The 1,153,433-nt window shown below is 44.6% G+C and overlaps 4 protein-coding genes and 3 pseudogenes across 13 annotated transcripts; 4 read left to right on the top strand and 3 right to left on the bottom strand.

Moving 5' to 3' along the window:
- Positions 1-12,063: 12,063 nt before the first annotated feature.
- On the bottom strand, positions 12,064-72,777 carry LDB3 (LIM domain binding 3). 8 transcript variants are annotated; one of them, XM_047072613.1, is made up of 14 exons: positions 72,685-72,777; positions 61,872-62,023; positions 61,275-61,350; positions 55,423-55,445; positions 54,144-54,347; positions 48,736-48,905; positions 48,205-48,241; positions 35,802-35,984; positions 32,352-32,494; positions 25,574-25,994; positions 23,721-23,901; positions 22,979-23,099; positions 17,430-17,545; positions 12,064-12,153 (listed from the first exon to the last, which is right to left on the bottom strand). In XM_047072613.1, exons 1-14 carry the CDS (start codon positions 72,775-72,777, stop codon positions 12,064-12,066), a joined length of 2,010 nt encoding a protein of 669 aa, XP_046928569.1. The 8 variants fall into 8 exon arrangements, with proteins under 8 accessions (XP_046928569.1, XP_046928567.1, XP_046928568.1 ...); XM_047072611.1 differs by lacking the exons at positions 35,802-35,984; positions 55,423-55,445 and adding an exon at positions 59,478-59,845; XM_047072612.1 differs by lacking the exons at positions 54,144-54,347; positions 55,423-55,445 and adding an exon at positions 59,478-59,845.
- A 2,302-nt stretch (positions 72,778-75,079) lies between these two features.
- OPN4 (opsin 4) lies at positions 75,080-86,127 on the bottom strand. 2 transcript variants are annotated; one of them, XM_047072608.1, is made up of 10 exons: positions 85,767-86,127; positions 84,298-84,443; positions 82,875-83,008; positions 82,347-82,550; positions 81,534-81,705; positions 80,916-81,080; positions 79,875-79,982; positions 78,780-78,960; positions 77,786-77,929; positions 75,080-75,474 (listed from the first exon to the last, which is right to left on the bottom strand). In XM_047072608.1, exons 1-10 carry the CDS (start codon positions 85,893-85,895, stop codon positions 75,394-75,396), a joined length of 1,464 nt encoding a protein of 487 aa, XP_046928564.1. In that variant the 5' UTR covers positions 85,896-86,127; the 3' UTR covers positions 75,080-75,393. The 2 variants fall into 2 exon arrangements, with proteins under 2 accessions (XP_046928564.1, XP_046928566.1); XM_047072610.1 differs by lacking the exon at positions 75,080-75,474 and adding an exon at positions 75,758-75,796 and having other exon boundaries at positions 85,767-85,895.
- Positions 86,128-110,392: 24,265 nt separating this feature from the next.
- LOC124506662 (60S ribosomal protein L34-like) lies at positions 110,393-110,746 on the top strand (annotated as a pseudogene).
- Positions 110,747-126,592: 15,846 nt separating this feature from the next.
- Positions 126,593-127,479, bottom strand: LOC124506094 (regucalcin-like; annotated as a pseudogene).
- Positions 127,480-138,332: 10,853 nt separating this feature from the next.
- LOC124506083 (heat shock protein beta-1-like) lies at positions 138,333-139,082 on the top strand (annotated as a pseudogene).
- Positions 139,083-168,790: 29,708 nt separating this feature from the next.
- WAPL (WAPL cohesin release factor) lies at positions 168,791-264,114 on the top strand. Of its 2 annotated transcripts, none has more exons than XM_047073065.1 (19): positions 168,791-169,238; positions 171,998-172,518; positions 197,969-199,012; positions 201,846-201,946; positions 235,351-235,446; positions 236,726-236,878; positions 237,131-237,267; positions 237,981-238,092; positions 240,225-240,452; positions 243,968-244,079; positions 245,100-245,197; positions 246,138-246,214; positions 250,402-250,577; positions 251,104-251,219; positions 251,631-251,795; positions 254,419-254,626; positions 257,065-257,153; positions 261,335-261,430; positions 261,753-264,114. In XM_047073065.1, exons 2-19 carry the CDS (start codon positions 172,020-172,022, stop codon positions 261,816-261,818), a joined length of 3,573 nt encoding a protein of 1,190 aa, XP_046929021.1. In that variant the 5' UTR covers positions 168,791-169,238; positions 171,998-172,019; the 3' UTR covers positions 261,819-264,114. The 2 variants fall into 2 exon arrangements, with proteins under 2 accessions (XP_046929021.1, XP_046929020.1); XM_047073064.1 differs by having other exon boundaries at positions 201,828-201,946.
- An 84,031-nt stretch (positions 264,115-348,145) lies between these two features.
- On the top strand, positions 348,146-1,045,451 carry GRID1 (glutamate ionotropic receptor delta type subunit 1). The gene is made up of 16 exons (XM_047072607.1): positions 348,146-348,224; positions 350,373-350,528; positions 504,414-504,698; positions 575,749-575,954; positions 785,279-785,332; positions 818,780-818,950; positions 831,862-832,023; positions 833,558-833,677; positions 925,990-926,091; positions 927,543-927,740; positions 931,209-931,533; positions 932,732-932,870; positions 1,004,657-1,004,852; positions 1,029,182-1,029,348; positions 1,034,559-1,034,799; positions 1,045,023-1,045,451. Exons 1-16 carry the CDS (start codon positions 348,146-348,148, stop codon positions 1,045,449-1,045,451), a joined length of 3,030 nt encoding a protein of 1,009 aa, XP_046928563.1.
- Positions 1,045,452-1,153,433: the final 107,982 nt, after the last annotated feature.

Raw genomic sequence — 1,153,433 nt, 5'->3', positions numbered from 1 at the left:
TATAAAATTAGTTATGTAAGAAGTGTTAATACCACAGTAAACTAGTTTTTTTAAAATAGTAGAAAATAAAAATAAAATAGTAGAAAATAGGCCAAAATACTAACAGTGGTTGTCTCCATGTAGTAGGATTATGATTACTTTTTTCTTCCTCCTATTTATTTGTGTTTTTTGGAATTTATTAAGTATATATTGCTTTCTTAATTAAAAAATTACATTTAAGATCCTTAAACCCATTCATTTCTTTTATCACCAATTTCAAACTAGGGTGGCTTTATCCAGTCCCCGTGTCTAACAGAAAAAGTAGTCCTTTTAAGCAACTGTTTCTTTAAAGATGACTCTCAGCCAGCAGCTTTTAGTTGAGAGATCTGTATTCCCTCTGATCCTAGCATGAAAAGCGTCCAAGAACCTGCATTTGGGGTGCTCTAGAGCCCTGCTAAATGGAATCACAGAACATCACTCTGGAAGAAATGGCTCGTGATCACTAGCAATCCCCTCCCCCAAGCGTTTGTCAAGCACTTTGCATTTCTAGACTGTAGAGCAGAGTCTTAGGATCAAGGCCTCACAGGTTAAGGAGACTCGTGGAGCTGAAGAGGGCTCTGATTTTACCACTGAGAAGAGAACCATAAAAAGAAGTCCTCGTTTCCTAAAAGTTCAGGCATGATCATACAGGTTTAATTAGGAACAGCAAGCTGTTTACAGCAAATTATAAACTGTATAAAGCAGACCTCAGTGGACACGCCCAAAGGATGTCCCATGAACCCTTACTTCTCCAAGTCCAGATTCAGCAGATCTGGCTTGGTGAGGTAGGGTGCTGCCATGTCAGCCAGAGGAGTCTCCCAGAAATCCCTTTCCAGAACTTTCCATGACCAAAGGAGATGGCCGAATAGCTCACGGAAAAAGTCTGTTTTTCTTTCCTTTTATCCTTAAAACTTGAAGCCAGTCTGCTATTTGCTTGATTGCTATTGCACCCCCCACCCTAGTAGAGAGACACTTCAGAAACAGGCTAAGCAATACGATATGGTGGGGAGAACATCAACTTTGCAGTCAGAATTCTGGCTGAACTTCCTAATTTTTGACCTTGTGTGAGTTTGTCAACCTCTCTAAATCCCAGTCTCTTCATCTATAAAATAAGGATAAATAATACCAATCTAATGAGACAGATGTGAAAATTAACTGAGAATATGTGGAAAACGGTTGGCATAGAGTCAACACTCAATTAATTGTCGTTACCTTTCCTTTTCCTTCTAGAAAGTGATTGGTCCATCTGTGTTTATGTTGAAGGGGAAAGAAAACAAACTGTAAAAGTCTTAATGAGCCTTACTTCAAATACAGCCCAGTGCAGTTCAGTAATTAGCATGTTAAGTTCTGCTTCAGCTTGGGCTGGTCTCCAGTTCTTCGTTCCGGCCTTAGCTCAGGAATTTCCTTCTCTAGAAAGCCTTCGCTGCCCACTCCCAGGCTGAATTAGTGTCCCTCCTGATTAGTCTCATGGCACCTCAAGCTTATTTCTGTCCTATCATTTACCTTGCATTCTGCTTCTCAAACCAGAGTACCCAGCATTGGGCATGGAATTCGTGAGGTTATACAGCATCTTTTCCACGGCATCAGTTTTATCATTAGATAAATAATGACTTTAGATAATAAATGACTTAAAGCAAAGGGCATGCTTTTTTTTTTTTTAGCTAAAATATTAAGTTATAAAAGAAATTTCACAATTGCAGAGGGTTCCCTAGAGTGTTGTTTTTTGTGTTTATGGTCCTTTGCTTTTAGATCTGCCTTGCAGAAAAGTTGGAGAAACACTTATTGCCATATGACAGTGAAATGACATGGTAACTTGTCAGTTTCTTCCACCAAACTGGAGCTCTGTGAGGGCAGGGGTTGTGCCTCATTCACCTCTGAAATCACAATACGTAAGTACTTAGCATGAGACCAGGCTCCAAGTAGAGGCTTCATGAATGTGGACCTGAACTCAACTCTCTTCTCCAAGTACTTTGAGGAGAATAGAGCATTTCCACTCAAGACAGGAACTTTGAAAGTGTATAACTGATGGGACTTCACACTGAGTGCCTACTGGAAAGAGTACAATTCTATCTGTCCTTTTTGGGAAAGGTATATCTGACCTTTGGCTTCCCAACCTGCCAGAGTTGGGAAAATTCAATGAGAATTTTTCATTAAGTGCCAGGCATTGTGCTTGACACACAGAAGGCACATGAAGGGACATCTGGGTGGCTCAGTTGGTTGAGCGTCCGACTCTTGATTTCAGCTCAGGTCATGATCGCAGGGTCGTGGGATGGAGCCCCATGTTGGGCTCTGTGCTGAGTGTGGAGCCTGCTCAAAATTCTCTGTCTCTTCCCTCTGCCCCTCTCCCTCATTCACTCTCTCTCTCTCTCTCTGTCTCTCAAAAACAAATAAATAAAAGAAGGTGCATGACTTAACTTTCCTCTAAAGTCATATTCTGATTATTAATCTACAAGCTAAGAAGTGATTCTTACCTTTGTAATAATTCTAAGCAACTCCAAAAGGTCCTGATATCCATGACTCAGGCTGAGCCAGCAGCTGGGGCTTCTTCTGCAACACTTTGGTTCTTCCTCCTAAACCTCTAACCTAATATTACCATACTATCCCACAGCTTATTTACTGTCTCAGTTACCTTCACATGAAACCTGGGCTTGTAAGATGGGAATAATTTAAGAAGAAGGTGGAGAGACACAGCCACCTGTTAGGAGGTCTAGGCTGCAGAGTCAGGGTCCATTTCAACCCTTGCCTCCCTCACTAATCTGGTTTACTCTCACAACCTTGGGGCATAGCCTGGTCTTGGTTCTGGAGACAGCCCTGGACAAATGTTGCCAATTCCTAACAGAGCCTGCGCTAGGGAATCAGGCTCCCCAAATGGCTGTGTCCTCCATTCTATTGGCCTGAATCCAGGACAGTTTCATCAGGAAGCTAACAAAGCTTAAGCTTCAGGGTCCCTCACTTTCACAGGCCCCTGTGAAAGCTAAGAGTCACTGGAATGTTCTAAATTGAGAGAGGGAAATCAGATTGCAATCCAGGAGCATTCCTTTGTAACTTTTCTGATACTTACCTAAAGAGATTTCAGAAGAAAGAGACCTAGAGATCCACGATTCCAATCATTTCTTCTGATTCTTTTTCCCTGTTTTAAATGACTGCTTGAGGGCCACCTGGGTGGCTCAGTCAATTGAGCCTTCGACTTCAGCTTAGGTCACGATCTCAGTTCATGAGTTCCAGCCCCGCATCGGGGTCTGTGCTGACAGCTTAGAGCCTGGAGCCTGCTTTGAGTGCTGTGTCTCCCTCTCTCTTTCTGCTCCTCCCCTGCTCACACTCTGTCTCTATCTCTCAAAAATAAATAAACTTAAAAAAATTTTTAAATAAATAAATGACTGCTTGGTTTTATAATTAATTTGGTGTTTGAAATTTTATTGTATTCTTTTCCTTAAAGATGGCCCCACAAAACCTGGATACCAGGCTAGATCAGGTTCTTATCCAATCTTTGCCTACTTTTTCTTCAGTGCTTCCCTGCCCTACTGTTCACCAAAACATCACAAGTACGGAAGGAGACTCTGCAGGGGTCTCTGTAGTGATGACTACATGGAGGACGGAATCACCCTCACTATTTGCTTTCTATCTTGAACCGCAGGCACACATTGGATGCCTTACACCAATTCTACAAATGCTAGGACCCTCTCACGTTACAAGTGCTTCCTTAGAAGTAAAAGATAAGACCTCTATGAGCTGGCTTCTCCCCCGAATCTGAAAACAATTTTGAAATAGTCTCTTTATGCTTACTTTTTTTCTTTAATATTTATTTATTTTTTGAGAAAGAGAGAGAGAGAGAGGGAGCAAGCTGGGGAGGAGTAGAGAGAGAGGAAGAGAGAGATTCCAAGCAGGCTCCATGCTGTCAGCCCAGTGCTTGATGCAGGGCTTGATCTCACAAACTTTGAGATCATGACCTGAGCTGAAATCAAGAGTCGGACGCTCAACCAACTGAGCCACCCCTCTATATGCCTACTTTTATGCATCAATGAGACTTTGAGTTAGGTTTAGATAAAGGGATAGCTGATTTGCAAATGGAAATGCAGCCTGAAGAATTTACTTAATGAAATGCCCTGGCTTTTTTTTCTTTACCATATATTTATTTTTGAGAGAGAGACAGAGCATGAGCAGGGGAAGGGCAGAGAAAGAGAGAGGGAGACACAGAATCTGAAGCAGACTACAGACTCCGAGCTGTCAGTACAGAGCCTAACGCAGGGCTGGAACTCACGAACCATGAGATCATGACCTGTGCCTAAGTCAGATGCTTAACTGGCTGAGCCATCCAGGCTCCCCAAATGCTCTGATTTTTCAATAGGATATATTTGTGAGAAAAGGAACTCAGTTCCCAGTTAACCAATGACAACGTTGGCATCCTTTTGTCATTTAAGTTCTAAGGAATCTCTCCAGTTTACTGTCTAGCTATAGATGGGGAAAAATAACAATCCAGTGCATGCACTGCTGTGGAAAAGCATTCAGAGTTTTCAGTTTGGCTAAAAACATGCTCCAAAGAGTCATTGCTTATAGCCACTGCTTGTGTAAACAGGTGAGAAAGATATACATAAATGGTCAGTTATTGAGTAATGGGAAAATGCAAGAGTGTTGTGGAAACACCAAGGAGGGAATGCTGGCCACAGAGAGGCCAGGATGAGAAGGTAAATCCATGACAGGTTAAGAAGCTAGAAAAATCAGCAGGGCTGGGCGTAGGGTCTTGTATGCAGATTAGTTTGGGCTCTATTGAGGGATAATGGGAAGCCATTTATGAGTGTTAAACAGGACCATTCCATGGCCAAATTTATTTTTGAAGAGATCTCTCTACCTGTGGTGTGAGGGATGGGTTAGTGGTAGATGGGGGACAAAATGGAGACAAGGTCAGGAAGCTGGAAGAGAGACGTTTGGAGGTAGGAAGGGTCCTGAGGATGGAGAGGAGGGAATAGATCCAAGACAGATCAGAAAATAATTTGGAAGTCTGTGGTAATTATTGGTTGTCAGAAGAAGAAGTTGCAAGAGAAGACAGACACAGGGTGACTCCCAGATTTCTAGTTTCGATGACTGGCTGATACCTGCCACTCGCTGAAAGAAAGAATACAAGAGAAGAAGCAGGTTGGATGATAGGGTGGTAAATTCAGCCAGTGGCAGGTCCAGAATTCCTACATAGAAGAGGTGCAGGGCAGCAGGGCTATGGGATTGGTCTCGAATCTATGTTTACAAAAATAAGCACTCTGGGGACACTTGGGTGGCTCCGTTGGTTAAGCTTCCAACTCTTGACTTCAGCTCAGGTCATGAGCTCTCTCCCTCTCTCTCTCTCTCTGCCCCTCCGCCACTCCCTCTCTCACACACTCTCTCTCTTAAAATAAATAAATAAAATTAAATAAAACAAAACAAAAATCTGAATATGTCAACTGGAGGATCAGAGGAGAGCAGTACACGGAAAATGTAGATGTCTAATGGTTCAGAAAGGTAGTTGATCACCTTGACAAATTTAATGGCAGTATTTACTCCACACGCTCCATAAATAGATTCACTTGAGATCACTATTATTCAGATAACACTTAATATGTACTTTATAGAGGTTTATTTTATTTTTTAAAGTTTATTTATTTCTTAAAATAGCTTCTATACCCATTTTGGGGCTCAGACTCACAACCATGAGATCAAGAGCCACACGCTCTTCTGACTGAGCTAGCCAGGCATCCCTATAGAGGTTTAAATAGGATCAAACATTGAGGGGTGCCTGGGTGGCTCAGTTGGTTAAGTGTCTGACTTCACCTCAGATCATGATTTCATCATGGTTTGTGGGTTCGAGCCCCACATCGGGCTCTGTGCTGACAGCTCAGAGCCTGGAGCCTGCTTTAGATTCTGTGTCTCCCCCTCTCTCTGCCCCTTCCTCTCTCTCTCTCTCTCTCTCTCTCTCTCTCAAAAATAAACATTAAAAAAAATTTTTTAATGATCAGTGAAATTCATACTTAAAACATAAATTGTTTTTAAAAGAAAGCAAATCTCAGAACAGTATGTGTAATATGATTCCAATTAAGTAAAACATAATGTGTGTGTGCAATTTGTGTGGGCGTGTATACAAGCATGGGTCTGTTCCCCAGATTGCAGAAAACAATGCCGTGCCATATCTACACGGGACTGTCTTCCAGACTTCACACAACTGCATAGAACCAATTTTGCCATATTCATCCAGGACCGCTTGACGAACAGCTTTGAATTTTTTTTTCAAGTGAAAAGTATTATAGGAAAAGTAAAATGTAGTCTTTTATCAAAAGTGAAGTTCCTGGAATCAAATATTTATTTTATCTCCTTTCACCTGGCAGGCATTTGAAGGCGTTATCTGGCGTGTCTTAATGAGGCCTACAAGGTCGTCGGTGCTCCTCAACCCCTTTCCTACTACTCTTTCTTCACTTGTCCTCTCAAGCCCTGTGCCTCATGTGCCAAGATTGGTCCCTTAAGGCCTCCACATTTATTTTCCCCTCTGTCCGGAACACTCTACCTCATACTTTGGTATGGTTGATTTCTTCTCATCATTCAGACCTCAGCCCAAATGTTTCCTCCTCAGTAAGGTCTTCTCTGACGACCCAACCCAAAGTAGCTTACTCCACCCCTGACACAACGCGCCATTTTATTCCGCCATAGGACTCACTGTCTCAAATTATAGTGATTATGTATTACTATACATTGCTTATTGCCTGTCTCTTCCCTTAAAGTGTAAGCTCTGTGAGAGCAGGGACCTTGTCTGAATTGTCATCCCCCATCCCTACAACAGAGCCTAGCCACTCTCTGAATGTTGTGGAATGAAATGATACACTGATGGAATATCATTCAGCACTAAAAAGGAATGAGCTGTCAAGCCATGAGAAGACATGGAGGGAACTTAAATGCATGTTGCTAAGTGAAAGAAGCCAATCTGAGAAGGCTACCTGCCATATGATTCCAACTATATGACATTCTGGAAAAGACAAAACTATGGAAACAGTGAAAAGATCAGTGGTTGTCAAGGGGCCAAGGGGGAAGGAGGGATGAATAGGTGGAGTACTGAGGATTCTTACTGCAACTCTGTATGATATTGGAATGTCCTAATACATTTGTTCAAAGCCATAGAATGTGAACGTATCAAACCCACTAAGAGTGAACCCTGATGTAAACCGTGGACTCTGGGTGATAATGATGCATCAGTATAGGTTCGGCGATTGTAATAAATGTACCACTCTGCCGGAGGACGTTGGTATGGGGAAGGCTATATATGAGCTGGAGGAAGGGATATATGGGAAATTGGTGTCCCTTCTGCTTAATTTTGCTGTGAACCTAAAACTTGAGAAAATGAACATATTTAAAAAAAAAAAAAAGTACGTTGCCCAAGTTGTTGAAACGGTTTAAGTGTGTGAGTAGAACATTGAGAAAAATTACTTGACATCAGGATTGGCCTGGGAAAGCTTGAATCAGGAAAGCCTAAGCCAAAACGTTAGGCAGTGTTTCCCAAATTGGAGTTCCATATTCTGTGTTTAAATAAAATTAAGCAGGTTTCTTTATTGAGAGACTGAGTACTTTCGCAGCTCACATGTGTACTGTGACTCTCTAGGGTGAATAGCTTATGTAGTTACTTCCTAAGATTTGATCCAGAACCCATTCTTCATGCCATGTCTTTATCACGAATGAGCCTAAGTCCAGATGAATGCCAGTGGTTACCCTGTAGAGCAGCTTTAAATAGTCAAATATTTCCCCTCAGAACTAATCCAACATAATTTAGTTATCTTATTTTGCTGATTTCAAACCACTAGAATCCAACTTCCATGACAATAGTGGTTTTTGTCTGTTTTATTCTCTATCGTGTTCTCAATGTCCATAGCAGTGCCTGGCATATAGCAGCAGGTGCTCAATAAATATTTGTGGAAAGAATGAATGAATGAGCAAATGAATAAAAACAATTCTTGTTCTGTCCAGAAAGTCCTCTGTGTAAAGGGCAGAAATTTTAGTACAAGGTAATTATACATTCTGATCCATGTGGTTTATATTTCTGGGCTATTTGTGTAATATTTATTCTTGCTGCTGTTTTCCCGAAGCATTTCTTCCTGAACGGACACATTGAAGGAGTTAAGAAAATGAAGGAAGAGTGAGGGCCTTGGGTTCTGACCCCACTCTACTGGTGATGATGGTAACTAACATTTGTGTTGGAATTCTTCCAAAAGTTATTGCATTTGGCTCTCAAAACACCTGGGAGGCACGTGTCATTACCTTCATTTTCAGGTGGACAGGGAGGCTGAGAGACACTCTCCCAGTGCCACTCTAGAGGTATTAGATCAGCCTTGATCTAAGCCTTGGTCTCACTTTGTCAAAGTCCATGTTCATTCCATGGCCCCGGGCTGTCTCTCCAGCTGACCGTGTGCTGGGAAACCATTGCCCCTTTCTTGGTTCCCACATCTGAAAAATGCCCACGGGATTTCTTAGGTTCCTTCCAACTTTACATTCTATGACTCTGTGAGCCTTTTTTTTTTTTTTCCCTCCATCTAAATTGCTAAACATCCTACTCTTGATACCAGGGTCATGAGTTTAAGCCCCATATTGAGCATGGAGGCTACTTTAAATAATAAATAAATAAATAAATAAATAAATAAAGTACTATAGCTTTAAAAAGTACTATACTAATATTTTATTTCTACTTGCAATTACACAGCTCTTTTAAAATCTGATTGACGTGCTAAAGAAAATCAAAGAAATTATGAAAATTTTCTTTCTTTTTAAGTAATGCCTGCAAACAATACCTTACCAAAGTGAATTAGTTTTGTTAAGTGTAGTATCCTCAGAAAGGTCTTCATTATTAAAAAAGAAAAAAAATGCCATGAGAGGATTTGTCTCTGAGCTTATTTCAAAACAAAAAATATGGAGAAAATATAGCAATGTTTCTAGAAATGAAGCTATTTAGAACAGAATAAAAATAAATAAATATGAAATATTTAATCACATAGTAGCTAAATAAATAAACCTTTCCAGAAAGAAAAGGCAAAGCCTGGTCCTCACTGTGTTTTTTTACCTGATAAATTCCCTTTGTATGCAAAACATTTGCATTATTCACATATCCTTGTCTGTTTAAGGCAAGGCAATAAAACTACTATTGGGCTACACAGCCAACAGAGCAAGTGAGTTGTTTGTGTTTCTTCTCCACAGGGCATTTTGTTTGGTCTCAAAAAATTTTTTGTGGCCATATAGAAATAATCTACTTTTGGTGTCATGTGAAAAAACTTTACACAGAAAAATCTGTACTTATACATTCTTTTTTGGGATTTTATTGTGCTAAAAAGTAGAATTCACACCGGCCAAAAAAAAAACAACCCCAAACATGCAAAATATTTTTGTGCACACACCTCGAACACACTACATTCCACCATTGAAGATTTTGAAATCTTAAAATTAAAAAAAATCCCAAAGAGTACCTGGGTTGAAAAGTTAACATTATACAAGCTAGATTCCTAACACAAGCACTGCAGACACAAGTCACTCCATTGCAAAAAGTTAATGTTTATAAGGCTTAAATAAATGTCAACAATGAAGAGACAAAAACCATAGATCCAAAGTGTACTCCCTACCAGGAAGTATTAAAAATTGATGTTGTAGTACATCCATGATATTAACTTCAAATAGATCCCACCTTAGCCCCAAAGTTACGCCAAACTCGCAAACACCGAGGGAACCATATTCAAAACTACCTTCTTTTTCTGCTACCTTTAAAATGGTTTTATATTTGTTTTGTGTGTTTGGTAAATAAGAGTCCCTCAGAATCTACACTAGCTCTGAGATGTAGAAAAACCGATTCGATCAATGACCTCCTCTGAATGATGAAGTTGTCCTCTGAGATGTGTCACTTTTCTGTTTAATGATCATGTACTTTGTAGTGATCACGTGTGTGTGTGTGTGTGTGTGTCTGTGTCTGTGTTTGTGCGCGCACGTGTAAACCCTTTTAAAAAACTCTAAACTCTAGGGAACATTTTTTTTCCTTTCCTCGAGACCAGTCCCTAAAAATGTGTTGTTTTGTTTTTGTTTTTGTTTTTTAAAGAAAACCTGCCTAGAGCTTTTCCGTACAGTCAGCAACCTCCTTATCCCTGTACATTTGAACTTTCCCAAAATAACAGAAAGCTCCAAGGTACTTGTTGGCAACTCCTGAAAAATCTCCAGTCACTCCCAACAGATTTTACTGTCTGGTACTTTTTAGATTCACTTTCTTAAGGCACCACAGAAGAAAGGGAGGGCCCTGTGGTAGGAGCACGTTCACGTCCCTCCTGGTGCTCCCTCGGGGACACGGCTTCACCCTTGGGAAAAAACACGGGCCTCCTGCTAGGGATGCATCCTGCTGTTTCTCTTTCCCTCAGGGAGAAGGGACACACGCTGGTAGAAAGGCAGTCCCCTGGAAGCCTCAGTTCTCAGAAGAAAAAGTGTTCTAATGCATTCTCATAAAACATGCAAAGAGAAAATCCGAAACAGGAGTGAGGAGAAAGTAGCAGTGAGTTGGAAGAGTGCCTAAGGATTGTGTGCAAGTGAGAAACACCCGGTCAAACTGCCTACTTCAACGCCTTGTTCAATGAGCGTAATAACAGTGCATCCTAAAGGGAAAGAGAAGGTACCGTTTCTAACCTCAGAAACTAACAAGCTTCTCTCTTTATCACCCAACAGCTTTAAAATGCTTACTTAACTCAAACTATCACCAACATTTGAAAGAAGTTTGAAGACTCAAGACTATTTCAATAAACATTTCAATAATTGCTAGATCAACTCAGCTCCTACATTTTCAAAACGTCGGCCAAAATGGCAAATGAGTACGTATCGGTCCATCTTTCCCTTCCAGCAGTCAACACAACTGTACATAATCAGTGTGCTGCACTTAAAGGAACATTTGTGAAGGACGGCGCAGCTCGGAGGTGGGAGGTCCTACCAACACTTGCGTTTTTACTGAGGCTGGCAGAACGCAAGCTTCCTCCTCCCCATCCAGAGTTTGGGCATGTTCTCAGCCCATCCTGCCATCCTGTTTCAGACACTGTCTCTCCCTTCTTGTCCACAGGTCATTAAGCCTGTTGGGGGAAGGGGTGCTGAGGAAGACTTCATAAGTGAGCAGTCACGGGATTGGGAGTGAAATACATGCACAAGACCGAACATTCATGCTCACGAACTTCATGAAGCAAAACAAAGGCTCGACACAACCCGGAGTCGCTTTAAAACCTCCTCTCACACACAGCAGAGCAAAACTGGAAAAACCCAATTACACTTTCCCATCAAAATTCAAAAAAGAGCTAAACCTTCTGGGGACATAGGATGTTTTAGACAGAAAGAAGGTGGCTGAAGGGCCCGTCTTTTCTCAGCTGTCTGCAGCATGAGCCAGAGCCCTTCCTGAAGCTCTGTCAGCTGCCCAGCGGCTCCCAGAAAACACCTCTTAGACGCCTGGACTCCCTCAGCACGCCCGACTCTGCTCAAGGTCTGAAGAAGTCTGATGCTCAGAGGTAGCTCCATGACGCTAGTAATAGAATAACACTTCCTTTTTTGGTGAGGAAAGCCCAATCGGTCTTAGCTAACAAGCCCTCAGCTATGGCTCTAAAAATACCCCGCAGCAAGCACTGCTTGGCACTTCATTCTGTTTGCCAGAGAACTCCACAGAACGCTTCAGATTCTCCATAACTGCTCTGAGCTCTGTCCCTGCTCTAGTGACCTCGGGAAAGTGTATCACTTCAAGAAGATGACTTTTTGTTTTTCACTTTAGAGTTCTTGGAATTCTGTCCTGAACGTCTGAATTACAACTCCAGCCTTGGATTAATTACTAGCTTGGTTTAGGAATCTTCGTTTGGCTTCTAGTCTGAACTATGCAAATACACGATCTGTGTGCAGAAGGAAGGACTAAAATTACACTTCAAAAGGGCTCAGTAGCTTCCTGTCTTCCCCCTTTCCCCCCAAAAAGAAACATCAGCCTCCTTGAATCCTTTGTCGCCAGCAGCAGGAGCAGCTCCCGGCCTGTCCGCGTCAGACGCTCCGGGCTCTCTACACATTGATGGCGTGTGCGTGCTTCTTGCACAGGGGTTTGTCCTTCTTGGAGTAGAATGGCTGCCCCTCCAGATTCACGTGGCAGACCTGGGGACAGAGAACAGACGGCCATGAGGCAGGCCCTGTCTCTCCTCACTACAGATTCTTAATGACGTAAGCAGCGTAGATGTTCCAATTATGGCATATTTAAGGCTTCCAAAGAGGAACGTGGAACTAAATCCCAATTAAATTAAATGGCAGACACAAAATTTGCAAGATGAAGATGACTGACCAATGCTATCCAAAATTTACAAAAGGGGCACCTGGGTGGCCCAGTTGGTTAAACTTCTGGCTTCAGCTCCGATCATGATCTCATGGTTTGTGAGTTCAAGCCCCACGTCGGGCTCTGTGCTGACAGCTCAGAGCCTGGAGCCTGCTTTGGATTTTGTGTTTCCCCCCTCTCTCTGCCTCTCCCCTGCTCACGCTCTGTCTCTCTCTCTCTCAAAAATAAATAAATAAATAAAATGTTTTTAATTTACAACCAGTAAATTACAAACCAGAATAGAATCATGAGTCAATATCCACAGAGTTGATTAACATCCAAGTAAATAGCATTAGTAAATTAGCAAACACATCAAAGAAGATGATCCTCATCAATAAGTAAAGGAAAAATAAACCAAAATCTCCATGAGAGACCACTAGGTATCTATTAATCTAACGAGATAAAACAAACAAACCAACAAAACCTCCCCAATCACTTGCTACCATTAATCTTACATGACTGTAGCCAAAAAGTAAAAAAAAAAAAAAAAAAAGAAGTATCTATCAACAGTCAACGATGCCAAAAGGGAATCAAGCCTCCTTGTGCACTGCTAGGGACACAGCTCGGTGAATCAGCTCAGTCTTCTGTAGGGAATGTGGCAGCGGCACTAAAAAGGAGCCATAAAGATGTGCCTGCCTGCCTGGTACCACTGGGGAGGAGTTTATCTTATAGAAACTATTGCACAGAACAACGTGTGCTGAAGCAAAAATTCAAAACCACTAAAACATCTCTCTATAGGGAGGTAACTAAGTAAATTCTTTTGGTACATTTTCCAATGGAATGCCATCATGCAAAAGATAAATCAAATATGGAAAAGTGTATGCAGGGAGACATTATATGAAAAAAGGCAAAATTATACATCCACATGATGACAACATATGAGGGCAGTTTGAAGATGGAGACATCACAGAAAGAAGAAAGCTAAGTAACATTTGTTGAGGCTACTATGGGCCAAGCAGGAGACCCGACACTCTATATACATCATCTCATTTAATCACAAAATCTTTTGGAAAGGTATAACTTTTTCTCATTCCACAAGTGAAGAACTGTAGCTCAGAGAGCCAAGTGTCTTGCTTAAGTCACAGACCTAGCAAGTTATGGAGTTGGGACTCCATGTCCAGATCTCCAAGACTCCAGTTTCAAGCTCATTTTCCCTACACCCCACAGCAAAGAGGAGTTATATTGTTCTGGGCTTATGGACTTGTGTAGAGGTAGCCCTCCACATTTGTTGGACTAGTCGTATATACAGGCTGGCCCTGGGTGGACAATACGCCAATGTATCAGAGTCAGCTGGGAGGTCACATTGGCTGGCATGGGCCCCAGTGTCATAGAGGTCACTGAACATTTCAGATGGGGAGAAGAATTGGGGACCACATTCAGGACACTGACATCAGAAGGAGAAGTGTAGGTGCAGTTCCCACACAGAATGCATGAGGATAGAGAAATCACCCTCTTGAAGTGAGTGTAGGTCAGTGAGCATGTGGCCACTCCAAGACAGTTGGAAAGAAAAGTGGCATCACGGTGGGCCCACGTGCAAGTCCCTAATGACCCAGTTGAGGATGTTATACTTGGGATCACACAGGGCTGCCAATGGGCCCCAGAAACCAATGACCTAGAAAAGTGACTGAAAATATCCCAGGTGGGTACAGTGATATTGAGTGTAACCACGCTCTTGTGTGACCTCAAGCTGCTGGTGAAGACAAGCCCAAAATCCAACAGTGAGGTTGGTTTCAGGGAAGACAGAAAGGCAGCTCTGGAGTGAGTTCTCACGGAGCTGCCTGTCAACATCTGGGGTTCCTGTTCTAGTCTGGGACAATGCTGGCTACTTGTGAGAACTTTGATATAAGTTGGAGAGCGTGTTGGGGACTAAAGACCAAGAAGTGAGGAAGGGCCAGAGCTTCAGGGGTGACTCATTGGTAAGAGATGGAGCTGAGGTCAGAAAACATCATAGAGAGGTCATGCTCATTGTCTTGGGCTAGGAGACCCTGTATGGGATACAAGGTGGCTTCATGGTGGAGATCCTCAGACTACTCAGCAGAGGGGCACAGCAGGGATGGTCCAACCCCCAGGCTCCATGGTCAAGTGGCATCAGGGCCTGACTGGGAAGGAGTGGGGGTCATGGACAGTGCTGGAAGGCAATGAAATGGGCCAGCTACAACAGCTCCTATGAGGGCTTCCTACAAAAGTTACACCACTGTCCCCCCCCTCCTGATACCCACACCAGTGAGGAAGGTCTAGAAACCCAACAAGACTTAGAGGAAAAGAAGGGCCACAGTAAGACACCTTTGTCCCACATCCTTTCCATTGGAACTCAAGTGCCAAAGCCAGACAGGAGCTTAACCTTCATCCTGACCCACACAGCCCTTCTCAGCCATCATTTTATATGCATGGGACTATAGAGGGGCTGTCTTCTCCTGTTCTTTAATTGCTCATATACGTCAGCTTTGCTTTCCTTTCAAGATTCCAAACTCCTTGAAGGTGGAGACTTGTTCTGGGATACTCTTGTAGTCCCCAAGCTCAAGAAATATTTGGTAAATTGAATTAGTCTAAAGTTATGTGCTCTCCTGAGATCTAACTGATAGGAAAACAGCATATCAGCGGGGAGAGCCAGTTTTTGATCTTCTTTTCTTACTAGGTTTTTTTTTTTTTAAGTTATAGGAAAATATACGCTCATCAAAGGTGATTTGGAAATATAAAGTGGTGGATAAAGGACCCCCTCCCCACAAAAGACCCTCACAGTTTTCCAATCAAAAGATTGCTTTCCAAAACTTAAAACCAAAACCGTGCTTCACTTCAATATATCTAAACAGGGCAGTGAGCGCCACACAGGACCACTTTGGAGGAAGATGTAATGACTCACCACACTGATTCTCCAAAGAACAGGATGAGCCTGGCTTCTTTGGGTGGATTCTTTGGGCACTGCTATGGGTCTCTCACACCTGACTGGAATTTATTTGCAATCTCGACCTGAACAACCCCATGCTTTACTGCTTCTTCTGGTCTCTCTCTGGGATTTATGCCACTGTGACCCTCAGCCAAACATAGTGGGCTTGAGGGAGGAGACCCATGCTCACCCCTCCATGTGACACAGACCTCTTGTTATCCTGCCCTCAGAGAATAGGCCTTCTGTGCCACTGTCTGCCCTGGACCTTCTCCAAGTCACTTGGATTCTTCTGGAAGTTGGGTAACCAGACTTGCAGGCAGCATCTTAGGATAAGACAAGCCATGGCTTGAATATAAGGGTCAGACAGCCCTATGTGCCTTGCTGAGCCATGGCTCTGTAGGGGACAACCCAAAAGCCAATATATTCACATTGTTACTCCTTTGCAGAGGGGAGGACCTGATGTATTTAAAGGACCCTAAAAGGCAAGGAGAAAATCTATTCCAAAAGCTGGAAAATCAGTGTTTAGATTGAATTGTGTGTTTCCTTCCCCAAATTCATATGCTGAAGTCCTTACTTCCAGTACCTTCAATCTACCCAGTGCAGGGACACGGTGGTGACCTTATTTGGAAGTAGGATCTTTGCAGATGTAATTAAGATGTAAGTTAAATGAGGTCATATTGGAGTAAGGCGGGCCCTTAATCCAATATGACCAGTGTCCTTATAAGAAAACAAAAAGCGTATAGAGAGACACACATGCAGAGGAGAACGCCATGTGAGGACACAGGCACACAGAAGGAAGGCGGCCGTGTGACCGTGGAGGCAGAGACAGAATTTCCGTAGCTGTAATTCAAGAAACGTGCTGGCAACCATCAGAAGCCGGGAGAGAGAACGTGGCCCTTGAATTTGGATTTCTAGCTTCCGGAACTGTGAGAGAATACATTTCAGCTGTTGAAGCCATCAGATTTTGGTATGTTGTTGCAGCTACCCTAGCAAACAAACACACCGAGTCAATACAGTGCACCCCATGAATGGAGGCGTGGAAACCTGAAGCGCACTGCAGTAAACTTCATGGCGAGGGTTGTCCTATCTCCTCAGTCTATAAAAATTGCTCAAATTTAAACTGCATGGATATTTCATACATTACCACACTTTACCTTGGCAGCTCTGGTTTTAAAAAAAAGAAAAGAAAAAAGAAAGTAGTAGCAGCACATTAATTTTCCCAAATAAAGTTCAGGCAATTGCAGACTCACGTGACAGAACTTTCTCAGGGCTGAATATTCCCTAAATCTAAGGCAGAGTCTAAATGTCGGTGACTTCTTTCTGTGTCTCCTCCCCAACCCGAAGCCCTCGGAAGGAAAGTGCCAATCTCATGGGAAAAATGACCTGGCTGTTTGGCAGAAATAAATGGCACATGGTTAATAGTTAATCTAGGGTTTATCTCCTGGCAACTACATATCAAGAACAAGACCATTTAGGAAAATAAAATGATACTCAGCCCCAATTCCTAAAGATTCTCTCCAAAAAAGCCTTATCTCAGCTTTTCATAGGATGAGTCAACAAGCTACAATCTGGTGTTTCACAGCGAAAATTTGGGGGAAAATCCTTAAATCACTTCATCATATCTAACACATCTTATAACCATAGGAAACCATCCATCTCTATTTTAACCCAGGCATCATTCACTGCTCCCAAGTATTTTGTTTGTTTGTTTGTTTATTTATTTATTTATTTATTTATTTATTTATTGAGGGAGAGAGAGAGACAGAGCATGAGCAGGGGAGGGGCAGAAAGAGAGGGAGACACAGAATCCAGAGCAGGCTCCAGACTCTGAGCTGTCAGCACAGAGCCTGACACGGGGCTCGAACTCACGTCGTTGCTCCCAACTGTTGAGAGCACTGCTGGTGAGGCCAGTTGCTGGTCTGACAGACCCTGGGAGGACACTCTGCTGTCCTTATGAGATGGAGAGTAACAAAGCCACATTGCTTTATACATACTTATTAGTAATAAAACTTTGCCTGACTGTGACATATCAAGGCATCACGGTACTTGCCAGCTTTTAAAAATGACCAGAGTATCAGAAGGCCAGAGTTGAAAGGGGTGTAGAGGGTTGGTCACCTGGCCCCACTAGGTCCCTCCTGCCCCTTCTCAGAAAGTGAGAACCCCAGGCTAAAAACATACCGCACAGATGAAGCAGGTGTCATGCCAGGTGTGGCCCAGGGCTTCAATAAACTTGTCTCCAGCCTCCACAGGGAAATCACAGCCATGACACTTGGTGCTGAACAGATTGACGTAGTCTGAAATGAAAGGCAGAGTGAAGACCTGGCATCCAGGCAGGCTGGGAGAAGCATCCTGGACGCACTGACCCAATGCCAGGAGAACACCCCATATCACTGAACTGGGGCAGTGGGTACAACCGAACTGGTTACTTGTCATCCTGCAGACAAATGTTTAGTTACATGATTGGATTTCTTTCCTTTTCAATACTTTGTCATGGTGTTGTATGGATTCAGGCTTAGTTGCCACCCTTGGCTGGTTTGATTTGCAAACACTTTCTGGATCTGTCACTCACTTTCTGCAGGGTGATTTTCTCCTCTGTCTCTGTCAGCTCTTATAGCCTAAACCAACCAATCCCAAAAAAGAAAAAAAATCATATTTCCCAATAGCCTTGCTTAGTTTGGAAGAAGGAGAGCCCTTAACATTTTTAGGAATTATAGTATGTTCTTTGTTTGGAAATTCTTCTGTCATTGGGCATTTGTGTTGATAACGAATTTTCACTACTAGAAACAATATTTGAACTACTATGTTAAGACATGACCCCCATCCCCCACCCCAGCCAAAGAGATAATAATACCAAGTGTTATTTGTATAATGCTTTGCAGCCTACCAAGCACTCTCACATAGATAGTATTATTTACTAGTATCTCAATGTCATGGTCTATGAATAGGTTTGTATTAGCTTTCTTTCCACCCTCAACACAGTGCTTGACACACAAATCCATACCCAACATATACGTGTTGAATGAATGCATGAATAGATGAACCAGTGAATCAGTAAGTCAATGAATAAACTTAATCTTCAAAAAACATCCCTCAGAGATGGAACTGTAATCATTTTTTGTTTTGTTTTGTTCTGTGGATGAGGAAACTGAGGCTCACCAGAGTCACACAGCTGAGACACAGTGGGCCCATCCTTCTCCAACTCAGGAGCTGCCTGTCTGGGTCCCAGGGGCAGCTTTTCCACTGCACTCACTGTAGAACTCTTCCAGATTCTTTTAGAGAAGTTAGATGCCTTTTACAAAGCCTTCATTCCCCTAGAGGTACACTTGTCTCTCCACAGTTGGCTTTTCATTTTATCATTTTTCTGCTCAGTTCTCCTTGGGGACAGTGAGCCTGTTTGCCATTGTAGGCCACATGCGGAGAGGCAGTGAGCCACGGGGTGTTACGAACTTGGGTTCTTTTTGTTTTGAGAGAGAGACAGAGTATGAGCGGTAAAGAGGCAGAGAGAGAGGGAGACACAGAATCTGAAGCGGCCTCTAGGCTCTGAGCTGTCAGTACAGAACCCGATGTGGGTCTCAAACTCGTGAACCGCAAGATCATGTCCTAAGCCAAAGTTGGACATTTAACCGACTGAGCCACCCAGGTGCCCCATGAACTTGGGTTCTGAAGGAAGAAAGCACTGAGCCCAAGTCCCAGCTCTATTCAGGAATTGTTCATACCTGGGACAAACCACCCAACTCCTCAGTGTCTCATCTTTCAGTACCTAAGTTGTGGAGTGGTTGTACAGATTAAATAAGATAATGCATGTGAATGTACTTGGCACACTCAGAAATAGTGGCTCTTACTGTGAATGTCTTTATAAATGATAAAAGGAGGGAAGGAAATGTGATCCAAGTGTCTATTATGCACTGGTCCGATATTAGTGCTTTCCTAAGTTTCTTGGTGAATCTTCACAGCAGGTCTGTGAAGAAGTATTATTCCCATTTTAAAGACAAGGAAACTGGCCGTAGAGGTTCCAGCACACAAGCAGTAGGAGCCTGATGGACTCCAAAGTTCATTCTCTTTCCACAACTTTATGCAGTCTTCAGTTATCTATTTGCCATTGAGCTTTGATAAGTTATATCTCTTGCGTATTTTTTCCAATGTATGGTTTTCCCTTTGGGGTTTAATTACAGTTTGCCATGCAAATGTCGTTATAAATATCACAGTCTGTTAATCCTATCTCTGACAGGATTCTTAATTTGTTTGGTGGGCAGAAATCTATCACCTCACCAGAGCAAAGAAAACATTATTTTGCTTCCTTTACAAAGTTACAGTTTACAGTTGACTCTGTGCTCTGTAAGAACTAGTGTGGGTGAGAAACAGGATCATAGGCTACCCCATCTCCACGGGAGGGCCAGCCCTGCACCCCCACTTCTGACTTCTCTCTCATTACTCCCAGCCTCCAGATGCCCTGGGCTCTGTCTCTCTCCTTTACCTCATCATGCCTGTGTATGAACCAGGCCCTGGGCTTGGAAAACCATCCCCACTTTGTCTACCTTGGATCTCTACAATCCTTTGAGCCAGGACTTCCTCCTGGGAAGCAAGCCTTCATCCTCTACCTCAACCAAGAGAGACAAGATGACCTTCCTGGGGGCTTCTCTTGGCTTCCCTGCCTTCTCAATCCATTCATTCATCCATTCAATCATTATCGCTGGACTATCCATTTATGTGATGGCATATCACATGATGATGTATCTGCTTGAGGTTTTTGAGGACAAAGACCCATTCCCAATGCACAGTGTCTTTCATAGGAACTGGCACATACTTGATGGATAAATGATGAATGGAAAAACAAAAGAAATGTCTTAAGAAGTGCCTGCCACTTTGTTCAAAAATTTGGTAGCACAAGTCTTGGCCCTAATACGTTTTTTTGAAGTTAATATATTTCTCATTTATCCTAAAACAATGAGAATATAATTGGAAGTAAGTTTGTGCATGGGTCTTTCCCACCAGGAGAATAATCTAGCTCCTCATTTATTTATTTCTTACTTCATTTCTCCTATTAGGTCTTTATAATTTTCTTTGACTTACTCTCTTATGCCCCAAGTTGAATTCATACCCTGTATTTAATGGATTTTATTGCTATTGTAAAAGGGTTTCCATCCACCAAATCACAGGTGCTCTCTGTTGAAAAAGGGCTTAGCGCTTTCCTAGAGCAGTCGTTTTCAAACAGAATCATCTCGAGTGTTCACTAAAACACAGATTGCTGGGCCCCACCCTTCAGAGTTTCTGATTCAGCAGATCTGGGGTGAGACCCAAAGATCTGCATTTCTCTGATCCTGATACTGCTGGTCTTGGGATCATACCTCAATTCTCAAACCTAACTGAATATAGGATCATCTGTGTGGGGGGAGAGTGATGAAATTCTGCATCTGTAGGTCTGAGAATTGATCTTTCTAGTACCTTTATTTTTTTAATTTTTAATTTTTTTTAGTGTTTATTTTTGAGAGAAAGAGCATGAGCAGGGGAGGGGAAGGGAAAGAGGGAGACACAGAATCCGAAGCAGGCTCCATGCTCTGAGCTGTCAGCACAGAGCCCGACACGGGGCTCGAACCCACGAACCGTGAGATCATGACCTGAGCCACAGTCAGACGCTTGACCTACTGAGCCACCCAGGTGTTCTTTATATCTTTAAAGTTTCCCAGGTGGTTGTGACACCCCACCAGTCTGGGTCACTGCTCCAGGGCAGGCCCCTCCATGAAGGGCTGACCTTCCTACCTCTCTTACTTACGTGCAAGGTATCATATATAAAAGTGTCAGCTCATCATGGCAATTGATGAAATCTTTTTGAGTCTAGATCCTATCATTCTGGCATTCTCCCTTCTGTGTCTTCTTCCAAGTTGCTGATAAAAATGATGACAAGAGATACCACCTCACCCTCATTAGGATGGCAGCTACCAAAAAAACACAGCAAAATTTGCAAGTGTAGGCAAAGATGGAGTGAAATTGGAACTCTGTGCACTGTTGGGATTGTAAAAGGGTGCATCTAGTATGAAAGTTCCTAAAAGCCTCAGAAAATGAAATACCACATGACCCCAGCAATCCTACCTCTGGGTATACACCCCCAAAGAATTGAAAACAGGGTCTTTTAGGGGCACCTGGGTGGCTCAGTCCGTTCAGTGTCTGACTCTTGATTTCTCATGGCTTGTGAGTTCAAGCCGCACATCAGGCTCTGTATTGACAGCACAGGACCTTCTTGGGATTCTCTCTCTCCCTCTCTCTGCCCCTCACCCACATTCTCTCTCTCTCTCTCTCTCTCTCTCTCTCTCTCTCTCTCTCTCAAAATAAATAAATAAACTTAAAAAACAAGAAAACAGGATCTATGGACACCCATGTTCATAGCAGCATTATTCACAATAGCCAAAAAATGGAAGCAACCCAAATGTCCATCAGCATTTTTTTGCCGGGGGGCGGGGGCTGGTTACTATGGAGAGGGACAGTGGTGATAGTGGAAATCTGTCGTTCTTTTGCAAGCCTCAGACACAAATTATGGAAGTTGTAATGCTCTCAGCCAATGAATAATAGCAATTTGTATTGACACAACTGCACACTTATCCATTATCTACTAATTATCTAACAATTATCACCACGCACTCATAAGAAAGGAAATGACATCATTATCTGCTCCCTTTTACAGATATGGAAACTGAGGCACAGAATGACTCAGTAACTAAGTCATTCAATTAATAAGAGCTGGAAAGAGAACTTGCCAGTATACAAGAACCCAAGAATTTCTTTTCTAACTTATTGTCAGGGGAAAATAGTTTTAGTCTACTTTGCTTTTCCCCTTGAGGAACTGGAATGTTTTCTCCTTTCTGATTTTAAAGTAAACTAACTTACTGTGTTTCTCTTTCTGCCCTCAAATTGGCTGCCCAGTCACTGTTGCTCTGTTATTCTTCACAATCAGCCTGCTTGCTTTTCCCTTTTTTGCTTGGTGCTGATTTTCTAGTTCTGTTGTATTAACCTTCATGTCCACGTTACCTTTGTTGGAACCTGCCTCAAACCCTCTTCTGAAAAAGGCAGGCTATGCATAAATGAGTGAGTGAGTGGCTGATTAGCCAGGACAGCAAATCTCTAGTAGAGTGCTTTGTCTTCAGAATTTACAATACTTTACTCCAAGTTTAAGGTAAAATGTAGCATTTGGGGAAAAGAGAAACTCTGAATTCAGACAGGGAGATCATAGGACTCTGGAAGAACATGAGAGGGGCAGGGAAAGGGGCTTTCACGTGTTTGATGCTTTACACACTTTCTCAGGTTAAATCCTCACTACAACTCACGAGGCAGGTGTTCATATGCCCCCTTTTTACAGATGGGGAAAGTGAGGCTCAGAGAAGTTTAATAACTCACTCAGGGTTACAAAGCCCGTCCAAGGTGGAACCTGGGACAGAACCTAATTCGAAGTCCAGAGCCAAAGCCTTTTCAGACTCGACCTTGTGGTCTCCAGATCAAAATCATCTGAAGGGTTCCCAAGTGGTTACAAGATGCCACCTGTGATCCACATATTTGGTGCAGGGAAGGGAGCAAAGTGGGGGGGGAAAAAAGAAGCTATAGACCCGACTCCCAGAAAACCATGATTCTGCCATTTGGAGCCTCCTGATGGTCCCATGTGAACAGACAAAGGCAGGAGTTCCCCGTACCTGCCCCATTCTCCCACACCACCAGGCCTCCCCGCAGCACAGTGGTCCTACCTTTCTCGCAGTAGGGCTCCCCATCTTCCATGTGGAAGAGGCTGTTCCCAAAGGGCTTTTTGCAGGCTGCGCAGACAAAGCAGGTGGTGTGCCATGTCTGTCTCAGGGCATGCATCACTTCCTGGGGGAAAGAGCCTCAGCTCAGGTCAGAAAGCTCCCGGGGAGAGAGGAAGCTGGGCCTGCTCTCCCTCACCAGGCCCTGGCTACTGCTGGAGCATCCCAAAGAGGAGCAGGACTAAGTGGGCCTTGGACGTGCTCAGGAAAGGCCTGGGAGTGGAGGGGTGAGGGCAGTGGCAGAGGAGTTCCCGCTCATGCAGCACTTGCTGGGTATCAGGTTCTGTGTCAGAATCATCTGGAAGGTGGTTACCTAAGCTGTGATTCTTAACCCTCCCATCAAAGCTGGTGAGGAAGTACTGCTTATGGCCGCCATTTTCCCAGAGGAGCATGGTCAAGGCCATATGTGGGTGCATGGCAAGGTCAGTCTATGAAGTGATAACTTGTTTTGCAGAAGCTCTGCCAACGCTTCAAGCTGTGTGGCCCGGGGCATGTAACCATCTCTCCCTTCAAGTTCATTTGCTCCCCAGTCCCTTGGTGGCAAACCAACTCCCTTGTAGGGATAGAGTTGTTCTCTCTCTGTTAGCAGCCCCTTCTTGGCTTCCTAAGGGGACCCCACAATCCTGGGGACGGGAAGAGACTGGTGGGGAAAATACAGGGTCAGAGGAGAGGGATGATGCCCACTTACCCCCATGATTTTGGTGTTGCATTTGGCACAGACTGGGGCAAAGAACTGCTCATAACAGCGCTCGCAGTAAACATTGCTCTGCTCCTCCACGAAGCACACGTCTGCCAGGGAGGTCTTGCAGTAGGCACAGTTAAACTCCTCCGGGTGCCAGGAACGGCCCATGGCTACCAGAAAGGGGCCCCTGGAGAAGCAGAGAACAGCACCAAGCTTGAGACCAGATATTTCAGGACCCCCCAACAGTATTCATGCTGTGACCCCATAACCCTGACTTTTGTGACTGTTCTAACGAACTAATGTGAAATTCAGAGAAAGCTCTATGCAAAAAGATATTCGTTGTTGCATCAATTACAATAAAGAGAAAGGGGAAAGCGGCTCGAATATCTGCTAGTAGGGGACCAGGGAAGCATACTGTAGAATATCCATTCAGTTGACGCCTGATAATTATAATACAAAGAGCAAAGATGACCACGCCAATGGTGGATGTTTATTGAGCGCTGACTCTGTGGCACTACCTAAGAGGAAATGTGCATTTATTGACTTATTTAGTTCTTACAACAATCCTAAGAAGTAGAATTAGAGTACCCATTTTCAGATAAGGAAACTGAGGCACAGAGAGGTGAAGTAAGTTGTTCAAGGCCAGTACAGTAGACCCAGTATATGAGCCTGCGTTGCCTAGTTCCAGATTAGCAGTCGGAGCAGTGGGACTACAAGGAAATGCTTTAAATTTAAATTTTTACTTTTTTGAATTAAAAAAAAATTTTTTTTTATGCTTATTTATTTTTGACAGAGAGAGAGAGAGAGAGAGACAGAGCATGAGCGGGGGAGGGGCAGAGAGAGAGGAGACACAGAATGTGAAACAGGCTCCAGGCTCTGAGCTGTCAGCACAGAGCCCGATGCGGGGCTCGAACTCACAGACCGCGAGATCATGACCTGAGCTGAAGTCAGACGCTCAACCGACTGAGCCACCCAGGCGCCCCCTGAATTTTTTTTTTAATCTTTCAGTTTATTTATTTATTTTGAAAGAGAGACAGCACAAGTTGGGAAGGGGCAGAGAGAGAGAGGGAGAGAGAGAGAATCCCAAGCAGGCCCCGCGGGGTCAGCACAAAGCCTGATGTGAGGCTTGAACTCAAGAATCATGAGATCGTGACCTGGGCCGAAGTTGGATACTTAACCGACAGAGCCACCCACATGGCCCACTTCTCTGAATTTTCTAATTCTTCTCTAGTGAGCAAGTGTACTTTGTTTCTTTCTTTTTCCTTTTTCTGTGTTACTTTATTTTTAAATAAAAATGTATTTATCACATATATAAGCTTACCTCCCAAACACACACATACTATAAACACACTATGTTCCAACAAGTATCACCTATGGTCCATGAAATGACTTGTTTTCCTTTTAGTGTAGTAGATGCCCACCAAAGCCCTGAGCAGCACAGGCCTGTCTGTGGAAAGACCCAGAAGCAACCCTGAAGGAAAGCTGGGTCAAAACTAGCACTGTCAGCCAGCTTGCAACATGCCCTATAAACCTACTGACAACAAGACCAACAATTCCCAGAACCCGGCCTTAGCCCAAGGGGGAGGTCCTGGCACCAGGCACTGCGCTGGGAGCTTCACTCACTTACCTCATGGAATTCTCCCGACTCCCCAGGGATGTGGGTGTCACACAGGTATGGAAGCTAAAGCTCAAAGGGGGTCAGACTAGGTGGCAAGCCAGAGGTACCCGAGGCTGCCCCGCAGCCTTCTTCCTATACCTGCCCTCCCTCCCCCTGTCACCCCCCCCCAAGGCTCAGAGAGTGGGCGAGCCTCCCCACTGCCCTTCTAGCACCCCAGCTCACGGCCAAGGCTGGACCATACCTGATGACGTTGTTGCAGTGGCCACAGAGCGGAGTCCGGCTGCTGGCTGGGAAGCGTTCAGCCCGCTGAACGATGCCCCTGGCCAGGGGGGACACCTGGGGCCCTGCTGGGGTGTAGGCAGGGGCCCCTCGGGGCAGGGTCTGCTTGCTGATGGAGGTGGTGCTCCTGCCAGGGGCAAACTTCTGAGAGAAGCTGTCGTCTGTCACCCACGGTGGGCGGCTGCCAGACTCCGCAGGGCCCCCGCTGTAGGTCACTGAGGATGCAGGGTTATAGCTTGGGGCTGGCGAGGGGGTATAGGTTGGTGCCGGGGAAGGGGAGTAGGTGGGGGCGGGCGAGGGGGTGTAGGCAGGGGTAGGTGAGGGGGTGTAGGGAGCTGGACTGTAATTGGCCCCTGGGGATGGGCTGTAGGTAGATGCGGGCGCTGCAAAGCAAAAATAGCCAAAGAAAATGTATCAGGAATTCATTTCCCCCAACTTCCCCCGCCCCACCGCCAGAAAACTGTAAAAGGTGGCTTAATATCAGAGCAGTACAATTCCAGTTCCTATGGAAGACACGTTCCTGAACTTCTTGATGTCCCAGATTTGATTTTGCAGCAGGGAGCCAAGGGAGATAGAGAACAGCCAGAGCAGAGCCCTCGGGAGCTGGGACAGGGCTGGGAAAGGGACATAGCTATAAATATCTGCAGCTGTGTGGGGTGGGGCTCGGCCAGGCCTTGGCTGCCAGAGGCCTGCAGAAGACAGGGAAAGGGGGACGGGGGTGCCAGGCAAGCCTCATATTTGGGTCCTCTGGGCCGGGAAGAGGGTGGGAGCGGGTCGGCTTGGCCTTGCCTGGAAGATGCTTTTGGTTGCACTCTGACCAGTGATTTGACATCTGACATGCCTCAAATGTGTTTGCTGAACCTGGACCTAGTCCAGCCTTGGGGACAGAGCCGATGACAGGGCAGTTGGGTTTTCAGGTTCAGGTTTCATGTTCAGCTGCAATTGTTTTCTTGAAAAAGAGTTTGGCTTGATTTGTACTGGGGGGACATTTCACCTTGGTTTGATTGGGGTGGGGGCTGGGGGTCTTAAGAGAACCGCACAGAGGAAGCCTGGGCAGAGATGTCGAGGGGACAGCTCACCCCAGTCTGTGGCTGCCTCTGGGACACCCATGTTCCCCCACATCACTTTAGTGGAAACCGAGAATGTCTGAGTGGCTGTGCAGAAATTACCATGGAAGTCAGAGTGCAGGTCGAGAATGTACTGCCTCAGTTCTGGAACCCCCTCTTCCTGCTCCCTGAGAGCTGAACACGCTTTTGGGGTGACAACGCCAAAGAGCACTGCAGCTGCTCAACAGAGGCCCTCTGACGCCTGGGCCCTCAAAACCCAGATCTCTCAGATTTGCTGCCTCTGCTGTGGAGCCTGCACACATATTCCAGCCAGCTTCCTCTTCCAGCCAGGGAGGTTCCAGAAGCCTCACCTCAGCTCACAGTCTGAGCCTCTGGAAAGAGGCCTCATTCCTCCTATCCTGGGAAACATGTTGGGGCAGCCTCCCTCCATTCCTGAGCCTGCCTAGGTGGATGGGCTATAGTGAGGGGTGCTGAGGCAGCCCCCATCAGTCGCTAGCCTGGAAAGGAAGGTCTTGCTCAGGGCTAAAGTTCCCCACCTGGCCTCTGATCTCTCCCACCTGGTTCTCCTGGACCACCCTGGGGGCCTGCTGCTCCAACTCTACCTTCTGCTCCCAGATGACTGGCCCTTCAGAGCAGGGTAACATGGGAACCCCTGTGCTGTGGGTGGGTAGGGATCAGGCCTACGTTATTGAAAGGTAAAGGGGTAAAATCGTCCACAGCCCTGCCCTGGAACCATCCCGGGAGTGATGCTGGCTTCTAAAGGTAAAACTCTCTCCATGAGGAATCAATCTTCTTCCCACTTATTAAGGGAATAGGCTTGGCACATAGCAAGTCACCTGGGTTAGTTCCCTTGACAGTTGAGGTCACTGAGGCTCAGACAGAGCCAGTAAGTGGCAGAGTGAGTCTCCAAAACCATTCTATTACCCCAAGCTGCCTCTGTAAAGAATAGGAGTCTGATTTCCAGAAAATCTCGGTGTACCGTGTCATTGAGGAGGAACTATCCACCTGGAGGAGGTCCCATGCTCTGACATGTAGCACAACCATCAAGAGCCCTAGGTTCAGGTCCCAGCACTACTGCATCCTGGCTGTGTGTCCTTGGGCAAGTTCCTTAACGTCTCTGGGCCTGAATTTTCTTTTTTTTTTTTTTTTAATTTTTTAATGTTTATTTTTATTTTTGACAGAGAGAGAGACAGAGCATGAGCAGGGGAGGGGCAGAGAGAGAGGGAGACAGAATCCAAAGCAGGCTCCAGGCTCCGAGCCGTCAGCACAGAGTCCGAGGCGGGGCTCGAACTCACAGACCGCGAGATCATGACCTGAGCTGAAGTTGGATGCCACCCAGGCGCCCCCTGAATTTTCTTTTTTTAAAATGGCATTAATAATTCTTAGTACCTTACAGGAGGATTAAAGAAGACAAGAAATATAAAGTGCTTAGCCTAGTGCCGGGCACAGTGTATGCATCATTTCACATTAGTGAGGATGGTGAGGATGATGCTTCCTGGGTCTCAGGGTCTGGATGAACTGCCTGATGGTCACCTAGGGGAACCTGTCCAGGGAGACCACAGGATGCTGGGGGTGGGGGTGGGAGATGTGACACCCTGTAATCAGATAACCTGGGACTGAGTCTACTCACCTGTGGTGGAATGTATGATGTTCCTACCTGCCTCAAAGGGAGTGGTGAGGACCTACTGGAACAACATTTGTGAAGCCCAAATTTGAAATGCTGTCATCCTCTCTAACAACCTTGCATAACAGCCAAGTGCTCAGAGCAAGAGGGTCTCAAAGTGCTGGGGGCAGGGGTGATGAGGGGAACACCACCAGGGAGGGGGTGTGGGGAGAGGTGATCTAGAAGAACTTCAGAGCAGAGTCATTCCTCTCTAGTATATATAATGGGGTTCTGTGCAAGATTTTGTCCCCACTCCTCTCTCTCTCTTTTTTGTAAAGTGTGGGATCTCTGCTAAAAGGATTAAAAACAAAGCCCTAATCCTGTGCCACTGCACAGCCCTATGTGGCTACTAATCACTTGAAATGAGGCTAGTCCAAATTGAGAAGTGCCAAGAACATAAAATACACACCAGATTTCAGGGCTTAGTACAAGCGAAGGATATAAAGTATCTCAATAATTTTATATTGAGTATATATTGAAATGATGCTTTGAATAGACTGAGTTACATAAAATATGTTAAAACTGATTTCACCTGCTTCCTTTTCCTTTATTAAAAATGTGGCTAACAAGAAGATTTCTTTTCATTGGGCAGTGCCGCCCTCAACAGAACAGCAGCTACCAAGTACTGACTGCTTCCACATGCCAGGCCCTTTACCTGCACTACTGCATGTAATACTGCAATCCAAGGAGACAGATATTTTCTAGTCCATTTTACAGATGGGGAATGAAGCTTGGTGAGCCTAAGTGATTACGGCAAAGTTAGGGAGCTAGTGAACTACCTATCTCAAACTGGAGCTTGGGCAGTTGGACTCAACTCCAGATTCCCTGCTTAACCACCCCCTGGGCAGCAAAACAGGCTTTAGCACGCCCCTTCCAAATCGGGCCCTTGCCCACTTTTCCTGCTTCCCTCCGCCTGCCAGACGTTCTCTCCCCCCCCCCCCCCCCCCCCCGCTCCGGAAGGCCTCCCAGACTCCCAGATCCAGCCTCCTTTTCTAAACCCCCAAGAAAGTCTCCTCAGGTCAGAGGCACGCCAGAGCCTGGACCCCGGTGGGCCGCTCCCTTGCTCAGATATACGCCCACCCAGAGCTAGGGACTTCCCTTCCCCCCCAGGCTCGGGCCGGCAGCTTCCCCCTCCACATCGCGTCCCCCCATTGCAGTGGGGTGAGGGTGAGAGCGCGAGCAGCAGCTGCTTCACAGTCCCCTTCCCTCTGCGCCCTTCCTCCTGGCTGGTCGCGTCACCCCAGACGTGCCAGGAGAGAGACTTGATATCCCATCTCCGAGCCCGGGGCTGTTGCTATTTCTGCTTGACGGAATTAAGCCCGTCTAAATTAGAAGGTGATATTTCACCTCTAATTGGCAAGTTCAAAAGGCCCCTATCGCACTCGGCGGCCTCGGGAATGTGTAATTAAACAAGGTGATTTCTGACTCATTCCAGGTCGGGCCTGGCTCCCCGCGAGCGCCGGCCCCCGCCCGGCCCGCGGGCCGACATGGCCTCCCCCGGCCCGCGCGGGGCCCCTCCGCCCACGGTGAGGCCCGCCCGGCAGCCTCCTCGGCCCCAGGTGCTCCTGGGGAGCGGCCGCCCAGCCCCGGCGCCAGCGATAAGACCCGGGCTGCGAACGCCACCCTCGGCCCGCAGGAGCCTCGCGAGGAGCTGCGGCCGGACCGAGGTCGGCGAAGGACGGGAGCGGCTCGGGCCCGCTCTCCCCGCTTCTCCCCGGGCCTCCTGCCAGCCGCCCGGCCTCCCCCTTCCCTGCGGGCAGGCATGAGTTAACGTCTGCACCGCCTGGGAACGCCGCGGAGGGAGGCCCGCCGCCCCGGGGCTCCGGCCCGTCCCGCCCGCCTGGGCCCCAGCCCTGGAGCGAAGAGAGGGGCGCCGGGCGCGCCCAGGCAGCGCGCGCCCCCGGAGCCCTGCCGCCCCCTGGCGGGCCTGCGGAGGAGAGCCGGCGGCCGGGGCGGGGGCGCAGAAGCCCGGGGTCCGCCCCGGAAGGTGCTCGGGAGGACCCGCCTGGGAAGGGAGCCCGGACTGGGCCGGGACGGAAATGCGCTTCTTGCGCCGGGACCGAGCCGCACCTCCACCCGCCGCGGCTTAACCCAAACAACTCTCCACCCTCCCTCCGGTGGTCCCCGTCCCCGCAGGGCACCGCGTCCTCCAGCTCCCTCGGAGATTTTTCACCATTGCAACCAGCTCCGAGTTGCTCTCTAACCCTGTGGATTTTTAACCTCAGAACTGTGTGTCCCTGCCTCTGAAAGGACAGGGAAGGGCACCTCCTGTGGGTCAAGTACCCTTCATTTCTTCCCCAGAACAGGAGGTCTACAGAGTTTCGCGCTCGTTTTCAGAGCGGGAAACCCAGGCTGCGGAGATGAAGCGCTTTGACTTCAGAGCAGCACCCTCCCCCCCCGCACAGGAACGTGCCTGATGCCCAAGTTGTTTCTACCACCGCCGCCGTCAGACTGGGCTTTCTAACCGGAAGGCTGATGAGGGCTCCTCGGCCCTGCGCATCAAGTCAAGCTCCCCAAAGCAGGGCCCTTCCCGCTCACTCTCTGTCTTACCTCCCCAGCTCTCCGGCTTCATTGAGGATCCTCTCTGGAGTCTCTCATTTTCCTTAACAGGATATGCTCCTGAGTCCAGACTTTGCTGTTCCTCTACCTCATGACTGCTGGACCAACTCCCCGTCTCTTGCAGGACACACAGGAGCCCCCTCCCTGTTCCCTTAGAGTTAGCTACCTGCTTCCCTAACAGGTCATTGGCTTCCTCACTCCATCGCTTTTAACATATGTGAAGGTGGTTGTGTGTGTAACGATTTGGGAGCAGGGCAGAGAACAGTTTGTATACTACTGCAAGTGGAAAATGTCGTTGCTGTATTCAAGATGGCTGTATAGAGAAATATGTTGGAAGTACAATGCTTTAAATGAGAAGCGTGTGCCCACCTAAAACCCTATCTCACCCACCCATGGAACTTGCACCAGGGTACCACTCTGGGAACCCTTGTGATCCATTACCCCGTGTGTTCAACCACCAGAGTGCACAGTTCACAGCCTCTCCCTCTCCATTTCTCACCCCCAACTGGAGTTCCTCACCAGTGTTCATTCATTCATTCATTTATTCCTTCATTCACTACCTTTGCTGAGCACCTCCTCTGTGTCGGGCCTGAGTCAGGTGCTGGGGATACAGTGAAGGAAATCTGCCACCGCCCTGCCCTCCTGGAGTTCAGAGTCAGAATCCAGTGGGAAGGATGGTGATGTCAGCCCTGGATGGCTGTAGTTGCCCAGAGCCCTCCTGTGGGCACATCCTATAGACCAGGGCACACAGGACCCTCCCCCAACCTGGGAAATTAGCTAAGGAGCCCTCAGGTTCACTCAGCAGGGGCAGGCAGGGGAAACTGAGGTGCAAGCCAGACTGAGAATTGCCCTCGGGCTCTGGGGAGCAGGCCAAACTTTGCTGAGGAAAGAGGGAAGTGGGACTGAGTCCTCATCCCTGTGAAGCGGCCCTGGGCAGTGATGAGAATGGGGACTAGAGCAATGGAACAGACAGTCAAGGGAGCTCAGCCACCAGGAGACCATTTTGTTGCTTATTATGTATGCTCTCTGAGCCTCCATTGTCCTGCCTCAGCTGAGGAACCCAAAGACCAGACAGAATGAACAGCCTGCCCGGGGTCACTGGCCAAAGCCCGTGGCATTTTCGTTATAGCTGCCTGTCTTCCAGCTTGAGCTAGACCCAGACTCTTGGGGAAACCAACTCCTTCCCTCTAAATCCTCTCATCCTTTACCTTGAGCCTGGAAATCCCCAGCCAGGAACCTTATCTGCCTAAGAGCCGGGAGGCTCCACCCCTGGCTGGTACCGCTCACCTGTCTCCCCAGGGCCAGAGGCAGGCTCCATAGGATGCTGGCCCACATTTGGGGGAAGAAGGGCTGAGCCTCATTAGCAGGACCTCGCTGGCCACCATCCTTCTTGGGATGTGGCCTAGAAGCCACGTCCAGCCTAACAGCTTCCCCTCCAATCTGCCTCTCACCTGGCTGGTAGACAGAAGGCCGGATGCTGGCGGTGGTGACAACTCGGGGCTTGGGCGCAGGGGCAGCTGGGGCCTCACTGTATGTATGAGTGGCAGGTGCCGGAGAGGTCGCCTTGGCGGGACTGTAGGCAGAGGCCTGGGGCCTGGAACCAAGGGGGGAGGAGTTAGCAGCTAGAAGGACAGCCCCACCCAGGCCCTGGGGCCTGCAACCATGGTAGCCTGGTCTTCAGGAGCCTCTGTGAGGAGGAAACCTGACAGAAATGCTGGGGATTTGCCAGAGGCTGTGAAGGAAAGACTGTGGGGGTCTTAGAGGGGAGGAAGCTGCTCCTTGGGGGCTGAGTCTTCGTGAGTCTGGTTAGAGCCATCTGGCCCATTGCTGGTGTTACCACCTTAGGAAAGAGAGAGGAAAACCACCAGCCAGACAGGAAGACAGACAGGAAACCCTTCACTTCCTGTGGAGAGACTACCAGGGTGAGGCTGGGGTTGGAGGGGCAGACGCAGGAGAGAGGAGACAGATGGAGGAGGTCAGAACTACCCCTCTCCCTCAACCTTCTGACCTCCTGGGGCACTTCACAGCCTCAGACCACTGGCCTCTTCATTCCCCTTTCTGCTGGTGCTAGAAGGAGCCACCAAATCTCAGGTTTCTGGATAAGAGTGCTCCAGAGAGGTCTCATGGGAAGCCAGGAGACCAGCCCCCCAGTATGTGCACGCGCACACACACACACACACACACACACACACACACACACAGGCTTCTCCTCTGCACAGCATTCCTGTTGCCCTCTCCCCACTGAGTAAGCTGCCAAGAGGTCTTAAAGCTTTTTCCCACTTGTGACCCAGGGACCATGGGACCAAAGTGATAGAGTGAAAGTGTCCCAGTTCGTTGCCCTCAGGAAATGCCGTACTTGGCCTTTTCCCTTGGAGAACTAAAGGCTCCAAGAACTGGAGTTAAGGGGCATGTTTGACTTTGTCTTATTCAGTGTTTCCCAATTTCGTTGTCAGTGAACAACTCCCCACCTTTTTTCATTTAAAGCTAAAGAACACCTTATTGAATACACCTTTGGTTTCTCCCTGCATCATTCAGATCCCGTTGGGGACCACATGTCCACACCCAGGGCAAATGGGTCATTGATGGGGATGCTAGAGAAGTGAGCCTCTGATAATATACCATCCTCCCCCAGTCCAAGGCTTCCTGCCTTCTTTCCAACTGTTCCCCATGGGCCCAAGTGCTGGGAAGAGTCATAGGATAAGGAAGTAATTTCTTCTCCAGAGCTCTGGGAGGGGGTGGCCCGGAGCTAAGGACCCACTGCCAAGCTCCTTAGTGGATTCAGAAGGGTGTGTAGTGCTGCTCAGACAGTATGGAGGTAAAATGAGTCTCAGACAGCCAGTATCCCAGACCTAGGGGGTGTGCAGACTTACCGGGCCAAGTTATCATGTTTCTGGTTGGGTGAAGCCATTGTCTCCCCTCCCTGGGCCTGTCTGCTTCTCTGATAAACCACAGTGGAGCAGGGGCCTCAATGGAGGAGAAAGAGGCAGTGTCGAAGGGGTGCCCAGCTTCCACTGCGGTGGGAGAGGGCTGAGGGTCAGTGGGGCTTAGCCAGACTCTCCCACCAGTGGAAGAAGATTTCCCAGCAGCCCAGGAGCTACAGGTCCTGTGTCCAGGGTTGGTGTTAGGGGAGGAATCAGAGGCTTATGACATCTAGCAAGGACTCTGAGGCCATGCCAAGAAAGGCTAAGGTGTCCATTTGCCCCCCACTGGCTTTCTCTAGCTCCATCCCAGCCTTGTGTAAGATAGGGAGGTAGCTGGTGTGGTCCCTGGGTTCCTTCTGCTCCAGCCTGATGCTGGGAGCCTCCAGGTATCTCTTCAACCTCCACCCAGGCCTCATCTCCCTTTGCAAGGCCGAGGAAGGAAGGGTTTGCCCTGTTGAGGGAGTCCTGAGGGCCCCAGGCCACTGAGGACACCGAGGCCTGAAGCATAGTGCTGGAGCTTGTCCTTAAGCAGGGCCCCAGCATCTAGAGCTTCTCCATCCAACTGGGGAGGCATCTTCCCACTTAACAACAGGGACGTTTCTTACCCTCTTCAAAGTTTCTTCTTGGTGCCCTTAGCTGAAGAGGTCCTGGTGTGTAGAGGGGGAGCAACTTGCTAAGTGACCCCAGGAAGCTGGAATAAAACAACCCCCGGAGGCCCAGACTGGGCTTACCCTTGAGGCTTGAGCTGGGCTGGGCAAAGGCTGGGCTTGGCACCACCTAGGTCCTTGTGAAGCCTGGGGGTAGGGGTGCAGCACACAGGTCTGCAGGCCACTGTGCCCACCCTTTATCCTGTCTCAGGCTGTGCCAGGGACTTATGAACCCTGATCCAGAGAAGCATGTCCTTTCCAGCAAAACCCTGGGAGGGGAGCATGGGAAACTGAGAAAGCTGGCTGTGACCTCAAACACCAACTTGACAGCTCCATGAAGCCCAGAAAGAGCTGGGCCCATCCAGCTATTACACTTCCTGGCCATTCCAGAATGACTCATCCAGCCTGCCCCCTGCACCTCCCCACACCTCCCTGCATCCTTTGCAAACTGCAACCCCCACCCACCCACTCCCGCCATCCCCAGCCCTGCCTTTGCTGGGTATCCAGGAGGTCAGGTTGAAATGCAGTAACTCATAATACTCGAGAGAATTCTATGTGCTAGGTGATTTATGTACACTTTTTCTGTCCCAACCCTAAAAAAATAGATGTTGCATTAAATATCTTAGCAGATGAGAAACCTAGCTTCAGAGAAATTAAGTCACTTTCTGTAGATTACAGACAGTAAGCGGTGGAGCAGAGAGTTACATCCCATGACATCGGGTGCCTCTGGAGTTAGCCTGCTCTCCATCAAGAGAAGAGAGGGTAAAGGAAGAGGGCAAGTTAGTGCTAAATATCTGCCCAAATCTGATCTACCTTACCTACCAAGGTCAATGCTACATCTGCTCCCTCCTCCAGAGAGCCTTTCTTGACTTCCCCGGACCACAAGGACAATTTTCATTCTCCCCCTTATTCTAGTTCCAGGAACAATGACTGTGCACAAAGTCTCTCTTTGTTATCTAATTGCATGCGTGCGTGCATGCGTGTGTGTGTGTGTGTGTGTGTGTGTGTGTGTGTGTGTGTGTGAGAGAGAGAGAGAGAGAGAGAGACAGACAGACAGACAGAGAGACAGAGAGAGGCACTAGGGGGCCAGGCAGTGCATTCCAGTCTCTGTGCTGCACTGCACACAGTGTGCTCCCCTGTGGTGACTCCCAGTCTCCCCTTCACTCTCAGCACCAGGCAGTGCTAGGTTTGGCTTTCCAAGGACCCCGGGGTCCTAACCACCTTGCACAGACTTTTCTGAGGGCTGGATACAGTTGCCAACAGGTGGACCCAGGTTGAGGACTTTCCTGCCTCCCTTCCCTGAGGTCAGGGTCGGCACCTGTGGGCCCGTTACCTTGGACTGTCCGCAGGGCTTGAGGCAGGGGCTACAGCAGAGGCGGTGGCAGCATGGGCAGTGGCTGCGGTCAAGGGTGGCGAGGCCGCACTGGGAGGGGCAGCAGCAGGCAGCTGGGCAGAAGCGGGCAGCAGCGGGGTGGTGGCCTGGCTGGTGCACACTGGAGCATGCTCAATAGGGGTGCTGATGAGGCGGGACCGAAAAAGACAACAGGTCAAGGGGATCCTCTGTATGGGGATGGTGGCTGCAGCAGAGGCAGGCTGGGTGGAAATCACCATCCATTCTGTAAAACGAGCATGATCTTCCGGTAGGCGTGTTTCCAGCCTCAGGGAAAGAGCCTCCCAGGACCCCAAGAGGGAAGGGCTCAGAGCACTTGGAGGGCCACAAGAACATCAAAAATATTCTCAAGCCTGGTGAGTTTCCACACACACCACCATTTTTGTGGACTTCCTAATTTTGCGTTCTCTGTGTATATTATAAAAACACAGTGTGGTGGAAAAGTAGATTGAAGTATCAACCAAATTTCCTCCCCCATCCTGTTTTGCTTTTTCTTTTGCCCTTCCCCATTTAGTTAGAAGCATGCATTGCATTTGAGAAGGAATGATACAAGGCACAAAACAGAGGTAAGATATTTGCACATCAAAGGCCTAGGCTGTGGAGGACCCAGGGCACTGAAAGCATTTGGAAGAGGGATGAAAGCTACCTGCCAGGAAGATCAAGGTCATCTGAACCAGAAGGGAGGCAATGTGGAACGAGGGATTCAAGAATAGAGGTAGCTGTGCCCCTGTTCTGGATAAATCCTGGGGAAGTAGCAGGACCCCAGGGGCCCTCATGCCCATGGTGAAGGGGCAGGCCGACCCAAGACAGGCCAAAGATCCCCAGGACATCATCGAGGGCTTCCCATACCCCAGGGTGACATTGACATGGTCCTGAGTACCTGCACATCCTAGAAGCCTTGTAACTGGGAACAAGAGAGGTCACAGCTCTTCCAGTGTAGACCAGCGTATCCTCACGGGTTGGGAATATCCCAGCAGATGGCAGCACAGGCAGACCACGACCAAGGACCAAATGCCCACATGCCCAACCCCCCCCCCCCCCAACCCCTTGACATCCTGTAAACGCTTCATCCCCAGAAACACTCCAGGAAAAAAGAGCATCAGAGCCTGGGGTGATGGGATTAGATTTCTGCCATCTGCAAAGCAAGGCAGAGACTAAAATTTAAATTATAGGCAAGCAAAGAAATGCACATTCTTTGCTCATTGGACTAAGATTTGTACTTGCTACAACAGCGGCAGGATATGCAGCGCCTGCGAGTGGAAATGACCTTGCCCGTCCTCTGTAATTCATTTATTGAACTCATACTACGTGCCAGGTATATGTCTTTAATTCCTCACAACAACCCTCTGATTATCGACTCTGCTTAATAGACGAGAGAATGGAGACTGAGAGAAATCAATCGCTCAACCTCCTGGAACTTATTGGCAGTGACAGAAGGATCTGAGTGAGGTGCCTTTGGATTTGAAGCCTTACCGGGTACTTCAAGTGGCCCCTGATGGAGGAAGAAAGACATTTCTTCTTGTGACTAGTCAAGTAGAATCTTTCCCCAACAAAACACACTCTTATTTGACAAGAATTCAAATACTAATCTTCCCTCTGTGAGTGTTTACTGTATGCCAGGCCTTGTGCCAAACAACTGTACAAGCATCACTCCATTTGATCCTTTCAACCTCCCTGAGCGTTTGGTATCATGATCCTCATTTTACCGATGAAGAACCTGAGGTCTAGAGAGATTGAATCTCTGCTGAACATCACACAGCTGCCAAGGGGCAGAGAAGGGTGTGAGCCCTAATCACTACAAGGCTACTCAGTCTTCAGTATGAAGATGAATCACTTGGGAATCTTGTTAAAATGCAGCTTCTAGTTCAGTAGGTCTGCGGCAGGCTGGGAGTCTACATGTCTAACAAGTTCCCAGGTGATGCTGCTGCTGCTGGTCTGCAGACCACACTTTGAGTAGCAAGGTGCTGCGGAGGTCTGTCCCAGGTAGCCATGCAAGTGGGCCATGAGCGGTTTACCAAAGCATTGCCGAAGTTCTCTCTTCCATCCAGCGAGGCACGCGGGCAGAGAAGGGAATGAAACAGTGTGAAAGGGTTGGGGAAGAGAACCAGAGGCACGGCGAGGCTTTAGGTTGACTGTCCCATGAAAGGGAGTGCCATTCTTCTCCATTGACTGTGTGGGAAGCATTCAGGGTAGACAGAGCATTGGCCATGTCCTGTCCAGCCCTTTCACAGCTTGGTGGTTCTGACAGAAAGCCTCAGGAAGCCCAGCTCTCGGGCCTGCGGCAATGCCATGAGACCACTCACCCACCCTCCATGAAAGAAGCTGATTTCCGGAAGCCATTGCCTGGGAAGGCTCCGGCCGACACAGGACACCTGGTCTCCTTTGTTGGTTCTCCCTGACCCTGTTGCATGCTTCTAGTGGGCTTCTGGGAACTGAGGACACCACTCAGGACAAGAGTGATGAAAATATCTGGGCTAGAGACAATAAATACTCTGCAGGACAAATAGAAAGTCGGCTTTGCCTGTCTCTTTTGCTCCAATTCTCTGTCAGATCAGCTTACCTGGTGCTCTCCCCAGGCATAGCTCCAAATGAACACTGAATTCTGAGTTGGGCCGGGGGAGGATGTGGGCCCTAGGAAAATTCATGATCTAGCATCCTATTTAGGGCCACTGTTGACAGACACAAAGCAGCCAGGGCCTAGGGGAAGTAGGAATGGCACTGAGGGAATCCTGAGGATCTTGGGTTCTTGTCCAGGTCAGCTCTGGCCTGAAGTTCCACAGGCCCCCCAAAACCCCAAGGAGAGTAGGGAACTTACTTGGCCCTGGCTGTGGTCCCAAAGAGAGTGCCCATGAGATCACTGCAGCCTGGTCTAGGATTCGACAGCTGCTTCCTGACTCGATCATAATCCACTTTAAATATCAAAGCAAAACCAAAGCAAACAACACGTACTCAAATGCTCACAGCTGCATGGGAAGTATATGGCCAGAGGGAAAACACAGCCTGGCTACAGACCCCCATCAGCCCACATCTTCCCTCAATCTGGTCGGCATCAAGGAGAGCGTGCCAACCCCGTGCCCCTGCTCTGTTGTGATGGCTCTTGATGGAGAGAATGGCAGGACTTGGTTGATGTTCTTATGGATGGTGACAATATGTATGGCAAGGATGAGGATGGTCTTGGTGATGGTGCCAGGTCTTGGGTTTTACAGTCATGGGCTCTGGTTGGAACTGTGGGTGATGGTGGAGGTGTGATTGATCGTGCTGGGGGGTGGTTGCCATCATTTAGGTGAGGATGCTATTTGTATTAGTTAAGAAAATGGGATATGAACACCTCTGGTGATTGCATGATGGGCAGAACACCAGTCAGGGGGCTGGTCTTGAAATGACTCATGCTGCCACCTACCTAGCTGGCATTCCATCTTGCAACCTAATGGCTAGTGCTCAGGGAAGCCCTGCCCATATCACTCTGCAGTGAGGCCACTGCACCGCACAACTCCAGGGGCTCTGTTGTCATTGGAGTCTATGCTAACGACACCCCTCGAGAACAGTGTATGGCGATCCCCACAGACTGTAGTGTGAATGGGGCCTTACAGCCTTTGCTAGTTCCACGTTGCCTTCAGAATACAAAGTCCCCGAGGCTGGCATCCCAGCTCTGGACCACAAACCATAACATCCTCTGCATTCCTTCCATTCCAGCCAAAATGATTAACTTGGGGTTCTGGGACACCCCTTCTTCTCCTCAGCACCCTTCCTCTCTGCTTAGAGCACCTGTCCAGCCTTCTCTACCTGCCCTTGTCCTAATCCTAACTGCTCATGAAGCTCAAACACGCAAATGCCTTCTTCCAGGAAGCTTTCTCTGACCCTCCACTTGGCCGGAGGGTGGGGGGTGCTCCTTATCTCTGGACCTCACATGACCAACCTTGCATCATGATTAGCCACTGCCCACTTTGGTCCTTTCTGATTCCTTTGGCACCCACAGCAGTCAGGCATGGTGCCTTGACTAATGCCCACGGACGTTGAATGCCAGATGAGGAAATCTCTCCTATTTACTCTAGAGGGCTTTACGTAGACCCCTGGCCTGGGGCCACCTAATGTGCTTGTGCAGGGGCCTGGGGTCATTGGGAAGACACCAGGCAGGCTAGAAAACAAATAAGGACCTTCTAGGGCTTCAAGAGGGCTCCAATGGGCAGGGGCTGAAGACAGGGGTCTGTGAGGCTACCAGCTCTGACTAGTTGGCCCAGGTCCTCCACCAGCCTCAGGATACCCACTGCCTGGGATTTCTCTCTGTCTAGCAGCCCATGGCCACACAACCTACCCTTGGGCCTTAGAAGTCCTTAGTAAAAGGTCAGCTAAATATGGGTGTGCTACAGGATGCCTAGATGTAAGCAGGAGTCCACAACAACCCTCCCCTGTTGATCCCCCAGCCAGCCTGCCCTGCCTGGTCCTGGCCTTGGCCCTGGACTCAGACTGCTAGAGGCAGGAAGAGATGGGAGCCCAAAGTGGAACAGGCTGGTGGGGGATTTGGGGGAGCATCTCAGTGTGGTTGACAGGATAGAGCTCTCTCCCTGGTCATCTCTTCCAGGTGGGATTGCCAAGTCCCTAGAGGCAGAAAGAAAGCCTGTGCCCAGGAGGTGGGAGACGGAGCAGGTCTCTGGCCCAGTCTAGCAATGGGGGGTGGGGTGGGGGTGGGCGTGGTTTGAGGAATCCTGAGGGATGGACCTTGGCATCTGCCTTTATTTACTAAGTGCTGCTGGTCTCACACTTTCAGCCTGTGGTTCCCTCAATCAGGGAATAGGCCGATGGGTAGACAGGTGGGGGTGGGGGGGAACATGAGCCTGTCAGCTGGGCCCTTCCTGAATGATCAGGACTAGAATAAGGCCACAGGTGGCTGGGGCTGACAGCAAGACCATGACAGGTCTTCCACACGCACCTGCCACCTGGGCAAGGCTCTGCCAAACACATCTTCCACCTCCTCTCCTCTCAGCCATGGCCTTGGCCCACCGAGGACTCCCAGCAATCCCCTTGTGAACTGCTCTTTAGTCCAGGCAAGTCCCTTTTCTCACTTCCTGGACCAGGGCTGAGCATGACAGCACCTTCCTGGGAGAGGGGCTTGCAGCATGCTAGGGATGGGATGATTTCTGATCAGTAGGGAGGGCTGGCTCATCCTGCTGGTTGTGGCTGGGTGTGGCGGGGGGGGGGGGGAGGCAGGGGGCATTCCAGAACGCCCCCACTCCTATTGCCCTGTGGGAGGCTATGGACTCCCACCCACCATTCGGCCCACCTGAGCTCCACAGCCTGGGTGGGGCCCTCGAGTCAGGAGATGCACAGCAGGCAGAACTGTGCCGGGGTTCCAGCCCCAGTGGGCACTGCCCCTGCCCCTACCCCTGCCCCTTTCCTGGTGGTGCCTGTCCTCTCCCCATCTTGGAATGCCCCTCTCGAGTGGTACGCACACAGGCACAGCATGACGGGGGCTGGTTTGGTTCATTTTCAATCCTCTTTATTTCAGAACAAGCATGCTTATATGTACAGGAGAGAGAACTAGGGATCCAGCGCATACAGCACAGAGAGGAGAGCACACGCCCAATCTCACCACGGCCAGGAGGGGCCTCTGCCTCATCTACCCTGGGGTTTCCACTTACTCTGCACAGAGCCTTGCTCCAGGCTGCCCAGGTTCCAGAGGGCAGCGAGGGAGCGAGTGGGGCCAGGGGTTGGCCTCTTCCCGGGACCCTGATCTATAGGTGGCTTGTTCCAGGACAGCACTAGGCCAGGCTGCCTCTCCTAGCAGCTGAGGGGGGTGGGAAATCAACCAGTGGCATGTTCTGTTTCCCTTGGTTCTGGGGTGTGATGCCAGCAAACCCTGCCACGTCCTCTCTGATCTATGGCTAAGGCCCTGGGCAGGGGAGCAGAGGCTGGGGCCACATGGGGTTGGGGAGGGTTGCACTCGGCGGGTGGCCAGGAGGGGGTGCAGTGCTGTGTGGGGCTGGGCCTCGGCCATCAGCTCTGGGGGAGCAGAGAGCAGAACTGCCACAGTTGGCTGTCAAAGGTGCCCCCCAGCACCCCTATACATTCTCAAGCATCACCATGGGGCTCACGTGCCAGATCTGTGGGGGGGGGTGGAAGGTGGGGGTCCAGCCTGAGAGGAGTGGGGGGATTCCAGATAGCCTCTTAGCTTTTAACATTAAGGATTTGGGCCGAAAGGCCATGGTGCCAGTTGCGCAATTTGGCAAAACGTGGGCTGTTACGTTCCGTTTCAAACCTTTCCCTGTGGCACAGAGAGAGAGAGAGAGAGACAGAGACAGAGACAGAAAGAAGAGAGGAGGAGAGAAAGGGGTTAGGGGATGTGTCCCATTCCCCTGTCTGACAGCTCGGGCAGGGGGCACGGGGCGGGCAGGAATTTGGTTTGGAGAGGCTTTGCCACCCATGGAGTACTTTCCAGATAGTCAGGACTGGTTTGGGGCAAGACCAGAGTCCTAAGGGCCAGGACTGAGGGACTGAAGTCCCTGAGCTAAGTGAGTAGGAAGCCATAGAGAAGGGGCCTAGCTAGTGGGCCTGAGGGCAGGCTGGGCAAAGGTGGGGGGTGGTCACTGGTTCTCCCTGGCCCGTGTGGTTAGGGCTGGGCAGGGCTGCTTTGGCTATAGGCTCTCAGGACTGAACCAAATAGGCAGGTGGGCCTAGCATGGTCTCTGTCCCCAAGCTGGGCATCAAGAAAGAGGAACGCCTGTTCCCATGATGAGGTTTGGTGAGCAGACCGTTCACCTCCCTATGCTTCCCTGGCCTTTACCAAGCCTTCTCTGTCCCCAGAGAGAGGCCTTCAGATACCACCAATTGCCCCCATCTGCCCAGGCCTGAGCACGGCCAGACAGGCACATGTGTGCACACACATACTCATGAGACCACTGGCACACAGACAGAGGACCAGGACTTGCCAACACTTCCCATCAGTAGGGCCTCTGGGGCCCACCCCACAGTCTGCTAAGTCGAGGGCGTAGGACGAAACAGGCAAAGAGCAGCCAGAAACATAGGAATGGAGGAGAGGGCGTGCCTGGGCCAGGCCAGTGCCACAGACGCCAGAATCCTACATCTTCCAGGCCGGAGGGGCCGCTAACATCCTCCAGACCAGAGGTGCAAATTGGTGGCTCAGGGGCCGCATCTAGCCACAAACACAGTGGTTAGCCCAGATAGTATTTAAAACTCCTTTTAAAAATTAATTGCTACATCCAGACCATGGAATACCACTCAGTAATAAAAAGAAATGAATGAACTATGGTACACGTGACAGCTTGGATGAATCCCCAGGGAACTGGCCTGACTGAAGAAAGCCAATCCCACAAGGTCACAGGCTGTACAATTCCATATATATAACATTCTCGAAATGATAAAACTATAGAAGTGGAGGACAGATAACAGATTAGTGGTCGCCACAGGTTAAGGAGAGGGTGCCCACGGTAGGGAGGTGGGTGTCGCTGTAAATGGGCAAAAGGGGGAGATCCTTGGGGTGATGGAAATAGTCTGTGTTTGGCTATACCAGTGTCAACAGCCTGGTTGTGATATTTTACTATAGTTTTGCAAAATGTTACCATTGGGGGATAAAGGGAACGTAGGATCTCTCTATATCATTTCTCACAACTACGTGCCCAAATCTGCAATTATCTAAAAATAAGTAGCTCAAGAAGTGAATTGCCAGCATATAAAAGCCAGGAAGACCCGCTTTAGGTCTCTAAAAACAGAGATGGGGCAATGCTGGTCTTACGTTTCCCCAGTAGCTCTGCATCCCCACATACACACCTTGCCTCCTTCCCACATCTATGTTACGAGGTAGACTCCCTCGCTACACCTCAAGTCCTGATATTGTGTCTCTGTAGAAGATTCTGTTAGACAAAACGGGTCCACTGCCAACATAGTTGAAAACCACTGTTCGGGACCAAACTTTCCTGATACCAAAGAAGAAACCAAGACCCAGAGACATCATGTGAATGGCCTCAAACCTCACAGAAACTCAGCCGCAGAACTATGATCCACCTGCCGGGCATCTCCTGCTGCCTGCCTCTCTGAGGCTGGGGAGGGAGGGAGGGAAGGAAGAGAGCAGAAGCGGGGGCCCTGCCGATAGCACTACGAGTGGCAACAATCGACCATCCCATAGAGACCACCCAGGACACGGGTGTGACCAGGTTGCCCAGCCAGGCCCACAGCCTTTGTCATCAGTGCTCAGTGACGGGCTCAGAGACAGTCCTGGAGAGTCAGTGGACCCTAGTGAGCCTGCTCTGCTTGCAGCTGTTTGTAAATTCACAGCCTGCCAAAGAGAGGAGCCGGGAGAGGAAGGAAGAGATGGGGCAGAGAGGGAAGGGAGCTGGCAGAACAGAATGGACGAGAAGAACTGGGACACCCCACAAGGGCTTCTCAGGGACACCCCAGGGGGGTCCTGGGTTCTCCAGGTGTGGTTTTCAAACTTGCTAGGCAGGACACCCGGAATGAAAAATCCACAAAACTCAGGTAACTTTTGTTATCCTCACGAAGGTTCCATTGGAGGGAGGGCTCTGAGCTGTGCTGGCACCAGGAGACTCAGCCACAGGAGCTGGGACTGAGCTGGCTGTGCACAGGGAGGAAAGAGGACACTGAGGTGCCCAGGGAGGCCACAGGGACTACAGGGAGGAGCCAGTGAGCAGTGAGTCCCTGAGCTCCGTAGGCAGTAGGGGAGGGAGAAGAAAATGAACCACAGAAGGGTACACTATGGAGAAGGGACTTGGGAAGTTTTTACGCTGTTGGTGGAGGAGTGTGCAAGACAACCCTCGCCTTCAGCTCCTCTGGGAACCTGTCGCTCAAATCAACTGTGTTCCTTGACATCTGGGGTCTCAGAGAGGCACAGAGTTCTTTGCACAGGTGCACACTGGGTAAATGCAGAAACTGCTCTTACAGGCAGTTGAGCTACAAGGTGGGGGCCAGAGGATGTCTGGGTTTCACACCGGATTCCTCTGGGATGGTTACACCCAAGCAGCGGGAACCCCATGCCTCAAAGATTCAAGCCCTGCTTAGGACAAAGCGAGGCTTGCCCCCACTCCCATCCTCATCAGGGCTGCCCAACGTGGAGCCGAACTTCTGAGCCATCCGACCCCTGGAGTGCCTTCCCCAAGTCAGGGGGAAGCTTCTGTGACCTCTCTGAGATTAGAGGCTCGGCTTTTGGATGAAGGCACTGTTCGCGCTACTTCAGATGGAGGCCAGGAACCACAGTATTACCTGCACCCGTGCAGGAGCCGGCAGGGGGCTGCAGTCTAAGCCTGCCTGAAGAGTTTGCTGACGTGCTGGGGTCTTTCCTGAGAGGGGAGCCAAGTCCACAGCAGGTGCCTGGGCTATTTAGGGACCTGGCCTGCCTCACCTGTAAGGATAGGGTCCTTGGAGATTAGGCTCTGCCTTGGGCTGGCCAACACGTGGGCACTGGAACCTCAGAGAGAAGCTACCTGCTACCAGGTACTGGAGACACCCTGAGTGTCAGGAGCCAGGACCCCAAGAAGAGGGCAGGGCTCTGAGCTGCTCTGGGACTCTACAGGGTTCAGGGTTGGGGGCGGGGAGGCCTGGGAGGTGGAGCAGAGACAGGTGAGGGGAGAGTTTGCAGGGTCCTCGGCCACACAGACTGCCACCTGCCCCCGAGGCCACCAGTGCCGCCGCCTGGTACAGAACACCTGACACCATGGCATTCCCGCCTATCTCCCCACCACACGGCGACAGGAAGAAGAAAGCACCTTTGCACACGTACAAGCCTGTACAGGCTATCTGTCACCTTGGACAGGTTGTCAGGCCCCAGGGTTGGCAAACTCAGGTTCTGTGGGAGTCAGCTACATGGCAGCGGTGTGCAGTGAAGCCCACCCTGGGGAGGCAGCCTTCCTAAGAGACCCTAAGATTCCTTCCTGTCAGTGCTGCTAAATTGGGAGAAAGAGGAGGCCAGCTGCCCTCAGCCAACAAGATGGGTCAGCAGGGTCTCGGAGTGCAGCTTCCGACTTGGCAGTGGGGAAGGCTGGGATTGGGGCTTAGCCCCCTGGGGAGCAAGGACCCTGACCAGCTTGGACCCAGGGTGAGAACAAGCATGATCCCTTCTTCTCAGTGGGCCACTTGGGCAGACCGGGGCCCTTGCTGTGACCAGTGGCCACAGTCACTGCTTCAGACTTTAATCACAAGCAGAATTGAACCACTGTGCCCACTACAAGCCTCACTCTCAGGTCCTCAGGCTGCTTGGAATTCAAATGAAAATGTCCACCCCCTCCTATGGCCGTGAGGGGAATGGGCTTTTGGGGGAAGGCTTTGAGGACAACTTTCCAGAAATTATAGTCAGGAAAAGGGAGAGGAGCAGAAGGCTTATGCCTTTCCAGTCCTGGGTTGTTGGGTGTCCCCAAAGCCTTCACTGCAGGGCCAGAGATCCCAGGGCAGACGGCTGACAGTGATTCAGCCTGTGGGAGGAGGGGGAGCTGCTTTGAGCTGGGGGGTAGAATTGGGGGGGTAGAATTGAGGGAGAAAGCAGGATGAAGCCTCTTGTTGGGCCCTCTTTCCAGATTTCCCTACAGAAACACCTGCAGTAGCTGAGGGAGAGGCTCTAAAACCTGCAGCAGAGTTCTCAAGACCTCAAGGTCCTGTGCCTTCTGCTGGGGGCTGAGCCATGCTCGTGTGTGGGTTAGGCCATGGGGGGGAAGACGAGCCTGCCCTCATATCCACAGGACTGGGCAGAACAGTACCGAGGAGATGCTTCTAAAAGGAGGGAATGGCCCATGAGGACTGGAGACTGCCTTTAATACTGTCTTTTGTGTTCTCACTCAATAACTTTGCAGAGCCTGAAAATACTCCAGGGGAAACACAAAAGACAGAAGTCCCACCTTCTAAATGGTGTCTGGTTAATGAGGTGTGAGCTCAGAGTGGTTGGTCACCAGAAGTGCTCCAGAGGAGACGGTCAGGGCCTGAAAGGCGGGGCTCTGTCTCATGGGAAGGAGAGAAAACACCCTGCTGGCTACCTGATGGAAGGAACCTAGGGATGCTTAAGCTGTTTGCTGGGGGTGAGGGGTGGGGGGCTGTAAGACCCCTCTATCAGTGAGCTGCATTGCTCCCTGGGTGTATATGGGTGGCTTCAAGGAGGAAGGTGGGAAAAACAGAAACAGCACGCGGGAGCCACAGAGCACAGGAGCAGGACCGCTGAGGGCTCAGTCACACTTAAAATAGCTAGATACTAACTTTTGAGCTAAATCACACATCATCTCAGTTCAGGCTCTGTGTAGACACGTTGCAGGCATTGGAGGGTTAAGAACCGTTACTGGAACTGCATGCCATCGTTAGCAGGCCTGGGGGACCACACTTTAGGCTGGGGTGCCCCAGCCAAAAAGTGGAAGCAGCTTAGATTGGCAAAAATATAGGTTCAAAAATGAAATCTACATCAACTCTGAGCTGACCCCAGAGCTCCACTCTCCACACGATCCTGTGATCACTACATGCTGATTAGCAAGTATAGAAAGCTTGGCCCCAGGTAAAAGAGCACCTCTGAGCCCCAGTCCCGTGCGGAGAGGCTGCCCAAGGACGCGCTGGCCCAAAGCAGACTCTCCCAAGAAGAGCATGCACGACATTTGCCGCCGGAAGTGGAAACACAATCCTCAGGGGCTCCATGCCTCACCATGGAAGGCCCCAGCAGGTTCCAGTGGGTTCCAGGGCAGCGTGCCCCCCTCATGCCCAGGCTCATGAGCACCTGGCAGGATGCAGGTGGTAGGTTAGCAGTTGTGGTCCCAGGCCTGCCACTGGTGGGAGACCAGACCCTGAGACACTTCGCCTTGCAGAAGCCTCTTCTCACGCCCAGGCTTGTCCTTCCTAGCAGAGCTATTGTGCTTTGAGCCATTTATGGAACTACTACATTAGCATAGGTCTGGACAGGTGGATCCCAAGGTCAGATGCCCATGCCCAGCACAGCCCTCCCCGTGCCTGCTTTCCAGTGCCTAGCCTCCAGACTCACAGGGGACAGACCCTGAGATGAGTGGGGCAGGCAAGGCAGCCGGCCCGGTGCCCTCACAGGGAGAGATGCCCTCATTCTCAACAGCCCAGCAAAGGCCAAAGCAGCCCTGCCTCTGCCCAGGGACAGAGCCAGGAGAGCCCAGAATCCTTACTCCTGCAGCCTGGGCCCAGGGGTTAGAGACAGCTCCAGGCACCTACCTCAGTGACCTGGGACGAAGGCCCCAAGCCAGCATCTGCTGGGGCCCTTTAGGGGCCAGGAGCTTCCAAATACATGAACTTGAGAGGTTCCTTCCATGATTCATGTGACCTAGGGGCTGCCTGGGGAGGGATTGGGTTAGGAGGGACAAGGCCACCGAGCCTGAGTCCAGGCACTTACCTTGACCTTCGCAAAGCTTCTTCGTCAGGATCTTGCACTGTGGGTAGAAAATTGCTGATCAGGAGGAATCATAGGAAACATAGGAAGAAAACCCTCCAGAGCTATGGACATTGAGTCCCCTCCAATAACGGAACAATTTACTGCCCCCAGCCTGAAAATGGTGGCAGGGAAATGCTGTGTGCTGGGCAGAGGGCAGGGGGAGAGGGGGACACAGAGGAAAGGGTACAGTTGGGAGGGAGACCTCTGAGGTCCTCTTATCCCAGCTCTGGGCCATCATTTTGCCCACAAGCCACCTGGCACACGTATGGCCTAATGTTGGAGTCAGGGAGCTGGGCCGAAGGCCGGTGTCACTCAGTAACCTGCCCCGAGGGGCCCAGAGGGGCTCAGCACATCACTAGCTCTCTGTGGAAAGCAGCTCATCTTCAAGGGTCAGGGGGCTTGACTCCCTGGCTTCTGTGGGCCTTAGGACTGTGGGACAGGGCCCTCAGGGTCCCTCAGCATCTCTCGTGCTCCAACCCCGGCCTCACTTACTGTATTCCGTCCCTGTCATCTGGGCCAGGATGCGGAAGGAGCGAGACTGCAGGTTGGAGGAGCGGCGGGCCCACTCATCAGCCTCATCTTCTGGCTTGTTCTGGTTCTTAATCACCGCCTGGTACACGGGAGAGGCGCTGTCCACCGTAAGGTCTTTAATAGGAAGGCTCCTGCAAGGCAGAAAGAGGCCATGAGTGAGGGCTAGGCTGGAACCCTGCTCCTGTCCTCCCACTACCCCCATGGCTCATCTGCTCGCACCCCCACACCCAGCACACCGGTTGGTGGCCCCTACTTGCCTCAACCCCCCTCCCCCATGCCCTTTACCCACTGCCATCTGAAAGCCTGAGACAAGGGCTTGGCCTGGGTCCTCAGTGCTCAGGGTGGCCAAAGCGAGACGGTGATTCCTCTGAGATCCCTCTTGGCAAACCTCTGCCCCACCCCGGGCTAACCCCAGGCACAGGCCTGAAGACCCATCCACATCCCAGGCCCCACCCCCTTGGGATCTCCTTTAAGGAAAGAGGAGGCAGAATAGGTCTTTTGAAATAATTTCAACCTCCCTGAACAGCTCCTGAGTTTGGGGCAGGGTGACAACAGACCATTCGGGGGACTCAGGTTTCTTCAGGGTCAGTTCCTTGTCCTCCTCATACCTTTGGACCCCAACAGCGAGCCCCCAATGCCAAGCCTGCCCTAAAAGTGGACTGGGGACTTCTGCTCAGCAAAAACGGGCAGGCTTGGTGGAGAGGTGGTGTGAGAAACAAGGCAACCAGGCTTGTGTGGTCTGGAACTGCCCGCAGACGGGGGAGGCAGGGTGGTTCTGGCCTGGGGTCCTGGGGGAAGATCTAAAGGAAGGATCACTCTTCCTCTGCTCCAGGGCAGTGCAGCCTTTGGAGGGGAACCTGGTGACCTTCCTTCAGACTCCCAGTGTCTTGCACACAGCAGGTGCTCAAAACTTACTTAAATGAATGAATCCTACAGCAGAGCCACAAGGGACCACAGAATCTCTTGGGTCCAGTGCCTCCTAGCCTTAACCAGACTGCAAGGCAGGTTGTGGGGTACCCACTCACCCTGGCCAGCAAGAGCTGGAGGGTTCTGGACCCTCCAACCTACCCTCCGAGGGAGGGTCCAACGTACCCTCCCAGGAATCAGGGTGGACTTGGGACGAGTTCTCAGCCAGCACAGCCTGGCTCTCTACCCTATGGACCAGTGGCTCAGCACTCTCCTCTTACAGATGCTGAGACTGAGGTCCAGAGCGGCTGACCGGCTAGCTCCAGGTGTAGGGGCGTTGCTGAGTCAGAACTCAAGCTTCCTGGGTCCCCACCCACTGTCCTTTCCATCAAACTGCAGTGATGTGGGCTCAGAAAGGCCACTTCTGCCCACTTCCCTTGTGCACCCCAGATGCTCCATGCCTGGAAACATGGCCCAGCTCAGACGCTTACTCTGTCCACTGCCTCTGCCTGCCTTCCAGAGGGCCAGCTGGCTAGGAGAGGGACCTCTCCAGTGCCCATGTCTTCTAGCCTCTCTGCAAGGAGCTAAATGCAAGCATTGGCCTGCTTTCCTAGGCTTGGTCCCCAGTGTCTGGCTCAGAGAATGCTCTGAGAGCAGAGAGGAGGAAGGTGATGAAAGGTGGCCAAGACTGGGGCAGAGCCCCCACCCCAACTGCCCTGAAGGCTCTGCCTTGCCCTGGAGAGCTACAGGTAACTGGCAGCCTGGGATCAGATGGGGAAGACCAGCGGATCCCTCTGGGGTCCAGCAGAGAGGATCCTGGAGCTGCCCACAGAGCAGAGAAGAGAGTGGGGTCTCACTGGGAGAAGCCATTTCTGGCATAAGGAGGAGTCCCAAGGGCTCCCAAAGCAGAGGCAGGATCCGCTACCTCTGGGTGAGAGGTGCAGTAGGAACGCACAACCAGGACTCCTTGGTCTGCCAGAAGGGAAGGAGGAAGTGTGGATTGTGCCATGGGAGACAGAGAGTATAGACCCAAGCCCAGGTCCTGCCCTTGAGCCTCGCTACACAGCTTTGTGGTCCAGAAAGCAGACGGAAGGTGTTTGCTGCCATTTCTCCAGAACGTGCCCTGGAGGTGCTCCCCTGTTCCTTCCACAGCTCCAAGGGCTCGAGAAAGCTCCCAGTAGTGAGTCCTCTGGGACTCACTTTATTGGCACCATTTCCCACAATGCTGTGCAAAGACCAGGGACTTGTGTTGCTGCCACGACAGATACTGGGGGTCAGATGAAGGAATTCCCATTCCTTTTGAGACTCCGGGCCTCAGGAAGAATATGTATAAGCCCTACAGTCCTGGGACCCTGGGTCTGGGGTTACTCTGGAGCCACTCCCAGTATGGTCTTCTTGCCACCAAAAACATTCCGCGGTCACCACAACATTCAGGTCACCTCTGGACACTTAATTCCACTGTACACTGCTCCCCGAAACTGACTCATCTTTCACCTCCCACGGGTGGTACTGGCAGGTGCTGACTCCTCCAGATCCACCTCCCGTGAGGGTCCTAGGAAATGGCTTCCAAGGGCCCCCTCATTGCCTCTTCCCTGAATAATGGTCCAGTGTGCATTCAGACATTCAGGTCTATGCTGTCCCAGTGCAGACAGGAAAGGCTACCGGGAGCCCCCACAAAGCACAGCACAGAGATACGCTTCCAGCCTTGGGTGCAAGGGAGGCGGGGTGATGTCATCACTCTGATTTCTGTGTCCATAGTGACATTAGTTGAGGCCAAGCCCCAAAGCACTTGCCTGCATAGGCTGCTGAGCATGTCGTTTGGCTGTGAGGTGGGTGTGAGGAAGAACATGGACAGAACCACTGTCCTCAGGCATATCCCACCAAACCCACACACCATCCCTCAACCAGACAGACGACGACGACGACGGAACAGACACTGTGGGTCTACTTACGCCAGCGGCGATGCCCTGCCAAGCAGAAGAAAGCCCAGCAGTGAGTGTATGTCCATCAGGGGATGGCAGAGGGGCGGCGCACACGCAAGGGAGCAGGGTTAGGGTCAGAAATGAGTTACGGGAGTGGGGCGGATAAAGGAGGAAGAGAAAGAGACAAAAAGAAAACTGTCAGTGAGGAAGGAATCGTGGGCATTAACAGCAGAAACGGAGCACCTTATGGCACAGAGGGCTAGCTCTTACCCACCGGTACCATGGTAGCATCAGCCCGGCAGGACCAAGTTAGAAGGAAGGGGAAAGCATGTTGCTTCCCAGGCACACAAGGGAAGGGAAAGGGAGGGAGGGGAGGGGAGAGGAGGAAGGTAGGGAGGTACTCTGAGAAGCCTGGATTAGATCAATGGTGCATCACGTTAAAATAAATCATGGGTGCCCTAGTGGTAAAACCAAATGAGAGCAGTCTTTTTCCCAAGGTGCAGAAAATATAAACTTAGCGAAGAGCAGTTCTTCCATTATTTTCCACCGAACTTCCCTTTGGTGACGTTTGCGACGTTACCGCTTTTAAGAGCACAGCAAGGACACACATGGCAAACAAATGTTAACAGGAAATCCCTGTTAACTTTTTGGCTTAGTCGAGCAGCCTTGTTTTCCTGGGTACATATGAGCTAATGGTTGTGTTTTTAAACTTGCGTGGTCATAGTTTCTGCTTTGAATGGTGGGATTAAATAAATCAGCACTGGGGGCGCCTGGGTGGCGCAGTCGGTTAAGCGGCCGACTTCAGCCAGGTCACGATCTCGCGGTCTGTGAGTTCGAGCCCCGCGTCGGGCTCTGGGCTGATGGCTCGGAGCCTGGAGCCTGTTTCCGATTCTGTGTCTCCCTCTCTCTCTGCCCCTCCCCTGCTCGTGCTCTGTCTCTCTCTGTCCCAAAAATAAATAAACGTTGAAAAAAAAATAAATTAAAAAAAAATAAATAAATCAGCACTGTCCAGAGTTGTGCAAAAGAGCGATAGCTCTGAGCCTGGCTGGTTTCAGACTCATGGCTCCAGGGCAAGGAACCTCTGCCCCCTGGTGGTGGCCCAAAGGAAGCACTGTGTCCCTAAGAGGAGAGGAGGGGAAGTCCACACAACACTCCATCCCTTTGGCCCCTGGAGCCTGCCCTTATAATGTGTACGTACGTCATGGCCGCAAGGGCTGGATTCTGCCAAGGTCAAACACTATAGGAGTTATCTGGGACTTTTAAACCACTTTACCCCTCTGACAACATCTGTTTTTCCTAGCTTCAGAAAAAAAGTACAACCATCGTTTTAAGATTTCTTGCCTTGAGGTCTGTGAGTTCAAGCCCCACGTCGGGCCCTGTGCTGACAGCTCAGAGCCTGGAGCCTGCTTCAGATTCTGTGTCTCCCTCTCTCTCTCTGCCCCTCTCCTGCTCATACTCTGTCTCTCTCACTCTCAAAAATAAATAAATGTTTATTTTTTTAATTAAAAATTTTAATTAAAAAAAAGGTTAAAAATTTTTAATTAAAAAAAGAAAAGATTTCTTGCCTTGAGTTGGTTGAGATCCTGACTTGGGGATAAGATGTTGCCCAAAGAGATAATGAGTCAATTCTGAAAGTCAACAGCAATGATATTCTCAAATAGAAAACAGTGTGCATGTGTGTGTGTGAGAGAGAGAGAGAGCAGATAGAAAGAAACAGAGACATAGAGGAAGGCAGAGATAAAGAGATAGAGACACACACACAGAAAAAGACAGATACAGGGAGAGAGACACTAAAAGAGACAGAGAAAGAAAGGGACTTTCTTATTAATGTTTGCACTATTAGCAGTTTTTTCCACAAATGATTTTCAGCCAACTCTTTCCCTATTCAACACTCAAGTTCCTCAACCATTGCTAACAGGCAAATTCCAGGAAACAAGGATGTCCTAAATCCCATTGCCCTGAGACTGGGCTTCCCTGGAACAAACGGGAGGGCCTGGGTGCTTCCCAGGCTCTGCAGTGGGGCTGACTGCCAACAGCACCTTGGATGGTTGGTCCAGAGGCCCCTTCCCGAACAAGAAACCTGGTCACATATTTGCATTGCTCTCATCATTGGAAGAACGCAGCAACTTCCCCCAAAGAATGGCTTAGTTTGTGAGAAGACTGGTTTATCCAGAATGTGGCCCAGGATTCCAGAAGTCTCTTTCTAAACTGACCCCCTTGTGGAGCCTGGGAAAATGCAGAGGCTTTGAAAAGCACTCGGAGCAACCACCATATTCTTCAATCCTCCACCCTTCTAAAGCTGACTGTGAGACTGATTCTGAAGAGAGAACACCGTGTTCTGGAAGGGCCCTGGCAAAGGCTGGCTCCCTTCGAACAGCTGTGCCCTGAGAGGCCCAAGGCGAGGGAGGAAAGCTGGTCCCGATGCCTAAAGTCTCTGATGGCGCCCGGCAGCCTGGTACCTTGGCCTCCACTAGTGAGGAGGCCCAGCCAGTGGTGTAGGCGGTGAACGATGAGCAACTGTGGAGGAGGGGAGGCGCTTACCCACTGAAGTCACTGCCCTGGGCCTGGGCCTGTCCAGCAATGGCGTCCATGATGGCATCCTGGGAGTACATGCTGATGGGTGTGTTGTACTGCGCATGGATGATGGTGGCCTTGCCGCCCAGCCCCTTCACCTCGATGGGCTTGTGGGTGGACAGGGCAGAGTCCTTCAAGGCACTGGGGTTGAACCGTTCCTGGTAGTCGGCGCTGGGGGGGGGGGACAGCAGGGGGAGCAGAGGAAGAAGAGGAAGGGAGGTAGAAGGAGAAAAGGGCAACAGGTGGTGTTACACAGGAGGTCAAGGTGAGGGCTGGTGGTGGAGAGACCTCCCAAGGCCTGATCCCAGATAAGTTACCCAAGCCCCCTGAACTGCAGACAGCTGGGTCTGGTAGGGAAAATCCTCAGGACCCTCCCCAAAGCCCTTTGCAGAAGGTTTTCCTTGCCCATTTTGGCTTTCCCAGTTCCTGGGAGTTCTCAGCTCAGCCTGAGCCACTTCTCAGGGTCAGCAGGGGGCGCCAGGCATTGAAAGCTCTCTCACCACATCAGCAAGGAAGCAGAGACAAAAGGGGTTGGGGGTAGGCGACAGGAGCTGGGCCACGCGTGAAAGGCAGCGGCAGCCCAAGCAGGGTCCAGAATGCCCCAAAGGCGAAAAGCAGCCCCACGGGGCACCCATGGGGATTCTGAGTAAGGTTCCTCCACGAAGGGGCTCGTCCTGCTGGCTACCCTCTCGGTTGCCCAGGGCTCTGCTCCTCCAGATGCTTCAGTGCAAGTGCTTCTTCCTTGGAACAGGACTCAGGCTGTTCAGTCCCCCTCTAGTCCAACTAGCTGTGTGGCCGCCAGTCTCTGCCAATCGAGGCTTTTCCCTCCAACAGATGAATGCACTCCTGGGGCAAAGAAGGTCAGGTGCAGCCCTTCTGCGAGTCCCGTCAGGACAGAACTGTCTTCAGGTTCACGTGGAACCCAGCATCAGCTCGGCACACGCTCCACCCCCCGCACCCCGCCCCCCTGAGCCGGCCTGCTGGTCTTAAGCAGCTGCAGCAGGAAATGGGGAACGGAAAGGGCACATCAGACAGAGCCCTAGCACCCCTCCCCGAGGCCTCCACTCCACACTTGTAGCTCCACACACATGCAGGCTCGCTCAGGGTCGCGAATGCACCCCCACTCACACATGCACACGCATGTACCCATGCTGACACAGGCGCACGCTGTCCAGGCTAACTGACACGCGGACGCATGCGAGGACAGGCACACAAGTGCACGCGCATGCTTTCCTTTGATACTAACTTGGCTGGAGAGTTGGCTACCACCTGGGGAGGAGAGAAAGAGCAAAGAAGACAGGGCTATCAGCATAACGTCCCGCCAGGGGCTCTGAGCGCAGGGACCATCTTCAGACCGGCCGTCGTGGGGGCCGCGCCAGCCCTGACTGGCATTGAGTGAGGAGAGTGCCAAGGAGAGGTGGCAGAGCTCAGAGTCAGGGTCGTGGCCTGTGAGTCTGGGTCAGAGGTCCTGATGGCAGTGTTTCCCCCTCAGTAGGTTCACAGCACCTGGAGCTCCGCCAGGGATAAGAGTTTTCTAGTCCATCTTCGTGGATGCTTGCGTAGCATGTATGTGACTCCGCCACATACAGCCCGGCTGGAGAGCCCAAGAGAGGAAGATGGAGAGGGAGACAGGACCAGCTGTGACTGCTCCAGGCAGAGTCAAGGCCGGACGTGCCTCCCAGCCAGACAGCAGCTCTGGACTTGCCCTTGATTAATTGGGGACCAGCTCTGGGAGTTCTGTTCCCTGAGCAGGACTGGCAGTACGGCGGGGTTATCCACAACCCCCCTGCCCCGGGATGTACTCTCCCTCCCAGAGGAGGGGCAGGCAGTCCTGGCCCCTAAAGGCCCTGTGCAAGGTCACCGAGGCAGGATGGAGGAACGCGAAGGCTGAGGAGAAGTACGGGTCCAAGGCTAATTGCAGGTAGGGCCCCAGCCAAGGCAGCTTGGACACAAGATGAACCCCACCCTCACTTTTGTCTAGAGCGAGCCTCCTGGAGCATCATCTCCTTGGGGCAGGCATTGCCTGCATTAGGTTTCCTTAAATGCAAATTCCTTGCAGGGCCGACCCTGACAGCACCAATGGCCCCGTCAGAAGAGAGGAAAGAGTGCAGAGAGGGGTGTACCTGCCCCCAAACACTGCCGCCATCCCAGATCTGACCACTCCGGGCTCTGGCTGCCAGAACCTGGGCCCCAACTTGCCTGACCCCGGTCATTCCTTGGCCACCACTGAGGGGAACCAGGCCAAAGCCAGAGGGCCTCTAGCCCCAGGCCCTACACTGTCTCAGAACTGATAAAATTCCCTCTGTCCTCTAGCTTCAAACAGCGGCGAGAGGAGCTATATTAGGAAAGGTCTTCTATCCCTTCTCCATTTCTGGCCAGTGCCGACAGCTGCAGGGTCAGCTCTTGCCCTGGCCAGCCCAGTGCCCCCTACAGAGGGCAGTGTTGGCCTGGAGGCACAGGGTGGGGGCGGGGGGGGGGCAGCATGTGTCAATTAGTCTGGGTGTGCTGCCTCTGCCCTTCCCTGTCCCGGCAACTGGTAGCCGGCACCTTCTTTGGCATTGACTCCCACCCCCTGCTTCGCTTCCTCCTGAAGATTTGGGGGCTGAGAGGCCTGCAGCAGACAGCTCAGAGAGGAGCCAGCACCCAGGTCTTGGGGAGAATAAATCAAAGATGTAAGACCTGCCCAGGGGCCCTTGCATTTAGTGACTTGCGGGATACTGCCCTTCAAGGCCAGCTCACAGAGGATGAGAAGGCGGGCGGGATGGGTGGGGTGGTGCTGCAGGGATGCTCCAGCCCAGCCTTTGTTCTCTCCACTCCTCCCAAGAGGATTCAAGCTGCCAAGAAATCACATCACAAGCTGCCCAGAGAGGAGGGGAAGGAGCTTCCTTTTGGAGCCAGGCAGGACAGAGTTCAAATCCTGACCCTGCATCTTCTTAGCACTGTGACTCTGCACTGTTCCCCACCCGCCTCAGCCTCAGTGTCCTCATTCACAAAATCGAGATGGTGGTGCCCACCGTATGGGCGAGCTGTGCGGATTAAACAGAATCCTGAGTGTAAAGCCCTCAGCATGGGTTTGGGGTGCAACGGATGGATGTGAGGATTAGCATTTGCCAACCCTGTCACTTTCGAGCACTCAGACACTCAGCAAAGGTGGTGGCCTCAGCCCATCAGAGGTTGGCTTGGCTATCCCAGGTCAGAGGCTCCACCCTTCCAGCCAGCACTGCCCAGAGACCACGGCATCAGCCTCTACTGTGGATGAAACGCTGCACTCCTTCCCCTAGTCTGTCTACCTTGGAGAAACTGTTGACCTGCTGTTCAAGTAACAATTTAACCCTTGTCAGGTTCTGCACCAACAGGAAAGCACCACTGGAGCCATGGGAAGCAGGGGTGGGACTGGCCTTTGACTTTCCTGGGCAGGTAGTTAGGTCCCTACCACCAGGAGTCATGCTGACCTGGGTACCAGCCCCATCTGCCACTCATGAGCTGTGTGTGACCTTGAGCAGATTACCCACGCTGGCCTTCTATTTTCCAGCTATAAAATGGGGAGGGGTGCCTGGGTGGCTCAGTCGGTTAAGCGTCTGACTTTGGCTCAGGTCACGATCTCACGGTTCGTGAGTTTGAGCCCCGCGTAGGGCTCTGTGCTGACAGCTCAGAGCCTGGAGCCCGTTTCAGATTCTGTGTCTCGCTCTCTCTCTGCCCCTCCCTTGCTCATGCTCTGTCTCTCTCTGCCTCAAAAATAAATAAAACATTAAAAAAAATTTTAAATGGGGAAAGTGATACCCAACTCTGAATTTGCTGAGAGAGTGTGTTACATAAAGCACAAGACTGCCTTAGGGCTCCAAGTCCAGACTGAGGGCTCAGTAAGGGGAGACATTACTGTCACTGATGGTGGCCCTCATGGAGGTCTCAATCTGTCAGAGGCTGACTTCCCTGCCAGGAGCCAATCCTAGAGAGGACCAGAGAAAGCTACCAGAAGGACGTCGTTTCTACACTGCCATTCCTTGAGTTTTCTGGCAGAAGCCCCTTGCTGGAAAAAGCCCAGGAGTTTATGACTTTGCCAGTTTGGTCCAAGGAAGCCTGGATCCAGGTGCCCGGCCTGTGAAACATCCAAGGCCAGCTTCACTCAGGATCCCAGGAAGAGCTGAAGGGTATGGGGAAACTGGGAAACGGAGGGGAGCAATGAACTGATGGGGCACAGGTACCTTCTGTAGCAAGAGCAGTGGGAGGGCATGGGCGTGGGTCAGACTGACTCGGGTTCTAATTCTGACTCACGAGGGCAATAGCTGCGTGACTTCAGGTAGCACACGGCAAGTGTTCCAGAACAGAGCTCAGTGCTGCGCATGTGGGGTCTCTTTCCATCCTCCCAGTAACCCTGAGACATGGACAGGCTCATGTCCCTGTACAGAGGAGGAGCCCTGAACCCCTAAGCACTCGGCCCTATCGCCTTGCCTCAGCCTGCTCTGCCTCTAGAGCAGGAGAAGACAATTATACCGAACGCACGGGCAAAGTTAGAATGAGATATAACAAGCATGAAGGGCTTAGAAGCTAGGACGTGCTCAGCTTGGGGGCTCCCTCCCTGCAGCCTCTCCGTGATGCCCACCCCGACTGTAGGTTCTTTTAGCTCCTACACTTGCAGAGTCCATCGGCTAGAGCTCAGGGGGTGGAGGGTAGGCTACTATTCTCCTGCACAGCCCCTTTCTCCTCCCGGTCCTGCTTCCTTGCCTTGTTCTATCGAGGGTCAGTCCTACAAGCCTGACACTCATTCCATCGCTGAATCTTCTGCACCCAGCTCAAGTGCTCCCTTCTCCAGGCAGCCTGCCCAGACCACTCCCAGCCTTAAGAAACTTGCCTTCCCACCTCTCTAGTTCTTCCCTGCTCCTGCCTCAGGGCTCCTAGAGGCCACCAGCCTGAGGCTTGCTCCAGAGTTCCTAGAGGGAGCAGACTTCATCCCATCCTGGGAAACAGGCTGGTGTGAACGTTTTGAGAGTCAGTGTCTCACATTCGGGCTTTGCTCAGCCACTTAGAAGCTGGACAGCTGGACTTCGACTTAACCTTCTCTGAGCCTCAGTTCCCCCCTCTGCAGGAGCCAACACGTCACGCCAGGCTGTGTAAAGCAATGACACATCCAGCTCATGGCAAATATACCAACAGCATCATTACTTGCATCGCTCTCAGCTTGTGCCGCCTCATGAGCCGATTGAGGCCAGCTCTTCGCTCTGATCGCCCGGCCAGGCCTCTGTGAGCACTGAGGACCCCGGTGGCCCCAGACCACCAGCGGAGAGCTGCGCACCGGTTACCTACCCTCCTGGGAGTCCAGCACCTGAGGCCTTCCCTCGGAGGCTCATCTGATACATCTGAGCCATCTCCCTCAGGGTCTCTGCCGAGTACAGGCCAATGGGGTTGTTATACTGCCTTGGCTGGCTCGAGCCCTGTGGGACTTTCGGGCTGAGTGAGTCCAGGGCTCCCTCCAGGCTGGCCTTGGCCCGTGGGCTGCCCCATGGAGGGCCGGGGTCAGAGGCCTCTGTGTGTGAGGAGAAGACGGAGGTCTGGGAGAAGGAGGAGCTAAAGGTCTGCCTGAGCTCCGGGGTGCCCGGGGTTCCCAGGCTGGCCCTCGCCTCAGGGTTGGGGCTGAGCGCCGCCAGGCTGCCGTTCGTGTCCCGAGCAGGGTCCTGGCACAGGGCAGCGCCATGCAGGGGAGAGAGAAGAGAGCAGTTAGAGGCCACACGTGTCCCAGTGCGTCTGCATGGACCTGAAACAGAGGTGTTAGTGCGAGCACCCAGCAGCCTACCACCCCGCAGCCTGCAGCCCGCTGCACAGAGCTCAAGAGGGGCCGCCCAGATTCCTGAAAGGGAAGCGTTTGGCCGAGGGGAGGGTGGCGAGGGAGGGAGGGAGGCATACAGTCCCTGGCCCTGAGGCTAACACCCACTTGGACAAAGCGCAAGCCCCACACAGAAGGCCAGGCCAAGCCAGCCTGCTTACAGGGCTGGAGGAAAGGGGGTGTGGGTCTCTGCTGGTTGGGGGCAACTCCCTCCATCCTCTGTCTGCTCCCTATTCCCCTGAGTGGAAGAACCTGGTGGTGCTTCCTGGCCTCCTGGTGGCGGTGGGCACAGCCTGGCCTGCTCCATTGACCCCATGTTGAGATGCCCCCACATGGCCAGTGAGAGGGCCCCCAGGGCTGGCGGTGGACAGGCAGGGTGGAGGTGCAGGAGGGTATCCGGGGACTGACATTTGGTTCCCACAGGCCACCTCTGCCACTTTTCCCAAGCAGCCCTCTGCTCACTTCCCCAATCTGTCACCCACCCCAGACTCTGGGTTAGCCTCTTCCTGTCCCCTGCCCCAACCCTGCCTATCGCCCACTCTGCCCCACTGGACAGACAGGGGTCAGTCTGAGGTCATTCAGGGATGGGTGGGGAGTGGGTCCCTGCAGGATGGGTGAGGCGGGCCTCTCATGCTCTGGGCCAAGTCGCTTGGGCCCAAGGGGTTTATCTGCTTACAGGGAGCTGGGAAGGGGTGGCAGGCACGGTGGTGAGGTGTGCCCACCTTGTACCTGCTGTTTGGCTGCCACCAGCACTTCTGAGTGGGCTAATGGGGCGTGTAGTCAGGAGGGCAAGTGGAAACCGGAAACAGAGATCCTATGTCAGAGGAGAAGCTCTGAGGGGCAGCAGGTCCCTTCAAGCCTGGGGTGGCTGACTCAGACTGGGGCCTCTAGCATCATGCCCCAGTCATCCCCCCTCCCAGCACCCTCAGGAAAATGAGGGTCCGAGCCTCCCGGACACTTGTCCCCACCTAGCTGGGAGGATGATCCCTCTCCTGCGAACACCACTTCCTAAGCTGGTTTCCCACCGGCCCAGCCACGAGATCCGGGGTGTTGGCTAGCCCCCCCCACACTCGGTAGCTTGGTATTTCATGGGGGCTCGGATGCCTCTCCCTGGAGGCCTGCCCCACCTCCCTCAGGGTCAGCCATGGCAGGGGCAGGGGTAGGGCAGGGCTGATCCCACCACCTTGCCCCCGTGGGGCAAGGGTCAGGCAGGCAGATCAGGGGCTCCACCACAGGACCACAGCAGAGAGTGGAGCCTGCCGCCGCCAGTCAGCACCTACCTTCTGGTGGGGGATCACCGGCAGAGGGGACTGGACTGGGGGTGCTGTTGTGGAGATGGGGACGGGGCGCTTCGACCTGAAAAAACCAGAAAGGGCACCAAGTGAAGACAATTGCTGCTAGGACCAGAACCAGGAGCTCCTGCCAGGGCAGAGTTGGTGAGAGGAGAGGTCAGAGAGCCTGAGGACACGCCATGAACCGGGAGACCCCAGAAAGGCACTGGGCCCGACCGGGTTGGAGAAATCATGGCCCTTAAGCACTTTGCACCCATGAGCCTCTGTTAGGTCCTTGGGAGGCCGTCTGGGGTGAAGAGAAGGCAGGGAAGACCCTGACTTTCAGGCCTGACTGCCCAAATGCTGGCAGCAGTGTGACCACCCCCACCGCACCCTCAAACCTCATCTGTGAAGTGAGGCACAGATGTGGCAGGTGTTTGATGGTGGCTCGGGCCTGTCCTTCTGGTCCAGAGGCTGTCCCTACTTTCCTGTGCAGTCCTGTAGCACAGGCTGGGCCCATGTGACTGCTGTCAGACAGCCCCTCTCTCGAGCCCCTGATGCCCACACCCCAGACTCCACCCCCTGCTCTGGAGAGCTCCCACCTACTTCTGCAGCGTGAGACTCAGGTTGTAGCTGGCAGACTTGATCTTGTTCTGGGCTTCCAGGTGGGTCATGGTGTCTGTGTTGATGCCGTCAATGGCCACCACGAGGTCACCCTGGCTGAGCTGGGACTGTGCGGCCTTGCTGCCTGGTGTGATCTGAGAGAATTGACAGATGGGGGATGAACATACGAAGGGTGGGCCTGAGGATGGGCCAGTCCTCGGGGAAGAGTCGCCTGGGATCATGCAGTAGAGGCCCGCCATTTCCTCTTTCACTCACTGCGACCAGTACCCACTGCTCACCAAGCCTGATTCCTCTTCCTGGCACACGGCTACCTCATTTCTTAGTGCTCTGTGTCTGAATGCAACCATGATACTAGCTCGGGCTAGGGGAATGTGGGTGGAAGCAACGTATGCCACTTCTAGGCCTGCCCCTAGCAACCATGCTTGCCATCCTGCACTCTCTCTGCTTGTCAATTGATTGGATGCAGAGGACCCAGAAGAGGACAGCTGAGCCACCAACAGAGGGACCTGAATCCTAGAGTCACTGCTGGGAGGAGACATCGTTAAAAAATACTGCATCAGATGTTGCATGAGTGAGAAATAAGCTTCTGCTATTCTAAGCCATTGAGATTTGGGGGCTGTTTGTTACACCAGTTAGCCTACTATAACATCTGTATCCTCAAAACCCATGGAGCACTTTGCAGGCTCCAGGAGAGAGGGTATATGTAAGAGCTAAGATTGAGCATCACCACAGAGACTCTGCCAGGCGAGTAGGCAAGACAAATGCACCCTCACAAAAGCATCCCAGGACAAGTGCCTAGTGCTCCCGTGGCAGGAAGGCAGAGAGCTGGGAAAGCCATCAGCTCAGCCTGGGGAAGCAAGATCAGTTGGGACATGGGGCAGGGTCCAGTGCTCTGTGGTTGGCTTCACACTTCCAGAAAGGTAGGGGGTGGGGAGTGCAGGTATGGGGCCCACATTCCAAATCCTGCACACTCGTGACATCACAGAATGTTAGAGTCTGGGGGACCCTACCCCACATGGCATAATCATACAGAATGCGATAGCTGCGACACAGCAAGAATACCCAATCTGATGTCAGGAAGGCCACACGCCCAGTGTGGGAGGGACATCCTGTGGGATGTCACGATGGCTCAGACTATACTCCCAAAGACATCGTGCACAAAGCCAAATTCTGCCTGCCTGGCCCTCAGTACTAGCATGCTGAATTTGGTCGTGGTCTCCCCTGCAGTGATGTCACTGGAAATGCAAATTCTGGAGGGCCTAGGTGTATAACTTGATGGCTGGCCCCTAGGGACATTACATGGAATGTGATCAAGCTCCACTTCTAAAGCTGTCTCATAGAATGTCATGGAGACTGGCTTTACCCCAACCACCCTCCCCCCATGACACCACATGAAATACCATGCAAGCCCTACCCTCTACTGATAACACAAAGAATGACTTTATGACTTGATCCCCATGACATCATGTGGAGGCCCCCCCAATGACATCATGTGGAATGCCATAAAGGCCTTGCCCCCAGTGACATCATAGGAAAGAGGAGCCTCTGGGAGCCACCCCCTACCAAGTTGTAACTAGAGGATATCCCTTGGCTTTTCTTCCACAACATGCCCACCAGCCAGCTTTCTTTCCTGGCTTCTCTGGGCACATCCCAGTTACTTCCGTGTCTACACCCCAGGGACAAGGCTGGCTTCTAATGCTGGCAGAAGCCACTTTCTGGCCCCGGCCTGGGGGACCATCCTAGAAGGAGTCCAGAAAGGACCTAGGGAAAGTCCCACACCCTGGGTGCCAGGTCTGGGTGGGCCTCTGGCCAGGCCCTGGGCTCCCAGAGATGGAGGGAAGCCTCCTACCAGGCCCTTTACAAGGAACTTTTATCCAAACCAGGGCCACCTGCAGTCACCAGTCTCCAGCCCATTCCCAAGTGGGCTCTACAGGGCAGGTCAGGAAGCGTGTGTGCTAACCTAGTGATAGCAGGGAGAGCAGGTGAGCCCCCACTGTGGACCCGCTCTTTTAGCCCCAGGGATTGTACTACTTTCTTAAACACTGACCACCCTATGCCCAGAGTAGCCTCCCCTCACCCCCAAATCTGCCGAGACGAGGCAAGGATAGTAGAGAAAAAACCCATAGACTGCCAGGAAGCCACGTTGTCTGGTTTGCAAAGTCCAGCCTGCCTTCCTGGCTCCCACTGGGGTATCTTGGAACCACTTGGGCTTTCTCAAAATACACATCCCATATCCCGAAATTCATGGCTGCAGGGAGCCTCTACTGATGACAGGAATACGTTGTTGCCTTTGATTTGGGTTGAACAAAGGGTAAAAAACAACAGAGCAAAAGAAAACATTTTCTAGGCTAAGAGGGGACTCCTGAGAGCAAGCTGAGTTGCCCAGCTGGGCCCATCTGCAGAAAATCACCTTTATGGACACCTTCGGGCTTCACGTTCAGGTCAGTGCTATCCCAGACACTTTTTTCTTATAGACATCTGAAGAGTTCTACAGTGAGCACCCACGTAGCCACCACTGAGGTTCTACCTTAGCATTTGTTCAAGTTGCTGTGTCACATGTCAGTCCCCCTGACCATCCATCAGTCCATCTTAGCTGGGAAGCATTTCAGAGAAGATAGCAGTTACCAGTGTGTCTCCATTCAGGGTGAATTGTGCAATGCCTCTGTTGTCCTAGTGGACTGCCCACAGGGATCCCCCACAGCAGGACACCTCCACACCAGGGCTCCCCTACAGTAGGAGGAGCCTCCACACCAGAGCTCCCCTACAGCAAGACATGCCCACACCAGTGCTCCTCCAGATGCTTCTCACCATCTACAGAGAAGGGGGCCATTACTCTGCAGCAAGGAGCTCCCAGGTCAGGCCACTACAGACCCTGAGACAGAAGGGCAGGCCTCATGCCTGCAGAGATGATGCCTGCCAGGGAGGACCGGAGCTGTGTCCAGAAGCTCATGGAAGCCGGTGTGAGCAAGGACACCAGAATGACATCCAAGAGTTGCTGGGGCCAGATCGGCCAGGACAAGCCGTAGGACTATCTGGAATGCCCTCCCTTCGGAGTTGCCCTCAGGACATCTGTCACCCTCGGGCGTGGGGTAACACCATACCTTCCTACCGCCATCCTCTTGCCTGGTCCTGCCTGACTCCCTCTCGTCCTCAGGTATAGACTGAGGTGATTCTTGTTCCCTGGGAAATGTTCAGTCTCCCCAGAGCCTGGTCAGTAGCCAAACTTCCTGAGGGGAGCGCCGAGCTGGCTCCTGTCTGCCCTGGCGCCTCTCTTCCTGCACCTGTGTCTGCTCATCAGGGCTCAGCTGGCCTGGCTTTTGGCTGCCCTGAGCAGGGCCCATGACCCCTGGGGCTTATGGGGTGGAAGGTGCTGTAATTCTCTGCTAGGTGAGCGATCTTCTGGCTCTGCCTGGGTCTCCTGAGAGGAGGCAGGGACCCTAAGGAAGTCACCCCTGCTCTGCCCAAGGACCATCAGATCCCCACGCCCTTCTCAGGAGCAGCTTGCCCTGGAAAAGGGTGGGGTCACCCTGGGACCCTCGCCTGGAGCCCAGGGCTCGTGAAGCCTGCAGTCCAGGCACGGTGTGCCCCATGTAGCTCTTGTCTGACTCTGCCCCTCTCTCTTCGATCCTTGTCCTACAAAGGACCCAAAGCCACTACATCCTCGGGGGATTTTTTTTTTCTTTGAAGTCTTTCTATCCTCTTTTGAGCATTTGAAAAACTCTTCATAACCACTGTTTCGTCCCCATTCCACTTTTTCAGTCATCCCCAATCACCAGCTACCTCTCAAGTAAGGGCCCAGCTGTGGGCCGAGCTCCAGGAGCACTGGCCTGTCTCAAAAGCTCCTTAGGACAGGCTTTAGGTGGTTGGGGGCCAAAATTGCCCCCAGGCTCACCTCACGGGAGCCCTTCCTCTTTGTTGGGCTGTGGTTTAGGGCACCTGACAGGGGACACAGGGCTAGCTGGTGCCAGGGAGCAACTGTGGCCTCTGCAACTGTGGGTGCCTTGAGGAGAGGCAGTAAAGCAGAGAGCACAGACTGGTCTGAGCCAGACCTCAGGGTACGGAGCAGCCTCCACGCCCTCTGTGTAAAGACAGAAATAATGCCTTTCGCCCAGGATTTCTGTGAGGATTACATTTTTAAATAGGTTATTCTGTAGGGGCACCTGGGTGGCTCAGTTGGTTAGGCATCCAACTTCGGCTTAGGTCATGATCTCACAGCTCATGAGTTCGAGCCCCACGTTGGGCTCTGTGCTGACAGCTCAGAGCCTGGCGCCTGCTTCAGATTCTGTGTCTCCCTCTCTCTCTGCCCCTCCCCCCTGCTCATGTTCTGACTCTGTCTCAAAAATAAATAAACATTTAAAAAAATTAAGCAGGTTATCCTGTAAGGAGGTGCAGAGCTAAGAAAGTTTCAGGGAAGCTCCCAATGGAGCGGGTACAGGGCTGGCCCCTAACCCCTATCCCCGAAGGGTGCCAGAGGGGTGGAGGCTGGGAAGTTGCCTCCTTGGTCCCCACATGGAAATAAGATCTGGGGCTGGCAGAGAGTGGCGTGTAAGGGGCCAGCCCCAACTGATCAGTCCTGAGCCAGCCTGCTGTCCCTAGAGGGGCCTGAGCATCAGCTGGAAGAGTGGAAGTTCTGTCCACAGTCCCAGGGAAGCAAGGCGCTGGCCAGGGCTCAGGCACATACATGTAAGGTTTTTATTTCCCTAGCTCCCTGGCAGCAGAGGGGTAGCTGGGCTCTGCAGAAGTGCTCAGCCATCACTCTCAGTGCTCAAAACCAGACAGGCGCCTGCCTTCTTTCCCTCTAGATACGTACGCTTGCCCCCCGACCAGCCCCTGCCAGTGTAGGTGGGTCAGGGGCTGGAGGGGAGGGCAAGGGTATGTAGTAGATGCTGTGTACTGTGCAACTTCCAGCATCCCCTCCCAACCAACCCAGGCTGACCACCCCAGGAGATTTCCCATGGAGCTCGAAGTGCATTTAACATTATGTGATCAAATTACTGTCACGCCATGCTCTGCTCCCTTCCCATCTGGCCTCCCCTGGGGCATCGCTCCATCCTTCATCCTCTAGCTGGAAGCTTCTGTCTCCCCATGACCCCGCTCCCCAACTACACCCTGGCTGATAGACAAGCCAGAGTCTTGTCTATGCTCAAAAAGCCTCTCCTTGCCCAGAGAAGATTTGTAGGGCAGTGAAAATATTTTCTATGATACTACATGGTGGATCCATGTCATTATACCTTGGTCCAAACCCATAGAATGCACAACACCAAGAGTGAACCCAGATGTAGACTATGGACTCCGGGTGATAATGATGTGCCAATATAGGTTCATCGTGTGTAACAAATGTGTCACACAGATGGGGGATATTGATAACAGGGGGAGGCTATGCATGTGTGGGGCTGGGGGTATGTGGGAATACGCTGTACCTTCCACTCAATTTTGCTGTGAACCTAAAACTACTCTTAAAAAAGTAAGTCTTGGGGCACCTGGGTGGCTCAGTCAGTTAAGCATCTGGTCACAATCTCATGGTTTGTGAGTTCGAGCCCCACATCAGGCTCTGTGCTGACAGGGCAGAGCCTGGAGCCTGGAGACTGCTTCGGATTCTGGGTCTCCCTCACTCTCTGCACCTACCCTGCTGGTACTCCGTCTCTCTCTCTCTCTCAAAAATAATAAATAAACATTTAAAAAAATTAATTCTTTTGGGGCACTGGGTGGCTCAGTTGGTTATGCATGTGACTCTTGGTTTCAGCTCAGGTCATGATCTCACAGTTCATGAGTTTGAGCCCCACGTCTGGCTCTATGCTGTCAGCATGGAGCCTCCTTGGGATTCTCTTTCTCTCTCCTTCCCTCTCTGCCCCCCACCCCACTTGCATGCTCTCTCTAAATAAATACATACATACATACATATTTTTTAAAGATTAAGTCTTTTAGGGTGCCTGGATGGCTCAGTCGGTTAAGTGGCCGACTTTGGCTCAGGTCATGATTTCACAGTTCACGGGTTCAAGCCCCGCATAGGGCTCTGTGCTGATAGCTCAGAGCCTGGAATCTGCTTCGGATTCTGTGTCTCCCTCTCTCTCTGCCCCACCCCCGCTTGCTTTCTGTCTCTCTCTTTTTCTCAAAAATAAACATTAAAATTTTTTTAAAAATTTAGGGGCACCTGGGTGGCTCAGTCAGTTAAGCATCCAACTTCGGCCCAGGTCGTGATCTCATGGTTATGAATTCGAGCCCCACATCGGGCTCTGTGCTGACAGCTCAGAGCCTGGAACCTGCTTCGGATTCTGTGTCTTCCTGTCTCTCTGCCCCTGCCCTGCTTGCGTTCTCTCTGTCTCTCAAAAAAATAAATAAATAAAAAATAAAAAGAAGTTAAGTCTTTAAAAAACGGATCTCCCTGCCTTAGTTGCTCCAACCAGCTCCTGTCATGTCTCTCCTTTCCTTCACCTTCAGGCTTCTCCAAGAATGACCAGCAGGTCCTGCCTCTGACTGTCTCCCATCCCTCTCACACCCAGCCATCTAGCATCAGCCCCCACCACTCCACACATGCAAGTGACCTCCCTGTACCCCAAACCAGGAGTCACTGGTCCCCTCTCTTGCGGATCACACCCTTCCCTGCAGGACCTTCTGAGTCTCTCTCTTCTTCTCCTCTTTTCCCACAGTTCTCTCCTGGATGTCCTAGGTGTCACTCTCAGTGGGCCCCAGACAACACTGGGGCATGGTAAAGTCCACTTCATGCCTCTTAGGATGGTCCCAGCATAGAGGTGTTTCCTGGCTCCAAAGAGGTGGAGAAGCTGTGTTTGGGAATGTGAGGGCCTCCGGTGAGGGGGCCTTTGCAATCATGGACAGTCTCTGGATGATGGGGGACCGTGCAGAGAGGGACGGAGACTCAGGGAACTGGGGACACATCTCCCAGGTGGGAGGGCTGCCCCAGAGGGACCTAGTAGGCATTACTCAGGAAGCCCGGCCTTCCTCACACTTGCTGCTGTCCTACAGTGGCTTAAGCCTGAGGAGCTCCGGGGGCTGCCCATGAAGTTGCCCTTGTCCTAGGTCCTGGCCCAAGGCTTTGGAGGGTCTGCTCCTCAGGGCCCAGCCAGCTTCATGCCCACTCCCTTCAGGGCCCTCACAGAGTCAAAGACATCTCTGAGTACCTGGGAGGGAAGCAGGGCCTGGGCACCTCCAAGAATGCATTCCCCAGCCATGGGCCTCTGTCCGGTTATCTTCCCTATTCCTTCATCTGGGAAGGCCCCGGCCAGCCTCCCAGCAGCCCTCCGGAGGCTTGCCTGACCTTCAGGGTGGCTATAAACAGCACAGCCTGTCAGCACTGCTAGGCGCTGCCCAAGAAACAGCAACTATGGCCTCGAAATTCCAGGAATTGCCGGCACAGTTGCCCCAGAATAGTCTCGGCCTGTCCCCCTCCCCCTCCCAGGGGACCCTCCGTCCTCTGCGTCCCCACTGTAGCTAGGAGATCTGACAAATACTGGAACCAAAAACAGCAAAGAAACAAAGGCTTCTGGGCTGGTGCCCCAGGAGAGGCTGCTAGGCCGAGCGAATACGGCTGTAAGAGATAGAGGCATTGGTGCAGAGAGACGGGCACCCTTCCCCCCCCCCCCCACCGGGGTCCAGACTCAGCCCCACGGTTCCCCCATCCTCACCACCACCTCAGTGGAACAACAGGTGCACAGAATTTTATAACTGTGAGCAGCAGAGCCAGACAAAAACACACACTTCTTCAGTAGAGTCAAGGGCTGCACGACGCACCAAGGACAAGGCCCCAGACCACAGCCCCTGCCTCTGCCCCAGCTCTTGCACCCGAATGGGCTGGGCCTTTGGAGCTGCTCCTTAGAGGCTGCTCCCACCCCTCCCCCACTTCCTGGAGAATTGGCTGCGGCTGGATGGAGGGGCAGGGGGAGAGGGGAGCTCATGTTGCAGGCCCAGCCGCACCTGTCCAGGATAAATAAAGGCATTTCCCCTCCACCCTCCCATTCTCCCTCCTGAACCCACTTCTCTGTGGATCCTCAGAAGGGAGACTGGGAGAGGGAGGGGGGCTGCTACAGCCCCAAGGTTGATTCTGGTGGGCAGGGTCGGGTGGGGACTGGAGGTACCACCCAGCGTGAGGGTGGCAGCCTTCTTCCAGGAGGAGCAGCCTGTGTCTACAGCTGACAGGGGACAGGCCCCATTCAGTACTTTGTTACTAATCCCCAGCCAAAGGGCTGAGCGGCAGGCCAGGGAGTTAGGGGTTCCTAAGGTCACAAGAGCTCCTGAGCAAATCGAGCCTCGGTTTGCCCCGCTCTGAAGTGAGATGGTAATCGCAGCCCCGCCTGCCCAACCACCTCTCTCAGGACCGCAGTCCAGGTGCCCAGGGCTGTTGGCCCTGCTGAGAATGAGCGAGCCCTGCCTTTGCTGCCCCCATCCCTACCCCGCTGCAATACGCCACCACTGCCCTGTTGCAAAGGCTCAGGCCAGGACACTGGAGCATCCGCTGGCCCTGCATCCCACTGGGGAAGAAGTTCCTGGTCCAGAAGGGCCTTGAGAGCCCCAGCAGGAAATACCACAGCCTGGTGGGAGTGTCTTGGGCCCTACCTGGCCAGTAGCACTGAGCCTGGGATGCCCAAGCCCAGGATATCAGTGGCCCACCCGAGAAATTTGTGAAGAGGTTCTAAGCCCTGGGGAGGATCCAGCATCCATCCCAGCCTGTTCCCAGCCTTGATGACTTGGGGCATGGCTCTGAAGGAGGCTGAGAGGCCATTGTACCTATCCCCCGATACCCTGCATGAGCCGCGGGTTCTATTTTTAAAGGTCCCCCTAGTCATTGGCTCCATGACATCCCAATACACCCTTTCCTTGCAGTGAGGACATTCTTCCTGCTGTCTAGCTTAAGGCCTCTGTGCTGCAATATAAGCCCTGGGCTGGCTGAGGCCAGGTGGTGCATAGATCCTGGGTGAGGTCATTGACTATCCTGGGTGCTACTGCGACAGGAGGCTAATTTCCACCCGCAGGGATGGGGCAGGGAGCACCAGCATGAGGCCTGGAGGACTGTAGGGCTGGGGGAGATGTGGGTTCAGTCTGAGGCATGGGAGGCCTGTGGATCCATGACAGTGAGGGTAGACGGCCCCTCCTTGGACATACAGGAAACCTGTAACCACCTGAGAGCAGTGCAGGGTCCAGTGGGGGAGGGGCAGTGTCCACTGGGACTCAAATGCCCATGTATCACCACATCATCAGGCAGGGTGTGCAAGGCTCTGGGTGTCCTTTTGGTACTGCACCCTGCGGTTTCTGGGACAGTAGGTCTGAAGGGGTGGAGACTCAAGTCAAATGAACAAGATCTCCGGCAGGATGGAGAACATGGCCATTTCCTGGGACTAGAGCTGGGCCAGTGCCCCCCGCTGGAGGAGTGTGGTTTTTGTAGCTATTATGAAGTTCCTATGTCACCACTGAATGGGGCTTCTCCTTCTTCGGATCCCCCCCAAATACCCACACCAAGTTCCACAAGCAAGATCGCTCCTCCATGGGGGCACTGGCTCCCTGTCCCCTCTGCCAAGCACTGACTGCCCACCTCAGTGCCTCCCTGCCCGCGCCCACCCTCCACCCCCAGAACCACAGCAGAGCTCTGCTGCCCTGAGAAGACACTGCCTCCCTGTCCCCCGGTGGGCAGCAGTCCCAGCTCCCTGGCCCATCCATCACCCTCCAGTGACAGCCTGGAACCTCAGCCTGCCCCCTCGTGCCCACACCAGCAGCACAGGAGCTCAGCCTCAGCCCTACCCCATCAGGCAGGGCTTGCCTTTGCCCTCCCACATCTCACAGTCCACCCTGAGCCTCAGGGCCTTCAGACTCGCTGGAGAGAGGGTCTGAGACTCGCAGCTCAGCCAGACTCACGGGAGAGTCCTTTGACAAGTGTTGCCTGAATGCTTACTGTGTTCTAGACACTGGTACAGGTGCTGGGAACACAGCAGTGGTTAAAACAAAGACAGATTCTCCCAAGCAGATCTAGCTTATCGCCTCTCTGGACTTGAGTGTTCCTGGCTAGGCAGTAGAGCTACTCAATCTCCAGTGATCTGTGACATCCCCAGCAAGTTGTTCCCTGACCACAGACACTCCGGAACATGTGGACCATTTGCCCAGGTGAGCATGAGGAATAAAATGTCAAACAGGTAGGCAGAGCCGCTGTGGCTGAATGGGTAGGGGCCCGGCCAGGTGAGGGAGGAAACCAGTAGGAGATCCCCAGCAGGCCCAGGAAAGGGGGTAGAGATGAGGCTGCTACCTGGAGCCTGGGATGAAGGGGGCACTGGAGCCCAGTTACCAGCCTAGCCTAGCCCTGAGCCCCAATGGCAGGGCAGCTGAAGTCACCAGTCTGTCCACCTATCTATGTGCTGGCCTGTCACCTGCCCTCTCCATGCTAGGAGTGCTCTCTCCCCAAAGCAGCTGCCCCCTTCCGTGGAGATGGTCCAGGCTGGGGAGCACCTTGTGCCCACCCTCCCCAGGGAAGGGCTTAGGAAGGCACTATACTCTGTTCACCAGCCTGCCTACCCAGCAAACTTGGCCTTTCCTTCTTGGCTCAAAACACCCACCACTTGCCCATGTTTCACACTCACAACAGGTTGGCGAGCTCAGGTAGACAACAGCTATGGCCAAAACCAAGGGCCTGTGGCCGGCAGTATCCAGTTGGAGCCAGTCCCAGCCCCAAGTCTGCGGATGGGACATGCTCTGCTCTCTGAGAGCCTCAGGGAGGACAGCAGAGGGATGCGCACACCCTCCTCAGAGTGTGCCCCGCCCCTGTGGGTGCCAGGCTGTGTGGGCAGTGCACACTCACCCGGGAGATAGTGAGCGGCATGTTGAAGTCCTTGCCCCCCTGGAGACGGAAGCCCCAGGGCCCAGGCCCGGTCAGGGTCACGCTGTAAGACATGCTGGTGCTGACAGCGGCAGCCTCTGTGAACAAGAGAAGAGAAGAATGAGAGGGCCCTCACGCACCCACCTCCCCAGCCTATACCTGGGCCCCTACCCCCGACCCCCAGCCTTGCCTGCTCCGTCCCTTGCTGCCTGGCCAGGCTGTGTGGAGCTCCTGAGAGGCTCCTAAGAATAGCTGGGAACGAATGCCATCGACACTGATATCTGCCCTCTGCTGCGCCCATAAATGGACTGTAACCCTACACTCTGCCCGCCCGCAGCCTCCCACCGTGACTCACACGGCTAATATTGCCCCTGGGGAGGGGTGTCCAGCACCCAGCACCCCCCAAGGGGCAGGATGGGGGACTGGCCAGGTTAGTGATAATGCTCTCTCCTCCTTGCTCCCTCTGCCCTTTAGAGAGCCCAGATGTGTGTTCTCTCGGCCCAGCTCAACCCACCCGTTTGCCCAGAAGACTGGGGCTTTGCACTTTGTGTCTTTCTGCCCTGTGCTCCCTGGTGAGGACTCTGAGGTTGAAGCTTACCCAGTAGAAAGCCTGGGACCAAGCTGAGCCTCCAGCTGGTCTGGACAGAGCTTCTGTTCAGGAGACTGGCAATTGGTCCAGGGTTGTCCAGCCATAAAAATGATCAAATAATAACTGTGTCTATGGTCATGGCTGAGCTCAGCTCCAGGTCCCTCATGGCATTATCCCCTCAGATTCTGAGAGGCTGCCACCTTGGCCTGCAGGAACCAGGGTTCAGAGAGGTTAAGTGCCTTCTCCAAGGTCACACAGGGAGTGGACCCAGGCCATGCTGGAGCACCTGAATGGTGCTCATTTCTATTGGGCTTGTGCCAGATAATGGGTTCCTCGTGGCCGCAGGCACCTCCCGATTCCCAGGCCAGGCATGGAGGCGAAGGGCACAGGGTCTTGGCACAGGGTCTGAAAGCAGGTCTGAGGCAGGCCCACACCCTCCAGACCCTCTAGGGGCCCAGAGGTTATTCCTGGCTCTCCTGTCTCATTTGTGCTCTGGAAAACTTGACAGCAGCATGGAAAGCTCCAGCTGCCAATGTCGCACGCCAGGCCCCCATGCCCTTTGCACTGGAATGGCAGTGGGTAGGGAGGAGGGGAGGAGATGCCATTTGCTCAGCTGCTGGGATGTGGGGCCAGAAGGCATAAGGAGGGGGAAGTGCGTGCAGTGTGTGTCTAGCTTGTAACCCAGAGACAGTGTGTTCTGGGTGGGGACCTGGGGGCCTAGGCCCCTTGGGACTCCAGCCAGTGTGTTCTTTGGGCCAAGATACCTCCAGAAGCCCTTCCTCAGAAGACACTTCAGGCCCTGTGTGGTCTGGAGATAGATCAAGGCCCAAACTGGCTCTGATTGGAGAAACTGAGGCTCAGGGAAGGTGAAGGTGACAGGGCTGGCAGTTCTTTGGCCCTCTGGGAAGGCTCTAGCCTTGGCTAGGCCCTGAAGACTCAGAGTGGGCCTGGGGTGTGACATATTCCCAGTTGCCATCACCCCACCTCATGGCCTGTCACATACAACATGCATGGTAGCATCCCCACATCACAGGGACATTTGGTAACTTGCCCAAGTTCACAAGAATATCAAGTGGAAGACGCCAAAGAAGGACCTGTATTCTTTCCCCCATTATACCACCTCTTCTGCTGGGTATCAGACAGCCCAGGCTGCCCCCCTGCCCAGGCCTGGCCTGGGAAGCCAGGAAGTCCAGGAAGCTCGTGGCCAGCGCCCCACCCTCCCCATACCATCCCCTACCTCACTCCCAGGCCCCCTCCCATCCATCCCCACCTCCAGGTTTCCCCCTTTCCTAGGAGGGGTCTGTCCTGCTAAGCTGGAAAGGACCCGGCAGCAAGGTATGACCAGTGTGGGGAAAGAAAGAAGCCCACCCTGTAGGGGGAGGGGAAGCCCCGGGCTAGGCAGTACCTGGAGCTGCAGGCTCTTTCTCTGGACTCTGGCACCCACACTGCCTGATGCTGCCTCTGGGGAAAGGGAGGGGTGATGGGAAGGATGCTCTTAAAGGGGAAGGCCAGCCTCCCTCCGTCTGCCTCCCCTGGGAGACCCAGCCAGAGAGGAGCTGGTGCCCACAGGCTGGGCATGAACCCCCTCCTGATAACAGCAGCTCACTGGGGAGTGGGGGTGGGGACAATCCTGGTCTTTGTCCCTCCTCTATTCTTCCCCTCGCAGTTTGAGGTGGAGGCTTCAGGAGTGAGAGTTGCAAGGTGGGGGACAGAGGGAGGGGAGAAAGAGATGCTGCGGGCGTCAGAGGCCAGGCCCTGGGTCTCTCTCCCATCGCGACACCAACAGGTGAAGACCATGCTTCTCTGCTTTTTATTTTCCTATACGCTGTCAGAGCGATACAGCCCTGGGATGATCTTAGGTCACTGATTCGAGACACGCCACAGGTGCAGTGTGTGCACACGTGTGTTTGGTGGGCATGCAGACATGTGCAGGTAGAAGAGTGTGCCCGAAAATGTATGTGTGCACAAGAGGGTGGGCCATGGCAGAAATAGCACTGGGGAAGCAGGAAGGGGATAGCGGTGAAGAACAGATTCCGGTGCATGAAAGTCTGTGCTCGGCTTCAACTGCTGGCCGCGGGAGATGCAGTGCTGGCCTGCCCACGTCAGTGAAATGCCCAGCCCGGGTGCAGCGGCAGCTCGCAATTAGCTGGCGTGTCCCACGGAGCCATCGCCATTGTCATCGCCTGGACAATCACAGCACACAGCATTTGAGGAGAGGCAGATGACTCCGGGAAGCAGGAGGGCCTGGACTGAGCCCGGGGTGCAGGCTGTTGAGATGAGAAGTGGGTGCCGAGCACATGGCAGGGCAGGTGTTTTGGGGTGTGGGGCCCCGAATCCAGCACAGCCTGGGTGACAGGGCCACTTCCAAAGCCTGAAGGCTCATGGGGTGATCTTGGGTCTGTGTGTATGAGGGGGAGGTGAGGGAGCTGGATGTGTCCCAGAAGAAAAGGTGAGCCAATGGGCACCCTACATCCTGGGGTCCTGGCTGGGGAGCAGCCCTTTGGTCTGAAAGCAAACAGCACACATATGTTTAGCTCCAGGAGTGTCCCACTGGGAGCATTCTCCCAGTGACCCTCCATGTTTAGGGTCACCAAGCAGTGAAGTGCGGTCGCATGGAGAGGCCAGGTTGTGTCCTGGCTGGGGGATGGGCCTTCTCCGAGGCCACATTGTGGCCTGGAGGATGGAGCCTGCACTATCTAAGGCCACCAGCAAGACCTCCCCCCCGGGGCCGTCCCCTAGGCTCTCAGACTCCTGCAGTCAGTCAGAACTGAGCTCCCCTCACCCCCACCGTCCAGTTGTCCTCTTCCTCTACTCCCTCTGGGGGGCCTGCAACTCCTCTCGCCCTGCGGCCGCAGTCGCCTCATTTCTTGCCTGTCTTACAGCACCAGCTTCCTCCAGGCTTCTCCCTGCCCGCTCATTACATTCCAGCTGTCCTTCTCCAGCCGCTGCAGGGAACCCAACCACCCCGCAAGGTCGACCGAGCCTACCTCAAAGCCCTAGCTAAGTCCTCCAAGGGCTCCCTGCTCCCCCCAGGGTCAAGGCTAGAGACCCCTCAGGTCAGTATCTGATTGGGCCTCCCCACAGTTCCTACCACCTCTTGCCCTTCTTTTCTCCTCTTCTCTCCCCACCACTAGCTCCCGGAGTCCCTCTGGCTGCTCCTGGGTCACAGAGCAACATTCTGTTCCAGGACACGCCAAGCTCCCCAGTGGCCCCACTGTGTTCACACAGGCTCTTTTCTTGGCCTGGACTGCTCAACATCACCCCCATCCTGCCTGGCAACCCTTGCTTCACCTCCACCTTTCCTGGGGAGGCCTCGGGGACTTGCCTCTGCTTTCAGCACCCTGTGTGCTGATACCTCGATGGCAGTGCTTATCACACGTGTTAGGTGATGGCTGATATGCTGTCCCTCCCTGCCCAGTGCCCTAGCCCGGCCCAGTATTCCCTCCAGGACATTCCCTCCACTGCCTTTCCTCACTGCTTGTCTCCGTCCTGGCCTCTGTGGCTGTTCACAGTGCCCAGGGTCAGGGCTAGGGGGTGAGTCGTCCCTGGAGCTGGAGCATCGAGGGAGCTGTGCTCCTGGGAGAGGCAGGGATTCCGCAACTGCAGGGGGCAGCCCAGGGCTCCCCCTCTCTGGGACACCCAGGGGGCAACCTTGGGGACGTAAGGCAGGACATGGTCTTAGGCTTGCTAGGGAAGCCCAAGAGATCCCAGGAGCTGGGGGTGTTGCACCAGTGTGAACAGAGGGGCTGGGTAGAGAGCTGTCAGCTGAGGGGGGAGGGTAGCCTCGGGGCCTGTGCACACGGCATTTCCAGCGTTCCAGAATATGGCCTTCTCTAATCGCCATCGACATTCCGTTCCATAGGCACTTGGGCTGACAGCTGGCCTTCTTTTAATAGCCACAAGTATTCTGGGTGACATCCTAATCTCAGGGCATTCATAGCGAGCACATAACAGCTTACAACACCCACCCCCCAGGTACATCCAGCCTCCAGTCACGCAGACAGCGTGGTCACACGCAGTTTAGAGCGGACAGGTTGGGGCATACTCAGTCCTATGCCCTGTGGTGTCACAGAGACAGAGAATATGTGCTGGGCACATGGTCACACACATGCACAAGTTACACTCCACTGACTCACTGCACACCACATACCACATACTGTCACGGTCACACATACTTACACACACAAGCTATACAATCATCACAGCACTGTAGAGCTACCACCACTGCCATGCATGTGCATAGTCAGGGTCACGCAATCACAGACACTCTCAGGTACAGTCACAGACCACATTCAGGCATGCTCGGAGCATCTTGGAGTCACAGAGACCCCCAGGCACCCCAGGCAGGCAAGGGAAATCTGGGTGGGGAGGGAGTGATTCCCAGAGGGCATTGGGCCCGCCCACAAGAACAGCTCCCCTTTCCAGGCCACTCCCTGGGCTACTTGCCCCCTGTCCCCACCCCCTTATAGACTGGCAGGTGCCGGGCCCAATCACCTGCCCAGGCGTCTCTGCTTCCCGTCCCTGGGGCCTGACAGGGGCCTTGGCTTCCATGTCCTCCAGGCCCTGACTGCAGGGGAACCGTCCACTCACTTGCTGCGCAGCCCCCCACACAGCTGCCGCCTCCGTGTCCATCCAGCCCTGGGGAAGGTGAGAGAGTCACTATGAGGTGAGAGGGACATTCCAGAGTCTTGCTCTTGCCCTCTTCCCCAGCCAAGTGTCTCTCCATCGTCCACACAGATATTCACTGAGGCAGGGTCTGTGATACTGTAGGCTTGCTGGTCACCAATCCCTGCAAATTCTGAGTGCATGTGTTCATGTGTGTGTGTGTGTGTGTGTGTGTGTGTGTGTGTGTGTGCATTTGTGTGCCTTCTTAAGCATGTGGGATGGGTCTGTCTTCACTCTTTGATGTCGTGCACTACAGTGGTTCAAGGAAGGGACCGCTGGCAGCTCCTCCCTCAGCCCCTTAACAGAGACCTCCAGGGATGGAAGCAGTGGCAAAAGGTCAGTGGCGATTCTTGGTGAGGCCCATGGTGGGCCCTGTAGTTACAGTGATGGAGAAGCCCAGGTGTGGCTGGGAGACAGGAGCCCACAGCACAGAAGACTCTCCTGGGGACAGCTAGCTCCTGCCTGTCTCTTGGGAGGCCCCTCTAGGGCCACAAATGCCTGTCTTTTCAAGCTGTGGCTCTAAGCTCCTGGAGTAATGCCAGCATGGAAGAGAGATGGCCTAGAGCTGGAAGATGCATGTTCAGTCCTGGTCCTGCTCCTGGGTGACCTTGGGCCAATGCATTGCCTCACCAGGGTCCTTGCCTGTCAGGGGCGGATGGTGCAAGGGAAAGCCATGGAACAGTTGTGAAGGGCTCTTCCTGACCGCATCCCAGGGTCCTGAGGGTCCCTGAGTCTCAGAGGCAGCCTTGCCCAGAGGCCTGAGGCTGGCCTGGTTGAGGAAAGGAGGGCAAGGTGCTAGCCAGCAAGGGCCCAGCATTCTTACCACCTCACTCTCTGAGCCTAGGGATGCCTGGCGTCTCCGTCCAGAGATCCAGCTGAGGTCCGAGGCCTGGCTGCTCAGTGTGGAGCGGTGGGTAGAGCGGTAGCTGGCGTAGGGGCCAGTGCGCTGGCCCGACACGCCCAGCAGCACCCCCAGGCAGGGCAGGTGCTGGGCAATGGCCATTCTGCAAGAACAACACATCTGGTTAGGAGATGGGGGTGGACCAACAGACTGATACAGGGCTAATGGGATTGGAGAGAAAGCCACTGGGGAAATGGGGGGGTCTCACACATTGTAGTTATGAGGACAGACAATTGATAGGGTGATGGCGATGGACAAAAAGATACTGGCAGTCAGAGGAGGTGATGAGGAAGGACAGACAGATGCTGGGGTGAAAGAGACTGACAGGCTCATAGTGTTGGGGATGGACAGACACTGAGGCCATGGGCACGGAGGGAGAGGCTTTGGGTAGCAGGTTCAGCAAGGTGCTTGGTTTCAGCTCTCACGTGGCTGGCCCAAGGCACATCTCTTCCAATGGGGACCAGGGATGCTCCTCTGAGCCTGCAGCTGGCCTCAGCAGGGTGGGGAGTTACTGACACCACCAGGCAAAAGAAAGCACTGAAGGCCTCCTCATGCAAGAGGCCAGCTGTGCCGGGATTCTAACAGCAGAGAAGGCTCTGGGCCAGAACCAGTCCCAGGCCTCTGCTAGGGCCCTTGAACTCTCCCGACTGTGGTCTCTCTAGGACATTGCTCTCTGGGGGCTTCTCTTTCTAGCGGGTATCACTGCTTATTGGCCATCTTGGCTGCTTTTGGGCCCTGGCTCCAAAAATTCCATAGTCAGGATTGGACACTGCCCAGGGAGCTCTGATGTCCCTCCAAGCTGAGCCCCCTGGGAAACTGGGGCAGTGGGTAGGGGGGGTGCACAGCAGCTCCAGACCCCACCTAGTGTCACTGGCTGCTCCCAGCTGCTAGAGGTCCCCACATATACGAGAGATAGGAAAGATGGCTGGCCTCTGCGCCCATTCACTGCTTCAGGCCCTCTGTGCCCATGAGGGTGGGTCTGGAGACCTGGGGCTGGGTCCCAGAGGAGGGCCGCACCTGTACTTGGGGTGGGTGATGGCATAAATGATGGGGTTGTGGATGGCAGAGGCCTTGGCGATGACAGCTGGCACCGAGTTCATGTAGGGTGTCAGCACGTGCGCGTACCTAGGACAGAGAAGCAGTGGTCCCCCTGCCAGCTGGCCCTCCTAGAGCCTCCACAGCCCACCTTCCCACTCAGGAACCTTCTTCGTCTAGGCCAGGCCCTGCAGGGCACAGCCCAACCTGGCCCAAACCAGCATAGCCACATCAGCCCCCCAGGAGGGACTGCCATTCAGGGAGCGTTCTGACCGGAGGTGAGAGGGAACCAGGGGAGCAGTTGAGGGAGGGCGGCTGAGAGGAAGATGTGCCAGGTTGGGAGGTTCCACCAGGTCCACTATAGCTTGGAGCCTGTGCTGCTGGCAATAAGCCCTCCCCACCCCCAGTGACTCTGGCCCTCCGCCCATCTCCTCCCCCACCCCACCCAACCCTGAGACCCACTGCTTCCCTGGCTGCCTTAGAGTGATTTCACCAGAGAGCTTTAGGGAGGACCAGGCCATTCCTGCACAAGGAGGTCTCATACCCAAACACGTCCCAGGATTAATAAGTATCACTGTCTCAAAGTGCTTCTGCATTCTGGCCTATGTCCATGCTGCTGTGGACATCAAGGTCCCCAGACTCTAGCCACAAATGACGAGCAGGCAGGGGGTGAGCGGCTCTCCTGGCTGTGTGTCCACAGGTGAAGAGGGAGCCAGAAACTCAGGGAGAGTCAAGTGTTCCCATGGGATCTGGCAGGACCTGGTAGCCCTTGTAGGCCCTCAGGTCAAATCCACTGTGGTCCAGAGCTCCCCGCACCCCTAACTTGGTATGTGTTCCAGTGCCTCCAGGAGTGGGCGGGCCCATCTCCTGCAGGGAACCTTACAGCCCGGGGAGAATGAACAAAGTTCTGAGGACTGACTTCAGTTGTAGGGATGGCTGGCTTGGGCTTAGACTGAGGAGGGTCCCCTTACCCTCCTCCCTCCCCTCTCCGGCCCCTGCCCCAGCCCCTTGGGCACTGCTCACCCAGCAAAGGCCATCAGGGCCACAATGGAGTAGGGGGCCCAGGAGAGCACGAAGAGAAGGATGACCAGCAGCTCGATCTTGGCCATTTTCCACTCTCTCTGCAGCCGCTGCCGTTGCCGGGGGGACCTACTGCCGCCCTCGCAGGCCCTGAAGGTCTGGAGAGCCCTAGGATGGGTGCAAAGTCTAAGTCTGACCCCACTCTGGATGCAGCGAGTGCCATGATCACGGCCGCTGTGGGGGAGGCTGCCTGGACCTACCTGGTCATTCCCTCCAATGCAGGAAGCCCTGACTCCCAAAAAGTTCTCCACCACATCCAGCCTAAGCTGCCTCCCTGTGGTTCCCCTTGTGATGTCTTCTCTACCCCCACAGACCTCCTGACCAAGCCTAAAGGTCCCCTCCTCAGAAGTCCCCATCTTCTGAGACTCCTCTAAGCACCCAGGTTGCTCTCATCTCTAGACATCCCATCTACTACGCACGTGTGCTCAGCTTGTCCTTGCCCACCTGCAGCTGGGAATGTCCTGGGTGGGTGCACATGTGAGCCTGGGGGCAGGGTAGGGGCACCCTGGAAAGGGGTATGGCTACCCTCCCATCCAGCCCCTCCTCGCACCCAGCTCTTACTGGCCTGTCTCTCGGATGGCCCTGAAGATGAAGATGTAGCAGTAGACGATGACCAGCAGGGGCAAGAAGAACACAAAGCAGAAGAGCAGCATGGTGTAGGCTCGAACTGATGGCGTGAAGCTCATGTAGTCCCAGGAGCAGGAGGTCAGCAGCCCCTCTGGTACGTAGGCGCCTGGAATCCGGGGTGGGGGGCAGGTGCTCAGCCTTCAGGGTAGTGTGATTCAGGCTCCTCCTCCAGTAGGGGCTCTGGAGGTGGGGTCTGGGATCCCTGAACACTGGTCCCAAGCCCCGCCCTTCCCAGTTCAGTGCGGAAAGCAGGGCACCTGGAGGAGAGCTTTACAAGCCAGTTCTAGCAGGCAAAGCCCACTGCTGCCCATTTTTGCCAGTTTGGAACAGAGACCTCACCATAGCCCCAGGGTCTCACCCCACCAGATTTGGCCAGGTGCTCGATCCTGCCACAGAAAGGTGGGTGCCTTCCTGCTACCTCTCCTACCCGCTCAAGCCCCACACCCCAACGCCTGCGTGTCTGACTCTGCAACTCAGCATTGGATACACCTGTCACTTCCCACCACGCAAGAGCCATGTGGTCTTCCCCTGTACTGGGAGAGGGGGACCCAGGTCACGCTCTGATTGCTGATGGCACATCAGTTTTCCCTGCTGCTAGTCATGTGCCCTGAATATCCATCTGCCTTGAGCCTCAAGCACTCCCTTGGCCCCACCTGCCAGCTGGCCACCCCGAGTCTACCAACCTGCCCCTTGAACATGCCCTTCCCAGCTTATCTTCCCCTCTCCCGATTCCCCCAGTCCACTTACTCCAGCCAAAGAAGGGTGGCAGACTCCAGGCTAGGGCATAGAGCCAGACGCCCAGCAGGACAAGCGCCGCCCGCCTCTTGGACACCACCCCGATGGTGGCCAGTGGGTGCGTGATCACCAGGTAGCGGTCCAGAGCAATGGCCATCAGGGTGATCATGGAGGTGATGCCAAAGAGAGCCCCACAGAAGGCATAGAACTCGCAGCCTGTGGGCACAGCTCCCTGACCTCAGATCTTGGCAGGAGCCCATGAGATACCCCAGGGGAGGGAGCGTCTGAGGATGTTGCATACTCAGCTCCTGCCTTCTCTCCAGAAAAGCAGCCCTGAGCCCCTCTCCAGCCTGGCTACTTGCCACATCTGGCCCAGAAGCTGAGTTTTCCCTCTTGCTCACTCATGGGATTGAGGGCGGCCACCCATTCTCTGCCCAGGAAGAGCAGATCACCTCCTTGTCCAAGGCCACCCTCCACTGTGGGCATGGCCCACCACAACCCTCCTCCTCCCTCCAGCATGAGGGAACCCTGAACGTCTACCTGCCTCCCCGAAGAGCCACCGCTTATGGAGGCTGCTGGCGAAGAAGACAGGGGCCTGGGTGAAGGACATGAAAAAGTCACTGACCGCGAGGTTGATAATGAACATGTTGGCAGGTGTCCTGAGTCCTCTGCTCCTGTGGAGGGTCAGAAGCTGTCAGGAGGTGCTTCTGCTGGGGAACTTCCCTGAACTACATGTGCACACACACACGCGTGCCCACGCACACATGTGCACATGTACAGTCACCAGCCACTGGGCCACAATCCGTCTTGCTACCTAGCCAGCACCAGCCAGACAGCTCTGGAGCCTGACAGTGTGGACTAAGAAGTGAGGTCCCCTGAAAGACAGCAACTCTTGCCCTGTATGGAGAGCAATACCACTCCCAGAGTGTCGTGCAGCCCAGCAGAAGCAGGAGCTAGCTCTAGGGCTCATCTGTTTCCTCCTCTCTCCTTCTGGAACCCTCTGCATGACCCACACTCTCTCCTTGGACACACCCCTCACTCCTCTGAACCCCTCCAGGCCAAGTTCTCCCAAGTGGCTCCTCCTGCGGAGCTTCTCACATCTTCCTCCTCAGGTGACCCTCCTTGTCCCCCTCATTTCAGTATTTCTGCAGTCTTCACCCTCGGGGATGGCCCAGGCTGTGCCCTGCAGGTCAGGCACTTTCACAGACTTCTCTCCCATAATTATCCATCTTTGCATCTATCCCCTCCCTCTTTTCCAGATGGGAACACGGAGGTTCCCACCCAGGAAGTGGCTTCCTCCAGATAACAAGGCTCAGTAAGTGGCACTGCCAGGATTCAAACACTTATTTGATGGGCACTGCACAGGCGTAGATTTACTTAACCATCACATTGACTCCGTGAAATCAATCACAACTCTGTTTTGCCAACAAGAAAAATGGACTCCCAGAGGATAAGTGACTTGTTCCAAGTCGGTTCAGCTAATAGGTAGTAGGGTCAGAATTCACTTCTTCACCTCCTGTCTCACCATTCAGCCCAAGAATGGGGCAAGTGGGGAAAGAAAATGGGGGTGGTTTCAAAGGGTGGCTGCTGAGAGTCTTGAGGATTAAGGATCCTGTTGCCTGGGCTGCTTTTTGAGGCAGAGGAAGGATACCCACTGGGGCAGGTGACATGGAGGTAAGCTGAGAGCAGGGTAGAATGGACAGAGGCTCGGGTATTGTAGGGACATTTGTCTTACAGAAACTATGCCTGGGGCCCATTGGCATGTGCCACTCAAGTTGCCCTGGACTACTCTTTGACCCCTTCCCTGAGCTGGAAGATGGAGGCCTGCCCTGAGACCACTGAGGGCTTGGCCGTGGTGTCCCCACCCAGGCTCAATGGAGCCCTGGCAGAACTGGCACTAGAATTCCTGCCCTGTCTTTGCATGGCCAGCTGCCCTCAGTGCCCATGCCCACCAACCAGGTACCTGCAGAAGGTATAGATGACCATCAGATTGCCCAGAATCCCCGTGAGCCCCACCAGCAGGATCACTGTGCCCAGGGTGTAGTGGGCATGGTCCGGAACATCAACTGTGGGGAAAGGGATCCAGGCAGCAGCCTGAGCCCTGGCTGCCTGCGGAGAGACAGAGAAATAAGAGCATCACGTTATCCTGTCATCTTCAAATAACCCCGAGAAAGAAGGGTTAGGGTTCCCATAGGGTGGGTAGGGAGATTGAGGCTCAGAGTGGCACAGCCACTTGCCACACTACTAGGAAGTGGCTGAACCAGAGTGGAAATTCAGATCTCTCTGAAGTCAAGCTCAAGCTCCTATACCATGACACAGAGGCACAAGGATTCTAGGATCATCTGTTGGAGGCTGGTCGGACAGACAGACACATGTCCGACAAGGAGGAACATGGCTGGAGTAAGTCTACCTTTCCTTGGGGAGAAGGCAGAGCCATCCCCTGGGTGGCTTTCTCTCCACTATATGGCCCTGACCCAAGCACTCAAGATGGTCCGCAATGGTATTCTAGGCCCTGTAGACTCCGGGGTGGTGGGGTTGGGTAGAGCCCCTCTCCTCAAGACCCCCAGCCTCAAAGACTGCCACAGTATAATGGAATGGGGCTAAGTTTGATGCCTGGCATGGGAGAGAGGAAAGGAATTTCCCTTTAAAAAGAAAGCTTACGGGGCACTTGGCTTGCTCGGTCAGAATAGCATATGACTCTTGATCCCGGAGTCATGAGTTTGATGTTGGGTGTAGAGATTAATTAAATAAATAAACTAAAAAAAAAAAAAAAAAAAAAGAACACTTAAGTCTCCCAGGGTCACTGCAGGGAGGTCATGACCCTATAGGCCAGTACAAAGGGCTTTAAAGACCCCTCTGCCCTAGCTCCTTTCCTGGGAAGGAGGACAAGTTAGTCTCTGCCTTGCCTCCTATAGCTACAGAGCTTTTCCATCCTATCCAGGATATAGGCCTGCATCCCAGGGTCCTAAGGGCCAGCCCTCACCAGTTAACAGTGGGTTTGGGGGCTATGGTCCTGGGGCCCTGGCAGGATCTTGGACACAACAGAAGGCACCTAACACCTCACTCTGGGCTGGACAAATCCAGAGACCTAGGGTATGCCTTCCTCTCTGGAAGGCTTCATGGGACATCCAACCACCCTCAGAAAAGAATGGATGCAGCCAAGGACAGATCTGGGCCATTCCAGCCCCTTGTCCTTTAGGGCTGGCCTTTCTGTTCCTCGAATGCACTCCACAGGGAAAGACATTCCCTATACTGTCTTCCTTGTCCTCTTTGTGGGATAGACTCAGAGAGGTCCAGTAACATGCCCAAGTTCCCACAGTAGAGCTCAGGCCATTTCTATCTCCCTGTCAAAGCCCCTGTGTGTTCTCAACATGGAGGCCAGGGTGAGGGGAGGGGAGGCTGTGTGTGTGCACACGCTGGCCTCTGGCTTACCGTGGGACTGATGGGTAGAGGTTGGTCCAGGCTGGAAGTGCTGCTCCAGTAGCCGTCCCACCTGCTGGGTGAAGCTGGGGTGGCCACACAGCTGGGCTCCTGGGTTCTGGGCCCTGAAGGAGGGTTCATCCTGAAGTATGGCCGTCCTTTCTTAAGCCCACAGAGAAGTCAAGGGCACAAGGTGCTCAGGATATTAGCTGTGCCCCGTCTCCCAAACTTCCTCCTTCCTTAGCATCCCTGCTTGATCGGCTGGCTGCCTGTTCCTGCATCCAGCATGGACCGAGCCTGGAGCTGCTCTTCGAGCTGATGACTGCTGTGTCCAGTGAAGCACAAAGGAACGAGTGTCACAGCTATGGCGACTCATAGCCACGGGGTCTGTCCCCACCTTTAAGTAGCGGAGCGGGGAGTGCACATGCCCAGTTGCTCAGTCCTGCGGGCTCCCTGAGATACAGGTCCCTGGGTATCTGTCCACAGAAGGTTTGATGATGGTAGTATACATGTGTGAAAGTGTGTGTGTGTGTGTGTGTGCGCGCGCGCGCATGAGTATGAGAGTGTGTGTCAGTGTGAATGTGTGTGTATATGTGTATTTCAGGGGAGACTGTTGTGCTTGGCCTCCTGGACATTGGACAGGAGCCTTTGTCCTCCCCTCTGACAAGGCTCTCTCTCTTCCCCGAGCTCATCAAGAACAGCGTCTGCTCCCTCAATGATGCCCGGGGTTGCCCAGTGGCGCCCAGCTTCACCCTTTCCATGGGGTGCCCTGCCCTCAGGTTCAGCCTGCATGAGTCCATCACATCTTCACAACCACCCCCCTCCCAGAACCAAGGCTGGTCATCCACTCCACAGATGAAGAAGCTGAGGATGTGCCAGGATATCACAAAATCAGGGTGATATCACATCACAAGGCAATTTGTTTATTTCTTGCCTTTGATAATAAATTTTTTAAATTGTTATTCATTTATGTTGGGGGGCATACATAGAGAGGGAGAGAGAGAGACTCCACGCTGTCAGCACACAGCCTGGTGAGGGGTTCAAACTCACAAACTGAGATCATGACCTGAGCCGAAACCAAGTGTTGGACGCTTAACCAACTGAGCTACCCAGGCGTCCTGATAATAAACTTTTTTATTGAAGTATAAAGACTTTAAAAATCCAAAAAGGCAAATCTGGTAGAGACCTGGGGACTCAGGCCTGGCTGAGATGAGTGAGTGTCGGGGTGGAAGGGTCCCCTCTTGGAGGAGGCAGCAGGAGCCAAGTGAAGAGCCCAGAGGTGAGCAATCTTCGCAGGGGGCCCACTTGGCTTCCAGGAACATCCTACTTGGGAGTGTGTCCAGAGGCACAGCGCAGAGATTTGTAGAGCCCTGGAGTGGAGACATATGCTGTCTCCTCCTCCAGGACTCCCCCCACCCCCAGTCTCTACAAACAGTTTTCCTTAAGCCCCAGATTTGGGTGGGATGGGGGGCAGGGGGGAGCACCCACACTCGGAGAGAAGCTACACTTCCCAATAGGCGCCAGCTCATGGTTCAGACACACTTCCTCCTGGGACCTTCCATGTCAGTCTTAGGCTGACAGAGGCTCACTTGGGTGGTGGGTGAGGCTGGACCCTGGCTTTGTTTCTCCCTGTAGTGCCCAGCATGGACTTACCAACTGCTGGCCTTTGAATATGGGGTTCTACCTACTGATCTCAGCTGGGAGCCACTCTGAACTGACACCAAGTCCCATTCACTGTTCTCCCCAATCTTCTACCCTGATAATTAGGAAAGAATGCAAGTGAAGTACCTAGCACCAGGGGCCCCCAGAAGTGTTTGCCAGTGGACAGATGAGCAGGGGCCATACCCTGGGCACCATAGGCCTCAAAACAACTCCTAAAGTCCTGAGATATTGAATCCCCCACACCTGGGGCCTTCAGAAGCCCATGGCCCATTTTACATCATCCTTCTCCGTGGCTGATGCACAGCTGCCCTTGGAGGTGATGCTGAGATGTCCCACCCTCTCGTCCTGTGCCACGACTCTTCAGGGGAGGGCCCACTGCAACCCTCCGGCTCCACACCTCTGCGCCCAGCTTCTGCTCAGAGCCTGCTGTCCAGGCTGAGCCAAGAGAGCCACGTGGGCAGCCTCAGCCTCCAAGGATACAGTGTTTAACTGCCCCCCTTGGGCATGCCACTGCCCAAGCTGTCCTAGTTACAAGCCATGGGTCCAAGGTGGGGAAGCCCTTGGCTTGCCATCACTCTCCTCAGACCTCACAGGTGCCCAGCTGCACTCCCACCCCTGAGCCCCACTTCTGCTCCCCACTCTGCCCCCTAGATCTCTCTCCAGGCCTGGCTCAGAGTGGAACCCAGCCTTCCCATGCCCATCCTGGCTTCTCTGTCCACAGTCCCAGGGGCCCCACTCCATCCAGGAGTGAGCACAAGGACAGACAGGGAGAGGTCCTCAAACCCTTCACAGGCCCCACCCTAGTTAGTGCCCATTTCCTCGGAGGCCGGTCAGGCATCTCTTCCTCTCCCAGTCTGGTTGGTCTGGTCACTGAGGGCAGGCTGACCTCAGTGCTCAGGGCCAGTTGCTGGCTCTGGGGCCTTCTAGGTTCCAGGCCCCTGGAGCTGATAGCAGGCTGCCATCCCCACATATGGCTCCTCTCTTCATGGCCTTCCCTTTTCTCTTACCTGCCTCCTTACAGCCCATTCTTCATGCTACAGCCCTAAAGTCGTTTAGAACCACAAAGTCAGTCAGATAGCCTCATGCTTCATCCTTTGGTGGCTTCCGTTGCTCTTGAGACATAGACAAAGCCCCAGTTTGGCAAGGAGGTGAAGGAAAATAACACAGCACCACCCAGCACATGGCAAGAAGAGGCCTGCAATCCCCCACCGAATGCATGCTCCAGAACAGCCTTGTTTTCAGGAAGGAGCCACCAGGTGCAGGTGCCAGGCAGTCTGGGTGTGGCTGCCTGCAAGCAGGGAAGTATCTGAGAATGCCAGCTTCTGGTACCTGAAGACCCTACTGGGAGTTGGACTTGGGCCATGTGGGAAGGGGACGCTTGATCGCATGGGGAGTTGAGTTCAGGTGCAAACCCTCCTTCTGGGGGAGGAGGAGCCAGCTTGGTGCCTGGGCCTCTGGGCTCATTCACCAAGGAGTCCTTATTGTACCCCAGGTGAGCTGGCCTCCTCTTGGTCCACAGACCGCACACAGTCCCTCTGTCACCAGCTTCTGCTCATGCATTTCTCCTGAAACTTCCCTCCACCCCTTCTCTAGGTCTCTGTTCAAACGCCACCTCAAGGACGTGCCTGAGGACCCAACTGTTCACAGCCTCCTGTCCATCCTATGGGGCACTCACTAATTGTGCCATTCATAGTGATTGTCATCTGATTGTGTCCTCTCCCTCCCTGGATCACGAATGGGTCTGTTTGTTTCATCTTTGTGACCTAATGCCCTGCAAAGTGCCTGCACATTGTCTCTGGAAAATCTCCATGGTCCTTGCTTCTCAAAGTGCTGTCCAAGGACCGACCATATCATTGTCACCTGGAGCTTGCTAGAAACGCTCCAGACCTACTGAATCAGCTGACCCATCCACATTAAATGGGTGAGGTGCTGATCTAGACTCTTCAGAGGACGTAGGGGTGGTGGAAGCTGCCCTGAGGGCACACCGAGGCCACCCAGGGATTAGCAAGAGCAGTACATGCTGCCATGAAAGCTGGAAGGACAGCAGGAGGAAGGTGGACCCTGGGACTCCAGGGGTGGGAGCGGGCCAGCAGGGTGCTGTTGATTGTGCTCATGAGTGGGAGCTGGAGCCTAGGTGGGGATGCGGCTGCTGGCAGAGGTGCCATGGTGAGCAGAGTGTGGAGCATGAACTCCCATCCCTCCTTTCTGGTCTCCTGTCTTCTGCACCTGCCTCCTACTGGCCAAACCTGCCTGGAAGCCAGAGGTAGGGGGGCTTGACAGGTGTGGCTCCCTGGGAAAGAGAACAGAGTAGGGAAGGGCAGTGGGGCACATAGGTTATCGCTCTTCGACCCCACTCCCAACCTGCCACTGCAGCCAGTAGGTGGTGTGGGTCCCCCACCCCAGCAGGCAGATCAGCTCTCTCAGCTCACCTACAGGTGCTCTTGCTCCTTGATTTGTTTCACCCCTCTCTAGGGGCTGCTCATGGAGGGGTGGCCTGAATCTTGGGTGGGCAGAGGTACGAGCTGTTTGCCTGGCCGGCCTCTGGGTTCCCTGAACCAGCCAGAGCCACCCTTATGTCCAGCATGACCGAGGAGTCTGTGCGCCATCATATGCATCACCCCCCCCCCCACACACACACACACACAGAGTGCCAGGAGAAAAAGGGGTTGTGTGTGCACTGTGGTACACAATGGAGCCCTCACCCACAGCTCACCACTGACCTGCTGCTTGCTCCTCATACCTCACTGGCATGGCTGGAAGTGGGAAAAGCTTTCTAGGCCCCTCATCCTCAGGGGAGTTTTAGAAGCACAGGAAGCAGGAAGCCCGAGGGCCGCCCTCGGTGGCTTAGGGGGCCTGGGTGTCTGCACAGCCAAGGGGCCAGGGAGGCAGGGGGTATGACGTTTTATGTTAGATCAAGCATGAGTTAGACACAACTCAGTCTTGAGTCATCAGCCAACGCATAACCCACACTTGCTGGGGGACTAGAATCAACCAGCGTCATGGACACTGTCCACAGGGCCCTGATGCCAACTTTACTTTCTTCTGAGCCCCAGAATTCCTGTCTATTATGGAGAAGTCCTGAAAGGTCTTATAAGAAAAGCCAGGAGGGCAGGCCCCTGGCCCCTGCATTTCTGTCTTTCTGGCCACAGCACCAGCATCCGGGGAGACAGGTCTCTCTGACTGGTCTAGCAGGCAGTCCTGTAGTGCCATTCCCATGCCATTCCCATCCTCTTTACTGCTAGGGATCAGCTTCCTCATCCTGAGGCTGGCAAGGGCTATCTGGTTACCCAGAGACTCCTGGGAAACTCCCAGGAGCTGTTGCCAGGGGAATATTAAATGTCTCAATGAGTATGTTCCTGTAGGCACCTAGCCAGCAGCTCACCTGGGCCGCCCCTCACCTGGAACCGGTGAGGTTACAGACACACCCTGTCAGGATAGGGTCCTCTTTCCCAAGAACCAGAGTGGGGGTAGAGGACATAAATTCAGAAATCCAGAAAAGCTTGCTCTTCTGCTAACCTCTGCTGTAGGGCAGGAGGTGTAACTCTGCCCTTTCACCTGCTGTGAGCGCCATCCGTGCCCCTCCACCAGTATAGGCCTGCCCATAGGGAGCCAGCTAAGTGGCCCACTGGTCCTGCTAATGTCCCCAGAGGCATCCCAGAGTCCTTTTGTTCCCTGGGGCCCACCTCTTTGTGGCTCCTCCCGCCCTTACTCCCCATTCTGGGGTGCTACCACTGAGGAGCCTCCTGTGCAGCCTGTGAGAGCCAAAACAGGGACTAGCCTGCGTACAGCCATGGGGCAGAGTTTACACAGCACTGTGGGACCCTTTCCTGTACCTTCTGATGCCCACATTCTTGGCCAGGCACTAAGAGGTATTCCCTATGCCCATCTTGCCAGGTCCATGTGTGATGTTTCAGTAAGTCCAGTCTGGGGGTTCCAATCTCACACCCAGCCAAGCACCATGCACTTATCAAACCACAGCAGTGTGCCAGGTTCTGGGCTAGCATCAGTTATAGTGGCTGCCCTGGGCACGCTTGCTGTGTTATTGGGAGGCAAATGATGCAATCCTCCTCCCTAGACACTGGCCACTTTCTCCCCTTAGCTGGAAGTTTCTGTCGAAGGGAGTCAGAGCCGGTTAACAGGGACAAGAGAGGAATTGGGAAACAGAAAGTCAAGGAAAATTGAGTAAAGCCCAAAGAACAAACTTCTAACTTGAAAACTGATTACACACCCTAGAGAGGCATGTACCTTGGGCACGCCCAGCCGCCCGTGTAAAGCAAGAACTTGCTACAGATTTCAACAATGAGATTCATTCCTAAGAGCCTCTGACATTTCCTAGTGGCATGCAGAGCACCCCAACTGGGTTACACAGAGAGAGGCTTGAACCACCCTAGGCACTATACACTTTTTTTGACCTTTTGGTAACATGCTGGAACAGCAGGAGAAGCAATTTTCTTCCTCTCAGTGTTTTAACTGATCTCGACTAAGTTCCTGAGCTCTTCCCTACAAAGTGGAGCATTTGTCTTAAGGGGAGATGGGAGGAGGGTATCCACTTTAACTTCTGAGAGCCCAGAGCTATTTCTGACTGCTCAGAGATAACAAGGTATGCGGCAGGATGGAAATCTACACAAGACACAGAGATGTTCTCAGTGAACAGTGATTCTAGCCTATGATGCATGTCTGGGTCCGTTCTCAGTGAGTAAACCCATAAGCCCTCATTTATTTGAGCATTGCATGCGTGAACCTGGAAGATTTTGGATGAAATCCCTGAATTTGAATTGGCTTTGTCTTTTTATGTGACTGTGGACCTGTTACCTTTGCAGGAGGATTCCCAAAGCTGTAAACATTGTAAATTTCCTCTCATGCTGGCCCAGCAGGTCAGGCGACCTTGGCTGGCCTTCCAGCCCTACCCCTATCTGCTGTCAGGATCTGGAAGTCACAAGGAACAGAAATCTCTGAGACTCAGTTTCTTCATCCATAGAATGAAAGTGTTAAAACTTGCTTCATTCATGAGGAAATGTCTCGGGTGCCCTGGCCTGCCTCACACATAATTGGGGCCCCAAATTTACAGAGGCTGCCGAGGCAGAAGAGAGGAAGCCTTGACTTCGATGTTGGCACAGTACAAATTTTGTCACCTGGAGCCCACCCCTGGAGTCTCTGATTTAGTTAGCCTAGGATATGGCCTAAGCACCGGGATTTTTTTTTAAACATTTTTTAAGCATAAAGACCTGCATCTTTATGCTATTGCTTTCCATTTACACACCTGGACTCACAGGTGAGCCCTGTCCCCAACCCACAATTCATTCCAGTGCCCTCAGCTCTGGCTCCATCTGCTCTGGACAGTGCTGTGGCGGCAAGCAGCCTGCACCCAGGAGCAAACTCTCCCCCCTCCTCTGACATGCACCTTCTCTGGTCAAGGTCTGAATCCACGCTCCAACCTGACCTACCTGAGCCCCTGAAAAGTACAGAAAATCCCTGGTGCTGAGGAATCCAGGTACATGGCAAGGGCTGTGATGAGCAGAGCTATGAAGTATGGAAGGCAGGCAGAAGAGGCAGGGTTCTTAGCCTGGGGTCTGCAGGTAGAGTTCAGGGCATCCATGAACTTGGGTGAGAAAAAAACCATAAGAGACTCTGAAACACTGAGAACAAAGTGAGGGTTGATGGGGGGTGGGGGAGAGGGGAAAGTGGGTGATGGGCACTGAGGAGGGCACCTGTTGGGATGAGCACTGGGTGTTGTATGGAAACCAATTTGACAATAAATTATATATTTAAAAAATGATATTGTTTGCACGGACCTCTAGCTGAAATTTAGCATTTTCCTTCATTACAAGTGTGGACAAAACCTGTGCCTTGGTCACCAGTGGGTATCACTGCTACTTTTACATGATGGTAGGGTTGTTGCGTAATGGCACAAGATTGGTTTTACTCAGCACTACTTCTCAATTACGGGCCCTCCTTACACCTGCCACCAGACCTTGTTGACTTGTTAAGAAGCATGCACGTTACTCTCTCACACATTTATTATTTAATCTTTTAGTAACAATATTTCACTGTGATTGGTTTCCTTGGTAATCTTGTGTATTTGATTTTATGCATTTTATGCAACAGGCCTGGAAAGGGTTCCATAGGCTCCCCGGGACTCCATAGTGGTCCCTGGCACCACGGTTAAGAACTGTGGAGTAGAAGTTGAGGCAAATGTTCAGAGACCAGGACGTGGAAGCCACGATTGTGAGGGGCTAGAAGGGTCCTCCCCCGACTACCCCACAAAGGCTGCCTGGAGGTCTTGGGAACTGGGATACAACTGCCTGTGACAAGCCCCTGGATCCTTCAGGCCTGGTTATCTAGCTTTGTCTGGATCCCCAGATGCAGGCAGAATCTGGCAAGAACTGCCAGGCCTCAGGGCCCCCCATCCAACCCAGTCCCTGAACCCTGGTGCCAGCCTGTAAGTCTTGCCTTCCCCTTTGCCCAGATAAACTTCGCTTCCTTGCAAGCAACAGAGTTCACCAACATCCAGTGGGGACAGAGTCTATAGGAGGCCTTGACCACCCAGAGGCAAGGGGACCCAGGGTGTGGCAGGGTGGATCCAGGGTGTGCTGCCCCCAAGACAGCAAACTTAGAGATGAATGTTCCATCTGCCATCTTGATCCAGCTCACTCTGAGCAAGTGAGCTTAGTGCCTCACTGGAGAACTAGAAGTGGCCTTCACTGCAGGCCAGGTCCAGAAAGCTGCTGGGCCTCCTGGAGAGGGCTGGACAGAGCATGGGGGTGACCTGGAGACTAGGAGGTGGGACCCAGGTGGGGCTGACTTGCAGGACCTGGGGGTCCTCCCTTCCCAATACAGAGCAGGTGGAGGCCCAGACTCATGCCCCAAAACACGGACCCTCCAGCTGGGCCTGCCCCTCTGCTCTTCTCATTCCGAGATGCTGTGGTCTCCACCAAGGGACTCGGCCTTTCCCTTATCATCTAAAAGCTTCTCAGAACTCTAGTTCTGAAAGCAAACACTTCACAGCTCCTCCCTGAGGACCAGGAAGCCTACAATTTCACAGCAGCTGCTCTGGCCAGCCCTGTCCATGTGTTCCCTGCTCGGGACTCTATGTCCCCAGCAGTGGTGGGGTGAGTAACCATGTGATGGGTTGGAAGAGTGAGGGCCCCCCCCTGCCTCACAAAGCCCCGAGGACAGGCCAGGGCAAGAGAATTCCTGGGATTGTTTTGTAGTTTTTATTTGTGTGACCTAACTGATACCAGCACATCCTTTAACAATGAAATCATACAGAAAGGCTTCTATGAAAACTCGTCCCCTGTCCCAACCCTCCTACTTCCTTAGTTCCACCTCCTGGAAGCAACCATTTTCAATCCCTTAGTATCTCTTCTGCCAGCTATCTCCATATTTGTAAACAAAAGGCTTATGTCACTGAATCTTGTTTAGAAGGATGTGGAAAGGGACTTTTCCTGTTGTTGGGTAAAGACCCAAAGCAGAAGCCAAGAGGCTTAAGGGCCCCCACATTCTAGAAAGAACATCACAGAGCTGCTTGACAGCCCTCCAAGGCCACCTCAGAGGAGCCCAAACTGGCCTTTGGATCTCTTCCCCACCCGGTCGCCATGTTGCAGAAGTACACTGGTGTTTTTCCTCCCAAGAAGCTGAAGGCTCAGTGAGTCTCCTCACCCCTACTTCTTCACAGGGATATCTGGCTGGGTTCTTTGTTGGGGGACCCTGATACCAGTTTTCCCAGAAAGGAGCCGAGTAGAGAAGAGGGATGGTGGGAGAGAACGCATCTCAGTATTTACTTAGCCCCTGTTTTGGTTCAGTAGCCCCATGCTCAGTACCTTTGTCTGATGGCCACCCCCCCCCCCAGTGCAGAGATCCCCCAAGTACCTCCCTTGCCCACTCCAAGGATACCCTTCAGTCTTCTACATGATGGGGAGACAGCTGTGCAGAGTGGGGAAGACGCCAAGGGCTCCAAACAGCATCCTGCGATCCCCCTGTTGGCCTCCTCCCTCCCCCTCACCTCTTCCGAGGTACCTGGTTCTGCTCACAGTGAAGCCTTTGGTGGATCCCACCACATAATCAAGTGATTGTGGGTGATTCATGGTTGTTCCCATTGCTAGTTTTGGTCTTGGCTTTCTCAGGGTTACTGAATCAGTTTCCACTTATCCACCTGCTTCTAGGTTCCAGATGGTTTGTGGTTTCCTCTGCCATTCTCTCCATCTTTGGAGGTTGATGCCTTTCAAATATCCACTGACTGTGATTTTTGTGGAAGTTTTGGAGAGACAACAAACTTAGATATGAGTGTTCCATCTGCCATCTTGATCCAGAATTCTCCAGTTTGCTTTCTGCTCTGAGGTGCACTGCAAGGCTGGGTCTTTTATGTTCTTCCCCTTCTCTGTAGGTTGAGGGGGCACAGGTAGAGTCAGGAGTTGGCAAGGAGCACCACACTGAGGCACTGCCCATCTTTGTTAGGCCATCTGTATTCTGCTCTCTCTTCTAAAAATGATTAACTATTCAAAAAGCTGGAGTTTTGTTATTTATTTTGTAGCTCACGTTGTTAGTTACCAGGGGACAGTTATGATGGGGAAGTTTTAATTGACTGTTGCGACCCATGACTTGGAAGTTTCTCCATAAGCATCTTTGTACATCAGCTTGGTCCTTTTGGAGGCTTATATTCCCAAAGTTCCTGAAACGAGATTCTAGCGGGATCAGGGATCCAGACCCCTGCTCTGAGGGTTGGCATCCCCCATCATCTGTGGCCTCCCCTCCCCAGCGTGATCCCCAGTATGGCCACCCCTACATACAGCACCTGGCTGGATTGCGCTGAATGGAAAAGCCCAGATTAGAACAAACTTCCTAAATGTGGAGACTTGACAGAAAAACATTATTTGATTTTACAGAACCCTGAGCCTAAAAACCTGGGAGTTTTTAATACATGCCCTCCCAACCCCAGATCTAATTGAAAAGTATAATAGGAGCTTCAAACTCCTCTCCCCAGAAGCCCAACCCTGAGCTGGAGTGTCCTTGGGTTCAGGTTTCTGATCTTTAGACTTGTTGTACAGAAGTGATGTGTCCCCATGAGAAAGGATCCAGGCCTGGGGATCCCTGAGTATTTTGTTTTCAACCTCTTGGCAGACAGCTGATCTGCATCTCTCTCCATTACAGATCTTGCTGTTCCTGCCTCTGGTTAGTGCCCCCGGAGAGGCCAGAATCAAGGAGGCCTAGGTGCGAGGCATTGGGCACCTCTGAGCCTCACAGTTAGGACAGTGCTCCCTCCTGGCCCTCCTGGGACTAGTGCCTGTTGAGGACACAAAGACAAAGGTCTGCAGGAGCTGGGAGCAGGGCTGGGCTTTGAAGAGGAAACCCGTATCAGGAGTGACAAAACCTTCCCTCAGAGCTGGGCCTTGGGGGCACCCTGAGCAGGGTGGACGTACTTAGCTGAGCACTTAGGTACCTCCCTAAGGGCCACAGCAGCAGGAATTGTCTGGGAGGTCCATTAAGGAACCACCTACCTCCACATCCCTGTTCCTCCCCCTCGGCCCTAGACTTGGCTCTGGCCTCAGCCATCCTGTACTCAGAGCTGGCTCCTGATGGGACCATGAAGCAGCACTGTGTTTGGGTACGGCTGACTCAGGTGAGGCTCAGGAAAGGGTCCCTGAGCCTTCTTTCATGTAACCCTGCAACTTTACAAGAGGAAGGACTGTGGCTGGTGCCCTGCAGGCCCTCCCCTTACCATGCCAGCCACTGGATCCTGCCCCCTACACATTGGCATAGAGTCCTGGGAGCAGGGGACTCTTGGCCACCTCTTGAGGGCCCACCCAGATGATGCTCCTGCCTCTTTTGATTTGGAATTCCCAGGACTTCAAATGTAAGAACAGTGAAATGTCAGTTTGGGAAGGGTCCAGCTAGACCTGGGAGTAGTATAAGAGGAGGGAACATGAAAGGCAGCCAAAGGTGTCATATCAGGCAAAGTCCCAGCCTCCACCAGATACTACTGGGAACTCTTGAGTGTAAACTACCCTTGGAATTTAATCCAACCTCAGGACAAGGAGGCTGAGTGAGCAATTCTTTGCTGTGGGCTATCCTGCAGGTACCTAAATACCCAAGCATTGAGCTCCCTCCAGGGGTGAAGAACTCCCAAAAGCCAGCCGTTAGAAGCAGGTGGGTGGGTGCACAGGCCCAGTGAATGGTGGCCACAGGACCTGGGCAGAGCACCAAAAAATGTCTGCTGCATTGAACAAGCAACTAGAATGAAATTCTGCCAAAGGCTGGTGTTTAGTGAGGCACAGAATCCCAGAGTGGGATGAAAGGTCAAGGTCATCACAAGTGGATTCCCAACTTCTGTTCCACCCTCTGTGGGGATAGGGAGGGTCCCCTCCCCTCAAAGGTTTAACATTCCAAACTTGTCATCCTCTCTCAGTCCACCAAACGTCCTGTCCTCCAGCTGCTGTGGTAGAGCTGGCCACAAGGTGCCACAAGAGACTGGGTCAGTGTCTTCTCAGATGACACTGCTGTGACCCCGGCAGTCATTCATCAGCCTGGTGGCCCACCCACTCTTGTAGGCTTTCAGGAAAGAGATTATCTGGCAGACAGAATTTTTTTTAATGTTTATTTATTTATTTATTTTGAGAGAGAGAGAGAGAGAGAGAGAGAGAAAGCAGGGGAGGGGCACAGAGAGAGAGGGAAAGAGAGAATCCCAAGGAGGCAACGCACAGGGCTTGAGCCCAACACACAGCTCGAACTTACGAACTGTGAGATCATGACCTGAGCTGAGTTGGCTCTCAAGAGTCAGACCCTCAACAGACTGGGCTGCGCAGGTGCCCCGTGGCGGACAGAATTTCTAATGAATCTAGCCACAGCCCCCTTTCTCCTGCTTACAGGCTCTAGAATTGACCACCAATAGACATAAGTCTTCTAGAATTTGCCCTTCCTATTCTTTCCATTTCTATGGCATAGTGGGATATCTGTCCCCCTCGTCTCCCTTGGTGCGTCCCCCACCCCAAAGGCCCTGGGTGCAAGGGCCACACCTGCTGTGTTCTCCACCGTGTCCCTGAGGTCTCTCCTGGTGCCCAGCAAACAGGAGGAGGTGCTAAGTGACTGCATTGATCAGAACTGATGTCACAGGATTTTCGTGAAACCAAGTGTGAAGAAGGAGCTTTGTTTTAGCCTGCGTTCCCTGGGAAAGAGTCTAAGGCAAAGGCTTAGATGCTAACACTTTCTGAGGAGTGAATCCCAGGGAAGCAGGAGTGAGGCAAGCAAAGTGGGAGGGAAGGCCTGAGGGAGGGCTGAGGAAGCTGGCCACAGTGCTATAATAGGGACAGTGACTGCTGCTGAGCTGAGTAAGACATCTGAAGGGGGGCTGTATGAACCACCGTGGCATTGAGAAGTCTGCCTCAGAGGAAGAAGGGGAAAACAAAGTCCCGTCTCCTAGTTGCTGTGTTTATTGGGTGCCCACACCAGGGGGCTCTCTACCCTTGTGCTTATGCGTGGCGCCCCTCATGGCCCCAGTAGGCACCAGAAGAGCTGAATCCCAAGGCCGTGGTGGTGCACCTTTGGCACGAAACACAGCTTGGTGGGATAAGCCAGCCAGTGGGTAGAAGCCAGTGGTCCACCCCATCTGCCGTCTTGCAGCCCACAGCTCTGTAGGCTGGCCCGGCAGGCCCACATGCATGCTGCAGTTGCTTGCATCCCAGTAGGGACAAGCTCCAGCATAGGAGGAAGAGACATGCGGCAAGAATGTGGGGGCAGGGGTGCTACAGGGTCAGGTGGGGGGAGCACACTAGGCAGACATAGCCTGCCCCACAAGGCTGAGCCCAGCTCAGCAAACCCGTTCCAATGAAGATCCAAACCTTCCCTGTGCCTTGAGGATGTGGCGGTAGCAGGTGGTCCTCCAGAAGGGTCACCTATAACATCGGGCAGACAGTGATGGAGTAAAAACAGGGAGGGGCACGGACTGGATCTAGCACAAGCATTTCTCGGCAGCTGTAGGAGAAAAAGACACCTGTCCATCAGAGCAGGGTGTCTGGCCCCACACCCACTCAGGTTCCGTAACCTGGTTCGCATGGGGAGGTGCCAGGAAGCGCCAGAGGAGGGCCTGAGACCCCAGAAGAAGAGGTAGTAGACCAGAAAGGGAGAGGTGAGTGGCCAGGTGGGGCAGCATTAAGGAGTTGGAACCCACTGCCCAGATTCTTCCATAGCCCAGAGGGCAAGAGTGAACATTTTGGAGATGAGAAATACGCAGGTTGAGAGTGGGATTCACATGGTTTCAGCTGCCCTGACTCAAAGTGGTGTTCACAGTAAGCATTGCCAGTGTGGTAGATTCAACGCATGGCCTCAAATTCTTTGACACTCCTCCCATTGAGATGTGAAATGCCCTCTCCTTGAACTTGGGCAAGTTCTGTGACTGCTTTAACCAGTAGAATATGGTGAGAGTCATGTTGTACCAGACAGGGTCCCAGCCTTAAGAGACTGGAAGCTTGGGGCGTCTGGGTGGCTCTGTCAGTTAAGCATCCGACTCTCGGTTTTGGCTCAGGTCATGATCTCACGGTTAGTGACTTCAAGCCCCATACTGGGCTTCACGCTGACAGTGCAGAGCCTGCTTGGGATTCTCTCTCTCGCTCTCACTCTCGCTCTCGCTCTCTCTCTGCCCTTCCCCTGCTCATGCTCTCTCTCAAAAATAAGCAGACTTAAAATAATAATAATAATAATAATAATAATAATAATAATAAAAGAGACTGGAAGCTTCCACTTTCTGTCTCTTGGGACACTCTATGTGGGGAGCCCCGGCTGCCTCGCAAGAAAGTCTGATGACTCAGCCTCCCTTGCCACAAAAGCCACATGTACCTGCTTCAGTTGATGGTCCATCAGAGCTCAGACTTCCAGCCACACCTGCCAGGTGCCAGGCACATGAGGGAAGCCGCCTAGGACCTTGCCATCTGCCAGTTAGATACGAGTGACCTCAGTTCATGCACAGAAGAATCGTGCAGCAGAGCCCTGCCAAATTCCTGACCCATAGAATTGCGAGATATAAGTAAGTGGTTGCTGGTTTAAGCCTTTAGGCTTTGGGGTAGTTTGTTCCACAGTAACAGACAACCAGAACCAGATGCTGTAGTCTCAGCCCACCAGGGCTCCCAGTCTGCTTTTGTATGGTTTTTCTAACTGTGCTTTCCTCTGCACTGGTTTATCATCTTAAGCTTGTGATAAAATGGTTTCATTTATTGGTGAGTGATCCAAGCTTAAGGGATGGAAACATCATTTTCAGAAATGATACCCCAAGGAAGAAGAGGAATGTCCTCTTATTAGGAAGGTCCCATGTATTTTTCCCTTAAGATAGGGTCAAATGCCCATTCCTAAACAAACTTCTATCAAGGAAAATGGCCTTAGGACCACAATTAGTTTAGATCTACACTGTCTAATATGGTAGCCTTGAACCACCTATGGCTATTGAAATTAAAACAGAAATTAAACAAAATTAAAAATTCATTCCCTCAGTTGCACTAGTCACATTTCAAGTGCTCAATAGCCATATGTGGCTAGCGGCTACTATAGTGGACAACACATATTATAGAACATTTGCATCACTGAAGAAAGTTCTACTAGACAGCAGTGACTTAGATGAATCATTAAGGGAATTGGGAGAGTAAATTTGGGGAAACCAAACACAATGGTTACCACACTGGATGGGGGTTACAGGAGGGGATGGAGGAGGCAGTGATTTTGTCTATCGTTCCTTATTTCAGTAGCTAGTTTATAATTCCCTATAAACATCAGGGCTTCCTGCATTCTTCCTAAGCCAGGACTCAGAAAAATACAAGAAAACTAAGGCCTAACAGCACTTACAGATAGCAAAGCAAGAATCCAAATTGAATCTAACAGTACATCAAAAATTAATATACCATGACTAAGTGTGGTTTCTACCAGAATTGCATGGATAGATACATTAGGAAATTGATGAATAGAACAGACACAGTGATTATTCAAAGAAGAAAAATTATGACCATCTTCATTGACAATTAGAGAACATTTGATAAAATTTGACATTTTAGGGGCGCCTGGGTGGCTCAGTCAGTTAAGCATCTGACTTCAGTTCAGGTCATGATCTCATGGTTTGTGAGTTCGAGCCCTGCATTGGGCTCTCTGAGATCCGTGGAGCCTGCTTCAGATCCTCTGTCCCCTTCTCTCTCTGCCCTCCCCCACTCATGCTCTCTCTCTCTCTCAAAAATAAATAAACATTTTTTAAAATTTGACATTTTCAATGTTTTCTAATATGAGCCATACCCCTGCCTAGAGACTGGTCAGGAGCCTCTCTGCTGTGTATTATATGACAAAGGGAGTATACTGGAGAGAACTGAGATGCTCTCAAAGAACCTGGATATCATAGAAAAAGCATTGCCCCTGGAAAATGAACTCATAGGACTTCACATACTCAGGTGTATGAGTATCCCCCGCTAACATAAGCAAGCCTGGACTCATCTGTGGTAGAGTGTGGTTAAAATCTTGGGGAGCCCCCATCACTCCTCCTGGTGACCTCAGGTCTCCTTGGCCGGCGGTGCTGGGGTGTGACTATGCTCTATGGAGAGAAAGCTACCCAGGTATCATGTGCCTGACAAGGAAGGGGGTGTGCAGGGGTGGTGTCGTGTGAGCAGAGGGGATTGCCTGCCTGCACCCTTAGCCCTGAGCTTCCCAAAGTGGGCTACGGGGAGCTCAGAAGTTGAGTTCCTCAGCCATCTGGAGCCGGGTATGGCCTGAGGTGGCTGGAGACCCTAGGCTGTCCCCTCTGGCCCCCTACAAAGCCTCATCAGTTTAACCTGAGTGTGTCTTCTAGAGACTAGCATGTTTTCTGGTGTAGACCCTGACTCAGGAAAACATTCTTCTGGGGGACGGGAAAACCAGGCTGTCGGCTTTCTGACCTCGGTTTCTGGTGAGCTTAATGGAGTAAATCCACTCACCCTTAGGAGGGTCACAGGTGAGTGCTGCTCCATCTGCCGGGCTATGGCACTCTGGGAGCCACTCAGCTGGCATGTCCCAGCTCCTCCTGGAGACATTCAGCCCACCCATCCCTGTGCATTGGCACCAACACACCTGTTTCTTGGGACAGCTGTGTGCCCCTTTCTTCCCCTCCTTCTTCCTAGTCCTGATCACTAGCTGTCCCTCATACCCCACTGTACTTCCCCACACCCAAATTCTACCGAAACATCCTAGAATCTGTCCCTGACTCCCAACAGCCCCTGCAGACCACCAACTCTGCCCCCATTGTCCTCAGTCTCCCCTTTCTCTGCTCTGGAAGTCAGTGCTGATAGTCAAAGTTGAGCTGAGGAGATAAGACTAACACGGGCCAAACAACCACAGGCCATACCCGCCAGAGAGCTCCAGAGGAGGGTGCCCTTCCTCAAGGAAGTGCAGCTAACGCAGATTCTGCCAGCATCTACCATTTAATGGAAAATACAAAGGAACAAAGACTTTCCAGCCACTGATGAATACAAGTACACTGTCAGGCCAGTCTGGAACTCCTGGGATGGACTTCTCACCTCCCTGAGCAGGCCCTGGACCACACACATGGATCCCTCTCTGGGCAGGTTACAGAACCAGCTCGTACAACAACTGCAGAGACCAAGCCAGGCTCCAGGGGACAGAGAGCCTGGCTGGAGGCCAGGGCCCCCTCTTCTGGACCTTCTGGTTCCCACTGAGGGGGGGAACTGCAGATGACACAGATAGAACATGGACGGCCAGTCAGCTCTGTCCCCTGCATTGCCCGGCCAGACCCTTGGATCCCCACTGGATCCCTCAGGGCCCCTCTCTGGTGCTTCTGACGTTCCATGTGGAGGTCTGCTCTGGGCTGCTGGTCAGTCAGTCACTGGGGAGCAGCCTCGGGAGCCTCTGAGATGGACCTGCCCTTCCCCAGCCTCAGCAGTGAAGATGCCTGCTCACTCTTCAAACTCGGGTCATACGTCCCTTGCCAGGCAACTGTATCTCCCTCTCCATTTATTTTATACAGGGTTCCATTATACACCTTACCTCCCTGTGCTGCCCCTCTCTCCACATGGGTGAGGGCCTCTGGGGTGGGCTCATTCTTTAGTCATTGCTGCAACTTCAGTGACCAGCAGAGGGCCTGGCAGGCCATTGAGTAAGTATACCTGGACAGCAGTGGTGTCCCACCTCTCTGGTGCAGCCATTCATGCAATGTGGTCCATAGAACTGGAGCTAAAGATGTTCCAGCAGCAAAGGGGGATGATACTTGTTTCTTTTCTTTCAGCTAGCCAGCCACTGTGCCTGCACCACTTATTGAATACACCTTTCTGTTTCCACTACAATGAGCTACCAACTGGGTTATATATTCTATTCTCATGGGTGCTGCATTGCATTTCCGGGTTTTCTAATTAATTGTTCCAGTGATCCATTTATTTCTGCCTATGGCAATGTCATACTGATTTGATTATAGGGGTTCTAGAATATGTTCTGATATCTGGTAAGCTAAGTCTTACCTCACTATTCTTGTTTCTTCCTTCCTTCCTTCCTTCCTTCCTTCCTTCCTTCCTTCCTTCCTTCCCTCCTTCTTCTCTTCTCTTCTCTTCTCTTCTCTTCTCTTCTCTTCTCTTCTCTTCTCTTCTCTTTTCAAGTAGGCTTCATGCTCAGCATGGAGCCCAACACAGGCCTGAACTCACAACCCTTTAGATCAAGATCCGAGCTGAGATCAAGAGTCGGGCGCCCAACCAACCAAGCCACCCAGGCGCCCCTATTCTTGTGTATTTCTTGACTGCTCTTGGGCATTTACTCTTCCAGATAAACTCTTAGGGTTATTTTATTAAATAGTTCTCCTTCCAAAGACAATAATTATCATTTGAGATGGTTGGAATTGCTTTCAATGGAAAATACTGATTTTTTTTTAAATTGACATTTATTTTTTAGTTTCCCATCATTATTATGCTTTTCCATTCGGTCGGATCTTATTTTCTGTGTTTCACTGAGATCTTATAGTTTGTCTAAAATATAACTTATGTGATTTTCTTGTGAAATCAATTTATAAAGATTCTTGTTGCTAGAGGAGACAAAAGCCACAGATTTTGGTATGTCTAGGTTGATTGAACAAACTTCCCAGATTCACCTATTCCAGATTTTTTTTTTTTTTAACTAGGGTCTTTTCAGTTGCCCAGTTATCTGAGAAATAGGTGATTTCACTTCTTGTTACCAGATGTCATATCAGTTATTTCATTTCCTCATTTTCTCTGCTTGAGTGTCCTAAACAATATTAAGTAATAATGATAACAGTTGGGATCTGTCTCTAGGTCCTGATTTTAATTGCGACCGTGGCACATGGCATCACGGGGGACTCGCTCTGCACCCACAGCCCTGAGGCCGCTCAGAGCCCCACCTGCTGGCCCCTTCCACCCCCAGAGGAGCAGAAGGCGCCCATCCAGATGCACCGCCAGCACACGAAGCCGGCCTGGGCATTCCGAGGGGCACCCCACGAGCAAGAACTACCCGTGTGGACCCAGAGGTCCCACTCCTGTCCATCTCCAGACTCCCCGCCCGCAATCAGAGGCAGCCCTCCGGAGAGGCCGTGCACCGGGGCTTGGGCCTCATCACCACCTCAGGGTGCTGCGGCGGCCCCACGTTAGCCAGACGCACACCTCTGTCCAACCTTAGCGACCCCAGGCCTTCACAGGCTGCTTCTGTGGGTAAACAAGGCGAGCAGGTGCCTTAGAGCAGTGACAATCCTGCTAGAGAGGCTTTGCTGCCTGAACCACCGCAATAGAAACAAATTCACACATAGTTTTTATAACCCAAGGGATTGGCTGTAAAATGTCATCTTCAGGAAGAAACACATGCAAACAGAAATTCTTGGAAAAAGAAGAAGAAGAAAAAAAAAGAACAAGGAAAGGCCGTGTCTTGCCAGATATAAATAAAATATGTACCAGAAAATTACTGTAATAAAATACTGTGGGACTAGCAGAAGGATAAATAAACAGATGAGTGGAACAGAAACCAGAACAGAGACCAGAAACAGAACCACACATCTAGTCATTTATATGTGACGGGGCTACACTTTTAAACTCTGGAAAAAGGATAGATTTTTCAATAAACGACATAAACATTTAAATAGGTGATTTTGACCCATTTTAAGAAGAGATGTCCCATGGTGCCTAGGTGGCTCAGTCAGTTAAGCATCCTACTATTGATTTTGGCCCCCGTCATGATCTTATGGTTTGTAAAATTGAGCTTCACATCAGATTCAGTGCTGACAGCTCGGAGCCTGCTTGGGATTCTCTCTCTTTGTCTCTCTCTCTCTCTCTCTCTTTGTCCCTCTCCTGCTTGCTCTCTCTCACACAAAATAAATAAATAAACCTAAAAAAAAAAAAAGATGTCGCTTTCACAAAAATCTCAGAGCAAATCTTAGAGCAAAGATTTAATGGGGTACCATTGGGTACCATGGGGTACCTGGCTGGCTCAGTTGGTGGAGCGTATAACTCTTGATCTCAGGATTGTGGGTTCAAGTCCCATGTTGGGTGTAGAGATTACTTAAAAATGAAATCAGCCATAACAAAACAGCAAAACTAAACAGCCAAGAAAATATGCAAGAATATATATTTCTTAAGATTTTTTTTTTTTAAGTAATCTCTACACCCAACAGGTGGCTTGAACTCACCACAGAGATGAAGTCATATCTATCAACTGAGCCAGCCAGGTGCCCCAATGTGAGTATATTTTCATAATCTTATAGACCTTTCCCAGACATTTCAGGAAAAATAAAGACACATAGGAAAATATTGACATATTTGTCTACATAAAAATGTAAATTTTATCGGGGCGCTTTGGTGGCTCAATTGGTTAAGCTTCCAGCTCTTGGTTTTGGCTCAGGTCGCGATCTCAAGGTTTGATTTGATTCATGTGTTAGAGCTCTGCCTCACGCTCTGCACTGACAGGGTGGAGCCTGCTTGGAATTCTCTCTCTCTCCCTCTTTCCCAATCTCCTGCTCATGCTCTCTCTTTCAAAATAAATAAATAAATAATTTTTAATGTAAATATTATATATGGAAAAATGCAATAAACCAAGTTAAAAGGCAAATAAAAAGCCAGTAAAGGGGTGCCTGAGTGGCTCAGTTGGTTAAGCGTCCAACTTCCGCTCAGGTCATGATCTTACGGTTTGGTTCCTGAGTTCGAGCCCTGACATGGTCTCTGTGCTGACAGCTCAGAGCCAGGAGCCTGCTTGGATTCCCTCTCTCTGCCCTTCCCCCACTCGCACTCTGTCTCTCTCTCTCAAAAATAAGTAAACATTAAAATTTTTTTAACTAAAAAAAAGCCAGGAAAAAGCATTTATGACATGTGTGAGAGAAAAGGAGTTGATGTTACTAATATTTAAGTCCTAACAAAAATAAATGAACATCCCAATAGATATCTGGACAAACCACATAGTATGGCCAATTCATAAAAGAAATATACATGGCCAATAAGGAAACAAAAAGCACTACACCTCACTAATAAAGAAATGAGCATTAAAAAAGCAATGAGCAGATTTACAAGTCTTCAGGAGCTTTCCACTTCTAGTTAGTAATGGTGGCTTCTATTAGACTAATTGTCCACTGATAACAATTATGAATTCTGGACAAAATATAACGGTTTACAAACCAACTGTTTGAAGGAATTCAAGAGCAACCAAAAGTGGGCAGAAACTGAAGGGCATATGATCCTTGAAAAAAAGGGAGGAACGTGGAGTGAGATCCCCATTTACCCAACTTTTCTCCCAGGTCACTCAGTCTCTGCAGTGTAGGACTCAGCCGGGTGGGGGTGGGGGGGTAGGTGTGGGTGGAGTGGGGGTGGGGATAGATCTCAAGCAAAAAGAGGCCAACATACCCAGCTGAGGAATCAGAGGTCAGGGCCTCAGAGCATCTAAAATTGAGGGGAGAATCCCAGAAACAAAGATGTACCAGAGGGAGAACCCCAAGATCTGTGTACAAACTCCTCTGAAATCCTTGGCTGACTCCTACTGCACATGTATAGGGCAAGACTCCAAGGAATCCAGAGGAAGGCGAAAGTTGAATGGAAATTTCAACCGCTGTCCAATGCTAGAGAAACAAAAGTTTGGAGCTCAAATCGTGTCAAGTTAGAGACGCCTGGTAAACATTCTGGCTTTCCGTTGAAACCCGGGAAGGGCCACACCTTAAAAGTAAGGACCACTTCCTGGAATTAAGGACTACATCCTAGGACTAAGGGCAAAATTGAAATAGACCCACTCTAAAAAAGTCTAAAACCAAGCCTTCAGGATCAAAATGATCTGCCTGTGGTTTAAGGTCCTCCAAGAATAACACTTGACATTTGTAAGTGGAAGATCATGGAATTTAGAGTCTTTAAATTGTATGATCCAAAATATTCAGAAGCCATTAAGAATTTGCTGGCCATGCTGAAAAGCAGGAAAATGTGACTCATAATATAGAGGGAAATGGTCACTGGGAGCAGACCAATAGATGATAAAGATATTGACAGTAGCAGACAAGGATTTAAAAGTAAGTATTCCAGGGGCACCTAGGTGGCTCAGTCAGTTAGGCATCCAACTATGATTTCAGTTCAGGTCATGATCTCATGGTCTGTGGGTTCGAGCCCCACACTGAGCTCTGAGCTGACAGTGGGAAGCCTGCTTGGGATTGTATCTCCCTCTCTCTTTGCCCCTCCCCCCACTAATAAATAAACTTTAAAGGAAAGTACATTGAAGAATGTATAAAAAAGATAAACATAAAAAGTAAAGAAATGGGAATTTCAGGACAGATGTGGAAATTCCACAAAAGAAACCAAGTGTAAATTCTAAAACTAAGCATAAACAATATCTGAAGTACTTTATTGCAGAATTTCAGTGACTTGATAAATTAAGTTTGCATATTATAATTTTTAAAGCAATCACTAAAATACAATGCAAAGAGCTGTAGGTAAAATGCCATAAAGGAGATGAAATACAATACTAAAAAAATGCTTGCAATGCTTACAATACTAAAAAATCCTCAGTTGACCCAAAAGAACCCAAGAGAAGTGACACAAAGAACAAATAAGACAAATAATAAACAATAAGATGGAATACTTAAACTCAACCATATAAAAATTACACTAAATAAAAATTATTAAATCCAATTAATTTAAAAGGCAAAGGGTGAAAGGTGGGGGTAGTGAAGGTAGTCAAAATGTACCAACTCATCCATTCGCAAGATGAATGAGTAAGTTCTCTGGATGTAATGTACAACATGGTGACTGGTTAACACTACTGTATTGTATATTTGCAAGTTGCTAAGAGAGTATATCTTAAAAGTTCTCACTACAATAAAAAAAATGTATAACTATGTGAGGTGATGGATGTTAACTAAACTTATTGTGCTGATCATTTCACAATATATACATAGATCAAATCGTAATGTTGCACACCTTAAACTAATACAATGTTATATGTCAATTATTTCTCAATAGAACTGGGAAAACATTAAAAGGCAGAGAGTTCATCTTGGACAATAAAGCAAAACACAACTATCTGTTGTTTATATATAAACTGAAAACAAAATGGAAGCACTGTATCTAAAACACTAATCACTTAAAAAAAAAACAACACCTGATAAGGCTCTACTATGATCAAATTAGATTTAAGGCAAGGAGTACTACCATAGATATGGAGTGACATTTCATTATCATTCTTTTTTTTTTTTTTTTTTTTTTTTGAGAGAGAGAGCATTTGAGCAGAGGTCAGGGGCAGAGAGAGAGGGGGAGAGAGAATCTCAAGCAGGCTCCACACTATCAAAGCAGAGTCAGGCATGGGGCTCAATCCCATGAAGCATGAGATCATGACCTAAGCCAAAATCAAGAGTCTGACGCTCAACCCACTGAGCCACCCAGGTGCCCCAGACATTTCATTATCATTCTAAACAATTTGATTCCAATCAGCTTTATTTGCAGTAGCATAACCACAGTTCTTTCTTCTCATCTCCATCTATTTAATTCCAGGTACCTTAAACCCATCAAGCTTGGTGGGAGAGTCTTGTGGGCTGAATTGTGCCACCCCCCACCCCAAATTCATATGTTCAAGTCCTAACCCTCAGAACCTCAGAATATTTGGAAGTAAGGTCTTTTTTTAAAGTTCTATTTATTTAAGAAATCTCTACACCAGCATGAGCCTCAAACTTACAACCCTGAGATCAAGGGTCACATGCTCCTCTGACTGAGTGAGCCAGGCATCCCAGAGGTAGGGTCTTTAAAGAGATAGATAAGGATAAATGAGGTCATTGGGGTGGACTCTACTCCAGTATGGCTAGTGTCTTTATAAGAAGAGACAATTAGAGGGGGCCTGGGTAGCTCAGTTGGATTAGGGGCTGACTCTTGATTTTGGCTCAGGTCATGATCTACAGTTCATGGGGTTGAACCCTGCACTATTCTCCTACTGAGTGTAGAGTCTGCTTGGGATTCTCTTTCTCTCTCAAAATAAGTAAATAAACATTAAAAAGAAGAAGAAGAAGAGGCAATTTGGACATAGACACATGCAAAGACCTCATGAAGACAAAGGGGAGAAGATGGTCCCTCTACAAGCCAAAGGAGGAGGCCTCAGGATGGAACTAAGACTGCCAAAACTCTCTCTTTCCTTCCATTCCTGCTTACAATAAATTAGTTCATTATTTCCTGAGTATATCATTTTCTTGAAGTATCATGTAATATGCAGTCAACACCAACCAATACAAGCTACTAACATATTTTTTTTAGACTCTTCTGGAGCTACAAGCTACAAGCTTATCAGGTCACAAGCTTACTAGGTTCATTATCTACCTTCCGAGTAATTGCAGGTGATGGTTTTGTCAACTGTATCAATATGAAACAGCTTCCAAAGTCAGCTTTCTTGTTCCATGAGTTGATCCCTAAGTCAAAGCCACAAGAGTCGGGTTTTTGTTGAGGCACGCTTCATCTCCCAGCATCAGTTTCTGGGTCGATCATAGTATGCTAACTCTCTTCTGGGGGCAGCATCCACAGGCATTCAGAATGGTGGTGCATTTGACACATCATTGTAGGCTGTCCTACAATACAACCTCTAACAAAACTAGCCTGTCCTAAACCCCTGGTAATAGAGCCATTTGCCTTTATACCAGGTAGGTTGGGAAAGCACCAAAATCTACGTGTGGCACACACCCAGGCTGACTTGGAGGAGTTTGTGTTGTGAGGTCTACAGTTCTTATGAACTTATGAGGTGGCCTAGAACTAAAAACACATGTCGGCAGGGCCTAGGGTGACTCCTTGTGCGCTGAGTGTGTTTGTGACAGGATCAAGTGTGCTTTCCTTATTGAGGCTGTTGTGAAAGTGTTGAAGGCACAAGCTCAGAGTCAGAAAGCTAAATAAAAAAATGAAGCTTTGTTGAGTAATGAAAAAAAAGGCAACAAAAACAAAAGTACGTTAGATTATGTCAAAATCTTTTTTTAAATTTCTTTAATGTTTTATTCATTTTTGTTCATTCAAAACATTTGAATAAATGTTTTTATTCATTTTATTCATTGGTGGCGAGAGAGAGAGAGAGAGAGAGAGAGGGCGCCTGACTTTCTTTCTGAGAGGGGCAGAGAGAGAGGGAGACAGAGGATCCAAAGTGGGCTTCATGCTGACAGCAGAGAGCCCAGATGCAGGGCTCGAACTTACAAACCAGAGATCATGACCTGAGTTGAAGTCAAACATTTAACCAACTGAGCCAGCCAGGTGCCCCGATTATGTCAAAATCTTAATGATATAAGATAACAAAAGTTTATTTCTTGTTCATGTTGTGTATCTATTGCTAGTTGCCAGATCCCTTTCACTTGACTTTCTCGCTCTAGGATCTAGGCTGATGGGACCGTCACGATCTTGAACATTGCCAGACTCACAAGCAGAGGAATTGTTCTGAAAGGTGACAAATTGGCGACCAGACGCTTTGGTCCTGAGTGGCACACGTCATCTGATCATAACTGATTGGCCAGAACTAGTCATGTGTTCCCCACTAAAGCACAAGGGGGTAAGAAGTGCAAACAGGCAGGTGCCCTGAAGGTAGAGAGTAGGAAATATTTGGTCAACAGCATCATCCAACTGCATATAAACTGTATAATCAAATGTACTTTAGGTCTGGTGAATAGAGGCCCAACTTTACTAGAGTTGCAGCCCCTGGTAAGCCTATTTGCAGACTTAAGAGGCCCCTGATGAACTTCAACAGCACAAGTGCATACTATGCACCTTCTTCCTAGTCTTTCACCAAAAACCTGTGGTGATTTTGCCAGGTACTGTGCCAGGTAGAGAGGATTCCCCCCAAACTTTCAGTTACAATTGACCCTCACTCTGAGATAGAACTGATTCCTTGATATTCAGACCACCAACTTGGTCCACTAATCATGGCTTTAATAGCACCAGGTGACAATTGAAGATTTGACCAGTGTCAACGGCAGGTCCTATGAGGCAGCAGACATCAGGGTCATTTCCCCACGGCCTGACTGCCATGGAGCTGCTCCAGGATTTAAAGAGTGTTTATTGTAATAGGAAACTCCAAGTAGAAACCACTGGAGTATCCCTCCAGGCTAAGGAGGTAATGAAAAAGGAAATTGACTCCCTGACTCCTAATGTTTGAGGTTGTTGGAGTTGGGTTTGCCTTGTCTCCTGCACTTGAGCAATTGTTCCCATGCATCATGAAGGATGTATAAAACTAGGGGAAGAGAATCAGTGAGAAGCCAGCAGAACCTCAGATAAAAGGGGAGCAGAGCCAGTGGTACCTGAGGATGGTCAACGACCGGAGACCAAATCCAGAGCATATTCCAGAAAACTCTTTGTGTGGAAAAAGTGGGAAAACTAATCAAGAGCAATAGAAAGAGGAGTGACTGGGGCACCTGGGTGGTTCAGTCAGTTGAGCGTCTGACTTCGGCTCAGGTCACGATCTCGTGGTTTGTGAGTTGGAGCCCCGCGTCGGGCTCTGTGCTGACAGCTCAGAGCCTGGAGCCTGCTTCAGATTCTGTGTCTCTGTCTCTCTCTGTCCCTCCCCCACTCATGCTCTGTCTCTCAAATAAATAAACATTAAAAAATTTTAAAAAAAAAAGAAAGAGGAGTGACTTCACAAAGTTAAAAAATAAAATAAAATAAAATGTTTAAAAAAATAAAATGTGGAAGGACAAGGGGAGTCAGAGTCTTCTCAGGAAATGAGTCTCCTTCTGTAACTGAAAAACCACCTTATATAACCCAATGCATGACAACTCCTTACCAAAATATCTCAGTTTTCCCAACTTTTATTCATCATGAATATGTAAAACTTTTGAGACATAGAAGAAATAGTTATGTCTGTGTTCATCTAGTTTATTAATTTAACTACTCATATTTGAAACCATGTATTCTACAAAGTAATATTTCCATCTATAAGTGTTTGGGTTTTTTTATTCCACATTTTGTGAAACAATCCCGGTGTTTTTATGTCCCTTATAGCCTCTTGTTGAGTCACCCAACAGGTTTCTTGAAAAACTCATTTCTCGAGAACAAGCAAAAGCCTTGAGAATTCCACTTCCCTACTTGCCATCAAAAACGTCTCAAGGAAATAAGTTTTCATATGGTACATTTATCATAGGTGGAAATGGGGACCTGCTTGACCCCTCTGTGGAGGTGTGAGGCTGGTGTAACACCCAGGGAACCTTCAAAGCACTGTCTACTAAAGGGTGGGAAAAACAAATGTCCCTGGGACTTGTGACATGGTCACAACAGATTAGGTTATGGACAAAGGATCCATATTGGTTGCTTAGGTTAAAAATAAGGAGGAGATTTGGGGGGAGGAGCCAAGATGGCAGAACAGCATGGAAGTTTTTTGTGTGTCTTGCGTCCATGAAATACAGCCAGACCAACACTAAACCATCCTACACACCTAGAAAACTGATTGGAGGATTAACACAACAATCTGCACAAACTGAACCACAGAATTCAGCAGGTACGTGGCGCAGAGAGGTGAACTTGGGGAGAGAGAAGCTGCCGGTGGGCAGGAGCCACTTTTGCAGGCGGAGAGAGGACTGGGGGAAGGGGGGAGAATACGGGAAAAGCACCCCTCCCGAAAAGCAGCTGGAGAGAAAGTGGAAAATTGGAAACAGCCGCAGGGACTAAACTGAAAAGGGAGAAAGGAGAAGGTTTAAATTCCATTAAGACTGTAAACAAGGGGAGCGCAAAGGATGCAACTCCACAGCTCAATACCTGGCAGTGCTCTGGTGGGAAGGGCGAATCCCCAGGAGCAGAGTGGGGTCTGGGAGGTTCTCAGGCCACACAGGGAAAAGCAGTTCCACTGCTGAAAGGACGTTTGGTAGAGACTGTTGAAGCCACCTCCTCCCAGCAGACCCCCGAAAATGGCCACATTCACTGGAGCTGAACAAGGTCGTTAAGGGTCCTGGTGCCAGATGTGTGTTGTGATTTCTCATAATCCCTGAAACACTGCTGCTACACTGTCTTGCGAACTTTTTCTGGGACAGGCTGACACCTGGCCGCAGTCTCTGGGCACCGGCAACAGCAGGGTCCAGTGGGCGTTCCTGGGTGCAGCTGACATTCGGCCATTGCTCATTCGGCCATTGCTCATTTGGCCATTGTTCGGTGAGACCCTCCCTCAGAGGGGAGGAACGGGTCAAAGCCGCAGTCCTTCGGAAGTAAGGGGCTGGGGAAAACAGCCGCATCTGAGACAAAACTCGGGAGAGAGGTATCTGCCTGGGGCCTGGTCACGGAGAGTGGAAAGGCGGGGAGTGGACGAGAGCTGAAGACGGAGGACCAGTGCATGATTGCCCATCTGGAAGAACAGACTGGGTGGCTGGGTGACTCCATGGTCACCACTCCTGCGCATGCGCATACGCACCTACAAGCGCTGCAACAATTCACCCCAGTAGGCTAGCAGCACCATCTAGTGGAGAGCAGAGCTGTTACACTGAGCCCCGCCCAACTGGGCCAAATTCGCTCTTCAAGAGCTCCTGTCTCACCGCTGGCTTAATTTATGGACTATAAAGAGCTATGTAGACTGACTTCTAGGGGAAAACAAAGCAATTTCAGTCCTACTTCAATCTGTTAGCAGGTTCATCTATTCAATTTTCTTTCTTTTTTTCTTTTTTCTTTTTCTCTTTTACAATTCTTTTCTTTTTCTTGAATAAAGAGAAAAAATTCGTTTTAATTTTCAATTTTTATTAAGAATATCTTTCTTTAATTTTTATTACTATGTTTTTTTACTTTTATGTAAGTTTTTTCAAATTCTATTTTACTTCCATCAATTTGTTTTAGTCTATGACAATGTATTCACTTTTCCAAATTTTCAAACAATTTCTTTTTTCCCCTTTTTTATCTTTTTTCTCTTTTTCATTTCTTTTTTCTTAAATACAAAAAAATGAAAAAATTCATATTTATTTTTAATTTTTATTAAAAATATTTTTATTTAATTTTTTTCTACTATATTCTTTACTTTTGTGTATATTTTTTCAAATTCTATTTTACCCCATCATCTCACTTTAGTCTACTTCAGTGTATTCATTTTTTCAAATTCTCAAACGATTTCCTTCCCTCCCCTTTTTTTCCCTCTAATCTGTCAAACCACTTTCAACACCCAGACCAAAACACACCTAGGACCTAGCATCATTTGATTTGTGTGTGTGTGTTTAATTTTTAATTTTAATATTTTTTTAATTTTAATTTTTTTTAATTTCAATTTTTCTACCTCATTAATTCCTTTTCTCCCTTCAAAATGACAAAACGAAGGAATTCACCCCAAAAGAAAGAGCACAAAGAAACGACAGCCAGGATTTAACCAACACAGATACAAGCAAGATGTCTGAACCAGAATTTAGAATCACGATAATAAGAATACTAGCTGGAGTCGAAAATAGATTAGAATCACTTTCTGCAGAGATAAAAGAAGTAAAAAATAGCCAGAATGAAATTAAAAATGCTATAACTGAGCTGCAATCACGGATGGATGCAGCGGCGGCAAGGATGGACGAGGCAGAACAGAGAATCAGCGATATAGAGGACAAACTTATAGAGAATAATGAAGCAGAAAAAAAGAGGGAGATTAAGGCAAAAGAGCATGATTTAAGAATTAGAGAAATCAGTGACTCATTAAAAAGGAACAACATCAGAATCATAGGGGTCCCATAAAAGGAAGAGAGAGAAATAGGGGTAGAAGGGTTATGTGAGCAAATCATAGCGGAAAACTTTCCTAACCTGGGGAAAGACACACGTCAAAATCCAGGAAGCACAGAGGACCCCCATTAGATTCAACAAAAACCGACCATCAACAAAGCATATCATAGTCAAATTCACAACTCAGTCAAGGAGAGAATCATGAAAGCAGCAAGGGAAAAAAAGTCCCTAACATACAAGGGAAGACAGATCAGGTTTGCAGCAGACTATCCACAGAAACTTGGCAGGCCAGAAAGGAGTGGCAGGATATATTCAATGTGCTGAATCAGAAAAATATGCAGCCAAGAATTCTTTATCCAGCAAGGCTGTCATTCAAAATAGAAGGAGAGATAAAAAGTTTCCCAGACATACAAAAATTAAAGGAGTTTGTGACCACTAAACCAGCCCTGCAAGAAATTTTAAGGGGACTTTCTGAGGGGAGAAAAGATGGAAAAAAATATATCTGTATCTATCTATATCTATATCTATATCTATATCTATATCTATATCTATATCTATATATCCAAAGCAACAAAAGATTAGAAAGGACCAGAGAACACTACCAGAAACTCCAACTCTATAAGAAACATAATGACAATAAATTCATATCTTTCAGTACTCACTCTAAATGTCAATGGACTCAATGCTCCAATCAAAAGACATAGGGTAACAGAATGGATAAGAAAATAAGATCCACCTATATGCTGTTTACAAGAGACCCACTTTAGACCTAAAGACACCTTCAGATTGAAAATAAGGGGATGGAGAACCATCTATCATGCTAATAGTCAACAAAAGAAAGCCAGAGTAGCCATACTTATATCAGACAATCTAGACTTAAAAATAAAGACTGTATCAAGAGATGCAGAAGGGCATTATATCATAATCAAGGGGTCTATCCACCAAGAAGACCTAACAATTGTAAACATTTATGTGCCAAATGTGCGAGCACCCAAATATATAAATCAATTAATCATAAACATAGAGAAACTCATTGATAGTAATACCACAATAATAGGAGACTTCAACACCCCACTCACAGCAATGAACAGATCATCTAATAAAAAAATCAACAAGGAAACAATGGCTTTGAATGACACACTGGACCTGATGGACTTAACAGATATATTCAGAACATTTCATCCTAAAGCAGCAGAATATATATTTTTCTCCAGTGCATATGGAACGTTCTCCAGAATAGACCATATACTGGGACACAAATCAGCCCTAAGTAAGTACAAAAAGATCAAGATCATACCATGCATATTTTCAGACCACAACGCTATGAAACTCGAAATGAACCACAAGAAAAAAAATGGAAAGGTAATAAATACTTGGAGACTGAAGAACATCCTACTAAAGAATAAATGGGCTAACCAAGCAGTTAAAGAGGAAATTAAAAAGTATATGGAAGTCAATGAAAATGATAACACCACAACCCAAAACCTCTGCGACGCAGCAAAGGCGGTCATAAGAGGAAAGTATATAGCAATCCAGGCCTTCCTAAAGAAGGAAGAAAGATCTCAGATACACAATCTAACCTTATGCCTTAAGGAGCTGGAAAAAGAACAGCAAATAAAACCCAAAACCAGCAGAAGACAGGAAATAATAAAGATTAGAGCAGAAAGTAATGCCATCAAAACCAAAAAAACAAAAAACAAAAAACAAAAAACAAAAACAAAACAAAACAAAAAAAAACCAGTTGAACAGATCAATGAAACCAGAAGCTGGTTCTTTGAAAGAATTAATAAAATTGAAAACCACTAGCCAGTTTGATCAAAAAGAAAAAGGAAAGGACCCAAATAAATAAAATTAAGAATGAAAGAGGAGAGATCACAACCAACACAACAGAAATAAAAACAATAAGAGAATATTATGAGCAATTATATGCCAATAAAATGGGTAATCTGGAAGAAATGGACAAATTCCTAGAAACATATACACTACCAAAACTGAAACAGGAAGAAATAGAAAATTTGAACAGACCCATAACCAGTAAGGAAATCGACTTAGTAATAAAAAATCTGCCAAAAAACAAGAGTCCAGGGCCAGATGGCTTTCCAGGGGAATTCTGCCAAACATTTAAGGAAGAGTTAACACCTATTCTCGTGAAACTGTTCCAAAAAATAGAAACAGAAGGAAAACTTCCAAACTCTTTCTATGAAGCCAGCATTACCTTGATTCCAAAACCAGACAGAGACCACACTAAAAAAGGAGAACTATAGACCAATTTCCCTGATGAACATGGATGCAGAAATCCTCAACAAGATATTAGCCAACCGGATCCAACAATACATTAAAAAAATTATTCACCATGACCAAGCGGGATGTATACCTGGGATGCAGGGCTGGTTCAATATCCGCAAAACAATTAACGTGATTCATCACATCAATAAAAGAAAGGACAAGAACCATAGGATCCTCTCAATAGATGCAGAGAAAGCATTTGACAAAATACAGCATCCTTTCTTGATAAAAACCCTCAAGAAAGTAGGGATAGAAGGACATACCTCAAGGTCATAAAAGCCATATATGAACGACCCAAGGCTAATATCATCCTCAATGGGGAAAAACTGAGAGCTTTCCCCCTAAGGTCAGGAACAAGACAGGGACGTCCACTCTCGCCACTGTTATTCAACATAGTATGGGAAGTCTTAGCCTCTGCAGACAACACAAAGAAATAAAAGGCATCCAAATAGGCCAGGAGGAAGTCAAACTTTCACTCTTTGCAGATGACATGATACTCTAAATGGAAAACCCTAAAGATTCCACCAAAAAACTGCTAGAGCTGATTCATGAATTCAGCAAAGTTGCAGCATATAAAATCAACACACAGAAATCGGTTGCATTCCTATATACCAACAATGAAGCAATAGAAAGAGAAATCAAGGAATCGATCCCATTTACAGTTGCACAAAAAACCATAAAATACCTAGGAATAAATCTAAACAAAGAGGTGAAAAATCTATACACTGAAAACTATAGAAAGCTTATGAAAGAAATTGAGGAAGACACAAAAAAATGGAAAAAGATTCCATGCTCCTGGATAGGAAGAACAAATATTGTTAAAATGTCGATACTACCCAAAGCAACCTACATATTCAATGCAATCCCTATCAAAGTAACACCAGCATTCTTCACAGAGCTAGAACAAATAATCCCAAAATTTGTATGGCACCAGAAAAGACCCCAAATAGCCAAAGCAATCTTGAAAAAGAAAACCAAAGCAGGAGGCATCACAATCCCAGACTTCAAGCTATATTACAAAGCTGTAATCAAGACAGTATGGTACTGGCACAAGAACAGACACTCAGATCAATGGAACAGAATAGAGAACCCAGAAATGGACCCACAAACATATGGCCAACTAATCTTTGACAAAGCAGGAAAAAATAGCCAATGGAGTAAAGACAGTCTCTTCAGCAAGTGGTGCTGGGAAAACTGGACTGCAACATGCAGAAGAATGAACCTGGACCACTTTCTTACACTATACACAAAAATAAACTCAAAATGGATGAAAGACGTAAACATAAGACAGGAAGCCATCAAACTCCTCAAGGAGAAAGCAGGCAAAAACCTCTTTGATCTTGGCCGCAGCAACTTCTTACTCAACATGTCTCTGGAGACAAGGGAAAGAAAAGCAAAAATGAACTACTGGGACCTCATCAAAATAAAAAGCTTCTGCACAACAAAGGAAACAATCAGCAAAACTAAAAGGCAACCAACGGAATGGGAGAAGATATTTTCAAATGACATGTCAGATAAAGGGTTAGTATCCAAAATCTGTAAAGAACTTATCAAACTCAACACCCAAGAAACAAATAATCCAGTGAAGAAATGGGCAAAAGACATGAATAGACACTTCTCCAAAGAAGACATCCAGATGGCCAACTGGATATATGCCATCTGGCACATGAAAAAAATGCCCATCACTCATCATCAGGGAAATACAAATCAAAACCACAAGGAGATACAACCTTACACCTGTCAGAATGGCTAACATTAACAACTCAGGCAACAACAGATGTTGGTGAGGATGTGGAGAAAGAGGATCTCTTTTGTATTGTTGGTGGCAATGCAAGTTGGTGCAGCCACTCTGGAAAACAGTATGGAGGTTCCTCACAAAACTGAAAATAGAACTACCCTACCACCCAGCAATTGCACTACTAGGCATTTATCCACAGGATACAGGTGTGCTGTTTCGAAGGGACACATGCACCCCCGTGTTTATAGCAGCACTATCAACAATAGCCAAAGTATGGAAAGAGCCCAAATGTCCATCGATGGATGAATGGATAAAGAAGATGTGGTATATATATATACAATGGAGTATTACTCAGCAATCAAAAAGAATGAAATCTTGCCATTTGCAACTATGTGGATGGAACTGGAGGGTATTATGCGAAGTGAAATTAGTCAGTCAGAGAAAGACAAAAATCATATGACTTCACTCATATGAGGACTTTAAGAGACAAAACAGATGAACATAAGGGAAGGGAAACAAAAATAATATAAAAACAAGGAGGGAGACAAAACAGAAGAGATTCATAAATATGGAGAACAAACTGAGGCTTGCTGGAGGGGTTGTGGGAGGGGGGATGGGCTAAATGGGTAAGGGGCATTAAGGAATCTACTCCTGAAATCATTGTTTCACTGTACGCTAACTAATTTGCATGTAAATTTTAAAAAATAAAATAAATAAAATAAAAAAACTATCTGTCGGGGATTCTGGGAAGATGGCGGCATAGGAGGACGCTGGGCTCACCGCGCGTCCTGCTGATCACTTAGATTCCACCTACACCTGCCTAAATAACCCAGAAAACCGCCAGAGGATTAGCAGAACGGAGTCACCGGACCCAAGTGCAGACGAGAGGCCCACGGAAGAGGGTAGGAAGGGCGGCGAGGCGGTGCGCGCTCCACGGACTGGCGGGAGGGAGCCGGGGCGGAGGGGCGGCTCGCCAGCCAAGCAGAGCCCCCGAGTCCGGCTTGCAAAAGCGGAGGGGCCTGACGGACTGTGTTCCGACAGCAAGCGCGACTTAGCGTCTGGGAGGTCATAAGTTAACAGCTCTGCTCGGAAAGCGGGAAGGCTGGAGGACAAAGGGAGGGTGAGCTGCGGAGCCCCCGGACGACAGAGCTCAGTTTGGCGGGGAACAAAGGCGCTCGCCAGCGCCATCTCCCCCGCCCATCCCCCAGCCAAAATCCCAAAGGGAACCGGTTCCGGCCAGGGAAATTGCTCGCTCCGCGCAAACACCCAACTCTGTGCTTCTGCGGAGCCAAACCTCCGGCAGCGGATCTGACTCCCTCCAGCTGCCACAGGGCCCCTCCTGAAGTGGATCACCTAAGGAGAAGCGAGCTAAGCCTGCCCCCCCTGCCGCCGTGCACCTTGCCTTCCCACCCCAGCTAATACGCCAGATCCCCAGCATCACAAGCCTGGCAGTGTGCAAGTAGCCCAGACGGGCCACACCACCCCACAGTGAATCCCGCCCCTAGGAGAGGGGAAGAGAAGGCACACACCAGTCTGACTGTGGCCCCAGCGGTGGGCTGGGGGCAGACATCAGGTCGGACTGTGGCCCCGCCCACCAACTCCAGTTATACACCACAGCACAGGGGAAGTGCCCTGCAGGCCCTCACCACACCAGGGACTATCCAAAATGACCAAGCGGAAGAATTCCCCTCAGAAGAATCTCCAGGAAATAACAACAGCTAATGAGCTGATCAAAAAGGATTTAAATAATATAACAGAAAGTGAATTTAGAATAATAGTCATAAAATTAATCGCTGGGCTGGAAAACAGCATACAGGACAGCAGAGAATCTCTTGCTACAGAGATCAAGGGACTAAGGAACAGTCACGAGGAGCTGAAAAACGCTTTAAATGAAATGCAAAACAAAATGCAAACCACCACGGCTAGGATGGAAGAGGCAGAGGAGAGAATAGGTGAACTAGAAGATAAAGTTATGGAAAAAGAGGAAGCTGAGAAAAAGAGAGATAAAAAAATCCAGGAGTATGAGGGGAAAATTAGAGAACTAAGTGATACACTAAAAAGAAATAATATACGCATAATTGGTATCCCAGAGGAGGAAGAGAAAGGGAAAGGTGCTGAAGGGGTACTTGAAGAAATAATAGCTGAGAACTTCCCTGAACTGGGGAAGGAAAAAGGCATTGAAATCCAAGAGGCACAGAGAACTCCCTTCAGACGTAACTTGAATCGATCTTCTGCATGACATATCATAGTGAAACTGGCAAAATACAAGGATAAAGAGAAAATTCTGAAAGTAGCAAGGGGTAAACGTGCCCTCACATATAAAGGGAGACCTATAAGACTCGTGACTGATCTCTCTTTTGAAACTTGGCAGGCCAGAAAGAATTGGCACAAGATTTTCAGTGTGCTAGACAGAAAAAATATGCAGCCGAGAATCCTTTATCCAGCAAGTCTGTCATTTAGAATAGAAGGAGAGATAAAGGTCTTCCCAAACAAACAAAAACTGAAGGAATTTGTCACCACTAAACCAGCCCTACAAGAGATCCTAAGGGGGACCCTGTGAGACAAAGTACCAGAGACATCACTACAAGCATAAAACATACAGACATCACAATGACTCTAAACCCGTATCTTTCTATAATAACACTGAATGTAAATGGATTAAATGCGCCAACCAAAAGACATAGGGTATCAGAATGGATAAAAAAACAAGACCCATCTATTTGCTGTCTACAAGAGACTCATTTTAGACCTGAGGACACTTTTAGATTCAGAGTGAGGGGATGGAGAACTATTTATCATGCTACTGGAAGCCAGAAGAAAGCTGGAGTAGCCATACTTATATCAGACAAACTAGACTTTAAATTAAAGGCTGTAACAAGAGATGAAGAAGGACATTATATAATAGTTACAGGGTCTATCCATCAGGAAGAGCTAACAATTATAAATGTCTATGCGCTGAATACCGGAGCCCCCAAATATATAAAACAATTACTCATAAACAGAAGCAACCTTACTGATAAGAATGTGGTAATTGCTGGGGACTTTAACACCCCACTTACAGAAATGGATAGATCATCTAGACACACGGTCAATAAAGAAACAAGGGCCCTGAATGAGACACTGGATCAGATGGACTTGACAGATCTATTTAGAACTCTGCATCCCAAAGCAACAGAATATACTTTCTTCTCGAGTGCACATGGAACATTCTCCAAGATAGATCATATACTGGGTCACAAAACAGCCCTTCATAAGTTTACAAGAATTGAAATTATACCATGCATACTTTCAGACCACAATGCTATGAAGCTTGAAATCAACCACAGGAAAAAGTCTGGAAAACCTCCAAAAGCATGGAGGTTAAAGAACACCCTACTAACGAATGAGTGGGTCAACCAGGCAATTAGAGAAGAAATCAAAAAATATATGGAAACAAACGAAAATGAAAATACAACAATCCAAACGCTTTGGGACGCAGCGAAGGCAGTCCTGAGAGGAAAATACATTGCAATCCAGGCCTATCTCAAGAAACAAGAAAAATCCCAAATACAAAATCTAACAGCACACCTAAAGGAAATAGAAGCAGAACAGCAAAGGCAGCCTAAACCCAGCAGAAGAAGAGAAATAATAAAGATCAGAGCAGAAATAAACAATATAGAATCTAAAAAAACTGTAGAGCAGATCAACGAAACCAAGAGTTGGTTTTTTGAAAAAATAAACAAAATTGACAAACCTCTAGCCAGGCTTCTCAAAAAGAAAAGGGAGATGACCCAAATAGATAAAATCATGAATGAAAATGGAATTATTACAACCAATCCCTCAGAGATACAAACAATTATCAGGGAATACTATGAAAAATTATATGCCAACCAATTGGACAACCTGGAAGAAATGGACAAATTCCTGAACACCCACACTCTTCCAAAACTCAATCAGGAGGAAATAGAAAGCTTGAACAGACCCATAACCAGCGAAGAAATTGAATCGGTTATCAAAAATCTCCCAACAAATAAGAGTCCAGGACCAGATGGCTTCCCAGGGGAGTTCTACCAGACGTTTAAAGCAGAGATAATACCTATCCTTCTCAACCTATTCCAAGAAATAGAAAGGGAAGGAAAACTTCCAGACTCATTCTATGAAGCCAGTATTACTTTGATTCCTAAACCAGACAGAGACCGAGTAAAAAAAGAGAACTACAGGCCAATATCCCTGATGAATATGGATGCAAAAATTCTCAATAAGATACTAGCAAATCGAATTCAACAGCATATAAAAAGAATTATTCACCATGATCAAGTGGGATTCATTCCTGGGATGCAGGGCTGGTTCAACATTCGCAAATCAATCAACGTGATACATCACATTAACAAAAAAAAAGAGAAGAACCATATGATCCTGTCAATCGATGCAGAAAAGGCCTTTGACAAAATCCAGCACCCTTTCTTAATAAAAACCCTTGAGAAAGTCGGGATAGAAGGAACATACTTAAAGATCATAAAAGCCATTTATGAAAAGCCCACAGCTAACATCATCCTCAACGGGGAAAAACTGAGAGCTTTTTCCCTGAGATCAGGAACACGACAGGGATGCCCACTCTCACCGTTGTTGTTTAACATAGTGCTGGAAGTTCTAGCATCAGCAATCAGACAACAAAAGGAAATCAAAGGCATCAAAATTGGCAAAGATGAAGTCAAGCTTTCGCTTTTTGCAGATGACATGATGCTATACATGGAAAATCCGATAGACTCCACCAAAAGTCTGCTAGAACTGATACATGAATTCAGCAAAGTTGCAGGATACAAAATCAATGTACAGAAATCAGTTGCATTCTTATACACTAACAATGAAGCAACAGAAAGACAAATAAAGAAACTGATCCCATTCACAATTGCACCAAGAAGCATAAAATACCTAGGAATAAATCTAACCAAAGATGTAAAGGATCTGTATGCTGAAAACTATAGAAAGCTTATGAAGGTAATTGAAGAAGATTTAAAGAAATGGAAAGACATTCCCTGCTCATGGATTGGAAAAATAAATATTGTCAAAATGTCAATACTACCCAAAGCTATCTACACATTCAATGCAATCCCAATCAAAATTGCACCAGCATTCTTCTCGAAACTAGAACAAGCAATCCTAAAATTCATATGGAACCACAAAAGGCCCCGAATAGCCAAAGGAATTTTGAAGAAGAAGACCAAAGCAGGAGGCATCACAATCCCAGACTTTAGCCTCTACTACAAAGCTGTCATCATCAAGACAGCATGGTATTGGCACAAAAACAGACACACAGACCAATGGAATAGAATAGAAACCCCAGAACTAGACCCACAAACGTATGGCCAACTCATCTTTGACAAAGCAGGAAAGAACATCCAATGGAAAAAAGACAGCCTCTTTAACAAATGGTGCTGGGAGAACTGGACAGCAACATGCAGAAGGTTGAAACTAGACCACTTTCTCACACCATTTACAAAAATAAACTCAAAATGGATAAAGGACCTAAATGTGAGACAGGAAACCATCAAAACCTTAGAGGAGAAAGCAGGAAAAGACCTCTCTGACCTCAGCCGTAGCAATCTCTTACTCGACACATTCCCAAAGGCAAGGGAATTAAAAGCAAAAGTGAATTACTGGGACCTTAGGAAGATAAAAAGCTTCTGCACAGCAAAGGAAACAACCAACAAAACTAAAAGGCAACCAACGGAATGGGAAAAGATATTTGCAAATGACATATCGGACAAAGGGCTAGTATCTAAAATCTATAAAGAGCTCACCAAACTCCACACCCGAAAAACAAATAACCCAGTGAAGAAATGGGCAGAAAACATGAATAGACACTTCTCTAAAGAAGACATCCAGATGGCCAACAGGCACATGAAAAGATGTTCAGCGTCGCTCCTTATCAGGGAAATACAAATCAAAACCACACTCAGGTATCACCTCACGCCAGTCAGAGTGGCCAAAATGAACAAATCAGGAGACTATAGATGCTGGAGAGGATGTGGAGAAACGGGAACCCTCTTGCACTGTTGGTGGGAATGCAAATTGGTGCAGCCGCTCTGGAAAGCAGTGTGGAGGTTCCTCAGAAAATTAAAAATAGACCTACCCTATGACCCAGCAATAGCACTGCTAGGAATCTACCCAAGGGATACAGGAGTACTGATGCATAGGGGCACTTGTACCCCAATGTTCATAGCAGCACTCTCAACAATAGCCAAATTATGGAAAGAGCCTAAATGCCCATCAACTGATGAATGGATAAAGAAATTGTGGTTTATATACACAATGGAATACTACGTGGCAATGAGAAAAAATGAAATATGGCCTTTTGTAGCAACGTGGATGGAACTGGAGAGTGTGATGCTAAGTGAAATAAGCCATACAGAGAAAGACAGATACCATATGGTTTCACTCTTATGTGGATCCTGAGAAACTTAACAGGAACCCATTAGGGGAGGGGAAGGAAAAAAAAAAAAAAAAAAAAAGGACGTTAGAGTGGGAGAGAGCCAAAGCATAAGAGACTGTTAAAAACTGAGAACAGGGGCGCCTGGGTGGCGCAGTCGGTTAAGCGTCCGACTTCAGCCAGGTCACGATCTCGCGGTCCGTGAGTTCGAGCCCCGCGTCGGGCTCTGGGCTGATGGCTCAGAGCCTGGAGCCTGTTTCCGATTCTGTGTCTCCCTCTCTCTCTGCCCCTCCCCCGTTCATGCTTTGTCTCTCTGTGTCCCAAAAATAAAAAAAAAAAAAAAAAAAAAAACTGAGAACAAACTGAGGGTTGATGGGGGGTGGGAGGGAGGGGAGGGTGGGTGATGGGTATTGAGGAGGGCACCTTTTGGGATGAGCACTGGGTGTTGTATGGAAACCAATTTGACAATAAATTTCATAAAAAAAAAAAAAAAGAACTTAGTACAAAAAAAAAAAACTTTCACCCCTTACTAAAATGATCTACCTTTAAAAATTGTAAATAAAAATGTAACCCTACTCATAATATAATTTCTTTATACATTTTTTGTAACTAGATTGAAATTTTAGCTCTAGAATTTTCTAGAGCTTCAAAAGTCTTCAAATCACTTTTTATTTAACAAAAGTTCTTCCAGTAGGAAAGAAGACCTGACATAGGGATAAAGAGGAATTCCTCTGACTCCTGGGCCAGTTATCTTGAAAATTCCACCAGCTTCAGGTTGCTACAGAAGACCCATGCATGGGGTCCATTCCATCCTGGGCACAGGTCATAAACATTTCAGAGAAGTCCTGCCCTCAGAAGGAGCATGAAGTTGTTTCATCAACAGGCTCCTTCACAGTTTGGAGTCTTTTCCCTGTCTCAGGATCTAAGTGCATCACTCTTTCTCCATTGTGACAGGCCACCCAGAGCTTCCTCTCAGTATCAATACACATTCCACCTGGGAATTGTTCTTTTTCCAGCTTGTGAACACATCTGCAGTAGGAGATCTTTCCTATCTGCAGGTCATAGTCAAAGGCTTCCACGGAGTAGGACAAGCTGTCAATGTAATAGATTTTTTGGCCCAGGAACCATCCAAACTACTGGTCACAGTACTTTTCCAGGCAGTGGTCAGGAAAGAGGGAGTACAGGGACCCCTGGTGCGACTCCAGAACTGTGGGAGCCATTTCCTCAGCCATGGTGCCAGCAAAGTATCTCTCAGCAGATCAGTTTTCTGGTCTTTATCTACTGTGGCCAGGACAACTGCTGACTGATCTTTCCAGTTCATAGCACAGAACTTTGTTCCAATGGTGGTGACATAGCCTCCTGATTGACAAAGGGCCACAGAGCTGACGGAGGCATCCATGGTCACATGCTGCACTTGCTGAGAGAATCCCACTGACAAGCCTTTTTTATAGGAATATGTATGAAGAGCAGAAAGCTGGATGCCTCCTCCCACACTGGAGATTCACCACGCCTGCAATTCTCCAGCAAAATGCACTCAATTCTAATGGAAGATATTGTCATTGTGGGGAGATCTTGATGCTAATGACCCTTGGAGAGCCAGCTCAGGACTAGATTATTATTTACCGTTCTCTGAAAGAGTCCTTGAAAATGAGTAGCTCTCAATATTGGTGTCTGTGTTAGTAATTTGACCAAGGTCACATATTTACCACATGGTAAAGTTGAAATTTGGTTTTTGGCAGCTTCCCTCCAGAGCTCTCTCTCTTAACACTGAGTCACAGCCAACCACCTCAGAACCTCAAACTAGTTTATATGACAGCCCTCGCATCTATCTTGATTTGGGTCACTTTGTTGGCTAATCAGGCAGACTTGAACACTCATGATGGAAAGTAGCCTACCAGCCTTGGATATTCAATGCCATGGGCATTGTTAGTGTGTGTGTGTGTGTGTGTGCGTGAATGTTTTAAAGAAGGAAAAGAGAACACTTGTCAATCTGGAAAGTCAGTTAAGTACGGTTCAGTTAAGGTGTATCTGGCTGGTTCAGTCAGCAGAGCATGCAACTCTTGACCTCTGGATCATAGTTCAAGCCCCACATTGGGCATAGAGATTACCTAAAAAAAAAAAAACAAAACAGGAGCACAAGGTTGGCTCAGTCAGTGGAGCATATAACTCTTGATTTCAGGGTTTTAAGTTTGAGCCTCACAGTGGGTGTAGAGATTACTTAAAAATAAATTTTGGGGGGACGCCTGGGTGGCTCAGTCAGTTAACCCTCTGACTTCGGCTCAGGCCATGATCTCGCAGTTTGTGAGTTCAAGCCCCACGTCAGGCTCTGTGCTGACAGCTCAGAGCCTGGAACCTGCTTCAGATTCTGTGTCTCCCTCTCTCTCTGCCACTCCCCTGCTCACTCTCTGTCTCTCAATAATAAATACATGTTAAAAAATTTTTTTAAATAATTTTTTTTAAAAAGTACAATTCAGTGTAAGAGAGTTGCTACTGTATTTGTGAGGAAATAATGTATTAGTTAGCTTTGGTGTGGTAACAAACATCCCCCCACACTAATCTCATTGACTTACAATAATACACATTTCTCGTTCGCAATACATGTTGGTATCTATGAATTAGTGGTGGTGGCTCTGCTTCATGTTTCTTCTCATTCTGAGACCAACCTGAAGGATCGGTCCCTGTTTAGGAAATGACATTTTTATGGCCAAGGGAAACAAGCAAGAGACGAGACTGAACTATCTAATGGTTCTTAAAGTTTCTGCTTGACTGTGGTATATATTACTCCTGCTCACATTTCAAAGCAAGTCATATTGACAACAGAGTAGGAAAGTACACTCTACCTTTGGGAAGGCACTGCAGATTACACATATAATCCTCTTATAGGGAAGGGAGCAGGTGGTTGGAATTGATAATCCAACTGCCTGCATATCTTAATATGTTAACTGTTGCTGCAGCAGAGTATAGGAATATTACTGTTATTTTCCCATTCTCATATCATCTATTTTTGCAGTATTTGTATAATTTTTATAATTCAACATCTGTTTTACTAGGGTAAATTATAGTATCCATCACTTGGCTTTTAATATGTTGGAGATATTTTCTGACTATGAAAATCATACCGTTTATCTTGCATCAATCAATCTGTTCACTTGATTTCTTTTTTTTCTTTTTTATCATGTTTATTTGTTTTTGAGAGAGAGGGAGAGAGCAAGCACAAGCGGGGGAGGGGCAGAGAGAGGCAGAGACACAGAATCCGAAGCAGGCTCCAGGCTCCAAGCTGTTAGCACAAAGCCCGATGCAGGGCTTGAACTCACAAACCTTGAGATCATGACCTGAGCCAAAGTCAGACACTCAACTGACTGAGCCACCCAGGTACCCCACCCTTGATTTCTTTTTGAAAGGGGCTCAGACTGCTTTGTACCTACTTTCACTGCATTTGTGATTGAACCTTAAACACTTACAAGCATTAATGAAAATATATGTCTGAAAGAAGCTGACATATACTAGATATTCATAAAAACATCTTAAATCTGAATGGTGTATTATTTATGTAGATAAAAATTTCAATGCAACATAATAAGAGCAGCCAATTTTATTTCATAAGTCAACTTTTGGTACAAAAGTAATAAATGTTCATTTTAGGAAATTATAAAAATATAAAGATGCAAAAACCAGTGGGTAAAAATCACTAGCTATCTCACCATGCCAACATAACCAATATAACCATAACATAGCATTTTAGTGAATATATTTTCAGTGATATTTCTAATATATGTAAATATATAAAGAGGGATCATATTGTGATTGACTAGTTTCACTTCTCAATATGATGTGACTAGTTGTCTAAGGCATTAGATATCATCCTACATTATTAATGGCTGCACAGTATCCCATCCTATGGAAGCAGTTTAACTAGTTCTCTATTAATTATCAATAATTCTGTTATAGGGACAGACAGCCTGGCTGGCTCAATCAACTGATTGACTCACCTTTGTCTCAAGTCATGATCTCACAGTTTGTGAGTTCAAGCCCCACATTAGGCTCTCTGCTGTCAGCACAGAGCCTGCTTGGGATCCTCTGTCCCCCACTCCCTCCACCCCTCTTCTGCTCATTTTCTCTCTCACTTTTTCTCAACATAAAGAAATAAACTTTAAAAAATTCTATTATAAATTTCCTTATAACATTCACAATTAAAAACATTCACAATTAAACATTCACAATTTCACAATTAAAATTAAAAAACATTCAAACATTCACAATTAAAATTTCCAAAGACCAGGGGTGTCTGGGTGGCTCAGTCAGCTAAGCGTCTGACTTCAGCTCAGGTCATGATCTCATGGTTCGTGAGTTCGAGTCCCGCGTCAGGCTCTGTGCTGACAGCTCAGAGCCTGGAGCCTGCTTTGGATTCTGTGTCTCCCTCTGTCTGTGTCCCTTCCTAGCTTGCTCTCTCTCTCTCTCTCTCTCTCTCTGTCTCTCTCAAAAAAATAAATAAAACATTTTTTAAAAAATTTCCAAAACCCAGCTTTCTAAGATCAGAAATCCTGGAGCAAATAGTTACATATAATTTTCAGTGCCTCAGTATTGAATTATAAGAAAAATACTCAAAATCATTGTACTTTGACAAACGAAAAGAGGAAAAAGGAGACAAACTAAAAAAACCGACTCTTAACTATAGAGAAGAAACTGATGGCTACCAGAGGGGAGGTCGGTGGGGCTATGGGTGAAGTAGGTGAAGGGGATTAAGAGGACACTTATTGTGACAAGCACTGAGTAATGTTCAGAATTGCTGAATCACTATATTGTACACCCGAAGCTAATATAACACGGTCTGTTAATTACACTGGAGTTAAAATAAAATTTTTAAAAATCATTGTATTTGGGTACCTAATATATGATTTCAGATCATCAGTGCTATCAGCCTTCTCGCATTCCACAATCTTCTAGAGAGATACCAAGCCATTAAACAATTTTAAACCAAGTAAAGAACCCTCACTTTCAGAAATAGTGAGCTACATAATTCAGAACTACCCTCCTACTGAAGACAACTAAAATAATTCATATGAAATATAAAAAGCTTTTTCCTGTAACAGAAAAAAAAAGCTAACAAGTAGCAAGGAATCACCTTGCCAATTATTGGCAAGAGACAATAGCTCAGAAAAGGTGAAACTCCAGAGAGGAGAGCTCAGTATTTGGGCCACTTTTGCAATCAGAAGAGGTGGCTAAAAAGCTGAGGGAGCTAAGGTCATGTAAGTTGGAATCTAGGGCTTTGCAAGGCAGGAGCAATTCTGGAAAACTACCCCATGCTTAGGACTGTAATCCTGAGTGGCTGCACCCTGGGAGGAAGAGTAAACTGAAGGAAGGAAGGAAGAGTAAGCTTTCTCCCATATTTCAGCTCAGTTTCAAGTACTCTGGGTGATTCAGAAAAATCTCAGGCACTAAAAATGCTTAAGGTGCTTCTGGATTGCTAATGCCCCTACACATCTGCAAAAGTCCATGAAAATCCTTTCTGTAGGAAGATGATACTATCCTAGTCTGAAAATTACCTCACTAGGGGCTCCTGGGTGACTCAGTCGCTTAAGTATCCAACTCTTGATTTCAACTCGGGTCATGATTTCATAGTTGGTTGTGGGATCAAGCCTCAAGTTGTGCTCTGCCCTGACAGCACAGAGCCTGATTGGGATTCTCTTTCACTCTTTCTCTCTGCCCCTCCCCTACTCTCTCTCTTTCAAAATAAATAAATATACTTAAAAAAAAAAAAGACTAGGGGTGCCTGGGTGGCTCAGTCAGTTAAGCGTCCAACTTCGGCTCAGGTCATGATCTCATGGTCTGTGAATTCGAGCCCCACAACGGGCTCTGGGCTGACAGCTCGGAGCCTGGAGCCTGCTTCGGATTCTGTGTCTCCCTCTCTCTGCTCCTCCCCTGCTCACACTCTTGTGTGGGTGTCTCTCTCTCAAAAAAAAGAAATAAACATTTAAAAAAATTTTTTTAAAGACTTAAAAAAATTACCCCAATAAAATTTTCAATTACAATTTTCAGCACACAAACAAAGACAATTAGACACAGAAGGAGATAAAGTAAGAACAGGAACCAACGTAAACAATAGATGATAGAGTTTCCACAGACTGTTCAGACAGGGGAATTATTAGACATAAATGAGAAAAAAAGCTATCTTAGTATGATCATTAGGATAAAAATTGAATTTAAAAAAAATTTTTTTTAACATTTATTTATTATTGAGAGACAGAGGGACACAGAGCGTGAGCAGGGGAGGGGTAGAAAGAGGGGGAGACACAGAATCTGAAGCAGGCTCCAGGCTCTGAGCTGTCAGCACAGAGCCTGACACAGGGCTCGAACCCACAAACTGTGAGATCATGACCTAAGCCAAAGTCAGTTGCCTAACCAACTGAGCCACCCAGGTGCCCCTAAAAATTGAATTTTTGATACAAAGTTGGAAACTAAAAAAAAAAAAGAAACAGAAATTGGGGTGCCTGGTTGGCTCAGTCAGTAGAGCATACAACTCCTGATCTTGGAGTTCTAAGTCTGAGCCCCATGTTGGCTGGAGAAATTACCTAAAAATAAAATCTAAAAAAAACCAACAACCAAAAATTGAAGACTCAGAAGGTGAAAAATTAATAGCACAAATTAAAAATTCAAGATATGGGTCTAAAAACAGATAAGGTGAAGAAAATAGCTTTGAAGAATCCATTCAGAATTAGAAAATTCACACGTGTTTAGACCTTTACTTTTCTTTAAAAAAATTTTTTTTTAATGTTTATTTATTCATTTTTGAGAGAGAGGGATAGAGCACAAGTAGGGGGAGGGGCAGAGAGGGAGGGAGACACAGAATCGGAAGCAGGCTCCAAGATCTGAGTTGTCAGCACAGAGCCCAGCGCAGGGCTCCAGCCTCCAAACTGTGGGATCATGACCTGAGCTGAAGTTGGATGCTTAACTGACTGAGCCACCCAGGCACCACTAGACCTTTACTTTCTGTAGGTTATATTACAAATCATAGATTTGTTTAACATAATTCTTCAGCTGCTCGTGGCCCCTACTTCCCCCAAGATCTTGGCACCTTTCATCAGAGAGGACTTTCCTCCTTGCCTGCAGGGTTAGTATCCACCATATTTGTTAGAGTGTTTCTTATCAGTTCCTACCAGTCTGGAGAGCCAGTACTCCAGACTCAGAAACTGCATACAACAGGGTAACCCCATCCTCTCCTAGACCCAGCTGTGGTGGTCACCCCTTTACTCCTTTACTCCTCCATCTGAACCCAGACCTATGGTGTTTCTTTTTTTTTTTTTAATTTTTTAATGTTTATGTATCATTTTGAGAGACAGAGACAGAGCATGAGCAGGGGAGGGGCAGAGAGAGGGAGACACAGAATCCAAAGCAGGCTCCAGGCTCCAAGCTGTCAACATAGAGCCCGACGCGGGGCTGGAACCCACGAATCGCGAGATCATGACCTGAGCTGAAGTTAGATGCTTAACTGACTGAGCTACCCAGGTGCCCCCAGACCTACAGTGTTTCTGCTCCTGGCTTCACCTTATAATAGATACATCCTTCCTAAGAAAGGAATATATCCCTTCCCTTTGTCCCAGAGCTGCTCCTCTCTCTCTCAAAGCCAAAATCACTCCTTCTTCTCTGGAGTACAGCTCTCATCTATTTACCTGATCAGGGAAGCCTTATCCTGTAACTAAGAGTCTTGCCAATCAAACAAACAAACAAACAAACAAAGGCTTGTGGGTAAGGGAGGTTCAGGGAGGGAAAACGTATCAGGAGGCCTGGGCCCCCAAGAGGGTCAGAAAGGACTTGGAACAGTATAGCCCAACCCCCTCCACTTGCTCATGAGGAAACTGAGGCCCAGAGATGGTGTGACACATTCACGGCCACACAGTGAGAAAGTATCACAGCCAGGACCAGGATGAGGGACCTCCTCTGCCACCTACTGCTCACTAAGACCCAAATCAAAGGCTGCCTGTTGCCCTGCATCTGGCAGATGTAGCACCTTTTGAGTTCCTGGCAGATGCTAGAGCAGTGAAGGTAAAACGGATCAGACACGTCCTTGCCCCCAAGTGGTACACGTGACTGAGGAACAAAAGTACAAATTAAACCGGCACTACACTTACATGTACATTACCAGGCTGGGTTCATTTATCCCTCACAACCCCATGGGGCATGTAGTATTAGTATTATTCCCGTTTTATAGATAAACTGAGGCCAGTGAAGTTAAGTAACTCGCCTGTAGTCTCACAATGGATAATGTGCGAAGCCGGGATTTGAATCTAGGCTGCATAAGCTAGAGATCTGTGGGGGCATGCATCGGAGCAGGGTGGGAAGAAGGCGGTGACTGAGCTGAGCCTTCGAAGTGTATTTTAATAGCCTGGGAAGGGAGAAAGGACAGCAGGACAGGGAGAACCACACGCGCCTCCAGCAGCTACAGCAACATGCAGTCAAGTCTCTGTGCCCAAGGATCCCAAAGGCAGTGGGCATGCTTCTCTGCCGTTCCACTTCCATTTTACCCTAAGTGGTGGGGTGCCGGAAAGCCCTGAGGGGAAGGTGATCCACCAGTCAACTCGGGCAGTAAGTGGCCCCCACCAGCAGGGGGTGGGACGGAAGGGCCCTCGGCGAACACCCTCAGTACAGCCAGCCTGCCGCTGGGTGGCACTGTGGCTCCTCAGAGAGGGAACAGCGCCCACAGGGAGACTGGTCACAAAAAAAGAGAGGGAGCACCATTCCGGCCCTCCTGCGCTGGGCACTGGGGTTACAAAGAAGTACAAGAAACAGTTCCTGCCTTCGCAGACCCGTGGTGGGGCTGGCAGACACCTGGGTAACTAATTAATTACTCCAATAATAGACATAATGAATTGCTCTAACAGCCGGTTCCAGTTGCAGAGCCCAGGGAAGGAGGAGGCATTTGAGCCTTGATACAGGATTGGCCGTTCTAGGACAGGACGGCTGTGATGGTGCTGGCTCCCAGGGCACAGGCACAGATGTGGGGAAGGGGGGTTCCCAGAGTCCCAGCTGGGGCCGGGGGCCTCCATCAGCCACGTGCCTGCCGCAGGTGGGAAAGGGTGGGCATCTGTGCACAGGGCTTCAGCACCACCACACTAAGGTGCTCTTTGTCTCCATGAAGCACTTAGCTCAGGGACCTGGTGAGGCCCCTGGTGCTAGGATGACTAGAAAATGCTGGAACCCCCTGGCAGGCACAGAAGACTGCTGGCATCTTGTCCTCTTTCTGTGCATTTCTGAACTCAGCCTCCAGTCCCAGCACTGGTCCCAACTTGCTGCGGGATCTGGGGCCAGACACCACAGGTCTTGGGGCTCAGTGACTGCATCTGTAAAAGTGATCTTTCACGTGCACAAATATGTTGAAAAATGAGAAAAGTTAATCAGAAGCCACAGAGTTGGGGGGGGGCGGGGCAGAACGCCTCAGTGGCTCGGTCGGTTAAGTATCCAGCTTCCACTCAGGTCATGATCTCCCGGTTGGCAGGACATGATCTCGCAGTTTGTGGGTTTGAGCCCTGCCTCTGGCTCTGTGCTGACAGCTCAGAGCCTAGAGCCTGCTTCAGATTCAGTGTCTCCCTCTCTCTCTGCCCCTCCCCCCTCTCAAAAATAAATAAACATTATACATATATATATGTTTATTTATATATATACATAAATATATGTATATTTATATATTTATAAATAATATAAATATTTTTTATATTTATATAAATATATAAGGGGGAAAAATAAGTCAAACAGCAATAAGAACTGTCCATGATGTTTCCTGCTGGCCTGAAGGCATGCCCTGGTCTTCTTTTTAGAGGTGGGCAGTTGGGGAGGAGGACTCCCTTGGCTCCCCTTCAGGCCTGGGCAGGACCCAATACAAAACCAGAATATATCTATTTGTCCTTGGAGAACAATTCATCTCCAAATTCAATAAGCAGAACTTTGCAGCAGGGAAACAATTTAATATCTGGTAGATACATTTTCATTAAATTTTTCAAGATGGAACAAAGACTGTATTTTCAAATTTCCTATTCAGAAGTTAACTCATCATGGTGTTGAAACCCACATCCAAGCAGCTGAACTGAAATCAGCTTCCTAAAACAAAACACAAGCAGAGATGGACTGGCTGAAGTTTCAGACAAGACTTCAAACCCTCCCTGGATGATGGGCCCAGGCTTCCTCCCACTCTGGTCCACATGCACCCATCACCAGAAGGGGGTACCCATTGTATCCACTATACCCCCTTCACAGAAACCAGGGGTGGGGCAAGGGCGCTCAGGGTTGCAGGCCCACAGTATCATTTCAAGCAGATACTCCCCACCTTCTTTTGTCATTTAGTAGTGAAGCTGTTGAGAGGTGATAAGGCACTTGGAGGCACCCAGGGTTTGCCAGGCAAGGGGTTTCTCCTCACACTGTTCTCCACCGGTTGTCCAGCCCCAGAGCCAGACTTGCCCAACCCAACTGGGGAGCCCAGGTCACCTTTTAGAGAGATGATTCCCTCCACCCAATGGCAATTCCAGAAGAGGCACAGGCACTTTGCGTAGCAACGGCATGTAAATCCTTTTCACTTAAATAGTGTATTACTGGGGCACCTGCGTGACTCAAATGGTTGAGTGTTTCTTAATTCCAGCTCAGGTCATAATCCCAGGACTGTGGGATCCAGCCCAGAGTTGGGATCTGCAGTGATCATGGAACCTGCTTAAGATTCTCTCTCTCTCTCCCTCTGCCCCTCTGCCCCACTCTCACGTGCTCTTTCTCTCTAAAAAAAAATTAAAAATAAATAAATAGGGTGCCTGGGTGACTCAGTTGGTTAAGCATCTGACTTCGGCTCAGGTCACGATCTCACAGTTTGTGAGTTGGAGTCCCGCATCAGGTGAGCTCGAGCCCAGCATCAAGTTAAGCACGAGTCCCAGTTTGGGTACACACGAGCCCCGCTTCCTGTGAGCTCCGCTTCTCTCTCTCTCTGCTCCTCGCTCGCTTGCACCCTAAATAAATAAACAGTGTATCACCAGTTCAGTTAAATTGCAGTCTTCCAAAGATGCTTTCATCTACACATTTTACTACAAACAATATACATTTTATGTAATTATTTGAATAATGATGAGAGGACACCTAAGGAGAGCTGATGGGGATTAAGGGAGATAGAGCCCTTTCAGTCCCACTCTCCCCTCTGCCTTGGTCCGTTTGCTCCTAATCAATTACTTTTTTAACATATAAAGAGTCATGCAGCAATAAATCAAGAAATCCTTTTGGCCCAGGCTTTGGGGTACCACACTGTAGGTAGACTGTGCGCAATTGCATCCCCAAATTGCAAAAGTCAGCTCAGACTAGACTAGGTGCAGAAATGCTTCAGTTTTATGCGCAGAAAACTGGCCTTGGAGGAGGGGCAACTGAGTTTCCAGAGGGTATGATATGACCCGCCCCCCCCCAGATTTATTCTGTGCAACTGTGTCCCAGAAGAGGCTTTTGGGGGACATGGAAATTTATATATCCCTCATCTGTTCTGCAGAATGCTTCTAATCTCTTTGCAGGGTATCCTGGCATCCCTGAGTTCCTTTTATAAATTTTAGGTATGTAATTTTAAGCAAGTGATTTGTGTCTGGTCTTCCCATCAATCAGAGCTTACTGTTGACTTTGTCAATATCTTGGTGGTGTATTATCTTTATACACAAAGAACACATATAAGCCAAAAAAGAAGACAAGCACCCTAATTGAAAAATGGGCAAAAAACATGAAAAAATATAATTCAGGGTTGCCTGGGTGGCTCAGTCAGTTAAGTGGCTGACTCTTGATTTCTGCTCAGATCACCATCTCACCTGTTCAGGAGGTGGACTCCAACCTCGGGCTCTGTACAGAGCCTGCTTGGGATTCTCTCTCTCCCCTCTCTCTGCTCCTTCCCTGCTCGTTCTCTCTCTCTCTCTCTCTCTCTCTCTCTCTCTCTCTCTCTGTCAAAATAAATAAATAAGCATTAAAAAGAAAAAGAAAAATACAATTCATAAAAAGTTAAGAAATGCCCAGTGTTAGTGAAACTATCCCTCACCTTCTAGGACTATGCATACAATTTTATACGACTAAGAATAATTTCAGGGGCACCTGGGTGGCTCCCACGTTAAGGGTCTGACTCTTGGTTTCTGCACAGGTCATGATCTCGCAGATTGTGAGTGTGAGCCCTGCTTAGGGCTCTGTGCTGACAGCTCAGAGCCTGAAGCCTGCTTTGGATTCTGCGTCTCCCCCCCCCCCCCCCGCCCTTACCCTCCCCTGCTGGCACTTTGTCTCTCTCTCTCTCTTTCAAAAATAAATAAACATTAAAAAAATAATAATTTAAAAATGTTTCAAATCTGTATACTCTTCGATCAAGCAATTCCACTTCTCCAGATGTATCCTATGGAAACATCTGCCCAACTAAAATGGACGTACAAGGATTTTCGTTGTAGCATTATTTACTACCGGAAATTTATTATAGGAAAACTGGGGGAAAGTCCAGCAAGAGAGTAGATTGGGACTCCTCCAAGCCTCCACCAGACGCGCGGAGCTGAGCCAGCCCGACCGAGCGACGAGTGCCCTTCTCCCTCCTGCGGAGCCCCAGCTCAGACCCTTTCCGCGACCGGGACTCGGCCCACAACCGCCTCTCCCACCAGGCCTGCGGGCGGCCGGGGCTGCCCGGGGAGTGAGCGCAGCGGTTCGGCCACAGCGGGTGGCCGTTCTACGTGCGCTCGCTGCCCGTGGCCGCGGTCTAGGGCCCCGCCGCGGGGGCCGCGCCCGCCGGCGGCCCCGGGCTCGGCCGGTTAGCTCAGCGGCGGCGTCTGGAAGATCTCGCAGCCGCAGACCGCTGGCGCGTGTCCCTGGAAGTCGACCGCTCCGCCTCCGAGGAGCCGACGGTCGGTCGAGAGCGAGGAATGCGTAGTGGATGGAAGATCACTGGCAAGCTCGAAGAGAGGTAGGACGGCCATGGCTGCTTCTCCCCGGGCTTCGCTCAAAAACACACGCTGCCCCCTGGTGTGGACCCCACCCTGGTCTCCTCCTCTCTGTCCCCTGAGGGCAGGCTCGCCGTGGGGGCCTCGATGACCAGCCAGCTTGAGGCCCCAGAAGCTGGGAAGCGGGGAAGCCTGGAGCCAAGTGAAGGCCTTAGCCTTGCTGTACACCCTCCCCCTCAGTAGCCACCTCTGACCATCCCCACCTGCCAACCCGTAAGCTCTTTTCATACTTTACCTTCTGTTTTTGTCAACGTTCGAAGCAACTCCCCACCCCACCACACCCTCAAAAAAGAGCACATTGGTTCAACTTTTGGTTAACCATACAATAGCCCACGAAGCTATTAAAAAGGATAAGGTAGATCCATACCTCTTGATGTAGCCAATATGTCCTCCAAGTATTGTCAAGTTAAAAAAAAAAAAGATTAAAAACTAGTATGTTCCCAATGAATCCTTCTATATAAAAATAGAAATCTATATATGCATTGAAACCCTGGAAAATTATACAGCTCATTAAACTTTTATGATGGGCTAGCTTTGGGATGGATTTAAATTTTCCCATTCTTGGGGTGCCTGGGTCACTCAGTGGGGTAAGCATCTGACTCTTGGTTTGGGCTCAAGTTGATGTCACAGTTGGTGAGTTCGAGCCTGCATGGGGCTCCGTACTTACAGTGTGGAACCTGCTTAGGATTCTCTCTCCCTCTCTCTGCCCCTCCCCTGCTCTCTCTCTCTCTCAAAATAAATAAACTTTAAAAAAAAGTTGTCATCACACACACAGAATTTGTAACTGGTTGGTGACAGATGTTAACTGAAACTATATGCCAACTATGTCAATTATACCTCAATTTTTAAAAATGAAAAAGAAAAGGCAGAAACAGAATAGTGTAAATAGCATGCTACCTGTTTTTGTAAGAAAGAGAGAGAAATAAGAAAAAATATGTTTTTAAGCCACTTTATTGAGGTATAATTGACATTAAAAAAACTGTACAAATTTGATGTATACAACTTCATGAATAATAGAAACTTATCTATATTCACTTTTTTATCGAGGTATAATTGACATATTAGTTTCAGGTGTACAACATAACGACTCAATATTTGTACATATTGCAAAATGATCACCGCAGTAAGTCTAGTTAACATCCATCACCACACATAGTTATAAAACAGGTTTTTTATGATAGGAACTTCTAAAATCTACTCTCTGAACAACTTCTGAATATGCAATACAGTATTTTTAATTTTTTTTTATTTTTTAAAGAGAGAGAATGCATGAACAGAGGAGAGGGGCACAAGGAGAGAGGGAAGGATCTTTTTTTTTTTTAATTTTTTTATATTTATTTATTTTGAGAGAGAGATAGCAGAAGGAGCGGGCAGAGAGAAGGAGTGACAGAATCCCAAGCAGGCTCCACGCACCATCAGTGCAGAGCCTGACGCAGGGCTTGAACTCACCAACTGCAAGATCATAGCTTGAGCAGAGATCAAGAGTCAGACACTTAACCGACTGAACCACCCTGGCACCCTGAGAGGGAAGAATCTTAAGCAGGCTCCACATTCAGCATGGAGCCCAACGCAGGGCTTGATCCCACAACCGTGACATCATGACCTGAGCCGAAATCAAGAGTTGGACATTGGGGCGCCTGGGTGGCTCAGTCGGTTAAGCGGCCGACTTCGGCTCAGGTCATCATCTTGCGGTCCGTGAGTTCGAGCCCCGCATCAGGCTCTGTGCTTACAGCTCAGAGACTGGAGCCTGTTTCAGATTCTGTGTCTCCCTCTCTCTGATCTTCCCCCGTTCATGCTCTGTCTCTCTCTGTCTCAAAAATAAATAAACGTTAAAAAAAAAAATTAGAAAAAAGAGTTGGACATCTAACCAACTGAGCCACCCAGACACCCCTGCAAAACAGTATTATTAATTATAGTCCTCATGCTATACATGACATCTTATATGTACTTCTATTTACATAGATAAAGACTGGAAGGATTCACAATATGTGAATAAAAGTGGTTCTCTATAGATGGTAGGTGGGGAGGTAATGAGCTGGCTGGGGGTATAAGTGCAACCAAGACTTCTAAGCACAGACCTTTTAATATTGTTTTGACATTTGAAGCAAGTATTACCTTTATGAAAAAATGAATTATGAAAAACCCAGCAACAATGGCATCATCAAATCTAGTGAGGATGTGATAAACTTATTTTACTCACACACACAGTCATCTCCATTCAAGCAAGCATCATTCATTGCCAATGTCAGAGGTCATCCTCCAGTTGATTTTTAAAAATTTTTTTCTTTAAATCTTCTGAAACTCTGTGGTACACTGCAAGGAAATTGTGATGCCGGGGCAGTGACTAGCCCAGTATCACAGAGGCTGCAAAAAAATCTAGGTGAAGATGGGTAAAATGGAGCTTTCTTTCTTTTAAGGATGCCAAGCATATGAACTTGCCTATGGCTCTTGGTGGAAGGCAGAGATGATCATTTTCCACTACGGAAGCCATAATGGCCAGATACTCGCTTTTCCCTCTGCCTTTGCACATAGGGCATAGGCTCCTAGGACACAGGGTCAGAGCTAATTAGCTGCATCCTCCCCAGAACCTGAAATAAGAGCTAATGGTATGAAGAATCCTTTCTAGGTCATCACCAATAGCAAAGCCACCATCTGTGTCCTGGGACAGTGACAGTATCCTGAAACCAATGTTAGTAGCGTCCAGGGTTAACAGTAGGCCCAATGGTGATATCCTTCATCCCATGCTGACAGACCAAACAGATTCGTCAGTGGCCTCACTTTACATCTCTGGTTTCATTTTACAGCATAAAATTTTGCTGCATCTCTGACTGCATAGCCTCCCTTGGACCTGCCTATTTTCCAGGTCAGTGTCTCCAAATCTCCCTAGTTTCATTCTATACATTCCATTTTCCTTAAATCTGTCAGAATTGGTTTCTGTTGCTTGAAGAATCTGATTCTGGATTGCATTAGGGGTTCTCTAGCTGGAAACCAGAGGAAATAAGGGAACTGACAACCTAGCCAGGATCTCAAGCCTATACCTCTGATGGAAAAGAAATAGAGAAGAGGGTAAAACAGTCCCATGAATCTTAGAATTGTGTGTGTATGTGTGTGTGTGTGTGTGTGTGTGTGTGTGTTACAGGGCAGCAGTGGGGGGTGGGGGTGGGTGGCTTTCCTAAGAAGACGCTGCTGCACCTGGGTCCTGGGTTAGGCTGGATCTGAAGCTTGCTGGGAGCGTTGACTGGTACACACGTGATGGTATTAGCCAATTGGCGATCGGAGGTAAAAACTTGAGGGTAAGGTAGCATAGAGAAACTGTGAGAGTGAACATTCTGGCACATGGTTACAATTTGAAGTTGTATGATTTTTTTTAAATAATGATCATGAGTTCGTATGCTGCTTCTGAATTCAAAAGACAGATGGATGGGACAAAGGCCTTTGGGGGTGAAGGTATGTGTGATTGCTCCTCTGGGTCTATCCAAAGAAACTTCTTTTAGATGTGACTCATTTATTCATTTAACACATGTTCACTGAGCAGATAGAGAAGTGAATTAAAAACGTGCATCTAATTTCACTCCTCTGAAAACCCCAATAAAACTTCAATAAAGCGATTTATAACTGCTTTTTTTCTTTCATTTGGATCTATACATCTTTTTTATTGTGGTAAAAGACACGGTACAAATGTGTTATCATTTTAACCATTTTTATGTATACACTTAAGTGACATTAAGTGCAGTCATAATGTTGTTCAGCCATCTCCATTTCCAGAACTTTTTCATCATTCCAAACAACCCACGGTGCACTAACCCCACATTCTTCCCTCCCTCCAAACCTGGTACCTCTGTTCTATTTTCTGTCTCTATAATTTTGCTTATTCTACAGCCCTCATATAAGTGGAGTCATATTTCGGTTTTTAAAATCTGGCTTATTTCACTTGACATAATGTTTTCAAAGCTTCATCCATGTTATAGCATGTATCAGAATCTCTTCTTTAAGGCTGAATAATATTTCATTGTACATCCATCACTACTGGTTAACCTGTTCGTCTGTTGATGGACACTTGGGTTGGTTCCACTTTTTGGCTGTTGTGAAGAATGCTGCTGTGAGTGTTGGGGTACAGATATCTGTTCGAGTTCCTGCTTTCAGTTCTTTTGGGTACACGCCCAGAAGTGGGATTGCCGGATCATATGGTAATTCTATATTTAACTTTTGGAGGAACCGCGTACTGTTTTCCACAGCAACTGCATCTTTTTTTGTATTCCTACCAGTAACGTACAAGTGTTCCACATTCTCCACATCCCCACCAGTACTTATCTTTCATTTTTTTAATAATAGCCATCCGAAAGGGTATGAAGTGGTATCTCATTGTGGTATAATGACTTTTCTTTCTTTTTTGAAAAGTTTATTTGTTTTGAGACAGAAAGAACCAGTGGGGGAGGGCGGAGATTGAGGGAGAGAGAGAATTCCATGCAGGCTTCACACTGTCAGCAGAGGGCCTGATGCGGGGCTCAAACTCATGAACCATGAGATCATGACCTGAGCCCAAATCAAGAGTCAGAAGCTTTACTGACTGAGCTACCCGGGTGCCCTCGTTGTGGCCTAATTACTTTTAACGCATAACCTCACTAAACAAGGGATGCATGGCCAAGCCTGTCCGATCTGAGTTTTTTACTCCACATTCTGACCCTTCTGAGAGCCAAGCACATTTGTTTTAACAAAGCAGAATATGGGGCTCCTGGGAGACTCAATTAAGCATCTGACTCTGGATTTCAGCTCAGGTCATGATCTCAGTTCATGACGTTGAGGCCCACGTCAGGCTCTGCACTGACAGTGCACAGACTGCTTGGGATTCTCTCTCTCCCTCTCTCTCTGCCCCTTCCCCGCTTGTGTGCACATGCACTCACTTCTCTCTCTTAGAAAATGTCTTTTAAATTAAAAAAAAATTTTTTTAAGAAAGGAGCTGAGGATGGAGAATGGGAGAGATATTGCTTACGGGTACATGCTTGCAATAGTAGGTAAGTGTTTCCTGGAGGTCTAAGACACAGTACAGTGATTACAGACAACGAAACTGTATCACATATTGTAAACATTAAACTTGCTAAGAGGTTAGATCCTAATTGTTCCCATCAGTAGAAGAAATGATAATTGTGTGGCATGACAGAGATGCTAACACTACAGTGACAGTCATGTTGCAATATAAATGCATCAAATCAATATGTTGTACAGCTTAAACTTACACCACGTTACATGTCAATTATATCTCAATTAAAAAAATGAGAATTAGGCAAACCATAAGAAACTCTTACGTACAGAGAACAAACTAAGGGTTGCTGGAGGGGAAGTGGGTGGGGCAATGAGCTAAATGGAATTTAGTGCAGAACCCAACATGGGGCTCGATCCCACGACCCTGGGATGATGACCTGAGCCTAAACCAAGGGTCAACAGACTGAGCCACCCAGGTAACTCAGCCCCTGTCTTTTTGAGTTTGTTTGTTTTAGATTCTACATATGAGAGATCTCATACAAGATTTGTCTTCCTCTGTCTGACTTATCTTACTTGGTATACTGTTGCCAAGTTTCATCCATATCGTCACAAATGGCAGGATTTCCTTCTTTCTTCTGCCAGAAAAATATTCCGTCATATGATCCACCATATCTTCTTTATCCATTCTCCCATTCAGCGATGCTTAGGTTTCCATAAGTTGGCTGTTGTGCAATGAACATGGGAGTGGAGAGGTCTCTTCTCCATCAGTTTTTATTTATTTATTCTTTGCTTATTTTTAATGTTTATTTATTTTTTGAGAGAGAGAGAGAGAGAGAGAGAGAGTGGGGGAGGGTCAGAGAGAGAGGGAGACACAGAATCTGAAGCAGGCTCCAGGCTCTGAGCTGTCAACACAGAGCCCAATGCAGGGCTCCAACTCATGAACCACGAGATCCTGACCTGAGCCAAACGGTCCTGAGTCAGACGCTTAACCAACTAAGCCACCCAGGAGCCCCCATCAGTTTTTATTTTTGTCAGGCAGCACATCTCACTATGATTATGAAATTTATTCTGAATCTTCTGCCAGTGCTTTTTGCCTGGTTACATCTTTAGATGGCTTCCAAGGAAGTTTTGATTTAAACTGTGGTGTCCAAATTCTGGGAAGCCTGAATAATTCATGAAATTTGGATGGAAACTATTATTGAGGTTTGTAATGGCTTGATAGGGATATCCTGAATATCCTACATTTTTCCATGCATTAAACCACCACTAGATGCTGCTAAAGGCTGTGATATGCCTCAAGCAGGCTATGTTTGCCTTTCCTCCTCCTTATGGGGAAACAACCAACATTCATTTATTTAAATGCTTTGTGTTAGGACACACTCATATGGATTTTTAATTTTTTTTTTTAATTTGAGAGAGAGAGAGAGAGAGAGCGTGCTTGTGAGCTCAAGCAGGGAAGAGGCAGAGAGAGAATTCCAAGCAGGTTCAGTATGCAGAGCCTGATTAAGGGGCTTGAACTCACAAACCGTGAGATCACGACCTGAGCCTAAATCAAGAGTCAGACACTCAACCGACTGAGCCACCCAGGCGCCCCAACACAAATGCATTTTAATGCAAGGTAGAGCCCGGTGAATTGGAAACGCCACCTTTTCTACATCTTTTGAACAGAGTATTGGAACTTAGGGCTACAGAGTGTCTTCTCTGGGCCAGTTTTCATTCATTTTTCCATTTAATCTCTGTGACTGGCATCTTCTATTTGCCCCTCCAGATCAGCTTCCCACCCCTCTCCAACCATTGTGTGCCCCAGAGGCTGAGCTGTCAAGACAGAATTAGCCAGCGCACTCCTCCTGGGGCTTCCCCTTGGGTTTGGCCAGTTGGGTGCACCTGTAGGAGGCACTACACAGGAGAGAGAGCACGTGACAAGTTTGTTCCCAGTTCCCACTGCAGAACTCCCACTGGCTGGCTTTGTCCTGCCACCCATGGTTCCACCGCCTGTAGGGTAGCCCTCCACACAGCCTCTCTGTCTCCAGGTTTTGTCCTTCAGGCCCAGGGGAGGTGACAGACAGCCCTATTGTTCCTAGTCCCTAGTCCCCAGTCAGAGTACTGCACAATCCCCCAGTGGTTACTCTACACCTTATTCACACCTTTGTAAACAGTCTTTTTATTAAACTCTCCTCAGATTACTCAGTTGAGTGTGTCATCTGTTTTCTGCTAGGACTCTGGCTGATATAACCCCTAGAGATAGGGGGTAGCTTATCCAAGTTTGAGAGATAGTAGCAGCATAACTGGGCTGGGAAACAAGTCTGTCTGAGTCCTTTGCCAGGTCAGACTTCACTGCCCAGGAAGGGGCCTACTTGAGCAATGGGCAAATCAGGCACCCGGGATGAGGTCCAGTGCTGGGCACAGCAGTTGGACTTCTTCTGCTCTGTGCCCTACCCCACTGCATGTCCAGGGCCCATCACCACTTCTGTGTCTCCTGAAGTTGGTGTGTGCCCTCCCCATCATTCAGCTGCCATTGTGTTTGCCCAGGAAGTCTTTGCTTGCAGAGCCCAGAGCAGTCTCCTTTAATGACTCTTGTGGTGGTTTTTAAAATATGTCCACAAATTCTTGAAGATCCTCTCCATCAGGAATGGAATCTAATTCCCCTTCCCATGAATACAGGCTGCCCCTAGTAATTTGCTTTCAACCAGTAGAATAGAGAAGTGATGTGCCATGAGTTTCAAGGCTGGGTCATAAAAGCAGATCAGCTTCTGTCTGCCTGTCTCCTCTTAGGACATTCATGAGACGAAATCCAGATGCCAGGCAACAGACAGGTGAGCCAGCTGAAACCCTCGCTGAGGTTCCAGCCATGAGAAAGAATCAGGCCCCAGCCATGGTTTGACTACAACTACACGAGAGATGCCATTGGGAATTGCCTGCTGAGCCCTGTCAACAGGCACAGGGAGAGATAATAATAAAATTGTTGCCATCATTTTAAGTCACTAAGTTTTGAGATAATGTGCGACATAGCAGAGAAAACCAATAAAGTTCCTTCTGCATAGAAGGGGTAGAACCCTCAATACTGATTCTCTTTGGGCTGTCCAATGTGTTCTGGGATATTATTTTAATTCTCTTTAAAATTTTTCCAAGTTTGGAGCACCTGGCTGGCTCAGTTGGTAAAGCATTCAACTCTTGATCTCAGGGTTATGAGTTTTTGAACTCATATAAAAAAACAAACAAAAAACCCCAAAACTCCAAATTTGAAGTGCCTGGCTGGCTCAGTTGCTGGAGCACGATCTCAGGGTCATGATTCAAGCACCATGTTGGGTGTGGAGTCTACTTTATTATTATTATTATTATTATTATTATTATTATTATTATCATTTTTTATTTTAGAGAGAGAGAGCAAGCACAAGCAGGGCAGAGGGGCAGAGGTCAAGAGGGAGAGAATCTTAAGCAGGCTCCATGCTCAGTGCTGAGCCCTGTGTGGGGCTCAATTCCATGACTCTGATCCTGGGATCATGACCTGAGCAGAAATCGAGGGTCAGTGGCTCGGTCAACTAGGCCACCCAGATGCCCCTGTGAAGCCTACTTTACAAATAAAATAGGGGCGCCTGGGTGGCGCAGTCAGTTGAGCGTCCGACTTCAGCCAGGTCACGATCTCGCGGTCCGGGAGTTCGAGCCCCGCGTCAGGCTCTGGGCTGATGGCTCAGAGCCTGGAGGCCTGTTTCCAATTCTGTGTCTCCCTCTCTCTCTGCCCCTCGCCTGTTCATGCTCTGTCTCTCTCTGTCCCAAAAATAAATAAACGTTGAAAAAAAATTTTTTTTAAAAATAAATAAAAATAAAAATAAAAATAAAATAAAAATGTCCAAATTTCATAAATAAATAACTCTGAAGTTTTATTTTTTCCCCATTATGGTCTTGTGCTGGATTTTGTTCCTGGATACTTGAAAAGTTGATAACTTCTTGGAATTAAATGTAACTGAATTTTTGTTCAGAACAGGTTCATGTTCTAGAATTTGCTTTTCTCAGTTAGTAATATATTGTTGACAATTTTCCAAATGAGCAAATATAGATATCCTGCTTTTCAAACAATGGCTTCATAGTATTAAGCTCCAGTTTTTAGGAGCACCTGGGTGGCTCAGTCAATTAAGTCCCACTTCGGCTCAGGTTATGATCTCACGGTTCGTGGATTGGAGCCCTGCATTGGGTTCTGTGCGGACAGCTCAGAGCCTGGAGCCTGCTTCAGATTCTGTGTTTCCCTCTCCCTCTGCCCCTCCCCTACTCACACTCTGTCTCTCTCTGTCTCTCAAAAATAAATAAACATAAATAAAAAGACTTTAAGATGGTTCCCAAAGCTCCTCCCCTCCTGTATTTAAGCTAGTGTGTGATCCAGATCTAGTGACTTGCTTCTAACAAATAGAACATGCAAAAGTGATGGGATGATTAAGTTACAAAAGACTGTGACTGTGACGTCCATCTTGCCCCATGACCTTCTATTCTTGCATGCTTTAATGAAGCAAGCTGTCATGTTAGAGAGGTCCAAATGGCAAGGAACTAATCAACAGTTCATAAGGAACTGAATCCTGTCTGCAACCAGGTAAGAGACCTTGAACATAGATCCTTCTTGAGTCAACTTTCAGATAATCCCACAGCCTTGACTGATACCTTGATTGCCACCTTGAGAGAGACACTGACATAGAAGATACAGATAAACTGTGCCCAGATGCTGACCCACAGACACTGTGAGATAATAAGTATGTGTTGTTTCGATACCTTAAATTGTAGAGTAATTTGTTATGCACCAATAGATAACTAACAGTAATTATTTAGGGATGGGAACTTGCAGGTTCTGTCATGTGGTGATGAAATCACTGACTTAACTATTGCATAGGGTTACCTGTAATGAAATATCCACTGAGGCAAGGCTCTGGGGCTCCTAGCGACTGACATCAGAAAACATCATAGAGGAAAGAAGGAATTCAAGGACTGCGGGTGATGCCATTGGTTTGGACTCTGCTGGACAATTGAAGGAAGGTGATTGAGAAGCACAAGGTCATAACTTTTTATACCTCTTCTACTTCTGTTTATTTTTACTCTTCTCTTCTCTTCTCTTCTCTTCTCTTCTCTTCTCTTCTCTTCTCTTCTCTTCTCTTCTCTTCTCTTCTCATCTCATCTCTTCCCTTACATTCCTGGAAAATTCAATCCTAAAGGCATGAGGTAGGACAGAGGAAGGAAGACATTCGTACCTGGAGTGGAAGGAGTGTTGGTGGCACAGAGTGGGGTACTGGTGACTGAATGGATAAGGAGAGCATTTGTGGAGGAGGGTGGCCTGGCATAGGTGTCAGAGACTGTGAAGGGTGAGAAGGACAGCACTGCAGATGGGTAGCTCAGTGAGGATGTCACAACCTGAGCAGGGTAATGAACCATACTCTCTCCTACTGCATTGGAAATTACCCTCAAACCTAGTAGTTTACTATCTCACAGGTTCTGTGAGTTGAGAATTCAGACTTGAATTCTCTGGCTTGTCTCTGTTCCGCAATGTCTAGGGCCTAGCCTGGCAGAATTGACAGCTGAGGGCTAAAATAATCTGAAGTCCTGGCTGAGGCTTGAGGATCTGCTTCTACGGTGGCTCACTTCATGCCTGAAAGTCAACGCTAACAAGCTGATTTCTTTCTATGTGGCCTATCCACACATGACTCCCTCCGCAGGACTGTTGAGTAGCTTTACAAAATGGCAACCGGCTTCCCTGAGAGCCAGTGATCCCAGAGAGTGAGCCAGGAAGAAGAGATCTTTTAAAAAATGAACTAGCTTAGACAGTCATATGGCATCAGTTAAGCATTTGACTCTTTAAAAAAAATTTTTTTTAATGTATATTTATTTTTGAGAGTGGGGGGAAGGGCAAAGAGAGAGGGAGACAAAGAATCTGAAGCAGGTTCCAGGCTCTGAGCTATCAGCACAGAGCCTGACACAGGGAACTTCAAGATAATGACTTGAACCAAAGTCGGATGCTCAACCAGTTGAACCACCCAGGTGCCCGAGCATCTGACTCTTGATTTGGCTCAGGTCATGATCTCACATCTCCTGGGTTCGAGCCCCACATTGGGCTCCATGCTGACAGTGGTGTGGAGCCTGCTTGGGATTCTCTCCCTCTCTATCTGCCCCTCCCCACATGTGCTCTCTTTCTCCCTCCTTCTCTCTCTCTATCAATAAATAAATAAACATTCAAAAAAAAAAAAAGTGAGTTGCTAAATCCAACCCATAGTCAAGGAAGGGGTAAATAGGTTACACCTTCTGAAGGGAGAATATCAAAGAATTTGCAGATCTATTTTAAATTTACAAAAGATATGGAGGGACAGCTTGGTTGTGGTGTCCCAGACCCTGAGCAGAGTGAGGAGGGCATATACATACAAGGGAAGAGTGGCATGGGTTTTCAGAGCCTGAGCAGGATGAAGAAGGCATCCATGTGGGAAAGACAGACTGGCGTGGGGGAGTTGGAGTCCAAGTGTATTTGAGGAAGGCATCTGTGCTCATGTGGGGGTGGGAGTAGTGCTGGAAGATGGTTTGCATACAGGGGATTGATCACATAAGTAAATATATTAAGGATAATTGGAGCCAGGCTTCTCACTGTCAGAAGAGTGAGTTACAAATAGGGAAAGAAAAAAATAACATAAATCCTGTGACGTTGGATTGGGAACTGTAGGTATGAGTGTGAACTCACAGCTCTCAAGATGAAAAGATGGGGGTGCCTGGGTGACTCAGTTGGTTAACCGACCGGCTCTTGATTTAGGTTCAGGTCATTATCTCACGGTTCGTGGGTGTCTGCTTCCCACTGTAAAGCACTGTTTTCCCTTTGAAATTAATAAGTATTTGGTGGATATTTTGAAATTCTGTAAGTACCCCGTTCCTCATCAATTTACTCATTTATCAATGCATATCATATAGACTTGTGCTTTCCTATTTTATTTCAATGGGATATATTTTCTTAGTGTGATTTTTTATTTTGACTGGCTCAAATTGTCCCAGATTTGATCACTGGAGCCCCTTCATACTGGCTCATAGGTCTGTTTGACATGTTCCCAACATTCTTGAGCAAGTCTTTGCTTTCTGGTTTACAAAGATGTTTTGGGAGGTTCCTGAGAGGCTGTTGGTTAAGTGTCCGACTTTGGCTCAGGTCATGATCTCACAGTTCGTGGGTTTAAGCCCCGCATCAGGCTCTGTTCAGAGCCTGGAGCCCACTACAGATTCCGTGTCTCCCTCTCTTTGCCTTTCCCCCACTTTCTCTCTCTTTCTCTCAAAAATAAACATTAAAAATTTTTAAAAAATGTTTTGGGCTCATCTTGTATGTTTCCTGCTCTAAGCCTGGAATCTGCCATTTCTCTATAGAACACTGGATCCTTTTAGGGGAAATGGTATTTCTGGGTGCTATGTGTGCTCATTGCTATTAGGACTCTGCTCTTCCAGGCTCCTTGGATAGCAGTAGGAAACACACACACACACACACACACACACACACACACACACCCTGTCTCTCTGTATGTCTATCTATCTACCCATCTTTCCATCATTTTTTTTTCTTCCAAAGTTTATTTCGAGAGAGAGCGAGAGAGTGGGGGAGGGGCAGAGAGGGAATCTCAAGCATGCTCTGTGGGTCAGCACAGAGCCCAATGTGGGGCTCGAACTCACGAACTGTGAGATTGGAGCCAAAATCAAGAGTCACGCACTTAACTGAGTGAGCCATCCAAGCGCTCCCACATTTAATTTTCTATGAGAGAAGTAAGCCCTAGTATCTGAAGGCATTCCAGATATAATATGCATTAACTCTCTCCTTAGCATAATGCTGCTAATCGTATAACATCCGTGGGAGAACTGGAATAGTCACTCAAATCATTTTCTCCTCTTCTGTCATCCAGCTGAGGAACCCTAGTTGAGAGAGCCTGAATTCTAGTATTATAGGATGATCATGTCAGCAACTTATTCTCAAATGGTTCTGGAAAAGAAACAAACAAAAAAGAAGTCTGAGATTGTGTCACGGTTAAAAAGAAAGAGAAAGAAGGAAAATGCTGTAAATTCTTAATCTAAGGAACAGCCCAGGGACTTTCTATGATTGTGCTAAAATAATCGCTAACCTCTTGTAGTCACAGGATGAGGGAGCCAAAAAGCAGACCCAATGTTTGAACAGTAATTTGATAAAATTACAGTATCAGTTGAATTCATAGGCTTACCATTTCTTGGGTGCAAGTTAAGGCAGTGATGAGAGAACAGGATTCTTACAAGTTCAGTAAGGTTTACAGTACTCCTAACCACACTCAGCCTGGTATGTCTGAGGAGTCACCTCATGCCTGAAGACCCCTTCAGAGATCCTGGAGCCAGTCACCTGCAAAAGGAGGCCAATCTCACTGGTACTGGCTCCAGGCCTACCCCTGGAACTGTGGCTGTCAACCTTGGTTGCACATTGGAACCACCTGGGGAATCTTAAAACCTACTGGATCTCTGGATTGCAGGCCCAGATCTTTTGTTAATTTTAATTTTAATTTTTTTAAATAACTTATTTATTTTTTAATTTACATCCAAGTTAGTTAGCATATAGTGCAACAATGATTTCAGGAGTAGATTCCTTAATGCCCCTTGCCCATTTAGCCCATCCCCTCTCCTTCAACGCATCCGGCAACCCTCTGTTTGTTCTCCATATTTAAGAGTCTTTTCTGTTTTGTGCCCTTCCCTGTTTTTATATTATTTTTGCTTCCCTTCCCTTATGTTCATCTGTTTTGTATCTTAAATTTCTCATATGAATGAAGTCATATATTTGTCTTTCTCTGACTGGCTAATTCCGCTTAGTATGATACCCTCTAGTTCCATCCACGTAGTTGCAAATGGCAAGATTTCAATCTTTTTCATGGCCGAGTAATACTTCATTATATATATATATTATATATATATAATATATAATATATATAATATATATATATATATATACCACATTTTCTTTATCCATTCATCCATCGATGGACATTTGGCCATGCCCAGAATTTTTTATTTAATTGGTCTGTGGTGCAATTTAATTTGGGTCTTAGCAGCTCCCAAAGAGGTTCTAACTTGCAGCCAAGACTGAGAACTACACACTGAACTAGAGATAAAACCCAGCATGTGCAAAGGTCAGATTACAGCTGAAACCCAGGAGCAGCATTGCACAGAAAAATAATTGCAAGATTTATCCTACTCATACCAGCAACATACATTATTTGGAATTCTTCTGCATGGAAGATTTGTCTCTTCTTTTCCATGTATTTATTTTTTCAATTGTTTATATCAGCATGACTCATGGATATTTATTTTATATTTTGGGTTATATATAATCCAGCGCTATTCACATCACTCAGGTTCCTCCAGTTTTAGCCATCAGGAGCTCTTTCAGTTGGTGTCTGTGTCCCTCGGACACGTCCAGCATTGGTGGGGTTTTGTTCATTTTTCAGTACTTCCTTTCTGGCACTAGGGGATACTCCAGGCTTACTGTCACCAGCTAGACCCCAAGACCTGACCTGCACTGTCCACCTGCTTGTCCTCACTGACCTTTGTCCCACATTTTCCCTTAAACTCTTCTTTCTGGCTTTCCTCTTAACTCAGGCAAATGGAAAGCAAACTGCCCTCTGAGTCACAGCGACTGCCCTGACAAGACCTCCAGCCAGCCCAAACCACCCAGACCAATTTGAACTTAACCCTTGGCTCATACCTGTGTAGATGGACCGTAGAGTGACCTGCAGAATGACTGACAATTACCTTTATCTCATTATAATGCTAAAATCTCTGCCCAAAGAGGAACACTTACATAATATACAAGGTGTATAGGCAAGTTTCCTTAAGGCGCATGTGCAACCCCTATGCCTGCCTCTACCCTATGACAAGGCTTCCCTGTCTAAATATTCATCCTAACCCTAAATAAAAGGAACTTACCCACCCTTGCTCAAGGAGTCTCAGCTTTGGAAGCCATTCCCTGTGATCTTAATTGCTGCAAATAAAAGTTTTCTGGGGCACCAGCATGCCTCAGTCAGTTGAGTGTCCAACTTCAGCTCAAGTCATGATCTTGCGGTTTGGGAGTTACAGCTACGTGTTGGGCCCTCTGGTGTCAGAGCGGAGCCTGCGTCGGATCTTCTGTTCCCCTTTCTCTGCCCCCCTCCTCAAAAATAAACATTTAAAAAAAGTTTTCTTTGTGCAACAACTCAACCTGGTGCAATTTCAGACTCACCCAGGAATGAACTCACATTGGTTCAGTTACACAGTCTTACACATTTCTTGCCCCAGTCCTGCAATCAGCCATTTCTCCAGGAGTCTCTGGTTCCTTTTATTGCAGAATGGTATTTGAAACCAAGGTCTGAGAGCTAGGTATAATTTTTATATCCTGCTACACCAAAAACAAACAAACAAACAAACAAAGAAAACCAAATTAAAAAACACATGTTAGAGTCCCCAGGGCCAACCACCCCAGATCGGCCAGTGCCTAGCTTTGGAATCCTGTCCCTTTCCTTGATGTCTTTTGAGAGTCAGGGTGGGAGGCTATCCTGACCATCACCTGTTTGGTGGCCTTCCGTTAGGTGGGTACCAGTCTGGCTCTTGTGAGTCCTGATCAAACTAACAACTGATGGGAATGCAAGCTGGTGCAGCCACTCTGGAAAACAGTATGGAGGTTCCTCAGAAAACTAAAAATAGAACTACCCTACAACCCAGCAATTGCACTACTGGGCATTTATCGAAGGGATACAGGTGTGCTGTTTCAAAGGGACACATGCACCCCCATGTTTATAGCAGCACTATCAACAACAGCCAAAGTATGGAAAGAGCCCAAATGTCCATCAATGGATGAATGCATAAAGAAGATGTGGTGTATATATATATACACACACAATGGAGTATTACTCGGCAATCAAAAAGAATGAAATCTTGCCATTTGCAACTATGTGTATGGAACTGGAGGGTATTATGCGAAGTGAAATTAGTCAGTCAGAGAAAGACAAATATATGACTTCATTCATATGAGGACTTTAAGAGACAAAACAGATGAACGTAAGGGAAGGGAAACAAAAATCATATAAAAACAGGGAGGGGAAAAAACAGAAGAGACTCATAAATATGGAGAACAAACTGAGGGTTACTGGAGGGGTTGTGGGAGGGGGGATGGGCTAAATGGGTAAGGGGCATTAAGGAATCTACTCCTGAAATCATTGTTGCACTATATGCTAACTAATTTGGATGTAAATTAAAAAAAAATAAAATTAAAATAAAAAAAAATTTTAAGAAAAAAAAAGTGTGCTAGGGGCTAGGAATACCAAATTGAAGAACTCAGAAAGATCAATATCAACCAGAATAAAAAGAAACACACATAGAACATAAGAAAAAAAAACAAAAAAACTAACAGATGATAGTGGAGTAAGTGCCCCAAGAGAGGAAAGTAAAGGTTCATAGAGGAAGGAGAAACTAATTCAGTGGGGAGAGAAGCTCAAGAACTGCTGCTTGAGAGCAGACAGTATGGCTGACATCTTCTAGACCGCAGGATCTTTATACCTCTATCACTCTACCTGTTGCCTGGCCCGCAGTAGTCCTCCATCAACACCTATTGGTGGTTTTACTCCACTGAGCTCAGAGCAGCCCACAGAATATTAGCAGAGACCTCAATTTGGGACACCCCAAATAGTTCTCCAGCCCTGCTGCTTGTTGTAGGCAAAAGAATCCTGCAGAGTTTCTGGTGCTTAAGAATTTATTCTGGGTGGCTCAGGTCACGATGTCACTGCTTATGAATTTGAGCTCCACATCAGGCTCTGTGCTGACAGTGCAGTGACTGCTTGGTATTCTGTCTCCCTCTCTCTCTGCCCCCCCCCCCACCTTGTGTGTGTGTGTGTGTGTGTGTGTGTGTGTGTGGGTGTGTGTGGGTGTGTGCGCGCATGCACGTGAGCAAACGCTTCTCTCTCTCTCTCTCTCTCAAAATAAATAAAAATAAACTTAAAACAATGGGGGGAGGTACCTGGGTGGTTCAGGTGGTTAAGCGTCTGACTTTTGATTTTGGCTCAGGTCATGATCTCATGGTTCTTGAGTTCGAGCCCCCCATCAGGCTCTGAGCTGACAGCGTAGAGCCTGCTTGGGATTCTCTCTCTCCCTCTCTCTCTGCCCCTCCCACCCTCTCTCTCCCTCCCTCGAATGAATAAACTTAAAAAAAAAAAAGGATTTATTCTGTGTGCTTTCTGGAGATTTCTGAACCATCCTTGGTGGCACCAAAGCAGCATTAGGGAGATTATCTTGGAGGTGAAGTCATCAAATGGGTCCTAGACCCTTCAGATGTGTATCAGTGGGCCATATGCTTGGAGTATAATTGCCAACATACATCTTGCCAGATAGAGATAAAGGAAGCTTCCAAAGGAATTTTTATATGTTTAAAGTAGACTCATAGGATTCTGGGGGGTCAGGCTAAGATTGCCCTTTGCCCTTAGCAAAGTGTCAACATGGAGGCAGCTGATTTCTTGGAGGAAGGTCACTCTGCTTATTTCAAGGACTTGTCAATGGGCTGCAAGTAGTAAGGAAATTTATTTTCCTTTTGCCTTTGTTCCCCATATCACAGATTACTAAAAAAAAAATAAACTTAAAAAAAAAAAGAACTTATTCTGTGTGTCTTCTGGCAAGTTCTGAACCATCCTTGGCACTTGGGAGATTATCTTGAAGGTCAAGTCATCAAATGGGTCCAAAAGTCACCAGTGCAACCTGATAAACTCTGAGAGTGGGCTGGACTAAAGGGGTGGAGAGGGGACACAGAAGAGGGAAGTCAAGGCCCTGTCCCAAGTGGTGTCAGTCATGGGGACTGAGACAAACCCAATGAAGACAAAGGCTAGGAGGCAGTAGGCTGCAGGTATAAGGTTCAACCAGTCCTGCAGCAGTTGAGGGGTGATGACCCCTGGCTGCAGGGGAGAGTGTGGGGAAAGAACTTCAAGTGGGGGCATTCCTGTAGGCAGCTGACTGCTATACAAAAACATGGAAGCTGCATGGCCCAGACACCTGCTGGAGAATAACAGGTAAGCCAGCTTGGCAGGAGAAAGGAGGATTAATAAGTGGAGCCTGGGAAGGTTCTGGAACAGGATTCTTAAACCTGGACCTGGACAAATTTCATGGCCTGGAGCCTGAAGCCAGGTGCGAAATTGGGAGACCACGTGTATTTTTCAGGGCACCGAGTTAACAGAGCACATCCTTTCCTCAAAGTTTGAGACTACTGTGGAGTCTCTGCAATGTCAGGAGACCCACTGCAGTTTCTGGGCAGAGCGAAATAAAACTCAAAAGCCGGCTGGGATAGGACCTTGCAATTTATCAACAGAGCCTGAAGTCGGTGGCCACTAACTCAGAGCTACCTCCTAAAACCCTTGGCGGGGGGTAAGGGGGGACTGGTGTAAATTGCCCTCATTTTACCAAAACTGGCACCTCATTCCCTTTCCATAATCCCAGGGGTCCTCTGGGAAGTATCTCTGTGATTCTGGAGGAGAGGATGCACAGTCTGAGGTGAGTACGGGAGACCCCGCATGCAAACATTCATTCTCTGGAGGAGACCCCGGACCCTGTCGCGAGGGAAGCCAAGGCCTGGGGAGGCCAAGGGCACACAGCTAATTATAAATGTAACCACAATTTCAAGGAGCTCTCTGTTAGGGGTCGCTAAGGGTTTTGAGGGCGGAGAAGACTCCGGGCCCCGAGGCATCCGGTTTGTTGTGTACATCAGCTTCAGCGGGACGGAGGAAGCAACGCAGAAGTGACCGCTGGAGACCTGGGTGCGGCAAAGATGTTCAGGAATCATGTACCTGGATGTAAAGGCCCGGATGGCGCGAAGCGTGGCTGGATGGGTATGGCAGCTCGTGACGCGCCGCCAGGCGGCCTTGGGCGCCCAGGGCCAGCTCCCGACCGCGGGTTCGCACCCACGCTTCCTTCCTGGAGCGTCATAGGCCGCACGGCGATGGGACTCAGTGGGCAGGAGGAACGGCGGTGCCGGGTGACAGGAGCAGTTCTAGCTAAGCCAGAAACCTCGGGTGAAGAGATCGAAGCCCAGGTGGAGGTGGACGGGCCAATTCCGCCGCCGCTAGGTAGTCCCCCAACCGCTCCCAAGCACCGCGCGGGACAGCAAAGCCGGTGCGCTCGGGCGAAAGCGTCTCCGACGCGGTCCTCGGCCCCGTGCAGCTCCTGGATGGGCCTTTGCTCATCACACCACATCCGCTCCCCGGGCCGCGGCCGGACAGCCCCGCTTAGCCCCCCAGGCCATCGATCAGTCTTGGAAGTGCCCGCGAGGTCATCCGCACAACAAAGGCGGCCCCAAGCGGCGCCTTCTGTCTTGTAAATATAGGGTCCCGCCCCCAGGCAAAGTGGAGCCCCTGGTACCAGCAGCCGAGGCACCAGCCCCCACTCCGCACCCCTCCCCCACAACTCCGGAGCGCTTTCATTTGAAATGTTAATGTTTTGAAGCTTCCTTCTAGGCCCGGATCTGTGTCTTTGAAAACCGGCTGAAACCTCTGGGATTAATAAACAAACCGGCATTCGGCCTGGGTGGGAACAGGGTAAACATTTGTAGGTCTAAAAGAGAGAAGCAGGAGTGCGTAGACAAACGCGGTAAATTATTACACAGCCCTGGCCACTCGCTTTAAAAAGACTGCTTTGTGCACCGATACCAGGATTTGGAGTTTTCCCAATCAAGAGACCCTTATTTGCACGCTCCAGGCTGAGGACCCCGGCGGCGCTGCCTTCCGCCCCCTCCTGGCACTGAGGAATCCAGGTCACAGGTGGAGCACCGGCTGGGCCGCGCTCAGGCGGAGCCAAGCCCAGGCCCCGCCCAGGTCCTCCTAGGCTGGAACCCGGCCCGCAGCTCCTTAGTCAGGCGGCCGCTAGGGCTCAGGTGTCCTCGGGTAGCCCTGACCACCGCGAGGCTGGGTTTCTCTGGCCGGGCGGCCTTAGCGTAACTCGCTCGGCTACTGCGCCTGCGGAGGACACAAAAGGGTGTCACAGCGGGTGCTTTTCAAAAGCCTTGGCGTGAGTTTCCCTGTACACATTCGATAGTTGGTCAGGGTTAGTGCCAAAATCTTATCAAGTCGGGTTCCTTGCCCAGCCCAGCTGCTAACGATGATAATGGTGCCCGCGGTCACTTTGGGAGGAGGGCTGACATTCTGCCATGCACTGTTCGAAGCCCTGCGCATGGAGTAACCTGTGATGAGATGACACAAGCCATCAACTTGCTTCTTTCTAGAATGGGAACATCACGTACTCTCCACTCATCCTTGCAGGGAGAGAGCAAATTGGGGCATGTGCCCCCGCTGGATATGGGGTCCCAATTGTGCAGGTATGACTCCACGTGCCCGGGGAATCATGTGTGCTGGGGAGGGGCTGTGGAGGTGACCAGGGCACCACTGTGGTCCTGGAACGCAGCCAGGTCCCCACAATTCCCCAACTTCAGAATTCTTTAATCCACTAAATCCTCCCAGGCACAGCCTGGCCTTCCAAAAGCTTTTGCCTGGAGCTGGGAAAACCCAATAAAGGAATGATCATTTTTCAACCATGGGAGTCAGTAACACACATATAATGAAGCAAGTCACACAAAGGAAAGAATTCTTTCCCATTCTTCTGGGAGAGGCCCCTCAGCCCAGGCAATCTTCAGAGCTGCCCAACTGCCCAGACTATGGGCTCGGGGGGCGGGGGAGTATACAGAGGGGTGAGGGTTCACTGAGGAGATCTCCTACCCACCCAAACGCTGGAGTTGTCACTTGAAGAAATGCCAGCCCAGGTTATTCATAAGCATTTCTTACAGATCCCAATTCCTGCGTTTTCTCTGCCCCAAGTGTCAGTTGTGGATTCCCTGGATCAGCTGAGTGACAGAGAGAAGGGAGGACAAACAGCTTATGGTAGAGGACCCCCCCACCTCCATCCTAGTAATAACATCTGGATGTTGTCAGAGGACCTGATGGACGGGGTGGAAAAAGATTGTATATCACCTGGTTAAGACAAAGTGCTTTGGCCTCCTATTGGTAAATTAGCCTGGCCTTGTAGACACTCATCTGCCCCTCTACCCTCAGTGGTCACAGATACATTATCTCCCAGGTTTGTTAAACCTTCCCGCAGGCACAAGACCATTCTGACTCCAACCTGGTCTCTTCCTCTAAACACCCCTGAGGTCTTAACCAGATCCTTACTCCTCCAGGGGGCATGGACCTCTGGCTGGAAAGGACAGCAAAAGAATAGGGTTCCTCTACCCGGTGTGATGTTAACAACCTAGGGTAGCATATGCTTTATGTCCATGACCTTCGGAGAAAAAGAGACACCTGTCAAGTAGCTGAGTGATCTTGGGTAAGTCATTTATCCTTGCTCGGTATTCCTTGTTTCCCACTGGCAAAGTGGTCAGAAATTAGAACATTCCTGAAAAGAAGGACAGGTGGGGAAATCTGCATTATAAACAGCACCTGGAAGCCTGCTCACTTCCTGCACACTTCACGCACGTTCTCACGCGTTCTCCTGAGGCCCCACTATATGGTGGTAGAAAGGGAAATGCCACTGCCACACTGTCATCTGCTCTGGAAGTGAAATACCTGAAACTCAATCGCCCTGGTATCCTGGCTTGGGTGAGCAGCAGAGACAGATTGGCTTTCAGAGCAGGTGACAGCCCAGTGGCTTGTCTCCTATCACGGGAGGCGGGCGGTCAGCTAACACCACCTCGCTGCTGGGATGGATCTTGCTCCCAGCACAGTATCCCACTGACTCCTTCCTGGGAGATGAGCCCCAGCAGATCTTCACTGACATTAAATAGCCTTGTTCTGCTTCCACTGTTTCCATCTCAAGGATATTAATCCCTAGCCTGCCTGTGGCTATCAGACTTCTTTTTCAACATTTCCATATCCATTTTCCAAACTTACTTAGAAAGAGGCACAAAGCTCCAATATGACCAAACCTTCATATGCACATTTTTCTGTATCTACTTTTCATTTAGAATTTATAGAAACAAGGAATAGAGTATGTTCGATTTATATGGGTGGGTGTATGACTCCTTGGGTTCCACAAGTAGAGAGGAAGAAGGACTTTCCAGGTCATGGGGGCTGCAAGGGTCAGGCAGTGGGTGAACTTATTCTAGTAGACAATGGGGAGTCACCAAACTTGTTCTAAAAGAGGGAAGTGGTTAAATTTTTGTTTTATTTGGTAGCTGTGCAAGGGTGAAATTTTTTTTTTTTTTAGTTTATTTATTTGAGAGAGATCAAAAGCATGGGAGGGGCAGAGAGAGAGGGGGAGAGAGAGAGAGAATCCCAAGCAGGCAGAGCCCGATGTGGGGCCAGAACTCACAAACCGTGACATCATGACCTGTGCTGAAATCAAGTCTTGTACAGTTAACCAACTGAGCCACCCAGGTGCCCTAGGTGAATTCATTTTTTGAAAGCTTTAAAAAATTTTTTTACAGTTTTAGGTTCACAGAAAAATTGAGGGTATATTAGAGCTCCCACATATTTCCATTCCTGCCCTCATAGTTTATTTTTATTATCTTGAATTAGTGTGGTATATTTGCTACAATCAATGAACCAATATGATGCATTAACTAGAGTCCATAGTTTACATGAGGTTCAGTCTTTGTCTTGTACACTTCTATGGGTTTTGACAAATGCATAATAGCATGTACCCACCATTCCAGTATCATACAAAATCGTTTCATCGCTCTAAAAACTCCCCCACACGTCACCTATTCATTATTCCCAGCTTCCTCCTTGTAAACCCTTGGCAACCACCAACTGCTACAGTGTTGTCTTTTCCCGAACATCATATGCTACATGGACTTTTCAGACTGGTTCCTGTCTGTTAGTAGTATGTATTTAAGGTTTTTATGTCTTTTTGTGGCTTAATTTCTCATTTCTTTCAGTAAGCCTTTAACAAATATTTTTCTTCCATCAACATTTACTGAACTTCTGTATCAGTACGGTCCAATAGAAATATAATACAGGTCACAAATTTGTTTTTTCTAGTAGTCACCTTAACAAAGGTAAAAAGAGGGGCACCTGGGTGGTTCAGTTGGTTAAGTGCCCAACTTTGGCTTGGGTCATGATCTCGCCGCTCATGGGTTTGAGGCCGGTGTAAGGCTCTCTGCTATGGGTGCAGAGCCTGCTTTGGATCCTCTGTCCCCCTCTCTCTTTGCCCCTCCCCCTCTCAAAAATAAATATTTTTTAAAAAAGGTAAAAAGAAACAGATGAGAGTAATTTTTAGTAAGACATTCTACTTTATATATTTAAAATATTATCATTTAAACATTTAACCACTGTAGAAATTATTTGGATACTTTATATCCTTTTGTTTTGGGCCCTAAGCTTTTGGAATCCAGTGCATATTTTAGATTTTCAGCACATCTTAACTTGGACTAGCCACATTTCCAGCGTCCAGTAGACACACGCAGCAGAACAGAGCAGTAGCACGCGGGGTGCAGAGGACAGAGCAGGGAACAAAACGGACAAGGTCTCTGTCCTCTCATAGGTGACAGTCTAGTATGGGAGACAGAGAAAAACGAAGTAAACAAATCATTTTGGAGAGTGAGGTGTTACTGAGAAAATAATACAGTGGTATTATAGACTGGGAGGCTGATTTAGTTTGTTTGGGTAGTCAGGAAAGACTTTCTGAGGCTGAGAACCAAATGAGGAGGCAATAACCATCAATTCTCTGTTGCCACGATAATGCTGTGTAACAAACCACTCCAAAATGCAGACGCTTAACATAGAACTATTTGTTAGTGTTCATGAGCCTAAAGTCAGCCGGGCAGTTCACCTGGCCCCAGGTGGGCTCACACACACATCTGTGGGCAGCTGCAGGTCAGGTAGGTGGCCATGCTAATCCTGGCTTGGCTTGCGTGTTTGGGGTCTGCTGGCTGTTGACTGGCATGGATGACCTCAGCTTTTTCCCACGTGGCGTCTCAGCCTTCAGCAGGCTAGCCCAGGCCTGTTCTTATGGCAGAGGCGGAGGTCCACGAAAGAATGTGGGCGCGTTCAAGTTTCCTTAAGACTCAAGCTCAGAACTCTATCACTTCTGCCATGTTCTTTGGGCCAACCCAAGTTACAAGGCCAGCCCAGATTCTGGGAGGAGCTGCAAAGTCACATTACAAAAGGTGTGCATACAGGGAAGGATGGAAAATTCAGGCGATTTTTGTGATTAATCTCCCAAAGCACTTAAAAGGCTTTCAATTCCACCAGGATGTTATAAAAAAAATTCTAAGTTTGTGTGTGCCCAATAAAATATCCTCAAAGTATAAAAACAAAAATAGAACCCCAGGGAGAAATTGACACAATTACTCTTATACTGGGAGGTTTCAGTGTACCTTTTACTCTTATTGATAGGTCAAGTACACACAAAAAACTAGTGGAGATATAGAAAAGTTGAACACAATTTATGAGCTATTCAGTCAACATTTATAGCCTACTTTCTGTGTGTGAGGTCCTATTCTAAGTGTGCTAGGTGCATGGCAGTGAACAAGTCAACAATCCCTGTCCTCATAGAGTTTATACTCTAGTGGAAGGAAACAAATAATAAACAAGTTAATAAGTAAAGCAAACATGAAGTCTGCCACGAAGAAAAATGACAGGGAAAGGAGAGAGAGAGTGCTGGGCTGGCAGGGTGAGGGATTTAACTTAAATAGCACCTCAGGGTAGGCACTACTGAGGAGACACCTGAGCGGAGGCCTAAAAGAGGTGAGGGAGTGAGTCATGTGCTTATCTCCAGGACTAGTGGAGGGAACAGCAGCAGAGAGGCCTGAAGCAGGAGCAGGTTTGGCAGGTTCTAGTAGACAGAGGCAGGATTGGTAAGATGGAGAGGGATAAGGAGTAGTCAGGGGCCAGATCACCCATGGCTTCACAGGCCACAAGATGGGTTTTGGATTTTAGTCTTGGCGATGGGAAGCCCCAGGAGGGTTTTTGTTGGGGAGGAGGAATATCATAGAACATTAGGGGTGAGGACACTGGGGAATAGATGGCTGTTTGGAGACAAGGGTCAGGTAGCCAGACAGACCTTTAGAGGTTGCTGGGTACCAATCCTTGTCAGGCAACATGTCCCCAGGGAATTTTCCTTGCTTTGCTTTTCAACTACCAAGACAGCAGTTTATTCCCCAAAGGATGTCACCATCTCAGGAGAACATATTCCAATTATACTGGAAAACAAGACAATTGTGATTATAGTAGTATTCATCTTCTCAATTCTCAGGATGAAAACCTATCCAAAGCAAGAACAGGTTAGTCCAGAAAGCACTCCTCTCTCCCTTGGGAAAACCCAGTCAACTACTACTGACAGTTTCAAGTCACTTTCCTTTCAACACAATCTAACATGAAAGGAAGCAAATGGGGGGCAGGCAATTAAATATTTATTGAGCACCTACTATTGCTACACACTCTTTCATGAGGTAGGGATATACAAGAGGAGACAAAGATCCCTTCCCTCATAGGGAAGATACGTATGTAACATAAACACAAAAAAACATGAGATAGGTTAGATGAGATAAATGCCCTGAAGAAAAATAAAGTAGAAATAGCATTTGGGAGTGGGGTGTTACAATTTAAAATAGGTTGGGGCACCTGGGTGGCTCAGTTGGTCAAGTGTCTGACTCTTGATTTTGGCTTAGGTCATGATCTCATGGTTTGGGAGTCTGAGCCCCGCCTTGGGCTCTGTGCCAACGGCACGGAGCCTGCTTGGGATTCTCTGTCAAAAATAAACAAACATTAAAAAATAAATAAATAAAACAGGCTGGTCCATGGGAGATTGATTGAAAAGTTCCTTTTCCATACTGGGCAGAACAGAAAGGTTTGGGGAGTGTCAGGGAGGTAAGGGCAGGGCCTGGCCCTCATTTTGTAGGGCACTGTAATACAATCACCACAACGTGCAAGTGTATGATTTATAATTTTTATTATAAATTCTGATTCCCCATCCTAAAACAAGGAAACATTTCCTGTAACCAGTGTGGACATTTCTGACTTCAAGCTCTCTGAAGTGAATTTTGAAAGTTGTGATACATTGTACTACACATTATCAGAAAAAGATTACACAGTTCTACTTAGCAATTCCAGTTCTGACAGTTCTCATGTCCTGGCTGCAACAGAGACCCAACAATGGCACAACAGATTCTTCTATTAGTTTTCCTGGCAGGATTTTCTTTCTTCCAGTGAAGCAAAGGATGAGTCCACCTGAGTGGATGGAGCTCAAGGTAGTGGAGATTCTACCCTCCTCCAGGCAGCACGCAGGAGGGCAGCCTGTAGCATCAAAGGGTACAAGTGTGGTTCAGATCTATGATTTTAGTCTCTGCCATAAACATAATTTAAAATTTTTTTTTTTTTCTTTTCAACGTTTATTTATTTTTGGGACAGAGAGAGACAGAGCATGAACGGGGGAGGGGCAGAGAGAGAGGGAGACACAGAATGGGAAACAGGCTCCAGGCTCTGAGCCATCAGCCCAGAGCCTGACGCGGGGCTCGAACTCACGGACTGCGAGATCGTGACCTGGCTGAAGTCGGACGCTTAACCGACTGCGCCACCCAGGCGCCCCTGCCATAAACATAATTTAATGGGGGAGAAAAATCAGACATCAGACACAGAGGCATTCTAGCAAACAAAAAAAGCCCTTATTTGCTACCTAATATGTGCGTGAAGCAGATTTGAATGAAGTGAAGTGAACCAATGGGGGGGGTGCAGGGAGAGAGGGTGGGGGATGGGGATAGGCAGGTGGCAGAGTATAAGTTGAGGGAACTAAGAAAACCAAAGGAAAACCACCACCAACATCCAAAAAGCTGCTTTCCCACGTGTTATTCATACTGGAGTCCACATTGCTCACTCTGGTGTGGGACTCAGGGCCACGGCACTGGAATGGAGTGGGGCTTTCAGGGTATTCACTTGCCTCACTGGAATCAGGGAGGTAAAAGGTAAAGGGAGTGGTGTGGCCTGAAGGCCCAGAGACCGAACTGCCTCCAGAAGGGGCCCTGGCGTAGGCAGTCTTTAGTGTGAGGCACAGGAGAGCAGAGAGCCGCAGCACAGCTCTCTTCAGTATTAATATACTAAGCTTCCACAGACTAAACACACACACACACACACACACACACTTTCCTTCTCTTCAGATCACGTACCATTTTCTACCAGATTCAACAATGTCTATAATAATGGATATCCAATGTTCAAGAAAAAGTTTGATTTCTTTATTAGTTACCATACGTTGAGCAAATGCCAACCTCTCAATTTCCTCACCTGTAAGACAGGGATAACAGGCAGGGATGCAAATGAAGAGGCTGGCATCGTACCTGATGTATAATAGGTTCTTAATGTTTTCTCTTCCTCCTTTCCCCCATCTTAACAAAAAAGATTAGACTTCTATCAAAGGCTATAGGTGTACTTCAAAAATCAGGGCCCGTTGACCTTTAACATGTGGGCCAGTTACCTGGTGAATCATGTTAAAAATGCAGATTCTGATTCAGTGGAGTTGGGGACAGGGATTCCACATTTCCACTAAGCTTCCAGGGTATGCCATGCTGCTGACTAGGGATCACTCTTTGAGCAGCAAGAATTTAACTCTACTAAGCTCCAATAACACAACTACTGCACAAGAAGCCCCTAAATGGGCTCCACGGATTATCTCTTTCTATAAAAAATTAACTCTTCTATTTAAGCTTCATGTGGAGTCACTGACCCAGCCAAGTAACCAGGCTAGGTCATAAAAAATGCATCCTTTGGTCCAGGAGGGTTCACAGCACTCTTCCACAGGAAGATCTTGCAATGGTCTCATCTCTGCACCACTTTTGGCTTTTTGATCTTAGCCTTTGCCTCTGATGATAATGACCCCTTAATTAGCACCCAGTACTCTGTCATCTAAATAATTATAGTAAGTGCAGCTTGCACCTCTGCTTACAATCTCTGAAGAAACTGATAAAATAAGATCCTATGCTGATTTTTTTAAGAAGACAAAAGTGGGGGGCGCCTGGGAGGCTCAGTTGGTTAAGCGTCTGACTTTGGCTTTTGCTGTTCATGGGTTCAAGCGCCACATAGGGCTTCTGTGCTGACAGCTCAGAGACTGGAGCCTGCTTCAGATTCTGTCTCCCTCTTTCTCTCAAAAATAAACAAGCAAAAAAAAAAAAAAAAGACAAAACTGAGATGCCTAGGTGGCTCAGCCGGTTAAGTGTCCACCTCTTGGTTTCCTCTCAGGTCATCATCTCATGGTTGGTGAGTTCCAACCCCCTAGTCAGGCTCTGAACAGATAGGTCAGAGCCTGCTTGGGATACTCTCTCTGTCCCTCTACCCCTGCCCCACTCACGCTTGCTGGCTCTCTCAAAATAAATCCTTTAAAAAAATAAAAAAAATGAAAAGACAAAACTGACCCAAATACAAGCCATGCACATACTTCCCACAGTGGAATGCACAGACCTGTTATAACTTCCAGTCACATAAGCTATCAAAAGTTGATTTATCAAGAAGAAGTACTGTTACAATATTTGGGAAACTTTAAATGTCAGAATATACATTTTGTAAACAGTAGGGCAAAAGTAAAACAGTTCAGCCATGCTAAAATCCACCTTAAATTTCTAGTGCGAAGGGCTGCAGGATATCTTAACTATTTTTTCTTGACTCAGAGTTTCCTGAATATACTTGGAGGAACCCGGTTAACTTCTGGGTGCATTCAAGGCAAATCATCCATTTGCGGAAGAAGGGGAGGGCTTTTCACTAGAAGCAATTAGTTTCCTAATTTCCCAGGTGTATCTCCATTAACCACCCACCAAACAGCTGGGCCGTCCAAGCCAGATGAATCATGCACCTCTCAGCACGAAACGATTGTGCTACTTTTTAGAACGCTGTTTTCCCACGGCAGCCTTAAAAAAAAAAAAAAAAAGATCCCCCCCATCCAAATTTCCAACTTTGATAATCAATACATTGACCCGAAAAAAACAAAACCAAAACCCAAAGACCACAAAGGAGCGTAGTGTAAAATTAACTCTTTTCTCCCATCAATCTCCCACCTCCCTGTCCTCCCCAGAGGCAATCACTGGTTCAATTCTCGAAATTTTTCATTTATGGAAAATTTCAGAAACGTTAGTGAGACTGGAATAATCAGCCCTTGTGTCTGCATCACACAACAATGGAAAAACACCCCACTGGCTTTATTCTCCCTCGGTCGGTATTTGTAGGAGTTATTTTCAAGTAAATCCCAGAGTCATAATCCTTTTACCCGTCAAAACTTCAGACTTTTTAAAAAAACTCTTACATAACCACGTTAGCGTTATTACACACAACAAAGTTAACGACAATACTATCCAGTATTCTTGGGGTCTCTCTTAACGCGTGCAGGGCAGACCGGAGAACTATGAAAGTATGAGCGGAGGGGTCGCGGGAGCATTCAAGCGCCGGAGCCGACATCACTCGCGGCGTTAGGTGCCCAGTGCCCCGGGCTTCCCAGTTCCCGCAGTCGTTACCTGCGTCGGGCCAGCACTCGCCAGGCCGGGTAGAGGGCGGTTCCCAGCCACGAACTCCGCGCCTCCGCGCTCCCAGGCCGCGGGCCCAGCAGGCCTGGCGCAGCTGCACAACCCACCGTCCCTAGACACGGGCGAGTCCCTGGAGGGGAAACGATTGACACAGCTGCCTGCACTGCGCCCCCGGCCCTCCCTGGCGGCACCTGCGTCTCCCGGCGTGGTCAGGAGCTGCAACGGGCTCCCGAGCCCGGGCGGGCAAAGCCCGCCACAACCGCTCCTCCCGCCGCCGGCTCCCGCGCCTAGCCGCGAGTATAGCGCCCTCGCGGACCCGGACTACAACTCCCGTCGGGCGCTGCGGCCGGGCCAATGGCGGGCGCCGGAGCATGCGGGGAGCAGCGCCTGCGCGGCGGTTTGAGTAAGCGGCCGCGCGATTGGCTGCGGGGTCGGACGGCCGCGCGGGGCCTGTGGGAAGCGGAGTGACGGAGCGAGCGGCTGTTGGAGGAAGGAGGTGGGGGCCGGGAGCGCAAATGGCGTTGAGATGGTTCAGGGCCCTGTTCAAACTCCAGCGCTGACCATTCACCGGCGGAAGCGGCGGCGCAGGAGGCGGCGGCGGCCTAGCGGGGGCACGTAGCGGGCTCCGGTACCTGCTCTGGCAGCGGCGGCCAGGGAGGCCTAGGCCCGGGCCCGGCCGGCGGCGCTCAAGGCGGGGAGGGAAGTTGCGGTGCCGCCGCTCCCCCCCCTCCCTCCACCGGGTTTCCTATTTACCCAGAGCGGAGTCGCGGGTTCTGACGGTGGCGGAGCCCCTTTCCTCTCTTCGCGCACAAGCCGGCCCTGTTCTCTCGCGCGGGGCTCCCGCGCCCGTCCGTGGGCCGTTGGGAGCAGGAGAGGCGGAGGCGGCCCGAGGCCAAAGCACCCGCCAGGCGCCGAGGGTAAGTGAGGTCTCGGGCGGCTGCCTAGGCCCGGAGGGAGCCAGGGAGGGTGGGGGAGGCAGGGGTCTGGAAGTCTCGCTATTTCACCCACACAGCCTCTGAGGAAGTTGGGCAGGGGAACGACCTGGAGAACTCTCTTTTCCCTCTTTTATTTTTCCTTTTTCTGAGTTCCTTTCGGGCGGCCACTGATTTGCCTCCCTCCCCAAGCGCGGTCAAGTGCGTTGGTTTCAGCCCTGAATCCTTTGCCGTCTTTCCTCCGCCCCTGGCCGCCACTAAGGCCTTACACTGCCCTGGGGATTCAGTGGCAGAGGCTTCCGGGGCGTCGGAAGCTACATCCCGTTCCTGGCGGTGGGGGTGGGGAGGAGAAAAGTTGCGTGAGCTTCCAGCGGGAGGGGACCGCGTCTTCCGCTAACCACCCCCCCCCCCCCGCGGTGCACCGACCGCCCCCAGGTGAGAATCTCTAGGTGGTTAGCTTCATCCTTTCCGGCTTTCACTCCTGGGTGGAAGCCCCTAAGCCCCTGGGGGTCCTAAAGGAGCTACACTTGGTTGAGGGTTAAGTGTGAGGACTTTTTAATCCCAGCGCACGTTCCTGAAAATTCGACCTGGTTTTGGGCAGAGAGGCAAGGGCCCAACGACTGTAGAGACTTAGTTGTGAATCATTCTTTCCTTTTTAGTTAGGAAAGTCTTTGGAGTTTGAAGCCTGACTGAGCAAGATAGCTTGTGTACTTGAGATATACTTAAAGTGTGTCAACTGTGTCCGCACTCTTTCACTAATTTGTACGTACTTTACACTCTAGGCATTAATAATGTTATCGCGATAGTATGTCTAGTGACTTTACAAAACAGACATGGAAAACTATAAAATAAATCAAAAGTGGGGGATATTACATAATGAATTCCCATGTATTTGCCGCTCAGATACAACAGTTCTTAATTCTTAACCGAGTGTTTTTCATCTACACACTTTCCATTCCACATCCTTTAAAGCTAGAGAATTGCTGACATTATTTCATCAGTATTTTAGTACATATTTGTAAAAGACATGGACACTTAAACAAGCATGATTTTCTTATCGCTTAAAATAGTTAACTCCTTCATATCAAGTGTTCATCTGCAGACTTTCAACTTGCAACAGTGAATGCTTTGTGGTTCCAAGACCATTTTACTGCAAGACCACCAGTTTTTCTCCTGCGGGCCCAAAGGAGCTCAAGTCTAAATTTTTGGTGTGTCATTTAGTCAGCATTTTTAGGTGGTTACCTTGTGAGTGTATACAAAATGTTCCAGCTTTGTTGGTGTACATGTAAATGTAGGTCTGTAGATGAGGGCTTTAAATTCTTGAAGGAATGAAATGACTTTTTTCTTTTGTTCTTGCAGCTGCTAAATATACTTAGTTTTGTTTAGACTGGACCTAACAGGAAAGCCAAAGATTCTTTAGTGTCAATCTACAGTAGATCTCAGGAAAAAGTTTTGTGACATTTTAAAAGGTCTTCACACTATTTTTTCTTAATGCAGATCTGTATGATGACTAAGTTATTACTTTGTCAAATTAGAATTGGTTTCTAGCCAAACACGAGAGAGGAAAATCATTATTGAATATACATAAAACTAAGTTTATAGTGACATAAGTTGTAAGAGTTTAAGTTAGTAAAGGAAAAATATGTTTAAAGTATAGACCAAAACGTATTCAAGAGTAGAAGTCAAATATTATTCTACTTGCCATATTTTAAATTTCAAATTATGAAGCTTTTTTCCCCCAAATCTAGACAGTGATCTTTTTGGGGTATATTTAATAAATTGATATTTAAACTTTAGGAGGTCAAAGTGTAGGAAATGATAAGAATTGATAGTGTTTAAGAAGTACTGTTACTTTAAAAAGTGTTTTATTCTTTTGATTTACTATTTTGAATTTTTTTTGTTATAGTATTTGTTATTATTATGTAGATATAACAGATGAGTCCACTTATCCTTTATAAAGCAAAGAGGAAAATGTACAGGTTTCTGTTGCTTCATTTAATAATCAGCAGACTGGTGTAATATGCTGGAATTCACCAGCTTCAGAAAACGTAACTCTGCAGATGAAGACAAAGAAGATAGAATACGTTTTTTTGTGATTAGGGAGATGACCGACTAGAGAATATTTTTCAAGTCACAGTTTAAACTACATTAGACCAAGGATCAGGATCTTTAAGATTGTATTAAAGGCTGCAGGTTCTAATACATAAGAAAGTAGCACCATTTTCCCGACTTTTTCCCCCTCCTATGAATAAATGCTTTGACATTTCAAGACCTAATTGAGTCAATTATTTGATAATTCTGAGATACTGAAAAAAATTAACATTTTGTGCATAAGATTTTATAGGAGTAATGACCCTATTCAGATTATTTTCTTAAGGTAAAAGTGATATTTATGAGAATAGTACATAGATTCATTTGAAACTTAAAAAAAAATGGATATTCCACTCGTAAGTTGGTTTTGTGGATAAGTTGATTAATCCTTATGCTTGCTTACTTTGTAAGTGTATGATTATGTACTCATTATAAAAAAAAATTAGATACGGAAGTATGTAGAATAAAAAAATGAGCCCCTCTCTTTATACACCTTCCCTGTATGTATTCAGCCATTTTTAAAGTTTGTATCTTGACTGTTGAAAAGCCCCCATGGGGGAGAATCCCTGGGTTATTTTTATATTCAGTGTTAACGCTTGTTAAGTGTTTGGTGATTGTATATTTTCTTTTCTTTTTTTTCTCCCCCCCCACAGAGAATATGAAACAGGTGTCAAAATGACATCCAGATTTGGGAAAACCTACAGTAGGAAAGGAGGAAATGGCAGTTCAAAATTTGATGAAGTCTTTTCCAACAAACGGACCACCCTTAGCACAAAATGGGGAGAGACAACATTTATGGCTAAATTAGGGCAGAAGAGGCCCAATTTCAAACCAGATATCCAAGAAATTCCGAAGAAACCTAAGGTGGAAGAAGAAAATACTGGAGATCCTTTTGGATTTGATAGTGATGATGAGTCTCTACCAGTTTCTTCAAAGAATTTAGCCCAGGGTAAGGGTTCCTCTCATTCAGAATCTAGTGAAGCTGCTCAGCTGGAAGATGTCACTTCTGTACTTGAAGCTAATAGCAAAATTAGTCATGCAGTTGGTGAAGACAGTGTTGGGTCTGATAAATGCTTACATTTGGAAGAAACTTTGGTTGGGAAAGAAAAGAGCACAAACCGAATCTTAGAAGATGATGCAAGCAAAAGTAGCTGTGCTAAATTAATGACTTCAGGTAAGTTTTTAATTCCTTCCTTTCTTTCTCTCTCTCTCTCTCTCTCTCTCTCTCTCTCTCTCTCTTTTTTTTTTTTTTTTTTTTTTTTAGTTAAGTGATCTCTATACCCAACTTGACTCATGGGGCTTGAACTCATGACCCTGAGATCAAGAGTTGGATGCTCTTCTGACAGAGTCAGCCAGGCACCCCTTGAATTTCTTTATTCTGAGCCAGGAGACCTTTGTGTATGCCATTTAGTTATTAAATGCTTTAAATTCTAAAATATCCTGCTGCTTGGGTTTTCTTCCTACATTTGTGATTAATGGGGCCTTTAGATAATTTGTAGAAGAGACTTAAAAACTTTAAAGAAACCAATTGGGGATTGAAATTTTACTTAAGCAGCTTGGATATTAATGTTTCCAGACTGTTACTTGTGGTGCATTTTGGGAACAGTTTTTCCTTCCTCCCCAACTCCATTTCTAGTAAGAAACATGTCTTTTTGTTGTGTTAGGATGACACAGTATCTTACATTAGTGGGGAAGATTTGTATTGTTACTGATAATGAAAATGAGATGAGCATTTACAATGAGGATTAGGTTTAGGAGTGTTAGACTTTTTTTCAAAACTAGTTTAGAAAGATTAAGGAGGTATTGTGGAAACATTGAGGAATTGAACTTCATTGCAATTTGAGATTTGTGGAGTCTGGTGCCAGTAGCAACTTGTATTAATAGATTTTAATCCACAAAACCAGTTGTATTTTTAAAGTGTTAATTTGTAAATCTGGCATCTAGGGTTCATTTGAAAAATAACATATTTTATCCGTTTTACCTCTACTCCCTTTGTAAAGGATTTGAGACTTCGGGTAAATGGTAAAAGTGCAATTAACTGAAACACTAAAGAACTAAGCTTGGAGGTAGCAGGAGAGACAGTGTGCTTGCTTTATTAGCAATAGGACAAAGATGGCACTGTAGTTAAAAACAGACCTTAGTTTCCGACTTCTTGGCAAAGTTTGGTGATACGAAAGGTTATATAGATCTCATATTTTGAAAGGAAGTAAAGACAAAACTTTCCTAGTACTGAATTCTCAAGAGGAGTTTGTCCTCGAGGCTTAATATAAGTGCCTCAAACAATATAATAAAAGACTTTGCCTTGCATAGTTTTACTAAAAGTGCTGGACATTTTTCACTCTTTCTCACCCTTGGATGAGAGGATGAGCCAGCTGTTATTGTCATTCCCTTGATCCTCTTGGTTAATTCTGATTTGGCTGTCCTTATGCTTTGCCCACATTTCTCTTGACACATTGTTCAAAACTTAAGGTTAGGTTAATCTTTCACTAAAAAAAAAAAAAAACAGCTTAGGGGCTCCTGGGTGGCTCAGTCGGTTAAGCGTCTGACTTCAGCTCAGGTCATGATCTCTCAGTTTGTGAGTTCAAGCCCCACGTCAGGCTCTGTGCTGACAGCTTGGATCCTGTGGCCTGATTGAGATTCTGTGTCTCCCTCTGTCTCTGCCCCTCCCTTGCTTGCACTCACTCTCTCTGTCAAAAATAAATAAACATTAAAAAAAATAAAAAACAGCTTAAAAACTTTCCCAATTCAGCTTCTAAGCATGTATTACAAGTCACAGGACTGTTGAACCAAAATAAACTAACTCAGTTCTCCTTACTGTACAGATGAGGCTCAAAGAGGTCAAGTGACTGTCCAAGGTTGGCTAGTGGCAGATTTGGAATGATATTCATTTATTGATTTTCAACATATTGAGCACATACTGCATTACCTCCACTGTGATAGGCTATGAGAGTGCTGTTCCTCTTGCGTTATCCAGTATTCTTACTGCTGTCTTGTCCTCTGATAGTTAATCCACAGTGGGGGCAGATAGGCTGGAGGAAGGAACGTGAGGCTGAGGAAGTGGCCAAACTGGTCAAGAAGGCAGACACAGCTTCCCCAAGTGCTAACTTTTGGAGAACTGGGCATCACTAGCAGGCAAAGTGTTTAGGTAGAGGGACAATAGAAACTTGGAAATTAAATCTACATAGATAGAAGTTGCTTATATTGCATATACATCTGTGTATGTCCAAACTGCCATTTGAAGTTGTTTGGTGGGAATTGGAAACAGTTTTCTGTAGAAATGAGATATTAGCTTCCCAGTCTGATAAAGCTAAATTGTAGTTCTAATGCTGATACTGTGGACTTAAGGAATCCAAACTGCATGGTAATGGTTTTATGAGTAGAAAACGGGTACTAAAATACAGATAGGTGTTCAAGAACATCTTATCCCTCTTCCTTCTTCACAGGTCATCCTTAGTGTAAAGGGAATGGGGTAGCACTATGAACATTTTTTTCTCCTTTCCCTTGGCCACCTAGAGCTGCAGCAACCCTAGCAGCCCCCTGTAGGATAAGAAGGGAACTTTGAAGGAGTGCTTTTAGTTCTCATGGTAGTTGTAGTTCTGAGGTCTTAAAAACCGTTTATAGGTTTTTATAAGTTGGTTATAGTTTTGGAAATATTTTTACATGGTATGACCTTGCTTTTCATTCCCCCTCCCCTCTAACATTTGGGCGTTTCCCTATATCTAGACTCTTGCATTACTGTCTGTCTTATTGTTACTGCCGTTACTCTCATTCAGAAAGAAGCCTTCTGGTTGTAATTGAAGTTTAGAAACCCAAACTTAAATTTGTGAAAAAAAAATTGTGTTTAATGTTTATTTATTTGGTGGGGGAGGACAGAGAGAGAGAGAATCCCAAGCACATTCCCTGCTGTGAGCACAGAGCCCAATGAGCACAGAGCCCAACGCGGGCCTCCATCACACAAGCCGTGAGATTGTGACCTGAGCCAAAAGGATACTTAAGCGACTTGAGCCACCCAGGCACCCTACTAAACTTAAATTTTTGATAAAGGGGGTCTTTTTGGATTAAAGATTCTTCGAGAATGATAATGTTTTGGACTTAAGATGAAACTGCTTGTACATGTAATGTCTCAGAAAACCCTTGCAGGTCGTTTTTACACACTTTATTCAAGAAAGAGCCTTTGAGAAATTTTATTGTAGTTTGTTCATAGTGTAGTAGCTAAGTTCCATTGTATCCTTCCTGTGGGAAGTGCCTGCTCCTTCAGATCATTTTCACTGTAAAATTATATTATTTCGGTGAAAAGGGCTTATCCAAGCTCAAATTTACTGTAAAAATTTCTCCTGGCATCAAGTTTTAAAGTGCATCTCTTTCTCTACAGGGGAATATGTGGTTAATTTTTAGCTACTTTTAAAATTATAGGTAAAATATTTTATACCAGGTATTACTTTTAAAAACTGTGGCTCATTTGAAGAGGAAACACAGAATAAGGTTATGATAAAATGTATTATGGTTGCCATTTTCCAGATAGATTTTTGATGGGTATGAGAACCAGAATCTAGATTATAAACTGTGAATGAGAACTGCAGAGAAGGATTGAGTTGCTAAAATGTCCTAACTCTTGGGGCGCCTGGGTGGCTCAGTCAGTTGGTTAAGCGTCTGACTTTGGCCCAGGTCATGATCTCACAGTTCGTGAGTTCGAGCCCCGCATCAGGCTCTGTGCTGACAGCTTGGAGCCTGGAGCCTGCTTTGGATTCTGTGTCACCCTCTCTCTGTTCCTCCCTGCTGACACTCTGTCTCTCCCCACCCCCCCCCCGCAAAAATAGAGATAAAAAAATTTTTAATGTCCTAACTCTTGATTTAAAAAATAAAAAACTTATATCAGCTTCAGTAGTTGTCAATATATGGCAAACCTTATTTTATCTACTCTACACACTACTCTTTCCACTTCCTATCCTCTAATCCCTGGATTATTTTAATGCAGATTCAGGACTTCTTATTTTATGTGCAAATACTTTAGTTGTAATTGCTTTTAAGTTGAGTTCTCAAACAGCTTTACCACTTAAAAGTGACTGTTAGCAGTACCTAAAGTTTTGTCCTTTTAAGAGATCTTGGAATATTCTGTAAAGTGTGGTATCCAGGGCTGTGTGCATTAAGGATGAAAGGTTTCTCTTGCCTTTTATATGAGGCTACTTCCATTTTCCATCATTGTGCTTTCTGCTACAGGTTTTTAATCTGGACTCTAGAATAAAGTATGCAAAGACTTATATTTCCACTTGGCACACTTTCCTTGCCAGCCAGCTGGGATTCAGTCTACACATCTTGCCAAATATTGAGATAACTACTGCATAGGCTCTTAATTTGCATGACTGGTTTTGTAGCCAATGCATTTTTTCCATTTGCTTAAAGCTGTACTAAGTGTTTGTGTGTTAAGGATATTATTGTCAGCAATTTAAGAACTTTGATTTGGAACCGAAGATGATTATTATTTTTTGAATGTTTATTTTTGAGAGAGGGAGGGGGGAGAGAGAACGAGCGGGGGAGGGGCAGGGAGAGGGAGACACAGAATCCGAAGCAGTCTCCAGGCTCTGAGCTGTCAGAGCCTGTCACAAGGCTCGAACTCACAAATCGTGATATCATGGCCTAGCCTAAGTCAGACCCTTAACTGACTGAGCCACCCCTGAAGATGATTTTAGGAAAGGGAAATAAATTGTTCTATTCCTGAAAACTTAAAGTAGCCCAGGAACTTGTGAGGTGAGATGAGATTTTCATCTGCACATTGGATAAAGTACAGATGATTAATGAGGGTGTTTTTTTTTTTTTTTTAATTTTTAATGTCTATTTATTTTTGAGAGAGAGATCGAGTGAGCGAGCAGGGAAGGGGCAGGGAGAGAGGGAGACACAGAATCTGAAGCAGGCTGCAGACTCTGAGCTGTCAGCACAAAGCCCGACACGGGGCTCAAACTCACTAACTGTGAGATCATGACCTGAACCAAAGTCAGACACTGAACTGACTGAGCCACTCAGGTACCACTAATGAGAATTAGTAAAGAATTCTGAAAGTGTAGCATCACCAAGAGCTCCTAACCCTCATTTAGGTATTGGACATATTTGTTGTTTAGAATGTATATGTCAGACCTAAAATTCTTTTAAGGGAAGTAATGAGACCGATTATTTATGTAGTTCCTACTTTTGTGTTGAGCTCTTATATCTTATATATCAATTGATTCTTAATCAGAACTATGTAAGTCAGGCTTTGTTTCCATTTTATAGAGGGTAAATCACAGTTCAGTGAATAACTTAGATTACTAGTAGAAGATTCAAGAAACAAAGTGTTCTCTTCTGTATTCTGATGTGAATGAACTTAATTTTATCATATTTAGAGGCTTACATTTAAAATAACAGTGTCACCTGTTGGTGGGAATGCAAACTGGTGCAGCCACTCTGGAAAACAGTGTGGAGGTTCCTCAGAAAATTAAAAATAGACCTAACCTATGACCCAGCAGTAGCACTGCTAGGAATTTACCCAAGGGATACAGGAGTACTGATGCATAGGGGCACTTGTACCCCAATGTTTATAGCAGCACTCTCAGCAATAGCCAAATTGTGGAAAGAGCCTAAATGTCTATCAACTGATGAATGGATAAAGAAATTGTGGTTTATATACACAATGGAATACTACGTGGCAATGAGAAAGAATGAAATATGGCCCTTTGTAGCAACGTGGATGGAACTGGAGAGTGTGATGCTAAGTGAAATAAGCCATACAGAGAAAGACACATACCATATGGTTTCACTCTTATGTGGATCCTGAGAAACTTAACAGAAACCCATGGGGGAAGGGAAGGGAAAAGAAAAAAACAAAAAACAAAGAGGTTAGAGTGGGAGAGAGCCAAAGCATAAGAGACTCTTAAAAACTGAGAACAAACTGAGGGCTGATAGGGGGTGGGAGGAAGGGGAGGGTAGGTGATGGGTATTGAAGAGGGCATCTTTTGGGATGAGCACTGGGTGTTGTATGGAAACCAATTTGACAATAAATTTCGTATATTAAAAAAAAATAACAGTGTCACTGTACAGTTTTAGTTTTATCTTGGCATTGGAGATAATTGATAGGAACACATTCTAGATTCCCTCTTGCCTCTATTTAAATAATTTTCTTTTTTAAAAAAATATTTATTTATCTTGAGAGGAGAGCACACTTATGAGCAAGCAGGGGAGGGGAAAGAGAATCCCAAGCACCTTTTGACCTAAGCCGAAATCAAGAGTCAGTTGTTCAGCCAACTGAACCACCAGGTGACCCTGAATAATTTTCTTTTCAATAAAAATTGTGGCCTGGGGTGCCTGGGTGGCTCAGTCCTTTAAGTGTCTGACTTTTGATTTCAGCTCAAGTCATGATCTCATAGTTTATGAGATTGAGCCCTGTGTGGGGCTGTATGCTGACAGCTCAGATTCTGCTTGAGGGTCTCCCTCCCTCCCTCCCTCTCTGCCCCTCCCCTGCTTTTGCTGTTTCTAAATAAATAAATAAACAAACTTAAAAGAAATGTGGCCTAAGTAATTATAATACTTAGCAAATAAAACTGATCTTATTTTTACAAGTAATAAGTATTTTCTACTTTTTTCATTTTTTGCGATATGTATTATACAAATGGAAATTTAGTATGCAAATTCTGAAAGACACTGTAATTTTAAATTTTGTTTATGAGTGGAATTTTAATTTCTTTTAAAGTTTACTTTTTTTTAGTAATCTCTACACCCATCATAGGACTTGAACTCACAACCCTGAGATTGAGGCACATGCTTTTCTGACTGAGCCAGCCATGTGCCCCAGAACTTTAATTTCTTGTAAAATATTTTCTTAGTAAAAGGATTATTTTCTTTTTAGGAAAATTTTTTTTTTTTTTTAACATTTACTTATTTTTGAGAGACAAAGTATGAGCAAGGGAGGGGCAGAGAGAGAGAGGGAGACACAGAATCGGAAGCAGACTTCAGGCTCCGAGCTGTCAGCACGGAGCCTGACGTGGGGCTCGAACTCATGAACCACGAGATCATGACCTGATCATGAACTGAGCCACCCAGGCGCCCAAAAGGAGGATTATTTTCAAGGTCTGAGCAATAACAAAAGTGCACGTGACCACTGACAAGTTTCTTCTCGGATCCAGGTTGAATACCAGCCATAGGAGGTAGTATGTAGAAACTGTAAGCATAGTCCATGCCCTCTGGGAATGGAGTTACTGATTTCTGCTGGTAATAACTGCTTTTAAAACAGTGACAACACATTTGTACAACACTTGATGCTTTTCAGAGATTTTCCATATGCATTCCATATTTTTAGAATTTAGAGCCAGGTGATTCACACATTTTTCTTGCCCAATCTTTGACTCCAGGAAACAGTCCTCAACTTTTCCAGAGCGCTGATGGTAGAGGAGGATGAATTTGTTCATAGGAAAGTCTGGGGGGTGCTTTCCTTCCAGCCATTCAGCTATTATTTTAGTGTCCTGTGTATACTGAATGCTCATGTATGTCAATGAACAAGATTTTGCCTTATTCACATTCTAGTGGGCAAGACAGAGATTGAATAGAGAAGTGGTGTGCTGAAAATTACAGAAAAATAATAGGATCTGGGGTGCCTGGCTGGTCCAGTCGGAAGAGCATGGGACTCTTGATCTCAGGGCTGTGAGTTTAAGCCCCAAATTGGGTGTAGAGATTACATAAATAAACTTTAAAAAAAAAGAAAAGAAAAATGTGGGGTCCTTTAAGAGTGTATGGTCTGAGTGAGGGATGGGGCAAAGCTGACTTCTTGAAAATTTTGTAACAGTGTTTCAACTTTTTTTTTTCAAGTTTACTCGTTTTTTTTGAGAGAGAGTGAGAGTGGGTGAGGAGCAGAGAGAGGGAAAGAGAATTTCAAGCAGGCTCTATGCTGTCGGCACAGAGCCTGACATGGGGCTCGATCTTATTAACCGTGAGACCTGACCTGAGCCAAGATCAAGAGTCAGATGCTTAACCAACTGAGCCCCCCAGGTCCCCCAAAGCTGACCCTTAAGTTGGGGCCTACTGCTACACTGAGCAAGCATGAAAGTAGCAGAGCTTAGTGGCATGGACAGTGAGGAAGAAGGAGACATTAAGAATGTCTCTCAGTTATCTAATGTGAACATGTGAGCAGATGGTGGTATTGAGATAAGGGGACTTTTTTAATGTTTATTATTTTTGAGAGAGAGAGAGAGACAGAGTGCGAATGGGGGAGGGGCGGGGGGGTGGGAAACAGAATCTGAAGCAGGTTCCAGGCTCCGAGCTGTCAGCACAGAACCAGACACGGGGCTCAGACTCACCAACTGTGAGATCATGACCGGAGCCGAAGTCAGACCTTAACTGACTGAGCCACCCAGGTGCCCCAAGATAAGGGGATGTTTTGAGGGCAGGTTCATCAGTGTAGGTTTGGGCACATTGGATTTGAGACATTTGTGAGGCATAGGGTATGCCGGTATGAACGTAGATAAGACTTGGTTGGAGATGATAAATTTGAGATTCAGCATGTAAATGTTACTTGAAATTATAGGATTAGATGAAGTCATTAAGGAGAATGTAAGAGGAGAAAGCACTGAACTATGAAGAACTTGTTATACTTAATTGATGGAGAGAAGAAGAAAAAAAAAAACTAGATTAGAAAATTGAATAGAGGCAGCTAGAGCACCAGTAGGAAAATTGAGCCAGTGGTATTTTATAGAAGCCAGTAGAAAGGTGTTCATGAAGGATCAACTGAATTGGAATGCTACTTGCAAAATCAACAAGAATGAGGACTGCAGAATTGGCATTGGAGTGTGCAGCTTGGGTTGGAACAGTCTGAGTAGTGAGTACACAGGATATGGGAGTAGCAAGTGTACACAACTTATTAAAGATATTTGAAGGGGAGAAGAGAGGTTCTGAAAAGTTATGAGGTGATGATGGTTTCTGGAAGGTTTGATTGCAAAGTAGAGCCTTAGAGCATAGGATTCAAAGCACAAGGTGGGGAGATTGGTCTTGGAAGAAGGGAACCATGTTTCCTGGGTAGGAGGAAAGATGGATGAGAATGTGAGCTTAGTGAAAGGATGGAAGATAGAGTGGTTTTATGGATGAAGACATTATTTTCCCCCATGAAATGATAGAAGAGATTATCCCTGAAAGGAAGATAAGGGCAAGGAAATGTGGGGGCTAGAGTGGAGGGATAAAGGGTTCAAACAGGTGTTGCAGAAAATGGAAGTAGGAGCTGTATAGAGAGAATTTCTGGACGTCAATGAAGCCTTAGTGAAGTCTGTATCATTAAAAACTTATGGTCACTTACCTCACTGTGAGTGCAAACACGCCCCCCCCCCCCCCCCCGCTGCTTTAGAAGGCCCTGTTAGCCAGAACCTGCACAGAACGTAGAATATTAGATAGGAAAATTAGAATTTTCCTGGATTGTCATTTTTGTCTGACAAGATGTGGTGTGAACAGGTAGAGAAGAAAGAATTTAGGGTATTGTCCAGAGTGAGTGAAATGATTGTGAAATTTAAAACGTTTAGGAGTTGGACAAGGCTGGTGGATAGGAGAAAGGAAAGAAGAGAGGTCAGTATACTGAGTCTTATTTTTTTTTTTTTTTAATTCTTCCAACATTTATTTATTTTTGAGAGAGACAGAGCACAAGCAGGGGAGGAGCAGAGAGACAGGGAGACACAGGATCCAAAGCAGGCTCCAGGCTCCCAGCTGCCAGCACAGAGCCCGACGCAGGGCTTGAACTCACGGACCGTGAGATCATGACCTGAGCTGAAGTCGGCCACTCAACCAACTGAGCCACCCAGGCGCCCCCTGAGAGTCTTGTTAAATAAAAGTCAGGAATGGGGTTACTGGAACAGGTTGGATAGTTGGTAGGTTGTGATTGAGAAGTGAGTTACTAGATTTTAATATTTAAGAGGTGCAGCCTTCTAGGACATGACAAGTTTCTGGGTGAAACTGAGAACTGGTGGCTGAGCTGGAATGTAGAAGACTGTCTTTGGGAGAAGCTTAAAGAACTGTGAGGTCAGGGGATTGGGATTTGATGGAATTCAGGATGCTAGCAAGACTGGCATGAGGGATAGGTTATAAATCCTATGCAAAACCCTTAAATGAGGAATAAGAGGTTGTTAAATGACGAGTTTGGGAAAAATTAGAGGGTAACTAGCTAAGTGACACAAGCCTCAAAAGGATGGGCTTTTATAAGAGGGTGGAGTAGGAATAGTTTTATAAAAAGTCTCTGGAGAGTCAGCATACTAGTGACCCCAAAGCATCCTACTCTCAGATACTGAAAGGGGCTGCAGGGTAAGAGGCATACGTATGTAGTCAGGGTTCAGCTAGGGCCCGGAAGTGGTAGAGGGAATGAACCCCCAGGTATACGTGAGTGTGCTGATCACTGAGTCCTGCGTGATTTAGACTTAAGGGTTTGGGTGGTGATGGCAGTTGGTTGTTGGATTTTGAGATTGGAAAGAAGTACGGATACGTTTTGAGTATTAAAGTGTTTGGGAGAAGGTAGATGACAAGATGAATTTACATTTTGGATCATGACCCAGAGAAACAGATGAGAAGCATGGTGTCTTTAGAACCAAATTCTCTGATGGCAGTTTTCAAACCTTCTTTGTTCATTCACTCATTGTCCGAAAAGTGTTTGAAAACTGTCCCTGCTTCATATATCCCCTATATATTTTTTTAAGTTTGAGTCTTATCAGTCAAGATCTCAGCTGGAAATAGGTGGCATGCCCCAATTAGGCTAATACCAAGAAAGTGTATTTATAAAGGGACTATTTACATAGTTGTGGGGAAAATGTTAAGGAAATCACAAGGTGCCCTAGCCTTGGTTAGCAAGCAGCGAAGCTATTATCACCCATTTTCAGAGACAGGGGGATTATCTGAGCTGTATAGAGGAAGCCACCTTAAGGGAGCAGTATCCTTTTGTTGAGAGGCCTAATAAGGAAAGTGCTGGTGGGAGGGAGAGGGGATGGGGGTGGAGAGGTGGGGGGGTGGGGCGGGGTGGTATACCTGAACCTAAAGTTCCTCCATTCATCCTGCTGGGGCTCCTAATGGGTAAAACCCAGTGGAAGAAGGAAGGAAACTTTTTGATATAGATCAGCCTCCTGGGGCTGAGATTAGGATGGTGAGTGGATCTGGAAGGACAAGTGGAATATACCTGGTGTAGTATTTTAAAAACAAACCCATATAGTTCTATGAAAATGTGTATAATTAATTACTATCAAGATATAGAATATTTCTGTTATCTCAAAAGTTCCTTCATGCTCCTTTTTGGTCAATCTCTTGTCTCACCTCCAACCCCTAGCATCCACTGATCTCTTTTCTGTCCCTATAGTTTTTATCTTTTCCAAAATGTCATACACCTGGGATCATGTAGTATGTAGTCTAATCAGTCTGGCTTTCATTTAGCATAATGCTTTTAAGAGTATTCCATGTAACAGTAGTTCATTCCTTTTTAATTGCTGAGTAATACTCCATTCTATATATGCCCAAATTCTTTCTTTAGTTGAAGGACATTTGGATTGTTTTCAGTTTTGGGCAATTATGAATGAAGCTGCCATAAACATTCACATTTAGATTTTTGTTAGACATATTTCCTCATTTCTCTTGGGTAAGTACCTAGGTTATGAAAATATTGATCTCAAATTTAAATGCTTGCAAAAGATATAATTTCCTGTAAAAAAAAAAAAAAGAATTTCCTATGAATATTGATGTTTTAAAATAAAACATTTAAGTATCTGTGATTTTTTTTGACCGTTTTATTATAAAAACACAGATACAGAAAACCATACAATACAATATATAGAAATACCTGTTTGGTTTAATGAATTATTTATAAGAGCAACATGCTTATAACCACCACCCACATTAAGAAATAGAATTTTGGGGGCGCCTGGGTGGCGCAGTCGGTTAAGCGTCCGACTTCAGCCAGGTCACGATCTCGCGGTCCGTGAGTTCGAGCCCCGCTTCAGGCTCTGGGCAGATGGCTCGGAGCCTGGAGCCTGTTTCCGATTCTGTGTCTCCCTCTCTCTCTGCCCCTCCCCAATTCATGCTCTGTCTCTCTCTGTCCCAAAAATAAATAAAAAAAAGTTGAAAAAAAAAATTAAAAAAAAAAAGAAATAGAATTTTGGCAACCACTCTAGAATCTCTTCCATCTGTCCCTTTCTTCACCCCCAGAATGACTGCTCTCCTGTCTTTTATCATAATTGCCTTCTTACTTGGCAATGTTGTAGTTATTTGCTGTTCACTTTCAAATATTAAAAAACAGGTTCTTTCACAGCCAGAAGATTTACAGTGCCCCTTTATCTTTTTGAAATTGTATTTTTTTTTTAACTTTATTTACTTATTTTGAGAGATCATCCACGTGGCAGGGGCTGGTGAGGGGAACAGAGGGAGAGAGAATCCTAAGTAGGCTCCATACTGTCAGCATAGAGCCTGACGCGGGGCTTGATCCCATGAACCCTGAGATCATGACCTGAGCTGAAATCAGGAGTCGGATGCTTGTATTTCTATTCCACTTGCCTTCAGAATTTTATCCTAATGCACGTATTTATGTTTATTTAATAATTCATCCTTTTCATAATTCTTTGTACAGGAATATGTATGTATGTTTAAATTTAAAAATTCTTCTAGATTGTTAGGAGTACAGTTATTAGTGCATGGTTGGTCAACTATGAATACTATACATTTTAAAGGCAAAATTTATTGAAATTTTGGAATTTATTGGAAATGTACATCTTGATGGGCAGGACTTTTTCCAATTAGTGCATGTGTATGAATGTCATTGCTTAGATAATAAAAAGCTTTGGTATCAGTCTATTCTTGTTTCTTAATACATGTAAATATTGAGAAAGCATAGTGACAAAAGTAAGGGGAAGAGTTGTTACAGCAGTTTCTATTTGAAAGCAATAATTGGAAACTGCCTGACATGCAAAGGATGTTACCCATACATTAGAGTTACTCACGTAGTAAGCACAGAAGCCGGTAATCTATCATATTATTTTTTTATAGGTTATGCCAGAATTGGAGCAATATATCACAGTAAGATTAGGAATGGGTGAGCAATATGCCATTATTTATAATGTGGGAGAATGATTAAATCCCAGGTGGGTTGGCACTTCAGATTTTGGACCAGAGTACATGTGGAATTGAGAATTTAGAAATGAATTTTCTTTCTTTTTTTTTTTTTTTTTAAACGTTTATTTTTGAGAGAGAGAGAGAGGGGTGTGTGTGTGTGTGTATGTATGTATGTATGTATTTGTGTGTGTGTGCATGCACGGCAAGGGTGGGGAAGTGGCAGAGGGGAACAGAGGATCCAAAGCAGGCTTATGCTGTCAGCAGAGAGCTGGATATGGGGCTTGAACCCATGAATATCAAGATCATGACCTGAGCTGAAGTTGGATGCTCAACCAACTGACTTACCCAGGCGCCCCAGAAATGAATATCTTTAAACCTCAATTGTGCCTATATATGTTTTGAAAAGTTTTAGCGTAGTTCTGGGTGTCTCTGTATTAATTTGAAGAGTTAATTGCCACTTGGAAGGTAGGTGCACTGGTCGAGGAGTGACTGGGGTATGTTTCCTGTCTCCTGGTAGGTAGGCAGAGATGGGTATCTTGAGCAGGAGCCATGGGAGCAGGGGCATCTGGTTGGCTCAGTCAGTTAAGCGTCAGACTTCAGCTCAGGTCATGATCTCACTGCTTGTGGGTTTGATTTCCGCAGTCAGACTCTGTGCTGACAGCGCAGAGCCTGGAGCCTGCTTCAGATTCCCTCTCCCCCTCCCCCTCCCCCTCCCCCTCCCCCTCCCCCTCTCTCTCCCCCTCCCCCTCTCTCTCCCCCTCCCCCTCGCCCTCCCCCTCCCCCTCCCCTCCCGTCCCCCTCCCCCTCCCCCTCCCCCTCTCTCTGTCTCTCTGTCTCTCTGTTGCTCCCCCGCTGGAGCTCTGTCTCCGTCTCTCTGAAAAATAAACAAACATTAAAAAAAAAAAAAAAGCCACTGGAGTGAACAAGCTCCTTACTTGCTGGTAGGTTGTCATAGTTAAGGCTTTCCATAGGTAATGTTGATGGGGCATGTGGGAACGTTAAATTGACCAGTACTGCTCTGTGATTTGGACTATCTGTGTAGTGGGCCCAGCTGAGTAGCACTTTTGAAAGCTGTTTGATATTTACTGTTTTATCTTTTTTTTTTTTTATGGCTTTATCTTTTAAATTACATGTAACTTTGGTCTTTTGGTATACTTTATAAAATATAAAGATGTCTTTTTCTTGTTTTTTTAAAAACTTTTTATTATTTTTAAATTTATTTATTTTTTAATTTACATCCAAGTTAGCATATAGTGCTATAATGATTTCAGGAGTAGATTCCAGTGATTCATCCCCTATGTACAACACCCAGTGCTCATCCCAACAAGTGTCCCCCCCAGTGCCCCTTACCCATTTAGCCCATTCCCTACCCGTAACCCCTCCAGCAAGCCTCAGTTCTCTGTATTTAAGAGTCTCTTATGTTTTGCCCCCCTCCTTGTTTTAATATTACTTCTGCTTCCCTTCCCTTATGTTCATCTGTTTTGTATCTTAAATTCCTCATATGAGTGAAGTCATATGATACTTGTCTTTCTCTGACTGGCTAATTTCGCTCAGTATGATACCCTCTAGTTCCATCCACGTAGTTGCAAATGGCAAGATTTCATTCTTTTTGGTTGTTGAGTAATACTCCATTGTAGATATATACCATATCTTCTTTATCCGTTCATCCATTGATGGATGTTTGGGCTCTTTCCATACTTTGGCTATTGTCAGCTGCTATGAACATTGGGGTGCATGTGCTCCTTTGAAACAGCACACCTGTATTCCTTGGATAAATACCTAGTAGTGTAATTGCTGGGTCGTAGGGTAGTTCTATTTTTAATTTTTTGAGGGATCTCTATACTGTTTTCCAGAGTGGCTGCACCAGTTTGTGTTTCCACCAGCAGTGCAAAAGAGATCTTTCTCTGCATCCTCACCAACATCTGTTGTTGCCTGTGTTGTTTATTTTAGCCATTCTGACTGGTGTGAAGTGGTATCTCATTGTTGTTTTAATTTGTATTTCCCTGATGATGAGTGATGTTGAGCGTTTTTTCATGTGTTGGTTGGCCATGTCTTTGGAGAAGTGTCTATTCATGTCTTTTGCCCATGTCTTCACTGCATTGTTTTTTGGATATTGAGTTTGATTTTTTCTATAGATTTTGTATACTAACCCTTTATCTGATATGTCATTTGTAAATACCTTATCCCATTCTGTTGGTTGCCTTTTAGTTTTGCTGATTGTTCCCTTTGTTGTGCAGAAGCTTTTTATTTTGATGAGGTGCCCCAGTAGTTCATTTTTGGTTGTTTCCCTTCCCAAAATATAAAGATGTCTTAAATTACCAGTTAAAGCGCTTTTTTTTTTTTTTTAATGCCTATTACCATTCAAATCTTTAAGTAAAATTGATCCACTGAAGATGTGCCATTTTTCCTTTGGCTTTTTAGATACCTCTGATAAATAGCCACGTATTTTTATTGACTGATGGTGAAAAAAATACATTCCCTTCCACAGAAGCAAATGCTGTTGACAATTTCTTATATAGCGTTTCACAATCTTCAGTATGGTTAGCATATGAATCAATGTTTCTTAAACATGCAGGCACACACAAATGGGAGCATGATACATATATATAAATACATGTATACATATTATACGTATATATACATATATATATGGAGAGAGAGTGTGTACGTGTATACACACTCTCTATATATAGTGTATTGTGTCTTGCAGAACACTTAAGGGAAAATCTCTCAGATGTACACTTATCAATACTTACAGATTTACTTGTTCTTTTGTAGCAGTTCCATGTTTTCCATTGTATGAGTGTACTATAAAATTAGCCTGTTAGGGACACTTTGACTATTTCTAGTTCTTCGCTATTACAAATAATTGCTATATTGAACATCTCCCTACTTGTGTTTTTGAGCATAATGTCTCAGTATAGTGGTAGAAGATGTTGTATACATTAAAAGAAATTTTTTTAATGTTTATTTTTGAAAGAGACCATGAATTGGTGAGGGGCAGAGAGAGAGGGAGACAGAATCTGAAGCAGGCTCTGCACTGTCAGCACAAAGCCCAGCGTGGGGCTTGAACCCATGAACTGTGAGATCATGACCTGTGCTAAGTCAGACATTCAACCGACTGAGCTACCCAGGTGCCCCAGGGTGTATACATTCAGATTTTCAGTTGATGTTGTCAAATTTCCAAGTAGATGTGTGGCGCCTTTTTTTTTGCCTTATCCTTCTATAAAACTTTGGGCTTTTTGCCTAGCGGAACGAATGCCGTTTATTTGGAGAGTTTAATTTTTTTCATTTTAGAATTTGTACATCTTTTTAAAAATTTCAAATCAAAATTTATTTGTGCATGGTAATGGTTGAAAGGTTCCCAGCCCTTTTCCCCAGTCACCCCAGTTCTCCCTGTAGTGACCATTTATTTTTTGTTTCAATCCTTCTGACAACTACTGTGCACATAGAATCAATAAAAGTAGTTATGGGTGTGTGTATTTAAATTCACAAATGTTAACATGCCATTTTGTACCTTGCTCTTTCTCTTAATATATTTTGGGGATAATTCTGTGGCAGTATATAAAAATGTTCTTTCTGGCCTCTCTCCCTTTTTATTTTATTTTTTTAAGTTTATTTATTTTGAGAGAGAGAAAGCATGCACACATGCAGGGGCTAGGTACAGAGAGAAGGAGAGAGAGAGAGAATCCCAAGCAGGCTCCACACTTAGTGCAGAGACTGATGTGGGGCTTGAACATGCAAACCACAGGACCATGACCTGAGCGGAAACCAAGTCGGATGCTTAACCAGCTGAGCCACCCAGGTGCCCCCCCTTTTTAATTTAAAATGCTGCTGCATGGTCATGTCCATTTCTGTATGTGCTATAAATTCCTTAAATGGTTTCTGTTGATGTGAGACTTTTGGGTTGCTTCCGGTATTTTTTTCTTTTTAAGTTGCTTTATTTTTCAAATACCACTTAATAACTGTGTGACTGTCAGACAGTAACTTATGTCTGTTATCCTTTATCTGCAGAATGGGATGCAGGTTCACATTTCTTTATCTGAAACCTTTGGGACCAGATTTGTTTTGGAATTCAGGATTAATTTGGCAGACAGAAAGTGTGTATATTTTACATCAATACCCCATCAGAGTCTGAGGCAGCATTCTAATCAGTGTTTGTTCAGAAAAAGAAAATACATTTCTAAGTAGGATACTCTAAATAGCCTCACTTAGGTGAGGTCAGGTTTTGCTTCAGAATGTATTATGAAAAAACTTAGTTTTCAGAGCTTTCTGGGTGTTGAAATTGTGATAAAAGCATATGAACTGGTAGTAGTACCTACCTCAAAAGGTTACTGTGAAATCAAATGAATTAAGATGGCAGAAAGTATTTATAACAGTACCAGGCACATACTGAGGGCTAAGTAAGTATAGGTATACTTCAGCCTGGTTTTATTTCGTTCCCCTCCCCCCCATCAGCTTTATTGAGAAATAATGAACATATAACATTGGGTACTTTTTTAGTTTTTGATTTTTAAAAATTTATTATTTTTTATTTTTAAGTAATCCATACATCCAATGTGGGGTTCGAACTCACAACCCTGAGATTGAGTTGTATGCTCCACTGACTCAGCTAGCCAGGCACCCCTGTACTTTGATTTTTTTTTGTACTTTGATTATTTATGTGTGTGTGTGTATATATATATATATATATATACACACATAAATAATCAAACATATATATATATATATATATATATTTTGGGGGGGAGTGCAGGCAGGGAAGGAACGGGGCGGGGGGGGGGGGCAGAGGGGACAGAGAATCCAGAGGCGGGCTCTGCACTGACAACCTGACAGAGAGCCCAGTGTGGGGCTGGAACTCATGAACTGGGAGATCATGACCTGAGCTGAAGTCAGATGGTCAACTGACTGAACCACCCATGTGCCCCTTTTTTGTACTTTGATTTTTAATTGTGTATGAAATAAAGTATCTTTTCATAAGTTATTAATTCATTTCTGTTTCTTTTTCTATAAATTGTCTATGTCTCCAGCTTTTTTGTGTTTGTGTGAGATGTTGGACTTACTAATGTGTACGAATTTATTTTAATTAAAGAAAAATTTTTAAGTTTACTTTGAGAGAGAGCGCATGAGCGTGGTGGAGGCAGAGAGAGAGGGGAGAGAGAATCCCAAGCAGGGCCCAATGTGGGGCTTGAACTCATGAACCGAGGTCATTCATCATGACCTGGGCTGAAATCAAGAGTCAGGCACTTAACCAACTGAGAGCCACTCAGGCACCCAAGAATTTTTAATATATTAAGGAAATTATTAGCTTTTTGCATTTCCCTAATGACTAATGATGAGCATTTTTCATGTGCTTATTTGATGTCAGTATAGTTTCTTGGCAGATACCTGTTCACATTTTTTTGCTCATTTTTAATTGGATTGCTTATTTTCTCATTGAACTTTAAGAGTTCTTTATATATTTTATATAAAGGTCTTTTATCAAGTATATTTATTGCAGACGTTTTCTCTTGAGTCTGTGGCTTGTCTTTGCATTGTTTTAACAGTGTTTTCTGCAGAGCAGAAGTTAACTGATTTTAATCAAGTCCCATTTTATCAAATACTTCTTTTATGGCAAGGGAGTACACTCTCTTCTTCCCTAGGTATTCCGTTGTTGGACAGTTCTTTTTTTTTTTTTTCAACGTTTATTTATTTTTGGGACAGAGAGAGACAGAGCATGAACGGGGGAGGGGCAGAGAGAGAGGCAGACACAGAATCGGAAACAGGCTCCAGGCTCCGAGCCATCAGCCCAGAGCCTGATGCGGGGCTCGAACTCACGGAGCGCGAGATCGTGACCTGGCTGAAGTCGGACGCTTAACCGACTGCACCACCCAGGCGCCCCGCGTTGTTGGACAGTTCTAATTGATCTTTAGTATTTTTGCTCATTAGTCCTTATAGTTTCAGTGAATTGAATGATTTTTACGCATTGAATACGTTTGTTCCCTCTTCTCATGACAACCACTCTGATATTTAAAGGCAGCTTGCATATGATGGAGGTACCCCTTACTGCCCAAATTAACTTTTCTAGTTACCTGTATTTAAGTCAGTAATCGTCTCCAAAGCCTCTTTATCTGTACAGTCGTCTTTGTCAAAAGTCAAAGGTTTTGTTTAAATTTAACCTTCAGCAAATCATGTGATACACATTTGTCCAAAACATTAGATGTTTAACTTCTTTATCTGGATCTCTTCTATTAATGTGGATTATGATGGTTTATCTGCTTTAGTATTTCAATTTTTAGCTGCTACCAAAGGTAGTAAAATGTAATAGAACTCAGGGTGGATCTTTTTATGGGGTGTTTTGGCCATTTGTTTAATTGGTAACTGTTCATGTCATGAGCCTCGCTGGGCCTGTTTTTCCTCATCTGTGTTGATGGCTTTGGTGAAAGTGAAAGGAAATATATTCACTTTCTTACAAGGGTGAAAGAAGTATATATGTTGTTAGTACGTATATACATACTATACGTACTAGCATACAGTTACACAGAGATGTGTATATCTGTATGTATCTAGCTTCAGTAAACATTAATTCATGGTCAGTCTTTTCATTTTTATTCTTATATACTCTTTTTTTTTTTAATGTTTATTTATTTTTGAGAGAGACAGAGTGCCAGGAGGGGAGGGCCAGAGAGAGAGGGAGACACAGAATCTGAAGCAGGCTCCAGCCTCTGAGTTGTCAGCAGAGCCTAATGAGGGACTCAAACTCATGAACCAAAGACCATGACTTGAGCCAAAGTTGGATGCTTAACCGCTGAGCCTGAGCCACTCGTGCGCTCCTATCTACTCTCCTTTTTAAAGTCTCCCTTATTTTGAAACAAATTCCAGAAATTGTATATCATACATAGATAGAATTCTTTAAAAGATAAGGATTCCAAAAAAGGTAACTGCAATACCATTGTTACTCTTTAAGGTACTTAATATGTATCTTTGGCAGTTTTTATTATGTTAAGCGTATGAACAGACTATTCTCAGACTGTAGGCAATTCAAGAGATAGGAAAGTCTTGTCCCTCATCCCATCCTTAACAATGACCTTATCTCTACATAACACAGATCTGCCTCATTCTTTCTAAATAGCTACATAGTATTTAGATATGTGGCTGTATGATACTTTAAGTTGTTCTTTATTGGTAGGTGTTCATATTGTGTATGAAAGCAAAAACCAGGAAACAAAGTTGTGAGTTTCCTTGTTACTTATGTTAATTTCATACTTATTTTAGAGTAAATGCGTGTAAATAAAACTGCTTGCTTCAAGGGTAAGTCTATTTGACATGTACATTTTTGAAAACATTTATTTTGAGAGAGAGCTTGTGTGCACAAGCTGGGGAGGGGCAGAGAGAGAGAGAGAGAGAGAGAGAGAGAGAGAATCCCATGCAGGCTCTGTGTTGTCAGCACAGAGCCTGATGCAGGGCTCGATCTCACAAACCCTGAGATCATGACCTGAGCTGAAATCAAGAGTCAGAGGGTTAACTAACTGAGCCACCCTGTTGCCCTAGAAATGTAGTTTGGTTTTTACTACTCTGTAGAATTTCTTTGTATGAGCAGACCACTTTATTGACTGTCCTGTTAATGAATATTTAGATTTCATTGTTTGAGAATGATGTTGCTATGGGCATAGTTCTGTTATGCTGAACCATGTGGAATTGCTATTAGTTGATTATTTTTAAAACGGAGATTTCATATGGTTCAGCTGAATACATCTTTTGGTGTATGTTTGCACGAGTATCTATTTGGTAAGTACTTTGAAATGAAATTGTTGTGTCATAAGTGTTCTGTTTAGTTTTTATAGATAATGCCAAAGTTCAGTTTCCTCTACCACCAGTTGAAGCTGCTTTACCTTCCCCACAATACTTGATATTGTGAATTTTAGCTCTTTTGATGGTTGTGTTGTGGTATCTTATTATGGTTTTAATTTGCTAATGAATTAGGCATCTTTTAATATATTTTATATGTTTATTGAATATCCTTTCTTTTTGAGTGAGTTGTCTCTTGATCATGTTTTAATTAGGTATCTTTTTATTCGTTATATGCATTCTTTATATAGTCTCAATACCCTCCACTCTAGTTTGGTAGTTCTTAAATAGTATTGTTTTATGGACAGATTTAATTTTGGTGAAATTTCTTTCTTTTCCTTTATGGTTAGTGCTTTTTGTATCTGGTTTAAAAAACTTAACCCACCTGAGGTCCTAAAGATACACTCCTGTATTCTAAAAACTTTGCATTTACCCCCATATGTACATCTCTAATGCATCTGGATAGGTAAGAACTCTTGTTAAGTGAAGGAAATTTACCTCTTTTTTGGTAATACTAGTTGCAGTTAGGTTTTTCACATTTTATTGTTTCTTTTAACTTTAACATGCTGAAATTTTAGATTTTGTGTAAATTAATACGGATTATAGGCTTTGTATCTGAGAATTTCCCCATTCCAGTGTAATGTATTTTTTAAAATTCTCTTTTATAATATATGTATAGTTTCATTTTCTGTATGTAAGTCTTTGATTAATCCAGGATATATTTTAATACTTGAGGTAAAAATCCAACTTTATTTCCCTCAGATATTCCAGTACCTTTATTGAATAATCCATCTTTCCCATAGAGATTTGAAATTCCACAATCAATATACACTGATGTCCTGCATATATTTTGCTCCTTCTCTCTTTTAAGCCAGTAAAAATATTTTTTAGTTTGAAAATTTGCTGAAACTATGCATACTCTCCCTGAGAAATGTGTGCACATTTTCATACAGTTTCACAAAATGTGAAGAAACTGTGAAACCCATTCATAAATCTCTGATCAAACTTACCAATTTTTTAAATACTTCAAGGAGTATCCTTCATTCATAGAAGACTTGTTACCCCACCTATTTATTTTTCTTTACAAAACTATGTATACTCCTAGTATTTTAAGGACTGATAATGTTTGTGTTTCTGTTGCTAAGGGAATCATCCATTTCCTTTCAAAATTAAGAATCCTCAAGGGAATAGTGGGCATTTAATTAATCTTTTATGTGCCATTGCTTTCTGTGTTTTAGATAAGCAGTATGAGGCCTAGAGAGATAATACGGCTTGCCAAACTTTTGCACATCTAGTTACTGGCTTAGCTATGTTGTTTAACATCATGCTTGTCATGTGTTTCCTTCATTACGATAAATTCCCTCTTTTATATGTTAGCTAACGTACTAAAGATTGAGTAACTAGTGATGCTAGAATCTAGTGATGTTGGGGCACCTGGCTGGCTCAGTCAGAAGAGTGTACAACTTTTGATCTTGGGTTTGTGAGTTCGAGCCCCATGGTGGGTTAGAGATTACTTAAATAAGAAAATGTTAAAATCAAGTGATGTTAAGAGACATTTATTAAGTATCTGATAGCGGATAGTGCTGGGCTAAGTTTTAAATTAAGAACTTTCTATACATCCAGTCTTCACACTTAGCTTGAGGAACAGTAGGACTTAGAATGTAGTTTTGGATTCCTTGCATGAAGCTGGTAGACACAGGGCGCATAAAGGAGAATTGATGAACTTACAGGTTAGAGCCCACTAAGAAAAATCTTGCTAAAAGATTATTAAAAATACGTCCTGTATTATGGCAGAGTGGTAATAGCTGTGTTAATTTGCATCTATGTGATGTTGTATAACCTGTAAAATATACTTATCTGTTCAACCTGCCCTTCAGAAATATTTTGTTAATTTTTTGCTGAAGAAATAGCCTGAACTTCTTAAGGCCTCATTTTAGCCAGAAAGTGGCAGAATTGGCACACGTTCATTGAACTCCTAAACCTGTCTTAGCTAGGAGCATGTTTCTATTTATATAGTCAATTTAGATTAAAACAGAGTAATGCATAGCTTCTCTGGAAGAAAATAACTGATATTTATTTACTTTTTTTTTTTTTTTAAACACTTGATGTGTTAAGATACCAGATGAGTTTATGTGACAGAGAAGCTGGGATATTTGAGGGAGAAAAGCAGTTGAAAGTAATTGTTCTGCATTTTAGGATAAGATAGCCTTGCTCTCTCTTCTAAAGATATAGTTGTAAATACTTGTTGCAGAGCTAAATGATGAAGGGAAGGTGTTTATTTTATATATTAGAATACTCTTGTGGAGAACTTGGACAGCATTTATTATGCAGAACTCTGTTGGTAATGTATGTTTAGAAATTTAAAAATAGGTAATATATTTTAATAATTCATCTGTAGGGTTGTTTTTGCTATACAATTGAATAGATGAGTTGATTATACTTGCTAATGTAACTTTTAGTTACAACTTTTAATGAGAATATTTTCTGTAGGGCTCTTTATTACTTTGTACTTAAAGTAGATTTATATAATAAGCACACAACAAAGTTAGACATAGGAAAGATGGCTTATTTATAAGAATAGTAACACAACATGACAACATGTATTTTCTCTGATTTTAGGAGAAATGGGAGTAATAAAAGTGAAACTTGAAGTAGTTTCTTTTTTAATTTTTAATGTTTTGATTATTTTTGAGAGAGAGAGAGACAGAGCATGAGCAGAGGAGGGGCAGAGAGAGAGGGAGACACAGAAGCAGGCTCCAGGCTCTGAGCTGTCAGCACAGAGACCAGCATAGGGCTCAAACTCGAGATCATGACCTGAGCCGAAGTTGGATGCTTAACCTTAACTGACTGAACCACCCAGGTGCCCTGAAGTAGTAGTTTTCTTTCTTTCTTTCTTTTTTAATTTGTTTTATTTTATTTGTTTTAATGTTTGTTTATTTTGGGGGAGGGAGGGGCAGAGAGAGAGAGGGAGACAGAGGCTCGGAAGCAGGTTCTGTGCTGTCAGTATAGAGCCTGATGTGGGACTTGAACTTAGAAACTGTGAGATCATGACCTGAGCCAAAGTCGTATGCTTAACTGACTGAGCCACCCAGGTGCTTCCCGAAGTAGTAGTTTTTACAAATAGGGATACTGACATTTATTGTTCATGTAAATGCTGTTCTTTGTTTTTTAGTCAGAAAGATATTTATTACATAATTTATTACATAAAACAATTAGAAACAGCCTACATAAAATTTGGCATTAAGATGGTAGAATGCTATGCAGTGGCAAAAGTGATGTGATAATACATTTAATGACATCTCACAGACCTTTGTGAAGCTAAACATACTAAGCACTCCCATAACGTATTCATTAGGAAATAATTCCTTCAGTAAGGCTGTAAAGTAGCCTAGGTCAGTGACTTCCCTTCTGAACAGATGAGGAAATTGAAGCCCTCAGGAAAACTCCTGAAGTTAGGGATCTTGCCTGAGCTCTGAAGAGCTCGTTTAACCAGGGCAACGTAAGTCTCCAGACTCAGCTACCCCTACTCTTTCCACTTGTTAGTAAAAGCTGTGGTGGTATTTCTTCTGGCTTGATTTAGACTTGACTTTGCTTGACTCAGATGTCAGAGTCACCTTTTAATTTTCAACTTTTCAGTATCTTAGGCTTAGTGATTGGTACTTCTGAGATTATGGAAACTATAGTTCCTTGCTTTCTGCTGGAAGATATCTAAGAATAAAACAGGTATTAGGTCCCTTCTAAAGGTAAGTAAATATTAATCTAACAAGTTAAATTAGATTTAAAGCATTGGGTAGTATTAAAAATTGTGCATTGAATTCATGTAATCATCCCTTTGCCTATATTTGATGGTTTGTTAATTGGGATCTGTAATTTGGCTTTTCTTAAATGTAAGTGCACTTTTTAAGTATAAACAATAAGTTTGGCATAAACATTTTGCCGTTGTTTTTCTACTGCTAAGTTCTGGGAGAATTAATCATAATACCAGTTTGAGTCATATTTTCATCTTGTTTTTAGAAAGGCTAACGAAAAATGTTTATGATGATAGAAATTAAAGGTAGTAAAAATGAATTGCCCAAGTACAAAATGAATAGTAACTGTAAGATTTACTACTTGCGGATATGCATAGATAGCTACTGTAGTCACTTAGGCACCAGAGCAGCTGTTAAGAAAAACAATCTTTGAAGTTGTATGGCTTTTAGGGTTAGGAGAAAGAATGGAAACAGAATTAGAGAAAGAAACCTGACCCTGAGATGGGTTTCTAGACAGAGCTGGCATACCTTATGGGCAGCCCTACACCAGAGAAATAAACTGCTGGAATGTTTTCATTTATTGTGTTACACTGTTTAGATTCTACTAAATAAATTTTAGTTTAAGCATTTTTATTTGAAAAACCCATAATAATCTCCAAGGTTTGCTGAGTCCTTTAATTCTGAATTGATCTAGTTGCTTAACGCTGTCGAAATCTCTTGAATTAAGGATAACAATTTTAAGGGACTTGAATGACTAGGGAGAGGTCACTAAAAGGCATAAGAGCTCTATACTAAAAGGTGGAAGGGGAAATGTCAAATATGTAAACATTCATTAATTTCTTTACAGTTTAACCTTATTGCAGTTATTTCAAGACTGATTCTGTGCTCTTAGCCAGATATCATTATTTGTTAAATTTTACATTGATGCCACTTAAATTTTTATCCTTGACTTATTTTTAATTTTTATAGATAAAGTGGAGAATTTTAGTGAAGAATATGAAAAGAATAGTCACCATATTTACAAAAATGCTGAAGACAGTACTAAGAAATCCAATGCAGAAACAACAGTAGCTTCTGGATACAAAGCTGATGAAATCAAGGAAACAAATGATACTTGGAACTCCCAACTTGGAAAAAGGTCAGAATCTCCATCAGAAATATCTTCCATCAAGGGATCTGTAAGAACTGGTTTGTATGAATGGGATAATGATTTTGAAGATATCAGATCAGAAGATTGTATTTTAGGTTTGGATAGTGATCCTCTTTTGGAGATGAAGGATGAAGATTTTAAAAACCGGTTGGAAAATCTAAATGAAGCCATTGAAGAAGACATTGTGCAAAGTGTTCTTAGGCCAAGCAACTGTAGGACGTACTGTAGGGCGAATAAAGCAAAATCCTCACAAGGAGCATCAAATTTTGATAAGCTAATGGACGGCACCAGTCAGGCCTTAGCCAAAGCAAACAGTGAATCAAGTAAAGATGGCCTGAATCAGGCAAAGAAAGGCAGTGTAAGTTCTGGGACCAGTTTTAGAGGGACGGTTGGACGGACTAGAGATTACACTGTTTTACATCCATCTTGCTTGTCAGTTTGTAATGTTACCATACAGGATACTATGGAACGTAGCATGGATGAGTTCACTGCATCAACCCCTGCAGATTTGGGAGAAGCTGGCCGTCTAAGAAAAAAGGCAGATATTGCGACTTCTAAGACCACTACTAGATTTCGACCTAGTAATACTAAATCCAAAAAGGATGTTAAACTTGAATTTTTTGGTTTTGAAGATCATGATGAGACAGGAGGTGATGAAGGAGGTTCTGGGAGTTCTAATTACAAAATTAAGTATTTTGGCTTTGATGATCTCAGTGAAAGTGAAGATGATGATGAAGATGACTGTCAAGTGGAAAGAAAGACAAGCAAAAAAAGAACTAAAACAGCTCCATCACCCTCCTTGCAGCCTCCTCCTGAAAACAGTGATAATTCCCAGGACAGTCAGTCTAGTACTAATAATGCAGGTAAGACTTAAAAAAATTATTACAAGTAAATGCATTTTAAGTTTAGGTCAACAGCTACTGAGTTTCTGCTTAGGGACTTAATTTTAATTTGTTATGTTTAATTTTAATAGAAGTATTATTTAGAACCACAGATTGTACCTTATCCAGAGGTACAGTGTTTTAAATGTTCATAATCAAGTTCCACATTGTAAGGATCAATTTATAGATTGGGTCTTTTAATTTTGTGTTTTAATTTTGCCTTTAGCACTTGAGAATTTTAAAGTGTGTGTGTGTACAGGGATATTAGACATCTTGATGTTTCAACTTTGAAAATCCAAATGCAGTTGGGGACTTGGTAGATTTTGGACATTTAAATTTTTTTTTTTCAACGTTTATTTATTTTTGGGACAGAGAGAGACAGAGCATGAACGGGGGAGGGGCAGAGAGAGAGGGAGACACAGAATTGGAAACTGGCTCCAGGCTCCGAGCCATCAGCCCAGAGCCTGACGCGGGGCTCGAACTCCCAGACCGCGAGATCGTGACCTGGCTGAAGTCGGACGCTTAACCGACTGCGCCACCCAGGCGCCCCGATTTTGGACATTTAGAACTACATAGATAATAGATGGTTTGTAATGAGGGAAATATTAGAAAATTAAAATTGATTAAAAGCACTTGTAGTTGGCTCAAAATTAAACTAATGTTTTAAAACATTGTCAAGAAATCTTAAGTTTAAAGTTAAAAGGTAAATGTTAATCTTAAAAATCATCCTCTTGAGTTGATTTAATAAAATTGAAAAGTGCTAGTTAAGTATTTATTCACTCTTACCAGTGAAAATTTAATTTGTCTCTTAAGATAGTAGAGCCAGTAATGACTGGAGGCTCTCAAGGAGTTGATAGTTTCTACTGTGAGAGACCAACACAAGTAGGTTAGCTTCGCTATAATTAAGTCACTACCTGACAAGGGCTTAGTGAAGTGGATTGATTGTTGAGTGAGGAAGAGTAAGCAAAAACCTCTGGGATCCAGGGGCTATATTTATATATTTTTATTTTTTATTTTTTTTTTAAATTTTTTTTTTAACGTTTATTTATTTTTGAGACAGAGAGAGACAGAGCATGAACCGGGGAGGGGCAGAGAGAGAGGGAGACACAGAATCCGAAGTGGGCTCCAGGCTCCGAGCTGTCAGCCCAGAGCCTGACGCGGGGCTTGAACTCACGGACCGTGAGATCATGACCTGAGCCGAAGTCGGACGCTTAACCGACTGAGCCACCCAGGCGCCCCTATATTTATATATTTTTAACCAAATACATAGTTTTTCTGTATCGCTTTACTTGTTAAATAACGTTTTTGTCTGTTAAGTCATATAAGAAGTGCCATTATGGTGAATTAGAATTCTAATAGTATTCTTACATATAGATTCTTGTGTACATTATAAGTCATACTTGAGACTACCTAATGTTTTGCTTTATTTGGCCTAAAAATAGTTTTGTTAGATTAGAGTCACTCTTCAAAACTAGAGGCATATAAGAATAGTCCCTAAGGGCTCACTCCTTACTCCTCTAACTGTAAAAATTAATAAATAAATAAGGGGGTTATCAATTCAGCCAGTGTTGTCTTGAATCTCTTCTGGAGAATTGAAGTTTGCAGCATCCTTGCTAGTCACATGAGATGACTGGGCAGACAGCTTAGGGTTGCTTTGTCAGGAGGATGATAGTAATCATGCACAAAACCTGAGCTCCTTTCTTCCTGCAATTTACTTAGCTCTTTCTTCTAACTTTGGTAGCAAGTTACTTTGATCAGCAATTGAAAAATCTCTGGCTGAAATTTACATTTTGGGGTAATGTAACTTTTTAAGCTTTGAAATGTGAGATCATCAGGCTCCCTTTCAAAAACTTCTTTCATATTGCTACCAAATAAAATAAAAAAAATTAGAGACCATTTGATACGTCCAGGGTCTTCAACTGATGTATGAAATAGCAAACATTTTTAAAAACATTTTTTAATGTTTGTTTATTTTTGGAAGAGAAAGAGCATGAGCAGGGAAGGGGCAGAGAGAGGGGTACACAGAATCTGAAGCAGACGCCAGGCTCTGAGCTGCCAGCACAGAACCCAATGCGGGGCTGGAGCTTATAAACGGTTGAGAGCGTGTCCTGAGCCGAAGTCGGATACTTACCTGACTGAGCCACCCAGGTTCCCCCATGAAATAGCGAACATTTTTAATGGTTGGGCTAGTGATAGTGAAAAGTCTTCCTATTTTACTTTTTTGTTTAGGCTAGAAGAAATTTAACGGCTTAGGAATTTATCTAATTATTTGGTTATTTTTGTATGAAGACCCACAAATCATTGAGCTACATTGTACTAGGTCATTTTATATCTTTTGCCAAAAATAGCTGTCTTTTTTTTTTTTTTTAATATGACTTTTGTAGGTGCAAGCAGACATTCTTTGAAGGCCAGCATGATTCAGTATACTTAAGCTCTAGAAAAATGTTAAAGGTAGATAACTGTGTGTATATTTAAACTAGAATGCCCAATGTCAGTGTCCCTAGATACCCAGCAGTTATTTTAGAAAAGAATCGGTTTTGCCATTTACAGAAAATAAAACTGAAGCACATACATACTAACTTGGTTTCTGATTTTCTTCTAAAGTTGGGGTCGGCAAGCAAGAGGGTGAGAATGGCAAAATGAGACTTATTATCGTTAGGGATATTTTGTCAACTGAATGGTGCTTTTATTCCTGTATTCTTTTACCCTGCAAAATGCCACTCCCCAAATGTTCATAGGTTGTTTGGTAGATAATTTGAAATATTGGAAAGCTAGCTAGTTTTGATTACCATTTCAGAAAACTTGGATTTTACAGAGGATTTGCCTGGTGTGCCTGAAAGTGTGAAGAAGCCCCCAAATAAACAAGGAGATAAATCAAAAGAAAACACCAGAAAGATTTTTAGTGGTCCCAAACGGGTAAGTAAAGCATTATCAGTGATTTGTATTATTTATATATTATTGGAGGACTCAGTTCTGGATTTTTTAATCTGAAAATTACTAACAAATTTTGGGTTCAAAGGATGTAAGTCAATTTTTAAAAAAATTGTAAGCATTTTTTTGAAGTGTGGTAAAATATATACTTAGCATAATTTTTATTATATGTACAATTCAGTAACGTTAAATACATTCACAGTGTTTTGTAACCATCCCGTTATCTATATCCAAAACATTTCATTATAGCAAAAACTCTACCCATTAAACAATAACTCCCCCTTTGTCCTCCCAGCCTGTGGTAAACACTATTCTACTTTTTGTCTGTATGAATTTGCCTATTCTAGTTATCTCGTATGAGTGGAATCTTACAATTCTTACCTATCTGTGTCTGGCTTATTTCACTAAACATAATGTTGTTAGGGTCCATCCATATTGTAGCACATATCAGAATTTCAGTCCTTTTTTATGGTGGAAGAACATTCCATTGTATGTATATACTACATTTGTTGTTGTTTTTCAAGGATATTTTATTGAAGAGAAGACCAGACTCTGCCATCCACTGGTACAACTCCTCTATTTTGTGATATAAATATATTGAAGGTTACTGTTTGTATTAGTTTTAAGCCATAAACTGGCTGGCTTAAAACATGTTTATTCTGTCACAGTTCTGCATGCTAGAAATCCAAAATTAAGATGTTGGGAGGGTCTTGCTTTCTAAAAGACACTGAGGGGGTTATTTGTCCTTGCCTCTTCCAGCTTCTGGTGGCTCCAGGTGTTTCTTGGCTTGTGCTGCATAACTCCATTGTCTGTCTCCGTCACATGGCCTTCTCCCTCTTTCCCTGTCTTCTTTCTCTTAGAGGAACATTTCGTATTTATCACATTGTGTTTATTCATCTGTTGGTGGACACTAGGGTTGTTTTCACCTTTTGGCCATTTTGAGTCCCTGCTTTCAATACTTTTGGATAAACAGGAGTAGAATTTTTGAGTGAGTAGGTGTGCGTTTAGCTCACTGTTTTATACCTTGACTAAACCACTTTACATTCCCACCAGCAGAGGGTTCCATTTCCTCCATGTCTTCACCAACACTTATTTTCTGGGTTGTGTTGTGTTGTTTCATTTTGTTTTGAAGTAGGCTTCACTCCCAGTGCAGAGCCCAATGCGGGGCTTGAACTCACACCCTGAGATCAAGACCTGAGCTGAAATCAAAAGTCAGATGCCCAACCACCTGAGCCACCCATGTGCTCCCCCCCTTTTTTCTGATAATAGCTATTTTTTCTTTCTTTCTTTTTTTTTTTATAATAGCTATTCTAATGGGTGAGAAATGGTATCTAATGGTTTGATTTGCATTTCCCTGACTAGTGATGTTGAGCATCTTTTTGTGGTACTGAGTGGTCATTTGTATATCTTTTTTGGAGAAATATCTTTTCAAGTCCTTTGTGCATGTTTGATTTTTTTTTTAATCTTACAAAATTGTTCATTAACATTTTTTAATGTTTTTATTTATTTTTGAGACAGAGATAGAGCATGAGCAGGGGAGGAGCAGAGAGAGGGGGAGACACAGAATCTGAAGCAGGCTCCAGGCTCTGAGCTGTCTGCACACAGCCTGACGTGGGGCTCCAACTCACGGAGTGTGAGATAATGACCTGAGCTGAAGTCAGACGCTTAACCAACTGAGGCACCCAGGAGCCCCTAACATTTTTTAAAATTTAAATCCAAATTAGTTAACATACAGTGCAGTAATAATTTCAGGAATAGAATTTAGTGATTCGTCACTTACATATAATAATACCCAGTGCTCATCCCAAGTATCCTCCTTAATGCCTCTCACCCCTGATTTTTTTCCTTAAATTTTTTTTTAATTAAAAAATTTTTTTAAGTTTATTTATTCTGAGAGAGAGAGAGAGAGAGAGAGAGAAAGAGAAAGGGAGCATGTAGGGTAGGGGCAGAGAGAGAGAGGGAGAGAGACTTCCAAGCAGGCTCTGCAGTGACACATCAGAACTCACGAACCGTGAGATCATGACCTGAGCTGAAATCAAGAGTTGGGTGCTTAACTGACTGAGCCACCCAGATGCTCCTTTGTGCATGTTTGAATTGAGTTTTTTTTGTTGTTGTTGTTAATAGTTCTTTATGTAGTCTAGATATTAATCTCAGATAAGTAATTTGCACATAGATCCTTCATTCTGTGACTTATCCCTTCATTCTCTTGATAGTGTGCTTTGATGCACAAGTTTTTAATTTCAGTAAAGTCCCAATTTGCTTTTTCTTTTGCTGCCAGAATGTCATTGCCAAATCAGATGCATGACTTTTCCTTTATGTTTTCTCCTAAGAATTTTATAGTTTTAGGTCTTTGATCCATTGTGAGTTAATTTTTGTATATGGTGTAAGTTAAGGGTCCAACTTCATTCTTTGGGTGTGGGGGGGTGTCCAACTTCATTCTTATGCATTATGTAAGTCATTTAATATGGTCCACCATGGGTATTCAGAATAATTTGCTTGACTTTACCTGTTCAATAAAAAATTCCTTATATAACTTGTTCTTTGTTTTGTTGTTGAAAGTTGCAAGTTGTCAACATCTTTTGCAGATTGAACTGCTTTTGAGCAGCTCAAGAATGAGTAAAGCCAAGTCTTACGGCCTCATTTTATTTTTATTCTTTTACCTCTGTAAAGAGCTAATTGGGAATCTTTTCAAAGTAATTATGCTATACTTTTGTACCCCTTCATGTGACCAACCCCTCACCAGAAAAAAAAAAGTGCTTGATGCTTATTTTTTTAATTTAGTTTTTTTTGAACTCGAGTTATGTCTTTAATCTTTTTTAATGTTTATCTTTATTTTTGAGACATTAAGAGACAGAGCACGAGTCGGGGAGGGGCAGAGAGAGAGGGAGACACAGAATCGGAAACAGGCTCCAGGTTCTGAGCTCTTAGCACAGAGCCCGACGTGGGGCTCGAACTCACAGACTGTAAGATCATGACCTGAACCCAAGTCGGACACTTAACCGACTGAGCCACCCAGGCGCCCCGGTGCTAATATCAATAAACTTAAAACTCTTTGCTCTGGGGTGAGAGCCCAGGGGCCAGGGCAGTGTGGAATATAGTCTGTATGGAATATATAGACTATAGTCATTAATGCTTAGGTGCCGCTTTTGGTTTGTATGAAATTGTGCATGGCATGTGTTAATTCCAGAGCAATAGTTATCAACTTCTTTGGTCTCAGGACTACTTTATAATCTTAAAAAATTTACTGAGAATCACAAAGAACTTTTTTTTTTTAAAGACCTTTTGATTATATGTGCAGATCAGTATCAAATTATACGTGAAAACATTTCAAAAATACATATTAATAATTCACTTAAAATGACAACCCATTACATGTTAGTATAACATTTTATGAAAATTACTTTCTCAAAGTGAGAAAAATAACATTGTTTTACATTTTTTGCAAATCTTTTTTAAAGTTTGGCTTAATGAAAGACAGCTGGATTCTCATAGCCCCTGCATTCAATATATTTCATTAATGCTGTTTTGGTTGAAATATATGAAGAAAATCCAGCCTCACACAGATAAGTATTTTTAATAGCCTTTTCAGGTAATTGTGAATGTTGTTCTTCCATAAGATACCAAGACTCAACAAATAGGAGTTTCTTAAAGATTAGTTGCAGTTTGGAATTTAAAAGCATGCCAATGAACCTTTCATATTGTTACATTGAAATCTGTCAGTCGGGGCGCCTGGGTGGCGCAGTCGGTTAAGCGTCCGACTTCAGCCAGGTCACGATCTCGCGGTCCGTGAGTTCGAGCCCCGCGTCAGACTCTGGGCTGATGGCTCAGAGCCTGGAGCCTGCTTCCGATTCTGTGTCTCCCTCTCTCTCTGCCCCTCCCCCGTTCATGCTCTGTCTCTCTCTGTCCCAAAAATAAATAAACGTTGAAAAAAAAAAATTAAAAAAAAAAAAAAAAAGAAATCTGTCGGTCTTTCACTTTTTTTTTTTTGTCTTCACTTTGAATGGAATTTTTACACGTACATACTTTGTAACATCATCCATTGGTCATTTGGAAAATACTGGTTACACTGATTTATGTGCAGATCTTTCAAATGGTGACACATCTCGTTATATGGTATCAAAATCACAGTATCACTGCCAAAGTCATCAGAAGTCTTAAGTATTGGGAAGCTATCAGTTTCATAGTGGTAGGTAAAAGGTCTAAAATTTTAGTTGCTTAAAAGTTGAAATTTTTTCATTGGCAGAAAATACTTCAGGGTGAATGACTGACAGTGATAGGTCCACTTTGTTCATATTTGAGAAAATGTGTGCCTAATACCAAGTCTGTATTACAGACCTGTAAGCATAGTTTCTCAATTAGTTTTTCAGATAGAGAATGGTGATCCAGAGGTGCCTGGGTGGCTCAGTTGGTTAAGTGTCCAACTCTTGATTTTGGCTCTGGTCATGATCTCAGGATTGTGAGATTGAGCCCATTATCGGGCTCTGCACTGAGTGTGGAGCCTGCTTGGCATTCTCTCTCTCCCTCACTTTATGCCCCTCCCCAACTCTAAAAAAGAATCCTTCATCAGAAGCTTTTTCTTATATGAAACTGCATTTTATTTTTAAACTATGAAGTATCTGGCAGTAAAGAATATGACTGCTTACACAGTTTGGAGCCCCTATCTAGATTCATGCTAAGACTCCAACAGCTTTACCTGTTGTTTACTGTTGTTTTCACACTGTCCTTATGAATGACTAGACAGTGAAAAAAGCAAATAACATCTTATTATTGTTGTGAAAATGGTTGAGTTTCGTGGATGCCTAGCACATGTTTTGAGAACTGCTGATTTATAGCATTCTACTTTATTTTCCTCCCTCTAGACTTTTTATTATGAAAAGTCAAAATATTTAGAAAATGTGAAAGCAGTATGATGAATACCCACATCCTCTATCTAGATTGATTCCCAGTTAATATCTTGACTCAGTTGCATATACATGATCTCCTCCCCTACTGTATATAAATGTATGTGTAACTTTTTTCTGTCTTTTTTGAAAGTTGTGGAGTTATAGATGGCATACATTTTTAAAGAAAAAGGACAATCTCATATTCAACTGTGGTGATATGATTACAGTACTTGAAAAAATTAGCAGTTCTTTGCATTGCCTGGGTGGCTCAGTCTTTTAAGCATCCAACTCTCGATTTCAGCTGAGATCCTGATACTGTGGTTTGTGAATTCAAGGCCTGCTCTGCACGCTGACTTTGCAGAGCCTGGTTGGGATTGTCTCTCCCTCTCTCTGCTTGCACTTGCGTGTTCTCTCTCTAATGAACTTTTTAAAAATTAGAAATTCTTTGATATTATCTGATATCTAGCCTGTATTTCATTTTCTCCAGCTATCTCCTGATTGTCTTTTAGTTTTTCTTTTTCCCTCAAACCATAATCTTGTAGTTGTTAATATTTCTTGAGTCTTAAACAGTCCCATCATCTTTTAAAAATTCTTGTGGCACTGATTTTATTTTAACGAATTCATGTTATTTTTCTTACAGAATGTTCCACATTCAGAATTTATATGATTTTTCCTCTGGTGATGTCTTCTAAGTCATTACTCCACTATATTAAAGTAGCATAGTTTTATAGACCACTGGAATTCTGTAAGTTTGATTAGGTTTGGGTTAAACATTTTGACAAGAATAAGTCAAAGTGATAATTGTGTATGCTGCTTTACGTCAGAAGCTACATAACACCTGGTTATTCTACTCTTAATATTGTTTGACCACCAAATGAAAGTTGTGATCACCAGCTCTCCAATAAAGGCATATTTTTCCTTTTATAATTTAGTAATAATTTAGAAGTAAGCTTCTAGGTGCCACCTTGGCACCATGCGAATATCCTGTTCCCCATTATGTTTCATTTCGTCATTTTAGCATCCACTGTTGCTTGCATCATTTATTACACTGATAGTTGCAGAATGGTGAGATTTCTAATTGCCGTTTCTTCCGCATTTAAAAACTGGAATTCTGTAAAGAATGTTCTTCCTCCTCTCCCTACTCCTTTGCTCTCATTCTCTTCTACCCTATAGGCTCAATACTTTTTTTAAATGTTTGTTTATTTTTGAGAGAGAGCGCGTGTGCATGCATGGTGGGGGAGGGCAGAGAGAGAGGGAGACTGAGGATCCAAAGTCGACTCTTCACTGAAAGCAGAGAGCCTGATCCAGGGCTTGAACTCACATTCTGCGAGATCGTGACCTGAGCTGAAGTTGGACGCTTAACTGATTAAACTGCCCACATGCCTCAAGACTCAGTAATTTAAAAAAAAATTTTTTTTTAACATTTATTTATTATTGAGAGACAGACTGTGAGCAGGGGAGGGCCAGAGAGAGAGGGAGACACAGAATCTGAAGCAGGCTCTAGGCTCTCAGCTGTCAGCACAGAGCCCGACGTGGGGCTTGAACTCATGAACCACGAGATCATGACCTGAGCCGAAGTCGCATTTAACCGACTGAGCCACTCAGGCGCCCCTCAATTTTTTAAAAGAATTTTATTTATTTTTTTAATTGTTTATTTGTTTTTGAGAGTGAGTGAGCAAGCAGGGGAGGGGCAGAGAGAGAGGGAGACAGAGGATCCAAAGTGGGCTCTGTGCTGACAGCAGAGAAGACTCAATAACTTTTACTTATTAAATGTATTTACAATAGATTTGGCCAGTGTGAACCATTTCAAGGTATCTCTTGTGTCCTTTTGCTATAACCCCATCATCTTTTTATTTTATTTTATTTTTACGATTTTATTTTATTTTTAAAAGTAACCTCTACACCTAATGTGAGGCTCAGTCTCACAACCTCAGCATCAAGAGTCGCATGCTCCACTGACTGAGCCAGCCAGGAGTCCCAACCCCATCATCTTTGAGTACTTCCCTTGCTTCCTGCACAAGAGATGACTTGAGATTCATCTTGTTTTTTTTTTTTTTAAGTTTATGTATGTATTTTGCGAGAGTGCCGGAGGGGCAGAGAGAGAGAATCCCAAGCATCTGCACTAGAGGCACAGAGCCCGACACAGGCCTCAAACTCCTGAATCATGAAATTATGACCTGAGCCAAAGCCATGAGTTGGACACTCAACTGACTAAGCCACCCAGGCGCCCCTGAGACTCCTCTTATATTTTACCTGTTTTAGTCACAGAATCATCCATTTATGCAAGGATCCTTGGTTCTTTTTGTATGGGTATAGTATTTAGAAACCCAGATCTGAATGCTGGCTGTATTTGTTTCTTATAGTTTCTTTCGTTGAATGGAGCTATGAAACATGTAGAAAAAATAAACTATGAGTTCGTGTTGATAGTTTTCATTTCAAATGTAAGATTATGAAAGTTTGTACTTAGTTTACGTGCTTTATTCTTACAGTATATGTTATTTTTAAAATGGCGATACTAGTATTATTATGAAAAATAAGTACATTGAGTGAAGTTTAAGATTTTTCCAGTTCTTGTGGTCTTTAGATTATTTCACTAAGGATGAAGTCATAGTAATGTGTTCCCAGATTTTGAAGTAATTTTATCTTGTGTGCTTTTGTTAATTTGATATTCATTTGCAATCATTTTTACTCATTTGTGTTCAGGTTTTTAACTTAGTTTTAATTTTAATATTGGAGTCATTTCTTTGCTACTAATGTGGCTTAGAAGGCAGCAGTGTATACGTACTTGACCCGATTATGAAGGAATCTGTCTGGCCTAAAGTAAATCGGGTCATATAACCTAGTAGGCTGAAGACCTATTTACTGTTGATGGATAGTATCTGAGAAAAATTCAGAAAGTGTTTGTTAATTTATAAAACCAAAAGAACTTATGAAATTGAACTCATTTGAAAAATGTAATATGGGTGAAGCACACCTAAAAACAATAGTCCTAAATAACATTTTATTCCCTGAAGAGGCTTAACTTCAGTAAGTGTTTTGATTTCCTTTTTTAACAGCCTGCTGAAATATTTGCTGAAACCCTCTTTATTTTAAGTGGGATTGTGTCAGAATTTCTTCACATATATTAGTACTATTTAGGTGGAGCAGCAGTTTTCAAAAAGAAACTTTGATCATTACTGTACGTTAATAAAAATAATAAAAATGTTTTAGATCCCATGGAAGTTACATACTCTTATGAAAATATCTAGGTAAAGGATTTAGAAGCTTACTTCAGGAAGAGAGCAACAAGAAGTTAAATGGTATAAAATAGCTCATAGGAAATAGGTCATCCATTTACCTTCAGGACACTAAAAGACTACTTCAGAGTTGTTAAAAAGGAGAGAGCCATTGAGAAACAGAAATAAGGGAAATTTTACCTATAGAGTTTTGATGAGTATAAAGGAATAGAGGAAATAAGTGGATCAAAATTTTAAGCATTTAGTTAAAACATATGTGTAAATTAATACAGTGGAAATGATAGGTGTTTTATATATAAAAATTAGGATTCATGTTGTCTGTGCAAAAAAAATAGATAAGCTCAATTCTCAAAGGAATTTTTATGTAGGTTACCCCAAGTCTCCAGAGGAGAAGGAAGGGGGGCAGTAAGTAGCTGGGTGTAGAAAATGTTCTCAGCCGTTGTTCCCGTTTTCCAGTTCTCCATTATAATAGAAACACCTTCATGTAGCTGATAGGTCACTGGGAGTATCTGGGTCTTCTCTAATCTGATTAGATTTAAAGACACTAATGACCTCATTTCCAAGTGAAGAGGTGGCTTGTGGTGGCAAGCCTTCCTACCTATTGGGCTTTTCTTAGGCTTGGTACTGTGGATGTTTTGGACTCAATAAATCTTACTTGTGGTGTTGGCCCTAGTAAATTGGAGGATATTTAGTAACTGGCCTCTATCCATTAGATGCTAGTAGAACCTGCTTCCCACTCCAACCCTTCTCCCCACTGCCCAACCCACCACCAGTTGTTTCAACCAAAAATGTCTGCAGATATTGCTAAATGTCTTGTGGGGATCAAAGTGGGCTGCCCTCCCATTGGAGTGTGTGTGTGTGTCTTGAGAATAAGTTGCAGACTTGATGCCCATTATTCCTAAATCCCTTAGTCTGTACTTTTAAAACACAAGAGCACTCTCCTCTGTAGCTACAGCATTCCCATCAAAACCAGGAAGTTGGTTTGACATTGATACTGTAATACAGTCTAAGTCACAGATCCCATTCAGATTTTACCAATTGCCTCAATAATGGCTTTATGGCAAAATAAATGCCCTGCATTTCTCCCAAAGAGCCCGTAATCCAGTCCAGAATCACATGTTGTGTTTTGTTGTGACAAGTCTCTAGTCTCCTTCAATCTGGAACATCTTTCTTTCTTGGTCTTTCTATGGCTTTGACATCTTTGAAGGGTTAAGATCAGTTATTTGTAGAATGACCCTCAATTTGTGTTGTGATTTAGGTTATATGTATTTGGTAGAAATACCACAGAAGAGATGTTCTGTTCTCATTGCATCATATCAGGTGGCACACAGTTGTGTTTGTACCATTACTATTGATATTAACTGATCCCTTGGTGTTGGTCAGGTTCCTCAGCTTTCCTCATTAAACTTTGATCCACTAGTTTTAGCACTCATTCTTGCCCAGATCAGTTTTTTACTGTGATGGTTGTTGAGTGATTTTTCCTAATTACATCATTCCTTCTACAGTTATTAGCAGTTGGCCTTTTCCTATAAGGTAGATCTTTTCCTCACATCCATGTATGTAAGAATATGTGTATGTATATATTTATATATTCATTTCTTTATGTCAGTATGAACATGGATTCCTGTTTTATTTAATCATTTGTTACTGTTATTAAAAAAAATTTTTTTTAACGGTTTATTTATTTTTGAGACAGGGAGAGACAGAGCATGAACAGGGGAGGGTCAGAGAGAGGGAGACACAGAATCTGAAACAGGCTCCAGGCTCTGAGCTATCAGCACAGAGCCCGACGCAGGGCTCGAACTCACGGACCACGAGATCATGACCTGAGCCGAAGTCGGCCACTTTAACCGACTGAGCCACCCAGGCGCCCCTGTTACTGTTATTTAAATGATACTATCATTATTTCAACACTCAGATTGTTGTGGATTTGGCAGGTGGATGTTTCTTCAAACTAACTTGTGATGTGTCCAACTATTTTGCATTTCTTACTGACCTGCTGAGATGTTCAAAACTCATCATATACATTCCTAGCCCTGACATCACCCATTTATCTAAAGGCCCCTGTTTTGTTTCAGTGGAAAAGTGGAAAATGGTATTTAGAAATAAAAGTCTGGTCATTAGGTATGGTTGTTTCTTCTGTGTTGTCATTCTAGGCCTTCTTTGAGTTGACAGAGCTGGGAAGCATGTAAATATATGCATCTCTTTTTCTCTCTCTCTCTCTCTCTCTCTCTCCACATGTAAATAGATGCATCTCTTCCTTCCTTTTTCTCTCTCTCTGTCTCTCTCTCTCTCTCTCTCTCTCTCACACACACACACACACACACACACACACACACACTTTGTATCTATATTTAGAACCATGAGTTCACACTGATAACTCACATTTGAGTGTAACACCATGTTTTATTCTAGCCTTTCCACATCTTACTTCACTTTGCTGACAGAAATCTGGTTTCCATTATTGTCAACATATTCATATATTTTCTCAATCTTCATGTAATAACCAGTTTCCTGACAACACAGGCCATCTCCTCAGCTTTAGTGCCACTAGTCAAGAGGAGGTCCCTCTTCCCTCTCCCCATCTGCTCATGTTAGAAAACATTAACTTTTTTTATTTTAATGTTTATTTTTGAGAGAGAGAGCATGAGCAGGGGAGGGGCAGAGAGAGAGGGAGACACAGAATCCGAAGCAAGCTCCACGCCCTGAGCTGTCAGCATAGAGCTGGAAGTGGGGCTCGAACTCACGAGCGGTGAGATCATGACCTGAGCCGAAGTCGGATGCTTAACTGACTGAGCCACCCAGGTACCCTGAAAACGTTTATGTTTTAAGTATGCTGCTGTGATGATCTTTCCCAGCACCTAACCAGGGATACAGAGAAGGGTTGTTCACAGGATTGAGGGCTGGGTAGGGGAACACATGTGGCAGAATGAAGATGAGCCGGGTGAGGAAAACTTCTGGTAAGAGTATAGTTGAGGGGCAACCTGGGTGGCTCAGTTGGTTAAGCGTCTGACTCTCGATTTTGGCTCAGGTCGTCATCTCACGGTTTGTGGTGCCCCGAGTAGGACTCTGTGCTGACAGTGTGGAGCCTGCTTGGGATTCTCCCTCCTCTCTCTGTTTCTCAAAATAAATAAATAAAGGGCGCCTGGGTGGCTCTGTCAGTTAAGCATCCAACTTCCTCTCAGGTCATGATCTCACGTTCATGAGTTCAAGCCCCACGTCGGGCTCTGTGCTGACAGCTCAGAGCCTGGAACCTGCTTTGGATTCCATGTCTTTCTGTCTGTCCCTGCCCCACTCACGCTCTGTCTCTTTCTCAAAAATAAACATACATACATAAACAAACTTTACCAAAAAAAAAAAAAAAAAAGAATAGTTGAAATGATTACCCAGAAAAGTTGTCACTTGCTAGGGAGGGAAAAAATGAGAGTTTGAGGAATTAGGTTGGAATGTATCTGTATTTAAGTGCCTGTTGTTTCTATATATGGTTTATTGGTCATTTGTCAATTTTGATGCCTTTTTTTTGTTTTTGTTTTTAAAGTGCCATCCTGGGGCACCTGGGTGGCTCAGTTGGTTAAGTGTCAGACGTAGGCTCAGGTCATGATATCATGGTTCGTGTGTTTAAGCTCAGCATTGGGCTCTCTGCTGCCAGCATAGAGGCCACTTCGTATTCTCTGTCTCCCTCTTTCTCTGCCCCTCCCCTGCTTGTACTCTTTCTCTCTCTCTCTCTCTCAGAAATAAACATTAAAAAAAAAGTGCCATCCTATTTCTGATTGTTGGATATCGTTTTCCTGCATTCTGTTATTTGCAGTTGTCATATATGTGCTAATATACATAATTTCTTTTGCTTTCCCTGCTTTTTGTTTGATTTCTAGCTTTCCATTCAGCTGCTGCCTTTCTGCCCTCTTTTCTTTCTGCCCCATTATCTGTGTGATCATCCTAACTAATCTTCAGTGCTTGGAGGGTTATATTTTACCTGGGAGTTTGGCCATCTTATTTTGCTAGTAAAGACTGCTGCTGGGTCACTGATGAAACTAATTGTATTTGTCAGTCTCTGTTTCAGTTCTCAAATACCCAGTATCTTCATTTTTATCATTTTCCTATAGTTTAGTGTTGGGCCCATCTAGTAGCATCTTTTATCTGACTCTCAAAGGAACTTTGTGGACTTTATTTTTTTCTTCCTTTCTGTCATTCAGTATGATACTGAATAGTGGGCTTCTGAGTAATTGAATTAAAATTTGATTATCTGGGGCTCCTGGGTTGAGGCAGTTGAGCATCTGACTTTAGCTCAGGTCATGATCTCATGGTTCATGGGTTTGAGCCCCATGTTGGGCTCTCTGCTGTCAGTGAGGAGCCCACTTCAGATCCTCTTGCCTGCCCCCCCCCGCCCCCGCGCTCTCTCACTTTCTTTCAAAAAAAAAATTTTTTTTTTCAACATTTATTTATTTTTGGGACAGAGAGAGACAGAGCATGAACGGGGGAGGGGCAGAGAGAGAGGGAGACACAGAATCGGAAACAGGCTCCAGGCTCTGAGCCATCAGCCCAGAGCCCGACGCGGGGCTTGAACTCATGGACCGCGAGATCTTGACCTGGCTGAAGTCGGACGCTTAACCGACTGCGCCACCCAGGCGCCCCTCTCACTTTCTTTCAAAAATAAACATTTAAAAAATAAAATAAAATTTGATTATCAGTGTAAATTGTGGCTATATATTATACTTGTTAAGATTACATAAAGCTGCAGTTTTAAAGTTAAGTGTAACTTTATAATTTTATAAGCCCATTTTTTTGTTTCATAAAATGAATTTATATAGGTTGTCAACTCTTACAACAGAAGAGATTTTTAAAGGACAAGTAGTTCCACCTCCCACCCAAGAGCAGATGTTCCTTCACAGTATCCTCCTTCGGCAGTTAAAATTCACTCTCAGGAAGTAGCTTATTTTTCTATCAAATTGTTTTACCCGTGATTACCTTTGTTCTGTGCCTGGGGATTCACTGATCATCCTGGGATCCAGTCATCAAGGTGGTAGTGTGAAATTTACTATATTCTCATGGACTAGAAACCTGAGATATAAATGGGTGTGGTGCCTGGAAGAAAAAAAGAGACTAGCCATCAACTTGCTAATGGGGGTACTGGCCAAAGTGTACAAGTAAAAAGCCACAACTACCCATTTATAGCTCCTAGGTGGCTGATCCAAAGAGTTGTTGAAGCTGAGCATGTTCTGGCTGATCCAGGGTGTGAAAGAAGGTCAGTTTTAGTTGGCTTTTCTTTTTTTTTTTTTTTTTTTTAACATTTTTTTTTTTTCAACGTTTATTTATTTTTTGGGACAGAGAGAGACAGAGCATGAACGGGGGAGGGACAGAGAGAGGGAGACACAGAATCGGAAACAGGCTCCAGGCTCTGAGCCATCAGCCCAGAGCCCGACGCGGGGCTCGAACTCACGGACCGCGAGATCATGACCTGGCTGAAGTCGGACGCTTAACCGACTGCGCCACCCAGGCGCCCCAGTTGGCTTTTCTTTGTGATTGTTTTTATTATTAAACATATAATACTTGCTTTCACTGTGTTAGGTGCTGAGGATACAAAAAAGAATAAGTCTGTAAAAGGCTGTCTGAGGTAGAATGTTTTTCTCTCTATGAGAACTTTTGGGTAGTCTTAATATTTCATCATTGTGTTTGTTTCAAAGCAGAAGCAACTGTCACCTTTTTATATAGGTAGAATTTAGCTTAAATAGTAAATCAGGTACTTAAATTGTTGATCTGATTTACATAAAGACTTAGGAAAATACAAATTATTTTCTTGATTAATTCTTGTGGGTTTTTTTTCTTGTAATATTATAGTCTGGAAGGATTTTAATAAAGAATAAAAGTACTATTAATATTTTCATTTTCTATAGTTCAAGTGCCTTTAAAGTTTGAAAGTTCAAAATATTTTTCTGTAACTTATTTCCCGGAAAATGAAGTTTGAAATGAAAAAATAATAGCTGTAGGTTATCAAGAACCTGATAGCTTTGACATACATTTGACACTTAGCCAAAGAGTGTGTACATGCGTATTATTAGGGTGCTTATTTTTTGGAATTTGTCTTTCCAGTTTGTAATATATTTTATTTAGAGTTCATCGGATTCAGACATCCAGAAAACTCTTAGCTAGACTTTATTTTCTTGATGCTCTGATGACTTCATGCTAATGATGATCACAAGTTAACAAAAGATGTGTAATTTTTTGAGGATGGTGACCATATTTTTTTACCTTCACATTCTCAGTGTCTGAGCTACAGAACGAGTTCATAAATGTTTATTGCTGGGATTCATGGAAGTATCTTTCAGCAAGGAATATTTAGTACTAAATATATATATATATATACATATATATGTGTATATATATATATATATATATATTTATTATTTCAAGATTGGTAAGCCTATCAGATTTGGAAAAATTTCAGCCAATATTCTTCAAATACTTTTTTCTTTATCCCCCTTTCAGAACTTGAGTTACACTAGTCCTACCTCAGTCAGCCAAAAATCAGCTGCTAAAACCTGTAGTCTGACAGAATGTTATTGACTTATGGCAATAAAGCATACTGCACACCAGAAGAATGATGGAGCATCTTACCAAAGAATAGTTTTTGTAGAATTTTGGGGGAACTGGGGAGTTTGGGTGAAACTTAAATGAAATGGTGTCTGAGAGGCTCACAGCATAGTGGTGCTGTTTGTGAAGAGATCAATTTGAGGTTTGGGCTGCAAAGTGGACCCAGGGATCCAGTTTACTTGGAAATTATGAAGTTAAAGTAATTGTGGAATGTTGTGTCCAGAAACTCTTTATTTAAAGCTGTGCATCTCTTCAAAGTAACTTAGATCCTCCAAGCTAGAATGGGATATTTTCACCTTTTTCTTTTTTTTTAATGAATCAAAAATCTGTATTACTGTATTTTTAATTACCTGTATAGCTAACAATACAGTGTTCTATTAGTTCCCAGTAGTATAGGGATTCAGCAGTTCTGAACATTACTCAGTGCTCATTGTGATAAGTGTATCATTAATCCCCATCACCTATTTCACACATCCCCACCCACCCACCTCCGCATTGGTAGCCATCAGTTCTCTGTAGTTAAGAGTCTGTTTGTTTTCTGTTGTATTTTTGATTGTTTCTGCTATTGCATTTTGATGTTCTGTAGAGTGTAGCAGGTATTAATCCCAACCATTACAATTTTCATCTCTGAAAGTTTAGATCTGTTTTGTATTTTTATTGTCTACTTCACATATTCAGTATTTCCTTTATCTTAAATATCTGGAATACAGTTATAATTATTTTTTAATGTTCTTGTCTACTGATTCTATCATCTGTATTGTTTCTGGGTTTGTTTCTGTGGATTGATTTTTTGTATTATGGGTCGTATTTTCCTACTTCTTTGCATGCCTGATAATCTTTGATTGAATCCTACTCATTTAGGCTTTTACTTTGTTGGACATTGGATATTTCCTTGTATGATTTGACTTATTCTGAGATACATTTAAGTTATGTTTGATCCTTACAAGGCATTTAAATTTTAGATGGGTGAGCAGCTTTTAGGGTTCACCCTCCCCCCCCCCCCCAAAATATATCACCTGATTCCCCTGAATTACAAGCCTTTTCACTGTGGCTAGTGGGGACATGAACTTGCCCCAGCTCTGAGAAAGAATAGCCTAGGAATTGTTTCCTTGCTTTTCTGAGGGAAGTTCTTTCCCTTAAGTATTTTCTTCACATATTTGCTCATCATTACTCAGCTACATATTCGGTGGGGCCCCTTTGTATATCCAGAGTTCTTTGAACAGCTCTCTTCTCTGGTACTGTGCTGTTCAAACTAGCCACCTTCATCTCCCCGGGCTCCTGGTTCCATCTCCATAAGAGAGACTGCTACTGGTTGGACTGTGAATTCTTCCTTCCTGTGTCACTCCCTGGGAACTCAGGCAATTATAGGGCTTACCTTATATATTTGCCTTCTTAGGGATCATTGTGCTATATGCTATTTGATGTCCGTTGTCTGAAAACTGTTTCATAGATTTTTGTTCAGTTTGTTATTTTCATGTGGCAAAGTGAATTTGGTCCCTGTTACAACATTGTGTCCAGAAATGTAAACTCTAGATTCATGTATGTGTTATTATGATAGTCATTATGTTCTATATCCTTGAAGTCTAAAAAATAAGGTTTTTTTCTCTTCATGAGGACTTAATAAAAGAATTGGGGCACCTGGTGGCTCAGTCAGTTAAGCATTTCTCTCTCTCTCTCTCTCTCTTTTTAACTTTTTTTAAATTTTTTTTTTTCAACATTTATTTATTTTTGGGACAGCATGAACGGGGGAGGGGCAGAGAGAGAGGGAGACACAGAATCGGAAACAGGCTCCAGGCTCTGAGCCATCAGCCCAGAGCCCGACGCGGGGCTCGAACTCACGGACCGCGAGATCGTGACCTGGCTGAAGTCGGACGCTTAACCGACTGCGCCACCCAGGCGCCCCTCTTTTTAACTTTTTTTAAATGCTTATTTATTTTAGAGAGAGAGAGAGCCAGAGTGGGAGTGGGGGAGGGGCAGAGAGAGAGGCAGGCATAGAATCTGAAGCAGGCTCCAGGCTCTGAGCTGTCAGCACAGAGTCCAGTGTCGGGCTCGAACCCACAAACCATGAGATCGTGACCCGAGCTGAAGCCTGACACTTAACTGACTGAGCCACCCAGGTTCCCCAAGCATCTGACTCTTGGTTCAGCTCAGGTCAAGATTCCATGGTTCCTGGGATCGAGCCTTGCATCAGGCTCCAGGTTCCAGAGCCTGCTTGGGATTCTCTCTCGCTCTCTCAAAATAAATAAGCATCAAAAAAAAAAAAAAAAAAAAGCATATAAGGATTACCTCCAAAACTAATGGTCCATTCTTGTTTCTGTCTCTTGTTTTTTCTGTTTTAGTCTTTTAATTTGACTTGATTTGAAATTTTATATTAAATTGAAATACAGTTGTATCTATTTATGCTTAATTATGATTTATATGTTGCCTATATAAAAAAACATTGGAGAAAATATACAGATAGAAGTTTGGTAGGACCAGGTTAAAAATAAATGAGGAAATTCTATTAAGAAACAGTAAGGAATAGAATGAGGTAAAGACAAAATTCAAGCCTTTTGTCTTGGTAGATTTCCTAGGGCCTACCACAAATACAACTTCAAGCTTAGAAGCCGGGGCAGAGATGGTTGTTCGTGGCCCCTTTACTTTTTAGGAAGGACTATTAAAAATAGAAAACCCTTACCACCCTTGGGCCAAGTATGGGTTATATTTTGATTTTTTTCTGTATCTCAACCAAGTAAGGTATTGCTATTAAACTTTCATTTGTTGGGGCACTTGACTGGCTCAGTCGGAAGAGCATGTGACTCTCGATCTTGGGGTTATGAATTTGAGCCCCACATTGGGTGTAGAAATTATTGGAAAAAAAAATAAGCCTAAAAAAACTTTCATTTGTTATTGGTAGGTTACTTAATTAACAGTATTTAATTTCAGGTTATTAGTGAAGGATATCTTTATCCCTTCCCACTTGTAAGATTGCCTGTTCTAAGGTTGTATTCATTTTTTTATTACTCTTTGACTTCCTCCTTTCTTTAATTTATCTGCATTTGATATAATTGCTTCATGGAAATTAAAATATTAACTGATACAATGGTAAAAGATTTCTACCTTGTTTTATTTTTAAAGTTAAAAATTTCTTTTAATTTAGTAAGAGAGAGAGAGAGAGAGAGAGAGCATGGGCAGGAGAGGGGCAGAGAGGGAGAGAGAACCCCACACAGGCTCCATGCTGTCAGTGTGAGATCATGACCTGAGCTGAAAATGAAGAGTTGGGCGCTTAGCCAGCTTAACCAGGTGCCCTAATTTCTACTTTCTCTATTTTACAGGTTTTCTAAGTTTACTTATTTTGAGAGAGAGAGAGAGAGAGAGAGAGAGAGAGAGAGAGCATGTTAGTGGAGGCATGCGTGTGAGCAAGCAGGATCTGGGGAGGGGCAGAGAGAGAGGGAGAGAGAGAGAATCCCAGCATTCATATTGCAGTCGGTGCAGAGCCTGATGAAGGGCTCAAACTCAAGAAGCACGACATCATGACCTGAGCTGAAATCAAGAGTTGACAATCAACCAACTGAACTACCCAGGTGTCCCTAAGAGAACTTACATTTTTTTTTTAATTTGGAAAATAATTTAAATTAAAATTTTTTATTTGGAAATACTTCCCCCCCCCCTTTTTTTTAATGTGTTTATTTTTGAGAGAAAGAGATAGAATGTGAGTGGAGAAGGGGCAGAGATAGAGGGAGACACAGAATCTGAAGCAGGTTTCAGTCTCTGAGCTGTTAGCACAGAGCCTGATGTGGGGCTCAAACCCACGAACTGCAAGATCATGCCCTGAGTGGAAGTCAGATGCTTAACAGACTGAGCCACCCACGTGCCCCAGAAATATTTTCAAAACTACAGAAGAGTTGGAAAAGTAAAATAGTACAAAGAACACTCCTTATCCTGACTAACTTAACATGTATTTTTTTCATTTGTTCTTTGTCTATATTTGTATACATCCATATACTTGCATACTTTTTTTCTTTTTTTTTTTTTTTTTTGGATATTTAGGTCACATATATCCTGGCCTTTTACCCTTAAATACAGTGTGCATTTCCTACTCAGTGCTAGGTCCACATCATAGTACTCAAACTAGTAAATTTAACATTGTTCCAATATTTTTACCTAAACTGTTGTTTCAATTTAGTTAGTTGACACAATAATGTCCTTTGTAGCATTTTCTTCTCTTCTGGTACAGGATCCAGTCTAGGGTGAGGTATTTCATTTAGCTGTTAAATCTCTTTAGTCTCTTCTAAAACTGGAGTATTTCCATAATCTTTATCTTTTATGACTCTGACACACCTGATCCCTTAAAGAAAAGGCATCTCATTTTGGTTTAGTCTCAAGCTTTATCTTGATTGGATTCAGGTTATTCATTCTAGATCCAGATACTGCATAAGTGATGGTGTATTCTTTTCAGTGTATCACATCTGGAGGATGTTCATTATGATCACCCACACAAGGGGTTGTCTATGCCTCTACTGTATATGACTGTTTTTTTTCCCTTGAAACTAAAAAGCAGTCTTTGAGGAGATACTTTAAGACTATTCAAATACCCTATCTTTCATTAGACTATACTCTTAGATTTAGTATACATGATGATTCTTTGATGATCCAGTGTTTATTACTATGCTGGTTACAAAATAATCCCCATCTCTCACACTCCCTCCACATTCTTCAGCACTCTGCATGAGCCCATCTCCCTTTTTTTTTCTTTTATCAGTATAGACTTATGAATCTCTCTCTCTCTCTTTTAATGGTTTATAATTCATTACTTATTTTGGAGCTAAATTTGTCCCCTTTTGGCCTCTTAAAGCTGACTCTTTTGTGCCTGTAACATACCATCTTCTGTATGAGCACTTCTGTACTTTTTTGGCAGAACACAATATTCCAGGTTCATCTTGTACCTCTGCTCTAGCCCTGGAATCAGTTTCATTCTCTAATGAGTCCCTCTTCCCTATGGGCAGTGGTATTAGAGACTAGGATCTGGGTACTAGATGTGCTCATTGCTTCTTGGCCCTTTTAGCAGATGACAGTAGAAAACATGCATGTATATGTTCACCTGCATACATGTTTCTGCATATGCATATATCTGTTCTAAAAATCATGAATGCATACTATCTCCAATATTAATCTATCCCCATAGGGTTCTTTCTTGCCTTCTCTCTTAACCTTGACTCCCAGCAACATCAACACATTGACTCAATGCACCTACAATACAATATCTACAATACACCTAAAATAGAGAATTGCTTTGTCCATGTATTACAATAAGTCTACTGTACTCAGGATTTTTATTTTAATTTTTGCAATCCTGTATTTGCCCCACCCAATGCTGCTACCCACTGAGGGTATTAAGTGAAATAGTATGTTTGTAAGTTGCTTTGATTAGTTCTGTCTGCCTGCCTCTTAGTCTTTCTGTTTTTTCTTCAGTGTATTTGGTATTCATTTGAATTATGAATACGTTTTTTTTTTTTTTCTGGCTTCCAGTTTTAGTTTTTTTTTCCCCTTCCATTCTTATTGATTTGTTTTTTGAATATTTACAGTGGTAACATGCTTCCAAAAGTCACAAATACACAAAAAGGTAAGTTCAGTTAAGAGTCACATCGTTGAGATAAGTTTCAGCCCATCAGCTACCTTGTGTAGAGAACCAACTTCATTATTTTCTACTTTATCCTTTCTGTGTTTCCTATGTTATTCATTATTTAAAAGAAGGCTTCATGCCCAATATGGGGCTTGAACTCACAACCCCAAGATCAAGAGTTGCATGCTCTACCTACTGAGCCAGCCAGGCATCCCTGTGTTTCCTTTTTAAAAAATAAGCACAAATTATCTCATTTTTCTTCCTCCTTATACAAAAGGTAGCATCTGTATGTGCTCTTTTGTGCTTTTTTAAATTTAATAACTCTTGGAAGTCACTCTGGGTTTATCCTCAGAGTATATATAGTTCTAATTTTTTTTATGTTGGGTTTAGATTGCATTTTTTCCTGTTTTTTTTTTTGTTGTTGTTGTTTGTCCATTCTCTTACATGTTTTCATCTCTTATTTATTTATTTTTTAACGTTTGTTTATTTTTGAGATAAAGAGTGAATGTGTGAGCAGGGGAGGGGCAGGGAAAGAGGAAGACAGAATCCCAAGCAAGCTGTGCACTGTTAATGCAGAGCCTGATGTGGGGTTGAACCCATGAGCTGTGAGATCATTACCTGAGCTGAAATCAAGAGTCAGACAGTTAACCAACTGAGCCACCCAGGCAGCAGGCATCCCTGTTTACATCTTTTAAATTGTAGTTACACATGTGTAGGTAATGTAGATACACAAATACAGTGTTGGTAAAATTTTGTATATTCAGTACATCACTATAATTATTTGGTCCTAATTTCAGCTGAAGATTATTCAGGTGTTTTAGGATTTAGCTTTGCTTACTATAAAAGACACCCCAAATAAATTTTTAAGTAGGTAGCTTACTTTTCTCAGTCCTTGGCTGTTTACCTCTGGACTATTTTCCAGTTGCTGTATTGTCAGAGTCGAGTTTCCTCTGTGATAGTGTTCTGTCATCTCTATACTATTAAAGCATATAGAAGGAATGGGAAGGTGTGAGCAGTGATCCATTCCTAGACCAGGACCCACAAGGTGTACTGTACTTCTGTTCACTCATCATTGACTTGGACTTAGTCATGTGCCACACAAGCAGCAAGAGAGGTTGGAAAATCAGGACAAGCATGTGTGCAGCTACCTATTCTTTTTTTTTTAAGACAGTTTTAAATGTATTTATTTTTGAGAGAGTGAACGCATGCATGCTTGAGCAGGGGAGGGGCAGAGAGAGAGTGGGTCAGAGGATCCAAAGTGGACTCTGCTGCCAGCAGCGAGCCCAATACAGGGCTCAAACTCACAGTGAGATCATGACCTGAGCCAAAAGTTGGACACTTAACTGACTGAGCCACCCAGGTGTTCCTCTAACTACATATTGTGAAAGAAAAAGAAGAGGAAATGAATGTTTTCTAGCCATAGGTGTCTCAGGATATTTATGGCTTCTCTTTTCATATTTCTAAATTTGATAATCCTCAGCTTAATACAACTGGTCCATTATATACTTAATGACATTTTTAGTTATAAAACATGATGCCCCTAATTCAGCTGATAATTTTATCATGGCTCATTGTAGTATTTTTTTATAGTTGTTGAATTGTAGGCTAAGTTGTAATAGTTTTCATAAAGTGCCAAGGATTGAATTTATGCTTTGTTATCTGGATATTTTGCAGTTTATGCACAAATTGTGATATTTTAAATTCTAACATGACAATAGCCTACCTTTTTTTTAACTTTTTTTTTTCTTTTACATTTTAAAATTTATTTTTGAGAGAGAGGGAGAGAGAGAGGGAGAGAGAGAGAGACAGGGCACAAGTGAGGGAGGCCAGAGAGAGAGGGAGACACAGAATCCAAAGTAGGCTCCAGGCTATGAGCTGTCAGCACAGAGCCTGACCTGGGGCCCAGACTCACAAGCCGCGAGATCATGACCTGAGCCGAAGTCAGATGCTTAACCCACTGAGCCACCCAGGTACCCCTACAACAGCCTCTTTTTAAAAAGATTTTGTTGTGGGGCGCCTGGGTGGCGCAGTCGGTTAAGCGTCCGACTTCAGCCAGGTCACGATCTCGCGGTCCGTGAGTTCGAGCCCCGCGTCTGGCTCTGGGCTGATGGCTCAGAGCCTGGAGCCTGTTTCCGATTCTGTGTCTCCCTCTCTCTCTGCCCCTCCCCCGTTCATGCTCTGTCTCTCTCTGTCTTAAAAATAAATAAACGTTGAAAAAAAAATTAAAAAAAAATAAAAAGATTTTGTTGTTATTATTATTATTATTAATTATTATTATTTTAATGTTTATTTTTGAGAGAGAGCACACAAGCAGGGGAGGGGCAGGGAGAGAGGGAGACAGGATCCAAAGTGGGCTCTGTGCTGACAGCAAAGAGTCCGATGAGGGGCTCGAACTTCATGAACCCTGAGATCCTGACCTGAGCTGAAGTGGATGCTTAACCGATTGAGCCACCGAAGCGTCCCCCCCTGCCCCCACCTCTTTTTTAGTTTAGAGGGAGAGAGGGAGAGAGGGAGGGAGGGAGGGAGGGAGAATCCTAAGCAGGTTCCACGTTCAGTGCACAGTCTGACATGGGGCTTGATCCCACGGCCCTGGGATCATGACCTGAGCTGAAATCAAGAGTTGGATGCTCAGCCGACTGAGCCACCCAGGTGCCCCAGTCATGGCCTGTTTCTATAAAGTCATTGCTACCAGTTACCACTTTTGACGTATACTCAACAAATAACTGAGTAGTAGTGTGCCTTGTTCTTCATGTAGCTAGGAATTAACAATTTTTTCATAAAAATAGGCCATTTCTTTGAAAGGTACTTATGGAGTTTAATTGAATCCGGTAGAAAAGATTTTAAGCTCACATTTCTCCCTAGTACTTATAGACTGTATTCTCTGCATAGTGCTCTGTGTTAATCTGTTATAAATGTCTTGTTCTTAGCAGTGTGGTTTTTTTTTCAATGTTTGTTTATTTTGAGAGAGAGTGTGCATGCGTGCACATGGTTTTGCGTGTACGTGGAAGGAAGGGGCAGAGAGAGAGGGGGAGAGAGAGAATCCCAAGCAGGCTCCATGATGTCAGTGCAGAGCCCAATGCAGGGCTCCATTTTAGGAACCTGTGAGGTCATGACCTGAGCTGAAATCAACAGTCAGATGTTCAACTTACTGAGCTACCCAGGCATCACAGCAGTACATTTTCTATTTAATTTAGGGATATCTGCCTTTTTTCCCTCAAATAACTAATCTAAATATTTAATAACACATGAAAATCTTTTTAAGGTTTTTTTTTTGTAATAGGGTGGAACAACTTGAGATTATGTGATTATAATTAAAGGAAAGTTCTAAAAAGCTAAAAAGGGGGTGCCTGGGTGGCTCAGTCGGTTAAGCGTCCAACTTCGGCTCCGGTCATGATCTCATAGTCTGTGAGTTCGAGCCCCGCGTCGGGCTCTAGGCTGACAGCTCAGAGCCTGGAGCCTGCTTCTGATTCTGTGTCTCCCTCTCTCTCTGACCCTCCTCCGTTCATGCTCTATCTCTCTCTGTCTCAAAAATAAATAAATAAACATTAAAAAAAAATTAAAGGGGCGCCTGGGTGGCGCAGTCGGTTAAGCGTCCGACTTCAGCCAGGTCACGATCTCGCGGTCCGTGAGTTCGAGCCCCGCATCGGGCTCTGGGCTGATGGCTCAGAGCCTGGAGCCTGCTTCCGATTCTGTGTCTCCCTCTCTCTCTGCCCCTCCCCCGTTCATGCTCTGTCTCTCTCTGTCCCAAAAATAAATAAACGTTGAAAAAAAAAATTTTTTTTTAAAAAAAATTAAAAAAAAAAGATATCACTCATTCTTTAAAAAAATAAATAAATAGAAAGCTAAAAGTTATCCTAATCTTTGTTAAAAAAAATTTTTTTTTTAAACATTTATTTGTGTGAGACAGAACATGAGTGGAGGAAGGGCAGAGAGCTGGGGAGGGTGGGGTTGACACAGAATCCAAAGCAGGTTCCAGGCTCTGAGATGTCAGTACAGAGCCCAACGCGGGGCTCGAACTCAGGGACCGTGAGATGTCGAAGTTGGATGCTTAACTAAGTCACCCAGGCGCCCCAGTTATCTTAATCTTTGTAAACCTTTCTCCCTCAGATTTCCTGTGCTTCTATCATCCATCTTTTAAAAAACTCCTTGGGGCGCCTGGGTGGCTTGGTCGGTTAAGCATCCGACTTGGGCTCAGGTCATGATCTCATGGTCCGTGAGTTCGAGCCCCGCGTCGGGCTCTGTGCTGACCGCTCAGAGCCTGGAGCCTGTTTCAGATTCTGTGTCTCCCTCTCTCTCTGCCCCTCCCCTGTTCATGCTCTGTCTCTGTCTCAAACATAAATAAACGTTAAAATTTAAAAAAATAAAAAAATAAATAAAAAATAAAAAACTCCTTAATGTTTAAGGGGCACCTGGGTGGCTCAGTCGGTTGAGTGTCTGACTTTGGCTCAGGTCATGATCTCACGGTCCGTGAGTTCGAGCCCCGCATGGGCTGTGCACTGACCGCTCAGAGCCTGGAGCCTGCTTCGGATTCTGCGTCTCCCTCTCTCTGGCCCTCCCCTGATTAACTATGTCCCTCTCTCTCTCTCTCAAAAATAAATAAACATTAAAAAAATGTTTTTAAACTCCTTAACGTTTTTTTAAAGCCAGACTTAATTTCCCCTTTTTGAATTGCCACTAAAGTACCACAGGCGCATGTGTGCATGTGAACTCTCTCTCACACACATACACACACACACACGCACACACACACACACGCACACACATTTGTGTGTTGCAGCACTTGATTCTTTCAGAACTCATTTCGTTGTACAGCCTGCTGATTGAATTACTGGTTAGAGTGTGATTCTGTTCTCATGATATCCTTGTGTGGGTAAGGCTAGATGAATTCTAATCAGCTTACTATTTTTGTCCTCATTTAGTACATAGTCTTCTTTAAAACTCAGAAATAAATTTGGTACTGTTAAAAAAATTCATATGGCTTAAAAGCAATTATCCAATTTTTTTCCCTTTTGGGAGCCATCTCAGTGAAGGATAGCATAATATTGTCATTTCTTCTTAGCTTTTGGTGAAGGAATTCTTTCCTCTGCTTTGTAACTATGATTCAATAAGCCAATCTGTTAAGCATGGCCTTGGCATTAAAATTGTAAAGACCCAATTTTTATCCATTGTTCTCATAGAAACTGGATTCTCTCTCATGGATAAGTGCTCCCATAGGTCTGTTACTGGAATGTTTTCCCCTTAGCTCTAATAGAGTGTTGTACTTAGGGTTCTTGTTTGTCGTGCCCCTGGAGACTTGAATAAAATAGTATGTGTTTAAGATTACTAAGATTGAAATATGTTAAAATGATTCCAGATCTTTAAAATGTTAGAGAATTCTTGGGCATCTGGGTGGCTCAGTCGGTTAAGAGTCTGACTCTTGGTTTTGGCTCAGGTCATGATCTCACGGTTTGTGAGTTTGAGCCTGCATCAGGCTCTGTGTGGAGCCTGCTTGGAATTCTCTCTTTCTCCCTTTCTCTGCCCACTCCTGTTCACATTCTCTCTCTCTTTCAAAATAAATAAATGTAAAGAAATATAAGGGGCGCCTTGGTGGCTCAGTTGGTTAAGCCTCCGACTTCAGATCAGGTCACAATCTCATGGTTTGTGAGTTTGAGCCCCACATCAGGCTCTGTGCTGACAGCTCAGAGCCTGGAGCCTGCTTTGGATTCTGTCTCCCTCTCTCTCTGCCCCTTCCCCACTCACGTTCTGTCCCTGTCTAAAATAAATGAACATTTTAACTTTAAAAAATGTTACAGTGCTCCTTTTTCGTTGTTTGTTTTGAGAGAGAGAGAGAATCCCAAGTAGGCTCTGAGCCACAAACTGTGAGATCATGACCTTAGCTGAAACCCAGAGTCGGACATTTAATCAATTGAGCCACCTAGGCACCCCAAATGTTTGAGTATTCTTAAGGAGCTTTCTTACTTATTTTGTAATATTCTCCTTATTAGATTACAGAATGAACAGAACCCACAAATATTTTAACACAGCAAAAAGTTAAGGAATTTGTTTAATGTGGTATGTCTGGTTTTTAAGCGAGAATAAAATTAACGAGATTAAAGGTAAGCCTAGTGTAGTGGTGCAGTCAGAATGACCTAGTTTAAACTTAGCTAGGTTGCTGAATGATAAGGATGATTTCATCTTCCATGAAAAGTCAATTCTTAAGTGGTATTTTTGCAGGTACTATACACAGTCACTTTCACTGAGTGAACTTAGCATGTGAGATAGTATTTTTGTGTAGTCTCCATAAACAATTCACTTCAGTGCATGTGCAGTTGTCATACATCATTTTGGAATGATGTAAAGAGCTCAGAGTCTGTCAGTGTTGTCCTTACCCCCCAACCATTGCCCCTTGTGTGTCCATGTGCATGCCACCTGCAGATTTTTTTATTTTAATTTTTAGATAATAGTATGTATCTTCATCTCCTCCTCCCTTTATTAAACCTATATTAATCACATAAAACTGTGAAATAATAGTTGAGGATCTAATTAGATCCACTTTCATTTTAAGTACTAAAATGGTAAAAAGTCAAAACCTTTTTTTAAAGTTTATTTATTTTGAGAGCATGAGCCATGAGTGGGGGGAAGGGCAGAGAGAGAGAGAGAGAGAGAGAGAGAGAGAGAAGAATCCCAAGCAGATGTGGGACTTGATCCCACAAACCCTGAGATCATGACCTGAGCTGAAATCAAGAGGTGAATGCTTAACCAATGGAACAACCCAATCACCCTACAAAAACTTTTAAAATAACTGTATTACTGGGGTGCCTGGGTGGCTCTGTCAGTTAAGTGTCCGACTTCGGCTCAGGTCATGATCTTGTGATCTCATCTTTTCATGAGTTTGAGCTGCACATAGGGTTCTGTCCTGGCAGCTGTGAGCCTGCTTTGGATTTTCCGTCTCCCTCTCTCTCTCTGCCCCTTCCCCATGTGTGCCTCCATACCTGCTCGCTCTCTCTCAAAAATAAATAAATAAATAAATAAATAAATACATACATACATACATACATACATACATACATACATACATACATTTAAAAAATAAAATAACAGTATTACTAAATCTCTTTGTTCAACAGAGTAAATAGAAAGTTCCTTGAATATGTCCCTTTAATATAAGTTATTTGGTTATTCTGTATCCAGTTAGGCTTTAGGGACTTTTCAAAAAGAATTTATTTTGGTAAACACAACATGGAATTTACCTCTTAGGAAATTTCTAAGTGTACAATACAGTATTATTGTTAACTATAAGCACAATGTTATACAACAGAACACTAGAACTTTTTCATTTTATATTATTTTTTTGTATGCAGTGAATAGCAGCAGCCCCTTATTTCCCACCTCCCTTAAGGTCCTGGCTACTACTCTGCTCTCTTTTTGTATGAGTTTGACTACTTTACATACCTTACATAAGTGGAATCATGCAGTATTAGTCCTGTTAGGCTTACTTCATTTAGCATAACATCCTAAAGGTTCATCAGTATTGTAGCATATGATAGGATTTTCCTGTTTTATGGCTGATAATAGTCTATTGTATGGATATATCACGTTCTCTGTATCCGTGGTTTTTTTCTTTTTAAAAATTTTATTTTTAAGCAATTTCTACACCTAACATAGGGCTCGAACTCACAACCCTGAGATCGAGTTGCATGCTCTACCAGCTGAGCCATCCAGGTGCCTCTATCCATTCATCTTTTGATAGGTTTTCACCTCTTGGCTATTGTGAATAATGCTACAGTGACCATGAGAGTGAAAAATTTTCAAGATCTTGATTTGAATTTTTTTGATAATTGGTTCTATTTTTTTTCCTTTTTTTTTTTTTAATTTAAATTTTTTAGTTAACATACAGTGCAGTATTGGTTTCAGGGTTAGAATTCAGTGATTCATTACTTAGATACAACACCCAGTGCGCATCACAAGTTTCCTAATAGCCATCACCCATCTAGCCCATCTCCCACCCACCTTCCTCTGTCAACCCGTAGTTTGATTTCATTAAGAGTCTCTTGTGGTTTGTTTCCCTCTCTTCTCTCCCCCTTCCCATATGTTCATCTGTTTTTTTTTTTTTAATTAAAAAATTTTTAATGTGTATTTATTTTTGAGAGAGAGAGAGACACGGTGTGAACAGGGGAGGGGCAGAGAGAGAGAGAGGGAGACACAGAATCTGAAGCAGGCTCCAGGCCCTGAGCTGTCAGCACAGAGCTCAATGCAGGGCTTGAACCCATGAACCACGAGATCATGACCTGAGCTGAAGTTGGATGCTCAACTGACTGAGCCACCCAGCTAGCTGCCCCATCATCTGTTTTGTTTCTTAAATTCCACATATGAGTGAAATCATATAGTATCTGCCTTTCTCTGATTTATTTCATTTAGCATTATACTCTCTAGCTCCATCCATGTTATTGCCAGTGGCAAGATTTCATTCTTTTTCATTCTTTTTGATGGCTGAGTAATATTCCATCGTGTGTGTGTGTGTGTGTGTGTGTGTGTGTGTGTGTGTGTGTGTACGTACACACTACATCTTTATCCATTCATAAATCAATGGACATTTGGATTCTCTCCATAGTTTGGCTATTGAGGGAAGTTCTATTTTAACGTGTTTGAGGAATCTCCTGTTCCTCAATTGTTTTCCATAGTGGCTGCACCATTTAAATTCCCACCAGCCAGTGCACGTGTATTCCAGTTTTTCTCTGCATCCTTGCCAACACTTGTTATTTTCTGGGGTTTTTTTTATAATGGCCATTCTAATGGGTGTAAGGTGATATTTATTACGATTTTTACTTACATTTCACATGTGATTTGTGATGATGAACTTTTCAGAAACCTGTTGTTTCTTTCTCTTCTTTGGAGCGATTTCTGTTCAAGTCCTTTGCCTATTTCTTAAATCAGTTTTGATTTGGTTTTTTGTGAGATTGAATTGTAGGTATTCCCTATATATTTTGGATAGTGACCCCTTATTAAATATATGGTTTGCAAATATTTCTTCCATTTATAGGTTGCCTTTTTATTCTTTTGATTGTTTCCTCTGCTGTGTAGAAATCTTTCAGTTTGATGTAGTCCTGAGCCACAGCCAGATGCTCAACCAACTGAGCCACCCAGGTGCCCTTATAATGTGTTTTGGTACCAGGAAGTGTGAGGCCTCCAGTTTTTTTGTTCTTTGTGAAGATCGTTTGGGCAATTCAAGGTCTTTTGTGATTCCATATGAATTTTAAGTTTGTGTTTTATCTTTTCTGTAAAGAATACATTGGGATTTTGATGGGAATTGCATTGAACCTATAGATCTCTTTGGGTAGTATGGCCATTTTAACAATATTAAGCCTTACAATCCATGAACACAAGATGTCTTTCCATTTATTTGTGTCTTCTTAATTTATTTCAGTAATGTTTTGTACCTGTCAGTGTGTACAGTCTTTTGCTTCCTTAGTTTATTCCTCAGGTTTCTTTTTCTTTTTTCTTTTTTTTTTTTTTTTTTTTTTTTTTTTAATGCTTTTGTAAATGGGGTTTTCTTCATTTCCTTTTTGGATTTGGATTGTTCTTTTGTAATTGTATAGAAATGCAACAGATTTTTGTATGTTGAGTTTGTATCGTACAACTTAAGTGAATATATTTATTAGTTCTAACAGTTTGGGGTTTTTTGGGGGAATCTTTTGAGTTTTCTTACACACAAGATTGTGTCATCTATTAACAGATAAAATTGTACTTCTTTTCCAATTTGGATATTTTTTATTTTTTTTATCTTGCCTAATTACTTTTTGGTATGTCTATGTTAAATAGAATTGGTGAGAATGGCCATTCTTGCCTTAATACTGATCTTGAAGGAAAACCTTTCAGTTTTTTACTGTTGAGTGTGTTAGTTTGGGGCTTTTAATATGTGACTTTTATTATATTTAGGTAATTTCCTTGTATTCCTAGTTTGTTGAGTGTTTTTATCATGAAAGGCTGTTCAGTTTTGTCAAATGCTTTTTTTTTTTTTTTTTTTTTGCACCAAATTGTGATGATGGACAGAATTTTGTCCATTCTGTTAGTTTGATTTATCACATTGGTTGATTTTCATATTTTGAATTATTCTTGCATTCCATTGATAATTTTTCTTGCATTCCACTGATAAATCCCACTTGGTCATGGTATATGATCCTTTTAGTGTGCTGTTGAATTCAGTTTTCTAGTATTCTGTTGAGAGTTTTTCCATCTGTATTCATCAATGATATTGTTCAAAGACTTTTGAGATGAGTTAGAATAGTGTATCCCAGTCTGATTTTTATAACAGTAATACTTGGTAAGATGTGTTTTCATGTCAGTTATTTCATTTCTTCATTGCAATTCTCTGTTAGATGAATAGACCACATATTCCCAATTTTCTTTTGGAGATGCTAGTGTCAGAATTACACATCATCACTTAGCAACTATTACCATTAATATTATGAATAATAGGTAATACTTAACAGAGCACATATTCTTTTCGGCACTCTTCTAAATGTTTTATATATTTTCATTTAATTCTCAGATAAGTAAAATGTTTAGTAACTAATAGTAGAGCTTACTGTTCATCTGGATTTTAATACAGACCATCTGGTTCCTAAGTCTGCTTAGGTATATCACCACTCACAATTAACTGGAAGGTGGTCTATTTAATTTAGATCTGCCCTGCTGTTTTGTTACCTGTGAAACCAAATACCTTATTATTATCCAGAAGATTATTATTGGAGATCAGTGCTTTTTAAAAAGAAGTATAGTGATTGGGCTTTGAGTTACCTGTTCTTTCCAACTGTCCTTTAACTTCCTGGGCTCACGACTATGCTTTGGGTGTCAGAAGTTGCTTAAATGAAGAATCTAACAACTAGCAGGCATATGGATTATATAGCTGATGTTTGAGAGAAGAACAGTAAGAAATAGAGAGCTAGATTTTAAAATTTATGCTGGATCTTTTCTATGTGGTAGTACCTCAAGAGGCCTGATTAAATCATTGTTGGAGTGCATAAATTCCTTTAGATTACTAATGCATCCTCACTTTATGTAAGCCGGTATGTAAGAATAATGGGTTTACATACGTAGTATAGGTGAGAGACTATGCAAGTTTCAAAGTAGGATTCCTTTTAGTATTACGATTTTTCTGACACATTTAATATGCAAATCAACTTAAACTTTATCTTTCAATAAACTAGTTATTGTAGAGCTTACACTGTTACCTTGATGTCACAACATGGTTGTTTTAAAGATAGTATTTGGAAAAAGATAACTTTGATGTTGGTTCCTGTTATGTTCGTTTACTGCAGCTAGTAAGGGAGGAAGGTTATTGGTTATGTAAATTTTTGGCCTGTCTTAAAAGTATGTTTCCCAACTTGTACTTTTTTTTTTTTTTAAGTTTGTATATTTATTTAGAGTGAGCAAGTGCCAGCAGGGGAGGGACAGAGAGAGAGGGAGAGAGAGAGAGAATCCCAAGCAGGCTCTGAACTATCAACGCAGAGCCTGACATGGGACTTGAACCCACAGAACCATGAGATCATGACTTGAACGCTAAAATCAAGTCAGGTGCTTAACCAACTGAGCCACCCAGGCACCTCCCAACTTGTACTTCTATTTTTTGTCTGTAGTACTGAAAGTGTGAATTATTATACTCTTATAAACAGAAAATCTCTTAAGGAGATCAAACATTTATTTGACGATTAAAGAACAAACTTGAACATAACTTTTGTAAAGAATGGCAAAAGTGTTCTCAGCTTTTGTTTAATCAGTCACCTTTTTTTTTTTTAATTTTTTTTTAATGTTTATTTATTTTTGAGACAGAGACAGAGCACGAATGGGGGAGGGTCAGAGAGAGGGAGACACAGAATCTGAAACAGGTTCCAGGCTCTGAGCTGTCAGCACAGAGCCTGACACGGGGCTCGAACTCACGGACTGTGAGATCATGACCTGAGCCGAAGTTGGTCGCTTAACCGACTGAGCCACCCAGGCGCCCCAATCAGTCACCTTTTAAAAGTGAAGATTTTTGTGCTTTTCATACAGATTTGATTCTATGGATTTGATTATAGGGGTTCATGGTTCTTTATTCTCAATTCTGAAATTGAGAATGTTAAAATTGAAAATTATTTTAAGTTTATATTAAATTAACTTGCCAGCACACTAACCTGGACTGAGGTGGAGCATGTTCATTTATATCTTTATCCCACTTCATGTAATATGCAGACATTTTGCTGCAGAAATCATATATGTATTACGTAGTACTGCTTTAGATTCCACTGTATGTAATATATGTTACGTAATATATGGTAACTACTTTTTAAAATATATATATGTAACTACTTTTTAAAAATTTGTAACTACTGGGGCGCCTGGGTGGCGCAGTCGGTTAAGCGTCCGAATTCAGCCAGGTCACGATCTCGCGGTCCGTGAGTTCGAGCCCCGCGTCGGGCTCTGGGCTGATGGCTCAGAGCCTGGAGCCTGTTTCCAATTCTGTGTCTCCCTCTCTCTCTGCCCCTCCCCCGTTCATGCTTTGTCTCTCTGTGTCCCAAAAATAAATAAAAATGTTGAAAAAAAAATTATAAAAAAAAAAAAATAAAAATTTGTAACTACTAATTTACACTAATAGTTACTACTAATATTTAACTATTTAAATATATGTAACTACTTTTTAAAAATTTGAAAACTTCTCAGTAATGGTACTCATCTGGCCCCCCATAGTTTCACTTACATATGAATATACGGAACTTTATTACTTTTCATAAGCTGCCTTATTTCCACCACTGGAAGAATATGGAGCATGAATCAGTAGTAGGAGGAATACAGTATATGTTGAGTAGACTGTTGATAAGTAAGTTAGTACAAGATTGGTAATAGTTGCCCACAGCACTAATTGTTGATTTTGTGGCAGAATACCACAGTGATTCCATAGGCATGAGAGCACGGTAGGAATACAAGCTAGGTGTTGTCTGTCCTGCTTTGTCTAGGATATATGTTTATGTATTTAAGTTATTCTTAGTGAATTTTTATTTATTAAATGAGTTACTTTTATAATGATGCAAAATAAGGAAACAGGTGACCTTTTTCTCATCTCTCTAGTCTCCTACAAAAGCTGTATATAATGCCAGACATTGGAACCATCCAGACTCGGAAGAGCTGCCTGGGCCACCAATAGTAAAACCTCAGAGTGCCACAGTAAGTGAACTGTACATTTTATTTCATTTTTTGTTTAATAGATTATAAATTAAGCCATTGCTATCTTTATTCACAGTTTGAAAATCTTTGATTTCAACAGTGTATTTTGGACTTCCTCATTAAAATTGAGTGGCTTCAGTTTAATCATTGGAAAAGTGAGGATTATGGACAGGATAATGGAAAATCTGGTGCTACTAGTTTATAGATAAGAGCCTTAAAAAATATTGGACCACTTTTTGCCCTTGACCCACATTTTCTGGAATTACTGTATTTAGTGTTTTAAGGGTAAATTATTCCATATTTGAATTTTGTAATTAGCTACTAGAGCTATATTATAAATTACATCCTACATAGATCTTAGAGTAGCTTTGAGTGGTTCATTTACTTTTCAGAGGAGAGCTTTATCCTTCATTCCAGTAATACCTTTCCGTTCAAAACACATTTGAAAAGGTTATCAAATTATTTTCTTCAGAATAACTGAAAGGACCATAGATTAATATTTCTAGGTTAATGGTAATACCTCAGTCATCTGGAGCTATCAAGTGATGAATTCAAAAGAGTTAGGGATAGAAATCTCTATATATACAGTTCCCTGTCTCCTTAAGTTGAGTATATTCAACTGTGTTTACTAGTATAGAATCATCATTGTGTCTATTAGTAATCATATACCAGCCTTTCATTATGACTATTTATACCCTAAATTGAAGATTCTTGTACCTTTTCTTTTTTTTAGTGTTTGTTTATTTTTGAGACAGAGAGAGACATTGTATGATTGGGGGAGGGGCAGAGAAAGGGGGGATACAGAATCTGAAGCAGGCTCCAGACTCTGAGCTGTTAGCACAGAGCCTGATGCGGGGCTTGAACTCACAAACCGCAAGATCATGACCTGAGCCGAAGTCGAATGCTTAACCTACTGAGCCACCCAAGCGCCCCCAGATTCTTGTACTTTAAAAGTTCTTTTGTCTATCTGTTGTAGTTTGATTGTCCCTTTCCTAGCTTTTCTCAGTGTTATGTATGTAATTGTGGTTCTTTATTCCTTCTAATGGTCCTGGAGACAAATAATAGATTGTCTGTGAAATCTGAGGTTAAAAAAGACCAGAAAGAATTCCCGAGTGGTTCTTTTGTTGAGTCTTACCTAGTAGTGCATGGAATTTCAAAGTAGCCCTTTATGACCTTTCAGAGGCTTTTCCCACTTTTTTTTTAAGCCAAATTTACTAGGTAGATGAGTTATTACTATTTTTTTATATTTAGAACAATAATTTAATACCTTTATTAATAGGTGAGGCTGTCTTCAAAGGAACCAAATCAAAAAGATGATGGAGTTTTTAAGGCTCCTGCACCACCACCCAAAGTGATAAAAACTGTGACAATACCTACTCAGCCCTACCAAGATATAGTTACTGCACTGAAATGCAGAAAAGAAGACAAAGAAGTAAGCAGCTATATACAGTTTTACTGCATGCACGTGGATAGATTTTTGTATGTAACATTTAGCCTTTTAATGTCTTGAACAGATATCCACGAACTTATCTTTTCCTAGTACTACCAATGATTTTAAAAACATTTCTTTTAGTTGCCATATATTGAACTGTTTTATACACTTTTAAATGAAGTACAGCAAGCCTGTAGATTTAAGTATGCTAGTTCGTGGTTATAAAAGAGGAGGACTTATTTTTCTTGGCAGTTATATACAGTTGTTCAGCATGTGAAGCACTTCAATGATGTGGTGGAATTTGGTGAAAATCAAGAGTTCACTGATGACATTGAGTACCTGTTAAGTGGCTTAAAGAGCACTCAGCCTCTAAACACACGTTGCCTTAGGTAAGATCTTATTTTTATATTTGATAATTATGTGCATGCTATATCTTATTAACACTTTCCAGCCGAGTAGAGCCAAACATTTGTGAGTTTATTATCATGAATGTATTTTATAGTCAGTGATAAGTTAGAATGTGATTGATTTCTCATGAGGAACTTGATTCTACATGGACAATGGAAAGTTGGATGATCATAGCCATTTAGTATAGTACAGTCTTCAGTTTACAGATGCTTAAAAGAAGTGTTACATTAAAAAAATCATTAAAATTATTTTTCATCCCTAAATTTTAGACAAGTAATAAATTTGTTTTAAGCATGTTTTGATTTGGATCATCTTTTGCATACTATAATAGATTGAATATCTTAGTTTGAATTATCCAGTCAATTGGAATATATCCAATCAAACATTGTCTATAGTCCTGATACAACAAAAGTGTTAGTTACAAAAAGTAGCTGAGACCTTTTGCTTTTAATGGTAGTAGTAATACACTAAAGACTACTGTGTGTTACATTTTTTAATATAGCATACCTAATCACTATGCATCAACAGGTTTTTAATAATTCATTTTGCCCATGTGTTTTATATTGTGATCTCAATGGGTAGTGCTTTGACACCCCCCCCACCTCTCCCCATTTGCTTGTTTTGGTATTGCACAAACAAAAAACTAATGCACTAGCTATTTTCAGTCCCCCTAACCTAGTCTGTTTTCTCCTAGTGTTATTAGCTTGGCTACTAAATGTGCCATGCCCAGTTTTCGAATGCACCTGAGAGCACACGGAATGGTAGCAATGGTTTTTAAAACCTTGGATGATTCCCAGCACCATCAGGTATTTTTAAGTTTCTGGGATTAGGAAGCATTATTTTAAAATTTTAGTCTATTTAGCTATTGAAAAATATCTTCATTGGTTATTCATATATGAGTATTTCCTAATTTTGGGTTCAGTTAGTTTTATTTGCTGAATATATAGAGCTTAATGCTAGAAGTTTTTTGCTTAATACATTATTTAAGGATGTTTTCTCATGACCCTGTTTTCTCTTAATTTGTTAATTTATACTATTAAAACATCATTCTGATTTCATACCTAACATACTATACCATACTATACTGAATATTTAATTCTGTATGCATTGATTTCCTTTAATCATAAGATGCTGAAAAAAAATCTTTAATTCTGTTGAAAGCATGAGAAAAATGGTTTGAAATTTAAAAAAATATTTAGACATTTTGTTTGGATGTTGAATCTAGTTCTAGCCCATTGTGAAAAGAAATCTCATTTTCATTATGGCTTTGACACTATCTCTTAAAAATCAAGCATATGTAATAAAAGTTGGGTTTAACATTTTTCAAATTGGGGAAAAAATCATTTATCATTATCAGTAGTGGTGTTTTCAGATCATTTTATTATATTTTTGCTCAAGGAAATTATGTTTTTTTTTTTTAATTTTTTCAACGTTTATTTATTTTTGGGACAGAGAGAGACAGAGCATGAACGGGGGAGGGGCAGAGAGAGAGGGAGACACAGAACCGGAAACAGGCTCCAGGCTCTGAGCCATCAGCCCAGAGCCTGATGCGGGGCTTGAACTCACGGACCGCGAGATCGTGACCTGGCTGAAGTCGGACGCTTAACCGACTGCGCCACCCAGGCGCCCCCCAGGAAATTATGTTTTAAATGCAGATTAGGTGACACAGTTTGATAGTGAATATTCTGAAACTGAAAACAGTGTACTTAACCCTGAGTTGGGAGAACTCCATTGCCAAGTTGTAGCAGATACAGAACAATGAGAGGAAGAGAAAAGAACTAAGAATTAATTTGCTTTGTTACACAGTTAGGAGAGGACCAAGGCATTAGTGTGTGCTCTTGGGGGCAGTGGATTTCCCAAGGCCTATACTGTGACATCCTAATTTCTAAAAATAATTTGCTCTGTAAGCATTTAATTAGTCACCTAGTCAAAAATTTTTCTACTTTGGGAGATTTAGAGTTTAAAATCTTTAGATAATTACGTTTCTGTACATATGAAATAAGTGTAAGTACAAAATACTCCAAATGTTAGACTATCCCAACATAGACCATTTTGTTAATATTAATGGTTACCTAAAATATATTACCTCAGTACTCTGGCTTTTAGTATCTATTATAAGCAGAGTATGCTAATAACTGCCTGATCTCAATGATTTTGAGAGCACATTATATTAATGTGAAAACATTTTTTTTAATGTTTATTCACTTTTGAGAGAGAGAGACAGAGTATGAGTGGAGGAGGGTGAGAGAGAGAGGGAGACACAGAAACTGAAGCACACTCCAGACTTTGAGCTTTTAGCACAGAGCCTGATGTGGGGCTTGAACCCATAAACTGCAAGATCATGACCTAAGCCCAGCATCAGACACTTACTGACTGAGCCAGCCAGCCAGCCAGGCACCTCCTGCTTGATTTATTTTAAAGAAATGAGTCTAAATATGTTTATTTGAGCATCTTAACTTTATAGTATTGACACAAACTCAGCTGTGTTTATTTTATAGAAAAAAAAATAAGTGGTACAGATTTTAAAACATGCTCTTGATTTAAAATTGAAATTCAACTTTATCAACTATAATATCCTAAAGTGAACTATTGTATAAAAACGGGGGTGTGTGTGTGTGTGTAGCTGGAAAAAATGTTTTATAAACTCTTAGCACAGAATGGCTAAGAAAATATGTAATTCCACTTAACATTTTTCTAGTTTGGGAGCATGCATTTAGGGAGCACTGATAGAAAGGAAAATTTTAAGTACTGATAGAAAGGAAAATTTTAAGTAACAGACCTTTATTCATTTAATTCATATTTTCCTAGAGTATGCCCCTTAAGGGGGCAGTTTGCACTGAATGTAACATTTTTAAGGCTTCCAACAAATCTCAGAACAGTCTCATAAATGAAATTGTCACCAGTTGTGTACATTAACTTTTATTTTTGTCTGTTGAAGAATCTGTCCCTTTGTACAGCAGCCCTCATGTACATACTGAGTAGAGATCGTTTGAACATGGATCTTGATAGAGCTAGCCTAGATCTAATGATTCGACTTCTGGAACTGGAACAAGATGCTTCTTCAGCTAAGCTACTGAATGAAAAAGACATGAACAAAATCAAAGAAAAAATTCGAAGACTCTGTGAAACTGTCCACAACAAGCATCTTGATCTAGAAAATATAACGGTAGGTTTCTTCCTTCCGTCCATTATAAAATGAAAATTACTTTCAGAAAGTTTTAAATTAGTCACAGCAGGTGTGTGACTTTGGACAGATCATTTAATCTTCTGGTCAACAATTGGGCAAGTTCTTCTAAGGTTTACCTCTGAGCATGATTCTGTTCCCTGCCTAAACTAGCCCATCTATATTTAGATTTTTTGCCAGTAAATTTTCTGTTGTGTTCTGTCTGTCCTTTTGTCTTGCTTGGTTTTTTTTTGTTTGTTTTTTGTTTTGTTTATTTTGTTTATTTTTTTAGTGTATTAACTATATTTAGACTGTTAGGAATTTGAATTCTTACTCTCTGTAGGTTTCAGGAATAAAGATCCAGAGGATTTTCAGGGGCCGTTTAAATGAGCATTCACATATTCCAGAGTATCTCAAGGTGTCTGGTTAACTCCTCAAAGGCCCAAGGCTCTGAAAGAAGTTTCCTGCCAGCAGCAATTGGGGTCATGGCCAGTAACCCTTAGGCTCAACACAACTCCCGAAGTTTAAGATGACTGTGTTGCTTCTGGTTGATTCTAGTTCTCCTTTCCTTTGGCTGCTTTACTTGTAGAATCAGTAGTATCCCCACAGGTTACTAGGTCAGTAGAAGATAATTGGCCTTGTCATTTTGAAAAAAGGTTGTTTGTTTATATATAATCTGACTTTGAGATATTTCCAATATCAAAACTGTATTAGCATTGTTTTTTCTACTGACTACTAATAAACTGAAGACTGCAGCATTTGCCTCAAAAATTATAGAATGCTTTGTAGTAATTAAATATGATTTAGGGGTAGTGCTCTGTTTAATTAAGGTAGAGTCGGTGATTTGTATAAAGTGGGGTTTGAGGGGAAAGTAGGTTAACATTAAAAGACAAGATATAGAATTGAATGTATTCAGTACTTAGTAAAGTTGGGAAAATAGCTGTTATGCTCAGCTGGTGGATAAAGATCCCTGTACGTCACCACATTGTTTGTATACTACATTAAAATATATATGTAATTTTTATTTTCCTTTAACCTTTTGCAATGCGTACAAATTTTTTAATGATATGAAAATAAATGAGATTTTTATTTTCTGCATCATTGAATAAATGTATCTTTTTTGTGGGGGTTTCCCATATTGTTCAACATTTAGATTCTTTCCAAGCATTTGCTGTTAAATAGCATGATGATAAACTTGTTCCTTGAAATTTGTCTATGGTTTGTTGAATTTTTTAGGGTGGCAAATAGCGGTATAATAACTTTCTTATGTTGTATTAAGTAATTTACTTACATGGTTAAAATGAGAACACAGTTGCTAATTTTAGGATGCCTCTTTTTCCTCCCAACTTCAGCTATACTTGAATGTTGTATTTGTTTTAAATTGTACAGTAGACATTGTTTTGTACAGTGACTGTTCCCCTACACATTAGTTTTGGTTTTTTATTAACTGCTTAACTTCTTAAAAATACATTCCTATTCCTGATGCACCTTGGGAAGATAATTTAAAATATATTATGTTTTCAGGTATAATTCACATAACTGAGAGCTAACAATTGCTGGTTAGTATTCTGATTAATGATTTGATTGTGCTTTAACTCTTTAAGGACTATTCCAGTTTGCATATAAAATGTTTGATTTATAGGCTGTTTTTAATGAATATAGCTTAACATATCAAACAATCCTTTTTATGTTGATAGAGACAAACCAAGGCCCCTTTTAGCATAAAAACTTAATGATTGTTTGCTGTATATTGGCATCAAATTACTATTCCCTTTCGTCCTTAACAAAGAAAGCCTCATTAGGCTTCAGCTTTATTACTACTATGACTCTTGAGCTAATATACCTGAACTGATCTCATTAAATTACTCTTTCAGGGACTTAGAATGAGAATTGGGCAAAACGGAATCTGTTTTTATAGTGACAATTTCTCATTCTATATATGTCACCTTGGACATCAACCTTGTTTTTTTAATGAATAGACTAAAATATTCTAGATCTCCTCTAAATCTGTAATACTAGTAAGATTTTTGCTGGTAAGCTCTGTTTTTTCCATTTCTAAATATTTATATTCAGTTCCAAACCAGGAGGACTTAATGTAAACTTGTATCTTTGAAAGGAAAGAAGCTTTGGAAAGAAAACCAGGTCTTATCAGCTTTGCTAATTTTGTTATGCTGAAGTTCCATATTGTTACAGGAACCAGATTGTTCTTTCTTGGGGGGGGGGGTGGCTGTATGCTTTTAAAAAGAAACATAATAAGAAAGAAAATGAATAATTAAAGGCAAATGAAGAGAAAGAAAAACTCTGGTCCGGTTGTAAATACTACTGACTTTACTGTCGTGACTTTACTATTCTGGGCTTACTGTAGTGATGGTCTTCAATCATTATTTACATATAATTTTGTCACGATAGACATATCATGTGTATCCAGGCTGCTAACACTGCATGTCAAGTTCAAGACTAGTGAATCTGAAACCCTAAAAGTAACAGGATTTTTATTCAGAAGAGATAAGAAAATATACAGAATTTAAAAACAAAACAAGCAAAAAATCCCAAGCAGCTTTGCAAGGAAAATAAAGAATTACTGACAGGGACTCAGAGTAGAAGAAATACAGTTAGCTTATAAATATGTGGAAAAAATGTACAAGTTTACTATAGTTCGAAAAATTCAAACCAAAGCAATAAGATATCATTTTTTATCCTTTGGCAAAAATTTAAAGTGATAGCTAGTGCTTTTGAGGATTCAAAAGCAAGGTGTACTGATAACACCTACACTTTGTTCCTAGAGTTGAATGTTACAACCTTTGTGGTAAATTATTCCAATATAGTGTATTACAGTTAATACATAGGCACTTTGATTCAACAGTCCTATTTTTCTATCTTTGTGCCTCTGTTCTATAGAAAGAATAGTATCAGCATTTATTTTATTGAATTGACAAATGATAGACTTTTTTTTTTTTTTTAAGTGAGCTCCGTGCCTGATGTGGGGCTCTAACCCACAACCCTAAGATCGAGAGCCACATGTTCTATGCCCTGAGCAAGCCAGGGGTCGATAGACTTCTTTCTTTTAAGCTTATTTATTTGTTTTGAGAGAGAGAGAGAGATCTCGAGCAGGGGAGGGGAAGAAAGAGGGAGACAGAGAATCCCAAGCAGTCTCCATGCTGTCAGTGCGGAACCCGATTCAGGGCTGCTCAAACCCATGAACTGCAGAATTATGACCTGAGCTGAAACCACAAGTTGGATACTTAATGGACTGAGCCACCCAGCTGCTCCTAGATAGACTACTTTTAATAAGGGGTTTTCTCTGTAAAAACAAGCCAGTGGTTTAAAGTGTTTCTTCAACTTAGACTAGCCTGATAAAAATTAGTTCACTTTTACTTATGAAAGCACTTACTGTTACAAAAAATACTATGGGCTGGTAGCATGCAGTGAACTTTTCTAAAGTAAAACAATCTGTAGAAGTGTTGCCTCAGAAATGTCACCAAGATTCAATATTCATTAATGATGCTTCTGATTTTTAGACTGGGCATTTAGCTATGGAGACCTTGCTGTCCCTTACTTCTAAACGAGCAGGAGACTGGTTTAAAGAAGAACTCCGGCTTTTGGGTGGTCTGGATCATATTGTAGATAAAGGTATGACATACACATGTATATAACATTTAAAAAAAAATTTTTTTTTTCAACGTTTATTTATTTTTGGGACAGAGAGAGACAGAGCATGAACGGGGGAGGGGCAGAGAGAGAGGAAGACACAGAATCGGAAGCAGGCTCCAGGCTCTGAGCCATCAGCCCAGAGTCTGACGCGGGGCTCGAACTCATGGACCGCGAGATCATGACCTGGCTGAAGTCGGACGCTTAACCGACTGCGCCACCCAGGCGCCCCAACATTTTTAATGTTACTTAAAGCCTGAAGAAAATAATCTATTTACATACTTCAAAAAAATAATGGCATCAATTTAAACATATTTTACTTTTATTTTTTTTTTAAGATATATATATATTTAAATGTTTGTTTATTTTGAGAGAGAGAGGGAGGAGAGAGAATCCCAAGTAGGCTCCGACACGGGGCTCGATCCCACAAAGGGATAAACCGTGAGATCATGACCTGAGCCGAAATCAAGAGTTGGATGCTTAACCAACTGAGCTACCCAGGCATCCCTGTTATTTTATTTTTTTTAATGTTTATTTGAGAGAGGGAGGGAGGGAGGGAACATGTGAATGTAACCGGGGCGGGGGTGGAGGGAGGGGGGGAGCAGAGAGCAAGGATAGAGAGAATCCTAAGCAGACTCTGCTCGTGGGGCTTGATCTCACAAACCGTGAGATCCTGACCTGATCCAAAATCAAGAATTGGATGCTCAACTTACTGATTACCCAGGTGCCCCAAGATCTGTTCTTTTAGCAGCATCTTGCAAATCTCTGACTTTTAAAGGAAAAGCCATTAGCACTCTGATATTGGGGAGTTATGGAAATAAAAGAGCAACAATAAGAGTCTCCTATATTTCAACATTTCAGTGTTCTATAAAACTCAGAATAAATTATATTCAGAGAGGTTCTGGCATGTTCGTGGGTGCAGATGGTGTTTAATGTTAGTTAAGGAGATAAATATTGAGGTGATGAGACATACTAATTTTGTATCCATTTTGTTTCTCCTAGTGAAAGAATGTGTGGATCATTTAAGTAGTGATGAAGATGAAGAGAAACTAGTAGCCTCATTATGGGGAGCAGAGAGATGTTTACGAGTTTTAGAAAGTGTGAGTATAAGTGTGGACAACTATGTTGAGAAAATTGTGACTGAGTGGGTGAGAGACCGTCAGATATTTTTTATGAAGTATCCCAAAAGTTTACTTTGCTAATCCAAACTGAAATTATAATGCATTCGTTGAGCAGCCAGTGTTAATGAACAAGCTAAATAACCAGTTTGGTTTAAGAATGCATATTGTCACTCTTTAGGAAACCTTGCAGGTTAAGTTTGTTTTTATTATAAAATGTCCTTGTTCTTTCCTTAATGTGGAATTCTGCTTAAATATATTGTTTGTGGAAGATGGTAATTAAGCTGTCAGGTTTTTGTTTTGTTTTTTTAATCAATAAGGATTTTCTTGATTTAGCTATTTGAGCCAGATCATAATCACAGCTCTTAATAATATTTGACTTTGAAGAATGCTACTGTTGAACTGTGTATGCCATAAGTATATTTGTTCTTTGGCTTTTATGAATGATTAAACCTAGTTCGGTGTAGGTTATAATTTATGCTGGCAGTGCATTTCAGGATAATATAGAATTAAAAGTTCTTGGTGTAGACAAAATTGAAATTTTTCCTGCTCTTTTAGAGTGTTTCAGGTGCATTACATTAAACAGGTAGCATTTTTTTATTCTAAATTAATCCATTTAGGGACTTTAATAGTTTATAAGTTAGAGACTGCTCTTTTCTGACATTGAGAGTGATTGGTAATTCATTACAGTGAATGTGTGGTTCAGAATGTTACTTATGAGCAAACAGTTGTAAAAATGCTTTAATTTTATAACAGAGGAATAGCTCTATTATTCTAAATATGGAACATGTTGGTTATTCCCTTAGATGACAAGGGCTGATTCTTCCCTATCTTTGTCTTTACTGTACAAGGGATCGTATGTTGTATGTAAATGAATAAAAGCTGTGTATTGCCACAATTATTTCATATTTTTCCCTTTTAGGTAACAGTACATAACCCAGAGAATCAAAGCTACTTGATAGCATATAAAGATTCACAGCTCATTGTTTCTTCAGCTAAGTAAGTTTTTTTGAAATATCATGCTGTTTATTCAAAGCATTTGAGTTGAGGGGCGCCTGGGTGGCTCACTTGGTTAAGCTTCCGACTTCGGCTCAGATCATGATCTCACAGTTCGTGAGTTTGAGCCCCACATCGGGCTCTGCGCTGTCATCTCAGAGCCTGGAAGCCTGCCTTGGATTCTGTGTCTCCCTCTCTCTGCCCCTCCCCCACTCACACTCTGTCTCTGTCTCTCTTTCTCAAAAATAAGCAAACATTAAAAACATTTTAAAAAGGGGGTGCCTGGGTGGCTCAGTCAATTGAGCATCCAACTTCAGCTCAGGTCATAATCTCGCATTCATGGGTTTGAGCCCTCTGTTGGGCTCTGTGCTGATAGCTTGGAACCTTGTGCCTGCTTTGGATTCTGTCTCCCTCTCTGCCCCTCCCCTACTTGTACTCTGTCTCTTCTCTGTCTCTCAAAAAATAAAGTGTATAAAAAAAAAAAAAAAGGCATTTGAGTTGACCATAAAGGAAGTATGATTGTATCACCTTCCTTCATAAAACACTTTTGTCAAGTTCTGTGAACAAGAGGTAGTACAGTGTAGTACAAAAGTTAGGAGTGCAGATTATGGAGCCAGAAAGACTGAGTATGGATCCCAGCTTCATAACTTTAGCCCTGTGACCTTGGGCAAGTCATTTACTCGCTACAAGTGCTTTAGAAGGGGGTAATAATTGCATCTAGCTACCTAAGGTTGTTGTTACTAAAGATAATTTGTATATATGCTAATATATGTTATATATGACATTTTCAAAAATGTTTTAAATGGTATATTTGTAACATATTAAAATATTTTAAATGATTTTTAAATGTCTTTCTTGTCTTTAAATGTCTTATTGTACACAATGTATATATTACGATGTTAATATATATGTGTATGCATAAATAATTCTTAGATATGGTAAAAACTAATTATTAGTCCTTATTTTTATTGTAAATGACCTTTTCTAACCCTCTCCTGTCGTTTATATGTGTTTTTCCAGATCTATATGTAGCTCTCTCTATTGTACTCTCTCTGCCCAACTTGCATGACATTAGGTTAATGCTATCACCTCAGTTCACATAAAATTTCCAGTTATGTTTCCAGCCTTGGTTCAAGTTTAGTACAACAGCCTCTTCCTAATCTCCATCCTAGTTCTTGATATCCCGCCTTCAGCCTGTCCAGCCCAATACCACAGGGGCTTAACTTTCCCAAATCTCTGCTTTGTAAATATAATCCCCAATGCCAAATCTCTGGTTCCTTTTTTTTTTTAATGATTTATTTATTTTTTAATTTCCATCCAAGTTAGCATATAGTGCAACAATGATTTCAGGAGTAGATTCCTTAGTGCTCCTTACCCATTTAGCCCATCCCCCCTCCCACAACTCCTCCAGCAACCCTGTTTGTTCTCCATATTTAAGAGTCTCTTATGTTTTGTCCCCCTCCCTGTTTTTTTGTATTATTTTTGCTTCCCTTCCCTTATGTTCATCTGTTTTGTATCTTAACGTTCTCATATGAGTCAAGTCATAGGATATTTGTCTTTCTCTGAGTAATTTCACTTAGCGTAATACCCTCTAGTTCCATCCACATAGTTGCAGATGGCCCAAATCTCTGGTTCCTTATTGGCCTTGGATGTGTGTTCATAGTCCTTGGAATGAAATCAAAAGCCCACTGTAGCCTGACTCGAGTTCATGTGTTTTTAATCCTTATTTTACTGCATTTCAAACACAGACAAAAATAGACAAAGTAGTATGATAAATCCTTTTTTTTATTTTTTAAGTTTATTTATTTATTTTGAGAGAGAGTGCGAGCCGGGGAGGGGCCGAGAAAGAGGGAGAATCTTAAGCAGGCTCTGCGCTGTCAGCACAGAGTCCAGGCAGGGCTCGAACTCACAAAAACTGAAATCATGACTTGAGCTGAGATCACGAATCGGACACTTAACAGACTGAACCATCCAGGTGCCCTAGTAGTATGATAAATCTTGATGTATGTACCATTAAGCTTGGATAATCATCAACCATGGCCCGTCTTACTTCTATTTGTAACCCTATTGATAACTCTTCTGTATTAATTATTTTGAAGCAAATTACAGATTTCATTAATCCATTAAATACCTGAGTATATAAAGTCTCTTAAAAGAGGACTCTTTAAAAGATGTAACCACAGGGGTGCCTGGCTGGGTCAGTCAGTGGAGCTTGCGACTGTTGATCTCAGGGTTGTGAGTTTGAGCCCCACGTTGGGTGTAAATATTACTTAAAATTTTTTAAAGTTAATTTCTTAGTTAAAATCATCTGGCAGTCTGGGCTGATAACACAGAGCCCGATGCAGGGCTTAAACTCAGGAACTGCAAGATCACGACCTGAGCCAAAGTCAGACACTTACCCGACTAAGCCACCCAGGCACTGGCCCCAAAATTCTAAACGAATGAATGAATGAATGAATGAGTGGTGTAACCCCAATACTGTTTTCATACCCTATAAATTATTGACTTAATGTTATCATACATCCAGTCAGTATTCAAATTTCTGGTAGTCTTTAGTTTCCAGTAGATCTGTAGGTTTCCCCTGGGTCTTATTTTTTGGCCTTACATTTGTAAATTTTGTATCACATTTAGTACCTTTAAGGCTTGTGTTCTAGTTATTATGTTTTATTCTCCCTTACCAAAGAGTATTCCTGCAGGTTAAATCAGTTTCTTCCTTTAAAAACGTCTTGTATATTTCATGACCCCTGTACACATGGTGTCTTTCAGGAGGTATTTAATATGACAGTTTTCATCTCTTTCATTGTGATTAGGAATTTTCTGTCAAAAATCTTAGAAGTAGCTGTAGGGGTCAGAATTGGATGTTTGTGAAGTAACACTCCTCTGACTTTTTAAACTTTTCAGTAGGACCCTGATAAATGCAGGGATAGCATATTGAAAGATAAAATGATATACCTCTGATGTTTTCCCCTGATTTACCAATCAAAACCAAAACCATGTTTTAGCTCAGTACTACTGAAGGCAGTTAACAGTAATAGCACAGTTAGTTCTGGCTCACATCCTCAAACATCTAAACAACAAATTTATTTTATTTTATTTTATTTTATTTTATTTTATTTTATTTTATTTTTTATTTTTCATTTCATTTCATTTCATTTCATTTCATTTCATTTCATTTTAACTTTATGTTACGTTTGTTCATTTTTGAGAGAGAGAGTGTGTGTGTGAGCAGGGGAGAGGCAGAGAGAGAAGGATACACAGGATCTGAAGCTATCAGCACAGAGTCTGATGTGGGGCTTGAACCCACAAATTGCGAGATCGTGACCTGAGCTGAAGTTGGATGCTTAACTGAGTGAGCCATCCACAAGCCCAAGCAACAAATTATTTTAGATTAGACATGAGGAACACCTTCCTAATAATATAATGTGTTTTAACAGGAGAGGCTAGAGAAGGATGAGTTACAGTACAGTTTTCTTTAGGAGTTTTGTGTGGTGTATATATAATCAACTGAGAGAGCATATACTTTTTTGAACTAATGGACTTGGTGATTTAAAGACAGTCTTCAGAAATACTAGGCTCACTTAAAGATTATATTTCCTTGTTATTTTGGGTAGCATCTTGAAAATCCTTGGGATGTAACTGATAACCCTTATGGCTGCCAGGAGACATGTCAGTTAAATGACCTCATGTTAAAAAAATATGATGTACTCTAATGTTTATGAAGTATTTAATATCATCTATACAAGGTTATTTATTATGCATTATTAACACAAATAATATTCTTTACCTGCTCAGAGTTTGCATCCTAAATGAAAATCATCTAAATGAAATTCAGAAGTGTAGTTCTTAAATTATCTTGTTTAGGGAGGGATTGTGGTAGGTCTGTTTTGGAGAGATTGGTAAAGTGGGGACAACTGTAAGTAGTACAGATGTAAGCTTCTCCACTGAGTTTATAGTTTTAACTTAGAAAAATTTAAATTATCGAGTTTTCTCAAAATAAAATTTAGCACTTAGTGTGATATTAGACCTACTTGGTATATGATTAAATAGTTAATACATTATACCTCTATAATAGAAAGAGATTAATTTGGCAGCATTTATGACATTTAAAACATTAAGGTCCAAGTAAATAGAAATTCTTAGTATAACTAATTTTGTTTAGCATAATAGTCTACATTTTGTTTTCTCTTAAGAGCATTACAACATTGTGAAGGATTGATTCAGCAGTATAACCGTGCTGAGAACAGTATATGCTTACCTGACAGTAAGCCTCTGCCTCACCAGAATGTAACCAACCATGTGGGCAAAGCAGTGGAAGACTGTATGAGGGCCATCATTGGGGTATTGCTCAATTTAACTAATGACAATGGTAAGTTATATTTTCTACATGTATTCTCATTGAAAGATTGTATATTACATGTAAAAACAAGTTATTCCCCTTATTTCTTTCCTCGATGTAGTGATTTTTTAATTGCCATCATGTAACTCACTCATGTATAGATTTAACTACTTGTAAGTTTTTTTGTTTTTTTTTTTTTTAAGTTTACTTTTGAGAATGAGCATGTGTGGGCAGGGGAAGGGCAGAGAGAGAGGGAGAGAGCGAGAATCCCAAGCAGGCTGTACTCTATCATCATGGAACTTCAAACTGCCAAACTGTGAGATCATGACATGGGCTGAAATCAAGAGTTTGATGCTTTACTGAGCCATTCAGGCACCCCAGTATTTTTAGGGTCAGCCTGGTAGCTTGGTTTGGAAATCGTATGGTCAAAAATATATTTTAATAAAGAAATAGTATTTCTAACTTTTTATATCAGTGTTAATGAATATTGGTTGGTTGTGTCCTAGAGAAGAATCCATAACAATTTTCATATTCCTAACATTCCTAACTCTTTCAGAGTGGGGCAGCACCAAAACGGGAGAACAGGATGGCTTGATTGGCACAGCAATGAACTGTGTGCTTCAGGTTCCAAAGTACCTACCTCAGGAGCAGAGATTTGATATCCGAGTGCTGGTGAGTTGGAGTGACTATTTCAGAAATTAGTATTTAATCTATTAAAATGATAAAAACTTCATCTTAGTTTTGGGTTTAAGAACCAGCTGTTCAGTATATTGAGGGTTTCAGTGGATTACTTGTGAACACACCTCATATTATACAAAAGAGAGCCAGGAAGGGCTCTGTGCAAAAATAAAAGTATTAAGTATGAAAACAATCTAAAAGTTAAAAAAAGAAAACAAAACCTAAAGGTTGTGATTTTTAAAAAGCAGTGAAATCATTGTGAAGATCATTATCTTTCACACTGGTTTTTAACCATTTAGTGGATGGCAGAACACAGGTTTCTAGCTGCCAATAAAAGTTACGTGTACTGTGTTGATTTGCTTTTAATTCTCACCTGTGGTAATATGCATGTTTTAATTTTTGTAGGGCTTAGGTCTACTGATAAATCTAGTGGAGTATAGTGCTCGGAATCGGCACTGTCTTGTCAACATGGAAACATCATGTTCTTTTGATTCTTCCCTCTGTAGTGGAGAAGGAGATGATAGTTTAAGGATAGCTGGACAAATTCATGCCGTTCAGGCTTTAGTGCAGGTAAGCAACAACTTCAAAACAAGCTAACACCTTCAGTTTGTTGCATTGTCCAACTTCTTCATCATTTGCACCTTTCCCGCCTCTCTCCCTCCCCTTTTCTTTTGTGGGTGTGTATGGGTGTCTCTATCTAGCTCACCCTCGCCAGTTCACTGAAAGGTACACTGGGTTAGAATGTATACCCTTCCTTACTGCACTCCACTGACAGTTTAACTATAATAATCACTCCTTAGGCATTGTTAGTGAAAAGAAGAAACAAGGCGTATTTGTTTTATCAAAAGATTGCAGGTCAAGAATCCGTTTCCAGCCCCAATCCCATCCAGTTCAAGTCCTCTAGCATTTACTTCTTCGTGTGATCCGTGTCTCGGACTTTTGTGTTTCTAAATATTGGGCCATACCTTTCCTGTTTTTGGAAGCGGGGGTGGGGTGCACACTTTTCAGAGTATGTCTGTGGAGTAATTTCCTGGCTTAGGAATTGTGTTAAGAATAACTATATTTAAAAATTAATGTCCCTGTGGGGCATCTGGCTGGCTCAGTTGGAGGAGCATGATCGTGGAGTTGGGAGTTTGAACCCCACATTGTGTGAAGAGATTAAATAAGTAAACTTAAAAATAAATAAATAAATAAAAATTGATGTCCTCAATTCAGTGGATCCCGGTCACCAAACACACTCTCTGTCCTCAATTTATGCTTCTCCCAAAAAACTGCATGGCTGTGTTTCTTGAACAATAGTGGGCACTGTAGTTTTTCTTTTCCAGTCTAACAGGTTAGGTTCCTAACTACCTTTTTCTTTCCTTAAATGACAATTTGCATGTTCAGAATTGATAATGAACTATCCTTTTCATTGTTTCCAAAACTTTTACTATCCTGTTAATCCTTTTGGCCTTTTTGAAAATACCTTTTTTTTTCTTTTAATGTTTATTTTACTTTTGAAATACAGAGACAGAGTGCAGGCAGGGGAGGGGCAGAGAGAGGGAGACACAGGATCCAAAGCAGGCTTCAGGCTCTGAGCTGTCAGCACAGAGCCCCAACATGGGGCTTGAACTCACGAAGTGTGAGATCATGACCTGAGCCAAAGTCAGTGCTTAACCAGCTGAGCCACCCAGGCACCCCTGAAACTACCTTTTTAAAGAAGGTAATCAGTCCACAACAACTTGATCTTTTCCTGAGTCATAACTATGACCCCATCATTCTCTTATCAAATATTTTGATCCCAGGGGTTCTTTTATACTCTTAAAAATTACTGGGGACTTAAAAAGAATTTTTGGTTTGGGGTGCCCCGGTGGCTTAGTTGGTTAAGGGTCCGACTTCAGCTCAGGTCATGATCTCACGGTTCATGGTCGAGCCTTGCATCAGGCTCTGTGCTGATAGCTTGGAGCCTGGAGCCTGCTTCAGATTCTGTGTCTCCCTCTCTTTCTGCCCTTTCCCTGCTCATGCTCTCGCTCTCTCTCGCTCACTCACTCGCTCTCTCAAAAATAAAAATAAGCATTAAAAAAAAAATTATAAAAAGAATATTTTGTTTGTGTGTTTGATCTATTGATATTTACTGAATTTGAAATCAAAGCAGAAAATTATAAAACAGAGGCCTTCGTTCCCTTAGCCATGAAAGCACTAACATAATCACATGGTATGTAGATTCTGGAAAACACTGTACATTCATGAGAGAAAGAAAGAAGTCAGTTGACCTCTTATTGTTATGAATGTGATTTTTGACCTCACAGATTTTCTAAAGGGATTTTGGGGACTCCTAGAGATTCTTGAACCAATTTTAAGAAATACGGCTTTTGTATAAAGCTCAAATTTTATTTTCTTAAGGGTATTTAAAAGTTTCTATACCACTCTTCTGTATACTCAGCAACTTTTTGAGATTTACTTGGCATTTGATTTTCAGGTAGTTGTTTTTAGTAACTTGGAGTTTTCCCCAGATTCTATCAGTAAATACTTTCTGTACATTCAGCACTAGCCCAGCACAAGGAAAATAAAGTACATGAAGGCAAGGAATTCAGTTCCCTTTTGACTTAAGAGTTTTCCCTGTGTACTTCCACTGACAATTACATTTTCATTGTTAATAATATTAGTTGAGATTGATCCAGTTCTGTTTTCTCTGAGACCTTTTGCTTTTTATTTTTACTGGTGCTTGTTTATCTCTTTAGATTTCTTTTAAAGAAGCCATGTTGCTTTTCCCTAATATTATATAGGTGTGTGCACGCGTGTGTGTGTTAATGTTATATAATTTTATTTAGTGTCCTTTCTTAATTTTATCCCATCTGCTCAGGCTTAAAAAAAAATTTTTTTTTTTTTAAATCAAGTTTGTATTTTTGCTTGAAATATCCTGTCATTATTATCCAATTTAAGGGCACATGTTGAGATTTGCATTCTTACAAACAGAATGCCTATAACATTAGTAGATACATTTAATTTACTTGATTGAATCCCAATAGCATTTATACTTTCTTTTTTGCCTTCAGGTGGATGTAGAACAAAGCCTTTTATCGTAACTTACCCTTTTTAACCAGACAGCATGCTTCTTAGGGTTAGTGATTTTGAAAGCAAACAGATCTTATATTTGGGTACATACATGTTGATTGGTGTTCTTTTAATGATCTTCAAAAAAAAATTTTATCAGCTGTTCCTTGAGCGAGAACGAGCAGCTCAGTTGGCAGAAAGTAAAACAGATGAATTGATCAAAGATGCTCCCACCACTCAGCATGATAAGAGTGGAGAGTGGCAAGAAACAAGTGGAGAAATACAGTGGGTATCAACTGAAAAGACCGATGGTACAGAAGAGAAACAGAAGAAGGAGGAGGACGATGAAGAACTTGACCTCAATAAAGGTACATTTATTTTAAGTCGTGTATTCAAATTGAAAATGTTTCCCTCTTAACACCTTTTTAATTCGTGTGTTGTCATAATCTTGCTATGATTGTTTGGCCTCTCTAGTTCAGTGCAGACAAGCTTTCATATTTCAGTGCTCACAGGAGTTCTTCTTTGCTGGTTTCCTAGTGGTGAGGAAGGCACGTGTGCAGTGTATGAAAGGTCTGCCTTTCCCAGGCTGGGCTTTACTCAGTGAAAAGAGAGTGGTTGAACATTGGGACTCCTAAAGGTTTTTACAGTTTTGAGATTTTTTTATGGGTCTCACTTTATAAAGTGAGATCTGTTATCAAAATTACAGTAACAGTTCTCAAATGGTACTAGCTTGCAAGCACTGTAAGGAATAAACTGATGGAGTCATTACATTTATTATCCACTGTTGTCAGCAGCTGATACTGGGTTTACTTTTTATGGGCGTACTGCAAAATAGCCATTTGTAACTTCATGTCACTCTGGTTATGAAATTAAATAATATGGTTAGCTTTACCAAGCTAGGAGGCAAGCCCCAGCAAATGTCTTTTTCTGAGCCTAGTCTTTCTCTTATGTCCACGGTTCCACTAATGCCATTAGTTCTAATATTGTAAAAAATTGCTGTCCCATTCTCTAAATTTTTTAAAATTTAATGTTTATTTTTGAGAGAGAGAGAGAGACAGAGCATGAGCAGGTGAGGGGCAGAGAGAGGGAGACACAGAATCTGAAGCAGGCTCCAGGCTCTGAGCCATCAGCACAGTGCCCACCACGGGGCTTGAACTCCTGAATTGCGAGATCATAACCTGAGCCGAAGTTGGTCGCTTAACCAACTGAGCCACCCGGGCGCCCCAGCTGTTCCGTTTTCTCAGTGTTCATGTTTCCTTTGGGATAATATTTTTGGATGTGTAGCATTCTTTTTAAATAATAGCTTTATTGGCATAAGTGTTAGCTTGTGAGGACCTGCTGTAACTGTAGACCAGCAGCTTAAACAACAGAAGTTGATTCTGTCCCACTTGTGGGGGCTGTAGGTCCAAGATCAAGGTGTCAGGGTTGGTCTCAGAGCTGATCTTTCCTTGGATTGTAGATGGCCATCTTCTCCCTGTCTTTTTACATGGTCTTCACTCGATGTATCTTCGTTCTCATTTCCTCTTATGAGGATAACACAGATGAGGACCCACCCCAGTGACCTCATTTAAACTAACTTCCTGTTTAATTAAACACCCTATCCACCTCCTACCCTGAGGCACTGGGGGTTAGGAGCTCAGCATATTCAGGGGGTGGGGTAATAGTTCGGCCCACAACAAGATAAAATTCAGCCTTTTAAAGGAAACTTTGGAGTAGTTTTCACTGTATTCACAAGGTGCAACCATTACCACAGCCTAATTTCAGAACATGTCATCATCCCCAAAAGAAACCCTATGCCCATTTAGCAGCCACCACTCTCTGTTCTCCCCTCCCCGGCCAGTGGCAACCACTAATTCTGTCTCTGGATTTGCCTATTCTGGACATTTCCTGTAAATGGAATAATAACAGCCCTTTGTGACTGGCTTCTTTCACTTAGCCCAATGTTTTCAATGTTTTTCATGTTTTAACATGTTACCAGTACATAAGTTCCTTTTTATGGCCAAATAATATTCCATTGTTGGTATGTACCACACTTTAGTCTTCAATTGATGGACATTCAGGTTGGGTCCACCTGTGGCTCTTATGAATAATGCCGCCATGACATAACATTCACATACAAGTTTTTGTGTGAACATATATTTTCAGTTCTCTTGGGTATATACCTAAGAGTGGAAGGTGCTGGATTATTTGTTAACTCAATGTTTAGCATTTTAGGGAACTATCAAACTGTTTTCCAAAGTGACTGCCTCATTTTACATCCCTGCCAGCCACATAACAAGGGTTCTAGTTTCTCCAAATCCTTACGAATAGTTATTTGTCTTTTTCATTTTAGCCATCCTAGTGGGTGTGAAGGTATATGTTACTTGATTTGCAGTTCCCTGTTGAGTAAACGGTGTTGAGCATGTTTTCACCTGCTTATTGCTCATTTACCTATCTATGTTGTCTTTTCACTTTCTTGATGGTGTCTTTTGAAATGCAAAAGTTTTGAGTTTGACGAAGTTTGGTTTATCTAATTTTGTCACTTGTGGATTTGGTGTGGTGGCTAAGAAGCCATTTCCTAACCCAAGGTCATAAAGATTTAGTCCTGTATTTTTGTCTAAGAGTTTTATGGTTTTCATGCTTATATTAAGGTCCCTCTTCTATTTGAGTTATTTTTTGTTAATTTGTTTGGATATCCCATTTTTCTAGTGGCATTTATCGATGTTTAAGCAGTTCTGAAGAAAAGATAACAGAATTGGTGGTTTTGTGGGGTGGTTTCTTGTTTGTTTTGATATACTGTTACAGTTTTTTGTTTAAACATTCTTAGCCCTTCAGCATGCTGGCAAACACATGGAAGATTGCATTGTGGCCTCGTACACAGCGCTGCTTCTCGGGTGTCTCTGCCAGGAGAGTCCAGTAAGTAATGGTTCAGTATTATGTGTCTTGAAAAGATTCCATTGTGACAACTTCATTCCATTACCTAATTTACTTATGTATTACTTTATTTTCATCTTCATGTTAAAGCTTTCAAATATTTGATGACTTTTTTTAAAAAGCTTATTTATTTTGAAAGAGAGTGGGAGAAGGAGAGAGAGGATGTAGGACTCAAAACTCATGAACCATGAGATCATGACCTGAGCCCAAGTCAAGAATTGGGCACTTAACCAACTGAGCCACCCAGGCACCCTTATTTGGTGAACTTTTAAAGGTATTAATTATTTCTTACTCCAAAATAAGAGTACATCGGATTTAATGAGAAAGGTTTTTTTTGTTTGTTTTTTTAATGTTTGTTTTTGAGAGACAGAGACAGCATGAGCGGGAGAGGGCAGAGAGAGAGAGGGAGACCCAGAATATGGAGCAGACTCCAGGCTCTGAGCTGTCAGCACAGAGCCCAATGCGGTGCTCGAACTCACGAGCCATGAGATCACGACCTGAGCCGAAGTCGGATGCTCAATTGACTAAGCCACCCAGGCGCCCCAATGAGAAAGTTTTTGATGGATGGATGAATTTATTGAAATGGCTTTGGTTGAAGTAAAAGCATAATATAAAACCTGTGCTGAGCTGGCTTTAGTCTCAGGGGGGCTGGGGGAGTGGGGGGAAGGAAAAAATCTAGTCTCAGTGATATTATTATTAAGGACTCAGATAATGTGTCTTTAAACCCAACTGCCCTCTGCATGTTGTTTTGTCTTGTGCTTGGTCTCCTCCTGGCCCCATACTGGCTCTAGCTACCAGTCTCCTCTAGTTAAATAAGGTCCACTAGAAGAAGGTAGCCTTCCTCCTGTATATTTCTTTTTAAGAGCAGAGTTCCGCCCCCCATCCCTCCACACCCACTGCACCAGGTAGACGTCCTCTTATCTTGGCCAACTTTGGCTCACATGGCTTTTGTTTAAACAACTTACTTACTGGCAGGGAAAATGGGATTACTATGTAAGATTTAGATTATGATGGTTTAACTAGAAGTATTAGTGTCCAGATGGTAGGGCTGAGTCAGCATGAGGGCAGACAGTTCTGGCTAATGGGACAGTCATTGGGAGGACTTTTTAAGGGGAAGGTCTAGTGAAGAGCCAAATTTTAAAATGAAAGGGAAGTTCTTTTCCTTAGAAGCCAAGGGCATTCAGGAGGCAAGAATGGAAGTCTATTCTGTAGTGAAATTTTGGGTTAGCTTCTCACTCTCTTTTTTTAATGTTTGAGAGAGAGAGCATGTGCAAGCAGGGGAAGGGGCAGAGAGAGAGGAGACAGAATCCCAAGTTAGGCTCCATGTGGATCTCACAAATCCTGAGATCATGACCTGAGCCAAAATCAAGAGGTGGACGCTTGACTGACTGAGCCACCCAGGTGCCCCAAGTTTGCTTCTCTTTTGTGTTAAATGTTTTTTCTGATCCTTTCTTGTCCATCTCTTCCATATTTATATTCTAGTCAAGCTCTGATCTAAATGCAGACTAGCGTGCTCCGTTGTGGCCCTTCCTGGCACATGGCTTTCAAGATCAGGACCAAAGTTCTCATCATGGCTCTAGAGGCCCTGCAAGATTTTTTCAGCTCAGCCCTTTTCTTTGTTTCCTTAAATTCAGAGATTTAAAAAAGTTTTGTTTTTTTTATGTTTAATTTTTGAGAGAGAGAGAGAGAGAGAGGGCAAGCAACCACGACCAGAGGCAGAGAGAGGCAGACAGAATCCAAAGCAGGCTCTAGGCTCTAAGATGTCAGCACAGAGCCCAGTATGGGACTGGAACCCACCAACCCTGAGATCATGACCTGAGCTGAAGTCAGACGCTTAACCTACTAAGCCACCCAGGCGCCCCCTTGAATTCAGAGATTTTAAGGGCAGATGAGAAATGCTTATCAAGCAGAGGGGAAAGAGGAAGAGGCAGTTGTCAAAAACAGTGGGCATACTATTTAAATTTAACAATTTTTAAGTATTCTGTTTTGCACACACCCTAGTTTCATTTATATTCTTTCTTAAATAACAGGTCTAGAAATTAATTTGTGGTATTACCACATATGCTTTACCTTTGGCCATTTTTCTCATGTATAAATTTCTGTTTGTATCTCTTATCTCTAAAGAGGTCATAAGGTCCTTAAATTGTAGGCAGTGTTGTGAATTCATAGAACCCTGGATGTCTTTATTGCCTTGGGGCATTATTATGATTAACCCCAGAAAGCTAGCTGATACATAAAACGTAATGGAAATTGGTTTGCTGAATGTGTAAGTAAAAGAGACACAAGAAAGCAGGTGGTTATATTATAGTAAAAGCTGCCTGTAGGAAAGGGCTGCATGCTTCGGAAGCCCAGGAGCTTAGGTCATTTTCCATTGCATACCATGTATCTAGTGCATTGTAATAGTCTCCTCACTCGTTTTTGTCTTTCCTGCTCTCTCGAGTCCATTCCTGAAATCTTGGACACTGCACCATAGCTAGCTTTCTTAAGACCACCTTTCTTGTCTCCCAGTCATTTAGGGAATCATAACTTTGTTTATGGCTTCATGTAAAACTTGTTAAAACTGCCTTCTCCATTTTCCAGATCTGTTCTTCCCCTTGGGTACTTTTCTAAATTTCCCAAATAGGCCATGCCATTTCTCATTTTTTTCTTTTTATTTAAGTAATCTCTACAACCCAACATGAGGCTTAAACTCACGACCCCGAGATTGAGTCGCATGTTCTTCTGACAGAGCCCCTCTCATTTTTTTCTTTTTGTACTTGCTGCTCTCCGTTTAAAAGTAAATGCTGTGACTGTCCTTCCCACGCCCCAGCCACTATATGTTGCATTCTGTTTTGATGGAAAGGGATTTGCTTATTGAGGCTTTCACTCAAAACCTTGGATCTAATCATTTATTCTGTGTCATAGAAATCGCTTTTCTACTGAGCAGTCTTCATAGCACCATAGCTACTGCTTTTGCCACCACTATGCTAGCACGCTGCTCTCCTAGAAATTGCTTAAAGACATTCTTAAATTAGCTTTCATTTAGCTCTATAGTTTCCATCATGATTGCCCTTATAACATTCATCACTTCAGTATATTTTTTAAGCATTTTGTAGAATCTGTTTTAGGTGCAAGATTAACTCCGGAGTAAATATGCACAGCTGGTGGCTTTCGGTGGGGAGGTGGTTCACTTAGATTATGGGCGATTGATAGCACATAACTTAGCGTAGTTATTTTAGTAACATTTATTAGATCTTTTCTGAAACTGTATCCATACATTATTTTGTTTCTTTATAATTTCAAAAGTACCCTGACAGGAATTTTTTTTACAAAGGGAGAGAGGGGACTGCTGGCAAATGTCTTAAAAGCATAGCATGTAATCTCATTCCCTGCCCCCATCACGAAAATCCGAAGTTCAGCCCCCACCTTCTGGCCCCAAACTCAGGACAACATATTTTCTTTAGTGCTTTTTATTATAGGTGAACCTTCTTAAAAGAGCCTTTCCTTTTATTATGAACCTTTAAAACAGTTCAAAAATATATTGAAATAGAACAGGTTTTTTAAGCAAGTTATATATTTTCCTTGTAACAGATTGGTTATATATATATATATATATATATATATATATATATATATATATATAGTTTGGCTGCTTCTTGCTAACAGTGAAGGGAAACACCTTAATGTCCTTTCTTGGCATTGCTGACATTCTCTCTCTCATGAAACTAGATTATCTTTGGAAAGATCTAGTTAATTCCTAGCCTACATGGGAACATGAGGATTTTTTTTTTTTATTTCATGAGCACTTCTGAGGACATTTTCAACTTCCCTCTTGTCTTTTTGACGTGCCTGCCCCCCCCGCCCCCCCCCCGCCCCCGCCCTCAACAGTGCATTTTGTTATCTCAGGCATTTTTCTCTGTACATTTACAAAAATAAATAAGGACACAAGTGTTTCATTGTAGCCTTTCCCAGTTTTACCTTTCTGAGGATGGGATGGAGTAGGGAATGGACACATACACCGGCAGATTTAGGAGGGTAGAAAAGGAAATTGCACATTAACCAAGGAGTTCAAGGACCTTGTGGAAGTTTCGAACAGGGTGTGTGCCAAAACCAACAACCCAGTGCCGGGGGCAGACTCCTGTTTTCTGCTGCCTGACCTATGTTTCTTTGATCTGTTTCCTCAGATCAATGTGACCACGGTGCGGGAATATCTGCCAGAAGGGGACTTTTCAATAATGACAGAGATGCTCAAAAAATTCCTGAGCTTCATGAATCTTACTGTAAGTAGCTTCTGTTGCAGCTTGTGTGGTCTTAAATATGATACTGTCATTAAACGGTAGGAATTAAAATGCTGTATGGCCATAGTGACTAGAAGCGAAAAGGGATTCTCTTTTAATGTGTTCTTTTTAAGATAATTGTTCATTATTATGGCCAAATATATTGGCATTATGTTATCAAAGCCACAATTTAATCTTCATATGTTCTGATTCATAGTGTTCAGTTTAGTAAAGCCAAAGATTCTAAGCTTTGATTTGATGCTTGATAAAATTGGTTAAATATTAACTGTTACTTCCTTTCTGCCCCTCCCCACCTTCCCTTCAGTGTGCTGTTGGAACCACAGGCCAGAAATCTATCTCTAGAGTGATTGAATACTTGGAACATTGCTAGCTGCTTTACCTTTGCTTCAGGTGCTCGGTAATGCTGGAGCTATTCTTAGACAAAGAAAAGTCATGAAAGAAGTCCTTGAAGATATACCAAGAACATTCATCAGTATCATTCATGTTTGGATTTTTAAGGCCACCTGATTTCTTCGTCATGCATTCTGCATTTGCTAAATGACAGTTACTACATCAATCTGCAACTATCAAAAATGAGGGAAAAGGTTCAGGCTGTTAACAATTCCATGCAGTATTTAAATACACTTAACTTTGGCAGAGTTTATACTCTCCCCTCTTCTCTTGCTTCATTCTGGGCAAGTTTTAAGGGGAAAATTTGTGCTGCTGTTAGTGCAACTGCTGTGTATGTTGAGCCACTGTTGTCATGCCAGCCAGGTGCAAAGGCAGCTTAGCTACTGAGGTATCGAATGTTTTGAGGACATTCTAGACAACAGCTTAGTTCCTTTTTCAGGCTCATTTGCTTTTGCTTTTTTGTTGAATGATTCCAATCGTAAATAAAGCTTTTAATAATTTTGTGAATTTTTTTTTGTTGTTGTTCCCTGAACTACTGTCTATATTTAAAATTAGATGGAATCCAAAGACACAAGGGATTAATAGTATATTTTTTTATTTTTGATTTGGTTTGGGTTGTTGAGCTGTTTTTCACTTTTGAGACCATGACCATATTATCATACCATAATGAGTCATAGCTATAGACACAAGAAAACAAACAACAGTTTGAGGGAATATTATGTAAGATGATGTGCCCTGTTAAAGGATGAAGCAAAATAGACAAACAAACCCAGGGTAGTTTACGCTTAATGCTAGAGGAGGCTCTTGAAACATTGTTTTGAGGGAGGGCTCTCTAGATATATTTTCTAATGTTCAGTACAATAAATATAAGGAAGCTAAAACACCAATGTGGAATTCATGTTTCCAGATTATGTGTATATTCTTCTACAGAGTGACAGGATCAAATGCATAAACGCAAAGCCTTAAATTGCTGGTTCAGAGAAGATCCTTTTTTTCATTCAAATTCTTAGTTCATAGAACAGTGTGTTTGGAAAACAGTCATGGAACACACAAAACACATTTTATATATTTAATTTCACAACATTGCAACTCTTTCTTATGTTAAGTATTGTTCAGACCACTGGTTAAACTTTTTTTGTTGATTGGGCCTGAATACAGGCTTTCCAGAGATTTCTTTCATTAATACTTTTAAATACCTTTCAGGTAGTTATATCATGTTTCTTCATTGGATTTGTAAAACTTGAAGCCATAAAAATATATTAGTTTGGTGTGTATTGAGGAAAATAGCTAAAAGTCTAATTGTTATCCATTTAGACTTTGTTATTTCCTTGTATAAAGTGACAAATCGGGGCTCTTGTATCAGTGCCAGCTGTAATGTTTTTTAATGCAGTGGCTGCCTTCTATTGTCTTCCTATTTTTGATAATGCAGATTGTTGGGAAATCTATAAGGAAGTAACTGATTCCAGGCAAATTGTTTTCTTCCTCCTACCCACCCAACCCCCACCCATCACCTCTTAACAGCATAGTTCTAGTTATGCCAGTGTAACTTGGGAAGGACCGAGGTTTTATTTGCCCTGAGTATAAATGCTAGCGTAGTGACCTATTTTAAAAGTATATCAGTAAATGATATCCATAAAATTGAATTAGTTAGATATATTTTGTTTAATAATTTTAAAATGCATTGATATTAATCATTGGCTTTAGGAATTGAACAGATTTTTGGTTAAAAAACCTGACTTGTGGCAGATGGTAAAGAATCTTCTAAAATGTTTGGATGAGAACAGTCAGGGCGAACTACATTTTTCTGTTACACTGGTAATCATTTGAGAATTGATTTACCTCCGTGTTTAACAGTTTTTTTTTTATTTTGTTTTGTTTTTTAAATAATAACTAATTGTCAAGCACTGATAGAGATGCAGATTGTGGTGGGGGTGGTGGGGGAGAAATCACCTCACCAACTGCAGTGCATTTGTGTGTTTTTAACCCTCAGAGAACTCTGCATTTTAGGGTACTTGAGGCTGACTTGCAAATTAAAGTTTTAAAGTAACCTTTTTTCCATTGTAAATATTTCTGTAAATACTACCAATTGGAAATTAGAACAGTAGAGTACTTTTCTGAATCCAATCCTATTTTTATTTTATACAGTATTTCTCAGCTGTGATCTTTGGAGCAAAAGCCAACGGCAGGAAAAAAATAGTTTGTACCAGTTTCATGAAGTATGTCTTTGGGTTTTTGTAAATAATTTTAACTCAAATAAAATTGCTACTTTCAATACACATGTTGTCTTTAACATAAATCTATTGAACTGTTTTGGAGGAAGAAAGCTCATGAACTTGATATAGCTAAGGGGAGATACGATGTGTTACGTGAATTTCCCTTTCAACATACACATAAAAATTTAACCAGTTTTTGTTAAACATTACATAACTTCTCCCTTCCTCATACTCATCCGAATGTCAGCTCTTAACTTGGATTCGTTTAGGGATGGTGATTTTCTGCTTGTATGTAGTTAGGCCCGTGATGCATTTGTTAAGTTGCCTTAGTCTTTTTGCCCCTCTGAATATGACCCAAGACTTTGTTGATTTGTTTTACAGCTGCTTTTAGTTTTTCAGTTTTCTTAGATGTCAGATTCTAAGTTTCCTGCACAAGTGGATTCGTCAACCTCTCCTCACTGCTTTCAAAACTAGATTCGAAGGGGCCTCTCCCGTGAGCTCGCATCCACTCTCCCCTTTTGCACACATACACAACATGTATAACCATGTGGAAGCGGGCAGGCTATGCATATAGAAAGACCTAAATCACACACATACATCTGGAAAATAAGTGCTGATGTATGAGCAGTTTCCCAAACGACTTGTATCTTGCTTACTCAGCCACAAACGGGGCTCTCCCTGACCTCAGGACCGTGAAGACTAAACGGAACCGTGCGTATGAAGCATTAGCACCCTGTCTCAAACCTAGGTCTTGGTAAATGGTAGCTTTCGCCAAACAATTCTGTTTCCATGGTCAGGAAATGAAAATGTTCTAAACAGAGTAGACTACTGTGACTCTGTCCACACCTGGGATAATAGCTTTCCTATTGCTGAGGTCCTTGGGTTTGGGTCCCTTTAACTGCAAGTCTCTCAAATTATTTCTAAAGTAGTTAATACCTTGTTAGTGACTAAAGCAGGGAGAAAATGGAACAAACCAGTGTGATTATTAAAATGTTTCAAACGTACCACTGGTATTTTGTTACATTAGAAGGAAGAACTGGAAGAGTTTGCATAATTCAGTGTCCATTAATCTGATATTGGATGCACAGATTAAAATTTTTCTAGATGAAGTTATTTTTTTTTTAGTGGTCTTCACACCCAACATGGGGCTTGAACTCACAACCCTGAGAACAAGGGTCCCATGTCTTCCAACTGAGCCAGCCAGGCTCCCCTAGAAAAATCTTTGAACAAAGAAGAATATCAAGTGTCCTGGTCAAACGTCTCTTCCCTTAGCTTCTGTGCAATTTGAATACCCCAAAGGCCCTGTACTGGTGTGAGCAAAAATAGAAAACAGTATCTGTGTATTACCTAGTTTTCAATGGTCTGAAATGAACTGTTTGCTAGCCACAGTTGTATTACAGAGGGTGTGGGTAGATGGAACTATGCTGTTGGAAGGTTCATAAATCTTAGTGTAAAGTAGTTTAATAGTAGATTGTAATAAAGATGCATGTTCTAACCCCTACAGCCTCTAGTAAAAAACAATGTGAAAGCATATAGCCAGAGCTGCTTACAAGAATGAAAATGGAACACTGAAAAGTATTTGAGTATACCAAAGGAAGACAGGGAAGAGTAACAAAAACAAAAACCTATGAGAACAATAGAAAACAAATACCAAGAGCAAATAGATTTAAGTAAAAGCAAAGAAATCCTTTTATAAGACAGGAAGAAGTCAAGAATATCCACTAAATCTAGCAGTACCAATAATTCTAATGAATGTAAGTAACCAAATACTCCCAATGACAAGGCAGAGATTGTCAGACTGAAAAGGAGATGTGGTAGGGGTGTCTGGGGGGCTCCGTCAGTCAAGCATCTGCCTTCGGCTCAGGTCATGATCTCACAGTTCTTGAATTCAAGCCCTGCAGTTGGGCTCTGCACTGACAGTGCAGAGCCTAAGATCCTCTGTCTTCTCTCAGCCCCTCCTTCCCTTGTCTGTCTCTCTCTTAAAAATAAACATTAAAAAAATTCTTTGAAAAAGAGATGCTAAATACAAATAGTTTTTGAAGGAAAAAGGATGGGAAAAGATAGACCATGCAAGCACTAAGTTGGAGTGACTGTTTTAAGACAAAAGACGAGTATTAGGACTAAAAACATTTCATAATGATTAGGGGAGAGGGAAAATGTATCAGTAAGGAACAATTATGCACCTAGCAGAACTTTTAAAATACAGCAAAAACCAAAAGGTAGAAGTAGACAAGGTCACAACCATAGTTTGACATTTTAACACCCCTCAGGAATCGATAGGATGTATTTTTTAAAATTGGTAGGAGCAGGTGATCTGAGTGATCAACTACCTTAACTGAAATTTATGGGACGCTACTCAGCAGTTCTTCTGATGCATGTGAAACTTTCACCAAGACAGACTACATGATGGGTCATAAAACAAATCTCAATATTTCAGATGACTGGACCCTTTGCAAGGAATTCTATCAGTCAATACAGTACAATATCTAGAAAATAACACTAAAAAGTCATATATACTTCTAAATAACCTATGAGTCAATCACAAAGGACATTAGAAAATAGTTAGAATTGAATAACAAAATACAAATAAAATCTATGGGATGCAGGTAAAATAGTGCTTGGAAAATTAGCTTAAAATGTTTAGGAAGAAGGCTTAACATCTAAATTTCTACCTGAAGAAACTAAAGGGATAAAATGAGCAACTTAAGCCCAAGTAAGCTGAAAGAAAGAAAGCAAACTAAGAGCAGAAAGCAATAAGAGACAACTAAAGAGAAATTTTACCTAAGCCAAAATTTGGTTCTTTGAAAAATTAACAAAATTGGTAGACACTTAGCAGGACCAATCAAGAAGAAAGAGAAGTCACAAATTACCAATGTCAGGAATGAAAAGTGGACTATCAGTTATAGACGCTACAGATCTTTAAAAGGATACTAACATTATGATTAAGTCATTAAGTTTTATAATTGGACAAATTCCTTGAAAAAAAATTTAAGACGGACTCAAATTTATTTGCCCTGTATCTTAAAAAAGCAATTTATATTTTAAAAACCTCCTACAAATAAAAGTACTATCCCAGATTAGTGGCACTTTGTAAAACATTTAAGAAAATATCAATCTTAAATAGACTTCTTGAGAAAGAATAGAAGGAGGTACTTTTCAAGTCGTGGTATGAGGCTCACCCATAATGCCCTAATATTAGAGGCAAAAGGGAAGAAAAAAAAAAAGACCATTTCATGACCATAGATGCGAAGTCTTTAATAATAAAATATTAGAAAATAAAATCCACTCGTATATAAGAAGCATAATACATCACAACCAAGGAGTTGTCAAAGGAGTCCAAAGTTGGTTTTACATTTGTAATCAACATAACTATATCAACAAAGGACTAAAATCATATGATCCCCTCTACACAGAGAAAAAGTATTTGACGATGCAATAACCACTTATGATCTTAAAACCTCAGCAAACTAGTATACTGGAATTAAAATGAAAATTTAAAAGCCTCAGCAAACTGGAAATAGATGAGAATTACCTTAACCAGATAAAGAGCATATATAAAAAGTGCCGTTGTATAATACTTCATTCCTAAGGTCAAGAACAAGGCAGAGATGTTCAAGCTCAACACTTCTATTTTTATTTTTCTTAAACTAGAATTTAGAAACTGACCTAAAATTCACATGGAAATGCAAAGGAGCTAAAGTTGTCAAAATAATCTTTTAAGAATAACAAAACTGGAGGATATACACTACCGAACTTTGTTTCACTATAAAACTACAGTAGTCAAAACCATGTGATATTACCTGCCGCAGGGAGAAAAAATCAGTACAAAAAGAGCCTAGATGAACACCTACATGTAATGGTCAATTGATTTTTGGCAGAGGCACCAAAACTCTTTAATGTAGAAAGTATTTTTAACATAGTTCTGGAACATCTGGATATCCATTAAAACGAAACCAAAAAACCTTGACCCCCTACAACCTCATGCCAAACACAAAAATTAATACCATGTGGATCATACAGACCTAAGTGTAAAAGCTAAATCCATGAGGGTTTTACAAGAAAGCATGAAAGAACATATTCATGATTTGGGGATTGGCAAAGATTTTTTAGGATAACCAATAAAGGAAAAAATGGATTAGACTTCATCCAAATCAAGAACTTTTATCAAAAGACACCATTAAGAAAATGAAAAGGCAAGGGGCGCCTGGGTGGCTCAGTGGGTTAAGCATCGACTGATTTCAGCTCAGGTGATGATCTCGCAGTTTCTGAGTCGGAGCCCCACATCAGGCTTGGTGCTGACAGTGTGAAGCCTGCTTGGGATTCTCTCTCTCTCTCTCTCTCTCTCTCTCTCTCTCTCTCAAAATAAATAAACTTCAAAAGAAAATGAAAAGCCAGGTCTCAGATTGGGAGAAAATATCCACAAATCGTATGCCTGACAAAGGACTTGTGTCCAGAATATGTAAAGAACCACAACTCAATAATAAAAAGCAAACAATCCAGTTTTAAAATGGGCAAAAATCCTGAATAGGTACTTCATAAAGGATGAAAATATGAAAAATAAATACATGTAAAAGTGCTCAACATCATTAGTCATCATGGAAGTGCCAATTTAAATCACAAGATGGTACTTGTATTCAGTAGAACAGACAGAATTCAAAAGATGTTAATGCTGGCACAAGATTAAAACTTTCTTAATGTAGTTGGTGGGAATGTAAATTACCACCACTTTAGAAAAATTTTCCAAATTATAAATTCCTTGTAAAATTAAAAATACAACTGGTCTTTCAATCCATTTCCATTTTGTCCAGGAGACATTAAAACATTCAACAGAAAAACTTGGGGAGGGGTGCCTGGGTGGCTCAGTTGGTTAAGCTTACAACTTTGGCTCAGGTCATGGTCTCACAATTCATGGGTTTGTGGGTTCGAGCCCCATATCAGGCTCTGTGCTGACAGCTCAGAGCCTGGAGTCTGCTTCAGATTCGGTGTCTCCCTCTCTCTCTGCCTGTCTCCTGATTGAGCGCTTGCTTGCTGTCTCCTCCCCCCGCCTCTCTCTCTCTCAAATAAACAAACATTAAAAAAAAAACTTGCAGAAAAAATGTTGATAGCTATTATTAATGTAATAACACTAGAGGGGTGCCCAGCTGGCTCAGTCAGTAGAATGTGTGATTCTTGGTCTTAAGGTCATGAGTTTGAGCCCCAAGTTGAGCATAGAGATTACTTAATAAAAAAGGAAAAAGCTATTGGGGCGCCTGAGTGGTTCAGTCAGTTAAGCATCTAACTCTTGATTTCGGCTCAGGTCGTGATCTCACAGTGAGTTCGAGCCTCCCCCCCCCCCCCCCGTCCAATCAGGCTCACTGCTGTCTGTGCAGAGCCCACTTCAGATCCTGTCCCTGCTCCCCACCCCCATCCCCACTCTGCCCCTCCCCTGCTCACACTCTCTCTCTCAAAAATAGACATTAAAAAAAAAAAAGTTTCTGTATCTAATTTGAGAAAGAGCGGGGTAAGGGCAGAGAGCAATGGAGAGAGAGAATCACAAGTAGGCTCCACGCTCAGCACGGAGCCCAACGTGGGGCTCAATCTCACAACCATGAGATCACGACTGGAGCCAATATCAAGTCAGATGCTCAACTGAGCACTCAGGCACCCCAGAAATCGATTGCATTCTATACACAGAATATATTTCAAGTAGCAGAAAGAGAAATTAAGAAAGCAATTCCATTTACATGTACAGCAAGAATATTCAAATGCCTAGGAATAAATTTAACCAAGGTGGTAAAAGACCTGTACTCTGTAAGCTAAAAGATATTGATGAAAGACATTAAAGAGGACACAAACAAATGGAAATATATTTCATGCTCATGGATTAGAAGATTAATATTGATAAAAAGTCCATACTACTCAAAGCAATCTACAGATTCAATGCAACTACTATCAAAATAACAACAGCATTTTGCACTTAACTAGAACAAAAATACTAAAATTTATATGGGGGTGCCTGGGTGGCTCAGTCGGTTGAGTCTGACTCTTGATTTCAGCTCAGGTCATGATCCCAGGGTCATGGGATCAAGCCCTGCATTGGGCTTTGCACTGACAGTGCTGACCCTACTTGGGATTCTCTTTCCCTCTCTCTCTGCCCCTCCCCTGCTAGCATTCTCTCTCTCTCTCTCATATAAATAAAATGAAAAAAATTAAAATAAAATTTGTATGGAACCAGAAAAGACCCATGATATCTAAAGCAATCTTGAGAAAAAACAACACAGCTGGAGATATCACAATCCCAGATTTCGAGATATATTACAAAGCTGCAGTAATCCAAACAGTATGGTACTGGCACACAGACACTTAGATCAATGGAACAGAATAGACAGCCCAGAAATACATGCTTACATGGCCACTTAATGTATGACAAAGAAGGGAAAAATATCCAACAGGGAAAAGACAGTGTCTTCAATAAACAATGAAGGGAAAACTGGACAGCTACATGCAAAAGAATGAAACAGGACCACTTTTTTACACCAAACACAAAAATAAATTCAAAATGGATTAAACACATAAACTTGAGCCCTAAAACATAAAACTAGAAGAAAACACAGGCTGTAATTTCTCTGACAGTGGCTATAACAACATTTTTCTAGACATGTCTCCTTGGGCAATTGAAAAAAGAGTAAAAATAAACTATTGAGACTACAGTAAAATAAAAAGCTTTTGCATTGCAAAGGAAACCATTAACAAAATGAAAAGGCAACCTACTGAAGAGGAAAAGATACTTGCAAATGATATGTCCAATAAGGGGTTAATATCCAAAATATACAAATCAACACCAAAGAAACAAAGAATCTGATTTAAAAATGGGCAAAGGACCTGAATCATCATTCTTCCAGAGAAGATGTACAGCTGGCCAACAGACACATGAAAATATTCTCAACACCACTGATCACCAGGGAAAAGCAAATCAAAATCACAATGGGATATTACCTGTCAGAATAGCTAGAATCAAAAGGACAAGAAATAACAAGTGTTGGTGAGGATGTGGAGGGGAAAAAACCCTTTGCACTGTCAGTGGGAATGTGAATTGGTGCAGCCACCCCAGAAAACAAGGTGAAGTTTCCTCAAAAAAAATTAAAAAAAGAAACACCATAGGAGCCAGCAATTCTACTACTGAGTATTTACCCCCAGGAAATGAAAATGCTAATTCAAAAAGATACATGTACTCCTATATTTATCGCGGCATTATTTCCAATAGCCAAGACATAGAAGCAGCCTAAGTGTCCACTGACAGATGAATGGATAAATCTATTGAATTGTGGGAAATACACACAATGAAATATTACACGGCCATAAAAAAAGAATGTGATCTTGTCATTTGTGACAACACAGATGGACCTAGAAGGTATTATGCTAAGTGAAATAAGTCAGAGCAAGTCAAATGCCATCTGACCTCACTTGTATGTAGAATCTAAAAAATAAAACAAAACCAGACCCTTAAATACAAAGAACAAACTGATGGTTGCCAGAGAGAAGGTGGGTGGGTAGGGGATGAATAAACTAGATGAAGGGGATTAAGAGGTATAAACTTCCAGTTATAAAATAAAGAAGTCATGGAGATGAAAAGTATGGCACAGGGAATACAGTGAGTAATATTGTAATGATGTTGCCTGCTGACATGTGGAGACTGCCCTTACTGTGGTAATAATATACAGAATTGTTGAATCATTATGTTGCACACCTGAAATGAATATAATATTGTATGTTAATCATACTTCAGCTAAACAAACGAATGAATAACATTAGTGAGTCCTATTTGGATAGACTGTAAATAAAGGGGCAATGAAGAAATTATAGGGGTTCCAGCTTCTACTCCTAAGTTGTTTCCAACTTTCACTGGCAATACTGATTTTCTGGTAAGACTGTTTAAACTGCAATCATTTCTGTCAATTATTTTAATGTTTACTTATTTTTGAGAGAGAGTGTGAGCAGGGGAGGGACAGACAGCGAGGGAGACGGAGGATCTGTAGCAGGCTCTGTGTTGTCAGCAATGAGCCCAATGTGGGGCTCAAACTCACCAACTCTGAATTCATGACCTGAGCCAAAGTCGGTTACTCAACTGACTGAGCCACCCAGGTGCCTCAAATTTCTTTTAATTGTTAAAATAAAACCAATATTTCCTTTGCAACAGCTGAGTTATATAAATGTTGTTACTGTTTGATAGAAAGAGCACCAGCAAGGAGAGGGAGAGGGAGAGAGAGAATCCCGAGCGAACTCTGCAGTGTCAGTGCAGAGCTCCACACGCGGCTCCATTCCATAAGTCTGAGATAGCTGATCTGTGCCGATATCAACGGTTGGTTGCTTAACCCACTGAGCCACCCACGTGCCCCTATGCAAATATTTTTGAAGCACTTTCTGGAGCTATTCATTGCTCAGATATTGGCCAGAAACTGTGGCGAAGGAATTTGGTAGCTTCCTATTGAAAACTCTTACTGGGCAGGGGGGGGGGGGGGGGGGGGACATTAACTGAAGACTCGACTAAATATATGCTAATGAACTCAGTAACTTAAATGAAATGAATAAGTATCTAGAAAAATAAAGTGAAAAAATTGACACCAAAAGAAATGGAAACAAGAATTTTAAAACTTAAAAAAAATTTTTTTAATGTTTATTTTTGAAAGAGTAAGAGAGTGTGAGAGGGGGAGGGGCAGAGAGCGAGGGCGACACAGGATCCAAAGCAGATTCCAGGCTCTGAGCTGTCAGCACAGAGCCCAACGTGGGGCTTGAACTCATGAACGGGGAGATCGTGACCTGAGCCAAAGTCGGATGCTTAACTGAGCCACCCAGATGCCCGAGTTTTACAACTTCTAAAGAAATTGAATTAGCGTTAAAAAAAATTCTGTAACACATATAACAAAGTTAATGGTTTTGAAAGCTGTTACCACTAAATTTTCAGGAAGTAAATAATCTGAATCTCATGCAAATTATTCTGGAGCACTGAAAAAGAGAGAAACATCCTAAAAACTCAGTGAACTGTATACAACAAAATAAGGACAACAGGGAAAAAATAAATTGTAAGGTTATCCCACCCATAACCATAGACACTAAATTCCTTTAAAATATGCTAGCAAATTGAGTATGGCAATTTTAGAAAATATAGAAAAAATACAACATGTCCAGGTTGGATTTATCACAGGAATGCAACAGTAAGTGAACATCAGAAAAAAACAACTCATCACATTAACAGAGTAAAGGAAGAAAACCATGGGTTCTTCTAAGTGGATGCACAAAAATTAAACTCAAGTACTATTCAAAGATATATATTCAAAATAAATCAAAAGAGTAGCTAAAAGAAATATTTTATTTGAAGATTTGATATTAATAAATCAAATGCAAAGATAGATATCTGTGCTCATCGCAACAAGTGCACTCCTTAATCCCCATCACCTATTTAACTTATCTCCTCCACACCCAAAAGTGAAGATATTGAAAGAAAAAAAATCTTTTAACAAAGTAGGAATGGAACTTCCTTGAAACAATTGAAAGTATCCAATAAAAACCTACAGAAATTCATCTTAAGTAAGATCCTAAAAGCATTTGCTTTAAATTCAGGAACAAAGCAAGGATTTTCAATGTTAGTACTTCTATTTAATGTTATATTAAAGGTCTTATCTAGTGTGATAAGACAAATAGTTATAGATGCAAAAGTTTGAAAGGAATACATAAAGCCTGAAAGTATTTACAGATGATCTATGTAGATGTTGTCTACATAGAAAATCCAAATGTTTATAGATGATTTTTAGAAATAAAAAGATAGCTTAGCAATGTGGTAGGTGGAAATTCAAAAGACAAGCAGCCAACAGAATTCAGACCAACCATTCTGCTGAAGACAGTTAAAACACTGGAAAAAAATCAAAAGAAAAATCTTTTTACAGAAGAATTGATGAGGTTAACAGACTAGTAAGACATTATTTGGCCTCAGAAAAGGTGAGGAGGAAGAACCCAGCACTCACAATCACTTTTGCCCTGAGGGATTTGCCAATCCAGAAGAAATAACCGTGCAACTTTAAAGCAAAAAGTACTACAAGTCATAAGCATTAGATTGTCATTTCCTAACGATAAAATAAATGGTCAATTCACAAGGAAGGTACAAAAATTAAAAATTACTTTTTACCTAATAATATGACCTCAAAATATATGAAGCAATAATTTTCAGAATTCCTTAAAATTTTTTTTAATGTTTATTATTTATTTTTGAGAGAGAGAGAGAGACAGAGCATGAGTGGGCGGAGGGGCAGAGAGAGAGGGAGACACTGAATCCGAAGCAGGCTCCAGGCTCTGAGCTGTCATCACAGAGCCTGACGCGGGGCTCAAACCCACGAACTGCGAGATCATGACCTGAGCTGAAATCAGATGCTTAACTGACTGAGTCACCCAAGCGCTCCAATTTTCAGAATTCTAATGATAAATTGATAATTTGGACTTTATCAAAATTAAGAACTTCTGTTCTTAGAAGGCCACTGCTCAGAGAGCCAACACATAAGCCACAGACTAGGAGAAAATATCTGCAAATCTCCTATCAGATAAGACTTGTACCAGAATATATAGAGAACTCTCAAAACTCAATAATAAGAAAACAACTCAATAACAAATGGGCAAGAGATTTCAATGAAATCTTTAAGTAAATACAATACACACATCAACAGTTATGTGGATTTGTAAGGGAAAGGAAGAGTAGGAGGGAGGGATTCCCAAGGAGCATGAAAAAACTTCTGGGGGTGATAAGAATACTCATTATTTTGACTGTGGTCATGGTTTCATGGGTTATACCTATGTCAAAATTTATCAAATTGTATACCTTAAATAAATGTAGTTTTTTATATATCAATTATACCTCAATGAATCTCTTAAAAAATAATAAATCTTCCTATAAAGAAAACACTAGGCCCATTTACCTTTACTGGTGCCTTTTCACCAGTTTTTTTGAATCTTTACTTATTTATTTTCAGAGAGAGAGAGAGGCAGAGAGAGGAAAGAGAAAATCCTAAGCGGCTCCACACTGATAGTGTGGAGCCTGATGTGGGGCTCGAACCCACGAACCATGAGATCATGACCTGAGCTGAAGTCAAGAGTCGGATGCCTCTTGACTGAGCCTCCCAGGCACCCTGACTTTTCACCATTTTAAGAAATAAATAACAGTCTACACAAATGCTTTAAGGGAATTGGGGAAAAAAGGAAATACTTCCCAACCAAACCACTGTTTGCCCATGATATCAAAACCTGACAAGGACATTATAAGAAAAATTATAATCCAGTCTTCCATGTTTAGATGTGAAACGCTAAATAAAATATTAGTGAGTTGATTCTAGCAAAATATAAAAATGTTAATACCTCACAAACAAGTTGAATTTATGTTAGGACAAACACCAATCAGGGTGCAGGTATAGAACCTTCTTGAGCACCCGTGATCTCCATTCATGGCCCTCGATTCTCCCTCACTCTTTGGTGGTCTTATACAAATTCATAGCTTTGAGTATTGTCTCTGTGTTGATGACTCCCAAATTGAGACCTTCAATCCAAACCTTTCCCTGAATGTCTATATCCAGGTACCTATTCGCCCTTCCCACTGGATATCTCATACCTAAGGTCTATAGTGAACTCTGGGACCCTCCTCACCCCCAACTGTACTTAACCCATCCAACTTTCGTGTCTCTTTGCTTCCATTGAGCTCCTATGCTCTCAACTTGGAATAATTTTGACCCTCCCACTGGCTTTACATTGAATTTATCCATTATCCTCTCATCTCTATCTTCAAATATACCTGGAATCCAACTATTTCTCACCACCTTTTCTCATTGCCAGATATATTTTTATTATTCATCTGTTTCTCATCTCTCTTCCCTACTAGCATGCAAACTTCATGAAGGTGGGGCCTTGTCTTTTTCATTACTGCTAAATTCTAGTGTCCAGACGGCGACTGACACATAGTAGGCATCCAATCAATATTTTTACAATTAATGACCTACAGTAACTTCTCACACATCACAAAAACTTAAAAGATTGATATTACCAATTCTGTAAGGATGTAGGGCCATAGATCCACATTCATACACTGTGGGTCTGAGTATAAAATTTTTAGAGGTTAATTTAATGGGGTCGGTTGAAATTTTACAGATGTCTATCTTTGACCTGGAAATTTGATTTCTAGCAATCCACCAGAGAAAACACTTTCATTGTACACAAAGAGTGAATATGAATATGTTCTCTACAACACCAGAATAGTGAAAGATCAAAACTACCCGAATGTTCCCTAGAAGGGGAATCTCTGAAATATCATGCACTGTCCTTATACTGACAAGGACTCAACCTCATACTGTTGGCGGGGGGGGGGGGGGGTGGAGGGGGGGGAAATTAAGTTGCATAGTAATATGTACAGTATACAATAATCAGTTAAAGTATAGATAATGTGCATGTATGCTTGTGAGTGCATAGATAGAAAAGTTCTCGATGGCCACATAGCCAAGCGATAACAGTGATTATTTCGGGGGAAAGATGAGATGAGGGAGATATCAAGGTGAACTTCGTCTAAACTTTATTGACTTGGGGCACCTGGGTGGCTGTCAGGTAAGTGTCTGACTCTTGATTTTGGTTCAGGTCACGATCTCACCATTCGTGAGTTTCAGCCTCCTGTCAGGCTCTGTGCTGACACCATGGAACCTGTTTGGGATTCTCTGTCTCCCTCTCTCTCTGCCCCTGTGCTCTCTGTGCTCTCTCTCTCTCTCTCTCAAAAATAAACATTAAAAAAAATCTTTAATGCTTTGATTTCTTTTTACTGAAAATATATTTGTTCATATGTATTGAAAATTAAAATTAGAAGGACAGAAAATCAAATGAACAGACAAAAAGTTGGTATTGTTGGCATTGCTACTTAGTAGTTGTCTGCAAAGGGTGCTAAGTATCGAGTATCGATCATAAATGATCTGGTTACATTCAAGAGTGTCCCAGAAAACCACACTTAATTTAATTAAAACTGTCCTAATAGGTCAGTGGAAACTTGACCTTTGTGGGAACAAATCATCACTTATTGCCATTGGCAAGTGGTAAATATTAACATGGTATCTGCAACTAAGAATTCTTGAGGGGCTAACATGCAATGTATATTTCAATGAGCATAATATTAATAGATAAATGCAACCTTGGAAATAATTCTTGTTCTTTTTGTGAATGTCTTGATCCTTTTAAACTACCCTGGAAAGGGGCACCTGGGTGGCTCAGTCAGTTAAACATCCGACTTTGGCTCAAGTCATGATCTCACGGTTCATGGGTTTGAGCCCTGTGTCGGGCTCTGTGCTGACAGCTCAGAGCCTGGAGCCTACTTCGGATTTTGTTTCTCCCTCTCTCTCTGCCCCTCCCCCACTCACACTCTGTCTCTCTCTCTCTCTCTCTCTCTCTCTCTCTCTCTCAAAAATAAATAAACATTAAAAATTAAAAAAATAAACTATCCTGGAAAAGAGCAAATACTACTGAAAACAGAGTCCATTTCCAAATAATTGAAGGTATATAACGTGTTTGAAAAACACCAGGAGCAAGGATGTAATTCAAAGTAACTCTATGCAAGGATATGATGAGAATGTGACAACTATTTGCTGACAACCAACGAAGACGTTGGGAGGAAAAGCAGGAGCATGAACAGCAGGAGTCTGACCCTCTGATGGAGAGCCAAGCTGAGCGAGGTGCCATAGGATCATCACACTGTTTTTGTTTTTTTTTTGTTTTTTTTTAATGTTTATTTATTTTTTGAGACAGAGACAGAGCATGAACGGGGGAGGGTCAGAGAGAGAGGGAGACACAGAATCGGAAGCAGGCTCCAGGCTCCGAGCTGTCAGCACAGAGCCCGACGCGGGGCTTGAACTCACGGACCGCGAGATTGTGACCTGAGCCGAAGTCGGACGCGCAACCGACTGAGCCACACAGGCACCCCTCATCACACTGTTAAAACCATCCCTTTAATTTCAAGTAATACTAATGGACGGTTGATTGAAAACATATATACTTCTTGCGGCTCCTGTCTGGCTCAGTCAGTAGAGCATGTAATTCCAGATCTTGGGGTCATGGGTTCGAGCCCCCTAGTGTGTGTAAAGATTGCTTAAAAATAAAAAATCTTGGGGCGCCTGGGTGGCGCAGTCGGTTAAGCGTCCGACTTCAGCCAGGTCACGATCTCGCGGTCCGGGAGTTCGTGCCCCGCGTCAGGCTCTGGGCTGATGGCTCAGAGCCTGGAGCCTGTTTCCGATTCTGTGTCTCCCTCTCTCTCTGCCCCTCCCCCGTTCATGCTCTGTCTCTCTCTGTCCCAAAAATAAATAAACATTGAAAAAAAAATTAAAAAAAAAATAAATAAAAAATCTTTAGGGGCGCCTGGGTGGCTTAGTCAGTTGAGTGGCCAACTTCAGCACAGGTCATGATCTTATGGTTTGTGGGGTCGAGCCCGGCATTGGCCTCTGTGCTGACAGCTCAGAGCCTGGAGCCTGCTTTGGATTCTCTGTCTCCCTCTCTCTCTCTGCCCCTCCCCCACTCGTGCTCTGTCTCTCTCAAAAACAAACATTTAAAAAAATTATTAAAAAAAAAATTTAAAAACTTAAAAAAATGTATACTTCTCTTAGAATATGAAACATCAGAATTTTTACTGGGGGGATTTTTCTCACAACCACTGCAAGGAATTTCTGACACACAAAACTTGAGTCAAGCTCTGAAGTGGGTGTAAACTGAAATGAAGTCATTGCCTTCCAGTAACATTTGGCTTTTCTTTCCTTTTCTTTTACAAAACTGTAAAAGTGCAAGAAAATTTTACGGTGATTTTGGGAGGATGATGGCAGCATTCAATTAATATTGACATAAATCATAAGGTATGTAACCCTTGGATTCTATTTGGAGAGTGTTTCTGAGACTGCTGAGGTTGAAGGGCCATTTCAAGGGTCCAGTTTGGTACCACGTGCTTTCATGTGTCTTTTCTCTGACATCACCTCTGCAACATCCTGGGAGGAAGAGTGGTACCCATTTCACAGAGAAATAAATCCAGGCTCTGGCAGGTTAAGTGGTTAACTGAGGTCCCAGAAGAGGCAGAATCAAGATTTAAACCCAGATCTGCCTGATTCCAAAGGCAGGGGCCTCAGTACCCCATGCTGTCCTCTCTGGGGTAACCTCTCTTCGTATTTCCCTTGTCTGTAAGTATCTCTGCATCTTTCTGTTTCATGGATTTCCTGGTCCAGACTGAGCTCGTTGAGAGCAGGAAGCAGGATTTATTCATGTTTGAATGCACAGGGTCCCGGTGGAACTAGCTTAAAATAACTTTTTATTTTTATCTCCACCAATTTCTAAAATAAATTCTGATTTCTTACAGCAAGGAAGAAACCATTTAAGGTTCCAGGGATGAGACTAATTAGAAGCAGGACTCCAGGAAGGACAGACACAGTTAAGAAAAAGAAAAAAAAAAAAAAATTCGGCTGATAGGATAGCTCATTGGTTTGAATGTTTTGAGAAGTGATTTACATGTCATTTGGCAATGTGGGATGAATCAGAGATACTTAGAAAAGAAAGTAAATTATTAATTTAGAGGTCAGAAAAAAGTTGCACAAGGAAAGAAGTGCAATTGTGGTATGTATATATGACTCGTCTGGGAGTAATATATGTGTACATGGTTTCAGTAATGAATATTAACCACTGATTTCCCCCAAACCTGTGATCTAGCTATTTGGGGAGAATAAGTATGTGGAGGCAGGGGACATAGGAGAGAGAAATCCTAATCTTCTAGGTCAGCCAATCCGTGGAAAAATCAAGAAATAGTATAAGCATATTGTCTAGAAATACAGAGGTGACATGAGCTGAAGAAATAGCCAGAAGGGCCAGTGCTAGATGCTTCTGGGGAACAAGCTCAGCATGTATTGGAGGAGAGCCCAGAGAACTATTATTTTTCATTGTAAGCTTTTTCACTGTAAAACTTTTTTTTAAATATTTTATTTTTAAGCAATCTCTACACCAACGTGGTGCTTGAACTCATGACCTTGAGATCAAGAGTCGCTTGCTCTACCGACTGATCCAGCTGGGTGTCCCTCATTGTAAAAGTTTTGACTTTTTAAGGTGCATACACATACGCACACGCTTTGGGAGAGAGAAAACCTAAATTGTGAAAGTCAAGTGAGTGGCAGCTGAGCCTGGCTTCGGGGTGGAAACCACATCCTGAGTTGAACCTTCAGACCATGGAACAATTTCTAAAGCACTTGAGCATGAATGCTCACATGATTGGCCACGGGAAACATCAAATCGTTTTTGGTGGCTAAACTGAAATTTCAAAAAAGGCTCAGGGCTTCAGTACTGTCATCGTCAGTACTCTCACGATACAGCATATCACGGAAAATAAAATAATGCAAAGCGGGACGCTACTTAAGCACATGTGCTTGATCCAAGATTTTCCTGTTTTCCGTGGCTGTTCTCCGAGGGGAAAATGAAAGCCTATCTTCATAAAAACGGCCCACCTGTACTGAACGTTCCCTCTGTACATGCCAGACCCCTGTCAACCACATCCTGCCTTTGACCTTTGGATCACTGAACAGTTTCTGAACTGGTAAGCGTGAGTGACTGCACAATCTAGCGTGTCCGTCCCGAAATAGCTTCGGTGGCCTAATATTAAATACGACATTTATTTTTAGGGTTTTAGGAGTAAGTGACATAGCAAAATCACATACATGAGAGACCAGAGTAAAGGAAGCCCATCTATTTAAAGTACCTGTTCTTTTTCCAACTACTACCTCATTCATCTTCCTTTCCAAACCTAGGGTGCATTTTGGAGGATAATTTTTAGGATAAACTGCTAATGTTTATTGAGCCTCTAGGGTGTGCCTGGCACAGGTTTCAATTTTTAGATACTTCCAGAAGAAGCTGTTGTTTCAGTTCTGGGGCTCCAGGTCCGTGCTGGAAGGGTGTATGAAATGTGCACAAGCTATCTTTTAACTAATTTTCAAGGCAATGTGAAGTTAAGAGAAAAAAGGAGGCGAGGGGGGGCCTGGTTGGCTTAGAGTAGAGCATGAAACTCTTGATCTCGGGGTTGTGAGTTCAAGCTCCACGGTGGGCATAGAGCTTACATTAAAAAAAAAGAAGAAAAAAAGAAAAAAAGGTTTTTTTTGCGCCTTGCCTAGATGTTAACAAGTCATTTATGATGTGGCATACACATCTCTTCTGCCCATCAAAGTAATGCGGTGTTGTTTTAATCGAATCTACCTGGTAAAATGACTTGATGGTGATGTACGTATTGCGGGTGGCGGTGGGGAGCCACAGGCACGTACAGCCTCGTGCTATAGGAAAATGAACCACTCCTTTGCAAAAGGCAGTGCCGAGTGCGGACAGCCCACGGCCTGGTTCCACTTTATCCTGGTTTGGTAAAGTGGGCAGACGCGGGCAGCTGTCTGGAGGGTGGGGCTGCTCCAGGTGTCCCGGTAGAAGCCAACGTTTACCGAACACCTATGAGGTGCTATGTTCAGTGCCGCGGGCTGTATGTGCCCCGCCTCATTCACGGTCACGCCGATGGTGTGGGGACTCTGGCCTAGAGAAGGCCAGGCTCACAGTTAGAAGGGAAGGGCTAAACTCAGGGCTGTGACCCAGTTCTCCAAGCCTGTCCTGTGACAGCAGGTGCTCCCTGAGTCTGCCAGCCGTGCAGGGCACAGGAACTTCCTGTCTGAGCTCCGTGGGTGTCTCCTGAAATAATCTGCTGGATCAGAAGGCTGATGGATGTATTTTATCTGTGCAGCTTTGACATTTATTTCAGTTTTGCTCCACCTCCATTTGTACTGATGCCTTGATTTTATGAAGATCTTATCTGAAGAGAAATTGAGGAAGAAGCTGGGTAAAGTGGGGAATACTCCCTTCAAGGGAAGGGAGTGACTTAATCATTCAGTATGGGGTTTACCCAAGATAAAATTTCTTCTTCTCCTTTTTTTTTTTAATTTTAAAAGTGTTTGTTTTTGAGAGAGAAATGAGCACAGGTGTAGGGGGGAGGGGCAGACAGAGAGGGAGATTGAGGATCCTAAGGGGGCTCTGTGCTGACAGTAGAGAGCCTGACACGGGGCTCAAACTTGAACTGCAAGATCATGACCTGAGCCGACATTGACTCTTAACCCACTGAGCCCCTTAGGATCCTTGTCTCCCTCTCTCTCTGCCCCTCTAGCACGTGTTCTCTCTCTCTCAAAAATAAACATTAAAAAATTTAAAAAACAAAAAGGAAAGAAATATTTTTAGACCAGCCTTAGTCTCTTAATCATAGAATGGACACTATCTCTGTGTGTTTCCTTAAATTTTTTTTAACTTTATTTATTTTGGGGAGACAGAGAGACAGAATGCAAGCAGGGGAGGGGCAGAGAGAGAGGGAGACACAGAATCCGAAGCAGGCTCCAGGCTCTGAGCTATCAGCACATAGCCCCATGTGGGGTTCGAACCCACAAAATGCAAGATCATGACCTGGGCTGAAGTCAGGCACCCAACCTACTGAGCCACCCAGGCGCCCCTGTGTGTTTCCTTACGCATGGTTGTTTAGAAACACAGAGGACATCTGACATTTGTTTATGTTTGGGTTAGGGATTATCTGCAGGCATTATCTGCAAGTTTTGTAAGAGCTCAGTGGGCAAGGAGCTGATGTGTTCAAGTAATTCCTAATGAGTCAGCCTTGTTAAGACGGGGGAAGCCCCAGCTGAGCCACCCAGATGACACCATGTGCAGGAGAAGCCACACCCACTGAGTCCTGCTCAAATCCCTGACCCCCAGCACCAGGGCTGACAAAAATGACTACGGTTTGAAGCTACTAAATTCTGGTGTACTTTGTTACACAGCTATAGCTAAGACAGACACTAATTAAGAAGAGCCTGAGCTGGGAAGATGCATAGATTCATCGGCCAAGGCTGAATTCAAGTAAGCTAAACTCATGAGATATACAAGGTGCACACAGAGGGGGGTGAAAAGGCGAGGGAGTAGAGGCAGGCACAGAGGGAGCAGAGTCACCATGAAGGGGAAGGAAGGTCAAGCCAGCTCTGTTGCTGAGGGGTGAATAAGGTGGCCTGATTCTTAGCGGAGAACTGTACGATGTGTGCACGTGGCAAAAGTTGAAGAAGTCTTTGTCGAATAAACAAGTGAATTCAGGAGGCAGTCAGCTCTTCTGTTCTACCTATCTCCATTTCATCAGTGAAATACATTCCTCTCAATGGTGTCCTCTGGTTTCTTATTTATTTTGCAAGCCATTTTATGCCCCCACTGATACTGGGTTTCTTTGCTGTGCTTGCTCACTGTGACTGCAGTTTTCCTCAGGCAAAATGTCGAGGGTTCCAGGATTCTTACACAGAGCATGCAGAGAGGAGAAACCTGGTTGGAAGGCAGTACTAGAGGACTTTTTTTTTAAAAAGATATCACCTATACACAATACACAAATCTTAATTGCTTACCTATGTATACACCATGTAACTACCACTCAGATCAAATCTAGAGAACATTTCCATTGTCCCGGAAGGTTCCCTTGTGCACTTCCGTCAGCACCACGAGGTAACCGTTATTCTGACTTCCATCTTCACAGATTAATTAACTTGGTCTTGAACTTCATATGTATGGAATTACACAGCATGTATGTGTTTCACTTCTTTTGCTCAACATAACGTCAGAGATTCATCCACGTTGTTGTATCAGTAATTTCTTTTTTATTGTATGAACGTGCCGCAATTTATTTACCTTGTTAATGAACGTGTATGTTGTTTCCAGTCTGGGGCTATTATGAATAAAGCTGTAATGGATATTTTTATGCATGTCTTTTATGGACATAATGCATTCAGTTCTCTTGGGCAAATATCTAGGAGTGAAATTGTCGTATCATAAGGCTGGGCATTGGTTTAACTTCAGTAGATAATGTCCAACAGCTTTCTGAACTGGGTAAACCAATTTATGCTCCCTCTATTTAAAAAAAAATGTTTATTTTGAGAGAGAGAGAGAAGAGAGAACGAGTGTGGGAGGGGCAGAGAGAGAGGAAGAGAGAGAATCACAAGCAGACTCCACGCTGTGAGCACAGAGCCCTATGTTGGGCTCGATCCCACGAATCGTGAGATCACGACCTGAGCTGAAGTCAAGAGTCGGATGCTTAACCAACTGAGCCTCCCAGGCATCCCTTCCTGCCCCAGTCTATTAAAGACTATTTCTGGGTGCTATACTATCCTTGTCAGAACTTAATACTGTCAGTCTTTAAATGTTAGCTGCCCAGTCGGGTAGGTAGTGGTAACTCACTGAGGTTTTAATTTGCATTTTCCCCATGAGTGATGAGGTTGAACACTTTTTCATGTGCTTATCAGCCATCTGGATACCCTCTTTATGAAGTGCCTCTGGTCCTTCACCCATTTTCTAATTGAGTTGTTTGTCCTCTTCTTGGTGATCCGTCGGTGCTCTTGTGTCAGACAAATGCATGGTGAATCTATTCTCTCAGTTGCTGGCTTTCCTATCAGTGATGTCTTTAGCTTAACACAAGCACTTAATTTTAATGAACCAGGACTTTAAGAATATATAATGTATATGTACGTTATGATAATAAAATGAATACTTGTAAAGCTATCCCAAAGTAGAACAAGAGCCCTGCTTTGGGGTAGCATGCTCCTTCTTAAGTGAACTGCTCCCTTAGAGAGAACTACTGTTACATTCTCATGCTTTAAAAAACTGTCACCTAGTATGAGTCCATCTCTAAACAACAGGTTGCTCAGTTTTGCTTGTCATGGAGGTTAATAAAAATAGTGTCTTACAGTGTTTTTGTTGTCTTCTGAGGCTTTCTTTTTTTCACTCATTGTTTGCTTCTAGGATTCATCTTTATTGCTGCAGATAAGTGTAGGTCCATTCCCACAGCTGGATAATATTCTATTACATGGAGTTTTCACACTTGTGCTTTTGCACATCCATGGAAATAAGGCTTGTTCTCAGTATTTTTTTTTTCTCAAAGAATGCTATTGTGGTCCATCTTGCAAATATCTCCTTGTTCACCTGTGCAAGAGTTTCTCTACGGTGTATCCCTAGGAGTGGACTCTCCTGATCATGGGATGTGCACATACTGGGTTTTACAAAATACTGAATTTTCCAGAGTGGTTTTCCAAATGCGTTTGAATGTTTTCCAACATGGTTGTACCAATTTATACTTCCACCTGCAGTTAAAGTTGCCCCCATTGTCCCATGTTTTCCCCAACACTTCGAATTATCTGATTTTAAATGTTTTTCTAATTTTGTGGATATAAAATGTCATTTCTTCATCTTTCTAAAAAAAAAATCTCTGGTTTTATTTAAAATTTTTTTTCTTAAATAAGCTCTATGCCATATATATATATATATATATATATATATATATATATATATATACATACACATACATACTCCCAGTTTGGGGCTGGACTTTTCACTTTCTTTACAGTGTTTTCTAATAGAAGTTCTTAATTTTAATGTAGTTGCATTTATTATGATTAGAACTATTTTATATTAATACAGGCATACTTTGGAGATATTGAGAGTTCAGTTCTAGACCACCACAATAAAGTGGGTCAAATGAAGTTTTTGGGTTCCCAATGCATGTAAAATATATATTTATACTATACCATAGTCTTTTAAGTGTGCAATAGCATTAAATCTTAAAAATGTACACCCCTTAATTAATACTTTAGACTTGCTTTCAGCATATCATAATTTTTTTGCTGGTAGAGGGTCCTGTCTCCATGTTGATGGCTGCTGACTGACCAGGGTGCTGGTTGCTGAAGGCTGGGCGACTGTGGCAATTTCTTAAAATAAGACAACAGTAAAATTTGTTGCATTTATTGACTCTTCCTTTCACAATTTCTCTGTAGCAGGTGATGCCTGTTTGATAGCATTTTACCCACAGTCTGACTCTTTTCAAAATTGGAGTCAGTTCTCCCAGAACTTGCTGCTGCTTTATCAACTAAGTTTATGGAATATTCTAAATCTTTTATCATCATTTCAACAATCCTCACAGCAACTTCCCCAGGAGTAGATTCCATCTCAAGAAACCACCTGCTCTGCTCATCCATGAGGAGCGACTCCATATTTGTTGGAGTTCCGTCATGAGGTTGCAACCATTCAGTCCCATCTTCAGGCTCCACTTCTGATTCCAGTTCTCTTGCTATTTCCACCACCTCTGCAGTTACTTCCTCCACAGAAGTCTTGACCATGAGGGCTGGAATACACGTCTTCCAAGTCCCGTGAATGTTGATATTTCGACAGTTTCCCATGAATCACGAATATTTTTAATGGCATCTGAAATGGTGACTCCTTTCCAGAAGGTTTTCAATTTACTTTGCCCAGATCTATTGGAGGAGTCACTACGGATGGCAGCTACAGCCTTACAAAATACGTTTCTTAAATAATAAGACCTGAAAGTTGAAATTACTCCTTTGTCCATGGGCTGCAGAATGGATGCTGTGTTAGCAGGCACGAAAACATTAATCTCAGCATACATCATCAGAGCCCTTGGGTGACCTGGTGCATTGTCAGTGAGCAGTAATATTTTTTAAGCAATCCCTTTTTCTGAGCAATAGGTCTCAACAGTGGGCTTAAAACATTCAGGAAAGCCTCTTGTAAACAGATGTGCTGTCACCAGGCTTTGTTCTTTCATTTACAGAGCACAAACAGAGTAGATTTAACATACTTCTTAAGCGCCCTAGGGTTTTCAAAAAGGCAAATGAGCATTGGCTTCAACTCAAAGTCAGCAGCTGCATTAATGTCTATGAAAAGAGTCAGCCTGTTCTTTGAAGATTTGAAGCCAGGCATTGACGTCTCCCTAGCTCTGAAAGTCCTAGAAGGCATCTTCTTCCAATATAAGGCTGTTTCCTCTACAGGAAAACCTGTTGTTGAGTGTAGCCATCTTTATTATCTTACCTAGATCGTCTGGAGAACTTGCTCCAGCTCGTGCATCAGTACTGGCTGCTTCACTTTGCACTTTTATGCTATGCAGATGGCCTCTTTCCTTAAACATCATGAACCAACCTCTGCTGGCTTCCAACTTTCCTTCTGCAGCTTCTTCACCTTTCTCAGTCCTCACAGAATTGAGGTGAGTTGGGGCCTTGCTCTGGATTAGGCTTTGGCTTAGGGGAATGTTGTGACTGGTTTGATCTTCTACCTGGACCACCAAAACTTTCTCTATGGCAGAAATAAGGCCGTTTGGCTTTCTTATCATTTATGTATTCACTGCAGTAGCACTTCCAATTTCCTTCGCAAATTTTCCCTTTTTATTCACAACCTGGCTAACTATTTGGTGCAAGAGGCCTAGCTTTCAGCCTATCTCAGCTTTCGACATGCCTTCCTTGCTAAGCTGAATCATTTCTAGCTTTGGATTTAAAGTGAGAGACGGTGACTCTTCCTTTCACTTGGACACTTAGAGGCCATAGTAGAGTTATTAATTGGGATAATTTATTTTTGTTTTTCTCATTTTTTTTTTTTGAGAGAGAGAGAGAGAGAGAGAGAGAGAGAAACTTAATCAGGCCCCATGTGGAGCCTGATGCAGGGCTCGATCGAACAACCCTGGGATCATGACCTGAGCCAAAATCAAGAGTTGGATGCTCAACCAACAGAGCCACCCAGCTGCCCCTAATGGCCTAATTTCAATATTGCTGTGTCTCAAGGAATAGGAACCTGGGGCAGAGGGAGGGGGTGGACTAGCTAGTAGAGCAGTCAGAAAACACACATCTATGATTTAAACTTGCTGCCTTAGATGGACACAGTTGTGGCACCCCCAAATGATTATAATAACATCAAAGATCACTGATCACAGATCATCATAATATAATAATGAAAAAATGTGAAATATGGTGAGAATTACTAAAATGTGACACAGACACAAAGTAAGAAAATGCTGTTGGGAAAATGGTTCCAATAGACTTGCTGGATGCAGGGGTGCCACAACGTTTCAAGTTGCAAAAAAAAAACTCAATTTCTGCAAAGTGCAATAAAACAAGGCACACCCTATGATGAGGTATGTCTGTAAATCCTTCTCTACCTAAGTTGATAAAGACATTCTTCCGTATTTTAAAAATATTGAACTTTCCTTTTCACATGTAAGTGCATGATCTATTTGGAATTGATTTTATGTTAAAAATATCAATTTCAGGGGCGCCTGGGTGGCGCAGTCGGTTAAGCGTCCGACTTCAGCCAGGTCACGATCTCGCAGTCCGGGAGTTCGAGCCCCGCGTCAGGCTCTGGGCTGATGGCTCAGAGCCTGGAGCCTGTTTCTGATTCTGTGTCTCCCTCTCTCTCTGCCCCTCCCCCGTTCATGCTCTGTCTCTCTCTGTCCCAAAAATAAATAAACGTTGAAAAAAAAAAAATTAAAAAATATCAATTTCATTTTTCCCATGTGAACAACCAATTATCCCAGCACCAGTTCTGACCCTTCTCTGTCAGTCTTTGTGATAAGCTGAATAATGGTTCCTCAGAGATGTCCACTTTCTAGTCCTTGGAACTTGCAAATGTTATTTTATATGGCAGAAGGAAATAGGCAGCTATGATTAAGGATCTTGAGAAGGGGAGGTTATCTTGGATTGTGTCGGTGAGCCTGATGTAGTCAGAAGGGTCCTCATAAGAGTGAGGAGTAGACTTAGTAGACATTGATGATGCACTTTGAAGAAACAGGAAAGGAGCATGAGCCATGGGATTGCAATGTGGTAGCCTCTAGAAGCTAGAAAAGGCATAACAACACATTCTGCCCTAGAGCCTCCAAAAGGAACACAGCCTTGTGGACATATTAAGAATTCTGGCCTCCAGAACTGACAATGAATTTGTGTTGCTTTAAGCCACTAAATGTGTGGCAAATGGTTGCAGCAGCGACAGGAAACTAATATAGTCTTCAACATCACCTTTGTCCTATGTAAAGTTTTCATGCTCTTCTGAGGCTGTTTCTGGGCTATCTGTTCCATTATTCTTCTGCCCACACCACACTGTTGTAGTTATAGTAACTTTATAATAAATGTTGATACCTGGTAAAGCAGATCCTTCATTCACCTTCTCCCTATGTCTTGGCTACTTGACTCTTCTTAGGCTTTTGCATTTCCAGATACATTTCAGAATCCACTTGTCAAGTTCCTCAAAAAAGACACTTTTGGAATTCTACTTAGAATTACATTGACTCTATAGTCAATTTGGGGAAAACGGACCTCGTTCTTTTAATGTTTATTTATTTGAGAGAGTGAGAGAGAGCATGCAACTGGGGGAGGGGCAGAGAGAGAAGGAGACAGAGAATCCCAAGCAGGCTCCATGCTATCAGTGCAGAGCCCCACACGGGGCTGGATTGCACGATCCTCGGATCATGACCTGAGCCCAAATCAAGAGTCCGGTGCTTAACCAACTGAGCCACCTAGGTGCCCCTTAAGATTATGTTTTCTAACTGCTGTTGGTATATATAAATGTAATTAAATTTTTTTTCATATAATCTCTTACTACAATAATTTGTCTATAGATTATTTTTGGTTTTCTGTTAGACAGTATCACCTGTGTAATGCAAGTTTGATTTCACTGTTTTTTTATACATTTTTTAGATACATTTTTTCTTCTCTTACTGCATTGGCTAGCATCACCAATATAACGTTGATAGAAGTGGTAATTGTGACAATCCTTTCTATATTTCTAGTTTTAAAGGAATTTTAACATTTTCCCATGACAATAATATCTGGTATAGATTCTTTTTAAATTATGACCTGGTGTTGAACTTCATCAAATGGTCCTCCTCATGCTTCCCTTCCAGTGAAATACAGCAACATTTTCTAGTAAGAATTGACTGTCCCTGCTGTTGTCTTTGATTGCTTCTCTCTGGCATCTCTATGAGACATGTCATTCAACTTCTGACCTAATGTGCTTTGCCAAAGCTCAGGAAGGGGAGCCCTGGGTGATCTCAGCTAAGAGTAGACACATGACCCAATGCACATGTGGCTCGATGCTGGCCAAGTATTCTAATGTTAAGACCCTAACCTGTGTTCAAAAGTGTGGAGCCTGGGAGCTTCCAAGCCACAGAGATGAGGGGTCAGAATTGGTCATGGCAATGCTGGATCACTGCAAGATGAAGTCACAGGGAGCAGAAACCTGGAACCATGGAGCATAGGGCAGAGTCACAGGAAGGAGATACGTAGACTCCCCCCCCACCCACACATGCAAAGAGTTGCCTCTTTTGATCCTAATGATTCTCAGATCCCAACATTGTTCTCATGAAGCCTGGCTCTGCTTCATTTCTGCTCTTACAGAAAATTTCTTTTCCTCTTACTAGTTGTCTCAGTGGGCTTCTCCACACGATTAACCAAGCCTGACCCATATCTCCTGCCACATCAGTTCCTATGATGCTGACCTCCACAGCATCTGTCACACTGACCCGTGCTTTCCCATCCCCAGAACCTCATTCAGGTCTTTTTCATGTCTCTGTAGAACTCTCATGCTGGTGGCAAACAAGTCTCTAGGCTGGCCCTGAGGCAATCACCTTCCCTGGCTTCCAGATGCATCAATCTGCAGCCTAGCTCTGAAACTGCCTCTGCCCTAACCTAACTAACAACTGGCCATGGCTGTCCAGCCTTTCCGAAATCTGAACACATCACCTTGGCATTCAAGGATCTGTGCAGTTTGCTCTCATTACCTCTCAAACATTTTTTACCTCTCAGCTACAAGTGACCCACACTGCGACAAAACCATATTTGCTTTGGGCGTCAGTGCGCTCACACTCTGCTCCCCAGAAGCCCTTGCTTCACCTGCAGGGCGATTCTCCTTAGGTCCTCTCAGGCTGCAAAGAACCACCACCCTCTCAGGTCCCTTAGAGATGGAGACGCTGGAAGTCAGGACACATCTCAGCAATGGTGACCAGCCCTCAGGAGCACATGTACACTGGTCCCCTGCCTGCAGTCCTGCTATTCCCGTGACTCCGATGTTCTGCTATGGCTCCTCTGCTCCATCGACAAGCCCCTCTGTCCCTACTTCAGAGGCATTACCAACACCTGACTCTCAACCACTGAAGCTGCCACTCACTAGGAAGGTTCTGCCCACATCGTTTCTTCAGAAGCACCTGCGAGTCCTAAAGATGCCCACAGTCCTCCGGGATTCCTCTCCAGGATAACTGCCTTTCTTTTCTTCTTCAGGTTTCCCTACTGAATACATATGCTTACTGTATTTTGAAATTAAAAAAAATTTTTTTAAGGTTCATTTATTTTTGAGAAAGAGAGAGCGAGTGCTGGCATGAGCAGGGGAAGGGCAGAAAAATAGGAAGACAGAGAATCTGAAGTAAACTCTGCTCTGTTATCTCAGAGCCTGATGCAGGGCTCGAATTCAAGAACACAAACCATGACCTGAGTCAAAGTCTGGCACTTAACTGACTGAGCCACCCAGGCGCCCCTAAACTTAATTTTTAAAGTGAAAAAACCAAAACAGTGATAGAGCTGGAGTCTCACTGACTCACTCTTCTAATCTGGTTTCTCTTCTCTGAGGTACCCATTTGGGATCTCTTCTGGCCTTTTTTTTTTTTTTTTTCTTCATAAATTATATCCTATTTTATGTACAGATGACCCCCACAGCCTTATTTATTGTTGCTTATTTTGAAATACTTTCTCTTTAAAGAAGAAGAGAAGGGGCGCCTGGGTGGCGCAGTCGGTTAAGCGTCCGACTTCAGCCAGGTCACTATCTCGCGGTCCGTGAGTTCGAGCCCCGCGTCAGGCTCTGGGCTGATGGCTCGGAGCCTGGAGCCTGTCTCAGATTCTGTGTCTCCCTCTCTCTCTGCCCCTCCCCCGTTCATGCTCTGTCTCTCTCTGTCCCAAAAATAAATAAACGTTGGGAAAAAAAATTAAAAAAAAAAAATAAAGAAGAAGAGAAATTTGGAAGGTTAAGAGATGTACATAGGCCAACATTCACCAGGTAGAAAAGGATAAGCAACGAAAAATCTCGGGTATCCCTGTCCCTTAGCAGAGGCCTTCTCCACCTAAGACACCTCTTCCCATCCCTCGCCTGGTTAACTTGTTTTCAAGGTCCTTGTTGCTAGCTGACACAGAAGTATACGCGCCAGTTTCTGTTGTCCCCAGCACTGATTGGAGGCCACCACAGAGAAGGGACCGAGTCTGTCTCGCCCAGAGCCTCTCCCAGCTCTTAGAACAGCGCAGATTGAGGAGTCGAAGGGGGATCTGGCAGTCTGGGGCAGTGACGGTGGGGGAGAGCTCTGGAAGGTGCGGTCCTGGGAGTGAGTGATGTCCTTTGAGGAAGGGCACAGAAGAGAGTTGAGGACAGAGGTTCAAGCGGAAGAAGGAGGGAAGGATGCGGGGTTGAAGGATGACCAGGGTAGGGTAGGGACAACCCTGGGCACCGGGTCTGGTTGGTTCTGTTTCTCGGGCACTTCCCTGCTCAGGGCTACTGGTGTGTCCTCCCCTCCCATTGGCCCATCCCGAGGTGCAACCTCCTTGGAGACCGGCCGAGCTGGGCTGCCTTCTGTCCCCAAACCCAGCTCAAACCTGTCAAGGAGCAGCGGCGGCGAGGGTGGGAGTTGACGCTGGTGGGCTCCAAGTCCAGCGCCTGTCCCCGGGCGCGGCTCTACGCAGGCTGGCCGGTGGAGAGAGCGCGGCGGGACCAGAAGCCCCGCTTATCTCCCGTCCCCGTGGTGCCATCGGAGGCCCCGGAAGGGCCTCACCGCCCCTCCCCCTCCCCCGGGGGGCTGCCTGGAGAGGAAGCTGGCGGGGGCTGGAGGGTGCGGAGCAAGGCCTCAGGTCCCGCGCCTGTCCTCTGTCCTTTTCGGTCCTGTCCTGGAGTCTTGCCAGCACCCTGGGGCGGCGCTGGGCCCAAGGTGGCGGGTGTCCCCTGCTCGGGGGAGTTATCGGGAGGGCGTGCAGTCTGTGGGCGTCCGACAGGGGAAGCCGGGCCCAGCCACCTCTCCTGCTTCTTCCCCCGGGGCGGGGGTCATCAGCCCCCATCCCGCCCCCCTCGGTCCCCGCACCACCAGCCCCGGCCTCCATTCTCCCCGGTGGCCTCCGCCCTCCCCGCCTGGAAGGTGTGTGTGTGGGGCCCCCAAGCGCCACACTGGGGAAATCCCCAAAGGTTACTGGGGAGAAAAAAGTCGGGCCACCAAAGGATCGGTGGCGCGGGCAGCTGCGCGGGGTGGACCGCCTGCTGCCTGCCGGGCTGGTTCTCCCGGCCTGCGGTCCCAACCCCGGCTCCCCGCCGGCCTCCCGGCTGCGCTCCCCGAGAGCTGGCCCCACTCTTCCTCCCTCGCTCCGCTTCTGAGTTTTCTGACCGCACCGGAGACTGCAGTCCCGGCCTGGGTCCCAGGTGCCTGTAGCGCCCCCTGCAGTGAGTCCCGAGACATTCCCCAACCCAGCCATGAGTGGAGGCCCCCAGAGCCTTCCTCTCTTCTCCGCTTCTGTAGGCGGTTATTAGTTCTTAGTTTGAATCCAATGTCCAATATACAGGAAACGACACAAAACAAATGTGAAGCTTAGGAAATTATGATGAAATGAACAACCTTGCCATCACCAAGAAATAGTACTTTTCCAGCCTCTCCATATTACCGGCCCTAAGTCCCATCCCAATCTCACCCACTTGCCTCCTTCCAAAAGTACCCACCCAGTGCCCTGACTTTATAGTTGTTACTCCCCTTGAGGTTCTTTACAGTTTTTTTTTTTAATTTTTTAACGTTTATTTATTTTTGAGACAGAGAAAGACAGAGCATGAACAGGGGAGGGACAGAGAGAGAGGGAGACACAGAATCTGAAACAGGCTCCAGGCTCTGAGCTGTCAGTACAGAGCCCGACGTGTCAGCACAGAGCCTGACGCGGAGCTCGAACTCATGGACCGTGAGATCATGACCTGAGCCTAAGTCGGAGGCTTAACCAACTGAGCCACCCAGGCACCCCAGTTCTTTACAGTTTTTATCATTCAGGTGCCTCTCTAGATGCTAGAGGTTAGCCTTGCTCATGTCTTTTAAAAGTTTTAATCTGCAGGTTCTTTCTCCATCTCTCTTTTCATTACAATGTATCTGGGGAAGCAAGTGAGCCATTTCCCCTGTAGGGTTTTCCAGCCCGGATGTTGCAGATGGCCTTCTCAGTACAGTTCAGCACATCCCCTGGTCCCTAGAGCTCCTACAAATTGACCACTAGATCCAGAGGCTTGATCAGACTCAGGATCGAGATTTTTGATGATACTCTAGGTGTTGATGTGCTCTTTTATTGGGGAGCACGTAATGTCTGCTTGTCTCTTTTTCCAAGATGTTGGCAGAGAGGATATTCAACTTTTCAAGGCTTACATTCATTAATTCATTGCGAAAAATGGCGAAATTCTAATTCCATCATTTCTTTTTCATTTAGGAGCTGGGTTGATTTTATAAGGACACCTCCCTTCATTTACTATTTGGTCACCCAAACAGTTCATAGAGGAAAGGCAGGATAGCTGATTCTTTTCATTTTTTTGCCCATATTCAAGATAATGAACTGCTACGCTGTCATCCTCCAAAGATGATAAATTAGTTTTTATTTTTATTTTTCAAATGTTTATTTATTTATTTTGAGAGAGAGAGAGAGAGAGAGAGAGAGAGACACGATGTGTGCATGAATGGGGGGGGGAGGGGGTTGGGCAGAGAGAGAGGGAGAGAGAATCTTAAGCAGGCTGCACGTTCAGCATGAGCCTGACACAGGGCTCTAGCTCACAACTGTGAGATCGTGACCTGAACCAAAATTAAGAGTTGGACCAACCGAACCACCCAGGCACCTCGATAAATTAGTTTTTAAGAATACCGTGAGGAAGTTAAGGATTTAAACATATTTGATGGATTTCAGTACATTGCAGTTATTATCATTACTGATGTTCAAACTGTCCCATCTTTGGCCAGCAGGAACTTCTTCAGGTTAACTCTTAAGTCCTTCCTACACGACCCTCTTAGGATGAGTGTTTCCTTGCTATCTGGTTTCCTTGCTATCCAGATGTTTCCAGCTCATCTTGTATTATTTCCTGCCCAAGACTAGAATCAGCCATTTCTCCAAGAAGCCCTGGTTTCTTTTAATGGGAAATAATAGTGAAGACCACGGCTGGGATGTTAGGGATCCTCCTCACTGCTGGGTTGCTCATAGAAAGGTCTTTTTGGTGAGAAAACCTAAAAATAGCATATATGATAAAATACTCATGCTTCTCCATCCAATTCCAATTGAGGACTTCAAGGTTCTCACTTAACCTTTTCTGTTACATCTATATTTCCCCTTCCACACAGGGAAACCTGGTTCTCAAGGACACAGTGAATAATTACATTAGAATATCCAATTAGTCACTTATTTTTTATCTCAATTTATGTACACATGGGTTCAGAATAACAATCACAATACTACCACGAAAGACATTGATGAAAGAAATTCAAGGTAGATAAGTGAAAATTTATTCCATGCTCTTGGGTTGGAAGAATATTGTTAAAATGTTCTTTCTACCCAGAGAAATCTACAGATTCCATGGAATCGCTATCAAAACTCCAATGGCATTTTCCCACAGAACAAATAATCCTAACATTTGTCTGGAATCACAAAAGACCCTGAATAGCCAAAGCAATCTTGAGAAAGAGGAATGAAGCTGGAGGCATCGCCCTCCCTACACTCAAACTATATTACAAAGCTATATCAGTCAATGCCATACACATATAGCAGTATGTATTAGCATTAAAAGAGACACATAGATCAGTGGAACAGAATAGAGGGCCCAGAAATAAACCCATGCATATCTGGCCAGCTAAGTTACAACAAAGGAACCAAGAATATACAATGGAATGAACAGTCTCTTTTTAAAAATTTTTTTTAACATTTATTTATTATTGAGAGACAGAGAGACACAGAACATGAGCAGGGGAGGGGTAGAGAGAGGGGGAGACACAGAATCTGAAGTAGGCTCCAGGCTCCGAGCTGTCAGCACAAAGCCTGACACGGGGCTCGAACTCACAAACTGTGAGATCATGACCACCGCAGAAGTTGGACGCTCAACTGACTGAGTTGGATGCTCAACTGACTGAGTCTCTTTAATAAATGTGGGAGGGCGCCTGGGTGGCTCAGTCAGTTAAGCACCTGAGTCTTGGTTTTGGCTCAGGTCGTGGCCTCATGGTTTGTGAGACTGAGCTCTGTGCTGACAGTGTGGAGCCTGCTTGGGATTCTCTCTCTGCCCATCCCCTACTCGCACTCTTTCTCTCTCAAAATAAACAAACAAACTTAAAAAAGTAAATGACGTTGTGAAAACTGAATAGCCACACATAAAAAAATGAAACTGGATCCCTATCTTATCCCACACACAAACATTAACTCAAATAGATTAAAGACTTGAATGTAAGACCTGAAACCATGAAACTCTGAGAAGGAAATATAGGCAGTAAGCACCATGACATCAGTCTTGGTGAAGATTTTTTTGGATCTGACTCCAAAAGCAAAGGAAATAAAAGCAAAAGCAAAAGCAAACAAGTGAGACTACATGAAACTAAAAAACTTTGGCCCAGCAAAACCAATGACAAAATGAGAATGCAACCTGCTGAATAGGAAAAGATACTTGCAAATGATGTATCTGCTACGTGGTTAATATCCATAGTATATAAAGAATTCATACAACTCAATACCAAAAAAAAAATCAATAGGAAGAAGATCTGAATAGACATTTTCCCAAAGAAGACATACAGATGGCCAACAGATGCATGAAAAGATGCTCAACATCACTCATCATCAGGGAAATGCAAATGAAAACCACAGTGAGATATCACTTCATACCTGTTAGAATAGCTAGCATCAAAAAGACAAGAAATAGCCAATGTTGGGATGTGGAGAAAAGGGAACCGATGTGTGCAGTTGCCGGGAATGTAAATTGGTGCAGCCACAGTGGAAAACAGTATGGAGGGTCCTCAAAAACTTAAAAATAGTAGTGTCATATGATCCAACAATTCTACTTCTGGGTATTTATTCTGAAGAAAACAAAAACACTAACTCAAAATGATATCTGCACCCCCATGTTCATTGTAGCATTATTTACAATAACCAAGATATAGAAACCAGAGTGTCCACAGATGAATGAGTGGATTACAAAAATGGTGGTGTGTACACACACACACACACACACACACACACACACACACACACACACAGGAATATTATTCAGCCATAAAAAGTACTGAAATCTTGCCATTTGCTATAACATAGACGGACCTTGAGAGCATTATACTAAGTGAAATAAGTCAGACAGAGAAAGACAAATACCACATAATCTCACTTATATGTGGAATTAAACAACAAAACACTCAGCTCGCAGATACAGAGAACAGACTAATGGTGCCACGGGTGGGGGCAGGGAGGAAATGGGTGAAGGTGAGGTACAAACTCCCATTTATAAAATAAATAAGTCCTGGGCATAAAATGTACAGCATGGTGACTACAGACAGTATTAATACTGTCTTGGATATTTGAAAGATGTTGAGAGTAGATATTAAAAGTTCTTATCATAAGATAAAAACATTTTTGTAACTGTATGGTAATGGATGTTAACTAGACTTACTGATCATTTTGCAGCATATACAAATATCAAATCATTATTCTGTACACCTGAAACTAATATTCTATGTCAACTGTACCTCAATTAAAAAAAAAAACTACTATATCCTAGGAAATAGCAGAACTAGACTTCTGAAAACAGTTAAAACTCTTTCTGCATAATATTTAAATTCCACTCTCCATTTTTTCTGTTTGTACCATAACTACATGCTCAGGACGTAAAGCCATTACATAGTATCATCTCTTTTTGACTCTCATGTAATCTTAATTCTACAAGTAACTATATGGATTTACTGCTCACCACTACCTCTTACCATAATGTCTCTTTAGTTATTCTGGTTTGGAAGCTGATTATTCAGTGCATTCCTCAGGGGGGCTGGTGGATCACTCTTCTATAACAGCATAATAAAGGCAGGGTCAGTATTACTGATTTTCCCCTTTGACTCCGGCTCCGATCTGGCTCAGCACAGAACTGTTAATGATTCTCTCTTCATTTAAAAGTTTGAGATTTTGCTCATCAAGGATTTTTTGGCATTAAATTTGCTTTTTAAAAAAGTATTGCATTAAAATCTCATTTACCTTGATTACTGAGTTGTTTGAGGCTCCCTAAAATTTTGCGCCTGAGGACAGCGCCTTTCTGGCCTCACTCTGGTTCCAGCTCTAAGTTGGAGCTTTTCCTTTGTCTTTCCTCTTCCCATCCCACTTAATTTTGATTCCACTCCTGTCAGCTGCCATCTATTGTCGGGTCCACTGCCAAGAGAGCTCAGGCAGCTTAGTGTGAGAATTCACAGACCTTCAGACCTTATTGTACAGCCTTACCTCACCCGCCGGTGGGGTGAGCCACGCCCTCCCAGTCTCAGCTGCACATCCTTGCTCTGCCCCCGTACTGTGCCCAGGAGAGGCTCTCCTGCCAGGAGTGAGTGGGGGCTCATTCTGCTCTTATACTGAGAGTGTGCAGGGCCCTCAGGCCTCTAGTTACCCTATTGATTCCTTCTGCTTTCCCTAATACTCATTGTGATGTACTACAGGTCTCATGGCTCTTGTCCACCCAGTTCTATTTTGTGGTGATGGGGGATATACCATATCACCCAGTCCTGTAAAGACTGTCCATGGGTTTTGGTTTTAATATCTTACTGCTCTGTTTGTATTTGTGTGGGAATTTTGGAAGGCACAAAACTATGTTTCCACTACCACCGCCATCTTCCCAGAATTCTTATATTTTTAACAGGATACTTTAAAAGAAAACAATGGAGAGCCAGAATTATTTTTTCATGTACACAAAGCATTAAAAGAAAAAAATGACTGCATAAAAAACAGAGACTGTTGTCTACTCAAGGCCTGGGTCTGTTCTCATTGTTAACAAGGGACATTGTAACTGCTAGGAATGTAACAGGTCCTGGTCCAGGCAAGACAGTTCAAACCCCCTTGTGCTACAAACACCCAGACATGTGATGGCCTAGACAAGCTCAGAAGAAAGGCAAAGTCCCCTTAGTGAAGAGGAAAGGGAAAATCCTGGGTTGCAAGACTATGATTCAATATTTCAGCTGCCAGGGTGGGGGTTCGGCTATGGGTCTACGTTGCCAAAGTGACTAAATTTCATTGCTTTCTGATGGGAGGCAGGGATTAGGGATGGGGATACACATACAATAGGCCAGGTCCCTGGGTGGTTTGTGCCCCTAATAGGAGGTTGACTTGAAAACATTCTACTTGGAGCCCCTGGGTGGCTCAGTCAGTTGAGTATATGACTTTGGCTCAGGTCATATCTCCCGCTTTGTGAGTTCGAGCCCCACATTGGGCTCTCTGCTGTCTGCGGAGCCTGCTATCAATCCTTTGCTCCCTCTCTCTCTGCACTTCCCCCATTTGCACTCTCTTTCTCTCTTAAAAATAAATAATAAAACATGTTTAAAAACAAAAAAGAAAATATTCTACTCATCAAGGAAGCTTTACTGTCTGGGTTTTGGGGAAGGAAAAGACTCCCCTGAGGGGAAAAAATTCCTAAGCCTCTGCTATGGACTGAATGTTTATATCCACCCCCCCCCCCCAGTTCATATGTTGGAATCCTACCCCTATGGTAGTGATATTAGAATGAGGGGTCTTCAGGAGGCTTTGGCCTCAGGAATGGGATAAGTGCCCTTAACAGAGGCCTGGGAAAAGCCACCTTGCCCCTTTACCATGTGAATGCACAGTGAAAAGATGGTTGTCTATGAACCAGAAAATGGGCCTTCACCAGACACCAAATCTGCAGGCATCTTGATCTTGGATTTCCAAGCCTCTAAAACTGTGAGAAATAAATTTCTGTTGTTTATATGCCAGTTTGTGGCAGTTTGTTACAGCAGCCCCAAAGGAATAAGGCAGACTGTGATTTGGACAGCTAGTGTCTGATAAGTGTTATGGATATAAATAAAATAGAGGAAGGAGGTGGGAACATTTTATTTTAACATTTTATTTTAAGTAAAGTCTTTGTCCAGGAGGAACATAAAGGAAATGATATGTAAGAAGAGTACTATATGTTCATCTCCCTGGGGCCTAAAAATGCATTTGAGAAGATTCAATATTCTTTTCTGATTGAAACCCACTTAATAAAGTGGTAATAGGGGGGATTAGAACCTCCAGAATTTTGGGAAAATTCGGGAAATAGAATAATCTGATAAAACTATACAACATGATTAAGTTACAAAATATAAATATAAAATTAGGTTAAAGACCTAAAAGACTTCATTGAAACCATAAGTGAATTAGAGAATATGAAAAACCAATGAAAAATGGAAAAACAAAAAAAAATACATAAAAAGAATTTCTACAACCCTCCTCTCAAAAAGCCAGGGAAATGACCATGCCATTGGATGAATAAGGTAATAGATCTGTGACCTAGAAGACAGAGTAATTGAAAGCAATCAAGCTGAACAGGAGAAAATAAAAATAATGAAAAGTGAGAATAGATTAAGGGAATTCAGCAATACTATTGAACATAACAACATTTGCATTACAGGAATCCCTGAAGGAGAAGAGAGCAAAAAGGGGACAGAAATAATAGCTGAAAACTTCCTGAACTTGGGGAAGGAAACAAAAATCCAGATCCACAAGGTACAGAGAGTCTCCAACAAAATAAACCCAAGGAGGTCCACACCAAGACACATAGTACTTAAAATGGCAAAAAAGTAGTGACAAAGAGAGAATTTTAAAAGCAGCAAGAGGAAAGAAAATAGTTACATACAAGGGAAACCCCATAAAGCTATCAGCTGATTTTTCAGCAGAAACATTGCAAGCCAGAAGGGAGTGGCAGGATATATTCAAAGTGCTGAAAGAAAAAAAGGTACAACCAAGAATACTCTAGCCAGCAGGCTGTCATTCAGAATAGAAGGAGAAATAGAGTTTCTCACACAAACAAAAGTTAAAGGAATTCATGACCACTAAACCAGCCCTATAACAAATGTTAAAGGGGTGGCACCTGGGTGGCTCAGTTGGTTGAGCATCCAACTTAAAAGCTCAGGTCATGATCTGACAGTTTGTGGGTTTGAGACTTGCGTTGGGCTCTGTGCTGAGAGCTCAGAGCCTGGAGCCTACTTTGGATTCTGTGTTTCCCTTTCTCTACCCCTCCTCTGCTTGCACTGTCTCTCTTTCTCAAAAATAAATAAAAACTTTTTTTTTTTAACGTTTTATTTATTTTTGAGACAGAGAGAGACAGAGCATGAACGGGGGAGGGGCAGAGAGAGAGGGAGACACAGAATCGGAAGCAGGCTCCAGGCTCCGAGCCGTCAGCCCAGAGCCTGACGCGGGGCTCGAACTCCCGGACCGCGAGATCGTGACCTGGCTGAAGTCGGCCGCTTAACCGACTGAGCCACCCAGGCGCCCCTAAAAATGTTTTTAAAAAAAAAATGTTAAAGGAGACTGAGTGGAAAAGGAAAGAGCATAAGTGGGAGTAAGAAAAGCAGAAAGCACAAAGCAGTAAAATCAAGTATATCTGTAAAAATCAGTCAAGGTTTTCATAAAATAAAAGGATGTAGAGTATGATACCATAGACCTAAAATGTGGAGGGAGAGAGGAGTAACAATTTAGTGCCTTCAGTAACAAATTTAAGCGACCATCAACTTAGTGTAGATTGCTATATGCAGAAGACGTTATATATAAATCTAATGATAACCACGAATCAAAAACTGGTAATAGATATGCAAAAAATAGAGAAAGGAATCCAAGTCTATCACTAAAGAAAGCCAGCAAACTATGAGAGAAGAAAAGAAAGGAACAGAGAAGAATTCCAAAAACAATCATAAAACAAGTAATGACAACAAGTACATACCTATAAATAATTACTTTGAATATAAATGGACTAAACACTCCAAACAAAAGACATAGGGTGATAGAACAGATAAAAAAGCAAGACCCATCTATATTCTGTCTACAAGAGACTCATTTCAACCTAAAGACACATGCAGACTGAAAGTGAAGAGATAAAAACCCACTTATTATTCAAATGGAAGTGAAACAAAAGCTGGGGTAGCATTACATACATTGGATAAGATAAACGTTATTATTTAAAAAAATTTTTTTATATTTTATTTATTTTTGATAGAGAGAGACAGAGCACAAGTGGGGGAGGGGCAGAGAGAGAAGGAGACACAGAATCCAAAGCAGGCTCCAGGCTCCAAGTTGTCAGCAGAGCCCAACGCAGGGCTTGAACTCACAAACTGAGAGATCATGACCTGAGCTGAAGACGGACGCTCAACCAACTGAGCTACCCAGGCGCCCCAGATAAAATAAACTTTAAAACAAAGAGTGTAACAAGAGACAAAGAAGTATACTATATAATCATAAAGGAAACAATCCAACAAGAAGATAGAACATTTATAAATATTTATGCACCCAACATGAAAGCACAGAAATATATAGAGCAGCTAATAACAAACTTAAAGGAGGTAATTGGTAGTAATATAATAACTGTATGGGACTTTACCACCCCACTTACATCAATGGATAGATCATCTGAACAGAAAATCAATAAGGAAACAGTGGCTTTGAATTACACATTGAACCAGAAGGATCAAACAGATGTATTCAGAACATTATATCCTAAAACAGAATACACATTCTTTTCAGGTGCACATGGAACATTTCCCAAAACACATCACATATTAGGCCACAAAACAAGCCTCAACAAAATCAAAAAAGATCAAAGTCATACCATACATCTTTTCTGACCACAATGCTATGAAACTAGGAATCAACCACAAGAAAAAATGTGAAAGGACACAAATACATGGAGATTAAATAACATGCTACTAAATAATGAATGAGTCAACCAGGAACTCAAAGAGGAAACAAACAAACAAACAAAATACATGGAAACAAATAGAAATGAAGACACAACGGTCCAAAAATCTTTGGGAAGTAACAAAAGCTGTGCTAAGAGGGAAGTTTACAGCAATATAGGCCTAAGAAAAATCTTAAACATCCTAACCTTATATTTAAAGGAGCTAGAAAAAGAACACATAAAACAGTAGAAGGAAGGAAATAATAAAGATTAGAGCAGAAAGGGGTGTCTGGGCGGCTCAGTCGGTTAAGCATCTGACTCTTTTTTTTTTTTTTTTTTTTTTTTTTTAAATTTTTTTTTTTTTTTCAACGTTTATTTATTTTTGGGACAGAGAGAGACAGAGCATGAACGGGGGAGGGGCAGAGAGAGAGGGAGACACAGAATCGGAAACAGGCTCCAGGCTCTGAGCCATCAGCCCAGAGCCCGACGCGGGGCTCGAACTCCCGGACCGCGAGATCGTGACCTGGCTGAAGTCGGACGCCCAACCGACTGCGCCACCCAGGCGCCCCAGCATCTGACTCTTGATCTTGGCTCAGGTCATGATCTCATGGTTCATGGGTTCAAGCTCCGCATCAGGTTCTGTGTGACAGTATGGAGCCCGCTTGGGATTCTCTGTCTCCCCCTCTCTCTGCCCTCACCCACTGGCATGTGCTTGCTCTCTCAAAATAGACAAACTTAAATTTTTTTTTTTTAAAGATTAGAGCAGAAATAAAATAGAAACTAAAAAACCAATAGATCAATATAACCAGGAACTGGTTCCTTAAAAAGACCAGCAAAATTGGTAAGCCTTTAGCCAGACTCATCCAAAAATAAATAAAAAAAGAGAACTCAAAATCACAAATCAAGGTGGAGAAATAACAACTGATACCACAGAAACATGATCTTGTGGTTCATGAGTTCATGCCCCTCATCAGGCTCTATGCTCCCAGAGCAGAGCCTGCTTGGGATTCTCTCTCTCCCTTGTTCTCTGCCTCTCCCCTGCTCACACTCTCTCAAAATAAAGATGAAACTTAAACAATTTTGAAAAGGACTATAAGAATATGAAAAACTTAGGCCAATTGGACAACCTAGAAGAAATGGATAAATTCCTAGAAACATATAACCTCTCAAAACAATTAGGCAGAAATAGAAAATTTGAACAGACTGATTACCAGCAAAGAAATTGAAAAACTAATCTAAAAACTCCCAACCAGACCAGATGACTTCACAGGCAACTTCTACCAAACATTTATTTAAAAAAAAAAAAAAAATTTTTAACGTTTTATTTATTTTTGAGACAGAGAGGGACAGAGCATGAATGGAGGAGGGGCAGAGAGAGAGGGAGACACAGAATCGGAAGCAGGCTCCAGGCTCTGAGCCATCAGCCCAGAGCCCGATGCGGGGCTCGAACTCACAGACCGCGAGATCGTGACCTGAGCTGAAGTCGGACGCCCAACCGACTGAGCCACCCAGGTGCCCCAAACATTTAAAGAAGAGTTAACACCTATACTTGTCAATTTATCCCCCAAAATACAAGAGGAAGGTAAGCTTCCAAATTCATTTTATGATGCCTACATTACCTTGATTCTAAAACCAGATAAAGACACTACAAAAAAAGTTCACTATAGGCCAATATCTCTGGTGAACACAGATGCAAAAGTCCTCAATAAAATATTAGCAAACAGAACTCAAAACAATACATTAAAAAAATGAGTCATCACAATCAAGTAGAATTTATTCTTGGGATGCAAGGGTGGTTCAATATTCACAAGTCAAAGAACGTGACACATCACATCAACAAAAGAAAGGATATGGGATGCTGGGTAGTTCAGTTGATTAAGCATCCGACTTCGGCTCAGGTTATGATCTTACAGCTTGTGAGTTCAAGCCCCACATTGGGCTCTGTGCTGACAGCTCAGAGCCTGGAGTTTCAGATTCTGTGTCCCTCTCTCTCTCTGCCCCTCTCCTGCTTGCACTCTACACACACTCTCTCTCTCAAAACTAAATAAACATTAAAAAAAAACAAAAACAAAAGAAAGGATACAAACCATATGACCATTCAATAAATGCAGAAAAAGCATTTTAAAAAGTACAACATCCATTCATGATAAAAACTCTCAACAAAGTATATTTGGAAGGAACATACCTCAACGTAATAAAGGCCATATATGAAAAACCCATAGCTAACATCATACACGATGGTGAAAAACTGAGAGATCAGGAACACGACAAGGATGTCCACTCTCACCACTTTTATATAACATAATACTGGAGGTCCTCATCATAGCAATCAGACAAGAAAAACCAATAAAAGCACCCAAATTGGTAAGGAAGGAGTAAAACTTTCACTATTTGCAGATGACATGATACTCTCTGTAGAAAACCCTAAAGATTAGCAAAAAACTACTAGAACTGATAAATGACTTCAGTAAGGTCCCAGGATACAAAATAAATGTATAGAAATTCATTACATTTCTATACACCAATAATGTAGTAGCAGAAAGAGAAATTTGGAAAACAATCCCATTTGCAATTACAGCAAGAACAATAAAATACCTAGGAATAAACTTAATCAAGGGAGTGAAAGACCTGTACTCTTAAAACTATAAAACATTGATGAAAAACATTGAAGATGACACAAACAAATGGAAAGATATTCTATGCTCATGGTTGGAAGAACAGATGTTATTAAAATGTCTATATTACCCAAAGCAATCTATAGATTTAAAGCAATCCTTATCAAAATAACAAGAGCATTTTTCACAGAACTAGAACAAATAATCCTAAAATTTGCATGGAACCACAAAAAAGACCCCAATAGCCAAAGCAACCTTGAAAAAGAAGAATAAGAGTGCCTGGGTGGCTCAGTCAGTTGAATGTCTGACTCTTGATTTCAGCTCAGGTCACGATCCCAGGATCATGAGATTGAGGTCCCTGCCGGGCATGGAGCCTGCTTGGGATTGATTCTCAATCTCTCTCTCTCTGCCCCCTCCCCAACTCATGTGCTCTCTCTCTCTAAAACAAAAACAAAAACAAAACAAAAAATTTTAAAAAAGAACAAAACTGGAGATATCAGAATACTAGATTTCAAGTTATACTCCAACCTGTAGTAATCAAAGCAATGGAACAAACAGCTCAGAAATAGACCCACGATTTTATGGTGAATTAATCTTTGACAAAGGAGGTAAGAATATGCAACAGGAAAAAGATGGTCTCCTCGAAAGAAAGAAAGAAAGAAAGAAAGAAAGTCTTTTCAATAAATGGTGCTGGGAAAACTGGATAGCTACATGCAAAAGAATGAAATTGGACCACTTTCTCACACCATACACAAAAATAAATTCAAAATGTATTAAAGACCTAAATGTGAGGCCTGAAACCATAAAAATCCTAGAAAAGAGCATAAGCAGTAAGGTCTCTGACATCAGCCATAGCAACATTTTTCTAGATATGTCTATTGAGGGGACAAGGGAAACAAAAGCAAAAATAATCTGTTGGCAATATATCAAAATAAAAATCTTCTGCACAGCAACAGAAATGATTAACAAAATGAAAAGGCAACCTACTGAAAGGGAGAAGATATTTACAAATGACATATCTGATATATATCCAAAATATGCAAAGAACTTATACAACTGAACACTCAAAATATAAATAATCCAATTAAAAATGAGAATACATGAACAGACATTTCTCTAACACAGATATACAGATGGCCAATAGACACATGAAAAGATGTTCAATATCACTCATCATCATAGAAATGCAAATCAAAACTATAATGAGATATCACCTCACAACTACCAGAATGGCTAAAACCAAAAACACAAGAAAACATAAGTGTTGGCAAGGATGTGGAAGAAAAATACCCCTCCTGCAGTGTTGGTGGGAATGAAAACTATTATAGCCACTGTGGAAAACAGAATGGAGGTTCCTCAGAAAATTAAAAATAGAATTATCCTGTAATACCACCGCTGGATATTTACCTGTAGAATTTAAAAACACTAATTTGAAAACATACATGCATCTCTGTGTTTTGCAGAATTATTTCCAATAGCTAAATTATTGAAGCAATGTAAGTGTCTATTGATAGATGAACAGATAAAGAAAATGTTGTGTATTGGATGGAATATTATTCAGCCATAAAAAGAATGAAATCTTGCCATTTGCAACAATATGGGTGGATCCAGAGGGTATAATGTGAAGTGAAATAAGTCAGATAAAAACAAATACCATATGATTTTCCTCCTAAGTGGATTTAAGAAATAAAACAGGGTCACCAGGGTGACTCAGTCGGTTGAGCGTCTGACTCTTGATTTCAGCTCAGGTCACAATTCCAGAGTTGTGGGATCAAGCCCCACATCAGGCTCTGTGCTAGGTGTGAAGCTTGCTTAAAATTCCCTCTCTCTCCCCCCCTACACTTCTCCCCTGTTTGCGTGCCCTCTCTAAAATAATAATAATAATTATTATAATAATAACAATAATAATGATAATAATTTTGAAAAGAAATACAGAAAAAAAGAGACAAACCAAAAACAGACTCTTAACTATAGAGAAGAAACTGATGGTTACTAGAGGGGAGGTAGGTGTGGGGATGGGTGAAATAGGTAAAATAAGAATATACCCCTATTGCGCTGAGCAGTGAGTAATGTATAGAATTGTTGAATCACTATATTGTACACCTGAAACAATATAACACTATGTTAATTATACTGGAATTAAGATTTTAAAAAATTAATGTTTAAAATTCACTAAAGGGAATCCATGACAAATTAGAGAATGCAGAAGAATGGAACACCAATCTGGAAGACAGGGTGGTGGAAATCATCCAAGCTAAGCAGCAAGAAGAATTTTTTACGATGAGGATAGGTTAGGAAACTCCTGGAACAGCATCAAGCACACTAACATTCACATTATAGGCATCCCCAAAGAAGAGTAAAGGGGGCAGAAAACTTATTTAAAGAAATAATAGCTGAAAACTTCCCCACCCTGGAAAGGTAAATAGACATCCACTTCTAGGAATAACAGAGAGCCCCAAAGAAGATAAACACCAAGAGGTCCACATGAAGACACAGAATTAAAAAGTAAAAAAATTAAAGAGAATCTTAAAACAACAAGAGGATAGCAATTAGTTATGCACAAGGGAATGCTCATACAGCTATCAGCCGATTTTTCAGCAAAAATTTTGCAGGTGAGAAGGGAGTGGCATGATGTATTCAAAGTGTTGAAGGGAAAAACCTACAACCAAGAAATACTCTATCCAGCAAGGTTAGTGTTGAAAATTGAAGGAGAGATAAAGTTTCCCAAACAAAAGTGAAAGGAGTCCAGCACCACTAAACCAACCTTTCTAGAAATGTTAAAGGGACTTCTTTAAGAAAAAAAAGGTCATAACTTGAAAAAAATTATAAAAAGGAAAAAATTTCGCTGGTAAAAACAAAGATAGTAATCTTTGTAAAACAAAGAGGTAGTAATCACTTATAAACCTACTATGAAGGTTAAAAAACAGAAGCAGTCAAATCAACTATATCTACAAAAATTGGTTAAGGGAGGGTGAATCTCCAAGATAGCGACATAGGAAAACCCTGAACACACCTCCTGTGCGAACCCACCAAATCTACACCTATATATAGAGTAATTTCTCCTGAAGATGAAATGAGGGCAGACTGAACAGCTTTTGCACAACAAGGGATGGAGGGATCACACGGAGAGTGGCAGGAGAGATGGAGACACAGGGACTCCACACTGATGCCGTGAACCACAGTGAGGAGGACAGTATGAGAAACCCGGAGCAGATCCCTCTGCCGGGAGCTATAGGGAGAAAGCCATGGTACAAAAGGGCAACCAGAATATGAAAGAATTTACTTTCAGTGGGGGACCTGCGAGATGCTTTCCAGGGTTGGAGGGGCTGGTGAGTGCCACTGTTTACATTCCCCCTCCACCTTGATGGTGCAGACAAAACAAGGAATGAGTGCTCTAGCCAACCTGCTGTTTCAGGGGGTTCTGGCCGCTAGCGCACATGAGCTTTGGCAGCGCTGGGGCACAAAACAATAAGCCATGAGTTAAAAGGAAACTAGAATATAAAGGAACTAGCCCTAGAACTTCTGCCAAACGATGGGGGAGCTGCTGGAATGCTCTCTGGTGTTGTGGGTGCTGGTGAGCATCAGTGTTTTCATTTTTCTTCCACCTTGAAAGCACAGACAGAAGCAGGATCCGGGCTGTCTACCTGGCCTGCCATCTCAGTGAGTCCCAGGCTACTATCCAATGCCAGCTCCAGCTGCTCCTTCAAGACAGCTTCCAATACCTGTGCCCACCAGAGCTCGGCTCTCCCACCACTGTGGTGACAGTGTGGTATACACTGAGAAATCACCAGAAAGCACCCACTATATATCAAGCCATCCCATCAAGGCTACACAGGTACAAATCATCCTGGGACATCCCAACCCACACTAGCTTCAGCTCCAGATGAGTCATCAGGGCACCTCCTGTGTGGAGTTCCCCAGGAACCCCCAGGCTGCACTTGTGTCAGCCTCAGTTGTTTTGCTAGGACACTTCTGGCATGGAGTACCGTGAGATTACCTGGATTGTGTCCACCTCAGGTCCAACCATCTCACCAAGGTGCCTCCAACATGGGGCACTCTGGGATCGCTGGTCCAAGCATGCACTGGACCAGACATCCCACCAGGGCACCCCCTACAGAGAGCACCCTAGGACTCTCCCCTCCGTGGCCTGCACCCACTTCAGTTCCGGTGACCCACCAGGATGCCTTCTGTAAGGAGGGCCCTGGAACCACTGACTGCACAACTGCTTTAGTTACAGCTATCCTGCCAGCTATCCTGCATCTTTTTCACAGAGCACCCTGGACCCAGTGGCCAGTGCTTGCTTCAGCTCCAGCCGCCTCAGCAGGGTGACCCCAATGCAGAGTGCCCTGTGACCCCAGCCTGCACTTGCTACAGCTCCAGCCAGCCAAAGAAGGTAGGTACATATAGTATACACAAGGGAAGTTCCTACACAAGGCCATTCTTTCAAAAGTAGGAGACTAGCTATTCTAATTCATAGAAACACAACAAATCAACAACATGAGATAAAAGGAATATGCAAAAAATGAAAGAACAAGACAAAACCTCAAAAAAGAACTAAATGAAACAGAGATAAGAAGTCTACCAGAAGAAATGTTCAATGTAATTGTCATAAAAACTCACCATAATGGAGAGAAGAACTCAGTGAAATTTTCAAAAAGAGAGAAACTATGAAGAATCAAGGCTGAAGAATATAATAACTGAAATGAAAAATACATTGGAGGAAATCAAAAGTAGCATAGAAGATGCAAGAAAAAACAAGCAGTCTGGAAGACAAGGTAATGGAAAGCACCTAAGCTAAAAAGAAATAAGGAAAAAGAATTTAAAAAGATGATAGGTTAAGAGCCTTCTAGTACAACATCAAGTGTAACGACATTTGCTTAAGAGACAGGAAGAGAGAAAAAAAGAGGTAGAAAATATATTTGAAGAAATAATAGCTGAAGAATTTACTACCCTGGAAAAGGAATGAGACATCCAGGTCCAGAAAGCACAAAAGGCCCCAACAAGATGAACCCAAGAAGGTCCACACCAAGACAAGTAAAAATTCAAACATCAAAAATTAAAGAGAATATTAAAAGCAGCAAGTGAAAAGCAACTAGTTATGTACAAAGGAACCATAAAGCTATCAGTTGATTTTTTTTTTCAGCAGAAACTTTGCAGGTGAGAAGGGCTGAAAGAAAAAAAACCTACAACCAAGATTATCTATCCAGCAAGTTATCATTCAAAACTGAAGAAGACAGAGTTTCCAAGACAAAAGTTAAGTAAGTTAATCACCACTAAATTTACTAGAAATGTTAAAGGGTCTTTAGGCAGAAAAGAAAAGGCCATAACTAGGAAAAAATTATAAAAAGAAAAAAATTTCATGAGTAAAGCAAACATAAAATAAAGGAAATAGAGTAATCACTTATAAATCTGGTAGGAAGGTCAAAAGACAAAAGAAGTATAAGCAATTATGTCTAAAGATTAGATAAGAGGGGTGCCTGGGTGGCTCAGTTAAGTGTCTGATTCTTGATTTCAGCTCAGACCATAATCTTACACTTCCTGAGATCTCTGACAGTGCATAGCCTGCTTGGGATTCTGTCTCTCTATCTCTGCCCCTCCTCTGCTTACTTGCTCACATGCACGCTCTCTCTCTCTCAAAATAAATAAACATTAAAAAATTAGTTAAGAGAATCATGAAATAAAACATAGAACATGACATCGTGAAAATAAAATGTAAAAGAAGGGGTGAAATTAAGTGTTTTTAGAATGTGTTTGAACCTAAGTGACCATCAACTGAAAGCAGACTGCTATATACAGTGTTATACGTGAACTTCACAGTAACACAATCTAAAAACCTATAAGAGATAGACACACGCGCTTGCGCGCACACACACAAACAAAAAATCCAAGCATAACACAAAGGAAGTAATTAAATCACAAAGGAAGAGAACAAGAGAAGGGAAAAAGAACAATGAAGAACTACAAAACAATCTGAAAAGGATGAACAAAATGGTACATACTTACCAATAATTACTTTAAATGTAAATGGACTAAATGCTTCAATCAGAAGACAAAGGGTGACTAAATGGATTAAAGAGAAAGACTCATCTACTTGCTGCCTACAAGAGTCTCATTTTAAACCTAAAGACATACAGACCAAAAGTGAAGGAATAGAAAAAGATACCCCATGTAAATGGAAATGAAACAAAACCTGGGGTAGCAAAACTTACATCAAACCAAATAGACTTCAAAACAAAGACTGTAACAAGAAACAAAGAGGATAAAGGGGAATAACTTCAACAGGAGGCTATAGCAATTGTAATTATCTATGCATCCAACACAGGAGCACAAAAATACATAAAAGCAAATGTTAACAGACATAAAGGAAGAAATTGACAATAACACAATAATACTAGGGGACTTTTAACACCCTAATTCCATCAATGGATAATATCATCCAGACATAAAATCAATAAGAAGACAGTGGCTTTAAATGACACATTAGACCACAAGGACTTAACTGATATACACAGAACATTCAATCCAAAAATAGCAGAATATACTTTTTTTTTTTTGAAGTGCACATGAAATATTTTCCAGCATAGATCATATGTTGGGTCACAAAACAATTCTCCCAAACTTTGAGAAGAATGAAAACATATCAAGCATCTTTCCCAACCACAGCAGTATGAAACCAGAATTACAAAAAACAAGACAAAACAAAACAAAACGTGGAGACAAATGAAAATGGAAACACAATGTCTCAAATCCTTGGGACACACCAAAAGCAGTTTTAAGTTTATAGTGATACAGGCCTATCTCAAGAAACAAGAAAAATCTCAAATGAACAGTCTTACATATCAAGAAACTAGAAAAAAGATGAACAAACAGAGCCCAATGTTAGTAGCAGGAAAAAAATACCAAAGATCAGAAAGGAAATAAATGAAGACTAGAAAACAATACAAAACAAAAAACTATTAGGAAGGATCGATGATACCAAGAGCTGGTTCTTTGAAAACATAAAAAAAAAAAAAAAAATTGATAAAAACTTTGACCAAACTCCAAGAAAAAAAAGGAGAGAAGACTCAAATCAGAAATTAAAGAGAAGTGACTGACACGACAGAAATTCAAAGCATTAAAGAAAAGTACTGTGAAACATTATATGCCAAAAATTGGATAACAAAGAAGCAATGAATGAATTCCTAGAAACATAGAATCTTCCAAAGTAGAATCAGGAAGAAATAGGAAATATAAACATATCAATTTCTAGTAATGAAATTGAATTGATAATCAAAAGATTCCTAAAAGTCCAAGACCAGATGGCTTCACAGGTGAAGTCTATCAAGCATTGAGAAGTATAGGCATTAATTGTTCTTTAAAACTATTCAAAAAAAACAGAAAGAAGAAAAATTTCCAAATTAACTCTTTAAGGCCAGCATTATCTTGAGACCAGAACCAGAGAAAAACACTACAAGAAAACTACAGGCCAATATCCCTCATGAACATAGTTGCAAAAATCCTTAACAAAATATTAGCAAACTGAATATAATACATTACATTATATTGTGATGAATCAACAATACATTAAAAGGATCATTCACCGGGGCGCCTGGGTGGCTCAGTTGGTTAAGCATCCGACTTCGGCTCAGGTCATGATCTTGCGGTCCGTGAGTTTGAGCCCCGTGTCGGGCTCTGTGCTGACAGCTCAGAGCCTGGAGCCTGTTTCAGATTCTGTGTCTCCCTCTCTCTCTGACCCTCCCCCGTTCATGCTGTCTCTCCCTGTCTCAAAAATAAATAAATGTTAAAAAAAAAAATTAAAAAAAAGGATCATTCACCAAGGTCAAGTGGGACTTATTCTGTGTATGCAAGGATGGTTTGATACCTGCAAATCAATCAGCATGATATATCACATTAACAAAACAAAGGATAAAAACAATATGATCTCAATAGATGCAGACATAACATTTGATAAAATTCAGCATCTATTTATGATAAAACTTCTCATAGCAGTGGGTTTAGATGGGACATGTCTCAACACAAAACAGGCCATGCATGATGAATCCATAGTAATATCATACTCATTAGGGAAAAAACAAGAGCTTTCCCCTAAGATCAGGAACAAGACAAAGATGTCCAAAAGGGCTAGTATCCAAAATCTATAAAGGGCTCACCAAACTCCACACCTGAAAAACAAGTAATCCAGTGAAGAAATGGGCAGAAAACATGAATAGACTCTTCTCTAAAGAAGACATCCAGATGGCCAACAGGCACATGAAAAGATGCTCAACGTCGCTCCTCATCAGGGAAATACAAATCAAAACCACACTCAGATATCACCTCACACCAGTCAGAGTGGCCAAAATGAACAAATCAGGAGACTATAGATGCTGGAGAGGATGTGGAGAAACGGGAACCCTCTTGCACTGTTGGTGGGAATGCAAATGGGTGCAGCCACTCTGGAAAACAGTGTGGAGGTTCCTCAAAAAATTAAAAATAGACCTACCCTATGACCCAGCAGTAGCACTGCTAGGAATTTACCCAAGGGATACAGGAGTGCTGATGCATAGGGGCACTTGTACCCCAATGTTTATAGCAGCACTCTCAACAATAGCCAAATTATGGAAAGAGCCTAAATGTCCATCAACTGATGAATGGATAAAGAAATTGTGGTTTATATACACAATGGAATACTATGTGGCAATGAGAAAGAATGAAATATGGCCCTTTGTAGCAATGTGGATGGAACTGGAGAGTGTTGTGAAATAAGCCATACAGAGAAAGACAGATACCATATGTTTTCACTCTTATATGGATCCTGAGAAACTTAACAGGAACCCATGGGGAGGGGAAGGAAAAAAAAAAAAAAAAAGAGAGAGAGGTTAGAGTGGGAGAGAGCCAAAGCATAAGAGACACTTAAAAACTGAGAACAAACTGAGGGTTGAGGGGGGTGGGAGAGGGGAGGGTGGGTGATGGGTATTGAAGCGGGCATCTTGTGGGATGAGCACTGGGTGTTGTATGGAAACCAATTTGACAATAAATTTCATATATTAAAAAAAATTTAAAAAAAAGACAAAGATGTCCACTCTCACCATTTTTATTCAACATAGTACTGGAAGTCCTTTCCACAGCAGTCAGACAAGAAAAAGAAATAAAAGACATCCAAATTGGTAGGGAAGAAGTTAAACTGTCACTATTTGCAGATGATATTACATACAGAAAGTCCTAAAGACTCCACCAAAGGCAAAAAAATCTTTTTTTTTTTTTTTTTTTTAATGTTCATTTTTGAGAGAGAGGGAGACACAGAATCCAGGCTCTGAGCTGTCTCGAGCCCATGGACCACAAGATCATGACCTTAGCTGAAGTTGGACGCTTAACCAACTGAGCCACCCACGTGCCACCCCCCCCCCAAAACCTGTTAAAGGTGACAAATGAATTCAGTAAAGTTGCAGGACACAAAGTTAATATATGGAAAAATAAAGCATTTTTATGAACTTATAGCAAAGGAGTACAAAGAGAAATTAAGAAAACAATGCCATTTACAATTGTACAAAGAATAATAAAACAGCTATGAACAAAGTTAACTAAGGAAGTGAAAGGCCTGTACTCTAAAAACTAGAAGATACTGGTGAAAGAAATTGAAGGCTACATAAATAGAATAGTATAGCATGCTCATGGACTGGAAGAACTAATAGTTAAAATGTCTGTACTATCCAAAGCAATCTACAGATTCAATGCAATCCCCAAAATACCAATGGCATTTTTCACAGACTAGAACATGTAATCCTAAAGCTTGCATGGAACTACCAAAGACTCCAGATAACCAAAGCAATCTTGAGAACGAAGAACAAAGCTGGAGGTATCTCAATGCCAGATCTCAAGATACACTACAAAGTTATAGTAATCAAAAACAGTATGGTACTGACACAAAAACAGATACATAGATCAATGGAACAGAATAGAAAACACATGCTTATATGGTCACTTAATGTATGACAAAGGAGGTGAGAACATACAAGGGGAAAAGACTCTCTCCAATAAAAGGTGCAGGGAAAACTGGAGAGCTAGATGCAAAATAACAAAAGCGGGCCATTTTTTTTTTTTTAATTTTTTTTTCAACATTTATTTATTTTTGGGACAGAGAGAGACAGAGCATGAACGGGGGAGGGGCAGAGAGAGAGGGAGACACAGAATCAGAAACAGGCTCCAGGCTCTGAGCCATCAGCCCAGAGCCCGACACGGGGCTCGAACTCACGGACCGCGAGATCGTGACCTGGCTGAAGTCGGACGCTTAACCGACTGCGCCACCCAGGCGCCCCAAAAGCGGGCCATTTTTAAAAAATTTTTTTAATGTTTATTTATTTTTGAGAGAGAGACACACAGAGTATGAGCAGGAGAGGGTCAGAGAGAGAGGGAGACAAAGAATTCGAAGAAGGCTCCAGGCTCCGAACTGTCAGCACAGAGCCTGATGTGGGGCTCGAACTCACAAACAGTGAGATAAGACCTGAGCCCAAGTCAGAAGCTTAACCGACTGAGCCACCCAGGCGCCCCTGGACCACTTTCTTGCATCAGACACAAAAAACAACTAAAAGTAAAGACCTAAATGTGAGACCTGAAACCATAAAACTCCTAGAAGAAAGTAAAGGCAGCAAACTTTTGACATTGGCCCTAGCAACATTTTTCAGGATATGTCTCCTTGGGCAAAGGAAACAGAAGCAAAAATAAACAACCACACCAAAATAAAAGCTTTTGTAAAGAATGGAAACCACTGACAAATGAAAAGTCTACCTACTGAATGGGAGAAGACATTTGCCAATAGTGAATCTGATAAGGGGTTAATATTCAAAATATATAAAGAACTTACACAACTCAACACCAACTCCCAACCCCCCATACACACATATACAAAACAGAATCTGATTAAAAATGGGCAGAGGACCCAAATAGACATTTTTCCAAAGACGACATGTAAATGGCCAACAGATACATGAAAAGTTGCTCAACATTACTCATCATTAGGGAAAAGTACATCAAAACCACAATGAGGTATCACCTCACACCAGCAGACTGGCTAGGATCCAAAAGAAAACAAAAAACACAAGATGGCAAGGATGCAGAGAAAAATAGCCCTTGTGAACTATTGGTGGTGAAACTACCGTGGAAAAGAGTATGGTGGCTCCTCAAAGAATCAGAAATATCATCGAATCCAGTAATTCCACCCCTGAGTGTTTATCCAAAGAAAATGAAAACGCTAATTTGAAAAGATATATGCACCCTTATGTTTATTGCGACATTATTTACTATAGACAAGAAGTACAAGGAAGTAACCTAACTGTCCCTTGATGGATGAATGGATAAAGAAGATGTGCTGTATATACATACAATGGAAATATACATACAATGGAATGGTAGCCATAATAAAGGATGAGAGCCTGTCACTGGGAACAGCATGGATGTACCTGGAGGGTAATGACAAGTGGAGTCAGACAGAGAAAGAGAAATACCACATGTTTTCACTTAGACGTGAAATCTAAAAAACAGAACAAATGAACAAGAAAACCAAAACTAAACAAAATAGCTTCTCTTCCCCCCCCATCCCCCAAAACCTCCCAAATAAACTCATAAATACAGAGTGAAACTGGTGGTTGCTGGAGGGGAGACAGGTGGGGGAGGGGGAGGGATGGTGAAATAGTTGAAGGAGATTAAGAGATACCAACTTCCATTTATAAGTTAAATAACTTATGGGATGAAAAGGGCAGCATATCATCAATGATACTGCATGAATGCTGTGTGGTGACAGATGGTGACAACACTTATGGTGATGAGCACTGAGTAATGAACAGAATTGCTGACTCACTAGTTGTGCATTTGAAAGGAATAGAACATTGTATGCAAGTATACTTATATTTATTTTATTAAGTTTATTTATTTATTTTGAGGGGCGCGGGGAAGAGGCAGAGACAAAGGGAGAGAGAGAGAATCCAAGGAGGCTCCATTCTCAGTGCAGAGCCCGACACAGGGCTCAAACTCACAAACTGTGAGATCATGACCTGAGAGGTGATCAAGAGTGCAACACTTTGGGCACCTGGGTGGCTCAGTGGGTTGAGCATCCGACTTCAGCTCAGATCATGAACTCGCAGTTCCTAGGAGGCTTGTGAGTTCGAGCCCCCCATCAGTCTTGCTGTGAGCCTGTCAGCGCAGAGCTGGCTTCAGATCCTCTGCCCCCCTCTCCCTGTCATCCCCCTGCTTGTGCTCTCCCAAAAATAAATAAATATTTAAAAAAAAGAATCCTAATCTAGTGGTCAAAAAATAAATAATAGATATTAGAAAAACATTTAAAACTAAACTATACTGAAAACACTGCATATCAAAACTAGTGGCATTAGCTATTGTTTCCAGAGAAATTTCCAGATGGATTAAAAAATCTAACCATGAAATTGTAAAATGTTTTATAAGAAAATGTAGAAATATTTCTTATGGCATCAGAGGTAAGGAAGAGCAGATTATAAGAAGCAAAACCTAAAAAATAAAATGATAAATTTGATATTAAATTTATAAAGAAATAATAAAAAGGCAAAATACAGACTAGAAGAAGGTACTTCCAGTGCATATACTTGACAATTAGCCTACATATGACAAATTCCTAGAAAATAGTAAGAAAAAGATAGGCAACCCTATCAAAAATATGTGAAGGATAAGAACGGGCATTTCCCTAAGGAGAAAATATGATTGGCTTGAAGAATCTCCACCTTACTAATAACAGGGAAATGCTAATTTAAAAAACGAGATATATATTTTTACATACCCATAAATTTTGCAAAAAATTAAGACGCCTGATAATACACTGAGCTGGTAAGACTGATGGAATCAGAAGACTTATACTTTGCTTGTTGGAATATAAATGAGTGGACTTGGAGAGGAACTTGGCAGTTCTACTTAGGTCTGCAAACAACGATGGAGACATTTGTAAGTGTTTGCTCTAGAGAAGCCCTTTCCCATCTTCATTAGAACACGTGCACCAAGATGTTTACTGGGTCACTAGTGATCATCCTAGAAATGTGGATGGAAATGACTCAACTCTACCTTGGTTGGGGAATGGGTAAGTGAACTATGGATTGCTGTAAAGCAGCAAAGCCAGAGAGAAAGAACTCCACCTGCAACACATTTAAATATCAAAAAAAAAAAAAAACATGCAAGGAAAGAGCAAGTGGCAACACGCTATGCATCCCATTATAATAATTTATGTAAAAAACACACTGAAACTGAAATATACATCATTAACAGAAACAGACATCTACCAAAGTGTAGAAAAGTCAACCAGGGCTTAGAGCGCAGTACTTAACCCAGTAACCGATACTACATACCAAAGCTACGGGGCCTTCCCACAGCACCTGCCTCCTCTTCCGAGAAGGGCCCACAGTGCTCACTCAGTCTCGCCCTCTCCTCCCGCGGGGACCTGCTCCCACGCCCCCGCCTTCCTTTCTCTTTCTCCTGGAGTATTCTCCCTGCACCCCGACATGCCCAGGAGGCCCCACCCTAGAAAGAAAACAAGTCTAACTTCCCTTGACTCCACAGGTCCCTCCAGCTACCGTCTGCTGCCTCCCCTTCTTTTTACGCCTACAGGCTTCTAAGAGGAATTGTCTACACTCGCCCTGCTGCTCACACCCTCCTCTGCCTATCTCCCTCGGTGCCTCTGCTTTCCGGTTTTGGCTTCTATCTGCACCCAGCGTCTTGTCTGCCAAGGTCCCCCGTGACCTCTGAGGGCCACGTCCAAGCCCTGCTGCCCCTGACTTCCACAGCTCGAGCGCCTGCCTCTTCCCCAGTCCCCGCGGTGCTGCACGCTCCTGGAGCATGCTGCAAGCTCCCACGCTAGGGCCGGAGTCGCAGTCGTTCCCTCGCTCCTCCTCCTGAGCCCGCCGCTCACACAGCACCCCGCCCTCCTCCACCACCGCTTCTCTCCCTGCTGGACCTCTCTCGGCCAGAGCTTCTCAGCCCTAGCGGTGCACTACAATCGCCTGGGAAGCTCGCTAAATGCGGGAGCCCAGGCCGTTTGCATCGGAGCCCGCAGGGGAGGGGCGGGGTCGCTGGTCTTTTATCCCAGGTCTTTCTGACGCCCACTTTCCCTCCCTACCTGATTCCTCTGCGGAGCTCGGGCTGCCAGTGTGAGAGCTCCACCTGGCGGCTTTCTCAGGACGTACGGTGGGATGCAAAGAAACTTAACTTGTAAAATCTGGTGAGCTTATTAAAGAAATCTGTGGTTGCAGTTAGAGTAGGTCCAAGGGACTCGCTCCCCTCCCTCCCGCCCCCGTCACGGTTCTTCCTAATCAAACAGCAAACCCTCCACAATATACGGGGACTGTTTTAAGTGCCTCCCTACAATCATATGACATGGATATAATTCCCATTTTACAGACAAGGAAACTGAGACAAAAACTTGGCGGAGGCCATGCAGGTAGCAGGAACTGACATCACAAACCCAGGCAGTCTGGCTCGGCTGTCCACACTCATAAGCATAGTGCTGGGGGCAGGGAGGCTGCCTTCACTGGGCACTGAGGATGGCAAGGTCGGCTTCTTTGACTGGGCACATAGTGTGGCACAGGGATAGGCAGGCAGATGACAGCCTGCCATCACCAGAAACATCTGGTGTTACAGCCAGCCTCAGTTTTGGGGAGAGGCACTTACGGACAGAAATATAAAGGGAGCAGTAAATGAGATTGTTAGGTGTATCTGGGATGCTTAAAAGACAAATCTGATCCTGTCATTCTGCTAGCAAACAGTAAAATTATTAGTGGCTCTCTGAGAAAAAGCCCAAATCCTCGGCCAGACTTCGAGTTTCTCCTCCGCCTGGCAGCCCTCCTTGCTTTGCTCCCCTCAGTTGAGCCACACTGGCCTTGACTGTGCTCCCTTGAACAGTCCCGTACCCAGTTTCAAGCGCCCCAGACTCGAACACTTTACCCGGATAACGACTCACCCGTCAGGTTTAAGCTCAAATGCCGGAGTCCCTCCGCTTGGGACCCGCAGTTCTTCCCCCATGTCTCGGTCCAGAGCAGTCAGATGCGCCTGCTCCGCCCCAGCGCTCAGATGAGGAAGGGGCGGGAGGCTGCGGCTCCAGGCAAACTCAGGCCAGGAGCCCTGTGGCTCCCTTCGCCCCCTGCGCCCAGGTGCGCCCGGGTGCGCCCAGGTGTGCCCAGCGGGCTCTGTCGCCCCCTGGCGGCAGCAGCGGATCTACACGCTGGTCCTGCCAACCGGCCCTGAGAGGCCTGGCGCCGACCGCCACCCCAGGAGAAGAGGCGCCCCCTTGTTCCTCTGGCCCTGCCACCTAGCTGGCTTCCACTAGGAATTTAGGGAATTTCTGGAAAAAGCAAGGTCGGAACTGGAGGCGGGGCTTCCCGATACGGATCCCGCCCATCTCAGGCCCCGCCCCTTCAGTTTCCTAGGTGGTTAACCAGGTAGGTCTTCATCAGATCGCTGATGGATGCAAGTCCTCACTCCTGCAGCTTTACAGTAAGGGTTATGCAAATCACCTTTTTTCTTTTGATACATGGCGGCTGATCGTTTCCATGTGCCAGGGACTGGGAATGCTGCAGTGAATAAAACTGACAAAAAAGCCTGCCTCTTGGAGGTTACAGTGTAGTGTGGAGAGGCTGATAATAAAATGCATAGGCTTTAAAAAGCATGGTATATTAACAAGTCCTTGGGGGGAAATGAAACAGGAAAGGAGGATAGGGACTTTGGGAAAGAGGGCTGCAAATTTAAGTCGGGCGATTTGGGAAGGCTTCCCTGACAGGGAGCGAGTGATTAAAACTTGAAGAGGTAGATATCTGGGCGCAGAGCCTTCTGGTGGAGCAAACAGCAAATGCATAGATGTGTTCAAGGGATTCAAACAGGCCAAGGTGCTAGAGGCAGGGGTGGGCAGAGCACCTGGGATGAGGCCAGGAAGGAAACCCTCATGAGGAGGGGGACTTTTTCTCTAACAGGAAGGGAGAAAGAGGAGGGGGGAAGGGCTCTCCACCCCGGAGGAACAGGATTGATACACAATAACTGAATCTCCGTGGTTGTTGCTATGGAGAACACACTGCAGGGCACAGGAGAAGAGTGGTGGGGCCAGTACCGGTGGTAGTGGTGGAGGGGTGAGGAGTGGCTGGATTTCAGATCTAAGTTGAAGCTAGAGAGGATACGATTTGCTGCTGGATTGGATGCGGGGTTTGAGGGAAAGTCATAAGTTTCTGAACTTCCGGAAGGATGCAATTATCTGGGATGAGGAAGGGTGTAGGAGAAGCAGGTTTGGGGACAGGGAGATGAGGAGCTCCCCTTGGACATGTCCAGTTAGAGCTGAATTTTGACCTATCAGTGGTGATGCTGGTTAGATGCTGATTAGTTAAAGAGACGGGAATGCATGGGAGGGCAAGGCTGGAAATCAAGATTTGGGAGTCATGATGTAGAGATGGTATTTAAAGCCTTGGAACTGGATAACATCATCCACAGAGTCAGTGTGGAAAGAAAAGAGCAAAGGCATGTGTGTGGGGGTGGAGGGGGAGCAGAGGAGACTGGACAGGAATAGTTGGGGTGGTGAGAGAAAAACCAGGAAGGGGGAGCCCAAGAGCCAAGTGAAGAGAGTTTCACAGAGGAGGAGATGGTCAGCTGTAGCAAATGCTGATGGCAACAAAGCGAAGACTGCAAAGTGACCACTGGATGTAACAACATGGATGCCCCTAGTGACCTTGGCAGAGCAGTCTGGGTGAATGGTGGGGGTAAAGCCTAACTGGAGTGGGTTCTAGAGAGAGCCAGGAGAGAGGAGTTGGAGGTGAGTCTAAACAAACCTCCGACAGTGTTTGCTTTAACATTTTTTAAAATGTTTATTTATTTATTTTAATGTTTATTTATTTTTGAGAGAGAGACGGAGCACGAGTGGGGGAGGGGGAGAGAGGAGACACAGAATCGGAAGCAGGCTCCGGGCTCTGAGCTGTCAGCGTGGAGCCCGACGCCGGAAGGCACAAACCCACAAACTGTGAGATCATGACCTGCGCCAAAGTCAGACACTTCACCGACTGAGCCACCCTGGCGCTCCTGATGGTGTCCGCTTTAAAGGGAAGGAGAGAGATGGGGTCATGACTAAAGGGGATGGGAGGCACCCAATTACAAGAGAGAGAGAAACATATTGATGTGAGAGAGGCGAGAGTTGCTGACACAATATCCTATGTTGGAGCGCTTGATTTTCCAGGAGCGAGTACACTTTATTCATAGCAACCAGAGAGAGAACGGATATGTGTGCCAAGATGCAACTTGTTGAAGTTCTCCCTGCCCCCCCCCCACGATTTTTTTTAACTTGTGAAATGTATTTATAGAAGGGCACACAAAACACATGTGTACCATTTTATGAATAAAGTAAGTACTTATGTAACCATCACCCAGGGCAAAAAAAAAAAAAAAAAAAAAAGGACATTGTTAACACCCTAAAAACTTTCCAGTGATCCTCTCCAATCAGAATCCTTTCCTAGATGTAACCACCATTTGGCCTCACTGATAACAGTTTAAATATTAATTTTACCACCTAAATGTATGCCTAAATCATTTTGGGCTGCCGTTTAACTTCATTTGATTTTTAAAAACTTAATCCCCCCCCCAGCTTTATTGAAGTATAATTGACAAATAAAATTGTAAGATGTTTATTCATTTATCTATTTATGTATTTACTGAAGTACTCTTGACATGCAATGTTATGTTAGTTTCAGGTGTACAGCCCAGTGATTTGCTCCTTCTAGACATTACTCAGTGCTCGTCTCATGAGACATGTAAAGTGTACAATGTTGTGATACGATACATGTATACACTGTGAAAGGTATCCCTTTGAGTTAACACATCCATCACCACATTTATTTATTTATTTATTTATTTATTTATTTAAATAAATAATATTTATTTATCCACCATATATATAATTATTATTAATTATTAATATATATATTAAATAAATAATATCCACCTAGTGTGGAGCCCAGTGTGGGGCTTGAACTTAGCGCCCTGAAATCAAGACGTGAGCTGAGATCAAGAGTCAGATGCTCAACTGACTGAACCACCCAAGCGTTTTGTATTCACTTTTGTGTGTGTGCGAGAACACTGAATTTCTCCTCTTTCATCAAGCTTTAGTTACACAAAGCAGTGTGATCAGGTACAGTCACCATGTTACATGACAGCCTCAGATCTTACTCATCTTATAATTGAAAGTTTGTACCCTTTTGTCACCTTTATTTCCGCCAGGCCCAGCCCCTGCCTGCGGACCAATTTTGTTTTGTTTTTCATTCCACATAGAAGTGAAACCATGCGATATTTGTCTTTCTCTGGCTTATTTAACTTCATTTTTTTAAATGTTTATTTATTTTTGAGAGAGACAGAACACAAGCAGGGGAGGAGAAGTGAGAGAGAAGGAGACACAGAATCCGAAGCAGGCTCTAGGCTCTGAGCTGCCAGCACAGAGCCCGATGCGGGGCTCGAACTCTTGAACTGTGAGATCATGACCTGAGCCCAAGTCAGCTGCTTAACCAACTGAGCCACCTAGGTGCCCCTAACTTCATTTTTTTAAGTTTATTTTTATTTATTTTTGGGAGAGATATAGAGAGCAAGTGGGGGAGGGGCAGAGAGAGAGGGAGACAGAATCCCAAGCAGGCTCCATGCCGTCAGCACAGAGCCTGATGCGGAGCTTGAACTCACAAACAGCGAGATCATGACCTGAGCTGAGATCAAGAGTTGGGTGCTTAACTGCCAGGTGTCCCTTATTTAACTTCATTTGAATGGAGCCCTACTACATATAGTCTTTCTGTTTTGTTTTGTTTCCATCTCTTTTGTTCAACATTATGTTTCTGAACATCATTCATATCTTCTTTTTTTTCATGATCTGTGATTTTGTTTTCAATTATCTTAAGCTTTATCGTATAATTTACAAATTTGTGCTGATGATATATCTCCTCTACTTTAATCCTTCTAATGAGCTGGCAAAAGCACCATTACCAATCGTGCGTATGCCGTAATTCTGCAGTTGTGTTCCTGAACAGCTGTTTAGAAGACAATCCTGAATTGTAACTTAGTCTGACTTAGTAAAGAATTCAGAAGCCAAGTTTGCTACTATAACTTGTCACACTGAATTTTAAAAGCATCTGAGCTTATAGATTATCTGTAAAATGTGAGAAGTAGTTAATATTCTTTATGTAATATTATACATAAACCATACTAAAATGCCTTTCATTAAGCAAAAGGCAACATTTTAGATGCAGGGAATTTTAATTAAATTGGCACAGTTAAGATCAAAAAGATAAAGTGGACATTGCCAGCCTATCCTCAGCCCTTACCTTTAACAAGCTAACGAACACAACCTGAAATACAGCTAAATCTTGCTGTTCTATGAGACAGTGAAAGGATTTCCTCAGTATTTAAATATATTAATATGACCAGTTTCATAAATCTAAATATAAAACCAATCTCTGATAGGTTCAGAGATGGCATTTACCATCTCTATGAAAGGACGAATATTACTGATCAATTCCAATCCTTTTATTTATTTTTTTTAAGATTTTATTTTTTTTTAATTTTTTTTTTCAACGTTTATTTTATTTTTGGGACAGAGAGAGACAGAGCATGAACGGGGGAGGGGCAGAGAGAGAGGGAGACACAGAATCGGAAACAGGCTCCAGGCTCCGAGCCATCAGCCCAGAGCCCGACGCGGGGCTCGAACTCCCGGACCGCGAGATCGTGACCTGGCTGAAGTCGGACGCTTAACCGACTGCGCCACCCAGGCGCCCCAAGATTTTATTTTTAAGTAATCTCTGCACCCAACGTGGGGCTCGAACTTACAACCTGAGTCAAGAGTCACCCACCAAGTGAGCCGGCCAGGCTCCCCTCCAATCGTATCTCTAGAAGGGGAAACCAGTGACAGCACTTGCTGACCCAGAATTACTATCAAAGTTCAAAAAACTGATCACATGCATTTAACCATAAGCCAATCTTATTTAAATCAGGACTGTCCAAAAGAAATATTTTATCAGCCATTCATGATCTGGATTCTGGTGTATGAGATCAACTTAAATACGGTACACATAAAAGGAGTCATGAGACATTTTTGTTTTGTAATAAATAAGGCAGTGGCCAACTTTACTCCTCAGCAGCTCCTGAGATAAGCTGTCAAATCTGCCCTCTCTCCTCTCTTCTTAATGCCAGTGAAGATGCCATTTTTGTTCCAGGGATGTACTTCTTGGGATTCTCCAATATTCCATCAGTGTCTCTTCTCCCAAGTAATGCCTTTGTTCTTCATGGCATCCAGGTAAGAAAATCCAGGGGCCTGAGGTGCCCGGCTGGCTCAGTCGGTTGAGTGTCTGACTCTTGATTTCGGCTCAGGTCATGATCTCACAGTCGTGGGATGGAGTCCCACGTAGAAAAAAGAAAACCTAGGGGCCTGGACTGCCTTTTGTCCAAAGAAACCATGGAGACTTGGCGCAGTCTTGGGCTTGCTTCCCTTTTCCACAGTATGGCATTGGGTACAATTTTGAACAAAAAATTTGCCCTTCTCAACATCACCTGTTTTTAAATTGCTCTTTCTTCACGCATGAAACAAAGGTGGACATCCTGCTCTCTAAGCATTCATATTTTCTGTAGTTTTAGCTTATCTATGTGTCTGTCCTTTGTGTACACGTGTGGAAGTGTCTCTAGGGGATAGTGGAATTGCTGGGCGAGGGCCTAGTGTATCCTCAGCTTGGATAGATGGTAGCAAACTGTTTCCAGAGTGGATATACAAATTTACACTCTGGTAGTTTGGTGGATGTCTGATGGTTTCTCTTCCAGTTTTAATTTGCATTTCCCTCATCATTGACGGATTTCCTTTTTTGAAAAGTGCCTATTCAAATTTTTTGCCCCTTTTTCTATTGGGTTGCTATTTCAGTTCTTTATTGCTGCATGAAAAACCACTCCAAAACTTAATAATTTAAATAGCAACAATAATTTACTTGGCTCATGGATCTTTAATTTGAGCAGGGTGCAGCCTCAGCTGGGATGTTTCAATGGCTGCTCTTTGTTTTTTTTTTTTTTTTTTTTTTTTTAAATTTTTTTCAACGTTTATTTATTTTTGGGACAGAGAGAGACAGAGGATGAACGGGGGAGGGGCAGAGAGAGAGGGAGACACAGAATGGGAAACAGGCTCCAGGCTCTGAGCCATCAGCCCAGAGCCCGACGCGGGGCTCGAACTCATGGACCGCGAGATCGTGACCTGGCTGAAGTCGGACGCTTAACCGACTGCGCCACCCAGGCGCCCCTCAATGGCTGCTCTTTGGACCGGCTGGAGAATAGCTTCCTCACAGCATCAAAGTCTCAGGGCAACCAGACTTCTTACATTGTAGCCAGTTTCCCCCACAGCAAACATTGCAAGAGGTGTAGGTGGAAAATGCAAGGCTTCTTTTGATCTAGTCTTGCATGTCCCAGCAGCGTTCTATTTGTCAAATGTGGGGTGCCTGACTGGCTCAGTTGGTAGAGTGTGTGGCTCTTGATCTTGGTGCTGTGAATTCAAACCCCACTTTGGGTGTAGGGTTTACTTTTTTTTTTTTTTTTTTTAAACATACATTCTTTTTTTTTTTTCTTCAACGTTTATTTATTTTTGGGACAGAGACAGAGCATGAATGGGGGAGGGGCAGAGAGAGAGGGAGACACAGAATGGGAAACAGGCTCCAGGCTCTGAGCCATCAGCCCAGAGCCTGACGCGGGGCTCGAACTCACGGACCGCGAGATCGTGACCTGGCTGAAGTCGGATGCTTAACCGACTGCGCCACCCAGGCGCCCCAAGGGTTTACTTAATATTTGTCAAACGAGTTACTAAGGCCAATCTAGATTCAAGGGAATGGGGAATTAGATGCCACCTTTCAATGAGAGGAACAGGAAAAATTTATAATCATTTTCATCTCCTGCAGTTGTAGAGCTTTTCTTATTGAAAAACTCCTTCCTACTAAGGAGTTCTGTATATATTTTGTATTAGTCCAATGTCAGTTACATGTTTTGGGATGAGCTCTTCCATCATGGCTTTCTTTTCACTCTTTTTATCCCCTCCCTGCTTTGTGGCTTTTTGAATCTTGTTTAGGAAGTTTTTCTCTTCCTCTGAGTCATGAAAATATTCTCTTAAAATTTTTCTAACTTTCTGGGGCACCTGGGTGGCTCAGTAGGTTAAGTAACCAACTTTGGCTCAGGTCGTGATCTCGAGGTTCACAAGTTGGAGCCCTGCATTAGGCTCTGTGCTCACAGCTGAGAGCCTGGAGCTTGCTTCGGATTCTGTGTCTCCTTCTCCCTCTGCCACTCTCCTCCTGCCACTCTCTCTCTCAAAAAAATAAATAAACATTAAAAAAAAACCTTTCTAAACTTCTAAAAGCTTTCTAATTTTGTCTTGCTTATTTAGGTATTTAATTCACGCAGAATTTACTTTAGTGTGTGGTGGTGAAGTAGTAGTTTTTCCCCCCATATGTTTATTTAGTTTATTTAAGTACCATCTATGAGGAAGAATAGTTTCCTCACTGCTCTGTGGTCCACTTTGCCAGATATCAGCTGTTTGTTTCTGTAAGTGTCCTTTCTGGGCCCTCCATTCTGTTCCACTCTATTTGTCCTTAGCTCGTGAATACCAATGAACTTCTTTTGCATTGTAATAGGTCTTACTATCTGGTGGAGTAAGTTTTCCCATCTTGTTCTTTAAGGGTGACTTAGCTGTGTTGGCCCTTTACACTTCCCACAAATTTTAGAATCACTTGACAAGCTCCACCAAAATATCTGCTGGGATTTTTTTAAAAATTTAATTTAATTTTTTAATTTACATCCAAGTTAGTTTGCATATAGTGCAACAATGATTTCAGGAGTAGATGCCTTAATGCCCCTTACCCATTTAGCCCATCCCCCCTCCCACAACCCCTCCAGTAATCCTCTGTTCTCCATATTTGAGGGTCTCTTATGTTTTGTCCCCCTCCCTGTTTTTATATTATTTTTGCTTCCCTTCCCTTGTGTTCATCTGTTCTGTGTCTTAAAGTCCTCATATGAGTGAACTCATATGATATTTGTCTTTCTCTGACTAACTTCGCTTAGCATAATATTCTCTAGTTCCATTCGTGTAGTTGCGAATGGCAATATTGCATTCTTTTTGATTGCCGAGTAATACTGAATTGTATATATACACCACATCTTCTTTATGAATTCATCCATTGATGGACATTTGGGCTCTTTCCATACTTTGGCTATTGTTGATAGTGCTGCTATAAACATGGGGGTGCCTGTGTCCCTTCGAAACAGCACACCTGTATCCCATGGATAAATGCCTAGTAGTGCAATTGCTGGGTCGTAGGGTAGTTCTATTTTTAGTTTTTTGAGGAAACTCCATACTGTTTTCCAGAGTGGCTGTACCAGTTTGCATTCCCACCTCTGCTAGGATTTTGATTGGCATTGACACCTACTCCATACTTAGTCTTCCAATATTTATTGATCATATGTTTTTGCCATTATTTAGGTACTCTTTTATCCTTATTAATAGATTTCTACTTGCCCACTTTTTGTCTCCCCCCCCTTCTTAATATTTATTCACTTTTGAAAGACAGACAGAGAGTGTGGGCAGCGGAGGGGCTGAGAGAGATGGAGACACAGAATCTGAAGCAGGCTCCAGGCTCTGAGCTGTCAGCACAGAACCTGACACAGGGCTCAAACTCACGAACCACAAGATCATGACCTGAATCAAAGTCAGACGTTCAACTAACTGAGCCACCCAGGCACTCCATTTTTTGTCCCATTTAATCCATACGTTTTTCATAGTTTTTGGTATGACTATAAATGTTATCTCTTTTTTCTCTTTCAATCCGTTGCAATGTGGTGAATATCACTAATTGATTTTCTAATGTTAAACCAACCGTCATTCCTAGAATAGACCAGATTTAGTCATAATGAATTATCCTCTTTGTATATTGTTGGATTTTGTTGGCTAATGTTTTGTTTAGAATTTTTGTGTTTACTTTCATGAAAGTAATTGACTTGTAATTTTTATTTCTCTCTCTTTGTGAAGTTTTAGTATTAAAGTTAGACTGCCTTCATAAATAAGCTGGGCTGTGTTTTCTTTTTCTTTTTTTTTTATTCTCTGGAAAAGTTTTTGTAATATTGACATTATTTCTTTCTTAAATGTTTGGCAGAATTCACCAATGAAGCCATTTGGGCCTGGAAGATTTACATTTCTTTTTTTTTTCCTTTTTTTTTTTAAGTTTATTTATTTGAGAGAGAGAGGGAGACAGAGAGAGAGAGAGAGAGAGAGAACACAAGCTGGGGAGGGGGAGAGAGAAGGAGAGACAGAATTCCAAGCAGGCTCCATAGCATTAGCGCAGAGCCTGATGTAGGACTTGAACCCCAAACCACGAGATCGGATCTGAGCTGAGATCAAGAGTTGGACACTCAACCTACATTTCTTTAATAATTATAAGACTATTCAGACTTTCCATTTCTTTTGGTATAAGTTTTGGTAATTTGTATTTTTCAATGAAATGTATCCATTTCATCTGAATTTTCAAATATGTGTTCATAATATTTCCTCATTATTTTTATTGTCTATAGGCTCTTAAGTTTCTCTTCTTAGTCTTGGGTATGTGTGTGTGTGTGTATGTGTGTTCTTTCTCTCTCTGTCTCTGTCTCTCTCTCTCTCCCTTTTTGATCAGTCTTACCAGGGGTTTTCAACTTTATTAATAATTTCAGAGAACCAACTTTTGGCTTTTTTAAAAAACATCTCTATTGTTCTATTGTATGTATTGTATGCTTGCTTTATATATTATTAATTTATACTCTATATTATTTTCTTTACTTTTTTGAGTTTTTTACTTTTCTTTTTCTAATATTTGAAAATATTTTTCAAATTTTCTCATTAATTTTCTGCCTTTCTCCATTCAAGACTATATAAATCTTTTTCTAAGTACCCTAAGGACTATTTTTGACAGAAGCACAAATTTTGATATGTAGTATTTTTGTTGTTATTCTGTTCTAAGTATTTCTAATTTCCATTTGTTGTTCCCTTTTTGTCCACTGGGCTGTTTAGGAGTAGATTTCTTAATTTTCAAATACATGAGGCTTTCTAATTATCTTTTTGTTATCAGTTACCAAGTTAATTACATTATTTTCAGAAATTATGTTTAATACTATTTCAGGTAAGCATGATCTTTTTGTAAACGTTTTATGTATGTTTGAAAAGAATGTGTAGTCTGCTCTCATTGGTGCAGAGTTCTATATGTGTCCATTAGATCAAATGTGTTAATAATAATATTATTCAAATTGCCTACTTCTTCACTGAATTTTAATGATTTTGACTGCTTTTTCTATTACTGAGAGACGTGTGTTAAATTCTTTCATTATGATTTTGGATTTGTCTATGTGTGTTAAAAATTCTTTCATTATGATTTTGGATTTGTCTATTTCTTTTTGTAGATCTATAATTTTAGGTTTTTTTATATTTTGAGACTCTGTTATTCAGTACATATAAACTTAAAATTGTTATGTCTCTAGGGTGACAGAATAGATAAAAAGCCAAGACCCATCTATATGCTGCCTATAAGAGACTCATTTCAGACCTAAACACATATGCAGATTGCAACTGAAGGGGTCGAGAAACATTTGTTATGCAAATGGTTGTGAAAAGAAAGCTAGAGTAGCAAAACTTATATTGGACAAAATAGACTTTAAAAGAAAGACTGTAATAAGAGACAAAGAAGGATGCTATATAATGATTAAGGGGATAATCCAACAAGAAGATATAACAATTGTAAATATTTATGCAGCTGACATGGGAGCACCCAGATACTTTTTTTTATATTAAATATAATTTATTGTCAAATTGGTTTCCATACAACACCCAGTGCTCATCCTAACAGGTGCCCTCCTCAATACCCATCACCCACTTTCCCCTGGGAGCACCCACATACTTCAAGCAGTTAATAACAAGCATAAAGGAAGTAACTGATAGTAATACAATAATAGTAGGGGACTCTAACACCCCACTTACAACAATGGACAGATCACCCAGACAGAAAATCAACTAGGAAGTAGTGGCTTTGAATGACACATTGGACCAGATGGATTTAACAGATATATTCAAAACATTTCATCCTAAGACAGCAGAATACACATTATTTTCAAGTGCCCACGTACATTCTTTAGAATAGATTGTGTATTAGCCCACAAAACAAGTCTCAACAAATTTAAAACAATGGAAGTCATACCATGAATCTTTTCTGACCACAATGCTATGGAAGTAGAAGTCCACCAGAAGAAAAAATCTGGAGAGAGCACAAGGTTAGTGCTGGAGAGAGTCAAGGTTAAATAGCATGCTACTAAACAATGAGTAGGTTGATGGAGAAATCAAAGAAGAAATAAAAAATTATATGGAAACAAATGAAAATGAAAATTCAACAGTCCAAAATCTTTGAGATGGAATAAAAGCTGGTCTAAGAGGGAATTTTATAGCAATACAAGCTACCTAAAGAAGCAAGAAATATCTCAATCTAATCTTATACCTAACAGATCTAGAAAAAGAACAAACAAAACCTAAAACCAGTAGAAGGAAGGAAATAATAAAGATCAGAGAAGAAATAAATGAAATAAAAAGTAAAAAAAACAGTAGAACAAATCAATTACATCAGGAGCAGTTTCTTTGAAAATATCAATAAAATTGACAAACCCTTAGCCAGACTCAGTTTAAAAAGAGAGACACAGAGAGAGAGACAGAGAGAGAGAGGACTGAAATAAACAAAATCAGAAATGAAAGAAGAGAAATGACAACTGACACCACAGAAATACAAAGTATTATAATATAATTTATGAAAAATTATGTGCCAACAAATTGAACAACGGAGAAGAAATGGATAAATTCCTAGAAGCATATAACCTCCCAAAATTGAACCAGGAAGAAATAGAAAATTTGAACAGACCAATTACCAGCAATGAAATTGAATCAACAATCCAAAACTCCAAACACACAAAAGCCCAGGACCAGGTGAATTCTACCAAACATTTAAAGAAGAGTTAATATCTATTCTTCTCAAATTATTCCAAAAAAATAGAAGAGGAAGGAGAACTTTCAAATTCATTTTACGAGGCCTGCATTATTCTGATACCAAAATCAGAATAGGATGTTACCAAAAAAAAAAAAAAAAAAAAAAAAAAAAGGCATTACAGGCAAATATCTCTGATGAACATAGATGCAAAAATCCTCAACAAAATATTAGCCAAAAGAACAGAACCCAACAATACATTAAAAATCATTTACCACAATCAAGTGGTATTTATTCCTGGGATGCAAGGATGGTTCAATATTCACAAATCAATCAATGTGATACATCACATCAGTAAGAAAAAGGCTAAGAACTATAGGATAATTTCAATAAACAAAGAAAAAGTATATGACAAAGTACAGCATCCACTCATGATAAAAACCCTCCACAAAGTATGGTTAGAGGGAAAATACCTCAATATAATAAAGGCCACATATAAAAACCCCACAGCTAACATCATCCTTAATGGGGAAAAACAGAGCTTTTCCCTTAGATCAGGAACAAAACAAGGATGTCCACTGTCACTACTTTTATTCAACATAGCACTGGAAGTCCTAGTGACAGCAATCAGACAAGAAAAAGGAATAAAAGCACCCCAATTGGTAAGAAAGCAAAACTTTCAGTATTTGCAGATGGCCTGCTCCTCTCTATAGACAACCTTAAAGACTCCAACAAAAAACTATTAGAACTGATAAATGAATCCATTAAAGTCACAAGATACAAAATCAGTGTACCGAAATCTGTTGCATTTCTATACGTTAATAATGAATCCACAGGAAGAGAAATTAGGAAAAGAATCCCATTTACAATTGCACTAAAAATAATAAACTACCTAGGAATAAACATAACCAAGGAGGTGAAAGACCTGTACTCTGAAAATTATAAAACACTGATGAAAAAAATTGAAGATGACCCAAACAAATGGAAAGATATTCCATGCTCATGGGTTAGAGGAACAAATATTGTTAAAATGTCTATACTACCCAAAGCAATTACAGACTTAATGCAGTTCCTATCAAAATACCTATAGCATTTTTCACAGAACTAGAAAAAATAAACCTAAAGTCTGTATGGAACCACAGAAGACCCCAAATAGGAAAAACAATCTTGCAAAAGAAAAACAAAGAAGGAGGTATCACAATTCCAGATTTCAAGTTATACTACAAAGCTGTAGTAATCAAAACAGTATGATATAGGCACAAAAATAGACACATAGATCGATAGAACAAGATAAAAAGCCTAGAAACAAAGCCACGATTACATGGTCAATTAATCTTCAATAAAGGAGGCAAGAACATTCAATGGGAAAACGACATTCTCTTTAACAAATGGTGTTGGGAAAATTGGACAGCTACTTGCAAAAGAATGAAACTGGACCACTTTTTTACACCATACACTGAAATGGATTCAAAATGGATTAAAGACCTAAATGTGAGACCTGAACCCATAAAACTCCTAGAAAAGCACACAGGGAGTAGTTGATTCTTTGACATCAACTGTAGCAGCATTTTTCTAGATATGTCTCCTGAAGCAAGGAAGCAAAAACAAAAATAATCTGTTGACACTACATTGAAGTAAAAAGTTCTGTGCAGCAATGGAAACCATTAACAAAATGAAAAGGCAGCCTAGTGAAGGAAGAGCTATTTGCCAATGGCATATCTGATAAAGGGTTAGTTTCCAGAATATATAAAGAACTTACAGAACTCAACACCCCAAAACCCAAATAATCCAATTAGAAATTGGGCAGAAAACATGAACAGACTTTTCTCCAAAGAAGACACACAGATGGCCAACCGACACATGAAAAGATGCTCAACATCACTCATTATCAGGGAAATGCAAATCAGAACTACAATGAGATATCACCTCATGCCTGTCGGAATGGCCAAAACAAAACAAAACAAAACAAAAGAACAAGTGCTGGGGAGGATGTGGAGGAAAAGGAAGGAACCCTCTTGCACTGTTGGTGGGAATGCAAAGTGGTGCAGCCAAATTGGTGGAAAACAGTAAGGAGTTTGCTCAAAAAGTTAAAAATAGAACTACTCTATGATCCAGTAATTGCACTACCTGGTATTTACCCTCCCTCCCCCAAATACAAAAAAATAAATTCAAAGGAATACATGCACCCTTATGTTTACTGCAGCATTATTTCCAATAGCCAAATTATGGAAGCAGCCCAAGTGTCCATTGATAGATGAATGGATAAAGAAGTGGTAAATATACACAATGGAGTATTCTTCAGCCATAAAACAGAATGAAATTTTGCCATTTGCAGCAACATGGATAGAGGTAGAGAGTATAATACTAAGTGAAATAAGTTAGAGAAAGACAAATACCATATGATTTGGAATACCATATATGAGGAATATAAGAAACAAAACAAATGGAGCTTTTAAAAAAATGGAGCTATTATGTTTATTAGTGGTAAGAAATATAACTCATTTTAGCATGCTTTATCATTCACAACATTCATGGTACCTAAATACACTGGATTGAAATATTATTTGGACAATTCAGTTATGTGTTTCATACTTCCATAGATTAAACAGCATTTTGTATGATTAAATAGAAAAAATTTCAACAAAATTAATTTTCAAATCAATTTTGAGTAAAACAGCCATCACAGAAATGCAGAACTGAACATTTATCCAGAACTTCTTGATCTTCCCAAACGGAAAATCTGTACCCATTAGACAACTCCCCCTCCTCCCTCCCCCCAGCTCCTGGCAATGACCAGCCTACTTTCTGTTGTTATGAATTTGACTGCTCTAGGAAGCTCATTTAAGTGGTATTATATAGTGTTTGCCTTTTTGTGATTGGCTTATTCACTTCACATAATGAACATCATCCACAATTCTGATAAAAATCATCAGAATTTCCTTCCATTTTAAGGCTGAATAACATTCCATTATTCAGTATACGTATTATATATATTCAATAAATATATATAACACCTTTTGTTTATCTACGTATCTACCAAATGGACATTTGGGTTGCTTCCTCCTTTTGGCTATTGTGAAACTTTTTTTTTAATTTTTATTTTTGAGAGAGAGGGAGAGGGAGAGAGAGCGAGTACTCACAAGCTGGGGAGGGGCAGAAAGAGAGAGAGAGAGAAGGAGACACGAATCTGAAGCAGGCTCCTGGCTCTGAGCTGTCAGCACAGAGCCCGACATGGGGCTCAAACTCACAAACTGTGAGATCATGACCTGAGCTGAAGTTGGCTGCTTAACCCACTGAGTCACCCAGGCGCCCCTGTCCTTCTGGCTATTGTGAATGCTATGAACATTGGTATACAAATATCCCTTTGAGATCCTGCTTTCAATTCTTTTGAGTATATACCCAGAAGTGGAATTGCTGGACATGGTAATCCTTTTTTTTAAGTCTGTATTTTGCGAGGATTTTTTAAATTGAGATATAATTGACATACTAGTTTCAGGTGTGCAACTTAATGATTCAAAATAATCACAATAAGTCTAGTTAACATCCATCACCACACATAATTACAAAGTTCTTTTTCTTGTGTGGTGATTCTATTTTTAATTTTTGAGGAACTGCCATACTATTTTCCAAAGCGTTTGCACTTTTTTTACATTCCCACCAATGGTGCATAAAGATTCCATTTACTTCACATTCTTGCCAACATGTGTTATTGATTGATTGATTGATATTTTTTTGATCCTATGGGTGTGATGTGCTATCTCACTGTGGTTTTGATTCGCATTTCCCTCATGACAAAGCTGTTGAGCATGTTTCACATGCTTATTAGCCATTTATATATCTTCTTTGGGGGAATGTCTGTTTAATTCCTTTTCCCATTTTTTAAAATAAAAATAATTTTTTAATGTTTATTTTTGAGAGAGAGAGAGAGAGGCAGAGTGTGAGCGGGGAAGGGGCAGACAGAGAAGGAGACCCAGAATCCGAAGCAGGCTCCAGGCTCTGAGCACAAAGCCCGATGCGGGGCTTGAACTCACAGACTCTGAGATCATGACCTGAGTTGAAGTCGGAAGCTTAACCAACTGAGCCACCCAGGCATCCCCCTTTTCCCATTTTTTAATTGGGTTGTTTGTTTTTTGTTGTTGTTGAATTGTAGGAAAGGGTTTTAAGCAGGATGTCATAATTTGATCTGTGGTTTGGAGAGAACTGAACTTTTGCAGTAACCAGGTTGAGAGACCACGAGAGCCAGAGCCGCCAGCTGTGGGAGGAAGAACACTGCACACAGTGCTCTTCACAAAGGCTCACCTGCGCCCCCTTCCTGCTCTGGATCTTGGGTGGCCTCAGATGAGAGCAACCCAGGCCATTTCCTTGGATTCTGGGGCAAGCTTAGATCCTAGCCTTTGGAAGCTCCCAGGAGAGGCTCGGAGTAGTCCCAGGTCCATAGGAAATCCAGGGTTTCAGTCCTTCCACGTGGCCAAGGAGAGGATGGATTTATAATTGGTGCTATAGGACACCTGTCTGCTGTTCTGCAGAGGTCGCCTGGCCTTGGGAGGAAATCGCAGAAAGTGACACTATGTTGGGACATATAAAAGCAAACTCGCCCAGTCCCCTTTCTGACTAGCAAATGGTTCAAAGGGCTGTAGAGCCAGACTGCCTGAGTTCAAATCCTACTCTGCCACTTACTAGCTGGGCAAGTTACATAACCTTCTAGTACCTCAGTTTCCTCCTCTGCAAAATGGGAATAACTAGCATGCCTTCCTAATTAAGGATTGGGTGAAGATTAAATGAGTTAGTGTGTGTAAAGTATTACGACTGTGCCTGGATCATAGTAAATGTTGGCTATTACTGTTATTTTCATTGAGACCGTGGTTGTCTGGCTTCTGACCAACAGCCCAGTTGCCCTCAGCTCTCCCAGGTCCTGTTCCCCCCTCTCTCCAGTGACCTCTTGCGGGTCGCAGCCGGGCCTGCTTCCCCAGCCGCCAGCAGGGGGCAGCATTGCACCACGGCTGCCTCTGGGCGGCTCAGTAGGTCCAGCCTCGGAAGCTGGGAGCTCCCTCGCGCTGTCCCCTCTGTCCCGGCGCCGCGAGCAAGAGGGCTCGGTGAGCGCGGTCTCTGCTGGACCCCGGGCTCCTCTCCTGGCCTGGCGTCTCTCCTTCACCTGCGCGAGGCTCTTGGCCCCCGCGACTTCTTTATTTCTCTGCCTCTGTGCAGCCCGGAGGAGCTCTCTCGTGCTCTGCTTCCCATGCACCATCTCCCCATCTGTGAAATGGGAGTAATGGCACAGTGTCCTAGGGCCTGGTTCAGGCCGGCTGCAGAGTGACGGGCAGGAAATGTTTTAACCTCCGCCACGGCTTTCCGTAGAAAGTAGGCTAGACAGGGCTGGCGTCAGGCCGGGGGTTATCTGGGCAAGTGCGACCAACTGAGGGAAAGTGTGGCCATGAGGGTGTACACACTGGCTTCTGGTCCAGTCTGTGGCTGGTTGTGTGGTCCTGAAGAGAGCGCTGATCTGGGCGTCAGCACATGCCATTCTTGAACCTGCTCAGCGCCTTTGCTTGTCCTTCCTGGAATGCTCCCCTGTTTGCTCTTCTAACCTACTCTATGCTCCTCAGAAGTTTTTTAACAGCCTCCTAGGTCTCCCAGGGCCTGGCATCAGCTTCCCTTGGCTCCAACATCAGTCCTGGCCCTGCCTGTGCCAGGCTCTGGGCCTCGCACCAGGACTCCTATCTGTCTCACATGGCTCTTAGTAGTGGACCACAGGAGTGGCCTGGCATGAGTTAAAGAAGGTCTCAGGTCAGTGATCCCTGTCCTAGGGTCTCAAGGACTCTAGGGGTCTAGCCCTTGGCTGCCCTCCCTCATAGTTCCTGGAGGGGCTTGAACACTGGCCAAGGGGACCCCACCGTCACCATCTGTGGTCACACACCTCTAGCAGATGATGACAGATGCAGTTCACCTTCTTTAGGAACCTGGGACAGGAAAGACCTGTCAAAGAGCCATGAACTGACAGAGAGCACTCAGTGACCTGAGTGAGCAGGAAATGCACATTAAAACAACTTTGAGACCCAACTTTTCACTTACCAAAATAAGCAAAACACAAGAAATTAACAATGCCTAGTGTTGTGAAGGTACAGAGAAACATTTTCATAAATCGGTCATGGAAATGTAAATTGGTTTTAAAAAACAGCTTTTGAGGGCAATTTTAGAAATACATATTAAGAGATTTAAATTATGCATAACCTTTCTAGGCATTTATCCTAAAAAAAGTAATTGCATAAAAGCTGAACATGCCTGTATAAGTACTTTTACAGGCGCATTGTTTATAATGGTAAAAGTGGGAAAAAGCCATCCCACAGCAAGTGACTGGTTAAATAAAGTATGATAGGTCTGTGGACTAGAACTGTAATCAGTCATTAAAAATCATGTTTTCAGGGGCGCCTGGGTGGCGCAGTCGGTTAAGCGTCCGACTTCAGCCAGGTCACGATCTCGCGGTCTGTGAGTTCGAGCCCCGCGTCAGGCTCTGGGCTGATGGCTCAGAGCCTGGAGCCTGTTTCCGATTCTGTAGCTCCTTCTCTCTCTGCCCCTCCCCCGTTCATGCTCTGTCTCTCTCTGTCCCAAAAATAAATAAACGTTGAAAAAAAAAAATTTAATAAAAAAAAAAAATCATGTTTTCAGAAAACAATTTCATGGCGGGGGAAGTGCTCATATTAGAATGTTCATTCACTTATTAATTAATTCATTGATTTAACTAACATTTATTGAACATCTAGACATACTAGACATTGTTCTAGATACAGAGAATACAATTATAAACAAGGTAGATACTATTCTTCTTCTCATGAAGCTTATCTTCTAGAGGGAGGAGACAGACAATAAACAAGCAAAAATTAAATAATTTCAGATAGTGGTACTTCTGTCTGCTTCTATTTAAAAAAAATATCTGAATAGAAAAAAGCACAGAGGAAACACTCATAATGTCAACAGTGGCTATGTCTGGCTGGTGATATCAGTTAGGATTTGTATTACAAATAACTGAAAATTTACTGCAGTACCTTAAATAGTCAAAGGCTTAACTGTCTCATGTGTCCAAAGCTGAAAAAGCCTACCATTTTCATCCGGTGGTTCTGCCATCCTGGGATGAGGCTGTCAGTCCCACGCTTGGCTTCTCAAGGTCACCAGATGGCAGCCTCTCTTCTGGATCGCCCATCCACATTCCAGGTTGGAGAGAAGAAGGGGGAAGAGCCAACTTTTTCCCCTTCAAGGCACCGCCTTTTTATTACCCAGGAGCAGAGCTTCAGCCAATGTCTCATTGGTCAGAAAGAGTCACATGGCTGCTTTTAGCTGAAGGAGGTTGCAGAAGAACATGGAAGTGGTGTGATGAGTGATTATAATTTTCTTCTCCATGTCTTCTGGCATTTTCTAAATCAAGCCAGACCCTAAAACAAGCTTTTGCATAGAGGATAAAAGGGCTTTTTGGGGTTTAAAAAAGGGGGTAGGGGTAGATTGCTACATGGGACACAAGAGCAGAGCGAAGGCCACAGCAGCTGGACTGCTGGAGATCTCTCCTGATGATTCTGGTGCCTCTTGGTGTGTGGACCACCTCAGGCTAGTGCTGCTCTGAGAACACGCAGTGAAGTGCAAGTCCATGGCTGCCCCATGAGGGCTCTTCCCTCCGCGGGCTGCCTTGCCGGCCTGCCCTAGCTGTCTCTACTTGCTGGTCTGCAAGAGGGGTGGATGCGTGCTAATGCAAAGCTGGGCCCACTGGCCATTGGGCCTCTCTCTGCAAACAAGCTGGAGTTTGTCCCCCTGCACAGGCCCCCAGGGGCTCACGCCAGACCCACCTGGCTTCGCATCCTGGCTTCCTTTTTGTGTTCATGTCCTATGGCTGCTGTATCAAATGATCACAAACTGGGTGCCTTAGAACAACAGAAATTTATTCTTTCATAGTTTTGGAGGCCAGAGGTCTGAAATCTGGTGGGGCCACGTTTCTTCCAGAAGCTCTAGGGGAGAATGTGTCCTTGCCTCTTCCAGGTCCTGGTGGTTGCTGACGGTCCCTGGGCTTATGGTTGCATCTCTCCAATCCCTGCCTCTGTGATCACGTCACCTTCTGTTTGTGTGTCTACCTCTGTCTCTCTCTTATAAGAGACACTTGTGACGGCATTTCGTGTCAACCCAGGTAATCCAGGACAATCTCCTCATCTTAATTCCTTAATTACGTTGGCAAAGACATTTTTTTTTTTTTCCTGAATAAGGTCACATTTACAGATTCTGAGGATTAGGATGTGGATATCTTTTGAGGGGCCACCTTTCAGTATATCATACCCATTAACTGTCCAGTGACTTTACTGCTTTGAGCCTCAGTGATCGTGTCTATAGATTGGGGATGAGAAGCCCATTCTCACAGCGCCTTGTGGTGACCACCAACCTTATGAGCAGGAGGTCTGGGCCTCTGTGTGGTGGAGCCCTGCCCCTCCCCTCTGTTCTCATCTCCTAGGGCAGCGTCCCCCTCTTCCCCTTTTGTCATTGACCTGTTCTGATCCCGGAGATGGTTGAAGAGGAGCTGGGAGGCGTAGACTGTGAGGGCCTCCAGTCTGCAGACCCTTGTCCCCATCTCCACTGTTTCTCCTTCTTGCATTGTGGGCGCCCCCTCTCAGTGAGGTGTGTGTGGTGCCCAGGCATGGAATGTGGCAAGGGTTAGACACAGACAGGCTCCCTTCCTCCCCTGGGGGCCTCCTGCTGGGGCTTCTGCCCCCTCCTACCACCCCTGTTTTCCCACCAACACCCTGGGACTCTCTTTTCCAGAGCAGTCTCTGGGAAGTTAGGGACCTTGCCCAAGGTTGCACAGCCTATTAGCAGTGGCTCCAGGGCCTGTGTTGTCTCCCCACCTCATCTGAAGTCGACTGGGCAACCCCTGCTCCAAGCCGAGGCCCTAGGAACATCCCTGGGAGGTAGAACGTTCGTTCTTTGGGTTTACAGGGTGCTAAATGCGTCATGACAACCAGACTGGAAAAAAATCAATCACAATTTCATTTCATCTCCAGATAAAAGAAGAGGTTTACAGGCCAGAAAACCTCCTTATGGAAATTGGTGTGTCCATGAGCAGGGTGATCTGATCTGTTAGGGCTTGTTTCTAGCAGGAGGCCTGGGTTTGGGGAAGAGGTTATCTGCCAGATGACCCAGGGCTCCAGGCAGATACAGTTTCCCTAATCCCCATTCCCATGGGAAAATGGGAGGGGCTAGCTTTGAGAGACTGCAGGTCCGGGTTGGTGCGAGCTGCTGGGCTGCACCTGGCTTAGGATGGGATGAGGTGGGAGGCGGTGGGCCTCTCACATTCAGTCAACAGAGTGGCCTGGGTCTCCACTGTGTAGCTCCCAGTCGGTGTGTGGGTTGACACTTGAGCACCCCATTACAGTTGCGGAGCAGGCCAGGACTGGGGTCTAGTGAGCCTCACCTCACCTGTGAACACCTGCAGCCCCATCCCTGCAGGGGGCAGAGGACATATGATTGGCACAGAGTGTTCTTGGCAGAGCCAGGGTTGGAGTCTCCTGTGAGCTCCCTGGTGGCCGGGGACAAGGGCCTCACCCCTCTATCGTGACTCTCCATTGCACACCAGTGGCCTTCTGGCTCCCTCCCCTAGGACACCCACTGAAGACACACAGTTGACACATTTCTGGCTGTGGAGACACCCGGGGTGCTGCTCTGTGTATGGGGACCAGTGAATCTAGCCTCAGCATCTCTCACCTGGGCTATTCTGGCAACTTCTGCCCAGGGCATTCCACCAACTCTTCCTTCACATTCTCTCCCCTGTGCATTTCTTCATGTGCTTCTCCCTCCACTCTTTCCCTCTTGCTGTTCTCTCTGCTTGAAATGTGTACCTTTCTCCTTAGTTCACAGTCTCAGCTCAACCTGCATGGAGCCCACTGCGGTGGAGGGCAGGGGCAGGAAGAGCCCTGGGCGGTGGTGGGAGGGACGGGGGCATCTGCGGAGCTCTGTGTCCTGGATCTGGAGCCCTGGACAGTGGCTGTTGAGGGTGTGGAGCCCTGAGTTTGGCTGTAGGGACGGACAGACAGGCCAGGGTTCAGTTCCCTGCTACTTGGTCCTTCCTGGGGAATTGGGAGCTTCTCCGAATGCAAAAAAGCTAAGGCTCAGGGGATGGGGAAAGAGGGAAAAGCCTCCCCAGGCCGTGTAACTGGGAAGCAGGGACTCCAACAGGCAACACGGGTGGGGTTTTGTGCTCAGGGAGAGACTCACTGGGGCTGTGATTTTTACACTTTAGACTCTCATCTGTGGAATGCTTTCCTCACAAGCAATGGACCCAGAATACCCACGTGCAAGACATAGGAAGTGGGGTGGGTCTAGAGTCCCAAAGGCCCTGAGCCTCCTCTGAAGACCTTCCAGATCCAGGCTGGGGAACACACACCTGGAGGATCACTGCTTTGGAGGAGGTTGGGACTCAGACTGCCCCAGAAGGCCTGGGACTAAGAATGACAGTCCACAGGGATCCCTCCTGGGAGCCTTCCTTCCTTCTTTCCGCTCTCCCTTGGCATGCGGTAATGCTTTTGTGCTCTTTGGCCTGCCTTGTCTGATCTTCAGAGGAGCCTATAGAAAGGATGCACCTTGCTGGACTCTCAGGAGGCCAAGGGGAACCTGGAAGTCAGTATGAGAGCCCCAGATGGGCCTGAGCTGGTGTTTGGTTCTACCACCCACCCTGCCTAGAGAGCATGGGTCCAGGGGCCAGACGTCTGTGGTCCAGCTTGTTTTTTTGAAGGAAGTAACTTTTTATGCGGGTAACTGTTTAGACTACCTTGGTTTTAAGCAGACTGAGAGCCCTGTCCTGGGCCCTAGTTTCCTGACCATATAATGAGGATAAAGAAGGGGTCTCTACCCTGCAAAAATAAGGTGCTCTATCTAGGGAGGACACACTACTGTACAGTTTTCTTCCTCCTCACTGGGAATGGTTCCAGCAAGCAGAAGTCCTCCTCTACCTGGGCTGCCAGCCATGGGTGCCATACTGTGCCACTGGCAGTGCGGTGGAGAGGGTACCTGGAGAAGGTGCAGCACCTGAGTGTGGGCAGAGAATGGGGCATACAAGTGGGTCCTGCCCTGGTGACTCCACTCCCCCATCCCCAACCTCAGGAAAACCAAGTGAATAGAAGGCTCAAATAGTAGAACGAGCGATGCAAAAGATTGCTGGCTTGGGAAATTGAAAGTAAAAGCCCATGAGGCTAACCAAGAGTAAAAGAAAATAAGAAAATATGGTAATATAAAAGAAGATCAAATAAAATAAATATAAGCTGAGAAACCGTGAAAGTGAGATGAAAGAGGTTGGCAAGAAAGGGTAAGGAAGACAAAGTGGAGGTGGGCCATTTACATAGAACTGGAGAGCCAAAGGGGGAATAAGCGATAAATACAGGTTTTTGTTTTTTTGTTTTGTTTTGTTTTTGTTTTTGTTTTAAAGAAAAACCCAGTGGATTAAAAGGGGCAAGTGGCAGTGAAGTTTTCTGAGCTCAGAATCCTGGCAGAGGGTGGGTTTTCTGGAGCCCACGGGCCCAGCCTGGAACTCAGGCTGCAGGGCTCCAAGCCTGGCTCTTTCTAAGTTGCTGGCGGACCCCACCTTAGGGAGATGACCTCAGGACTTGGGTTGGCCTCCTCCTAGTGTACTTGGGAGACCGTGTCTTCTCTGTCAAAGCCTGCAGAGAATCCCCCCAGGCTGGGCTTTGGTCTTTCTTGCCAGCAGCAACCTTCACGTAGGGCCTGGGCTGAATTGTCTTAGAAGTTCCGGGTGGGCTCTATGCTGGGGAGGGAAGAGGAAGGCAGTTTTTCAGGGTACAGTATCATATCTCATTTGGGGGGCTCTCTGGGAGGAAACATGATTGGGGAGGGGCACCTCTGCAGGGGTTGGGCAGACAGGATTCCAGCTGGCCCTTCCGTAGCACAGTTATTGGCTGGGTTGAGAAAGGAGAGGTGTGCATTTCTGGAATGACAAAGCTTTAAGTTACAATGATCATGGCTTCCTAGCCAACCACCATGGCCTCTCACTTTGCCTTGAGATTTGTCTGTAGCTTCAGCAGTAAACTACTGGCTTCTAGCAGCCTTCCACTTGAGATTCCTGAGGGGCAATCGATCTTTTTACGGCCTTCTTTATTTCCTTGTATGCAAAATGGGAGCGCCACCTCACAGGTAAGATGTAGTGTACTGGGCACAATGCCCACCTGTGGTATATGCTAAATAAATGTAGTTACAATCAGTATAACTGAATATCTCTTTAGTAAAAGTAATCACCTGTATTGGCTGAACTCTGTGCAAAAGAAGGATTTATTGACTCACTTTTAATTTCTGTGAATACATCTTTGTGTAGTTAGGAGCAAATCAAGAAGACTGAGTCCTGGGTCTGCCAGCAACTGACCTGATGCGTTGGGTAAGTCACTCCTTTATCTGAGCTTCGGTTTTCCTTTCTGTGCAATGGGTAGGTAATATATGACCCAGAGTTTGCTAATCTATCTTCTTCAGCCAAGTTATTACAGTGGGGGTGATCTTGCTCGTCAGGTAGAACTGCTTCACTAAGAGCCTGGTTTTGGGGAGGCAGCTTTGTGGTCTCAGGGGGTTATTAGGGCTTAAAGGGACTAGACTGGCTGGGATCAATAAGTAATTAAGGGTTTGATGAGCCTGATAAAGCCCCCAATAATAGCCAATGTCCTTGAAAGCTGGCAGTCCCAACCTCAGGTGGCAGAGGGGATTAACAGTCTTGCCTAGAGGTGGGTGTGCATAGGGAGGAGTGACCCTTGGGCCTGCCTCCCAGCTCCAGGAGAAATGTGACCTGTGCAGACTTCCCCTTGTGGCCAGGCAAGTGGAACCCAGGCCATTCCAGCCTGGCAGGGAAAGTCAGCCCAGCTGGGGAGTGGTAGGAGTATGAGCACTAGGAGATGAGCATCTGGGGATGGTGGAGGACCCCACTCTGTGGAAGGTAGAGGAGGAGAGGCTACCTAGGACAGGAGGGGAGGTTGCCCCAGGCCAACAGCTTCCCAGGGGGTTCCAACCTGAGTCACAACCCTCATGGCCCCAAACAGAGGGAGCTCATCATCCAAACTAGAAACTGACAGAAGTCTCCTCAAAACTGTGTGTATTGATAGGTTGCTTTCTTAATATTTAGAAGGGAGGTCTTGAGGATTGTCCTGCTACAATCATGCTACCTCTACTTAGTGCTACTACACACATCAAGGAAACTTCTAACTGTGTTAGAAGTATCACATGCTTTACTAACACACTGCAGAGGCCCAAACAAGTTGAGTTTGGGGATTTCTGACCCTGTGACTCTTGACCTCAGGTTTGAGCACCTACCGGACGACCACACCCACTATCTTTTCAAGGTGGACAGTCTCATAGGAACCAAATTGTTATATAATAAAGTCCATCCTTTATTTCTCTACTTTCTATAACTTTTTGGCCAGCAAATGGTGGAATTTTGAGAGAATAAGAATGGAGGCATGGGTGAGTGGGGGTTTGGAGAGGCTGGGTGGGGCATAGTTTATAACTTAAGGCCCCAAAGATAGGTTTCTTGAGGAAGTGCATTTGTGTGGGCACCACACCCAGCCCCCAAGCCCAACCGCCTTCAGGCCTGGTCATTCCTCTCTTCTTGCCCATTGGCCCCTCATCCTGGAAGCCGTTTGCCTGCTGGTGTGGTTCCTTGCTATTTCTCTAACCCAGCTTTTACTCTCCACCAGGCTGCCCCCACCAGGCTGAGTCAGCCCCAGCAGCCACTGCAAGGGCTGCCTCATTGCTCTCCAAGCTTGTACTTGGCCCTCTCTGCACAGCCACCTCCCCCACCTTTCCAAAGTAACATTTGTCAATGACTCCTCCGTGGTTGGCAGCTTGAGAGACACACACCCATGCGCGTGCGCGCGCGCGCGCGCACACACACACACACACACACACACTTCTTTATCTTCCTGCCTTGGCTGGATAACCAGTGTTCAATGCCTGGAGGCCTCTCTTCCTTCTCCCTTGGTAACCTCCACTCAGCTTTTAGAACTGTCACCTCTTCCAGGAAGCCATCCCTGGCTCTTCTTCGCATGCTTGGCCACGTGTATACATGGCTCATTCAAGGTCCTCGTGACATCTTTTAATGATCTGTTTAGGTGTCCGCCTCTCCCACTGCACGGGGAGTTCCAGGCAAGGTCTGTTGTTAAGTCTCTCCAGGTCCCTTGCTTCCAGCGCAAGGCATGGCAGGTACCTTCTGGCTGACCGACTACAGGGCCAAGGGGCGCTCCTGGGTTTTCTCCAGCGGCCCCTTACACTAGGCTCTGCCAGGCGCGCCCAGACCGAGCTTCCGCTGAATTGGGGTCCAGGAAGTCTCAGCTGTCTCCGCGAAATCTTGGGTGTGCCACGTGGAGCCCAGTCTGGGACTTGGGGGTGGGGGAGCTGCGCATCAGGCTTGCCACCTCCTCCCAGGCTTTTGAGCCCAGACTGGTTAACCCTGCATCTGGTGGTGGCCCGCCGGAGGCATTCACCAGGCGGCAGAGAGAGCTGGTTCGGCGCGGGCCGCCAGGAGCGGGCTCTCAGCCCGGGCTCGCGCGTGAAGGCTCCGTGCAGAGTGGGGAGTCTGAGTACGCCGGCCGCTTGGAAGGCTCCTCACGTCCAGGCGCCGCGGTCACGGCTGCGCCGGTTTCCGGCCATGAATTAGGCTTCAGAGTCCGAGCCTTCTGCCTGACTCGCGGCTGAGCGCTGGGCCCGCGGGGCGGGGGATGGGCTCCCACCGAGGTCTGCGCCGCTAGCTAGGGCGCTAGCCTCGGCTCTGGCTCTGCTCCGCGACGCTCGGCCGCGTCGGGTCCCCTTTGGCTCCCCTTGCATCCCGGAGCCTGCCTCAGAGACCCGCCCCGTCTTTCTCTCCGCTACCCCTGGTGCTGCTCCGCTAGGGCTCTCTGTCCGGGGCGGGGGGCATGGCCCGAGACGCTCGGAGGCTGAGGTCGCGGGCGCTCCGGGATCCCCCGAGGGCAGGCTGTGGCCGACCCTTCTCCATCCTCCTGCCCCCAGCGAACGGTGGGCATAAGACCCAGGGCCGCCAAGTGTCTGCGCGCCGCGGACTCGGCCGGTCCCTGCTGCCATGCCGGCCCCCGAGTGTCCCCCGGACGAGGAGCGCGGAGCACCGGGCGCCCCCTCCGAGCCGCGAGCGGGCGAGCGCCGCGCGGCGAGGCTGAGGCTCCGCAGTCACGTGGCCGAGAGGAGGGCGGAGGGGAGGGAGGCGGGCAGGGAGGGGAGGGGGAGCGGAGCCGAGGGGGAGGGGGAGGGGAGGGGGCGTCCTCCGCAGTTCGCTCCTCGCCGGGGCTCAGACACACAGCGAGCCCGGAGCCGCCGCGCCGGCCCGGCCGCCGCCTCCGCCGCCTCCGAAGCCGCCCGAGCCGCGGGAAGCGCCGCCGCCGCCGCCGCGGGCCGCCCCCGCCTCGCCGGCCTCGGCTCGGGCTGCCAGCGCCGCCGCAGCCGCCACCGGAGCGGGAGCGGGAGCCGGAGCCCGACCGCGCTGGGCTGGGCTGGGCTGGGCTGGGGCGGGCGCAGGGCGCAGGGGCGGGCGCGCGGGAGAAGACGCACGGGCGGGCTCGGCTCTCCCGGGGAGCGGCCCGGGACTGCACCCGGACCGGCGCCTCCCCGCTCCGCGCTGCCCTCGGCCTCGCCCCGGGCCCGGGCGGATGAGCCGCGCGCCCGGGGGACATGGAAGCGCTGACGCTGTGGCTTCTCCCCTGGATATGCCAGTGCGTGTCGGTGCGGGCCGACTCCATCATCCACATCGGTGAGCGCGGCGGGCAGCTGGGGCCGAGGCTGGGCGGGGGCCCCAGCGGCGTGGGGGGTGCGCGGCGTCCAAACTTGGCGGTTCCCCGGGCCGAGGGGCTCGGCGGGCGGTGCTCCCCCGAAGGGCCGCGCCGCGCCGCCCCGCGGAGGAGCTGTGCATGGGCCGCGCCGCGCTCCCGCGGGCTCTTCGCCGCTCCCCGGGGCTCCAATCCCTGCGGCCTCTGCCGACACTTAGGGCCGCGGCTGCGGGGAGCCCGGGGCTGGACGCGCGTCCGGACCCGCGCCCATGGCTGGGCCGTCGGCGGGCTCCGAGCAGCGGGGGGCAGGGGGCGGGCACGGCCCCGGGTCTCGCCAAGTTGGCAGGGCAGGATCAAAGAGGCCCCGACCGGAACCGTGTGTGAATGTGGGTGGGTGGGTGTTGTCAGCGTGTATCGCTGTGTGTGCGCCTGGCACCGTGTTGGTGTCACTGCGAGAGGGCGTTGGGATGTGTGGGTCCATCTGAGCCAGCGTTGGTGCGTGCACGACTGTCAGCCTGTTAGAGTGGACACAGTGTCTGCCTGTTTCCCCGGTGTGTGTCTGTGTATCTCGCAGTATATGTGTGGGTGTTTGTGTTTCTGGTTGTGGCGACTGCAGCCCAATCCTGGACAGTTCCAGAGTTTCCCGTGGTCCAAGTCTTGGGGGCCGGCAGACGGTCCAGGTGGTGGGAGCCGGGGGAAGAAGCGTGGGCGGCTGGGGGTGGGGAGGAGTGTGTGTGTGCGCTGAGCGGGAAGAGATGGATGGAGGGATAGAACCAGGAGAGATGAGCTAGAGGAGAAGAGGAGGGGGCGCGTGGAAGGGGAGTGTGTGGGAGTTGGTGGCGACAGGGGAGGAATCCCAGGAAGTTGGGCCAGGTTGGGGGGCTGAGAGCGGTTGCTTTGGGGGAGCCCCTCTGCAGTCGCCTTTCCGGAAGTTGGGAAAGACCAGCGAGCACAGAGAAACTGGGGGTTGGGAGGTGTGAGAAGGCAGGGATGATGGGACGGGCAGGGCGTGGGGTGGGGGGTGGGGAGGAGTGGTGAGGGAGTAGGCCTCGGCTGGGTAAGCTGCAACGCCCCCCGCAGGGGCCCGGCGCCAAACCTGCTTCCCGCCCGGGGGGAGGGGGGCCTCGGGTCTGGCGGTCAGCATTGCGGCTCTGGGTGTAACGTGGAACCCGGGCCTCCCTCCTCCCGCCCAGTCCCCAGCTCCCGGGATCATCGGGCCCAGTCCTGGGACCGTGGGGACCCTCGGGGCCTGGCGAGGCTGGGGAGACTCCAGAGTTGCCCAGGCTGCAGGGCCAAGCTCTGGCGAATCGGACCGATCTCCGCTGGAAGCGCAGAGTCCGCCAAGGCGGTGCTAAGCGCGCACAGGGCCAGCCCGAGGCTGCCCTGGAGATGTTCGCGGTTCTAGAAGGCCCTTTCAAGAGCAGTACCTTATGAAGGCCTCAGCTCTACTGGGTCTGAAGGGAAGGGGTCTAGTGTACAGTCCCCTCTCCTTCCACATACACGCAGGAATAAGCAAGGAGGGGTGGAGCCCAGGGAGCCAGGCTGGGTAGCCTTAAGTGGAACCAGGATGGGACTGACCTGCTGATCATCCAGGCCCCTGCGTAAAGAAGCCCCCAGGTGCAGCAAACTCAATGTTGACCTGCTTACTCAGCTTCACTCAAAGGGGGATCTCAGGGCAGAAGGAAGTCATCATTCCATTTTGGGACTGGGGTCTGGGACGTTGCCCTGCAGGGGAAATTCCTGGCTCCTGCGATGGGATTCAAGGGGCCATATCAAGGCATTTAGGTGCTGCCTGAGGCCACTCCAGCTTGCCTCAGTCCGTGGGGCATGGTTGGGACACGAGGTGGCTTGGTTGTGAGACACATGTGTGACCCGGTGGCAGCATATGCAATGTGTAACTCGTGTCAACTGTGTGCACATGTACTCAGTGTGTGGGGGACGTCTTCCCGTGCTGGTTGACGAGGAGAGCCTTAAACTGTCCTGTCTAGCTGAAACCCCAGTCCGAGAAACTCCCCACCAGGCAACCAGCCGACCTGCCAGCATCATGACCTGAGGGCCAAGGCTAGGGTGGGGGTGGGGTGGGGAGGGAGAGCTCCTCTCTAGGCCGGGTCTTGACCCCTCCTCTCCTCTAGGTGCCATCTTCGAGGAGAACGCGGCCAAGGACGACAGGGTGTTCCAGCTGGCCGTATCAGACCTCAGCCTCAACGATGACATCCTGCAGAGCGAGAAGATCACCTACTCCATCAAGGTCATCGAGGCCAACAACCCGTTCCAGGCCGTTCAGGAAGGTGAGTGGCCGCGGCGCCCAGGGATAACTAAACAGGGCCGCGGCCTGCCAGGCGGCGCAGCAGCGGAGACCCGCGGGGTTGGGACGGGCTTGGCCACCCAAAGCCCCCTGTGCACCTGGGCAGACGCGCGGTGCCAAGCACGTTGCGCGCGCCCTCCCCAGCCCACCAAACGGTGGCGCGAGGAGTGCTCTGCGCCGGCGAGCTGGAGCCGGGAGCTTGTGAGCACAGCGAGCTGGGCTCTTTGCCGGGCGTGTTGCGGGATTGTGCGGTTCTTTTACAGCTGGGTGCGCGCGTGTGTGAGCCGAGCGCTGGCGGCGCAGGCGTATGTAGCTCAGGGCCGTCTTTGTTTCTTGAGTGTTTGTGGGTGGGCGTGTCTGCGTGCCGGGTACCTGTGTCGGTGCACCGCCCCTGACCTCCATGGGCAGGGGTCTTCCGCGTCTGGAAGCAAGGAGCGCCTGGCGCCGGAGCCCGCCGTCTCCCCTCTACGCAGCACAATCTGTTACGTACGGCATGTTGTGCCCTGCGCCCACTGAGTGCCTCGGCCGGCGTGTCTGTGCCGTGCTTCTCCTCCGGGTTTGGAGGAGCCGGTTTCTCTCTCGCTGTCCCTGCCGCGGGCGGAGGCGCCGTCGCCTGGGCCGGAGGTGGGCGCTGTTTGACCAGAAACGAAGCAGAGTTGGGCCGGCCGGGTTGCGGGGAGGGAATCCTAGCCCTTGCCTGTGCGGCCGGCCGCTGTGGCCTGCAGCCGCTGCTTCGGTTTGGACCCGCCAGCAGGGGGTTAACGGGTGCGTGGCGGGGGGCGTTCTCAACGGCGGCACCCTCTGTTTCCCCCTCCTCTCTCTTTCCTTTCCTTCTCACCTGGCTCAGGGCTGGGCTCTGGAGCCCCGTTCCTCCTCCATGTCACTAGCCACCTTCCTGATCAGGGCCTAGGGCTCCTTCCACCTCTGGCATCTGCCTAGCCTAGGCACCTTTTTCTATGCTCTGGCTTGCTCTCCGTATCCATGGGTTGACTCTGAGGCCCTTGCCCTGGAGTGTGAGGATAGGGGACACAGCTGGTGGCACAGGATGCAGGGATTCCTCCCAGGAGGGACTGACAGGACAGCTGGTATAGGTAAGAGGTGGGCTGGTTGAGTGTTCCAGGCCAGCTCCTGCACCCCCCCAGCCCATCCCTCCAGTGGCTGGGCCCAGAGCCCTTCTGCTGCCTTGGGTTATATGTTGGCTGCTGGGCTCCTGGGTACCTGCACAGGTAGGGTGATTCAGTGAAGCCTCTGATCTGTGTCCAGAAGGTCAGAGCTGGTGCTGGAGAGAACTTTGTGCTAGAAGGAGGTCTTTGGGAGTCTCCTATTCTTGGGTGCAGCAGAGAAGGGGAAGGCTCAACTGTGAGTCCTGAAGGTCCAAGGATGCCTTAAAGTGGGTGTATAGGCCTGGAGTTTTGAGTGTGTTTTTGGAGTGGTGGCTCCAGTGAAGCTGGCGTTGCCTATCGTGGGGACTGCTGCTTCCAGCCTTGGCAGATGTCTATTGTCTGATGTCCACTGAGGTACAGAAGGGGGAATCCCCATCCTTTGGTGTCTGTGTGGCCTACCACAGCCCCTGCCCTCACATGGCCCACCCCTGGACTTCCTTTCTGTGTGATCTCCTTACACCTCCTTGCAAGTGTCTGGTGTGAGCTCCAGCCAGGGAGGGTGGGGCCTCCTTAGCCAGGAATGACCCTAACTGGGGTGGGGATCTGGGGTGACACGGACTTATCCAGTCACATGCCATGATTTTTACAGTGCTTCTTGCTCCCTTGACACTGTTTCTACACATTTGTCTCTGTGGACAGTCATTCTCTGTGCTTGGGAGCTGAGGACACAGGTGGACATATGCATTTCTTGCACCCAGGGGCTCACAGTGTGGTAGTGATCCTGCCTGTGTTCCACATGCTGCTTTGGCTGTTCCACATTCTCTGTTGACATATTTTGCTTCTTTTGACTTCCCCTCTGCTGTTTGGAGTATTCCATGTTCATTCATTTTGCTCCTGAATGATGCCCATCCCCCCTCCCTCCAACAGCAGGTCTCTAGGGAATGAAGATGATGCTCTTGCCCAGGGTTACAGTCTTAGGCAGGTGACACACATAGGTGAACCGGGCAGCTGGACCCTGCAGGGCCTGTAATGTGCGGTCTGGAGAGGTCATCTCTGTTAAAAGGAGCAGCTGTTATACAGCCTTAGCTGATTTTGCCATTTGGGAATGAAAATCCTAGTATAGTAGATGTGCCGATTTTTTTTTGTAAGGGGAGCCCCAAATCTGGACTTTAATTATAAAATCTGATTTCTAACTGTTGTCAACGAATCAAACCATTTAAACAATAAGCCAAACAAAACATACCGGTGGGCCATTCAACCTTCAAGCCCCAGGGCACCTTTGTCCTGGAGACCCAGGGTCTTGCTTTTCTGGATCTCAGTTTCTGTATTTTTATGATTGGGAGAATGTCTCAGGCTCCAGGGATACAGGCTGACAGTCTCAGAGGGTGTGAGGGGGAGCGTGTGTACCTGTCCAGAAGGAGGGAGTTGGATCCTCGTGACTGAGGGATGTCTGATGACATCCGGGTAGAAGCATACTGACCGGGTGCTACTGGGATGCCTGCTGCCCAGAGAGTGTGTGCTGGTTAAAGCTGGTATGTGCTTTCAACTGATGAGCCGTGTGGGCAGAAGTCCACATTGTTATCCCATGACCTTGCACAGACCTTGGATGTTGACAAGGGATAGGAAGAGCCAGCCCCTCAAGGGCCTCAGGGAGTGCAGAGCAGTGCTCAGAGGCTCCTTGTCCCTAGCCTGGGGCTCAGCTGGGCAGGCACTCAACTCTCTGCATGTCCTTCCTTCTGTGCTCTGGGCTGCTGTCCATCCTGTGGTGTGGTCCTGCTTGGTGGATATCTTCTCTCTTTCCTGGGCCTGGATGATCATTGCAGCAGGCCGTGGGTGGTAGATATAATTTGGGTGGGAAAGGAAAGGACTTCTTGGTGGAGAGTGGCCATGGACCGAGGGCAGAGGCACACCGGGGTTCAGTTTCCATCATGGGCTGGACAAGATCCCAGTGGACCCCCAGTACATTTGGGATTGAGGTGATCCTGTCCCCACTTTGCCTTCGAGGCAGCACCATGCAAGGATAAGAGCTTGGTTGCTACAGCCCAAGAAACCGGGTTCAAATTTGTCTTACCTCATGTGCAAGATGGAGATGTCCTAGCCTTGCTCCGAACTTCTGTTCCCATATCCGTTAAAAGGAACCAACCATAGTACCTGGCTCATGGGATTATCATGCAGATGAAATGAGACAAGACATGTATAAATTGTCTGCAGAAGGCCTGTGGTAGGCGTTCAGTAAATACGAATTCCCTCTCTGTCCCCTGACCCAGCTGTGAATCCATCTCACTTTCTCTTGAGGCTATTGATATTTTCAGCCACATCGTTTCTCAAGCTGGTGAATTCCTTGAGAGCACACTCTCACTGACCTTTCCATTTTCAGCATTTTGCTAAACGTTTTCCCCCCTGATTATAAAAGAAACGCATCGCTACAGTGAGCATGAATCAATTAAAAAATGTAGAAAAGGAAAAGGCCATGCATGTTCATTATATAAAACATGAAAGGGACAGGAAAGCCTCACGAGGCAGAACAGAATCGTTCAGAATCCTACCAGTTCCTTCCAGTCTTTTTTCACTCACTGTATTTTGTTAAGTGCTGAGCGAGAGCTCCCATTCTGTTCTGTTCAGCTGGATACCCTGTTTTTTTTTTTCTTCTTCCATGTAACATCTTATTGGCTCCTACTGAAATTGCTACAACATACATGTAAACACTGCTTAGCGGCTGCATATATTTTTCAATATTCAAGACAATCAATTTTTTAAAAAATGAAGTCGTTTATATGCTAAGGTATGCTTAAGTATCACTGAAGAGAACAAGAAACTCTGCTTTGATTTGTTGGTACTAAGATTTATACCTACGATTTCTTCAGGCTGGTTTTGTACAAGCTCCTGACAAACTACCTTTCAAGACACCTGGTCAGTTGATGTAAAAGAATGGGTCGCATTTAATAAAATATGCGTTTGATGAGGATTTAAAGTTAGCAAATGGTAACACCGAAATGACATTTAAATCTTTATAATGTTGTGCCTGAGATTCAGTTGGCAAAGCCCATCTTCATAGTAAGTGAAAATTTGTCTTCTGGATACTAGAAGAAACACTAATTTGTCAAGTAAAAAAATTTCATATTGTTTTAAAGTGCTTGCTCAAAGAGAATATCATCTAAATGAGTAAATGCATAAAAGAACTGGCTGAGCAGGAGTCTTCTCTGTTCACAGTATTATCTTTTACTGTAAGTAAAAGATTTGAGTTATTGGTTATACTGTGGACATATCTATCATACAGTGGAAAGATAACAATTTAGGGAAGAGGAAGGAAAGAGGAATGTGCATGGGAGGCAATATTCCTTTTAGTTCCAATAAGCACAAAAGTGTTTTAGGAAGACAAGGTAAAAATTACCCAAGTATAGCTTGGTGTTCATAATAAAACAATGAGACAATGAAATAAAGTGAAAGTAAAACAGTGAGCATGTTGGTGCCTATCTGATGGCCTTGGTCATTCATTTTATATTGGTCTCTCCTAGATGGTCACCCTGCCTCCCGTGTGCCATGCTGGGATGTAGACGTTCTGCTAGAAGGTCTCCCGCCCTGAGCTTTGATGCCTCTGGCATCTTCCATGGCTTCCTTTCAGAAGGATAAGGCCAGTGAGGGCAAATCCATCTAGACCCTCTGGCCGACCCACTTGTCTCTGGGAGGGGCTTTATGGGTCCCTGCCCAGGAGATACCAGCAGGGGCTTTCTGAGTGTGATGTTGGTGATATCATAAAGATGTCATTCCTAGCCACTTGGCCGGAGTAATTTTCCCCAGGTGCTGAAACAAATTTTGCCATAAATTTAGTTGGTCAAAAGCAGGAATTTATCATCTACGATTCTGTAGGTCAGAAGCCTGATACAAGTCTCACTGGACTGAAGTCCAGGTGCTGATTCCCTCTGGAGGCTCTAGGAGAGTATCTGTCTCTTTGCCTTTACAGCTTCAAAAGGCTGCCTGTCTTCCTCAGCTCCTGGACCCCCTCCACCGTCTTCTGCCAGCAATGGTGGGTGGGGTCCTTCTCACAGAGTGACTCTGATCTCGCCTCTGTCCTCCTATCTCCTGTTGGCCTCTGACTCTTCTGCCTTCCCCTCCCTAGGACCCTGTGATTTCACTGGGCCCGCCTGGATAATCCAGGACAACCTCCCTGTCTTATGGTTGGCTGATTAATTAACCCTCCGCAACCTTAATTCTCTGACGTGAAGCCTCACGTGGTCACAGTTGTGGGGATTAGGGTGTGGGGGTCTTTGCGGGCCATCGCCCTGCTGCCATGTTGGCACACCTGTCAGTGCCCATCATAGCCAGTGCATGTTGTCCCCTCTTTCCTTTCTTCTGCACGGTTGACTGCTCTCCTGCTTGCTGGGGGGCATCTTCTGGTCTGAGCCAGACCTGCTAGAGGCACGTGGGACCTATGGCCGTGTTTCCATGTCTATCAAGCTTGCTCTGGAGGTGGCAGTAAGCCTGCAGGCCTCTATAGACTCACCTGTGCTCTCCAGTGATGCACTGACTTCCTTCCTTGGGCCTGGAAGCTGCTTGTGCCTAAGGAAGGTCCCAGGAGAATCTTCTTTTTGAAGAGCCAGAAGGCCCATCTCCCACACAGGCCCGTACCTCCTTTTCTCTCTGGGCAGGTGCTTCAAACCCTCCTTCCTCCCCCACGTCATCCACCATGCCCACCTAGAGCCCAAGGTGGGGGGCCTTAACTGAGTCCGTCTTACTTGGCTGCTGCTTGGAGCTCTTCCTGGTCCCATAGGGCCTGCTGCCAGCAAGACTTTTGGGCTGGAAGATGGTTGTGGCCGTGGCTTCAGGCAGTGATGGCTCCACGCTGGAGGGGGCCTGGGGACAGGGAACCATCTAGTCCCCTCTCTGGATTGCTCACCAGCTTGTGGTTGTGTAAAGGAGTGGTCCCCATCCCTCCCTCAGCTGAGTAACCGGGCTCCAGAATTCTCCTTCATTCTAGGTTCACTCCTGTGTGTGCAAACAGGCAGGCACACACATGCACACACACTCTTTCACTTTATGGACACCTGCCTCACTCACATCCTCATAGTTTGGGTTCTAGAGGCTTCCTTTTAGTATCCCTGTTGCCATATCCTTATCCCCGGTTTGGGAGTTTGGACCTAACTGACAATTTGTGAATAGATGGTTATTAGTGCCAGGCATGTAGGCCAGGGGTATGTGGGTCTAGTGAGACACTTGTCCTCAGGCTGCCTCTGAGCTGCTGCTAGTCCCTTTCTTGGTGACAGGGGGACTTTAACAACTGTCCTGTCTGGAGCAGCTTGATGGGGCCATTTCTCCAGATTTCTTGTGGAGGACAACTAAGACTGGCCCTTAGCACCTGGAGCTGTATCTTATAAGGGCAGATAGACTCCTTCCAAATTCTTGTAGTTTCCAGGTCAAAAATCCCCCAGCTTTGTCCCCTCTAGCAGCCATATTCCCTCTTTACTTTGCCTTTTCATTACCAGAAAATGCTAAAAACTTGAAACATTTAGTCTGTATTGCCTATTCCTGAACCATTTATAACCCAGTGCGATCCTTGGGTATGAATTTTTTCAGACTTGGCTACTGAGGTCCCTGCCCCCTGGTTTTCTTCTATGGTTCCGTTGTATCAGCTAGGAAGACTTAAGTTAAGCTGTAGCAACAAACAATCTCAACATTTCAGTGGCTTTACATAACAAAAATTTATCTCCTTCTCATTCTACATGTCTGGCATTGGTCAGCGTGGAGTTTGGCTCATGATGGTCACTCAGCTTGAATATTGCCAGTTGCTGTGCCACATGGAAAGAGAGCTCTGGGGGGTCTCAGCCCAAAGTGGGGGGGGGGAGGGGGAAGGACATGTGTCACTTCTGGTTATAGCTTATTGGCCAAAACTACTCACATGGTTCCAGCTAGTCATAAGGCATCCAAGACGCACAGTCCTACTGTGGGCCTGGAAGGAGGGACAACTGGAAATATTTGGTGAATGACATGAATACTTGTTCATGGGGCGCCTGGCTGGCTCAGTTGGTTAAGCATCCAACTCTTGATTTCGGCTCAGGTCATGATCTCTGGGTTCATGAGTTCGAGCCCTGCATCAGGCTCTGTGCAGCACAGAGCCTGCTTAGGATTTTCTCTCTCTCCCTCTCTAACCCCTTCCCTGCTCATGTGCTCTCTCTCTCAAAATAAATAAACTTTAAAAAACAAACAAACAGGGGCGCCTGGGTGTCTCAGTCGGTTGAGTGTCTGACTTGGGCTCAGGTCATGATCTTGTGGGTCATCAGGCTCTGTACTGACAGCTCAGAGCCTGGGTCTTGCTTCAGATTCTGTCTCCCTCTCTCTGCCCCTCCCTTGCTCACACTCTGTCTTGCTCTCAAAAATAAATGCTAAAAAATTTTTTTTAAATTAAAAAATTTTAACAAACAAATAAACACAAAAAACCAAATACTTATTCATATCAAAACAGTCCTTCCATTTCCTTGGTGACTTATTAAAACAACAGAGAAACAACCCAAAACAGGTTTAGGTATTGGATCCCATCTGGGCCAAATCCATTGCTCCCATCACTTCCCCTTTGTCCACTCATTTACACGTCCCTCTGCTCCAGAAAACTCTGGGCTTTGGTGTTGGGGGAAGTCAGGAAGCCTGGGTTCTCAGCCCCCACTGGACTTTCAAAAGAGAGACAATCTTGGGGCACCTGGGAGACTCAGTCAGTTGAGCATCCGACTTTGGCTCAGGTCATGATCTCACAGTTCGTGAGGTTGAGCCCCATGTCGGACTCTGTGCTGAGTTTGGAGCCTAGAGCCTGCTTTGGATTCTGTGTCTCCCTCTCTCTCTGCCCCTTCTCTGCTCATGCTCTGTTTCTCTCAAAAATAAATAAAATTTAAAGAGAGAGAGAGAGAGAGAGAGAGAATCTTGTGTCTACCAGCCTTGTCCTCTTGTGTCTACCAGCCTTGTCCTCTGTGAACTAGGGACCAGACAGGCACAGCTTCAGAAGGTTTGGGTTAGCTGCTTCCTAAGTATTGAGGTGAAGATGGGGGTTAAGGCCTGGCCATCACTGAACCCAGCATCCGTGAGCCCCCGCAGCCAGACTTCAGCTGCCTGTGGCCTTGGCAGGGTTTCCTGTGGTCCTGTTCCTTCCACAGAATTCCCCTGCCCCAGGCCATCTTCACCCCTGCCTTCCCCACACAGCAGCAGCTAGCTCTCACTATAGCTTTGGGCCAGGGCAGAGACTCATCACTGCCATGGGCTGGCCAGTGACAGCTTCTCTCTCTGGGGTCTAGCCTTTCTGACAGGCATGGGGCCCAGGAAGGCATCTGGGTCCATGTCCAATATCTCATCAGTTGGGTTCTCTAAAGACCTTCCTTCCAACCAATAAACAGCCAGTTTTGTGGCCAATGGCCATGGGGTGGGAAGAGAAAGACCCATGATTGTCCCTTCTGGGCCTAGAGCACAGGCAAGGTAGCTGTGTAGTGATTAGATGGCTTCCATTTATTTGTTTCTGGGTCCAGGCTGTGGGTGAGGTAGGCTCCCAAGGGGTGAAGCCAGGGACTGCCAGTTGGGGCCCCAGAGTGGTCCTCAGCCCAGGCTGCACCGCCCCCCCTCCAGCCAGATCTGGCATATGTGGCCTTGGTCAGTCCCGTCTACCCTGTTTGCTTCCCTCACATCAGTCCTTCGCTGGTCCCAGGCAGGGGCAGCTGGACGTTGCCTCTCCACCTCTGTTCTTCAGCCCGGCCCTCCTAGTCCTCCACATGGGAGGATGTGGTGCCCAGAAGCCAAGGTGGGGGCAGAAGGAGCCCTGTGCTCTCACTCATAGACTGGGGTTCTCGTCCCTGCTCTGCTGTTTGACTCTGGGCAGGTTACCTCAGTGTCCTCAACTGGAAGATGGGAGTGACAACAGAGAGGATAGATAGCTCAGAGGGTCAGTTGAGGAAATTTAATAAAATGCCTGGCTAAAGGCCAAGCAAAGAGGTAGAAGAGGTAGAAGAGTGGTCCCAAGGGACTCTTGGCCCCCTTCCCCTTTGTGACCTGGGCTGGGCAGGCTCCCCCAGCCCCTGTAGCATTTAGGGCAGCTTAGAGTTGAGTCTGGCCTTTCTGGGTGTCCCAGAAGGGCAGGGAAGCAGGTTGCTGTTGATGACATGGCTCATATGGAAGCTACCTGGAGCCATCTGTGTGGGCCAGAGCTCAGGGACCCTGGAGACTGTCATTGCACACTGTTGCAATCTTGCTGCAGCCTTGCTGTTCTCAGTGCATGGAACAGCCAGAATCCAGCTTGCCTGGCCCAGCCTGCTTGCTCTGTATGGGTAGAAAGGGCTCAGGCAGGTCTGGAATCAAATCCCAGCTCTGTGAGTGATTAGCTGTATGGTCTTGAAAGGTCACTTGCCCTCTTTGAGCCTCAGTTTCAACATCTGTCAAGTGGGGCTACCTTGGTGTCGTGTTGATAGATCTAGACAGGTGAGGTATGCCTGGCAGGAAGGAGGCTTTCGGCAAGCGGTCGTCCTCGGAATGCCCAGCAGAGGATTGCTCAGCCTAGTGCTGGGGTTAAGTGTGTGGGTGGTGGCACATAGGACACTCCGTAGGCATTTGTTTTCCCTGTGTCCTGGCCACCATTTGTCCTGTCCTCCTGGGCCCCTGATAAGGGTACATGATACTCCTTGGTCTCTGGGCCTGCCTGGGTGCCACCAACTGCCTGATTAGGGTAGAGACATGGGCCCTGCTGGGTGGACATCATCCTCACCCCACTGTGGCTGGTGCTCCTGGCTTAGCCTATGCATCTGCTCGCCCCGCATGGCCTGAGCCCCTGTGGACCTGACCTTGGCCTGGCTTTGCAGGCTGTCTGCTTCCCATGAGCTCCTCCTGCTCAGTCTTGAGGTCTTGCCTTGGCTTTGTCCCTGGACTGGGGCTGGGGGCTGTCTTCTGTCCTTTTGTTTGGGTACCCAGAGGCACAGTGAAAGAGAGAGAGGGGTCACTTTCTAGGCCCTGGTCTGAACTCCCTGTGTTTGTCTGTCTAGTGTCCATTTTAGAGGGCTGGGGCCAGGAGCTGAGGTGATCCTGACTTAGCTCAGAGCTAGGTCCTGCTGCCTTCCATTCCTGTCACGGCTGCGGACATCAAATGTTACTTCTCCTCAGTCCTGGTTGGCTCCCAGGGCACCTGCTCTCACTCGCCTCTCCCTGGGGCTCTGTGGTCCAAACAACTCCCTGGGCTGCCCCTGAGGCCTGTATGTAGGCTGCCAGCCTGAGGGTACGTCTCTCCCTGTCACTGAGCCCCCAGCTGGAGCCTCAGCTCAGGGCTGGCTCAGGGCTTCTCCTGTGTATCTGATAAAGGCTCTTGAGGGCTGACACAGGAAACTGCATGGCTCACAGTGCTGAACTGAGGCTGCACAGGGCACCTATGGCCAGTGTTCTTCCAGGGACAGGCAAGTACGGTGGCCACACCCCTGGGCAGTGCTGAGGAGGTCCTCGGGCATCCCATGGAATCGAGGCAGAGCACCTCTGCCCTGTGTGTGCATGTGTGTGTACAAGTGTGTGTGTATGGGGGTGTATGTGAGTGTATACATGTGTGTGCATGCGTATGTGCATGTGCACAAGTATGTGTGCTTGTGAGTATGTGTGCACGAGCGTGTGTGTGTGTGTGTGTGTGTGTGTGTGTGTGTGTGTGTGTTGTAGATACCCATGCTGTCTGGGCAAGTTCTGTAGAAAGAGCCAGCAGTTCCAGCCACTGCTTGGAGCCTCTCTAGTCCTGTCCCTCTTTGCCCTCCTCAGGTTTCAGTTCAGATGGGGCATCCCTGGGGATTCCCCCATGCCCAGAGGAGGCTGGCCCTGCCCCGTGCCCCCATCCTCCTATGTTTGGTGATGTCTCCTGGAGGCTGTGGGCTGTGGGAAGGGAGGGACTTGCTCTCTTTTGTGCCCTATTATGTCCTCAGCTCTGAGGGACATCATGAGGAACGATCAATAAATATTTCCCCGTTCCTCCTGGGGCAGGCACATGCTTGGACCCAGATATGTGCTCCTGCCCCTGGGCCCCTTGGAGATCACTCCAATGGATGGTCACTGTGGTTGTGGAACCTTGACTTGACTAAGCTCAGGAAGAGGCTGAGGGCCACAGCCTGGGCCCTTCCCTATTGTTGGCATCCATGGTGGCACTTTGGCATCATGTCAGTGGGATGAGGGTGGGAGCCAGCCTGCCTGCACACCCCAGGGAGTGGCCCTCTGGGGGTCCCAGCCACATGGGTCAGCAGCCAGCACAGGGTTCTGGTATCCAGAGCTGGAGGAGGGCCTGCAAGCCAAGGCCAGCAAAGGTTTGGAAGTGCTGTGGACTGCATGGGCCCCCCCCCCAAATTCATATGTTGAAGCCTCAACTCCCAACGTGATGGTATTTGGAAGTGGGGTTTTGGGGAGGTGATTAGGTTGAGATGGGGCCTTGAGGGTAGGGCCCTTCTTGGTGGGGTCAGGCATAAGAAGAGAACAGAGAACTTGCTGTCTCTGTACAACGAGAGACGTAGCTGCTATCCCTGCCACACTGGCCTCTGAGGAAGCAGGAGCTGGAGCCCTCCCAGTGTTCGGGAGCTGGAGGGGCTTTGAAGCTCTGTTGTTAATGATCAAAACCTCATCAGGAGACACCCGCCTGAGCGCAGCTCAGGGGGTCTGACTGTGTCAGGCTGCTTAGCTCCTGTCAAGAAAATTAACTTCATTAAAAGGAGGACGGCAGGTTTGTGATGAGTATCAGCACCCATTGATCAGTCCTGGTGAGTGCTCCAGGGCAGCTTCTAGATGGTGGGGTGCAGCTAGATGGGGGCCACATGCCTGCTGTGCCCTGCCCTCACCTCCGGGACACTGTGTTTGTGCACAGACATCCAGGCACCTGCCGCCAGCGGGGAGGCTCCTGCCCCGCCTTGCCCCTCAGAGCTCACCAGGGCCTCTTCCTGATGCTCGTGTCTGGCCAGGCCCCCCTGCTCCTGACCTGCAGGATGATGTCTGTGCTCAGCATTTGGGTCCTTGGGGTCCAGCCTTGTCCCTGCTGCATGCCCTGGTGCTCTTGCTGTGCCAGCAGCGAGGGCCTGGTTCTCCCCTGACTCTGTCCACCCACTTGCCCCTGTGCCCCAGTCTCCCCATCACTTTGCAGTCTTAGCTGGGGAGGTTCTTCAGGAGGCCTCCCCTGGCTGCTCTTCTCCGTTAGCTGGGGCTTCCTGTTTGCTGCCACACCGTCCTGTGTGTCTCCCATCATGTCCTAGTCACTGCCTGTGAGGTGTGTGAGTGCAGGCACCATGAGCTCCGCATCTCAGGACTCCTGGGCACATGCAGTACTGGGGCAACTGTTTGTTGAATGGCTTTCTGACTCTCCCTCTGGCACTTACACGTGTGGGCCTGCAAATGCGCACAGGAGTGTATACTTAGTGTCCCGTTGAACTCACAGACACACACCTGCACACTGGCTGAGACCCCAGTGGTGGGTGGGTCCAGGGATCATCTCCCCAGAGAACCCCTCCCTGGGAGAGCATGTCAGGTTGCTTGCTGAGAGTATGTTCTGAGGACCCCGCTGGGACTGTGGCAAGGTGGCTGACCCACAGTGCCCTAGAGGCTGTGGAGAGTTTCTTCCTCTCATGGCCTGGGAGGAAGTTGTTGCCCCCATGCATTTGTGGGAATTCTAAGCTGGACCATCTGAAAAACCACATCCTAACCTCACATCAGGGAAACCTGCTGAGGGTCTGAAATCACCGTCTCTATTAGCTGTATTAATCATGTGGGAGTTAGAAACCCTTAGGTACTGGCCTAAGCAAAACAGGGCTATTTATCAGGCCATGTAATGGCAAAGGCCAGAGGTTGTGTAACTTCAGACATGGCTGGATCCAGGGGCTCAAGTGGTATCCCCAGGACTCTGCTTCCACCTCCACATCCTTGTGGAGCTTCCTTCCCAGGCAGCCCCATCCACTCAGTGCCCCTGCCTGCTGCAGGCTGATGTCTAATCAGCCCAGCCCCATGGTCCCTGCCCATGGGAAGAGGGGGGTTGTTTAAAAGGAGTCTCATAAGGGTCCCAGGACTGCCACTCATCGGTCTGGCATGGGGACCGGCTCCTCCCGGATTCAGTCCTGTGCCAGAGGAGTGGGATGCCCTGATGGGTCAGGCTTGTGCTGCCTCAGCCCCCCCGCTAAGACTGAAAGGGGTAGAGCATATGTGGTCGTGTCACTGGGAGAGGAGAGAGGATGCTGGGCCCACAGTAGCATGCCCTCACATTTTCTCTTTGGTGCCCTGAGCAGCTTTCTGCCCATGGGCCGCTGGGATTGGGATTGGACTGAAAGCCCTAGAGCCATACCCAGTGGACGCCAAGAGATCCCAGAGCATGCTGACTAGAAACCTCTCTTTGGGGCAGGGTTGAGAGAGGGAGGAGCCAGGGTTTGAGCTCTGGGTGGGTGGGGAAAGGAGAGGAGGCTGGCGGCTGAGCCCTTCTGGAAGGTTTCCTTGGGGGAGGGGCACTTGTGCTGGCCTGAGGGCCAGGGGGCTTTGAGAGAGGCAGGTGACACTTGTTTCAGGGTGGGTTTAGGACAGTGAGGGAAGAGTCGGGACTAGACTGGTGGGGCCAGCGCTGGGGAGTGGGAAGATAGGAGGGGACCTGAGACCTGAGTCCCTTTCTCCCCAGTGTCGTAAGGGTCTCTGTGGGTGTGGTGTGACCCAGGCCTCCCTTAGCACCCCCAAGTCCTGATAGGAGGCAGGGCCTTATTCTCAGGAGGTGTCACTCACTGCTCCCTGGGCTCTTGCAGCTCCTGGGTGACCTCGGTCCTCTCCCTTCCTCTGAGCTTGATGTGAACACCCTGTCTGCAGGAGAGAGCAGGGCACTGGGTCGTGGCCTTACACACTCAGCCCCCAGTTTTTGTGTAGCCACAAACCTCTCCCTTGGACCCAGGCTCAGCCTTGCCTACCCAGTAGGTCTTTTCTATCCCCACACCGATTGTGGGCTGGGGTCTTTCCTCCCTTTTCCAAGTGGCCCATTTGTGGCTGCTCCCGAGAACTCCCTCCAAAGGAGGGAAGGAGCCCTGGGCTGGTAGCCAGAGACCTGGCCTTGCCCCTTGTCCTGGACTGGTTCTGCTCATCCTTCTGCATAGTGGGGCCATTTCCCCCGGAGGCTGGGCCACCACGACAAACTAGGAGTTGCTGGCCCTATCGTCAAGGGCTCCCGCAGCCTCCTGGGCCATGTCTGCCCTGCTCTGAATGACTAATTGAATAGAAACCCTCCACACACCGTGAGGCAGAGCTCCGGCCCTGCCTAATCTCGTTAAGAGGTCCCCTGACAGTCTCATTAGGCGGCTGGCTGCGTGGAGAGGTTTATCTCTGCCACAGGGTGGTCAGGTCCCTGGAGGCTGGACCTGGGATCAGGCCCCCACCCCACTGCCCTCCAAATACGGGCCCAGGCAGACGTGAGGCCGTGCAGCTCAGCCGGCCACTGCCAGTCTGTACTTAATCGGTTTCGGTTTGCTGGACTTAATTACTTTCAAATTATTAACTTCAGCTGGAGAAAGCAGGTGGTGGGGGTCGAGGAAGAAATATGAACATCCTTATGAGGTGTGAGGTGGGCCAGGACTGAGAGGATGGTCTCCAGCCCCACCAAGACTATTCTCTGGGAGAGCCCTGGCAGGCTGTGTCCAGCAGTGAGGGCCAGGCCCTCCGGACTGACCGTCCTGCACGCTGCGGCCACAGAGCTGGGAGCGGCAGGGATAGTCGAGTGGGCTTGGAACGTGATCTGTGCTACAAGAGAATGAAGCCAGCCCAAGGAGGCAATGATGTGGTGCCTAACCTAGCCAGGGCTTGGGAACAATCATGGGAGGCTTTCTGGAAGAAGTGACTCCTGAGTCAAGTCCTAAGTGAGGAATGGGGGGGTGGGGTGGGGTTGGTCAGGCAAAGAAAGGGAGGTAGGCATTCCAGGTGGTGGAAGAGCTTGAGCAAAGGCTCAGAGGTGTGAAATGGCCCAATCAGTTTGCTGACCAGGGTGACTGGGCTTAAGTGGAGGAGGAGGGTACTGACAGCGTAGTAAGGTCTACGGGGGTCTTAGAGCTTCTGCTCTGTGGTCCTGGCAGAAGTGCCCCAGGCTTTGGGGATTGAGCCCCTAGGGCAGGCGAGGGGTGTAGGCTGTAGGCTTCGGGGCCCAGAGATGTATACCTAGATCTAGGCCTTGAGTCATGAGAGGAGAGACCCATGACGATGGGGAACACAAGGGGACAGTCAGTTCCCTCCACTCTACTCCCTCCCTTGTAGACCTTCATGCTCTGCTCCCAGGGGCTGAGGATAGAGGCTTGTCCTTGAAGATCCCAGATATAGAGTGAGTCATTATTGGAGATTTCAGGATTTCTGCATAGTGTGGCCCTTCCTATATGTCTGGCTCCTGTTTCTCATGCCCACAACTGCCTGGTCATCCGTGGATGGGTCAGGTGGAGGGGAGAGGAGGGGCAGGTTGCTAGGCTCTTCTGGGAATGCCACCTGGCCCCACCTAGGCTGGGGGAGCAGGGCCCAGAGCCCCAAATTCCTGCTGGCAGGTGAGGTAACCCCAGGCTTTTCTGTTCCTGTCAACCCAAGCTGGGCCTTTCTTGGAGTCACCTGATGACATCTACTGCTAATGACAAGAGTACCTGCCTTTCACAGATATCAAAGCCTGAGGCCCCCCGCCCAAGCCCAAAGCAGAGCCTGAGACAAAGGCAGATGTGTAGCAGTATACTTTGGAATGTGTTCTAAAGGGGTAGGAAGTATGAACCAGGGAAGGAGAGAAAGCTAGTTGGAGCTAGTCCCAGCAGTGGGGCCCATCCCCATCAGGACCATGCAGACCAGCTCTTGGATTGCCCCCCTAGCAAAGGGACAGGAGAGTATTTATCCACCAGCCAACTCCCCAGTGGTCTGGGTGGTCCAAGGGCATTCCCTCCCTGGCTGTTCCAGGTTTGCACAGCAGCTTGGCTGGGTGGGCCCCTGTGTGCAGCTCACGTGGTGCCAGCAGAGGCAGGGAGCCCTGTTGCAGGGGAGGTGAGGTGCTGCTGCATTATACCTGCTCGCAGCCAGTCACCACGGCAACAGTCCAAAGGTGGACTAAGGGGATGTGACCTGGGCCATAAAAGTTGACTGATACTCAGATTCTGCCAGACTTCCTAGAATGACTTGATGGTGAAATTTCAGGCATCAGGGCAGGGACTTTCCTGAAATCATATCCTGCAAGTGTGCTTTGGCCCCCAAAGGGACTGGCATAGGAGGATTTGGTGCCTGGATCTATCCCCAGTGTCATCTATCTGATGACATCACTAGAGTTGGACAGCCTAGCAACTGAGTCTTGTTTGTCCCTGTTCCTCCACCAGCCTCTGGCCTAGCGTGGGGGCACATGAAGCCCCCTGGCCAATTCTGATGGACTGAGATGGGGAGGGGAGAAGCGTAATGGGAAGTTCCTGAATGGCCTTTGGCCCTGGCCAGTAACCTGGTTGGGTTTGAATTCTTCCTGTGCTTCTTGTTGGCTTGTGATCCATGGCACTTTCTCTGTTTCCTAGCTTCTATTTCCTCTTATGTAAAGTGGAGATACTGACATTTAGCTTGAAGAATTGTTATGAAATCCGAAGGAGTGGTATATAAAGAGGACATGCACACAGTAGGTGCCCATTCATTTCTTGCTTACACGTCTACCAAGGGCTAACCCTGTGCCCGCCACTGTGCTAGGGCTGTGTAAGCATAGCAGACCCAGTCCCCACCCACAGGGATCTCAGACAAGTACCTGTGCCCAGGGCTCACCCCTGAGATTCTGATTTTACAAGCCCAGGTAGGGCTCAGGCACCAATATTCTCTAGGAGCTTCCTGGCTGATGCTTATATGCATACAGGACCAGCCAATCAACACCGCCCTTGGCGATGGAGAGGTGGGATGCTGAGGGCTGGGCATCCCCCTCAGCCAGGAAAGCTGGACTCTTTCCTGGCTCATGGTAGGTGAGCTCATGGGGGTGCTTCTCACTGCCAGTTTCCTTCATCACAAACCCCTCATCCCTTGGTTTTCCCTCCCCCAGACACTGGGCTCTGGAGTTCAGTGTAGGGAGGACAGTGACAGCCAGACATCACTAATGCTGAGACTGGGGTCTTCAGAAAGGACCCATCCTCACACTGGCTGCGTGGAGACCATCTCCTTTCCTGACTCAGGCGTCTCACCTGCCAGATACTACATACACCCCACAGAGCTCTGAGCTGAAGATAGCTTATGTTCTCTGTAAGGAATATTTCTCTGCAAGGAGTATTTCACCTCATCTTATCAGTAACGTGAAGCAGTAAAGCAGTGGTCTGTGCATGTTCTAATTCATAATTTTACAGTAATTTAAAAAAAACTCAAGATATTGGTTTTCTTTCCATTTAGTGAGATGGTGGCAGACAGTAAAGCCCACTGTGTTTTTATAATCGGATTTAAATTGTTTTTAATTATACAGCCCATATTCTCCCAGTAACATACCATCTCTGTGAGTTAATGGGCTTTGAAATCTCCCTTTGTTTCATACACTGTAGATACAGGTTTTTGTTAAGAGATTTATTTTATATATGGAAATTGAGAGAATTAGCGATGAGGTAGCTCCAGAGGAGTGTTGGGAGGTTCTATCACCTTAGGAGAAGGCAAATAAATGTCTGCAGGAAACTCAGCCCAAACCGTGGATAGAATTCGGAGAGTCTCCCCATCCCTGGAATAAGGTTTTGAGAGCACAAGTGATGCTCTGACCGCAGGAGAGACAACATTCACATAAATTTCTCTGTTGATCCTTCAGTGAAGGTATTAGAAAGGAAATATACAGTAATTCACTCATTCATGTCCTGAGTGCCTACTGTGGGCCTGGCCCTGAACTTGAGGATATGCAACAAGGAAAGCCATGATCTTTATCCTTGAACATCTGGCACTTTCCAGAGAAACAAACACTTGTGTGTATGCCTCTCAAGTGAGACGTCTCCAATGGTCAGTGCTTCCTTGGGTTGGACTGCCCGACAGGACTCGCAGCACACAGGGCTACCCAGGGCTCGCTCTCTGAGGATGGTACAGACTGACGAGGGCTTACCGAGGTCTGACCCAGGCTGGAGTCCCTAGGGTTTCCTGGAGGGTGGGCTGGACCAGGCCACATCTCCTGTTCTGCAGACCCAGAATGTCCCTTAGCCCTGCCCTCCCTACTCTGTCTTGGGGGCCTGGCCTTGTCTCAGGACCCCTGTGGGTATTTACCAGGGCCCAGCCTTGGTTCAGGCCACCTTGTAACTGGGTGGGGCTGCCCCAGTCAGGCTAATCAGGTTGGAAGAAAAGGCTCCAGGTCCTCTTGGCCATTGGCTGGGGACCCAGTGAGATGTTGTGTGTGGGCATGTGTGTGCATTGTGGGGAGTGGGGTTCAGCCTCCTTGGTTATCCTGCCTAGGGCTGAGGCATTGGTGGGATCAGTATCTGGGATCAGCTAGAAGTGCTGTGTGGCCTTTGTGTGTTGCTGCCCTCTCTGTTCCGGATGCTGGCTGTGGCAACTTGCTCAGGGTGCCTCTTCTGAAATCTCAGGGAGGGGGGGTGTGCCTTTCACCATGAGGGCAGTGAGAATCCCTCCTTCTTCAGACCTTGCTTCTTGTCCCACCTCTTGGAATACAAAGGCACTGTGTTTGGGGTCCCATTGGTTAATGGTCTTTTAGCAGTGGTGTGGGGAAAAGGCCAGAATCTCCCCCAAGGGTTTAGGAGTGAGCAGAGGTGGGCAAGACTTGGGAGGCCCATCTGCCTCTCACCCACATCAACCCCTCCATTGGAAAAGCCCAGAGCAACTCCTTTTTATAAGCCCCTTCCCCCCAGCATAGAACTTCAAGCTCAGAAGCCCCTCCTGACTCATGCTAGAACTTCTAGAATTGGCACCCTTAACTGGACCCCTTTGCTAGACTCAGAAACTCCAGAATAGCAAGCTAAAAATCACCATGCAAAACCCCAGGGTCCAAACCTCTATATCAGCTCCTCAGAGTAAGAGATGTAGATGCAGAACCGTCTAGCCTGGAGATGCAGTTTGGAAGCCACGCAGCCCAGATGCTCCAAGCTAAGGCTGCAGAGTCCCACGACCATGCTCTTAAAGCCAGCCCCAGCCCAGAGCTCCAGCACAGCCCCCCACTCTTCCGGGCGGCGGGCAGGCCTGGGGAAGAGAGGCACCTGATCACTGCATACACAAATGTAAATGCAGAGCCTACAGCCAGAGACCACGTGTTGTGAAACGTAACTGAGGTTTCACGATACGTGGTCTCTCCCATGGGGTTTCACGACACACACGTGGTCTGCCAATTTACAGCTGGCGACAAGTGGAGTAGCTCTGGAAAGTATAAGAAAGGGGATGCTCAGGCCGAAGTGGGGCTGGGGGCTCTGCAGGGAAGGACTGTCCACTCTCACTGGCTGCAGAAATGCCACCTTCCAGCTCTTTCAGGTGAAGTATTACCCTGAGCAGGCCTTTCTGGAAATGTGCTGAGGGGAGTGCAGTGTGAGTGCCCAGAGCCTCTGGCTGCAGAGGGGGTGTGGCTGACATGGGGCATTAGCCCCATCTTCTCTGCTGTCCTTCTGGCTAGTTTTGTGGGGCATGGAGGCCCCGGGAACCTCCCAGCATGCCCTCAGGATCTCTGTGTCAGCAGTAGGATTTTCTCTCTGTTCCTAGAGCACTGTGCTCCCTTTATTCTTGTGTTTTAGGGCTTACCTTGAAACATGGACCTGGGTGGGCTCTGGGAGGCAGAGAGCTCTGGCCTTTTCCTTCCTCCATGGGCACCCTCCATGCATTCCTCAGGCCACTTCCTCCAGGGGGCCTCTCTGGCCTCCAGTCTTCACCCCAGCCGCTCTGCTCTTTCTCCCCTGCAGGCTTTTGGCTGCCCTGGGAGCCCCAAGGAGCAGGGAGTTCTTGTCCACTCTTTGTCTTCCTCTCTCATTCTCTCATTTTTTTTCAAAATCAAAATGATACATGCAGGTAGTTTAAAGAGTTGACAATTTCCACAAAGTTTAGAAAAACAGCAGCTCCCTTCCCTGCATTGTCCCCGCCAGTGGCAGCACCTGTCTGTGAGTGGATGTTAGGTATTTACCTGTGTAGATCCCAGGAACGGGCTTGGCTTGCACCTGTGACTTTCTGGCACGGGCTTCTTGCTTCAGGGGAGGGATTCAATTCTCGGGCTCTGCCTCCCCCTGTACCCTCACTTCCCATCTCCTCCCAACTGTGTCGCACCTTCTGGGATGCCGCCTTAGGCCTGTGCCATCGCAGCTCAGCTCCGGCCCAGCGGGGGAAGCCTTTGCCTTTCTTGTATACATTTCATTTCCCCTGGAGTTAATGACTGACTTTGTGGCCGTCTGGGGCTTCTCTTTCCATGCATTTTTTGCTAATTCATTCCCACGCTCTCAGCTGGTGGGTCATCCGAATTCCCTCTTGCTCCGCTCATTTGCATCAGGTGTGGTTTCCATGCCACCTCTTGACCCATGACCCCTGGAGCCTTCCGACAGCTGCAGGGGGGGCACTCTCCCTTAAAATATCTGTGGGGCTCATTCTCATCTCTCCCCAGTCTATGCTCAGAATGTCCCCACCTCTGAGAGTTCTTTCCCGACACCCTCTTTAGATTTTCACTCTGTACCTGTCCCACTCCCTGGCACTTCCCACGTTGCCCTGTTTTTCTCTGTAGTGTGTCACGAGTGTCCTTGTAACAGGCCATTCATCTAGATGATTGACCTTCTTTTTGTTGGTTCACCCCCATCACCAGTGGAAGCTGTGGGAGGGCAGGGATTGCTGTCTTTGGGTCCCCATCTCTGGACAGCACCTGGCACACAGCAGGTGCCCAGTCAGGACTGAATACCTCTGAGTTGGTTGCCAGACCCCGGTGCAGAATGCTGTCCTGTGATCTCTCAGAGCGGCCTCTCTCCCCACCTGCTGGCTCCTTGGCAGCTCCTTCCTCATGTTACTTCCCTCTTTTTTTTTTTTTTTTTTTTAATTTTCCCTATGTTTATTTATTTTTGAGAGAGAGGGAGAGACACACAGAGACACAGTGCAAGTCGGGGAGGGGCAGAGAGAGAGGGAGTCACAGAATCCAAGGCAGGCTCCAGGCTCTGAGCTGTCAGCACTGAGCCCTATTTGGGGCTCGAACTCACAAGCCATGAGATCATGACCTGATCTGAAGTGGCTGCTCAACCGACTGAGCCACTCTGGCGCCCCAGGTTACTTCCCTCTAAAGGTGCCCCAGGTTACTTCCCTCTTAAGGTCGCCTGGGGTCTGCTGCTGACTCCCAGCCTTCCTCCTCTCCTCTCTCCCTCTTTTGTTTTCTTGGGCTCTTTAGGTAGGTGTGGTCGGCCTAATCACTGCTCTTCAGGGTGCTCAGTGTGACCATCCCTGAGGGCTCCAGGACCTTCTCCTCAGCAGGAGAACTTCCCCGCCCCCCTCCGTACAGCCCCTGGCTCAGCCTCAGAGTGCAGTGGGAACTACCCCACCTCTGGGAGCAGCAGGTTCATTCGTGTGGCTACAGCTAGCACTGGGTAATCACTGAGTCCATCCCAAGGGCAGCGTGTGCCTGCCCCAGTTCTCACTCACCCCAGCTTGGCCCACCCCATCCTCCTGCATGGGGCTCTGAGGTGCTCTGGCCTGGCCCTTGCCAGCCTTGGAGGCTTCTCCTGTCTCATCCTTTGCCTTCTTTCCTGCCTTCCCTTGCAGCTCCTCCCAGGGGGCTTTTCTCTGGAGGGCAGGACCCCTGGGAGGCTGCTGGGAGATGCCCAGGTGCAGTCTTGCTGGGTGTGTGGGGGGAGGGGGGCACCTTCACTTCTGTAGGTGTTTACTGGTGTCTGGTCTGGCCAGGCACTGTATTGGGTGTTGGGATGGGCAGTGGACATGGCAGGTACATGGATGGAGCTCATTGTCTAGTGGAAAGAGTGGGTGAGAGATAGCACTTTGAAGGTGGGCCAGCTAGGTCTGAACCCCAGCTCTTCCAGCTTTTGACCTTGAGTAACTTATTTAAGCTCCCTCAGCTTCACTTTCCTTATCTATAAAATGGGGATAAACATAGCACCTGGCACTTGGGGTATTTGTGCTCACTGAAGGTGGCCCCATCCCCATCCCAACACATATTAGGGCAGCTAGCACATGCCAGGCACCTGCTGTGTGCTGGGTGCTGTGAGGAATGCAGAGGTGACTGACCTGGCCTTACAGTTTTAGGAACTCGTGACAGAGGGAAGGAGTGTGTGTGTGTGTGTTTGGGGGGGGGGAGTGGGCGGAGCAGCAAGGTGAGAGCTGTGCGAGGCAAAGTAACAGAGGAGTAGGACAGAGTTGAAAGTTCAACTACCAGTGGTCATGGGGTCAGCCAGGATCTCCAGGGTCCCTGACAGGGAGGCCTGTGCTGCTGGACATTAAGGATTAGGCTGAACTTGGAATAGAACAGGGGAGGCACCATGTAGGTGTTGGGTGGGCATCATAATGGGGTTCTGATGGCAGGTAGACTCCTGAGATGGGAAGGAGCAACAAGTTTCCTAAATGAATAGTAATCAGAGCTCCTTCACTTACAGGAGACAAGAATCCAGCTCACCCTGGCGTTTGCCAAAAGGGGCTCAGGCAAGACTGGATCTTGGGCTCTGGAGTGGACTGTGTGGGTCTGTCTGACTTCATTTTTTTGCCAGGCTTTCTCCTTATTTGAAGGTCATTTTTCCTCCTTAGCAAAAATGCCAGAGGAAAGAGACCTATTCTCTCTCCACCCCAAGGGAAGAGGACCTCAGAAGATTTTGATTGGCGTGGCTGGTGTCATGAGCCCATCCATGAACCAGTCAGGTCTACTAGGGATGGGAGCATCCTGATTGGCTCAGCCTGAGTCATATGCCCATCCAGGAACCAGTGAGTGCACCAGGGATGTGGGTATCCTTATTGATTAGCAGTGTGCCTCACTCCTCTCTGAGACTACATGGAATTGGAAGAAAAAGTACCCAAAGGGCAAGAGAAGGGCTGTTGGCAGAATAATGTGAATGAATAAATGTGCTGGTCATTCCGAACTGTAACTGGTACAGCCACTACCAGAGGCCATTCCGTGAGGATCAGTACTCCTCATGGGACTCTGTTGTCCTCACCATGCTGTTTTGAGGCTTTCCCTACTGCTAAGGAGTTCCCTTAGGTCGGGACAGCACCTGTTACCTTTATAGCTCCAAGGGGTGTCTCAAAGGTGGATCAGTGTCTCCCCCCCAGACAGGGGATTCTGTGGTGTTGTAGCTGGGGCTCAGCTGTGATTGGAACTGCCTGTCCTTTACAGGACAACATCCTTGGAGGGACATCCTGGCCACAGGCTCCTGGGCACACAGTTCAAGGATCAGAGGCGCCCAGCTCCTGCAATACCCTAAGGCAGCTTCTGGTCCTGCCCACACTTAGGTTGGAGGGGTGGTGGACTTGCTGGGGGCCTCTCTAGCTAGTGCTGGGCTGCATTCTTGGTGGCTGGGCTTGTGGTCAGTCTGTTTGTTGATTGATCAGTCAGTGAGATAGAGTGGGCCAGGCAGTCAGCTGTGGTGTGGGACAGGGTCTTTCTAGAATGTGTACAGATGAATGGGCAATGCTCACATGAAATAAAATAACTGTCAAAAATAATTTGTAGCCATGTTCCCATGGAGCCAGGCCTGGTTATGACTTTGCATGTTGCCTCCTGGCAAATGAGTTTTGTCATCTGATCATTGCACTTTAGTACCTATTATGAAAGCCAGCCCTGAGGCTGGGCTGGGCAGGGGCACCACTGGGCTCCAGCACCCAGGGGATGGCGGCAGGGAGCCCGTCCATGTCTGGGAAGGTGTGGAGCTGGTAGGGGTGTCAAGGAGCCCTCGTCGCAGCGGGGAGGCCAGGTGGTGGAGAGACTCTGATTTCTTCTTCGGCTGCCTGCTTGGGCTCTTCAGAAGAGAACGTGAACCAGTAGGCTTCACATGCTGTGATCCTGGCACATTGATGGTCCCAGAAGCCCTCACTCCAGTCTGATCTCCACTGGTGATTTCTAATGTGTGTACATGTACATTTTATTGCAAGCACAATGAAACAAATCTCCTTCTAGGACATGGCATTGGATTAAGAAGTCCAATGATCTGGGGCGCCTGGGTGGCTCAGTCAGTTAAGTGTCTGACTTCGGCTCAGGTCATGATCTCATGGTCTGTGAGTTCGAGCCCCACGTCGGGCTCTGTGCTGACAGCTCAGAGCCTGGAGCCTGCTTCGGAGTGTCTCCCTCTCTCTCTGTCCCTCCCCCACTCACACTCTGTCTCTCAAAATTGAATAAATGGTAAAAAAATAAAAAAAAAACCCCAGAAGTCCAATGATCGAATTCCTAGGAAGGCAACTTGAAGTGGTCTGTGGCCAGCACAGGCCCTGCCACCTTCCTGACTTCCTGACATTTGTGATCAACAGGTGTGATGTTCACATGACCACTGGGCTCCTGTCCCTTCCCTGGCTCCTGAGGACTCACGGAAACCATGCTCAGCCAAACCTGGGGTCTCCCAGACCCTCAGTCCCTTTCCACTTTGGTGGCTGCAGGGACATCTTTTCCAGAACACAGGCCTGTTAAATCCGCAGCCATCCAGGGGGCCAGCTAGTGGCCCTGACAGGTAAATCCATCAAGTGGCATATTCTGCTAAGAAGAACAGGAGTGTGGCTTGGGAGAAGCCAGCTGCTATCTGATGGTGCTATGCGGAGATTTTCCCAGCCAGGAGCTGTGCCCAGCACCCAGCTCATGCTGCTGCAGTCCTGTTTTGGCATAGCATGGGGGAAATCACTCCTTGCCTTTTCAAAATTAAACTTACTTTGACTTTCATTGCTAACACCACTAAAATCTGAGTGTGACAGCTACTGGCAGCTGCACCACACTGATTTGTGGGCAGCTGAGGCCCTGCTTTGTCCCTCTGCCTTCTTCAGGACACTAAGGCAGAGAGAGACTCACGGTTACTGAGTGCCTCCCAGGTACAGGGTACTCCGTGGGGTATTACATATGCTGTCTTGGCGTTTCCAAAATGGGTTTTGTGAAGCAGTAATTATACAAGATTAAATGCTCTGCCAGAGAAAGTTCCACATTCAACTGAGCCCGCAAGAGTTCACAACTGAGCTCACAAAAGTTAACAGGCTTCTTTACTGCAGGACTTCTCAGAGCCTTAAGTATGCCAATGCACATGGTGATGTCTCTAAGAGAAGCATCTAGCTGGGTCACAATGTATGCAACCACAGAGACTGTTTCTCCCACAGCAGTTTGTAGAATTAGTTGTGCAGAACTCAATTTGGGACATGCTGCTATGTCATTTTATTCCTCACCAGCCCTGGAAAGTAGCTATGATTGTCTGCATCTTAAAAATAACAACACAGGCTTGTGAGGTCTCTCCTGTTGACTGCTGTATGCCCAGCACCCAGCATAGGGACCCCACACGGCAGGCCCTTGACACACGAGTGGGAGTTGTGTGAAGAGATGCTTTGTGAATGGCACATGGGGGAGAGCAGGGACGGCCCTCCCAACTCCTTGCATGACCCATGGTCACCTCTCCAAAGATGTTGGGAGGGCCTCTCCTCTCCCTGCCCTCCACTGGGGGCCTGTAGAGATCCCTCCAGCCATGGGGAAGGATCAGGAAGACAGTTTACTTCTCTGGAGCACGGGGACCATCATGGACAACAATGTATGTTCCTCAAAGTAGATAACACATCTTTCCCCATTGTGTTCTCATAATCCAGCATGGGTGAAAATCAAAATTGGGTTTTCAAGGGTAAAAAGGAGTTTCTAATACACACAACTGGGAGGAGGGCATTCTAGGCAGATAGCACTCCATGTACAAAGGCATGGAGGCCTGGACAATCTGACATGTGATATGAGCCATATGTAATGAGGTACAGGGAGTGTGTAAAGGCTGAGTAAGTGACAGAAAACACTTCTCACTCAGGTTGATTAGGGCAGCCTTGGGAATCTGCTTCTTGTATGAGAAGAGACACTAGGAAGGGAAGCATGGTGTGTTCAGAGACCAGAGTGATTCCTGCCCCCACCCCACTCTGAAGAACGGGTTCACTTCATCCTGACAGCCAGCAGCAGCAATAAATGAGGGAGATGGAACGTGTTATTTTAATTATATACTTTCACCACCTAATTATAATTTTAATTGATATGTGAGCAGGTGCTGTGCTCTTCAAAGCAGTTTAAGGCAGGCACATTCCCTGGAAAAGGAGCACAGGTTGTTCTATTCATTAGTCAAGCAGATGGATGGGCTAGAAGGGCTGGGAGGGAGCCAAGGGGGCAGGGGGCAAAAGGGAGGGGAAGCAGCCTTTGCCCTGAGTGATGTAGGAGGTGAGGGTCCTGCCCTGGACAGGCTGAGCACAACATGAGGAAAGAGTGGAGGCGAGGGAGGAGAGGGGAGGGAGAGGAAGGGGGAGGGGACAAGGAGATGGCTGGCGTCCAGTGCTAGAGTGGATTTATTCATTTATTCATTCAGTTATACTCTCAACATTCATTCATTCATTCATTCATTCATTCATTCAACAAATGTTTATTGAGAGCTTGCTGTAAAGGAGGCTCTGTGCTAAATGCAGGGGATTCCAGAATGACTCTGGTACAATTCTTCCCCTCAACATGCTCCCAGTCTGGTGGGGAAGAGTGGATCTATGTGGGAAAGAAATAATTACAGTTCATGGAATAAATGGAAAATTATCATAGAAGTGGCTTAGACTAGGGGAGAAGTTTTGCTTTCTAGTGATGTCAGGGAGGGCTTCCTGGGGGACACTTGAGTTGGGGTTTTGAGGTGTGAATAGGAGTTGGCTAAATTGTCTGAAGTTAAGGATAGGAGATGATGGTGGGGGGATGGCATCTAAGCAGAGTTGGGGAGTTGTATGGGATGTGTAAGGAGTGCCTAGTGGTTTGTTGGGTCATTACCATGAGGGAAGGTCTGGAAGGAGATGTGGCTGGAGATTTGAGTGGTAAGTGGGTGTCCCAAGGATAGGAGCTGGATCTCAAAGAGGAGCTGGGTGAGATTTGAAGCTGGAGTTATTTGATGAGATTTGTGTTTCTGGGAGATCACCCTGGTGGAAGGTAGGACAGAGAGGCTGATGATGCAGCCAGGAGAAGTGAGGAGGGGCTTGTGAAGGTCAGGGAAAGAGCATGGAGGTTGGATTCTGGCCACTGGGGTAAGGGAAGGGGGGGGTCAGGCTGAAGGCTGAGTCTGGGCTCAGGCCTGTAGAGGTTCCATCCTTGAGATGAGGAGTAGTTGGGGAGGAGCCGGGGAAGTTGATGAGTTGGGGCTGCCTGTGAGAGCTCCTGGCTGAGATGTCCCGGAGGCAGCACTTTGGAAAGCATTATTGGAAGGTGGGGAAAGGAATCCCCCACAGAGATGAGGCAGGGAGTTTGGAAAACAAGTTAAAACATTTTTTAAATGACTTAAAAATTTTATTTTATTGTGGTAAGCATGCTTAACATGAGCTCCCATCTTAACAGATTAAGTGCATGATACAGTTTTGTTAACTATAGGTACATGATTGATGGTATAAACCTAGAACCTATTCATCGGGCACAATTGAAACTTTATAGCTCTTGAACAGTGTCCCTCACCTCTCCTCTCCTTCCAGCCCCGACAATCACCATTCTGTTCTGTTTCTATGACTTTGTCATTTATGCTTTATATAAGTGGAATCATGCAGTATTTGTCCTTCTATGATTGGCTTATTTCACTTAGTATGACATCTTCAAGGTTCATCCATGCTGTCACATCTTGCAGGATTTTCTTCTTTTTAAAGGCTGAATAATATTTTACAGACACACCACATTCTCTTTATCCATTCATCCATTGATGGACACGTAGTTTGTTTCCACATCTTGGCTATTGTGAATAAAGCTGCAATGAACACGGGAGTGCAGATATCCCTTTGATATCCTGTTTTCATTTCCTTTGGATATATATATCCAGAAGTGGGATTGCTGGATCATGTGGTAGTTCTTTGTAAAATTTTTTTTTGAAGAACCTCCATACTGTTTTCAAAAGTGGGCTGGACCCACTAACAGTGCACAGGGCTCCCAATTTCTCCATACCCTTTACTTTGTTGTTCTTCTTTGCTTTTTTGTTTGTGGTTGTGGCCTTCCTAGTGGGTGTGAAGTGATATCTCATGTGTAGGGTTTTTTTTGAAGTTTATTTATCTAACTAATCTCTACACCCAGTGTGGGGCTCGAACTCACAACCCCGAGATCAAGAGTTGCACGCTCCTCCAACTGGGCCAGTCAGGTGCCCCTCATTTGTAGTTTTGGTTTGCATTTCTGTGATGATTGTGTGAGCATCTTTTCATGTACCTGTTGGGCATTTGTTTGTCTTCTTTAGAGAAATGTCTGTTCAAGTACTCTGCCCATTTTTCATTGGGTTATTAGTGTCTTTGTTGTTGTCCTTGTTTGTTTGCTATTGAGACACGTAGACCAATGGAACAGTGTAGAGAGCCCAGAAATAAACCACATGTGTTTGGTCAACTGATTTTTGACAAGGGTGCCAATAATACACACGATGGGGAAAGGGTAGTCTGTTCAACCAGAAGTGTTGGGAAAACCGAATGTCCACATACAAGAGAATGAAATCAGATCCTTATACCATACACAAAAATCACCAAATCAACTCAAAATGGATGAAAGACTTAACTGTAAGACCTAAAACCGTAAAACTCCTAGAAGACAACACAGGGGGAAGCTTCATGATAGGTGTCTTGTCAATGATTTCATAGATAAGACACCGAAAGCACATGCAACAAAACCAAAAACAGACAAATGGAACTACTTAGAAACGTACAAACTTGCCCAGGAAAGGAAACAGTCAACAGGGGACAATGGGAGAAAATATTTGCAAATCATATGTCTAACAAGGGGTTAATTTCCAAAATATATGTGGAGCTTGGCTTTTAAGGTTCTATTAGCAGGCACTCTTGGGGTCCACACCTGGGGAAGGAACGAAAGGGACAGAGTCCTGGGCAAGAGGCAAGAGAGGGGGTGAGGCCATCCCAGGGGAGGACACCCGGGGGGCTCTGAAGACAAGATGCGGTGACCTACAGAGGCCTCCTGACTCAGGGACAGAGGTTCTGGGCCTTCATGCCCCCTGCCACTCAGCCCTGGGGCGGCTGCCTCAGGAATGGGATGTGGCTTGGGCACAGGGTTTCTCATCAGCTGGGGCGGTCCCCTTTGGAGGCTGTCAGCAAAGAGCATCAGAAAGCAGTGTTCCAGGAATCCTTAATTCCAGAAGAGGCATCTGGGGCACAGTGTCCACCACACGTGGTGTTGAAGGAGACAGAAGGGGATCCCCAGCCCCCCTTCCCAGGGCCCCACTAACCCTTGTTTCTCCCACTTGCTGGCTTCTGTCTGTCTTGTTTTTTCCTCCTGGAATGTCTCCCTGTTCTCTCCATGGACTGTCTTCCCCATCCTTCACCAGAGTAGCCTTCCCTCCTCAGGCAGGAAGTCCATCTTGATTCTAGAGAGTAGGAGAAGACTGTGAGAGAGCCAGTCCACCCGAGAGGGTGGGGAAGGCCACGGCCAGCCATCTCCACGCCCCACCCTCCTACTGGCTGGCTGTGTGACCTCAGGGAAGTCGTACCACCCCTGGGATCCAGTTTTTACATCTCTGAAGCTCTGAAGTGAATGGTCTGGACTCAGCATGTTTTCACATATGTAGGTGGCTCTGGTGTTTCAGGTCTGCCCCCACGCTTCCCCAGCTTGTGTCTGGTCTGTCCCCTACAGTCAATTCCTGCTCATTGTGACATCCCCATCCGACAAGATGACCAGTGTCCGGGGCAGTGGGTCTGTATCTGATTCAGCTCTGCCTACCCCGCCATGTCCAGTGAGACCTAACAGTGACGGTGGGCCGGCTACCCGTCTCTCTGGAGAGGACGAAGCAGCCCTGTTTTATCCGTTCTGTGCCAGGTGCGTTACAGGCGCTAGTGTGTTTTTGCTCAGGACAGCCTGTGTACGTGTGAGGAAACTGAGAGACTCAGTGCCTGCCCCGGGGAACAGAGCTGGGGTAGAAATGACAGCTGAGTTGGGGACTCTGGTCTGGTCACCCCAAAGTCTGGGCTCTTATTCTACCTGCTCCTGGGGTCCTGGGGTAACCCTGCAGGGAGCCTGGCACTCTTTGTCCGCCTCCAGCCCTGCATGGCTGGGGCACCGGTGGGAATGTTCAGCAGTGTTGACTCTGGCTGTGAAGTTTCAAATGGTGCTGTGGGTGCCTGGCGGGGGGCAGGTAGGGGGCACCGCCGTGGCAACTGATCTTCTGAGCCACCCTCCTCGCTGTTCATGGAGCTGCTCAGGCTCAGTCGTGTAGTGGCCAGGGTGGGAGACCCTGTCAGGGCAGCTCTGGGTGTGCTTCCTGCCCCACTCAGAGGTGCCCAGCCTGACCAGAATGCCGAGGGGGAATTGGGGAGGTGCTTACGGAAATTGCAGTGCTCTGACAGCAGGAGACGTGAGGGGTGGGGAGAAGTGGGGTTTGTAGCACATCCCACAAGGACAAGCCACGCCTGCAGCTTTGCACTGGTGACCGTGGTCGTCTCCTGGTCCTTGCCTGCATGCGTTGGCCTGGCCACAGCCTCCCCTGCTTGTCTACCCCTGCAGTCCTTCTGTGATGGGACATCCTCTCAGGAGGCCTGGGTTTGAGCCCAGCCCAGGACACACAGCCTGCCTTCCCTTCCTGCCACCCTGCTTTTCTTCTCTTCTTCCTTTGTGCTCACCACAGCGAGCAGGGTTATAGGCTGATAGGCTGCCTCCTGGGCGTTGCAATCTGCTCCTTTGCTGCATGGCCTTGAGCTGGTCCTCCAGCCTCACTTCCCATGCTGGGACGTGCTCGATGTTTAGTGGGCCTGCCTGTCATGAGGGAGGCGCCCCGTACTTGTGGGTCAACTCCCAGCCAGGCTTTCCTGGCTTCTGTTTTCCAGGAAACCCTGCACCTGGCCTCACCTGGACTTTGCCGTGTGCCACACCAGGATTAGTTTCCAGCCTTGGCTTCCGGCTACTTGGCCTTGCACGAACTATGAGGACTGTCTAGGCCTTCCTGTTGCTCGGCACTGTGGGGACCCTAACGGCCACTGCCTCACTCGGCTCAGTCAGGGCTGGGGAGTGGGTATGGTTGACCATGCTGTTACTGTGCAGTCTCCAGGGCTCTGCTCCCGTGGCCTCTCTTGAGCTCCAGGCTGTGGGTGAACTTGTGTAGGGGGAGACCTGCTCAGCCCTGGTGGCACTGCCAGCCTGCTGACTGGGGACCAAGCTTGTGGGGCAGGGCAGTGCTGCCTGCTCTTTGCCAGGGGTGTCCTTTGCCTGCCTGAAGATCTCCACTGGGCAGGATGGAGAGCCAGAGGAGGAAGGGAAGGGCTCCGGGAGGGAAGTGGTATGCATACAACTCCCCAGGATGGGAATGGTGAGTCTGGGGTCAGAGGGAAGACCTGGGTGTCTGGTTCATTCATTGACATTTATTGAGCCTCTCCCTGGGGCTGGGGACTCAGAGGAAACAGATGAGGGCTTGCCCTGAGGGAGCTCACAGCCACATCCATGATACAGGCCCTGATGCCTGACTGCTCCAGGGACAGGGTGGGGGACTTCAGGGACAGGTAATGGGAAGGGAGGGCAAGGCCTGTTGGCCAGCTCAGTGTGTCGGGAAGGGGCGTCATGGAGGCAGCAGCATGGGGTCTGGACAGGAGCCGGGGAGGAGGCTGCAATGCTCAGGCTGTTGAACTGAATCTAAGGACAGTGAGGAGCCCTTGATGATGTGGCTGCTAAGCCCTGTTGTGGCTGATTTGCATTGGAGGAGGTTCCCTCCAACTTCTCCAGGAAGATCAAGGCTCTGGGTCCCTGGGGTTAAATCTGGAGCTGTCCAAAGTATGGGTGAGGAGGAGGCTGGAATGTGGGGTCGAACAGCAAGACCCCAGCAGGGCCCCATCCCCTGGGATTTTGCCCCTGGGACATGCACATACTGCCAGTTGCTGGTGACGGGGTCAGTGGCCTAGCGCAGGAGATGGGCACAGAAGGTAGCATATACATGCTGAAGGTCATTTGGGCCATTCTCTCAGTGCCAGATGGGGTGATTCCCCCCTCCTCCCACCTTCCCTGGGCCTGTTCTCATCCTCTGGCTGAAAGGCAGGGCGTCCCTTGCCCCAAGCTCTACCCAGGGAAGGCAGCCCACAGGCTCTGATTCTGGACATAAGTGTCTTCCTTCCTTGGTTTCATGGTGACATGTTAGGGTTCTTGTCCTCCAACCACATGGGCCATAGACCCCTGGCTCGTTAGGGGTTGGTGGTGCTCTGTAACCACAGCATGTTCACTTGCCTCAGAGGGTCCTTGAAATCCTGACATGGTCCTTAGAGATGTGGCAGGGCCACAGCGGGGGGGCAGAGGCAGACTGGTGGAGCCTGCCACAGGCAGCATGCATGTGTGAGGCTGGCAGGGCTGGGGAGGGCAGGTGAGCCAGGCAGCCAGCTTATTATTTCACTTCAGAGGGTGGGAAGAGATTGCCGCGTCTATCCCCACATGTGGAAGAAGATGCTGGCAGATATTTGCTGAGGACTCCATGCCCATGCTTCTTTCCTCACTTGGTGCTTCTTGGCTTTGTCTACTCATGCTGGGGTGGCAACCTTGGGGGTGTGCAGTTCATTATCTGAATCTCAAGCCCTATTCTCTTAAAAGCGCTCGGCAGCACAGGGAAGTTCTGAGCTTATTGACAGGTAGAGGGCTGGGGGTGACCTCGAGGAGAGCCAGGGCCCTCATGGAGAGGGCCATAAACAGAGCTAAAGGGCCTTACTCAGTGAGTCCCCGAGTCCAGTGTCTCTTGGCCCACTGACATGGCAAGTCTGAGGGTGCCAGGGCAGGTGCCAAGTTCTGGGGCTCTTGACCCCGAGTTAATTCTCAAAATGTGAGAGACTCTATAGGGAATTTCTCCCAGTGGGAGCAATGGGGCACCAGCCATTTGCATATGAACATGTTTCCTGAAATTTTCCGGTTGTAAAAGCAATACCTAGACTTCATAGAAAAATTAGGACCTAATGAAAAGCACAAGAAAATAGATAAATGTTGCCAGGACCACAACCATACAGAGAACTGCTGTTTACATCTTCTAGCCTCTGGTCTTTGCAGACTTCCTTCTCATATGGTTGAGCTCATTCTCTTCACTTGGATTTGTCTTAAACCTTAGTCCTTCTGTTTCTTTAAATGTCACAAATAACACACAGATAAGTGTCACTGTAAGAGAGTTAAGGATAATGAAAAGAAATAGAAGTGCCATTTCCCTCCTCAGAGGGAAAACTGAAATCAGTTTGCTGTATATCCTTCCAGAACTTTCTCTTGGTATTTACATTTATGTACATACAAAATGGAATACAGATAAGAGCATTCCTTTGAAACTTTTCATGGGCCAAAATGGTATAAAGCAAAGAGTATCCCCTACTTCCCAAAAGTTCAAATGACACCATTTTGCTTTTTATGAAAGACCTACATTAGTATCTGTTTTGCTAACTGAAAGAAACCCAAAGAGGATTTGCACTTTTATGAAAAAAAGCTGTTACTGTATTAATGTAGGTCTTTGGTGAAATTGAAGTGGCATCTTGAGAACTTTTGGAAAGCAGGGATAACTGCACAGAGTTTTGCTTTGTATATATAAATAATACCTAATAATAAGCAATAATAATAATGCTTCTGAATATATAAATAATGCTGACTACCCATATTATACTCTACCTTGCTAATTTTTATTCACTAATATGTCTTGGTGAGCTCATTGTGTTATTTCATATAAATCTATCACTTTTTAAAAATGTTTATTTTTGAGAGAGAGAGAGAGGGAGAGAGAGAGACAGACAGACACGGAGTGTGAGTGGGGGAGAGGCAGAGAGAGAGGGAGACACCGAAGCAGGCTCCAGGCTCTGAGCTGTCAGCACACAGCCTGATGTGGGTCTTGAACTCATAAACCATGAGATCATGACCAGAGCCAAAGTCGGATGCTTAACTGACTGAGCCACCCAAGCACCCATAAATCTATCACTTTTTATTTTATTTAAAAAAAAATTTTTTTTTTCAACGTTTATTTATTTTTTTTGGGACAGAGAGAGACAGAGCATGAACGGGGGAGGGGCAGAGAGAGAGGGAGACACAGAATCGGAAACAGGCTCCAGGCTCTGAGCCATCAGCCCAGAGCCTGACGCGGGGCTCGAACTCACGGACCGGGAGATCGTGACCTGGCTGAAGTCGGACGCTTAACCGACTGCGCCACCCAGGCGCCCCTCTATCACTTTTTAAAAAGTCCCATAACATGTTTCCATGTTAAGAAATATTTAAGTTATTTCTGATTTTTCACAATTACAAACCATATTGTGATGAAAATTCTTACACATGCTGATGAGTATTCATCAGGGTAGATTCCAAGATGTGGAGCTGGTTGGCTGAATGGCATGCACAATTAAATTTTTCAGTAGCTTCTGCCAAATTGTGCTCTAGAAAGCTAAATGAATCAATATGCGCTCCCACTTGACATTGTAAGAAGAACACCAGCTTTCTTACATTCTTGCCAACACTTGATATTATCAGCCTTTTGAGTTTTGCCCATCTGATAGCTGACATGCCGTACTTCATTGTTATTTCAATTTGCATTTCCCTAATTGATGTGAGTCTTTTTATATTACATACACCATGTATGCCATTCTAGTAGATCTTAATTGTTAATCAAAATGTTATCACATATTTATTGATCCAAATAGTTCATTGCAAACACAGTTAACAGAGGCACTGGCCTCAGTGCTCCGTGATGAAACTTTTATTTTCTATTTTTATTTATTTTATTTTATTTTTTTAAAGTTTATTTATTTATTTTGAGGGGGGAGGGGCAGAGAGAAAGGAGAGAGAATCCCAACCAGGCTGCACACTGTCAGCTCAGAGCCTGACACAGGGCTCGATCTCACAAACTGTGAGATCATGACCTGAGCTGAAATCAAGAGTCGGATACTCAACCAACTGAGTCACCCAGGCGCCCCTCAATGATGAAACTTTTAAAAGGGCAGTATATGCTGCCCCAAGACTCAATACTGACAATGACGGGTTGATGGGGGCCCACTGACGTGGTGGGGTTGTTCTCATGTGGATTTGATGCACTTTCTTGCTGCTTGTATAAATTCTTTAAGATGCTGTTGTTGAAGCGTGTGGTCTCCCGCAGTAGGCAGAGTAACTGGGTAGAGATAACTAGTGCATATCCAGAGTTACAGTGAGACCTGTGGAATCTCTGAGCCCTGGGGTTTTAGGCTGCTCTACCTTCATATTTAATTGAGAATAAAAACAGCACCAAACTGTAACATATATGCAAGGATGTCCAAGAAAAGTATTAGGTTTTTTCAGGATGACTGTGAAACCAAATTATTTTTATTTTTTAAATTAAATTAAATTTTTTAAATGTTTATTTATTTTTGAGAGACAGAGAGACAGAGCATGAGTGGGGGAGGAACAGAAAGAGAGGGAGACACAGAATCCAAAGCAGGCTCCAGGCTCTGAGCTGTCAGCACAGAGGGGCTCAAACTCATGAACTATGAGATCATGACCTGAGCCAAAGTTAGATGCTGAACTGACTGAGCCACCCAGATGTCCTGAAACCAAATTATTTTTAAAATATGTTCTTGTTTTGGGGCTTCCCACTTTGCTGGTTGCCTGCTGGGTAGTCTGGCACATGCTTGACCCTTGCCTTCAGTTTAACCTGTGAGGTGCCTGTAGCCGTGGGGTGTACCTCCTATGTTATGTGTGTCTGTGGGGCTTTACATTTGCTTCTAACTGGAGCCTGTTACTACCATTTGCTCGGGCCAGTAGTGCTCCATTACTTTTCTTCCAGTGGCCAATCATTCTTCTCTTTTATGCCCTTTGGTGTCATTGTGGTCTATTTGAATGGCTTTTCATGATCTCATTAATGTTCTCTGATTTCTCAGTTTTTGTTCGTGTGGTTCAGACCATCTTGTCCTTCTTAGAACTTTCAAACATTTGATTAACTAAATAAATGCTCAGAAAATGAATGTAGTTCTCATAAACAATCATCTACTTGTCACCCACTGGTTATAAATGAAATGGTGTGTCTGTCACTGAATGCTTTAAATATATAGGTTAATAAAGCAAGAGCTGTCATCTTGATACACTGATAGTTACCATCCAGAGGCATTGTGAGTCTCTCTATTTAGTTGGAAGTCTTTTTAATGATTTTAGTAAAGTTTTATGTTTTTCTTCTTATGGGTCTTGCACATTTCTTATTAGGTTTATCCCCAGGGATTTTATAGATTTTTTTTTTTTCTGATATGAATGAACTTTCTTTTGGATTGCATTTTCTAATTGGGAGTGCTGGCATACACGAAAGCTATTGATTTTTGCCTATGGATTTTTTTTTTATCCTTGAGTTTTGTTGAACTTTCATGAATTCCTAACAGTTTATTAGTTGATTATTTTGAAGCTTATAGGTAGATGCTCATATTTTCTACAACTCATGCCAATTTTGTTTCCTTTTTCACGTTTATTCGTATTTCTTTTTCAGGTGTTATCACATTGTCTAGGACTGATAGTGGTAGAATATTCTAAAGTTTGACAATTAAGTATGATGCTTGCTGTGGGTTTCTAGGAGATGGCCTTTATTTGGTTAGGGTAGTTCTTTTTGATCCCTTCTTCATTAAGTGTTACCAAGGGTTTTACTGAGAGTATTATTTTGGTCAAATACCACAGGTGACCTGATTCAAATTAATTTCTAAATACTTTGGAATTTTGTGTGTGTGTGTGTGATGAGTTCATAAGCGAGCAGTTATATATGTATATATATATATACACATATACACTCACATATATATACATATACACACATATACACATATATATACACACATATATATGTGTATATATACACACATATATATGTGTGTATATATACACACACGTATATACATATATATATATACATATACACACACATAAAGAAAAGGTTTAAATTTTCTAAGTAGGTAGATGGGGGCAGTTTCTTTTTGTTGTTAATTCCAATCTTATTGCACTGGACTCAGTTAATGTATGATGGATTTCTGAATAGTTTTTTCTCTAGGATTTCACTGAGATTTCCACTGTTGGAGAGCTGGGTGGCATGGGAGAGATTGTGCTGTCTCTGTTGGGTCTCGTGAGTAAGCCCAGAGTTGAGTTGAGAGCAGATTAGGGCAGACTTGGGTCCTAGCCTGCCTCCCACTGGCTGCATGATGGTGGGCAGGTGGCTGGGCATTAGTTTGATCATGAGTAGAATGGATATCATGTAGTGCCTACTTTGTTGCATTGTGGAAGGATTAAATTAGCTAATATATACAAAACTATAAAACAAAAGCTGGAACATAGTTGAAGTATTTAATAAATATATATTATTAGATAAACTTATAGGTGAGATATGCAAATTTTCCATACTATTGTTTTTTTGCCTACTGAATCAGAAATAAAAATATTGAAGTCACTGTTATGATTGTGGGTTTGTCAGAATCCTCTTTAATTATTGTTAGTTTGGCTTTATTTTGCAGATGTGTTGTAAAGTTCATAAAATGCCACAGCTGTTCCATTTTTTTGGTGTGGCTTTTATCTTTTATCAATATGAGATTTCCCTGGCTATTCCTTTGAGTGCTTTCTACCTTGAATTCCATTTTGTCTGATAAACACCTTCTTTTTCTGGCTTATCTTTTGCTTAATATTGCCTTTCTCAACCTATTATTTTAAACCTTTCTGGGTTTTTGTATCTTTTGTAAAAATAATTTAAAAAATCTGATTCGTTTATTGAGGTTTTAGGCGAAGGTACCCTATTTACATTTGATGAGATTACTGCCACATTTGGACTTTTTTCTTGCCATCTTATTTTGTGTTTCTCACTTACTATGCTTTCTTGGGCAGTTTTCCCCCTTTCTTGCCTTTTGTTGGGTTGATTGGGTTTTCCTTGTCCCGGTTTTTTGTTCCTTAAAGCAATGTTCTCAATAGGAGCACTGCTATCATTTTGGAAAGACTGTCCTTTGGGATGTGATACTTTTGCCTTCTTGGAGGACATTTAATATTCTTGGCTCTGGACACCGAATTACAGTAGACCCCTGCCTGTCACTGTGACAATCCCAAATGCCCCTTCCCTCTGTTCCCAGGGGAGAGCCATCTGCTAAGCGTTCAAATAATACGTTATATTTTTGTTGTATGATGACATGTATTTTAAAGATCTATTTAGGCTCCCATTTGTCTCTCACCACATAATCAGTGTTTCCATTATCTTCCTGAACAAATCAAGAACTTTAATACACCTTGACACTTCCACAGTTGAATTTTATCACCACTTAAAAGATGAGACCCAACTGGGATTTTGTTCCAAATTTTAATAATAGTCAGTAAATGGTTTTAACAGTAAATTAGAAAAATTTTCTCACTGCTGCTCTTGTATTCCACATCCTGTTCTCAGATTCATTTTTTTGTCATTAGGGCAAGATTCACATAATGTAAATCATGATTTTAAGAATTTTCAGGTGTACAATTCAGTAATTTCCGGTACACTTGCAGTGGTTGTGCAACCATCACCACTACCTAATCCAGAACATTTTCATCACCCCCACAAGAGACCCCTTCCCCGTTAGCAGTCATTCTCCATTCCTCTCTCCCCCAGCGGCTGCCAACCAGTCTCTGTCTGGATTCATTTTTGTAGTTGCTGGAGCGTACCATTTGGTAATTCTTTCTAAGAGGGTTTGTGGGCGATGAGGTTTCTCACATGTCAGAAAATTCCTGTTTTCTTTCCAAAGGCTGAGTATTCAAGTTTTATGCCATTTCTCCCCTAAGCACATCTTTTGAGATACTACTGTTTCATTGGCCTGTGTGTGTTGGATCACATAAATAGTAAGAGCTAAGTCTTACTTAGCCGGCACTCTGTGTCTGGGGTTTATGCATGTCAACCCATGTAACTCTGACATCAACAATGTGAGACTGTTGTAGGGACTGTTCCCCACACATTGGATGGGGAAAGTGAGGCAGAGTGAGGAGGGGCCCCTCAGCAAAGAAAGAGGGGTACAGTGCACACCCTGCTGCCTGGTTCGCAAGAAGTTGACACCAGTCAGTAACTTCTGTTCTGCTGTAGGCAATGCAATCTGTGTTGTTTCTTCTTTGGAAGAATTTGGCACTTTTCCTTTTTCCCTTGAGTCTGAAATTTCTCCACTTTGTGCCTAAATAATTGTCTTTGTACAGAATCTGGCTTTGCATGTGGTGAGTACTTTCAATCTGAGGATTGTGTCTTTCTGCGGTTATTTATTTTACTAATTTCCTGTATTCTTTCAGATATCTCCTGAGAATTCCTTTTAGGTGGTGGTAAGAGTTTATCCCCCCCCCCCCCAAGCCCCCATTCCCTTTTGTTTCCTTTCATCCTTTCTGTCACTGAGCTTTTGTACCACCATCTGGGAGAATTCCTGTCTCAGTCTCCAGGTCAGGAATTTGATCTTCACCTGCTCCTTGCTGCTATTCAGCCTGTTTTTATACTTTGATAATGAAGTGTTTGGTTCCCAGATCTAGTTCATTCTTCTTCCTTCTTTAGTGGATGTGATACCTCTCCCATCACTAAGAGTTTCCTTGTTCTAAAGTGTTATTCTGTCTGTCCTAATACCTCTGTATCCTCAGGTGTTAGTTCTGGTAGTTGATGGATTTGACTTGCCTCTTTCAATGTGTAGCTTTTCCTAAATATTGGTGGTTGATTCTGGGTTGTGTTCTTCTCTTTGGGTTTGAAGTCCTGTTGGACTATCTGTGAGGCTAAACACAGCCCCAGCAATGGGGGGCTGGGTTGGGTACCTGGGTTGCTGCATTGGTGGTATCAGATTCTCATGTTTGGGGTGTGAGGATTCCACCAGGATTCCTGGGTGTTGGTGCCACCGTCAAGCTGTCTGCCCCCTGGAAATCAAGTACCTCCCACTTCTTGCTCCTGTGGGCAGTCACTTTTGTAGTTCGCTGCTTTGCACTGTGGGGTGCACCTGAATGCCTTTCCCAAGACCCTACCATTTCTACTCTCCATTTTTTTTTAACCACTCTCAAATTTGTTCAGAGCTTTCCTTTGTGCCACCATACCCTCAGCTTCCCAACTCAGAACTGCCACCTCATGGCAGCTATCTCTTGGGTGTCTTTGGGCTTTGGTGCCATTTCCAATATGAACCCATGAGCCTTCATCCTTTCAGAGATTCCTCATGATTAATGCCCTCTTAAGAGACCCATTCTTGTTTCCTATCACTGGTGCAGGTTTTTAAAAATTTATTTACCTTTAATGTTGTCATTTTAAGGCATTTGTGTTGGGAAGGAGAGGTCCAACATGTCCTTGGGCTGCCATTTTGATCCAATCTCTGTTCGTTTTTTTATGGATGACCTTGTACTAGAAGGGCCTCATGATGTTGCATACAGTTCCTTCCATCTAATTACTGTGATATGGTAATCATTTCCCAGGTCACTAAAAGTAATCACTATTTCAATGACCGCATAATATTTCTTTTAGTGGCAATACCTTAATTGACTCATCCAGTTCCCTTTACTTCCCAACATTTTACTATAATAAAAAAATGTAGCAGTGAACATCTTATACCTGAAACTTTGTGTACATTTGGGACTACACACAGTCCCTGAGTAGTAATGGTCTGACTTAACGAATTTTCAGTTTTACGATGGTGCAAAAGCAATAAACATTCAGTACCGCACTTTGAATTTTGAATTTTGATTTTTACTTGGGCTAACGGCATGCAGTATGATCCTCTCTTGTGACACTGGACAGTGGCAGTGAGCTGCAGCTCCCAGTGAGCCACACGGTCACACAGGTAAATGATCCACTTAGAACCATTCTGTTTTTCATTGTCAGTACACATTCAGTAAATTACAGAAGATACTCGACTTTATCACAAAATAGGTTTTGTGTTAGATGACTTTGGCCAACTGTAGGCTACTGTGAGCATTCTGAGCATGTTTCAGGTAGGCTAGGCTAAGCTATGATGTTTGGTAGGTTAGATATATTAAATGCATTTTCAACTTATGATATTTTCCACTTAAAATGGGTTTATTGAGGGGTGTCTGGGTGGCTCATTTGGTTAAGTGTGTGACTCTTGGTTTTGGCTCAGGCCGTGAGATGGAGCCCCACGTAGGGCTCTGTGCTGAGCATGGAGCCTGCTTGGGATTCTCTCTCTCCCTCTCTCTCTCTGCCCCTCCCCTGCTCGCTCTCTATCTCTCTCAAAAATAAATAAATAAGCTTAAAAAATGGGTTTATTGCGATGAGGCCCTATCATATAAGTCCAGGAAGATCGGTGTTTTCCTTAGAGAATCCTTAGGGGATCCTTGTCGTTTTCACACCCAATGAACAACTTCCCATTCCCTCTTTCTGCAGCCCGTGGTAACCACCACTCTACTTTCCATCTCTGATTTGGACTACCTTAGGTGCCTCATAGGAGTGGAATCATACAGTATTTGTCCTTTTGTGATTACCTTATTCACTTACCATGTTTTCAAGGTTCATCCGTATTGTCACTGTGTGTTTTAAAGTGTCCACTCTGCCCCTGTCTACACTGAGAGCCCCCCACCCCCACTCCCCACCTCCAGCCCATGTTCGGGAATCAACAGTGCTCTCCCGGGAGGTGGCCTGGGTATCACTCTTCATTCGTGTGCAGAGAGAGGGCTTTTCCCGGAGACTCTGCCAGCCTCATTCGCTTAGTGATTCATCTCAGAGCCAGAGCCAAATGAAATGGAATTTCATTCCCAGCAGGGCTGGTCTGAAAGTTTGTGCTTATAAACTTGCTTTACAGTAATCTATACGTTGAGTTTTATCATGGTGACTGCTCTGTTTCTCCTGCTTCTGCTAGATGTATTGCCACGTGGTCACAGGGCCCAGGTGTGAGGGGCGGCCCTGGAATGCCCTGTGCCCAGGGGGTGGGTGGGGATAGTGATCGCGAGGGGTGCGGTTTAAAGATGTAATTGCATTTTTATCGCTTGATTATTGCTGCTTCTGTCACTGAGGAAATGAGGGGGCTCCTGGTACAGCTGTTTCTCACTGCAGTTCATGCTTTAAGATCTGACTCTGCGAGGGAATTTGATAGGGTCCAGGGAAGGGGAGGGGAGGGCAGCACCTGTAGCATCCTGGGTACCAGGACCAGCAAGTGCTCCTGAAAGCCATCAGCATCTTTGCCACAGTCACTGTCCTCATCAGCAACTCTGCAGGCCCCAAGACTTCCCACCTCCCAGATTGTCTCAAGAATCCTCAGAGGGGGCCATTACCATGACCGTTTTATAGATGGGTAAACGGAGGCTCCTTGCTCAGAGTCATGGCTCAAGTTAGTGCCTCTTGGTAGGTTGGATGCTTTATTCTTGGGATTCATGAGGGCAGTCAAAGGTCCACGGGGACTTGGTGGAGGCAGAACGAGTGGTGGAGAGAGGGAGAACCATACACTCCCACTCTGCACCCCCTGGGCTCACCCACAGCAGGCCTGGAAGGGACTGCAGAACTCTGCTAGTTCAGTCACTGCGTTATTTCCTGCCCAGTTCAGGGGCTGTCCCCAGGAATGTGCAGGGCTGGGCCAGCCACGTGGTGGTAGGCAGAGCCTTTGCAGGGTCCTGGAGACAACAAGCTGGAGACCCAGAATGGATTCCTGGCCCTCTGATTCTGGCTGAGTGATCTGGGGTCAGCTACTTAACCTCTCTGAGACTCGGCCCTGTTGTACTCCTCCCTGGTCTGTGCTGAGTTTTGGTGAGGCTGATCTGTCTGCCTGGTCTCTGGGCTTTTTCTTCTCAGACTAGTTGTCATAGAGATGCTTTGAAAACAAAGGCAGATACAGAAACAGAATCATAACTGCAAAGAACAAAGAGGTGGTTGCCAGAGGGAAGAAGGGGGGGATGGGTGAACTAGGTAAAGGGGATCAAGAGCTACAAACTTCCAGTTATAGAATAAATGAGTCATGGGATGAAAAGTACAGCAGAGGGGATATAGTGAATAATATTGTAATAACTTCGTATGGTGACAGATGGTGACTATACTTTGTGGTGGGCATTGCATAGTGCAGAGAGTTGTTGAATCTGCATGTGGTATACCAGAAAATAGTATAACGTATGTCAACTATATGTCAATAAAGAAAAAAAAAGTCATCCTCAAAACATATTGAGAATGGGATTGACATCAAACTCCTAATCAGCAATATTGAATGTTCTTATATTCTAGGAGAAAATTAGTTTTAAACTCAAATTCTTCTTCCAGCCATTACATACTAGTATTCAAGAATGTTACTTAAATAAAAATAAGACCAAACAACAACAACAACAACAACAACCCCAGAACAAACAAAAAACCCAAAAGCAGGTCACATCATTCTTCTGCTTATAACCTGCCAAGGCTCCCTCCATTTCTCTTGGAGTTCAAGCCCATGAGGCCCTCAGTATTTGGCCCTCTGTTGCCTCTTTTCACTGTGTGCTTTTCATGCCAGCCACACTAGCCTTCTCCTTGCTCCTCAAGCACCCAGGCATGGTCTGGCCTCAGGGCCTTTGTACTCTCTGCTCCTGGTGTCTGGAGTGCTTTATTCAAGATCCTCACATGGCTTCTTTTTCCATCTTCTTGGAGTATTCTCTCAAATGTCACCTTCTCAGGGAAAGCTACCCTAACCTTCTATTTTAAATTAAAGCTCACTCACCAGTCCCTATTTCCTTTTCCCTGATTTTTTCATCAAATGCTTATCACATATAACACACTATTCTAGATGTAGGTATTTGCTTATTTATTTTTCACACCCTCTTTCTTTTTTTTTCAATATATGAAGTTTATTGTCAAATTGATTTCCATACAACACCCAGTGCTCATCCCAAAAGGTGTTCTCCTCAATACCCATCACCCACCCTCCCCTCCCTCCCACCCCCCCATCAACCCTCAGTTTGTTCTCAGTTTTTAACAGTCTCTTATGCTTTGGCTCTCTTCCACTCTAACCTCTTTTTTTTTTTTCCCTTCCCCTCCCCCGTGGGTTTCTGTTAAGTTTCTCAGGATCCACATAAGATTGAAACCATATGGTATCTGTCTTTCTCTGCATGGCTTATTTCACTTAGCATCACACTCTCCAGTTCCATCCATGTTGCTACAAAGGGCCATATTTGATTCTTTCTCATTGCCACGTAATACTCCATTGTGTATATAAACCACAATTTCTTTATCCATTCATCCGTTGATGGACATTTAGGCTCTTTCCATAATTTGGCTATTGGTGAGAGTGCTGCTATAAACATTGGGGTACAAGTGCCCCTATGCATCAGTACTCCTGTATCCCTTGGGTAAATTCCTAGCAGTGCTACTGCTGGGTCATAGGGTAGGTCTATTTTTAATTTTTTGAGGAACCTCCACACTGTTTTCCAGAGTGGCTGCACCAATTTGCATTCCTACCAACAGTGCAAGAGGGTTCCCATTTCTCCACATTCTCTCCAGCATCTATAGTCTCCTGATTTGTTCATTTTGGCCACTCTGACTGGTGTGAGGTGATATCTGAGTGTGGTTTTGATTTGTATTTCCCTGATGAGGAGCGATGTTGAGCATCTTTTCATGATTTCACACCCTCTTTCTGATAGAATACACACTCCATGAGGATAGGGTTCTAAATCTATTTGGTTCTCAGATGAATCCCAAGTGCTTGGTACACAGTAGGTGTTCAGTTGAATGAATGAATGAATGAATGAATGAATGAATGAAGTGTCTAGCAAGTGGTCCTGCTCATGATAGGGTCTCAGGAAGAGTTAGTTCTTTTCTCTCCCACACTCTCTTCTTCTGCCCATGACCTCAGACCCAGCCCCATGGCTTGGATGTGTCTCAGTAGGGGGTGGATGGGGAGGATGCTAGGCCTGGCTGGTTGTGTTCTCTGGGGACAGTCCCCAGAACATCCCTAGGATATTGGCAGTGGGATTTTCACAGCAGGAGGGGGCAACGGTGTGAACTTTACCTGCAGCTCACCAGCTTGGTGGCCGTGGGTGTGGCTGGCCCTGGCAGGTAGAGGGCAGGAGCCTTGGGGTAGCCATGGGAGCAGAGCACAGCACTTTGCTGAGGACAGAGGAGGCATTTTCCAGCCCTGGCATGGCTTCTGTGTGGCAGCTGTGGCCTTGACCAAGTCCAAGTTAAGTGAAATGTGTAGAATGAAAGCCAGAGTGAGACATAGTTTCTGGGGTCAACCTTGTTCCATAATGGAGAGGGACTTTGGTAGACAGCTCGGGAGCTGGCTGCTTAGCTCCAGTGTGTCCCTTGGCCCCAAAGTCCTTGCCCCTTGCCTCTTTCACCCTGAGGGTCCTACTGATGCCTGACTGTGCTGACTCTTAACAGGGGGCATGCCACTTTGGGAGGCACCAGCCTCATATGCTTGCTCAGGAACAATGGGGACAGCTGGAAAGAGGGGTCAGAATCTATCGACAGAATAGTGAAAGGCTCGGTCCCTCATGATCTAAGAGAGAGGCTGGGGTATCTTTGCTGTAGGATAAGCTGGAAGGAGGCTAAGACCACCAGAAGGGCCTGGGGGGTGTTGGTTAAAGACACCTCTGCCCTTGGGTTCTTCACCCTTGCAGAGTGGGCACTGGGGTCCATAGCAGTAGGGGCCAAACAGCCACACGGTACCAGTACTCAGGTACTGAGTCAGTGCTAGTACCTGCCTATATTGAGGTGGGCTACATCCTTTTTCATGCTTCTGAAGAGCTGGCTGACAGCGGGGTGAAGTACCCTAAGCACCTGGGGCCTTTTATTTCCACTTGGGAAGCCATTTCAGACTGTATAAGCTAAATGGACACAACCCAGGAGGTATCCCTTGGCCGCTCACTAAAGCAGAGCTCAGGAAGGGGGCCCACATGCCCTCATGGCCCAGCCAGGAGCACTGGCTAGATCACCACATACAGGGGCTCCTCATGCACCTGGGCTGCTCACCTCTCCTTGCTATCCCAGCAGAGGCAGGGTGTGAGAATGCCAGATGGGTGCCTCAAGAAAAATGGCAGTGTGGACAAACCATTTTTAGAAGGTGAGATGTAATTGTGGGTAATTGAAAACACTGTCAAGCTATTTGTCATAATTTTTACAAGTGCTTTCTCCTTAGGTTATTCATAACACTTGGAGAAACTCCCAGGCCCACAGAGCACACACTCACTGCATTCCTGTACTCTGCAGAGTCTATCTTGTTCAGAGTAGGTGCAGGGGGAAGACGGGCTATCCATGCAGGTGGGAGCATGTAGGCCTGGATGGAGAAGGTTCTGGATTCAGGGGTCTGACCCTGTAGGACAAGGCACAGCCTGGTCTTAGCAGTGAGCTGCAAGCCCAGCGTTCAGAATCAGGAAATGAGGAAGTCAGAACAAAGGGTCAGCTTTCCATACTTGGGCTGAGTCCTGAGGCCCTGACCAAGGGCCCAGGGTGGGCTGGTGCAGAGGGTGGGGGGCTAAGTTGTGGAGGGAATGAGTGGGGGTCTGCCTTTTGCATGGAGGTGAGGGATGGGAACCAGACAGTTCTCTTCTGAGGGGATTTAAATGTGTAGTTCTTCATTTTTTCATTTATTTATTTTAATTGTATTTTTTAAGTTTATTTATTTTGAGAGAGAGAAAGAGAGAGCTCAGGGGCGCATGTATGGCAGAGGGAGGGGCAGAGAGAAAGGGAGAGAGAGAGAATCCCAAGCAGGTTCTGAGCTCTCAGTGTGGAGCCCAGTGCAGGGCTTGAGCTCACGAACCATGAGATCATGACCTGAGCTGAAATCAAGAGTTGGACACTTAACCTGCTGAGCCATCCAGGCACCCCTAGATGTTTAGTTCTTTAGTGAGTGGCCCAGGGGCCACTGGTATCATGGAATCACCAAGGCTGGACTTTTATACAGTTTCCTGTGCCCACCAATCCTATCAAGTCTCTTGCAGAAGGGCCTGGGATTTTAGCCAAGGTGGTTCTTGTGATTCTGTACACACTGTAGTGTGAGGAGCACTGGCTTGGAGTAGGCTGTTCTGAACTTCAGCCTGTCCTTGCCTCAGCAAAAACTACACAAGACCAAGACAAGCCCCTTATTTGGAGGATTAACAGGGTAGTAGTTTAGGGATTATATGTTTGTGAGCAATGCCCATAAAGATGACCTTGGAGCAACAGATGGCCGGGGTCCAGGAGCACTCAGGTTTTACGCACTTATTGTTGAGTCATTCTAGGCTGGGCTCTGTGTACCTGTCTTCTGTAGGGTCTAGCCCTACCAAGCCTGAAGATCTTGCTTGTGCTGTTCTAACTTGGCTGGGGGCAGTTTTGAGGGGCCTTGGGGTTCAGTGTTAGGGAAAGTTTCTTTCATCTGGTTTCAGGAATGTGTAGAGCCTCAAGGGCCAGGCTGGACTGCCATATGTGGTCACACAGCTCTGGAGACTCTGGAGGGGGCAGTGACATATGATTTGACTTACTTGCAAGTCAGGGCTGTGAAGTCCTTGACATGAAGCAGGTGACAGCCCTGGCTTATGGGAGTGTGCAGATAGGGTGCAGAGTGAGCCCAGTGTGATCCTTATAGAACATGCTGGAGGCACAGAATTTGCCTGGGGGATCAGGGAAGACTTCCAAGAGTGTTGTGCCTAATGGTTGTGAGGGGTGTTGACTGAGTAGAGGTTCCCAGTATCAACCAGAGTGGAATAGGGTAGCCATGGGCTGGGTCCATGGCCATGCTAACCACCGCCCACCAATGTTGCATTCTATGACAGGTTTTCTCGGTCTTAGGAGAAGAGCAGGGGGAATGGAGGTTGGTTGGATGGTACAGGTGGGTGGATAATGGTGAACGGCTGGATGTGTAGATGGATAGATGGGTAGATGGGGGCTAGACGGATGAGTGGATAGAGTTGACAGATGGTGTTTAGGAAGACGGTAGATGTATGTATGCATGCATGGGTGGATGAATGGTTAATTGAGTTGATGGCCAGCTGGCTGGGTGGGTGGGTAGATGGAGGACTGATGGAGGATTGATTAGAGTTGGATGGGTGGATGGATGGATGGATGGATGGGATGGAGGATGGGGATGGCTGGGTGGATGAGTGGATTGATGGAGTATAGATGGGAGTAGATGAATGGCTGGATGATTGGAGGGAGATATATAAGAGTGACTGAAGGAGAAGATGGATAGGTGGAGATATATGTGTGGGTGGGTGGGAAGCTGGGTGGATGAAGAGTAGGGCGAATGGATGAATGGATCTACAGGTGGATGGTTAGTGGGCGTGGAAGGATGGATTGCTGGGTAGGAGGCAGATCGGGTGGGTGATGAGACTAAATAATATAAAATTAAGCTACAGCCAGATATGCAAAAATCCAGCCCCATTATGGGACTCAGAGAGGCTGTAGAGGTTCTGGGAGGAGTTGCCCAGCCTGAGACCCATGAAAGGAAGCAGCCCTGCACTGCTCCCTGGGCCACCCAGATCAGATTCCTGCCCTGAAAGTCTCTCTCTTCCCTGTGGCCTCTGCCATCCTTCCTTGGTGAGTGTGACTACCTGGAGTCTGAGAGTCCTGCCTGGGATATGGCTGTGCCTGGCCTGAGTGACAAGATGAGAGCCATGACATGGGGTCTGGAGGACAAAGGCTGAGGGGAAGCCATGACCTTCATCCTCATGACATCTGGGGAGGTGTCAGCCCCATAGAGGAGGAGATGGAGCTGAGGGAGGGTGGGTGGCTGGTCCAAGGTCATGCTGTTTGACAGGGGCAGGGCCTGGAGATCTGGCAGAGACTGGTGGCTCTGAACTAGAGACATCACAGTGAGATCAGATCAACAATGGGTCTAGGGCAGGAGGTCAGTCCTGGGAGGACAGATTGTGTGGGGATCCCTGACTGCAGGCTAAGACAGAGGGTGGTTCTTCAGGAGTGCTCCCTGTGGAGTGAACAGACATAGCGACTTGTTGGCTGAGACATGAGGCCCTGGGTCCTCTGTCTGGGCTCCATGCCCATGTGGCCTTTCTGATGCTCCTACAACGGGTCTTAGGGGACTGGGCAGGGCGATGGAAAGGCGGCACCATATTCCTGCTAAGCACAGAGGGTTGGACAGCTGGCTTACCTGTGAGAGGTGCTGGGAGGAGAGACTGTGGGCCTAAGAAAGCGGCTTCATAATAGTGCTGCCTTTAGAGAGCTACCTCCTCAGGGGTCTTCTGGTGATCAGCAGAAGCTTCCTGCAGCCCCCTTACCCTTTCATTCCAAGGGCACTCTGTCAGGATTTCCCAGGCCTGGCGGGAAACATCCCCGGGACTCCTAAAGCTTCCTTGCCCCTGTCTCTGGGCCAGCTCAGGGTTTCCTCTGATATCTTCCCAGGCTAGGCCCAGTGGGCACAGCTGATCCTATCTCAAGGGGTTGGGGGAACAGATGGCCGCTGGACATAGGTGCACAGGGATGGGAGGAGCCCTGGTCTCGGAGCCACTTCCATGCCACCCATGTTTCAGGCAGGGCAGTCCTCATCACTTAGACCCTGGTGCCCAGGGCTCTTGGTGGAGGAGCCCAAGGGGTGAGGAATGGAGCCTCAGGAGAGAAGAGCAGCAAGCCCTGTCTTTGGGAGGAGGGAGAGAGGAAGCTGGACCTGAGCTGGCCTTAGCAAAGAAAGATAAAGTAGGAAAAAACAGAAAAGTAATTTTAGTGCATTAGGCTACAGATGTGAGAGTGTTTACGGATCATTTAGTTTACGGATGGTGATAGGTTAGCGGTTAGATTAGCAGGAAGCCAGTCAGCTCGAAAGGAGGGAATTAATTTATGAGATTGCAAAGGGGAAAATTGTTTGCAAGAAATACAGGGGTTTTGTTGTAATAGCATCAAGTTTAGCAGAAACAACAAGCACTGGCAGGCCCGGCTGTCCATCAGGGAGCCAGCCACCAGGACAGCAAGTCTATGGGCTGAGGATGCGGGGGCAGCAGGGTGCCCCAGCTGGGGGACAGCCCAGCTCTCACCTCCTCCCCAGCCAGGAGGAGGCTGTTCCTGTCCTGTGAACTTCCTGGGTTTTGGCACTGAGGTTCTGGAGCCTGGAACCTAGACTGGGGGGTCAGGATTGGTGGGGGCAAAGCCTGGGCAATGGGTAGGGGTGGTCAGGGATGAGTGAGACCCAGGGTGCAGCTCAGTCCTGGGACATCATGGCATCCTGTGCTAGGTCATGCTGCACTGCCATGGGGACCTGGAGAAGGAGGCCTCCCAGGTGGCTCTTACTGATCCTGTGCACATTGAAAGATTGGGGGACAGAGGACCTGAGCTGAGAAGCCCAGAGGCCTGGAGAGTCCTCCATTCATCACGTAAACGTCCCTATGCTCAGCTGAGGCCAAGAGATGGGCAAGGCAGGAGGGCCTGGGTTCCAATTCCGGCCCCACCACCCGGTGGCTGAGTAACTTGGGGGCAGTTGTGGAGCATCTCAGAACCTCTGTATCTTTATCTGTCAGCATCTCAGGGCTGTCATGAGGATGGCCTGAGAAGGTGTGTGTAAAAAGCCTGGTACAGTGCCTGGCACATAGTTAGTGCTGGGTAATGGCAGCTGTCAGGATAATCAATGTGTTATTAATGGCAGGGGAGTAAAAGAGAGCCTGCTATGTCCCAGGTCCTGGTGCCCTCCCCACACTGCCCACCCTCAGCCTTATTCCGTGCACAAGATGTGCCTCCTGCCTGGGCTGCTTCTCCTCCTGGGTCTGCTCCGTCTCTCAGTCTCTCCCTCAGGCCTGGAGCCCAGGAGCCCAGCCTGTGGCTCATCCTGTGGTACCATTGCCACAGTGCCTTGTGGTACTGGGGAAGGAGCCCCTGGGTTTGGTATCCTCTGTCTTGGTTTCCTGTCCTGGGGCACCAGTGTGGGTGTGTCACTGCTCATGTTGTCACTGGGATTTGTTTGCCACGCCCTCCACTGCAGGGGGCACAACCCTGGGCACTGGTCACTGTGGTCACTGATCATGGTGCTTCCAGGGTGTGGCAGGTGGTAGCCCTGACTACACTTAACCATTTACAAAGAGCTCAGTCTCCCTATTCTCCTTGTGAGATGTGACCAACTGTGACTTCCAGGGTCAGAAAAGGGGAGCATCTTGTCCAAGTTGCAGAGCTGGTAAGTGATAAAGCCAGGATTCGAACCTGCCTCCTGCATCTCTTCCCTTGCTCCAGCTCTTCCCATCTCCCTGCCTCAGGACTGAGCCTGGCCTTTGGGGTCTGAGGTCTGAGGCGACCCCCCTTGTATGGTCTGTGGAGAGGCACGACTGGCGGAGCAGCTGGGAAGGAAAGGAAAGCAGTCACTTCCCCTTGGCTGACTAAGAGAGGGTGCATCTGCTCCTTGGGAGGGGCTGGTGGATGCTCTCATCCTGAGCTCCTGCAGAGAAAGGGACAGTGAGCTGAGGGCAGGGAGAGTCCACAGAGAAAGGGACAGAACTGAGGGGGGGGGGTCCACAGAGAAAGGGACAGTGACGTGAGGGCAAGGGGGTCCACAGAGAAAGGGACAGACAGCTGAGGGCAGGGGGAGTCCACAGAGAAAGGGACAGAGAACTGAGGGCAGGGGAGTCTGCAGAGAAAGGGACAATGAGCTGAGGGCAGGGGGAGTCCACAGAGAAAGGGACAGAACTGAGGGCAAGGGTGGTCCACAGAGAAAGGGACAACGAGCTGAGGGCAGGGGGAGTCCACAGAGAAAGGGACAAAACTGAGGGTGGGGGGGGCAGTCCACAGAGAAGGGAACAGTGAGGTGAGGGCAGGGGGGTCCACAGAGAAAGGGACAATGAGCTGAGGGCAGGGGGGTCCACAGAGAAAGGGACAATGAGCTGAGGGCAGGGGGAGTCCACAGAGAAAGGGACAGAGAACTGAGGGCAGGGGGGTCCACAGAGAAAGGGACAATGAGCTGAGGGCAGGGGGAGTCCACAGAGAAAGGGACAGAACTGAGGGCAAGGGTGGTCCACAGAGAAAGGGACAATGAGCTGAGGATAGGGAGAGTCCACAGAGAAAGGGACAGCGAGCTGAGGGCAGGGGGGTCCACAGAGAAAGGGACAACGAGCTGAGGGCAGGGGGAGTCCACAGAGAAAGGGACAGAGAGCTGAGGGCAGGGGTGGTCCACAGAGAAAGGGACAGTGAGGTGAGGGCAGGGGGGTCCATAGAGAAAGGGACAGAACTGAGGGCAGGGGGGTCCACAGAGAAAGGGACAGCGAGGTGAGAGCAGGGGGGGTCCACAGAGAAAGGGACAGCGAGGTGAGAGCAGGGGGGGTCCACAGAGAAAGGGACAGCGAGGTGGAGGCGGGGGGGGTCCACAGAGAAAGGGACAGAGAACTGAGGGCAGGGGGGGGTCCACAGAGAAAGGGACAATGAGCTGAGGGCAGGGGGAGTCCACAGAGAAAGGACAGAGAACTGAGGGCAGGGGGAGTCCACAGAGAAAGGGACAATGAGCTGAGGGCAGGGGGGTGGGGGTCCACAGAGAAGGGAACACGGAGCTGAGGGCAGGGGGAGGGGTCCACAGAGTGCATTTCTTGCCTTCCCTTTTCAGCACTGCCATGGAAAGTCATTTCCCCGGGTTGAGGGAATTTCTGTTTTGAAAGTGAAATGACTCTGATGTCATCTGGGCTTGACAGAGCTAAACCACCTGGAAACATTTGGAAATAGCTTTGCTTTGTTTTCGCCCACATTTAACTTAACAGTAGCCAAGGCTGTCTGAACTTTACAAAAGTGCCCCTGTCAGCAGAAAGAGCCTGCACGGTGGCACTCAGCCAGGAGGCACTTTGCACAAATTACAAGTGCTGGGAAGCGGAGGCCAGCCCCAAGGGAGTCTCTGGGCTCCCCCCTTCATCCATGTGGGGCAGGTACCCTGGACTGAGTCATTTGGGACCCTCAGAACTGTAGACCCGTGGGTTTTAAAACCTGTTCATCAAAACAGATAGTTGTGCTGCTGGTGGGTTTTTGACTTAGCTTCTGAACTTGAGCTCAAGTTGGAGGGATGGAGGGATGGGGGGTGGGGGAGGATGGAGAAGAATCATGGTGCATTTCTTCCCTCTGGTGGTCCAGTGTTCTCAGGAACTGGGAAGCCCCTGACATCTGTCTAGTGTTGGGTCAGAAAGGTGTGGTCTAGGTATTTGTCCTGCCTGGCTGGAGTGGGGAGGTCTGTGTGGGAATCAGTAACACCCTTAGGCTTTGATGGAGCATTTTTTTGTGGAGGGGGGATCACACCCCGTGCGTGATACAATGGAACATTATGGGAAAAAGGATGTGGGTGGCCCCCATCTGCTGTGACCAGCTCTTCCGGCTGCCCCAGGGTTTTTTCCCACTGCCATTTGAAAACTTCAGGGAAACCTAACAGACTCTTGGGGGTTTGAACAAGATAGCAATACATGATGTCTTAGCTCCCTGGCTGGCACAGGGTGGCACCTGAGAGGACGTTCTCAGAAAATATTAGCCTGTCCCTCCTAACCCTTTTCCTCCTTCTCTGCTGTTTCTCCTCGTCCTCTTCCCCACCTCCTTTTCTTGCTTCTCCTCCTCCCTCTTGACCCACGAGGCTGTTTCAGGATGGATTGGCTGGAAATCTATCATGCTCACCTTCCTATAGCCTCTACTGTCTGGGACGGAGAGATCTGGGCTCAGAGATAACAGGCTGTTACTGTGCAGACCATTGCATGGTATTAGCAAAGCTGGCCAAGTTGTGAATTCCTCTCACTTTGGCTTTTTGGAAGCTTCAGAAATAAAAGTGGGGACATTTCAGGCTCTAGCTGACTGGAGTGCATGTGGAGTCTCTGGGACAAGATGACAGAAGGGCAGTAGGTGTGTCTAGCTGGGGCCTGAGTGCAATCAACGGCCTCTTCTGGAATTTCTAGCCTCTTTACAGACACCATAAACTAGGCAGTGGGAAACTTGGAGTCTGGACCTGTATGTACCCTTCTGCACATCATTTAGATACTGGGGTTCCTTGCAAGAGCAGGGCTGGCTGATGCATCAAACTGTGATTGGGGTCCTGGGGACTCAAGGCTCCTTGTTGGGGTCATGCACAGGCTGCGAGCTGATTGAGCCCTATTCCCACTACTGTGCCCCACCTGGGGCTGGAAAACACCCACTGCAGATGCTGGCCCTGGTGAGAGTGCTTTGCAGGAGATACCAAGTCCAAGTGTATGCAGAAACCCCATGACTCTGTCCTGGGAAGCACCTTGGGGTCTAGTCCATTGAGAAGGGCATGGAAAGATTTGAGGCATTGGGCTGTGTCTGTTCATAGTGAGAATTCATTAGTGGCTGTGGGCCTGGTTGGAAGGATCTTGGCTTGGGGAAGGGGAAAGGAGGGTGTGAGGGCTGTCACTAAATTGCTCTGAGTCAGGGTGGAGCCATCAGGAGAGGAGGATGGTGGGGCACTGCCCTGTGCATTGGGTTCTGGCTTGGGTGACAATAGAAGCAACCTGAAGCAGTCCCGATGGTGGACCTGAGGCTACTACTCTGGCAGGTGGCTTCAGGCAAGCCAGCTGGGACCTAAGGGGGTGGTGGTGGGGTTGAACAGATCTGGCTGTGAGTTCTGAGAAGGTGGGGGTGGGGAAATAGAGTGGAGTTGGCTCAGTCCTGGGTTCGTGCATATTGCAGGGGTGGAGGGGTGGGCAGGGTTTTAGAGGCTGATCTCATTGAGGATTGGCTTCAAAGACACATGGAGAAGATGGTCTCTCAAAGCAAGGGGGGTTTGTAGGAGGAACTTTAGTGCAACCTTTGTGTGCAAATTGCACAGGTATGTTTCAGAAGGAATTCTGTTGAAGGATGTTGATCCCACTCTACTTATTGGACTTCCATTGGGTGGGTTCTTTGTTGGTGTTAATTATGGAAACCAGAGGCTACACTGCTGGTAATTTAAGTCCTTCCTAAGAGCCTTCATGGGAACAAATGCTGTCCTCTCCTGTCCAGGATTCCTTCCAGGTGGGGTGCTGTGGATAGAACAGATGATGCAGTGTGGACATCTCTGATTCTTTACCCTGGTTGAAACTGTGTCTGTAGGAGACATGACAGACAGGTACCATGCCCAGAACCCTCTAGAACACAGGTTCACTTGATTCTTTTATGTATCACCATGGTTCTCACCCTTATGCCCTCTCTTTGTTACTCAACACCTCCAGACTCCATCCTAGTATCTCCTCCAGGGTAGTTTTTAGAGGACCAAGTGCTGTTGGTTCCTTCATTTACTATGGCTTTGTTAATTATCATTCATTAGCATGAGGAGGAAGCCCATTTTTGGGCTGCAGGTTTCAGAGTCTGCTGCTCCACTTTTTCACTCTTTCAAAACCAGCTGTGTTTAGTGCTCACCTTACTTTTGTAGTCTCAAGAAAATTAATGTTCTGCAGCTTCCCATCCCTTATCTCTCCTATGACTTTATAAATCCTAAGTTCTAAGACCAGTTCTCCTAAATCCACTAATTTACTATATCATCATCCTATTAACATAAAATAGGGACTATTTCCAAACATAAGTAATGAAATAATTATATGTTTAGAATCCCTCTAGCCAAGAATATTCTATATACTTGCTATTGAACCTAATACCTTTTCCTTTTCCAGCACAACAGATTTCTCTTTTGATCAATACCACCATGTAGGAGGATTTATGACTTGAGGCTGGGTGTTTTGTGTTCTTATTCCACTAGTACATTTGGGCATAGACTCCCCAACTCGTCAGAATGTATAGAAGCAATAGCCCACTTGAACCAAATATTCACAAATTCTGGAAGTGGCTCTAGGGCCACAGCCAAGTGTCAGGGTCTCACTCCAAAGTATGGTGGACACGAGTTCAGGTCTGGGAGTGGAAGAACCCAGCTGGCCACTCAGATGTGGACTCAGTTCATGGGTCCATGAAGCTAAAGATAAGCTGCTTCTGGAGCAGAGTCCAGATGGAAAGTTAAGTGCCCGGGGAGAGCAGGCAAGAAGGATAGGTTTTCAGGAGGTGAGGACAGACCTGGCACCTGAATTCTGGACGGTAGAATTCACACCAAAGTGGCAGCAAGGTGTGGGGATAAAGAATGGTTCTTCCAATCCCCGTGCTCATCAAAGCACACTTCAGGAATGCAGGTCAGCACCTCGGATAGCGCCAGGGTAGCACCATTATCTCCAGTACTTCTGAGGTCAAACTATCTGGCTCCAGAGTCCAGACTGCCGAGGATGCTCTGCCCTCTCTCTGGGACTTTTATTGTTAGAAGAACTTGGAGCTCTTTATGTTGCATATCTTTAGGAGTTTGGATCTCTGTGTCGGGGAGGTCCTTGTCTTCTGGCCTGGGAAATGGACCTCCTTCCTCCCTGTCCCCCTCTCTTCCTCCAACAACATCTAGACTAGTGTTTGATCAAACAGCTGGTCACCATGGCTTAACCAAGTTGACACACAAAATTAACCACCACAACTGGGGACAGTGTCATCCAGTGGCTTAAAAATGATCCTCTAGTCCATGTTTACATCCAAGAGGCTCAAATCTGAGAACGCCCCACATCCTGTCCATGGAAAGAGTGTGGCTTTTTCTTTCTCTTTTTTTTCCCATTGCTTTGACCATTGGCTTTAGGGATCCAGACTTATGGCAAGAGACAGAATGGGGGGAATTGAGCCCAGACATATGGGGTCTTACCATCTAGGAGATCCTTTCTTTGTCTTCTGAGCCCAGGTTGCCACAGGTATATGTTTGGGAGTTTCCAAATATTGCCTCTGTCTTTCCCTGGGATTTGGAAGTCTCCTAGAAGCAGATAAGGGAATGCCAAATGTGGTTAGGAGCTATTTTAAATCAGAGGACAGTGAGTGGGGAAGGTTACCCAAACAAAGAGCCTTCTCCATTGACCTTGGCTCAAGAGAGCCCTAGATAAGCTACCAGGGTCCATTAATACTTACAGGTCTTGTGGGCTTCAGGGTCAAAGCAGGGGTCAGCTGGGGCCTGGGGCTGTAGCAGGAGAGGCCCCAAACTGGGCCAACTGGGTTGGATGATTCTTCTTTCAAGTTTTGGAGTAAAGGCTGGGATCCCATGTTTGCCTAAAGATTCACTGAGAGGTCTAGGTGGGATGATCCCTGAAGGCATTTCCTCTTCTCTACATTCATCTGTCAGGTGGAGTTAGCATTTTTCTTGACTGGGAGACATCTGAGGAAGGATAATTTAAAAATGTGGTCAAGGTAAATGTTGGGGCACTGATCATCCCCAAGTGTTGGTAGAAGGCTTTGGGCTGGAACACAGGACCATGCATTTTGAAGTCAAAACACCCATTTGTAAACCTGGCTTCCTACCATCTTGTTACAAGGTCTTTGGAAAGAGGGCTTGTGACAATTCTTGCTGAGGCCTGTTCCTCAAATGTAGATTCAGGTTGAGGCTTGTTTCTCAGCTGTAAATGGGGACTGTGTTGCTTACTTTATAGAGTCATTGTGTAGAGACAAATTATAGAAAGTGCTCAGTGGGAGTCTCAGCTCTACCTTCCCAGGGCATTGAAGACATTGTCTGATCCTCCTTTCTGAAGTCTCCAGAGCAGTCACAGTGGTCTGGCCTTGGAGGAAGACCTCACTGGAATTCCCAGTTCCCATAGTTTCTGGGAGCTGATGCCAGGACTAATAACCTCCACCCTCTTCTCTCCGTCCAGAGAGGCTGAATGGAGGAGCTTCTCTGTGCAGAGATGTTCTCTGATATAGATGTTAGATATAGATTCTGATATAGATGTTAGATATTCTGTTGCTTCCAAGGGAAGGAGGGAATGAGGGATGGGGAGTGAAGTCTGAAAACCACATGGTTATAAACTAACAGTTCTTTTGAGTTTTACACAATCATAAAGCCAAGATCAATCCTTAGCCATGTCACTTTCCAGTCACTTTAAGAGAAATAAAGAAAGGTTTATGGGGCACACATCAGGGCAGGCACAGACCCTGCTTCTCTGCTTGTCTTTCAGCACCCTCATACTTCTGACCAGTAGCAGGATCTTGAGGGAGGGCTTTTTCTAGGAGGTGGTGTATTAGTCAGGGTTCTCCAGAGAAACACAGCCAATGGGAATGCATATTTCTCTCTCTTTCTTGTCTCCATCCATTGAGAGAGAGAGAGAGAGAGAGAGAGAGAAACAGGGATGGAGACAGAGAGACAAACAGGGAGAGAGAGCAAGGGAGAGTGGGAAAGAGATTAATTTTAAGGAATTGGTTCATGTGATTGTGGGTGCTGGCAAATCCAAAATATGCAGAGCAAGCCAGCAAGCCAGAGTCCCAGGGGAGAGAGCTAAAGTTGCAGTCTTGGATCTGAAAGCAGACTCAAGTCTGAAGCTCTGGAAAGACCTCAATCTTTTCTCTTAAGGCCTTCAACTGCTTAGATTAGGCCCACCCATATTATGGAGGATAGTATGCTTTGCTCAAAGTCTGCTGATTTAAATGTTAATTTTAATCACATCTAAAAAATACCTTTACAGCAAGCAACGTGTGGACTAGTGTGTTTGACAAAATAACTGGCCACTATAGCCTAGCAAGTCGACACACAAAAGCAGTCATCAAAGATGGGGACAATGGCATCCAGTGGTTTAAAAATGCTCCTGTAGTCCATGTTTAAATCTGAGAGTTTTAGATCTGTGGACACTTTACACCCTGACCACGGAGAGCATGTGGCTCTTGAGTGTGGCAGTATGGGCTCTGATGTCTGCTTCCCCACTTTCTTGGAAATCACAAGACACCTCACCCTTCTTTATTTCTCCTGTCTGCTAAATGAAGACAATAGCTTGTGTTTTACAGGAATGCTGGAGATTGAGATCACAGATACGGCAGAGTAGGCACAGTGTTAGCTTCCTCTGAATTTCTCTTCCTGTCTTTGGGGGACCTCTGCTTGAAGCTCTGGCACTTGTCATGCCCTTTGGGCTGGGAGAAGTAGACAGAGCTCTGTGGGGCTCAGCATGTTCCTGTTGGGTCCATATCTGGGGTCCAGGAGCAGGTGAGGCCCTCTGTGGGACTCCGGCAGCAGACCTGGGGGGTATAGAAATGAGAAGCCAAATGTGGCAGCTGAAGATGGTATACATGAAGCATGAGTTCACGGGCAGGAAGGGGGTGAAGAATTCTTTCTGCTGATGTCTTCCTCATTTTAATCAAGTCCCTGCTCATGCCCCCCCTTTGTCTTCATGCATTTTCAATATGCAGCTCCTGGGCTCCCCAGCGTAGATCATGTGGTGTGCCAAGGGGCAGAGTGCATTTTGAAGCAGGTTATGGAGGAGTCGGGGCAGATCGGCAGTATGGAAAAGTGCAGTGGAGTGAGCTGGGGATGTGCCTCCTCTGAGGTGGAGAGCAGGGAGGGTCGCCACCAGGGTCAGGGGCCCTAACAGCCTGCTAGGGAGGTGGTTGAGAACACTTAAGATTATATCTTCACATGGCACAGCCAATGAATACCCTGTGCGAGCATCCAGCCAGAGGAAAGGTTGGAGATTGAAAAGGGCAGTGCAAGAAGAAGTAATGATCTGAGACTAAAAGGAGAAAATTTGTTGGGTCTTTAAAAGGTCAGCAGCCGTGAGGTCAATTAGCCAGGAGACATGGTGCAGAGGCGGGACTAGGAGGCAGTGTCTGGAAAGACACCAGTGTAGGTAGGAGCAGCTCACGATGAGCCTTGTTGCACGTCCTACCAGCACTGTGGTGGCCAGAAGGGAGTTTGGGTGAGGCCTTTGAAATAGCTCCCTGTGGAGCCAGGCGGGCTGCTGGTATGCTAGAGGGGACAGGGGCTATCACCAAAAGTCCTACCCTAGTCTCTAATAGCTGTGTGACGTGGGGTGATATGGTGTCTGGTAGGCAGCTCAGTGTCTCTATCTGTAAAATGGAGCTAATTAGACCAACCTTAGGGCACCTGAGTGGCCCAGTCTGTTGAGCATCTGACTCTTGGTGTTGGCTCAGGTCATGATCCCAGAGTTGTGGGATTGCCCTGTGTCAGGCTGCTCTGAACGTGGGGCCTGCCTGGGATTCATTCTCTCTCTCTCTCTCTCTCTCTCTCTCTCTCTCTCTTTCTCTTTCTCTCTCTCCACTCCCTCCCTCTGTTTCCCTCCCTCTGCCCCTCACCCCTGCTCATGCTCTCTCTCTTTCTTGAAAAAAAAAAAAAAGACTGACCTTGTGGGGTGATGTGAAGATAAATGAGGAAAACAAATACTAACTACTCTTGTGCCTAGGAGGTAGTAGGTGCTCAAGAAACATGGGTTCACCTGTTGCCTACACCCTCCGCACTCACTGCCTACCTGCTGAACCTAATCCCTGCCAAGAGGGGGACTCACTGGAGCAGGCTCCTACCTGAGCACTACTCTCTCTCTCTCTCTTTTGTTTAGAAAGATCTCTTTAATGAAGTAAAAGAACCCTTTATTTCTGATTATTATACAAATTTTTCATGCATATGGAGAAGTAGTAGAATAATATAATGGACACCCACATCCATCACCTAAATTTAACAGGTGTTACTATTTTGCTATGTATATGCTTCATCTATTTTTTTTGTTGTTATTTAAGTATTAAAATTTTTTAATTTTTATTTTTTGAGAGAGCAAGAGAGTGAGAGAGCGAGAGAGCGAGCGAGAGGGAGGGAGGAAGGAAGGGAGAGGAGCAGAGAGAGGGAGACACAGAATCTGAAGTGGGCCCCAGGCTCTGAGCTGTCAGCACAGAGCCCGACGCAGGGCTTGAACTCACGGGCTGCAAGATCATGACCTGAGCCAAAGTCGGATGCTTAACTGACTGAGCCGCCCAGGTGCCCTGTTATTGAAATATTTTAAAGTAAATTGCAGACATGACACTTCATCCCTAAATACTCAAGTACGTATCCCTAAAAATTTAAGGACATTTTCCTATATAATCATAACACCATTATCATGCCTAGCAGAATAATCATAATTTCTTACTATAATCTAACATTCCATATTCAAATTTCCCCAGTTGCCCCCAAAGTATCTCTTACAGCTGATTGGCTTAAGTCAGTATTCAATCAAGGACTGTATGTTGCCATTTGTTGTTATTTCTTCTAAGTCTCTTCTTATTTAGACTAGTGCTTGTCAGACTTTCGTATGTATGTACAGGCACCTGGAGTTCTTGCTGAAATGCAGATTCTGATTCAGGGGGCTGGGGAGGGGCCCAAGCGTTTGCATTTCTAACAGACTCTTAAGTGATGCTGCAGGTGGTCCATGGATATACACTTTGAGTAGCAAAGGTCTAGAACAATCCCCCCTATTACTTTCCTATGACATTGGCTTGTAGGATGTGGGCCAGAGGTAATGAACCATGCCCTGAGTCAGAAGCCCATTTTTGGGGGTGTGGGGGTCGCCTTGATGTCTTAAGAGGCTCCTTCAGGTACAGAACAACCGAAGATTTTAGAATGTGTTCTCTCTATTGAATCAGATCAGCTGTTCTCTTTAATAGTACTGGGGGCTCAAGAAGGGTGAAGAGCCTGATTGTGGAAGAGGATCCTGGGGTCTGTTACTAGTGATGATTGCCAACCCCTGGAACCCCTGGTGCCAGTGGTTCAGGCAAACACAGCTCAGAGGCAAGTCAAAGCAAGGGGCTCGTGTGCTGGCTCTCTCCTGCCCAGGTTTCTGTGGTCCCTGCTGCTCCTTTCCCTGGAAAAGTTGGGATACAGGTTAGAATGGTACTCTGTGTCTGAGGGCCCATCTGTTGGACCAGCGGGCCCCTTGAGAAATGGGTCTAAATCTGGGTGAGATTTGTGTCCACTCCCTTCTTGAAAGAATCAGCAGAGCTGGAGAGAAAAGCACATGTGCTCAGGCTCGGGGGAAAGATAATGCTGTATAATTTTATATCTTCTTTTATACTGTGGCTTAGCCACACACCATTAGCACAACAGGAAGGAAAATGAATGGAAATGAAGGGTGTCAGTGGCAGATATAGATAGATGGGGCTGATTGATTTTGGGTTTTTCTTCAGTGCAACCTGAAGCAGAAAGTCAATGAGCTGCCCTGAGCCAGAGTCGGCTAGGGCCCCAGCAGCACGGCCAGCCTGGGGCGTCGTGGCCTCTAGGTTGTAGGCCAGTGTACCTCTGAGCTTACCTGTGACCTGTGGTTTGGCCCCCATGGTGAACTAGCTCAGCTGCCTCTTTTTGGCTCTTGTGGAGGGTTTATATCACTTTTCAAATAAGGATTTATTCCTTTTGCCTTCCTTGGAGGGAGGGAGGGAGGACCCTCCAGGTCCTGCACACATATTTTAGCTCTAGGGAATGGACCAGCAGTAGAGGGGAACAGGAATGCCAGGCTCCCTACTCTCACATGATCCTCCATTTTCAGTGATTTCTTTAAGACCACCCAGCTGGTAAATGGTAGAGGTGGAATTTGAACTCAGTCTGCCTGCTTCCAAAGCTTCTGCCCTTCCTGTGCCCCATGATGCTGCGGGCCTGTCTTCTATCTTTTCCTCCTGGCCCAGGCTTCCTGGGCCCCATGCTGTGCTCAGGTAGAGGCAGGGAGGTTGGGGTGGGGAATGGTGGGCTCCACTGGGGTGGAACCCAAGCAAATGCTTTGCTTGGAGTCCCTGGGCCTCAGAGGCTCTACTCCAAATTACTGCAGCTTCATTTGTGTTTGATGACTCTAGCGGGACCTTGATTTGGCTGGTGGGTGGGCCTCAGGGCAGGACCTGGCCAGGTCCTGGAGCTCCCTATGAAGAAAGGCTGTTTCCAGGTAGACTGGGGCCCTATCCTGTTCCATCTTCCCGGGGCTGCCGTATTTAACTACCATAAACTGGGTGACTTAAAACAACAGAAATTTAATTATCTCCCAGTGTTAGGAGGCTGGAAGTCTCAAATCAAGGGGTCAGCAAGGCCATGCTCTCTCTGAAGGCTTGTGGGAAGAATCCTTCCTTGCCTCTCTCTTCCTAGCTTCTGGTGGCTTCCAGCAGCCCTTGGCATTCCATGGCTGGTTGATGCATCATTCTGGTCTCTATGACCATTGTCACAAGATCTTCCCTCTCTGTGTTTCTGGGTGTGCTCTCCTCTTCTCATAAGGACCCTGGGCCATATAAGGATTTAGGGTCTACTCCAATCCAATATGACTTCATCTTAACTAATTATATCTGCAAACATCCTATTTCCAAAAATAGGTTGCATTCTGAGGTTCCCTGTAAATGTGACTTTTTGGGGGGAGACTACTGAACGCACTACATATCCTCTCTGTTTGGGTCCAGGCAGAAGCTTGGCCAACCCAGGGAGAGGCGAGTTAGCGGTGCCAGCATTTCTTGCCCTCAAGACCGTCCCCAGCTCGCAGGTCTGTCCCATCATCCAGTTGGGATGGCCATTGATGCTGTGAGTGTCAGTGAGAAGCAGAGTGTCTCTGCTGATACACTTTCTGTGCCTGGTGGGAGCTCAGTGCTGGACTTCCAAAGGCAGACTGGACAGAATCGCCAGGAGCCCCTGGCGTCCTTAAGGAGGCCCTGAGGCTAAACAGGAACACAACACAGACGTGCTGGCAGCTCTGTATCCAGAACAGCTGTTTGTGCTATGAAGTGGAGTTTGTATATGGTAGAGGGAGGTTGCTGAGGAAGCTTCATGGAGCGTGTTTCAGGATGAATCCTGAGGATAGACTATTTTAATTTGTCTATTAACTATTAACAATAGTTATCTCGTTCCCTTTCTACAAAGCTTTTATGTTGTTGATTGTTCCAGGATTGTTCCCAGGATTGTTCCAGGGAGGTAGGAAGAGTGTTTTGAGCATCCTAGGAGAAGCACAGCAGAGGTCCGGAGCTCCCAGAGAGCCCAGGCCGGCCAGACCTAATGGGCCCCAGGTCCTGACAGAATGGCCAGGGGGTGACACGACCCCTCAGCCCCAGGACACAGTTTCTGGAGCTCAGAGAGGAGTGTCAGGTGAGGCTGACCACACAGCCAAAGAGATTCCTGTGTTTAAGTTTTTATGTAACACACAAAAATGCTATTCCACTGGAAGAGGAAGAATAGAACCAAGCCCCATGATTCTATTTTCATTGTCTCTATTCCCTTCCAGCCCTTGGTCCATAGGCATATTTTCAATCATAGCACAACTGCAGATTTGGTTACAGCTTTCTTTATTATCCTGTAAACATTTTTCACTGTAGCTACCGAGTTTTCCTAATTATCATTTCAATGGCTGCATAAATTGGCCATTAAAGTTGATGTTCTTTAATTTATTTAAATATGCCCTTTGTTAGAGGTTTAGATTGCTGAGACTGTTTCTGGTTTCTGGGTATTCTACTTCATGCCATGTTGAACATCTTGAAGTAGCCTTTTCCTTCTAACTGTTTTCTCAGAAAAAGGGAGATTCTTGGGTCAGATTGTTTGGCCATGTTCATGGTACTTGAACCATAGTGAAGCCAAGTTGTTTTCCCGAAAGGATCATTTCCCCATCAGCTGCATGAGAAGACCAGTTTTACTATAACTCAACAAGCACTTGGCACTGCGTTGACAAACCTTTGTTGTTCTTTAGTGCTATTTTAATAGACGTGAAGTGACTTCCCATTTGGTTACCAGAGAGGTGGAGCCCTTCTCCTTGTGTGTGTTTGCCTCGGCTATCTCCTCGTGCGGATTTCTGTTCCTTCCGCCCATTCATCTGTTGGCATCTTGAAGTTTTCATGCCGGTTTGTGTGAACTCTTTATATTATGGTGCTATCAACACTCAGCCTGACACGTTGCCACAAATATTCTCTTAGACTATTTTAATTTTAGTTATCTTGTTCCCTTTCTACAAAGCTTTTATGTTGTTGAATCTGTTATTTATTTTTTTCGTACTTCCTTTTATCAGTTTGAAACTTGAAAAGTTATCACTCCCTCCAGAGAACAGATAAATATTTCCTGCTAAGTTGTTCTTTCGTTTGACTTCCCCATTTGACTCTTTAATCCCTCCAGAGTTTGTTTTTTGGCGTGTGAGGTAAAGTGCGTTTCTGAATTAACTACTTTTCCTTGAAACTGCCAGTTGCCACAGCACAGTTTATTAATCAAGAATTCCTGTCTCCATTGTTTGGTGATGTCTACCTTGTAATACATGAAATTATCATGGGCAATTAGGTCTATTTCTGGATTTTTAAATTCAGATCCATATCTCTGTATTTGTGCCAGTTATATAGTACTTTAATTATTATTGCTGTATAATCTATTTTTATATCTAGTTTCCTCTCATTTTTTTCCTTTATGGGATTTTATTTAATATTCTCATCTGTTTATTTTCAAAATGATTTTATAATGATTTTATTTAATTCCTTTAGGAAACCCTTTTGAGATTTTGATTGGGATTGAATTAAATTTATAAATTAACTTTTGGGGAAAATTGACATTTTCATAACACATTCTTCCCAGCTGGGAATGGTTATTTTCTCTATTTAGTCAAATCATCTTTTATAACTCCCAATAAAGTTTGCTAGTTTTCTTTTATTTATTTATTTATTTTTTTAAATGTTTGTTTATTTTTGAGAGAGAGGGTGAGACAGAGTATGAGTGGGGGAGGGCCAGAGAGAGGGAGACACAGAATCAGAAGCAGGCTCCAGGCTCTGAGCTGTCAGCACAGAGCCTGATGCGGTGCTCGAACCAGGAACCATGAGAACATGACCTGAACCGAAGCTGGATGCCCAACCGACTGAGCCACCCAGGCGCCCCTGCTAGTTTTCTTTAGTAGGTCACACACATCTCTAGTTAAGTTTATTTTTGTTAAAAAAAAATTTTTTTAACGTTTATTTATTTTTGAGACAGATAGAGGCAGAGTATGAACGGGAAAGGGTCAGAAAGAGAGGGAGACACAGAATCCGAAACAGGGTCCAGGCTCTGAGCTGTCAGTGCAGAGCCCGATGTGGGGTGTGAGATAATGACCTGAGCCAAAGTCGGTCGCCTAACCGACGGGGCCACCCAGGTGCCCCAAGTTTATTTTTAAATAATTATATTTTTTGTTGCCTCTGAATGGGATCTCCTTTCACTTTATTTTATATTTATGCCTGTCTAGAATATAGTGGTAGAATAACTCATTTTTAAAATATTATACTTTTTGGGGTGCCTGGGTGGCTTAGTTGGTTGAGCATCTAACTCTTGATTTTAGCTCAGGTTGTGATCCCAGGGTCATGGGATCGAGTCCTGCGTTGGGCTATGTGCTGAGTGTGGGGCCTGCTTGGGATTTTCCCCCTCTCTCTGTCTCTGTCTCCCTCCCTCTCTCTGCCCCTCCCCAGCTCACATGTGCTCTCTCTAAAATAAAAAAAATAATAAAAATTATATTTTGTATTTATTGTATAACCAAGAAGGTAATAACATTTTCAGAATTAAAAAAACAAACAAGGTAGTAACCCACAATCTCATCATTTTAACAGGCAAATGATTTCACTTTTTTTTGTGGCTCCTTCTAGAACTTATCTGCAAACAGATGTACACAGCTATAACCGCAGTGGTGATCCATTTTACACCCTGTGGCTTCTCTTATATTATCTCAGAAGCATTTTCCCCTCTTGCTGCAGAGTTTTGCTAACGATCCCATTTAATGGTGAACCATGGGGACTGAATGTAGGTTCTCAGCCATCCTGAGGAGTGTGTGGGGCATGGGAGACTGGCTGTAGCTGCTGGCCATGGTGTAGAAGGCTCAGTGAATAACAGGAGGCTGGCAGAGTGGGCACGGGGGAGGCTGCCTGCTTCCCAGTAAGGCTTGCTAGGGCAAGGCCGATCCTAGCTTCAGGTACCTCCCTGGTGAAGGAGCCAGGAATCAGAAGTACAGTCTGCAGGAGAAGTGGGGGAGGTGACTTTGGAATCAACTGATTGAAATGGCCCTCCACAGCCTGGATGAACACTGTGATTTCCACATCTCTTTGGCTGTGGTGCCAGGTGGTCACCTGGTGTCTCATTGGTATAGCTCCCTCTCTGATTGTTCCTTCTCTCAAACATTTGTTGAGTACCTGTAGAATTTTGATAGGTGCGGGAAATACAGATGAACAGGACAAGCTCAGATGTGATACCATCACTGGCCAAGCCCTAACCTGCTACTCCTGGTGGAGAAACAGGGACATCCACGTTGACCAGTCTCACTGGTGCCAACTTCAGGGGACACTTGTGCATGCTGGCTGCATCACAGTGCATTTCTCTAGTCCATTCACTCTGCTGTTGCTTTTGACTTTCTTCGTCTTCCCTCCAACACCTTTCCCTGAGCACGGGATGGTTCTATTTCTATTCCTCGGGCTTCTCTTTTCTCAGTGAAATACGTAGGAAGCAGGTCTTCTGCTAGCAGGGGATGGGCAGTGCACAGGAGAGGAAAGGTGTTGGAGGCTTCCTGCCTCAGCCAGTGTCTTCCTTGGTCCTACTCTGCCTTTATTACTGCCCCATGTCCCACCCCTTTACTGCTGATCTGCCCTCAACCTCCAGTGCCTTCCCTCCTGCTCATTCCTGAATCTCTCAGTCACCTGACTGCCACACAGTGCAGTGTCCCAAGTCCTTTTCATCTCCCTGATAGCCACACATTGTGGTGTCCCACACCTCAGACCTTGGATATCTCTCTTCTCCACTTACACTCCCTTCCCTGGTAGTCTGGACCTTCTGATACCTTTAAATACTGCATGCACACCAATGACTCCTAAGTGTGCCACTCCGGGGGCCTCTGTCCTCAACTCCAGACTCTTTTGTCACTTGGACGGCCAGGTTGCCTCCTTGGGTGGCTAAAAGGCTTCTAAGATATGCAAGTCCCCAGCCAAGCCCTTTCTTTGGCCCAAGCAGGCTCCTGAATCCTTTTCATCTGCCCGTCGTTCCCAGTGCTCAGGCCCAACCTCTTGGGGTCCCCCTCACTCTCCTCTTTTTCTCATGCCCCACGCACCCATCCTTCCTGCTGGTGACACTTCCCACCCCACAGGCTGCGGCTGTACTCTGAGCCACCGCCATCTCTCACCCAGATTATCAGAATGGCCTCTGTCCTCACGCCTTCCATCTGTTTACAACACAGCAGCCGGAGTGATGCTGATACAAACAACTTGTATCTCCCCACCCCTCTGATCAAAGCCCCCAGTGGTTCGCCATCTTACAGGGCAAAAGCTGAGGTTGTGACAGGGGTGGGGGATAAGGGGTGGGGGGGCAGATGGTGAGGTGGTGGGGTGGTGGTGGGCAGGCCCTTTGCAGCCCTGCCTCTCCATCCCTGCCCAGCTCCCACAGGCTCCCTTGCTCACTGCCTTCAGCCACGCTGGTCCTTGCTGCCTTCGAGCACCAGATATGCCTTCCATAAGGAGTTTGCCCCAGCGGCTCTTCCCAGAGCTCAGAAGGCTCCTCCCTTGTCCACTGGGCTTTGCTTAAGCATTCCCTGGAGGAGGGTCCCCAGTCTCCTTTCAGCGCCCCTCCATCTCCCACCCTCGGCTTGCAAGATCCCCTTCTCTGATTGAGTTTTACTCTCACTGGGATCACCAATGAATATGCTCTATAATCTACTTGGTATTGTCTGGACTAGAGTGTGAGTCTGAGACATCAGAGAGGTGTGTCTGGTGTGAATCGACTGCAACCAGCACGGTGCCTGGGCCAGACTGAGTGCCTATGGTATTTGTGGGATGAATGAGTGGTGAATGAATGAATGAATGCCTTCCACTCCACCTGCGTCCTTGCATTGCCTACCCAGGTGTCGCCTACCTTCTGCACGGCTGGTGGTGACACTCCTCTGAAGGGCAGTGTCTTTACTCTGCAAGCTTTATTTGGATGCGGGTTTGTTAGAAGGTGGGGGCCAGTAAAGTTCCCCCAGACTGAGAAGGTACTTTGGGGCCAGAAAACAAAGCAGGCCACTCCGTGCAGTTTACACAGAGTTTTGTTCAGGGTAATGTATTGACAGGGGGCATCAGGCAGAGGATGAGCCACAGCAGCTGGATGGTTCTCTCTCCACAAAATCCGGACCTTAGTCTGCAGTTTATAGAGCGAGGGGACACACAGAAGGGCACTGTAGTGAGATCAGAGGGCTCACATGCACCTCAAAGGGCTTGTGTGCACCTGACAGCTAACCTTTAATGAGAGCTTGTGGCATTCCCTGTGCATCAGGAAGGGGAAGGACTGTGTTATTCCTAACAGATTCTGGGGAAGCCAAAGCAAGCCTCCCCCCATCCCAGCCTTGCTGGGCATTTCTAAGGTTTGTGTATTAGTCTCCAAGGGGCCCAGAACATGTAGCCCCAAGAGAGGCCATTGAGCTGACATGAGCAAGACGGAGGGCCAAAGATGGAGTCAGTGTTGCCAGCCCTCCTACAAGGTGAATACTTGCTGTCCCCACTCCCAATGGTGCCACACCCCTGAGCTTGAGGCCTAGGGCTACGAACAACAGCTTGCTTTGTGGAAAATGCAAAAGGCTTTTGCTCCAGTACTGGTTTGAGGGTTTTGTTTGAAATGTAATATACAGAATAATAAAATAAAAGAAAAAAGTCTTTAACATGTAAATGGCTCTGTTTGTCAGAGCCAAGTAATCAAATCAAATGGCTCTTCTTTTATGCCCACCCTGATTCCCAGGGCGTTTGCTGGCTCTGAAAAGTTCCTGTGGGGCTTTGTGAGCAAGCTGGTGGGGGCGGCTGTGGGGCCAGGGCTGTGGGGCCTCAAGGGTGCCCACCTGTGAGGGGCCGGTTGGGGCAGGACACAGGGAGGGCGGGGACTGCTCCTTCTCCCCGCCTGCTGGTGTGTGTGTGAGCCCCCAGGGATCCTGTGGCAGCCCTGAAGGGGGCCCCGAGAGAAGAGAAGTGACTGTATGTCTGTACAAAAGGCTGGGTATCTGGGAGAACCCGGGCATCATGGGACCTTCCCGCAACAACTATTGGACATTGTTCCGGGCTGAGCACTGTGCCGGGGACAGGAGCGAATTCGAGGCCTGCGTCTGTAGTGGGGTGTTTCGTGGCCAGGCCACTGGGGCACTAAGGCCCGTGGTTTTCTTAGAGCCCAGGCCCCATGCACTATCTTTCAGTAAGTCCATTTGTCTGTCCCCATTTGCCTCTTATACACACTCATACTCAAACGCTCACACTCATGCCCACTCACACACACCCATGCTCACTCTACACTCACACAACCATCTGTACTCACATGCTCACATACACTCTCTCACACACGTAAACATGCACACTCACATACTCACAGAAACACCTTGTCCCCTGAGGAAAGGCAGGAGGGAGCCGGTGAAGAGATGGCCCTGGGCCCAGGTAGGCTTCCTCTCAGCCCTGGGGCAGTGGGTTTCTGTTTCTCTCCAGGCGGTGAGGCGCAGAGGATGATGAGCCCGTGGCCCACACTTACCCCTGAGCCGTCAACATGAGCTTACCAACAAATTCAGTAGGCTCTGCTTTCCTGAGAACACAGTCTTTCTTCCCACTGATGCTTCCCTGGGGCATGTGGCTGCAGGGCGACAGAGGAATCCATTTTTCTTATCCCTCTGTCACCCTGTGCATCTTGGCTGCCATCAGTCCTGACAGATCTTGAAATGGAGCTTGCAGATGAGCAGACAAAGAGCTCCCTGCAGCTTGGAGCCTGTGGATGGGCCACCATCCCCCCAGCAAGGCTGGTGGGCAGAATGGTGGGTGTGTACCCCTGAGTGTGCTGGGGTCAGCCTCCTTCCCCGGACAGGCCTGCAGTCTCTGCTTCCCCCGTGCCTGCCAGGGGATGAGGGGTGTCTGTGGAGGGGAAGCCTCTGGCTTCTCCTATGGTGTGTGGGCCCTGCAGCCCCCCTCTCTGCCCTGGTTTCCAGGGTTGGCAGCCCAGACTCCAGGTGATGATGACAACCAAGGGAGGAGGAAGCTCTGGCCTGGGTTTGAGTCCTAGTTTTGGGGCCCTGGTGGGGTCACAGCCCTTGTTTTTCTCTGTCAAATGGGCATGCTGACCCCTCCATCAGGGCCTGTGTGTTGGATCTCTGCCACCCACCCTCACCCGAAGGACCTTGGTATGTGCTGTGTCTGTACATGGCGAGGTCAGGGGGTGCGATTGGCATTTATCGAACAGTACTTCGCTCCGGGCGTGGGGATGAGCTGGATGCCATCTTTGTTCCCAGGAACCCTGTCTGGAGGGGTGATGGACATGAAAACAGAAACTCAGCACTTTGTTGATCCCCACAGCAGATGAGATGAGCACCGGGGCTTAGGGGCAAAATGGCAGCCGAGAGCAGCCCAGGAAGGAGTGTCAGGAGGGCTTCCTGGAGGATTATGGCCTAAACCAAGGTCCAAAGGGTGTGTGGGGTTATTGCCCTGTGTCCCTGGGCTGAGGCAGGGCTGGTGATGAGCAGGCTGCTGCCTGGTGATGCCTGAGGAGACATGGTCCCTAACTCAGCCTGTCCCTTCTCTGAGGGACCCCTGCTTGCCTTGGGCTCCTCAGCTCCCCTTTCTCCCGCCAGCCTCCGATGCTGTCTCTGGGGTAAACGTTGGGCCAGGCCAAGGGCTGTAGAGTGTATGGGGCCCGGGGGTGGGGGCCTGGGTTCCCAGCTCCTTCCATTCTGACTTGCTTGTGTGGGTTGTGGACTTGGAGACTCCTGTGCATTGCTTCCCACCTCCCCTGCACCTGTGGTTTATCACTGAGCCTCATGAACATGGCCTGGAGTGGCCACACTCCTGGTGGGCTCTGGGCTGCTGGGAGCAGGGTGCTAGGACTCCTGTGATCTTTCTGAGCTCTCCTGGTCCCGTGAGACTCTTGGAGACTGGCACCTTTGCTGTTCTTTCCTCTGCCTTGCTGGATTGGGAACTGGACTGTCAGGATCTCACTGCCCTCCCTGGGAGGGCTTTCTTTCCAGGGCTGCTTTCTCTCTGGATTGGGCCTCAGGGATGTAGTGTGGTCTGAGGGCAACTTTTCTCTCTGTTGTCTTTGCAGTAAGATATGTGTGCTTCCCACAGTGACCCCATGCCTTGCCCCATGGTACTATTTCCTGTTTCCCTGACACATTGTGGCCTTTCATGCTTTGTCTTTGCTGTTCCCTCACCTGGAATGTCCTTTAAGAGACAACTTGGATGACACCCCATAGCTCTCAGACAGAGTATGTACTCCCTCTTCAGTGCTCCCAAGAGCACTTTGCGGTTTCCCTTCGTTGTATTAGCCTTCTAGTTCAGGATGATTACTTATTTATCTGTCATCAAGTCCACTTCCTTTTGGAGTCATGGTCCAAGCTGTATTCCTCAGGACTATTTTAGTTACAAGTGACAGAAATCCAAGTTAAACTGGTTTGAGTAGAAAAGAGAAGTTTTTGAAGCTTAAAGACTGGGTGGTTCAAGGGCATGTCTAGCTTCAGGCATGGCTGGATCCAGTGGTTAAATATTATCCTTAAGACTCTTGCTTTCTCTTTCTTGCTCCTTCTGTGTGTCTTGCTTCTCCTCTCAATTGTCTTCACTCTCAGGAATGCCCTTCCTACCTGGTGACAAAGGTGATCACTAGATGCACCAGATTATCTGGGCTTTGGTGTCCACAATCTCAACACGAGTGAGGGCTTCTGTTCTAAAAGCTCCAGACAGGCTCTGGGGATATTGTGAGGCCAAGCTTGGGTCACCAACCCATCCCTGAACCAATCAGTGGGGGTTGGCACTCTGGTTGGGGTGGGCCACCGCTCTGTAGGGGAGTGGGGCCAGCCCCCCAGAAGTCTTGGACTAGGAGTAGAGGTGTGTGGCCCTGCGAAGACAATTGGGGATAGGAGACTGGGAAGGGGATGGCCCTGCAAGAGCCATCAGAGGTTGGTAAGCAAGGAACTGAGGAGATCAGAGCTGTCTCTAGAAGATTAAGCCAGCAACAATTAGGAGAGTGGGTTGGTCTGGGTGCGCCTGGGTCCACAGAGGGTGGAAGAGGCTGAGTTAAGAGAGCTTGATTTTGGTCTGCACTGAATCACTAAGGACACAACAGGAGAGTGAGGGGGATTGTAAATTATGGATGGTTCAGCTTGTTAATGTTTTGTTTATCAGGGATTCATATGTAAATGTTAATAACCATGGCAATGGTCTCATGAGACCTTCCCATCTTCCTTAAGCAGCTGCATGCTTCAGGAGTTCTGTTTCTCATGGGCTGGGGCTGACGTTCATGGATACTGACTGATCTTTGTCAGACACTTTTCCCAATCAGCATGGTGGGGTCCACTGGTCTCTGTCTGCTGAACTTGAATGACAGGGACTTAGGAATTCACCTGTCACACTTGTAGTTCTAGTGAAGGTAGGCCCTTGGGGCCCAGTGAGAGCAAAGGGGTGGGGCAGAGCACATTTTTGTTCACATCTAAGCTGGGGCGGACAGAAGGGAGGCGAGTGGTGTATAGGGCCAGGTCCTGCCGCTGAACAGGGTGGCGGGCTGAATTGGCTGTCTTGCGTCTACACTGCCTACACTGCCTGTTGTTCATGAGGCTGGCGCAGCCATTAGCGATGCTTAGAGAAAGGCCCTGGCAACGTTTCCTGGCAATTTGTGTGCTGCCGTCTTGGGGCTTGGGGTAGTAATGGTTGCAGTGGGGTTTGAGAGGGAACCTGAAGACCAAGGTGCCGTTTTGAGGCGGCTATGATACAACCAAGACACTTTTCTCCAAAGGTACCTGAAGGGCCAGCATGGGTGCTCAGCAGGACTTCTGGGTCCTCATGAGGTTCTACCTTGTTTCCATTTTCTGAGGCAAGTAAGAGCAAGTTTCTAAAGTGAATGGTGATCATGTACTAGAATGACAGTGCCCCATAAAAGCCTCCCTCATGGGCATATTACCCATGTCTTGAGCTGAATGTTGCTAGAGAGAACGTCCTCCCTCAGATATGTAAATGAACACACACTCTCCAAGCCAAAGGCACCATTGTTATCCTTGTAAAGTCCTAACTGGAGACAATGGGCTCTCTCAACCTCCTTGAGCACGTTCTTGGCAGGCTGTGCCTGGTCCTTCCAGCTGAGGGGGTGATTGTTCAGGAGACATTGAGGTCTCGGTGTTTGCTGCAGAGGACAGCTCTAGCGTGGCAGGGAACTGCATCACTGGTGAGATTCTGACCGGGGGTGAATGCAACCCCGTGGTCACAGTGAGAGCCCCATCCTCCCTCTGTGTGCACAGACTCTGGTCTCACTAGGCATGGCATCTTCAGGCTGCCACAGGCACAGCCACGGGTGCCTGTTCCCCAGGAGGCAATGGTATGACTCAGCAATCAGCACCTCTGGTGGAGGCAGAACACAGCAGGGATGGAGCAGCCGTGGTAGGGGGCCCCGGGTCTGCATGGGGCCTATGTCAGAGCTGGAGGATGTGACCCTGAAAGTCCGGGCCCTGCCTCAGTGAGGTACTGAGGAGAAATTTCCTGGAGTCTCCGTGCCTCCTCTATTGATCTGGATTGCAGCTGCCTTCTGACTTGGGTGTCTAGGTAATCTCAGAAAATCCCAGGGCAACGGAGTTCTGAGCTAAAAGCACATGGCTCAGAGGTGAGTTTGATCACATGAGCTGTCACCCAAACCTAGAAACTTCTGAAAGGGAAAGGTGGTGCTATTAATAACTATTCCAGACAACAAGTGCAGCTGGCCGTGCCAGGCGAACCAGGATGGGCGGTCATCCTGCTGGGGCGGGCTCTGCAGAGGGGGTTGGCCAGCTCTGTCCTGTGGTTTCTCTGATGGCCCAGCTGCTCATGGTCAGAGGCGGGGGGGTGGGGGGCAAGCCCCTGATGTGTGGCAGGCCTGCCTGAGCATTGTGTCCTCAGGATGAGCCTACTGCTGAGGCTGCTACTGTGTGGTCCTGGCACAGTCCATACAGCTCATTTGAACCACTGTGCAGTCGTTCATGTGCATTTTTTTCTTTTTTGCAAAAAGCACTTGATAAAACAACAGCAGTAGCTCCCTTTAATTGAGCGATACATTACTTGGGCCGGGCACAGTGCTCTGGACTTGTCCTTAATTATCTCTTGCCTTGAGGATGGGCACCGGCTTGTCAGTTGGGGGTGAATTAGTGAATGACCTGATCCAGCTCTTTAGGAATACTTTGGAGAATTTGGTGACCTTTTATAGTTCAGGCTTCTCGTGTGGCATACCTGCTTTCCGTCTGGCTTTGTGTCCCCTCCACCCTGCCTCCTGTGCCCCAGGCGTTCCAGCTACTTCCATGTCTCCAGGCCTGTCCTGTGCATCCTTCTGGGTCCAAGCTTCTCCTCCTTGAGGCTCCTGCTCTGTGGAGACTTCCAGTCCCTGGGGAGGGTGGTTACTCTGTCCTGCTCCCCAGGTCCCCACTGCACCAGGAGGAGTCATGTGTCTTGTGTCCACTTCCCCCACTGGCCTGAGGGGTTCCCGGGAACAGGGAGCATGGCCTACAGGAACCCAGTTTGACTCAGCAAACACACATGACCATGTCCGTGGCTCAGGGCCTGGGACCTTGTAGGTGCCCAGGCAATGGTGGCCCAATCCCAGGGGCTTCTTGATCGGGGGGTTTCCCACAGGGCCCTAATTTCTCCCCCTCTGGTTCTCCACATGCTGGGACACCAATTGCTTCTCAGTAACCAGGAAAGCAGGCAACGCTGACGGAGCATTTGTGGGGCACCAGGCCCTGAGCAGAGCTGTGTCGAGTCCATCATGTGGTGTAGGTACTGCTGTCATCCCTACCGTACAGATGAGGAAGCGAGGTTAGAAGTCAGGTAACTCTCGGTCACATAGCTGATGCCTGGCAGGGCTGTGATTTCATCCTGTGTCTTTTGATCTGATTCCAGGATCTTAACCATATGCTGAGCTACTGAGAAGCATTCCCTCTTTGCCCTTTGTGGAGGGCATTCCTGCTGCAAATTCCCTCTCGGCAGCTGTGGCCTCACTTGTGGGCTGAAGCTGGCGCCCTATGGAGCCCATGGTGGTTTCTCTGAACCTGGTGAAAAGGCAGGGGAGGGCAGGATATCTGGCCCAGGAATCTTCCCTGATGACAGAGTGGTGGTAGTGACTGCCTCCATCTGTCCCTTGGCTGTCCAGAGGTGGGGTTACACAGGCTGGTCCCCGAGGTGTCTTTCCTAGGTCCTTGATGAGGGCCAAACTCCCATAGTCACTGCTGGGTAGTGGTCCAGGCTCACTCCCAGCCTTGTTTCCTTATCTGTAAAGTGGTACAGTTGAATATCAGTCCTGTTACGGGTTTGTGGTGAGGATTAAGATTGAGCCTATATGCCTGCCTCCCTCTATATGCTTATCACCTATCTCTATAGCTACGTCTAATCTACACCTTTATCTACGCTTATCCATATATCTGATCTATATCTATACCTATACCTGCACTCATCTACACCTGCATCTACACCTGCATCTGTATCTACTTATCTCAGAACAGTGCTGGCGTGTGGTGACACTGTGCACACGTTAGCGGACTTAGGATTATTATTAATGGAAGGCCAAGTTCAGGGGTGCGGTGTTGGGTCTCTCTGAGGCCCTGGAAGCATGCTCACCCTGTACTGCCCACCCCATGCTGCCCTCTGTCTCCTCCTCATCCTGCACTGCCCCCAGGCCTGACCTGCAGGTCACCTGGCACAGGTTCCCTTCTTGCTGATGCACTAAGCAGGGGCTCTGGGCTTGGGCATTTGAGCAGCAGGTTTGCTGAAGCCGCTCCCTTTGTTTCTGTGTCCAAAGTCTCCCTGGCTGCATCTCCTTTGGGGGTCATTAAGAATGTCACATTTGGTTTAGGCAAGCATGTCACCACGGGGTTTCTCTGTGAGCATCACGCACAGGGAAACCCTCTAGACACCATCCAGGAACTCCCCCGCTGGCAGCCCAAGACTGTGGATGATGCCTACGTGTCACCCTGATGGCAGCAGTGCCCTGCCTTGGGGGACACAAGGCCTCACCAGGTACTGGGGGGGTGGTGTTTATAGGAGCATCCTGGATCCTTCCCACGGCCTGGGATGGGCAGGGGCAAAGGTCCCTGACCACCAGAAGGGCCAGGTCCTCTCCTGACCTCACCACGGAGGGAGGGCTGTCAGCCCATGGGGCTGGGTACAAGCCTAGGCATGGCCTCTCAGCACCCTCCGGCAACTCCACTGCTATTGTCCCTGTTGTGTAGGTGTTGGCACTAAGACTGTGAGTGATAAAGCTGTCCCACGCCACCCTGTGGGTCTGATGGAACCAGACCCAAATGACCCCTATACCACTGTGCCCACCTGGCATCTGACCTCACCCCTCTGCTGTGATGCTGCCCTTTCCTCAGACTCTGGCCTGGGATGTTGGTGCCTGACAGCGGACAGTATCCACGTCTGGTCTCCCCCATAGCGTCCGCTTCTTCTTGGGGAGCTCGCTTGACCTTTCTGCCTGCTCCACCCGCCCCACTTGTCACCTGTTGAGTTATGCTACAGCATGGTCAGCATCACTCAGGCCTGCTCTGTCTGAGTGGCCCTGGTGTGTGATGGTGCTTGGTGGCCTTTTTACTACCCTGCCTTTTCCACTCCCACCCCAGGAGCTGGCAGAAGTATTGGTTTATTCCAGCAGTGGATCAGGTGGCCTCAGCTTAGCAGTGGTGGAAGTGGGTGCTCTTATGCCAGCTGGTGCTCTGGATTTGTTCAAAGAGGAGCATTTGGAGTCCCTGGCTTGGAGACTGAACCTTGCAATTCCTGTGTGCTTCCGTGAAGTAGAACCTGATTAGGAGGCGGCTGAGCTGCTGGGAGGGGTCTCCATCTGTAACTGAAATGTAGTGGTTGTAAGAGAGGGACAGGCTGTGTGTCTGTGCACATAATGTGCAAGGGCAGGTGTATGTGTGCAGGTGTGCTGGTGTGTGTGCGGGCATGTGTGTGTAGGTGTATGTGCCAGGGTGTGTGTGTAGGTGTATGTGCCAGGGTGTGTGTGTGTGTGTGTGTGTGTGTGTGTGTGTGTGTGTGTTTGTGAGAGAGAGAGAGAGAGAGGGAGAGGCATGCTATACAACTACAGCTTGTTCTAACCGAGTGCCTGAGCCCAGCTCTCATTGTCCAACTAGGCTGGTTCCGTTAAAATTGGCTCAACTCTTTTGAAGTCTTCCCACAGGCCAGGCAGTGGGCTAGACTCTGTGTGCACCTGCCACCTGTAGTGAACTGAATGGAGTGAAAGTCCTGGGCTTGGTCTTGAGAGGGTCTGAGTCCTCCCCAGCTTTCTGAGGGTCTGAGTTCTCTCTTACTTTTGTCAACAGCAGCACAACTGCAGTGACAGCATAGGAACTGGGCTGGCTCAGAGGTTTCTTAACCCGGCCTGGGGAGGGGTCTTCAGGCAAGGCTTCCTGGTGGAGGTGGTGACAAAGCAGAGCCTTGGAGGAATCAGCCAGGCACACAGGTTGGGGGAGGACATTCCAGGCCAAGGAACAGCATGCATAGGCACAGTGATGCCCAGGATAGGGGGCATTGGTGTCTTAGAGGAAGTGCAAGCAGTTTGGTATGAGTTAGGGGATGGGAAGAGGTGAGGGTGGACTGGTAGGTAGAGGTCTGACTCTGACCATGAAGGACCCTTCATGCCACTGCAGCCAAATGGGTTGCTGCTGAGTGATTCTAGGCAAAAGAGTGAGTGATATGAACAGACTTGAATTTTAGGAGGGTCCTTCTTGCTAAGAGTGGAAAGTGGGCTGGAAGCAGGTTAGCGTGAATATTTAGGTGAGAGACAATGACTGATATGGGGCCATAGCAGTGGGGAGAGGAGGCCTCTGAGGTCCCAGGGGGACCCTCCAGGAAGGGCTTGGGGACTGCTGAGATGAGGAGGAAGATGGAGGGGCCAAGATGCCTGGATTAGGGCATGTCTGGGGGGTGGGAAGTTAGTGTCCACAGCAGCTCTCTGGCAAGAGCACTCTGTGCCCATCCTTGGGTTCCCACATCCTAAGGCATCTTGTTGCTGCTCACAGTGACTCCTTAATTATGTACCAACCTTCTCCCTCTACTGGTGGAGATTTAAGAGATTGCTGACAGATTGTACTCTTTGACTTGCTGCCTGAGATGGACCATAGGGCCCCTGTGAGGATGGACGCCATGGAAGGGCTATGCTCAAAGGCTCTCTGTGTCTGATTTCCCTGATAGGGTGAAAAAAAGAAAGGCTCAAATAAAATAATAATAATAATAATAATAATAATAATAATAATGAGAAGGAGAAGAAGAAGAAAGGGAAGGAGAAAGGCTCAGCTACTGTCTGTAGTTATCTTCATTTTACAGATAAGGCAGCAGAAGCCCAGGGGGGTCTGATGGCTTACCCAAGTCACCCATGGAGAGAGGGGTACACCTGGACCTCTACCTCTACCTTTAGAGGCCAGGCTGACCATGTGAAGGCATGGCTTGAACATGTACAGTGTGTTAGGGTCTCTGTGGGGTTTTGAATTACACCTTCCCATTTAGTTTTCCTAGCATCCATGCAAGGTGAGGATTGTTTTCATAATTTACCTATGAGCAAGCCAAGACTTTAAATGTTAGAGTCACTTTGCAAGGTCCCACTCTGTAGGGTAGGGATGCAAACCTAGGTGACTGATGGTAGGGTCTTTCTGTACCACTGGGCTATCCTGCTTTCCACTGAGGGGTACAGGGAGGAGTGGTGTTTAAGCAGGCCTTGCAGACAGTGGCAGGTGCCCTCTCTATGCACCTGTAGGTTGGCCAAGCTTTTCAACTTGGCTGCTCAGGAGAATCACCTTGGGAGCTTTTAGGATGGGCCCAGGCTCTGATTATTTGAAATTCCATTTCTTGAGGTGGGGCATGGACAATTACACTTTTTAAATGCCCCAGCTGATTGTCTTTTGTAGTGAAGGCTTAAGACTACTGGTCCCAGGCCTCAGGCAGGTGGTATGTGGGCAGCAGGGAGTCTAGAGTCCTTGCTGCTTCCTCCCTCTAGCTGCTGGACATGACTCTCTCCTGAGTCTGGGAAATCTCATGAAGGACAAAGTCACTTTTGGCGATAGTTTTTTGTACTGAGTTTTCAGATGAACTCTGGAAAGGCCTGCGTTAAGCTGAACCACCTGGCTAGTGAGCAGGAGAGAAGAGTAGATGAAGGCATGTGAGTGCTGTAGTTTCCCTCCAGCCTAGCACAGCCCTGGTGAGAAATTCTCCCTGAAGAGCTTACCCTCCTTGCTGCACTTTGGAACCCTTTAGCAGCTTCTGACTCTGGTGGTGGGTACAACTCCTTTGTGTACCTCAGCGTCTACAATCAGAGCAGTTCAGTGCCAGGAACAAGATGAATGTCAGATACCCTCCCATAACCATTTTCTGCTTCTTTTCATCCAAGTGTTGCATTTTCTTCCTCCCGGAAGGAGCAACCATCCTTCTTTCCTTCCACCACTTACTGATGGTTTCTTCTGTGTGTGCCAGGCCCTGTTGGAAGTGCTTTAGGGTTGTAGAGATGAGCCAGATACAGTCTCTGCCTCTGTCTATTAAATTTTCAGTACAGGGATCGGATAAGAAACATGTCCCAAAGGGAAAGTGCTCCCAGCCCAGTCGAGGGACGGAGTGCCCTGAGAACTCAGAGGAAGCGATTCCCTTGACTGGTAGAGTCAGGTAAGGCTTCCTGGAGGAAGAGACATTTTCAGCTTATCTCTGAGTGCAGGGGAGAACTTGTATGTGAGTAGAAGGAAGAGTATTTGAAGTTGTTGGGGGGGGACCATCCAAGGAGGGAAGGAGGGAGGGGCCGAGAGAAAATACTTGGAAATTTTATGAACTGACAGGGGACGCTGTGGGGTATGTTTGGGGAACTGTGAATCAGTTTAGCTGGTGGAAGGGTCAGTGAAAAGGGGAATAAAGTTGGAAAGGTAGGTAGGGGCCAGATCATAACCTTGAAAGCTGTGATAGGCTGTACTTGGTTTCATAGTGGAGGGGATATGATGAGAACTTTTGTAAAATAAATTGAGAGGAGAGATGGAACACACGGAGAGCCACCAGACCATTACAATGCAGGTTACTCATGACTGAGAGAGGAGGGCCTTGCTCCCCTGGCTTTCATAAGGATTCTTGTAAAGAATGATCCCCATGTTAACTTTTATAAGTCTCATTGCAGTTAGTAACAATGATGCCCTGAGTTTGCTGGTCACGCTGAGGAGTTGTTGAGTCTAGCCTTGACTCTGCTCCTGAAATGAAAGAACAAGGAATCATTGAAGGAGCAGCAAGTAGAGGAAGGAAAGGGAGGAAGAAGAAAAGGAGGAGGTTGTCATGGTAGAACTTTTGTCAGGTTTGTCTTTAAATGATGTTTTTGATGTTATAGTGAATTGTATTTAAAAAATTTTTGACTTCTGATTGCTAGTATCCTGACTTTTATATACAACTTTTATATATTTATCTTGTATCTAGCAATGTTGCTAAACTCAGTTTTAGGGGTGTGTGTGTGTGTGTGTGTGTGTGTGTGTGTGTATTCCATCCAATTTTCTACATAAATAATCACATTGTGAATAAAGCCAGTTTTATTTCTCTCCATTCTTGATGTTATTTATTTCATTTTCTTGCCTTATTGAAATGATGGAACTTCCGGTAAAGTGTTAAATAAAAGTGATGAGAATGAATATCCCTGTCTTCTTCCTGATCCTAAGGGAAACCATTCAGTTTTCTACCATTAAGTATGGTGTTACCTATAGGTTTTTTGTACATGTCCTTTATCAAGTCGTTTCCTTCTCTGTCTTGTTTTCTGAGAGTTTTTATTAGGATGAATGTTTGAGTGTGTGTGTGTGTGTGTGTGTGTGTACATACACATATATATGTATTATAAATTATTTATATATATAATTGTTAATATGGTTAATTACATCAGTTGATTTTCAAGTATTAAATTACTCTTGCATTCCTGGGATTAAATTTCACTTAATCATGATTTATTACCATTTTTATATACTGTTGGACTTGATTTGCTGAATTAAAAAAACAATCTGTATTCATGAGGGATATTGATATAATTCATTTTTTTTTCTTATAATATCTTTGGGATTGTCGGGATAACTTGTTATCAGGGTAATTTTGGTTTAGTAGAATGAATTGGGGAGTATTCACTCCTTTAAAATTTTCTGGAAGAGTCTATGTAGAATTGGTATCATTTCTTTTTGAAATGTTTGATAGAATTCACTAGTGAAGCCACAGAGGTCTAGAGTTTTCTTTGTTGGAAATTTTTAAACTACAAATTCCATTTCTTCAGTAGGTATTAAGTCTGTTCAAGTTACCTGTTTCTTCTTGAGTGAGCTTTAGTGGTTTATATATTTCAAATTGGTTGATTTCATCTATGTTGCTGAATTTATTGTTGTTCATAACATGCCCTTATTATCCATTTAATATCTGTGGCTTCTGTAGTTATGTCGCTTCTCTCATTCCAGATATATTTTTTAAAAGTTTATTTATTTATTTTGAGAGAGAGATTGAGAGAGAGAGAGAGAGAGAAAGAGAGAGAGAAAGTGCACATATGAGTGGGGGAGGGTCGGAAGGAGAGGGAGAGAGAGGATCCCAAACAAGCTGAAGCAGGACTTGATCCCACGAACTGTGAAATCACGACCTGAGGCAAAATCAAGAGTTGGGTGCTTAATTGACTGAGCCACTCAGGTGCCGCTCTCATTCCTGGTATTAGTAACTTGTATCTTCTGGTTTTTATCCTGATCAGTGTGGCTAGAGGTTTATCCATATTATTAATCTAAAAAATTTAGTTTTTCATTTTGTTGATTCTCCTATTGTTTTTCTGTTTTATTAGTTTTTGATCTGAACTTTATTATTTCCTTTTTTCTACTTACTTTGGATGTAATTTGCTCTTTGTTTTTAAAGACACTTTTTTTTTTTTTTAGCAATTTTAGGTTTACAAAAGAGTTGAGAGGGAGGTACAGAGAATTCCCATACACTTCTGCCTTCACATATGCATAACCTCTCCCATTATCAACATTACTCACCAGAATGCCAGAAGCATAGTTGTTTTTTTTAACTGAGGCTGAACCTATGCTGACGTGTTGTAAGTACCCAAAGTCTGTAGTATAACTTAGGGTTGTACATTCTGTGGGTGTGGACAAATGTGTAATGACATATACAATCATTATGATCTGATATCAATTATTATAGTATACAGAGTGTTTTCACTGCCCTAAAAATCCTCTGTATTCTTTCTATTCATCTCTTCTTTCCCACCTTTGGCAAACACTAGTCTTTTTATTGTCTCTGTCATTTTGTCTTTTTCAAAATGTCATATAGTTGGAATCATACAGTATGTAGCTTTTTCAGATTGGCTTCTTTCACTTAGTACTGGCATACTTTTATCATGCCTTGCTTTATTGAGCTTCACAGATAATACATTTTTTAAAAAACTGAAGGTTTGTGGCAACCCCGCGTCAAGCAAGTCTATTGGTGTTATTTTCCCAACAGCATTTGCTCATTTTGTGTCTCTGTGTCACATTTTGGTAATGATGAAAATATTTCAAACCTTTTCATTATTATCATATTTGAATTGCTGCAGTCTCATGATAAAACTTTAACAGATGAGAATTTGCTTCTTATGGTAGAGAAAAGAAAGTGGTGTATTGAGATGCAATCTGCTCCTGGTGAAGATGTGGTAAAGATCGTTGAATGACAGCAAGGAATTTGGAATAGTACATAAACGTAGTTGATAAAGCAGTGGCAGGGTTTGAGAAAATTGACTCCAGTTTTGAAAGAAGTTCAACTGTGGGCAAAATGGTAGCAAACAGCATCGCATCCTACAGAAAAATTGTTTGTGAAAGGAAGAGTCAGTTGATGTGCAAACTTCATCATTCTCTTATTTAAAGAAATTGCCAAAACCACCTCAACCTTCAGCAACCACCGCCCTAGTCAGTCAGCAGCCATCTGCACTGAGGCAAGGGTCTCCACCAGAAAAAGATTATGACTTGCTGAAAGCTCAGATGATGGTTAGTATTTTTTAGCAATAAAGTATCTTTAAATTAAGGTACGCACATTATTCTTTTTTTAGATCTAATGCTATTGCACACTTAATAGACTATAATGTGTGTAAACATAATTTTTATGTGCACTGGGAAACCAAAAAGTTCATTTGATTTGCTTTATAGTGATATTCGCTTTCTGTGGTGGTATGGAACCAAACCCATAGATGTATTTAAGGCTCCTTTATATCCTTTTATGGCTTGATAGCTCATTTATTTTTAGCACTAAATAATATTCCGTTGTCTGGATGTACCACAGCTTATTTATCCATTCACCTACTGAAGGACATCTTGGTTGCTTCTAAGCGTTAGAAATTATGAATTAAGCTGCTGTTATAAACATCTTTGTTCAGATTTTTATGTGGATACAGTTTTTAACTCTGAGTAAATACCAAGGAGTATGATTGCTGGACTGCATGATAAGAGCATTTTTAGTTTTGTAAGAAACTTCCAAACTGTCTTCCAAAGTGGCTGGACCATTTTGCATTGCCACAGGCAATGCATGAGAGTTCCTGTTGTTCCACATCCTTGTCAGCATTTGCTATTGTCAGTGTTTCAGATTTTGGCTGTTCTAATAGGTATATGGTGGTATCTCATTTTAATTTGCATTTCTCCGATGTTATATAATGTGGAGCATCTTTTCATATACCTATTTGCCATCCGTATATCTTTTTAAGTGAGGGTTCACTTAAGGTCTTTGGCCCATTTTTTAAATTGGGTTGCTTGTTTTTTTATTATTGAGTTTTAAGAGTTCTTTGCATACTTTATATAAGTGTCCTTTGTTAGATGTGTCTTTTGCAAATATTTTCTCCTACTCTGTAGCTTTTGCCTCTAATTCTCTTGATATTGTCTTTCACAGAACAGAAGATTTTAATTTTGATGAAGTCCAGCTTATCAATTATTTCTTTCATGGATCATGTCTTTAGTGTTGTATCTAAAAAGGCATCACCATACCCAAGGTCATCTAGATTTTCTCCTATTTTATCTTCTAGGAATTTTATAGTTCTGTGTTTTACATTTAAGTCTATGATACATTTTGAGTTGATTTTTGTGAAGGCTGTTGATTTTTGTCTGTGTCTAGATTCAGTTTTTTGCATGTGGATTTCCAATTGTTCCAGCACCATTTGTTGAAGAGACAATCTTTGCTCTGTTGGATAGCCTTTGCTCCTTTGTCAAAGATCAGTTGACTATATTTATATGTGAGTATTTCTGAGATCTCCGTTCTGTTGATCTATCTGTCTTTTCTTTGGCCAGTACCACCCTGTCTTGATTACTGTAGTTTTATAGTAAGTAGCATCAGAGCTCCAACTTTGTTTTTTTCCTTCAATGCTATGTTGGCTACTCTGCATCTTTTGCCTCTCCATGTAAACTTTAGAATCAGTTTGTCAATATCCATAAAATAACTTGTTGGGATTTTGATTGGGGTTGCACTGAATCTTATAGAACAACTTGGAAAGAACTGATGTCTTAACAATACTGAGTTTTCCTATCCATGAACATGGAAAATCTCTCCATAGATTTAGTTCTTTATTTTGTTCAGTTTTCCTCATATAGATCTTATACATACTTTGTTATATTTACACCTAAGCATTTCTTTGGGTGTGAATATGAATGGTATTAGGTTTTTAAGTTCAAATTCTGATGCTCATTACTGGTATATAGGGAAGCAATGGACTTTTGTATATTAACCTCGTATCTTGCAAACTTATTGGAATCATTTATTAGTTCCAGGAGTTTTTTGTCAGTTCTTTTGGAATTTCTACATAGATGATTATACCATCTGTGAATTAAGAGTTTTAGGTCTTCTTTCCCAATCTGTATACCTTTTTATATCCTTTAATTGCATTACTGAATGTTAGTAACGGTTTCCACTATGATATTGAAAAGGAGTGATGAGAGAACACATTATTGCCTTGTACCTGATCTTAGTGGGAAAGCTTTGAGTTTAATGTTAGCTGTAGGTTTTTTGTAGACAGTCTTTATCAAGTTAAGGAAGCTCCCTTCTAAGTTTGCTGAGACTTTTTTTTTTTTTATTACAAAAGGGTGTTGAATATTGTCAGATGCTTTTTCTGCATCTGATGGTATGATTATGTGATTTTCTTCTTTAGTCTGTTGATGTAGTGGATTGTGTTAACTGATTTTTTGAATGTTGAACCAGCCTTGCATACCTTGGATAAGTCCCAGTTCATCATGGGGTATGATTCTTTGGATTTGATGTTCTGTTGTTGGGAATTTTTGCATCTATGTTCAGGAGACATATTGGTCTGTAGTTTTCTTTCCTCCTAAGGTCTTTGTCTGGTTTTGGTATCAGGGTAATGCTGCCCTCATAGAATGAATTAGGAAGTATTCCCTCTGCTTCTGTCTTCTGAAAGAGATTGTTGAGAACTGGTATAATTTTTTCTTTATGTGTTTGGTAGAATTTACCAGTGAACCTATCTGGGCTTGGTGATTTCTATTTTGGAAGGTTATTAATTATTGACTCAGTTTCCTTAATAGATAATAGGTCTAGTCAGATCATCTATCTTTCTTCCTGTGTGGGATTTGTTTTTTAAACAATTGGTCCTTTTCATCAGGGTTATAAAATTTGTGGGCATAGAGTTGTTCATTGTGTTCCTTTATTATCCTTTTAATTTCCATGGGGTCTATAGTGATATTCACTCTTTAATTTTTAGTATTAGTAATTTGTGTCTTGTCTCTTTTTTTCTAAATTAGCCTAGCTAGAGACTTTATAGATTTTATTTTATTTCTTATTTTCAAAGAACCATTTTGGTTTTGTAGATTTTTTTTCTATTGATTTCCTGTTTTAAATTTCATTGATTTCAGCTCTAATCTTATCAATTATGTTTTTCTGCTTGGTTTAGATTTAATTTGCCCTTCTAGTTTCCTAAGGTGAGGCTAAGATTATTGATTTTAGGTGTTTCTTCTTTTTTAATTTATGCATTCAATGCTATAAATTTCCCTCTAAGCACTGTTTTCCCTGCATCTAACAAATTTTGATAAATTGTGCTTTCATTTTTATTTAGTTCAAAATATTTTAAATATTCTTGGACTCATGTGTTATTTAGATGGGTGTTGTTTAATTTATAGGTACTTGGGATTTTCCAGCTATCTTTTATTGGTTTCTAGTTTAATTCCATTATGGTCTCAGTAAAGACATTGTGTGATTTCTTTCCTTTTAAATGTGTTGAAGTGTGTTCTGTGGCTGAAAATGTGGTCTATCTTGAACATTCTATGTGAGCTTGAGAAAAATGTGTATTCTGCTGTTGTTGGATGAAGTAGTCTATAGATGTCAATTAAATCCAGTTGATTGATGGTGTTGTTGAGTTCAACTATATCCTTATTGATTTTCTGCCTGCTGGATCTGTCCATGTCTGAGTGAGGGGTGTTGAAGTCTCCAACTATCATAGCAGATTCATCTATCTCTCCATACAGTTCTATCAGTTTTTGTTCACATAGTTTGATGCTGTATCATTAGGTACATACACATTAAAAACTGTTATGTGTTCTTGGAGAATTGACCCCTGTATCATTATGTAATACCTTTTTTTATCCCTGATATTTTTCCTTAGTTTCATGTCTGCTCTGTCTGAAATTAATAGTTACTTCTGCTTTCTCTGATTAGTATTAGCATGGTATATTTTTCTCTAACCATTTTCTTTTAATCTATACATGTCTTTATATTTAAAGTGGATTTCTTATAGACAGCATACAGTTGGGTCATGTTTTTTGATCCATTCTGACAATCTCTATTAATTGGTGCATTTAGACCATTGAGATTCAAAGTGATTATTATTATTATTTTTTTTTCCCAGTAGATCTCTCCATTTATTTAGGTCTTTTGCTTTTTCAGCAGTATTAAATGATAACAGTCCTCAGTGACAGAGTGGTTTTGTTAATTCTGTATTCCGTAACCAAGAGTCAGTCCATTCAATTAAAATATTCCTCTAAATCCTTAGCTTGAAATTTCTTTATTTTATTTTTTTATTATTTTTTATTTTATTTTTTATTTTTAAAAATTTACATCTAAATTAGTTAGCATGTAGTGCAACAGTGATTTCAGGAGTAGATTCCTTACTGCCCCTTACCCAGTTAGCCCATCCCCCCTCCCACAACCCCTCCAGTAACCCTCAGTTTGTTCTCCATATTTATGAGTCTCTTCTGTTTTGTCCCCCTCCCTGGTTTTATATTATTTTTGTTTCCCTTCCCTTATGTTCATCTGTTTTGTCTCTTAAAGTCCTCATATGAGTGAAGTCATATGATTTTTGTCTTTCTCTGACTAATTTCACTTAGCATAATACCCTCCAGTTCCATCCATGTAGTTACAAATAGCAAGATTGCATTCTTTTTGATTGCTGAGTAATACTCCATTGTATATATATACCACTTCTTTATCCATTCATCCACCGATGGACATTTGAGCTCTTTCCATACTTTGGCTATTGTTGATAGTGCTGCTATAAACATGGGGGTGCATGTGTCCCTTCGAAACAGCACACCTATATCCCTTGGATAAATGTCTAGTAGTGCAATTGCTGGGTTGTAGGGTAGTTTTATTTTTAGTTTTTTGAGGAACCTCCATACTGTTTTCCAGAGTGGCTGCACCAGTTCGCATTCCCATCAAAGTGATTATTGAGGGGTGCCTGGGTGGCTCAGTGGCTCTGGCTTCAGCTCATAATCTCATGGTTCATGAACAAAATTAAAAAAAATTCAGAATTAAAAAAGACAAAGTAGTTATTGATATAGTTGGAATAATGTCTATCAAATTTGTTACTGTTTTCCATTTGTTGCCCTTGTTCTTTGTTCCTGTTCTATCTTTTGCCTTTTGTGGTTTTAATTGAACATTTATTTACATTGCCTTCTATTGTGTCGATCACACTTAAGTTTTGAAAATTTGTATTACTTATAAATAGAGTCCAATAGATTCCTGGGAGAGTATTTATATTTACATTTTAACGTTTATTTTTGAGAGACAGAGAGAGACAGAGCATGATCAGGGGAGAGGCAGAGAGAGAGGGAGACACGGAATCTGAAGCAGACTTCAGGCTCCAAGCTGTCAGCGCAGAGCCCCATGTGGGGCTCGAACTCACAGACCATGAATTTCATGACCTGAGCCGAAGTCGGACACTTAACCGACTGAGCCACCCAGGCGCCCCTATATTTACATTTATATTTATAATTTTATTTTATTTTTTCAAAAACAAAACCAAAGCAGAATATATTATTATGATAATTAGGTACTTTAATGAACATTTTGCTTCTTTGGTGTCTCTAATTACTTAATATTTATTTTTATTTATTTATTTTTAAAAAATTTTTAATGTTTATTTTTGAGAGAGACAGACAGAGTGTGAGCAGGGAGGGGCAGAGACAGAGGGAGACACAGAATCCCAAATAGGCTCCAGGCTCTGAGCTGTCATCACAGAGCCTGAAGTGGGGCTCGAACCCACGAACTGTGAGATGATGACCTGAGCGAAGTTGGACGCTTAACTGACTGAGCCACCCAGGTGTCCCCTCTAATTACTTAATATTTAAATGAAGACTTGTGCCTTCCTCTTGGTTTTCAGCTAGAGCTGAGAAATTAGATTCTCCCCCTTTCCCAAATTTTAATATTTTTTAAATTATTGAAGGCTGAGTAGTCTGTTATTTAGTGATTTTTTAAAAACAATTTTTATTTCTATTTATTTATTTAAAAAATGTTTGTTTGTTTATTTAGAGAGTGTCCACACGCAGGGCAGGGGTAGAAAGAGAGGGAGGGATAGAATCCCAAGCAGTCTCCACACTGTTAATGCAGAGCCCAACGCTGGCCCCATCCCACAAACTGCAAGATCACAACCTGAGCTGAAATCAAGAGCCAGACCCTCAACCGACTGAGCCACTCAGGTGCCCCATCCAAACTATTTTTTTTAAATTTATTTTTAACTTTATTTTTACTTTTTTTGAGAGAGTGGTGGAGGGAGCAGCAGACAGAGAGAGAGAATCTTAAGCAGGTTCCATGCCCAGCACGGAGCCCGAGGAGGGGCTTGATCTCATGATAATGAGATTGTGACCTGAGTGGAAATCAAGAGTTGGATGCTTAACTAACTGAGCCGCCCAGATGCCCTTCAAACTATTTTTTTTAATTTTAATATTTATTTATTTTTGAGAGAGAGAGAGAGAGAGAGAGAGAGAGAGAGACAGAGCATGAGCAGGGGAGGGGCAGGCAGAGAGAAGGGACACAGAATCGGAAGCCAGGCTCCAGGCTCTGAGCAGTTAGCCCAGAGCCTGACATGGGGCTTGAACTCTCAAACTGCGAGATCATGACCTGAGCAGAAGTCGGATACTTAACTGACGGAACCACCCAGGCGTCCTCAAACTTTTTTTGAAAAGACTTTATGTTGTGCTTTATGGGGCACCTGGGTGATTCCGTCAGTTAAGTGTCTGATTTCGGTTCAGGTCATGAACCAATGTGGGTTCAAGCCCTGCATTGGGCTCTGTGCTGACAGCTCAGAGCCTGGAGCCTGGTTCAGATTCTGTGTCTCCCTCTCTCTCTGTCCCTCCCTTGCTCACTCTCTGTCTCTCTCAAATATAAATAAGCATAAAAAAAAAAAACCAGAAAAGACTTTATACTGATGTCTCTGTTCCTTCAGCTTGTGCTCAGCTAATGGTTTGAGAGAGATTTCCTTGAACGCCAGGAGTTAAAAACAAAACAAATCAAAGAAAAATAACAACAGCAACAACAAAACAAACACAAGTAAAAATGAAAAACAAACAAACCCCAAACCCCAAACATTTCTCCCAGTTTTTGCAGATTGCCTCTCTGCTAGAGAACTCCTTGAGCACTTAGCCAGGCTTGCTCCGAGTCTGTGGATCAGCCTGAGGTGAAATCTTAGTGTCTTCTCAGGTCTCTTGTGGGCATGTATCTTTCCTTGGGTATGGTGTGGCTTTCCAAATTCCCTCCTATCAATGGGTACTTTTGAATGTCTTAATTTCCCAAAGAATCTCTTTCAGCTTTTCCTCCTGAGTCTCAAGTAGTTTCCCAACTGTATCTTTTGCCCCAGGTGTCTGTGTGTGGGTTATTAGTTCATCTTGCAGTGTTCCAACCAATGCCTGTGAGTTTTGGTTTACATTCTGAGTTGCAAAATATAGATGAGTGCCTTGTGTCAGTCCTTCGGGTAGCTCCCAGACATCTTATAATAGACATGCAGAATAATTTGTGAACATGCTCTGTTCTGCTTTCTGTGGAATCGGGGATTAAGGTTTTTAACTGGGAACATGGGCTGTGACCACTTCAAGACTGCTGTCATGCTGGAGATTGAGTGGAACAAAGGCGAGTAGAAATGTCACAATGCTTTCCTGTTGTTTTCACGTTCCTTTTTTTTTTTTTTTTGATGAACTATTCTCTTTGTTGCTATAAACTTTTGACTGTTTTCCAGAGTTCTGACAAAGTTGGTTTTAGCCATTTCTTTCTTTTTTTTAATATTTTACTTTTAAATAACCTCTACAACCAGTGTGGGGCTCAAACTTACAACCCTGAGATCAAGAGTTGCACGTTCTACTGACTGAGACAGTCAGGGGCCTCAGTTCTGGCCATTTCTATGTGTGTGTGTGTGTGTGTGTGTGTGTGCGCGCGCGCGTATGTGTCTTCATGTTTCTTCATGGATATAAGAACTTAGAGTTGCTTACTCTGCTATTTGCTCTGCCTTTATTTTTTGAAAGATATTTTTGTTGGATATAAAAATCTAGGTTGAGGGGCGCCTGGGTGACTCAGTTGGTTGAGCCACTGACTCTTGATTTTGGCTCAGGTCGTGGTCTCATGGTCATGGGATTGAGCCCCACATTGGGCTCCATGCTGGTGTGGAGCCTGCTTGGGATTCTCTTTCTTCTCTTCCACTGCCCCTTCCCCACTTGCTTGTGCCCCTGCATGTGTGCACACACACATGCTTTCTCAAAAAAAACTCTAGGTTTATAGTTTTCCTCTTTTAGCACCTTAAACATGTTGCTCCATTGTCTTCTCCTTTGCACTGTTTCTGATAATAAATTTGTTGTCATTTTTATCCTTGCTCTTTGTAATAAGTTTTCTTGTTTTTCTGGCTGCTTTTATGATTTCTCTGTATCCCAATTTTGAGCGTTTGATTATGATATGCCTTGATGTGGTTTTCTTCTTCATGTTTTTTTGTGCTTAAGATTTCTTAAGATTCTTACATCTGTGGGTGTATAGTTTTAATAAAACTTGGAAATTTTTCATGAATTATTTCTATAAATATATTTTCTTTTCCCTCTCCCCGTCCTCTTCTATGGGACTTGAATCACACATATGTTAGACCATTTGAAGTTGCCCCACAGCTCATTAATCTGCTTTTCTTTTCACTCCTTTCCCTTCCTTCCTTCTTTCCTTCCTTCCTTCCTTCCTTCCTTCCTTCCTTCCTTCCTTCCTCTTTCTGTTTTTCTTTTCTTCTCTCCCTCCTTCACTTTCTTTTTCCTCTTTTCTGTATTTCATTTTGGATACTTTCTTTTGTTATCTTTTTAAGTTCTTTTTTCCTGCTATATCTCATTTGGCACTAATCCAATTCAGTTTATTTTTTAATCTCATACATTTTAGTTTTTATCTCTAGAAGTCTAATTTGCATCTTGTTTTCAATCTTTCATGCCTCTGTTTAACTTTTGAACATATGGCATGTAGTAATAATGACTGTTTTAATACCGTGGTTTGCTAATTCTGACATCTTTGCCAGCTCTGGTTTGGTTTGGATTGATTGATTTTCTCTTCATATGGGTAGTGTAGTTGACCTTGAAAAACATGGGTTTGTACTGTGTGGATCCACTTACTTATAGATTTTTTAAAATAAATATCAAATAGTTCTGTCCATGTATTTTCTGTTCCTTATGATTTTTATTTAAAAAAATTTTTTTTTCAACGTTTATTTTATTTTTGGGACAGAGAGAGACAGAGCATGAACGGGGGAGGGGCAGAGAGAGAGGGAGACACAGAATCAGAAACAGGCTCCAGGCTCTGAGCCATCAGCCCAGAGCCCGACGCGGGGCTCGAACTCACGGACCGCGAGATCGTGACCTGGCTGAAGTCGGACGCTTAACCGACTGCGCCACCCAGGCACCCCTGTTCCTTATGATTTTTAGTAACATTTTCTCTAGCTTGCTTTATTGTAAGAATACAGCATGTAATGCATATTGTGTACAAAATACGGTAAATCAATTATTTATGTTATTGGTGAGGCTTCCAGTTGACAGTAAGCTATTAGTAGCTAAGTTTTGGGGGAACCAAGAGTTATACATGGATTTTTGCATAGGTGATTGGCACCACTAACTCCCATGTTGTTCAAAGGTCAACTGTGTTTTCCTACTTCTGTACGTACCTCGTGAGTTTTGATGTGGTTACAAATATTGTGATGGATATTTTTGTATTCCTAGAAATATTCCTGAGCTTTATTCTGGGATGCAGTTAAATTACTTAGAAACAGTTTGATCTTTTTGAGTCTTGTTTTTACCATTTGTTGGGCAGGATCACAGCTATTACTGCTGAGGCAGGAGCTTTCTATGCAGTCTACCCAATATGGATCATGGGATTCTTATTGGAAATAGCATTGTTCGTGGCCCTGTGTGAAGTACTAGTCCCCCAAATCTTTTTGGTGATTCTTTTTCTGACCTTGGAAAAGATCAGCTCTGCTGAATATTTCAGTGGGGTCTTTTGGAAAATCCCCAGAATTCTCTCCCTGTGTACATCTCTCTTTGGTACTCCGTCTTGTGCCTCTGGCTGCCTCAGTCTCCCTGGATACTCAGATTCAAATCATCAACTCATGGCATCTCCTGGACTCTGCCTGTGCCCTCCCCCTCCTGTGTTGTTCTGGAAACTTAAGGTAGTAAGCTGAGGCCATTGTAGGGCTCACCTTGTTTTTTTTAGTCTCTCAAGGATCACTGTCCTTTGTTGCCTCATCGACAGTATCTTGAAAACCATTGTTTCATATATTTTACCCATTTTCGGGGGTTGTTTCAAGGAGGGTAAATCTGGTCCCTGTTAATCCATCTTGGTTAGAAGCAGAAGTCCGAGTTTTTTTTCTTTACTATTGATAATTTGAGTTTATTTAATGATGGAGGGAATGGAGAGGGTGAAGATGTGAGGGATGGTGGAGAGGAGGTAGGTGTTGGAATGAGAGGAGAAGGAACAATTTGGTTTTTTAATCTGCTCTTGATCGATACTCTCTGCCAGGCTCCTGTGGGTATTGGGTAGAATAATTCATAGCCCCTGCCTTCAAGGAGCCCATGATCTAAAGGGGTGGGAGAAATGGTTTATAGTTGTTTTAATCAAGAGGTACAGTGGCTGAGACAAAGCAGATGTTTCGTGTTTCCAAATTATGAAGAATTAGATTCATTTAAAACATTTTACACTGAACGCAATTATAAATGCTGTTCCAGGAAAGCCTACAAATCAGGATAGATTCGTTCAGCCATTAAGGGAGGAGGATGGTTAATTGTGTGAGGTGGTTGTAGGAAGGAGCTTGAGACCCACATGTGAGCCTCCTTGGCCCTTCCCCTGCAGGAAGCCTTGGTGCCCTCGTGCACAGTAAAACGGGATAATGGCAGGCATCATGCAGGATTTTCGCGGGGTGAACACGTCAAGCACCCCTCAGCGTGCCTAACAGCTAGGCAGCTAGCTAGGAGGTGATGAGCAAATGTGGTTTCTGTGTCTGCATATGAGTCCTTGGTTTGTGTCTTTGCACAGTGTGATGCTCTGATGGGCATTTCTCATGAGTCCCAAGTCCCTGTGCCTGCCAGAGTTGGAGCCTCCACAGACAGGAGCTGTGGTGGCTTTGGTTTCTGCACTGCATTCTGAGAGATGCCATTTCTGGCTCCTGTGGGGCCCCTTGTTCATTAGGAATCATTCTCTCTTGGGGCTCCTGGGTGGCTCAGTCAGTTAAGCGTCTGACTTTGGCTCAGGTCGTGGTCTCACGGCTCGTGGGTTCGAGTCCCGCAGCGGGGCTCTGTGCTGACAGCTCAGATCCCACTTTGGATCCTCTATCTCCTTCTCTCTCTGCCCCTACCCCACTCATGCTCTCTCTCTCTTAAAAAAATTGAATAAACATTAAAAGAAAAAATTTTAAAGGAATCACTCCCTCTTGTTCCACTTAATTAGACAAGTCTGAAAGCTTAGGACAGCAGGAAGCAACAGGATGTGTTCCTATCTTCACAACATTGCTGCCAACCTGCCTCTAAAGTGTTTTTTGTTCAGGAATTGAGCCTGAGAAAAGGGCCAGCTGTGGTCAGGGAGGAAGAGAGGAAGGACTAAGGACCAGAGCAGGCATGGGGATGAGGACGGGAGGACTACTAATGAACAAAGGGTCCATGCAGGCCAGGGCTCAGGTGCCCCAGAGGAGGCAGAGATGGGATCTTTCAGAATACCACCATTTGTCTGTGTGCATGGGTGTGGGGGTGGGGGATATAACTTGGAGCACTGGCTTGATGATCTCAGTGAGTTGAGCACAGCAGGAGCCTGGGCCTCTCTATGCCAGGTGTAGGTGACAGGTGGCATCATCTCAGATACAGTCTGTCCTAAGTTGGCTGGATGGAGTTACCCTGCTCCCCACCCCTCAGGCATCTTGGAGCTAATGGGAGGGACTGGCAAGTATGGGCAATGGAAGATTGCCCAATGTGCTAGGCACTCTACGTGCAGTGTTTGTACTCCTCACATCTTAAGAATGCCCTGGGGGGTAGGTATTGATTGTATGATTAGAAAGCTGAGGTTCACAGAGGTGAAGAGACTTGCTTAAAGTCATGGATATGTCCTAGCTTGGATTTGAACTCAGATCTGCCTGCCTCCAAACCTCAATCTTTCTAACATGCCTCATCGGTTCTCTTCCTTTTTTAGAAATTTGTCATGGGGTCATCATAGTGCACTAGGCCTGCTTAGAAAGGCAGCCAGGGGCGTGTTAGTGGCATCCTGCAAAGTCCTGACACCTACGTTGTCCTGGGCAGGTGCAGGAGGCACATGCTTTCTCATTCCTTGCATTGCCCGGCCTGGCTAGCCTATGTGGTAGTGACAGCAGCCTCCAATCTCGGTGACTTATTTCTCACACAGGCTACATGTCCATCATGGGCTGGTGTGGGGGCACTGCTGGCCCGTTGCCATCTTCCTCCCTTCAGGAGCCAGGCTGAGAAGCAACCACCATCCAAAGTGCCTTTCACGATATGGGCAGAGAAGCAAGAATCAGCTCTGAGACTCAAAACTTCTGCTTGGAATGAATGCATCTGTCACAACTGCTTACGTTTCACTGGCCGGAGTAGGTCAGTCACCGGGCTTGACTGAGTGGTATACGGGAGTATGTTGGACAGTAACAGTCTACAGTGGATGCTCTGTGCCGTCCCCTCAGCACTGGCTTTCAGAGCTCCTGTGGGTGTTCCCTCACTCCATGCTGGAGCTGGGACTGCTCGGTGGAGAGGGGCCCTGCTCTCTGCCTCCGGGAGCTCACCATCTAGTGGAGGGACGCCCCAGCCCTAAGAAAGGGATGCCTCTGGGAGAGCGCAGGACTGTGGGGTACACAAGAACAGTGAGACATTTTGCTTACGGAGAATAACTGGGGGTGGGGAAGCAATGCCTGAGCCCTTGGTTCAACCATGAGAAATCCCCAGCAAGGGAGAAGAAAGCAAGGGGCTTTGCAGCCTGAGGGACAGGTGTGCAAAGGCGTGGAGCCAAGGGCAGGGTGCTGGGTGAGGGCCAGTGGGCTGCTCGTTTAGAGCCCTGGAGGCCTGTGGGATTATGGTGGAGAGGAAGAGTCTGGAGGGGTAGGAGGGTCGGGAGTGAGGCTTTCTTGGCTTGCCGTGGCTCCCTGCTGAGCCCTGGTTGTGGGGTGCTGGCCAGTGGATATGGAGGGCACTGGGAACGCTTGGTTTGGAAACCCGGCTAGGGCCCCTCCCTGCGTGCATCAGCTCAGCCTGGGTTGCTCCTGGCTGCAGCAGGGGTCTAGACCCCTCTCTGCTGCTGGCAGCCCCTGCTGTTCACCCTGGGTGGGGGTGGGGGGAGATGAATCAGCTTCATTCTTCAAGAACAAAAGCTCCTAGGTTGCCAGGGAGATGCCAGGGGCTGCCGCCTGCACTTCCTGGAGTTGTGGTTTGGTGTCAGGAAGAAATGAGTACTCAGAGTGCCTGGAGCGGAGTTCTGTCCTGAGCAGGGCAGCGCTGTGTTGAGCCGCCTCTCGATGGCATCCCTGTTGAATGGGGCTCTCTGTGGGTCAGAGCTGGGCAGAGGCTCTGGACTAGGAGAGACTTGTGTTGGAATGTGGCTCTGCCAGTTGACGGCCATGTGAGTTTAGGGCCCCAGTCTGCGCTCTGTTTTCCTCAAATTGGGGTAATACCCAGCCTGCAGGGTGGCTGAGGTATTTCGTGAGAGCATAGGTGGAAAGCCCTCCATCTGTTCGTTTATTCAGTAAATGCTTATTGCTGTCTGATGTGTGCCAAGCACTGTCCCAGGGCTGGGATCCATGCAGTGACGTGAGGCTGACGTGGCCCCATGATGAATAGACAGCCCGGCTGGAGCTGTGCTATTACACACAGGAGCACTCACTGAATGGTAGTTAGTATTGTTCTTGAGGTCAGGGGCTCTGCGGATGGGGGTGGGTTGCTAGGGGAGGAGTTCCTCTAAGAGTTTGAGTATTTTGGGAAGTGGAGGGATAGAGGGAGGTCCAGTCCCTGATGCCATTGCCCTGCTGGCAAGGGCCTGGGGGTCATTGGAAGACACTTCCGTGAACATAAGCTTCCTTATGGCTGTGGGTCTCAGGGTTCAGGGGAGCCTGAGAGGGTTTTTTGAGCCAGGGAAAGCGGCTGCATTTGGCTTTGGGGCCCACTAGGGAGTCACAGTCCAGCGCGGAGTGGGCCTTTCCCTCATCTCTCTTAGCAGGTGCAGAGCTGCTGTGGCAAACTGGGTCGGGAGGCCCTGAGCTGAGCTGACAGCCCATCAGAGATTGGGGGTCAGGTGAATGGGGCAGACAGCTTTCCCCCGGGAAAGGATCTGTCCCATCTGCCCCTGCCACCCCCACACACAGATAGGGGAAGACTTGGGCCAGATGCAGGGGCTCCTTAGATGTGTGGAAATGCCAGGAATCTGTGAAGTGCATTTGGGGGGTCAGATGTGGTGGTTTTGGGGTTGTTGATGACACTTGGAGGTAGTCAGGGGTGCCATGTATGTGAATGCTCTGTGATGGGGCCTGGGGGAGGGAGAAGGATGTACTTGGGGAACTTCCTGATAGAGTCATTGGTGCTGTGCCTTGGGGGTTGATGGCAGGTCCCGGGGTTACAGCTGGGGCCAGAGGTATGTTGCGGAGTCTGATGATGGGGTATTTGGAGAAGATCATTGATAGTGTGGTGGTGGGAGGGATCAGTGAGGATGAGGGAGCTCTCAGTGCCTGTCCCAGTTCTGCAGTGTCTGTTTCTGGTCTCAGTGCCCTGGGAGGACATCTTGGGCTTGAGCCTTTTTGAGGGGTTCCTGGGCAGAGAGGTGTCTCTGTGGGCTGGGTCTTGGGGGCCAGGGAAAGGGGCAGGAGTGAGCAGTGGGCACAGAAGGGGAGGGAGGGTCTGAGCCAGGGCAGCCAGGAGCTAGGGGTGTGGGAGGCTGGGCTGCTGCTCCACGACTTTGCAGATGCTCAGGGGTCATTACTTGCCGTTGTCACCAGGGAAAGTTGCAAAATGAAAATTAACTGTCAGAGAAGATTGATTCATTTGATGTCTAACCAGGAGCAGCCTTTTATTGCTGCAAAATGCTGATTTCCGTTTGCTGCCAATGACAGGTAAGTCTTAGTGGCCCTGAAGGAAGACAGACCCCCAGTCAGAACTCACAGAACATGTGGCCCACAGTGCCCAGCTCTCCTCCATCCTCTGTGGCTGTGGGAGTGTGACTCCATGTCTGATTTCATTCATGAGGCAAGAACAGGTCTGTGGGCAGGCTGGCCGCTGGCAGGGCTGGTGGTGAGACTTGGGGTTCTGGATTCAGACACATCTGGGTTTAAATTCAGACTGGACCACTTAGAGGCTTTGTGCCCTGGGTAAACCTGTGTCCTCATCTGTAAAATGGCGGGGGGGGGGGGTACCTCGCTAAGTCTTAGATTTCAGAGCACTTGGCATAGTGCCTGGCACAGGTTATCAGGGGATGGGGCTGGGTCCTGCTGGTGACAGAAGCTGATGGGATTCAGGACTCTGCTCACTCTCCCAGGAGCAGCTATTGATCAGGGGTGAGCTTGAGGGCGGACGTGAGTCAAAAGAGAGGGAATAGTCAGGTAAGTGAAGTAGGAGACTAGTGAGGACAGTTAAGATGAGACTGTGTCAGGAGCATGTGCCTACTGGGGTCCAGGCAGGCCAGCTGCCCAGGAGTGATGAGCAGCCCCAGTCTCCCTGCAACCACCCCCCACCCCCGGGGGGGGGATTTCTTCTTGCCTGGAACACTTTTACTTGCTTAAATGTGGCTAGAAAGAAAAGGGCTGGCCTAGTTCAGCTAGCCCTGGCTGGTCCCAGGCCTCAGGGGATTTTCTGGAGATTAGCGGGCAGCCATCCTCCCCTGGGAGCTTCTGGTTGGCAAAGGGTACAGCTGGCTGCAGGTTGGAGGGGCTTCCTCATCTGTGGGGTCGGGGAAGAGGGGGCAAGTAGTGGCACAGCGAGCGAGTGGGAGGTTCTGTGTTGGGCGTCTGTCTGCCCGCATGCCTGCCTCTTTGTTGCTCTGAAGGAGGCAGGGGCTGGGCCTGCAGCTGCCTGGGCAGAGCGGCTCCTGCGTGGGACACAGCTCCTCTCTCTGGTCCAGACTCACCGCTTCGCTCTCCACTCACCTCAACAGTCTGCGTGGGGCGTCGGGCCGGCCTCTCCTGAGCAAGAAGATTGTGGAAATGACCTTCTCCAGGTGGAGCTACCAGCCCTCTGGGAGGTGTTCAGGGAATGGGCCTGGCTGGGGACAGCCCCTGGAGGAGTGTAGTGAGCTCCGGCTGGGTGTGAGCTGGACAGTGCTGCACCCAAGGGGCCTACATCCAAAGCTGTGTGGTGAGGGTGGGGTGGGGCAACCGGGCCCAGGTGTCACTCAGTGCTGGGCTCCGGTCTGTCGGGCAGGGCACAGGCAGCCATGGGGCTGAGGGTATAGGGTGTTAAGGGGCAGACAAGATGTAGAGAGGAAAGGTAGGTAGTTCCAGAAAGTTTCTAGGCCAAGGAGATGCTGCAGAGAAGCAGAGGATGAAAGGAAATAAATGAAGGACAAACGGGCAGGGGGTTGCCAGGCTCCTGACTGTGGATGTTAAAGTCTGGGGGTTATAGGATTTCACCTGCCATTGGGCTATGCTCCAGCTGTGGTGGGGGGGTGGTAGTGGTGCTGCAGCTGATGGGAGGGGGGGCCCAGCTGGACCTCGTCCTGGGTCATTCTGACCCGGCCTTGGGTACCTGGTGAGATCCTTACTGAAATTGAGGTGAATGGGCAGGGGGTCTAATGCTGCAGAACAAACAAACAAAAAAACAAACAAAACAACCCAAAACAAAAACTTGACCTTGGTCATAGAAGGCCTGGATTCTGCTTCTAGTTCTGTTGTGGACTTGCTGGGGGCTCTGGACAAGTCCCTTCCCCTCTCTGGCTTTCCATTTGCTCCTCTGTAAAATGCAAGCCATAGAGGGGAAAAAGGATTTCAAACATTTTCAAGCAGCAGAACCCTTTGTTCAAATGAAATATTCCATGAACCCTCCTAACCATGACCACTCTTAATTAACCAAGTGAAATGGTGGTGTGTGTGTGTGGGGGGGGGGGGAAGTCAGTGGTCTACTCACTTTTCTTCTTAATTCAGGACACATTTAGGACCTAGTAGTCTAGCTCATCTCTAAAACCCTGCTTACAAATGCTTGTCGTGGATTTTAAACATTATATATATTTTAAACCAACTTTTATTGAACACTTACTATGTGCCAGGCACTGTTCTAAGCACTTAAACAAATATTAGCTCTTATTTCTCACAATAGCCCTAGGAAGCAGGTGGCAAAACTGAGAGGCACAGAAAGGTGGTGACATCTCAAGGTCACATAGCTCCTGAGTGGCACAGCCAGAATTCCAGCCCAAGCTGGGGGTCTAGATTTGAGGTTTCCCCCCACTTCCCCGCTGTCTGTAGGTGACAGCAGAAGGAGGTGGCTTGTCTCCTGGTAGAAGGACCATCCAGCAGGTAACTCAGTTCTGCAGGTGCAGACCGAGACAGTCTCTGGAGAACTGCCCCTTGGGCTCTGGATCTGGCGGAGCTGGGAGAGGCCTATCTTCCGCTGCTGGGACTGCAGAGGCCCCCAAGATGGCAAAGGCGAGTTTGTAACAGCAACGTTGCACGCGTTGGCGCGTAGGAAATTGAATGCGGGAGTTTCTCTGCCAGGCACACACTCTAACCACCAAATTTATTTAAGCAGATAAAATGCAGGGGGTGTAATGTCAGATTAATGGATAAATAACCGTTCTGGTTTTTGGCAGGATGGCGGGGAGCGGCAGTGAGAAGCCTCATTATGTGCGGCTCTGCCTCGAAGAACAAGCCTCGCGCTGCAACCCCAGCACCCGGGCCCGCGAACAGAGCATTAAATTGTTGGGAATGGCTTCCCTTCACTCGCAGAACAAAGATGTTTTCTCCAGAATAAATTGACTCCCTCTCAGCGCGCTGAGTCCCTGTTTCCCACAAATGCAGCCTATGCTCCAGGCTCCGCTCGCCGGGGGAGGGGGCCGGTGCGGGCCTGGGAACGCCGCGAGGGGCGCTTCCTGCCCCGGGCGAGGGTACCGGCCTCAGGGGCTCTGGCTCCCGGGCTCTCCGTCGCCAGCCTCTGTGCTTTGGGGGGAAGGAGCCTGCAGTTGTGTGCACAATGCAGGAGTCTCATGAGGCATGCGGTTGCAACTTGGGCGCGTTGAAAGGCAGTGAGCTGCGTTGTGGTTAGGGCTTTGCGTTTTCACGTCCCTGGGTTTGCACGTCGGCTCACCAGCTGTGCGATCTTGGCAAGTTATTTAACTTCTCTGAGCTCTTGTTATCCTTGAAATAGGGCTGACGGCGTTTTGAACCTGGGGTGAGGAGGAATAATGAGATAACGCAGACGGGGAGTGCGGGAACCCTGGACAGCGCAGGCAGCCACAGCCAACCTTTGGGGGCGGAGCTGTGGGCGCAGCTCCGCCAAGGCGCCGCCTCCTGCTTCTGCAAGCTTGGTGTCCTAGCAGAGGGGAGGGTTGGGGACTCTGGGGTGGTGCGTGCTTCTGGACTTTGACCCCGTGGCACGGACCAGGGGTCTGGGCTAAAAGACCCAAGCTCCTCAAGGTGGCTGGGCCAACAAGGCCTTCCTCCTGGCTCACCAAGGTCAGCCCGGAGCCTGGCAGGCTCCTGGTTGGGTGGGACTAGAATCTCAGGGGAGACTTGGCTTTGGCCTGGGCTAAATTTAAAAAAAAAAAAAAAAAATTTTTTTTTACATTTATTTATTTTTGAGAGACAGAGCACAAGTAGGGAAGGGGCAGAGAGAGAAGGAGACACAGAATCTGAAGCAGGCTCCAGGCTCAGAGCTGTCAGCACAGAGCCTGGCAGGGCTCGAACTCATGGTGAGATCATGACCTGAGCCAAAGTCGGACGCTTAACTGACTGAGCCACTCAGGCGCCCCTGGCCTGGGCTAAATTTAAGGCAGATTTCGAGCTGCTGCCCTGGCTGCCCTGGGCACAGTAAGAGCATGGCTCAGAGAAGCTGGTCAGGGGAGCGTAACTGCTTTCTGTTCCAGAACAGCCCTTTTCTCCCTTTTCCTTCTCCTCCTTCTAGAAGCCATGTGTGGCAGTTGATAGAGCATGAGTGGAGGCCAGACTCTTTGCTGTCACCTTCTAGCTGTGTTACTCTGGGCAAATTGCTTCCTCTCTGAGCCTCAGTTTCACCACCTGCTTTCACTTTGCAAGAATGAAGAGGGAAGCTCCTGGAGCAGTGCCAGGCACATAGTAGGCTCTGGGCAGTAATGTTCTGCAACAATGTTTATGAAATGCCTAGGGCTGGTCTCTGGACATGTGACGGTGAGCAGGGCAGCCATGTTGTGGTTTCTGGGAGTTGGACTGGGGAGCAGGGCTGACCTGTGTGCTGGTGGCTGCCTGGATGCACACATGTCCCTGTGAGCCACTTATGTGCACCTGCCCAGAGCCCTCAAAGTTGGGTTGCATGTGGCAGAATCTGGCCTTTGGGGCAGTGGGCTGCCTGCGTCTTGCTCTGCCTTCTTCCTCCTCTGTTGTGCCTTCTCCCCGCTCCTCACCTGCTGCCCCAGAGTTTCTGACTGATCCAGCCCAGAGGTTGGGAAAGGAAAGTCCAGAAAATGTCCTGGGGTTGGGTTTGGTGAGATGAAGCCTGCTGCAGATCCATGGGGCACAGATCCCTAGTCGTTTCCCAGCAGGATCATCAGGCACCCTTTGGGCACTAGGGTCCCAGGTGGGCAGAGCAGATGAGGTCCCTGCCCTCAAGGAGCTTTCAGTCTTCTGAGTGGTGGCAATTACTGACCAGTTTCCCAGTGCCAGGCTTGGTGCTAGTGCTTTTCACATCTAATCCTCGCCACAAAATGGACAGTCTGTGGCCGATATTGAACCCCACTCCTTTCCCATGCTGGCATGCCTTGTCTGACCTGCCTCTTTCCTAGGGTCCCGCAAGCCCTACCAAGATAGAGCTCTGGACTCCAACAGGGTGGGTTGGAATGTGGCTCTGTCCTCCTCTGATGTTGCAAGTCACATAATCCATGTGAGCCCGTCTCCTCATCCACAAAATTGGGGTAATACTCATACTGCCTCCCAGGGGTATGAGAGGGAAGCCATCATGCACAGAGCTTGGACGGTCCTGGGGCTTGCCAAAGTGGCTGAGTGTTTTGCTCCCCAGGTAGTGTTTTGCTTCCCAGGACTGCAGCCATGTCCCCTGCAGCCCCAGCCCCTACTATTCCTCTGGTTTTGGAACCATGTTTGGGAGGCATGAAGGGGGCTCCCTGGGCAGCACTCCATCTCCCACCCACCTGGTCTTTGTTTAGCTTAGAATTAAAGCCGAGGCAGAAAACACAAAACATTTCCTGCATCGCAAGTGAAGGAACTGTCTGTCTTGTCAGCTCCAGAGCTGCCGGTGAGCTGCTGGTAATTGTGGAGTCTGGCTGTGGGGGCCTCCCCTGGGAGGCTTGCTTTCCATCACTGTCCATGTCTGTTATCATGGTTATCACATTCCCAAGCAGACTCTGGGGAAGCGGGGCTGACCGGTGATTTTCCATTTTCTGGAGGTGCAGCTCCCACCTCCTCTCACTCCCTTATTCCACTGGCCCAGCTCCTTATGGCCCTCTCAGGCCTCACCTCGAGCCTCCTGTGATGTCACCTGGTATTGGTGTAGTTCATTTCAGTGTGTCTGTCTGTGTCCCCACTGAGATCATGAACTCCTGAAGACCTTGCTAGGGTCCAGGCTGACGTGTGCTGCAGGGATCACTGAAAAGCTCTGATGAGGAGCACTCAGCAGGACACTTGTGGGGATCGCAGGTTTCAGAGACAGATCTGGGTTCTAAATCTAGCTTTGTTACTTGCTCCATGACCTGGAGAAAGTTACCTAACTGCTCTGAGCCTTGTTTTCTTCATTTCTAAAATGAGGGTGATACGGGTACCTGCTGGCTGTTAAGAGTTGGTATAAAGGTTATCATGAAGTTATATTCACGGTGCATAGCTTAGTGCCTGGCACAGGGGTCAGTGCTTAGAAACGCTGGGTCAAAAGTGGCAAGAAGCCATGTAGGCAGTGTTTGAATTTCCCTGTGGGAAGCAGAGCAGAGAACGAGGCATAGGAGAGGAGGGTGGTTGTTGCCCAGGCCACTCCATAGGTGGGGAGAGGGCAGGGGCAGACTCTTGGCTGTCTTAGGACTGGGCGGGAATGACTCCCACTGAAAAGCTCATGAGAGACTGATTTTTTGTTGAATACATGTCAGCATGTTAATTCCCAGGGAGAAACCATTGCCTGGGTTCTCACATGCTCCCCCCAAAAGGTATTGCGGTGGGAAGTCCTATCTTAGCTAGCTTCTCCAGGAGCCAGGTCCTTCCTGCGTGCTTCCCACATCCATCTCTCCTGCGGGGGGCGGGGGGCCCTACTGGGTGGTTCCAAGGACCTTCTTGATCACCATTGGGAGCCTGCTCTGGACAGAGGTCAGGACATGGCCTCTAACCAGCCTCCTTGGCTTGCTCCATTCGTACTGGATTCTTCCCATCCTTCTCCTTCCTCTTACCTCTGCCTCCTTCTCCCTCTTTCATCTGTCCCCCTTCTCCTACACATCCCCTGACACAGATGTGAACTGTTGGGGGTGCAGTTTTCCAACGGGGCTGTCGGCTTGATTAAATTGGAAGTGATTTCACTCTTGTTCTGATTTGACACTTTCAGGTGTTTCCCGCCATGTTGGTGGTACCTGCGTTTCCCCTGTTTTTCTTTATAATTTATGTGTTAATATCTTTATGTAATTTTTTTTTTAATTTTTTTTCAACGTTTATTTATTTTTGGGACAGAGAGAGACAGAGCATGAATGGGGGAGGGGCAGAGAGAGAGGGAGACACAGAATCGGAAACAGGCTCCAGGCTCTGAGCCATCAGCCCAGAGCCTGACGCGGGGCTCGAACTCCCGGACCGCGAGATCGTGACCTGGCTGAAGTCGGACGCTTAACCGTCTGCGCCACCCAGGCGCCCCTATGTAATTTTATATATGATTATATACATGTGTATGGTTTAATCATTTTAATGATTCAGAGACATTTTGTTTTTGCATGCAGATAGTTTGCAGATAAAACTTAGGAAGGACGGGTACTAGACTGTCCTCAGTGAATGTGGGCAGATCCAGATTTCTGAGTGACAGGAGAGCTGCTGAGGTTTGAGAGCAACCAGTCTGGTCTTTATACTTTTTGGGGGGTGGCCTGGCTCATCTGCCCGTGGGCAGGGGCTGAGCTCATGAAAGGAAGCAAGTCCATGTTCTTATGGGTTCTCTCGAGCCTTTTTTTTTTTCTTTTAAAGTTTATTTATTTTGAGAGAGAGAGAGAGCACGCATGCATGAGAGTAAGAGCAAGTGGGGGAGGGGCAGAGGGAGAGAGAGAGGGAGACAGAGAATCCCAAGTGGGCTCCTCGCTCTCAGCACAGAGCCCAATGCGGGGCTTGATCTAATGAACCACAAGATCACGACCTGAGCCAAAATCAAGAGTTGGAAACTCAGCCACTCAACCCACTGAGCCACCTAGGTGCCCCCTCTCGAAGCTTTGAAGGCAGAGCTGGGGAGGACATGTGACGAGTCCCCTGTCAGCACCCACTTCTGTGAAGCCCACAAGTGCACCGTTTCCCTCATCAGAATATCTCCCTCTCTTTTTCTTTGAAATTTAAACGTTATTCAGTCATGAAACTTAGCATGCCGTTTTGTGTATAAACTTTTCCTTGGCACACTGTGTCCTTCTTTGTTCAACTCCTGTAACTCTTCTGATGGGCCTATGAATATAGCTGCAGTCTGTTTCTTACGTGTTCTCTGTGAATCAGAGCCCCCACATTGGGTTCTTCCAGCATTTTCTCTTCTGTTGATCATCTTCCCCGTGAAACAAGGCTTCTATTCATTTGTCCCATGTTCTAGATATGTGTGGTAGCCTGTCTTATTGTTCAAGATATTCAGTGCTTCTGTCAGTGGGAGGATGTACAGGCTCTGCTCTGACATTGTCATCTCTGGTCACGTGATTTGCTTGGGCCAATGAAACAGGGGTGTGGATACCTTAAACCTCTTCTGAACAGAAGCTTTAAGAGCCATCGCATGGTTCTGGCATGTTTGTCCTCTCTTCTGCCTGGGGAGGTGGGGGCTGCTTCCTCAGCCCGGATGAAGATGCCATAAACCAGAGCTGTGGTCAAGCTGCAATAAACACGTAGCGTGAGGGGTACATAACCTCTGGTTGATGCAGGCCACTGAGATTTGGGGGTTGCTTATTATGACAGCATATCTTAGCTTCAACTGACGAATACAATACTAATACTAATTGTCTCAAATGTGGTTTTTGTTTTCTGATATAATTTTGTTTTCTGATATAAATTATATAAATATAATTTGTTTTCTGATATAATTCTGATATAATGTTTTCTGATATAATAATGCCGATTCTGTTTTTAACTGCTTCCGATCACAGAGATGTTAATTAAAAAAATTTTGTATTGAAACAAAAATTTAGTATTGAAGTATAATCAACCTACAGTGTTCTATTAGTTTCCGGTGTACAGCATATTGATTCGACACTTCTATACGCTATTCACCGCTCATCACTGTAAGCGTAGTCGCCATCTGTCACTGTACATTATTACGATGTCATTGATTATATTCCCTGTGCTGTAGTTTTCATCTCCGTGACTTATTTATTTTATAACTGGAAGTTTGTACCTCTTAATCTCCTTTATCTCTGTATTCACCCATTCCCCCACCCACCTTCCCTTCTGGCAACCACCGATTTATATAGAGATATTAATTTGTTTTGAACTCTATTATTCAATTGATGTAATGTATTTTTTGTTCTCATTGAAAACAACTGGTAGCATTTTTCCAAAATCTTCTTATGTGGGTCTGTTTTAGGGTTGATGATTGCTCTGAAATTGTCCTGCTCTCTTTTCTTTTCTTTTCTTTTCTTTTCTTTTCTTTTCTTTTCTTTTCTTTTCTTTTCTTTTCTTTTCTCTCTTCTCTTCTCTTCTCTTCTCTTCTCTTCTCTTCTCTTCTCTTCTCTTCTCTTTCTTTTCTTCCCTCTTTTCTCTTCTTGGACTGTAGAGATTTTACTTCCTTTACCTATTTATTCCTCTTTGTGTTTTCTTGGTTGTTCCTCCCTGCTTTGCTGTGGGATTTGGTGGCCTCCTCGGGGTGGAAAGCTAGGGGTTGTAAGCCTGGAGCGGAACACCCACCCAGCACCCTGGCTGGTGGGAGGAAGTGTGTGGTTTGAGGCTGGGCACGTTTTCAGCTTGTCACTGTGGGTGCTGCCGGTGCTCTTTTTTTCAGTGATTGCAGACGGTTTTAATTGGATCAGAGGGAGAAAGTCCTTGGCACTGCTCCCCTGTTCTTTATCTTCCTGGAGATAATCCCTTTAGGTGTCTGGAGCTGGCTCTCATGTCACCTTCTCACTTGGCTGGCCTCTTCCCAGGCTTTCTCTGGTCTCTTCAGCCACACCTCGTGATGAGTCTCTGTGTCCTGTACACCCGGCCTGGCTGTCGCCTTCCAAGCCTTCCCCATAGTACCACTGTCCCTGCTGCATTAGAGCCCAGACCAGAGTGGAACTCAGCTCTCAGCTGACATCTGGCCTGTTAAACTGGCCATGGCTGGGTGGGGGTGGGGGGTGGAGGCTCTCTCTCCTTATCCTGGCTGTCATACCATTAATTCACCCAGAAGTGGCCACATCAGTCTGTTGGCTCACACTCAGCTTCAAGGTGGCTGAACCCGTCTGTCCCCAAAGCTTTTCACTGAGTCTTTTTCTGTGCTTATGCCTTTGGCCTTCTAAACTTTTAAGTCTCTATCTATCTCTGAGTTATATTTTGCTGAATATGGCCCATTGTTTCAGACGGCCAAGATCTTTTTGGATACCAACACTGCCATTCAGTAAATTAACTCTCTGTGCAGTGGGATCAGTAGCAATCAGTGTCCTTTGCCAAGTCACTCATAAAAGTCGAATGGACAGATCTGAGGACAGAGCCCTGAGGCATGTCACTAGAGACACTTTGCCGGTTGTTATGAATCATCCTGTTTTGGATCTGGTTAATCTCTGAATCCACCTAATTATACTAGCACCCAGCCCACCTCAGAGAAGACTCTGGATTACTTTGCCGGAACCCAGCTCTAAACCTTAATGTGCAGATTCTTCAGGTAAATTAGTGTTGGGCAAGAAACTGATCACACATTCCCAAGGATCACTGAACAGAGTTGAATGAAGAGGAACCAACCAGAGACAGGGAAACACTGAGGGACCAGCAGTCACAGGGAGCTGCACCATCTGAGGGCCTGAAGGGGCAGGGGAAGGGGCAGTGTTACAGAGCCTGCGAGAAGGATAGAAGGATGCAGAAGGCAAGAGGAAGTTGCCCGATGGGAGCCTTGGCCTCAGATGGGGGAACACGGCCATTGCAAATCTGGACCCAGCTCAGCTCTCTGTCTGCTGATGCCTCTTAGTGGCTGAAGCCAAGGAGGAGCCAGGGGAGCTAGGGAGCCTGGGAGTAGAGTCCCTGGAGGCCAGCCTCATGGGGCACTTACCGGGGTGGATCGTGAGGTGCAGGCAGAATAAGCAGCTTTCCAGGTCAGGCTCTGACTGCACATGCTTCTACAAAAGTGCTACCGAACCTCCGTGTGGTGCTACATGCAGTTACTTATTAAGGTCCCCCCAGATTCTGTGAATTAAATATTTGTTTGGGAGCTGGTTCCCGGAAATGGAGAGAGGGCTTCTTTGTCTGTTGTCACCTGTGGATTCTCTTGCCAGCGGGGTGACTTTAATTATGGTTGTGGGGACATGATCATACTTGGTTTTTGCAAGTCAATGCTGTGGGAGCTAGCTGGCCCATTCCTGTGGGAGGAGAGCCCCCAGGAGGGGGAGGGTTTGATGGGTGCCCATGGAATTGCCCCTCTGCCTGACGCTGTCCGGAGTAAGACACATGGATAGAATTCAAGCAGACATACCTGTGGGGCTGGGGGACTTGATTAACTTCTGAAGAGCTGAGCAGTTTCTGTTCCAGGCTTGCTTCTGAAGGGATGGTTGGGTTGTGATCTGAATGATCCTGTTTCTCCAGGAGCTCTGGTGACTGGCTATGGTGTCCATCCTGGGGCAGGTGGTGTGTTGCTCAGGGCTGTGTGGGTTGCAGAGAGCTGAGATGGAGTGTGTTCTGGGCTGGGCAGCTGAGGCGAGGGCCCTGGAACTCCTCTTGAGTTGTCTATCCACCTGCCGGCCCTGCCCAGCACAGGTGAGTGCACATGGCTAGTCTCCATAGCTGCCATATGCAGGGCCTCTACATGACATACAAGGCTGAGGATATCCCAGGATTCCTAGGGAGAGCGTGGGACTCTTCTGCCGCCCAAGGCTGAGCACTGGGCAAGAGAGCTGGTGACGGCAGCAGGAGGAGGGCCTCCCAAGCTGTGGGTGCTCAGAGCCTAGCCATGTGTGCACCCAGATGCCAAGGGATCCCAAGGGTGGAGAGGCCAGAGAAGGTATCCCTGAAGGGGCCGGTGTGTGCATGTGTCTGTGTGTGTGTGCGTGTATGACATTGACCTAGGCCACAAAGTATAGAGAAAATCTGTTTTTGTTATTAATTTTAAAGTATAAATGTACTATAATATTTGTATGACAGAGTCTTTGAAAATGAAAGAAAGAAAAAAAAAACCCACTGTGTTGCAACCCAATCAGGGTTGCATTTTGGCTTGTTTTCTTCTAGGCCTTTCTCAAATAATCGTGACTTCTCAGGAAGCAGAGGGCAGGGATCACAGTGGGGTGACATTCAAGTGGTAGAGGGTCTACGGGGCTGGAGATTTGGTGGGGAGCATGAGGGAGAGATGTTGGCTACTGAGGGCAGGCCTGGTCTTGGGCTTCGGGTACAGGCCCAAGCAGGACTTGTCACGGTGGGTTCCCTCATGCAGCCCGCCCTGGGGGCCGGTCCTTAATCTGGGTCCTAGAGGCTTTCCCTTGTCAGTGCAGGCAGCTGTCAGTGAGGTGATGAGCAGTGCCTTGACAGGCACAGCCAGCGGGATCCTTCTGCAGCTCAGGGACACCTGACTGGGTGCATGTGACAGGCATGGGTCCTGGCAGTTCTGCTGACGGGAACTCTGGTCCCCTGGGCATTTCTGTGGCCTACAGGCAGCTGTTGGATATTGGACAGATGATGGCCAGCAGCACAGCTAAGAGCTTGCCGGGCCCTATCTGCCATTGTGGAGAAGCATGCCGGTCCAGAGCTTGGCCCTCAGCTCCAGCTGCACATGGAACCACCTGGGAACTTGTAAAATCAGTGACTCTGGGGCCTCTATATTCTGGGGGTGCAACCAGCGTGTCAGGGTGTTTGAAAGCTCCCCAGGTGATTTTTAAAGAGCAGCCACCATGGTTCTCAAATTTCATATGCATGAGAATCACCTGGAAATCTTGCTAGAAAACACAAATTGCAGGGCCCCACCTCCAAAGTTTCTGATTCATTAGGTGTGGGTGGGGCCTGAGACTTTACAAGAAATTGAATGCTGACAAGTTCCCAGGAGATGCTAATGCTATTGGTCTGGGGAATCACACTTTGAGAACCCCTGACCCAGAGGAAGGTGATTGGGGAAAATCCCGGTACTTCCAGGTGATGAGGGCAGGCAGGTGTCAGCTGTTCCTGGTGGTGAGGCCAGGTGTTGACTGTCACACAGAGGTGGTGAGAGATGTTTGTCAAAGTGGTAAGGGACGAGGTTGGCTGTCACAGCTGGTGAGGGAAGGTGCTGCTTGCCACCCAGTTGCAAGGAAAGGTGTTTACTGTCACACCCACAGGTGTTGGCTCACACAGGTAGTGGTAGAAGGTGTTGGCTTATATCAGGTAATGAGGAAAGCTCTTGGCTTAGATGTAAGAGGCAAAGGAGGGTGCTGGCTGTGACAGGGGGCGAAGGAAAGTGTTAGTGTTAGTAGGTGCTGAGGAGAGCCGGTGGCTTTATGTGTGGCTGGAGAGGGAAGGTATTGGGCTACCAGCTGGTGAGGAAAGCTGTTGGCCGTCACACACATGAAATGAGGGAAGGGGGTGTCTTGTCACAGATCTGAGGGAAGGTGCTGGCAGTTACAGGTGAAGAAGGAAGGTGCCGGTCCGTCTATTTGGCTAATAGGGTCCTTCCATCAGTCCATTTGCCATGGAGGCAGAAGTGACCTCTGGCTCCAAGTTGTGTGTCGTGTCCTCTGTGTCCTGAAGCCTTCAGGTCCTGCCTGCAGCTCAGATGGGTCTAAGAAGGCCAGTGGAGACCCGAGGCCTCCTTTAGGTTGGGCATGTTTCTTGGTCTTGGAGGGAGGGGTGTTAAGGTCAGGCTGGGAAATGGCAGCGTGGGGCATTGTGGGGGGAAGTGCTTTGCACAATAGCAGGCTGGCCATGAATAATGCATCTGCCACAGAAGGAGGGCCCCAGGAAGCGTAACTTCCCCGCACACATTCAGGAGGCACATTTCAATGCAGAAGCCACAGGAAGGGCATCTTTCCTCATCTCTGTCTTTTATCATCAGTTTCCAATTGAGAATCACAGCAGCCCGTGTCCTGGGGCTCCGGCCTGGTGCCTGTGGGGAAAACAATCCTCCCAAGAGCAGGCTGCTGAGATGCATGATTTGGAGCCTAGTCTTTGGAGACGACAACACGCAGATGAGCCGTTCTTTTGGGGGAAAAGACAGAGCTGTCAGCCGGCTGAGTCTGATGTCCCTTGTTTCTATAGCTACAGTAAATGTAATTACCAAAGAGTAACCCTTTGCGGATTTCATTGTAACCTCAGATAGCTAATGACATTTACTGGGTTTCTAGCAATCTGGGACAAAATGCTCATTTTGAATTTAACATGAGTAATGCCATTTTCCATCTTAGTTAAGTACTTTGTGTCATAAAAGAGTTATCTGCACAGAGCCCCTGGTCCTGTCAGTAAACATATTACAAATATTATCACCACTTATTTTCTGGATGAAAGATGTGGTGAAGGCCCAGAGAAACGCTCCTCCTTTACATTTATGACTCTGCTTGGAGACTCAGCAAATTCAGCATGAAATCATTGTGGAGGTAATTCAGACTGTGCACCAGTATCACACGCAGCTGGAGGCCCCCGGAGATGTAATGTTATTTCAGGGAGCACAAACTATGTAAATACATCCTTCTGCCACTCGTCCACGGTAGGCGTCAGACGGTGTCACTCAGCTACCATCACAGATGATAGATGCTGAGCATCTTTGGCCTAGGAAAATGGAAGTCTTTGGCTGTAGCTTGTTAGGGGAAGACGCATTTCCTGTCTGTTCCTGGATTCGTGAAGGATTTGCACACCAATGCAGAGTTGGTGCCAAACCACATATTCGTTTGTTCATCCATTTATTCATGCACCTTCCCGATCCAGTCGCATAGCCCCATCAATAATTAGTATGGTGCACTGTCCCGGGTGTTCTGATGGAGAGGACCAGGGGTGCTGGGACAGGAGGAAGCATGGGGAGGGCAGGCATGTGAGCTGCCTGGGGGAGTCCGAGGAGGCTCACTGGGTAGGTGCCACTCACCAGGGGTCTAAGTGGATGTGAGGGAGCTGGGCAGCCTGAGGCTGAAGGCAGGTCCTCCAGGTTGGGCATGATGGCAGAACTCTTCTTGGACCAAGTCCAGCATCTGGACGGAGAGAGGACTGGCATCACCTTGCCTCCCCTTGAGCCCATCACTGCTTCAGAGGTCTGCGGGACTGAGGGAGAGCCCCAGTGGGCCTGGGGGTCAGCACGACTCGGGCTGTACACCTGTCTCTGCCACTTAGTAGCAGGGCCACTTCAGGTAGGCCCCACGCGTGTGTTTCCCCACGTATCAAATGGAGACCCTCATCCCACCTCCTAGAGTGGCAGTGAAGATGATGTGAGACAATGCATCAGGATGCGTGTGCTGCGAGAGGTCTTGCTGAAGGCACCTCGTTGAGGAACTGAGAGCGCCCATCAGGATGTTCCTGTAGGAGATTTGGCTCACAGAGCTTTCCAGGACAGCCCTTGGCTTAGCTGGACCTAGAGAAGCCTCAGCAGGTGCCTGACCCTGAGCTGTCACCTGCACGCGCAGGTGGGTGGGCGGTATCCGTGTCTGGGCCAGGTGTCCGTGCTCCCTGATTTCCGGTGATCCTGTTGAGTGACCGTTGAGGCAGCTGGGTAATTGCGGGCCTATTTCACTCTGGCTGCCACCTCATCCTGGCTCTGAATCTTGTTGGCAGTGATCGGCAGACAAATTCCAAAGTGTGAGGCCGTTGGAGGAGGCACTCCTGTGCTGCCCTTCCTGGTCGTGGATTGAGTGAAGTCCGGTGGCAGTGCTGACTCCAGACCCGCAGGCCTCTCCTGGGGTCTGGCATTATAGGAGCTGAATGGAAGGTCACAAATCTAGGATTTTCCAGGAAGAGCTGGGAGGTGGCCCTTCAAGGCTTGAGGGCACCAGCTCCTGGGAGAGGGGAAGGGCCTGTAGAAATAGGCTGTAGCCCCAAGACTGCATCCTTTGTTGTTATGTCGTCACACTGCATGTCAAATACACACCATTTTAAAATAGCCCTTGGACAAGCCTGCCGAGTGTCCCTTTGCGGAGATGAGATCTGTAGAAACAGTTGGAGGCTTGGCATCCTGCTGCTTATTGGAAGTGTTTCCCTTTGCCCACTCCAGTGCTGAGGCCTCCCCATCTATCCCAGTCTGTACACTGAGAAAGTGACTGTGGAAATGAAGGAGCTGCTGGAAGTCAGCAGACGGGGAAAGCTTAATGTTAAGTGATGTTGGGAAGGTCACCTCGTCCAGCCCTCTGCTTCTGCATAGGGCTGCCCCGAATGCTCTGAAAAGAGGGAAATGTGCCATATTCACTCTTCGGTGGAGCCCCATCTGCATGGAGGGAATCTTTGACCCTGGAAACCATGTCCATATTGGCTCTGCCTTTGCATCTTATTCAGGTGGCATTCTTGTTCGACCGATTCATCCTTCTTATGAAATCATTCATTCATCTCTTTGTGTAATCATTCATTCATCCCCTTTTCCACCCACCCATCCATCCATCCATCCATCCATCCATCCAGTTATCCATAGCTATATCCACTCATCAAACATTGATGAGGCCCTCTATGTAACTAGGGATTAGAAATACAGACATACAAGCAAACTTGTGTAAGGGGACCTGGAAGTGCAGTAGTTGGGTGGAAATTGGAGGTTTTGTCAAGGAGGGGTCGCTGGGCTGAGTCTGAAATTAAAGAAGGCATTGGCTCTATGGAGCCAATGGTGGTTGAAGGAAAGGGGTCCCAGGCAGTCCCCTCTGTCTACAGAGGTGTAGAGGCCTGGAACAGCTCTCTGCTTGTGGGGGAGGGGAGAGGGTGGAGAAAGGGAGGTGAGTCGGGATCAGTGGAGGACAAATGGAGGTGGAGAGTGGGAGAAGAGCTTGGACGGTAGACAAGACCCTCAATGAGGAAATGAACTGTTTGACCTTTGGTTTGAGGGTCGAACAGGGGCACAGTCAGGTCCGTGTTCAGAGACTGGACAGGGTAAAGTGGAGACATGGATGGGGGGAATGTCTGGCTCTGCTCTGCAAGGGAGGACTGGTGGTCTATGGTGGCCAAATGCTGGGTCCTTTCCTGCCCCCGAGTCCTCACCCCAGAGCACAGGCCCTGCTGTCAGGAAGGGGGCACTCTGGGAGCCCCTCCATCTCCAAAGGAATATGGGACCCCCTTCCCATCTGAAGGGGAAAGTGGGGATAGGAGGGTTTTCTGGGGACCCGCGTGTGCTGCTCTGCACCAGGGTACAGGCCTCCGTCCCCTTCTGGTCTTGGTTCCTCCTGTAGAGGGGCAGGTGCTGGCACCCACAGCGAGCCAGGGCACTGTGGCCTGATGTGCTTGCTCCAGGATCGAAGAGGAGCAAGGTGGGGATTGTCACACCCAGTTTACAGATGGCGGCTGAGGCCTAGAGTGACTGATTTATCCCAGGTTATATGACCAGAGCGGAAAGTAGAGATTTCTTCCAAATCTGCCAATTCTGAAACTCATGGTTATTTTTGGTTGATGCATACAATATTGTTGTTTCGACCCATCCAGGCAGCACCCCTCCCCAGCCTTCCTCCTCCTAGTTTGGTGCTGCAGGTGTGTGGAATATGCTCCCTTGCCCTGAGTGAGTGAGGCCTCGGTGCTCAGGCGGCCCCCAGCCTGCTGAGGTGGGGAGTGTCGGTGGGTGGAGGCGATTGCTGGCTGGCGGAAGCCATCTCATTATTGCCTTTGCCTCGGAAGCCACTCTTTCTGTGCCATCTCCATACTTTGCTTGTGGGTTCTTGGGAAGGAGTGTAATAAGCAAGGATGGAAATTCTATACATTCCAGTGGAGGTGGGAGGCAATGGGAGGCATGGGCAGCCCCCTCTATTATTGGTCCCTGAGTCTAAGACTCATTCCCTAGGCTCCAGAGAAGGGATACAGATGCAGGCCCAAACCCCTTGGCCTCCTGTTCTGCTCAAAGGAGGAGCCCTAGCTCTGTCCAGGACGTACCACCCGCTCCTCCCTGCCAGCCTAGTGCTAACTTCACCTGGGCCTGGGACAGTGTCCCTCCACTGCCCAGCCATGCTGGGGCCTCCAGAGCTGGGACTTTTTTTAGAAAATTTTTTAGTGTTTATTTTTGAGAGAGAGAGAGAGAGACAGAGAGAGAGAGAGAGAGAGAGACAGAGAGAGAAAGAGACAGAGCCTGAGTGGGAGAGGGGCAGACAGAGAAGGAGACACAGAATCTGAAACAGACTCCAGGTCCTGAGCTGTCAGCACAGAGCCTGATGTGGATCTTGAACCCACAAACCGTGAGATCATGACCTGAGCTGAAGTCAGACGCTTAACCTACTGAGCCACCTGGGCATCTCCAGAGCAGGGACTTCTTGATCACTTGTCTCTACAGAGGTTGTGCTGGCATTTGGCCTTTACAGTGGTGAGAAACACATTCCAGTCTGGCCTGGAGGGCCTGGAGACAGGTAAACACAGCTACCAACTCATGCTAGGTGCTCAGAGGGCCTGGCATCGGGCCCATGCTGGCCCTTTCAGACTTTGCCAGGTCTGCTCGAGGGTGGAGTTCTGACCCAGCCCATTTCTCCAGCTCATGGTGTGATGCTCCTTGGGGCCTCCTGGGGCCTGGTCTGAGCTTGTCTCTGCTGTGCTTAGTGCTGCTGGTTCCCACACTCCTCTCATTTCCCCTTCTTGACTTCGGACTCTAGCTCCTGCCTCTCGCATCTTGGCTCCCCCACTTTGGAGCGATCCTTAGAGGGCATAGCTGCCAGTCATAGCCCTTTGTTGGAGCTCCGGGGCCTCTCTTCCTTGCCTGCTGTCCTTGGAGACAGTGTACAGCCAACCCTTTGGCTTTGGGAGACTGGTTGGGGTCTCTTTTTAGTGATTAGTTTGAGAGTCTGTGTGTCTGTCTGTCTCTCTGTCTGTCCATCCCTCTATTCTTACGTTCTTCCACCCACTCATCTGTCCATCTGTCCATCCATCCATCCATTCATCTATACATCCACCCACCCACTTATCTGTCCGTCTGTCTGTCTGTCTGTCCATCTGTCTTGTCTCCTCATCCAGCCAGCAAGTATTTGTTGATACTTACAGTGTTCCAGGCACAGTGCCAGGTACTGGGGACTCTAAAGTAGATGGGTCCTGTCTGCAGTTGGAGAGGAGAGCCCTTTCCTCATCTGTGCAGAGGGGCCATCAGTCACCCTCATGGGGCTGTTGTGAGTTATTACTTAGTGACCGGAAGCTGTCACAGGCATGGCGAGCTGCCTAAGGGCTCTGCATAGGTAGACTCATCATAATGATATCTAGGTGAATGTGATGTGAGCAGGGTGGGCTGGAGGAGCGGGCAGGAGCCTACCCTGGCTGGGGGAGGCCCTGGGTGGGGTGTGGCTATGAATAGGTAACTGTGGTGAGGACACGGAGGCCTGGAATACGCTTTTAGGTGGTGTCAGGAAGATGAGGGGGTCTCTTGTGCAGGGTGCATGGGGTTGAAAGGGGCTCTGGGCAGTGGTGACCTGGGGAGACCTGGGCAGTAGCACCCCTGGGACAAGGGACAGGTGTGGAGGAGACAAGGCCAGTAGGCTGGAACAGTGGCACTGGGTGGGCAATGGGGGTGTCAGTGAGGGGAACCTCTGGGCTTTGTAGTCCCGTGTGGTTGGACTGACCCTCAGCTCCTTCCAGGGTTATACTCCACTGCTCTGGGAGCTGGCCTCTGGGTGCCTGGGTTTGGGGTACTGAGAGCTGATGGAATCCTTATCAGGAACTCCCTTGCCTGTTTCTTCTGGTGGCGGTTGGAGTCTAGCCCCTACCTGGGCTTCTCTCAGGGCCCAGACACATGTCCCGGGCACCAGAGAGGCTAGGGGAGAGTGAGGAGAGATGCCCACAGCAGGCCCTCAGGTAACACAGGTGGGCTATGTGGCTTCCCAGGGGCCTTTGGCTTTGCCTGAGTGGCTCTGGTCAGAAAGGGCAGGAAGTGGCAGGGCCAGTGGAGAGAGGTGAGGGCAGAGTGTCCTCTGCTTCCTTAGCTGGCCCTGAGCCCAAGGCAGAGAGGCCTGGAGTGGGATGGTTCTGGCCAGGCCTGGTCCCCAGATTATAGTGCCTTAAACGTCTGATGCATGTTGGCTGTAAGTAATAGAGTAAAGCTAATCATAATAGGCGATAACGATAATAATGCTAATGAACCTTGGGAATAGTTGACCATCTGAGGGGAGGAGTGGGCACTAGGATGGCCCACTAGGATGGGTGCGCAGCATCCTTATCTCCCAGGACACTAGGCCACGTTATGGGCCCTCTTGCCCTGAGGATTTCTGTGCCAACCCAGGATGGCGGGTGGGTAGTATCTCCTGCCTCCTTTCCCTGGGTGGAGCCAGTCCCCCAGAGCCTGGGAGAGGAACTTCTAAGTGAGGAGAGCTGGACACAGGCCCATTGGTCTGCAAGGAGCCTCAGGCCCTGCACTGGGCCACATTCCTGGTGCCAAAGTTACCCGCCATTGCCCTCGGAAGAGAAAAGAAGAAATGAAAATGCTGAATCAATGAGACAGGGGTCTAATTACTCTGGATAGCATCAAACCTCCAATTTTGGGCCCGGGTGCTCTCTTTAATTTGGGGTGTTTAAATATTTACCTGAAATGGAGGGGAAAAAATCTTTTGGGCTGCAAGGCTATTCTGGCAGCAATGCGCTGAGAAATTCATTAAACCGCAGTTAATTAGGGGATGAAAGATACATATATAGCTCATTAGTTCAACCCACATAATTTACATCTCAGAGGATATTCGAGTACTAGCTCAGCTCAGGCTCTCAGAAATGGTGTCTTCCAACGCAGCCTCTCATCGTGGCTGCCTCTCTGGGCCTGTGGGACTAGAGAGGGGGCCCTGGCTGCCCTCCATCTGTTTGTCCGTCCAGGAGAGGGGGAAGGTGCCCTGGGCCTCGCTGCCCCTCCTGTTTCCCACTGGAGCGGTGGTGGCCCGGCTGGCTGTGCTTCTGCTGCCAGGGATGATGAACGAGGCAGGCAGTGCAGCCCCCTCACGGCCGAGCTGCTTAGCATAATGGTGCGGCATCTGAGCAGATTTTAAGCTGCATCGAATCCGGTTCCTAGATGGGGGACATTATCCCTGATTTAATCTGTAGCAGTCAGAGAAATCAGGGCTCTAGCGTCAAATCCCCATGTCACTCTACCAAATTCTAGTTCTTGTTCTGCCACGTGCCTGGGCCTCTCAGGGGGCTGGGGGCTGCCTTGGCCCTGCTGAGCCCTGAGCCTGGCCTTGGACGCCTTGAAGAAGAGCCTGCCCCTCCCTGAGACCCCTTTTGCCAATTGGGGACTTTGATGGGATTACTGACATTCCCAGGGATTCCCGTGTAGCCACTGTCTCCTCTGGGGGTAGCTGGGGAAGGTGGTGCTGGTGGGGAGTGGGGTTGCTTTAAAAAAATTCCAGTGTCCTCCTAGTTATGCCTCTGGTTTGGGAACAGAGACACAGAGAGGAATGGAGGAGGTGTGTGTGCACCTGTGTGTGCGTGTGTGTGTGTGTGTGTGTGTGTGTGTGTGTGTGTGTGTGCGTGGAAGGGGTGGCAGTGAGGGCTGGGGAGACCACATCAGACATCCTAAAGGATCGGGTGGCCCCTTCTCCACCCTGGAGCCTGAGCTTGTGCTGGGGGCTGTGAGTGACAGAAGGGTGGCCGCCAGCAGGCCTGCGGGTGGGGATCCCACACCTGCCTGTGAGTATCTGTGCCACTTTGGGTAAGTAACTCTCATTTCCAAGCCTCGACTTCCCCATCCTCAAACTGGCAGCAACCGTCCCTAGCTCAGAGGCTGTTTCTGAGAATTAAGGGAAAGATTGCAATTGGGGCTCTTTCTCCAGGGCCTAGCATCGAGCAATTGCTCAACAAGTGTGAGCTCTTTTCATTCTCCTTTTGTTACTTTACCTCAGGTTCCTCATCTGTTAAATGGGGTGATGTTGCCTTGCTCACAGGGTGATGTGAGCAGCTGAGCCCCCTTTGGAGCTTGGCACGCAGAACCTAGTTGGCCGGGTGGCTTGGGGGCCATGGGGATGAACGTGGAAGGGTGGTTGGAGGCTGGCAGTGTGGTTCACAGGCCTGTGGTGGGGCTTGAGAGTGACTGAGCCCTCAAAGGCTTCATCTGAGGACACCTGACTCCTGTTCTGGCCTCCCCCATTGGAGACCTGCCCCACTGAGATCTGGTTTGTCAAGCCAGACTTCCTCCTCTTCCTTAGGGTTGGTGCCCATTCCTGATGGCACTACACCTGTGCCAGGATCCTTGCTACCAACCACAATGTCCACCATAGCAGCAATGGCACCAAGAATGACTGTCGACATGCACTGTGCTTGTGCCATGTGCCAGGCGCTGTCCCTGGAATGACATCCTCATCCTCACCCTGGCAAGTGGGTGCCCTTATGACCCTTATTTTACAGATGAGGCACAGGGAAATTGGGCCAGGTCTCAGGCTGTGCCAGAGGGGTGGGGTGTGTGGGCAGGGATATGGGAGGGACCAGGTGAGGGGCTGGTGGAGAGGCTGTGTCCATCTGTTCATCCACCGTCAGGGTCAGATCCTCACCCAGCCACTTGTCACTGTGACTGGGGGCAAGTCACCTTGCTGTGCCTGAGTTCCTCGTCTGTGACCTACAGTGTCATCACATGGAGGGGTGCGTTCACCCATGTAAAGCAATTAGCCCCGTATCAGGCACATGGAAGGCTCTGATTGCTGGGGGGTTAGGGGTGGGGAGCATGTGCTCCTGGGGGTCCTCTGGGAAGAGAGGGCCTGGTGCTGGCACCAAGCTCTTGGGGCTGGCATGGACCACTTCCCTTACTGGGGGCTTCCGAACTTGGGCCCCACACTGTCAGCTGTCTTACCCATATGGACTTGTAGGAGCCATCCAAGTGGGGCTGAGCCAGGGCCCGTCAGGAGGAAGCTTCCCATGGGGCATCGCACCTGGAGCAGGCAGCTCTGGAGGCTCCCACCCCTACTCTTTCCCCCACACCCCCCACTTCCCTCCTGGAAGTGCAAGTGTGTCGGGCCTCCTACCTGGTTGACCTTTGGCCTGGCTCCCCAAGGCTCTCTGTGACCAGCGCTGGGATGGGGAAGAAGTCTTGTCCTTCTATACCCTTCTTGGCATTGTATGGGCCCCCAATACTCCCTCTGGGATCTAAAAACCGACTGCATTTCCCTGGACCGCATGGTCCTTCCATTTCCAGGTCCTCGTACATCCTGTTCCTTCTGCCTGGGATGCCTGACCCTGTTCTTTACTTGGTAAACCCACCTCAGTCTTCAAAGCTGAGTCATGCTTTTAGAAACCCCTAACCTCTGCCAAGTGGGGTCATTGCCTCCATCAGACACTGCTGTGTCACCAAAACCTGGTACAGGGCTTGGCGCATCATAGATGCTCAACAAAGATTTGTGTAACTGAATTAGCACCCATTATTTCCAGCTGTCTGTGCCATATCTCTGTGATCTTTAACATGTGAGCCCCTGAGGGAGGGCTGTCCCTGAGTGTCAGCTTGGTCCCTTGCCCAGGGGCCCAGTGTGGGTGTCAGCACGCAGGAGATGCCTCCTGAAGATCTGGTGAACTCCCTGGGCTCTGGCAGGTCGGGTTGGGGTATCTCTTGTCACTTCTCCGGGCAGGCTGGGCCATGTGTCCTCAAGCTTCGGGCAGGACATCTGTCTGCTGGTGCCAGCCTCCTGGGGGCAGCAGCCAGGAGTTTGTACATGCAGGACTTTGAGTAGGACCTTGTGCTTGTGCACTCATCACTAATTAATTATATTGTGGAATTGAAACTTATTCCCATTACGCACTGATGAGAAAATTAAAGATCTATTGATATTGCAATAATTAATTGAACGAAAAAGTGGAAAAAACTATGTAAAGTCTGGGATGAAGTCAGTGCTATTAACTCCCTGATGGTCAGATAGTGGTGAAGGAGTCCTGCTTAAGGGAAGTGTGGACTGGCCAAGACTTGGGGACTCTGGTTGCCCATTGGGAAGGGGGACAGGCTGATGGTGGTGCTCTGTCTTATTGGGGTGCTGCCCAGAGTGACTGTTGGGGGGAATATAAGGATGCCTCCTTTCTTTTTTTTCCTTTTTAAAAAAATTTATTCATTTATTTATTTTTTAATTTACATCCAAGTTAGTTAGCATATAGTGCAATAATGATTTCAGGAGTAGATTCCAGTGATTCATCCCCCAGGTATAACACCCAGCGCTCATCCCAACAAGAGTCTTCCTTAATGCCCCTGGCCCATTTGGCCCATCCCCCTTCCCACACCCTCTCCAGTAACCCTCTGTTTGTTCTCCATATTTATGAGTCTTTTAGGTTTTGTCCCCCTTCTTGTTTTTGTATTAGTTTTGCTTCCCTTCCCTTAGGTTCATCTGTTTTGTATCTCAAAGTCCTCATATGAGTGAAGTCATGTGGTATTTGTCTTTCTCTGACTAATTTTGCTTAGCATAATACCCTCTAGTTCCATCCACATAGTTGCAAGTGTCAAGATTTCATTCTTTTTGATTGCTGAGTAATACTCCATTGTAGATATATACCCCATCTTCTTTATCCGTTCATCCGCCGATGGACATTTGGGCTCTTTCCATACTTTGGCTATTGTTGATGGTGCTGCTGTAAACATTGGGGTGCATGTACCCACTTTGAAACAGCACACCTGTAAGGGATGCCTCCTTTCTAAGCTGCCTGGGATGAAGGGGTCCCTGTGGCCAGGGTCAGCGAGGGGTCAGAGCCTTTCTGTGGAAGGGTTGGGGTGGGGGCTGGAGTTACCACGAAGAGCCAGAGTAACCGCACATGGCTCAGAGGCCTGGAGCAGGTCGGGGGAGCAGGAAGCAGCCAGCCCAGGGCAGGTGGTTGAGCAGGATGGGAATGGTCGGAGAGTGAATGACCCTCATCTGGTGGGCGATGGGGGCAGCTTGAAGCATGAGTTTCGGATCCCTTCCAGGAGCATGGGTGACAGCCGCCCACTCAGCAGGATGGTGGCCTCTCCCCAAAGCCCCATTGCCTGGACTTCAGCATCAGACTGTCTCCTCATGTGCATCTATAAAGAGGGAGTGTCCACTCAGGCTGCAGCTCCTCGGGAGCCTGAGGGCCCTTCTCAGGGGCTCAGACTCCACCTGGCAGGTGGTGTTTAGGGGTGCTCAGGGGAAGGAAGGGTGTCTTCTGTGCCTTTCTGTGTGTGTGGGGGGGTATGGCTTCGCCTGTGGCCCTCCTGCTGTTCTGTGCTTTGGGCTTTCTGAGGCTAGTTTGGGGTTCCCATCCTGTTTCTTCTGGAGGATGAAGGCCTGGAGACAGGCATAGGTGAGCCACTGCTTGGCCCTGGCCTTGATGCCATGGCTGGAATGCTGGAACATTCTGGCTGCTGTTCTGCTGTGTGCTGGCAGCTAGGGGAGCCCAAGCTGGTATTGCCCCAGAGGTGGAGGGGTCTGGAAAGCATCCCCTCAGCTTCCAGGCCTGTGTGTGGCCCCTCTGGGTGCTGTGGCTGCCCTGGCTCTCTACCATGGAGCTCATCTCATGGGTCGGCAGTTGGTTTTTCCTCATCTGGAGCTAAAATCCACTTTTTGTGGGTCCTGGATATGCCCCTGGGGCCCCAGGGCATGGCCGGCTGCTCCCTCTGTGAAGAGGCAGGGCCCCAGGGCATGTCCTCACATAGTCCCTAAGGTCTTGCTGGGAGCCTGCTTCCCATCTGCTCACTGACCTGCCTCCCTCTCCACTCTCTCCTCCACGTGCCCCGCCCCTCATGGTGCCCTGAGCCCATCTGTGTGCCCAGCACGGTCCCAGGCAAGGTTCCGTGTTCTAGTGGGGTGTGTGCTGGGGTGGCGTCGGGGGGACGGGATGGAGACCTAGGGCCTGAAGCCAGATGGCCCGGGCCGGCCTCTTCCCAGCTGTGGGCCTCAGGCATCCTGCCACCTTTTGAGCCCCCATTTCCTTATCTGGAAATGTATCAGTCTGCTCAGGCTGCTGTAGCAAAGTACCACAGACTGGGGGATTAGGTGACAGACATTTATTGTCTCATGGTCCTGGAGACTGGAAGACAGAGACCCAGGTGTTAGTGGGACTGGTTTCTTCTGAGGCCTCTCTCCCGGGTTTGTGAGGGACCATCTTCTCATTGGGTCCTGATACAGTCTTGCCTCTCTGTGTGAATCTATGTCCTAATCCCCTCTTCTTATGAGGACACCAGTCATAGTGGGCTAGGACCAACCCTGGTGACCTCATGTTAGATCAATGATCTCTTTAAAGGCCCTCTTTTCAAATATAGTTACATTCTGAGATGCTGTGGGTTAGGGCTTCAACATATGGATTTTGGGGGCACAGCTCTGCTCGTGACATGGGATAATGTCACCTCCTCTCATGACTATAGTGAAGGGATGATACAGTGTCCAGACACAGACTCTGGCACCGGGGGTTACCTTCTGGCTCTCCCTGGGCTGTGGACACCTTCTAGGGAGAGGGAGTGTAGAAGCAGGAGCAGAGGACTAAAGAATTAAAGATTCTTCACGAATGCATCTTGACGTGTCACTATCTCAGCGGAGATGCCCCAGGGGCTCCAGGATGGCTGGCTCTCCAGAGCACCCCTCATGCCCCTGGTGAGCCTGACCGTTGGGTCTGCCACACTCCCTGTCAGGTGTGCATCTCTGCTCTGGGTATCTAGAATGTGCTGTGCACCTTGTCGCTCTCTATGCTCTCTCCTCTGCCAGGATATCTTACCCTTCTACCCCTGCTAATATCCCATCACCCCTGAGATTGGGCTCCCTTCTCAGTGCTCACATGAGGTCCTGTCTGCTGCCCTGCACTTAGCTCTGCAAGGACCAGGGCTGGTGCTGCTGAGGGTAGACGGGGGATCCTGGAGAGAATGTGCAGGAGGATACCAGCATGGCTGGGGACCAGACCTGGCAGCAGTCCTCCTCTGCACCAGGCCTCACACTGGGCACTTCAAGTCAAAGGTAAAGACCACATCTCCAGTATTGAAAGGCTACTGTGTGGCAGGCCTCGTGCCAGGCACTTGACACCATCATCTCTGCGTGGCAGGTTGTTATGATGAGCTCCATTTTGCCGATGAAGAAATAGAGAGGAGGAAATACTGCCTAAGAGGAAATATTTACAAGGCACATATCTGATCATGAATTTGTATCCAGGATATATAAAGAGCTCTTGTAACTCAAGAACACAAACCACCAGGACCAAATAGACAAAAGATTTGAACGAATACTTCACTGAAGAAGATATACAGATTGCAAGTAAACACATGAAAAGATGCTCAACACCAATAGTCCTTAGGGAAATGCAAATCAAAACACAGAGATGCCATTTCACACCTGCTAGGATGGCTGTAATAAAGACAGACAGTAACAAGTGTTGTAAGGATGTGGAGCAACCAGAATCTTCATCCGCTGCCGTTAAATGTAAAACACTATGACAGTTTCTTAAACAGAAAAACATATACTTAACTATATTATTCGGCAATTCCACTCCTAGGAACTCACACGAGAGAAGTGGAAACATCTGTCCATACAAGGACTTGTATAAGAATGTTCCTGGCAGCATTATTTATGATAGCTCCAAACTGGAAACAACTCAAATGTCCATCTGGTGAACTGGTGAACAGGTAAACAAAACTGGGTATATCTATTCAGTGGAATACTACTCAGCAGTAAAATGGAATGAAACACTGAGACATACCGCAGCATGGATAAAACCTCACAAGCTTCATTCTGAGTGAAAAAAGCCAGGCACAGAAGACTACATGTTGTATATTCCATTTATGTGAAATTTCTCGAAAAGGCAAAACTGTGGAAGCGGAAAGCAGATTACTGGTTGCCTGGGGCTGAGGCTGGAAGCAAGGATTGACTGCAGATGGGCATGAAGGAGCTTCCTGGGGGTGATGGAAGTGTCTGAGGACTGGATAGTCATGATGGTTGCACAACTGTATACATTTCCTAAAACTCAAAGAACTTCACACTTAAAATGGGTGAATGTCTTGGTATATAAATTATACCTCTAGAAAGTTATTAAACGAAATCTTACTGAAGACCATACAGCTTGGCAAATGGCCAAGGCGGAATTCAAACCAAGGCTCACCTCCTGCAGAGCCCTGGCCTCTGGCCCCCCAGTGCCAGGTAGAGATGGAGAGATGAGCCTGGACAGGAGTCGAGAGATGTCTGGTCTCTGCAGTGGAGGGACAGGTGAAGTTACGATTACGTCTGGCGGCTGGTGAAGGGCTGGGAAGTTGGGAAGTGCCATCTGGAAGTCCCAGATTTTCAGGGATGTGTGTGCATGTGGCAGGGATGTGTGAGGGTCTGGATTTAGGGGTGGGGAGCCTGGGGGTGCTGGCTTGGCAGCTCTCGGTCCTCTCTGCGAAGTCTGTTTTGCACGTCCGTTCTCCTCTCCACGGCACCTCCCTCCCTTCAAGGTGTCTTTAGTGCTATTGATTGGGCTGGTGGTTTGGCCATCAGTGCACCTGCAGGTTCATTAAGGAAGCCTGTGGCTCCCTGGGCCTCCAGAACGTCTGTTGTATTTTGCTGATGGGCCCTGGACTCCAGAAGCCGCTCTCTCACGCGCCCTGTTTCCATCATTAGCATTCCAAAGTGGAAAACAAGCCTGGTGCTTGCTGCCTAAATATTTATGGAATACTGCGGGGGTCAGAGGACAGAGCAGCAAATGAAATTAAAGATTTACACTGAAATACCAGCCAGGGGAGGGCTTGGGCCACGGCTTGCTTTCTGTGTTGCTTGGAGAAGAGGGTTTTCTTTTTTCCTTCCAAGAAACTTAGTTTTTATAGATTTTTGAAGCAAAATGCATGAAATTTTAATCCATTGCTTCACATTGCATCCTTGATAAGTTGTTAGTTACTAAGGAGCGGGTAAGCTGAGGGTTCAGGCACTTGCGTGTGTTTGGATGCACTGGGGATTTGGGGAAAATCAATTCCTTTGCTTGGCTTTCATTCTTATGGCCCCGCTGGGGAGGAGAGCCCATTATATAGTGCAGAGAGCTGTGCTCCGTGTAAGGTAAATTAGCTGGGAGCAGAAGTGGGGGGTTGGGGGAGTCTCAATAACCCTGAGAGCTGTGTGTTTCTCTTCCTGGGGCTACTTGTGACGAAACTACCCATTTTACATTGAGAAGGCAAGGGAGGGCTGGAGCTTTGGTTTCATACCAGTCAAGGGCTGGCAGGAAAGGGAGGGTGTGCTCAAAGGGTAATCGGAGCTAGGTTAATGAACTGAGTGAGTCTCTACAAAAGTGTGGGCAAGGTTAAGGAGACCAACAGATTTGTTAAAGCACCTGGGGTCATGCTACGGGGGAGCTGTTCCCTTCCCTACTCCTTTGGGAGTGGGGGGGGGGTGGTGATGGGGACAGTTTCTAGGCACAGAGGCAGCTATTGCAAGGAAGGAGAGGGGAGAACCCCACCTCTCTCCTCTCACCCTGTCATTTCCTGCCTGGGTCCTCTTGGCCAGATTCCAAAGGAAGCCAGAAGACAAGAAGTCCTGATGATACTACTGTCCTTAGTGGTTTGCCTTCCAGAGCACAGGCGTGGCTCTGGAGGGAGGTCACGTCATCTCCGCTCAGTCTCCCTGGTTGCAGAGCCTGGGACAGTGGTTGGGGGGTATGGTTTATTGAAAGAAGTAGGTTAGAGAAGGGGAAAGTGCCAAGAAAGGACATGGTGTCATGTAAGGGCAGCCTGACCCTGTTTGGGGACTCTGGGACATAGGGTTGTCCCCTCTAGGGGTGAAGCGGAGGAGGCTTCTCTCCTACCATGACTATTGGCCACTGGGTGTGAGTTACCCTCAGGTGGGAAGTGAGGCCATCAACTCTGGGCAAGGCGGCTCCCTCAGGCGAGGACGATTTGCTGGGGAAGGGGCAGCTATGACCATCAGAGCCCCAACACTTGGAGCAGGCAGGAATGGGAGGATGGCCCTCTCGAGAATGACCGCCACACCACACCATGATTTGGGGGATGTTAGTGTCAATTAGCAGATGCCTCCAGATTATAGAAACCCAGTGCCTTGCTTCCCAGCCATCTCACATAGGTATTTCTGTTTTGAAGTTTATTTATTTTGAGACAGAGAGTGTGCAAGCAGGGGAGGGGAGAGAGAGAGAGAAAGAGAGAGAGAGAGAGGATCCCAAGCAGGCTCTGCACCATTCACACAGAGCCTGACGTGGGGCTTGAACTCACGAATTCGTGAAATCATGACCTTAATGGGCTGAGCCACCCAGGTGCCCCTCACATGAGTATTTAATCTGTCCAATCTTTTCATTAGCTGTGCTGAGCCAGGGTGGATTTGTGACAGCAGAGCCAGAGCCCCATCTGAGGCTGACACAGCTCCCACCCGAACACGGCTGCCTCGCACTTAGCTGGTCTTGTTTCCTGTCCCCCTGTCACCAACAGACACCATGGTCTCTGCAAAGGTCTGGCTGAAGTGCTCCCTCTGGTTATCCTAAGAAATTATACAGAAGGGTTCCAGCAAGTGAAGAATTTTAGATGAGGATATTTATCAGAGCCGGGCATTAATAATAAATGCTGCATGATTTTTTTATTAGAGGAGCCACATAAATGTGGCTGCTTCAACTTTTTAACTCTCTGAACGCTTGAAGTTGGAGGCCACTCGGCTGTGGGAAAGTGTGGGGCTAATCAGTTCCCATTCATATGCAAAGCACTCCCTTAGCTGAGTTCATCAAAATTCAGTCGTTTCTTAAAAAAAAAAAAATACTTATAGACTTCCCCTCCCTGCAAAGGACTGTGAGGAAGATGGATAGTAAAAAATACAAATTGTTAATACCCTGAAAAGGAAGCCTCACTCTGAGCCCTGCTAAGCATTCTTTATTCTTTGAGAAAAACTTAAAAATGGGCATTTGTACCATAGTGTTCTTCCCTCCACTAAACCCTCCTCCTTGCATTCCAACTGCTTCTCAGTGTTTCTGTCCTTCAGAGGCTGGCCTGATTTGTCCCACTGGTGGTGTAGTGGTGGGGAGGGCAGGACATAGAGTAGGCGAGGAGGCTAGGCTGTACCAAGTCCCGCCTTGCCTCACCTCACCTGGTACTGTGCAGACTCCGGGCTTATGAAACATCACTGAGTCTTTATGTCAACTCTGTCCCCATTATAGAGACTGGAAAACCAAGGCTCAGAGAGATGCCAAAAGACTGCCAGCTGGAGAATCCACAGTGTATCAGTTCCCAAAGGAGCAATGTTCCTGTGTTTGGAGGACAAGAGCTGCTCAGCCTTGTGTTTCTCATGGCCCCCATAGGATGGCTGTTCTGTTACTCCAGGCCCCTTTCTGGCCTTCCATTGCTGCATTCTTACAGAGGAGGGGAGTTAGGATTCGGGGTTCCCACGACTTCTTATTCTATCTTTTCTTCCCCTCTCTGATCTCCAAGTGCAGTGAGAACAGTGAGAACAGGGCCCCCCAGTCCTCAAGAGGGAGAAGAGCTGTCAGTGCAGGTGCACATGAGGGTTTGCAGTACGGGTTCAGCCCTCACTCTGTCTCCCACTCCGCAAGCACTTATTGAGTGCCTTCTGTGTGCTGCTCATGGGGAGTTGTGGTAACAGAGGCTCTGAGTGCCTGCTTTCTTGGGGAGGCAGACTGACAAATGCAGATTACTGTGGAGGATTTTGCTGGTGAGTCAGTGAACCGCAGGGGATAGGTACTGGATCGGCATTGGGTGGCTAATGACCCCTGGGGGTGGTTTGTAATAGCTGCTAGCCCTCTGCTATCTCCCATGGTAGCAAATATGCTTTTGAGACAGAGTTGGAAGAGTTGAAAGGGTATTCTTCCCATTTGTCATCTTGGAAAACCAAGGCCCTGAGAGACACCAAGATCCAACTATGCCATTCGTGCAAAACATCAAGTGTGGCCCTGTTTGGACACCTACTCTGAGGTGGTCTCTTTGTGGGTGCTTGCGGTGTGAGAGAATGGTTGAACAGTAGGACCCCTGTGCCTGCTGAGGCTCAGTCTGCTCCTGGCTCGAGGCACAAGGGTTTGCAGGGTGGGGCTGGAACAGGGTTATGGGTGGCCTGCTGGTTCAGGGGTCATTAGAGCTGGACTCTCTGTCCTGGGTGCAGGAGGTTAAGAAGTTGTCTCTGACTTTGCAGGAACTGGCCTCAGACCCTCTGCCACCCTCCCAGGAGACACTCTCCTCAGATTTTCAGGCAAATTAATAGGGACTTCAGCAAACCAACCATTTCCATTTAGAATTTTAAATCGATCGTGGACAATTTTCTGACATGCATGTCTCCTGCCATTTGCAAAATGTGCATCACAAGCCCCTTCTGGAAGCTTGGCTAGGCAGGTAGCGTTTCCTCTGTCCCCAGCCATCACTACAGGTTTCCAGGCTTGCTGGAGCCAGAGTTGTGTTTAGAGACCTTGGAAAGAGCTCAGTGTTGAGAGACTCGGTCCTCAGGAAAGTCTCAGGGAATCTGGGATGGCAGCTTGGAGGGATGCAGGGCCACTTGGTGCCCATCACTGTCTACACTGCAGGACAGTGGTGAGTGTGCATCGTTCATGTACCCATCCATGGAAGGAGCCCGTCTGCCGAAGCTCCTTCCTGCCAGTCCTGGGCAGAGGATGAATAGATAGCTGGGACATGGCCCTGTCTGGAGCAGCTCACAGACCAGAGTGGGAGGCAGCTCTGGGAACACAGAGAAGGACCTAGGAGAAATCAGAGAATACTTCCTGGAGGAGGTGATAATTGAGCAAGTTCTTGAGGTATGAGTAGGAGTTTATAGTGGCCAGGGGAGAATTCCGAGGGTTGAAGTAATAGGGCATGCAAAATGACAAATCTTGAATGGTGAGGTGGTTCAGGTGTGGAGACAGAGGGGAGTGCATACTTCCTTGCTCTGGGCTTGGTGTTGATGGTGGCTCATCCAGAATTGATCAGGAAAAACCATAAGAGATCTGTCTGCTGCTCTTGCATTGTGTATCATGTAACCTGATGGCTTCTGGGGGAGGTGAGGATTTGGGGAGAGGTGGCACAGGGATTCCTCTTGTTCTTTTCCCCACTCAGAGACTCATTTCCTCATCTGTGAAATGGAGATCATGACGAAAACTCCCACCGGTGGCCGTGAGTATGACCAGAGAATAGTGGGGGCCAGTGGTGGCTCTGTCCCCTGTCACTCTTTTGGTGAGGCGAGCAGAGGCTCTGGGATGGGGCGGGAACTGTAGGGCCAGGCCAGGTGGAGTCTGGAGCCAGGTTGAGGAAGCGGGGGCAGGTTGGGCTGTGTGAAGTGGTGGGTGTGCCAGACAGATAGGAGGGCTGAGGCAGGGAGGAGGAGTGTCTTCCATTAACTGGGTCCCAGGAGCTTGGTATGCCCTGGAGGGAGTTGCTCCATAACTTACTAGCAGTCATTTTTCAGTCAACAAACACCCGTAGGGCCTGCTGTGGTGATTGCAAGGTGAACCAGACAGGTGTGTCCAGGTGCCGAGAGAGTGCTCTGAGAACAGGGCAGGGTGTATGGTGGCTACATCCTTACAGAGGACATAGCCTCGACTGGGGGCTGGGGCAGGTCAGGGAAGGCCCCTGGAGAAGAGGTGTCCAGGCCAGACTTGGTGAGGGGGAGGCTGTGGAGGAGCCTACGGCAGGTGCCAAGGCCAGAGTGGGAGGACTGGCCTGGCTATTCAGCCCCCTGGACTTTGCCTTGGCCATGCTTTCAGGGCAGCATTGGGGGTACAGTGCCTGCCTCTGCTGTCCTTTCCAGGAAGCCCTCCGGGAGGGTACAGGGGTTGGGGAATGGGTGGGATGCCTGAGAACTGCAGTCACTCAGCAGAGCATGACTTGGAGCCTCACTGGGGCCCCCACAGTAGAGCAGAATCCAGGAAAATCCCATGACCTCCAGCAGCAGTAGACAGGTGTGAGACAGTTGTATAGTTGTGTGTTCCAGGCAGCGCTGGGCATGACAGACCTCCTTAGGCATTAAGCTTCCATGGGATGGAATGATGGGAGTCCACTTGCTCCCAGAAATGCCTCTACTGCCCCCTCCAGATCATAACAAAGTACACGGAGGACACCCTGAGGGTTAGGCTCTGTTCCTAGCCCATCATACTACAAATCTTTGACTTATGACAGGGTTATGTCTTCATAAACCCATCGTAAGTTGAAAATATCTTAAGTTGAAAATGCAGTTAATACACTTAACCGTCCGAGCATCAGAGCTTAGGCTCGCCTACCTTAAATGTGCTCAGAACACTGACATTAGCTTGTAGATGGTCAAACTCGTCTAACACAAAGCCAATTTTATAACAACATGCTGAGTATCTCCTGTAATTTATTGAATGCTGTACTGAAAGTGAAAAACAGAATGGTTGTAAATGTGTTGCTTTTTTACCCTCGTGATTATGTGGCTGACTGGGAGCTGAGGCTCCGGGCCACTGCCAGCGTCACAAGAGAGTATCATACTACACATCGTTAGCCTGGGAAAAGATCAAAATTCAAATACAAAGTACACTTTCTATTGAATGCTTATTGCTTTCGCACCGTTGTAAAATTTAAAAATTGTTAAGTCCGATCACTGTAAATCGGGGACTATCAATATTTACTCACTTAGCCCTGTGAATGTGGGTCTACTATTAGCCCATTTTGTTGGTGTGGAAATTAGGCACAGAGAAGTTATGTGTCTTGCCCAAGGTCACACAGCTCACGAAGTGGCAGAGCTTGGCTTTGAACTTGGCAGCCTGACTCCCTGTCCTTACTCAGAACCCTACCCCCTCTTTGAGTGGTCCCTGGTGTTTTGGGGGCCTCCCTTCTGCCCAAGGAGGTGGGGCACTGTCCATGCTGGCCCTGTGCACTTGCTGGGGCTGAGTGGCTGGGGTTATTGTGGGAGGCATGGAAGGTATATGACTGGAGAGACTGAGGGGTTAGGGGACCGGGAGGCATGGTTACAAAGTAAAAGTCCTAGAGGAGGTCACAAGGGGCCCCTTTCCTGAGTTTCACATAGTCCCTATTTTGAAGGCACAGAAGCCCCTTCTGGACCAAGGTGGCCCCTCCCCACTGGGGGTGCCAGTTGCCTCCATACTGCCCACCCTTGTTTGGGGCACCCTTGGGCAAGTAGAGGATCTGGAGGGGATTACCCCTCTCCTTCATTCCCTTGCATTGTCGTTTTTTGGTGTTGAAGACACTCCATATTCCAATACCTGAAGCCCTTAAAAATCCCGCCTCGAGGTACCAACTCTTTAAAGGCATGAATTGTGTTGGGAATATGAGAGGAGAGCGGCCGGGGCAGAAGGGGAACACGTTTGTTTCCTGAGGCTGACCTAGTTCCCTTGGGGGTATACGATCTCCTGAGGTCTCTGAGCTCGGCTGTGGGCCGCAGCTCATGAATACTGTTGTCCCTATAGGACACTGGGGACCCAGGAGGGTGACTTTGCTCTGGCCTTGGCTGAGCATATCCAGCCCCTGCGATCCTTCATATGGGGCCGACACCTGGCGGCTTCGAGTTTCCCGGCCAGGGTGTCAGGTGGAATTAACTGGCAGCAGGGACAGGTGGGTGTTGATTGAGGCTGATTGCTGGGAGGCAGCGTCTGCAGGCTGCACAGAGCTATTTCCAGCCGCTCCAATTGTATCAAGGAGGCTTAATCCTTCTAAGTGCCTTTGTGCTCTGGCAGTGTGGAGTGAGGGTGGGGGGCCAAGGCCGGAGCAAGGTCAGACTTCCCCTGGTTGTCTGCATTTTCCCTCCCTTTTATCCACTCATCTACCTGTCCACCAATCCATCCATCCATCTACCTCCTGTCCATCCACCAATCCATCCATCCATCCATCCATCCATCCATCCATCCATCTATCCTTCTATTGTCATTCATTCCTTGCCTCCTTCAGTGTTCACTGAACTATATGCCAGGCACTGTGCTGGGACCCCAAATCCTAGGCCCTGCAGTGGCTCATGGTCTAGTGGTGGGGATGATGCACTGAGGCCCTGTGATGGAAGGGAGCACTGGCTTACCTTGGGAGGTGGTCCACAGCTTGAGCTGTGTCTTGGAGACCACACAGGGACTTCATGGGTGGGACTTGGGCTGACAGCCCTCCCTGCAGAGGGCCAGCATGGATGAGGGCTCAGAGGTGGGAAGAAGGGCAGCAGAGAGCAGGAAGTCGCCTGTGTGATGCAGCATGAGGGTGGGGCAGGTGTTGGGGACAGGAGTAGAGAGCTGGATGAGGCTCAGTTTATGAGGGTGTTGGGCCAGGCCTTGGAGTGGCAGGTCCCATAGGGATGGGGATCCTTGAGGGTTTTAGAAGATTGCCTGGGTGAGGAATGTGCCAGAGGGACAAGGCTGGAGGCAGGAAGATGAAAGGACCATGAGCTCTGCTTCAGAGCCCTTCTCCCTGCCTTGTGCTGAGACCCTCTCTCTCTTCTCAAAGAGTGTAGGTTGAGCCACTGTCCAGCTAGCTCTGCGGGAGTTCTTAATGCTGGGCTTGTGCATTTCCTGAGGTACCTCAGGCCCACCCTCTGCCCCAGAAGGAGGGCCTCTTCAAATGGATAGGGTACCGCTGTCCTGTGACTTCTTTTTCTTGACCACACCTCCCACCGCTAGGTCCCTCCTGTCATTCCTCTCCCCACCAGGAGGTGGACCCGCTGCCACCACACTCAGCCCCACGGGCAGCCAGGGGAGGCACATCTTGGAGATGACCGCATTCTCCTGGCAGTTCTGTGTGTGTCGTGGGCTGTTTCTATGAGCTGCATAAACACAGCTCAGGGTGGCTCCTGCCCCAGGTGTCTGGTTACGCCGAGAAGGGTGAACTGTGGGCACCGGAGCCTGTGGGGGCGGGGCACACAGCATCAAACCAGGGAAAATGGCAAGGCCAAGGCATGGCGTTTCTCCACACTCATCTGTCCTGGTGACCTCTGGCCCTCAGTTTCCTAATTAGCGCTGCGGGCTGGCTGGACTCAGGGTGGGCTGTGGGAGAGATGCGGTTGGGTCATCTATCTGCTGAGACCGCTCCTCCAAGCTTCTTCTGAAAGGCAGGAGAGAGGAGGTTGGCTCGGACTCTGGGGTTCCTGCCCAGGGGGGCCTCTTGTTGCTGCAAAGACTCCCACTCCTCTGGGCAGCACAGAGGGTGGGAGGGTTGGGTGGGTCTGCCTGTGGTTCTTCCAATAGTTTCGCATATGTGTGAGTTCTGTGTGTGTGTGTGGGGGTATGTGTGTGCTATGGGTGTGTATGGTGCAGGTGTGTGTGTGTGTGTATGTGTGTGTGTGTGTGTGTGCGCGTGCATTGTGTATGTGTGTTGTGTGTGGTGGCCAGGGTTGAGTGGGAAGGAGCAGAGTGTTCCCCTCTTTCCAGGTGTATGACCCTGGGAGTCTTCTGGGATGTCTTTGATGTGATTCTTCTCTTTTATCCATACCTTCTCCTTGTTCCTCGTGTTTTGATCTGGACCCCGTCAGCCCAGCTGCCCAGTTGCAGGTCCGTAGAAAGGGGGTATGAATCCGCGAGTGCTCCCAGCCTGACCCTGACACACACGTACTGAAGGCTTATCTGCTCATTAGCAATGTTCTCAATCAATGGAAACTTAAAGTACAAGTACCTCAGGTCGGAGCCATTTTTGAACTTTAAGAGATGGTCCTGTCACTCAAAGAGGTGTGGATTTCCATGCCGTGAAGGTAGATTCTTAGCAGATCTTCCTGTGTCTCTCTCTGACAACCTAGGGCCCCTCGGCTTTCTTGTCCCTGCTTCAGGCTAGGCCTAGGGTGGGGCTGGGGGCCAGGACAGCAACACCTCTTAAGGCACCTCCAGACACTGCTGTCTCCCGGCCACTGCCAGGTGTCAGGACTCCTTCCTTGCAAAAAAAAAACGTGCTTCAAAGGAGAGTGCAAATTGTGGTGAGCAATGAGATAGTCCTTGTCTGAGTACAGATCTGCCTAAACACTATAAATATATGTAATTCTCAGCCTTGCACGGTGCTTCCCTTGGTGTTATATCCTCGTAAAAACCATTCAAGAAGTCACCCACTTAAGGCAAAAAGGTGTTGCATTTGCTCTGGGCATCCACCTTTGCTGATGCCTCAGCTGCAGAAATGCAGGGAGTGAGTGGAGGCGGTGAGCGTTGCTTGGATCTCAGGTCTGTGGTTTACCTGGGGCCCTAGCCAAGTCTCTGCGCACGTCCAGCTCACTTGCCGGCCTGTGGGAAGGACTGGGAAATGGCATCCCTCCTTCTTCCTCCCCCTGCTTCACACCAGGGCCCTCAGCTGGACAGCTTGAGCCACAGTTCTGTAGGGCAAAATCAATACGTGGTATGTTCTACTCCTCAGCACCTCCGCTTGATCTAACTCAACAGTTTCATTCATTCCTTCAATAAACATTCCCTGGTCACCTGCACCTTGGGGATCCTGTAGTGGCCTTAACAGTTTGGTGGCAAAGACAGAGGGCGATCATTCAGAATGACAGGGGCCAGACTGAGCTGAACTCTGTATGTGTGTGTGTATGTGTGTGTGGGGGGGTGGTTGAGAAGGTCCCAGGAAGCTTCATGGAGGGCACACTTGAGGTGAGCTTTGAAGGAGGAGGAGGAGAGGGACAGGGATCTTGGGTGTTGGTGTGACAATGGCCAGTGCTCTGGAAGGCTATGTTGAGGGAGTGCATCTTGGGTGTATTATGGATGTCAGCTGATTGTCTCCCCAGGTGAGGTCAGGGCCCCTGGGGCATGATGGAGGTGCAGGGCTCAAGTGCTATGTGGGAGGAATGGGCTGGGTCTGACCTATTTGTGTGTCCCCCCACATCCCATCATGCCCAGCCTCCATATGGCCCTGTTAGAGCAGAAGCTGCCATACTGGGAAGGCCCAGGCAAGGCTGGTAGGGTACGGTGACTGTGAATCTGACCATGGCCAGGATAGGCAGCAGCAACCCAGCGCCCACGTCTTCTTGTATCTCCTTCTGCACATTGCTAGGCTCTGAGCTTTAGGGATCATCTTCCTATTAATTGTGTGGGAGTGTGGGCAGTTGGGGTGGGGAGTGATACTCTTCTCTGGTAAGCCTCTGCCCAGACAGGTGCTGATGCATAGGCTCACTCAGCTGGTCGGCAGCACTTTCCTTCAACCAATAGTTTAAATAGGTGTAGGAAGTAGTTTTGTGAATCTATGTATGTTAGGAGTGTGGAGGGGGCATGAGTGGGTGGGAGTTCTGGGGGCTCGGTAGGATGTGGAGGCCAGTTAGTGGGGATATGTGCTTGGGATGAGAACAGGAAGGTTTTCCTTCTTTCATTTTTCCGGGGGACTTTGCACATCGATCTATTGCCTGTTGGTCCTTGATCTTCACCTGCTGCTTCTTGGTCTTCACCTGTACCACTTGGGAGTGTGGGAATGGCAGGATCTGCAAAATAAGACTTACTTGAGTTTGGACTCAGGCTCCATTGCCTTTTGCTATGTGACCTTAAATGAGTGACTTGGCTCTCTAAGCCTCAGTGTCTTCGTCTGAAAAATGGTGACAATAATCCTTACCTCAGAATTGTCAGGCAAGGGGCGTTTGGGTGGCTCAGTTGGTTAAGCATCTGACTCTTGATGTTGGCTCAGGTCATGATCTCACAGGTTCGTGAGTTTGAGCCTCACATTGGGCTAGGCACTGTCTGTGCTGATTCTCTCTCTCTCTCTCTCTCTCTCTCTCTCTCTCTCTCTCTCTCTGTCCCTCCCCTACTCACGCATTCTATCTCTCTCTCAGAATAAAAAAAAAAAACAACTTAAAAAGATTGTAAGGCAAACCAAACAAGAAAAGGAAGGGGAGCTGCTGTGAACAGAGCAGTTTGCTCAGGAAGGTAGGTCTTTCCCTTGGCCCGTTTTGCCCACAGCAGCACTGTGTCTCTGTGATGAGACATAGCACATGGTTGTCACTTGCTGCCCGTGCCACCTCAGCCACATGTTGGAGAGCAGTCTCGGGACCGCCTGAGGGGTGCCCACTTTTGTGGGCCTATGGAAGGGCTTGTCCGAAGGGCTGAGCTGGACTGCCCTTCCTTGGGGTGGAGGTCCCTGCAGAGGAGAGACAATGCTGAGGAGGCCGCAGAGTTCAGATATCTCCAGATCTGCCCAGAACCATCCCTGCCAAATCCTGGCAGGGGTCAGTGGGCTGGAGCATGAAGCCGCCCGCACCACATGGGGAGTCTCAGTGCCACGTGGGTGTGTGTGTGCTCGCTGGTGTGTGGGGCGTGTCCTGCTGTGTGTGCTGGTGGCCGTGTCCTCCCACCCCTTTGCCTCCTTGTCTCTCTCCAGGGAGGGTGTCTGCGCAGAGGAGAGAGGGGCGCTGACTTTCATGGCCAGGGCAGGGCTGGAGCTGGGCTTCACTTCAACCTCTGGAGCTGTCTAGGCCTAGCCATCCAAGTGGAGCCTGCTTCATAGCAAGAAAATGCCCTGAGGGAGTGCAAATCACAACGAGCGCATATCGTGTTGGGATTCTGGGGGCAGGAGGGTGGTTCTCGTCAGTGTTCAGAGCCTCCCTGCCCTGGTTTGATGTGCCACAGTGCCCTCCAGAAGCAGGCCTGCGGCACGGAACGGGAGTCCCCAGGCTCCTCTTCTGGCCAGCGGAGACTCACACAGGAGGCTGGCGTGCCCCCACCTGGTGATGGTGCTGTTCTGTGCACGTGCCCCTGGCACTGCCAGCTCCTGCCTGGATGATGGTGAGGAAGGGGCGCCCGCTCCCTTCCAGCTGGGCTCCAGGGAAAGGCTCACATACCGATTGTGCCCACTGTGGCTTGGAGAGTTTCATGACGTGGCTCTGCCCACACTATACCCTCTGTCCCTGTCAGCGGTCTTACACGTGATCAGTCCTGGTGACAGACCCCCTGCCCTTAGGGTCTTCCTTCCACTCTCATGCCCTGCATGGCAGGCCGGCTCTCGTGGAGTGCATCTTTTAGAGGCCTCTCTACGCCATTCAGGAGGCGAGCCTGCCTACTGGGTGCCAGGTGTGCCTGTGTGTCTGCGTCCCTCAGGCTCAGGGTTTCCTTTAGGGGCAGAGGTGGGTGAGGGGCCCGCTTTTCCTTTCCAACCTCATCCACTCTCCTCCACTGGCTCCTTTCCTGACATACAGTTCTCTCTCTTAGAGCTCTCTCAAGCCTCTGGGGACATCACAGACGCTGACTGCGGGCTGAAGGGCTGGCCTTACTCCCCACAGGTCCGGAAGGCACCAGCTCCTATCCTGCCCTGCCCCTTGGGCCCTCAGCCCAGGCTTGGGGGGGGCAGCTTGTGCCTGAGTTCTTGGCCTCATACTCACTAGCGGGAGGGGGGAGGTGGGTGGTCCACACCTGACAAGAGACCTCACATTGCCAAGCCTCAGCTGTCCCCACTGTAGAGGGGAGGGATGGTGATGCCCTCCTAGGGTTGTGGAGGATGCCAGGCAATGGTGTGTAAGGGTAGCGTGTGCCACTAGGCGACAGGTGCCTCACCCCTAGTCCTGCTGGCTTTGTGGGGGAGCCTGGCTCCTAGGTCTGCCTGACTGCCCGCCCCCCATTCTGTGCATCTAGCTGACTTTGTCCTCTGACCTGCAGTGGCCCTGACTGTCTTCCTTGCTTTCTGCCTCCATACTTCCTGGCCCAGGTCCTGCCAGGACAGGGAGCAGGAGGAGTCAGCTTAGGCCTTTAGTCTTCTTGCTGTGTCCTCACTGGGGCCATTTTTCCATAGGTAAGCTCTGAGCAGGCCTCGCCTGTGCTCAGGAACCCTCCAAGCCTTCTTCATGGGATCAAAACAAAGCCCCTCAGCTGAGTGGGCAAGACCTCCACTCTGAACCCACCTTCCTTGTTTCCCTCTCACCCCAGCATGAGTGGCTCCCTCCTGGCAGATCCCCAGATGCCATTCATGTGCATGCCTCGGCTCATGGCATGCTGCTAGCCTAGTTGCTCTCTTTCTCTTGGTCCCCTTTTTGTCTATGTTCTGTCCCGGCATCAGCTGCCATGTCCCCCATGAAGCCCCCTTGCCATCCCAGGCCTCATGACTACCTACCCACACTCCTCTTGCCTGACATCCCTCCATGGATACGGGACCACAGTGTCCCGGCCCATGCCCCAGCTCCCTCTCCAGATGGCGTTTCTAGGACCTGGGGCCATATTTGCATCCTCTGTGTTCCTGGCATGGATCCTGGCTGGGCACATAGTAGGTGCTTGGAGAGATTTGTGGTGGCCTCTGGGGCTCTGGGGGGGGGGCAATTGAATTACCTAGTAGGGAGGACCTGGTTCCCAGTCAGTCTTCTCATGCCTGGAAAGGTGCCGATGGGAAAACAGCCCCACTGATCACGTTTCTCTTAAGTTCCTCTCTGGTTTGTGAATTTTGTTGTATTTTTCAATTTTCTCCAAGCATCTGCTACTGTGAAATTTTTCATTATCACTGGCAAGGATCCCCTCTCATCCCTGCTGGCTGGAGGAGATTTCTGATTTCTCTCCCTGTCTGCTCCAAAGCACCTGGGAGCCAAGGAAGGTAATGTCCCCAGGCCAGCTGGGCATGTTTTTGCACATCTCAGGAGTGAGCCTCCTCAGAGCTGGGCTCAGCAGGCCTGGCCTGAATGGCCAGGGTGGCATGGGCCATCGTCTGTGTCCTGAGGGCTTTGCCTCCTTTCCCTGGTGATGCAGGGAAAGCTGCCTTCGGGGGCTGGGCCAGTACCCACACCAACCCCATTACTTGGGAGACTGTCAGGTGGTGGCTGCTGGGAGCCGAGGCAGCTGCCCCCTCTAGACTCATTCTCTAAAAGTGGCACTGTCTCTTCAGTTTTGGAGGCTGTGTGCTGTCATGATGGCTGTTAGGATGATAATGAGATCGGAGGTAGACATCAAGGCCATGTGGAGCCTTGGGGTGAATGAGAAAAGCAGTTGCAGGCTTTGGGAGGTAGAGGCCAGGCTGGGTGCTGCCCCACTCGTCCCTGGCCAGCAGAACTGCCCCTGCTGGGGAAATGCACAGGAGGGCCGAGGGTGGCCTTGGCAGCCTGATTTTGAACATGGCTGGGCTGCTTTCTTCTCTGGTCTTACTTAGTTCACTCCTTGTGCAGATGATCAGTTAGTTGTACTTCCTGGTGGGGGCTAACTCATTTGAGTCTTGTTAGTATCCTAGGAGGTAGGTGCTGTGGGTCTTGTTTGTGTGTTTGCTTTTGCTTGGTTAAATGCATTTATCTGATTTGAAATCACTGTGGTTAGCCTGTGTTCGAGGTGGGGCATGTTTGAGGAGAGGGTGTGACTTACCCAGAGCCACACACAGCCTGAGGCACAGAGCAGGGGTTGGGGTGCCCGGACAGTTCAGCTCTGGCACCTGTCATCTTACCACTGGGCTGTTCCATCTCTCTAAGAGGGAAAGAGTGCTTCGTTTCTTTCTGTTTCAACCCCAGTGGGCTGGACAGCAGCCCGCCACCCTCCCCTTTGTGTCACTGGCTGTCCTCTGCAGCCTTGTGTGCCTAGTTTAAAAGGAGCTGGGAGGGAGGGTACTAAGTACCTGATAAGTGAATGAATGATGGATGAGCGAATGGATCCTTCCCAAGGGGGAAGGAATTAGCATCGTAGAATTGATTCAAGATGTACTTTGTGCCAGAGGCTTTGTTTTCATGTCTTGTGTGTAATGTGGGTGCTGTGACCCATTCCTCCTTGTCCTCCTACTTAAATTTTTTTTTTAAACGTTTATTTATTTTTGAGACAGACAGAGACAGAGCATGAACAGGGGAGAGGCAGAGAGAGAGGGAGACTCAGAATCAGAAGCAGGCTCCAGGCTCTGAGCTGTCACCACAGAGCCCGACGCGGGGCTTGAACCCACGGACCGTGAGATCGTGACCTGAGCCGAAGTCGGACGCCTAACCGACTGAGCCACACAGGCGCCCCTTGTCCTCCTACTTTAAAAGATAACACGCCACCGATATTCTGAAAAGGGACTGGCCCAGGCTCCTGGATGCTAAGTGACAGGATAGGGTTTGGGCTTTGTAATTGCTGCCTCCTGAGAAGAGTAATGGGCTGAATGGAAAGAAGTTCATTTGTAAGACACATGTCAGGAATTTGTGAAGCCACCCCCCCCCCCACACACAATGTTCTGTTCACAATCAGCTGTGGGTTTGGACCAGTAAGTGTGGACACCAGCCTGCTTGGACCACTCCATGTAAGAAGCATGACAAAGATATGATGAACATAGCAGGGCCTTGGGGTATAACCAGCCCCATCTGTCACAGCCACCTCTCTGGCTTCGCCCCAGCTCCCCACTCCTGCCCTTACCATGTAGGGTGCTGTGTGGCAGAGGGGTTAGGGAGGCATGAGGGGCTGCCTCTCGCTGTCTGCTTCCCTGGATTTGGCTGCAAGGCATGGGGGCTTGATGGCAGCCAAGGTGGGGGGCATCTAGGCTGGGCAGAGTGAGAGAAGGGGCTGAGCTGTGGAGGGGTGGTGCCTAAGGAGGGAGTCCAAACACCCTGTTTGAGGGACATTGTGCAGGTGGCAGTGTTGAGCTCAAGGCTCCCATCTGGAGGTCAGGCATGGCCCTCCCAGTGGGAGAGTAAGGGAATGTGGCAGGATGGACTAGTGGCTTATCTGGGTCAGTAAAGCCAGAAGCTGGGGGCTCAGTGCTGGCATCCTCCCCTTGAGAGTAGGCTGTCCCTGCCCATCGGGATGGCTTCGGGCCAGTGCTTCAGTGCTGGTCTTCACCAGGTGACAGGCCACAGAGTAGCACAGAGGACTGGATCCATTCGTATCTGACCTGCACAGGCTGTTGAGGTGTGTGTGGGCATCCCTGTGGGCACTCACCCTAGAGACGGACCCACAGAGTGGTGACGACCTATTGCCATTAGGTTTGCCCAGTGAGAGCAGCCATCTTGGGCTGCCCCTGTGATGGCGGGTGGACCAGTGCCAGCAGCATGCCCATCCCCCATTGTCCTATTGTCCCTGCTGCTCCCTGAGGCATCTGAGTGTCCAGCCCCAGACTTGGTGCTAGGGACAGAGAGATCCTTAGGGGTCAGTCCAGTATGTGACAGAGATCTACGAACAAATAATGATACTGTTTGAACTGCACTTGTGTGTAAAGTAGGGGGACAGTAGAGGCAGGGCCTCTGTTGTCCTGACTGGGTGAAGAAGGCCCCTGAAGAGGAAGAGCCACTTGACCTGGGTCCGGAATGGTGAGTTGCTTGCAGGGGAATGCAGGTAACAGAGATATGAATGTGACACAGGCAGGATAGCCTCTGAGTCCCTGCTTTGCACCTCAGAGCCTGGAGGTTGCCTCTTGTCTGTCTGTGGGGAGGCCAAGTACAGGATTAGTGCAAGATCTTGGAGCTAGAACTCAGAGCTGGAGCTTGGCAGGATGGGGACATTTCTGTGCCCTCCCAGTTTTTTTGGAAGGGGCGCAGGCTGAGAGGTGACACTTGTTCCTGTGACACTAATCCTCTGTGGGTGGAGAGACTGGAGTGCTGAGGGCCTAGTAGCTGGGCATCCACGGGCCAACTTCCAAACCCAGCATGGGGATTGGGAGCTGAAGCGTAGACATGGGGTTGTGTCCCTCCAGGGCAGTCAGTCCTACTGGGGAGAGAGGGCATAGGCTGGTGGGGGAGAGAGATGCACATGCACACACACACACACACACACACACACACCACGTGTGCATTTTGAGGGAGAACTGAGGCTCAGCAAGTGAGAAACAACAGCAGGGAGAATGAGAGAGCGAGCCAGAGAGAGCTAGAAAAGTCAGACATAGGTTGAGATGGGAAGGGAGATCCAGAAGCTTCACTGAGCTTCAATTCCCCGTCTCAGAGGGCTGTGTTGGGCCTGGAAGGACCACAGGCCAGGGGGTGCCTGCTGACTGGATGGCCTTCACTTTTGGAAGAAAAATGCAGGTGGAGGAAGGGGAGAGGCACACATGGATCTGGCCTTGGGCAGCCCAGGGCTGTGGGCGGGGCTGAGGTCAGGCTTCATGATCCGGCCTGTTGGGTACATCCATCCTTGGCCTCTAGCTCATTTATTCCTTGTGGTGGCCCTAGAGATGGGGCTGTTATTAGCCTGTTTATAAGTGAAGGCTGAGGCTCAGCCAGCTTAAGTGACTTGCCTGAGAACACACAGCTGTAGCAGTGGGCCTGCCTGTCTCCTGGGCCCCTGTGTTTAACTTTGGGGTGAGAGGCAGCTCAGGGTTTGAACCCAGGCTCCCCTGTGACTTCAGGCAACACCCTAACTGTGGGTCTCTGCCCCTGTCTAGAGTGAGGTAGTGGTACCCATTTCCCAGGGAGGCTATGGGTTCAGTGATTAGATGGATGGCACCTGGTGGCAATCTGTGGCCAGGCTCCCGTCTTCCCGTTCCACAGTCCAGAGAAGCAGAAGGGCTGTGTCCTTATCCCCAGCCCAGACACTGCCACAGTCTTTTCCTTCTCACTCTTGCTCTAGAGCTGAAAACACCTTCTTGGGTACTCTGAGGTATGGCCATGCAGGGGTGCCCCATGTCCCTTAGTGCGTGTCCCGGGAACACCGAGTTCTCCAGAGACCTCTCTGTGCTGCTAGCTGTCCATTGCTGTTCTCTCGGAGCCAGGCTGCCACCCGGGCTCAGGCCCCGAACTGTCCCTCCTCCGGGGCCCTTGGAACCGGTGCTCCTCGGATCTGGCTGTGTCTCTCCCTTGCCTCGTCGGCTCCAGAACAGTGCTGTTGCTTCCTCCAAGGTTCCAACTCTCCTCTTCCTCTAAGCAGTCCCTCCGTCTTGGGCAGGATTAGATGAAGTGAGTATCCCATGGCGCCCTGGCTCAGCCATGCAAGGATTGTATTCTGAGCCAAGTCCAGGAGGCCCCAGAGCCCACTCACTGTGCTGCCCAGAGCTAGCCCTGCTCTTTGACAAGGCAGACTTTTCCATTGCATCATTCCTGACATGTTTCCCATCCCACGGATTCTCTGGGTGACTCGTTTACCTTATAGCACTGACATTTCCAGCTTTTCACTCATTCTCTATGCATCTGTGCTTTCACTTACTCATGCCTTCCGTGAACATCCCCTGACCATCTCTTTATCAGGCCCTGAGCCTGGAGATACAGAAAGCCATGAAACTCAGTTTCTTTTCTTGGACCCTAGCAATTAAGCATGAAGTTAAATAATACATGCTTGATAGAAGTATGCTAGGATGCAGTACTTTCCTGCAGGGAAAGGGATGATTAATTTTCCTTAGCAAAGGGAAGTCAAGGAAAGTTCCATAGAGAAAGAGGCATTTGGGGTAGGTCTTGGAGGAGAAGTAGGAGTTTGAAGGTCATAGTGGTGGAGGAAGGGCATTTCAAGCAAAAGGAATCTGCATGTGCAAAGTTAGAGATTAGGGTGGGTGTGGTGACCAGCGGAGAGCACAGGGCTTGTGAAGGTTGGTCAACAGATGGGTGCCATGCTGGTGTGTGGAGTTGAGGGGTACTGGGGGATCTCACAAACTGGACTTTGACTCCTAGGCAGTGGGGAGCATGGCAGGTATTTTGGGGCATGCTTGGTTGCTGAGCTTTGGTCTGCAGAGTGGGTTGGAGAAAGAAATGCTGGGAGGCAGGGAGACAAGTAGGCTGATAAGAGATGTGAGCAAGTGTAGGGAGTGGCATTTGGAGGCAGGGTGAGGGGCGTCCGGGAAGGGAGGTCTGGGCTTGGGGTGCAGAGAGAGCCACAGGAGGTTCCTGGGTGCCTGGCTGCTTTCGAGGTTCTCTCAGTCTCCCAGGACTTGTCACTGTCCTGATTTAACTTCCACAGTGTAGGCTTTGTGCGAATCCGGCCCGGGAGCCTGGCGTTCCATTGGCGGAGCAGTAAAAATCATTAACGAGGAGCTGGAGAGCTATAAATAAACCAGCACGATCCCACCCAGTGTTCCCTGTGTTTCCAATCTGCGGGAGCAGGGAATCAGTTTTGATTCATTAATTGGCATAAGGATGAGGCCCCAGAGATTGGCATGGTGTTGCCAGCTCTACCCCACCCTCCTGGTTGTCTCTGTGCATCTTGCCTGCCCCAGCTGCCCACCTGCCTCAGGCTACTGGTCCAAAATCCAGTGGGACCTTTCAGCCCTACTGCTGTTGGGCCCCTGGCCTGGGCTGACCGTGAGGCCAGAGGGGTGTGGGATCTCCTACCCTGGGGGTGCTCCGGGGCCTCAGGCCCAGCCAACTTTTCTCCCACTGTCCCCTTGGCACCCTCTGAGCTTTTGGTGAATTAAGAAACTCCCCTTCTCCAAATTTTGGAACATGGCTACCCTTTTGGGAGGACATGAGTATCTGGGGACCTTGGTAGGTTTGAAAACTCTGTGTCACCAATGAAATATGGACCCCCATAGTGCTTCTCTTGCGGAGTTGTTAGGAGTATTAAATAGTTTGTTGCTCTGCTGTGCTGCGCCGGGCCCTGGGCCAGGGGCTCGGAGGGTAAGCGGTATGCAGGCTCTTTTGCTCATGGGCTCATGGTTCAGAGAAAGATGACTGGCGGCGGCTGCTCAAAATAGTCCACAACTGCAAATGTTGGTGGGTGGTGTGCAGGCCAAGTACAGCAAGGGAAAATAAGGGTTGTGGAAAGTTCTCTTTGGGGGGTGACGGTTACCCACAAAAGCACAGAATGAGAGAGCTAGCAGGAGGAGCACTGTAAGCAGAGGGAGTTTGTAGAGACCCAGAAGCGGGAGAAGCAGTGTCTGAGTTACAGCACGACGGCCGCCTGCCTGGGATATAGGGCACGGGTGTGGGTTATGCAGGACCTTGCAGGGCCTGTTTGGGGATGTTGATTTTATTTTAAGGCCAGTGGGAAGCTAATGTGGGTATTAAGCAGGGACAACACAGTCTGCTTGGTGTTTCATGAAGGCCATTCCACTGGCATAGATGGTGTGTAGATCCCAGGGGGAGGTTGGATGCATGTGGGTCCAGTAGGGATGTCATAGTGGTTTAGACCAAGGTGGTGGAAGAAAGTTGACAGACCCAAGCATATTTTGGGGATAAAACATCCAGGACTTGATGATGGCTTGAATGCAGAGGGTCAGGGAGAGAGAAGGGTCAAGGACAAGTGTGGAGAGGGGTGCCTCTTTTGAAGAGATTGGTGACCAGGAGGGACGAGGTCACACCCCAGGGACCTCAGTGTTGATAAACCAAGTTTGAGTTGCTAGTGAACTCAGCAAGGGAGCCTCCCCTGGCTGGGGGTTGGCAGCCCAGGAGAGGGCTGTGGGCTGGAGCCACAGCTATGGAACCATCCACATGGCTGAGGTTTAACTTGTAAAGGGACAGATCAAATACAAGGAAGGTTGATGATTTCGTAGAGGGAGGGCGTGACTGATGGGTGAGTGATGGGTCTGGTCTGGGAGAAAGCAAGAGGTGGGAGCACCCAGAGCTCCTGAGCAGGGCCCGACCTCCGACGGGAGAGGCTGTCTTCTTCAGCTTCTAACACAAATGCAGACGGATGTGAAAATGTGGTGGCAAGAAGTGGAGTGAGTTCCTTTTGATTGCGGCTTCCATTTATCCATGAAGAATGAAGCAAGGTCATCAGCTGAACTTGGGGGAGAAGTTGGGGAGGTCTGAGAGTGGGCAGAGAAGGTGGTGGAGAGGGTGTAAGGTGAATGGCAGGGTGAGGTAGGTGACACAGCTTTGCAAGGGTCACCACGTTGTCGGGCACATGGGTCTTTCTGACTCTCCACTGTTTGCTCACAGACATGGGGAAGGGGGCTGACCCCGGGTTGGGATTTCACCAGCTGTGCCACGTAAGGAGAGAGAGGGGAGTGAGGTTGTCTGCAATGGAGTGGCTGTAGTGACAGATGGACAGACACTGAACTGAGCAAGAAGATGGGAGTGAAGGCAGGAGGAAGCCACTGGGAGCGTTATTTAAGCAGGTCTGTAGGACAGGATACGCAAGAGGGAGGAGGGTAAAGACCCTGGTGACTCTCCCCTTTGTGGGGGTGCCCTTTGATGGTAAGTGGCTAGGGAGGGTCGATGTACTATAGGGACCAGAGCTCTAGCACCTGCCTTTGTCTGGTACTGTCACCCATTTCCCCCCCACCATTTGATGGTATTGTTTACCTTTTAAGTGTCTTAATAAAACATGAAAAAATATTTATTCTTCATAGATCAATAATTTACTATGAGTTATGACAATACTAAATTTGGTCAATTATTCATTGACTATAAAGTATTTATAAATGCTACCTTAATTTAAAGCATTAGCCATTAGAATTCAAATATTAATAAAGCAGTGCCAGCTTAAAGGAGGAAAGGAAGGGCACCAATAATGAGGGTGGCTCAGGGGAGGGTGAGTGCTCATGGCTGTTAAGATGATTACGATAACGAGCTGTCACTGGGAGCCCCACTTACGGGGCAGGCAGAGGTGCTAGAGCTCCTGGGGCTGGCCTGCTGGACCCCTACCCGAGAGAGAGACCGTTCCTTCTGTAGGGTAGGGCGAAGCCCTGGGCTGCCCAGAGCCTGGCTCTCCCATCTGCTGCCTGCTGAGATGAGCAGAGCCTTGGCAGGCTTCCCCGGGCACCTCTGCTCCTACCCAGGTGGAGTGCCCTCTCTCTTGCCTTGTCCATCTGGAAGAGTCTCGTGATTCTTGAAGGGGCTAGCCAGAGGCCAGTTGGCACGTGAGGTTGAGAGGCCCACGTGGGTGGATCTCACTTATGCCGGGCCACATCTGGTCTTTCGGGAGGAGCAGTGTGGATATGCCAGGGGCACCTGGTGGAGGGGAGGCCTGGGACAGCTGTGGCCATCATTTCTGAGTGGTGGCACCACAAATTGTCTCTTCTAGCCCAAGGCTTCTGGGGTATTGCTTCTCCCAACCAATTTTAGCCTGAGAATTTTCCAGGAATCCTGATGGGGATGGAGAAGACTGGACATGAAACGGGGTAGTACCTGGAGTGACCTCAATGTCTGGGGATACTTCTCTTCTCAACAGTGTCCACCTGCAGGCACGGAATGACTTGATACGGTATGGATTTGCTGTCAGCAGAGAGAGAGAGGCCTTGTGCCTGCCGGCCAGCTCCTCCCCTGGGGCCTGCCCTGAGTGTGGAGCTGTCCTAGGCATTTCTGTCCAGGGAAGTACAGAATCCTGTACAGAATCCTGGGCTCTGTCCCCTGCTAGCCACTGTCTCTTCTGGGACTGGCTCTAGAGGCTCCTGGTGGTCTGCTTCTGATGATCTCTTTGCTCTGTGCTCTCTGGCTAGGTGGCCCTGGCTGACCGGCCAGCCCTCTCTGTGCTGCAGTGTTCTCCCCAGGAGATCAGAAAGCTCACACGGGGTGAGAGTTCTAGAGATCCTGTCTGTCCTGTGATGTAGCTGGTGCTGTGCCTGCCACGACCTACCCTCAGAGTCCTATGTCTGGAGAAGCCTGGATCAGCAGGATGCTGGCATCTCAGGGGACACTGGCAGGAACTTGATTGTGAGGCTGTCCCAGAATGCTGGCGGAGCCCATGGGTCCTCTTCATTTGGGCCCAAGCTTGAGCTCTGAGCACCCTCTTTCTCCCGATTCCTGGGACGCTGTTGGGCAGTGCACAGATCTTTGCAGAGACCCTCTGCTCTCCTAGGCCACCAGGCTTGGGGAGGGGGCTCGAAGCTGATCATCACATTCAGCTCTGCTTCTTACTTTCCCAGCTGATGAGCCACTCTCAGGGTGTCCTTATCAAGCCATCAAGCATGCATTGTTGCAATCAAGAGAGAGATCAGCTTTATGACCACATGATATTGGAGGCAAAGAATTATAACAAAGGCTCTTATCTTGTAGTGAGCTGCGGAAACACGTCTAAGCAGGAGAGGTAATAACAGTGGTGACTTCTGCATCCCTACTGCGTGCCAGGCGGTGCGAATGGCTCTTCACCTACCAAGACCTTTCACGGAATGAGCACAACACCCCTGTGAAGTGGGCGCGATCATTGTTACATGACAGAGAAAACACAGAGGCCCAGAGAGGGCCGGCACTTTGCCCAAGGTCCCACAGCATGTTTGTGGCAGGGCCCAGACTCAGACTCAGGCCAGGGGACCCTGTCACTGGGGTTCAGCATCTCTCTCTGCACTGGGGGTATGTCCTGTCCCGGAATGAGCACACAACCTTGATTAAGCTAATAGCTGATTTGGCTTTGATCTGATGTATTTTGATCATATTATTTTTATGTTAGGAGCCTCTAAATAACCATCATTTCAACAGTGCCCCAATTAGCAGGCCATTCACAACGGATTGGAAATTGACTTGCATCGGGCCTCTCCATTAGTGCCTGGGAGAAGCTTCCAGCCTTAATTATCCACCCAGTTTCCGAGGCTGGCGGCTTGAGGAGTTTGCATGATGCTGCAGGTGGCTGTACGAGGGGTGGGGCAGTGGTGCCCACCTCTACGGCGAGGGCTGTCAGCAGCAGGAGTGAGGGCGCTCTCTGTCTTAACTACTGTTTCTTGGGATCCTGGGCATGACTTGGGTGGGGACGTTGATGGGGGAGATGGGGATGCCCAAGAAGAGTGGCAGGAAACTGGCTTCTATTTAACCTCTTTCCTGTGCACAGCAAGGGTTGGCACTTGCTGTCCATGTCCTCAGTCCATGTTCCCCTAGCTCTGCTGGGTAGAGATTCTTATCCTCATTTAGAAAATGGAGGCTCACAAAGGACCCATGAGCTCCGTCAGCATTCCGGGACAGTCTCACAATCACAATCCTGCCAGTGTTCCCTGAAATGCCAGCATCCTGCTGATCCAGGCTTCTCCAGACCTGGGACTCTCAGGGTAGGACGTGCCAGGCACAGCACCGGCCACGTCATAGGACAGACGGGATCACTGGAGCTCTCACCCCATGTGACCGGAGGAGCCCAAACCAGAACCTTGGTTAGTAAGATTCTAGGGCTTCTTCTGCTGCCCTGGTGAGCCCAGGCCCAGCCAAGAAGTTGGTGTCCCTGGCTACCAGCAGGACTGGGGCAAAGTGACCAGTCAGGGAATTGTTCCCTAAGCATGTTCTTGCTGCCTGGCCCCTGTGTCTTTGTCATGCTGCATCCCTCTGTCATGCTGTTTTCCTTCATCTCAGCTGGTTTAAATCCTCTTTCTCTGAGACCCTGAGGTCACCCTTCTCTGGGTCCCAAGGAGCTTCATCTCTCCTTCCCCACAGGCTGAATCATGGGGTCTGCCTTCTTGGTGGATCCAAGCTTCTCAGAATTGGGGCTGGTGCCCTTTGCTCCCCCAGTGCCCAGTGCGGGGTTTGCACACAGTAGGGGGCGCTGAGTATATGTATGAAACACACAGAGGGGAAGGAAGCAGTCTGCAGTGACGGTGGGATGCCTGCCCAGATGGGGAAACTGAGGTTCAGAGAGGTTCAGTGACTTCGGAACCGGTGTATATGGAATGGGCACAGGGTTTGCCATCAGAAGTCAGGTGATGACCTGGGAGGGAGTTGGATGGGGTGGGCAGTGGAGGGCTGGGAGTGAGTGATGGCAGCCAGGAGCACTCTTGTGGGTGTCCTGGGCTGGGTGTCTGGACAGCTTTCCATCCTTGTGATGTCCAGTTTATTTTGTATGATTACTTCTTAGAGTTAGAAATTCAGTGTATTGGCATTGAAGAAAGTATGTACCGGAGAATAAAGAGAAATCCATTCAGCATCACCACACCTTGTTCTTTTCTTGCCTTTTGGTGTTTTCTCCTGCCTTTTCCATAAGCAAGCTTTTTATCTAGTTACAGTTCTGGGGTGTGTATAATTTCGTGCCCTGCTTTTGTCACTTAGCTGCCTCTCAGAAGTGTTTTTTAGATTGGATGGCATTTCAGTTCAGCACTCTCTCTTATTGGTTGTGTGGCCTCACAACTTGTTATCTGGAAAATGGACACAATGACACATACATAAAGTACTCAACACACACACACACACACACACACACACACACACACACACACACACACTCAACAGTATTTGGCACAGGGAAAATTCTCAGAAAATAGTCCCTCCTCCTATATAGCTTCACAACTTACCCATTATTGGAAGATTATTTTTCTTTTCTAAAAGAATGATCTGTTCATGACTCGAAATTTTGGCAAAATATGGAAAAGAAGGAAAATCAGTTCAGGCCTCTTGTAAAATGCACTTTTAGCATTTTGCAATATTTTCTTCTGGTCTTTCATGTGTGTTGAGTTTTATTTAATCGATGTAACAAAAGACATACAATTTTGTATTATTTTCACATAACTTTTTTATGACAAGCACTTTCCCATGTTACCTTAGTATCTTCATCAATAATTTTAAAGGCTACATATGCTTTCAACAAATGGAGTGTTTTTCATAACCACTCATCTATCTGCATCTTTTAGATTGTGAGCAATATTTCAACAGCATGGATAAGTATCCTATGAATGTTTTGGGATCCAGAGCCACTCCCATAATTTTGATAGGTGCCTAAAGTGGAATTATTGACCAGAGGGCATGAAAATGTCCAGGCTTACTGCATTCTTGCACCAGTCTTTGCCGACTGCCATGTGCTGGACACGGCGTGTGTCTAGGGAAGGATGATGAACAGAACAGGCACATCACATGGCTCCCTGGAGTGTGTGGTCCTAGGAGAGACAGAGAATTACACAAGCCATGCATCATGCCCTGATAGGGAAAGTGTGGGTGTAGGGGGAGCTCAAGACAGGGGGTTGCTGGCCAGTCTGGGGATATAGAGTCTGAGTCTTGAGTATTCACTCAAGTTGAAAGTTGCAAGAGGGAACAGAAAATGTGGAGGGTTCCAGGGGCTCAAACGGGGCTGGTTGGCCTGGGCATAGTGGGCAGGGGCATGTGAAGAGCAGGAAGCTACAGGCGTTGGGAAGCCTACAAGACTCTGTCCCCAAAGCTCTTGGGAGCCAATGAAGGCCTTAAACAGGAGCATGATGCAATTGGATTTTTGTTTGGGAGAGAACTGCCATGTGACGCTTGCATGGGAGTTGGTCAGAGCATTTGGATGGCTGTGTGCCTCCAAGAGACATCAGAGGATCTCAATTCACCACCCCTGCCCCTGCCCCTGCATTGTGTGTGCGGGTTGAGGGTCCAGCAGGGAGCACTGCGGGCATTTGAGTCACCATCCTGCTGATGCTCATGAATGTGCCCAGTGAGCGCCCTTGCGTGGGGAGCAGCCGGCCTTTGGGGTTTGGAGGTGTGGAGGGCCTCCCTCCTCCCTCACCTTCCCAGACCCCCACTGCCTTCTCCTTGGGGTTGTTTCCTGTGCTCCTGGTCTCCTCTCAGCCTTGTCTGAGACGTTTACATAAACCCAAAGGCTCTCAACCGAAAGAACCACATTGTCAAAGTTGCTCAAAAGTCTGCTGTCTGCGGCAGATGGCCTGCTGACATTCCCAGGCTGTGTTTTGAAGCTGCATCTGCTCTCCCACATCCCTCCATCACATAAGCATTATTAATAAATGTTTGCTTCAAAACCAGAGCAGTGGGTTGCAGTGTTGGGCGGTGCATGTTTCTATTAATTGGTCTGATGTCCCCCAAAGACGTAAGTCTGTGGCTAAAAGGGCACCCCTCACGGATACTGGATGACTTCAAAAGATGGGCTGCGAGGGCCTCAGCCCAAGAACAGGCTGCTGGCGGCTCCCTCCCTCCCTCTCCTCCTCCACCTAGCTGCCGTGCATCTTCCTTTGTTATTATCAACTGGCTTTTGAATAATCTTGGGCTTCTGGAACTGACTGCTTCATCTGGGGTTTGACCCAGTATTTTATGATATAAATTAAGTGGACTTGGCCAGAAGACCTAGGAGTGCTGTCTTTTTTTTTTTTGCCTGAAACCTGAGTCCTCTGGGGTAAGTGTCTCCCTGACTTTCTGATGTAATCTATTCCCTTCAGCCTCAATCAGTTCGGTCTAGCCAACAATCATAGCGCACACGGTATATTCACGGCTTGTGTCTTGGCCTTGGAGGCACACAGATCCACAAAATGAGTTCTTGGCTCTTAAAAGGCTCACATCCCAGGTGGGAAACAGGATGGCTAATTTAGCAACCCTGATGGGTGTTTCAAGCAGATGTGCGTTGGATTCTCGTCCTACCATCCCTCTTTGAGTAACCTTTGAGCAAATGATTTTGCCTCACCCAGCCTCCATTTCCTCATCTGCTGAATGGGTGTAAGAACATCTGGGTGGCAGGATCCCTGAAAGCATCAGTGGGACTCTGCATGTGAGAGCTCCTGGCCTGGCCCGGGGTAGTTCTGTCTCTGGAGGCAGGCAGCATTTCTTGGGGCCCCGGGCATGAGCTGCTAGGCATGGGCCATGTGGATCGAAGCCAGTGCAGCATTGTCCCCGTGCTGACCCATCCCTCTCTCTTCCCTCTCTTTCTAGCCTGTGACCTCATGACCCAGGGGATTTTGGCCTTGGTCACGTCCACTGGCTGTGCGTCTGCCAACGCCCTGCAGTCACTCACAGATGCGATGCATATCCCACACCTCTTTGTCCAGCGCAACCCAGGGGGGTCTCCGCGCACTGCCTGCCACCTGAACCCCAGCCCTGACGGTGAGGCCTACACGCTGGCCTCCAGACCGCCCGTGCGCCTCAATGACGTCATGCTCAGGCTGGTGACAGAGCTGCGCTGGCAGAAGTTTGTCATGTTCTACGACAGCGAGTATGGTGAGTTGGGGGCAGGGGTTACTCTGTGGCTCCTGGGAGGCACGTTGGGCATTGGGAGACCCGTGAGCCAGGCCATTGGCTGGTGGCTGAGTGCTTCAGAGTGGGCTGGGTGCACATGGTGGTTGGGGGTCTGAGCGGTATGGGTCTCGGGGTGCTAGGGCCTAACCTTGAGCTTTACCAGTGGGGGAAGAGCTGCAAAAACAGATCTGTAGACAAGCACGAATGTTGCCTAGCAACGACACCTTATCATGACAGCTGAAGTTTGAATCATCTTAGAGTTTTCAATAAAATATTAATAAACTGCTGGCAGGGATCCGAAGGGCTGCATGTAGGTAGAGGCGGAGGCCAGCCAGCACGGTCCTCCCAGAAGACTCCTCTTCAAAGACTGTCCTTCACACTGGACAGTCACCTGGCCCTCCCAGCCCCTTGCCTCCCTCTACCATGGTCTGCCCTGAGTTTCAGAGTCATAGGCTGGGGCATAGGTCAGGGGAGGGGCACCCAAAGGGTCATGGGGCCAGGTAAGGTCATGTGGATGTCGCTGAATGTGGCTTTTTTGAAGACCTCCCATATGAAAAAAAAAAATCATACTTTGTTAAAAATGCACAAAAATGGGCTTTGGAGAAATAGTTTTAGGTTTTCTTATGGCTGCTCTGTGAAAACAGGCCAGTCCTACTCCCAAGATGAAACGGTTTCTGCATTATGGGTTTTTTAAAAAAGACTTAATTTTGAGATAACTGAGATTCACATGCAATTATGAGAAATAATACAGAGAGATCCCATGCACCCTTCACCCAGTTTCCCCATGGGCAACATGTTGCATAACTCATATCATATCATAAGCAGCATTTGACATTGATGCAATCCAGAGACCTTTTTCATCCTTCTCCAGTTTATAGGCACTTGGGTGTCTGTATTCACTTCTATGCAATTTTATCACCACTAGGTGACCACTAGGGTCAGGACATAGAGTAGTTCCCTCACAGGGATCCCTGTGTCACCCTTTTATAGCTGCTGCCACTCACATTACATGTCTTTAAAGGGTCTGGGGACTGGTAAGGGTCAGCAGTCCCATCGCTGGGGCCAGGTTGGAATGAATGGGCCCTCGAAAGTCCTGATTTGTCTCTTGGTGAAATAATTCCTTTGCCAAGAATGTAACTAAGAAGAGAAACCAGCATATGTTTGCATTTGCCTAAATACTCTGCTTCTCTAAGACTGGAATGTTGTCCCCAGCTCTTGAGCAAATATGCTGTTTAGAGTCTTCCAGGAGGAATTAGAAGAGCAAACAGTCACTGTGCTGAAGTGAAATGAGGTGGTGATGGAGACAAGGGTGACTCAAGGCTTCAAGCACTTGAACTAGACTGTGTCCAAGGCCTGACCTCTCCCTCCCACTTGCATTCAATCTCTGGCTCTGGGTGGTGGTGGTGGAGGGCATTGGAGGTCATGGCATAGCCCCCCGGAGCCCACAGGGTGTCTCTCAGAGGCTCAGTCTTCCCTGAGAATGCTTCATACTGATGTTCCAACCCAGGCATCCAGTTTGCTCTGAGGCTGGGCTGTTGGGAGGTGTGGACACCGCCAGGGCTGGAGGATGCTGTGGGGTAGGGTCTGCAAGCCCCCTAGCCCCCCTTATTCCAACATCTTTGTTCCCTTTGTGCTGTAGCCTACAGGAACTTTTCAAGCCTTGGTTTTCCCCAAGGCCTGGGATGTGGGAACTTCCAAAGAAAGGGGCCCTGATCCCTACCTGTCTGAAGGCTCCTCTCTTTCCTATGGAGCTGGCTCCTTGGTTACATGTGTGAGGTACACATCTCACTCTCTCGGCCTGCTATTAGCTTGTCCTGACAAACTATTGAGGGTTAATTGTTGATGGACACTGACTCTCACACCAGGCTGTGAGCTCCGGGGGAGCAGGCCAGGTGCTATTCACTACTGTGTCCCTGCTGCTTAGTACCATGCCTGGCACAGAGTTGGCCCCAAGAAATTATCAGTGTGTGAATGAAGCATCTAATTTATGAGGACATGGATATTTCAAGCAATTTTCACAGAAGACAAAGGAAAAAATGGGAAGAAAGACAAGGCACCGGGTAGTCTGACCTCTGAAGTGGGGGAGGTGGGCTAGGATGTTTCATTCTGCAAACACACTTCCCTGCCCCTCACCTCTCCCCTCCTACCCAACACCTCCAATCAAGCCTAAAGATGTGCCTCTTTTTCTGACTTGGATACTTTTGCTACCTTTGGTGAGGTTTGAAGTTAGTTTTCAACCAGACTGGCCTTTGTCAGTGATTCCATGAAGATAGGGTAAACCAATAGCTTTCCTCTAATAAACCAGCAACTGGTTGAGCCTTGAATGCTGTATTGGGAAGGATTCAGAAGGATTCTGAGGCTGTATGTGGGCTCACCATAGAAAATGCCACGACGAGCGGGGCGCCTGGGTGGCGCAGTCGGTTAAGCGTCCGACTTCAGCCAGGTCACGATCTCGCGGTCTGTGAGTTCGAGCCCCGCGTCAGGCTCTGGGCCGATGGCTCAGAGCCTGGAGCCTGCTTCCGATTCTGTGTCTCCCTCTCTCTCTGCCCGTCCCCCGCTCATGCTCTGTCTCTCTCTGTCTCAAAAATAAATAAACGTAAAAAAAAAAAAAAAAAAAAAAAAAAAAAAAAAAAAAAAAAAAAAAAAAAAAAAGAAAATGCCACGACTGCTCCATGAGGTTTGCATGTTGCAGGGGAGGGACTGGCGGCAACCTGCTATGTTTGCTGATTCTGATCTGGATGGTGGGGGTGAATGCGATGTCTCAGTGAGGCCATATTTTGATTGTCGCTGTCCTGGGTGCTGATCTGTTTGGCTTTAGGCTTTCTGGAGACCAAAGCTCTTTTACTGGATTCTGTGCAACACCTCCTACCTTTGTGGACCTTGGACATCGGTCCGCTGATTTGACAGCCTCTGAGGCCAGGTTTCTGCTCCAAAATATTCTCTGTAAACTGTAACCACTTTGACTTCCACTGCTTGTCCTGGCTGTGCTGCTCATGCAACAGTCTAGTCTCTGGCCTGTTTTCCAACCCATGTGCTGTTTGATGCGGTATCTCCAGCCCATGAGTGCGGGCTGTGAGTGTTTTCTCAGCATGGCTGGCATTGGCCTGTCTGAGAGTAGTAGGTGGGCTTACACTGCTGATATGCCCAAGACAAATGGTGCCTCCAGAGCTCTTTAGGTCCCCTCCTCCACCCCACCACTGCAGCACTAGCTGCAGATGAGCCCAATTAAAAAGCAAATTGAGTGTAAAGACTGTTTTATTCCTTCCAAAGTCAAACAGAAGTGGTTTGGGGATATGGCAACTTTTTTTTTAAATGCTGATCTGCAAGTATCTTTATGTATATTAAATGCATATTACATATATATATTTATGCCATTCAATAACTCTCTGAGGTGGGATTATTGTTGTGTTTTACAGATAAAGAACATGACGCCCAGAGAGGTTCTTTTTGACCTTAATGCCCACGCCCTTAGCCAAGGCACCATCCTATTTCTGTAATCTGGGGTTTGCTAGGCTCCAGCTTCCTTTTCCTGTCCCCAGCCGGGCAAGTTGATGCCAAGAAGGAAGGAAGAGTGATTTGGAATGGACTTGGCATTCCTAGGCTGGTGTGCTCAGGGCTTTAGTGAATGTCACACAGAAGCTCCCCCTGTTGCTTAAGGAGGCCTGATGCTTCCTCATTTGCCCCCTGGCCTCCCTTTAAGCCCAGGAATAACCTGCTCTGGGTGGAACCTTAGGACTGGGCATTTGAGTCAGGAGATGAGGGTCAAAGAAGCAAAATCACTGGGCCCTGAGACAGAACTTGGCAGAGGGGCGAGAAGAGGAGTGTGCATGTATATAGTTTACAAAATGTAAGATGTGCCATTTGGTAAAATTCCATTGAAAATACTTGTATGCTTGTTGTGACAGCGAAAGGAAAAATAGAAGAGAAGCTGACATTTGGGAGAGAAAATCTGTAACATTAAAATACCAAAAGTTTGGATCGAACAGAACAGAGAACTTTCTGATGTGCCACTTCAAATTCTGGGATATTCATTTGTGTGTGTGGGGAGGTGGGTGCTAGAAGCTGTAGCCACAATTTCCCCCTCAGGAATACATTTGGATGAGGGTGGTAGTTACGATGGAATCTTGGATGTCTTGACTCATTCATTCAACAAATATTCACCATGTCCCCACCACGGACAATGATTTTGCTAAGAACTCTTCACAGATAAAGAAACAGAGGAAGTTGGCTAAAGCTACACAGGGCTGGGATGTGAAGTCGGGACACCAGAGCTCTTTTCTCTATAGCGTCTCCAGTGTGCAGCAGCTTGCTCTTGGCCCCTGGACCAGCCTGCAGGCTGGGGGTGGGTCAGGATCTGCCTGAGTGCCCACTGTCTATTTGTGCTCTTATGTATTTATGTATATATATACGTACATAAAGGTTATTTATTTATTTTGTGAGAGAGAGAGAGAGAGTGAGCGAGTGAGCACGTGCAAGTATGATCCGGGAAGGGGCAGAGAAAGAGAGAGGAAAGAGAGAATCTCAAGCAGGTTCTGTGCTGTCCGCTCAGAGCCCAACACGGGGCTCGATCTCACAGACTGCGATATCATGAACTGAACCGAAATCAAGAGTCAGACCCTCAACCGACTGAGCCGCCCAGGCACCCCTTGTGCTAGTTTTTAAATTATTAAAAACAACTAAAAGTCACACATGGTAACAATGTATATGCCAAGTTACAAGAATGATAATAAATAAACTCCCATGAATCCATATCAGTTTAAAAAATGTAAAGGAACCATGTGCGTCCCTTTCCTATCATGTCCTCCTTTACTGAGAGGACATAACCACTAACCTGATAGTGTGCTAGCCAGTTCCCTGCTTTTCTTGATAGTTTATCATACAGGTATGAATCCTGAAATACATATTGCTTAGGTTTGGCCTGTTTGTGAACTTTAAATATATGGAATAACACTTCTATACACTTTTGTGACTGCCTTTTTCACTCAAAATTAGGTTTTTGAGAGCCATTCATCTGATTCAGGTGTATTCAGTCATTTCCTATGGTTGCATAGTATCATCTGATTTATTATCCATTTTATTGTTATGGGCATTTGAGTTATTTCCAGGTTTTTGCTATTACATATAATGCTAATTAGAACATTCTTGTACTTTTGATGTTTGTGCAAGAGGCTTTTTTTTTTACTTATTCACATTTTAATTTATTTCTTAAAGTTTAAACTTTTAAATATTCTCAATATTTCTTTTTTTAAAAGTTTTTATTTTAATCAGCCAGTGCTCATCACAACAAATGCACTCCTTAATCCCCATCACCTACTTAACCCATCTGTCTACCCACCTCCCCTCTGATAACCCATCAGTTCATTCTGTACAGTTAAGAGTCTATTTCTTGGTTTGTCTCTCTTTTCCTCCGTTTGCTCATTTGTTTTGTTTCTCAAATTCCACATAAGAGTGAAATCGTGTGGTATTTGTCTTTCTCTGACTTACTTGTTTCACTTAGCATAATACTCTGTAACTCCTTCTATGTCATTGCAAATGGCAAGATTTCATTCTTTTTTATGGCTGAGTAGTATTCCATTGTATAATATAGCAGATTTTCTTTATCCGTTTATCAGTCAGTGGACACTTGGGCTGCTTCCATATCTAGGCTATTGTAATTAATGCTGCTTTAACATTGGGGTGCTTGTAGCCCTCTGAATTAGTGTTTGTGTTTTCTTTGGGTAAATACTCAGTAGTGTGATTATAGCATCGTAGGGTAGTTCCATTTTTAACTTTTTGAGGAACCTCCATACTGTTTTCTAGAGTGGCTGCACTAGTTTGTGAAAGAGTTTTTTGAAAGTCCATCCTGAGGAGCAGAATTGCTGGAGTGTTTTATCCAGGCATGTTTCAATTTATTAGGTTATTTCACATTGTTTTGCAAAGCATCTCTACCTGTTTACACTGCTGTCTGCAACGTTCCAGAATTCTCAAAGCTCCCCACCTCACCGACACCTGGTATTCTTTTTACTTTTAAGATTTTCATGTGACATGGTATCTTAGTATGATTTAAATTTACATTTTCTTGATAACAGATGAAATTGAGCATTTTTTCCTATCTTTATGAACTATTTTTGTTTTCTATGAAATGCCTGTTTACCATTTAAAATTTTTGCCCATTGCAAAACACTGAGACTTTTCTTTTTTAAGTATGGGAGATAACTTCTGTCAGTTAGTTGTCTTAATGCACAGAAGTTCTATATTACATTGTTGTTAGATTTACTCACCTTTTATACAGTTAGCTCTTTTTCTTCTCACTTAAGGAGTCCTACCCTGCCCAAATGTCATATTCTCCTTCAAAAAATTCACTCTCTGCACTGGGGACAGATGTTGCCCTCCTGGCTGGGTACCCACAGTTAGGTCCCAGCATAAGACACATGTGGCTCCTGATGCTAGACTGCCTCTTTCCCTGAAGCCGTGGCCTGACATTCCTCCATGACCCTGCCATGGCCCAGGGCCAATCTTGTTCTTGGTGGTGATTGCACAGCCTGTGGCAAGGTGGTTAAGGAGAGCTTCCCGCAGGAGGTGACATGTAAGCAACGACTTGAGGACTATTAGGAGTTGGGTAAACAAAGGGCTTGGGCGCAAAAGGGAGGAGAGTAGGAAGAGTGTCCCAGCAAGAGGGAAGGTCTGGAAGGCCTGGAAGCAGTGAAGAAGAGACAGATCGTATGCCTGGATTGTGGTTAGTGGCCAGGGGTGAGGCTGGACTATAGTCCAGGCAGGCCTTAGAGGCTCACAGTGAGCTTAGGACCCCCAGAAATCCCTGGGAGCTGTACCTTGCTACCTCGGGTGGTGTCGTCGGGCCTGTTTTTCATGCCCATTCAGAGGCCTGAGGGCAGATAGAGGACATGGGGGTCTTCATCTCTGGATGGCCCCAGTCCTTCAGCTCTTGTGTCCAGACTCACTGGCTGCTCATGAAAGAGAAGGAAGTAACGCATAGAGAGGAACTGTGATTAGACTGAGGACAAGCCCCAGGCCTGGAGTCCAAGCTGCAGGCAGGACCTGAATGCCCCAGCTGACTTAGGTGTCAGTGAGTAACAGCTCCTGTCTCTCCAGCCCTCGCTCTGCGCCAAGCACGATGCAGGCACTTTAACAGCGCCAGCTTACATCATTTCATGGCAACACTTCCAGGTGGGTTCGCACCATTCCTGTTTTACGGGGAAACTGAGGCTCAGAGAAGTAAAGAGGCTCACTCTAGGTCATACGGCTGAGGAACAGGGGGCTGGCCACGTCTGATTCCCAAAGCTGGGTATCACGGCTGTGCTCGCCGCCTCTGGGTCCGCATGGCAAACACTGCAGGTAGACTCTCTTCTTAACACACAAAGATTTATTGTAGCATTGTTGGTAACAGCAGAAATTGCCAACAACCTAAATGCTCATCTTCAGCAAATTGGTTAATCTATTAGGATATATATATATATATATAGTTGAATACTAGTTCTTTATGTACTGTGAGGCAAGAGTTCGAACACGTGATGCTGTTAGCTGACAATAACAAAGTGAGAACAAAGGTGTGGAGGGTTGCTCGTAAAAGCAAGCTTGTGTATACGTATTTGAGTACACACACCATCCGTGTGGTGAAATGTTGTCTTAGAGAGAGAAACACAATGACTTGGGACAGGCACGGGAGATCTGTTTTTCACAGCACTAAAAAAAATACCTTTTGAGTTTTGTACCAAGTACAAAAAATAAGTAAACAGAAAAAAAATGTGGCTTGCCACCCCTCCCTCCTTCTTACTGCCCATGGAGACCTTCTCGGAGCTTCAGTTTCCTCACCTCTGGAGTGGGATGGGAATTCATAGGCTATGAGAGCAAGCACTCAGCGGAGTTTGTGGCACAAAGCAGGTGGTCTGTGTGATAATAGCAAACTGTGTGTGGGAACCGGGAGTGGAGATACTTGGCGCTCTTCCATCGGAGGACTGGGTGTGGCCACAGGGCCTCTGCAGAGGGTTGCCGTGAGAGGTCCAGCTGTTTGCCCCTCCACTCTGGCTCAGGATTACCTTGAGTGTAGCCGTTAGGGGCATGGGCTCAAGAACAGTCTGCCGGGGTTGAATCCCAGTTCTGCTTCTATAGCTGTGACACTGGGCATATCCCCCAAGTCGTGCCATAGTCTCTTTGTTTATAAAGTGGGGATAAAATAACGATCCCTGCTTATAGGGTCAGTGTGGGGATTAATTTCGTTAATACATGCAAAGGGCTCAGACCAGCGCCTGGCACATGCTTAAGTGCTTGGTCAGACTTATTTACTCAGGAATTGTGGCCAGTGCGGGGCCCCATTGCTGCTTCTTTTCTCTTGGCCTCTGAGCTGGTGAATCTCTGCTGTGGCTTGTTCTGAGGCCTGGACCACATCTTGGTTGTGTTCTTGGTACATAGGGAGACAGAGTTTGGGGGTCAGGTGTCTCGCCTGCAGGGGACATTCACTACATGGTCACAGGTGGCTCTGGTGAGCCATCACACCTCCTCAGCCGGACAGCCTGACTGGTTCTCATAGCGAACATCCATCAGCCATTGGACCTTACCCCTGAGTCTTCTTGAAGTGAAACTCCCCAGAAGAAAGAATCATTTGGGCTAAATGCTATTTTTTAAAAAAAAGTTTATTTATTTATTTTGAGAGAGAGTTGGGAGGAGGGAGAGAGAGAGGGAGAGAGAGAATCCCAAGCAGGCTCTGCACTGTCAGCACACAGCCCAGTGTGGGGCTGGATCTGAAAAACTGTGAGATCATGACCTGAGCGGAAATCAAGACTCCAATGCTTAACTGACTGAGCCACCCAGACGCACCAGACCGAATGCTGTTTTAATGCTCTGCACCAACAGCGTCTTCTTTCTGGCCCCTGGCAAAGCAGGCCAGACAACTGAGGATCTCATTAATAACACACATTGTATCATTATGGCATTAGTTTAAATTGAAGTAATAAATGCTTTTTCTAGATGAAATGAGTAAGTGAGTTTAATTGCTAGGAAACCTACCAAGAAGTTCGACAATAACTTTACCAGGACGAGTGTTTTGGGTTTTGTTCTTCCATCTAATTACAAAGCAACTATACTTCAGGGCATGTTAATTGTAGCATTCCCTAGAAGATTAAAGTTCATTAAGTCTGAAGTTCCCTCACCCCTCTGCCAGATTCCAGAGTGCATCTGGGGATGGGAGGAAAGGCCTGATACAGGCATGGATAAAGAACGGGAAGACAAGCCTGCAGTGGCCCCCACATATGCCCCCTTGTGCAGCTGGAGGCCACAGTAGCCGCCACAGCAAGAACTTGGCCAGACCTTCTGTGCTTTCCTCTTCTACACCATGCCAGAAAGTCCCCTTGGAAGACAGATATGGCCCCATTGTCAACCCTCTCCTGCTGGTCCTGATTGCTTTGATCCCATTGACCCCAGCACACAAGAGGAAGTAGGTTTTGTTGTTAAATGCCAGAATTCCAGGAAGAGTACCATGTGATGTGGCCCCAACGTCTGGGAAGACCATTGGCTCAGATTGGATCTGTCCCCCGCCCCTCGGTGAAATGAAATACCGTGTCCTCTTCAAGGCCTCAGTTAAATCACCTCCTACCGTTCTGTCAGGGAAAGCATGGCTGTTTCCTAACAGGACCCAGCAATGTCACGAGAGCGCCTTCATTTTTTGTAATGAACTATATTGAGGTGTAACTGACATGCAATAAAATATACTCCTTAGGTGTGTGATATTTGATGGATTTGACAAATGTATGCACCAGAGTAACTACCAGCCCAATGAAGGGGTAGAATATTGCTAGATATAGCAACATATGTTTTGAAGAAAGAAAATTGTAGGTCACCTGTCCTTGGCCCCAGTCACTTCAGCACTGGTTGGGTGGCCACAGGCCCTGTGCCTGGGGCCCATGTGCAGCCTCCCTGTAGCTGCCTTTCTGTTCCTAAAGAGGGTTCTTAGGGACCTAGAGTGTCAGTGTGGCTGGCCAGGAGAGAGGGAGTGGGACTGGGAGGTGTGGATGGCAGGGGAGGGGCAAGGGGAGACAGGGAAGCCCTTTGGCAACCGTGGCTGGCACTCAGGCCAAAACCGTCTCCAGCCAGGATGAGAGCTCTGACATCTGGTCACTGGACAGAGAAGCCTTCTCATTGGGGTGTTGTGAACACAGGCTGTAGTGTCAGAAAGAACTAGGTTCAAGTCCCTGCTGCACTGTTTACTGCATCCTGGGGGAGCCGTGTACCCTTTGAAGCCTTGGTTTTCCTGGTCTGTAAGATGCGTATCACAGCACTTCCCTCCTAGGCTGGTGGTGGAACCTGGCCTTTAGCATGTGCTTGGCACACAGTAGTGGGGTTGGGACCTTATGCTTTAAAAGTTTTCCTTTGCCTTTTGCAAGGGGAGCTCAGCTGAGGCCTGGGAAGTGGGTTTCTCTTGCCTGGTGCTCAGCGCTGACCTGGCTGGCTGGAGGCTACAGCAGGGTTCTGTGGGAGGGCGGCTGGTGGCACTGGCTTGGCTTGCATCCAGACAGGATCTCTGAAACAGTTTTCGGAACATCCTTCCCCTTGGGAGTCTCAGGAGGCAGGAAGGTGCTGGGGCATCCGAAGGTGTGAAGGTGTAAAGTGTCTTGTGGGAACCTCGGATGTTAACCCAAACGTCCACTGTGGCCACTGGAGCTTTCCATTTTGTATGGGAGTAACAGCCACTGCCCTGCCTTCATGTCCTGCCCACTGTCATGGCCCCTTTCCCCCCAATCCTATCTATTCCCCTCTAGTTCTTGCTGCTATGTGAACATACCAGGTGCAGTCTGGCCTCAGAACCTTTGTGCTGGCTGTTTCCTCTGCTAGGACACTCTTCCCACCAAGAAGTTAGATATCTTCAGGCTGTTTCCTCACCTTCAGGGCCTGGCTTTAATCCCATCTGCCTTCCCTCACTAACTCTTTTGAAGATGAACTCTTTTTCCTCTTGGCACCCCTTTTCCCTTCCTGCCTTATTTGTTTTCATTAAATCCACTGCCATTTATTTATTTTTTGATGTGTGTCTTACCCCAACTAGAATGTGAGTTCCGTACAGGCAGGGATTTGGTCTGTTTTGCTGAATGATGCTGCATAGCCAGCATTTAGAACAGCAGCTGGAACATAGTAGGTGCTCATTAAATATTCGACAAGCGAGTGAATGAAGGAATCTGTATTTTGGGACATTTCATTGCCCATTTATTTTTCTAGGAAGCATTTGTTTATTTGAGATTTAAAAAAAATTTTAATGTTTATTTATTACTGAGAGAGAAAGAGAGAGAGAGAGAGAGAGAGAGAGAGAGAGGTGGGGAGGGACAGAGAGAGAGGGAGACAGAATCTGAAGCAAGCTCCAGGCTCCGAGCTGTCAGCACAGAGCCCGACGTGGGGCTCGAACTCATGAACGGTGAGATCATGACCTGAGTTGAAGTCAGATGCCAACCAACTGAGCCACCCAGGCACCCCATTTGAGATTTTTTAAAAGATTTTTTAAGGTTTATTTTATTTATTTATTTTTGAGAGAGAGAGAGTGAGCGAGCAGGGGAGGGGAAGACAGAGAGGCAGAGAGAGAATCCCAAGCTGGCTCCACACTGTCAGCCCAGAGCCCCATGTGGGGCTCAAACTCACAAACCGTGAGATTATAATCTGAGCTGAAATCAAGAGTCAGACACTTAACCGACTGAGCCAGCCAGGTGTCCCTATTTGAGATTTTTTTAAATTGAAGTATAGTTGACTCACAATGTTACATTAGTTTCAGGTACACCATAGTGTGATTGGACAAGGCTGTATGTTATGCTGTGTTCGCCACAAATGTAGCAGCATTCTGTCAAGGTATAACGTTATTACAAATTATATTCCTTGTGCTGTACCTTTCATCTCCTGATTTACTCATTCCATAACTGGAAGTCTGTCTAAAATTTCCAGTTACAACAGTGATACATAATTTCTATGGAGTCCAAAGACGTACAAAGCCAAAGACTCGCCCTCCTCCAGTCCCAGCAGTGAACCAGTGTGTTCAGCCCACTGAATTTCTGCCTATATTTTTCTCCTTTGGCAGGTGTGTAGGGAGATTCTGTGTATCTGGAGGCCAGGGCCCGATGAGAGTTCAAACAGGCTCAGTTCACCTGAAAGTTCTCTCCACAGTTTCCCAGGAGGAACAAATGTTCATATCACGATGAAAGCTGTAGTGTCTGCCTTGGTTTTGTGGGGAGCCTGCTGGAGGACTTGGGTGTCATTCCTGCCTCAGCCTTCTTCAGACTTATTTCTGGGCACGTGGACAAATCTTTTTCATCTTTAGTTTTCTCCCTTCGGTAATGGGGATAATAAAGATGCCTACCTCAGGGGTTCTGGGGAAGTCGAAATGAAATGCTGGGTCTGAAGGATGGAGCTCCCGGTGACCCCAGGCCACTTTTCACTGTTCCTGTTCCTCTTCAGTACCCAGGACAGCACCAGCTTATTGGCCTCTGAGCCTAGTGCTGAACAAACTGCCCAGGGAGATGGTGGAGTTTGAATTATAGCTGGGAGCAAGGAGGGTTTTGGGCAGAGGAGGGGGCAAGGAAATCCCAGGAACAATCAGGATGTGAAATGGCGTGTTCAACAGGAGGGAGGTTTGGGGGGGCCGGCAGTTTACATGACCGAGTGCTGGGAAGTGAGGCATCCGTGGGAAGGGTGGGTGGGGCTGGGACATGCAGACTCAGGTGGCCTGGCCAGGGGTGACTCGTGTCCGTGGTCGGCTTTCCCCTCTTCTGATGTGAGATGTGTGCTGTGACACAGAGGCCTGCCCTCCTGTGGGAACTCTCCTGTCCAGCAGCAATGCTTGAGAACGGAAGCCTGACCTCCTTGGTCGCCTCATCCTGGAACGTGAAAAAGCTGAAATTGCACGAAATTGCACAAAATTGCATTGTATGGCCATTCTCCATTGTAAGAAGAAGACTGGGAGTTTTGATTTTGGTGGCAGCTGTCCACCTCACTGGAGGCTCTGGGAGTGGTGACAAGCCCACTCAGAACCAGAAGCTAGGGTCACACCTGACACACTGCTTTCCCTGTGGGTTTCTGTTTACCCAATTCCTTGCTGGAAGTCATCTTCCAAGTGGCCTGATGTCGTGCCCGTGAGGACTTGCCTGCTGTCCTTACCTACCTCCTCACGTCGGCCTGGCATGCTGTCTTTTAATTTTTTGGTTTAATTGTTTTGGGTTGCCTTGTCTGCCTGTTGGCTTGTTTGTTTGTTTCTTTCCTGTGCACATCCGGAGACGGTTTGCAGAGGCTTCTAATGAGGCTCACAGATGCTGAGGTTAAGAAAGTGGCAGTTAGAAAATTAAGACAGGGCCACCGTGGTTGTGCTGGCTGGGAGGGTGGCAGGGACCCCCGCAACCACCTTCTCTTGGCAGCAAGGAAGGGAGGCTTGCAGAGCTCTGAGTCTTCCGGAAGAAAGAAGCCGGGTGGCTGGCTCCTCAGAGGGACCAGGCTTCTGCAGCACTTCAAAGGATTCCCCCAGAGCAACCGGATCTCTGCCATAGGGACCGAGGACAGATGGGCGGTAGCTCTGGCTCACTTTATTTATTTATTTTTTTAGTTTTTATTTACTTATTTTGGGAGAGAGACAGGGAGAGTGAGTGGGGGAGGGGCAGAGAGACAGGGTGAGAGAGAGAGTCCTAAGCAGGCTCCACGCTGTCAGCATGAAGCCTGATGCAGGGCTCAAACTCACAAATCATGAGATCATGACCTGCGCTGAAACCAAGAGTTGGAGGCTTAACTGACTGAGCCACCGTGGTGCCCTGGCTCACTTTAAAGCATGTGCAGAGGTGGGCTTTGTTTGGCTGTTTCTCAGTCGAGTCCAGTTCGCTGACTGTTCAGAGTATAGCCCTCTCATGGTCTGGTGGGTCCCTAGCAGGTCCCATTTTTGCAGGACCAGGAGAGCCCCAGAGGGCAGGGGCCGGACTGCCCTATGGGAGCTTCCTGCAGGCTGGCTTTGAAAGAGGTCACGGAATCTGTGGATGCCTGTTCTGGTGTTCTTGGTTGTCCAGAGCGGGGCCTCCTGTACCCAGTCAGTCTGGCTCCATTGGACAGATGCCCATTGAACTCCAGGTGCTGTGTGAGGCCCAGGTGCTGTGTGGAGAGCTGGAGGTGAGTGAGGCGGGTGCGGCCTTTGCCTCCTTGGCCCCAAGGGTAACTGCCATGAGCGGGGACAAGGCTTGTGATGGAGGTCGAGCGATGAGGGCCATCTGAGCCGTAGGGGGTGAGCTCTGCCCGCCTGGCAGAGCCTGGGGAGGCCTGCTGGAGCTGAGTTGAGTCCTGGTGGAGTGAGGAGGCCTGGGCAGGGGGTGGAGGGCAGGTGTGGGGCCCAGACTGAGAGAAAATAGAGATGTTCTGGGCTGGCCTAGGTTTATGCCTGGCTGGAGTCTAGTCTCTGGGATCAAGGACTGACATGGAGTGCCCAACCAGGTGGCTGAGGGGCTGTGTATCCTAAGGGTGGTGAGGAAACATGGAAAGGTAGACCACTCTGCTTTCTTTTCCTTGAAGATACTTTTAATTCTGTAAGTAACACAGGGAATGAATCTGTTCTTGTTGAAAAAACGCAAACGACATGGGCATCAAGGAAAACTATACGCCCTCCACGCTCCCTCTTCTCCCTCTCCCACATACCTGCTCTCCTCTTGAGAGGTAATTAGAGGACTTTCCTGGTCACGTCACACATACGTGCAGACGTTCGCATTCATGCACGTGGCTCTTTTCAAAAGCAGAAGCAGGACCACGCTTCATGTATTGTTTTGTGTCGAGCTTTCCGCTTGGGGTGCTTTGGAGCTTCTCACTCCGTGCCGGCCCACTTGGCTCTCGCTTGCTCTCGTCACCTGCCGCCCAGCATTCCGCAGGGTGGACTGTGGGCTTTATTGATCCGTTTCCTCATTTAGGTGGTTTCTAGTTACTGTGCACTTGCAGGCGGCTCTGTGTGGAACGTACAGCTTCGTGCACGTGTCTGCATATTTCTGTGGGATGTATTGCTAGAAAGCAGGGTTGCCGAGTTCCAAGGGACTCTGTTTTCTAATTAGGAATCTAGAAGGATGGTGGTGAGCTGCCAGGTACCAAAATAAGGCACACAGGGAGAGAAGTGTTTTGGAGGAGAACAGACCTTGTCCTGGTCCCCGGCTTTTTGATGGCTTGGAGGAAGATAAATTCTTGGCTGCGATGTTACTGAGGAGAAATGTGATTAGGCAGAAGTTCAGGGCCAAAATCCAAAATCAGAGAACCAGATGAAATGGAGCAGGGGCCCTCTGAGGTCAGCCGCAGCTCTTGTGAGAAACGATTTGGGAATTTGGGTCGCTCGGTGGGGGCGGGCAGTGGCGGGGGGGTGGTCCCTGTGTCTTGCTTTGAAGGGATCACGCCTGTCTGGTGCTGATGAGTTCAGGCTGACATGAGCATGTAGAGGAGGGACCCCAAGCTCTCAGGAGGAGCAGTGGATGGGCCTGGGGGCAGGGCTGATGTGAGTCGAGGAGTCCAGTCCACTCTAAGTTGCCCCAGGAGCAGGGCCTCTGGTCAGGAAAGGTGGTTCAGGAATTAGGAGCTGTCCACCAGTCAGAGCTGGTCTGGACTAGAAGGGACTTCTCCCATCTCCCAGAGTCCCCCAGGGGCACTGTGGCAGGAAAGGTCCTTGTTCCTAGTTCACCTCCGATGGGGGCAAGAGTCTTTGGGTGACAAGTCATAATCAAAGGCTTCCCCTTCTCCCAAGATCTTTGCATCATCTCTCAACACTGGGAACTTCCCACTTTGCTTTTTTTGCCTTTTTTTTTATTGTGGTAAAGCATATACAATATAAAAATTACCATTGGAGTAATTTTCAAGTGTGTAGCTCAGTGGCATTTAGTACATTCCCAGCGTTGAGCAGCCATCACCACCATCCATCTCCAGAACTGTTCACCTTGTAAAACCAGAACTGTGTCCCCAGTGAATACTAGTGCCCCCTAGTGCCTGGCAGCCACCCCCTTTCTGTCCCTGTGAATTTGACTGCTCTAGGTACCTCACAGGTGGGATCACACAGCATTTATCTACCTGTGATTGGCTTATTTTACAGCCCCATGTCTTCAAGGTTCCTTCATGTCATAGTATGTGTGGGAATTTCCTTCGTTTTTAAGGCCGAATAATGTTCCATGGTGTGTACAGACCACATTTTGTTTGGCCATTCTTCTGTCAGTAGGCATTTGGGTTGTTTCCACCTTTGTCCGCTTTGTTTTCTGAGGGTATTGGAGAAGAGTGTGGTCTCTTGGGAGCCTGTGTGCGTGTGTGTGCGCACGCGCACGTGTGTGTGTGTGTGTGTGTGTGTGTGTGTGTGTGTGGTGTGGATTCACATGTTGTACCTTTCGGAAGACATCCATTCATTCTTCACCCTGCCACCAAAAGTCACCTTCCTGAGTTCAGCGCTCTGCTTAGAGCCTGACAGTGGCACCCCTCCTCCTCAAGAGTCGAGTTCAGATCCCTTCAGGTGGCCCTATGACCTTCAAGGTCTGTCCCTCACCTCCTTTCTCCAGCCTGTTCTCATTATTCCTTGAGACTCCTCGTGTCCTGGCTACTAGCCGGGGTGCAGTCAGGGAGACCCAGCCCACTCTGCGTCCTTCAGAGGGGGGAGTTTAACATGGCGAGCCACGGACACGTTTTGGCAGGGGTGATGTGGAAGCATCCCAGACTAACAACTGTAGGAAGGTACCAGGACACCCAGGGCTAGGAGACAAATGGGAGAGATGGTCCTGGAGCCAGGACTGCCGAGTGGGAGCGGAGACTTCCCAGAGGGACCACCCTAAGGGAGCTGGGAGCATGGAGGAGGTACTGAGCGAATGCTTATTTTATGAAATGGGTTAGATGTAACAGAAGTAAAAGGACCAGAGATCTGGAGGCTCATACACACACACACACACACACACACACACACATGAGCATGCATGCACACATACATGCATCTCAGATGCCTGTGGTAATTAGAGTCATAGGTGCAGATGAATGTATTCCACGGCTATGAATCTTGCTAACAGTCACTGAGGAAGATCAATAAATTTCCCTCCTTCCACGTCGGCACAAGGTTTCCCTGGAGGGCACAGGGCAGCTCAAGGTGAAATTCTTCTGTGAACTTCCAGTTATCCTGGCTTGTTGTGGTGGGGGGAGATCAAAGTGAGTATGGGGTACCAGGTGGACCTGCAGGACAGGGCTGGTGTGCCAGGGACAGCCAGTACTGGGACAGGGGCTGTGGGAGCTTTCCACCCAGGGGGTCCACTTTGGAGCTGCGGTGACCAGAGGCCCTGGCCATAAAGCCAGGCTGTGGCCATGACACAGTGAGGCTTGGACCCCCACCTGTGTTGGGACAGGGGCAGTGAGGGGTAGAGGTCTGCATGGTCCCCTGGAACCCTATGCATGGGCTTACAAGGACCACTGGGCTGCCTCTTCTCAGTGACAGCACTTTGGTAGCAGAAATCGGCCATGTGTGAGTATTCACACCATGGAGATCAGCAGGTGCTACACACATCAGGGCTTTTTATTTTGGGGAGTCAGTTTAGTGCCACACCGCATGTCCCACTCTCCAGTATTTATTGTCTGCTTCGAGGTGGGGACGAGATGGTGACACAGAGGATTATTAAGGGTATAGTGGATCCAGCCTGGGGCTGGATCACGAGGAAACCCACGCTGGACCCTGATGCTCAGGGAGGATTTGGGTGGATGGAGACAAGGAGGGGTCTCCCTGGGAGGAGACGGGCCTGAGTAAAGCATCAAATGTCTGAGTCTGGGGGTTGTGGCAGATAAAGTCAGGGAAGTTTGCAGGCAAAAATGAAGGGCCTGGAAGGTGACATCAGCTGCAAGCTCCCCCCTCACCCAGAGCACCAAAGCAGGGGCTCTCAGTGGCTCCCCAAAGTAAATAGGTTTCTCCGGCAATGAGAATATGTGAAGGGGTAAACACTGACCTGTACAAACTAAAAATCAAATTCCCTTTTGCACACCCTCCCCTTTGTGCACACCTTCCTGCCCTGAGGGCACCACTGACATTTTCTTGAGGTATCTGTTGGTGGGACAGCCACAGCTTCCTTTTCTGTGTGTGTGTGTGTGTGGCCACACATGCTCACTCTAATATTCACTTTGTCCCATGTGTCACTTTGAGCATGTATGTGTCACTCATCAGTGCTCTTTGAGGATCTGTCTCCTGGGCCTGCAAAAGATGGGCAGGACAGGGCAGGGCAAAAGCCTGGAGACCCTCGTCTCCACCCAGATCCACCATCACCAATCAGTGGACTGTGGGCAGATCTCTTCTTCTTAGTTCCCTACCACTAGTAGGACTGCGGTGGTTCCTATGGCTCTAGCATCTCTACTTGCACGTCTTAGGTAGCAGGTGCAGAGTAGAAGCTCTTAGAAATGGGTGGTGGGCGCTTCTTGAATTAATTCTCCCATGAAGCTGCCATATGGAAATGAATCAATAATAGTCAATTCCAGGTGCAAATCAGCTCGAGGCTCAGCTCAGCCTGAGCAGACGTGGTGCCTCCTGCAGTGTAAATATCTCCACTGGAACAAGAACAGCCCCAAGAGTGGCCCCAGTGCATCTCCCCACCTGTGCAGCTGCCGCGAATGTCACCTGTTCTGCCTGTGGCTCCCCGGTCCTCTGGTTCCTCCCGGGATCTCACATTTCCTGGCCTTGTTCAGTGTTGGGCCCCTTGGATATGTTCATTAAATCTCACGAAACCCTGGGAGGATAGTGTAATTAACAGCAGTGGATGGTGGTTTAGCACTTGGGCTCTGGTGCAGACTGTCTGAGGCCACCCTTTGTAGCGAATGCAAACTTGGGTAAGGTACTCCATCTATGTCTCGGATTTTGCCGGTGATGAAGTTGAGCCTCAGGAAGATTAAGTAACTAGTCTGAGGTCACAGATCCAGACCACATTTTCCCTACTACAATCCATAAAGATCTGTGCTCTCTGAGAATTGTTTTTAAAGTTTATTTATTCATTTTGAGAAGGGGGGAGGGGCAGACAGAGAGGGAGAGAGAGAATCCCAAGCAAGCTTTGCACTGTCAGTGCAGAGCCCGACGCAGGGCTCGAACCCACTAACTGAGATCATGACCCGTGTCAAAGTTGGAGGCTTACCCGACTGAACCACCTAGGCGCCCCTCTCTGAGGATTTTTAATTGAAGGTTTAAATGCTAAGGTGAGTTGAAAGGGCCTAGGGATACCTTTTCTTGGTTATTCTTTGGGATGCCCACAAAGCCCATTGGTGTCATGGAACGTTGTCTTTGGGTTTCTGGTTGTACCTCTAAAGTTAATCCACAGGAACAGGTGGTTCTGTTTGGGAGTTGGTTTCTGCACTCTCTGAATGAATAGATCAGGTCTGCTGGACTTTTGTGACTGCATCAATTTCTGTATCTGTGGCTGTGGGGTACTTATATGCCCTTAGGTGTCACCCAAGGAGGTGATGGGGATGATTGCTTGTGATAGGAAGGTAAGAAGCACATATTGAAGAATTACTGTGCTAGTATTGGATTTAAAATTTGGTCCTGGGTTTGAAATTCAATCTCAACGAATTCTCATAACAGCTTTAAATGGTACGTACTTTCGGGGCACCTGGGTAGCGCAGTCAGTTGAGTGTCTGACTTTGGCTCAGGTCATGATATCACGGTGTGAGTTCAGGCCTCACATTGAACTCTTTCCTGACAGTGCAGAGCCTGCTTGGGATTCTCTCTCTCCCTCTCCCTCTGCCCCTCCTCCACTTGTGCACATACTCTCTCTCAAAATAAATAAATAAATAAATAAACTTTAAAAAAATGTAGGTACTTTTGCTCCCATTTCCAGATGATAAAACTGAAGTTCAGACATGTTATTTTAACTAGACTAAGGTCATGTAGCCAAAAAGTTACAAAAACTGATGTCTATGTGGCTTCAAGTTCTTTTGCCTCTTAGAAAGGCAGAAAGGTCTCAAATCAATGATCTCACCTTCCACTTAAGAAACTAGAAATAGAATAGCAAATGAAATTTGAATAAGTAGAAGAAAAAAAAGATCAGAGTGGAAAGCAAAGAAATAGAAAACAAAAACAATAGAGAAAATATATGAAACCAAATGCTGGTTCTTCCTGAAGATAAAATTGATAAACCTCTAGACAGACTGATCAGGAAAAAAGAGAAAGCACAAATTACCAACATCAGGAATGAGAGAAGTGGCATTACTACAGATTCTACAGGCATTAAAAGAATAATAAGGGATTATTGTGAAAAACTTTACACCAACAGATTTGACAAGCAAGCTGAAATGAACTAATTTCTTAAAAGACACGAACTACTAAAACACCCTCAAGAAGAAATGGGAAATTTGAACAGTCCTATATCTGATAAAGAAATTGAATATATAGTTAAAAAATCTGTGAGAAGGAAAACTCCAGACCAGGCTGGATTCACTCTTGAATTCTGCCATATAGTTGAGGAATAAATATTATCAATTTTATATGGTCCTCCAGAAAATTGAAGAGAAGGGAATGCTATGAGATTGGTATTACTCTGATACTAAAACTGACATTACCAAAAAACCAAACCATTATCTTTTATAAACACAGACCCATAAAAACCTCAACAAAATGTTATCAACAGCATATAAAAGGGATAATGTATTATGACCAAGTGGTGCTTACTTAGTCCAGTGATGCAAGCTTGCTTTAGCACTAAAAATTCAATTGATGTGATTCCCCCATGAGTACAGATTTAAAAAGAAAAACCATATGATTGTGCTTCAGAAAAAAAGCAGTTGACAAAATCCAACATCTGGTTCTATTAAAACCCTCAGCAAACTAGGGATATATGGGAACTTCTCTATCTTATAAAGGGCATGTATGAACAACCTCCAACTAACCTCCTACTTAATGATGAAGACAGCACTTTCTCCTTAAGATCAGGAACAAAACAAAAAGTTTCACTCTCACTGTATCGGTTCAACATTGTATCTGAGGTTTTAGCCAGTGCAATTAGGCCAAAAAACAAAACAAAACAAAACAAAACAAAACAAAACAAAACAAAACATCTAGATTAGGAAGGAAAAATTAAAACTTTTTATTTACAGATGACATGATCATCTAGGTGAAAAATTCAATGCGATCTATAAAAAAGCTACTAGAATTAACAAGTTTAGCAACATTACAATGTAAAAAATATCAATAAACAAAAATCAATTATATCTATATGCTAGGAATCGATGACTGCAGTAAAAAACAATACTATTTAAATACTATTTATAATGACATAAAAATGTGAAATCCTTAGGGATCAATCTGACAAAAATCAGCAAGACCCGTACACTGAGAACTATATAACATTACTGAAAGAAATGAAGACGTATATCAATGGAGAGATACACCATGTTTACAGATTGGAAGACTCATTAGTATTGAAATATCAATTCTTCTCAAATTACTCTATGGATTCAATGCATCCCAATAAAGATCCCAGTGTGCTTTTGTGTGGAGTAGAAATTGACACACTGATTTTAATATTCATAAGGAAATGCAAAGTACCCCAAATAGCCAAAACCACTTTGAAAAGGAAGAATAAATTTGCAGAACTAACTTCATGACTTCAGAATATTAAAAAGCTACATTAATGAAGACAGTGTGTTTTTGCTGTAAACATAGACAGGTGGACCACTGGAACAGAATAGAGAACCCCAAAATAGACTCCCACATATATGGATGATTGATTTTCAACAGAGGCACAAAGGTAATTCAGTAGAGAATGTATATTTTTTTCAACAAATGGTGCTTGAACAAGCAAATATCTTTGTGCAAAGAAAGAAACTTCAATCCCTACCTTGTACTATATATAAAAAATAAGTGAAGAATGGATCACAGATGTGAAAAGTCTGAAACTATAAAGCTTCTATGAGAAAGCACAATAGAAAATTGTCATGGCCTTAGGTTAGGCAAAGGTTTCTTAGACAAAACACCAAAAGCACAATCCTTAAAAAAAAATTGACAGGCTGGATTTCATGAAAATTAAGACCTCTTTAAGAATTAAGCTCTTTGAAGGGCACTGTTAAGAGAATAAAAAGACAAACCGCAGCCTGGGAGAAAATATTTACAAATCACATATCTGATAAAGGATTCACATATAGAAGGTAGAAAACTCTTAACATTCAGTGGTAACAAACACCATAATGAAGGATGAGCAAAATATTTGAATACAACTTTACAAACAAAGATATATGGATGGCAAATAGGCGCATGGAAAGATGCTTCTTAGTGATTAGGGAAATGCAAATTAAAACTGCACCTAAAGTAGCTCCCAGGTGGCTCAGTCAGTTAAGCATCTGACTCTTGATTTCGGCTCAGGTCATCATCTCACAGATTCCTGGGTTCCAGCCCTGTGTCGGGTTCCACTCTAACAGTGTGGAGCCTGCTTGGGATTCCCACCCCCCCACCTCTCTCCCCACCCCCCCATCCCTGCTCACGTACATGCACTTTCTCTCTCTCAAAATAAATAAATAAACTAAAAAAATTTGCAACTAAAAGCTACCACGTACCTATTAGAGTGGCTGAGATTAAAGAAGGAGGATAATACCAGGCATTAGTGAGGTTCAGAGCAACTGTAATTCTTATACACTGCTGCTAGGAATATAAAATAGCACTGCCCCTTTGGAGAAGGGGCTTGATGGTTTTTTTTCCTTTTCTTTATTTTTTCTTTCTTTCTTTCTTTCTTTTTTTTTTTTTTTGAGAGAGAGAGAGAGAGAGAGTGAGAGCACGTGTGTGTGCGCGGAAGTGTGCGTAAGCTGTGGAGGGGTAGAGGGAGAGAGAGAGAGAATCTCAAGCAGGCTCCATGCTCAGCACAGAGCCCGACATGGGGCTAAATCCTTCAACCCTGGGATCGTGACCTGCGCCAAAATCAAGAGTTGGATGCTCAACCAACTGAGCCACCCAGGCATTTCAAAGTTCCTTAAATAGTTACCTATTATACAAGTCACACACCTATCATATTAGTCATTCTATTTGTACGAATGAAAGCCTATGCCCACACAAAAACTTCTTTAAAAAAATTTAAAAATGTTTATTTATTTTTGAGAGAGAAAGAGAGAGAGAGAGAGCATTAGAGAGAGAGAGAGAGAGAGAGAGAGAGAGAGAGAGAGCATGAGCAGGGGAGGGGCAGGGAGAGGAGGAGACACAGAATCTGAAGCAGGCTCCAGTCTCTGAGCTGTCAGTACAGAGCCTGAGGCGGGGCTTGAACTCATGAACTGCGAGTCAAAGTCAGATGCTTAACTGACTGAGCCACCCAGCTGCCCCTGTCCACACAAAAACTTATATAGCAGCTGAATTTGTAATAGCCCCCAATAGGAAACAACTGAAGTGTTCATCAACAAGTGAATGGATAAATTGTGGTGCATCTGTGCAGTGGAATACTACTCAGCAATAAAATGGAGACAATTATTGGTAAAAGCAACAGCGTGGATGAATTTAAAAACAATTAGACTAAGTGAAAGAAGACCAAAAAGAATATATACTGAATGATTCCATTTATATTGAACTCTAGAATTATAGTGATAATTATAGTGATAATTCTATAGTGACAGAAGCAGATCAGTGGTTGCTTGGGGACAGGGTGTGTGTAGGAAGGAACAGAGAGGGGCATAAGGACAACTTGGGGGGGTCATGAATATGTTCACCATCCTGACTGTGGTGATATGTATGTCAAAAATATTTTAAATTGTACACTGTGGTATTTGTAATTTTTTAAAAAAATTTTTTTAACGTTTATTTATTTTTGAGACAGAGAGACAGAGCATGAATGGGGGAGGGTCAGAGAGAGGGAGACACAGAATCTGAAACAGGCTCCAGGCTCTGAGAGGTCAGCACAGAGCCTGACGTGGGGCTCGAACTCACGGACCGCGAGATCATGACCTGAGCCGAAGTCGGACGCTCAACTGACTGAGCCACCCAGGTGCCCCTGTGGTATTTGTAATTTATTGCATATCAATTATACTTCCATAAAGCTGTTAAACAAATTCCATTGCCTTTTCCAGATACCCTGCTGCCCATCACAGGGGTTGTGTTTCCATGCTAAGAAAATGATCATGCCTGAATTCGTTCAAACAATTGCATACCCTTTATGCTTTCCAAAGGTGTGTTAGTTTGATAATCCACTGTATAACGTCCACCACACAATTGTGTCATGCTGGCTTGCTGGAATTCTGTCACACATGGGAAGGAAAGAGTGGAACAGCCAGGATTATATCTGGGGACCTGAATGCAATGAGCGATTTCAGCTAATAGTCCTTGAAATGCACTACAAAGGAAGCTAAGTGAATCACGATCTTCTAGGAGCTGACATCACGGTGTTTAATCTCAGGGTTATAATTTTCTTCCTTTCTCAACTGTCCACATTAGGGTTGATTAGTAGGTCCCCGGCCTGCTTGGAAGCCATCAGGTGGGGACAGATTAGCGTGTCGGTTATGGAACAGTGGTGGGGGAGGCTGATCAGATGTACTCAGACAGCTCAGTAATTAGCATGCCCGAGACACCAGCCTGCACGCTGGGGCGGCCTTGGCCAGTCTCACTGTGGAGCAGTTTGTTCCTTTCCACAAAGAAATTCATTAGTGGATATCAATGGTGAGCAGTGTGGAACCCCCACCACTGCCTTGCAATACCAAGGCCCAGAGGCAGAGGTACACACGCTAGGCTCCAGGGCCAGTGGGCAGTGTCCTCAGGGCAAGGCTTCCAGGCAGCACCTGCAGACCCTGGAATTCTGCATGCCCTACCGTCTCAGCCTGGACTCCCAACGGGAAAGGCTAGCGCTTGGCTCCAGGGCTGTCTGCTTCTGAGGAGGCTGATGTGGAATTGATGCCAGGGTCTAGTTCTGGTGCCAGGGAGTCTGAAGTTGCCGAGTCCAGCTCATAAAGAAGTTCACATCTTTTCTGTGGTTAGCCCCACACCACTTTGGTGATTAATGAGAGCAAGGCCATAGCGGCTTCTGAGTGCGCAAGCGGAAAGTTCTAGATCTGTTTATTCAACCAGCAAGTATTTATTATGTGCCTTCTGTATGCCAAGTTCTATTTTAGGTACTGGGGATTCAGAGAATGACAGAGTCCAGGTTTCTGCTCTCATGGAACTTATAGTCTAGCCTAGGAGACAGAAAATCAATAAGTAAGGAAGCAAAAAGTGATTAATAACACTTGTTCTTATTAATGCACAAAATACATCTGACGTCCTCTCTTCAGGGGCTGTCTTCTTGGGTTCATAGGCTCCAGAAGCTCCATGAGGTTGTATGGAAAGCGTGCCTGTGTATGTGTGCGCAAGTATGTGTGTGCCCATATGTTTTCTACTTTTTCTCTGGGAAAAGTCCATAGTCTTCACCAAATGCATGAAGTGGCCACATTCCAAGGAAGAGGAAGCTTGTGGCTCTAGTTCACCAGCCGCCCTCATATCCATGGGCACAGGTGTGTCTATTCCTCACCCTTTCCTGGGCCCACCATGACCATTTCCTCCTTGTCTCTCTATCTCAGCTCACTCCCGGAGAGACCTGTGTTCGCTTCTCCTCGTGGGGCTTTGAGCTTTGAACTGTTGCCACCCTCTCCCGGTTCACATCCGTGTATGTTTGGAAGCTGCTTCTTATCTGGCTTCCTGAGGGACCGTGCCCAGGGCTCCACAGGCAGCCTGGTTGCCTGGCTCTGTAGGGTGCAGCGTGGGGCCTCGAGTGCTGGCCATATAGGCAGGTGCAGGTAACGAAGCACATCTTGGGGCTCTGGGTGAGGGCTTCAAAAGTAAGCCCACCTGGCGCTGAGACTTGGGGCATATTAGGGAATGTGTCCTGTTCCTGCACCTCTGTTGGGAGATGACATGGACACTACGGAAATCATACTAGGTGTCTTGTGGGTCATTTGAGCCCCATTCTGGGTGTTGCACACCAGCCTCTGGGACTCTCTGCAGTTGCACCACCAGTGCTAGCCTCTCTCTCTTCTCCCTACCCACCTGGGCAGCCCAGGCAGAGAACTGTGCCATATGCAGAGGGCCAGACCCTCAATGCTGAACCTCTTGCCAATGCCTGGCACACATTTCCCAGAGCTGCAGGGCAGATGTCTGTGACCATTAGTTCGTCACTCTTTGGTGGTGTTGGTTGTGGATGACCTTGATGTACTAGGCTCCTGTCTGCCTCCCCTGGAAGCCTCCCCAAATCTTCAGGCCCCCAAGTCCAGGGCACTTTTCACCTGTGTGGGTCACAGTCAGAATGTCTTTTGGCTGGAGGGTCCCAGGAAGCCATGGAATGTCTACTGCCATCTGGTGCTGAGCATCTCAGGACATCTGCTGTCGAACAAAATGGTCAGAAGACCTGAGAGATGATGAAGAACATTTTACTTAATTTAAATAGAGCACTGGTATTGGTTGGAGCCAGGGTGTGTGGGCCTGCAGGTGTCAATGGTCACCTGGAAGGGGGCAGGAAATGGGTCATGCTCAGAAACCTTTGCTTTCCTGGGCTGGTCCAGTTCAACAAAGGCTGGTCAGGAGCCCCCTGGGCACCACGTCTGAAAGATTGTCTTGCTCATGGCCCATGTGCCTGAGGGGGCCTCAAGTTCTGGGCCTTGCTGCCTTCCACATGGCTAACGTCCAAACAAGGACTCCCACCCTGCCTGCCCTTGGTCCCAGCGCCATCTTGGATCTTCCAGATTAGCCTGCCCTGAGCTCAACCAGGTCTCTGCCAGGGCCCATGGCCTCTCTGATCTGGCCCCAATTTCCCTAGGCCCTTCTCAGGAGGATGCTGCATGCACCCTTGGGAGCACCAATTGTGATTCTCATTCTCAGTCTCAGAGGACTTTCACTGCCCAGTTTCAGGGCCTGTCCTTAGGCGTTAGAGAAGGCTCTGATAGCTGCCTTGCTCCTGCCTCTAGTCCAGAAGGAGATGGGGCCTTTTCTGGAGTATTCAGGGGAACACTTAGGAGTAGGTGCACTTGGGTTTTCTCCTGCAAGGCTTTCTGCTGCCTGTGCCTTTGCCCCAGCCCAGCTTGGAGCAGGGAGCACGCAGTGTTAACACCATTGGTCCCTCAAATGGTCCTTGCCCTTGACCCTAGGACCTGACCTATGTGCTCAGCAGACCAGAGGTTCTGACTGTGGTTGTTATGTGGTCAGTATGAGGCACTCTGAGGACAACCTTTGGGATCTCAGAGTCACTTTCCCTACAGAGAGTATAAGGCCAAGCATACCCTGGGCAGCCATTTGATCACTGGGAGGCTCCATGCCGTTTGTCAGTAAAATGGGGAAAGGGATACCTGCTCATGTGGTTGAGGAGAGAAGTAATTGAGGTGATCCCTGCAAGACCCCTCACATGGTGCTGGCCATGTGTTCCCTGGATCTCCTTCCTAGGTACCAGCTGGAGCCTCCCTTTCACAGGCTTGCTGGCGGGTGACCTCACCTTTGGCCACCATCTGAGGCACCCTTCCTTTGTCTAGCCCTGCTCTTGCTGTGCCTTGCCCTTAGTGGGCCCCACACTGCTCTGCCTGTTTTGGGTTGATGGCACTCCATTTTATTAGTGATGCCCTAGGTCTCGAAGAGTGATATAGACCCTGCTGGGAGTCTTCCTGGATTCAGAGCCTGGGACTCTCCCATGTGCAGCAGAGCGATCTGGGCAAGGGTGGCTGATGAATAATGTGAGTCCCCTTCTCCTCTCCCTTTGTGGGAAGCTGGCTTTTCTAGGGGGAAGATGGGCTTCCTCATGATCCCCTGGAGGATTGTATGGGGATGGTCATGTGGTGACTTTTTACTGTCAAATCTGTCTTGGTTAAGGTGGCTGAAATCCTAGCCAACATTTATTAAGACATGATTCACTGGTTTGGGCCAGCAGGGTCATCTGGGGCTGTTGATGATGAATGTGCCTGGGACAGGGCAGAGTTTATGTGAGCCATGGCTCCATGCTTCATAAAGATGTTCCCATAGATGGAAGGACACTGTCCCATGGCCAGTTGGAGCAGTGACTGGGGGAGCCAAGGCGAAGAAGGGGCTTTGGGGCTCCACAAAATACCATCATCTGTCAGGGAAAGTGAAATCCAAAACTACATTGTGGCTCTGTACCTGCCAATTGTGTGACCTCCAGCAAGGGAGGGATACTTTTTGAGCTGGTTTCCTCCCTTGAAAACTAAGCAGGGAAGTGACCTCCTGCTTGCGCTGTGGTAAGAATTAGAGGATGTAGCCTTGGTGAAGATGCCTGGCACATCGTCAGGGACAGCCTGAGTGAGTTTGAATGGCTAAGTGTTCCACTGGGTCCCAGGAGAGCGAGAAGGATGGAGGGGAAGGGGTCAGAGCTGCTGGAGACTGGTAGGCGCCCATCTCGATCTGATGACCTGAACCCTTGTGCTTTCCATTACTTTCTCTACTCTGGCCAGGCTAGGCCCCTGGACTGGCCTGAGGAGAATGGGGCTGGAGTAAGGCCCGAGGATGAACTAGACCCTACAGCCTCTGCAGTGCCTGCCTGCCCAAAGTCAAAGCCCTCAGCTCAAAGCTGAAGACCTCTCCATCAGAAAACTTTTTGAGACCTTCCTTGTCATGGCCCAGATTTTAAGGGTCTCTGGGATAGAAGATCCCACTCAGAATTAAGCTGGGATGCTGGGGAGAAGGTGTCTGCTGCAAGGAAGGTGGGTTAGGGAGGGGAGAGAAAATAGTCTCTCAAAGTCAGAGAGGCCTGGGAAATGCCTGGTTGTGGCTCCCAGGCTCCAAAGGTGGATCGAGGGGCTGCTTCATTTAAGGACCTCTGGTTCACCATGTGCAGAAGGTGGTTCTGAGGAAGAAGTTACATGTTGGTCACCTGGAGGACGGCACGTGGGAGCGAGGTCTCTAATGGGTCTGTCCTCCGTGGCAGTTGTCTGAAACCCTTCCTGGGGCCCACCAGCTGCAGCCACACGGCCCATGGATGTGGATGGGCACGCCCTGGATGTTCTCACCAGTGGCCCTGCACCCATTTGCCTAAAGTCAGGCAATGTTCCCTTAGAGCCAGTCACTGAATAACCAGTTTGCTGAGAGCTTGAAGGTGTTTTTCAAATTTCGCTTTCACCTCAGCCCTTGCCTCTGCCTTCGATGTCTTCTTCCACCTGCCCCTCCCTCTCATCCTGGCTTATATGCAAATGATGGGTGGGAGGAGGGGCAAGATGAGGATAAAACTTCGGGAAAAACCCTCGCTACTGCCATTTGGCATTTGAGAGACAGGGGATGTTTGGCTTCTGGTGAGTTGGCTACTAAAACTAGTCGTTTGATCTTGTCATGTGGGGAGATTTGGTTTTTGTTGTGTTCACCTGATTTCTGAAGTGAAACGTCAGGAAAATTTACAGGAAGCCAGAGGCCTCCTGCCTGGAAAACATACTCACATGTTGTGCCCCTCAAGGCTGAGACTCAGTCTCTTCCTGGAGGCAGCATGTTCCGCCCTGTATGGACTGAGGTCCTCCCTCTCTCTGTCTGTCTCTGTCTCTGTCTCTCTTTCACGCACACACACTTCTGCCTGAAGCCACCAGAGGAATAAGTTGGAGGCTGGGCAGGATTTTCCCAGGGGTGGCTCAGAAAACAACCATAGTTGGAGGGAGTAGGGAAAAGACAATGCACTATAATTGGTCTAAATAACCCTTCTCACTGAGTGTTAAAAACAAATAAGTTCTCCAGGAGCAGACACAGCATTTTCCTTCCTTGGATTTTCTTACTATTTTGGAAGTGCTTGTTCCTGGAGGACTTGCTCCTCTCTTCCCGCTCAGGGTGGCTGGGGGAGAGAGGAGCTGTTGGTATTTCCTGCTTGTACGATCAGATCACCAGACAGTGACATGATAGAGGCCGTCCAGTATGTGCCTGGGGCTGTCTCACAGATGCAGTGTCTGAACTCACCGTTTCTGCTCCAGATCTGATCCCCCCCTGGCTTGGCTGGTGGCACCACTGTCACCCAGGTGATACTCCTTGCTTTCTCTCGTGGCACTCTGCCGATTGATCCCCAGCTCTTTCTGAGCATTCTTGAATCTACCTATTCTCCTTCCCCACCATTGCAGACCGTCATCGTTTCTTACCTAGATTAGTGTGACAGTGACCTCAACTGGTATCTTTTCTTCCCTCCTCCTCCTCCTCCTCCTCCTCCTCTTCCTTCTTCTTCTTCTTCTTCTTCTTCTTCTTCTTCTTCTTCTTCTTCTTCTTTTTTCTCAACCATATTTTCTTTCTGATCCACTCCTTTGGCCAAGAGAGGGGAGTTGGGAACATAAATCTGATTGGTCAGATCTGAGCCTGAAAATCTTTGGTGGCTCTCCCTTGACTCAGGGTCTAGTTCAGGTTTGCAGCATGACACCTGGGACCCTTCCTAACCCAGTTTTCCCTTCCTCCTTGATATTGTCTCTCCATACTCCCTATTTTTGCTGGTATTCTCCAGCAGCCTGCAGTGCTTGAGTTCTCAGAATACTTGTACACTGCTCCCTACTCATGCCTCCACCTTTCTATGTCTCAGTGCCTTTGCACATGCTCATCTTCCTGCCTAGGAAAGCCTTCCTTTCACTTTATAATCCAGTGAATTTAACAGCCCTTCAAGACCCAGCTCAAGGAACATCTCTGTTCTTCTTTTCTTCTTCCAACTTTTTTTTTTTTGATAACTCCTACATTGCTTCTAACACTGTGCTATATTTAATTTGTTTCCATATTCTATCCTCTTACTCCCATCCCCCAGAGAGTGATGTTTGAAGGCAGGAACCATGCTATGTCTACTTCTGTATCCCCAGCATCTGGCCCAGGACTGGACACATGCTAGTCCTCAAGAATGGTGGTCCAGTCTCCCCGAATGAGCTCATTTCACAGATGTTTATCAAACATACGCCAGGCACAGGTCTAGGCACTGTGAATATGGTAACGAACATGACCTCATGGAGACTCTATTCTAGTGCAGAAAGGTAGATAGTAGATAAATAAACAGATAAATGTGTGAGATGATGCCCCCAAAAATCAGTGAAGGGGACTGAGAAGAAGCAGCCAAGAAAGTTGGGAGGATAAAATCCTATGATATTTGTCTTTCTCTCATTGACTTATTTCACTTAGCATAATACACTCTAGTTCCATCCATGTTGTTGCAAATGGCAAGATTTCATTCTTTTTGATTGCCAAATAATATTCCATTATATATATCTGTAAATATACATATATATCTGTAAATATACATATATTTACATATACATATATTTACAGATATATATGTATATTTACAGATATGTATATACATACAGATATGTATATACACACACATATATATATATACATATATATATATATATAGTTCATCCATTTGTTCAGATGAACAAACATCCATTCGTTCATCCATTCATCAGATGAACACTGAACATAGGGGAAGGGAAGGCAAAATAAAATAAGAAAAATGTAGGGGGGCACCTGAGTGGTTCAGTCGGTTAAGCGTCTGACTTTGGCTCAGGTCATGATCTCATGGTTCGTGAGTTCAAGCCCCACGTCGCGCTCTGGGCTGACAGAGCCTGGAGCCCGCTTCAGATGCTGTGTCTCCCTCTGTCTGCCCCTCTGCTGCCTGCACTCTGTCTCTCACATTGTCTCAAAAATAAATAAACATTAATAAAATAAGAAAAATGTAGAGGGAGGCAAACCATAAGAGACTCTTAAATATAGAGAGCAAACTGAGGGCTGCTGGAGGGAATGTGGTTGGGGGGATGAGCTAAATGGGTGATGGGCATTAAGGAGGGCACTTGTTGGGATGGCATTGGGTGCTATATATAAGTGATGAATCACTAAATTCTACTGCTGCAACCATCGCTACACTCTGTTAACTAATATGAATTTAAATCAAAAACCAAAGAAAGTAGGAGGATAACCAGGAGGAGAGGTCAAGAGGCATTTTGGGGGAGAGTGGAATGAGCATCACCCAGTGGTTCAGATGGGTTGTGGAGGAAGATGCGTGAGTGTTGACTGTTGGATTTACAACAGAGTTGTCCTTGAGGTCCTTGGCAAGAGCTGTTGCGGGGTGGTGGTGGGATCAAAGCTGACAGGAGTGGGTTCTAGAGGGAATTGGAAGACAGGGAGTGGGGCCAGCAGGTGTAGACAACCTTTTGTAGACATCTCATTGTAAAGGGAGGCAAAATCTTGGAGGGGTGGTGGTGTCGGGGAGGGATGATTTTATAAAGACAGGAGGAATGACAGTGTGCCTGTGTGGTCTGGTGGAAGGCCTCTGCAGAGAGCATGCTGCCTACAAGAGAGAAGGGACAATTGGCTGTATGATGCCCTTAAGTTGGCTGCAGGGGATGAGATCTGGTACTCAAGATGCATAAGTCATAAGTGAGATGAGCCTCGTCTGGCCTCTCCTGGCACCATTAACCAGCTGGCCGCCAATGAGCTCCGCACTGGAGAAATCTGCAGGGCTGTCCTTTCCCCACTGTCTGAGTGTCATGGTCATGACCGCCAGGACTCCCAGCATGAGCAGGGGCGGGGTGGAGCAGTGCTGGCTCCAGGGATGTGGCAGCGTAGCTCTGGTAACAGGACAGTCAGAGCAGGCAAGAAGGTGGATGAGCGGCACTGGAGGCAGGTTTGGCTGTGGTTCGCTTGAGAAGAAATGGTTTGCGTGGTGTCTGAGAGGTGGTTGCATTTGGAGTGGGGTGCACCCATGTCCAGGCTGGTGGGGACACTAGAAGAGAGCAGTCCATAGGCTGAGACCAAGGCTACGTTCAGGCTACCAACGGCTGTTGAAGAAGGTTGAAAGTAACTAGGGACAAGTCAGAGCCAAGTTCAGGAGCTAGTCAGCAGTGCGTGGGCCAAGGTGGGAGCTAGGCAGAGCAAGGCAGGGTGGATGTCCTGTCATGGGAGGTGGGGGCAGTGTGGGGATCAGGGCAGAGCCCACTTAGCAGGGTTTCACACAATATCTATGCCAGATCAGCTGGGAAAGGGAGCTCACAACTATTAGTTTAATGTGCTGTGCTCTTGGGTAGATTATTTACCCATCCACCCATTCATTCAACAAGGATTTCTCGCATCTAGTCTGTTTTTCATTTAGGAAGGAATTATTGTACCCATATTACAGATGAGGAACCGAGGCTTAGCAGAATTATATAATGTTCCCAAGGTCCCAGCTATTTAATGGCAAAACATTCAGGCTTCTGTTATAGTATGATGCTCCATGCCAGGAAGACCTGATCCGGGGGCCCAGGTGGCTTGAGGGTCCTTGAATCCCCACAGGGTGGGTTCTTAGTCCTGCAAAGGTGTGTGTGTGTGTGTGTGTGTGTGTATGTGTGTATGTTGGGGCGTCACATGGCTTCAGCCAGGGCATAGGAGGGGTGCAAAGGCTGGCAGCTAGGGAGGGTGTGAGCTAGTATCCCTATCTTGTATCTGGTCTTTGGTCATGCGGGTTGCACCAGGACCTCACCTGGCAGCCTGCTGCCTTTGTTGCTGATGGTCAGAGCTCAGGGTGCGGGGGCGGGGGGCAGGTTTGGGCTCCTGATGGCTGAAGCTCTTTGCTATATCTGAGGTTGCTTCTTCCTGGCATGACAGCTGGGGATGTCCCTGATGTATTTGACACAGGGCTGCTCTTCAGGAAACATTTATTGATCACCTACTCCGTGGAAAATACCGTGCCGGAAACCTTTCATTCTTCATCTGGTTTCATGCTCATGGCAATATCATCACCTGATTTTACAGTTGAGAAAACTGTGGCACAGGAGGGATGAGCAACTCGTCCAAGACCACATAATTCGTGCATGAGAGGCAGCTCTGGTGCAGGAAGCAGGTCTGCCTGACAACCCCAAATTTCCAGAACCTTCATTGCTGACCATTAAGCCATTAGCTCCTATTAGGGTTGGGATCGATGTGTCTAAATTCATTGGTGTGTTCATTTATGGACAAAGTAAAGACTGTTCTTGACAGTTTCAGGCAGTGTAGTGGGATGACAGCTAGTTGAAGAGGGGGGGAGGGTCTAGAAGGGCCCCCTGGAGTCTGAGGTGGAGAGGACAGGAGGCATGGTGAGGGGTGTTTGTGGCAGAGTGAACGGGATGAATCAAAGCCCAGAGTCATGTGGGTGGGGGTGGGTGCCCTGGACAGGAAGTGGCTCTAGGCACTCCCCTCCCCCCGCCCCACTGGGCCCAGGGTACTCAGCATCTGTGCCTCTAGTTCTTTTTGTATCTAGCAGCTAGTTTGTGCACGTGCATACATACATGTACGTGAGTGCGTGTGTGGGCAGCAATCTGGAAAGTGTGCATCCTCCGTCCGTCTGTATCTGTTGGTGTATTGATTTGTCCATCTATATCCACCATTTGCTTATCTCTGTATCTCCAGTGTTTGGCAGAGAAGGGTAGGTGCTTAATCAGTGTTTGTTCAGATGATGCCTGTCTCCATCTCCATGTCAGTTCATGCTCTTATGTTCTGTGTAATGGGGGCAATATGGCCACCACTGCCCCTGCTAATAGCTCCTGTCTACCTTGGGCAGGGCCTATGGCCCTCCTGGTCCCCCATTCCCAGACCCTTATCCTCTGGGGGGCGGTCTCTCAAGTGTGCAGGATGGGGGCACCTGGGTGGCTCAGTTGGTTAAGTGTCCGACTTCGGCTCAGGTTATGATCTCACAGTTCATGGGTTTGAGCCCGCTTTGGGCTCTGTGCCGACAACTCAGAGCCTGGAGCCTGCTTCAGATTCTGTGTCTGCCTCTCTTTGCTTCTCTCCCACTTGCACTCTGTCTCTCCCTCTCTTTCAAAAATAAACATTAAAAAAAAGTGTGCAGGATGGCTGAAGGATGGGTGGCCTGGAGGGAAGCCTGGCTTTGTGGGCCTCTCCAAATCTCTTTCTCTCTGCTGGTCCCTCTTACCAAAAGTTTTCTCTGATCCTCTATTCCCCTCTTTCCAGTTGGCTTTTTTTAGTTGCATTTGGCATTTGCTTACTCTCTCCCAAGCTGGATCCATCTAGAATTTCAGAAGTGAGAAATGAAAGACTAGCCCTGAATCTTCTCAAATTTAAGGGCAGCAATTTCCTTGAGGTTTTTTTTCCCCTGCCTGCTTTGGTGGGGGTAGGGAAATGGAGGAAATGCCCCCTGGGAGTAAGGAAGTAAGAACAGGGGGAGAGAAAAACAGAGGGCATAACCAGATCAATATGCTGAGGCACTGTATCTGTATCTATATTGACATCTTTATCTACATATGTGCATCCATACACACATCCACGTGCACGTCTTTATAGAACTTCTCATGATTCTCAAAGGCCCTGGGGAACATTGGTGTGCTGCTCTAGGGGACAAAAGCAGACAGAGGAGGCAAAGTAGAGACTGAAGTGACCCAAGATACACGAGATACATGCACCAATTGGCCATATGTCATAGACTTTATCAAGATCCTGATTTGAAAAAAAACATACAAATACTGCTTATGGAAAGTTTGAATACTGACTGCATATTGGAACATGTTGAGGGGATTCTTCACTTTTTCAGGTGTACTCATGGTATGGTGTTTATGTATTTTAAAGAAATCCCTTGTCTTTTAGAGATACAATTGAAATGTTTGCAAATGAAGGATATGGTGTTGGAGATTTCTTTGAATGTATACGTGGTAGGACTTGACACTGAGAGGTACCGGGGGGTTCCTTACACATTTTCAATGTTTGAAATTTTCTATAATATACAGTAAAATAAAAGCGTATGATAGCAATCCTTCTGTAGTTATGCAAAGAATATTGTTTGTCTTTATTTTAGGTTTTATGTCTTAACTTTCCTGGAATCTTAGGTGGTGTTATCACTTGCCTGCTAGAGAGGAGCAGATGGCAGGCAGGATGAATGGATAAGTAACGAACAACTATTAATGAGAACAGGAAACTATCAATCGGGTTTCCTAGACAGCTTGCTTTTATCTCTGGATACTTCTGCAAAATTACATGCATATAATATAGTCATATTATGTTTTGCAGGAAAATGAGTCATACTGTGGGCTTAAATAGGCCAGCACTTTATGGTGGGGGGGGGGCTTGGTGGCTTAAGGGTAGGCTCTGGAGGCAGACTCCTGGCTGTGCACGTACTCATCCTCTGCCCTTGGGTAGCTCTGCATCTGCAAAGTGAGGGTTATGCTAGCAACCACTATATACACATACAGTGGAGCATTATTCAGCCACAATAAGGAATAAAGTACTGGAAAATGCTACAATGTGGATGAACCTCAAACACATTAAGTGAAAGAAGATGGTCATGAAAGACCACCTATTGGGTGATTCCATTTATACCAAATGCCCCAAATAGCAAAATCTATAGAGACAGAGAGTGCTAGGGGCTGTGTGGGGATGAGGAGTATAAGGGGTATCCCAGTCAATTCAGGCCGCTATAAAAAAATGTCATAGACTGGGTGGCTTATTAACAACAAACATTTACTTCTCACAGTTCTGGAAGCTGGCGGACCCAGGATCCTGGTGCCAGCAAATTCGTTGTCTGAAGGCTCTCTTCTGGGTTGGAGACTACCAACTTCTGGCTTTGTCCTCACGTGGTAGACAGGGGTATGGGGCTCTGTGGGGTCTCACCTCATAAGAGGGTTCCAGCCTCATGACTGAGGGACCTCCCAATACTGATCTTACGGGAAGGCACCACCCTAATGACCTAAACACCTCCCAATACCATCACATTAGGATTGTGTGGGGGAGGGGAGCACAGACGTTTAGATTATAGCAGGGGGTGGCTGCTAATGGACTTGAGGTTTCTTTTTAAGATGATGGGATGTTCTAAAATTAGATTGTGGTAATAGCTGCCCAACTCTGAATGAAATTAAAAAAAAACATTGACTTGTACACATATAATGGATGAGTTTTGTGGCATGTAAATTATATATCAATAAAGCTGTTTGAAAAAAAAATGCACCCACATCATAGAATTAAGGGTGAAATAATATACCATGTGCAACATGTTTAGAAGAGGGCCCAGCACATCATGCAGGGTTAATAATTGTAGGTGCTTTACTGAAATCATTGGGGGGCATTTTCCTCCAGCATTTACTTTCTGAAGTGTTTAATACGTATCATGCTATGATTACTCTGGAAGTCAGTGGTTTAGGCAGTATTACCATCTCAGGGTTTTAATGATCATACTCTGGTCTGGAATTAAAAGCCTTCTAAGCAGGGGTGAGTGGGTGGCTCTGTTGGTTAAGTGTCCGATTTCAGCACAGGTCATGATCTTACAGTTTGTGAGTTCAAGCCCCGCATTGAGCCTCGCATCAGGCTTCAAACTGACAGCGTGGAGCCTGCTTGGGAATCTGTCTCCTTCTCCGCCTCTCTCTCTCAAAATAAATAAATAAACTTAAAAAAAAAGCCTGCTAAGTATCCCTAAAATATATTGTTCATTTCTCCACAGTTTTGGTCTTTAAAAAAATGTCTCTTAAAGAAGCTTGAGATTTTTTTGGGCAGTATTTGGGCAGTGTGGTATTTTTTTGTATTGTTCTCCTTCATACCTTTGTCCTTAGACTGTCCTGTATTTCCCAGCAGTGGTTTTTAGGTCATAGAACTTAGGGGAACATCTGAATCTCAGTACAGCTTCACCCTTTAGATTCTCGCCTCCATTAACGGGTATAGAGCCAATAGTAATTAATCTAATTGATTCACCATCTCCTAATTTATCTCTCTCCCTTCAATAATTCCTTACTTGATTAAACTGTGGTGAGAGACAGAGAGAGACCTGACCTGCAGAATTGGCTTTGATGTTGGGGTTTCAGGCTTGCTGACCAAAGCCCTGGGCTCAGGGTGGAAGGTCTAAGCAGCTTCTGCTGCCCCAGGTCCCTTAGGCAAATGAGTACTGTCCCTTCAGTATAAACTTTGGCTGCCCTGGCGGGGCCAAAGCCCGCTTCCAGTAGTGGTTGCATGTCAGAATCACTTGGGGGTTTTAAAAGAACACCGGGGGTGCCTGGGTGGCTCAGTTGGTTAAGCGTCCAACTTCAGCTCAGGCCATGATCTCGCAGTTTGTGAGTTTGAGCCCCGTATTGGGCTCTGTGCTGACTGCTTAGAGCCTGGAGCCTGCTTCGGATTCTGTGTCTCCCCCTCTCTCTACCCCTCCCCTGCTCGTGCGCTCTCTCTCTCTCAAAAATAAATAAGCATTAAAAAAAAATTAAAGGACGTCAATGCCTGAGCCCTGCCTCTGGGTGCTCTGATGTAATTGGTACAGGGTACGGAGACTAGTGAAAGTTTCTGGGTGATTCAGATATGCCGCAGAGTTTGAGAACCACTGCCTCAGAGAGAAGACACGCCAAATGGGAGGTCTGAAGGCAGGGAAATCAAGAGCACTTAATTAGTAGGGGGCGGAAGGATGGAGAGTAAACATTTCTCCTGACTTGTGTGAAGAGCAAAACCTGTGAGTAAACATGCTGTTTATAACTGGCTTTCTACTGAAAATAGAAGGAAGCTCGGGTCCAGTAATCCATTCAGCTTTTAGAACATGGACAAAAATAGCTTCCCTTCTGCTCTGACACATCCTCGGGCAGGACTCTTCCTTCTTTGTCAACCAAACATGTCAGTGGGGTTGTCCTCTGGTGCTTGGAGCGTGTGCGCACGGAGGACAGTGGGAAGGTTTTGCTCAGCCCTGGGCCCTTTGCTGATTGCTTCTCTGTGCCTCCCTGGCCCTGGGGGAGCAGAGGCATGTATCCTTCTGGAGAAGAGCTGCCCGCCAGGGAGGAGAGTGGGCCCATTCATCAAAGGGCAGGATGTGGGCGTCTCTTGAGGTAGGGACCTCTGGAGGCAGGCAGTGTGCTGGGTCACTCACACTCTGGAGAGGAGGGCTGTCATTTCCACATTATAGGGGAGTAAACTGAAACTGGGCGATGTGAGCAAGGACTTCCAGATCGTGGGTGGTAGAGTCCAGGTCAGAACCACACTCTCTGCGGGCAGCAGTGAGGCGGGGTGAGTGCTTGCGGAGCAGATGCCCACCGCTGCTCTGGCTGAGTTGGTGCAGGAGCCCAGTCCCGGGCACTGGGTGCTGGCTTGCACGTCACTGCCTGCTGGCTTCCTGATTCCCTTGAGTCCTAGCCTTGCCTGGGGACTTCCTGGCAGAGCCTTGGGAAATTTGCTTTTCATTAAGGATGGTGGGAAAGGGGTGCCCGCCCAGAGCCCCAGCACTGCTCTCAGCAGCGGAGGGCCAGGTGGCTGCTCCGTGCATGGGCCCCTCCTCGCCTCTCTCCTCCCCTGCCAGCTCTCACCAACAGCGCCCTGAGCAAACAGGACAAGTGAGGTGACTACCCTGAAGAAGATGTGTTCTCAGAGCCCCAGGCTGAGTTGGCCTGGGTGGCCACTGGGCTATTTCTTTTGGGATGTGGCATCTGCACGATGTGGTGGCACTTTGACTCTAGAATGGGAGCCTTTCCTCAGTGTGGGAGGGGCTATGTTTCTGAAACTGCAGCCTGGATCTCTGCTGGGAAACTTTAGGAGGAATTTAGCTTTTCTCTGACTTGCTTGACTCACCAGGCCTTGCCAACTGCTCTTTAGCGTCCCCTGGGGTCTCTCTGGTTTCCACTCCTGTTTTCTCCTTGGTGGCTTCCGCTCCGCACCTCTGAAATAGAACCAGGCACAAGCGGATACACCCCCCCGGACGCCCCCACCAGGCAGGAGTGCGCAGGAAGTGGCTCCCACCAGCTGGCTTCCTCTCTGTGCTTGGCGATGTCACTTTGGTAGCTTGAAATTGATCATAATAGAAGCATTTACACCAAGGAAGTCTGCAAACACTGCGAATCAAGGACTTGTTATCTATCAATCGATCGATCTATCGATCTATCGATCTATCAGCTATCTATCTTTGTATTCACTTGCAGAGAGCCCATGGTTAAACCTTCACCAGTTCACCACTGCCCCTGCTGCTTTCCCTGGGTTTGCTGGGGCTGCCTTGGGGCTGGAGTATGTGAGGAGGATGCCGCCTCAGCAGCTGTGTGAACAGTAGGCTCTTTGGGTGCTGGCAATTATCTTGGGACCAGTGGTGGGGTATCTCATTCCCAGGCTCAGACGCACCCTAGGGGAACACAGACTTCCGCTGAGGCAGGGCCTGCCCATCTCTACGTGATGGACAAAGGCAGGAACAACTTGCTTTACCGAGACTGCATTGTCTCACTGGCTCTGCACACCAGCCTGGTGAGGTACGTGTCGTCGTGCCCATTTCTCGGAAGTGGAAACTGAGGCTCGGCGTAGTTCAGTTTCTGTCCAAAGTCACACAGCCCATAAATGCCAGGGGAAAGATTTGTCTTGGACTCGAGGGCCCATGTTCTTTTTCTCTAGTCACCACACTGCCTGAGGCAGCGACACCAAGGCCCAGCCACGTGCAGGCTGATCTTGCCCTTTGGTGCCTGTTGTGGAGTCTGGACCTCTTGAGCCGCACTCATGCCTGTGAGGAATTGCAAACCACTGATGCCTATGTCTGCCTCTTTCAGGCAGCCTGCCCTGACTGCTTTCTTCTTCTCTTGCCCTCACCATACTCAGACAGCTCGTGCCCCTGAGCGGTGTGCTCAGAAGCTATGGGGTCCATGTGGCTTCTTTTGCTGCTTCCTTCCCTGAAAACCCCTACTTCCCTTTGGTCCCAGTGGTTCAGTCCTGAATCTTTCCTCCCCTTGAAGGTAGCGTGTTCTGTCTCACAGATGCCCCAGCTGCTCAGGCAGGATGCCCAGATTGTAGTTGGCCCAAACCATTGTTCAGTCAGCCCTCTTTTGTGTCCCAAAACCTCAGGCTGAGGAATAGATTGGGGAGGATTGACCCCACAGTGACTGTGAGGAGGAGAAGTTAGGAGATCCTTAGCTTCCTTATCTGGAAAACAGGTACAATGCTGTGGAGCCTGCCTGGCCTTGGTGAGGACTAAATGGGATGGTCCAGGCCCAGCCTGTTGGTCAGAACTGAGGATGCTCTGGAGAAGCCCTCCCTTCTGCCACCCCTGTGGCAGTTCCTCTCTCTCCACAGGACCTTGGGTCCATTTGCCTGGTTCTGGTGTCCTTGGGGAGAGCCAGGGACAGGGGTGTGTGTGACCTATGGGAGCTATTCTCTGCATCTTGGGGAGAGGCATGGTTCTCTTCCAGAGGGGACAAGTACTCTTTGTGGGGCTGCCTTAGAGATTCCGAAGATATGAAGGCATGTAGGCTGCCTATGTGGCCCCCTCTCCACTGCCCATCCCCAGGAAAACAGAGCAGGGAGGGGGGGGATCTCTCCAGATTCCAACTGGCTAGCAGTCTGCCTCCACCCGTAGCTGGATTCACTCCCAGGGCCAGGTCCTCTGTTCTTCCTCACTGGAAGCCCCATGTTGGTTCTCTGACCAACCAGCACTCAGACTGTGGAATGACTGTGGGCTCCCCGACAACATGGCTCTGGGGGTTGTGGGTAAGATTGCAGTGCTGTAACGGGGGAGGGGTCTTCTCCTTCTGCCCCACTTGCCTGGGCCTTTTCTGGGCTGGCAGGGGGTACTCTTCATTCAGCCTCCCTCCTTGCCAGCAGAACCTCAGCATCCTTCCTGCAGTAGGCAGGTGGAGGCACCCATAGGTTCCCAACACAAAGGCAGGTTGGGAGCCTGAGAACATAGGACTTTGGGTTTGAGGCATGGCTCAGACTTACCTGGGAAGTGAGGAGGTGTTGGGAGTAGGATCCAAGCAGACCTACTACCACAGACAACGTGGAAATAGAGACTTCCCAGCAAAAAACTTTGCTGTGGCTGTGGGGACAGATAGAAACTGCATTCTGGTCACACTTAACCTTCAGGGTTGACAAAGCAGAGATAGCGTATTTGTTCTTACCTAAACTTTAAATGTCGGTCAAGAAGCTTTTTATCTTCATAAGGTCCCAGTAATTCACTTTTGCTTTTAATTCCCTTGCCTTTGGGGATGCATAGGGGCACTTGTACCCCAATGTTCATAGCAGCACTCTCAACAATAGCCAAATTATGGAAAGAGCCTAAATGTCCATCAACTGATGAATGGATAAAGAAATTGTGGTTTATATACACAATGGAATACTACGTGGCAATGAGAAAAAATGAAATATGGCCTTTTGTAGCAACGTGGATGGAACTGGAGAGTGTGATGCTAAGTGAAATAAGCCATACAGAGAAAGACAGATACCATATGGTTTCACTCTTATGTGGATCCTGAGAAACTAACAGGAACCCATGGGGGAGGGGAAGGAAAAAAAAAAAAAGGACGTTAGAGTGGGAGAGAGCCAAAGCATAAGAGACTGTTAAAAACTGAGAACAAACTGAGGGTTGATGGGGGGTGGGAGGGAGGGGCGGGTGGGTGATGGGTATTGAGGAGGGCACCTTTTGGGATGAGCACTGGGTGTTGTATGGAAACCAATTTGTCAATAAACTTCATATAAAAAAAAAAAATAAATGTCAGTCAAGCCAACTTCTTGGGCCAGCCATTGGCCATCCTTGCTGCAGGGCCTGCTTTGACACTTCCCAGCTGTGGGACTACACAAAGTGACATATGCTCTCCAAACCTCAGGGTGCTCATCTGCAGAATGGGACCGTCATGTGGACCTTCCAGAGCTCTCGTGAGAACTAAGTGAAAAACTGTATGTAAAGTGCCAGCGGAGTTGGCCTCGGGGCTCAGTGAATGGTGCTACATGATGAGAGTGACAAAAAAGCACAGTTGAGAACGATACATCTCCCGTTATGGAGGCCAGTCCGGTCTCCCGTTATGGAGGCCAGTCCGGGGGTTGGAGGTTACTCCGTGGTTGGCTTGGGCATAATGAGCTCTGAAATGTTTTCTTGTGTCTTCAGCATTCTGGTATTTCCCTGGGCTCTGATGTCCAACAGTGTGACTCAGACCTCATCTGAGTGTGGTGGGAGCCACCACACTGCTCAGGCTTTCTGGGGGTGTGAGCAGGGAGGTGAGTCTCACCTCCCAAATCCCAGGGCCCTGCTTGGGTATCACTTCCCAGGACTACCAGAAACTCACAGCTGTACCTGCCCTGCCTTAGAACCTCCCCTCTGCATCAGAACTCCCCTCACCCCATGCTTCCTCCTCCAATTCACCCCTAGTACAAGGAGGTCTATGCGATGGACTCTCACTTAACATTTGGGAATAAAGGAAGGGATTCCACTCACCTTGCTGAATCCCAGCTCCAACACTCATCCTACCCCTATCCTCAGACTGACCCCAGTCCTAACTCCTGTCTTTAGCCACAGTCCCAACCTTACCTAACCCCGATCTCAAAATTGTGTCCATCTCTTTGTAAACTATTCCAGCCCCAGGCACCTCCTCAGCCCCCGGGCTCCAGCAGATTCTGACTCTTAGTCCTTGCCTGTCAGGGTCTATCCAGATGCTCTGTGTCTCCCCCCTTCTCCCAGCCCACTGTCTCCAGGAAGCCAGCAAACAGTGCCACAGTTCTGCCTCTTGGTCCTGCACAGCCCATGAGCTCTGTTTTTCTTCCTCCTTGGTACAGCCTGGGCCTCCCTTCTTCACAGAGAACTAGAGCTCCTCAGGCATTTCCTTAACGAAGCTTGAGCATGAGTGACACAGCACGAGCTGCCAATGTGACACGATCGCTTCTCTTTACCTTGTTCCAGGGTTCGCGGCCCATCTTGGGGCCCCTCACCCCCAGGACATAATAAAGGAGTGCAGGAAATGTGCACTGAGAGCAAACCTCTAGGACCATGCACAGCCATGCTTTACCACTGCCTATGTGGCCTCCCTGTGCTGCTGATGTGCAAAGAGGAAGGCCGCACACCCACCTTTATCCTCTACCCCTTGGGGCCCCGGGGGAGTGGCTGGATAATGTGGATCCCGGGGGGTTGGAGGAAGGGGCTTTTCTCAGGTCCTCGAGGAGACTGAGTTCACAGCCTCTGTTCTTACTCTTCTATCTGCCTGAATGCTGTTCCCTCGCATACCCCTCCTCCAAGCGTCATCTTAAACTCATTTCTCTGGAAGCCTTCCCTGACCCTTCTGACCAGCAGACTTTGCTGTCGTTTGATAGTAGTTGTGCAGTTATCAGTTTCATTACATATCTTGTCTCTTCCGCTGTGCTGGGTGAGGGCAGGGACTGCCCTCTGTGCCTGTGTAGAGCGGGCTGCCTGGAACGCAGGTGCCACTCAGTACGTATTTGTCCCAAGCTGAGGGTCCAGGGCCGGGTCTCAGCACCGACTTTTCTATTTTCTGCTACAGGAGGCTGGTGGAGGTGGGCCCACCCAGGTTCTGGCAGCTTGGGAGTTCCCTCTCCTCCCAGTTCTAAGACTTTTTCCTCCTGGTTCCTGGGCTGCTGTTCCAGGTCGCTGGGCTGGAGCCTCCCCCAGATTTTGTCCTTTAAAACTCATTGATTTTTGTGCTGACTTTTACAGTACAAATGTCATCGTTAGATAAAATAATTGAAGCGGGTAATCTATTCGCTGAGCTCACACGGCCCCTCCCTCTCTGCCTGGCCTGGTGCGTCCACAAAAGTGCTGCTGGGGTTTGTCTCCAAAAAGGCCCCCACTGGGCTGGTGTGGTGGTGCAGGGGCCTCAGGCCGGAGACCCTTCCCTGCCACACCAGCACCCTCTGAGATGGACAGTGTGGTGACACTGCAGGCAGTCACTCAGCAGCTGCTTATCCCCTCTGCTCTTCATCCCCTCATCCCATGCAGCTGAGTTGATCGTACTTCCGCAGAAAGAAGATTAAATAAGAGACCACAGACGGGTGGCCCCCGCAGTCCCTGCCACTGAGCAGGGATTCAGCGGGTGTGGCACCCACTTCACCCTCTCCTGCGTGAGTCCTCCAGGTGTGGACAGGACCAGGTAACCAGCAGCCAGCAGACTACGTATCACTTGAAAACAAAGGGTAGTTGGATGCCCCCAGAGAAAAGAGCTGTAGCACACAAACGTAACCCTGCCAACTTTTTTTTGTTTTCAGGAGCTTACTTTAGGTAAGGCCTAGGGTGGTGCAACCCCAGTTTCCATTCCCAGCTCTGCAAATCCAGTCTTTGGAAACAGAGGGATTCTTGTGCATGAGAAGGGTCTTGGGGACCATTTTTTCAAAAGCGTAAAGCCGTCGAGTGTTTGGACATGGAGCTGGGCATGTGTTGGTGGGTGGGCGAGGGTGTGGGGGGCTGTGGAGAAGTGAAGCGCCCCTGGGTCCTGGAGAGGGCGAGGATGGGTCTGGGTGATGGGGAAGGAAGGGCCTTTGCTCGGACGCTGTATTTTATGGGAAGGACCGATGACAGAAGAAAGCTGGTTTGGAGCTCTGGGTCCATGGGGCAGCACCCGGTTCTGCCTGCATGTCAGCAGGGAAGCTCTAAGGCAGCACCTGCCTGCCTGGTGTGACTTCAAATTCTGTCACACTCCAGGCTGAGGGGCATGGGGCACACCACTTTACTGTTCTTTTTTTTTTTTTTTTTTTTTAATTTTTTTTTTCAACATTTATTTATTTTTGGGACAGAGAGAGACAGAGCATGAACGGGGGAGGGGCAGAGAGAGAGGGAGACACAGAATCGGAAACAGGCTCCAGGCTCTGAGCCATCAGCCCAGAGCCCGACGCGGGGCTCGAACTCCCGGACCGCGAGATCGTGACCTGGCTGAAGTCGGACGCTTAACCGACTGCGCCACCCAGGCGCCCCCACTTTACTGTTCTGAAACCACCTCCCCGGTCTTTGAAAGGTTGCCCACCTGTGGAGCAGTGCAGATTAAGAAGTATGGAGTAGGAAGGCTTGGGGCAAGGCAGGTGCTGACTTGGGGCCCCCACCTGCCTAGCAGAGCGTATGGGTTTCCTCCGTGCTGGGCTTCCTGGCAGAGCAGGGGCATGGTGGCCTTGGAGCCTGGGGGTGGGGAGGAGCAGATGAGATAAAGTTGACCCCTGGCAGGGAGAGGCGGCTGAGCCCCAAAGGCAGACTGAGCAGGTATGCTGGGAGAAGCATGGAGACCCTGCAAGCCAGAGCAGGGCTGTGGCTGTGGCTGGAAGAGCAGAACAGGACGTCCAGGGCCCCAAAGGAAGCTGTCAGGCCTGTGGGCTGAGATACCATGAGTGTATTGGGAAAGTGGCAGTCTCTCCCTTGAGATGCAGAATCCACATTCCTCCTGATCTCGGTCCCCACCCTCCATTCACCCTGGGCAGACTGGGGGGCCTGGGGAGGGCAGGCCTCAGACTTGGGGCAGTGGAGAGTGACTCCTTCTGCACCCCTGCCCCGCACGGAACAGCCTGGGCCTGTGTGGGAGCTCTGTGAGGTTTAGTCAGCCCTGGCCGGCCTGGGGCTTTCTGGCTATCCCTGCTGATGCCCCTGTAGGACAGTTGAGAAGGAACATTGAGGGGGGGGTGTGCTCGACACTGCCATCCTATCTCGCCTTGTAGACACTCCTGGTTTCATGGCTTCTTGAAGGGGCTGTGGCTGGAAACTGGCAGACTGGGCTCTTAGTCAGTCACCCATTGCAGGTACATCAGTGCCTCCTCCTGGGTCCAGGAAAGGTAAGGGTTCCCGGACCCTCTGCAGGGACACAGTGAAGACAGCCTGTTCTCGTGTCTCTGTTCCTGGGTCAGTCCCTCCCTGTGGTGGCTACACTCTCTTCCCTTTTATCTCCTTGGGCCTTGCTGCCCAGGACCCTGGGAGCCATCTGCATCAATTGCTAATACCAGCACCCTTCCGTTTATTTAACACTTAATTTCAATTAGAAGTGCTAATTGCACCCTTAAAAAACTCATCCAGGCCCAGCCCCACTGCTCGTTCTATGTCTTGCCATCCTCAGAACAGGTCTGGTTTCAGCCAGCTGCCCTGAGTGCTGCCTGTGTGGCCACCAGCATTTTCCTTCTGTAAACAGAGTGTGACAATTGGACGTTCGTAGAAAATAAAACACACTTGTTTTTCTGCCTTCTCTATTGATTTGGTTTTAGCAGGAAGGGGCTGGATGTAATTTCTGTTTCATTTTCCTCTTGGTTTCTGAGTGGATAGAGATGTTGTTATCAATCCCTCCCACCCCCGGCCCTTTCTGCGATTCGGTTCCTTCGTGACCACCAGGACCCGTTCACGAGCCTCTCTCTCCACTGAGAGGTCTGCGGTACATTTGGGAAGGTGAATTCTGGCCGATGCAGAGACAAGCCCTCCTGGAGACCCCCTCAAGCACTTGTGCCCTAGAACGACCCTCCCTCAAGGTCCCAGCCTCAGCTGTAGAGGTTATTTCCTGGCTCAGTGTACTGTCTCAGCCTCAGTGTTCTCGTGTGTGTGGTGTGATGGGCTTTAGGGCATTTCTCATGGGAACCAGGAGTGCTCAGTGGGTAAACACATGTCAACTACTTGCCCCCACACCTGGCACAGAGTAAGTTTCACAAATGCTGTCCCTTCCTATAAGCTGCCTGTCCTGGCTCAACTTCTCAGACCGAGTCACTTCTCCAAGTGTTCCTACTCCCCTCTTCCAAGGGGCACATGTACCCCAACATTTATAGCAGCACTATCAACAATAGCCAAATTATGGAAATAGCCCAAATGTCCATTGACTGATGAATGGATAAAGGAGATGTGATACACACACACACACACACACACACACACACACACACACCCTGGAATACTGCTTGGTGATGAAAAAGAATGAAATCCTGCCATTTGCAACAATGTGGATTACACTAGAGTGTATTATGCTAAGTGAAATAAGTCAGAGAAAGACAAATATATGATTTCACTCATATGTGGAATTTGAGAAACACAACAGATGCGCATAGGGGAAGGGAAGGAAAAATAAGATAAAAACAGAGAGGGAGGCAAACCATAAGAGACTCTTAAATACAGAGGACAAACTGAGGGTTGCTGGAGGGGGAGTGGGGGATGGGCTAAATGAGTGATGGGTATTAAAGAGGGCACTTGTTGGGATGAGCTCTGGGTGTTATATGTAAGTGATGAATCACTAAATTCTACTCCTGAAACCGTTATTACATGATATGTTAACTAACTTGGATTTAAATTTTAAAAAATCTGATGGAAAAAAAAAAGAAATCTGAGCATAAAAATCTTCACATTTCCAGAGCCACCTGAATGTGGTAGGATCTCAGACTGTGGCCCAGAATTTGTTTTTCTCTCCTGACACTCCCTGGCATTAGCTTATTTTCTCATGCCATCTCTTACTGCAAGGGGCATGGCTCACACCAGGTTCTCTGGGTTACTAGTTCAGGTGGCCAGGGGAAGAGGGCTTTGTGTGGTTGTAGCTTTTTTCAGGTTTCATGCAGTCAGACTGTCTGTCGTTGCTGGTAGTGATAGCTGAGAAGTGGCAGGCCGGTGATGGAGGCACAGCTTTCCTGAGAGCCAGCTGGGCAAACACTTCTTAACGAGAACTCCCTGGATCTTGAGCATTGGGAAGAACTTCCAAACAGATGCTGAGAAATCGCTGAAGGCTTTGGCCTCTAAGAATAAGAGGCTTTGATTCTCAGTGTGTGAGTGTGTACTTTGACAATAGACTACACGATTCTAAGAGAAAAGCTTATGAGCTGGACTCCTCTAAATTCCATTCCTTGCTTTCTCACTTATGCCCTGTGTGAGCCTGGGTGAGTTACTTCACCTCTCTGAGCCTCAGGCTACTGATCTAAAAATGAGGGTGCTTATTCCCACCTGGAAGGATTTTGTTTTGAAGGCTAAATGGGTAGGGCATGGCTCCTGGCACATAGCAGGCCATTAATGCACGCAGATGGCTTTTTTCTCCCTGTAATGCTGGGGGCTGCTACCGATGAGCTTCTCACTGCTCAGGATGTCTGGAGCAGAGCTTTGGGCAGGCGCTCAGGCTTGAGAGTGGTGACCATTAGCAGGTTGCTAGCTTCTGGCCACTCTGTCTTCACACGTTTTGTTGACTATGCCTTATTCTTTCCTTCCCTCTGAATGGCAGAAGGTACACATCAAACTTCCTTCCTCGTGGCATGGTTGTGTAAGCCGTTGATGTCAGCTTTCCCAAAGGGTAGCTGCAGAGTGGTAGTGCTAGGGTTGGCCTGCAGAAGGCATGGCAGCCGGGAGAGCAGGGGCAGAGTAGGTGATCTGGACCAAGCTGGGAATTCCACATGGTTGAGACAGAATGTATGCTTTGGAGAAGTTTGCTTAACAGGGATAGAGGATAGGCACACAGTGGCATATGCAGGATAACTTTGCCCTCACTCGGGGACTGCAGCAAGAACTGGGCTTAGTATATACCTATGAATGCGCCCTCAGGATGGAAATCAGACCCAGCCTGACCAATACCCTAGTTTAGAGATTGAAGTCCATATGGGATGGGCAGGTGTGCTTTGGCACACATGGTGCGGGTGCTGGTGATGGTGGTGATGGTGGTGGTGATGGTGGTGATGATGATGGTGATGATGGTGGTGGTGATGGTGGTGATGGTGGTGATGGTGATGGTGATGGTGGTGATGATGATGGTGATGGTGGTGGTGATGGTGATAGCAGTGGTGATGATGGTGGTGATGATGATGGTCATGATTATAGTGATGATTATGGTGGTGATGGTGATGATGGTGGTGATGGTGGTGATGATGGTGATGGTGTTGATGGTGATGGTGGTGATGGTGATGATAGTGATGGTAGTGGTGATGGTGATGATAGTGGTGATGATGGTGGTGATGGTGGTGGTGATGATGGTGATGATGATGGTGGTGATTATAGTGATGATTACGGTGGTGATGGTGATGGTGGTGGTAATGGTGATGGTGGTGATGGTGGTGGTGGCAATGGTGATGGTGATGATGGTGGTGATGGTGGTCCTGGCAGTGGTGATGGTGATGGTGATGGTGGTGATGGTGATGGTGATGGTGATGGTGATGGTGATGGTGAGGATGGTGGTGATGCTGGTGATGTTGATGATGGGGATTGTGGTAGTGTTAATAGAGCCAGTTCAGGACTTAGGACATGCTAGTTACTTATCTGCTTGCTTTACATGGGTATTAATTCATTGAGCTCTTTTAAGAATCCTATGAGCTTACTATTTTATTATTTTCACTTCATAGTTGAAGAACAGAGGCAGAGAGAGATTCAGCGAAGTGTCTAATGTCAAGGGGTGGAGTGCGATATTGAACCCTGGCTGACTTAATTACTGTACCAGCCTGCCTCTCTTCCAAGCATGCCGACCAGCGATGCTGAGCAAGATAGTGTCCTGTGGGGCAGACAAGGCTCTGGCCTAAGGATGTCTAACAGAAATATAATGTGAACCACATGTATAATTTAAAATTTAAGAAGTAAGAAGATCCCGGTGAAATTTATTTAAGATATTTCATTTAGCTCAATGTATTCATTTAGTTCATTAACGTTGCTCCAACATGTAATCAACAGAAAAAAGTATTAATGAAATCATTTATATTCTTTGTTTTGTACTAAGCCTTTGTAATTTGACGTCTGTTTTACACTTACAGCCGTTCTCAGTTGGATTAGCCATGGTTTAAGTGCTCAGTGGCCACTTGTGGCTTGTGGCTATCTATGGAACACCCATTCCCTGTCCTCTTGTGGCTCACAGCCTGACTGGGAGACAGATCCCCCTGATTTTTGCTTTGCATTTAATCGAATAGCTTCCCACCTTTGTTGTATCTCTGAGCACTTCACGTGCTCCTTTGTATCATTTTAGGAGGGGATGGAACTGAGTCCTGCAGCTCAGAGAGAATTTGGAAAAGTCAGGACTGGGGGTGCCTTTGAAGGCCAAAGCAGGCAAGGGCAAATCATACGTGTTGCTTTCTGGGGGGTCAGGAGGTGGGTGAGTCTGGGGCGGGGAATTTCTGGTGATGGTCATTGTAGCTGCCGTCTGTACAACATCTTGGCATTTTCCACTTAATTTTCACAATAACCCCAGAGAGTAATTTGCTCTTTTATTGGAATCAGTGGATTTACTGGCAGGAAAACTGAGTCTCATAGAGGGTAGAGGCACCTCAGCCACTGGATGGGGAAGCCAAGATTGAGGCCCAGGGCTGTCGGACTCCCAAGGCTAGGCCTTTCTTTGGTCAGCACACTCAGGCTCAGTTCAGGTCAAGGATTGGGGATTATTCTCGAAAGGAACCAGGGGGCCCTTGGGGCTTGTGAACATATTTGCCCAGGGGACAAATATGGCAGAGGGAGGACTGGTGAGGCAGCATTTTCTTTAGCTCACTGGATAAATTGGGGGTGGCATGACATGACACAGTAGAAGTCCCAGGAATGCTCTCAGCTTGGATGGGCCCCTTGAAATAACTGTTAACTATTAGACTCTTGGGGTCCATGCTCCAGGGCTACAGTATCCCTCTGGGGGAGACACTCAGCCAGCTTGTGGGTGCAGCTGGGAGTCAGACAGAGACAGGCTGCCCCGATGGTGAGGATGCACCACCCCTGTAAGCCTGTCCACAGCGGGCAGTCCCCCTGATATTCACCTCTGATACTGATGGAGAGGATGATGGACACCTTCACTGACTGCCTGCTATCAACTAGCGTTTATAAATTGGGCAGATTCCAGCTTTTCCCAGGGTAACCTCACTTTCAGTCCCTACTTTTTTTGCCTGCTTTCTTCCATGGGGACGGCAGAAGTGGCCCAAGGACTTAAGTCACTGGCAAGTGTCCCCACTCTGAGCTGCCTTTGGGAGGAAGTCATGCAGGTGGAAAGCCACCAGTTGTGCTTTGAGGAGAAAAAGGCTGGGCATGGCAGGCCTTGGTCATCTCCCTGCCCCATGGCCTCTACACTGGGATACTGGGTTTCTTGAAGGACCTACTGTGTGTCTGTGTTGTCTGACAGAGGGACCCTGCAGAGCATGGAGTCCTGCTCAGATCTGTGCTGAGTGCTTCCTCTTTAGGAGAGATTTCAGAGGCTCCAGGGCCCTGGGCCTCAGGGCAAACTTCCTTTTATTCCAGCTCAGCTGGAGAGAAGGCAGAGGGTCTTAGGGCTTCTGTGTAGGCTTCTAGGTGTCCCAACAAGAAGGATACAGTGTTTAGAATCTGCCCCATCCCCTCCTCGTTCCTTCCTGTATCAAGGTCCACAGCCCTGCTTCCTAGAGATGGGACCCTGATTAAGTCACTCAATGTCTCTGGGCTTCCGTTTCCTTATCTACAACATTGGGGTGACTGTATATTCTTACAGGGTGTGGTGAGGATTTGGAGCAGATTTATTGTTCCAGCATGTATTTCCATGCTGGGCTGCTTGTGAAGATTTTGGCTGTCACTCTGATGCAGTGGATAATGAGAGGCCCCCCCCCCCCCCCACCCCGGGCTCATCCTCTCTGCTCTGTTCAGGGGCCTTGCCATCAGATCAGTTTCTCTGTTTCTTGTAATTTCAGTCTTTCCTTGTTTCAGTTCCTTCCTGTTCATTTCCCCTATCCACACAGGGCAAGGAGAAACCTAGCTCCTTTCTCTGCCATCCATCTTGCCTCTTCTCCAAGCTCCCATAGCCCCTCAGAGCCAGGTATCTTGAAAGTGTCATCAGTATTTACTGCCCTGACTGCCTCCTCAAAGATATTCTTCCTAACGCCTGCCGTGGTTGGTTTTATGAGTTAACTCGCTGAGGCAATAATACTCAGTTTCTCCGTCAAACTAATCTAGGTGTCTCTGGGAAGGTGTTTTGTAGGTGGACGTAACATCTACCATCAGTTGCCCTTAAATAAAGGAGATGATCTTTGATAGTCTGGGTGGGCCTCATCCAATCAACTGCAAAGCCCTAAGACCAGAACTTTCCCTGAGGAAGAAGAAATTCTGCTTCAGTACTGCAGCCTTGCTGCTACATGAGGGTTTTCAGCCTGCAGTCTGCCCTACAGATTTCAGACTTGCAGCCCCCATGGTTACATAAGCCAGTTTTTTTTTTTTTTTTTTTTTTTTTTAGGTATGGTCAGGACTTTCTCCCCACCTTTGTTTCTCCATCGGCACACTGGCAACTTCCCTCAGGCTTGCTCTCTCCATCTGGCGAGAAACATGGCAGCTCTCACCCCCTGAGCTCACATGGCGAGTGAGCTTTGTCGTGAGAGTGCTTATCCCTCTTTTCTTCGTTCCACTTAGAGAAAGTTGGGGACAGCTCTTTTGGCTTGGCCTGGATCATGTGCCTGCCGCTGAACCAGCATGTGGGACACAGGGGGCTCTGGATGGCAGCTCCTGTAGAACTGCAGGATTGGGGGATAGTAGGGAGACATTCCCCAGAACAAGGGCAGGAAGGTGTTTCCAGAAGAAGAGGGATCTGTGTGGCAGACCACAAGCTGTGCACCGATGCCTTTCCCTTGCGGCAGGCCTTCCGTAGAGGCGGGGCGTTCCCTGGTGCTCACGCGGCTGCCACGTGTGCCTCCGATGTGGCTATTAATTTGGCCGCGTGACACAGCATTTCCACATCTGGCTTCTCCCCCGGCCCACCGGCTGCTTGAGGGCAGCGTGCATGCGTATTCATCTCCATGGTTCCCCCCGGGCCAGCAGAGTGGACGCTGGTGGACATACATGCCTTTCCTTTTTCCCTGCTCACCTGTCAGTTTTCCAATTTCCACTTTCACTTAGGTGTTTTCACATCTGCTGTTATTGGTATGAATAAAAATAGTGACTGTTGGCAAAGTTCATTCCAAACGCCTTACAACTTGCTATCTCATTTAATCCTGGCATCAACTCCTCCAGGTATTGTTATTCTCATTTTATAGATGAGAAAATTGCTGCTTTGAAAGGTTTGAAGTGATGTGTCCAAGGCCACGTGGCCAGGAGGCGCCGAGCTGAGCAGATTTCAAACCCGGAGCAGTCTAGTTCCAAACGTGGGCTCTTCCCACGGCAGCATGCTGCCCCTAGGTTTTACCTGGGCCTTTAGTTAACGTCCCCAAAGTGCCTGCTCTGTGCCAGGCACTGCTGTGGGTCCTGGGGACACAGTGGAAGATGACACGAGGACTGATCGATGAAGATGATCATTTTAGGGGACGAGAGGTGTTATGAGGAAGAGGGGCAGGGGTATGGCAGAGTCACAGGTAGGGGTGAGAGGGGCCAGCTGGCAGCTCAAGGAAGGTCCCTTTGAGGAAGCGACATGTGAATCGATACCGCGGTGCTTGGAAGGAGGCAGTAAGATAAAAACTGGGCAAGATAAAACTGTTCCCAGCTGAAGGAACAGTAGGTGCGAAATCCCTGAGGTGGCAACAGGCTCTCAGTGTTCAGAAAGGAAAGGGGTGGGGTGGTGCTGTGTGGCCGCAGGGCAGGAAAGGGGGTAGAGAAAGGAGAAGGAAGCTGGGTTGGAGATGAGGTCAGGGGGCTGTGCCATGTGGAGCCTCTCAGGTCCTGGGTGAGGAGCTGGGGTTTCATCCTGAGCACGCTATCGGGCCACTGATGGGTTTTTGAGCAGAGCAGAGACATGTCTGCTTCATGCTTAGAGAAACCACTGTCTGGGTGTAGAGGCAGGGAGGCCGGGTAGGAAGGAGGCTGTCAGAATCGTCTCTGGGAGAGGTGCTGGCATGGACCAGCGAGGCAAGGAGAGGTTGGGTTTCAACTATCTTGTGGACTGCAGGTGAGGAGTGAGGAAAGGGGAAGTCTCCAGGAAGACTCCCAGGCTTTTGGCCTGAGCAGCTGGGTGGGTGGTGATATTTATTGGGGTGGAGATTGAAAGTCAGGAGTTCATTCTGGGCTGGATTACATTTGTAATGCCTGTTCCCAAGTGAAGAGGTGAGTTTGGAAATCCTGGCAGAGTCCAGGGTAATGATACAAGTCAGGTGCGGATGGTGTTGGAAGCCATGGGACTGAATGGTATCATCTAGGGGAGAGGAGGGCTGGTCAGGACCCTGGAGAGAAGGTGACTTATGAATTTCAGTAAAACGCAGGCCCCTTGGGCAGCTTCTGTCCCCACTGCTGCAGGTGTTGTGGTTATAACCACATCACCTTAGAGCCCCTCTTTACCTTCTGGGATCCCATGCTGGTCCTGTCCTCTGAAAGCCAGAGGGTCTCTGTAAAGGAGTTAGTAGGCATATGCATGACATTCTATAGGTTTTGACCTCCTGGCTTTCAGGAGGAGCATGAGATCCAGAGCATGTGTCTGGGGGACTTGGTCCTAGCTTGGTCCTACCCATCAGCAGCTGTGGAAGCACTTGAAGGCCTTGAACTATTCTCATTCGCTGATTATTTCCCCATCTTCCCATCCTCCCCAGGCCAGCATTCTGTGCAGCAGAACCTCAGACCTGCCTCCAGGGCACACAGCAGAGCCCCACAGGAGATAAACGGCTCTCCTCCCTCCCGCAGTCTGCAGCCCCCTCCCACAAGAGACTCCTGGGCACTGTTAACCTGTCCCTCGCTTGTGCTGATGTATGTAGTCAGAGGGAAAGGGCAAGGAGTGCAGATGAGAAGGGGGAGCTTTGCAGGAGCTCTGTCACCTCTGACGGCCCCAGGAACCCATGCCAACCAACAGACAATTGGATCTCTCTTTTCTCCTGGTGACAGGGCTTGTGATAAACTGCAAATATTTCATTCCTAACAGGGTTTTATTGCTATTCCAGAATGCTAGGATTAATTCTAAATGCTTTCTGGGGTGCTCATTTCCTTCTAAACTGAAAATCACTATGATCGCAATGAAAACTCTGACTCAGAATCGGAATGTGCATTTCCAGTTGCCCTTGCAAGGTTGGTGGAAAGGCAGCTGTGGGCTGTGAAAGAGCCCATTTGGTGGAGGCTGCCTGGCCCCTGCTGCAGAGAATAGCAGACTGGCCGCCGACCTGGCCCGCTAGAGCCTGATAATGTGGGTGCTGAACCTTCAGCTCAGTCTCGGGGGGGCCAGGTCCTAGGGCCACCGTAGGGCTGTCCCCAGCCTTCAGTGCACTGTACAGCCTGTGGTGCCGGCCTGGGATGAAGGCACTGGGCAGAGTGTGGGTTTATTTTTGATTATTGGTTTTCCTGGAAGGCAAAGGAGGCTATCAATAACGGGGGGCTTTTGCATGGCAGAAGTGTCCCCATAAAGCCGAGGCTAAGGGCAGGCACTCTTTGGAATCATGGCTCTAGACCTTACCTCTCTTGAGTCTCAGTTTTGCCATCTGGAAAATGGGGATAATGATAGAACTGCCCTTCTGGGGTTGCTGGGTGGTCGATGTGATGGAGAGATGTCAGGACATCCTCTGTGGTTGCTGCTCCTGGAGATGATGCCATAGACAGCCTACAATGGCAACCCTGCCAGTCCTTCTGCATCGGCTTCACAACCCAGCCCCTGCATGGCTTCTGCTGCAATCCAGGGGGATCTTCTTGGGTCTAGCTTCCACCTCTGGACAGAGAATTGCCTTTCATTAGTTAATTCACACATTTTCCCCATGTGGCTTTATTGGGCTGCTCTTATATGCCAGCACTATGTGTGGTGCTCAGCATATGCAGTGGTGGATGAGACACTCAGAATCCTGGGCCACTGGCCAGAGACACCTCCTGCTGCTGGGGTGGACCCCCTTGGGTACTGAGGCCAGTTCACAGTCAGATGGGAGCCACAGGTCTTCCTGGAGAATGGGACTGTGGTCCCTGGGGATCCACGTTCTATTGTGTTTGCTCTCCTGGAGGCAGCAGAGTAAGGTGGAGTCAGATCTGCCTGGATCAGCCTCTATTACTCAAGTGATGGAAGCTCTCTGGGCTCCAGATTTCTCATCTGTAAAGAATAGAGCCTTCACAGGCTGGCTGTGAGGAGAGCACACGGGGATGCACGCGGAAGGTGCTTCTTAACTGGGACTTTGCTCCCCTCCTCTCCATCCAGCACTCCCAGTGGGGAGATATTTACCCTTGGGAAGAGGAGCAGAGTTGGCGTTGACCCTGGCAGTCGTGTTCCTGTCTCTGTGGCCTGTCCCACTGGCATTGATCATACTATTAGTCTAGTCGTCCCCATCCTCTTTGGAGCTCTCGAGCTGCCGTGGCATTTCCAGAGCCTTCTGGCAGCTGGTGATGGACGGCCCCACAGTCCAGCCCTTGCTTGTGGCCCCAGTGGGTGTGGATGTGTGATGGACCAGCCTGAGGATGGTATTTTAGAAGGAAAGTTCAAATTATATTTCAGGATAATACCCTGCTTCCCCTGGCCCCCACCCTGAGTCCCATTTGTAATCTGGCCTGAGAGGCTCTGGTGGGAGTTAATGAGCTGGTGATGGATGGACCGGCAGTCCTATCAGGACTGCGGATCCTGGCTCTTAATTAATATAGATGTGGGTTTAATTTTGGGATTTAGCAGGCATGTTTTGAAAGTGGAGTTGTGTGGGCTTGTTCCCAGAATGGCCTGGCTGCCTGGGTTGGGGTATCCAGCCATGTTATCCCTCCTTGCAGGGCTCCCAGCCTCCACTGGCCACCGATTATACCATCGACTTATTTGCAATTGCCAAAGTGAGGCACCAGAGTGGGACGCCTCTGCTTGCTAGGCAGCCCGGGGAGGGGAGTTGGGTGGAGCACGGACACCTTCTGGGGGAGTCAGCTCCCGGGCCCCGAGGAGGCTGGGGGAGACCGGGGCCAGCAGGATGTGCCGCTCCAATCCTTCATCCCCAGAGCAGCCTCTGGTCTTGCGGGGGTGTGGGTGTGGTTTCCGACCTTCCGTGTGACATTAGGGGAGATGAAATGCTGGTGTGTGTGTAAGAGGGGGGAGTGCGTTGTGTGTGTGAATGTGTGCACGTGCATGCATGTGTATATGTGTGCTGAGTGCTGCCGTGGGGGTATGTGTTGGTGTGGGCATGAGTGTATGTGTGGATGGGTGAGTGTGGGTGCAGGTATGTGAGCATGCGTGCCAGTGAGTGGGCAGTGACAGTGTGTGAGCTTGGGGAGCAGTGCTGTGCTGGTAGATGCTTAACAAGCAGCTCTCCGAGAAAACAGGAAACCCTGATTTACAGTTTTTGCTGGTTCCTGGGGTGTAAATACTCCCACAGTGGTTGAGTTGGAGCACCATGATGTCACCGGGTGTTGAGTTGGGAAGACGTGACGTGCCATTACGTGGTATTTCAGGCACAAAGGACATTGATAACATAGATAAGAGTAAAATGCAGCAGAGAATTAGGAAGTGGTGAGCTTGGCGTATTTATCAGTTTGTTTCGTAATATCATTTGTTCAGTTATAAATTTGTATAATGTCATCGACAGGGGCAGTATTTAATACCTGGCTCACAAAATTGAGAATTTAACAACAGGCTCTCATGAGGTGGCACAAGCTGGTTCCAGCACACCACTGTGTGAGTGAATGTGTGTGTGAGTGCATGAGTGTGCAAGTGAGCCTACGTGTGTGAGCAAGGGTATATGTGAAGGTGTGAGTGCGAACATGAGTGTCTCTGCTTGTGAGTGTGCACATATGTGTGTGTGTGTGTGTGTGTGTGTGTGTGTGTGTGTGTGTGTGTTTGTGTGTGTGGTGCAGGGTGAAGGAGGGGAGGCCCAGCAGGGGCCTGGGCTGTGTGTGGCTCTTTTGCCAGGGCTGAGCCTCCTGCCCCCTCCTCCCGCCTCCCTCCTTTCTGTCCTTTGTTCCCCATCCATTGGCCCTGTAGGCATAACCCGCATCTGTTATCCCTTATTCCTTCTTGCCTTCCTTCTCTGCAGCCAAAGGCCCTGTTCTCCATTCTAGTGCTCCCATCCAGGTTTGGGCTCCACTGGGTCCTGCCTGCACTGTGGCCTTGGCTTTCTGTAACCTTTGGGCCTTTGCCCTCCAGGTCATACCCCCTCTTACAGAACTGCCAAATGAAGTTTTCAAACTCAAACCTTTTCTTCCACCCCATGGTGTGTTCCCACTACCCTTTGTGGCCTACCCTGCCCTGGAGTCTGGCCTCATTTGCATGACATCCCAGGACCCCACTCTCTCTACACCAAAGAGGGCCCTGGCAGTGCCATCTGTATACCTGCTGCCCCTGACTCCAGCACAGCCTGATGCCCAGCTCGGCCCCTTTCCCGGAGCTCCCTGAGCAAAGGACTCCTGCCCTCCTTCTGCCTGGCACTGTCCACACTTCCCTCTGGGGCTGGCATAGACTTGTTTCTGGGACAGGTGTTTATGTGTCTCTCCCGCTTGCTTTGGGGGCAGCGATCCACCCCAACCTGGCATCCTTCTGGCATAGGGAGTGTGAGGCTCTGCATGGTGCCCATGCTTGGGCAGAGCTGGGTACTTCTGCAGAGGTGGCATTTGGAGGCTCCTGGGGAGGGATGATGGCATCCCTGGACCCCTTGCTGCAATTCACTCCTGGCTCTGGTTGGCACCGCTTCTTCAAAGGCAAGTTCCAAACGAAACAAATGAAATCTGAGTAAATATCAGAGAGTCATTATGTAAATTAAATACATAAGTAAAAGAACATTTGTCATGAGGTCAACAGAGAGCCGTGAAGACAGAGGCTTCCTATGCCAGGACCAGTGGGGAGCAGGAAGGGTGGGGTGGCAGTGTAGGTGGCAGTGTCCCTGGGAAGGTGAGCTCATCGTGTGCAGCCCTTCCCACACTTGGACTTTGTCTCAGGTGCTTTGTGTGTGTCATCTGCTTTGCTCCTTACAATAGTACCGCATCAGAGGCATCACTCTGCCCATTTTATGGAGCTGGCAACTGAGGCTCAGAGAGCAGAGGAGACCAGTCAAGGCAAGAGATGGCAACATGGCTGAGTCCATCTCTTGGTGTCAGACCCCAAAACCCAAATGCTTCTCCCGCGTGGGAGCCACAGCCCTGTTTTGAAAAGGCCCCCACGTAAGGGGGCCAGCAGCTGCTCAGGCCGTGTGGCTTTGGCCATGAAGGGCACTCAGGTACACACTGGGGCTCTAGACTGACTCCAGAGCATGGACTTTGCTCTCCCTTGGTCCTTTTTGTGCCTCAGAGACTTGGTGTGGAGTGGACAGGAGGGGTGGAGTTGGCATAGCTGGGGCCACGGGCCTTGGCCTCAGCTAGCCTATAGGCCACCCTGCTTCTCCTACTGTCCTGCTGCTTTCTGGCCAGTCCCAAGAGTGCCACCCTGGCCATCCTCCTTGGGGGTACAGCAGGCCACATGACTGTCAGGTCCAAACAGAGTCATCAGCAGGTCTCCTAGGTGGGCCGTTGGGTTCTGTGAGGTCTTTGCCTCTGTTGCCCTCTTGGCCTGGAGTAATCTTCCCTCTCTTGTTGACACAGAAAAGACTGCCCCACCCTACAGCCCCCAGCCTCTGTGCCGAGCTCTCTGAAGGTTTTCTGGAGGCCTTAGCTCCCGCAGACGCTGTCTGGGCAAAGAGGCTCCTTCCTGGGTACCTCCCATGGGTCCTAGCACGTCTTTGAGCTTCACTCCTCTATTTCCATTGGGCTGCTTGTCTGTTCCATTTCTCTAGTCCCCACAATTGGCATGGCAAGGTGTGGGCTCTAGATTCGAGCTTGGAGAAAGCCTGAATGAGTGAGGTGCTTGTGAGGCCAGCCCTACAGCCCTTTCACTGGGCGGTGGGAGGCTGCTGCTGGTCCTGGGGTGGGCCATGAGTAGGGTCAGCAGGCGGCGTCCCTGGGCATCCCCTGAGCAGGTCTGCAGATGCGGAACCCAGCCCAGGGTTGCTCCCAAGTCAGACCGGTTGAGGCTGCTGTTTCCAGGAGTGTGGGCTTTTCCTCAGAGTGATAATTTACAGAATTAATGAAGATGCTGCAGTTCACTGTGTAATGTCAGTTATTAATACTGATTGCAAATTAACAGCTGGTACGGCATGCCATCACATTTTCATTTCTTGCCCTTCATAAAAGCTAGACTCTGGCACTTGACCACATGCTGTGTGGTCTCCCTGGAGCTTTATGTGGAGCTATTCTGTAAGCCTGGGCCGGGGTCAGGGGGAGGCTCTGGCCTCTACCAGTTTAGTCCCATGCCTTGATGAGGCACAGAGAGCAGAGCCTCTGGCGGTGGGTGAGTCTGGAGTTGAATCTCAGCTATGTTCTGAGCCTGGGATTTATCTGTGAAATGGGCATAATCTGGTAATTCCCTGGGGTGCTCCAGGCTCAGACGAACTATGTGTCAGGCACCTAGCTCAGCATCTGCATGAGGTTGGGGGCACTGACCTGCCTCCTTCTCATCCCTTTCCAGGTGTCTTTGACTGCTTGGTGAATGTGGGGGAAGAGGTCTGGATTTGAACCCTAACTGGCTGGATGACTTTGACCAGACATCAGGGGGTCGTGGGGATCAAAAGAGACAATATATGCAAAATGCTTAACGTCGTGCCCTGTACAAAGTCAGACCGTAATCAGCAAGTGCCATTACGTATTTCATCATCCTTATTGTGTGTGGCGTCCATTCTGCCATGCCATGGGGGGAGGCCGTCTGTCTGTGGCATTAACAAAAAGAAACATCCTTGGATTTGGGGCCCCTTAGAAATTCAAATGGGGCTCTTCTGGGTAAATACTTGGAAGCTACTTTTCTGGATTTGCTTTGGGATCCTACTTAACTTAGAGAAAAGTCCAGGAAAATACCTAGAACTTTCTCAAAGCATGAACATGGGTTGTTCCTCTTGCTGGACATGTGGTGTTGCTGGAGGGTCCCAACTTCCCTGGCTTCTGTTTTCTCATCTGTGAAATGGGATGGTTATGCCTGCTGCACAGGGTATGGAGGAGAAACGACGTGAAGCATCTAAGCGTCCAATAGCTCTGGGAGAGGGAGTCTAGCTCTGGGCCAGTCTCGTAGGTCCTAAGGACCTGAAGGTGTGCAGTGGCCTGATGGGGCTGGCAGCCAGTCTCCTGAGGACCTTGTGCTCAGTCCCCTGTGGACATGTCCAGTGGGGTTTTAGTTCACTTCCCAACGTGCCTGTTGGCCCTGGAAAGAAGCCTGTTGAGAAATACGATCCTGATACCTTATCCTGAAAAGCTGCAGGGGTTTGCAAACCAGTTCTGAAAATCTTGGAGTAGAAGTGCTAAAATCAATACCAAATACCTTGTAAGTAAAAGGTGTCAGGAACATCAAACTTTATTTGTGAAAATTCTAAGAATGATTAGCATATTACAGATTCTTTACGAATATGATCTCACTCGGTTGATGGAAGAGAATTGCAAATCAAAGGCACTATTTATTACAGTGGGGATAAGGGACCTGCCAGATTGAAAAAAAAAATATTGAAGTAGCCAGAGAGTTGAAACATGAAAGACAGTAGCAGATCAGCACCACGGAGTTTTATCCAAATACTGGAACCCAACTTGGAGCAGAAGTTGGTGAAGAATTATTTTATAAACCCATTTTCATCATAACATGTGTAAAATGCAAATTTTGATCATTATGCAAATTAGTTACTTGGTGTAATTTACTTAATTCAAAGCACTTAATGCAGCGTGGTATGTTTTTTCCAAAGTGCCAGAGTAGATGTTTATTTTAAATTGTTTTTAATCTCGATCTTCCAGCCTGATTATTTAAAATGTTTTTCCCTTATATTTGTTTTTCAAATGGAAAGGAACAGAGAAATGGCGAGAAATGAGCATATTCTCATCAGGTGATGCCTTCCATTCCCAGGGCCCGGGCAGGGGCGATGGGTAGGGCTCACTCATGGATCCCCGTGTCTGAAATACCACGTGTGTGCACACGCCCTGTGAATGCCCTCATGAGGATTTATCCAGAACACTTCTTCCCCTTTGTGGAATCTCCTCTCGTATGGCCTCCTGGCTGGCTCTGAAACCTGTTTGAGCGGAAGTCTTGTGGATATTATGGGCCCCTATTATAGGCAGATATTCGATCTCTTTCTCAGAGAGTTTCCAATGACAGACCGTTTCCTTCAGCCACTTTACAGCTTTGGAATTTCCATTATCGCAGAATGGAGAAGTGACACTTTCTGTCTTCCATTGTGCCATCCGATTGTCAGGATGGCACCTTCCTTCTTGATGAGCCTCTAGAACAAGAGAGATGATTTGTTCCTTTGGGAACCCTTTTTGGAGTGTTCCTGGTGCTGATGAGGAGATTGGAAGGCAGCTGACGGCCACTGAACATCTATTTTGCACTGTGCCAGCAGTAATGTCTGCCCCTCTCAGAAGGACCGTAGTGCTTCTGTGAGGAGGGTGGGCTTTGCTCTGTTTTACAGATGAAGAGATGGGCTCAGACGGGTGGTTGCCCAAGCTCATCTGGCTAGTGCATGGTGGGATTTGAACCCACACCTGTGCTTATTCTGTGTCCCCCACTGGGGGGCCGATGGGGCTGCTTCTATGCACCTCTCCCCAAGCTCTATCCCAGGTCTCCAGGGGGGAGGGTATTTTGTTATCATTCAGGTATGGTGAGACCAACACATAGCATGACAGCCATTGCAAAGATAGTTTGTTATGGTTCCCAGGAGGAGGGGGCACGCCACGCCATGGGGGGCCACCAGGGGAAGCACATGGGCTGGTCAGGAGGCAGAGGGAGAAGGGGAACTGTGGGCAAGAGCCCTTAATGTGACCTCTGTGGGAAAGGAAGGGTGAGGTAGAGTAAGTGGGTTTAAGATGACCTAGTTTGAATAATTTCAGGAGGCCCGGGAGCACAGGGGTGTCCCCGATCACCTGGTTCTGGGGTGATTAGAGCACCCCAAGTGTGAGAGCACCCCAAGGTGGTTGTGTGTGGGCTGTGGAGGGGCTGGTTTGCACATGAGAGGGGTGCTCTGGAGTAGGCAGTTTCCTACTTCTAGAGATTGGCTAATCCTGTGAGGGGTGGTCCCTCTCGGGTCAGCAAGACCCTGGATGTCACAGCATCAGAATATAGAAAATAAAGTCATGGTTAATGCGTTTTGGGGGGTTGGGGATGAGATGTCACCCTGGAGGACTCCCAGTGCCAGGTCGGCTGTGGCTGTTGTCTGGGCAGCTGAGACTGTGACCAGTCCAGATGGTTCTCGCTCCCAGACGAGACCCTCGGCAAGAAGACAGAGCAGTGGCACTATGCCGTGAGGACTGTGGGACACCACCTGACAGTCTTCCTGTTTTACCGAAACTGGCTGGATGTGCCACATCTCTTCCTCCCTTTGCTGAACTCTTGAGAGCCTGCTTTGTGCCCGCCTGACTCCCATAGAGATTTTTTTTTTTTTAAATCACACCTACATAGATTGACTGCAATGAATTAATTCATCCATGAAATGCAGGCTGCAAACGGAACACATTCTGGCGCATAGGAGATGCTCAATACAAGGGGGAGGGGAGCCACTCTGCTTCAGGCTCAGTCTTACCTGCAGGACTGAGTGCTCCTTGAGGATGGGGCTGCAAAGTCTTAAAATGCTGCTGCTCTGGTGCCCAGCCTGTGGCCTGGCCCAGGACAGTGCTCAGGAAGTATTTGAGGAAGGAAGAAAGACGGGATGGAAGGAAAGATGCAGAGAGGGAGGTTGGGTGGGAAGGGGGAGGGAGGAAGGAAAGAAGGAAAGAAGGGAGGACGCAAGGAAGCAAGGAAAGAAGGAAGGAAGAAGTAAAGCAGGAAACGCATAGGTGGGAAACTGAGGTGAGGCACACAATGGATTCTGAGCAAAGGGAAGGTTATTACTTTGATTGGAGCCACAGCGGGTAGGCCTTTGTGATCCTTTCTTTTGGAAATGGTGGATGCTTCCTCACTTGCAGACCCAGATTCCATCCACACCCATTTCTCTAGCTCTTCTGTGCCTGTGACAAAGATGCTGGCATTTTGGGTTGGTGGTGGGGAGAGGGGAGGGCAATGAAGGAGGAGAGGAGCCCGGGCAGGGTCTTTGGAGTGAGCTTAGATTAAGATAAACTACATCTGGGAAAAATTGTGAAACCTATATTTGGGGGCCAGATAAGAAAGAAGTTTTTTTTTTTCTTTTAATGTTTATTTATTTTTGAGAGAGAGAGGCAGAGCATGAGCAGGCAGGGGAAGAGAGAGACAGAGACACAGAATATGAAGCAGGCTCCAGGCTCTGAGCTGTCAGCACAGAGCCCGATGCAGGGCTTGAACACACGAACTGTGGAATCATGACCCGAGCTGAAGTCTGATGCTTAACTGACTGAGCCACCCAGACGTCCCAAGAAAAAAGTTTTAAAAAAATGTCCATACAATCAAAGTTGTGTCTCAGCTTCTGGAAAATTTGCCAATAATCCCTAAGCAGTTGTAACTGAACTTCTTCAGGGTGTGAGGTGGTGGCCTTTATACATATATCTGTATATCACAGATGGTAAAATATTCTTCATAAGTACTCTCAATGCTTGGACCTTTCTCGAAGCTGAAAATAGTAGGAGAAGCAATTTGAAATGTGTTCTTTTGTTTCAATTACTTTCCAGAATGAAAATATTTAAAGTACCCGTGATTATCTGATTTTTTTTTCCAGAAGGAGTGGTGGGATAATCACAGCTATAACCTTAGATTTTGAAAAAAAACTTTTGCCCAATTTCAATTCCTTGCCAATGGCTGGGCTTCTACCAAGTACATGACATTGCGTGGTTGTGGAAGGCATGCGGGGCTTCAGGCTGGTTCTTGCTCTGGGTCAGTTTGATTCCACAAACTTACACTGTCCCTGAGCCTGTGCTAGGCACTGAGCCCGGGGATGGGAGAGAGAAATGGGAAAGCCCTAGTTTCTGCTTCCCATGTCCGTGAGTTTTGAAACTCTGAGGGGAGTATGACTTTCACTAGGTTTTGACGGAGGGGTGGGGCTATGTCAATGTGCAATTGGGAGCACCCCAATTGGGAGCAGAGCATATGCACTCATGAGTGGGGGTATGAGTGTGTGTGTGTGTGTGTGTGTGTGTGTGTGTGTGTGTGTGTGTTTATGGGGAATGTCCAGGGAAGGGCAAAGAGCTTCTTCTCCTGGAGTTTAGGTGCATGGTTTCTGGTGGTGGTGTTGGAAGTAGGTGTTGGTGATACAAAAGCAACACAGACAAAGCTGTTAGGGCCACAGAGTCTTTTATGCACAGGCTAAGGTGTATGGGGTTTCTTTATGTACAATAATAGAGTCTCTAGAAGGCTTTTTGTTTGTTTGTAATTGATTGATGCTTTTGAGGATGTTAATTTCCTGGCAACTTTAAAATAAACTTGTGTTATTCATGGAAAGTTTTAGAGGAGGGCTCTTTTGTGAGCAGGTGTGAACTTAGAAGCCATCCTGGCATAAGGTATTGGAGGGGAAGACCCCAGGGTTGGGGGAACCTCTTAGGAGGCTGTGGCAGAAGTCCCAGGGGAGGTATTGATGGTACCCGAAACTGGAAAGGGGTTGTGGGGATGGATTGTGTGTCTGGTGTTGATGTTCTCCCACCTAGACTGACCAGTGGGTGATGCCAGAGGGAAGCCGAGGAGTATCTGGGAATGGGGACCGAAGTGTGTGTTGGGGGATGGGACTGGGGAACAGTGGGAGCAGAAGGAGCACACGGTATCGGGAAGCCCAGGGAGGAGAGGCCTTCACAGACTGGTGCTCCAGGCTGGGCACTGTGGAATATGAAGAGAGAGGAGGATCCCTGTTTGCTGATGACATGGGCATGAACTTTAGAGCAGCATGGTGTGGGTGGCACTGGACAGAGAGGTGAGTGGTGGGGAAGTGCCAGAGGGCACATGGGCCTTCAGTTAGGAAGCTGGTCTGTTGAGGGAGGAGGTCCAGGACTCGGGCGCTTGGGACCTGTGCCTGTCCCTCCTCCACTTGTGGGAGGTGCTCCCTGGTGCCCATGGACCCCAGCTTCCTTCCCTTGCAGCTCCACGATTCGGGTTTCTTGGTCCTCCCTATTCCTGGCCCCCATCATGAAGTGAGCAAGGCCCTCTTCCTGTAGTGTCGCAGATGCCTCATTCTGGAACTTTCCATATGCTGTTTCTTCTGTCTGCAGCGTTCTTCTCTGAGAGATTTCCAGAGCTGTCTCCTTTCACTGATGCTCCTTGCAGAGGCTTTTCCCACCCCCACCTCCTGCAGTTTCCTCCAGCCCAACATCTATTTTCTTCAGAGCTCTTACCACTGTTGGAAATTATCTATTTAGCATGGTGTTTATTTGTTCCGGTCTGTTCTCCAGCCCCTGAAATGTAAGTTCTTTGACAGCAGGAACACCGTGGGCTCATTCATTCTTGTTTCTCAGCACCTAGGAGAGGGACCAACATGGAGAAAGCTCTTAGTTAATATAGGAGAAAATAAGGGATGAATAAATTTCCACTGGATGGCTTGTTCAGTTTCAGATATTAGAAAGACTTGAGAGCCCGTAGGGCGGGCCAAGGAAGCTGAGGCCTGTGGTGGGGCACCGTCGTATCACATTCCTCATAGGAGTGTACTTGCCTATGCTCCCTATACTGTTTCTTTTCTCTGGGGAGCTGGATGCCTCTCCTGGGAGCCTCTCCCCATCCCCATGGGTGACCGATGCCCTCTTTCGTGGTTTATGCCTCTCCTTGTGGCCTTGGACAACTGTGGGCCATTTGCCTCTTCCTGCCCTTTCTGGGCTGGGGCTGGGGCTGGGGCTGGGGCTGGGGATATCCCATCAGCTCCCTGCCCAGTGGGGGTGGGTCTGGTTGGAGGAGGTGCACTAGGAGTGGTGCCTGGGCTGGCCATTATGCACAGGGACCTTGCAGGGGAGGAACAGGACCAAGGTCCAGAACCCCAGGGGGGCCAAGGGGCTTCTGGGGTGCACACTCTGCTGCCCATGGGAGTAGCCCCAGCTCTGTCCCTAGTCTACCTTCTTGGAGAATTTCCCTTCCTGGGGAGCAGCAGTGGAGAGCTGGATTTCTTGAGGGGATGGGGGTAGGGGGCATTGCAAACCCGGTCTGTTGTAGGGAGAAAAGGACTTGTGTTGGAGAAGTGGGCTTCCTTGGCCCTGTTCCTGGGGAATGTCAGGAGGGCTGCAAAGTTAGCATAAGCTCTCACATGTTTCTCTGCTCCCAGCCCTCGCCATGTGCAGTTGAATAAGAGCTTCAGAGGCTGAGAGCTGACCTTTTCAGCCAAGTGGGAGCAGGCGGTTATAGCCAGGGGCTGTGGTCCCTGGGGAGTGTGCCTTCAGCCCTCATCGCTTGTTCCAGGGGTGAGGAGCCAGCTGCTGACAGGGAACTTAAATTCTCTGTGATGGCTCAGTCCCAGCCGGGGCTGCCTGGAACAGTAGGCAGAAGCAGAGCAGGTGAAGGTGTGCAGGAGCTCTGACGACTCGTGTTTTCCATGTGTGCATGTCCTTGTGTCTACTTAGGGGTCCCAAGACAGTTGCCTGCACACAGTGGCACCTCCTGTTCCCTAAGAAAGTGGAACAGTCCTATAGGTTGAGATGGTTTTAGGCAGGGGGACCTCAGGGAAGGGACCTCAGGGGACTTCGCGCCCAGTTTGGGAGGACTAGCCATGCTGGCATGACGTATGAGGTCCCTAGAGCCCTATTGGACTCATGGACACAAGGACATGGACACAGAGCCATGCTGGAGCCCTCATTGTGCATGTGCTCATGTACAGGTGCAGAAAGCATGCCTCTGCAGACATGGTTAATCTCTGCCACTTAAAATTTTTTTAAAATGTTTATTCAGTTTTTGAGAGAGAGAGAGAGAGAGAGAGAGAATAGGGAAGGGGCAGAGCGAGAGAGGGGGACACAGAATCTGAAGCAGGCTCCAGGCTCTGAGCTGTCAGCACACAGCCCTATGCGAGGCTTGAACCCATGAATTGTGAGATCATGTCCTGAGCCAAAGTTGGATGCTCAACTGACTGAGCCACCCAGGTACCCCTCTGCCAGTTTAAAGACTTGTGATGGCCTTGCAAGGTGCAGAAGAGGAGTGGGAACTGGTAGATATGGGTCTGAGGGTGCCACCTTCATGCCTGTCCCAGTCAGCCCTCAGTGTCTTGTCAGCTGTGCTCACATCTGGGTCAGATTAAGCCATGGGGGCAGTGAGGCTGTTGGTGTCCAGGTGAAGGGATGGGGCCACAGAGGCTGTGACCTTGCCTGATCTGGCTCACGCTCAGCTCCACGTGGGCAGTGCCGTGGGAAAGCTGTGTTGGAGTTACTTTTAAGACATAAGCCCTGTTCTTTCATTGAAGTTCTCATATGCTATACGAGATAAAGATGTCTGATCAACTCGTTCTGTCAGTATGCATTGCTGAGAAACACACTATCCCAAGATTTAGTGGCTTAGAACAAGTCATTTATTATTTGTTGTGCGTCTGTAGATCAACTGGACAGTTCTGCTCTAGGCTCGCTCGAGTAGCTGGATGCGGTTGACTTGTGACTGAGGGTGGCTGCCTGGGGGCCCACCTGAGTCTCCACGTGTGTCCGCATCCCTTTAGCAGGCCAGCCCTGGGTGTTCTCATGGTGGTGGCAGGCTCCAAGAGCGGAAGCAGAATGCACAAACGCTTATTCAGACCTCTGCTTACACCAAGTCACAGCTGTCTTATAGGTCAGAGCAGGTCGTGTGTCCCAGAGTAGAGGCTCGAAGGGTCTTCAGGGTGACAGGGCACGAGGCACAGGAAGAGGGAGGCCATTACCAGGGGCCTAAATCTCCCATATTTGGGAACATCATTTACACCATGCTGGTTATGAGATAGTTTCTCAGGCAGTACCATGCAATAGAACTTCTGCAGTGATCCATCATAGATGATGGCTATCTGTGGTGCCCACTATGGTAGCCACCAGCCAGGTGTGGTGGGTAAGTACCTAAAATGTGGCTAGTGTGACTGAGGAACTGAGGTATAATGTTATTTAATTTTAATGAATCTAAGTTTAAATTTAAACAGCCCCATGTAGCTAGTGGTTGCTCTATTGAACAGCCCAGATCCAGGGGGAGACCATCCTGGGCACAGATAGAAGGCCGTTGCCTGCCTAGCATGGGAGCGGCTGCTGGACCTGGGTTTCTGCTTGGGCCGAGGTGTTCAAGCTTATTATTGGCAGGTGTGAGTTGTGATGTGCTCAGGAGAGGGGGTGGCTGGGGTTGACTGAGTTTTTTAGCTGGGGGTCCCCTCCACCTGTTGCACCTCCACACCCTGAGCCATCTCTGCACCTCTGCCCTGTCATTCCCTCTGTTCGGTTAAGAGGACTTCTTAAAAACCTCTTTTAGCTTCTCTTTCAAGAGGCTTTGGGACTCCAGGTCTCTAAGGACCCAAGCAGGCTGTGAGGACTGCGTGGCCTCCCTGGGAATCTGAGGGGTGTCGATAGCCAGGGGCCTGTGTGTCGGGAGCCTCTGGCGCTGTGGCAGGATCTCTGTTACCTTTTCATACTTCATAGCTTTGGGGGAGGGGGCAAGGGCTTGATGAAGAGAGCCTGACCTGCTGCCTGGTGCCATTTTCCTGTGTGACTCAGTGGGCAGAGCGGCACTGGGACCCCCGTGCATTGCAGGCAAGCAGCTCTGGGTAAGTGTCTGTGCTTCAGGGGCCTGGTTGCCGTTGGGCAAAGCTGGCTGAGGTCATGGCTGGACTTGAATACAGGTGCCACAGGATTGAATATTAGTCCCGCATTTGCCATCCCTAGAAAGGCTCTCAGGGCTCTTATTGGGGCACTGCTGTGCCCTCCCCGCGAACCATTAGGAGGTTGGTTCTCTGTGCCTCCTAGGTGCCGGCCCCTGAGACACAAACAACTGGGACCCTGAAGAATTGTGGTTCCTCATAGTCCTGTGAAAATGGAAGTCAGAAATTTACATCCCCAGTTTATAGATGAACAAATTGAGGCACAAAGCGGATGGAAGATTTGCCCATGTGTTTAAGGAACTATCCAAAATTCTAAGTGTCAGAGTCCATGGCAAGTTCCTAGAGCCTATTCCAGGGCTTCCCCCGTGGTGGGAAATTGGGGCCCCCTGCACATTTCCCCCCAGCACCCCAGTCATGACTTCCATGGCGCCCTGGTCTCCTCCCTGACACTGTGTCTGGTTTTCCATAACCACTCTTGTTACGTCTCGCTGGGACTAGACTTACTGGTGAGTCTGTCATCCTGGAAAGGTGGGCAGCTGAGGGTTCACTATAGCAGCTTGCATGGTGCCTGGCAAGCTCAAGAAGTTTGTGGAATGGGCATGAAGGGAAAGTCTGGGAGAGTAATGGGTTGGGAAAGGCGCTCTGGTTGAATTAATACTGTTTACTGTGTATTTGATTCTGGGGGAGTGGATGGGGCAGGGTGTGCCCATGGTGGCCCATGGGCACCCAGGCTCCGGGAGAGAGCACCTTGTGTGACATGGGCAGGCCCAGAGCATCCTGTGGAGGGGGCAACTCAGGTGTGGAGGACACAGCTGCTAGAACTTTCGCTCCCATTGGGTGGAAGCAATAGGGAGAGAAAGGGAGGTCATCACAAAGGGTTTTCTGGCCACAGGACCTTTTGGATGGTGGGGCATGCTCCTCACGGTGGGAGACACTCACCCTGGGGCCAAACAGATGTGTGAGTGTTTTCCATCTCTGTTCAGTGGTCACTGTGGCAGACGTGAGCCGTGGCTTGTGGCAGCGGCCTGTACCTGGCACGGAGCATTGGGGTTAGACCCTTCCTGCTTAAAGCTCATTCTTTCCTCCCCCTTCTCCACTGCTTAGATATCCGTGGGCTCCAAAGCTTTCTGGATCAGGCCTCGCGGCTGGGCCTTGACGTCTCTTTGCAAAAGGTGGACAAGAACATTAGCCACGTGTTCACCAGTCTCTTCACCACGATGAAGACAGAGGAGCTGAACCGCTATCGGGACACACTACGCCGAGCCATCCTTCTGCTCAGCCCGCAGGGGGCCCACTCCTTCATCAATGAGGTAGGTGGTGGGGCCTGGGGCCGCAGGAGCCTCTCCCCGGGGTGCTGTGGGGTGGCCCAGGTGGCTGCCAGGCACAGCCTACTCGTGCAGGAGCAAACTGGACGTGGGGACTCCTGGGTGCTGGGCCCACAGCACATTGCAGAAAGAGACCCCGAGCACAACCTGGCTCCTGACTGATCCCCAGCAGGTGACCCAAGGCCTTCATGGACACTGACAGGCTGGGGGCAGCTGGCGGGAAGCCTGTTTACAAGTCTCTGCCAGGGATACCTGAGGCCAAACCCAGGCTGTGGTTTGTTTGTGGTGGTGGTGTTTTAATTTTCCTCTCTTTGTTGACAGGTGTAAGCCTCTAGGGATAAAATAAATTTCCAGCTTTCTGCAGAGGTGGGCAGCTCTGCCTTGGTATTTGTTAGCACCTGGAGGAGGTGTTGGTTGCATAATCTCAAATGATACTTGGTGTGCGTGCTTGTATTTTTGGTGCCTGGGCTAATCAGTGCATTTTTTTTAAACACCTCTATCAGGGGTTAGGGCCTTCTAATGAAGACAGGGCCCAGCAGCTTAACAAAGAATTTGGTGTCTTGAGAATAGGCAACGAGAAATACTCTCTGAGTTGGCTGATGGTGCCAGCCCTGGCGGTCTGATGGCAGAAAGGTGACGAGCTGGACGCGGCAGGTGCTTCTCTGGCCTGGGTTGGTTTCTGGGGGTGGGGGCTGTGCTGGGGGTGTGGTGTGCCTGGGAGGAGGGGTGGACCAGAGGGGTCGCCCGGTGCCCAAATGCTCCCTGCGATTTCCTTTCCAACCCCAGTCACCTGTTTGGCTCTCTCTGATTGAAAGGAAAATGAAGAGAAAGAATTATACTAATTCCAGTTGATGTACTTTGGTTGCTTATTCCGCTTTCCCCTCTAATTAATTATTACTCAGAATGCTACCTTACGCATCAGGAACCGGCACGGAGCCCACCGCCAGAGAACTTAAAATTCGGAACGCTTAATTTGGTGCAGTTGGCTGCCAGCCCTGCCGCTCTTGGCCTAATCAGTGCCCAGATCACGCTGGTGGTCAGCCAGGCTGTGATGTCCTGTCGGCGCCCGGCATTTTCTCGGGAACACGTTTCCCTGTAGGAAGTGATTCAGGCCAGTAATGGGCAGCCCGGGATCGGCTCTAATGCATCCAGGCTTTCTCAGAATGTTCCCAGCAGCGCATGTGTCGGTGTCTGCTCACAGGAAAGCTTTTGTCCTTGCTAAATTCCCCCGGCCGGAGTCTGCTCTGGTGATGGTGTCCACTAATTCTGTTGCTGGGCTTCTTCCTCTCTCTTCTTGCCCACATCTTGCCTCCTCTGCTTGCTTCCTTTCTGCCTTGTCACTGCTCTGCTGTTAAGCTTGGGAGTGGGAAGAGTATTGGCTTCAGAGTTCAGCAGATTTGGGGTCAAGTCCCAACTCCTCCACTTAGTATCGTTGTGACCTTGGGTGATTTGCCTCACCGGTGAGACCTCAGTTTCTTCATCTGTAAAGTAGTGATGAAGGAGACTAGAGCGATGGTAAAGCATTTGGTACATAGCTTTTTAGGAAACATCATATTCACTGTTTCCCTTCCAGATGAATTCAGCCCTTGCTCTGTTTCTAGGCCCTGCAAGGATTTAAGATGCAAACAAGACTGGCCTAAAGATATTATTTCCAAGTGGATAATTATGCAGACTTCTGCAGTGTTGGAAATACTTGGCTTGGCTTTGGCCTGTTGCCTTCTTGATTCCCCCCCCTTTCCCCCCCCTCCTGTGTTTGCAAAGTCTTTGCTGGGTGCTGCAGAGCTGGGGACGCCCCAGGAGGGGCTACTCTGAATGCAGGGCAAGAGTGACAAGCCCCTGGGAGTGCTGGCCGGAGACCGTGGGGAAGGAGGGCACCTGGGCTTTGTTGCCTTCAGCTCCAGCTGGTCAGGGTCTTGGTTTTCGATCTCATATGCCTGGGGTGGGGGTGGGGAGGCTTCATTTCCTGGGTACCCACCATGGTCCTGGCCCTTTGTGTGCTTTCCCTAATTGTCATGGTCCGCAAATGGGGCAAGTGAAGCTGAGGAAGTTAAATGATTGGCTTTAGGTCACACAAGTAGCCACCGGGTAATTGGGCAGGAGTCAAATCCAGATTTGACCCACTCCAGGGTCCCCATTTGCCATGTTGTTGGGATGAGAGAATATTATAGTGTCGGTGGTAGGTCAGTGTGGCCATGCTCCCTTCATGCTGGGGGATATGGCTCAACTGCCTCTGTCCAAGGTCTGGCAGAGGATTTTAGGGTGCTTATGCTCAAAGAATTTTAGGGCATCTACTAAACACAGTAAGAGAAGGAAGGTGAATGTGACATGTATGGCTGGCTAGTCCAGAAGATCCTCTGGGAGAGACCTGGGAAGGCCATCACTGCACAAAACCTTCATTCACTGCCTGGAGGCCTTGCTTGGGCTTTCTGAGCAGACCGAGCCCACCTCTTGTTTGTTATAATGAGGATAGAGGGTGTTCGCAAGGCTGATCCACTGATGGGACAGGTCCTGAATTTTAAGAAACTCAGAACACTGTTATGGGGCAGTAAATGCCCTGAGAGCCCCACAGCTATTGAAGACACATGGATATTATACCCAGTCAGGACTGGTGTGTGCGAGCCACAGTAGTGGTGGGGTATGTCGCTCTCCTGACTGTAATTTCTCCCTTCCCCACTCAAAAAGCCCGGCTGATGGGAGGAGGGAGAAACATGGTTCTGCCTGAATCTTCTACATTTTGCTACATGTGAATCTGTTGGGAAGGCTGGCACTTTCACTATCGCTAGTGACAAATTCTGTATGATGTGGACTTGGCTGCCTGGGACTTTCCAGGCTGTCCACATGCTGTGTTGGGAGCTGTGTCTCTGTCCAGTGTCCAGGATGCATGCATTCAATGTGGGGGGCTCAGCCTGGGGGCCCATGCACCACCGGCATCTCTGTGATCCCACTTTATGAGAAGCCATCCTGGCTGGGAGCCGTGGGGGAGTCTGGCCTTGGTAGTGGGTGGGTGTCAGCAGAACAAGCAGGCCGAGGCCATGGGGGGAGGCACGTGGGCTCATATAACAGGCCCCACCTCAAGATCCCCTCACCTTCCATCACTCAGTCTTGAATCCACATTCCCTCCTCTGGGATCTTTTTATCACAGTCTACACAACCACCACACTAGTGCGTTGTTTTTAAAAGGCCCCCCTTGGGGAAACTGGGCTCAGGGGTGACAGCACTCTGGTCCCTTGGTCCCAGACCTGGAGCCCACTGTGGGGTGCCCTTGGGGACTGCTGAGGGCATAGGCCATAGAGAATCCTTCTTCCTGAAAGGCTTGTTTTGCTCTGGGATTGCCATTGGATCTCTGAGTAAGGGTAGGCAGCACTTTTTAATCACCCTAACTGGGAAGTGAGTTGGACTCATTCTATCCTCAGCTGGGCCTTGATATGTCTGTAGGTCACTGACTGCTAAGTGGGGCTTCATTACGCAGTGATACCCACTATGCTGCTGTCCCCATGTAGCCTGTCAGCCTGAACCACCCGCTAGGGGTTTGGGGATGTGAGTGTCCTCTCCTCACTCCAGGGCCGTGGGAGTCCTGAGGGGCTGAGGGCAGAGGCTTTGCCTGGGAATCCTGTCTGTGGCTATTGGAACCTTCTTCCTTCTGTCTGTGGGTTCCATCTTTCATTTCTCTAGAATTTAATGAGCCTGAGTGCCATGTCAAGTTTTGTGCTGGGCACTGAGGCTGTTGTCCCTGCTCACATGGAGCTCCCAGTTTGGTGGGGAGGAGAGAGGTGTGAACAGACTCCTTCACCTGTCAGAGCAGAGGTGTGGACCAGGTTCTGTGAGAGTGCCAAGGATGAAGCAATGCTCTCTGGCCAGGGAGAGATGGGGGTGGCCAGACGCTCAGGGATGCTTCCTGGAGTAGGTGACACTGGGGCTGGGTTTACAGGAATGAACCTTCATTAACTCCATGGCCAAAGGGGATGCTGGGGGACAGAAGTCTGGAGAGCCCCAGTGTTTTCAGGGACTTGTGCGTCATGTGGTTTCAGCAGTGGGTGCACAGGGTGGAGAGTGGCTGAGGCTGAGGCTGGGGTATCAGCAGGAAGGGGTCTCTGATCCAAGGTGGGGAGTCTAAACTTCAGGACCAGTTTGTTCTTGGTGTCCTTTTCGGAGTCTTTGAGGCTAACAGCTTACAGTGCACTCCATAACCACGGCCCCAGTGCTGAGAAGGGTATGTGTGTCTTATTGTCTCTTCTTCTTGGGCCAGGTTTGATAGGGAGACCTCCAGTGCACACTCAGTTTTGGTCCTGGGCTTCATCTCGTCTTCTGGAGGTGATTCCATCCATCTGTCCATCATCTGTCCGTGTGTCCGTCTGTTTGTCCATGCATGCATGCATGCATGCGTGTATCCATCCATCCATCCATCCATCCATCCATCCATCCTTCCATCCATCTATCCATCCTCCTACCTAAACACCCAACCATTTAGTACAGATTGGGTGCCTACTATGGACCAGGAGCCATATCAAGTACTGGCTGGGGACACAGAGGTGGTGTCTCCTCCTGGAAACCTACATGACGTTAAATATTGTGGCTACACCACCATGACCATAGTCGTGTTGGGCATTCGCAGTGGCTGGCCTAGGTGGCATACCCCAGAGCTCTCATCCACTGAGGATTCCTCCGGAGGTGGGGGTGGGGTACTCCAGGACTTTGTTCTTTCAGCTCTTTTTTGTCATTTGTGTGCCCCTGCCTCTAGATGGACTTAGGCCTCCCTCTTTCCTATTGTATCCTCCTTGTTTCCTCCTCTCCCTTCCTTCCCTGTCTCTTTTGTTTTTCTAGAAAGAGTAAGAAACAAAGTATTTGAAACATTTGTGCACTCTTGGAGAAGAGTTGCCCAGTTCCTGAGGCAGACAGCAGCCAGCAGGTCCCGGCAGCTCGCACACCATCCAGCTCAGTGCGGCCTGTAGATATTGGGCACCCTGTCCCTCCCACAAGAAAGTGAGCCCCTCATGGACAGGGCTGGGTGGTGTCCACCTTTGTATCTTTCAAGAGCAGCACAAGGCTAGCCCACAATGGCTGCTGAGGGAATAAATGCATGGATATTTTATATTTCTTACCTGTAATAGAAAGAGCTCGAAGCTAGGTTTTCTTGTGTGTACCTTCGTTGCCTTTTCAGCTTGTCTTCAAGTCCTGAGCCAGCCTGTCAGTAAGGGCCTTGGTCTTAAAACTTCTGCTATTGGGAAGGGTGAAGTTTGCTTAAGAACCCTGCCTTAGGCCTGGGTGGGTTGGCAAATGGCAGTGGCTGCCCCTATGGGTGGGACATTCCCAGGCCCAGCTTTGGCACGGGGTAGGGGGAGCATTGTGCAGAGAGGTGAGTGTGTTGGGAGAGGACTGACGATAAGCAGCCATGCAGGCCAGTGTGGGAGACTAGACATGTGTGACACAGGCACAAACACACACACGCACACGCACATGCACATAGACACAGGCTGATGCAATGATACGGCTAACCAGCCTCATAGCTGGTACAAGCAGACCCTCAGACGAGCACAGCCTAACAGACAGCCACTCAGCCCCCACACCTATACATAAATATGTGCGCGCGCGCACACACACACACACACACACACACACACACACACACACACCAGGGTAAAGGCATTGCTGGTGCAGAGCAGTCTGGGGAAGGCATTGCAATGTTGGGAGAGAAATGGCAAGTGATGGTTACAGCAGGTGGCAGTTAGCTTTTGCAGTTAGATATTGGTGATCTCTTTCTGTAGCCAGAAGGATGGGAGAGAAAAACAGTGAGAGGAGTGGCCTATTGGTAGGACAGCTCCCCATTGCTCGGGACTGGGGGTCCCCTTTCACCCAGATTGTGAGGCACAGGTGAATAGAAGGGACAGAGGTGGAAAAGGCCACCCCCCAAATTTCTCCTCAACTCTGCTCAGACTGGCTTCCCAGGCAAGGAGTGTGGCTGGAGGCCAATTTAATCCTTACTAGAAGCACAGGCTGGGTTAACTCCTGGCTTTGAATCAATTGCTTCTCAGAGTTTGCTGCAGCAAGTGAGTTTGCTCCCACAATTTGAATATAAAGACTGTGTTTTTTTAATACATTTATAGCAAAGGAAAATTAAGTAATCTCAGTGTTCTGTTGTCCCACATGATATATGCAAATATTTCTTACTCCAACATGGTAAAGCTTCAGCAGGCGACTTTATCACTCAGAGCTAGGATAATTCTGTGCCATTTAAGTATCATTTACCAGAATATTTTAAATTACTAATTAATTATAGAAGATTAATTTTTAAATGTGGCCCTGCATTTGCATTTAATTATATCCTACTGTTTACGGATTTTAAAGCCTTAGTACTTCAGCAAAAGTGCTATGAGTCTGAGAAATGCTTCCTCCCCCCCCCCCCCCCGAAATTCTTAGAAATAAGCTTAGGAGGAAAAGATACTGTGTTGAGTTTGTTCTGGTAGGTTTGGAGCTCAGGGATGCTCAAGGCAGCCAGAACTGGCGGCCTGGGGCTGAGATGGGGAAGAGAACAGAGACTCCACATGGCCGCTGTCCCCTTCTTTCTCTGTCCTCACTGCCCTTGATCCTTGTGGACCCCCATGCGTACTGGGGAAGCCATTGTGGGCTCCCTCCCTGTGGGACCTTCCACATTCCTAGCACACCTCTATCGCCTTTTGTCATCCGGGGGCTTCCGCGGTACCCACCACTCTTGCTGTGACTACTTGTCATTTGTACTTCCCTCCCCATGGGGCCTTGGAACGTGTGAGGTCAGGAGGTGGGACATGTTCATCTTTGTGAATCACCTTTTCAGAGCCTGTGGATGATGATTGGCACACGGGTGGATGAAGGGTGCAATCAATCCCAGGAGCTCTGACCTCGGCTGCACGCAAACATTCTCTAGAAGCTGGATTGCCTAGTGGGCAGACAAAACACATTCTTAATACTGTAGCTAAGCAGGGGCACCTGAGTAAGATAGTGTTTTGAAAGCATTTAATGTTTGAGTTTTTAATATTTTAAACAGGCATCCAAGCTCTCATCAAGGGACAATGCTTGAATGTTTCTGGGTCTTCTGGTGTTTGTTTTCTGCTCGAGTGCTGTTTCTATCTTGAATCATGCCATCCCATTCCTGGTGCTCAGGAAGGTCTTACTTGGCTGTCTGGGAGAACTTTCTGCCTCTTCCTGGGGTCAAAGAGTGAGATCATGAACCTGAAGTGCAGGTCTGGAGACACCTGGTGTTCTTTCCTTCTTCCTTTGTGGGCCATTAAATAGCCAGCAAACTGTCACTTCCTCCCTGTGGGCGTCTCTCAGCCCCTTCTGGCTGGGGAGGCAGCAAACATGAGAAATAGGTATTTACAAAGGGAAACAGCCTGTAGCAGTGGAATGACTCAATTACCCTTTCTGCTCCTGGATCCCCAAGGGTGTTCCGCCTGGGGGGCCTCCCCTGAGGTGGTGAGTCAGCCCATTTGTTGATTGAAGGGCTGGGTGGGGAGCCCAGAAGGGAAGCAGCAGAATTTCCCCAGCGTTGCAGGAAGCCAGAGGAAGGCTGAGCTGTGTTAAGAGAGGCAGAGGTGAGGCCAGGTTATTCCAATTGCCTGGATTCATCTCAGAAAAGCTCTCTGTGCCGTGCAGCCCACAGAGAAACCCACAGAGAAGCTTTCTGTTGCCGTCTTCTGCATTGCTCCCAATGGTGCCTTTGCTTGGTGCCACCAAGAACTTGGCCTCAGACACCCGCCATCTATGTCCAAGCTGCCAGTCAGCTTGGAGGAGAGAAAGCCTCTGCATCAGTTAGCTGGTGCGGTATAACAAACCACCCCAAACTCAGTGTCATGAAACAATAAGCCTTTGTTGTTATTCCTAAGTCTGGCAGTCAGCAGACCTGGGGCAGCCATGCCTGATCTTGTCTGGGCTTGCTGATGCATCTTTGGTCAGCTGGTCATTCAGCTGGGCTGGCCAGTTAGGAGTGCAGTTGTTAGGGTGATGGGGTGACGAGGCCGTAGGTCTCTCATGGTACATGCTCGTCCACATTTACTCATGTGACAGCAGCAGAGTTCCAAGAGAGCAAATGCAAGTGCTCCAGGCTACTTGAGGCCCAGGCTCAGACCTGGTGCCTTATTGCTTTTGTACAATCTCTTGGCCAAAGCAAGCCAAGAGATCAGCCCAGATTTAAGGGGCAGAGGAGGGAGCCTCCCGGGACACTCCTCTTGGGGGAAGTGCAAAGTCACAATGCAAAGAGGGTAGTACACTAAAGGGTAGTGACTTGGGGGCATTTTGTAATCTGTCTTCCATGTCCCAGTGTGCAGATGAGCTTCCTAGGAGCAAGCAGGTGTCCTGCAGGTGTGTGGATGATGAGGACCAGGCACCTCCTTTCTCCTACTTTGTTTCAACCTGGCTCAACTTTGGGGTGAAAGTGGTGAGGAGGGGGATGTGGAACAGAGGGAGAGATGGAACCGGCCTTTATTTATCAAGATTGCTTATGTAGGACCCACTGATTCACCCAATCTCAGCAATGCTAGGTAGGAAGGGCTATTACAGAGCATTGGAAACTGGTGGTTGTGGGACCTGCTCATGCTCCCAGATTATGTGACAGAGCTGGGATGTGAGCTCAGAACTCCTTGACTTACAGCCCAGCTCTGTTCTACTACGTGCTGTTGGGAGGAGGAGGAGACTTGTTCTTGACAGATCAAGGGAAGCCCATTTTCCTCCAAGAACATGACAAAGGGTGGACTTGATGAACATCGCCATTGAGGATCAGGTGGGAAGGGGGAATGTGGACTGGGCACCTTTGAGAGATCATCTGGGGAATGCGGGACACCACCCTGGATCCCATGGTCCTGTCTCTGCTAACACACCTGCAGGGAGTGTGAGGGGCTGGGCAGGCTGCCTGTGCCTCCCTGCTTGGTAACTGGAAGAGCAACGTCCATAGGACCCCAAGGTCCCCTTAACCCTTCTGTGGTGTGGTCAATGGGGCAGAGTTCCAGACAGACCTGGTTCAGGTCCTGTGTCCTCACCATGAGGCTTTCTGAGCTTTGCTTCCCTCTCTGTACAGTGGCTTTAAAATGACACTTGACCTACAAGGTTACTGTAATAATTAAGCATGGGGAATATTCTGGGTTGCAGTTCTCTCCTTTTCCTCCCTCATAGGGCTGGGCCCTAGAGGGGCTGTCTAGCAGAGGGCTGGGCACCAGAAGGTACCCAGTGACTGCTGCTTAGACAGGGAAACGGATGAGTCTTAGCCAATGTAAGGATATGGGCCACACAGAGCATTGAGAAAAGTGAAAAATCTGCTTGACTCCAGGCAAGGTCAACATTCTGAATTTTGAAGTGCACTCATCGTTGACATTAGGGGTTCTTATGGTGACCTGCTGCTGGGTCAATTGACCAAAGGAGAGAAGTGGGCATGGTTGATGGCCTGTTAACAGGCATGTCTAATGCTCATTTCTCGGCTGTTTGCTGTGGCATCTCCCTCCTCATAGTGTGTTAGGAATCTTCAGTGTCTGTGTTGGTGAGTGATGTCAGGGAGAAAGCCAGGGACAGGGGCTGTGGTCCGTGGTTGGAGCCATGGAGACTGGGGAGAAAGGAGTTGCTGGGACAGACCCGTGTGACAGTATGAGAGAAGAGAACCAGCTGGAAGTAGGATGTCGAGGAAAACGTGCACCGGGAGAAACATGCATGTATCCCCCCAGCCCCTTATAGAAAGCCCTGGTATGCTGGCAGGTGTGGAGGGGAGGGGTTCAGCTCCTCCCGAATGGGAGAGGCAGGACAGGAATGACTTTAATTTCAGCAACAGGGGACAGGGCAGACCCCTGAGTGTGTCCCTTTTCTCTTCCTCCTCCTTCCAACACCCCACCTTTTCCCTTCTTTGCAGAAGAAATCTGAGAATCTTTGATGCTTAGCTGGGGGCACGATGGTGCTTCCCCAGGGGTGGGGGCTGCTGGCAACACAGAGAGGAAGGGGCATTGCCTTTGGAACACATAGATGCACAGTCAGGTCCCAGCTCACTCTCAGTGCCATCTTTTTGGGCCCATTTACTGGTCTGTCAACTGGAATAGTATTACTTTCCCTGAGGGTTGCTGTGGGATCTGAAATGAGATAAAGCCCATGAGAAGGCCCAGTGCAGGGCTGGTGCTCTGTGAATGGTAGTTTTGTTATTGTGTCTGTAGAAAGTGTTTGGCTGGGATTGTAGAACCAATTGGGCTGCTGGGGTCAAGGGCACATGTGTTAGTGGCTCAGAGGAGCAGGGCTATGGCCAGTCTGGCAGGATGGCTCCTCACGCATTCTATGTCAGAAAGCACAGCTCCTGGAACCAGGTGAGGAAAACCAGGTGGTAAGGGATGGGATTAGCAAAAAGTGACAGAATGCTCACAGCCCTCAGCCGGTGCAGCTGGGATTGCAGACTGGCCTCTCATCCCAGTGCTCATCTGGAGAGATGTTAGAGTCCATGGGGGGATGGGGGAGGAGAGGACATCTCAGTGCCCCCTCAGGCCCCTTGTGCTGGCTGGGCACCTGCAGTTGGTGCCCAGGAGCAGGTGGGAGCATTCAGGGAATCTCCTCCCGTCTGGGCTCTCCCTTGCCCGGCCAAGCAGGCACAGCTACTAGTAGCTTCTCAGAGCTGCTGCTTGCTGGGCTGATAGGAGAAAGAGCTGCTGGTACTTTCTGCCTGCAGAATTACTTTGGGGATGAGAAGCCCTCCTTTAACAGCCTGTTGGGTGGCCAACCACCATCAACACAACGGGCCCCTTTCCCTGGGCCCCTTGCACTGGATTCTTTGGTGGAGAAAGACAGGGGCCCTGCCCCTGAAGAGCTAGCAAGCTTAGCTGCTCGGGAAGAACCACAAGCAAGAGAAGTGGGTGCCCAAACTGTGAGCACCCAGTTGGAGACAGCCCCATGGCTAGCACAGCAGAGCGGGCAAGGGAGCTGTGTGTCTGCTGTCCTCTCGCTGCTTGGTGGCAGTCAGGTGGGTCCACCCAGCCCAGGTAACCACATGAACCACTCTTGGGCGCTCTGTAACTTGGGGCTTTTGAAGACAAACAAAGGATTAGATAAGAATAGCTGCAGCCTCCCTTTGGAACACGAGCCAGGGACAACCAAGTCACAAATCTGAATGCCTGTGACCTCCAGGCAGGAATACTGAAGTGTAGAGCCAGGTGGGCTGTAAGAAGGGCCGAGATTGTACCAACCGTGGGTGCCTGGAGGGCACAGCCTTCCCTGAAGGGGACAGTCAGGCTGCCCTTGAGATTCCCACGTGAAGGCCTGGTATGGCCAGTGCTTTCTGTGTCTCAAAAGGAGCCAGAAATCTGGACTTTACTGTGAAATCTCTTAATTTTTAAATGTTGGCAACTAATTACAAAACTTTTAAGCTCTCTGTTGGCCAGCTCTGCCTGTGGCAGGGCTGATAAGGCTTGCAGACCGCTGAGTGGCAACGTCTGATTTATGGCTTATATGCCATCAACGTAAGCATATTAAATACAGGAATGGCGTGAAGTAAGCCCCGTTCTCCTTTCTCAGGCCTTTCTCACTAAGCACCGGCAGTCATCCTTAGTGCACTGTTCCTGAGAGTTCCTCCTTCTCCCCTGGATCCTCTAGGTACCACCCTTGTTTTCTGTGCATCCCATACTCTTCTTATCCTTGCTGGCTGGTGCCCGGGTGTTGCTAAACTGCTTTAGGATCCTTCTTTGTATTTGCAAGAAGGTCTTCGTCTTTAAGCATGTGGAGGTCAGCTCTTTAGACAGAGGGTTATCATTGGGTTTTGGTTTGTGCCCCTAATAGTGCTCGACAGTGCTGGTGGTAGTTCCTTGACCCTGGCAGGTAGCTCTGTTCATGGGCGTTGTTATAGCTTTCCAGGGCTCTGGGAGGGCTACTGAGTATGATAAAGGGAACTGGGCAATTTTTTAAAGGCCTGGCTGATGCATTTGGGGATTTGCTGAGAACCTACTCTGCCTAGCCATTTCTGAGGACTGGGGAGGCACCTGAAAGGTGGGGGTTGGTCTCTTCTTGCAAAGCGGATGATGTGATTTAGAGAACAGGAAGTGAGCCTACAGTCCCAGGCAATAAACGTCTGAACCCAGCCCAGCCCAGATTTGCCTGGGATGCTGCACCCTACAGACTAGCGCCTCTCCAGGTCTCAGTTTGCTCGTCTTCAAATGGATCAAAAAGTTAATTGAGCAGCTAACATGGATCAGGCCCTATTGTAGGTCCTATGGATACAGAGTGACTGAGACAGGCAAGGTCCCTGACTTCAAAGGATTGACATTCCAGTGGAGGCAGAGGGTGGTCACTAAATAAGTAAGTAAATGAATAAAGCCACAGTAATTCAGGTAGTGATAACCTCTATGAAGAAAGACAAAGCAAGGTAAGAAGAAAGTGGTTCTGCAGTGACATCGTTTTAGATGCGGTGATCAGGGATGGTGCTACCAGGGAGGAGGTGTTTGTGGAGGGACCGGAAGGGTGTGATGGAACATGTAAAGCAAGATCTGACCACAGAGCAATTTCAGCAGATGGAATGGCACATGAAAAGGTCCTGAGGTTGGAATGAGCTTGGCATGATGGAGGATCCGGGAGGAGGAGGGTATGCCTGGTGCTGGGTGAGTCAGACAAAGAGTGATGGGATGGGTCCAAGCCCAGAAGACTTCTCAGGTCATTGGAGGACTTTGAACTTGGTTTCAATCTAATGGGGGGTCACAGGAGGGTTGTGAGCAGGTCAGCAGCACAATCTGGAAAGGGACCAGGGTGCAGGTGTCCTCTCTGCCATTGTTCGACTCTAGAGGAAGTAACTCAGGGACATGGGAAGTCTAAGGAGATAGTAGATCATAGTTGTCAAGCCACAGGGAGCCGATGTTTGTGGAGCTGATTAGGGCTACTCTGGGGAAGGTGTTCCCTCTGCCCCTCGGCTTGCTGGGGCCATGGGGATGGCACAGGGCCCTGGGTAGGTAGCCTCATTTGGGACTCCCTGCATGGGCCCTTGCTGCAGGAAATCACGCAGGCTCCTGCTTCATGTGACAACCCAGCGACTTCTCAGGGGTGAGCACAGCCTCCTGGCAGCCACCCATGGTGGCTTCCTGCAAGGAGCAAGCAATCAGCCTAAAGAGCTTTGCATCTTATTAATGTATGTGAAAATGGGACTGCTTTGCTGCTCCAAGGACTCTTTTTCTGGAAGGGCTGAGAGGACACACCCTTTGCAGAACAGCCTTTCCCCATCCTTTGCCAGGGATTTCAGGCAAGCAGCAACAAGAGCTAACCCAACCCACAGCTAACTTTCCGCTACCGCTTAATGGGAGTCGGGTAGGACAGCCCCTGAGCCCAGCGCAGGCCTCGCCCCCTGTGGGCTTCCATTTGTTTGCACTTGTGCCAATAGGTAAACAAATCTGTGCTGCCATTGTATGTTTGTGTGCATATGTTTGTATGATGAGGGAGAGTTTGCTCACATCTCCTGCCCTTGTTGACCTGCTTCCACACTGACACTTTGGGGCCTGTGTGACACTCCCCGTCCCCATAGAGGGCCCACCAGTGTAGTGGGAGATAGTACTGTGGGATTCCCTTGTCATCCATCCCACCCATTGCTGCTCCCAACTGCACCCCACCCCCCTGCCAGCTCTCAGCATCACCCATAGGTTCTAGGCCGTGCCTGTGTGGCCACAGCTGTGACCTCTGCTCCTTGGGCTTGGGCTGCAGCATTCCCCTTAGGACAGGATAGACTTACATAGTGCCCCTTCTCATGCTGTGGATTCCAATCCTATTCTTGCCTCTCATTCCACGTCCCAGGGGACCTGGGCTATAGTCATGGCAGAGTGGGAAACCTCAGACATAAATTTTTTTCTGTGTAATGGGGAATGCTATTTGCACATTTCATTTAGTGGGCACTTATAAAAAATCATGACTTTTTCTTTCTATGAAGGGAGGTATCCTTTCAAATCTGGCAAGTTTCAGCTTCCAAAAGAAGGGAAGTTGCATAATAAGCTAGTTGGGCACTCAGATTGGGTTCTGGAGCCAGGAAGAGGTTGAGCAAGGACAATCTGGTCTAGGGCTGTGCGTCTGTCTCTCTTCCACTTGTCTGGGGTATCTTTCAATGAGAAAAGAGCCATGCCCAAAATGGTCACCTGCCCAGGAAATGCAAAGCAAATATATCCCTGACTCATTAATTGCTCTAAGTCAATGTGCAGAGAAAAACTCTGCTTCTCTGACAGGGTCAGATAGGGGATTTGGCATGTGGCACATGGGACCCATCCTCAAGGTGGAAGGACATTTGGGGCAACAGGAGTAAAGGCTTAGAAGTTATGCAGCTGGGCTTACTCTCTTTATCTGAGCGCACTGACAACATAGGGAAGCTTATCCCTACTTACCCCCGGGATTGTGGTGAAGTTAAATGAGACAATGTGTGGGGTGAATGCCCAGTGTTGTCTGACCCAGAGTAGGTCTTTCATAAATGACTTCACCCTGTTCCCTCCCATGGTATGGTGCCCCTCACTCTGGTCTGACACTCTGTCCAGAGCCAGGCTGTTGTCACCACTCCAGATGATGAGACTGAGGCACTGCAAGGTTGTATTTGGGGGCCTGGGGTCTCCACTGGAGTATTTCTAAAGAAACTCTGGATGAAGAACCATGGAGTGGGCTTGAGGAGAGAGGAGCCAGGGAAAGTAAGATTGCACATGGTGTTTGGAGTTAGTGCATTTGAAGTTAGAATCCCAGCACTGCTCTTAAGGCTGGTGGCTGTGAGCAAATTAAAAACTGCTCCAATCCTTTGTTTTCTCATCTCTAAGGTGGGGATAGTAGCATATAGGGAGGACCACATCATGAGGATGTGATGAGAATTTGACAAGCTAGTATACTTGAAGTGCCTAGGTCAGTTTCCGGTACATAATGAGTACTCAGTACATGTCCCTGTATTACATGGCAGTGGTGGTGATGTTGATGATACTGATGGTTGTGGTGATGGCTGATGATGACAGTGATGCTGATGCTGGTAATGATGGCAATGAGTATGATGATGATAGTAATGGTGATGATGATGGATATGGTGGTGATAATGATGATGATGTTGGCAGTGATGGTGATGATGGTTATTATGGTGATGGTTATGATGATGTTAGTGATGGTGATGATGATGATGAGGGTGGTGGTGGTGATGATGATGGTGATGCTGATGTTGGTGGTGATGGTGATGGTAATGATGGCTGTGATGACTGTGATGGTGAGGTGGTGATAATGATGGTGATGATTATGATGGTGATGCTGGTGATGATGACAATGGGTATGATGATGACAGTGATTGTGATAGTGATAATGATGATCATGATGGTGATAGTTATAATGGCGATGCTGGTGGTGGTGGCAGTGATGATGATGATGATGATGATGCAGCTTTGCTTCCCATCAGAACCACTGCCCTTGGAGGTGTCTGAGTGGCTCAGTCAGTTAAGCATCCGACTTTGGCTCAGGTCATGATCTCACAGTTCATGGGTTTGAGCCCTATGTTGGGCTCTGTGCTGACAGCTCAGAGCCTGGAGCCTGCTTCGGATTCTGTGTCTCCCTCTCTCTCTGCCCCTCCCCAACTCATGTGCCCCCCCCCCTTCTCTCAAAAGTGAATAAATGTTAAAAAAAAGAACCTCTGCCTTTGGCATTATCTTGATCTTACTTGGAGACACGAGTAACCCAGAGGTCTCAGCTCGATCATAGCATGCTCAAAGGAAATTTTTATTTTGTTTCTGGATTGATGACTGAGATTGAGGTAGGGACAAGGAGTCCTTGCTATGTGGGGTTAAAGGGGCCTGGGGATCCCAGGCCCTGTGGTTGTGGGGTCTGAATGACTATTTCAGGGAGATGTTTGTTCCAGGAGCATCAGCACACTGGGGAAAGACAGAGCATCTTTCTCTGTTCACAACAGGACTGGGGCTGTGTAGGAAGCTGAAGTCAAGTTTGGCTCATGGAAGAAGGATCTAAGGGCTATTTGTTCACTACCATGGCTCTGATGTTGGTTGGACCTTTGTTCTGGTTATCTGCTGCTGTGTGATAAACCACCCCAAAACTTAGTGGCTTAAAACAAAAATCATTTTGTTATCTCACCTGTTTCCTTTGGATCGAAATTTTGGTAAGGACTCAGCTTGGTGGTTTTGGCTCAGAGGCTGTCATGCAGTTTCAGTCAGTTGTACAGCCCCTGGATCAGGAAGAGTGAGGGATGGGAGAAGCCGGAAGCTGGCTGGGCATCTCTCCCTCTTCATGTGGTCTGTCCGAATTTGCTATTTGAGCTTCCTCAAAGCAGGGTGGCCTTAGGGTGGCAGGATTTCTTACATAGTTGCCCACAGCTCTGGTATAAGCTAAGTGGAAGCTTGGACATATCTGTTCCATAATTCTGGCTAGAACCAGGGTGAGAGAGGGCGTCAGGTGGGATATTGCATCCTGTATTTAGCTTTTGTGGACATTCATAGTCCTACTATGTGAGAGTGGCCTAAAGGTGAGTCACAGGAGGCAATGTTTTTGTCAAGGCACAGAATGAAATCATAGTCACTGTAAATTTGGAGCCCCAGCCAGGTGTGTGAGGTGGCTAAGGGAGAGGGCATGCTAGAAGGATGGAATACCAAGGTGGGGCCTTCCTTTTCCACAGCAAGCTTAGCACACCTGGGACTTGGCTGTGCTGTCTCTGCCTTATCACAGCCTCTGAGAGCCCCTTACTCCTTGTGGTTGCTGTTACTTCTTGTTTTGGAGGGAAAAGGAGGTCATGAAGGCATATGTGACTCAGGGACCTCCCAATGGGCCTGGATGATCCCTTGAGAAATTCCTCTGCCTAAGGTCCTCAGTTCCGCCAGAGCAAGGCAAGGTTTGGTGCTCTGCACTGGAGGGTGTGAGAGATGGAGCTCATCACAGGGTCAGGGATGCCGGGAGCCCAACTTCGAGCCAGGAAGGAGATATGCTGCCTCGGGTCCAGTAGCAGCCTGCAAAACAGGTGTTCTACTTGGCATTGCTTCCCTCATGACAAAGGTACTTCTCATCAAAAACTGGTGTTTCTAAGCCCGGTAATCACAGTTAGAGAATAGTTACACTGAAGCCAATATTTAATATTTATGTCCAAACGGGCAATATCTTGACATTAATTATCCTGTTATAATTAAATCTAGTAATCCGTTACATTGCCATATAATGGAATGTAGTTATATAGGACTCTAGTGAGAATAATGGAGTTCTAAAGAGTAGAATTTGTAATTTAATACCTAGGAACAAAAGGTCTGGATTGCTGGTTGTGATTTTTCACTGCATCTTTTTCCTCCAGTGATGTACTCATTATTAAAGAAGCATTTGGTGAGGATTGCACCACAGATGCATGGTGAGAGCACTGTACCTGTCCTCATGGAAAGAAGGCAACTGTCAACAGTGGGGGATAGATGTAAGTGTAGGCATGATTGGGGTATCCACCAAAGCCAACACATCTATCCTGGAGTGAAGGAAGGCTTTCTGTAGAAAGCAGTGTCTGATCTGAATCTTGAAGGACAGGCACAAGCCAATCAGGGAAAACAGTGGAGAGAAGCCATCCCAGGTGATGGACTAGCAAATGCGGGAACATGGAAGGGAAGCACAGGTGAGCTAGAGGATTAGTTTTTTGGAGAAAAAGCAATAGATACTTTGATATGATACCATCAAGAGAGGCATGTAAAAGCATAACAAAGGAAACCATCAACAAAACAAAAAAAGGCAGTCTATCAAATGGGAGAAAATATTTGCAAAGGATAGATCTCATAAGGGATTTATATCCAAAACAAAAGAACTTATACAACTTAATACCAAAATCTCCCACAAATAGCCCAATTTAAAAATGGGCAGAGGTCCTGAATAGGCATTTCCAAAGAAGACATCTTCCAGAGAAGACATACAGATGGCTAACAGACACGTGAAAAGATGCTCTACATCACTCATCATCAGAGAAATGCAAATCAAAACTACAATGAAATATCACTTCATACCTGTCAGAATGGCTAGAATCAAAAAGCCCAGAAATAACAAATGTTGGTAAAGATGTGGAGAAAAAGGAACCCTGTGCATTGTTGATGGGAATGTAAACTGGCGCAGCCACTGTGGAAAATAGTATGGAGGTGCTTCAAAAAAAATTAGAGATAGAAATAATTCTACTACTGGGTATCTACCCAAGGAAAAGAAAAATAATTCAAAGAGATATAGGCACCCCATGCTTGTTGCAGCATTATTTACAATAGCCAAAATATGAAGCAACAAAAGTGTCCATCGATAGATGAATGGATAAAGAAGATGTGGGGTGCGTGTGTGTGTGTGTGTGTGTGTGTGTGTGTGTGCGCGCGATTGTGGGATGGAATATTATTCAGCCATAAAGAAGAATGAAGTCCTGCAATTTGTAACAACATGGATGGACTTAGAGGGTATTTTATTAAGTGAAATAAGTCAAACAGAGAAAGACAAATACCATATGATTTCACTTATATGTGGAATCTAAAAGAGAAACAAAGAGCGGAAAAAGACCCCTAAATACAACTGATGGTTACCAGAGGGGAGGGTGGGTTAGGAGGCTGGGCAAAATGGTGAAAGGGAGTGGGAGATGCAGGTTTTGAGTTATGAATATAATCATGGGGATAAAAGCTACAGCATAGGGAATATAATTAATGGTATTATAATAGCATGGTATGGTGACAGATGGTAGCTGCACTTGTGATGAGCACAGCATAACGTATGGAGTTGTTGAATCACTGTGTTGTACACCTGAAACTAATGTAGCATTGTGTGTTAGTTATACCTCAGTAAAAAGAAAAACAATGCTAATAAAAAAAAGAGAGGGATGTCAAGGAAGAGTAGGGGCAAGGCTGTGAAAGAGTAGGGGCCCCAGATTCCATGCTGGGGATCAGATGCAATCCTGAAGATGGAGGGAGCCATTGTAACACAGGTGTGCCTCATCACATCTGAGTTGTCAAAGCTCTGAGTGGCCTCCGGGAACCTGATAGATTGGATGGGGGGGCCTGGGGCCAGGGAGGAAGTGTGTTGCCAATATTTGGGTGAATGTTGACATAGCACTGAGGAAGTCAGAGATAACTGGGGAGAAGGAACACTTTTGAGGACTGTCTTGGAAGCATATTCTACAGAACTCAGGATGAGACTCCAATTCTTAAAAATAAACTTTTAATTTTAGAATAGTTTTTGATTTACAGATCAATTGCAGAGACGGTACACAGAGTTCTCACATACCCCACGCCCAGTTTCTCCTATTATGAACATCTTATGTTAGTACGGTGCATTTGTCACCTTTAATGACATTATTGATATATATTTTTGTTACTGAAGTTCATGCTTTCAGATTTCTTTAGTTTTTACCTGCTGTGCTTTTTTGTCTCCAGGATTCCACCCAGGGTGTCACAATACATTAGTCATCCTGTCACCTTAGGCCCCTCTTGGTTGTGACAATTTCTCTGAATTTCCTTGCTTTTGATGACCTTAACAGTTTTGAAGAGTCCTGGTCAGGTATTTTGTAGAATACCCCTCAATTGGGATTTATCTGATATTTTCTCATGATTAGACTGGGATTATAGGTTTGGGGGAGAAAGACCACGGAGGTAAATTGCCATTCTTATCACGTCATACCAAGTGTGCATGTTATCAACATGACTGATCACTATTGGTGTTGACCTTGACCACCCGGCTGAGGTAGCATTTGTCATGTTTCTCCACTCTAAAGTTACTCTTCGTTTCCCCTTTTCTGTACTCCTTGGAAAGATGTCCCTATGTGCAGCCCACACTTAAGGAGTAGGGGGTTATGTTCTACCTCCTTGAGGGTGCAATATCTACATACATTATTTGGAATTCGTTGGCACAGGAGATTCTAATTCTCTTTCTGATGGGAAAATTAGCTAGGTGTGGCCTGTGGGTTGGTGGTAGACAGGGTAGTGGCAGAAGACTCAAAGTTTCCTTGACGACTCATGCCTTGGGCCAACTGTGCCCCTCCGGGCCTGCCTCCAAGGGACAGTCTGATTGCTGGTGGATGGATGACTTGAGCCACAGCCTGGGTCTCCCAGGTGGGCAAGTCTCAGCCTCCGCTCTGTGAGCCGTAGCCCCTGGCCACGTGGCCTGTTTGTGCTCTTCTCCCCACAAAGTAGAGACTTCGTTCCATTTAAGTCAAACCCACAAGCACTTTTACGTGTGTTGAAGTGCTTCTCCCTAAATGCCCTTTTGGGGACAAGGAAAGAGAGCAGCATTGTTGCTTTTGGGGATTTACATGATGGGTTCTGGGGGTGGAGGCATGGCAGACGTGTCTCAGCCTCAACATTCGAAGCTCCGTCCTTTCCATACTCCTATTTGTCATGTTATTTCACTGTGTTTCTAGGAAATAAAGTTTGTAAGCACTTACTGATTATAGCCAAGGAGGGGATGGCTGCATTTGGTTGATTTTTCTGCTATGTATCCTGAAGCTGTTAGAAGATATATACATATTTTGGCCTCCCAGGGTAATACCCTGCAGCCTTCTTCTTCCAGGAGTGGCTGGGATGGGACTGACCTTGTGTGGTGGGGTAGCTGGCTCTGTAAGGCGTTTTTGGCAAGCGAGTTGGATCTCTGCACAGGTTAGTAGAGTTGTCTAAGCAAAGGAGTCTGGAGCCATCTTCCTGAGTTGGAATTCTGGCTCTACCCTTCACTAATGGTGGGACCTAAGGTCAGTGTCTCACCTGCAAATGCAGGTAATGTTATTACCTACCTCATAGATGGTTGTCAAGATTAAACGAGTTAATATATGCAAAAAGTTGCCTCACCTAGGGCAAACCTTTACCTAGGAAGTGTTAGCTGTGATCATTTCAAACATAGGCAGGAAAGACTTAAAACTTTGTGAGCTAAACAATGGATTTCAGGTTCTCATTCATGTGTTCATTTATTCATCTCTTTTGAATTTTTTTAACATGACCAAAACATTTTATTAAATGTATTTGCATATATTTGCAGATTCTTTCATAATTGAGTACTAAAATAGACATTTATAGTTTCAGAATTTTTGCTCAAAGGATTTTTTTTTTAGCAGAGGGTGGCGTGGAGGCAATAGGCTCTTCTATGAGATGAAAAAAGAGCTAAGCTTTTTTGCATGACGAATTCTAAATACATCCAGCACAGTAAGTCATAGGTACTTTCCCAGGAGATGGTGTTTCATTCCTTTGTAATCCAAATGAAACTATGGTGTCTCACATCCCAGTGTCAGTAAAGTCATATTAGGAGGAAAACCAGCAAAAGTAATGCTGTACCTAGCAATTCTTTTCTGGTATCTTTTGAAGACAGTCAGAGGATTCAATTCATAACTCACAGCAACAATGCTTAGAATCTGTGTTCTCTGTTTCTCTCTTCCCCCTTATCTCTTACTAGACAGGGGCTCCCCAAATCTCCAGATATGTCACATGGTCCACATGTGCTCTTGCTTCTGGTCCCCTCCCCTCCTTTCTGCCCCCCCCACCCCGCTTTTTACCCCCACAAAAGTTCAGGAACCAGCCTAGGAAGCCCAAGGAGGTGGAGAAGACACAGGGGCCATTGTTGGGTCCTGTTCGTGGGCTGGGAGGGAGGATATTCCGATGTGCCTTTGTCCTGCCATGGTTATTTGGCACATCTGAGCTGAGCACCTCTGTGAGCACCTGTGCCAGGTGATGGGAAGGAGACTATGGCACGTGCAGGAAGCTCTGCACATGGCTGGGAGGAGGCGTTGTGGGAACACGCTCATTCAACCAGCTTCCTCTGAATGGGTCTGGGATTGGATGATTGAACAGGGAGCTGAGTGCAGTTCAGATGGGCTCAACCTGGGGGGGGGGTATTTGAGGGACCTCAGCTTCTCAGAAGATGGGGAGAGGAAAAGATGGAATGACTTGAGAATGTTTCCGAGGTTGGAAGGTCCGAGATTGGAAGCAAAGTGACTGATCTGGTGGGGGCCAAGTGGCAGGAATGCAGGTTGTGGCATCTGTCAGACCTGAGCTCAACTCCCAGCTCCCCGGATGCACTGTAGGACTTGAACAAGCTGCTTGACCTTTCTGAGCCTTGGTTTCATTGTCTGTGGTATGGAAGTCATGTCACCCCCTCATGGCGGCTGGCAGGAGGACCGATTAAGATAAGCAATTGGAGTCCAGGTGTTGGTGTTTGGTGACTGCTACCTCTTACACCTCCTTCCCTGTTCACTCTCGAGGCTTGTGTCCCTGGAGGAAGGTTGAGGCTCCAAGCTCATTTCTGTCAGCATGGTGCCCACCCCCACCCAGGGCCCCATGGAGTTGGCTCTGCCTAGAACCTCCTGGTTTCACTTACAGAGAGTCGGACACATCTATTCCACTCTGTGTCTGATGGATGTGTGTGTTCCATTCATTAACATGACCCTGCCTGGTGCAAGGTCCTGTGGGGCCATGCCAGAGAGCAAGTCTCTGCCATGCTCAGGGGATTGTGATCTGGCAGTGAGAATAAAAGACCAAGATGAAAGAAACCACAGTGGGTGTTGAGGATGGTTCGTGGACTCGGGAACTTAGGAGGATGCTTGTCTTTCCAGTACATGGACTCCAGCAGTGGCCTCTGCTTACATACCTCCAGAGATGGGGAACTCACTATCTACTAAGGAAACCTGTTGTGTCATTGGGCAGCTCAACAGTGAGAGAACTTCTACTTGATGTTAGGAAGAATCTGTCTCGTGGCTTCTCCCTGTTAGTCCTGGATCAGTGTTTTGGGGCTACAGGGTAATTTTACTGTTCTTTCCCCATGTCAGCCCCTCAGTCATCTGAAGATAACATGCATGTACCTTGCGGTCCTTTTGAAAAGCCAGATCCCACCAGCTCCCTCATTGGTCTTGAGTTCCTCAATCCTTATTGAGCACGTCCTGTGTGTCAGATACTCTGCAACCCTGTAAGGTGCTGAGATAGCGGGTGGAGAATAAGACAGGTGAGGTCTTATTCCTCTGGAACCTACTTTGTAAGTGCAATAGGAAGAAACAACAGCAAGATAATATAAAGCTGAAGAGTTCCCTAAGAACAGGACGAGGTGATAGGGGGTGACTGGAGCCACTTTTGACTTTGTGTGGCCATCCTCTCTGCCTTTTGAGTTGAGAACCTGGTTGGTGGAGTCAGGCCTGTGAAGTCCTTTGCTTTCATAAGGGAGACCTTTGCCGTTGTCAGGGTCCCGAGGTGGTAATAAAGGCTGGCTGGTTGGAAGAACAGCAGAAAGAGTATGCCTGTGTGGCTGGAGCTTCGCGTGAGGTGGGGAGAGAGAGCTCACGAGGTGAGAGAGGTGGGCGAGGGTTGCCACCTGCAACCCAGGTGAGGAGCTGCATTTTTAAATTGGCATCAGCCTTATATTTTATTTATTTTTGATAGAGAGAGACAGAGCACAAGTGGGGGAGGGGCAGAGAGAGAGAGGGAGACACAGAATCCGAAGCAGGCTCCAGGCTCTGAGCTGTCAGCACAGAGTCCGACGTAGGGCTCTAACCCATGAACCGTGAGATCATGACCTGAGCCGAAGTTGGACACTCAACCGACTGAGCCACCCAGGCGCCCTGGAGCTGCGTTTAATTTTAAGTGCAATGGAGAGTCATTAGAGGGTTTTTATAAGGCAGTGACATGACCCGTGTCCCATTTTGTGATTCCTCTGGCTGTTTTGTGGGGACGGGCCTATAAGAATGGGAGGAAAATACATATCACTGCAGACATTCCAGGCATCAATTCCCCTTCAAGACTTGATTTGATAAGTACTGGACAAACCAGAGGCTAAAGATCTAGTCTCCCGCAAGTCCTGGGGTCAATGAGAGCCTCTGAGTTGTTGTACCTCGAGTACTGAACTCTAGGGGCATTTTCGACTTGTGTAAAAATGTGAGTGTATTTTCCCCCTCCAATTCTGAGTAACCTGAGCCAATGTGAAGCTCGCACACCTCCGCCAAGGGCCTCAAGCTCTGAGCATGGTGGGGACAGAGAAGAATTCTCACGATACCTTCACGTCAGCAGTCCCCGGAGGCACTTCCTTCTGATGATGCATCATTAGAAAACATATCAGTGGAAATTGGTCTTTCATCTCCATCAGCATCACTTTTATGTTGTGGAAAAGGCCCATCCTCATTAGGAGGCAAGGAGGAGGTGAGATTTGAAGCAGGAGCTCTGTGGCAGATCCCACCATCGCATCCCCCACTCCCGCCCCAACCCAGCCACGGTTGTCATCAATCTGTATTTCACTCCTGCTTTCATCCTTCCCTTGCTGTTTGTCATTTTTGGAGAAGGATCCTCTCTGTTAGCACATTTGGAAACCTATTTCATTGCAGAGGAGAAGGGAACAATACAGGTTTTCATCTCAGACTAATTATGCCTCCAATACACTGATGCTAAATAAAACCAAGGGGAAGGTAATTGGAAATTCTTGACGTGACATTCACAGCTTTGAGAAAAACAGATGTTCACTTGAGGAGCTGGGAAGAGAATACATATCCTTGCAACTGGCCAATGAGATCGGTTCCAGGAAGTTGTGAGTGGGAGCCGGGCCACCCCTCGTCCTGAGGACGTGCTTGAGGATTCTCTGCAAGCCCATCTGTTCTTTGTTGGCCTCGCCTGTGCTCTGTCCTCACCTGGGCCGACACGGACGACTCCTGAGTTGAGTCATCTACGGCATTTAGTGACAACTCAGGTCTTGCAACAGAAGGAGTCGCCCTGCAGCCTTGCCCCTGCCATTCACCAGCTGTGAGACTATTGGCATGGACTCTAGTCTCTATGATTGGCCATTTCCTCATCCATCACATGGAGCTAGCGCCTCAGGGCACCTCACAGGGCTCTTGGGAGAATTTGATGAGATGACATCTATAACCTTCCCAGAGCATGGAAGGCCCTTTAGAATTTCTGTTTTCTTTCCAAAAGATGGTGCTTTCCTGTGGGTTAAGGCTGTGCCATATCATAAGTGCTTCTTCCCATCAGTTTGAATTTTTTGACCTCCTTAAGTGGCATGACTGATTGGACTAGTCTGGCTTTAGTTTCTCTTAGCCTGGGAAGCTACACACACCAGATCCACTTCCTTTTTCAAATAAATATGTTCACCAAATGCAAATAATAGGTGAGAATTGAGCAGTTGAGTGTGTCTTGGGCAAGTCCCTTTATCCCTCCACGTTGCCTATTCTCCACATGTCAAACGGGGTGAGAATTGCTCAGTCTAATTTACAGAATGGCTGCAAAGGGGGAATGAGAACAGGGGACAGGTGTCCTTCAGACTAGAAAGGACTCCAGGTCCCAAGTGACCCCAGTGATTGACTGCGTTAAATTATTTTTGATACATTTCATTCTCTGTGCAGGCCAGTAGGAACTCTTGTACAGCAGAGGCTAGGTGTGGCCAATTGAATGGTCAACCTCAGTAGTTCATCATACTCTTGCTGTGACCTCATGGTGGGTAGAGTATACTTCCCTGTGCCTTAGCTTTGGGTTTGGCCACGTGACTTGCTTTGTGGCAACAGCATGTAGCAGAGGTGACAATGTGTCCATTCTGAGCCTGGACCTTAAGAGGTATTGGATGTTTCCACCTCTCCTGAGTTTCTACCACAAAGAGAAAGAATAAGCCCTGGATAACCCACTGGTCCCAGGAGCACGAGAAATGCAAGAGTCAGAGCAGAGCCACTGAACTGACTGACCCACAAACTGGCAGTGAGGAACAGATCTTCCCCAGCCAACCCACATATCTGAGAGAGTAATTGATGGTTGTTTTAGCTACTGAGTTTTGGGCGGTTTGTTACACAGCATTATTTTGGCAATAGCTAACTGATACACTGAGTCATATTCATTTCTGTGTTCCTTACTCCAGCACTATGCCTGACACAGAGGAGGCTCTTATAACTGCTTACTGAATGAACAAATGAATGAATGGGTGAAGAATTTTATCTGGTTGTTAAACCTGATTATTGCATTGATCCTTTCTTTAAGTTGCCACATATATGGACACTCTGAGCCTGAGGGTCTGTTGGCTGCTATTGAGGTACCCACCCCATCTGGCTGACTCTTTCAGAGTTTCATTCAGATGGAAGGTATGAGGCCAGTTCTTTTCTCAATGTCAGTTGGGGAAAGTGAGCAAGAGGTATGGACCATGAGAACCAACATGGAGTTCCAAGCCTGCCAAGCCTCCAACATGGAGTTCCAAGGTTCAGTTATGGCTGTCCCTTTGGCCCCCCTTAGGAGCATTGCAGTGAAACGTGGGCTTCTGGGTGGTAGAGACTGGAGGTCTAGTAGAAGTCACGGCTATTATTAAGGCTAGTGCTTAGCCTACCGCTTATCATGTCTAGGCAGCCTACCATTTATCCCTCCTTCCCAGCAGGTGGTTGCTGTAGTGGGGTGTTTCGAGAGCCCTGTGGCAGGTACTGTGACCCAAACCAGCTTTCTCATTACTTGGAGCAGTCAGCTCAACCCCATAGATGGGCTCTGGAGGCCTTTCCATTCCATCTGAAAAGCCCTTTGCGGAGGCTGCACTGAATGGAGAGAGAATTGGACTTGGATGGGATGACCCGGGGTAAATTAAGAATGGTAATATTAAATAGTTATTCAATGCTTACTTTGTGCTAGGCTCTTTGTATGTATTTTCTTCATTACCTACCAGAAGTGCTGTTTTGATTCTCCTTTGGATAGCTGAGGATGCTGCAGCCTAGTGAGGCTGGTAACTTCCTGGAGATTGTTTGTGGAAATAGGGTTTGGATCCCATCCATCTGGATCCATAGTTCCAGATTTTGGAAGCCCAGTGGTCCCAGCCTATTCCACACATTAGAGGCATCTAGAGAGCTTTCGACAACACTGAGTCCCAGGCCTGAACATCGACCAAGTAAGAGGGAGCCCTAGGGCTGAGGCCAGTCCTGCCATGTCCTGGCCTTACTGCCTGTAGTGGCTTTAGGGCCTGTCTGGCATTGGGACACAAAGTAGTGAGTGTGGCTGTCCTTCTGTGGAGTTGTGTGTGAGAAGGAGCTGGGATGGGCGTGGAGAGAGCCTTGAACCTGTGTGGTCACTGTGACCTTGAGGGCAGCCATTGTCCCTGGGCTTGATGACAGAGACTTCTGGAGCAGGTTAATGAGGCATGGCATGTTGGGAGCCCGAGCTCTTTGCTGAGAGCTTTCTAAGCCGTCCTCATGCCTGGCAGGGCAGGGGTGAGAGCATCATCCCTGAACACGGAGTTTCTCTTTTTTTCCGCAAATCGATTTGCTCCTTCCTCCCTTCGGTCACCAGGTCCTGATAACTGCCAGGCAGAGGCCCTCACTGGAGTTAAGGGAATGGTTATTTTGACTTACCGAGGAAGGAAGCCACTTGGAAGCAGGATAAATAGGAAGGAAAATACTTCTTGTGAAAGATATTCAATCTATGACTACAGTTGGAGGAATGTTTGCTTAGAAAAGGGTCAGGAGGAAAGCAGAAGAAAAGGACGAAAAGAGAAAGTGGAATCACCTTTTGGTCTTGAATGTGCGAGGCCATCCAGACTGGGCAGAGGAGGGAACCAGACAGTAGCGTGGAAGGAGGGAAGGGGCTCCAAGAGGTAGGTGGGCCAGGGTGGGGACGGGGGAAGGTGGCAGCTGCACCAAAACAACTCAGGGAAACCAAGTCATCACACAAAACCATGGCCGGACTCCCAGGCGCCGTGGCCCTCTGATGCGTGCGCCTTTTCCCAACAGTGCTGACTGGATTTTGAAAATGATCAGAGACCTCCCCTGTCAAGCACAGGATGGAGAAATCAAAGAATGTGGGAAATCAGAAGAGACTCTAAGTAAGACAGATAAGAAAATGTAAACAACCCACTGAGTGGAAAAAAAGAGAGGGGTCTGGTGGGAATGCTGGAGAGTGAGCCTGGTGCCACTCCACCTTTGCACATCCCTCCTCGGTGGTGACAGAGCTAGGTCCTGTGCATGTGTGTGCATATGCATATGTATGCATATTATGTATGCACACGTGTGTATTTGCATGCATGCCTGCATGTGTGTGTGTATGCATATTATCTATAAACATGGGTGTGTGTGTGTGTGTGTGTGTGTGTGCATGTGTGTACCTCTTTGCTCATGGAAGTTTCTGGTCCCAGAGAGATAACAGGGCAATTCGGTGGATGAAGCTCTATTCCAAGCAGGCAGTGATAACAGCTCCTTCTTGCTGAGGCTTACCACAGGCCAGCTGCTTTCTGAACAGTTATTGTGTCTTGTCTCATTCAAGCCACTCAATTCCAGGAGGTAGGTTTTAAAATTTCTACCCATTTTATTTGGGGAGACTGAGACACAGAGAAGTTATGTAACCTGGCCAGAGTTTGGGGTCTCCATAGGCAGGTTAGATCCCAGCCACCAGAGGTGTCTGGGTTCTTTTGACCTGGAAACCTTCTCTTCTAGGAACCCACCCCTCTCCTTACCTTGTTGCCACCATCAGTTCATTTTCTCCTTCACCTCTAGGTGCCTTTACCTTTTTATTCATATCTCATATGAGCTGCCAACTCCTATGACCTCATCCTGGAAACTCGCCCAGCCCCAGACCTGCTCCACCTCCTGACTCTGCCATTCAAACCTCCATCCTGCTCCATTATATCCCTAGACATGCCCTTTGACCTCACAGAGACACCCCTGTGCTCATCTATCAATGAGCAGGAATGAGAAGTAGAAGACTTGGCCCAAGTGTGCTGCCCAGGAACAGAACTTTAACTTGAACTCATGTCTCTCTCCTCCCAACCCCCACCTGAAGGCAGGACCCTCCTTTACCCTCACTCTCTCAGGCAGGGTCCCTCCTTCCATCCTCACACCTGCAGGTGAGTCCCTCCTCCCATCCTCATACTTGCAGTCTGGTCCCCCCAACCCTACTCCTGCAGGCAGGTCTCTCCTCATACCCTAACTCCTGTTTTGCTTATTTAAAACCACTATGACAACATCAGGAAGAATTTCATAACCTCACTGCCTAGCCCAGTTGCTGTTTTCATTTTCTGTATTCTCTGACCATATGCGCACCTATTTTAGATAGAGATACTCATAATCTAGATGCAATTTTGTGTTCTGCTTTTTTGACCCAACATCCTGGCATAAACATTTCCTGTGTTGTTGCAAAGCCTTCCTAATGATCATTTTTAATGATTGCATTGAGATGAAGAATTGATGTTCCATAACCCACCTAATGTTTCCTGTTATTGGACATCATGCTTGTTTCCAACTCTTCAGTCAATTTTCTTTTTCGGACAGTGTTTCAGTGACAATCTTTGTGTGTCACATTGTATTTTTCTCCTTGGATTATTGCTGGTGGGAAATTTCCAGGAGTGGGTCAGAAGGGCCAGGGTGCTGGGCTCCTGAACGGGCATCATCTTTGTCTTGATACCACACCCAGTGGTGGGTATCATCACCCTCCTTTTACAAATGAGAAAACGGGCCTTTCCAGAATCTTCTCACACTGCCTTCCTCTTCCTGGAGCAGCCCCCATTGCTCGGTGCCCCCTTTGCACACTTCCGTAACCCCAGTCATCCTTTCTCTCCCAGCCTGGTTGGCTGCTCCTCAGGGCAGCCTTTCCTGGGCATCCCGAGGAACCCAGGCTTGTTAGACATGCTTACGTCTCCCTGTGCTTTTCCTTGATTCCCTCTGCGATGATATATCAGTCAGATAATTATTTGACTAATGTCAGTCTTGCCCACAGGATTCTCATCTGCACTGGAGAAGGGAACTGTGGCTGCCTTTCTCCCCACAGTGCCAGTCTGGTGCCTGGCATACAGAAGGGTCTTATTAAGTGCTTGCCGAACAAGGAAGGAAGGCTCCATGTGCCCAGGACACCCCTGGCAAGGGGCAGCTGGCCACTTGTGCTCTGCTTTCCTTGAAGAAAAATAATCTAGATGTGTGCCTCCGAGGTTATGTCTCAAGCGTGAGGACTGGGAGGCATGGAAGGCAAGAATAGTGAGTGAATCCACGATGCTCTTGGGAGACAGCAAAGTATGATGAGACAAACAAGCCCTTTGTAGTAGAGATGTTCCCTCTGACCAACTCTGACTGTGGGACTTCAAGTAGAGCATTTAGTGCCCTGGGCCTCAGTTTTCTCACCTGGGCAGTGGGCGTACATTGTGGCCCTCTGGGCTTGGGATTGGCCTTCCTTCCCTCAGGGTCTTCTTGGGCGTATTGAAGCTACCCCAGTGCCCATGTCATTCGGTTTTCTTGCCAGATATTTGGGGTAACACTTTTTGTGCAAACATAGCCCATTGAATTGGAAGCACTCCTTCAACTTCCTGGGAAGGTGGTGATACCCTCATCTAGAAGTTCAGAGATCCTGTAAATCATAATTTTTTCCCAAAAACTTGGGTGTAGTTATGTGAATAAATCATGAAGTCAGAAGTGGGCAGGATTGATTCGTCAGGTAAATTAATCTGAGCAGCAGGTGGAGGCGCGTGGGGGCACGGGACCTGTCACAGCCCTGTCACCTGCTGTGGGTCTTGTTCACTTTCCAGCTCCAGCTTGCTGCCTTCTGCCCTCCTAGCCTCCCCACCCCCCAGCCTTCCAGTGTGCTGCCCGATGGTTGGCCACACAGAAAGGCCTGGTGCACTGTCTCGGGCTCTGGAGGGTCATGGGAGTAAGGTACTGGGGCTGAATTTCAGCTGCACCTGGTATGAGCCTGGGTGCAGGCATGTGTCTGAGAGTGAAGGACCAAGATAGAGCCTGTGGTCTGGGGGATATGGGATGGGAGTGGGGGTCCCACCGAAGAAGGCACAGAGAGGCATAGATAGCTCCTGGCTTTCAGTCTGGCGAGGGTTGCCTCTGATGTATGACATGAGCTGTTTTCTGGGCACAAATGAGCTGGCCCTACCTATGTTGCCTGCTTGATTCCAGCTAGGGCTGGGCCTTGGGACTTTGGGACACATTGAGTGTGGAGGGCATGCCCCTGTCTGGGCTGTCCTTGTAGCAGAGACCTGCACCCTAGGAGAGGATGCCAGGTTGCCACCAAGCAAGTGGGTGTGAGCTGTGCCTCCCGTAGGTTAAATGATACAGGTGTGGGACTGTTATTGGGACTTCTCAGAAGAATCCAGGAGGCCCTGCACTGGCTGAGGTCTCGCCTTCCGAGCCGAGGTGGTTTGCAGGTGGAGGATGGACACAGACGCAGGTGCGCCCTAGGTTCCGAACTGGGCTGGCCAGCAGTTTTGCAAGAAGAGCAAGATCTTTCTATCCACAGGGCATGTTTATACATGAGCACATTTATTTCTCACGGCCCAAGAGAGACATCTTACAGGTGAGGAAGCCGAGGCTTGGGGGTTAGGTAACCTGCACAAAGTTACATAGCCAGCGAGTGGCAGGTTTGGGATTTGAATCCAGTTCATGTGTCTCCAAGTCTGCTTTACTCAAGTGTGATATTGAAGAGTCCATCAGACAGTAGGATCCTGCTTTATCCAGTGGAATGAGCTTGATCTACCCCTCTACAGACTGGAGTGTGTGTGTTTGTGGCCAGAACAGACTCTGAAGGCCACACCATAAGGCAGTGCTTACAAGGGAAGTATGGTAGAGGGGACCATCCTTCTGAGGTTCGGGATGAACAATTTGTGATAAATGTGTAGAGATGGAGGTGGGAATGCTGAGGGATGTGTCCAGCATCCATCATTGGATGACTAATTTATTTCCCAGTGTGCGGGGATCAACCCAACAGTGCTTAGTAATGATTTTCTTCCTCCCAGTGACATGGTTGGGGTGTGGGGAGGTGCACAGTGTATCAGGGTGACTGTGCCCTCTGCTTTGCTACCCTTGGGGTGTAGGGCATACTCTTTCTGAAGAACTTTGGCTGGGAAGAATGTGAGGTGCTGTGAAATGAGGGGGGCCTGTCCCTTCCTGAATGGTGTTGCACGCTCAGCAACAGAGTCATGTCTCTGCTGCATGTGTCACAGTGCCATTGTTCACCCACAGGAGCTCCCAGCCCCCATGGCTGATGCTTGCATCTGGGAGCCTGGGCACCTGAGCCAGGATGATGGTCCTTGTTGGGAGTGCAGTAGAGTCTTCATAGATGGCAAATTGTGACTCTTGTTCCGGGCACTGAGCTGAGGCCCGTGGGCAGGTAGGGCTATACCCTGCATCACGGGCTCACATGGAACTACTGAGGGGTCCAGAATTCCCAGCTGGGCCCCAGAGGGATTTCAGGGCTAGCTCCAGCCTCTGTCCTCAGAAGGAGCCAGGCTGCTGTGGATGGCCTTGGGGGCAGAGTGGAGACTGGCTCTAACACTGCCTCTTTTCCTGGCCTTCCTCCCCTGTGATGCACACTGGCTCAGTAGACTGATGAGCATGGAGTGTGACCAGGGTGGCTAGCCCCTTCTGTCTGCCTGTCCTCACTTTGTACTCCTGTTCCCCTGCCCATCCCTGGGCATTGTATTCTGATAGTGAACAGTTGAAGGATAGGCCCAGCTCCCTCCCTGGGGGGAGGGAGGTCAGTTCTCCCATGAATGGTTAGCCCTGGACTGAGGTAGTTTTTGTGTGGTTGGGTGCATGTTAGGATTCCTCCCTGTGTGTGATTTCTCCTTAGGAGGCCAGTTGCTTCTCTCATTGACATAGGCCAATGGTGTGGTGATGCCAAGCAGCTTGCTACTGGAACATGAGTTCTGGCTCTACCCTTTTGATGGGTGGCTGTGAGCAAATGTCTTCTCCTTTCTAAGCCTGGGGTGGTGGCCTTTTCTGTAAAATGGGCCAATCACCCTTTTTGTCAGTTGCTCAGGTAAAAAATCTTAGTGTTGTCTTTGATGCTTCTTTTTCTCATACGTCATAATTAGTCCATCAACAATTCTGGTGGCTCTGTCTTCAAGGTATCTGGAATTGGATTACTCCGGGCCACTGGGGAGTCCAGCTCCCTGGTCTAAGCCACCAGTTTTCCAGCAATAGCTTTGTAGTTGGTCTTCCTGCTTCTGCCTTTGCCTCCTATAGCCAGAATGAACCCGCTACAATGTCAGCTGACCACGTCATTCCTCTGCTCAGAATCTTTCCATAGCTTCCCATCTCGCAGGGGTGACAGCCAGAGTCCCTGCCTTGACCCTCGTCAGGTGAAGGCAGACCCTCCCTGATCTGCCTGGGCTGCTCCCCATTTACACCTCTTGCCCCAGAAGAATTACTCACTCTCAGCCTTGTTCTGGTTTACTGCATACAAATGCTTATAGCGACTTTATTCATAAAAGTCCCAAACTGGAAATAACCTATATGTCCTTTAGCCGGCGAATGGGTAGCAAATTGTGGTATATCCATACAGTGGAGTATCATTCAGCACTGAAAAGGAACAAACTGCTGATACACACAATAACATGGGATGATTCTCAAAAGCATATGCCAAGTGGGAGAAGCCAGATCCAAAAGGTTTTTGTACTCCATGAGTCCATTTAATGATGTTTGGAAACAGGTGACACTATATGGGCAGACACCTGCTCAGTGTTTTCCGGGGCTAGGGGCATTGACTGAAAGAGGCACAGGGAATTTTTGTGTTATATGTCTTCATTATGGTGCTGGTTACATGACTGTCTAAGTTTATCAAACAAATAGAATTGGACAAAAAGAATCTATTTTACTACATGCAAATTATACTTCAATTTTAAAAATGTGTTTTGGTTTGGATGATAAATTACCTGCTCGTCCAAGCAGGTAAAGTCTCGCTTGATCTAGCCATTTATCATCTCTTTGGCCTCATTTCCTACTGCCCTTCTCCTTAGTCTCTCCATTGCAGTCACGCAGGCCTCTTTCCTATCTCTTGAATATGCCAGCTGGGTCTCTACTCTTGCTTTCCTCAATTCCTAGAACAGTCTTCCTCTGGATAGTCACGTAGCTGCTTTTCTCACTTCCTTAAGGTCTTTACTCAAAATTCCTCTGTCAGCAATGACTGCATAATGCTATGTAACAAATACCCCCAGATCTCACTGAGATCCAGCATCTCGTGCATCCCTGCCAGCTGGCTGGGCTGACTGATCCCAGTTGGACTTGGTAGGTTCTCTTTCTACCTGTGGGTCTGCTTCCTGGCATCTCATCTGGAGCTAAATATGGAGGAACAGTAGCTACTGTTCTCTTTTGGCCATGGCAGAAGCACAAGACGGCAAGTGCCTGCACAAAAATATCTTAAGCTTTTGCTTGTCTCATGTCTGTTAACATTCCATTTGCCAAAGTGGAGTTATGTAGTATATACCACCCACGTGGTGGAGGAGTGAATTTATTACCGATAACCCAAACTGTCACTGTCAGCTTCCCAGTAAGCCTTCCCTGGCCAACCTTCTCAGACTTTAACCCCCAACTTGACATTAGCTATTTCTCTCCTCAACACTCATGGCAGTATAGCTTATCATACATTTTGCTTATTTATCTTGTTTATTTTCTGTCTTTCTTACTGGAATGTATATTTCATCAGAGCAGGGACATTTGTCTGTTTCACTCACTACTGTATCTCCAGCACCTAGAAACTTGCTCAATAAATATTTGGCTAAATGATTGAATGGGGTTATGCTAAGACATTATTAACATGATATATGAGATAAGCTTAAACTACATTCCTGCACACAGGAAGTGCTCAGTAATTGGTGGCTCTTATTACTCTACAGTTTGAATGCTGTTGGGACAGTTGAGGCCTCAGTTATGTCCATGATTGCGATAATTTGCATAGTAGACCTTTGAAGCAAGATCTGTTTTTAGTTCCGGTTTCAGAGGTAAGGCATTGAGGCACAGAGAGACTGTCATTTGTTCTGAGTCACCTGGCCAGCCAGGATCTCTTTGATGGAGAACTCACCTGTTTTTCTAATGCTTTGCCGCCTCCATATCTCCCTTCATGGTAGTTACAGGGCTCTGGCCTCTTCCTGTGCATCAGAATGCCCTGTGAAGTCAGAATAAATGACCAGATCAGAGCCTAGTCCCTCAGTCATGTTGAAGGTTAGCTCCCTCCTGGCTCCCCAGGAGCCAGGTGCAGTGTGGGACTGAGACCCCCAGAGGGACAGCTCTCTGCAGACTCTGAAGCAGTCAGACCCTGAGAATGGGTGGCTGGGTCTCTGGGCAGAGAGAATCAGAGACGCATATTATCAGGCAAAATGTAGGCTCCTTCGGCTGAGAGCAGAGTCATGGAGGGAGGGCTTGATGGATGGGGCATGTAAAAATTTATGAGAGTCATTCTGTTTGGTCTGATGACCCCTCATGGATGACAATGGGCTGGAGGAGCCAGACTGCTCAAATGTGAAGCTTCAGAAGGATGAATTTGACCTTGAGTGATGGAGTCTGCCCTGCTGAGGGGACAGGGGGTCTGGGTTGTGCCCGCTCAGTGCCTTGTTCATGCTTTTGTGAGGGCCCTGCCACGTGGATTGGCAGTTAGGACTATGTCTGTTTGTTTTCCCTGCCAGACTTCGAACTCCTGCTCATCATTGCATTCCCAGGGCCAAGCAGAGTGGCCCCCATGACATCAGCAACTGTGTGTGAAATGAATGATTTATAGAGCAGTTATGGTCAGCCAGGAACCGTGCTTGGCTTCACACGCCCATGATCTCATTTGGCCCTTTCACTTGCCCCTGGAGGAAATTACTGCTGTTTTCCTGGGGCTTGGAGAGGTCTGTACTTGTCCGGGGTGGTGCAAGTGGTTAGAGCAGAGCTGGTATATAGACCTGGACTCATTACCCTGTGCTACGTTTTCTCCTGAAATTGAAGGGCACTTTCTGGTCCCAGCCCTGCCAGTTAGTGGCCATGTGATCTGGAGAAGCCAATGTAATCACTTCAGGCCTCTGCTTTCTGCTCTGTAAAATGGGGATTACAAATCCCATTCGTCCTACAAATAGGGCTGTTGTGCAAATCAGGCCAGAGTGCTTGTGTTGAGTGCCCCATAGATCTAAAATTTCACTCCTATTATTATTTGAAGTGGGCACCAATAGGAGTCAGGAAATAGGGGAGTCTTAGTGGAAGTGTGAGAAAGCAGACTCAGAGAAACTAAGATATGATACTGATCATCCTCAGTAGATAACTGTGCAAAGAACAGGATCCAGCAAATCACAGGAGAAAATGCAGCTTGTTAACAAACATATGGAAAACCACTAAAACCTCAGTTGTAATCAAAGCAAAGCAAATTAAGACAGGATGCCATTTTTCACCACTCAATTACAGAACATCCCGTGCTGGTGAGACTTTGGTGACACTTGTCTCTTTCGCTGCATACTGGGGAAGACTTTCTGGAAGACAATTTAGTAATGAATATCTGGAACTGTAAAGATGTTTATATTGTTTTTGACCTGGAAATCTCAGTTCTAGGAATCTCTCCTAAGGGATTATCCTAATTACACAGAAAGCTTACTGGATGACGTAGTTCAAAACAGCTGAATGAAAAAAACTGGTGATAATCTGAAGAGCCAGCATTAGGAGAGTGGTTCCGGAAAGTATGGCATAGCCACGTGATGGAGTATCGTGCCTGCAGCCATTCCATGAACATTTGCCAAGATGCAGGAGATGAGCATATTAGACTGGGAGGGAAAAAGCAAGCCACAAGATTGTATCATCTTACTACATACATATCATTTATTACAAATATGTAAGATACCCTAGGGATCCTTGCAGAGAACCAAATCTGGAAGTAAGTAAAATGAAGTAGGTAATGATGGTTGCCTCAGAGTAGAATGAATATGGGGATTTTAATTTTGTTTTTAATAGTAAGCATGCACCCCTTTCATATAGACCAACAGCTTAGGAGCTATTCATTTAGCTGTGTAAATGGAGACTTGGATGCTGCTGGAATAGAAGTGCCATGGTCACTAAAGTTGGGTCAAGAAACTGCCTTCTTATGTAGTGTTTTCATCTGGAATTCGTTCTGTTGAAAACCCAGGGGTGGTTTCTGATGATGAGCTGTGCTGGAGAATAATCACTTGGTTTCATTTTCTTCACATCTGGAATTTTTTAGTTTTGTTTTACATTTAATACCTTATCACTTTCTCTCTGTCTCTCTCTCTCTCTCTCTCTCTCTCTCTAAGTAACTTGAATATTTTTCTTCTCCTTATAGACTTAATAAAACAGTTTCATAAACTGCAATCATGATCACTCCCCATGCAACTGAAAGTGGACAAGGCTTGTCTCCCACCTTCACAGATAATCACCATCAAGAGTTGAGTATACATCTGTTCGTCTTTCCCAACATATACAGTGCCATGTAATTATAGTTTTTTTAAAGGTTGGATCATAGCATGCATTTGCTTGTTTTTTTTTTCTTTCATTTAGCAACATATCTTTGACATTTTTCTATCTCAGTTGTAGAGAAGTTGCAGGCAAATGTTCCCTTTAATACACTCTTGGTGAGTGTAAATTGGTATAAATATTTTGGATGGCAATTTAGCAATATCTATTATAATGAAAAATTCTTCTGTTGACTCTTCTCCTGAGACTGTCTTTTATTTTTTATTTTATTAAAAATTGTAAAAAATGTTTATTTTTGAGAGAGTGAGAGACAGAGTGAAAGTGGGAGAGGGGCAGAGAGGGGGAGACATGGAATCCGAAGCAGGCTCCAGGCTCTGAGCTGTCAGCACAGAGCCCAATGCCGGGCTCAAACTCATGAACCACGAGTTTGTGATCTGAGCCTAAGTCGGACGCCTAACTGACTGAGCCACCCAGGAGCCCTGAGACCGTGTCCTTTAGCAACACCCTGCTATGGATGGAATGTTTGTATGTTGAAGCCTTAACCCAAGCATTACGGTATTGGAGGTGGGGCCTTTGTGAGTAATTAGGTTGAGATGTGGTCATGAGGATGGAGCCTTGACCATGGGATTAGTGTTGTTAGAAGAAGAGACTGGAGAGCTCCTTCTCTATGCCACATGAAGGTGTAACAGGAAGGCAACCATCTACACGCCAGGAAGAGAGCTCTCACCAGGAACTGAATCTGTTGACACCTTGATCTTGCACTTCCCAGCCTCTAGAACAGTTTGAAATGAATGCCTATTGTTTAAGCCACCCAACTAAGCTATTTTGGTATAGCAGCCCAAGATGATTAAGACCTACTTCCACAAAGAGATAACTACTGGCATGTTCATTTCGCACTAATTATTATATCCCCAGACGGGCCCTTAGGTTTCTGGCAAATCAAGACAATGCTTTTGTGAGCCCCACATTGTGGGACAAGGCTAGGGTAGGTCGTTCCTGGGGGCAGTCATGGGAGGTTGCACAGAAGCTCAGTGGGGCTGAGGCACCATTAGCTGATGAGAGCCCTGGTGTTGTTGGAGTGAGCAGGGCACATCTGGGTACAATGTTTAAGTCCAGGCACTGCATTCTTAACAGGGCTTTGGAAAGTGAGAAGTGACAGAATGTTTCCACTGAGTATCCACTGTATGCTGGGTGTTTTGCATTCACTCTGTTGAAGAGCACAAACATTGGTGTTGGATGGTCTGTGTTCAGATTTCAGTGCAGCGACTTACCAGTATTGACAGTAACCTCAGGGAGCTCTTTACCATCTCCAAGTCTCGGCTTCCTTCTCTGACCATGGGAATGGCTGCCCTTAAGGTGGTGGAAACCATCAAGCACACTACTGGCCCGTAATAAGTGATCAAAATAGTCGGTATGATCACGATTACTATTAGTGAATCCTCATAGCCACCACGTGAAGCAGGCATTATTAGCTCCAGTTTACAGATGAGGGAATAGAGCACTTACACCATTTGTCCAAGGCCCTGTAGCTCCTTCTTGTACCATAGTCAAATTCAGGTACACGATTATTTTTCTTTAGGGCCTTTGTTTTTTAAGCTATGTCCACTGTCCTGTTCACTGGTAGAAGGATCTGCTTAGTGAGATGGAGCTCCTTACTGCCACATGTGTCCAAGCAGAGGACAGTGACCATTCTTTTGGGTCACTTGAATCCAGTGGAAGGTAGGAATAGATCATCATTTTTCAAAGTGTGTTTTTTGTAATTAAAAAGGAAGTTGCATGGCAATAGACTTCTCTGACCAATCAAATTGTGAAAGGCTGGCTTGAACACACTTAAACTGATTCTTTATGGTAGGATTTCCATACTAAAGGTAGTGCCTTTAATATGCTAATTTACAGTATGAGTTGTCAGAACGGCACGCCAAATACAATGGTTCCCAAACTAATTTGACCATTGAAACCTTTCCCCCAGAATATCTTGTAAACCTAGGGTTCCCCAGAAGGTACCTTGGACAGAAGACTTGCTGGGCAGCTTTTCAGCTTGGCATGTTTAGAGTCTATGGCTCGGCTGGAAGGTCTTTTCAGAGTTGCCCACTTCATAGTCATTATCTTGCTAGTGTATTCATGAGCCAGAGCTGTGCCCTGGGAGCTGGGTGATTCTGCCATCATTTCCCTCACAATCCCAGCCTCATGCCTTCCTCCTGTCAAGGCAGAGTGCTGTGATGGGCAGCAGAGGACAGTGGCCATGATGGGATGCCATGGAGTATATCCTCTGCCATCTGGGCACCTTGGAGAAGTGGTCTTCTGGGAGGACAATCCTGCTTTCATCATTCTCCCTTCTTTCAGTGCCATGAGCCACTTTTCAGTGCCATGAGACTCAGGAACTGGGTTACTTGTTTCTGCAGTTTCTGGTGGCTCATACAGGTGACCTTTAGGGATGCTTGACATCCTGGATTCTGGACTTTACCCTCAACTTTTTTTTTTTATTGTACTTTTTGTTTTAAGGTAATTGTAGAGTCACATGCAGGTGTAAGAAATAATACAGAAAGGTCCATTGTACCTTTATCCAGTTTCTCCCAATGGTAACAGCTTGTAAAACTACAGTAAAGTATCACAGCTGGGATATTGACATTGATACTGTCCAGATACACAATATTCCTATGACAAGGATGCTGTGTTTTGCCATTTATGGCCACACACACTCCCCTTCCTAGCTCCATCCCTCCTTAACCCCTGGCAACTGCAAATCTGTTCTCTATTTCTATAATTTTGTCATTTCAAGAATGTTGTATAAATGGAATTATTCAGCATGTAGCCAATGGAGTTAACTTTCATAACTCAGCACAATGCCCTGGGGATTGTCGCACACATCCATAATGCACACAGTTGTTGCCTGTACCCATAGTTCATTCCTTTTCAGACCTGAGTAGTATTCCATGGCCTGATGTACCAAGAAGTGCTTATTAACAAGGCACTCATTTAAAGACATTTTTCTTTTACCTGGTTTTCGGCTGTTACGAATAATGCTGTAAACACTCATGTGTAGCTTTCTGTGTGAACATATCTTCACTTCTCTGAGATAAACGCTCAGGAGTGCAGCCGCTAGGTCATGTAGTAGTTGCTTTTTTTTTTTTTTTTTTTAAGAAACTGCCAAACTGTTTTCCGCAGTGGCTGTGGCGATTTTTATTCCCGCCAGCAATGTGTGAATGATCTAGTTTATCCTCATCCTCATGAGCATTTGATGTTGTCACTATTTTTTAATTTAAACCATTCTAATAGGTACCTGATGATAGATCACGGTGGTTTTAATTTACATCTCCCCAGTGGCTAATGATATTGAATATCTTTTCATGTGCTTATTTGCCATCTGTATAGGCTCTTCAGCGAAATGTCTCTTCATGTCTTTGGCCCATTTTCTAATTGGATTGTTTGGTTTTTTACTGTTGAGTTTTGGGAGTTCTTCATATTCCTTGTAAGATATATGATTTGCAGATATTTTCTCCCAGTCTAGTTTTTTTTAAGTTTATTTATGTTTTTTTTTTGAGACAGAGAGAGAGAGGCAGAGCGCCAGTGGGGGAGGGGCAGAGAGAGAGGCAGACACAGAATCTGAAGCAGTCTCCAGGTCCTAAGCTGTCAGCACAGAGCCCAAAGTGGGGCTTGAACTCACGAACCGTGAGATCATGACCTGAGCTGAAGTCAGATGCTTAACTGACTGAGCCACCCAGGCGCCCCTAGTTTTGTTTTGTTTTGTTTTGTTTTGTTTTCTTCATCCTTTTGCAGCTTGAAAAGTCCCTGGATCTTTCAGGGACAGGAAGTTTTTCAATTTGATGAAGTCCAATTTATTAATTTTTAATTTCATGGATCATGTTTTAGTGTCAAGTCTAAGAATACTTTGCCTTGGCGTCCCTCCATCCTAAAGATTTTCTCATATTGTTTTCCTAAAACAATTTTATTGTTTTAGGTTTTACATTTAAGTCTATGATCCATTCGGAGTTAATTTTTGTATACAGTATAAGACTTAGTTTGAGGTTAGTTTTTTAATTGTTTAGTTTTTTTTTTTTTTTTTTTTTTTTGCTTGTGGATGTCCAGTTACTCCAGCAGTATTTGTTAAAAAGGCTGTTGTGCTGGGGCACCTGGGTGGTTCAGTTGGTTAAGTGTCCGATTCTTGATTTTGGCTCAGGTCACGATCTCACAATTTATGAGATTCAGACCCATGTTGATGGCTTTATGCTGACAGCAAAGAGCCTGCTTGGGATTCTCTCTCTCTCTCTCTCTCTCTCTGCTTTCCCCCCTCAAAATAAATAAGTAAACTTAAAAAAAAGGCTGTTCTTCCTGTGTTGAATTCTTTTGCACTTCTGCTAAAGATCTGTTTGGCACAGCTGTGTGGGACTATTTCTGGGTTGTGTATTCTGTTCCATTGATCTGTGTGTTTCTCCTTCCACCAATACCACACAATCTTGATCACTGTAGCTCTATGATAAGTCTTGAAATTGAGGTGGCTGATTCTTCCCTGTCTATTCTTTTTATTTTTTCTTAAAAATTGTTTTAGCTATTCTAGTTCTTTTGCTTTTTAGATTAATATTGTCTGCATCTAGGGAAAATCTTGTTGAGATTTTGATAGGAATTACTTAAACCTGTATATCAATATGGGTAGAATTGATATCTTGTATATCAATATGGGTAGAATTGATGTTGAGTCTTACAATCCATAAACATTCTATGTCTCTCCATTTATTTAAATCTCTCTCCTTTTATTTCTTTCAATAGCATCTTGTAGTTTTCAGCATACAAGTCCTATACATGTGTTGTTTAGATTTACACTTAGGCATTTCTTTTATTTCTTGCAATTGTAAATGGTATTGTGTTTTTAATTTCAGTGTCCATATATTCATTGCTAGTATATAAAAAGTAGATGGTTTTTATATGTGTATCTTGTATGATATGGCCTTGCTAAACTCATTTATTATTTCTAAAAGTTCTTTTCTAGATACCTTGTGATTTTCTTTACAATCATGTCATCTGCAAACAGGAGCAGTTTTATTTCTTCCTTTTCCATCTGTAGGCTTTTTATTTCCATTTTTTGCTTTATTGCACTGGTTGAAACCTCCAGTACTAAGTTGCATAGGAGGAGTAAGAACAGATATTCTTGCTTTTTGCCATATCAAATAAGGAGCAAACGAAAGAGGAAAGCATTCAGTTTTTTTCCCACCATTGAATATGATATTAGCAATAGGTCTTTTGGTAGATGCTCTTTGCCAAGTTGAGGAAGTCCCCTCTATTCCTTTTTGTGTGAGTTTTTATCATGAATGGATATTGAAATTTGTGAAATGCCCTGTTTTGATGGATATGATCACGTGACTTTTCTTCTTTTTGCCTGTTAATATGGTGGATTATTACACTGATTGATTTTCAAATTTTGAAATATCCTTGAATTCCTGGAATAAGCCCTACTTTGTCATGTTGTCTAGTCCTTTTTGTATATTACCGGATTCCATTTGCTAATAGTTTGCTAAGGATTTATGCATCTGCATGCATGGGTGATATTGGCCTAATGTTTTCTTCTTTCCTATGGTCTTTGTCTGGTTTGATATCAGGGTGATGCTAGCTTCATAAAATGAATTGGGAAACATTTCCCCGTCTTCTATTTTTTGGAAGAGATTGTGTAGAATTAGCATTCACTTTTAAACATGTGATATAATTCTTCAGTGAAACCATCTAGGTCTGGAGATTTCTTTTTGGGGGGCGTTTAAGATTATGGTTTCACTTTCTTAATGGTTAGAAGATTCTCTATTCCATATTGGGTAAGTTGTATATTTTGTTGTTGTTGTTGTTGTTGTTGCTGTTGTTTGTGTGTGTGTTTAGGAATTGGGCTATTTCATCTAAGATGCCAAATCTTGATGTGTAGAGTTGTTCACAATATTCCCTTCTCCTATGGTTGTCTGTGGGTCTAGATATTCCCTGTTTCATTGCTGATATTGGTAATTTGTGTCTCTTTTTTCTTTGTCAGTCTTGCTAGAGGTTTGTCAATTTTATTGATCTTTTCAAAGAACTAACTCTTTTTTTTTGTTTTTTTATCCTTTCTACGTTTTTCTGTTTTTGGTCTCATTGATTTTGGTTTTATCTTTATTATTTTCTTCCTTCTGCTTGTTTTGGGTTTATTTTGCTCTTTTTTTTTTTTTTGAGACTCTTGTTGTGGGAGCTTAGTTTATTGATTTGAGGCTTTTCTTCTTTCCTAATGTGTGCTTTTAGCATTATACATGTTCCTCTCGTTATTACTTTAACTGTGCACCACAAATTTAGATAGGTTGTATTTTCATTTTCATTCAGTTGACTGTATTTTTGGTTTTCCTTGAGACTTCCTCTTTGACCCATAGGCTGCTTTGTAGTGTGCTGTTTGTTTTCCAAGTATTTGGAGATTTTACTGTTATTTTTTGTTATTAATTTCTAGTTTGATTCAGTTGTGGTCAGAGAATGTAGTCGATAAAGTTTCCATTCTTTTGAATTCGTTGGCATTTGTTTTATGGTTCAGGACATGGTTTCTCTTAGTCTATGTTCTCTGGGCACTTGAAAAAAATGTGTATTTTGGTGTTCAATGGAGTGTTCTATAAATAAGGATATATACATATATGGTTGACGATGCTGTTAGGTACTTATCTGTTTTTGCTAATTTTCTGTCTAGTTCTACCAAATGTTGAGAGAGATAGGATGAAGCCTCCAACTATAATTGTGATATGAATACTTGTCCTTTTAGTTCTATCCAGTTTTCTTTACATATTTTACAGTTCTGTTATTTGGTGTATACACATTAAGGATTGCTGTACTTTCTTGGTGGACTGACCCTTTGAAAAAAAATTTTTTCATGTTTATTCGTTTTTGAAGGAGAGAGACAGAACATGAGTGGGAGAGGGGCAGAGAGAGGGAGACACAGAATCCGAAGCAGGCTCCAGGCTCCAAGCTGTCAGCCCAGAGACCGTTGCAGGGCTTGAACTCATGATCTGTGAGATCATGACCTGAGTGATCATGACCAACCAACTGAGCCACCCAGGCGCCCCATGGATTGACCCTTTTATTATCATGTAATGTCCCTTATGTCTCTGGTAATTTTCTTTGTTCTGAAGTCTACTTTATCTGATATTAATGTTATCACTCGTGCCTTCTTTTGATTGCATACTATATTTTTCTTCATCCTTTTACTTTCAACCTCTATATTGTTATATTGGAATGATGTTCCTACAACAAATGTTATAGGTAGTATATAGTTGCTTATAATTTTTAAAAATTTAAGAAAAAAGTTCATTTTTGAGAGAGAGAGACAGATTACGAGCAGGGGAGAGATAAAGAGAGAGGGAGTCACAGGATCTGAAGCAGGCTCCAGGCTCTGAGCTGTCAGCACAGAGCCTGATGTGGGGCTCAAACCCATGAACTGTGAGATCATGACCCGAGCCGAAGTTGAACGCTTAACTGACTGAGCAACCCAGGTGCCCCAGTTGCTTATAAATTTTAATCTGTTCTGCCAGTCTCTGTCTTTTAGTTGTTGTATTTAGATTATTTGCATTTAATGTCATAATTGATATATTTGAGCGCAAGTCTGCCATTTTATTTATTGTTTTGTTGTTTGTTTTGTTTGCTTCTCTGTTTCCTTTTTCTGGCCTCCCCTGGATTACTTCAATGTTTTTCAGAATTCCATTTTGATTAATCTATAGAGGTTTTAGGTGTTTCTCTTCGCCTAGTTGTGAAAGTGGTTGCTCTAAGTATCACTTTCTCTCTCTCTCTCTCTCTCTCTCTCTCTCTCTCGTTACAATCTGCTGTTGACATTTTACCAGTTCAGGTGAAGTGCAGAAACCTTACCTCTATTTTTTTTTTTTACCTTTCCCATTTATAATATGTAATTATCTTATATTACATATTTACTCTTTGTACATTTAGAATCACATTAGACAGTGGGGCGCCTGGGTGGCGCAGTCGGTTAAGCGTCCGACTTCAGCCAGGTCACGATCTCGCGGTCCGTGAGTTCGAGCCCCGCATCGGGCTCTGGGCTGATGGCTCAGAGCCTGGAACCTGTTTCCGATTCTGTGTCTCCCTCTCTCTCTGCCCCTCCCCCGTTCATGCTCTGTCTCTCTCTGTCCCAAAAGTAAATAAATGTTGAAAAAAAAAAATTAAAAAAAAAAAAAAAGAATCACATTAGACAGTGCTATAATTTTTATTCAACCTTCAAACATAATTTAGAAAGCTAAAGAGGGGAAGGAAAGTATACTGTATATACTCATATTTTTGCTTACCTCATTCTTTTATTTTTTGTGATATTCCAAGGTGTTTTGTTTTGTCATTTCCTTTCTATTCAGAGAACTTCCTTTAGCCATTAGGGTAGGTATGCTGGCAACAAGTTCTCAAGTTTTTCACATGAGAATACCCTTATTTTCCCATCATTCCTGAAGGATATTTTTACAGGATATAGTTTTTTTTTTCAGCACTTGAAAAATGTTGTGTCACTTCCTAATGGCCTCTGTGGTTCTGATGAGAAATCTACTGTCATTTGAATTGCTTTTCCTCTGTAGATAAGGTACTTTTTATCTCTTGCTGCTTTAAAGAATTTTTCTTTGTCTTTAATTTTTAGAAATTTGATACTGATGTGTCTTGCTATGGATTTCTTTGTGTTTTTCCTGATTGGAGTTCACTCATATTTTTGAATCTGTGGATTTGTATCTTTTGCCCAATGTGAGAAGTTTTCAACCATTATTTCTTCAAGCACTTTTACAGCCCCACCCTCTTTCTTTTCTCCTTTTAGGACTCTGATGACTCAAATGTTAGATTTTTTTTTTTCTAACAGTCCCTCAAGTCCCTGAAGCTGTGTTCACTTTTTTTTTCCATTTTATTTTATCTCTGTTGTTTACAGTGGGTGGTTTCTATTGTTGTATCTTTCAGTTCACTGATTATTTCCTTTATTCCCTCCATTCTGCTGTTTATCCCCTCCACTGAGCTTTATTTTCAGTTATTGTATTTTTTGGCTCAAAATTTCCATTTGGTTCTTCTTAATATCTTTTATTTCTTAGCTGAGACTTTTTATTTTTTCATTTGTTTCAAGTATATTTGCAATTGTCCACTGAAGCATTTGTATGATGGATGCTTTAAAATCTCTGCCAGATTGTTATTAACATTTCCATCATCTTACTGTTGGAATCTGTTGCTTGATTTTTTCCATTCAGTTTGAGTTCTGCCTGGTTCTTGGTATGAATAGTGATTTTCATTTGAATCCTGGACATTTTTGGGTACTATGTTATGAAGCTCTGGGTTTTACTTAAACCTTCTGTTTTCATTGGTTCCTTATGACACCACTCTGGGGTGGTGCTGTCATCTCATTACTGGTAAGGGAAGATAAAGTCCAGGACAGGATGCTTTCCTAGCCTCTGCTGACAGCGGAGGTGTGGGTTTCTTGCTTCTCCTCGGCAGAAAACTTGGGAATCTCAACTCCATCTTCCTGAGGTCCCATCTGGCCTCCACAGGGGGAGAGGAGGGTGGCCTTTTTATCCTTGGGTGGTGGTGAACATCCTGACTCACTGCTAAACCTCCTATGACAGCATCTTAGTTGAGGAAAGGAAACCTGTTACAGCCTGCAAAGGTGGAAGTCTAAGGGGTCCACTGTGCCTTCACTGGTATGGGTGAGTGCAGGGGCAACACTGTGCTTTGTGGTGTTTGGCTGGGGTAGAGTGCTTATTGTCTGTTTCTGTCTTGCTAGGCTGTCCATTTCCTGGACCTTTGGCTAGAAATAGCAGTTTTTTTGTTTGTTTGTTTGTTTTGCTTATGCCTTTTGGTGTTTCTGGGTTGCCAACTCTTCAGCTCTGGGTCTAGAATATATGAAGTGAAAAGAAAACCTGGAGATCTAGTTCCCATGTTCTTCAGGTCCCATGGTCCCTAGCTGGTCTACCTTTACTCCTCTCCTCAGATTCATCTTAAATTATTTCTGTATGATGTTTGGGTTTTTTTTTTTTTTTTTACTTGCACTTACTGGGAAGAATAAGGAAATGTACATTAACTCCATTTCCCTGAAGCAGAGTTTTGCATTCTGGCCTGCCCTCAATTAGTTAAACATCTTTTTGTTGAGTCCAGGTTTCCCCCAGCTTCACAAATTTGTCCTGGAGAGTCAGAGCAGAGTCCCGCCTTCAGAGCTGGAATTCTAGTGTTCCTGGGACATTTCTGCTGTTCTTTAAATGGGGAGATAGAAATTTAGTCAAAGTATAGCTGCTCATTTTTCAGACATGTTTAATGCTGGACATTTGCATGCTAAACAAGTATACCTGAACTCTAGAAAGGTATTTAAGGAATCTCAAGTGGAAGGTATTTGTTTAGTTCTGAATTAATAGTTGCAATCTTTCTCTTTTTTTCCTTTTTATTTGCTTTTTATCCCATTGTTGTCTTTTAATTAAACAATTCCTTCGCAGGATGTTCTTTCATTGAGAATTATTAAAGATGTCAGCCTTCCTTTATCAAACTGTGAGCTGTGTAATTGTATACACTTTACATTTGGCTCTGGGGAAATTTAAGAATTGTGGGAGAGAAGGTGCTTCATTAATTGGTTGAGCAAGATTGTGCCTTTAATGGATACAAAGCCACGGAAGCGTTTGTGGGGCTGGAACAGTCCGCGGTTGTTGGTGAGGACAGAGGCAGCCAGTGTTGGGGACTCTGCAGACAGTTCCTCCTTCTGCACTGACCGCAGGACGTGCCCTGCATGAGTGGATGGAGGGTGTAGGGGGTGGGGAGCACTAGCCTCGCTGGTGATTGCACCACCAGCCAGAGCAGACCCTTGAGAACTTTTCAGGGGGGAGTATCAGCGGTCCAAGGGGGATGGAGGGAGCTGGGCCAAATGGGTGTGGGGTGGAGGAGTGGGGGCTGTCTCACTGTGACTCTGGGAAGCAGTGTGGACAGGGATCCAGGGGAAAGGCGAGCCCTGTGCTCATCTGCTAATTAACAAATTAATCAGTTGCACTTATTGGATACCCAGGAAGTGGCCAGTGATAGAAAACAGAGAAAGATCCCACCTGGTATCTCTCTTGTCAGGACTTTACAGTCTGGAGGGGGAGGCAGGATACATACACACTCATACACACACACACACACACACACACACACACACACACACAGATCTACATGTAGATTCATAGCCATAAATGGACCCAGCAATACATCACATGCAGGTCCACACACACACACATGCACAGACACTCCCAGATTCACACACAAGACTCCACTCACCCAGACACACACACTCACGCAGATATACATTTCATCTTCCAATTCAAAGGTGACATAGTAGGCTGGATGGAGAGGCCCAGACAGGTTGTGTGTAGAGCCCTTGAAGAAACATCAGAGGACTGTGTTGGTTCCATGCTTCATGCTCTCTGTGTAAGCACATTCATTTTTTAACCCTAAACTGTTGCTAAGCTGGTTCCTAGAGGCTCACTGACTCCCCCCTGACATACATGCTGAAAAACAAAGGGACTTCAAACAATGAGAGCTCACATGTACACAGCTCTTGAGTAATAGTTCAGCAAACTGTTACTGAAGCTCAATTGAAAGTCCCGTGGAATGTTCTGGACTTAGAAGTATGAAAATGATGAGGTCTCTCTCTTCCAAGAGCTCCTGGGCCTTTGGGATAGAGCCAGGTCCAGGCCTAGGGGCACAGGCACAAACAGAAACACACACACGCACGCACACACACACACACACACACACACACATGCTCACATACACACTCTTTCATTTGCTTCTTGTGTCCCCCTGGGCTCTGCAGGACCCTCAGACAGTTGTGACTTTGGATCCCAGCCCTGCCACTGCTTTGCTGTATAACTGGCACTCAGTTTCCTGGGGCTCACTTTCCTCATCTATAAAGTGGAGACAGTAATTCCTATCTCAAAATGATTTCCTGATAGATCAAATGAGATGACAGGCACAAAAGTGCTGGGCAGATAATATTCATTTATTCATTTATTCTACAAATATTTCTGACTTCTGTGTGCCCAGTACTGAATCTGAGTGCTTGGCCAAAAATGACAGCCAAGACCCCAGCCGTCATGGAACTATATGCTGTTAGAGGAGACAGAAAGTAAATGAGTGAGTGAATCAAGGGAGATAATGTAAGTGGGACAGATAATTAAGGAGAGGGATGAGCTCTGTAGAGGGAAGGAGCGGGGGATGTCAGAGAAAATAGCTGGGTGGTCAGGGAGGGCCTCTCAGAGGTGGTGACATTTCATGTATGTATGTATGTGTGTATAGTCGAGACACATGTTACATTGTTGTGAGTATGCATCACAGTGATTCAACAGCTTTATATGTCACTCTATGCTCACAAGTGTAGGTACCATTTTTCACTATATGATGCTATTGTAACATCACTGACTGTGTTTCCTATGCTGTACCTTTCATTCCGGTGACTTGCTCATTTTATAACTGGAAGCCTGTATCTCCTGCTCCCCTTATCTCATTTTGCACCCCCCATCCCCTTTCCTCTGGCAACCATCAGTTTATTCTCTATATTTACAGGTCTAATTCTGCTTTTTGTTTTTTTGTTTATTCACTTGTTTTGTGTTTTGGATTCCACATATGAATGAAATCCTGTGGTATTTGTCATTCTCTGTCTGACTTATTTCACTTAGCAAAATGCCTTCTAGATCCACCCTTATTGTCACAAATATCAAGATTTCATTCTTTTTTATGGCTGAGTAGTATTTCATTGTGTATACTACATTTTCTTTATCAATTTATCTGATGATGGACATTCATGTTGCTTCCATATAAATATAAGGTTGCATATATCTTTTCAAGTTAGTGTTTTTTATTTTCTTTGGATAGCTCCCAGTAGTGGAATTACTGGATTATATGGTATTTCTGAGTTTGTGAGGAACTTCCCTAATGTTTGACAGTGGTTTCATACTGTTTTTGCACCAGTTTACATTCCCACCAGCAGTGCATGATGGTTCCGAAGATTCTGAATAGCCAAACAATTTTGAAAAAGAACGAAGCTGGAGGTATAACAATTCCAGATTGCAAGATATGCTACAAAGCTGTTGTAATGAAAACAGTGTGGACAGGGGCATTAAGAAGGACACTTGTTGGGATGAACACTGGATGTTATTTGTGGGGGCTGAATCACTGGATTCTACTCCTGAAATCATTATTGTACTATATGCTAGCTAATTTGGATATAAATTAAAAAATAAAAAGTATGTAAAAAAATAAAATGGAAAAATACAAAGATCTCTAAGCAAAAAAAAAAAAAAAAAGGAAAAGAAAAGAAAAAAGAAAGAAAGAAAAAGAAAAGAAAACATTCTGGACAGGCACAAAAATAGACACATTGATCATAGAACAGACTAGAGAGCCCAGAAATAAACCCACACTTATATGGCCAATTAATCTACAACATAGGAGGCAAGAATATACAGTGGGGAAAATACAGTCTCTTCAATAAATGCTTCTGGGGAAATTGGACAGCTACATGCAAAAGAATGAAACTGGACCACTTACTTACACCATACACAAAAATAAACACAAAATAGGTTAAAGACCTAAATGTCAGACCTGTAACCATAAAAATCCTAGGAGAGAGCACAGGCAGTAATTTCTCTGAGATCAGCTGTAGCAACATTTTTCTAGATATGTCTCCTCAGGCAAAAGCAAAAATAAACTGTTGGGACTACATCAAAATAAAAAGTGCACAGTGAAGGAAACCATCAATAAAACAAAAAGATGACCTACTGAATGGGAGAAGATATTTACAATGATATATCTGCTGAAGGGTTAATACCCAAAATATATAAAGAGCTTATACAGTTCAACACCAAAAATTGCAAAGAATCCAATTTGAAAAAGTGAGCAGAGGACCTGAATAGACACTTTTCCAAAGAAGACCTACAGATGGCCAACAGACTCATGAAAAGATGCTCAGTGTCACTCATCATCAGGGAAATGCAAATCAAACCCACAATGAAATATAACCTCACACCTGGCAGAAGGGCTCCAATCAAAAGACAAGATGTAACAAGTGTTGGTGAGGATGTAGAGAGAAAGGCACCCTCAGAGGCAGTGACATTTGAGCCAAGGCCTGAAGGACGAGCACCAGCCAGCCCTGGGATCAGGAAACAGCATTCCTGGTGGGGGACACTCCTAAGAACAGAGGCTGTGAGGTTCCAAAGGGCTTGGCAAATTTGAGGCACAGAAAAGGACTGCAGCACAGACAGCTGGAGAGTCCATGGGTTGAGGAGAGGTCTGGGCTCTGAGCAGTGCCTGACGTGGGGGCCCTGATGGTGATGGGGGAGGCCTGGGTTCTGCTCCAGGGCACTGTGCTCAGAGACAACTGGAAGCCTTCCCAATCCCCAGCCTGCACCCAGCTTAGTGCCACAGAATGTGTGGTCAGCAGGGCATGTGGGGCAGATGTCTTGTGCCTGGATGCTCTGTGCACTGTTGGGACCCACAAGGACATGAGGACTGCTGGGTGTGGTGACAGTGCCATTGGCCTTCCTGGGTGACCAAGCAATGAAGGAGACGTCGGACATTCTCTGTGATTCTGTTTGTTTTACGGGAAGACTCGACTCTATTGGCTTTGTCTACTCAGGGGGGTGGGTACGGGGTTCCCTTTAACTTCCATGCTGGCCCCAGCAACCTTCCTCTCCTGACTTTGGCCTAGGTGCATTTCTACTTTTCCTCTTAATTTCAGTGTTTTCTCACACCTGCTTGCCCCTCTAGTCCCATTGTAACTTCTTATCCTTTGGTGGCACTGTGTCCCCCTCGGACTGGTGTGGTAGGACCCATGCAATGGGTGGAGAAGGGCAGAAGCTCTGAGGGCAGGCATATGTGGGTGGTCAGAGCACACTGCAGTGTGGGATGAGCCCCCAAACCCCAGGAGAACAAAGTGAGGACCCCGACGGCTCACAGACAGCTGTCCCTGCAGGCTGCTCCTGCTGTCTCCAAGGACAGGTGTTCCTACTCTCCCAACTCTGAGTTTCTTAGATGCAGTGGGAGTGAGTTATCGCGGTGCCTCTTCCAGAAACGCTATCCCCTGGAGACTCCTTTTTGTTTTTTTATTACTTTAGTTTTTAAATTGCGGTAAAGTACACATAACATAAAATTTGCCGTTTTAACCATTTTTAAGCGTACAGTTCGGTGACATTAAGTACATTCACATGGCTGTGCGACCGTTGTCACCACCATCCATCTCCAGAGATTTTTCATCTTCCCCACTGTAACTCCATCCCCATTAAACACTGACTCCCCGTTCCCCCTTCCCCAGCCCCTGGCAGCCACCTTCCTCTCTTTCTTTTGTTGAAAAATATAATTTATTGTCAAGTTAGCTAACATACAAGTGTATACAGTGTGCTCTTAGCTTCAGGAGTAGATTCCCATGGTTCATCGCTTACATACAACACCCAGTGCTCATCCCAACAAGTGCCCTCCTCAATGCCCATCACCCATTTTCCCCTCCCCCCTGGCCCCTCTCCCCATCAACCCACAGTCTGTTCTCTGTATTTAAAAGTCTCTTATGGTTTGCCTCCTTCCCTCTCTGTTTGAAACTATTTTTCCCCTTCCCTTCCCCCATGGTCTTCTGTTAAGTTTTTCAAGTTGCACATAAGAGTGAAAACATATAATATCTGTCTTTCTCTGACTTATTTCACTTAACATAATACCTTTCACTTCCATCAATGTTGCTGCGATGGCATGATTTCATTCTTTCTCATTGCCAAATAGCATTCCATTGTATATATAAACCACACCTTCTTTATCCATTCATCAGTTGAAGGACATTTAGGCTCTTTCCATGATTTGGCTATTGTTGAAATTTGCCACTATAAACATTGGGGTACTCGTGCCCCTATGTATCAGTACTCCTGTATCCTTTGGGTAAATTCCTAGTAGTGCTCTTGCCGGGTCGTAGGGTAGTTCTATTTTTAATTTTTTGAGGAAACTCCATACTGTTTTCCAGAGTGGCCTGGCAACCATCTTTCTATTTCCTCTCTCTGTGACTACTCTAGGTAGTCATATTCCACTCATATCTGGGGAATCACAGAGTATTTGTCTCTTGGTTGACTACCTTATTTCTTATTGTGACTGTGGACTGGGCATCACATCCTCAATGTTCATCCATGTTGTAGCCTATGTCAGAATTTTCTTCATTTTTTTTTAAGTTGAATCTTCTTTTTAATGTTTCTTTACTTTTGAGAAAGAGAGAGAGTGTGAGCGGACAAGGGGCAGAAAGAGAGGGAGACACAGAATCCGAAGCAGGCTCCAGGCTCTGAGCTGTCAGCACAGAACCTGATGCGGGGCTTGAACTCACGAACTGCAAGATTATGACCTGAGCTGAAGTCGGAGGCTTAAATGACTGAGCTACCCAGGTGCCCTTGAATCTTCCTCATTTTTTAAAGGCTGAATAATATTCCACTGTATGTATGTACCACATTGTGTTTATCCATTCAACCATTGAGAGAAATTTGGGTTGCTTCCACCTTTTGGCTATGCTGAGTAATGCTGCTGTAAACATGGGTGGATAGACATCTCTTTGAGACCCCGCTTTCAATCCTTTTAGACAGTGCCCAGATGTGGAAGTGCTGTAGCATATGGTAGTTCTTTTTTTTTTCTTCATCATAAACTTTATTCCCCTGAGATCCAGACTTCATGTGGTAGCACCTCAGCTCACAAAACTAAAAACTAGTCACTTTGGATGGCAAAATTGTTATAAAGTCTGTAGTTCAATTAATAATGCTGTGTCAATGTTCTGGTTTTGATAATAGTGCAATGAACAATGAGGACACATTGGGTGAAGGATTTATCATATGGTAGTTCTATTTTTAATTTTCTGAAGGACCGCCACACTGTTTTCCATAGTGGCGGTACCATTTGACATTCCCACCAACAGTAAGGATTCTAATTTCTCTGCATCCTCACCAACACTTGTTATTTTATGTTTTGTTTTGTTTTGTTTTGATAGTAGCCAACCTAGTGGGTATGAGGCCTCTTTACTTTTTAAGACACAGGTCAGCCATGACCTCTTCCAGGAAGTCTTCCCTGATGCGCTCAGCCTGCTCAGGCTCCTGTCTTCCATACTCCCTCAGTCCACTGTGCTTCCCTTGGTTATGTTTGGTTGTGTGTGTATTTCCTGCCTTGCTAGTCTGTAAGCTTCTAGAGGGAACATGCTGTGGACATCCAGCACTATTCTCCCTGTCATGTCCAGGCTTGACCCAGAGGATATGCTCAGGCATTTTTGTGGATTGAATGCATAACACCTAGACCCAAGAGGGTCCCCAGCGTCTGATAACAGAGACTCTAGACTCAGGGAGAAGAGCCTGGTCTCCTCTCCTGGGGCTGCTGGACCTAGGACACCAGAAGAGCTTTTCATGGGTGCTGGCACAATCCTCGGAAGCACCTAATGCTGCCGCAGGGCCTTGTAGCTGAGAACACAGAAGCACAACTTGTGTGAGCTGCACCGGAGTTTGGCCTGCACAGAGGTGGGGTATTCAGGCAGACAGCTGCATGCGAGGTATGTGCTGAGTGGAGGTCATTGGCGGTGTTGGCCAAGGTGGCCCAATTCCTGAAGCTAATGGCGGCAGATTTATCATTCTTCTTCCCAGTGATGAAGACAATGACATAACTTATATTACTTGTGATTTAGTGGCAGCCCCTTCATATCTCAGAATGGCCAAGAGATCTGGATCTGAAGTTAGGATGGCCTTTTACTGTATCATGTGAAAAAGCGGTCTAAGTTAGAGCTATCTTTTATCACCTAGGGGAATGACTGCTCCTGAAACAAGATTGAAAGAGCAGACTTCTTGACAAGAATTGTCCCATTGCCTCGATGAAGGGAGTTAAATGGCAGTAATTAGGCGCCTACTGTGTGTCAGCACTGGTGAAATCCTCGGGGCACTTTATCTGGCCGTGGCCTCACAGCAGTGCGCGAGGCAGTGACAGAAACAGAACTCTGCCGGGTGCGCCACGGTGGCAATGGCTGGTAGAGCTCGCGGGCTGTGGCTTGCTCAGGGCCAAGCCCCACGTAGCCCCTGTGCCCTTCTCAGAGCTGGCAGCTGCCAGCAAGTGATGCTTCAGAAATCACTCCGCACGAGAATATAATGTTCAAGAGAGGAAGTAAATGCTGCTTTCAATGTCAGGTTTGGGTGGGAGCTGGGCCAGGTGGTATTTCCATCCTTTACCTTCACTCGGTCATTCCACAAACTTTCCTGAGCCCCCACAATGTGTCTGGCTTTATGTTGGGTGTGGTGACAAGATGAATAATGTGATGTCTTCCACCCCCAGAAGCTCCTGGATTAGTGGAGCAGAAAGGCAGACAAGCCCTTCCGTTGCACCATCAGAGCTGCGGGAATAGAAACAGAAGCCCAGACTACTGCTGCCACAAGCCACCTGTGTCACTCTGTGGAGTGACCACGTGAGCAGGGTGTTGAGGATAAAGGCAAAGAAAGAGGTCAGGACAGGGTGGACAGAGGAGACAGTGTGTGCAAAAGCAGAGTCATGTGAGAAACTCTGCATGGCAAGAGCAGAGGATATGGGGGAGAATGGGCAGATGAGGCAGACAGTCAGCTTAGACCAGGGTGGCTGACAGTTTCCTTGTGTGTCACGGAGGAAGGAGCCTGGTGTCTATCCTGTAAGGCAGCCGGGCACCAGCAGAGATTGTGAAGAGTGGAAGTGACCCTCTTGGTTGCATTTTCTTTGAAACTCCCTCTGGTAGGCATGTTGGGGATGGATTGGAGTCTCAATGGAGAGGAACCAGGGAGAGGGTATCACAGATTACAGTGATGTAGGTGAGCAATGACGAGGACGGGAGGTTGGGGGGCAAAGCACATCTGAAGAAGCCCGCTTGTCTAGGACAACCCGGTCCTGGTTAAACCCAGCTCCCTCCCTGCTGTGCACCTGCCGTTGTACCTCGCTGGGAAAAACACACAACCAGGCTGGAGCTCGTGTCTCTATGGTCTGGCTGCCCACGTCCTGTAGACCCTTAATGCCTCCTGGCCATCCCACCACCCTCCCCAGGCCGCTCATTCTCCCTCTCCTAGATGAATATTTCACATGTTCCCTCTCCTCAACTCTCCAAAACTTATTCTGTACTTATTCTTTGCTGTTTTTTTTTTCTTAAAAAAAAAATTAATAGATGTTACTTCTTTGGATAGTTTTAGGTTTAAAGAAAATTTAGCAGAAAGTACAAAGTTCCATACGCCCCCTCACTCTCCTTCCCAACTTCCCCTATTAACACTTGCATTAGTGGGGTACATTTGTTACAGCTGATGAGCCAATAATGAAACGTTGTCATTAACCGAAGTCCATAGCTGACATCCGGGTTCACTCTTGGTGTTGTACATGTTCTGGATTTGGACAAATGTATCATGACATGTATCCACCATTGTAGTATCATACAGAGTGGTGTCACTGCCCTAAAAATCCCCTGTGTTCAATTTATTCATCCCTTTCTCTCCCTAACCTCTGATAACCACTAATGTTTTTACAGTCTCTGTAGTCTTGCCTTTTCTAGGGTATCTATAGTTAGAGCCTTGCATTTTATAGCTTTTCAGATTGGCTTCTTAGTAACAGTGGGCTTAGTAATATGTATATACAGTTTCTCCATGTCTTTTCATGGCTTGAGAGCTCATTCCTTTTAAGGCTGAATAATATCCCACTGTATGGATGTACTACAGTTTATCTATCCATTTACCTACTGGAGGGCATTTTGGTTGCTTCCAAGTTTTGGCAATCATGAATGAAGCTGCTATAGCCCGAATTACCATACGTTTTAAATCTCTGAGAAAACAGGACGGATAAGGACGGAGGCTGATCTGTGTATCCTCTGCCATGCCCTCCGGCTTCCCTTGGTGGTACCCATGAGCTCCTGACGCTGTGCATGAACTCTGTGGGCCTGATAAAGGTATCCCCTCTCCTTGGATGCTCGAAGCCATTCTCTGTCACCTGCTCAAGGGTAGAACTCCCTCTCTGTTAATGTCTCCTTTCTAGGTGGACCATATCTACCAGTTCTCGAGCACGCTGCAATGCTTTTCACCTTTGCACAGCCCTCTCTGCACCCCACATTTGTCTCTTGCCCCATTTCTCTGTTCCCCTTGAAGCAAAACTCTTCAAAGATAGTTATCTGTGCTTGCTCTTTGCATCTCATCTCCTCTTGTTGTCCTATGGAGTTCCTGTGTAGCAGGCGCTGGCCATGACTGGTCCACACCCTCCAGATCCTCCCATTTCCTACAGCTCTGCCTACGTCTGCCCCTCTGTGCCCAAGGGTTTTTTTTTTTTTTTTTTCTGGAACATCAAAGGCCATGCTCTGCTTGCCCTCATAGCAGGCAGGAAGTACCGGGGAAGTAACACACCTGGGAGTTGCCCTCACCTGAAGAGTGGTTGGGAGTGGTATATAGATACTCCATCCCCTGTCCCACAGTGGCATAATCCCAAGGCCCACACTGCTTCTTGGGGATTCCCTGCAAGAGGAAGTGCTGGTCTCTATGTGGAAGCCTCCTAATAATCCCCATTTTTGGCTGTCTTCCCTTCCCTGTATCGCTTCCCTACTCCCTGATGATGTTTGTTGAGCCTCCCAGATTAACCCCTTGCACTTGAATCTTTATGTCAGAGTTTGCTTCTGGAGACCCAAACTCAGACGCTTTCCAGTCAGGTGATGCTCGCCATCCCAGGCATTGCTCCTGTGTGGCCAACAGTGACCTCTGTGGGCCCAAGCCTTCATCTGACTCCACCTCTCCACGGTCTTTGGTTCTGCCGGTTACCTTCTTGCACAGAGAACACTTCATTCACTTGGACTTTGGGACACTTCCACCCTTGGTTTACTTTACTGACTACCCACTGCCAGGGAGCTCAGCCAAAATATACAGAAAGGAGATAACGCCACTTCAAACAGAATGGCTGTTAATTTTCTCTGTGCCTGTTAGGTCGAGGGGGGGCAGTGGCCCCATTTATCGAGGGCCTGATGTGTGCCAGGCACTTTGCATTGTTAACTCCTTTGATCCTGACAACCAGCCCATGGTGGAGATACTATTTATCACCAAATACACGGGAGGCAACAGAGGGTCAGACAGGTGGAATAGCTTGGTCAAGGGCATTCACTGGTGGTACTGGGATTCGGGCCTCAGGCTGTCCAACTCCTTCCTCTTGGTGGAGGGAGCTGCATCCTGAGACAGCTCTGCTGTCTGGACCCTGACTTCTTTCCCTTCTTCTTTCTCCCTCATTTCCTGGTCTGATGGATGCCTTACTCCCCCCAGCCCAATGCTCCAACCCTTGATTTGGCTGAGCCGTGGAATAAGCCCCAGAGAAAAATGGATGATTAAATCATCAATAGTGCATCGCCCTGGCCACTTGCAGGCAGGCCTCACCCCCATCCGCCCGAAGCATTCCACCTCCATCAGGGAGAATGAGGCTGACTTCTGAAATTCCCTTTCCGAACTGTGTTCAAAGGGTAATCAGCCCCTATAGTCCAGGCCACTGCCGAAACAGGGCTGAGTAATTCACCCTGAGTAAGCTCACCCCAGACAGCCCCAGCGATTTGGCCTGAGCTGTGGAGGCTGGTAATGGGGCTTCCTGGAAGTGACAGGCCCACCTCCCCACCCTCACTTCTCTGAAACACACTCTGTGGCCCCGTGAGGGAGCATGAGGCCCCAGGAAGGGAAACCCCTTCATGTCCGTGAAGGGAACTGCAGCTGCTGGTCTGTCACTTAGGTCCCTCTGCTTGTGCCTGCTGAGCCCTTCCAGAGGTGGATGCAAGTCCGTACGGGTCCTGACACGGGGTCTGCTCCAGGCAGGCTGCACAAGGAAAGGCTTGCTGGCTTCCCTCCCTGCCACTGGTGCCGGGAGAGGTGGGGGAAGGTGAGCACAGTCCCCAGGGGGTTTGCTGCAGTGCCCAGGGGAGGGGCTGGCCTCCTGGACAAGGCTGGGCTTGGACGCCTGCCTGCCTCTCCTGCACTCTCGCGCATGTCTCCTGTTGCCCAGCCGGCCCTGGCCCTGAGTCGTGCCCAGAGCTCCGTGAACAGTGGAATGGGATGGCATTGCAGGCAGAGCGGCGTGCTCCCATATCGATCCCGTGTCTGATCTCTTGTTCAGGGGAGACAGAGGACATGAGGCAAGGCTTTCCAGAACATCATGGCTTTTGAGAGAGAAGGTGTGAAGCCTGATTTACATGACAGGGCGAAGAGGAGGGACTGAGAGGGAAGCAGAGCAAGGAGAGGGTGGCATGTGGAGAGGCTGCTGCAGGCTCAGGGAACACCTGCTCCGTCTCCTGACTGTGCCCGGGGCGACCAGCTGCTGACCATGACACGGGGACATTTCTGATTTACAGGGTTTACACTTAGGGGTTTTTGTAGTGAACAAGGCAGGAAACTAAAAGGAGGCACAAAGCCCAGGCAGGAAAGGATTGATTGTGTTGCCCGTTCAATTCGTTCCAGGGCTTTGCTAAGCATATCCTTGGAGGTGTCACTGTCTCCTGGCCTTTGGGAAAGATAAGCTGTGTGGTCACAGCCCTTTTCTAGTGATGGCGTTGAAAATCAAGCCCCGTGCATTTCCTTGGAGACGCCTGCGGGTGCTCTTGGTCAGGCCCTGCCAAGGGAGAGGTGAGTGCCAGCCCCAGCACAGCCAGATCCCTCTTTAATCCATGTATTGGAGAGCCCTTGAGCGCTAAAGCCACCAGGCTGGCTGTGGGTCGGGATTTGGCTCCTGCAAGCCCTTGGGGCAGCCTCAGAGGAATCTTCCGGATGAGCTTTGGAACTGGAGCTACCTGGGCTTGCTTGTAGGCCAGGCCAAGTGAGCCACTCTACTTTTCACTTAATGTCCAGGCCCTGTCTGGGCTCTGAAGCCAAGGTTTCTTCCCATCCATGATTTGTCTGCCTTCCAGCCATTTGTTCACCAGCCTCCCATCCTGATGTTTGTTTCCCAATATATGTCCCCAGAAGGCCACAAGGAGCTCCCAATCTACAAGTGGAGATGGCTCAGCCAGTGGTCACATGAGGGTGGGGACAGACCCCTCTTTCTTCTTTGAATGTATACAAATCACCAATCAGAGTCACACAACGTGTGTTTTAATGCAGGTCTGTGCATATGGAGATGTAGAAAATAAAGACATGATTCTGTCTGCGGGGATCAGGGAATGCTTCATGGAGCAGTAGTCCCAGATAATGAGGGGCAGATGAGATAGAGTGAGAAGGTGGGCGGGCACTCCAGGGGCAAGATGTCAGGTGTGCAAGGATGTGGTGGCTGGGGATTATAGGGGGCACTCAGGCGGAGCATCATGGTTTAGAATGATTGGATCAGGAGCCTTCACATGAAAAAGTTGGTGGCCATCAAGTCAGGAAGACTTTGGAGACTATGGTGGGGAGTGGAAGCTTATGCTGCAGGTGATTTGGAGGGAGGAGGAAGGTGTCAAAGAAAGGGTCTTTGAGTTGTGAATGCTAAAATCTGACCTATGGATCAGTTTTGGAGCGGACTAGGCTGGAAGTCAGGAGAGCAACGAGGGGGGTTGGCCTGGGGTCCAGGAATGAAGGTCACCGTCACTCTTCTGCAGTGTTGTGTTGGCCACTGATTAGACTGAGGTTGGGGGAACTATTCTGTGTTGGCCTTCAGTCCTCTCCATCAGCTCCTGGAACTTCCGTTCCCTAGGTGTGGTGGTTAGTTTTATGTCAGTTCGGCTGGGCCATGGTGCTCAGATATGCAAGCAAATAGTATTCTAGAAGTTTCTTTGTGGGTGTTTATGGATGAGACTTGAATAGAACAAAAGACTGACTTCCCTTGAGCAACAGGGAATTCTGCACGAGATGGCTGGCTTTTGACTTGAACTGCCACATTGGGTCCTTTCTGGGTCTGCAACCTGACAGCTTTCGGACATGAACTGTAGCATCACCTGTTCTCTGGATTTCCAGCCTGACCACCCACCCTAAAGATTTTGACTTGCCAGCCTCCATAATCATGTGAGCCAATTCCTTCAAGTACATCTCTTTCTTGCTCTCTCTAAATACACTTGCTGTTGGTTTTGTTTCTTTTGGAGAACCCTGATGGATACACCAGGTTTGGCCAGGCTATTGGCTGATAGCAGCAGCAGGCTCAAGCCCCAGTGATTCATGACTGACTTTCACAGTTCGCCATATCTTGTTCATTATGTACCATTTTTCTTCAAACCCATTCACTTCTTCAATGTTGCCTCATCTTCAGAAATAATTTCTGTGAAATCATGGATTTGATATAGTAGCAGTGAATAGTTTCCCAATGAAAACCAATTAAATATGTAACTATTAAAAATGTCTGCCTATATACCACCTAATGTCATCTCTCACTCACTTGTAGTGGTGGAGAACAAGTTGAGAAATGTAGTGGGGCCTCCTTTGGGCATCAGGAGCAATTTTGGTTTAGTTTCCATGAGCCTTAACTTCTTGCTTCTGTCTGTCCTTCAAAACTTTACTGAGCACCTACTAAGTGCCAGTCCTGGAGCAGGAATTGGGAGTATGCATAACAGTCTTGGCTTTGACTGGCTGGGCTCTATGGGGAGAGTGAAGACTTCAGCAGTTACAACAGTACGGGGAGGGCTGGGGCAGAGTGGGCAGCAGGCCTCTTTCCAGCTGCCTAATGGCACTCCTCACATTCCAGTTCCTCTGAACATATTCCAAATACCTGGCCAGCCTCACAGTCTGCAGTGTCTTCCTCCTTTGTGTATGAGTGGAGGGATCTGCTGTGTTTTCCCTAAGGAGCTGCCATGTGCCTGCCTCTTCCCTTGGACATCTGCTCTGAAACAAGCTGTCCACACTGCTGGTGTCATGGTGGCCATTAGTGCTTCCTGGTCCTGAGGGGAATCTCATCATGGCTGTGTATTTGTTGGCCAGGGCTGCTGTAACAAAGTACCACAAATAAGATGGCTTACACGACAGAAATTTATCATCTTACTGTCCTGGTGGCTGGAAGTCCAAGGTCAAGGTGTTGGAAGGGTTGGTTCCTTCTGAGGGCTGTGAGGTACCATCTGCCCCATGCCTCTCCTGGCTTCTGGTGGTTTGCTGGCAGTCTCTGGCCTTCCTTGGCTCATGGAAGCATTTCCGATCTCTGCCTTCATTGCATGGTATTCTCCCTGGGTGCACGTCTGTCTCCAAATTTTACTTTTTTATAAGGACAGCAGTCATATTCCAATCTTATCTGCCTAATGACCTCATTTTAACTTGAATACTTCTGTAAAGACTCTATTTCCAAATAAGGTCATATTCTGAGTCATTGGGGTTAGGATTCCAACATATACATTGTTAGGGGGCACAATTCAACCCATTATAGGCTGCAAGCACTGTCACTGAGTCAAAGTGGCACGGTGGGGTGGTGGTGAGTGAGGAGCCTTTGGTGAGCACCATGGCGAGTGAGCTGAGCCAGGGCCCCTGCTTCTCATACCTCTCACTGTGGAAAGTTATGCTCAGGTTGAAGCTCATTCATTCATGTTATATATTTCAGTCATTCATTCAACATGCACATAATGCTCAGTTATTTATCCATTCAAGTAATCATTCCTACTCTGGTTCACTCAGTCCCTCATTCATTCATTCATTCATTCATTCATTCATTCATTCATAAACCACAATGATATTCACTCTTTACTCCTTCCCTCCAACATCCATACATGAACACTCATTCCATCTTTCATTCATTCAGTCCCCCATCAGAGGCATTGGAGCCCTCTCCTGCCCCATCCTTGTGCTAGGAGCTGAAATCAGATTGTAATAACACCCATGCCCTTTCCGAAAGGCATTCCCCAGGATTCAGAAGGTAGGGAGGGGTTTGTTTTCTCTACTGTGTTTTGACAATTGAACCATTCAGCTATCTTTGTCTTCAAAGTGGTGTGCTTTTCCAAGACTGAAAGAAAATAATGGTTTGGTGAAGAATGGGTCTACAGACTGCATGTACACTTGATTTTTTGGCCACTTCTGCTCAGAATAATGGGGATGTCTCCCAGGCAGGGATGGCAAGCTGTGTTCTGCTTTCCCATCACAGATTTCTGGGATACACTCCTTTGAAACCTGGTCCCTGTCAGCTGCTGCCCTGACTGTCCACGCTTCTCTGAGCAAGAGGAGAGTCTGGGCACTCACACTGGTCAGCCATGCAGCATGTGTATGTTCTTTCCTCCTATCCTTGCTTTTGTCCAGATCCTGAGTTTTGCTCTTGAGAAGATCAGGGCCCAGTGACATTGGTTCTTGCTGTCTGGCCCAGCCTCAAGCAGGCATTTGAGTGGTGTCTATGTTGTGACCTGGAGTTCATTGGAGGCCTGGGAGTGTCCTTGGTTGTCCCTGGAGGAAAGATATGCACTCCAACTTCCCACTAGCAGGGCAGGACACCTGGCCCTCCTTTTTCCTCTGGTTCAGGAGGCAAGAAAACAGCCTCATTAGCAAACTCTGTTTCTAGGCTATATAACCACATCCTTATGAACTCCACCAGACAAAGTTCTGTTGTTGGGTGAACAATGGGGACCACAGATGACACTTGCAGGAGGCAGCGGCTCCTATCTGAGTGGCATCCACTGTCCCAGGACACGGAAAATACCTCCATCCACCCCGTTCCGGTGTGTAAGTGAAGTAAGCACTGGGTTTCCTGCTGCAAAGATCTGAATGAACAGGTCCCATCCTAAGGGTCACTCTGATGGAGAGAAAGATGACATTATGAACATGTGTATTAATCTGCATAGATGCTAATCATTTTATTTAGAATTTGTTTTACTTGCTGAAATATCTGGGGGTGTAATGTGTTGTGTCTCCTCCTCAATCCCTTCAACAAGCAAAGATTTTTCCTTTACTAATAAGTTACCAGTAGGAAATGTAAATGGAGCTGTTGCTCTCTGTTTATTCCTGATTCTTAAGACTCACAAAGCCACACATCTGGAGAAGAAGGGAAAATTCTATCAGCTAGCTCTGTGTTTCCAAATATTGTGGCTTTGGCATTGGGTGGATGAGAAAATAGAATAAAAAACTTTCATGCCACCTGCATGCTGTGTAGACACAGCACTCTGCCATAGTATGGCTGAAGTGAGGGCAAGTGGGTTAGTTGTTTTCTTACACTAGCAAGGGGGTTAACATGTCTCCTTGGTGTAGACTGAGGTCTGAGACCGTGAAAGAGTGTAGGATAGATTGATGAAAACACATGAACAAAGGCACATTAGAAAGATAAATTCACCATGCTGATCAGGATGGAACTGCTTTGTTTTAAGCATGGCTACTAATGTTGGCATGTGTTTGGATTTTAGTTCTTGGCTCAGCTTGAGAACTTACTTGTATTTGTCTTCCTAAAAGATATATTTGGTCTTATTTCTGATATTTTATTTATATTTTTGTTTTCTTGCTGTTTTTCTGGTTTTATATTTTGATATGTGATTTGAGATTCCATAGGTGATTTCTTTAGTAATTTGGAATGAATATTTTATTTTACTCCTACAATATGGTCTTTAATTACCTATGCTATTTAAAAAAGCATATCTATGTTTCCTGAAATGTGCTTGTATTTCTTTACTCAATAGAATGAAGAGAGAGAGAGAGAGTAGGCATTGATTCCTCTGGATAAGATGAAGAAATACCTGGTACTGTCTGGGAAAAAAAAAATCTACTGGCCTGAAAAATTGCCAAGCAATGTCTTATCCATGAGTCTTCTTTTAGCAACTTAGGTGTTACAAATTGCAGAAGTTTCTCCTGGCATCTGGCCCTTGGTTAGTGATAAATCTTAGTTTACCATTTTCATCTTGGTCTGAGTCGTCATAGATTTTTTTTGGAGGGAAGTTGGCTGACTTATGGATTGTTGCCAGACACCGGCTTAAACTTGAAAGTCTAAAATATGAAACTTACCTTGTCACGCCTCTGCGTAAAACCCTTCTGTGGTTCTCCACTGCCCCAGAATAATGTCATCTTCCTTTATCCCTGATGGGGTCCTCAAAGAGCTGTCAACCCTTCTTCTGTCACTCTCCCCCCCCCCCATTGTTCTCACCTTCCTCTTCTCTGTCATGAACACCAAGTGACCCAAGTCCTGTCCTCATCACCCTCTCCTCTCCTGGCCTCTGCTCTTGTGGTCCTTCTTCCTCCACTCTCTCTGGCCACCATCTTGTAGTAACATTATGGGTTGTTTAGGGGTATCTCTCTCTCTGAGTAGACCATGAACTCCTCAAGGGCAGCATCCTTGCCGCATCTCCCTCACACATGTAGCACACAACTCAACATATAATCGTGCTCAGAAAATGTTTCTCATAACCTGTAAAAAGAAAGATGTCAATCTTCATTTGATCCAAAGGAAGCCGTGTACCTTTAATGGAAAGGGAGTAAAACTCTCCATAAGAGGTTGGGCCAAGTAAAGGGGGTGGCCCATAAAGCCCAATTCTGCTCCCATCAGGGGTTCATGCTTTGGTTTCCTCTGCTCCTGGGGATGCTGGCAATGACCACTCCCAACCACACAATGCTGTCTTCTAAGCCTGCATGCTTGGTATTCTTCTGGTTAGACCAGCCAAGAAAGAATTGAACTTCAACTTTTCTGAACTTTGAAGGGAAATAATGAGGTAATCACAAGGTATGCATGAAATATACATAAAAATGCTGGCATTACTAAGGCTGATAAACTGGTTTCCGTTCCACATACCTTCTGAGAGATAGTCTCTCTGGCTCCAAAGCTGAGAGCTGGCATGGCCACAACAACTTCTTACCTGGGCTCCTTCCTTTCCTTCTACAAGCTTGTTACCCTTGGCAGGCACCATATCAAGACCCACAATGGCCCAGGAGTTTCCTCTTGGGTATCCCTCTCTCTCCATGGTCGAGAACAAGTGGCCTCACTCCCTTCGCACACCCACCAGCCGCTTGGGCTTTCTGAGTTTTCTGCACCAAGAACAACCTCATCCCTCCATGGGACCCCGACTAAGGCATAGAGGAATATTCTGGCCAATGGGAAATGAAGACAGTGCTGGACTAGCTTGCCTTTGACCTCCTGGACATTTTCTACACTAAAAATGGAATTTGGCATTGTCTTGTTGATGAAGCTTCTTGGCTATTTGGGGCCTCTGTGAGGGAGGGTAGTGCTCTCAAATGCAGTGTTCTCAGGGCCTGGCTCTGTGTTCTGGAGTTCCCCAACCCCTGAGCTGGGACCTACTTAGAATTCTGCTCACATCTGGGGCCAAGTGCACCCGGCAGCCATCTCTGTGTCTGCAGCAGCAGGCGTGGCTGCAAACCTGGCCTGGGTGAGTGGAGCCCCCTCCTGCCTGCAGCTCTCATTAGGGATACATGAACATGTTTTATGCCTGTCCTGGGTTCCCCATGGCCCAGCCTTCCCCAACTGTCTGCACACACTCCCCCTGCCCTTGGATTTCCTGGGAAATTTTCAGGTCAAATCAAGCCAGAGGCAAAGGGACCGCAGACCCGATGGGAATTTCTGATCGTGGCAATGGGAACCAGGACTTGCCAGACACTGGGGGCAGGGTGTGTAGTTGCAGAGTGGTGAGACTTTGAGAAAGGGGCTTCCCACCCACCTCTTGACTCCTGCTCACGGCATTCTGCCTGTCAGCTAGCAGGTCCCTGGGACAGTAATTAATACCTGCACAGAGGTGGCACATTTCACTGTTGGTTTGTTTGGACTGCAGTTAGCCTACCTGCCTTCTTAGTAGGAAGGATGGTATCCTTGGGTGACACCATCTGAGCAGGTTGTCTCTCCCGAGATGTGCATCGTGGAGCATGTTTTAATTAAGCTAGAATGTGTGACAGTATCAGAAGGCACTGTCGCTGACAGAAGTCTTCTTTACCTTTATGGAAACTATTAGCTCCTTTAGGCAGGAGCCCAAAGTGGAAACATTTGCTTCAGTCTATGGCCAGTGAAATATGCATGCTAAATTAAAATGTAGGATATGCTGTACAACTGAGAATCAGAGAGGTGGCAAGTGATTAGGTTCTTGCCAGGCAATATCCTTAGGTTCCACTGGGGGTGACGGGGAGCATACAGAATGGTGATCTGAGCGCCTGCTTCAACTCAGTGTGGGAGGTTTTCTTTCTTCCTGCTGGTCTGCCAGCTCTTACCCTTATGTACCTTTTCAGATCTGTATCCTTATTATAAACTCCATCCTCTCTTCTTCTGATGTCACACAGCTCATAGAAAACATGGGGAACAATGTGGTGTCATGGAAACAGACTTGCTTTGACTTCAACATCAATCTTGCCTTTGCCATTTATGTACCGTGTGACCTTGGCTGAGTCACTTTCCCACTCAGAGCCTCCATTTCCTTTTCTTTTCTTTTTTTTTTTTTTTTTTCAACGTTTATTTATTTTTGGGACAGAGAGAGACAGAGCATGAACGGGGGAGGGGCAGAGAGAGAGGGAGACACAGAATGGGAAACAGGCTCCAGGCTCTGAGCCATCAGCCCAGAGCCTGACGCGGGGCTCGAACTCACGGACTGCGAGATCGTGACCTGGCTGAAGTCGGACGCTTAACCGACTGCGCCACCCAGGCGCCCCTCCATTTCCTTTTCTATGGTTGGTGATGTTCTCCCATACCTCACAAGTTTACTGAGGAAGGCTCGTGAAGTTATGTATGGGAAATGTCTAACACGGTGCCAGTGCGTAAGAGTGCTCACAAATTAGTAGTTCTCATCTCTCTCCCTTCCTCTGGCTAAGTCTGGTCTCCTGGAAGCAGAGCCTGGCACCCCACAAGTGATGTGTTTGGGACAGCCCTCAGGTGAGAGCCTTCGGGGTACGAAGGAAGCGGGATGGAGCAGGGGAAGAAACTCCGCAAAGCCGGGGGGTCCTGGAGTAGGAATTGTACCACAAAGTTATCCCAACTCGAGGATGAAGGTCTGCACTTTTGGGTCCCATTGCAGTCATTCATTGGCTGCAGGCCATTCCCAGAAGGAGGAGGTAACCTGCTGGTGTTTCTGGGCAAGGCAGAGCCCGCACAAACAGCAGCTGGAGATGGGCACACCAGCTGGTAGAAGGGATCTGGGCATGGAACCAGCAGCATCCACTACACCCCCCCCCCCCCCCCCCGCCTATTCTGAAACTTCTTATCCCGAGAGTTTTCCATCAGCTATAAATGTAAGTCCGTTCGAGGAAGTTTTAACTATATTCCCGAATACCCAGTATCTCATGGTTACCTGGGGCGCGAGGGATGTGTGTCGATTTCTCTGGCATTTTGGGGTGGGGTTTGTGAGGCTCTCCTTGCTGACACTATCTGTCCCTTGGTGCAGAGTTCAGACTCCATGCCTTGGACCAGTCACAGGACTGCCAGACCTGTGGGGGCAGCCCTGGGGCGCTGGAAATGCTTTCTGCTGCCAACTGGGGATCAGTTCCAAATTGAGAAGCTCCCCAGCTTTCATTGCCAACCCTCCAGCACCTCTGTGCTGCTGGAGCCCCCTCTAATCAGAATTTGCTGAGGTTTATTAACACCTTATCAGTGCTTGGGACAACTCAGTGTGCACTCCCTCTTGAGAGGCATTATCTCACTCCGGGAAATCTGAAAACATTAGACGAGGAGCCATCCTGCATGTCTCATTAGCTGTTCAAAGCATGCATGGTTTGAAGGCCGGTGGGGCGTGGTGGTAATCCATCAGGCCACGTGATATTAAAGGAGGGGTGATTGATAGGTTAGCGCTGTCCAGTGGCTCTGTAAGCGCCGGGGGCATCCAGGTTGTGTGACGACAGCCCACGAAAAGCCCCAGGCCCTGCCAGCACCTATGGTGCCTGACAGGTTCTGGGCTGTGGCTCAGGGTATTTGCCACCTGAGCCCATCGCCACTCTGCAGTCACACCAAGTGCATTTCCTTAAGAGGTGGGAGGAGGTGGCCCAGTGACAGAAAGAGCGCACAGAGCCTCTCAAGTTAGCAAACTTGGGTTTGACCTCAGCTCTGCCATTTACATGCTCTGTGAACTTGAATGCCTTCCTCAGTCTTCTTATCTGGAAAATGGGGAAAAATCTTTCCCTTTTAGGGATAAGTGTGGGCCCCCACCCCACAGCACACACCCTATTGGAACGTTACTGGCACATACTAGCTGCTCAACTATTAGTAACAGTTTTTATTATTGCTCTTGGATTTCAATTCTCAGCTTGGGTTTGAGCTTGTGGGTGGCATGTGGTCCCTCTGGGCACATCCTTGGTCTTTGGATCGGAGCCACCCATGGAAGAATATCTCTGAATTCTCTCCTGGAAGGGGCTGTGGGATTGAGGGGTATGATGAATAACTTTTCTTCCAAATCTTACATTTCAGTCAACTTAGCCTCCTGCTGTGTGTGGGAAATTGCACCATCTTAATACCTCTCTCCCCCCTCTTCAATCTGTCTTTTCAGAGTGTTCTGTCAATTAGAAAATGCTTGTCAGCTAAGTGACTATTCGGAAAACAACCTACATGACTTCTCTAGCACTTGAAGAATTTGAAATAATGGAAGGGGATTAACTTGCTGGGGAAGGCATTGTTAGGAAGGAGGGCTGCTATTCAGAACTGCCTCCTAGTCTGTATGGTTTCATTAATAACACCTTTCATTCTATAGCCCCTCGAATCTAGAAGGATCTTGAGTGATTAACAGATGCTGTGAATAGGAATTACTTCATCTTCTGCTGAAATATCACTTCTCCTGGAGCTGCAAGCATTTGGTTCTCGATATCCTTGTCATGTCAGAGGAGGGCTGAGGCTGCCTCATGGTCACTCTTGCTTCAGTAATTAAGGGAACATAAATATCACCAAATGAGTTGATTGTGTTCTGGAGAAGACCCTCAGCTCCCACTGGGGGCCTGGCTCTGTGCTCGGTGCTGGGGAGGGAGGGATCAGGATAGCCTTCACCCAAAAGGATTTCACAGGGTAGGAAGATGGACAGGTAAATGGCCGGTGGCCACAGGGCAGGTGAGTGTATGTGACAGAGATGCAATGCATGTGGTCATTAGCTGACACAGGACCGAGCTGTGCTGTGACTGAGGATGGAAGATTGGAAGTCAGGGGTGGAGAAGGCTGGTGGGAGACACAGCTGGCCTCTTGCTTGGGTGAGACCCTACAGTGCCAGAGCAGGGATTCTCAGATTGGGGTGGTCATCAGAGTCCCCTGGGTCACTTGGTACAACATGGATTGCTGGACCCTGCCCCTGGAGTTTCTGATTCCGTAGGTCAAGAATTTGCATTTCTAGTAAGTTTCCAGGTGGTGCTGCTACTGCTGGGCACAGAGAGTCATTGTGCCAGAGCACTTAATGCAGGGATTGTAGTCGTAAATAGATGTGGGCATGGGTGGGGTCCATGGCCGACTGAGAAGCATGCACCCTATCAAAAGAACAGCTGCTACTCAGCCACAGCCTATGGTTGCCATGTGGGAATGTAGGATGAGTGTTACTAGATCTTTCATTTGGTCTGGGAAGACTGGGAATCTCAATTTTTTTTTTTTTTTTTTTTTTTTACATAAAATGCCCTGATTTTTACAATGCCATGTGAGTCTGAGAAAGCACATCTGTAGCCGCCATGCATTTTTAGTTTGTGACCTGTCTTTGGAAGAAAGAGTGGGAATTTGCCAAGTGGCCGGGGAGGGAAAGCACTTGTCCTGCAAAGGGAACCTTGTGCGCAAACACCGCGAGTGGGGAAGTGCAGAGCCTTCTAATTGGCTGGAGCAGTGAGTGGATGCCTGGGGAGGGGTGGTGGGGAGGTGGAGCTGGAGGAGAAGGTGGGAGGTGGGCAGGGAAGAGCCCTGGAGCTCTGGGGAGGTTTAGATGTGGTCTCTGACCTCAGCATGGCCAGCTTTTCCTGCTGACCTCAGGGCTTCCGTGCTTGGGATAGAGGGAGCAGTTTGGTATCCACTATGGTGGTCCTGCCAGGCTGAGGTAGGCACTGTGCACTCAGTGAGCCACATGCAGTGTTCTGAAGCCTCGAGAGAGACTTAGCGAGATGCTTCCTATCAAGGCCAGTTTCTGGGAGGAGGGGCTCTGGGCTTATGGTGGTGATGCTTCTCAGACAGATGCACTTTGTCCCTGTCTTCTCAGGAGGGGAGCCTGGGGCCTTTCTTCCATTGTGGTCCTGTGAAGGTCTTTGGGTCAGACAGACCCAGATTGGGGTCTCACGTGTACCGCTTGCTGTGTAACTTTGGGCAAATTGCTAGACATTTCTCAAATCTGGTTCCTCGACTGTAAAATGGAGGAAAATCACTGTGAGCATTAGTGAAGTTATTTTTAATGTAAATATGCCAAGAAATTATTTTTTTAAGTTATGTGCTTTTTAGAAGATTACACATTATTGTAGTAGAAAAATAGAAATATGTATATGTATATAAATATATATAAATAAAAATATATAACTAACCATAAAGGAAAAAGCCCAAGAAAACCAAAATTACCTATCTTTCCTCTATCTTGCGATACACATCATTAACATTTTGATATTAATATTTGCTATCTATTCTTCTAAACCAGAGCTAGCAAACTCTTTCTTAAAGAACCTAAATATCACTGGTTGGAATGCCCTAAGGTCTCTGTTGTATCTCTTCAACTCTACCTTGTAGCCTGAAAGTAGCCACAGAAAATTCATAAAGGAAGGGTATGCATGTGTTCTAATATAACTTTATTATAACAACAGGTCCACGGTTGTAGTTTATCAGTACTGGGCCATCCTGGTGCCTCCCTCCTTCCTCCATCTCCTGAAGGTGGATGGCCTGGTACCAAGGAGCATGAGGCCACTAGAAGGAAGGTGCAGGCAACAGGGGGTGGGCGGGGGGGCCTGCCGAGGGCACGGCTGCTCTACTCCTTCCCTTGGGGACTTTGGGAAGGGCTTGGGAAAGGCCCATTGATCTGCTGGTGGCTGAGAGGTGAGAGCTCAGTTCACTCATCTTCTGACTCAGGATCAGCTATACACAGGACAGTGACCTCTGTAAAGGAGAGAGCCACCAGTGGATGGAGGACAGGTTCAAAAGTTAGCCCAAGAGGATCCAAGGAACCCGAGGGGCTTGCCACACATGGGGCAGTTGCCTGTGGCCTGGAGGCTATGTTTCTTGAGCTTGGATTGGGTGTCATATTCTCAGGAGAGACAGCTCCTAGGTGAAAGATTTCAGAGTGGAGCAGATTGGGCTAAAGTCCTGCTTTGCCCTCTGTGCCAGGAACTCTCTGGACCCAGTTCCTCATCAGTAAATGGGGGTTTGCTCCCTGCAAAATTTGGGTGCGCATATAGGGTGCTCTGGCTGGCAGGGCCATTTCCATCTGGTGTGTAGAACTGGATGAGCTTCCATTCCGTCCCCTGTCGCCAGTTCCCATAAATGCTGGAATAGAGAGCAGCTCCTTTCCTAATAGAAAGTGCTTTTTGCATTTTCGCAGTGGGGAGATCCCGTAGTTAGGGGAAAGGGTCAACTTGAAGTTGAACATGTAAACTCTTAGGGAGGTAGATCAAAGAGTCACATGTCTATCTGTAGCATTAGATTTATTAATTTAGCTACCCATACATATTTAAACTCACATGTTATATAAAATAGTGCACTAAGAAATACTGCTTTCTTCCTCTTGCATTTCATGGAGTAATTTTATTCAAAGCTTTCCCAGTCCTCTTGGGCAACAGTGCGACTAACCCAGTTCTCCAGGCCACAGAAATCTCCACTTCTGTCATAGTTGTTTGAGATCTGGCACCCTGTGGATCTGTGTAAAATTCTGTCACTGGAGATTTTATCCCAAGCCACCTGCACTTACCTGCACAACATTAGGAGAGTGTTTCCTTTTTAACCACTTCCTTCCACATTATTCTGTAGGTATGTTCATGATCATGATCTCCACAATAAAACTTGCTTTTGAAAGTGATTTGTACTAAGGCTTGTTTAGAACAGTATCCCCAGTTTACAATTCTAAGGTCATACTCAGGAAAAATTATTAAGTAGGGTTAAATATCTTTGCCTCTTTCTGTAACGATTCTATCAGACAACCTCTTATAGGCATCCAACACTAGCATTGATTGAGGTCATTTCAGGTTAATGTCTTTTCCCCAAACAGTACTTTGTTGTGGAAAATAAACTAAATGAGAGAACTGGCCTTTAATAGGAGAGAGTTTGTCAGGAATTTGAATATAAGTTCTCTCACTCTTTTTCTGAATGATGATTTTGGAAAAAAATTACCCTTGCCTTCTACTTGGCCATTGAGTAAAGCAGTGGCTCAGTAGCTCTGGGTTGAATTGGATGAATGAATGAATCTAAGAATTTCATAAATTCTTGCATGTGGCACAGTGCCTGCCACATAGGAGGTGCTCCGGAAAGGCCAATTCTTTACCCACTTGCCCGGGTCCCATTGCATCTGTCCTGCCTCACCTTTGCCTACCTTCTCTCACATCTGAGGTTGGCAGGCCCCCTAGAAGCGGGGTTCTTTGATATCCTCCTGCACAGTGGGACTCAAGACCTGAACTGGCCACACCTGCTTCCCCTGTCTGCCTTGTCTCAGATCACACCTGTCTTCATTGTCCACTTTGTCATGATTCTCCCATCAAAGGGCTTCGTACATACCATTTCCTCTGCTGTGCATGCTTTCCCCTCTCCTTCATCTTCCCATTAACACTTATGTCGATCTGGTGATGATCCATCCTCAGGGAGGCCTCCCTGGCCTCTAGATGAGGCTCCTTCCTTCCCCCCCCAAGTGCTCTGCCCCATGCTATGCTCTTGTAGGTCTGAATACTTTCCTTCGGCATGCATTTTGGTGGTTACATGTCCTCTCCCCTGGGTTAGAACCTCTTCAAGGACAGGGATTTGTTCTACCTTCACAGCTGTGCTACCAGTGCTCCATGTAGTGCCAGACACAGAGTAGGCATCCCAGACATTTGCTGGACATTTGGCTGAGCGCATGGTGCTTGTGGATTAAGAAGTTTGATGGAGGAGGAATGCTATTCGTAAAATCTTGACCCGCTTCCTGGGTCCTGAACGCCCTCTGGCAGATGTTGGTTTCTGTCATTTTGCATAAATATGATAGATTCAGGAAATAAAGGCACATGGACACCTGGAGTCTCACCTGTGTGGGTCATGGTCTCCTTATAAAGTACCACTTCTTCCTCTGGAGGGAATGAGTTGGATCTTTCAGTGCAATCAGCCAATTTTGGTCTTCCATGGAGCCGGGAATTGAGAGTTCTCTAAAAAGATTCCTGTTCTGGACCACCTGAAATTGTGTGCTCATGGGGAACCAGTAGTAGAAACAGAGAGGTTGGACCTGATAACCTTTGTGTCAGTAAGCCTGGGTCTTGGGGCTGGAGTCACCAGAAATCAAGTAGAAAACCAAGCAGAAATGGGCAGATTTCTTCCTTTCTCCCACCTGACCTGTCATACACACAGCGGCTCCACCAGCCTCTCTCTCTCTTCCTCCCTTTTGCCCCAGCCCTCTAGTCCAGGAGTCCCATTTATGCACCCTGGATCCCATCCCTTCCCTTCCCTTCCCTTCCCTTCCCTTCCCTTCCCTTCCCTTCCCTTCCCTCCCATTCCCCTAGCACTTCTTGGTTTCACTGCCCAAATAAGTTGACTTATACTCAAGGTTTTGTCATAGGCTCTGCTTTTGGAGACGCCCAACCTAAGACACAATGGATTCTCCATTCCCTGGAGCAGAACTCCCAGGTAGAATTCTTGCAGTGCTCATCCATTCACCCATTAATTCATCAGGTATTTGTTGAGTGTATACCATGTCCCTGGCACTGTGTTAGATACTGAGCCTACAAACGTAAGCAAAAGCAGATGTGATTCCTACTTTCATGAGGTTTACTGACTAATGGGAAAGACAGACATTAACTAAAAAACTATGAGAGGGATATAACTTCACGATGTATTAAAATACAGTGAAAGAAAGGGACATGGTTCTATGAGGGATTAAATCTGAGAAAGCTGACCCAAACTGGAGGGTCAGGGGAGACTCCCCTGTTGAAGTGACCCTTGTGCCGAGACTGAAGGGCAAGGGACACATGTGTCAAATCCTGCAGGTGAGGATTCGGCCTGAGGAACTGAGGGAACACCACCGTGCCGGGAAACCCGAGAAGCAGGGTGAGACTGGACATAGTGGAGTGGGCAAAGGCCACACCTGCAGGCCCTTGGGACCATACTGAAGACTGTAACCTCATTTCAGATAAAAAGGAAAGCCATGGTGTGGTTTTAAGCAACGTAGTGGCAGTAAGTAGAGTGGGAACCCAAGCCATTTTGTGGGTCATGGAAGGAAGAGGTGAGCCCAGGTGCTGGAGAGCCTGGCACATATAGGAGGCCAGCATTTGGGGAACACTGGAGACAGAGTTCTCATGTACATCACGCCTGACCTCAATCTTAGATAGCTCCTGCGCAATCTCCAGAGACGTGATGGTGGGAAAGATCTTCTTGGACTCCCAGCCCAAAGGTCATGTCCTCTTTTTTTTTTTTTTCTTCAAATTAAGTAGGCTCCATGCCCAACATGGGGCTTGAAGTCACCACCCTGAGATCAAGAGTCACATGCTTTACTAACTGAGCCAGACAGGTGTCCCCCCAAAACCTTCTGAAATGCCCTTCCTGTCCTCACTCTCTCCAGACCAGAATTAGTTGCTGTGTGTGCATGCCCACAATTGTATAAACCTCTGTAGGACTCTCACTACTTGACTGGGGGCTTTTGAGGGCCAGAGTCATACCTCATTCATCAGAATGTCCCCAGAGCCCCAGAGCCCCAGCACTTTGCCTGTATGCTGAGTGAACTTCATCTTCTCTAAGAGTTCCACCACAGCCTAAAGGCTGGGGCAGTGCTCCAGCTCAGAGGGAAGCATACAATGTCCTCTGATGCTTCGTGGCATCTGAAATGAAGCTCTATCTTTGCACAGCAGATGGGCCCCAGGCCCTAAGGGCTCCTGATTGCTATGTGGTTTGCAAGCTCTTGGAAGTAGCTGCCAGGCTACCATATGCATGGTAACAGCCAAACTGCCTACATAAGCTGCAGTCTCTGCTACCAGATCTTCTGCATGGCCTTGGAGAAGTAACCGAGGGGCTCTGTCTTTTATGTGGGCACAGGGTGCTGCTGCCTTTATGACGCTGGTAGGCCAAAGCAGTTTCATTCCCCTGGATGTCCAATAGGGAGCCAGGCCCTACCATCTGCCCATGCTATGTTGACTGCATGGTTCAGCAGGCTGATTTGTGGAGAAGCGTTTGGGGAAGGGACTAGATTCGGTTGGAATTTATAAGTAGCTCATAGGAGTTCTGGCTGCTGGAGCTCAAGACTGGAACCCTTGCGGTGCTGGGGCTGGGAGCAAGATGAGAATTCTTGAAGAATGATCCTTCTCATTTAAATTACTCCTAGAGACACAGATGAGCCCAGTGTGGACAAGTGAGCACTTCCCTGGGGGCTCAGAGACCTTTACTTTAACCTTTTCTTTGCTTTTATATACAGTCTGACCTTGAACCATTCATTTGAATCACCTGGTCTTCGGCATCATCTACGTAGCCAGGCAGTTGGAGTTAATGCCCTCCAAGTCTGTTTGCAGCATTGAAATTCCATGTGCCTAAGACATTTGGGATTCCAGGATAGCTCAAGGCAGAGAGTTGCCCCAAGGGTGTGGCAGAAAAATTTCCTGGAAGTGGAGTCTTCCTGCTCTGTTCACTGCCCCAGGGCTGGGCAGGAATCCTTGGACTCTTCATTAGGAGTGCAGGCTTTGGATCCTCACTCTGTCACCTACTAGCTGTGAGATCTGCCTAGGCTCCAGTAACAAAATCCCACAGGCTGGGTTGGGGGGGCTTAGACATCGAAATTTATTTCTCACAGTTCTGGAGGCTGAAGTCCAAGACCAGGGTGCAACGTGGTTGGGTCCTGGCGAGGGCCCTCTTCTTGCCTTGCAGATGGCTGCCTTCTTGCTGTCTGTTCTCATGATAGATGGAGGGAGTTAGAGGTGGGGAGAGACTGAGAGAGCCAGCGAGCACTAATTCTTGTTGTTTCTTCTTATAACGGCAATAATCCCATCAGACGGGCCCCACATTCAGGACCTCACTTAATGCTAACTCCCAAAGGCCCCATCTGCAAATACCAACACACTGAGAATTAGGGCTTCATATATATGAATTTGGGGGGGTGGTCACTGACATTCATTCCATAGCAGGAAAATTTCTCTTTTCTCGAGTTTGGCAGCACTGATGGTACTCACCTGTATCCAGGTATCTACTATCACAATAATACAGTTAAACAAACTGTCCCTGAACAGACCAATTATATATATTATTCCTCATGAATCTATAGGTCCACTGAGTAGGTCTGCTGATGTGGGCCCAGCCTGGCTGGTCTTGGATGGGTTCACCCATGTCTGTGGTCAGCTGACTGAGTTAGGGTGGCCTCGGCTGGGTCAGTTCCTTTCTACATGGTCTGTCATCATCCAGCAAGCTAGCCCAGGCTTGTTCTCATGGGATGTCAGGATCCCAAGGGAAGGAAATAGAGGTGAATGGAAGGTTACAATGGCTCTTGAGGCCTGGGCTTAGAATTGGCACTTCAGGGGCGCCTGGGTGGCTCAGTCAGTTAAGCATCAGACTCTTGGTTTTGGCTCAGGCCGTGATCTCATGGTCTGTGGGTTTGAGCCCCATGTCGGGCTTGCTACCATCGGCATGGAGTCTGCTTGGGATTTTCTGTCCCCCTCTCTCTCTGCCCCTCCCCAACTTGTGCTTTCTCTCTCAAAAATAAACCTGGAAAAAAAAAAAAGAATTGGCACTTCATCAGGGTGTCAGACTCTTGGTTTCTGCTCAGGTCATGATCTCACAGTTCATGGAATCAAGCCCCACATCAGGCTCTGTGTTGTCAGCAGGGAGCCTCCTTGGGATTCTCTCTTCCATCTCTCTCTGTCTCTGCCCACCCCGCTTCACACACACACACACACACACACACACACACACACACACACACACTCTGTCTCTGTCTCTCTCTAAATACATAACGTTAAAAAAAAAATTGGCACTTCATCATGTCTGTGGCCATGAAAGTCACAATATCTGTCCAGAGTCAAGAGATGAAATATAGACCCCACCTTGTAATGGGAGGAGCTGCAAAGTCACATGACAAAGAGTACAGATACAGGAAGTAGTAGAGAAGTGGGATCATTTTCACAGTGAGTCTTTACGATACCTCTTACCCTTGCTATTAGGCTTAAATAAAATTGTTGATGATATCGCAGTGCCTGACCAGTAGTGAAAACATGTTAGGTGATAGCTGCTATTATATTATTATTAGCTGGATGACGTTTCAGAATTAATACAGGATCAGTCACTTTATCCAGCCAGTGACCAAAGTGAGAAGCACATCTGACCTCAGATTGGCAGGGCGCACTAATGCCTCCTTTACACTCAGGAGGACAGAAGCTGTGGATAAACGTGGGGCCCTCCCCTAGAAGGGGAGTCAGCAGGATGCTGACTTTGACCTTCTTTTAGAGTTCGGGAAGGTCAGCCCGAGTCTGACTTTCCAGCACCAAGGCATCTCGTATGGGAGATGTGGCTAGCATATTCTCCAAGACTGACCCACGTTGTGCTCCGGCACCTGCTGAGAGGAGGGACTAGGCCTCTGCTTCAGCACTTCTCTGCTTCTCAGATGCCCACTGTGCTTTTGCCTGCCCCCCATTCTGCTCTCTTGTAGCCAGACAAGCCCACCCTCTTCTCCCAGTGAGTCCTGTTGAATCCCACCTCCGGGCCTTCACTCCTGCTTTCATCCGCCCAGGATAAAAGCCCTTCAGACTCATTACTTCAGTTCCGAGAAGCCTTTTTCAGGGGTAATGAGAGTTAAGTGTTTTCTTGGTGCTCAGACATGGCATCCGGACAAAGCTTCCTGGGATAGTATGTGTGTTTTTTCATCTGCAGTCTCTTTTATTAAAGTTAAATCTTAGGCAGAACACCTCTTTATAAGACTTGAGAAAGTGGAGCTGCTCTGACTGAGTGTATGTGTTACTGTGGGTGTGTCTGTGTGCACAGGGGTGAGAGGGCCTGGGTGTGGAGCAGAGCTTCCTGCCTGCTTCCCTCTTGCCCTCTGCAGCCCCTGCGGAAAGCTTTTGGATTTCACCATGGCACAATTTTAAAAATACTGAAGCAGAGAATCTAGACAAGGGGTGGCCATTAGAGCCACTCTCTTGGATATCGATCAACTAAGCTGGGCTTTTCCTTTTTTTTCCCTCTTTTAAATAACTTTTATTGTTTTTTTATTACACAAGTAATACATACTCATTGTGGAAAAATTAGAAAATATTAATATGCAGAAAGAATAAAAGTCATCCGTAATACGACTCACAGAGATAACTGCGGCGAATATTTTAGTGTATATCTTTGCCAGCAGAGAGTAAACATCTTTCACAATCGCTAAATATTCTCTGGCATAAATTCGGTGCCTGCTTGGCATTCCATTGTGCAGGAGGGCATGATTTATTTAACGAGTCATTTATTGTTGAGCATCTGAGTGTGAGATACAGCTTTGTACCTAAGTCTTTGAGCACCTTCCTAATGATTTACTTAAAAAAAGATTTAGAGATGTACAGTTGCTGGGGGCAGAGGGCATTCATTGCTCATTAAAATGCTCTGAATTATGAAATATATACAGATGCAGACACACATGTGAGTCTTTTTTTTTTTTTTTCAACGTTTATTTATTTTTGGGACAGAGAGAGACAGAGCATGAACGGGGGAGGGGCAGAGAGAGAGGGAGACACAGAATCGGAAGCAGGCTCCAGGCTCTGAGCCATCAGCCCAGAGCCCGACGCGGGGCTCGAACTCACGGACTGCGAGATCGTGACCTGGCTGAAGTCGGACGCTTAACCGACTGCGCCACCCAGGCGCCCCCACATGTGAGTCTTATACAAAGTGTATGACTAGTTCAGAAACACCCGGGGTGTGTATTTCAATCTTTTCGTCTATTCAGTCTTTTCAATCTATTCCTAAATGGTGCCGAATATTTGCATTTGGCACTTCTGACTTTTTTTGTCCTGCAGAGTGTGCTCTTTTCTCTTTTCTAACCTCCCCTCTTGCATGTTCTCTGTCTCTGCAGTTCTGGAGTGTCACTTTATTTTTGGGGACTCTGTGATCTGTTCCATTAGCATTTATTTTTCATTTGAAAACATAACTTTAACATGTTTATTTACTTTTTGAATAGATAATGCATTCCTGTGGTTCAAAAATTAACAGTTTTTGTAAAAGTCAGTTTTGTAGAGTCAGAATTCTCCTAAGCTCCATTTTGCTCTACCCCTTCCCAGTCCCTCAGATAAACACATTGTTAATTTTGGGAAGGGGTCCTTCCAGAGTTTCACTATGAATTAGAAGCAGACGTGAATATAAATTCATACCCCCACCCAACATCCTGTGCAAACGGGGGAATGCTGTCTATACGTGTTCCACACTTCACTTTTGTACTCAGTAACCCACCTTAAACATATTTCCATATTAGTATATAAAGGACTTTCCTACTCTCTTTCCTGGCTGCACCGTACTTTATTGTATGGATGTGCCGTAGCCTTTTAAACCAGTTTCCTAATGCTAACATCTAGGTTCTATCCAGTCTTTTGCTGTGAAAAGCAGTGCTGCAAAGAATAATCTTGTAATCAGGTCAGTTTGTATTTTTGCAAGTATCGGATAAAATCCTAAAAATGGAATTGCAGAGTAAAAGGATTTTTGCATTTGTAATTTTGATAGATATTGCAAAATTCCCTTCCAGAAGGGTTATGCCAATTTACACTCTCACCAGCAATGAATAAGCGTGCCTCTTTTCCCCATAGTTTTGTCAACAGAATGCGTTCTCAAACTTTTGGATTTTTGCCAAGTTGGTGGATTAAAAATAGTATGAGAGCAGAGTTTTAATTTGCATTTCTATTTTGAGTGAGATTAAGCATCTTCTCACATGCTCAGGAGTTATTTGTATTTCATTTTCTGTGAATCATATACTTTGCTTATTTTTCTATTGGTTTTGGGAAGCTCTTTATATGAGGGATTTTCTCCCCTGATCTTTGGCATGAGTTGGAAGTATTCTACCCAAGTCTGCTGTTGTTTTCACTTTGCTTTTTTTTTCATGACAAAGTTTTCTTATTCATATAGTCAAATTTTCAATCGTTTCGTTTACGGCTTCTGAATTTTAGTTCATAGGAAAATATACCCCAATACAAAGTGATAAAGGATTTTCTCTATTTTTCTTACAAGTACTTCTGTGCTTGCATTTAAAACTCTTAAATCTGAGATCCATTTAGAAAATGTAGACTCTTGATACCATTTACTGAAAATTTTATCTTTTCTCATTGATTTGCCATAGCACCTTTATGATATACTCAAATCCTGCATATATTGTGTCTATTTCTGGAAATCCTTTTCTGTTTGACCACTCTTTCCTGTGATCTTTTGCATGTCTGTGCCTCACTATTTTATTTAGTGATGTTTTCTAATGTGTATATTTTCATACCTGGTAGGATTATGTCTCCCTGAACCCCCTCCTATTATTATTACTATTATATTATTATTATTAGTTTTTTTTCAAAGTTTTTTTCTCGTTTGTTTTTTCTTTTGAGCTTCAAAATCAGCTTGTCTAGTGCCAGAAAAAGAGCCCATGGCCATCAAATTGAAATTGCTTTCAATATGTAAACTAACTTAGGGACAATCCAAATCTTTGAGTCCTACTCTCAAAAAATGACATGTGTTTCCATGTTCTTCAAGCCTTCTTTTGCATCCTTTGGTACTGTTTAAACATTTTCTTCATTTAGATTTACGCATTTCTAGTTCGGTGTATTCCTAGGTATTTTCTTTTTTTTTTTTTTTAAAGTTCATTTATTTATTTTGAGAGAGAATGAGAGACAGAGGGAGAGAGAGAGAGAGTGCCCATGAGAGAGCATGGGTGGGTGGGTGGGAGGGAGGGAGAGAGAGAGAGAGAGAGAGAGAGAGAGAGAGGGGATCCCAAGCATGCTCCGTACTGTAAGTACCTGGCAAGAGGCTTGATCTCACAAACTGATGAGGTCCTGACCTGAGCTGAAATCGAGATTTGGGATTTTTTAACCAACTGAGCCACCCAGGTGCCCCAGTATTTCATTTTCTACCCTTGTTTGTGAATCTTCTTTTTTTATTCCTAAATGTTTATAATTAGTCATGTTTTGTAAAGATAAGAATTACTGACCTTTTTGGGTTGGTTTCATTTCCTGATATATTACTAAATTGTCTCCTTTTTTGCTTACCAGAAGTAGCTCAGCATTTTTTCATTTGTTTTCAGAATTCTTCTACAGGGTCAGCCATTTACCCATTAAAAATAAAAAAAAGTTCCCACCCATTTTTAAATAAATAAATGTTCAAAATGTATAAAATCACTTAATGACAAACTTTCAAGCATTGCATGGTCCAAATCAATTTTGCCAGTTGAGATATTCTGTGCTTCATTTTAAAAAACTGAATAATTGGAAACAGATATTTCTTATAAAGTGTCACTATAAACCTGTCACATGGTCACCCTCATGCATTTATTGATTTAATTCTCCAGAGATTCCTGGATGTGCCCTGTGAAATCACACCTGGCTGAGTCTTGTGGGGCTGTATCCAGATTTTTGTGTGCATAGATCCTGTCATTTCCCAACTGCCTACCAGGTTTTGACAGGATTGTATAAGCAGACCATTTGAGGTTGAGCCCTGGCAAGTGCTTAATATGCAAGCATGACTCTCTGGGAAAGGTGAGAGAACTTCTCACCTTTTAAAACCAGCCAAGTAAGGGCCAACATGGACATTCTGTGTAATCGGGCGATGTGGACATTCTGTGTAACATGAGGGACAATGTGGACATTCTTTGTAATGTAAGGACCAAGTTGGACGTTCTATGTAATGGAAGGAGTGATGTGGACATTCTGTTAAAGAATACCTGACAACAGTGTGACAGACTTGAGTGGCAACAAGAAGAAGGGGAAGGGTGGAGCTGCAGGCAGGGCCTGAATGTGTTTTAAGAAGAGTTTGAATTTCTTAAGGACTTGGACAAGTAAGACTCCTAGGGTGGAACCTGGTCGCAGTGGTAGTCAAAGCCAAGCAATGCAGCCAGACCCACCAACAGGTCTGGTATGTTGGAAAATGCATGACATCTGGGATCACCCTGATTCTGGTGGGGTCCCTATTGCTACCTAATGGTTGAATTCTCTCAATGGTGGTGAGAAGCAGCCTCTGCCTAACCCAGGCACTACATATGTCTGTCCTTGGTTTATAATACCAGACTTGTTTCCTGCCTTCTGGCTTAGTCCCCCCAACCTCACTATCAGGCCAGGCTTTTCTGGGCCACACAATAGCCCCCTCAGAATAATGTCTTTAAGAAGGAAATCCTATGGGTCAAAAACATGTATGTTGCTAGCATGTTGGGTCAGACATAACAGGATAAAATTTGGTTTGGATCAATGCAGTATGTAAGAGAGAACCGCCCCACCACCATCCTGATCATCTGATTAAGCTGTTGGTGGGGGTGGGGGACCGCGAGGTCATGATGCTACACGAGAAGCTGCTGCAGGCCTGGCATTCACTCATTCACTTAGCATCATGTGGTGGTGATACACCCTAGAGCTGCTGTTGACACACCAAGTTCCCATCTCAGCTCTGCTGTTTTCTGAGTAATGGACCAAATTGCTTAACTTCTCTGAACATTAACTTCCATGCCACACTCATGGAATGACCAGAGTGAGATGACATATATAAAGTGACTGGCAAGAGGCTTGACATATACAGAAGGACTCTTTTTTTTTTTTTCTATTTTCAATTCTTGCACTAATTCTGTGAGAAAGGTGAGTCACTGCTTCTGTTTCATAGAGGAAGAGACTGAGTCTCAGAACAGAGAAGGAATAACAGATGAGTCCCCAGGCCTGTAGGGCTCTATAGCTGGTACACTTTCCACATGTCCTGCAGTGTCCCATAGCCACAGCAGTAGTATTTCTTGACATTACAAACAAGGTGAGTCTTCAGCGTGATGTGTCATGAATAAACTGCCAATGTGGCCTTAGGCCACATTCACAGATCTTCTTCCTCCTCTCCCAAATGGGGTTTCTACGCACAAGCACTCACTCGGATTCCTGGCTTGGGAAGGGAGAGGCCTTCTGGCAGCAAGTTGGAAGTTCTGCCATGGACCCTGTGCTCGGGGTCTTGAGCCCAGGCCACTGACCTGGCCCCACTGTTCTTTGAAATGGTTTTATTTCCAAGTCTTGTGTGCTCCTGCCTCTGGTCCTGGAGGAGCCGCTCTGGCCTACCCTACCAGTCTCTCTGACTTAGAATATTCAGTTGCAGCTGTTGGGGTTTTAGTGCTTTTTCTCTTGGAGGCCCCTGTGAGGCTTTTCAAACCTCCAAGGAAAGGATTGTGTTAATAGACTCACAATCTCAGGCAGTGGCTGCCTGTCTGCCCTACTTTTGCCTAAGACTGGCACTCAAGCGATCCTTCAGAGGTCAAAGAAGTCAGTGTCTCTATTAAAAAAAAAATATGGCGCTCTGCTTCATATGCCAATGAACTTGAAATGAAATGAATAGCAGTTAGAGCCCTTAACTGGTGACCTTTGATCCTGGGGCCCCAAAATAGTTTATCTTCTTCACTAGGCATTCAGAGTTTGCTTTCCAAAGTGAAGAAAACCTATACATGTGTTTATTTGTCTGCCCGAGTGATAAGGTTAAGGTCTGGGGCCAGGAGAGCAAAAAGCAGGAGCCGACAAAGGGAATGCAGCCACCAGCCACCGCATCGCCACATGGGGTGTTTCCAATGAGGACAAAGCAGCCATTATTTTTCCCCTGGGAAGTTCCGGTCAGCCAGAGAACGCAAATCCAAATGCTTTCATCAGCATAGTTTATGCCTAAGTTCTCGCTGGCCGCGGAGAACGGAAGCGCAGTATTACAGCGCGTTCCCTTGCTTGCGGTTTTGTGGCTGTGTCTCTCTAATTACACATGTAATTCCATTTCCCAGGCTTGATTAAAAGTCATTTTTCTCCCTGGAAACCACGTCTCCAGTGCTTCTGCTGTACTACTACGGAGGGCACGGGGTGTGGCTCAGAGGCCACCAGGAGTTGGCCAGCCCACGGTGACGACGAAAATCATCTCCGGCAATCATTGCCGGGTTCTAATTAGCCCAGAGCGGCTTGGCTTTTCCCAACCCTTAAAGTTTACTTCATCACAATGTAAAGGCAAGGAGAGGGGCAGGGTTAGGAACTCTGTTTAGGATGGGTAATGTAGCAGGGCTCCCCTCCACAAGTCCTAATTAACCATGAAATCGTACACTCTGCCCTGGTAGTAACCAGTCCCTTAACATCTCCATTCGCTGGGAGTAATCTCATCATTTCTCAGGGCTGCTGCCATGTGCAAGGAAAGGACTGGCACTATTAATCACCTAATGCAGAATAAGTGATTTTCAGCCTATGTTTTAATAATGTGCGCGCGGCTCGGGTCCATGTACTTGGGGCTTGGCTCTGCTCCATGCTCGTGGATTAGTGTTCAGCCCCTTGCCACTCTCCCTTCTCCCACCAGGGCCCAGGTGGCTCGGGAGGCCTAGTTATTTAGACAAGTAGGTTTCCTGCTGAGGAGTTGTCTCTGATGACAAATTCAGGTTTAGTAGTTTCAGTCACTGAGGGTGAGATTTCAGTGAGCTTAACTAAGATTAATTGGTTTTGAATATGAGCAGCTAATTAGTTTTGAGGCAGTCCTTTGTTCTGATGCTTGAGCTGTGGAGAAGTCTGCCACCAGTGTTCCAGTGGCCCGTCTAGAGAGAAGTGTGAGTGGGGACAGGACGTGACCTTTGCTGTCGAACAGATGGACCTGGATGGTATCCCCACTTGACTGCCTGCTACCCATGGGGCCTCAGCAAGGATTTGACCTCGCTGAGTCTCCATGTCTTCTATGTGAAATGGGTCTAAGCATTTGCAGCCTTATTGCAGGGATTCTTTGCATACGTTTAAATGCATACAAGTGATCAATAATTGGGAGTTTTATGGGGGTAGTTGTCCAGGGATGAGCAAATGGTATTTCCTTCTTTGTCAGTGTCACTTGTCAGGATAATTGGCCCTCTTTCCTCCTTTGTTGGCATGGGCAGACCAATCCAGATAGATCAAGATGAGTTTAGGGTTTAACTATTTAAAAAAAAAAATTAATGTTTATTTATTTTTGACAGAGAGAGAGAGAGACAGAGCATGAGCAGGGGAGGGGCAGAGAGAGAGGGAGGCACAGAATCTGAAGCAGGCTCCAGGCTCTGAACTGACAGCACAGAGCCCGATGCGAGGCTGGAACTCAGGGACTGTGAGATCGTGACCTGAGCTGAAGTCGGACGCTCAACTGACTGAGCCACCCAGGCGCCCCTAGGGTTTAACTATTATGTATGATCTTTATCAGACAACTCTTTGGGGAAATAAACTTTAAGAAGAGAACGAAGACAGAAATTCTTGACTGTCTCATCTGACATGGTCATGCTGGCTATAACCAAGAACACAGTCAGTCATGGGCCACTTTGTGTCTTGAGACCAAGGTGTCCAAGTTCATGGCCAGTGGTAGTCCAAAGCTCATCATATCACCATATAATCTGCTGGCCTCTTTTCTCTCTGAGCCACAGTTTCAGCAAGTACAGCCTGTGCCTGGCACCATGCCTCTCCATTGGGAACCTTAGCCCTCCTCTGGTTCCAACAACAGACAGAACAATCCTCACACTAATCAGCCATGAGATTGGTAGACTTGCCTCAAGATTTACGGGTGGGGCATCCTGAGGAGGTCAGCCTCGCCTTCTTGCCTTCATCTTGCTCTCTCTTTCCCTCCCTCCATGTCTGTTCCTTATCCTGTGTCCCCCAGACTGTCCCAGGAAGTCCAAATTCTTCTCTATTTTACAAGCTTCTCAGAAGTGTGGGGCCAGTCAACATGCAGGCCTTATGCAGCTTATCTGTTGCCCTAAACAAATGTGAAATGTTGTCCTCAGTAGACAATTCTCTCCCTGAGAAAAATCCCAGTCTAACCTGTCAGGATAATTTTCCCCACCTCATTACCTATTGACCACCTGTTGATCCCCACATTATATGTTCATTTTGCTCTGCAGTAACTGTTGGAGAACATATGGATGTGGTAACTCAGAACATCCAGACCTCTGCCCCATTAAACTGCTGTATTGATTATAAGTGAGGACTCCAGAGGCAAAAAGTCAGGCTTCCAATCCCAGCTCTGCCCTTAACTGTTGTGTGGCCTTGGGCAAGTTGCTTAGCTTTTTTGTGCCTCAGTTTCCTCATGTGAAAAATGGAGATAATCACAGAATCAACCATATTGGGTTACTTGTGGATTAAATGAGTTAATACAAATAAAGCTCCAAGAACAGTATCTGGTACATGATAAGCACTCAGTAAGTGTTATCTGTGCTGAAATAATTTCCAGTAGGCTACAGGATCCATGAAAGCAGGGATTTGTAAATCATTATGTCCCATTGTTGTGAGGAGGGCCTGGCATATGGCAGTTTCCAGGTAAACATCCAGGGAACGAATGTGTGATGAATTTGCATGATTCTGTCTGACATTGACACAGCGCCCAAGGATGTCGAGCACTGGGCCAGGGCTCCCTGCTGCAGCATCCAGTTCGGCAGTGTCGATGGAATGTATTTTTGACCTGTATGAGACAACTTGTCAAAATGACCTCCAAGTTCTATCCGAGAACGAAGAGTTTGGACTTCTCCTTTTGCAGAGGAATGTGTGATTTCCATGAGGCTCCCTGAAAGTCTGGAAATCACTCACGTTCCTCTCCTCCCTGTCCCGTGTTACTTCTGCACATCCCAGGCAGTCCCTGGGGGACCCTGTGATGGCACCTTTGTGCTGTGATTAGTAGTTTTTTTTTCCCCTTTGAGTGAGGTCTTCAATGGGAGGTGAGGTGTCGGGATCCTTGGGAAAACTGGATGGTCTGTAATAGCTCTTGGTAGATCTGTAGTCGAGACAAGCCCGATGCAAGGACAGAGTTGCCTTTACAAACACCTAGTTCTTCTTTTCTAAGCAAATTGTGTATCCTCTGTAGATTAACAGTGTTTCAGGCCTTCCTGGCTCTGCAGAAGGACTGGCAATTAAAATATAATCAAAGTTAGAGTCACTCGCTGGCACGTCAGAAATGGTTAGGCCAATGCAGGTTTACAAGTTTATGTGCTGTGATTACTGAGTAGGGAAAGGAGGCAGGTTGTGTGGGTGTTCGCCTGGGATTTGAAAATTAAACACTTGATGCATTGGAATGCCATTAATTTCTTCACTCCTTCATTCAGCAAACACTGGCACTTATTATGTACCTGGCACTTGTTAGGCACTGGGTGTAGAGATTTAACACAGCATAGTTCAGTTCTTAACCTTCACAATCCTACTATGTTGAGCTGTGTTTCCATATTGGAACCTGGTAAAACAACTGATGTTTCTTTTGTGGACTGTCGAAACAGATGTGAATCTGGTATAACATGAGAAGATATTACTCGCTTCCTTAATATTGAATACATGTTGTAGATGGTGTTTAGTAAGTCCTCAATTATCATATTAAAATATTTTTTCATTTTCTATTGCCATGCATTAATTCCCACTGAAATGTAAAATCCCATAGGTGCATATCACACGGGATAACTCACCTTGCAGGTAAAGCTCTGGTTATTTAAGTTTCCAGAAAGTACAACTTTTTGTAGATTGGTGAAATTCGGTATGACGGCTGGTGTTTGGGAAACAGAAATCGGAGATGTAAGAAGAAATTGTTTTTGTGAGAGTGGTCAAAAATCTGGTAGTCGGGTTATTTATGATGCAGTGTTCAGTTCCGGAGGGGGGTTTATTAAATTCAGTTGAGCTGCGAATTTGCTAGAGGTCGAATTGAAGCTCCAGCTGGATGCCGAACTGAGGTAGGTCACCTCTAGCCTGCAGCCTGCCCACCTTTGCCCTTTCCTGTGCCTCCAGGCCCCATCCAGCCAGTAATGAGGGCAGGGGTCAGTGGGCTGCAGGCAAGGGCCTTGCAAGGGAGCCTCAGGCCACATTCCCAGGGGAAGGCTGCCTTGGGCTTCCTGATACCTTCAGTGTGTGCTCCCAACCCACTGGCTGGTCAGGAAGATCTTCTTTATGTTGATCTAATTCCATCAGGATTGAGAGGGAGCGCTTTTCTTGTTCTTGGTCCTCAGATTCTTTGTAGTCATCTGAGGGAGCCAGAGAGGTGGAAGATCCAGGGTGTAGAGAGAAGAGAGAGTCACCCCGGGCTGAGTGCCTGGGACAGAGGCCCGGAGCTGCCAGAAGCCGTGTGGGCCATGAGTGTGGTGTTTGGGAGCCCCAAGGCCAGGCTGCCAGGCCAGGCTGACTTCCTCTGGCTGAGGAAAGACTCCAAACACAGAGACAACCCTCCTGTCTAACTCAGTGGGGGTGGTGACAGTCTTCTGGATGGAAGGCTTAGGACTAGATGAACCTCTGTGCTCCCCACAGCACTTTGTAGGATTGACTGAAGCCCATCTAAGCCGCTCTGGCACCTACACAGTTTCCCCATTGCATGCGGTCCAGCCTGAGGGGCTGGTGGACCTGTTCCTATTTCAGGGTGGAGACTGCTTGGAGAGGCCGCCACTGGACAAGATGGTTGGCTTTGCTTGGTCTCCTTGGAGAGGTGCCCAGGATGAGGCTAGAACCAGAGGGGAGGGCCTACTAGGTAGGAGGGCCTGGCAGGCTGTCCCTCAGTGACAGGCTGCGTGAGGTGTTAACATCCCAGCTGAAAAGTGGTGGAACAGAAGTGGGACTTCATCAGGGTTCCAGCAGACAGCACAGCTCTTATACTCTCTTAAGATATCAAAGTGGATAACCCTGGGGTTTAATGAAATTTACATGTGTGCTCCCTGTTAGACCTCTCAATGACTGTGAGTGACAGAGTAGGTTTTATAGATTAGGAAACTGAGTTTTGATGTGGTCAAGGGACTGGCCCAGGTTACCTGGATAGGATGAAAGAGAGCTGGGATTTGAACCCAGGAAGTGTGAATGCAGAGCGCATGCTCTCTGAGAAAGCCAGGCTGTCTCAGGTGGATTCCCCAACTGGCTTTATGAGGAATAGAAAACCATCAGGTACCTCTTTCTACCCTGTTTTATGTTGCCACCTCATAAATAGCACCAGCCAGGGAAGTTTGTAAATAAGATCAGCCTCTTCCCTGTGGGTCCTGGACAGGCTTTGGCTCATGGACTTACACCTGTCTCTGAGCCCTTGTTGATGGTGATGGTAGAAGCAGGTGGATGGTCTCTTCTATTGCTGTGGTGTTTGCAACACTTCAGTCCTTGAAGGAGGCTGTACAGGGGCTCGAGGCCTTGCAGAACTACTGACACTCTGGGTTGGTTTGCAGGAACATATTTTAGCAGATCTGCCCTAAAAACTGGTCTGAGGTATTCTGAGTGGTCTCTGTGTGGTTGAGTCGGTAGAACACGACTCATCTGCCTCTGAGATCCAGGCGTGGTTGACACCTAGCACCAAGGGGCAGCCACATCACAGATGTGCAGTGAGTGAGAGAGAGGCAGGGTGAGAAGAGACCAAGCAACAGAGGAGGTGGCAGAACCATGGAGAAAGTGGGCTGGGAGCCGCATCTGGATCCCTCCATGGCTGGTGCATCCCTGCCTTGCACTGCAGGAGGCCTGGGTCCTGCAGCCCAGAGATCATCTTAGCCCTGCTCTTCCTAAGCATTCAGGTCCTAGAATTGTTGATGTCCCACCTGAAAAGGGACGGGCACTCTGTGCTTCTAGAGTGCATTCCATTCAAAAAAGACTCAGTCCCTATCCTCCTAGGGCTCATTGTCCACTGGGGGAAACTGACAAATTAGCAGATAATCACTACTCTGAACACAGATCTCTTCCTGACACACAAGTTCTTTGTACTCGGGGCTAATTGTTCATACTTGACTCCTCAGTGAGTTCGGGATCATTGAGGAACGTACAGAAGAGACAGATAGGGGTAAAATACACTGTTTTATTGTTGAATAAAAGACCTGTTTTAGAGCTGAGGTCAAAATGGACTTGCTTCTCTTTTCCCCTAAATGCATTCATTGGGCCCTACATGTGGGGACAGTCTGTCTGTAGATCCAGCCTGCACTCAAGCAACTGTGGAGGCAACTGGCCTGGGCCTCGGGCCTCACTCTTCTCCTCACTCACTAGAGATAAGTGAGCCAGTGGGTGTCAAGCTTTTGCCCCCTTACCAAGCAGGTTAAACTACCTCCTTCCTTAAAAAAATTTTTTTTTTTTTTAATTTTTTTTTTCAACGTTTATTTATTTTTGGGACAGCGAGAGACAGAGCATGAACGGGGGAGGGGCAGAGAGAGAGGGAGACACAGAATCAGAAACAGGCTCCAGGCTCGGAGCCATCAGCCCAGAGCCTGACGCGGGGCTCGAACTCCCGGACCGCGAGATCGTGACCTGGCTGAAGTCGGACGCTTAACCGACTGCGCCACCCAGGCGCCCCCCAAAAAATTTTTTTTTTTTTTTTTAAATTTTTTTTTTCAACGTTTATTTATTTTTGGGACAGAGAGAGACAGAGCATGAATGGGGGAGGGGCAGAGAGAGAGGGAGACACAGAATCGGAAACAGGCTCCAGGCTCTGAGCCATCAGCCCAGAGCCCGACGCGGGGCTCGAACTCACGGACCGCGAGATCGTGACCTGGCTGAAGTCGGACGCTCAACCGACTGCGCCACCCAGGCGCCCCAAAAAAATTTTTTTTTAATGTTTATTTATTCTTGAGAGAGGGACAGAGCATGAAGAGCAGAGAGAGACAGAGAGGGAGGGAGACACAGAATCCAAAGCAGACTCCAGGCTCTTACCTGTCCGCACAGAACCCGATGCAGGGCTCGAACTCATGAACTGTGAGATCATGACCAGAGCCAAAGTTGGATGCTTAACTGACTGAGCCACCCAGGGACCCCTAAACCTCCCCCTTCCTAAGGGAAGGAGCTGGGAAAGGTGAAAGGAAGAACAGCAGCTTTTTCCTTAATATATTTAAAGGGGTGAAAGTCCTTCTTTAGATTTGAGGACAAAACATGGGTAGAGAGAGCAAGCTGTTTCTCGTAATGATTTATTACCATCAGAAAGGGTTATTCTTTTTCTTTTTAAAGTTTATTTATTTATTTTGAGAAGGAGAGAGAGGTAGAGAGAGAGAGAGAATCCCAATCAGGCTCCATACTGTCAGCGCAGAGCCCAAAGTGGGGCTCGAACTCGCAACTGTGAGATCACGACCTGAGCCGAAACCAACAGTCAGACACTTAACTGACTGAACCACCCAGGCATGCCCAGAAAGGGGTTTTGAAGGGTGAAGAGGAATTGTCCAGGTGGTCCGGTTGGGGTGGGGAAGGGAACTTCAAGTGGAAGAAACTGCACATGCAAAGACACAGAGTTGTAAGCTGTCATGGGGTCCAGCATGTAGTCCAGAACTACCAAAGTTGAGGGTAGGAGTTGGGGGAGAACAGAGAAATTACCTTAGAGAGCTTATAAGTGGGATGTGTGTGACAAGGTCAGATTTCCATTTTGAATTCTTTTTCTAGTTGAGTAGAGGAGGGAAGGATGAGAAGAAGTGAGATTAAAGAAAGGTGATTAGCCAGGGGACCATTGAGTAGTCTCGGCAGAAGATGATGAGGGTCTAAGGGAAGGGAGTGTCAGTAGAGACGGAGTGTACCACTTAGAAAGCCAAATGATGGGACTTGCTAATAGCTTGGTTTGTCACCACAAGGATAACATTGGCTTTGAGTAGGATTCGGAGTTACAAAGCTAGCCGGTTGAAGAGAAGAGTAAGGGCTGTTGCAAGTGACTCCCCTACACCAAGAACGAGGAAAGAGGAGCAACAACCATCTTCTGAGAGTTACCACTTTAGCCAACACAAAATAGAGCTGCATGGACATGTGTGAGAGAGAGCAATGGCTTTGGTGTCAGGACAAAATGGGACCTTCAGAAGGACTGAGAAGTGGAGGTTGCCTCCTAGAGGCGAAGGCAAAGGAGAGTTGCAGGGGCCAGTATTAGCTGCGTCCATTTAAACACCCTACAAGTGGGGAAGGGGGCACCCCTGGGCTTGCAGGAGCATGGTGGTGTCATCACTACTGCGTGTGCAGCACCTGAAGCCAGTGGACTTCCAGGCTCTTCTGCAAGACCATCAGCTCTACAGAGAATTGTGCATTTGGCTAACTCCACTTACCCCATGACTCACCGGCTACCTCTGAGCAGCCGGGGAGTTCTCCTCCCTGCCCCCCGCCCCTCCCAGAAATGTGGCTTGTCTCGTGGATACAAGATTGCAACCCCAGGCTCAGTTTTAGCTGGTGGTGTACTGGACCAGCTCGTACCTGCTTGTGTGTGTTGATTGTGTGTATCTGTTCCCAGTTCTGCTGTGTTCAGTGACATCACACTGACAGCTCGGAATCGGTCATGGTGGGAGGATTTCTAGCCTGGCACATTTTCCAACTCAGGGCTTCCCCCTCACCTCCACCCCCACCACCTGAGAGTTGTTGCACATTTACCAGCACACCACTGGTTATCGCTCTCACTGCCACTTACTCACTTTTTGGTGTGTACATCCATTTGAGTGACTTGGTGTTTCCCCATAGAGAAGCAGTTTTTAAGTTTCTGAATGAATAAGGCTAAGAACAGGCCCTTGACTGTCCCTGGAGGAAAGGATGAGGCATCTAGGCCACCAGCCCATAAGGCTTCCCCTAAGACAACATGCTTTCAGTCTTCCAATGGAAGTGCATTATCGTCTTCTTATGGACCAGGCCCTGGTCTAAACACTTGGCATGAAGTAACACATCAGTCCTGACGGTAAGCCTACAAGGCAGGTATTATTATTACCATATCAATTTCTGGATGAGAAGCCTGCCTAACACCACACAGCTGACAGATGGCTGAGTCAGGATTCCAGCCCCAAAGCCTGATGCCCTCGATCATTAGCCTGCTCCCGAGGCTCAGCATTTCTCACTTTACATTGCCTCAAGTAACTAATTGTTATTAACTCTTTTCCAGAGGCCAGGTCTCGGTCCTTGACAGCCTTTGTTCCCCTTCCAGGAAAAAAAGCAAATCTTTGCAAACACCGTTGTGGTTGGAAGCTTGGATGGCGGGTTTGATGATATTTCTAGCTGCCTTGAACCCCTTGTTCTGTCCCAGAAAGTGGCACCAAAAGGGCACCTTTAGAATTCACTCTGATTGCATAAGTTCTTTTAATAATACATCTGTAATTTGAGACATATATTCTCTAAGCAAAATATAGTAAGCCATGCTTCAGGGAACACACTGTGCTGCTGTACTAATTAATTTGTCAAGTTGTGGCTAATTATAAAATGCAATGTTGCTTATTTTGATTTGTAATGTATCTTGCATTGTTTGAACCACTAAATGGGAAGTGGCAGGGTGTGGGGGAGTAGAACATTCCCTCCAGGTTACAGAAGCCCTGGGCCTGGTGTCTGGGCTACCTGTGTCATGAATGCGTATTGCAGCTCATGGTCACTGTGCCCTGTAAGGCCATAAGTCTGCCTGGACTCTGTGCTTCCCCAGGCTGCTCCTCTCACACTCAGTGGGCGGGGCAGGGCCCCTGCTTGTTGGCTGCTGGATGCTTCCACGTGGCTTGCAAAGTTCTGAGCCGGGGCTCATGGGGTGCGTCCAAAGCCCTTGGTTTCCAAGCCCACTGAGAACTGGGAGGCTGCACGGGGTTATTTCCTTGGGCCTCTGCTGGCCACAGTGGAGTGTCCTGGCTCTCCAGAAGCACTTGCTCTATACCTGGGCCTCCCTGGGGCCAGAGATGACAGGATCAAGGTGAACAGGGGTGTGGTCAGAGTGCCAGAGACTAGCTTTCAAGACTTCTAGGGAATGGCATTTTGGGGAAGATTCACCAGGGTGCAGGCTTAGGTCTTTCTTTCTTTTTTTTTTTTTAAATGTTTATTTTATTTTATTTTTGAGAGAGAGAGAGAGTGAGCAAGCATGAGTGGGAGGGGCAGAGAGAGGGAGACACAGAATCTGAAGTAGGCTTCAGGCTCCCAGCTGTCAGCACAGAGCCTGATGCGTGGCTCGAGCCCATGAACCGTGAGATCATGACCTGATCTGAAGTCTGACGCTTAACCGACTGAGCCACCCAGGCGCCCCCAGGCTTAGGTCTTTGGATTGAATTCTTAGAAGCTTGATTTTGTCTGCACATTTAGAGGAACTCCCTTCCCAGGATAAATGCCCAGCAAGGAAACCTCCAGCCAAGGAAACCCGTGTGTGACCCCAGGCCAGAATTCCTGGGACTGCAAAACCTGTCCCTTCTGCCCTTACCGAGAGCCCGGCCAGGGAGCCCTGTCTCACAGTGGGAGTGTTTCCTGTCTGAACCATCACCCAGGACCTGTGTGCCCCACATCTGGGGTCCTAGGTACCCTTTGTCTGGTAGCCCCCGAATGGTTGCTGCCAGCTTTTGTCCCTTTGAGCTTCCCTCCCCGGTTCCAAGCTGATTGCCTTCCCCTCTTTTCCCCATAAACTGATTATAATACATTTAGCAAGATGCCCCCACAGTCCTGCCTTCTCAGGTCACACTCAGGGCCACTTGGTGTGAATGGCAGGAGGCTCTCCAAAGCTGCAGTCTCAGGCTCCAAGTGTCTGATGATGTCAGTTTTTTGAGATTTCCCTATATTTTGTCCCCCCCCCCCCCCGCCATGTTATTCTACCAAAGCACCTGCTACTTTCTTTGGGAGTGTGTATCTCAGCTTATAAATATCTATTTATTAATATTTATGTATTTATGCTATATATATTAAATTATGAGCATATTTATTTATTTACTTTATTCTCATGGTTTGTCTGCCTCCTGGACCATGTATGCTTTGTTCACCAGGGCATACCTGGTGCTTAGCCCAAGGCCTGGCATCTAATAGGTGCTCACTAAAATGAATGTTGGATGCCCAAAAAGTTCAGTCCTGAGAGAAGGGACCCAAGGAATACCTCATAAACCCACTCTGCACTGCCAGCTCTTGACTCTGGACCCTGTTCACTGTGATCGCCAGGCTGGTGCTTCCTCTTCTGAGACCTGCAGGCCCCCAGCTGGCATTGGATCCTGCATAGTGCACTCCCATTCTCAGTGCTTTCATAGTCAAGAGGACACTTGATGAAATTAAAAGCCTGCAAATTTAAAATAGACACGCGGGAACCCCCTTTTTTGGCAACATGCAATTAATCAACCTTTGGAACTCAATCCTGCAGGATAACATTGAGGCAAATAATTCAGCATGACTAAGGAGAGGATTAGAAACCTCTATGAATAAGAATAGCATCTATTAGCAGAAAGCTTCTTTGACCAGAGAAATCCATCCCTGCGCTATTAGGTAAAATCTCATCATCAGCCATGATGGAGGGATAACAGGCCTATTAGAACAGAGTAGATAAAATAAAGGGGGCTGATAAAGGGTGGCTATGGTCACTGCCCTTTGGCCAGGTAGAGAGGCCCTTGTCCAAGGTGGCCTGGCTCCCAAAAGGCTTCTGAACAAATAACCATGATCCCCAAAAGCTAGAACCTAGACCCACTTAGCCCCCAGTGATTCCATATATCCGTCCACCCATCCATCTACTCAGCCATCCAGCCACCCATCTGCTTATCTGTCTGTCTGCCCATGCATCTGTCCATCCATTCATCCATCCATCCATCCATCCATCCATCCATCCATCCATCCTTCCCCTTGCCTGTCTATTTGCCCGTCCACACAGGCACAGTTGGGAATACAAAAGTGAAAAGACAGACAAGGCCCTTGTTCTCAGAAACGTATAGTCTGGTAAAGGAGACCAATGAGAAAACAGACAATTTAAATAGTACATGATTACAGGGAGCCTTCCAGATGCTGTGGGGGCTCAGGAGAGGGCCCCTTAGCAGGAAGTGAAGTTTCAGCTGGTTCCTGGGAGACAGTGTGGTATTGCGGAAAGAATGTTTGCTTTGGAACTAGTCAGAAATGGGCTTGAGTGACTGTGGGCAAGTTATGGAACCTTTCTGAGCCTTCATTTTCCTCACCTCTGAAATGGAGACAACGCCATCCAGCAGGGCTCTGGGAGGATTCAGTGAAGTCATGTCTGTGAAAAGTCTCAGCAGAATGTCTGCCATTAGTAGCTTGGGTTAGGGGGGAGTATCCTTCCTTCCCTTTCCCTGTCCTATGCTAAGCCTCCCTTTGGTTCATTTGTTTATAAAATACAGATCCTGTTTAAAGATTTACATATCCCATATTTTACACATACACACTTATACACATCCATAGAACTTAAAATTCTCAGTTCAGCATTAAAGCCCTCCCTTTTCCCGGGCAACTCAGAAGGACATCTGTTACCTCAATGCCATTAGCTGTGTTAGCACACATATAAGTACCTCGTTAAAAAAAATCAAATATTAACACACATAGCAGGAGCCTTGGGCTTTCTGTTTGATTACTCTGAAGGGTAAGTTTGCTTAATATAAGCTAACTTGTAATTCTGAAGTTATAAACTTGAATAAACCTGTCTCCTGAAAACTTTTCCTGACGAAGCCAAGTCTAGAATAGATTCTGCATTTTCTGCAGGGGAGACACCAGGGAAGATGGGGATGAGGTGATACTGGGTGATGCCTCTCTTAGGAAGTGTAGTCAGCACATCTTAACATTGGAGCTGATATTTGTGGGGATTTGGCACCTGTTGCTGCGACAGGGAGTGGTTACCATTTTCATTTGGTGGGACCCTCAATGGGCCATGCGTTCTCTGGGTGCAGTGGGAGAGAGCTATCATTCTTGCTGTCCTGGTAGCTGGTCAGGGCTGGAGCTCCAGCCCCTAATGGAGAAGGCTTGGGTGATTCATCAGCTTGGGGCTGTGGTGGGAAAGAAGCAGTCTGTCTGCCTGGGTGCTCCTTGGGGCTGTCTTCCAGTCCTTGCTTCTGTAGGCAAGGGTGCTGTTCTCTTATAAGGGCTTCAGGAGGTTTTCTTGCAGACCTAGATTGTTTTTTTAAAAATTAGTCCAATTTCCGTCTTGTCTACACTTAATTCCCAGCCTTCTTTGACTCTCTGCTTTCTTCCCCAGCCCATGGGCAGTACAGAGGCTGAAGCATCATTCATATTAATGGGCCTCCCATTGTCTGCTGTTCTAGTTTTCTCTATCCCTCTGAGGAGCCTGCCAAGCAGGGCACCATGTGCTCATGGGCCCTTAATAAATGTTTGATGATGATAATTAGATCATGGGCAATTTGTTACCATAACATTTATTTTTCACATTTTTCCTGGAAATGTTATCTGTCTCCAGCCCTGCTTGACTCGGGATAGTGATTTCAATTTCTACAAAGAATGTTGCCCAGAGATGCAATTCATTGTTGGAGAAAGAGCACAGGTTTTAGAGCATCACAATCTGGGCTCACACTCTGGATTCTCTACTTTCTAGCTGGATGAATTTGGGTGAGCTTGCATTTACGGGCTTGAATTTCCATGATTGGTGAAGATACCAGTATCAATAGACAATTCTCATCATCTCTAAAACATTCCAGGGCAGTCAACAGATATTTATTTTGTTGGTAGGAAGATTGGGACCTGTTCAGTGGACTCGCTCACCAGAAGTCACACAGTAAATCAGGGCTGGGCTTCTACTCCTTTGTTTAGGATTCTGATTCCATAACCTTGCTGAGTCTATAAAATCCTCCTCCATCCCGCCCCCCCCCCGCTCGCTGCCTCCCTTGTTCTCCCCTCCTATAAATATTTAATGAGCACTTACTATATGCCAGCCAGTGAAATACTGCAGTGAACCAGACTAAGCCCCCCTTTATCATAGAACTTATATTCTGGTGAAGTGAGACAGATAATAACCAGATAACCATAAAAATATATAAGAGACATATAGTGAAGGAAAAAAGATAAGGAGAAAAGAAAGGGTCTGGGGCACCTGGGTGGTTCAGTTGGTTAAGTATGCAACTCTGGATTTCAGCTCAGGTCACGATCTCATGGTTTCTGAGATCAAGCCCCACATCAGGCTGTGTGCTCACAGTGTGGAGACTGCTTGGGATTCTCTCTCTCCCTCTCTTTGTGCCCCTCCCCTGTTCATGCTCGTGCACTCTCTCTCGCTCTCAAAATAAATAAATAAACTTAAAAAAAGAGAAAGGGGTGAGAGTCCTATTTTAGAGAGAAGGGTAGGGGAGGTCCCTGATGTGGGGGCATTTGAGCAGGGGTCCAAAGGAAATGGCAAGTGTGGAGACTGAATAGGGGTGTCTTTAGTATGTTCAAGAAACTGGAAGCAATTGGGTGTGGAACTGTGGTCAGAGAAGTAGGCTGGCAGCAGGTTGGGTAGAGCCTTGTGGGATTGGTAAGAAAATTGGATTTGACTCCAGGATGGAAGCTATTCTAGGGTTTTGAGTAGGTACACTGGGAAGGACAGACCTTACTGGGAGAGGGAGAGAGGAAGGCCTCTTAGGACACTACGGAGATAATCCAGGCAGAGGTGTTAGGGAGTTTGACTTGGGAGTGGGGGCCAGAGGTGGAAAACCTGGAAAAGGGTCTGACTCTGGATGCATTTTGAAGGCAGATTGACAGACCTGCCAACAATGTGGATGTGAGTCTTGAGAAAAGAAGAGCCAAGGATGGCACATCGCTTTTGGGCCCTAGTGGCGAGAAGAATGCTGTGGCCATTCCTGATGAGGAAGACTGTACAGGAGCAGGTCTTAGGGGGACGTGACAACCAGAAGTTTGTTTTGAACATGCTACATTTGAGATGCACCCTAGACAGCCATTCGGAGGCTTGGAGGAGGCAGTTAGATATACTGTGTTGGGGATCAAGGGGAGGTCAGGGCTGCAGATTCAACTTTGACACTTATCATCACACAGATGAAAAAAGCCAGGATGCTAGGTGAGACGGACCTTGAGGGAAGGAGTGAAGGTCAAGAAGAGAAGAGGTCTGGGGACTGGTAGCAGAAGGGCTATTTTAAGAACTGAAGATAGGAGCCTGAAGCAGCCCACTTTCCTGCCTGTCACCCCTGAGAATTCATGGGAACATGTTGACTTTTGAATATCCCAATTTGGAAGTCTCCAGCTAGAAAACCTGGGACATTTTCTAAAAAGTATGGGTATTTGCCTCATGATGGTACAAACATTACTTAGTTAGTTACAGGGCTGCCATTTGAGATGGATAATATACCCTTTTCCATGGCTCCTGAATTCCTTCTACCAGATGGTCTCTCAGAGACAATGGATGTCCCAAGGCTCTGGGTGCTGGCTGAAGGGTGGTCCTAAGGGGAGCCCTGCTGTTCTGATTAGCTTGTCTCTGGTAAGTAAACATCCCACACTCCTCTTCTCTGGATTTAAGCTCAGGTCTTCCATGTGAATATGCACACAACTAACTAAAGATACCAATATCTAGAGACAATTCCCACAGTTCCTAGGGCGTTATAAGGGCAGACGGAAGCCCATTTTGCTGACAGGAAGATGAGGACCAGTTTGGTGGACTGGCTCCCCTCACGTCAGACGGTAACTAAGGATGCTGCAATTCCACCTTGCCTAGTATATAAAATTCCATTACCTTCTCAGAAGGAAGTGGGTAGAATTGCCCCCAAACCCAACATACAAAGACAGGAGCTTTGTTTATTCACGGAGATGCAGTGGTACTCAGTTTGACAGGGCGGAAAGCAAACAGGCACAATCAGAGAAGCAGGCTAAGATGGCCCGTTGTTAATAATTATTCCATCACGGAAGCATTGCGCTGTATTTCAAGGGCAGCTCTGGGGCCAAACACACCTGTGGGGCTGAATGCTCCCCTAGCATTTCATTAGCTGTGTAATTTGAGACAAGTCCCTTCATCTCTTCGAGTCTGAGTTTTCTCACTCATGTGACAGGGGATGTTAACTCCTCCCCCTCAGATAAAGGAGCCAGCACAGCACCTGGCACCAACTCAGCGCTCACCCAATGTTCCTTCTCTTTCCCCATCTGTATGCAGCCAACAAGAAATTCACAATGGTGATGGTTACAGGTTGATGATGAGCGGTTCCTGTAATGATTGTTATAGTGACGTGAGGGTGGATTTTATGTCAATAAATCAATTAGGGAGCCGGAACCGAGGAAACACAAGGTGGTGGCTGATGTGTAGGCAAAACAAAGACCGTGTTCAAATAGAAAAGCCATCAGCTGCTGGCTTCACCTGAAGAAGTCTTGGCCTTATAGAGACATTGGGAGGAGCAGCTCCAGACCCCACAAGGATGATAGGATGATGTGAGTTAAGGAACACAGCACCTGAAATTGAAGCAGTACTGGTCCCGGCCACTAAAACCAGAGAGGGTTTTATAGCAGCATTGTTCACAATAGCCCCAAAGTGAAAACAACTCAAATGGTTGGATAAATAGAATGTGGTATATCCATGCAATGAAATATTTTTCAGTCATAAAAAAGAATGAGTGTCGATCATGCTACAACTTGGATGAAATTTGAAAACATTATGCTAAGTGAAAGAAGCCAGACATAAAAGGGCAGATACCATATGACTCCATTTATATGAAGCATCCAGAATAGGCAGCTCCATAGAGAGAAAGCAGCTTGGTGGTTGGCAGGGTGGGGGGAAGGAGAAAGAGAGAGTGACAGCTAGTGGTCATGGGGTTTCCTTTGGGGATGAAGCACATATTCTGGTACAAGACACATGGCGTAGTTGCACAGCACTGTAAATGTACTAAATGCCATGAAATTGTACACTTTAGAGTGGCTATAATGGTGAAGTTTTTATTATGTCTATTTTCCAGCAGTTAAAAAATAACCTAATGCTAGGAGATTCTCTGATAGGGCTCTTTTTCCTGCCTCCCTTGGTTCCTCCATGGGCCAGACACAGGGCAGTGCACTTTAGACATGTCATTTCTTTGGGCGCCTGGGTGGCTCAGTCAGTTAAATGTGTGACTTCGGCTCAGGTCATGATCTCGTGGTTCGTGGGTTCGAGACCCACATCAGGCTCTGTGCTGACAGCTCAGAACCTGGAGCCTGCTTCAGATTCTGCGTCTCCCTCTATCTCTGGCTCTCCCCACCTAAAAAAAAAAATATTAAAAAAAAATTTTAAAAAGACATGTCATTTCTTTTTTTTTTTTTTTCAACGTTTATTTATTTTTTGGGACAGAGAGAGACAGAGCATGAATGGGGGAGGGGCAGAGAGAGAGGGAGACACAGAATCGGAAACAGGCTCCAGGCTCTGAGCCATCAGCCCAGAGCCTGACGCGGGGCTCGAACTCCCGGACCGCGAGATCGTGACCTGGCTGAAGTCGGACGCTTAACCGACTGCGCCACCCAGGCGCCCCAAGACATGTCATTTCTTAATCTTCATGCATGTCTATGAGTTTGGAGGCATTGGTCCCACTTTATAGACCAGGAAATGGAGGCCGAGAAAGGGGTATTCGTTTTCTCAGGTGGCAGAGGCCACATGCACTGAGCTCGCAGTTAAGCCCTGCCTGTGTCCGTCTCCACTTTAGGGCCAGACTTGCCACCGTAGACACATCGCAGTCATTGCCAATTGTTGAGCACCTGGTGCACCAGGTTCTGTCCGAGGTTTGTGTTGCCTCTCACCTCTGGACTCGCCCTGGGATCCCTATGCCTAGTGCAGTGTCTGACCTCTGGCAGAGGCCAGAAACTGCATGTGCATTTAATCAATAAATGACAGGGTTTTTTGTCATTGAGCTTATCGACTTGGCAGTTGATTATGACCCGGACTGGGGGAATGGCTTTCTCTTTGGCAACCATTAGCATGAGCCATTTTCACAAAAGTGAACTTGACTCCTAAGTTCTCTGAGGTGAAGCTTCGTGAAGCCGTCATCCTCCTTTTCCCTGATACTTGGCGGCTCCAGCTCATCAAGCTGTTAAAAATTATTTACGTGTTCAGAGATGGACAATTCAGCATTGTAATAATTAAAAAGGAAAAAAAAACTGTTAAAGGATCAGTGCACTTCAAGTCGTGGTAGAAAGCAAGCAAATTTCAGCTCTTGAAAGAGCAATGCGAGTGTGTATTTCAGATATTACCTATCAGATACAAGCATATGTCTACAGCCCGCCATCTATATGCAAATAGCTTGTTCTGGGTGCATATATCCCCCACAAACAGTGTGAAATGTATATAAATTATGCAATAATATAGATGTTGCACATATGTTATTTTGAGCTAATTGTCATCAAAACTCTGGGCTTAGATGGGTTTGTGTTGCATGTGTTGGCAACATAGTTGCGGGCCTGGGAGAAGTGCTGTGGACGGTCTCACTGCACCAGGGACCTGCGTCGTAATGTGGCATGGGAGAGGGGCTGGCTGCCTGCTCTGGGGTGCAGAGGGGCTAGATCCTGAGGCAGGAGGCTAAGAAACAGGTTCCCCAGGCCAGGGGTTGGCTTTCAGTCTTGAGGGCTTGAAATTCAATTTTACCGGGGCCCTGGGGAGTGGATGGACCAGATACACTGTTGCAGGTTGACAGGAGTGCCCAGACTGGGTTACTCTTAGTGAGGAGTCCAGTGTGTGCTGGGCTCACCCTGGCTGAGTAGCCTGGGCTCCCCTTGCTGACACAGTGCAGAGAACAGACCCTGATGTCTGTGCCCTGGGTTCCCAGTCCAGCCCTGCCACTTCCTGGTTGTGTGTATGACACTTGAAGGAAATGCTTGCCCTGTCTAAGGTAAAATGAAGAGAGTCTGGGTCCTCTCTTAGGGCTGTGGTGGGGACCAAAGTGATACCATTTGAAAAGAACTTGGCATGTATAGCGATGCCCACCCGGTGGGTCCCGTGACTATGACTGTAGGAGGCCTACCAGGGAGAAGTCATTTCTGTCACCAAGCAGAAGACTGCTTGGTCCGCTTACTGGAGCCAGGTGATGTCAAGCACACCATTGCTGAGTAGTTAGCAGGATGCAAACTTCTCTCCTGCCATCACACAGTCCCCACACAGGGGAACTGCCTGAATACCTGTTTTCAAGGACCCACTATGTGCCAGGCACTAAGTGCACTATATGCATTTTATTATCCCATGCCCCCAAATCGGAGAGGTGATACTGTTTCTATTCCTGGCCCAGAGCTGAGGAAGCTGCAGCTCAGGGAGTGGAGTGGCAGCTGTGTCCCCCAGTCACTGACTGATCCAGGATTTGAGTCCAGTACTATTGGACTCCAGGGAGGCTGTTCTGTGGCTCTCTCCTTCCATTGGGAGATCCTCTTCCCAAAGATTGCTGGCCACTTGGGGGCACATTTCTGTATTTGGACCCCCTCTCATCATATGCTCTGTGTTTAAAGCAATTTCAGAACCTGGTGCTGTTTCAGGTTTCTGCTCACTGGGACTGACATTGCAAACCCCCCCCTCACCACCCCCCCCCGACCCCGCTCCCCAGGCCTGCTTTCTGGATTTAGTCTGGTGTAAAGACCCCTGAGCCTCGGATGATGTGTTTGGGTGTTTTCCTTGTTTACATCTTGGCAGATGGGACCGAGCACCTCTCCACCCCCCACCCCCACTGTCTCCCTGTGCTGGGGAGCCAGCAGCCTCCCCTATCCTCTGGATGAGCAATGAGTGATAAGATTGGGCTACTTGCTCAGAGAGGAGGCCTCCAGGGGCAGAGAGGAGAGGGTCACTGCAAGGCCACTGGGAAGAAGTGTGGTGGCCAGAGGGCGATCTGACTGCAGCCAGCCAGAGGAACGAGGCTCAGAATTCAGGGGTGCTGTTTGCTGGCAGGAACCCTGCACCTTGTTCAGAACTACTCACCTTGCAGAACCCCAGCTCCCACCATGTTGTGCTGAGGTTTCTCACGCCTTCTTATAGAACACTGTGTACCATTTAGAGAATCACACAAGCAAATTTAGCCAAGCATATTTTGGGCCAATTGAAGTTGTAGGCATGCTGCCTGGGGAAAAAATAGATCTTTTCTTACTTGATGTGTGACAGATGAGAGCGACGGAGAGGCCTGTGCACTCTGTTCTGCACACACGGTGATCGCTGCCTGGGGGCCTGGGGCTGGCTACCTCATTATCCTGCTTCTTGCCATTACTTCGGACATGTTTAAATGGGTTGTTTTCACCTGACAGCTGGGGGGCAGCGGAAGAGGGGTAGCACAGAGAGAGCAGAGAGGTTACTCTGCAGGATGCCAATCAGGTAGAGCTGTCTCTGGTCGCCAATCTGGGAACTGGGGTGCGGAGTGTCATCCCAGACTGACCATTCCGGCTGTTGCTCCACTGGTCCATGGCTAGTGGGTTGGCAGAGTGTGGACACCCATCTCCTCCTCACCATCCTCTGAGGGAAGGTGGCGGCCCTTGAATGGGAAATCTGACAGCTCTTAGACCATCCGCAACCCCTGGAGACATAACTGGCTGGCCTTGGTTCACAGAGCTGTAGAGGATGGAATGAAGAGGAAGGCATTAATTCAGCACAATCAATGAGCACTCGATCACTGTGTACTTCGTATTCAGATGTGGTTGTGATTATCATTTTGTGTGTAAGTGTGTGCAGTTTGTTGTTGTTGTTGTTGTTGTTGTCTGTAACCTAAGTGAGAGCTGGGGAGGCCCTTTCTAATATGCAGCTAGAGGTAGGAAGGGGAACTAACTTGAGTCATGTGCACGGGGCACATGTAATTGACTTTGGTAGGAGACAGATGAGACAGAAGTCAGAGGCTAGGATGAGGCCTGGGTGCTTACCTGTGTGGCTGTGTGAATTGTACATGATTCGTGGAGAACAAGTAGTGAGGAGGAGGAAGGTGTTTGGCCAGGGGAAAATGGTGAGTCCAGCCTTGGGCCTTTTGAACCTTCAGTGTTTGTGTGGGATACACGCGCAGGTAATTTTAGTAGGCAGATGGTGGTAAAGAAATGGTATTCAAGAGAGGGGTCTCCACTGGAGACTTGGGTGGTAGGAGCAGTGGGTGTGGAACAGGTTGATCAGAGAGATAGTCTAAAAGGAAAAGGACTCAGGGACAGAGACAGGGAAGATGGGCTGGGCAAAGGCAGTGGAGGTGAAGGTTGCTCTGCAAAATGGGACCATAATAGTGCTCAGCTTGGAGTTGTGAATATTTGTTGAGGTGGTGCTCACCCTCCCCCCGCCTCAACCCAGGTGCTTGTAGCAGAGCACAGACCACCGTGAATCTCCAGGCCAGCTTCACTGCTCTTGTGGATGGCAATGATTGTCCTGAACTGATTAGTTTCTTAGCCTTTTCTGGAGCACACATTTCACCTTTGGAGCAAGTCAGACATTAGTGGGTAGGGGAGCTGGGACTCTTGTGCATATTCCTTAGCTGGGCAGGGCAGATCCTGAGGACAGAGTGGGAAGTGGCAGTGCAAGGTTGCGGGGGAATCTCTGAGTGCCCAGGGCTGGACAGGAGCCCAGGAGAGCTGGAGTCGGTCTGCCCAGGAGGCAGGGGTTTAAAATCTCCTGTGGGCCTTCCCAACATGTGACCATGGTTTGGGCCTGGTCTCTGCTCGTCTTGAAAATGTCATCTACAGTACCATCCAGGCGCCTGGTAGTCTCATAGCCTTGACCTTGCCCCTCAATGAGACCATCAGAAAAGAAGAACTTCAGATCTGCTGTCATTTTCACACCTTTAATCAGCTTTGGGACCATGGAATAATGGCCACTGTGGGTGAAAGCCAGCATCCGCTGACTTGTGGGCCTCCCTTGGCCTTTCCCTGTCCGACACAGGAGCCACCAGCCACATGTGGCTGCTGAGTGCTTGAAGTGTGGCTAGTGCAACTGAGGACCTGAGTTTTTAAATAATATTTAATTTTAATTAATTTAAACAAAAAAAATCATGTTCAACTTAAGCATTAGAAAAATTGTAAGTATGTTTGGAACAACCTGATTATGTGACTCTACTTTTCCAGGGCAAATTCTATGAAATCTAAAATTAGATCAAGTATTTCTGATGAAAATTTAGCATTTAGATTAAAACATGCTATAAGCATAAAATACACATTGGTTTAGAAGATTCAGTACAAGTGTATGATATCTTGTTAATAATTTTTATATTTATTACATGTGGACATGTTAATATTTTGGATATATTGGGGTGAAGAAAATATGTTACTGAAATTAATCTCTCCCATTTCTTTATGTCTTTTTAAGGTGACTACTAGAAAATTAGAAAATTGAGGAGGCCTGGCTCAGTTTCAGGTCTGAGAAGCCTATGGCTTCACCTAGAGAATACTCTTTTGGGGTAAATAAGACAAATTTGTAGGTTTAAAACAGACACCAACCATAATGTAAATTACTGACTTTGGTGATAGTGATGTGTCAGCATAGCTTATCAGCTCTAACAAATAGACCATTCTAGTGGGGGAATATTGATAATGGGGGGGGGTGTGGGGGGGGTAGGGGGCATAGGGGAACTCTATGTACCTCCCTCTCAATTTTGCTGTGAACCTAAAACTTTTCTAAAAAAATGACGTCTATTCAAAAAACTTCAAGCAGAAGAGTAAGAAAAACAAACAACAAACATGCAAACAAAAAATTAAAAAAAACCCAGACATCTCAGAGTGCCATCCATGTGTTTTGGGGGGAAAGAAATTTGCTCATTGAATCTCTGCTCATCAGGGCAGGCACCTGCTCCATCAAAGCCTCTTATCATCAGAGCATTCCCGAGGCCGCCCGGCACGCAGCACAGGGCTGAGCTGTGGGCAGCAGCCGCCTGCCCATCAAGGAGTCTCTCCTGAGAGTCTCACCAAGAAACCCAGAGGGGTCCAGAAAGGAAAAGAATGCCTTTTCTTAATTTGACTGGCCTCCGTTTTGGAGATCAAGGCCTTAAATCAAACCCCGCGATTACAAGTGGATTCGTCTCCAGCTTTGATCACGGATGCCGTCTTTGCATTGGAGATCCGCTTTCCGGCACTTTGATCCTCCTCCCAGGCAGGCTGGCCCAGGCTTGAGAATCAGAAAGGGTGGTAACACTTTGCAAAGTGGTCCCCAAGAGTTCTCGGGGGGCTGCTAATATCCAATTTCCTTATCGCTGTGTGTTCTCTTATAAAAATGCATCAGTCTTAGGATTTTTGCACTTTTCTGTTTGCATATTCAGTGGACATAGTCTATTTAACAAAAGGCCCCAAAGTTAGCTGCCATGGTGGCCAAACCCATTAGAAGCCAGGAGGATGCTGCTCCCAGGGGGTGCTATCCTACCCCCAGGGAGGCCTGGTAGTACTTGCTGGCTTTGCGTGCTGGCCCTGTGGTGCTGGCTGAAATGACATAGTGCTTTAGGATTTTGCAAATGGCAGGGATGGAATTAATGATGGTGGGTTACAAAGCACTTTCTACTTTTTCTCCCTTTCTGTTACTTCCTCTGATGTGCAGTCACGTTCACACACTTGACTTCCTTTTTTTTGAGTGGGGGCTGGGTGGAGAGGGAGAGAGTGAGTGAGAGAGAGAGAGAGCAGGGGAGGGGGAGAGGGAGAGGGAGAGAGAGAATCCCAAGCAGGTTCCATGTCCAGTATAGAGCCCAACTTGGGGCTCAATTCTGCGCCCCAGGGATCATGACCTGAGCTGGAATCAAGAGTCAGACGTTTAATTGACTGAGCCACCCAGGCTGCCCTTGACTTCATTTTAATAGGCTGGAAGGGGAGGCTTAGAGAAGCCAAGAAATGGCAACAGGGTCCCTGGGCAAAGACTTGAATTTAGTTCAGCTCGAGTCCCCTGGACCCTACAGGCTGTGCCTAGTGCCATGTCCATGATCACCGAGGCACCCGCAGGCTGGAACTGAGTGGGTGGGCTGCTCACCCTGCTCAGGCTGGTCTGTCCATCTGTCAGTGGCCTGGAGCCATCCTGCCAATCATGGGAGGTGGGAATGGCCAACGCAACTTATGTTCCTGTCCTGTGCCAGGCTCCATCCTCGCTCCTGTTGGGCATGTTACAGATGTGGGAGGGGTCTCCCCCCTGCCATCTAAAGTCAACTAATTTTTTCTCCCACGTTGGAACAAGTTTGCTCATAAGTGATCTGTGCCATCTCGCCTGTGCCAGTGCATTGCCAGCTCTTGGAGGTGAGTTTGCAGAATGCTAAATGAGCTCCTTTGATGTTACACCTGAGACATGTTTGTGTTATAAATGGGTACAAATTGAGTTTGGCTTTAGATGATGTATGAGGTCTGTCACGTTTCTCCCTATGGTAGGACAATTAGAGGAGAGCTAATTTATTCTGGGGTAGGGCATTGCCAAGGCTTCGGTGTGTTTGGGACTGCTGTTTCCCATCTGTAAGCGCTGGGATGGAGCCAGCAGGGCCCTGGGCTGCCAATGGGCAGGTGCTCAGCTAGGGCGCCCCTACTGTCGGCATGCCTGCCCAGGGTGCCCACCAGGATGCCCTGTGGCCCTGAGTAGATGTGTCTGCCTTCTTTTGGCTGGTGAAGACCTGGCTTGGAGTCAGACCTCTGTTTGAATCCTATGCTACTTATTAGCTACCACACTACAGTGTGGCTCAAAGCAGGTCACATACCTGTTCTGCACCTGAATGCTAACTTGTACTGAGAGGCTTCTGGGAGGATCAGGTGGACAGTCTGACAAGGGCCTGGCAAGGATGTTCCATGCGTGGGAACTGCTTTTCCTCACTGTCAATTCAGAGCACAGAGGCTGCCTGCTTACCCAGCCTGGTTGGAGTTGAGCAGATTGGAGTGGGCTTGGGGTCATGAGCAGGAAAAGGGGACACATCCTAGATCTTAAAGCCCCCCCCCCACCCAACAAGTTGCACAGGAACTCAAGGTTGCTGCCTCTTTCCTGACAGAGATGCAGTGACTATCCCATGAGAGCCTATAGCTGAGGCACTGGGGGGCCTGCTGTTGTGGTGCCTGTGGGAGCACTGTCATGTCAAGGGGGTGTCATGCAGAGGGCAGCTCGGGTGGAAGGAGCAGCTGTGAGGCAGGGCTTGCCATTGTCAGCACGGAGAGCAGGAGGTGTGCTGAGGTGCCTAGGTGGCTCTGCAGTGCAGAAGCCAAGCCTGGCCCAGATGTGTTCCCAAGTGGGTTCCAGAGAGCTGCCAGGCCCCTGGCTCGGGCTGCTCATGTCCACCCCATGCACTGTCACTGGAGAGAGAAAGCTCCGCCTTCATGAGGCACCTTCCTGTCTGATAAGAGCCACAGTGTCCTGGATTGTCCTCACAGTCTGGCATCCAGTATTAGGTCTCCTGACTATGCATCCTAATTTGGGGTTGCGAGCTCCTCAGTCCTTTTGGAGGAGATCCTTTGTGGACTAGATGTGCATGCTCTCTGGGGGTTTTCCAAGTGTGGAAAAATATCTGGTTGCATCATGAGGAAGGAGGGGACGTGTTTTGTCGATGGTGTCAGAACCCAAGATTTGTGGCTGGTGGCCACCATTGAACCCATGGCAGTTTTCTGCCATTCAGCTTCTGACAGGGCTGGGAGACAGGCCAGAGCCCCCATACAGCAAGTTTTGGGGGTGTGTCTGTAGTCCCAGCATTCCGGCTATCTGTGCAGAGCTGGTGGGCCTGTGGATGCTCCCTGGAAATTTGGAAGATACAGCTTCTGCAGCTCCAGAAGGCTGAGTCTGGGCCCAGCAGAAGACATGGGCACCTGTAGTCATGTGGGCTGTAGCAAGCCAGCTGTTTGCTTTTGGCCTTGGAGGCTTACTAAAGAACCAATGGCTTGCTGGAATGAGAGGCATGCTGTCACGTGGTGCTAAGAAGGCTGCATGTAACTAGATACAGATTCCCCAGACACTCTGGCATGGGTTGCTGTCTGTCTTGTGGCATCTGCTGACTGCTTCACACAGGCCTGTCTTGTCTCACTCCACAGAGTTGTGGGGGCCAGAGAGTGGGTCACCGATTCACTTGCATCCACCACAGGTGGTCACAGAATTGTGACCAAGCTGAGGCAGTTTTAGTGTATTACAGGAAGAGGTTTCTGATGCTGGGGTTTGGTTATGGCTCATGGTGGAAAGGAGCTCATGAGGAGCCTATATCCGCATGGCCAAGAGGGTGGCCCAGAGCCAGATCACCCCTGAATTGCCACATTGGGATCATCCTGCCTGGGTGTGACCATTGCCCTAGACTGTTCCTCCTTTCCCAGAGATGTGAGGCAAGCAAACCATCTTGCAGCTGGGGGTGAGGTACCTGGAAGAGTCTGTTTGAGCAGCATGGGTGCAGCAGGTCTATGCTGACATGGTGTGGCATCTGGGCCAAACACTGGGGGGTGTGCCAGTATCCTCCCTGTCCTTCTTCCTCCTTCTCTCTTGGTGGCTTTCCAAAGCATGCAAAGGACCAGCATCCTCCCCACCTCTTCCTTGTCTTCCCCACTTGGAATCCCCATGGTAGCTTTTCTTGCTACAGCATGCATAGCTGTCAAATCATTCTCAATTGTCAAGACTGGCTATATCTATTCAAATGGTTCAAACTTAGAAGGATGTTTGAGTTGTCAGCTGGACAGTATGGTTCTCCAGATTGGATGTGGACCCTTCATACCCACCCCTTGTCCTGGGGATACCAGGACCAACACAGCCAAATGGGCTGTGAGGTTGGGCCGTGACCCAGGAGTGCCTGTTCAAGGGTTCCAGAGGAAGTGGCTGGTGAATCCTAGCTTCTGCAAATAAGGTTGGGGCAATGGGAAGCCTATTCCTGCCTTCACAGACTGGTAACTGAGTCTGCAGCAAAAGGTGAGTCAGTGGTCAGGACTGAGCCAAGGCTCACCAAAATCTGAAATAGGACCCTTCATCCCAGCCTTCTCCAGCAATTCATATTTTGAGCACTTGCTGTATGCCCAGCCACAAAGTAGTCTTAACAAGACATGCAAAGAAAGGGACAGGAGAGCAAGGACAGGTGAGAGATGTCTCTTGATACTTACCACATGCCAGGACTTTTAGATTTAGGTATCCTCACAGATAAATGAGGGGACTGAGCCTCAGATAGGTTTGGACATTTGCTTAATGTCTCCCTATAGCAAATAAGTGTTGGGGTAGAATTTGTACCCAGAAATACCTGTCAGCAAGTCCAATCTTTTTCTGCACCCTTTGATCTCCATGGTTATGTGTGCATGACCTCCTCTTGGGGTTTTAGACCCTTTTTAGCTCAGGGCCTAGCAGCATAAGGCCAGGTGGTAGCACTCAGTAAAGGTTTATTGAATGAATGAATGAGTCAGTGCCAGACTTAAGACTGATAATTGCCCCTCATCAGAGCACCCTTGTCCTGCGGATGCTGAGTGTGAGAAATGATGTCTTGGCTCTCAAGTCTGTGGTCTCTCTGCCCAATGGTTCTGGTTTTGTCGAGAGACAAAATAGTACATATAAAAGAGGGAGGTGAGTTCAGAAATGGAAGCCAATGCTCTGAGAGAGAGAAAGGGACCAGGGTATATGGCCAGCTATTCTTTAGAGCCGCAGAAATAAAGTATTACAGAAACAGGGAAGACATGAAATGGATGGAAGAGAAATTTAAGTTCATTCATTTATTTTATATTCCATAAATATTTATGCAGGACCTGCTCTGTGCCAGGCACTGTTCTAGGCCCCTGGGTGATAGGAGTGAACAAGGCAATCCTAGGAGAGAACTTGGGCAGTAATGTCTCTGACATGGGCCAAAGCAACATTTTTCTGGATATATCTCCTCAGGCAAGGGAAATGAAAGCAAAAATAAACTATTGGGACGACATCAAAATAAAAAGCTTCTGCACAGCAAAGAAAAACAAAACTAAAAGGCAACCTACAGAATGGGAGAAGATATTTGCAAATCACACATCCGATAAAGGGTTAGTATCCAAAATACATAAAGAACTTATACAATTCAACACTGAAAAAATGAGCAATCTAATTAAAAAATGGGCAGGAGACATGAACAGACATTTCTCCAAAGAAGATATTCTAATGGCCAACAGACATATGAAAAGATGCTCAACACCACTCACCATCAGGGAAATGCAGATCAAAACTACAATGAGCTACCACTCCACACCTGTTAGAATGGCTAAAATTAACAACACAGGAAACAACAGATGTTGGCAAGGATGTGAAGAAAAGGGAACTCTCTTGCACTGTTGGTGGGAATGCAAACTGGTGTAGCCACTGTGGAAAACAGTATGGAGTTTCCTCAAAAACTTAGATCTACTCCACAATCTAGGAATCATACTACTGGGTATTCCCCCCCCCCAAAAAAAACAAAAACACTAGTTCAAAGGAGTGCATGCACCCCTATGTTTATAGCAGCATTATTTACAATAGCTAAACTATGGAAGCAGCCTAAGTGTCCATCCACAGATGAATGGATAAAGAAAATGCGGTAGCTATATACAATGGAATATTATTCAGCCATAAAAAAGAATAACATTTTTCCACTTGCAAACGTGGATGGAGCTAAGGAGTATAATGCTAAGAGAAATAAGTCAATCAGAGAAAGACAAATACCATATGCTGTCACTCATACGTGGAATTTAAGAAATAAAACAAAGAAAAAAAAGTGACGAACCAAGAAACAAACTCTTTACATTTTTTTTAATGCTTATTTACTTTTAAGAGAGAGAGACAGAGAGCCCAATCATGGGGGGCGGGGGGCAGGGAGAGAGGGAGACACAGAATCCGAAACAGGCTCCAGGCTCCAAGTTGTCAACACAGAGCCTGATGAGGGGCTCAAATCCATGAACCGTGAGATCATGACCTGCGCTGAAGTTGGATGCTTAACCAATAGAGCCACCCAGAGCCCCAAAACAAACTCTTAACTATAGAGAACAAACTGATGGTTACCAGAGAGGAGGTGGGTGGGGGGATGGGGGAAATGGTTGAAGGGGATTAAAGAGTACACTTATCATGATGAGCATTGGGTGATGTATAGAATTGTTGAATCACTACATTGTGCACTGGGAACCAATATAATACTATATGTTAACTGCTCTGAAATTTAAAAAAACCTAATTAAAAGATAAAAAAAATAAATAAATAACTAAACCATAAAAGTAGGGTGAACGAGACAAAAATTTGTATGCTCACATACGTGTACTTTAAAGAGAAGTTCTAGAGATGAACTCTTATTTATAACTTTTACTCATGTGGTTAAACATGAAGAAGGCTGGCTTCCTGTGACTCCTCAGCACATATGTGCTGTGCTAGGTCTGAGAGATTCAGGAATGGAGATCTCTGATACCCTCGTAAGATATGCTGCCTTGGGGGTCAATGTGATGACTTAACACACTCACTGTTTACTTCCTCTCTTTTGTGTAAGGTTTTTGGCCCTGGATAACTGGATAACTATCTTCCTTTGCCAGCCCCAGTCCAGACATAATGCTGGGTGACTTCACTGACCGTGTGGTGACTCTTCAACTCTATGACCTTTTATTTCCTTGGCCTTGTTTCCGGTGACCCTCCCCTCCACTGCCCCTCAGCTTCCTACCTTCATGGCCACCTTGGCCTTTAGCATCCTCTGAAACTATTTCATCCCAGCCCCTACTTTCTGACCATATCCTTGATCCTTCCCTCTCCCTCGCTTCCTGTACCTTTGGGGTTTTGCTTGCAAACAGCGCAAGTCAGCTCCCGCAACCTAAATTGTGAGAATAGTGAAATGTTATGATGTTGGACAGCTCACAGAATCAATGGGAAGTCTAGAAAATCTGATCAGGGAGATGGGCACCAACCAAGGGAGTGTGAGCCACAGAGGACACAGTGAAGTCACACATTCAGTGACACCTTGGTTGAAGTGTCAGGGCCATTGCTGAACTCTGGCTACCAGTTCTATTCCGCCTCATCACTTCCACCATGGTGGCACTCTTGATTGCACTATGATGGTGCCAATCTCTCCTAAACTTCTTTGTGTACTTTCCTCAGAGTTGAAGAGTTTGGCAAGATTATCCAATCCCCACTTTTCACTGCAGCTGCAAGGGTGTTGGGAGAGAAAATATCTGGTCCCATTCAACATCCTTAGTAAGAGGAATGACCTTTTCTTCTAGAAATACTAAAGCTATGGTTGAATTTTCCCCAAATTAGAAGGGAGTTCAGATGCTACAGAGCCAAAACAAAGCCAAATGGTCACTACATTATCCTCGTGTGGCTGCCCAATACCCACATACATTATGAGCACCTGCTATGTGAATGGCTCGGCTTTAGAGGCTTGGGGCAGTGAACAACCCAGGAGAATTTCTGCTCAGGCGAAATTCTGGAGAGATGGGCAATAAATAGAATAAATAAGGATATAGTATGTCATGTGATGACAAGTTGTATGGGAAAAAATACAGGAAAAGGAGATGTAAACCATTAAGAGAGATTCAGTTTCAAATATGGTGGTAAGGGGAGGGACTACTAGGAAGTTGGAACTTGAACAAAGACGTAAAAGATGAAGAAGTGAGCTATGTGAATAATTGGGGAAAGGATATTTCCCAGTTGTGGATAGCAAATGAGAAGACCTTATTGTGGGGATGTGGATGCATGTGGAGGCATGCTGTACTTATGCAGGCTGCATGTAGCATCCTGAGTTAGTGTAGCCACTTTGAATCCTGAGCTAGGAGAGGTGTCAGAGCTGTTTGCACTGCAGCCAGGACAAGGCAGAGAGCCTGCTCTTTTTTGGGGGCCCCATTCAAAGTTGTCAGAATTTCAACTCATCCAGTGAGTGGATGGGAACAGCTCACCTAACATGGTATCTATTGCCTCCAAAATCCAAGGAGACCCATGCAGCATTGTGATTCTTTATTTATAACGTAGGATACAGAAGCAACATCTTAATCTTTATTTTGCAGTGCATATTCTGAAAGACCCCAGAGCACTGGGAGTCCAAAAACCTTAACCAAGTTTTCAAGTTCCTACACTTTCACTGAAGTTATTTTTGACCTTAATATATATATATATATATATATATATATATATATATATACACACACACATATATATGTATATATATATATATATATATTTATATATACACTTGGTATCTGCTAATATATGCTCTCTACTTCTTATCAGCATGAAGTTACCCATGTCTTGGACTAGGATGGTGTTCTGTTAGATGGTTGGACAGTCAAATTTGTGTGGACTGTGTGGTTTAGAGCCAGAAAGTTGATATGGCCCTGTGGTAGGACAGTGAAGTTTTATTGCTATATCTTCCTGGAGAAAGCTAACTGATTATAGCAGTTTCTGTTTGTTGGGGTAGTGGAAAAATATATTGACAGATCAATAAGTGTGTACCAGTTGCTAAGGTCTGCATTGATTTGATCCAATAAGGAGACTATATCAGAAACAGCAGATCTAAATTGGAGTTACCATTGATTAAGTTCATGATAATCCACTGTTACTCCATATGACTCATATTTTGCATCTGCCAGCCTATAAAGTTATGTAGGGATGTAATTGGGATCTCTGCTTTGCACCTTTCAAATATTTAGTAATGATGCTACATTCCCTGATTTCCCTTGGGATGGAGTAGTGCTTTGTTTTCTGATCTTAGCACAGAGAGGGAAATAAATGGCTTCCATTTGCCCTTTCTGTGTTATTAGCCCTTAGTCAATTTCCAGGGAGTCAATTAGGAAGTTTATCAGATTGCTGAAGATGTCTTTTTCACACATTCACTCTAGAAATGGGGAAACAACCATTGAGAAGGTCTGGGGTCCCTTGGACGTTCTATGAGGCTGACCTAGGTCAAAACTCGATTTTTCTTTTGACCTCCAATAGCCCCCACACTCTGACGGATGCACCAGTGATGAGCCAGGTTTCTAGGAATCAGGATGAGCCAAGATACAAGATTCAATAATACCCAGTAGGTCATGGTTTTTCCTGTCTGCCAGTGCAAATTGATCCTGATAAGTAGTTTCACGTCCCTTTGAGAAAGGCTAAGAAGAATATTCACAATATTTGTGATACTCGAGGGAGAGTTCAGGGCTTCCTTTCATTTAAAAGGTTCAGGGTTATTGAAGAGATTTAGGATTTGGAGATTGTATGAAAACAGTCTGTGGTTTCATTTTTTATGGCTTAAACAAGGCCTCTTTTTCCCCTCAGTTATACAAATTAAGTAAGATCTTAGTAGGTCGCCTGAATTTACTTTTGTTTTTGGGACCTCAGGGTCAATTAATCACCATCAGCAATCCTTGTGGGTGAGAACAATGGACCCCTCTGGTCCTGTTGCTTCCTGTAGGCATCCAGCACACTTTACCCCTGGGGTTTGGGTGCTTTCACTTGGCCTCTGCCCATCTCTGTTGAAATCAGGGACCTCAACTACAGTTGAACAAGCACTTTTTAGCCTATAGAGACCAGGCACTGAAGTATTTTCCCAAAATGCTGGTGGCTCTCCCACCATTTTATATATAAACAGTTGGGGAAGGGTGTGGCTTTTGGGAGTGTGTGTGGTTAAGGGTGAGTAGGGGGAGACAGCATGTGGTAAATTGGTGTCAGTATTCTGTGGTCTTTGGACTACTTCATCTCCATTATGTCAAGCAAGTTCTGGCATCTCAACTTCATTTAGAGCAGATCACTGTTGAGTTTAGATTTCCATTAAATAGCTGAGCAAATTATGAGAACCACTCCAACTGTTTGAGGTAGGACACTGCATTTAGAAGTCTGGCAAGCCTCCATATCAGTGATTTCAGTCTGGTCTGAGATTATATTCCCCTGTCTTTGTTCTGGTCCCCTCAGGGCCCATTATATATATATATATATATATATATATATATATATATATATATTTCTGGTGTAAATTAGCTAAGACCTGCTATATTTTTGTATGAGTGAGCCTTCTTCTCCCAGGCTTAACTTTGTAATTGATCTTCCAGGAGATGCTGGGGTAATAATCTCATTACAGATATAGAGACAATGAAGTGTGTGTGTGTGTGTGTGTGTGTGTGTGTGTGTGTGTGTGTGTGTGTTATAGTTGGGAGTGAGTGGTGTTAGGGATGATGAAAATGAGTTTCTTGTTTCAAAGTAGAAGCCAAAATGAAGGGATGTTTGGGTCTTCAAGCAAAGAAGGACTATGCAATAGGGAAGGGAGGAGAGGCTGTTTCAGTTCATAATGGGGACTTGCAGGGTTGGGGTAGTGAGGCCATTCTTAGTCATCTTACATTCTCCCATTAATATCCATTTTAATTCTCAGCTCCCTCTTGGTTCCCAGCCAATGCCCCAACTTCACCATAAAAGACTTGGTGAGGTTGTGAATGCAGCTATATTATAATTCAGCTTCTACAGAGATCTGAGTTGTTTTTTTTCCTCCCATTTACACAGTACAGTCAGAGACTGTCACTATAACTCACTCCATCATCATTTATCTCTTCAAGCCTTTCATATTGCTTTCAGGGAGTGGAGCCTTAGTTGACCAAAGGCTTACCTTCAATTAGGATCCATCCATCCATCCATCCATCCATCCATCCATCCACCCAACAACTATTTAACAAGTATCTATTGTTTAGTAGGTGTTATTCTAAGTGTTAGGATACAGCAGAGGTTAAAAAAAAAGTAGCTGAGGAAAATCCCTGACCTCATGGAGTTCCAAGTCTAGCAGACATTTTATTTCACATGATTACAGGTGATAATTAAGGAGTTATTTCATCATGGCAAAGTATTCATTTTCTGCTTCTCCTTCCCGAATCCCACTAAGATTTTCATTACCATAACCCCCAGTGGGGCCCGAATATCAGTCCCAGATATCATCCATTATTTCGTATTGCAACAGACTATTAACTTATTCTCACATATTAACTGTGACCACCTCAATTCTATTCAGAGTGATTTTTTCCAAAAGGCAAAATGCAGAAGTCATTTCCTGCGCCTACTGTCTCCTACCCCAAATTCCTTTTAAGATTTCCATTGAATTTGAGTAAAGACCAGAATCTTTTTTTTCATGCAAGTATAGGTAACTTACAGTGTTATATTAGTTTCAGGTGTGCAGTATGTACAGTGATTGAACAATTATATACATTTCCTGGTGTTCACCACGATAAGTGACTCTTAATCCCCTTCATCTATTTCACGCCCCCCCCCCCCCACCATGCACCTCCTTTCTGGATAACACCAGTTTGTTCTCTGTATTTAAGAGTCTGATTTACGTTTGACTCTTTTTTCTTGTTTGTTCATTTGCTGTTTTGTTTCTTAAATTGCACTTATAAGTGAGCTCATATGGTATTTGTCTTTGACTTATTTCACTTAACATGATACCCTCTAGATCCATCCATGTTGTTGCAAATAGCAAGATTTCATTGTTTTTTTATGGCTGAGTAATATTCTATTATATATAAATGTATATGTGTATGTGTGTGTGATCTATATCTATATCTATATATATCTATATATAGATATAGATCTATAGATATAGATATAGATATAGATATAGATATAGATATATATACACCCCACATTTTCTGTATCCATTCAGCTCTCAGTGGACACTTGGGAATCTTGAAAATGTGGCCTTTATGGTCCATCTACTACCTAAATTTGCACTTATTTCCTCTGCCTTATTTGTTCCTCCACCAAACACACACACACACACACACACACACACACACATTGTGTAAATACACATGCACACACCCTTCAACAGATTACTTCTTTTTCATCATTCAAAAACAATTTAGACAATACTTCCTAACCTCAGTCCCACTCTTGCCAACAAGATCTGGTCCCTCATTGTCCTGCCTGCCCTTCATTGCCCTTAGTTTGATTTGTAATCATGATAGTATTATGACTATCTGATGAAGGGCTTTTTCTTTGCCAGCAAGTGGCCCCCAGACAGCAGGGGTCCTGTTTGTGTTCATTTTCTGCTGTATTCCCAGTTCTCAGTGCACTGACTGGCACAGAGTAATATTTAATGGTATTTGTCTAATGAATTAACAACATCATGATACTCATTCTAATGATTGCTCATTGTCTAAGTATCAAAGTATGCACAGTACTGATACTGTAGTCAGCCGTTGGACGAGGCCCTTCAAAGGTTTTAGGGGCAATCAGGGATAGCTTCCTGGGGGAAGGGGGAAGAGTTTGAGCCAAGAAATGAACTGAATTTGTTTCTGAATGGATGTTTGACAGTAGTGTGGATCTTTTTGTTCTGGATCCTAGTCTGTGCCTGATCAAAACTGGATGAGGTAATTGTTGGTTTGAAATCACTGTCTGGAGTGCAGGAAGTGGAAAGAGATAGCACTTTTGTGACAGCCATTGGAGACCATTGAGACATGGGTTTTCACCCCTGTAAACCTCTCTGCTTATTTATCTCCTAATGATAGTGACTGAACTTTTGGGTTTATCCCATTTTTGTCCATTCTGGTGTCTGATAGAGATAATTTAGGCAGTTTACAGACCTCAGCTTAGGTTGGGTTGGGTAATGTGTCTATGATCCTTGTTCTCTGAAGTTGTTTAGGAAAGTGAGAAAGACTTTGCAGAGGAGGAGCATAAATAGTGCTGGGAAAACTGGAATCTAACAACAGCTTTTACCATTATTCCAGCTCTATTTACCTTCCTTCTTGGCAACAAGGTTACCTCTTTTATCACTGCTGTTTCATTTGTCCAATAAAGTCTCGATTATCCATCTTCAACAGCATGGCCTGGCTTTATCTCAGGCAATCGGTTCCATCAGACAGACTGATTAGAAGCCATTTCCTTCCCAAATTCTTTAGCCTGGTGTTCCTGTTAACTTTTACCATCAGGGTTGTAGTATCCTCTCTTCGCTCTGCCTGAATGCATGCATAAATAAAAATGGCTGCAGCTAAGCCCCCATCCTCTGCCATTTAAATCCCAATTTATCTCACTCTGGGATGCTGGCATAGAAATTTCATTTATGGTATTGGTTTGAGGAATGTCAGAAGGGACTTGCTGTTAAAAAATTCCCCTTCAATAAACACTTATGTCCCTGGCAAGGATGAGATCACAGCATTTGTCTGACCAGGGAAAGATAGGTGTCCTTTCAAAAAATTTTTTTCCTACTCCTTTTCATTTATATTGGAGACCTCAGATTTGGGTTAATCATAATCTCTGGTTTATGACACACTCTCATTATTACTGTATGTAGCCACAGTTCATTACATAATATTCGAGTAGTGTACATTACAATGGGATGCTATTGTGAATGGTGTTTCCTTTTAATCCATTCTCCTGTTGATGGGCATTAGGCATGATGCCAAGATTTTGCTATTATGAACTGTGCTGCTATGAACATTTTTGTGCATGTTTCCTGCTCTACATGTCCAAGTTTCTCTTGGAGTGGCATTGTTGGATTGTCGGGGACAGAATGTTTAATTTTACAAGAAAATTACAAATTATTTTCTAAATTGGCTGTATCAGTTTATGCTCCTACCAGCAACATATAGGAGATGCTCTTGTTCCATATACTCTGCAACACACAGAGGCTTCTTAATCTGTGTCTACAGAATTTGTGTAAAGTGGTATTTTATTATGGTCTTTATTAGCATTTCTCTGATCACCAAAGAGAATACAGATCTTATATAGCTTTATTATTCACAGGTGTTTCCTTTTCTGTGAACTGCCTATTTATGTCTTTTGATCCTTTTTCTATTGGTTCAAAGATCCTTACTGATTTTTAGTTCTTTATATATTACTGATATTAATCCCTTATCAGTTATAATGTTAACAAATATTATTTTCCTATTTGCCTTTTTATTGTCTTGAAAGTTTTCATTGATATATAGGAATTCTTAATTTGGATATAGTCAAAATTTATCAACCATTTATTTTATGTAGTTTTTTTCTTTTTTTCTAAGAAGTCTTTTTTCATCCCCAGATCAGAAAGATATTTAGCTACATAAAACAGTGAAAGTTGACTTTTATCATTTAAGTTCTTCATCCAACTATAGTTAATTTTTATGTTTGGAGTGAGTTAGGAATTGAAGTTCACTTTTTTTCTCAAGTGGACACCCGTATTTTCTGGCTCCATTCATTGACTGGCTCCTTATGTGTCCCATGACCTGATCTGCCACTTCTGTCATCTAGAAAATTTTCATATAACTTTAGCATCTGTTTCAGGGCTTTGTATTCTATTTGTTGGTTATTTTGTCTATTATTGCATTAGTACCACAATGTCTTAATCCCTAAGACTTAATAATTCTTGAGACCTAGTAAAAAACTCTCTCCTCAGCAGTCTTCTTTCTCAGAGGTGTATTGGCTCTTCATTGTTCTTTATTCTTCCATGTAAATTTCAGAATCAGCTTGTTAGGGCCCATGAAAATACTGTTAGAATATTGACTAGAGTTGAATTAAATATACAGATAAATTTGGGAAGAATTTACTCTACATAATTGTACATATTTCTATCCATGAGTATGGTATGTATCTTCATTTATTTCAGGTTTTCATAGATCAGACAGGACCTTGCATTGCAATATTTCTTTTGTCTGCTGCTATGAGTCCTCATATATTTCTGCATAGTCATCACAGGAACTATGCCCCATAATTAGACATTCCTGTATATTGTCTTAATTCAGTGTCTGCTCAAGTACTCAAGGTTACTAGGTGGTTGTTGTTTTCTGACACTGAGGAGTGTGTGTATTGGAGCCATCACTGTGTCCCCATCAGGATTTTGACCGTGCTGTGAGATTCCTTGTCTGAACTTGGCAGTTAATTTTTTAAAAATGTTTATTTATTTTTGAGAGGGAGAGACAGAGAGACAGAGAGACAGAGACAGAGCATGAGTGGGGGAGGGGCAGAGAGAGAGAGGAAGACACAGAATCCGAAGGGGCTGCAGCCTCTTAGCTGTCAGCACAGAGCCCAATGTGGGGCTCAAACTCCCAAACTGTAAGATCATGACCTGAGCCGAAGTCGGATGCTCAAATGACTGAGCCACCCAGGCACCCTGTGAACTTGGCAGTTAATTTAATAATGATTTCTGTAGATGTTTGCTTTCACTTCTCTTTGTGCTATTTTCTTGTAGTCTGGGTATCTTGTTCTTTGTTGTTAGATATTTCAATGAAACCACACTTTCTTCCATCTGCTACGTAATCTACATGATTAACCAGTACACTCCCCAGCAGGATTTACCCTTGTTCTTGGTTTCTCTTCTTACTGTTTTAAAGGAAGCCCCATATGAGGGAGGGGGTATCTATATGTTTTGCTTTATTTAACAAGTACATGTCCATTTAAAATGTACTTATTGAGTAGATTGCTGGAAAACATACAAAAATATTTGTCCTGGGGGAAGAGGGTGACCAGGCTGTGGGCTAAGCATAGGATCTCTGTAGTGAAAAGCAAATTCACATCAGTGGCCCTAGTACCCAAACTGATCAACTCTTAGGATTCCTGGCATTTGTCTGATTTGGGTTTGATTGTTGGCAGAGTCAAGGTGCACCCACAGATAGCCCTTGCTGTATGCTTTAGGGAAATGTGCTTTGTTCCTTGCCTGATGGGAGAACTTGGCAAGCTGTTTATCTCCTCAGTTTTCCTCCCTATAAGATGGGATTAGCAATAGCTAACTTGGAGTGTGATGTTCTGATAATTAATGGCTTCTTTAGGATTCTTTCTCTCAAGACTCCACAGACAGGAGGGAGTAGAAGCAACCCAGCCAGGCCTCTTTCCATCTGTCCTTTGACAGCTGTACTACATTCTTCTAGGCAAGAGCTGGAGGGGGGTGTATTAGTCAGGGTTCACCACAGAAACAGCTCCAGTAGGATGTGTACATGCGTGTGTGTGCATGTGTGTGTATATATGCACATACATGTGTATGTATATATATGTATATATAATGTGTATCTCTCTCTGTAGTATGTATGTATGTATGTATCTATCTATCTATCTATCTATCTATCTGGAGAGAGTGAGAGAGCTTGAAAGAATTGGCTCATGCAGTTATGGAGGCTGGCAAATCCAAATTCTGCAGAGTGGGTCTGCATGCTGGAGCCCCAGGAAGAGCTAATATCACTGATCACTTCTGAAGTCCATCTGCTGGAGAATTTCCTCTTGCTTGGCGGAAGTCAGCCTTTTGTTCTACTCAGACCTTTAAGTGATTAGATGGCTCACTCAAATTATGGAAGGCAATTTACTTTACCCAAAGTCCACTGATTTAAATGTAAATATCATCCAAAAACATCCTCACAGCAACATCCAGAATCATATTTGACTAAATATCTGGCCACTGTGGTCCAGCCAACTTGACACATGAAGTTAACTGGGGGCTTTGGGAAGCTCTTTCTTGTAGCACTTCTACATCTTCTTTGATTTTAACTAGGGAAATTTTCAAACCTATGTAAATGTCAGGGAGAATTGCAATATACCTCCATGTCCATTCCACAGAGTCAGGATCCCAGAGTGGTTAAGAGCAAAGATTTGGGGCCAGATGGCCTGGGTTTAAATCCTGGATGTGTAACTTCAGGCAAGTTACTTAGCCTCTCAGTGTCTCAGTTGCCCCATTTGTGAAATGGGGGTAAATAATACCTTCCCTCACAGCATTGTAGTGAGAGTTAAATGCTGTAGTGTATGTAAAGCATAAGTTAGTGCCTGTGACACATGGGTGTTTCTATCACTCAGCTCCAAAGGTTGATAAGTCCTACCACTATGATATGATGTGTTTGCTTCCAATTTTTTAAATAAAAAGTAATTTATAGTTGAAACCTCCATTGTTTCTATCCTCAAACTCCTATACCTTTCTCCTTGTTCAAATGCAGCATTGTCCTAAACTTGGCATCTACTTTGGCATTTATTTTTTCTACATTTTAACTACATATTTACTAACAAGATATAGCAGTGTTTTCTGTTTCAAATGATAGAATGTGGTAGCATATTGGACATAATATTCTATAACTTGCTTTTTTTTCACATAGCAATATGTTTGGGGGAATCTAACAAACCTGAATAGACAGAGATTTGTTTCATTTTAACTGCTGATTGGATTCCTCTGGATGCATAGTTTACCTTCCTGTTCTTCTGCTAGACGCTGGGGAGTTTCTAATGTTTTGTTGTAATAGGCAGCACTATGATGAACACATCCTATGGCTTCCCTTGTGCCCTGTGTGATGGGCTGCCCTGTAGCTCATTCATGCTGGCAGATTCCCTGGGTATGGACAAAAAGCTTTCCAAGTTAGTTGTACTCTGTTTTTTACATCCTGGCAACTCTTGGTTGATGTTGCTGGAGTTTAAAGCTTTTTTTTTTTTTTTTAATGTTTATTTGTTTTTGAGAGAGATAGAGAGAGAGACAGACAGACAGCATGAGCAGGGGAGGGGCAGAGAGAGAGTGACAGAGAATCCAAAGCAAGCTCCAGTCTCTGAACTGTCAGCACAGAGCCCGACGTGGGGCTCAAACTCACAAACCATGAGATCGTGACCCGAGCCGAAGTTGGACGCTCAACCGACTGAGCCACTCAGGCGCACCTGTCTTGCTGGACTTAAAATCCTTGTCTGTCAGATGGGTATAAGTGGTGCTTTGTTATAATGTACATCTCCCTATTTGCAGATGTTTGGACATCTGTTTGGGTACTCATTGGCCATTGGGTTCCAAAGCTTTATAGAAAGAGAGCCACTCTCATATTTGGGGTCTGCTATGGCAGCCTTCTCCATGTACTTGGGCCTGGTGGAGATTGGCAAAGTAGATGCCAATCCCTTGGGCCTGGTGGAATGATCAGGTCCACCTGGGGCTGCATGAGCCAGCTTCCCCGAGTCCTGCTGGCTGCTGGTAGCCTTTGTACCTTTGACAAGCTGCCTGAACTCTCAGGAGTCTGGAGCGGTTGGGTTCCCCTGATTAGTGACTGAAGTAATAATTCTAAGTGGGGCATAAGTGCCAGAGAATTAAAAATATTTCTTGTTTTTGAATAAGGTGACATGTTCTCAGGACAGCAGGGCTATATCTGGATGAGCAGCTGTTGGCTGCCTCGTGGGCTCTCCCAGCCAGCTGATGTGCCAAGGCCTCCCCATTCTCCCAGCTCCCTGACTTCCTAGGAGCCAGTCTGCGGTAGACAGTGGCTCAGGAAGGACAGCTGCCCTGCCGTTCTCCTCTATCTCCACTGATTGACACCATGGTTGGCATATTGCAGTTGTACACTTCCATTTTTTTTAAGTGATCTCTATGCCCACGGTGGGGCTTAAACTCATGACCCCAAGATCAAGAGTCATATTCTCCAACTACTGCCCCAGCCAGGTGCCTCTGTATACTTCTATTTGTTAAATGAATGCGTCAGGTGCCTCTGGTTGCCCTAGAGGTCCTGAGCTGGTCTGATTCTGGGTTGCTTTGGTGGGGGAGATATAAGGAGAGGAAGAATTTCTTGTCCTTATGGGTTTGCCATTGAATTGGTGACAAGAATTGAACTAGTTGGAGGACAGTCACACTTTACTCTCAGGAGGAGTTAGGAGCAGCACCAAGATCCTAAGATACCTTATGCTAATCCCGTGAAAACACTCAAAATACTGAATTTTCATCAGTGTTATGGCTTGTCCTATTTGTACCCCTAGTATGATATAGGGTGCAGAGCATCCTATGTGCTCAGTGAATGTTTACCAGGTGAATATAGAAACCAATGGAGGAAGGTCCAAGGATCTTCGCCAACCATAGTTTTGAAAAGTTATTTTTGTTTCAGTATATTAAAGATTTTTAATTCCATGTTTTCAGGTATGCATAGTTTGACATAGTAGCATAGTACCTTTAAACAAAAGAACACAGTGACAAATATGGCTCCTTCTTCCTAGAATACGTGGCTGAGTCTGGGGGGTTGTAAGGGGAGAGAGATTTGTTTATATCCCTCCCAGGCCCAGTAAGTACCATGATAATTTTGTGAAAAGGCCAAGTGATTAAATAAGGATTTTGCTGAGACTTCGGAAATCGAAACATAGCAGAAGCAAGTGTAAAAAATCATTAAATTTTACATCAGTGAGGGCTGGTTTGAAAACTTTAAAAAGAGGTGCAGCCTGCATTATATAAAAACATACAACTCAAGGGAGGGTTTGTTTTTCCCAACAAGTTGAAAAGGCGATTTAGGATAAGGAGAGCAGAGACTCAATGCTTGTCAACCTCTTTAGAATCAATTGCTATCAGTACATTCAACAAATGAATGCCAGTACTGTTGGTTTACCTTTCATTTCCTATTTTCTATGAAATTTTGATGGTATAGGTTGAATTGTATAAAGTTATGTGGAAGTTCTGATTCCTTGTACCCGTGAATGTGACCTTATGTAGAAACAGAGCCCTTGCAGCTGTGATCAAATTAAAATGAGATCTAATTGAGGTGGGCCTTAGTCCAATATGACTGGTGTCCTCATAAGAAAAGAGAAATTCAGACACACAGAGAGGAGAATGTCATATGATGACACAGACACAGAGGGAAGACAGTCATGTGAAGATGGAGGCAGAAATTGGGAGTCATATAGCCACAAGCCAAGGAATGCCCGAGGTTACCAGAAACTGGAAGAGGCAAGGCAGGATCTTACCCCAGAGGCTTTGGAGAGACCATGATGCTGCCGACACCTTGATTTTGGACTTCTGGTTTCCAGAACTGTGAGAGAATATATTTCTTTGTTTTAAATTTATGGTACCTTGTTACAAAAGCCCTAGCAAACTAACAGGGCTGCTCTACCTGTCATTTCAACAATCCAGCTAATTGTAAGACATACATCCCGCAGATGATAAGGGAACTTTCTGGATCACTGGAAGCTACATTCTGTGGCTGTATCTCAGACACTACTGAAGCCACATCTCTGCATTTATAATAGATGCCCTTCTGTTGCAAGGCCAGATTCCTTTAGTTCAGACTCTGTATACAAACAAACTTGAGGACCAGTGCTCATAGGACTCACTGTGTTCAGGGAAATGTGGCTGAGCAGTGTTCTAGGCTTGGGAGGAGTAAGCTTGGATGTGAAGTCAGGGGACATCCTCAAGGGTCCACATCTGTCTCTTCAATGCTCTGTCAATCTACTTCTGTGTCTTCTGTGTCTTCTGGTTCAAATGTGTTTTTTGTCTTGTTTGTAAGTTTTTAACCTGAGAAGCTCTCGCACAAAGCCTTGGAGGTTGATTGAGGTTTGCTACAGTGCCCTGTCCTATTTGTGTCATGTTTTTGTTGTGATTTTATTTCATTATTATTTTTTTATGGTTCTCTGAATCTCAACACATGTGGAGATACATGGAGTCACCACCCCAATCAAGATACACAACAATTTCATCAGAAAGCTCCTTCATGCTATTCCTTTAAGGCCTCAGAATTTCCTAACCCCTGATCTGTTCTCCTTCATGATAGTTTCATAATTTCAAGACTGTCATATAAATGGAATCAGACAGTGTGTAGACTTTTGAAACTGGCTTCTTTCACTCCGAATAATGCCTTTGAGATTCATCCATGTATGTGTCAATAGTTCACTCATCTTTTTGTAGAATAGTATTTTATTGGATCAACCATAGTGTGTTTATCCATCCACCTGCTGAAGGATGTTTGGGTTTGTTTCCAATTTTTGGTGACTATGAATAGTGATTCTAAAAACTCTCATGTTCATGTTTTTGTCTGACAATTTCATTCCTCTTGGATAAACACCCAAGAGTGGGTGTCCTGGATCATATGGTAAGTATATATTTAACTTTATTAAAACAGCCAGACTTTTCCAGAATGGATGATCCATTTTGAGTTAACTTTTGTATAAGTTGTGAGGCTGAATTCAATGTTTTTTTTGTTTGTTTTTGGATGTGTAGTTGTTCTTACACTATTTGTAGAAAAGACTATCCTTTCTGCATGGAATTGCTTTTGCAATGTTAAAATCAATTGGCCATATTTATGTGGTTCTATTTCTAGGCTCTTTACTCTGTTTCACTCATCTACTTGTCTATCTGTTCACTAATATCATGTTGTCTTGATTACTATAGCTCTATAGTAAGTCTTAAAATTGGATAGTGATTTTTTCAACTTCTTTTTCAAAATTGTTTTAGCTATTTTAATTCCATTCCTTTCCATATACATTTTAGAAACAACTTGTCTATATTTAAAAAATCCTTCTGGGATTTTAATCAGAATTGCTTTAAATCTATAGGCCAATTTGGGGAAAATTAACATCACTGCTATGTTGAGTCTTCCCATCTGCGAACGCAGTTTATCTTTCCATTTATTTAGGTCTTTGATTTCCTGTATTAGTGTTTTGTACAGATCCTTCATAAGTTATATTAGCTTTATAATTTATTTCATTTTGGGGAGCTATTGTAAATAGCATTATTTTTAAATTTTGTTTTTCAGTTCTACATTGCTGGCATATAGAAATACTATTGATATTTTGTGTGTTGACCTTGTATTCTCCAACTTTGATAATTTTTGATTCTAGGAATTGTTTTGTAGGTTAATTGAGGCTTTCTACATAGAAAATCTTATTGGTTGTGAATAGGTCAGTTTTATTTCTTCCTTTTATTAAAATTTTTTTAAATGTTTTTTTTATTTTTGAGAGAGAGACAGAGACAGAGCATGATTAGGGGAGGGGTAGAGAGAGAAGGAGACCCAGAATCCAAAGCAGGATCCAGGCTCCGAGCTGTCAGCACAGAGCCTGATGCAGGGCTCAAACTCACAAATCACAAGATCATGACCTGAGCCAAAGTTGGACGCTTAATCAACTGAGCCACCCAGGCACTCCTCTTCCTTTTCAATTCATGTGCTTTAATTTTTTGTTGTTGCTATTGAGGTAAAATTGGTACATGGCATTATATTAGTTTCAGTTGTACAACATAATGATTTAATATTTTATACACTGCAAAGTAATGATCACAATTAGTTTAGTTGCCATCCATCACCATGCAGTTGACCCTTTTTGTCCTTTGCCCTTTTGTCCAACCCCTAACCATCAATCTGTTCTCGGTATCTGGGAGTTTTGTTTTGTTCTTTGGATTCCACATGTAAGTGAAATCATACTGTATTTGTATTTCTCTTTCTGAGAGAATACATAGCATACATAGCATAATAACTTCAAGGTCTATACATGTTCTTGCAAATGGTAATGTTTCCTTTTTTATGGCTGAGTAGTATTCCATTGTACAAACATGCCACATCTTTATCCATTCATCCCTCAATAAGACACTTAGGTTGTTTTCCACATATTGGCTATTATAAATAATGCTGCAATGAATGGAAAGGTGTGTATATCTTCTTGAATTAGTGTTTTCATTGTCTTCAAAAAAATACCTGGAAAGCAAATAGCTGGATCATATAGTAGATCTGTTTTTGATTTTTTCAGGAACCTGCATACTGTTTTCAATAGTGGATATACCAATTTACATTCCTATCAACAGCGTATGTGGGTTCCCTTTTCTCAACATTCTCTTCGATACTTGTTATCTTTTGACTTTTTGATAATAGCTATTCTTGCAAGTGTGAGGTGATATCTCATTGTGGGTTTGATTTGCATTTCCCTGATAATTAGTGATTTTGAACATCTTTTGATATGCCTGTTGACCACCTTTATGTCTTTTTTTTGAAAAGTATTTATTTAGGAGCACCTGGGTGGCTCAGTTGGTTAAGCGTCCGACTTCGGCTTAGGTCATGATCTCACGATTCGTGGTTCAAGCCCTGTGTTGGGCTCTGTGCTGACAGCTTGGAGCCTGGAGCCTGCTTCTGATTCTGTGTCTCCCTCTCTCTCTGCCCCTCCCCTGCTCATGCTGTCTCTCTCTGTCTCTCAAAAATAAATAAATGTAAATTTTTTAATATTTTTTTTTCAACGTTTATTTATTTTTGGGACAGAGAGAGACAGAGCATGAACGGGGGAGGGGCAGAGAGAGAGGGAGACACAGAATCGGAAACAGGCTCCAGGCTCTGAGCCATCAGCCCAGAGCCCGACGCGGGGCTCGAACTCACAGACTGCGAGATCGTGACCTGGCTGAAGTCGGACGCTTAACCGACTGCGCCACCCAGGCGCCCCATTGTAAATTTTTTAAAAAGAAAAGTATTTATTTATATCTTTTCCTCATTTTCAAATCAGATTGTTTTTTTGCTGTTGAGTACTTTCTGCCTCCCTCCCTCTCTCTCTCCCTCCCTCCCTTCCTTTCATTGCTTCTTTTCTTTTAATTCCAATATAGTTAGCATACAGTATTATATTAGTTTCGGGTGTTTGAATTCTTTGTATATTTTGGTTATTAACCCCTTATTAGATACATGATTTGAAGATACATTCTCTCATTCAGTAAGTTGATGTTCATTTTGTTGATGATTTCCTTTGCTGTGAAGAAGCTCTTTAGTTTGTTGTAGTTCCACTTATTTTTGCTTTTGTTACCTTTGCTTTTAGAGTCAGATTAAAAAAAAAAAAAGACCAATGTCAAAGAGCTTACATCCTGTGTTTTTTTTCTAGGAGTTTTATGCTTTCATGCTTTACATTCAAATATTTTTTGAGTTTATTTCTGTGTATGATTTAAGACAGTGGTCTAGTTCCATTCTTTTGCATATGGCTGCCAAATTTTTCCAACATCATTTGTTGAAGAGACTATCCTTTCTCCATTGTGTATTCTTGGCTGCTTTGTCATAAGTTTATTGTCCATATACATATTGATTTATTTCCAGGCTCTCTATTCTGTATCAATGTGTCTTTTATGTCAATACCATACAGTTTTGATTACTATAGTGTTGTAGGGTAGTTTGGAATCAGGAAGTGTGATATCACCAGCTCTTTTCCTCTTTTTGCTTTGGCTTTTCATGTTTTTTTTTTTTTTTTGTGGTTTCATACAAATTTGAGAACTATTCGTTCTAGTTCTATGAAAAATGTCATTGGAATTTTGATAGGGCTTGCATTGAGTCTGTAGATTGCTTTGGGTAGTGTGGACATTTTGACAATAGTAATTCTTCCTATCCATGAGCACAGACTATATTTCCATTTATTTGTGTATCTTCCATGTCTTTCATCAATGTCTTATAGTTTTCAGTGTATAAATATCTTACCTCCTTGGTTAAATTTATTCCTAGGTATTTAATTCTCTTTGATGCACTTGTAAATGGTATTCTTTTCTTAGTTTCTCTTTCTGATAGTTTGTTATTAGTGTATAGGAACATAATGGATATCTATATATTGATTTTGTGTCCTGCAACTTGACTGAATTCATTTATTAGTTCTAACAGGTTTTTTTTGTGTGGAGTCTTTAGGGTTTTCTGTATATAGTATTATGTGATCTGCAGATAGTGACAGTTTTACTTTTTCCTTTCCAACTTGGATGCGTTTTTTTTTTTGTTTTTTTTTTGTTTTTTGCCTAAATGTCATGATGAGGATTTCTAATACTATGTTGAATAAAAGTGATAAGAGTGGGCATCCTTTCTTGTTCCTGATCTTAGAAGAAAAGCTTTGATATTTTTACCATTAAGTAGGATGTTAGCTATGGGTTTCTCATATATAGCTCTTATTGGTTGAGGTACCCACTTTGTTGAGTATTTTTTTTTATCATAAATGGATGTTGAATTTTGTCAAATATTTTTTCTATATCTACTGAGATCATCATATGTTTGTATTCTCATTTTGTTAATGTGGTGTTTCATGATTGATTTGTGGATGTTTAACCAACCTTGCATCCTGTCCTAAATCCCCCTTGGTGTTGGGACATGGTCCTTTTAGTGTATTGTTGAATTTGGTTTGCTAATATTTTGGTGAGAATTTTTGCATCTATGCTCATCAGGTATATTGGCTTGTAATTTTCTTTTTTTTTTTGTGGTGTTTTTATTTGGTTTTGATATCAGGCTAATATAGGCCTTGTAAGGTGGGTTAGGATGCATTCTCATCTACTCAATTTTGGGGGGAAGAGTTTGAGAAGGATAGGTATTAAATTTTTGAATATTTGGTAGAATGCACCAGTGACCCTGTCTGGTCCTGGACTTTAATTTGTTGTGAGGTTGTTGATTATTTTTTTTAAATCTCTTTACTAGTAGTCTGTCTATTCAGATTTTCTATTTTTTTCATGATCAGTCTTGGAAGATTGTATATTTCCAGGAATTTATCTATTTTTTTCTGTTTTTCAGTTTGTTGGCATATAATTGTGCATAGTGATCATGATACTTTGTAGTTCTGTGGTATCAGTTGTAACTTCTCTTTCACTGTGATTTTGAGTCCTCTCTATTGTGTCCTTGCACTGTGGAAGACCACATCTCTGCTTTTCCTGTCTCAGTATAGTTCTTTTATCTTTTATTTTGAAGAGAGTTATTCAGCTAGTTTTCAGTATTTTTTGGTGAGTATTTTTCAATATGTAGCTATAGATTCTGTGTTTCTGTCAGATGAGGTGAGTTCAGGGTCTTTCTATGCTGCTATCTTGGAATACATATTTTATTTTTTTTCTTACCTTATTGCACTGGCTATAACTTCTAATAAGATGTGTAATAGGAATGGTGAGAGTAGAGATATTTGCCTTTTTCTTATTTTAGGAGAAAATCTTTCAGTCTTTCAATATTAAGTATAATATTAGCCGTATGTGTGTGTGTGTGTGTGTGTATGTGTGTGTGTGTGTGTGTGTGGGTTGGTACCCTTAATCAAGTTGAGGAAGTTATCTTTTATTCTTAGTTTGCTGAGAGTTTTTATCATGAATCATGCTGAATTTTGCAAAATGAGTTTTCTGCATCTTTTGATGTAGTTTTTGTTTCTTAGACTGTTAAAATAGTGTAACATATTACTTTATTTTTAAGGATTGAATTAGTCTTGTATTTCTGAGTTATATATTACATGGTCATAATATTCTTTTTATATGTTGCTAGATTCAATTTGTTTATATTTAATATTTTCTTGAAGATCTTTTTGTGTATGTTTTTTTAAAAAAGTTTTTATTACAATTCCAGTTAGTTAACATACAGTTTTATATTAGTTTCAGGTGTACGATATAGTGATTCAACAGTTCCATACATCTCCCAGTGCTCATCATGCCAAGTGCACTCCTTAATCCCCCTCACATATTTAACCTATCCCCTCACCTGCTCCCTGGTAACCATCAGTTTGTTCCTTATAATTAAGAAGGTTGCCCCTCTCTCTCTTTCTCTCTTTTTCCCTTTGCTTGTTTATTTTGTTTCTAAATATCACATATGAGTGAAATCATATGGTATTGGTCTTTCTCTATTTTTGTCTATGTTATTGAGGAATATTGATCTGCAGTTTTCTGTTTTCTACTGTCTTTGATTTTTATAGCAGGGGAATTCTGGCTTTGTAAAATAAGTAGGAAGTGTATCCTTTCTGTATTTTGGAAGAGATTGTGTAACATTGGTTTTATTTCTTCTTTAAACATTTGGTAGAATTTTCCAATAAGATCATCTATGACTGAAGATTTTGGGGAGGGAAGGCTTTCAATTATGCATTAAATTTATTTAGGATTTACACTAATATTCAGGTTATTTATTTTATCTTGGTTGAATTTTGGTTTTTGTGTTTTTCTGCAAATTACTCTGCATCATCTAAGTTGCTGAATTTATGGGTGTAGAGTTGTTCATTTTATTCCCTTATTTTCCTTTTAACATCTGTGGAGTCTGTAGTGATGTCTCCTTACATGTCTGACATTGGTAATTTGTGCCCTCCTTTTTTGTTAGTCTTTCAAGAGGTTTATCAATTTTGTTGATCTTTTGAAAAAATCTGGTTTGTTTCATTTATTTTATGTGTTGTTTTTATGTTTTCAATGTCTTTGATTTCTGATGTTATCTTTATTTCCAGCCTCGTGCTTGCTTTGGGTTTAATATGTTCTTCCTTTTCTAGTCTCTTAATATGGAAGCTTAGATTATTGTTTTGAGTTCTTTCTTCTTTTTGATATACGTATTTCAGTGCTACAAATTTCTCTCTAAGCACTACTTTATTTGTATTTCACAAATTGTAAAATGTCAAATTTTTATTTTTGTTCAAAATATTTTTGAATTTTTCTTTAGACTTTCTCTTTGATCTGTGGATTATTTATAAGTGTATTCAAGTGTTTAGACATTTCCTTTTTTATTTTTCTGTTACTCACCAATTCTTTTTTTTAATTTTTTTTTAAATTATTTTTTTAATGTTTATTTATTTTTGAGACAGAGAGAGACAGAGCATGAATGGGGGGGGGTCAGAGAGAGGGAGACACAGAATCCGAAACAGGATCCAGGCTCTGAGCTGTCAGCACAGAGCCCGACGTGGGGCTCAAACTCACGGACCACGAGATCATGACCTGAGCCGAAGGCAGCCGCTTAACCGACTGAGCCACCCAGGCGCCCCTGTCACTCAACAATTCTAGTTTAATTCCATTATGGCCAGAAAGCCTTTTTATGATTTGTTTTAAATTTTTAAAGATTTCTTTATAATATGAGATGTGGTCTTTCTTGACGAATGTTCCATGTGTATTTGGTAATAAATTGTATTTTGTTGTTGTTTGAAGTGTTCTATAAATGCCAATAAGATCTAGTAGGTTGATGGGACTGTCTAGTTCTCCTATATCTTTTTTAATTATCTGTCTGCTGATGCTATTACTGAGAAATTTGTATTGAGCTGATCCAATGAGTTTTTTATTTTTTCTAAGTTACTGTATATTTTAGCTTAACTTTTCTACTTGTTTTTTTTTTTTATATCTTCTATTTCTTTGCTGAAACTTTTTATTTTCCAATTTGTTTTTAGAGTATTCACAATTGCTTGTTAGAAGATATTTTAAATAGTCATTTTATTTTTTTATTTTTTAAATGTTTAATTTTTGAGAGAGAGTTGGGGAGAGGTAGAGAGAGGGAGACAGATGATCTGAAGTGGGCCCCGTGCTGACAGCAGAAAGCCTGATGTGGGGCTCTAACTCACAAATGTGAGATCATGACCTGAGCCAAAGTTGAATGCTTAACCTACTGAGCCAATCAGGTGCCCCTTAAAGGTCATTTTAAAGTCTTTGCTAGAACATCTCAACATCTTCTCTTAAAAAAATTTTTTTTAATGTTACTTAGTTTTGAGAGAGAGGGAGACAGAGTGCAAGTGGGGGAGGGGCAAAGAGAGAGGGAAACAAATAATCTGAAGCAGGCTCCAGGCTCTGAACTGTCAGCACAGAGCCAGACACAGGACTCAAACTCATGAACTGTGAGATCATAACCTGAGCCAAAGTCAGATGATTAACCGACTGAGCCACCCAGGCACCCCAATATCTCCTCTTGATGTTAATGTCTTTTTTTTTTTTTTAATATGAGTTGAGATTTTCCTGGTTCTTATTCTGAGAATTTTCGGATTTTATCTTGGTAATTTTGAATATTATGCTATGAAACTCTTGATCTCTTTGGATACTAATATTTTTGTTTTAGCAGGTTAGGTTAAGGCCACAAGTTCTAGCATGTTGCCTATGGACTGTTTCTAAAATCAGTTCAGTTTTCAAAGCACTTGCAGTGCTCTTTTGATATGTCCCATTTGTGTATCACCCAGTGACCAGTCTAGAATCTGGATGGTAACTTGTCTTTAAATGTTGTTTTCACAGGTTTTTTTTTTTCCATCCTGTTTAGTATCTTATCCTTTTATGAGAAGTTCAGGGGTGTGTCCCAGAAGTTTATAAACAACTTGATGGAACTGCTTTCCCAAGCTCCTCCCTCTGTGTGATATCCCCAGTACTTTCCTGTTCTTATGGATCTCCTGTGATGGTCCTTCAGTCAGATAGCTGTGGCTTTTGTGATCTTGCCCTGCTGTACACTTTTGTGGCTGTACCTATCTCCAAGGCTGAGGAGCAAGGGGAACAGAAAATGAAAACTTGTTAAACTTCAATCCAGTTTAGTGGAACTTAAAATTATTGTCCTCTTCCCTTACCTGACTGCCACTATTTATTTTTCAGATTCCTCTAATACTGATCCATGCATTCTGTCTAGGTTTTATGGCTACATCCAGGGGAAGAATCATGGTGGGGTGTGATTACTCCAACATGCCATATCAATGCTTCTTAACCAGATGTGCATTTCTCAATCAGCTGCGGGATGTTTTTTCCCTTGAGTAGTTTGAATGGAGCCCTCTAAGTGAGATTTATAACCTTTCCTTGCCTCTGAGGTGGAGACCCTTGAATAGTGTAGCCATAGTGGTGAAGTCCCTGGAACTAAGACAGAGCCAACAGATGGAATGCAGAGGATCTAGCTGCTCACTAGTTGGGGACTGCTCCACTAGCGAGATGCTCTTAGAACATTTGGTCTACCCAGAAACAAAATATAGGATAGCTGATAGAGGGCACATCAAAGAGTTGGCTCATGATACCAGAGAACTACTTTGTTTCTGGATGATGCCTCTACATTGAGTTGTGTATGTGAAGCCTCAATATTCTGTGGGTGCAAAATTCTACTTTTGGAAAACAACTTTATAAGATAAAACCCCGAGTCTAACATGAAAATAAACAAAAAGAATATAAAACACAAAAATGTGCTTTTGAAACATTTATAGTAAGTTTATGAAACCAAACAGGGGATATCAAAGTTGTTTTCACATTTGCATCTGCTTCAGCCAAGTGTGGGCTGGCAGAAATGTTAAAAAGTATAAGCCCAATGGCATCTGGACTGAAGATACTGTGTTCTTATTAACACTCCCAACGTTAGTTGCTTTTCATTGCTTTAAGAACCTTATATTGCATTTAGAAGTACGGAATTCTTGTCTGTAGAAGGTTCTCTCATTAAAACCAGAGGCCACCTCTCCTAATCTTGCCTGGGCACCTGGAGATAAGGTTTCAGCATTATTCCCAGACCATTGGGGTGAACCTAGCATTCAGTCCATTTGCAGATGCATACTTGTGCTGAGCATCTAATACCTCACCAATTGATGAAGTGCAGGCATGATGCTCTGGCCATGAGATACCTCTATTTCTTCATCCCAGGGTCTACCAGTATCTCACTGTTGGTCAGTTTTAGGGTTACACAGAAGTGAACAGCTGGGGCTCTTGTGGTCCTCAGCTTCTGATTCCAGGTACACGACTTAAGGGCAGGGATGTTGGGTGTAGAAATTGCAGTTATTGGCAGTTATCAGCTGGATTTCAGGCAACCTCAATCCTGCAATTTTCTTCCCAGGGAACCACCCTGTTTTGCCACTGCCCACTCATAGGCACCGTCACTATGCGATCCTCTCAGCTTCCCCTGAGGGGCCAGGCTGCCTGACTGAGGGTCACTGAACAACATCTATAAGCCCAGATGGAGGGTCTGTTTCTTGACTGGAAGAGCTATTTGGGGACATTGGGTCGAGCCTCTTTCTGGATCTGGTATGATCATTTTTCTTTCCTGTTGTTTGTTGTGTTTGAAAAATTGAAACAGCTTGTAGCCCCTGGCCCAGGACATGTGTCTGATTAGCTGACTCATCATGGAGGATGGCTCAGCAGGCCAGAGTCCAATGAGGTTAAAAGATGTGGCGTCCATCTCTGTGGCAAGGGCACCTGCTCTATATTTAAACTGGTCTCTTGATGGGGCATTTCTCTGCATGAGTGGGGCTTAGAGCATGACTTCTGTGGGTAAAAGACATCATGTCCAACAAAGGATATGGGTGTCTGCCTTTGACTTTGGACAGATCTCATTACTCTCTAAGTCATAATTATGCCATCTATAAAATGGGTATATAATGCAATTTAGTTTATTAGTTTCATCATGAGAATTAAATAAGACAGTGTGGGTAAAAGCAATTAGCCATGGCGGGCCTATGGCAGGAAGTTCTAAATAAATCTAAATAATACCCTTTTCATCATTTCCTTCTTCTTCTTCTGTTACTTGCTAGTCAGGGCCCCTGGATGAGGTACCTATTTTCTCTGAACCTTGTTCTCATGTATGAAGTGGAACGGTAATAATTTCTCTGCGTACTTATCAGAGGATTAAACAGACATAAATATAAATGTCCTGGGACCAGTAGTTTTTCAATATTAATTCCCTCCCTAGCCTTCTTTGATTAACATACATATTTGTCCTTTGAAAACATTGGCTACAATACAAAGAAAGGTGGCCCTTGTACAGAGAATCACCCAATTGATAGTGTCCTGGGATTAATCACGCCGTGTCCCGTCTCTGCTATGCATATTTTTTTTAACAATTATTCATTTTTGAGAGTGAGAGAGACAGAGCATGAGCGGGAGAGGAACAGAGAGAGAGGGAGACACAGAATCAGAAGCAAGCTCCAGGCTCTGGGCTGTCAGCACAGAGCCTGACACAGGGCTTGAACTTAAGGACAGTGAGATCATGACCAGAGCTGAAGTCGGACACTTTACCAACTGCTCTGCATCTTTTAATTTCCATCCTACTGTTGTGACTTCAGTCACAGCTTTCCCTGAGCCTACACAAACCTCCACCTGCTATCTGCTTCCCCACCCATCTTCTCTCCCTCGGCAGCTGCCACCCTGGAGCTGACAGACACCCTGACCTCCACCTCTTCTCTTCCCCTACTTACCTTAACTGACACCTGGTTATCCTCTGTGGACAGCCTGTCAAGTTGAAGGTGTTATTCCCCCTCGGGCTTGCTCTCTCCCCATCCCAGATCTGCCTCATTCCTGATGACTTTCACATTTCGGCCTTTCATTTCCAAAACCTCTTCATCTCCAGTTGCACCTCCTCACTTACCTGAGCCTTTCAGCCTCGTGGAGTTCATATTCTAGACAAGCCCACTGGTGACAGCTACCCCGTATCCAAAATCACAAGCACAACCTACCGTTCTCCAACTACCCTCAGTTCTTCTGGAACAGTGAGATCTTTAACCCCACATTCTTCACAAAACCCTTGTCTCCTGAGTTAAACATCATGATTTTGTTTCATTAATAATCCTTCCCTTGCCTGCCCAATTTCCCTGTTCACTTTTCTTTGTGATATTTATCAGGCAAAACTCCTGATGAACCTGGAGGCCAACTTGCACAGGTGCATGGTGTTCCGTGAAGAGGAGAGCTGGGTGTCAGGTTTGACTCTTCAGCACTCACCTCTACAGCATTCACGTGTCCTCCTGAAACCCCTGTGTTGTACTCTGTCTTCTTCTCTCAATCCCCAATCCACTTCCCTTCCCATTTCCCAGCCATGTCTCATCTCCAGGCTCCCAAGTTATAACCCCACCTGCATCTGCATCCTGTGGCTCATGACCCCATCCTGTTGTCCTGGAGGAAGTAGGTCTCCCTCCCCTTGCAAAGGCCACTTCCTGCCCTGGGCTCTGGATCCAAGCTTTTACCCTCCCTGGGATTTTGCCTTTCCCCCTTTTATACCTCTCTCCTGCATTCCACCTCTCCCACTTTCCTGCGTCGCTGCCTAGAAACTTGTCTTAGAATCTTCCATCAGAAAAGCAAAACTGCAAACCCCTTACCCATTTTTCCATTCCCCTCCAGCTACTGCCCTGTTTCTTACCTCTCCATGTCCTCTCCTTCTGTCCACGTTTCAACCCACCACAGTGTGGCTACTGATGTCACCCTCCCTTCCCTGAAACTACCTTTGTCAAAGCCAGCCATCTTTATATTTCCGCCCCAAGCTCCTTTCCCTCTTCGGTGCCCTTGCTGTGACATTTGACAAGGTTGAGCATGACCTCCATGATAGTCTCTTCTCTGGTTTTCACCATGTTGTCATTAGCTGCCAACTTTCTGCTTCACAGGCTCCCCCCAATGTCCTGCCCAAACTTGAACTTTTGACAGTCCCCAAGGGACAGAGCTGTGCTACTTCTCTTTCCTCTGTTCTCCTTTCTTGGTGACTTCATCTATCCCAGGGGCTTGTCATCTCTACACATCAAACTACTCCAAATGCTGGTCTCTAGCCCAGACGTTTCCTCTGAGCCTTGACATCTGCAGGCATGTTTCCCACATACCTTGGCCTTAAGAGACCCCAGAGGGATTTCTCCAGCCTCCTCCTTTCCCAACATCCCACCTCACAAAATGTCTCCAACAACCATCTAGATACTTGAGCCTGAAACAGAAATCTCCCTGATCCTTCTTTTCCTCACTTTCCACATTCCATGCAGTGGACCCCCCAACATAATAAGGAACTAGATCCAACCAGATGGAAGCCAGGGGCACCTCACCTCATATACAGGTGATCGGACACCTCAGACAACACTGGCCATGTTTCTATCCTTGCCCCCTGTTCCTGCAGGCCCTAGGAAGGGAGGCCTGAGGAGTAGGGAGGGATATGAAAGGAATCTCTTAGAAATCATGCTTCCTTCCCAGGACAAAGATTAGCCATGGCATGAGAGACAGTGGAGGAAGGCATGAAAGGGGGTGAAATAAGCTTGGACCTCTTGATAATTAAAAGTGACTTAAACTTTTGGGTGTCATTCTGGAACCAAGGTGAATGACTAAAGGAAAAGAAACTTTTAATATTTTTATTCTCTTGGGTTTTGGTTGTTTAATAAGTCACTGACAATAAATGTGACCTCATCACCTCCTGTGTAAGAATTTTCGAAGGTTTTCTATTAAACTTAAAATAAAACTCAAACTCCTCACAAGGGCCTCTGTACAGTCTGTGTTAGGTGCAGGGGCTTCATTGGTGAACAAACTCAGCTTTTTACCTTCCTTCATGGAATTTTCAGTAGGTAGGAGATGTAGACATCAGGCAAATAATTGCTGTGTCCCCCAAAACAGTATAAATCACAATGTTTGTGAAGGAAAAGTGAAGTGTGTTAAGATGGGTTGTGAGGGGTCTTTTCTGGATGCACATCTGAGAAGGTTCCTGAAGAAGTGTCACTTACAGTTGGATCTGAAGGGCTAGCTTGATGCTGGCAGTGATGGGGGAAGAGCATCCTGGATCCAGGTAGAAGGAATGGAGACCTAGAGAGAGAAAGAACTGGGTAAGGTGAGGCTAGGAGCCTGAGGTGAGGCTAAGAGGAGGCAGGGAGGAAGCAGGGAGATGAGGGAGAGGGAGGTGAGGCTGTGAAGAGGGAAGTAAGGCTGGGAGGAAGTTGGTGAGACTGGGAGGAGACAGGGAGGCTGAGGAGGTGAGGAGGGAGGGGAGGCTGAGAAGAGAGAGGTGAGGCTGACAAGAGGGAGGTGAGGCTGGGAGGAGGGATGTGAGACTAAGAGGAAGTAAGGAGGCTGGGAGGAAGCAGGGAGGCTGAGAGGAGAGAGGGGGGACTGGAGGAGGGAGATGAGGCCTTGTGTGAGTGAGGAAGAGGAAGAGGAAGAGAGAGGGTCTGATTTTCAATGAGTGAGCTTTTAGAAGGTGGGTGTGCAACCCCATCCAGGGTAGGTTTATAGAGACCACTCGGGCTGCTGGGCTGGAAGGCTGGCGAGCTGGGAGCAACAAGGACTGGGCATCGAGTGACTACTCTGGTGTCTGTTGTGGTGCACCCCCTCCTCCAGTGACTGGCCCTAGATGGATGGGGTTTTTAGGGTGTGGCGGGGAGGGAAGTTCTGAGCCATCCTGGAGCTCAGGCTGGTGGCCTTCCCTTAGAATCAGCACTCATAGCTGGGAGATGCAGACATGCCAGAATGGGGCTGCTCTGGGTCAGGGTGTGGAACAGGGGAATGGGAAGAATCCTAGCTCCATGAAATGAACAAATAGGCATTGTTATTTTTCCCCCCATTCACATGAGAGAAGGAAGCTTTATCTGCATTGCCCTTTGCTGTATCTTCAGTACCTAGAACAGTTCTCTGGATTTAGTGCTCAGCAAATGCTTGAGCACATGAATGAATATCGTACATGTGTTACACTCACGTGCAAAGGCAGGCTGAGCTGACCAAGGAGCTGGGGAAAGTTTCAGGAGACCCCAGCATCCTTGCCCACTTCCTCACTCAGTGTGCAGGGTCCTGATATGCTTTCACCCCATCAGACAGTTCCCTTCCACCAGTGTGGGTGGCAGGTGGGGCAGGTTGTAGGCAGGCTTTGGCGGAGATGCTAACCTTCTCCATGCTGCTGCCTCCCCCAAGCTCTCCCCAGTTGTGCCCCCTCTCCCCACCCCCCATCAGTGCTGCCTCTGTGACTAATGCTATTTCCCCAAACAGAATGCACACACAAGTGCTTTAGACAGCAACCTGCATTATTATTTTTTCTCTTGGACTGACTGCTTTGGTGCCCACCAAGGGTTCTCCCAGGGCATCTCATTTGGAAATATTCTGGGCTAGCCATCTGCAGGCAATTGCCTTTAAGACAAAGGCAGTTTGAGACAACTTCATTACCTTTTCAGGTTTTTCTCCATTAAGTTTGGGATGCTTCAAGTATGAGGTGCTGCAAGTAGGAGGTATTCTTTGTCTGGAATATGAGGGCTCCTGTGTTTGCTGCTGACTGGGGACGCTTCCCTCCCCCTTTCCTGGGCCTCAATTTCACTACCTTAATGTGATGTGTCTGATGGCTTCTGTGGGGCTGTCTGGCTCTGATACTTCTTCCCAGGGCCTGGCACATGCTGGGTTCTGACCAGCACCCAGGTTTTTGAGAGCTTTTCACAGGGGTCCTGCCTGCTGCCTTTCAGCTCCAGGTTCTGGACCAGGCCCATCACCTGCCTGTACTGTTGAGGAGAAGTCTCAGCAGTTGGGGGAGGGCTCTCCTCCCCAGGACCCCTCAGCATCTGGGCTTCATTATTAATAGGCATCAACAGTTTGTTCCTTGGTCCCAAGTGTTCAGATGGTGGATGGATTAGACCTCACCAGGTTTGGGCATAGGCTGGGTATGCTGAGTCTATAAGAAGGAGGGGAAACTTGTATTTTTTCCTTGTTCGATGTTGTCTGGTCCCAGGTCTTTTCTGAGGCCACCAGGCTGGGCAGTCAGGGGTAAAGGGAATCTGTTAAGAGCCTATGAAAAAGTCGCTAGCAATAAGCATAAAGATTAGCAGGGTAGGGAGGAGGCCAGGGGTGTATGCTAGGGCCTCCCTGTGTGGCCAGGAAGAGTGGAGACTGAAAGGTCAGGGGGGTTGGTGGTGGAGAGGAAGGCTGGGTTCAGGCAACTTTCCTGAAATCCAGCAGCCATGAAGATTGGCAGGGGGTGGAGGGGAGAGGCTGAAGCCCAGGTATCTAGAGGAGACAGGGGAATGTAGGAGAAGGGACAGTTTGGTTATGTTGAGGTTGAGGAGTCCAGGGGCCACAGGAGAAAACAATATTGTGCCATGAAGAACAAAGAGAAGGAGCCCTTTTCTGTGTGCAGTCCCCCAAGGCCATGGCCTAGTGAGAAGCCTTGATTCTCTCTCGCTTGATAGAGTTGTGGCAAGGGAAGGTCTCTGAGCAATGGAGCATGGCCTTGAGGAGGAGCCAGGCTCCACCTGGGAGACTCCCTGGATCTCCCTTGGCCCATCCACGGAGCCCAGAGGCTCATTCAGTCCGACAGCCCTGGATGTGACACACTGGCTGAGGAGAGGTTGGCAGCTAGGACTCCCAAATGGTCTCAGAAGGAGGTCCATTCTGTGCAAGTCTCCACAACCCCTTTCTGAACATCAGTTCTCTCCCCTTTAAAATGGGATAATCCTTTATGTCCTGCCCATCTTAGAGGGGTGAAAATTAGAGTCTGTGAAAATTAACTAGGCTCATTTCTGAGGCGATATGCCACTATGAACTTAGGAGTTACTGCAGCGCACGGGGCACACAGCTCAGTCTCACCTGGTGAATTAGCACATGTGCCCTGCTCTGTCTTCTCTTCCCTGTCTTGTGCACATGGCTTCCCCAGATTTCCTGGTTGAGCTTGGTGCTAGCCTGCACCCAGGGCTGACCAGCGTGTGGGGAGAGACTCCGTTGTCTCACTTATCGACTCAGCAGAGGCAATCCAGTCATACTCACTTAGGCAAGGTGGTGGGTACAGGAGTAGGGTTGCCCACCTGCTACCCTGGAGCCCTGTATCCAGCTCATGGTCAGCGTCCACTCCCACTCAGGCAGTTCTTCCTTCTCTGGGGGCCACCAGCCTCTGGAGATCTATGTTGTTCCTGGCCTTGAAGTTGACTAATTGGTTCAACCACAGAGGGCCTTGAGAGAAAAATACCACGTGTGTTTCTAAAGGGTTTTTAGGGAGCCATAAAAGTGCCAGGATTTCTTTTTTGTGATGGTTTTTAGGTCCTGATGTAAGAGATTCTTGAGTTTTCCTATGTTTGCCCATGAGTGGCTCTCACTAAAAAACTTCCAGCCTCCTCGGAGGGAGTATTTTCCAGCTGCAACAGCCATGACGGGAAGGGATTCTGCTGGAAAGGTAGAGACACTAGTGGAGGCAGAAACACAGTCCTGATAGGAGCCAGGCACTATGCAAAGCTGGTTGCATATGTTATCTTGTTGTGTTCCTATTAGAAACTGAGGTCATAATGGGATTGTCCGAGGCAGAGAGCGGCTCTGAGAAACCACTGACTTGTCTGGAATCACACAGCTGCTAAGGTTAGGCTCCCCTCCTCCTTGTCAGCAATACTGTCTGTGACACCCTCAGCTCTCACTGACTGACTATGCCCACAGAAGTCCTCAAGGGTAGCTGCACTTCACCATTGAACTCTATAGGCAGTTTCCATAGAGCACCTGAACTGACCCTCTTAAATATAACCCAGATCATTTTTGCTCAAAATGCTTCCAGTGATGTCCACTCATACTCAGAAAAAGATCCAGAGTCCTTTTCATCACCTCCAGTGTCCCCACAAAATGGCCACTACTCCCCCTGGTCTTGTCTCTGTCTGACTTCTATCCCTCCATGCTCCTCTGGTGCCTCCTTTTCGGTCCTCATATATGCTAAGCAAGCTCCCACCTCAGGACCTTTGCACTGGATGTCCCCTCTAATTGGATCACTCTTTTCCCAGATGGCCTCAGGTTGATTTCATTACCTTGTTGGAACCTCTGTGCAATACTGCTTCCTAGAGAGGCTTTCCCTGACTGCCCTTCTTGTCCCTGTTCTCCTCTGGCCCTCGCCCTGCTTTATTCCATAGTGTTTGTCATGACCCAATATTATATCATATGTTAGTTGGAAGGTCACTTGATTGTCTCTCTCCTACCAGGCTGCAATAAAAGGAACTATATCTTTCTTGCTCCTGTTGTATCCTCTATGTTGGTGATAGTGCTGACACACAGTTGGCACTCAAGGCATTTGGTGAAGGAACGACTCATTGAACGAACACCAGGATCAAGAAGTGATGGGTGGGGGATGGAATACAGTGACAGTAAAGGAAAGAGAAGGATCCAAATATGGACATCTGGGCATTAGGACTCAGGCCTATGGGACCCCAGGGCAAGAAGGCAGAGCTTGGAGGAACTTTGGCACCATTTGAACGAGACCGGCATAAAGTCCTTTGCCAAGGTTCCTAGTGGCTGCTGAGCACTGATCTAAAGCTGGACAGCCAATGAAGCCCTTGTGAAGTCAGCGGCCTTGGTAGCCAGATACTTCCAGATTCCCTTTCACAAAGGCTGATACTCCATGAGGGTTTTTCCCCGGAGTGACTGGGGCTCATATCCCTTGCCTGCACATTTCAAGGCATAAAATGGAGCAAAAGCAAGCAGGCCTTACCTTGCAGCTGCATGTCTGACCAAAGGTGTTGCTTGCAGAAGTGTGGGTTATTCCTGTCCAGGTGTGGAGAGGTATGTATCTTGTGATTGGCTACTGGTGGTCATTTCTTCCAGGGATTGAACTGGAACATGCAGCCTGTGGGTTAATTCTTGATTTTCTGCAGCCATCGGCTGCTGTTGAATGGTGGTTTGCTGAGATTTACCCTTGTCATTACCCCTGAGATTTACAGCTGTCATTTCCTGTGTGCCCACGGTGGCTGGCATGTGCTCCCTAAAAACCTTGTATGAGGACACTATTCACCCTATAGTGATCCCATATAGTCACCTAAAGGCCTCATCTTATGTTTTTATTTTATTTTTGAGAAAGAGACAGAGTGTGAGCAAGGGAGGGGCAGAGAGGGGAGACAGAATCTGAAGCAGGCTCCAGGCTCTGAGCTGTCAGTGCTGGGCCCGATGCGGGGCTTGAACTCACAGAGTGCGAGGTCATAATCTGAGCCAAAGTCAGACACCCAACCAACTGAGCCACCGAGGTGCCCGCCCTAATGACCTCATCTTAACTTGATTATCTACACAGACGCTATTTCCAAACAAGGTCACATGCTTAGGTACTGGGGTTAGGACTCCAACAGATCTTTTTTGAGGGGACACAACTCAACCATAACCAAGGGCTAGGTGTTCATGGTGTCCTGAGTTCTCACTGAAATATTCTGTCACATTTTACAGAGAAGGAAAGTGGGATTCAGGGAAGCCATGTAACTTTCCCAAGTTCCTGTTCCATAAGTAGCAGAAGTAATACCTGATGCCTCATTTGGGGATTCCAGATCCAGGGCTCAATTCATGATGATGCCTTTAGGAGGCAGGTCCCCTTTTCCATCCCACTTGGGACACATCCAGCACTGTTGGCTGTATTATTATTCTCTTATCAGCCTTTTGCCTCATGACCTCTGGATGGGAACACATGGGTGTTTTTCCATGGAAAAGGAGCAGAGGTTTGCCTGCTGCCCAAGAAACACCCAGAGATGAGCTACAGAAGGAGGAATCAGAGCTGTCCTGGATAACTCCCAGCTTTGTGAGAGCCAGTAGAGCCTTGTGGTTGAGAACTCAGGGTCTGGAGTCAGACGTGTTAGCTGTGTGACCTTGCACAGTCACCTGGTTCAGAAATTCAGTTTCTTCATCTATTACATGGAACTAAAGTTTGTTTTGATATCTAAGGCTCCTAGTGTGATGCCTTAGGCATAGTGAGTACTTAAACATTCACAGAAGAAGAGAAAGTAATCCAGGATAATACACTTAAATGCATCACTGCCATACTTTGTTTTCACTTGATAAATACTGAACACTGTCATTCTGGGCTTGGTTGTAGGTGCTGGGGATCCAGTGGGGAGCAAAACACCTTGATACTGTCAGGCTGGGGGCTGTGGTGTGGTACCAGACCCTTGGGGAGAAGACCTCTGAGCTGGGATCTGATGGGTGAGGAACCTAATTGTGACCCGACCTAGGTGAGTCCCAGGTGGGAGGGGAAGGAAGGGGAGAGCATTTCAGGACCTAGTACAACGTTTGAAACATAACGAGGATGGAGTGGCTTTGGTCTCTCCTGAGACTAATAGGCAGCCATTGAAGGCTTTGAAGCCATGACTGCTATTATGATATTTGTGTTTGAAAAGTTCATTCTGGCTGCTATGTAGAGCTTGGATGGAGGTGACAGTTGTGGACTATTGAAGACCAGGTAGGAGGCTATTGAGGTTGTTTTGGCAATAGACAAAAGTGGCTTGGTTTAGGCCAGTGGATAGACCTGGAACCTGGCAGGAAGCCTGGCCTCCTGGCTGCTTCCTGATCCCTGTGGACTATCATCTGTCGCTGAGGATATCCATGCTGTAGCCCTTGGTTATGGTTGAGTTGTGTCCCCTCAAAAAAGATCTGTTGGAGTCCTAACCCCAGTACCTAAGCATGTGACCTTATTTGGAAATAGCGTCTGTGTGGATAATCAAGTTAAGATGAGGTCATTAGGGCGGGCACCTCGGTGGCTCAGTTGGTTGGGTGTCTGACTTTGGCTCAGATTATGACCTCGCACTCTGTGAGTTCAAGCCCCGCATCGGGCCCAGCACTGACAGCTCAGAGCCTGGAGCCTGCTTCAGATTCTGTCTCCCCTCTCTGCCCCTCCCTTGCTCCCACTCTGTCTCTTTCTCAAAAATAAAATAAAAACATAAGATGAGGCCTTTAGGTGACTATATGGGATCACTATAGGGTGAATAGTGTCCTTATACAAGGAGAAATTTGTACACAGAGACACACAGAGGGAAGACGATGTGAAGACACCATTCACAGCTAAGGAGAGAGGACTGGAACAGATCTTACCCTCTAAGCCCTTGGAGGAAACCAACCCTACAGAAACCTTGATCTTGAACTTCTAGAATTGGGAGAGATGAATTTCTGCTGTCTAAGCCACTCAGGTCTGTGGTACTTTGTTACCAGTAATCCTAACAAATGAATACCTGTTTGTCTCTTTATAGAGAAACCTGGAGACCTACAAAACATCAGCACCTGGGTCCCACTCTCGGAGATGCAGATGTGGTTGTGGGTGGGGTCTCTCTGGGTGGTGCTGATGAGTATCGGGCATGGGGAGGGTGGGTTGCAGAGCACAGGTCTCATGCAACCCTTCTTCTGTGCTTTTGCACCCTTAGTCCTCAGATCTATCCATGGAGCCAGTCTACTAGAAAGCTCTGAACTTGGCATTCATTATGCCCCTAGGGCCTTCAGAGTCCCCTATACAGTGGTAGCTTTTGTCATGGGTCCCACAAGAAAACAAGGTATGGAATTTGCCATAGTCTCTGTGTCTGGCACTGTTATTTATTTAGGTGTAGTGGGAGGAGGTTGGACACGGGAGTCAGAGAATGCAGCTCTGCCACTCACTGACTTGAACTTGGCCAAGATGCTTACTCTTTCTGAGTCTCTCTCCTTTTTTAAAACCTGTGGAGTGCAGCCATGTCCTTGCAGGGTCCCTATAAGGATGCAGGGAGGATGTGCATAAACAAGGCTTCCTATACAGCTGGGCAGGCTGTGTTCTGCACAGGATGGCCAGGGGCTGAGTCAGAGCTGGACTTGGCTGGCACACTGGTCACCACCCCTTCCACACTGGTCATGTTCTCATAAGCTCCTACAGGCTGGGATGTCCCTGTATGTCATGGGTGTCATGGCATTCCCAGTATGTAGTTGATATTCAATGAGTATTTGCTTTTTCCCTTGAAGAAACTCTTCGTTACACAACTTGGAGGTGTGTCTTTCAGAACTTAGTGAATATCTGCTTCCTCCTCCCTGGCATCATGATCCAAGCAACTGAATGTATTTCCCTTTTTTGTTCTTACTATCAGGAAGATCAAGGCCATTAATTCTTATGTTGGTACAATTGTAGTTCCCTTTTCTTTTGTTCTAATTGATTATGCTTTATTTATGTTGTATCAGTTGATTAGATAAATTCTTTGTGTAAGCTACTCCGGTTCCTTTGAGAAAATGTTTATAAGCAAATGCAATGTGTTTTCAGACTTTGGCCAGCACATCATGTGGCTGTTCTGCGTCCTTTAGTCTGGCAGCCAGTCAGAGATGAGTGGAGTAGCCCTGGCAGCTACATGGTGTTGAGCCTGAACCCCAAGGATGTGGCTTTTGGGATATTTCTTTGATCACAGGGTGAGTGGGGAGGGGGGGGATGCTGGATGGTCTGGAAAAATGTCCATCTCTCCACCATTTATTGATGGCTTTATTTCATATAGCAAGCAAGAATTATAAGGATAACCCCAGGTATTTGGGGAGCTCCAGAAGGTTAGCAAAATGCTTTTAGAGAGTTGGATAAGTTCCAGGGCCGCTTTGGCCTTCTGGTCCGACTTGAGCTGGTTCTCATGAGGGCCTTGCCATGGCCATCGGTTATCATATCTGCCATCATGCCCATCCTCCAGTGCATTGGATACTGAGGTCAGCCTTGCCAGTCTGTTTAAATAGTAGTTAGTATTTCACCTTTAGTGGAGGGACTTTAGCAGGTAGTGGGTTTTTGCGATGTATAGATTGGCCTGGTGTTTCCACATGGGATTTGAGGGTTTGTAATCTAATCCAGGGAAGCAAAGGAGATAATCTCACAGCATTGTGTCCTGAGGGGTCAACCTTGAGGGTGCATGTGCAAAAGTGAGAGCTTCTAGGCTTAGCAGGTTTGCATGGGGATCTTGCTTTGGCCTGCTCCCTTTATGTTGCTAGAAATGTTCCACAACTATTTGCATTTTCCAGATCTTTCTCTCTTCTGGAATTGAAACCTCACTGCCCGTGTGCTGAACTCAGCTCAGAGATGTGTTTGTGTGGCCTACACAGTGTTTTTCACCGTGTCTACTGGAGCCCCTTTAGATGGGGTGTGTACCCTTGGGTCAGGCCTGGCTATTAGCCCTCCTTGTGGGCTCTTCCCTGAAGCCTGTTCCCTCTCTCCTCACCATCTGATCTGCCTGGGGCAGAGTATGTGTGGCCTCTACCATCTGCATTTTCACCACAAGAGGCTGTGGAGTGGAAGAAAAACCTTTTCTAAGCATCTACTACACGTCACTCACTTCTTCAACCATTTTTACATCTCGAGTCTTCTTCCAACTGTAGTAACGCTACAACATAGACATTCGTTGACATTCACAGAGGAGGGACTGACCCCCAAATCAAGTGTGTTAAGCATCCTTGGCTCCTACATAGGTTTTATGGGCTTCCCCTCTCCCCTGGGAGCTGGGCTTTGCCAGGGAGAAGACTGCACTGGAATTCATGGGCCAGTGCTTGCTGCTTAGAAATAAGTCCTCCCTAAGTGCCTTCCATATGCGGCAGGAGGAGGAGAATGGTTCCTTTGATGATTTCAGATCACTTACGGTCCCACGGCTCACAGATCAGTCCCCATTATGGTTGGAGCAAACTGTTCCAATGTGGTATATTTTCCCGGGTACTGGGAAACTCTGGATTTTTGTTTTTGCCTGTTATCTGGGGCTTTTGAAGACTGTCAGGACTGAAGGCACAAATTTGCAGAGCATACACAGAAAGAAGGAGATGTGGCTATGGCTGACAGAGCAGCTGCTGTAGGGACACTGGGAGACAAGAGGGCTCTATCTCCTGGGAATCAGCTTGGAATGTGAGCACCCCTCTGTTGGTGTACACGCAGGGCAGGGCAAGGGGTGACAAGGGGCAGGGAGGCTAGCTGGCTGGGTTAGGTTTTCTAAGACAAGGAGACAGTAGCTCGCTCTTTCATCTCTGAAGAGGACCAGGCATAGGTCTGATGAGCAATAGCTCTCACTGCCTTCCCTTGGTCTAGAGGAATCCCTACTTCTTGGGGCAGTGATTCCAAATCGTTTCATTGCTGGCCACTCTAGTAATTGTGCTGTATTGATGGAGCATGGTCCTGAGGCATGATTAATGTGGATCAAAGTGCTCAGCAGAACACGGCCTTACAGACAGATTAATCTCTGCAGGAAATGATCACAGTTTGATCGCTGGTCATTTTGTTTTTACTTGAAAACAGAACAAAAACTCAATAATCAAATTAGAGAAAATAAAGGCTTTTATATTAATGAGAAGAAAGGAAGAGAATAGCACAATCTTGTCCAGGTTCTGAGAAGGATGAGACATACAGTGCAGAGGCATTCATGTCTATTAGACGATGCTCGCCAACCCAGCGGTTAGCTGGCGAGGTGAACAGAGAGAGAGAGGGCCCTTGCACCTTCGGTGAGCTCTCTCAGGGCTCCCCATACTCTCACCAATGGCACATCATTCAAGTGATAGATTTTGGAAGAGTAATAAAGGAAAAAGGCTTAAATAGGTTAAACTGTTGTTATAGGTGAAATACATATCACAAGAAAAAATCACTATCATCTCTTTGGGGGAGCACAAATGAACCTAGTTTTTGGGCAGATGGCCTATATAAGAGCTTGGCCTTGAGCATTGACTTTCTTTTTTTATTAACTTCTTATTTTTTATTTTAGAGAGAGCATGAGTTGGGGAGGGGAGCAGAGAGAGACAGAGAATCTTAAGCAGGCTCGATGCTCAGTGCTGAGCCTGATGTAGGTCTCGATCCCACAACTCTGGGATCATGACCTGAGCCAAAATCAAGAGTCAGATGCTCAGCTGACTGAGCCACCCAGGTGCCCTGAGCATTGACTTTCTTGATCATCTTCTCGATGGTCTCTTGCCTTATGGGAACTTGTTGAAGTAGGGCTACTTGGAGACTCACTGACCACAAGTCTGGACCAAGAAAAGCCAGTCCCTGGAATTTGGGTTCCAGCCTAGCCTACTATAAACTGGCCCCAGGGAGGCCAGTTGGCTTCCCCTGTTTGAAAATTCTAGGATGACCCCTAAGCTGATCCCAGTCACAAACTAGCCATCTGCTAGGTCTCATCAAGCATCTTATAGCTTTTTGACAATTTTATTTCCTATATGACAGAGGATTTGATGAGGACAATTGCTATCTTGGCCCTAAATGTGGACAGTGTGGAGGAACCATTTGGTGAAGTGGAAGTGAGGGGAGCCTTGTGACAGATTTCCCAGATGACTTTTCAGTTTCTGAAGCCAGGAAGGGAAGACTGGGCAAAAGATGCTCTCACCCTACAACTTGGTAAGGGGAATTGCAAAAGTCCCAAAGAAATCCCAATATTTTTGTCAAAATAAGGAAAGATGACTCTTTGGGCTGTAGAGGCTCTGAAATGAATGTGAGCACATAATCGTGAATACCTCTAGTGGAGATAGGGAATGTCTGAATAAACCAACAGAGCCATACATGGAGATTTTGGAGAAATTCATACTCAGGACAAGAATATATAATAGGACTGGGGATGCCTGTTCAGATTTGTATGAGGCCCTTCTAGAGGAAACAGGGAAGCATAGAATTTTAAGCAGGTAAATTAGGTTGATGTATAACTTTAAGCATATATCCAGAGGTTATTGATCCACTGATTGATGTCAATCAAAAGAGGACTTCAATATTGGCTCTGTCTCCTTCAACATGTCCACTATCTGTGAAGAGCTGTGGCACAAAGATCAAACATTACGTGATGACAAGTCAAGAAGGATGGCTCTGTAATCAGTGCCACCCAAGCCCACCGTGTAATATATAGGAGTCTAGGTAATATGGTGCTCTCAGAATTTGTTTATTTACTTGAGAGATGATGATTCCAAATATCTCCAATGACTGGCACAATGTGTCAGAGAACACAAGATAAAATCTAAAACATACAAAACCTGAAAGGTTCGAAAGGCCAATTGCAGTGTTTGGCCTAGAATTAAAAAGAATAATAATACCTGACATTTACTGAGTTCTGCTACTCATCAGGCATGATGCTGACTGATTTTCAGACATTATTCTATTTAGTCCTCATGGCAGCCCATGAGTTGGAAGGGTGATAATCTCTATTTTATTAAAAAAGAAAACTGAACCTTGGGTTTTAGGTAAATTTCCCTGGTCATATGGTATAGTAGATGAAATTATTGTCCAGCAAGTATTCATTCCTATCCCTAAATATCCTCCAATCAGTTACTTCCATGCACTATTGATACTGGACCTGGCCATGAACTTGCTTTGACTCATGTTATGTGGGCAAAAGTGAATGTGAAAGTTCTGAGTCTAAGCTTTCAGGGGTGGGGAATGTTTCCCCTTGTTCCTCCATTTCTGACCACAACAAGAAGAGCCTGCCCCAGGTACTCAGTGTCCTCTCACCTGAGCCACAGGAATGAGAATGTAGAGTGGGGCCACTCAGCTGACCCGAAGACCTGCCAGTGGGAGAAATATGTCCTCAATGTTGTATGCCACCAAGATTTTCTGGTCGTCACTAACTGATACATAGCTCCAGTTTGTAGATGAGCTGACATTCAAACCCAGATAATCTACTCCAGAGTCCATACTCTTTGGCATTTCACCATATCTCACTAAAAAAAGTAAAGAAGAATAATTGAGGTGACTTACAATAGTCCCAGATAGAGTCTTTCGGGTAAATATAAAAAAGTCTATTCTCAATTTATAATTGTAGTTCAATCTCTATCAAAATCCCAATCATTTTTTTAATTGGACTTTTACAAATTGATTAGAAAATTACACTGGCAAGGGGCACTTGTGTGGCTCAGTCAGCTGAGTGTTTAACTCTTGATTTCGGCTCAGGTCCATGATCCCAGGGTCATGGGATGGAGCCCCTGCTTAAGACTCTCTTTCTCTGTCCCTCTCCCCCACTTGCATTCTCTCTCTCTTAAAAAAATAAATAAAAAGAAAATTACACTGCCAAGGGAAACCTGGTCAATATAAAAATACTTAAAAAACAAGAAATAATGAAGGGGACAACTATTAACAGATTCTAGAACATATATACCAATAATTAAATCAGAGAGATAAAGAGATAATGTGCAAAACAAATTTATAGCAACAACAAAGTCTGTAGGAGATCCTATTACATAAAATAACTTAATAGAAGATAAAGGAGGAATCAAACACCATGGAGAAAGGAAGGATTGTTGACTAAATGATTTTGGCAGAATTTATTGTTATTTGGGGAAAAAAAAGCTACATACCTCATCGTGTGCCAAGAATAACTAACAGTTCTATTAAGGAATTAAGTAGGAAAAAAAATCCTGGAAAATAAGGAAAAGATAGGTCACAAGATTTTTCAGATAATTTTCAAAAATGTAAAGTGATAAAAAATATTACAAAGGCAAATACAGTTGACCCTTGAACAGAGTGGGGGTTTGCATGTGCAGTCAAAAACCTGCATTTAACTTTTGATTCCCCTAAAACTTGACAACCTAGCCTAATGTTGACTGGAAGCCTTACCGATAGCATATACAGTTGATTAACAAATATGTTATATGTTACAGGTGTTATATATAGACTATATTCTTAGCATAAAGTAAGCTAGAGAAAAGAAAATGTTAAGAGAACCATAAAGAAGAGAAAGTACAGTACTGTGCTGTATTTGTCCAAAAAATCCACATATAAAATATAAGTGGACCCATCCAGTTCAAACCTATGTTGTTCGAGGGTCTACTGCAGACACAACTTTAAAAAAATTTAGAACTAATTTTATAGAAAAAAAAAGAAGAAAGATAGTGGAGGGTAGAGTAACAAATGTTATATATATGACAAGTTGGAAGTACTTACTTTGCCTCTTTCAAATCAGTGAGGCATATATTAGAGCTTAGATTTAAAAAATGGGCAAAAGGCATGAATGAACAACTGACATCCCAAAAAATAAAGTTAGTTCACTTCAAAAGACGTTTATCAAACTCCTTCTCTGTACCTGGCCCTGTGTCAGATACCAGCATTTGAAAAACAAACATGGCAAGATGGAGAACTACTCGAGTAATCACAGAATTACAAAATAAAATGGAATTTATGAAATAATTTTATGTCTATTGCCTGTGATTAAAAGTTATAATAATGCTGTCAAGGTTGTGGTAAAACTGTTTATTCATTGTGGGTGGCCAAGTCAATTAGGAAACCATTTTGCAAAACATACCTAAAATCATACCTTTTGACCCAATAATCTTGCTTCTAAGAATTTAGCCTAATGGTATAATTTAAATGAGGGATGCACAAATACATAAGCATTTCATTGCAGTCTTATCTATCATACTGAAAAATTGGAAATGACCTCAGTGTTCAGTGGAGGGAATAGCCAAGAAAATTATGGGTGTAGTCACCCTATAGACTTATTCTGCAGCCAATAAAAATGATAATTATAAAGACTATGGGAAATATTTATGATGTAACAGTATGTACATTTAAGAAAGAATAGCAGACTTGTATCTATGGGGTGATTATAAGTACATAAAAATTAAATATGTAAGTGGACAGGGACTGGAGGGCTCTGGAACTTGACAATTTGTGAGATGGTTGGCCTGGGGGAGAATTTCCTTTTCCCTTTGCATTTGATTTCCATTAGGGTTGTTACATCTTGCAGTAACAAGTAACAATAATAATAATATTAAAAATGTTTTAAAGTTGTAAAAGGACAGAATGAGGACAATGGGTCCTAGCTGTGCATAGGGGAAAACAGACTTGGAAATTTTAGTTGACTAAGAGTTCACTATGAGCCATCAATATTTTGAGTCAGTAAAAAATGCGTAGGAAATTCTTGGTTGCTTTTATTGAGACACAGCCTGAGGCCCATGGGACATGGGGGAATAGACATGTGTGCTAGGTGCTGGGGTAGACCTAGGCTAGAATCCTGGATGCAGTTTTTTAAATAATTCATTTTGTTTGATGTTATTTAATATATTTTAATTTCATCTTTGATAATGTCATTTAAAAAACTTTTTAAATCCCAGTTTTGTAAAGTACATAAAAACATTGATTTTTAAATGTACAGCTTGATTCCGTTTTTACATATGTACACTCCTATGTAACTGGCACCTGGATCAAGATGTAGAACACCATGTATTCTGGAAGGTTCCATCATGTTCAGTTAGTCCATCAATTAGTCCATCAATTAGTCCATCAGTAGTCCAATTCTCATCTATTTCTCACCTGGTGATAACCATTAACTTCTTTCACTGTCAGTTCGTTTTGCCTTAACTTCATATAAATGGAATCATGCAGGCTGTACTTTTTATGTTTGACTTCTCTTGTGCAACATGATGTTTTGAGACTGCTCTGTATTGTTATGTCTATCTGGTATTTGTTGTTTTGTAGAATTCCATTATGTGAGTATACCACAATTCATTTATCCATTTCCTAGTTGATGGTCATTTGAGTTATTTCTAATTTTGTGATATTATGAATAAGTCTGTTGCTAATGTGTTTGTCCATGTCTTTGGTGGACATATGTTTATTTCTCTCAGATGTATATATAGGAATGGGATTGCAGTGTTATAAAATAGGCGTATGTTCAGCTTTAGAAGATGCTGCCCAACTTTGTTCCAAAATGGTTTCAGGAGTTCTTACTCCCACAAACAATGTGTGAACATTTCAGCTACTCTACATTCTCACCAACACTTAGTGTTGTCAGTCTTTTTAATTTTAGGTCTTTGGAAGGCAGTATAGTGGTGTCTCACTGTGGTTTTAATTACTATTTCCCTGATAACTAAAAATCATTATTTTATTATATATATATTTTATAGTTTTTAGCTCTGTTTTGTTTATGGGGGTCCCTTAGGAATGTCTATATACAAGTTTTTATCATCTACAAATAGAGATAGTTTTACTTCTTCCTTCCTACTTCTAGATGCCTTTTAATTTCTTTGCTTGTCTAATTGGCATGATTAGAATCTCCAATACAATGCTGAGTAGAAGTGACATCCAATGGTGGACATCCATCCTTGTCATGTTCATTATCTTAGAGGGAAAGCATTTAGTCTTTCATCATTAAGTGTGTTAGCTGTGGATTTTTCATAGATGTCCTTACAAAGGTTGAGAAGTTTGCTCCTATTTCTAATTTGTTTAATATTTTTATTATGAAAGGGTGTTGGAGTTTTTCAGATGCTTTTTCTGCATCATTGGAGATAATCATGTGGTTTTTGTCCTTTATCTGTTAATATAGTGAGTTGACTGATTTCAGTCATTAAACAAATCTTTTCATTCTTGGAATAAATGTCCTTGATCATTGTGTATAGTACTTCTTATATGCTGCTAGATTTAGTTAACTATTATTTTATTGAAAACTTTTGTGTCTATCATGGGAATCTACCCCCAAAACCAACAGCACACTGTACACACTGTATGTTAGCCAATTTGACAATAAATTATATTAAAAAAAAAAAGAAAACTTTTGGGTCTATAGTCATAAGGGATGTTGGCCTGCATTTTTCCTTTCTTGTGATCTTGTTGCCTGATTTTAGTGTCAGGGTAATAATAGCCTCATAGAATGAGTTGGGAAGTGTTCCTTCCTTTTTGGGGGGATAGGCAGGTGGGTGGGTGGAGGAAGATTTGTGGAAGCTTGATATTAATTCTTCTTTAAATAAAAATTTGTCAGTGAAGACATCTGGGCCTTGGCTTTTCTTTGTGGGAAGGTTTTAAATTACTAATTCAATTTACTTACTTACTGAATAAACTTACAAGTTTGTTCAGACATTCTAGTTCTTCTTGAGACAGTTTCAATAGTTTGTGTCTTTCTAGGAATTTGTCCTTTCACCAAAGTCATATAATTTGTTACCCATACAGTTATTCATACAATTCTTTTATAATTATTTTTATTTTTGTAAGGTTGGTAATGATGTCCTCTCTTTCCCAATCCTACTAATTTGAGTCTTCTGTCCTTTTTCCCTGGTCAGTCTAGCTAAAGGTTTGTTGATTTTGTTGATCTCATCAAATAACTGACTTTTTTGTTTACTTATTTTCTCTATTGTTTTTCTATTTTCTATTTCATATATTTTTACTCCAAGCTTTATTATTTCTTCCCTTTTGCTTGTTTTGCATTTAGTTTTGTCTTAATTTTTTTTTAACAGTCACTTAAATGGAAGGCTAGATTGCTTGCTTGAGATCTTTCTTTTTTAAAAAAAGAAATCTCCCTCTAATCACTGCTTTCACTGCATGCCATGTTTTTCTTTTTTTCATTTATCTCAAAGTATCTTTAAGTTTCCTTTGAGATTTCTTCTTTGAAATATTGGTTATTGAGGAGTGTGTTGTATAATTTCCATACATTCATGGATTTTTAACATTTCTTTCTGTTTTAGATTCCTAATTTAATTTCACTAAAGCCAGATAATACACTTTATGTGATTTTAACCCTTTTAATTTCATTGAGGCTTGTTTAATGGTATAGTATATGATCCATCTTGGAAGAATGTTCCATGTGTGCATGAGAAGTATATGCATTCTTCTCTTTTCACATGGAGGGTCCTCAGAAGTCTTTTAGGTCCAGTTGGTTTATAATGTTGGTCAGGTCTGTTTCATGTTGACTTTCTGCCTAGTTGTTCTATCAATTATTGAAAATGAGGTATTACAGTTTCCAATTGTTATTCAGTGATCATTTTCTACTTTCAATTCCATCAGTTTCTTTTTCATGTGTTTTGGGGGATCTGTTGTTACATGTGTATATCTCATATATAACATATTACATCTAGTTATATGATATATGTGTAATAAAATTAGAATTAAATTGAATTATATATGTAATGCAATTAGATATAATTATTATATCTTCCTGATGGATTGACAGCTTTATCATTATAAAGTATCTGTCTTTATCTATTCTAACACTTCATCTTAAAGTCTATTTTCTCTGATATTAGTCTCTTTTGGTTAATGTTCCCATGGTACATCTTTTCCCATCTTTTCCTTTTTACCTATTGTATCTTTGAATCTAAAGTGTGTTTCTTATTGACTGCATATGGTTGGATTTTAAAAAAAAAAATTCATAAATCCCAGTCTTTTCCTTTTGATTGGAGTATTTGATTCATTTATAATTAATGTAATTACTGATGGAGTATCATTTGCATCTTCCATTTTGCCATTTGCATTCTGTACACCTTATATCATTGTTTCTCTATTCCTACATTACTGCCTTATTTTACATTAAGTAGATATTTTCTAGTGTAGCCTTTTAATTCTGTTTTTGTTTTTTATTATATATTTTTTGAGTTATTTTCTTAGTGGTTGCCCTGAGGATTACATTAGCATTTTAACTTAAAACAGTCTAGTTCAGATTAATAGTGGCTTAATTTTAATATTATATAAAAACTTTAATATAGCTGTTTGTAGTATTATTGCCATACAAATTAAGTGGAAAAGTGATGACCAGAGAAGTGATGACTAAGGCAGTGGCAGTGAACTAGGGCAGGAAGGGTTGGAGTGGAGAGAGAAATTCAGTAGTGGAATCCCTAGGGCCTGGGACCTGGTTGCACGTGGAGGAAAAAGTCAGAAGAATCATTTTGTGTCTGAAAAATGTAGCTTGTTCCACATGAAGAATTCCATGGAATCTATGCTTCAGCTGCCTTTAGCAACATGTCTCAGAATCCACAATACAGTTGTAGCAGCAGTGAATAAAAGATAAACAATACTTGTCTCAGGCATCAACAACACAGATCATTCTTCCAGACTCCCCTGACTGGGTTGGGCATCTTTTCTTAGGCTCACAGAGAATTATCTCCCATGGAGCACTTAGCATAATATTTTAAACTATCTGCCCATGTGCCTATATTTCCCTGTAAACTGTGAGTGCCTTAAGCATAGGAACTCATCATTGTGTTGCTAGCTTGTCCCAGAGTAGGGGCTTCACAATTGTGAACTAAGTGTAGGTATAGTAGGTTGGAAGAGGGAATCTAGCAGGCTAGTACTGATTGATTCCATCAGTTCCTAAATCCCTCTGCCAGTTCAGGACCTCCCAAACCTGAGCAGTATGCTTAGTGTCTTCACCCCAAAGAGCTGAGAGTCCACAGATCATGGCCCTGATATCCAGTGATCAATGTGCCCAGAGTAGGCAGCATCATGATTACATATTGAATAAGAAACTTTAGCCTTCTGACTCAGGATGTCCCATTCCAACTTGTCCAGTGCCTAATTTGCATCTGCAGCCCTTGTTCTGTTCATCTGCTGAAGTCATGTGAGACTTTGGCCCCTTTTCCAGCCTCTATAGACACTTTCCCTCCAGGAGCTTGTGAGATCTGCGCTAACTTGGGAGGAAAGGCTTACTGAACTAGGGCTCCCATATTTGCTTCTGCATGCTTAGCAGGACTGTGGTCACCTTCTGGGACTGGGCCATTGCATACTAGTTAGGTACGAGATTGTCATGGCCCTCCTCAGAGCTTGAGGCACCTAACCTCATTGGAGCAAGGGTGGCCCTTGAGGTATAGTGGTTTCTCCAGCTCCCTCATCTTGCTTTTCAGGATCCCTGCTGAGAGCTCTGAGAGTGCCTGGATACACTGTGATGGTGTATTCTTCCCTCCATCCTCATTTGGGGAGCTAGTCTGGTTGTAAGCAATATAGCTTCCCTGGACATCATTTTTAAGTGTAGCTTTTGAACAGTCATGGGGTTTGCCGGGTACTTAGTAATGCCACTTAGTTGAGCAAGGACTTTTTCTGATTTGAGAGATAGGCAGCTACAGGTTGACTTCTTTTTTTTTTCTTTAATTAAAAAAATATTTATTTATTTTTGAGAGAGAGAGAGACCACGAGCATAGGAGGGACAGAGAGAGAGGGAGACACAGAATCTAAGCAGGCTTCAGGCTTGGAGCTGTCAGCACAGAGCCCAATGTGGGGCTCGAATTCACGAACTGCGAGATCATGACCTGAGCCAAAGTCGGACACTCAACCAACTGAGCCACCCAGACTCGAGCATTGAGCATCTGACTTTGGCTTTCGTGGTTTGTGAGTTTGAGCCCCACATCTGGCTCTGTGCTGACAGTTCGGAACCTGAAGTCTGCTCATGCTCTTTCTGTCTCTCTCTCAAAAATAAACAAACATTAAAAAAATATTTAAATGGAGAAGCAAAGTGGAAACTGGAAGAGAAGGCTGTAGGGAGGACCACCCAGGTCCAGCCACCAGATATTAAGTATTTTTGTCGCCAAAAATGCAAATCTGTGGATGTTGGGAAAGAACACTGAGGAGGGAAGGAGGGAAGGAAGGAAGGAAGGAAGGAAAGAAGGAAGGAAGGAAGGAAAGAAGGATGGTGTAACCCATAGGTCCTGAGGTCTGAAGCCTTGGAGCATATGCTTCCTTTGGCCTCAGAGCCCCAGTGGTGGGAAACCACCTTAACTGGTCTCAGCCTGGCAGTGCTCCTCATACAAGGTCACCGGTGGGTGCTGACAGTGAGTCTGTTCATAGCTTCTAGACTGACAGATACATGAGGATGTGTTCAGCACAGCTAATGAGCCTGGTGATACTGGTGGGCAGGCTGTGTGAGGAGAACCAAGTCCTGCATGATAATAGGCCTTACGTTTGGGGAGTAATTTAGTGTTTTTAAAGCACTTTCATATACATGATTTCATTCTAATCTCAGAGAAGTGCTGTGAATGTGTTATTACCACTCTGTTCTTTCTGGAGGAGAAAACCTGGGCTTAGAATGGTCTTGCCACTCAACCAAGGTGGGGACCTCTCCTGAGATTCTTGAGGCCCAGCTCTGGAGCTCTTTATTCCCATGACCAGGACAACCATACAGGAGAACTGTTTTCCAGTGTGGAAGCAAAGACTGTGTGTGTGGAAAGAAAGGCTCCACCAGGGAGGCCTCCCTCTGGCAGTCCTTGGGTGAAGGCAGGGGTTAGTAGGGAATGCAGCAGAAGCCCCTCTCCCTCCCCGAGTGGTCAAGTCCACATCAGGTTTAGTGTTCTCCTCAGAAGACTGAAAGGAAGGTTTTCCCCAAGAGAGGTCAGTGCTCAAATCACACACCCAATTGGAGAAAGCAATGGTCCAACTGAGTGAGGCGGGCATAGAGATAGAAGTTATTAAAACAGACTTCATTCATTCATTGATTCATTCAGGTATTCATCACACATGTACCAGAAAGTGGTAATGCCAGGCATGGTGCAAGATTGTCAGGGGTTGGGGGTCAGGAGGAGAGATACCCAGGTAAATAAAAACAGAGCCCTGTCCTTGAGCCCTTGGCTGGTAGAAACATACAGTGCTCTCCCTCCCCAGCATGGCCATTGCCATGTGGGTACATGTGGGTCACTGTGCACATGGAGGTACAGAGGAGAGCACAAAACTGAGGGCCAGGGAAGCCTTCAGCAAGGAGGGGGCTCCAGACGTGGCTGGGAAGGCCCACCATGCTGTGATACAGGCATAATGTCTTCTGGCTTGCATGCCCTGTAGGCCCGGCATGAGCACCTCTCCACCTGTCTCAGGGTTGGGGTTGGGGGGCAGAGTGATACGAAAACTTTGCTCCTGGGAATGGAAGATAGGGTAATCACTTTGGTAAACAGTCTGACCATTGCTTATTAAGTTAAGCATAAACTTACCTTATGAGCCTACTATTCTGCATCTAAATATTTACTCAGAAGCAATGAAAACATAGGTTCACATGAAGACTTGGACATGAATGTTGAGAGAAGCTTTAATCATAACAGAAAAAAACTGGAAATATCCAAATGCCCATCAACAGGTGAATAGCTGAAGAAATGGTTATACATTCGGGTAACAGAAAACTACACAGTAATGAAAGGAAATAGCTTCTTGATACATATCGTGATAAGGATGAATCTCAAGAACATTATGTTGAGCAAAGGAAGCCAGATGTACCTATGATTTCATGTATGTGAAGCTCTAGAAAAGATTCATCTGATCTATAGTGATATAAAGCTGGTCACTGGTTTCCTGGGCTGAAGTTGGGTGGGAGCTGACTACGCAGGGCACAGAGAACTTTCCAGGGTGATGATTATGGTGGTGGGTGCATAGGTGTATCCATTTGTCAACACTGTGACCTGCACACCTCAAAGCTGGTGCTGGCAGAGCACTGGGCAATGTCCTGGAGACCCCCTGCTGTACCACGTCTCCCCTGCTTTGTCTGCTGGGTTGGAGGGAGGCCCAATGTTTCCTAGGAGAGGGTCCATAGTCACCAAATCAGTGGAGAGGTGTTACTGAGGAATGCTATATTAGGGTTCTCCAGAAACACAAAATCAATAGGGTGTGTGTGTGTGTGTATATATATATAGGTTTATTATATATATATAATATAAACCTATATATATATATATAAATATATATATATATAAATATTATATATATATAATATAAACCTATATATATATATATATATATATATATATATATATATATATATAGGTTTATTATGAGGAATTGGCTCACACAGTTATGGCAGCTGAGAAGTCCCAAGCTCTGCAGTTAGCAAGCTGGAGACCCAGGAGAGCCAGTGATGTAATGCCAGCCTGAGGCCAAAGGCCTGGAACTCAAGGAGAGCCAGGGTACAAATTCCAGTCTGAAAGCCAACAGGCTGGAGACCCATAAAGACCTGATGTTTCAGTTTGAGTCCAAAGACTGGAAAAGAGCAATATCCCAGCTCAAACAGCCAGGCAGGAGGAGTTCCTTCTTGCTCAGCCTTCTAGTTCTATTTAGTGTTCTATTGATTGCATCAGGCCCGCCCACATTAGTGAGGTCAACTGATTTTACTCAGTCTATTGATTCAGATGTTAATCTCATCCAGAAACACCCTCACAGACACACCCAGAATAATGTTTGACCAAATGTCTGGGTATTCCGTGGCCTAGTCAAACTGACACCTAAAATTAACCATCACGGGGATCATCAAGGGCCTTGGAGCAGCAGATGGGTATGGTATTTCATGTTGTGTGCACTCACTTTCAGTGTACCGGGCTACCTGTGGGGGAGGGAAGGTAGTTTGTAACAACCCCCTTCTCCAATAGAATCCGATTTCCCTGCACAGGCTCACCTGCTTTCCATCCCACACTCTCCCTTCAATCCACGTTTAGAATCTCTGCTGCCACACTATTCAAGAAAATCAGTATTTTCTATAGAACCTTGGCCACGTTGAGGTAGGAGTGATACATGAATAATGCAGCTGTGGGAAAACAAGCGAGTCAGGCTCCATGTGTTCATTCATTTATTCATTCATTGCCTAACTCAACACATTTACTAAGCACCTACTTATGTGTATCAGACGCTAAATGCTGGTGACAGTTGTGGGAGCAAAGACCAGACAGGGTCCCTGCCATTGAGGAGATTGTGCTCCAGCGAGAGGCTATCATCCGTAAATAGTCACCCAAGGAATTCTAATTCAAACTGCAGACCTGTCCATGAAGGAGCCATGTGGGATCCAGGAGTGGGCCTGGCTGACCTGACCAGCAGGGTGTCAGTGGGGGCTGTCCTGAGCACGATGGCCCCAGGTCTGGGAGGTTTGCTTTTGTTGCTCACTCGCTGGATTCTGCCATCACTAACATGACTAGCAAGCACATTTCCTGACCTCACATGTTCCATTTTCATTTTAATCAAAAGTTGTAATCCTCCTTTTGGGGGAAGGTCCCTGTTTCCAGCTGGTCTCACCATGGCAGGTGATTGCTGACTTTGCAAAGCTGCCTCTGAGTGGCAGTTTCATCTGATCAGACAGACAAAACACCCTAACCCTTACTGCCTTCCCATTAACCCCTGGTCTCTCCACCTCTGGGGAAGCGTTTGTTGTTGAGGGGAGTGTGGCTGACCTCTGAGATGGGTGCAGGGAGAGAGCATGGTGCACAGCAAACAACGTGGAGGCTTGTGAAGCCAACCCTGGCTGGGAGGTGGGGTGTCTGAGGCAGGTGCGCCCTGGGTGTTTGGGACATTCTTATCTTCATTTTCTCTGTGGGGCATATTTATCCTTTCCTCCTTCCCGCGGCTCTCGGATTTCCTTTTGGAGAACTGCCATTTGCCCCTATGTATATTCTGGGGAGGGGGCGGAGGGGTGGATTTTCGCATCTACAGATGCCAGAAGAGCCCGGATTTCTTCTCACTGACTGGGACAACCAGAGGGAGCACCAAGGCCTGACCTGACTGATCACACACTTTTTGTGGGGCTTGGAAAATTGGAGGGCGAAAGAACCAGCTAGAGTTCGTTCATCTGGCGGCATGGGTCTGGGAGCAGACTGGTTACCCCGTTCCTGGTCCAAAGTCCACTTCTGTAGTTTGTTCTTTGATCCCCTGGAGCTGCCTTATATCCCAGCTTCATTCACCAGCCTTTGGCAGTGATTCTGCGAGTTCCCAGATTCTTTCCAATAATTCCCCAACTTTAATTAGAATTAATTTCTGTTGCTTACACTAAAAAACCCAGTGGTGATGGTAGCTTTCTGGACCCTTTTCAAATTGATGCTTCCCATTCCCCGCCTGTTCTGCACTGACCTCATCAACATGAGCAAGGGCATCTTCAATTTAGCTTGGTGGACCTCTTTGAATTAGATTTTGTAGAGTACCGGCCCATGTAGGGACGGTTTCTCTGATACTAGTGAATGTTTGGTCGGCTTATGGTGATCAGACCACATGCATGAGCACAGACAAGGCTAGGATGGGCTCTTGGGGTCAAAACTGCACTTAATCCCCATATGCTCCCATTTTAAAAGAGAAATCCGGAACATCTATTTTAAATTCTTAGTACATGACATTCATAGAACGTATGGAAGTTGCAAACCTCTTCCTGAACTTTGAAAAGAGTGAGGATTAGCGTCTCATGAGTGTCCAGGGAAGAAGAGTATTAGGGAGGTTTGGGCTAGAAGGAGCTTGCTGGAATAGGAATTGTTTGGGAAAGGAGTTGGCACAGCCAAATAAAGGCTCAGGTGGTCAGTGGTGCCCAGTTGTAAGGACCTTGCTCTGGACTTCTAGAGTCCAGTATTTGTCTGGCAGGGACAGACCATTTGAGGCAGTAGCTTACAGTCTGATTCAGGAAGTTATTTTGGTTAAAATTAAAATGAGAAAAAAATATGTGTATAATGGAACATGAGCATAACAGGTGTTGAAGGGAGAAAGGATGAGATGTCTGGCTGGTAGTGAGACTGTCCAGTATATCAAGCATCATACATCCTGAGTAACCATGTCTGGACTTTAGCCCTTACATAGAGGTCCAGAATTGAGACTCAATTCTGCCAGGGTGTCTGGAGGCCACTCAAGCTGGTCAAGCTCACAAGAAACTGTTGTGCTTGTCAGATCCCAGTTTTCTTGTCATACTGAGAATTAGGAAGGGCCTGGGGGGCCATGATGGCTGGTAGCTGGCCAGCTGGCCCTCTTGTGAGCTGAGCTGGAGGAGCTCTCTGGGAGTCCAGCAGCATATGGGTACTGGGGGTGGGTGAGAAGGAGAGGACTGAGGGGCGGGTTGGCTGTACTGTGTGTGCTATGCCTTTGGCAGATAGGGGCAAAGTATCTGGCATGTAGGATGCCCAGTAAAGCTATTAACTAATGGATGGGCTGAATGAAGGAATTGGAGGCACAAAGCCTCCACCTGTCTGTCTACAGAGACCTTTCTGCCTCACTGGACCCTTTTGGTAGCTAGCTAGAGCTTTCTTTCTTTCTTTTTTTTTTTATCCCAGGCAAAACTGGAGGCCTGGAAACACTTTTCTTTCCTTTGCCCTGCCCATGTCTTTTAGCAGAACAATCCCCTTAATGAGTTCATGTTCCCAGACTGCAGAGACCTTTCTAGGCAGAGGGCCAGGTATGGGGCTAGACCCTCCTTTACTGATTTCACCAGTTTTATTCCTGAAGGAGGCCCTTGCATGCAGGTTCTTGGTACTTCCATGCAATCTAGATGCATGTTCTGAGGGGCCTCTTGATTTCTGCATATGTTGCTTATTCATGGCTAGGGGTTTGTCATCTTGATACTACCACTAGTCCCTATGAGCTGGGATTCTGGGCCAAGGTCCTGGAAGCTTCTGTTGTCCTAGTTCTTGATGGGTGAGCAAGTTCTTTCTGCACCATCCAAGGGACAGGTGGATGGATTCTCTCCTTTGACCCCCAGCAGCTCATCATCTGAAGCCGTGAGTCACTGAGGGGGGTCAGCGGTCCTCCCCTCCCCACTCCAGCACATGCATGCTTTGCCCAGGGGAAGGGGCCAAGTTTCCATAGTTACGTGTAGGAGCATTTAGTATACTTGTATCTGTAAACTCCAATCTTTTACACCTGTTTCAGAGTATGTGCTAGAAAGAGAGAAAAACCTAACGTTCAGAGAGTGTCTGCAATGGGTTTGACACTTTATATCCAGGACCTCATTTGAATTTCACAACAACACCTTGGGGAATTGTGGCTCAGAGGGATTAAATGACTTATTGTAGATTGTACAATTAGTAAGTGTCTGAGTTCACACGACTTCAACACTCATCCACGTAATTTACTCCCTTGATCTTCATTTTTGGGGTTTAACACAGTTCAGCAAGATTGTGAGGACCTGGAAGGCTGATGTAGGGATGAACATCACCAGGTTTTGTTATTTTCCGGTCATATTAGAGTGCAGAGTTTATCAGAGGAGCCACGTGGCACAGTGATGTTGTTGGTTTAGGGACAACTTTCTCAACTCTAGCAAGGGCCAACTATCTGTATTTGGTGAGTTAATCTCTTCTATAATAAAAAGGTATAAAGATGTTTTTTTTTGCCTGCCAGGAGTGCTGATTAAAGGGTCATTGTATTTTCTGTATTTGTGACTTAATATTTTCATGTAGCCTTAATTTCTGAAGATTTCCCCATCACCATCAGTCACTCTCCGTTTGTTAAATAGTTAGGACATGGGAAAGAGACGATGTTGATAATCACCTGGCATACTTTGATACAATGATTGGCATTTACTGATTTGCAGTGGAAGTGCAGTCCTTTCTCTTAAAGTTTATATTTAATTGAACATCCCGAGAGTACCACCCACTTATTATCTTCATGAATGGCATTTCATGGTGTGGTTTTCTGGGGCCAGAGTTTCTGGCTGGCTCTCCTTCTTGCCTCCATTTTGTATACTTGTTAATTCTGGGTCAGTTTCACCTGCTCTCCGAAATTTGTGGAGCAGTCCTAGCCTCCCTTCTATCTGACTTGGTTGTGAAGTGCCAAATCCCAAGTTTAGAAGAATTTATTTGGAAATTATTTTTCCCTCTTTTGTAAATTAATTTCCTTCCCTGCAAAGACAGCCAAAGCACTACAATGATTTTCTACCACAGAGAGGTAATGAGGCTTAGGGGAAAATGTTTAATAGGAAAACATTGTCCCACACTGAGAATTAGAAATTCTGGGTGGAGAAGAAGCTGATGAATATTAAAACCAGAGAGTGTGATGTTTCTGTATGAACATTTATGTGAGGGTGTGCATGTATTATGCTGGGAAGGAGTTATGTCTGTGCCTTCTTGCATATTATGGATGTACCTAAGTTAGAGACACTGTGAAATGGTTAAACACTTAAAAGCCCACAGGGGCTGAAGCAAGGGAGAAAGATACATGCTAAAAGTTTAATGTTGGGAAGCCAAGAGTACTCCAGAGTCCAGGGATTCTGCCCAGGGGGAAGCCTTTTTTGTTTTTTGTAGTCTGGGAGTTTCTTCTTACCAAATATTCTATAAACTATATAATTCTCTTAAGATGACAGCTCAGATCAGTGGGGGGAAATGCATACCAGAGAGCCCACAGCACCAAACTGTAGTTCAATGTGCGAGACCCCTTTCTGTTAATTAAAGTGGCAGAAGAGTTTATTTGGAGAGGGAGGCAAGTATTGGAGGAAATCAAACCTCCTTAAAAAACAGGTTTCACACAGATACTGAAGGCATTGCCTCCAAGTCATGCTTGATACAAAAGTGCCCATCTCATTACAGATGAACTGGGGGAATTCGGATACATTGGGAATTTACTTAAACTGGAGGATTTAGGAAACACTGAAAAGGATCAGTAAAAGAAAAGAATTTCTAAAACAGCACACTTGTCTAGCTTTCCCTCTGGATAGAGCTTTTTAAAAGGCCATTTTTGTTGTTCTCTGAGTTGATTTGAAATTTCCGCCCTGTTCTGGAAGCTGGCTTCCTTGTACTGTGTTTACAGGTTTGCACCATGCCTATCATCTACTCCTCCTCATTTACTCCAGACTGTTAACTCTGCTGAGTGCTCCCTCGTTCCTCATTCACACAGCCCCTCATGCTTGTGTCTCACAGTTCCAAGAACGCACTGCGCTACAAGGGATGGAAGGGGGTCAACATACAGCTTGTTTTTAAGAGATTTGTTAGGGGAGATGGGACATTACCTTAGACCTTATTCCTTATTTGCACAGCATGGCCTGCAGATCAGTGAGCACTTTACTTCCTGGGGAAGCGAAACACTCAGAAGGAGGGAGGGGCGTGGCACGGAGGAAGGGGTGGGCCTACTCTAGAATGTGGATTCCAGAGAAACCCAGCTTGATCCCCTGGAGCAGGAGTGGTGCTTGGAGCATGCCTTGAGGTGTGATGGCCAGCTTTGGTTCTTCAGCCAATGCTCGCTGGGTTGTGGCCCTACAGGTAACTGACTCCCAGGTACCTCTGGGGTTCAGTTGTCCCTGGGGAAGGTTGTAGGTCTGAGCCTTTAGCCCAGCACTGGTACCCTCTGGGGCAGGCTTGTAGCAGCTGGCCCAGTAAAGTGGATCCTGGGGGACATCTAGGTGGGGCACCAATGGCATCTGTTGCAGCTGTGGCAATAAAGAGCTTTAGATCAAGGTAGAAAATAATAAATGTTTAAAGGTTTAAATAACGGGCGATTGGAGTTTAAAAAACATAGAGGGTACCTGGATGTGGGAGCATATGGGAAGACTGCATAAGAGACCTAGCAAATGAAAAAAATCTGGAGAGCTTTGAGCTTTTGAGCATGTGTTGGGGCGAGTCTTTTGGTTGTATGTGACAGAAACCCAGCTCAATTAGTGTGCACAGAAATGCGGAAATGGGATATGTAAGTGAACTTAATTTGGAGGTCGGAAAGGCACACGTTCAGGAATCTGTCTGTCCTATTATTTGCCTGCTGATCAAACTCAATTCTGTCTCATTCATTCATCCATTCATTCGACAAATAAGGGTGCACTGTGTGCCACACAGAACTCCTCTGCTCTTATGGGGCTCAGGGACCAGTTTTCCCCATGGTGGGTAGGATGGTGGCTGGTAGCCCCAGCCCATTTTTTTTTTTTTTTTAAACCTGAAATGGAGGAAAGAACAGGTTTTTTTTTAAATTTTTTTCAACGTTTTTTATTTATTTTTGGGACAGAGAGAGACAGAGCATGAACGGGGGAGGGGCAGAGAGAGAGGGAGACACAGAATGGGAAACAGGCTCCAGGCTCTGAGCCATCAGCCCAGAGCCCGACGCGGGGCTCAAACCCACGGACCGTGAGATCGTGAACTGGCTGAAGTCGGACGCTTAACCGACTGCGCCACCCAGGTGCCCCCCCAGCCCATATTTTAATGACTTCTCATCCCAAGGAACATGGAGGGTGAATCTGTCCCTACGTTCATCTGGCACCTCTCTTAGAAAGGCTGGGCTTGGTCTGACTTGGGTTATGTTCCTATGCTGTGAGCTGGTCACTGAGAAGAGGAGGTTGGGATCCTCTAGTGGCCAACTCTGGAGTGGTATCTTGTGAGTGCTGTTTGATTAGAACCAGATGAGGTCCTAAAGGGACCATTTCCAGATGGAATGGGGGGAGCTAGACAGGCCCCAAACTCTAGGTGTCCACCGTGTATATACTCCAGGCCAAGGTACAAGTCAGGATGGGACCAGATTTAGGAGGATTCTGAATTCTAGGACAGGACTTCACACTTTATTCTGTAAATCACAGAGGAATATAGGGCCTGGCATCATTAACAGTGAGTTTAGGAAGATCACTTCTGCTGGAGGTTTATACCAGGCATAAGGTTTATGGGATTTGAGAACTGATTAAATTAGAGGATGAATCAAAGTTGGTTGCAAGGCTGTGCATATTTTGTTATCTCATAGGCCTTTTGAGATATTCGCCCCTTTTATTCCTTGCCGGACTATTTATTACAGTCTGGTCAGGTTTGGATTCTGGGAGCCTCCCACATCTGAAGCTGTATCATTTTTAAGAGTCTTAGTCTTGCTTTTCTCTGGGTGTTTTACAATCCCTCTGGCCAAAGTCTGGAATACATTTGTGATTATATAGAGCTTCACCCTCCCTGGCTAGTGCATGCTATTAAAATGACAGGGCCACTTTTTCTCAATGTTCTGGCCATTCCTATTCCCTGAACCACTTCTTAGATCCAGAAGAGTACCATCTCCTCCATCCCTTCCTCTACCTTCTGAGGTGGGCAACTGTCACCTCCAGGTGTCTTAACCACTGTTCTTGGTTTAATAGCTCTTCAAGCAGATACCTTTAGAGAATTTAAATTCCCTATTGCTTCTGCTCCCTATTTCTGTAAGTGGAAAAGGAAGGAACTTAAGTTTATTGATCATTGAAATTCCCCCCATGTCCTGTTAGTGAGGAATAACTCTTGTTAGGTTTCCTTACTTAACAGGTATCTATTCATCTGTTGGTTGGTCTCTCCATCCATTCATTCATCCATCCATCCATGCATCCATGCATCCATCCATCCATCCATCCATCCATCCATCCATGTGTTGGTCCACCCATTTTTATCTCTATATCCCTCTGTGTCTGTTTCCGTCTGTCTGTCTCTCTTTCCTCTCTCCATCTATAGACACACACACACACACACACACACACACACACGTACTAGGTAAACTACCAGGCATTTTTTTTTTCATTCAATTTCACTCATTAACATAAACTCATTTAATTCACACAACCTCCCTGTAGAGGTAGACGTTATCTCCAATTGAAATGAGGGCATTGAGTTTCAAGGAGGTTAAATAATCTGTCTAAAAACACAGAGTTAGTTTTGGAAGTGCAAGGATGGTGGTTCAGAGGGTTTGATGTAAAGATTGTGCTCATTAGAGCACAAACAATGTGGCAGCATCATCTATAATAGCAAGAAACTGGAAGCACTGTAAATGAAAATCAATAGGAGAGTGGATGAATAATTTAAGGTTTATCCATAAAACGGAATACAATGCAGCTTCTCAAAAGAATAACTTAAACCTACATACACAAAGGGTGGAAAATGTCCATGATCTATTGTTTCATGAAAAAAAAAAGCAAATTATACAATAGCGTATGTGTATGATTCCATTTCTGTTAATATTATATCTTTGTATATGCATAAAAAGGGTCTGGAAGGATGCCCAAAAGTGCAGTTACCAGCAGTTACTTCTGGGGAATGAGATTAGGGGAGAGAAAGGAATTTTTAATGAAGACTTGTTTGGAATTTTTATAAATATTATTATTTTAATAATAAGTTATTTTTTATTATAAAAATTTAAAAGCCTATTTCATGACTTTCTCACTCTGATACCAAGGGAGGGCTGACCTCTCGCCTCCCCGCCCCACCTCCTCCTTCCTGGGCATCTCTTCTGTTTTCACAGCAAGAACTCTTCCTTTGTCCTCTCTGCCCAGAGTCAGCATTGTGTCCTCATGGCTCCACTTGTCTGCCATCCTATGTGGGCTTGAAGCTTCTTTTTTTTTGTATACCATTCTTGGTCATAAAAAGTAGTATTTAATAATAAAAAATGTAAATTCAGGCAACAATGCACTATCACATTACCTTTCAGAATGTTCAAGTGATTGAGGAGGGGAGGTTATTACATATAAATTTTTTTTCCATGAAACACATGTTTTGATTTAAAAAATAACTTATATGCTTAGGAGCATTCAGAATGTCGAGACAGTTGCAACTTTTTTTTTGTCAATTATAAACTTGTGTTCATATCACAGAGCAATGATTTAATATAAGTTGTATCAGAAGCAAAACTGCCATCCCATATATAATTTGTGTTATACACGGCCTGCTTTAAATTTCCATGCCAATTTACAGCCCTCAAATTGTATCATAGGAGGTTAATGGCTATTGCAAATCTTCCTGAAAGACAGGGTTATCTTAATGCTAGATTTAGTACTCTGCAAACAAATGATCTTTTATATCTTTGTTATTTCAGTAATATTTTGTAAAAATCACGGGAGATGTGCACATGAGTTCATTCCTTTGGAGAAAAGGAAAACTTGCATTAGAAACAACTAATCCATCAATTTATCTTTGGCTACCTCATCTTCCTCTTCTTTCTCTTCCTTTTGCTCTTTCTCTTCTCTTTTTAAAATGTGTATTTATTTTTGAGAGAGAGAGAGAGCATTAGCAGGGGGAGGGGCAGAGAGAGAGGGAGACAGGGGATCCAAAGCAAGCTCTGTGCTGACAGTAATAAGCCTGATGTGGGGCTGGAACTCACGAACCATGAGATCATGACCTGAGCCGAAATCTGACGGTAAACCAACTGAGCCACCCAGGCGCCCCAACTTCTCTCACTCTCTTTTTTAAAAATACACTCTATTTTGGAATAAGTTTTGGTTATTGAACATAGTACACAGGGTTCTCCATCTCCCTTCACCCAGTTCCCCCTAATGTTAATGATCTGATCTCATCAATCTTGTTACCCCACACGGTACATTTGTCAAAACTAAGAAACTGACTTTGGTGCATTACCATTAATCAAACCCCAGACTTTACTTGGATTTCACTAGTGTTTCCACTGATTTCCTTTTTCTGGCCCAGGATCCCATCTGGGATACCACACTGCAGTTAGGACAGCTTCCTTTCTTCCTAGGCCAGAATCTCTTTGAACGCTGCAAAGCAATACTGTTTTCAGAATTTTCTTTAGGATCGCAGACTTATGATGAAGTTGCTTACCATCTGCAGAGTTGTTCAACATTCTCCCAGTAATTTTGCAACATCTCCGAGATGCTCTCCCGTGACGTCTGGGTGACGTGAAGAATGAAACAAGAACAAGGTCACAGGAGGCTATTCTCGTATACTTTTGTCATGCGTCCAAGTTTTCCTCTTTCTTTAGTAGACATGGTGGTTTTCTCCTTATTAAGCATTTTGGAGAAAAATTCTGTGAAGTTGACTGAAGCATCTGGGTGCCTCTTCTGGCCATCTTCCTGTGGAACGACAGCCTGTAGAAACATCAGCAGGCATCCCGTGTGCAGTGTTGCTTGGTGGAGGCCTGGGGGCAAACCACAACTCCTCAGGGCATCTGCTGGGTCTTCTGGGGCAATCTGTGAACACAGCTTCACTCAAAAAACCAGCCAGCCTGTAGGGAAACACTCACATATATGTTTTTAAATTATATTTTATCTGAATGACAAAGTTATAAATGGCCATCAGAACAAGTCAAACAATGTAAAGAAGCATGAATCAGTGATTCCATCCCCACCACATGCCACCCTCCAATCCCAGCCTGCTGAACTAGCCCCTGTTCCCAGCCTGGAGGATATCCTTGCACATCTCCATGTAGGTACAAATTTATAACATGCATAGTGCATATTAATCTCAAGCCACAAGTTCAGAAATGAAGACTATGTCACTTTCTGTGTCTATAGATGGCCTTAATTTTTACCTTGAGGGAAATTGTTACCCCTTCCTCTGTTCCTTCTAGAATTTGCTTGCTCTCGTCTCTCCTGCTATATTTTCATTTCCATGTCTTTAGTTGTGGACACTTCTGCTGTGACCTTCTCATCTGCATCTGTGATTGTTTTCATCCACAACTCCCAGGTCACCAGGCAGCTTTGGGTGCTACACTGGCAAGTGTGTGTGGCTTCTGTGGGCTGCTGCACATCTGCCTTCCTGGATGCCTGGGAGCACTAGGCTTCTTCCTATCATAGTCTCCCAGTGAAATCAAAGGCCAGGTCCCCTTTCCTTACAGCCACCCAAGACCGGGAAGTTCCCTCAACACTCCTCCACAGGGATGGCTTTGGATTGGGTATCAGGACCCAGTGAGCTGGCACAGCACACCTTTCAGAGACCGCATTGGACTCTGTCGTTCAAGTGCTTCATGCTCTCTCTTCTTGCCTTAGCAAGGTGTTTTTATCTCCTTGTGCCACAGAAAGTATTTTTCCAAATGGGTTATTTAGAGCAGTGATCTCCAGAGTGGGTTGTATGGTTGATTGTCTCGGGTATGAGAGAAAAATGTTAAAACTTCTAGGGTTTTAATCAAAAAAGAAAGGAACTAAACTTTCCAGTGATTTAATATGAGTTGGTAGTTGGGCTAAATGGAGTGGGCAGTGAGGAGCGTTTGGAGTGGTGACCACACTGGTCTGTGTCTTCAGGGTCCTGCAGCACATCCCATTTGACCTGCTGTGGGATACCACTGGTTGATTGTTTTGCTAACAGCAACACCTTTAAAGGGTAGCATTCTTTACAATACTTTGTAATGAAATGGGGAGAGATTTTGAAATCTCTCCCACGACCCAGAGCTTCAGTGAAGACCTCACGGCACAGTGTTTAAAAGACTTGCTGAAATTGATGTTAAGATATTTTTGTTTCACAAAAAGACAGATACTCAAGTTTACTGACCTATGTTTGAGATGCCAGTATTAGTCAAATGCTACCGGGCAGCTGTTTTTGAAAAAATTAAATATATTCAATCTGTCCCGTCAATGGGACATCCTGTTTTAACAATGCATGAGAAATAATTGCTTTTTGAAAGAAACTCTCGCTCTTGAGCATTTTGAAAATGAATGTTTGGAAATATTTCTATTATCTCGCTGCTGCTGAAAACAACATATTTCATCCACAAATAATAATTTAAGAAACCCCTCTCATATCTGCAATTGGAAAAAAAAAAACACCTGGGAAACAGTATTTTCTAACCCATATATAAAAATCTTCCAGAGTGGAAAGTTTCAGTGTTTTGAAATGATTTCCTAAAAACATGAAATTTCAGTGTGTTCTGAAGCCTTTGCAAGAAGGAATGATTAACGCCTGGGAAGATGAAAATGTTTTAGCCAACTTTGAGCATCTTTTTTTGTGGCTGAGATTGAGCAAAGCAATACCACCAAAGATGAACTTCTTCCATTTGGACTTATGAAACTCTGTAAGTTCCCACTTTCAGTTACAGTAACGATTAAAATGAAGTATTGAATTCAATCGAAGCTGGTATCAGGGCTTTGATTCACAAAGAGTGAAACCAAGATATTTTTTAAAAAGGAAAGCGTTTTCAATTACACTGCTCTAACTAAAAATTATTTATGATTGAGGATGTGTTTTTAGCAATAGCAAAAGCAATTTGGTACTATTAATGCATTATATAATATATTTTATTTAAAATAGTTTCCCCTTTTGGCTCTTTTTGAATATTCATAGTTTTGCATATGTTTTATACTATGTGGTAATTGATGTACCTAAGTTTTAAGTACTTTATACACATGTAATGGGGCACCTGCTTCAAAGGTCTTACTGATATGTGTACACAGGTAGGATGTTTAGCAGTCATAGTTTAGATGAGGACCTCAACTTGAAACTCAAAAGCCATGAATTAACCTCTGTTTCTATAATACACTATGGCACGCATTATTTCCATTATTTTGTCTTTAGGGGGCCACTGCATAAAAGGAATTGGTGAAATGAAAGCCTGTCAATAGTATTCTGCTAAAACGTGTACACATATGTCATCTTTTTTTATTTTAGAAAAATAGAATTATATCCATTACATTGTAAATGGATTTAAAAATTCAACAGTAAATCAAATTTATTCCTCCAAATTAGTAGATGTAGTTCTAATTCATTCCTTTAATATTTATATGATAATCCATAATGTACATGCCCTGCCTTCACTCTCTTCTTTCCTTCTCCATCCCTTCCTTTCTTCTGTTCTTTCTGTGTTGATTCCCGCCGCCCCCACCCCCGCCAAATGCCAGCAATGCTCCAATAAACATTCTTATACATCTTTTCCCTGAAAGATAAACCCCCCAAAGTGGCCAAAGGGTACATGTATTTTCAGTTTTAATCGGTATTGTCACATTACTTCTCAAACAAGTTTGCAACAATTTACACTCTTGTCAGCGATGAATGAAAATATTTATTTCTTCACATCCTTGCCTGAACTGAAGTGATCATTCTTCTTCATTTTTGTCAATTTGATGGGTAAAAAAAAAAATGATGTTCTGCTTAAATTTGCTGGTTGTGAATTTGAACATTTTATTTATTAGCTGCTTTTGTTAGCTTTTGCTGCATAATAAACCACCCCAAAACTTGGTAGCCTGAAGCAACAGCTGTTTCTTTAGCTTATGATTCTGTGGGTCAACAATTGAGGCTGGGTTCAGCTGGGCACTTATACTACTGGCCTTGGCTCAGCCCCCTCAGGGGTCTGTGGTTAGCTGTGAGTCAGTTAAGCAGCTTTGGTGGTTGGCAGTTGCTAGTTGTTGGCTGGAGTGGGGGTGGGGGGCGATGAGTGGGCCATATGTCTCTCATCATCCACCAGGATAGCTAGGGCCACAGGGTGACTGTGGCAGGGTTCTTCAGAGGAGCAACACAGGGCAAGCCTCAGCACCAAGTGCTTTTCTTTGCTTGCATTATATTTGTTAATTTCCCATTGGCCAAGCAAGTCATGTGGCCAGTTGACTGGCAGTGAGGAGAGGGTTGCAGAAATAGACTCCATCTCTTGATGGGTGGGTGGAATCCTGTGGTTCTTGTTGGCCATCTCCCACATTAATCTTTTTAAATTTCTTCTTCTTTGCATTGCTTTTTGCAATCTTTGCCCTTTTGTTTTCTTATTAATTCTGAGGGAGCTCTTTGTTTATGTTTTTAACCAGTTGCCTGTCATATACCCTATAAATATATTCCCTGACTTTCATGTACCACTTGGCTTTGTTTATGGTATCTTACTGTATCTTATAGGTATCTTACTAAAAATAATCTGGGGTAAGAAGTTCTTCTGTATTTTAAGGTGAGGTTATACTCGTGTTTCTGGTATTTTTTCTCCTCATAGTTTAGCCATTTTATTATTTCCAGTTTTAAAAAAAAATTAATGTCTGTTCATTTTTTTGAGAGAGACTGAGACAGAGCATGAACGGGGGAGGAGCAGAAAGAGGGAAGACATAGAATCCGTAGCAGGCTCCAGGCTCTCAGAACCCAATGCAGGGCTCGAACTCACAGACCTCAAAATCATGACCTGAGTTGAAGTCAGATGCGTACTGACTGGCCACCAGGCACTTCTATTATTTCCATTTTAATCTATCTGGCATATGGTTTTATTTTTTAAATATGATATATATACATACATCTTTGGTTTATTCTGATTCGTTCAGTCATTCTTTATTACATTGATTTATTAAATAAAATACCATTTTTTACATGGACTTGAATTTTTTAAACCTATAATATTCCCATATATATGTTGTTGATGGGGGCTATTGAGCAATAGATATCCTTTGACATAACAATTGCACATCTAGGAGTTTATCCTGCAGAGACAGATGATCAAGTGAACAAGAGATAATGAACAAGAATGTTCATTGAAGCATTATAATAGTGACAAATTGGGGACTACTCTATTTTTGGAAAAGAGGATTAGATAACCAAACAGGACAATAGAATATTACTCAGCTGTTACAAAGAATTTATTTGCCCAATAATTTCCAGACATATTGTTCAGTGAAGAAAAGAACTCTGGAAAGTATGTGTGGTATGATTCCAGTGTTATACTACTGTTAAACTCTCAGGGTATTTATATTCCCATATCCAAAGGCACAAATAAAGTGAGTATTATAAAATATTCACAGATTTGTTTTTCTGTTCTTTCTGTGCCAAGCCCCTTCCCCCTTGTAGCCCCCTCAAATTTGATCATTTCTTGGTCCTGCTGCAAGGAAGGGGTATAATGCCAGTGCAGAATACAAGACCACAGGACCAAAGTTAATTTTCAGCTTTGGAATTTCGAAACAAATTTTATACTCTGTGAAGCAAAGTATAAAAGTCTTGGCCAGAAGCAAAGGCTTGTGTCGTCTCCAGGCTGAGTCAAAGGGCTCTCGACATCAGGTTCATGTCATACACCTCAGATACCCAAATTGGCTGTCTGACCCAGAGAGAGAAGGTGAAGATCACAGATCATACCTGCCTCAGAGAGGGGAGGATCTGAGCAGAGAGTGATCTTGGAGTGTAGTGGGGTGTTGGGGAGGACTTGTTGTCTTTGAGTCTCTCCCAGAGTGAAGAAGGGAAGTCTGGGTCACAGGTCCTAGATCACTGGTGATGTGAGTCAAAGAGACCCCACCAGAACTCAGTGAGCTGGCAGACCTTGCAAACATCTCCTGAGCAGAGCGAGGTGGCTATAGCTTCAGAAGAGTAGAAATTTCTTTTGGAGTCTGAGAGAGCCCGAGAAAGCACCTTTCAGGGATATATGGGAGAGCATGCAGAAGTTTTCCGTGTGAAATGGAGGTCCAAAGCTGCTCGACCAGAAGGGGGCTTCCAGTCAAGAAAGGGGTGTTCCAGAATATTTGACATGATTGCTAAGTAGATTTGGGAAACTTGAGGTCTCCCAGACCTGTCAGTTGGCATAGATTCTGCAGACCAAGGCCAGGCAAAAGGTATACCTCTGCTCGCTTTAGCAAAATCGGATCATGAGTCAGCACGAGACATCCCCACAAACCTGGCTACCATGTCAGCCCCCTTGGATGAAGATGCAAGTCCAGGTAGAAGTGGGGGGATTAAGTTAAATACACAGAGAAAACCCTTATTTGCCTGAGTGTACTTTCTATTACTTAAAGTTTCTGCCACTAGGTGGATTGGGGGCTTGAGACAGAAAGGAAATTCGGTTATAGAAAACTAAAGCTGCCCTCTTTTGCACACCTGAATTTTTGGCCTGTGAAACTCATGCCCTCTACATGTATATTTAGATATGCAGAGAAAAACATCTGCAAGAATTCATAACAAGCTGTTCCCAGTGGTAACAAAGTTTAATTTCCTATCCTGAACATGGATCACTTTTGCAATAAAAATGCAAATCTAGAAAAATATTTCAAAGTATGTCATGTTCATTGTAGGCAATTTGGAAAATATGAAAAGTACATTTAAAAATTAAATCATCTGAATTCCCACCATGAAAATAACTACCGTTAATATTTTTATTTTCTTTCATATGTATACGTGCATATGTATTCAAAATATATAGATGGGCATCTATTCAAAGTGTATATATTCTTTCTACGAAATAAGAATTATATTGGTATTTGCCATCTACTTTTTTTCCCTGTTAATTTTGCCAAAGAGCATTTTCCCATGCTATTAAATGTTTTTTGAAAACACCCTTTAAAAGGTACGTGCTCTGTGAGGTATATATTATATTTGATATATAATAATTTCTAAATACAGAATGGTAGTTTTTAAAAAAATTTTTAATATTTATTTTTGAGAGAGAGACAGACAGACAGAGACAGAGACAGAGACAGACAGAGCATAAGCTGGGGAGGTGCAGAGAGGGAGGGAGACACAGAACTGGAAGCAGGCTCCAGGCTCTGAGCTGTCAACACAGAGCCCGATGCAGGGCTCAAACTCACGAACCATGAGATCATGACCAGAGCCAAAGTCGGATGCTTAACTGACTGAGCCACCGAGATGCCCCAGAATAGTAGTTTTTAAATACAGATGAGAAGACGGGGGTCAGAAAGGCTAACTAACTTACCCAAGGACACCCAGCTAGTGTAAGTTACAGCTGAGATTTGAACCTATTCCTTCCTAACTGTTAAGACCAATCCTCCCGAGGTTGGAAGAATAAATGAATGTCACAGGTAGACATAAAGTACCTGACATGTGTGGGTGTTTAATAACTAAAATTCCTCTCCCTCATCCTGCCTTGCCTTTCCCAGGCAGGGCATTTCTTAGGTCCTACCAGGTTCTTCCTTCTGTGTTTTGGTTTATGACAACTCTTGCACAGAAGCTCTTGTCACTTGAGCTGCTCCTTCCAGAGCCTTGGGCACCAGAGCCTCTGCCTTGCTCTGCTCTCGGAGATTCTGGCTGACACCCTTCTCCATCCCAGCTCTGCCTCTGTCTCTGCTGCACTTCCCACCCCACTGGCGCCATGTTGTTACCATGGAACTGTAGTGCTTTGTGTTCAGATCATCCAGAAGTATAACAGAACCTTCCACAGAGGACAAGATTTAAACAGTTCGGGCAGCCAGAGTTCTCCCAGTGCCCCTTTAAATTTAAAACGATCAATCCAATGAGTTATTGTGGAAGCAGTAACTGGGTTTCAGCTGGGAAAAGTCTAGGATCTATAAAATTCAGATAAATCATCCTAGAGATATATGTTTAGAGCTGTAAGTCACCCAGACATCGATGGAAACAAATGCTTCTCCAGTTTCTTTTTTGGAAGTCACATCAGCGCATGTGTATCCCAGAATCTACATTCATTATTCACTCCAGTAGCATTGGAGAGCCCTGAGGATGGCATGGTGCCAGGAGCTCTTGGGGTCCATTCACAAGATCATGCCTGTGAGCATGGCTTCTTAAGAAAAGAGCCCCAAGCTAAGCAAGACTGGTCCTCCCTCTTGAAGATTCAACTAAACTTGGGTTGGAAAACCCAAATGCCTCCTTGGTCCAGACAAATAAGATAAATGAGGGCAGGAGGCTGGGGAATTAGAGAGTGGTAGGAACTGGGCAAACTGGATGGGGCATGTCCCCATAGCAAGGTTTTCAAATTCAATTAAATTCTTGTGGGGGCCAAAGTTCTCTGACAGTTTGCTACCCATCTAAGAGGTGGTGTGGTAGGTAGAATACTGCCTCCCTGTCACCTTTTCTCCAAAGCCATGTCTTAACCCTTAGGACGGGTGAATATATTAGATTACATGGCAAAGGGGAGGTTGCAGATGGAATTGAGATTGCTAATCCTCTAACCGTAAAGTAGGGAGAGTATCCTGGAGTATTCAGGTGGGCCCAGTGTAATCACAAGGGTCCTGAAAAGTTGGAGAGGGAGCCAGAAGAGTCAGAGGAAGGTGTGACTACTGAAGAAAGGCACAGGAAGATGCAATGCTGCTGATTTTGAGGCTCCATAAGCCAAGGAATGAGAGTGGCTTCTGAAAGTTGGAAAGAGCAAGGAAATGGGTTCTATCCTAGAGCGCCCAGGAAAGAATACAGCCCTGCCAATACCCTGATTTTTAGCCAGGGAGACCCATATTGGCTTTGCAATTTCTAGAACCCCAAGATAATAAATTTGTGCTGTTTGAGCTTCTAAATCTGGCATAATTTGTTGCAGCATTAATGGACAACCAAGATAGGTGACTTTCCTTTAAACCAGTAAGAACACCTCAGTCTGCACTGCAAGGCTTTCTTGCTTGGATAGAGTGACATGGGAAGGAAATGACTGGACTTAGCTGTTGACTCAGGTGAGAGGGAACGCGCCCACCCCCCACTCCATGCCTCCACAGTTTGGGTGAGCTGGCAGAGAGGGGATCCTACTGACAAGGCACCAGGTGAAACATGACATGAGCAATGACCCATCTATAGAGGGTTGACCTCAGGGCACAGTCCTTTGGCAAGGTCCAGTTTTCTAAGGGGCTACACCTATCATTGCCCATTCCTAAAATAGCCAGCCCTTGGCAGTTCCAAACAGTTATGCTCAAGTTTATTTGATTAATTTTTGTTACTTTTAGGAAATTAATTTTAAAAAGTAATACTACATAATGCATTTCTGTGTGACTACTTTGGGTTCAATATGAGAGATTTTTTTTTTATTGCTGGCATTAGCATGTTTAGGTTTTTTTTTTTTAATTTTTTAATGTTTATTTTTGAGAGAGAGAGAGAGAGGCAGAGCATGAGCAGGGGAGGTACAGGGAGGGAGGGAGGCACAGAATCGGAAGCAGGCTCCAGGCTCAGAGCTGTCAGCGCAGAGCCCTATGTGGGGATTGAATCCACGAACCGGGAATTCACGACCTGTGTCGGAAGTCAGACACTTAGCTGACTGAGCCACACAAGCGTCCCAGTATGTTTTAATCTTTTAAAACTTTTTGAGTCAAAGGTTAAGTGACTATCTCTGATTGTCCCACTCCACTGTTGTTACGTTGTTATAGGTGATGTCCCATAGAGGACTGGGTTGTTGACAATCGCTCAAACTTTCTAAATACTGTGGGTTATAACTGGAAAGGCTTTTGTACATTTTCAATGTATTTACTCACTATCCCTGGAGTGAAATCCTGGTTGTTTTGTATTATGGCATATTATCATGTTTCTGAGCCTCATTTTTCTCATTTGTATAATAGACATAACCATAGAGACCACCCCATAGGGTTGCTGTGAGCATTCAAGGAGCTAAGCCACATAAAACATCACCTAGCATGTAGTAAGTGCTCAAATAAAAATAACAGTTTCTCTCCTTTTGTTTTTCTAAATTTAGAATCTATAATATGAAAAATTGGAGAATACTTGCTGTATGGAGGGTCAGGGCAAGTGTAGAGGATAGAGTTTCATCCCAGCTGAGCATTGAGATGCTGGTGATCCAATAGGGGGTCATGAGTGTGACCAAAATCCCTCCCTCAGTATTGGACCCTATTTATAGGTAAATGTGTTCATGTATTGCCCTCTTTAATTCAGGTGGATATTCCTGGAGAACTGGCCCTAGGGAGCCAGTCTTTCCCATTCACACATTTCCTCTGGCAAGAGCTTTGGGAGCATCTTTGGAATGGAGGCATTCAGATCTCCTGAAGGAACTCCGTTGGTTTATATATTAAGTTCAAAATGTTGTCAAATTGAGACCAGATGGCCAACAAATCTGGCATGAGGATTCTAGATGTTTATAGATCATGCTGGCCTTATCTGGATGATGGATATGTATGGGAAGAAAAAAGTTCCTAATGGGAATATCTTTCTGATATTTAGTGTTAGCTCTGTCAAGTGTTAGACTAAACTAGGGTTTCTCAACCTAGGTACTATTGACATTTTGGGCCAGATAATTTTTTGTGGTGGGGGACTGCCCTGTACATTGTAAGATGTCTAGCTGTGTGTCTGACTTCTACCCGCTAGATGCCAGTAACACCTCCTTCCCCAAGTTGTGGCAACCACAAAATCTCCTGATATTCCCAAATGTTCCCTGGGGTTGGGGGCCCAAAACTGCTCCTGGTTGAGGACCACTGGGCTAGACATGGGGTTACAGAAACTTATCAGACTCCACCTTTGCCATCAAAAAATCTCACAATTTGGAGGGGAGACCCTCCTCCCCCACCACGAGCATTGGGCCATGAGAGTAACAGTCAGACTAACCATTGGGCTGAAGCCATTTGGGAGATCCTTATCTTTCTTAAGATCGAGATGGGCCAGGGGTGGCCAGTGCCTTCACTACAGCTGCTTTGCTGGATACAAAGGCAGAAGACTCATTTGTTCTAATTATAGGTCAGTGTTTTGAATATCAGCTTTGGTTTCCTGAAACTCACAGGGGCCAATCAGAGGGTGCTGTTTTTTTGTGCCTATAGCGAATGACCCCAGACTACTCTACGTTTTGACTTTCTACAGCTGTTTTTAGTGTGTGAGTGTGGGAGGTTTTCACTTCTGATTGCCCCATAGTGCCTCTCTAGCTTTCTTGCTCTTCTCTCAAAGTGCTAGTGCTTGGTCACACCCCACCCAGATTAATTAAGCCAGAAGAGGTGGAGTCTGGATGCAGATATTTTTTAAAGCTTGCTAGGCAAATCTGATGTACTTTAAGAGACTGAGGGAGGTTTTGGGCGAAGCAGGTGGGGATGATGGCTTACTGCATTTCTCAAAATCTGCTCTCCAGGGCTGGGCTGGTTCCCACCAGTAAAATTGGGAAGTGGCCACTTCTAGGCAACCAAAGCATTGTTTTAATTTATAAAATTAAACTCCTTTGATTCAAAAAAAAATATGAATTAAAATTAACTTATTAAAGTACTCTTAAAACTTAGTACCAGAAGAGATTTTATTCATATCATTTTATTTATTTATTTAAAAAAATTTTTTAACGTTTATTTATTTTTGAAACAGAGAGAGACAGAGCATGAACGGGGGAGGGGCAGAGAGAGGGAGACACAGAATCTGAAACAGGCTCCAGGCTCTGAGCCATCAGCCCAGAGCCCGACGCAGAGCTCGAACTCACGGACCGCGAGATCGTGACCTGAGCTGAAGTCGGACGCTTAACCAACTGAGCCACCCAGGCGCCCCTATTCATATCATTTTAAAGCACACTCTCTTTTAACTGTTTTTTAATTGAACCCCAAAATAGCTCACTAAAAATATTGAATGTAAGGTTTTTCTCTCAGACTAGAGCCAAGTTTTTCTCCTGAAAAGAGTTTATAAGCTGGTATTCAAAAGGTCCAGTTTTCATTAATATGAACTCAGAAATAAGGAGTGAACCATATCCACTCCAAATCAGTTCAGTTGTATTTTAGTTCCAGACGGTTCACTTGAGTTTAACAGGACTCCGTGGTGCCCACTATGTGCCCGGCACAGTCCTAGAAGTTGGTAGGCAGATGGGTAAAGAAAAGCCTTTTGACACTGTGTAAGATGCAAGGAACATAACACTATGCCTTAGGACTATTTATCCATCCATGTGTCCAGTGCCAGACCAGGAGGTATGTAAAATAGACGAGGGAGCTGAACATTCCCAAATGTCTTCTGGGGAGGGCGGAAAACCACTGGGTTCAGAACTGCCCCAGAGAAGGATGAAATGTCCTTTGTACTGGGGCAGGACTATGTTATCTGTGGTCAAGGGGAAGACATGGCAGAAACTCAAAGAGAAGTCTGAATGTCACGGGAGCCAGGTTAGCGAGGCAAGACCACCAGGTCCTCACCCAACCAGGGAACTGACCACCAAACTTGCCAATTAGACCATCATATGGGGTGAAGGAACAGACAGACTAGATCAGATGAGCTGGATGTTCCATTCCGAAGCCCTCCCTACCACTAGGTCATGAAAACCCATCATGGGAAGAAGGAACAGGGCCAAGGGGAAGATATCTAGAAGACATCCACTAGAGATAGCTGAACGCGAAGTGCCTGAGACACACATATAGACATATCTGCTTCTCTGGTGCTCAAGGGTGGGGATGGAGAATTGTGAAGAACGTTCTGGAAAATGGAGGCTATGTTATCTTTGCACATTGAGTAAAGGAGTAAATTTGCAACTCAGCTATATATCATGTCATCTGTTTAGATCTGTTGTTTGTTGTCATTGATTCATTCCAGCAATATTTATCAAGTGAGTATTGTGTTCTTAGCATGAGTATCTGTCTGGTGGCTTCTAAAGGCCAGGATCTGCTTTAGGCACTGGGGACTAAAACAGTCAGTAACAGTCCTCATCCTCCTGGAGACTGCAGTCTAGCATGGAGAGAGCAAATAAAGAGGTAATCGTTATTAAGTGCCAGCTGATGGCAGGTGCTTCATATGTATCGTCCTTGTAATGCTTCATAGCCACCTCATTTTGTGAATGGGGATAAAAGAAGCCTTGGTCATGCTAAGATGGAACACAAGAGTTAGGGGGGATTTGGGGAGACACAGACACACGCATGCATGAGCACACACATTGTGAAGCTAGCTACACAACCCTCTTCGCCAGAGTTATCTCAAATGCCTCTCAGCAGCTGGTGCTGATGCTTGGAGTTCTTGAAAAACCTGTCCTCAGAATTTTCTTGAAGCCCTGAAGGGGGTCATGCCTGCAGGGTTGTGATGTACAACTCTTTCTTCTCTTCCGAGAGGAGACCCCGCATCACAGATCCCACAGGCAGCAGATGGGGGCCATTTTGGCTCATGGGCCTTTCATATTTAACTGTAGATCTGGACCCATCCCTTCTGGTTATGAAGGGACACTCAGGGTTTGAAGAAAATAAATAATGGGATATTGTAGGTATCAGTGAGCTGGGGAGCAGCGTAGCCTTGAGTGTTAAGCCAGCCTGCTCAACTGTTTTCTATATGCTGCACTGTGCCACAGTAATAGTAATAAGTAGAGGCCTAGTTACAAAAAGACCTAAAACCTTAAATCCATTAAAATAAAGTTATGATGTTAAGAGCCAGATAATCAAGGGCAAAAGGGATATTTGTGCCAAAACACATAAGCTAAAGGAAACTCCTAATATTGACCTCGGTTCTGAGCTTCCTGGTAGGCAGGACAATGATAGACCGGATAGAATGCATAACACTCAGTGCTTACTACAAAGAAGAATACCAATCCATTGGGAGAGAGGTTTCTATTTCTTTTTCTTTTTTCTCTTTCTTTTTTTTAGTTTAGTGCTTTGGGAGACATTTATCACATCAGTCTGTAGATAAGGGACATAGAACAACATAATGGATAGTGTCTTTGCTAGCAGTTTTACAAACAATGCAAATGTGATTCATATGACTGCTTCTTATATCAGCCCTGGCTGAAAGCCAAAGGCATAAACAATGTGATATTCTAGTTCAGTGCAAATTTTTCTGTGGAAAGTTGAAATGATATCATTCAGACTTGGAGCTTCCTAGGTATTTGACTTGGCACAAGGTAGAGCTTAAAAGCTTTAGAAGAATTAAAATGTGTTTCTTAGGTTGTCTTGCTGGCTAGCTTCTATTTCATTTTTAAGATCTAGCTCTAGCATGGTCTGCTCCAAGAAACTTTCCCTGACTCTTTGAGGTCAAGTTAGGTACCTTGCTATGCACTTCCCTAATGCCCTGTGTACCCCTCCCCTCCAGAGAGCTCCTGTCTCATAATACCTGTTTCTCTGTCTGTGTTAAAGGCAGTAAGATCCTGAATGGTAGGCGTGGCCATTGTCATATTTGTATTCCCAGCTCACACAGTGGTTTTGGATATTATAGGCCTTTGTGTGTATCAGTTAGGCATGTCAGAACTTGTATGTTCTTGGTATAGGGAGAGGTAGTACAGAGAATGGTTAGAATCTGGGCTTTTGCACCAGATTGCTGGATTCAAATTTGGGCCTCTACCACTATCTAGCTCTGCTACCTTGGATGAGTTCAAGAATTACTTTGTGCCACAGTTTGTTGCTCTGTAATATGGAGCTAATAACAGTACTCACCTTATAAGATTGCTGAGAGAATTAAGGGAATCAGCGTATGGAACACACTTAGTACAGTGCCTGGTGTATAGATATTGCTGTGAGTGTAATTAGCTATGATGACTGGTATCTTTGAAGTCCTAGCAGCTCTTTTACCAGGGTTAGTAGACAGATGGGCTGAGATGTGGTCTATGCTGGGCCTGGCACACAGGCTTACTTGTGGTCAGTCAAGAATAGCTCCTGTTCCTTGGGAACCAGGCTGACAGTCTGTGCTCACTGGTTCTCCAGGCTGCCTCTGTTTAGAGATTGGGCAATCCCATGTGTCCTTCTCAGAGCTCCCTGTCCAGCCACACAGAGGAAGGATATTGTGATTCCTAGGCTGGAGCTCCATCTCTGAGGCTTTCCAGCCTTCTTCAGGTAGTGTCTTACCCTGCGTCGGTTTCCCTCAGGAAGCAATTGAGGAATCTTTGGCTACCAGTAGACTTGGGATCTTCTCCTGGCTCTCAGTCTCTTATTTCCTGTGTGAACTAGGGTGAGTAATGTAACATCTGCGGCCTCAACTGTCTTTTCTTTAATGATAGGGATGATGGTACCCCCTGAGGAGATGGCTGTTGTGTGGATTCATGAAGGTCATCTATGTACAACACTTGGCTGGGACATGGCTTGTGGTTAGTGGACATTCAGTGTAAGAACCTATTCCTCTAGACTTTGTGAAACTCACTTCTCTGAAGTCTTCCTCTGGCATTTTCTTCTTGACATGAACTCACTTTAGAATTCATCTTTGTCAAAATAGCCAGGAAAACTCAAGAAGCCTTAAAGTTCCGAGGTGGGTTTATCCCAACCAAGGTCCTTGGGGCTCAATTGTGGGTAGGGGTTAGTGCCCACCAAATTGAGCCTAGAGGTACAGGACCTCCCCACATGCCCCCTCCCACAAGAACTTCCTACAGTAGGTAGGCTATCTGGCACTTGGGCTTGGGCCTGGGTGGTGACCTCAGCTAACCTTGCTGGCATCCCATCTACCAGAGTACGTCCAGGTCAGAAGAAGCTTTTCACTACTTTGTTCATACTAACTGCATCTTCTGTTCTAAAAGACACACAGGTATTTTACTTGAAAGGATTAGGAAAAATTAAATTCTCATCATACTTGTACAGGAAATGATACATGAAGTAGTTTTGTTGAGGAAAATGTGATTTTGTTACTGTAGTTGTAGTGTATCATGTACTAGAGTCAAAGAAGAAGCCATATGTTTAGGTTTTGCAAAGAAATCTTAGCCTTGGAGGGACACACTCCTGAATATGCATGGTGCTGGGGGCCATACATGAGAATTGAGTCTCTCAGAGGAATGGCCGAGACTCTAGCTCTGTCCCATCATTTTGGTTGAGCATGTTCTCGGTGAGCGGCAATCTCTGCTGTGGGTTTTTTGGTGTTTCCCATCTCTGCCACTAGGGGCACTTACAGCCACTATTTGGAGGCATACTGTAGGCACTTTGGATGCAGAGCAATTTGTATGTATACTTGTTATATTTGAGAGCGGGGGATGTTTTGGTCTCTTGCCTTCACAGTTTTACTCATCATCACTCTTCCTACCCAGGATTTTATTGACCTCCTTCTTCCTTCAAGTCTCTCCAAGCCTCCTCACCCTTCCAACCCAGCCTATCCATGAAGCCTTTCCTACCCCTCCAGTCTTCTCTCACTTCCCTGTCAGATGCCCTCCAGAGAGCTCGCCTGTCCACAAATAAATAACATGTATTCTCTGTCCGTCATCCCTCTCCTCCTAACAACTGGGGAAAGAGACATCATGTATGGCTTCCCTTGTTGCCCTCAGGCTCACCCTTACCAAGGGCAGCATGCTTACGAAACCCTCAGCCTGGATTTCTGTTGATGGAGCCCAGATCCCTGTATTCTGTAGATTTGTAAATCATTCATCCTTCTAGAGGAATGTGTTGATCAAAGTGAGCCAGTATGTTTGAACTATTTCTTTGAACAAGCTATTATAAATCCCCAGACCTCATGCACATCCATTGATATAATGTCAATCTGAGGATACCGATGGATTTTCCCCTCACCTTACCTTGGGTTGCCTGTTTATTTAAATGGGCTGTGGAATGAAGTTGTCAGATAAGAATCTGACATCCTTCCCCTCTAGGAGTGATAAACAGAGCCTAAGCCTAAAATGGGCCGTGGGCTTGATCAAGAATTCTCTGTGAAATTGTACCTGTTCAGCTGCATGTTCTCCCAAAGAACATGCTGCTCCAACAGCCTCCAGAGGCTGGAGATTAGAGCAGAGAAGGCAGCTGTCCCTCCCTCACCCCAAAGTTTGGGCAGGCTGCCTCACCACCCCAAAGCTTTTGAAAATGTATTCTTTTTTTTTTTTTTCAAGTTTATTTATTCCAAGAGAGACAGACATTTGAGTCTCTGTCATGAGCAGGGAAGGGGCAGAGAGAGAGGGAGAGGGAGAATCCCAAGCAGGTTCTGTGCTGTCAATGCAGAGCCCCACAAGGGGCTCGAACCCACAAACCATGAGATCATGACCTGAGCTGAAATCAGGAGTCGGACACCTACCCGACTGAGCCACCCAGGCACCCCATTTAGCACATTTTAAATACATATATATGTACATATTCCACATCTTCCTTATCTGTTCATCAGCTGATGCACATTTGGGCTCTTTCCATACTTTGGCTGTTGTTGATAGTGCTGCCATAAACATGGGGATGCATGTGCCCCTTCAAATCAGCATTTTTGTATCCTTTGGATAAATACCTAGTAGTGCAATTGCTGGGTCATAGGGTAGTTCTATTTTTTAATTTTTTTGAGGAACCTCCATACTGTTTTCCAGAGTGGCTACACCTGGAATGCCTCACTTTAAATATAAATGGACAGCTCAGGATCACAGTGCATTTGAGGAATGAAAAAATATAAAACAAACATAAAAAGGAATCCAGGGCAAAACTTAGTTCATGGAACAGAAGGTCAAGTACCCTATCACTGATAATCTTAAAGAGCTAAAATAAATGTGTATCCTTAAGACATGAACAGGATACTATGAAAAAGAACAGAGAACACCAAATAGCAACTGAATTAACAAAGTGTGACAATTGAAGTTGTAAAAATCCAGTTAAAGTATTAGACAAAATCGAGAAAGGTAAAACCAAGGGTAAAGTAGTAGTATAAGTTGAGAGAGAAAAGTTGACGAAAATGAGTGGCTTGATTCAGGAAGTTCAATGTTCTTCTAAGAAAAATTCTGGAGAGAGAACTGAAAATAATGGAGAAAAGGCCAGTATCAAAGAAACAAACAAGAAAATGTCTCAGAACTAAAGGACATATGTCTCCAGACTAAAAAGCCCTATGGACCATTTAGCTCTTAGCCAAAATAAGTGAAAAGAACACCCATCTCAAGGCACTGCAATGGCAAGTTTCAGAGCATGAGGGAGAGAGAGTGGGAGACAGAGGCAGAGAGAAGAAAAGGAGGAGAAGGAGGAGGATGAAGAACAGGTGATGTAAAAGGAACAGGAACAAGAGAAATCAGAATGGCATTAGGATGCTAAAGAGTAACACCGGATGCTAGAAGATACTGGAGAAACTTTCTGTGGAAGAATTCAGATTACTGTGTCTAAGGGTACTAAGTGAATCAATCAATCAATCAATCAATATAGCGGCAACATTAAAAAAATTCCATATAGGCAAAGCCTAAAAAGTTTATGCCTCATGTACCATTTCTTAGGAAGATACTGTAGGATAGACTTCAGAAAAATAAATGAAAGCCCAAAAAGATGAAAGTAAACAATAACAGATACAGAAATTCCAAGCAGAAGAGCAGAAAGGTAGGGGTCAGGTGATCTAACCGAAGACCAGACATCTGTGTAGGAACAGGGGAGGGAGGGCTCCGCCAGGCCATTTCTGAGATGTAAGGAAACTGGAAGACTGTTTCATATGGTTGAGCATTTGGGCACGTTTAATACAGCACGTGTGTAAATAAATGCAAATCAAGGCACTTGTTGATGCAAGAAAAGCTGAAGTTGTATAAGCAGCTTCATTTTGAGAGAGAGAGAGAGAGTGTAGGGGATAGTATTTCATAGTCCTAATGAAGTCACCACTTTTGATTTTATTTAAAAATTGTGATACAAGTAAGTGGAGAATAGTAGGACAGAAAATGAAAGGATGAGGGGTTGTGTAGAAAGTTAAGTCCTCATCACCATATCAGGAGGATAATGGATAATGCTAATGTCTAAAATCGAGCAACCAAGTGTAGCAGTGTGAACATAAGATTGAAAAACATGGAAGTAAATCTCAAAGAAATAGCTAAAAGAGTTACAAGTGTTTGCCTCTGGAGGGCAGGGCGAGGGGTAGGGGCAGGGCCAGGGATTGCCATCTGCCAAAGGAGGGCTTTTAATATCACTTCATTTTAAACTATGATTTTGTAAAGGATAATATGTTTATAAACTATGGTTTATGATTGTCTCATTGTGCTTTGCAATTACTCCATTTATTCTCCCTTAAAAATATTGATTATGTTCTTGTTCGGCATGTTGGTCTTACTAGTGTTTGATATCCAGATTCTATTTATTTTTTTATTTTTAAAATAAATGTTTATTGCCCATTTGTATGTCTTTTGATAACTGCCTTTTCGTGTTCTTTCCCCATTTTTTTTCAATATATGACATTTATTGTCAAATTGGTTTCCATACAACACCCAGTGCTCATCCCAAAAGGTGCCCTCCTCAATACCCGTCACCCACCCTCCCCTCCCTCCCACCCCCCATCAACCCTCAGTTTGTTCTCAGTTTTTAAGAGTCTCTTATGCTTTGGCTCTCTCCCACTCTAACCTCTTTTTTTTTTCCTTCCGCTCCCCCATGGGTTTCTGTTAAGTTTCTCAGGATCCACATAAGAATGAAAACATATGGTATCTGTCTTTCTCTGTATGGCTTATTTCACTTAGCATCACACTCTCCAGTTCCATCCATGTTGCTACAAAGGGCCATATTTCATTCTTTCTCATTGCCATGTAGAACTCCATTGTGTATATAAACCACAATTTCTTTATCCATTCATCAGTTGATGGACATTTAGGCTCTGAATACCTTCCTTTCATTTCCTATTAACTCTGTTTTAAAACTTTTTACAGGCAATAGGGAAAATAATACTTATTTTTAAAATCTGCCCCTTATTCTGTTTTAAAACTTTTTACAGGCAATAGGGAAAATAATACTTATTTTTAAAATCTGCCCCTATGCATAAGGGGCAGATTTTAAAAATAAGTATTATTTTCCCTATTGCCTGTAAAAAGTTTTAAAACAGAGTTAATAGGAAATGAAAGGAAGGTATTCAGATGATATTGGGCAGCTCACAAAGGTGGGCAGAAGGATGGGGAATCAGGGTTGGAAACCTATGGAAGGCCAGATGGTGGGGAGATGGTCAAGGTCAGTTCTGAGTCCAGTCTGGATAAGACACCATCATTGGACTCATAACACTGCCCTCATCACTGGGATTAACTTTTCAATTAGATCATGTGTCACTTTCTCACAATTCAGGGGAATCTACTGTGCTAAGCTTAGGTTCTGTGCTGGCCTGTGTATGCTGGGAAGAGGGTTTTTCTCCCGTTGAAGCCCCTTACCTCTGGCCCAGACACATACAATGGGCATCTCTACAAATCAAGAGTTTTCTGATATTGGGTGGCCAAGACCCTACAACTGGTTCTCATTCCCATATGGGACACCCTTTTCTTTTCTCCCAAACCGCTCAGCTCCCCAAACCATCAGGGACCTTTCCATAGAATCTTAGAATATACTGAGAATGAAGAATCACTCTTGCCTATCTCTCAGACTTTTCAGATGAAAAATATGAAGCCCAGAGAAGTCTGATGATGTTGCAAAGCAGGAAGATGTTCCAAAGTGGTCTCAACAGTTTAGATAGAGTGGCAGAGTGATTCCAAAAGCATGAAATCTACAAGGATACTGTGAAGTCTTCCAGTTAGGTTTAGAACCCTCTGGATCAGTACAGGGTATAGAAGGGAGGTAGGGGAGTACGTGTGTGTGTGCATGTGTGTGTAAACGCCTCATTAAAAAAAATACATTCTTGGGGGTTGAAAGTGATACAACTGGGTGTGTGCTGTGCAGTCTCCAGGAAGGTGCTGGCTTGACCTGCACCAGTAGAAGCAACAGTGGTACAAAGGTTAAGGTGAAGAAGTTCCTGTCCTCCTGGCATGCTTGTCTGGCTCCCAGCCTCCACAGGTCACTGGTCCTACAACTGGAGCCACTTGAATGTGTCTGTAGATCAAGCTAGACACTGCTGGTGCTCACACTAGAAGATGGGGACTCTAGGTTAACTTGATGCTTTGTCATCTGCCTTGTCCTATGCACCTTCACCTTTTGCCTGAGGTAAGCCCTTGCCTGATCCCTCTTCACTCCCGTGATCACTGATCTCTTCCAAACTTTTAGGACTTACCTATCTGACTTCCTGCTGTCCAGGAGGTTATGCCTGAATTAATGTTCTTCACTGAGCCTGATCCACTTTCTGTTTTTATGTGATTGCATCTAGTGTCATTTCTGATTATGTCTGTTAATGTTTTTCTTTTAAACATTTCACACCCCATCCCTTCTGCTCCAGCCTGGTGACCTCACTCTGTTCTGGCCCTCACCACCAGCTTTCTAGACCACTGGGACTGCTTCCTAACTGATTCCCTACACTTCTCATGCTTGTGAACTTCCATGTGGCCAGTCTGGCCCATCTGGAATTCACATCGACCATTTACTTCCCATCCGAATGTCCTCTCCCAGACCCCCAAGGCCTGGAGTACCATTTATCCCACCCCGTACTGTTGCAACCTTAGTATCCTGTGAAATACCTGTATGTTCCTTGAACAAAGAAACTTAGTATTCCAGGGAGATGGGTTTGATAAACATGGGGTTCAGCCAAGTTCGATGATTTTCTGTGATATGAGGACTTTTCTGTTAGTGTGCTTTGTGGTTCTTCAAACTTTCTGATCACAATTTGCTTTCAAGACAACTTTTAGCATCAGTTTGCTAGGACTGCCGTAACGAAGTACGAAGTCGGGGTTGCTTAAACCACAAAAATATATTGTCCTATAGTTCTGGGACCAGAAGTCCAAGATCAAGGTGCCTGGTGGGTTGGTTTCTTTTGAGGCCTCCTTTCCTGCTTTGTAGATGGCTGTCATCTCCCCATGTCCTCACATGGCCTTTTCTCTGTGAGCATTTAACCCTGGCATCTCTTACTCTTCTTATAAGGGCACCAGTCATATTGGATTAAGCCCACCCTAATGGCCTCATTTTACCTTAATCACTACTTTAAATACCTTATCTCCAAATACAGTTATGTTCTGAGGGACTGAGGATTGGGACTTGAACATATGAATGTTCTGGAGGGCCCACAACGTAGCCCTTAAAGTTCTAAGGATGTTTCTGTTAGTGTCCTTTGCGTTTCTTCAGGGTGCAGTATATCCCACACTTTCTGAGCATAGATTTTTTTTTTCTTTTTCAATAGGAGAACTCTTGGCAACTCCTAAGCCTCTTCTCTTCCATAGGACACAATCTGGGGCTCCCATTTAACAGAGTAAAAGCCAGGCTCCACTGCATAGGCCCTGCTGTGTGGGACCTGGCAGTATTTCAGGTCAGAGCTCATGCCTCATGCCACTGATCCTCCCTCCTTTGATTTTCAGCCACAGAATAACCACTTGTGGGGATGCTTCCTGTGCAGATTTAACTCTAGACAATAGGTACTTAGGCCAGACAATTCTCAATTGACCTCATCAATAGACAATGGACACAGTAGAGCTGGACACAGTAAAAGAAAGTGGTAGAAAGAATGCATGCATAGTCTCCAGGGCTTCTCCACATGGCCCATCTGACCTCTCTGGAATGCAGATCTCCCATCTTCACTTGTAGGGTAGGAAGAGGTTCCAAAGCTGTTTGGTCCAATTGACTGGACAGAACAGCAATCTGACAGGACAGGATTGGGAGCATGGCTTTCGAGGGCTGGACAAGGGTCGAGGGTGATAGTTTAGTCGATACACTCAGGGAAGAAAATGAAGCTCTAATTGAGGGTGAGAAAGAAACGTTGATTAATAAAGGTGAGGGGAACGGATCCAGGATTCTTTACACAAATTATATTTTCTGTACTACACTTTATCCATAAGCTAAGAAGTCTTCATGGCTAATTTTGATTATAATTGATTTTTGGCTCCCCTAATAACTTCGGAATCAAATTTTTATTCACAAGATGTGACTCAGCCACCATTCCCTAACCTAATGGCCCCTCTCACCTCCAGGCTTACACAAGCTGTCAATTTAGACTGGGATAGCCATCTGCCCCGCTACTGCCTAGCCCCAGCATGGGGACTTCTACTCTCCAGGAGGAAGTTGGTATCTCGATCCTCATTAACTGAACATTCCCCGATCACTGCAATCTCTCTTTTTATCTAGTAGAATTTTCTCTCTGGATGGGTCGTCTCTCTAAATGGGTCAGATTCACTCAAAGATAAGGCCCAAGACTCCCTTACTTCCTTTTCCAGATTGATTATAGCACCTGGCCCCTCCTAGGAGCCCAGGTACATGGTTGTTAAATGGGTGGGTTGTCTCTCTCATACCTGCTAATGGATTTTCTCAAGGTTGACACCTGCTTCTTTGACTTTTTAATCCCATGATTCCCCAAAGTGGATGAATCCAAAAAGCCTCTTTTTCACCTCTGGGCCTCCCTGAAGCCTTGCTCTTTCTCTAGATAAGGCAGATTCCTCTGGAAGCTTATAGGGACTGGGTCCCTTTCTAGCCTGAGGCCTCTTGGCTTGTGCCAGTTGTCCTCCCCCTCCCCACCCCCCCAAGCCCTGAACTGCCAGACCAGCACTGGTTGGCACTTGGCCCTTCCCTTGGGCTATAGCCAACCTGGTACTAGGAAGTACAGAGTCAAGAAGCATCAAGTCTACACTGAATGACTGGAGGGGAGGGGCTGAGACCTCATGCGTCTCCCCATCCTTGGTGTCTGGTGGGACACACAGTTACTCCAGATGTGCTCACAGGCTATCTCGTGCTATCATTATTTGAGCTGTGCTCCTGAGTTCTCCAGTCTGGGCAGAGATGATGCTCTTCCTGTCTGTGCACCCAAAGAGCTGGCTATTTGGACATTTATTATTTTGTAAGCTTCACCTTCTTCTTCTTTCAAAGGGGATCATAAATGGTCACCTTTCAGGATTTGTTGCAAGAAATAGTGCCGATATAGATAGAAAACTTACGTTTTGGAATAAGCACCTTGGAGGCCATGTGGAACATTTGGTCATGAAAGCAAGAAAGACCAGTGTGAATCTGACATAGGAATTTGGTAGGGATGCAATAATGCCTACCCCTGGCATTTTGTGCCTGTTGTTTCATTGATCTTTTTACTTGTGCCCCATTTTCCCCTATAAGGTGTATGAAATGGAATTGTTTGTGTGTGTGTGTGTGTGTGTGTGTGTGTGTGTGTGTATGTGTGTGCGCACATGGATGGGAGTATTTGGAGAGTTCAAGATTTAGAGTTGCCCTGGGGGTCAGATAGGATTGCCTCCTACTTTTATGCTTGTCACCAAGATCATCAAATTAGATGAAACCAGTGTAGTGCTTCAGATCTGCAGCTCTAAGGCAAGTGTAGGACATGGTTACGGTAAGTTTTCTCACTGCTTTTTCTACGCGAGATACTGAGCCTGGAAGCCCTGTGCCCAGAGTTTTATCTCCAAGCAATGCCTCATTCCTGGGTAGGGCCTTTCTAAGTGCTTTGTGCTATCCAAGGGGGTTGAGGGTGGGGTAGGTGGGCCACACCCCCCTGAGGACAAAGCTTATGTGTATTTGGCTTCTGTGTCTACCCCTTCTAGCAGCTGAATGTAGAGTTACATGGCTTTATTATTTTTTTTAATGTTTATCTATTTTTGAGGAGCAAGAGAGAGACAGTGTGTGAGTGGAGGAGGGACAGAGAGAGGGGGAGACATAGAATCCAAAGCCAGCTCCAGACTCTGAGCTGTCAGCACAGAGCCTGATGTGGGGCTCCAGCTCACTAACCATGAGATCATGACCTGAGCTGAAGTCGGATGCTCAACCGACTGAGCCACCCAGGTACCCCAAGAGTTATGTGTCTTTATTGTTGGGCCCAGAGGATTTGGGGCTAAAATTAGGTTCCTGGCCACATCCAGGTCTGGGACCCAACTGCACAGAGGCTTTGTACTTGGAGAGAAACTGTCTCAAAGGTTGTAGAATAGTTTATATTGTGGATTCTAAAGGAAATAGATCCTCCCCTTTCTCTTTTCAGTGAATTTGCAATATCCTCTCCTCCTTACTCCCCAGGACCTCACAGCCCCGCCCATGGCCTCTTAGAACCATTTTCACTAGGGCCAGAATGCCTGGGTAAGCTTTATGCCCCCTCTCCAATGCAGGGCACCTCCCTGGCTTTCCCATGTCACAAATCAGGGACTTGTTTCCTGACAATTCCTGAGCCAGAGAACTCCTCCCCGGCACTCTGAGGAAGAAGCAGCTCTTGTCTCCAGAACTGAAAAGAAGATATTTTTCTTTCTATTCCATTCTCCAAAAAGTCAGGCTCATAAAAAAGAATACAAATTACACCCAGCAGCTCTTATCAGCTTGGTAAAGAATTGCTACTTTCAACTTTATTGCCTTAAAAAGAATTCAAACGCTTCCATCTTTTAAAAACAATTTAGGTTGAGAAAAGGAATTAGATCCGTGTGCAGAAGCCGCTTGCCTGGCAGGATTTGAAGGGGTCACGGTATTAACCTTGAATGCTGATGCTTTAATTGAGCAGCCCGGGCAGTGTAGATATTCTCCCAGTGGATGTCTGCTGTGGGTCTGGTCTCTGGGGCTGACAGCCACACAGTGGGGCAGGTCTGTGGGGCCTTATGTGACCCAGTAGCCCTAGGAGGGAGTTTTCTGCCCCAGATGGTCCCCACCCCTTCCTTTCCTTTCATAGCCCCTCATGCTGCAGGTCCCTAGAGCCAGTCTTTGGATGCAGGCAGCACCTTCTCAAGCTCCAGCATGAACGTGTAAATACTCCTGGGAGGGAGAAGAAAACATTTTTAATCAGGTTTGGACCTTGCTTTGCTTATATCTGAAAATCACTTAAGCTAGAGCTGAACAGCAGGGTGTATGAGAAATGGCTCAGCGCAGCCACCTGCCACCCAAGAGCTGCGTCCCCTGGCCTCTGGGGGACCACGTCATGAGATTGTTCACAGCCCGCTGCAGAGGCTGGCGGCTGTTCTCGCCAAACCGGAGTGTAAATAAGCTCAGAAGTGATTTGTTCTCTTGTACCTCTCCGTCCTCAAAAGGAATTGTGCGGTCATGGCCATGCGGCCAATGGCGGGAATGCCCTTCTTCTCCGTGAGACAAGATCCGATAGAAAAGCCGACTCCCGTTGCCCTCCCAGCAGGACAAAGCCTGGGTGTCTGTGAGAGTCGAACACGGGAGGGTCTTATTTGGCGTCTGTGCCCTCCAGATGGCGGGGAAATTATGGACCATTTATTAAAATCCGAGTATCCATCAGTTGCTACTTATCGGCAGCGCCTGGCTTTACTTTCTCCAAGTTGCTCTTATTAAGCAGGTCGTGCCTGTGAGCAGACTCCATTTCATTTTTCTGCTGATATTAACGTTTCCTCATAAATTGTCCACATGTAGCATATTCTCACTTTTTATTACAGTAAATTGCACTTCCAGCACAGCCCTGGAACCTGTCTCTATTTCATCTGAAGGATCCACAAATGATCTGTAATGAATCTTCATCCCCGGAGGCTGTGAGCTGGCACTTCTGCCCTCCACACAGAGTGGGAAGGCGGTTTGAAAGAGCTGTTTATCTCAAACTTGGTAAACAGTGAAGACGAAGGCCAGGGAGGTCTAATGATCGACGAGAAATTGTCCAGATCTATCAGATTTTTACATGTGTTTAGTCAATTATGTTTGCTTGCTTGCTTTTTTTTTTCAATAGCAACATTATAGTTTTTCTGAGATCAAAGCCAGTGTAAAAAACAAACAACAACAACAACAACAACGATACAAAAAAACCCAAAAAACCTAACAATGAGTATCCTTTCTTCAGTGTTACAGTGCTGTCTTTTAAAATGCCAGCTGATTGACCAAACTACATTACAGGGCTGTCTTTTAAAATGCCATTTGATTGACCGGACTACTCCAGAACTTACTATGTTGTTAAGCAGGATATAAGGGAGCTTACATCAGGAGTTCCAGCACTCAGCCTAAATGAAGAAACAGTTATATCCCCATACAGAACTCTAAAATGTGATCATGTTTCCAAAGGTCACCATGTCTTGTATTTATCCACCTTTCAGTTCACTTTGTTTCATTTCACCTTCTCTCAGATGTGTAGGAAAAGGGTGCTATTTTCAAATACAGGCGGTACTTTTTTCACAGAACAGTGTTAATCAAAACTCAAGTGCATATCTAAATGGTGCAAAATGAGGACACAGGTCCTGGATGCATGGGTTTCTGTTAACACAGTACCATGCAAAGGAAAAAATACCTGTATGTCAGTACCCCTTCTGAGTACTGGGGGCTTCCTATTGATGTCCCTGGCTTTTGTCGTACTCAGCACCAGGGAAGTATTGCGGGAGTGTGAATCCACCCATTCATTGATTCCATGGGCATCTTTCAAAGTTCATTGTCTGCCAGGTGCCATATTGGGAAGGGGCTGCATGGTATCTAGACCAGGCCTTAGCCCTTAGTGAGGGACTGGAGGCTCCTCCCCATGTACGACCAGAGGACCACGTGACCCAGGAGTTTGGAGGATCACGGCATTGGCGGTGGCAGGAAACTGTAGAATCCGGGACCCAACTTTGTAGAAGTCTCTGTGGCTTCCCAGATTTCCTATCCGGGCCTCATCACTATCTGCATTGCCTTCCATCTCGACTCTTGCTTTTGTATGAAACATCCCCAAGAAGTGGCCAGAGTGAGTTTGTCCTCAAGTTGCCATGACACACTAGAAGGGCTGGTTGTGTGCCTCTGTGATGCTGACTTGCAGGGAGACTTTGGGCAAATTTCCCCATCTCTCTGTTCAGATCAGAAACCACTTTCAGTGGGCAGTTGTGAGGACTCATTGAAGTATTGTGTGCAGAGGGCTTAATTCAGGGTCTGGGTAGAGGGGGGTGTTCACAAAGTGCCAACAATTGCACCCAGTCTGCAGCCAGCACCTTCCCCAAAGTCCCAATAGCAGGCTCAGATTTCCCTCAGCAAATGCCCTCTTAGTGTCCCCCAGAGTCGGGTTGGGAAGCCACACAGGCTTAATTCTGTCACACTTTCCCCAGATGGCCTTGTGTAGCCTGGTGCAATTGCCTTGTCTTCACCATCCTCCAGCAACCAACCTTCCCAACAACTCACACAGGCTAAGGTGCCTGTCTGTGTGCTCAGGTGGCTGTGTTTCCTGCTTCCACCAAGGGTGAAGGCCCTCAGCTTCAAGAAAGCTCTAGCAGAGTGATGGGTGAGGTGGGAACAGGTAACTCCTGCTTGGTCAGGAGGAGCTGTTTCCTGGGAAGAGACTGGGAGAAGAAACTAGAAAAGAAACCCACATACGGTCCAGGATTCCCCAGTAGGACCTAGGAGTAAGGATGGAGCCAGCAGTAAGAGCCATCGACTCGGGGAGAACATTAAGGCAGTTTTCCAGTAAGAACCAGGCTCCAGGAAGTTCTGGAAACAAGGCTAGGGTAAACAGGAGAAGTAGCTGGGCCAGCAGCTCGGGCCCTTTTCTTGAGGAGGCAAGTCTCTGGAAAGCCCAGAGTGACCGGAAGTAGTTCAGCAGTGGCTGCCCTTTATGGGTTTGCTCATGGTTCTGGGCATAGCTTCTGAAGTTGGGCCACATGGTGGCTGCTTTGCTGATTTCCTTGTAAAGGGGCTCCTTGAATCATCCGTAGTCTTGTAGCCAGCTACTCCCCTTCTTTGCCGATGGGGGGCATCGCACTCCCTCATGCTCCGGAGGGGTGACATCGCACACAGAGAATTGTTCCTAAATAGCATGTTGTTGCAAAGGCAGCAGTGGGTCTTTAAAGTTAGCGCACTATCTGTCCTTGGGAAAATGCCAGGCTGTGCGCTCCATGGAGGGAATGTTCTGAAATGTTACAAGTTGGGGTTTTAAAAAGATGCTAATTGTTGACAAGTTTTCATTATCTCAGGCTCCCAGTGTTGGGGGGTGCCTAGAGAAGAGTGGCCAACAATTAACACATACATAAATAATCGGTGGCATTTGCACTTTGTGAAATAAATCCTCAGCTATGCTGCTGGAAGGCTTCCATGTGGAGGTTTTTTTCCACTCCATTTACTATTCCTTTAGGCCAAGATAAAGTGAAACAGGCTCATACTTAAGAAATGCAAGTAGAATAATGGTCTCAGGCTTATGAGAACAAGTTAACCTGGAGAAGGAAGGCACTGCCGCTCCTAACGGCGTTTTCTCGGTTATGAGAAAAAAGATCATTTTGTCCCCATTGTCAGGGGCCAGGCACAGGCCCAAAGGCTCACATTCTTGCTCTGATAGCTATGTGGGCCTGTTGAGGAGCAGCGTGACTGATGGAAAAGAACTCAGGATTTGGAGACTGAGAGACCCGAGTTCAAATCCAGTCTCTGCCAGGTACTAGCCGGGGGACCTGTGTGAGCTACGAGACCAGATCTAGGTCCCGGCTCCCCACCGCACAGATGGGGATGAGAATGCTGCCTGGCTCATTAGGGCGTGTGAGTAAAGGAAAGTGTGTGTGTTGTGAAGTGGGGGAGATGTAGTATCGAAGAGTCTGGTGGGGTGCTTGATCGGAGGAAATGGCCCTGACTTGGTCCTGTGTGAAAGGCTGCAAGCAGAGGCAGGGGACTGGACTGGAGGTGCTTCCTCCAGCCCCTCAGAACTGCTGTCTTCTCCACCTCCTTAGAGGGATTTGGATATTAGAACTGATCTCCACCTGTATGTGGCCAAGACAGGCCACCCTGCATATACTATTCCCGTTAGCACTAGGGACTGCTTTCTCTCCAGAGCTTTGGGGAGCTGGGAGCGGGGGCTTTGGTCTGTATCTACTTCTCTATGGCAACTGTGGAACCAGAGTGGCTGAATAGCCAGGACAGGATTCAAATGTCCCCTGGCCTCCAGGAGGCCTGCAGGATGGCCTGTTGTTGTCCTGCGTCACCTATACGAGAGCTCTGGTGATGCGATTGGAGCAAGGTTCAGACAGGGGCTGCTGCTCATGGACGAGGGGACACTTTCTCTTCTCTAGGTGTGGGAGGGACAGATGCCTTCCACTTCTCTAAGAGGCATGTAGCTATGACGGTGTGCTTTTCTCTCAAGAAGGTGGTGTGTGGGTGTCAGGACAAGTGTAGACACCTGGCTCTGTCTCTGTAGGTGATGCCCCTCACTGCTGGCTACCTGTGTCCACCATCCCAGCCCTTTCTATGAGCTATGTGCCATGGTAAGCACCTTGGGTCTTCTATTTAAAAGGGGCTCAGGGCACCTGGATGGCTCAGTTGGTCTAGCGTCTGACTCTTGATTTCGTCTCAGGTCATGACCTTGTGGTTGTAGGATCAAACCTTGCATTGGGCTCCATGCTGATAGCATGAAGCCTGCTTGGGATTCTCTCTCTCTCTCTCTCTCTCTCTCTCTCTCTCTCAAAATAAATGAATAAACATTTAAAAAAAAAATAAAAGGGACCCAAACAGGAGTCAGCATGAGCCTTGGAAGGTTCCACCTCCTCAGCTCTTCTTCTAAAGTTCTGTGTTGGCCAATCTACTGATGGACCACAAGATCTGGGAAGTCGGCCACTGATGGTTTGGCCAGGCCTTGTGGGACTCACAGCAGCAACTTAACCAGGGCTGCTGGTGCTGTGTCAAGGCATTGTGACACTGCAGGGACTCCTTGGGGTCACTGCGACCTTGTTCCTGCCTCCCACAGGGTCTAGGTGGAGCTCCTACTGTTGCACAGGACTCTATTGCCTACCATTGTGTTATTTTGAGGGTTGCCCCACAGTCCTGGTGCCCAGCTCCTGCAGAGAAGCCCAGCTGTAGGAATGTAGCCTCCCTGCTTGCTGGAGACGAGTGACCAGAACCCACCCAGAGCAGATAGCCTGCTCCACTCCCTTCCCCACCCACAGAATGAAGGGCTGCCCTTTGTTTGTCTAGTCAGCTCAACACTTCCCTGCCCGTGCCAATGGTGTTTCATAGCAATGGACTCACAGCGTTGCCAAGGTGAAGGGAGGCCCCACGTTGTGCTGCCTTAAAGGGTCTGTGGATTCCTGGAGGAGAGGGCACTTATCACACTTGCCACATTGTGTTTATTGTCGGTTGTCTTAGTACTGTTGGTTCCATGATGGCACAGACGAGGCTCCTGGCTCATACCCGTATTCAGGAGAGTTAGGACAATAGCTGGTGTGTGGCAGGCACAGTGTGTTGAGTGAAGGAGGGAATAGATGAGAGACTATACATGTCTACACATTCAAGAAACCATTGAACAAAGACCAGGCTGGGGCCTTGAGTGGAAGGAATGGAGAACACCTTCATGTTCACTCATTATCTGTAGTGAGCAACTCTCTGGGCTGGAAGCTTCACATAATTTCATTGAATTCCCATGATAACCCCAGGGTGGGAGGTGTGTGTCTCAGGTTGGGTTCCCAGAAGCAGACTCTGGAGTGAGGATTTGTGTGACAATGATTTATTAAGAAGTGTTCCCAGGGGAATTAAAAAGAAAGAAAGACAGCAGGGGAGTGGGAATGTGGCAGGGAAATGAAGGAAGCCAGAGCTGGTGCGCTAGCAATGAGGCAGTTTGGGCTCAGTCCATGGAGAAATTCTGTAACCAGCAGAGCTCACACTTGAAACAGTCCCCATCTGGGAACAGGGCATCTGCACTTGTATATGTGATACTCTCTGTCCTTGGTGAGGGGTGTAAATTCCCAGGCACAGTGAGTGCTGTGCAGGGTTCCGGCAGCCTGAGCCACGGGTGTCTGCCGTTGGGCGTGAATGCACACAGGGAGCCAGTGTGCTCAAAAACCCTAGTGGGATTCAGGGGGAATGTGGGCAGAGCATCGATAGCACTGTTGGCATTCGAACGCCTTAAAGGCGTGGAGCTGCCGCTCAGGGAGGTGGAGTAGCTCAGCCAGCAGCCCGCAACCAAGTAGTGCCAGAACTGGGATTCGAACATGCTCTGCCTGCCTGCTTCCCCTTACCCTGCTGGCCCTGCCACGGAAGGGAGGACTCGGCTGCATCTGCTGCAGACATGGCTGAGGAGGAAGAGGAAAGGATAGCACTTAGACGGGGAATTAGTGGTGCTGTGAGGGGCACTGCCCACTGGGCTGTGAGCATTTAGGGCTCTTCCCACAGAGCTGGCAGCTCACCAGTAACTAGGGGGTAGGGGGGGAGGTGTTCTTTCCAAATCTGCAGTAGCTTCTCCTTCTTACAGTCTAGCTCAGCTTCTGGGTGAGTTGCATCCTCTGGAAAAGGCTACAGCCAAATGCTATTTATCTCTGTGTGGGGAAAAGAGGCTTAACAAATTAGCTGAGCTTAATTGATGAGGAAAGTAGGACAGAAAAGTTGGCCAGTTGTCCTGTGGGGTTTTCTGATCAATTCTCTCCATCAGTATATTTCATGTATGAGTCTGAGACCAGGTGGAAAAACTCCTGAGGGTAGCCAGGGTCCCACCTGTTCCCTGGGATGTCCCAGCAGCTGTGGCAGGTCCTCTGCACTGCTGGCTCTCTGAGTACACAGAGGACCGTTCTCCTGCACAGGTGCACCTGTACCTTCAGATTCATAGAACCAAACATTCTGGAGCAGTGTTCCCAGCTGCAGAGGCCAAGAGTCAGGGTCAGAGCTCTGAAATAACACAGGACTCAGGCATATCACCATTCCCAGTGAATTAGGATCCCAAGGAATTAGGCCCCAAAGTCTACATTTGTTAAAAATACATCTTTTTAAAAATTTTTAAAGGTTTTTATTTGAGAGAGAGAGAGAGAGAGAGAGAGAGAGCAAGCGGGGGAGGGGGAGAGAGCGAGGGAGACAGATTACCAAGTAGGCTCCATGCTGTCAGCTCAGAGCCCCATGCTGGGCTCGAACTCACAAACTATGAGATCATGACCTGAGCCAAAATCAAGAGTCAGATGCTTAACCAAATGAGCCACCCAGGTACCCCTCAAGGTCTTCACTTTTAAAAGCTCCCTAGGAGATTCCTACATGCAGCCAGACTTGAAAATCATTGCTTTGGAATGTCAATGTGTGATTAAGTCTTGCCTTTTGCCCATGGTCAGCTTCTATGCTGATACTTAAATACCTTTCAGGGACACGCTGTTCACCTTCCACTCAGGCACTTCCCCTGATAAGACCTCACTGCTCCTGAGGCAGCCCCATTCCATCTTGAACTACTTGGAAAATCAGAAAATTCTGTCTTACATAGTGTTGATATCTGCCTCCCAGATTACTGGAGACCTTGGTCCTAAATAAACTCTGAGAGGCTGCAAAGAGCAATTCCAGTCTCTCTTGCCCATGACAGTTCTTCATGTGCCTAAAGACACCTATACTTTCACTGGCCTACTCCGTGACCGAGTCTAATTTGTGGTGTCCTCCATTAAGTGGTGTAGCCCAGTAGTCAACTCCCGGCCCCAGCAGTGTTTCTTCTAAGTCTCCTCTCCCCAGTTGCCCTTCTGTTCCTGGAAACCCAGAGCAGGGCTTTGAGTGCAGCCTTGTTAATCTACATCTCTTTAGATTCAGTTCAGTGTTCCAGTGTTCTGGAACCTATAAGTTCCCTGATAGTTACCTCCTCTGAGGATCTGAGGCTCCTCAGAAGGCAACTGGCCCTTAAGTCCTCATAGCTTCTAGGGAGAGGGCCTGGTTTGTGGAGTTTGTAGAATGGGGAGAAAGTATCTTTGGGACATGGCCCCACAGGAGTTTGGTATCTCTGGAGATCCTTTCTTTCAGGGGCAGAACAGAGAAGACTTGGAGCCTCCTTCCTGAGGTGGGGGATGGAGCAGCCTAGGAGGGGAGAGTTTTGTGGGGGCACGGCTCATAAGGAGGAGGACTTGTGTGGCTCCAGAAGACTTCCAGGTTCCAAGAATGTGATGGATCAAGGAATAAGGGTGGAACCTACAAAAGGTGGGGGATGGCCACTTCCCTTCTCTGCTTTGTGAAAAAGGCTTGGGATTTGTATGGACGCCATTTTGTGTTTGCTGCTTCTTGAGATTGAGGACTGAAGATATTGGCAGACAAGAGGAAGCAAGCATTATATATGTCTTATAGATGAACAAACTGAGACCAAAGGGGTTAAATGACAGCTGGTGGAGGCAGTCCTTTCCAGCCCAGTCCAGACTCCCATCCTAATTTGTCTTCACAGGGGCTGGCACCCTCTCCCTTCTAGGCTGGAGAAGGGGAGTTTGTGTCTTTAACCCCCAGATGGCCCAGAAAGACCCCTGTGTCCACCATTGGTGTCCTGTGGGAGCTTTCTGTAAAGGACTGGGATGCTAGAGCTGGGACACTCACACAGGCTCTATTTCCACATGCTTGTGCTGGCCAACAAACGTGTCCATTCTTTGTGTGGATGAAGTTTTAACAGAAGACCGTGCACAGACAGTGCAATGATGTACCTCCCACATATAGCTGGGTTGCTGGTGCAGGCAGGCTCTTTAGCCCTCTATGCCTCATGGTTAAGGAGAAAGAGTCAGAGCTCTGTGTACTGATGAGGAAAAATATTCTTGATATATTGATAAGTGAAAAAATGATAGTTGTAACCTGATGCATATTTTGTGATCTCATTTAAATAAAAACATCTGTCTGATATGGGTACATAGATATGTACTTGCAGATGTGACCACAACCTTCTAGAAGGGGACACCTTAAACAATCTCTGGAGGATAAATGCGGAGGGGTAAATGGGACATTTCACCATTTAGCATATTTATTTTATCTTTTAAAGTTTATTTTTTAAAGTTTGAGAGAGAGAGAGAAAGCGTGCGCATGTGAGGCAGGGGAGGGGCAGACAGAGCGGGAGAGAGAGAATCCTAAGCAAGCTCTGTGCTGCCAGCATGGAGCCTAACATGGAGCTCAAACCCACGAGCCCTGAGATCATGACCTGAGTTAAAATCAAGAGTCGGACACTTATCCAACTGAGCTACGCAGGCACCCCATTTAGCACATTTTTAAAAAGGGGGCAAGGTTATGGGATGATTTTGAACATTTTTACTTCTCTGTGTTTTTTTCAAATAAAAAAGAGTAATAAAAATTACATCACAAAAATACACGCAAAAAAGTAAAAATAAAAGAGGACTACAATCTGATAGTTCTCTCCCACGTTCATAGGTGGCCTGGCACAGTGCCTGGTACTCAGCAAGTACCTGACACATGCTAACGGTGAGAGCTCTCACAGGACATGCTTGACAATGATCAGTTCCTTCTCTCCTTTCAATCTGATGGCTTTCCAGTTAAAGGAGGATAAAAGCACCCAGAAAACATATGAGAAACGAAATAAGGAACCCTTATTTTCACTCTCTTCCACTTCCTTCACGTATTCAACAGCAATATTCACTCATATATTGAACACTATGTGCCAATTAAAGGGTAAGGTTCTGGGATACCACGCAAGATGTGGTCCCTGTCGTCATGGAGACCCCAACTTAGTGAAAGAGATAGATACTACGAAATAAATAAGCCGCTAATATTCAAGCACAGAAATAGCACGTGCTATAAAGAAACAGAACAAATTGCTATAAGAGAGAATGATGGGAGTAGAGTCATTGCCCAGAAGCAAGAAAGAGCCAGTTCTATGGGTCCTTTATGGGTTCTTTAGAACTGAAGGCAGCTCAGAACCCCAGCTGTGAGCTGCTGTTCTCCCAGGTGTCATTCATTGCAGCTGGACAAGCTGCCATAAATCCCTCATTCCAGATTTCGGATATTTAGCCTCTGGCAGTCATGAGAATCATCCCCCTAAGCTCCCCTTCAGAAAAGCATTTGCAGGTACTTTTTCGAGAGGGGAGAGGAAAGCCCTCACCTTTGGCGGCCCTGTGATGCCTGTAGGAACCAGAGCTTCAACCTTGCTGAGGGCTAGTGCATAAGAGCTTGGAAAACAGCAGGAAATCAGATATCTGTGTTCAAGTGATGCGTCTTGTAGCTAAGGCAGCGAAAGCTCAGGGGATGGCATGTTTTGTGAAGAAAAAAATCTCCAAGAACAATGTTTATCAAACCCCGTCTTGGCAATCATCTTGCGTGTCTACCAGCTTCTGGCTTGCTTCTATTCATGTTTGTTTTCTTTTTCTTTCTGCAGGCCGTAGAGACCAATCTGGCTTCCAAGGACAGCCACTGGGTCTTTGTGAATGAGGTAAGAGCCCCAGAGTGGGAAGGGGTGCAGCCTGCACTGAGCCCCCAGCCCCTTGAGAAAGCTCAGTGGGAAGCTGTTGGGGCTAATTCTGACTTGGGATGCTGGAGTGAATTCTAGGGCCCCACTGTTCAGCACAGGGTCTCAGAGAGTTGGACCTGACCTGCCAAGATGCTCAGGGGAGCAGGTGAGAACCAGGGAAAGAGTCAAGATTGGAGTACATGAAGTCAGAAGAGAAGTGGTTTCAGGCATTAGATGTGCAGAGTGAGGAGAGACAGCCGGTCAGGGGGTTGGGGGCTGGAGAGATTGGGGCAGGTTAGAAGATGGGATGGAGAGGGAGTGGGGCAGAGGAGTGAGGGGGGATGGAGGAAGCTGCATTTCATGCAGGAGTTTGCAGTTCTGTGTGTTACATGACTGTGAATGTGTGTATGTATGAGTGCCTGCATGTGGGAGTGTATGTGAAAACACGTATGTCAGCATATGTGACAGTGTAGATGTATATGTGTGTGAGTGTGTACGTGTGTGCACACGCTCCTGGACCTAGCGGGGGCAGGAATCAGTGTAGCCATTTAAAGCGGGTAGATGAGAAGTCTCTCCCATGACAGGCCATCCCACTGCTTTGGGTGCTGGGAAGAAGGGGAACACCAAGTTTTCACTGTGGCCCAGTCCTCTCTTCGCCTGTTTTACCTGCCTGGCTCTGACCTCCTCCATACTGCAGACATTCCAAGTGAGTGGTCTTTAACCACATGCCCATTCAGGAAACACCACCAGGGCAGCCTGTGTGACCCCAGCATGCTGTTAACAGAGCTGATTCCGGAAGACGGTTCCTGGTGCATGCTTTCATCAGGGCTTTGGCCTTCAGCTTCTCCTAAATTAACTGATCAATTTCTAATGGCCTCATTCTAGAAGATGCAAGGTTTATTATAGAGGTAATTTATTCTTTTATGATGTGTGTTTCTTCATTAGCTCAGTGCTCTATGGCTGGAAGAGTTTTGGGTGGCTTATTTTAATAATTTTGCAGGTAGTATCAGATAGTAACTTTTACAAGGCCCACTTTTCATGGCTTTCCTCCATAAATTCACATCTTATTAGCTCTACCCGGGCCTGTTGGACAATGCAAATTAACTGTCCATTTACGTCAGGTTGTGGCTGGTTGTGCTGCTAATTAGAAGAGACATGTTGGCCACCTCCCCGTTCTTCAGAGCCTGCTGGAGTCCTCCTTGGTCCTGGGAAGTTTTGATCCTCTGGGCTTTGTCATCTTCTCTATGGGTTCTTCAAAGTCTGGTTTTCTTTGTTCCAGAGAAGGGATGCATTTCATGTGCCTCTTAAGGCAAATGTCTGGTGCTGGCTTGAATATTTTGGTGACTCCTCCAAACTGAATCGTCAGTGTTCCTCTGTTGTCAGTCTTCAAAAAGCACTCTGATTTTGCATCTTTAACCTGTATGCTTTTTTCTCCTCTGCATCCTGACTCACCTCCAGGGTCCTCTGTTCCTCCTGAGCCCCTCTTCATGGCTAGGAGTGACTTCAGAATGGTTAGTGCTGAAGTGCCCGCAGGGGCATTGCTGGGCAGCTGGACCCCAGGACTTACTTAGGGTCACCAGGAGTAGTCAGGCTGACAGATGTCAGCCACACTAGAACAGCCTCATCCAAGAGGATAGCTATGCCCCACGACAGTCAGCAGCACATTGTGGGCTGGGACACACATCATGTGAATATCCCCGGGCTAAGTGTATCCTCCTCCAGAAGTGATCTCCTTTCTTGGCTTCCTTTTCTATAGGAGGCTATTCTTCTTGAGAATGAAAGGGTAACACCTACCATTTCTTATTTATTTATTTTTATTTTTTTATGTTTTTTTTTTTTTTTTTACTTTTATATTTGAGAGAGAGAGAGAGACAGACAGACAGACACAGCATGAGTGCAGGAGGGGCAGAGAGAGAGGAAGACACAGAATCCGAATCAGGCTCCAGGCTCTGAGCTGTCAGCATAGAGCCTGGCGTGGGGCTCAAACTCACAAACCTTGAGATCGTGACCTGATCATCAGCTGAAGTTGGATGCTTAACCGACTGAGCTAGCAGGCACCCCTTACTTATTTAATTTTTAAAGTTTATTTATTTACTTGGAAGGAGAGAGAGAGAGAAAGCACACATAGGGGAGGGGCAGAGAGAAGGCTAGAGAGAGTATCCAAAGCAGGCTCTGCACTGTCAGCTTGGAGCCCGATGCAGGGCTCAATCTCATGACTGTGGGATCATGACCTGAGCTAAAATCAAGAGTCCGAAGTTTAACCAACTGAGCCACCCAGGCGCTCCAACACCTACCATTTCTTGATCACCTATTATATGCCAGGCACTTGTCAGAGTGTTTTATATTTGGGACCATCCTTAGGCCTCATCAACAACCCTATATGACAGTTATTATCATCTCCATTTTACAGTTGGGAAAGGGCAGGCCCAAGAGGCTAAATCACTTGCCCAAGGTCATACAATGATTAAATGGTGCATTTGGGATTCTGTATGAAGACTGACTACAAAGCCATTTCTACCAAATGACACTATTATGCATATGGCCCTGACAAAGATCCTTAAACTATGGTCAAGGTCTGATTTAGTGAGGCCAGTAGGTAGGACTCAGGTATGCACACTTATGGAGACACTCTTGGCTTTGGTGTCAGCTCATGTACATTCTTGAAGTCTGTGATCTGGAGGTATGTCGTCCTATAAAGCTTTGACCCTTAGGTCCCAGTGTGGCCTTTGGTTAATGAGCAAGCTGTTCTCTCAACTGTACGTAGATTTACCCTTAGGATCCAGCCATATTCAGAACTGCTGTTTCCTGTTACATAAGGCCCCACTGGAAACAAAAGTCCATTATTCTTATGATAGTTGTATCATTCTAGACTCTATCTAAATACAGAGCCACAGACAATGTTTACCAGTTGCTTTTCTGTTTGTCATATGTGATGGATAGGATAAAATAAAGTGGGAAGAAGAGAAGCAGGGGAAGGCATTTGGTGGTTCCCACATGGTCTCCAGAATTCAGCAACAGTATTGGGGCCCCATCTTCTCATTTCCTGAGCTGCTCCCTACTTCTTTAGAAGCAAGTTCAGTTTGTTTGACAAACTCAGGTTGGTGCCTCTTCCCCTCATGTCTTTCCCCCAAGGAGGCCTGCACTGTGGTCCCCAGTTCTGCCCCTGCTCCCTCATTCCTCACAGGCTGTGTCTTCTAGTTTCTCCCTCTATATCTGACTTCCTTAATGTATTTTCCTGGATTCAAGATAAACACTCAAAGGCACGTGATTTTGTTTTGTTTTGTTTTTTCCTTAATCTGGTGGTTTTCTTAATACATATACTCCTTCACTGGTGAATATTGGTGTTGTATACATGAGGTCTATTTCATTTGGAGAAGGGGTGATTGGATGCAGAGAAAGGCTTGTGAGCATGTGAGCCTCACTGATAGTTTTTAGATTTTGCAGGTCTCTGGGCTTGACTGTGGGAACACTGGCAAGCAGATGTACTTTTGGTTCTAAACTATATTTTCATTGATTATTTAAATTATATGTTAGTTTGGAGGAGGGTGGGGGATTCGAAAAAACCTGTGGAAAGCAAATTGAACCAGTTGTTAAGGTGGCCACTAGGTCATGAGTCCCTAGAAGACATGGTCAGAATTTAGCTAATCACTGAATCCTAGTGCCCTATGCAAAGAGTAGGTTCTTTTCTTTTTTAAGTTTATTTAATTATTTTGAGTGAGAGAGAGAGAGAGAGAATGATAGCACATGTATAGCTTGAGGGGAGGTTGGGTGAGGCAGAGAGAGAGAGAGAGAGAGAGAGAGAGAGAGAGAGAGAGAGAGAGAATCCCAAGCAGTCTCCCTGGTGTCAGCACAGAGCCCTACATGGGGCTTGAATTCATGAACTGTGAGATCATGACCTGAGCCAAAATCACGACTAGGACACTTAACCAACTGAGCCACCCAAACATTCCCCAAAGAGTAGGTTCCTAATAAGGTTTGGTTGAAGGCAGGTTGATATACTTAGGATGGAGCAAGTTCCTTTGAAGAACATTTCTCAGTAGGCCTTCAAGGAAAGACAAAGGCAACAATTAAACTCGAGGCTTAGGGATGGAGGGGACTAGTCTGGGTCATTCACCAGAAGTTGCCAGTTGAGGACCAGTCACACATGGCTCTGGATGAGCTAGGTAGCTTCCAGAACCTCTTCACTAGCTGGTCTGGAGTGTCTCTTCTCCATATGGCTTTCAGCAGATCCCAGGTGAGCCAGTGTGCAGGACAGGTGTCCTCAATGCCAGGTGGAGTCTGAATGCAGAAGAGAATGCCCTTTCCATGAGGATCTGTCTTTTGGGAACTTTTTGGAGGAAATTCTTTTATGGAATATGTATATATAATTTTCAGCATCTTCCGGAACTAAGTGTGATGGGACTTGGAGTGCTCTGTTTGTTGCTGAACAGCTCAGACTGTTAGAGTAGTTCTTCCAGACATGCACCCAAAGCATGTTTTGATGGAAATGGTTTAAGATGTTTAGAAAGCAGTTCAGAAGCTCATATATAACCCTTGTTCTTAGGTTTCTCAGTGAGTGAGGCTCTGGGCTGTGTAGGTGGAAGAGACAGAACTGGCAGGCACCCCTGCCACATTTCCAGCAGACATCAATGACCATCACATCCCATGCCCATTTCAGAACTTGTGTCTGAGCTCCAGACCCAGAGGTCCAGATGCCTTCTAGACTCAGCTGCTTGGAAGCCTTGTGACCACTTCCAGCTCAGTGCATCTCTCCCCAATGCTCCCTCACTCAGCGTTCCATTCCCAGGGGCCCATGTCTCCACCCCTCTGGTTGGCTTCCTACTCAGTGAAGAAAAGCCAACATCATGGGCCCTGCCTCAGAACCTGTCTAGGATGACCCTGACTGCACCTGTACACCTTCATGTACTTCTTACCCTTTTACTCACTCTCCCATGACTCATCCCTGCAAGCAGAGGAGTGACTTGTTTTCTCTATTTATTTTCCTTTCCTGGCTCTGCCTTTGCCAGGATCTCCCTTTATACCTGGCATGCTCTTCCTGAATGTCTGATTGCCAAGGTCTTACATTCCAGCAGGGGTCTGCTAAACATCTCCTTTGCCAAAAAGTCTTCCTGGATTTCCCCATTAGAGTTATTCATTGTCTTACTGTCGTACACTCCTTGCCCCAACTATGATGCTCTGTGCCTGATTCCCTGTGCATGCAACTATGATGCATGTGCCTGATTCCCTGAACAGCCTGTAAGTGGACCTCCTTTCTGTCAGGCTGCCTAGAGTTCCCAGCACAAGGGAGTCACACACAGAGAATTTGTGTGCATTAAGGCCCCTGCTGCTGGCTGGCCTCCTGCTTCCTCACCTTGACTCTGCTTGTCTAATTGCCTACATGTGGAAGAAGAGCATTTATAACTGTCCCTATCTTTCATGGACTCAGAAAGCTGTCATTTTGCTCTATGAGCTACAGCTGTCAGCACCCCCTGCTCTCGGCATCCCCTTTCCCTGCACTTATGAGTCCCATGGGGCACAAGCTCTTCCTCTGAGGCACACGCATGCTCCCTTCAGCCCCAGTCCAAGGCATTAGCCGATGGCAGAGCAGCCAGGGAGAAGGGCAGGGGAAGTGCTGGCTGGGCTTCCTACAGCAGTCTCCAAATTGCATTTGGGAGCATATGTTCTGCTAATTTGTAGGTGCTTTGTGGAAAAAGGATTCTGTGATCAAAGAGGGTGGCTAAGTTAAAGAGTGAGAAATGGGTGTCTCCTACAGGCATCTTCGGTCTCTGAAGCCGGCTGTGCTTTCCAAGGATGGGGCCGTGCACACTGTCACGTGCATTTGTTCCAATTGCACTCGTGCATTTTCTCTCAGTGTGCTCCCCTCTGCTCTTGAATAGGTTGTTGGCAGGTGGTGGAGTGTCAGGACCCGGAGGCTAGAGTGCACATTCTTCCACATGACTCATGAGGTTGCTCATGTGCTGACCTCAGAGCCCTCTCTGGTCTTAGTTCCAACCACCTCTTATCTTACAGGGCTGCTCTGAGTGTATCCTAAGAGATCACTACCTCAAGCACAGGGTCATCCTAGGGTCTGGACCTCTTCAGCGAGCCTCTGCCCAGAATGCTGTTGTATTGTGGCCCCTCAGGCCTCAGCCCCCACCTTATTACTTTCACTGGTTTGCCACCAACACATACTCTATGAGGATCCCTGGGTGCAGACGTCGGCTTGCCCCAGAGGGCATTTCTGTCAGCAGTCCAGAAAAAACGTTAGTCCAGACTTCCAAATCTTCCCCACCCACAAACACATGCTGAGTTAAAATAAATGAAAATGAGATGAGGCTATACATGAATAATGAGGGGGAAAGAAATGCTAATACACTAATTGAAGAAAACAAGAAGAAAGACCATGATATGAATGTGGAATCAAATAGCTTTAAGAAATCTCTATTTGGGACACAGAGAAAGGTTGGGAGAAGATTTAATTTTTTTCTTCCTTTCATTTTGAAGATTCCAATTCTGCTTGGATATGAAGTCCCTGTACCATTTACTGTCTACAAATTTAATTTAGGAACACTCAAAACCAATTATGTTTGTTGTAATTGGGTCGCTTGTTTCTCTCCTCAGCCCCACTGAGGAGCCCTTGAGGACAGGGGCCACATCCTATCCACCTCTGAAGCCCCAGCGGATCTATCAGACATTACAGATGCAGGCACTTTTTTTTTTCATGTTTATTTATTTTTGAGAGAGGGCGAGAGAGCATGCACAGGGGATGGGCAGAGAGAGTGGGGGCAGAAAATCTGAAGCAGGCTCCGTGCTGAGAGTAGAGAGCCCGGTTCAGGGCTTGAACTCATGAACCATGAGATCATGACCTGAGCCCAAGTCGGTCACTTAACCAACTGAGCCACCCAAGCGCCCAGCACTGTTGTTTTGAGCATTCCTTTCTTCATCTATTTTTTCACTTAAATTTTACAACTTTATTGAGGTTTAACTCATGTACAGTAAATGCATATATTTAAGTGTACAATTTACATTTGACATACGAGTCACCCATGAACTCTTACCACAATGAAGATAGTGAACATGTCCGTGATCCACAAAGTGCCCCTTGGTAATCCCACCTCCAGCCCCACCTTCTCCCACTCCCCAAGCAATTACTGATCTGTTCCTGGCACTTACAGATTATTCCTACTTTCCAGGGTTTTATACAAATGGAATCACACAGTATGTACTCTTTTTCCTATTTTGCTATGGCTATTTCCATCCAGATAATTATTGTGAGATTCACCCATATTGCAATGTATACCAATAGTTCTTTTTTTCATTGAGGAGTATTCAAATGTATGAATTCATCACAATTTGAGTATCTGTTTGTTCATTGATGGACATTTGGGTTGTTCTAGATTTTTTAGTGATTACAAATAAGGCTGTTGTGGATGTTCATGTACAAGCCTTTGTATGGACATATGCTTTCATTTTTCTTGGGTACATATTTACAAGTGGAATTGCTGGGCCATATGGTAGATGTATGTTTAACTTTTTAAGAATCTTTCAAGTGGTATGAGAATTCCAATTGCTTCACATTATGTTAAGTAGCTGGTTTGATCAGGTTTTTGATATTAGCCATTATAGTGGTATGTAATGGTACCTCATTATGATTGTAATTTTAATTTCCCTACTAACTAATGATACTGAGCATATTTTCATTTGTCTATGTGCCATCTATATCTATATCTCTCTTGGGGGGGGAGCTGAGATCATTGATTTGAGGACTTTTTCTTTAGTGCTATAAACTTCCCCTCAAGTGACTTAATGGCATCCCCCAAAGTTTGCTATGTTGTGTTTTCACTGTTATTCAGTTTAAAATACTTTCTATATTACCCTTTGATTTCTTCTTTGACTCATGGGTTGTTTAGAAGTGTGTTATTTAGTTTCCAAATATTTGGGGATTTTTAAAGGATTTTTCTCTTATTGATTTTTAATTCAGTTCCACTGTGGTCAAAGAATATAGTTTCTCATACTTACACCTTTTAAAATTTATTGAGACTTATTTGATAGTCCAGTACATTTTCTGTCTTGATAAATGTTTTATGTGCACTTGAAAAAGATGTGTAATCTATTGTTGTTGTGTGGAATGTTCTATAAATGTCAATTAGGTCAATTTAGTTGATAGGGTTGTTTATGTCTTCTGTATCCTTGATGACTTTTTGTCTATTTGTTCTATCATTTATTGAGAGGGGAGTATCAAAATATTCAACTTTAATTGTGAGTTTGTCTGTTCTCCTTGTAGTTTTATCCGTTGTTGTTTAATGTATTTTTAAGCTTCGTTACAAGAGGCATAAATGTTTAGGATTTTATGTCCTGTTGATTAATTGATCTGTTATCATTACAAAATGACCTTCTTTATCCTTCTGCTCTGAAATGTTCTCCACTCTGAAATATAATTTGATATTACTGCAGCTATTACAGATCTATTTTGACTAGTGTTAGCCTAATATATCTTTTTCCATTCTTTTACTTTTAACCTACTCATTTCCTTGTGCTTAAAATATAGCATGTTTCTGGAAAGCCACTCATACTTTGATATTGCTATTTTATCTGTTGTAACACTTGGCCTTTTAATTGCAGTGCTTAGATGATTTAAATTTAATGTGAATATTAATATGATTGGTAACTATGGTTTCTTTACCTGGAAGTCAAATGAAAAAACCATTTCTGAGGGGAGGGAGAGAACATTGGTGCCAAGTGCTATTGTTATGAGGATGTGATGACCTGTGGGGTCAATGGTTGGAAAGAGTTGGAGGACCAAGTCCCCATGTACCTCAACTTATATTATTCCATTTCACAGATAAGAAAACAGAGGCTGAGAGAGATGGACTGATTTTCAATGTCACTTAGGAAGTGGCAGTCAGGATTTGAACTTAGGTGTAGGTGACTCCAAATTTAAGAAATAAATACCTATGCCACACTGCCCCTCTCTTACCTTTCCTCCTCATACTCAGTACTAACTAAACACTAAGTACATGACTGAACCCCAACAATATTAGAATGTTTTTACAATTTGGAAGTGGTAATACAGTTCTCATTTACGGAAATTTGTTCTTATAAAACCTTTATTAGAGTTCTTCCCTTTATGTTACTTTACATAGTACCACCTTTTTTTGTTTGTTTGTTTTAGATTTCCTGTGGAAATAATGAAAGAGCCCTGCAAAAGCCCATACAATTAAGCTAATACCTGTCACATGAGTAGTATCTGAAGGGAACAAACCACATTTGCTAAAAATGTACTTCCAGTCATTACTCAGAATGTACCTATTATCCTTCCTTAGCCAAAAGGAATCTATGAAATTTAACACTTATGGTTGTAGATACATGAGGAAATTGTCATTGTGTATAGCGTTAACATCATTCTCCAGCCCTTTTCAGAGCCCCATGGGAAGAGTACTTGGAGCTGTACAGATGAGTTGGGGGATAGTACTAAGAGAGTAGTGATGTACCCTTGTGTTTTAGATCAATCTTTGGGAACATGCAATGGATACTTCCTTCCTTAAGCCTTATTTTCTTCATCTGCTCAATGGGGTTCATGATACTACCTCCTAGGAAAGTTGTGAAGATTAGGTGAGATAACTCACCAGAAGTGACCCATCACAGGGTCTGGCACACAGCAAGCACTCTTGAAGGAGCGTTCCTCTTATTAACCAATCACTAATGTCCTGCAGAGAAGTTCATCTTTGGAACTTAAGGAAATACCCAGATTTGAGGAATTGATAACAGGTCAGTGCATGTCTTCATGAGGAGTGCCAGGGGACGGAGCCATGGCTTAACTCATCGTCTGGGTGACCTCGGATTGGAACATTTCTAACTGTGCTTGGGGCTTCCTGGGGCCCTAGTTCTCCCTTTCAGACTCCTATACATCCTTTAAAACTCCATCCGATTACCCTCCCCTCACTTTGCAACACCTATGAATTTCTTCCATAACCTTTCTTTTTTCCAACTCCCCCAGAGAACTCAGGCAGTGATTCTTCATTGGTCTTTAACTTCTTCCTCCATGTCCTGTCTCCCTACCAGGATCTGCAACTCTTGACAATCTATAATTCGTTTGTCATACGTGTACTGACCACCCCTGAAGCATTGGGATGCTCATGCACATTTGAGAGATATCCTCCTCACTCTCAGAGAGCTTATGGCATCATGGGTGAGAAACATGTGCTCTTCACAAATCTACAGCTAGGCAATGCTTGTAGGGGCCACTCCAGATCCTCTGCCTTTTGCAACCAAGTTCAAGCTTCCTGCAGACAGAACAGCTCAGCTAGATTCCTGCCATTGATGTGGAATCAGACTGTATGTTTTATATGTGAATCAATTGTCCCCAACAAGTACGTTATCCTTTTGCAGAGTTTTGACAGAAGGATGCTTGGGAAAGGGAGTACTGACATTTAGGGAGTTTTAAAAATAGCTTTAATCCCCATGTGCAGCAAATGCATCCGAAAACTAAAGGTTAGTGTCTACCTTTGTGCATTCCCATCCATCGCTCTTCTCACAAATGGGTTCTGATGGATTCCGATGAACTCACTGCTTATGCCAGAGAGATCCTATTATCTGTGCCTTCTAGTCTGTTATTACACCTCCTGTGCCAGGCTGGTTAATCACCGTGTACCACATGGAGAGGCGAGCAGCAAGCACATGCGCGCATGCTCATGCGCCACGCAGCTACCGCCTTTACGCAGCGTGGGGCGGGGGGAGGGATAGGAGGCCCCTGGTGGGGTTCCCAAGGAGTGTGCTTTCAAAACTGGAACATAGAAGCAGAGGTGGAGGCAGGAGACAATTCAGACCACCAAAACTTTTTGTGAAGTGTCTTAAATAACGTTCAAGGGCTCATAAAGACAGTAGGCTTTGCTTTGGTTATTTTTTCCACTGTCTCAAACCAGAAGATGTTCTGTGCACTGGGGAAGACTGTCTCTTAAGCTGGTTGAAGAATCCCATATGAATATTGTCCAATTTCAGCAAGAGGAGGGAAGAAACCCTTTACTTGTCGTTGATCAGTACTAGGCCGCAGTTTCCTGCAGCCCTGAAGACTGGCTTGCTGGCTGACAAGGTGATGAGGGGCTGAGGAGCCAAGTGCTCCTCCTGGCCAGCTGCAGAGTGGGGCTTCTGGTCAAGAATTGCTAAAGAGCCCACCTTGTGAGGCCAGTGGGGTCTGAATGGCCTCCTTTCTTACCCTCAGATCTCTGCTTATCTGCTGTGGGATATTGCAGGAACAGTGAGCCAAGTGGTTGCTCCCCCAAGCAGGAAACTTACATTTGAGTACCTACTGTGTGCCAGGCCCTGCTTTGGATGCTTTGTAGACATTATTTCAAAACAGATTAAATTTATCCGTGAAATCCCATTTAAAGGGATGGCAAGAAATTTGAACCCATTACAACAGGATAGCTTCCTCCTTGTCCTCTTGAAGGTTGTGCAAAGGTCCCTGGATTTTGCACTGTCAAGATCAATCATAGAGAATCTGTCTAGATACTCAGGAAGTTTCAACCCACTTTGGGTCTCAAGCTTGGGCATGGTGTTTTGTTTTGTTTTTTCTTCTGAGCCTGAAGGACCCCAGGCATTGGGTTCAGGCTTCCTACATGGCTACCAGCCACTCCTGTCTGATACCCCATCCTGGATTATCACGTATCAGGGAATGGGAAGACCCACAGACCCCTCTACTGTCCCCTTTCTGTCTTAACTGGAAGCTTCCCAGCTGAAGCCACTTTGACTACTCCCATTCTCTAAGCCACAGAAACTTCCCAGCCAATATCATTGTCAGTTCACATCTTTGTTGAAAGAAAATATCTTGGGAGAAAGAAGAGCACAAACTTTCTAGAGTCTGTAGTATTGCTTACTTCCATGTATATATGTGGGCACATGCATGGTAGGGAGGGAAGGACACGGGTAGAAGGAAAGCAGGGGGAAATTGCTCTATTCTTTTCTGAATCTTCTACAATAGTAAAACAAAATACAAATTAAGATGCTAATGAATTATCCTTTCCAATAGCCTTATATATGTAGTTTATTTTGCCAAATTGAGGTTTCTCTGTTACGTTCAGCTTTGTATCTTATTGTTTTCAATTAAGAATGTATCATTCACAATTTATCATGTCAGTAATTAGCATTCAGAATAATATTTAATGGTCTTGTAGTAGTCTGTCATTTGGAGGAATCATAATTTTTGCAAACCTTCTCCACTTTTGGAAACTTAGGTTGGTTAATGCTGTTGTAAATAATGCTGCAGTCAACATACTTCAACCTAGATCTGACATGTCTGATTCCTAGTGATGGTAAAAATATTGTTTCAAAGTATGGGAGCCCTCAGTGAGCCTAAGCTTCTTTTATCAGAGTGCCTGTCTCGTCCCACTCTTGTGTTGTATGAACACGACTATCATTGTTTTTCATCTTTATCAATATTATAGATAAAAAGGCTCACTGCATTGTGTTAATTTGTATTTCTTTGCTTATTGGCCAAGCCAAACACTTTGGACATTTAATTTTTGATAATGCATGTTTCTAATTTTGTGACTTTAGTTGCTCATGTCTTTTGTGCAGAGATATTAGTCTTTTGTTATATGACTGACCCTTGCATCCACCTTCTGAGAGAGATGTTACTAACACTGGAATAAAGATTATAAACTTGAGGGTCAGAAAAGGCCTAAGGTCTCACAACTGTATAAAGACAAGCTGGAATTTTAAGCTCAAGTTGGTCTTGTTCAATGTGGTGCTGCCTTTGAGCCAGTCCAGTCCCACCTTAAATGGATATGCATGTTCATTTATCTTATAAGGGACAGAATTTCTGCACTGAAGAAATAAATCTTCCAATTGTTATATTGGATTAGATCAATTCCTGAATCAAAAGTTGGCTTTACCAGTGTGGAGGTTCCTCAGAAAATTAAAAATAGACCTACCCTATGACCCAGCAATAGCACTGCTAGGAATCTACCCAAGGGATACAGGAGTACTGATGCATAGGGGCACTTGTACCCCAATGTTCATAGCAGCACTCTCAACAATAGCCAAATTATGGAAAGAGCCTAAATGTCCATCAACTGATGAATGGATAAAGAAATTGTGGTTTATATACACAATGGAATACTACGTGGCAATGAGAAAAAATGAAATATGGCCTTTTGTAGCAACGTGGATGGAACTAGAGAGTGTGATGCTAAGTGAAATAAGCCATACAGAGAAAGACAGATACCATATGGTTTCACTCTTATGTGGATCCTGAGAAACTTAACAGGAACCCTTGGGGGAGGGGAAGGAAAAAAAAAAAAAAAAAAGGACGTTAGAGTGGGAGAGAGCCAAAGCATAAGAGACTGTTAAAAACTGAGAACAAACTGAGGGTTGATGGGGGGTGGGAGGGAGGGGCGGGTGGGTGATGGGTATTGAGGAGGGCACCTTTTGGGATGAGCACTGGGTGTTGTATGGAAACCAATTTGTCAATAAACTTCATATAAAAAAAAAAGTTGGCTTTACAACTTAAAGTGGCATAGAATTTTCTTTTTTTAAAAAAAAGTTTATTTTTGGGATGAGCACTGGGTGTTGTATGGAAACCAATTTGACAATAAATTACATATTTTGAAAAAAGTTTATTTATTTATTTTGAGAGAGAGAGAGAGGGAGAGAGAAAGTGAGCAGGGGAGGGGCAGAAAGAGAAGGAGAGAGAGATTCCCAAGCAGGCTTTGCACTGTCAGCTCTGAGCCTAAGGCAGGGCTTAATCTCGGGAACGGTGAGATCATGACTTGCCAAAATCAAGAGTCTTGAGCTAAATCAAGACACTTAACTGACTGAGCCACCCAAGTACCCAGACATAGAATTTTCTGTTAACCTTGGGGCACCTGGGTGGCTCAGCTGGTTAAGTGTCCAACTCTTGATTTTGGTCCAGGTCATAGTCTCACAGTTCATGAGTTCGAGCCCCATATGGGGCTCCACTCTGACAGTGCAGAGCCTACTTGGGATTCTCTTTCTCTCCAACTCTTTCTTCCCTTCCCCTGCTCTCTCTCTCTCTCTCTCTCTCTCTCTCTCTCAAAATAAATGAACTTAAAAAAAGAATTTTCTATTAACCTTGGTTAATACACAGAAAAGTCATGAAAATTTCTCTAATTTTTATCCAATAAAAGGGAATGAGCAGCATCAGTGGGCTCATAGAAGACACATAAAGTAGCTTTTATGATTAAACTCACAGTATTGTGCTTAAGGCCCTGGCTCTGTTTTGTGAGAGTCTTCAATGGCCCCAGTGAAGCTCCCCCAAGCAGACTTGCAGTGAGGGAGCAGGCGCCCTCCTTCCTTTCATGAGGAGTGGAATCACATCCCTGTTCCCCTTTCCCCCTCAAGGAAACGTTCCTCACTAAATCCTCTTTCCCTCGATTTTGACTTTTCTGGTTTTTTAGTCAAGAAATTAATTCTCATTTTCCTTGGCGAATCTGCATGTGTGCCAGGCTCTTCACTATGGAATTTCATATCATTAAAGCTTGGTGCCTCCAAGGGAAATTCCAATTTAGCATAATGGTTTCGTTTAATATGAAATGCTGTTTCCTCTTCCAGATATTGGTTTCAGGAAGAAGGGATCTATTATCCATTAAGTTTTTGTACCTCTGCTCACATAACACAGCCCAGGGAAGGATGTGCCCCTCAGGTGAAAAGTAGTCACAGCAACGAGCTGTAGGCCTGGGCAGTGTGGTGAGCTTGAGGGATGAAATTATGGGTAGACATCTAACTGGGCAGTGGTTTGGAGTGCAGGGTGCTAATATGTGAGGAGGGGCACGAGGAGATTCTGCTGAATCTGCTCCTACAAGGATTTGGGCTTTTAACCTGAGTGAGCTGAGGCGCCACTGGAGCATTTTGAGCTGAGGAGTGATGCCATCTGAGTTATGGTTTGGAAGGATCACCCTAAATTCTGTGCTGAAAATACACTGTAGGCATTAGGGTGGGAAAGGACAGAAAAAAGGGAAAAAGAAAGCTTAAAAATTAGTGCCTTTAATTAGCGATGATGATGGCTTGGACCAGGATGAGATAAGTGAGCAGAGGTAGTAAGAGGCACTTAGATTCTGAAAGTTTGAAGACAGGGCTGACAGACACTGCTGACTAAACTGATATACACAGAGGGCAAATGACTAGCCAAAGGGCAAGCACGTAGCAAGTGTTAAAGCTGAGGAAGGGAAAAGGAGGCTTTAGGGAGTTTGTGGGGGGGGGGGGAGTGGTATTTTATGTAGGGTGTTCTGGATTTTAACCAGGCAGTATGACTCTAGTGCATACACTCTTATTATTTCACAAACTTTTTGAAGTGTAACTGACATTAAAGATACTGCACAGTTTGATGAGTTATGTCTTGGAGTTTTGACATATACATTTGTGAAACTATCACAATAATCATGAAAATGCACCTTTCTATTACCCACAAAAGTTTTCTCCTGTTCCCACGTAACCAGTTTCTCTCTCTCTCCACCCAATCCCAGGTAACCTCTGATCCATTTTCTGTCAGTGTAGATTACTTTGCATTTTCTAGGATTTTAGATCAATGGAATCATACAGTACATACTCTTTTTTGTCTAGCTTATTTCACTCACAATAATTTTGAAATGCATTCATGTTGTTATGTATATTTGTTGGTTAATTTTTGTATATGGTGTGAAGTAAGGGCCGAGATTAATATTTATTTTCTTCTGATTTATTTTCTGCATTAATATTTAATTTTTCCAGTACCATTTTTTGAAAATAGTACTCTTTCCCCTTTGGATCATTCATTGAGTATCAATTGGCCTTCAATGTTTGGATCTATTCCTAGGGTCTCTCTTCTATTTCATTGACCTATATGTCTATCTTCACACTGGTACCATGCTGTCTTTATGCTTGTAGCTTTATAGTTAGTATTGAAATCAAGTATAGTAAGTTTTTCACCTTTTTCTTCTTTAAAAATGTGCTTTTACCCATCTACATCCTTCACATTTTCACAGGCCTGGGACTAGGATGAGGCAAGTGAGGCACCTAATAAGGCAAAAAATTTAAGGGGGAACTCACCCTCAAGTTTGTGCAAGTACCTCACCTTAGTTCTTGCCTTGCATTTCCATATACATTTTATTTTTAAAAAGTGTTTATTTATTTTGAGACACACACACACGTGCCCGCGTGCATGCGCGTGTGCGCGCACACACACACACACACAGGGCAGGGAAGGGACAGAGAGAGAGAGAGAGAGAGAGCAGTGAGAAAATTCCAAGCAGGCTCCATGCTGGTGCTGGAAGCACAGAGCCCAATGTGGGGCTTGACTCATGAACCATTAGATCAGGACCTGAGCCAAAATCAAGAGTTGAATATCTAACTGACTGAGCCACCCAGGTGCCCCGACCATATAAGTTTTAGAATTAACTTGTCAGTTTGTAGAAAAGGCCTGCTAAGATTTTAATTTCAATTGTATTGAGTCTAGAGATCATTTGAGGGAGAATTGAGAGCTTCACAACATTGAGTCTTCTGATCTATGAACAAGGTATATATTTTCATTTATGTATATCCTCAATTATTTTTAGCAATGTTCTGCAATGTTAAATGCACAGGTCTTGTTAAATTCATCCCTATGTTTCTAATATTTTTGATATAATTGTAAATGGTGTTGCTTTTTCAATTTAAGTTTACAGTTGTTTCTAGCATGTAGAAAATACAAATGGCTTTTGAATATTGACCTTGCATCTGTGTCACAACCTTGCTAAACTTATACATTAGTTCTAGTGGCTTTATTTTGTAGATTTACAGTTTTCTACATAGACAGTTATGTCATATGTGAATAAAGACAGTTCTACTTCTTCCTTTCAAATCCAGATCTTTTTTATTTCTTTTCTTGCCCTACTGCATTGGCTAGAACCTCCAGCACAATGTTGAATAGAACTATTAAGACTGCACATATTTGGGGATGCCTGGGTGGCTCAGTTGGTTAAGAGTCCAACTTCAGCTCAGGTCATTATCTCACGGTTCATGAGTTTGAGCCCTGCATTGGGCTCTGTGCTGACAGCTCAGAGCCTGGAGCCTGCTTTGGACTCTTTGTCTCCCTCTCTTTCTGCCCCTCCCCCACTCACTCCCTGTCTCTGTCTCTCTCAAAAGTAAATAAACATTAGAAAATTAAACAAAAAAAGACTGCACATCTTTACTTCTTTACTGATTTTAGGGCTATACATTTAGCTTTATACCATTAATTATGATGTTAGGTATAGGTTGATCATACATATGCTTGATAAGGTTGAAGAAGTTCTCTTTTATTATTAGTTTCCTGAAGGTTTTTAACAGAATTAGAAACTGGATTGTGCCAATTTTTTTATGCATCTATTGATATATTCACATGGTTTTTCTTTTTTTATTCTGTTGATATGGAGTACTAAATTAATTCATTTTCAAATGTGAAACCAACCTTACAGCCTGGAGATAAACCCCACTTGCCCTCATCATGTTTCTGGGTTTTATTTTGTTTTGTTTTGAGTTGTTGGATTTACACTTACCTAAAATATTAGCAAAGATATTTTAAGGAAGTTTTGTATCTATGTTCATGAGGGATGTTCATCTGTAGTTTTCTTATCGTGTAAACCCTTTGTCTAGTTTTGTTATCAGGGTAGTACTAGCCTCCTGAAACAAGAATCTGTTTTGTCTCTTCAGTTTTCTGAAAGAATTTGTGTAGATTTGATATGTAGAATTCACCAGTGAAGATACCTGGGCCTGGAAATTTCCCCACCTACCCACCTACCTCCACCATGGGAAGATTTTTAACAAGTCCAGCTTTATTAGTAGATATATTTAGGTTATACATTTTTTTTCTAAGTGAGGTTTGATAGTTTGCACCTTTCAAGGAAGTTGTCCATTGTATCTAAGTTTCTTATAGTTCTGATCTGCTTCTGATAAATTCTTCACCTTCTGTTTTTCATTCCTTAAAGGTGTCATTTTACTGACTTATGGTTCACCTTGTTTCTGATGAGAAACAGCTATCATTCTTATCTTCATTTTTCTCTGCGTATTGGATCTTTTTCCTCTGGTTGTTTTAAGATTTTTCTTTTTCTCTGATTGTGTGCTTAGGTGTGGATGTCATCAAATTTAGAAACTGTTTAACCATTATTTCTCCCAATATTTTTTCTGTCTTTCCCTTTCTCTCTTTTATTTCCTGGACTTAAATGACATGTATATTAGGTTGCTTAAAATTGTTCCATTGCTCACTAATGCTCTGTTGATTTTTCCCAGTCTTTTTTTTTTCCCTCTGTGATTCATTTTGGGAGTTTTTGTTTTGGTACTTTCAGGTTCATTTATTTTTCTTCTAATCTGCTGTTGATTTCATCTAGAGTAATTTTCATTGCAGACATTGCATATTTTATTTGTAGAAATTCAATTTGCGTCTTTTATTTTTCTCCCTGTCATGTACATACTTTCCTCTATGTTCTTGAACATATGGTGTGTGTTTATACTATTTATAATATCTGTTTTAATGTCCTGTTCTACTAATTCTGCCATCTGTATTATTTCTGGGTCTGTTTCCACTGATTGATTTTTCTTCTCATTATGGAGAGTATTTTCCTATTTCTTTGCATGCCTGGTAATTTTAGATTAGATGCCAGACATTGTGAATTTACATGGTTGGGTGCTTGATTCCTTTTCTTCTTTAAGTATGCCCCACCCCCACCTCTATTCTCCCCCCAGGACAGGGTTAAGTTATTTTGGAACATTTTGATTTTTTTGAGAATTGCTTTGAAGCTTTGTTAGGTCAAAAACAGTTTTAGTCTGTTGCTGTTGCTAATGTGACCCATTATTACGGATTGTTAAACCTGATCCTTCCAGGTGGTTCTTTCCTTAGACTCAGGTAGTTACCTCACTCACATGCACTAACCAATACTCAGCTGAAGATTCAAAGGGAACTTTCATTAGATTTCTGGAGGGCATTTTCTGTGTAGCTCTCGCTTCTCTGGAATTCTGCCTTATGAATTGCAATTGTTTTGGCTTCCTCAAAACCCAGACTCTCTCTTCAACTCATGGAGGCCATCAGGCTCTGCCTAGGTTTCCCTTTCCTCTGCTGCAACCTGGAAAGTCTCTGTTAGCATGAAGTTCAGGCTCACTTCATTTGTTTCTTTTTTGGGGGGGGTAACACTTTATAGTTACGCCTGTTGTCTAATGTCTGAAAACTGTCATTTCATGTTTTGTTTTTTATTTAAAGTGAATGGTAAGTTCAGTCCCTATGAGTCCATCATGGTCAGTTAAGTACCATGCTACATACCTTCTATTCTTCCAAATTTATATTCTCAGATCTTTACATTTAAATCTACACAATGGGCTCCAGTTCAGATGTGAGGGCTTTGATATGGTAAACATGGGGCTGTAAACTTGAGAGCCATCCAGTCCAGGGCTCTGAGTCATGAAATCTTATTTTAAAATCATATTTGGAAATTTTTAAAATAATATTTCAGGATTTTAAATTATAATGCAATTAACAATTATAATTTTTCTATCAGCTCTTTGGGGATTAAAAAACCATGAAGTGGTAATGTGAAACATTTTCCTGGTGGTAGGGAGAGTTGTGCACAAATAAAAGCAGATTTAAATATTCTCCTGAGACAAACAAATAGGTATTGCAAACAAAATAATTGAAGTGGTTCGTAGCAAGCAAGCAAATGAGTGCCATGAAGGATCAGCGGCTATTATATTTATTTTTCTGTTTGAATATTTGCCTGGGGAGTAAGCTGAAAATTGAAACCCCGATCAGCTTTTAAAAATTTAACAACAGACTGAAGAGCGTTGGCTTTATGTTAGAGAATTAGTTAGGTCAGAGTTTCAAATACTAAAATTTTTGAGGGTCACTTTTGCTTCCTTTCTCTCTTCCTCCCTCCTCTCCTTCCCTCCCTCCCTTCTTCTCCCTTTTCCTCCTTCGTTCCTTCCTCCTTCTCTTCCCTTCTTTCTTCCTAAGTGTTTACCAGGCCTGGTGCTCAGTATCAGAAAGACAACAGAATATGAGAGACATACACCTTGGCCTCAAGGAGCTGGTTTTAGTTCTGAGTCCAGTATAGATGGAGCAATGGATTAGCACCTGCAGCTTCCTTCTGGTTCTGTGGGGAACACAGAATTCACAGTGCCTCCACATCTGAATCAGGGTTGTGGGTATACAATAAAGGGCCAGAGGCTCATTATGGATTTTGGATCTAAGTTAATGGAGTTGCCTTATTCAGCTCTTGACACCCTTTTTTCCAGGTGACGTCTGTAGTGTTCTCCTGGGGACATATGGTTGTGTGAAGGATCACTTTTCTGCCTGTGACTGCCTGCCGGGTTTGTTACCTGGAGAACTCTTACTCAGACTCTGACCTGAGTTGTTGAACTGTGTAGACACTAGATTTGCTCCTCCCTCCAAATGGCAGACTAACTATTTTTAGCTTGTCCCTACAATTATTAGTGCTTTTAATACATGGGCCTAGACCTGCAGAAGAATAGGTTTCAGGCCCAATATAGAGCATATTTCAGGTATATCCCATCTGAAGAAGTGAGGGTAAGGTTAGCAGTCAGTGAACCACTTCTGGGAATTGCTTTGACCTATCTCAGATGTTCTGAGTCCCTTGGAATTAAGGGAAACTGCCTGAGCAGAGGTGAGTGATACCGGTTGTGGGAATTCAGAACTTGCAAGGTTGCTGGGAGCAGGAAGACCGGAGAAGATGGGGGCAGGGCACACAGGGAAGAAGGAAGAGTGAGATCCAGGAGAGGGAGTTGAAATGGAAAAGGAGAAACTGGAAGTAAGAGACATGAAAGAAAAAAAAGGAGAGAGAGAGCAGGGGTAAATCTCACAGACAGCCCAGTCCAGCCCAGCTGTCATCCATAAATAACTTGCAGCCAGAAGCTTTACCGACTGTCTCCAGTAAATGTTGGGGACATGTGTGGGTCCCCTGGCTCATTGGAGGGCAGATGTCCACCTTGTGTTCATGGTCAAATATAATAGAATAAAATGTGATGAAATAAAAACTCAATTAAATGAAATAGAACAAAAGAGCCACTAAAAATGCAAGACCCCAGGGGACTTTTTTGGTCTTCTCTGGGTGAGATTGCAGATTCTCCTGATAAGCCAGTAGGCCTGGGGAGAACCTGAGGGGACATCTGTTTCACCCTAGGGCCAAGGTTAGGGGCAGGTCTTTAGGGAACAGGACCAGCTGCTCACTACTGGCCGTTCTGACTGGACCACTCAGGAAAATGGACCGTGATGGAGGCGGTGGGATGAGGGGGAGAGCTCTGCCGCCTGTCTGGGCAGCCCTGGGTAAAAAGGGCAGGCAGAATAGGATGCTGGCTTTCCTGTGAGCAGAACCCATTTGTGTCATTTATGAAAATAAAGGAAGCCATGTGAATTTTCAATTAATGGGCCATTATATTTAGTGATAGGATGGCTGAGTTCTGATTTGATGTCTTGGCAGGGAGTCAAGTGAACCCCAGGATCTCTTAGAGATGAGGGACAGGAAAGAGCTCCGTATGTGCAGATTGGGGTGGTCTGCTATGGGCTCCCTTAGGGGTGTGCATGAGGCTGCATGGGGCCATGGAGTGGAAAGAGGGGCAGAAAGAGGGCTGGTCTGTCTTCCTTGAGGCCAGGCTGTGGCAGATGTTTTGCCGGCCTTCAAAGGCTGTACAGAGAGCTTTAGCTTCTAAGGTAGAAGGTAAGAAGTACTCACCGCAAGACTCTGTGCTAGACATGTTGGGTCCCATTGGATGAAAGTCTTTGAATTAAGTCAGAGCCCCTGGGGAAGTAGTTACCCCATTTCCAGATGACACTCAAAGGAATTAAGTTCCTTGTCCAAGTTCTACAACCAGGGAGAGGAGAAGCTAGGACTGGAGCCCATACACACTTGATTCCAGATTCGACACTCTTTTCACTTCACTGTATAATATAGACCGGTGCTTCTTAAATTTGAACATGCCTATGAGTCACCTGAGAATCTTGTCAAAATGCAGATTCTGGGTAGATAGGTCCATCGTGGGGCCTGAGATTCTGCCTTTTTTTTTTTTTTTTTTTTTTTTTTAACAAACTCCCAGTTGATACTGATGCTGTTGGCTCTTGGACCACACTCTGGGGAGCAAAGGCATCCTCTATGGCAACTTTCCATATCCTGTGTAAAATAGGGAGACTGCTGCATACCCCATGAGTTTTTAGGGGATGATGAATGAGACAGCATGTCTCTGGTCAGAACCACCATGCAGAAAGTGCCCTCCTCCCACCTTCTCTGTCTTGGAAATGTAACCAGCACCAAGCTTCGGCAGCTTTCTCCCACCCTCTCCACCTCACCAGGATGTCCTAGTCTCTATGGAGCCTTAGCTTGCCTTGCCTTAAGCACTCTGTGGGGATCTGAAAACAGCAGACATTCTAAAAAGCCTGTTGACTTCAGTGGGAGGAAATCTTTAATCACGACTTTATTGAATCTTCCTTCTGTTTTTCTCAACTTCTCTCAAGCCAGCTTTGTCTGTGAAGTTTTCCTTACTATCATCAACTTTAGATTACTGGCACTATGGTTGTTAGGAGGGAAACAAACTTTATTATTTCTCCAGCAATGGAATAATGCTGGTATCACACAGATGTTTGATAGATCTAGGCCTTTCTAAAGAATAAAAGGAAATGACTAATAATGTGATTACACAGCCCTATATAAGTTTAGAGCTCTATATAAATGTTTAATAATAGTTTCCCCTGGTATCAGAGGGTTCAGAAATTTTACTGAAGTCTTAAAGATCAGACAGAAACTTATTTGTGCATGAGTTTTGCATCAGGTTTGCCAAAGCGTGTATTTAGAAAAAGGAGATCCTTACCATTTTAATTGCTATTTTGAAGATTTCTCCTCATTATGAAAATTTATCCTCTTTGCTACTCAAGCAGACATGGAGTGAGGCTTCTTCAGTGATTCTCTCTGTTTTCAATAAAAATTTCCAAGAGGTACAGGGCATGATATCTAAACACCTTGTCCATCATTCAAATGTTGCCATATTTGAGATCTCAATTTTTGAGAAGCTGACCATTTCAGATATAATTGTCTATACACACTTACATTAAGTCCCATTAAATTCTGTGTCAGTCAGGTTGTTTTTTTTTTTTTTACCACAAGTAATAGAAAAGTATGAATCTAGTTTCATTAAATGGTCTGAAGCTTTATCGTTTCACCTTAGAGGAGGCTCATAGGTAGGTCATGAGGTTACAGGGCAGGGTGATTCAGAAGCTAACTAGTTTCCTCAGGGGTCTGTTGTGTTCAGTGTGCTTGGCCCACCATCAAATGGAATTTCCCCATGAGTCAACCTCCAGAGGCTGAAAGGTGCTGTCTTTTCTTGGTGGTCATTTTAGGATTGAACAAACCATCTCAAACTCCTTCCAGGAGAACCCCCTTCACATCTGAACAGAAATAGAGTTGTGTCCCCTCTCCAAGGACTGCCTAAAGTAGTAGGACCATCCAGGTTGGCTCAGAGCAAGCAGGATGCACCTGTGGTTGTGGGTGCAGCGGTCATGACGTCCCACCACCCCAAATCCCATGGTGGAGGGAAGGGCAGCTGTTCACCCTAGGGTTATGGCAGCATAGGGGAGGAGGGGCAAGACTGCAAGTGAGGCAGCAAATCAGTTTGCTATTCCCCTCTATTTCCCCAATGGCAACCATTCTCTTGAAGCTGCCATGTGTCCTTCACATTTGTTTTTACTGCATTACACGTATCTCTACTATAAATGTACCATATTTGATGTATCATTCTGTAACTTGCTCTTCATTTTTTTTCCTTTCTGGTCTGTCTTCCTTAACTCTATTATCTGCATGGTGCAGGTGATTCTGTAGTATTATGGGTTTACTCAGTGATTTTTATAGCTGCATCATAGTTCATCATGTAAATCCCATTGCCTCTGGTTTTTGTTATTACCTCAGAGGCCTGTGTGGAAGTGAGGAGGAAGCAGAGGAATCTGAAAGACATGAAAACTCCCAATTTTTCTGTTGATGTTTCCTCATCGTTTTTGTTCTTCCCATAGTTAGCAACAAGGGGCACTTTCAAAACCATTACTGGCTTTGGTATTGCCTGTTCCTCAGCTTTTTGGGGTCAAAGTCCTCTTTGAAAATTGAATACAGCTCATGGGCTTTCTCCACAGGAAAATTCACACATACTTGTATGCTTAACATTTTTTTGGAATTGCAGCCCCCCCCCTCCGCCACCCCCAGCCCCAAGCAGCCAGAGGCCCTGGCTAGAGACACAGGTTGTCTCTGAATGGAGGCAATCAGGTCTCATTTGGTTCCTTATTGTGCCCTCTATGAAGGACAATTTTGCTTTCAATCAGTGAATTAAGTAATGCCTTCTCAGAGGATGTGAGGATTGGTTTTTCTTTCGAATTTGTCAGACTTTTCTTTAGTCTTACCTCTTTGTACAAGGAGATGTGTGGAGGTTTCCTGATAATTTACTTGCCTCCAAATGAAGATAGTCTAGGTTTCAGTGTGCATGTTCAGGACAAAATTAGAGGCAGTGAGTATTTTTATTATTCGGTCTCACATTTTATTGTGTTCATAGAAATCTTCCTTTAAGTATGCTCCAAGGCATGAGTCTTTCTTCCCTGCTGATAACTTGAAGAATGGGTGTTCACTGGCAATTCTATCCCCGTTTTCTTCCTCTGCTTGTTTTAGCTGTTACAATGTTTTTGTTATCAAACTACAAATATTTCTTACATTGAAAAAAGATTCAGCGATCTTTGCCATCGCTCTCTTCCAATCCCATAGTCAGCATGCGCTCTAGCTTCAGCATTTCAGCTCTGTCTAAAGATGGTCCATTTGCAACAACCCTAGTCCAAGATGCCATCATCTTTCACAGAGATGATCTCTTGAGTGAGCAATATTGATGAGAGACGATTTATGGGGGGAAGCTATTAGGTTGCAGGAGGGCAAGGTAACAGTAATTTAGGGAAATGTTTCTGGAGCAAGAGACAAAATATTAATTTGGGACCTGCAGAATATTTACCTTTTTGCATGCACAATGGGAGATGATTGAAGAATACAATTGGGATTTGAGCAAATGGAGAAGATTGCACGTGCTTCTCTTGGGTCCCTCAGAAATGGCTCTCCTTCCAATATTAATGACAAAGAACTTAGAGAAAGGCAGTCAAATGAAGTAAATAGAAATTGTAGCATGATAACTGAGGTTTAGTTAGTCATACAGCCAAAACATATGAGGAGTTTGGGAGGTGGGTGTGTGTCCCAGGAAAAGGGTGGAGTCATTCTTCTAAGAAAAGAAAATTCTGTATAAAAGGATTAGTAGTATTTAGCCTGAATGATGCCCCCAAATGGAAAAGAACTAGAAAAGCAGGGTATAATATACTTTAAAAGTATTTTGAAATGGATCACTTAGCAGTCAAAAGTAATGTCCACAGAGGACTAATATGAGGTGAAAATTGAAACTTTGGGAAATACATGAGCTTCAAATTTAGTTTTGGCCTTGAATCTATTGGTCAAACTGCAGAAACCTTGAACGTTTATTTTTCTGGCTGTTTGGGGGCACAAAACACATGAGATCAGTGTACGAACCAATCAGATGTGGGGCCTAATGAGAGATTTACTCATAAAGCTAGAAACTTAGATCCTTGGTATACAGGCTAACTAGAAATGAACTCACTGCACAGAAGGGAATAGCAAGGAAATGTTCTCTCTTGACTTTGGAGTTGCATGATGGGAATGAATTTTCTTGACAATTGATGAGTCCCATGTGAGTTTGTGACCCAAGTCATACCACCTGTGGTGCCTAATGAAGCTCTGAGGAAGGTTTAATATTAAATTCAATGGCTGTAGATCAGTAGTGCTCTAACCTTAGTAGATTAGGTTGTAGAAGTGAATGCAAATAAAGTAATGTGAATTCCAGTCAGACTTCAAGGAATTCATAAGGAAGTTCTAAGGAAACTAAGAGTACACACAAGAGAAGGAAAGAAAGAAAAAAAGAAAAAGAGAGAGAAAGAGAGAAGGAAGGAAAGAGGAATATAGAGACAAAGGAAAGAAAGAAGGAAACAAACCACCATGAGTGAGAGCCAGGGAGGAGAAAAGGACAGTTTAATCAGATCTCAAATAACTTTAGATATTATAACTATCTGACATAGACTATTAAGTAAGTATGCTGAAATATGTTTAAAAATAGATGCTGGAAACATAAGCAAGGAATAAAAGCTATTTAAAAATGAGGCAGAATTGAAAAATAAACAGTTTCAGGAAATTAAAAAAACTAATAGTTGATGTTAAAAAATGTGAAGGATGAATTAACTATCAAAATGGACACATACGTAGAGAGAATTGGTGAACTGGAAAATGTGAAGACATTATTTAGAAGACATACCAGAGATACAAAGGGATGGAAAATATGAAAGGGAGATATAGACACATGGAAGATAGAATGATAATATTGGATTTCTAGAAGGAAATAGGAAATGATGGGGAAGAAATAATATGAAAGGATATTATGGTCAAGAATTCTCAGGAATTATTGACAGAAACTAAACCCCAGATCTAGGAATCCTAAGGATAAAAATAAAAGTAAAACATCCATGCCTAGAGACGTCATTAGACAGAGAAAAATCTAGAAAGCATCCAGGGAGAAAACACAGGTCTTCTTCAAAGAAATGGCAGTTAAATGGATTCCTAATGTCTGGAGGTAGTGGGCTGAATAATGGTTCCCAAAGATATCCAGGGCCTAAATCCCTGGAAATTGTGTGTTACCTTACATGGCAGAAGAGATTTTGCAGAAGTGTTTAAATTAATGATCTTGAGGTAGAGAGATTATCTTGGATTATCTGAGTGGGTCCTAAATGCAATTTCAAGTGTCCTTATAAAAGGAGGCATGGGGAGATTTAAGAATACAGAAGAGAAGGCAATTGGTCACAGAGGAAGAGGCTGGAGTGATGTGGCCACAGGCCAAGCACTGCTGGAAGCCATTAGAAGCTGTGGAAGGCAGGGAACCGTCTCTTGTAGAGCCTCTGGAAGGAGCACATCCCTGCCAACATCTGATTCCGGCCCAGTGAAACGGATTTTGGACTTCTAGCCTTCAGAACTGTGTAGAATAAAATTCTGTTGTTCTGAGCTGCTAAGTCTATGATAATTTGGTATTACAACCATAGGAAACAGATATAGTGGACAAAAATGGAAGGCAGATGATAGTGTCATATGAAATTCAGAGTGCTAAGAGAAACTAGTAATCAACTGTGATTTTTATCTTTCAAGAGTGAGATTACAAAAGGTATTTTCCAGCAAATAAAAACTAAGTTTATCACTAACAAACCGACATTAAAGGAAATTCTAAAAGTAATGGGAAACTAATAGGAATTATATGTAATAGGAAGGCATAAAGAAAGAATTAAAATGCTGGATATTATTATCACATTAGTCAGGATGATGGTGATTGGAAAGAAATGTTGAAGAGAAGAGAATAAAAATACTGATTAGCCTCATGCTTTGTTCAGTATGCATTTAAAAATATCTAAGATAACCAAGAAAAAAATAGAGAAAAAAACTTCCAAAAGAGGGTAAAATAATGAAAATAGGGGAAAAATCATTCTAAGGGGAAGTAAAAAACCACACAAAAAAGATACAATAAGATGTAATGTAAATAATATGGTACAAATCAATGTAAATGTATAGATAATCATAGTCCAATACAAATGGATTGAGATTTCTACTAAAAAGTCAAAGATGGATGTAAAAAACATGTAGTATATTTTGTTTATAATAGTCTCCAACTTAAGTGTGAGACAGAGAAAGATGGATGATGGCAAAGATGCGGAAGACGTTAGAGCAGGCAGCTCGTAACCAAAATAAAACTGGTGTCACTGTATTAATATTGGACACAATACAGTAGGAGGCAAGATGAATTACTAGAAATAAAGAGGATATCTAAATAATGATAAAAGATTCAATTCAGCAAGGAGTTATAGTTCTCCACTTATGCATAACTAATAAAACACTGAGAATATGTTTTTTGAATTTTTGAAAATATAGGCTGAATACAGAAAGAAATAGACTAATTCCTAATCTAATGGACCTAAAAGTAGACCACAGAAACCAACAACAGCAGGACAGTTAATGCACATGAAACATTCATGCAGACTGACCACGTGATAAGCCACAGAGCAAAAGTTCAATACATTTTAAAAGATTAGCTTCAAACAGTCCATGTTCTCAGGGCACAATGCATTTAAATTAGAAATCAATAGGATGATAGTAAAAAGAATACCCTAATGTTTGGAAAATTTTGAAAAATCCCTAGTAAATTACTTATGGGTCAAAAATATATCAAAATGGGATTTTAAAATGAGTGATACAATTTGTATGTATAATTTATGGGACACAGCTAAAGCAATGTTTGGATGTAGATTTATTGTCTTAACCACTTTATTAGAAAAGAAAAAAACGTGTAAGGTTCCACAGCCGAGCTGCATACCTTAACATTTGGAGAAATAACACCTAATAAATCCAAAGAAACTAGAAAAATAATAGAGTGGAAATTAATGAAACAGAAGACTAACACATAAAAAAGTATCAGTTAAGTCAAAACTTACCTTTTAAAAAGTATTTATAAAATAAACTTCTGTCATCAGAGGAAGAGAGGGCACAAATAAATATTGTTAGCAATGTATGGGAGCACATGGCTTTGGATACATTAGAGAGTGAAGAAGTAGAGAGACATTGTGAACAACATATGCCAATCAACTGGAAAGTTTGGACAACATAGCTGAATTTTTAGAAGAAAACATGACTAAGGACAGAAGGAAAAATGAGCAAAATCCCTATATACAAAAGGAAAGTTAGTGAGTAATAAAGCATCTTCCTACAAAGAACATACCAGGTTAAATGAGTTTATAGGCCAATTCTACTAAATGTTCTAGAAACTGGAGAAGATAATTATAACATGTGACAAAGAATTATCTGGAATTAAAAAAAAAAAGGTCCCATGAATCCATATGCAAGAGACCCAACCCAATGGAAATTGGACAAAAACACAAATACAAGAAAAGAAACACAAATAATTCATAAACATATGAAAGATATTTAATATTATTAAGAATTAGGGAAGTAGAAATCAAAATCCAATGATGCACCAATTCATACTTACCAGGATGACAAATATTAGGAAGTCCTACAATAATGTCAGGTGCAGGGAAGGGTGCAGGAAATCTCTTTACCAGACATGATTATAAATTGGTACAATAACTTTGGAGATTTGATATTACTACGTAAATTTGAACATATTTATGTTTTCCTATTGAGGAATTCTAATTTTAGGTATATATCCTAGAGAAATTCTCATACAAGTCACCAACACACGTGCACAAGGAAAACGTGCACAGAAGCTTTGTAGTAGCAAACGGACACAAATGTTCCAATGGTAAGCAACACTCAGGTGGATTAATGGTGACAGAGGCATACAGGGCAGTAGGGTACAGCTGAGAAAACGATAAAACTAAGCTGTACCCATTGCCATGAACAGATTAGGAAAATGTTAAACCAGTGGGTTTTAAATGTTTGTTGAGTATTGGAATTATCTGGAGAGCTCACGGAGAAAACAGAAAACTTTGCTGGGTGAAGGATGGGACCTGCATTTTATCGAGTTCCTGAGGTGATGCAGATACACAACAAAGTTTGAGAACCAGTTGTGTTAAAACACAATCGCAGGGGACCTGCAGATGGTTTAGTTTGCACAAAGCTAAACAAAAATGTATAAGACAAAGTCATACATTATTTGGGCTATACACAGAACTCATCGCATGACAAAGTTAGCTGCTTGTAAGGAGGAAGGGGTAAGCATTTGGGGGGAGAGATCCAACCAAGATGCAGGGTATACTTCATTTCTTAGTTTGGCAGAAGGCGCACTGATCATTTGATTATTCATACTTAATATATGTAATGTTTGTGCCTAAGATATATTTCGCGGTGTAAACTTACAAAGTCATAAAACAAAAGCAAGATTTATTTTGAGCTTGTGCACCCCAGTAGGCATCTGGGTATGACACATTATTGCTGCTACTGCAGACTTGCTGATTTTAGTGAGGGTAGTGGAGGTCACACAGTATATATATACACATTGTCTTTCTTCTGAGGCTCATCACCAGCACTCTCTGGAAGGAATGTTTAACTGGGACAAAGAGAAAGTTTGTTCTCCAGGTGGGTTGTATAAAGTGACTGTGTGGATAGCCTTCTGCATCCATAGGAAGGCCCAGAGGTTGGATGTCTTCACATGGGTCCAGAGGCTGGCCCACTGTGGAGGCTGGGTGCAGGGAGTGAATGAACCCCTGTCTGTACTCTGTTGGTACACAGTGGTACCAACAGCACGGGAGAGAGCCTGACACAGAGCTCCTGGAATTGACAGATGGTGTAGGGTTGGAATTCTCCGAGGGGAGGGACACATCCTTGGGAGAAGAGGTGACTCTTTTTATTGCCCTCAAGGGACCCGAGGGAGTTGCTTCTGTTCTTCTGTTCTTTTACCTGCACTTCTTACATTCTGATTGCAACTATCTCTGTGTTGGACACTAAGAATAGGCCCAGAAGGATGGGGAGGCAGGGAGGAGTACACTGGAAGATGGTGTGTGTGCTTTGACCCAGAGGGGCTGGATGAGAACTGGGCCACAGGAGACTGGGTCTGCAGAGATCCTTATTGATGCAGCTAATGGGTTGGGTTGAACTGTGCCAAGTTTGTAAGGATTTCTGGGCAGGAAGAATGGAGAAAGAACAGTATAGAGACCACAGCAGCTGGGAGCAGGAGCAAAGTCCCCCACCCCATTATGTTGGGGCTGCCCTTGGCTCACTTAGCCACTCACCCCTGATTCTGCTGTAGGTTGCCAGGGAAGATGACGGGCATGCTTTCCAGAAAGGTATTGTGTACCCTGTAAGTCAGACTCCCTACAGAGTTGCAGGGTCCTGCTTGGGGTGCAGTGTCACTGACCTACCAGGAAGTTGAGAGTGCAGGAGAGGTTCAATAAAAGAGCCTCTACAACGGCTCTGCAATCAATGAGTATGTGAGAAAAACAAAAGGTATGTGACTCCCCGTTTCCTCTCCAAGGTGTGCAGGCTCTGATTAACCCTCTTATGCATAGTTCAAATTATGTTCTTCCTGACCTCATGGTTTTTTGAGTTAAAAACAATTTCCTCCCCCAATCTTCTGTATTCCTTCTCCAAGTAGAGCTAACTGGCCCATCGTTGCCCTTTCGTATGGCCCTACATACTGTTCGATCAGAATGTGATTTCCCTCACCCCACTGTTGGATGCTCAGGGCAGGGGACCTGTTAGCAAGGCAGCTACGAGCAGAGTGCAAACATCCTGCTCAACTATAGTCTGTGTTCTGTTTCCTGAAGCCTAGCTGGTTCTGGGCCCATCTCACCTTTGCACTTTCCCCCACCTCTGGGCTTGTTGGTCCCAATCCAACAAGATTATCTTCCCTGAAATAGTCTTTGGTCTGAAATACAAAGTTTAGTAGTTTAAACCCAGATTTACTTGAATTCTTTTGAGATTACTGCATTTCCACATCCTTGGGAACTATATCTATTGATCATTCTAAAAGGATATGACTCTCAATGTCTTACTTTCTCCCAGATCCAGCATGTTGTTTCAACTGGCCAGTCTTCATGCTTATGTCAGGTTCCTAAGAGAGTTCCTGGAACAGAGACTTTACCCCAGTTCACCCATCAACATTCTTGTTTAAGTGATTTGAACCCTCCCCATCACTAATTTCTAACCTTATTACCTCCACTTATACCAGTTCATTGCCTCAAAGCTAGAATGTGTCATCTGTAAGGAGGAAGATTTAGGACCTATTTTATTATTTTTTTTTAATTTTTTTTCAACGTTTTTTATTTATTTTTGGGACAGAGAGAGACAGAGCATGAACGGGGAAGGGGCAGAGAGAGAGGGAGACACAGAATCGGAAACAGGCTCCAGGCTCTGAGCCATCAGCCCAGAGCCCGATGCGGGGCGCGAACCCACGGACCGCGAGATCGTGACCTGGCTGAAGTCGGACGCTTAACCGACTGCGCCACCCAGGCGCCCCTTTAAGACCTATTTTAAAACATGGATATTCACAGTTCAAATTTTGACTTGCAACCAAGCACTGATTTAGCCATCCCTTTTGAGAGACAATAAACAAGAACTTTTCTTAACCTGACTCCACCTCTAAAACCCTTTATTTGTGTTAGTTTGTATTTTTTGTCATTCCTGTGTTGCTCCTAGCCTTGAAGCAGTTCTAATTCCTTCTTGTCTTCTCATATCATTGTATGGCAAGCAGCCACAGGGTTTTGAAATGGAAATCTGAGTGTAGCTGCTTTGTACCTAAACTTTGCCAGAGCTCCTCACTGCCCTTAGCTGGGCCTGCTCTCCCTTCCCCCACATCTGGCCCTGAACAGGAGCTTGAGGGTTGCGTGTGACCACTGCACCTTTCTGCCCGAGGCACTCACATGCCCTGCTGCCACTCCAGGAACCCGGTGCCACAGGGTGTCACCCGCTGCCTCTGTCTTCAGCAGCACTGCCACTGACTCAGCTCTGAACTGCCCCTTCCCTCTACATACACTTCTGAGCACTTTGCCTAACAAGTTCATCTTTCAGGTTCAGCTTCAGTGCTAATTCCTCATCGAAGCCTCGTTCTGGAAGGAGCTCCCTATGGCCAGCTGCCTTTACTATTTCCATGCTTGAAAGTGCTCAGTGAAAATGGGATAGTAATAGGATGTACCTCCTAGAATTCCTGAAATTGTTGTGAGCACCAAATGAGATAATGTGTGTAAAGAGCTTAGCAGACATCTAACATGGAAGCACAATGGGTTTCCTGTGCCCCTAGATTTCCTTATTGCAGCACTCAGCCTATTTCATGCTATGAAAACCTTGAGCTTTACTGGGTGGGATTAGGCCTGACTCATTCAAGGCTGTGTCCCCAGTACTTAGTACAGAACAAACCACACAGGAGATGTTGGGCAGATTTTGTGCAATGAATGAGTGAATGAATGAGTGGATATATTTTCAAAATTTGTATGCGGATCTTAAAAAGCAAAGCTAATCATTAAAGAATTAAGGGAAACTCATGGCATTTTGGTCAGTTTTGTCTGAGAAAACCAGTTTTGTTTCTCTCAGGGAGATGACCCCCAACAGGAAGTTTAGCTTTTACTTCCAACTGATGCCTACCATGACATTGACAGCATGGGTTCTTCAGAGCTGGACCCTATAGAAGCTAACGCACTGGTGGCTTGGCCACAGACATCTTTTTCTGGTCTTCAGGACAGCTGTTGAGTAATTCTGTGTGTATTTGAGGGTTAGCAAGTATTATTTTAAAATAGCCTATTAATGAACTGTGTGACGTGGGCCCAGTCCCTTGACCCATTTGTCTATTTAGGCTGTTGGCTATTGATACCTCCTGATGGGCCTTTTGCAGGCGCAGTTTGTGAGTCTATGGTAAGCATGGGTCTGATTATCTTCCCAGGAAATCAGCGACCCAGAGATCCTGGATCTGGTGCACAGCGCCCTTGGCAGGATGACTGTGGTCCGGCAGATCTTCCCATCTGCAAAGGACAACCAGAAATGCATGAGGAACAACCACCGCATCTCCTCCCTGCTCTGTGACCCCCAGGAAGGCTACCTCCAGATGCTGCAGGTCAGTGCTCACCTGTCAAGCTCCCTCCAGAAGGGAGTCTCACTCATGCCCTTGGCCTGCCGCAGGTAACGGGCAAAGATGTGCCACAGCTTCAGCTGAGCACTGTTGCCCACCAACTTTAATTACTGGAACCCTGTCATTTGCTGAAATTGAAACCAGTCAACTGGGCAGTGCCTCTGAGCCGCATTAGCAGGCAATTATGCCTGTTGTCAGCAGACGGGCCATATGAGCTCACTGGGTGCCTCTTGTATTTAAAAGTTACATGTTCAGGGAGTAAAGACATTACTGTCTCTCAAGCTTCTGTGCTGACTACTTTGTGGGTGATGAGTTCGTCTGGCAGGATTGGAGATGGAGCCTTCCTGTGGGGAGTCAGCATTTTGAACCTGTTTTAGGGTCTTCCCTGTAGAAAGTCAGTAATACAGACATAGCTCTTGTGAAACAACTAGGGAGTGTCCCAGCTCATCTGCTGAGTGCTAAGGTGTAGGCCAACCAGGACATCCCTGGAGTCCCAGCTGAGTGGGGGGAGGCCCGAGGGCAGGACCATGACATGCCTAGCTCTTGTACTCCATCCAACGCAACAGGTACAGAGTGCTTCCGGTTAGTACTTCTACCACACCTGATGCCAAACATGCAATCAGGGTTAGCTTCTCCTGGGGCCAGGGAGTAGGATGGCGAATTGTGTACCTATTGTGAGAGGTCGTTTACCCTCTGGATGTTTGAGGATAACAATGAAACACAGTGGAGACTGCCCATTGGCAGCTCAGAATCCACTTCTCCATTAAGACTTCCATGCATAAGGAAACTTTCGCTTGATGCTTGGTGGGAGACACATAACAGAAGGAAATTTCTCCCAGTTGGGTTTGCAGAAATTACCCAGAAGTTTGTGCATGTGATATGCTTGCCATTCAGCATTTGAAACTAGTTATACCTTCTTTACCCAGCCAGGCATGACGAGTGGAAATCAGGTTTCAGGACAGAGATATGCTGTATTTACCACCTGAGTATCTGTTGCATCCCAGGACATTTTGGTATTAACCTTATCAGGAGGCACACATTTTGGGGAGGGGGATTATTAGAATCTCTGGAGTGGTCTGGGTACATGTGTAATTTGCCAAAGCGTCAAATCCATTCTATAATCTTATGTTTGGGGAGGGGGAAGGGAAACATGCCCTAAAAGATGGTAAACACTAGAAATATGTTCTTGGTGGAGGAGGGAATGTAGCAGACACAGATTTTAGCTGGAGTAATTCCCACTACCCCCATGTCCACTGCTCCCAGGAGCCACCACAATGTCTGGGGTCTTTCTAACATGGTGAAGGATTGATTGGCCAAGAGAGCTGACCAAGGCCCCTGCAGGGCTCATGGACCCGAGAGTCCTGGGCATGTGGGTCATGGGTGGAAGGTGCTTAATGCAAGATTTTATGTTTGGATGCTGCTGGCCTGCTCTGCATTCTTCCTTTTTTGGAGCTTGGAAGAAGAGGTCAGGACCAAGTAAGTACCCTTCACTGGGCCTCTGCATTTATCTCCGCACTCTCGACATGGATGGAAGCAGAGTGAGATGATTGACTCCAGTCAGTGTGTGCCCATCCCTGTATCCTCGCCTGGGGCAGGAGGGTGCGGGGACCCCATCACTCTCTGGGTGGTCAGACCCTAGGAGGGTCTTACTCCCAGGCGTGGTCTCTCCTTGATGGGCTTCATCCCTCTCCAGCCTTGTCCCTGCTCCACGCCACCGCTGCATCCATTTTTCCCAGTTCTTGCCTGGTCACTGCACTCTTTCTACTTGAGGAGAGCAGGAGGGGCCCCTTTCCACTGCACAAGTATGTGTTGTATAGGTTGTGGGTGGTGGGAGAATGGAAGTTCTTCTTATTAAGGCCTATGATTCCCTATTTTTTCACGGACTAAAATGTGGGCTCTTTGGTGGCATATTAGATACTCTAGATGCAAAGCATGTGTCCAGGAGGACAGGAGAGAAAAGGAGACTGGCAGGCTGGATGAGGAATCTGGCGGAGAGCATACTAACATGGCCCACAGCTGTGAAGAGGGTAAACAAAGGCACAGCTCCGAGGTGTGTGGCTGGTTATCATCAATATGGTAAATGCAATATCACACCTGGAACCCTGGCCACCCTACCTCCCTCTGTCTGTTCCTGCTGATACCCAGGCGCTCCATCAAGAGCAAGATGGAAGAGTGACATCAGAGACATCTTGTGGTGGTGGAAGCGACAGCAGTGGTAGTAGCAGGAGTGGTGTTAGTAGTAGCAACAGTAGTAATAACAGCAGGAGTAGTAATAGCGGTGCAGTAACAGTACTGGTAGTAATAGCAGTAGCAGCAATAATAGTAAGAGTAGCAGCAGCACAGCAGCAGCAGCTCAAGAGCCATACTGTGTGGGTTCAAATCCCAGGAACTCTAGTAACTAACGAAATATTTATTATTTACTTGTCATTTTGTGCCTCCATTTCCTGTCCCGTAAATTGGAATGTAAAGTGTCTACCCCCTAGGGACATAATAAAAATTAAGTGAGGGAATGTATAGAAAGCATTTAGAATAAGACTGACCTATTCATGTCATTACAGAGGAGGTGGTCAGGTGTGTTCGGGGTTTCCGGCAAACATGGTCTCATTTAAAAAAAGAAATTTTTTAATCTTTATTTATTTTGGGAGAGAGAGACAGAGCATGAGCGGGGGAGGGGCAGAGAGAGAGGGAGACACAGAATCCGAAGCAGGCTCCAGGCCCTGAGCTGTCAGCACAGAGCCCGACGCGGGGCTCGAACTCACAAACTGTGAGATCATGACCTGAGCCGAAGTCAGACACTTAAACGACTGAGCCACCCAGGCACCCCTCATTTTTTTTTTTTAATTTTGTAAGGTATAATCCACTTGTCTTCCTGAGCATGCTCTTTAAAATTTATTTATTTATTTTGTGAGAGAGAGGGAGAGAGAGAGAGAACCCCTGGAGGTAGGGCAGAGAGAGAGGGGGACAGAGGCTCCAAAGCACTGATAGCAGACCGATGCGGGACTTGAACTCGTGAACCGTGAGATCATGACTAGAGGCTAAGTCAGAAGCTTAACTGACTGAGCCACCCAGGCACCCCCCTGAGCATGCTCTGTAAGAGCAACACAGCAGGTAGGAGAGAGTTTCCTTTGGGTCTAGACCCATATCGCAGGCCTTGTGTACTGCTTTCTGTCCACACCACTCCTGCAGGCACTCAGGCAGAGCTGCCTTTTGTGGGAGAGGAGAGGCCATGTATGTCTGGGGAGACCCACTGAGCCCTTTTTACAAGACTCTGCTCATTGGAGACCCTCAGTAAGGACTGATGGGGTGGATCTGTTAATAATGCAGATCTTAACACAAGTTAAATTGTCTCTAGAAGTCTCTTTATATATATTTATGTAAATGAAGAACTTTATGAAAGGAATCTCCATCTCCATTTGTTGCCTCTGCCTCGAGAAGGGGTGTGGTGAGAGGGAAATACACGGATTTACTTTACTCACCCCGCCCAACAACCATTTGGGCAGCTCCTAGATTCATCTCATTTATAAGCCATTCTCTTCGAGTTTCCCAAGTAGCTATTACCACTTCTTTATTTCTTAATGACAGTATAGAAGACAAACTAATTTCTACTAGCCTCTAGCTGTGAGATTTATCGAAAAAGACTCTAACATGTTTAGAACAACTAACTCAAGAAAAAATAAAACATTTGTGTCATGGATTATTAACTTTGTCTTGATGAAATTAATGAAGATCCTTTGGGAAGTGGAGCTCTCAAGTCCATCTTTTAGTTCTTCCCCCGGACGGCTGCTCTTGGGATGATAATTCTGAGTTAGATGTTTTCAGGAGAACCATCAAGAATGGGTAGTTTTTACAAGATCGTCTATCTCTTGGCTTCTCCACTGCACTGGTCTCAGAAACTCCATCTTCTTCTATTAGTCCTGTGGTCAGAGCTTTCTGTGCTCCAGAGCCAACCAAGCACCATTATTGCAAATCAATTTGATTCCTATTTAGTACAAAGTCCCTTGGAGGAAAAATACCAAAATAAGTGACTTGTAGTAGCTCCAAAAGCTTTGCATTTGCCGGTGTGCTGTTGTTTATTTTCCCCTACAAAGCACTGTCTCATTTGGGTATTTCTCATTCTTGTTCTCTTGACAAGTTGGTTTAGAGCTTGTCTGACTCAGCCAGTAATAAAAGTGATAACCAGTCTGGAAGAACCTTGAGACTTTGCTAAGATTTCACGGGCAGCCTTGCTGAGAGGAGAATCTGTAAAGCACTTGATCTTCAGAACTGCCCTGTCCGGTGACTTCAGGGCTGCAACAGACATATTGTCACATTGTCATGTCATTTCTATTCAAATGGGCTTCCAAAGGGGGACGGACAACTGATAGAAGTTGTGTTGTCTGGTCACCATGGAGCCTGATCCTTGAATTAAGCTGTGGGAGCTAATGTGGTATTATTATAAAATGCTCCCTCGGGTTGGAATTTCTCCTCTTTGTGAATTTCTAAATTGTTGAATGGCTTGATAGATGGAATAATTCTTCCCTTGCTCAGTCTACTAAAACATGTGGAAACCCCCCCTTCCCACATGCCCCTATTTCGTTAGGGCTTTCTGTATTCTTCTCTGGCTACAAGTTGTTTGTCAGCCTGCCAGTAGAATCCTTTTCTCTGGAGTAGCAGCGGGCCACCCGCTATCTTGGACTTTATGTCACTTTCACTGGTTTCCTTTTTTACCCTAAACACCCTGGTGGAATATGTAGCAGCAGTCATGAAGCATAACGGGAGCATGGCGGGGCACGATCCTCAATGCCTTTGTCAGAGACAATTGCGCAGGTGGTCTCTCTGGCTGCAGTCGGTTGCTGTTCTGGCCACAGATGTCCACATGCACGTTTGGAGGCCAGAGAGCCTCAGGTACGGACAAATGCCCTTCCCCACTCTGCCTTCCATCCCCTTGGATTCACCGATGAGCAGAGAGCCCCAGCTCCTTTGCCCTCTGCCACCATCTGCTCCCTCGCCAGGCCTGGCTGTGGTGCCCTGTCTCAGGATGGGCAGGCTGGCAGCAGTCTGGCAGAAAGGCCTCGCCTGGGGATGGATTTCTCAAGCTGCGACATCTGGGCGTCAGCTTGTCCTCCCAGCTGGACCCTCTGCCGGCTGTTTGTCTGACTTTGCTGGTTGACCAGAGCCTGTCTGAGGATCTGGTCGGAGGTCAGTTCCTGCTGTTTGCCCCTGTGAGGTCTCCCTGAACAGTCCACTTGGCTTGATTAATGATGGAGGGAAGAGAAAACTGGGCTCTTTAGAAGCCTGGAAGAAATGCAGACTTCCTTAATGAAAACATTTCTTATGTTTCTATCTTTGGTGTGGGGTGGATAATGGTCTGGTGTTGAGATGCAGCTGGCTCGCGTGGCTGTGACCCTGGCCTGCCATTCATCTTCCTTTGCCTTCAAGCATGATTCTTCCCCTGATAATGTGGCTGCACAGCAAATACCCTGGGCCCTGGAGTATAATGGAGACACGGCTGGAGCACCCTCATAGTTACTACAGGGAAACATGCACGGAGCACTGGGAAGTCAGGCAGCTGGCTCCACGACGGGGCCATTGTCCTTTGGGGGCCTGTCTCTTCCAGTCTGATGGAGGTGGACACAAGTCTTGGCCTGCAGGGTCCAGATAGGATCTGAAGAGTATAGGTCTCCTTAGCATATTTCATGAGTGGGGTGGGGGGGGGCTTATCTTTTCATTACTCCTGGTCCTAATGCTGCTTCTGGGGACTCATGTAAGTAAACAGATCATCCAGCCTTCTCATGGGGCTGCCTGCAAATTAGGGTTGACTCAGATGTGAAACCAGCACCTTTCCTGGCTTTGCCTACAAATCTAAGTCTTGAATATGCTGTCACATATGGTAAGAGTCAGGGTAGGGTATTGGCATTGTAGTGGCACAGACAGCCTGTGATGTCCTCAGTCCTTTCCTGCTGAGGAATGTTCTCTGCTTGTCCCCTTCCCCCGGGACCTCACACTCTCTTTCCTGCTGACTTTTCTATCCATCCTCTATTTTCTTCCTCTGGGTCTTGACTCCAAAGTAAATTCTCCTTATTTTTTCATGAAGATAAACGTAACAATCTTTCTGGTAGCCTTTGCCCCTGCTAACACAGGAATATAAAATATAACTATATAAAATATAATTACTGATGTAGTGGGGATTCTGGTGCCAACTCTTAAAAGAATAAAATCTGTTTTTCCATATCCAAGGTCCTCAGTTGGCTTCATGGGATTGGTCTTTGATCATTGGGCAGCCAAGAGGTCTACCTGGGTCTCTCAAGGGCTGCAAGCCCCAATCAAGGCCTCCTGGCCAAATTCTCTCCTCTACCTCTGAGAAATGTGTCCTCACCTTTCCCATTTCCCTTCCAAAGACCCACTTCCTGCACAGATTATTGGCTTTGGAAATACAAGTTTGCTAGGATACTCCCATCTCCTGGAAATGCAGACCCCAGATTCTGATTGGAGATGGACACTTCCCCATGGAATATATTGGTCCAGAGCTCCTATACCCTTTTCTCAGCATGGCTTGTATCCTCCATCAATGATATTCTTTTTTTTTAATGTTTATTATTTTTGAGAGAGAGACAGAGAGACAGAGTGTGAGCAGGGGAGGGGCAGAGAGAGGAGAAGACAGAGAATTTGAAGCAGGCTCCTGGTTCTGAGCTGTCAGCACGAAGCCTGACTCCAGGCTCGAACTCACGGACTGTGAGATCATGATCTGAGCCAAAGTCAGATGCTTAACCAATTGAGCCACCCAGGTGCCCCCTCCATCAGTTGTATTCTGAGAAGCATTCTTTTTGCAAATACCTTGGTATATCTTTACTTTGGTGTTCTTTTTCCTAAAAACAGATTTAAATTTATTCATTCAGCATTCATTAATTCCACAAACCCTCATTATGCACTGATTATGTGACAGTTCCTATGTTAGACATTCAAAAATGCTCTCTCTCTTAATTCCCACAAGCTCTGCATAAATGGGGAAGTTTCATCTCTATTCCGTAGCAGGTACCAGTTAGGAAGAATGGCATATACAAAAGCCCAGGGGCCCAGGAGAACAGGGACAGAGTTCAGTGTGTCTGGGGCTAGAGGTGGGAGGTGGGAAATTTTGGGAATTCGGTCAGAAAGGGGGATAGCCACCAGGGTGCCGAGGACCAGGGTGTGGTCTTTGGAGATGTGACAGTGCAGGATGTGCATCCAGGAAAGACAACTCTGTGCAGGGGTGGGGGAGGGCCCAAGGCTGGGAGACAAGGTAACCAGTAGTTACTATTTCCTCGGGGAGGAATGAGGGCACTTGAACCACTCTGTGGTTGTAGGAGATGACCACATAGACAGGACATAAGGAAGCTTCCTTGGGATTGAAGCCCCTAAGCCTGGGCGAGGGACAGGTGACAGGGCAGAGTACAGAGCATGGTGCTTCCCACAGGGCTGGGCTGGAGCTGTCCCTGTTCTAGCCCTGCCTGCCTGCCTCCCCCTTTCTCCTGCACACCTGGGTGGTCTCCTGTGGTTGAGCCAGCCCTGCAGGACACATGTCAGACCTTCAACTGCAATGGGCCAAGCCACCTCCCTTTCAGGAGCCTGAGTCAGGCATAGTGAGGCCCCCACTCTGGGCCTTCCGATATTGGAACCTTTTACGGAACACCCCAGAGGCAGAGGAGTGGCTTTTCCCATAAAGGGATGCTCTGCAGCGCCTCAGCCCTTGCAGACCTGAAAGGTCTGGCTCAGGCCAGGGGGCTATGGCAGCTGTGACAGGGCTGCTGGGGCCAGGAGGAGACCAGGGACATGTGTCCAGGTGAGCAGTGTGCAGGCAGAACTGGGGATATAATGCTCAGGGGGATCTTTGCTCAGTCTTCCCAGCCACAAGCTACAAATCCAGATACAACTTCTGCTCCTTCTTGAAAAGCATTCAGGCCAAGGGGCATTGGGGAAGAGGGCGAGTGGTGTTGGCAGATACAAGTTCTTTTCCCAGTGGTTCTGAGGCTTCTGTGTCCCAGACTCATGCTGGGCTCAGAGATGGGGCACCTTGGAGGAGCTCTCAGACCATCCACATTGTGTAGGTCTTGTATTCCCCCTTCCATTTCTTCCTGTTTCTTCTCCCTCCTAAAATAAAGCTGCACACAAAGAAGTTAGGACAGTACTTGGCACGCATGAGTACTACCATCCCGCAGTTCTCAGGGGAGTTATTCAGGGCCACCCCTCCAGGGTGCACCTCTCCAGGGCTGCTGATCACATTGTATTTTCTTGTCATCAAGGTGAGTCTTAAGCATTAAATGACTTGTTCAACATCACTCTGCATGAATGCAAGTGGAGATTCAATTCACTAATTCAATAAGCATTTATTGAGCACCTGCTGTCTCCATGCACTGGAGGAGGAATAGCAGTGAGCAGAGCTGGCCCAGGCTGGGATGAATCCAAAACTCTTGCTCATCCTGCAAGGCCACCCGGCTAAGCTGCACACTCAGTACAGTAAGAGTTGTGCTGTACGGCAGTGACAGAGGGATCAGGCATACACCTCTAAGGTGGCTAACTGAACCAGCTGGGTTCCATTCTAGCTCTGTCCCCACTCAGAATGGAGGCTCCAGCCTCAGACCCCTTGCCTGGCTGTGGCTTTTGTCTGCCTCTGACTTTATATTGTCTGACCTGGTCCCAGGTCATTTGCTTTGCATCCAGGTCTTTATTCTGCCATGCCCTTGGCCTCAAACCTTGGTCTGTCTTCTTTTCAGGTCTACTTTCACCTGAAATGTCTTTTTTTTTTTTTTTTTTTTTTTTTTGGTTCCTTGTCACTTTTGTGCTGCAATGTCCCTAGGCCAGCCAGAGGGGATGAGGGTTTAAATAGTGACAGTATCAGCTCTGCTTGTCTGTCTGCTCTGAATGAACTGTGCTGTGTCTTACCTGAGAAGTGAGGGAAAAGAGGCAAGCATTCCCTCAAACCAGGCCCCTTTTCTCTGCCCCTGTGGCCTGGGGCTCCCAGCTTGGGCTGTTAGCCCCTTGAACCTGACATTGAGTGAGTGTTCATACAGTTGGGAGCCTCTCTCCTTCCAGACCACTCTTGGCTCAGGGGCTGGTCGTGACCATGCCCTGATGCTGGTCTCCACCCACCCACCCTGAGAAAAGGCTTGCCATATATTTATCAGAACCCAGACAGAGCCCCAAGCAGAGGCCGCCTTTTTACTATCTGCTCTTGATCTTTTCCCCTAAAGGTCCCGTCTCCAGTCTCCAGACAACCAGACTGTGAGGGTAGTGCTCTCCCTTTGCATCCCCACACATGTCTTCTCATTGTGAGGATGCTGAAGTTGAACAGCAGAGATAGGGCCACAGATCAACACAGGGTGTTAGTGTCTGCCCACAGCAGGGAGAAGTACTGACATAGCATCTTATCAGGAGAAGGGACAGGAGTGAGAGAAGGTGGAGCTCCAAGTGGGGATCGAGAAGACATTTTGAGCAGGCTGTAAATGAGAAGCAAGATGCTGTTTGAACAAAGGAGGTTCTCTGCCAAGTCAAAGTGGAGGTGCCCAATCTCTTCTTCCTACTGTTTTCTCTTTTGGGGAACCAAGATCAGTGTGTATCCTCTTAGCAGGAGATCCATCCATCCATCCATCCATCCATCCATCCACCCATCCATCTCCCCCTCTATCTTTCCATCCATCCACTCCTCCTCCCTTTCACCTACCCATCCCCTCATTCATCTATTCACTTAGCCATCCATCCATCCATCCATCCATCCATCCATCCATCCATCCAACATATATTAAACACCACCTGTATGCTTTGGTTGGTGCTGGATGCTGTGTTTAGAGATAGTAAGAAAAAAGTTGTATACATACATACATTATACACACACACACATGTTTCATTTATAAAAGTTATATACAAGTTATATATGAATATATACATATTTATATAAAAGTTGTATATATGCATGTTTTATATATATATATATATATATATATATATATATATATATATATATATTTCCAGATACATATATCTATCTGGAAAAGAACATTGCTAAAGCCTTTGAACTGAAAGCTTGTTCCTTTGAACTAAAATGTGTTCATCCTTCCCAGCAGACATACTTGTGGGAAGGCTGAGGGCTTCCTTTGGCCTTTCTGAGTCACATCCTGTTTTTGCCTCTTCATTGCCAGCCTCTTTGCATTCATTCATTTGTTAAGTACCTTAATTCCTTGTGAATAGAAGTGCTGGAGGCAAAAAGGGATTCCTTTGGGTGCTGGTCTGGGTCACAACTGGGGCTGTGCTGTTCCAAGTGGCCTAAAACAACATCTCCATTATGAGTTTGTATTCCAGAGGGGAGGTGGACATGTCAAAAATAATTTTGCAGTGGTAGGGGCTCCTGAGGGTTGAGGATTTGACAAGCACAGAGAGTGGGTTAGTCCTTCTCAGGAGGGAAATGCTTGCTCAGGGCTCTAGCAGCGAGAGGTACGGTTCTACCCTGGTGTTGCCTATAGGGCAGGAGGTCAATTCTTCGTGATGGCAGTGACTTCTCTCTGCTGTCAGGTAAGCACACGTGTATTTCAGGGCCCCGGAAAATGTCACCAGGCACCAAAATACTTGGAGGCCTTGGTTAAGTCAGCGGTGCTCAGGTGTCCCAGGCACACTCCTGCCACATCTGCAACATTGCTGTCCATCCTCCACCCATTTCTTATGAAGGCCTCAGTGGCATACATCCCTGTGTCCACTGTAAGGACATGGGTTGAAGGTGGATAAGGCAGGGCTCTGTAGGAATGGGCAGGATACAGGGACACCCACAGAAGAAGTAGTCAACTCTGCTTGACATGGTGTAGCAGAAATGCCCCTGAGGGTTGGTTAGCATGAGTTACTGGACAGTTGTGATGGAACAGATGGTTTTGATGTCCAGTACCAGCTCTCTTAGCCCATCTCTGATTTCACTTGTAGAAAACGGTCCATGCTACCCAAGCTCTTGCCTGGGGCTGTGCTTTGGGAGCACCCAGTCCAAGACAGGTGAGGAAAGAAACTGCAGGTGGAGAATAAGGCACGTAGATACTGGGGTGTGAGAGCCATACTGGGGAGTGGTGAGGGGTAAAGTTGGAAGGCAGCAGGGGTTCTTCCTGCAGACCAAGGATCTTATTTGATTCTCCCAGGAGTCCTAAGAGGTTGACACGTTTTCCTATTTATATCCAGTGATTTTGTTTTTCTGAAATATTTTTAGCAGACACCTTGCTGTTTAGGTGTGCAGAGAATCATCCCCTTGACCCACTTTGGCTGATGGTTGTTTGTGCACCAGTTACCCAGGAGGGACCACACACCTGAACAAGGGTGGACATTACCTCCTACCCACGCCCTTCCCTGACTCTCCTACCTTTGTGCTTCATGACACCTCCCTTGGAGGAGAGGGATAGTGTGCAGGTAACATCTGAGAACAGGGCTGCCTTCCACCCTACAGAGGACTCTTGATGGGCCCCTGAGAAGGCAGGTGCTGGTGTTCAGGTTCATCTGGATCAGGGTCTTGAACTGTAGTCAGGAGGATGAGCTGGACCTGTCCCATCCCTGGATACCAGGGCTCTTGTACAGCTCTCCTCACCAGTGTACCAGCTTTTCCCTTGCAATCATGCTCTCAAGAGCTCTGAGATGGGCTTTGTTTCTTCTATGAGCCATCTCTACTTAGCAGCTAAGCAGAGGGATAGTTCTCACATGTGCACAGTTGAAATTCCCAAACGTATCCCCTGGCTGGCAGTGATGCCACTGCAGAGCAGGCTCTGTGTCCTCAGATATTCTATAACCACAAGCTGCCAGTGTCACTCAGGCCATCATTGACCCCAGGCCTATCTGGGGATCAGAGCAGGCTTTCCAAGGCACATATCTGATTTCTGGGCACAGATCCCACCAATGGCATCCTTCTCCCTAAAGTCACCTATGTTGTTACTCCTTAGCATGGCCCATGAGGCTCAACATGGCTAGATCCCTGATCCCTACCTCCCCCTTGATCCCACTTCATCTCTACTGTACCCATTAATACAGATATTTGGCACTGTTTTCAATCCCTCTACCCCAAGGCTGGGCCAACTGTAGTCTTCAGCTCAATCCAGCTTACTGCCTATTTTTTAAAATAAAGATTTATTGGCACATCCTTTGTTACATACTGTCTTTGGTTGCTTTTCTGCAGTAAGAGCAGAGCTGAGCATTGCAAAAGAGACTATAAGGTCCACAAAGTCTAAAATCTTTCATATCTGATCACTGCTGGTGGACCCTGCCCTACCTGACCCCACTCCTTTGTACCTTCATGCCTTTGCATAATTCTGCCTCCCTGTAATGCTCTCTACCCTTTATCCTACTAATCCTTCTAGACCAAGCTTTCTGTCTATCCTTCCCTCCATCCTGTGTTATGTGAGCAGGATGCCCCATTCCAGTCTTGCACAAAGCCTGGGTGCAAGTCTCAACCATGGTGATGACCATGCTGGTTCTCATGGTGTACAGATCCACTTCCCACTCTAGTTCCTGAATCAGGGCTAGTTCTTATTCTGCTTAAGACTCCAGTGCCTGGCCAGGTTTTTGGGTTTTTTTGTTTAAAAATTTTTTTTAACGTTTATTTATTTTTGAGACAGAGACAGAGTGTGAATGGGAGAGGGACAGAGAGAAAGGGAGACACAGAATCAGAGCTGTCAGCACAGAGCCAGACGTGGGGCTTGAACTCACGAACTGCGAGATCATGACCTGAGCCAAAGTTGGTCGCTTAACCAACTGAGCCACCCAGGTGCCCCAAGGTTTTTGAATGAACAACTAGAAGCTAGAGGATTGTGGTATAGATACTGGCACCACTTGTTAGTGTTGGCATCCTGGATCACCCAAGGCCTCTGCTGCTCCCCTTCTCTGAAAATGCATCAGTGGAAAGGGTTTCACCGCCTTTGTGTTTGCAGATCTCCAACCTCTACCTGTATGACAGTGTCCTGATGCTGGCCAATGCCTTCCACCGGAAGCTGGAGGACCGGAAGTGGCATAGCATGGCGAGCCTGAACTGTATACGCAAGTCCACCAAGCCATGGAATGGAGGAAGGTCCATGCTGGACACGATCAAAAAGGTGTGTGTAAAAAAAAAAAAAAAAAAAAAAAAAAAAAAAAAGGTGTGTGTAAGGGGACACCCATTGGGCTAAGGCTGAAGACAGGTCCTTCCTTGCATGCACATGTGTGCAGACACACACAGACACACACAGACACACACACACAGACACACACACACCCTTGAGCAGGTGGTCTGAAACTGAGCTCTTTGTGTGGTTGTCCCTGCAGGCCCCCCACAGACCTCCCTCCTTGCCACTCTTCCTTTCCCAGCATTTAGGGCTGGTGAGTTGGGCTTCATAGATTTATTATTATTGTTTTCTCTGTTTTCTACAAGGAGATTGGACTTTAGAGTTGCTTAAGCAACCAATGGAGGCAACTGCCCAGCTCCGGTGAGCCAGATACCCTACCATGCAGGTGGCCACTATTCATAAGAGGCTGTCTCAGTATGCAGTACACCTGCTGATCACTAAGACTTTAGCTTGTGTGTGTTCGTGTGTGTGCACATGTGTTCTGCATTTATGACCTGTCGCACACACTCAGGCACGACACCAAGTTGGAAGGCTGAATTTGAAGTGAATTGGGTAATCCATAGAAGACTTGTTAGAGTGAATTGGCTTTCAGAGGCTTCAAAAGAGCATTTAGGGAAATCTATAGTGCTAGGAATTGTAGTCACAATAAATTGTGTGCACTGTCAATAGCAGTGAATGTATTCCGGTGTTGGTTGAATCTATTGCAGCCTGAGCTAGAGCTGGGGCCCCTCTTTGGCCAGCTCAGGATCTGGGACTCTCCCAGCTCATGGTCTATGGGAGAACAAGGCTGGATGGAACCGCCACCCTAGGGAGGGGGTGGGTTGAAGGGAGAGGGGGTTTGCCATAGGCTCCCTCAGCCCCTCTGCCACCTGCTTCTACAGAACCCACTGAATGGCCTGAGAAGAGGGCAGGGCTTGCACACCCACCACAGACAGTCTGTGCCAGACACTGTGCTTTGTACACATTTTATCCTTCGGCCCTTTCAGGCCCTGTGAAGTGGATCTAATTAACTTCAGGCTGGAGATGATGGGAGATGGCTTGCCCAAGATGACACAGGTGGCAAAGCCAGGACTTGAGCTGGTGTTGGCCTCTAGTGCTCATGCTTTGCTGCCCAAAGGCTCTGTTGACCTTTGACTTTTCTTTTGGCTCAGGCTAAGGTGACCCATGGAGCAGGATGCACGGGAAGACTGTGAGCTCCAGGAGGGTGGAGACAGAACTGTCACTTTTTGACCTATATAGCAAGCACGATATGTGGCACAGAGCATGTGCTCTAATCATACTGACCACCTGAATATCAAGTGCAAGCCTTAGGGATTTCCCCTGTGAGCAGCGGTCTAGGAAGTGTCAATCTTGCTCTGCGGCTATAGGACTGCTAGCAGCCCGGTCCTCATTTATAGCCTGTCTGGTGCTTCCTCAAGATCTTGATTGTCCCCTTCTTGGTGACTACTTCCTTCCCTTCTTTGTCTTTGGGACTCTATCCCTTCCATCCATATTTTCCTCAATGGGTTTTCCTTCTCTCCTGCAGGGTCACATCACTGGCCTCACAGGGGTGATGGAGTTTCGGGAGGACAGCTCGAATCCCTACGTCCAGTTTGAAATCCTTGGCACAACCTATAGTGAGACCTTTGGCAAAGATATGCGGAAGGTAAGCATCAGGGCACCCTTCTCCCTCTCCTCCTGTGGCTGGGTCACTGGCTCTGTGTTCTGAGCAGGTGTTAACCAGCACAAAAATCCCCTCTTCCTGTCTCTCTCTGATGCTGCTGCCATTGATGCTGGTGTTTATGGGGCACAGTGTGGAGAAGGCTAAGAGTAGTTTTCAGCCAGGAAGTTCTGCTAATACAGTCTCTGAGTACAGCAGGGCCCCTGGCACCACCTGGTCTCACCGCTTGGCCCTGGATGGCCAACATGCAGGCCTAGGCTGAGGCTGGAAGGGATAATGTATTTTCCCCAGAGTGGCCAAAATTAGCCCAACCGCAGGGACAGGTGTAACTGTGGCTGAGGCAGGAGTCTGCTGTTACGGCCGGTTCCCCCCCAGATCTAAGAACAGAAAAATGAGCCACGAGGAGTGTGGGAAGCAGGGAGCAGTGGAGCCCAGTGGAGGGAGATGGGAGAGGCAGACAAGCCACATAGCTCAGGGTGGGGTTAGGCTACTTTATTTGGTGCTAATGCAAGTGGCTGGCCTGGGGTCTCTTTCTGGTGATACTTTGCCTTTTTCTCTCTCCTCCTATGGGAGATTTTCAGGGCTGAAGACTTGGGGGTGAGGAAGGTAGCCTTTCCTCAGAGTTGGAACCCCAAAGTTAAGGGGAGGCTTGTGAAGTCAAGAGTCTGGTAGGTATTAGGACCAAGAAGTCAATGTAGCAAGAAAATTATTGGAACAGTTATCCAAGAACTTCAGATGTGGTCATTGTGAGCCAGTGTGGGGCTGATGATGGAGTTGCAGGTAAAGGCCTGTGGCTGGCTGCCCAGGGCCAGGTCACCCAGCTGGCTTAGATGCACTCCTAGGAATGGTCCTCATAGAAGGCCCAGTGTTTGTTGGGCCATTAACTAGTTGGCATACACTCGGGCACAGGCTCATATAGTCACACACACATATATTTCTATACACTTGAAAGGAGGACATCTCTACTAATTAGTGCCCAAAAGATGAATAGGGCACAGTGAGCTCTCTTCAGGGCAGGATAAACCCTTGGCAATGAGCCCTCTAGCCTGGCCTCCAGCATTAGCTGGGGGTGGTGGAGGGGCAGGAAAGGCTAACGTGCTGTTGGGATATTGAGAATCTGGGTGAGGGGATTCTTTGGCTGTGCTCCTTGAGGAGCAGGTAGAAGGATACATGTATGGAATGGTGGAGGGTGTAAGGGCTAGAGGACATGCCGGGGATGGTCGTCACCACCAAGAGACTGGGATGGCTGGGGGTCCATATGTGATGTGGGAGTTGGGGGGTTTCAGCCCATCTTATGACAGAAAGTGGAGTCATAGGTTGGTCATTTAAATAATAAGAGGTTCAATAATTGGTCATGGTGCAACAGTGACAAACATGGTTTGATGATATTTTTGAGCTCAGAGGTTTGTTTGTGCCATCGTAAAGTGAGTTGGCTACTATGGTGTGATAACCCTGGAGGACCAAGGTGTGATGTGCAATGTCAAGGGCATCAGGGGTGGCTTGTGATGTCTACTAGGGATGCCCAAAGCTGTGAGGCTTGGTTGGGGCCAGGGATGAGTGGTCAGCATTGGTCTGGGTCATTCATGATGGCAACAGAAGTTGGCTTGTGTTAGGACTTCCACCTGGTGAGGAGAAACCAGCATCGGGGAGCCCTTTTAGTCACTCTGTTACAACACGGTCTTGAAGAGTGTAGCTACCTGCTGAAGCGACTATTCACATCTGCTACCATACGTGCCTTCATCCCCGTGGTCCTGAGAGGCTGGAGACACTCAGGCCCTGCCTGCTGGCTCCCTTGCTGCCCCCATCACCCTTCTTTTAGCTTAGCTTCAACAAGGTCCCACAGTAGGTGGGAACATTGGCTGTGGGGGCCTCTGCCTCATAGGGCCACACTGGCAGCTCCAGGTGCCTGAGAGACCCAGAGGCACCGTGTCCTCCACTTCCTGTTTCAGGTGTCTGGGCCTTCCATGTTGCCATGGCAACTCTCCTCCAATACCCCCGAAGCCAATGGGAGCTGGAATCTCTCAGTCTAAGGAGCTTCGGAGAGCAGGAGGCATGAATGTAATTGAGTTGGAAGGGAAGCTGATTTTCAAGTGGGCTTTATTTTAAAACGTATCCTTTTGTCATTTTAAAATCTGACCTTAATAACTGCATATCCCAGTTGTTATCTGTCTGCCTGGCAGCTTATCTCTGCTAAGGAGAAGTTATCTGGAAAGCGGGGAATGGGATTTACCATAGCAAATGTTTGTTATTCAGGCCCAGGGTGCATTCAAACAAGGTCTGGGAGGTTTCAGGATGAAGCAAGGCAAGGGGACTGGGGCAGAGTGCTTAGGCTTAGGGCAGCATTTGAAGGCAGCTCTGGGCTATAGTTCCTGGTAGAAGACAGAGCTGTGAAGGGTAGGGCTGGGAAATTGGTGTGACCTAAAAGTAAAGTTTAGGGTGGACAGCAGATTTGAGGGTTAGGGTCCTGAAACACACAAAGGCAGAGATCATTCATTCTAAGGAAGCAGGGGCACCTCTGAGGAGGCCCCCTCAACCGCATCTCTTTGGCCACACCCAATTCAGAATGGTTACAGGAGCCAATTGGGCTGACTGCTAGATGCTGTCATGTTAGAGCAGGGTCAGGGGTTTTCTGCAAAAATGGTGCTTATCTCAATATATGTATATATTCTATTCTCTCTCTCTCTACTTATATTTATATAAATTCTATATCTTATATATTCTGTAAGCTGTTATTATAATAAATATATCTTAATTATATATGTATACCTATATGTATATATGTATATACAAGTATATAGGTATATATAAATATGCATATGTATATATAACTTTAAAAATAACTGTAGCAAACAAACAAACACAGGCACAAAAACAAAAACCAAGTAGTTTCTTTAAGATTTAAACCAAGAGGAATTGTTTAAATTAGGGAACAAATGGATGTTTTCTTAAGGTAAATACTCTGGAGGGAAATCTCAGGGAGGGTGAGTCACCCAGACGTTTTAGATTAAATGGCATCAAGAGACTGTGGATTACTCAGCCCCTTCAGAGGATGGAAGGGGTAGGTGATTGCCTTTCGCTGCAGGGTGCTGGACAAATACTAATTAAATTATCTCATCCAGGAAGTGCGTTCTTGTTGAGGGAGTGCTGGATGGCAAAATCAAAGGTCTATGTCACGAGCCTGCTGTGTAACTCCCGGCAAAATATCAATCATCTCTGTGTTTGTCTTGGAGCTGTCTGGCATGGGTGATCACCAAGCAACCCCATGGGGAGCAGGCTTTGCTGGAAAGTCACATCAGGCTCCCATAGGACTTGGCCTGGCATTTTACCTGGAGGTGCATGCTTGTTACTATCAGAGCTCCACCGTTTCTACTTGGCTTTCTCTTTGTTCAGACAGAAATCTGCAAAGGAGAGTCCCACGGGCTTACTCAGGCAAATGTCCTTAGCTTATGACATGAACTGGGTGGGATTGTGGGAAACCACCTGTCAGGAAGTTACCAAAGGTTGGGGTATGGAAAGTTGTTTAGCATAGGACAGAAGGGAACAGAGCAGGGACCATTGAACACCTACTGTGAGCATAGGTGCCTTACACATATGTTGTCTCACTGACTTGGGGGCCTTTGTGTCACTCCTGGATCTGCTTCTCCTGAGTTTTTGCAGCCACTTCCCTTCTCTGAACCTTCATTTTCTCAGATGGGAGGTGCAGATAATACAGGTCTCCTGGTCGAATCAGGGGGTCAGTTGGTGTAATGACCCTGATGCAGCGCTGGGCAGTGAGTACTCTCCTGTGTGGCGTGGGCCATCAGCTTCTGGCAGGTGGGGCCACACCCCATCTCCGAGCATTCTATCCCAGACCCCAAAAGAGCAGACACTTCTAGGCAGGCTTAGAACATGGCCTTCCTTGGGGCGCCTGGGTGGCTCAGTTGGCTAAGCATCCGACTCTTGGTCTCAGTTTGGGTCAAACTCCCAGGGTTCATGGGATCAAGCCCCATGTTGGACTCTGTGCAGACAGTGTGGAGCCTGCTTGGCATCTCTCTTTCCCTTGCTCTCTGCCTCTCCCCCACTCATGTTGTCTCTGTCTCTCTCAAAATAAATGAACTTAAAAAAAAAAAAAAAGAATGTGGCCTTCTACCTTGAAGCTCCCTGGGCTATACCCAAAGCCTGAGGCCAGAGACAGGAGGAGGGCTCTGTGTGACCGGCACTGACCGTTCCCCCTTCCATGCATGGGACCAGATATCCACTCCTTATATAAAGACCATGAGGGAGAGTGTGCTGGGAACTTGGCCTCTGATGAAATTTTGTTTTTAGAACTGTTTTGGTGTGATTAAAGGAAGAAGGAAAACGTGGGTGTCTTTTTTTCCCACAAGTATGACACAAGCTACAGCCTTGCAGAAACATTTTTCTGTGACATGATTGCTGAGGATCTCCACCCTTTTCCATCCCAATGATACTGATGTGGGAGACACATTTCCTTCCACTAACACAAGAGTCCCTGCTGCAGTGACACCCTAGGGAAACTGCCAGCTGCCCGAAGGCCCTTTGAACTTCATTTCCCATGGGCGCTATCCACCTGATTCACTGGCTTCGTGGAGGCTGGCCTGTCTCCTTGGCCAGGAGGGTGGGAAGGTGGGCAGAAAGCATCAGGAAAGCCTATGAGTTTGCTCTATGTGTTGGCATTCCGGGACAAAGAATACTCTGGTGTGATGAGAGAGAACGGGCTGTTTCTGTTCCTTGTGACAGAGAGCCAAGAGACTGAGAAAGAATTTAGTCCAGTGTTTTCAAGCTTTACTTTAGTCCTAGAAAATCTGTTCCAGCAGAATCTTCTTGGAACCCAAATACATTAAATAGTTGTAGAAGCAGACATGGAGTGGTTGCATAGATAAGGAATTGGGGTAGGGGACCCTGAGCTCCCCTGCCCCATCTTTCCCATCCCCAGTATCTCTGTGGTTTTTTGAGCAGCTCCTCTTGGGAAACTGAGGCCCAGAGACTGGAAAGACTCAGTTATGTAGCACCAGCAATCATGTGACTGTGCTGGGGCTGGAGGGCAGATTACCTGAGGGTGATTGTAGCAGAGGACCTGGGGCATTTTTTCTGAACTCAGGACAATGCGGTTCCATGACCCCCTCACTCTACTTTCCACCCCATCCTCCTGTCACCCCACCCTACCCACCACCTCCAGAGCCAGCATTAGGGCCTCAGAGCCGTTTCCTGTTGGTCTAGAGCCTGCTGAAGTTCCACCAATGCCTTTGGCTCAGCCTCCTCATTCCAGTAATTACCCGAGGAACTAGGAGGCCTTCATTCTCCTTTAACCAGTTTAAGATGCTTCTTCCGTTTTCTCTGTCAATTTCCATTCTTCATGAAAGCTGGCTTTGGACAGGAATCAAATGCCCTCCTTGATATCATGTCCCTGGGAGGGTCCGTGACTGCTGATAATTCAGAGTCATAATTGCTCATCATGTAGTGATCGCCATGCCTTAGGATCCCAGCCCTCCAGGGGTTTGAACATGCATCATTAACATTCTTGCCCAGGTCTGCCACACTGTGTTAACAAATCGTCCCACATTCTCAGGGTTCAGAAGTTCTAAGCAGTGAGGCCAGGTGGAAGAGGCAGCAGCCAGTAGACAGGATAGCTCTAGTGATGAAGTAGAGACTGCCTCTTAGGGCACAGGTGGAATCCTTTACCTGGCGGCTCCAGCAGCTGGTACCAGGAGCTACATCGTAGATTGAGCAGTGAGGAAAGAGAGATGGGCAGTGGTGGGGCTGGGAGAATCCAGCCAGAGTATTGTGCAGTGTGTCTATGAAGCTGCTCTGATAGAGGCTCCCAGCTGTGCACAGTGAGTCACAGAAGAGAAATAAACTTCAGTCTCGTCATGGATTAGCATTCTTGCAGCATATTTCCCGAGTAAAATGTCAACCGTTCCGAACCCTTGTGCAGAACCACTTTTGATAGAGCTGAGAACCAAAACAAACCCTGCAGCTTGATCCGAGTAAAGGGATAAGGAAAAGATACAATTAAGTATTTCATTTTAAGTACATGTATCACTTCATTTTGAAGATAGCATCAATACATGCTCATTTAGGGTAGAATGATTAGAAAATACAGATAAATGAAAAGAAGAATATAAAAGTCAGCCATGATCTCTGAATCGAGGAATAAATACTGTTAGCATTTCTGGTGCTTTTGCCTTCTTTTTTCTTTTTTTTCTTTTTTTTCCCTTGCTCTGTTCATAGCGATAGAAAAAGTGATATGTATATTGATCAAATTGCTGTTTATTGTACATACATTTTATATCCTGACTTTCCCACTTCATGCTATATTGGAAGCATTTTCTCATTGCTTTCACTCTTCTTTACTATGATTTTTAATGGAAACACATTTCTCAGCTTACAAGGAGCCATCACTTATTTTGTCTTCCTATACGGTGAATGTTTAGGCATTTATATCATAATACTATGGAATAATGTTGGAATGGACTTCCAAAATATATGCAATTTTTTTTTTAATTTTTTTTTTCAACGTTTATTTATTTTTGGGACAGAGAGAGACACAGCATGAACGGGGGAGGGGCAGAGAGAGAGGGAGACACAGAATCGGAAACAGGCTCCAGGCTCCGAGCCATCAGCCCAGAGCCTGACGCGGGGCTCGAACTCAGGGACCGCGAGATCGTGACCTGGCTGAAGTCGGACGCTTAACCGACTGCGCCACCCAGGCGCCCCAATATATGCAATTTTATTGCATCTATATTTATGTCCTTCTACTTCTTTAAGGAGGGGAATTACCAAACCAAGGACAATAATTTTTTAAAGTTCTTTATATAGTTGATACCTATTTTCAAATTGATTATAGAAAGATTTAATAATTTTCACATCCACTAGTAGTATATGGAAGTTTCTGTTGGATCCTATGCTTAAAACATTGAGTGATATATTAAACATTTTTGCCAATTTGATAGCAGCATGTAAAAATAATGTTGATAAATTTCCATTTCTTGTGGAATTGTGCACTTAAAAATATAGTCTTTGGTCAGTTGTATTTCATATTTTGTAAATTACACCTTAGATCCTTTATTCTTTTATATTGGGGATGACGTTTTTCTTGTCAGTTCCTATAACCAGTCTTTCAGAAGGGAATTGATAGTTATTCGTGTCAAATATTTTCTTCCCATTAACTGTTTGCCTCTGAAGAAAATAATTTCACATAGAGACACTTAACAGTTTATGTATTTGTATTTTTTAGAAAGTCGTACCCAATTCACAGAGTAGATACTATTCACCCATACTTTCTTCTAGTATTTTTACGGTTTGATTTTATTTCCGTGTAATCTGCCATCTACTTGCGATTGATTTGGAATAAATTGTGATGTGATGACCTAACTTTTACGTTATTCAGTATTGGTTCCTACTATTCAGAAATCCTTCCTTTCCCTATTGACTTGAACATCACATTTATCATGTGCTCTGCTAAGTTTGCCATTTCTCACCATTGACTTTTAAAACATTCTTAGACTCTTTTCTCCCTTTTTCCCCCTCTCAGGTTCAATATAATTAATCTTTGTATACTTTTAGAATGCACTTGTCTGCAGGTAACAGAATGCTCATCTCCTGTGGATTAAACAATAAGGAAGACTTATTATCTCACATAAAAAGAGGCCTGGTGCTAGGGTAGCTCCAGAGTTGGCCAAGGCAGACGTTCTGTGCCCAGATCAAAGGCTTGGGTCTTTTTCGTCTTTCTACTTGCCTGTCCCCAGGGTGTAGTCTGAGCTCTCTTCATAATTTCAGGATGGCTGTGGTAGTTCCAGCTGTCATACCCAGAGAGACAGTAGCAAGTGGAAGAAGAGGGTCATTTTTTTTTGTGTGTTGTTTCCTTTTTATAAATGAGGAAACCTCTCCCAGGAGTTGAGCCTGGCTACCCATTTTTATACAGTGATGGTTTTGCTTTTTTGTTATTGCTGTTGAGATTTTCCACCTACATGGATATGTGACATTGACCTATAGTTTCCCTCTCAGATGCTTGTGTTCAACTTGTGTTAGGCTTGTACTCCCTGCATAACATGGGTAGAGAATCGTTCACTCTTTTGCACTTAGAGGGACAGAGCTCTGTAAAGTTGGAAAACATTTAACTCCTAAAGTTACCTGGGCTGGTTGTTGGTCTTAGAGCTATTACTCTGATGTTTTGGAAATTCTCTTTCCTGATTTCTACATTTCTTTGAGTAATTTTTAGTAGTCTACTTTACAGAAAATCTTGTATAACACTGGTGTTTTCAAGTTCATTACTAAAACTCTGTATAATATTTGCAATAATTTAGAAAGTATCTATATGTTGAAATATTTCTGTTTTCATTGCTACTGTGGTGTATTTGTGTTGTCTCCCTTTATTTCTTGGTTAGACTAGACAGAATTTCTTTATTGATCTTTTTCAAAGAACTAGGTCTAATTTGTTTAATCAATTTTGTTGTATTTTATGTTTCTCTAATTAATTGATTTGTTTTTCTTCGCGTCTCCCTGCTGCCTAGTGTTTGTCTTATTGTTGATTTTTGAACTTATTCCATGAGGTATCAGATAATTTGTTCTTTCCTGTTTTGGAATGCATTCTATTTTATTCTGAATATAATTGTGGCTGAATCTTAGTCGTTTTCCTAATGTAAACTGACATGTAACACTCGTATAGCAAAGTGCCTAAATCATGAGTAAATCACAGTGTGTTTTCAAAAAGTGAACATGCTCATGCATGCCTACATCCCCATCAAGAAACAGAACATCGTCAGTGACTACAGCATAACCCTTATGCCTCCTTCTTGTCACTACACCCACCAGCGGAAATACTATTGACATCTAATGCACACACTCCATACTCTTTTGTAACTGCCTTCTTTTGCTCAATGTCACGTTTGTGAGTTTCATTATTATTATTGTATGTACTTTTAGTTTATTCATTCTTACTGTATTTTAAAATGTAGGTTTTGGGGCACCTGAGTGGCTCAGTCGGTTAAATATCTGACTTCAGCTTAGGTCATGATCTCACAGTTCATGAGTTCGAGCCCCGCATCAGGCTCTGTGCTGACAGCTCGGAGCCTGGAGCCTGCTTCAGATTCTGTGTCTCCCTCTCTCTCTGCCCCTCTCCCGTTCACACTGTCTCTGTCTCTCAAAAATGAATAAACATTAAAAAAAATTTTAATGTAGGTTTTATTGTTAATCAAGTATGGTGAGGACACCAGATCAGGAGATGCCTACCGTTGAAACGATAGTTTGTTAACAGTTCCCTGGAGGTGGCCAAATGTCACACCACACAGGGCTACAAAGGGAAGTGCCAGAGTCAGTCAGGAGGCAAAGGGCGTGGGGGAAAATGTGGACAAGAGGCTTTATGGTGGTTTTTGCAGGAATAGTGAGACAGGGTAAGCAGAGTCAGTATTGGGTTTGAAATGACATTAGTTTCAACAGGCTCTGGGATGTAGGGGCTGCTCTGAGTTGTCTGATATTTCACCCTAGGATGAGGGCAAAGGAATAGTAGCCCAGAGTGAAAATGCTCCATAAAGCAGGTGGTCGGGGGTGGTGAGACAGGCTCTGGATTGGTTAGTTTGCATATGAAAGGCACCCCTGCAAGAGAGTCATTTACTGGAGTCATCTACTGTCACTGGGAATTGGCTAGTCCTAGAAGGGGCGGTCTCTCTAAGGATTAGCAGGACCCTGGATAGCAAAGCATCAGAAACAGAAAATAAAAAGACATAATTAATATATATTGATGTATAATATACCTTTTGTGACTATTTCATACTTTATTCTGTAGTTGAAGGCACTTGAGCTGTTTCCAGATTTTTCTATTACCAACAATCCCACTTTAAATAGTCTTAGATGCATGTTTTTGGGGAACATACATTCTTAGGTGCATGGTTTTGTCTTTAGATGCATTATATATGTCTTTCTGTTGGGTATATATACCTGAGCATGGAATTACTAGGTCAGAAAGTATGTGTGTGATTAACAAATACTGCTAAACACTTTTCTAAAATGCTTGTTACCGGCTTACATACCTATGGGTTTTTCCTAAGAGCGTCATCTGTCCTTCACTTACCCTCAGTGAACTAACTTGGATTGTTAGTCCTTCACATGTTAGCCATTCTGCTGGGTAGGTAATGGTTTCTCACTGGGGTTACTTCATTTCCATGATGATTAATGATGTTGAGCTTCTTTTCAAGTGTTTATTGGCCATTTGGAGATCTCCTTTGTGAGATGCCTGTTCAGGTCTTTCATGCATTTTTTTTAAAAACTTGGTTTTCTGCCTTTTTCTTAGTGATTTGTAGGTGAACTAGATATGTTGTCCTTTATATGTATTGGAATTGTTTTCTCACATGCTGTGCCTTGCCTCTTTAATGCTCTTAATGACATCTTTTAATGAACAGAAATTCTGAATTTTAATGTGTTTTCATTTATCTAGTTGACTATTTTTTTCCCTATTTGTTTACTACATTTGGTGTGCTGTTTAAAAGATGTATACCTATTTAAGAACATGAAGCTGTCATCCTATATTTTCTTCTAAATGTTTTGTTTTACACTTCTCCTTTGTATCTCTATTACATCTGGAATCAGTCTCTGTGTATGGTGTGTTTTGGAGGCAAGATGATATATTAAAAAACTAATGTCAGCCTGATGCAGGGCTCAGTCTCACAAACCATAAGATCATGACATGGGCCAAGGTCAAGAGTTGGATGCTCAGTCAACTGAGCCACCCAGGCACCCCACAAAAATCTGGGATTTTCAGTGAGATTGCATGGACTCTGGATCACCTTCGAGAGTTAACATCTTACAAATATTGAGTGAGTGATCCAGTTCGTGAACATACTATACCCCTCAATTTATTTAGATTTTTAATTTCCCTCAGGAAAGTTTTGTAGTTTTGTACTATAGAGATCTTGAATAATTTTTGTTTGATCCCCACCCCATATTAATATTTGTGATTGTATTGTAGATAGTATATAATCAAACTTATTTTTCTACTTGTTTGTTGTGTGTATATAGAAATATTGGTTTTGTATATTAAACTTGCTTCTAGTGAAGTATTCACTGATTTATTCCAATAGTTTACTTATAGATTCTTAAGATTTTGTGTATACATAGTCACATCATATATGAAAAACGAGAATTTTATTTTTTCTTTCCCATTTTTATAGCCTTATTCCTTCCTGTTACCTTATCACACTACTTAGGGTCTTTAATTCAAGTTGAATAAATGTAGGGATAGTGGGCATTCTTATCCTGTTCTTGGTCTCAGAGGACAGCTTTTTATAATGCACAATTTTACATTATATTTGCTGCACATTTTTAGTAGGTGTTTGTTTTAAGATTGAGAAAATTCCCCTGAGTTTCTGGTTTGCTAACAGTTTTATCAAGAAAGGAGTATTAAGGGGCACCTGGTTGGCTCAGTTGGTTGGGCGCCCGACTTCAGCTCAGGTCATGATCTCACGGTCCATGAGTTCGAGCCCCGCGTCGGGCTCTGTGCTGTCAGTTCGGAGCTTGGAGCTTGTTTCAGATTCTGTGTCTCCCTCTCTCTCTGCCCCTCCCCCACTCACCCTCTGTCTCTCTCTATGAAAAAATGAATAAACGTTAAAAAATTAAAAAAAAGGGGTATTAATTCAGTCAAAGGCTCTTTTACATCTACTAAGATAATTATAAAATTTATATTTTTCCTTTTTCCTGTAAATATAGTAAATCATATATATTTTTTTCCCTTTTGGATGCTGTTTATGATTTTTCTTTTTCTATATCAATCCTATACCTTGCTGTTTGGGTTATTATTATTTTATAATATGTTCATATTTTATAATATGTTCCAATATTTGGAAAGTTTGGTACCTTCTGATTTCTCATTCTTCTCAGAATATTCTTCTTTAAATTAAACTTTTATTTTGAGATTAACATAATTAGCATTCAATTATAAGAAATAATATAGAGAAATATAGAGATCAAGTGTACCCTTTATTAAGTTTCTCCCAGTGGTAACATCTTGTGATACTCATGTACAGCAAAGCAACCATGATATTGACATTGATACAGTTCATGAATCTGATTCAGTTTCAGACTTTCTCAGTTTCATTTGTACGTGTGTGCACGCGCGCATGTGACAGTCTACTCATCAGCATTTTGTCATTTCAAGTGATGTCTGGAAATCTTCCTTTCATTTACATTCCTTCTCCCTTCTTCACTTTCAAATATCATTGTCTTGAGTAGCAGAGGGTGTTATAATTTATGTTTTAATCATCAAATATGGTTTATAAAACTTAGGAAGAGGATGGTCTATGGTATGTATATACTCATTTCTGCTCTTTTTGCTATTCTTTTTTGTATTTCTGATGCTCCAAGAATTATTTTATCCTTTCCTTTTTGTTTAATAAATGTCCTTTGGTAATCTTAAGGGTCTGCTAGCCGCACATTCTTTTAGTTTCCTTCATATGATCATGTCTTTATTTCTTCTTCATCCCTGAAGGATAGTTTTGCCAGATACAGAATTTGTGGTTGAGAGTTCTTATTTTTCATCTGGAGAAGTGATACATGGAGAAGTGTTGTACCATTTTCTACTAGTCTCCATGGTTTCAGAGGAGAATGCACTGTCATTGAAATTGGTTTTCTTCTAGATAGTTTCTCTCTAGATGCTTTAAAGATTTTTTTTTCATCTTTGATTTTCAGAAGTCTTCTTATGAGGTGTCTTGATGTGGATTTCTTTGAATTTATCCTGTTTGCATTCCTATGTTCTTGAGGCTGTAGGTTTATATGTCTTTCATGAAATTCAGGAAATTGCTAACAATACTCTTTCTTTCTCTTTTTGTTTTTCTCCTTCCAGGATTTCAGTGGAATGAAGGTTAGGTCTTTTGTCCCTCAAGTCCCTAGCTGAGGTCCTATTCATCTCTTTTTCAGTCTATTTTCTCTCTGCCGCTCATGTTGGATAAATTTCGTTGCTCTGTTCTCCAGTTGCCAATTCTATATCCTGCCATTTAAATTCTATGATTGATTCCACCCAGTGAGTTTTTAAATTTTTGTTATTGAATTTTTTCAGTTGCATGACTTCCATTTTGTTCTGTTTTATACTCCCTTTACTGAGATTTTCTACTTTTTTTTTCCATTTGTTTCAAAAGACTTTGTAATTGCAGGTTGCAACATTTTTATGGTGACCTTTAAAATCCTTATCAGATAATTCAAACATCTGATCATCTTGGTCTTAGCATTGGTTGATTGTCTTTTCTCATCCAGATTGATATTTGGCTCGTTCTTGGTATGATGGGTAATTTTTTTTTTACTCTATTCCGAACATTGTGGTAATTTTCTTAGGAGGCTGTGTTCTATTTAAATCTTTTATTTTAGTAGGGAGTTACCCTCTTTAGTTTTAGCACATAAGTCTGTCCTACTTTTGTCTGCTGTGTTTCCAATGACTACTTAATTTTAAGAGCTGATGTTATTTTGGTTGGCTTAGTTTATCTGGTGCTTTGGGGGTTTCTGTTGTTCCCTCTTCAGGCTGCCTGAGAGAGTGAATGCGTTTTCTCTAGGATGGGTCACCTGCTACCTCTTGTTAAAGGAAGGGAGTCTCTGGCCTATGAAGGTGAAGACCACTTCCCAAGCCTGGGCATTTGTGGTCAGATCACCCTGCCTCTGGGGAATAGAGGGCACTTCCCTGGCTGAGCCCTGATTATGGCAGGATTCACCCTGTTAATGCTACCTGGTGACTGTCAGTGAGATGGGGATTCTCAGACCTATGGAGACAATGAGGCCTAGTGGATTGGGCACTTGTAGTGGTGGAATCACCCCTGTTGGTGACTGCCCAACTGCCCAGGTGTCTCATGATGGGTCACCAGAGACTCAGGCTGATGTGGAAGGGAAGCATTTCATAGGCTGGGCCATTTGTTGCTGGAGAAGCTCCTGAGGGATTTCCCAGGCCAGTGCTTCTGGGCTGGGCTGACTGGGGAAGAATTAGCCTCCTCGGGCTAGATTGGAAGTTCCCAATTCCAGGCCTGAGATGTTTTCTTCTGGTGATTGGGGACCATAAGACACTCTGCCACTGTGTGCTTCCAGTCCTAAGGTCCCTGACCCATTTGCTGTGCTTCCTATCTCTCAAAGGTCTCCTTTGGTTGCCTCTTACATAATGTCCAGGGCTTTTAGTTGTATTTATTTTACTATGATTTGTTATTCTTTTCAATGGCTTCTTGATATGTTTGGTTACATAACTTAATTTTGTTTTTCTTCTTTTCTTTTAAAGCTATTAATCCCCTTCTCGGTACAGTACAATTCTCGACTTTTGATTGATGCCATTTTGTCTGTTTACATTCCAAGTAATGGCTAATCTGTTTGAGTTTATGGTCATCATTTTCTTATTCATTTTCTGTTTGATCCACATACTTCATATTCTTTGTTTTCTCTTCCTTTTTTGCCTTGAGTGGTTTATTTTTAAAATATTATTTTCTCTCTCATAACTGTTGATCTGCATGTATTTTAAAACCCTACAAGCTATTACTATTCAGTTTGTACAACGAATATTTTTGTGTCATACACCCACAAGTGCTCCCTCCATTTTCTGGAAAAGATTGTATAAAGTAGCCATTATTTCTTCCTGAAGTGTTGGGTAGATTTCATCAATGAAATCATCTATGCCTGAAATTTTCTTTTTTGAAAGGTTTTTAATTATAAATTTTATGCTTTAATATATATTTGGGATATTCTGGTTATCTATTTCTTCATGAGGGATTATGATAGTTTATGTCTTTTAAGGAACTGGTCCTTAATCATATAAGTTGTTTAATTTATGAGCATATAATTATTTATAATACTTCCTTATTACTTATTTTATTTTATTTTCTGTAACAAATTTTTAAATGTTTTATTTATTTTTTGAGACAGAGACAGAGTGAATGGAAGAGGGACAGAGAGAAAGAAGGAGACACAGAATCCAAAGCAGGCTCCAGGCTCTGAGCTGTTGGCACAGAGCCCAACATGGGGCTTGAACTCATGAGCCGTGAGATCATGACCTGAACCAAAGTCAGATGCTCAACTGACTGAGCCACCCAAGCACCCCATATTTCCTTACATTTTAAAGTCTGTAGTGATGTCTCATTTTCACTGGGGATATTGGTGATTTGTGTCGTCATCTCTTGGTCAGTCTTACTAGTTTTATCAGTCTCATTGATTTTTTCAAAAGCCAGCTTTTGATTTCATTGATTTTTCTCTGTTGTTCTGTTTTCAAATTCAATGATTGCTTCTCTTAACTTTATTATTCCCCTTCTTTTTTGTTTTTTTTTTTGGGTTTAATTTGCTCTTTTTTTTTCTCTAATTAAGGATGGAAACAGGTTACTAATTTTGTATCTTTAGTCTTTCTCTAATGTAAGCTTTAAAAGCTACACATTTCCCCATAAGCAGTGCTTTGGCTACAGTCCATAAAACTTAATAAGTTTTGCCATTATCCACCTATTTACTTTCAATCTGTCTAGCATTTATGTTTAAATTATGACTTCTATAGGGAGCTCATAGTAAGGTGCTCCTTTTTGTCCACCCTGTCAATATCTGTTCAGACCATTACCATCTTAGCTAATTATCGATAGAGTTGCATTTATGTCTACAATTTTGTTATTTGTTTTATTTTCTTTTTATGTTGGTATTTTGTGCCCCCTTTCTTGCTTTCTTTTGGATTACATATTTGAATATTTTTAAAGTTCCATTTTAGTTTATTTATTTCATTTTGGGTCTTATCTTTTTGTACCAATATTTAAGGGCCTTATTTAGGGATCTATCATTATATATCTATATGTCTGTATCTATATTTATCTGTATTTCACAGTTTACTTAGAGTTAATATTACACTATGTTACACAAAATGTAGAAACCTTGTAACATATAGGTTCCTATAATTCTCTCAGCTTATCTCTAATTTATTATGTGTTATAGGAGTTATATATATCTACATACATTGGAAACCCAAGGTATACAATATAATGATTTTTTTTTTAATTTCAGCAGTCATACTTGTTTAAAAGTACTTCCGGTGGGGGGAAAAATCTTTAAATATTTACCATTTATTTTTTATTCATCTTTTACCCTGGGAGATCCACGTTTCCCTTTGAAATTGTTTTTCTTTAGCCTGTAACAATTCCTTTAGCATTATTTGTAGTGCAGGTCTTCTAGCAAAAAATTCTCCTAGTTTCTCTTTTTCTGAGAAGATCTTAATTCTTTATTCTTGGAGGATATTTTAATTTGGTATAGAATTCTAAGTTGACAGCTTTTTATCCTGACCTCTGTATTCTCTGCAAGACACCCACGGTCATCCCAAACCTAGTTCCCCTGTATGTAACGTGTTGTTTTCCTCAGCTGCAAAATTTTTTGCCTTTGGTTTTCAGCAACTTGATTAAGATGTATTGTGTATATGCTTTTGGGAGTTCATTGAATGTCTTGAATTCATAAATGTATAGCTTTTACCAATACTTGGAAAATTTCTGTAATTATTACTTTAAATGTCGTGTGTGTGCGTGTGTGTGTGTGTATGTATGTGTCTGTGTGAAAACCTTTTTCTTTTCTTCTGGGGTTCTAATGGTACATATATCAATATTAATATTGTCCAGTAGGTTCTCAGGCTCTCTCATTCTCAACCTTTTCTGCCCCTATTTGTTTCTTCAGATTGGATAATTTTTGTTTGTTCTATGTTCAGGCTCACTGAATGTAGAGCAATGACAGGTTTCCATGCTACCTTTAGGTACCATTGCTATCACCAACACCACCATGTTGATCATAATAAGAGCCCCCTAGGGGCGCCTGGGTGGCGCAGTCGGTTAAGCGTCCGACTTCAGCCAGGTCACGATCTCGCGGTCCGTGAGTTCGAGCCCCGCGTCAGGCTCTGGGCTGATGGCTCAGAGCCTGGAGCCTGTTTCCGATTCTGTGTCTCCCTCTCTCTCTGCCCCTCCCCCGTTCATGCTCTGTCTCTCTCTGTCCCAAAAATAAATAAACGTTGAAAAAAAAAATTAAAAAAAAAAATAATAAGAGCCCCCTAAAGGGTAAAATGGAGCAAGAATGGGGAGTGGGGTTTATATGTGTATATATATTATATATATACATATATATTATATATACATGCATATGCATATATGTGCAATTAAGTAATACATATATCTCTATCTGTGTCTAGTCCATCTCTTTGTCTGTGTCGAGAGAGAGAGAGAGGAAGCTCGTCTGCATGCAGTTTGCTTCTCTAACTTTGGATGCCCTTCCACATCCTGCCTACATTTTTTGTCACCTGTTAGAGTCCTCAAGTGATTGTTTTTTGCATTTTGCCCAGAAATTAGAGGTCCATCAAGCAGGAGCTACAGGCTAGAGTAGATTTATGCCAACATGGACTAGCTAGAACTCCAGTCATAGGTCTTTTAAATAAATTAAGAGAAGAAAATAACTAATAAAAGTGCTCATAATTTGCTATCTACAAGAGGGTTTCTGCAACCATTTTATTTCATGGCCATTATCACAAGGTACCCTCATCATCATTTTTTTTTGAAGTATATTTTCTCCAGGTATCAAAATCAGGTTTCCTGTTATTTTAAAAAATACTTTACAAATATAATTTCATTAGTCTTTTATCTACATAAATTTTATTTTGAAAAGTCAGTCACCATTCTTATTGTTGCACCTTTCCATGGAGTATGTGTGTGTGTGTGTGTGTGTGTGTGTGTGTGTACAATTTTTTAAGCTGCTTTTAAGATTCTCTCCATCTTTGATTTTCAGAAGTTTGAGTATAATGTGTCTAGGAAGATATAGTGTTTTCCCCTTTATCCCGCTATATTCAATGGTTTTTTGTATTTCATTAGATTTGAGAACTTCTCAGCTATTATTTCTTTAAATGTTGCTTATGACAGTTTCTCTCTTTTTTTCAGACAATTAAACATTTATTAGATATGTTTAACAGGAACTTATGTCTTTTGTACTGTATTTCCCCCCTTTTTTCCACTCTCTGAGCTTTATTTGAATATCAGGTATAAACATGTCTTTGAGTTAACTAGCCCCATCTTCTCTTGGGACCAGTTTTTACACTGATTCAGTGAATATCTAATTTTACATTTTTATTTTACAGTTCTTGACTGTCTTTATAATTCTTTTTTTATGGATTCAGATTACCTGTATAAAAATTACAACTAGCCAGACTCTTTCTCATTTCTTCTGTTTATCTTAACATATAGACATGACCTAGATGTACTATTTATGTTCAAATCTTGGTATGTTATCTCCAGTATTCATCTACTAAAGATTTATTTTTTTTGATTATTGGTTACTCTTTTTTAAACACTTATAGTAGTAATTTTTGTTTTATCTTTGACAGTATGGGATTTATGTTGTAGGATCTGGCTTATATTGTGTTTCTCTGATGGTTATTAAATGCTGTACTTGAAGACATCTGAGTAACCAACATACTATCTTAATACTATTGAGATTAGTTTTAGAATTTGTTATAATGATTCTATTGTAGTCTTTCCCTCACTCTTAGAACTGGATTCTTAGACTTAGGACATGGCCTCTTGTGGTCTCAGTTGAAAGTGATTGGTATGCATCAAGATATTTAAACTCAAGTTTTTAGCCTATGGTTTAACATGTCTCTACTATTCTGTGTCCTCGGAGGTATCTGCTCATTTCTCCATTCTCCCAGTGCATCAATCACATCCTCGTAGATTCTTTGCAAGCTGGATTCATACCTTAGGAGTCATCTACAAACATGTGCATAATTTATACAGAGGTATTTTGTACTTTGTCACTTCAGCTTCTTCCCTTTCTTAACATCCTTCAGAATTTTGTTTCACCTCAGCACTACAAACTGTTCTCTTCACCTAGTGAGATTGCCATCCCATGCCCTTGTTTGATTTCCATGCAAAATGGATGGAAAAAGTTCTTCAGGTAAGAAGATCTAGTGTGAATATCAGGCTCGTCTCATGGGTTTTTTTTTTCATTATCTCAAACGCAGTCTTGTATTGGTTGGTATATAAAGGCCTGAAAATGGTTATTTTATGCATTTGAATAAGTTTCATGGTAGTTTACTTTACTTATTTTTATGATTTTTCACATATTTATTTGTGCCCCGCACCCTAGCTTGATGCATTGTTTAAATAGTTTTGAACTTTCAAGTAAGGGTATGATGTTATAATATTCTCTTGGTACTTAACTTTTAAATTAACATTACGTTAATGAAGTTTGTTACATGTAGACAAGTTGTTTAATGTTTACAGATGTATAATGTTTCATTTTCGGAGTATATGATTTATTTATCTATTTGCCTGGACATAGACACTTGATTTATTTCTAGTTGTTTTTTTCATTGTTATAAACCTTCTTGTTCTGAACATCATTTGGCATACATGTGGTTATGTACAAGAGTTTCCCTTGACTGTGTACAGACATGGAATTGCTGGGTTGTGAATAATTAACTAAAAAATCAACTTGTAATAGTGGTTTGTTCTCCAAAGTGGCTGTATTAATTTATACTGACAGCAGTATATATGATACCCCGTTGCCCTGCATCTTCTGAACCCTGACTATATCTTGGACTTCTTATTTTTGCCAGTCAAGACAGTATACAGCTATTATCATGTTTCCATCTTGATCTGCATATTCCTGATCACCGTGAAGATTAAGTGTCTCTTCACATGTTTATTTAGTGCACATTTTTCCTGTTAATGTTCACTTCTCATTTTTTTCTGTTTATTATTGATTATTGGATTATTTCTGATTTTCTCACTGGTTACTGGGAGTTCTTCAGTGTTCATCTGTTCCTGGAACTTATGCCTTTTTGGCTTTAAGTCATGCAGCTATCATCTGTCTTTAGTATCATGGTTTTTTTTTTTCTTCCATATCGTTATGGTGTCTTTAAAATAATACATTCTTGGGGTGCCTGGGTGGCTCAGTCGGTTGAGCCTCCAACTTCAGTTTAGGTCACGATCTCATGGTTCACGGGTTCAAGACCCGCGACGGCTCTGTGCTGGAGCCTGCTTCGGATTCTGTGTCTCCCTCTCTCTCTGCCCTTCCCCCACTTCCACTCTGTGTCTCTCTCTCTCTTTCTCTCTCAAAAATAAACGTTAAAAAATTGTTTTAAATAATTCATTCTTAAAAATAAATAAAATAAATTCTTAATAAAGCAAGGCTGATTTCTCTTTACTTTTAAAATTAGTATTTTTTGTCTAAATCTCAGGTAAAAAGATGTTTTCTTATATTTTCTAGTAAAAGTTTGAAAATTTAAAAAAAAATTTTCAATGTTTATTTGAGAGAGAGTGAAAGAGCATGAGCACATGCACGCACACCTACACATGTGAGCAGGGGAGGGGCAGAGAGAGAATCCCAAGCAGGCTCCATTCTATCAGCACACAGCCCTACATGGGGCTCCATCCCATGAACCTTGAGAACATGACCCAGCCAATTATGATTCTGATATTTAACTGACTGAGCCACCCAGGCGCCCCTCTAGTAAAAGCTTTTAAAATAAATTTTGTTGAGATATAATTTGCAGACAATAAAATGTATGCATTTTAACTGCACACTTAGATGAGTAATAGTAAATGTGTTCATCTGGAGAATCACCACTCTATTTAAGGTGTAGAACACTTCCATACTCCTTTGAATTCAGTGCCCACCTACATTATGCACAAGTGATGATCTCATATCTGTCATTACAGATTAGTTTTATCTATTTTTGGAATATGTAAGTAAAGTGCATAGTCCTCTTTCCTATCAACTTTCTTTACTTAGCCTGATGTTTGTGAGTTTTTCTGCGTTGTTTTGTATGTGAGTAGTTTGTTCCTTTTTATTGATGAATTGTATTCCATTATAGGAATAGAAGCACAATTTTATGGACATTTGGATTCTTTTCAATTCTGGATCATGAATAAAGCCACTAAGAACATTCACATACAATTTGTGATGTGGATGTGAACGTAACGCTTTTGTTTCTCTTGGGTAAATATCTAGGGGTATGGCACTTGTGTGTGTCTAGCTTTCTGAGAAACTACCAAACTGTTTTCCAGATTGACTATACCATTTTGCAATGTCACCAGCAATGTGTGAAAGGTCTAGTTGTTCTACATTCTGCCAAAACTTGGTATGGCTACTAAATTTGTATCATTTTTTATCATATAGGAGTTGTACAGTGGCATCTCTGTTTTCCAATCCCTCCCCTGTAATGACTAACGATTTTGAACATCATTTTATTTGCAGTTCCTAATGTGTTCTTTTCTGAAGTGTCTATTCAAATCTTTTGCCCATTTAAAACAGTGGGTTCCTTGTCTTCTTTTATTGAGTTGTATAGTTTCTTTAACATTCTGGATACCAGTCATTTTTAGATATATGTAATATTAATATTTTTCCCAGCCTATAGTTTGCCTTTTTATTTCCTTAATGGTGTTCTTTAAAGGGGGTAAGTGTTTAATGGTGATGCAATCCAATTTATATATATATATATATATATATATATATATATATATATATATATATTTGCCTACCGCAAAGCAATAAATGTTGTCCCCTACATTTTCTTCTAGAAAATTTGTAGTTTTAAGTCTTACTTTTCTGTCTGTTAACTATTTTGAATTATTGTTTTGCATATGGTGTGAAGTAGGCATCAAGGTCTTTAGGTTATTATTTATTTACATATGCTATCTAACAGTTGAAAAAGCTGCTCTAATGAATTGCTTGGGTATCTTCACTGAAAATCAATTGAGCATGTACATGTGTTTTTTTTTCCTAGACTCTATTCTGTTTCATTTTTTTATACATCTGTCCTTATGCTAATACCACAATTTATTACTGAAACTTTATGGTAAACCTTGAAATTAGGTAATAAAAATTTTGTACTTTTGTTCTCCTCAGTAAAAACTATTTTATCTATTTTAGGTCCTTTACATTTTTATAATAATAAAATTTCTTTAGAATTATAATGTCGGTTTCTCAAAATACCTGCTGGGATATTTTGGAGGATTGTCAAATCTTTTGATCAATACAGGGTTTATTAGACATCTTAATATTAAGTATTTCATCCATGAACATAGCAAATCTTTCCATAATTTAGGTTTTATTTCATTTCTCTCAACAATATTGTGTAGTTTTTAAAATTCTTTTTTAATGTTTATTTATTTTTGAGACAGAGACAGAGCATGAATGAGGGAAGGTCAGAGAGAGGGTGACACAGAATCCGAAGCAGGCTACAGGCTCCGAGCTGTCAGCACAGAGCCCAACATGGGGCTCGAACTCACAGACTGTGAGATCATGACCTGAGCCGAAGTCAGACACCAACTGACTGAGCCACCCAGGCGCCCCAATATTGTGAAGTTTTTAACATATAGGTCTTACATACACTTTAACTTATCTTTATGTATTTTATGTTTTGTACAGTTTCAAATGTTATTTAAATTTCACTTTTTAATTGGTAACTGCTGGTATGTAAAATACACTAGATTTTTACATATTGACATTATATACAAAGATCTTGTTAAAATTATATGTCAGTTCTAGTAGTTTTTTCCTAGATTTCTACATAGATGACCAAAAAAGGCAGCCAACTTCTTTCCACCTCCCTTATTTCCTCCCTCCTCTCTTCTTTTCCCCACCTTTCCTTTTATATCTCTAATAAGATGTCAAAAAGATATGGTGAGGGGTGCCTGGGTGGCTCAGTCGGTTGAGTGTCCAACTTCGGCTCAGGTCATGATCTCGCGGTTTGTGGGTTCGAGCCCTGCGTCAGGCTCTGTGCTGGCGGCTCAGAGCCTGGAGCCTGCTTCGGATTCTGTGTCTCCCTCTCTCTCTGCCCCTCCCCCACTCGCACTCTGTCTCTCTCTCCTTCAAAAGTAAATAAACATTAAATAAAAAAATTAAATAAAAAAGATATGGTGAGAGTTGATATTCTTTCCTTATCCTGATCTTAGTGGGGAAGTATTCAGACTGTTACCATTAAGTATGACGTGAAATGAAAGTTTTTTGAACATGCTCTTATCCAGTTCTGACTTTGCTGAGACTTTTATCATAAATAAACTTTGAATGTAATCAAGTTTTTTTCTGAACTTATTGTGATTATCATGTTAATTTGTGGCTTTATTCTGTTAATGTGGTGAATTATATTGATTGATTTTTGAATGGTTAGACAACTTTGGACTTGTAGGATAAATGCCCTCATTATCATGATGTATCCTTTTTTATACATAGGTGGATTTAATTTACTTTTATGAGGGATATGGATCTGTCATTTTTTTTCTTGTAAAGTCTTTATTATTAGAATGGGGATACTGCTGGCCATATCAAACGAGTTAGAAAGTATCCTTCTGTTGTCTAAAATTATTTATGTGAGGGGCACCTGGGTAGCTCAGTTGGTTGAGCACCTGATTTTTTGATTTTAGTTCAAGTCATGATCCCAGGGTCATGGGATTGAGCTCTGTGTTGGGCTCTGTGCTGAGCATTGGAGCCTGTCTGGGATTCTCTCTCTCTCTCTCTCTCTCTCTCTCTCTCTCTCTCTCTCTCTCTCTCCTTTGCCCTGCTTGTGCTCTCTCTCTGTCTCAAAAAAAAAGCAAAAGTAAAAATTAAAAAAATTGTGTGAAATTGATATTTTTTCTTCCTCAAAAGGAGTTTTATGTTTTCTTTGTCAGAAACTTTCAAATTATGAATTTAATTTCTTTAATAGTTATGATCTATTCAGAATTCCTATTTCTTCTAATGTCAGTTTTGGTCATTTTAATCTCAAAGTGTTTTTTTCCACTTCATTTAGGCTTTCAAATATCAGCATATTTTATTTTTAGCATTTCTTCATTATTTCTATCTCTGTAGAATCTGTAGTGCTGTCCCCTCTTTTATTCCCTATATTGGTAATTTATACTTTCTTTCATTTTATTTCTCCCCTTGATGGGTCCAAAAGGGTTTTATCATTTTTTAATTGACATTTTCAAGAACCAATTTATGACTATATATTTTTTCCATTTCTTCAATTTCATATATTTCCCATATTAATATTTTCTGAATTCTACCTACTCTGTTTTAATTTGTTTTTCTTTTTATCTCCTTAAAGAAAAGTTTGGGCTAGTGATTTCATGCCTTCTTCTTTTTAGAGCTGCCTAAGTATTTAGAACTATGCTTTTTTGCTAAGTACTGATTTAGGTATTTCCCACAAACTTTGCTATATCGGTTGTGCATTTTGTTTTGGTTCAAAACATTTCCTAATTTTCATTGTGATTTTTTGACCCATTGTTTATTTATACATATATTTGAACATTTTCATTATTTAGAGCTTTTAAAAAAATATTTTGTTACTAATTTTTTAACTGATTTTTGTTGGTCACAGGATATTATCTGTATGATTTCAGTCCTTTTAAATTTATTGAGACTTGTTTGGTGGAAGAACAATAGTTTATCTGGGTGAGTAGACTTCATCTCCACTGTAGTTGTTAGATGGAGTGTCCATACATGCCTGTTAGGTCAAGTTTGTACAGAGTATTGCTTCAGTCTTCCATGTAACTACTGATATTTTTTAAAATACCAATTGCTGAGAAAAGGATATTAGAATTTTCTGTCATTTTTCGGTCCTTTATTGCAATAGTTTTTTATCAGGTGCATACATAGATGCATCATTACTTTTATTACTATAAAAAGGCCTTGAACTCAGAGCCACAACTGGTGCTCATTCCCTCACTTCTTTTCTTTTAATGTAATTTATTTATTTTTATTTTTTTAAGTATCATTTATTATCAAATTGGCTAACATACAGTGTGTAAAGTGTGCTCTTGGTTTTTTGGGGTAGATTCCCATGGTTCATCGCTTACATACAACCCCCAGTGCTCATCCCAACAAGTGCCCTCCTCAATGCCTATCATCCAGTTTCCCCTCTCCTGTACCCCCTCATCCACCCTCAGTTTGTTTTCTGTATTTAAGAGTCTCTTATGGTTTGCTTCCCTCCCTCACTTCTTGATCCACTCTAATTCTCTTTGCCCTCGTATATCATCTCTGCTGGGCTCCACGGTTTATCTAGTGGTATAAACTAAACCCTAACCCTAAGAAGTCTGAGCTCCTAGGAATAATACTTCTCAGGCTGGGTAGCTGTACTTTGTAATTCACAGTCATAATTGGTCAAGGCAGCACCAAGAGGCACCCAAATGGATCACAGGTTTCCTCTCTGCCCCCACCATGTAAATAGTGTTATACCACCTCCCCATAAGTGTGGTGTCTTCTCTTTTTGCTTGCTGGTCCTTGGACACAGAGAGTTAAATAGAAAGAAAGTAAGCAAGAAAGGAAGGAAAAGGAAGGGATAGGGAGGGGAAGGTAGAAAAGATGAGAGGAGAGGAGAGGAGAGGAGAGGAGAGGAGAGGAGAGGAGAGGAGAGGAGAGGAGAGGAGAGAGGCAAGAGGAGAGAGAAAAGAAAAGAAAAATCCGTATTTCTTGCTCTCCAGGGTACTGGATCAGATATTAATATAGCCACTACCCCCCACCCCTTTTATGGTTAGGGTTCGCATGGTATATCTTTTTTAATCTTTGTATTTTTAATCTGTTTCTTTATTTATTTTAATATGAAATTTATTGTCAAATTGGTTTCCATACAACACCCAATGCTCATCCCAACAGGTGCTCTCCTCAATATGTAAACACTTCTCTATTAGACAACATATTTGGCTTAAATTTATTCTAACAACCTTTACCTTTTATTTGTGTGTTTATTTGCATTTGCTGTAAGTATTTATATGGGTAGATCTAGGTCTAAACTTACTAGGTTTAGTAAGTTTAACTTACTAAATCCAAACTAAACTAGGTCCAAACTTACAAGTTTGCTGTTTGTCTATCTGTATCATCTGGATTTTTTTGTTGTTTCTCTTTTACTATCTTCTTTTGCATTATGTCTAGTATTTCATTTTATCTCCTCTGTCGGTTTATTAGATATATGTCTTTAATTTTTACATTTATTTTTAATGCTTGTTATAGGATTTATAATAATCTTCATTTTATCACCTTTTACCCTCAAATAATATTACACCAATTCATGTACAATGTAAGAACACTTCATATACTTCCAGTTTCCACCGTCCCATACTTTATTGTCATTAATTTTGTTTTTACTTACTTTTTAAAGCCACAGTTTACTGTTATTAATTTTGTTTTACACATTCAAGTGTCTTTTAAAAATGAAAAAAAATTAAAAATCACATATATGTGTATATCGTTTCCTTCACTCCTTATTGATCAGATAAATCAAAGATAAAATCTATTTATAGATCCACATTTCAATGTGATATGACTTTCCAGCAGCCTGAAAATTTTCCTGTAAAAGTTTTTGTTGGGAGTTTCATTGTTTGTAAATATGCTTTACTTTTTCTTATTTTTGGAGGGATTTTATTTTTGCCGCATAGAGAATTCTACTTTGATAATTAAAAAATAAATTCGCCATTAACAATTTTGCTTTATTATCTTCTGGCCTGTACTGGGATTGGTAAAACGTCTGCAGTAGCATTTTCTTTTTTCTTTTTTTTTTTTTTAATGTTTATTTATTTTTGAGACAGAGAGAGACAGAGCATGAATGGGGGAGGGGCAGAGAGAGAGGGAGACACAGAATCGGAAGCAGGCTCCAGGCTCTGAGCCATCAGCCCAGAGCCTGACGCGGGGCTCGAACTCAACGAACCGTGAGATCGTGACCTGAGCTGAAGTCGGACGCTCAACCGACTGAGCCACCCAGGCGCCCCTGCAGTAGCATTTTCATACGTTTTCCTATTCTAAACAGTATTTCTTTTTTCTATGGCTGATTTTTAAGATTTTCTCTTTCTTTTAGTGGTTGGATTATAATGTGCCTTGGTGGGACATGTGTGTCTGTGTGTGTACGTGTGTGTGTGTGTGTGTGTTTACCCTGCTTGATTCTGTAAGGCTCTCCTCATCTGTCTCTTTCCTCTCAAGGATCATAGTCCTTCACTGCCTCTTGTCTGATATCTGAAATAGGTGTTGCATATTATTTAGTGCAACTTTTTAGTTATTTGTGTTGGAAGGGCTAATATGGTACTGATTACTCTGTTATGACTGGGATTAAGAGTACTTCTTATTAAAGTTTAAATGTTTTCCTTTGAAACTTAAGGTCTGAATCTATCAGAAAGTGATTTTTGTGCATAATACATCATGCCTCCTCTTCCCTCGGGACAAATTTCCATATATATGTGGATCTTTTTCTGGGCCTTCTATGCTGTTATGTTGGCCAGTTGGTCTATCCCTGTACTGATACTGAACTATCATAGTTTCTATGGCCTGATAATAAATCATATGAATTATACTATATTTTGAGTTGGGTCCTCTCCTTGAGTTCTTCGGAAATATCCTAGGCATTCTTAGCTCTTTATTCTTCTGAATTCCTTGGAAAATATTGCTTTTCTGGTTAGAATTTCTTTACCTATGTAGATCAACTTAGGGATAATTGATATCTTCATCATATTATGTCTGTCTTTCCTTCATCATGGGTTAAATATTCACTTTCTCAGTTCTTTAATGATGTTCAGTGATTTTTTTATAACTTTCTCCATATAGATCTTATACATATTTTCATAGAATTATCTTGTAAGTGCTGTCCTTTAAATATATTTTTTTCTAATGGTTTGGTGCATAGACATGCAATTGACTTCAGATGGAATAGATTTTATAATCATTCTCCTTGCTAAATTCATCTGTTACAGCTAGTAATTTTTCTCAAGATTATTTTGTTTTATATATAAATGAATGTGTAGTCTAAAAATAATGACTCATTTCCTCATCAATAATACTTAAGTCTTTTTTTCTCTGTCTCTTATTGTATATTCTGTAATCTCTAGTATAATCTGGTAATAGTGAGCATCCTCTCATCCTTCTGATTTTAAAGTGATTGCTTTTCTGTTTTCCCATTAAAATTGTGTTTATTAAAGGTACTTTGTAGATAGCTTTTATCAGATTGAAGAACTTTTCTTAATGTATCCTGATTGTCATCATGAATAAGTATTGAGTATCATGGAAAGCTTTTTCTGCCTCTGTGAGGTGATGACATGGCTTTTTCCATCAGCTGTTCAGAATTTTGTTTCAGATATTTTTGTTTAGGTATTTTGTATCTGTGTTTATAAATGAGAAATGGCTTGGTGAAATTTTCTTGCATTATTTTTGTGTCTTTCGGGATCAGAATTATCTTGGATCAGAAGATGGGCTAGGTCTGTTCCCTCTTAGATGTTTTATAGAACATGTGCTTTATACTCTCAACAATTAGCCAAATTATGGAAAGAGCCTAAATGTCCATCAACTGATGAATGGATAAAGAAATTGTGGTTTATATACACAATGGAGTACTACGTGGCAATGAGAAAGAATGAAATATGGCCCTTTGTAGCAACGTGGATGGAACTGGAGAGTGTGATGCTAAGTGAAATAAGCCATACAGAGAGAGACACATACCATATGCTTTCACTCTTATGTGGATCCTGAGAAACTTAACAGAAACCCATGGGGGAGGGGAAGGGAAAAAAAAAAAAAAACAAAGAGGTTAGAGTGGGAAAGAGCCAAAGAATAAGAGAGTCTTTTTTTTTTTTTCAACGTTTATTTATTTTTGGGACAGAGAGAGACAGAGCATGAACGGGGGAGGGGCAGAGAGAGAGGGAGACACAGAATCGGAAACAGGCTCCAGGCTCTGAGCCATCAGCCCAGAGCCCGACGCGGGGCTCGAACTCACGGACTGCGAGATCGTGACCTGGCTGAAGTCGGATGCTTAACAGACTGCGCCACCCAGGCGCCCCTAGAATAAGAGACTCTTAAAAACTGAGAACAAACTGAGAGTTGATGGGGGGTGGGAGGGAGGGGAGGGTGGGTGATGGGCATTGAGGAGGGCACCTTTTGGGATGAGCACTGGGTGTTGTATGGAAACCAACTTGACAATAAATTTCATATATTGAAAAAAAAGAACATGTGCTTTATAAATTTACTGTAAGTTGCCTATAAAACCGTCAAGAACTTATGTATGGGAAAAATTTTACTGCTTTAAAATTTCTGAAAAAAAAATTTCTGTAAGAGTTATAGAAACTTTCATGTATTATTTCTTCTTGGCTTATTTATGTGTTAGTTTTAACAAATGTTTTTTCAAATTTTTTAAGTTATTACCATAAAAGAGTTAATATTCTCATCTTTTTAATCTCTGCTATATTGGTAATTAGGTTACCCTTTCATTCATATTTTTTTTAAGTTTATGTATTTATTTTGAGAGAGAGAGAGAGAGAGAGAGAGAGAACACAAACATCAGAGAGGGAGAGAGCGAATCCCAAGCAGGCTCCACACTCAGTGCAGAGTCTGACGCGGGGCTTCATCTCATGACCCTGAGATCATGACCTGAGCTGAAATCCAGTCAGACACTGAACAAACTGAGCCACCCTGGCATCCCCATAATATTTTTTATGTGTACCTTTTCTCCCTCTCTTTCTTTTTCTTTAAAAATCAATAATACAAGAAGTGTATCTATTTTGTTATTCTTTTTTAAAAAAAATAACTTTCATCCTTGATTTGATTCTTTCTATTTTAACAAAACAAATAGCCCAGACTTTGTAGTCACATTCTGGCTATAGCAATTATTAGCTGTGTGGTCTTGTGTAAATTAATTAAGCTCTCTGTGCTTCAGTTTCCACCTTTTCCTAAAGAATATAGTTGTTATGAGGATTAGATGAGTTACTAAAATGTAAGACACTTAAAACAGTGTGTGGCAAATAGTTCTATAAAAATAATTTTTTAGTAAATAAATACACATATTTTGTTTTTTTCTGTCCTTACCTTTATCTCCTTTCTTATATGTTTTTGGGATTATTGTCATCTTCTTTCTAAATGTTCGGGTCTTTCTCTCTTTTAATATAAGAATTGGAAGCTATACATTTCCCTCATATTATCACTTGCTACATCCTATAAATTGTGTTATATGGTAGTGCTGGTGGTGATTATTTAGTGCTATATGGTTTTGAATTATCCACTGTGAGTTTTTTTTTTTTTTATGATCTCTGAGTTATTTAGATGTACTTACACACACACACACACACACACATGCACAGGAATATCTTATTTATGTTTTTATTATTAACTTATACTTTTGGTCAAAAATAATTTGTTCATGTTTAGTATGCACTGGTTTTTAAAAATATACCATTATGTATCTGAGCAGAATGTATATTTTTAAATTTTCCAGTGCGTAATTATATGTTTATTAAATTTTGCTGTTCACATCTACATTTTTGGTAATTATTTGGTCTTCTTGACCAGTGATTGAAGCAGCTTCTTGGAAATTAATCACTATGTTGCTAGATTTTTACATTTCTCTTTGCAATTCTGTATGTGTTCCCTTTATACATTTTGAGGCTAATTATTAGGTATATGTTTGTTTAGACATATCATATACCTTCTTGATTAAACTCTTCAACATTTTGTAGTGACTCTCTGTATTCTTTATACTTTTTGCCTTAATGTTGGTTTAATTTTTTTTCTTAATTAGTACTGCTTGGTATATATTTTTTTCTCATCCTTTTTCTTTTAAGTTCTCTGTGTCCTTTAAAACACAATTTGTAAACAACCCACAGCAGATTCCCCCCCATCACTGTCTTTGAACTGAAAATAATATTTATTATGATTACTAAGAAATATGGATTTTTCTATTATTTGAAGGTTTGATTTAAATTATTGACTTTTTCTGCCTTTTAGGGGTACCTGGGTGGCTCAGTTGGTTAAGTGTCCAACTTCGGCTCAGGTCATGATCTCACAGTTTGTGAGTTTAAACCCTGCATTGGGATCTGTACTGACAGCTCAAAGCCTGGAGCCTGCTTCAGATTCTGTGTCTCCCTCTCTCTCTGCCCCTTCCCTGCTCGCACTTTTTTCCTCTCTCTCTCTCTCAAAAAAATAAATAAACATTAAAAAAATTAAAATGTCTTTTGCCTTTTCCCGAATGATAAATATGTAGCTACTTTGTACTATTAGCTTTTCCCATTGCCCACATCATCTTGCTATTTTCTAGAATTTTCATTTTGGTTTCTTATGGATCTACTTTGTCCTTTTCTTTTGGGGGTGCTCTTATCCTTTTGAAATACAAAAGACAATTTTACAGGTATTTCCCCTACTTTATGAATCTCTTACAACATCTTCTAGATTTGTTCCTTTTCTTATTTGAGTACTTTCTCACAGAGTCTTTTTAAAATGTGCTTTTGTGCGACAAACCTAATGAAGCTTTGTATGTCTGACGGTTATTTTATGGTATTTGAAAGGCAATTTGGCTGGATATAAAATTCGAGATTTAATGTCCCTTTGCTTCAAAGCCTTAAGAAATATTACTCCGTTGTCTTGTGAACCCAGCGTTGCTGCTGAGAAGTCTGATGTTGAATGGTTCTGATAGGTTATTTGCTCTTTCTTTGAGGAAACAGTTCAAATATTTTCCTTTGTTTTGGGTATCCTTAAATTTCATTACAATACCGATTCGTACGTTTTCTTATTTCCCTGTATCTTAACCATGTTGTGCTTTCAATCCAGGGCATTCAGGGTCTTTATTTAAGTCTTGAAAAATTTATCTCCAGACTTTTCTCATTATTTTCTCCTCCACCATGCCTCACCCCCTCACCCCTAGACTGCTTTTTTTCCCCGTTTCTTCCTTTGCTCTTCTCCTCTCCTTTCCTGTGGTGACCAGCATGGCCCAGGAATGCCTCTACTACCACCCTACCCCTTGCATTCCGGTGTTCCAAATGAGGGCACTTAATATTGGTTTTGGTTTGTTGTCGTTGTTGTTGTTTGTTTTTTGATATTCTACTTGCATGGGAGAAGAAAGAGGCAGATTGGCATATAATTATCAGAAAGGCAGAGATTAAGACATATAAACTATTTTATAGCTTCAGTTATTTCAGTATTCAGTGTCATCGTTTTTCTACCATGATTTGCAAATCTTGATTTCTGGACTCTTATTATCTCTTTCAGGTGGCTGGGTTATATGCTTGGAATTTTTCCAAGTATGTCACCTTTTGTTCATTTCTGAGCCTTTTATATCTGACAGTGCCCTCCTTAACCTATAATGTACTTCTTGTGTTCTTACACAAGCTGGAGACATTTACTTTTTTGTTGTTTGTAATGTAAAAAAGGGAAAATCTGAAATCAGATGCATTTTAGTCAACAGTATTTTTTTTTCTGTGAGAATTTATCACAGCATATACTCTTTGTTCAATTAAAGTATTTTTTTTACCAGAATGTGTCTAGATTTAATTGAAATGATTTCGTTTTGAGCCTTAGAAATCCTTTTGATTTACCATCGATTCGTTTAAAATTCAAAAAGCATTTCTTTGTGTCTTCCTTGGTTTTGTTAACGTTTGTGCATATTTGCTGGTTTGTGCATATATTCCCAAGAGTCTTCTGTAATTCTGGTGTTGCTCCTCATTCTCTATCTTCCCCCTGCTTTTCACCCTAGCCCTTGTCACCTCTGTCTGTCACGTTGCCAGGGAAAGGAGGTGTCACTGCACCCATTCTATAGCTTCTTTGTCAATTCCAGTGTAGACTTGAACACGGGGATTAGAGGTTTGGTTTTATTTGCAAGCCTTCCCTCTTTTAATTCACCAACTCCCCTCTTGAGCTTAGCTTTTATATTTGTGTCTTTTCCTGTGACTTTTTCTCTTAGCTCTTTTCTTCTTTTGGTTCTTTGTAACAGTTTCATAAAAAAAAAGTCCTCGGAATTATTTTGCAGCCATTGTTTACTATATTATACGTTGTTCTATCTATGGTCATTCTCCCTGGCACTTGACACAGGTTACTTGGTAATCACCACGGTGCCTGCTGTAAGATGTTAAGATTCTTTCTGAAAGTGTCTTGGCCAAATGAGCTTTGCTGGTGGGGACTATGTTTCTTGGGATACAGTGTATCCTTGCCTGTTCCCTTTCTTCTCCACTTCTTGCCCTGTAGTTCTCTGGAAACTGTTTTCCCTGAATGAATTTAGAGCGTTTTCTGAAAATATGTTTCAGGGAACAGTAGTTCTTCCGAATGTGTGTAGATGTTAAGTGGAAAGTAAAAATGCCATGAATTCAAATGCATATAATAAATATTGAACAAAATATAAAAACAAGGAGGGGGACAAAACATAAGAGACTCTTAAAATACAGAGAAAACACAGAGAATAAACTGAGCATTACTGGAGAGGTTTGGGTCAGGGGGTGGGCTAAATGGGTAAGGGGCATTAAGGAAGACACTTGTTGGGATGAGCACTGGGTGTTATACATAGGGATTGAATCACTGAAATCTACACCTGAAACCATTATTGTACTATGTGCTAACTAACTTGGATGTGAATTAAAAGGAAAAAAAGAAATCAAGTGAAATAAACTCTAAAAGACTTTTTGGTGAATGGCTTCTGAGAGCCTTTGATGGCTGTGTAGCTCATTGGGAATGGGGCTAGATGAAGCTCTTTGAGATGCCCCTTGTAAGACTGATGTTCTACAGGACACTTTCTGGTTACCTTTGCTGTCACATGTTTGGGAAAATCTAGAAAATCATCTGGCCACCCAGGAGCAGGAAGCACACGTGAAGGGAATTGATGCACACTATTCAAGTTAGTGTAGACCCTGGCTCCAATCTCAAGAGCAAGCAAAGAAGGGGAGGGTGATGTTAGAATATCCACTGATGATGTTTCAGAAAAGCGAGGCTGTCCTGTCCTTTGCAGAAAAGTATAGGCAGTCCACTGATTGTATTTCTCAATCCTTATCCATCAACCTTCTATTCAATGGAAATTTCCCCAATATTTACAATAAGATGAAATGACAGCATTGTCTTCATTTTTTTCTTTGAAAAATCTTTTAATGTTTATTTTTGAGAGAGAGAGAGACAGAGTGCAAGCAAGGGTGGGGCAGAGAAAGAGGGAGACACAGAATCTGAAACAGGCTCCAGGCTCTGAGCTGTCTGCATAGAGCCCGAAGTGGGAGCTCGAACTCATGAACCACGATATCATGACCTGAGCAGAAGTCAGATGCTCAACCGATTTTTTTAAAAATCATTTCTGTGTCTTCATAAATACTTTAGTTAGATTTTGGGGGAGAATGTGCCATCTGCCATTTTAAACCCAGGGACCTAGCTAAATAGTGCAAAAGGTTGGTAAATAATCCACACTGAACTTGTTATCTCTTTGGGGGCTGGGAAAGTAATCACTTGGAAGTGTGCCAGCTTCTGCTTCTCCATGAGTGCTTGACCTCAAGGGCACAGCTATGTGGCCTCATGATTACAGCAGGCAAATGCATGGTCTTATCTCTGGCTCAGCTGCTTTCAGAGCACCTGGCTCTATTGGCACCCAGTGGTAAGTACAGGCTGCACCCCAGGTACTTGTTTAGAAGTAAAACCATGAACTTGTCACTACATCTGCATCAGAGGTGGGGGGGAGGGGAGAACCGATACAGTTAGTAGATTACCTGAAAGCTCTTCACTGTATCAATCCTTTAGACATTCTAATGTTTATAATCTGGGGAAACGGACATGGAGCATGCCTCCTTTGTTGAGAGTCGCTTTCTTTCATGGACACCTATTTCGTGAAATATTTTTGGTGTGATGTCATTGGCTGTGGCTGAGGGACAGGGTTAGAAACATGCTAAGAATTAAGGAAGTCAGGATTGACTTCTTTGTGCACATGAGCTTGAAAACTCTGTCTGACACACGTTTTCTCCGTAAACACTGACACACTGAGATTCAGTCTCCGGGATAGAAATAGCTATGCTTGTCTTTGTCCTATGATATTATAAATTGTGTAAATGATTAGATTACTGATCATGTTAAGTGGTTAAAATGATGGGTGACAGAGTTGATATTCAAATCATTATGGCAGACTGGTGGAGGCTTAACCAAATAACCTCAGCAGGGGAGAATCTACAGCCTTCGTTTGGGTAAAAACAATCCACTGAAACACCTGTCCTGACAGAGAGATTAATACAGCATTTCCAAGAGTATGTTCTGAGCAACAGCACTTCAAGAAGATGCTTCCCAAAGGAAGGGGGCTCTGGGGAAAGCTAAGTATGAGGAACGCTGTATGTTCAATCTCTCTTATGATGAGTCACAGCACACATTAGCATATTAAAAGTTTGTAGTAAAGAAATCTGTTTAATTTTCATCATGACCATTTTTTTTCTTCCAAAGTTTATTTATCACAGGACTTTCCTTGCTGTTGCTGCCATTACTATCCCCCACGTAGGATCTGGTACTGTTTGAGGGGTGCTCTGTAGAGTGCACTTTAGAAAATGCTGGGTTAAATCATTCAACCTAAGACCTGTGGGTTTTTCCTCATACCAGGGACTGTCTCCTAGGATAATAATGCTCTTATGTTTCAATATACTCTTCCTTATCTTCCTGGAACTTTGTTTTCTTTGCAATAGTTGTAGCGGTTACCATCTATGGGGTGTCTAGGACATGTTACGCTTTGGGCAAAGATAATATCGATTAACTTTGATATTAAAGCAAAACAAGAAGCCTGGAAGACGGGGCCCTGCAGAGACCACCTTGCGCTGAGGTTGGAGAACAGCATGTGACAGCCAGCAGTCTAGAAGCAGGACTGGATTCCTTCATGCACATCTTCATTGACCTTCCAGGCCTGTGCTAGATTCTGTGAATAACGTTATGAATAAAAGGTAGGGGTGGACTCCAAGGGCTTCACATCTGGGGTGGGGACAGATACATGAACACACAAGGGCCTGCCATGTAACAGGGGCTGGGGCAGAAGTCTCCAGAAGAGGAAGTGATTATTCGAGGTTCAGGAAAAACTTGATTGAGGAGACCACGCCTGAGTTGCTGGGTGGACGGGAGCTGCCGGGTGGTGGAAGGCTAAGGATTCCCTGCAGAGGAAGCAGGGGCCATGGGTGTGCAGCTTGAAACACACAAGTGTGTGTCAGAAAGTGCCATAGCTGCTGCTGCTGGGGGCAGTGGGTTCGGGGTGGCCAGACACAGAACCCTTGAGGAAAGGAAGATGGAAGATGGAAAATGGGCCTAAAGAGGCTGCTAAGGGCCATCTTCGGGTGCTGACCTACAACAGGTGGGGGTGCACCCACTTTGTGCAAGGAACACTGGAGCTGGGAGCTAACATCTGGCACTCGCCAGATGGTTAATCTTGAGAAGCTACTTAGAGATGTGGTAAAGACCTTTTTCTTCACTTATTAAATGGGGGCTTTTAAAATAAGATGGTGGGCTTAGCCCAGCGCCTGTCATATTCTCTGAGTTTCATGCAGGTTACCTGTTATATAATATCTAGGTTTCACTGTAGAAAGATCACTTTGTGTGGTGAGGGGTTGGGAGAAGAGAGCCTGGAGGCATGAGGGAGGATGTGGAGGCCGAAATAGTCTAGGAGAGAGACGTTCATCCACCAAGGCTCTGGCAGAGATGCTGGAAAGCATTGAAGGGTTTGACGGAATCCAAGAAAGGAGATGGTTCTTGAGACTGCCTGGGAGGACTAGGTGACCTTTGATAATTGAGGCCTTACCTCCTAAAAGCACACATGTCCCTAGAAGTAGTCCTAGGACAGTATGTCTTAGAAACGAGGGGGAGTGTGCTCTGTGTTTTTCCAGAAGGAAGATATCATAGGAAGACAGTTTTCAACTAAAGGAAGTTTCTAACAGAGCTGTCAGAAGATAAGGGGCTGCCCTATCGTGAAGTAGTGAGTGTCCCATCACTGAGGGTATTCAAGTAGAGTCCAGATGCTATGAGGGGATTTCTGTTGCCAGTGGGATTTTTGGCTATTGGCCTCCAAAAGTCCGTCCAATTCTAAGTTTCTGTAATTGTGAGCCTCTTCCAGATTCTGAGGTAGTCAGTGGTTCCTAAAACTAGTCATAAAGATGGAGACAGATTTAAGACCACACCGGACAAATAACAAGCAACACAGCATTTTCTTATCTGTCATGATGGAGGGTTCTGTATATTTGGATCCAGGCTGGGCAATCTCATATCCTTGATATTGGAAGCCTATTGGGAACCTATTAATACCTGTGTCAGGCCATGTGGGTGCTTGGTGGCAGGATGAGGTACCTGCTCACCATTTGTGGGATCGCAACCTCAGTGCGTGTTAGAGACCAGAGCCAGGTACGATGGGCTTTGCATACCGTCTCCTTGATGCCCACATGGATGTCCTCCTTTGTGGAGTCTGAGCACCAGGCACACCATCCATCAACAGTTGTCTTGTTTGAAGGTGGTAAAAAGAAAGGGGCCATATCAACAGCTTTCAGCAGGACTTGGTGGTGCCAGGGCTCCCAGAGACCTGGACATCTTGACCCACGGGGAGCACCACTTGCCACGGGCAGCTCTCCTTCCTTCCTGCCGGGTGCCTGCCTTGAGTGGGAATGGGGCGGGGCGAGCGTGTGGTAGAGCCCCCGAGAAGCCATCTGATTAAATCTGAGCTGATCTGCAGCAGGGCCACTGTTGTGTTTTTGTTGGGCAAAGACCTGAATCGCCCTCTGCTCTGCTGGCCCGCTCTCTCAGGAGCCCTGCACTCTTGTGTGGTTTTCTTGGAAGGGGCATCAGACCCAAGTCACTGGTGGCTCCCCCTGCAGAACTCTGGGGTGTTATTTCTGTCATGCCACGGGGGTGTCATGCGGGAGAGGCTTCCGCCTTCCACTGAGAAGGCCTGGGGTGGCCCTGCCTCGGAACCTGCCCCACGGATCTAGGTGCCCAGACAGAGCTGCAGCTGTCGCTCTATTTAGCCCATGCCAGGAGGAGGGCAGGGGGAGACTGGGGCCCGAGGCCTTCGGCAACTCTCAGCTTGGATCGTGAGCTGTATTCCAGAGTAATAAACCCTGCCTCCTGCCAGAGAACAAATCATTTCAGCAAGAAAGAGGATTCTGGCTTTCAGTGTCTGATGACTTATTATGAAGTACAGCCAAGAGGAAAAATCATTTAAAAAATATTGAAAGGCACCTCGCCAGGGCTCCCTCCACTGGTGGAAATATCAATACAAGATTTATTTGAGGCCCCGGGTCCTGTGGCATCATCCGGAGACAGGGACAACACTGTCTGCATTTCAGAACTGACAGCTACAGCTTGTTTCTCCTGCGGCAGCCTTCAGGAACTTTGCACGTCAAGATGGCTCTCCGGTGGCACTGACAGTGGGGACATCATCATCATGATCATCCAGCAGGCTGGGCCACAGTTCCAGGGGGTGCCGAGGTCCCAGGCCTGAGGAAGGAGGGTTTGGGGAAAGGTGTGCTCTGTGACTTGGCTGGAAGTAGACAGAGAGCTTTAGTTACAGCCTAGCCCATAAATGCACCTTTCTGCTCTCTGCCCCGTGGCTGGGACCTCGCAGCTGCCCTCCCTCTGCAGCCCCTGCACTGGGGCCCAGGGTCTCCCAGGCTTCTCTTTCCAGAGCCCCACCATTTCCTTTCATCGTCTCTGTGGTTTTATAATCTCTCTTCCCTCTACTCTAGTCTTCCAGATTTCCTTTCCCTTTCAGAGACTGTGTTGTCTACAACGTCTCTTAGACTGGAGAGAATATTTGTCTAAACTCTTTATCCTTGTATTTGTTTTTCCTCTCCCTGAGGGATAATCCCTAGTGGTGGATTTTACATTTTTATCGTCTGCTCTTTGAGATGTTCCTTTCTTCCCCACACCTGCCCCTGCCTTCTCTGCCCGTTTTGGGGGAAAATTCTGCTCATTTTTGATTTCCTTCCTGGTTGTTGCCCCTCTTTGAGGGGCACCTGCTTCCTGTTAAGTGAGGGGAGGGATCAGGGTTGGGGTTGGGGGAGTTGGGGCAATGCTTGGGCTCCGTGGGAACTGGTGATGCCCTCTCACAGAGTTTGAGCTCACTTGGTGCAAGGTGTGTTTGTCTCCATAATTTTAAGCATTCAAAATTTGAAGGGGCTTTCAGAATATTGCCTTCAGATCTACGTTCTCCTTGTTATGACTTGAGCTCTTTGTCCCCGACTCCTTTGCTCCACCACATCTTAAAGCATGTCTCCTGGCTGGGACTGGGAGAGGCCGCAGCATGGCCTCTCCCCTGCCCAGCCCCCTGTTGTGCTGGGGTGGGGTGGGGGGGCCTGACCTGGCCTCTTAGGTGACATTGCTCGCTTCTTCCATGGGCTCCCTGCAACACTCATGTGGGGACACCTGGGTTCTGCTCTTTAGCGTCTGTCATTTCACCCGAGTGCCACCGCCCAGCAGGTGTGCTCCAGTTACCTTGGGGTGAGCGTCCCTCATCGTCTCTGGGAAAGGCAGAGTTCGAAGGAGAGCAGATTATGGAGGCAATAGAGTGTGTCCCACCCCCACCCTCCACCAGGCCCACAGAAAGACCAGAGCCACAGGTGATGAGCCTCTTATCCCTGCTTGGAAAGTGCTGGAATGTGGCTAGCTGGCCTCTCAGAGGGCTTCTCTAACAGTAGAGTGGGAGCTGAGGGGCAGAAAACTCTGTGCAGGCCGTGATGAGGGCTTGGTCAGGGCAGTAGGTTGGGGGGAGGGAGGAGGGGTTTGAGGAGGAGGAATGACAAGCCAGAGATCCCTAGGACAACAAGGTGCCTGACTTTGTAAAAGCCTCATGTCTTTCAGCAGCCACCTCCATTGTCAGCCTCTGGATGTCTACTCATCGAGTAGGGTGGTGTCTATCCCCTTGTGGCCTGATCAAGCCAGAAGGCAGGTTGGACTAAGCACCTGGCCACTTCCTCCAAGGCATCTTCTGGTCTGACCCAGTGTGTGGACCCACTTAAGCCAGTGACTCCAATGTGTCCTGGTCCTCTTCCTGATGGGGCTTGAACCGTCTCCACCTTATCTCACCTGCTGCCCTCCCCTCAGCCCCACTAGCCCCATTCTCTATGACTGCTAACTTTTGGCCAGCTCCTAATCTCCCCTGTAATTTCTCTGTCCTGCTGTCCCTCCACAGACCTAGACCTTGTTTGTTTCTTGCCAGTTTCCCTTCGTCAGGGCCTGAAATGGCCCCTGAGTGTTGAACTAGGTCCCTTGAGGACAATTGCCTGGTGACAAAGTGCTGCTGCTTGGCGGAGTGTCATCTCATTTAATCATTCTGCTGCTCAATCTGTATTTATTGAGTTCCCGATATCTGCCAGTCATGGGGTTAGGTGCTGGGGAAATGGCAGGGGACAAAAGGAGACACGGCCTTGCCCTCCCACATTTAGAGGCTGGTCCTTACCCCATCCGGTAAATGTTTCCTGTGATGCTTTGAGTGCTGTGCCTGGGGGGTGAGGGGGGGACAGGGTGCTACAGAACATACAACAGTGGTCCCAGCCCAGCTGGGGGGGTGGGCATCAAGAAAAGCTTTTGGACAAAGTAACATCCAAGCCAGGAGTCCTGGAGCCGATCCAGGCAAAGTTGTGGAAGAGGGAGGGGCCTCCCTGCAGGTGGTGGAGCAGGTGTGACTGCCTGAGAGGCACGAGAAGGGGGGTTGCTGCCATCATGGAACCCGAGGCTCCTCAGGGTGGTTGGAGCAGGAGAGCAGCAGGCCCAAACCGCTCGGCCGCTTGTAAACCACACTTGTGCGCTTGGACTGTATTCCAGGGTAGAGGGAGGCTTTGCATGTGAAGAGCTCCCTCTGCCACAGCGTGGGGATATTGAGGACTGGCTGAGGCTGGGGCCTGGGCTGCTGCTGCTCCTCTGCTGTGAACCCCGGCCAGCTGGCTTGAGAGGCACCGAAATCGCGTGGGTGCCTCCGTGACTGTCACCCCATGGGCAGGTCTGAAGTCAGCCCAAACCTCCCTCTCTGTTGTGAAACTTGAGGGTGCTTGCTGCTTTAACGTTGGCAATGGAATCCATAAGGCCGTGCTTAGAGGTCATCACCTGAAACCAACCTGTGCAGCCAGGTGAGGTATTGGATACCAGGTGCCACACTTCATCCTGGCCACTGCACCAGGAGCTGTGAAACCTTCTCTTCACCCTCAGAGACCGTCTTTGTCCCCAAGTCCCATTTTCCAGGCCAGGGAGAGATGTGACCCCCAATTATTCCTCTGGATTTGCTGTGCTGCCAGTCCCTGTGGGCTGCCCATCACTCTGGGCTGCATTGGCATCTTCCCCAGACCCTTGGGGCTGGTCTCAGCCTGCACACTAGTGGCAGGGCCCTGCTGAGTGTCGGCTTTGGCAGGTGTCTTGGTCCCAGAGCCAGCTCTGTGGCTCCTGCTTACATAGCCAGAATCCTGAAATTCGAAAATAGATCATAGACATGTGGATGACCTAAATCCGAGTGGAGTGGGGCACCCTGGGGGGAAGACAGAGCTTATTTATTTATTTATATTTATTTATTTATATCCTGCCTCATGCCAAAAACGGATTAGTGGCAGCTTACAGAAATATTCATGTACAACTGGAAGTTGGTTTTTCCCCCCCATAATCAAGAAATGGGGGAAATCAGGGCAAAGAGAAATGAGGGCAGGGATGCGAGATGAAGCCAGCTGAAAACTTAGAATACAAAACGCATGCGCCCACTCTGCCTGCCACCTCCCACATTCTCTAGCCCAGTTGTATTTCCCAGGCAAGTCCTGACTTGAGCTGAAGCCTTTAAAGCTGCCCAAACCCTCTCAGATGGTGCAGTTATTAGAGGTCAGCTGCAGATACTTCTTATGTACCTGGGAGCCTGCTACTAACCACACTGAAGAAGGAAACAAGTTCCAGTCAGAGTACCAGGGTGTTCTATGGCAAAAACAAATCAGGTACCCCAGGAGGTGATGAGCCTTCCCAGATAGTCGGGACTGAAGACATCTTCAATTGATGATTTATATTGAGAAACATTTAGTGTTTGCCTTCCATCAGAGAATAAATTCACGTGACCAGCCAGCGAATTGTCACTGACCCTCCTCCGGTCCAGCCACTGTGTCAGGTGCTGCAGAGAGGACATCAGGGAGACAGACCATAGCAAGAACACCCTAAACATAAGAATTAAAGGTTGTGATAAATGCTAAGAAGGAAACAGGAGGAGTTCTGATGGAGACAGAACTGATGGGACAGTTCTGATGGGGCAGGCTGTGCTCCCACCGGTGCTCTGCTGGGTTGTTTCTGAGGATGTAGTATACAAATGGAAGCCTAAACATTGAGTGGATGAAATCCACATAAAGAGGCTTGGGAACTATGTTGCTGGCAGAGGAAAGGAAGAGACAAAGGCACCAAGGTGTGACAAATCTTGGAGAGTTCTAGGGATTGATGGAAGTTGGATAGCTTCTATGATGTCTTTGGCTTCGCAACTTCTGTTTCTACCCAAGGGCTCCAGGGACTTCTGCCTGAGAGCCTGACTTTGAGACTAGTCCAGTTGAGAGTCTGGGTCCTCTTGGAGGCATGAGGGGCTCTGGAGGATTTGATGGTTCTGCCTCTTAAAGCAGAGGGAGCTCATCTGGCTGGGTGGATGCCGGGGTACAGCAGCTATGTTTCAACAGAGTGATTTCATCTTCTCTGGTCATGATTGCCGCCCCCCCCCCCCCCCGCCTCATGAGAAGAGGATAGTACTGGCCTAGGAGCCTGCATTCCTGAGGGGGCTCTTAAGGATTTGGGGATAAGGATTTGGTAGAGAACCAAGGCCACGGGGGTCAAACTCAGCAGTATATTTAGGACATGGAGGAAAGTGACTGACCTTGCCTCGTTCCCCCTACTAGTGAGATCTGATCATGGGCATTACATGGTACAGAAGGACCCACATCAGACTTACCTTATCAGATATTAGCTTTGAGAGAGGCCAACAGGGACATCAGGAGAATGTGGAGGGCAACCAGAGAGGCTACCTTGGGTGGGGTCTGTTCCATGGGAGGCAGGGTTCCAAGATTTTCCACTATGCAGTTATCCTTCTGAGGCTCTATATCACTGCGGATGCTCCTGGGTCAAGGTTGGTTGAATGTGTTGGAAATGCTAGCCTAAAGATGTGTGACAGTGGGAAATAGGGATGGGAGCTTGGTTGGTGAGGTGACGTGGCAGCATTGCCAATGCTCTCACTTCATGGCTATATCAGTACTTTGTTTTTCTATTCAGTGGGCAGGGGCCAACAGGCAAACCACCGAGCCTGAAAAACTGTCCTGGTAGCCACTTGCAGGTTCTCAGAAAAGCATTTAAATTGGATTCAAGTTTTCTTGGTGAACATAAGGAGCGGAGATGATGAGCAACACAAGCCAAGCTGTACAAGCCCCATGTCAAGCCTGGGGTTTCCACCCTTACCGGGTAAGAGGAGGCCATATAGAATCTCAGACCTCCTAGTTTACTTACACTGACAAAGACTGTGTCTCCAGGCCTTATGATAAGCCTGATATAGCCAAGAGTTTCCAGTGCTTTCAGACTCCGTTCAAAGGTGTTATTTCTGCAGAGCGAATGGGAGTCATCCTCCTTCCTTCCTGACTTGCTGGGCCCAGTGCACCGTATAGCACTGTACTCATATCACTGTCTGTCAGTGCACCGTATAGTCCTGCACTGAGCACTTTCTGCCTCTGGCCAGACTCACTGAGCCTCCCTACCCCTGACTGCATTCCATAAGGAAAGTTTCCCCCAACAGAGAAGTAAATGAAGAAAGTTAAAGGCTGGGAAGATTCTAGACATTAATACTTTCTTATTTTTTTTTCATTCATTCATCAACTCTTAATTGGAGTCTACCATGTGTCAGACACTCTGCTAAGTGGTAATTAAAAGGCAAAATAACGTTTTTTTTTTGCATGAAGTTTATAGCCTTCTGAGGGTGACCGATGAGTAAGCAGATACTTATGATGTGATGAGCATTTTGCAGGCGTAGTTGGAGATGAGGGCAGAGAGCGTAACCAGTAGCAAACCCTGGGCAGTGATTTTGGAATGGATTCTGTGAGCCATAGGTCCCCTTCTCAGATCCAGGGGCAGAAATATCATGCATGGGAAGGAATTCTGGGGGGCCCTCAGCTGATGCATGTCAGAAGACAGAGCATCAGAAAGTGTTGGGCCTTGGGGCACCTGGGTGGCTCAATGGGTTAAGGGTCCAACTTTGGCTCGGCTCAGGTCATGATCTCACGGTTCACGAGTTTGACCCCTGTGTCGGACTCTGTGCTGACAGCTCGGAGACTGGAGCCCACTTCAGATTCTGTGTCTCCCTCTCTGTCTGCCACTCCCCTGCTCACACTCTGGTTCTCTTTCTCTCTCAAAAATAAAACATTAAAAAAAATAAAGTGTTGGGCCTTGGCAGTAGACACACCTACTGAGGCTGGCCAAAGGATGGTCTGACCTGGGAGATGGCGGGGATCCAGCAGGTGGGGCAGTACACTTGGCTGGGCATATGCCTGTTTCAGACAAATGGGTGGCCCTGAGTGTCCAAGTAGTGGTAAGTGTCACTGAAGCTAGGCAGGCTCTGGGAAGAGAAATAGGGTTGGTTGGGTAGGAGATACCCATGACATCAGCTCCCAGTTATCCTGACCCAGGACTCAAAATAGGGCTGTAATTCCTATAGGAGAGATGAATGAGAGGGAACACTGGAGGCCAGCACCAAGGTGGATACCCAATCCATGAATAAGCCAGGAGCTGCTCAGGTGGTAGCCTTACCCACAGGACCTTTTATGAATGGGGTACAGGTGGACAGCAGAGCCGTTACTCAGAGGACGATGCAGATTTCATGGCCAACGCAACCATTGGCTGTGTTCTTCCACCCAAGGTCAGCATTGTTCAGGTCAGGAGGCCAGGCTGGCCCTGAGGATGACAGTCCCAGTAGATTCAATGGGGACAGGAGTGGCTGGGACAGGGGAAGGAGCAGTCACATTTACCAGACCCTTCTCCTTGCGAGGCATAGTCTGTCCTAGACATTGTATTTCTGTGATCTCACTACAACGTTGCATGAATGGGAATGGTCTCTGCATCCACCAAGAAGGACAGCAAGGCTCAGAGAGAGTCTAAGTCACTTGATAGTATCTCAGTCATCCTTGGTAGGTCTTGTTCTCTAGACAGACCTCTGTAGCCCTGATGGGAGATGGCAGACTGGAGCTGGGAGGACTCAGTCCCCGATTGCACTAGATCATGGTGCGAAGCCCAGCCATGACTCTGCCCCTCACATGGACTGCGGGGTTGGCTACGTGTGACCCCTAGGCAGGCTGGCAAGAGGACTCATTCTCTAATGGCTCATTTATTTCCAGGTTAAAAGCTTCTCCCTCCCACTGCCCCTCCTCAGCCTCCCTGCCCTTTGCAGCCTGGGCCCTGGGAGGCTGTAGTGACATCCAACGCTCACAGCAGGTTTATCGCCCTCTGCACAAATCTGCTTCATATCAGCCGGGTCCTGGTGGGGGGTGGGTGTGCTAATCTAATCGGCCCTTTCCCCCTCTGTAATTACTGTAATCTATAACAATAATTACAGTCCATTTTATTTTAGTGCCACTTATCTAAATGTGGATGTGCACCACTGAGATTGCCAGTAGAAATAAGCCCCTGGGTGAGGTGGGAGAGTAGGGAGGGATGAAGGGGAGAAGCCTGCCTCACAGCTCATGGAGACTACCTTTGCCTTTTTGAGCTCCTTGCTACCTTCCCAGCACGCCCCCACTTTCTCCTGGAGTCCAGCGTACCTGCAGATGGGTGGCCCGATGAGCCATTGGGAAAGAGGCAGGACTGTCACATCAACTCTAGGCGTGACTCCCCAGGCACAGGGTCCTTTCGGACGTGAGAGCCAGAGTTACCACTGGCTCCAGCTCCCGGGAGGTGGCCACTGTAGTCTGGTTGCGAAGTCCTCCGAGGATGGGGATGCCCTCCTCTACTCCCAGTTTCTCAAATGCCTAACGTGATGTCTGGCACATGGTAGGTGCCTAACGAGTGCTTGGCAAATGACATAAAAGCAGTATTAAACAAATGTTATGCCACTTAGTCTGGCCATTGATCCGGGCAGCTTTCTATCTGTGAGTTGGGATTCACTGCCTGTGCATTTTTGGAAAGATGATTGCTTGGTGGAAAAACTTATGAAAAACATTTCGTTTTATCTAGCATTATGTAGTTGGGCCAGAAATTGTGTGTGTGTGTGTGTGTGTGTGTGTGTGTGTGTGAGCATGTGAGTATGGTGTGTTGTATGTGTATATGTGCACTTGTTTGATGTACCTTGGTGGCTATTTTTCCTTTTCCTCCCATTGAAAGGGAGCTAATGTTCTGTCTTCAATCTTATCCTGAGCCAGACAAATTTCCCAGGGCAATTCCAGGGTTTGGAAGTCCGGGGGATGGTGCTGGTCATGGTGGTAGAGTCGAGTGCCAACCATTTATTACTGGAGACTTTGCCGTTAAGTCCAATGGAGCTGCTTCTCTGGATGCACAGGCCACCAGAAACAGGGGAAAAGGAAGTCACCAGCTTTGTCCTCAAGGACTGGTGGAGACAGATTTCTTTCCACCTGCAAGCCTCAGACTCTGGAGGTCATGCTTCCATCAATATGTAAAAATGGCTGAGTCCTCATCCAGGCTGTGGTGGCAACCCCATCCCTCCCCCTGTCCACACCGGGAGCTCTGGGCCTCTCAGGGAAGCTTGCTTTGTTCCCCGTCACTGTCTTTCTCCTCTCTTCCCCACATCCGTGGATTCATCTCATGCTCATTCGATGTCCTACTGTGCATTTCTTTCCTTGGGGTTTCTCTGAACCACTGTGGAACCAGACTCTTCTCCTTTGAGGTACAGAAGTGACCCGAACACAGGGCTGTTGCATTAGCAGAGTTTCAGTAAAGGTTTGGGGGTGTGCTGAGACCAGCATAGGGCATTGCCTACCTGAATATTTAGCCTTAGCATTTAAAAGCTTCTCCACCCTTGGGGTGCCTGGGTGGCTCAGTTAGTTAAGTGTCTGACTTCAGCTCAGGTCATAATCTCACTGTTTATGAGGTCGGGCCCCACGTCAGGCTCTGTGCTGACAGCTCAGAGCCTGGAGTCTGCTTTGGCTTCTGTGTCTCCCTCTCTCTCTCTCTGCCCCTCCCCTGCTCATGCTTTTTGTCTCTCTCTCTCTCTCTCTCTCAAAAATAAATAAACATTTAAAAAACTTAAAAATAAAAAATAAAAGCTTCTCCACCCTTGTCAAGTTTCTCATTCGTATAAAATCCACAATGGGTGTTCCTGATCACTATCATGTGTGTATGTGTATACACGTGTGCTCTTGCACGTGAGTGTAGGAGACAGAATGTGATTGGCCCCAGACTGAACAGCTTGTCCCAAAGCAATGCTTGCAGGGCAAGAGTGTCCTGTCTGCAGATGGGGGTGAGCACAAGAATCTCCGTGGAGAATTATTGTCAGGCTTGGAAGTATTACCTGTCATATCTCACTGAGCAGAACTCAGTCACATGGCCATGCTAAAATGGAAGTGAGGCTGGAATGCAGTCCAACTGTGTGTTCAGAGAGAAAAGAATTTGGTAGTCAGTTACAACAGTGCCACAGTCCGCCCTTCTGGCCACCATATAATATTTCATCTTTCTTCCCTCTTAGAGCACGTATGCACTCCATCATCAAAAATGACACTCAGGTCCCATCCAGTCTCTGGATCAGGTCCAAAGGACAGGGATTCTGGATTCCATTAGTTTATGATGAGGATCCTTGTGGTGCTGCGCCTTAGGCACTAAAACAAGCCAGCCCGTACCTCTGATTGCCTGCAGCCCTCTCCCCCAAACCCTCATCCATAGTCCTGGAATTGGGACAAGATGCATGTGATAAACACTCCCACTTAGGAGGAGGAAGAAAAGGAGGCATATAGCAGTCATTTGGAGCTACACTGAGTCCCCAGGGCAGCCCCGTGAGTTCTTTTGCCCTGGCAGTAGACAAAGCTCCTCAGTCAGAGTCCAGTTCTGCTCTCTGGGGTAACTTCCTGATTCATGTCCTCTGCGGCTCCTGACTCTCTCTCTCTAGAGGTTTGTCCTTTACCCGTCAACCTCCACAGCCACATCCAAGGTGGGTGCTGAGGAGTATGCGTGTATGATTAGGGGCTTGAGGATCAGTTTATATAAACCAATGATCAGAGCTTGTGTTTGATGTATATACATATATTACTAGATAAGCTTGAACCCCGCTATTGAGACGAGAGTCAAACGTTCTTTAACATGGAGCTGACATGCTTTTAACATCTTGAACTGGGAGATTCCTGGTCGAGCAATAAGCCGTCCAAAAGAGTTCTTCTAAGACAAGGTCCACATTTCTTCAACTTCCCTAAAATCTACGTTTACTTTCTTTGCGACGTGTTCCCCAGCTCTTTTTCATCTGTAGCAGATTTTAGTGAACGTTTGATATGATGGAGGGCAGTTACATCACAGACCCTACGCAGGAAACCACCCAGAAGTTAAACATTGCATCCTCTTGTCCTTAACAGGCCCACATCTACCCTGCCATGTCAGGGGCACCCCAATCTGAACTAGCCAACCTCTTCCACATAACGTGGTCTCCTCATGTGTTCTGGTCTGGCTATCCTTTCTCAAAGGCTGCACTTCTCTGGGTGCTCTTGTGGGAGGTTATTTTGGCTCAAGCAAGTGTCTGGTGACGATGACTATATTTTTTCAGAGTAAAAGAATTCTGGTCATGTTAGATGAAATCAGTCCCTGATTGTCCAAGTGCCTGTGCACGGAAGCTGACTCCCAGTAGTTTCCTGAGGTGATTCCTGGTCCCACCAGAGATAATCCTTGGCTTGCCTCAGGGCACAGGTGAGACTGTCAGTTAGCACCCATGGTTTCTACAGAAGGATGTCATCTCTACCTGGCTGTATTTCCTGCTAAGGCTTTGAGGTCACTACTTGACCAGCAAGCAGAGATCTACACTCCCAGGGTTTGTGGGCAGTGCCTGGACAGTCCAAGGTCACCCTCGCTCTTTCTGTCCACAAATCAGCTGCAAACCGCCCCCCCACTCAGGATTACATGAATAGCAGAGGTCTCTCTCCTCAATATTATAAAATAAATTCTTTTTTTCTAAAAATTTTTAATGTTTATTTATATTTTAGAGAGAGAAACAGAGTGTGAATGGGGGAGGGGAAGAGAGAGAGAGGGAGACACAGAATCTGAAGCAGGCTCCAGGCTCTCAGCTGTCAGTGCAGAGCTCGATGTGGGACTCGAACCCATGAACTGTGAGATCATGACCTGAGCCGAAGTCGGACACTTAACCGACTGAGTCACCCAGGCGCCACTAAAATAAATTCTTAAGTCAGTCTGTGCATCTGAAGATGGCGCCCTTAAATGCCCAGTCCTCCCTGCACACTTGGCAGAACTGGTTAGGGTGCCTTCTACTTTGCCACCTAAGAAATAGGATCTGGAAAGCTTTTCATTGCATTCATTGCAAGGAGGCTGCGACTGCTATTGGCCACTTTTTTCACAGTCTGGGATTATGATCCCCAGGAAAGTCTTTCTGATTATCATGCTGAAAATAGTCATAATCCCCAGAGCTATTTGTTTGCATGTATCTTCTGGATATGAGGAACATGGTGACTAACAGCATGCCCCTGTTCGTGCTGACTCCTAGGAGGTTGGGAGCAAAAGTGGGGCTCACCTGTTGGAGATGTGGAGACCATCTTTGATTTCTAGTCAGGGGCTGGCCCCAGTGTATTTTCATCCTTACTTACTTTCTTTCTTTTGATCCCATGTCAATGTATGCAGCGTTATGGCAGTTAGCGTTGTAAGTTGGCCTGAACCTCTCCTGGAAGAGGGTTTATACCTACCCAGATACACAGACATACACACAGGCTTGTACATGAATCTTGTCTAGGATGGGTCCCGAGACCATGGTGACTTGTCACCTCTGACCTCTTTAACACCACTACAGCTGCCCTGGCCTCCTTGTTGATCCTTACATCTATGAGGCACATACCTCCTCGGAGTTTTTGCACCTGCTGTTCCTTTAGCCTGGAATGGCTCTTCTTCCTGATATTCATTTGGCCTATTTCCTCAAATCCTTCAGGGTTTCACTTAAATATCTCCTTTTCAATGAGTCCTTTTTTTGTTCACTTCACTTAAAATGTCAACACCTGAACATTCACCATCCTTCCCCTACAACCATTTGTATTAGTCTGCTAGGGTTCTCCAGAGAAACAGAACCAACAGGAGAAATAAATAAACAAACAAATAAATATTCTGTATATGATATATATGTTATTATTAAATATATTAAATAGGAATATATTATTAAATATATATAATTATACACATATTGAACACATATAATGTATATTATTAAGGAAGCTGACAAGTCCCAAAATATACAGGCTTTGTTGGCAAGCTGGAGACTCAGGAGACCTGAAGGTATACTTCCAGTCTGAAGGCTGGTGGACTCAAGACCCAGGAGAAGCTGATGTTTTAGTTTGAGTTCAAAGGCAGGAAAAAGCTGATGACCCAGTCTCAAGGCAGTCAGGCAGGAGGACTTCTCTCTTACTTGGGGAGGGTCAGCCCTTTTCATTCTATGCAAGCCTTCAACTGATTGGATGAGGCCCACCCTCACTGGGGAGAGCAATCTGCTTTACTCAGTCTATAGATATAAATGTGAACCTCATCCAGAAACACCCTACATAAACAGAATAATGTTTCACCAAATATTTGGCCACCCTGTGGCCCAATCAAATTGACACATAAAACTAACCATTATACTCTGTAACACACTCTTTATTTTGACTTTTTTTGCTTTGCTCTTTGCCTAACTCCCTCCACTAGCCTATAGCATGCAGGAAAGCTGTGATTTTTGCTTGTTTTGTTTAGGTTTTGAACAATGTCTGGTATGCTCAATCAACATTTTCCAAATGAAGAGATTCTGTTTTCAGGCTGTCAACAGGCAATAATACTGTCCATCCCACAGAGATCTCATGAAAGACATTGGTTGCTGACAATTCAAGCATTTCTTTAGCATAATGTTATGATATAGATTCAGACTACTGTGTGCAGACACCTTTCTAATCTGAAGGTTAATTGTTAATTGTTGTAATTAGTATTGTTGCTCTCATTTTCATTTTATGCTCACTCTAGTGGTTCTCAGACCTGGTTGGCTTTTTAACATAGGAATGTCATGAAACACTTAAAAGAATATTAATTTGGATTTACTATAATTAAACTTTTAATTTATGCCCTGAGGAAGATTAATTTTGCGACAAAAGACTAACAAAAATAGGTCAAACCAATGCTATTGAGAATTCCTGGCCTCCTGAACGATTAGCAAGTTCTGTCAGACCCTGTCAGGGCTTAGTGATTAAGATCATGGCTTCTGAGACCAGACATTTCCGGGTTCAAATCTAGGTCCAATCAGTCACTGACTGTGTGAAAAACTAGTCTGCACTATTTTTTTTTTTTTAATGCACAATCAATCCCTGTTTCTTTGCCGGAAAATGGAGACAGTGGCATTTACTTCACAGACTTATTGAATATGATTCTTTGTGTACAATGCCTACCACAGGGCCAGGCATGTAGTAAGTGTTCATTAAGTACAAGTTTTATTCAAGACTATTAGAGGAACAAGTTAGCATTTCCAGAGCCAAGCACTCCTGTTAGAACGTGTACCTCAGTAAGATGCCTATTAACATCATATGAGCATTTTCTTATCTGAACTGTGTGTTTATTCTGGTCAACCACCACTAGATTGTAGCTTCTGTCATCAATAGTGCCACATTAAAAAAAAGCAAAGATTATTCATTTGTCAGAGACACTATTAAAAAAAAAAAACAACTGTGGATTTTAGAGGACAAAGAATTCATTTCTGGTGGTACCAGAAGTGCTTATATAGTGTAGCGGGAGCGTGTGGAGGTGTCTCAATATTTGAAGGGAAATGTTCTTCTTCAAATGATATTAGGACTCAGAAGTCTGGGGCAATTAGCTTTTGTTTCTTTCTAGAAGAGGAAAAATTATCCTTGATTTGATACTGACTTTTTAAAATTGAGCTCTGCTGCCTTCACACTCAATCTGAGAGCAGAGATTCAAATGCCAGCTCTTAATCTTGGGAGCACCTACCTTTCCGTCTCCGCTTCTGGATGGGGTGTTAAGAAGAAGCTTCTGGCACTCAGCAGGGATGGGAGGAAACATTTCCTGTGATACAGAGAATTATTTGCTTCCCTTGCCGCCTGAGTTTCTAAGCACATGTGTACCCATATGGAACCACCCTCTGGGCCAAGCAGGGTATCCTGGTCTCTCTCAACAAGACCACATACCCTGGAAGTCGTAATACAGCAGATCTTTATTAAGCCCTTACTATGTGCCAGAAATTCTTCGAAGCACTTTATATCTAATGGCTGATTGAGTCCTCATAATCCTTCTGTGGCTTAGGAACTGATGTGGGCCTGAGGCACAGGGAGGTGTAGCTCGGCCAGGATCACACAGCTCAGAAAGGGGTGGAGACAGGGCTGGACCCAGATGGTCTGCCTCCAGATGGGGTGTTAAGGAAGTTGGCGTATGAGTGCCACTGATCCATCTAATCTCTTGTCGGGCCTGCTATGTTCCCGGCACCTCATACATATCACCTCTCAGTCCTGGCAGCTACCCCCTAGGAAGGATTATCATCCACATTTTACTGCTAGGGGGACTCAGGCAGACTGAGTTTAAGTGGTGCGCCCAAGGTCACGTGGGCAGTGGCTGGGAGAGACAGGGCCTATAGCCGAGTAAGGAAGGATGAGAACCAGCCTCTTACTCTCCCTGTGACACAGGTTCTCAGTGGTTCTCCTCCAAGCACACTTGATTTCTGGGATTGAGGTGATCTGTTGGAAGTTGAAGGTCAGCATGTTCCAGACTTCCAGCTGTTGGTAGCCTTGGCTTTGAGTCCATTTGGTCTGCGGTGCCCATGGGAGGTCTAGCAGACCCTCTTTTCCACTTAGCAGATGTGCCCTGAGACCCTGGGCTGGGGTTGGGCGAGGGGCCTGTGACACTCTTCCCACTCTGTGCAGTGCCATGAGGTAGAGCTGCTTTGCTCCCTTTATTTCACCTTGTCTTGACCTGGCCCCACCTGAGTTGTGACAGAGCACTCGGTTGGGGCTCGTGCCTGTGGAAAGTAGATAAAATCAGAATCTGCCTCAGGCTGCAGCCTGCCCTTCCCAGGCAGGCATCTTTCCATCACCCCGCCAGGCTCTCGTGTGCAAAGCCAAGCAGGTCCCGATGCTTTGTCAACATGGTGGCATCATGGGAGCCACCCATCATTTCAGCATTTAACTTTCCTTTTCCCTTTCCACCCTTGTCTCTGCAGCTGTGAGATTAGCTGATGTTGCCAACTGCTCACTCGGGGGCACACTGAGAGGGGAACATGCCTGGAAGGGGCAGTTAGGACCTCTTTAGATGGTGTGATTAACCTCATCACATTTCTGCTTGTAGAGCAGATAACGCTGTCAAATGTTGTCCAATCTTCCTGGTATTCAGCATGTTTTAATTAAAACAGAAAAGCTCGCGCTGGGCAGGGAGAGGAGTGGCTGAGCCTGTCCTTTGGGATTTGCTGAGCAGTTTATGGTCCTGTTGGTCTCTGTCCTTCTGGAACATGGGAGTAGTGTCTGCTGGGGGTGCTGGGAGCCTGGCCCTGAGTCGGTGCTTAGTAAGCATCTGAGCCCAGTGGCGGGGATGAGACCCTGGCAGGAGAACTGCAAAGCTCTTACTGGGTAAGACAGTTTACACTTTCCCAAGGCAGGCTTTAGAATCTTCTGAAAGAGTGAGGCAGGGAAACGAAAATCGAGCCTTGTTTCCATTTGATGTGTTTTGTGTGTCTGCCCTGGGAGCCTTCATGAAGCAAGAGACACCAGCAAATGCTACAAGGACAGGGGCTCGCGAGCTATGACATCTCCCTCACATGAAAGGTGTCGGAGCACCCTCACCCAACTTTTTCTCCAGCAGCAACTCGGGTGCATGAACAGCAGGAAGAAAGAAAGGCATCCTGCTTCGCTGAAAATATTTTGAAGGATGACAGCTTAAAAACATTTCTGTTTAAATAGTCGGCTCCTTGTCAGACTTTGGTGCTTTCTTCCCCTTCACACCCTTCCAAATATTGTTATGTCCCGGGGATATTGTATTGTTCCACACTCTTCCCAGTTCATGTCTGTCACGCCCTAGCTTTCAGGAGTTTTCATGTTTGTCTTCCAGCTCAGGAGTCTTTCCAAAGGTCATTGCTGAGAGAGGTCTTTCTTTCTGCTTGGAATTCTTGGTTTCCTGTTGACTATGAGTTAAACCCCCAAAATGTCAGCACAGCATGTGAGGCATGCTTGTCCCCATGCTGTGAAATTATGTCTTATGGGTTTCTCTCATCCACTGGAAAGTGAGCTTCCTGAGGTCAGGAACTGTATCTTTTTTGCCCATCATAATGTCTCAAGGACCTACAGTGACTAGCTGTGACTAGAACTACCTGGATATGTGTATATGTACGTGTACATGTGTGGATATGCATGCACGTATGTATATATAATGGATAACTACACAATTCTTGACAACGTGGACCTGTAGTCTCATTGCCAGGTGTCATCCACTGCCACCTCACCTTGGCTTCCCTTGCTGCCTGTGTCTTACCTCATCGAGCCATTGGCTCATCACCCCATCACTCCACGCCCCTGCTCCCCTGCGTGTGAGCCCCGCTGGGTTTCTCTCCTGCCTCAGAGGATGGAATGGTGCATAGGATGTGCCCATCCCAAGAGCCTGAGCTCACAGCTAGTCTCATGTCTCTGGGGCCCCTTCTACTGGAGCTGGGGCTCCCCATGGTCCTCAGAACCTCTTCCCTCCTCCATGATCACCCTTATCCCATTGTATCCTGCTTTTATCCTCTGTGTACTCATCTCAGGCATTCCACAGAGGGCATGGCCTCATCTGTAGATCCTGTGGACAACATGAACCTGGTACTTAGATGCCCAAGAATTTGGTTGAGTGAATGTGTCTCGAGGTGGCCATGGACAGAAATACATTTGGGGTGTGGATTTGTTCTTTCCTCTATGTTTCCCATGATTTCAGGTATAAACTTTGTGTGTAAGTGTATCTAATGATATTAAACATCTGTCTACTACTGCTGACTGATGTCCTATCCTGTGCTACGGTGACCAACTTCCCCAGTTTGCCTGAAAGATGGGATTTGAAAAGTGATCAAACTTGCAGAGTCCTGGGGTCATTTTGTCCTTCTATCCTGAGCTGTGGCCAATGAAGAATTCTCTTTAGTAGAAGAAAGTCAGGGTATTTGCCGTTATAATAATCTTTCCTCCTCCAGTAGTTTATAATCTCCATGAAGACAGATAATGACACCTTCAACGAAATAAAATTAGATAGCAATAGGATATGGGTTTCTGAGAGCTCTTAAAAATTCCAGTGTCCAGGTCCCACTCCATACCACTTGAATCTTAAGTCTGGGGGTGGGAGCCGGCCATTCATCTACTTTAAAGACTCCCAGGAGGTTCTCATGTTGAGCAGAGTTGGGACCGCTGTGATGTGGAATTGTGAGGACACATTTGTGAATGGGTTTGATGAGTGGACTATAGGTGGAAGGTGGGTAAAGCACCGGTAACAAAGTTACTGGCTGCCTGTGAGAAAGGAGGGGCCCAGGGCAGAGTGGACCCCTGGCCTCAGGCACTCTGATCACCACTAGTGCTTGCTTGTTTGTATAGGAGGATCCAGGTATGACAGCGTGAGTTGGGGCTTGGTAGATGCCCTCCATCTAGGAATCTCCAGCTTCCCTTTGTCCCCTTGGTACCTTAAGTACCAAGTTTCACAGGCCACACCAGCTCATGCCCATGCTTTGCATAGGTGACCATCAGCTCTGGCCCAACCAAGATCCTGGACCTGTCTTGTATAAAAGCGTGTTTCTATTTTTTCTCATAAGTGGAGGGAGTGGAAGAGTATTATTTATTTATTTGTTAATCTTTTATATTTTGTCTTCTATCAATTTTCTCCCCTGTCCTTTGTTGAGGAAGTCATGAAGTTGATCTAAGCTTCGCTTTTGTTATTTTAAAACAATTGTTTTGAAGGTAAGCTTCTACTTCATACACACATGTCAAGTGCTCGTTCTTGGCTGGCACTATCAGGAGCTGCTTGCTAAATCTTTATAGCCGTCCCTCAGAGCAGCAAAGTCCTTACTTACCCACTGTCTCCTCCAGCATGTAAGGCCCAGGGGTGTTGAGTGGGTTGGCCCGGAACGAGGAAGGGTTTGTGCCAAGGTCAGGAGGCACACCTAAGTCTCTCAGTCCACAGCTTCCATCTAGCCACCTCACTAACACCACCACTAACGTAAAGTATTTGCCTGTATTTCTGATGGTGTAGAACTCAGGCAAATATTACTCTAAAAGTTCATCAGGTTAGAAATTTTTTAACTTGTGAATAGTTGATTGTGTAATACATTTACATGGTTCAAAAAATCTCTTTTTGAAAAGCGTGTAAAAGTGTAGAGTGAAAATTTCCCTCATATTAGCTCAGAAAGAACTTCTCAATTTCTATTTTTACAGGTGCGTTACCGCAGATTTTTTTTTCTGTTTACTGCTGCAGTACTTGCCTGTGAGTGAATGGGCCATGATTTATTTTACCAGTACTCAATAGAGGGACATTTGGGCTGTTTTCAATCTTTTGCTACTGGAAACATCATTGAATGAACAACATTGAACATATATTAATTCAGAAGAGTGTGAGAATCACTTTAAGAGAAATACCTAGAAATAGAATTGCTGGTTAAAAGGATTATTTTGTGTGCAATTTTGCTAAATATTGCCAACTTGCCTTCCATAGGGGTCAAGTCATTTTCTACATCTACCAACAATGTATGGAGGCAGCAATTTCCCCACAGCCTTGTTAACACAGTGCATTACCAACCTGATATGTTTGCCAATGTGACAGATGAAAATTCGTAACATAGAATAATTGGAGTTTGTATTTTTTATTATTCTCCAACAAGGCTCTGTGTATCTGTCCAAGATATTTTAGAACCATTTTCTGTTAACTGCTATTCATATACATTTCTATGTTAAAAATTGGGCTTTTGATGTGTCTCACTCTTATTCATTTGTCGGTGTTTTTACACTTAAGAGAGATTACCCATGGTGTTGTGCTTTGCTAATATTTTCTTCAGAATATTGGTAGTTTATTTATTATCATTATTATTGTTGTTATTATTACCTTCTTACCACATGGAAGGTTTTTATGTGGTCCAATTACCGTTCTTTTCTCTTTATGGACTCCAGATTTAAATAATTTTCCATGTTTTCTCCCAGTATTTTTGGAGTTTTAATTTACTCCATTTAAAGCTTTGATCCTTTTGGAATTCACTGTGGTGTGTTGTGTGCCTAGTGTAAAGAATGGATCCCACTTAATATTTTTCCAGATGGCCACCTGGTTGTCCCAATACCGTTTATTGAATAATTCATATTTCCTGTACTTTCTTAGGGTTTGGTTAAGGGCAAAACATTCTCAACTTTCATCCTGCCTTAATGGATTTTAGCCTGGGATTTCCTAGGTAGGTGATAAATCTTTTTGTCAGGGCTTCTGGTGTTTGCATTTCCTGTTCTGTCCGGGATTACTCTGCACTCCTCAACTCCATCACCTGCTGGATTTCCAAGCCTTTGTGGTTGCCTGCCTGGGCCACAATATTCTTTTCATACAAAAAAATCAACTTAAATGCTCCATGTGTCTAATGTGCCTTCATGGTGGCTACAGCACCAGTACCAGCTACAGCCATTTGCTAGCAGAGAGCTCTCGGCAAATGCCCCATGGCTTGTTGATTTCTACCAAGTGATTCTGTCTCAGGATAGGATGGGTGCCGCCAGCCCAAAGAAATATCTACAGGTGGAATAGAGGCTCCATTTGGAAAGTGAGAGCATAAAGGTGGAGGAAAATGTCAGCTGTCAAGCATATGAAAAGATAACAGAAGGAATGCCCAGTCCCTTCCCTGAATGCCACCTCGCTCTTATCCATCCCCGGTCTAAAACTCTTGCTGATGGAATGATTAACAATGAGCTGAAAACTCCAGCAAAATGCAGATGACTCAGGACTTCTGGGTCCTGTTTGTCTATTTATGCATCTCTGTATAAAGTTTATTGCCCCTTGTAAAGATAAGTTTGCTTCTTGTATATAGATATGCTTTTTAACTTATGTGCACTTTTCATGAATCTGATTCACTAAAGAAGAGGAAGCAGCTAAAGAAAGTTTAAAAAAAGATAAAAGTAGCTGGTGGAATTAGAGCCAAGATCATGAAGGACAAAAGATTAATAAAGCCGGGGGTGGGGGATGGTGGCATGTGAGGAGGGTAGAGTCACAGAAATGTGGATTATACAAGTTCATTCACCTGCTACCTTGCACACAGATTTGGCTCTGGCAGGCAAAGCTAAAATGGAAATACTACTTACAACCTTTACAATAAGATAAAGAACTGTGGGTGAGGAGTCCAGCTTGCCTTGATACCAAGGCCTGGGACCTAGTTCTCTCTCAGGTCCAAAAGCTCATTATAAAGGAATTCTAGAGCTCGGGATTGACAATCACGTATGTGGATTTGCTTACAGGAAATAGGAGGAGTGTAGATGTACCCTTACCCCGTGGAGGAAAGATTCTTCACTTCTAGTTAGCTTCGCAGGCCAGGGAGGTCCCCGTTTTGTGAGACATGAAGCATATGCAACATCAAAGGACTGTTTTTTAAGGAAAAGGACATGAGGGGCGCCTGGGTGGCGCAGTCGGTTAAGCGTCCGACTTCAGCCAGGTCACGATCTCGCGGTCCGTGAGTTCGAGCCCCGCGTTAGGCTCTGGGCTGATGGCTCAGAGCCTGGAGCCTGTTTCCAATTCTGTGTCTCCCTCTCTCTCTGCCCCTCCCTCGTTCATGCTCTGTCTCTCTCTGTCCCAAAAATAAAATAAAAAAACATTGAAAAAAAAAAGGACATGAAATTGTGAATATAAAATAAAGTGTGAAATTGAATATTTATACACCGAGAATATAAATCATAACACAAATCATAAAAAACATGAAAAAATTGACAAATACAAGAAAATCACACACACACACACACACACACACACACACACACACACTCTGCCTGGTTCACAGTTCTATAATACTTTTTCCCCTTTCTTTTTTTGGCTAATGTTTGATTTTACCTTCATATGGTGATCTTTTTAAATTTATTTGTCCATAGCAAGGATAGAAAGATAATTAAATCTTTTCTCCGTTACAGTTGATTGAAAGTTTTTTATGTTAGTATTTATTTAGAAAAGTTTTATTTAGCTTCCCATCATTGTTGCAGTTCTATAAATTTAAGATTACTGTCAAATTTGGGGTTTTTATATGTGAGTTGTAAGATCTGGAACATTTTTCCATTTTTCTGATTTCAAACCTAGTTTCTCCACCACTGCCACATACTTCTGGTGGCCAGGGCTGGACATGACCTCACTTGTGCACCTTGGTGTTACGAGGCCAGAAGGGTCAGCACACAGCATGGCTAAAAGTAATTCTGGATTGCCACCCTGAGTCAGGTGGCAATAAGTTAATTCTGCACTGAAGTGACATTAGACCACACAAATATGTCCCACTAAACTCAAACCAAATGTACCGAAACTTGGCTTCCCCAAATTTTTATCATCTGCTCCACCAGCAGTAGATGTAAGAGCAAGTGACTAAAGAGAGTTGGAGAGAACAGTGGTCTTAATTGATTTCAGTTAAACATATTAACTTTTGCACATTTTATAAAACCAAAAGGGCAGGGGGGAACATAGCTGGCCCCCCTCCCCCTGCCCCCAGCAGTTGGTCAGGCCAGAACAACAGAAGAGCCATGGGCCCAAGTAATTCCCTTTAGTTAAATCTCCCTCCTCATGCAGAACTCCATGGGGGGGTAGCCACGATCGCTTCCTGTGCACTCTGAGGGGTTTAACATAAGGGATTTGGAGGCAGACACCAGATCCCAATATGTTGCCGTGTGACCGTGGGATAGTTATTTCACTTCGCTGGGCCTCAGTTCATCAGCTTAAAAATTGAGATCATCATAATCATATGAATGTATGAGGTTGAGGATTAAATGAGACATATGTCAGTTGCTTTGTGTAGCACATCATAAGCTCTAAATAAATACCATGTATGAAGATATACCAGGCATTTCGAAAGAGACCACTTAACCGTTACTACTTTGGCCTCCATGGGACCAAGAAAAATGCCTGGTGCATCTGTGCTTTATAGTCAAACTACCCTTTAATATTCTAGAACCATAGAGGTCTTGCCTTCAGAAGTAGATCCTGATTTTTGTTTTCACCTTTCCTCTTCTCTTTTCCTTGAATTGTGCCCATACTCTGGCCAACATCCAACGTTAACCAGAAGTGTAAGTTAAAATCAGAGCAAACTCTGGCTGCTTTCTGTGATTGGGGTGAAGGTACTAATGTAGTGCAGATGGACGAAGGCTAACTCGAGGACACAGGTTTACTAACTTAGAGTAGATTCAGAAATAAAGTCTTAAGTATGTTTTCAAGGGTTTGGGGCAACCCCGTTAGCACAGGCTGGGCATCCATCTGCCTCTTTCTACCCACCATATCCTGGATTCTAGTTTGCTCTGGACCCTACGGCACCTGTGGACTCCTACAGCGGCCCAGTGGCTGGGTTTCTCCATGCCATGAAGGCTGGCTCTTCAGGGGACAAGGGAAGCCTTTTCCTCCTGGGTTTGCTTTCTCTGTCCTCATAGTGTCTCACTGAGGGTTTGTGAATACTGCCAAAAAGTGCCATGAGTTTCCAGGCAAAGGCCCTGCATTTATTTCAGGCCTGTGATGGGTTGATTTGCCAGATGTACCCCTACTAAAAATGGTGCACCTCACAGGGACTCTGTGCTGTCCTTGAGAACAATCACTTTGCAGGATAGCACCCAGCAGTGCGGAGAGACACTGGATCTCTCTGATTATTAAATGCGGCTGCCCCTTGGCCTGGGAAGGATTTACTGAGCATCTCAGATCACCTCTTGTCACTCTTCATGGAAAGTGTCATCATTTGAGAGGCTCATCATCCTTTTCCTGAACAAACTGGATTTCTGTGGGCAGAAAACATATTTATTTAACTTCTATTACGAACTAATGTGGGAGCATCCTGCAGTCTCCAGAGGTCTTCTCTGTGCCCTCCTCTGTAATTTATGTATTATTTAATCTTTAAATGCAGTCTCATAGAGACTTTGCCGTGTTTTCCTCATCTACCTTCTCACACAGAGACAAAATTATTCCCCAAGCGTCTTATATCACAAAATGGTACCTTTTGGAAATGAAAAGATAATACTGTTTATGTATGAGTATGAGAGAATTACTTTACTTGTCTGTAGTAACACTGATTAAATTGAAATGTCAGAGCTAATGTTACAGTTAATAAATGTTATACATATTCAAATCTGTCTAAATACTGAAGATTCTAACTAATGCAGAGGATGCTATTTAAAATTGCAGGAATACCCAAATCTCCTTGTGAGTGCCATTTGTGCTATCCATTTTCAGTGAATAAGGTACAAACGTGTATTATAAATGAGACCCGTGTTGGCGATATCTGCCGCTGATGTTTTGTCACTTTGGAGTCTTCTTAGCCAGATAAATTGGTACTGTTATGAAAAATCTGACTAGCATTTGGGAAATGCTTTGTGAGATAGGTTGCGTTGTGGAAACCAGAAGGTGGGAGGATAGTGATGTGTTGTCAGGTGTGATGGGAAAATGGAGAGTCAGACAACCCAATGCCAGGGGCCTTCCATGATAGGGCAAATGGGCCTCCCCGGGTCCTCCCCTCTCATAGCCTTGAGAAGAAGATCTATGGTTGTGTCTTTTCTTCGTACGATAAGATGTAGCTAGCTACCGTCCCAGGGGGCCTGGCCTCCTTGGGCAGAGGGCCATAGCATCCTTTCTGTGGAGTAGAACACAGAGAACATGAGGAGGAGGAAACCAGAAAGAATGGGGATTAGGGCTGTGGCCTGGGCAGCTGGCTGGGGGGTCACTGGCGAATGGAGAACAAGAGTCCGGGGCACTCTGCCTGTCCTCTGAAAGTCAAATCTCAAGTTCTGAAGAAGAGTGGCGCCTCTTGCTCTAGCCACACCCAGAGTAGGAGGGGCCCCACCCAGCCCCTCTCCCAGATGCTCTGTGTTCTGCTGTGGCTTCCCGGTTTCCAGAAAGAGCATGAGATTTCTAGCCCCAGAGATATAGTTGCAAATTCTAGTCTGCCCCGCGGTAGGGGTGGTAGGGGTGTGGCTTTAGGCTAGGTTTTGACAGCGAGGCTGCTCGGGGCCTCCTGTGTGTGTGGGGGGGGTGGGGGGTGGGGGGAGACATAGCTGTCTCCTGGGATCACACTGCTTCATCAGTGAGCTAATGTATATAAGGCATCTTGCAAATCACCTGTCTCATAGCTGGCGCTCACTCTTTGCACATTCTCCAACCTTACTATCAGGCGTTTTTATACCCTCAAGAGTGAGGATTCTCTTCTTCTCCCCTCTGCCCTCCCTGCGTCCTGGCAAGCCCCAGTTAGCTTTTTCTGTCAGCAGGAAGGGAGCAAGCAGCCTGTTCTATTTCTTCCTGGCACGTGGAGTAGGCAGGGCTTAGGTAGAAAGGAAGAAGTGGATTGAGGCATAGTCCCTCCAGCAGGGCCGATCTGGAAGTGAAATGTCTGTGACAGAGTAGCTGGCATCCGTGGACAGGTACCTCATCACCCTAGGAGAATTCTAATTCAGCAGGATTTTACCAGCAAATGACTGTAACAAAGAAAGGATATATCAAAGTGTGCATTAGGGATTGTGGTTATTATAAATTCTTTGAAATCTCATTTAGATCCAGGAAACAGACTGCATTTGGAAGGCTCTGAGGATTAATCCTTTTGGAACAACGGAGTGTCAGTGATCATTTGGAAAAGTAATTATGCCAAATTTAATTATCATGCACGTGCATTTCATCAGCATCACCGTGCACACCCAGAGGACGGTGGGGGAAAGACTGCCCCAGCAAGGGCCCTTGATTGAGGAACATGGTGCAAAATTATACATGTTGTAATTGAGCGTCGTGTAATATGAGGCTTGATGGATACAGAGATTGTGGGTGGAGCGAATGGGAAGGGGGGCGTTTGGCCCACTCGGCAGATGTTTGAGATATTTGTAAAGGCTTTTCAATGTTTTCAACATACTGGAGAGCAGCAAACTACATTTCAAGTAGGCTGATAAAAATGTTTCCCTGTCTTAAGCGTTTCTTTTGTCCTGTGTTCTTGTGGTATCCTCACCTCTTCCGAATTGCCAAATTCAGCTAGAAATAGTCAAGTGAGCTGCTAAACTGGAGGACAGATAGACCAGAGCAATGTGGATTCCAAGGTTTTCAGAGTTTATGTTATGGGGGGGCTGACCTGCTGGGGATTCATGTCAGATTTATCTGTCCCCTGGCCTCCATCCCAATTTCCTCCCGGTGGCTGGCTAACACTTAACCTTAAGGACCTATTGTCATTGTCTCTTCTTTTAGAAGGCTTCCTTAATGACCTTGGGTTGGGTTGGTTACCGTGCACTGACTTGCACAGCACAACAATACCACTGCTACTTTATATGCCTGTCTCTTCTGTTCACCATGGGACGTCTGTCTGCCATGAGAGAAGTGGCCACACCCTTTGCTCAGCGCGCTGGCTCCTCAGCTCCCAGCACCACCCCAGCATACAAAGGGCTCAATAAGTATCTGTTTAAATGGATGATCAAAAACTGGAAGGAACAGGAGTCCATTCTTCCCTCTGTACTACATCCTTATCCATGCAGAAGCCTTAACAAGCTGTCATCAAAAGCTGTGGTCTTCGGTTTGGGGGTGTGATCTATAAAACTTGAGGCAAAAACATTAGTGTTTTGAAACCTGGATCTTCCACTTGACGTGTGACAGGAGCTAATGGGTTAGCTTCTCTGGGGCTCAATGAGGATTGTAAAGCTGGCTGCAGGCATCCTTAAGAGGACAAACCAAAATAGCATGTAGCAGGTGCTCTGGCCTTCCTGGGATATGCACGAAAAGTTACTTTTTATTTGCTCAGCTGAGCTCAGACTCTCTTTGTCTTTTAAAGAGTTTACCAAAAATTTATTAGGGATCCAAAAGCCAGAACCTTTAACTTTGGGTTAAAAGCGTTATTAGTGGATCATCAGTGCCCTGAGGCTGAAGCCACATCTTGTGGATGTGAGTGGTGAGTGGGAAAATGTGTGGATATTGTAGCAAGACCTTCTGCCTCTGCTTTTGGCTGAATACCTCGTTGCCACAGGTGGGGTTCAGTGACCCTGCTGGGGTTTGGCATCCATGTGATACAGCCTTCCTGGCAAGGGTGTTTTACGAAGGTCCACGATCCTCAAATCACTATGGCCAAGCAGAATGGCTACCATACTGGGAACTGAGGTGTAACCCCTCCCTCATGGAGTTCTTAAGAGAGAGAAAATGGGAAAATTATGTAGGTGGTGCTTGAGAAACCATGGAGAACATTGCAAATACATATTTTTGTCAACCTCTGTCTCACTAGCTAATACAATGAGTGTGACCATTTACAATTGCTTTTCCAAGGCATGGGCAGGCTTACCGGTAGAGGGGTGCAAGGTCCCTATGACTTGTGTGTAGTTAATTCAGTTTTCTTGGCAGCAAACGAATGGAGCCAGCCCAAAATTGGCAAAGCGGGGGGGATGAAATTGTTGGGAAATAGGCTGGTGTGTCAGGCAGAGTGCTCAGTACATTGTCTCACGTAATTTCATCTGATTCTCCAAACAACCTGAGAAGTAGGTGCTACTGTCTCAATTCACAGGTAAGTGGCCGAAATCATGCAGTTTGTAAGAATGAGAGTAAGAATAACATCTGAAATATACTGAGCATTTCCCATATGTAGGCGTTTAGTAAAGCTGAACCCTATAAAATTGCCATGTGTGGTCAAAAACAGTTGCAGGTCAGCATTTTCATATTTCTCACGTGTGGCTGAACTAAGGGGTCAGGGAGGGCTGGTTGTCTCCAAGTTTTCTGTTATGACACCATCTCCTGGAGGAGGTGGGCTACAGACCTCCTGACAGAACAGGATGTCAGCATTGCCATTTTACGTATTCATACTAACCACCATCGGTATTCTCAAGGTCCCCCACTCCCCGCCCAAGAAGACATGGGCCTGGGGATGGTAGGAGATGGTGGGGACATGGGACATGAGAGCACATCCCCAGGCACCATGCTTTAGGGACTCTTCCTTTCTTGCGCTAATTTTTCACCTGGCGTGGCAGGGTGCCCTCAGAGGTGGAAGATGGTTTGCTGTATTAAGTTTAAAATGTCATCACTAATTAGCTAGGATTACAGGCTGGAGTGATACGGCACCAGGCCTGGGGACTTAACTTTATAGACACAGAATTGAAGGGAAAAATACATTTTGCAAACTCATTTTAAAAATAGTTTCCCTTGGAAATTAAAACCATTAAATGTACATCATTATGCAGATCAGTATTCATGCTTTAAAGAAACATAATTTTGCCTTCACTTAATTTGTTTCTCCTAGACCTAATTATGGATTGGATAAAAAATGTTATTTTTCTATCACTGAGCAAATCGCCTTTTACCACCCAGGAGGACAGTTCTCTCTGGTTTTCCAGAGGTTGTTTCCATGCTGTGATTAGTGAAAGAAAAGTCAGGGAGATGTATTTCTAGAGGGAGCTGCTTGCTCACGAAGAGGAGAAAACATAGCAAGTGTGCTCCTACTCAGGAAGACAGAGTGGGGGGGACCGGCTTGGGTGGGGCTCCCGGTCTTTCCCCAAGAACAGGTGCATTTAGCCATTTGCTGGGGTTGCAAGGATATAGCAGGCCGAGGGCTGGCCCGGGAGCCAGGAGCAAGTCCCATCAAACGGAACTGCCTGGCAGGGAGCACCAGGATGGAAGAGGGCAGGAAAAGCATTCAGCGACCTTGACTGATCTTCAGGGATGAGGCAGAAGACAATATCTCTGTGGAAGTCACTTTGCTTGGTGGGAAGTGCTGATGCTAGTGGCTTCATCAAGGGGAAGACTCTGAGGCTAGACGTAGCTTTGATTAGGATTATAATAACAGGAAGCACTTCTGTCTCGTGTGCTATGTGGCAGGCACTTTGTTGTTGTTAAACACTAATGCTTGTTCATTTTAGTGTTAACGTATGTGTTTTTTTATTTTTATTTATTTATTTTTTAAATGTTTATTTTTGAGAGAGAGAGAGAGAGAGCACGCGCAGGGGAGGGGCAGAGAGAGAGGGAGAGAGAATCCCATGCAGGCTCTGTGTTGTCAGCACAGAGCCCGAAGCCAGGCTCGATCGCACAAACCATGAGATCATGACCTGAGCTGAAATTAAGAGTCAGAGGCTTAACCAACTGAGCCACCCAGGCACCCCCCTTTTTTTAATTTTTAAAGAGAGAAAGAGAGAACACAAGTCATGGTGGGGGGAGAGGGACACAGAGGGAGAGACAGAGAATCTTAAGCAGGCTCCATGCTCAGAGCAGAGCCCGATGTGGGGCTCAGTCCCATGACCTGGGCATCGTGACCTGAGCCAAAAGCAAGAGTTGGATGCTCAACCAACTGAGCCACCCAGGTGCCCCTTAAAGTGTGCTGTTAACACTTTGCAAACACCCATTTACCAAATCCTCATAAGCAATTCTAGAAGCAAGTGCCGTTATGACCTACATGTTATAGATAAGGACTCTGGGGGGCATAGGGGTAACTAGATGTCGTGGGTCACATCACTGGTAAGTTGTGGGACTCCGGCAGTTTGGCTACAGCTTTGGCTACTCCACTGTCCCACCTCTCAGTATGAGCAGATCACTCACGATTTGTCAAGAGCCATACATTTAATCCTCTTGGTGAGGGAGATGGGATGATGGTGAGTGTTTCTCTGGTGGTCTTTGATGACTCACACCTCCTGGTATTTGCACCCTTTTTTGTCCCTTCCCTTTTGAACCTGGGCTGCCCTATGACCTGCTTTAATCAATGGAATGTAGCAAAATGGACACTGTGGCACTGTGACAGTTCTGGGCCTCAGCCTTATGACACTTGTCAGCCTTTACTCCCTGCTGTGGCAGAAACCAGTTGCCCCATCAGAAGTCTGACGACCCCTGAGGCCACTGTGCTTAGCAGTGAGGAGAAACTGTGTGGAGGTAAACTGAAGCCCTGGCCAGTGGCTCCTGCTGAGCTGTCAGCTGTAGCCCACCACCTTGCAGCCTGTGGAAGTGAGTCCACTTTGGAAGTGAATCCTGCCACCCCAGCGACCTTTCTTGGCTGATGCCACATGAAGCAGAGATGAGCTATTGCCAGACTCTGTCCAAATTGCAAAAGCATGAGCAAATAAAAAACCGAACACGATTTTTGTCTTAAGTCACTAAGTTTTGCAATTGTTCAACAATGCAGCAAAAGGTAATTGAAACACCTATTAACTTCACTTTACAGATGAAAAATCTGAGGTATAAAGAGGCTATGGAACTTGCCCAAAATGACATAGCTAGGAAGTGGCGGGTACAGAAATTGAATCAAGGAATTTGGGTGCAGAGATACCCTCTGACCATGATTCTCTACTCCCTCTGTTGGTGCCTCTTCAAGGATTTCCTCAGTGCCAAGGACAGTTGGTCTGTGTGAGGCTGTGCAGGGAGTACTCAGATGTGTGACCCCGGCCCTGCCTACTGGGTCTTCTTGGTCTGGCTGGAGCTTCCACTCCCCCTTAGAATACTTCCTGGCATAGAGGCATGTGCGGGCCTTACTGAACTCCAAGGATGTACTAGATACCTTTTAGTGCCCTCATCATGTAATCTAAGAACAGATGAGATGATTGCCCCCACCTTGCAGGGAGGGAAACTGGGGCTTGGAGAGTTAAGAATTTGTTCAGGTTAGGGGCACCTGGGTTAGGCGGTTAGGCGTCTGACTTTGGCTCAGGTCATGATCTTGTGGTTTGTGAGTTCGAGCCCCGCGTCGGGCTCTGTGCTGACAGCTCAGAGCCTGGAGCCTGCTTTGGATTCTGTCTCCTTCTCTCTCTGTCCCTCCCCACTTGTGCTCCATCTCTCTGTCTCTCAAAAGTAAATAAATGCAAAAAAAAAATTAAAAAAAGAATTTGTTCAGGTTAACACGGCATGTTTGGAGTGCAGCTAGAATTAGAACCTGGTTCAGCTCAACCTCTGTACATAGTACATGCCCCCCCCCTCACCTCCTGTACCCACTCTCCAGTGTCCCCAGACAGGCTGTCACGCCATTGAAGCTGTTCCTGAACTGTGTCAAAATTCAGCTTCCTCCCCACTTCCTCCAGGACCATGGGCAGCTACTACCGGGAGATGCTTTGCAAGTTTGTAAGACCACCTGGACTTGGAAACCTCTCCTCAACTCCCTGATCAGAGACTGCGGTGTCTGTTTTTTCCGTGCCTGCCAGCTCCCACAGAGGATAGATGGAGGGATTTCCTGCCCCGACCCTGCCCGTGTGCATCAGCTCCACTCAGCATTAACAGAGCTCAGCTGGGCTTTGTCAGGATGGAGTCCTGGCTGGGCCTCGAAGTCTTTACTTCTTACCCCCAGATAATGAACAGCGAGGTGCTCCTACAGGAAGGGCTGATTCTTCCTAGGGAGGGAGCAGCAGAGCCCCCACAGGCATTAGAGGCCTTCAGGCAGGGAGGAGGCCAGTGAAGGAGCAGCTGCAGACGGGGGATCCTGAGTTCCCAGGCCTGTTTCTAATGTGTTAGAGCCTGCTCTTAGCTCAGGACACAACCCAACAGCTCAACCCCTGGAGGGTCTCTGTGCAGGTAGTTGGCAGACCATGAGCACATCTTGATAAAAAAAAAAATACATGCGATCACCCGCCCCCCTTATGCTTGAAAATGACTCCCTGCCTCCGTCTCCCTACTGTACCTGGAGTCGGGAATGGTACCTACCTCCTTAGGTTGTCATGAGGATTCGAGGGGTTCATATTTGTGCAGGGCTCAGCAGCCCCTGGGATAACCTATATATTTGGCGATTCAATCAACAGAGAAGAGGTGGATAGGCCGGTGTACAGGACAGATGGACAAATGGCCAGATGCCTTTGCACACGTGTAGCTGGGGGATGAGAGAGAGAGAGAGAGAGAGAGGGATGGAGTGGGTGGGAGGGAGATCACAGTGAGGGAAGTTTCAAAGGTACGTCTGGTAGTATCCAGTTCATTGGGTGGGGCTCAGTGTGTCCTCAAAGAGGCATGGAAGGGCTCTGAGAAGTCTGGATGCCACTCCCTTGTTTTAAGGTAAGGGGACTGAGGTGGGGGGCCGGGAGAGAGGCCTATGTCATTTGGAGTAAAGTCATGTCAGACCTTTCCTGTCCAGGTCACCAAGATGCAGATCTCTGGAGGGAGCTGGGCATCAGAGCCACCCTATCATGTGTGTTTTGGGGTTTGCTGTGCCTTGGGCCCCCTGCACAGGTGCCCATGTGTGCCTGAACACAGTGCCAAGTTAGAGCCCAAGGGTGAGAATGCCACTGTCCCCCTGCTGTGTTAGGCTCTCTAAGGGTGGCAGGTTCCTCAGTTCAGCATGTGCACCCTTGGCGCTTGCTTTTTGCCTTCCTTTCCTTCCAGACGGGGAGTCTTTTGCTCTACCCCAGGAGACTAGGCTGGCCAGTGATTTGCTTTGACACGTGGGAAGTGGCAGAAGGGACACTGCGGAAGTTTCAGAGTCTCAGGAGGCCACTCATCTTCTGCGTCGTGCACTAGGATGCTACCCTGAGTGAGCCACACCCAGAGGAGCCCAAGTTGGAACCACAGGAGAGCAGGGCCCTGTGACCCCAGCCCCCTACTGGTCCGCCAGCTGAATGCAGTCCCCCAGCGAGCCCCATTAACCCACTGACTTGTTAGAAATCATAAATTGTAGCTGCTTTAGGCCAGTAGGCTTTGGGTGGTTTGTGTTGCTGCAGTAGGTAACAGAAACACCTGCTCAGGTCAGACCAGGCTTGGAGTCCAGGGCCTTTTCTAGGTGCTCGTCTACCAACGTATGAAGTAATACTGGATTGTGTTTGCAAAGGGTCACCCTGAAACATGCCTCATGAGGAACAGTTGGAGGAGCTGGTGGGAAGAAAAGCCTGAAACCTCCCAGGTGCATGAGCAGGCTGCTTTGAGTGTACCAGGAGGGCTGTCATGTGTGAGAAAAACTAGACTGATTCAGAAACAGCCCAAGTAGTTGCAGAAAAACCATAACAACGATAAAAATGTGTTTAGTACTTTCAGTACACCAGTCATTTTATGTACAACTGACCCTAATCCTGTAAGTAACTCTTTTAGCTATTACTTCATTTTGCAGGTGAAGAAACAGAAACAGAGAGGCTATGTTACTTTCCCAAAATCACGCAGTGTGCAAGTGGGCAGGGAACTAGCATTTGAACCTGAGTTTGACTCCCAAGAATAACCTCCTCCCTCTATTATGCCTTGCAGTCTCCTTCTTGGTCCACAGGATGGAACTCAAGGAAAGGGGGACTTTTTTTGGATGGAAGGAGGTGCTCTCAGCATGGCATGCTCTCTTTGACCTCCATGATGTTGTGTATGGTCTTCTTTAACTAGCAAGGACCTTTCTGCTGTTCGTTGCTTGGGGAAATCCTATTCACTCTTTAATGTCATATCTCACTCTTTGCCATAACTTTCCCTAGTATTCGAGGCTTAGAGGATCATTCTTTCCTCAGACTTTCCACAATGCAATGGGCAAACCCTCCTCTTATATGTACCCCATGATTTTAATTACTCTGCATTATTGTATCTTTCTCCCTTCCAGATCATAAATTTCCCTGGGACAGGGACTGTGCTTCATTCATCTTTGTGACCTGTGTCTGTCAGGTTCTGGCATGTGGCAGGCTTTAATAAATGTTTGTTTAGTTAATGAATATATTGAAGATTCAATAGAAGAAATAACTCTGTGAACCATTGCCCAGATTTGGAAAACGACGCCTGTGATAGAAGTGAGCTCCCTCCACCTCCACTCGTTGAGTGTCTAAGTAGTCACTGAAGCTGCTGTCGTGTGGATTCTGGTGTCATGTGCAGATTTCACGAGATCATGATCTCAGGAGCGAAATGGACCGTTGGGTGATAGAGGATAAAATTAGAACATTTCTTTATAGGTTTTTTTAATTTCCTAAAACCTGAGAAGGAAATGAAGCTTTACAGTATTTGCTATGTGCATGTCAGGGAATAGCTCTCCCATGATGCTCTCACATCCCTGCACATATCCAGACAGGCCACACAGGCAGAGGCTGTAACTGCAGCTAACGTACGTGTCGGGGGACTACTTTGTGACCTTCCTGGAACAGGAGAAGAAGGGACACCTGGGAAGAGTTGCTATAATAATCTCCCACCGCCCTCCCTATTTCTCCTGGGGGCTGCCCTGAGATGCTTTCTCATTGCTTCTCAGGCGGTGATGAGTTACAGGGCTTTCTGTGTACTGAGTATAGCTGAGGGGTATGAAACCGCTTAACTGAAGTCTAGAATTGGCTCTTTAGCAGCAGGGCACCTGCATTGTTCCTGATACAATCATGCAAGCCCTTTTGTTTCAGGGCCATCGTTTTTGGTGTGTGGCAAAAAGACCCAGGATCTAGCACATTTGGCTACTCTTCCTATCTCTATCCATATAAGTAATGAACTGTCTGAATCTAAAGGTGGCTTGTTGTATCTTTAGCAGCCCCGCCAATCTCGGCCTTGGCCCTGGCCTTGCCTGTGTGCCTGACTCTGCCCTCTGTCCACATATCCGGCTGTCCACGTGTCATATGGCAGTGCTTCTCAGTTATCTGTCATAAAGGACTAATTATTCTTATTCTTGATCTGCCACCAACCAACATTTTCATGAAGCATAATAAAATGAATTTCCTGAAAAGATAAAATGAAATAAAAGACACGCAGGGCACTTGGGTGGCTCAGTCAGTTGAGCGTTCTACTTCGGTTCAGGTCATGATCTTGTGGTTTTTGGGTTCGAGCCCTGCATTGGGCTCTGTGTCGACAGCTGAAAGCCTGGAGCCTGCTTCAGATTCTGTCTCTCTCTCTCTCTCTCTCTCTCTCTCTCTCTCTCTGCTGGTCCCCTGCTCACGCTCTGTCTCTCAAAAATAAGCATTAAAAAAAAAAAAAGACATACAATATACAGGCCCCTCCTACCTCTCTTAGTTAATAAATTAGTTCTCGCAGTGTAACCTGTCAAAGTGTTAGGTGCTTATACACACTTTCTTCTGATTTCTCTGCTTATCTCATTGAGGACTAGAAACAGTTTGAGGGCTGGCACTGCTCCACGGATGACACTCTAAGCAGCACTGATGTGTGGAATGTGGGATACCCCAAGGGGAAAGTAGGGATTTCAGAACACAGATGGTTTGCCAGAGTGCCCAAGTTTTTATCTGATTTCAGTAAATTATAATATATTGTAATTCATATTTGTCCGTTAAGAATTTATGGATAATACTGAATTTATAACTACAGTAATCCTTAAGAATGAGGAAAAAATAGCTTAAAAGTTACCTGTTAATAATTTACAGCTTAAAGATAATACTAATAAGGCAAACACAGCTAACAGTACGAAAATGGCAGAGTGGACATTGCTTCAGATCTAAAGCTGAGCTCACTGTCAACCATATAAGGAAGCAAAAACAATGATAATTTGTCCGGATATTACAGGAAGTTGGTTTAAAAAATTCCAAGTTATCGGGGGCACCTAGGTGGCTCAGTCAGTTAGGCGGCCGGCTCTTGATTTCGGCTCGGGTCAGGATCTCACAGTTCCAGGGTTTGAGCCCTGCGTCTGGCTCTGTGCTGACAGTGCAGAGCCTGCTTGGGATTATCTCTGTCCCTCCCCTGCTTGCTCTCTCTCTCTCTCTCAAAATAAATAAATAAACTTTAAAAGCAAATTCCAAGTCATCAATAGAACTATTTATGATGACAATTTAATTTATAGTAGTTAATAATGAACCTTGCCTTAAGCGTATATTGACTCTTGAACTATTCTCCAATAATCATATGATCTATCAAGTCCAACAAGACATTTAACAATAACTTATTGTACCTGTATCTCCACTTGTGAAATTCTACATTATATATCTTTTATAATATATATATTTGTATATATGTATCTTATATACGATATAGTTACCTATGACAGATAAGCATTCATATATTGTTTTGAGGCTTAACATTCTTTCACTGAAGGAGTAATATCCAGGAAGTGTGGAGACCCTGGCACCAGGTCACCTTCAAAACCTTCCCAACCTTGGAGAAGGTGGTCAGACGCATCTCAACCCCAATCTTGCAGGCCAAGATTTCTGTTCTTTCTCCAGTTGGAGGGTGTCTCCAAGAGCAGAGCTCAGTGCTGGCCCAGGATTGTGCTCCCCAACAATCCTAGCTCATAAAGGGCCTGAGTGCTGGGATTGTGTGTGCTTTGGTCTTGTACCAATTACAAGGATCATAAAGATACACTCATGGGGCACATCGACTCTTTCTACAGTTTGTCTATTCCAAGCTTCATTAAGGAATGTGGATTAAAGAAAGGCCTTTAGGGAACCTGATGTGGCTCTTCCCTGGCCAGAGTAGGCTGGCTAGCACAAATGTGGGGATGATGACTTTCAGCTGGTCACTGGCATGGCCTTATCCCTGGGCTTCTCTGCCAATGAACACTGAGCTTTCTTGCATAAAAGCATGGCCTAATTTAAAATTACAGTTTACTTTTCTCATTATAAAAGCAAGTCAAGATCATTATAGAACATTTAAAAAATGCATTGAATTCTAAAGAAAAATATTAAGGAATAATTTCATTACTTAAAGGAATAATTACTAACTTTTGTATCTATCAATCTTGGAAATATATATCCCCATATCACATACCATACATATATTATTAAATATATATGGATGTAATAAGAGCATGTACTTATCATTTACGTTTTCTTTTTCTTTTGAAATCATGTAGTTTTGATTCCCCATCTTTACCTACAATGACCCCCAAAACCACTGAGAACAGTGAGCTGTCCCATTCTTTGGAGCTGAGGTATCTTCTCCATGTAACAAAAGACACCAGACTGAACAGGTGAGGTGTGTGGGCCCAGGCTGTGATGGGACCACCTTGGTGGGAGTGACAGCAGATCTGGTGTTCTCCAGCTTCGGGGTAGCAACCCCTTCACGTTCTGAGTGTGCCATCGTCTCTTTTTAATGCCACCTTTTGTCTCCTGCACAGACCCTTCCTAGACTTCCTCAGACCTGCCCCAAGACACAGCTTCCTAGGGCCAACTCTCTCTTCCCTAGTATCTGCCTGCTTCATTTGCATGTGATTTGGCCCATTTATAATGTCATTATCCAGAGAAGGAGGCCAGTAACCGGGGCAACCAGAAGAGGTGGTTTTGCAATTCAGACTTAACCAGACTTTCTGCTCCATTTAGTTGGATTCTGATCCACTCTTGGCTCCCTTCTTTCCTGAGACTGTAAGAATGTAAACACCCAGAATCTTCCTTCAATCTCCTGTCCTTTTCTCCCAGATCTTCCCCTCAACCCACTGACAGAGCACATTCTATTCCTACTGACTAAACATTTCTTCAACAGTGACAAGATTTCCTTTCTCATTACTACCACCCAACATTTAAGGACATATTTTCTAATGTTATCACAATCTCTAATAATCATTTTTGATGCTGTATAATATACCTGGGGGTGGACCATAACTACTTAACAATTCTCATATAATTGGGCATTAAAGTTTCGTTTTTATTTATTTTCACCATTATATTTATTTCTCTGAGGATCATTTTTGGGGGTATTTTTTTTTGGTCTTTCATATATAGAACTCCTTCCCTATGAAAGTCCCCTAGAATTGAAATGGCTGGTCAAGAGGTATATTTGTTAGGCTCTTAAGTACCCTCCACAGAGGGTCAATTTAGCCTGTATTATAATTGTGCTCATTTTACTGTGTCAGCACCAGGGATTTTACAATTTAAAAAATATTTTCGTAAGCAAGAGATAGCACATTACTACAACTTATTTTTTTCGTGATATTAAATTGAACATATTCCCATCCTTGTTAGATAATTGCATATTCTCTTTTGTGGATATATTTAGGGTTTTTTTTTTTCCCATAAAATTACTGGCTTCCTTTCATTTCTGTTTTTAAGACTGTTTTATGTTGTGGACCATTCTGTCTGTGAGACCAGGTCATACGCCCTGTTTTTGACTTAAGAGTATCACACCTTTCAAACAATCATGACAGGTAATCAGATGCCCAAATCTGATAGTGGTTCAGAAGAGTCATGTGCTTCTGAGCAGGGCTGAATCCTCTCTGAATTTTAGGTGAGGGAAGGCTCCATATGATCCTAAATTAGGATTCATCCAGATCCACACTCCAGTCACCTGTCTGCACTGGGATAGATGTTCCTGTTGGAATTCAGCTAACTATAAAAACAGGCACGCCTTTCTGCATTGTTTGTTTTAATGATGGTAATAATCATTAGTTTTTATTGAGTGCCTGCTCTGTGCTCCGCATGTTAATAAGTGCTGAGGGTCCGGCCGAGCATGGTTCAAAAGTATTCTGTCCTCATGTAGCTTGTATTCCAGTGAGGGGAGATACACTATACATTTATATACATTTTAGCAATTAAGTAATAAGTTGGATAATTTCATGTAGTCATCCATACTATTCAGAAATGAAATAGGAAAACAGGATAGAGAGGGAGTCTGCTTGGATAGAATTGGCAAGGAATCCCTTTGGAGAAAATGAGGACCGAATGATGCACGGAAGCCAACTCAGAATAATTCAGGGTAAAAACGCTTCCAGAAGAAGAACATGTACAAAGGATCTAAACTAGAAATAGTTTTGGAATGTTTGAGAAACAGAAAGAAGGCCAGTGTAGCTGTTTTACATAACTAGGAAGAAGTGATAGAATACTATGAGAGGACGAAACAGGGACCAAATGTTGGAGAATAGGTCATGCTTAGGCACTTGGATCTTATTTTAATTGGGAGCTCAGGGAGCCTTTTAAATGAAGGAGTGATATGAAATCATTGATACTTCTGAAATGTCACTCTGCCTGCTGTGTGAAGGATGCACTATGGTCAGGATAAGCTAGAGTGTGTTATTGTGAGAGGCTTGATATAATAAGTTTATTTCTTGGTCACACAAAGTTGGTTGCTTAAGCAAACTTCAGTCATCCTTGGTTTTCACCTCCTGCAGAAATCCATCCACTTGTCGTGAGGCCCTGTGCCTGAGGTCAAACAAATGAGAATGTCTGCCAAGAGGATTCTTACTTTTGGTCCAGCACGTATAAGAGTTTGTGTGCTTATTCTTTCATCTCTCCACTGGTGTCATGGAAGTCGTATGTCGATAAGGTATAATCACAGGATAGATGTAGCGTGGATCCCTGAGTCACTGCATGGAGAAGATATTCCCTAGAGGTAGCCCTAACCTCATTGAGGCTGAGAAGTTTAGGGGAACATATTGATATTTGATCAACTATAACTGCCTGTGACCACATGAGCCTGGCCATGAACAGAAGTAATAGTAGGGATTATTTATAAAGCAGTTTCAGTGATCTAAATGATAATGGTGGCTGAGATTTGCAAGGCAGCAGTAGAGATGGTTTGGGGATGTATTTCAGAAGTAGAGTAAGAAGCAGATGGCTTGTATATGGGAGATAGAATCAAAGATGATGCTGCCATCTTTGGCTTAAGCCACTGGGCGGATAATGGTGCTTTAAATGAGACAAGGAAGAAAGCAAAAGAACAGCGCATCATGTATGTTTGGGGAGTTTGAGGATGAAAAATTACATTTTGGAGATTTTTCACTCCGCGATATCTGTGAGGTACTCAAATGGAGATGTCAGTTTGGAATCTGAACACTGGAGTCTGGAGTCCAGAAAGGAAAGGTGATCTAGGAATATAAATTTGGAAGTGATCAGAGAGCATTGGTGGATTGTAAACTCATAAAAACCTGCTATCAGTGCTATTATATCCCCTGCTTTAAAGAAGCAAAGCTTGAGGCTAAAAAAGGTTAAGCAGCTTGCTCATTATCTTAATTAGCATATGATTGAGGTAGGATTCAAATTCAAGTCCAAACTCATTCTGCAAAAGATAAACATTGCTTTAATATTATTAGTACAATATCAACTTTTTGTTCCATTTTATAGCTCTCTCAACCTGCTTTTTCATACATGGTTTCACTAGTAGAGATGGTAGATATAAAAAATTCCTACCCCAATTTTCAAGTGATGACAATGAGACACAGCATATTCAAGTTTATTGACCAAGGTCATATATTATTTTCCAGGCAATCATACCCTTGATTTGCAAGTTTTTCAACCATACCACATTATACTCTACCATACTGCCTTTCAATAAGGAGTCATGTGAACATTCTGTGCCATTCTATTCATTTCCGTTCACTTGTAAATGTCCTTTTATGAAATGCCCTTACTGAGTATTCGATGTGAGTCCAGAGTCTCTAGAGGCCACCAAGAGGCACTCTTCGGTTTCCAACCTTCAGGTGCACACAGCCAAGATGGCCAGATGTCTTTTATTCCTGTGACTCATTTCCCTGCACACAGTCTTGAAGCTCATCAAATGCAGAGCACCCTCCAAATTTTACAGAGTTGAGTACTGATCATTTTCTGTTTTCACTCTTGTAGAAGCAAAGATGCTTTATTTGGCTACCTTCAGATCTGAGTTACATGTGTAATACAAATAAGAATCACTGGTACAGAAGCAAACATCATTTTACCTTCTGATTATGGACTGTGAAAGGGAAAATTAGAAATGGGAAGAGCTGTCTTTCTCCTCCCACACTGTCTCTGCTCTAGGCTTCCACTGTTCCACATAACATGAAATGTTTTCAAAATCTCCATCTCTTGACACCCATTTCCTAATATCAGCTCCAGGTTATCTATACAAACCACTTTCAGGGATGGGTTTAGCTCTCTTATCGCCACCCTTATATACATTTTCTGGGTAAGAATAATTGAGTCTGGTGCTAAGGGAATAAGAGTCTGTTTGCCTTCTGTGCAGTTGGAGAGATCTCTAAAGTATGGGGCTAAAAGCAAGGGGCAGGAAGAAGGAGGTCTGAGGCCTGTGAGGTTTCCAAGTTATACTGGTGCAATGATCTGGCTCCCAGAAATCAAATAAAATTTGGGGAAAATGGGACCTGGCAAAATGCTGACCTCAGGGAGGTGCCTTCTTTCAATGCCTCATTAGTAACTCCAGAGTGTAGAGGAGATTCCATTACCATCAAAATTAACATCTTGGGCCCATTCATTCTTTCTATCTTTGTGAAATGAGTAAATGTTCATGCAGACCCTACTGTGTGCCAAGGAAGCATTTTACAAGAGAAGTCCAGTGGACTTGGGTTCAGAAGTCCAGAGTTTACAGCCTCCTAAAACTATTTAATGGACACACAGCAAGTCATGTAACTTCTCTGAGCCTCGGTTTCTCCACTGGCAAAAGTGAGGATAATAATTCCTGTTCTACTTCACTCACAAAGTGTTGGTGGCACTCGAATGAGATGTTATGTGTGGCAGTGCTTTGTAGTGCTTTGTAGTCCTTTGTAGGTTAACCTGTTGTGTACCGTCAGTCCACCTGTTAGGTGCTGTGAGAACACAGAGAGGAACGACCCAGGCATGCCTGTAGGATGGGCATGAGGACAAATGCTTGGCAAACTGTTATTATTGATGCATAGCAAACTACCCCCGAATTTAGTGGCTTCAAGCAACAGTATCTCACAGATTCTGCAGGTTAAGACTTTGAGTAGAGCCTGGCTGGGTGATTTTTTGCTCCTGGTGGCATTGACTGAGATCATTTAGTTGCACAGCCTGCTGATGGACCAGTCTGGAGAGTTTAAGAGGGCTTCACTTACATATCTGGCACTGTGGCAGAGAGGATGGAAGGCTGAGCTCATCTAGAACTATCTGCCAGGGCACCTACATGTGGCCTCTTCAGTGTATGGTTGGATTTCTTACATGGTAGCTGGCTTTCCCTGGAGCAAGTGTCACAATAGAACCAAATAGATGTTGCATGGCCATTTAGAATGTAGCCTTAGAAATCACACGGTGTTACTTCCACCATAATTTATAAATTACACATGAAACCAGTCAAGATTCAAGGGAGAGGAGAGGGGTTAGGCTCCACGTGTTGATGAGGACATGGTAAAGCCACATTCTAGAAGAGCATATGAGATAGATGATTTTGTTGCTACTCTTGTGAACACACAATCTGGAAGATTCACTCCTTCGTCCGACCACAATGATCCACACATACCCCTTTACATGAAAAATAATCTCATTCCTTCCCTCAAGAAGCCCAGAGCCTTGTTCCCTTGTGGCATTGGCTCAAAGTCCAGGATCTTGTCATCTAGATTAGGTCAAAGTAAAAATGAAGTTCCTTGGTTCAGATTCTTGGATGTAGCTTTCCAAGTGTAGTTCCCCTCAATCTGAAGACCTCAGTCTAAAGAGACAAGTTGTCTGACCTCTCCACATTCAATATATGTAACGATAAGACCACAGTAGTATTACTGCAATAAACATCCCCATTCATAAGAGAGGGAGGAGATAGGAGGCACATAGTGGTCACTGGTCCATAGTAATTCTCATATCCACCTGGGCTTGTGTCATTAGCTCCTTAATTAGGGCCTGTTACTGCTTCCCACAAATGATTCTCTGTCTGATCTCCTTTGAGCTCTTGATTCTGCCTCCTAAGTTATCCTTACTTTTCCACAAAGTGTGTACTCAGTTTGCAGCTGTGTCATTTTCACAGCTGCTTCCTGCCTGTAGGAGCTTGGAGATCTGAAGTCTCTCTTCCTTTTTCATTCTCTCTGTCCCATTTAGTCTGACCTGGATATGCTTCTGTCATTATAATTCTGTTAAAAATTGTGTGGGTTTTTATTACGTGTGTTGTTTGTTCGCTATACCAGATGAAGACCATACCCACAGTTTTCTTGGAGTCGGGCTCATCTCCATCTGGAGCTCCCCAACAGGCTGTGATGGGGCACAGCAGCTCTGTTGTCTAACAGAGATGGTCTGAGACACACACCTTTCAGATTGTAGAGATTGGTCTCCCTAAAAGGTCTACCAGATGCTTTCCTGAGTATTTTCTAAAACCTTAAGAAAGGATGTTACAGTCGTACCCTTGATTTCATGGGGCCACATTTTCTGGGTAGTATGTGGGATTTGTTCTTTGCGTTGAGAACCTCTATTATTTTAGAATTTTTGGCTAGAAGAGACTGGGGTTGAGAAAGTTTCATTTTTGAATACTACAAATCCTGACTTCTATATATTTTCTCTAAATTTTGCTTGAAAACGAAATTCCTTCTGTACTTCACCTAGGAACCATTTATGCATCTGTGCTTACAAGATGATACGCAGCTAAGAGGAAACAGAATACTATAAAATTCTGATTGATACTTTCTTAGCCAGATCCGTCAGCTTATTAAGTAGATGTTCCTTATTATTGCAGGTGATGGTTTTGTTAAATTTTCTGTCACTATATCACAATGGTACTGTTTCCTGTAGCTTCCAGTATTATTTTCTTGCTTTGCTTTAAACTCTCATAATCTGTGCCCTCAGGGTTTATTTTGCTTCTACTAAAAGTCTCCTCAAGGTCCTTCTAGGTTTTTCTGCTACATCATCTCAAAGCCAATTCTACATACTTTATATATTTTTTATAGTGACACCACATTTCCAGGTACCAAATTCTGTTCAAGTTATTACTACTGCATAACAAATGTACCCAAATTTATTACTGTAAACAACAATTTCATCATATCTTATGTATTCTGCATGTCAGACATTTGGTTAAGGCTTGGCTTGACAATCTTTTAACATTATCTGAGATCATTTGGTGCTACTTGTCCAGCTGATGGGCTGGTATTAAGGGTTCAAAATGCTTCACTCACATGTCTAGCACTTTGGCAGAGGTAGCTGGAAGGCTGAACTCAACTGGAACTGTTACCCAGAATACCTACATGTGATTTTTCCGGTGTTTTTCCCATGTGGTTTCAGGGTGTTGAACTTTTTACATGGCAGCTGGATTCTCCTAGATAAATGATTCTAAATGGGGGTCTATTATGTCCCCCAGGGGATATTTGACAATGTCTGGAGATATTTCTGGTTGTTATTCTGGTGGAGGGGATGCTACTGGCATATAGTAGAGGACAGGGATGCTGCTGAACATCCTACAATGCTCAATAGAGCACCCCCCCCGACTCCTGCCCCTCCAGCAAAGAACTATCTGGCCCCAGATGTCAATGATGTCAAAGTTGAGAAGTCTTGTCCTAGAGCAAGTATCTCAAGAGTCGGGCAGAATCTTTAATGGCCTTTTTTAAAAACCTAGCCTCAAAGACAAGTAGCATCAGATTCAGACCAGATTTTAAGAGAGAGGAATTAAACTTCACTTCTTGATAGGGCGTGGTGAAGTCACATTATAGAAGAGCAGGTGGGGTGGGAAATATTGTCACAACATTCGTTAGAAAATACAATCTGCTATGGGAACTGTCAAGGAAACCTGAATGTAATCAGTGCCATGAAAAAGGAGCAAGGGTAAGGCTTTAAGGATGTAGGAGGATCTGTCATTTTTGATTGGAGAGATAAAATGAGGCTTCTTGAAAGGATAACAATTAAACAATTTTTTTAATGATAAATTAAATCTTGAAAGAAGGATAATGTTTTGAAAGGTTCAGCTAGAGGGGAGAGCTCTCTAGACAGAGGGAACAAGAGAAATAAAGGTGTCAATTATTAGAGACTAGTAAACTATAGCCTTTGGGCCAAATCCAGCCTGCCATTTATTTTGTTTATTGGAACCCAACAACACTCATTGGGTGGTTGACCACAGAGGCCATATTTCCCAAGAAGACTAAAGTATTTGCTCTAACCCTTTATGGAAAAGTTTGCTGACCCCTAGACTAGGTTACTCATTTATTTGTTTATTCATCAAAAACTTGTTAAGAGTCTGCTATATGCCAGGAATTGTATCAGATATTTAATGCATGGTGCTGAGCAAACCCAAGCAAAACACCCTCCTATCGTGGAGGGTGATATTAGAAATGATAACATTTGAGAGCTATAAAGAAAATAACTAAGTCTTGCGCTTGAGAATTTGGAAGAGTGACCTGGGAGGCTTTATCAGGAGGATAACTCATTGGGTAAGATCTGCCAGATGGGAAAGAGCCAACCATAGGATGTGAAGGATAGAGATAAGAGTTATCAGGGAAGCGAAGGGCACACACAGAGTTCCCAAGGCAGGAAAGACATTGGTTTGGAAGAGTAACTGAAAAGTGGCCAGCATCGGTGGATGCAGGTGGGACGTGTGGCATGAGATGAGGTGGAAGGGCAGGCATGGACCAGGGCTTGGAGACTTTTACGGGCTATGAAAAGGATATATGCTTTTAATCTGATTTCACAGGGAGCCACTTGAGAATTTTAAAAAGGAGAGTGAAATAAGATAATTTTCAGTAAAAGAAGAAAAAGAAAGAAAACTCTGGCTTCCGTGTGGGGTTTCGATAAAAGGCAGTTAAGGGAGGCAGTGAGGAATAGGTAAAGCAACTTATAAAAAGATTCCAGGTAAGAAATAAAGATGGCACAATTTAGACACTGTGCTTCTCAAACTTTACCGTGCCTATGCGTGACCTGAGATTCTTGTTAAAATGCAGACACTGACTCAATAGACACGGAGTACAGTCAAGATTCTTGGATTTAAACAAGTTCCCAGGTGACCTGGCATAGACCACACATTGTGTAACGAGGGTCTGGAGGTAAAGACATAAAAAGTGGGTTTTAAGAAATGTCTTCTGAATCGTTCATTTTACTAACATTTTTTCATGACTCAGAGTCTTAAAGTAAATTGGCAAAACAAAACCAGGAAAAAGAGAAAATCCAGCCTGGGCACTTACAACCATCATAAATAAATCAGTGCTGAGAAAGCCTTTTTGCAGAACTTGAGACATGGGACGTACCTGGAGGCTTGAGTTTCAGAAAAGTGTAAAATTCTGACCAGTTAATGAGGAGGTACGCAGGGGATGGTCAATTTCATTAATTTTTCTAATAAAATTTTATTGAGTGAGTTGAAATGAAGAACAGATAATCCCTGCCATACAAGAGATATAGTAGATTTGTGAATAGATAGACATGGAATTGAATGTATCATTAAAAGCATTTCCACCAGCATCAAATGCTATGGGATGGGGTTGCCAAAGGGAGACACTTACTCTTGGTATAAGGTGCAAGGAGTGATCTTTAAATGGTGACTAGGAGTCAGAGAACAAAGAAAGAGAAGAGTGTTTCAGGGAGAGGAGAGAGCCAAGAATTTATAGCGAGTATGGTGAGAGACACATGCTGCCTTAACAATGCAAAGACGCCTAGTGCTGGCTGTTGGGAGGTACCTTGTCAGACTTCAGACTGATGTATAGTGTAGATAGTGTGGATGGTGCCAGTGATTCTAGTGTGTTCAAATTGGCAAGAATTCTGTAAGCTGCTGGTATGGACCTGGGCATAGTAGAGACCTAAGAGCAAAGAGAGTATTGTCAATAACAATAACTAATGTCTATTAATAACTGATAATAGGTGAGGATATTTGATGCCAGAGAAAGCATATGACCAATTCAAGTAACTTGCCATAGGTGTCCAGCTTGGCTTGGCTCACTGCAAACACTGCCTTTGCTAGAACATACCATTTATTTAGAGAGACAAAACCAACACATCTAAAACATTTAGAGAGAGATACAAAATCAACATTACAGTTACAAGCTAGATTGCAGTGCAGTTTCAAAATGAAAATAGCTTTATTGCTTTTCTTCTGCTTATAAGAGCGATGCTTTCTGCCCATAAAACAATCCATACATCATGGGATAGTATAGTACAAGAGATAAACATTCCCATTGTCCTACCCGAGGCCAGAAATAGCCACTTAAAACTACCTTTTTGTCTTAGGCATGCATGTGAACTATCACCCAAAAGGAAATAAACATTTAAAAGGTGGATCATACTACATACAATGTTATGAAATATGTTCTCCCACACACACTGAGGAACTATTTGAAGGTAAAGCTGCACTCATGTTCTTCCTAAACCTTTATAAAGATACATTCAGTTCTTCTAGATTGATAGGTAATTTCTTGGCCACTTGATATTTATTTAACTTCAGCTAGTCCAAGAATGATGAACAAGTGTACTGACATCAGTCAGAATTAGTATCATATCATTATCCTTGCTTTAAAAGTCATCATCCTTGCCAAAAGGTCATAAGTGGGTCACTTGAGAGGTTACTGCCACTACTTCATCTCTCCAGCACATGGCTTCATCCCTTTCCAAATCACTAGCAGTGTGTGTGTGTGTGTGTGTGTGTGTGTGTATTTGTGTTTGTGTGCAATAAACTCACTACTTTAGGTATACACTCCTCAATCATCTCTGACAACTCCACATAGCCCTTCTTCCTCTTTGCATTCAATACCTTCCTCCAACTCCCGACCCCAGACAACCACTGATCTATTTTCAGGACCAACAATTATTGCCTTTTCAAGGACATCATGTAAATAGAGTCATAAAGCCTTTTGTGGCTGGCTTCATTCACTTGGTGTGATGCTTTTAAGCTTCATCTGTGCTGTTGCACATGTCAGTAGCCTATTGCTTTTTATTGCTGAGTAGTATTCCATTGTATAAGTATGCCACATTTTGTCTATCCATTCACTGATGAGCATGATCAACATTTGGAATGTTTCCAGTTTTTTGCTATTGTGAATAAAGTTTCTATGAACATCCACATACCGACCCCTATGTGGACATACTTAATATGAAGTGTTTAACTTTCTAGGAAATTGCCCAACTGTCTACCAGTGTGGCTGTACCTTTGCTTTCCAGATCCCCACCAACACTTGATAATGTCAGTCTTTAATTTTGGCCACTCTAAGGAGGTTAGTGATATGTCCTTGTAGTCTTGTTTTGCACTTCCCTGATGACTTATGATATTGAGCATATATAGTTTCATGTTCATATTATCCTTCCACATATTTCTTGGAAAAATGAGTCCTTTATTTTTAAAAATTGCAATTTCTTCTTATAATTGAGTTATAAGATTTATTCATATATAGCAGATACAAGTCCTATAATATTATAGATACACATATATCTGATATTGTCCTACAACTTTTGGATGCTCTGTTCTGTTTTTCCTTCTTCCACTCCATTCCCTAAAGGCTTGGAGGAAAGAGCTGATGAATGGGTGTGGCCTCTGTTGTGTCTAGGCTCCCAGGGAGCCTCACTCTCATGCTAGCCCACACTTGGCCTTTAAAATTTTGGTAAAATTTCAGTCCTTTTCCTTCTTATCCACTGTTACATCTCTTGTTCCATACTCTGCCAAAGATGAAACATTTCTTGTGTCCTGTGACTCTTTTGAGGGGCTTCTCATCTTTTGAAATTCATGATGGTTGTGTGACCACAGGTCTCTTAGAAGCTAAATTTTTTTAAATATAGTTTTGTTGATTATCTGAATTTTTGTTTGTTTCAATGAATGCAACATTGTCTGGCTGATTTCTACATCTTAGGCAGAGTAGAACTGCCTCTGTCCTTACTGTTAATGTGACAGAAAGACTCCATCACTGACACCACTGGAGTTGGGTAGTCCTTCTATCCCTTTGTGGGCACAGTGAGTCCTGTGTGTCGGTCCTTTTAGATAATGGAGGCTAGCACTGGGGCATGTTCATGGTCTCCATCACGAATGACCTATTTTCCAATATTGATGGCACTTCTGCTAGTTTGCCTGGTTCTCCTCTCCAGTACCATTGTGGAGGGGGGGAGGGAATATCTTTCTCTCATCCTTGCTAAAGGTTTTTCATTAAGCCCCCATTTGTGATAGCTCTCTGGCCTATTTTATTCTTCTTTTCATTTTCTCATGGCTCTGTCCTCTGGATCTTTAACACAAATTCTGTAGGGATTTTGTTTTAAGAGTGTGTAACTTTCACCACATGCTCAATTCCCTGCATACAGGGTCCTGGGCTGAGACTTTAAGTTCTCCACTGTAAGTCCTTCACTCTCATGTGAGTCTCCTCTTCTCATTATAGTACATCTGGTGCTTCAAGAGTGGTCTAATGGGTATATCTGACCTGATGGTCATCTTCTATGGTTCATACTCTCCAAGGCCCATACCTTAGTGGCCCTGATATACTGGAATTCCCAAATGAACTTTTAAATTAGACCATACTTCAGAAACCCTGGCTACAAATTATATTCTATGCTCAGATTCTTACATTCTGTTTCCAAGATGCTCTTTTGTGTCTAAACATGTCCCTGCATTTAGAAGCTTAAAATGTGCAGTTGACTCTCTGAAATCATTGCTGGCTGAATGCCCCAACTCAAGTTGATTCAAGATGTGGGTTCCCCCTTTACGCGAATCCCACCCAGGGCCATGATCCTTTCAAACATATACTGAACTCATCTATTCTCTAATAAAAATGGATGATGGAACAAAAGCTAATAGTGGGATTATGGTTTTAGAAAAGTCCATGCACTGCCATGATTATAAACCCACTGTGGCTATCACTACTGATGCCCATATCCCAGCCAGGGCTGTGTGCTCAGCTGAAAGCAGTCACTGGCCAATTGGATTCCAGCAATGGCTGTGAGATATGACCAACATGGTCGTAAAAACTTCACTTCCTTCCTTCAGTGCTCTCTTGAGATAAGTTTACCACCGAAGTGGTTGGTCACTAGTTGTAAAATGTGAAATATAGGTTATTGATCTACTGTCTTGTTGGATATAGTTAAATATGAGATTTGAGATGAAGCAAACCTACTTTCTTTCCTTCCCTCACTCTCTCCCCAGGAATTGGTGAGGCTCTGTATATGGAACTGGTCATATCCTGTGTCTGGGCTGTGAAGCAGTTAGACTGCCTCTCCTCTCCTTCCCTCCTCCCCATGAAAAGAGATGGCACTTCAAGAGACCTCTGTAACTAGATTATAGACCACAAAGCCCAGTCTTCCAAAGGAGGCCTGTCCCATTTATGGTTAATAGCCCTGCATTTATTAAATACAGGACCACAGAGTCCCAAATCCCCACATCTCACAACTCAAATGCTAACGTGAAGAACACCCCGATTAACTCAGGAAATATATTTTCCTGAGACCAGTGGGTTATGAAATTTATTCTCCAATTGGCTGATCTCTTGAACAGTTGTTTGTCATAATCAGATTTTGAGACCATATATCTCCTCTCAAGGGATGATTGTGCTCTAACCTCTGGCTCCATCCATGCTTCTGGTCTGGGTAGAGCAGACCTCCTGGATGAATGAGAACCAGAGCTGTCTTATCAAATAGTGGCAGTTCTCGTATTGTTTAACAGTGCTGGAAATTAGTTTTTCAGGCACTGATCTTGACAGGTCAGCTGTCAAAAGTGGGTGTCTGTGGCCATAAAATTCATCGATCCCATAAACAAAATTCTGTCTGCAAAATACAAGGGGAAGTCAGAGTAGATGCACTTATGTACAAATGAAATGGTCTGCAGCTGTATGAGTAAGTGTCAGGACTTCTACAGGGGAAAGCTTTTTCTGGCTTCCCATTTATCAAGCCTGTCAGCCTCATTTGGTTTCATTGACTTAAACTTTTTCCTCGGCATTCTGAGCCAAGAGAACCAGGCAGCCTCAGGAAGGAGGCAGAATACAGTCTCCTAATTTTGATCGGCGGCAAGCTTGGAAATCTATTTAAAGGCTTTATTTTATTTTTAAAAAATCCCCCTAGAGTCTTCTGTTTGGACCATGGTTTTTCTGGTCTTATATATCAAGTGTTCAGAGGGATGGCTCAAAAATGATGAAGGTTTGGGACGCCTGGGTGGCTCAGTCAGTTAAGCGTCCGACTTCAGCTCAGCTCATGATCTCACTGTTCCTCAGTTTGAGCCCCGCGTTGGGCTCTGTGCTGACAGCATGGAGCCTGGAGCCTGCTTTGAGTTCTGTGTCTCCTCTCTCTGCCCCTCCCCTACTCCTTCCTCTGTCTCTGTCTCTGTCTCTCTCTCTCTCTCTCTCTCTCTCTCTCTCTATCTCATTAGAAATGGTGAAGGTTTACTGCTCTCATCTTAAGATTCGGGTAAGAACACAAGGCTTTGTAGAAATGGGGGGATTCACTCAGCCTGGGGCACTCAGCTTCAGGCTGATGTGAGGGAATAATAAACTTCCCTGCCCAACTGAAGGATCTTGGATCCTGGAACATGGTTGTACTTTGATGTGTTTGAAGGCAGAATTTTGGTTTCACTTTGAAGTATCTTTTCTTTCTCTGTCAGAGTACAGGATGCCCTGAAGGCCAGGGAGAGAGAGGTCTACATTAAAAAACAAAAACACACAAAAATAAAAACCTTTAAGTCCTAAATACTTTCAGACAAAAAATAGGGGTAATTACAGGCTTGGAGGATTTTTTTTCCCCTCTCATGTAGTTGAGCTTTGATTTAAATGGCTTTGCCTTAGGATTGCTGTATTTCTTTCTTGGTGGAGAAGGATTGTCTTCATGGAGCTAGACCTCAGCAGTGGCCACTTCCCCATCTCCAAACCCAGTAGGCTCATGGGGTCCACACCATCTTGGAGAGGTCATAGAATGGGAGATGTCATGCTGGATGAACCCACAGTTGCCTCTTCTAGGCATTAGGCACCCCTTGGCCACAGCTCATGGCAGACAAGGGGACTGATTTATTGGATTCTGACCCTCAGACTGGCCTTGACAAACAAACAAATTATTTGACTTTGATCACTCCCCTCCATTAAGTCCTTAGTCATACAAATACATGTGACAGGATTTTGTCACATATACTAGTTATTTCAATCAACAGCTTATTTTCCTTCCTGTGTAAGTAGGTGAAAAACCTGTTGAAAACATATAACACTGTCAAGAAGTCGTAATGATTATTCATAATTCCACCACCTGGATATATAACCATATTACATTTTAACAAAGCTCCTCCCATTTTTACCACCACCCTTTTAAAGAAACATAATTAAGGTTTTATTGCACAGTTTTTATATCCTGATTCTTTACTTTGTCATTATTATTTTATAACAGATTATTTCAAAGCGACTGTTTCTTTTGAATAGCCCCTGAACATTTGGTAGGCAGGGAAGTTACTTTTATTTTACTTTTTATACAAGAAAATGGAATCTCAATGGAGTCATATTTATTTTAAAAATATTTGTAGACTGCCTTCTGTGTTTTAAGCACCACAGTAAAACATGCTGTCTGAGGTCGTTCAGGTAAGTGGTAGAAACAACCAGAATATCAGTCAGCTGACTACTGAACATATGCTGCTTTCATATCTCCAAGTTCCTATCTTCTTCCCCAAATGTTTACCATACAGAGTAAGTTGACATTTGAGAGAAGAACATGGCATTCAAAGCAAGGTTGGAAACTCTAAGATGAGAATAAGCAAGGTAAGGTCTAGTCCAATGGCCCAAATTTCTAGACAGTTTATGAAGACAAGGTTTTAATCTCAGTGGACAGGATAACAAACCCAAATAGCACAGTAGGATCACGGACTCAGGTCCAATATGGAAGACACTGGAGATGCTTTCTACTGCAGCTGTGTATAATTGGAAATTGGGCCAAACATTGCATTAGCTGTGAGGAATGTATGACACTAATGTAACATCTTAAATAGGGGAAACTGGGTGTAGGGTATATGGGCAGTCTCTAAACTGCCTCTACAACTTTTCTGTTTATCTAAAACTATTCTAAAGTGGAAACTTATTTTTAAAAAATATGAATAAGAATGTACCAGACCCAACCAAAGAGGGATGATATTACAGGCAGAAGGAACTACATGTAGGGTCAGGAAGAAGCATGCTGTGTGAGGTGCATGAGGAAGGTGCAGGGTTTGGTGGGGTTGGCATAGACTGTGCCTATGTAAACTGAAGTAAGCTGATGGTCAGGCTTGGATCTCAATGAGGAAGGCCTTTCTTTTAGGCCAAGCTTCAGAGTGTTTGAATATATTCTGTAGGAAATGGGAAGTTGTTCTAAAATTTTCATTGACACAGATCGTGTCTCAGTTTGTTTATTACAAGGATACATATCAGCATGATGGAGGAGGCTATAAGAGTGAGAGGTTGGGGGTAACGAGATCAGTGAGGAGGCTATGGCAATACTCTGGGGCAGAGGTGCTGCTGCCTTGAGCCAGGCAGGGGGCTAGAAAAAGAAGGTTGTATGGACAGGCATTGAGAGGCAGAGCCCTTCTCACAGCTGAGCTAAAACTCTAGAAGGACAGGGCTTCATTCCAACTGCTTTTTCCTGTGCCTCCGTTCTCCATTCCTATGACTGATTACAATCCCACTAGACAGCCAGGTAAAATTTCTTTGATCAAGGCCAAACAGGGCCCCAGTCCAGGTCCTTGCTCATCTAAGCCAGGGTAGCACAGCGTTCAGATGCCCCTTCACCTGTGCCAAGGGGGTTTGGCAGCACATTAGGAATTCATGTCTTGCTGCAAGGCAGAATATCTTGTACTTGGAACTCACATGTTATCATTAGGACAAGATCGCCTTCATTATGACTCTTTCAGTCATTGAGGTGGTCCAAGGGACCTTCTTAACACCACCCAACTCAGTCGGTGCAGGTTACCCATCAGGGCTGAGCAGCTCCAATGCCTGATAGTTATGCGAATAAGATGCAAGCAGCCCAAATACACATCATGAGTCCCCTCGTCCATGTCAGAAGGTCCAAAGAATGTAGGGAATCAACACCTTGACTCTTTTTGTCTGGGTTTGTCTCTTCCCTTTGACCAGAATTTTGACCCAGATGCAGGAAGTGATTCTGGGTCCCAGTGCTATTTCCTGAGACCCAGTGGAGAAATAGCCATGAGCTTTCATTCTGATGATACCAGAATGAGCATGGCATCTTTGCTATCCTTGAACAGGACTTTGGGTAGATTTTAACTTTGCTCTTTACTGCAGTGCCTCTGAAATTAATTAGTGGTGGCTGTGAGGAGCTCCTCAGAGCACATGGCCATGCTCTTAACTAAATGATTCATTTATCACCACTAGGTATCTTATTACTTAGGATGGAGTGAGTCTTAGTTGGCATTGTGTGCAAAGTGACAGCTGGAGTTTCCATGTTCCTTTTAAACCAGGTTACAACCATGTATCTCATTCTGATGTTCCTGCTTTAGGTCTCGGGGTTCTAGTATCTTCCAGGTGGAATGGTCCTACAGATTTTGCAACTGTGGCCTCACAGTCAGAGCTCAGTGTGCAGACCCTGCTGTAGACATCAAGGCTACAGGACATGCTGGGAAAATAGAAGTGTCCTTAGGTGGTACTACTGGTGGCTTCTTTAGGACACCTGGTGACATTTCTCCACAGATGAATAGTTCTTCTGTTCAGCCTAACTAGGGTACTTGTGGACTTTTTCTGATGAAGAGTAGATGCTGCCTGCAGTGGTTTGATTATTTGATTATTTAACCCCTTGCTACTTAAATGGTGGCCATAGATCAGCAGCAGCAGTGTCACCTGGGAGCTTGTTAGACAGGAATAATCACAGGCTCCAGAATCAGAAAGTGCATATTAAATCCCTGGATAATTTGTGTGCATATTATAGTTTGAGGATCACTGCTTTAATCTATAGCAGTGGTTTACAATCCTGGCTGTGCATTAGAATCACCTGGGGAGCTAAAATATTCATATCTAGCCCACTACAGACCAATTAAATTTGAATCTCTGGGGGTGAGGCCCAGCCTTCAATATGTTTAAAAGCCTTCTTAAGAGAATCTAATATGCAGTGACCTAGAAGAACAGGGTTTCTCGATGAGGATTGCTGGGGAAGTATTAAAATCCCTCAGTGCTGGGATCCTGATTAAGTTCCCTTGAGATGGGGGCTGGTATCTGCATTTTGTTTACATTTCACCAATTAATGATCGAGAATCATTGATCAGACAAAAAAGTTCATCATGGTTGCCGGGACGCTACAGGGATGCAGGGAGGGGAAGCAGGTCCCAAGAACTTCTGTGTCTCCTGTTGTTTCTGAGCCAGGATAGGGTATCCTTGACCACCTCAGGGTGCCTGTCAGAGATGCATCAGCCTATTGGATAAACTCTGCAAGCTCAGGAAAATATGGTGGATCAGAGTGTGTGTATTCTTAGCCTATACCTGCATATCAAGCAAAATTATGAAATATGCATTACAGTGAAGACAGGCAGTGAGCTCTTGACCTTTGCACTAGGCATCAGGGTGCAAAACAAGCTGTACATGTGGGTCTTTGTTACCTGGTTCACTGCTGATTATCATCCTGCCCTGGTGGCAGCGATGGCTGAACTCAAGGGCCCTCTGGCCCAGGCAAGTAAAGTTGTAATTAAGAAAGAAGACACTTTGTGGGAGACACAGTGACATGACCTCAGTGAGCAGGCAGAATAAAATTATACAGAAATATTCATTCTAGAAACAAGTTCTTACCGATTGGTTTTATTTTAAAGACGTGGCAGGTCCTTGAGTTCCAGATGAGCTGATGGAAGAAGTGGAACTTTCTATCACACCTGTATTCTTTCTAAGGTTTGAAGATGGCTCTGAGTGTCTGGGAAATGGATTGGACTGCTGTCCACCTCTGTGCCTGACTCAAGATCCCAGTTTAGGAGACGAGTTCCTAGGTGCACACAGGTGCCCATTCTGTCCCTCACACTCCCTTTTTCCTTCACAGTTGGCGACGTGGGACTCAGAGAAAGGTCTGAATGGCAGCCTGCAAGAGAGGCCCATGGGCAGCCGCCTCCAAGGACTGACTCTCAAAGTGGTGACTGTCTTGGTAGGATCATGGGCATATTGGGGAGGTTCACCATTCAGGATTTTGAGCTAGAGGCTTCTCTCCATTTGGTCTAATACTGGGTTTGGAGAGAAGGGGATCTTGAGTAGTGGCTTGAGTGTTCATAAGGCCTCTTTGGCAAATAATTTTGCAAATAATGATGTAAGAGTAAGATCGGAGATTCTGCCCCAGGGCCTTCCATGGGAGGTGACTGGGCTGCTCTACAGAAAGATCACAAATCTGGATCCACTGCTGGCCCATCTCTACCTGCTCCTGGATGTAAACAGTATGTTGACCTACTCGTGGTCCTTAAGAGAACTTTGCTGGTAGCCAGAGTCCCCAGAAAGATGCTTGGAGGAGGACATTCTTCCAGCACCCAATCCCGCTGATGACCCCCATGTGGCGCAGACTTTATAATGAAAACCATTTGTTGCAATTTTTCTGCACGGATGTCCTGGAATCATAGACTTTTAGATCTTTAAGAGATCTTAGAATCATCTTCTTTTCAATTTCTTCCTTCACCTTTCCAGAGCTGTAGGAGACATTTTAGATTTACTTCTTATCAGCTGGCCAGACATGGTTCAAATGTCCCCTCTGTTGCATCAGGCACTGACATCTCCTTGGCTCTAGAAGCCTTTGGCAGCAGTGTTCCTGCATTCCCTGAATGCACATCACATAATAGGCATTATACCCACCCCCCCCCCACACACACACACACTCCCAGTTAAATTAATGAGGTATGTTCTCTGAGGCTATTTGCCAAAAGTCCACTGTTGGTCAGTTTCACAGGATTGTGGCGGGGAAGGCTGAGGTGTTTTCCAGAGGACTGCATGCCCTACAGGAGCACACATGACAAAGCACAGAATGTGTGAATGTGGCTTTGGGCTCGGACACTGTGGGGTTTAATTCTGTCCTGTCCTTTGACTTATGGTATGACATTCTCCCATGAATCAGAATCCATTTTCTAGTACAATCTGATAGATGTAATTCTGTCTTCTCTCAATCAAATATCATAGAGCTTTTATTGTAGTTCTTTATCCTGGATGAGAAGTAACCACAGTTCTTATGTGGGTCCTGAAGAATTATGGCATTTCCTAAGGATGGAGTCCTGAATGTCACAAATGAAGGAATAAAAACAAATCATGTCATTCTGGCAATGGGGTTCTGGGCAGAAGTTGGGATAACATCACACAGGACAAGTAAATCTCCATTCCTCCATCAATATGCTGGTTGCAGGGATCTTCCTATGTAGTATGCTCTGAGTTTCCATAAACTGCTTTAAAAAAGGACAGAGATGTTCAGACTCCAGCCCTAAATTGCGCATATACATGCCCATGTTGGGAAACATTCTAAAGCTATGATTCATCAGGTTGATCTTTCCAATAATGCCCTGGAAATATATGTGTTAATGAACCTGTTATTTAATTGAAGAACATCCATTCTGTTGTCCTCAGGAAGAGCCTTTCGTGATGGTGGCTGAGAACATCCTTGGACAGCCCAAGCGCTACAAAGGGTTCTCCATAGATGTCCTGGATGCATTGGCCAAAGCTCTGGGCTTCAAATATGAGATTTACCAAGCCCCCGATGGCAGGTATGGTCACCAGCTCCATAACACCTCCTGGAACGGAATGATCGGGGAGCTCATCAGCAAGGTAGGTCCCAAAAGCAGGACCATGGGGAGGGGCACCCTAGTCTGCCTCTGGGGTGATATCTAAATTTGATCCATTAGGCAGTTAGAACCTTGGAACTAACTAAACAAACCACAGCCTACCACTCACTCTTCACTCACTAAGACTCTCTTTTCTTCAACCCACCCATTTCTGCTCTTTTATTTTTCTCATTTCCTGGCACTGTGTTTTCCTTCAGTGCTCATTGCTGTCTTTCCTTTTGAGCCTATCTGCTGAGCCTGCTTTATAATACACCTTCTTGAAACCTACCCCCATATTTGGGCTGAAATAAGAACTTAGTTCTCATGGGAAGTTAATGAATGCTTATTCTTTTCTCCCTCATGACCCACAGGTGGGGTGTGTATATGCAAGTGTGTGTGTGTGTGTGTGTGTGAATGGGTGTGTGCATGTGTCTGTATTGTTGTGTGTAAGTGATACAGCATTCCCTACCTCCTCAAATTAGTTTCAAATAATTACTCTTCCTGTCTCCTATAGAGCCTGGATCCTCATTGAGACTCATGGTATGAGGCCAGTTCACTGTGTTCCCATCCAAGCCTCCTGTCCTCCCATGACCTCTGGGTCATTTCCTTACAATCATTTATGATGGTGGTATCTGCTAAAGCCTTCCCTCTCTAGTGTTGATGTTGCCACCAACTTTGATGTTTCTGACATCCCTATGGACAACCCTGGGCTCCCAGCGTTTTGACCGCCTCACCTCCAGTGACCTTTGTTTGTGCTCCACATCAGCACCGTACAGACGCATCTTGTTAGCGTCCTACATACTACTGTCACTGTCTCACTCCATGACGACTGCCTGTTAACCTTCTGACTCTTTTGAACCTTTGCTCCTAAAACATTGGTCCTTCGCTTTATAAACTCATAAAGGCAGACCAAATGTCTCCAATTTCCCCTAAGATTTTTTTTAAAAAACTTTGTTGAGGTATTAATTTATATATGAAATTCACCCATTTAGGATATACAATTCAATGATTTTTAGTGAATCTACTGAGTTCTGCAACCATCATCATAATCTAGTTTTAAATTTTTTAATGTTTATTTATTTTTGAGGAAGAGAGAGAGACAGAACATGAGTAGGGGAGGGGCAGAGAGAGAGAGGGAGACACAGAATCCAAAGGAGGCTCCAGGCTCTGAGCTGTCAGCACAGAGGCCAATGTGGGGCTCACACTCACAAGCCATGAGATCACGACCTGAGCCAAAGTCAGACGCTTAACCAACTGAGCCACCCAGGTGCCCCTCGTTTTAGAATAATTCCATCAACCCAGTGATATCCCTCATACTTATTTACAGTTAATCCCATTCCCAACCCCAGCCCTAGGCAACCATTGATCTATTTTCTATCTCTATAGAAATACTTTTGTGAACATTTAACATAAATGAAGTCATATGATATATGGTCTTTTGTATCTGCCCTGTTCCACTGAGGTTCATTCTTCTGTAAGAATTTTGTGCCCTTGTGATACTGCATCCTTCCCTGCCTGGTGTGCCCTCAGTGGTTGATCAGATAATGCTGTTCCCTTCATCTTTTGTGATTCTTTTTGTTCTGGGTTTCTTATTGTACTGAAACCCTGACTTGATTATATTATCTACCCGCTGACTCTGACATCCAAGTTGCTGCATGGAATTAGAGGAGAAAATCACAAATTTGCTCAGATGGGTATGTGAACAATGTGTGGTCTCTAACCTCAGCTAGGTCTTCAGGACAGCCCAAGTTCCTTACCTTGTCCTTTGTTGGGCCCTTCAGCGATATCCCATAGAGATTGTTTTCCTCATGTTACAAGCCATCCCTCTACCTGTGTCATGAGTCGATCCCTTGTACTTCTTCTGGACCTGGTTTAATTAATTACTTTTCCTTATTCCTATGTTTGTAAACCTATCCTGCTCCACTAGATCTCTTCTTAATCCTTAATTATGGTCTGAACTCTCTAAATCCTTAAAAATAAATCCCTGGATCTTGAGTTTTTGAAAAAAGAGGCAAGAACCAGAGATGCAAATGTAACAACTCTAAGAGGAGAGCTTCAGCAACGTTACCTCCAACATTTTTTCTCCTTGCTCTAGATATGTTGTTGGATTTCAGTTTTGTTTTATTTTATTTTATTTTATTTTATTTTATTTTATTTATTTATTTTTTATATTATTTTTTGGATTTCATAGTTTACAATATCAGTATATCTGCTGCCTCTCTAGCTCATATATTAGACCTGATAATTTTTTTTCTGATAAAATCTTTCTATGTATGTTTTCCCAATTTACATATACAGGTTGAATTAGTTGTTAGAGCTGGTTATTCTAAAACCTAGTTTTATTTTTATTTTTTGAGGAGATATTTTCTTTTTTCTTTTATTATTTTATTATTTTTTTGAGAGAGAGAGTGTGTGTGTGTCTGTGCATGAGCGGGGGAGGGGCAGAGGGAGAGAAAGAATCTCAAGCAGGTTCCATGCCTAGTGCAGATACAGGGGTCAATCTCACAACCCTGAGATCATGACTAAGCTGAAATCAAGAATCGGATGCTCAACCGACTGAGCCACCTAAATGCCCCTAAAATAAACCTAGTTCTGTTGATGCCTCCCACTTAGAGGTCCAAGAGTCAAGATCAGGATGGTCGTTATATATTTTAGTGTTCCAGTGGTTTAAGTGGGGACTCCAGGCCCATTATTGGCTGCCACCATCCATCTAGGCATAAGTATCCTAACCTCCACCAGTCTTGGCAGCTTTAATCTCACATCTAACTCCATCTTAATGGAGTCTTTGTCTATTTTAAAATTAATCCCATCTTGGAAAGCAGAAATCTTGCAAGTTGCTTTAGAGGTCACAGTACAGAGTGCCCAGAGAGTCTCTTTACAACGTGGCTTTACTAATATGAAGAATCAACCCATATGTCTGAGAGGCCATGACTTAAGGGCAGTGGACAATCAAGAGAAGTAGATAACCCCTTTTTGCTTGGAGGACATTACTCTCTGGCATAGAGTCTACATACAAAACAACCAGGGACTGAGACATCGATGAGATATAAAGTAGTTGTACAACTCACCGTATAATTTCTGAAGAACCTCGGAAAAGGGAGACATCATGTGGGCTAATGGAAGTTTGGAGAGGCTTAACGGAGGTATAAGAAGGATGCAGATAAGCCTAGAAGAAGAGAGAAGGGACTTCTTGGTGGGGGGCAGGGATGGAGTAGAGAGAAATACCAGCAAAAGAAAGAAGATAGTGATAGTTTGTGAGAAGAACAAGAAAGTAAAGACAAACTACAATTCAAGCAGACAATTTAGTGCTGGATTATTTTTTTTTACAGTATTCAAGGTCACGGCGTGTCACCTCTTGAATCCATTTCCTCTGGACCGAGTAACCCAAAGGGCAGAGGGCGAGCCTTGACACAGGGTGAGACCCAGCAGGAAGCTGAGGACTGCTTTCTGATCAGATGATTTTGCCTTTCAGAGAGCAGACTTGGCCATCTCTGCCATCACGATCACCCCGGAGAGGGAGAGCGTTGTGGACTTCAGCAAGCGGTACATGGACTATTCAGTGGGAATCCTAATCAAGAAGCCCGAGGAGAAAATCAGCATCTTCTCTCTTTTTGCTCCATTTGATTTTGCTGTCTGGGCCTGCATTGCAGCCGCCATCCCTGTGGTGGGTGTGCTCATCTTTGTGCTGAATCGGATACAGGCCGTGAGGGCTCAAAGTGCTGCCCAGCCCCGACCATCCGCTTCGGCCACCTTGCACAGTGCCATCTGGATAGTCTACGGCGCCTTCGTACAGCAAGGTACTTTCCTGGTTTCCTGATGTTGCTGTAGCTCTACGGGCCTGGAAGAACTTGCCCATTGGCAGATTCCTTAGATGCGTTTTGCCAAAGTCCTTTTAAATGCAGTTTTATTTAATCTCTAGAACGATACTGATATCATGCTGCACTCAGTTTCTCTGAGTTATATCAGATAGAAATTAAATTGAAGTGACAAGGAACTCAACTTCAAAGCCTAATTCTGCACTTTAGATAAAATTGACTTTGGAGTTCTGCTTTGCACTTTTCTCCCCTCCCACATCAGATTGATTGTTATGCACATGGGGTATGTCAGATGAAACTGAATCTCACTTAAATTTGAAGTCTTAATAGGAAAAAAAAATCACAATTGTTTTGTAATCATCTAAGCAGTACTCCATCCATTCTTGAGATACAAAGTCCCCTTTCTTTGTGAAGTCTGGAGAGCACTTGGTGAGTTACAGGATTATGCAGTTTGGACCAAAACAACAAATTGCAAAGTTCCCTAATGTGAGTGTTGGCCTTAGTTGCACCATGGCAAAGCCTGTAGCACCTGTTTGCAAGGTTACATAAGAACAGTCAGTGAGAAGTTTCTTCTGCTACCACCTAAGGGACCAGGGAGAAATAATTGGCCTCAACCGGGCAGCTTCTGACTGCAAGTCACAGGCAATGATTTCTGAAAATCCCAGGGAAAAAAAAGTCATCTAGTGAGGGCTGAATATTAATAAAAGTGATATCTCATTTCTGAGGTTTGAAAGAAAGCTGGGGAACCCTCCAGGTAGGAGGTAATTCTATATTTACAGAATTCCTGAGACTACTCTCTATGAATCTGAAATTCGAAAAGGATCTTACATCAGGTTGCAGCCCTGGAAACAACACAGGGAGGTAGAGTCTTCTAACTGGAAGATTTGATATTCAGAACTCTATCCTTGGCATTTTGACAAACACCACATCGCTAAAAGGCGAATCCTACGTTTTTATCGTATCTGGTGGGCCTTCATTCCTTTCTGAGATTGGTGGGCTTTGGGTTTTTTCCCAGAATTATCATTGTGGTCCCCCATAACCAGTCAGCAAATCACTCCCCTGTTCCCCAGCCCATCCCCAGTGGTGGTTCCGTAAGCCAGGCTTCAGGCTGGAGTACTTCTGTGGGGATGGGAGTGAGAGTGGAAGCCCAGGACCAATCCACTGTGCTGGCCCCCTGCAGGTGGCGAATCCTCAGTGAACTCCATGGCCATGCGCATCGTGATGGGCAGCTGGTGGCTCTTCACCCTCATCGTGTGCTCCTCCTACACGGCGAATCTTGCTGCATTCCTCACCGTGTCCAGGATGGACAACCCCATAAGGTAAGATCCAGTCATCCTTCTAGATGAGGACCACTCAGCTCCGAGAGGCTGTAAAGAGAGCATGTAGTCTTGTCCAGGGCAGCCTGGTGTCATGGAGGCAGACGACTTAGATCCCAGATCTGCAAGTTGATTATTATGATCTTTAGCCCATAAGGAACTTCACTCCTGTTGTATTTTATTTCATACACAATTAAATAAATGTATAAATGAATTAAATAATACTTCTCTGAACATTGAAATGCTGCTTGTAAGACTAAGAAATCAAAACATTAAAAATTAACAAATTAAATTTCCTCAGGCATTTAAGTGTTGATTACAAACTTATTTAATCAAAATTTTCTAAACATTAAATTAAAATTAATTAAGACCACAAGTGTAAGATGTTTCTTTCAAATCCTCAAACGCCTTAAAATTATTTTTAAAAACCTGTCATTATCACAGTGATTGGAAAACTTATTTCACATATATTTATAAAATTATAAAATTACTGAAACCAGGGAATGAGAATGTTTCTTTGTTTTATCAAAGTGGTAAAAATATGGCATAAAAGAATTAGTTCAACATGGTGAAATAAATTGGAAATGCCTCTGTTTTAGGAGATTTCCACATATTATGTAAATTGCAAATGAACTTGGGCAAAGTGAAGGGGTATTGGAAATGTGGGTGCTGAGGTGACCAAAGGCACAGATCTAGTCTGCATTTCCTTGGGTACAATGTTGGCTTCGCTGTCATCTCTCACTTGATCCCTGATTAAGGTTTTCTGTGTCCCTGCCTTCAGTGATTTCTCCTTGAATTCATCACACTATCATTATATGGATTCTTTTGATCCATAGCCCTACTGGTCATCCACATTTAACCAGCTAATACAACTCCCAACTGCCTATTTAAAACACTTCGGATGCTGGGCAGGATTTAAAATTTAGTATGAAATTATCCAGTTTTATTTTTTGGTTTACAATTTTACTGAGATAATTACATATTCACATGCAGTTATAAGGAATAATGCAGAGAGATCTCATGATATTCTCTAACTGGTTTCAACCTGGTGGTGACATTTTGCAAAAACTATTGTATCTTATCACAACCAGGGTATTGACATTAATACAATTGACTGATTCTATTCTGATTTCTCCTCTTGTACTCATTACTCTGTGCATGTGTGTGCACATTGGGTTCTACACAATCTTTTCACATGCGTAGATTTGTGTATTCACCACCATAGTAAGGGTGCTAAAGAATTTTATTCCTGTAAGGATCCCTTGTGTTTTCACTTTATAACCACACCCATCTGCGTCACACTTCTTCCCCTCTAGTCTTGTTCTTAACCACTGGTGACCACTAATGTGTTCTCCTCTTCTAAAATGTTGACATTTCAGATATGTTATATAAATGGAATCGAACCTTTTGAATTGCGTTTTTCATTTGGCTTAATTCTCTGGAGATTCATCCGGGTTGGTGTGTGTATTAATAGTTCATTGCTTTTTGCCACTTAGTGGTATCCAGTGTACCACAGCTTGTTCACCAGCTCACACTTTGAAAGACATCTGGGTTGTTTCCAGTTCTGTGCAATTATAAATAAAGTCACTATGGATATTTGTGTGAAGAAATTTTCATTTGTTTGTGCTACATATCCAAGAGTGCAATTGCTGGATCATGTGGTAATTGCATGTTTTATAAGAAAGTATCAAGCTGTATTCCAGAGTGACTGTGGAATATTATGTTACTACTACTAGTGATGTGGGAATGATCCAGTTTCTTTGCATCTTTGCCAGCATTTGGTATTTTCACTATTTTTTATTTTATTATTTTCATAGGCATGGATTGATAACTCATTCTGGTTTTAATTTGCATTTCCCTGATGAGTAGTTGTGGTGAACACCTTTTCATGTGCTCATTGCTATCGATATAGTATTATTCTCTTTGGTGAAATATCCATTTATGTATTTTTCCCATTTTCTAATTGGATTGTTTAACTATTACTGTTGTGTTTTGAAAGTTCTTTATATATTTTAGGTACTAGTTCTTCGTCAAACATGTTGTTTGTAAATATTTTCTCCACTCTGTACTCTCTCTTTTCAACCCTTAACAAGGTCTTTCAGAAAGAAAAGCTTTTAATTCTGTAAAGTCCAATTTATAAATTTATTCTTTTGTGGATCATACCTTTGGTGTCAAGTATAACTCTTGCCTAGCCATAGACCATGAAGATAATCTCCTGTTTTTTTGTGTTTTTCCTAAAAGCTTTGTAATTTTACATTTTGTATTTCAGGCCACAGTCAATTTTGACTTATTTTTTTATAAACTGTATATATATATATATATATATATATATATATATATATATATATGTGTGTGTGTGTGTGTATATATGGTTTTGTCTATGAATGTCCAATTGCTTTTGCATCATTTATTAAAAAGACTATCCTTTTTTCATTGAATTTCTTTTGTGATTTGTCAGTAACCAGTTGGGCATGTGTGAGTTTCTGAGTTTTCCATTTTTCCATTCAGTTCCATTGATGATGTGCCTATCCCTTTGCCAATACTACACTATCTTGATTACTATTGCTACAGAGTAAACCTTAATATGTGGACAGAGTGACTCATCCTATTTTATTTTTCTTTGTTAAGATTGTTTTAACTATTCTAGGGCCTTCACCTTTCCACATAAATTTTAGAGTAAGCTTGTCTGTGTTTATAAAGAATTTTTCCATGGCTTTGATAGGAATTGCATTAATTATAGTTGAAATTGCATTAAACTGATAGATCTTAGCTTGCTGAGACTATTTATCATGAATGGGTATTGGATTTCTCAAATGCTTTTTTTTTTTTGCACTGCTTGACATGACCATATGATTTTTCTTCTTTAGCTTATTAATACGATAGAGTACATTGATTGTTTTTCAAATGTTATGTACCTTGAATGAATCTCACCTGGTCATTATCTATGATTCTTTTCATATATTTTTGGATTCTGTTTGCTGATATTCTGATTGAGGATTTTTGCATCTACCTTCATGAGAAATAGAGGTTTGCACTTTATTTACTGTACTGTTTTTGTCTAGTTTTGGTTTCAGGGTGACACTGGCTTCATAAATAAAATGATTTAGGAAGTCTTCCCTTATCTTCTATTTTCTGGGAGAGATTATATAAAGTTGGTGTTAATTCATCCTTAAATGTTTGGTATAATTCTCCAGGGAAACCATCTAGAAGATTTCATATTCTTAGAGCTTTTAAATTAATAATTAAAATTTTCATAGCTATAGGGCAATTCATATTGTCTATTTCATCTTCAAGTCTAGTTGGTTTATAGTGCTGTTCATATTTTCCATTTACTTGCTGATCTTCTGTTGTTGTTGTTTATCAATTATTGAAAGTGGGATATTAAACTCTCTGACCATTTTTTTCAGAACTGCCTATTTCTCCCTTCAATTTTATCAATTTTGATTCATATATGTTGAGACTCTATTGTTAGGTGTAGATTTGTTTCTAATTGGAATTTTTTAATACTCTTATCGAATGACCCTTTTATCATTATATAATGTCCTTCTTTGTCTCTTATAAAAACTTTTCCCTTAAAGTTTACTTTGTCTGATATTAGTGTAGCCACTCCAGTTCTCTTTTGGTTATTCTTTGCACAAAATATATTTTTATTCTTTCGTTTTCAATCTGTCTTGGAATCTAAAGTGAGTCATTTCTATACAACATGTAGTTCAATTATGTTATTTAATCCATTCTACCAGTCTCTGTTTTAATTGGAGACTTTAATCCATTTACATATAATGTAATTAGTGATAAGGAAGAACTCACTTCTGCCATGTTGCTATTTGTTCTCTATGTCTTACACCTCTTTTGTTCCTCATTTCCTCCATTACTGCTTTCTTTTGTGTTAAATAGATATATTTTATATACCATTTTAATTATCATGCTGTTTCTTTTACTATATATTTTTGGGTTATATTTTTAGTGGTTGCCCCAGGCATTTCAAATAACATCTTAATTCATAACAATTTAATTTGGAGTAAAGCAAACTTTAGTTTAATAGTATAAAAAAATGTTTCTCCTATGTCACTCTGTTCCACTCCACCCCTGCCACAACATCTCCTTTTTGAAGCTGTCTGATCCCTTACTTTTTAGAAAGTAATTAAACATTTTTTCCCCAATTTATTCAATGGAAAGTCTCCTGTATTTTTAATTTTTAAATTATTTTATTTTATTTTATTAATGTTTATTTATGAAAGACAGAGAGAGTGCAGGTGGGGAGGGGCAGAGAGAGAGGGGGACAGAGGATCCAAAGCAGGCTCTGTGCTGACACAGCAAGCCTGATGCAGAGCTCAAACTCGTGAACCATGAGATCATGACCCGAGCCAAAGTTGGATGCTCAACCGACTGAGCCACCCAAGTGCGTGCCCCTAAATTATTATTTTTTATTGTTTTTAACTTAGTGGATAAACTTCACAATTTAAGACAACTTTAGATATTAGAATAATTATTAAAATACATGTTTATAGTTTTTAATTTTAATTTCTAAATTGTGGTAATATATACATAATAGAAATTTTATCATTTTAATCACTTTTAAGTGTATAGCTTAATGTCATTAAGTATGTTCACATTGTTCTACAAACATCACCACCATCCATCTCTAGAATACTTCATACTGCAAAACTGAAAGTCTATACAATACTCCCCATTCCCCACTTCCCTGACCCTGGAAACCACCATTCTGTTTTCTGTCTCTATAAATTTGACTATTCTAGGTGCCTCATATTAGTGAAGTAATACAGTTTTTGTCCTTTTATGACTGGCTTATTTCACTGAGCATATATTAAAGTTTCATCCGTTGTAGCATGTGTCAGAATTTCCTTCCTTTTTAAAGCTAAGAAACATTCCATAGTATACTAATACCACATTTTGTTTATCCATTCATCTGTTGATAGACACCTGAGTTGCTTCCATCCTTTGGCTATTTAATAATGCTGCTCTAAACGTGGGTGTACAGATATATGTTCAGTATATCTTTTCAGTACTTTCAGGTATACAGTCAGAAGTGGAATTGCTGGATCATCTGATAATTCTATGTTTAATTTTCTTTCTTTCTTTCTTTCTTTCTTTCTTTCTTTCTTTCTTTCTTTCTTTCTTTCTTTCTTTCTTTCTTTCCTAGGAACTACTTTATCATATTCAACAGCAGGTCCACCATTTCACATTCCCACCAACTCACAAAATTTCTAGTTTCTTCCCATCCTCACCCTCACTTGTTTTTCTGTTTTGTTTTTGTTTTCATAATAGCTGTCCTAATGGGTGTGAAGTGGTATCTCATTTTGGTTTTGACTGGCCATTTTCCTAATAATTAGTGATGTTGAGCAGCTTTTCATGTGTTTATTGTCCCTCTGCATATTTTCTTTGGAGAAATGTCTATTTAAATCTATTGCCCATTTTTTTTTAAATTTTTTTTTCAACATTTATTTATTTTTGGGACAGAGAGAGACAGAGCATGAACGGGGGAGGGGCAGAGAGAGAGGGAGACACAGAATCGGAAACAGGCTCCAGGCTCTGAGCCATCAGCCCAGAGCCCGACGCGGGGCTCGAACTCACGGACCGTGAGATCGTGACCTGGCTGAAGTCGGACGCTTAACCGACTGCGCCACCCAGGCGCCCCGACTATTGCCCATTTTTAATAGGGTTGTTTGTTTTTGTTACTGAGTTGTAGTTTTGTATGTATATTCCAGGTATTACTCTCTTATCAGATATTGATTTGTAATTATCTTCTCCCATTTTATGGGTTGCCTTTTAATTTGGTTGGTAGTGTCCTTGGGTGCAGAGAAATTTTTAATTTTGGCGAAGTCCATATTATCTGTTCTTTATTATTGTTGTTGTTGCCTTTGCTTTTTTGTTATTTCTGAGAAATCATTGCCAAATCCAATGTCATGAAATTTTTCATACGTTTTCTTCTAGGAGTTATACAGTTTTAGGTTTTATTTTTAGGTCTCTGATCCATTCTGTTAATTTTTTAACATGAACTAAGGTAAGGGTCCTACTTCTTTTGCATGAGGATACCCAGCTTTCCCAGCACCATTTGTTAAAAAGACCGTCCTTTTCTCATTGAACGGTTTTTACACCTTTGTTTGAAATCATTTGGCCATATAATGTGATAATATTTCTGGAGCTTTTACTTTATTCCATTGGTCTGTGTGTCTGTCTTCTGCCAGTACCACACTGTTTTGATTACTATAGCTTTGTAATATGTTTTGAATTCAAGAAATTTGAGGTCTCCAACTTTGTTCTTTTTCAAAATTGTTTTGGCTATTTGAGGTCCCCTGTGGGGGGGGGATTTTAGAATGAAATTTTCTCTTTCTCCCTGAAACATCATTGGAATTTTGATAGAGGTTACATTGAATTTGTAGATTGCTTTAGGTAGTATTGACATCTTAGCGATATGAAGTCTTCCAGTTCATGAACACAAATGTCTTTCCATTTATTTGTGTCTTTAATTTCTTTCAGAAAAATTTTCTAGTTTTCACTATATGTGTTTTTGTTTGTTTGTTTGTTTGTTTTGGTTTTAAGTGTATCCCTAGGTAGTTTATACTTTTTGATATTATTTTACCTGGAATTGCTCTTGGATTCCCTTTCAGATTGTTCATTGTTAACGTATAGAAATGCAACTGATTTTGGTGCATTGATTTTGTATCCTACAACTTTGCTGATTCATTTATTAATTCTAATAGTTGTGTGTTTGGGTGTGTGTCTGATTTTAAAGTTTTCTACATATCAGGTCATGTTGTCTGACAATGGAGATACTTCTACTTCTTTCTTTCCAATTTGAAAATCTTTTCTTTTCTTGCCTAATTGTCTAAGACTTCTAGTACTATGGTGAATGGAAGTGTTGAAAATGGACATTCTTGTTTTGTTCCTGACCTTAGAGGACAAGCATTGAGTATGGCGATAGCTTTGAGTTTCTCATACATGGCCATTATTATATTAAGGTAGTTTCCTTTTCTTCCTGGTCTGTTGAGTTTTTATCATGAAATGGTATTGCATTTTGTCAAATGCTTTTCCTCCCCTGAGATGATGTGTTTTTTTTTTTCCTTCATTTAGGTAACATACTATTTTATACTGATAGATCTTTGTATGTTGAACCATCCTTGTATTCCAAGAATATATTGGTTAGTCCTGGTGCATAATTTTTTTTATTATGCTATTGAATTCAATTTCCTAGTACAGTAAAACCTTGGATTATGAGTAATTTGTTCTGCAAGTGTTCTGCAAAATGAGCAAACATTTCTAATAAATTTTAACTTGATAAATGAGCCGTGTCTTGCAATATGAGTAGTATGTGACACCAAATGTCGCATGATCACAGCTGAGCCAATGGTTCTTGAAATTCGCTTTGATATACAAGTGCTTTGGATTTTAAGCATGTTTCCAGAACAAACTGTGCTTGCAAACCAAGTTTACTGTATTTTGTTGGGGATTTTTGCATCAATATTACTCAAGAATATTGGTCTGTAGTTTTCTTTTCCCTTTTTTGGGATTTTGTAGCAGGATAATTCTGGCCTCATAGGATAAGTTAGGAAGTGTTCCCTTCTCTTGAATTTTTTGGGTAAAAACTTGAGGATGATTGGTGTTTATTATTATTTATTTTTTTAAGTTTATTAATTTATTTTGAGGAGGGAGGGGCAGAGAGAGAGTGAGAGAGAGAGAATCCCAAGCAGGCCCCATGCTCAGCACAGATCCCGATATGGGGCTCAATCCCCACGACTGTGAGATCATGACCTGAGCCAATATCAAGAGTCAGATGTTTAACCGACTGAGCCACCCAGGCATCCTGGTGTTCATTATTCTTTAGTGTAGACTGTGTGTTGCTGGGAATTTGTTCATTTCATTTAGGTTTTCCAATTTATTGGCATACAATTGACAGGTAGTATAATATAAATATATTTAATCTTCTATCATTTCTACTTATACATTCTAAATTGTTTTTATGATGTTTAGCATTCTATTACCATTATTATTACTGTGGTTTCCCCACCCTCCACCACCACAACTGGAAAGTAAGCATCATCTTTTACTCTTTAGTGGTTTCCTTTATGCTTAATCTACATGCATTGCTATTTCTCTTTCAGAATCAAATGTGAAGCCGTATATTTGTATCTCTTCCTATGTAAGATGATACTGGCATGCTCTTTTTCTCTCCTCTCCTTCCACCTACTCAATCATGTTTTGGTATTATAATCTGAGTTTTTAGGCCCAGTTTACTATTGTTATTTCTTGTCTCCTCCTTCTCCACTTCATCCTCCTTCTTCTAATATATAATAGTTTCTCTAATATATATGTTTGACATTTTCATTCTTTTGTTTTATCCCATCTGCATTTATGGTCATTATTTGGACTGAAGCCTATGTTCCAGGGGTTTCAGTGATTGTTGAATCTCTCTATTCTGCAATTTAGCCATTGTTCATTTCTTTATTGATGACTTTTTGTTCAGCTAGAGTAGTTATTTGAGCAATAGATTTAGCAAGAGTGGTATATTTTCTTAGATAATATATATGAGAATCATTTTCTGTTGCATTTATGCATGAATTAATACCTAGCTGGGTATAATATTCTTGTGTTACAACTTTTCCCTTAATATTGTATAGAATTTGCTCTATTGTATGGATTCTATAGAATTTGCTCCATTGTTTTTCCTGTATGTAATGCTATACAGAAGCCTGAGAATACTCCATTCACCATCTTCTCCCCTCCTTTTTCTTTTCCTATCTTTCCTTCTCACTCTTTCCTCTGTTCTCTCCTCTTTTTCTCCATCTTCTTTTTCTCCCTCCTCTTCTCCTTCCTCCTTCTCTTCTCTCCTTCATACCCTTCTTGCTGCCTTTCCTCTTCCTCCCTCTACTTTAATCCTTCCTTCTCCTTCTCCTCTTCCCTCTTATTCCTTTCTCCACCTATCCCTTCTATTCGTCACTTTCCTTCTCCTTCCCTTTATCCTTCTCCCCCTCCTCTTCCTAACTATTCCCCCTTCTTCCTTCTTCTCTGTCTTCTTTCCATTATTTCCCACTTTTTCCTTATCTCCCTGCTTATCTTCTTCCTTCTCTCTTCTCTCTTTCTAATCCCTTTTCATTTTTCTCCCCTCCTTCTTCTTTTCTTCCTCCTTTACTTCTCCTCCTTTTCTATGCTTTCTTCCTCGTAATTAACCTTAATAACATCATTGAATTTAAAAACTTCCATCAATATTTAATGAGTTGGCCTATATGCTATTAATTATGATTAGAATTCTGAGTTATTTTTACATGCAAAAACAACCTGATAACTTTAGCTCAATAATTTTGTTATCTATTAAATATTTCCTTGTGTATTACATTCTTTTCATTTGTTTTCATTTTGTTTCCAGGAAATTCAACTTTTCATATGTTGATGTTATGAGTCCTCCATGTCTGTTGTATTCTCTTTGATAATTTTCAATTCATCATCCTTTTACTTTTTATTCTGAGAGTTCTTCAGTTTGTCTTCCAAATTTTTGATTAGATTTTCTCCAGTGTTCATTTCCTTTTCAACAACATTAATGAGTATATAAATTCTCCTTTTATGTTTGTATTTACCCTTCATTTTCTCTCCTTATCACTCTGTTAGTACCTCTTTTTATGTCTCTGTCACTCTTTATGGAATTTTTAATTTTCTGTTGTAAGAGTCTTTACTATAGTGAATTATGCCTACAGAAAACCAAATATTTTTAAAACTATATTTTCTTTAACATATACTTTTCAAACAATATGTTTTTAGTGTCTTCAATGCAATATAATATAAAATATTTACATATGTTTTATTTCATACTAAATCCTTTCCTTGTACCTCCATTTTGTTGTTTTGATGTCTAGTTTGTTCTTCCTTGATTCTGGATAACTCGTTCCATAAACTGATATGCAGGGGCGCCTGGGTGGCGCAGTCGGTTAAGCGTCCGACTTCAGCCAGGTCACGATCTTGCGGTGCGTGAGTTCGAGCCCCGCGTCAGGCTCTGGGCTGATGGCTCAGAGCCTGGAGCCTGTTTCCGATTCTGTGTCTCCCTCTCTCTCTGCCCCTCCCCCGTTCATGCTCTGTCTCTCTCTGTCCCAAAAATAAATAAACGTTAAAAAAAAAAATTAAAAAAAAAAACTGATATGTAAAGACTCTGTGAGCCTCCTAATAGTTAACCTGGCTGCAGGTAGAATCATCCCCTCAGATCGTAACCTGGACTGGTGAGTTTAACTAGAAACTGTGACATGAATTCCCATTACCAGTCCTGTGCCTTAATGGAAAATTTTCCTTTTTAGTGCTTTTGCCCTGATAAAGTTTCTGTTTCTAGAATCCTGACTGATGCAGTCTCTACAACTGTAAGAAAAGCCACAGTGTTTCTTAGCCTTATTTCTGGAAATGTTCTTCTCTGTGTCAGAGATAAATGCCAGTGAACTGGGATTTCTGAACACTGTATTCTGCAGAAGTTAGAGGAATTTCAGGGCCTTCCATTATTGCTTTCAACTGCTCCATTACTTTCAACTGTTTTGTCCACATATATACAAAGGGAAATCCACTGAGATGATGCACTTTCAAAGCAAGATGAATTTGAATCTTCCATTGCTATCTCCCACTAATTTGCTTTCCCCAAATATCTGATAAGTGGGTAACATCCTTCCCTAGGTTCATGATACATTATTTCCTATAGTTTAAAAAATTACACAGTCATTTTAGTAGGTATCTGGAAGGCTTAATGATGGGTATATGTCCTCTCTTTACTGATGAATCTTTCTTATTAATCTAAATGATCTCAGCCTATACATTTTCAAACTAATATAAAACCATTCAATAATGATTGTAATACCCCTTATAAATGTTCATAGTCACTGTCCATGTAAATGTCCTGGTCTTTAAAACCTATAAATTCCTTTAAAGACATAGGGAAGGCTGGTATCCAAGAGAGATTGAAATTTTTTAGAGAACAGATATACATATATATACATATATATGTATATATTATATATATATTATATATATATATTATATATATATATATATATTATTTATATATATATAAAATAGTTGCCTTAAGCAATTTTTAGCTTTTTCGTTTGGAGTGTGTATGAGGCCCATTCAGGGATGAGGGCCTATCTTACTTTTAGTTCACTAAACATGCCTCAAAATGTAATTACTTTCCTCTCCATTGCAATTACAGATTGATCTTCACCCGTTATGATGAAAGCAGACTCATTTAAAAATGGTAGCATTGGCAGGTGGTTTGGCAGTGCAGGCATCAATGCCCTGTGTTTAGGAAATGCTTTGGTTAAAGTTCTAGGTGAGTAGAATTCAGAAGGATCACATTTAGAGGGATGCCATTTGGCCTGAAGGCTCATGTTGGCAAGCAGAAGCACAGTGGCATGACTAAGAGATGTACAGAGTGTGGTTGTAATGACATAGACACTAAAGCTTGATTGCCGGGGTTCAAATCTTTTCTCCCACTTACTAACTGTGTGATCTTGGGTAATTTACCTAATCTCTCTGTACTTCACTTTTCCACCTATACATAGGAGTAAGAATAGCATCTATCTCATAGGACTATTGAGGGGAGATTAACAAATATATGTTATAGTTTAGAATATAACCTGGCACATAGAAAAGACCATATAAATCTAGATACAATTGTTGTTGCTGACAAGGATATTGGCAGTCAAAATAATAGCCCTGAGGTTTGGATTCCTGGATTGAGGAAAAGCAGCATGACTGGGAGAAGTGAGTGAGAAGATGATAGTCTAGGAAATAGACAACTCTGTTTTGGTATTGTCACCAGCTGGGTAGATGACATTAGTCACTTGTCCCTTCTCATTCTTAGTTTCTGTATCTATAAAACGGAGAGGTTGCTGTAGATGGCCTAGTCATGGTGTTTAAAATGTTTCTTCATCTTTTCATTGAATTTGGAAACATCAAATTTGTAAACTAAAATAAGCATATACTTCCTTCAGATAAATTCTTGTGCTAAGCTAGGGAAAGATAGGCAATCCATGATAAGAGCTTTGTCTTATGCCCACACATTCATACAATTTCAGAAAGGAAAATAAAAAGATTGAACACACTGACAATCTAATTTATTCCGATTGGTTTTCCTTCCAATCTTCCTGATGTAAAAAATGATCTTTATACACACAAAACTTGCTGTAAGCTTTTTATTTTAAATGTTTTTATAATTATTTGCAGTCTTGTGATAAACTGAAATCTAGATGACCTTGGGTGTGGTGATGATTTCTTAGCTACAACACCAAAAGCACAATCAATAAAAGAAAAATTGGTAAGTTGGACTTGATTAAAATTTAAAACTGTGACTAAGATACTGGTAAGAGAATGAGAAGACAAGTCACAGACTGGGAGAAAATCTTTGCAAATATATATATCAAATAAAGGATTAGTATATAAAATATATAAAGAACTTGGGGTGCCTGGGTGGCTCAGTCGGTTGGGCATCCAACTTCAGCTCAGGTCATGATCTCACAGTTTGTGAGTTCAAGCCCCACGTTGGGCTCTGTGCTGACAGCTTGGAGCCTGGAACCTGCTTCGGATTCTGTGTCTCATTCTCTCTCTGTCCCTCCCCAAGTTGTGCTCTGTGTCTCTATGTCTCTCAAAAAATAAATAAATGTAAAAAAAAATTTTTAATTAAAATATATAAAGAACTCTTAAAATTGAGCAATAAGAAAACAAACAACCCATTTTAAAAATGGGAAAAAAGATCTGAACAGATATCTCACCAAGAAGATAGGCAAATGGCAAAGAGCCATATGAAAAGATGTGCAATATGTATCATTAGGGAACTGAAAAATAAAATAACAATGAGATATTGCTACACACCTATGAGAGTGGTCACAATGTAAAAAACTGACACCACCAAATACTGGTGAGGATGTGGAACAACAGGAACTCTCATTTCTGGTGGGAATGGAAAATGGTACAGCAGCTTCAGAAGAAAGTTTGACAGTTTCTTACAAAACTAAACCTACTCTTACCATGTGATCCAGCAGTCACACTCCTTGGCATTGTACCCAAATGAACTGAAGACCCATATCTACACAAAAACTTGCACATGAATTTTTATGACAGCTTTACTTGTAATTACCTAAATGTGGAAGCAAGAGGTGAATGGATAAATAAACTCAGGTACATCCAGTCAATGGAATATTATTCAGTACTAAAATTAAATGATCTATCAAGGTATGAAAAGACATGGAAGAACTTTATGTATTAATAAGTAAAAGGGTTATGAGAGATGAATAATTAAACATTTATATATTATTTATAATTATTATTTTATATTATTTATATTTAACTATAAATATATATTTATGTTTATTTATATATTAGTAAGTTATTATTTATATTTAAAAATATATACAGAGAAAGAAAGAGAGAAATATATATATATATATATATATATATATATATATATATATATGGACTTTCCTAAGACCTATCTTGTTTTAAGATATATTTGTGGATAAAATGGGGAATAATATGAAGGATAGGGCTAGTTATCAATTAGGCCAAAAGAAGTCCATTTTCAGGTTTTTTTTATTGATCATGCTATTGGCGTTGTATCTAAGAAGTCACAGTCAAACGCAAGGTAGATCAATTGCTCTTTGAAGAATGAACTTAAAGACTATTTACACATGGCTTATTATTAATTTGGACATCAAGTGTTTATTTTTACAATTAATATATGGATAAAGACATTGAATAGGAATTATAAACAGTTGGATATGATGTGAATTTACCTCACAAGGTTTGTTTGTTTTTAATTTGTAGATCATAGTGTTTTAAATATTTAAATTTGAATGACTGGTGGTGCTAGCACTCTTCTGGTTACATCTGGTCCTGCTAATCCTCTGTTTTTGTTTGTGTGTTTGTTTTTGGGGTTTTTTTGTGTGTTTTTTTTTTTTACATCCGTTGGTTTCACACTCTCACATACCTACCTTCTACCATCAAGTCATTTAGGTTGGTAACCTTGCTGAGAAGACCCGAATGACTCTTTGCAAGTTAGCAAATCCTATACATTATTGCTATTCAAACCATGTTTCACAGACCAGTATTGCTGACATAGATTAGAATCTCAGGCCTCATTTTTGATCTCCCGATTTAAAATTTGTGTCTCACTAAATCTCCAAGTGATTTTTATTTATATTAAAGTTTGGAAAGCAATGCCTCTGATGAGAAAAAAAAAAAAAGATCTATATAATTTCAATAGACTGAAGTGACTGGATGCATCTAACAAATGCATTTTAACAGAGCTACACATCAGTTCCTTCCTTCGGGGCACCACAAACTGGAAAAGGAAGGTGGTGCATATAAATGGTACTCATAAAAAAGAATGCGGGAATTCCTGTACCTGCCATGATGGAGTAGCGGTATCTGACTAAAACTTCCATCATTAACAACTATAAACAGGAAAAACTTCACTGTCTACAAGCGTTTTAAACTTAAAGGCACAGGTAGATTGAAAGGGAAGGGAAAAGATACGCCATGCAAACAAAAAGCATAAGAAAGTTGGTTAGGCTATCTCAGTAGGAAAGTACTTCACAATTGACCCTTGACCAAGGCAAGGGTTGGTGGTGTTGACTTCTGCACAACCAAAAATTTACATATACCTTTTGATTCCCCCAAATTTAATTGCTAATAGCCTACTGTTGACAGGAAGCATTACTGATAACATAGTCAATTAACACACATTTTATGTTATATGTATTATATACTGTATTGTTACAATAAAGTAAGCTGGAGAAGAGAAGGTGTTATTAAGAAAATCATAAGGAAGAGAAAATACATTTACAGTACTATACTGTATCCAAAAAAATCCAAGTGGGCCCATGCAATTCAAACCTATGTTGTTCAAGGGTCATCTGTATACCACACAGTATTACAAGGGATAAAATAGGATATTGTGTGACAATAAAAGGAGCAATTCCATCAGAAAAATAGTTCTAAATATGTATTCACTTAATAAGGAGGCATCAAAGTATGCAGTAAAATTTGACAAATCTAATGGGAGAAACAAAAATCTAAAATAGTCCAAATTTTAACTTCATCCCATTATAAACTGACCTAGCAAGTAAACAAAAGACCAGTAAGGCTGTAGAAGATCTAAACAACACTGTAAACCAACTTGACATGGTTGGCATTTATAGAACACTACACCCAATGATTGCAAAATAAACATTTCTTTCAAGTATACATGGAACATCCACCAAGACAGATGATTTCTTGGGCCATTAAAGTTACATTTCACCCAGTTTCAAAAAAGTAAAATCTTACAGAGTATGTTCTATCAGTATAATTAAGTTAAATTGGAAAGCAATAAAAATAAATAATCTAGAAAATCCCCAGTCAAATTTAGGTAAGATAATTCTAAACCTGTGGATCAAAGAAAAAAAAAAAACCAAAAGAAATATTAAAGAAATATTTCTTACCACGTGATAATGAAGACACAACATATCAAAATTTGTGTAATTCTGCTAAAATAGTGCTTAAAGAAAAGTTTTATAGTTTTAAATGCCTATTAAGAAGAAAACAAGGGGCAATGGGTGGTTCAGTTCATTGAGCATCTGACGTCAGCTCAGCTTATGATCTCATGTTAGTGGGTTCGAGCACCACATCAGGCTCTGTGCTGACAGCTCAGAGCCTGGAGCCTGTTTTAGATTCTGTCTCTACCTCTCTCTCTGCCCCTCCCCTTCTCTTGCTCTGGTCTCTCTCTGTCTCTCAAAAAATAAAATAAAATGTTAAAAAAAAAATTTTTAAAGAAGCAGAAGAATGTTTAAGTTCATGATTCTTAGTTCCCCCTTTAAAAGATAGAGAAATAAGAATATGCTAAACTCAAACTAATTTTAAAGAAAGAAATGGAATGTGTGTGATAATAGAAGAGTAGCAAAGGCAAAAGTTGGTTTTTTGATAAGTTTAAACTCCAAGTGGTAAACTCCAAGCAAGACTCATCAAGAAAAGCAAATTAAAAAACAGTAAAATAAATGAAAGAAAACTGAGTTATCAATATCAGAAATAACAGAGGGGATTTTGCTTTAGATCCTTCAGACATTAAAAGGATAATAAGACAGGGGCGCTTAGGTGACTCAGTTGGTTAAGCATCCAACTCTTGATTTCAGCTCAGGTCATGATGTCACGGTTCATGAGTTCAAGCCCTGTGCTGGGCTCTTTGCTGGCAGCCAGAGCCTGCTTGGTATTCTCTCTTTCCCTCTCTGTTTACTCCTCCCCTACTCATGCTCACTGTCTCTCTCTCAAATAAATAAAAATTTAAAAAAAATTAACAAGATAATAAGACAATATTTTAAAAGTTATTTGACAACTTTATGCCAATAAATTAAATTTAGATGAAATGGATACATCCTTTTTTAAAACACAACTTAAAAATTGATTTAAAAAGAGATAGAAATCTGAATATCTATGTATTTAAGATAATGGATTGTGAGCCTTACCACAAATGAAATCGAGGCCAAATGGCTTTACTGTTGAGATCTATCCAACATTCAAAGAACTAAGACAAGTCATAAGCTCTTTCAGAACATAAAGAGGAGAAAATGTTTTTAAATTCATTTAATGAAACTGGCCTAACTCTGATACCCAAAGCTGAAAAAGATATTACAGGAAAAGAAAATTACTGGCCAGTATCCCCTGTGAACCTAGATGCAAACATCCTCAACAAAATAGTAGTGGTTATTTGAATCCAGCAATGTATAAACAGGATAATATGTCATATTCAAGTGGAGTTTTTTTCCCTGGGATCCAAGCTTCTTTCAGTATTTCAGAACCAATCAATGTTACTACCACATTAATAAAATCAAGGACAAAAATTCCATCATCATCTCAAATGTACAGAAAAGCATCTGACAAAATTCTACACCCATTCATTATTAAAAAATAAGTGAATTAAAGGAAACTTCCATACTGATAACAAGCATAGGGAACTGACTACTAACAATCTCAATGATGACATCTTCACTGCGTTTCCACCAACATTGTTCTGTGTGTTCCTGCCTGACCAACAAGCAATAAAAGAAATAAAAGACTTGAAAGTAAGAATTAACCCTTTCTTTCTTTTCTTTTTTTAAACAAAAATTTAATATTTTTGGGGGGGGGGGCGGTAGACAGAGAGGGAGACAGAATCTGAAGCAGGCTCCAGACTTTGACCTGTCAGCACAGAGCCCGCCACAGTGCTCAAACCCACAAACCATGAGGTGGTGACCTGAGCCAAAGTCGGATGCTTAACTGAGTCACCCAGTCACCCCACCTTGTCTTTGTTTTCTGATGGCATAATAGTTTTTGAAGAACATCCTAATGATCTTCTAATAAAATTAAATTTAATAAATAAATCTTCATAGTTTACAAGAAACAAAGTCTCCATACAAATATCAATTGTATTTTTATATACTAACAACCAACAAGTAGCAAAAAAAATTTTTTTAACTTTATTTTTTATTTTTTAAAATTTATACCCAAATTAGTTAGCATATAATGAAGCAGTGATTTCAGGAGTAGATTCCTTAATGCCTCTTACTCATTTAGCCCATCCCCCCTCCCACAACCCCTCCAGCAACCCTCAGTTTGTTCTCCATATTTATGAGTCTCTTCTGTTTTGTCCCCCTCCCTTTTTTATATTATTTTTGTTTCCCTTCCCTTATGTTCATCTGTTTTGTCTCTTAAAGTCCTCATGTGAGTGAAGTCATATAATTTTTGTCTTTCTCTGACTGACTAATTTCACTTAGCATAATACCCTCCAGTTCCATCCACGTAGTTGCAAATGGCAAGATTTCATTCTTTTTGATTGCCGAGTAATACTCCATTATATATATATATATATATATATATATATATATATATATATATCACATCTTCTTTATCCATTCATCCATCGATGGACATTTGGGCTCTTTCCATACTTTGGCGATTGTTGATAGTGCTGCTAGAAACATGGGGGTGCATGTGTCCCTTCAAAACAGCACACCTGTATCCCTTGGATAAATGCCAAGTAGTGCAATTGCTGGGTCATAGGTAGTTCTATTTTTAGTTTTTTGAGGAACCTCCATATTGTTTTCCAGAGTGGCTGCACCAGCTTGCATTCCCACCAACAAAGCAAAAGAGAGCCTCTTTCTCCGCATCCTCGCCAACATCTGTTGTTGCCTGAGTTGTTAATGTTAGCCATTCTGACAGGTGTGAGGTGGTATCTCATTGTGGTTTTGACTTGTATTTCCCTGATGATGAGTGATGTTGAGATTTTTTCATGTGCCAGTTGGCCATCTGGATGTCTTCTTTGGAGAAGTGTCTATTCATGTCTTTTGCCCATTTCTTCGCTGGATTATTTGGTTTTTGGGTGTTGAGTTTGATAAGTTTTTTATAGATTTTGGATACTAACCCTTTATCTGACATGTCACTTGCAAATATCTTCTCCCATTCTGTCGGTTGCCTTTTAGTTTTTCTGATTGTTTCCTTCACTGTGCAGAAGCTTTTTATGTTGATGAGGTCCCAGTAGTTCATTTTTGCTTTTGTTTCCCTTGCCTCTGGAGATGTGTTGAGTAAGAAGTTGCTGCGGCCAAGATCAAAGAGGTTTTTGCCTGCTTTCTCCACGAAGATTTTGATGGCTTCCTGTCTTATGTTTAGGACTTTCATCCATTTTGAGTTTATTTTTGTGTATGGTATAAGAAAGTGGTCCAGGTTCTTCATTCTTCTGCATGTCACTGTCAGGGTTTCCCAGCACCACTTGCTGAAGAGACTGTCTTTATTCCATTGGATATTCTTTCCTGCTTTGTCAAGGATTAGTTGGCCAGATGTTTGTGGGCCCATTTCTGGGTTCTCTATTCTGTGCCATTGATCTGAGTGTCTGTTCTTGTGCCAGTACCATACTGTCTTGATGATTACAGCTTTGTAATATAGCTTGAAGTCTGGGATTGTGATGCTTCCTGCTTTGGTTTTCTTTTTCCAGATTGCTTTGGCAATTCGGGGTCTTTTTGGGTGCCATACAAATTTTAAGATTATTTGTTCTAGCTCTGTGAAGAATGCTGGTGTTATTTTGATAGGGATTGCATCGAATATGTAGATTGCTTTGGATAGTGTTGACATTTTCAACGTTTATTTATTTTTGGGACAGAGAGAGACAGAGCATGAATGGGGGAGGGGCAGAGAGAGAGGGAGACACAGAATCGGAAACAGGCTCCAGGCTCTGAGCCATCAGGCCAGAGCCTGACGCGGGGCTCGAACTCACGGACCGCGAGATCGTGACCTGGCTGAAGTCGGACGCTTAACCGACTGCGCCACCCAGGCGCCCCAGTGTTGACATTTTAACAATATTTCTTCTTCCTATCGAGGAGCATGGAATCTTTTTCCATTTTTTTGTGTCTTCTACAATTTCTTTCATAAGCTTTCTATAGTTTTCAGCATATAGATTTTTCACCTCTTTGGTTAGATTTATTCCTAGGTATTTTATGGCTTTTCATGCCACTGTAAATGGGATCAATTCCTTGATTTCTCTTTCTGTCACTTCATTGTTGGTGTATAGGAATGCAACCAATTTCTGTGCGTTGATTTTATATCCTGCAACTTTGCTGAATTCATGAGTCAATTCTAGCAGTTTTGGGGTGGAATCTTTTGGGTTTTCCATATAAAGTATTATGTCATCTGCGAAGAGTGAAAGTTTGACCTCCTCCTGGCCGATTTGGATGCCTTTTATTTCTTTGTGTTGCCTTATTGCAGAGGCTAAGGCTTCCAATGGTATGTTGAATAACAGTGACATGAGTGGACATTGCTGTCTTGTTCCTGACCTTAGGGGGAAAGCTCTCAGTTTTTCCCCATTGAGGGTGATGTTAGCATTGGGTCCTTCATGTATGGCTTTTATGATCTCGAGGTATGCTTCTTCTATCCCTACTTTCTTGAGGGTTTTTATCAAGAAAGGATGCTGTATTTTGTCAAATGCTTTCTCTGCATCTATTAAGAGGATCCTATGGTTCTTGTCTTTTCTTTTATTGATGTGATGAATCACGTTAATTGTTTTGCAGATATTGAACCAGCCCGCATCCCAGGTATAAATCCCACTTGTTCATGGTGAATAATTTTTTGAATGTGTTGTTGGATCTGGTTAGGCTAATATCTTGCTGAGGAATTTTGCATCCATGTTCATCAGGGAAATTGGTCTATAGTTCTCCTTTTTAGTGGGGTATCTGATTTTGGAATCAAGGTAATGCTGGCTTCATAGAAAGAGTTTGGAAGTTTTCCTTCCATTTCTATTTTTTGGAACACCTTCAAGAGAATAGGTGTTAACTCTTCCTTAAATGTTTGGTAGAATTCCCCTGGAAAGCCATCTGGCCCTGGACTCTTGTTTTGTGGCAGATTTTTGATTACTAATTTGGTTTCCTTACTGGTGCTGGTTCTGTTTAAATTTTCTCTTTCTTCCTGTTTCAGTTTTGGTAGTGTATATGTTTCTAGGAATTTGTCCATTTCTTCCAGATTGCCCATTTTATTGGCATACAATTGCTGATAATATTCTCTTATTATTGTTTTTATTTCTGCTGTGTTGGTTGTGATCTCTCCTCTTTCATTCTTAATTTTATTTATTTGGGTCCTTTCCTTTTTCTTTTTGATCAAACTGCTTAGTGGTTTATCAATTTTGTTAATTCTTTCAAAGAACCAGCTTCTGGTTTCATTTATCTGTTCTACTGGTTTTTTGGTTTTGGTAGCATTAATTTCTGCTCTAATCTTTATTATTTCCTGTCTTCTGCTGGTTTTGGGTTTTATTTGCTGTTTCTTTTCCAGCTCCTTAATACATAAAGTTAGATTGTGTATCTGAGATCTTTCTTCCTTCTTTAGGAAGGCCTGGATTGCTATATACTTTCCTCTTATGACCACCTTTGCTGCGTCCCAGAGGTTTTGGGTTGTGGTGTTATCATTGAAAGTAAAAATGAAGTTTTTCTCTTTCTGCATGCAAGAAAAAGAAAAGAAACGAAAAAGAGAAAAAAAGAAAAATAAAGAAAAAGGAAATCGTTTGAAAATTTGAAAAGGTGAATTCCCCAAAGTAGGCTAAAATAAAATGATGGCAGTAAAATAGAATTTGAAAAAAATTACAGAAAAGTAAAAATATAGTAATAAAAATTACAGAAAATATTTTGAATAAAAATTGAAAAAAAATGAGTGTTTTTTCTCTTTCTGTATTGGAGAAAAAAAAAAGAAGTGTTAAAGAGAAAACAAAAAAAAAAAAAGAAAGAAAATTGAAAACATGGACCTGCTAACAGATTGAAGTAGGACTGAAATTATTTCATTTTCCCCAAGAAGTCAGTCTGTGTAGCACTTTATGGTCCGTAAACTAAGCCAGCGGTGAGATTTGTGTTCCTGAGAGCAAAGTTGGCCCACTGGGCGGGGCTCAGTGTAACAGCTCCTTTCTCCACTAGATGGCGCTGGTAACCTACTGGGGTGTGTTGTTGCTGGCTCATAGGTGTGTATACGCATGCGTGAGAGTGATGAAAATGGTGCCACCCAGCTACCCAGTCTGTTCTCCCAGGTCAGCAATTGCCTACCCGTCTTCTCTCTTCAACTTTCGTCCACTCCCCACCTTTTCACTCTCTGTGACCAGGCCCCAGGTAGTACCTCTCTAATGGGTTTTGTCTCAGATGCGGCTGTTTTCCCTGGCCCCTTACTTCTAAAGGACTGAGGCTTTGACCCGTTTCGCCCCCTCTGCCGGAGGTTCTCACCGAGCAATGGCTGAATGAGCAATAGCCGAATGTCGGCTGCACCCAGGAACACTTGCTGGACCTACTGCTGCCGGTGCCCCGAGACTACGGTCATGTGCCAGCCCGCTCCAGAAAAGGTTTGTGAGATAGTGTAGCAGCAGCTTTTCAGGGATTATGGAAAATCACCACACACATCTGGCACCAGGCTTCACCCTTAATGACCTTGTTCCAGCACCAGCAAATGTGGCTGTTCTCTGGGGTCTGCTGGGACCAGATGGCCTCAACCGTCTCTACCAAATGTCCTTCCAACAGTGGAACCACTTTTCCCCTTGTGGTCTGAGAACCTCCTGGACCCCACTCTATTCATGGGGATTCGCCCTTCCCACCAGAGCACCTCCAAGTATCAAGCTGCGGACTTGCAGCCTTTACACTCCCCTTGTTTACAGTCTTAATGGAATTTAAACCCTCTCCTTTCTCCTTTCTCCCTTTTTAGTTTAGTCCCTGTGGCTGTGTCCAATTTTCCACTTTCTCTCCAGCTGCTTTTGGAGAGGGGTGCTTTTCCCGTATTCTCCCCCCCACCCCCTGTATCTGTGCTCTCTCCACTCACAAAAGCACCCCCCTTCCTGCACCTTCTTGCTCCCCAAGTTCACTTCTCCATGCCACGTACCTGCTGAATTCTGTGGTCCAGGTTGTGCAGATTGTTGTGTTAATCTTCAGTTTTCTAGGTGTGCAGGGTGGTTTAGTATTGGTCTGGGTGTATTTCATGGATGCAAGACACACAAAAAACTTCCATGCTATTCTGCCATCTTGGCTCCTCCCAGGAATATATTTTTAAAAGATGTGAAGATGTAAAGATTTTTCCTCAGTGAAAAAAATTAGTGAAATATGTTTCCAAGAGAATTGAAAGATCTAAATAAATGTAGAGATATCCAATATCCATGGATTGGATTGGAATATTCAATATTGTTGAGATAGGAGACCTTCCTAACTAAGCTATAGATTTAATGCAACCACTATCAAAATTCCAAAGACTGTGTGTGTATGTGAGAGAGAGAGAGGAGAAAGAGAGTCTACTCTGTAGACTATACATGTATATATACATACAGATGCATATACAAAGTGTCTAGTATGGGGGAAAGAATTTTGATAAAGAAGAACTAAGTTGGAAGACCAATACTACTTTATTTCAAGAGTTTCTACAAAGCTGTAGGGGCATTCTGAATGCCCTCTCTAACTTAACCTGCTGTAATTTCTCAATATTTTTGCTTCCCTGGCTCCTGTATGCTCATCAAAGGTCACAGGTAGTTTCCTACTCTGTGGCTTTTACTTAAGCTAATTTATATTTTTGGAATACTCGTCTCTGTTTTTTTACCTAGTCAACTCTGACCATCCTTTAAGCCTCTGCTCAAATGTCATCTCCTCCAGAGTGGCCTTCCTGGATACACCTCAGTTTAAATCACCGTTTTCTGTTTTTCTCTTTATAGACTCCAGTACTTGTCTTTCTTAGAAGTTATCACATTGTGTAACAATGTGTTTATGTGCATATTGTATGTATGCAATGAAAAAGAGTTGAATTTGGCATTTTTATTTCTATTTTTATCTTGAGGACAAATGCATATGTTGTGTATACATATTGGGCTCCTACTGGGCAAAATGTTGACAGGACACCTTTTTCTAAAGGCCAAATTGGAGATTTTCCACATCTTTTGATTTTTTTCATCCTTCTTATTCTTTTTTGCTCCTATATTCGTGGATCCATTAGAATAGTGTGAAATGCAGTTTGCTGTGTGTGTAGTGTTTCACATCTGAACCCTGAGATTCATGAATTGAAAAGCTCCAGATTTGATAGCTGTGCTAAGTCATCCATATGCACAAACTGGCTGTAGAATCGGTATTCGTGCTCAGGCTTATGAGTGCAAAAATCATATGATTCAAGGGAGCTGGGTTCGTAAGGGGCAGATGTATTGTGCAGCTCCTGTGATGGGGTGCATGCCCCATTCTCTCCTGTCACATCTACAGCTGCAGCATCATGTTGTGAAAGAATTTCAGAAGCATGGAGTCCAGCCCTCTGAGGCAGATGGTGGGTTCTCAAGGAAGTGGAAAGACAGGGCTTTCCCATACTTACTCTATGGACTATGCTCAAGAGATGACCCTCCTCAATGCTAACATAAAGTGCCATGCCCAGTGTGCTGGGAGATCTCAAGTTGGTGCTTCTCGCACTTTATATTTTGTTTTTTAATAGTAAACTATTTTCTTGAACAGTTTCAGGCTTATAGGAAAATTGAATGGGAAGTATGGAGAGTTCCTTTATACTCTCTCCCACAAATTTCCCTAATTTTTTTTAAGTTTTATTTCTGAAAGAGCGAGAGAGAGAGAGAGAGAGAGAGAGAGAGAGAGAGACCATCAGTGGGATAGGGGCAGAGAGAGACAGGGACACACAGAATCCAAAGCAGGCTCCAGGCTCTGAGCTGTCAGCACAGAGCTCAATACGGGGCTCAAACTACCAAATTGTGAGATCACGACCTGAGCCAAGTTGGACACTTAACCAACTAAGCCACACAGGTACCCCCAACTTCCCTTTCATTAGCATTTTATGTTAGTGTTGTACATTTGATGAGCCAGCACAGATACAATGCTAACTAAATGTCATGGTTTACTTAAGGGTCGTTCACTGTGTTATACATTACATAGATTTTGATAAATGTATAATGGCATGTATCCATTATTATAGTGGCATACAGGGTAGTTTCACTGTACTGAAACTGTCCTCTGCTCCACCTATTCATTCAACCTCCTTTCTTCTCGAATATCATTTTTTAAAGTTTATTTATTTATTTTGAGAGAGAGAGCAGGAGTAAGGGAGGAACAGAGAGAGAGAGAGAGAGAGAGAGAGAGAGAGAGAGAGAGAGAATCCCAAGTAGGTTCCATGCTCAGCACAGAGCCTGACAGGGCTCGAACTCATGAACCATGAGATCATGACCTGAATTGAGATCAAGAGTTGGACACTTAATCAACGGAGTCACCCAGGTTCCCTGAATCTTATTTTTATTAATTAAGCAGAAACTGGGATCATTCTAATTTTTTTTAATATTTATTTATTTTTGAGAGAGAGAGAGAGAGAGTGAGTGGGGGAGGGACAGACAGAGAGGGAGACACAGAATCCAAAGCAAGCTGCAGGCTCTAAGCTGTCAGTGCAGAGCCAACACAGGGCCCAAACTCATGAACTGTGAGATCATGACCTGAGCTGAAGTCGGATGCTTAACTGACTGAATCACCCAGACACCCCTCAAACTGGGATGATTCTAAATACCTACCTGCTCTGTACTCTCTGGGACTACTCTGTCAATAGGTAGTATTCATTCTACCTCCTAAATGTTTCAAATAGTTGTCATTTCTATAGTCTCTCTACCATGTCCATGTCTCAATGACCACTTAGTTTATTACAACAGCCTTCAGACTTTCCTTTATCTCTACTCTTTTCACTTCTTCAACCCTTTCTCCATATTGCCAGCAGAAACACTTTTATAAAATAAGTTCTGATCAAGTCAGTACATGGTGTTTAAACCTCCAAGGACTCCACATACATTTCCGGTTAAAATTCATCTTCCTTAGCACAGCATCTTTGCTTGGCCTTGGCCACCTTTCCAGTTTTACTTTTATTTAACTACATGCATGTTCTGTGCTGCCTCGAATGCTAAGCCTTAGTGGGTATCTCATTTTATGTCCTGTACTTAGCTCATTTAAGAATTGTATTTTTCATGATGCAGTTTTGTTCCTTTTAGTTTTTTTTTTTTTAATCTTCTATGGTTTTCTTATTTTTTTCCTATGGCAGCTTCTATATAGAGCTTCTTAAATTCAGTTTTAACTTCCACTTATTTTTTCTCTTTGTGTTTCTATCATTGAACTTATTAAGTTGAATTATTACTATTCATTTATAGGTTATTCCCTTCATTAGACCACAAGCTCTTTGGGGGTGGAAACTATGTCACATTCATTTTAGAATTCTCCACGGTAGGCAAAGGGCTTGACACTTAGCTAGAATTTAGTAGGGGTCAGGTAAATGCATGAATGAATAAATGAGGGAACTTGACAGACTCAGGTAACCTAGAGTCAATAAGAAAATAAGTAATATGGATAAAGAAATTGTGGTATATATACACAATGGAATACTATGTGGCAATGAGAAAAAATGAAATATGGCCTTTTGTAGCAACGTGGATGGAACTGGAGAGTGTGATGCTAAGTGAAATAAGCCATACAGAGAAAGACAGATACCATATGGTTTCACTCTTATGTGGATCCTGAGAAACTTAACAGGAACCCATGGGGGAGGGGAAGGGAAAAAAAAAAAAGAGGTTAGAGTGGGAGAGAGCCAAAGCATAAGAGACTGTTAAAAACTGAGAACAAACTGAGGGTTGATGGGGGGTGGGAGGGAGGGAAGGGTGGGTGATGGGTATTGAGGAGGGCACCTTTTGGGATGAGCACTGGGTGTTGTATGGAAACCAATTTGTCAATAAATTTCATATATATAAAAAAAAATAAAAAAAATAAAAAAAAATAAAAATCAAAAAAAAAATAAAAAGAAAAAGAAAAAAAAATAAAAAAAAAATAAAATGAGTCTCTTGTAGACAGCAAAAAATAAATAAATAAATTCTTGAGTTTTAATAACTTAAAAAAAAAAGAAAATAAGTAATAACAAAAATGAGCATTGAAAGTTGGAGGAAGAAATGGATGGATTTAGAGGGAAAGTAGCATAAATGGGGCTGCCAGTGAAATTAGGGACAATATTTTCTGCTGAGAACAAACTCCTCATTGGGCTTGTCCTGTGTGATGGGGGGCATTTGGGTGCCAGAGAGGCTGTCTCAAGAACCACTGAGAGGGACAACTTGAAGTGAGACCACCCAGTGTGCAATGGGACCCCGACTGTAGCATCCCATAAAGTGGAAACAAGTAGTTTAAATGAAGTGGTCACTGCTGTTGGTGTTCAGTGACTGTGGGACCATTTAATCTTCCAGCCAACCCAGGTATTTTTGGTGTTCAGTGACTGTCTTCCAGCAAGATGAGGTCAAGTATCTTGGAAAACAACCAAGATATTTGTGGCAAATTTAAAACCATGTGAAGGTGTTCCCATTTTAATTATTATGAAAAGAAAATGATTTGCTGACAATGCAAGTAATGGGAAATTTGAAAGGAAGAGAAACTACCTTATTGAAATTTTTTGTAACAGACATGAAAGAGAAGGAAGAGCTAGGCGTACTTGACTGTTATCTCAGATTACAGGAAATTTAAAAGGAAAGGCCTTTAAAGAATGAAATGATAGTGGTCTAATCACAAATTATCCTAGTGAGGAAGAGAGAGGAGGATGTCCTGGGGCTCTCCCATGGAGTCCGATGGCTACAAGAAAACAAGACGTTGAAAGGTAGTGCACAAAACAGGGGCATCCTGTGAAAACACATGCAGGTAGGGCCAAGTTACTGAATTCACTTTAGGGAAAACTGCTGAGAAAACAAATGTAAAGTTTTGGCGGAATTAATTTCTAAGCCCTAGTTTTGATTAAAAATGTGTCTCAAGGAAAGAGAAGGTGAGTACTTAAGGAATACTGCATGCTATTGATGGATGGTTAAGTAGAATCATTGCTGCAATATAAAAATCAATGGATCCAAATGTTGTGCTAAGCATCATGGCGTGCTTTATGCACGATTTTAGGTGGTCACTTTATGGATCAGAGTCTTTGCTTTCTCAACTCCAAAATATACACAACCCTGCCAGTTCAGTGGTGTGCTATATCAGTTAATTAAAGGAAACTTTGTGAGATTCACCGTGATGTCGGCACTCAGCTGGTCCTCAATGAATAGATTCATTGTTCCTTTGATGCCTTTTAAAATCTTGCTTCTAGGTGCAATTGGATAATTATCCCAAGACATTGGAAACTTACGGAAATATATGCAAGTATATTGCTCATAATATTTGAAAATGGGAATGGTGTCAGATTATTGGTGATGGTTAAATATTTGAAAAGCAGTTGAAATTTTGAATTTTTTATTTGATATGCCAATTTCACGTGCAACCATGGAAAAACTTATAAATGATGTATTTGAAAGGAGATTTGTGAATACTTAGGAAAGATTCCTAGGAGTAGTATCAATTCCCCAGGAAAAAATCATGTTGGGGTAGACTAACATCTTTCTCTTTGTTTTTGTTTGTTTTTGATAGGCTTATTAGACCAGCAAATTAGAATAACTCTATAGCCATAGTATATCTTGATTTCAGCAGCGCAATTGATGGGCATATGCAGTAATCTTCTGAATAAGATGGAAAATGTGGTTTATTGTTACACAGATTTGCAATTGGTTAAAAGTGGTCCCAGAACATTAATAAAATAATACTTGGCTTAACTTGTCAAATGATTGCCTAAGAGAGTGGCCCAAAGTCCTGGAACCATAGCATTTAACAATCATCAAAGACTTCAATTAAGATACCAGAGACATGCTAATCAATTTCACAGATAATATAAAATTTAAGGATATATAAATGTTTAATACAAAGCTTGTTATTTAAAAGTAAATAACTTATTAAAGACAAATACACATATCAAAGCACAAAAAATACAAGACTGTGTATTTCAATGTGTAATTATTTTATTGCAGATTCAATTCATGGCCAATTCTAATAGGTATGGATTATTAAAATATTTCTCCTTAAGATAATTTTGATAAGTTGGGTGTAGCTCCTGCCAATAAGTTTTTTTTTTAATTTAGATATCATTCTATATACAGCTTTTCTGTAGTTAGGTTCTTGCTGTCAATTTAACTTTTGATTGGTTAAAGTATGTTTTCAGTAGGTGTTTCAACAACAGAATATAGGTATTTTCTCTTCTAAACTCCTTGATTCCTGCATGTGTGTTTCATTTCTAGTTCTTTATAATATGAAGGATAACTGGCTGGATTTAAGTTTGTATCTCTACCATGTAGGACTCCACAGGGTGTGAATGACCAACTTTATTTTTCTTCCTTTGGCTCCTTACTCTCCTACCAAGTTTAAGCTTGAATTCCTGTCGTTCCTTATTAGTACACATATAAGTAGTGTATGTTTCTTTTCATTGAATTTCCATCAAATGTTGTGAATCTCTTGGTTGTCATGCTTTTATATTTTGTTGGTTTGTTGTATTTGAGGATATTTTTTCCCTTTAATTATAAATACAGTTATTTACTATCTTTGTAACTAATATATTCTGAGGGTCGTGTTCTGGTCTCTAGTCTTTGTAACTATTAGCATTTTATTTTCACTTGCCTTCCATTTCTTTGTTCTTTTATTCTGGATCAGAGGCAACTTTTGACATGTGTTCTTCACCTTCATACCACCTATTCTGTTTTCTTTACCATCAGTACGAATTTCATTTGAGTAACTACAATTTTTCCCCCTGCAATTCATTTTATTAACCATTTTCCTTGACATTTCATCCTATTGACTTTTCACTTCTGGCTTTTATCTTCTACCAGTTCCAAAAACGTTTGTAAAAGAAGTGGCACATTTGCTATTTTCAAAGTTGTAATTATTGAGTGATTATGTGACCGTTTATTCCTATTATAGTTATTTTATAAGGAGGTTGAGAGAGTAGTGTGTGATAGTGAGAAACCATTTTAAAATGGAAGGTCTGGGATGGCTCATGTGTTGACTGGTAGAATCGAGACTCTAAATGATGTCAACAAGATGGAACAAAGTGCTGAAACCAACAAAATGGATAAATGTAATCTGACAGGCTACCTAAAAATAATCAGCCACTTAAGTATAGGACAGGCTGGAGGATGCCTGACATGGTAAATTTCCAGACTTACACATTCAGCTCACTGCTTAGCTCACTCTTCTTGGGCAATCTAATCTACTCTGAAGGCTTCAATTACCAGCAAATACTGAAGATGTGACATCTGTGGCCCTGGTCCAGGCCAGGCACCTAAACTCAACATGTTCAACACTGAGCTCATTAGCTTGACCCCCGAACCACTCCACCAACATTATTCATTAGTTGAAGAGCATCACCGTCCACCTGGTCACAGAGTCATCCCTAACCCAGCCTGTCCTCATTTCCCACAGGAAATCATTTGCCACCTTTAGATTTTTCGTATTTCTCAAAATCTTCGCTTCTTCACTGTACCTTGGGAACATGTGTTCGTACACCTGGATGATTTCCTTCTGCCTTTGGATATATTGAAACCCATCTTCTCTGCTTTTCTTTTATCCAGTACCTTCCAAGTACCTTTTTAAAAGACAAATTTGATCATGTTATTTCCCAGCACCCAAGAAAAAGTCTGTTACTGTTGCGCTACTGGAAGTCAAAACTCTTTCAGAAAGCACAGGAGGGAATACCCTTACAATCCTTACTGCCTTTGAGCCCCCACCTTTCCCCAGTCCTCCTCACACATATTATAATTTCAAAAAGTTGTCTCTCTTTCCTGTGCTTTCTCATTTTTTTCCCATCTTAAAATACTTTAATCCTCTTGTCTTCTTGGAAACCTCATAATTTTCCATTCAAGAATCTATTCCAGTGTTCCATTCTCTGTGAATCTTCTGTGATCTGCCAGACTCGGTGAACAATCCTCACTTTCCTAGCACTTTTCACATGCTGTATTAATGGCTAGCTTCTGCTATTGAAACTGTGTTTTTAATATACTATTATCCCTACACTTTTAAATGCAGGCATTTCACTGTGGGCAAACCAGTCATTTTCAGATTGCTTTCCTCCACTTCCCACCACACATTCAATCCTCTGTTCTTTGTGGTATTTGAGCATTCCTCCAGGTCGGAGTAAAGACTGCTCTTCCTCAAATTGTTCTTGAACTTTTCCAATTGAGTTGATATTCCCCTCCTTAAAATTCCTCATCACATACTGTTTCTTGCAGATTGCATCTCATTCTCATTGCCTTATGAGTTAAAATAATGGATGTTTTTAAAATAAATATATATTTTTAATTTTTATTTATTTAAAAAAAATTTTAATGGTTATTTATTATTGAGAGACAGAGAGAGACAGAGCATGAGCATGGCGGGGGGGTGGGGTGGGGGGGGCAGAATCTAAAACAGGCTCCAGGCTCTGAGCGGTCAGCACAGAGCCCGATGTGGGGCTTGAACCCACAAACCGAGAGATCGTGACCTGAGCTGAAGTCGGACGCTTAACTGACTGAGCCACCCAGGCGCCCCATATTTTTTATTTTTACCATAAAAATTCAAATACAGAAAAATAATTATCAAAAAATTTCCACTTTGCCTTAAATACTTAATATTTTTATTTGCAGAAAATCATTTTAGATATCTGGCTCTGCATATTTATAGATGGATAGAAAGAGCCAATCTAGAAAAAAATGGGATCATATGATCAAATCTGTTTTCAGTAAAATGATTATAATTTATTTTAACTTTGAGGAAAAAATGAATGTAAGTAAAACTAAATGTATTGCTGAAATTTGATAGCTTTTTTTTTATCATAGGAAAACATTAGTTTCTAAATTATTCTTCTGTGGCTATACAATTAAATCTGAAAAACTGAAGAAATTTACGTGCATTTTAACTACAGGCTTCCATTATTTGAATCTGTACCAGGAAATTACCATACATAGGTCGCCTCCCATTTCCTAAGCATTACTTTTCATTTTTGCTAGTTATTATATTTACATTGTAAAAAAATTATGACATTTGCATCCCTTTTCTGTAACCACAGTAACCCAGAATTGCCAAATATTAGTTCTGTAAGTAAATTAATTCAGGACCTGCTCAATATTTGTGTTTTTATCACAGTTCACATCTCATTAGTTGTCTTGGATTTCACACAAAGCATTTAAGTTGGGAGAAATATTTAAAAATAATATAGCAAACACTTATGCCCCACCACCCACATGGAAGCAATGTTACTTAATCAATTTGCTTCAAATTATGCTTTTGAAATAAAATCTTACAGAGTTGAACACACATTGAAACTTGTCCTGTTTTATTTTTTTTTTCTATTCTATCCAGAGGTATTTATGGACATGAATTCAGAGTCTGCCAAGTTCACATATAACTGTATACATAAAATGGTACCATATATAATATGCATATGTAAAACATTTTAATATATTTTAGTATTTTAATATATTTAATATCTATATCTTTAATATATTCAGTATATTTGAAATATGTAAATATATGTAATATATAATACACAATTTTAATATGTAAGTATATAATATATTTATATTTATATTACCTGTCTCCCTGTTGACATTTGGGTTGTTTCCAATATTTTGCCAGAATTGACAGCACTGTGGAATGCATTTTTGTATGTGTCCTGTGAATGAACACATGGATGTTATTTCTCGGGATACATACCTTGAAATAGAATTGCTGGCTCATTGATGTAGGCCTGTTTAATTTTATTAGATATTGCCAAATTGCTCTGTAATGTGGTTTTGGAAATTTACATTCTTAATAGCTGTGTAACAGAGTACCCTTTGTTTATCAACCTTGTGAATATTTGATGATTTCACACTTTTCACTTTTGAAAATCTGATGGGTATGACAAGATATTTTATGACTATATTAGTTTGCAGTTTCCTGGTTACAAGTGAGGCTAAGCATTTTTTCATAATTTTATTTTTACTTAGGTTTATCCTTCTGCACATCTTTTATTTATATTTTTTGCTTTTGTTCAACTGGATTATTTGTTTTAATCTTATCAGTCATACATATATCTGTCACATGTGCACAAATATTTTCTTCCTGTCTGTGGCTTATATTTTATTTTACTTACAGTGTCTTGTACTGCGAAGAAGATTTATTATTAATACAGTCAACTTTATCAGTTATCCCCGTTCAGGTTTCTTCTATTTGTGTGTTATTTAACAAATATCATCCCTAACTCCAGGTCACCTAATTTGTTTTAAAAATTGTGTGCTATTGATTTTTCACATAAATGTTTTTATCCATGTTGAATTTATTTTGGAGACTATCATTGAAGTCATATGAATAAACAATTTTTATGCACTGTTTATTGAAGACTTCAAGTTTTCCCCTCTGATGCTTTTAAGTAAATCTTTTTTTATAATAATTTATATTTATGTAAAAATTGTATAACTGGTACAGAGAATTTTTGTGTACTCTTTACCTAGTTTCCCCTGTTGTTAACATCTTACATTATGATGGTATTTTGTCACACCTAAAATCCAACATTAGTATATTACTATTAACTAAATGCAATGGTGTATTTGGATTTCACCAGTTTGCCCCAGTGTCTTTCTTCTGTTCCAGGATCTCATCCAGGATAACGTATTACATTTAATTGTCATGTCTCCTTTGACTTTTGGGTCTCTTACGGTTTTTCAGACTTTGTTTTTCATGACCTTGGCAGTTTTGAGGAGTGTTGGTCAGATATTTTGTTGAATGTTTCTCAGGATTTTCCTGATTTCTTTTTTCCATGGGTTTTTCCTTCTCATCACATCATGTCAGATTTACATTATATAGACGCTACTTATTACTGGTTCCGTTAGTTTTGTTCACCTGGCCAAAGTAGGGTTCTCCAGGTTTCTTCAGTGTTGAGTTACTTTTCCTTCTTTTCCATATTCGACCTTTTAGAAGCAAGTCATTAAGCACAACCTGCAGTCAGGCATGAAGGGATATTAATTTCCACTCCCTGGAGGAGGGAGTATCTACAGAAGTTATTTGGAATTCTTTAAGGGAGAAGTATTCCTCTTGTCCACATTTATTTATTTATTCAGTTATTAATTTGTTATTATGGACTCATGAATATTTTATCCTTAAGTTATAATCTTCAAGTACTACTATATCTATTTTGTTTCTCAAATTATTTCACCTTTGGCCATTGAGAGCTCTTTTGGATGGGCTCCTGTATCCTTTTTGCACACTCCCATTCTTGTGATTTCTGAGAACTTTTTTGTTTTCTGACATTACAGAGGTGCTCCACAATCATCTTATGTATTCCATGCCCCAGTCCCAGGATCAGACATTTCTCCAAGGATCTTTATTTAAGAATGGTATTAGAATCTAACATATGGGCTCTATGTGTGCTCATTGCTATTGGGCATCACCACTTCTACTCTAACACCTCTCAGAAGTTAGAGTTAGGAAGTATCTGTATGTGTATAACTCATGTATCTATAATCATTTCTTTATTTATTCATATGGACCTTGACTAAGCTAAACATGAACTCATACTATTGTCCCTGACTCTAATCTGGTACCACGTGTTTTATTCTGGTTTCTTCCCTTTGCTTCTCTGTAATTTCTCCCTCCAACAGTCAGAAACATCCATCTAACTATCCACCATTCATTTATTTATTTGTTGAACTCCAGTATATATGCACACCGGTTTCAGAATTATTAGCCCGTACTCTCATGAGAGACAAATTTACCAATCAGGACACCATATTTTGGATACTTCCTTTGTCTTGACCCTTACACTTCACAGTAAAACACCATTTTCCATAGTTACTTGCGTTAGCTTATTCTTCCCCCAGCCTTTTGGAGGTTATGTCACACATTTGTGTTACAGTTAGATTACAATGTTGCAATTTCTATTCCATTCTGGATTCCCGCCAATTTTTAAAATTTGTATGCATTATTGTTCACTTTTTGTGCTATAAAATTTTAAGGATTTTGATCAGCCCCCCTAGTTTCCAGTGCCTGTTCTATCACATAAGAAGTCTTTGTATGTCCCAGAGACTGTCACTGGGCTTTCTTTTTTTTCTTCCAGTGATCTATTTGTAATACCTGTGTAATTGCCACACTCATCTTGGTTTTTCTTTTCCAGAACTGCCTTCATCATTCTTTAATATACATTTTAAAATCAGCTTCTTAGATTTCACAAAAACAAAAGATACACATATTTGCAGATAATTTTTGAGATAATTGGTCTAATTATGACATGAGTCATTCTACTCATGAACATAGTATATCTGTCTTTCTGTTTTTTATTTATTGTATTTTTCTTCAGTATTGAATGTTCCAACCCATGTAAGGGCAATCTCTCCATTTGTTTAGGTATTTTCTTCCTCAATTTAATTTCTCTCAATAATGATTTTGCCATAAAGACAGACAACTTTTGTTAGATTTATTACTTGGTACCTGAAGTTTTCATGGCATTTTAAATGGTATCTTATAATTTTTAAATTTATTTTGAATATTTATGTTGCTGGTATATAGAAAAGCAATTTATTTGCGTATTGATTTTAAATCTAGTTACTTTTCAGGACGGTCTTATTAATGCTAATTTAACTCTAGATTTTCTTGGAATTTCTATGTGCATAATCCTATGACTTGTGAAAAATGAGGATTTTGTTTATTTTTTCCATTTCTTAGAGTTTTATTCCCTCTTCCCCTTTAATGAACAAAACACGACTTCCAGCATAATCTTGAATAAAAGCAATGTTAGTGGCTGCTATAGGCTAAATTGTGTCTCCCCAAGATTCACAGGCTGAAGATCCCTAAGCTCCAATGTGACTATATCTGGAGATAGGGTCTCTAGGAGGTAATTAAGGTTCAATGAGGTCATAAAGATGGGGCTCTAATCTGATAGTATTGTGGCCTTATAAGAAGAAGAAGAGAGATCTCTCTCTTTCTCTATCTCTGACATGTGAGGACACAGTGAGAAGGTGGCCATCTGCAAACCAGAAGAGAGCCTTCAGCAGAACCTGACCATGGTGACACCCTGATCTTGGGCTTCCAGCTTCTAGAACTGTGAGAAAATAAATTCCTGTTTTTCAAGCCATTCAGTCTGGTACTTTATTATGGTAGTCTGAGCTAATACAGTTGTTGGCACTGAGGAGTGGGGTGCTACTATAGTAAATACCTAAACATGTAAAAGCAGCTTTGGAACTAGATAATGGTTAGAGGATGGAAGAATTTTAGGTGTATGCTAGAAATACGGATGTTAAGGACAACTCTGGTGAGGTGTCAGATGAAAATAAGGAATGTTATTGGAAGCTGGAGGAAAGGCAGTTATAAAATGACAAAGAATTTGGCTGAACTGTGTTCTGGTGTTTTGTAGAAGCTAAAACTTGTGAGCAATTAAATGAGGTATTTAGTTGAGATTCCTAACCAAAGTGTTGAAGGATCATCTTACTGCTTCCTGACTGGTGATGGTAAGACATGAAAGGAGAGATGAATTGAAGAATAAATTGTTAAGCAAAGAGGAATAAGAACTCACAGATTTGGGAAATTATCAGCCTATCCATATTGCCAAATATGAGAAAGCTTATTCTAAATAGAACACTAAGGACGTGGATGAACAACCATTTAATAAAAAGATCAGGAGTGTGACTCATGGACTTAATCAGCCATCTCAGCAGAAGCCAGGAATAGAGTGGGAATATACCAGCAAAAACATTTCCAGTTTGAACCAAAGGGTTCAGAGAACATTAGCTGGAATGAAGGAAGTCATCTTGGACTTCTTGGATCCTGCAAGATTGAACCATAGAGCTATTTGGCTGTGAATATGCACTGTCCTTCAAGGAAAGAGAAAAATGAACCTGAAGGTGATTCAGAAATCATCAGGACTGCCATTTCCATTCTAGGCCCAGGGGGAAAAGATGTTTCCTGCCTGGTTTCAAAGAATGGGGCTCATCTCTCTGGTTTCACAGGGTTAAGATGACCCTGCCCAGTGCTTTGAGAAGAGGGGCGCTGCACCCAGAGAACCTCAGGGGCAGGGCACTCATAACCAAAGGAGAAGGTTGGCCCTGCAGAGCTGGTGACAGGCAAAGTAACCAAAGAGGATAGTTCTTCAGCCTTAAGATCTAATGGAATTTACCTTGCTAGGTGTAGGACTTGTTTGCAACCCATCATTCTTCCTTCCTTCCTTCCTTCCTGCCTGCCTGCCTGCCTGCCTGCCTTCCTGCCTTCCAATTTTTTCCTTTAGAATGGGTATGCCTATCCTATGCCTGGCAGACCATTGTGTTTTGGAAGCACATCACTTGTCTGATTTCATAGGTTCACAGTAAGAGGAATTTGGCCTCGGGATGAATCATACTACAAGTCTCACCCGTATCTGATTTAGACAATATTTGGATGAGACTTTGGACTTTATATTTTAGAATTAATTCTGATATGAGTTAAGACTTTTGGGACTGTGGTAATGGAATACTGTCTTTGGAATGTAAAAGGGACATTAATTTTGGCAGGCCAGGGATAGAATTGTGTCCCCTCAGAACCCCTACCATGATCTCAGACCTCTAATCTCCAGGACTGTGAGATAATATATCTCTGATGTTTAAATCAGCCAACCTATGGTATTTTGTCATGGGAGCCCAAGCTGACTAATAGAGTGGGCCTATTCATCTTTCTTCTTGTCTCAGAGGGAAACCTTTCAGTATTTTGCCATTTAGAATGATGTGTGTTATGTTTTATAGATAAACATTAAGAATTTCCTTCATTCCTATGAAGCGGAGTTTTTGTTTTGTTTTTCTTAAGATGAATAGATATTGCATTTTATTAAATCCTTTTTCTACCTCTGTGAGGATGATCATAGAGTTTTCTTTTTCTGCTTTATGTATTAATGTAGTAAATTACATTGATATAACTAATGCTGTACCAACTTTGTATTCCTGAAAGAAACCAAATTAAGTTACAATGTTTATCTTTAAAAATATATTATTGTGTTTATTATCCTAGTATTTTGTTTAGGATGTTTGCATCTATATTTATGTTTGAGTTTGACCTATAAGTTTTCATTCGTTTCCATCTTTGTCAGATTTTATTATCAAAGTTATGATAGTTTCATAAATTGTGTTGGAATATGTGTGTCTGTCAGGTTAGTCTGGGCTATATTGTGGTAATAACCACATGCCAAAATGTCTTAATACAATTCATTCTGGCTTCCATTAGAGTCCAGTATAGTTCAGGTGACTCCCCACTGGCATAGGGATGACTAAGAGATCCATAATATGTATATATTGCAAGACTCTCATATGTGTGGTTTCCGAGAATTATATAACATTCTGCCCATATGCCATTAATTTGTATCTAATCAGATGACCCCAACCTAACTGCCAGGAAGGGTGCAGGATGTAAAGTACCCTTGTGTCCATTAAGAAGAAATAGGTTTAATAAGCATTGAGCCACTGTTTATCACAGGAGAAAACCTTCATCGGCTATTATGTGCAGGAGTTTGTTGAAGACTAGAACTATTTAGTTTTTAAATACATGGTAGAACACTACAGTGAAGCTGTCTGGGTCAAGAGTTTTCAATGTAAGAAGATTTCAAAGTATGGAATTCGTTTTTTGTTTTTGTTTTTTTTTTTTTAACTTTTTAAAATTTTTTTTAACGTTTATTTATTTTTGAGACAGAGAGAGACAGAGCTTGAATGGGGGAGGGTCAGAGAGAGAGGGAGACACAGAATCTGAAACAGGCTCCAGGCTCCGAGTTGTCAGCACAGAGCCTGACGCGGGGCTCGAACTCACGGACTGCGAGATCATGACCTGAGCCGAAGTCGGACACCCAACCGACTGAGCCACCCAGGTGCACCTGGAATTCATTTTTTTAATGCTTGTAGGACTATTCAAGTTTTCTTTTCTGATGCCAGATTTTACTAGAGGCAGTTTCTAGATTTTACTCTGAAGCATTTTCAAACATTTGTTCATGTATAGTGGCCATGAAAAATCCCTGAGGATTGTATGGCAAGTTTCTTCTCCCTCTAATGAGGAGAGAAGGAAATAGGTATACCTTAGAGTTGATTTCATGACCTTTGTGTGGTCCATAGCACCTCATCTTAGCTCTCCAGTCCTCAGGATTTAATACGCCCATGTCAAGTTGTTACTAAGGGCTCTAAAACAATATTGTGAAGATACATTCATATTCTTAGATCAGAACTTTTAAAAATTCCTCTCTTAAGGTTTAGAGATTCTCTCTCCAATGGGATTTGTATATTGCCACTGAAAGAGAGTTGGTTTTCACCCTGTCTTAACACTCACACATCCCTCAAAACATGTGGCAGGAGATCATGTTCACTTTTATCCAGTGAAATTTTGTTTTTTCTATTTTTTTTCTGCATATCTACAACAACCTCTAGAACTTTCTGTAAAGTGATGTCTCTCTTGTTGAGTAGATTTCAGTTAGAGATAGGAGAAATATCTGTTGGAATTGTTGTTTATCTGGGAGTGGTGATAAGTCGGGTGTGTGAGAGCTACTAGCCCAACTTGTTGCCATGGAAACTGAGTGCCACTTAGGTACTGGTTGTAGAAAGAAGTTGCTTTACAAAACTGGCTGAGGCAAACTGAGAAACAAAGTAGAAATGAATCATGAGGAAAATGAAGGATTCATATCCTTGGAAATTGGGAAATTTCTGAAGAGCTGTCTAGCCATGAGCCATCTTCCTTGGGGGATGCCAGAAGGAGGCTTTTCTTGTGCCTTTAAAGAGAATTCTCATAACAGGCAGGCTTGTTGTTCTTTCCAAGCACCTATATTCCATGAGCATGGCCACACCCAGACACAGAGACTAATCCAGTCTGGTCTCTGGATTGCTGAGGCCATGCAGGTTGTTTGGTAGGAGACCTCAACCTCTGTTGGCAAGGGTGCCTCAGGTCTCAGTCTCCTATTCACACTCCACTGGATATCATAGTTATTGTTTCCTATTCCATCTGGCAAAGAAGTCTGTCTGTGTTTGTAGGAAGTGGAGGGAGTGGCAAATGGAATTAACATTGTGTGTGTGTGCGCGCGCGCCATAAGCAATGGTGTGTTGGAGCTGACCAGTGATAGTTCTGTGGCATCATGTTGCTCACTTAAAATTGGCCATCGTAGGAGCATCTATACCATAGAAATTGGTGAATGCTACAATTCAGGACTTCTTATTTATTAACTCAGTAACTAATTTACTTTGATTTTTACTAATTTACCTTTAAGTTTACTTTTACTAATGGATTTTTGAGAGTTCATTGTTGAATATTCACCCTATCAACCATAGGATGTAATTGCTGCACACCTACTATGCATTAGACCCTCTAATTATGTCTTATAAACATAATCTCATATTATCATCTTAACTCTCTTGGAGGAGTGTACCATATTATCCCTATTTCACTCAAAAGGAAAACAGAGGATCTAGGAGATTGAGAGACTTACTCACTGTTACCTGACAGCTCATGGAAGCACTGGCCTGGGATTCATCCTGAGCTCTTGTTTGGAATCCTTGTCTCTTGCTTCAGAGAAGGCTGTTGGTTCTGAGAGGGCAAGTCTGTCTTTCTAGCCATCATCATCCAGTACCTGTTTCTCTCTGCTGCTTCCCCACCTAAAGTAAACTGCATCCCATGATGAGAAAGAGAATGAGATGCTCTCCCCGTGCTTGCTAGTACATGACTCATGCAGGGATTTCACTGAGAGCATGAATTGCCTGAGGTACCCCAATGTTCATTCAACTCTGATTAAGCATCAGCTCTGTGTAAACACTGTGCTGAGCATGTGTGAGGAGAGTAGAGCAACTACTGTCACCCTTGGAAAGGACCCTCCATCAGAGAGATTCTTGTTTGACATGGGAAGTAGTAAAGAAGCAGAAATTCCAGCAGAACAACCCAGAATGATGTGTCAGATGCACGGGTCAAAGGCAGTATGGAGGAAATAATTATTCTTGGCTGAGGTAGTAGGAAGGGAGATGGGCCATAAAGGAGATGTAAGATCTAGAAAGTGATGGTGAGTGGCAGGGCATTCCAGGTAGAGGCAATGCATTTTGGGTAATAGCAGAGGTGAGAATCCACAATGTATTCTGGGGAAGCATCATGTTGTACTGAAAGGAGAAAAGATGTGGAAACTGTCAGACAAAGGTCTGAGTCCCTGCCCTAGGAATTAATAAACCCTGTGAAACTAAACTTTTCTTATCTTATTTTTCATTTTTCTTTTTCCAGAGATAAATGAAAATGCTGATATCTGATTTATGAGGGTTGTTTGGATTGGGAAAAAAAGCAAATGCATTTAAAAGTGTTGGATATAGTGCTGGACCCCAAGGAAGTGCCCAGAGAATCCATTCAGTGCTCCTTTTCTCTCTCTCTGGGTTCAGATTAGGTGGAGAATAGGGCTCGTAAGGGAGCTGGGGAAATAAATTTGAAATGAGATTGGGCCATGTCCCTGGACAAAGAGCCTTGCATACAAGATCAAGGATTTCTACACTTAATTAGTAAGTGAATGAGGGTTTCAATCAGGAGTCAACCATGATCATGGCGGCACATGGCACATCTGGGAGATGAGTTTGTATGAATAGGCTGCAGCAAGAGGCTGTGAGCTGGTGTAACCCCTCTAGGCTTACTTATCTTCACATGTACCCTTTATTATTATTGAGAGATCCAAGACTTCCCTGGAATGACCGAAGGAAAAGTCTTGGGCATAGCAAGGAAGAACAGGTCAGTGGTGTAGGTTACCATATAGTCTATTGTGGTCAAGGCTGTGGTGGATGTAGTAGAGATCAATCTGCCCTCCCAGTGCCACGTGACACTTTCCTAACCACCCACATTGACCCACTCCACTTCCCTAGGCCTTCATCATTGTTATCTGCTCACCACTCTCAGGCTATTCTTACACAGGGTTGGAACTGCCTCAGTGGTGGGGACTGGAGTGAATTAACATCACTGCAGTGACTCTTGCAGGTCATTTGCCATTGTGTCCTAAAATTAGTTTAGAGACACTTTTTGCCTTTGTTATATCACTACTGTTTTTGTTACTTTTCAGTAGCTGGGTAGCATTTTCTCTAGAACCATTTTGATCTCATATACTTCCCTACCCCTACCAGTAATACAATTTTGCCTAGCAGACCAGGGGATCTCTCGCTCTGTATCCCATGCTCTTCGCCCTTCTCCCTCTCCCTGGAAGGCCCTGCTCTCTTGCTTCTCCAGGGCACTGATATCTGGTACCAGTTCAGTTGTTACCTTCTTAAGAGGCCTTCCTATATCCCTTGAGAATGAATTGAGGAACAGCTAGAAATGTGCACCTGTTCATCTGGGAGAAGTAAGAACTGCTAAACCCAGAGCTTTCAGAGTCTTTCGCTAAGACCTCCACACATCATTATGAAAGTTAATAAATTTCAAGTGGAGATACTGTAGACTGTAAAGCAGTAGGGTTTGGATAGGACCTTGGGCAGCAGTAACATGTAAGGTGTGACTGAGGAAGAGGGGAGAGGTCTGTGGTTAGGGAGGTGGAGAAGAGGCCCAGGGAGCTGGATTGCTATGGTGTTCTAGGGAGCAGGCTTTGTGGGGATGCAGTAGGGGTAGGGGAGGCATTTGGTCTGGTGTTGATATCAGTTTCCCTTTGGGGTTTGCAGCTATGCTCCTCACCACCATGGGAACCATTGCCATGATAGTCAGGCCTTGCTGCCAACAGGAGGATATTCTATCCCTGGATCTGATGGGGCATGAGAAACTACAAAGAACACTGGATTAAATGCCATATGAAGTCATCAGCATTCTTTGAGAGCCTGTTTTCTCTTATGGCAGGTGTAGATTACCTATAATGAGGCATGTTAAGCAGCAGCGTGGGACTTGGCTGAGTGTAGCTCATTCTCCTTTATCCATTGAGAGAGAAATTTAGTTTCATGCTAAGGGTGTAATTTAAATTTCAAGGAGTATAAACCAAAGTTGAAGAAGTGAGGATATATCATTATTGAGACCTTAAATGGTGAGAGGCAAGGGAAAGGAGGCAGTAGCTTGCAGAGGTGGTGGCGGTGGGGTCAGAGGTGGGGGGAGGAGCTATCCAGGGAGATTTGAATGTTGTAGTTATGGATTTTAGATGAGGCAGACCTGAACATGCTTTTACATTGAGAGGGATCAGAGGTAAGAGAAAGAGGGGCTGATCAAGGGCAAAGTCTCTTAAAATGAGATTAACGGTAAGACTCAGATTGAGAAGGGAACCAGAGAATAGAGGTACAAAGACCACCTGAAGAGATGAGTCTTCTCCACAGGCCACAAGCTGCAGAAGAAGCCAAGCTTTAAGCCTGTCTCTGGGTACTGATCCTTCTAGAAGTCCACATTTATTATTTGTGCTTCTAGAGCTGATAAAGGACAGAAGGGAAGCCTGAGGTCATAACTGCCTTTGAATATGTTTAAAGAAGGCTGGAAGAGAAGTCAAATGAGTGTGTTATGTCCATCCTTTTTATCTTTTCCTTTAGGGCATCAACAATGATTCTCTGCTGAATCATTCCAATGAAGGTTTCTTCTTAAGGTGTATTGGCCAGTGGGAAGGTGGTCATTCCTTTTGGCACTCAGCAGGGCCCTGAGTCTCCTGCCCCACTGAGACTTCAATTGAAAGCTCATTAAAAATGACTCCATTCTTGCCAGGAAGCCTACCCCAGGCCTTGCCTTAGCTCTGGCCAACTTTAAGTTTGGATGCAGGAGCAGGGTAAGGAGTAATGGAGAAATGGGATTCTTGGCGTCTGAGTGCCTTGTCACTGAAGAATGAGAAACAGCATCCTGCCTTCACATGTCCTAGTTAAATCCCTTCCACAGATTCCAGAGATTTTGTTTTTTGTTTTTTGTTTTTGTGCATGTGTTTTTGGTTTTTTTGTTTTGTTTTGTTTTGTTTGTTTTGTTTTCATGTCTGAGCATTCCCTGGCACCATCACCCTCTGCAGCATCTTGGTTTTTGTGTCTCAAGATGCAGCTTTATCAACTCACTTATCTAAATCTCAACAGTCTAAAGTTCATTGGGCCCTTTATCCCATCACTGTTTATGTTGTTCCTATTTTCTGATATGTTCTTTGTAGCATATGTACACCTAATATTCTACTTTTCATTCACAGCTCAGCTCATAAGCACTACTTCCTAGGGAAGATTCAGGGTCAGACCCAAGACTCCATTCTCTCCAGAGAAGATCCCATCCTAGAAGTTCTAGGATTTCAGAAAAGAATTGAGTGTAGAGCTATGGTTGGTGAAAATCACCTTGACTAATATAGGCTTATCTTCTTGGCTTTGTTTCCTTGGACTCTTAGATAGAAATATGAATCCTTTCTCTATAAGGATGAAAACATTAATACAGACAACTATGTGAATGCATCTAGCACATGGTATGTCCTCCGTTAGGACTACTGCTTCTCTGTTCTTTGCCTTTTCTTCAGTTCCCAGTTCTTGACACATCCAGGAACTCATTGACCTCTGACCTTACTCTTCCTCCAACTCCCAAATCACAAGGGTGACTCAGACTGTGCCCTCTTCCTCCTGCTCACTGGCTACTTGGTACTGGGTGTGCTGGCCAAAAAGGGACTTGGTCTACAGCCATCACGCCTGCCCTAGTCCTACTTTATCTCTTGTCCTATCAAATGCTTTGGCTCTTGAGATTTTGCTTTAGAAATAGATTCCAGGCTTAACACTGAAGTCACCCTGGCTGTTTTGGGGATTAGGAATCCCTGCTCTGAGATTACCAGAGGAGACCTGTCACCCAGTCCTAAATCATCAGGAAAGTTTAGCATGTGCTAACATAGGGGCTAAAGAATCTGTTTCTCAACTTGTCTGTAAACAGCATCTACTGTGGAGCCAGGTTTTATCGTAGGCCTTATTTATTTCATCTTTTCCCCAAACAGAAAAATTATGGTTCTGATAACTCTGTCTGCCATTAACTAATGGCAAATTCAGTGACTAATTGTGCTTGAATCTGGTGAGCAAGTGAAATTAATTGTCCTCATAGATCCTGGGTCATGAGGACTTGGGAGAGAACAGAGATGCCAGCATGCAAACAGCCAACCATGTGAAAATACGGAGTTTTATCAATTAAGTCAGACCTGTAGGATTTAATGGGTGCCTATGACATTGCTCAGTTCTGTGCCTCATAAATTGGACATGTATGTCTTTCTAGCTTCCATCTGCCATCCTGGGGCTCAGAGAAGCTCATTGGAGTCTGCATCTCCATTATGGTGTGTTTGACCCCATTGCTCCAGGCCTCTTGCCTCTCACTGGAACCTGAGCAAGCAGAGCCTGAGCCCAGGATTCTTGCCCACATGGTTTAGGAGGGTGTGTGTATGTGTGAAAGTAGAGTCTCAAGAGAAGCAGAATTAGGGAAATAGGGTAATGCAGGGAAACCTTGCTAAACAAGGATGTGATATCAACTGAAAACTGGCTCCAGATTGATCCTCCATGAGAGCTCTGGTGTGAGGGTAGCCCCACAGAGCACAGAGTTGGTCCTATCATCAGGCAAAGGGGCTGGCCTTTTACAGTTCCAGATCATTCAGTTGTTGGCTATGGGCTGCCCCTTGCAGAGGAGATGGGAGAGGGGGTCATTTCTAGGGGAGGCAGCAACCCTCTATGGAGGGCAGTGCTCCAGGAGGGATGGATCCATCCTTGCAAAAAGGGATCCAAGAAGGATACAAACAGTGTCCTTTGCACATATGACTGTTCTTCATTCTATGAGCAGGGACTCAGAATATACCCATGTTCTTTGCTGCCACAAAAATCCTCCCATTGCAGCTGTCCCCTATGTGCTGCACAGGCTTCTTCGTGAAAACCACCTGGCCACAGACAGGGCAGGAGGGAGAACTTGACAACTGCCCTTTGACCAAGCCCAGGATTCTGAACTCAGGGCCTGATCTTGGAACTTCAGTTCTCCATCATGGCTTCCCCTGCGGGTCCCAGCCCTCACAGGGTGCCTGGAATGCTCACTGTGCCTCCCTGTGGCCCCCTGACATTGACTCCACCCCTGGCTTCACCCTCCCAGGTCAAGAACCAAGCCTGCCCTGCTCTTGCACACACACCTTCAGCAGACACCCCCAATTTTGTCTATACTTGTTAATGTTACACTAAGCTTTGCAGCATTTTTATACAGGGGCCCTGCTGGATGGTGAAGGGACATCATTCCTCTAATCCCTGAAGTTTGAATGCTGACTTCATTGTGTTTATGATCTCCCTCTGTTTGGGAGAGATAAAGATGGAAGAGAGGTAGGTGTTCCTTCTTCACCACATAAACGCATTTTAATTAACTTGCTTTGTCCTTCTCTCAGACATCTCCCTTAAGGATCTTGAGCCACAATCTACAGGACTGGATCAGGCAACCCCTCAAGTGACACTCACACAATGTCATTCCTCAAAGCAGCCTTCTCTCCAACTGGAATGTCAATCCCCTCCTGGAGTAATTTGCCTCAGGTCGAGTTCTTTACTACCCCCTAAACTGGGAGAAACTGGGTGAAGAGGAGGGCACTTGCATGCTAGACTGTCCATGCAGGGTCAGTTGCTAGCCCTGCTGTATCTCATCATTCCCTCCCAGCCACGTCTCTTATGTGTGAGCCTCCCCAGGGTAGACACTAACAGTAGCCTCCTTCTGGACGCTCTAATAGTGTGAATAATTTCTGGAAACTTTCTCTGAGATAGGTTTCTCTTTTTTTCTGGGCAATTTTCCTGAGAGGAAATGACACAAACCAGCAGCATTGAGCCTGATGGACGGTCTCTTATCTCCTCCGAAACAGCTGTAAAGCCATTGATAGAACATTGAACGTGAACCCAGAAATGAGCTCTAAAAAATAATTTTCAATAAACTCCAATGGAATATATCAGCAGTTAAGGCAAAATGATTCTCTCCATTCCTCACTTCCATACCTAGGATTTGTCCTACATATATCTCCTCCTAGGGTAAAAGACCTGGTGTGCATTTGGTTATGATTTGCATTAATAATGAATGAGCATCATATTAACATACACTGGGTGTGTCACTGGCAGGAAATCCATTTGTCTCTGCTATGGATGGATTTATGTAGCACCTAAAAAAATCTACAGTGTCTGCTCTTAACTTTTCTTATGTTATTGGTATGACTAAAAGGACAGGTGATAGGGTTCCACAAAACACTAGCTCTGTGGTCCAGAATAACCCTTCACCTCTCAGAACCTTCATTTCCTCACCTTTCAAATGGGAATAATTAACTGCAGCTGATCTCATAGGATACTCCTCTTGATCAATCAATGTAATCTATGTGCTGATTCCTGGAATACTATAAAATGTCATGTGAGATATAAGCCTTTATCATTTATCTGTCTTCAAAATAGCACTTTTATAATTTGTATTTCCAGAGCTTTGAGTTGTGCAGCAGGATATGTTCAAGATGTTCTCCAAGTAGAGAAAGATGTAGACTTTTTCCTCTAGGTCATATGAAAGGAGAACAAACCAGTGCACAGCTTTTTAACTAATGAGCAAGTCATGGCACATGGGCCAGAGAAATGGCCCAGAGAAAAGGGCAAGCTCACACATTCAGTCTAGAAAAGTGGATGGAAAGGAGCAGAAAGGAAGTCACCTGTGAACTGGAACAGGTATGGCAAGTAGTACACATAGAGACACAGGAAGGTGGAGTCAACAATTTTTAATGTAAGCCAGATTAGAAAATTGGATCTTCTCAATGGGTGCCATGATTGTGTAAAGAGATGATGTCTGTAAAGTGCTCTTCACAGTGTCTGGCACATGGGGAGTCCTCAATAAGCAGGAGATCTCCCTATCATACTCTCCCTCTACCCACCCCCTGCCCCACCTGAGATGGACTTAGTGGAGCCAGAAGAGAAGACAATGTCCTGAATTTGGGTATGGCCATGAAATAGCCACTGACCACGGAAGTTGAGTCAGACTTGGTTAGCGCCTCATGCTTGTTCAAGCCTGGAGCCGGGAATCCAGTGATTAGTCCTGTGTTAATCCTATGGGAATCAAGAGGATTCCTAACTTCGATAATACTTTCCAAACACCTGACTTTGCAGGCTCAAATCCACAGTGGCTGCCAACCTGGGTCACTTCTTTTCCCTCTGGCCTCCTGAGATCTGGGCCCCTTAGACCAAGTCCATTGTCATGACTTGGTTTCTGGACTCACAGAAGGGTCATGAGCTGTTGAGAACACAGTGACCAATGTGACTCTTTGATGTGCCATGTTGAGTGTGAATACTGGTGGCCTTCTTTTAGGAGCCTTCTCTTACTGCATTGCTAAAGCATGGGATAAAGTCTACTTTTTAGCTTTGGTGGGTTCTGTTGCAACCCCTCAGACATTATACAAAGTCTCCTGAATAGGGGCGGAGAGTGCTGGCATCCTTACCAGCTGTGTGTCCTTGGAAAGGTGACTGTCCTTTTACAAGATTCCTGAAGTGTCCTCCCATACTGTAGCAGTTTGTGAGCTTAACAACAACTTAGCTCTGACTTGGGTCTTACAAAATAGTTTCTGTAGAACTTCTCAAAATTGGCTTCTCTCAGCTCAGCATACTAAGAAAACCAGGCCTCAGTCTAGGGTCAAGAATGGACACATTTCCTTCCCTCTGCTGCAGAGTTCCACAGCAAGAGGACACACATTAGCCCACACACACCCACTCAGAGGTGGACACACACACACGCGCACACACACACACACACACACACAATGTCATAACCACACACTCTGTTGCTCACACACAGAAACAAATTTAATCTCTGTGTATAGCCTTCTTTTATTCCCCTCTCTGCTTTTGGCTGCAAAGGGCAGGGCTGGAGCTGAATTTGTCTGTTTAGGATTTCCCTTGGAGCCTCTGCATCAGAGCATTTCCTGTGTCTGACAGGCTCTGGGATGCATGTGTGTACCTGATGCCCTCACATGGCTAGTGTGCCTTATATCATAATAATGATGGTCAAAATACACAGCAGGTTGTCACAGGCTTTTCCTCTGAGCCTGGGGAGAACCCAGCTGCCAAGGTATATGTGATCTCTGCAGGGCTGGGCTTTGCCTGGGCATGGTGGGTGCTCTCCCATTGCAGACACTGGCTCAGGCTGAGTTGATGGAAAGGTGAGGAGGGAGAAGGTTTCGTGTCTTGTAGGGAAGGGAAGCCGAGTCATGCAGCAGGGCCAGAAGGAAAGTCTTCCTGAACCATTGCAGGGTTTATGTAATGACGTGAATTGCATTGGGGTAGGCTGGACTCATCTACTCATCCACTGACAATTCTATTGATCACCTACTGTGTGCCAGGCAGTTTTGGGGATGCAGTGGAGAAGAAGCCAGACCTGTCAAATATTTTCATGGAGCTTAAAGCACAGAAGAATGACTACAAGTACAGGCTGGGAAGCCAGGTTGCCTGATTTTATATCCTGGACCCAATGTTTAATGGAGGCATGACTTTGGGCAACTTAACCTTCTGGGACCCAGATTACTCTTTTGTAAATTGGGAAGAATAATAGATTTTACCTAAAAAGCTATTCTGTAAATATTGAGAACAGTGCCCTGTACCTAGTAAGCACTTACTAATAATCTTCTCTGATTTACCTTTCTTTTTTTTTTTTTAAGATAACAGCTTAATAGGGGATCAATCAAGCAAGTATGAGAGACATATACTGTATATAAGACATGGTTAAAGAAGAGTGTGCTACATATAAGGTCATCTTCCCCAACCTGGGGTCATAGAAGGATACTGGAGGGGTGAGATCTTCTCTACTTGTCTGTGTTAATGAGACTTATCACTCCTCTATCTGTCTGCTCCTCTCTGCTTCTGCTGGACTCTCTTCTTCTTACAGCCCAATGAACATTTTCTGTATTTTCCTGAACTAGGGCAGTGGCATTGTTTGAGGAAGAGAGATCTGAGAGAGATGGACTTGGTCATGACTTTTTGGATGTGGCAGGTGGGAGAAAGGCTGAAGTGAAGGGGCAGGGCAGCCCAGGACTGGGGGGCTGGTGATGCCCATAGCTGTGGTGAGTATTAGGAGAAGAGCAGGGTTGGATGGGCACCATGAGGTCCAGTTGGAACTAGATGTTTTAAATGCTTATGGATGCTCAACAAGTGATGATGGTAAGGGAGCTCAGGATAAGCTGAGGTCAGATCTCTTACAGTTTTGGAAATCAGGGCACAGAGCACAGGGGGCTGTGAAAACTGATTCACTGACCACAATGAAATTGACCTGAATAAAACAATGCAAACATGAGAGTCTCTAAAATCATCCGTCATCTCCTCATGAATCTTACACTTCTCCACCCAAGGCAGCTGGTACCTGTCCTTCCCTGTGGGGAAGGGCCTCCCTGGCTGGGATGTGAGTGTCCCAGTGCTGATGGGAGGGACAATAGCAGGTGATAGTTTTGTAGAGGGAAATTCCAACCCTGTTCCAGGGCTGCTCCCCTGGATAAAACCTGTTCATTCTACCCTGGCCTCTTCTGCCTCCTATTTTAGTCAAATATGGTGTTGATATTTGGCCAAGACATTGAGTAACCATAATGGGCCTCAGTTTCCTCATCTATAAAATGGTACCACTCTATCTTTGTCAGTATATTGTGAAAATTAATTGAGTATATAATAACTATCCATTAAATATTAGCTACTCCCCAGGTCATATAAGGGGATATTTACAAAAGTGATGGTCTGGTTTCTTACAAAAGAGGGGGCGTCTGGTCTAGAGAAGCAGTCGCTGGAATCAGAGCTGTGACCTCCAGGGGTAAATTGTGCACACTCCTCTCCACCTTCCCCATGGTGAAATTATGCTGATCTTGCCTGGCCACGTGCCTCCCTTCCCGAGACAGCCTGGAGATGCATATTTATGTATTTCCAGTCATCACCCCAAGAGCTCAGATTTTCCTGTCCTTGGTGTCACTTTAATTAATACACTCCCGTGTTCTGGGTGACAAAATTAGGTTGCAGGGGTGGCAGGCATTTATATCACGAAAGGAGAGAAAAAGGTGTTTTGCACCATTTTCCTTCTTAAGCTCCATTATTAATCTTTGCAATCAATACTCCTTTATTTTTGGCTCCAGGAGGTGGTGGGGTGGAATCAGACTGTCAGGCAATTTAAGGCCATATCTGCATAAGTAATAGAGATGGTTTGTTACTTTCACTCTAGGTGAGAACGTGTGTCCCGGGCCAGATGTGGCAGGGCTAGCCTCTGTGATTCTCATGCCAACTTTATGATATGTTTGATTTAGGTAAAGTGCCTGGAACCTGCTGGGACTAAGTTGTTATTAAACACCATCTGCGGTTTTCACTTTAATTAATATCATAAGAATTAGGATCTCATACTTTAATTACCATGGTAACTCTTTACAGTCACGGGAAGAAGGAGAGAAAAGTGGCAATGTGGACCAGAGTGGTGCTTTAGAGGCCTTTGGATCTATGTGCTGATGCCCCTTATCGTGAGCTCAGCCCAGAGCTTTGAATGCATGCTGTGGGCTGGCCGCTGCCCCAGCGTGGCCCTGAGAGCTGCTGGGGTTTGCTTATGTGGAAAGGGAACTGGAGTATGTGGCCCCTGTGGAGGAGTCTACTGAAATATCAGTCACACCCATTTACATCAATGGGTATCATTTATTGAAGAATTACTATTATTTTACTATATTATCTGATATAATATGTGTTCTCTATATAGGTATGTACGTCATATATACACTGTGTTATACAATACAGTTATGTGCTACAAGTTGTCTAAGTGTTCTACATACATTCTATTATTTAATTTGTACTACATTGAGCTATTATTGCAGATAAGGAAACCAAGGCAGAGAACCAGTTCATACAGTTGGTACGTAGCAGAGCCTGGATTCAAATGTCTGCTTGTTTGAATCAAAGCCAGTGCTTTCACTGACATATGCCACTTAATAAAATATTCATGTTGAAAGTTGAAAGGAAATTCTCCAAGTAGAGAGGGGACCTATTTGGCCCTTTCGAGTTTCATTTTCTTTGATTCTAGTATTGCTGCCTCCACGACCTCCAAGGTACCCACAGCTGTGGCTTCAAGCTCCACTCTTCAGCAAAGAGAATGAGCTCATTGCTTGGGTTCCCCGAACACAGCTAAGGTTGGTGGGGACTTTGAAAATACTTCATCAGTCCATGTGGAATGATAAAACATGAACACATTCAGTCATTACAAGGGATGAAAAACTGAAAACCTATACTGTGAAATTGGAGATGGAAGTCTAGCCTCAAAGTAATCCTTCAGTTTCAAAGGAAGAGCATTTTGGAGTCAGACACCACCGTGAAATCTTTGCTCATGCCCTTGCCAGCTTCAGGACCATAGACAAGTCCCCTATCCCATTTGTCTTGGCTTCCTCATAGGAAATTGGAAATGTTTATGCCTAGCTCCCTTGGGTTTCATGAGGATTTGACACAGTGTCTGACACATAGTAGGTGTTTTTTATTTTTTTGATGCTTATTTTTTTTTTTTTGAGAGAGAGAGAGAGAGAGAGCGCACAAGCAGGGGAGGGGCACAGAGAAAGAGGGAGACACAGAATCCGAAGCAGGCTGCAGGCTCTGAGCTGTCAGCATAGAGCCCAACACGGGGCTTGAACCCACAAACCGTGAGATCATGACCTGAGCTGGAGTCAGATGCTTAACCGACTGGGCCACGTAGGCACCCCAAGTAAGTGTTCTTTAAACAGCATAATTCCACTTGCTGAAGGCTTATGCATGTGGACTCTCATACTAACTGTGCAAGGGGCCATGATTTTTGCCTCCCAGTTAGGAGCTCTCTACTGGGAATCTCAACATCTCCGTGTTCCTGCTCTGCTACACACAAAGATCGAGTGAATATTCCATGTGGCTGGGTTCATCTCTAGGAGTGTGATGCCAGGAATGAACTCATCCTAGAAGGGACACTGTGATTTCTACATTCCAGGAAAGAGCCCAGGCCTCTTCACACATTCATTGATACAGTTATTCATTTATTCATTCGTCACACATTTATTGAGCATCACACGGTTATTGGGCTGGGCAGGAGTGAGGTAACAGTGCTCAAGTAATATTACCGTGTAATTGACACAATGACCATAATATAAGAGTGGCCCATAACCAGAGATTGTCCTTCCCATTTGTTAATTCACTCTCTCACTCATTCATTCACACCTTCCTACAGCAAAGAGATCCTTTGTTCCTGTTGTGCACCTGGCATTGTGTTAGGCTCCAGAGATAAAAATGTGAAAGAGAAAAACATCATCTCCACCTTCATAGAATGGCACTTGCCGATTCAGAGAACCAGGTAAACCAGTGACTCAATATAGTGCAGTGAGGAAAGAGTGTGATGGAGGAAGTGTTGGTGATTGTCAGAGCACAAAGGTGTATACATTTCCTGGGGCTGCCGTAACAGAGGACAGGCACACCTCAGAGATATGGGGGTTCAGTTCCAGACCATCACAATAAAGCAAAAATCCCAATAAAGTGAATCAAATGAATTTTGGGGAACTCCCAGTACATATAAAAGTTATGTTTACACTACAGTGTAATCTATTAAGTGTACAATAATAGCATTATGCCTAAAAAACAATGTATATACCTTAATTTTAAAAAACTTTATTGTTAGAAAATGCTAACTACCATCTGAGCTTTCAGAGAGTATAATCTAATGGAGGGTTGTGCCTCTATGTTAATGGCTGCTGAGTGATCAGGGTGGTGTTTGCTGGAGCTTGAGGCAGCTTTGGCAATTTCTTAAAACAAAGACAACAGTCAACTTTGCTGCACCAGTTGACTGTTGCATGAACAATATCTCTGTAGCATGCTTATGTCTGATAGCATTTTTCCCACAGCAGAACATTTTAAAATTGGAGCCAATCCTCTCAAACCCTGCTGCTGCTGCTGCTGCTGCTGCTGCTGCTGCTGCTGTTTTATCAACTAAGTTTGTGGAATATTCTGAATCTTTTGTTGTCATTTCAACAGTCTTCATAGCATCTTCACCAGGAGTAGATTCCATTCTGAGAAATCACTTGCTTTGCTCAGCAGTAAGAAGCAACTCCTCATCCATTAATGTTCTATCATGAGATGGCAGTAATTCTGTCTCATCTTCAGGCTCCACTTCTAATTCTAGTTCTCTTGCTATTTCCACTATATCTTCCGTTAACATCCTCCATGGAAGTCTTGAACCCCCAAAGTCATTTTTGAGGGTTGGAATCAGCTTCATTCAAATCCAGTTAACATTGATTACATTTTGACCTCTATCCATGAATCCTGAATGTTCTTAATGGCATCTAGAATGGTGAATCCTTTCCAGAAGGTTTTCAGTTCACTTTGCCCAGATCTGTCAGAGGAATTCCTATCTATGGCAGTGATATATTGCAAAATGTAAGTCTTAAACAATAAGACTTGAGAAGTTGAAATATTCCTTCATCCACAGGCTGAAAAATAGATGTTGTGTTAGCAAGCATGAAAACATTAATCTCATTTTACATCTCCATTAGAGCTCTTGAGTGACCAGGTGCATTGTCAGTGAGCAGTAATATTATGAAAGGAATTTGTTTTTCTGAGCAATAGGTCTCAACACTTGGCTTAAAATATTCAGTAAACTAAGTTGTAAACAGATGTGCAGTCATTCAGGTTTTGTTGTTCCATTTATTGAGCACAAGCAGAGTAGATTTAGCATAATTCTTAAGAGCCCTAGGATTTTTGGGAATGGTAAGTGAGCACTGGCTTCAACTTAGTCACCAGCTGCATTGGCCCCTAACAAGAGAGTCAGCCTATCCTTGGAGGCTTTGAAACCGGGCATTGACTTCTCTCTAGCTCTGAAAGTCCTAAATGGCATCTTCACCAATAGAAGGCTGTTTGTCCACATTGAAAATCTGTTGTTGAGTGTAGCCACCTTCATGAATTACCTTAGGCGGATACTCAAGATAACTTCCTGCAGCTTCTACATCTGTACTTGCTGCTTCATCTTGCACTTTTGTTTTTAAATTTTGTTTAATATTTATTTAGTTTTTTTTTTTTTGAGAGACTGAGAGCATGAGTGGGGGAGGGGCAGAGAGAAAGGGAGACACAGAATCAGAAACAGGCTCCAGGCTCCGAGCTGTCAGCTCAGAGCCCGACGCGGGGCTTGAACTCACGAACCGTGAGACCATGACCCAAGCTGAAGTCGGATGTCCAACCGACTGAGCCACCCAGGCACCCTCATCTTGCACTTTTATGTTATGCAGATGGCCTCTTTCCTTAAATCTCATGAACCAACCTCTGTTAGCTTCCAACTTTCTTCTGCAGAGTCCTCATCACTCCCAGCCTTCATGGAATTGGAGAGAGTCAGGGCCTTGCTCTGGATTGGGCTTTAGCTTAAGGGAATGTTGTGGCTGGTTTGATCTTTTATCCAGACCACTAGAACTTTCTCTATATGAGCCATAAGGCTGTTACACTTTCTTATCATTTGTGTGTTCACTGGAGTAGCGCTTTTAATTTCCTTCAAGAACTTTTCCTTTACATTCATAGCTTGGCTAGCTGTTTGGCACAAAAGGCCTCGCTTTTGGCCTATCCCAGCTTTTGACCTGCTCTCTCACTAAGCTGAATCATTTCTAGCTTTTGACTTAAAGTGAGAAACATGTGACTCTTTCTTTCACTTGGACACATAGAGGCCACTATAGGGTTATTAAATGGCCTAATTTCAGTATTGTGTCTCAGGAAATAGGGAAGCCCGAGGAGGGGGGGGGAGAGAGAGAGAGAGAGAGATGAAGGATGGCTGGTTAGTGGAATAGTCAGAACACACACATTTATCGATTAAGTTTGCCATCATCTATGGGTTTTGTTGTGGCACCCCAAAACAATTACAATAGTAACAACAAAGATTACCACACAGAACACTAATGAAAAAGTTTGAAATATCATGAGGATTACCAAAATGTGGCAGACACAAAGCGAGCAAATGCTGCTGGGAAAAATGGTGCTGATGGCCTTGCCCGAAACAGGGCCACCCCAAGCCTTCCATTTCTAAAGCACACAACATCTGCAAGTACAGTAGAATGAAGCACCATAAAATGTGTGCCTGCACTGCAAACTAGGTTACTTCACAGAAATTCATTGCCTCCCAGCTTGGGCAGTCCGAGAACAAGGTGTTGGTGGGGTTGTTCCTTCCAAAATCGGTGAGGGAGAATCTGTTCCTTGTGTCTCTACTGGCTTCTGTAGGTTTGCTAGAAATCTTTGGAATTTCTTGACTTGTGGATGCATTCATTACCTCGATGTCAGCTTCATTTTCACATGGCATTCTCCCTGGGTATGTGACTGTGTCCAAATTTGCCTTTTATAAAGACACCAGTAGTTGGATTAGGACCTATTCTAATGACCTCATCTAAATTGGTTACCTCTGTAAAAACTCTGTCTCCAAATAAGATCACACTCTGAAGTACTGGGAGGTTACAACTCTTGACACATCTATTTTGGGGGACATGATTCAATCCATAATAGAGAGAATGTCTTAAACCAAATCCTGGAGGTAGTGATATGTAACCCAAGACCTAGAATATGAGGAGATACCTGTGTGTTTAGGAAGGAGAAGTGGCCCACATGGCATATGAGAAGGACCAGAGGTGAGAGGAAGCCCCCAGTGGGCTTAGGGAACAGTGTGGTCAGGACAGAAAATGTAGGGGTGCTGGCTGGAGGACCAGGTGGACACAAGTTGTGCAAGGCCTAGGGAGTTGCATTTAGGAGTGGCCCCTTTCTTCTGAAAAAAATGTGAAGCCATGGAGGTTGTCTAGACAAACATCATGGTCAGAACTCATCATAACCTCCCACTCAAAACATTGTCAAACCATGCAGCGGGGAACCACACGTCCTAAAACTCAGCATGCGTCTCTGTTCTGGTCAGCCAAGTTCCCCTGCTAGGCCTCCCACCAGGAAAATGCTGCACATGGCTCATTCAGGCATGGGGGGAGGGAGGGATGTGGCCTCTTCCCTAAAGACAAGTACTGTGGTCTACAAGGAGCCTAGAGCCTGTCTCTGCTTGGCATTGGATGCACTGGGAGGGATCCCTTTACTTTTAACGCTCCCTTTACTTTTGCTTTGTCAAGCCTGGCTGGTCAAACCCATGATGGGTATTTTAAAAAATTCCTTTCTATAGAGATTTAAGCATCCTCTGTTTATTTATCTGACCAGAACATCCAGAATAGAAGAGAAGATGAGGAAACATGCATGAGGCAGCAGATATGTGTGGTTTATGCATCATTCATCCACTCAAACAAACTGTGCTGTTCACTGAGTGAATCTTGTGATCTGGACATAAACATCCAGATAGAGTTTGGTCCTGGTGCTCCAGGCTCTAAATCCTAGAGAATGAGAGGCAGCTTCTGTCCTGCCTGGTCCAATTCCCTGTGAATGTGGCAAGAGGGAGACATTTCAGGGAGACACAGCTCTCTGAAGGGACAAAGAAAGCACACTGACTTTGAATAACACAGTCCTTTGAGGGATCCCATGATAGGCTCTTGTCTCTTGAAGATTGCAGACAGCTTCCTCCTAATATTCACTATCAACTCTTCCTGCTGCAAGACCCTCTTGTCCTACTGAGGAAGGGATGGGCTCTGCTTTGGGCTTGTGGCTGTTTTTCATGCATTATCTTTCATCCCAAGGCACTATGGGGGCAATATTATGTTGCTAAGAGTCAGGGAGGCCCACAGCAACCTTTGAAGGTAGTTAATTTGCTTTGCCCTGTTGGGTGTGGTGTGGCTGTGGCCTTGACGTGACTTGAAGACAAGCCTCAGCAGCCCCTGCGTCTGGGGAGATGGCTGTAAATGCTCCTTAGGAGCAAAGCTCCTGGCATCCAGACAAACTGAATTTTAATTGCTAAAGGCCTGTTCTTTGTGAACTCTTCCCTACAATAGCTCTGAGTCCCGACAGACACTTCAAAATGAGATTCCAGCTTTCAGAGAAAACAGCTATGTTTCAGAGAAAACAGTTTATGGTGCTGCTTTGTCAGAAGAGAGAATCCTAAATAAGATAAGGATTTAGTGCCAACCCAGGCCATAGAGTCGTGAAATATGGTGGGAAGACCTGAGATCTCATCTTGGCCAGGGGTTCCAATCACAAATGTTTACAGGGCCAGGCAAGAATGTCAGTGCGGGTTTAAGACCAAGGAGAGTTCTGGGGTTTGTGGTGACCCAGAAATCACATGCTCATATTAAAGGGATTCAAATTCAAAACAAACAAACCCTATGCTAGGCAAACCAGCTGTTTCTGAATCTGTCATGAAGATTGGCATTTTATAACTATAATGTGCAAATCTCTCATTGCATAATTGGGATCATGGATGTGACTATATACTAAGTGTCTTCCATGGGCCAGCACTGTCCTCAGTGCTTCCTGAATTCACTCAATCCGTGAAGATCCCTGTTGTATAGAAAGGAATGATGCAAAGAGAGACTGAGCTTGTCCAGGGCCACAGAGCTAGCAAGTGGTAGCATGAAATTCGCAACCAGAGTCTGACTCCAGTGTCAAGGTTTTGGACTCCTGCCCTTTATGGTTGCCCCATTATGGATGCCCCTCAGAGCAAGAAAGTACCATGTACCCTGGGCAGAGCCCAGAACCCAGGCACCAGACTTGCAGTGTGATATTACTAAACTGGACCATGTTGCTCTTGCTTCTCAAGAGTATAACAGGTCAAGTAGAGCCAGGCTTTGTAGCTATAACAGACTGGTTTATATGCCTAACTCTAGTGCTGGCTGGATGTAGGGTCTTGGGTAGGTTGGTATGATTCTCTAACTCTTGAGGAAGTTAGTTCATCTCTCAGGGTCCTAGGAATGAGGACTGTGATAGCTTCCTTCAGAGTTGTTAGAAGGATACAATAAAGAGGGAATAACATAAGGCATGGATATGTTTGGATGCCCCATAAATGTTGGTGTCTTTCTCTTTGTCTTCTGGTCTGTGGAAGCCACAGCATGCTTTTCCAACAAGTACCCCTTGGTGGTTGATCTAGTGTTCTGCACCTGGGTGTGTTGCTCCCATCATAGAGTTTACTGTTGGACACTGGCAGAGTTGTCCTGAGTGTCCTTCCCAAACCCTGGGAAGTTCATGGGATGGATAGTTATTTTAAACTAAAAGCAGGATTGTGCTCAGTTCTTCCAGCATCCAGGTGCTGCAGTGTATGCCATGTTCCTCTGATCAAGGCACCCGTAGCTCCCAGTGGTGCCTGCCAGAGAGAGTGCCAGGCTGAGGCTCATGGGGCCCCTGACATGGTGTGTCTGGCACCTGGCATTGCTAATGGCATTTGAAGAGCTTTCGTCCAAGAGAAAGCTAGCTATAGTGAATGGTCCATGGTCCATGGCATGGACACCATCCTTAGTTGGAGCTGGTGTGGGAAGATCCCTCAAGCATCTTAGAGAAAAACTCAACATCAGGCAGACCAGCAAGTTCAACTTGGTCCTGGCACAAAGTAGCCCTAAAAACCTCATAACTTCCTCATCTATAAGGTAGGATGAATAATTTATCACAAAGGTACAGTCTGAAGATGAAATGAGCCCTCCCTTATTACAGCACTTGGCACGAGGTAGGGCCCCTGCCATCCCTGCACCCAAACAAGACTCATCAATAATAGAACATACCCTTCTCCTCCCAACTCCCTTCCCTAACCTTTCCATCAGTCTGTATCTTGTTTGAGCAATTTTTCTGCACACTGATTCAGAACAGCTAGCATCTTGTAGCTTCACATTTAATTACAGTTGGTTTTGTTTTGTTCAGTAACAGGCTCACATGTGCTAGTGTTTTCTTTCCAGCTTCCCCACATGGGGAGGGCTTGAGTCCCTGCTTTCTTGCACTGTGAGTGCTGACTACCCAGGTTCATAAACAAGCTCAGGTGGGCAGATGTCTCCTGTGCTGTGATCCCTGCACTCGCTGCATTGGTTGGTTTCTCTGTCACACAAATCTTCCTCCTACGGGGTCACCATTCCATGACTGAAGAGCCCCTAGCTGCTCCTTTGTTTAAAACTCTGTCACAGTGCATGACATCTCTTAGTCTGAGTCTCCCAGCCCTCCAGCAATCCCCCCTTCCCTCTTTCCTTTCTTCTTCCTGCTCTGGGGTCCTTCCATGCACATTCATACATGCACATGCCCAGGCCCTAAACACATGTGCCCATGCATGCATGCACACACATATAAGCACGTGGGTTCACCAGTACTCTTCAGTTTTGCCTTCTAAAGCACATGTGAGAGGGGCGCCTGGGTGGCTCAGTCAGTTCAGCATCCGACTTCAGCTCAGGTCATGATCTCTCAGTTGAGGAGTTCGAGCCCCACGTTGGGCTCTGTGCTGACAGCTCAGATCCTGGAGCCTGCTTCCGATTCTGTGTCTCCCTCTCTCTCTCTGCCTCTCCCCCGCTCATGCTCTATCTCTGTCTCAAAAATAAAGATAAACATTAAAAAAAATTTAGGGGTGCCTGAGTGGCTCAGTCGGTTGAGCCTCCGACTTCGGCTCAGGTCATGATCTCACGGTCTGTGAGTTCCAGGCCTGCGTTGGGCTCTGTGCTGACAGCTCAGAGCCTGCAGCCTGCTTCAGATTCTGTGTCTCCCTCTCTCTCTGACCCTCCCCCGTTCGTTCTCTGTCTCTCTCTGTCTCAAAAATAAATAAACATTAAAAAAATTTTTTTAGTAAAATCAAAAATAAAAAAAAAATAAAGCACATGTGACAGCTTTCTGTGGTAACTTCCCCATTGCCCTGTGCATAGAATGTGCCCTCCTGCCCATCTCACACATTCTCGGATCCTGTGATCCGTACTTCATTTCCCATCATTTTTGAACTTCTATCCCATCATACTGCCCTTTTAGTATTCTATAAGTAATTATGCCCTTGGTCCTATCCTTAGTGCTTCTTAGTTATGTTACCATGTCTGCTCCCTTCTAGTAACCTGCTATAGTTCCCAGAGCTTTTATTCTCTCCAAACATCAGTGGTTTGAAAATACAGTCACCTTTGCTCAGGACATCTTTTATTCCTCTCCTCCATGTGTCAGTTTCTGCTTTCTCCTTAAGCCAAAACTTAAGCCTCACCTTTACTGCTAACCCTTGCTCCTCGTCCCCACCCCAGTCTCTCATCTGCTGAGCTTCAGTCAGGTCCACATCTTGTCCCAATAACTCTGAGCTTACTTCTAACAGTGTGTTTTTCATGATATTTTTGATTGTCTGTTTGCTCATTTAGCCTGCATACTTGGGTGTGGGCTGCTTGACATTGCTATAGGATGACAATCAAGTGCATGGGTTTTGGGGTCAAGCAGTGCAGAGTGGAAAGACAGCTCTTCCTTCTACTTGCTGCTTCTGTAGCCTTCCATAAGTTACTTAATCTCCTTGAGCCTTGATTTCTTCATCTCTAAAATGGGGGGATAATAATAACTTTATGTGAGAGTATGGCCAAAGTTAATGAAGCAATACAAATGATGTATTAGCACAGTGTCTGGAAGTTAGCATTATTATGGCTTTCTTCTAGCATATCAAGTGACTGACTGCCTGGGAAGCTGACATAATTGAGGGGCTCAGTCAGACATCTGGAAAGGAGAAGAGGGAGGGAAGGACAGTGAAAACAAAAGCCAGCAGGGAGAGAAGAGGCTCAGACTGTTTCTCTGGAGCAGAGGGGGATGCAGGCTGTGCCAGGAGGCAATGAAGGCACCTTCACATCTTCCCGAAGGGCTGCTGCCCTGATTTGCATTTCGGTCACATTCATGACAGCCTCATAATGGATTAAGAGCCCCAGCACTGATATATTAAAGGTTAATGGTGCATCCTGCTTTTGTATTGATTTGTGGCAGCAAATATTTGCGGGTGTTGAGAGCTGGGAGTCCGCCATATTCCTGGCATGGAGGTACGGCCGGCTGGCAGGTCTGTTTGTGCAGGGCTCCCACTGAGCCCAAGGGGCATAGGAGCTGGGTAAGCAGACAGCTGCTGCTTGCAGGGTTCAGGCTCAAGAGGATTCTCTCAGCCAATGCTGATTTCCATTAAATCCACAAAGAAACTGGATCTTGAAGCTTCAGTACCCTGAGGAGAAAGGCTGGGGAGTAGCTGGCCCCATCCCTGAGCTCCTTGGTGATTGGTTCCTGGGATAGCTCTGACCACATAGCTCTGTGCTGTGTTTCCTGGCCCAAGGCTACAGTTCTTCTGTTTAAGCTCTCAAGCCATCATTATGTCTGTTTCTCTGCAGATGACTAGCCCACACCTGTCCTGAAAGGAGACTGGTCAACTCAAGAAAAAGACCTTTCCAATACAATATACAACCTACACATTTGGAAAGTGATAAAAATGAATTCACTAATATATTATTCATGCACATAATAACCCATGTTTATTAGAGTGTCTACTAAGTGCCAGGCAGTATTGTAGGTAGGGAGGCAAATTATCCCAATTTGGCTGGAACTTACCTAGTTTTAGCACTGGAAGTCCTATGTCCCAGGAAATCTCTCTGCCCTGTGCAAACCAGGATGATGTGGTCATGCAGTTGTAGGCACTGGTGATATAGCAATAAACCAAACAACCAAGTCCCATTCCAGGGGGAGAACTGACATTCAAAAGCCTGTGATATATTTCTTTGCTTTTATCATATAATTTAAGACGGGTGGTATTTTATATAGAGTTGTCAGCAAAGGCCTCACAGAGAGGGTGACATTTGATCAGAGACACAAGACACTGAGAAAGTGAGCCAATTAAAGATGTGAGGGAAGTGTATATCAGGCTGAGGGGAAAACAGCTACAGAAATCCCAAGGCAGGAAGGCAGGGAAGCCATTGTGGTGAGAGAAGAGGTGTTGGGTTCTGACCATGTGGGACTTTTCAGACCTTGTGAGGATTTGGATGCTTCTTTGAGAGATAGGAAGCAATCGGAGGGTTATGGACGAAGAGGTGACATGATTTGACTTAGATATTGAAACGATCATTCCACCTATTCCCTTGAGGAATATTGTAGAGTTAAAGGTGGAGACAGGGAGACCATTAGGGAGATGATCTCAGTATCCACATAAGACACAGAGTGGTGCATGGTGAAGGTGATAAGAAAGTGTCTGCTTCTGGATCTCTCTCGATGATAGAAGAGAGCAAATATGCTAAGTTAATATGTGAGATATGCAAGGAAGAGAGGAACAGCAATGATTCCAAAGCTTTCGTCCACAGCATCTCAGAAAATAGTGTTTGTCTGAGATGGACAAAGTAGAGGAAGAACAGGTTTGCTGGTAGATTTTGGGGTTCACAATTCAAGAGCTTGGGTTTGAACGTGTTCTGTCTAGGGACCTATTAGCCATCCAGATGGAGCTGTCAGGTGTGGGCAGTTGCCTAGAGTCAATGGGGTGGGTCAGGGCTGGGGTGGTCCACTGGAGGCATCAATGTATAGATCTATTTACAGCCAACTGACTTGACCAAATCATGGTGAAAGGGATGTCACTAGAGAAGAGAGGGAATCTATTGGCTGCACGTGGGACACCCCAAGATTCAGAGTGTGGGAAGAGAAGAAGAAGTAGAAAGGAGAGGAATAAGGAGGCACTTGCAAGGTGAGAGAACTAAGAGTGATGTCCAGAAGCCAAATGAGGGAAAGTCTTCAGGAAGGACAGAGTGATCAAGTTTGTCAAATTCTGCTGGTTGGGGTAGAGTGTGGAGTGGGAAACAGCCACCATATTTGGGAGATCATCAATGACTTTGACAAAAACAGCTTCAGTTCAGTTCTGAAATGAAAACTTAACCAACGTAGGTTCATGAAAAATGGGAACAGAGAAATGGAGACTCTTAACATAGATGACTCTCCAGAAGAACTGGAGAGTGGTTGGAGAAGGGTATGATTTCAAAGAACGAGTTTTTGTTTTTTGGGGTTTGGTTTTGTTTTGTTTTGTTTTGTTTTGTTTTGTTTTGTTTTTAAAGATAGAAGATGTATGTGTTTTCACGCCAATGGAAATGATCCATAGAGAGAGGCAATTTCATGATGTTGGAGACAGAGGTGACAACTGGAAGGGCAATGTATTTGAGAAGGCAAGGAAGTGTGGGCTCCAGGAGACAGACACAGTATGACAGAAATAGGAGCAAGGACTGACCACCATTTTAAAAGTTGGGCCGGCAGGTATTCAGTGGTTTTAGGAAAGAAAGTTCTTTATAAAGAAGAAAAGTTCTCTACTGATTGCATCTACTGTCTTAAGAAATGGGAAGTGGGGTCATGGTCTGAGAGTCATCTAAGAGAGTGAGAGGATGAATTGGGCAGGGGAGTCTGGAAGCACACCAGGCTACATGAGGATCTACTTGAGGTTAGCAGTTGTGCTTCTAAAGTTAGACCCATCACTGTGCTGGTATCCAGCCTGGATTTTTTTTCTCCATCATATTCAGCTATAAGCACAGAGTTGTTTTAAACCAGAATTGATTCTTTCAGGAAACACAAAGTCAGCACCTGTTGACTGTCAGACCATATGTGGAGTGACAGGGATCTGGACATGGACAGAGTCCAGCCCCAAGGGAGCTCACTGTTGAGGTGGGGAGCAGACATGTTGATGGACACATGAAGTCCAAAGGGGTAGATGCAAAGATAGGCTACCCTGGGAACACAAAAATGGGGCCTGGATCCAGGAGGATCTATTCTTCCTACTGGAGATGTCAGCTGAAATGATTCCTGGAGGGCGGGTGGGTTTTAGTCCAATGAGGAAGGCAGGGCACAGCATGGTGGACAGATAATGAGCCCAGGGGAAGGCTTGGAGGCCTGAGAAGAGGCTAGAGATGATGGATCTGGAATGCAGGAGGCTTCGAGACTGAGCATCTTTTGCCAATGGTATTGCCCTGGTTTTGACTTAGTGGAGGATATGGACGTTCAGCCTCTGACACATGCCAGGGCCTCAGTTTGCTACCCGGCTCAGCAGCATCTGACCCAGGCTGAGGTGACACTCACAGCCCATCCCTCAGGACCTGTCACTGAGCCCTGCTCACTTACAGGGTCCAGACTGAGTTTCGCAAATCTGAAACACATGACCACATATGCCTTCCTTTCAGAAACTTTGGCTGCCAGGGTACCAGACCTGAGCTCAATCCAGAAGATGCACCCATGAGGGAAATTTCAGACTGCCTTGGTGAGGGAGCCTCAGTCCTAATGGGCTCTGGATGCTCAGGATGGCTCAGGCCTTTCTGGGTTAGGCTGGGCATTTTCATCTTGTTCTGGGGACTGAAGATACAACTATCAGAGCCCCTTGGAGCCTGCTTCTCATAGCCAGAAGGGCAGGTATTTGATGAGGTAGGAGAGGAGCCCCTCTCCTTGCAGTGGATCTGGACCATGCTGGGAAGTTGGCAGAGGGGGTGGACACGGAGGACAAGGACAGCACACAGTTAAGCTCCCAAGGCCCAGAGCTGTCACTTAGGTAGCAGAAGGATTTTTAATTTTTAAGGATTTGCGTTCTGTTTACAATGTAATTAAAAAACGCAAATTTTATAGAAACACATTTGTAAAAAGTGGAAATCTCACAACTGTTCAGGGCTTATTCCCCCTGTGTTTATTCCTATATTTATTTACATTTATTGATGGTTACTTTTTACCAGAACGCAGATCGGCTGTATACAAATACATTTTTTTCCTAGCAGTTTAGTTTGGGCATCTTTTTATTTCCATAGCGTTCAAAAACATGGAATATGGAAAGAAAGCGATGTGGAGGGAAGGTTGGGGAGGGAGAGGAGTGTGGCTCTGCTGGGTACTCAGTACATGCCAGGCCCTCTGTGGCTGGCCCCAGGGCTCACGTTTGAAGAAGGGCTTTGTGGCCTCCTGTATCCTATAAGTGCATGTCTTCCTGTCATGAGCTACACCGCCCTCATCCTGATGGGTCATTAAATGTCCTCAGAGGGTTCCCCAGCTGGGATTCAGAACTGCAGTCACTCTCATGACTGACTGGATACAAAAGAGTGTGTGTGATGCCCCCGCCTCACCTTCCCCCAAGCTTCCGTGATGGGCCCTGGCAAATGTTGAGGGTGCTGTTCCTGAGGAGAAGACAGATTTCCAGCCTGCCAGCCTCTGCTCTTGGAAGGCACAGCTTCTCCAGGTCTTGTCCCACCCACAAGGGCACCCTCAAAGTGCTGGAGAAGTACATGCCCTCAGTGTGAACTCCAATGGCTAAAACACCCCCTACACCCTTGATCTAATCTCATCCTCCATTATTTTCCATAATTCTTACTCTGCTTTATTAATCTTCATAGTACTTTTGATCACTGGATACATGACATTGGAAGTCTGCTGACTACGCCCCCACAGGCCACATCAGCAGCCTGCAAACTAACACTGTTTTTCTTTTTTGAAACATTTTTAAAGTGTCCTAAAACACACACACATACACACACACACACACACACACACAAAACCAAGGGATATGTGACAGATTGGTATGTGGCCCTTATTGCCCACATATGTAAAATTTGTCCCTTTCCAGAAAGCGTGCTGACCCTGGCATTCCATCTGTTTTTGTTGTTGTTCATATGTTTGTTTCTGTCTCCCTACCTCTACCACATAATGCCCCAGAAGCGGGAACTTGGTGTCGTTCATGCTGTATCCCTCACCTAGAGCAGTGCTCGACACAAGCAGATGCTTAGAAAAGGTGTTTTGCGAGGCGCCTGGGTGGCGCAGTCGGTTAAGCGTCCGACTTCAGCCAGGTCACGATCTCGCGGTCCGTGAGTTCGAGCCCCGCGTCGGGCTCTGGGCTGATGGCTCAGAGCCTGGAGCCTGTTTCCAATTCTGTGTCTCCCTCTCTCTCTGCCCCTCCCCCGTTCATGCTCTGTCTCTCTCTGTCCCAAAAATAAATAAACGTTGAAAAAAAAAAATTAAAAAAAATAAAAAAAAAAAAGAAAGAAAAGGTGTTTTGGGATGAATCAATGGAAACATGAAGACACCTGTGAAGCCTTTCAGAGCCCAAGGTTGAGAGGCATCTCAGAGTATGTCAGCCTTCTTCCGAGGTCCTGTCCACCTTAACAGCCCCAGGTGTGGGGGAGGAGAGACCAGGAAAGGTGACAAAGCCTCGGGTAGGAGAACACTGCATGAGAGAGGAACCAGAGAGACTGGAGGCACAGGGGGAAGCCCTGGTGAAGAGACTGAGGAGGGGCAGAGAAATGGTGGAGAGTTGAGAGCACTGGTCCTGCAAGCAGCCCGTGGAAACCCAGCCAGGCCATCCCAAATGACTCAGGTAGCGTCATCTCCTGTAGAGTCAGACAAAAGCAATAGATAAAGGAGGCTGCTGGGATGATCGTCAAGGCATCTGTGGGCTTTAGTTCATGCAGCTTCACATTAGGATGAGCGTCCCCACCCTCCCATGCCTTTTGGGTCACTCCACTACTTTCTTTGCTTTTTTAAGGAAGAATAATAGGGCTTTGGGATTTAGATTTACCAGGACTGTGATTATGGCAAGCCCACAGTTGTTAAAATCTGTTTTACATATACTGTATATTGATTCTGCTCCTGTTACAAGTGTATTTATCTCCATTGCTAACATAAATATTTCTGTAACATGCAAAGATGTATTTATAAATTCTGTATTATTGATTTTTTTCATGTGGCAAACACATTTATCTCTTTGTTAATGAAAACGTATCTAGGAAATAGTAAGATTGATTTATGGAGAAAGGTATGGGGAGGGAGGTGGTGCCGAGCTAGGTAGACTGTCCTTGGCCACAGCTGAAGGAGATGTTGTGGGACTTCCAGAAAGTGCGTGTGCATGTTTATTTGGAGGAAACTGCTCTCAGAGACAAAGGATGTTTGCAAAGGCTTTCTGCAAGGCAGTCTGGTGTGTTTGTAGGAGTCAGCTATGCTTTCAGCTAGGGGAGACTCCCAAAATTAGCATCCGGGCCAGGAGATATAGAGAAGCATCTCCCATTGGTCTCAAACTCAGTTTCCATAGGGCACAACTGAGTGAAAGATACAGGCTCAAAAGTAGGCTTGGAGGAAAGGCTAAGCCTTGCCATGGAAGGATTCCAACACTACAGGTTGTTAAAAGATGAAAAAGTAAGGAGATAGGCAGTAGACTACAGGAAGCCAGGGTCAGCTGCAGAATGTGCATGCTTGCAATGTGACACTTCCTTAGTGAATGCAAACCCAGACAGGGCAGCCTGGGGAAGATTCTTTTAAAGACTTCCTTCCATAATACAGGCAATGGTGTTATAAAAGCATATGGTGTCACGTGGTAGCTACACTTGTGGTGAGCATAGCCTAATGCATAGGGTTTTTGAATCACTACGTCATACACCTGAAACTAATGTAACATTATGCGTCAACTATACTTCAATAAAAATAAATAAATAAAGACATCCCGCCCCAGAAGCTTCCCTCACCCAGGCACTTACTAATTTCTCGGGAAAAACCTCTGCTAGGCAGTTCCCATCATGGTTGACAAAAAAAAGGGTCCATATGGCCTGCCAAAGGAGTTTTGGTGTCTCCATGCTTACTCTGGATTCAGAATTCCTCAGGTTGTCACTCTAGGCATCCTGGGTACCTAAAATGTGTACTGTTCACAAGGCAACCCATTGGATGCTGATAAAGAGGCATTTGCATGTACCTTGGCAATAACACGGAAGCAAGAAACTCGACCACAGGCCTCTTACTAGGAAGGCAAATGGGCAGATGCCAAGACAGGCTTCGATCTCATGAACCTAGAAAAGTCTAAAAAAGCTGCCTGTCCTCGGTTGCTTCCATCCAGGTGTGACCATCCCGGTCCCAACCCTGATTAGTCCTTTATACTGTTCTCTGTTTTGACCATTTGAACTGCTTATTGACAGCCTAACAGAAGGGCCATGATTTTTAAACATTGACCATGCACCAGACCTATGTCTGTGATCCTTAATCTTCACCAAATTTGAGAGAAAAGTATGAGTGAATAAAACTAGGGTCTCAGTAGGTGATTCTGAAACCTGCACATGCACCACACTCACCTGGAGGGCTGCAAAAGTATATAGATTGCTGAGTACCACCCCTAAGTTTCTGATTCAGTACTACTGGGATAGGCCCAAGAACTTGCATTTCTTCAAGGGCCCTGGGTGATGCTGATGCTGTGACTCTGAGGACCATTCTTCGAGAACTACTGGTCTACCTCAAACAGCTAAGGTATCCACAGGCAGGATTCACACCCATATCTGTATGATTCCAACACTGCATTGTGTTAGCTGATATGAATTGCCCCATGGTGTGTGTTCCAGATGGACCACCAGGGCCTTCTCAGGTCATATCTTGTCTTAATGGAACACCTTAACCCTTGATTCTCCATCTAGCTACCTCTACCCATCTTTCATGGCTCAGTTAACATTTTCTCTTCTACGAAGCCTTTCCTTAGCTCTGGCCATAGCCCGCTGCACCTCCTCTTTGCTTCCAGGGTCCCCCATGCAGAGCTCTATGTCAGCCCTCTCATGTTGTTTAGTGACTACTGTTTTACTCCTCTGACCATTCTCCCATCCCTCACTGTGAACCCCATGAGGATGCCTGCCATTCATTCCTTGCTGTGTGTGCCACGGTGCCTTACCAAGTGGCTATTCAGCAGCTGTTGGTGGGACAACTGCTTGAATGACTCTAACCAGTTGTCAGCATGCATGATTGAGGTTTATAGAGATAGCACCAGTGATGGACAGATCTTCATCTCTCTGTGTTGAGGGTGCAGGGACACTTTCTAGAAGTCATTGCTGAAGAGACTACTTTGAGAAACATGCTAAATTAAGTGTGTTAGTGATGCCTTCTCCAAGCTAAGCATCCCTTGCTTGTTCAGATGGGTGTGCTATCTGATGTGCACATCTGTCTTTCCCTGACTGCCAGTGTTGGCTCGGAGCCTGGTTGGCCCATTGCTCCTATACTCTTTCATTCCTCCCCCTTTCAAAACTGATGAGAGGATGAGTGCCCCAAGGAAATGATGGCTTTGGTGTATGAAGAGTGGAGTCCTCCTGCCTAAACCTCTGAATGTTTTGATAGTGTTATTTACACAGAAGTATGGTGGAAGTACCTACTGTGTGCTGGGCATGTTAGTGAGCTTGGAAACTTTCCTTGAAAGAGTGTGTGTGCATCTGAGATAGGAGAGATCCCTCTGCATGGACTCATGGCTATGAAAGATGATATATGGAGGCGATGGGGCTGAGCCATGAGGCTGGCACAGCAAAAGGAGGTGGTGTTTGGGGGCGGGAGCAGTGAGGTCTACTGGGACAGAAATGGACATGAAGCCATAAACATTTGGGCTGCCTACTTGTCATCCAGAGATGATCCCCGAGCCTCTGGCCAGGGGCACCGTCATGAATAAATACTAAGAGGCAAGAGGAAATCTCCATTTCAAATGTGGGGATGGAACAGTAGTGCTGAGCTCCTTGGCAGTTACGCATTCATTCCATACTCATGGAAACTGCAGTAATTTAGAGCAGTTCAGTATTTAGACTCAACTGTGTAATTCATCTTGATGTTTCCCATTCATCAAAGCCTTGTGTTTGTTTGTATTACCATGAGAAAAATAAAAAACGTGGGAAAAAAGATCCCCCCTTCCTTTCATTACAGGCAAATTACGACAGAGTTACAACCCTTGGGGCCCTTCAAGCAAAGGAACATCTTGCTTCAATTAGATATAAATAATGAACAATAATTAGAAAGATTTCTTCATCGAATTTGTTATTTTGTGTTTCCTTTCATCTGTAATGTATTGAAACAAACACTGAGCTCTGTTTCTGGGCCATGTAGCAGGGCCTAAAGGAACTCCATGGAGTGCATCTCCAAAGCAGGAAGAAGCACCCATTTTTGGCTCCTCTGTGTGCATGTTGTGAAGACTGGTGTCAGCCCTGGATCCAGTGCCATGGATGTAAAAAGGAGGCTGCCTCAGCTCTAGTCCTCCAGATTCCTATAGTCTGCCATGCAGAATATTTGCTACTAGTTACCGGCCACTCAGTTTGCGTCAGGCGCTGCTTTACAAGCTAAACACACATTATTTCACTTAGTCTTAACAGTAGCCCTCTGCCACAAGCTCTACTTCTAGCCCTGTTTTAAGTGTTTCGGAAACTGAGGCACAGAGAGTTTAGCTAACCTGCCAGTCCTGCAGTATCAGTGCTGGTGGAGCCAGGAGGTAAGGCAGGTGGTTGGACTCCAGAGATGTTGCTTCCTCTCACTCTGGGATGCCGTTCTCTCAAATCACAGTGATATTATGCAGCCATAGAAACCGTACAAGGTATAGAGATGGCACAGGGAGGTGATGGCTTCACATGGGGAAGGGAGGCACCCAGATCTTCAGGGTGTCTGCAGAAGAATATCTGGTGGATGAGTGAGATAAACGGGTTCCAGGCTGAGGAAGCACCATGGTCTGGTGCCATAGATGGGGACTGTGTGGGATTTCTCATTTCAGCATTGGCTGTGGAGTTGCATGGAGGCAGGGGCAGCAGCTGGAGATGAGACCAGAAGATGGAGGGTTGGGTAGATCAGGTCGAGAAGATGGGATCTCCTTGTGGAAACAGTGACTCATGGAGAAGTGGGGATGATGATCCTTGTTGTTACAAAGGAGAAACAGATTTCCAGAAGAGAAATAAAGAGTGATTTAGTTGGAGCCTGGAGAGAGAGGCTGGCTCACCACAAAGCATTTGGGGATTTTTTTTTGCCAGTTTATTCTATATGTGGCATTCTCTCAACACACTGAACCAGGTGATGCTCACTTAAGGCAAGTGAGAGCTTCATGCCAATTGGTCCTTCCTGGTCTGACTATTTTCCTACTCCCAAGAAAGCCTCTCCTTGACCCCTAGCTCAGACATCTGCTGGTGGGCCTTCCTGATGCACTCCCTGCCTCCAACATGCACCTGACTTGAACTACCTGCTTCTCCTTCATGTACAATAAACCCAAGGCTCTTGGAAATGCTTTGATTTATCTCCACCATCTTTCAATAATACTTAGCACCTAAAAATCAAGAGAATTCATATAAAAATCCAGTTTTCTTTCTTTATTAGAAGGCAAACTGAGGGGTAATGCTCAAAGTGCAACAATGGGTGGAACTCTAGAAGAGCCACAAGTTTTGGAGGGGACATGCATATTCACTGGCACCACCTGAGTGTGTGCCCCTGCCCACACCAGTTCTAAGTGTCAGGGACTAGTCATCATCATCTATGTTGCCAACATGTATTTCCTTCCTGTGCCATAGGCATTGGAGTTGGAGACCTTTAGTATCCAGCCTCCCGTGTTGCCCTGTCTACTCTATTGTGATTGTCTGTCTATATATTTCTCTGGCTAGACTAGACGCTCCTTGAGGGCAGGGATGATGTCTTATTCATCCTTTTGTCCCTTGATCTCAGCACAGAACCTGGTTTTAGGTATTCAATAACCTTACTGAATTAATCTACACTGAAGAAACATAACTGTGGTAGAATTAGGCCCTGATAAGTCATGCTCTGGGCTGAGGAACTCGAGCTATTTGAAGTTGGAAGTGATGAATGTGGATAGTGGGCCACAGCTGGTCTCGGTCTTCAGGAGGACTTTACAGCCCATTTATATCCCTGCAGTGTGCAACATGTACACATGCCTCACTGCCTTTTTGCATTTCAGGACATTCCAGGACCTCTCCAAACAAGTTGATATGTCTTACGGTACTGTCCGGGATTCTGCTGTGTATGAGTACTTCCGAGCCAAGGGCACCAACCCCCTGGAACAAGACAGCACATTTGCTGAACTCTGGAGGACCATCAGCAAGAACGGAGGGGCTGACAACTGTGTGTCCAGTCCTTCGGAAGGCATCAGGAAGGTAGGTGAGAGCTGGCCACCTAGCCACATGTGTGCTATGACTGGCTGTGGGCACCATTGTCTCCAAGGTAGGAGACACCTTCTCAGAGCAACTCCTTTGAGTAGCCCTGTCACCTACAGGGTGATTCATCTTCAGCCAGTTTGATAGAAATTTCTCACAGGCATCTGAGTGTCCATAGGAGATGCACACATTCTTTAGGTAGATGCCCATTCTTGGCAACAGAAGCAGAGGGGCTGCTCATTAAGTATATTCTAAGTTTCCAAAGGGTCAGTGAAGAGCAGGCAGAGTAAGCCCCCACGTATGGACCTCCTTCCTCATGGGCCCATAGGATGGTAGCCCTGAGGAGCCTGCCCATCCCAAGCGAGAACACTCAGCAAAAGCAGAAGCTGAGGACCAGTTAAGAGGTGGAGGGACTGAAGGGACAAGGTTGAGGAGAGGGTGAGCACACTGTGGGCAGCCGGGGGTTAGAAAGGGGAAGACCACACCTAAGGGGCAGAAGGCCCAGAGCAAGGGCTGGCCAGTTGGGCCTGTCTGTGGAACTGTGCTTTGGAAAAGAGGTGTTCTTAGGGGATGGTGGTGAGGACAGCAAACCTAGGATGGAGGCCATAGTGGGGGAAACTGACAGAGAGCAGGGAGCGAGGAAGCCAGGGCCAGAGAGAAGAAGGACATAGTAGCAACCGTCATTCTTCGCAGTGGGTTAGACTCTGCTCATTTATTTCATTTAATTGCCCACAGTGGCCTGAATTAATCATTGTTATCCCATTGTACAGGTGAGGATCAGAGATGTGGGGTCACACTCGTAGTTAGGTCCTGATGCCTGGGGTTCCAGGCTGTGTTTGGCATTTACCCACTGTATGCTGCAGTCAGCTAGGGGTCAGTGAGGAGGAAGATGGTAGGATGAAGGCAGGTGTCCTCTAAGGATGCTACTGGTGGTAGTGTCCTGCTATCCAGTGACCCTCACATGCGGTGCCTACTGTCCCGGAGGTCCCTAGTGAATGGTGTAAGAAAGACATGCACCTGTGGCTAGGACTCCTGCCTCTGAGCAGACGGGCATTCCACCCTGCCTCAACATCTCCTCTTCTCCCTTCTGTTCTCACAGAGCAGTTAGCTCATGATGGCTTCTCCTTGTCATTTAGCCATGTGAAACAATAGAAAGCGTCTGGGCTCTGAAGCCTGACACACTTGGGTGTGAATGCCAGCTCTGTACTAACAAACTATGTGAAGTGGAGCACACTGCTCTTCCTGTCTGGAACCTCTCAGAGTTGAGAGAGGCCCTTTGGAGGTCTCCTTAGAAAGGTAAAATATTCAGGGGTGCCTGGGTGGCTCAGTTAGTTAAGCATCTGACTTCGGCTCAGGTCATGATCTCACGGTTTGTGAGTTCGAGCCCCACGTCGGGCTCTGTGCTGACAGCTCGGAGCCTGGAGCCTGCTTCGGATTCTGTGTCTCCCTCTCTCTCTGCTCCTCCTCCACTTAGGCTCTGTCTCTCTCTCATTCAAAAATAAATAAAAACATTTAAAAAAAATTTTTTAAAAGGTAAAATTTTCAAAATTATATGTTATGGTAAATTTTGAATGTTTACGTTGAACCAAGTGATACCTTAACAAAAATAATAGGCTGCAATGTAAATATGCTATCCCCATGCTTACAAGATTTATTAAAATCTCTTTGTTTTTAGTGATTTACAAAGGATGGCACTCTAACCTCGAGCTGCCAGGTCTTCCTTCATCCCTAATAAGTGACTCTCTGTGGTTGTAGGTGACCTCATTTGGAAGTAATGAATACAAAGTTGACTTAAGGCTTTTTATGAATGTAGGCCTGGGCCAAATGGCCTTTGAATTTCCGCTCTCTGCTTTCTTTGTCTCTCATAGACAGCCAATACTCCCATTCATATAGCATTTTTATGAAGATTCATTGCAACAGTGCTACAAAAAGTACTTCTTAGAAAAGATGGCTACTTTTGACTTTATTAAACTTCCATTTGTCGTAAGACACTTTAAAGAAAATAAAAAGACAAGTCGCACACTGGGAGAGGATATTTACAACGTGTTATCACCAATGTAGGATTAATATCAAGATGAGAGGAAGAACTTTTATAAAAGTAAGAAACATTCAAACAGTTTAACAGAAAAATGGGCATAAGACTTGCACAGGCCTTTCACAGAAGAGGGAATGCATATGGCCAGTAATTATAGGAGGAGATATTCAAAATCATTAGTGGTCTAGGATATGCAAATCAAGAACATAAAGGTATATCATTTTACACCAATTAGACCTGTATAAAATGAGAGGTGGTGGAGAGGACGGGAGTAACAGGTGGTTAATTGCTGGTGGGAGTGTACCCAGTACAACCACTTTGGAAATGAGTTTGTTATTCTCTTATAAAAGAGAACATCCACATACCCTATGACCCAGTGATACCACGCCTGTGTATCTACCCAAAGGAAACTCCTGCATGCACTTCAGAAGTGAGAAAGGTCAGGGTAGCATTGCTTATAGTCAGAACCCTGGAAACCATCCAAATGAGCTTTACCAAGATAAAAAAAAATATGACCTGCAATGAAATGAATGGACTACAGCTTCATGTAATAGCATGGATGAATCTTAGCAGAATAACATTGAGTCAGAAAAAGCGTTCAAGGCAGTTTCATATGGATCAATGAATAGAAAACAACATACGACTTAATACCCATGTAAAATGTATAAAACACACGCATACACACATCGAAAGTAATGATAAAATACAGAATTCATGATAGTGGTTCATATAGATGGGAGAGGCAGAGCAACAGGGAGGAGAAAAGCAAATGGTTGAATCGCAAGTCAAGGTCAGCGTTAGCTTTAGATTCACGGGGTTTTTTAATTTTTTTTCATTTCTCATTATAATAAATAACTAATGAGTTAATTAAAAAAGGGGTCATTCCTGGACAAAAGGATGGGTGTCCTGACCCAAGGGTTCAGGTGACTAATCCTAGTTTGTGCACCTCCCTTCCCTTCCAAATGAGTGAGTCCTGACCAAGCCAGGGAGAGTTTGGCTCCCACAGATGTCAGGCCCTTTTGTCTCTGCAAGCCTCCAAACCTGCCTAGTATTGTTCCCGGTGTGCCATAAGACAGCAAACACCACCATAGAGCCCTCTGGAGGGTGATAAATCTGGAGATGGGTCATCAGGGAAATAGTTACTTGTCATCCTACTTACCCCTAGCCCATTGCTGGCACTTTGGAAATCATTCACCCTCTGGTAATATTTAGGGTCTTATCTCATGAATAAAACAATGTAAAAAAATGTGAGTAGTGAAAGATGCAAATAAAGGATTCCTTATAAATGCCTATAGCTTCGTGGCACAGAATCTAATCTTTTTCCAGTACATAGGATGTGTTACTTTTATGACACCTTCATTTTATAAACCCCAAACCAGCTTTGGGGTCACAAATCTCTCTCTTGCATTTGGATCTTTAAGAAAAAAACTGAACTGCCAGCACTAGACAAATGTTAAGGGTTTTATAACTAGTGTCATAAAAGTAAGTTTATGGTATTGTCAGAAAATGGAGTGTGCTGCATTTTTTACTGGAAGGAGAGCTCAGATTTGCTCTCAGGTCCTCTTCATGTGCCTGTTTGGGGGGCTCCTGCACCTAAATGCTTGTCTGAAACTCTTCCCATCTCTTGCCCCTATGGAGCTGCCCCTCAAGCCCCACCCCCCCAACCCCAGGCTACAGCTTTGGAAACCTTGTGAATCCCACCCACCTGCTGCAGACCAGGCTGGGGATGACCATGCCCCAAGTGAGGTTCATGTCCTGAATTCAGGAGCTATAAGGAGAAATCCAGCCAAAGAGAGCCTGCTTCTGTGCAGCACAGGCAGCCTGGTAAAGGTGAGGAGGGGATGCCCCGAAGGGACATTGCCAGAAACTTCTTAAGCAAAGGGAGGATGACCTCACTTGTAATTTCCAGTTACTCTTTGGTGGCTCTGGCTCCATTTCTGGAGAGTACTTGGTGTGGAGTGATGTCTAATTGCTACTAAAGTCAAGGAGCTTGGTGTGGAGGGTAACCTCAGAGAGCTGCGATTATTTTTTCCTTGGGAATGCTGCAGATTTTAATGACTTGAAACCAATTTAGGTGGGAAATTGCTTAGGAAGAGGTGATTACTTTTCCACAGTATCAGAACCAGGGAAAGGGATTATGTCATGGTTGCCCCACCTCTGTGACCCTTTCCTTCATGCTGGTGGCCACTCAGACAAGGAGGGGGCAGCCCTTCCCAGGCCCTGGTGAAGAGAACAGGAAGGAATTTGTAAGGGGAAGGAAGTTTTATTTATTTACTAAGAACGCACAGCATACAGTTTTTATAACAGACCTGCCTGGCACCCAGTGAGTCTCAATAAATACTGGGTTGCCCCTAAATGAGTCATCTGTTTACTGTTTGACTGAGCAGAGACACATAAATCTGAAATGTAGTTGGTGCCATCAGTACCATCAGTTGGTTACCCTCCATGGACTTCTCGATGGGAGGGGTAACGAAAATAACTCCAGGGTCCCTTTCAGGCTTGTCCCTTAATAGCCTTCTCTTAGGAAAGCAACCCTGCTTGTCCTCAAGAGGAAAGAAGCTGCCTTCATTTTTCTCAGCCACCTGCTCCTGTCAGACCTGAGCAAAGAGTAGACCAGATGTCAGCAACATTACAGTCCATGGGCTAAATCTTGCCCACTGCCTATTTTTGTAAATGAAGTTTTATTGGGACACAGACACGTTCTTTCATTTACAAACTATCTGTGGTGTCTTTCCTACTACTTCAACAGAGTTGAGTAGTTGTAACAGAGACCATATCGTCTCCAAAGCCTAAAATAGATATGATGTGGTCCTTTACAGAACAGATTTGAGGACCCCTGGTCTAGAGTAACAGGTGTGCCAGGGATACCACCCCTAGGTCTATGTCATCTAAAAGCACATGCACATATCCAGGTACTCATTATCTGGCTCTATATCATCTAAGAGTGCATGAGCACAGCAAGTAAGGAGACCATCTGTTAGCTGTCCATCATCTAACAGCCCATAGGCACATGCGGTAACACATCACCTAGCTCTAGGCCACCCAGTTGCACGTAGGCATATCTAGTAATATATCCTCTTATCTCTATACCATCTAGTGGTGTGTCATCTGCCTACACACTGTCCTTTCTTGTCCTCTTCAGGTCTAACTCTGGTGGCCCAGGGACTTCTCCCTCACTCCACCAGGACCCAGCTCTGCTCTTGGCCTGGCCTAGTCTCCCCCGGAAATCTGTTGAGCAGTCTCTGTGTTTCAGGCACTGTGCCAGAGGATCTACGTATACTATTCTTCTCGTCATAAACAGAACTTGATTATCATTATCTACATCGTGTAGAAATGGGACCTGAGGGATCCCCCTCACAGAGGGATGAAGTGGCTTGCTCAAAGTCACACGGACCTGAGTAAGCCATGGCACAATCCAAGCCAAGACTCACTCCAACCTTGCCTCTTCCCATGGGGTGACATTCCCATTTCTGTATCTCAGTGTGTCTCTTCCCCTTGCATACTCTTTACTCATGCTTTTATTTCCCTTCCTCTTTTACACTAAAGTAACAAGACGTTTACCTGACATTCATTTTTAAAAGCCTTACTGTCCTTCCAAGCCCTAGCAAAGGTTTTCTAAGTCTCTGGATTTATCTTTTGATTTCCAAACTACTAAGAATATCAATTAGAGAAATTTTGAGATGCAGAATTGGGCTAACAAGTGGTTCAAATTTATATGGTAATAACTTTGTCACAAGAAATCAGACTTGAATGTTGTTAGTGGATTTTTTTTTCCTTTAGTTTGATCAACACTATCAAGTAACATCCAGCATAGCCCAATTTTGGTGCAGAGCCAGGGCTGACCTGGACTGTCAATTTATTAAGCCTTTCCATAAATCAGACCTAATATTTAATAACACTGTCAAATAGAATACAGTGTTTATGGTTCAAATGTCAATCTTCACTGCTCATCGAGCTCTTTGAATAGATAGACAAGTAGCTTGTTTCAGACCCTGTGGCTAGAGATAGTATTTTTCAGAGGGAAGTAGCTTTTGAGTCCAGCAGTTGTAACAGAAGGTGGTTTTTTCCACTCAGTAAATATCGTTGAGGTCATAAAGTGTGAATGCAAATTCAGGAAGAAAACAGGCCCACAAATCTTATTTATTTCCATGCTGATCTAATGCTTACCCTGGACCAGATTGGGTATCACCCATCAGCACCTGAATCTTATCCCTTCCCCTTGCTCACTGCTCTATGACAAGGGCTGCTCCCATTGCACATACTCCCTGCTCAATGTCAGGGACTGTACCCCATGGAAGAAAAGGACAGGGTCTGAGACCATACCCTGTGACAGGAAAGTCCTTCTTGAGGTCTCCAGAAAGACTGCAGCATTCCAGGGGAGGTCAAGGAACTTTGGTGGCCCACAGTGCTCTTCATTTGGAGGGAGCAAAGTGAGGAAGCATCCTGGTTCCATGGCATGCTGGAAGTTCCTACTGAGGAGGGGAAAGAAGCTTCTAAGGAATGATACTCCTTTGTATTTGGGAGATGCTAGGTGCAGTGATCAGGAAGTTTTGGTCAAATTGATGAAAGGAACTCTCGATGCAGGTCTGACTCCTGGTAAAGGGATTGGTACAAACTAGGTAGCCCTGTGTAATGAAAGGAACAACATACTCTCCGCAGCAGCCATGGGTCTTATAGGCATACTCTAAGACACATATTTTGTTCTTTCTCTGCTTCCGAGTCAATGTAGGCCAGGGATTCTTTATGCCTCTTCCTTCTGAGACACTCACACTGGATAACTATTCATCTCTATAGCTTTTATACTTGCTCAAAAGGCACTATATCTGTTTTTCAAGTTGGGTAGTCTCTTTATTCATTCATTTATTCACTTATTCATCCATTCAAGAAATGTAGTTTGAATAGCGTCTGCCTAGAAGTTTGGAGAGGTGAATTTAAGTTCCACTTTTGACTTAATTGAATCTGTGGCTTGCCTTTGGTCAAGTGAATTCACCTCTCGGAGCTGTCTGTGAGACTGAGAAGAGCCTGCCCAGATTAGCTGTGAGCTTACCAATTCATACAGCAGAAAGTGTCTGTCATGGAAGCATAAGGTTGACATTCAGTAGACCTCAACAAACTGTATGTTAGGAAAAGAAGATAATAAAAATACAAAGACAAATAGAATGTAGTCTTCTAACAAGACATACAGTAAAATGCAGACATGCTAAGTGTTTGTTTCATGGGTTTAGACAATTGTATACAACTGTGTAATCACCACCCAAAAGAAGCTATAGAAACTCCCCATCACCTGGGGAAGTTTCCTCGTGTCACTTTCTGGATACTTCTCCCTACCCCCAGAAGCAACCACTTACAACTTTCTGGTAACACAGATTAGATTTACCTGTTCTTGTAATTTACATAAATAGAATAATGTACAATGTGTGTATTTGTGTTCAGTTTCTTTCCGCAGTGAAGCAGCAGTGAGGTTTAACTGTGCAATTCCGGATACTTCTTTTTCTTTCTTCGTTTTGAATAGTATTCCATTGTATGAACAAACCTCATTGTATTTGTTCATCCTTCAGCTGACATACATTGCCAATTTGGGGCTAATAGGAATGAGACTGTATGATCGTTTTTATACAGAGATTTTTGTAGAGAAATGTTTCCATCTTTCTTTACCAAATACAAAAGAGTAGAATTCCTGGATCATGGAGCAGATGTGTGTTTACCTCTGTAAGGAACTGCCTAACCACCTCCAACGTGGTTATTCTATTTTCTACTCCCACTAGTAATACCTGACTTATATACTTGTAAGCTCCAGTGGCTGTACATCCTAACCAGCATTTAGTGTTGTAGCCTTTTTTGACTGTAGACAATTTAGTAGGTGTGAAGGATAGTCCGAGGTAGTTCTGCTGCAGGCATCTGGCTGCAAGAATTTTCACTGCAAACATTTTGGCTGAATAACTAATTGGCCATCAGGCAATTTTGCCATAAAAGATAAAATAACCAGTTGACAGTCCGCTTTCATTTCTCCATTGAAAAATTTTCCATTTTTATATTATATAAATCTTAGCTAGTCCTCATAATGATCTATATAAATCTCAGCTAGCCCTCAAAGTGGTCTATGCAGTAACACATAGAGATGGTGGTCTTAAAATAGAGGCTGATGACAACTCTGTATGTTGACTTGATAGAAAGTAAAGTGATAAAACTTACTGGTAGTGTGAAATAAGAGAGTGGTAAAGCCAGATTGCACACTAGACTACACTAGAAAATGATGACAGATCAGTTAAAACAATGACAAAATTTAGTTACAAATGCATTACAGCATTGGCCTGTCACATTTTCCATAGAAGTTTGGAGCATCTATCAGTGGACATGTGTCAATATGCCAAGAACAAACAACAGTGCAAAAGGCTCTCACAATACAATGCAAAGCTCAGTTGCAAATATGCACCCTAGTTTTTGGAAAATTGGGATCTGTTTAATAATTTTATTTTTTTCATGTTTCATTGTGTGCTTTTTAATGCCCCTCTTTTCTTTTTCATTCTTTTATCTTTTATGGCAAAAGTGACTCATGACCAACTAGTTATGTGGCAGAAATGCTTGCAACAAAGATATCTATAGCAAAGATGCTTATGGCAAAAATGTGGACTTGGTGAAGGGTATCCCATCCTTTAATTGGCATTCTTATGGTGGCTAATGGTATCTGGCACTCTTTCACGTGCTTATTGGCCATCCACATAGCTTCTTTCAGGGAGTGTATGCTCAAGTCTTTGTCAATTTTTACTGGGCACTGCATCTTTTCATTATAGATTTAGATGAGTTTTCAATATATTCTAGATGTAAGTCCTTGATCAAATACTAAGGATCAAATATCAAGTTCCAGTCTGTAACTTACCCATTCATTTTTTTAATGGTGTTTTTTAAGGAATAGGATTTTTAAAAAATGTTTATTTATTTATTTATTTATTTATTTTGAGGGGAGCAGAGAGAGAGAGGGAGAGAGAGAAAATCCCAAGCAGTCCCCATGCTCAGCATGGAGCCTGATGCAGGGCTCTATCTTACAAACCATGAGATCATGACCTGAGCCAAAATCAAGAGTTGGATGCTTAACTGACTGAGCCACCCAAGCACCCCAAGGAATAGAATTTTAAAATTTTGATAAAACCCCATAGAGCAGGGCTTTTTGTTTCATGGTTTAATGCTTCTTGTTTCTAGTCTGAGAAAGTTTCCTACCTTAAAGTTGCATGTTTTCTTCTAGTTTTTACATTTATGTCATATATTTGTGTTTTACATTTATGTTGCATCTCAAGGTAGTTTTTTGTGTGTGGAATAAAGAAGTGGTCCAGGTCCACTTTTCCTCCCCATATATGCGTCCCATTGACCTAGCATTTATTTAAAAGACAAAAACAAAGTGTGTGTTTACTTAACAAATAGATGTGTTGACTGAAAACCAAATGGCCATATATTTGTTGGCCTATTTCTGGATTCTTTATTCTGTTCCATTGATCTATATATCTATTCTTATGCTGATACAAAAATGTCTTGATTACAGTAGCTTTATAATAATTCTAATAACTCCTTAAATCAGGTAGTATAAGTCCTGCAACCTTTTCTCTTACAAGAGTATTCATAGGTCCTTTCCATTTCCACTTAAACTTTAGAATCATCTTGTCAAATTTCTTCAAAAATGCCTGAGATGTTGATAGCTATGGCACTGAATCTATAGATCATTTGGAGGAAAATTGATATCTTCACAATATTGGCTCCTCTAATCCACAAACATAGTTTTTCCTTTCAAAACACCAACTTTTGACTTTATTGAATTTTCTCTGTTGTTATGGTTTATTGACTTCAGATTTTTTTTAAGTTTTTTTTTTTTTTCTTCTAATGGTGCCTGAGTGGCTCAGTCGGTTGAACATCTGACTCTTGATTTTGGCTCAGGTCATGATCCCAGGGTTATAGGATCAAGCCCCACATTGGGCTCTGTGCTGAGTGTGGAGCCTGCTTAAGATTCTCTCTCACTCCCCTTCGGCCCCTCCCCTGCTTGTGCTCTCTCCCTCTCTCTCTAAAATAAAAATTTTTTTAATTAAAAAAAATTTTTTTCCTCTATTCACTTTGGTTTTAATTTGCTCTTACTTCTTTTTGCTTTTTAATGTTGAGACTTAGACCATTGAATTTTGCTCATTTTCTTTCCTAATATAAACATTTAGAACTATAAATTTGCCTCTGCTCACTGTTTTAGCTGCATCCCATGGTATTTATGTATTGCATTTTCATTAAGCTCAAAATATGAAGTGTGAGACTTTCAGTCTTTTTCTTTAAGGTATCCCTATTGAGTTCTGGAGGAAAGCAAATGGCTGTGATTTAATGTGGGAAAGGCTATGGGGACAGAAAGCAGGGATGTATTCTGTTTAGTGAAGTTGAGGAAAGCTTCCTAAGGTAGTCCTGTTGTGAACACACATTTTGCAATCCAAACGCCTCAATTCCTTTTCAGTTTTGACAATACAAGTGTGAGACCGTGAGAGAAAATTGGTTAGCAGAAAATTAAATACACGGAAAAAGAAGGAAAACCAGAGAGGCAAAAAAGACAGTTAAATGCCATGTAAACGAAGTGCATTTTTATTTCTACTGAATGTATAGTTTCCTTGTAGGAGAATGAAGGCAGTGGTGTTTTCCCTGCTGAACAGTTGCTGTCTAAAGAACCCCCTTCTGGGGTCTCAGCCTTAGTCCTAACTGTCTTGGCCATGCAATATAACTGAGCCTTCTTCATTCACCTGCTTTAACTCTGTGGCCCAACCCAACTCCAAGTGCACTAAAGTTAAGTATCCTCCAATCAATGCCAACATTTAAAGTAATGAGGCTTTAAGAGGAAATCTTATATATAAATATACATTTATAATTTAAATGTAATATATCACCATTAAGAAAAGCTTAGAATGTTTTTAAAAATAAGCAGAAAAGAACCAACCAAACTTTTCTCATCACCTAAATAAGGCTCCAGGAATTCTTGTGTACATTTCTGTCTAGTCTTTTTTGAATCTGTACAAAAATTGTACATAATTATGATGTTTTAGAAAATATATTTTATCCTGTTTTTCTAATATTGTTATAAAACTTTATAAAAATTATTTTAGTGGCAAATTAATATTTCATCAAATAGATGTAAAATAACTTATTTAAACATTTTCTTCTTGATTGTCATTTGGGCCATTTCTAATTTTTCACAAATATAAATAGCATTATAATGAACACCTTCATGTAAAATGTTTTTTCAGTTACTACATTTATCCCTTCAGGTCAAATTCTCAAAAGTAAAATTACATTATTAAAAAAGGATATAAACATTGAAAGCTCTTGAAAAAAATATTGCTGAGTATTGCCAAAAGTAAAACTTTGAATTACATTCTTATATTTGGAATCAAAAGAATACTCAGGTTTCACATTTTTTTTTCCCCATCAAATCCTTGTGGATTTGTCTTTGGTAGGAAGAATCTTTTTACAAATTGGTATTTTTCTATTTTTCTCATGTTCTCTATTGTGATTTTTTCCACTTTCTTTTTATATAGGTACATATGTATTTTTGCTTTATTTTGCTTTATTATCTCTGGGAAGTCAAATGAAGAAGAAATCGTTTCCTTTTCAACTCATTGCCCACACACACACCCTTGGTCCACATGAGGTATTGCCATCAATGATCCATATATTTTGGTGGGTTTGAGAAAATTAAGATCGTGTTTAGACTTAAGATCATGCTTAGACATCTACCTTTATTTAATAATCAGATTGATACACATATAAACCCCTTCCAAGATGTGTTATTTCTGCAACCAATTTATTATTTGAAGTATTTTGTTTCTTATTCATTGATGCATTCATTCATTCATACATTAACTCATTTACTACTGCTGAATTTGGCTAATATATAAAAGTGGGCTTGATACTTTCTTCCTAAAATTGAGTTAGAATTGATGTAAGGTCAAAATGAAGGCAAAGGCTTATTTTGCACATATGTTATTTATAAAATAAAAGAGTTTTGTTTCCTTTTTTACTTTATCCAGGCATTTCCTTCCTAACATTGGGTCTGGGGTCAATGTTAATCCAGAGATTAATATAACCATGATGGCTACCATTAGAGAGACTTAGGATGACTCAGGTGTGGTGTTAAGTTTCTGCCATGCTTTAGCTCACTTGTTCTTCAACACAACCTGTTTATTAATGAGAAAACTAAAGTTTGACGAGGGCAAGGCACTTCCTGAAAATCAGTCTTGAGTCAGTTTGGGACCCAGGATTTGAGCTCAGTATTTTTCTCACTCCAGCACCTGTATCATTATCTGTGGCATCTTGCAGAAATGGAAGGAGAAGCATGATCAGAGTAAAACTAGCTCCTGCCTTCCACTCACCTGGAAACCCGAGCACTTCCTGTCTCTCTCCCTTCCCTGGTACACCACCATGGTACTTGATGCTTGGAACATCATTCCCTTTCTTGGCTGGCCAGGCTGGTTCCTAGTTATTCCTCCAGCCTTAGCAGAAGCATTCACTCTTCCTGAGTCCCTAGCCCTCTACCCCACCCCCAGCTCCTCCTTCCTCCAGGCAGGGCCAGGGGCTTCCTTATCACATTGTGCACACTAGAGCACAGCTTCATCAGATTCCACCTCATCCTTAGTGCCCTGCTTTGTCATATCCCCCGCTAGACTCAGAGGCTCCTTAGAGTCAGGGCTGTCTCTTATTCATTCGTCTGTTCCCAGGGCCTAGAGCAGAGGTAGGCATAGCAGCAAAGCACATGGACATCCATAGCCTTTTATCCTTTTTAAATCAAACAAATGTTCGATGAGTAACAAATGAGAGTGTGCAGAAATGTAGGCATGTGCATCTTTCTTCAACATAAATGAGGAGGATTGCTGGTACCCAGTTGCAGAGAGGGCAGGAAGGGGGTGAGGAGGGGCACAGAGGGCAGCGGGACTTAGCCAGTCTCCTGGAGCAGGTTCCTATACAATTGACTAAGTTGGTCCCTTCATAACACCCTGCTGCTTAATTCTGTTTGATGATGATTGGTTTGGGATAATACAGTCCAAAGATCAAGGAAAGCCCCCAGTGTGCCTCCCTTATTAAATTACTTTGCTTTGGGTTTTGAGCATTGCCAAGCAAATCTCGTTATGAATTCTTCAATTACTTTCTTTTGCAGTTTTAATAATTTGGTAGGGTAAGCTCTGGAATCAAACCAATATCTGTGCCATCATGCTAACTTTGATTATTTTCAAGCTCCTCATTAGAGGGTGGGAGGATGTTCACTCCCCTTAAATCTGATTTTATTTTTCAGATTTGCTCTGCCCCGTAATTTGCTTTGTACCCAGGTCTGATGAACTTCACCTTCGTGCTGGCTGTAAATGTGGGCTGATTCCATTCTGTTTGTTCCGCTGAGTATTATTGCTCTGGGTTTTATGATTTAAGTTTTTTTTTACATTTTGAATTGTTTTGTTATTTGATTCCAAATCAAGAAGCGATTGCTAATGAAAACAATTTTGATTTATTGCATCAGCCAGATCATTGGCAATTTTTGTTTAGCTTATTTTTATTTCCGCTCTGTTGGTATAATGTTGTTTGTGCAGAAACAAAGGGAGAGAGGGAGGAAAGAAAATAACAGTTATAAAGAAACTATTCCATGTGGCATGGTGCTTATGTACTCTGTCTTCACCATTGATGGCGTTTTGTGATATTTTCATTTTGCAAATGAGGAATGCAAAACACAAAAAAGGTTAAACAGTTTGTCAAGAGATTATCAGACTCTTTCTACCATCCACAAGTTCATTATTGTTACTACTGTTATTACCATCACATCATCCCTAGCATCAATAATATAAAACCTATTTGGGTAGAAGTAGTGGTCTCCCCTGGGATGGGTAGCTCTAATGAGGCGTCTCTTTACCTTTCAATATAAAGGTATTAAGATTGGCTTTGAACCTGACATTTTAAAATTTTAGTGTGTGAGAGAGAGAGCATACACACACAAACACAGAGATGGACAGAGAGAGAGTGATGAGGGGTAGATGACCTTAAATCAGGGACAGTAATGAGAGCAGTAAAAGCCCTGAAGATCATGCCTCTCAAGAATCAGATAAAGGAACCAGAAATGGTGTGGAGCCTGGTAAAGAAAACCCTGAGCTGTGAAATTGGCTATCTCTAGTATTTGAAGAATCCTCATATGGAAGAGGTCTTGGATTCATTCTGTACAGCCCATATCTCAGACCTCAGCTTAGTTATGCGAGAAGTGATGAGAAGTGATCACAGTGCTTTCTAGTAAGGGCTGGTTGTCCCTGGGCCATGTGGCAGGCTCCAATTCACCCAGTGCCCCCGCCAGTCCCCTCTGGTGGTGAATCTTTCTGATTCTTTGACTTTACAAAGCTGTACATCCTGCCAGGTAGAGCTCAGAGTTTGTTCTGTGAGAGATAGGACTCCATTTCAATCTTTTTGGTCAGAATGTGACCTCTTTCCTAGCTCCTCAAAGTGCTTTCAGACTATTGTGTGAGGTTTTTCTCTCAAGGCTGACATTTCAGCAAAGGCCATAAAGGAATACTTAAGCCGCAAATGGGGTTAGCAAATGAGACTCTTCAACATTAAACCCACAGAGATGGCCTCCCAACAGTTTCAGGGGTAGTCTTTAATATTAATTGTGATCACACACAATTTTACTACTTTTCTCTTCTTCTGGCACAGTCTGAGTTGCTAGTTCCCAACAACCTTTTATGGCTAAAGAAACAGAGAGGGGGGAAGTGGCCGCAGATGTCAAAGTCACCTTGGCCTCAGGGTGTGGTTTCATGGGTCTCTTTTGAACTTTGTCTCCAAGAAGTCAAGTGCTCAGTTAAAGCAGCATGAATGAGGCGAGGAGAGTGAGGGGTTTGAGTTAACAAAAACCGGGTTTGGTTCTTACATCCCTTTTGTGCCAGAGGTGAGACCTTCGCAAGATAATTCCCAGACAAAGTTACCTCCTCTGAAATACAGGATTAATACTCCTGGGTCTTCCCAGAGTTATAAAGATTAGAGGTGATGTAAGGGTTTGGCGCAGTGCCTTGTAGGGTGTCTTTTAACACTGTCATTCTCCAAGTGTGGTCCTTGGACCAGCAATGTCAGCATCATCTGGGACATGTTAGAAATGAAATCTTTGAGTCCTCCTTATACCCAGTAAATCAGAAGTTGAGAGAGGGAAGCAGGGTGGAGACTAGTTGTCTGTATTCTAACATTCCCTCCAGATGATTCTCATGCCCTCTTAAGTTTGAGAACATGCACTTGAACAAGTGGTGCTTATTGTTATGATTGTTGCTTTATTAGTATTAATACTTGATTTAGACCTGGATCTTAGAAAGTGACTCTTAGCCAGAGGCCCAGGGATGCCTTTTGATAGGCATTCCTGCCTTTGTCCAGGAAGGTCAGCCTGTGGAGGAGAGAACGGGATGGATAAGGGTGAAGGAGAAATCTGGAGGGGCGTTCAGGACATATCCAGCCCAGCTTGATTTGATTCAAGACCCCAGGCTTCCCCATATCATTGCATTCATGCCTTCAGTTCTTCATTAGTCACTTTACACATATTTATTCAGCACCAACTGTATACCAGACATCACGCTAGGACAATGAACAGGACACGCATGGCCATGAGGCTTACATTCCTTTGTGTGGGTGTGTGTGCATGTGAACACATGCACTCACGCATGCGCAGGGAGTAGCTGCATGGCCCTATCCCTATGCTTCTTCAGAGAATGTTTGACCACATGGATGCCTGTCCTCTATGCTGCCTGAATTCATATATTCTTAAGTTGTTTCCCTTCCCCAGGATAACATTTTTCATTCTGTATTTTCTCTTTGTAATCTATTTTGTATCTAAGCAAACCAATTTACTCTTTCTTTTAGATCATTCTTAATCTTTCCCATGGAAGAACTCAGATTAGATTGTTGTTTATCATGGTCTTTGGACAATTTAAAGTTTTGACAAATCATTGAAAATCAATGTGTCCCTTTGCCCTGCTGGGAAGGTTGTTTATGGCCCCTGGTTTTGCTGATGGTGTGCAGTTTTAGACTTTGAGGAAGAAGCCATTGATTCTTCCAAGTTAGGACTTTTATCTTTCCTTTGTACTGAACCAGCTCCATCTCCCTTGGAGATGTGAGAAACCTCCTTCCACTAAGATAATACTTGATTCACTAAATAAGACTGTCTGTCCCAAAGTGTTAGAGGTGCAAAAAGGGAATGCAACCATAAAGCTTCCATAGAGTCAGGTGCTGGAGGCTGAACATCATTAACAAAAGCTTGGCAAGAATTTGGTAGCAGAAGAGAAAAAAAATCAGTATGATACCAGAGACAGCTCCTCAGGGGGCTCTGTGTGACTCTTTGGGGCTACTTAGATGTTGAACTTTTGATATGGGAGAGTGGAAGGCCATTTGCAGTCCAGGAGACCTGGAGAGACATTCAATCTCTGTCAATAGCTGATTCTGTGGTCTTGGGCATAGTCCTTTTTGAGCCTTGATCCTCTTGGGAAATTGACACAGTCTGTGCTGTAGAAGTTTATTCTGAACTTTCTAAGAAAAGAATGTATGAGAAAGACCCAAGTAGAGCACTTTGCAGGAAGAAGATGTAAAACGTAACTTTCCTTTAGTGTTTATTTTCAATAGTCTTGGTCTCTCGACTCCATGACTTCTGCTCCTCCATTTAGTGCCCCAACCCGAGACCCTAGAGCCATTAATACTCTCCCCCTTTCTAGACCTGCTCTCAAGAGAGGGTCAGAAATTAATGGACACAAAGGTCTGTATTGTTGGATCTCTCAACTTGAGCACACATCAGCACCACCTAGAGAGATTATTAGATGGTTGAGCTCCACTCCCAGAGTCTCTTTTTTTTTTTTTAATTTTTTTTTAACATTTATTTATTTTTGAGACAGAGAGACAGAGCGTGAACAGGGGAGGGTCAGAGAGAGAGAGGGAGACACAGAATCTGAAACAGGCTCCAGGCTCTGAGCAGTCAGCACAGAGCCCGACGCGGGGCTCGAACTCACATACCGCGAGATCGTGACCTGAGCTGAAGTCGGACGCTTAACCGACTGAGCCAACCAGGCGCCCCCAGAGTCTCTTATTCAGTGGATCTGACATGAAGCCTGAGAATTTACATTTCTTATTAAGTTCTCCAGTGATGCTGATACTGCTGGTCCAGGGAACATACTTTGAGACCCACTGGTCTACATTATACACTTTGAGGATGTTAAAGCAGGAGAAGACCTGAAGGACCATCTGGGCTCATCTTCCATATTTACAAATCAGTAGTGAGCCAGTAACCGGGCTAAGACTGTGACCCAGGCTAACAGTCTTTCTAATTTACCAGGCTGATGGGGGTCCAAGCTTTAAGCTATAAGGATGATGCTGATGATGATTATCATGATCATGAGGACAGTGTCTTATTGTTTGAGTTCCTTCTATGCATCAGACACTTTCCATGCTGTCTCCTCCTGTGATGAGCCTGTGTGGGCTTGCTATTTCTACCTTCAAATGAGGTTATGTAGGCTCAGATTTCAGGTGACTGGCCAAGAACACTAGAGGAAGGCCTGATCTGCCCGTGTCCAGACCTTTGCTATCATTGACATACCAGGCCTTTCTCTTTATGAAATGGAACTAAAAATTCTATAAAGGAAGTTAAAGAATCAAAGAAAAGACAATATAAGAGTAAGGGCATTGGTGGCTTGAGGAATTACTTGCCATTTTCTCTACCCCTTGGTGAGCTGCTTGCCACTGACTTTGTTACTCTAGGATACAAGAATACTAGGATGGGACAGGCAATCATTGCAGAAATCTTGCAGGCCTAATGCCTGGCCATCAGGAGCCATTTTCTGCTGCTGTAGCCTTATGACATTTCCCTTATCCCAGTCTTGTCCCTCAGGTAATGGGCAGCCTCACTGCGACCACCATGACAAACCTGCGTGTTTGCCCTCACACCTGCACTCATGTCCACAGACACACACACACTCAGGACATCCCCGTACCAGCTGGCCTTGCTGCCCCTTTGATTGTGTTATCTCATTGTCCAGCTCCATCCTGTTCACTCTGGTCTGAAGCCAGGAGCCAAATTGACTTTGTGCCCCATGGACACTTCAGAAGAGCAGCCATTGCACTAACTGTGGGAGTGTTATATTGCCATTTCCCCCTCCCATGGAGCCTTCCCTGGTTTTCCTGCTTTTTCTGTTCTGGGGGCTGGTCTAGGTAAATGGTCATTATCTCTCACTTCATGGGTGGCAGGTTTCCTTACAGCCACCTGAGATTAGCTTGTGAACACCTCTGAGAGTCCTGTTGATTGTCTGCCCTACATGTGCATGTCATTTTGGATGATCTGTCCATTGTTCTGAGAGACCAGGAGAGGTAGGCTCCTTACCTGCTGTTAGTCTGTTTATCTTAAACTCTTTGTGGTTCTCCAGTCACTTGGTACCTGAGTTTACTTCTCTCCTGCTTCCCTGGGGTCTGTGGTACTTATGCACGCACACATGCATGCACACACACACACATACATTTGCATACATTTATGTACTCATACTTACACACACCCATACACACACCACAGACTCCCACAGAGCATGTTGCTGACTTGGTCAAGGTGGAGGAATGGATGTGGGGGGGGTGTGGGAAGATAGATGTTCCCATAACAGCTGACAGATCGGTCTCCTGAATCAAGCTGGGGACTGCAGAAGGGAAGAGAGAGAGCTTGAATCGAGCCCTCACTATTGCCAGGCACAGTGCATTGTGTCTTGTAATTTCACAGTCAGAATAGCTCTCTAGGAAACAATTATTGGTCCCCAAGATTGTTGGTTCCTTGAAGAGCTGGGGGTGTAGCCCTGCACTTGTCTTTGTCTACAACTCTTCTCTTTTCACTACACTGTGCTCAGGAGGGGGGCCGAATCACTAAAATTCCCCTCTGGGACAGTGCGGTCACAGGAGAGATGCTTGCCAAGCTGCAGAAAAACATGGGCAACACAGTAGATTAAAAGAAACCAACAGAAGTCACCCATGGTGGCATCACCCCAAGATGACCATGTTGGTATTTGGTGCTTGGTTTCCTTTCTTCATAAACATAAAAACATTATTTTTACATGATGATTTAAAAAGGATATCACAGTGCAAATACTCCAGTGTAACAGATTCTTTTTCACTGAACAGCATAATACTGGTTCTCATGTATTTAGCATCTACTATATGCCAGGCAAGATTCTAAGCATGTCACATTTATAGAGGGATTTAATCCTCATCAGAACTCTGTGAGCAATGGACCATTTTGCGTCCATGAGAACTGAGGCCCAGAGATGTTAAGCAACTTGCCTGCACTCACACAGTCAGAAAGCAGTGGAGCTGGGATTCAAATCCATACCGTTGGAGCCAGATCCAGGCTAGCCCTTGTTTGCCACAGACAATTGTTTCCCTTAGTGATCATTGCTCTCTTTAAGACTCCATGGTAATGGTAATACAATATTCCATCATTTAATACTGTCATTTACCCAGTTGATTCTTAAGTTTTGAACATTTAGATTATTTCCAATTGTTTCTAGTTTAAACAGTGTTACTCTGAAAATCTTTGTACAAACATCTTTTCAGAAACTGAATAATTCCTTAGGATAGATCCCTAAGGGTGGAATTGCTGTATATGCACATTTTAAGAGCGTCTGAGTCTCCCCACCAAATTGCCATTCCAGAAATATCGTGCCAGCCCACATTCCTACCGGCAGACTGTAAAATTGTCCTTTTCTCCACAGATGGTCTGGGTTTTCACTGTGCATCTTGTTATTTGGTGCAGGTGTCACTGTATCCAGGGTTCAGGCTGTGCATGGCAATGCATTGCCAGTTCATGAACATGACCATGGGAGCTAACACTTGGGACACCTGAGAGGGCCAAGCTCTGCTTTGGGTGAAAGTGGACTCTGGGAGAGGCACTAGGTGTGACTCCAGATGGCGAATGCACATGAGGATGCATCAAGTGTCCAAGGAGTCCCTGATATCCTAACAACCCCGTCTAGAGACAGTGTGGCCCGTGACCTCCATTTCACAGGGTTCAGCAGTTCCACAAGCCACCACGTTTCCAAAGCTGGAGAAAGACAGTCATTGCCATCTCAGTGTGTTCTGTCACCAGCAGCACTGCCCTGGGAAGTGCTCAGAGGGCAAGGACACCAGGACCAACTTCCCCAGCCCTTCCTTCATGGGTCCAAGCAGGGCAGAGGGGACAGCACAGCCTTCTTTGGAGCCAGAGTGCTAGCTTACCTTAACCTGGCTCTGCCTTTCATGATCTGGGTCTGTTTGGGACAACTCACTTTGTTTCTCCTTCGTCTGTCAAAGGGTATGGATGTTCTGCCCTTTAGAATTATAGCAGGGATGGCAAAGGAACCAGGGCTCTGAAAGTCCCGGCACCCAGCAGGTGCTCTGCACCTTCCCTGTAGCTGGCACCGTAGACACCTGATTTCCTTCAGCACTTTCTTTCCAATAACATTTGTGTTCGCTGTTTGCAGTCCCAGCATTCTTGTTTGGGGGAACAATGTGGTTGCTTGCCCCTTTCCAAAAGCAGTTAGAATGGAATAGAAGAGCATAATGAAGTTCTTGCCTCGAAGGCTGTTGTCTCTGAAAGTTTGTGCTCCAAGTGAGTTCTGCGAAGGGCAGAATCAGCTGTGCAATGAAAGGCAATGCAATCTCATTTTATTATTGGTGTGGAGCAATGGAGAGGGAGTCCTCCAATATCCCAGCTCACTCATGGCTTTGTTTATTGTGCCCAACCTTCCTCCAGCCATAGAGGCTGATCACATTCCCCCAAATGTTAGGGAGGATACTCTAAATGCTGGGGCCAGGCACCCTCCTATCTCCATCCCTTTCCATTCGTTGTACTCCAGCGTACATGTGGACTGGGCACAGAGTGGACTTCAGGGAAGGGCTTGGATCCTGTTTGCTAAGGTACTTACAGGGAGATATGTCAGGGGTGGCTTGCTACCGGCTGCTATCCTGACTTCCTGGGGATGGATGCTCAGATGCCTTTGACTTTGTCTAATATCAAAGCTGTTCTTTTCCTTCTATCCCTGAATCTTCACATCTTTTCATTTTTTATGTTTAAACCAATTGCCTTTTCTTTCCCTTTTAGGGAAAGGGGAGAATGAAACAAAGCAAAATGTTTAGATGCAGCCCAGGGAAATAAGGGCTGTATTTGGGTAATAGCCGGGAAATTGGAGAGCTCTGCCAGGCCTCTGTGTTGTATTGATGGGCAAGGGCACACAGGGGAATGGAGATCAGACTTGGTGCCTGTATAGTGTGTGATAACATAGATTGTGTAACAAGATTAAAGAAAAACCTTTAACCAGCTTGTCCTAAGAATCACTAATACCACTCCGTTATGTAATAATCCTATCCATCTATTGGCATATTACATTTCACATGTGTACAGAACAATAATAATACTGTATCTATCCTATTGTTTTATACTACTTTAATTTTGTGTATATATATGCTTATGCATATACGTATATTTCTGTGTACACACACACACACACACACACACACCAAGATTTGTGGATAAGCAGCACAGATTGTGGTTTTCCACAAATTGTGGTTTTCCACAAACCATGGAAAGCTGGTTTGGGCCCTATTAAGGAGAAACATGTCTTCAAATTTGGGGCAGGTGTGTGTGTGGAGCTCATTCTTCATGGAGACAGGAACGTCTATATAAAGGGGACATAACCATGATGGGTAGTGTGTTTGGGCTTCTTATAGTTGGCATCTGAATATTCCTGAGAGCATGGCCAGGCCTAAGAAGACTTCTGTGTTACACAGGGTCTGTGACACACCAGGAAGATGGGGAGATATCTACAAGGTCCAGAAAATTTCCCTGGAGCCTAACAGACTTGGGAGGCACAGGGAGGGATCTGATGCTACATTTTACTCAGCATGGGGCTAAGAGGAGAACGTAGGGAGCTCTGGGATGCTGAGGAATTGGGGCAGAGATGTTGGGGATGGAGAGTATTTTCGTAAGGCTAGAGCCCAATGCATCTGGAGCCTCTGATGTGGTCCACAAACAAGATAGGGCACATCAGTCTCTCCAGGCCCCCCGTTCAGGCATTGTCAAGTACATCAGGGACTGGCCACATGCTCCTTGAAGCAGACATAAACATAATAGTAACTTTAGTGTCTGTTTAAAAATGGGAAGACTTCAAGAAAGAACTACTCTCCCCTCTTTTCTCGACAGCCTTCCTGGTTAAGGGATTTGCAGCTGAGACATTGTCAGCATCCTATCCATGTGTTTCCTGGCTTCTCAGCTTAGGCCAGCAAGACAATAAATGCTTCCTTCTTGCAGCTGCGCTCACCTGTCACTGAGCCCAGACCGGAACCACAAACACTTGTGGCTTGAAGGAAGCTAAGTACCCCCATAGAATGGCTGCACCAGGTTTTTGTCAGTCAGTTTCCACTCAATCTGAGCCAGTCTATTTCCTTTTCCTTCTTGGAACATCACTTGAAAGGTGGAAACGAACCTGATCTTAATTCTTCCTTCAACATGACATGCCCTTTTGAAATCGTCCAAATAACAATGTCTGATTGTCATGTTGAATTGCGAGCATGGATGTGAAATGCTCCAAAGTGAGACCAAAGCCAAATATTAGGTCATAAGTCAACATTTTGCTGAGAAACTTGGATACTAAGAGGTTGAAAATTTATATCTTTTCAAGAGAAAACTTGTTTGCCAGCAGGAAAAAATTTCAAAGACTGTTATCTTCCCTTATGGAAGGAGAGAAATGAGTGTAATTTTGCAACCTGGGTCAAAGTCCTTTAGGGACTTCTGAAATTGGCTTGGCCATGGAATGCAGCTTTGATGTAATATTTGGATTGCTCCCGGAGGTACAAGTCCATGGGTAGCACAGGTGCATGTGTCATTTCTTACAAGGTCTTTGGGAAAAATTGTTGAATGGCTAGGAGCAGCCTCTTCGTGCCGGGGGGCGCCATGCTCTGCTCACAAATCCTTTTGATGGAAAACTTCTGAAGAAAAAATGAGCCATTTTGGCCCACGGGCACTTTGGGTCCTAAAAGAAGTAAAATCTTGACTACCTTCATCTAAGTAATAATAGCACTCTTTGGAAAGTCTCAGTGGACATGAAGACTCACCTGAAGCAAGAGATCAGCACAATGCCCATGATGATGCCACAAAACTTGTAGCGTGCCAGCTTGATCTCTTGTCTGTGATCTTTCAGGCCTGCCACCAAGCCCAGACTGAGGTCTTACAGCACCCAGTGTGAGTTGTGGTCAGAGGGAAGAAGTGGCAAAGAGACAACTGTGTGCTCACTCTAGAATAAAAACCAGGCACTTGGCTACATTAAGAACATTATGCTCTATTTTAAGCTGGCCAAGTGACAATGTCTAGTTTGCATCTCCTTCCAAAAAGCAGAGCAGCTCACATTTCCCCTGAGTGTCCAAGTTCCAGGCAAAGTCAGAGTTAAGGCTCAGGATATAACTGAAGGTTTGCTGTGGATGGGTGTGATGGGGTGGGACTTCAGCGTGGCCACGGGAAAATTCCTTATGAAATAATCTGCAACCACTGCATTGATATAGAAACCTCCTGTGTGTGTGTGGCTGTGTGTGTGTGTGTGCACTCTTGCTTGTGTGCCTGTGTGTCTGTGCATGTATGTATGTGTTTGCGCATGTTTGTATGTGTGGGGACACTCTTGTGTGGGCAGTAGAAGGCACGTGGCAGAAACGCAACCTGGCACCATAATAATCAGGACCCTGACTTTATGGGTTCTTCCCTATGCATAGCAAGTTCAAGTTCATGACTTATATATAGATATTTTTTTATGACTTAGATATTAAGTCATAGCCACTCAGGGCACTAAATCTAGGGCCATCTTCCACATTCACCCTAAGCAGGGCTCAGCCAGGTTCTAAGTAGAAATACTAACTGGGTACTATTACACTCCCCCTAAATCTCTGAACAGAAAATCTCAATTCCCTGGGTCAGACTTCCTGCACTTTTGAAGGTGAGCCTGCTAATCTGAGAAATAGGTCCCTGCCATTGTGAGCAGGTAGCTAGCCTTAGATCTCACCTACCACTCACCTTTTCTACGTCTCTGTGTGACGTGTGCTTTCCTGGAGCATACTGGAGACAGCATCACAGCCTTTTGTGTCTAAACACAGCGAGTGGCAAGCCAGTGGCTTGCTGTGCTGGCTTGTGGTCAGGGGATCGCATTGGAGGGTCCTGCAAATTTCATCACTGAGCTACTCGGTGCTCAAAACTGATACAGGCCTACCTGACTCCATGGTGATTTTGGTCTTTCAGGCAAAGAAGGGGAACTACGCCTTTTTATGGGATGTGGCAGTGGTGGAGTACGCAGCCCTAACAGATGATGACTGCTCTGTGACTGTCATTGGCAACAGCGTCAGCAGCAAGGGCTACGGGATCGCCCTGCAGCACGGCAGCCCCTACAGGGACCTCTTCTCCCAGAGGTAGGCACCGTCAGCCAAGGGGGGCTTAGAGGATAAACTTCTCTTAGGAGGCAAGAGCCAACACAAGCTTGGTTCTTCCTCACATGAACTCAGCCCTGATTGTACACCAGCACATGCTCCTCCATCCACCCCAACTAGTCCCATGCCAGCCGGGGACGAAGAAGAGGAAGTATATGGTCCCGTCTCATGAAGGTGCATAGTCTCGGTGGGAACTGTGATGCAGGCAGGCAATGCCAGCACAGGGAAGTAAGTGCAATGAAGAGGCTATTCTAGAAGTGGAGGAGGGCAGAGGAAAACAGCTGATCAGAACCGGGAGGCCAGGGAGGGCACCTAAGGCCTGAAGGGTGAGTAGGAGGTAGCCAGATAGGCCCAGTAATTTAAAATTAAGTGAATAATTAATTGGATCTAAGAAGGGCCCAATACTTACTTATTATTATAAGTTTTAGGAAGTTCTAAAATTGGCTTTCAGTGGGAAAAGTCAGTGTGGGAAGAGTCAATGTGGTCTTGAAAAAAAGTGTGGTCAGAGAAGCAGATTGACTGCATATTCATGTGCACATGGGCTGAGGGGGGCAGACGCTATCTGCTGGGGCAGGCAAGGGACCTGCCTCCTCCCCATCCTCCCCAGATCAGCCTCCTGGTAATTAATACTAGCAAATGGTAGGGGAGGGCGGGGGTAAGAGGGGAGGAGGGCTTTATAGGCCTGGATATTCTAGCCTAAGCAAAGGCACATGGATACCCTCCACCAGAAGTGAAACCTTGTGTCTAGTTTGTGTTGGCCTATTAGGCTTCCCATGTAATTTGCTGGTGGGAGTCCATCCCTTCTTGAGCCTGGTCTACTCTAGACCCTTGGGCATGATCAAGTTTCCAAGTGCTCAATCTGGACACCTGGCCAGCTTCCTTGAGAAAAAAAGTCTGTCATCAACACCCTGCTTTTACTGCCAGAAAACTTATCTTAGTCTTTGACTAGGGGTCTTGGCCTTACCAGACAAGGTGAAAGTGAGGAGCATTGGTGAGCTCAGTGGCCTGCTCACTGGGGCTCCTGTTCCTAAGGACATCTGTGCCTTGGGCCCATCACCCACACATGTCTGTGAGGTGACATCCTGGTGAGTGAAGAGGGCAAGACTAAGGAGCTTAGAGAGGAATCCCAAAGGACAGGCTATCTTGGTCCACCAAAATCCAAAATAGCAGATGTGTCCAAATGAAAAAGCTGGCATGGTACCCAGGCTTAGGGGCAACACCAGTTGACTGGTAAACACAGGCATCCCAGCACTGAGGATAATCCATTTGGAGGGACGAGAGTTGTTAGAGGTCATTCATTTAACATCCTGAAGTTCAGAGAGGGTCACTCATCCAGCTCCTGGCAGAGTTGGGAGGAGAGTGCATATTAAGTCTCTGTGTTGCAGCCTCTCTTGGGCTGAAAGCATCCCCCCTCCCCTACCTGGGCAGATGGGTATCTACTTAGAAGGAACACTCTGACCTCAGGTCGTCAATGTACTACTGCCAGTGGTTCTTTGAGAGGCTCTCCGTTGTATGATGCCTACAGAACCATGAGCTGCCTCTAGTTGGGGCATGCCTGAGAGGAGGAAGGGGGCAGATCCAGGAAGCAATGCACTATGCCATTTACAGGAAAAAAAAGGCCTCATAGAAATCACAGATCCCGGTCTTATCTGGAACTGCTGTAACTTTCTTTCCCTTCATCCTGGAAACTAAGCTGTTTCCTTGAATATGGGTACACGCCCTTGCTTTGGCAGAGGACAGGTTCTATAGGCCGTGCCTTCTAAGTGTGTATGGCAGGGTTGAGTGCTGTAGCCTGTTTGTGGACCATGGCATGCAGGGCAGGCATTCAATAAATGTTTAACAACCTAATAGCCATTTATAGAGCACCTACTGTGTAGCAGGCTCCCCAACTATTGACCAGAGGAAAGCACCTGCAATTATATCTGTCTGGAAAATAGAACAACTGGCTTCAGGAAGTGGCTATTATCGCTCCGGCTTACTCATAAGCAGGAGTATAGATTATTATGGTGTGCATTAGTTTAGCTTTGTTCTAGGACTCATTTTGTGCCCGTGACTTGTTTTATCTTTCCTCTGTTGCTTACATGTTTAAATTTTCCTTTTGATTTGTTTGTTTTTACTTTATTCTATGTTTCCCTATAAATTGCCTTACATTCTTCCTGGAATAATATTGGGCATAAAAATGCATACAATTAAAAGGAGCAGGAAGAAGAGAAGCATCGGTAGAACTAAGCAGCCTGCTTGATGTTGCAGTCAGTGAGCGGAGGAGTAAAAATCAGACCCTACAGCTATGCTCTGGCCAGAGTTTCGTGGTCCCGTAGACCAGAACCTAACTCTCAGAGAGCCTGCTGACTGCACTTAGCAGCCTGATTATCTGGAAAGAGCATGGCCTCCTGGGTCAGCACACCCCAGCTCTGAAGAGTAATCTTGCCACTTTCTAATTGCAACCATGAACAAGTCATCTAGATGCCAAGGCTCAGGTCTTCAAGATGTAAAACTGAATCACTAAGAACTACTTTTCAGGCTGCTAGGAGGATTACAACAATGGGAAATGATCAGTCCCTACTATGTTCTCAATAAAAGGCAGTGCATGTCAGTACTGGACTGGATAGGGCTGCTGGTCAGCATGGCCATCAGACTGTGCAAATTTTACCAGCTTTTATGGAGCTCTTATTACTTGCCATATCTTGAGCTGAGTGGTACCCATGTGTCCCTTTTCCATTTTGTCACAGTCATGCTGTGGTAGGAGTTGTTATGATCTCAGATTTTAGTAATAAGGGCACTGAAATTGAGAGGTTGCATACCATGGCTAGTGTGATGGCACGGTCTGTGTTTGCATGATGTCCATCAGAGCAGAATCTGTGCTAAATACAAAGCTCTGCTGTCTCTCCTCAGTGAGCCATTAGTCTACCCACGAGTCTTCTCAAAGCCCTGAGATCCTGCATATCCAGCCCTGGGGTTCCTATAACTGCCAGGAGGCCCAGCTTATTCAGACCTGCCAGCATAGACTTAAATAGTGGCCTTTCAGCATGAACCAGTGGCCAGCTTCCGTAACATGTCCAGCGCCATACAGAGGTATGGGACACTGAAGCTGCCCAGGTGATCATGGGATGTGCCATGTGAGATATCTGTGATGCTCAATGGCATACCGAGCACAAGCCCAAGGCGCACAGGTGCACATGTCAATCATGCATTTGTCTCAATGACCAAGTCCCTACAGGCACAGCGGCATATTAAGTCTTTTGTGCTGACTTGTGTCCTTGGCTCTTAACAGACATTATCTCATTATCTCACCATGGCCATTTTAGTTTAGATTAGTTTTCATGATTCAATTAATATATTCATACACATATTGATGCAGCCAACATCCATTGATGGCCCAAGTTGTGCCGCACTCTGCTTGCTCAGGAGAAACCATGGAGAGTAACACACAGCCCATCCTGAAGGATCTACTCACCTAGTGGGGTCGTGGATCTATCTTGCAAAGATGAGCCAGCCAAGGTTAAGCAGGAGCAAGTCACTTGTTCCGTGATACCCAGCTGAGATCTGGTGCCTCCATCCCCTGCTTCTTGTACTGAGCCAAGCTATTCACAGCCTATGAAAGGCCATGCTATGCTGGGTCCATGATGGTGAAAGGTCAGAGGACCCCCTCTAGGCTGTCACCTTCCCTCTCCAACAGCCACAGCCCATGCATGCATGCACAGCCCATAGACCTCAGCCTCAGCTTATGGTCACAGGTGGCCTGCAATGCAGGTCCAGGGCAGAGACTGCTCAACTGGACAGTTGGAAGTGAGCTTCTCCCGGCTGTTCAGAACCACTTCTCCTGAACTGTGTACACCCAGAGAGCTGAGAATATGGGCTCAGAGAGGTCACGGCAGGTGTTATCACCTGGATATATCACCACGCACCAGGCTGAAAGAGTCTCCCTCCCCAGATGGAAAAGCTTGGGTATGAGGAGGCTGGGGACTACCAGATACTACTAGCTCACTGTTCAGACCACTGGATTACAGAGGGAGTCCATAAAATGCCACAAGAAGGAAAACCACCATCCAAACACCTGCATGGGGACTACAGGAGCCCAGGGGTTTGCCCCACCTTGGTGATCAGGATGGAATCCAGACTCCCTCTCATACCCTCTCAGAACCGACATTCTCAGCTCTTCCTGCTTTAGCTTCTTCTCCCACCATCTTCCTCCTCACCCATCACTCTCCAGCCTCAGTGGCCATATTTTAGCATCTCAGACATGCTGAGCACTTAGCCCAGACAAGACTTTCAAGCATGGCTGTAGTTTTTCCTTCTTGTTGAATGCCATCCCTGCCAACCACAAAGTGAATTTGGCAAGATATTTCACCTCTCTGTGCCTCCATTTCCTTCTGTATAAAAATAGGAGAATGGAAGGAACCATCTCAAAGGGTTGACATGACAATTAAACACTATCTGTCAAGCACTTAGCATATATCCTGGCACATAGAATATGCCAGACAAGTGTGAGCTATTTGATGACTAACCTTCCTTCAGGTGGCAGCTTACCTGTCACTTCCTTGATGAGGTCCTCCCTGTAACCCCCCTGGTCTGGACACCCACCCAGTGCACCATTTCTTAGCACCTGTGCTTTCATGTCATGGTATTGATCACAGCTTCGGTGTCCACACTGATTGCTCTAATTGTTTCAAGGTCCATGTATGTGTCTCTGGACTGCACCCTCAGCAGTGTTGAACATCACACATAGTGCAAGGCAGATACTCCTCAAATCGAATGAATGAATGAGTGATTTGGGGAATCCTGGTGGGAGAAACTTACAATGGATTGAAGGTTTAAAGAAAGCATTTTTGTAAGTCCACAGTCCAAATATTGCCTCATCTAGTTCTATATTTTCCTATTTTATCCCCAGAGCTTGCCCCCAGTCCCATGTGAAGGGTCCTTATGTGCTTGCTATTGAACTTTATCCATGGGCAGTGGTAGGAGGGGGCATCGAGACTTTTAAGGAGAAAGACAAACCTGGTGTGTATTTTGGGAAGAGCACTCTGTCTCACAGTGGGAGAATGGATTGGGGAGGGAAAAATTGGGACAGAATAAGAGCCACCATGGTTCAGCATGGTCTGTGGAAGGGCCAGCATGGTGGGGAAAGGGCCAAAGCCCCCATGACCACACTGATGAGGCCAGTGGCTGTGGCTCATGTGGATTGTATCTTGCAGGATCCTGGAGTTGCAGGACACTGGGGACCTGGACGTGCTCAAGCAAAAGTGGTGGCCTCACATGGGCCGCTGTGATCTCACCAGCCACGCCAGTGCCCAGGCCGACGGCAAATCCCTCAAGCTGCACAGCTTCGCTGGGGTCTTCTGCATCCTGGCCATCGGCCTCCTCCTGGCCTGCCTGGTGGCCGCCCTGGAGTTGTGGTGGAACAGCAACCGGTGCCACCAGGAGACCCCCAAAGAGGTCCGTGCCCTGAGTCCTGCTTCTCCTTTCTGCATCCTAGAGGCAGGAGAGTCATACTGGGCCACTCGGCGGGCGGTTTTCTTCCAGTTAGTATTTACCGAAGTCACTTGTCTAGAGGCGGCAGTGTTTTATTTGGGGGGATGGTGTCATTGTTTTACTTTGATTTTAAAGCAAGAGAACAAATGTAGGGGATGTTTTTATGCTTGAACAAAGTGCCAAGGCACCAGCCATGGCCACTAAAGTCCTGTATTTATCTATAGAGCGGGTACAGCATGAGCAGCGCCAGAGAGCCCTTCCCCACCCTGCCCCGCCCATGTGCCTCCACCCTGACCTGGAGAGACCAACTGTAGGGTAAGAGAGGAGATCTCATTCCTTCTTGGTTCTCTTTGCCTTCACATCAAGGGCCACAGGGCTCTGCTCTTCCAGCATGCAAGTAGGGCCTGGCCCCCGCTTCCCCTCCCATCGCCCCTTCTCCCCTTCCCTTCCCCCTCCGTATAGGGCCCGGCCTTGCCCATGTTCCTCCAGGAACACCCAGCACAGGGAACTTTGTGGCTCTGTCCAGACTTCAAGTTCTGGCACAAAATCCCTCCTTATGTGTGTCAACCACAAGCTGATTCTTTCCACAACACTTCCTTCCGTTGGGGTTTTGTTCTTCTTTGAGTCCATTTTTTTATATGAAGCCTCCACCAAGGGACCCTGGAGCCAGTTCCCCTAAGGGAGGGTGGCAAGGAGTGCCATTTGGGGATGATCTGTGCCAGCGGAAACCTACACACAGGCAGGGAGACATAAGCCGAGCCACTGGATTGCAGGGCTGCCCCTCTGTGCTGCCTATACCTCAGCTTCTTCTGAATTCTAATCAACAGATTATGTTGCTACAAACAGGTGTAAATTTCAAACAAGATGCAGCAAAGTAACCAGCGCCAAATCCAGAAAGGCAGTGTCGCCATGGCCACCATCTCTGCAGCGTGGAGAGACTGGTTGGCCATACCCCATATCAGTCTGTAATGGAGCGCCTGGCAAGGTGGGGGTGAGGACAGACTTTCCATTCATACCAGGCAGCAAGCTCTCTGTCATCAAACTTAGTTTTTGCTGGAAGGATCTTGCCATTTGATTCAGCATGTTGAAAATGTTCTGGGGACATCCATCTTCCTCATCTGCCTTCTGTGTGCTTCCCTGCAAGGAAGTGCAAAGTGGAAAAGGCCTGGGTCTCCCATGGCCTCAGTGCTTCTCTGGTCACCCCTGGGCCATGGGTGAGAAGGAAGGAGGAGACTTAAGGGAAAGCCACTGAAAGGAACAGTTAATTGTTCTGCTTGAACTTCTTTTGCTCCTGGAAATTTTTTTGTGAAGTTATTGGGAGGGACTGTGAATTATTCCGATGAGTAGTTTTTAGGAAAGTCTGCATATATGTCCCCTTACCAGCCTCAAGTCTATATGTACAGAAGGCTCAGCATGTACCCAGGGTAGGGTGGTCCTGGAGCCATCCCCAGTGGGACAAGGGAAGACAAGATCCCATTGCATTCACTCTCCATATTGTTTGGTTTGGGTTTGTTTTTTTTTCCAGACCCAATCAGCCACAGCCTGACTTCTCAGTGCACATGCCCTTGGGTCAGGGGAGCAGGAGAGGCTCTCTGGGTGGGTGAGCATCTCCCTGTCATGGAAGTGCTGACCTGGGATGGCATGGGCAGAGTGGGTGCCCAGGAGAAACAGGCTCTGCCCTCCAGAATGTCCCGTATGAACTAGGTGCAGAGAGAGGCCATTCTTCCTTTGGACAGGACATTCTCATCTGCTTCTGGTCATCATGTCCCTTCACATCCCCTAATTTAGTGTTTAGTGACAAGCCTAGCCTGGCCAGCCAAAGTGAATGATTACTGTGTGTGTGTGTGTGTGTGTGTGTGTGTGTGTGAGAGAGAGAGAGAGAGATAGAGAGAGAGAAGGGAGAGGGGAGAGAGAGAGAAGGAGAGGTGAGGTGATTGATTTTTGGAGAGATATAGAAGGCAGACGTGAAAGAGAGAAATACAGAGAAAAGACCAGGAGACCAAGAAATGACCCAGCTGTGAGGAACAGCTCTCTTCTTGTCAGCAAAGCAGTCTGTCTTCTCCTCTGGCTTCTGCATAAGCCCAGGATCTGAGGCATAAGAGAGAATGAAATACATTGGTCCTGCCTAGAAAATGTGGAAGTTTCTGCACCTGCCCCCAACTTGCTTCCAGATAGGAATGAGGACCAGTGAAAAGACAGGTTGCAAAAGCATGGTAGCTGCCTTTCCTCCAGCCCCTTCTGGTGTTGCTAAGGGTTGCATGATAGAAGAGGGAAATATTCCCCATCTTTTTTCTGTTTTTATGAGTTTCTGATTTTCAAATGAAATTTCTCCCTCTCTCTTCTTCCTTTCATAAATATATGCCTGTGGGGGAATAGTCCATGTCCCCAGGGGGCTTACCTCCGCAGGAGCAGATGTGGCAGAGAGGTTGACCAAAGCAGCCTCCATTGATCAAGGCTATTCTCAAGTGAGCAGAGGGTACCATGGATGTACTGAGGGGCACCCAGCCCAGCCTGGGGTCATGGGGGGGGGCAGGGGTATCAGTTAGTGAAGAGCTCCTCCCAGTTAGTGAAGTGTTGAAGGGTTGGTACAGATCCTAGAGCTGGAGGTGAGATTGAAAGTTGCCTTTCGGGTAGGGTGAACAACACGGAGGTAAACAGTCATCACACCTCCTGGAGCTGTGGGGGCTGGAGTGTCGCCATCAGCAAGGGGATGTGAGTGGAGGACGCTGGATCAGGGAGCAGGGACTTGCTCTAAGGGACTTGGATGTCAGGCCAAGTGGTTGAGCCCTCATCATGGAGGGAATAAGAACCAGGAGGGGGTTGAAACAACAGGATATTAGAAGCATATCTTTCAAACCTTCCACAAATATTAACGGTATTTAATCCAGAACCACTTTGTGTTACTGGTTGGCTGTGTTTTATGGAGCAGCATTCTCAATTAGGTGAGAGTGTCTGCTTTACCTTAGAATGCTTCATTTTGGGGCACTGGCTGTATTTCTTAAGAGCCAGAAACCTGTCTTTGGGTGTAGTTCTAGTTGTGTTTAATGGCTTGTGCTGAGATGTCTTCAGACTTTAGACACCTACTTGAGGAAGAGTAGTAATGTGCGTTCAACCCCTTAATATTCATGTGGATTTGAGCTCGTATTTTTTCTAAGGAATCAGACTATTATGTAGTTACTCAGTGCAGGTGAGTGCAGCAGACTCTGTGGTTGCAGTAAAGAGCCACCCTCTAGATTTATGGGGGAAGTGGAGCCATTGCTCTAAGAATAAAATATTCATGAAATAAAGATGAGAACCGCACAAATGGGAGATGACATGAAGAGTGAGGGATGAATCATCCGTCACTGGGCTGGGAGCTTGGAATGTTTGTGCTTCCTGCCTTGCCTGCCCTCCCCACCCCGTCCCTGCTTCCCTCGCAGACAGGAGCTGACAGAGGCCAGGGTGGCCGGGCAGCAGCGACAGAGTAGCAGCCGGCGGGCCAGCTGCTGTCTGTGTGGCCGGGAAGCACACGCCTGCTCTCCGTGGAGGATTTGTGGCAGGGGACACCCCCTTTGGCTCTGCACCCTTCTCTGCCTTCACTCCTCTGATGCTTCTTCCAACTCCATGTAGAGATTTTTCTCTCCTGTATCTTTCCCCTCTTCCTTTATGCCAGCCTCACGGGGTTGCTCTGAGGTTCAGTGAGGGAAGGTGTGGAAAGTGCCATAAGCGGCACCTGCCCATGGGACATGCTTGGCGAATGGCGGCCAAGACCCTATTCCCTCCCAAGGACCTTGTGATGGGCAGTAAGGGGTGTGGGGAGGACAATTCACATCTTAAGGCACCTTCTCTGTGCCAGAAAGATTACATGTTATCTTCTTAACTCTCCTGATTGCCTTCAGGAGCATTGGAGGAAGACATCTTTGGCCCTGGAGAAATGAACGGCAGAATGGGCAGGGACAGAACTGGGATATGATTGCTGTGTCTGCCACTGGGCCTTCCATGGGGTGTGTGCAGGAGCAGGGGTTCCTGCCTGACATTTGCCAGAGGATTTGGGGAATTAAAAGTGTAGCTTGGGCTTTTTTCCTTGAGCCAGGATGCTGGCTCCTAGCGAGGCATTGACATCCTCTGCACCCCAGTTTGTCTCTTCGGCCACAAACTGAGTCTGGCCCAGTGGCTACACTCCTGATATCAGACCTCTTAGCATGAGGGTAAGGATAGCAAGTGTGCATTTAAGCCCTTATCCCAAGACCTATTAGCAAGAAGAGAGTGAATGCTTATCTTACACCAATGTGTATCTCAAAAGCAGCTCAGACATCACTCCCCTCTGTAAAATCTCCCCTGCTCACCTCTATGGGCTGCTTCCCTGGGTGTATGCACTCATGCTGGCTGATCCAAATTGCTGCTAATGGTTTACTTGCCTATCCCTGCTTGGAGTCTGTTGGCACTTCTCCACCTCCGCATTGCCATCACTTTGCCCAGTGTCTGGAACAGTGGAGCCTCTCGTTAAGAGGTGATGAATATAGCCGAAGTATTGAGCACCTTCTACATGCCAGGGACCAAGATGGATGCTTTACCAAGAACATTAGCTCATCTGGTAGTAGGAGCTCAAAAGTGTTTATCGAATGAATGAACCAGTCTGGGCTCCTATAAAGAAAACGTTATTAATGTTAAATTGTTGTGTAATCATTTCAGCTGGATCAATGACTTTCAGTTCTGGCTGCACATCAGAGGTGATTAATCCTGGAGGTTTTTAGAAATACAGATGCTTGGGCTCCATTCCCCAAAGGGTCCTATTAGGTAGATCTGAACAACTGTAGTTTCTAAGAGTTCCACATGTGCTTCTGACATCCTGTCAAGGATGAAAACCACTGGTCTACACAATCCTCTCAAGGGGAAATTGGGAACACACAGCTTGGCATAGTTGGAAAGAGCCCAGGTTTTGGAGGCAGGTAGATATGGACTCTGATCCTGATGCTCCACTTAGCATGAAGTAGTGTGACTTTGAGCGAATCTCTTCACCCTTTGCCTCAGTTCACCCCATGTACACCTGCTGCTACCACGTATGATGGGAGATGTCCATCAGCTCTCTCTTCTTTTTGCCCTCCCCTATGGAATCTGTGACAGAATCCATCAGAACTCTTTCCCAATGATGCTCTGAAAACTGTCCATCATCTCTTGAGACCACTTCATTAACTGCTCAATTTCTTTGCTCTTACCTAGCCACTACTTTCAGACCTCCAGACCAGTCCTTTAGGGCTGGGCAAGTCTTTAGAGCAACACTTAAGAAGTTCGTATTGATGGCGTTTTCCCCAGCCATTGGGTCTCATTTACAACCCGGTTGGTGTCAGTGGTAATGGGAGAACACCTCTACAACCATCCCAGTCAGGTGTGAAGTCCCCTGTCCCATTTTGTTCCTGCTCAACTTAAAGTAAAAGCCATTGGACACCAAACAAAGCCTGTTCTAACGAGTCCCATGTGTAACTGGCTGTTACATAGATGATAGTTTAGTTAATTACCATTTTCCAGTACACTGAATTATTTCCACGTTGGTGAACAGCGGCTTAATTACAGAACTTTATCTCTCTGCAAGACAATGCCTGGGAGAGGGTCCCCAGTAACCTCTTTTGGTGCATCTGTCATCATGTTTAATATGAGGTGAGAAACACAGAGCTGGAATTTAGCCGGATTTGTGGATAAATGCAGTCCGTGGATTTTATGTCATATTCAGGGATGTTTGACTAGGTCAGTTACCTACAGTAAATTAATGAAGACAGCAGCAAGTTTCCGTACGGTTGAACACCAAAAACTTGAGATAATGAGGATGTAAACTGATGTAGTTCACATAAAAAAGTCCATTATTTGAATTTGCATAACATAATAGAATGTCCCATTTTGTCTAAAATATAGATAATTATTCAAATCACTCCTGCCTCTTTTCTTGAGCAGGTGGATTATTTCTGCCTCCTCGTTCCTTGGCCGGGGACTACTGGAAATGACTTAGTGTGTGCTAAATCTGTGGCCCCAGGTGATCCAAGACGATTCTTCCAGGCTTTACCGTACAAGGTGGTTTTCTCCAGTTTTCTGCACTTCAGATCTGACCTCTAGACGGCGGAAGAAGCAGGCAGCTTAGAAATAGATTGGAGGCTCAAACAGACTACCTGTGTTGGGGGGTGGGGAGGCATTTCTCATGAGTTTTTCTCATTTTCTGTCCAGTTAAACAATCAAATATGGGCAGGTCACGATGCCACCTTGTTCTTCTGGGATTTGGTTTGTGTTGGAGCTAGCTACCAGCAGTAACAGAATTTGAATAGAATGAGGTCCCACTGGTGCAGAGAGGATTAATTACTTCACTGCCATTTGGGGTGGGAAGGTCTCCCAGGAAAGTCTGTTCAGTTGGTGTGGACGTTTTCTCTGTGTCCTGACGTGGAAAGGTTATAGGTTAATGACTAACCTCAATTGGAAGCTGACACTCACTGCACAGCTTTACACTCCTTGGAACTGCTTCATTTGTCCTTAACTTGAGGCAAGAAGAAACATATATGGACTTAGGAAACTATATTCAAGCTCTTTCCTCCAAAAGTACTGATTCTCAGGTAATTGGGCTGTAGCCACACCTATGCTCTGGGCTCATTTTTATTCTAGATGCTTTGGTAGTACCAGATCAAGTCCTCACAGCTGTGATTATTATGCTAGATTGGTGCCTAGTCTCAACCACTTTTATAATTCCATCCCCTGAACCTCTTCTGCCTTATACTTCCTGGGTGAAGGATTTCATCTCAGAGACCTTTGTTCACATTTTTCTTCAGAGTATTTTGGGTTGTTGGTCTTCCCCCAAAGCTCTCCTTCTGTTTTGTGGCCCTGGCATTCGATAGAGAGGGCTCCTTTCACTTTGTCCCCACTCTCAACTCTCTGCCTTCCTGTGGTCTTCTTGGACAGGAAGTTCTCCTTTCTCTATCTCTAGGCCCCTGCAAAATGGGGAGCATCTCCTGAACACTTTCTGAGAAAAAGGGTCATACCCTTTCTTTTAACTGCCAGAGTGAACAGGACTGGGACCAAGATACTTGCCTTCCCCTCCAAATTAGTCCACTTTTAAATGTGACTTCTTTGTGTCCCCAAAAGGATTATTAGAACCCTGGAAAGAAAATCTAAAGGAGGAAATGGTGAGATCATGCAACTAACCCGTTCTTCCAACGATCCCAGGTCCATTGGTCATCGGTTTTTCTTCAGTGGAAACTGAAGACTTTGCCAACAGGGACAGCTGGCTATCAAGCCTTCTCCAAGCTTTGCTGTCTGCAAAGAGAAAGGAAGGTTCTATTATGAGACCCTAAAAGTTTCTGAAATTCTCTCTCAACTAATCCAGCTACCAGGATCTCTGATACTTGTCTTCTGCCCTTCCCATATTTTGAAATGAAAATAGCCTATAGATGCAGATATTTACCAACACAGCTGTGGCACTGAGTTTGGCCAGTGGAGATGACAGATTTATCTGTCCCAGAGTTTATCAGGGGCACACAGCAACCATGAGAAGGCTGGAGAAGCAGGATGGGTGGTGGGCAGGAGTCAGACTTGTCCAGAGAACCTGGGGGGGGGGGGCAAGATCTAGGAGGACAGTCATGGAGCAGAAAGTTTGTTGAAGTACTATTGCATTATTGGATGGACAGTCAACTCTTTTCTGTCTCTTTATCTCTTTGTTCAGGATTCAGTTCATTCCTATTGTCCTTGTTTGCATAGTGGTCCTTCGTCTTAGCTACAGGTGGGCAGGGCACCTTCCAAACTGTTATCCAGTGAGAAGTAATTCCCTCAAAGCAAACAGACCATGGTCTTAGGAAGGGATAATTGATGCTTGGTGGTCTTAAAACAGCCAGAGACTACTATAGCAGTTTAAAAAACTATTTAGGGGCGCCTGGGTGGCGCAGTCGGTTAATCCTCCGACTTCAGCCAGGTCACGATCTCGCGGTCCGCGAGTTCGAGCCCCGCGTCAGGCTCTGGGCTGATGGCTCGGAGCCTGGAACCTGTTTCCGATTCTGTGTCTCCCTCTCTCTCTGCCCCTCCCCCGTTCATGCTCTGTCTCTCTCTGTCCCAAAAATAAATAAAAAACGTTGAAAAAAAATTTTTTAAAAAACTATTTAAAATGGTTTCATGTGCAAGACTAACAACAAAGCAGATAAAACAGAAAGAAAAAGGCAAAGTTGTACAGAGCTGGGTCAGCATGTTGTAAGGTAATTAAGAGAACTTGAATTCGGTGTCTTGTAGTTTTTTACAGCCTTAAGAGAGTCAGTGAAAGACATTGCATGCATTACATTTAGTCAGGTTAAGTCAAGGCCTGGTAGTCTCCAGCCCCTTTCCCTGATTTTACCCAGGACACTCGCCACCCAGTGGTGTCCTCAACTTGGAGCTGGTTTCCCGGCATCAGTGAGCTGAGCTCAGCTGTGTGGGGCTTCAGATCCCTGGAATGTCGGCTCTGCCCATGGAGCTATGCCAGTGAATTCTGATGTTGTTCCATCTATGATATGGAGCCATGCCCCATAGTACCTTCCATCCTCAAATCAGTTGGCTTTCTTATTCTCAGGTCTCCTCTTGGCCTGGGATGAGTTTCTTATTTTCTTGTGGGGGTTGTCAGTTTTCTTTGTCTGTGAAAGGTTCTGGAAAAGGCAGAAGCCAATGTCTGACTACCAGTCTTGAGCTCAGCAGAGGTGTGGAGAGAGCAGTGGCCCTTCTCCACACCAGGGGCCACTGAGAACAAGGAGTAAACTGCAGAGGCAACTTCCTTGCCTGAGGAAGGCTGGGTTGAGACTTCATGGGGGTTAGCAACCCATGGGAGAGGGGCATTCACACCAGCTACTCAGGGTGGCCTCTTCCTGGGGAAGATCCTCTCCCACCAGCCTCCTAGGAGCTCAGAACAGCCACTGGAATTGCCCCCTAGATTTGTGTGGTTCCTTCTTTTATCTTTTGAAAGCCCGTTGAGGGCCTTTACATCTGTGGTATTTCTAACTGCCCTATAAGATGGGCCTGGGTCAGGCTCCTCTCTCTACTCTACGGATGTCACCATTAGACAGCCTGTGGTGTTCTATCTCAGAGCAGAGCTTTGACATGGTATTTCTCTAGGAGTTTGACATCAGGGAAGCATGGGTGGTAGGCATGACCTTGCCTGTCACATTGCCACTCATGCTGCCTAAAAATAGGAGTGGAACTTTGAACCTCATTGGGGAGCTGGCATGGCTCCTTTGTGGACACCTGGTCTTATGCCCCACCTCAATGGGAGGAACTGAGCAAATAGAGTACCTCATCTTTGTCTTTTAGGAGCTTTCAAGCAGTTTGGCCCCCTTGATTTATTTTGATATTGTAGACAAAACATCAAGTTATTTAAAGTGAATTTTATTCTCTTTCTTAAGCTCACAAATAAACAAAACCATTTCCTTGCCACCATTTACATTATGGAGAAAGAGTCACGTGTCAGGGTCACCCTCTTGGCTGTCTCTACATTCTTGACACCGGGAAAGTCATCTAAGCCCTGCAAAGACCCATTCTTTACCATCTCCACCATCTTCCTCATCCAGGAACCAGCCCCATGGGCCTTGGAGACAAGGACATGCCTGCTTTCTGGCATCTCTGGAGATGGAGAGAACAAGGGTTTTAGGGTGAGCCAGGCCCCCACTTCCTGCTTCAGCGTTCCCTTGCTGCCTCTGCCATTCACAAGGGTGGTGATTCCAGGGAGGTCACTGACCTTCCTGAACCCAAGCCTCCTTTTGTGTCTGATGGGGATGATCACATCAGGCCCTTTGAGCATTATGAACTCTGTGGTAAATACACAGGACACCCTGGGGGCTCAAGGACCAGTTCCTTTTATTCCCACGGGAACTCCTTCTCCTCCTTCTGTCTCTGCCAGTTCTTCAAGGCATCTTCTCGCAGGGGTTGCCTCTGAGTGTGACCGTGGTTCTAGGCCAAGTGAGGAGGGAAGGTACATGTTGCCAAGGCCTGCTTTCTGGGTCTTTGCTACCTTGGGGCAGTGTCCTAGGCCACCAGTTCCCAGATAACTGAAGTTCACCCAGATGTAGGTGAGGGGATATGGGAGGAATGGGGGGGCAGTGCTCACCTAGTGTCCACCAGGCTTAACATGCCTAGGGTCTCCAGGCCTCCCAGAGTTTGTAGAAAGCCAGCCTTGGGCTCACATGAGGGCTTGGCCTGACCTTCCTGTGCTTTCCCTCCAGGACAAAGAAGTGAATTTGGAGCAGGTTCACCGGCGCATGAACAGTCTAATGGATGAAGACATTGCTCACAAGCAGATTTCCCCAGCGTCCATTGAGCTTTCGGCCCTGGAGATGGGGGGCCTGGCTCCCAGCCAAGCCTTGGAGCCGACGCGAGAGTACCAGAACACACAGCTCTCGGTCAGCACTTTTCTGCCAGAGCAAAGCAGCCACGGCCCCAGCCGGACACTCTCGTCAGGGCCTAGCAGCAATCTGCCGCTGCCCCTCAGCAGCTCGGCCACCATGCCCTCCATGCAGTGCAAACACAGGTCGCCCAATGGGGGGCTATTCCGCCAGAGCCCGGTGAAGACCCCCATCCCCATGTCCTTCCAGCCTGTGCCGGGAGGCGTCCTTCCAGAGGCCTTGGACACCTCCCATGGCACCTCCATCTGACCGCGCCGCCTGCCCTCCCGCCCGCCCATCCACCCACCCGACCAGCAGAGCTTTTTAATACAAGAAAACAACAACACAAACCACACACATGTGCACACACACACACACACAAAGACTCTTTCATTTTTCTTGTACATATGTGTAAATAATGACAGAATGGAGTGGGGTAAAAGTGTATTTTGAATATTCCCAATTTTCGAAGTCAGTAAAAAAAAAACACAAAAACTGTATGAATGACTTTGTAAATTTTGTTCTATATGAATAAAAAGGCAAATTACTTGTGATCATTCTGAAGTGCCAAAGAAGCCCCCTGTTCCTGGGCCTTTCTGAAGGCAGGAGGGGTGATCAGATAAGGAGCCCCTTCCTGCCGGGGGAGAGGGGAAGATAAGCAGCCAGTCCCTTTAGAGGAGCCCCCAAATGCTGCTTGTTGCCATGTCCCATGGTTTCCTGCCAAGTTCCTCTGCTCCTGGCCCTTGGTTCCTCTTTAATCCTCTCGGGTAGATAAACAGTGAGCCAGCATTGGTCTGACCCCAGGCCACGGGGCTATACGGTGATCAGCTGTTCCTGTCAGCCTGGGACTTAGGAGACTTCCGGGACCTGGGGAGTCCTCTTGTTCACCCACTGCATGATGCAGTGTGCAGTGGGCCCAAGAGAAGCACCCACCATGAGGAGGCCATCTCTGAGGGCTTTGATGCTGACATGCTCTAGGGTCATACTATTGGCCTTGTGTTTTTTTGCTTTCTTTTCCTAATTAGAAGAATCAACAAGTGATGGAATGTGGGAGAAGGCAGGTAGGCTCCATCATTGCCTTGGGAGGCTTGGCAGTGGTGGGCTTGTCCTTGTCCATGGGGATAGAGAAATGCTAGCTATAGTGTGTGGACCAGGTGAGGTGGTGAGACCAGGCAGAGGGAGAATAACCCCTGGGATTTGTGACCTGTGGTTTCGGGTCAAAGGGTTATGGTGGAGGAGTGGAGGGAGGTGCCCTAGGTGAGCAGACCAGTACTCTAGGCAGTGGGCAGTGCTGGAAATAGTTTGTTCAGATAGGAAGGAGCCTTGGCTCCTAGAGAAGGAGCAGCAGAACTTGGTGTGATGTAAACACAAGTAACTCTTCATCACCCAGGGAAGTAACTCCAGAATTAAAAGGATGTCTCCAGGTCCGAAACCCTGCAGGCAGTCTGCCAAATGGGGCCAGAACACAGTGTGAGGCCTTACTCCCTGCTTTGCCCCCTTCTCCAGACAAGAAGCCTTCAAGCGGTGATCCAGCCAATAGGCAGGGGCCCCTCTCACTGAGATTCCCAGGATTATCGCCAAGCTAAGGAACCTACTGGTAGCTCTGTTCCTTAAGGCTAAGACAGCTAGATAGCCACGCCTCCCTCCCTTGTCTTTCTTGGGACAATTAAACCTTAGAACTAGACAAAGAACCAGTAGGAGCAGAGCAGTTTGAGTAATCTGAGCTGACGACAAAGGTGATTCTGCTCTCCTAACCTGCCAGGATGGTGCACACAGCCCACATTGGGCACCAAGAGGGCTGGGCTCCCCTCCCCATCCCTGGCTGGGCAGTCATCAGGGAGCTGAGAGCCCATCTGTGGTCATGGAACAATACAAAGACTATTGACTGCATCTCCTATAGCCTTGTAGAGTTGCTCCAGAGGTGTATTTATGAGGGTGATAACTAGCCCCGGATTGATTTCTTTCCTGAAGTCCTGACTGACATGATTGAGCAGAAAGGAACGGCTGCATCACATAGTCAGCTAAAAGCACCCTGGAGAGGAGAGTGTTTATAATTATGTTATTTATCTCTGGATGCTGAGAATGGCCTGATGTTAGCGCTACCCAGGCAATCCATTGACATTTCTCCAATCAGAGCGTGCAGAACCAGGAGCTGGGTGCATGCGCATAGTGAAGCCTAGGTGGGCGACAGTTACCCTGAGGAAGAGCAGGCTTCATTTTCTTTCCATCAGCACTTTGGGGGGCCCTGCCCTGGATGGTCAGTTTTTCATATATATCTATTTTTTTAATCAAATTCTGGTCTCACTGCCTTATCTCACTCCCAAGTCTGTTTTTTCCTGAGATGATCTGTCTTCTGGGGTACACCATGGATGTCTTCTTGGACAGCTTTGCTTAGAGTGGGTGTAAGGGAGAAGAGAGAGATGGCAGGTGTGTGTGTGTGTGTGCGTGTGGGTGTGGGTGTGGGTGTGGGTGCGTGCATGTGTGTGTGTGTGTGTGTGTGTGTGAGAGAGAGAGAGAGAGAGTATACCTTTGAGGAAAAGGCATCCTGATTATTAAAAAAAAAAACCCTTAACACCTCATGGTGTTATTTATTCTTCACCATGTTTATGTTATTTTTTAAATTTCCTACCCTTGGCATGAGGGGAAATGATTGATATTCAAGTAAGTTCTCAAAAAAAAAAAAAAAATCCCAACTCAGATTTCTGTGTCAGCTCAGAATGTATCTTTTTTTCATGCTTTGCTCTTTGGATTTATAACTCTGTTTAGACTATTCCATACATTTTAGGTATATTTTGTGCCTTCAGACACTGCAAATAATAATCAGCATTTGGATTAAAGTTGTTTAATAATAAAACTTGACTTTGCTCCCTACCCTCTTCTTCTCTTCGGTGAAGAAATGCTATCTGCTTGTTCCCAGGGAATGCTGTGGTCATGAGCTGAGTTCTGTCCTATTGGCATGGGCAGTGGTGAGAGAGACTTCTCTGACCATATGGGTCTCAGACATGCCTGGGGGTGGAGGCACACCCTCCTTACCCGGTATATGTCCAGAGTCCCCTCATATCAACCAGGGGGCAACGTGAGGGACAGGCTGAGAAACAATTCTAATTTTCGGTTAACCTAACAATTTCCTATAAAATGTGAGTTATTAGAAAACTCATGGGAGAGAATTTATCCATACTGCATGGAGAAGTGCTCCCATGGCCTCGTGGAGTGAACAACTTCTTAACTGTCAGTTGACTTTGTTTCCTCTCTCATCCCTACACTTCCTCTGACCTCAGATAAGTTGTTTCTCTGTGCTTAGGCCTAAGGGCTAAGGGACTGTCATTGTTTGAGGGACCATGGCATGGCTTTTCAATAGCCAACCCTCAGAGGATGTGTCTGTAGGTACCATTCTCCGATAAATATTAATCTGCCCGGAATCATCAGCATGGGCCCTGGACCCCCAGATTCATATACTCCCCACCCCAACTTTTTGTATCACAAGGTTCCCCTCTGACTTCTAGGCCTTCCAGGGAGAAGCGGCTCTTCTGTCAGCCTTATACCAAATAGGGCCAACCCAAGGAGTTTGATTTTCATTCTCAAGATCTCAACTTCCAGGAACTGAAAGGATAGCGTCTAGTCCTTGTTCTTGTGCCCCTGCACCAATGAGAGGCATCTCCAAATGCACCAAATGGGTGCAAATTCCAAAGGCTGAGGGGCAGGGAGGCAGAGACCCAGCAGACACTCCCAGATTATCTGAATAGACAGATGGATCTGGACAGCTCTCCCAAAGGCTATGTTTCCTTAAGGAACTGCCCAGTTCCTAAATTCTAAATCTTCCCAAATCTTGCCAAGGTAGAACTAATTCCATATTTAATTTTGTCTTCTCCAGCACTGAAAGAAGACCAAAGACACACCAAGGAAGACAAGATCACTGGGCCTGATGGCCATGATGGTACAGAAGGGATATTTGGTTCCTCTGCTATTTTGGTTCTCATTTAATAATCATAGAGAGGGGCAAGGTCTGGTGGATAACATGGGGCTTTGCATGACCTTATGCTTCTGAGACGAAGGGGTTACTCATGGGCATCTGCCTTCATTTTCAGTTCCCTTTCTTGGGGAGCTCACGTTTCACTCCCATAGACATGTGCTCATGAATTAGCACCTGTGTCTCAACAAAAGCCTTGTTTTGTGCTCTTAGCTTTGGCAACACGAGATAGACGAAAGTTCCAAGAATTTTTAAGTGACCTTTCCTTAAGGAAAATAAATAAATAATAGATAAAGAGACACAATAAAAGAGAGCATTTCTGTTCGTAATGTAACATTCCTTATACTGAAAACATTATTTTATTTCACCCCATTAGTTGCTTTTAATAAATGAAATCATGTTAGGTTCTTATTATGCTGACCCTTCATACCTGGAAACTCCAAATAGGCAACAATTTTCTATGCTAATAACTTTAATTATTATATTCTCCCCCCTCTCCATGGTATGTAGCCAGAGAGATCGGTTATGAAAAAAAGTGCACAAATTCCAAATAAATCAGGCTAACGGTCCTACAAAAGAGGAAGGAACAATTATCAATGATATCAGTCAGACCTTCCTTCCAGCTTTCATTCTTTCATCTCTGAACCTGACCTTGGGTGCTGAACCCCAGAGAGAGGAGAGGTTCTCTCCACAACAAGAAAAACTCCTGCTATGGAAATTTGCAATGACCAATGGTCAGGATCTAGAAGAGGGCGTACCAGGGTGAGCAACCAAATGTGTCTCGAGGAGGGTTCAGTTGCTGGCAGATTCAAGCATACAGTCATCAGGGCAACCAGATGTCCAAGCTCGGAGGAAAACAAAATATTCACCAACAGTGAGTCTTATCAATACACAAAATAAGTATACACAGGTGCATGTACCCCTGTACACACAGACACTGAGGTCCATATGCGTTAGTTCAGTCACATGTATATAAATTTTGAAAGCACACAAAGCCCTTGGGCAATGCAAGCAGATGAAGTCATGCTCATCAGATGTGGCAAAATAGTCCAGTGGAGGAAAGAGGCTGCTTCAGGGCTGCCCTGCCCAGTGTATGATCTCAATGCAATCAGCCAAGTGGTTCTCTGCAATCAGCTGCTATGGAGGGGGACATGTCTCCTGCAAAGTGGCCTCTCTCTGGCCAGGTGTGTGCACAGCAAACCATCCTCTGCCACCAAACACTTGCTCTGAAATACTCCTGATTTTCAACCTGAATCCCAAAATATGCATTCTCCAAGGCATCATAATGGCTTCCAAATAAGAACACCCATTATCTTATTCATATCAGCAGCTTGTTTACTGATCAAGTATAGTGTTGCAGGGATTGTATCATACCCTTTACATACAAATGCTCTTTCATCCTCACACCAGTCCCGCAAAGTAGAAAGATCTATCTAAAAGTTATAGGAAGGGAAAATGAGACTCAAAAAGGCATGGGTCCAAAGCTAGTAAGTGGCAGTGCTGGGATTCACACTTCCTCTGCTATCTGACTCTGTAGCGCGTGTTCCTATCAGAGCAGCTGGTCCTCCCTGAGTGGGGAGCACACTGGCTGTCTCTCAACCCCTAAACAGTTGCTGGCCTTCTTTGTCCCAAGCAGTGGCACCAGCCCTGCCACTGCCCTTGGCCTCCGCATCTGCTGCCTCTTCTCCAGTGGCCTCAGGGCGTGTTGGTGAGTATCTGCTTTTGCACCCCTGCAGTGGCTGTGGCTGGCCTGGGATAACAGGGTCACTCTCAACTGCTCCACTGATTCTGCCTTCGGCCAGGCAGGGCATCAGGGTCCACCAGATTCACTTAAGATGGAAAAATGGCCTGCTTCTATCACGGTCCCTCTCCCCTCCCCTCCTGCACAGGGTAAACTGTGAGTCAGGTCCACGGAAGCTCTACAGCTGATGAGTACTCTAATGAGTTTTAGGATTCTCTCCCAGATCAGGAATGCCTCCCCTGAAGTCCCTGGATAGATCACAAAGGTGTCTGAGAACCTTCTACAATTGCTTGTCATATTGCTAGTATGTGTACGCATTTTTTTTTTCCCAGGAACAGGGCCCATGTATTCCAATATATTCTTGACATTCTTTTGTAAGAGTTCTAAGTCACTGCCCTGAAGAGCTGGGAGTCAGGCAAGCCCCGGTGTCCCATTCTGTCATTACCAGTGGTTAGGTGTAATCCTGTTTGAGTGCCTGTCTCCAGGAGGGGTGTAATAATTACAGAAGAGTGGACAGAGGAAGGGGTGTGGGAAATGCGTTGCAAGTAAGGCGCCCTGAGGTTTAACCCAGAGGCGGGCAAGCCCCACTGGCAGAACACATGGCCAACTGCAAGATGCAGGGGCAAAGGGCCGATGCTGATGCTCTAATGCCTGGGAAGGTGGCCCAGACAAGGCACAGGGTATTGAAACTGGCCAATTCTGGGCTGGAATCCTACTTGTGTGTATTGGCTGTGACATCTTGAGCACATTGTTTTTGTTTTACTTTTTTGAATTCCATTGCTTCAATCATATATCAATGACAGTAATATCTATCTCTGTCTTCTGTGAGGATTTCATAGCTAGTAATCATAATGAGAGCCGTAAGTTATAGAGTGCTTACCACGTACCAGAGCTTCCCCTGTATCACCTCATCTGCTCCTACTACTATCGTTTGTGGTAGCTAATGAGGAAAATGAGGCTCCGAGCAGTTTAATGACGTGCTTACTGGTGGGGAAGGGATATGACGTCAAGGAAGTCTGTGTGCAGAGACTGAGCTTCTCCTCGTGACCCAGCATTAGTACTTCGCATTGCCAGTGTCAGCGTGGTGCCTGTGGAACATCTGCACCTGCTTTGTTCTCCTAGGCCAGGCCCCCAGAGTGGCAGGCTCAGGAAGAAGGGATTTGTGTCTCTTAGACCCAACGCGAGACAAATGCGGAGGGTCAATAAAATAGGTGAAACTCAGTTTACGTTTTGGTTCTGGATTCTCTAGCTGTGTGATCTCAGAGTTGAAGTGATTAGAATGAATCTGTAGTGCTGTCTGTGATCCACAGAGTGAAGTTTGCCCAGTTTATAGGCTCCCCTCTTCCGACATCTGAGCCTCGAGAAACCTACACAGATCCCAAAGGCCAGCGCTGACTCCTGACAAGCAAGGCCATACTTACCTTTGCTTCATGGAGGTGAAATTACTTTCTTCTGCATTAAGGTAGAGCCAAATGTGTGGTCTAGTGCTCACATAATAGGTACAAACTGGGCATCAGACAGATCTGGCTTAAAATCTGGCTTTTGTCACTCACCACACAGGCATCCCCAGTCCCATTGCTATCAAGGCCAGACCGTGCTATCACAAGGACACCTCCCTCGTGTCCCCCCACCCACAGAATGGTCCCTGAGTCCTGAGCTGTGGTGAGGATCAGTGATAATGCAGGTAAGGCGCCTGCGCAAACATACTCTTGCCCAAGGCAGCTCTTGGGGTGATTGGCATACCTACAGCATTATTCTTCTCGGTGGGAACTGCAAGGCTCTGTTAGCCAACCACGTCACCCAAAGTGTTCAGGTCCTGCCAGCTGGGGCAGGAGGTGGAATTACCTGCTGGGGCAGAGAGAAACAGCATTACCACTTCTACCCTTAGCACCAGGATGCTTGCAGAATGCCCCACTCCTGTCCTGTAGGGACCTGATGGTACCAGCAGGCCCCACCTCTGTTCCTGAGACCCACTCAGGGTGAGTGTTCCCAGAAAACAAATGAAAAGCAGCCCAGCATCCCGCAGAGGCATGATTTGGTTGTGAGCTGTTCAGTCAATGCGCTCGCTGCACCTGACTTCCAGGTGTGCTCCTAATGAAATGCAGACGAGAAGAAGCAGGCTCCGGGAGAGAGAAGCTCCAAAGCTAGTAGAGGCACTGATGAGTCCTTGGGATATATTTCATAAAACCTCAGACCTTCGGGGACTTCCTGGCATGACAGCTTCTTTTTTTCCTGAGGTAAGACCCAAATTCCTCACATTTCGTGGGGAAAAAATAATGCATCCATTTGGAGTGACAAAAAGTACATGTGCTGAGATAATTTTACATTCACTCTGTCTGTGCCTGTTTTTTAGTTTCTGCCACTTCCTTCGGTCTGAAGCTCACAATAGCCGAGTCTTCCTCAGCAGCTTGTGGTATGGACAAGCTAAGTTGCCTCATGGAGAATGGAGCTTTTCACATTTAGGAGGAAATGACAGAGCAGGCCACTAGGTCAACATGGATTCTGCCTGTCCAGTATGAAAGGACACAGTGAAACTGAGGAATCTGGGGAGAGGAACTATTTAGAAAGATGTATGCATGCCACACATCACGGAAAGCCACAGGATAGTGGAGACACGTGGGAACTGAAACAGCAGCATCTCTTATGCTCTCATGGCCAGAAAGGACAGTGGGAGGGGGCATGTCTTCTCACTGTGAGAGATGAGGTTGGAAAGGGCTGTCTGAATCCATTTCCAGAGAATGAGCCATTGATGGTGATCACACAGGAGCGAGCTGCAGGGACCCATCCTCTGAACTCACTGGCCTCCTGCCTCCAATCTCCTGCAAATTCCAGGAGCGGAGGACAGGGTGCCCACTGAGGCATTCACACCGACCAACCTGGGGCACACAGCAGGGTGGAGAAGGATGGGGAATGGGTATGGAGGTATGGCAAGAGGGAGAGATGAAAGATATTTATTTAATACAGCAGGATCCAGAAAGGAAAGAAAAGGGATTCACGTGGATAATATGCCTATCATGTCCTAGAAGAATTAAATCATTTCTTACATTGGAAAATTAAGAAATCTCTTTCTGACAAATGAGGACAATGAGACTCAGAATAATTAAGTGGTTTGCTCAAGGTGATCCAACTCACCTGTCAGTCTAAATAAAACCTGTGCTCTTTCCACCCTGAATTGCCCTGTATGTTCAGAAGATATAGATGTAAGACACCATCAGACAGAGGGTCACCTCCCAAGATATGGGGCTCAGCCACAGACTGTAAATTTGTGGGGAAAGGTAGGCAGAGTGGGGTACGTGGCATTTGTGGAGAAAACATTCCTCTGCCTTTTCACAGTTGAGGCAGAGGGACTGTATCCTACAAAGCTAACTTGGTTGTTGGAGGCCATTCTTCTGAATGGATCCCCAAAGAATATAAAGGCAGTGTATTGGAATCAGAAAGATGTGTTTTTGAAGGCAGGTTCTACTATTTTCTAGCTATATATGACCACGAGTGAGTCACTTAACCCCTCTGAACATCAGTTTCCACATCTTTGAAATCTATACAACAAGGGCAGCAATCCCATCTCAAAGGATGAAATAAGACTTGGAATAAAGCACCTTGTGCCAGCATCAGTGGCTGGCTCAGCCCAAGTGTTCAATTGGAGATGACCATGATGAATGTAGGAAACAGGGTTGCAAAGTACCTGACTACAAGGCCACAGTTCTTAAATATACTTTTTAAAAAAAATCACAAAATACATGCCAAAAAATGCACAAATCATAACTGTACAGTTCGATTCATTTTAACAAGGGGAGTGCTTCTCTGTAGCCACCAACCAAAACAAGAATAGAACACAATCATTTTCCTGATTGAAACCTCCAGAACTCCAAAGGTAGCCATAACTATCAGTTCTTTAACCACTAATTAATTTCATGTACATTTAAAATACGTATACATAGAATCAATTATCCTTTTTTGGTTTTTTTTTTCATTCAACATTGGCTTTAGAGACTTATCTATGATTCTGCATGAGGTTCATTTTCATTGTTGTTGAGGACTTCACTGTGTGAATGTCACAATGTATCTATTTTATGGGTGACAGACTTTTGGTTTGTTTTCATTTTGAATTAGTACAAACAGTGTCCCTATCAACATTTTTTTGTGCATGATTTTGGGTGAATTTATGTATGCCTTTCTGTTGGAATGCTGGGTCATAGGTATGCATCTGTTTGACCTTAAGTGCATACTGCTAAAAGGTTTTCAGAAATACCTGTAGTGATTTGGGTACTTGTGATGTTGTGATTTGGCTACTTGTGAATCACATGTGTTCCACATCTTCACTGTCACACAGTGCTGTCAGGTATTCTGATTTCAGCTATTCTAGGGGGAAATGTCGTATGCCTACTTGTGGTTTTAACTTGCATTTTCCTGATGAGCAGTGAGATTGAGCCTTTACGTGTGCTTTTGTGAAATGTCTCTTCTTCCACACCATGGCTTGCCTTCTCACTCCCTTTCTTTTGATGAACAAAAGTTCTTCATTTCAATGTAGGCTCACGTATCCACTTGTCCCTTATCCTCAATGCTTGGTATGTGCTGTTCTGAAAGCTTTACCTAACCCAGTTCAGGGAGCTATTCTCCTCTGTTTTCTTCTGATGTTATCCTTTGTTTTGCCTTTCATATTTACATCTATAACCCTTCTGGAGTTGGTTTTCAAGTATGATGTGAAATAGAGGTTAAATTCATTTTCAAAAATACAGATATTTGATTATTCCAGCACCATCCATAGGAAAAAATTTTTTTCCTTTGCCATCAACATTGCAGCTTCACATTTTTCTTAAATACCTTGTACGTATTGGCCCATTTTCATATTTTGTTCTGTTGCCCTGTATGTCCATTTGGCACAAATACCACTCGGTCTTAGTTATGGTAGTTTTGTGGTAGTCTTAATATCTGGTAGTATAAGTCCATCCTTTGCATTCACACGTAGATTTAGAATCACTATCCTATTTCCACAGAAGTCCTCTTGAGATTTTAATTAAATCTGCATTGAACTATATGTTAACTAACTTGGATGTAAATTAAAAAAATAAACAAGGTTAAAATAAAGTAAACTGCATTGAATCCAAAAACAAACTTGAAATAAAATTGACTCCTTTTCATCCCTTACTTTCAACTTTTCTGCATTCTTATACTTAAGATCTGGCATTTTTAAGCATATTAAAGTTCAACATAAGTGCGCGCGTGTGTGTGTGTTTAATTTATTACAGGTTCTTAAATCCTTAATTGAAGTGATTAGTCCATTCACATTCAATATATTTGGGTTAGATCTATAATCATATTACTTTTCCATTTGTTCCTCTTGTTCTATGTTAATTATGTCCCTTTTGCCTTCCTTATGGTTCAAATAATGCTTTGTTATTCAATATCCTATCTCTGTTAACTTGTTGGTTATGCATTCTTATATGTTCCAAACTTTTAAAGGAAACACCCTAAAAATAGAAATATGTACTTTTACTATTCTCAAGACAAGGCCAAGACCTTAAAATACCTTAAATTCATTTATCACTTTTTTCCCCACCTTTTGTTATTTTGATTCTACAATTATTCTCAGTAAGATGAGATATAATCATGGCTCTATGCAGTCTGGAATCATTTAGATTTATCAATATATGTATCTTTTCTATGTCTCTTCTTTCTGAAATTTTTCTTTTGCCTCAAGAATTCCCTTAAGAATTTCTTTAGCCGTTGATCTGTTGATGGCAAATATCACCACCTTTTTTGGGTGAAGTGTAGAAATCCATCTTTATTTTATTTTTCCTTTCAGAGGATATTTTCACTGGGTGCAGAATTCTTGGTCATCCCTTATTTTCTCTCAACACCTTAAAAATATCGCTCCTTTGTCTTCTGGCTTCCAGAGTTTCTGCTGAAGTCATGTCTCATTACTATTGTTTTTCTTTGAACATAATATGTCTTTTTTTTTCTGGCTGCTTTTAGGATTTCACTTTGTGTTGGGCTTTTCAGCAATGTTACTATGATGTGCTTAGGTGTGTTTTTAAAATAAATTTCTTATGCTTGGTGCTTTAGAATTCTTTGTATCTATGAATTATTATCACTTACCAGTTTTGGTAAAATTTCAACCCCTCTTTCCCTTCTGTGGCTGTATGTGTATTCAAGCTTGTACTTAAAAAAAAAAGTGTTTATTATTATTTTGTTTTGAGAGAGAGAGAGACAGTGAGCAGGGGTAGAGCAGAGAGAGAAGGAGACAGGATCTGAAGCAGGCTCCAGGCTCTGAGCTGTCAGCACAGAGCCCAATGCAGGGCTCAAGCTCACCAACCTTGAAATCGTGACCTGAGCCGAAGTCAGATGCTTAACTGACTGAGCCATCCAGGAGCCCCTCAAGCTTGTACTTTTGAAAAATCATGATCTATAATTCCTGTAGGCTTTTTGCTGCATTTTCCATCATTTATTTTTTAACAACCTCCTTCACTCTAGATATTCTTAAAGACTGATCACAATTTTTTTGCTTTGTCCAAATTCTAGATCACCTAGGTGTCTGATTTTATATTTATATTTTTCTGTTGACTATGTTTTTTATGTGCTTTTTTGTTCTATGTTTTTAAAAGCTTTGTGTGCCTTTCACATATTACATATTCATCCTTATTATAGTATCACTATTTTTAATAGACTATATTTTTAGGGCACTTTTAGGTTCACAGCAAAATTGGATGGAAATTAGAATTCCCATGTATTCACTATTCACACATGCACAGGCTTCCCCACACTATAAGCATTCCACACTGGAATGGTACATTTGTTATTATCAATGAATATGCATTGAGACATCACATCACCCAAAGTCCCTCTGTTTACAACAGAGTTAATCACATTCCATGGTTTAACAAACTTATACTAACATGTGTCCATCATGAAAATATACATAACAGTTGCTCTGCCCTCCAAGTCTTCTGTGCTCCTGCTATTTACCTCCTATTCCCCCTAACCATAGACAACACTGATCATTTTATTGCCCTCATAATTTTGCCTTTTCTAGAATGTCATGTAGTTGGAATTATACAGCATGCACCTTCTCAGATTGGCTTCTTTCACCTCGTAATAGGTATTTAAGGTTCTTCAATGTCTTTTTATTATTTGACAGCTCATTTCTTTCTAGCACTGAATAATATTCCATTGCCTGGATATACCACAGGCTATTTACCCATTCACCCAGTGAAGGACATCTTGATGCCAAGTTTGGATAATTATGAATAACATTGCTATGAACATCTGTGTGGTTTTTATGTGAACATAAATTTTCAATTCTTTTAGGTTGAAATACCAGTGATTATTAGCTCCTTATACCAAGATATACCAAGCATTTTGCATTTGGGCCATTCTGAAAGATGTGTAGTTTTATCTTGTTATAAATTGCACTTCCCTGATGACATATGATGTGGAGTATCTTTTCATATGCTTATTTGCCATTATCCCCTTTGGTGAGATGTCTATTCAAGTTTTTTGCCCATTTTTAACTTGAATTCTTCAGATATTCTTAGTCATGGGGAGGCCCCTTGCAAAAAACTGGAAGCTGGGGGAAGAGGACCTGGAACATTCTAAGGATTGAGCAAACCTAGCAGTAACACCAAAACAGGACAGAGGGATGCCAATTTAAAGGTCTGAGAGACTCAGGGCACCTGGATGGCTCAGTTGGTTGAGCATCTAACTTCAGCTCAGGTCATAATCTCGTGGTTCGTGAGTTTAAGCCCTGCATCAGGCTCACTTATGTCAGCGCAGAGCCTGCTTCAGATCCTCTGTCCCCCCTCTCTCTCTCTGCCCCTCCCCCACTCATGCACATGCGCGCGCGCTCTCTCTCTCACACTCTCAATAATGAATAAACATTAAAAAAAGAATAAAGGTCTGAGAGACTCAATGTAATACTCAGACCAGAAGAGTAGGGGCCTGAGTACAGTGGCCATCAGCCCAAAAGCAGTTATCCTTGAACCCAAGCAGGTGACCTGAGTATGCTTAGGTTAGGATAATCATGTCTTCTTTCCTTGTTTTTCAGTAATATTCCTTTGGAGGTGTTTCACATGTGTCTTAGCAGAGTTCAACAGAATTTGTTCTTTGTTATATGAGTCTGGGAGATCTCAGATGGATGGGGAGCATGTACCTGAATGGACTGCATGGTGAGGACCAACCATAGAGATAAATGAAAACCAGGATGGGCCAGGAGAAATGGTCAACGTTTGTCAAACACAACCACATGCAGGGTATCAGTGTCTTCTGGGGATGCAAAGATGCATAGAAACACCCATGGAGATATCAAAGTATACTGCAGTGAAGCTGTAATGAGAATGACCTTACATCCTAGTCTGCCAGAGATAGTCTTAGATTATGCCTATTGTTCCAGAAGTTATTAATAGCTTCAATTAGAAGGACAAATTACATGGCTCCTGTGGATGTGTTGGATAGTTTCATGTGTCAACTTGGCTGGGCCACAGCTCCCAGATATTTAGTCGAACACAGTCTAGATGTCATTGTGAAGGTATGTTTTAGAACAGATTAATATTTAAATCAATAGACTTTGAATAAAGCAGTTACCCTCTACAACGGGAATAGGCCTCATCTAATCCAATCAGTTGAGGTCCCCAGGAAAGAGGGAGTCTGCTTCCCTTCAGCCTTCATACTCAAGTTGCTGCATCAACTCTTCCTGGGTATCCAGCCTGCTAGTTTGTCCTATAGATTTCATACTTGCCAGCCTCCTCCATAACTGCTTGAGCCAATTCCTTAAAATAAATCTTTCTTTCCATGTCCCCCCCACACACCCTATTTCTGATTCTTTGGAGAACTCCGACTTATACAATGGACTTACATATAAGGGACTATGGGGACATATTTACAGGAGGCTTTGTTTCTTCAGGACCCAAGCATCTGAAGAGCAAGCCATCTAAATAACAAGGCAGGTGAGGGAAGAGCTTGGGGATGCTGAGCATTGTGTGCCTGGTAACTGGTGGGCAGCATCTGGAAGAGGTAGTGAGCTATAAACTCTGAAGGGCCAAAGCCTGTTTGCACTTCTGAAAAAATGCTCCCCATGTAATGGCGTACCACCAGGGAGTTGTAAGCAAGGGAAAATATGTTTCAGTTTACTTTTTCCTAAGGCTCTCTCTAGCACTGGATCAAGTGGTGGGATGGGGGAAGGGGTGACAGCAGGGATTAAGTGGAGAGAAGCTGGCTGTAGCTCAGACAGTGAGACCATGATTCTGAGCTGAGGCAGCAGCAGAGATCAATTTCAGAAAAGTTCTCCTTCGTTTTTTGTTGTTGTTGCACCTGTTAGGTGACAACTATATTCTGAATAAACTCAACCACCAGCTTTCTTTATTCCTACACCCAGACAGTGGAGCAGCAGTGATGAAAGCTACACAGCTGAGCAGATTGCTGTCATTATAAATGCATGATCCCCAGTCTCAAAGAGACCTGGAAATTCTACCAGGACTTTCTGGCCAATTCAATCTTCACTTTACCCAGAAACTTCATATTTTTAAAATGCATGAATATGCTTTTTCTCCCTCACTGAACATTTTTTAAACTAAACTTAAAAAAAAATTTTTTTTTAATTTTTTTTCAACGTTTTTTTATTTATTTTTGGGACAGAGAGAGACAGAGCATGAACGGGGGAGGGGCAGAGAGAGAGGGAGACACAGAATCGGAAACAGGCTCCAGGCTCCGAGCCATCCGCCCAGAGCCCGACGCGGGGCTCGAACTCACGGACCGCGAGATCGTGACCTGGCTGAAGTCGGACGCTTAACCGACTGCGCCACCCAGGCGCCCCTAAAAAAAAATTTTTAAGATAATTATAGATTCACTTGTCGTTGTAAGAAAGAATACAGAAGGATCCAAGGTACTCTTTGGTCAGCTTTCTCTAGTGGTAACCTCTTACAAAACTATAGTACATTATTACCACAGGATATTGACATTAATCTAGCCAGGATAGAGAATGTCTTTACCATCATGAGACTCTTCATATTATTTTTTATAACCACACCCACTTCCTAGTGCTACTCCTGAACTCCTGGCAACAACTAATTTGTTCTTCCTTCCCATAAATAATTCTGTCATTTCAAGAATGTTGCTTATGTGGAATCATGCAGTGTATAACTTTTGGGAATTGGCTTTTATCAGGATAATTCTCTGAAGATTCTTCCAGGTTGTTATGCATATTAATGCTTTGATCCTTTTTATTGTTGAGTAATATTTAAAGATATGCATATACCACTATTATTTTAACCATTCACCCATTGAAGGACATTTTGAGTGTTTCCAGTTTTTGCCTATTACAAATAAACCTGCTACAGACATACATGCACAGATTTTAATGTGAATATAAGTATTAATTTTTTTATTTTTGTAATGTTTATTTTTGAGAGAGAGAGAGAGAGCAGGGGAGGGGCAGAGAGAGGGAGACAGAGGATTTGAAGTGGCCTCTGTGCTGACAGCAGGGAGCCCAACTCGGGGTTTGAACCCATGAACTGTGGGATCATGACCTGAGCTGAAGTTGGATGTTTGACTGAGCAACCCAGGCACCCCTTTAGGTATTCATTTTTATGGGGTAAAAATCTAGGAGTGAAATTGCTGGGTTGCGATTGTTAATGATGGTTGCATGTTGGTTTTATAAGAAACTGCACATTTTTTTCCAGGGTGGCTGCACCATTTTACCTTCCCACCATCAGTATGGTGGTGATCCAGTTTCTCCACAATTTTTCTAGCATTTGGTGTTGTCATTATTTTTTATTTTAGTTATTGTGATAGGTTTGTAGTGATATCTCATTGTGATTTTCATTTTTATTTCCCTAATGGCCAATTATATCGAACATCTTTTCTTGCCATCTGAATATCCTGTTTGGTGAAATGTCTTTTTGTGTCTTCTGCTGTTTTCTAATTATATTATCTTACTGTTCAGTTTTGAGAGTTCTTTATACATTCTAGATACTAGTAATTTGTCAGCTATGTAGTTTTGTTGGGAGAGGTCATTGAAAAGACCTGATCACCAAGGGACCCATGTGCTGGACCTGGGCACTTGGATGCCCCTCACCCTTCCCCTGTCCTTAGGCTGTGGGTTCTGCTTGTCTTTCCCACTGCCAGAGACTGCTCCGAGAGCAAAGGCTTGAGATAGCGATGTATTGAAAACACCTGCAAGGTATACACGCCTGAATCCAATTAAGGCCTTTTTATAAACTCTGAGATTCTGGCAGGCAAGGTGGGTGGATGAGAGCATTCATTCCTCTTTCTGCAGCTCAAGATGATCCTCGTATGTAAGTTCCCTTTTTATTAAAACTGCCACGTACCGACCTGGAGTTACCTGCCTCTTTCTTCGGTCTCTCCCTGGCCTTCATATACAGGGTCCATTTACAGATTTCACCTAGAAATCCCCTGAGAGGGTTTTGAACCAACAGGTTTGCAAATATTTTCTTCCAGACTATTGCTTGTCTTTTCATCCTCTTTGAAGGATCTCTCATATGGCAAACATTTTAAATTTTGTTAGAGTCTGATTTATCAGTTTTTCCTTTTATGAATAGTGCTTTTGATGTCAAGTTTAAAAGCTCTTTGCCTGGCCTTACATCTCAAAGATTTTCTCTTTAAATAAGTTGTTTTATACTTTTATATTTTGCATTTAAGTTTGTTATTTTTTTTTGCTTATTTTTTTGTATATGCTATAAGACTTTGGTTGAGTTTCAATTTTTTTGATTAAGGATGTCCACTTGCTCCATCACCATTTGTTTGAAAGGCTCTCTTTCCTCTATTAACTTACTTTTACTCTTTTTTCATCTCTAGTTTGGCATATTTACATAAGTGATTTCCGGGTTCACTGTTCTGTTCCACTGATTTATATGCACATCCCTCTATCAATACCACACAATCTTGATTACTGTAGCTATATGATAGGTCTTGAAACCAGACATACAGATTTATTACCGTTTATTCTTTTTCAAAATTATATGGGTATTCTATTTCTTTGCCTTGCCATTGCATTTAGAACAGTTTTGTCCAGATCTTCAAAATGCTTGCTGTGACTGTTATAGTAATTACATTAAACTTGTATATAAATTTGGGGAGAATTGACAGCTTTACTATATTGTGTTCCAACCTATGAACATGGTATGTATCTTCCTTTATTTGGATCTTCTGTGATTTCATGAACAGTTTTTAGTTTTCTGGCATAAAGTCTTATACATATTTTATTATATTTACACTAAAGTGTCTCACATCTAAAATAAATGGTATTATATTTTTTAATTTTTTAATTTAATTTTTTTTTTTAATTTACATCCAAATTAGTTAGCATATAGTGCAACAATGATTTCAGGAGTAGATTCCTTAGTGCCCCTTACCCATTTAGCCCATCCCCCCTCCCACACCCCCTCTAGTAACCCTCAGTTTGTTCTCCATATTTATGAGTCCTTATGTTTTGTCCCACTCCCTGTTTTTGCATTATTTTTGTTTCCGTTCCCTTATGTTCATCTGTTTTGTCTCTTAAAGTCCTCATGTGAGTGAAGTCATATGATTTTTGTCTTTCTCTGACTGACTAATTTCACGTAGCATAATACCCTCCAGTTCCATCCACGTAGTTGTAAATGGCAAGATTTCATTCTTTTTGATTGCCGAGTAATACTCCATTGTATATATATACCACATCTTCTTTATCCATTCATCCATCGATGGACGTTTGGGCTCTTTCCATACTTTGGCGATTGTTGATAGTGCTGCTAGAAACATGGGGGTGCATGTGTCCCTTCAAAACAGCACACCTGTATCCCTTGGATAAATGCCAAGTAGTGCAATTGCTGGGTCGTAGGGTAGTTCTATTTTTAGTTTTTTGAGGAACCTCCATACTGTTTTCCAGAGTGGCTGCACCAGCTTGCATTCCCACCAACAATGCAAAAGAGAGCCTCTTTCTCCGCATCCTCGCCAACATCTGTTGTTGCCTGAGTTGTTAATGTTAGCCATTCTGACAGGTGTGAGGTGGTATCTCATTGTGGTTTTGACTTGTATTTCCCTGATGATGAGTGATGTTGAGCATTTTTTCATGTGCCAGTTGGCCATCTGGATGTCTTCTTTGGAGAAGTGTCTATTCATGTCTTTTGCCCATTTCTTCGCTGGATTATTTGGTTTTTGGGTGTTGAGTTTGATAAGTTTTTTATAGATTTTGGATACTAACCCTTTATCTGACATGTCACTTGCAAATATCTTCTCCCATTCTGTCGGTTGCCTTTTAGTTTTTCTGATTGTTTCCTTCACTGTGCAGAAGCTTTTTATGTTGATGAGGTCCCAGTAGTTCATTTTTGCTTTTGTTTCCCTTGCCTCTGGAGATGTGTTGAGTAAGAAGTTGCTGCGGCCAAGATCAAAGAGGTTTTTGCCTGCTTTCTCCTCGAAGATTTTGATGGCTTCCTGTCTTATGTTTAGGACTTTCATCCATTTTGAGTTTATTTTTGTGTATGGTATAAGAAAGTGGTCCAGGTTCTTCATTCTTCTGCATGTCGCTGTCAAGGTTTCCCAGCACCACTTGCTGAAGAGACTGTCTTTATTCCATTGGATAGTCTTTCCTGCTTTGTCAAGGATTAGTTGGCCATGTTTGTGGGCCCATTTCTGGGTTCTCTATTCTGTGCCATTGATCTGAGTGTCTGTTCTTGTGCCAGTACCATACTGTCTTGATGATTACAGCTTTGTAGTATAGCTTGAAGTCTGGGATTGTGATGCTTCCTGCTTTGGTTTTCTTTTTCCAGATTGCTTTGGCGATTCAGGGTCTTTTTTGGTGCCATACAAATTTTAGGATTATTTGTTCTAGCTCTGTGAAGAATGCTGGTGTTATTTTGATAGGGATTGCATCGAATATGTAGATTGCTTTGGGTAGTATCAACATTTTAACAATATTTGTTCTTCCTATCCAGGAGCATGGAATCTTTTTCCATTTTTTTGTGTCTTCTTCAATTTCTTTCATAAGCTTTCTATAGTTTTCAGCGTATAGATTTTTCACCTCTTTGGTTAGACTTATTCCTAGGTATTTTATGGTTTTTTGTGCAACTGTAAATGGGATCAATTCCTTGATTTCTTTCTGTCGCTTCATTGTTGGTGTATAGGAATGCAACCGATTTCTGTGCATTGATTTTATACCCTGAAACTTTGCTGACTTCATGAATCAATTCTAACAGTTTTTTGGTGGAGTCTTTGGGTTTTCCATATAGAGTATCATGTCATCTGCGAAGAGCGAAAGTTTGACCTCCTCCTGGCGAATTTGGATGCATTTTATTTCTTTGTGTTGCCTGTTTGCAGAGGCTAAGATTTCCAATACTTTGTTGAGTAACAGTGGTGAGAGTGGACATCCCTGTCTTGTTCCTGACCTTAGGGGGAAAGCTGTCCATTTTTCCCCATTGAGGGTGATATTAGCGGTGGGTCTTTCATATATGGCTTTTATGACCTCGAGGTATGCTCCTTCTATCCCTACTTTCTTGAGGTTTTTTGTCAAGAAAATATGCTGTATTTTGTAAAATGCTTTCTCTGCATCTAGTGAGAGGATCCTATGGTTCTTGTCCTTTCTTTTATTGATGTGTGAATCACGTTGTTTTATGGATATTGAACCAGCCCTGCATCCCAGGTATAAATCCCACTTGATCATGGTGAATAATTTTTTTAATGTATTGTTGGTTCCAGTTAGGCTAATATCTTGTTGAGGATATTTGCATCCACGTTCATCGGGGAAATTGGTCTATAGTTCTCCTTTTTAGTGGGGTCTCTGTCTGGTTTTAGAATCAAGGTAATGCTGGCTTCATAGAAAGAGTTTGGAAGTTTTCCTTCCATTTCTATGTTTTGGAACACCTTCAGGAGAATAGCTGTTAACTCTTCCTTAAATGTTTGGTAGAATTCCCCTGGAAAGCCATCTGGCCCTGGACTCTTGTTTTGTGGCAGATGTTTGATTACTAATTTGGTTTCCTTACTGGTGCTGGTTCTGTTTAAATTTTCTTTTTCTTCCTATTTCAGTTTTGGTAGTATATATATTTCTAGGAATTTGTCCATTTCTTCCAGATTGCCCATTTTATTGGCATACAATTGCTGATAATATTCTCTTATTATTGTTTTTATTTCTGCTGTGTTGGTTGTGATCTCTCCTCTTTCATTCTTGATTTTATTTATTTGGGTCCTTTCCTTTCTCTTCTTGATCAAACTGGCTAGTGGTTTATCAATTTTGTTAATTCTTTCAAAGAACCAGCTTCTGGTTTCATCTGATCTGTTTTTTGGTTTTGGTAGCATTAATTTCTGCTCTAATCTTTATTATTTCCTGTCTTCTGCTGCTTTGGGGTTTTATTTGCTGATCTTTTTCCAGCTCCTTAACACATAAGGTTAGATTGTGTATCTGAGATCTTTCTTCCTTCTTTAGGAAAGCCTGGACTGCTATATATTTTCCTCTTACGACCACCTTTGCTACGTCTCAGAGGTTTTGGGTTGTGGTGTTATCATTTTCATTGACTTCCATGTACTTTCTAATTTCCTCTTTAACTGCTTGGTTAGCCCATTCATTCTTTAGTAGGATGTTCTTCAGTCTCCAAGTATTTGTTACCTTTCCACATTTTTTCTTGTGTTTGATTTCGAGTTTCATAGTGTTGTGGTCTGAAAATATGCACGGTATGATCTTGATCTTTTTGTACTTACTTAGGGCTGATTTGTGTCCCAGTATATGGTCTATTCTGGAGAACGTTCCATGTGCACTGCAGAAGAATGTATATTCTGCTGCTTTAGGATGAAATGTTCTGAATACATCTGTTAAGTCCATCTGGTCCAGTGTGTCATTCAAAGCCATTGTTTCCTTGTTGATTTTTGGATTAGATGCTCTGTCCATTGCTGTGAGTAGGGTGTTGAAGTCTCCTACTATTATGGTATTACTATCGATGAGTTTATGTTTGTGATTAATTGATTTATATATTTGGGTGCTTGCACATTTGGCACATAAATGTTTACACTTGTTAGGTCTTCTTGGTGGATAGACCCCTGAATTATGATATAATGCCCTTCTGAATCTCTTGATACAGTCTTTATTTTAAAGTCTAGATTGTCTGATATAAGTATGGCTACTCTGGCTTTCTTTTCTTGACCATTAGCATGATAGATGGTTCTCCATCCCCTTATATTCAATACATTTTCAATATAAATATATATATTCATATATATACATATATATTCATATATTTCTATATATGTATATATATATATACATATATACTTGTGTGTGTGTATGTGTGTGTGTGTGTGTATATATATATATATATGTATATATATATACATATATATATATATATTTCATCTTTTCTCCCCTCAGAGAGTCCCCCTTAAAATTTCTTGCAAGGCTGGTTTAGTGGTCACAAACTCCTTTAATTTTTGTTTGTCTGGGAAACTTTTTATCTCTCTATTTTGAATGACAGTTTTTCTGGATAAAGAATTCTTGGCTGTGTATTTTTCTGATTCAGCACATTGAAAATATCCTGCCACTTCTTTCTGGCCTGCCAAGTTTCTGTGGATAGGTCTGCTGCAAACCTGATCTGTCTTCCCTTGTAGTTTAGGGACTTTTTTTTCCCTTGCTGCTTTCATGATTCTCTCCTTGCCTGAGTATTTTGTGAATTTGACTATGATATGCCTTGTTGATGGTCGGTTTTTGCTGACTCTGATGGTGGTCCTCTGTGCTTCCTGGATTTTGATGTCTGTGTCTTTCCCCAGGTTAGGAAAGTTTCCACTATGATTTACTCACATAACCCTTCTACCTCCATTTCTCTCTCTTCCTCTTCTGGGACCCCTATGTTTCTGATGTTGTTTCTTTGTAATGAGCCACTGATTTCTTTAATTCTTAAATCGTGCTCTTTTGCCTTAATCTCCCTCTTTTTTTTCTGCTTCATTATTCTGTATGAGTTTGTCCTCTATATCGCTGATTCTCTGTTCTGCATCATCCACCCTTGCTGCCACAGCATCCATCTGTGATTGCAGCTCAGTTATAGCAAAACAGCTATAGCAGTTATAGCAAATTTGCTATAGCAGTTATAGCAAAATAAAATGATGGAAGTAAAATAGAATTTGAGAAAACTCACATAAAAGTAAAAAAATATAGTAAAAAATTAAAGAAAAATATTTTTAATAGAAATTGAAAGTAAAAATGAAGTTTTTCTCTTTCTGCGTTCAAGAAAAAGAAAATAAATGAAAAAGAGAAAAAAGAGGGGCGCCTGGGTGGCGCAGTCGGTTAAGCGTCCGACTTCAGCCAAGTCACGATCTCGCGCTCCGTGAGTTCGAGCCCCGCGTCGGGCTCTGGGCTGATGGCTCAGAGCCTGGAGCCTGTTTCCGATTCTGTGTCTCCCTCTCTCTCTGCCCCTCCCCCGTTCATGCTCTGTCTCTCTCTGTCCCAAAAATAAATAAACGTTGGAAAAAAAAAATTAAAAAAAAAAAAGAGAAAAAAGAAAAAGAAAAAAGGAAATCATTTGAAAATTTGAAAAAGTGAATACACTGAAGCAGACTAAAATATAACGATGGAAGTAAAATAGAATTTGAAAAAAATTTACACAAAAGTAAAAAATATAGTAAAAAAAATAAAGAAAAATATTTTTAATAGAAATTGAAAATAAAAATGAAGTTTTTCTCTTTCTGTATTCAAGAAAAAGAAGTGAAAAAGAGAAAAAAAAGAAAGAAAATTGAATAGAGGAACTTGCTAACAGATTGAAATAGGACTGAAATTACTTCATTTTCCATTAGAAATCAGACTATGAAGTGCTTTATAGTCCATAAACTAAGCAGGCAGTGAGACTTGTGTTCTTGAAGAGCAAGGTTGGCCCAGTTGGGCGGGGCTCAGTGTAATGGCTCCATTCTCCACTAGATGGCGCTGCTAGCCTACTGGGGTGGATTGTTGCGGGGCTTGTAGGTGCGTATGCGCATGCGTGGGAGTGGTAAAAATGGTGTCACCCAGCTACCTGTCGTTCTCCCACATCAGCAATTGTGTACCCGTCCTCTGTCTTCAGCTTTCGTCCACTCCCCGCTTTTTCAGTCTCCATGACCATGCCCCAGGCAGATACCTCTCTCCCGAGTTTTGTCTCAAATACGACTGTTTTCCCTGGCCCCTTACTTCCGGAGGACTGCGGCTTTGACCTGTTCCGCCTCTCTGTGGGAGGGTCTCACCAAGCAGTGGCCGAATGAGCAATGGACGAATGTCAGCTGCACCCAGGAATGCCCGCTGGACCCTGCTGCTGCCGGTGCCCCGAGACTATGGCCAGATGCCAGCCCACCCCAGAAAAAGTTTGCGAGATCGTGTAGCAGCAGCTTTTCGGGGATTATGGAAAATTACAACACACATCCGGTACCAGCCTTCACCCTTAACGACCTTATTCCAGCACCAGCAAACGTGGCCGTTTTCTGGGGTCTGCTGGGACCAGGTGGCTTCAACAGTCTCTACCAAATGTCCTTCAAGCAGTGAAACCGCTTTTTCCCACGTGGCCTGAGAACCTCCCGAACCCTACTCTGCTCCTGGGGATTTGCCCTTCCCACCAGAGCACCGCCAGGTATTGAGCTGCAGAGTTGCAGCCTTTGCGCTTGCCTTGTTTACAGTCTTAATGGAATTTAAACCCTCTCCTTTCTCCTTTCTCCCTTTTTAGTTTAGTCCCTGCGGCTGTTTCCAATCCCTTTTCTCTCCAGCTGCTTTTGGGGAGGGGTGCTTTTCCCATATTCTCCCCCTCATATCCGTCCTCTCTTCCCCCACAAAAGCGCCTCCCTGCCCACCGCGGCTTCTGGCTCCCTAAGTTCACCTCTCCACACCAGGTACCTGCTGAATTCTGTGGCTCAGGTTGTGCGGATTGTTGTGTTAATTCTCCGATCAGTTTTCTAGGTGTGCAGGATGGTTTAGTGTTGGTCTGACTGTATTTCATGGATGCGAGACACACAAAAAACTTCCATGCTGTTCCACGACCTTTGCTCCTCCCCTAAATGGTATTATATTTTAAATTGTGGTATCCATGTGTTCACTGCTATTATATGCAAATATGATTTTTGTATGTTTATTTTGTATCCTGCAACTTTATTGAACCTCATGTATTAGTTCTAAGAAGTTGTACATGTCGTGAAATTATCTGTGTAGGCAATCAAGCCCTTTTCAAATAGAGATAATATGTTTTATTTTTTCCTTTCCAACATGTATGTCCTTTATTTCCTCTTCTTGTCATGCCTAGAACATCCAGGACTATGTTAAATTGGATGCTTTGTTCCTGGTTCATTATTTCATGATTAAGTATAATGACAGATGTAGATTTTTTTATAGGTGTTTTTTTTATCAAGTTGTAGATTCCAATATGCCCCTCTCAACAACCAAAGACAACCTGACAAGGATAGAAGTATAGAATCCTCATATGACTTTTGTTGGTATGAGTTGAGGTAAAGGCATACCTTTTTTTCCTATTATGTTTTACTATAGTAGAGCAGTTATTGTCTATAGTTTTCTGTATTGCTAGGCTATCTATTTCCTGGTCCTCTGGCTAGAAAGAGCAGGCTTTTGTTGAAGGTTGTTTTTTTTTGTTTTGTTTTGTTTTGTTTTGTCTGTGAATATTTCTGTTCCTAGGTTGTGGGCTTTTTAAGCAACACGTCTGGAATGTATAAGAAAAAAGTAAAACCCAGGGAACTCACTCACTGTGGTGTTGTTCCTTCTCATCCCGATGCCCAGTCAGTCTGCCATCTTCTCCTTATACTTCGGAGTCTTCTTCTATTTACTTTATGTATAATGTGAGAATATATTTCATATACAATGTAGTTAGAGGAAGGAACAGGGAAAGGTATGTCTACCCCATTTTCCTTGAAGCAGTTCTTGCTCAGTCTATTTTACTTCATGTCCACTTTACAGAAAAAAAAAATGAAACAAAATAGAGGCCACCAAAACAAGAATTCCCTTGTCTTCCCAATTACAAACCTATAAAATGACCTACATCTTCCCTCAGCAGCTCCCCCTTTACTTTTTCTTGTTATAACAGAGGAGACTTTCCACTTGGGAGCCAACACCAAACCTCCTACTGAATACTAGATCCTATCCACTCCTTTCCCCAGCATTTCCTTTCCCTTATACACAGATTCCTCCTATTAACTAGATTTTTCTATTAGATTTTAATTGTGCTCAAGCCCTTTGCATTAAATACAAGTCAAATCTTAGTTGCACATTTCCTCTAGCTATAGCTCTGGCTATAAGGTAAGTTTATAGTTTATAGTTTATGAGGCTAATGCAATTACCATAACAGTCACAGCAAAATTTTGTAGAAATGGATAAGATTGTTATAAATGCAATGGAAAGGCAAAGAACTAGAATAGCAAAATAATTCTGAAAAAGAATGAAGGGTAATAAATCAACAAAGGAAGGCTTTACTGAATTTCTCAAAAGAATGTGTTCTTATGTCCTTATCTCTTATTTACTCCTCAACCATTCCTATATGACTTTAGTTCATATAATTCCACCTCCAAGTAGCTCTACCGAATAGAAGTATTTTTGTATGCCACCTTTCTTGACCTGCACCTTTTGGCTCTGATGATCACTCCTTACTTCTTGAAACACTCTCAGCCCTTAGCTTCCATATGACAGCACTCTTCTGGTTTTTCCTTGTACTTCCCTTGCCACTTCTCTCTTTTCTGAGCTCATTCTTTTACTCTACCAGTAAAAGTTGTTCTCAGACTTTGGTCCTGTGCTTTTTTCCTAGGTCACTCAAGTTTTTCTCCCTGAACATTTTCACCTATACCATAACCTCAGTTATCAGCTACACACAGATAGCTCATACACATATATGCAGCCTCATCTCATCTCCCTTCTGAGTTTCACACTTGTATAATCTCCTCCGAAGGCTGAAATTCCCTGCAAACCAATATGCTCTAAATCAAGATCAACTTAACAGTCCCCTAGTACTCCCCCACATCACATAATCCTCTCCCCTTGTTGTCTGAGCCAGTGAATGGCACCAGCATTCATCCAATTATAAAAGCCAGGAAACTATGTAGGAATCAGATATTTTGTTCTCCTCTTTATCCCTCATATTCAACACATTACTGTGTCCTGTTGATTTTACTTCCCAAATAACTCACCAACCTATCTACTTGTCTCTAGTCTCACTGCCTTCACACTGATCCAAGAGACCATCACATCTCTTCTGCCATAGCTGCCTTAACATTCCCGACATCTACCCTTGCTCCTCACCAAGTTAGTTGCCACACTGAAGCAGAGAATTTTTTTTCAAAATTCAAATTTGATTCTCTGTCTGTCTTGTTCTTTCCTTCTTTCCCTCTCTCTCTCTCACACACATGCTCACATGCTTAAAATCTGTAGATGTCTCCAGGTGTAAAATGATCTACATCTTCCCTCAGCAACTTGCCAGTACTCTGAGAGCAGAGACATAACTTGTTTATATAGTCTTATGTTCTGTGTGGTCAGATTCTCCTCTATTCTTTGGTCCCATTTTGTACAATTACCACCCCGCCCCATCAATTTATGCTTCAGCCACACTGGCCTTTCAGTAACAAGTATGCTTCATGGTGCTTCTGCCCCAAGACATTCGCCTGTATGACTTTCTGCATGAACCCTTTTATCCCACCCTGTTCAACTCTTTATCTTTCCCTCGTCCTTCGATTTCTGGCTCAATCATCATTTCCTGTTATATCTTTGCAGTGTTTCATTTACTTGATAGTTACCTTATTGATGCCTATGCTCCCCCATTAGATTTAAACAGCCATGAAGGCAGAGAATGTCAATTATTTCATGTCCTTATGTCCCCCATGTGTAGTACAATACCTCAAAATTATCGTGTTGCACAAAATGCATGATACCCCTGAAGTTGTGCATTGTTGCAGGTGTAATTATTTACTTCATACACAGAGGATTTCAAATACATACTTTGGAATGGATGAATGAGATTAAATCTGTGGGACTTAATATTGATTGGGCATGTGTGTGGGAGTACCTAATAAGAAAAGATAAAATGTCATTATTAAGTTTTGACCTTGAGCCATTTTACCCATTTGAATGCCATTAACTAACACAGAGATTACAGAAAACTATTTTAGAAGGAGGAGGTTGGGTTTAATTTTTGACATATAATTATTTGCTATATAAGTGCAGGTCTCTGTGTTTAATTGAGGTCTGGGTTTGGGAAATTGGTTTGGAATCATCAGCTTATATATGGTATTTTCAGTTATATATGTAAATAAAATCTAACCAGTGGAGGAGGGGAAGCAGTTAGAGTGAGACAACCCTGAGCAACCTGCCCTAAGATAAAAAAAAAAAAAAAAAAATGCACCGTCACAGGAAGAAGTTTCAAAAAGAGGGTATGCTAAGCACTATTAAAAGTTATACATTTCCATTAAGATGAGGAATGCAGTGGGGACTATGGACTTATTCTTTCTAGAGGGACCATGGGGAGATGGCAGGGGACTCGGGAGTGAATGGAATGATTGATGGTAAACATAAGTACTCAATGGACACTTAGTGGCACGGCAGGGTCCAGGGATCTCTTTGACAAAGTGAGGTCCTACTGAAGACCAGGATATTTGAAATCTAGGGGACTTGTGGGTACATAAATAGAGAAAGTAAAGGGATTTTAGAGGAAAGTTGAAGGAGTTCACGCTTAACGATCTCAATTTTCTCAGTGACACCGACCACTTATTCATCAGCTGAGAGAATGAGGGCAGGAGCCTGGTGGGGTGCCTGAAGATAAAGACAAGACTAAGAGTCATCACTGTGGTGAATAGGAAAGCGATCCAACATGAGCAGGATAAAGGATTTTTGAGTGAGCCTGAAAGCTTAACAATGCCTGAATTCATGCATGTGTCATGGATTTTCTCCAGCAGCACTCTGTATCCCTGGGGCAGCAAAGGGAAAAACAGGTGGTTGTATTAATCGGGGTCTGGACATCATCAGAGTCTATGCTAAGAAAGATTAAGGGATCAGAGGAGTGGAAGGAATTGGTAAGCATGTAGTTGAAATGACTGACATCAGTAACCATGTTGACAGGGAAGGAAGTGAAGCTGGGCTGAGATTGGTGGATTGGGAAGATAAAGCAGGGGCACTGGAGTTCTCCAGGAGGATAAATTAGGGCAGTTTTATTGGGACAGGTGAAGAGAGAGACTTTAGACACGGACTAAAATGTTAAATCAGAGATTGCAGAAAAGATACAGTGGGAAACTGATATAAGTATATGCTTATACACACCTGTGTATATGTCTTGTCTCTTAGTTATTAGCTGTGTGAACTTGAAACTCAGTTGCTTAATCTGTAGAGATAATATTAGTTCCTATGTCCCAAGCTTGCAGTGAGACTCAAATGTGATAATGCATGTGAAGCATTTAGCACAATGTAGAATATGGTAAGCTTTGTAGGAGCAGGTGGATATTTCTACTCTTTTACGATGATCATGATGTGACATCAGAGCATGGCTGTGACTGTGAGTAGCTGAAGATGTGCAGAGGTGCAGGATTTGGGAGTGGAGAAGACTTGAGACCAGGGGTACAGGAAGGGTAATGCACACGGGTAGATGACAATATCCTTGCTTTGTCTCCATTACTGACATGGGTGCCCCAGCTGTAGACTGGAGACAGTGCTCTTGCTTTCTCTGTGCCACAAAAGGAACTTAGCAAAGGTAGCCCAAGGCTTAACCCCATTGGGACCTGTTTGCAACTAGAGGTACATGTGCAGCCGAGTTCAGGTTTTTTGATCAAAGTCATCCCATGTATATCACAGTGCTTCATTTGCATAAAAGGATGCCCAGGTTTTAGTAATAAGATCTTCTTAATTGTTTGGTTTCTGTACATGAATTGGTTCCGAGTCAGCCAAATATGCTAGCAATTAGGAGACAAACAGCAGAGGCCAGTGAGTAGCATTTCCTTTTGCTTATTTAAATAGTCGTCTTACTTGGAGTCAAGCCATATTGATTCTGAGAAAGCTTTATTCAATTAGTGCCCACATGTGCCTTCAGCACTGTGTAGTCAGTGAGGACTCAGGAGGGCTTGGGAGTGACTCCAGGTACTTCCCAGGAGTATTTGGTCACCACGTGTCCTACATAGAAGATGGAGAGAGTCTGGCCCCTGCAAGATGACACTTGTGTTACCTCTGCAGAAACCGACCAAATCAGCACCTGCAGGGCCCCTACAGTCCAGCTGGCAACTTATTAAAGCCCAGTGTCATCTTGCAGGGGCCAGACTCTCTCCATCTTCTATGCAGGACACATAGTGACCAAATACGAAAAGACCTGGGGAAGAGAAGTCCTGGTACATAGCTTAAGAGAAGAAAGAAACTGAACAGTTAGTGAGTTCCCACTGTTTCCCAGGTACAGTTATGAGTACATTACTGATAGTAAATCATTTAATCATACCCTGTCCTACAGCAGCAAGGAGGACTAGACTCAAAGAAGTAAATGCCTTGCCCAAGATCACACAAAGCAGTGAAACTGGGCTGTGAATCCAGGTGTTACAGAGTCTAAGGTGCACAAGCTTAGTGGGCTGCTGGTGTGTTTTCCCCTTTATGTGTATATGTGTTTTTCTTGTTTTTGTTTTACAAGGATTACTAGGGAATCTGAACAAACTAAATAACAGATTATGTATTCATAGATTGAGAGCTTACCTATGTGAGGAACATCTGGGACCAAGGTGAGACTCTGGCATGTAAGAGCAGGGTACTAGTCGTCCAGGAGCCCAATGCCTATTGGAAAGATGATGATGAGAATCCCTGGGACTGATAGTCACCTATACAGTCCATAAGAAATCTCCTGGCAAGTTTCAAGAAGATCAGAGATCAAGGTCTGTCCACCTTGAATCTCATAGGAGATTGCCACACTGGAGGGGTGGCAAGCATCTTTTTCTTTGGCTTGAACAACCTAAAAAAATTGGATGACAGAGGAAGACCAGAATGACACTGGGATGGTATCAGGATGTAGTGTATGAGGTTTTGAGAGGTTCTGGCAGAAATATTGCATTTGGTTAACTAGGTAGAATTAATGAGATATGTCCTTAGTAGGAAAAAAAAAAGATAGAAATTGTAGTTCAGCCCAAGAGTAAGGGTTAAGAGTGTCCAGCCATCTAGTTTGCCTACAACTATCATGGTTTTGCACTGAAAATTCTGCGTATGGGAAATCCCTCATTCTGGAATGAGTCAGGAATGAGTCATCAATGCAGATTTCATGAGAGGCTCCGGAAAAAGGTAAGGAGACATGATAGGGCAGCTAAATGCTTGTCACTATAATGGGTTATCTCTCTCAGCTTCAGCATCCTTAAATATAAAGTAGGGAGAAGGATTCCTGTCTTGTGGGTTACTGTGAGGCCAAGGGTGTAATGAGCATTGAAGAAAAAGGACAAGAGCCTAAAATCATGGAGCATTCTCTTTGAACCCATCCTGGCACTACACTGTCTCTTCCCACACTCACGTGTAATATTATTACTAATTTCCTTGTTTTATAGAAAAAAATTAATTAAATGAATTAAGGCACTAAATAACTTGTCAAGGACCCATGATTGGGAAGTAGTAGAGTTACATTTGAGAGTCAGCTAGTAGGGAAAAGGAGTTACACATAGCTGAAAGAATTTACTCACCTGTAGGACTTGTGAAAAATCCAGAGTTGGTTATCCCACTACCCCAGTGAGGCCCTTCTACTGGGAAGAATGGCTGGGGATGACATTACTCTGGTGTGAAGTGTCTGAGCTATAGGGACTGTATGGTTCTCAAAAGAGCTGACCTTTTTGACCTGAAAATTTATATTTCTTTTTAAAAAAGCACTTTTTTGAATTCCTGTTAAGGAGAAAGTTGGCTATTCCAAGCAAATAAGGCAGAGATAAAATGGAATAGGCTCTGCAACACTAATGCACAAGAGTGTCAGGGATTATTTCTTCTTAGCTTGAAAGAGGATAATCAGCTCAGAAAAGAGAAGATGCCTTTGGGTATGAAATCTGTTTTTACAGAAGCTGGTTGGCAAGCATTTAATCGGGTGCGGATACATACACCTTAATCCACTGCAACCCAGAAGCCGACTCCATTGGGAGTGTCCCCATTGGGATATTAATCATTTCTAACTGAGTTAACAAGGAAGGGACATTTCCAGAACCAACTCATGAGAAGTTTAGAGCTCCATGGCATATCTCTGGGTAATGGCTCTTGGAACTTCATGGAGGCCTGAAGATGCCATCCTGCTTTGAGGAAGGAAACTCCAGTCAGACTGGCCTTTATGTCCAGCACTCCAACATTATATAGAACATTTCAAAAAGAACACATGGCCTGTAAATGTTTACCTTTGAAATGATAATTTTATATTTTTTATTCATTAGCTTTTAATTACTGTAGAGATGTTTCTAAGGTGGGGGAAGTGACAGCTAATCAAGACAGAATTTGGGGGCGCCTGGGTGGCGCAGTCGGTTAAGCGTCCGACTTCAGCCAGGTCACGATCTCGCAGTCCGTGAGTTCGAGCCCCGCGTCGGGCTCTGGGCTGATGGCTCAGAGCCTGGAGCCTGTTTCCAATTCTGTGTCTCCCTCTCTCTCTGCCCCTCCCCCGTTCATGCTCTGTCTCTCTCTGTCCCAAAAATAAATAAACGTTGAAAAAAAAATTAAAAAAAAAAAAAAGACAGAATTTGAAAATCGCCAATTTGCAACCCCAAATATAAAAACTTTTTGAAGCAAATATTAACAAATGGATATAAATTCTTTTGGGTAAAATGTTCCTGGGGATAAAGAAATTCATGTAGTGACAAATATCACTGCCCAGTTATTTACCAATTATATAGATGTAGCTGTATAATACAGTATTATATTACATATATATGAGAATAAAAGTGCAAAGGACAATGAAAAATAAAACTATTGCTATGGCAAGCTTCTTCTATTCATGGCAAGGCAAAGTTATATAATATTAACTTTTAAATTAAGATTCTTACAGTAATTTCTAGAACAACTACTAAATGTAATATAAAGATGTATAGCTGAAAATCTAACAGAGAAATCAAGTATTAAAAGAAAGTTAGACAAAAAAAGAGGAAAAGAATAATAGAAAAACAAAAAATATATGAGTTGAAAACAAATAAAATACACCTAAATCCAGCATGTCAATAACTACATTAAATGAAAAGGATGAAATCCTTCAATTAAAGGACACAGGCTATCAGGTTAGATTTTTTAAATGACAACAAGGTTTAGCTATATACTGTCTATAAAAGATAAAATTTAAATATACTTAAATAGTTGAGTAAAAATTGATAAAATAATGCCATGAAACCAATAGCTAAAAGAAAATTTCAGTGGTGATATTTATAGTAGACCAAATAGACTTCAAGTCATAGAGATTTACTAGAAAGAAAGAGGAGTATTTCATAATAATGAAAGTATCAACTCATGAGAAATATTCAGCAATCATAAAATAATAATAAATATTAAAATAATAACATAAATGATAATGAGAAGAAAGCAGTGAGAGTAAACAGACCAATGAAACAGAAAATTAACAAATGTAAAAATTTTCTTTAAAATTTTTTAATGACTATATAATCCCTGAGCAAGGTTGATCAAGAAGAGAGGAAAAACAAATAACTGTATCAAGACTATAAAAGGCACCATTGCTACAGATTTTATAGTTATTAAAAAAATGAAAGAGCTGTGCCTGGGTGGCTCGGTCGGTTAAGCGTCCAACTTTGGCTCAGGTCATGATCTTGTGGTCCATGAGTTCGAGTCCCGCGTCGGGCTCTGTGCTGACAGTTCAGAGCCTGGAGCCTGTTTCGGATTCTGTGTCTCCCTCTCTTTCTGACCCTCCCCCGTTCATGCTCCGTCTCTCTCTGTCTCAAAAATAAACGTTAAAAAAATTTTTTTAAAAATGAAAGAAACTATAACTGATAGTTTTATACCAATAAATTTTACCACCTAAATGAACTAATTTCTTGAAAGCACATTTTTAAATATTTTATTTTATTTTATTTTATTTTATTTTATTTTATTTTATTTTATTTTATTTTATTTTATGTGTGTCTTAGAGAGAGAGAAAGGGAGAGAGAGAGTGCACGCACACACAAGCGGGGGAGGGGTAGAAAGACAGGGAAACACAGAATCTAAAGCAGTCTCCAGGCTCTGAGCTGTCAGTCAGCACAGAGCCCAATGCAGGGCTCAAACCCATGAACCATGAGATCACGGCCTGAGCTGAAGTTGAATGCTTGACCAACTGAGCCACCCAGGCACCCCCTTGAAAGCACATCTTAAAACTGACACAAAAGGAATTAGAAGTTCTGAATGGTTGTCTATTTAGCCAAAGAACTTAAGAAAAAAAAAAAGAATTTCAGTCATGTTCAAATAAGATTTGCATTCACTTGTGAATTCTATCAAACCCTTGAGGAGGAAGTAATGCCAATCTTACACAAACTCTTTTAGGAAATAGGAGGGAAATTTTCTCAACTTATTTTACAAAGAAAACATAACACAGATAGCAAAATCTTACAAAGATATTACCCCCTCCCCCCCAAAAAAAGATTTATAGGTCAATAGCATCATGGATATAGAAACACATCCTTAGCCTAATACATGCAAATTGAATCTGGAGTGTATGAAAAAAATATAGTAGATTATAATGAAATAGGGTTTATTCTAGGAATTAAATTATTTTTTTTACATTTGAAAATCAATGTAACTTACTAGATTTTCAGAACAAAGGTGAAAAATCATGACTGTCATTATTGATGCCTAAAAATAATTTGATAGGATTTAAAACCCATTCATGTTGAGAACACACAGAAAGCTATGAATAAAAGGAAAATTCCTCCATCTGAAAAAAGTCATATGAAAAACTACCCCTAGGGGCGCCTGGGTGGCTCAGTTGGTTGAGGGACTTTAGCCCAGGTCATGATCTCATGGTCCATGGATTCGAACCCCGTGTCAGGTACTGTGCTGATAGCTCAGGGCCTGGAGCCTGCTTCAGATTCTGTGTCTCCCTCTCTCTCTGCCCCTCCCTCTCTCATGCTCTCTCTCTCTCTCTCTCAAAGACTGAATACATGTTAAAAAAATTTTTTTTGAAAAACTACACCTACCAATATACTCAATGATAAAATACTAAACATTGCCAGCTGTGGTACAGATCAAGGCAAAGGTGTCTGATCTTCCCACTTCTATTTAGCATTGTATTAGAGGTCCCAACCAGTGCAATAAGGCAAGAAGTAAAAAAACAAAAGGCATAAAAAATTAGTAAAATAAAATAAAGAAGTAAAACTGTCTTTGTTCAAAGACAGCATGATATTTAAATAAATAATTCTGAGAAATCTATGAAAAGCTCAACTTGGATATAGTAAGTACATTTAGTAAGATTGCAGGATACCTGAGCAATATACAAAATACATATATTTCCATAGAGTAGCAGCAAATAATTAGAAAATGGAATATGTAATAAAGATAAAAGATAATTTATTTAAAAATAGGATAAAGGTAAATAAAATATTTAGGTACAGGTATAAAGAAAGGCATGCAATAAAAAATTTAATACATAGCTGAGAGAAATTAAAGAAGACCTAAATGGCAAGATATGCCATGTTTATGAATAGGAAGTGTCCATATTTTATCATCTCAGTTTTCCCAAATTGATCTGTAGGTTTATGGTAATTCTAATCAAAATCTCAATTAGTGTTTTGTAAAAATTTACAAACGACCCTATAGCTACAACAGTCTTGAAAAATAAAGACAAATATAAACAAATTAAAGTTTATGACTTCAAGACTTAATATAAAGCTACATTAATAAGATAGTGTTGTTTTTGGTATAAGGGTAAACAGATTAATGGAAGAGAAAAGAGAGCCCAGAAATAGACCCGCACTATTAATTTCTTTAGAGGTGATGTTTTTATTTTTTAAATTATTTTTATTGATGTATAGTTGACAAAATTATAAGATATTTAAAGTGTACAAAGTGATGATTTGATACATGTATACATTGTGAAAGGTTTCCCTTCATCAACTTAATTAACACATCCATTACCTCACAAATTTACCATTTCTTAGAATATGTAAGTTCCACTCTCTTAGTAAATTTCAATTATATGATATAGTATTATCAATATGGTCACCATGTTATGTATTAGATCCTCAGACCTTATTCATCTTATAATTGAAAGTTTGTACCTTTTATCAACCTCTCCCTATATTCCTGCACCCATAACACCTGTCTGGCAACCACTTTTCTACGCACTGTTTCTATGAGTTCAATTTTTTGTTATAAGTGATCTCATGCAATATTGGCATGGAATCAATTGAATGTAGAAAGAAAAATCTTTTCAATAAATGTTATGAGAACACCACTGAGAGAATATCCATAAAGGAAAGGCAAATTAACATCAACTCCTACTTCATAAAACTTAATTCAAGGGGCACCTGGGGGGCTCAGTCAGTTGAGCGTCAAGACTTTGGCTCAGGTCATGATCTCATGGTTCGTGGGTTGAAGCCCCGCATGGGGCTCTGTGCTCACAGCTCAGAATCTGGAGCTTGCTTTGGGTTCTGTGTCTCCCTCTCTCTCTGCCCCTCCCCTGTTTGTTCTCTGTCGCTCTCTGTCTCTCAAAAATAAATAAATGTTAAAAAAATTTAAAAAAAAACTTAATTCAAAAAGAATCAATGATCTACATGTAAAAGTTAAATAAAACATTTAGTAGAAAACATAAGAGAATATCTTTGTGATGTGGATGTAGACAAAAATTTCTTAGAAAAAGCATAGATAGCAAAGTCCATAAAAGAAAACTATATGGATAAATCATATTTTATTGGTATTTTGATCAGAATTCTTAGTAAAATGTGTAGGCAAGCCAAAGATGGAAAATATATTTATAGCACATAGAACTGACAAAATACTTGCAACCAGTATACATAAAAAGCAGTAACAACTTAATTTTAAAAGTCATATAATTGAACAGAAACATCACAACACTGATAACAGAATTAGTACCATGCAAAAATATTGCACATCATTAGTCCCTCCCTCCCTCTCAGACTCCTCTCTTGCTTTGATGAGACAGACTACAGTGTTATGAGCTCCCCTTCTGAAAGGCTCATGTGGGAAGAAACTAGCTAACAAAGAACTGAGGTCCTCAGTCCAACAACCTGCCAAGAACTGAATCTTGTTCACAATGAAATGAGTGAGCTTGAATCCTATCCTTTTCCAGGAGCATTTGGAGATGACTAAGGCTCCAGCTATACCTTGATGGCAGTCCAGAAAGAGATTCTGAGCCACTAGACCCAGCTTAGCAGTACTGAAATTCTCAACCCACAAAAATTGTGAGATAATAAATGTTTGTTGCTTTGAGCTACTAAGTTTTGTGGTAATTTACAATACAACGGATACCTAATACAGTGACTTTGTAAAACATGAGTTGATTTATTGGCTCCATTTCTGGTGTCTCGGTTGACCTATTTGTCTTTAGCCTAAGAATACACTCCCCTGATTTTTTTAGTTTTCAAATTAAGTATTGAAAGTTCTCCAATTTTGTTATTCTTTGTCAAAGTTGATTTAGTTATTATAGGTCCTTTGTTTCTCATAGTGATTTTAGAATCATATTACCAATTTCTGAAGTAAGTAAATAATAAAAGCCTGACGTGATTTTAACTGAGATTGCGTTGAATTTAGATCATTTGCAAAGAATTGACAATTCAACCCTGTTGTGTTTTCTAAAATATGGATATAATAGATACCTCTCTCTTTCTTTTAATTTTTGCCTTTAATTTCTTTCTGTAATATTTTATAGTCTTTAGGACAGGAAACTTGCATGTTGCATATTATTTAGTATGGGAAATTTGCATATTTTAATTTTTTCTTAAATATGTTTACGACACTGTTGGTGGCACTATTGTTTTGTAAATTTTATTTGTCCATTCTTACTTGCTAGAATTAGAATTATATTTGATTACTGTATATTGACGTTGACTTCTGTGACCATGCTAAATTTAATTTTTACTTCTGGTAGTTTTTTAGTAGAACCCATAGGGAATTGTGTAAATCATTTCTCTGCAAATAATAAGTCAACAAGTTTGTCTTTTCTTTTCCAATACTTATTTTCCTTTTCTCCTTCCTCCCAGCATCTCCCCCACCTTTATTTTCACTAGTTTAGACTTCCCATAAAATGTTAAATACAAATTAGGAGAGCAGATATTTTTGCCTTCTTCCTTATCTTAGTGGAAAATGATTCAATATTTCATAATTAAGCATGATGTTAACTACAGTGAGGAGTTTTTGTTTTTGTTTTTGTAGCATAAATGTACTTTATCAGAATGGGGAATTTCTCTTCTGTTCTTGGTTTCCTGAGAGTTATTATCATGAAGAGGTGGTAAATTCAATCAAATGCTTTTCTGCATTTACTGAAATCATTTTTTTCTCTCTCTTCATTCTGTTAATGTGGTGAATTGCATTGCTTGATTTTCAAATGTTAAAACAACCTTGCACTCCTGAGATAAGTTGTACTTCATGATTTATTACCCTTTTTAAAGACTGCTGGGAAAGAGTTACTAATATTTTATTTATTAAGTATTTTGTGTCCCTGTCCATGAAGGATATTGATCTGTAATATTTTTCTTTGAATGTCTTTGTCTGTTATTGGTATCAGTATTATGACAGTTTTATAAAATGTGTAAAGAATTGCCCTTTGTATTTTGAGAAAGTTTACATAGAATTTGCATTTTCTCTCTTAATGTTTCCTTGAATTGTTATGAAGACATCTGGGCCCAGATTGTTCTTTATGGAAGATTTTTTTTATTATTAAAAAGTTATAAATTATTAAATTAAATTTTTGAATTTTGCAATCGATTTTGAGATTTCTAGATTTTTAGATTTTCTATTTCTACTTGTTTAAACCTTGGTAAGTTTTACTTTTCAAAGATTTGTTCATTTAAGCAATGGTAAAGAGTTTATTATCATAAAGTTTTTCACACCACTCCTTTATTATCCTTTTAATGTTTATAGACCTGTAAGGATATCCCCTCTTTTATCCGTGATTTTGGCAGTTTGAGTGTTGTGTCTTTGTCTTAATCATTCTGCAAGATTTTTGACTCATTTTATTACTACTTTTGAAGCACTGAGTTACTGATTTTTGTATTTATCATTTTTCTATTTTACTGACTTCCAGTATTTATTGTTTTTCCTTCTACTTACTTTTGGTACAACTTGCTTTTTTTCCCCCCTAGCTTTTTAAGGTGGAAGCTAAAGTAATTAGTTTCAACCCTTTTTTCTTGTCTACTATAGTCATTTAAAGCAATTTCATTTTCTCTAAGCACCTCTTTAGCTATAACCTACACATTTAGGAATGTCAAGTTTTCATTATCACTCAGTTTGAAATACTTTTCAATTTTCTTTTGATAACTTTGACTCATGAGTTATTTAAAGTGGTGTTACTAAATTCCCACATATTTGGGGATTTTCTGGATCTCTTAATGCTGTTTATTTCTAATTTAAAATGCTTTTGGCCAGAGAATACATTCTGCATGATTCCACTCATTTGTATTGATTGAAACTTGTTTTATGACCTAGAATATTGGTCTATATTGGTGACAGTTCCATATGCAACTGAAAATAATGAATATCTTCAGTTGTGAGGTGGGATGTTCTATAAATGCCATTTAGGTCAAATTGCATGATAGCATTTTTCACATCTTGTCTTTTACCAATTTTGGTATACTTATTCTATCAATTACTCAGAGAGGAGTGTAAAAATAACTATAGTTAAGCTCTCCTGCTCTGCCTTCAGCCTTTCATTTGAAAGTCTGGCTGGTCTTGAGTATTTGTCTTGATCATTTAATCTCTCTTTGTTCCTTTCCTGCCTTTGCTCTTGGATATTTGCCGTGTACTTGGGGAAGGGTCAATGCACCTCACTGCGATCTCTCCCAACTCTTGTCCTGCATGCAACTTTTCACATGCCACCGTTGAGCCTCCAGTGAAGATCCATGCCAGAGAGTGGGTGGGTGAGATGTGGCTAAGGTGGTTCAGAATTTCAAACTATCAGACAAGGCCATTCACGGCCATGGCAAGTACGTTGACAGTTTTCATATATTCTCCTAAACCTCATCCATGATAGAATATTTCCCCCTTCACAATTCTCCATGAGCCATAAGTTTCTCTTATCCTATAATGTGTTTAACCTTTTCTGGAATTTAGTACATTTGTATTCTCAAGTTTCTGATTTTTTTTTAACTCTAATTTTCTTGCATAACCAGCTTGCTTTTGTTGATAGTGTAAAAACAATGGATTCTTGCAACTTTCTAAATACTAACAAGAGGAGAAGGTCTGTTTCAGTTGATTTTTCATTTTAGGTGTAACTTTTTAGTCTATTTTTGAATATGTAAAACATTCACTTGGTTCAAAACCAAAAGTGTATAAAAAGTGTAATGTGAGAATTTTTATTTCGATTTTTCTTTTTTCCTTTTAAAAATAACGACTGTGCTTTGCTTCTTGTTTGTTTCTTCCGTGTTTCTATTTTCAAATATAAGTGTGTGTGTAGATAGATAGTGCTGGTAGATAGATATTAATTTCCCATATTTTCTTACACAGAAGTACCAATCTTAAAATTGTTTTTTTTTTACTTTGTTGGATTGTAAACAAAAAAAATTAAAGTTGACTATAATATAGAAAAGTAAAAAAAAAAAGGTAAGAATATAGCCTAGTGAATAATTATAAATGAATACATTCATGTGCCCTCTATATTTTCCAAGAAATAAAAGATTAATCAAAACCCATAACTATCCCTCATGTCCCCTCTCAGTTATTACACTCTTCTTTGCCTCAAATACACCAAATATCCAGGCTTTTTACCATCAATGATTAGTCCTGCCAGCTTTGCAATTTTATAGGTGAAAGCATACAGACATTTTTTTGTGTGTCTGACTTATTTATTCAACAATGTATTTATAAGAGCCAATAATGATTTCATGAAAAGCCTTAGTTCATTCATTTTTATAGCTGCATACTATTCCATTGTATGAATATCATGAAATTTATTGTGCTGCTCTATTCAATGATGTTTGCTATTAGAAATTGCATTTGTAAATTACACATCATCTAAAAATCCTTAACTCTTACTTTCTGATCCTTATACATTTGCTTTATTTTCCTTGCCTTACAATGTTGAATAGAAAGAATAAGAGCAAACCTGTTAGTTGCTAAATGTCATAAGTCATTTTTGAGTATTGAGGCAAATGTTTATATTCTGGGTTTGCTAGTAGTTTTTGTTTTTTATTTTTATTTTTTAATTTTTAGAGAGAGAGCAAACAGGGGAGAGGGGTGGAGGGAGAGAGAGAATCTCAAGCAGGCTCCACACTCACCACAGAGCCTGATGCGGGGCTTAGTCCCAAGACCCTGGGATCATGACCTGAGCCATAATCAAGAGTCAGAATCGCAACCAACTGAGTTACCCAGGCAACCTGCTGAGAATTTGTAATTTGTGTCATCAATAGAGGTTGACTTTTATCTAATGATACCTACTCATCTTTTGAGATAATATTTTTCACCTTTGTTTTGTTACTGAGTCATATTACATTTTGTTTTTTAATGTCAAATCAACCTTGTAGTCCTCGGATAAACTTAAATTAGACATAAAATGTTATCAGTTTTATATATTACTGCATATCTTTGCAAATATTAACTTTTAAATTATCATTTATAAGTAGGATTGGCCAGTACTTTTAGTTTATTAAAAATTTTTTTTAATGTTTATATTTATTTTTGAGACAGAGAGAGACAGAGCATGAGCAGGGTAGGGGCAGAGAGAGAGGGAGACACAGAATCTGAAGCAGGCTTCAGGCTCTGAGCTGTCAGCACAGAGACCAATGTAGGGCTCAAACTCTTCAACCGCAAGATCACGACCTGAGCCGAGGTCAGGTGCTCAACTGACTGAGCCACCCAGGCACCCCTATTTTTACTTTAATATAATGCTTTCATTGTGTTTTAAAACCAAGTTGATTATGTTTTAATAAAATAAAATGGTGAGTGCTCCCTCTTGTTCCATTCTCTGGAAAGATTTCTGTAAGCTTGGTGTTATTCTACCAATACAAGTTTAGCAACTTTGAAAAGTCCTATGGGACTACCCTTTTGTTTGTGAGGAGTGCATTTTTTAAAGGATAAATTTCCTTAACACAGAAATGACTATTTACATTTTCTCTTAGTTCTTATGTCAATTTTAGTAAATTATGATTTTTCTAAGAATATTTTCATCTACATTATGAATTTTATTGTCAAAAAATGGATCTTAATAACTTCCATTTTTAATTGTAATATCCTCCCCTTTCTGATTTTGGGAATTTTTCCTTTCTTTTTTTTTTCATTAGTATTTAAAAAAAATCTTTTTAAAAAGTAGGCTCCATGCTCAACATGGGGCTTGAATTCACAACCCAAAATCAAGAGTCAGATGCTCTACTGACTGAGCCAGTCAGGTGCCCCTACATTAAATTTTTTTTTCATAATTTTTTACTCTTTCTAAAGAACACAGTTTGTTTTTGTCAATCCTTTCTGTTATATTTTTGTTCTTTCAGTTCTTTCTTTCTTGTCATATTGACAGTCTTCATATATTTCTTTTGGGCTTTCTTTTTGGGTTTAATTTTCTTTTTTCTGTCTCTGATTCTCCCTCATTGTGGATCATTTTCTTATTTTTTGCAACCAGATCTTCAGCAGAGACTATTTTTGTCTGTAGACACCTTATGCACTCTAATTTGTATAGCACTTAATGTGAATCTCTTTGCATTTGCTTCTGCCAAAGAGTTTCAATAGTTTGAAACTAGATTTTACTTTGTTTTGCTCATCTTTGAATTACCATGAGTTTAATTTCCATGGGATATAGAGAAGACATTTTTACCCACTCAAAATCCTAGGCAAGAGCATGCTCACTTCTCATTTCTCAGTGTCATAGAGAAGGGTACAGCTCTTTTCTTTCTCCTGTCATTCAGGATAACCCTTCCATGATTTTGGTTCTGAAATAGACCTCATTTGCCTGCCTTGACTCATGTGAGCCCAAAGCCAAGTATTCTGTTTCTAAGACAGCACTGAAATGCCAGATCTTCCTTCTGAGGCCTCAATCTGTCATACTATTACCGCAGGCTCCTGCAGTGACATCTAAAGGGCTTATTATTAATTCCACTTAATTTTGCTCATTGTTCCTGGGTTTTCTTTTCTTCTAAATTGCAGAATAGATAATTCATTGGGATAGAGGTTTCTGCTAATTCTTTCACCATATTGCTGGACTTCTGATTCTAGGCTACCTTTATACGAGTTAGACAAGTATGATTGTTTTGTATTTTCAAGTGAGGGGAGTGGCAATGTCAATAATGACATGATAGAAATGAAAGAATGCATTTGGATGATCAAGAATCAAGACACAATGGGTAAATTGTGTAACATACATTGTATTCTGTTGGCAAAACAGCCAACTTAGAAAAATACCACTCCCAAGACATTTGGACATCAAACAAGTCTTAGCAAACAATGCGTCTGTGGAGTTAAGCGTAAATAAATCAGAACATAAGAATTACACTCTCCATAATGCAAATTTATGTGGGATTTGAGGTTTAATATAAATCTACATGGGGGAAAAATTTAAGCCCATCAACATGTATTGGGTTCTAGTGAATTTGGCTTCACTCACCCCTAATTTAGAGTGTTCTAAAGTTTGCAATTAAAGGCTACAACTGAATGGTGGCTGAACACAGACTCATTAGTACAGAGTTATGAAAGCTTAAGAAAAAATCACCTAAATTGTAGACAATGGCTGTTCACAAGATTTCCTCAGTTTTGGAAAATCTGTTTATAAAGTGTAACTGTGTGGTTGGGGAAGGGATTGTGTATTTATTGCTTACTGTGTATTTAGTTATATCAATCTTTTATTGTGTCTCAGAGATGTGCATCATTAGAACGCTACCATTCAATCACCCAGTATAAAATCCTCTTTTTTTTCTTAAAAATTTTGGGGAAGTTTTAGGTTCACAGCAAAATTGAGAGGAAGGCACAGAGATCTCCCCTATAGCCCCCTGCCTATAGCCTCCTTCATTATCGACATCCCCTGCCAGAGTGGTTCATTTGTTACAATTGATAAAACTACACTGACATCATGATCACCCAAAGTCCATTGCTGATATTTGGGTTCACTCTTGGTGTTGTATATTCTATGGGTATACACAAATTTATGACATGGGTCCACCATTATAGTATCACAGAAAGTATTTTCACTGCTCTGCCTCCACAGTTTTGCCTTTTCCAAAATGTCCTATAGTTGAAGTTACATTGTATGTAATTTTTTAGATTGGCTTAATTCACTTTGTAATATGCCCTCTGAGCTTTTATTTCACCCATCCCTAACTCAATTTCTTTTTCCCAGAACAGTTACCATAATGTATAAAATTTACATGGCTGGGAGTATATATTCATGCTTAAAAATGAATAGATTTCAGTAGATAGTTTTGGTAGCCTGCTGCATCCCCTAACTGCCATGAATGCTGACTGATAACACTCCCAGTTGCCCCTTGTCTGGTGAATTGCCCTTAGCTGCATGGGAGACCTGTCTCCTGCCCTATTTACTTCCTTCATTCTCTTCCTAAGAGAAACATTTCCACAAGAACATCTCTCTCCGGCTCTGCTTTTAGAAGATCTAAATGAAGATACAGATTTGTCACAGAAATTAACAATGTGATTCACATATATGATTATAAATATTATATGATTTATATGTTTCATAAGTTTAAAATATATAATTTGAATATATTGTAATATTATAAATATATTATAATAACTATAAATTATAAATATATTAATATACCAAATATATATATACATATAATAAAAGGCCCAAGAATAATTTGAAAAAGAGTAATAAGAGGAGGGAATCTTCTCTGATAGTTATTATGATTAAGTGAAATATTATAATCATTAAAAGAGATCTTTAAACTTTTGAGATTTTTGGGAAGAGAGATGTTAACTTAAATAAGGGAATAGAATAGAAACCCAGAATGCCACTCAGGCATAATTATTTTATATATATATATATATATATATATATATATATATATATAAATATATATATATATAATAGTATATTATTAATTTTAATATATAATATATAAATTTTAAATTTTAAATATAAAAATATATATTTATATGTAATATATATTATTATATGTATAATATTATAATATTTATAATATATACTAATTATGCCTGAGTGTCATATATACATATTTGAACATATTCAAATGCATGGTAGATAATAAAAACACGCTGAATGAATAGAAAATTGATATGTGATAGAATTAACATTGCAAATCCATTGGGAAAGATGGGATGAGTCAGTAAATGTTTTTGGAGTCAATAATTGAAGTGAAAAAAATATTGTATCCCTTCTTCATACTATAAAAACAAATCAGTTCCAGTCAAAGATCTAAATGTGAAAAGTGAAACTCAAAAAAATGTTTAGCAGAAAAATATAGCAAAATATCTTTATGACCTTGGTATAGAAGAGTGTAGTGTTTTTTTTAATGTTTATTTATTTTTGAGAGAGAGACAGAGACAGAGCATGAACAGAGAGGGGCAGAGAGAGAGGGAGATACAGAATCCGAAGCAGGCTCCAGGCTCTGAGCTGTCAGCACACAGCCTGATGTGGGGCTCGAACCCATGAACCATGAGATCATGACCTAGCCAAAGTTAGATGCTTAACCAACTAAGCCACTCAGAAGCCCCTGAATCCACCAAGAAAAATATTAACAACAGAGTAAAATGTGGATTAGTTTGACTATTAAAAAAAGTTATTGTATCAAAAATGTAAACAAATTGCAAAGATAAACCACAAAGGAAAAAGCTATTTATAATATATAAAAATGACAAAGGATTAATATTCATGATATATAAAAGTTACTATAAAGCAATAAGAAAACACAAAAATGGAAAAATAGACAAAAGATAGGAAAAGGCAAATCCCAATGAGTAAGTAAAAAGTTTTTCAACCTCAGATGACTTTTCATATTCATCAGATAAATAAAGTTTTAAAACCACATGTACTGCATGTAAAACTGAATGTACTGCTTGTTGACCAGACTGTAGAGGAGCAGGTACATTTGTGCAGTACTGATGAGAATGTAAGTTGGTATTACCACCTTGGATAATCGTTAGCAATATCTAGGGAAATATGAACAGCAATGCTACAGGAATTCCAGTTGTGGTTTTATGCCATATGCCCAAAACTGCTCGTTTCAGCATTATTTGTAATGTCAAAAATATTGAAACAATCTGGCCATCAAGAAGACAAGCAAAAATAATATATGTGCATTCATACACATCTATAGCCAAAATGAATATACTTGATGTACCAGTAACAACAGAAAAAAATTTAAATATAATGTTGGGACACCTGGGTAGCTCAGTTGGTTAAGCCTCTGACTTTGGCTCAGGTCATGATGTCATGGTTCATGGGTTCAAGCCCTGCGTCGGGCTTTGTGCTGGCAGCATAGAGTCTGCTTAGGATTCTCTCTCTCTCTCTCTCTCTCTCTCTCTCTGCCCCTCCCCCACTCACACTTTCTCTCTCTCTCTCAAATGAAAAACTTTATATATATATATAGTGCATGTATGCACCATATATATATATATATATAGTGCATGTATGCACCATATATATATATATATATATATGCACTATATATATAGTTTTTTCATATATATATATATGCACTATATATATATATATATATATATATATATATATATATATATATGGGTGCCTGGGTGGCTCAGTCAGTTTAGTGTCTGACTTTAGCTCAGGTCATGATCTCACCAATTGTGGATTTGAGCCCCACATCAGGCTCTGTGCTGACAGGTGGAGCCTCAAGTCTGTTTCAGATTCTGTGTCTCCCTCTCTCTCTCTGCCCCTCCCCTGCTAGTGCTCTGTCTCTGTCTCTGTGTCTCTCTCAAATAAATAAACATTAAAATTTTTTTTAATTAAAAAATATGTTGAATAAATCAAGGTAGTTTCAAAAAGAAGGATATGTACAATATGATGTCTTTTTTTGTTTTGTAAAGCTTTAAACATGGAAAGTAATAAAACAGGTTGCTTCTGCACAAATACACATTTAGTAAAAGTATAAACACATGAATGGAAATGATCGGCAAGGTCAGACTAGCTTTAAACTCTGGTCAGGAGAGAGAGGAATATGTTCTTAGAGATTTACTTTCCAACTACATGTGGGGTGAGTTTTATCAGCAATGTTTTATTCCTTAAGCTGAGTGGCAGGTATATGGGCTTTTGTTACATGGTGCATACACTTGTTTGCCCAAAACTTCCTTGATAAAATATATATATATATATATTTTATGCTGTTTGCTATGTATTTAAATTTACATCAAACATACATATATATGTATGTATTATATATACACATGCTGCTTTGTTTTATACTTTATTCCCTCAGGATTTGTTTTGTTTCATTTTTAGTATTACCTGTGTAGCTGTATGCAGAACTTCTTCAGTTTCCAAGGGCTGCTCTGCATCCTGTATGCATCCCTTGCATTTTACTTTTATTCTTCCTGTGAGGGACAGATAAATCCCTTCCACATTTTCACTTGTAGACCTGTGCAGGAGTTTGCTTCGTGCATTGCTGGATCATAGAATGTACACATATGTAATGTCACTAGGTATTCCCAGAAAGCTCTACATCAGAGTTCCAAATGGAACTCATCTCATCTTATACTTCTACCACAAGTGGATGAGGGATTCTATTTTGCCACAATCGTTTAGTCCATTGTCAATAAACAAAATCTACAGCATCCTTTGTCAAACAGGAATTCTTAAATGTTCTGTAGCAAAATTAGTTCATCATTGGGTGCTTTTTTTTTTTTTTTTTTTTGCATCTTATTTAGGAAGTCCATTGTCACCCATGGTTACAAAGATTTTTGGGGCTGAGGACTGGTTGCTCTAAAAGTTCTATCATTCGGCCAGGCAAGTGCAGCTTGTTTTTGGTCAAAGAACTGTTCTCCTGTATCTAGGAAATTGATCCTCGTCAACCACAGACTCAGTTTCAGGAGGAATGTCCCGGGGGTTTGAGGGGGAAGGACTGCACTTAGAACACCAGAGCACATGTGTTGTCCAGGGTACTCAGTGGAGTGTGAGTTGTCTCAGATAGGACATTTTCACCTGTGAGTGGGAGACTTGAAAGCAAGACTTAACCCAGTCACTCTGGACTCAGCCTTCCCCTTTTTGTACCTCAGGGTTCTCTCGTGTATTACAAAGAGGATGGACAGTAAGACCTCTATTATCAACTTTACCTCAGACAGTCCATGATAGAATTTTTTAACCAAGTTATAAATTTGGGGGCACCTGGGTAGCTCAGTTGAGTAAGCGACCCACTCCAGTCTCGATTTCGACTCAGGTCATGCGTGATATCAGGGTCATGGGATGGAGCCCCATGTCAGGCTCCATACTGAGCATGGAGTCTGCTTGGGATTCTCTCTCCACCTCTGCCCCTCTCCCCTACTTGCATGCTCTCTCTCTAAAAATAAAAACAAAAATTTTTAAAAGAATTAAACAAAAAGAATAAACTCTTGGTATCTTTTTTAAAATTACAAATTTCATCATCCCAGAGCTGCAGGAATCATGTTTGGTGATAATTTCTCATGTGCCTCAGACCAAGCCATTTATGAAGTAAGGTGATCTCAGATTGTAGATGAGACCATATTAAATTGTTCACGAAGTGTTTTACTTTGGCTTAACTTTCATACATATAAATTCTCAAGCCTCAACCATTTGCTGTAATAGAAACAAATGTCTCACCCATTTAAAGTCCAATCAAGGATTTTAGTTGGGTAGATTTCCAAGCCATCATTCAAGGACCTGGGATTCTTCCATCTATGGTTCGTCTCTTTTAAGGTTCTTGAAGTTCTCTCTAGTCACCTTCCAGACTGAAAGAGAGAACAGAGCTCACTGTGGGAAGCTATTTTTGGACTAAGCTTTGAAGTAGCACTACTGTTCACATTCTCTTTGCCAGAACCTGATTGATGGCACACTAACAGAGAGAGGCAAGTGTGTGCCATGAAGAAAAGGTAACACCTTTTAAAGAACAGGGAGCAGTCTCTGCCAAACCAAGAGTACCTGTCAGGCATCTGCAGAACACAATTAGTTTTTGTTTTTTTTTTTTTTAAATATTAGAAGCAATGTAACAACATTAAAAAAACAGTGTTTCAAAACAAGGGGGAATCACCCATAATCCCATGCCAGGAACAAAGTATCTGTTAGTATTTATGCAACTTTACATAGCTGTAAATTTAGAGGGCTTGTGGTTGAATAGTACTCCTCCCCCCACCCTTGCTCTCCTTCTGCCCTTCCTTGCCTCTCTCCCTCCCACCCTCCCTCTCTCCCTTCCCTTCTTCCTTCCTTCCCTCCCTCCTGATGTCCTAACGTATTTAAACATTTTTTTATTATCTACTGGACTCACCAAGAACACAGAGATAAGTAAGACACAGCATTTTAAATTTGCCCTCAAGAACTTCCACTAGTGTAAGAGCAGGCAAATAACCATTATACCATCGTGTGACAAGGGCTGATAGAAATAAATACAGCGTATTGTTGCAGCACTTATACCAGAAAAAGAATTCTAGAGAAGGTGGTATCTGGACTGAGCAATAAAGGATACATAGACACTAGTGTGATTTAAAAAAAAATGAGTTTAAGAGCCTTCTGGAGTGGGGGCACCATCCTCAAAGTCCTGGAGGCATGAGTGGAACAGTGAGCCCTGGATACTGTACATAGTTCGGATGCACTGGACAACAGAGTGTTTCTGGGAAGTGGTGAGGGCTGAGTCATGACAGTTCTGATGGGTCAAACTGTGAAAGATTGTTAACTCTGGTAAGGAGATAACATTTTAGTTTAAACACAAGAGGGGTTATTGAAGTATTTTAATCAGAGAAGTGATATGATTAGAACCTTGCCTGAGAGAGATAACCCTGGTTGCTGTGTGGGGAAAAAAAAATACATCACAGGTGGAAAAGTTGAAGGTAAGAGGCCAGTTAGGGGACTAGTTTCATAATTCACATGATATATGATGGTGGAGGGACTTGGGTTTGATTGGTGTTGGAGAGAAACACGTAGTATTCAAGAGATATTTAGGTGGTAGAACCAACAGGGCTTATGAATTCACTGGGGGTGAAGAGTTGGACAGAGGAATGTTAGGAATGATCCCTCAAGGATTACAGATTGCATCATTTGATTGACAATTAATACAGGAACTATTGGAGAATAAGAGTGAGTGATGAATTAAGATTTATATTTTAATTTTGAGGTACTTTTGGAAATATAAACAGAGGAGACTGGTAGAAGGTAGATTATAAAACTTGAAATTCAGGAGAGAGACCTACACAGAAATTAATATTCTTTTTTTTTTAATTTTTTTTTAACATTTATTTATTTTTGGGAGAGAGAGAGAGACAGAGCATGAATGGGGGGAGGGCCCGAGAGAGAGGGAGACACAGAATCTGAAGCAGGCTCCAGGCTCTGAGCTGTTGGCACAGAGCCTGATGCGGGGCTCGAACTCACTGACCATGAGATGGTGAATGAGCGAAGTCGGACGCTCAACCGACTGAGCCACCCAGGCGCCCCAGAAATTAATATTCTTAACTGAATGTACAGGAGTGAAAGAAGTTGTCTAGAGACGATGTGTACAGTATGAAGACCAATGTTTATGTAAAAATAAGACCATAATGGGGCACCTGGGTGGCTCAGTCGGTTAAGCATCTGACTCTCAGTCTCGGCTTGGGTCGTGATCTTGCAGCTCATGGGTTCGAGCCCCACATTGGGCTCTGCGTTGACAGTGTGGGTCCTGCTTGGAATTCTCTCTCCTCTCTCTGCCCCTACCCCACCTGTACTCACTCGCCCACACTCTCTCTCTCAAAATAAATAAACTTAAATTTTTAAAAATAATAAAACAACAAAAGCCGACAGTGGAGGCTGTGATGAAGCACAAACAAATACAAATGAACCATGGAATAAGAGTGTCATTAAGTCACAAAAACCAGGGGGTGAGGGTTTTAAAAGCTGAGAAGGAATCAAATAAAATAAAGGTGAAAAGGTGCCCATTAGATTTGGCATCAGACTGCTGTACCTTTGTGAGTACAATTTTTATGGCAAAGAATCAGATGAGTTGGATTGAGAGGTGAATGGAAAGTGAGGAATCAGAGGTAATGACTGTAGATAGCTATTAATAAGGAGAAGAGAGAATAGGATAAAAGCTCTAATGTTTATTTGAAGAGGGATTTTTTTTCCAAGTGGAAAAATAGTTGATAAAGTATAAAATGCTTTTGGAAGAAGTCTTGCAGAGAGAGATGCTTTGAGAATAATAGAATGATAACAGAATGAAGAGTAATTAATAGGATGAGGTTTTGAGGAGAGGAATAAACCTTTCATTTTAATAGGCAGAAACAAGGAACAGTGATTCTGGACAAGGCTACCTTTGTCAGCTCAATAGTAGGAATTTGTGATAGATCTCATGTGATGACTTCTATTTCATTTGTGATAAAATGCCAACTGCTGAGGGAAAGCATGATGGTAGGGTCAGACAGTTAAGAAAAATGGAGAAGTTTTACAATCATCATTGTGGGAGAAGATCTCATGAGAATTATATAAAAGGGACAATGAGTCGTGCTGGGCACGTCCTAGAAATCAGAGATGCTGAAGTGGCCACCACCCCAAGGATCTGCTTTTGGGAAATTTCTCCAGCCATGTTCTGTGTCCTCTGTGTGGAGGTAAAGAAGGAAGATAGTTGAATGGTTGCACAATTGCCAGGTGGGGTTGGCAAAAAGGAAAGAGAGGCAAGAGTAATGGCAAGAAAGTAAAGAAAATGATCAGCTAGAAAATCTAAACTGACTGTGGAAGAAGGAAAAATTCTCCATGGGACTGGTAAGTCTTCTAAGATGGAGATTAACTGACACCAATGAATGGAGTGAAAGAAGGGGAAGAATCAACGACTTTTATTTTTAACTTGTTGTTTAAAGGATCAATACAGTAACATGAATTTTATTTTATTGTATGATTCTATGACTTTTTAATTAATAGACTTTTTTTTAGAGCACTTTTAGCTTTGCAGGAAATTCATAGAGTACAGATTGCCCATATACTACCCCTCTACCCCATCCCCTCTACACAGTTATCAATATCTTGTATTAATGTGCTACATTTGTTATAATTGATGAAGCAATATTACTATTATTAATGAAACCACATAGTTTAAATTAGGGTTCACTTTTTGAGTTGTAAATTCTATGGGTTTTGACCAATGCAAATTTCAAGTATCCATTACACAGCATAGCTTTACTGTCCTAAAAATCTCCTGTGTTCCACTTATTCATCTCTCACTCCCTAGCAACCATTGATCTTTTTTTCCCTACAGTCTTGCCTAATTAAGAATGTCATATGGTTTGAATCACACAATATGTGGCCCTTTCAGGCTAATTTTTTTTTCACTTAGTAGTAGGCATTTAAGGTTCCTACACATCTTTATGTGGCTGGCTTGATAGCTCATTCATTTCCAGTGCTGAATGATATTCCATTTTCTGGATGAGCCAAAGTTTATTTACCCATTTTCCTACTGAAAGACATCTTGGTAGCTTCCGAGATTTGGCAGTCATGTTATTCATGTGCAGGTTTTTGTGTGGACCTGCAAGGAGAGCTATTGTTGGATTTTATGATAAGACTATGTTTACCTTTATAAGATACCGTAAGACTATCTTCCAAAGAGGCTGTACTATTTTTCATTTCCACAAGCAATGATTGAGAGTTCCTGTTGCTCCAAATCCTCACTAGTATTTAATGCCAGTGTTCTAGATGCAAGCTATGCTATATGGTGTGAAGTGGTATGTGATTGTTATTTTAAATTGCCATTACTTAATGACATGCGATATTTAACATTTTTTCATATGTTTATTTGCCATCTGTTGATCTTTGTTTGTGAATTGTCAGTTCAGATCTTTTGCCCATTTTTTCTATAATTTATTTATTTTTTATAATTTGCATCCAAGTTAGCACATGGTGCAACAATGATTTCAGGAGTAGATTCCTTAAGCCTCTTACCTGTTTAGCCCATCCCCCCTCCCACAACCCCTCCATCAACCCTCTGTTTGCTCTCTATACTCCAGAGTCTCTTATGTTTTGTCCACCTCCCTGTTTTTATATCATTTTTGCTTCCCTTCCTTTATGTTCACCTTTTTCGTATCCTAAAGTCCTCATATGAGTGAAGTCACATGATATTTGTCTTTCTCTGACTAATTTTGCTTAGCATAATACCCTCTAGTTCCATCCATGTAGTTGCAAATGGCAAGATTTCATTCTTTTTGAATGCTGAGTAATACTCCATTGTGTGTGTATGTGTGTGTGTGTATACACACACACACACATACACACACACACACACACACACACACACACATATATACCCCACATCTTCTTTATCCATTTATCCATCGATGGACATTTGGGCTCTTGCCATACTTTGGCGATTGTTAATAGTGCTGCTATAAACATTGGGGTGCATGTGTCCCTTTGAAACAGCATACCTGTATTCCTCGAATAAATACCTAGTACTATAATTGCTGGGTTGTAGGGTAGTTCTATTTTTAATTTTTTGAGGAGCCTTCATGCTGCTTTCCAGAGTGGCTGCACCAGTTTGCATTCCCACCAGCAGTGCAAAAGAGATCCTCTTTCTCTGCATCTTCCCCAACATCTATTGCCTGAGTTGTTTATGTTAGCCATTCTGACAGGTGTGAGGTGGTATCTCAATGTGGCTTTGATTTCTATTTCCTGGATGATGAGTGATGTTGAGCATTTTTTCATGTGTTGGTTGGTCATCTGGATGTCTTCTTTGGAGAAGTGTCTATTCATGTCTTTTGCTCATTTCTTCACTGGATTATTTGTTTTTTGGGTGTTGAGTTTGATAAGTTCTCTATAGATTTCAGATACTAACTTTTATCTTATATGTCATTTGCAAATACCTTCTCCCATTCCATCAGTTGCCTTTTAGTTTTGCTGATTGTTTCCTTCACTGTGCAGAAGCTTTTTATTTTGATGAACTCCTAACAGTTCATTTTTGCTTTGGTTTCCCTTCCCTCTGGAGACATGTTGAGTAACAAGTTGCTGTGGCCGATGTGAAGGAGGTTTTTGCCTGCCTTCTCCTCTAGGATTTTGATGGATTCCTGTCTTACGTTTAGGACTTTCATCCATTTTGAGTTTATTTTTGTGTATGGTGTAAGAAAGTGGTCCAGCTTCATTATTCTGCATGTTGCTGTCTGGCTTTCCCAGCACCATTTGCTGAAGAGACTGTCTTTATTCCATTGGCTATTCTTTCTTGCTTTGTCAAAGATTAGTTGGCCATATGTTTGTGGGCCCATTTCTGGATTCCCTATTCTCTTTCAGTGATCTGAGTGTCTGTTTTTGTGCCAGTACCATACTGTCTTGATGATTGCAGCTTTGTAATACAGCTTGAAGTCTGGGATTGTGATGCCTCCAGCTTTGGTTTTCTTTTTCAAGATTGCTTTGTCTATTCGGGGTCTTTTCTGGTTCCATACAAATTTTAGGATTGTTTGTTGTATCTCTGTGAAGAATGCTGGTGTTATTTTGATAGGGATTGCATCGAATATGTAAATTGCTTTGGGTAGTATTGACATTTTAACAATATTTCTTCTTCCTATCAAGGAGCATGGAATCTTTTTCCATTTTTTTGTGCCTTCTTCAATTTCTTTCATAAGTTTTCTATAGTTTTCAGTGTATAGATTTTTCACCTCTTTGGTTAGATTTATTCCTAGGTATTTTATGGTTTAGGGTGTAATTGTAAATAGGATCAATTCCTTGATTTCTTTCTGTTGCTTCATTGTTGGTGTATAGGAATGCAACTGATTTTTGTGCGTTGATTTTTATATTCTGCGACTTTGCTAAATTCATGGATCAGTTCTAGCAGTATTTTGGTAGAATCTTTTGGGTTTTCCATATAGAGTATCATGTCATCTGTGAAGAGTGAAAGTTTGACCTCCTCTTGGCTGATTTGGATGCCTTTTATTTCTTCGTGTTGTCTGATTGCTGAGGCTAAGACTTCCAATACTATGTTGAATAACAGTGGTGAGAGTAAACATCATTGTCTTGTTCCTGACCTTATGGGGAAAGCTCTCCGTTTTTCGCCATTGAGAATGATATTAGCGGTGGGTCTTTCATATCTGGCTTTTATGATCTTGAGGTATGCTCCTTCTATTCCTACTTTCTTGAGGGTTTTTATCAAGAAAGGATGCTGTATTTTGCGAAGTGCTTTCTCTGCATCTATTGAGAGGATCATGTGGTTCTTGTCCTTTCTTTTATTGATGTGATGTATCACATTGATTGTTTTGCAGATATTGAACCAGCCCTGCACCCAAGGTATAAATCCCACTTGGTCGTGGTGAATAATTTTTTTAATGTATTTTTGGATCTGGTTGGCTAGTATCTTGTTGAGGATTTTTGCATCCATGTTCATCAGGGAAATTGGTCTATAGTTCTCCTTTTTAGTGAGGTCTTTATCTGGGTTTGGAATTGAGGTAATTCTGGCTTCATAGAAAGAGTTAGGAAGTTTTCCTTCCATTTCTATTTTTTTGGAACAGCTCCAAGAGAATAGATGTTAACTTTTCTTTAAATGTTAGGTAGAATTCCCCTGGAAAGTCATCTGGCTTTGGACTCTTGTTTTTTTGGGAGATTTTTGATTATTAATTCAATTTCCTTACTGGTGATGGGTCTGTTCAAATTTTCTTTTTCTTCCTGTTTCAGTTTTGGTAGTGTGTATGTTTCTAGGAATTTTTCCATTTCTCCCAGATCACCCATTTTATTGGTGTATAATTGTTATAATATTTTCTTATTATTGTTTGTATTTCTGCTGTGTTAGTTGTGATCTCTCCTTTTTCATTCTTGATTCTATTTATTTGGGTTCTTTCCTTTTTCTCTTTGAGAAAACTGGCTAGTGGTTTATCAATTTTGCTAATTCTTTCAAAGAACCAGCTTCTGGTTTCATTGATCTGTTCTACTGTTTTTTTTGTTTTTGTTTTTGTTCTGTTTTTGTGTTTGTTTTTGTTTTGTTTTGATAGCATTGATTTCCACTCTAATCTTTAGTATTTCTTGTCTTCTGCTGGTTTTGGGTTTTATTTGCTGTTCTTTTTCTAGCTCTTTAAGATGTAAGTTTAGGTTGTGTATCTGTGACCTTTCTTTCTTCTTTAGGAAAGCCTGGATTGCTATATACTTCCCTCTTATAATCACCTTTGCTGTGTCCCAGAGGTTTTGGGCTGTGGTGTTATCATTTTCATTGATTTCTATGTACTTTTTAATTACCTCTTTAACTTCTTGGTTAGCCCATTCATTCTTTAGTAGGATGGTTTCCAGCCTCCATGTATTTGTAATCTTTCCACATTTTTTCTTGTGGTTGATTTCAAGTTTCATAGAATTGTGGTCTGAAAATATGCGTGGTGTGATCTCGATCTTTTTGTACTTGTTGAGGGCTGATTTGTGTCCCAGTATGTGGTCTATTATGGAGACCATTCCATGTGCACTTGAGAAGAATGTGTATTCTGCTGCTTTAGGATGAAATGTTCTGAATATATCTGTTAAGTCCATCTGGTCCAGTGTGTCATTCTAATCCATTGTTTCCTAGTTTTCTGTTTAGATGATCTGTACATTGCTCTAAGTGGGATGTTGAAGTCCCCTACTATTATTGTATTATTATCAATGAGTTTATGTTTGTGATGAATTGATTTATATATTTGGGTTCTTCCACATTTGATGCATAAATATTTACAATTGTTAGATCTTCTCGGTGGATAGACCCCTTAATTATGATATTATGTCCTTCTCCATCTGTTGTGACAGCCTTTATTTTAAAGTCTAGATTTTCTGATATAAGTATGGCTACTGCGGCTTTCTTTTGGTGACCATTAGCATGATAGATGGTTCTCCATCCCCTTATCTTCAATCTGTAGGTGCCTTTAGGTCTAAAGTGGGTCTCTTGTAAACAGCATATAGATGGATCTTGTTTTCTTACCCATTCTGTTACCCTATGTCTTTTGATTGGTGCATTGGGTCCATTGATGTTTAGAGTGAGTACCGAAAGATATGAATTTATTGCCATTATGCTGCTTGTAGAGATGGAGTTTCTGGTGGTGTTCTCTGGTCCTTTCTAGTCTTTGTTCCTTTTGGTCTTTTTTTTTTTATTTTGTTTTTCTGTCCTTTCTCCCCTCAGAGAGTCTCCCTTAAAATTCCTTGCAGGGCTGGTTTAGTGGTCACAAACTCCTTTAATTTTTGTTTGTCTGGGAAACTTTTTATCTCTCCTTCTATTTTGAATGACAGCCTTGCTGGATAAAGAATTCTTGGCTGCATATTTTTCTGATTGAGCACATTGAATATATCCTGCCACTCCTTTCTGGCCTTCCAAGTTTCTTTGGATAGGTCTGCTGCAAACCTGATCTGTCTTCCATTGTAGGTTAGAGACTTTTTTTTTCCTTGCTGCTTTCATGATTCTTTCCTTGCCTGAGTATTTTGTGAATTTGACTATGATATGCCTTGTTGATGGTCTGTTTTTGTTGAATCTAATGAGTGTCCTCTGTGCTTCCTGGATTTTGATGTCTGTGTCTTTCCCCAGCTTAAGAAAGTTTTCTGCTATGATTTGCTCACATAATGCTTCTACCCCTATTTCTCTCTCTTCCTCTTCTGGGACCCCTATCATTCTGATGTTGTTCCTTTTTAATGAGTCACTTATTTCTCTAATTCTTAAATTGTGCTTTTTTGCCTTAATCTCCCTCTTTTTTCCTGCTTCATTGTTCTCCATAAGTTTGTCCTCTCTATTGCTGATTTGCTGCTCTGCCTCTGTGGTATCCATTTTAGATTGCAGCTCAGTTATAGCACTTTCTATTTCATCATAACTAGCTTTCCACAGAAAGGGATTCTAATCTCTTTTCAATGCCAGCTAGTATTCTTATTATCGTGATTCTAAATTCTGGTTCAAATATCATGCTTTTGTATGTGTTGGTTAAATCCCTGGTTGTCATTTCTTCCTGTTCTTTCTTTTGGGGTGAATTCCTTCGTTTCATCATTTTGAAGAAAGGAAAGGAATTAATAAGGTAAAAAAATAAATTAAAAAATGAAAAACAACACACACACACACACACACAAACAAACAAATAAAGGATGCTAGATCCTAAGTGTGTTCTGGTCTGGTTGTTGAAAGGAGCTTGACAGATTAGAGAAAAAAAGGGAAAGATAAGAAAAGGAAAAAAAAGGAAAATGTTTGAAAATTTGAAAAAATGAACACAATGAAATAGAATAAGATGAAATGATTGAAGTGAAAAAAATAGAATTTAAAAAAGTACCAAGAAAAGTAAAAAATATAGTAGAAAAAATTGAAAAATATTTTTAATAGAAATGGAAAATAAAAATAATTTTTTTCTCTTTCTGTATTCAAGAATAAGAAAAGGAAAGAAAAAAAAATGAGTAGATGGACCAGCAAGCAGACTGAAGCATGATTGAAATTACATCAGTTTCCCATAGAACTTGAACTATGAGGCACTTTATAGTTTGTAAACTAAGCAGGCAGAGAGACTTGTGTTGTTCCTGAAGAGCTAGGTTGGCCCAGTTGGGTGGGGCTTAGTGTAATGGCTCCATTCTTCACTAGATGGTGCTGCTTAGCTTACTGGGGTGGATTATTGTGGCGCCTATAGATATGTATTTGCATGCGTGGGAGCAGTGAAAATGGTGTCACCCAGCTACCCAGTCTCTAGTATCAGAACTCTGTTCTCCCTGACCATCATTTGCTCACCCCTCCTTTGTCTCCAGCTTCTGTCCACTCCCTTTTCACACTGTTTGTGACTAAGCCAGTCACACCTCCATTGCCAGTCAGCACCTCCATCCTGAGTTTTATCTCAGACGCAGCTGTGTTTCCAAACCTCTCACTTCTGAGGGACTGTGGCTTTGGTCCGTTCTGACCATCTAGGGGACGGTCTCACCGAGCAATGGCTGGGTGCTGGCCACACCCAGGAACGTTTGGGAGACCATGCTGCTTCCGATGCCCAGAGACTGCAGCTGGGTGCCAGCCCGCCCCAGAAAAAGTTCATGCGATTGTGGAGCAGTAGTGTTTCAGGGATTATGGAAAATCACAAAGCACATCTGGTGCCAGGCTTTCCCCTTAATGTTCTTGTTCCAGCACCAGCGAATGTGGTTGTTCTCTGGGGTCTGCTGGCACCTTTGCCTGTGGGGAAGCCACACAGCCTCTACCAGATGTCTTCCCAGCAGGGAAACAGCTTTTCCCTATGTGGCCTGAAGACCTCCAGACCTCACTCCGCTCCTGGGGTTTGCCCTTTTCACCAGAGCACTGCCAGGTATTGAGCTGCAGAGTTTCAGACTCTGCGATCCCCCTGTTTATAGACTCTTAATGGAATTTAAACCCTCTCCTTTCTCCTTTCTCCTTTTTTGTTCAGTCCATTGTGTACTCTTTTCTCTCCAGCTGCTTTTGGGTGGTGGGATGCTTCCTGTACTCACCCCCACTGCCAAACACCCCCACCCTTGCCTGGTCTCCATCCTCTCTCTAATAGCAAAAACAGCTCCCTGCCCTCCATGGTTTTCTCCCCCAGTTCACCTCTCCACGCTGCATACCTGCCCGGTTCTGTGGTTCAGGTTGTGTAGATTGTTGTGTTAATCCTCAAATCAGTTTTCTAGGTGTGCAGGATGGTTTAGTGTTGATCTGGCTGTATTTCAGGGATGAGAGATGCAGAAAAAACTTCCATGCTGTTCCGCCATCTTGGCCCCTCTCCTCTTTTGCCCATTTTAATGGAGTTGTTTGCATTCTTGTTTTGGAGTTTTAAGAGTTCTTTATATATTTTAGGAGTTCAGGTATTTTGGAAGTTCTTCATAGACTTTTAATGGATATGTGACTGGCAACTATTTGGTCCCAGTTTTGTGGCCTGGTTTTTCATTCTCTTACCCATGTCTTTCTTAGAGCAGAAGCTTTTAATTTCAGCGAAGTTCAATTTATCCAGTTCCCTTCTGTTCCTACATTTTTTCATGAATTAATACTGATTTTTTTTTCAAATTATTTTCCATTATCAATTGTTCTGATAATGTATCTTTTGTTCTTTGCACTTTGAATATGGTGAATCACACTGATGGCTTTCAAAATACCTGCCTTATTCTCTTGGGGAAAATCCCACTTGATTTTGGTGTATTATGATTATGCTTACATTACTTCATGTAATGTGGCAATATTTTGTTGATAGTTTTGTATTTTTTAATAAAGGATATTGGTCTGTAGTTTTCCTTTTTTTATTGTCTTTGTCAGTTTTGGTACAAGGTGATGTGGACCTCATAATATGATTTAGGAGATGTTTCCTTTTGTACTATTATCTAAGAGACGTTGTGTACAATTGGTGTTATTTCTTTAAATATTTCATATAATTCACCGGTAAAACAATCTGGGCCTGAGGATTTCTTTTTCAGAACATTTTCAAATTATAAATTTCATTTCTGTAATATTTATTCCATTTCTCTAATATTTATTAGGTTATCTATTTCATCGTGTGTGATTTGGGTAGTTTACAGTTTTCAAGGAATTGAATGATTTCATGTTAATTCTTGACTAGAATGCAAAGAGTTGGACAGAATATTCACTTGTTATCCTTTTAAAAATCTATGGCATCTTTAGGAACATGTCTTCTTTCATTTCTACAATTGATAGCTTGTGTTGTCTTCCTTTTTTCTTTATCAGTTTTGATAGGCATTTATCAATTTTATTAATCTTTCAAAGAACCAACTTTTGCTTTCATTAATATTTATTTTTTAGTCCTCAATTTTATTGACTTTAATTCTAATCTTTATTATTTCCTTTTTATGCTAATTTTTAGTTTATTTTACTCTTCCTTTTCTCAGCTATTAATTTAGAGGCACAGATTATTGATTTGAGAACTTTTTTTCTTCTCTAATAAAAGCATTTGTTGCTATGAATTTCACCCTCAGCACTGTTTAAATATTCCTCAAACTCTTGATATCTTTGTATTTTAATTTTTATATAAATTCACTTTTTTTTTCTAATTTACCTTGGGACTTCCTCTTTGACCTACATGTTATTTTAAAGTGTTTTGTTTGATTCCCAGGTGTTGGGAGATTTTCCAGCTATCTGTTGATTTCTAGTTTGGTTTCATTAAGATCTGAAAACATACTTTGTAGGATTTAATTATTTTAAATGTATTGAGGTTTGTTTTATGACACGGAATATTGATTATCTTGGTGAATGTTCCATATGGATGTAAGAAGAATGTGTATTTTATTGTCGGGTAATGTTCTCTAACTGTCATTTTGATCAAGTTGGTTGGTGGTTTTGTTTAATTCTTCAAAACCCTTGCTAATAGTCTGACTTCTAGTTCTATTATTCAGTGATGTGCATTGAATTCCCCAAATAATACTGTGAAAGTTCCCATTTCTCTTTTCATTTCTGTCAGTTTTTGCATATTGGCTCTGTTCTTGGGTATATATGCATGTAGGATTTTTATTTCTTTTTCATGAATTGAATCTTTGATCAATATGCAATGACCCTTATAATCCCTGGTAATTTTCTCTACCTTGAAATCTTCTTTGTCTGATATTAAGATAGGTACTCCAGCTCTCTTTTGATTAATGATTTCATGAGACATAATTGTCTATCCTTTTACCTATTTTGTTATATTTGAAGTGAGTCATTGTAGGCAGCATGAAGTGGGGTCATTAAAAAAAATCCATTCTGGGGGTGCCTGGGTGGTTCGGTTGGTTGGGCATCTGACTTCAGCTTGGGTCATGATCTCACAGTCTGTGAGTTCGAGCCCCACATCAGGCTCTGTGCTGACAGCTCAGAGCCTGGAGCCTGCTTCAGATTCTGTCTCCCTCTCTCTCTGCCCCTCCCCTGCTCGCTCTCTCTCTCTCTCTCTCTCAAAAACAAATAAACATTAAAAAAAACTTTTTCTAAATCAATTCTGAGGGGCACTTGGGTGGCTCAGTTGGTTAAGTGTCCAACTTGGACTCAGGTCATGATCTCACTGGAACCTGCTTTGGATTCTGTGTCTCCCTCTCTCTCTGCCCCTCCCCCACTCACACTTTGTCTCTGTCTCAAAAATAAATAATAAAACATTTTAAAAAATTAAAAATTTCATTCTGAAAACTTCTTTCATTTAATTGAGACAAATGCATTTAGACCATTTGCATTTAACCTAATTATTGAGTTTAGATATAGTCCTAGTATTCTCTTGTCTGTTTTCTGACTATTTCCTTTATATTTCATTCCTCTGTTTTTCCTTTCTTGCTGTCATTGGGTGAATTTTATGTTTTAAAATTATATTTTAATTTATGTATTTTTATTTTGACCTTATCTATTTATATGCATTTTTAGTGGCTCTTCTCACAGTTACACTATGCATACTTTATTTTGTATTGACACCAAAATATTTTAGCACATCTAGTGGAATTTATAAAATTTATCATCATTTAGAACTTTTACTCTCCCTCCTTTACATTATAGTGGTCTTACATACTACAATTTATATTTATAAACCTAATTATGCAGTGTTAATTTTTTTCATTTTCAACCACTGAATATATTTTTAGAACTTGAGAAGAGGAGAATAATCTATCACATTGACCAAGATATTTACTTTATCTGTTGTTCTTCCTTCACGTCTGATGTTCCAAGTTTCTTTCTGATATCAGTTGTCTTCCATCTGAAGAACTTTCACCAGCAATTGTTTTTAAGCAAATCTGCAAACAACAAATTGTTTCAATTTTCCTTCGTGTAGGAATGTCTTTATTTTATCTTATAGAGGATATTTTCACTGTAGGTAAAATTCTTGGTAAATAGGACTTTTCATCATTTAACAAATGTGGTGCTTCTGGTTGGTTTGAAGGTAGTGAGTTATCTCAACTGATGGTTTGCATTCACTTATAGACCAACCCCTTGTTTTACTCTTCTCCCCTCCCCTTCCACCCCACCCCCACAGCTTCTCACTACTGCACTTGACTCTAAAAGAAAGTGCTACTTTTTCTGGCCTTCATGATTTCTGATGAGAAATATGCAGTCATTTGAAATCACTGCTACTTTAAAGATAATGTATCATTTTCTTCTAATATTTTCATAATTTTTTCCTTGCTTTAATTTTCAGCAGTTTGATTATTATGTGTTTGCGTATGGATTTCCTCAGGTTTATCCTGTTTAGGTTTTACTGGCTTTGGATTTATAGATTTATGTCTTTTGCCAACATTGGGATGTTTTCAGCCATTTCTTCTTCAAAAACTTTTCCAACACTGTGCTTTTTCTCCTCTACTTTTAGGATTCAAATGACATGAATGTGAACTCTCTTATTGTCTCACAGTCTCTGGAACTCTGTTCATTTTTTTTTTTTTCCAATCTGTTTTCTCTCTGTTGTTGCGATTGAGCCCATCCAATGAGTTTTTAATTTTGGTTATTATATTTTCCAGTTCTAAAATTTCTATTTGGTTCTTCTTTATATATTCATATTCTATTTCTTTGCTGTCTTTCTGTTTTTCCCTTTTTTGAGTGTTTACTATTGCTTATTGGATCATTTGTATAACAGCTGTTTTTGTTAGTCTTTATCAGGTAATTCCAATATGACTGTTATATTGACATTTGTTAATTATCTTTCCCATGCAAGTTGAGCATTTCCTATTGTTTTGTTGTTTGTTTGTTTTGCTTTGTTTTGTAAGGCAAGTAATTTTGGATTGTTTCCTGGTATTTTGAATATTATGTATGTATTTCTGGGTCTTCTTAATACTATGGAAAATGTTGGTATTATTCTTTTAGTAGTCAACTGCCCTGGCTTGGAAGAGATTACAAGTTTCAACTTACCTTCTGTGGGCTGTGCATCCAATCTCAGCTTAGTGTTCAAAGTCTTGCAGTGCTAGTCAGATTTGTCCCAGGTGTGTGCCACCCTGTACTCAGCTGGGAACCTGGACAATGATCTGCTTGTTAGCTCAGTTCTCTAAATCTCTCTGATACTCCAGTTGAATCAGATCTGTGTGTTTATAACATGAAGCGAGCCCAGGGGTTCCGAGACTACTTTGTGGGGTGGGTTTCTTGATATCCTCCTTCTTCACAGTCTCCCGGGTCCAATATATCCATCAGTTTTTAACAGATTCCAAGGGGCCCCCAGAGCTCCTCGTTTTTATCTTCCAGACAAAGTGCTGTGGCTTGATTTTCACTCCTCTGTCCTGTACTTCTAAGACTGCACTGATATCTGGGGTCAAGTGGAAATAAGACAAGGAAAAAAGAGCAATGGTGGTTCACCCTCGCCTCCTGAGAACCCAACTGCACTGACTGGAGAGGCCTCTGCCACTTCCACCATATTATTGCTTGGGAACTGGGCATGAAACATCAGAGAAGAGAAAATAAACAAACAAATGAAAATAACAACAGCAAAACTCCAGGAGATTTTCACATTCTCTTTGCAATTTCAGACTTCCCTTTCCATCACCTGGAGTGAGGACCAAAGGGTTCTTCCTGGAGGTGTCTCTCTCTCTCTCTCTCTCTCTCTCTCTCTCTCTTTTAAGTTTATTATTTTAAAATTTTTTCTTTAATGTTTTATTTATTTTTGAAGGAGAGAGAGAGACGATGCATGAGCGGGGGAGGTGCAGAGAGAGAGGGAGACACAGAATCCGAAATGGGCTCTAGGCTCTGAGCTATCAGCACAGAGCCCAACGTAGGGCTCAAACTCATGAACCACAAGATCATGACCTGAGCTGAAGGCAGACACTTAGCTGACTGAGCCACCCAGGCACCCCTGGAGGTGTCTCTCTTCTGATGGCCACCTCTAGGTTTCAGTTTGAGTTACATACAGGCCAAGGGATCTTGGAGGGGGAAAAAAAAGGGGATAAACTCACCACTATTTTGATGGTATTTTGAATTCTGGTCTTCTTTCCCAATCCACCTGCTACTATTTACTTTCAGAGTCCCAAATCAGCTCCTCCAGGTACTGAAGTCACAGCAGTGAGAGAGACATGAGAGCATAGTTACTCCACTTAACAGACCTGAAAACTTGCCATCAGGTTTTGTAAAAAAATTTTTTTGCAGTTTTTTAACTTTTTATTTTAAAATAACTTGAGACTCACAGAAGTTGCAAAAACAATACAGTTTCTGACTATTCATCCACCTTTCCCCCGTGATAGCATTTCACGTACCACAGTGCATCTTCAAAACCAGGAAGTTGGCGGTGGCAAAATACTACTGATTAAACTATAGACCTTATTTGGTTTTCCTCAGGTTTTGGCATTGCTGGTGGTGGCGGTGTATAGTACTGTGAAATTTCAGCATGGATATAAATCTGTGCTAACACCACCACAGTCAAAATATAGAACTCTTCCATCGCTACAAAGAAACTCCTTCATGCTACCTCTGAACGGCCCCCAACCCTAACCCCAGGAAACCACTGATCTGTTCTCCATCACTATAATTTTGTCATTTCCAGGTTATTCTGCCAACGGGATCTTACAGTATATCCACCAGTTTGAAAAAAAAAAATTTTAAGATTTATTTATTTTTGAGAGAGAGACAGAGACAGAGCATGAGCGGGGAGAGGGGCAGGGAGAGAGGGAGATACAGAATCTGAAGCAGGCTGCAGGCTCTGATTTGTCAGCACAGAGCCCGATGCGGGGCTTGAACTCATGAATCGTGAGATCATGACCTGAGCTGAACTCGGACGCTTAACTGATGGAGCCACCCAGGCGCCCTTCCATCAGTTTTTGAATAGAATCCAATCTTTGGCACTTTGTGCTGTGCTGCTATTAGGCATTCAGACATTCAGCAACATACCTTTACTGGGACAAAAACTGCAAGATACTGCCCCCCTTTCCTCCAGTCCCTGTAACAAGTAGAAGAGATTAGAAAGAAGGAATTAGAGCCCATGATATATAAAGTGACGAGGGTCTGTTAAAGGACAAAACACTCATTACTAACCATTTCTGAGCAACCAACTGCTGGCCTTGGGGAGTTAGAATGAAACCAGCTTTCCAGATCAAATACATCTGAGTCATTCCCTCAAGTTACAAACTATGACCAGGGAGGGATCCAAGCCTGCCCTCTCCCTGGGCCTAAGTGGCCCCCTCTGCCTTCATGTGACTGTGAGGCCTGAAGAAAGGTATGTAAGCATGCCACAGTGAAGCTGTATAAAAAAAAAAAAAGTACATTTAAACAGATCCATTATCCCTGTGGCTTTGTCAACAAAATATTTCAACCCCTGATGAATCTCTGTGTTGCTAGATTTATTTTTAGGTGCAGCACAACAGATTGTTTCTTTGTTTGCTCTTCTATTTGCTCATGGTTATGACTGCCTCCTGAATGGCTCATCATAGCAGCAGTCATGCAGTAATCATCTGACAGTATATTATTATTTATTGTGTATCAAGTGCCATAAAGGTTCATAAAGCTTACCAGGCACCTATAATGATACTAACTATAGACTGAAGAACTTCCTGATAAACTTGGGCGCTTACTGGGGAGCAGGAATGGGAGGCCCAAAGATGGGGCAGGCAGTTCTGGGAGTGGTCTATCATGTCCTGCTTCCTCCTCACAGTGGGAATGATCACAGAGCTCAGGAAAACTCTGTGTGGCCAGGGTGCAGAGGAGGAAGTAGACAGCATGAAATCTTGATGTGGATTTCACAGGTGAAGGTGCTAGCTGTCCTAGCTGGGCAGCTTGACTCCTTCGGGTATGAAAACACAATTCTTATCCTCCTATCTTCTGAAATGACATTCTATACTTGTGAGAAAGGATGGGGAATGAGAAAATGAGGGCAAAGGTAACTCACATTTATAGATTATCTCTGTTTGCCAGCGCTGATCTAGACATTGGGGTATGGAGGATGGAACCTACAGAGTGTTACAGAAAACAGACAATAGATGAATAAATAAATGTATGATGTCTAAGAAAGAGATAAAAGTTGGGCAAGCAGATAAAGCATAAAGAGTTAGTTATTTTTGGTAGATTGGTCAGGGAAGAGTGTTCTGAAGCTTGACCTTTGAGCAGAGACTTTGATGAACTGAAGGTGAGCCATGTAAATATTTGAGGAAGAGTATTGTATAAGAGGGAACAGCATGTGTAAAGGCCCTGTGTTGGGGCATACTTAACAAGTAGAAGGGCAGGGATTCCATCAGTGGAGCTGTAGCCCAACAGTCAAAGGGGAATGGGAAAAAGATGGGTTTGGAACAGCAGCCATGGGCAGGCTGTGCAGACCAGGGGAGACTTTTGGATTTGCTCTCAGGGGGATGATGAGCCATGGAAGAGTTAAATGGGGGAGATGCATAGTCCTGTCCATGATTTTAAAAGTTCACTTTGAGTGTTGTATTGATGTATGGAAAATAAATTGGGGTGGACAAGGGTGGAAATGGGTGACAGTCACTTGCTAGATTAACATACCTATAACATTCAATTCTTATACCAACACAGGAGCTCAGTAACAATAGTCTCCCCATGTACAAGAGTCTGCAACACAAATAAGTCCAGCATCCTGGTCCCGGTCACTCATGTAATAAACAGTAGAGCTGGCATTTGAACCCAGGGCTGCTTCACTTTGGATCCCTCCTTTAATCCCATAGATAGCCTGAGTGTGAGTACCTTGCTTTTGAGAGGGAAGGCCATGGACTCTGCATTGTCCTCACTACCCATGTTCCTTCCTTGGGCAATGGATACAAGATGAGTTTGTCTCATTCTCATGGTTACAGTTCCCAGCTTTGTGCCTTCATACCTACATGCCCCAGCTCCCTCCCAAGTGCCCACAGTGGTCATCAGAGAACACATGCTCTGGCCGGGTGAGGAATGGAGGAGGAGAGCTGCCTGAGGTTGGTCCTGCCTTGCAGAATTGCCCCTTGTCTCTCATGGTGACTGGGGAATGAAACTCCATCAGGGTTTTCTCATGTCCCTCATGGGGACACAACAGTCCCAGGAGGGCAGCTGTATGTTCCTTGAGGGTGTGATGGGTTTTTTTTTCTCTTTTCCCTCCTTCCTACCTAAGTTCAAAATAGTAATTCCCAATTGCTCCCACATCTTTCACTTGGCATCTGCAAATCCTAATCAGCCAAGATTTTGTAAAATTTAATTTTTGAAGTTTGTTTATGAACCAATTCTCTCATTGACTGTGCTTTATCAGCCTACTCAATAACCCTCTTGAAAATTCAGGTTCACCTGTTTATTTTCCCCTGGATGAAAATAAGGTATAATTTAGAAAGCCCTGAAATTTATTTTTTTTTAATTTTTTAACATTTATTCAGTTTTGAGAGACAGAGAGTATGAGCAGGGGAGAGGCAGAGAGAGAGGGGAGACACAGAATATGAAGCAGACGCTTGGCTCTGAGCTGTCAGCGCAGAGCCCAACGCAGGGCTTGAAGTCACGAACCATGAGATTATGACTGGAGTCAAAGTTGGATGCTTAACTGACTGAACCACCCAGGTGCCCCATCTGAAATTTATTTTTTTACTTTTGATTACAACCCAAGTCCGATGAAAACCTTTCCTTATTTTTATTGTATATCAATTCTTCTAATAAAATTAATGGAAGTAGAGGCAGTTAGATCCCTGTGCACTATCTTACCCAAAGTCCTAGGCAAGACCAAATTTTGTTACATACTTTGAATGGTGCGATGCTCATACATTTCCTAGATATGCCTGCTTAATACCACTAGGTTAACTCTTCCTGATGGATTCTATCACCTTCCCAGGCAGGGTCAGGTGAAATCTGGAGTTTCCAGGAGGCAATGGAGCACTCCTCGTGCATAACAGACACTGTGTCAGCTTTAACTATCAAACACTAAGCCTGTCTGTCACACGATCTCCAGCACTTGATACGTGTTTACCTTGGGCCCTACTCTGACAGCTGCCATTGTCCTGTAGGCCCCAACTTTGCACCTGTGTGGCTGCTTACTTCACACAGGTCTAGAATAGAAGTTCCATGAGGACTGGGACTAGTTTGGACAGACCCACCTTGGTGACTTTCCCAGACCCACATCTGTGACTTTCTCAAACCCACATCAATGTGTTTCCCGAACCTGTATGGTTGTCTAACACACTGTAAACCATGGACATTTACTGAAAAATAAGTGAATATGACCAGGATTGTGGGCTAGATATTTTTCATACTGTATTTTGTCTAGATGAGGAGAGGCTTTGTCTGCCTAGAGCACGTGGAAGACTTTAACAAACTATTTCAGCCTTGGTGATGGCACACTGTGGCGTATATTTAAATATAAATAAATACATAATTAAAATATTTTTATAAATCAATTCATAAATCAACATCTAGTTTTAATTAGGAATTTTCTTACCTATAAGTCTTCTCCATAACTGTTTACTCTGGTCTTGTTTTTACTAATCTAATAGTTGATAGACAAATGTTGACTACCTACTCCTATCACAGGGCATTGTCAGGCAGTATATACATAATCTAGCACCTCAGACAACCTAGCTAAAACATCAGGCTCCATAAGATGATTCTTCCCAACACAAAGATATTTGACTTTGTATATATTCCTCCTCAGTCTTAGCCAGGTAGTTAGGAAATTGAGTTTGACTCAGTCTCACAAGCTCTGATTTTTCAACGATGTTAACTCAAGAAAATTGTTGAACAATCTGTTTTTATTTGATTTCTCACTTTGCCAGTGGTGCCCTGCTCACTTTCAGTCAGTCTTTCTTGTCTATCAATGTGAGGTATCCTCCTCAAGAACATTTAAGAAAACGCTGAAAGGGGAAACAGAGAGGGAAACCATCCTTCTGTAGAGACGTATCTGTGGTAGGCACAAGTTCTACAACAGCACTTAAGATTCTACATACTAATACCTGGAACCTGTGAATGTGCAGAGATATTATTCCCATGGTTGTGTTGTGTTATACAGCATACTTGACCAATGTAGAGAAGGAAAAAGTCTTCCTCTACCCTTCAAGGTCTTCTTTAACAAAGAATGAAATTGACATAAGATATTTTAAAGAGGAAAAAAACCAAAGTTTCATTGCTTGGCTGTAATGAATTTGAAACCCAAAGAAATGACCAAAGCAGGCATTTTTTATACTTTTTAGACAAAGAGAAAACAAATCTATGAGGAATTGACAAGACAAAGAAAACATAGGGAGTTTCACACTCAAGTGAAATTCTAAATAGAATTGTTGCAGGATTGTTTACCTCAAAACCTAGGATTCGTTGTCTCACCACTTCGAAGAATGGAGAGGTGGACACAAAATGAGCAGCAGGCAAAAGTTTATTAGAGTATAAGATCAGAAAGTAAGAATAGTATGAAAGCTCTCTTCACAGAGAAAAGGCATTCAAAAGTGAATGCCCAGGACTACAGGTGAGAGTCCTTGTTTTATACGGTTCCTGTCACCACTCCCTTTTCTTCCCCCTTGTTCCTTCTCAGGTTTTACCCTTATTGGCTTGACAACTCTAGGTGCTGAGTTGTCCATTCCTGATTGGCTTGTTTCTATTGCATGAGGGGTGGTCTATGGCCATACCATTCCTTGTGGGTCATAGTTTTATGGTCTATTACTTATTTTTAGTTAGGTCTTTGGTCAAATTCTTGAGGGGAACTTGGAGAGGGAATAGGTGGTTTCTATAACATTCTTAGGAAGCTTACACCCGAGGGTGTTTGCTAAGGTCAGACACTCCCAGCATTGTTCTAAAACATGTTTTTCCTCACCCTGGGACCTCAGGTCCTATCCTTTCCCTCTCTGTCTGTTTTATCCTATCTTTTCCCTATCAGAATTTGGGTGGAGGGAGTAAATTAGTAAAAAGTGACCAAAGTTGTTAATACAGCCTTCTTGGCTCTAAAGGTCCTATTTCTGGTCATAAGGGTGTGTCTTTACCTCCTGGTACAGATACCTTTTGCACGGAACATTTGTTTCCTGCTTTCAGAAGGGGGTAGAGGAGGGTCTGAGTGTCCTTCTTGCACCAGCTGCCTCTTATGTAACTTTAATTTAAAATAATCAATATGCCAAAGTCGCACATTTTGAGGTGGCTTCCCCTTGGCCCCTACATGTAACAAAAGGGAGAATATTCAGGTAGACTTGATCTAATCACATGAGCCTTAAAGCACAACACTTTCTCTGGCAGAAAGAAAATTCAGAGAGTTGTGAAGAGTAAGAGGTAGGATACCATGTGAGAAGGAACCTAGGTGGCTTCCAGAAGCAGAGATCATCCCCTGCCAACAGCCAGGATGGAATTCTGCCAACAACCTATATGAGCTTGGGAGTGGATCCTTTCCCAGAATCTCCATGAAAGGCTCCAGGCAGGCCACTCTTGCTTTCCCTTCGTGAGACCCAGAGCCTAGAACCTAGCGGAGCCCTCTCAGACTTCTGACTTACAGAAGTACAAGCTAATAAACAAAATTTTGTTTTTTGATGCTGAATCTGAAGCATTTCCTTACAGTGGCAATGGAAAGTTAATACATACCTTTCATGTGTAATTAAGCTCTACACAGAAGAGGTAAATGGAACCCCTAAACATACTACTTGCAAAAACTAAATTAGTGGGTGTGGACTCATTTGCACAAGAAAAATAGTCTTTACATTACAAAAGGATGAAGAAGTACTTTTAAATAGCACTTCTTCAAATGTTTGTTTACAGATCATTACTTGCTTAACAGAGGAAGAGATGGAAAGCTGAAGTGTTCCAAGCTATTGCTGATGAAGTAGCAATCAGAAATAAAGTATGATAACAAATGGACATGTATGCATGCATTTCAAATGTTTTCACTTTGCATAATTGAAAGCAAAAATTCCAGAATCTCCAGTTCTTTCCGGGACACAGGTCAGTGTCATCCAAGTCATAGTGAGTGCTGTCAAAAAACTCTGCCACTCTGGAGACCTTAAAAGTACAAAGAGAAGATGAGAAATTCTTGCCTGGGGGTCCTTTGCTCCAAATTATTTTACCTCTTAATTCTTTCTAACACTGAACTTTTGAATAGAGGAGTAGGTAGGGAGCAAAAAAAAAAACACACACACAAAAAAAAAAAAAAACCAAAAAAAACCCAAACATCAAGAATCTCAGAAGGCAAAGTGAAGAATCCCAACAGCAGGGATCTGGATTCTGGGGAAAGGAAAAGGGGAAACTTGTCAGTACCCCACTCCCAGGGACAGGTGGTAAGGAAAAAAAATAACCAGTGCCATTTGTCAAAGATGCTAAGACTGACTTTATTTAGGACCATTGCCATAGGCCAACTGTAATGGGATTTTACAGCAGGGGAATGGGGGAGATAGGTTGGGTTCAACTCTGAATACAAATGTGCAAGTGGAACATTATAGCCAAGGGGCAGGGTGAGGCCAGTGGATGGAAAATTTCTTAGAGGAAATGTCAGGAGTAAGGGGCTTCTGGCTAGACCTAACAGGATTCTTGCTGAAGCCAGGCCAGCTGGATCTGATATCTCCTTGGGGGGACAGAGAGTGGGGGATGGGGATATGGAGGAGAAGGCCGTTGAGTTACGGAGGGGAAGGGATTCTTGCTAAACTGACTTAGCAGGGTTCTTGCTAAAACTGGATTTTACAAGCAAGTGCACATACATGAGACCAGGAGAAGGTTCAGCAGCCTGACTAAAATTTGGTCAACCAAAGAATCTGTGTCACCAGGCCAGGCCCACTTGACTTAACTCATTCAATTCTGCAAGAAAGATGATTTTGCCCCCTGTTTCAAGTAAATAAACCAAGGTTCCAAGAGGAAAACCAATTTGCTCAAGTTTACAAAGCATTTGCGTAAAAGGCAGACTCAGTTTGGTTCCCAAGCTCTTGCCATTTCTGTTTTAACAAGCTGCCTCACCAGACATTTGCAGATGACGAAGAGAAGTTACAAAATCAACACCAGGGCAACATCAATTCTGCCTTTGTAACAGCAAGATCTTAGGACTCTGGCCAGGTAGCAACAAATTAAAATTTTTGACTGAAAGATTCCTAAGGACTTTGACACTTTCTCCTCCTATCTACATTTAACAAAATTGTAGTTAGTCCTGATAATTTTCACAATTATCCTTAATGGTTAGAGTCAGGGTTAAGCTGAAGCAGAGAAACATCAGGTTCCAGTGACCTGTTGTCAATCAAAACCTGCAGTGGAACTAAGATCTGTCATTGCCAGGATCTCCTATTGCCCTGAACTCAAATTTTACCTTCAAGATACTAAAAGTTTTAAGACATATTCAAACCAAGTAAGCATTCTTTTATTCTCAAAGACATTACAGCTTGGTGAATACTGAGGTAGTTTATCATATAAGCTCTGTCTTACTAAACATTTCACCTGGCATGAATTAAGCATCCCATATGTATTTCTTAAATTAGTAATATTGCTCCCCCCAGCTAATTCTGGCCCTTTCTTGTAACCCCATGGGTTCTATGAAGTAGTCAGTCATACACTCACCCACTCTCTGACTCATTAATTAAAATTCTTATGATCAGTTCTGTTACATTTATATTCACTTACCTCACTCTCTTGAGTGTTTTTGTTTTGTTTTGTTTTGTTTTTTTAGCTCAAGAATTCAGCATTTATTGAATGATTTCTCTGTGGCAAATACATTCTCACAAAGTATTTTGATACTGGTCTTATGCAAGATAGTGTATTTAACTGCAAAGCACTCATACATTCATTCAACAAATGTTTACCAAGCACCAGCTGTTTGTCACACAAGAGGCATGCAAATACAGAGGTGACTGACACATCTTCTGTCCTTTACAGAGCTTGCAGTGTATGTGGGAAAAAAGAAGATCTTACTGATAACAGGAAAATCTGGTAAGTACTTCTGTGCTGGCAGGATCCAAAGAATGCAAACACAGAGAAGGAACCCAACAGTGGTGGGTAGGGGAATGATGAAAGGCTTTCTAGAAAAGTTACAAAATGAGTGGAATTGTGAAAAATGAGTAGGAATCAGCCAGGTGGATAAGGGAAGAAGAAGGACAAAGCATAGGCTTTTGAGAGTGTGATATTTTGAGGGATGCACTGAGCAGCTCAGACATGGCTGACTGATGTGTAGGAACAAAGAAAGCATGAGGAGGAGATGGAAAGGTTGGCCTAATTCCCTTGTACTTCTGGCTGTGCTTACACACAGGCTGAGCTGATAACCATGGTGTCCGGGACAAGGTCCTGGCCGAGAAGCAAAGCTGACAGATGCCTGGCTCCTACTGGAAGTGGAATGCTATCCCTCAAGGTGAGCCTGAGCTGATATGAAACCATCCGCTGCAGCTGGGGTGGAAAGGAGAGACAGTTTGGGAGCAATTGACGGGGACACTGAGGGCATCTGTGTGCATGCTTTGTGTACATGACTTTGGGACTGGATTCTCCTGGATCATCAGCTATTGCCAGGAAGTCCAGCTAAGATCGAGATAAAAGCAAGAAATCTTCAGGCCTGCAAATTGTTTTTAGGCCTGAAATAGTCCTGCCAAATATCCAAAGAGAGTGGTGAAGTCGGAGATACAATGGCTATACCCCAGCTCCTGCTGCACCTGCCGGGCCCTCTGGCCCTCACTCTGCCTCATTAACACATTCATTCCCCTTCCCCGACCCTCAAGGTGCTAGAGTTTAAAAGCTCTGCTGGAAAACAGATAATGCAACTCTAGGAGACACCAGCTCAGCTTGGGGACCACCAAACCAAAAGGGGCAATGGGAGAGCAGAGAGAGTGCTACGAGGGAGGCGAGGAGAAAGCATCACCACTTAGCAGAGAGGGAGAGGGGAGAATCACAAGTTCAGTGTCAGAGGAACATCAGGGAAGATGCTTATCTGCAGCCTCCTTTGAGTGTGGCACTGAGCAAAACCAAATTGGTTTTGTCGGGTCCCTGTGGCATCGTCAGGAATTTTGAATTTTAAGAATCAGGTTTGTTAGAGTCCATTTGCTTCATTATTGACTTCACCAGAATTCTGATTAATAAAATTGAAATTTTATTTAAATTATTAGGAAGCAAGTCTAGAGGGAGAACACTGATTAGCCATATCCCCATGGGTTTCCCTCCCTGCTCCTCTCACACTCCTCTTCTCATCCACCCCCAGGGGAACTGGATTATCTTTGTCCACGATTCCCAGCTTGGGCCCATTCTGTTCTTTACCTTCAAACTCAGCCCCCCTTCCAAGAACGTCATCTGCTGCTTTTCTTCAACTCCTGCTGAGTTGATTTGAACCATTTCTGAAAGGTTTTCCCTTATCAATTCTCCGTCCAAGGCAGTTGGCCACTTTGCTTGACAGCTGACGAGGCCAGTGTAATGCCTAGACATTTTCTTCCTCCTTGTTCAAGGGCATCAAGGCAGAGCCTCCTCACGTTGGAAAATGGAAAACATTTGCTACGATTACTCGCCAGCAGCCTTGGGGATGAGCGCATTGCCTGGCAGTGGTGCCGGGTGGGATGTGAGAGGATAGTTGCACTGCAGCTTTTCTTAACCCTCCTAGTAAGGAAATCCAAGAGGAAAAATCCTCCTCCCTGAGCGCGAAGGAACAGAGTGAGAACAATGAGGGAAGATCTGTGGAACCTTCATTCTGCTGGGCTCCTGCTTCCGCTGACTCTTGCCATGAAATTAGGCCCCAGGAACCCAAACTCTCCAATGAGCGTGTATTTTCCATCTTTTTCCCAGCTAGCGCTTCACAGCTGGCTTTCTGGATAAGAATGATTCCTAACATCTGTAAAGTAATTTCTCTTCACATCTGCATACGAATCTCTTACATCTGTAGCAGCCTTGAATCTTCATTATCTTCTTTGATCCTTATAACTGTCATGTATAATCATAATAATGATGATAAAAATTATTTAATACTGCATCTATTCCAAGCAGTTTCCTAGAAGTTTTATGCTGCCTAATTCAGTTCTCTCAAACCCTATAATGGAGAGCTTTTATTATTCCCATTTTTCAGACGTGGAAACAAAAATCTAAGTGTGTTATATCCCTCAGTTAAAAGCATCCAGATTTTCAAGGTCATGCTGCCTTTTGATTACAGAGTTGGGAAGGGTAGAAGAATATACCACCCCTAAATGTGGCACTTTGGCATTTTGAACTGAAGGCAATTGAGAAGAAACAAATACAGGAAAAGCTCTATGCCTTCCCCCTGTGGCCTAAAAGTAGGACATACATTTGTACAGGTGTCTTTACCCCACCAGGTGGACAGAAGTTAATCATCAGAGATAACTCTAGACTCTTATCAGCCCAGAGACAGTACCATAGGACTCTATATAACAAACTTGGCTAAAACCAGCCCTTATCTACTGTTAGTTTCCCCATATATTTGCTTTTCCAGTTTTCCACCCCTAGAAGCTCAAAGTCCTTTTTCTTTTGTCATGTTGCCTCTCTAAAAATGTATTGTTCTTGTGTTAACATGCTACATAAGCCCATATCCTAACCACCCCCTCTGAGTTACTCATCACTGATACTCTCCTGTGTATGGGGGATGTACATGGTAATAAACTTCTGTTTGTTTTCTTGTTAAGGTATCTTTTTTCAGTCTAATTTATAGGGCCCCAGCCAATGAACCTAAGATGGGGAAGAGGAAGAAAATTGTTTTTCATCCCTATAGCTGGTACCAAAGATCAGATACCCCATCTCATCAGTTTGTGCTTATTATATTATCCCAGGTTGCTGCAAACATACCTTATAGAATAACACTTCTCAAACTGTAATGTGCCCAGAATCCCCTGGGGATCTTGTTAAAGTGAGGATTCCAGTTTAGTAGGTCTGGGATGAGGCCCATGAATTTGTACTTCTAACAAGCCCCTGCGTGTTGTTGATGATGCTGATCCAGGGACCACACTTTGAGTAGCAAGGCTTTAGAAAATCCAGAAAATGCTGGAAATATGACTCCAGTCTTCAGTTCCCTTTTGAGATAAAAACCATTTCCAAAAGAGGATTTTTTTGTTGTTGCTGCCACCTGACCCTTATCTTGCTTTTTCTGACCCGCCCCCTCCCCTGCTAGCAACTGCTTTGAATGGGCACCTGAGCTGGCCATTTGAATGGCAAAGAGCAATCATTAGAGAACCTTAGAGAATCTACATTATGGGGCATCAGGGCCTCATTCTAGGAGCTAGGGAAGGCCATTGGTTATAGAGAAAAAAGACAGGGCCCTTTATCTCAAAGGCAGTCTTACTTGGTGTAGCAGAAGGTTGAGGCAAGGAAGTAGATACATTTTTTTTTTATTCCAAATGATGTATTTCTCACTGAGATTATCAAAGCATTGTATATCTTTTACAAATAATTTGCAAGATACTTAAAAACAACAAAAGAACTACTTAGTTCACTTGGAACTCAAAATCACAATAACCACTATTTATAATTTTTATGTATTCACAATGAGCTTTTAAGCCAGGTGTAGCCATCAACTGGTAGATAAAACACTTGAGATCACATGGCATTTTTAGATTTATGTGCAGCAATTGGTTTAAAATTCAGTTAGAAACATCTCCTTATGTTATTAAGGATTCTTTGTAAACATCATTTTTGATGGTTGCATACTTTTCCATTGCTTGTTCCCACTGCAATCTCCTTAACTATTCCCATATTTCTATTAAGTTATTCTCAAGTTTCCATGGTTACGATCAGTGTTGAAATCAACCTCAGTTCACATGTCTTTATGGTTTCCTTACAATAAACTAGGAGTGGAGTTAGTGGAGGTATAGTTTTAGACATTTTTAAGATTTCACCTGCATATTGTCAAGTTGCTTTCCAGAAAATGCTGTTTTCTGGAAAGGACGTTTTACAGGTGTCTTCTTCAAGATGTGAGCCTGCATCATGACACTGAGCCCACCCACAGAGGCTTCCTTCAGGGGCAAGTTCACACTGGCCTCCAGCTATTGCTTTGTGATTTTGTTCCCAGTCTTTCCTCCCTCTCATTTTCCAAAAAGTGGCAGTGGAGGACCAATTTGATTCTTAATGCACTTTTACTGATTGTACCGTATGGTACACACTCAGGTCACAGTAGTTTTGGATTCTGTTTGTGTGTCTTCAGGGAAGGTGATGAAAATAAGCCAAGAGAGGAAGGCACCAGTGATGTGGGAAGTCTAGCTCTGGGCCTCCAGCTGCGTTCTCCATCCCAGTAGGCTGCAAGATGTGCCTAAGGGGACTGGGCACAAAGACCTAAACAAGATTGCCTTTTTGGTCTATCTTCATTGTCTGGCAATTTAACTATAGTTAAATTTAACTGCAGTTAAGTTGCCTGTCATTTAATTGTGGGTTCTCCACAATTGTCGTGTTTTGTTATCTGAAGTCACATGTCTTATGACACACTTCCCCATGGAAACGTGAGCCACATTTCCTTGTGGAAGGTGTGAGAATAGCATGGGCTGTACAGACACAGCATCCTGTATCAGCTGGCAGTGTCCTGTGTCATCCTGGCATTGCCATTTTGTGACAGAGCCTCGTCTGTATTGGGCATGAGGCAGGCCATTGTGCTGAGAACTCCAAGCAGCCTCTCGGTGTGCAGTGGAGCTAGGACACATGTAGGAGAGGCAGTGGTCACATGATAATGACTGCCAACTCACATGGGGAGTTGAGGCATGGGGACAGAAATGATCTCCAAGCCTGCAGGAACTTCAACATATAAATCTGGGGGGACACGAACATTTAGTCCATAACATTTGTCCTTTGACATTGGGCAAAGCTCTCTATTGCCAACCTGGGGAAGAACATAGGTAGAAATTGCCACGTATTAGTGACTCCAAACGATCATTCCTGATTCATTTATAACTCAGCCAGTGGTGCTAGCGTTCTAATGAGAGCCTGTGACATTGTTAGCCTGGCTTCCTCCTTTAAAGGTAAATATCTGGGCATTCTAAACATTTCTGCTCTGCATGATATCTGCTATTCTGGCACATTTCCACCGGGCACCCATGCCCAGGGTACATGGCCACTGCCCAATAACTCAAAGGCGATTCTATATTCTGAATATGTCCTCAATCATCAGATCTCACTGGGATTGTGTCTGTAAGAACTATTCATCTCTCTCTTGGAGACTCGAGGGATGGCAGGCATGGGTGAATTCCCTTCCACTCTTCTACAGAGAACTGGGCCAGCAGAAACGACCAGAGTGGGGCTCCTTTTTTTGTTAGCAACAGACTGACCCAGATTCGTAAAGATGTGGGAGGAAGGGGTTGTAGTCTTATTATACAAAGCAATGAAAAGATCATATCACTTGATCCTTCGTACAGATTTTTAAGTCAGTACAATTATCCCCATTTGCTTGATTAAGAAACAGAAGCTTAGAGATGTTAAAGAAATTGCAAGCTCATACAGTTACCAACCCAAGTGAGATTTGAAGGGCTAATTTTCTGCATTCAAATGACCATGCTCTTATATAGAAAAGACAAGTCAGTTTTCTGGGACGCAAGAATGAACTTCAATTTTTGTATGTTTTTGTGATGCATTTTAACTAGGTCCTCTCCCCTTGTCCCTACCTGAGATGCCTACAACTTTGGAGTAAGGTGAGGTCTCAAGGAGCCCTGAGGTCGACATCCATGCTTCATAAAATGGGAAACCAAGGTCAGGTTGCTTACGTGACTAACTGATTACCAGCAGGAGGGATTTCTAAATCAGGGGTGTTGTACTAGAAGGGAAAAGAAAACCCACAAGTTTTGTAATAGACCATAGACAAATTTCTTAACATCTTTCAAACATCTCTGCTTCCTAATTTGTACAATGGGAATAATAATACCTGCTATCCAGTCCCATGGAAAGAATTAAATGTAAGTGCATTTCTGAACCATCTGTCACTGTGCCATGATAGTTTAAGGGGGAAAAATGTTACAACTTGTAAAGTGATTCTAAAATCTAAGAAGTTGGGGATCCAGATCAAGTCCCCCCTATATTGTCTCCCCTTGTCTACCAGCCTTTATTTACCTGCTTCCTTCCTGCCACCCCCCTTCTGACCGGATTGGCTGTGCCCCACCTGCTGTCCTCTCCCCACCCAAAAGCACACATTATTTTTGTTCAATCTCCAGGTATCCTCTCTTTCTACTACTTTCTACTCACTTAGACTGTTTCCAGTGTCAGAAAACACCCGTTTGACCAGTTCAAAACTCATGATCTCTGCTTTCCTTTTTGTTTCTTGTATAGTCGGTGGCCATTAATGGCGCTAAACAGTGCTTGCTCTGTGCCAGTAGCTTTAGAGCTGTTTTATCTGAGGGATGACAAAGTCCTCAAGGGAAGAGCTTTCATTCTCAGCACAGCTGAGTGCAGTCTCAGGACCTGAGAGCAGCACTAGGCATGTCCTGTCCCTCCAGCTGTTCCCAGACCAGAATAATCTAGAACAGTGCACAGAATATGGAAGGGAAAGGGAGGAAGAGGTTAGCATCTTCTTCTATGATGTGCATTGCTCTCCCCCTTGCCTCACACTCACCCATAGCCTCACAATCAGCAAAACAGAGCACAGGGCTGGACCCATTTCACCACAGCAAAGTCTTGTGACTGGTTTCTGTGAAGTGTCTTCTTGGGAATCTCCACTGTTATGAACTCAGGCTTTGCCCATGACCTAATTTGTCTAAACAAGACAGGCTAATTTTGTCACTAAAGACTCAAAGACTTTGGCTAATTGTTTAGTGCTCTGATGGATGGAAAAGTCTTTCCTCAGCCACATGAGGTACACATGATGAAGAGCGTGAATTAAAAAACTAACCCACTGGGTTATTTCTCCTGATGTTGAAGGATTGAGAGAAAATTTGAGCCTAAATACTTTCCAGAAAATTCCACAGGACTGGCTTGAAACACAAGCCTATCCCGAAGCCACACACATAAAATCTGACAGAGCACACTTAATTTCCCTCATCGGAACAGTCTCTCAGTTGTTCCCAATTGCCTCAGAGACGATAGGAAAAGGGAGTCAGAGCAAAATCAGATTACTTCTGATTTGATTTCTTCCTCAGTTTCATGGATCATAGGTTTAGGTTATTTTAAGAACCACTGCCAAAGAAGAAAAGGCAAGGAATCCAATATAACACTAGTGACATGACAGAATGGGTCTGTGAAAATTTCTACTTGCCCTTCCTCCTTCCTTCTTCCCATGTATCCTCTCTTCCTTCCCTTCTCGAACACAATTAATCAAGCACTAGGCCACAAACTAGGTCCTGAGGACAAGAAGATAAACAAGAACAATACCTTCTGTTATTCACAGGTGAGGTGGCAGAAGGTTCAGCCCAGGGACCCTGTTTCATTCAGAGCCTAGCTCTGGTAATAACTGCAGAGTAATGCTAAGCATACCCTTCTCCTTGCTCCACCCCAGTGTGTCCCCAGCCCCGTACCCCCCATGATTACTGCTCTCTTTCAGATTTAGTGCCATAAAAAGGGTGAGACCCTGATGACAAAGACGAAGTTCCAGCAAGAGAGAAAAGATTGCAGCAGCAGCAGCATTAGCATCAATTCTGAATTTCAGGATTCTTCTGTATTCCTTCCTTTTTTGCAATATTTGTTTTTAAGAGACCTTTCTTCTTACACACACAATGGAAGTTCATGTTAGAAACACTATTTAGGAAGATAATAGCTCACGTTGATGAAGTCCCTACTAGGTTTTGAGACCCTGAGCACCGTGCTCTTTGTGAATTACAAATCTCATTGCTACTGAGACTGAAGTGTTGAGTTACCAAGTGGTAAAGCAAGTAAACGGCAAACCAGGATTTCTAATCAAGGTGTTCTAATGTTAGAGTACAACATTTAACTACTAACCTATGCTATCAGTAAATCCCATTGTAAAGTTATTTTGGTTAGTGTATTTTCTACTTCCTAACATTTACAGCTCTTATTTTGACACCAATTATATTGGGTGCCACTTCCATATTGACCTCCAGTAACACTGGCAATAGCACATTACCTTACCTTGTCTCAGATTTCCAAGTTTTACCAAGCATAGATGCTTAATTGTATCAAAGTCTTTCTTAGGAACTATGAAGACTCTTCTGCAAATGTGGTTAATAATATCGATAAGCTTGTTGATATTGAGGCTTCTGCGCATTTGTGGTCAAGGTGATATGAGAGTGAATGGCTGCTATACTGTCCTCCCTTCATGGATCATACATTATAGTGAGGGAGGTATATATCTCCCCTGATAGCAGGAGAAATCAACAATGTGTAAGAAAATAAATGCAACATTTAGCACCATGGTTAGTAGCACCAAGAGAATAAACAATATCTGTGATAAGGAATAACAGGGGAGGAGTTTTGCTACATTTATAATGTGATCCGTGGGGGACTTCTGTCTGAGAAGGCAATATTTAAGCTAAATTGTAGAAAATGAGAAAGAGTGGGTCATGTGAAAACCCAAGACAGTTGAAATCCAGGAAGCTGGCAGGTACAAATATACTGATTCCAAATTTTAGAAATCATCATAAGATCCCTTAGCTAGAAAGGCAGACAGAGGTCTGACCATGACCTGGTAAGCAATGGCAAGTTTTTCATGCTACATACAACAGGTAACCTCTGAAGAGGTTTAAGCAATGGAAGGGTAGGGTATAATTAAGTCTTTAAAACATTTATTTGGCTACTGCATGAAATCAGGACTTCTGATGAGGGACTGGTAACTAGAATATATAAAGAACTCTTACTACTCAACCACTAAAAATAAGTTAAAAATGGACAAAGCACTCAAACAGACATTTCTCTAAATAAGATATACAAATGACCAACAAACACATAAAAAGATGCTTCATATTGCTAATGATTGTGTGAATAATTTGCATCATTTACAATCATTTGATTTAAGTCAAATCCACAATAAGATACCACTTCAAACCAATTAGTATGGTTATTATCATAAAAACAGAAAACAGAAAGTGTTAGTGAGTATGTAGAGAAATTGAATGCTTGTTCGCTGCTAGTTGGGGTATAAAAATGGTATAACTGTTGTGGAAAAACAGAATGTTCGTTACTCAAAAATTAAAAGTAGGATTAATATATGATCCAGCAATTCCATTTCCGAGTATATATTCAAAGGAATTACAATAAGACACTTGGGATATTTGAGCACCCACGTTCATAATAGCATTATCCAAAATGTGGAAGCAACTCAAGTCTCAAGCCGCAGACATGTGGATAAGTAAAATGTTGTATGTACACACAATGGAATATTATTTAGCCTTAAAAAGGGAGAAGTTTCTGACATGTGCTATAACATGGATGAGCCTTGAAGGCATTAGGCATTATGCTAAGGGCAATAAATCACTCATACAAGGTAAAATACTGTATGATTCCATTTATATGAGGTGCCTAGAATAGTCAAATTCATAGAGACATAAAGTAGAATAATTGTGGCTAGGGAGAGAGGAGAACTGAATATATTTAATGCCACCAATCTGTGCACTTAAAAAAAGGTTACAGTGGTAAATTTTATATTACATATTTTTTACCACAGTAAAAGTAATGGGATTTCTGTTTCTGACAATGGTAGAGGAATTGGCACTAGACTATCTCTCTTGCCACAAACATAAAATTGGACAAATATATGAGGTAATCTCATATTAGTGCAACACCACATCGGGAAAAGAAGGAATATTCATGGGGAAAACCCCATCGTGGCTTCAAGTCTCTTCTGGGGGATAATTTCCTAATGGCAGTGAATGAGCTGGAGTCCAGGCAGGGAACAACAGTACCACTGATCAGAGAAGACGACATCAGGGTTTGAGGAAGTTAAAAGTGTTGGAATTTGAGAGGCAGCCTCTAAAGGGTAGAAGCTGAACAGGTTTCCTCCTGGGTTCCCATGAATCCTTGGTGAAGAGCTATGGTTTTTTGTTTTTTTTGTTTTTTTGTTTTTTTTAATTTTTTTTTTTAACATTTATTTATTATTTTCGAGACAGAGAGAGACAGAGCATGAATGGGGGAGGGTCAGAGAGAGGGAGACACAGAATGTGAAACAGGCTCCAGGCTCTGAGCTGTCAGCACAGAGCCCGACGCCGGGCTCGAACACACGGACAGCGAGATCATGACCTGAGCTGAAGTCGGCTGCCTAACCGACTGAGCCACCCAGGCGCCCCTGTTTCTTTTTTTTGTTTTTTTTTTAATTTTTTTAATGTTTATTTATTTTTGACAGAGAGAGACACAGAGCATGAGTGGGGGAGGGACAGAGAGAAAGGGAAACACAGAATCCAAAGCAGGCTCCAGGCTCCGAGCTGTCAGCACAGAGCCCGAAGCAGGGCTTGAACTCACAGACCACGAGATCATGTCCTCAGCTGAAGTCAGACGCTTAATCGACTGAGTCACCCAGGCGCCCCAAGAACTATGGTTTTATAAGGATTAAGTGAGACCTAGAAGATATAGTTGCTACAGAGTGGAGAATGGAACAGATACTAGAGTTTAAGCAGTGCTTAGGGATGTTGGAGGCATCTAGCTGAGACACCAGAAGTGCCTTGCTTCACAAGGAAGGATTGTACTGTAAAGCAAGACCTACTTTTGACCACTCTAACAAAGTCTGAAAGCAAACTCTAACGAGATTCAGAGTATGGAGGTTGAATCTTGCCAAGTTGGAGAGGCTGAGGAAACAGATTTGGCTTTCAACAGACCTTCTATATTAAAATGTAAACCAAACCTACTCAATTTGAAAGGTGAGCAGCCAGTAATCATACTGCCTCTTAAGACAAAAGCCAACATTCTTCAGAGGAAGATAACAGAACCCAAAGTTCATACAACTTAAAACAGCCACATCCAGTATAAAATTAAAAATTGGTGAATGCAGAAAAGAACCAAGAAAATGTGACACAGAGCAGCAAAAGTCAGTAGAGGCTGACCACAAGTTGGCCGTTAATATGGATTTAACAAAAAACAACCAAAGCTTTAAAGCAGCTACTATGAAAGGGTTAAAAAAAAAAACCTAAAACTATATTTTCAAAGAACTTAAAGCAATTAGTTATTGATTAAAGAGATCAGGAATCTCTACAGAAAAATGGAAACTATAGAAAGAAATTAACTACAAATTTGGGAATTGACTTAAGATGAAAAATTCATTGAATCAGCAGATTGAAGAAAGAAGGGGAAAACAGACAGTGAATTTGACTATAGATCCAAAGAAATCATCCAATCAGAAGAAGAGATACAATATAGTTAAAAAATTCAACAGAGCCTTAAGGATATGTGGGTCAGTATCATACAGTCTAACGCATACATAAGTAGGATTTCCAGAAGGAGAAGAGATTAATATAATTCAGAAAAAAAAAAACCACTTGAAATACAGTAATTGAAAAGTTACAAAATGTTATGAAAAACATTGATTTATAAAAAGCTCAGTGATCTATAAGCAACATAAATTCAAGGAAAATCACTTGAATGCATATCATGGTTAAACCACTGAAAGCCAAAAAGAAAGAGAAAAATCTCGAAAGCACTCAGTGCTAAAAAAGTCTAGTTCTGTTCCTGAGACTGTACTAACTTCTCATGAAAAAACAGAGGCAAGAATACAATGGAATGCCATCCTTAAAGCATGGGGTATTGGTGGAATCAGTCTGCCCTAATAATATGTAAACTAAAGTATCTTTCAAAAATGAGGGTTTAATAAAGAAAATTTCAGCTAAACAAAAGGTGGGAGAATTTGTCACCAGCAGACCCACAATAGAAGAAATTTGAAATAATATCCTAAACCCAAAAGGAAATGATACCAGAGAGAAACCCAGATATCTAGGAAGTTGAAAAGGCAACAGTAATTGAAAATAAGCAGTTAAACATAAAAGAATATTCATTTTTTCTACTTATAATACCTATAAATATTAACTGTTTAAAATAAAAATAATGACATCATAAGTAGAATTTATAGTGTATATAGAAATAAACAAGCACAATAGCTTTCTCCACTAAAGAAAGGATTGTGTACATAAAATTACACTTTAGTTATTCCATTTGAAAGGTGATAAGTAGGAGGTGTGAAAAGTAAAGTGAAAAGTTGTAACATCAGAAATGGAAAGCCTCAGGTGTGAAGTGGCACAGTATTAATCTAACTAGATATGGAAAGTGAAAAATACATCTTGTTAGCCCTTCAGCAACTATTAAAAAAATAACAAAAGACATACTGCTAAGAAGTTAAGAGAGAAAATAAAACAGATTATTATATTTGACTAATCCCCCCACTCCCGCCAAAAAGAAAGAAAGAGGTGAGAAAAGAGCAATAGAAGAACAAAAACAGAAGATACAAATGGCAAATAAATAACAAGACTGAGTTTGAACAAACCACAGGAGTAGTCACATAGAGTGTAATCGGACTAAACTCTCCAATTTAAAGTCACAGCTTCTTTTTTTCCCTCAGGAAAAAAAAAAAAAAAAAGAGGCAAGATCCAACTCTGTGCTTTACAAGAGACAAGAATTCCAGACCCAAATGGTCTCACTCATAAATTCTATCAAACATTTCAGGAAGAAAGAATTCTAGTCTTATGCAACTCTTATAGGATGCCTACCTCATGTTATGAATTCAGTATTATCCTGATTCCCAAATGAGACACATACATTATTGAGGACGAAACATCCCTCATGAACCTATATGCAAAATCCTTAAAATAGGAGCCAGTTGTATCTGTAGTCGGGCCCACTACCTTATTCCCGATGTTTTATCTTTCAGCCCTGAGTTAAATGTATCAGAATGTTGTTTGTTTTATTGATATTTACAAAGACTCGTAAAGGTGTTCATATTAATTAATTAATATTTTATTTTAATGTAATGTCAGCTTTCATGCTGTATTTAGGGTCTGAGTATGTCTACAGTGTAATATTATGTTTTATTTTGTTTCCGATACCCTACAGTCATTTAAAAAGATTGTGGAGTACAAAATATACACATGTAGCAAATAAGTTTTATTTAGTGTATTATTCAGTTTCTCTAAAACCCATTGTTCTTGTCTATTTGATCTATTAAAGATTTAGAGGATTGGCTTGGTTTCCTAACTCGATTATGGTTCCATTAACTTCCCCTCATATTATAGCAGTTGTTACATTCACGGTAACGAAGTGTTATTCAGCATAATCACTTTGTGATATGTCTATTGAGAGCAATTATCATTATCAATAATGCTATTAATACTAAATATACTTCCCACTTATCTTTAAATATCCAATTTAGGAAGCACCGCTTCTAAGAAGCCTTGCTCAGTTCCCCTAGGCTCCCTTTTTCTACATCCATCAGCCCTTGTATTTAATTGTGTTTTTTTTTTTTTTATTGAAGTATAGTTGACACGTTACATTACTTTCAGGTGTACAACATAGTGATTTGGTAAGTCCAACTGTGCTTAATTTTTCTGTTGTACTTAAGGGCTCTTTATTCATATGATGCGTTGCGTGAGATGCTCTTCCTCATTAGATTGTGAGTTCCATGAGAATTCAGTTCATTTTCTTTTAAATTCCAATTCCTAGCCTCTTCTTGAATCTGCGGTGGAGCAGGGTGGGTCAACATTTATCGGCTGGACTGAAAGAAAAGTGGCCCAAAACAATAGCATTTAGAAATAGTCATCACAGGCCTTAGAGGATGTGCTGGGTATGATGTCAGACAACGTGAAGAATTTGAAAACAAACAGAAAAACAGAAGGAAAAATGCATCCAGCATAGAGAGCCGCCCTTACCGCCCCGTCCCACCTCACTTCCCCAATCCCTCTCCTTCTGGGCCTTTCTTTTGGATGTCAGGCTCCTCCCTGCATGCTCTTCCCTCACCTTTTGCCCGGCAGCACCCTCAGGTGGCTTGCAGTTTGTTGGCAAGTATCCAGGATAAAAAAACAACAACACAAAACCAGCACTTTGACAGCTCTATAGTGTGAAACCATTCCTTACGAGCCACCCCTTTGGGTGCTTCTGCCTCACATGGGAAGTGGCTAACAAGGCAGTCGCTGGGACGCTCTGTGGAGACAGGGATGGGCAGCGGGAGGAGTGAGTGTTCTCGCTTCAGTGTTAGACACCACACACCAGCTCAGGGAGCACTCTGGGAGGAGGCCAGTGACAAGCCTGGGACTGGAGAGCAGCAACGTGGCACCTTCAGCCCCGGTGGCCCACCTGCTCCTGACCTGTGCGTTCCTGAGGCCTCCTGAGCTGTAGCTTCTGCTGGGGTCAGCCGAAGGAGAACTGAGTCCCAAACCACTTCTCCCAGCCTAACCTATTCCTTCTCAAGTCTATCCCCGCCCAGTGGGGGAAGGGATCTGGCCAAGAGGTCCATGTTCTATTGGTGAAAGTAGGATTGTGTGCTTTTCTCTTTGGCCTCTGCTCTTCCCTGATCCTGGGATGTCACAGCTCTCATCTCTTGTACCTCCTGCAATTCCGTATATCATTCAGGAACCAGCTCCTTGGTGACAACTTTCTTTTTTTCTAAGCAGTGTTGATCATGTCCTTCTGTATGCTTCTAATGTAGCCTGGGCAGTGGGGAACATTTTTGTTAAGTTAGCTTTTTCCTCCGTCTGTGGGATTCTTACAGACAGGACAAGATTTCATTCATCTTTTGCATTCTCAGTACCTAATGGTTGGCACATACTAATATGTAATGAAAGCGGTGAATTTATTGAAGTTGAGGGTATAGATGCACTAACTCACTGATAAATGTAGAGTAGAATGCTTTAGTATGGAGGACTGGCCTTTCTGGAAATGTATCTGGTATTTCTGATTTCCAAAACTTTGCCCATCTACGTTCCCTCTGTCTAAAAAGCCCCTACTCCTTACACATTTTTCAAGGTCTGATAAGGACCATGTGCACTTGACTGGAAGGAACTCCAGCTCCCTTTAACCATGACAACAACACTGTCTACAGGCTCGGGATCCCAACAGATATGGAGTCATGTTTCTGTTTTAATATTAGTAGAGCCTTGGTCTTGATCAGGTTATAATTTTTTGAGCCAGTTTATTTATCTGGTAAAATATAGATATTAACTCCTACCTCTTTTGATATAACCATCTGCCTGTCAACTTTTTTATTCTAATAATTTTTATATGAAATCTAGCCTATGACTTATGGCATTCCTGACCTCCCCAGAATATCATGGAGATTAAATGAGATGACAGAGAACACTGAGGAGTTCATGCCATGAATCTCCCTTTGCTTTAAACACATCAGTGGCGGATGAGTTGTGCTCCCAAAGAGGAGACTCTTGGGGGCCCAGAGCATAACAGAAGCCCTCTGTGGTGAGCAGAACGGAAGTCACAGGCCTGCTGAGCTCTAAGTCTGGAAGCAGGCAGAAGCAGCTTGGAGAGAGATGTGACATCTGTGGGGTAATGGGAACCAAACACACTCTGCATGGTGTGGGGGGCCCAAGCCAGCACACTGCATGAAACAAGGGTAATGGCGGGGTGATTGCACCTGGGAAGGAAGGTTGAAAAAGATACCGTGAACCCTGTCCTGGGCTGTGGCTTATATAAGCTATGAACATCATAGCTGAAGAAAGACTTAAAGTTCACTTAGGATTTTACACAATCCCCTGCTAACACAGTTGCTTGATCTGCTGGGTGATATTTGCAGTATCAGTCCCGCATGGAGCCCCAAGCCACCAATATAAGATCTGCTTAAGGACTGGATGATGCGGGGGACAGTTACAATTGCGAAGCCTCTAGATTGCAAGGGGTGAGTATAGAGAGAAGACAAATAAATTGCCAAAGGAAAGAGCCTCTCAAGATAAGTCTGCAAAGGGCAGTACCAGACAGGCTGAAATGTACTAGGAGCTCACAAAATATTAGTACCATCTCTCCCTTCCTGCAGTGACTTTTCTGCATACATAATTAAGTGTGTGCTTTTAGACAGTGTGCTTCTTGAGGACAGTGGCTTTTTCTAAGTTCCCCCCTCCTCCCTGCAGGGTACAGGCCAGGGCAGACAGTAGGAACTCAAGAATTGTTTGCTTTGGCAGAACTCTGTACACCAGATGCTGTGACTTTGTAGCGGAATCACTGCAAAGAGCACAGCGGGTGTGATCAACGTCTTTGTGAAAGGGAGTTTCAGATACTTTCTTTTCCTTAGACCGTTTCTGAAGGTTGGGTAGTTGCTCTGGGGAGCTTTTCCTATTTCTTAGCCCTAATAACATTCTCTCCAACACAGCCTCAGTACACAGCAATCCTTCTGGCCACAGATGTAGCCTCCATCACAGAGCAGAAAAGTCCCAGGCCAACCGCCTCCTGTGTTCAAGGCTCATCAAGTGTATTTCATCTTTCTGGCTGGCCAGTGCTGTTTAGTGTTATTCTCCCTGCTGTCTTTTCAGATCTTTCTTTTCTCCTCCCATCTATTTTCGCTTGCATGGGCTGGCAGCTACAAGCTCTAAAGTTGAGGAAGCCAGTTGCCTTCAAAACAGTAGGATAGTTTCCTTTGTTTTTTTTCCCCCTTCCCAAGTGTTTGATTTGATATTTTCTGTGAATTTGATATCATTTGGTAACACTCTATCAGTGCATACCCTGGGGCTACAGTTTATCTTTAAATGAAAGTCACTTTGCCTCTGAAATTCTCTCCATTAATTATTGTTGTTTTGATCCGGGTCTGTTAGCTCCTATCCATTCTTCAACTCTAGTCCTGTTCATCTCTAGCTCCCCATCACTTTCTCTTTGCTCTGAAGGGGGCCCAGTTTCCAGAGGAAGAGTCCAGTGTCTTGCTAAGGCAGTCCTCATCCCTTAAGTAGCCTCTTGCCTGTATTTAAATCTTGGCCAGAAGTCCCAAGCTACTCACATCCTCTTTTCAGCTCACGACATTCTCCCCTGAATGTGAATAAGTCAGAATCCAGGCGAGAAAGGCAAGCTACTACAGGGTGATGGTTTTCAGACTCCAGTCCAGACCTACCTGACTCCAAAGTTTGTCTTTTCTTCATCCTCCTGTGATGACCCCACTCTCTGACCACCACATGCTGTGGCCAGCCTCCTCTGCCTTACCATGTCATGCTCCATGCTTCTTTCTGGTGTTGCTGAGAGGAGTCATGGGTTTTGAAAGAGGGATCTAAAACTTCTGCCTGGGCTGAAATATTCACTCATGGCTCTGTTGTCGGCAGTTTGCTGCTGCCCCCCAAAAATTTACTGGAATTACAATCCTGGATTTTTCTCCTTAGTCCTCACTAAGGACTTGTTGAAAACTTGACTTCCCTTTGTCCAGGGCTTTGCTTCTTCCTAATCCTGCTTCCATGCCTTCGCATGGCTTCCTTTCTGGACTCTGGTTTGAAAGCAAACAAATGTTAGACTAACACAGTCTGCTTTTCTGCTACTCAGAGTTCATTCTTCAGTTTTATTTAACTTGCACACAGCAGCAACCTCATGAGACAGAAGGGGAGGCAACATGTCCCATTATTCACTATACCCAGCTTGAAGTCTAACATCTCTAGGTGATACATCCTCTTCGCTTTAACTTCTAGATGTGGCTTGATATGGTCTCTTGATGTATAAAGTGAAATGTAAATGTAAGCATCACTTAACACACCTCACTCAAAACAATAGGGGAAAGGAAAAAATAAAAGAAATGATTGATGGATACTTTTATACTTAAAACTAGGCATAGCTGCTACAGTCTTATTTCTGTACCTGGTCATGGGCTATGGTGTCTTTCCTACAATAATTTTCATATTCTCTTTGCTCTTAGGCAGCATCTTGGCTGGTTGGGCTTCTTGAACGGGTGGGATAATGCAGGACTTTATTCAAGAAAGATCTCAGTTCTTAGTAGCCCTGCCTCTGTTGGCTTCTTTTTGTCTTCTATTAACTTTTGCTCTTGGATGCTGGTGCCTCAGTTAAACATAAGTCATTCCTGCCTTTATGTGCGTAGGTGTGGAATTGATTTGATTTGTAATACATTTTAAAGGATTTTTGAATCTTTGTCTCTAAGAGATACATAATTTTATTTATTGTAATGTTCTTGTCAGTTTTTAGTTCAGGTGTATGATAGACTCATAGAAATGATTAGGAAATTTTTCCTGGTTTTATATGTGCTGCAAGAATTTATGTAAAATTGGTATTATTTTTTTTTCTTAAAAGTTTGAGAAATTTATGAGTAAAATCTTCTAGGTCAGGAGTTTTGTGGGAAGATTTTTAAATTAAACATTTATATATCATTATTCTTTCTTTCTGTGTTGAGTTTTGTAAATTGTGACTTTTCAACAACTTTGTTAATTTTATATAAATTAACAAATGTGTTGGCATAGGCTGTTTATATCATGTTATAATCTAACATCTAGAGGATCAGTAATGAGTTCCTTTTGAAGATTCTGATGTTCCTAAGTTTCATTTTGTCTTTTTTCTTTATCATTAGTCTTGCTAGCATTTTACCATATTTGTTTTAATTTTTTTCCCTCCAAACAATATTTGACTTTCATTATGGATTTTATTATCAACTAAAATATTACCTAATGTGTGTTGGGATTTCCTCTAGGAAATATGGATTGTTTCAAAATGTTTTGTTTAAATTTCAAATAGTTAGAGATTTTAAAATTGTCCTCCTTCTTATCTCTCATTTCAAACGCCTGTGCTCAGAAAACATATTTGTTTTGCACGTTTTCATATTGACTTAGGAGAGGAGCACTACTTGTGTTCGATAAGGGAAAGCTGCTCTCCTGAATAAATGGTGCTAGAACAATTTGATATCTGTAGACAGAAAAAATCATAGACCTTAACTCTGACCTCATACAATACATACAAAATTATTGAAATAGGTCACAGACTTAAATGTGATAAATAAAACAATGAAGTCTCTAGAATAAATTATAAGGCAATGTCAATGATCGTGGAATGTACAAAGATTTCATAATCAAAACAAATAATTAAAGAAAAAAATCAATAAACTGGACTTTAATTCAACTAGTTTCTTTGTCGAAAACAGCAATAAGAAAATGAATAGGCATGCCTCATCTATCTACCTAACACCTATCAATCTATCAGATATTGTGTAGAAATTTGACATAAGAATACATATGAATCAATAAGAAAAAACAATTTAACTTAATATATAGAACTAAGAATTGGAAAATTACTTCAACAGGTGTTTTACAGAAGAGGCTATCTAAATGTCCAATGAATATATGATAATATATTCATCATCTTTAGGCGTTAGAGAAATAAAAATTAAAGCCAAAATGGAATATGTCTATACATTTCCAATATGGCTAAAATTAGTAATGCCCTTGATTTCAAGAGTTGATGAGGATTTGGAACAGTCAAAACATCTATACTTGGGGGCGCCTGGGTGGCGCAGTCGGTTAAGCGTCCGACTTCAGCCAGGTCACGATCTCGCGATCCGTGAGTTTGAGCCCCGCGTCGGGCTCTGGGCTGATGGCTCAGAGCCTGGAGCCTGTTTCTGATTCTGTGTCTCCCTCTCTCTGCCCCTCCCCCATTCGTGCTCTGTCTCTCGCTGTCACAAAAATAAATAAACATTGAAAAAAAAATTAAAAAAAAAAAAACAAAAAAAACATCTATACTTGGGATAACTGGCAGTTATCTATTAAAGCTTAAAATATTCCAGCCACCTAACCGCAATTCCATTGACAGGTATACAATTAAAAGGAGTGTATTTATATGTTCACCAAAACACGGGTGAACATACACACAAAGATGTAAATAAAAGCTTTATATAATAGTCCAAAACTGAAAAAAGAAAAATTCTATGGTAGATTATTTCCAAAGACCACCAAAGCAGTATTTCCTATTCTTTTTTTTTTTTTTTTTAATTCTTGTGTAGTTAACAAATATGCAATGTATGTTAGTTTCAGGTGTCCAACATAGCGATTCAACATTTCCATACATCATCCAGTGCTCATCATGACAAGGGCACTCCTTAATCCCCATCACCTATTTCACCCATCCCCCACCCATATCCCCTCTGGTAAACATCAGCGTGTTCTCTACAGTTAAGAGTCTCTTGGTTTCTCTCACATACACCCCTCTGTTTTGTTTCCTATTCTTTATGCCTTCTTTTTTTTTTTTAATTTTTTTTTTAACGTTTATTTATTTTTGGGACAGAGAGAGACAGAGCATGAATGGGGGAGGGGCAGAGAGAGAGGGAGACACAGAATCAGAAGCAGTCTCCAGGCTCTGAGCCATCAGCCCAGAGCCTGACGCGGGGCTCGAACTCATGGACCGTGAGATCGTGACCTGAGCTGAAGTCGGGTGCTTAACCGACTGAGCCACCCAGGCGCCCCTCTTTATGCCTTCTTAAATGACACTTTGCCATTGCTATCAAGTGGTGGGGCCTATTTATTTTTTCTCTCCTGAATCTGCACTGGCCTTGTGATTTCCTCAAACCAATATCTTCTATTTTCTTCTTCTCGGAGCCCTAACAAAATTGTGTGAAGAAATCCAGGCTAGTCTTGGTACAACAGTACCAAAAATTTGAGTAAAGCCTTCTTAGACCTTCAAGTTCAGCCTAGCCATAGCCGAATACAACCAATGAGTGACCCCAGCCAAAGCCATTTGGATCAAGCAGAGCTGTGCAGTTCTACCCGGCTTGAATTTCTGAACTAGAGAACGGAAAGAAAGAATATAGGTCACTGTTGGAAGAGCTAAAAAAGCTAACTGGAGGACAATGAGATGAACTAGAATTAAACAGTGCAAAATGGAAAGAAATAGGTAGTATTATCAGAGCCCTAGAGGCCTGGGGCCCTTCAAGTCTCTGGAAATTGGTGCAGTGGCATGCCTGTTTTGTGGTTCTGAGACCACAACGGGAGGCTTGTGGAAATGGAAATCATGGGAAAGATGCAGCCAGAGTTTCTGCTTCTGATAGACTTAAGTTAAAACAAAGAAGGGAGGGCACCTGGATGGCTCAGTCTTTAAACATCTGACTTTGGCCAAGATCATGATCTCACAGTTTGTGAGTTCCAGTCCCACATCAGGTGAGCACAAGCACCACTTCCGGTGAGCATGAACCCTGGGTGAGCCCTTCTTCTCTCTGTCTCTCCCTTTCTTTCTCTCTCTCTCTCTGTCCTTTGCTCACTTGTACCCTCTCTCCCAATAAATAAATAAATAAATAAATAAATAAATAAATAAATAAAACAAAGAAGGGAGAGAATACCCTGACTTCTTTCTTCTTCCTTTGTATTTGTTTCCCTTTGCCTGAATCTAGCTGGAAACCAGTTCGGAAGGGAGTGTAGGAAAGGAAGTTTAAAGGGTTTGGTTGTTCTGTCCCTTGTGATGTAGAAGAGCTAGTTAAGGTCACTAAAAGTATGTGAGAGCAAACAGGAAAAACCATAAAAGCATAGGCTCTTTTGACCTTCAGAAGAGAGAATTTATGGAGCATCTTTGCAAAAGGTTGCATGAGAATTTTTATTTAGGGAAGGAGAGCAAATCCTATTTGAAACACAATTTCGTACTAAAAATGGTGAAAGAGCTTCTTATTCTGCTGAATACTTTGAAGGTTGCTTTGAAGGTTGGTTTAAAGATAAGGGTGGGGAGAATTGAATGACTTAGTTTAATGGGGGAGAAAAATATGGAGTTTCGTGGAATAAACTAGAAAGAGGGGAAGAAACCTGAAAAAATAGTGTGAGGCCAAGAACTCTGTGAGGAAAATTGCCAGTAAAAAATCTGTGGTGGTGAGTCAAGTCAAGTGAAAAAATTTTACCATTTCAAGTGCAGTATGGAATTTTTGTTTCAATTGTCAAATGTGACTTAAAAAATTTTTTTTTAATGTTTACTTATTTTTGAGAGAGACAGAGACAGAATGCGAGTGGGTTGGGGCAGAGAGAGAGGGAGGCACAGAATCCAAAGCAGGCTCCAGGCTCTGAGCTGTCAGCACAGAGCCTGATGCGGGGCTCGAACTCACGAGCTGTGAGATCATGACCTGAGCTGAAGTCAGACACTCAACCGACAGAGCCACCCAGGTGCCCCTGTCAAATGTGACTTTAAGAACATATGAGAAGAAACATTGTCTGTTGTATGTACCCATATTTATGTTCATTCCACAGTGTTTTCATCCTTCAATAATGTGCCAAGTTTCCTTCATTTGTCATTTCCTTCTTGTTTGAAGAACTTCCTGTAGTTATTCTTTAAAGACAGGAGAATAGTGAGACATTCTTTTAGTTTTCTTTCATCTAAGAGTGTATTTTATTTCCTCCTTATTTTTGAAGGAGAGTTTCACTGAATATAGAAATCCAGGTTGATAGTTCTTTTCTATAAGCACTTAAAAAATATCATGTCATTTCCTTCTGGCCTCCACGATGTCAGAAAAGAAAACAGTTCTGTCCAGACTGAACTGATTTCCCCCATAGGAAATGTGTTGTTTCTCTTTGAATGGTTTCAATACTTTGTCTTTAGTTTTCAGAGGTTGAATCATTATGTGTCTTGGTGTGGATTTTGTTAGGTTTATGCTATTTAGGCTTTGGTCACCTTCATGAATCCAAAGGTTTATGTCTTTCACTATATTTGGGAATTATTCAGCCCCATTATTTCTTCAAATACTCCTATAGGCCCCCTCTCTTTCTCCTTGTTTCTGGGACTCTGATCATATAAATACTGGATGTTTTGTTATTGCTTCACAAGTAGCAGAGACTATTTTTTTTAATCTGCTTTTTTATATATTTTTTTCAAATTGGATACATTATATTGATCTCTTCTCAAATTCACTGACTCTATCCTTTGTCGTATCCACTCTACTGTAGATTGAGTCCACCCCATGAATTTTTAAAATTTCTGTTATTACATTATTCAGGTCTATAATTCTCTTTTGTTTCTCTTTTATAATTTCTTTTTTTTCTTTTTTCTTTTCCTTTTTTTTTTTTTTTTTGCTGAGAATTTCTATCACTTGTTTCAAAAGAATGGTTACTTACTTGTTGAGGCAGTTTTATCATGGCTCATTGAAAATCCTCATCAGATAATTCAAATATCCAATTCATCTCAATATTGTTATGAGTTGATTATCTTTTTTCTTTCAAGTTGTAATCTTCTTGATTCTTGGTACTAATTAATATTTTAAAAATTTTATCCTGACATTTTTACTATTATGTTAGGATTCTCAGGATTCTATGGAAATCTGTTTTTTTAGCAGGCAGTCACCTGTTCAGGTATAACATGAAGGTTTTGAGCTACTTTGGTGGCTTTGGTTTCAAAGACAATTTAATTTGCAGAGTTATTTATCATGTTTTGTGGGACTTTCACTGATCTCTGCTGATACTTCTTGAAGAGCTAGAAGGGTTTCACAGGCAGGTCTGCCTGGTACCTCTTAGTGGGTCAAGGGGATCTACAGCCCATGGGAATGAAGAGTGCTTCCCAGACTTGGCCTCTTGTTATGGCAACGTATCCTTTGGCAGTACTTTCAAACTTATGTGGTGTCGTCAGAGAGACCCTTACTCAGTCTGGCAGAGGAATGATCCTACCTGGACTGCTTTATGTTGCTAAGTTGGAGGTTGGAAAATGCTGGGCCTGAACTGCTTTCCTTAGCTGGGTGGGATGAGGACACCTAAGACTACCTGCCCTTACCTTCTTCTCCAGTTCTGGATTCCCTAACCAGTTTGCCTTTCACTTTCCATCTTTCAGAGTTCCTGACAGCTCTTGCATTATTTCCATGAGTTATAGTTGTTCTTAGAAGAATTAGAGAGAAACTAGATTATGACATCTTATCTGGATAGGAAGTTCTCAAGAGAAGAAAATGTAAGAACAAAGGTGTCTATTGTTTCACATTGTTGCTAAGTTAAAACCTTTCTTAATCTTTCCATTCCCATTGACAACCAGTTTTCATAAAGTCTATCATACATTCAAACACACACAATTTCCAGTAAAATCTACAGCTAAGAATGAAGGGGTGTGTGTGAGAGAGTGAGAACAAGACAATGAGCCAGAGAGAGAAGATGAGAATGTTTTTCATAGAAATATGCTATAGAATCAGAAACAACATTTATAGAAGGAAGCAGTAATTTAGGAACTATAGAACTCCAGTACTAGCTGAAATCAGAGGAAAGGCCATCCTAAGAAACTCAGTCTATTTTGTATTATTTTTTTAACATTTATTTATTATTGAGAGACAGAGACAGAGCATGAGCATGAAGGGGCAGAGAGAGGGGAAGACACAGAATCTGAAGCAGGCTTCAGGCTCTGAGCTGTCAGCACAGAGCCCGACACGGGACTCGAACTCACAAACCGCGAGATCATGACCTGAGCCGAAGTCGGACGCTTTACTGACCGAGCCACCCAGGTGCCCCTATTTTGTATTTAAAAACAATATCTGAGAAAGTGAAATTTTCACCAGATATGGGATGGGGATTCTAGATGATCTTAACAGGGTATCAAAAGGCCAGGAGATGCCAGTTGATGTGTGAGTTAATGTGCTTTTCCTTACCATGGACTCAGGACTTGTGCTGTTTCTAATTGTAAAATTGCTAACATGTATGGAAATAAGTTGGACACATAGGTAAAGTTGCTCTAGATTCATTAAAATCACCTATGTTTGTGATGTCTGCGTTTGGGTTGCAAGGTAGCCAGCTAATGTAAAATTGTCCCTTTGGTGTCATGAGCTGTCAAGAGAATAAAACCTATGCTCACTTGTCTATTCATGACCCAAGTACATGACAGTGAATTTTGAGTAGGAACAAACCTTTCTACCAGAGTGTTCAACATCTGGTTGGTGGCTGGTTCCATGGGGGGCATGGTTGGAATTACTAGCAGGAACATGCAAAAGAGAGAAGAGAAGAGACATGAAAGTAGTCTCAGGAGACCAACATATCTAAGGGGCAGGCAAGGGCAAAGATCCGAGAATGGAGACTAAGACAGAACAGAAAAATAGTGACAGGAAAATGGTACTTCATTTGTCATAATTATTCAAGGGAGAGGCAAAAGATCAAGGACTTGCTCTTGTAGCAGGCTGAGATGGCATTGGGGAGGTCAGTCTCAATGAGTGGTAGAAATGGAAGACAGATGGTAGTGGTGGAGCAGGGATCCTGACACAAAGAGACCTCATCCTTAAGGAAAAAATAGCATTTCTTACTGAATTTTGAATCCCCAGTAATCCCCTGTGGAGAATTGGCACATGACAGATGTTTAATAATATTCTCATTTGCCCTTCTGAGTCTGGGTTTCTCTGCCTCCTCTAGGGAACTGCTCTGAGCACTCCTCCTAGGACTGTCTAGGTTTCCTGCCAGGAGCCTTGTGACCGTACCTCCTAATGGTGCTTGACATGCACCATTGTGAGCTTTTGGTGTTCCGCCATAAGCCCCAACTCTGCTGTGGCTGACCTCAGCCTACTCACTAGTCAGGGCTTGATGCTTTTCATCCCACAGAGGCTAGAGAGGGCGTTGCAACACACACAAGGTTTGGCCTAGATAATTTCACAGAGTGATGACCAAGTCATCCATTATAAGTACAAATGTTAGAATCAGTGAAACACACTGTTTAACAGCTGTAGGTTTAAAAGACAGTGTTGTCAATCATGGTCTGTTACTGGGAAAAGACATTTTTAATTAGCCGGTTTGGGAAAATAATCAAACACAGGACATTGTTCTAAAACTGATGAACGAGACTTGGATGCTGTCCAATTTATACTTTTTTCCCTCTGTGATGCTGACCACCTGATCAGCACTTTCTTTGCCGCACATTCTTCGTGTCAATGCTCTGTCTCTTCTGGAATGGAGATGCTTCCTCAGCCCTGACTGACTACCACCTAGTCTCACCATTCAGTCTCTCCCATCAGCTGCAAACAGGTTGTGGTTTCGCTGGCTCTTCTCCTCTGGCTCCTCTTTCCTGTGTCCCTTTGAATCTTAGGAGTGTGCCTTGGAAAATGCAGAGCTGCACTGGAGCAAAGCATTATGTTTTTTGTCTTTCCAAGGAAAAGAATCTAAAATGCGTTGCCTCTATACTATAAGCTAAACACTTCCACAGATTTTATCTAATTTAATCTTCACCACAACTCAGTGGAGTACTTTTTTCCCACTTTAGAGATAAAGAAATGGAGTCTCAGATAAGTGACTTGCTTACGCTGACATATCCATTTTACAATAAAACCGCAATTTATAACCAAGACTGTCTTACCCAGTGCATTCCATACATATTAAATCCATGTGATAAGGCAGCACCCTGTACCACTTGTTATTCCCTTTACCTAGAATAGTCTTCTCCTGTGGCTGGATTCTTTTTTTCATTTGGGCATAAGCTTAAATATCATCTCCTCCTAGAGCCTCTTATGACCACTCTAGGCCTCCAGTACCTTCTATTATCAGTGCTTGGCAGTTTTTTGTTTTTTTTTTAATTTTGCGTCCTTTTTTTTTTTCTATAGAGAGTGAGTGCAAACTGGGGAGACGTGCTGAGAGGGAGTGAGAGAGAGAGAGAGAAAATCTTAAGCAGGCTCCATGCTCAGTATGGAGCCTGACATGGGGCTCCATCCCACAAACCTGGAATCATGACCTGAGCTGAAATCAAGATCAGATGCTAAACATACTGAGCCACTCAGGTACCTCAGTTTGGGGTCTTTATTATGTGTCCTCTCCTTTTACAATGAAAATTAACTAGTCAACAACATATCCAGTCTCTACAACAATGTCTGGCATATCCTAGCCATTCACTAATTTCTTGGGGAATGAATGAATAAGTAAATGGATTATGGAGTAAACAAATGACTGAATTAATGAATGAGTAGACATTTTTCTTTTCTATAAACTATATATTTTAACTATTAAGTTTTACCCTATAATATAAATTATAAATCAACAATTCTAGGAAGGAATGAAATATTCTTTTCAAACAGAATGAAATTTAGTTGACTTAGAAAATATGCACAGGTTTGATAAACAATGGCCAGTAGAAAAAAATGAGCACTGATGGTGATATAAGGGGACCTGGGTTCTATTGCTAATTTAGCAATGTCTGGCTATGTGATTCAAATAAGGAACCTCTGTGGGATCAAATTTTCCATTCTTTCTTGGTTTTAAAATCTAAAAGTATGTGTAATATTAGCTTAGTTTTCTAAGGCAAAGCCCCACTTGGCATTCGGGGACTTTGGCACTTGAAAAGTGTTTCTTGAAAAGAGTCACTGCTTATGACTGCAGAACATGAAAAAGTACATATCAATTTATATTCCTGTGTGTGTGGGCATATTAGTTTCTTATTGTTATTAATAAATTACCATAAACTTAGTGACTTAAAACAGCACATATTTTTTCTCTTACATTTCTGGAGGTCAGAATTTCCAAATAGGTAATTTTCTATGGAGGTAACATATTCATAGGTTTGGGAATTAGTATGAGGGCGCGTTTGAGAGTCCATTATTCTGGCTACTGAGAACTTTCAAGTCTTTTTACCATGGCCTGCCAAGCTGTACAGGACCTGGCCTTAATGTTTCCTACCTTATTTTGTATTGTTTTCTCTTTCATGCACTATATTCTACTACATTACTTTTTTCAACTCCCCATGTCATTTCCAACATGAGATATTTGCACACACTCTTCCTTATACTTTGACTTCTTTTTCTGCTATTCTTCCTTGTCTGCTTATTCCCTTATATCTCATTCTAATGTTTTTCCATTATTGTCATCATACCTTAAAATTACTTTATGTCTTTTTCTTTTTTTCTTTTTGTTTGTTTGTCTGTCTGTCTCCTCCAGTAGAAAAAAAGCCCCTCAAAAAGAACTGTGTTTGCTTTGCTCTTTTGCTCAAGGCACCTCCAGTACCTTGAATAATGTTAACTACAGAGCAAGTAGTCAACAGATACCTGTTTTTATAAATAAACCAACAAAAGGCTTGAAGTCCTTTTAAAGACTTTAGTCTTTTTTTTTTTTTTTTTCAGCGTTTATTTATTTTTGGGACAGAGAGAGACAGAGCATGAACAGGGGAGGGGCAGAGAGAGAGGGAGACACAGAATCGGAAACAGGCTCCAGGCTCTGAGCTATCAGCCCAGAGCCTGACGCGGGGCTCGAACTCCCGGACCGCGAGATCGTGACCTGGCTGAAGTCGGACGCTTAACCGACTGCGCCACCCAGGCGCCCCTTTAGTCTTTATTTTAATAGTGAGGAAGATTTTAAAGGGAATAAGATTGAAATGGGTTTGACATGATCTTTTCACATTTGGAAAATATCGTTTTGGCTGGTATGTGGAGGAGGGTCCCAAGTAAAGCAAGAATGGGTGCATGGAGGCCAGTCCACATAAGGAACCAATGCTCACTTGACCTAGGTATATGAAAGTGAAGAGGGAGAGAAACCTTGATGTCAGAGAGAAACGGGTGTAATGAATGGCAATTAGGCTTCTTCTTTTTACGCAACTGAATGCTTATGCCATTTCCTAAGGTAGGCAATACTGGAAGAGGTTGCTTACTGGCAAAGAAGACTGAGTTTAAATTTAAAGATATGGAGTCTGAGAGATCTCAGGGACATCCAAGCCGAGAAATCAGGGAGGAGATTGTTATACTCCGAGTGGCCACATGTTCAGGTTTGCTTCAGATAGTCAGTTTTATGTCAGTTGTGCCTGTATTATAATCTATAGTGCCTTCTTTCACTCACAAAAGTTAGTTCTTTGTGTTAGTATACTGTAGCAGATCTTGGGTGGGATTGGAGAAAGTTTGGTAGTCTTCTGAATCTAGATTTAATTGAAGTACTAGGAAAAATGTTGCTTAAGGACAGAGCAGAGAGAGAGAAAAGAAAAAGATTAAGTATGCAGGCTTTGAAAATTCCAGTGATGGCATTGAGAATATTGATCCTGCATAGGAGACAGAGAAGATATGATTAGTTCTACAGAAGATAAGGAAAGAGACAATAATTCTTATATTTCTTTTTTATATTCTTTTTTTAACAGATTTTTTTTAATTAAGTAATCTCTATGCCAAATGTGGGGCTTAAACTCACAACCCTGAGATCAAGAGTCACATGCTCTGCCAACTGAGCCAGCCAGGCACCCCTCTTATATTTCTATGTAAAAAATACTAAATGCCTCCAAGTTGACAGTCTTATTAGGATTTAAAGTCTATATGCAATATTAGCACATTTGAATCTAAGACCCCTATCATCTTTTCCAAAGTAGTACTCTTGAGACAGCACTACCATATGATTAAAAAAAAGGAATCAAAGCATGGAAAAAAGGATAGAGAGGAGAGGGAGGGAACAATGTTGATCCAGGTCTGAGATAGGAAGGATAGATATCTGGTCATTCTGCTTGGTGAAGCAAATAGTGGGGAAATTTGGAGAGGTTTGAATTTCAGGCTATAAAGACTTCAAACCATATTCCAGAGTTTCTGGATATCCACACAACGGTGGTGCCATGGACACAATAGAACCTCTGTAAACGTTGGTTCATGGAGAAAGAAATTTGTTTGCTTGGCCTCTATTATTTAGCCTTAGTTTTCACACCAACTGTGGTAGGCCGAATAATGGACCCTCAAAGATGCCCAGGTACTAATTCCCAAACCTGTGAATATGTTACTTTACATGGAAAATGGAATATTGTATATGTGATTAAGTGAAGGATCTTGAGATGGGAAGATTACCTTGCACTATCTGAATGGACCCATCCTATTTTTGAGAGTCTTTATAAGAGGGGGAGGCATGAACATGAGAGTAGGACAGATATTTGAACATGGTAGCCTACTGGTTTTGAAGATGCAAGGAAAGGCCACAAACCAAGGAATTCAAGCAACACCTAGAAGCTGGAAAAGACAAAGAAACCCATTATCTCCTAGAACCTCCAGAAGGAAAGTAGCTTGTTCAACACTTTGGTATTAAGCCAATACATTGTCGGGAAAGGGAGAAATCATGAAGTATAACTATATTTCTGATCTGAGCAACTGGAGGAATGGCAGTGCTATTTATTGAAAGAGAAAAATCTAGAGGAAGAATGAGTTTAAGAGGGAAAACCAGGACTTCAGTTTCAGATATGTAATGCCTGTTAGACCATCAGGTAGACCTGTTGAGTGGACAGTTGGATGTAGAAGTCTGGAATTCAAGAAAGTGGTTAGCTCTGGAAATATTCAGTGAGGGAAAGACATTTTATAATGCTAACAGCTTTATTATCAATTCTAATATGCATGCTCCTACTAACAGAGCTTTGAATTTAATGCCAAAACTGACAAGTACAAAGGGAAAAAGACTAATCTAAATCATATCCAGAAATTTTAACATTTCTCTCAGTAACTGGTCAAAGAACCAGGAAAAATAATCAGTAAGGGTATGAAAGATTTGAGCAGAATAATTAGCGAATTTGACAGATTAGACTATCTACACAATATTGCATGCAGCAAACACAGAATGAACCTTATTTCCAAGTATGCATGGAAACTTTACCAATACTGACCACGTGCTGAGTGGTAAAAGGAAGCTGAACACATTTTGAAGAATTGAAATTCTATAGAGTAGGCTCATTGACCAGAGGCACACTAAACTATAACTCAGTAACAAAAATGATGAGGAAATTCCCATATGTCTAAAAATTGAGGGGCATGGTTCCAAATACCCATATATCAATAAATATCACATAAAATTAGAAAGTCTTTGAAATGAATGATAATGAAAATTTGCATTAAAATTTTGGAGATGTCAGTACATACAATCTTAGAGTAAAACTTATGACTTTATTTTTTAAAGTTTTTTTTACATTTATTTATTTTTGAGAGACAGAGAGAGACAGAGCACAAGTGGGGGAGGGGCAGAGAGAGAATGAGACACAGAATCCTAAGCAGGCTCCAGGTTCTGAGCTGTCAGCACAGAGGGCTGTCACACTCAGGGCTCAAACTCACAAACCATGAGATCATGACCTGAGCCAAAGTTGGATGCTTAACCAACTGAGCCACCCAGGTGCCCCTAAAACTTATGACTTTAAATATGAATATCACAAAAAAATAAAAGCTGAAAAGTTAGTGTCCTAAGCCTCTTTCTCCGGAAGTTAAAAAAGTAAAACAAATTAAACTCACATAAAACTTAGAGAAGGTAACCATAAAGATAAGAATAGAAGTGAAGTTGGAAACATGGAGGGAGGAGATTAAAAGTAAAAGCTATTCCTTAAAAAGACTAATAAAATTGTTGGGACGCCTGGGTGGCGCAGTCTGTTAAGCGTCCGACTTCAGCCAGGTCACGATCTCGCGGTCCGTGAGTTCGAGCCCCGTGTCAGGCTCTGGGCTGATGGTTCAGAGCCTGGAGCCTGTTTCCGATTCTGTGTCTCCCTCTCTCTCTGCCCCTCCCCCGTTCATGCTCTGTCTCTCTCTGTCCCAAAAATAAATAAACGTTGAAAAAAAAATTAAAAAAAAAAAGACTAATAAAATTGTTATTTTAGGCCCCAAACGCACACACACACATATGCACACGTGTGCATGCATACACACATATACACACACAAAAGAAGACTCAATTATTCATTGTGAGGAATAAAAAGGAAACATCAACATAGGTGCTAAAAACATAGGGTGGATAATGAGAGTGTATGATGAATGGCATTACAATATTAAGTTTGGAAATGTAGACTAAATAAAGAAATACCTAAAAAAAGAAAATGCTAAACTTGATAAAAGGAGAAAATTAGAAGAGTACCCTGAATGTTAAAGAAGGTTAATCTGGAATTTAAAAACTTCTAGCAAAGAAAAATTCATACCTAGATTGAATGTCCTTGGAAAATTCTATCAATATTTAGGGGGAAAAATGGTGAAAGTTGAAAGCTTTCTTTCCTTTCCCCCCCCATTAATTTTGTCTTTTTATTTTTAGAAATTTTCAAGCCCATAAAAAGGTTAAAAATCTGTACAGTGAACATTTACCCTTTACCCAGATATTCTTAATGTCTTGCCACACTCATTCCATCTCTCTTTATATACATGCACACTCTTGTCAAACATTTGGACATTGACTGCAGGGATCATAACACTTCACTCCTAAATATTTTAGTACGTTTTTCCCCTGAGAAAGGACATTTTACCATACAACCACATCACTATTACCATACCTCAAAAAAAAATCACCATTAGTTTAATCTACACTCAAATTTCCCTAAAATATCCTTTATAGCTGTTTGCTTTAAAAAAAATATGTTGAGGGGCCCTGGGGTAGCTCAGTTGGGTGAGCATCTGACTTTGGATTTTGGCTCAGGTCACGTTCTCACCATTTGTGAGTTTGAGTCCTGTGTCGGGCTCTGTGCTGGCTGTGTGGAGTCTGCTTGGGATTCTCTATCTCCTTCTCTCTCTGCCCCTCCCCCACTCGCTCTTGCTCTCTCTCTCTCAAAAATAAATAAATAAACACTACAATAAAATGCAATAAAATGAAAACTTTCTTGACATTTGGAATAAAATAAAAATTTTTCCTCCGAATAGGAACATACTGCTGTATTTGTTTTGTGTGCCCAGAATAACTTTAATATCACAATATGACAAGTACATTATATAAATGAAAAATAGAAGAAAATCTCACTTGTGAAGATAGATCAGAGAACCTAAGACATTTTTGCAAACAGAACCTGTTATAGATATATAAAGTATAAAGTATCATGACCATGTTGGGTTAATTCCAGGTGAAATGATTAGTTTGATTATTTAAAAATTATGTGACTTATTACACTAACAGAATAAGAAAGAACCATTATATGATCATTGCAAAAGAGGCAGAGATAAAACTGAACATCCATTCATCTTTGATGTCTTAGCAACCTAGGAATGAAAGGGAATTGCCTTGATCTAATAAAGAATATCTTTAAAGAATGTTATCCCAAATACCATACATAATGCAGTATGATATTTTATAAATTATACAAGTAGACCAAAGGAATCACAAACAGCCCAGATTCATACCTACTCATACATAGTCACTTGGTTTAAACTAAGGAAGAATTACAGAGCAGTAGGAAAATAAACAGAATATAATAAATAGTAAATAGTAGTGGGTAAATTGTCCAAATGGACAAAAACAAAATTTGAACCCTATCTTGTACCTACCACAAAAAAAAATCTCAAGAGGGCTGTAAATCTATATATGAATTACAACACAATAAAATTTTTCTAGAAGGCAATGTATGAAAATATGCTCATGATTTTGGTGTAGGAAAAGCTTTTTAAAATAAGACATAAATATCTGTAAATATAAAGGAAAATATTGAAAATGGGACTATTTTGAATGAATCCCTTTTGTTTAACAGAAGTCACTATTAAGAAATGAAAAAAATAAATAAAACAAGCTACAGACTGGAAGAATGTATTTGCAGCCCATATAACCAATAAAGCACTTACATATAGAATCTAACTATTTCACTGAGAAAATGTAATAGACTACTCAATAGAAAAATGGGCAAGATACCTGAACATTTACCAAAGTTGTTTGTTCAATTGGCCATTAATATATTTCAAAAAGTGCTCAATTTTATGTCAGTAATCAGAATAGTACAAATTAAATCATAACTTAATCCAACATTCCGTTCACCAGAATGGCTAAGAGAAAAAGAAAAAATGACTACTATTTCTAAGTGCTGACAAATATGTACAACAAAAGAAACTCTGCTGGTGAGAGTGTAAGCTGGTGTGAGTTATTCCGGAAAACATTGGGCATTATATGTTAAAGTGGAAGGTATTTACAGCCTACAATCCCTCACTTCTGTACCTGTACATCCGAAAATGAACCTTTATAGATATATGCCAATAGGCAGGTGCAAGGATGCTCATAGCAAGATTGTCAAAGCCCCAAACTATGAAAAATCCAATGTCTATCAAAAATAAAATAAAGAGGGGTGCCTGGGTGGCTCAGTCGGTTAAGCGTCCAACTTCAGCTCAGGTCACAGTCTCATGGTTTACAAATTCGAGCCTCACGTCAGGCTCTCCACTGACCGCGTGGAACCTGCTTTGGATCCTCTGTCTCACGGTCTCTCTGTCTCTCTCTCTGCCTCTCTCAAAAATAAATAAACATTAAAAAATGGCTAAAATAAAGAGCAATGTTCATATAATGGAAGATTTTTTTAATAACAATGTATAAATTACAGCTCTGTGTAACAATAATGAATCTCACAAGCGTGGTGTGGATCGGAAGAAAGCAGATTCAAACAATTTCCTACCACATGGTTATGTTTATGTAAATACAAAACATCACGCAAGCTAAACTATGGCAGGTAAGGATGCAAGTGTAGGTGGTAAAACTACAAAGCAAAGTAAGAAAGTGTTAAGTAAAGTAAGAATAGTTAACTTTTGAGAGCAGAAAGAGAGAGAACAGGGAAGAGCAGGGGAGAGCCCTAAGGTGGTGACACTGTTCTATTACTCTGTTTTTGACCTGGGTGGTAATTAATTGGTTGTTGGGGTTCTATAAATGCGTGCTATATTTTCCAATAAAGAAAATTGTCTCTCTGTGTGTGAGAGGAGGAGAAAGAGAGAAAAAGAGAATGAAAGGTGAGAAATTGCTCATGAAGAATTCTCTTTATAAAGAATTTTATTTATAGGGGTGCCTGGGTGGCTCAGCTAGTCAAGTGCCTGACTTTGGCTCAGGTCATGACCCACCGTTCATGGGTTCAAGCCCCATGTCAGGCTCTGCACTGATAATGCAGAGCCTGCTTGGGATTCTCTCTCTCCCTCTCTCTGCCACTTCCTGATTTGCATGCTCTCTCTCTCTCTCTTGAAATAAATAAATACGCTTGGAAAAAAAAAAGAATTTTATTTATAAAAAGAAAGCACCACAACAGATGTTAAGGGAATGTGTGGATCAGTTAATTCAGTTTTTGTTTAAGATAGGAGATAGTAGGGTGTGTTTGCATACTAGCAATAATCCTGCCCAAGAGAAAGGGACATCGAGGAGGTTGAACCCAGAGGAAATTA

The sequence above is a fragment of the Lynx rufus genome, unplaced genomic scaffold, assembly GCF_022079265.1.
Source record: "Lynx rufus isolate CCGP_SWC_20201006 ecotype Redwood Valley unplaced genomic scaffold, mLynRuf1.p SCAF_11, whole genome shotgun sequence".
NCBI classification, from domain to species: Eukaryota; Metazoa; Chordata; class Mammalia; order Carnivora; family Felidae; genus Lynx; species Lynx rufus.
This window is presented reverse-complemented; position numbering and strand designations above follow the sequence as displayed.

Coding starts and splice junctions, on each gene's coding strand:
- LDB3 (XM_047072611.1), bottom strand. CDS start 72,777: ATGTCTTACAGCGTGACCCTGACCGGGCCTGGGCCCTGGGGCTTCCGT. Junction 54,348..59,477: donor GGTGCTGGACTCCCAGGAGG/GTAGGTAACCGG, acceptor CCCCCCCCCCAG/CGCCGACTACCAGGAACGGT. Junction 48,906..54,143: donor CAGGGCAGTGACTTCAGTGG/GTAAGCGCCTCC, acceptor TCTGCCTTGCAG/GAGCCTTCCTATTAAAGACC.
- OPN4 (XM_047072608.1), bottom strand. CDS start 85,895: ATGAACCCTCCTTCAGGGCCCAGAACCCAGGAGCCCAGCTGTGTGGCC. Junction 79,983..80,915: donor GCCCTGATGGCCTTTGCTGG/GTGAGCAGTGCC, acceptor TCTCTGTCCTAG/GTACGCGCACGTGCTGACAC. Junction 77,930..78,779: donor TAGGCTCAGAGAGTGAGGTG/GTAAGAATGCTG, acceptor CACCTTCCCCAG/GGCTGGATGGACACGGAGGC.
- WAPL (XM_047073064.1), top strand. CDS start 172,020: ATGACATCCAGATTTGGGAAAACCTACAGTAGGAAAGGAGGAAATGGC. Junction 172,519..197,968: donor TGCTAAATTAATGACTTCAG/GTAAGTTTTTAA, acceptor TAATTTTTATAG/ATAAAGTGGAGAATTTTAGT. Junction 240,453..243,967: donor TTGATCTAGAAAATATAACG/GTAGGTTTCTTC, acceptor TCTGATTTTTAG/ACTGGGCATTTAGCTATGGA.
- GRID1 (XM_047072607.1), top strand. CDS start 348,146: ATGGAAGCGCTGACGCTGTGGCTTCTCCCCTGGATATGCCAGTGCGTG. Junction 785,333..818,779: donor ACTGGGTCTTTGTGAATGAG/GTAAGAGCCCCA, acceptor TTATCTTCCCAG/GAAATCAGCGACCCAGAGAT. Junction 833,678..925,989: donor TTGGCAAAGATATGCGGAAG/GTAAGCATCAGG, acceptor TTTCCTTCACAG/TTGGCGACGTGGGACTCAGA.